The sequence below is a fragment of the Heterodontus francisci genome, chromosome 12, assembly GCF_036365525.1.
Source record: "Heterodontus francisci isolate sHetFra1 chromosome 12, sHetFra1.hap1, whole genome shotgun sequence".
Lineage (NCBI taxonomy): Eukaryota > Metazoa > Chordata > Chondrichthyes > Heterodontiformes > Heterodontidae > Heterodontus > Heterodontus francisci.
Window position 1 is genome coordinate 92,930,525 of NC_090382.1, and position 969,054 is coordinate 93,899,578.

Below are 969,054 nucleotides of genomic sequence, written 5' to 3' on the forward strand. Positions count from 1 at the left end.
CTAGCATAGCATCATCAGTTTATAGGAGTTCTCTGATCTGGACGTGATGTGTTTTTGTCTTCGCTTTCAGCCTTGATATATTGTAGAACTTGCCATCTGACCTAGTGTGCAAGTAGTCTCCTTCCATATCTGCAGGGAAGGCAAAGGTCAGGAGTATGGAGAAGAAGATGCTAAACAGAGTGGGGGCTGGGACACAATCCTGCTTCATTCCATTCTTCACTCTGAAACTGTTGGAAGTGGAGCCATCAAACTGTACAGTACAGTGCATGTTGATTTTTTTTTACTCGTCCAGTAGCATTACCACTATGCTACTCCCCCTGCCCACCATCCCACCCCCCACCACCCCCGCCGTGCTAGATCACTTTTAAATCACTGAAATCGGCTTTCTTTCAGTTGAGTATTTTCACCTTTGATTTTTCTTTGCCCCTTTCAGTAACTACTTTAAACCTATTTATACTATGATCACTATTACCCTGATATTCTCCCACTGAAACACAATCCACTTGTCCGATTTCATTATCTAAGAACTAGATCCAACACTGCATCCATCCTCATTGTACAAGAAAAATACTGATTAAGGAAGTTCTCCCATACACATTTTAGGAATTCTTCACCCTACCTGCCCTTTAATAAATTAATATTTAATATATTTGTTCTAAAGAACTCATGTTATAGTAGAGGGGTTTCAGAAATACACAGAAAAATTTGAGGGTGAGAAATTGGGATCGTTTGCACTATTTTTTTGGGCACTACTAGTGCCTTAGAGCTCCAAAATGGAATTCATGGCACATGCGCATACTTGTGGGGAGAATTGTACTGTATGTCATATTGGTGAAGGCATTGATGTGTGTGCAGTGAATGTCTGCCAGAAGTTTGCAGAGCAGGCAGAGCATGATGTCAATCAACATGCCACGCTGATTTGACACCAGTGGTGCCATTTTGGAGCTCAATGCTCAAACTAACACTCTCTCTTAACCTCATGCAACTGAATACATGTTCAGCAACAGGAAGGACCCCAACCAGTGCTATTTAAAGGGATCATCAACTACTTACAGGTTATTTGCTGGTTGATTTCTTCTGGCTGTTGTTTTGGTTCTACAAGAGTTTGGTGCTTTCTATAGGTATTTAAAGTTGCAAAGGTCTGCAGGTAGTGGTGTGGCAGGTACTGAAGGAATTTTTGGTGACTTCAAAGCTTCTGCACAAACCAGTTGCTCCCAGCCATGGGTGAATAAGTAGGCATTCCCCCTTGGAATACAGCATGGCTTGTAGGATGAACAGAAACCACGCAGAGTAGAACAAGCTGCTGGAGGAGGAGGTGGGTAAGAAAGGCTCTCAGCAGGAGGTCATATCCACCCAGGATGATCAGGGAGCAATTCTCCAACCTGAACCTCAGTGAGAAAAAATATGTGAGATCTCTGCATTTCAATAAAGACATCCTCATTGAAATCTGCCACCTGCTGCAGCCACAATAGCTACTTCAGAGCAGAGCAAGGACTGTATTTCTAGTGGCTGTGAAGGTGATATTGGTATGAACTATTACGTGTCTGGCTCCTTCCAGGCTGGAGTTGGAGATATTTGCAAAATCACACAGTTTGCTGTCCACTGTTATGTAAGGGAGGTCACTGAGGCTCTCTATTCAATAAGAGCTAACTACATTTCATTCTCTTGCCAGAGAGAAGCAGGCGGAATGAGCATGTGACTTCGCTAGGACTGTAGGATTCCATGCAATGCAGAGTACCGTTGACTGCATGCACGTCGCTTTGAGGGCTCCACATGTGAACTCTGCCTTATATACCAGAACGGAAAGGGATTCCACTACCTCAACTTCCTGCTGGTGTGTTATCATGGACAGCGAACCATGCAGATCAATGCCCAGTATCCTGGCAGCAGTAATGATGCCTTCATTCTGCAGCAGTCTGCTGTGTCAGCTGAATTTGAGCCAGCATGGCAAATCAAAGGGTGGCAACACTGTGACAAGGACTATCTGCTCACTGTGACAAGGACTATCTGCTGACACCATGGCTGATTACTCTGATTCACAACTCACATGCACATGCTCAGCATGCATACAATCAAAGCCATGTGGCCACATGAAATATGGTAGAGCAGACCATTTGTGTTCTGAAAAGACGTTTTCACTGTCTGAATTGCTCTGGATGAGCCCTGCAGTACTTGGCAGGCAGGTGTCAAGATTCATTGTGGTCTGCTGCACGCTGCACAAGTTTGCCATCTTGAAGTGACAGCCCTTGCTACAAGCTATGCAGCGAGCAGCTGATGAGGAGGAGCACAAGGAGAAGGAAGGAGGCAGCTTAAACAACCCCTTTCTGGTCGGACTGTCCATGAAGGACTCATTATAGAGTGCGATACCAGTAAACACAGCCTCGATTCCCCACTCGACAACAGTACCACACCTTATCTTCTGTAACTAATCATCATAGCACCCTATTCACCACAATGCAAAAATAAATGCCACCCCAAAATAAACGTTCCAAACCAAATTTATAAATGAAATCATGCCATATTGCAGACAAAAGTCAAATAATCATCCTTGTGCATTCCCTTTGTACCTGTCTTCTGTGTGACTTTGCTTGTCCTGGTGCTTCCAACTAGTGCTACTCTGGTGGCTGCAGCATGGCTGGTGGAAGGCTGCTGACAGGAGATTGCAGATGACCTTGCAGGACGACCTTGAGCAACTCTGGGCCTAGGCAGCCCACCTATGGACATCACCGTCTCAGCATGGGTGGCAGCAGTCTGGGCGCTGGCTGAAGGGCATCAGCAAGTGTATTGGCAGGTTGGGAGGATGAATGCTATCTTCCTGAGAAAGGAAAGCATGTTCATGCTCCATGAAGCCACTGCCCTGGGCCAACTCCTCACCTGGCCTCTCTGCTATCCTTGCTCCCTGCCTTGACTGCAGGCCACTGATGCCTGGTGTCTCACCATGTGCAGATCATGCCTCTATGCTATCCTCTAAATTACATGCAGTGTCAGTATCTGAGCTGGTGGCTGTGAGTGTGAAACTGAGTGACGGTTTGTCTTCATTAGCACTTTCTTCTTGCTGTATTTGAAAGGAAAAAGGCACAGAGGTAAGGTTGTGGTGTGGGGACGGGGTGTGGGGAGGTGGGGAATAAGAGGTACAAGCTTTCATTATCTGCAGCTTATAGATCAGAAGAGAATGTGGGATGAGCAGGAGGTAGGATTAGGTTTGAGGATACTGTCATCTTTGACGGTTTCTGACCCACCTACGCAATGGCCATCCTAATAATGGTCAGCACTGTCTTCTCCATTGGGGCTAGGATGTGCAGGTGCACCTGTTCCCTCTGGTTAGCTCCTGCTGATTCCGGTTGTGCACCACCTTGTCCTGCAAGAGCAAGGGAAGTGTGTCAGTGAGTGTCATGCAATTTGTTTGGGTAATGTGACTGCCATGGTTGAAAAGCTGGTAGTATATGCAACCTATGGGATATCAGTGTGCAGCTTGCAGCAGTGCTAAATATGTGATGGTGTGTGGATCATTTGAATGTAAGGTATGAGTCCTGATTGATAGAGATTGTTAGTAGGTGAGTGATGGGGGCATGGTGAATTGAGCAGTGTCTGAGGCTAATAGTGCAGTTGGTAGGATATGGCATTTGAAGATGCATTCACTGGCCTTGACTGCTTGTGTGAGGTCATGGAATTTCTTGCAGCACTGCATCCAGGTCCTCAGGGATGGACTCCTGGCATTTACCTCCAACATATCTGCTTGCACTGTCTTCTGAAGGTGGATCTGGAGGATCTCCTAGCTCCCGATGGATATAGGGCATCTCTCCTCCTTTTCACATCCTCCAGTACCTTAATGCCCACACCCTCCCATGTTGTGCCATGCTTCAATGTTTCCCAGGTCAGAGCCATTTTCTGCATAACTGCCAACACCTGCTGCAGCCACAATGCACTTCCCCTTTAAGAGGTGCAGGCTAGCTTTTTTATTTATTTTTTTAATTTAGAGATACAGCACTGAAACAGGCCCTTTGGCCCCTAAGTCTGTGCCAACCAACAACCACCCATTTATACTAATCCTACATTAATCCCATATTCCCTACCATTCACCTCCACTAGGGACAATTTACAATGGCCAATTTACCTATCAACCTGCAAGTCTTCAGCTGTGGGAGGAAACCAGAGCACCCGGTGGAAACCCACACAGTCACAGGGAGAATTTGCAAACTCCACACAGGCAGTACCCAGAACCGAACCCAAGTCGCTAGAGCTATGAGGCTGCGGTGCTAACCACTGCGCCACTGTGCTGTCCTTTAAGTGGTGCTAGCCACTCACGATTTTAGCTCTCTGCTGATACGTCCATCCACTCAACAGTGCAGTTAGCTCTGGCTAGATGGTGAAATCATTGAAATGAGCAGGCAGCACAAAGTTGGTTTGCTGGCTGGATCACAATAAATGGATGCAGGTTAATTGCACATAGCAATCTCGGTGCCCGTTTTCAGGGCGATCAGAGTTTCTATCCAATTCAGCGAGTTGGCATTTCTGAAGATGAGTTGCTAAATCTATTACTACCTTGCTTCAGCTATAGAAATGGTATACACCTGATTAAAATTTGTACAAAATTGGGATTCTTATTTTCTGACAAAAAGTTTTTGTTAAATGCTAGAATGGGTCATATTTTGCTGGAGCAGGGCATATAATGGTGAATGTTAGTTAGACTTGCAGTTGCACATTTAGGTTTACAAATTTTTTGCTTGGCAAGTTGCTGAAAGTGAGCTGATAATGTTGCAGCAAGAGAAACCAGGTATTTGGGAACTGAATGAACAGGACAAGCAACTGTGTATCTTCTTAATCAATCAGAAGGATTGTTAAATTAACAGCACAAGGACTGAGAAGGAAGTGTAAATTAGAATGGGTGATTTCAAGGTCAAATCAGGTATAGAAAGAAATAAAGAGGGAAAGTTTGCATTAAACGATAGAGAAGAAAAGACAAAAAGGAAAAGAAAAGAAAAAGTTAATTAAAAATTTTACATTTTTAAAATTTCCAACAAGTAATATCAGAAGCAACTTCATGCCACTCAATGCACCTTGTTGCTGCGGCAGACAGTAAGATACTGTTTGTGAAGCTAACAGTGGAGCAGCACGGTTCAGATGGCAACTTGTAAATATTTGTATTGAATAGCACATCTGCCCCTTACCTGAAGTTTTGTACCATTTGCCCATAAGTAACAGTGAGCGCCATTAGCTTTGTAGTTATTTTGACAGCAAAATCCAGCCATTAAATTTGTAAAATCTTTACTCACAGCTATATTTATGACGGCTCTAACTTGTTGAAAAACTCCCAATTATAACGTTTGTTGTTGCAAAATTTAAAGGAATAAGTTCCCTGTGAAAGCTTTTTATTTCTACTGTACAAAAATGTTCAATAGCTAACTGCACTGTGAGGTACTGAACTATATGAAACAAGAGGCTTTAATTTGTAATTTGTACCAAATTAGTTGTCTCAAATGATCCACCACAGTAAACCTCAGTGTCTCCAAATTATGGAAAAGAAAAATGAGTAAGAATCCTTTGCCATTATTGTTATCCAATAATTGTGACTATAAAATGTGTGTGTTTGTGGACATTGGGTTAGGCTCAATTATGACACTCCCATAATCAGATAGTCTTCTGACTTGTGCCTGGATTTTCTGATTGAGGGCTTTTCCAACTGGGAGAGACACATGCCTGCCATGGAGATGCCCTCTTGATCCTGCCAGTTTTTGGGCTCCAGAGTCATCTGCAAGCTAGGGACCAGTTCTTTGAACTCTGCTGGGTTATCATGTGAAAATTGAGCGAGAGTCTTGTACTTGTCTTCCTAGATGATGGTGAAGGAAGTTAATAGTGGATAGGATGTGGGTCATGCATTTCTGGATGAGTTGGGGGTTTTTATAGGACGGACCTTAGGAGGTCAACTGGGAAAGCATAAGAAAAATTGAGCGTGGAGGTGACAACTGAGCTTGGTTGGCAGAGGGCCTGAACTGTGGACATAAATGCCAATGTTTTGGAGTCTGGGTAACGTAATGAAACTTGAAGTTCAGCTCAAAACTGAGCAGGAGTCTGAAGGTGCACATTGGGCATTCCCTCTCTTTATTTCTCTTTCTGTACTTGATTTGACCTTGAAATCACCCATTCTAATTTACACTTCCTTCTCAGTCCTTGTACTGTTAATTTCACAATCCTTCAATCTGATTTATTAAGAAGATACACAGTTGCTTGCCCCGTTCATTCAGTTCTCAGATGCCTGGTTTCTCTTGCTGCAACATTATCAGCTCACTCTCAGCAACTTGTCATGCAAAAAAACAACCAGCCAGAAAGGGGAATGGAATCAGAGGTTTGGGTATGGAGTTTCTGACGAGGATCAAACAGGATAGATTTGGTCTTGCTGATGTTTGGATGGAGAAAACTGTCATTCACAGCTCAATATCAAACAGCAAACCACAGTAGTGCAATGAACATAGTGGTGGAGTAACACACCCATGAAGAAAGGTCAGTTGCACATGGTATAGAAGATGCCTGTGGAATCATGCCCCAGCATAGAACCAGGGCCTTCACAAGCGAAAGGGAGAAAATTGGCACAAAAGAAAAGATTAAAATGAAGGTATAAAGTCAAGGGAAAAACAGAACTTTTTTTGTACCTATAAGTTATGGTGTTAAGCAAGTGTGCTACTGAAATGTAAATTGGCCTTTCCCCAGATGACTGTTGCCACGATATGGTTCCGCATGTACTAACAACCCTCCAATACTGATACCTCACAAAAATGTGGGCCACATCGATGAGTATCAGCAGGCCATCCTAATATGGAATGAATGATAGTTGAGCCATATCTAGTCCACACACAAATGCACAGTTCAGCAGAGATCATTAAATATCAATGAGAAGCAGGAGTCTCCAATAATGGAGCACTCCCTCAGTATGGCATTACAGGGTCAGTTTATGTTTTTGCTGAAATCCTGGAGGGAAGCTTGAATTCACAACTTTCTGACTCTGAAGACTGCTACCAGCTGATAAGGGCCTAGAAATTCATCAAGATGACGTGCGGCACTGTTACACATTTTTGAAAAAAATGGCCTCTAGAAGGATTTACAAGTAATTTTCTTGGTCAAATGATTCAAAAAATCCAGTCACATCTTTTGTTTCTTTACTTGTCTCATTACCACTCCCTTGGCTTTGTACCATGAAACCTTTTGTCATTAAATCTCTCCTGCCCTCCACCCCATCACAGATCTTCCCTTTTATTGTTCTTCACCCCTCCCCACTTTCACTTGCTCAAAACTTATTACATTTCTAACTTTTGCCAGTTCTGATAAAAGGTCACAGACCTGAAATGTTAACTCAGTTTTTTTCTCCACAGATGCTGCCAGACTTGCTGAGTATTTCCAGCATTTTCTGTTTTTGTGTCAAAGAATCTATTGTTTACCAAGCTTAGAGAGAAGTTCACTAGTGTTTAAACGTCTATCAATAATGTTGTAAGTCGATGCATTGTAATAAGAAGGAACAATTGAATGTAAAAACAGTTTTTACTGGGTTTAAGGTCTGATTGCAATCATAAATCATTTATTGCAGTACTTTAGAAAGTACTGATAAGAGTGGAATCAGTTTACATTTCTGTCTGGCAAGCATGAATCAGATTTGAAAAGTAGAACAATCTTTGCACATTACAGTTTTATGGAAAGCATGGCTGTCTTCAGTAATATTTTATAGGAAGGAAATATGGTTAGATGTGGCAGCAGACTCTAAAATAAAAACAATTTTTTATCTTTCTATCATTCCATACCGCACAAGCAGTAATAAATTATTTGAAGTGCAAATGTTTTTGGGAATCATAGACTTGTGACAGGGTTTATTGTGAACTACACCAGATGAAACCAGTATTAGCCAATCAGAACTCTTTAATTTTAACGTCATTGGAAAACCAAAACAAAGATCCAACATAAGTATATTACAAGACAATACTAAACTGAAAATGGTAGCAAATATATTAAATAATTTAGGAAGTTTGGTGTTTTAAAATTGTTGCAAATGAGGGATGCCAGCCTAATTTCCGTTTAATAATGTCATTTTGCAATAGAAAACTTATGATGAACGATGGCTGTTTGGTGGCAAAAGGCAAAATATTTGAAAGCATGGAACCAGGGACAGGCTGCACTTTTTCCACCACTGATTACCCCAGCATGTTGGAGTGGCCCACTGAGCTTGCCTGATTCAGTGGAGTCATACTCCCTGAATAGTTTGAGCTTTGCAGACTGGTGCAGAGAGGTGTAAGAAAAAGAGAAGAGGGGACTGCAGAGAAGAAGAGGAGGAAGGGGAGAAGGAGGGCTGGGAGGGAGAAGAAACAGGAAGAGTAGAAGAGGAAGAGGAGTAGTAAGGTCAGGGAGGAGGCGATGGAGCGGGGAGAGAAGGAGGTGGTGAGGAGAAGAATGGGAGGGGGAAAAGGTGTGGGACAAACAAGAGGAGGAGAAAGGAAAGGAGCAGGAAATGCCAAGAGTGAAGGATAAGGGAGGAAAGCAAAAGAGGGGAGGGAGAGAGGAAGCAGAAAAAGGAGAAGGAAAGGAGAAAAGAGAAGTGAAGAAGGATAATACGGCAGGAGGAGGGGAAAGAAGGAAAGGAGGACAACAAGGGTGAGTGGATGGGGAGGGGAAGAAGAGGCAGGAGGGCAGGTGAAGTGGGTGAGGGAAGGAGAGGAGTGGAGGAATGGTGAAAGAGGGGTTGTGCAGGGTGGTGGGGGAAAGTAGGGGAAAGGAGAGGGAAGGCAGGACAGAAAGAGAAAGGGAAGGAGCAGAGGCGAGGGAAAAAGTGAAATATTTTGTTTCGCTTAGACCTTTCCACGCTATCTGAGATCAGTAACTTGCTGTGTAGTGAATCACAGGAATGAACCCATGCTTTTTCCTCCATGGCTACATTACCACCAACCATTTTTATCCACCTTTGTCTTTTTCTGTCTCAGCCACACACCACCAGAAGTGACGGCATCTTGAAGTAGGGCTGCTGTGTGGCAGAATTAATGCCTTGACGACAGTTTTCAAACATGCCAAAATAAGATGTGTAATGAATCTGCAGGAGGTCAGCTATATACAAAAGGCATCACAATCCGTCAAGAATTGAAAATAGACTAAAGAGTCAGTGACCCAGATGGTGCCCCTCTTCTCATGTTGTAGTGCACTTTGCATACATCATGGATTAAACAGAAAAGCCCTTGTGTCTGACTGTGCATCATGTGACACATTTCAGATTGAATAGAGCATTTTCTTAATGAGACTATTCTGATACATTGTAGCAACAAAGCACTGGACTGGACAGCTGGGAAATGTTATGGGGTAATGCATTGTTCCTTTGTAGTGTGTAAGAAACCACAACCGGTATGTATAACGGTTGTAATGCACACACTATTTATGAAGTGAGGCCCTGCATTTTGAAGGTGATAATTGAGAACCAAGGTGTTCTTCAGTGAGGGTAAATGCAGAGCAGGGAGTGCAAATGCATTCCTTGAGCAAATACTTACTAAAGCTTTTGTTTGTCTTTCTATGTTAGACAATATAATAATAAAGATAAAGTCAGAGGCAAATGTAATGAGGACAGATATGTCTTGGAAAATTTTCCTTGGTAGTTTACTGAGGACACAAAAGGACCCAGGAAAACAGCTTTGCATGTCCTCTGCCCCCTCACCAATATACACACTAGCAGTGTGACGGTTAAGTTTGCACTTTTGCATACAATTTGGCAGAGAAAGATGGGTAGTTCAGTCATTAGGTACTGTATGCTGTTTGCCAATTCCTATATTTATAAATGTTACCCAGGGTAAAAAAATGACAGTTTCACTCATAAGATGCACATTATGCCTTGTGCATTAGCTTCTGTACACATACACTGTGAACATAGACAATTCTGTAAAAGGAGCTGAACAAGTTGGTAAAGCTTTTAGAATCATAGGGCTGAATTTTATCAGCGCGCTGCACTCTGCAGCAGCAAGCTGTGAAGGCCTTCCGACCCGAAAGTACCACCGCACAGCTCCCGCGATATTACATGCGGGGGCTGATTTAAATGGAGAGGCGGCCTCCGCGCCCCCGGCAATGCCGTCTGGCACCACCGCGCAGGTGCCAGCGCCATTTTTTAAGGGTTTCATGCTCTTCAGTGACATTAAAGGTCCCAGTCTCCGGGAAATAAAAATTAAATTTTAAATCAACTTTAAATCCCGTCTCCCACCCCCAATGGGTAACCTATATATAAATTGCCCTCTCCCCCCAGAAAAAACTTTTATTTAGATCCTGAACTTTCTCCCCAAAATTTGTTCCCTTTGACCCTCAACCCCTTCCCACCATCCCTGCAACCAATAAAAAGTGTTTTCCCCGCTCCCCCCACCCCTTCCCTGATAATTTTATTCCTCCCCCCTCCCCACCAGTGTCTCGCCTCGGAACTCCGACCTACAGCTGGACTGTAACAGTTCAAGAAGGCAGCTCACCACCACCTTCTCAAAGGTAGTTAGGGATGAGCAACAAATTCTGGCCTTGCTAGTGACACTCACGTCACAAGAACGAATAAAAAAAAAACTTCTTCCCCTAGAAACAGCTCCTCCTGATTTACTGTAACAAAGCCTTTTTGATTTTGAACACTTCTATCAATTGTCCCAATGACCTTCTCTGCTTTAAGCTGAAAAACCCCAGCTTCTCTTGTCTCTGTTGTAGGTGTGTGTCAGCTGTGCCTCAGTTGGTAGCACTCTCACCTCTGAGTCAGAAGTTTGTGGGTTCAAGGCCCACTTAGGGCTTGGATTAGTACCTGGGAGTATGATGTTATTGCTATTACTGAGACTTGGTTGAGGGAAGGGCATGATTGGCAACTAAATATCCCAGGATACCGATGCTTCAGGCGGGATAGAGAGGGAGGTAAAAGGGGTGGAGGAGTTGCATTACTGGTCAAAGAGGATATCACAGCTGTGCTGAAGGAAGGCACTATGGAGGACTCGAGCTGTGAGGCAATATGGGCAGAACTCAGAAATAGGAAGGGTGCGGTAACAGTGTTGGGGCTGTACTACAGGCCTCCCAAAAGCGAGCGTGAGATAGAGGTACAAATATGTAAACAGATTAGGGAAAGATGTAGGAGCAACAGGGTGGTCGTGATAGGAGATTATAATTTTCCCAACATTGACTGGGATTCACTTAGTGTTAGAGGTCTAGATGGAGCAGAATTTGTAAGGAGCATCCAGGAGGGTTTTCTAGAGCAGTATGTAAATAGTCCAACTCAGGAAGGGGCCATACTGGACCCGGTGTTGGGAAATGAGCCCGGCCAGGTTGTTGAAGTTTCAGTAGGGGACTACTTTGGGAATAGTGATCACAATTCCGTAAGTTTTAGAATACTCATGGACAAAGACGAGAGTGGTCCTAAAGGAAGAGTGCTCAATTGGGGGAAGGCCAACTATACCAAAATTCGGCAGGAGCTGGGGAATGTAGATTGGGAGCAGCTGTTTGAAGGTAAATCCACATTTGAAATGTGGGAGGCTTTGAAAGAGAGGTTGATTAGCATGCAGGAGAGACATGTTCCTGTGAAAATGAGGGATAGAAATGGCAAGATTAGGGAACCATGGATGACAGGTGAAATTGTGAGACTAACTAAGAGGAAAAAGGAAGCATACATAAGGTCTAGGAGGCTGAAGAAGGACGAAGCTTTGAAAGAATATCGGGAATGTAGGACCAATCTGAAACGAGGAATTAAGAGGGCTAAAAGGGGTCATGAAATATCTTTAGCAAACAGGGTTAAGGAAAATCCCAAAGCCTTTTATTCATATATAAGGAGCAAGAGGGTAACTAGAGAAAGGATTGGCCCACTCAAGGACAAAGGAGGAAAGTTATGCGTGGAGTCAGAGAAAATGGGTGAGATTCTAAACGAGTACTTTGCATCGGTATTCACCGAGGAGAGGGACATGACGGATGTTGAGGTTAGGGACAGATGTTTGATTACTCTAGGTCAAGTCGGCATAAGGAGGGAGGAAGTGATGGGTATTCTAAAAGGCATTAAGGTGGACAAGTCCCCAGGTCCGGATGGGATCTATCCCAGGTTACTGAGGGAAGCGAGAGAGGAAATAGCTGGGGCCTTAACAGATATTTTTGCAGCATCCTTAAACACGGGTGAGGTCCCGGAGGACTGGAGAATTGCTAATGTTGTCCCCTTGTTTACGAAGGGTAGCAAGGAAAATCCAGGTAATTATAGACTGGTGAGCCTGACGTCAGTGGTAGGGAAGCTGCTGGAGAAGATACTGAGGGATAGGATCTATTCCCATTTGGAAGAAAATGGGCTTATCAGTGATAGGCAACATGGTTTTGTGCAGGGAAGGTCATGTCTTACCAACTTAATAGAATTCTTTGAGGAAGTGACAAAGTTGATTGATGAGGGAAGGGCTGTAGATGTCATATACATGGACTTCAGTAAGGCGTTTGATAAGGTTCCCCATGGTAGGCTGATGGAGAAAGTGAAGTCGCATGGGGTCCAGGGTGTACTAGCTAGATGGATAAAGAACTGGCTGGGCAACAGGAGACAGAGAGTAGCAGTGGAAGGGAGTTTCTCAAAATGGAGACGTGTGACCAGTGGTGTTCCACAGGGATCCGTGCTGGGACCACTGTTGTTTGTGATATACATAAATGATTTGGAGGAATGTATAGGTGGTCTGATTAGCAAGTTTGCAGACGACACTAAGATTGGTGGAGTAGCAGATAGTGAAGGGGACTGTCAGAGAATACAGCAGAATATAGATAGATTGGAGAGTTGAGCAGAGAAATGGCAGATGGAGTTCAATCAGGGCAAATGCGAGGTGATGCATTTTGGAAGATCCAATTCAAGAGTGAACTATACAGTAAATGGAAAAGTCCTGGGGAAAATTGATGTACAGAGAGATTTGGGTGTTCAGGTCAATTGTTCCCTGAAGGTGGCAACGCAGGTCAATAGAGTGGTCAAGAAGGCATACGGCATGCTTTCCTTCATCGGACGGGGTATTGAGTACAAGGGTTGCCAGGTCATGTTACAGTTGTATAAGACTTTGGTTTGGCCACATTTGGAATACTGGTCGCCACATTACCAAAAGGAGAGGGTGCAGAGGAGGTTCACCAGGATGTTGTCTGGTATGGAGGGCGCTAGCTATGAAGAGAGGTTGAGCAGATTAGGATTATTTTCATTAGAAAGACAGAGGTTGAGAGGGGACCTGATTGAGGTGTACAAAATCATGAGAGGTATAGACAGGGTGGATAGCAAGAAGCTTTTTCCCAGAGTGGGGGATTCAATTACTAGGGGTCACGAGTTCAAAGTGAGAGGGGAAAAGTTTAGGGGGGATATGCGTGGAAAGTTCTTTACGCAGAGGGTGGTGGGTGCCTGGAACGCGTTGCCAGCGGAGGTGGTAGACGCGGGCACGATAGCGTCTTTTAAGATGTATCTAGACAGATACATGAATGGGCAGGAAGCAAAGAGATACAGACCCTTAGAAAATAGGCGACATGTTTAGATAGAGGATCTGGATCGGCGCAGGCTTGGAGGGCCGAAGGGCCTGTTCCTGTGCTGTAATTTTCTTTATATCTTTCTCACTCCAGGGGCTGAATTTTACAAGTGCTCTGCAGTTTGCGGTGGTGCACTCTAATGCCGGCGTTCATCCCGTGCGGATGCGCTGTCCCTGAGCACCCCTGATATTACACGCTGGGGCTCATTTAAATGGAGGGGGCGGAGCGGCCGCCCTCGACAATATAGAGGGGGCTGCCGCTGCATCCCTGGCAACGGTGTCCAGTGCCACCGTGCAGGCGCCGGTGCCAATTTTAAAGGGCTTTAAGCTCTTCAGTAAAATTTTCATACTTAGTTGTAGCAAATTTTATTAAATAAAAATTTTTGTCATGGGGGCCCTTTCCGAACCCCTCCCCCAGGGTCATTTCAATGCCCGAAATGACCATCAATGCCTTTTTCCCTACCCGAATGTTCCCCACCCCAAAACTTCTAACATTTGGCCTATAACCCCTTCCCACCATCCCCACATCCAATAACAATTGATTTCCCTGCCCCTCCACCCCTCCTGACGTGAACATTTTATTTCTCCCCCTCCGCACCAGGTTCTCGCCTCAGAACTCCATGCAGAGTTCCAAAGGCGCGCGAGCTGCGTTCGGAGTCAGTAAAATCAGCGTGGGACGTCCGCAGCCTGCAGGTCAGTTTATTTGCATCTCATTTAGGTTAATTTCAATATGCAGATGAAGGGCCCGTAGCCTGGTGGCGGGGGGCTGCAACGAGGTTCCTCCTGCCACCGGCAATATGTGGCGGGCCCTTCTCAACATTGCGAGTTGAGGTGGGCCTCTCCCCACAAAATTCTACCAGCCCCCAAGCCATGGGCTGCGGCATCGAGGGACCCGTAAAATTCAGTCCCAGGACTTGAGCACAAAATTTAGCTTGATGCTCCAGTGCAGCTCTGAGGGAGTGCTGCACTGTTGGAGGTGAAATTGAGACTCCATCTGCCCTCTCAGGTGGACATAAAAGATCCCATGGCACTATTTTAAAGAAAGTCAGGGGTATCCTCCATGTCCTGTCTAATACTTCACTCAATCAACATCACAAAAACAGATTATCTAGTCATTATCACATTGCTGTTTGTGGGAGCTTGCTGTGCTCAAATTGGTTGCTGGGTTTCCTACATTACAACAGTGACAATAATTCATTGGCTGTAAAGCAGTTTGGGACATCTGGTGGCCTTGAAAGGCACTATATAAATGCAAATCTTCCTTTCTCCATGTAACGGAAGTCCTGTATCGCTGGTACCATTCTAGTAAATCTCCTCTGCACCCTCTCTAAAGGAACAAAATGCAGGGCTATGGGAAAAAGTGGGGGAGTGGGACTCATTGAGACTCAAAGAGCCTGCAAAGGCATTGTAGACTGAATGTCTCCTTCTGTGCTATAAGGTTCTATAATCTCCATAATTGGAGATATTTGAAAACATGAATAGCAGTGTTGCTGATAGAGGAGGCAGTCTTCATTTGTATAGCCTATTACATTAAATGAATGTTAAATTCTGCACAATTCCTCAGAAAAATATCAGCAATTCTAATATGTAATTTATATTTGTCAGACTATAAGACAAGTCTTCCCCTTCTTTCCTGATACATACACATGAGAAAATTTGATTGGGATCTTCCTTTTTTATATATGATTCCTAAATCAACCTGCCTTTGGACTGTGTTGTGTATCCAAGAACAATTCATATCAATAGTTAACTCAGCCAAATCAATTACAGTACAATAATGTCAAGTGTAAATTAGCTCACATTTACCAGTCATCAAAGACCAAATTCAGCACAAAGATGCATTAACTAACACTTCTATTTAACACAATTAATATCATCTCAAAGTTAAGCATCAATAGTTACAATGAATCAATTGGATGTTTAATATTGATCAACTGAATCCATATCATCACTGACTTAAAAGTAATTAAGTGCATCACAACATCTCAGTTCCAGCTGGGTTTTGCTTAGTAACAATTTAAGATCAATGTCCATGATTATAGTATGGCTTAGGAAGTTTACGTTTACAGTTTGTTTTCAATGCATCACTGATGACTTGCAGTATTAAGACTATCCCTATGTGACATGAAATACAAGATATAAATTCTCTACTGTTGTAATAGGTAAGTAATATGATGTTGGGCAGTTTTGCTTTCCTCTGGAATGCCTGGGCTAAACTTTGGAATTGCCACCATAATCTTTATTATGCTTAAGTTATGATAAGGGAGATACCTTTCATGATACATGGGTACTCCAAGTGATCTTTACGCCATATACTTGAGAACAATATGGTATTAATCAATCTATTGTTCTGCTTCTTTGTCAAACTCTATTCAAATGCGGTACCAAAATTTTCATTGGAAGCTTCTGCTGTACCAGTATGTGAATCCTTTCTCTGTGCTCAGCATTTCCCAGCATGTAAGGATGAACCTTTTAGCTTTCCCAGAATACCTCCAGTGTAATTAGGATAGCCTGTTTACCTACATGCAAGTATAGCAATCTTATAAATGATGTAGGTTTTTTGAATAATGACTTACAACTCTTGTACTATACAGAGGGTATGGATTAAATGTATGTACTCTTCTAAGCATTTGCACATTACAAGCTCTGATAATTTGCTAAAGTTTTCAATTTGTTTACTGTAAATAAAAATGGGGTTTTTCCCTCGGTGTTGTAAGTTATTTGTTTCCTTTTCAGTTCCCATTATTATAATAATTGTTATAATAATTTGTTCAGATACAGATAATTAAGGGGAATTGAATACAAATGTAGGGAGGTTATGCTTCAGCTATACAGGGCATTGATGAGACCACATCTGGAGTACTGTGTACAGTACTGGTCTCCTTATTTAAGGAAGGATGTAAATGCATTGGAGCTAGTACAGAGAAGGTTTACTAGACTAATACCTGAATGGGTGGGCTGTCTTACGAGGAAAGATTGGACAGGTTAGGCTTGTATCCGCTGGAATTTAGAAGAGTAAGAGGTGACTTGTTTGAGACATATAAGGTCCTGAGGGGTCTTGACAGGGTGGATGTGGAAAGGAGGTTTCCCCTTGTGGGAGAATCTAGAATTAGGGATCGTTCATTTAGGACAGTGATGAGGAGCCATTTTCTTCTCTCAGAGGGTCGTGAGTCTTTGGAATTCTCTTCCTCAAAAGGCAGTGGAAGCAGAGTCTTTGAATATTTTTAAGCTGAGGTAGATAGATTCTAGATAAGTAAGGGGGTAGAAGGTTTCGGGGGTAGGTGGAAATGTGGAGTAATCAGTTCAGCCATGAACTTACTGAATGGCGGAGCAGGCTTGAAGGGCTGAGTGGCCTACTCCTGCTCAAATTCGTATGTTTGTATGTAAACTTGAGCATAAACCATAAGCCAAAGGTAATGGACAACAATGCATAATAAAGTAAACCACAATTTGGGCTCCAGCCAGCCCAGGCAGGGTGTCACTATTTCATAGCTTATACAGCCACAGGTGAATTATATTACTTCTGGCCGTTTACTATTACTGTTACTTCTCAGCCCACATGTGTGGTATAAATGGAAGAAGATGACTTTTTAAGATCGATGTAATTTTACAGTATACTTACAGATTAGTATCTTTGTACCTGGGAACAACATGACTTCTATTTTATCCTGTGATGCATAGTTATGAAGTTTAAACTGAGCATTTTCTTTAAAATAATTTTCAATGGAAAATTATTCCAATACTTCCAATCAAACAAAATGGTGTATTCTCCATAAAATATGAAAAATACATACTTTTATAAATATAATTATATACAAGTGTGCTTCAAATATCTTTTCACCTTGTCAGTGATCCAACATATTGGCAAACGTGCACTGCATAGCGGAGTAATAGGATGTGGGTACCTCTCCCCTGATATAACCACAAGCACCAGCATAGTGAGTTCCTGGTCTTAACCAATGCACCTCCCATTAAACTAGCACAGGAATGGAATGGCGGGTGGAGGTGTCAGGTTGCCTGGGTTATGTCTAGTTATGTCTGGGAAAAAGGAAGGAAAATAATGAAACAAAAGTGAAAGATAGTGTTAATTTTGAACGGGTTTGTACTCAGTTGTAACTAAGCCATATATTCAAATTATAGCGCAGTTGGAGTTGCGCATAATTTTCTACTTGTATTGTGCATTATTGCCTTTCTGTATCAAAGTTGGTTCAGTTGTGTTCCAATTCTTATACGTGGCCAATCCACAAAATGAGAAAGTAAACTTGGTAGTCAAGTTTGCACTGGTATTCTTTGAAAACAATATCACCACCTAGTGGCTTATATGACATTTCTGGGTTATTATACCTTTATATAAAGAAAGTTTAAAAATTAAAAATATAATTCTGTAATAATATTAACTTAAATATCATTTTCATTGCTTTAAAAAAAGGTTAATTGAGAAAGAAAGAACCAAACTTTTAATCGTTGTATGAGTTGAGAGAGATGACCTAAGGATTTGTGGAGCTTGCTTTCAGGAATGCTTTTAAAAGCAATGAATAAAGTAGAGAGGAGGTGGATTTTAGGGAGAGTTCCAGAGAGTGGGGTTAAGATGACCCAACTTTGATGAGCAGAAGCATTCCCATCAAAAAGCTGTTAAAAATTAATTTTAACAATCTTCAACCTATTGTATAAGTATTTAAATTATTACCATATACTTGGTGACCTTGAAAATCAGGGAACAACTTATACTTCTAACCTAAAGTTCATATATTTCACTACTGTCACCCAATTACTTGCTGAACGCATTTACATTTATTAGATTATATTTTATTACGACTGAGGCTGGAGGAGTGCACTGTCTTTCTCTAGTTCCACTTCTCCACGGGTCACAACATATATTTAAATGTTTATCCAGTTGCCCGTACGGCCAATTATATACTCTATTTTTAATTCAGAATAAAATACACCAACCAGGTTTCTTTGATAAACAACAAAATTATTAATTTATTTAAAAAACAAGACTTATTCAGTAAAGATGTAAAGCATTAACACACTGATTGAAAAATGAAAGTTCCCTTCAAATTTAGCCCAACACACACACACACACGTGTGAAAGTGTAAAGAAAAAATAAAGTTTTCTCTGCAGCGATCTCTTTACAAAAAAAGACAAAAAATATACCACCATAAATCTTGACATGTCACTTCTCTGTAAAGAATGCCCCTAGTCACCAAGGCTCTTGCTGTTTACTTAGCTGAAGACATGTGACTTCCAGTAAGTGTGTTTCAAAACCGAGTCCCAAAGCCCTTCTAGTGACCTTTAAAAAAAAAAGTCCAGCATCTATGTAATCTCTTCAGTCCTCCAAAGGAATCCATTTCCACAATTTAAAAACATGAGCCCTCACAAAATATTAAAAATTGGAAGAACTTTCATAACAATTTATATTAGCAGGCACAAAAATATAACTCATCCTTAGTCCTTCGAGGGCTGTAATATATTTTCATCAAAATAAAAAAAATCCAACTTTACAACTTACTTAAAATATATATAGTGAATTATATAAAGGATTACAACATCACATGGAGAACGGCACAGAGAATTAGAGATAGATTACATATAATAGATGACTGATTGGAAGTTTGCTGGAGTACAACAGCTGGCAGATAATGTGTTACACAGTATAAGTGATTTGCAAGCCAGAACTTCTGAGAATGCAGTTTGAGCCATGTGTGAATGGTAAGAGAAGTGCACGATTTAATGACTACTGAAAATTAATCTTATTCTTCATATCATAATAGCTAGGCTTACCAAAGCTGGTAGGACTTATTGGTCATGGATTGGTCATGTGACATTCAGTCACATGCACGGCAGTTTACATATCTTATTGCATTTATTTAATGGATTAATATATGTGCTTTGCTAAGGATGCCAGTGCCTGCCATTGAGCAACTGACAGATGATAGAGGTGAAACTGAAGTTCAAGGATGGCAATGCATATTCTGTTATATTAGTAACCTGAGAATCTAATACTTACCTTGCTAATCCATCAATCATGGACTCATCTTCAGATCTGGAGACCGTGCCCTCCACCAAGTGCAGGTCTCCCTGCTGCTGCTGGCTGACGGCAGTAAAGCAAGTATGGCAGGCTGCTGCCGGCACAGCAAATTTCCTTGCAGTTGGACCAACCCGACAGACATAACATCACAGAAAATGTGGCAAGCCTCCTCACCGGGGAACTTGCGGGCAGCCAGTGGGGAAATTGCTCAATCTGAGGATACACTGATGAAATACATCCAAGAGGATTGACAACCCCAGATATAAACCATCAGGTACCAATGATTTGTCATATAAGTTTGAGCTACTTTTGTAACGTTTCTTTTTGAATAGTGTGACCTTTTTAAAATTCTTGAGATGCGGGTCTCACACGTATTGCCCATCCCTGGACCCTGGTTTGATACAACTGAGTGTCTTATTATTAACTGAACCAGTTAAGGCCCACAGATTTCATTCCCTGAAGGACATTATTGAACCAGTTTGGTTTTTACAACAATCCGACAGCTTCATAGTCACATTTTGGGATACCAGCCTTCTAGATTTGTTTTTTTTCAGCTGAATTCAAATTCTCAAACTGCCAATGGTGAGATTTTTGAACTCAGGCCAATAACTAGTCCAGTAACGTTGCCACTGCGCGCGCTACTGTAACCTACAGAGTGATTTACACTCACCTCTGATGGTTCTACAATCCCACCTTCTCTGAAAATTAAGGTCAAATGCTTATTTAGTATCACTAGTTTTCCTTTACTCTCCACTGCAAGCTTCCCTCCATCATCTCTTAATGGTCCTAACTCTACCAATGTATCCTCTTACCCTTAGTATTTTGCTAATTTTTCTTCATACACTTAATTCCATACTATCTCTAAATTGCTAGTTGACTGTCAATCAGACACACCACTGCTGTTGTTACAAGACAATTTAACCCATGATGGTCAATGCTTGGCAACATCTCCACCTGCTTGTAATATGTGTCTGAAGACAGGGCAGCCAACAAAAAGGCAGTGATCTCCAAATCAGGAGAATTTTATAGGTGAAGCAGATAGTACTTCAGAAGAGGCCTGTAAAACAGAAAAGCAGAGTGGGACAGGAAGGGATAGAGAGATTAAGACTAGCTTATTTATCTTGACAGGCTGTTGAACTATGTCCTGGATTCTAAGACACAGAAACAACGGAATCTCTCATGAACAAAAATGCCATTTGCTTACCAAAGCTAATGACAAAATTAAATAAACACAATTACAAATAAAGAGCGCCCTTCGGTTCCTCCAATAAAGTGATTCTCTTAAATTCTCATATCTATATCTCAGTCTATCACTGTTGATTCTGATTTAGCTTTTACAAGATAATTATTAACACAAAGCTTTTCTGCAAAAAGTTGAGTGGTTATTACTGCATGTATTATTCAGTAACAAAATGTCTAGTCACTATTTGTAAGATTGTACCCCAGACTAATCAATTTATGTCCAAGTCAAATCTATTACCTGTTAGCTAATGTGCACTTTTAACATAATGTAATTGTCTGATACAGACAACTTTCAAATGATATTGGCCACTCAGGTTATCTGCCCTCAAACTGGGTAGTAAATTATGCACATTACAGTTACTGATCTTTGACATACTTGTAAAACTTGCCCTTTAATCCAATTTGCAACAAAGAAATCGGTTAATGACCATTTCTAACACGGTCATTGAAATATAATAAATTTTTACTATGTCTTCCTGACAGTTTTTAAAACTGCAAATGCAGCACAGATTTTGTTCAGGAACTGTAGACAGTTCATCATAGATTAAGGCTTATTAAAGTGTTGTGAAAGTACTTCCATTTTTAAATATTTTTTGTGAGGACTCGTGTTTTAAAATTGTGGAAATGGATTCCTTTGGAGGACTGAAGTGATTCCATAGATGCTGGACTTTAGTTTTTTTTTAAAAGGTCACTGGAAGGACTTTGTTTAAAAACACTTAGTACAAATCACATGTCTTCAGCTAAGTAAACAGATGCCTTCTGACAATGGGAGTTGCTTACAGAGAAGCGACATGTTAAGATTTATAGTGATCAAGAGTTGGTTTTGGTTTGCATATTGTTTTGAGTCAGTTGGCATTGTAGCCTGCTGAAAGAAACACTCAGCTCATCTTTTCTCCACATCTCTGAGAAACCCTACAAAGTCAGTGTGTGATAGCCAAAACTACTGACGCCGCATGTCTCCTGGAAAGCCTGCCAGATTAATCCTCGATGCCGCCCGAAAAGAACTGCTCCAGAAATAGCCCAGAGACAGCTGTCTACGTGTATTTGGAATGCCAGAAAAAAGGGACAACTGTTATCATTCCATATGTTTGCCTTTTCCTTCAAGAATTTAGAAGTATTTGGCCAAAGTATTCTTTTTTGTCTTTTTTGTATAAAGATCTCTGCAGAGAAAACTTCTTTATTTTTCCTTTAATTGGTGTGTGTGTGTATCTGTTGGGCTAAGGTAGAAGGGAACTTTCATATTTCAATCTGTGTGTTAATGCTTTGCATCTTTACTGGATAAGTCTTGTTTTATAATAAATTAATAATTTTGTTGTTTATTAAAGAAACCTGGTTGGTATATTTTATTCTGAATTAAAAATAGCGTATATAATTGGCTGTATCTGTAACTGGGTAAACATCTAAATGTATGTTGTGACTCCGTGCAGAAGTGGAACTAGAGGACAGTGCACTCCCCCCGCTTCGGTTGCAACAAAAGCTATCCATTACATTGTATTTGCTAACTATTGTATATGGGTCAGCAGCATTCTGTTTTTGCCAATATCACTCAGCCCCATTTCACTGTACTGTTGTATTCATGTGGAACGTACAGTGCTGAGCACTGGAGATTCTTTGGAGTTTCTTGCCTGTTTTCCCATCAATATAAGTTCTGGAACAATGTGATTGCAAATGGATAGCAGGGGCATTGTAACATTTATAAAGAAGTACAAGTCCAGGAGCTTTCAACATGGCACTGAGCTTGTGACACAGAAGAAAGTAATGTGTACCAGAGCACAAAAATTGAGCCATTCCCTAAGTGACTTTTGCTATTTTAAAATGTGTTTGGATCACACAAGCCTTTAAACTTGTGTTTTGAAATAACCTAGCTGCTAGATCACATTAATGGTGAACATTATACTTTACATGCTTCCTGGTTCCATGTTAGCTGGCATTGTAAATGTTTTCTTATCCTGTGGTACTATTCTGGCCCATTTCAAAACTTCTAAAAAAAACCACATGTTAATGTCTTCGTCAACAATCATCTCCAACTTCCTTTTCCACGCCAAGGTTCTCAAACGTTTTTTTGCTTCTTAGATCCATGCCCATTTTCCCGCAGTTCCCTATTGTTACGACCGAGGCAGGAGTAATGCACTGTTAATTCAGTGTCACTACTCCACAGGTCACAGCATATTAGTAAAGTTTCCAACCTACTGGAAAAATAGCCAAATTATTCACTTTATTTATCCCCAGAATAAAGCACGCCAAACCAGGTTTCTTTAAACAACATCAAAATTAACTATTTATTAATAAACCAAGTTTTAAATGATAAAGAGATGACTCTAAATGTATGAAAAGATTTTATAACTTCTTAACCTTCCTAACACTCATGCACACACATAGGGCCGAATTTTATTCGGGCCCTGTACTCTGCAGCGGTGCCCTTTAAACTCACTGGAGTGCCCCCATTTAGCGGCTGCTGCAGAGCCCCTGCGATATTAAGCACAGGGGTTCATTAGCATCGAGCCACCTGCCCCATATTACGTGGGGAGAGGCGGGACATTCGGCGCAGTGAGAGACATTTTGACAGTTATGCAGCAGGTGCTGGGGCCCTATTTAAAGCACCCCAGCACCTGCTTTTTGACAACTGTCAAAGAAATACTTACCTGATTGCTGAAGAGTGGGGCTGCTGTCAATTTGCCAGCAAAACAGAAAGTGCTGGAGAAATGCAGCAGCTCAGGCAGCATCTGTAGAGAGAGAAGCAGAGTTAACTTGAGCAAGTTCACAGACCTGAAATTTAACTCTGCTTCTCTCTCCACAGAGGCTACCTGAGTTACCCCAGCACTTTCTGCTTTGCTGCCATATACTTACCCTGCTGTGTCCCAGTGTCCCATGAAGTTGTGATCGTCTTCTTCCACTCAAGCGTAACATTCCTTCTTGTAGGCGTGCCGGACCTGGCTAAATAATCTTAATTTTGCACACTCCAGGACGTGAGACTTAAATATACCATCAAAGGCAAATACACAATAGAAATAAAATTATAATTGAAGAATAATTACCTACTATGAGCATCTAATCATCTGACAATGTAAAACTGCAGACTAATATGCATTTGGAATCTGTACTCATTTCTCTGCTAACTGTTATGTGAAAATATATGTAACTGCAATTATACGATCTTTGTTAAAAAACAGGAAAATATGTTCATATTCTAGCTGCATTGCCAATTAGAAATATTACACCAATAAATACGACCAGCTGTTGCAGAAGCAAAGTGTTCGTGAACATGTGTCGATGTCTAATAGTTGAAAAACCATGACAACGGCACAGATTTCCTCACGAGTCCTGTATTGGTTTTCAAACATGTGCAAGACAAACCTTGAAGCCAGAATTTAGAGCAGTTACACAGTGGAGTCACCTTTGCATTTCAAGGACCACACCAAAAGCCGGGGATGGCAGAGGGGTAGTCTAGGGAGGTCCCACAGTTCAGAGATGCCTCCCTGCTCACTCTCCTCCAAGCTGTGCGGGCAAGGTGGGAGGTCCTTTTCACCAACGACGGTAAGAAGAGGCCCTCCCGCCCGAACAAGACAGTCTGGCTGGAGATGGCAGAGGAGGCGAATAGCCATCAAAGGGTCCAATGCTGGAAGGGGATAAGCTAGCACTCGTCCAGCCAGCTGGGGCCCACTAGGCCTCGTGTGCACAGGGTATGAGTGCCAAAGTCATCCACAGCCAAAGGGCAATCAGATCAGCAGCCTTCCTCCAGTCAGGCTGCTGGCATCGAGGCTGCACCAAGAAGGGGCAACCTCTCCGTTTACAGAGAACACACTGACACAAATGGGAATGCACGGGTGTCACAGCAATGTAAATACGTCTTTCACTAAATGTTCCTCACCAACATGTCTGTCCTTTTCTCTGTGGGAATGATGTGTGCCAGCATGTAGTGCCAATGTCACATCCCTTTGCACCGTTGGCCCTTCAGGAGAGCCAACATCAATATGCAATAACATCATTGCCATGCCACCATTACTCATGAGCGGCTCCACAGATGCAGTGACATGGACATTGGCTTAGTCAGCTGCTGCCTCTAATGGTTTACACAGGGATGCTGCAGATGTCGACTGGTGCACAGCAGGTGAGCGAGGGTGATGTGTGGTTTGCAGAGCTCATGGTTCTATGGAGCAGACAGCCTTTGTCTGATGAGCCACTGCCTTACATCCCTGGCTCACTGCTAGCCCTGCGTGCAGAGCCTGGGTGCCATCTGCGCTCCAATGCGTCTTTCATGTTGTAGGTCTTCAGCGTCTTCATAGTCCGAGGAGGAATCCTGTTGACGTCTCTCCTCATCATGCCATGCCTGGCCCCGATTGGGTAATTGTGCGGAATAACAAAGAAAGGGGCTGGCCTTTTCGTCCCGTAGTTCAGGGCATCGCCCTTTTCCATCCAGGCTTTGGAAGCGCACTTTCAGCATGCCGATCTCCTGCTCAATGGTGACTCTTGTAGCTCAGTGGCTGGCATTGTATCTCTCCTCTGCAGCAGTGGTGGGGTTTCTCACTGGTGTTGGGAGCCATGTCTGCAAAGGATATCCCTTATCTCCAAGAAGCCACCCCTCTATCTGAGCCAGTTCAGTGAACAGCAGTGGCAGCTGGGACTGGCACAGGTCCCAGGTGTCATGACAGCTGCCTGAGAAGTGGTCACAGATTTGCATGAAGCATCTGAAGTGATCACATACCTGCTTCACCTAGATTGAGTGAATTCCTTTAATGGTGACGTCTGTAGGTGGTAGCTTGGCAGGAGACCTAATGGCCACATGAGTGCAGTCTATGAACATTACAACCTATGGTTCTCCAGCAATGGTGCCGAAACCGATGGCCCACTGGGCTTGGCTGTGAGAGTCCGTCCTGAAGTGGACATACTCACTGCCCCTCCGGTGCAGGGCATTGGTCGCCTCCCTGATGCAGCGGTGCCGTGCTGACTGTGTGACCCCAAAATGGTCTCTGGTGGGCCTCTGAAAAGCTGTATCGGCGCCAAACTTGGGAACCGCTGCCACTATGAGGACCAAAGGCATAGGATGTCCATCGAAGCCTATGGGATGCAGGTCATCTTTGAGCAGGGCACAGAGACGTGTCACCACCCTCTCTACATGCACAATCGCCTCTGACACTGGTGCTCTGACATCTGATGGCATGTCATGTGGGGCCTGTAGATGCACTGCAATCATAACGGCGAGCTCCCCTTGGGGGCTGCTGCTCAGGACCGGGGGCCTCTATGTGGATCACACCAGCCTGTTGATTTTACCTCTGGTGCATAAGGATCCTCAGGAGCAAAGGATCACACAATGTAGGATGAGCCGTGCCTATTTCCATGTGATAAATAATGTTGAACCCTTCATGTATTCAAAGGTTCCTAACAGGGCATGGATTGGTCTTGACGGCTACATCAGCTGCTTTCATGGATCAACTATGTGGCGTGCCATGGCATTGCCCATCTTGGCCAATACTCAACGTGGCACAGCATGACTACATCAAGATCCTACCAGCTGTATCAATTGCCCCCATCATCCAAAGAACCTTCATGCTCCTACCCTTTCTGGCACCCTCCCCACACACAGGGTGACTAGAGTGCCATTGCTCCTTCACAAACGCAAACAAACGCAGATCATACACTGTTTACGGCGGGAGGGTGCGCAGTACTTCCCTTCATGCCTGCAACATTTCTCCGGTAATCCCAGACCCCCTCCCTCCTCCTTCCCTCCTTTAAGAATGCAGAGCTGTGACCCCTGTAATCCTCTCTCTTCCTTTCCAATATGCAGAGTGAAACCCCTGTGATTTCCCCCTCCCACCTCCCTTCCAGTATGCAGAATGAGACTCCTGTAATTCCCTCCTCTCTCCTCTCTATCAGAATGCAGAGGGAGACCCCTGATTCCCCCTCCCTTCCAGTATGCAGAGTGAGACCCCTGATTCCCCCTTCCTTCCAGTATGCAGAATGAGACCCCTGATTCCCCCTCCCTTCCAGTATGCAGAATGAGACCCTTGTAATCCTCCCCTCCCTCCTCTCTTCAAGAGTGCAGAGTGAGATCTCTGAGTATCCCCTCTTCCCTCCTCCCTTCCAGTATGCAGAGTGAGACCCCTGTGATTCCCCTCTCCCTCCTCCCTTTCAGAATGCAGTGAGATCCCTGTAATCCCCCCTCTTCCCTTCCAAGATGCAAAGTAAGACCCCTGTGATTCTCCTCTCCCTCCTCCCTTTAAGAATGCAGAGTGAGACCACTGATTTCCCCCCCTCCCTCCTCCCTTCCAGTATGCAGAGTGAGACTTTTGTAATCCTCCTCTCTCCTCCCTTCCAATATGCAGAGAGACCCCAGTGATTCCCCCCTCCCTCCTCCATTTCAGAATGCAGTGAGATCCTTGTAATCCCCCCTCCCTCCTCCCTTTAAGAATGCAGAGTGAGACCCCTGTATCCTCCACACTCCTCCCTTCCAGTATGCAGAGTTTGATACCTGTGATTCCCCCCTCCCTCCTCCCTTCCCATATGCAGAGTGAGTCCCCTGTGTCACCCCCTCTCCCAGTGTGCAGATTGTGACCCCTGTAATCGCCCCTCCCTCCTCCATTTCAGTATGCAGAGTGAGACCCCTGTATCCTCCACACTCCTCCCTTTCAGTATGCAGAGTGAGACACCTGTGATTTCCCCCCTCCCTCCTCCCTTCCCATATGCAGAGTGAGTCCCTTGTATAACCCCCTCTCCCAGTGTGCAGAGTGCGACCCCTGTAATCGTCCCTCCCTCCTCCATTTCAGTATGCAGAGTAAGACCCCTGAAATGCCCCCTCCCTCCTTCCTTTCAGAATGCAGCAAAACCCCTGTAATTGCCCCTCCTCCCTTCCAGTATGCAGAGTGAGACTTCTGTAATCCCGCCCCCCTCCTCCCTTTACGAATGCAGAGTGAGACCTCTGAGTACCCCCCCTCCTCCCTTCCAGTATGCAGAGTGAGACCCCTGAGTATCCCCCCACCCAGTATGCAGAATGCGAACCCTGTAATCCCCCCTCCCTACCAGTATGCAGAGTGAGACCCCTGTAATCCCCCCTCCCAGTGTGCAGAATGCAACCCCTGTAATCCCCCCTCCCTCCTCCCTCCCAGTATGCAGAATGCAATCCCTGTAATCCCCCCTTCCCTTCTCCCTTCCAGTATGCAGAGTGAGACCCGTATAATCCTCCCTTCCCTCCTCCCTTTACGAATGCAGAGTGAGATGGCTTGGAACGGAATTTACCTTCTGTCGCAAAACTTTCTGCCTCCGTGACAGGATAGCACGTGACAACCGCTCGTTCAAAGTAAAATATGGAGGTGTCCATGGAGAGGCGGCAGGCTGCACAATCTGCAGAGCTAAGTACCGTAGAGTTCAGGAACTTCCAAAAACACAAAAGTCAACAGGACCTACTCTCAACAAAGGAGCCAACTCCACAGAGCACAGCACTACAGAACTCACTCTTCAGGCAGGGATTTTTGACTGGAGGCAGCAGCAACCTGCCACACCTGAAACACAGGCTTTCTTTCTCCAAAGCAGTGTTTCTCCACAGAGTATAGCAATTCCTCTTTTCTCTGGGTCTCTTCCTCTCTCTTCAGGCAGGTCAAAACCTCACCTTAAATGTATCACTTTTTCCCTTGAAATGCAGAGCTTATTTTTAGAGAGAATACGTCTTTTTCTCTGGTCTATCAGCAAATCATAGTTCTAGCCACTGCTAGCTGTTCTGTTTCCCTCTGCAGAACTGAAAATAAAGTCTTTCCCCAGAAGTTATGAGATCATCGTAAATTCTTCAGGTTGCTTTGATACAAATTTCCCTGCAGCCTGCACTTATCTCCAAATGTCAAATTCAGTCACTGTTCACAGAAAATAGCAGCAGGTCTTAAAGGCACACAGACCTCCCAGTTTTTATTTAAAAAAAACTCTTATGACACTATTTGAATCCATCCAATCAGGTTTCATCCCTCCCAAAACACTAATACAATCATATCCATAGACACAAATGACATTCGACATGACTGTGACCATGGAGCATTATCTTGCCTCATGCTTCTCAACTTTTCTGCAGCCTTCAACATAGCAGATCAGACCACCAATGCCTCAGCTCATGTGCTGTCACTTGGTTCCACTTTTACCTATCTTCTTGTACCAACAGCATCTTTAGCATAGCTTCTTCTCCCACTCCCATACTGTCACCTTAGGAGTTCCTAAGTATCCATCCTTGATCCTCTCTTCATCTACAAAGAGTGAGGGGAGATCTATCGGGAGATCAATTGACTCTGCAGGTGACACTGGTATGAATGAGGATTTCAGAGGCAAATAGGCTGAAGTAGAGTCAAAGGCAGGGAGGATGAAGAAGAAATAAGCTCCGAAACTCAGCTTGGGGTCAACAGGTGTGCGCAGGAGTCCTTGCCACCTGCAATTTAAAATTGCAGTCAGCCAGATTAGAGCAGGAATGGAGTGCCTAAGTTCCCCATTCCATTTTAACTGCCACCTGCTGGTTTCTGCGAAGTGGAGGGAGTTAAAATTGACACCCAGATGTCAAACAACCAGTCTGACAGCATAAATCAGGCACATCATTGCACTGGATCCATCAGGTTAGAGAGAGATTTTCCATAATTTGTTTTTAAATTAATAGCAAGCAGTGCACTGGCTGCACCAGCAGGTACCTGAGGCATTGCATTTCACCTTTCTTCCTCCAGTGCAGCATGGCATCTCCCCAGAGGCTCGGGAGACTACCCCAGTATGTTAACGACCCCTGGGCTCAAGCATGGAGTCCACTTCGATGGAGTGTGCATCTACGGAGTACTTAACTTGGGACTTTGGTGAGTGAGGGAATTTGGTGCAGTGGAGGGAAGAGGTGCTGTTTGGTCTTTTAAAAAAAAGTAGTCCAAGAGATGGAGTGAGACCAGAGAGCTGAGGTCTAGAGGTATTATTTAGGTGAACAGGTAGGTGATTGGTTGGTGAGTTTTACATTTTTTTCCTTAAACTAGGGCTGTATTTTAAACAAGGACCTGAGAGATATAAGTACTATATTACATTTATAGCTTAACTAGTTAAGCTACTTAAAATAGCAACAAATAATCGTTGAGTGACATTTCAAAACTTGAAACCCTAATTAATTAAATAAAATACAATAGAGATGGCAGGGCAGGTGTGTTGCAGCTTTAGCATATGGGTGCTGGTGGACATAAGTGTGATCCACAGCAACCACATCTGCAGTAAGTGTCTGCAGCTCGAGGAACTTCAACTCGGTGTTGATGAGCTGGAATCCAAGCTTCAGGCACTGCTGTGCATCAGGGAGGGAGAAAGTACCTGGACACTTTGTTCTAGGAAGCAGTCAAAACCCTTAGGTTAAGTAATTCAGATTTGGTTGTGGTCAGGGACAGGAGGGTATAACTACAACTGAGGTAGGTATGGGGATCCAGAAGGTAGCACTGGACGAGCCTCAGCCCTTGTACTTGTCCAACAGATATGAGGTTCTTGCAGCCTGTGTGGATGTGAGCAGAGACTGCAGGGAGGATCACCAAACTGTCCATAGCACTGTGGCGCAGGGGGCCATCCAGGTTGAGGGAGTTAAAAGGAATGTAGTAGTAGGGAAAGGTATAGTTAGGGGGATACATCATGTTGTCTGCAGCCGAACTCTTGAGTCCCAAAGGCTGTGTTGCCTGCCTGCTGTCAGGGTTAAGGACATCTCCTCGGAGTAGGAAATGAACTTGGAGTTGGAGGGGAAGGATCCAGAGTTGTGGTCCACATAAGTACCAACGACATAGGTAGGACTAAAAGAGAGGTTCTCTAAGGGAGTATGAGCAGCTAGCGTCTAAATTAAAGAGCAGAACCACAAAGGTAATAATCTCTACATTACTACGTGAGGCATGAGTAAATTGGCGTCGATTAAATAAGATCAGAGACTTGAATTCATAGCTCGAAAACTGGTGTGGGAGAAATGGGTTTCAATTCACGGGAAACTGGCACCAGTACTGGGGAAAGAGGACACTGTTCTATTGGGCTGCATTTCACTTGAACCAAGCTGGGACCAGAGTCCTCGCGAATCGAATAAATAGGGCTGTAGAGAAGGCTTTAAACTAAATAGTGGTGGCGGGAGGAGGGTTCAGGTGAGGGGAAATTTAGAATGTTTACAGAAAGGATAAGGCAATAGTGTGGGTATCTATATATGGGTAACGATAACCAAAGTGTGACAGGAAGTGAAAGAGCGTACAAACATAGGAGTGCACAGGAAATAGGGTCAGGGTAGGAAAAATCGTAAAAAGACAGAATTTATCTTTATCTGAATGTACACAACATTCCTAACAAGATAAGTGAATTGATGGCACAAACAGAAATAAATGGATATGATATGATAGCCATTACAGAGACCTGGTTGCAAGGCTGGGAACTGAATATTCAGGGGTATTTGACATTTCGGAAAGATAAGAAGAAAGGAAAAGGAGGTGGGGTAGCTCTGTTAGTAAAGAATGAAATCAATACAGTTGTGAGAAATGATCTTGATTCGGAAGATCAAGAGTGGAATCAGTTTGGGTGGAGAAAAGAAATAGCAAAGGAAAGAAGTCATTGGTGGGAGTAATTTGTAGGCCTCCTAAAAGTAGCTACACTGTAGGACAGAGTATAAATCAAGAAATAATGGAGCCTTGTAAGAAAGGTACTGCAACAATTGTGAGTAATGCACTGTTAAGTCAGGCCCACTACTCCACAGGTCATAGCATATTAGTAAAGTTTCCCACTTACCAGAAAATAGCCAAATTAAACACTCTTATTTATCCCTCAAAATAAAGCACACCAAACCTGGTTTCTTTAAACACCAAAATTAATTATTTATGAATAAACTAAAACTTAAATAATAATGAGATAACTCTATATGTGAAAAAGATTCTTTAAAAACTTTTTATTCTTACTAACCCTCATGCACACACACATACATTCAAAAAAACTGCTTAACTGGGTAAAATGGGCTTTTTTCTGTTTCTTAGGAATAATACAATAATTGGGTTGTCACGGTCTGGTAGGATATTTCCGGGTTGATGAGGTGTCCAGAGACGAATAGTCAGATGCCACTTGAAGTCTCTCCTGGCAAGATTGTTGAACAGGCTGTGATGGGTAGGCTTTCAAGGCAATTTGTCTGCAGCAGGCATCACACAGTTCTTTCAACAAAGGGTGTAGCAACAGGTCTACTTGGATTTTGAAGTAGCAGTCTAGCAATAGAAGCTTTCTTGAGCTTTCAGGATCTCCCAAAACACAAAAGGTCACAGGAATCATTCTTGAGGCAGGGATTTTTCAGAGACTGGAGGCAATAGGAATCTGCTACCTTTCAAATGCAGGGCTTCCTCTTTTCCTGGTTCTTTTCTCTCTCCAGTCATCTTTTCCTCTATCCAGGGGTCTTTTCCTCTTTCCAGACAGACCACAGCCACACCTCAAATGTAGGATTTTTCTTCCAAGAGAGGCACGTCTTCTTTTACAGAAAGTTGATATTTTTTCTGGTCTGCAAAACAGGTCCCATCTAGGTCTCACTGCATGCTGTTGGTCCAGCCAACACTTCTTTCACAATGCAGCGTGAAACTAAAACCCACAATCAAATCATGTCACAGTCATAAGTCTTCCTGTCATTTCTCAATTCAGCTGCTTGGAAACAGGTGCCTTGCAGTCTGTGCGCACTTCACTCAGTCCACAATTCTAGCATTTAAAGCATTTTGTTTGCAAAGAAAGATAGAAACACTCACATAATAGTATGAAGACAGAGTGGGCTTAAGTGGACTGGCAAAATAGGGTAAAAGGTAAGACGGTAGACATTGCATGGTAGCAGTGACAGCCATTTAAGAAGATATTTCATAGCTTCCAACAAAAATATATTCTATTGAGAAAGAAAGACTATGATAAAGATGAACTATCTGTGGCTATCTAAGAAATTTAAGGATGGTATCAAATTGAAAGAAAAGGCATACAATTCTGCAAAGATTAATTGTAGGACAGAAGATTGGGAACATTTTAGAAAACAGCAAAGGATGACTAAAAAAAGGGAGAAATTAGAATGTGAGTAAACTAGCAAGAAATATTAAAAACCGATAGCAAAACTTTCTACAAATATAGTTAAAGTAATTGTTGGTCCCTTAGAGGATGAGACTGGGGAATTAATAATGGGAAACAAGGAAATGGCAGTGATTTGAAAAATATTTTGTATCTGTCTTCATGGTTGAAGACACTAAAACATCCCAATAATAGTAAAAAAATCAGGGGGCAAAAGAGAGGGAGGAACTTAGAACAATCACTATCACTAGTGAAAAAGCACTAGGAAAACTAATGGGACAAAAGGCTGACAAGTCCCTCGACCTGATGGCCAGCATCTGAGGGTCTCAAAAGAAGTAGCTGCAGAGATATTGGATGCATTGGTTGTAATCTCCCAAAATTCCCTAGATTCTGGAAAGGTCCCAGCAGATTGGAAAACCACAAATGCAATGCCCCTATTCAAGAAAGAAGGGAGAAAGAAAGGAAACTATAGGACAGTTAGCCTAATATCTGTTACTGGGATAATGCTGGAATCCATCATTAAGGAAGGAGTAGCAGGACATTCAAAAAAACATAATATATTCAGAGTCAGCATGGTTTTACGAAAGAGAAATTGTGTTTGACAAATTTATTCAGAGCTCTTTGAGGATGTAACAAGCAGGGTGGATAAAGAGGAACCAGTAGATGTAGTGTATTTGGATTTCCAAAAGGCATTTGATCAGGTGCCACATAAAAGGTTACTACACAATTTCATGCAGATCCCCACCTGCCAAGAATGAGGCATATTAATTTCCCCACATGGACATTAAACTTCAAATTGTTGTTGGGAAGAAGAGAAGGCCTGTGACAAGGGGTTGCCAGGCCCTTGGCTGGAAAGACATTTTTGCATATTAACAGAAAGTGCTTGTAGACAAAGGAGCTATTCCCTGCTCCAATTCAATCCACAAACAGACATGGTCAGACCAGTTAGTCACATGATTAACTGACTGTTGCAGTGTTTAAACTAGCAGAAAGCTGTTTGCTCCTGGATTAAAAAAACCTCTCCTGGCTAGCTCACCAGAGCCTCACCTGCCTGCTCCCATCTCTTTCCTATGGAACTCCAAAAACCCACTGAAGACACAAGAACCCCAAGAGAGAAAAGTCTCCAACAGTGAACAAGGTTTAAGAAGAATACTGGGTCCCAACAAAAAGCAAGATCTACCGACAATCAAGGACTCTACAGTGAGCTCGAAGCACAGTAACAAAAATCCCTCTTCAGAGATTGCCTCAAACTTTTCCACTTTATTTTTCTTCTGCTCCTTCTGTCCCTATCTGCATGTGTGTATCATGTATGCCTGTGAACATGGGTGCGTCGTGTATCTGTGACGTTAACTGAATTAGAGTAAGTTTCAGTTTAAGAAATTTCACGTTTCTTCTTGAGAAAACCTGTTGTACTGGTTTATTTGCCTTATAATTGGAAAGCGGTGAACAAGGATTCACCATGGGGGAGCTAAAAACAGTGTGTTTAAAAATTAAATCGTGTTACAGTAAGACCAGGTGAAAACTGAAAGGGAACCCTAAACCTCTTTCTCACCTGGTCGTAACAACAAGATAAGAGCTCATGGTTTTGGGGTAATATATTAGCATGGATAGAGGACTGGCTAACTAACAGGAAACAGAGAATAGGGATAAATGGGTCATTTTCAGGTCGGCAAACTGTAACTCATGGGGTGTAACAGGGATCAGTGCTTGGGCCTCAACTATTTACAATCTATATTAATGACTTGGATGAAGGGATAGAGTACATTGTAGCCAAATTTGCTGATGATGCAAAGCTAGGTAGGAAAACAAGTTGTGAGAAGGACACGATAAGTCTGCAAAGGGATATAGATAGGCTAAGTGAGTGGGCAAAAAAATTAGCAGATGGAGTATAATGCAGGAAAATGTGAGGTTATCCACTTTGGTAAGAAGAGGAGAAAAGCAAAATATTATTTAAATGGAGAGAGACTGCTGAATGCTGCAGTACAGAGGTATCAGGGGTCCTCGTACATGAATCTCAAAAAGTTAGCATGCACATACAGTAAATGATTAAGCAGGCAAATAAAATGTTGGCATTTAGTGCAAGGGCAATAGAGTATAACTGTAGGGAAGTCTTGCTACAGCTGTACAGGGCGGTGGTGAGACCACATCTAGAGTACTGATTGCAGTTTTGGTCTCCTTATTTAAGCGGGCATATACTTGCATTGGAGGCAGTTCAGAGAAGGTTCACTAGGATGAAGGGTTGTCTTATGAGGAAAGGTTGAGCAGGTTGGGCCTGTACTCATTGGAATTAGGAGAATGCAGCTCATCTTATTGAAACATAAGGGGCGGCACAGTGGCGCAGTGGTTAGCACCGCAGCCTCACAGCTCCAGCCACCTGGGTTCAATTCTGGGTACTGCCTGTGTGGAGTTTGCAAGTTCTCCTTGTGTCTGCGTGGGTTTCCTCCGGGTGCTCCGGTTTCCTCCCACATGCCAAAGACTTGCGGGTTGATAGGTAAATTGGCCATTATAAATTGCCCCTAGTGTAGGTAGGTGATAGGGATAGGTGGGGATGTGGTAGGAATATGGAATTAGTGTAGGATTAGTATATAAATGGGTGGTTGATGGTCGGCACAGACCCGGTGGGCCGAAGGGCCTGTTTCAGTGCTGTATCTCTAAACTAAAATAAGATTCTGAGGGAGCTTGACAGGATAGTTGCTGAGAGAATATTTCCTCTCATGGAGGAATCTAGAACTAGGGGACACAGTTTTAGTATAAGGGGTCTGCCATTTAAGATGGAAGTGAGGAAGAATTTCTTCTCTCAGAGGGTTGTTAAACTCTGGAATTCTCTACCCCAGAAAGCAATGGAGACTGGGTCATTGAATATATTTAAGGCTGAGTTAGACAGCTATTTTTGATTTGCAAGGGAGTCAAGGGTAATGGGGGCCGGCAGGAAAATGGAGTTGAGGCCATGATCAGATCAGCCATGGTCTTATTGAATGGTGGAGCAGGCTGGAGGGGCCGAATGGAATACTCGTGCTCCTATTTCTTATTTTCTCATGTTCTTAGATCATGGGTGGGCAGAATTGTCATGAGGTATATCATACAATGCATGAATTAGAAAATATTTAATAGCTCTTGGTCCATCATAGCCTCCATTTTACAGTTCTCATCCTTATTTTCAATCCCTCTGTAGCCTTGCCCCTCCCTATCTCTAACCTCCTCCAGCCTATAACTGTCTGAGATCTCTGCACTCCTCCAATTCTGTCCTATTGTGCATCCCTGATTTTAATTGCTCCACCAATGGCGTTCATGCCTTCAGCTGTTTAGGCCCTAAGCTCAAGAATTCCCTCCCTAAATCTCACCCCCTCTCTACCTCTGTCTCTTCCTTTAAGATGCTCCTTACAACCTTTCTCTCTGACCAAGCCTTGGGCATTGTCCTATCTCCTTATGTAACTAGGTATCAAATTTTGTTTGATAATGTTCCTGTGAAGTGCCTCAGAACATTTTACTATGTTAAAGGCACTATAGAAATGCAAGTTGTTATTCACAGAACCATAGAATGGTTACAACACAGAAGAAGGCCATTTGGCCCATCTTGTCTGTGCCACCTCTCTGCAAGAGCAACTCTCCTAGTTCCACTGCCCCACCTTTTCCCCGTAGACCTGCAACTTTTTTCTCTTCAGATACTTATCCAATTCTCTTTTAAATGCCTCCATTGAGTCTGCCTCCACCACACTCTCAGGTAGTGCATGCCACATCCTAATCACTCACTGTGTAAAAAGGATTTTCCTCATGTTGCATTACTTATTTTTCCCATCACCTTAAATCAGTGTCCTCTGGTTCTTCATCCTTCCACCAATGGAAATGTTTCTCCCTATCTAGTCTGTCCAGACCCTTGATGATATTGAACATATCTATCAGATCTCCTCTTAATCTTCTCTTTTCCAAGGAAAACAGCACCAGATTATCCAATCTACCCACATAACTGAAGTTCCTCTTCCCTGGAACCATTTTCCTGAATCTTTTCTGCACCCTTTCTAATGCCTTCACATCCTTCCTAAAATGTGGCGCCCAGAACTGGACACAAGACTCTAGTTGAGGCCAAACCAGTGTTTTAGACAGGTTTATCACAACTTCCTTGCTTTTGTACTCTATGATCCTGTTTATAAAACCCAGGATCCCATATGTTTTATTAACTGCTTTCTCAACCTGCCCTGCCACCTTCAATGACTTGATCACATTTATCACGTGGTCTCTCTGCTCCTGCACCTGTTTTAGAATTCTACCCTTTATTTTATATTGCCTCTCCTCGTTCTTCCTATCAAAATGAATGGCTTCAAACTTCTCTGCATTAAATTTCATTTGCCACTTGTCCGCCCATTTCACCAGCCTGTCTATGTCCTCTCAAAGTTTATCACTATTCTCCACACAGTTCACAATATTTCCAAGTTTTGTGTCATCTGCAAATTTTGAAATTTGTGCCCTGTATACCCCATTCTAGGTCATTAACATATATCAAGAAAAGCAAGGGTCCGAACACTGACCCCTGGGGAACTCCACTATTTACCTTCCTCCAGCCAAAAAAAACAACCATTTACCACTCTGTTTCTTGTCATTCAGCCAATTTCATATCCTTGCTGCTACTGTGCCTTTTATTTCATCAGCTCTAACTTTGCTTACAAGCCTGTTATGTGGCACTTTATCAAATGTCTTTTGGAAATTCATGGACATCACATCAACTGCATTACCCTCATCAAGCCTCCCTGTTAGCTCATCAAAAAACACAAGTGAGTTAGTTAAACAGGATTTGACCTTGACACATCCACGCTGGCTTTCCTTAATTAATCCACATTTGTCCAAGTGGCTGTTAATTCTGTCCCAAATTATCGTTTCTAAAGGCTTTCCCACCATTGAAGTTAAACTGACTGACTTGTAGGTGCTGGGCTTGTCCTTACCCCTTTTTTTGAACAATGGTGTAACATTTGCAATTCTCCAGTCCTTTGGCACCATCCCTGTATCTAAGGAGAATTGAAAGATTATGGCCAGTGCCCCGGCAATTATTGTTACTCTATAATTTCAATTATTCTAATTTTATTGTTTATTAGAAATTTAGAGCCATTTTTGCAAATGTTAATTAAACAAAAGAAATGAGTATTTTGAAATCTGAAAACAGTCTTGTGGTATTTAGAGAATAATGCACACGTAGTCTCTGTAATATTCTTTGAATATGAGACCAACAAATATTAGACAGGTAATAAAAATGTTCCACTAATTATGGAAATTACAATAATATCAAAATTACCTTTTGAGAATTCATCAGCTGTTTTGTTCTGTCCTTGAAATTATCTATTTATACTATTAATAACAACTACTACCCTAAGGCAGGAAATTACAGCTTCTTACCTGACTATGACAGTCTAGTAACAAATAATTGTATGTTAGGAACACCTGATGTGTGCAAATTGCTAGTTTAAGAATACATACAGTTTATATCCAGTCTGATATTGCAGCTGCTGCATTAATACAATGGAGCATCATTATCACAAGCTTTGTTATTACAGACCTCCTATAATAACATAAACTTATTTTTCTGAGGACAGGATAATGTTACTGGTCAACACCTTTGAACAGGCTACTCATAAGGTACTGTGATTTTATTTCTTTACAGTAAACTACAAACCTGTTATCTCGAGAATAAATCAAATAGCACCAAATGGTATCAATGACCAATCCAACTTTTAGGTGGTATTATTCTTTCTTCTTCTAGATCACCATAAAGCATACAGCATACCCCCAGAGGCAGTCTCGGGGAGAACATGTGCTTCCAAGTCACTACTAATACCAAACTCTAACTGAAAATTAGGTAGACTACAAAAGTGAGCCATGAGTCGCTCTGCACTTTTCCCTTCCTAGGTAGGAAGCTCCTCAACCTCAGCCTGCACTTCCTGATGTCTAAGATCAGTATTTGACTGCGTCGAGAATTTTGATTGCAAACTGATGTTTTCCCATTTTGTGGCCTAATTGGTTTGTCGTCCATCTTCTGAACTTGCTAGAAGTTGGTAGAGGCCTTGGAGCAGATTTCCTGGCTGTCCTCTCATTTAGGGGATGACGTATGGAACAAAGAAAAAGAGAGGTAAAGAATTAAGCAAATAGAATACACTACTGAACAAAATTCACTGTTTATGACACCATCTGAACCCTTCAGTCGTGTTACTGCCTTGTGACACCAATTCAGAAAGCTGTTATTCTGTATTTTCCAATTATATGTGATTATATTATAGAAATAGTTTGAGCAAAATAGATAATTTGAGAAGGGCATACCTGATATGTCTGGTGCTTGTACATTGTTAATTGAACACTAGATGGCGAAGAAGAACATTGTAGCAATTACACTTCAAGATTCCTTTCATGTATTGCTTTTGTATTCTTTAATATTAGAGAGGGTCTGGAAATTAAAAAAAGCAATTAGTTATTACAACTAATTTGAATGTTTATTCAGATATAATAACCCTTCTTTAAAAGTCAGTTATTGTCCATATTACAGCTGTATGGTTCCAAATTGTCACACACTTAAATATGACACATATGAGGTACTCCAAGTTTGAATGTGCATGTCCCTTGAAAAAAAACGCGAAAACATCCATTCATAGTGATGTTCATGCATGATACCAACTTTCATATAATGATTGCATTTTGTCCTTATTACATCTAGCAGGGGGGTTGGTCCTTTCCTGGTGAGGCTAGGGTGGTCGTTTGGGGGTGGGGGTGTGGCGGGTATGGCAGTCAGGCACAGGGTGCCCAATTGAGGGCTGCCCCCGCCTCCCAACCCACCCCCTGGGATCCAAGACGACCCTCCTCCCCCCAAATGACCACCCTAGCCGTCTTGGATCCCAGGGGGTGGGTTGGGAGGTGGGGGCAGCCCTCAATCGGGCACCCTGTGCCTGACTGCCATACCCACCACCCCCCCGGGCATGGAAATGCCGGCAGCTATCACTGGGTGGCCTTTCACGTTCCCGGCACACCCGCTTGCCATGGGTAAAATACCCGTGGAGGCGGGCGAGGGCCCTTAAGTGGCCACTTAAGGGTCTTGATTGGCCTCGGGCGAGTGAGCCGTTTCCCACCACCCGCCCTCCTGACCTCCGTAAACTTGTTCGGAGGCGAAATCGGGGCGTTTAGGCCTCCTGGATCCTGCCGCTCAATTTTACGCCGCCCCCACGCCACCATCTGACCCGCTGGGGCGGCGTAAAATTCCGGCCATTACCTCTTGCAGTACGCTTCCACAAGGGCTTGTAGTCTCCAACACTTTCTTAATTTGCCTTTTCTATGGCCATGATTTTATCCGGACAATGGGTGTCTCGACCTCTGGCAAAAGTGCCGCTGAGAACCCTGCATCGTCCCTTCTGTGGGAGTCCTGCTGAATCAAGTGCCGATTCAGTACTTAACTGGACAGCAGTGGGCCTTTCACGGATCAAGGACTCCAGCAATGGAAATCCCTCTCTCTTAGAGCTGCTGGCCAGTCGGAGGCCGGCAGCCCTTTAACTGAGCAGCACCACCGTGGAGGCCATGCTGCTGCTGGTGGACCACCCACCCGAGGCCCAGGAGCAGTGCTACATCCAGGCCACCTGTAGATCAGGGTGGGAGGGGTCTTGCGGGGGGAGGGGTTGCAGGGAGGGCGGGTGTAGGGCAGCAGCAAGGGCAGGGGGTGGCTATTAGTGGCCTTCCCTTCCCAATGCCTGGTCCCTCGTTCAGGCACTAAATGCCTTTTTACAAAGGACCTCTCCCCCATGCCAGAGCTAGCAAGCAACCTGCACGGCTTTTCTTGCTGTGCTTCACATGCAGCAACACGCCTGCCCACCATTCAGCTACTTGCAGTTGTGGGATGTGGCCCTTAATTGGGCATTAATTGCCCACATAAGGGCCTCAATTGGCAGTGGGGTGGGAAGGCCATTCACAGGCCTTCCCACTCCAGACGTAATTTCAGCAGAGGTGGGAAGGTGTCAGGGAACCCCCTGCCACCATCCCACCCGATTGTATGCTCTCCCCGTCTCCCAACCTGCCACAGGGGAGAGTACAAAATTCCTCCCTATATGTGTAAATCTAGACAATGAATTCTTTCCTGGCTTGGTATCCATTTTTCTACAGGTGTACTTCTGAAAATGCCTAGGGATAATTTGAATGTTAAAGATGCAATATAAACGTCTAAAAGTTGCCATCTGAGTTGTACTGCTCTTCCGTTAGCCTCATGAAAACAACATCTCGCTCTCTACTTCAACATTGAGATGGATAGACTGCCCTGAAGTTGCTGTATTTGCAGTGAAAATTAACTATTGTGAGGGTAGTACCTCATTCCTTCAGGTATTAATTTGAAAATGTAAAACTGTCAATTAACTAATTTTCAGCTGATCAGAGACAGTCAGCATGGATTTGGTTCAAGAGATGGGTTTTGAGAATGCGAAATTCTTGAAAGTATTTGCCTAGGACACTCCCATCATGAGAAATCATTCAACAACTTGTGCCTCCTCTAAACTGACACCACCAGCCACCTATCATACGTTCCACAACACAGAATTTATGGCTAGAAATGAATAAAATCACAGCTTCAGAAGCTAAGTGAACCATGTTGCAGGTTCCCAAAGACAACGTGCTTCAGTATATGCTAATAAAGAGCCAAAGAGGAGCATCATTTTTTTAAATCACTTGGACCGAACTGAGTCTACATTCTCCTAGCAGATGTTGTATGATGGTAGACCATAGATTTTATTCTTAATGCTTTGGCTCCATTAGGTTAAGTGAATTCTGCTTAGATTTTTTTTTTTGAAATGCTGCTCAACCTGGATTGGGTCATATCACAAGAAAGTTCTATCCTGTCCATATTAGAAATATATGCATGCATACATTTCCAGAAGGGATCATTAGATAGCAAATAGGAGGAAAGCCACCACCATTGCTGAGATCAGTGAACTCACAATCTGGTAAATTAGTAGTTTCTATGGCTCAGTAGCACATTACAGAGCATTTACCAACTGAACCATTAATGCAATGATATGAAGCATGTAAATAAGCTCTTCAAAATAACTGGTTGAGATGATCCCAAATCAACCAGGCAGTTTATGTTAGAGATTAGCTTGCCATAGTGAATTTTTGTGCACCAACTAACCCATAAGAAACTTTTAAGGCTCCATGTCTGTTGATAAATTGGCAATTTAGGGGACTCTCTTCATGTTTCAATCAGTGTCCATAGTTTTTCATGATGTGTGTGTTCATGGTTGAAATGTCCTTGTGGCTTAAGTACTTGCAATTCTATCTGTATTTACACAACAAGCTCACTAAAACCATTCAGTCAGTGCTCTTTGTCAGTTAGCTTGGTTTACTAGTAAGTATAAAGAAATCCAAATTGATGCCATCATTGGATCTCATTGTCCTAGGCATCTGTTTTGGAGAATATAGGATTTTTCTACTACTAGACATGTAATAGGTGGCATTTCTCTCCCTGTTTTGTCCTCGTGCTAACCTTTTACTGACAAGAATTTCACCTCTAAGTGCACATTTCACCTTTCACAATGGCAAGGCTCACCAAGCCACAAAATCACATAATTGCTTCCATTGAATAGAGTACATGATCTTGAGGGGAGGATTTTTACCCAAGAGATTTACAAAAGGCTAGTGAAGCCTGCTAGTCAATGAGAATGGAAAACTGCAGATGAATGGAAACAGCTCAACAAGTTGGTATATGGTGCCCATTTCAGTGACATTATGTTGGGAGCACTGGTGACAACTGTGGAGTCAAGGAAAGAGGCAGTGTTTCTTCAGGTGGGCAAGAATCCCTCAAGGATGACCCTGTGAAGAGAATAGGAGCAGGTGGCCAGAGAGGTGAACGCTCAGAGTCTGGCCCCAAAGACATGGCAGAAGTGCTGAAAAAAGTTTAATGACCTCACACATGTGGTCAAGGTGAGTGAATGCATCTTTATATGACATATTATAAACACCACACCATCAACTTCTTAAGCTGCGCAATGCACTGTTCCTTTGATGTGTTAACTATTGCAAGATTCACAGGACTACAATTAATATCCAAAGAACCAGTGGGTTTTATCATAACTTAACTAGAAGATATATATCTTGTTATGGTCAAGTAAGTAGGGGTCGAAGAGCTTCCCTCTTGTTATGACCAGGTGAGAAAGTTGTCTCGGGGTCCCTTTTAGCATTCACCTGGTCTTATTGTAACAGGGTTTTGTTTAAACACAATGTGTTTTGAGCTCCCCTGTGGTGAATCCTTGTTCACCGCTTTCCAATTATAAAGCAAATAAATGAGCACAAACAGGCTTTCTTAGGTTTAAAGAAGAAAAGTGAAATTTATTAAAACTTAAACTTAAACTCTAATTCGGCTAATGCCTACAGATACACGCCACGCCACACGCTAGCATGTACATGCGATACGCACATGCAAATAGAGACAGAAGAAAGCAGAAGTAAAATAGTGGAGAGGTTTGAGGCAATCCCTGAAGTGGGGTTTATTGTTACTGTGCTTCGAGCTTGCTGTAGTCCTTGCCTGTAGGGAGATCTAACTTTTTGTTGGGGCCCAGTATTCTTCTTAAACCTTGTTCGCTGTAAGAGACTTTTCTCTCTTGGGGTTCGTATGTCTTCAATGGGTCTTAAGTTCCGTGAGAAAGAGATGAGAGCAGACAGGCGAGAGATGTTCTCAGTCCAGGAGCAAAGAGCTTTCTGCCTTCAAACACTGTTTCTCCAATTTAAAACTCGCTGAGTTGGGCACCAGGTGGTCACGTGACTGACTGGTTTGACCAGGTCTCTTCTGTGTACTGGGGACATCTTAGCCATCAACCTGGAATGCTAGCTTCCCCACATTCAACATCTGGTAATCAAAAGTCCATTGTGGATTAAATTGAAGCTTTGTCCTTTCTAAGTACTGTCTGTTACTATGCAAATGTCTTTCCAGTCAAAGTTTAAAAATCAATGTTCATGTGGCAAAATTAATGTGCCTCATTCTTGGCAGGTGGGGGCCTGCATGACGCCTCCACACCCAGGCGAATGAAATGCGATTTGAAAAAAGGCGCGTTTCAATCAAAGGTTTAGTGAGAAATATAAGATAAAGAAAGAAAAGCCATGCATTTCTCTCATTCATTTCCATTCATTCATAACTCTTAAAGCTGATTAAAATTATCTTTTGTGGGTGCCAGTGCTGCTTTAACTTCCCCTTTATTGGCATCCCAGTAGCCATGTGGTTCTTTGGGGAAGCTTTTCTACAGTTTGCCTATTGCCATGACTGCCTAGGGTTTTGGTCCTGTTGAGATAATGTTTTCTTCCCGAGAGTTAGTAGTGGGCGGGTCTATCCTGAACTCTCTTTCAGTGCTTTGCTGAGTTATGTAAAGACTTTTGACTTCAGGGGATGGGTGGTTCCCTTTTCCTCTGACTGTGGAAGAGGATTCTTTGTTAATCTCCGCTTTGTTCTCTGGGACATTCCTGCCTGCAGGTATGTGTGCAGACTTGACTACACTCTCCTGTGGTACTTAGACTAGGTGAGGCATCACCCTCATGGTTTCTGTGCCTCCTAGAGATCTCTCTTTATCTCTGCAGGTTCCTGTAAATGCTGTTAACAACTCTGGTGGAGTGCTTCTAGAGTCTGCATTAACATAGGAGGATGGGTGTCTAACTTTACCCATTTTTCGGGGTTGGCTGACTGGACAGTAGGGGTGTTCATCTAGGATTCCTCCCAGACTTCCTTTAACCTGCCCTCTTGATCACTTTTTCCCCTTCTCTTTCTAAACCTTTGCCAGCCGTGTGCTTGCCTGTCTCCTTTTATTGTTGGCTGGGCTACCTTACAGTTCACCAGCCCTCTGCTGGAGTGTCCTAACAGGACTTAGGGGTGCAGGTTTCACTGTAGGTTGGGGTTTCCCCTCAACCTGGTACATTTGGCAACTCCTGCAGTACTCCATCACATCTTTGTGGAGTTTTGGCCAGTCAAACTGCTGTCTTATATGGGCTTTGGTCTTTCGTTTACCAGCATGTACAGCCACTTTAGTCCCGTGGGCCCTTCTTAATATTTATTTATTTAGACATACAGCACTGAGACAGCCCTTCGGCCCACCAAGTCTGTGCTGACCAACAACCACCCATTTATACTAATCCTACATTAATCCCATATTCTCCTACCACGTACCTACACTAAGGGCAATTTACAATGGCCAATTTACCTATCAACCTGCAAGTCTTTGGCTGTGGGAGGAAACCGGAGCACCCGACGGAAATCCACGCGGTCACAGGGAGAACTTGCAAACTCCGCACAGGCAGGACCCAGAACTGAACCCGGGTCGCTGGAGCTGTGAGGCTGTGGTGCTAACCACTGCGCCACTGTGCCACCCCAGAATTTCTCCCCGGTACCTCTGTGGCACCACTAACTGGCGAACTACTGTCCACTCTTTGCTCTCAGGTCTGTGAGAAGAACTCCATTTCCTCATCAATAGCTCATTCTTTAAATAGTATCAATCAGGGACTCCCTCTGCTTCACTTTCAGACTGGGCTGTCTGTGCTTACTCTTGCAATACTGGGTCAGCTTGCTGAGCCTCAGCTAGGGAAAATCCATCTCATTCCCTGGGTCTCCTAACTTTCCAAAGAAAATCTCGGACAGGCAGACATCATAATCATCTGCCTGCAGTGCCAATGCAGTCTTCTCTGGGGGAGCTGGTTTGATCATGGCCTAATTCATTGCACATTCAGGGAAACTGCAGGGGACCGTCTCCTGTCACTGCCCTGTCTCTCTGACCTCCTGCGGTCTTTCTTTCACTACTGGTGGGGGGGGGGGCTACCACCTTCAACCCTGCCAGATCATTATCTAGGAGCAGGTCAACCCCATCCACAGGCAAACTAGGGGCAATCCCTATGGTCACCGGTCCCAAAACTAGGACTCACTCCAGGTGCTCCCGATGTACAGGTACAGGCATGCACTGCCCTCCAATACCATTCACCACCATTTTGGTGTTCACTGCACTCTCTGGAGGAATGGTCAGGCCTTTTCCCAGTAAAAGGGATCTAGTGATCCCTGTGTCCCTGAGAATCATGATGGTCTTGCTGACCCCACTCGAGGGGTATGGGGTTACTTTCCCATCAGACACAAAACCCTGATAACCTTCAGGAATCCTATTAACTTTTCCTGTACTGTCCGTAGTAAGCTTCCTGGGTTGTACTCTTACTGCAGTTAAAGCCACAGCTTGTTCTGTGCTTTCCATCAGGGTTCCTTTCTTCACTGAGCATTTGTGCCCTGATTAACCCTACCGGTTTTCCCTTTAGTTTCCAGCAGTCAGCTTTTAAATGCCCTGCCATATTACAATGGAAGCACACAGGTCTCCGGGTCTCACTCTTGCTCACAGCACCTTTCTTTTTGGTTGGAGGAGGGCCCCCTGTATCTCCCGCTTTCCTTCCTCACCCAGGAGCACCTGGGTGGATATTACCTTCCCATTCTTTGTGAGGAAAGGTTCTCCCCTGGGAAACTGACATAAATTAGAGCAAACTCATCAGCCAGAATGGCCGCTTGCCAGGCTCCCTGAACCCGCTGCTCCTCTACATGGGTCTTTATTGAGAGTGGGAGAGAGCTGTATTTTAAGAGCCCTCAGCCACTGGTTAAAAACCAGCTGCTTACTTCTTTCAAACTCCAGATAAGTTTGACTAGCGTGCTTCTTGAGGGTTCTAAACCTTTGGCGATCGGCTTCGGGTACTATTTCATATGCCCCAAGGATAGCATTTTTGGCCAGTTCAAAATTTGATTAACTCTCATCTGGCAACAAGGAATAAACCTCATGGGCTTTTCTAGTTAGCTTGCTTTGTACTAAGAGACCAGGTCTCAGCTGACCATTTTAGCTGCCTTGCCAGTTTCTCAAAAGACACACAAAACACTTCCACATCTTCCTAATTGAATTTTAGAATTAGTTGGGCGAGTTTTAGCTCATTATGCTCCTCCATATTGGCCATGATTTCACTGGGGTTCCTGTGTCTCCCCCCAACTAGTTAACTCAAGCTGCTTCAGCTCCCTTTCTTCGGATTCTTGCTGGAATGTTCTTTCTCTCTCTCTTTTTCTCTCCTCTGCCTCTCTCTTTCTTTCTCCTGTCTTTCTGTTTCTTTACATTCCGTTTGGAAGGCTCTCTCTTTCTATTCCCTTTCCTTCTGGAAGGCTCTCTCTTTCTCCCTCTCCTGCCTCTCTCTCTCTCTTTCCTCTAACTCAAGGTTCCTTTGTTCCACTTGCATCTTTGCTAGCAGTACACTGTCTGGGTCTGCTTCTAACACTGCTTTTGCTTTTTCAGATTCAAGGGAAAAATGGTTGGCTACTAGCCTTAGGAGTTCAGACTTCCTAGCCTTGCCACTTACAGTGATCCCACACTGCTCAGCCATTTCTCTCAACTCCTTCATAGACAGTGCTTTTAACTTATCCCACGTTACTTCACCCTGGCTTGGAGAGCTACTCACATCAGTCGCAGACATGTTTGTATTCAAGCACACACAACCACAAGAAAACCTGTACTAATCTTGCTTTTTTTTTGATTGGGAACAATTTGGTTTCCCACTTCCAATTTCTCTTGTTTGTCTGTGGGTCAATCCTGGACGCTAGCACCCAAATTTCTGTTACAACCAGGTGGGAAAGGTGTCTGGGGGTTCCTTTTAGCCTTCATCTGGTCTTATTGCAACAGGGTTTTGTTTAAACACAATGTGTTTTGAACTCCTTGGTGAATCCTTGTTCACCGTTTTCCAATTTTAAGGCAAAGAAATGAGTACAAACAGGCTTTCTTAGTTATAAAGAAGAAAAGTGAAATTTATTCAAACTTAAACTCTAATTCAGTTAATGCCTACGGATACACGCCATGCCCGACGCTAGCATGCATACGCGATATGCACATGCAAATAGAGACAGAAAAGAGCAGAAGTAAAATCGTGGAGAGGTTTGAGGCAATCTCTGAAGAGGGTTTTTTGTTACTGTGCTTTGAGCTCGCTGTAGTCCTTGTTTGTAGGTCGATTTTGCTTTTTGTTGGGGCACGGTATTCTTAAACCTTGTTCACTGTAAGAGACTTTTCTCTCCTGGAGTTCATATGTCTTCAATGGGTCTTCAATTCCATGAAAAAGAGATGAGAGCAGGCAGGAGAGAGATATTCTCAGTTCAGGAGCAAAGAGCTTTCTGCCTTCAAACACTGTCTCTCCGATTTAAAACTTGCCTAGTTGGGCAGCAGGTGGTCACATGACTGACTGGTTTGACCAGGTCTTTTCTGTGTATTGGGGACATCTGAGTAGTCAACCTGGAATTCTAGCTTCTCCGCCTTCAACATCTGGTAATCAAAAGTCCATTGTGGATTAAATTGAAGCAGGGAGTGGTCCCTTTGTCCTTTCCAAGTACTGTCTGTTACAAGGCAAATGTCTTTCCAGTCAAGGGTCTGGTGCTTTTTTTAAAGCAAGTTCTTTCTTTACTCCAGTAACAGTTTAAAAATCAATGTTCATGTGGCAAGATTAATGTGCCTCATTCTTGGCAGGTGGGGGCCTACATGACATTCTCCTTGTTTGACCACAACAGGTTTAATTCTTTATTAAAGTGGGTGTCCTGGCCAATTCAGTAGGTGTTTAATTACTTACTTGCCATGATCATAACAAGAACCAATTGGACAGGTTTTCTTGAGTTAACAAAGAATGAGGTTAACTTTATTTTACCTAAACTGAACTATAAAAATAATAAATAATATGCCAACTTGCACGATCACACACACACTAGTGGTTTGCACACACAGAAATGAGTTCATATAGGTTACAGAGTTGGTAAAGGTAGATTGTTTGAGTTAGAGTGCATAAGAATAAAAAGGAATACAATCTGTGAAGTTTAGTGATTCGGGGGCTTCTAGATGAATTCAGTGGTCTTGAGGCTTTTAGTTGAAAGAGATAGATGGCTGGTTCGATGAGTCTCTTGGAGATAGCGATGCAGATGATTTCCTCCAACGGGTTTCTGATTGTAGCCGAAGTATGCAAAGGTGCTCAGTCAACAACAGGATTTGAAAGCTTTCAAGCTGGAATGGAGAGAGAGAGAGAGAGAAAGACAAAATAAAAGCAAAATACTGCGGATGCTGGAAATCTGAAATAAAAACAAGAAATGCTGGAACCACTCAGCAGGTCTGGCAACATCTGTGAAAAGAGAAGCAGAGTTAACGTTTCGGGACAGTGGCCCTTCTTTGGAACTGACAAATATTAGAAAAGTCACAGGTTATAAGCAAGTGAGGTGGGGGTGGGGCAAGAGATAACAAAGGATGTCTAGATTGGACCAGGCCACATAGCTGACTAAAAGGTCACGGAGCAAAGGCAAACAATATGTTAATGGTGTGTTGAAAGACAAAGCATTAGTCCAGATTAGGTGTTAATACACTGTTCCAGTGAACATCAACGCAAGCTCGAGGAACAGCATCTCATCTACCGATTAGGCACACTACAGCCTGCCGGACTGAACATTGAGTTCAATAATTTCAAAGCATGACAGCCCCCCATTTTACTTTCATTTTTAGTTATTTTTTCTTCCTTTTTTTTAACATTCTTTTTTACATTTTTTGCAATCTTTTTTTTGCATTTATTTCATTTCATCTTAGTTTGTTCAGTTTGCTTACCCACTGTTTTTTTTCAGGTTTGCACTTGCTGCTGTTCAATATTCAGTGTATTAACACCTAATCTGTACTAATGTTTTGTCTATCAACACACCATTAACATATTGTTTGCTTTTGCTCCGTGACCTTTTGGTCAGCTATGTGGCCTGGTCCAATCTAGACCTCCTTTGTTATCTCTTGCCCCACCCCCACCTCACTTGCTTATAATCTGTGACTTTTCTAATATTTGTCAGAGAGAGAAAGACCCCCACTTAGGGTCTGCTCATGTCAGAGTCCAGTTGCTTCTTTTCTGCTGCAGAGAAAAACACCAGCTTAAAACCACAGATAGGGAGGGGCTTGTCACATGACAGTCACTCAGTGGTTCAAATGCAGCAGTGTGCAATATTTCTCTGCTTGCTGAAAAGAACAGATAGTTCCTTTAAACTTCCTGGGTCTTGGTTCTTACTGGGAAATGCACAGACATTTTGGCTTCCTCCTTACAGTCCTTTGCAATGTAGGTTACAATGTATCCTCTTAAGCTGCCAGCAGTTATCCCTTTTGAAAATGTCTTCTTAAATTGCTCAAAAAAGAATAAATTCAGCTCTCCAGTCAGTGGACCAAAGAAAATTATCATTCAACAAAACACATTGGCGTAACAATATGGAAACAGTTACTGCATCAGTCACATCTAAATACATCTCACTCTGTTGGGCTCCACCGACAACAACCTGGTCATGTGTGAAAAGACATCACTTCCTCCAGTGACCTTCGCTTACAGCTTCTTAAGGTGGTCTACTCTTAAGCTCGTCCCACAACATCCCCCTTTGTTCCAAAGATAAAAACATATGTACAATAGACAATGATGTTGCAGTTTGAAATAACGTACATGAATATCACTATACATGAACAAAACAAAATGTTATTTACAAGCTAGTAAGTTTAACACTCTCTAAAACATAGAACAGATTTGCTTCTTCGCCCTTACCTTGTTATCATGAACCTTTTCCCAGAGCTGAGCTTGTTTTGATGACTCCTCTGAGACTCTGGGGACTCAGAACTTTGGTTAGCATGTTCTTCCTCTGTGCTCTCTGTATGTCATCTTCAGACTTTGTCTTTGAATGTATCCGCGAAGCTACAGGGTTGTCATATGTACGGTCATCCAGCTCTCTTAGTTGACTTCGGTTCCACCTGAGAATCGCACCATTGGGTGTCTGGACCTCGTACAATCTGGACTGGTCGCATATTCTTGCAATCTTTGCAAGGACTCTGACCTTCTGTCCTATTCAGAATCGAACTAATTCTGGTCCTGCTTGCATGTTAATGCCTTAATCTTCGATTGTTTAATAAAGATTAGAAAAATGATGACTGGCAACTTCATCAATCACCAGCAATCCCTCTTGCTTCCGGGTACTTGCTGCAACAAACTGAAGCCAGAGGAGAGATTCCTGGTTATATCGCCTCTTCGTGTCAAGACTCCCAGCCTTTGTGTCATCCTTTACATGGACTGACCTGGGTATTTTCTACCATCCTCGGTGTGTTATTGACTTCATGTATTGTGATGATTCGTAGACCTTGGCATACTGAAAGTCCTGTGACAGCTGGTCCAGTTGTGTCTACAGTATAAAACATTTATGGTAGCCATTCAGAGCTCCCATAGCTGCACTGTAAAGTTATCATTCCGATGAACTTGATAGGAGAAACATTATAGGCAGTCAGCCTAGCTGTGGTGGGTCATACCATAGATTCCCATTTCTTTAAGTATATGTCCTTCAGTATATGGATGGGCAGAATGCGTGCACTTGCTCCGGTGTCGATTTTTATTCTGAGTTCATATCTGCCACACTTCTGTGGATATATGATCCCAATCACGGCGAATGCCTCAGATTACGTGATAGCATTAACATGTTGATCCAAATTAACTATGTGGAATGGTTGCTCGCAGTTCACACAAGTGCATTCTACAGCCATGTACTCTTGACAATCTGGCTGAAATTTTATCCCCGCCCCCCCAACTGCCCCCTGGAACAGGCAGGGAGGGCATAAAATTGAATGGAAAGTTGGGCGGGGTGGGGGAGGAGGTGCTGCCATTTGCATTGCGTACCTACCCCATTGCAATTTTACCAGTGGCAGGAGATGTGTAAAATGGCCCGCCCACTGCTGCTGGCATATTACCAGAGGCGTATAGACACTTTGCCATCTGGGGAGGCCGCCCAATTACATCTGGTGGCCTCCTTGCAGGCTGGGGGGAAGGCCTTCCTGATCGGGCACGCTGTGCTCCACGGAGGGCCAGACTCTCCCTCCACCCCCCCACCATGGCACAAGCTGTCCTCGCCGGGACACCTCCCCCCACGATCTCGAGCGTCCCCCCCACTCCCTCACTGGGGCTCAGCCGATTGTCCCCAGTGAGGCCCCATACACTTACCTCTATACCGGCGCCTCTACCATCTTGCTGGTCCTGGCTGGGTGCAGTCCCAGCAGTGACCACTGCCCCCGGTGGCACTGCTGGGACTGAGGAGCTGCCGGCCTGCTGATTGGCTAGCAGCTCTTGGAGGTGGGACTTCCTGTCTCAGAGGGGTGGAAGGCCCGATCTCTTCCAATTTCGGGCCCGGACGACGCAAAATCGCTGCGTGGCTTCCAGTTGCTGCAGAGGCAGGCTCGACCTGTGACCAGTGGTGTACCACAGGGATCAGTGTGGGACCCTTGCTGTTTGTAGTGTACATTAATGATTTAGACGTGAATTTAGGAGGTATGATAAGTAAGTTCGCAGATGACACGAAAATTGGTGGTGTCGTAAATAGTGAGGAAAAATGCCTTAGATTCCAGGACGATATAGATGGGCTGGTAAGATGGGCAGAGCTGTGGCAAATGGAATTTAATCCTGAGAAGTGTGAGGTGATGCATTAGAGGAGGACTAACAAGGTAAGGGAATATACAATGGATGGTAGGACCCTAGGAAGTACAGAATGTCAGAGGGACCTTGTTGTACTTGTCCATAGCTCACTGAAGGCAGCAGCACAGGTAGATAAGGTGGTTAGGAAGGCATATGGGATACTTGCCTTTATCAGCCGAGGAATAGAATATAAGAGCAAGGAGGTTATGATGGAGCTGTATAAAATGCTAGTTAGGCCACAGCTGGAGTACTGTGTACAGTTCTGGGCACCACACTGTAGGAAGGATGTGATTGCACTGGAGAGGGTGCAGAGGAGATTCATCAGGATATTGCCGGGGCTGGAGCATTTCAGCTATGAGGAGAGACTGAAAAGGCTAGAGTTGTTATCCTTAGAACAGAGAAGGATAAGTGGGGACCTGATTGAGGTATTCAAAATTATGAGGGGCATTGATAGATTAGATAGGAAAATACTTTTTCCCTTTGCGGAGGGGTCAATAACCAGGGGGCATAGATTTAAGGGAAGGGGCAGGAGGTTTAGAGGGGAATTGAGGAAAAATCTTTTCACCCAGCGGGTGGTTGGAATCTGGAATATACTGCCTGAAAGGGTGCGAGAGGCAGAAATCCTCACAACATTTAAGAAGTATTTAGATGAGCACTTGAAATGCCACAGCGTACAAGGCTATGGGCCAAGTGCTGGAAAATGGGACTAGAATAGTTAGGTACTTGATGGCCAGCACAGACACGATGGGCCGTAGGGCCTGTTTCTGTGCTGTATAATGCTATGACTCTCTGACCCAACTTTTCTGCCAGTGGGTGGGAACTCCACCACAGGGTAAAATTCCAGCTGCTGTCTCTCTGCTGACCTGAAATACCTTCTTGGGTTTTTTTTTGTGTTGGCATTTTGTTGCATTTGCCATCCTGTTCCTCTGCATGCGATCCGCCACCATCCCAGTGTGCAGTATCTGAGCTCAGCCTTCTGCACTGCCTTGCTCAATGCCTTTGCAAGCCACAAGCTTTGCACTGGTACTGGTACACCAGACAACTGTGAATTGGATGAATCAGGCCAGGTTTGCCACAAGGCTTAGCAGACTTCTGAGCCTCGGTTACGATACCAATTGTCATAGCTGCCCCGATGCTTGGAACTGTTAGCGCCCAGCCATGATGGCTTCAAATTTCCTTCCATCATTGAGTAGTGCATCTATGGCATGCCATTTCTTCCTTGCTGGCAGGTCTTTTTGTGGGGTAAATGTGATTACTTGCTGTATAACCCATTATGAAAGTTCGTTATCTGCGAAGTCACATATTGAGCTTTGTCTTGGCACCTTGCAACAAACTGGTCAATGGACTCATCCTATCTTTGTTGGTAGGTCATAAGCTCAAACTTATGTAGTTGGTTGCTGCTCCAGGAATGTCCATAGCTTGCTAGGGTCCTTGTGATCCTCAGCTGACAATCCTGGTGTATTGAACCATTGCAAGCACTCATTGCCCGATGCGATCTTAATTTTGATAGCGTGATTCTCTGCTATGTTCATGTCTTGATTCAGGAAACAAAGTTCCATTTGCTTTTGGATAAGTTTAATTTGAGACGCTATGTCTGATGCCTTCCAGTCTGTAACTGGATATCTGAATGCCATTGTCTAAATTATCCTGTTTTTTAAAATATAAATATAGGACTTTGTTTAGGTTTTTTCCACAGGCGCACTTCTTTCTGTTTCCTTTTTAAGACAGATTTGCTTTTTGCAGGCCTGCCCCTTTTAAGACTACAGCTTTTGTTGTTTACACAGCTTGTTTTTTTTAAAACCAAGAGAGCAGCTCATAGTCTACACAGCTGTTTGATTTTTCTAAAACGCAGTTTTTTTTAAACTGTTAGTTTTTTTTAAGACAGCTGTAGGTTGCAGTACTGGAAGCTGCCACAGCCAGCTGCATACTTTCTGATGGACCTCCGGAGGTGCTGTTGAGTTCCTTCCACTCTTTTCAGCTTCGGCTCCACACACAAAGCCAAAAAGACAAACAGGAAAACTAAAACACGAATGGCTGTTCCTATTGATTTTCAAATTTGTCGACCCACAGCCAGATGAGAAGAAAGCTCTGATCCCTTGGCAGATTGCCTGCTGTACTTAAAAAGTTTCAACAGCGCCTTGGGTCCTGCCTGCAGCCTAGCTTTCTGCACTGTTGTGAGGTCCCTTGATAACTGCCAGATCTTCAGCCCCTCTAAGTAGGCAGTTCTTTGTTTGCTCTTAGTGTGTTCTTCAGAAAAAATCAAATGTTGCCATGATATAATATTTGGTGGCCTTCAGAAAAAATATATCCCAAATTTTGCCACCATATAATATTACTTGTTCCTTTGATATGTGAACTATTGTAAGATTCACAGGACTACAAGTAATATCCAAAGAAATGTGGCTTTTTATTATACTTAACTAGAATATATAAACAGTTTCTGCACAAGCCACATGTAAACACATCTCACACTGTCGGGTTCCACCCACAACAATCTGGTCATGTGTAACATGACATCACTTCCTCCAGTGACCTTCACTTATAACTTCCTAAGGTAGTCTGCTCTTGAGGTCATCCCACAATATGCACCACACCCACATCCCTCACCCGGTACCATTCCCTGACTCTAAGGACTCAGGCCTAACACTCAGGCTCAACCTCAACCACACACATACCGACACTGCCAGCCTCGTACCCACCGCTCACTGCATCCACAGACCTCCAGCTATTCCAGCTGTGGCAGTCCCATCACCCAGGCACCAGAGTTTCTACCAGATAGACAGCGTAAATGCACCTGAATTTGCACTTGCACCCATCTGTCCCATATAAATGAGATCCCCTCCTACCGGCCCCACAAACTCTAGCAGGATCTGCATTGCAAAGCATTGATGATTGAAATCTCAATTGGAATCATGTGTCAAGGAATTTTGGGGCCAATATGTTTCATTAAATGCCACAGCTTCTGGGTGAAATAACGATTTATGTGTACTTCTTTCAATTATTTGCTGCTTACAATGTGTCTGCTCTACACTGGGGAGGCCAAATGAGATTGAGTGACTGCTTTGCGGAACATCTATGTTCAGTCTGCAAGCGTGACCCTGAGCTTCCAGTGCCTGACATTTCAATTCTCCACCTTGTTCTCATGCTGACCTCTCTGTCCTCAGCCTACTGCAGTGTTCCCACAAAGCTCAACTTAAGCTCGAGGAACTTAAAGAAAATTAACAAAATTGAGGCTCATGGAATAGGAGGGTCTGTGTCCAATCTGATAAAAAAATTGGCTTAAGGACAGAAAGCAGCGAGTTGTAGTAAATGGTTGTTTTTCAGACTGGAAGATGGGAGACAGTGGTGTTCCCAAGGGTCATTGATGGGTCTACTGCTTTTCTCTCTCTCTATAAATGACTTGGATCTTGGAATACAGAGTAGAATCTCAAAATATGCTGATGGCGCTGTTACGACCGCTCAGAACAAAGCCCCCAATCAAAATATATGATTCTGATTGCGGTGGAAGCAACGCACTGTTAAATCTGTCCCGTTGTTCCACAGATTGCATTATATATCATTAAGCTTTCCAAATCAAAGGAAGCAGCAGCCGAATTGTTTCAATCTAGTAACCCCTGAATGAGGTGAGCTAAACCAGGTATCTTTAGATAGCAACAAATTAACTGTTTATTAAAAAAACCTAAAATCTTCAATACTATTAAGATAAACCAATATCTAAAGACCTTACAACTTCTTAATTTAAAAAAAATCTAACTCCCACATTCACATACATATACTCAAACTAACAGTAGTTTGGTTTCTAATTAGCTGCCCAAAACAAATAGGAAAAAACAATAAAGTCTTTGCAGATTACGCTTCCGATGAACGATCATCTAATTCAATACAGTCAAAGTTCATTTGCAATCTTCCAAGGTCCAATGAATCCAAAGATCTCTCCAGAGATAGGAATTCAGCAGTTCAGTTCAGCAGTTCTAGTATTAAACTCCTTTTTCCAGTGATGGATACAGTGGATCAATAATTTGTTATTTCTTTAAGAAATTAATCTGGCTTGAAGCTTTTTTAGAATTTTGAGAGAGAAACTACTCAAATTGACTCAGAGAGCTCACCTTTCTTCCTGCACGTGCTAGAACAGCCTGTCAACTGTGTGTTTCTACCAGCCAGTTTCAAAGTAAAAATGGATACATTTGAATCTCTGTTCTCTCTTTCTGTATGGTTGTCACCTGGCAACCAGAATGCACTTTGGCTTATAGTCTCTGGAGCTTGCTGCCTTAAAGAAGTACGGATCTTTTACAGCCTTAGAGGCGCTCCGCAATATTTGCCGATGAGAAAAAAAAACAGGATCGTGACAATGCCAAAATTGGAGGTGTGGCTGACAATGAGGATGATATGAACCACTTGCAACAGGGCATAGGCTAGCAGAATGGGCAGACAGGTGGCAGATAGAATTTAATACTGACACGTGTGAGGTGATGCATTTTGGCAGAAGGAATAAGGAGAGGCAATATATACTGAATGGCACAGTTCTAAAGACTGTGCAGTAACAGAGCGACCTGGGAGTGCATATGCATCAATCTTGAAGGTGACAGGACATATCGAGAGAATGGTTAGTAAAGCAAATGTGATCTTGGGTTTCATAAATAGAGGCATTGAGTACAAAACAGGGAAGTTCTGCTGAACTTCTATAAAGCTCTGTGTTACAACCAGGTGAGAGGGGTCTAGGGGTTCCCTCTCAGCCTTTGCCTGGTTTAACTGTAACAGGGTTTAATTTTTTAAAACACCATGTTTTAGCTCCCCCTTAGTGAATTCTTGTTCACCGCTTTTCAATTGTAAGGCAAAGAAATCAATTCAGACAGGTTTTCTTAGATTTAAACAAGAAAGGTAGAAGTTTATTAATCTTAAACTCTAATCCGATTAATGACGACAAATATGCGACGCCACCATGCTAGCATGCATACGCAATAAACACACATGCAGATAGAAACAGAAAAGTAGAAAAGAATAAAGGGGAAAAGTTTGAGGCAATAGATGGGATTCTATTTTTACAGTCCTTTGAGTTTGCTGTGAAGTCTTTGGTTTCCAGTCAGACTTGCAATTCATTGGGGCCCAGTGCATATTTCAACTTGTTTCGAGGTCAGAGTCTTTTCTCACTTGAGGTTTATGTGTCTTCCGTGGGTCCGGAAGCTTGGGAGAAAGCGAGAGAAAGAGAGAGGCTTCCTTGTTCCAGCTTCAGTTGCGAACTGCCTTCTGTTCTTTTCTGTGTGACACAATTCAAAAAACCCCAGGTTGCCAAGCAGCTTAGTCATGTGACGAGCTGGTTTGTGGATTCTGCCATCTTAGCAGTCATTCTGGAATGTGAGCTTCAATGTCTGGTAATCAAAGTCCATTTTGGGTTACATGGACCAAGCAATAGTCCTTTGTCTCTCCAAGCACTGTCTGTTTGTATGTAAATATTTTTCCAGCCACTGCTGATCTGCTTAACGAGTCATTTCCTCTCTCCTGCGACAGTTTAGAATCAATGTTCATATAACAAAATTAATATGCCTCATTCTTGGCAGGGAGTGCATGACACTCTGCTTAGGCCCTAACTGGACTATTGAATCCAGTTCTGGTCTCCACACTTCAGGAAGGATGTGAGGGCCCCTGAGAGGGTGCAGAGGAGATTTACCAGAATGGTTCCAGAGATGTTACCAGGTTAGGTTGGAAAAGCTGGGTTTGTTGTCCTTAAAACAAAGGATATTGAGGGGAGATTTAATAGAAGTGTACAAAATTATGACAGGCTTAGATAAGGTAGACAAAGAAAAACTGTTCCGATTCACTGATGCTAAAAGGACTAGGGGACACAGACTGACGGTCTTGGGCAAGAGATGCAAGTGGAATATAAGGAAAAACTTTTTATGCAGTGGGTGGTAATGATCTGGAACTCGCTGCCCACAGGATGGTGGAAGTGGAGACAATCAATAACTTCAAGAGGAAATTGGATGGCCACATGAGGGCTACAGGGATCGAGTGGGACAGTTCGACTGACTGAATAGCTCCGTGGAGAGCTGGCATTGATTCGATAGGCTAAATGGTTTCCTTCTGCGCTGTAAATGTAGATGCCGTGGAGCCTGGATGGCAGGTAAGTTTTGGCTGCCCCGCCGGGGGTAATCAGTCGGCCCCCCGGCGAGGCAAGGGTGGTTGGTTTGGGGGCTGGGGGTGCGTGTTGGGTGTTGTGGGGGGGGGGGGGGGGGGTTGGTGTAGTGGGGGCGGCCCTCCTTCAGGCACGGGGTGCCCGATCATGAGGGCACCCCTAGGGATGTTCAAGAGCCGCCTGGTTTTGTCAGGTGGCTTCTCTCGGGTCCAGGATGCCTGCTTGCCATGCGTAAAATCCACGTGGAGGTGGGCGATGGCCGTTCAGTGTCCATTTAAGGGCCTTGATTGGCCTGGGGCGGGCTGTTTTTTGCTGCTGCCACCCTGTGTAAAGTGGCGGTGGAGGCGGGAGCGGGTTGGGAAGGTTTCCCGGAGCCTCCCACTCCATTTTACGTCAGCCCCCCCCATCACCATCTCGCTCGTCAGAGTGGCGTAAAATTCAGCCCTATGACCCTAACGTACCTCATCTCTCAATTAGGCACTTGACAGCCTTCTGGACTCAACATTGAGCTCACAGAATCACTGAATAATACAGTGCAGAAGAGGCCGTTCGGCCCAACGTGTCTGCACCGATGCATTTTAAAACACCTGACCTGTCTACCTAATCCCATTTGCCAGCACTTGGCCCATAGCCTTGAATGTTATGACGTACCAAGTGCTCATCCAGGTACTTTTTAATGGATGTGAGGCAACCCGCCTCTACCACCCTCCCAGGCAGGGCATTCCAGACCATCACCATCCTCTGGGTAAAAAAGTTCTTCCTCAAACCCCCCTTAAACCTCCCGCCCCTCACCTTAAACTTGTGACCCCTCGTAACTGACCCTTCAACTAAGGGGAACAGCTGCTCCCTATCCACTCTGTCCATGACCCTCATAATCTTGTACACCTCGATCAGGTCACCCCTCAGTCTTCTCTGCTCCAGTGAAAACAACCCAAGCCTATCCAACCTCTTCATAGCTTAAATGTTCCATCCCAGGCAACATCCTGGTGAATCGCCTCTGCACCCCCTCCAATGCAATCACATCCTTCCTATAATGTGGTGACCAGAATTGCACACAGTACTGCAGCTGTGGCTGGAGTTAAACAATTTCAAACTGTAATCTCAGCTCCCATTTTGTTTCTGTTTCTTTGCATGTTTCAATCTTACCCTCATTTTTCTCTTGTTTTTGCTTTTGAATGGCAGCTATTCATCATTTTGCCGTTCACACCTGCTCTAGGCACATATTTTGTTTCTTTGTTTCTTTTCTTGCCCCATTACCACTCCCTTTGTCCCTGCATAACTCTTTTGTCATTTTATCTCTCCTGTCTTTCACCCTATCACAGATGTTCCCTATTGTTATTTTTCCCACCCTCCCCATTTCATCAGTTCTAATGAAAGGTCATCGACCTAAAATGTTAACTCTTGTTTCTTTCTCCACAGATGCTGCCAGACCTGCTGAGTGTTTCCAGCATTTTCTGTTTTTACCACAGCTTGGGTTCTCTGTGGAATAGAATTCCTTTTCGATTTGTTTTGAATGCAGATGCCTCACTTTATCTGAAAGATTTCAACCTTTTTTCCCTCTTGGAACTATTACTTTGTCAGAATTCCAGTCGGATATAGCATGAAGAAAAAATGAGTTTACCTGCCGTGTAGAGACTTCTTTGTTGTTTGAGACTGCAAAGCGATTTCTGATGTGCATTGATGCACACATGAGCAAAGTTCCTTTGACTTTGAATTCAATGTGTATCTGTAGATTCATACAGTATAGCAGGAGGCTATTTGGCCCATTGTGCCTATTCTGGCTCTTTGAAAGAGCTATCCAATTAATCCCACTGCCCTACTCTTTCCTCAAAGGCCTGCAAACTTTTCATATTGTTGATTGTGGGAGTTTGCTGTGTGCAAATTGACTGCCACATTTCCTACATTACAACAGTGACTACACTTCACTGGTTGTAAAGCACTTTGGTATGTCCTGAAGTCACGTAAAGCACTATATAAATGCAAGTTTGTAAGTGAAATCACTAGAGGAAGTGATGTTGTGTCACACATGACCAGTCAGTTGCGGGTGAACCCCGACACAGTGAGACATGTTTAGATGTGCTCATGCAGTAACTGTTTGTGTATATATATAAATGTTCCAGTTAAAGTATAATAAAACCCACATTTTCTTAGGCTATTACTTGTAGTCCTGAGAGTCCTACAATATATCACACACCAAAGGAACAATTAGTATTACAGGGTGAACCTTGTTACCTACCACTCCTACTAATTTTCCAGATCAGCTGTATCTTGTGTTTACAGGATTCCCATTAAGAATCCAAGTCGTAACTTCTGTGAATTCTTAACTGGAAAGCATTCAAAACCCTATACATGCTTTTCACCACTATAATCCCTACTGAACATCACTGGGTGTACCTAAACCAGAAGGACTGAAGCAGTTCAGGAAGGTGGTTCACCACCAGCTGCTCATGGGCAATTAGGGATGGGAAATAAATGCTGGCCTTGCCAGTGACACCCATTTCCCATGAATAAATGAACAAAAAATAAGCGGCAAACAACACTTAGAACATGAAGTGCAACAAAATCCTGTTCAGCTATAGTTTGTATTTTGCGCATCAATGATATTTATCGCTCCATCATTTGCGCCCTTGCCTTCAGTTGTCTAGGCCCTAAGAGCTGGAATTACCCCAGTAAACCTCTCACCCTCATTACCTCACTCTCTTCCATTAAAATGCTCATTGAAACCAATCTCCTTGGCCAAGCTTTTTATCACCTGTCCTCATATCTCCTTATCTGGCTTGATGCCAAATGTTATTTCAGAACACTTCTGTGAAACGTCTTGGGACATTTTACTACATTAAAGGCACTATAGAAATGCAAGTTGTTGTTGTATGTAAGCCATGCCAAAGAACCTGTTAACTTCATGCAATATAAATTCACCATCAATAAGAGCCAATAAAATACAACTAAATGAAAAGGCAGCCAGCCTGTGGATGTTAACTCTGCTGATAAAGCAATTTGTAATATAGATTTGGCCTGTGGATTTATTCACAGAGTCAGCACAAATCCAAAAAAAATTAAATGTAAATGCTTGTTCTTGAGCAATTTGAAATGGTATGTTTCACTGTACCTAATGCTCTATACAAGAATGAGAGAGAAAGGTAAAGTGATATGAAGAAGAAAATACAGTGAACGAGAAAACCAAACTCATAACTGCCTAAGCAGAAGATGTGTGTTTTTTAAATTTTCAAAATAAAATGATACTAAAGGAGATCTACAGTCCAATCATTTGTAGAGATTTCAGTTGAGTCGGATCATATCTGTGAGTAATCCCACATTCTGATTTGCTCTTAACCACCCTTTCAATTTGGTTTGAATATCTTAACTTGATTGAGAATACCCATTTAGGAAAAAAAACAAATTGTAGTTCCTATCTGTCGCACCAGCTTTCTGGCCATTTTTATGAATCATATTTTAAATCCACAACCCCAATAAAGAACTGTACTGTTTGGCAAGCTTGTGGGAGTGGCTTAGGGAATAGGATTGACTGGCAGGTGCTTCGAGCAAGGCTAACCTGACTAAGGTGCATTCATATGCAAACGGACATTTCACACTGACAGGCTGGGTGGGAGGGAACCCAGGCCAATTGACATCATCACCATCTAACATGATTACTGGGAACAAAAGCCCGAGCAGTAACTCAATAAAGCACAGGCACGAATCGGTCCCAACTGAAACTGGTGGAAGGCAGGAGATGGCTGGGCCATTGGCTTCCAGGACATAAGCCAGTTAAACAAGATCGGTTTGAGATTGAAACCCATTACCTGCTAATGGGGGCCGTCAACTCAGGAAACGACAGACATCCAGTAATCAGCACTCATTGTCTCTCCAGGTGCCAGGCCTGGGAGCGGGAAAACAAAATATCATTTTTCACAAAGATTTCAAAGGTTATGAATCACTCCAGGCCAAGGGGAGGGTGTGGGGGGGAGCGTCCAGACAGATCACCTGAGTCAATACATCGATAAGTATTGGCGGGAGAAAAGGTGATGGGTTTTGGATATATATGGAGCCGTTTGGCAACGGTGCTCGCTCGTCTCTCTTCTCTTCGGCATCAATCTACAGCGAGTCTCCTGCATGGGGCTCGGCTCGATTCAACGGAACACCGCCAGAAGCTGAGCACTGCTCTTCATTCCTCATCAACGGTCCTCGACTCAAACTGGAACTTGGATACTGCATCGGCAGTACAGAACCAGGAGTGAGACGTACAGGAAGAAGCTGCAAGCAAGACAATGGGCAATCGGGGTGAGCATATTGCCTGCTCCTACACATCCACAAGACTACTTAGCTGTGTGAGCGGGTGATTGTAAGTCCCAACTGAACCTTAGGGGGGTTTAGTACCGGGGGTCCTGTGTTAGTTTATTTCACAGGAGGGTTCTTTTATTAGGCTGTGGTAATTTAGCACGGTAGGGCTTGTTGTACAAGCCAGGGCTGTATGTTTTGTACTGTTTACGAGTGTTACTTTTAATCTTATTAAACACAATACGGGTGAGCCCGAAAAACGTGGGTCCAAGTCTGATCTGTGCATATAATCCCTATTGTCCAGAACTTGTAGTAAGAGGTGTGTTTTTGGTATGCCAGAGAAACCCTTACACATCCTGCATCCTTGCCGTAACTACCAGCAACTGAACTTTTTCCAGCCTGCAGTAAATATGTCACCATACGTAAAAACATCCATTTTCTTGAATATTTTGATGATGCTAGATCTCCAGGGGCATTGCTCAGTGAGTTGCAGCTCACGCTGTTGTAGGTGTTTGGGGGACATTCACACGACCACAGAAAGGATTTGGAAAGAGGTTTGTGATGTGCTCAGAGACAAGCAAGTAATTTATTTTGATTGGATCTTGGTAAATTTGAGACAAATAGAACTTTTTGAGTGATGGACATTTCGTGCATGCTGGACGCAATACTTTTGTTGCAAAGCTTATTTCCAGTGCTAAATTTTCAGCTAAGTGCAAAAGCAAGATGACAGTTGAAATCATTTTCAAAAAATATTTTGAATGATTTCAATGATTCTTTGTCATTGATAGCTTTTGCTGATTTGTCATAGGAAAACCTCCTCTGCCTTTCTGTTCTACTGCCCCACTGGTAATTTGTTTTACATTTCTACTGCCCTCTTGTGAAAATAATAAGTTGATTACATTTCCTATTTTCTTTTGATAGTTTTAACTTTGAACTTGAATCCTGTGCCTGACAGAAATATTTTCTTGAATTCAAGTTCTCCATACCCATAAAAATATTCAAGATTTCCATCAAAATGCCCCTCATCCTTTTCTCTTCAAGAGTGAAGTCCCAGGTGGATAAAATTCTTCTCCATAACGCAGCCCTCCAACTTCAGGAAACAGACCTTTTTTGGATTCCCTCTAAAAATTCTACATCTGTCCTGCAATACAGGTACCATAACTGAACACAGTACTCCAGATGTAGCCTTGCCAAGGCCAGCTACATGGTGAATTATCCCACCCGGTCCTAATCAACCTCTTTGCAGTCTTTTGAATTCAACCACACTATCTGATTGCAATCACAGCACATCTAGCAAATGTTTCTCTTCTCACTGCTACAACAGCATCTGCAGAGATTCCATGGGTCCATCCTTGGCTCCCTCTTCTTCATCACTTACATGCTACCCCTTGGTTACATCATCTGCAAACATGAAGTCAGCTTCCAGAGTATGTTGATAACACCTGTAAATCCCACTGCCACCTCTCCAGTCCCTCTCCTCCTTTAAGATCCTGCTTAAAGTCCACCGTTTTAATGATCAACCAGCAATAACCTACAAAATGGGGTCCAGAACCGAGAGTTGGGAATAGACCCCTCTTGTTTTTCAAAATAGCAGCCGATCATGAAATTTGAAAATGTTAAAGCTTGATTAAAATGTACCTAGTTATCATGTGGATTTATGGATAATCTCTGATTGCTCACAATCATTTATTGATGTCTGTTAAACTCATCCGAAACAACAAAGATAGATCACAGCTCAAACTTTATTTTGAAAATATTTGAATACCCAAGGACATGATTGTAGTATTCTATAAATATGGTTTCACAATATCAGACATATTTCAGTTTTAAAGACTTTATTTTAAAGTATATAAACATTTTTGAAACACCTTTACATAAATTAATTTTTATTTCCTGTGACTAATATTTGCTGAGCAGCAAAATCAGAAATTAATATAAAAACCTCCATGGACAATTCTTCCAGATAATATATTACAAAAAAAAAGTAATAATAAAGTTCTCAATTCGCCTTCTGGTGACTGCAGCGTGATTGTCATAATTTGAGAGGCAAGTAAAAAGCGAGCAGGGTACCATCATCGATCATTTTACTTTGTTAGCAGCAATTGTGCCTCCTGCCCCCTTTCCCCTTCCCTCCCCCGTGCCTCAGTGAACAGGGTCAGTGAAAAGCAGTGCCATTTGTAGCAGTGAAACATTGGCCACAACTCTACCATAAACCATTACTGACGACTACTTTTAAGAAACTATGCAGACTACACCCTGCAAACGTCAATCTGTCCACAACGTAGTTTTATTTAAATTTCTTTTTAAAAAGAGTACGACGGTGTATGACAATAACATATTTTGTTTATTAATTACGTCACGTCCTCAGAAACATTATGGCCCCCCCCAAACCCCTCCCAAGTAGGAATGCAGTAACTATAACCTCCAAGGCTTACTGTGTCCACTACAGTTGCTATGGTAATAAACAAAACAATACATCAGTGTAAGAAGTCTGGCCCAAGCTTCGACAGATCAGCACATTTCCAGTATGCTCAAACAAGTTCTCCTTCGGGGCATATATTACAAAAGGTTGCAACTATGAAGTTCCTGTTTCATTCAAGATGGGCATTTTGGACTCAAGTCTTTTAAATGAGACACCCATGAGGCAGTAAGTTTACTGAGACAAGAAGAGAGATTTGTCTTTTTTTCAAATATAAGCCCAGAGGACCTGGGCTATCCTATAAAAAAGGGGTATTTGTCAAGTAAACAGTTTTCTCTTTGGGCTCCAGTCCACTCCAGAGAGTCCTCAAATGCTGAAGAACAAGCTGTAAACTCATTTAACATGAATTTGGATCTTCTCTTCAGTTCCCAAAGTAACTTACTTTTAGCACCCCCTTTAGAGTTTCCATCTCCTTAGGAGAGGAGATAGTGATTGTGATCACCCTTCCAGCTCTTGCCAGAGATGACAGCAGTTCGGTTTGTTACCTCTTTCCCATCTCATTCTGTCTCAGGAACTGAATATTGGTGGGGCTGTCTGCCAGCTCCGGGTACTGTTCCACAGGCAACACATAGTACCCATCATAACCTTGAACTCTGCCAGAGCTCAGCAATTGTTGTTTTTCTCCTTCTGTCCACAGTCGGCTTCCTTCCTTTCCATCTCTTGCCTTCTGCTGTTCCTTAGTCCAGGCATTCACTAGAGCTCTTAGCCTGGCCTGGTCGAGCAGCCGTGCTCTTTCCTCTTCCAGCGTATCTGGTGTAATTCCATAGCGAATATTTAGCAGCAGGGCACTATACTGAAGTTCAATATTTGTGAACCTTCGAGTCCTTCCATTCAGCAGAATTGTTGGTTGCGAAACTGTGACATTAACTCCATTCTCCAGCATTTTTCGACCACTTGTCATGCCCAAAGTTGCCAGGTCTCCATCCGATGAACCAATTTTCACCAAGTAGTGTGAATCTCTCCCATTGATAGTGTAATGCATTTTATCCAAATAATATGCGTTGTTAAGAATGGATGCTATTTTCCGACTGTCTTCACTTGCAAGGCTAGTCACATCTGTTGTTATTCTGCCTTCCTTGACAGCAAACATGACTCCCTTTCCTATAATGGAATTAGTGGCTGAAAACCAGTGTCCTGGCCTGTCCTTGTGGCCTAGTCTGGAGAATTTGGGTAGTGAGCATCCTTCCAATGCCATAAAGGCATTGTTGAGCCTTTCTGCTGCTTGTTGAACCCCTGAAATGAACTGAAAATCAAATCATAAAAGATATACGGTGAGCATGTCCTTTATGGAAAACATTAAAATTATTGCTGCCATAAATGCTAGGAGGTATTGGTGCACAGGAAGATTATGGGATAACTCTTCTTCTCCTTCCCTGTAGAAAAGTGCCTGGCTTGGCTAGAAACAGATTTGTAGCTGTGATCTTGCACTGTGCTAATCTGCAGCCCAGGTATAGTTTATTTTATTTGTATGGTATTTATTATTTTTCTCTACTGCTCCTTGGATGGGGTTTCAGCATGCAAGGACAGAAGGGTCAAGGGTTTTTTTTGACGAGGTTAATAATAAAAGTGTTTAAAGGAAGGAGAACAGAGTTTATAGAATCATTTATAATGCTAGTTAGCATGAGGCCAGGAAGAAAAGTGGTGAGGGGAGGGTGGTGGAGGTCAGAAACTTAGGAGGATTGGGGTTGAAGGAAAAACAAAGATGACACGATGAGTCCAGAGAAGGAATGAAAAAAGGTGGGTGTGACGGTAGAAAAGGGGGTTCAGGGCTTTTGGGGAACTGGGGGAAGGTACAGCTTGGTGAGCAAGAGGAAGGGGGAGAAGACGAGGAAGAGATAGCTGATTGAAGGATGGCAAAGAAAGCTTCTTGCATTTGCTGTTAGAAGTGAAGAGGCAGGAAAAAGGTTGAAGGAGATGCTTGTGGTAGAGAAAAAGTAAGGTTATTAATGCTTTCCAGGATGATCCTACAGTAGTAGTGTGTGGTTTTGGCAGATGAAGGCGAGGTCCACTTATGCAATCAGCTAGATCTCTCTAATCCAATGCGCCAGATACATTGAAATCTTAACCTATTAGACTTGAGGGAGCAAAGATTTGGACAGTACTAAAAGGAATGACTGGAATGAGAGACAGAAATGAGTTTTCTGGGAATAAAGGCATCATATGGTGGATGTGAGGGAGTATAAAGGTATAGATAGAGGGTTTTGTTCTTTATTAATAAGAATATATTAGATTTTCAGTATTTGTTGGCTTGCTAATTTCAGTACTTAGAGAAGACAAGTATATAGGCAGGTAGATGGACAGGCAGACAGGCTGTTAGAAAGATATATGACTGGAGATGTGAACAAGCTGGAAGATAGACAATGATGTGATTATGTCAAACAGACAGATAATGATAAATTCTCTTAGCTTGTTTCTATACCTGTACATTGTCACGCTCTTGACTCTCCACTAGTTCATAAGGAGGTGCTGCAAAACGAACAGCTGGTTTAGGGAATCCAGGAATAATGTTGTACAGCTGAAATCCGAACATCACAAGCCAGCTTTTAACATCTGCAGGAAGACAGAATTTAAAACTGGATGTACATTTGTTAGCATATACATTTCTCCTTCAGTATTTTGTAAGTTGCCTTCTTTGCCAACCCTATAGTAATTTAGTATCTAATGGCATTGTACTAACAGTATCAACAGAAAGGCCACAAAGATGCCTGAATGGGGAATACTGTATTCTAATGTATGAGGGCACTTCTGAAGTTAAGGCACTTTATTAGGGCACAATAGTGAATTGTAATGCCTCAATAAAAGATTAAAAAATGCACTTTTCATTTTTCAAACAAATGCTGTCATTAATGAAGATGGTATAGTACATTGGAGCTAAAATAAAAACAAGAAATGCTGGAACCACTCAGCAGGTCTGGCAGCATCTGTGAAAAGAGAAGCAGAGTTAACGTTTCGGGTCAGTGACCCTTCTTCGGAACTCTAGTACATTGGAGCACTGGATTGATAGTATGTAGGTTCATGGCCATGATTCCTCACACAGTGATTTTAAAATTATAGCTGTGTTGTAACGGAGAGGTGTCCATTCTCATGCATCCTGACTGTTTATAAAGTGGCACTGGAAAAAGCCTGGGAGCAAATCATTTACGAGTACTCTCAGGCAGAGAATCCTGGGAGACCAAGAGGGTAAAAGGAAAAAAAAACTCTTCCCCCACCTGTCCAGAAACAAAACTAAAAAAAGAGAAAAATCTTGTTGTCAAAATTCTGAAATGAGTCCCTCGCATAACTTTAAATCACATCTGCATTTTACACATCCAACAAACATTTCCTTTCTGTTGGAACTAATATCAACCAATTAGTGAATTATACAATACACATTGATGTTTCTTTAACAGACTCTGCTAATAGTTTGATACAAGTTTGAAGTTCATTGTAATGCAAGTTATCTGGGTGACGTATGTTGTCCTTAAAGATCTTACCAACCTTACCTGTCACATAATCTTCAACATCGTGCACGTTACTAAGAGGATTGTTGTTTTTGAACATGTATAAGTTAAAGGGGGCAGGATCTTTTCCAATCTCATTCCATATGGAATAATCAGGAGCTGTCCAACGTCCAACCAAGACATCATAGTCTCTCTGGCCAAAGTGTACCAACTTGGTCAGAGAGTCATACAAGCCACCATGGAATCCCACTACTAGTTGGAAGTCTGGGTTTGAATCGTGATAAATTTCACCATAGGCAGTATACTGAAGCTGCTTGATCATTAGGCCTCTACTGCTGAAGACTGCCAAAGGTGTTCCAGTGTTGTCTGAAGCAATATAGAATTCTTCTCCACTGCTGATCTCCATGGCAAAGAGATGACCCTGGAGGTCATAGTATAGGGAAGTGATGTCCGAACTGGAGTGATTATAAACATGGGTCACCCTAGTCGGGTTGTTTAGATCTGAATAGAAGAATTGCAGATGCTGGCCAAAATTGGTTTTACTGGAAACTCTGCGTCCCAAACCATCATAGCGGTACTGCACACTCCACCCATTGGATTTGCTGTAAACACGGATAAGCAGACACTTGGAGTTGTATTCAAATATATCAGAGCCTCGCTGAAAAAGAAGGCCATCTTCATCCAGCCTGTATTGTACATCTCCCAGCCGGGTAATCCGGTCTCTTAGGTCATAACGCAAAGGCATGACTCGAATGCTACTTCCAGGGTTCAACAAATGCAGGTTGCCATTTAAGTCATAACTGTAGCGCCAGGTTGCTTTGTCGTTCACAGCAACAGTCTGCAACTGCCCATCACCATCATAGTCATATGTATATTTGGTTGTATTCGCATAAGGGCCGAGCTTAATCTCTCTCTTAATCACTCTCCCCATGCTGTCATACTGAACTGTCATCCAGTACATGAGTGACCTGAATATCTCATACTGAACCTCTTTAATGCGTCCATGAGTATCAAAATGCTTACTCAAGGTCATCACAGCTGTAGTAATGATCTGATTTATATCATAATATATGACTCCAAACTTCCCAAAATGCTCAACTTTCCCCGATATCTCATCATAACGGTACAGGTCAACAGGAAGTGGTGTTTCACTGATAATCGGTTTCATACTGGCAACTCGAAAGCTGTTATCATGATATGTGTAGTCAAACCGTGCATTTACCATGCCTTCCTCAGAGAATCTATAGATTTGCCTGTCAATCAAAGGACCAATTTTCCTATATCGGATCGTGCAAGAGAACCCGCCACTTTGCAAGTTGACCATTTTGAGCACACCTGTTGACTCATCATAACCAAATGTGACAGCAGTGCTGTCATAAAGGACCTCAGAGAGCTTTGATAACTTTCCATATTTATAAAACACTTGCCGCCCAGTGCCCATGTAGGCAGATTTCAGTATTCGTCCTTCCTTAGTGAAATCGAAAATCATTGATGCGTTGCTTTCGGGAGGATGATAGATGTTGCGGATGTAACCAATAGAATTATGAGTTGACATGGTGTGCCTGGCTACACTGGGCATTGTGACTGCATAGAGACGATCTGTTTGGTCAAATTCAAAGATGTACTGACGTTGACTCTGGAGAAGTAACACCATGGACTGCAAAAAAGAGAAAGATTTAGAAATTGAATAAATCAAATATCTTTTGCTACCAATTTTCCCCAACCCCTTAATGTCCATCCCTTGAAAATATTAACTTTTTGCTACGATACAATTTCACAGAAGCCAATTGTCCTGCAGTGCCTTGGTCAGGTGACCAACCATCATTTATGATGCTGAGCAATGAGTGTCCTCAGGCAATTCTACCAGAAGGGAGCAGCACCACAACTGATCCTGTTTCCTCACACAATGGCTGCACACATCCACTTCCAGCAGATGTCTTTGAAGAGCAATAATAAGTGGGAATCTGTGTTATAAAGTTTTCCTTCTTTAACCGAGGGATACTTGTCTCATGTCTCCCGTGGCCCAATGAAATCAACTAATTCAAAATAGACTGTGATTGAACTTACAACCATTCTGCTTTCTATGTCTCAGCAACTTGCAGCTGGATACTAAAAAAAGTTTTCTGCTAATGGAGTGAAACTGGCAGCCCATGTGTCTATAGTTTTGTTATTGTGCACTGGGTGGATGAAACAGATGCAAAAATAATTTTCAAAAAGGAATTGGATCAATACTTTAAGGGGAAACATTTGCAGGGCTATGGGGAAAACGCAAGGTGAGTGGGACTAATTGGATAGCTCTTTCAAAACAGCCAGCATAAGCATGATGAGTCAAATGGCCTCCCACTGCCCTGTATGATTCTATGATAACGATGTTGAACCACAAACCCAGTTACTCCATTTGTAAACTGCTTTAAAAGCGCCATCATTTTTTGCTGACAGCTAATCAATGGATTGAATTTTTTGTGTAAACGAAGTGATTGTTGTAATGTGTTATGCCTACATAGTAATGCAGAGTGAAAATTGGGCTTCATGATCCTTGATTGGTCAGTTTACAGCCATTAGATGAATTAGTACTGCTGGCACTCCCAAAAACATGTTTAAAATGCTTAAAATTCTATGACTCTTTCAAGTTTCAGCGTCATTTGATTTTGGTACAAAGGCACAATGTGTACTGTAAAGAATTCAGTGTGGAATAAGGGTTTTCAGTTTACTGCCTTATGAATTTTATTTGTAATGACTTTATATCTTCTCTTTTTATCTGCCCTCCAGGCTATGGTTTGCAACTTGACCCTAGAGCGTAATGAGGTTGACCTGGTCTGCAAGCTGTCTCTTCCTCTTCACTGGGTCAGCTAAAACCATAAATGCTCTGAAATAGAATATGAGAATAGAAACCAAGGCCGGGATTTTCAATCGCCTGTAGGTGTGAGATTGGTGTGGGTGAGCTTTGAAAATAGCGCTCCCGGATGACGTATCCCATCAGTATCCCGATGCCTCCTGCTATTTTCAAAGCGAGGGTGGGGGGGGAGAGCTGGGAACCCACTTGCCTCCACTTAACTGTGCGTTATGCTCCTAGGAGCCTGTTAAGAGCTGGGGAGGGCCAGAAGGCGATTTTGAAATTGCAGATCGACGAAGCCAAACATTCTGATGTTCTGAGTTCCCTGTTTTCTCTCTCCCTCTTTTCTTGAATAGCAAGGTTTCATTTGCTACTTTCCAAACCCCGGGGACCATTCTAGAATCTAGGGAATACTGGAAGATCAAAATCAATACATCCACTGGGCTGGATTTTGTACTAGAGGTGGGGAACCCTGGCTCTGCCTTTTCGTGCCCACCCAGAGCGATCCTCTGGTCTTTTTGATTCAAAGTTTTAGGAGGCAGGATTCCCGCCCCTTTAAAGATTTTAAAGGGATGGGCAAACCGCCTCCAAGAGCTGCTGGCCAATCAGAGGGCCGGCAGCTCAGCAGTATCGACAGCACCACGACAGATGCCTTGGACCCACGCCTAGTAGTGGAACCTCGGAATAGAGGCAGGTGAGGCGGCGTCACATGGGCCACTCTGGAAGACCTCAGCGAGGGCGGGTGGGGGGCTGGTCCTTCAATCCAGGGGCGGGGGTGGCTCCGGGGAGTTGTTCTCAGTGGGGATCCTCCATGGGCCACAAATTTCCCACGGAGGAGAGATATCCCCAAGCCCACATTTTACTCGGTTTCCTCCCTGCATGGCAGAGGCCCCTCCCCCCGCAACTGCTGGGAAGATCCCAGTGATGGCAGGAAGAGGCCCTTAATGGGCCATTAATAAGCCACTTAAAAGCCTCAATGTCCTTTTTAAATTTGTTCTTGGGATGTATGCATCGTTGGCTATGCCAGCATTATTGCCCATCCTTAATTGCCCTTGAGAAGGTGGTGGTGAGCTGCCTTCTTGAACTGCTACAGTCCTTGGGTGTAAGTACACCCACAGTGCTGTTAGGAAGGGAGTTCCAGAATTTTGACCCAGTGACAGTGAAGAAACGGCGATATAGTTCCAAGTCAGGATGGTGTGCGGCTTGGAGGTGGTGATTTTCCCATGCATCTGCTGCCCTTGTCCTTCTAGGTGGTAGAGATCGCGGGTTTGGAAGGTGCTGTCAAAGGAGCCTTTGTTGAGTTGCTGCAGTGCATCTCATCGATAGTACACACCGCTGCCACTGCATGTCTGTGGTGAAGAGAGTGAATGTTGAAGGTGGTGGATGGGGTGTCAATCAAGTGGGCTGCTTTGTCCTGGATGGTGTCGAACTTCTTCAGTGTTGTTGGAGCTGCACCCACCCAGGCAAGTGGAGAGTATTCCATCACACTCCTGACTCATGCCTTGTAGATGGTGGACAGGCATTGGAAAGACAAGAGGTCAGTTACTCACCGCAGAATTCCCAAGCTCTGACCAGCTCTTGTAGCCACAGTATTTATGTGGTTATTCCAGTTCATTTTCTGGTCAATGGTCACACCCAGGATGTTGATAGTGTGGGATTTAGTGATGGTAATGCCATTGACCATCAAGGGGAGGTGATTAGATTCTCTCTTGTTTGAGATGGTCATTGCCTGGCATTTGTGTGATGCAAATGTTACTTGCCACTTATCAGCCCAAGACTGAATGCCGTCCAGGTCTTGCTGCATCTGGACATAGGTTGCTTCAGTACCTGAGGAGTTGCAACTAGTGCTGAACATTGTGCAATCATCAGCGAACATCCCCACTTCTGACATAATGATGGAAGGAAGGTCATTGATGAAGCAGCTGCAGATGGTTGGGCCTAGGACACCACCCTGAGGAACTCCTGCAGTGATGTCCTGGGACTGAGATGATTGACCTCCAACAACCATAACTCTCTTCCTTTGTGCTAGGTATGACTGCAACCAGTGGAGCGTTTTCTCCCTGGTTACCATTGACTCCAGTTTTGCTAGGGCTCCTTGATGCCATACTTGGTCAAATGCTGCCTTGATGTCAAGGGCAGTCACTCTCATCTCACTTCTGATCCATGTTTGGACCAAGGCTGTAATGAGGTCAGAAGCTGAGTGGCCCTGGCAGAACCCAAACTGAGCAGGTTATTGCTGAGCAAGTGCTGCTTGATAACACTGTTAACGACCCCTTCCATCACTTTGGTAGTGAACGGGAGTAGACTGATAAGGTGGTAATTGACTGGGTTGGATTTGTCCTGCTTTTTTGTGGAAGGACATAACTGGGCAAATTTCCACATTGCCGGGCAGATGCCAGTGTTGTAACTGTACCGGAACAGCTTGGCTAGGGGCACAGCTAGTTCTGGAGCACAAGTCTTCAGTACTATTGCTGGAATGTTGTCAGGGCCCAGAGCCTTTGCAGTATCCAGTACATTCAGCCGTTTCTTGATATCACGTGGAGTGAATAGGATTGGCTGAAGACTGGCATTTGTGATGCTGGGGACCTCAGGACGAGGCTGAGATGGATCATCCATTGGACAATTGTGGCTGAAGATGGATGCAAATGCTTCGGCCTCGTCTTATGCACTGATGTGCTGGGCTCACCCAGTGTTGAGGATGGGGATAATTGTGGATCCTCCACCTCCTGACAGTTGTTTAATTGTCCACCACCATTCATGACTGGATGTGGCAGGACTGCAGAGCTTAGATCTGATTGGCCTATCCCGCCCCCGGGAAGATCACTGGGAGATGGACGCTCCGCCCCACCGCCCCCCACCCCTGGCACCATCGCAATACTCCATGATCCCCCCTCTCCACCCCGCCACTTCCGATCCCCACCTTGGTGGAGAGGTGGGGGTGACCCATAAAATCCCGGCCACTGACTCTGCATCCACATATTTTAAAACCCTAGGGTGTAGGCCATCAGGTCCAGGGGACTTGTTAGCTTTTAGCAGAGGTCTGCAACGTGTTCCTCCACAGACACCAATTTTGAGGCCTATGACTGGTAATTTCACGGATGAGAAATTTCTCATTGGCTTTTATAGACCAGCTTTTTAAAAAATCGCAAGTGTCAGTTTCACAGCTTACAGGTGCTGAAGCAAATCAGCGCTCTCCAACTTTGGACAGATTCAATGTTTTTCCGCGGGTTCCGTATTTTTTTTACAAAGTCTGCTGGAAAACCCTGAAGCTGTCTAGAATTCGGAATTGAAGTTCCCGCTCTTAGCAACAGTCAGAGCGAAAGCGAGAGGGGAAGAGAGAGTGAGAAAGTGGGGGAGAGACAGAAAGTGGGGGAGAGACAGAGGGGGGAGAGAGAGAGAGGGGGAGAGGGAGGGGGGAAGGGAGAGAGAGTTGGGATAGAGAGAGAGGGGACAGAGAGAGGGGGAGAGAGAGTGGAGGGGAGAGAGAATGGAGGTGAGAGAGGGGGAAAGGGAAAGTGGGGGAGAGAGTGGGGGAGAGAAAGAGTGTGGAGACAGAGTGGGAGAGAGAGTGGGTGAGAGAGAGTGGGGGAGAGAGGCTGGGGGAGATAGGCTGGGGGAAAGAGAACATGGAGGGGAGAGAGAGTGGCAGGAGAGAGAGAGAGTAGGGAGAGAGAGATGGGGGAGAGAGAGATGGGGGACAGAGAGAGGGAGAGATTGGGGACAGAGAGAGAGAGAGATGGGGGGGAACAGAGAAAAAGAGGGACAGAGAGAGAGAGGGAGGATAGAGTGGGGTGAGACAGAGAGGAGTGAAAACATGGTGGGGTGGAACAGCACAGAGAGTGGGGGATAACACAGGGGTGGGGGAAGATAGAGAGGGGGACACGGGGGGGGGGGGAGAGGCACAGAGAGAGAGACACGCACACACAGACAGGCAGACAGACAGAGGTGGGAGAGAGAGCAATCAAGGTCACTCATGACAGATGGACGTCTATCCTGTGTACTCCACATCTCTATAACAATTGTGCAGAAAAACATTGACTACTTGTGCAAGCAAAAAAAAAAAAGCCAGGTATCTCACTAAATCAGTGTCCAACATAGTGACCAGAAAGTAAGTCAATAAATTAGTCTTCTCATTTAAAGCTTCTTCACAAAAATGCACATGTTATTGTTTTGATTAATAGCAAGATCAATTTTTAATACCTTTATATTTCCAAAATTGTCTCACTGGCCTCCTATGTAAGACAAAAATTGTAATGTGGCACCCCCATACGAAAATATTGGGCACCCCTGCTTCAAGCCTTTAACTTTGTGTTTTAAAATAACCGAGCAGTTAGGTTATTTTAAAACACAAGTTTAAATGCTCATGTTATGTAAACTCATTTTAAAATGGCAAAAGTCACTTAGGGAATGTCTCGATTTTTACACTCTGGCACACATTACTTTCACTTGGGACATAAGCTCAGTGACATGTTGCAAGTTACTGGAATTTTGTTTCTATATAAACATCACAATTCCACTGCTATACATTTGGAATCACATTGGGCTGAACTTTATAGAGGCCTCAACGTCAGGATCTGTGGTTGGTGGGGGCATGAGGATTGCCCTGGATGAGACTTGCCATGGACCTCGTTGCCAGCAGGGCCTGTCCCTATCTGGCCGGAGGTGGCGGGGCCTCGAGGCGGTCCCCTGCCGCTCGGTGACAGGATCATAATTTAAATATTCTAATTCATTAACTTGCGCCTTCAAATTCCTGTGCGGGGAAATAAGGCGCAAAATCTGTGGGGTGGGGGGAGGAGGTAAGCTTCTCAGTGCAGGAGGCATGGAAGCAGGGTAAAACAGTTCTAATTGATGGAGGAATGGTAGGAAGGGGTAAAGTTAAAAGTTTGTGAACTTTCTTGGTGGGGTGGGGGGGGGAAGGTCAGGTACACAAGATAATTTTTTTTGTAGGGGAGAGGGCAAGGCATGAGTGTATTGTTAATGGGGGACAGTGGGAGGGGGCTGGAAACATGTATGCTATATTTAAATTCAGTTTTATTACCCTTTCCCTTTAATTCCCTTTTATTTCTCTTTAAACATTTTAATTAAATGTAAGGGCTGGAAGCCCGTTAAAAATGGTGCCGGCGCCTGCGCATTGGCGCCAGATGCTGTTGTTGGGGATGGTTCGCCCACCCCCCCCCACCAAGTCATCGGGTGGGAGAGGGGGTAGGCGGTCTGCCCTGGCCCTGTAAATGAGCTGCCGCGTAAAATATAGTGGTGGCTCCATGGAGTAAAACCCGGGCATACGAGCTGCTTTCTTTTATGGCCGTTTTTCCAGAACGTTGTCTGTGTCATATAATTACATTACGTTATAAGTGCACCTTTGCTAACAAGTAAGAAATTTGGCTTGGATATAAATTGGTTAGTCTAGAGTACAATCTTGCAGAGAGTAACTAAACATTTTGTAATTGAATAATACATGCAGTAACAACCACTCAATGTTTTGCAGAAAAGCTTTTTGTTAACAGTTATCTTGTCAGAGCCGAACTGCAATCAACAGTGATAGACTGAGATTGTAGATATAAGTGAACTTAAGAGAATCACTTTATTGGAGGAACTGAAGGGTGCTCTTTATTTCTAATTGTGTTTATGTAATTTTGTCACTAGCTTTGGTGAGCAAATGACATTTCGTCCATGAGATATTCTGTTGCTTCTGCATTTTAGAATCCAGGACCTAGTTTAACAGCCTGTCAAGATAAATAAACTAGTCTTGGCTACCTACCTTTAATCTCTCTGTCCTTTTCTGCCCCACTCAGCTTTTGTGATTTACATGCCTCTTCTGAAGTACTATCTGCAACATCCTATAAAATTCTCCTGATTTGGAGATCACTGCCCTTTTTTTGGCTGCCCTGTCTTCAGACACATTTTACAAGCAGATGAAGAAGTTGCACAAACATTGATCACAGGGTTAAATTGTCTTGTAACAACAGCAGTGTGAGAAATGGTCCATCTTCTTATTGCTGATTTTTCTATTGTTTCACCTCAATATCCACAATAACAATCCTCTCCTTGCGTTTTATGGTTTATTGGATGAATTTGCACTCCTGACACAGTGTGAATCCACAGAGGTTATCTGACAAGGTCCATCTACCACCCCGTGACATGATGTATCTAGCTCTATTCTGTCAACAAAAGTAATTCGCTTTGACATTGCATACTATTTTGCTTGCTAGCTAGCTAATATAGTTGTGCTGCTCTCTATTGGTGTTTGTATGCTAAACTACTTTATTTATAGGGAGAAATCTGTTTTAAAATCAGATTGTCTTTTGATGGAATTAGATTGGCTATACACTTTATATTCAGCTTAATTGCCCCCATGTCAATAATTATGTTAAATATCTGTGGTGTAATATGTCGGTGTCTATCCCTGGCTTTTAGTCCCATTAATTTCTCCAGTATTTTTGCTTTACTAATGTTATTTACTTTAAGTTCTCCATTTTTATTAGAACCTTGGTTCCCCACTATTTTCAGTATGTTCTTTGTGTCTTCCACTGTGAGGACAAACACAAAATATTTGTTCAACATCTCTGCCATTTCCTTACTCCCCATTATAATTTTTTCTGTCTCTGCCTCTAAGGGACCCTACTTTACTTTTGCTAATCTCTTCCTTTTTATATTCTTGCAAAAGCTCTTAGAATCATATTTTTTTACATTTCAAAATAGGTTACTCTCATATTCTATTTTCTCCTTTATCAATTTCTTGGTCGTCCTTTGTTGATTTTTAAAACCATTCCAATCCTCAGCTTACTATTCTTTTTGACAACATTGTAAGCCTCTTTTTAATCTAATACTGTCATTAGCATCTCTAATTAGCCCTGTACCACATTTGCAGTAGAATTTTTAATTCCTCAAGAGAATGTAGACTCTTTGAGGATTCAGAATTATTTATTTAAATGTTTGCCATTGGTTATCTCCTGTCATACCTTTCAATTTAATTCCCCAATCTACCAACTCACACCCTCAAGCCTCTGTATTGAATATGTACTTAAAGGAAACATTTGAAAGCTATAGTGAAAGAGCAGGGGAGTGGGACTAATTGGATAGTCATGCAGGTATGAAGGGCCAAATGGCCTCCTTTTGTGTTGTAGTATTCTATTCTATATATTACCCTATATTAAAAAGTATTGTGAAAAAGATATATACAATACGAGAATGCTTTTGAATGAAGTGCGATGGAGCTTTGCTTCTGTCATAATCATTATAGTGTAACACTGAGGGATGAAGTTACATGAAAATTCTGGCAGCAGCAACATTAAAAAAAAAAATCAGATGTCCTAAAAATCTTCTTTCTTTTTCTTTTGGGCCTCCTTATCTCGAGAGACAATGGATACGCGCCTGGAGGTGGTCAGTGGTTTGTGAAGCAGCGCCTGGAGTGGCTATAAAGGCCAATTCTGGAAATTCCTAAAAATCTACTGAACAAAAAAGTGTGTGTGAATGACTATTAAGATAATAGTCATAATATTTATATAGGGTAATATATAGAATAGAATACTACAACACAAAAGGAGGCCATTTGGCCCTTCATACCTGCATGACTATCCAATTAGTCCCACTCCCCTGCTCTTTCACTATAGCTTTCAAATGTTTCCTTTAAGTACATAATCAATACAGAGGCTTGAGGGCGTGAGTTGGTAGATTGGGGAATTAAATTGAAAGGTATGACAGGAGATAACCAATGGCAAACATTTAAATAAATAAAAATGTATTTGAAAACCCTGATGTGACACCAAGATTGCAGACATAGATGTAAATCATGGCGATTAGTGGATGTTGTCAGGATCTTGAAAACATCTATTCCAAAATGCAATTTGACAACATGAGAAACAAATTTGGGCTGGTAACTAGATATTGCACAAGTATTCTGTGCTTTAGATAACAAATGCTAGAAATTTTGATGTCCTTGCTGTGCTTCTAGGAGTTTGGTAGATTGAGACCCCAGCTACGTGTAACTAGAAATGCAACTAAAACATATTTTCAAGGAAGGTTCACCAAACTAATTCCTGGGCTGGAGGGATTATCTTATGAGGAAGGATTAAATAGACTGGGCCTTTATTCTCTGGAGTTTAGAACAGTGAGAGGTGATGTCATTCAAATATACAAAATTCTTACAGGGCTCGACAGGGTGGATGCAGGAAGGATTTTTCCCCTGGCTGGGGAGTCCAGAACCAGGGGACACTGACTCAGAATAAGGGATAGGCCATTTAGGACTGAGATGAGGAATTCCTTCACTCAGAGGGTGGTGGTGGTGAATCTTTAGAATTCTCTGCCCCAGAGGGCTGTGGAGGCTCAGTCGTTGAGTATGTTCAAGATTGAGATCGATAGATTTCTAGATATTAAAAACATCAAGGGTATGGGGATAGGGCAGGAAAATAGTGTTGAAGTAGAAGATCAGCAATTATCTCATTGAATGGTGGAGCAGGCTTGAAGGGCTGAATGGCCTACTCCTGCTCCTATTTCTTGTATTCTTGTGTATGCTTGGGGTGGGTGCATCTTACCAGTAAGGGTGTTTCCATCCACTTGGATGGAGGCCCAGAATGTTGCAGCAGCATCATGCCACTCCAACGGAATATCCAGTCTTCAGCTCCTCTGGGAGTTATATGGTATTTTCTTGCATGGAATTATTCAGGCAGTTAAAGTTTTGGGGCCCCAGCAGGACAACTGAGAGCTGCAACCTTTTAAGGACGAAATTCCTGAAGTAGCCCAGGAGTCCACTAAGACATGTTCCAGTGGCATTGATCTGGCAGTGGAAGATCTTCCTGTGGCCTGCTACTGGAACATGACTGCATCAAAAAAATGGTGCAGGATCCCTGTGGAACTGGGTTTCCCTCCATTTTCTGGTCACAGGCAGGTGATCTGCGTAGTTCTGTGGAGGGCTCAAATGGAAGATTGGCCCACTGATATTTAAAATCAATCCATTTTTCCTCCATGTACCTGCAGAAATGCTGCTGACCTCTAGCTGGTTCCAAAACAATTAAAATCAGAAACTCACTGTGTGGTGAATCTTTTAATACGAAGCTGTGTCCTGCCAGTTGATAACATAGCACATTAGTATTCTAACATAATGTATTAATGGGGCACCCAAATAGCTACTCCTTTCTTGTCTCGGGATTCACATTTCTACAGTGCTTCTGTTCTCCTCAATTAATCATTCAACCTCACCTGATTACATTATGTGCCTAGAAAACACAAGGGACACTTGTGATTTACTGGAGTTAACTAATTCAGAGGAAAACAATTTCTCAGTAGCAGAAAAGGAGCACAGTCACCATAGGAATGGAAGATGGTATTACAGGGAATACTTGGCTTATAACATAGAAAGATCTGAAATAAAAACAAGAAATGCTGGAACCACTCAGCAGGACTGGCAGCATCTGTGAAAAGAGAAGCACAGTTAACGTTTCGGGTCAGTGACCCTTCTTCGGAACTGACAAATATTAGAAAAGTCACAGGTTATAAGCAAGTGAGGTGGGGGTGGGGCAAGAGATAACAAAGGAGAAGGTGCAGATTGGACAAGGCCACATAGCTGACCAAAAGATCATGGAGCAAAGGCAAACAATATGTTAATGGTGTGTTGAAAGACAAAGCATTAGTACAGATTAGGTGTTAACGGACTGAGTGTGACCGCTTTGCGGAACATCTCCGCTCAGTCCGCAAGCAGGACCCCAAGCTTCCGGTTGCTTGCCATTTCAACACTCCCCACTGCTCTCATGCTCACATCTCTGTCCTGGGATTGCTGCAATGTTCCAGTGAACATCAACGCAAGCTTGAGGAACAGCATCTCATCTACCAATTAGGCACACTACAGCCTGCCGGACTGAACATTGAGTTCAATAATTTCAGAGCATGACAGCCCCCCATTTTACTTACATTTTCAATTTTTTTTTCATTTTTCATAATCCTTTTGTTTGCATTTATTTCATTTCATCTTAGCTTGTTCAGTTTGCTTACCCACTGTTTTTTTTCAGGTTTGCACTTGCTGCTGTTCAATATTCAGTCCGTTAACACCTAATCTGTACTAATGCTTTGTCTTTCAACACACCATTAACATATTGTTTGCCTTTGCTCCATCACCATTTGGTCAGCTATGTGGCCTTGTCCAATCTACACCTTCTCCTTTGTTATCTCTTGCCCCACCCCCACCTCACTTGCTTGTAACCTGTGACTTTTCTAATATTTGCCAGTTCCGAAGAAGGGTCACTGACCCGAAACGTTAACTCTGCTTCTCTTTTCACAGATGCTGCCAGACCTGCTGAGTGGTTTCACCATTTCTTGTTTTTATTTCAGATTTCCAGCATCTGCAGTATTTTGCTTTTATTATAGAAAGATATGACTTGTTTGTTAAAAAGTGTGATTGGGCTTCCCCACCCAAAATTCCAAAATCTTTGTTACACTTTGCCTGTGACAGTAAATACAGTATGAATCATGCAAAAATGTTAACGAATAAACCAGTGTAAGTGCTGCATTTGTTTAACGTGGGCATACTTTATTGAGCCACAGGTTCCACTTCTGCAATGGCCCCTATATCCAGTGAGAATTACTAAGTGCTGTCTTGTCCACCAATCTCCTCATGAAGGATGCACACATCCTGTTTGTTCCACTCCCTGCACCTTGTATTGCCCCAGTTTCAAATGAACAAGAACCGGAAATGTGCTATTAATAAAGCATCAGGTCACGTCTCCTCCATCTTTTTCAGCTCCTTATAGGTATCAAATGTAACTTATTTTAATTCTTGCAATTGTAGGTAGATTTCTTGCACTTAAAAATAAAATGCTGTGCATTTTCCACCCTGTTTCTTTTTTGCTCAATCTCAAATCTTAAAACAAACTAAATATTTTATTACCTAGCCAGAATAATATTTGATTGTTTTTAGTTGGGGTCATGAAGAAAGCGTAAGTAAGTTGGCAGGATCCAGGGCAATGTAAAATGCATCTGGAGTGTTGGCAAGAGCAGCCTTCATGAGCTGAATGAACATTTCTCATTCCATAACTTCCTTATTTAATACTTGACTGATTTTGTGAATCATTTGACTTGGGTTTTACATGTTTTCCTGAAATCTTATCCCCATATGTCTTCCCTGAACTTCTTTAATTCTCTTGTTTCAAATCCTTGCTGCTGAAAAGGCAGAGGTGTTCACCTGTTGCGAGACTCTCATCAAGCTACCTTTAGCCAATTGCAGAGGCATGATTTATCAGCTGATCAAGATATCGCTGCTTGGTTTACCTTCTCTGTTGCATGGACACTGCACTCCCTTCATCCAGTGTCTCCCTCTTCAGCACAAATCAGATTGTGAATTGAATGGAATGGGAATTAAAGCTACTTCTGCCTATTCCATGCAGTAACCATTAGAGCATCAATGATCTGCACCATTGGGCTGCAGACTTAACAGAGCTACTCTTAACTCGAATGAAAATAGCACAATTTATAATACATCTCAAATATCACATTTTCCCACAGCTCCTGTCTACAAAACCTTAAATCCTGTTGTCGCATTTTTATCACTTTTCTTCCATTATAAGTCCCTATATCCACATTTCGAACAGAAACTGCCAATGTAATTGCACCTTCCCATCAGTGCTGGTGCTGTAGTACGTCAGTTTTGCATCTTACAGTTCCTTAGCTTCAACTACAGAGAAACTTCAAAAGTTTCATCTGATTGCCCGAGTTTTACCAATTAACTATAAATAATAATATACAATCAAAGTATTATTTACAAATTAGGACAGGATCTATGACTGCAAGATAGGAACTGAATTATATCTGCACTCAATTATCCCCAACCTCTGGCCTCAGTTCATTCAAAGACTATAACTGGTCCTGAGCTCCTTCGCCATATACAATACCACTGCAGGTTACATACAAATTAAAAACAGAAACAGGCCATTCAGAACCAACGAGCCCATGTTGGTATTCACCCTCCACATGAGCAGTAATCCTAATCCATCTGTCCACTCTTTTGCCATGTTCCTTTATTATCCTTTCCTTCACCACCTAGCTAGCCTATTCTTAAATGATGACATGATCCCTACTTGGTAATAAGAATATTTAATAGTGATGCACAATAATTCATTCAGTGGAGGTGTCTGTGTTACATTTCATAGGGGAGGTGGACTAGGGCTAACAGCCACTCTTCTTGGCAAATAAGTAATGGAGTTAGCTGAAGTAATTCTGAGGTGTCCGCTGCCATTACTGACATGGGGGTGAGTGATGCTTCTCTTTGAACCACACTATGGCATTCTGGGAACATCCATTGGATAACACTGGAATTCTAGGAAACCAAAGCTCTCAGGCAACCAGGAAAAGGAACTGTCCCAGATAAATATAGAAAGGTACCAGGAAGGTTATAAAACGGTTCATTGATCAGTGTGGAACATTGATGGATTTGGCTAACTTGTTTGGGAAATTGACAATGTGATCCATAACAAAGCCTTGTAAGCAGACATCAAAGTCAGATTTTTTTAATTGTGATGAATTAATGAAAAAATGCTGGCAATAAGCAGCAGGCAAAAAGTTCTCATCAGAATGAATGGAAATTGCCTTTCAAAATTAATTGACAAATTGGAAGTGCCTCACACAACTTTGAGGATGGAAGCTGGAAACACTGAGCTGAATTTTCCTAGCCCTATGGCGATGGGCTGGGAGGCAGGAGGGCTAGTAATACGGCAGGGGAAGGTGTCTCTGGCAGCCTCCCAGCAGTTTGCAGGGAAGGGCCATCCTTTGTGTCTGCTCCGTGGCCCATGGAGGGGCTTACCCTCGGTGATGGCCAGCCCCTGCGGCTATGTCACCACAATCCCCCATCCCTGCCCCCTGCGTCCGATCGCCGGGTCTGCCTGCCTGGCCTCAGCATTGAGGCACCCTCTCCTTCATCTTGCAGTCTCAGGAGTGGCCACTGCTAGTGCTGGTGCTGCTAAGGCTGCTGAGCTGCTAGTCTTCTGATTGGGTCCTCAATTAGACGGCAGCACCAGCAGCAACCTGTTAATTGGCAGTTGCTGACAAAATGCCACACCAGGGTCCCGCCGCCCACTGGCACAGGGTCAGCTCCCACTTTCAGCCTCGGTGGTGGGACTTCTCACCATCCAAAAGCAGAATTCAGACTATTGTTTGTCTTCGTGAAATTTGAAGTATAAAAACCCATCTCTTGCCACTCCTCACTGTTTGAGAGTCAAGAGACAGCTTTCACAATTGGCAAGAAAGAAATAGTCAGGCCAGAATGGTTCAATGAGAAGGCAGTTAAGCAAGCTGAACAAAAGGCCAAAAGCAGAACAATGCTTATGAGTTGTAATTTTGAGGTTAAAAGTTCAAAGTTAAACTAAGAAGAGGAAAATGTGTTAAGTGTATCATTCTATAATCAAATGTTCCAGTCTCTGATCATAGTGTGAAAGCCTTAGACTATGGGATGAACGGTGAGTTCATTGACAAGTGGGGAATCCGCTCCAGTGGGTTACCACCTAGACGATGAACTTTAAAATTCTCCACATTGTTTGGTCTCATACGTTTCATGTATTTAGAGTGCATACTGGAAGTTCTAAAAGTATATTCCATACGCAACGAATCTGTTGTACCACCTATACCATTACTTTACATGCTTTTCATGACTTGTTTGAGTGTGAGTGTGACAGTGAGTGTAGCTGCTATTTTTCACATGGGTGGCAGTAAAACTTTGAGCAACTTTGCTGCTGTTCACAGGCAGAATTGAGACACCTATCATTCTTCATGGGTATTAACGAGTGGACGTAAATTCTGCTACACTTCAAAGTGAAGCAAATCTTTCATTTAATCTGCTCAAATATAATTGTTGTTTTTAAATCAATTCTGCCTACTTACCAAATGTATTATTACATTATCATTTACTTTCACATTCCTGCTTCACAATCTTACTTACTGTTCACATTATCTAAAACAGCTGCGAGGCAATGAGGGGAACCTGGAAGAAGTAATGTCTTATTAATGAGCTAATTACATCTAAACATACTTTGTCAAGGTAAGCGTAGCTCCAGACTTTTCCATCGGAGAAAACTCGGGATATAACCCTGCCCTGTTCATCGAACTCGCTTTTCTCACTCATCGCACCACGTTGAACTCCAATTACTTTCCCACTAGAAGAATAGGAGACGTTAACTGCAGCTAGACCACTGCTTGGGAGCCAGATTGTGGGGCGACCCAATGTATCATAAATAATCCTCAATGTGAATTTTCGATGGTCATCATAAATCTTCTCTGTCCGGGAATTACGATCAAAATCAATGGAAAGCAAGTTTCGTCCATGCACCTGTATAAAATTAAAGAACCACAATCATAAATGTCTCTCTCTTTACTTAAAACAGACCATGTGTGGGATTACTGGGGCAATTTATTTCATTTTAATTATAATGGCTTATGCCTGGCGTAGATGATTGAATTTTGTGCCTTTGCCAATATAGAAGAAAGCTTTCAAATGACATTATCATCAATATGATTTAAGTGATTGCAATCTGGCATGAGTTCAAAGAAACTGCAATGCATTCAGCCTTTGCTAATGAGCATGAACACCATGATTAACAATTTAATCATTAATTTTTCTCCAAAGTTCTTTCATATGAAATTTTAAAGAAATTGCACCTTGTTTTCTTCACAGCTTTTGGAAAAAAAAGCCTTGCGTGCATTATGCCTCAAGGATCAGAAGAAAATTATTTTCTGTAAGTTTGAAACATGGAGACATAAAGTAACATGGCAGAGATACAAGACACCAAAGGTCTTGAAGAAGTAATTTTGTTATCGAAAGGAAGTAAATTGCGATCATATCACTATTTTGTTTTGCTGTTTAAAAAAGAAATTGCTCTCATAGCAGCCACGGTGTGCTGAGTAGAAAATGGGTTTGCACTTGTGATTCCTCTTAAGGGAGAAATGAAAGAATGAGCCAATGCCTGATGCTCCTTTGCAGCTACTAGTGGCCAAATCACAGAATCAAAAGGTTTACAAACATACGAACAAACGAATTAGGAGCAGAAGTCGGCCATTTGGCCCCTCTAGCCTACTCCGTCATTCAATAAGATCATGGTTGACCTGTTTGTATCTCGAATTCACATTCCCATCTACCCCCGATAACCTTTGATTCCCTTGCCTAACAAGAATCTATCTACCCCTGCCTTAAAATTATTCAATGACCCTGCCTCCACCACCTTCTGAGGCAGAGAGTTCCAAAGTCTCACAACTCTCTGAGAGAAAAAAATTCTCCTCATCTCTGTCCTAAAAGGGCGACCCCTAATTTTAAAACAGTGCCCCCTAGTTCTGGACTCCCCTTCAAGAGGAAACATCCTTTCCACATCCACCTTGTCAAGACTGTTCAGGATCTTATATACTTTAATCAAGTCTCCCCTCACTCTTCTAAACTGAAGTGAGAACAAGCACAGTTTGTTTCTATTCCCTGTACTTGTTCAGGGCTTGTTGTTTGGTATGGGGGCCATGAATAAAGCACTAATGACCAGAAGGGTGAAATGCATTAATATTTGAGTTAAGTGGAAAAGGGGCTGACCACTCACTAGTGCCCATTTGACACTACTGCTCAAGGCAAATTACGCCCTCCACCCTCCCAAGAGTACATGGGGCTGACTTTAGTGTCCTGTATTCCCATCTACAACTGTATTTGGGTGAGGATGGAACTGACCAGCATGGATCTGTTGCAATGAATAGCCTGTTTCTGTGTTGTAAATACTATGTAAAATCAGTTTCATCAGATTTTGATCCTGATCCAATTTCTGATCAGGCCTGTAGTAAGGCATCTAAATTCAGATTTAAAGCAGGCAGAACCTCATTGGTACATTCAACTGGAGGCAGGGAAGGATGCTGCTCCATTTTGGTTCCTGTGGCCATGCTGGATGCCAGGTTTCCAGCATACCCAGGAAACATGACAGGAAGGGATCTTTGGTGGCTTGTTCAGGTGAGAGGGTCTTCAAATAGCCCAAGATGTGGTAGTGCCCATTCATCGACCAATCATGTTAATGTTTTAAATTTACTTCCTGCTGGTATTTGAGTTTAAATGAGCTTTTATGCTAGTTGTTTTTAATAACTTTGTTTTCTGGCCCCAGTAGCCTTTCCTGACACCAATGGGTTTGCCAATGGTGGAATCATCTTAGTTGTTATGCTTGGAAGAAGTGGATGACTAGAGGGATGCCAAGCAGGTTAGGTTGCTTGAAATGTACTCTGTGCCTATCTGCGGACACCCACACACTCGTGCCTGCAGATTAAGCCGAAATTAGCTCCGATGAAGTTGTGAAAGTAGAACAAGACGTCATTGCCAGTACATGCAAATGCTCTACTACGGCTATGATGAATGGTTCTTCAGACACATTTCAATAACAGCGCATCATGTTTATATGCATGAAAGAAGGCATGCCAGGGCAATGAACAGCGAGCATTGCCTGATTGATATCTTGTCAGCTGCAGCCACCAACCATTTCTGTGGGTTCCACCACACCTCCCTGCCAATGACTGTAGGGATCTGTTTTCTCAGGGTCTGGCTTAGTGGAGAGTTAGCTGCTGTGCTGTGCCATCTGCATTAAGGACATATGGCTACCATATAAAACAATGCTGGCATATCAGGGAAAACAGTGGCCTGAAGCTTGGCAGCATTTCCTTACAGGAATGCTGCAATGCTATAGGTGCCTAAAAGGCACATGCATTCCAAAAGTCATTAAAAAAAATGAAACACTCAAGCCACGCTACAAAGGCTAAATGGCTTTTGATCCCTACAATTTATGATGAACATGTTTATAATGAACTACCCGAAGCTTCCTTCCAAACACGGTCACTTTTCCTTTGGTCTGTTCCTTCCTGAGGCGCCATTCAATTGAGTTCAGTCCATTTTCCACTGGTAGAGTGATATTGCGCCGTCCAACAGTTGGACTTATAGTCCCCGCGAGAATATGAGGTTCACTGTAAAAGCTGACACCCATTCCATTGGCGTACATCACTCGAAGGGTGCCATTGTTGCAAAGCTGATAACTGTTCCTCACTTGATCTGGTGGGAGAATTACAGCAATAATAAGAAAGCTGCTCACTTTGATAAATGCCAATTAACATTTTGAATACAGCTGGTTACAGAAGGCATACAATGGCACTGGTGGTTTCCTAAATAAATCAAGTGACATTGAACACATATAACCTGAAGCCTACCAGGCAAGTAAATTATGCAAGCATGATTCAGTGCTGGTATTTCTTTACCTATAAACCTTGCAGTCTAATTTATATCACACACCATGTGAAGATGTTTTTTGAGTGACTCAATATTTCATTTTTTTTTCTGGCAATGATCCTTCAAATATTTTCCTCAGTTTCAAATAAAGACAAGCATTGTTGTGTCAAAATAAAGGAATTTTACTACATAAGGAACAATGATCAGTTCATAACCAAACCTAGGCTGGACAATGTTGAGAGACAGTATGAGATTCTAATTGCACAGAAAGAATGGATTCAAGGCATCCAAATTGTATAGACTATTAATAAAATTAAAATAAAAGTAGTTCAATAGTATTATCAAATCATATTTGCATTGCATGCTCAAGCCCAAGTGGAACATTATCACTGCACCATTCTTTCACTCCTTCAATATAAAATCATCTCTTATTTTCAAAATGCACAGCTAACACCGAAGAGAGATTTGTGCCAGTAGGGCTGCTGCAATAATCTTCCACTATAAATCAAACTGATGTATAAAGCACCAACCTCTACCATGAATGCTGATGTCAATTTCATAACAGATAACTAATCATGAAAACCACAATTATGCATTTTTACCAAATTTATCATCTTGTTACTGCAGATAGCAGGTTTGTTTTTAATATATCAAATTGTTTACCTTGAACCAGGGTATAAGATGCATCCACTGAAGAAAGGTTAGTGGTCACAGTAACATCATCTTCTCGGTTGGAAGTTTCAATGTCAATATTGATTGACTTCTCCATTTCCCGATGCAAACTGGTCACTACACCAGTGGGACGGGTCAAATTTGTCAGTCGTCCTTCACTGTCGTAACTAAGTGCAAATAAATGATATCAGGTCAACCTATATCTTCCACATAGAAACCATCAATAGGTTAAGGAGAGAATCAGATGTGTGGTAGCGGGTTTCATAGAGAACGAGTGAACACTTGTGCCTCAGGAACACAAGAACAGTGAATATTTAGCTTTCAGTTCCTAAGATAGTAAAATATATTTGATTTTGAACTTCACAAAGATTAATGAATACTAATAATTGAGTTATTCAGAGAAAAATAATGCTCCTTTTAAAATTATACAGGGAGTACTGGAGCTTCTTGTTATCATTTATAATATGTGCATTGAATGATTTTTTTTGTACAACGTGTTATTTTGTGTACTTCTGCTAGTGTTGAGCTATGTGCCATGGGAGTAGTTGTATTTTCAATGATCATATTGTAATTGACAGGCCATATAAATTCTGGATTAATAATGGTTTTGTGATACAGGAGTTCTAATATCACCATGTTATTTCAGATAGTTAATTGCTGAAACATTCACCATTGCATATGCATTGCAAAATAGCTGTTGAGGATTTCCTTGCAAGTAAGTAGCTGGTGACCTTCCTCACTGACTTTCATCCACACAGCCCATTAGCAACAATCCAGATTGATTTTTTTGAACTTTATCAACAAAATATTCTATTATATTTCTGATATCTACAGTACAGTAATAATCAAGTCTCAGACACTTTGGTGAACATTATAAAGTACTAACAAATTTACTAGAAATAAATAAAGTCTTCACAAACTGATTTATGAAGCCATTATACATTGCGATCAGAGGAAGTCTTACTTATGTTTTTTCAAATATAAATGTTATTTTTCAAATAATTCTTGGGGAGCAAAACTACTGTTAAGTTTTCAAACAAAAGTGTAATTTAAACACATGTTACAAACACCACCTTTCTTTCAAAACTCAAGTGATAAAATATTGGGCCACTCCAATTAATCACTAAATGTTGTAGATTTAATGTAATACTTATTACTTTAGTTTTACCAACATCACATAGGATGTCACCTGAAGTTATCTACCTGCATTCATTTGCATACTAATCATTACACTAATTAGAGTAGGTGAGGTTACAAAACAAAAAAAATGTGGCCCAGAGTTTCTGCTGCTTTCTTACATTAAGCAAAATGGAACATCTCACCCCACTTTATGTCGTGCTATTTCCCTGTGTAGTTTCTGCAAATCCACCATGACATATGACGGAACCCTGAGAGTAATATTTTCCAATTGGCAATCATGTACAACTGTCACATACTTCACACTTCAGTAAGTAAATCAAGTTAATCAATAAGTAAATAACTCTTACTCAAAGAAAGTGGTCCAACCAATGTCATCTGTTTTAGTCGCCAGGAGGCCACTATTCCCATTGTACGTCAGCACAACAAGCTCCTGGTTCTGGAGTAATACCGCCTTTAGTCTGCCATTAGTGTCAACGGTCAGAGAACACACCTGGTTGTCTGACAGTAAGTGTCGTGGAACCCCATTGTTATCCCTTCGGATCTTTAAAGTGTTTCCATTGTTGTCAGTCACTTCCACAATGTCATTATCCGGACTGTAGGAGAAATTGTATATGTAGTCGCCGGTGACCAGGCTCATTGTATACTGGTGTATCCCATTTGAATTGAAAACATATAGCTCCTGCTCAGCTGCTGAAGCAACCTCATAGAAGCTCATTGAGTTCATTTGTGGCTTGTTTCGATTAACTGCTCGGATGCGGATGTTCCCCAAGTCAGCTATGAAAATGGTCCCATCTGGCGAGACTGCCAGTGAAGACGGAGAATTCAGCTTGGCATCTGTGGCATAACCATCATCCCCTGAGAAGCAGTCACAGTTGACATCATTCTTACAGTCACAGTCCGATGCCATCCCTGCCAGCAGGGAGATTTCCCCATTGGTTGTCACTTGCCGTACACGGTTTATCTTCTTCTCATCAGTTTCTGCAATGTAAAGTATTCCAGTGTGGGAGACAGCAATGGCACTGGCAGACTCCAGTGCGGAATGAATGGCCAGCTTGCTGAGTGAATAATCTATGCCAGGAACCTGACAGTGCATGGGTCGGCCAGCTATAATGCTAACCTGGTGGTTCTCAGTTATCCGCAGAATGACATTATTCTCCAGGACATAGAGAGAATTATCCATTGGGTTGATGGCAAGATCCGTCGGCCATTCTAATCTTACCTAAGTAGAGGAAAATGGGAATACGCAGCATTGAATGTGGTAGTTTAAGCAACAAAAAAATAAATTTCAATGAAAAGGCATTATATGGCTTACATGGCTTTTAAGATAGCTTTTCTTTTTTGGATGCATACTGCAGTTAGGTCGATATTTGACATTATGAATGTATTTCAATTTAAATAGAGGTCATCTGGGCTGAAAATTGAACTGTCGGATTCAATGGTCTCACTAAATGTCACATTCTTGCCTCTGACTAAACCTTTTTCTGATATAATGCCTGCTGTTGGTCACTCTCCCTTTGATTCAGGAACTATTAAAAAAACACTCTCCCCTTAATGTGCAAGCTCCCTTTGCACCATAAAATAAGCATTATTTGCAATTTCCCCTCATTTCTCACAGCTCCTGACAAAGCACAACGTCTGAGGTAATGCAGCTTGTTTATGGATTCCTCCATGATAGAAATCAGCCTCTGCCACATCCATTTCCATAACTTATATTGCAACTTTACTGTGAACCCCCATTATACCATGTGCTCTCACAAAACACATGTTGCTTATTTCCTCTAGTAGTGAACCCAACAAAATAACTTTTTCTATAAGACACCTTTGTTTCTCCCCTAAAGCACTATAGATATTGTCAACTTCAACTGCAGTTTTATCATTTTTTTGCTGAAAGTTTTGAAAGTTTCATTTTAAATATAACTAGTGATAATTGCCTACATACATCCAAAGAATTGCAAGATATTCAGATACTTTTTAGGTTGGTGATACTCTAGCTAACTAAAGTATTAAATTACAGATTGCCAGATCAATTTAACAAATCCAATGGAAGACAGATATTGCCTTTTCTATAAGATTTTACCTGGCTTACATCCATGCTGGAATCACAGCTCAGAGGACGAATTGCTGTTAAGTCATTGGAACCAAGCAACGTGGAAATGATTCCATTTTGGTCGACTTTCCTAATCATGGTTGCATCGACAAAATACATCAGTCCGTTCTTATCTACTGCTATCCCTGGAAAGAGCACAAGAACATTTAGGACCATTGAAGTAAACCCTTACGATGGATTAGAATACAATTCTTCCATAGATTCAAGTTCAAATTTGGCTCTAAAAGTCATTATTACAAATATAGACATTTTCATTCCTATTGTTAGGAGGCATTAATCCATAGCACAAAACTGCTCACAAGAAAGGACACATTCACATTAAGTTGGGAGTTTCACTCAAAGATGCCACAAGGATGGTTGACGTGTGAAATTTCATAGTACTGCTGCAGATGGTGATATTTTGAGGCAGGTGTTGACCAGTTCCTGGGGTGGTGTAGAGGGAATTTAATCCTGCTATTGACCATAGTAGTTGGGAGATGTTGCTATTGGATGCAAAAATGGAAAATGATGGAAAATGTTCAAATCCCACTTCCCTCCCCCCTCCCCCAACCAGCACTAACTTCCCTCATCTTAATCAACATGAAAAAAGCAATTGGAAACATTACTGCACCTGGTATTACCAGATGTCTGAAAAACAATGATAATAAATTAATCAATAGGTTCTATGGAGGGGTTGGGTATTGGGGGAATATGAGATTGAGAGCTAACTAAAGCAGGGGAACAATGCTTTAATTACTTTGAGATAATTCCAGCACAACTTTTTAGTTCATTAACTATTGATATTAATATATGGCTGAAGATAAGCCTTTTTTCTTCTTTTTGCTAAATACCTGTGAGTATGTACTTAGAAATGACAGACGTGTCCTGTTCTTTGACGTTGTTTACTAAAGTCCTTACCAAGAATAATTGTTTACCAGCCAACTAATGAAATCTTAGATTTTCCTCAACTATTTATCAGTTAGAGTTGGTTACTTCCATGTAATACCATAGAGATTGGGTTTATCAAAGTGGTCCACAACAATGGTGCAGGGAACACATGTATTTATTCTGTAATTATGTGAAAATAACTTTCAGTCCTTAGAACCATGTTTTACTCACTTATGTAGAACAAATCCAGACAATTCTCAAAGATGAAATATGGTCAAACCTCAGTTTTACAAACTTATGAACTGGTTGGATCATTCTTTCAGAAACTCATTTTACTTAAAAATTCCTGTGTCACTGCTTTTTTTAAATGATTGTCAGATGGAAGAAGGTTTGTAAGAAGTGAGTTGGTTTTGATCAAATTATTCAGCAATGGTAGTTCAGCGTATTTGTCTACAAATCTGCACCGTGATTAATTTATTAGGTTTGGCAACTTCAAACTGTCAGAATGTGGATTATTTCTGAATTTTCCAGTAATCAATATATAAAAAAAAAAGCACTTGGAATTATTGAGGTTTATAATCTAATCAGAGTTCAGGGGGGCTACACTGGATAGCCTGAACTCAGGCGCAGTGATCGTGATGTGTGATTAACCCGCACCCGTTCAAAGGGATGCAGACAGTATGTATATTTTGTGCTGCCAGCTAATTATACTGGGCGGTATTTTATGCTCTCCCCTGTGGCATGTTTGGAAGTGGGGAGGGCATTTAATCGGACGGGATGGTGGTGGGTAGGGACCCCACGTCCTTCCTGCCTCCAACCCGATTAAGCCTGCCGCCAGTTGAGGCCCTTAAGGGGCAATTAATGCCCAATTAAGGGCCTCTTGCCACCGCCACTGGTATTAACCCAGCGGCGGGCGGGCCGGTCGCCACGCGGCGAGCACAAAATGCAAACCCATGCGGGGCTGCTTGTGGTTTCCTGGGGTTGGCGTTGGTGATGGAGGGGGTGGGTCCCTCGTTCATGGGTGCTTAGAGCCTCATTGAGGGACCCAGCATTCGGAAGGTGTGGGCCTGCTGACTCCCTTACATGACCCTCCCCATGACCCCCTCCCGCCATTACATACCTTTGGCCTGGGTCACTCTGCGATCCTCGGCCTCTGGTGGGTGACTCCTTGGTGGCGCTGTGGAGTAAAACAGCTGCCAGCCTCTGATTGGTCAGCAGCTCTCGGTGGGCGGGACTTCCTGCCCCTGGGGTTTCTGGTCCCAGGAAAAGCCCGCCAGTGGCCTCTCAAATGCTTGATTGGCTTGTCATACAGCGGACTTCCCCCAAAGGAGGCAACGCAGGTCTCTCACCAGCTCTCCAGCCGGCGGCTGAGATCCCTGTCGACTCCATAAAATTCCCCCCAGTGATTGTGGCATGAAGCCCTGCTCTGAATGTGCTGTTGAATGGCTGCTGGCATCAGGGGGTGGGCCAAAGTTCATATGAGGCTAGCACAACTAAAACTAGCTTGCACTACTTAAAGTCAGAGTGCACCTCTTAAAGGTGAAGTGCATTCTGGCTGCAGCAGCAGGTGGAAGTAGCGAAGAAGTTTAACAGCAGCAAGAGTCTAGACACAACTGGCCTGAAAGCATGCCCTAATTTTCTCCGATGCCACTCTGGAGGGCTGCAGGAGGTGCACAGGAGGAGAGAGGTTCTCTTCATTCAGAGGGCCAGGAGGCCCTTCAGGCAGACACTGAGAATGCATCGGGAGCAGGTAGCCATTGAGGTGAATGTCAGCCAACTAGCTCCAAGGACTTGGATGCAGGAAGGTGTGGGAGTGCTGCACAATACATATCTGGGGTTGTTTTCATGGGAGGTGGAGTAGAATTAGGCGCTCACGGGCAGCCTTTCCAGAATGTGGATGTGCCAGCTGCCTCCTCCGTTGCTCCTCCTCCTGGGATGCTGACCAAATCATGGTAGCAAAGGTTCTGCCGTCATGATGGCCAGGTTGTGGAGGATGCAGTGAACCACTACTCCGGCGAGTATGGCAGGGCTGCTCCAGAGCAATCAAGATGGCAGAACTGTTGATTCAGCACACCACTGTTTGCTTGATAATATTTCACGTGGAAGCATGGTTCTCATCGCACACGTGATAGACACATGTGGTTGGGCTGCGGATGGGTGTCATAAACCAGGTTCAAGGATAGCTCTTGTTACCCAGCACCTACCCTCTGGTTTGACGTAGTGGCTGACAATTGCAGGAACAGCATACTGGTGCAGAATGAATGCATTATGACTCCTGCCAGTATAGCAGGCATTCATCAGCATGATGAGCTGAGCATGACCGCACATCAACTCCAGATTCAGTGAGTGATAAAATTTGCAGTTATGGTACATCTCAGCGTTGAGATGCGGCACCCACAAAGTGATTTGTGGCAAAGCCCACTATCCTGGTAAAGTCTCGTGTGGACTCCACCTGCTTCTTTCTGTTCAGACAGCACACAACAAAGTCCCTTTTCCTGGCACAAAGAGCCTCTGTCAGCTCCCTGATGCAGCAATGTCCAGCAGACTGGGCGATGTTAGATATGTTGCCTGTTCCAGCCTGGAAGGACGTGATGTGAAGAAATTTAGGGCCAGAGTCACCTTCACAGCCAATGGCAGTGCCATTCTCACATGGCTCTGAGGCTGTAGGTCCAAGAGTTCTGTCAGCACCTCCTTCATAAATCACAGACGACAAACCTAGCTAAGGTTGAGATAAAAGTCCTCTCAGAATACCCTAGATGGGTCCTGCTGAGAATTCTTCTCCCCCTCCTCCTCCTTCTGTGAGCAGCTTTTCTTATTTGCTGCCTCTGCACCATCTCCTTCTCATGCTGCAGCCCAAAGGGGAATGCAACTATGGTACATATGACTGGGAGCAATGGGTGTGCCCAGGGACCTTGCAGTCACAACCAACACCTTCCTGTGTGCAGCACCACTCCCTGCAGACTTCAGTAACTGTAGCCAACTCTTCAAAACACCCGGCACTTTCACAAACTGAAAAATAGCCAGTGGAAATTAATCAGCAACTCACCTGCAAGTTGATGATGATCCCTTTAAATAGCGCTTGTGGGTGTGGGAAGGGGGTCTTTTGTGCTGCTGAACACATGTTGAGCTGTGTGTTTTTTTTAGAGGGGCATTAACTAGAGTGACAAGGTCCAAAATGGCAGGGTTGGCATCAAATCAGCATTAGACATTGACTGACGTTACAATCTACCTACTCTGCATACTTCCAGTGCACACATGTATACACACATGCTAACCTGAGCGAAAGCAGCATGGCACCGTTTTGGTGCTAAAACTGCACCCATAGTGCTGAAATTTCCAGTGCTATGGAATCAAATTTTGCAGCCCAGATGTGGTTCATAAACTAATTAAACATCTAAACCTCTGTTATTAAACTAATTAAACCAACCTACTCTCTTTGTTAGATTACAACCTGTAGGCTTACTTCCAGGTTGGTATCTACTTTTCAAGATATACATCATTTTAACTCTTCCATTACATTATATTCTGTAAAACATTTTTGCGCATCCATGGTTTAAGATACAAACCATTTAAATTGCCCTGTTACATTATACCCCGCAAAACATTCCATGTATCTAATATAAAATAAAAACAAGAAATGCTGGAAACACTCAGCAGGTCTGGCAGCACCTGTGGAGAGAGAAGCAGAGTTAACGTTTCAGGTCAGTGACCCTTCATCAGAACCCACGATAGATACCATCTGAACACCACTGTAACTCACTCCCATGTATTTCTTGCAACCTTTTGTGAAAATTGCTTGCCTTCTTTCTAATTGATCTTGAAATTTTTTCACTGCATAATACGGTATATAGATGCAATAAAATGTTGCATATTTCATATGTTTGACCGATGCCAATTATCCACTTCTGGCTAATTTAAATCCATGCACATCCATGCCATGTTATCCATCATAAATCAACAGCTGACAGTTTTAGCAGGGATCTATTCTGAAGCAGGATCTTTCATGCCATTTTCTAACTGAAGTTCTCTTACTTAACAGAAAGCGCTGGAAATACTCAGCAGATCAGGCAACATCTGTGGAGAAAGAAACAGAGTTACAGTTGGATATGACTCTTCTTCTGATGCTGCCTGACCTGCTGAGCATTTCCAGCACTTCCTGTTTTTATTTCAGATTTCCAGTATCCCCAGTATTTTGCTTTTATTTTCTTACTCAACCCTGTTTCAGAAACAGTTCTGCCTTGTGGGCAGATACATGTGTTGAAATGCCTCTCATCATTTCACACAGATGAAGAACACAAAATTGCCTCCTTTAGGTTGTGAGCTGGAATGTTACCTTTCAGTGTGAAACTGGAAATTCTTTTCACAAACTATCCTGTTTAGCCATTGCCTGCAATTTCATTCACATTAACTTCCAGTTAAGAAAATGCAGCAGTTATGTGTACATAATGCAAGAGCAAACAGAAGGTAAACACACTTGGACACTGGAAGGTCATTTTAAAGACAATACCTCTAGGGCTCATCAGTGTTGCTTCGACTGCCTTCCCTCCATCACCACATCTGGCTTCATCAAATGGCAGGCACTGCTCTCCAGTCCCAGCTACCACCTCTGAATTGGTAGCAAGATCCCTTGCTCCGTCGAGAGACTTAATGCGGATAATCTGACGACTGTTTGTATCCGAGACATACAGTGCCCCTGTGACAGGATCCACCGCCATGAAGTACTTATGGGCGGGGTTATTGCTTTAAAATGAAAGAAAAGCACAAACATAGTTGAGGTTCACATGTCTAAGACTCTGCTTCCAAAGCTAAAAGGGCATCTTCAGAGCTGTAACATTTTTTGAAGAATAGCTGTAAATGTATGCTAATGGGTTTAATACTACTTTAACTCATCCTACGCTGCTCCAACAACGTTCTTTAAACACAGTATCAGAACAGTAACCTTTACGAAGCAACCTGATATTTCCATTTCCTATTTCGGTCATCTGTGTGGCTTCTTTGAGCCTGAGAGACTGGCAAATCGTTACCAAAATCGTGTCAGTTCTATTTTTCCTGTAGACTCGTTTCCACAGGTAGTTGGATTGTCATTGCCCACAATCTTCATTTAGAACTTTTACATTTATCCAAGATCATTCCATCAATTTGGGCTCCACAGACTTGGAGAGTTCTAAAGTTGCACCACTCAGTCTCCTAGCAAAACACTTCATAACTTTATCAACATAAAATATGTGGAAGGCATCAAAGAATATGTAACTTAGTTGAAATGAAATGATAAAAATATAAATATAATCATTTTTATTGCTGTTCCATGAACTGGTCCATGAAGATCAACTAACATGTTTTGATAATCTTGGGCCTTCCTGGTTGTTTCATTAGGACATGTGTTTCTCACAACAGGATGCCAACACACCTTTACCTGAGGTTGAAAATGCATCTAAGTGCCAGTGAGAAACAAACTACATTTGGAATTTATTTTATCTGAAACTTTGCTTCATACACTTTCAGGATGATCTGAAACCAATTTCTAATTCAAAGTCCACAGTTAAGGCTTTAAAGTGATACACCAACAAATATTGACACAACAGCTTTGCCTTCAAATGGTTTTGATAAACCCCACTTTCCTCATTAACAGATTCTGAGATGTCTGGTACTCCTTATGATTATGCACTTTATATCCTAAATCCCTCACCATATCAGTCTCTGATATACACTATGGCTCTTATTCTAACATTCTGTACTGAACACCTTGAGCTCCCATGTCACTTGTCTTTATTAGATTTTCAACCATCTCACAAAGGCTTTGTTGCCTCTTCCATGCTTACTGCACAACAAAAAAACAGTGAAACCTGGCTGTAGAAAATATAAATGAGGTATCATGATAAAGAATAGCAGTACCTTGATTTTGCAGACTATTTGAGCTTTTTTCAAGGAACTTAATGGAAAGACTTGCCTTATAAGTCATTTCTAGCCATTTACAATCCCTTATATATTTGTTATCCCAGCTGATTCATTGAAGGACATTTGCACTTTTGTAATAAAACCCCAAACTATAAACTTAAGTACACAAGCATTTACTTCCACAACAGTATATACCATTTATAAAAATTACATTTAAAAGACTAAATAATATAAGTTCAATAAAGCATTACAAAGGAAGCCCATTTACAAACATCATAAAGGAGATAGTAGCTCTATGATAAGTAATATCAATGTTAAATACTGCTAACAGTAAATCTATATCCCTAGATGACTGCTCCATGTTTTTCCAAAAGAATTACATTTTAACTTTTATGGTTCCAGAGCTCTTCCATGTAGCCACCAAAATTCTCCATTTCGTTTTCTCCTCACCAATTATCTTCCCTGTTCCTTTATATCTCCAGTAGTAATTGGCCTCACTGGAGTAAGATTCATGGATGTCAATCACTTTCTGGTACCTTGCCCAAGTGCCCATTATTCAAGGGTAATTGTGAACTTGTCCTGAGTGTCAGCAGCCTACTTAATCACAGAGAAATCAAAGCTGAGCCCGATTCTGCAAGCACCTACTGCTCATACTTGCCCACGTTAAGTAGGGATTGCAGGACAATGATTAGGAACAGGAAATTTGCCTGATTTTTCATTCTCTAATCTAGGGCTGTTGAGGTAAATTATAATTCTCCTATTTATGTCTGAGTTGACAGCAGCCAACTCAATAGTAACTGGAGACTTCGCTGGTCAGCATAGCTCAGCTACTCTGCCGAAAACTGATGAATGAGAGAGGCATCTATTCTTCTATTTTGTTCAGCAAAAACTGCAACATACATCAAGATAGTCCTCATTCACGATGGCAGAGAATTTAACTGGTTTCCAGACCAATCACAGCTAGTTTTGCTCATTCCTATCTTCGACCAGTATCTTGTAACACATGAGGGGCAATGTGAAACTGGGTGGAGGAGCAGTTTAACTCAGCAGACTCACCAGCCAAAGTCCCACTCTAATCCTGTTAGTGATGATTTTTATTTGAACTGACAAGAGGGACACCTGACAAGACCCAGGTGTAGTGGGAGGAGGAGCAGTCCTTCTTTAAATATGCAAATCAGGCTCTAAAAAGGGCATCGGATCGGATTGCTATTTTAACCAGAGGCTTGCACAGTAAACCATTGTTGCTTGTTGGATCAACAGAGCAACATTAAAGAGGCTTGCAACCACCTTTATTGTAAAATTTACATGGAGGAATTGTTATGTGCACCTGTAGTAGGGCCTACCATGGACAGTAAATAGTTATAGTCTACAGAATTGTTGTTTTCAAATCCCAATGATAAGAAACGCAGGGATATGAAGAGCAATTGGGAGAGTGGGATTGGAATACATGGCTCATGTGGAGAACAAAACACCAGTATATACCTGAATGGCCAAAGGGCCTGTTTTTGTGTGGTAATATTCTATGATTGCAAATGTATTTAAGGATTGAAAATTTAGTGGAATGGGGAGAAAAAGACATCTGGCCCAGTTAAGTATGAGTGCAGCCCATGCTCCTCTTAACGCATGAAGAAAGAACAACCTTGTACTTATATAATGCTATTCAGATGCTCAGGATGCTCCAAAGTAATATACAGCCAATGGCTTACCTTTGAAGGTTGTAGGCAAAAGCAGTAGCCAATTTACACACAAGGTTCCACAAACAGTAATGGAATAAATGACCAGATAGTCTGTTTTTGGTAACGTTGGTTGAGAAATAAATGGTGGCCCAGGACACTGGAGAACTTCCCTTTTTGAATAATGCCATGGTATCTTTTACATCCACCTGAGAGGCTAGATGGGACTTCAATTTAGTATCTTAGCCAAAAGGCAGCAGTGTTCCCTCAGGACTACACAGACTTGTCCGTCTAGATAATATTTTGGAGTAGGGTTTGAACCCACAGCCTTAGTACAATATTGCAATTCCAAAAACTTGTGTGTAGTTGTTACTAAGGGAGAATTTTTCTTTGCTTTTTTCCTCCTAAAGCCACAGTAAAATTGGGTGCTGGTGATGCAGCCCAGAGGTTGATCCATCTTCCCCCAGCTCTTCTGCAGATAAACTGTAAACCATACACAAGGAGCTAATCTACAGGTAAGTACTAACCACTGATAGTACTTATTGTTAAAAAGCACTTATTCACAGAGCTACCTTTGACTACAGCAGATTAAGGAGTAACAGGACAAAAAAAAGAGACAACATATTCCTTTTGAAGAAGGTACGATAAAGTGATTGGCTTACCTATGTCTAAAATCTTTATTTCTTTGCAGAAAGACAGCAAAAGAAAAGGAAGTACAGGCAAGAATTATTCAAGACATATTATTACCTCATTAGTTTGTTAAATGATTGCTGTAGTTATTAAACACCAACAGAGGTGACAGGCACAATGTTACTAAAAATCAAGGTGCTATCGGTATTTGTACTGCGGCTAACACAATGCTTGCGGAACTGTTCATATATAATTATAGAGATTGTTACGTTGGAAGTTTTAAATGCATCATTCATACTTTCCTACTGCACTGTAAATATTACCTCTGTGACATCTAAGATTAGAGCTATGTAACTCAGTAAGTCAACTTGTTAGCATTATCTTTTTTTCTGAGGGATTCAAAAAATAACAAATTGAAATGTTAATATTGAGGATTTTAGATTGCTCTAACACTCAATACAGACATGCTTGAACCGCTAACAGAAGCGAGTGATATAAAAATAAATAGGATGTAAACAAAAATTACCCAACACTGATAACCACCAAATTTGTTTTCTCTCAGACTGAACATTTAATTCATGTATTGACATTCAGCTCCACTACTTGAGCTGATAATAAGCTCACACAACTTCTGAGCAGAGAAAGGCTCAAATAAGTGTCGGCATTCTCACAGTGGCATACAATATTGAATATTCAAAATTACATGTATGTGGCTTTTTTTGGGGAATTCTATCTCCCCCTGAGCTGTAATTCAACTGATCTCTTGTTGCTTATATCTACACTAAATTTTGAAACTCATTCTTAGTTTAAGCTATAAATCTCAGGCACATTTTTAACAAACATGACACTCAATGAAAGATTATTTTTAGAGCAAAAGTGAAGGTGCCTGGTTAAATTAGAAGTGATGAGCCAGGTCTTCCTCATTTGTGGAAAGAAAATGAAATTCTGTAACCAGGATATCAGGAACCATATAATTCCATTTGATTTTGCTAACAAGTTATTATTATGCTCCTCTTTTGAGTCTCTCTGCTCCACATAATGACATCTGCCAAGCACAAGAACTGAAGTTTCACCCCATGACTTCTGCCACTGATGCACTGTGGCCACCTGCTAGAAACTGTATGAGTGCAGCGCCAGATGAGAATGAAACTTCACTTTCTCCTCACTTCCTGCAGGGAAGCACCTGGCCCCAGTCAGCATCTATCCTAATGGCATTGTTGAAGTCAAAAGGAGCTGGCTGAGGATGAACTGCAGGCATGGAATCTGCATGCTATACTCTCGAGCTCAATGCATTGACTCGCCAATGTGTTGCATCGCCACATTACATACTTCTCTTCAGAGACATTTTAACTGCCAGCATTCAGCATATCTTCCCAATACTTGTCAGCACTAAAACAGGAATGTGGTTAATGGGGAATAATTGTGCTTTGAGTGGTGAAAAGAAATTTCACTCAATTAGCAGTATTGAAGGAGGAGGAAGGGGTGAATTAATTTTGACCAGTACAGTATTTCATAAAATTATGAAGGAAAAGGGAATATAGGAAAAGGTAGGCAACATAAATGTTTGAATCAGTGTAAATATACAGAATAATAGCAAAACTAATATGTGTTAAAATACAATAATCTATAAAAGTGGTTCATATAGCATCAAAAGCTGCAAATTTTTGAACAGTTTAACACCACCACCAACAATTTGTATTTATAGTGCCTTTAATGTAGTAAAATGTCCCAAGGAGCTTCACAGGAGCATTATCAAACAAAATTTGACACTGCTCCACATAAGGAGATATTAGGGCATGTGACCAAAAGTTTGGACAAAGAGATAGGTTTTAAGCTCAAGGCATGGCCACAAATGGCGGAATAATGAAAAGTTCAAATGCAATAGTTGCCTTATTATAAAACTAGTTGCTTAAAAGACCAGAATTGGGGTAGTGCAAATACCACAGTGGGTGCAGGGTTGGAGGAGACTATTGAGATACAGAGGGGTGAGGCCATGAAGGGCTTTGAAAACAAGGATGAGAATTTCAAAATCAAGGCATTCCTGGACCGGGAGCCAATGTAAGTCAACAAGCACAGGGTAGGTGGCAGAATAGAACTTGGTGCGAGTCAGGACACCATGACCAAGATATGATACTTTCATGAATACATTACTGTGTAAGATTTTTTATCAAATAAAAACATAAATGAAGACCATGGAGAGGAAGGGGAAGTTTTAATGAGTTCCTTTGGATGTTTTATTTTGTTAGTAATGATATTAGGCTTCCATAATTGAATTTTAGTCACTCGAGCTGAAGTAATATGGATCTGAATTTTATTTTTCTAGAAGTTGCAGGAAAATATCACGGCCATTTACTTCCTACTTGAATTGTTTTTATTTCCTAAGAGGTTGCTATTTGATGGGCCCCTCTCTATAGCCCTGAAGACAACTGTATGAATGAAGAATTGCAGTGGGATTTGAAAGAGAAATGCTTTCATCAGATGAACCAAGGTGATTTTCTGCGTGCAATGTGACTTAACAGCTTCTTACTTTGTAATTTTGTAAGCATGGATAAGCTACTAGCTTTATAATAAAGCAACTATTGCTTTTGAACTTTTAGATGGACAGGCTTCTAGACTGCACATAAAACTTACTGTTATGGAAAAACATATCATAATGGAAAATCAGTTATCTTTCTAAAAATGATATGGGATCAAATATTGTTTACATCATTTCAAAGTCATACAAAGCTTCTGCTGGAGGAGGGTACAGGGACATTGAATCAATGGGCTGAGCTTCCCCGGCTCATTGGAGATGGGCTAAGAGGCGGGAGGGCTGGCAATATGGTGGGGGAAGGGGTCAGGAACGGAGCCCGATATCTTCCTGCTGCCATGGCATACTGCCAGCGGCTAGAACTTTGGCAGCACGGCCATCTACTGGGCGGCCAATTGAGCATCGTACGTGGCCAATTAAGGGCCACTTCCCTCCTCCGCGTGCATTTTGCCCGCATCGACAGGGCTTGCTGCCATGTGGGGAGTTTGGGGCGGGGTGGGGGGGGGGAAGGGTGGGAAAATAGGGCCCTCCTCAATGGCTGCTCCATGGCCCATGGAGGGCCCCCAGCAGCAATGGCCACTCCTGTGCACCATGATACCACAACCCCCTACCCCAACTAGTCGCAAGCCCCAGCTTCCCCCAACCAAGCTCAGTATTTAGACACCCTCTCCCTGGTGATGCAGCCTCAGGAATGGCCACCGCTAATGGTGGCACTGCTGAGACTGCAGAGCTGCCAGCCATCTGATTGGAATGGTAGCTCTTGGAGGCGGGCCGCCATCCACAACTGGATGCTGGCCCTGGTGATGGCTTCTTAATTAGTTACTGCTGGCAAAATACTGCCCCAGGGTCCCGCTGACCGCCGGAGCAGTGTCAGCTTCCCTGCTTTCGCTCCTGGCAATGGGGCTTGACCATCAGCGAGAAAATACAGCCCTATGTTTCCCAGTACATATTATTTTTAAACAGTTGCCACTCATGTTTGATTTGGGATCATCTGACATAGTCCCTGCTAAGTGAGAACTGCTTCCTGAACTAGATCTAGTTCGTGGGGTAACTTTTTGTGGAATGCTTGGCCTGCAGTTTTTAAAGTATTTTTTGCAGCTTGGAGGGAGGGAAAAGTTGGAAATAGCATAAGAATATTTTTGTATTCTGAAAAAAAATTATGAAACTTATGGAAGGTACATGAATTAGAAATCAGTGAGTTAAATAAATAACTTTAAATAATCATAATAAAGAAGAAATAGCAATTGCAATTCTAACAAGTAGCAAGGCACTGTGTAATGAATGCTGGGCTTCTCCTATTCCAGATATAATCAAAGGCAACAAAAACAAGAAATGCTGGATTCACTCAGCAGGTCTGGCAGCATCTGTGGAAAGAGAAGCAGAGTTAACGTTTCGGGTCAGTGACCCTTCTTCAGAACTGACTATTATTAGAAAAGTCACAGATTATAAACAAGTGAGGTGGGGGTTGGGCAAGAGATAACAAAGGAGAAGGTGCAGATTGGACCAGGCCACATAGCTGACCAAAAGGTCACGGAGCAAAGGCAAACAATATGTTAATGGTGTGTTGAAAGACAAAGCATTAGTACAGATTAGGTGTGAATATACTGAATATTGAACGTCAGCAAGTGCAAACCTGAAGAAAAACAACCTGAAAAAAACAGTGGGTAAGCAAACTGAACAAACTAAGATGAAATGAAATAAATGCAAAAAAAGATTGTAAAAAATGTAAAAAGGAATGCAAAAAAAAGGGAAGAAAAAATAACTAAAAATGAAAGTAAAGTGGGGGGCTGTCATGCTCTGAAATTATTGAACTCAATGTTCAGTCCGGCAGGCTGTAGTGTGCCTAATCGGTAGATGAGATGCTGTTCCTCGAGCTTGCGTTGATGTTCACTGGAACACTGCAGCAATCCCAGGACAGAGATGTGAGCATGAGAGCAGGGGGGAGTGTTGAAATGGCAAGCAACCGGAAGCTCAGGGTCCTGCTTGCGGACTGAGCGGAGATGTTCCGCAAAGCGGTCACCCAGTCTGCGCTTGGTCTCCCCAATGTAGAGGAGACCACACTGTGAGCAGCGAATACAGTATACTACATTGAAAGAAGTACAAGTAAATCGCTGCTTCACCTGAAAGGAGTGTTTGGGGCCTGGGATAGTGAGGAGAGAGGAGGTAAATGGGCAGGTATTACACCTCCTGCGATTGCAAGGGAAGGTGCCCTGGGACGGGGACGAGGTGGTGGGGGTAATGGAGGAGTGGACCAGGGTGTCGCGGAGGGAACGATCCCTTCGGAATGCTGACAGGGGAAGGGAGGGGAAGATGCGACTGGTAGTGGCATCACGCTGGAGGTGGCGAAAATGGCGGAGGATGATCCTTTGGATATGGAGGCTGGTGGGATGAAAAGTGAGGACAAGGGGAACCCTGTCACGGTTCTGGGAGGGAGGGGAAGGGGTGAGGGTAGAGGTGCGGGGAATGGGTCGGACACGGTTGAGGGCCCTGTCAACCACAGTGGGGGGAAATCCTCGGTTGAGGATTTGTTCAGTTTGCTTACCCACTGTTTTTTTCAGGTTGTTTTTCTTCAGGTTTGCACTTGCTGACGTTCAATATTCAGTATATTCACACCTAATCTGTACTAATGCTTTGTCTTTCAACACACCATTAACATATTGTTTGCCTTTGCTCCGTGACCTTTTGGTCAGCTATGTGGCCTGGTCCAATCTGCACCTTCTCCTTTGTTATCTCTTGCCCAACCCCCACCTCACTTGTTTATAATCTGTGACTTTTCTAATATTTGTCAGTTCCGAAGAAGGGTCACTGACCCAAAACGTTAACTCTGCTTCTCTTTCCACAGATGCTGCCAGACCTGCTGAGTGAATCCAGCATTTCTTGTTTTTGTTTCAGATTTCCAGCATCCGCAGTATTTTGCTTTTATAATCAAAGGCAAATTCAGTCACAATGCTCAAGCCAATAATACAGCAGAGCAGAAATCTCCAGGTGACAGTGATTTATTACCATATCTCCTACCTCAGCTCCAGGATACTGGTGACATTCTTGGCAGGAAAAACACGTCTGATAAAGTTGAAATCTCCAATGTACAGACTGCCATCTATACCAACAGCCAAGGCCACAGGGGCAAGGAGCTTGTTTCCATCAGCAAGGCCATTGCAACTGGGGCAAGAGATGCTTCGTCTGCGTCCATTTCCCATGATGCTGTTGATCACTGCTGGCTGCTGGGATAGAAACTGGTTTTCGCCATTTCCTTTATGCAAGATACCTGGTGTGCAGAATGAGAGTGGGTTAGCATTAACATTCTACAATGAATATTTATCCGAACAGAGTGAATGACAAATAACAGTTAAATGCCAGCAATAGATAGCGCTCATTGTAAAATGTGTTTCCAAAAGCCTTGGGGGAGTGGGGGGGGGGGGTGCGGGAGGCGCAAGGTGAGGGGAAAAGTGAATCTTTTTATAGCATTCCACCATTCTCAAGTTGGTTGTTCTATTTGTACCACTCAGACAAAAAAGAAGGAAAGTGAAGGCTGATGATATTCATTACCCATGTAGATCAAAATTCCATGATTTCACCAATCACGCTTGGTCAAATTGTTAGCTGTCTCGTTACACTACACCTTGACTACAGTGTCCAGATCTTGTTGCAGGGAAACAAGGGAGGCATTCAGAAGCATTGCAAAGAAGGTCTATGTGACTAGTCTCTAGTGTCAAAGTTGTGAATGACATACAAACATAACAAAACGCATAGGGGAAAAAAACTGGAGCATTCAAACTGTTCCATCCAGATAGGATGCAGCTTACTTGGACCATAGTAACCCCCTAACTCCCCACCACTCAACTGAAAGCATTGGACTGGTATAGGGTCGCAACTGAAGGGACTTCTTGGATGGATGAATTAAGAATAGACCTCCGAATAGTTCCAGAGATGTAGAGGAAAGGATAGCGAAGATGATTCTCGACAGGAGCGAGAGTAACAGGGTAGTTGTTATGGGGGACTTTAACTTTCCAAATATTGACTGGAAATAGTATAGTTCGAGTACTTTAGATGGGTCAGTTTTTGTCCAGTGTGTGCAGGAGGGTTTTCTGACAGGCCAACCAGGGGCGATGCCACATTGGATTTGGTACTGGGTAATGAACCCGGCCAGGTGTTAGATTTAGATGTAGGTGAGCACTTTGGTGATAGTGATCACAATTCGGTTAGGTTTACCTTAGCGATGGGCAGGGACAGGTATATACTGCAGGGCAAGAATTATAGCTGGGGGAAAGGAAATTATGATGCGATTAGGCAAGATTTAGGATGCGTAGGATGGGGAAGGAAACTGCAGGGGATGGGAACAATCGAAATGTGGAGCTTATTCAAGGAGCAGCTACTGTGTGTCCTTGATAAGTATGTACCTGTCAGGCAGGGAGGAAGTTGTCGAGCGAGGGAGCCGTGGTTTACTAAAGAAGTTGAAGCGCTTGTCAAGAGGAAGAAGAAGGCTTATGTTAGGATGAGACGTGAAGGCTCAGTTAGGGCGCTTGAGAGTTACAAGCTAGCCAGGAAGGATCTAAAGGGAGAGCTAAGAAGAGCAAGGAAAGGACACGAGAAGTCATTGGCGGATAGGATCAAGGAAAACCCTAAGGCTTTCTATAGGTATATCAGGAATAAAAGAATGACTAGATTAGGGCCAATCAAGGATAGTAATGGGAAGTTGTGTGTGGAATCAGAGGAGATAGGGGAAGCATTAAATGAATATTTTTCGTCAGTATTTACAGTAGAGAAAGAAAATGTTGTCGAGGAGAATACTGAGATTCAGACTACTAGGCTAGATGGGATTGAGGTTCACAAGGAGAAGGTGTTAGCAATTTTGGAAAGTGTGAAAATAGATAAGTCCCCTGGGCCAGATGGGATTTATCCTAGGATTCTCTGGGAAGCCAGGGAGGAGATTGCAGAGCCTTTGTCCTTGATCTTTATGTTGTCATTGTCGACAGGAATAGTGCCGGAAGACTGGAGGATAGCAAATGTTGTCCCCTTGTTCAAGAAGGGGAGTAGAGACAGCCCTGGTAATTATAGACCTGTGAGCCTTACTTCGGTTGTGGGTAAAATGTTGGAAAAGGTTATAAGAGATAGGATTTATAATCATCTTGAAAAGAATAAGTTCATTAGCGATAGTCAGCACGGTTTTGTGAAAGGTAGGTCGTGCCTCACAAACCTTATTGAGTTTTTCGAGAAGGTGACCAAACAGGTGGATGAGGGTAAAGCAGTGGAAGTGGTGTATATGGATTTCAGTAAGGCGTTTGATAAGGTTCCCCACGGTAGGCTATTGCAGAGAATACGGAAGTATGGGGTTGAAGGTGATTTAGAGCTTTGGATCAGAAATTGGATAGCTGAAAGAAGACAGAGGGTGGTGGTTGATGGCAAATGTTCATCCTGGAGTTTAGTTACTAGTGGTGTACCGCAAGGATCTGTTTTGGGGCCACTGCTGTTTGTCATTTTTATAAGTGACCTGGAAGAGGGTGTAGAAGGGTGGGTTAGTAAATTTGCGGATGACATGAAGGTCGGTGGAGTTGTGGATAGTGCCGAAGGATGTTGTAGGGTACAGAGGGACATAGATAGGCTGCAGAGCTGGGCTGAGAGATGGCAAATGGAGTTTAATGCGGAAAAGTGTGAGGTGATTCACTTTGGAAGGAGTAACAGGAATGCAGAGTACTGGGCTAATGGGAAGATTCTTGGTAGTGTAGATGAACAGAGAGATCTTGGTGTCCAGGTGCATAAATCCCTGAAGGTTGCTACCCAGGTTAATAGGGCTGTTAAGAAGGCATATGGTGTGTTAGCTTTTATTAGTAGGGGGATCGAGTTTCGGAGCCACGAGGTCATGCTGCAGCTGTACAAAACTCTGGTGAGGCCGCACCTGGAGTATTGCGTGCAGTTCTGGTCACCGCATTATAGGAAGGATGTGGAAGCTTTGGAAAGGGTGCAGAGGAGATTTACTAGGATGTTGCCTGGTATGGAGGGAAGGTCTTACGAGGAAAGGCTGAGGGACTTGAGGTTGTTTTCGTTGGAGAGAAGGAGGAGGAGAGGTGACCTAATAGAGACATATAAGATAATCAGAGGGTTAGATAGGGTGGACAGTGAGAGTCTTTTTCCTCGGATGGTGATGGCAAACACGAGGGGACATAGCTTTAAGTTCAGGGGTGATAGATATAGGACAGATGTTAGAGGTAGTTTCTTTACTCAGAGAGTAGTAGGGGCGTGGAACGCCCTGCCTGCAACAGTAGTAGACTCGCCACTTTAAGGGCATTTAAGTGGTCATTGGATAGACATATGGATGAAAATGGAATAGTGTAGGTCAGATGGTTTCACAGGTCGGCGCAACATCGAGGGCCGAAGGACCTGTACTGCGCTGTAATGTTCTAAAAAAAAAAGGGCCAATAGCCTTCCTCATGTGCAATTATCCTCTGTGATCTTGTAAGTAGACATATATTTATAAAAGCATTGTGCACTGAAAGGGAACAGAAGGGGTGACTTGGAGGTATATCAGGCAGTATGAAACATAGAGGCAAAAGGTAAGACAGGAGGAAGGACTGGAAGGTTTGATAAAGCCTTGAGGCATTGGGCAGCCATTAGGCCAAGAAGCACGCCAGGCATTCAGTGTTAAAAATATAAAGGGAAATAATTCCATGGCCTGAATTTTAACCTATAAAAATGAGGTTGGGGGTTGGGAGGTGGGCGGGATGTGGGGGGTGTTGACAGTCTTAAAAATCTGTTTCAAAATCTAAACCTGACTTTACTATGCCCATTTCTGGCTTTAACTGAGGTTGGAAGTTGGGCAGGCAAGCAACCCAATCCAAGGAGGTGGGGAGGTTGTGAGCTTCATTGTCATACAGGTTTTAAACTTTAACTGCTATTAGCCAGGTTTCCAGAGCATCACAGAACATGGTAGATCCCTCAAAGTGAGGACTTGGTGGATTCAGGAGGTGAATGCCTTCACACCTACCTCCTGAATGCAGCCTGTGTAGTCTCCGTGATCAAGCCCTTCCCAAATGACCTTATTCTGAGGCCTTCAATCCCACCATAAGGCCTCTGACATAACACCCACACCAGGCTACTATACCCCACAACCACCAGCACTTTGATCCAGGTCCCACCCCACCCTGCCCGAGGCCTCCGATTCCCCCCCTCCAGGCTGTTGATCCTTCCCCCCACAAGGACTCTGACCTCCTCTCCTCCCGGGATCAGCAACCCACCCAATCAACAGCCCCCATTGTCCCACCAATCAATCCCCTCCCCCCCCCCCCCAAATTGACCACCGCCCCCTCCCACTGATTGAACCCCCTCCTTCCCCCTGACAGACCCCACCCCCTCCAATCAACTACTTCTCCTACTCCGATTGACCCCCTTTCCCCCCGATCAACACCCCCCAAACCCCTCTAATCAACCACCCCACCCCCCACTCTGCGACCTCCCTCCTTCCCCCACTCTGATTGACAAATGCCCTCTCGGTCGATGTCCCTCCTGCCCTCCCCCGCCTCCCCCCCCAGCCCCCCACCTCCGATCAACTCAACCCACCCCACCCCTACACCTCCGACTGACCCACCCCTCCCCCCCCAACAGTCAACCCCCTCCCCTCCACCTTGGTCAGCACCCCAACCCCCTGTGGCCGCCGCTGACCAGCTTCCCCCCCAATTGGAGGCCCAGCTGTCAATCAGGCTGGCCTCCAGACAGGCAACCGAACTAATCAGTATCCTCACTGACACGCCGTGGGGGAAAAGCTCCACAACGTATGGGGGAGTCCTGAATTGTGGGGTCCCCATGACTTTTTGACTGATCTTCTCCCTGTGGGTCAGGTCAGTAAAAATTCTGCCCCATGATTTGGATTGAGAGCATAGAATTAACAGCAATAAATCCATACCATGAACTGAGGCTGACTTGGGTTAGCACTTTGAGACTTACAACATCAATTATGCCTTCAAATGAAGTATTATGTATATCTTAATCTTAGCAATAATAATTGATATGGCTGTGAGACATATAGTCCACTATCATCTTGGATTTGTGGAAATTTGACCACGTTCTTCACTTTTGGAGGTTTCTGCCTTTGAGGACCACATACACTTTAAAATAAAAAGTAACAGAAAATATGACTGTTTTTAAAACAAAAATGAAATTGCTTACTTCCTAAATGGTTAATAAATATCAAAACACAATCTGTTTCCCTTCTCTGGTTCTATACTACGAGGAGATTTACGAGAAGTTATGATAGTGATTGTGAACGTGGAAACACTATTTCCTCTGACTGGGCCGAGGTGGTCAGCAATTTTAAATTTTTACTAAGAGGTTAAGAGAAATTGCTTTACATAGAAGATTATTGGTGCATGGAATGCTTTGCCACAGGGCGAGTGTGAGGCAGATACCACTGCATCTTCTAAGAGAACAGTGGATAAATATTTGAAGCAGAGGAAGATACAGGACTATGGGGAGAATTCAGGACAATGGGATTAGTTTTGGACTGCTGCGGCAAAATTAGGACAGGCACGATGGGCTGTATGGCATCCTTTTGCGCTGTAAACTTTCATTATTTTCCTCCCAAAATGTAGTTGCGACCATCATAGGAACTTAAAATGGTTGTAATACCTGTCAGAATCCAGTTATGTTATCAGAGCATAATGGGTATTTGAAACGATTGTGCATCACAAGAAATCAGGTAGAATAAGCTACCAGAAATTGGCCAACCCACCACTTTTTACATTCAATGCATGGTGCTTATCCAGTGACCAACCACCCAGATTGGATGGATCCAGTTCATAACCCTGCAGCAGGGCAGTTCTCTTCTCCCATAGTATAAGACTTGGACAAGATTCATATTCATATCCAACAGACACTGGAAAAAAACAAGCAAAGGAAAAGAAATTCAACTTACATTCTTTGCCATTTTCACAATCAAATTCACTATACATCTATTTCCTTTCTCTTTCCCTTCGCATTGTGATTCACTATGTTGCTCTGCAAAATCTTATACATCACCAGAAGCCTGGGTAAGATGCCATGGAGAGTATAGAGGAAGGTAGGTACATTTATAAAACAAACCTTCCACTCTTGTTAGTTCCCAAAATGACTGAGATCTGGTATAAAATTGGTTGCCTGTCTGCTCTGTTGGTTAAGAAAATATTGTGAGATCCATACTCTATTTATTTAGCGAGCTTAGTGACCCAATCAAAGACAGCATAGAAATATCAAAAATCTAATGTTAGTCCTGCAGAGAAAATACCTAAGACAGCAGACTCTCCCCATACAGGTGCTTTACATAATAACACAAGTGTGGTAAATATGGTAATGTTTGCTAATTTTTATAGGTTCCAGCAAATTGCCAGGAGAGAAGACTGCCCAGGTTAACAGGATAATAGATCCTGCAAAAATAGATTCTTCAAGTCCAAAAGTACACGTAATGCTATGCTATTACTGATGACTCTATGTAAGACTGTGCAAAGTCAATTAAATCCTTTATCTCATATGAAAAGTTTTTTTTTCGAAGGCAAATTTGGCCTTTCGATAATTTAGGAGTCGGGCTTAAAATGCAATTATAACCTAGGAAACTATGACAGTTGAGGGGTAATTCAAGCATTCAAATTTTTCTCTTTGTTGGAAAGTATAAAATTTAAACTACAGCATCAACATGATTAAAACAAACTAAAGAATTTCAAATGGAGGAACTTAACTCTACCTGCCTGGAGATAACTGGTCAGTTAAAATGCTGACTTATTCACCAATTTCCAGTCTATTTTTTTGCAAATCCTGATTTTAACCTGCTCTTCTGAGCAGATGGCAAAGGCACCCAGCTGGAGCTAGTGGGTCCTTCTTTAAAATATACAGATGGCGCCCTGACTGCAATTTTAACTGGAGCCTCAAAGGGGAAGCCTATGTGGCTGTCCTGCCAGGCTGAAGCTAGTCAGAAGAGTCCCTAAATGGTCAGCTTTATAATTTGTTTTGTGAGGCCAGGGGGAGCAGAGGTTTCTGAAAGTTTAGGACTTCCCTGCTTCTGTCTCAGTACCTTCCCCCTAACCCACTGCCACCACCCTCATTAGACCATCCAGGAATCCCCTTCCCCACACGTTGTCACATGACAGTGGATGATTTCTGAACCCCAGCAGCAGATTCCCATCCGTTCCTGGTGGAAAGTGAACGAGCATGCTAATGAGGCCCCAGAGTTAATATAGGCTTGAGCTCTGCAGCAGCAGGTGAATTTTCAACTCATCTCTCCAACCACCCACTCAGAGTTATAATCAGGGCCCAAAGAGATGTCTTTTAGTCAGGGGAAACAAGTTTCTCATTCCCAGGGTTAAAATAAAGCAAGTAGCAAAAATCACACATGTTGTGGGGTGGGGGGAAAGGTGGGGGGAAAGGTGGGGGTGGGGAGGAAATCTAATTTTGCATAAATTACAAATGATTTCCCCTATTTTATGAAAGAAATCTTCCAGGTCAGTGGTACCCCAGCCTGCAGAATACAGCGGATGTAAAATTTGTGTTTTTTATTTGTCAGTTTTCTCCCGAGGCATTGATTCCTTCCTTCGGGAACAGCTCCCTTCTCATATTTTACCCAAGAGGCCATTCTTTAAGAATGAGCCTTAAAATGGAACCAAAGAGGTGTATTTTAATCAGAAGAAACAAGTTTCTCACTTCCAGATGAAAGCAAAATACTGCGGAAGCTGAAAATCTGAAATAAAAGCAGAAAGTGCTGGAAATACTCAGCAGGTCTGGCAGCAGCTGTGAAGAGAGAAACAGAGTTAACGTTTCAGGTTGATGACCTTTCATCAGAACTGGCAAAGGTTAGAAATGTAATAGGTTTTGAGCAAGTGAAAGGGAGAAGGCGGGTAAGAGGAACAAAAGGGAAAGTCTGTGATTGGGCGGTGGGCAAGAGTGATTAAATGTCAAAGATGTCATGGAATAAAAGGAAAAGAGAGTGGTAATAGTTGCAGTAAAAAGACAAAGCATTTGTCCAGAGACAGCATTAATGACAGAATAATGAACTGCTCTGTCCGAAAGCAAAAACATGAAAAACAAGTTTATATGATCGGGTCATAGTCTGAAATTGTTGAACTCATTGTTGAGCCCAGAAGGCAGTAAAGTGCCGAATCGGAAAATGAGGTGCTGTTCCTCGAGCTTAAGTTGAACTTCACTGGACCACTGCAGCAGGCCAAGGGCAGAAGTGTGGGCACGAGAGCAAGGTGGTGAATTAAAATGGCAAGCAACCAGAAGCTTGGGGTCATGCTGGTGGACTGAGTGGAGGTGTTTCACAAGCGGTCACCCAACCTGCCCCCTCTTCAATGAATTTCGCATTCGGCATGATGTTGAGCACTTCTTCTGTTGCCTTTACTTCCAGGCTCACTTCTTCGGCCAGGAGTCCTCCCCCTGACCAGTAGACCTATTCACCCACCTCCAGTACTCTCCCTCCACCTGGACCTGTCCATCTGGCCTCTTAACCACTCTTAATCTTTTCATTGAGAATTGTCTGCATGACATCAGCTGTCTTAATTTCTCTGCTCCCCTTACTCATTCAAACCTGTTTCCCTCTGAAGTTGCTGCACTCCATTCTCTCAGGTGTAACCCTGACATTACGATCAAACCCGGTGACAAGGCTGGTGCTGTTGTCTGGTGTACTGACCTCTACCTTGCAGAGACTGAGCACAAACTCTCAGACCCATGACCCCATAACTGAAAATCAAGCCACTGTCTCCAGGACTGTCACTGACCTCATCTCCTCTGGAGATCTTCCCTCTAAAACTTCCCACCTCATAGTCCCGCAGCCCCGGACAGCCCGCTTCTACCTCCTTCCCAAAATCCACAAACAGTATTGTCCCGGTAGACCCATCATTTCAGCCTGTTCCTGCCCCACTGAATAAATTACTTCCTATCTTGCCTCTATTTTTTCTCCCCTTGTCCAGTCTCATCCCACCTATATCTATGATTCTTCTGACACCCTACGTCATTTTGACAATTTCCTGTTTCCTGGCCCGAACCGTCTCCTTTTCACTATGGATGTCCAATCTCTCTACACCTTCATTCCCCACCAGGAAATTCTGAGAACTCTCCGCTTCTTCCTTGAATAGAGGTCCAACCAGTCCCCATTCACCTCCGCCCTTCTCCGCCTGGCTGAACTTGTTCTTAGATTGAACAACTTCTCCTTCAACTCAACTTACTTCCTCCAAATAAAAGGTATTGCGATTGATACCTGCATGGGTCCTAGTTATGCATTTCTTTTTGTGGGGTATGTCGATCATTCCTTGTTCCAGTCCTACTCAGGCCCCCTTCCCCAAATCTTTTTCTGGTACATTGATGACTGTATTGGTGCTGTTTCCTGCTCTTGCCCAGAACTGGAATACTTAATCAACTTTGCTTCCAATTTCCAACCTTCTCTCACCTTCACGTGGTCCATCGCCAACACTTCCCTTCCCTGCCTTGGCTTCTCTGTCTCCAATTATGGGGATAGCCTGTCTGTTCATATTCGTTATAAGCCCACTGACTCCCACAACTACCTCGACTACACTTCCTCACACCCTGCCTCTTGTGAGTATTTCATTCCATTCTCCAAGTTTCTCCATCTCTGTCGCATCTGTTCTGATGATGCAACCTTCCACAACAGCGCTTCTGATATGTCTTCCTTTTTCCTCAACTGAGGATTCCCCTGCACCAGGGTCGACAGGGCCCTCAACCGTGTCTGACCCATTTCCTGCACTTCTGCCCTCATCCCTTGCCCTTCTGCTCAGAACTGCGACAGGGGTCCCCTCGTCCTCATTTTCCACCCCGCCAGCCTCCACATCCAAAGGATCAACCTCTGCCATTTCCGTCACCTCCAGCGTGATGCCACCATAAACTCATCTTCCCTTCCCCTCCCTGTCAACATTCTGAAGGGACCATTCCCTCCGCAATACCTTGGTCCACTCCTCCATCACCCCCGATACCTTGACCCCTTCCCATGGCATCTTCCCATGCAACTGCAGTAGGTGTAACACCTGCCCTTTTACCTCCTCTCTTCTCACCATCCAAAGCTCCAAACACTCCTTCCAGATGAAGCAGTGATTTACTTGTACTTCTTTCAATTTAGTATACTCTATTTGCTGCTCACAATGCGGTCTCCTCTACACTGGGGAGGCCAAACGCAGACTTGGTGATCGCTTTGTGGAACATCTCCACTCAGTCACAAGCATGACCCCCAAGCTTCCGGTTGCTTATCATTTTAATTCACCACCTTTCTCTCATCCCCATATTTCTGTCCTCAGCTTGCTGCAGTGTTCCAGTGAAGCTCAATGCAAGCTCATCTTCCAATTAGGCACTTTACAGCCTTCTGGACTCAACATTGAGTTCAACAATTTCAGACAATGCTCCAGCCATAAACTTATTTTTCCATGTTTTTGCTTTCGGACAGAGCAGTTCATTATTCTGCCATTAACACTGTCTCTGGGCAAACACTTTGTCTTTTACTACAGCTATTACCACTCTCTTTGCCCTTTATTCCTTGATATCTTTGTCATTTAATCTCTCTTGCCAACTGCCCCATCAGGGACCCTCCCTTTTGTTCCTCTTCCTTGCCTTCCCCCTTTCACTTGCTCAAAACCAATTACATTTCTAACCTTTGCCAGTTCTGATGAAAAGTCATCGACCTGAAATGTTAACTCTGTTTCTCTCTCCACAGCTGCTACCAGACCTGCTGAGTATTTCGAGCACATTCTGTTATTTCTCACTTCCAGAATCTGTTGAACTGCAGGGAGCTCCGCAGCTGAACTCCATCCCTCCCTTTACCCAACGTCCAGAAATACACACTTCCAACAGCAGTTTCTGGATAGCATTAAAAAGCTGAAGCTCAGCAGCTTTTCCCCTCCCTAACCAAGAAATACAATTATAACACCTTTATTGCTATTGCAAATGAGGGTTGAATCTGGGCATCCCTGATCTACATGTCTCAACCACTCAAACTTACCATCCGATTGGGAGAACCACATTAGTAGCGTTTAACTGCATAGTCACAAAGTACTTTTCTTTTCAAATTTTTAATATCCAACTGTGGCTGTTGTTCCATAGAAACATAGAAAATAGGAGCAAGAGTAGGCCATTCGGCCCTTCGAGCCTAGTCCACCATTCATTATGATCATGGCTGATCATCCAACTCAGTAACCTGTTCCCGCTTTCGCCCTATATCCTTTGATCTCTTTAAACCCAAGAGCTATATCTAACTCCTTCTTGAAAACATACAATGTTTTGGCCTCAACTGCTTTCTGTGATAGTGAATTCCACAGGTTCACCACTCTCTGGGTGAAGAAATTTCTCCTTATCTCACTCCTAAATGGTTTACCCCATATCCTTTGACTATGATTTCTGGTTCTGTACTCCTCCACCATCAAGAACATCCTTCCTGCATCTACCCTGTCAAGTGCTGTTAGAATTTTATAGGTTTCTATGAGATCCCCCCTCACTCTTCTGAACTCCAGCGAATATAATCTTAGCTGACTCAATCTCTCCTCGTCCGTCAGTCCCACCATCCCAGGATTCAGTCTGGTAAACCTGCGCTGCACTCCCTCTATAGCAAGAACATCCTTCTTCAGATAAGGAGGCCAAAACTGCACACAATATTCCAGGTGTGGCCTCACCAAGGTCCTGTATAATTGCAGCAAGACATCCCTGCTCCTGAACGCGAATCCTCTCGCTATGAAGGCCAACATCCCATTTGCCTTTTTTACCGCCTGTTGGACCTGCATGCTTACCTTCAGCGACTGGTGTATGAGAACACCCAGGTCTCGTTGCATATTCCCTTCTCTCAGTTTATAGCCGTTCAGATAATAATCTGCCTTCCTGTTTTTGCTACCAAAGTGGATAACCTCACATTTATCCACATTATACTGCATCTGCCATGCATTTGCCCACTCACTCAACTTGTCCAAATCACCCTGAAGCCTCTCTGCATCCTCCTCACAACTCACCCTCCCACCCAGTTTTGTGTCATCTGCAAATTTGAAGATATTACATTTAGTTCCCTCATCTAAATCATTAATATTGTTGTTTACACAATGCACACAGCTAGACTTGCAGATGGCACCGACTTGGAAGGGGATAGGGTTCAAACAATAAGGACACAGCAAATTAAATATAACAGGACCTCAATCGATCAGGAAGGTTTTTTTTTAATTCTTGCATGGGCAAGGCCAGGATTTATTGTACTTTGATGAGTGACAAATGGCACTTACTATCAACAAATGCAAGATAATAAGAATACAGGAGGGAAATAAACAGAATTAAGATAAACTACGGGGGTGGGGGGCAATATCCACTTTGAGCATGGACAAAAATTTAATAGATGTTCATTGGCTGCCTGTCAGTAGTGGCTCAGTGAGTCATGCTAATCGGCTCTGAATCAGATGGTTGTAGTTTCAAACCTCACTCTCGAGACTTGAGCGTATATTCTTTCCTGATACTCTAGTACACTACTGAATGTTGAAGATGCAGCCTTACAGATAAGACATTAAACTGAGGTCCTGTCTGCCCTCTCAGGTGGAATTAATGTGTCCCATGGCACAATTCAAAGAAGAATGATGGAGTTCTTCCGACTGTCCTTGGGTCAATATTTATCCCTTAACCAACATCACTAAAACAAATTATCTGGTCATTATTTCATCGCTGGTTAGGGGATTTTGCTGTGCACAATTTGCTGCCACATTTCCTACATCACAGCATTGACTACACTTCAAAGTATGTAATTGGCTATAAATCACTGGAACATCCCGAGGTCGTGAAAGGCGCCATATAAAGGCAAGCCCTTCTTTCTTTTATGTATACACCCCACCTTTCTGCAATGAAAAGGAATATTGGACATGGTGTATAATGCAAATGCCAGTTTTATGCCAGTAGTCAAAGTGAAGAAGATCCCCAATGACTCTAGGTGATAAGACATAGCATAGGAATCTCAGAGTACCTGCTGGACAGTTCTCAGAAACCAGCAATGCAGTCTGTGGCGGCAGTAAGGAAAGCTAACCAGATCTTAGGATGTATTGCCAGAGGAATAGAGCACAATTGCCAGGTGATAATAAGTCTGTATAAAGCACTGGTGTGAGGATACCTGGAATATTATGTCCAATTCTGGATGTTATATTACTGCAAGGAATCCAGGCATTGGAGAAAGTGCAGAAGAGGAGAACAACTCCTTACTTGGCTTAAAAAGCATCTGAGTAATGAGGAGAGGCTGAAGTTCCTGAAACTCTGAAGAGAAAACTCAGCTGAGATATCATTCTGAAGTAAATAGTGAACATAGTGACAGTCTGCTCGAGATTCCTACATTCACGGGCTCTAGCTTCAAACAAGGAAGATGTTCAGACAGTTTAGATTTAACTGTTATGCAAAATGTGGTGAATGTTTAATGAACACTTGGGAGGAAATGGAGTCATAGTTCGAAAACAAGGAAAAGGAGAATTGGGTAAATTTGAGAGAATAGGTGATTCTGCAATTTTTTTGGAGCTCACCAAAAGGACTGCAGAATATTTTACAGTCCTATAGTTATCTATGTTTCCATGTAACTAGTTTTTGCTCTCTGTGTGATGTCAGCAGCTTTATTTCCAGTATAAGAGCATCAGGGGATATTCTTATGAGGATCTATCTGCCAGGTTCGTCTGTATGCATGGCTGCCTTTGCAAAATTGGAGCTGATGTTCAATGCTTGGGTTTGTAGGTCAGAGAAAAAGAACATAAGATAAAGTTGGAGCCAACAGCAGCAGAATCAGGTGACATTGCATGAATTGCTCCCTGCTGCTTGCCGGGACATAGAAGACTGTTAATTATATTTTAAAAGAAAACATTTAATTTTATTCCAGCACCACATCATTGGAATTCCTGGACTGAGAGGTTGCACAGACAACCTGCTCCCAGGAAATATGTCAAAACTCTTTTCGTGCCTGGCCTTCAGGAGGTATGGGAGAGAAGCAAGTGTGAATATCCCTGCTGATCTCCTCTCCTTTCCTACGTGGTAAGCACCTGACCTCCATGTATATTAGTTGGGAGGCACTGTTGCTATCATACTGCTATATAAAGTGAAAACATTTTGTGAACCAGGTCCAAAATGAGGCAGAATAAATTCTGAACAAGCTGTGTTTCTGTGAGGCCCATATTCAATCTTAATCTCTGCACAAACACTATGGTGTTAGCAAAGGTGTACAATATGTAAATAACGTTGAAATCATCAAGCACATTCTTGCTTTCTGTTATTTATTTGGCATTCTGATTATTGGAGATCTACAGGGGAATCACATGCACAAACTTTCTCTGAGACTGCAAAGACTAATGCCGCAAATTAGAAAGGTTTCACTCAGATGTTTTTTCAATATTTCTTTCATTGGGATCTGTGAAAGTAAACCATAATCCTCTGTTGTTCATTATTTGAAACATTGAAACCTTTGGGCTGAATTTTACGAGGTGAGTTGGGACTCCGGGGTAAAAAGTGGGTCCCGGGCCTGCACTTGCCGGCAGTGGGACCTGCTCGGCACAGGTCATTGGTCCCCAAAACTGAGTCCAGTTTTGCCTATTTGACATCTGTAAACAGGCGCACATAGGACTTATTTTCTTGGTGTTAATCTCTTTGGTGAGTAAGAAGCCTGTGAGCTCCTTGCACATTCCTAGAGGTGAGTGTGGAAGGTGGGGAAAGCAGATGGTTGTAGAACTGAAAAGAATTTGGAGGTTATCTTTGCTTTCCAGGATACTCCTGGAGTAGTGGGTGGTTTTGGCAGAGGAGAATGTGGCCGAATAACGGTTGATATACTCCAACCAGGTCTAGTGATGATAGCTAAGTGAGTTATCACCAGATGCGCTGAGATGTTCATCCCTTGGACTTGAAAGGGTGAAGACAGTAAAGATGTTTATGAGTATACAGGCTTCATAGGTGGAGGAGAGGGAGACATTGAGCAAACTGATGGCTGCAGAAGCATTGTGGAGAATGGAGGGTTAAAGATTAGCCAGTTGGGAGTTTGAAAGATTTTCCTGAGGTGGATGAAGAAGGAAGCGAGGTTGGAATGGGGTAGAGGACGGTAGTGAGGGATACAAGGAAATGTTTATAAGATGGCCTGATCACTGATCAAGACAATCGAAGTAGAGAGGCCATGGAATGTGACAAATATGGTGGTGGTCAAATATGAGTAGGAGAGTTTATATTGAGGGAGAAGTTTAGGGAAGACGGAGGGCAGTGAATTGAAAAGTAAGGGGTAGAGATTGAAATCATTAAGGATGAGGAATCTCAGTGCAGAGGCTGAGAGGAAAGTAGAGTGGATATTTTGGTGAAAAAACACAGATTGTAGCTTGAAGGGGTGGTAGACACAAGGATTTTAAGGATTTTAAAAGAGAAGAGACAGGGTTGGAACAAGGTGAGGTGCTCAGAAGAGAAAATGCCAGAAAAGCAGGGGTAGAGACCAGGGTGTGACTGGTGGGTAAAGGGACATACCTCCACTGTGGAGTTTGGGAGGGGTAGGTGGTGGGAAGTATAGCCAGATGGGGATGCTTCATTAAGGGGCAAGGTATCGTCACCACTCTTATATTCAAGGCTGAGACAGATAGATTTTTGGTCTCTCAGGGAATCAAGGGATATGGGGAGTGGGCAGGAAAGTGAGTTGAGGCAGAAGATCAGCCATGATCATATTGAATGGTGAACCAGGTTGAGGGGCAGTTAAAAAAAAAAAAATTTTTAGAACCTTTTTTTAGTTTCTTATGTTCTTATGGCAATGGCCTTATTTATAAGGGAGCAGACATTTTGGAGGGTTATTTGCCTATGGGAAGCAGACACCCTGGTCTCTGCTGGGGAATTACACCTCGCTAAGAGTGGAAAAGTGCCGCTGCACTATGTTTTGCTGCAGGAAACATGCTGCGGAAAGCAGCAGGACTGTGGGGACACTACAAAACGCAGATCCTCCCTGATTTATGTCTCCACTGACCCTAAATTCATCAAAAAAATCAGCAAGATTAAGGCAGAAAGCTTAACCTATTATTTATAAATATTTTTGTAATATAGCCACATGTTGTGGACAGATAAAGCCTCTTTGAAAGTGACTGCCATTTTATACAGAATAATCTGCAGTTCTGTGGACTTGTGCTGACTAGACGATACATTCAACAGGTTAGTTTTTCCTATAGTGTCGTTCATACCCCAATAATCAGCACTGCAGTACATCTGCAAGGAGTTGGAACCAAGTTTCAGATCATAACTGATTGTTATGTTCACTGGATATGCTGGTCTTGTGCTGCATGGTAGCTGTTGAGTATCCTTGCTATAGGTGGCACAGTTGTGAAACTGGCTTTCTGACAACCCCGACTCTTGTGATAACGCCCCTTGTGAAGACACTTTCCCAGAATTATTGCCAAATAGTTGTGCCGGGCGTACAGATATGGTAAATGACATTTGGATATGTGGGTACTGGCAGGTGGCCACTGAGTATCTCTCATGCTACCTGATCTGCTCATTATTAATCCATTGTTCCCGATCTTTAAAAACATTTCAGGTAATGGATTTCCATTGGGATACCCATTGATGCTGGGAGAAAAAAAATAAAGCTTCTAAGTGCCCATGAAAAGAAAAGGACTATAAAATATTTATCTTGATATCAACATGTTTTCCCTCATGACCTGCTGTACAGTATTACCTAACAATCCCAGATACCTATGTCAGATGGACATGCTAGGTGTTAGGGAATGTCATGCGAAATGTCCAGCTCCCAATTACCATTTAAATGAGGATTCAGCTTGCTTGATGCAAGTCCTTCTAATGAAAGTATTTTATGCGCCACTCATCCTCAATTTGTGTGTGTATTAAAGCGGATGGAGATCTGGCATAATCTTTTTTGCCTGATCAGGAACTTCCTGCTATAGTGTTCATGCTCAGAAACTTCACAGGAGACTTACTACCCATCAGCCAGAGGCTAGATTCAAAGCCAGATCTCCAGGCTGAAACGAAAGCTGCTTTGAAATCACGCTGTACAATATTAATAACAAGTATTTTCTTGTTTATTTTATATGAGTTGGTGAATTAGTGACGAGGAAAATTTTGTATGAATGTACCAACATGCTTGTCATTAATGTTGTGATTTCCCATGTTGCTAACTGTGGTACTCAGCCCTCCTCCCCAACAGAGTTCATTCTGACTTTGGTAACTGAGTAGAACAACTGATATCGAGATACCAGAGTTAATGAATCAAGCTAACAGCAAATCAATAACTTTGCAGCTTTCTTTACACAAATTGCCCTTTCCTGTCTATCAACATTATTAACCTTGTAAGAATGGGGAAACAGTCAAGGACTTAGAAATTTAACCAGATTCATCTTCTTCAATTGTGGGGGAAAATTTCAATTCACGTTGGTTTCCGGCTCGAGGTGGGTGATGCGATTCCAGCATGTGCCCGAAGACCTTGGCCAAAGGCTGGGCCTCAGTTGAATTAAACCTGTGGGCTGCAAACACCAATCGGACTCCCTGCCTGTTGAGGCCTTAGGAATTTCGACTGGCTCCGAAGTGAAGCTGGTCCATGGCTAGACCTGGCACGGGGGTTGGGGGTGGGGGTGGGGGGGGGGGGGGTGGTGGTGGTGGTGGAGTGGTAGTGTTGGAAATTGACACAGAGTGGGATGAGCCCGGACAGGCAGCAGCCTGCAGTATTTTTGTGGAGGTCAGTATAGCACTCCTGCTCCTTCTGGCATCATGGAAATTAAACTATTTAAAACGTTTGCAGTACCTTCAGTGGTCCATTTAAGAATTTCTTGTTCGGCCTCTGAAGAGCTGCAACAACTGGGTGGAGCACACTCAACACAAGTTCCAAACATTTGCTCATCAAGTCTGCATTGCGGGATTAAAACGAATACAGACATGGACACGATGGGCCAAATAGCCTCCTTCTGTGCTGTAACCATTTTATGATTTTATACAACCCCAATTTGCATATTAAGTTGAGCGACATTGCACGCTGAGAAGTCACCGGCTTCCAATTGGCTCACATGAGATCATGCCCTGAAATTTGTACCTCCTAACATAAACTTTTCATTCAAAAGACAAACGGAACAAGGATAGATTAGCCCCCTACCCCATCCAAAATCACCACCATCTTTATTTTGTTTTTATGTTTATTCCTAATAACATTTCAAAGTATCTGCTAATGTCGCAGGCTGAAGGTGGCAGTATGAGCCTCAGCTTCAGTCGCTTCTGTAAAAATCAAAGCGAGTGGAAGAATACTGATTTTTGTCAATACTTCACATAACTAAACTGACCTTTGTCTGTAGGTATGCTGAAGGGGACATAAGATTGATCTGGCAGCTGAAGAATACACAGAACAGTCTGTGTAGTGAAGAAAAGCATCATTTTGGTAAATATGACAACAAAATAGCCTTGCAGCTGAATCTGTATTAAATTCAAGCCTATTAGCAATTCAATTTTGAGCCAATAATCACTTTTTTCAGCAGCTATTATCCCCAAAACACAAACACAATATCACCACCATGAGCTAAGTGGCCTTCAATTAAGTGAAAGGTTAACACTGACATGTTGTTGTAGATAAAATATTAATAGGTCGATTTCCATGGATTTTTGTGATTTTTTTTTGTTTAAACAGTGAGCTCTTTTGACATCATAAAAAGAAACTGAAAGAAATTACTCAGACTGATGGATGTGAGGGGAGCTGAATTAAAACACAGTTAAAGAAAGGAAAAAAAACTTGCATTTATATAATGTGTCACGGATCTGAATTTTTTTCTCCTCGGATTAAAACAATGTGCCTTTAAGACTCTGTTAAAAACAGTGTACTTCTAAGACAGGGAGAGAAGTTTTGGATTTCTGAGGCACAGTGTGCCATGGCTTCCATTATTACTCAGGCTACAGCAGGAGAGGGAGGTCACATTGCATATACTGTAACAATTTAACTGTGTGTAAAAACTAGCTGAAACCAGTTTTGAGAAATGCACCAGCAAAGCATGCTACTGAAGAAAACAGCTGTCTATTTCTCTCAGTAAACATTCTACAAGGAGCTACAGGTCAAGCTAATTGCCTAAGGAGGAAAAAACCCTCTGTTGAGACCATTTGTATTGCTGAAGTAAAGTTTCGACTGAGAGACTGTCGGATTTAAAATTCAAGTAGACCTATTGCTGTGCTCATCGTTGAAAGAACTGTTTGATGCCTGCTGCAGTCGAAGTGTTTTGAATGCCTATCTACTAAGAGACTATTTCATCAAATCCGTGTGAAGACTTAGAATGGCATTTGATTATTTTCACATTAGAATACCTCACCCATCAGGAATGTAACCCACAAAGCCTTATATGCCAGTTATTTATTTATTCTTAAGAAACAGCTAATTTTTAAAACATAATTTTTTAGAAGAAACCGGTTAACTGTGATTTTGTTGAGTGTATATGTGTGAATGCAGGAGTTAGGTTAAAATAAGAAGTTATAAGGTCTTTAGACATAGACAATCTTAATCATGTTTAAGATTTAGTGTTTAATAAATAGTTAATTTGCTGTTGTCCAAAAATACCTGGTTTGGTCTGTTTTATTCTGGAGGTTACTAGAGTGTTTAATTTGGCTGTTTTACAGTTGGGTGGGAAAACTTTAATAATATGCTGTGACCTGTGGAATGATGGAACTGAATTGACAGTGCATTGCTCCTGCCTCGGTCATAACAAGTGCCTTTCATAACCTCAGGGTGTCCCAAAGTGCTTTGGAACCAATGAAGGACCTGTGACATGTAGTCAATTTTGTAATAATGTGGAAACACAGCAGCTAATTTGAACACAGCAAAATCCCACAAACAACAATGTAATGACGACCAGATAACCTGTTACTTTTTAAGTGAAATAAAAACAGAAAGTACTGGAAATAATCAGCAGATCAAGCAGCATCTGTGGAGAGAAATGCAGAGTTAACGTTTCAAGTCTGTGACCTTTCATCAGAGTTCTGATGAAAGGTCACAGACCTGAAACATTGGGCTGGATTTTACCTTAGACGGACAGAAGTTCTCCACCGACGTAAAAGTCGGTGACGAACCCGCTTCCGCCTAGCCTGGGGATCCGTCCCACATTTTACAGGTCCCCGGGCTTTAATTGTCCCGAGGGAGAACTTCCACCCGCTTGAGGGAGGAAGCCCTGCCTCAGTGAGCTACCGGCCAATCAGCAGCCCAGTAACTCTTAGTGCCAGCAGTGCCTACGGGAGCGGTGGCCGCTGCTGGGACAGCAGCCCAACTGACAACATGGAGCCAGGAGGGAAGGTAAGTTGGGCTTGCCTCGCTAGTGAGATCGGTTGTGCCCTGGTGAGGCTAGGGTGGTCGTTTGGGGGGCGGAGGGGCATCTTGGGTTCCGGGGGTCGGTTGGGAGGTGGGGGCGGCCCTCAATCAGCAACCTGTGCCCGACTGCCATGGCCCCCGCCCCCAGCGTGCGGAAATGCCGGCAGCTATTGCTGGGAGGCCTTTCACGTCCCCAGCATGTCTGCTTGCCATGGGTAAAATACCAAAATACCCGTGGAGAAAGGTGAAGACTCTTAAGTGACCGTTAAGTGGCCACTTAAGGACCTTGATTGGCTTCGGGCAGGTGGGCCGTTTCTCCCCCCCTCTCCCCCACCCAACCGCCGTAAAGTTGACTGGAGGTGGGAGCGGGGCAGGTAGGCCTCCCGGAGCCTCCCGCTCAATTTTACACCGCCCCCATCTACCCCCACGCCACCATCCGACCCGCTGGGGCGGTGTAAAATTCAGCCCATTTACTCTGCTTCTCTCCCAACAGATGCTGCCTGACCTACTGAGTATTTCCAGCACTCTCTGTTTTTATTTCAGACTTCCAGCATCTGCAGCATTTTGCTTTTACTTTTTAAGTGATGTTGGTTGAAGAATAAATATTGGCCAGATCACCAGGAAGAACTCTCCTACTTTTCTTCAAAATAGTGCCCTGGGATTTTTTATGTCACCTGAGAGTGCAGGCAGGCACTTGGTTTAACATCTGGTCTGAAAGGTGGCACCTCCGACAGTGAAGTATTTGGGATTGAAACCAAAACCTTCTGACTCCAAGGCAAGAGTGCCACCTCTGGCACATGGCTGACAAAGCAAGACTACAGAGGATCTCACTTCGGTTAATTCAGTTCCTTGCAGTAACTCACAAGCATGTTCCCTTGCCCTATGAATTCATCAGCACTCATTCACACAAAAATGTTTATACAAACAAACCAATAAATAAATCATAAATATACAATTATACATAATTGCAATTATACATAATTGTTTTATTTCTTTTTGTATTGCTGTTGTGCCATAGCATTTAAATGTCCCAATTGCTATCTTTTTCCTGTATAACAGCTGCAATTGGCTTTGAGTTGGATCATTTTAAGCTGTAATATTTGACAATTAAAATCTCAGAACTACTTAATTTACCCTGCCAAACAACCCATTTGAAAAAAAATTACAGTTCTTTTTGAAAATCTGTTTTCTTTTTTGCCATGATCGCTTTCAAATGCTACGTTTATAATTTTGCCTATTGCCTCAGGCTATTGATGCTGTGAAAATGGCCCAGTTTATCTTCAAGGGTGCATTTCACAGCAGCCAAACAATAACTGCACATGCACTAACTGAAAGTCGTGCAATAGGTTTTTAAGCCAATATTTGCATCCTTCTTTCTAGTTGAAATAACTTCTGCAGTGACTGGGGAATGTCCTGTGTTGGTTAGCCAGAGCTCTACTGGCCTGTATGTTCTCAACAAACATGGCTACTACTGACAGAAATATTTACATTGTTATTGTTGTTATTCATCTCCAGAAGCATAGTAACCACTGTTAGAGAAATCTCTAAACCTGTTTGTGAAGAAGATACTTTTTTGTTATTCATTCATGGGATTTGGGTGTCGTTGGCCAGGCCAGCATTTATTACCCATCCCAACTTGCTCTTGGGAAAGTGGTGGTGAGCTGCCTACTTGAACCGCTGCAGTCCATGTGGGGGGTAGGTACACCCACAGTGCTTTTAGGAAGGGAGTTCCAGGATTTTGACCCAGTGACAGTGAAGGAACGGTGATATAGTTCCAAGTCAGGATGGTGTGTGACTTGGAGGGGAACTTGCAGGTGGTGGTGTTCCCATTCATTTGCTGCCCTTGTCCTTCTAGTTGGTAGAAGTCGCGGGTTTGGAAGGTGCTGTCGAATGAGCCTTGGTGCATTGCTGCAGTGCATCTTGTAGATGGTACACACTGCTGCCACTGTGTGTCGGTGGTGGAGGGAGTGAATGTTTGTAGATGGGGTGTCAATCAAGCAGGCTGCTTTGTCCTGGATGTTGTCGAGCCTCTTGAGTATTGTTGGATCCGCACCCATCCAGGCAAGTGGAGAGTATTCCATCACACTCCTGACTTGTGCCTTGAGTTACTCGCCTCAGGATTCCTAGCCTCTGACCTGCTCTTGTAGCCACTGTATTTATATGGCTACTCCAGTTCAGTTTCTGGTCAATGGTAGCCCCTAGAATGTTGATAGTGGGGGAATCAGCAATGGTAATGCCATTGAATGTCAAGGGGAGATGGTTAGATTCTCTCTTGGTGGAGATGGTCATTGCCAGGCACTTGTGTGGCGTGAATGTTACTTGTCACGTCTCAGCCCAAGCCTGAAAATTGTCCAGGTCTTGCTGCATTTCTACACGGACTGCTTCAGTATTTGAGGAGTCATGAATGGTGCTGAATATTGTGAGCATCCCCATTTCTGACCTTATGATTGAAGGAAGGTCATTGATGAAGCAGCTGAAGATGGTTGGGCCTGGGACACTACCCTGAGGAACTCCTGCAGTGATGTCCTGGAGCTCAGATGATTGACCTCCAACAAGCACAACCATCTTCCTTTTCAGTAGGTATGACTCCAGCCAGTGGAGGGTTTTCCCCCTGATTCCCATTGACCTCAGTTTTGCTAGGGCTCCTTGATGCCATACTCGGTCAAATGCTGCCTTGATGTAAAAGGGCAGTACCTCTCACCTCACCTCTTGAGTTCAGCTCTTTTGTCCATGTTTGAACGAAGGCTGTAATTAGGTCAGGAGCTGAGTGGCCCTGGCGGAACCCAAACTGAGCGTCACTGAGCAGGCTATTTCGAAACAATTGTTGCTTGATAGCACTGTTGATGACGCCTTCCATCACTTTACTGATGATTGATAGTAGGCTGATGGGGCGGTAATTGGCCGGGTTGGACTTGTCCTGCTTTTTGGGTGCAGGACATACCTGGGCAATTTTCCAGATTGCAGGGTAGATGCCAGTGTGGTAGCTGTACGTGAATATTTTGGCTACGGGCGCGTAAGTTCTGGAGCACAGGCATTCAGTACTATTGCCGGAATTGTCAGGGCCCATAGCTTTTGCAGTATCCAGTGACTTCAGTTGTTTCTTGATATCACGCGGCGTGAATTGAATTGGCTGAAGTCTGCCATCTGTGATGCTGGGGACTTTAGGAGGAGGCCGAGATGGATCATCAACCCGGCACTTTGGCTGAAGAATTTTGCAAATGCTTCAGCCTTATCTTTCGCACTGATGTGCTGGGCTCCCCCATCATTGAGGATGGGGATATCTGTGGAGCCACCTCCTCCAGTTAGTTGTTTAATTGTCCACCACCATTCACGGCTGGATGTGGCAGGACTGCACAGCTTAGATCTGATCTGTTGGTTATGGGATCGCTTAGCTTTGTCTATCGCATGCTGCTTGCACAGTTTGGGATGCAAGTAGTCCTGTGTTGTCGCATCACCAGGTTGACACCTCATTTTGAGGTAAGCCTGGTGCACTCTTCATTGAACCAGGGTTGGTCTCCTGGCTTGATGGTAATGGTAGAGTGGGGGATATGCCGGGCCATGAGGTTACAGATTTTGGTTGAGTACAATTCTGCTGCTGCTGATGGCCCACAGCGCCTCATGGATGCCCAGTTTTGCATTGCTAGGTCTGTTCGAAATCTATCCCATTTAGCACGGTGGTAGTGCCACACAACACAATGGAGGGTATCCTCAATGTGAAGGCGGGACTTTGTCTCCACAAGGATTGTGCGGTGGTCACTCCTAAAAATACTGTCATGGACAGATGCATCTGCAGCAGGCAGATTGGTCAGGACAAGTTCAAGTGTGATTTCTCCTCTTGTTAGTTCCCTCACTGCATACCCAGTCTAGCAGCTATGTCCTTTAGGACTCGGCCAGTTTGGTCAATAGTGGTGCTACCGAGCCACTCTTGGTGATGGACATTGAAGTCCCCCACCCAAAGTACATTCTGTGCCCTCGCCACCCTCAAGTGCTGTTCAACATGGAGGAGTACTGACTCATCAGCTGAGGGAGGGCGGTAGGTGGTAATCAGCAGGAGGTTTCCTTGTCCATGTTTGATCTGATCCCATGAGACTTCATGGGGTCCAGAGATGATGTTGAGGACTCCCAGGGAAACTCCCTCCCTACTGTATACCACTGTGCCACCACCTCTGGTGGGTCTGTCCTGCCGGTGGGACAGGACATACCCGGGTATGGTGATGGCAGTGTCTGGAACATTGTCTGTCAGGTATGATTCCATTAGTATGACTATGTCAGGCTGTTGCTTGACTAGTCTGTGGGACAGCTCTCCCAACTTTGGCACAAGTCCCCAGATGTTAGTAAGGAGGACTTTGCAGGGTCGACAGGGCTGGGTTTGCCGTTGTCGTTTCCGGTGCCTAGGTCGATGCCGGGTGGTCCGTCCTGTTTCATTCCTTTTTATTAACTTCGTAGCGGTTAGATACAACTGAATGGCTTGCTAGGTCATTTCAGAGGGCATGTAAGAGTCAACCATATTGCTGTGGGTCTGGAGTCACATGTAGGCCAGACCAGGTAAGGACTGCAGATTTCCTTCCGTAAAGGACATTAGTGAACCTGGGACTAGGATGCTATGGCCTAGATTGTTTATTGCTTGCCACAGAGTTTACTTCTGCTCTCCAAACAACACCACCAGCCTGTGCTGGCTGGGTCTTTATATACAATTATATACACTTGAATACAATTAACTAATTAACACCCAACACCTGTTCACCCTATTATTTTGAACTATCAGGTAGTTATTATGCATTAACAGAATTGCAGACCCTGACAACCACAGGGATGACTTTTATTTCCCTATCGACCAGGTCACATGAAAAACATCGTGTATAGCACGTTTAGCGAGGTGGTCACACCGCAGGTAATGGCTGCACAGGCAGAAAAGGGATGGGTGACCACCAGGCGGAGTAGTAGGCGCAGGCAGGTAGTACAGGAGTCCCCTGCAGCCATCCCCCTCTCAAACAGATACTGTTGGGGGGGAAATGACCTCCCGGGGAAAGCAGCAACAGCCAAGTTCGTGGCACCACGGAGGGCTCTGCTGCACAGCAGGGGATGTAAAGGGGTGGAAGAGCTATAGTGATCGGGGATTCTATTGTAAGGGGTGCAGATCGGCATTTCTGTGGCCGCAAATGAGACTCCAGGATGACCCTGGTGCTAGGGTCAAGGATGTCACGGAGCGGCTGCAGGACATTCTGAAGGGGGAGGGTAAGCAGTCAGAGGTCGTGATACACATTGGTACCAACAACATTGGTAGAAAGAGGGATGAGGTCCTGCAACAAGAATTTAGGGAGCTCGGTAGCAGATTAAAAAGCAGGACCTCAAAGGTCGTATTCTCTGGAGTACTCCCTGTGCCATGTGCTAACGAGTATAGGAATAGGAGGATAGAGCAGATGAATGCGTGGCTGAGGAGGTGGTGCAGGAGGGAGAAATTTAGGTTCCTGGATCACTGGGTCTGTTTCTGGCAAAGGTGGGACCTGTACAATTTGGACGGGTTGCACCTGAACTGAAACAGGACTAACATCCTTGCTGAGAGGTTTGCTAGTGCTGTTGGAGGGGTTTAAACTAATTTGGCAGGGGGATGGGATACAGAGTGGAGCTACAGTAGGGGGTGAGGCACAGCCAAATATATAAGAGAAACTGAGTCAGTCTGGAAGGCAGAGCAAATATAGACCTGTTAAGGCACAAAGTGAAAAATGCAAGGCTGGATTGCATATACTTTAATGCAAGGAGTCTTACTAATAAGGCAGATGAATTGAGGGCATTGATTAGCACATGGGATTATGATATTATTGCTATCACAGAGACATGGCTAAGGAGGGGCAGGACTGGCAACTCAACATTCCAGGGTATAGAATCTTCAGGCGTGACAGGGGAGGCGATAAAAGAGGAGGTGGTATTGCACTGTTGACCAAGGAGTCAATTACTGCAGTAAGGAGGGACGATATCTTAAAAGGTTCCTCAAATGAGGCCATATGGGTAGAACTTAATAACAAAAGGGGGGCAATCACTTGGATGGGCGTGTACTACAGGCCTCCAAACAGTCAGGGGGAGATAGAGGAACAGATATGCAGGCAAATCTCAGAGAGGTGTAAAAATCATAGGGTAATAATAGTAGGGGATTTCAACTTACCTAATATCAACAGGGATAGTCTTAGTGCAAAAGGCTTAAAGGGGGAGGAATTCTTAAAATGCATGCAGGAGAGCTTTTTGAGCCAGTATGTAAAATGTCCTCCAAGAGAAGGGGCAGTACTGGACCTAATCCTAGGAAATGAAGCTGGACAAGTGGTAGAAGTATCAGTGCGGGAGCATTTCGGGGTTAGTGACCATAACTCTAAGGTTTAAGGTAGTTATGGAAAAGGACAAAGACGGGCCAGAAATAAAGGTACTGAATTGGGGGAAGGCCGATTTCAATTTGATAAAACAGGATCTGGCCAAAGTGGACTGGCAGCAACTACTTGTCGGAAAGTCTACATCAGGCCAGTGGGAGTCATTCAAAGAGGAAATAGTGAGGGTTCAGAGCCAACATGGACCTGTTAAGGTGAAGGGTTGGACCATCAAGTCCAGGGAACCCTGGATGTCAAGGGATATAGAGTATTGGATCAGGAAAAAAAAGGAGGCTTATGGCAGATTGGGAGCATTGAAAACAGTGGAGGCATTGGAGGAGTATAGAAAATGTAGGCGGGTACTTAAAAAAGTAATTAGGAGAGCGAAGAGGGCACATGAAAAAACATTGGCGGTAAATACAAAGGAAAATCACAAGGCGTTTTTTAAGTATATTAAGGGCAAGAGGATAACCAGGGAAAGAGTAGGGCCCTTTAGGGACCAAAGTGGCAATTTGTGTGTGGAGCCGGAGGACATAAGTGAGGTTTTAAATGATTACTTTTCATCTGTTTTCACTGTGGAGAACGACAAATTAAGTGTAGAGATCAGGGAGGGGGATTGCGATATACTTGAACATATTAACATTGAAAGGGAGGAAGTATCAGATGTTTTAGCAGGCTTAAACATGGATAAATCCCCAGAAGCAGATGAGATGTATCCCAGGCTGTTATGTGAGGCAAAGGAGGTGATAGCAGGGGCTCTGACACAAATTTTCAGATCCCCTCTGGCCACGGGAGAAGTGCCAGAGGCCTGGAGGACAGCGAATATGGTACCATTATTCAAGAAGAGTAGCAGGGATAGACCAGGTAATTACAGGCCGGTGAGTCTAACATCAGTGGTTGGGAAACTATTGGAAAAAATTCTGAGGGACAGGATTAATTTCCACTTGGAGAGGCAGGGAATAATCAGGGACAGTCAGCATGGCTTTTGTCAGGGGGAGATCGTGTCTTACTAACTTGATTGAATTTCTCAAGGAGGTGACTAGATGTGTAGATGAGAATAAATCAGTTAATGTAGTCTACATGGGCTTCAGTAAGGCTTTTGATAAGGTCCTGCATAGGAGATTGGTTAAGAAGGTAAGAGCCCATGGGATCCAAGGCAATTTGGCAAATTGGATCCAAAATTGGCTTGGTGGCAGGGAACAAAGGGTAATGGTCGAGGGTTGTTTTTCGAGTGGAAGCCTGTGACCAGTGGTGTACCACAGGGATCGGTGCTGGGACCCTTACTGTTTGTAGTGTACATTAAAGATTTAGACGTTAATATAGGAGGTATGATAAGTAAGTTCGCAAATGACACGAAAACTGGTGGTGTCGTAAATAGTGAGGAGAAAAGCCTTAGATTACAGGGCGATATAGATGGGCTGGTACGATGGGCAGAGCTGTGGCAAATGGAATTTAATCCTGAGAAGTGTGAGGTGATTCATTTTGGGAGGACTAACAAGGCAAGGGAATATACAATGGATGGTAGGACCCTAGGAAGTACAGACGGTTAGAGGGACCTTGGTGTACTTGTCCATAGATCACTGAAGGCAGCAGCACAGGTAGATATGGTGGTTAGGAAGGCATATGGGATACCTGTCTTTATTAGCCGAGGCATGGAATACAAGAGCAAGGAGGTTATGATGGAGCTTTATAAAACGCTAGTTAGGCCACAGCTGGAGTACTGTGTACAGTTCTGGCACCACACTATAGGAAGGATGTGATTGCACAGGAGAGGGTGCAGAGGAGATTCACCAGGATATTGCCTGGGCTGGAGCGTTTCAGCTATGAAGAGAGACTGAAAAGGCTAGGGTTGTTTTCCTTAGAATGGAGAACAATGAGGGGGGACATGATTGAGGTATACAAAATTATGAGGGGCATTGATAGGTTAGATAGGAAGACACGTTTTTCCTTTGTGAAGGGGTCAATAACCAGGGGGCATAGATTTAAGGTAAGGGGCAGGAGGTTTAGAGGGGATTTGAGGAAAAAGTTTTTCACCCAGAGAGTGGTTGGAATCTGGAGCGCACTGCCTGAAGTGGTGCTAGAGGCAGGAACCCTCACAACATTTAAGAAATATTTAGATGAGCACTTGAAACGCCATAGCATACAAGGCTATGGGCCAAGTGCTGGAAAATGGGACTAGAATAGTTAGGTACTTTTTGGCCGGCACAGACACGATGGGCCGAAGGGCCTATTTCTGTGCTGTATAACTCTATGACTCTATGACTCAAAAAGTAGGGCACTTGTGGGACCAAAATAAAGCAAAGGATACAAGTGCTGAGATTCCGCCCATTCTGCTTGGCATCCATTTTTGCCTGAAGCACCTGTGGACATTCTTCTACATTAAAGACGCTATATAATTGCAAATCATTTTTGTTGTGAGAACAGGCCATTCTGGCAGCCAGAGCCACTGCCAGAAGCAGGCGAAGAGGCTCAGTGGCGCAGTGGTTAGCACCGTAGCCTCACAGCTCCAGCGACCCGGGTTCAATTCCGGGTACTAGAACAAAGAACAAAGAAAATTACAGCACAGGAACAGGCCCTTCGGCCCTCCAAGCCTGCGCCGATCCAGATCCTCTATCTAAACATGTCGCCTATTTTCTAAGGGTCTGTATCTCTTTTCTTCCTGTCCATTCATGTATCTGTCTAGATTTAAAAGACGCCATCGTGCCCGCATCTACCACCTCCGCTGGCAACGCGTTCCAGGCACCCACCACCCTCTGCGTAAAGAACTTTCCACGCATATCCCCCTAAACTTTTCCCCTTTCACTTTGAACTCGTGTCCTCTAGTAATTGAATCCCCCACTCTGGGAAAAAGCCTCTTGCTATCCACCCTGTCTATACCTCTCATGATTTTGTACACCTCAATCAGGTCCCCCCTCAACCTCCGTCTTTCTAATGAAAATAATCCTAATCTACTCAACCTCTCTTCATAGCTAGCGTCCTCCATACCAGGCAACATCCTGGTGAACCTCCTCTGCACCCTCTCCAAAGCATCCACATCCTTTTGGTAATGTGGCGACCAGAACTGCACGCAGTATTCCAAATGTGGCCGAACCAAAGTCCTATACAACTGTAACATGACCTGCCAACTCTTGTACTCAATACCCCGTCCGATGAAGGAAAGCATGCCGTATGCCTTCTTGACCACTCTATTTACCTGCGTTGCCACCTTCAGGGAACAGTGGATCTGAACACCCAAATCTCTCTGGACATCAATTTTCCCCAGGACTTTTCCATTTACTGTATAGTTCACTCTTGAATTGGATCTTCCAAAATGCATCACCTCGCATTTGCCCTGATTGAACTCCATCTGCCATTTCTCTGCCCAACTCTCCAATCTATCTATATTCTGCTGTATTCTCTGACAGTCCCCTTCACTATCTGCTACTCCACCAATCTTAGTGTCGTCTGCAAACTTGCTAATCAGTCCACCTATACTTTCCTCCAAATCATTAATGTATATCACAAACAACAGTGGTCCCAGCACGGATCCCTGTGGAACACCACTGGTCACACGTCTCCATTTTGAGAAACTCCCTTCTACTGCTACTCTCTGTCTCCTGTTGCCCAGCCAGTTCTTTATCCATCTAGCTAGTACACCTTGGACCCCAAGCGCCTTCACTTTCTCCATCAGCCTGCCATGGGGAACCTTATCAAACGCCTTACTGAAGTCCATGTATATGACATCGACAGCCCTTCCCTCATCAATCAACTTTGTCACTTCCTCAAAGAATTCTATTAAGTTGGTAAGACATGACCTTCCCTGCACAAAACCATGTTGCCTATCACTGATGAGCCCATTTTCTTCCAAATGGGAATAGATCCTATCCCTCACTATCTTCTCCAGCAGCTTCCCTACCACTGACGTCAGGCTCACTGGTCTATAATTACCTGGATTATCCCTGCTACCCTTCTTAAACAAGGGGACAACATTAGCAATTCTCCAGTCCTCCGGGACCTCACCCGTGTTTAAGGATGCTGCAAAGATATCTGTTAAGGCCCCAGCTATTTCCTCTCTCACTTCCCTCAGTAACCTGGGATAGATCCCATCCGGACCTGGGGACTTGTCCACCTTAATGCCCTTTAGAATACCCAACACTTCCTCCCTCCTTATGCCGACTTGACCTAGAGTAATCAAACATCTGTTCCTAACCTCAACATCCGTCATGTCCCTCTCCTCGGTGAATACCGATGCAAAGTACTCGTTTAGAATCTCACCCATTTTCTCTGAGTCCAAGCATAACATTCCTCCTTTGTCCTTTAGTGGGCCAATCCTTTCTCTAGTTACCCTCTTTCTCCTTATATATGAATAAAAGGCTTTGGGATTTTCTTTAACCCTGTTTGCTAAAGATATTTCATGACCCCTTTTAGCCCTCTTAATTCCTCGTTTCAGATTGGTCCTACATTCCCGATATTCTTTCAAAGCTTCGTCTTTCATCAGCTGTCTACTGCCTGTGTGGAGTTTGCAAGTTCTCCCTGTGTCTGCGTGGGTTTCCTCCGGGTGCTCCGGTTTCCTCCCACATGCCAAAGACTTGCAGGTTGATAGGTAAATTGGCCATTAGAAATTGCCCCTAGTGTAGGCAGGTGGTAGGGAAAATATAGGGACAGGTGGGGATGTGGTAGGAATATGGAATTAGTGTAGGATTAGTATAATATGGGTGGTTGATGGTAGGCACAGTCTCGGTGGGCCGAAGGGCCTGTTTCAGTGCTGTATCTCTAAACTAAACTAAACATGATAGCGGGGTCAGATGATATAGTTTTGACCCCTTCCCCCAGCAATGCAATTTCACCTCTGCCTGCTGAGCTACCACCAGTTCCTGCTCCCACTGACCAAACATTGCTGATAGAAGATGGGAGGGAACCTCAGTTGCTCTCAGTGAAAGCTGGAGGCAGGTTTGGCAGTTATTTGTGGATTTTGAGCCTTAAATGCATCTACAATTAATACTTTGCTGCTGAGAAAGATCTTGTCTCAATCAAAACCGGTGCTTCCTTTCACTCCCAATGCTTCCACCGCTCCTCTTTAAAGGTGCTGCTGCAGGCTGGTATCAAAATACGCTGCACTGCTGGATTTAGCACTCACAGATCATCGAGCTGGAAGCTCGCCAAATTCATTTACTTCATACCCTACCACAAAAATGGCACATGCCCCATGCCGACTCTCATGTGGGCACAGTGCATTCCTTGCCCACCACCCGCCTGATTTATGTTGGAGATGAAATTCGCCCCCCTCACATCTCTTTAGGTCAGACTTGGACCCACTAAAGCCTATCTTATTGCTTCTTGGGTTGTTACCTTGGCAACTCAGTAAAGTGAATGTGCTTTGACATTGCCAAAAGTGCCATTAGATTTGCAAACACCTCACCTATTTCATCATATATTTAAAGTACCAGTGCAGAAATCTTAATCTTTATTTTAAAACTTAGTTCACCTCCAATGGAACTTGCAATTCCCTCTCTGTCACTATTACTGTCTAAATCTTTTGTGTTTCCCTGTTTGCCTCCCTTTCTCTGCAAAAAGTTACTGAGAAAAAACCTGATGGTGATGCCATGGGGAAATGCATTTCAGTGATGCCTTCAGTTTAAATAGTAAAAATTATATTGACAGCTGTTATAATATAGCAATTTGCTTCTCAGCTTTTTAAAAAATTGTATTTTTTAAATTCATGTGATTGGAATTATTATTGAAAATTGTCATGTATTACATTCTCTTAAATAACATCTTCAGGGGCCCTGACACATAATTGAACTAAATACAGGGCATGAAGTGAAATAGAAGATCCTGTACTTGAACTCACGAGCCATTACATTGCTGAAGTAGTGGAGGCAAGGCTGAGCAAAACTGGAAACATTTCTCTGTGAGTTACACAGACAGTAGGTTTCTCCATGGAAAGCACTTCAGCTCAATTAAACGATTTCTGACTAGAGCCCAAGTTCATGACCACTCATTGTTGGCAGCATGTACATGAATATTGAGGTGTGGCTATGTGGTTCCATGCTATCGTCTGGTCCACCGTGATATTGGCTGGAATCTTCTGGACATATAAAAATCTAGTGTGATGGGCCCATTTTTGGGTCTCGAGGTCCATTCCCCGTGCGCAATCTTACGGGAGGCAGCCAATTCACAGGCTGCCTCCAGGAGCCCCATTCAACTGGGGATGGCGGCTGGGTTCCAGAGTTGGGAGATGCATTCAGCACAGCCCATGGATATAGCTGTCAGCCACATTCGCAGTACATGTGCTGCTGAAAGGCCAGCAGCAGGTACTTCAGTGGCACAATGGAGATACCTTCAACAAGAGGGGAACTACTGCCATTGCATTAGGTACAGCTGTAGTAGAGACATCAATCTCCATGAACTGGCTGCAATGGCATGCCTTCTGCTTGGGCATAAATGAACATTGAGAATTACTAACAGCAAATGATCAAAAGGCCTCGAATGACATGCAATGTAGACGTCCCACTGTGAAGCTGCCTCTGATGCATTGCTGTGCTCCTGACAAAGTGGGTAGCCTGTGAAATGCTGGAAAACATGCCTCCCTCTATGAAAGTGGCCGCCAATTGATGTCTTAACTATCTTAATTGCCTGCCTGCCTCCAGCCGGCAGGTGGCTGATTCCACTGACAACCCACCCCTGGGAAAATTGGCTAGAGGCAAGAACGTGTTGGTGAGCTGACCCAACATGTTGTGTTCTAAACTTCCATGCCCTTGCCACCTCCAGAATCACCTCCACGGGCTGGGTAAACTCTGGCCATTATGACCTCGACAAACTTGTGGCCATCCAGAAACATTGCCAATAATCTCACGCAATGACAAACTCCTCCACTGAAAATAATCCAACTGAGTTGTCCAGTGAATAGGTAGATAATTCCAGTCACAATTTCACAACATTTACTGGGAGTCTCTTGTACTTACTTGTTGATCTTGCCTGTATTAAATACAGTGAGAGTATTATTTCTAGAAACTTTACAAAAATATCTGTAACTGCAGCTCTTCCCGTTACATAACAGGATACATTTTAGTCATAACTGCTGTTCAGCCCCTTACCTTTCATACAGGGTAGCAATCACTGCTATGCTCAGAACAATGTTATGGTGTTCAGCGCAATACAATGAATGGGGTCCACAACAGCTTACTTCAAAGTTGCATAATTTCACACAGTAAAATAGGCCAACCACACACATTATATAAAGCAACAGCTGTATCAAAGGAGAGCCAGGGATCTAAACACAACCTCAGGAGTCAGATGTTCAAAAACTACATGAGTTATGTCACACCAACCCTTTTGATGATATTATGGTCTTGTAATTCACTCCAGGCCATTAGCTATTCTTCATGTAACTCATACTGATCAACCAATCAGCTTCATTGTTACATACTGTTTTGTCCTCTTTATTGTACAACATAAACACAGAATTAAAAATCATACCAACAGCTTCTGAGAGACCGTAGACCTTCTGACTGTAGGCATCGGTTTTATCCCATATGAAAGTGTAGGCCAGGTTAGGAGATGCATGAAACCATTTCTGGAAGAGATGTCCTTCTACAGCCACCATCAGATGAACCTTAATTAAATTGATTGGCACAATGGACTGAGTCATTGTGACTTTCAAAAGGGATTTGTAGCCAGCGGTGCGAGAGCTCAGGTAGCACAACTTCAAGCTGGAGCCCGGGATTTCAACTGCTTCATGTAGAACCTGAACACATTACACAAACATTGTGAAATATCTGCATGGTAAAACAGTTATTAAGGCTCAATTTGAAAGGTTGTGAAATGCATCTCCTCTAATAGCCCATTATTTAATGCAGTACAATCAGCTGTCTACTATCAGCCATTACAGTGAATTAGCCTGGCCCATTACAAAACAACACCAGGGTAGTCATTTATGTGCTCATTGTGCTTAGGCTAAGTTCACTATTGTAATCTGTTAAAAGAGAAAAATTTTCATTCATCTTATTTTACAACAGAGGGGCAATAAAAGATAATTTCTGGCATGTTCTCAAAGGCTGATCGAGTGACAAGTAACCTTTTGTACATACCTCCTTTACAAAAATGTCATCAATGCAATGTATACAGTATGGGGGATATTGGCTATTTAGTGTAATATATAAAACAGGAGGAATAACCAATGATTACTGATGGGCACACATGACTATATAAGACATAGCAATGGGAGTAGGACTCCAGACCCTGGAGCCTGTTCTGCCATGCAATTAGATCATGGTTGAATCTCCATTTACTTGCACTAGCGAATCCTTTTAAATCTTTTGGTGTGGAACCTTTTCAAGTGCCTTCTGGAAGTCCATATAGACAACATTTATTCATACGCTCCCATCCATCATGCTCATGACTTCCTCAAAAAATTCAACTAGGTTAGTCAGATATGACCTACCTTTCACAAATCAGTGCTGGCTCTCTTTGATTAACTGATGCTTGTCCAAGTGTTCAGTCACTCACTCTGGCCCTTATGATAGATTCCAGTAACTTCCACACAACTGACAAGGCTTGATTTCTGATGAAAGGTCATCTGTTTCTCTCTCCACAGATGCTGAGTATTTCCAACACTTTCTGTTTTTATTCCTGGTTTCTCTCTCTCCTTTCCTCCCTTCTTAATTAATGGAATGGCATTCATAATTTTCCAATTCAATGGGACAATTTCTGAACTTTTGGAAAAGTATGACTGATGCATCTGCAATTTCCTCAGCTATTTCTTTTAATACTTTGGAGTGGAAATCACCAGGTCCTGGAGATTTATCTATATTATCTCCATATTGTTACAATGGACCGCTCAAGTCAAAGCCCCCAATCAAAATATACGATTCTGATTGTGGTAGGAGAAACACACCCCATTGATTCAGTCCTGTTCCTCCACAGATCACCTAACATATCATTTTAAACTTTCCAAATTCAAGAAAGACCCAGCCAAATTGTATCATCTATTAAGCGCCGAATGAGGCTCACCAAACCAGATGTCTCTATATCAACAAATTAACTGTTTAATTAGAAAAACTAAATTCTTAAACACTACTAAGATATAAACAACATTTAAAATAGAAAAAATTAGTGTTCTTGCATATTTACGCTCCTGCTGAAGTGAAATATTCCAATGTGGAATAGTCCAAGGTTGCTTGAAGTCTTCACAGCCGTCCAATGGGGGAAAAAAAGGTTCTTCAACAGTAGAAAAGTCTGTAGTCTAATTCAGCAGTTGAATTAATGCTCTTCTTTTCCAGCGATGAATTTCAACAATTAAAGTTCAGTAGCTAAAGGAATTTGGTTATTTTCTTTTAAGAAATTAATCTGGCTTGACATCAGAATTCTGAGATTGTAATAAATAGGGTTTAAGAGAGCTCTCATTTCCTTCAGTATATACTGGTCCAGCTGTCTGTCTGTTTCTCTGTCAAAAACCAGTTTTTCAACTAGTTTCAAATGTCAATCGGCAGCAATGTATCTCGTGTCTTTGGTCCTGAGTGGTTGTCTCCTATGGCAACGAGAATGCACTCTTTGAATCACAGTCTCTGAATGACTGATTCCCGGGACAATGAGAATGCATTCTTTGACTCTGTCTCTGGAGCTTCTTGCCTTAAAGCAGTACTGCTCCTTTACCAGCCTTAAAGACATATTGCATTTTTCCCCCAAAAAAACTACAGGATCATAACACCTCCGTCCCTGGCGGAATGAAACGCCATTCCTGAAATGCGTTTTATTGCAATGTGTAAAAAATGTGTAAACAATTTGAAAAAAATGCTAACACATTTTTTTTCGCATTTACAGGCATAGTCCTTTCTAAAATGTTAAGACTACAGCAACAAGTTCCACCAGAACATTTGCGGCTTTAAATTTGTAAAAAGGTTGTCCCAATGAACCCATTTCAAATTTCCAAGCTCAGTCTTCCAATTTTTTCATGCTTTCCTTCCACTTGTTCCTATTGTCCACCACCTCAGCCAGGTGAACGGCACAACTAGGAGTACTGACCACTACTGAGTTTACTATTCTCTGGGAAGTTTCTTGAGTACCCCTTAACCTATGTGGCATCACTTGACACTGGAAAACCCTGTCCGGTATAACAGAAGCTGATTTTTTTCTTACCCTGGGGTGTCAAAGGAATTTGACAGTATCCCTCCAACACAACTGTCTCTTTAAGACACATTGTGTTGCCCACTCTGTCCATACAGTTCTTTAAATGAGAATTTGGGTAGGAGTCTGCCTTCTTTACCACAGTGAATTTTCTAGAATCTCTGCAAGTTTGAGCCAATCCACTAGGTTTAAGCATCAAGACCACCTGCGAATTCCAGCTGTCCTGACTTGGTTCAACTAAGCTGCCCTTCAGCATGCATTGTACCTCTATTTCCACTTGGGCCTGTCTGTCTGGATCTAAGCAGCAAGGATGTTGTTTTAAAGGAATGGTTCCCCCTATTAGAGGCCTGCTTTAGGTCGGAAAAAAGAACCCGACCCGAACCCGACCGACCTACAGCAGACCCGAGCACGACCCGGCCCGAGCCCCTCCGATTTTGTCCCGAGCCCGACCCGACCCGAACCCGCCACTACTCAACCTGACCCAAGCCAGACCCGACCATCCCTTTACTTATCTTTAGACTCAGAATCTCCACGAAGCTGCAGCACATGCGCAATGATGTCATAGTGACACCACTCACTCACTGCGCAGACTCAGTTCTGTCCTGGACTCCCAGCTCAGGTAAGTTTTTTAATTCCAATACTTACCGGCAGAGCACTTACCTTGTGTGTCCAGCCCAACCCGACTTGACCTGGACTCAGCCCGACCCGACTTGACCCAAGCCCGAAAGCAGGCCCCAGAAGATGGGCACGACCCGACCCGAACCCGACACATGTCGTCGGGTCCCGTCGGGTTCGGGTCGAGTAGCAGCCCTCTACCCCCTATACCCACATCATGTGTGGCTAAGGTTGTACATCCTGGCTTATCCCTACAAACTTTTTGAAATGTTGTGAAAACCCTGGTTTGGACTTCGCACTGTTTTGCCTTATGTGTAAAAGCCTATTGTTTCATTTTCCTAGCCATTCTGTATTCGTTAATCAGATAGTTGGAGGTTCAATCTGAGAATTTCCTAGGCCTGCTTCTGCCTCATCCTCACTATCCTTCTCCTTCTCAATAGTCCCAATTACTTGATATAACTGTACTGGTTTATCCTCCTCCCTGCGGTATTATTCTTTGAGCATATTAATGTGACACAACCGGTTCTTCTTCCGGTGATCAGGGGTGTCAATCAAGTAATCTACCTTACCCACTCTTTTGATCACTCTATATGAACCGTGCTTTTAATGGTTCTCCCTGTGACAGTAACAACACTAATGCTGCATCCCCTGGTTTTATGGTAGGTCTATGAGGTAGTCTCCATTTCCTCCTCAAAACCCCATTTGCCATATAATAGCCTTCCGGAACTCCTTTCCCTTCAGCTTCTGACAGAGCCGTCTGTGCTATTTGGTATATCGCTGGATCAGCTTGCTGTGCTGCAATGATAGACGATCTGTTAAACAACTCATTTTGATTATCTAAATCCCCAAATAAGTTTTCAGATGCTTGGCTATCTATTTGTGGTGCCCCTTTTACCTCCAACAATGGATCCTGTTTGGCCATTGCTTGGGTAACTACACACACAGGAAATATTCCCTGAACCTGTTCCTGTAATTGCTCCATTTCCTTAATTTCACTTGGTTCCTCTGTAACTATAGGAGAAACTGATATTGTTGATCCAGCCAAATCATTTCCTGGGAGTAGATTATTTCTCTTTACTTGTAAACTGTGGACAACACCTACAGTTACTATCCCAGATATTAAGTCACTCTCTAGGCGTACTTTATACAAAGGTACGGGTATATACTCTCCGCCAATTCCATTAACTAAAACTTTTGCTTTCAAGGCGCTGTCTGGTGGAAATCCTATACCTTGCCCCAGCAAGAGTGTTTGGGTTGCGCCTGTGTCCCTGAGCATAATGATAGGTTTTCCTGCCTCATTTACAGGATACGGAGTTACTCTCCCCTTTGACAAAAATTCATTACAACTCTCAGGTATTTAATTCTTTACCTCTACACTCCTTTTAGTTTTAGTATCTGGTTTCACATTCACAGCTGTCGTTAAAGCTATAGCCTGGTCTGCTATACTCTCAGCCAGAGTCTTTTCCTCTGCACTAACTTTACATACCCCAACAAGTCCTATGGGTTTACCTGGCAATTTCCAGCACTCTGAACGAAGATGACCTGTTTTATTGCAATGATAACACTTTGGCTTGCGAACCTCACTTCTACCCTCAGCACCTTCCTTTCTGACCTGAGGAGGTGATCCTGGGGCATTCCCAGCTGTTCCTTCTTGTCCCCGGCTACTTGCCTTCCTTTCACTCTCCCACTTTCTATCCTTCTCGGGTTTATGGGGGTGACGGACAAAATAGGTTAGCTTATTCATAAGTTCAAAATTATCAGCAATCTCTGCTGCTTACCCAGCTTTCAAAACTTTCAGGTTATCTATATGAATTCGCACTTCTGAAGGAATGGAGTTTTTAAACTCTTCTAAGAAAATCAATTCTCAAAGGTTCTCATATGTGGTTTCTATCTTTAATGTCCGCATCCATTGGTCAAAATTCATTTGCTTCACCTTCTCAAATTCTAAATATATCTGCCCAGCCCATCTCCGTAAGTTTCTAAATTTCTGACGGTAAGCTTCAGGGACTAACTCATATGCAGCAAAAATAGCCTTTTTTTGCCATCTCATAATCTGCAGAAGCCTCTTCAGGAAGCATGCCATAAGCTTCATGAGCTCTGCCTACCAGCCTGTCCTGCATGAGCAACGTCCAGCTTTCTTTCGATCATTTCATCTGTTTAGCTATTTTTTCAACAGATATGAAAAATGCATCTATGTCCCTTTCTTCGAACGTAGGAAGAGCCTGTATAAATTTAAACAGCTTTTCGCTTGGCCCTGATCTAAATTCATATTCTTCTTGACCTGAATTTTCCCTAGATTCAAGACTACCCTTTTATCTTAGTTCCATCTCTTTTAACTTAAAGTCCCTCTCACTTTCGCTTTGAAGTTCAAGTTTTCGTACTGCTTTTGCTTTTTCTTTTTCTGTATCCTCTTTTTCCAATTCAAGTTTTCTTAATTCTTTTTCTGCCTCAAGTTTTTTCGTTTCTAACTGAATCCTATCCAGTACCACTGCATCACTCTCGGACCTACTACCTTCTTGTCTCTCGTATTCCCTTTCTTGGTCCCCGTATTCCCTTCCGCTTCATCATCATCATCATCGTCTTCTACTAATTCCAGATGTTCGGCTATTATGTCAATTATCTCTGCTTTTTTGGCACCTGATTTCAATACTAACCCCAATTTTGCTGCAGTTCTTTTAATTTGTTCTTAGTGAAAGTTATCAAGTCACTCAGGGAAACGTCCTGCTTCCCCCAAAACTCTGCTACAACCACTAATGCCATTACAAAGGTACAGACTGTACCTCATTATACAAGAGACCTGGCTCTTTTATTTCTTTGTAATTGGTGTTAGATTTAGATCTCAACAATCGAGTTTCCAATTGATATAATCCCCGATGCGAGAGATTAGATTAGATTAGATTAGATTAGAGATACAGCACTGAAACAGGCCCTTCGGCCCACCGAGTCTGTGCCGAACGTCAACCACCCATTTATACTAATCCTACACTAATCCCATATTCCTACCAAACATCCCCACCTGTCCCTATATTTCCCTACCACCTACCTATACTAGTGACAATTTATAATGGCCAATTTACCTATCAACCTGCAAGTCTTTTGGCTTGTGGGAGGAAACCGGAGCACCCGGAGAAAACCCACGCAGACACAGGGAGAACTTGCAAACTCCACACAGGCAGTACCCGGAATCGAACCCGGGTCCCTGGAGCTGTGAGGCTGCAGTGCTAACCACTGCGCCACTGTGCCGCCCTAACATCATTTAAATATGATGCCAAACGCAAGACGCCAATTTAATAAAGTTATCCCAGAGATGAGTAGTTAATATGATTCCAAATACGAGCCCTCTAAATTAGTCTAATTCTGATCCCAGACATGAACCACCGAATTAAATATGATTCAAGCTCGAGTGAGCCCCCAATTAATATGTTACGGCCGACCGCTCAAGTCAAAGCCTCCAATCAAAATATATGATTCTGATTGTGGTGGGAGAAATGCACCATTGATTCAGTCCCGTCCCTCCACAGATCACCTAACATATCATTTTAAACTTTCCAAATTAAAGAAAGACCCAGCCAAATTGTACCATCTATTAACCACCGAATGAGGCTAACCTAACCAGATGTCTTTCGATCAACAAATTAACTGTTTAATTAGAAAAACTAAATTCTTAAACACTACTAAGATATAAACAACATTTAAAATAGAAAATAATAGTGTCCTTGCATATTTACACTACTGCCGAAGTGAAATCTTCCAATGTGGAATAGTCCAAGGTTGCTTGAAGTCTTCACAGTCATCCGATGGAGAAAAGAAATGGTTCTTCAACAGTGGAAAAGTCTGTAGTCTAATTCAGCAGTTGAATTGATGATCTTTTCCAGCAATGGATTTCAACAATTACAGTTCAGTAGTTAAAGGAATTTAATTATTTTCTTTCAAGAAATTAATCTGGCTGGACATCAGAATTCTGATATTGTAATAAATAGGGTTTAAATAAACTGATAGAGAGCTCTCATTTCTTTCAGTATATGCTGGTCCAGCTGTCTGTCTGTTTTTCTATCAAAAGCCAGTTTTTCAACTAGTTTCAAATGTCAATCGGCAACAATGTATCTCGTGTCTTTGGTCCTGAGTGGTTGTATTCTATAGCAACGAGAATGCATTCTTTGACTCAGTCTCTGGAGCTTGTTGCCTTAAAGCAGTACTGCTCCTTTTCTAGCCTTAAAGACACACCGCATTTCTCCCGAAAAAAAAAACTACAGGATCATAACAATATTTATATCACCCCACTACATCACTATGTTAAGAGGTTTACAGATAACTCCAACCACAGTCCTGTATCCTTTGCTCTTCTTTAACTCTATCCATACCAAGGCCATACCATCCTTACTGAAATCCATTCTTTCAACTCCAGTAATTGTGTCAACATTGCTACTTCTACTTTCCTAATTTCTCTGTTCTTCCTAATGATCCTATAAGCTTGGAATATTTAGCTCCCAACAATGCTCAGGTTGTAGCCAGCTCGCTGTAGCTAATACATCATACCACTTAAGTTGAACTTGGGCTGCTAACTCACTTATTTTATTTCTTATGCTATGTGGATTCAAGTAGAGAACTCACCTGAGTGATTGTTCACTCCCTGGTCATATGGCCTCCAAGCCTTTTCCTCACACTGCCCTATCTACCCTTGCTACATGGAAGCTAGTGCTTTTCCAGTTTAGGTGTAGCCTGTCCTGCCTGTGCAGCCTTCCTTGACCCAAAAGAGGTCCTAGTCCCAGGAATCTGAAACCCTCCCTCTGCACATCCTTCCAGCCACTTATTGATAATCCTAATCTTTCTCTCCCTATCTGGTCCTAAGTGTGACACTGGGAGTGGTAGCAGATTACTACCCTGGAGGATCTTCTAAATCTATAACTTAAACTACTTGCAATTCCTTTGCAGAACCTCAAACCTATTCCTGTCTACATTATTGGTTCCCACATGACCATGATGTTTGGATGCTTGGCTTCCCATTTCAAAATCTTCTGTATTTACTCTGTGATTATGCAAAGCTCTGGCACTTGGGATGCAACATCCTGTTTTGAACTCTGGATTACATCTAAAATAAATAATCTATCCCTCTGACTATGGAGTCCCCCAGAATCTCCACTCTCCTATTCTTACTATCTACACTACTTCTCCCATGGGAAACAACTCATTGCCCTGGGCCTTGTAGTCATTCATGGTTACCCACCTTTGTATCACCCTTTTTGTGCACAACACAGGTCCTAAATAGGTATGGCTATTAGACAAATCCAGATCCAAAGATGACCCGCTGTCTACTCTTACCTGTTGCTCCCTATCCTGCCTGTCGATGGTCATGCAGTCTACTTTAACAACTTCTCTACTTCTAGCTGCCTGTGGTGTGGCCACATCTGTTCTCGAAAATGTTCACCCTCCCATCTGTTGCAGAGTGTATCCAGCTGAGTCTCAAGCTGTGAAGCTTTCTGTTCATGGAGTGCATTTTATACATTTCATCGACATGTATTCACCCTACATAAGTCCAGGCAGTTCCACATCAGGTATGCATCACACATCACTCCAAACTCTGATCCAGAAACACTTATTCACAGTTTAACTCAAAACATGTTTTACCCAATCTTTTTAAGTTGTTTATCGAATAATTTACATTTACTCATTTATTTATTATTTTTACTTAATATGATTCAAAAATCACTTTGTCTTATCACAGAAGGTTAAATAGCAAAAACTGTAAATTAGAGTTCAGTTGAACAATTTCTTTGAAAATAAAGTACTTAGTTCTCGCCACTACATTTTCCCGCCAGCAGTTTTAGTTTGCTAGGTGGAAGGGGGGGGGGGGTACCAGGTAGGGGTGGGTGTGGGCTGAAGGGCAGGGCTGGGGGCAGGGGTGTAGATAGGGATAACAAAGCAGTAATGGATTGCTGGGGCTTGCACTATGGAAAAGAAGGCAATTGACACAGCTGATAACACTCCTTAAGTGGTGGAGACACTGTATGCAAATATCTGGTCTGCAATTCTACAATAATACATGTGTTGTAAGCATTCAAACCAGGAAAATGAAGCATAAGAACTGGGTTTGCACTCAGCCATTATTATCTATCTTTCACAATTGATCTTTAGGTTCAATATTACCATAATTAACTATATATGTTCTCCTTTGCCATTGACCTCCCTGGTCTTCTCTAACTCCACTCTCTCTTGGATAGACATTTTTGTAAGCACACTGTTGCAGCAGTTATCTTCTGCACAATGAGTTGTTGATTTCAACTATCAATCTTGTGCTATTGAAAGGAAATGCTGATCAGTCCCTTCCCCACAGACAGAAAGACAACATAAGGGAGACAGTCAGGTGAATGTTACCCTGCGCCATTCACACATCCCTCTTGGAAACCAGCTGTGTAACAGCTATAAGAAAAGGCTGGCTGCAAGCCACCTACCTACCCTAGAGATAGGGATGGATACATGAAATTGAGAGGATCAAACATAAAAGGAAAAAGAGCAGATTCCCACCACAAAAATATTTACTTTCTGATGAAAATAGCTCTACATTTTGGTTTTATGAAAACTGCTGCGACTTCAGCAGGGCAGTAGCAGATTGGTTGTTTGTTACACAACCTGCCCAAATCTCCTTTCCATTGAGTTCAATTTAAAGAATAATCAAACAAGATGTGTAATGGGTAGCTGATCTGCTATTAACTTTTTATGCTCCCTTTGGAGTTGAATGTTATCACCCTATCATTTCTTGTTTACTATTGATTCGTGGTGCACAGCATCTCAGCAGATGTTTTACAGATGTAACCTGCATGAGGAAGTCTCTATCAGATCTAAATTACCTCAAAGTAAAATGTTAAAATAATGCAAATTTGTTACAGAACAAATCATCCAGAGGGAAAAATTTGACTCATGTCCAAAACGGGTATAAAGTCGATGCAGCAAAGATTCCATGTTGCATTCCATAATGGCCTGAGGCCTGAGCCAAATTTGGCTCTGGATTCTACTTAGATATTGCCGGCAAGCTACAGGTGCCGAACAGGCACCCTGCTACTGTACACTAGACGGGAAGGGTAGGAAATTGACTGCCTCCTATGCTGAGCCAGAGGGCAGGTTAGGTCTTGTGGATGGCGGGGCAGGGCAATCCCGTGGAGGGCCTCGAAGAGAATGGCAGCCCCCAAGAGATTTTTTTCTGGATGCAGGCGGCATCAGTTGGGCATTAGGCGTCATTGCGACATCCAAGATGCTCCTCCACCCACCTTTCAACAGCTGTCACAAAATGCGTGGCCGTGAATTGAATTTCTTCACCCCCACCATCCCATCCTTCAATATTTGATTTGTTTTCCACAGTCTTTACTGTGCACTTACCTGGGTCTCAGGAATAATAGGGTTCTGCCCAGGAGAGGAACTAAAAAAAGTTGAAAGCGGTGAAGAAACAAGGATTGGTTCAGGCCGCACAAACCCACTCAGATCACAGCTTGGAATGGTGTTTTCCTCAGTCTTCATCACTAGAGTGTTCATAGCATAGAAAGTGTTCCACGGAAGCCAGACTGTGCGCTCCTGGCTTAGGAATGGAGCACGCTCAAAGTGCAATGTAAGCGATGCACCGCCATTTGCAATCAAATCAAACCTAAGGAGAAAACAAAATAGCCATAATTAAAAGAGAAGCCAACCTGAAACAGAACCACATTATTGTTGATATCAGATGACCCTAGGCAACATAATAATGACCATCAAAAATATTTTCCATTGCAAAATCTTAAGTTTATTGCTTCACCATACAAATAGCATTATTCAATTCAAAGCAGTGAAATAGACAAGAACTTCTGGTGCTATAAAGACATTAATTAATTATTTCCTGCATCCCAAATGAATTATTGGAAGGTGCATTTTTTTCATAGTTTAGTTTAGAGATACAGCACTGAAACAGGCCCTTCGGCCCACCGAGTCTGTGCCGACCATCAACCACCCATATTTACTAATCCCATATTCCTATCACATCCCCACCTGTCTCTATATTTCCCTACCACCTATCTATACTAGGGGCAATTTATAATGGCCAATTTACCTACCAACCTGCAAGTCTTTTGGCTTGTGGGAGGAAACCGGAGCACCCGGAGGAAACCCACGCAGACACAGGGAGAACTTGCAAACTCCACACAGGCAGTACCCAGAATTGAACCCGGGTCGCTGGAGCTGTTAGGCTGCGGTGCTAACCACTGCGCCACTGTGCCGCCCATAGTGCACTCAACAATTAGCGTATGTCCATTGGCATTGTTCACAAGTCAGATGATGCATTGTTTTATAAGATGCATGTTTTATAAGAGCAGAGGTGTTACACAAGGTATTGCATGATGTATTATCCTACTACTGAGGTGAAGTGTTTGTAATTAGACACGCCCCTTCGCTGGCAGCCTGGTGAGCTTGGGCAGTGGGGGGGGGGGGGGGTGGGCCCTCCTCCTGTGGGGGCAATCCATGGGAGTGATGGCCAGCTCTGTGGCAAGACCCCTCTGCCTAACCGCCCCGGTGACCCTGACTCTATTGACGTTGGTCCCGGGACCTCCTCCATGGCTGCTGCTCCGGGCCTCCTGCAGTCCCAGCAGTAATGCTCCCAGTGGCACTGCTGAGCTGCCAGCCCTTTGATTGGCCAGCTGCTCCTGGGGCAAGATCTTGTCCCTTAAAGGGGCAGCATCCCTGACGATAGGAAGTTAATTACCTACCCACACCTCCCTCCCCGCGCCCCCCCACCCAACTTTCTGGCTTGTCGCCGAGAGCCCCATCACCGAAATAAAATTCAGCCCTATGAGGTCAACGAGAAGTTAATTGCTGTTGGTAAGGATTGGTAGCTACTTCTAAATTCCCAGTTCAAATCAGAAGAAACCAACATAAAAACTTTTGTTTATTCATATTTTTGACATTTTGAAGTGTGCTGTCTGAACTGTGATGGGTTCAAAACTTTTTTTTAATATTGATAACTTGCCCACAGTGCTGCTCACAATCAGGTGCAGAAGATTAAAAAAAAACTTCTTTAAAGACAAGAAAACGATCCAGTGTCAGCTGGATAGGTTTGGGATGCCTGACAGTATAGCTAGAACAAAAATCTAAATAAAATATATGCTGGGTAGTCACAGAAACAAAAAGTGTATATTATATATTCCAAATAAATTATATTAAAATTATGAAAAAAAATAAGTGTTGCTGCACCGCGTTTGGACCAGAATCCAACTGTATCTTGGAGACATAACAGATGGGGACAACGTGAAAATTATATATGGAATGATTGAGGGAGGAATGCCAGGGGGGCTTTGGGATAGGCCATTGGTGACCACACATATTGGACTGCAGCTGCACGTGCAGTGTTTCCAGTAATTGTGTTGTAGGTTCACCACAGATCAAAGTGGGACAATGGCTGTAGGGGGGCTGGTAATTCCCACATAGGGCTATCACAGATTGGAGTGGAGCTGTGAAAGATATGAAAGGGAAATCCCTACAACAAACATTGGAGAATGGCGCAGGCGCCGATAAACTAACAATTGGGGCTCAATGCTGCAACAAGTGGGGGGCTGAGAAAGATCTGAGCAGGCGCAGGAAAGGTCTGAATGAGGCCGGAAAAGACTGAAAGCAGGGCTGAAACCTGGAGGAGGTTGGGCGTATTTGGCCTTAACATTCCTGCATTAGCAAGGGAAAATGTCAGTCTGAATTTCAACTTTTGATTCCTATCTTGCTGGAAATATGTATGTGTGAGCTAGGGGGTGAGGACAGGATTGAGCTTAGCTATGACGACCTTAAGCAAGAATAATCCAGTGACGGTTACTGTCCATGCTCACATATGAAGAATAATCACTGCGTGAGTCACCAGACTGCCACCTCATACCCTAAAACTACACTCCTGAGCTGATCATCTCCTTTGGGAAAGGAGAAATATAGGAAGAAATTTGAGGGGGATAAATTAATGGAATGGATCAAAATATTGTATGACTGAATTAGATACTTAGAATCCATGAAGGAAGGGCCCTGCTGGTAGAGCTATCCCGATGAGAAGGTCAAATTATTGACTCACGTGCCATCCTGACGAGTAATCGTGTATCCATACTGAGGATATTTGACAAACGACACATTTACTCCAACTAATGGTGTTCCATCCTTTGTAAAGACTTGTCCTCTGATTAGCGAAGCTAAGCTGTGATAAAACAAAAGGCCAGATCAAGGTTGATAATTTGTTTTTAATTTAATAATGAAACAGCACATGAAAGGCGAGTATGGAAATGCAATTAGAGATCAAATACTCTGAGCAGTAGAAAGCTAGGATGCAGGACTGTAACAGTGACCTTCTACTCCCATGCAAACACGCACACCCATATAGCAGTGTGTTAATATAATAGGCACTGCCTGTTGCCAGGTCTTCCCCTGAAGGAGAGAACAACAAAGCGCGGGGGCGGGTGGGGACGGGGGTTCTGAGTCTTTCAGCGGCTTTTAATAAGGACTGTCAGACCTATGGAAAATTGACTAGTCATCTGTTTGACCAAGATAAATTGTGAAATTGAGGCTGAAGGGAAATAGAATAATTCTTGCTCCCTTTTTCATTTTTCATGGTTTCTCTGTGTGCAGAAACACATGCCTAATATTTATATTGTATTCTATAGCATCATCTTTTGGTCAGCCAGGTGTTCAATACATGCAAAACCCATCACCATGCATGAGTCTCAAATAAACTACTGGGATATCAACGGTTCCTGTTTAGCTGGTAACAGACAGCACAGTCTTTCCCTGCAGGAATACATCCCACCTACCTCAGCATGCACTGAGGCTGAGGGATCTCCAAATATGTAATGGGGTATTGCTGGAGCTTAACCAGTTAAAACTAAATACAAAGCATTGTCCCACTGCTTATCAAAGCAAGACCAACATATCAGCAAGGACATTGATGCTCATGTGTATCTGGGGCCAAATGGCTTCCAGTGGTTAGCTACTTTTCCAGATGCCACCAGTAAGTCAGGCGGGCTAATTAATAATAAGACCTGTTTGACTTAGTCAATACATTGCTAAGTCTTCCAAGAAGATTTCTTTCAGTCCTTGGTACTATATTTTGGAGCCAACTTGACCATGAAAAAACCTTATTTATGTCCACCCAATCCCCAAAATGATAAGGCCCATCAATATATAGTCCACCTCTGTTGGTTCTGTTAACATTCTGATATATGAAGAAATGTGCATTTCTCCAGCATGCAACAAAGTAACACAGTTCTTCACTTTACCTCAGTAACGTAAGGAAAGAACTTGCATTTATGATTAAAAGCAAAATACTGCAGATGCTGGAAATCTGAAATAAAAACAAGAAATGCTGGAAATACTCAGCAGGTCTGGCAGCATCTGAGGAGAGAGAAGCAGAGTTAACATTTCAGGTCAGTGACCCTTCTTCAGAACTAGCAAATATTAGAACTGTGAAAGGTTTTAAGCAATTAAAGCAGGGGTGGGGCAAGAGATAACAAAGGAGGTGTAGATAGGACAAGGTCACAGAGAATAACTGACCAGAAGGTCATGGAGAAAAGGCAAACAATATGTTAATGGTGTGTTGAAAGACAATGCATTAGTACAGGGAGGGTGTTAATGGACTGAAAACTGAACAGCCACAAGCACAAACATGAAAAAAAAGTGGGTAGGCAAACTGAGCAAACTAAGGTAAAATAAAATAAAATAAACACAAAAAAAAAGAAAAAAATAACTAAAAATAAAAGTAAAATGGGGAGCTCATCATGCTCTGAAATTATTGAACTCAATGTTCAGTCTGGCAGGCTGTAGCATGCCGAATAGGTAAATGAGATGCTGTTCCTTGAGCTTGCGTTGATGTTCACTGGAACACTGCAGCAATCCCAGGACAGAGATGTGAGCATGAGAGCAGGGGGGAGTGTTGAAATGGCAAGCAACCGGAAGTTCGGGGTCATGCTTTCGGACTGAGCGGACGTGTTCCGCAAAGCGGTCACCCGAGCGACCAAATGCAGACTAGGTGACCTTTTATTTTACTTTTAATTGCTGGGGCCTTGACAGAAATCTTTGCATCCTCATTGGCGACAGGTGAGGTCCCAGAGGACTGGAGAATAGCCAATGTTGTTCCTTTGTTGAAGAAGGGTAGCAAGGATAATCCAGGAAATTATAGGCCAGTGAGCCTTACGTCAGTGGTAGGGAAATTATTAGAGAGGATTCTTCGGGACAGGATTTACTCCCATTTGGAAACAAACAAACTTATTAGCGAGAGACAGCATGGGTTTGTGAAGGGGAGGTCGTGTCTCACTAATTTGATTGAGTTTTTTGAAGAATTGACGAAGATGATTGATGAAGGAAGGGCAGTGGATGTTGCCTGTATGGACTTCAGTAAAGCCTTTGACAAGGTCCCTCATGGCAGACTGGTACAAAAGGTGAAGTCACATGGGATCAGAGGGGAGCTGGCAAGATGGATACAGAACTGGCTCGGTCATAGAAGACAGAGGGTAGCAGTGGAAGGGTGCTTTTCTGAATGGAGGGCTGTGACTAGTGGTGTTCCGCAGGGATCAGTGCTGGGACCTTTGCTGTTTGTCGTATATATAAATGATTTGGAGGAAAATGTAGCTGGTCTGATTAGTAAGTTTGCGGACGACACAAAGGTTGGTGGAGTTACGGATAGTGATGAGGATTGTCAGAGGATACAGCAGGATATCGATCGGTTGGAGACTTGGGCGGAGAAATGGCAGATGGAGTTTAATCCGGACAAATGTGAGGTAATGCATTTTGGAAGGTCTAATGCAGGTGGGAGGTATACAGTAAATGGCAGAACCCTTAGGAGTATTGACTGGCAGAGAGATCTGGGCATACAGGTCCACAGGTCACTGAAAGTGGCAACGCAGGTGGATAAGGTAGTCAAGAAGGCATACGGCATGCTTGCCTTCATCGGTCGGGGCATAGAGTATAAAAATTGGCAAGTCATGCTGCAGCTGTACAGAACTTTAGTTAGGCCACACTTAGAATATTGTGTGCAATTCTGGTCGCAACACTACCAGAAGGACGTGGAGGCTTTGGAGAGGATACAGAAGAGGTTTACGAGGATGTTGCCTGGTCTGGAGGGCATTAGCTATGAAGAGAGGTTGGATAAACCCTGATTGTTTTCACTGGAACGACGGAGGTGGAGGGGTGACATGATAGAGGTTTACAAAGTTATGAGCGGCATGGACAGAGTGGATAGTCAGAAGCTTTTTCCCAGGGTGGAAGAGTCAGTTACTAGGGGACATAGATTTAAGGTGCGAAGGGCAAAGTTTAGATGGGATGTGCGAGGCACGTTCTTTACACAGAGGGTGGTGAGTGCCTGGAACTTGCTGCCGGGGGAGGTGGTGGAAGCAGGTACGATAGCGACGTTTAAGAGGCAGCTTGATAAATACATGAATAGGATGGGAATAAAGGGATACGGTCCCCGGAAGTGCAGAATGTTTTAGTTTAGGCAGGCATCAAGATTGGCGCAGGCTTGGAGGGCCGAATGGCCTGTTCCTGTGCTGTACTGTTCTTTGTTCTTTGATATCAATGAGCTACGCAAACAGTAGAACTCCATCTAGTTGCAGGAGCCTTGTACGCCAACATTTTTGCAGATTATCTGAACATTAATGTTTTCTATGTGAAGAAGCGTGTCCCAGACCTTGGGTCTGAGGAACATTCCGATGTGGCTCATCCTCCACTACTGCAACTGGGGCCCAATTTGTCAGAAATGTGGACAGATGATAGGTGAGCTCAATAACAAAAGTTTTTACCACTGGAAACACAAATGATTTTTTTTTTTCAGAGCCACATCCCATACTTTCTGATTGCTAGGGTAATATAAAATATACAAGCAGATTTCGAGACTATCTGGAAGAAATGACAACACAGTCACAGAATGCCACTCTCTGCAGAAGTACTGAGTGCACAGAGATTGGTTGAACTTCCTTTTATGTTCTCGACTGTTGACAGTGCAAGTAATGACTCTGAAATTAAAACAGTCACTTTCCTCAAGCTTGCTGAATTTTGACTTTTTCGACTGAAGTATCTACAATCTGTCACAATTGTAATTTTAATTTCAATCTTCCAATCTTCAATAACAATTAAGTACGCAATTAAAATAGGGCAATCTGTTTTCCTGTAGATATTTTTGGATTAAGAAATACAGCCTGCTTTTGTACATACTACTGTGTGTTCTATTTACCCAGATATCTAGGTAACTGTGTAATGTGCCCAGGAATTAAACAGAGAACCCTGTATAGAGTATAGAAATAGGAGAGAACAGATGAATGCCTAGCTGGAGAGATGGTCAGAAGGAAGAGCTTTAGATTCCTGAGACAATAGAACCAGTATGGGGGAGATGGGACCTGTACAGATCAGTGGACTGGTTGCACCTCAACAAAGCCGGGACCAATATCCTTTCCTAGTGCTGTTGGGGAAGGTTTAAATTAACTTGGCAGGTGGATGGGATCCAGGATGTCGCATTAGGAAGGATAAACAAGATGTGCAAAGGATTGGGAGGGACAGATAGCACTGGAGTAAGAAATAGTAGGGTATTAAGTGGAGTCAGACTAAGAGGAAATACAGTAAGATCTAATTCAGGTTTACAGTGCATGTACGTAAAGGCACGGAGCATGGTAAATTAGGTTAGAGAGCTGCAGGCTAAAATAGCCACATGGGAATATGATGTTGTGGTGACAACAGAGATCTGGCTCAAAAAGGGGCAGGACTGGGTACTAAATATCCCTGGATACAAAGTGTTTAGGAAAGATAGGGAAGGAAAAAAGGAGGAGGGGTGGCAGTATTGATTCAGGAGATCATTACAGTGTTGGAGAGAGTGGAAGTCCTGGAGCTGTTAAGCAGAGAATCTATTTGGTTAGAATTAAGAAACAATAGATGTGCCATTATACTACTGGGTGTATTCTGTAGGCCAACAACCAGTGGGAAAGATATAGAGGAGCAAATTTGAGTGAAATTGCAGAAGGGCGCAAGGACTATGGAGTAATGATAATGGGGAACTTTATCCTAATATAAATTGGGTTAGCGAAAGTATAAAGGGCAGAGAGGGAGAAGCGTTTCTGACGTATGTTCAGGAGAATTTTCTTGATCAGCACATTTCTGACCCAACTAGGAAGGAGACATTGCTGAATCTGGTTCTTGGGAATGAGGTGAGTGAAGTGGATCAAGTGCCAGTCAGGCAACATTTAGGGAAAAGTGTTCATCGTGTCAGAAGGTTTAGATTAGCTATGGAAAAAGACAAGGAACAATCCAGAGCAAAAATACTTAATTGAAGGAGGGTCAATTTCAGTGGGTTGAAAACAAACCTGTCCTATGTAAATTGGAATGAAAAATTGGCAGGCAAAATTGTAATTGAACAATGGGCTGCCTTTAAAGAGGAGATGGTTTGGGTACAGTCAAGGTACATTTCCACAAGGGGGAAAAGTAGGGCAACCAAAACCAGAGCTCCCTGGATGATGAAAGAGATAGAGAGTAAGCTGAAGCAGAAAAAGGGTGCCTATGACAGATATCAGGCTGATAATCCATGAGAACCAGGTTGAATATAGAACGTTCAGAGGGACAGTGAAAAAGTAAGTTAGAGAGGCAAAGAGAAAGAATGAGAAGATACATAAAGGGGAATCCAAAAGTGTTCTATCGGCATATAAACAGTAAAAAGATAGGAGGAGTGGGGCCAATTTGTAGGGCCCTACCAATTTCACAGTCAAACTTTACAAATTTCACAGTCACAATATTTTAAGAATTGTGAATTTCACGAGTTCATGTACTTGAATTGTAAATTTCATGGTTTCGCAACAAACCATGAAAATTATCTATTTAAAACAAATAAAAAGACAAGAGATGTTTCTGGTTTCAAATAGCAATTTTTGTAAACTCAAAAACTATTGTAAAAAGCTGACTATAAGCAGGTCACATTCCTTACTCACTGAAGTCAGTATTCCACCATCAGCATGCAGAATTTGGCTTCCAAATTCTTTCACTTGATGTGTTGCAGTAATAGTTGTGGCCATTTTTGATTTTCTCATTCTGGCATTCTCACTTGTCTGCTAACACTTGAGACTGCTTCTCTCAAAACTGCACCAGAAACCCTCCCTCATCTACCAATCAGTGAGTTGAGCCTTGTGTCAATCAATAAAATGCGCAATTTTTGTAACATGCCCAACAATCAGAGAGGGGTCTATTCAGTGTAGATAGGGAAAAACTACTGTCTTTGGCAGAGGGGTGGGAATCTGAGGACACAGATTTAAGGTGACTGGCAAAAGAAACAAAGGCAACATGAGAAAACATTTTCTTTGCAGTGAGTGGCTGGAATTGGGAATGCACTGCCTGAGAGGCAGAGGTGGAGGCAGATTCAATTGTGGCATTCTAAAGGGAATTGGAGAAGCACCTGAAGATAAAAAAAATTGCAGAGTTATGAGGAAAAGGCAGGGGTGTGGGACTAGCTGAATTGCTTTTGCAGAGAGCTGGCATACACTCAAGGGGTCGAATGGCCTCCTTCTGTGCTATAACCATTCTATGATTCTACGTTCATTCTTATTTCAGTTTTATCATGTGCCTTCACATGATTTTTGTTGATTTTGGAAGGCAGCAGAATATCATTATACTAGATGGGGCTTTTACTAACAAACAAATTCATTACATAGTAAAAGAATAACTGAATACTGCAGTTACACAAAGTACATTTTAGTGTAGTTATTAAGCTCAATTATCTCCTCAAGTCAGTGGAAAATAATAAATAATTGTGATTACTGCATAAATTGCCATGCAATCTCTCCATGTGGTATATCTTGTCACAATTTACAGAAGCTATCTGGCCCGATTATCTTTCACCAAAAACATCAGACTCAGACAGATTCCTCATTTGAACTAAGAAGGCTGAGAAATAGTGAAAATAACTGAGACAAAACCAATTTAAATAATTGTTAAAATTTCTACCAAAAAGCTGTCAATCAAATGCCCAATAAAGCAAATTCCACAAGATGCTTGGACTTGAATTAAATGGTTTGGCAACCACCTTCAACACCTGACTGATATATAATCTGTAATAATTTGCATTACAGTAATGTTTTTCTCTGAATGAAGCTTTTTTCATTACTCCTTAAATGCTATCACAGTTAAAGAATCCAGTACCATGTTAAACTTTACACTAAAATGCATCACTTTTCTTACAGTAATTATTCACTGGAATTAAAAAGGTACATTTATTCAAGTTGGCCGCAGTTTGCTTTTTTTCACCTATTGACAATCTGTCAGAACTGAAATTTTGCTTTCAACCTTAATCTCAATAACCAGTAAGTATAGAAGACATACAAGGAAAGAAGGAAAGATATTCTCTCAGAACCCAAAATATGTATGTTCTGGTCTGCTATTGAGTTACAAAGCTCAACAGCCTTACAGCAAAGCCATCAAGTTGATTTTGTATCCAATTAACCTCCTGGCACAGGTTTCAGGAAGGTATCTCTGACATGATGAAGTCCCGCCTTCACATTGAGGATACCCTCCATCGTGTTGTGTGGCACTATCACCGTGCTAAATGGGATAGATTTTGAACAGATCAAGCAATGCAAAACTGGGCATCCATGAGGCACTGTGGGCCATCAGCAGCAGCAGAATTGTACTCAACCACAATCTGTAACCTCATGGCCTGGCATATCCCCCACTCTACCATTTCCATCAAGCCAGGAGACCAACCCTGGTTCAATGAAGAGTGCAGGAGGGCATGCCAGGAGCAGCACCAGGCATACCTCAAAATGAGGTGTCAACCTGGTGAAGCTACAACACAGGACGATCTGTGTGCCAAACAGCGTAAGCAGCATGCGATAGACATAGCTAAGCGATCCCATAACCAACGGATCAGATCTAAGCTCTGCAGTCCTGCCACATCCAGCCGTGAATGGTGGTGGACAATTAAACAACTAACTGGAGGAGGTGGCTCCACAAATATCCCCATCCTCAATGATGGGGGAGCCCAGCACATCAGTGCGAAAGATAAGGCTGAAGCATTTGCAACAATCTTCAGCCAGAAGTGCCGAGTTGATGATCCATTTCGGCCTCCTCCTGAAGTCCCCAGCATCACAGATGGCAGTCTTCAGCCAATTCGATTCACTCCACGTGATATCAAGAAACGACTGAAGTCACTGGATACTGCAAAGCCTATGGGCCCTGACAATATTCCGGCAATAGTACTGAAGACCTGTGCTCCAGAACTTGCCGCGCCCCTAGCCAAGCTGTTCCAGTACAGGCACAACACTGGCATCTACCCTGCAATGTGGAAAATTGCCCAGGTATGTCCTGTACACAAAAAGCAGGACAAGTCCAACCTGGCCAATTACCGCCCCATCAGCCTACTCTCAATCATCAGCAAAGTGATGGAAGGTGTCATCAACAGTGCCATCAAGCGGCACTTGCTTAGCAATAACCTGCTCAGTGATGCTCAGTTTGGGTTCCATCAGGGCCACTCAGCTCCTGACCTCATTACAGCATTGGTTCAAACATGGATAAAAGAGCTGAACTCAAGAGGTGAAATGAGAGTGACTGCTCTTGACATTAAGGCAGAATTTGACCAAGTATGGCATCAAGGAGCCCTAGCAAAACTAAGGTCAATGGAAATAAGGGGGAAAACCCTCTGCTGGCTGGAGTCATACCTAGCGCAAAGGAAGATGGTTGTGGTTGTTGGAGGTCAATCATCTGAGCTCCAGGACATCACTGCAGGAGTTCCTCAGGGTAGTGTCCTAGGCCCAACCATCTTCAGCTGCTTCATCAATGACCTTCCTTCAATCATAAGGTCAGAAGTGGGATGTTCACTGATAATTGCACAACGTTCAGCACCATTTGCGACAATATCCAGGCTTGGGTTGATAAGTGGCAAGTAACATTCGTGCCACACAAGTGCCAGGCAATGACCATCTCCAACAAGAGAGAATCTAACAATCTCCCCTTGTCATTCAATGGCATTACCATTGCTGAATCCCTCACTATCAACATCCTAGGGGCTACCATTGACCAGAAACTGAACTGGAGTAGCCATATAAATACTGTGGCTACAAGAGCAGGTCAGAGGCTAGGAATCCTGAGGCGAGTAACTCACCTCCTGACTCTCCAAAGCCTGTCCACCATCTACAAGGCACAAGTCAGGAGTGTGATGGAATACTCTCCACTTGCCTGGATGGGTGAAGCTCCAACAACACTCCAGGAGCTCAACACCATCCAGGACAAAGCAGCCCACTTGATTGGCACCCCATCTACAAACATTCACTCCCTCCACCACCGGCGCACAGTGGCAGCAGTGTGTACCATCTACAAGATGCACTGCAGCAATGCACCAAGGCTCCTTAGACAGCACCTTCCAAACCCACGGCCTCTACCAACTAGAAGGACAAGGGCAGCAAATGCATGGGAACACCATCACCTGCAAGTTCCCCTCCAAGTCACACACCATCCTGACTTGGAACTATATCGCCGTTCCTTCACTGTCGCTGGGTCAAAATCCTGGAACTCCCTTCCTAACAGCACTGTGGGTGTACCTACCCCAAATGGACTGCAGCGGTTCAAGAAAGCCACCCACCATCACCTTCTCAAGGGCAATTTGGGATGAGCAATAAATGCTGGCCTGGCCAGCGACGCCCACATCCCATGAATGAATTTTTAAAAAATGATGGGGATGGAGAGCTCCTCGTCCATCCTTGTACTCCCTGGGGTTTAGTCTCATTAGACAAAGTGAAAAAAAAACTTTTAACCACTTTCAGACAGCGTTAAACCCATTCTTTTAAGATATTGGGTAAATTGAAAAGTTTGTTTGCAGGAGCATACAAATTTGAAAGGGTTTGGTGGAGAGAAAATTGAATCTGACAGACACTTGAAGAGGGAAGATTTCACTTTTGTCACAGCCCATCTCAAATCTGAGTTAGACCACTGATTGTCTCAGCTGTGGCATCATCTACAGCTGTCATAGAGTGGATGGGAGTCATTTTAATGCTCAAGAATAGGTGGATTTGGAAAGGAAAAATTAATTTTGTTTTAACCCAACCCTAACCCACCCACTTCTGCTTTTAATGGAGATGGGCGCCAGAGCTCAGGAATCCCGGCAGGTAAAAGGAGGCGTGAAGAGCTGGATCCATGAGCTAAGTGCATTTACAGCACCACTTGTGGGCCAGGAGGTGGAGGAATGTTTCCTCCAGGCCCAACAAGTTTACACACCAAGCGACTGATTCCACCCCACCCTTTGCGATCTCTGACTCCCCCAGCCACCCCACTGAGATTTCCAACTCCCCCACCCGAATTTCTGACTGAAAGCAAGATCTCTATCCTCCCACTCCTCATGATACCTGACTCTCCTCACTTACCTGCCATCCATTCTTCGGCTGCTTTCCCATCTGACAGGCAGCCAGCTTGTCAATCAGGCTGACTGCTGGGCAGGAAACCTACTAAAAAATGGTAAAAGACATCCTACACTTCAGTTCTGCAGGATGTCTGGGAGACCCTTACTTCTGCATTTCCATCCAGAAATCCTCCTTCTCCACTCTCTTCACGGTCCCAAGTAAATATCAGGGCTGAAATATCTGTAAATTTGCATTAGTGCCAGATACAGATTCTCTGTGTCAGGTTGAATCAAGGTATGAACTTGGTGTATCTCCTTATGCGGTATACCTATCGTAAGATGCTGAGTTGACTACCTCCAATTATGCCCCCAAAAATTTGCTTAATCCTAGAAAATAGACAACCAACCTTTGGATATATAGGTTAACCAGAAATTAAGTTTAGTTCAAAAGCCAATTTCATGCATAATGATGCTCTCACACTTGTCTGCTTATTTTAATAAAAGAGAAATTTACCTGTCATTGAATGGGTTATCCCCAGGAATTATGTGAGTTCTGTCTTTGCCCACTAGGAGCTTAATGCGGTCATAAAAAGATCTCACAACTTGAGTGGAGAGTGCCCATTGGTATTGCTGGATGATGTCAAGGGGGTCATGTGATCCATGACACAGAGGGTTGGACTGGCAGCTGGATTGAAGGCAGCAGTCTGGATCCATGCAATCCATCAGTCCATCTACATTAACAGAAAGAAGAATATATTTATCACGGTCATGACCTTCTCACAAGTGGGAAACATTAGAAAGGTTGCTCTTGCAAACTTTGTACCATATGACAAGTTCCTTTTATGATTTTTAATCACACGTTGTTGGAGATGCTGCTCCTTCAGAAGATACTCTATCTTCCTATTCAGGTGCATATGAAAAAAACCCTGGCATTATTCAAAGAACAGCTAGGAACTCTCCCTGTTTCAACAATTACCATGAAAAAAATCTTTAGTTCAGCCCATGGCTGTTAATGTGACCTTATTGTACATAAAATACCAGCACTGTACTTCGAAGTAATTGATTGTGAAGTGGTTTGAGATGTTTCTGAGGACCAGATAAGATACCATGAAAGTGCGAGTGCTTCTTTGACATTGCACTGAATGGTTGAAGAGATTTTATGTGACTTACTCTGAGGCCTCTGCAAATGTTACTATTAAATCAGTTCCTTTGCAGAGTATGGCTCAAACAGATTCAGCTGCTGATTTTTCATCACACAGATTAAACAGCATCATTTCCATGGTGACATAAACTGTGTTGAAATGCATCATTGGATAACTTGCACATGTTGAATTTGTGATAAAAATGACCTGGCGGGGAGGTGTGGTGGAATAATTGTGTTGGTCATTACATGTAGCAAAATAGTCCTTTTTTAAAAATCCATTTATGACATTGCTACATCAAGCAAACAGCAAAATTCTCAATCTGCAAATCCTCATTCCCCAACACCATGTTCTATCCCAAACACTTCTCTGTGGAAACTGCCTCTTCAAAAATTGTTGGCCGGAATTTTACGCCTCCGCCCCGGGAGCAGGCTGGGAGGTTGGGGGAGCGTAAAATTGAGTGGGAGGCATGGCGGCGGGCACCGTACCCATCATTTACCCAGCCCTGCTGCCATTTTACCAGTGGTGGGGGAGGTGGTAAATGGCCCATCCGCCCCGGGCCAATTGGAGACCTTAAGTGGCCAATTAATTGCCACTTAAGGGTCTCTGCCATTCGCTGCTGGTATTCAGCACCTGAGGAAGCTGCGCAGTAATACCTGGCAGCCTGCCTGCTGGCTGTGGGGGGCGGAGGCAACTGATTGGGCACCCTGTGCCCCACAGAGGCCCTCCCCAGCAGCAAGTGCTGCCTCTGCGAAAACTATCACCCCTGTCCTGCTTTCTGACTCCCACCCCTCTCACCAGGGCCCAGCCAATTGTCCCCGGTGAGGCCCGAACCCCACTTACCTTTTTGAAGGGCAACGTCCTTTGTCCTCTTCTTGCTAATCCCGGTGACGCTGCTGGGACTGAAGAGCTGCTGGCCCTCTGATTGGCTGGCAGATCTTGGAGGCGGGACTTCCTGTCGCAGAGGGGCAGAAGACCTGACCAAGGCTAATTAAGGGCCTGGGCCACGTAAAATTGCAGCATGGCTTCCAGGCCCGGTAGAGGAGGGCCCACCCTGACTTTCAGCTGGTGGGTGGAGCCACCGTCACAATGTAAGATTCCAGCTGCTGTTTAACACTGCGTGTTTCTTAAACTCTTGCAAATATATACAAAATTATTGTTGTAATTATGAATTGAAAGATGGAAAGCTGAAAAGGTCTTTCAGTATTCAAAGTGCTGAAGTGTGCTTAACTGCACAACTAATGTTGCATGGTGGGGTGAAATGTGGCAACATAACCCTCCAAAGAACATATACATAAATATTGAAGTAAGATGGTTCTTTTAATGAGACAAACTGAATCTGTAACAAACACCATACCCCAAAGTATTATTAAACCCTTTCCTATGGCAAATATGACAAGAAATGGTGAGATATTGCACATTACCAACACCTCATTGATCTAGACAGCAAAAAGATTGGTGCTATAGTTATTTTTGTTCTAGAATTTCATTACTGGGAAAACCTGGCAGGGTTTCGTGCAGTTAGACACTTAGTGGACTCCTCATCTGCCATTTTATTCTCATGAAAGTCTCCCAGAGAGACCATCAGTCAACATAAGCACATTTATCTGTCAGCCAGCCCCATCAGAAACACAGTTACACAACAATCTTCAGTAAATTAATCTGCCACCCAATTCTACATTTATCTCGCAAACAATCAAGTACTCATCAAACTGTGAAGAACTGCCACTTCAGGAAGCAGGAGGCTGAAAATGTGATATCAGAGCCTTCTTAGACAGCAGCCTCAGCAAAGTCTTAGTGGTGTACAATAAGCTACAAGGGAGGACTTGATGTTCTGAGGCACAGTTGTCGCCCCAGAGAATCGGAATCACATCAGCCTTGTTATTTACTTATATATATTATTTCCTGGTACAATATTATTGTAGTTTGTTTGACTCCAGCACCACATCCTTTATCTTGAAGGAGCAGTATCATTTAATTTAATAATGATGTCAGTATTTTCACCAACATTATTAGCCTGCCAACTTTATTTTAAAATTAGAAGCCCAAGAGTGCTTGGGACGTGATCTCCAATCTGACTGCTTTGGAGCAACAGCTGAGCAAGGAGTCCTGCCTATGGGTGATCTGACCACACTTACTCGGCAGCAGTGAGCTGCAAGGCAGATGCAATGGTGCTCAGTATTATACTTGTCTGAATCTAATCTGAGACCAGCTGAAAGCAGGGCCAGTCTGGTTGGTTTGGCTTCACTCTCTCACACTGTTGCTTTTCGCAGTTCTACTCCCTCATGCTTCAGGCTTCAGTCGCCTAGGCCTCACACCTGTCAGACTCAGCAACTGCTTCCTAGCAAGTTCCTCCAATGATGCAACTGTTCATAGCATTACCAGCATTCAAAATTCACCTGTGAGCCATATAATTTATGGAAGATTTATGATGATTCACATGGGTAAATTAAATATACATCTTTCAGTTTCCTGCATTAATAATGAGCATTGGAAAAATTTGCGCAAATCACGAGGCTTGTTATCAAAGAGTGAGAGTTGGAAATGCCGTGTTTGTGAATCAAACAAACCAACAGACAGATAAAGTTGAATTTAATCACAGTTCTTTACAATTGATTTTTTTTTAAAAGGGTTCTACGTATTGGAGTACCAACACACATCACTACAAAGTGGTGGGATATGGGTTCACATCTATCCGAGCTCATCTGAATTCCTGATTTGTGTCACATTACTGTCAGGCAACATTCAGTACAGGCTAGGCACTGGGCCAGAAGCAGGTGGGAGAATTATTACTGGACAACTCTCATGCAATTTTTCCCAGATAGGGTTTCCAACTCTGGAGGATTGCCCTAGACTCTCCAGGAATTAAAGACCACAGCTGGAATTTTCCGTTGGACAGGAGGCCCCGTCCACCGGTCAAAAAGTCGGCGGTGAGCCCGCCTCTGCCGGGCCTGGGGGTGCAAGACTGGGATTTTTCACTCCCCAGGCCTTTAATTGGTCTTGGGTGGACTTTCACCTCCTTGAGGCAGCCAGTCCTGCCTAATGGAGTTGCCAGCCAATCATCGGACCGGCAGCTCTTAGTCCCAGCAGCGCCATCGGGAATGGTGGCCACTGCTGGGACTACACACAGCCATTGGAAGATAGAGGAATGACGGCCCCGGAACTAAGGTAAGATTTTAGCGCCTCGCTGGGGACAATCGATCAGGCCCCGGTGCGGCAGGTGGTGGGGGGGGGTGGGGCGGTGTTGGTTAGAGGGGTAGGAGGAGAGTTGTGCGTTGGAGGCAGCTGGGGCAGCCCTCCATGAGGCACAGTTAATTGGCACTTAATTGGCCTTGATTGCCCTGGGGCAGGCAGGCCATTTCTTGCCATTGCCACCCCATGTAAAATTGCAGCGGGGGCAGGAGGGGTTCAGGAACGCTACCCACCCCCCCACCCACCCAGATTTCTGCTCAGTTTTATTCTCCCCCACCACCCCCCGACCACCAGCCCGCTTGTTTTTAAAAATTCCAGCACACTTTCCAGGACCCTGCTACAAGTAACTCAGGAGAAAAATTGTAGGGACAATAAAGAAGTTGTGTTTTTTTTTTAAATACACGCTTTTGTTTATTAGTTATAACAAAAATCAGACCTGTGGAAAAATAGGCTGTTGACTGAGTGAAGAATCGTCCAATCAGGTAATGAAGAGTCTATTCACTTTCTGATTGGTGGAGAAGGTGGTGCACCATAAGAATGGGCATAAAAACAGAAAATGCTGGAAATGCTCAGCAGGTCTTTTCATCAGAATTGTCTGATCTGAAATGTTAATTCTGTTTCTCTCTCCACAGATGCTGTTTGACCTGCTGAGTATTTCCAGCATTTTCTCAGTTTTTATTTCAGATTTCCAGCATCCACTGTATGAGAACGGACATGTTGGGCAACCAATAGCAGGAGAATGGGAGTTAGGCAGTTGGAGGCAGGAGTTCATGTAACTAAATCTCCAGGAATATGTCTAACGGTGTTGGTGACAATAGACTTAGCTGATGTAGATCAGCTGGCCTCTTGCACTTTAGGCTATGGTTGATATCTATTTGGGGGTGCAAGAAAAAAGGGGAAAATAATAAGGGGAGAACAGAAAAGTTGGTAGCATCACAAGGAAAGCAAGGCACCCTCTTTACATGATGGGAGAAGAGGGGCCTAATGCTGACATTGTTTCTTTAAACGGCCTTCTGTGGTGAGAATACCCCTTTAATAAGCAAACTTCTGGAAACAAATCCTATAGATTAAATAAAGACAGAATAAAAAGTAAGTATTACAGCAAAGGGAGAGGGATTAATGGTGAAAGTGATGAGAGAATCTGTTAGACCATAAAAAAATAAGGTGGAAATTACATTTAAGTATGTGCAAGTCAAGGAATGGATTAAAAGATTAACTCACAGGCCAGGGAATTCACATGGAAGCTAGCTGAGAGCATCATTCTTGTCAATTACAAGTTTGATTGGATGCTGCAACCTGGAAGATGATAATGATGGGCTTGGAACGAGGAGGGAGAGAAGATTCAAGTGTTTAAAACTATTAAGGGAAGCGGTTAAATACAAGCTGTCTCCTTCATATCAAATCAACAGCAAAGCACTGGAAATCATTACTAATTGATGGAGGAATAAAATCAAGGTCTGTCGAGATTGAGGGGGAAGGGATCAGAGACAATGACAGAGAAGATGCATGTGGAATATAAAATGAGGTTATTATGGAGTAAGTCATAATTGTAAATATTTGTTGAGAGACAAAACAGAAGAAAAACACTACAAAACATGATCCATAAATGGAATAGTCAAGACAGATTACCTTCAAAAAGGACCCTGAAGAAATGATGAAATGGTACAGAAACAAAAGTCGAGTAAACCATGCATTAAAAATAATGAAATTCTTCCATTTTCCTTGTCTCTACTTATCCTCTTGCCATGACAATACATCTAAGATTGGCAACAGCCGATAGAAAATTTTAGAGTGTGAACGCATAAGCCATCATTTCACTGTTCCTGAATGCAGTGCAGAACTCCTTAAATAAATGTCTCAGAACAGTCATGGAATTCTCATGTTGAGAAAATGAATGGCATAAATTGGATTGCCTGAGGGCTGTGATTCAATGCACCATCTGCATCTCCTTAAAAATACACAATATACTCCAGTTTCCAATTCATCATGGTAGTGGGGGTGTGGGGTGGTTGCTGGAAGGGTTGGTAGGGACCATTCTGTAACTTAGCATAGATTTCTCGCTTGTAACCCAACATCATTTTCCCCATCATGGTCTCACCTCCTTCATTGTCTTTACCATCTGTACAAGATGTCTCCATTGCAACATTGCATCCTGGTCCTCGCCAACCAGTCTGGCAGACACAGTGCCAACTGTTCTGGCTGAGGGTGCATCTCCCATTGCCATTGCATAGATCAGGGCAGCCATCTGTTATTTTAAAAAAGAGATTAAAAAGAAACGTTATGAATGGCAATTCAGTTGCAAGATCCAAAGTGCCTATTAACACTTCTTAATACATCAGAAATCTGAAAACACATTAAGGCAGCAAAATCTATATGAAGGATTGATTTGAGTCTGCCAGTTAGTATTGTATAAATCTAACCTTTAGTTGCGAAAGCTATTCAATGATTTGATGCTAAAAAAAGGATAAAGTGTGACTTTAGTACTTATTAAACTAAATCTCCAATGTAATGCCTTTTGACCATAAAGTAATCCATATTAGAGTGACTGATGAAGCAGGCAAACCAATTTTCAAAACTAAAAGGTTGGCTTATGAACCAAAAGGGAAAATTACGTAGTACCTTCCAACCTTTTTGCCACAGATTAAATTAGGAGTAATTAGATTAAATTAGGAGCAATTAGATAAAGCTTATTGTTGCTGCTGCTGGACTTATGCAACAGTGACTTCTGTCAAATAGAGCTTCATTGAACATCTTATTCCCCTGCTCCAGTAGTCTCCCATTATCTCTGCTCAGGGTAGCAAATTAGGTTGGGCTAGGGTGCCATGTGTGGAAAATGCTATCTTGCCCAAATGATCATTCTTCACAGGTCTGGATTTGTTCTATGCACCATTTTAGCAGCAGAGAAAAATGTTGAATGGGCATCCCTCCTGAGAATAAGCACCATGCTCCCACTACTGATTTGTGGGGTGAAATTGGTCTTCAGCAGTAGTACGAAACTGTCGATAGTGAATGGAGAGCTTGTTTTCCATCACACCCAATTTTCGCTCCATTGTGCAGAATGGCTTGTAGTTTCGCTGTTACCCACTTTGCACGGTACCAAAGACCAATTACATCTCCCTTGATCTTATTAATCAATCCATGGTCCTTAGAAAGTATATTTTGCATAAAGAGAAATCCACTCTTTTGTATTTGTTTCTTATTCTACCTCTCTTGCCACTTTTCCCAATTTTTAAAGAATATTAGTTTCTTTTTATACCTTCTCCCTCCTCTTCTCTCCTAAGGCATCTCCTGAGGCTCCTTTTGCTTTCCAGTACCATGCCTAAATTGATGTTTATCATGTGTATCAACAGCTGGGATTCATTCTGTCCTCCAACATATGCACACTTAGATTTTCCAATTGGTACCATGAAATGTTCACCAGAAACAGGAATCCTGGATGACTTTCCCCCTGCCTAATCTGATGTTGAGACCAACGTCTGCCTAGACTACCTGTTAGTTAACTCAGCAACTATCAGAATTTGGAACAATGGCAAGTACAGGACTGAAAAAGACTGTAGATCAGATTCTTAAGTGCTTTTACCTTATCTTCACAATTATCTCAGCCCCTTGTGTTACATGTAGTTTTATACTTCAGAAACCTGATTACGTTGGTTCTTCCCCATTTTGCAGTGCTGGTGGTGTGGCATGGGTTGGGGTGATGCTTTTTGTGTCTATCTCAATTCAACTTGACATAACAGAAGAAGGCAGGATTGGCAGGAAGATGCCATCCACTAGAATACCTGCTAGTCACACCTCTGGTGACTGAAAATACTCTATGTCTGCATGAAAGTAGAGGTGAGACTCACCAGATTTTCTGAAAGGTCAATTTCTTTACAGCAGCTGATTTCAAAATGACAGTCTGCAGTATAGAAAGTAGCCTTCAGGAAGAATGTTTGATCAACCTTCCTTCTGTTGCTGAATCTGGTTTCCAGAAAACTGCCAACACCTCTATCTCAATACTTCACTCCCCCCTACTACCCCTAGCGGGCAAAGCCTCTGCACTATAATTGGCTCTGGCACCTACCAACTTTATCACTGCTTGACCTGGGGAATTCTGATGGGGTCAGGCTGTTTAGTTGCTGGCTTGGAGAAAGTCCTGCTCCTTCATTATTATGGTGAGGAAGCCGGAATGCAGATTTTTTTTAACCTATATTAATTAACACATTAATTTCTCATACTGTATTGTTCAATAACTCTTGTCAACCAGTTTCCCCAATGATGGGGTTGATATTTAACTTTTAACTAAGAAGCCCCATGGAATTAAATATATTAAGTGCGAACATTAGCTCCAACGCATTTTCAAAAGGGGTGCTGAATAGTAAAACTAAATCTGCTATATATACGTTAGTAACTTAAAAGTTAAATTTAATTTCTATGGTATTAAATACTGTTGAATTGAGATAGATTGTTTTGACTGACATGCTAATTATATTTTGAAAATTCAATTGTTAAGACAAAAATGTGTCACAGACTGAAGAAAATCTAGCACCAAGGACAGCAATTAGATAGATAGTTAATGAAAAAGGTGATAGACCCGATCATAGGAAACATAAAAAAAACAAGCAAAGATGAAAGTTAATGGAACTGCTAATTAGTACTGTTCCTTACAGATCCTGCCTTTTTTTTTAATCTTTTGAAAAATAAAAATGCTTCTTTGAAATAAAGAAGTTCTTTTGGGCAAATAAAAATTGTTAAAAAAAAGAAAACCATCACATTTCAAGATGATGTAAAAAGAAAAAAAGAACTTCCATTGCATGAAATCAGATTAAATTTCTCTCCTTGTAAAACCCAAAACTGCCTCCTTCACTGCAGTGCAGAAAGATAAAAAGCCAATGAAAGACATGCTCCAAGAAGGCTAAACTTTGATACGGTGATGACTTTAATCTTTCAAGTTAAGGAACATGTTGGGTGAGAAATTGGGACCGGTTGTGCCAGTTTCTTGGTTATTACAAGCCCAAAATGTGCACAATGTACATGCACACTTTTGTGGCGAATCACACTGGATACCATATTAGTGGGGACGTTAGCACACGTGTAGTGAACGGATGTCGGAAGTATGCAAAGCAGGCAAATCGTGATGTCAATCTGCATGCAATGCTGATTTGATGTCAGTAGAGTCTTTTTGCAGATCAACGTTCCAGCTAATGCCCTCTCTTAACCTCACATAGCTGAACATGGGTTCAGCAGCAGGGAGGACCTTCCCCCAGCAGCTCTATTTAAATGCTTCGATTCTACAAGTATTTTGTGTTTTGTATAGTTGTTTAAAGTTGCAAACGTCTACAGGGAGTAGTGTGACAGGTGCTGAAGGAATTTCTGCTGACTTCAAGGCTTCTGCACAAACTAGTTGCTCCCAGACATGGGTGAACTAGTAGCCATTTACCTTGGAATAAAGCATGACTTGGAGAATGAACAGAGGCCATGTAGAGCAGGACAAGCTGCTGGAAAAAGGAGGAGGAGGTGGAGAAGGGCTCTCAGTCAGATGCCTTATCTGCCCAGGGAGCAATTCTCCTACCAGAACCTCAAAAAGGAAAAATGTGTGAGCCTCTGCGCCTCACTAAGGATGTCCTCACTGGAATCTGTCATCTGCTGTAGCCACAACAGCTGCCTCAGAGCAGGGTAAGGACTGCATTGGCCGTGGCGATGAAGGTGCCCATGATGATGAACTTTTATGCATCTGGCTCCTTCCAAGCCAGAGCTGGGGATAGTTGTAACATTTCGCAGTTTGCCATCTGCTGTTGCGTAAGGGGGGTCTCTGAGGCTCTGTATTCCAAGAGAGCTAACTACATTTCATTCGTCCTTGTAAAAGAGAAGCAGGCAGAGTGAACACATGGCTTCACTAGGGTTGCAGGCATCACCATGGTGCAGGAAGCCACTGACTACGCACACATCATTTTGTGGGTGCCAAATGCCAACTCTGCCTTATACAGGAACCAAAAGATATCCCATTCCCTCAACATCCTGCTGATGTGTGACCAGATGCACCAAATCAGTGCCAGTGCCCGGTGTCATGGCAGCAGTCATGATGCCTTCATTCTGTAGCAATCCACTGTGCCAGCTTCATTTGAGCCAGCACGGCAAAGCAAAGGGTTGATCCTGGGCGTCAAGGGCTATCTACTGACCACATGGCTGATGACTCCGATGTTCAACCCACACACGTGCTCAACATGCATACAATGAAAGCCACGCTGCTATAAGAAATGTGTTCGAGCAGATCAATGGGTGTGCTGAATACTGCCACTGCCTGGACCACTCTGCAGCAACCTGCAGCACTCAGCAGAGCAGGTGTCAAGATTCTTAGCGGTCTGCTGCGTGCTGCAAAACCTGGCCATCATTAGGGGACAGCCCTTGCGACCACCTATATGTCGAGCAGGAGCAGGAAGAGGAAAGGAGATGAAAACCTATACAGCCCGTTTCTGGCTGGGCTGTCCACGACGAACTCATCCGACTGAGATACCAGTAACCCCAACCGCAGTACCCATTCACAAACAGTCTCACACCTGACCTTCGCTCTATCACTTAGCATCACAGCATTCACTTGGCCACAATGCAAAAATAAAAGTCACCACAAAATAAACAAAATATATATAAAAAAACATGCCATATTGCATACAAAAGTCTTGAATCACCCTTGTGCCTTCCCTTAGTGCCTGTCGTCCGTATGCCTTTGCTTGCCCTATGCAGTGCGCAGTATGGCTAGTGAAAGGCTGCTGGCTTTCAGTGGAGATTGCAGGTGGCCTTGGGGGATGACCTCAAGCAGCTCTGCATCTAAAGGGCCTGGCTGTGGACTGCATCACCTTGGCATGGGCGGCAGCAGTATGGCCTGGTTGGCTGACAAGCACAGCAACTGGTGGAGTGGCAGTGGTGTGCCATCCTGAAAGCGGACAGCAGATTCATGCTCCGTGGAGCCATAGCCACTCCACCGGCATGGTTCCTTAGCTGGCACCTGTGCAATCTTTCCTCCCTGCCCTGACTACGAGCCACTTGTGCTTGGGGTCTCCTGATGTGCAGATCCAGCCTCTATACTATCTTCTAAATTACGCGTATTGTCAGTATCTGAGTGGACAGCTACAAGTATGAAATCACATGACAGCTCATCGTCGTCATCACTGTCTTCTTGTTGTTTCTGCACTGCCTGGCTAGGTAGCACTTCTTGCGTATCTGAAAGGAGCAAGGCACAAGGGTAGGGTTGTAGTGAGGGGAATAGTAAGAGGCGTGTGTTTACACCATCTGAATCTTGTAAATTGAAGAGATTGTGGGATAAGGTGAAGGTGGGATGTAAGAAGGAAGATAAGGTAAGAGGAACAAAAACAGAAATTGCTGGAAATACTCAGCAAGTCAGGTAACATCAGTGGAGAGAAAAACAGAGTTGACATTTCAGGTCTTTTTATCAGGGCCACAGACCTGAAACACTAACTGTATCTTTCTCTCCACAGATGCTGCCTGACCTGAAGAGTATTTCCAGCATTTTCTGCTTTTGTTTCAAATTTTCAGCATCATGGGATGCATTTTGCTCTTGTATAAGGTAAGAGGATACTGTCATCTTCAGTGCTTTCAGCCCCACTGCTGGCCATAGTCTCAGTAATGGTCATTCCAATAATGGTCAGCAGCATCTCCTCCAAGGGGATAAAGACATGCAGGCATGTTTTTCTCCTCTGGTTAGCTCCTGTTGCATCTCATTGTCCTGCAAGAGACAGGGAAGTGTTTGAATGAGTGTTGTGCAATGTGTTTGGGTGATGTGGCAGTCATGGTTCAATGGCTGGCAGTGTGTGCAAACTGTGAGGTGTGGGCATGAGGCTTGTAGTAGTGCTATTTGTGTGAGGGTGTGATGAAGCATATGAATGTCGGGTATGAGTCCTGATTGATAAAGATTGTTGGCAGGTGAGGGACGGGGTGTGGTGAATTCAGCAGCATCTGAGGCTTTTGGTGCAGTTAGTAGGATGTGCCATTTGAAGATGTGTTCACTGACCTTGACCACTCGTGTGAGGTCATTGAACTTCTTGCAACGCTGCATCCAGGTCCTCAGGGCTTGGCTCCTGACATTGACCTCCATGGCTATTTGCTCCCACTGCCTTCTGAGTGTGTGTTTGGAGGGTCTCCTGTCTGCCTGTGGATACAGGACATCTCCCCTTTTCACTTTCTCCATCAAGGCCTCCAGTGCAGCGGTCGAAAACCTTGGAGCCCGTGCTCTCCCATGTTGTGGCATTCTTCAGTTATTCCCAGGTGTTGTAATCGGCAAGGCTATGGACCAGGTACTGGAAGGTGGGATTAGATTGGGCGGCTAGTTTTATCAGCTGGCACAGACACGATGGGCTGAATGGCCTCCTTCTGTGCCATAATTTTTCGATGGTTCTATGATTCGATGGTCAGAGTCACTTCCTCAATGGCTGCCAGCAGCTGCTCCACCTCAATGCACCTCGTGTTTAAGAGATGCAGGCTAGCTTTGAAAAGTGCAGGCTAGCTTTAATATAAGCTAGCCACTCATGATATTGGCCCCCTACTGATGTGTCCAGCCAATCAACAGTGCAGTTAGTGCTGGCTGGATGCTGAAATCATTGAAATGAGCAGACAGCATGAAAGTGGCATGCTGCCTGCATCACAAACAATGGATGCGGGTTAATTGCACACCTCCTGCTTTTGGGTGCTGTTGGGTTTAGCCCCCCATTGTATTCTAAAATGATGACTGACAGAAGGAAACCAACCAGAACCACGTTCATGTAACACGTATTTAGCAATGCCTAGAACCATCCAGCTTGATGATTAAACCTGACTCACATTCCTGAAATATTGTCTCGCAGTTCATTTTCTTTCCCTTCTTTCCTTCACTACTTGTCTTTTCCTCCTCTTATGACTGCTCAAGTATTGAAGCAGGAGAATCAAAAAATCATAACTGCGAGCTCCTTCACAATTCCTTTAAAAAATAATGCAGGTAAACTTGACTTTTTTGTGACTGTGTAAAGCGGGAGATAACGAAGTGGCACTGAATTAACTTCAATGGAAATAAAAACTCAGGAGAGATGTAGAATGGGCTGCTGATTTGTTTTTGCCATTTTTACAGTATCACTCCAAATTAATACTCTCCCCAATGCTTTGTGATTGAGGCCAGAATATCTTCAACGAACTGAATCTTTCGCAAATGCCACTGCTCTGCTCCTCTGCTCCGAATTGCTCAGAAGTTCTTGGGTGGTGCATTCCTAATTTCCCTCCCAGTGATGAATTCCTGGCCTCTTGCGTCATATTTTCCCTATAATGCCTGAGTTCAAGAATCCATCATAGTAGAGACACTCCAGCATCCTACTCCAAGGTATTGACCTTATTCCTTTCACAGTTGAGTTTCTTACACCTACTGCAAAAATTGGCTCGTATGTTGGAGGATAAATTGGCTTGGCTACTTCTGCTATGCAGCTGATTGTGTAGGCTAGCCCTCAGCCAGCTTCCATTTAACTACAGTTCCCATTCTGTTTTTGAGGTTATACACATCATACAATGTTAAGGTCTTGATTGTGTCTGTTCATGAAAGGTTAACAATTTTTCATCACAAACTGTAAATCACAGACTGTTTTGTTACAGGAGCTGAGGATCAGTTACTAACACAACCCTTCCTCTCCAGATACAGCCAGATGAAACAATCACAACATTTTACAGCTCAATCACTCCCAGCTCTGTTTCTACGAATGCAAAAATTAAAAATGAAACTGAAAAGAAAAAGCCAAATCTACAAATTTATCTATCTTCTTGCTCCACACAACAGAAAAAAAAATCCATGAATTTGCGAAACATGTTCCAAGATCAGACAAAGCCACATTCAGAGGCAATTATGTAGAGCATAAATACTGCCATAGACCAGCTGGGCCGAATGTTTGTTTTTGTGCTGTAGATTCTAAGTAGCTCCAAGTAATACTATGTAATTTGGTTCCATACTGCTGGAAATAGCAAGAAATTAAATAAAATGAATACCAAGCCTACAGTACCTTTCACTGCTTTTTCTAAATAGTGTCCTTGACAAACAAAACACATAAACGCCAATGAGATCTGACTGAATTGGAATAATGGCACCTTTTAGGGTGAACACTGATGCAAGCAAATAGACTTGACACAATGAAACAGTACTGACTCTGCAAGGGCGTCCAAATACATGAGCATTCATGTGAGTATAGTCATGTTAAAGTAGGAAAACCAGGGACAAACGTATACCTAGTTCAGAATCAGATAGGTGGATTTTATTTGCTCTTTTATTTTAAGCTCCAGCCTTTAGACATTCATCAGAACAGTAAATAATAGGCGAGAAGGTAAACATAAAACACAGAGGCAGCAGATTCTATCAATGGATTATTCCTATTCCAGGGATAAATGACTGGAGGAAAAGTATTTTCTGTCAGGAGAAAATAGGATGTACGAAGAGGAGAATGATGGAAAATAAAGGCAGAATATTTCACCTACTATTTTCAAAATAGCTCTTTTGTCAAAAATCTACATTGGGTGAAGAGGACTTTTTTTTAAATAAAAAAAGATGATCCCTGTTTCTTGTAATCTTTCTTCTTTCTTTATATACGCAAGCACCATTTCCTCCACAGGAGAGGCACATAACTAAGAATATGACTCTACTGCTCTGTAAATAGCTTCAACGAGGTACACAGGGGTCCTTAAGATTGACTTGTCATCTGACCTTCCCATTCCTTTCTGAAGTTGAACCAGTTCTCCACCTATCTCCTTCCCTTTCTCTCCCTGCCTGCACCATCATAGAGCTCAGATTGCAAGTTCACTGTGAGGAATTATATTCAGCAGTCATACAAATCTATTAATTGTGTCTGTGTTATATAAAGTTTGTATTAGAAAGGAGCAGTCAACCTTGTTCCCTACCAATGGTGCAGTGCTCGCCATTCCAGCCCTCTCGGCATTCACACTTTCCATCCTTGCAGGTCCCATGCTCTGCACAGCGAGGGTGACAAACTCTCTGATCACACGCCACACCGGTCCAGCCTTCCTCACACCGGCACACACCAGATATGCAGACTCCATGGGTGCCACAGTCCACAGAGCACACTTCTGAAGATAGGAAACAGAATTTCAAGCAACACAGCAACTAGATAGTCCATTATGCAGTCTCAATCATGTGAGATATTGGAAGCTGAGTTTTTATTAGATTTTGAAACCCTTACAAAGGAAAGCCTTTCAACCACAGGTGCTGGGGAGATGTACTGCACAGCCTCTTAATGATTGAGATTTTAGGCCAGTAAAAGCTTTTTTCAACTAATGTTGAGTTAAATATGAAGATATTTTTGCCTTCTGATCAAACAAGGGAGATAGGAATGTTGAAAGTCCCCCTTTTATCATATAGGGCCTTGTTTCTTAACTTGTGTAATGTATTAGGTGAGCACATTTACCCTGAAACCGATATTGATGAATTCTGTCATTTACTGCACACATCTAGGTAAGAGTCAGGTGGGTGGCGGGGGGTGGGGGGGGGGGGTGGGGGGGGAGGGTGGAGGTGGTTGAGGTGGTTGTGGGGGTGGGTGGTGCAGTTAAAATGAAATGCAGGACTTCGTCCTTTCTGGGCCTGATCTGGCAAACTGTAATTTAAAATTTCAGGTCGCAAAGACATCATCCCCAAGCCTCACAGTCCATTTTAAATATGCAAGTTAGACTCCGATGATGTAATTGGGGCCTGATCTGCTACTTTAACCTGAGGCTTGAGTGGGGGAGCAGTCCACCAGGCAAAACCTGTCTGGATTAGCAGCCAAAGTACTTTTTAAAATAGTTTTCTTTTTAGTTTCCTTGTTGGTCAGGAGGAACAGGAACGTCCCTCTGGGAACCAAAAGGAAACTCTTGGCCTACGCTGTCCCAGGCTCCCACTGTCTCCCCTCCATCTCCCGGAGCACGTACCTCATTCGGGGCTTGTACCCATTGGTTCCAGATGGCGGCTTTCTGCCGCTCAATTTTAACTGCCAGAGAGTCGCTTCCTGCTGATTCCCTGACCATTTTGGTCGGAAGGTCAGCAAGCAGCATGTTAATGAAGCCTGACCGTTAAAATTGGCTGAGCCTGCCTGCTGCCGCTCCTGGATGGGAACATTGCTTGCTTTACCACATACCTGCCAAGGAGTTAAAATCAAGCCCCAAGGTCCTGCTTTCAGTTGGATTTCTAGGCAGTTGCAAGTCAAAAGTACCACAGTCTATTGAATCATTCATTAATTCAGTAAATGAATCTAAACTGACAAAACAGAAAACACTCAGCAAAAAGTACAATCTTGTACTTCACTTTCAAGTACAAAGCAGTTGCGTTCAATTCTAAGTGTTCCTACCCCATCTTTGATGACCAATATAGTTTGTATAAAAATTCTAACTGTTTCCCTTTATGTTGATCACCTGTCTTTTTTGGTATTCTTTCTTTGCCTTCCTAATTTCTCTTTTTACTTCCATTCCAGATCTTTTATATTTATTGTTGATTTCTTCTGCAGTTGTTACACGCCTGTTTGTTAAATCTCATTTTTTGTCTGTCTATTTATCCATGGAACTATTCCCGGTGTTTGATGTGCCTCCTTTACTCCTAGTTGGAATGTATTTACCCTGTACTTTATTCATCTTGTATTTAAATATGTCCCATGGCTGTTCTTCTGTTTGATTTGCCACTTCTCCCAATCAATTAATCTTGTTTAAGTCACTTTTCATGCGACTGAATTTGGCTAATTGCCAGTCCAAGACCTTTATTTTGGATGCCTCATTTTCTTCATCTATGAACTTAATGATATATTTCCCAAGTGTTTTCAAGTGTTCTCATGTCTTCATTACCTAGAAGCAGATACAGCACTGTACCTTACCTAGTTCAACCTGTAATGTACTGACAAAGATCTCCTCCCTCATAATTATAACCCAGGTAATACTGAAAAACCTCTCTAAAACTGGAAACAAGAAGTTAATTTAAAATAAATGTTTAATGCTTCCACCAAAGTAATGGTGCGAGGAATTTCACATGATTGCATTCATAGGGCAAAATCCTGCAGTATCACTTCAGAGCCAAGGTAAATATCCAATGGAACTTAGGTACACCTACCTTTTTGCTGGTTACAGTCATGCAGAGAATTAAGTGCTTTTCCTTACCAACTGAGCAGTCTGGGCCTATCCAGCTTGGGTCACAGCTGCAGAGGCCTGTTTCTGGAATGTAGGTACCATGTCCTGTACACTGATCTGGGCATTGGGCTCTAGGGATTTCACAATTTAATCCACCCCAACCCGGGCTGCAGTGACAGTCCCCTTGGGCACATACGCCATGATTTGAGCATGTTGGATCCAAACAATCCACTGTAAGATATCAATAGAGACAAAAATCATGGAATGCTACAGAATGCTATGAGGAAACTTCAACTTTCCACATGTCTTAACTTACATAGTTCAAATAATACTTGAAATTTTACATATTCAAAGGCACATAAATGAGACAATGATTAATAACATAATTCTAATAACAGCAATTACCTGAGTTGGTGGGCCACAAACCAGCTGTAAACAAATTTCATAATGCTCTCAAATATCTTAAATGCAGCAACTCTATCTTCAGTGAGGCACATATTATACTCCTACTTGTTATGTCTGTCTGCTGTCAGCCATGGCTCAATCGACAGCACTTTGAGTTAGAAAGTAGCTGGTGCAAGTCCCACTGCAGAATTTGAGTACAAAAATAAAGGCTGACACTCCAGTGCAGTACTAAGGGAATACTGCACTGTCAGAGATGCTGCCTTTCTGATGAGATGTTAAACTGAGGCCCTGTCTTTTCTCTAAGGTGTACATAGAAGATCTCGTGGCACTATTTCGAAGAGCAGGGAAGTTATCCCCATTGACCTGGCCAATATTTATCCCTCAATCAACATCACTAAAAACAGATTATCTGGTCATTATCACATTGGTGTTTGTAGGGGCTTTCCTTTTGTAAACTAGGAGCTGTGTTTTCCATATCACAACAGTGACTACACTTCAAAAGTACTTAATTGGCTGTAAGGTGCTTTGGAACATTCTGTTCTCATGAAAGGTTCTATATAACTGCAAGTCTTTCATTTCTTTATATATATTATTTTCTTTTCTAGAATAGTTTACCTTCTTGTATTTATATATATAACATATTCAACATAGAAAATATTCCAAACACTTAATAGAGGAGAAAGAGACAGGAAGCAACAGTGGATGAGCTAGGACAGATGAACAAAAGCATTATTGAATCAATAGATGTTATGGAGTCTTCTGAAGGTGAGGTCATGAACAGCAATGCAGAGGAGGGAGCTCAAAAGGCTAGGGCTGAAATGCCTATAGATTCTGCCATCAAAGATGGAACAGGAGGTTACATAAGAAATCGGAAAACCAAAGGGGGTTGCCAAAAGGTAGGACACGGTTATGGAAATAAAATGATGATGAGATTTTGAATTTGGTGTGATGGACAAAAGAGACAATAGAGATTAATACGGATGGATAGAATAGGTGAACAGGACTTAATGAGGGACAGGTATAGTCTTGGATGAGTTGGAGTTTGTGTTGGGTGGAGTTCAGTAAAGGAAATTGTTGGAAAAGTTAAATTTGGCAGTAACAAAAGCACGTACAATCATTTCAGAAAATGTTTGAGTGTGAGTAAGGTAAGGGCAGGGGATAGGCGATGCTGTGGAGACAGAAGCAAGTGGTCTTGCTGGTGGATTCCATTCTTTTAGAATTGCTCGGATTTGATAATCATTTGCAAGGCTATGGCTCTTTTAATATCACTTGTGTACACTGGACAAGGTCACATTGCACCTTTAGTGAGAAGAGTGTAATTGACCATACTGCAAAAAAAAATTATAGAAAGACCTTTAATCTAGATTCGATTTTAGTTGATTAAAAGAAATGAACACCTGAATAGACTGCATGGATTTCAAAAAGGAAAATCATGCTTGATCAACTTTATTGAACTTTTTGAGGAGGTAACAGATAGAGTAGACAATGGTAATGCAGTAGATGTAATTTATCTGGATTTTCAAAAGGCCTTCAATAAGCAGCTTCATAATAAACTAATGAATAAGGTCAGAGAATGCAGAATCAGGGGACAAGTGGCAGAATGGATTGCTAGCTGACTTCAAGATAGAAAGCAGACAGTGAGAGTAAAGGGTAGTTATTCAGAGTGGAAGGAAGTAGGAAGTGGTATTCTACAAGAATCAATGCTGGGACCACTGCTGTTCACAATTTACATTAATGATTTGGCCTTTGGAATCAAAAACACAATTTCTAAATTTGTGGATGACACCAAATGGTGGGGCGAGCAGTGTGGTGGGGAAGGTGTGGTGTATAATCAATACTGAGGAGGACTGCTACAAATTACAGGAGGATATTAATAAACTTGCAGAATGGGCAAATAATTGGCAAATGAAATTCAATATAGATAAATGTGAGGTCGTACGTTTTGGTCGGTAGAATAGGGAGATAACTTATTACTTGGAAGGTGCAAGTCTCGGTGGGGTAGCGTAACAAGGGAGCTTGGAGTAAAACTACACCATTCACTAAAAGTTGCACCACATGTTAGCAAAGCCATAACAAAATAAACACTAGACTTTATTTCTAGAGGGATAGAATTGAAAAGAAGGGAGGTGATGCTAAACCTGTATCGAACATTGGTTAGACCACACATGGTGAGAATGTGGCTCTCACTACCACAGGGAGTGTGGTTATACATATTAGGGAAGGATTGACAGGCTGGCTCTCTTTCTCTCTTGAAAAAAGAAGGTTGAGGGGTGACCTAATGGAGGTCTTTAAATTATGAAAGGATTTAATAGAGTAGATGCAAAGAGAATGTGTCCTCTTTTGGGGAAGAGCATAACTAGAGGCCATCAATATAAGACAGTCACCAAGAAATCCATTCGGGGAGGCAGTGGTATAGTGGTAATGTCACTGGATGAGTAATCCAGAGGCTCAGGCTGGTGCTCTGGGTAAATGGCTTCGAATCCCACCACGGCAGATGGTGAAATTTGTCTTCAATTAATAAATCCAGAATTAAATTAACGACCATAAAACCATTGTTGATTGTTGGCTCACTAATGTCCTTTAGGGAAGGAAATCTGCTGTCCTTACCTGGTCAAGGGCGATTAGGGATGGGCAATAAATGCTGGACCAGCCAGCAATGCCCACAGTCCACAAAGGAATAATAAAATAAAATCCAATAGGGATTTTAGAGGAAATTTCTTTACCCAAAGAGTGGTGAGAATGTGGCTCTCACTACCACAGGGAGTGGTTGAAGCCAACAGTGTAGATTCATTGAAGGGGAAGCTAGACAAGCACATGAGGGAGAAAAGAATAGAAAGTTACAATGATAGATTTAGATAACAAAGATAGGAGCAGGCTTGAATGCCAGTATGGCATAAATGCCAGTATGGACTGGTTGGGCCAAATGGCCTGTTTCTGTGTTGTATATCCTATATAATCCTTTCTAACATTAAGCCTGGAATTTTACACCCCCCCCCCCCCCACCCCAAAGAGCGGGATGGTGGTGGGGGCGAGGGGTGCGTAAAATGGAGTGGGAGGCTTGGGGGGCCTTTCCTGACCCGCTTTCGCCTCTGCCGCCATTTTACATGGGGCAGCGGCAGCAGAGACCGGCCTCCCGCCCAGACCAATCAAGGCCCTTAAGTGGCCATTTAAAGGCCACTTAAGGGCCTTCGCCCGCCGCCATGGGGATTTTACCCTTGGACAGTTGGGCTGCCCAGGCCTGCGAAAAGCCGCCTGACAAAAGCAGGTGGCTTTCTGACAGCCTGGGGTGGGAGGCCCTTCTGGTCAGGCACCCTGTGCCTGAAGGAGGGCTGCCCCCGATGTCCCTCCAATCAACCCCCCTTGCCTCACCGGGGCCCAACCAATCACCCCGGTGAGGACCCAAAAACTCACCTTCGAATCAGGGCCATCCTCCCTCTTCTTGTGGAAGCTGGGCTGCAGTCCGAATAGTGACCTCCGCTCCCAGTGGCACTGCTGGGACTAAGAGCTGCTGACCCGCTGATTGGTCGTTAGCTCCATTAAGTGGAGGTGGAATTCCTGCCTAAGCCCAAGTAAAGGCCTGGGGACCGTAAAATCCGGACAGGATCCCCAGGCCCGGTGGGGGCGGGATCATAGCTTTTTGGTCGGTGGAAGGCTCCCGTCCACCAAGGGAAAAGTTCCAGCCCGAAGCAGTGAACAGATAATCCCTTTTAGAAAGGAGTTTCAAAGAACTGGCACTGATGCGCTTTTTGCTCTTTTTGTTTTGCATGTTGGAATTGCTTGAATATTTTAATTGAACAAAGAGGAGCAATGACATAATTGACGAATTGGCTGGGAGGCATTGCTGAGCAAGTTACATGCAAGTGAACCAAAATAATGGACATCAATGAAATTACATTGCCACTAAAACAGCATGAATTAAATGCCCTATCTGTTTCCATGTTAGTTCAGCTATTGTGAAACCTATAATTGTCACTGTGTCCCCTGTATGTTACATGGGAAATTCTCTTGCAGGGCATTTCCCCTTAACTTGACATTATGCATGAACTCACAGCTTAGGGAAAACATGGTCAGATGCAAGCTCCCGCACTCAGTCCCAAAATGAAACATGTTCTACTGCCCCAGTGTGACAATTTTCTATTTCCAACTACAATAATCCTGCGGCCTCTCTGAGTGAGAATGTCAAATTTATTGTCAATTAGTGTCAAAATAAGCACTGGTTTGAAGCTGCCGAAGGACCAACTACCAAACAAATGTAGACAGGTTTTGAATTCAGATATCAAAGATGAGAAGTCAATATGTTCTTGGAGACAGGCAAAACCTAACCCACTGCACCAGCTACGTCCTGGCTCCTTGTTGAAGCAAAGGGTACAGGTAATTAGAAACTATGGTTAAAAAGCTCCAACTGCCAAGGCCCCTTGGAAATAACATTCTTTATCAGAGACAAAGTAATTCACACATGTCAAAATAAAGCACTAGAAAAGGTGTTTTGCTGCAGCAAAGCTTGTTTTCAGTGAATATTCACAATTTTCTATCAGCATAAAGCTATTACTACTGACATCTCATCTTCTACTGTAAGGAGTGCTTTGAAGGTATTATCAAAATTTCAAATGTCACTGTGCAAGAATAAACACCCTTATTTACATCATGTACTGAACTGAAAAGAAAATTTTATGACCCATTGAATTTTTTATAAGCACCAATATGGTGGGAAAAATTGTCCATCAATGTTAAAGAATATATATAGGAATTAAATGGTGTGTTAAACAGAGAAAAGGCATCATCACGAAAAATATGGGGGTAAACATCATATGCTATGTTGTTATTGATAGTTACCCTGTACAACACTATTTTCTGCAAGTTTAATTTTTATGTACTAGTGGATCGAGTTCCAAGGCAGATAAATGCAGACACTCCAATTGGTATGGGTTCAGAAGCAGGTAACAGAGCCAAGTGTTTTGGGCACCCCTGCACTTGGGTGTTCCAGAAAATGAACTCGGAGGTCAAGAATCACCCAGATCATTTGTATTGCTACTTTGCTGCCTTCCCCCTCCGCCACCACCTGCCCCCCACCCCCACCACTCCTGTCACCAACGCCCCACACCCTCTAGAAAAACCCTGAGAATCCAGAGCAATGTAAAGGGATTAATGGCCCAGCAACAATGCCATCTACACCATTTCTTGACCTTCAGCTGTGGAAATGAATGTTTCCCTGGTGTAAGGGTTAAGGAAATTGGTTCAAATTAAGCCAAGGCTTGGCTGACATGAATAACATGGATGCAGACATTTTTCTTTTAAACATTATTTTCTTCCCACCATTCCCAAGCTACTGCCCTTGCTGATGTATTCCTGACAGCTGGGTGATGTACAAGAACATACAGGTCAACTAACCTTTCCTCCATCTGTACACTCTGTAACAGCCTACCTGAGATCACATTGAAAATTAGCATGTACAGATTTGCACAGAGAATTGAGGTGGAATAAAGGTCTTGATAAATGGAGCAAAAAGGGAGAAGAAAAAACAAGACAATGGTGAATACAAATGACCTGATGGAACCTTAACTCAGTAGTAAGCCTTCTCATTGAATCTCAGCATGTGAACTTAAGTTGGTAACACTGCCGATTATGCTTTCTAATACAATTGGCTGGCAGAAATTGCTACTGACAAAAAATGCAAGATGTTTTCACTGTGCTGAGAGAGTATTTGGCTCAGTAATACCTGAGCTTAGTTTATGCAGCATAAAATTGCAAACCACAATTATCAAATCCAATGTCATCACTATATGAGGCAAATATTATGAACAACTCAAATATGATAAATACAATGTTCAGGGCATGAATACTACCCAGTGAGCTTTCTTTTCACTGATCAGCTATCTCCAATTCCATTTCCTTAAAGCTCTACAGCTTGGAACTGCATACAAATCGGCTGAGTCCTCTCTTTTTAGAAACACAGATCAATAAAATCATTTCCATCCTTTAATAAAATTTCTGATATATTTGCAGCAGTTTACTCTTATCACTTAGGCTGCTAAACCATCAAATCTCATATTTTAAGAAGGCTTGCGCAGAACTCCCTGGAGAGAAGACACAGCTTTTGGATTTATACTAGGTTTTCAATTTCGATTTAGCTGAATCAGTTGCTCTCATATTGATCAATGTCGGGACAGAGCAATGCTGGAATGTATTAGTGAATTAATGCAACACCTAAAAAGCAGAAACAAAACTAGTTCATCTGTAATTTTGCTGGAAAATAAATTACATTCAAAAATTTGGAATGCAGTTTGTTATAAAAATGAAACACACACATACACAAGCAATCACATTTGGAGGACAGTAGGAGTGTTTTTGTATAACATGTGGCAAGATTAAAAGGATATTACTGACAGCAGAGGGAGCTTCTGGGCAGAATCTGTTCCAAGAATAACATTCGCAGAAGAGTCTGCTGCCAACTTTCTATTCTGTTCATAGCAGCAAGTTTGAGTGTAAATTTAATCAAAACTTTGTGCTCCAATTTACTCCTCTTTTCTCATCTCCTGGCCAAAAGAAAATGGAATGCAATCCTGCAGGATGATTCCACTGGTAGTTGCAGGTCTCTGGTACCTCAAACAAATGAGAATTCTTTCAGAGACTCCACAGTAAAGACTGATTGTGCCCTCGCTGGCTAGTCAAGCAGAGCATTTTCCAGTAAGGCCCAATGTACAGCAATCAGGCAAGTCGGTTCTGCTTGAATTTTCTGCTTCCGAGTCCAGGAACACTGGCAGAAATCGTTGCAGCTTTAGTGCTGTCCCAACTGTGATCTGTTACCTCAGCCCACATCTTTTACCAGTTTGACCCACAGATGAAACCTGGGCACTTTCTAGTCTGTATGGCTCAGAATCACACACAGCAGTGCAATTATTCACACGGTGTAAAATCAACAGCCAATCTGATAAAGTCAGTTCCCCACCAAGTTGGTCGGGTTAAAATGACCCCTGACATGTCTAGAAACACACCCATGTAGAAATTTCAACATGTTGTCTTCTAAGATCTTCATGGCATATTAAAATATAACAGCAGGTCAACAGGATAGAAAGTTCAGCCACTGACTTTAAATCAGCTGTGGGAGAAAAGGAGAGTTCTACACATGGTGCTTTTTTTTGGTCGGTGTGAACAACCATATTCATATAATAAAGAGAGCTACAGCTTCCAGTGACATTAATTTAATCTGAAATAATGCATCAAGTTGCTTAGTTGCTTTCTGCAGCTCAGTCTTGGTGAACAGGATGGAGACTTAGGGCTGAATTTTACTCGGCCTCCGGCGTCGGTGATCATGGAAGGGGGGCCCGGAACATTCTTCTGGAAGAGGCTCGTCACAACTCCCGACGCTGGAAATGCCCTGGCGCATTTTACTGATGGCGTTGAGGCCTCTGTATGACCCCCACCCCCGCCGCACGGTGGTGGAGTCTTCATCTCCATATTGAAATCAATGTAAATAAATTCAAATGAACTTACCTGGTCGAAACAGCCATCCCGCGCTGATATTCCAGTTGTCACTGGTGGAGGTGGGTGGTGGAGGAGGGAAGCGGGGAAAACATTTTCTATTGGCTGAGGGAATGGTGGGAAGGGCAAAAGTAACGAGGTTCAGGGGGGAATGTTCGGGTTGGGAATCAAGTTTATTTTGCGCAGGATAGGCCCAAAACCAAACACTGTGGGGGGTGGGAGAGGGGATTCCAGCATTTACTTAGTTTTTGATGCAAATTTGCAATGAATGTTTCTTTAAAAATTCAAATGTAACTGCAGGGCTTGAAGCCCTTCAAAAATGTCGCCGTGCCTGCGCGGTGGCACCAGACGCTGTTGCCTGGGACGGAGCAGCCGCCCCCTCTACGTCATCAGTGGCGGCTGTTCCACTCCCTCTATTTAAATGAGCCCCCCCACGTGAAATATCATGGGGGCTCAGCAACGGCGCATCCACGCCTGAAGACTGCCGAGGTCAGAGCGCGCCACCGCAACTTGCGGCGTGCTCATAAATTTCAGCCCGAACACAATGCTGAGATTTTGAGTGCATTTTAAATAACACAATTTTTCTACCTATCAGGGTTCACAACAGTGTTAAATTTGAATTACATAAAGGACAACAAAATGTCAGAGGCATGCTATATACAGGATAACACAGGGTTCAGTTCAGAGATACAGCACTGAAACAGGCCCTTCGGCCCACCGAGTCTGTGCCGACCATCAACCACCCATTTATACTAATCCTACACTAATTCCCATATTCTTACCACATCCCACCTGTCCCTATATTTTCCCTACCACCTACCTATACTAGGGGCAATTTCTAATGGCCAATTTACCTATCAACCTGCAAGTCTTTGGCATGTGGCAGGAAACCGGAGCACCCGGAGGAAACCCACGCAGACACAGGGAGAACTTGCAAACTCCGCACAGGCAGTACCCGGAATTGAACCCGGGTCGCTGGAGCTGTGAGGCTGCAGTGCTAACCACTGCGCCACTGTGTTGATCTGCGTTGTGCAATGCAGCAGTAAAATGGCAAACAGTTCAGATGCTATAAAAAAGTTAATCCACAGTATATGAGGACGAAAATACTGCTACTTTTAAAAGAAACTTAGTGCTGCTCTAAAATAATACATACTGGTAGAATCGATGGGCTGGATTTTACATCGGGCGGACGGGAGCTGGCCACTGACATAAAAGTTGGTGGCGAACCCGCTTCCGCCTAGCCTGGGGATTGTCACAGGAGGATAATAGATCTGGCAGTGTGTTTACACGGAAAAGCACATAGCTAGCAGTGTCCTTATATAGGATATCCACAACTAGCATTATCTTCATATAGTAAACCATATAGCTAGCAGTGTCTGAACACAAGTTAGCACATAGCTAGCCGTGCATAATAAGTAAGCCTCCTTTATGGAAGTTCAAATGACAAAAGAAACCATGAACCCATCTTGATACATTGAAGGACATTATCAACATTATTGGGCTGAATTTTATGAGCGTGCTGCAAATCACGGCGGTGCGCTCTCATCTCAGCAGTCTTCAGGTGCGGATGCACCGTCGCTGAGCCCCAGTGATATTTCGTGCAGGGGCTCATTTAAATGGAGGGGGGGCAGAGCGGTTGCCCCCGATGACATAGATGGCGCAGGCGCCGGTGCCATTTTTAAAGAACTTCAAGCCCTTCAGTGACATTTGAATTTTTAAAGGGATATTATTGTGAATACGATTTAAAAATTAAAATAAAAGCTGGAGGCCCTTTCAACCACCCCACCCCAATGTTTGTCTTAGGGCCACCAACCCTAAATAATCTTTATTGTTGACGCGAACTTCGCCCCCAACCTTGTTCCTTTTCCCTTCAACCCCTTCCCATCATCCGTACAGCCAATAAAAAGTGTTTTCATAGCTTCCCACCTCCCGCCCTGATGATTGCACTCCTTCTCCTTCCCCACCAATGTCACACCTTGGAAATTCCGAACGGAGTTCCGAAGACATGGGAGTTCCGGCCAGCAGACAGAATATCGGCGCGGACGGCTGCCGGGACAAGGTGAGTTGATTTGCATCTTTTTACTTAAATTTATTATTGAAATGAAGGCCCCGCCGCTGAGCAGCAGGGGGTCCGTACTGAGGCCTCGCCGCTGCCAGTAAAATGTGGTGGGGCCTTCTCGGTGTCGAAGGTCGTGGCTGGCCTCTCCCGGAAGAATTTTCCGGGTCCCCCCCCCCCCCCCCCCGCCTCCAACCCCAATGCTAGAGGGCTCATAAAATTCAACCCAATCTTTACAATATACTGAAAGAAAGAGTAACTTAATTCTGCTTAAACCAGATTTGTAGCAGACGAGTCCAAATTGAAATAAAAACAGAAAGTGCTGGAAATACACAGCAGCTCTGGCAGCATCTGTGGAGAGAGAAGCAGAGTTAACGTTTCAGGTCTGTGACCTTTCATCACAGTCACGGCCTTCCCGACCCGTTCCCACCTCCGCCTCACTATATGTAGGGCTGGGGGGTGGGGCGGTGGGGAAGGGGGGCGGAAAACGGGCCGCCTGCCCCAGGCCAATCAAGGCCCTTAAGTTGCCAATTGATGGCCACATAAAAGCCTTCGCCCATCTCCACGGGGATTTTACCCGCGGCAAGTGGGCGTCCTGGAGCCGGGAAAGGCTGTCCGGCCCAGGTGGGGCCCTGACAATCGGGAAAAGGGCTGCCCCCGCTTCCCCAACCACCCCTAGGACTCAAGACGTCCTCCTTTCCCCCCAAACGACAACCCTTGCCTCACCAGGGCATGACCGATTACCCCCGGCGACACAATCCAAACTTACCTGCAGTCCTGGCTCCATGTTCTTGGCTGGGCTGCAGTCCCAGCAGTGGCCACTGCTCCCGATGGCGCTGCTGGGACTATGAGCTGCCGGTCCAATGATTGGCCGGCAGCTCAATGAGGCGGGACTTCCTCTCTCAAGCGTGTGGAAGTCCCGCCTCGGAACAGTTAAAGTTTGGGGACCCATAAAATACAGGATGGATCCCCAGGCTAGGCAGAAGCGGAATCACCACCGAATCTTATGTTGGTGGCCAGCTCCTGTCTGCCTGACGTAAAATCCAGCTCAATCACTGTGTTACCATTCCCTTATAGTAGCAATGCAGTCAGAACATATGATTCAAATGGCAGTGACACTGGGATTTATTTCACTGAATATCACAGCTGAAAACATGCCAAGTCTAGATTCTAATTTGTTCATTGTTACCCTGTGATATTTTTGGTCACTGTGAAGAAATTCTGCCAAGTTCCTTGTGGAGTTGCTATTATCAGGGGTTTTACTTTCTGTATTTCTTGGCACTTCATCACTCTAGACCTGGCTTCACTGTTCACAGCAATCCACGTACTGACTACTTGTGCTTGACATGTAACTTGACCTTTTATTGCCACAACCTGCCTCACTTCCAATTATTATGATGTGGCACTGGCAAGGATGATTGATTAACTGAGGATGCACCTTATTGATTCAAAGAAACCAGCCCCAAGATTGGCATTAAACATTGTCTAATGGGGGCCTGAAACACTCATCAATCCACTCCAGCAACAGTACATGACTCAATGTGCATTGATTCATTCCACTAAAGTAGAAATCCCAAAACTTACAATTTTATTTCTTTATGTGCTAAAGAATAAAAAAATCTGATTACAACCAATAAAGCACGAGCATTAGAGAAGAGCTGATGTCCCCTGGTCTGACAGACCAATATCTCTTACAGTGACTGTATAAACAGGGTATCAGATGGGGATTGGTGTAATACATGGACATTTTCTGTAGTCACTGCGTGAACTGGATAGCTGATGAGTACCAGTGTGACACATTAACATTTCAGATATACTGTACAAGTCAGATAGCTTGTAGATGCTGGTGTGATAATTGGATACTTTATATAACACACTGTTGGTCATTTTAATAAACCCAATGGCCAACACAACCCTTAATTACAATTCATTTGAAAATGTGATCAATAAAATGTAAACTTTCTCCACTTCCTTAACTACATTCCAACAGTGACTATACTTCAGAAGTATCTTATTGGCTGTTATGTGCTTTGGGATGTCCTGAGGTCATGAACGACGCTATATAAATGCAACATTTTCTTTTTAGGACCACACCAAAGGAGAGAAAATATGAAAAAGAGGGGGCCCTTGTTTCTTTTAAGGGCTACACGGCCAACTAAGACTTGGAAATGGGGTCCGAGAAATGTGCAAGGTATTTGTGTGTGTGCCTAACAACTGTCAGTAACAGGCAGAGCAGCAAGATGATGATGCGAATCAGTGCAACACTGAGTTGAAGCCATTGCTGCCATTTTCTAACTCCACACTTCTGCCAACACTCTGTCTTAGCCTTGCACAGTTGAACATGATGTTTAAAAAAATGAAGGACCCCCTCCAACAGCGCTATCTAAACACATCATGAAGTATTTACAGCTTAGTTGCTGGTTGAATGTATACACTTTTGGAGGTTTCAAATACTTGGCTCTCTCGCATGTTTAGCCATTCTTCAACATATTACAGCACGGATTCCATGCACAAAAGACTCCAATCACTTCTTGTAGCCACAATGCACTTCCCCCTTTAAGAAGAGCAGGTTACCTTTAAGTAGCACTATTGGACCACCTGCTGTTGTGTGCAGCCAACCAACAGCGGGGGTAGTGCTGACTGCATGCAGCAATCATTTAAAAGATAAGACAATGCCAATTGAATGTGTTGCCTGCAACACACTGAATAGACACAGGTTAATAACAACTTGTATTTAGAGATGCCTTCATGTAGTAAGCCATCCCAAGGCGCTTAATGAAATTTTCAAACAAAATTTGACACTGAGCCACTTAAGGGAATATTAGGACTGGTGACCAAAATCTTGGTCCAAGAGGTAGGTTTTATGGACTGTCTGAAAGGAAGAAAGAAAGGCAGAGAGGTGAAGAGGCTCAGGAAGAGCATTCCAGAGCTTAGGGCCTAGGCAACTAAAGGCACAGCTGTCAATGGCAGAGTGATTAAAATCGGGGATGCACAAGAGAATAGATTTGGAGGACTGCAGAGATCTCAGAGTTTGTAGGAGGTGACAGAGCTAGAGGGGGATGAGGTGGAATAATTTGAAAACAAGGATGAGAATTTTAAAATTGAGGTCCACCATGAACCCCAATTTTGGGGCTTATCCAATTTAAACCCCTAAAGTCTTAAATAGAAGCAACTCTTTCTGACTGTGTTCCTAATTAATCTACCACAATGTAGTTTGAGTATACTGGAAGCAATTCTGCAGTGTTATATTTTTACCTTCCTCACAGTTCTCGCCTTTGAAGCCTGCAGAGCAGACACAGGTTCCCGCGGTGCAGGTCCCATGGCCTCCGCATGCAGGGTCAATGCACTGGCTGACGGGCACATCACACTCGGCTCCCTTCCAGCCGCTGTAGCAGATGCAGTTCCCCTTGGAGTATTGACCATTACCACTGCACAATACAGGGCAAGCAGCTGGAGAGGCAAAGGCAAAGGAAAAAAAGACAAAGAAAAGAGAGAGAGAAATAAAAGCTTGTTTCTGTGGTAGTCATACACTTCTATCATAAAATGTATATTTAAAAAATAAATATTCTGTGAATTTACTTCCTAAAAATTTGAAATTCAGTGTTAAGAGGATGTAAAGAGGATCTATTGTCTCTCATGTGAGGAGGTCATTTCCATGGACTTATTTTTTGACATCTGGGGCAAGAATTCCTTTGACTTCTTTGTGCAGTGACAGCTCAAATGTGCTTTAATAAAGTTCCTTTGTGCTGAGAGTTACAAACACATTTATCACATTGCTATACACAGTGGACAGAGGATTTTTTAGCCTGTTAAGATCTCCTGTGAAGTCACAATGTATTTTAAAGTTACAGTCACTTTCAGTAACATAAAGCTGCAGTCAATGTCTTCACATACTTAAAAGTAACTGGCATTTTTAAAGTGCACTTACATTGCTCCGTCCACATTTTATAGTCATTTTTCTCTTTTACTTTTGATCTCCCTGGATGCCACACCATCCCCCATCAATAGAGGGCTTGCTCCAAGATGTCAGGTATGACACTCCTGAACCAGCCACGTTCATGTGATAGCTTTCCCTAGCCCATCTGGAGTAATGGTGTTGGCACTGAAATTCAGGAAAAATATACTGGCCCTGGAGCAGATTCATCAGAATGATACCAGAGCTTAAAGTGTTAAATTAAGAGGGCAGATTGCATGAACTTGGCTGCATTCCCTTGAGTATAGAAGGTTGAGATGTTTCAGGATTTGATGGATAGATCGAGAGAAACTATTTCGTCTGATGGAGGAATTCAGAACAACAGGACACAATCTGAAAATTAGAGTTAGGCCATTCAAAAGTGACATCAGGAACCACTTTTACACACAATGGGTAGTAGAAATCTACCATTATCTTCCCTCCAAGCATGGGTCAATTGTAATTTTCAACACTGAGATTGACAGCATTTTATAAAGGAAGGGATGTGGATCCAAGGCTGGTAAATGGAGTTGAGGTATAGATCACTTATGATCGAATTGAATAGCAGAAAAGGCTCAAGGATGCTGAGGATGCCTGCTCTCTTACTATATTCTTACATTCCTTTGTACCTAACTTTACTCTGACCCTCCTCAGATTAGCAAATTGATGCACGGGAAGTTATGGGCATGAATATTGACATCACAATGGTTACTTAAACTGAAATATAGAAAGTGTTTTTACCAGGAATCATTTTCTGTGGGTACAATGGTATAGTGGTTTTGATACTAGACTGAACAACTGAGAACAATTGGAAGGAAATCATTAGTAAATTATATTTGAAATCTCAGCACAATTGTGGTATTAATGCTTGAACATCAAGATCAGATTCCTTTTATTATATTGAGATTTCTTTATTACAGAAAGCTGTCTTGTTCAAAATGTTTTTACATTTAGTACAATAAAGTAGGGTTTTCATTACATTTTATAGTGAAATTTGAGGAAAATATCAAGAGACAGCAGGGTGCAATATATGAACAGTGCAATGTATGGCACTTTTACTGAAACCTGGTACTTCATAAAAACTGACTGGTATATTGGAGAAGGGTGGAAAACACCAAGGGGTCAATTTTAACATGGATGGAAATCAGGGTGCGAGGGTAGACCAGGGCGATAATCTGTCAGGCTCCCCAAGAATCAGGTCCAAGAGATTTTAATTCCTGGGTTTCATTTCAATTTCCCAAAGCCAGTGGGAATGTCAACAGCAGCAGGTGGGAATGGAAATTCATAGGGGGTCAGGTCCCCGCCCGCCCCCCCCCCCCCCCCCACCTCCGTGGACCCAAGGAAACATCAAGGTAAGTGAGCAAGGACGGAGAGGAAATCGGGAATAATTAAGTGGGGAGGGTAACTGGAACAGACAAGGCCCAAGGTATTCTCCTGGCCCATGAAGATTCCACATAACAAATAATATTGTTTCATCATGGTTGAGGTGCTGAGGTTGGCCACATGCAGACTAAGTTAAAATGCCTTTGTGATGCCATTGATGTCATCAGACTGAGAATTAAACTAGGCCCAAACCTGTCTGCAGCAGGAGCCTTAGCCGACTTTGAAGTCAGTGAAGATAAAATGTTGCCAAGTGGGATTAAAGCAATCTTGGATTGGTTTGTGGACTCGAACAATTTTTAACTCCTTCACTGATGCCACTGAAGGAGGGAAATGTTGTGGTTGAAAGCAACCCTTAAGTGTCAGAGCCAAACCGTGTCACCTCTGGGATCAATGTTTAGATTCAGTCCAGATGGAGAGTTGAAGAGGATGAAAGTCACCTTTCTTTGTAAGCTGTGAAGGTTCCCAGTGACGCTAATTCCAGTCAAAGTTGTAGAAAAAGTTCACTGGAGGAATGTGCTCTGAGAGTGGCATCACTTGGGATTCAAAGCTGGCAGTAAGGTATAATTACAATGTGATGCTTTGATCTGCAACATGTGTGGATTTGTTTTGAAAAAAAGATTTTTCTCACTGTTTGGAAACTACATTTCACACTCATCAAGATAATGTGTGCTGGTGACAGGTACATTTTGCACACTTTCTGCATGGTAGCTGAGCTTCTCGTGGTCCTGCTGAGCTCTCCACTTGTTTATTCACAAATTATAGCTTTTAGCTCCATGTTCATATTTTATGATTTATTATGAAATATTCAAAATCATATTCTAATGGAAATGACATCATCACATGTTGCACACAAGAAAATTATCAAGTTGCAGTTTTTGCAAATAAGTATTTTTTGTTGCTCTACAAGCAACTGCTTTATATCCATCTGGATATCCAATGTTACTGTCACTGTTACTTCCAATTAGGCATTTTCTGTAAAAAAAAAACATTTTTGCATTGAATTTTGACACCTTCTGACACCTGAATCATGTTAATTTGAACTTAACATTTTTGTGCTTATTGGTCTGGCACTTCACTGGAGTTCAGTGAGAGTGGGAGAGGCATTAAGGCTGCTTTCAGAAGAAGATACACAGATAGGTAGGAGCAGTTTAATATGCAGCCTTCCTGGCCTCTCTTTAAAAGGAAGAGAAAACAAAGCTAACAGGTATAGTCTGAATTGAGTGAAAGGCTGAAATTCAAGACACAGTCCAAGGAGAAGGAAGGATCATTGTCAGGTGTGTGCTGTCATTGTCCTCATGAACCTTCAGGAATGCTGTGCTGAGGTAAGCAGCAAATTTCACAACATGCAATTAATCCGTTGTGTATTATAATTGATTTAGTTAAAAGGAAATCAGATTTTTTTTTAAAAGACTGAACCGAAGGATGCTGATGTATATTAAAAACATGACAGGTGACCCTGGAGAGATTAACAAATTAAAATACATAGCTGTTTAATTAAACTTTCAGTAAAGCTGCTTGACATTTTTTGCAGATGTTATCTGTGATTGATGAGGATAATAATTTTGTACACCTGTAAGTGGGTTTAGCTGCCAACAATACTTAATTCATGCCGCTTTTTAAAATAAATGGTCAAACAAATGTTTTTTGATTTTTTACATCTACCACCAATGCAGCAGATCAGGACTTTGTGCAAACAGTAGCTGAGTGGCCGAGCGGACAAAGTACTCACCTTTTTCCACTGAGACCTTTAGGTTTTGGAAGTTACTGAGAGATAGGTACAAGTACAGGACCAGTACAGGCAGCTCATGACATAGGTCTGGAAAACATCCAGGTTTCAGTGACTAATATGCTAATTCCCTCCTCCCTCCCATGGTCTCAAAAATTGGCATCCCAGGGTCTTAGGAGTACCCTCTCACCCAGCTGGGTGCCTGCGGCCCAGTCACTGATGTATTAGGACCTGGGAGTAGTGCTGATGAGCCAACACATTGATTCATTGGAGGCATGAGCATTACCAGCCTCTTAACACTGATTATTCGGTCACCTCAAAATAATGTCATTTGTGATATCAGGTGGCTCACACATCTACCCAGCACTGCTCATGGGTTTTTTGGGGGTAGGGTGATGTAAACTACTGGTGTTTTGGCATGGGCATAGTAAACAGCTGCTCCCTGACTGACGTCTTGTTCATTGTACCAGTGTGGTTGTACAATTAGATATGTGCTCTTTAACAAGTGCTCCTTGCCAGGGTGGGGTGGGGTGGGGTTTGAGGGAGGGGTATGCAGTTCTACCAAAATAGATTTAAATAACTTGGGAAAAGTGTGACATAAATTATACGGAGGCAAATAATAAAAAAAGAAAACCTACCCTTGTGTTTAAATTTAGAAAAATGTCGTCGTCCTTGAGTAGAAAGCCATAAACAAACAAGAATGCAAAACAAAAATAAAACAGCAAACTCAGAATGAGAACCGATATCTGAAAAGATGAAGCTTTATACACATCTGTACCTGGAAACAGCTCAACCTGGCAGAGGAAAACGTTCCCCTTTTAAGATAATAATTTATCCATATAAAGGTATCTGGAATTTTGGTCCAGACTGTTTGATTGGATATGTAAATCAAAATCACTCTGCTTGATAACCATGTTTGCCCAGCTACTGCCGGGTTAAGTTGCTGCAAGGTATCACATCATGGTCTGTTGAAGTGCCTAAGGCCTAAACAGTGTAAATATTTACCAGATTTGTTAGATGGTATTTCTTTCCCCCACCTCCTCTCCTGAAGACAATGACTCATGCTGGGGTATGGTCTCAGGAGCAATGGCAGCCCTCCAGTCTCTCACCATTCTATATGTGTGGCCCTAGGCAGTGGTTGTTGGCAGGCAATAAAGCTGTGGGAAGGAGGGTGGGGGTGGGTGGGTTTGGGCATTGCAATCAAGCCTGATCCAGTCCTCACCACACATCCACACTTGCCAACAGTGCTCACTGGATAATGATTGGGAGCCTGAACCATGGCTGGATTTTATTTCCATTCCTAGTTCAGGGACACTGAGGTCAGTTGGGTGCCTCCACTGCCACCCAAGCAAAGATCAGGGCAGACCTGGACCCGTATTTTGCACTTTCCATTCTTTGCATTTCTTTATAACACCAGTCAGTGCACTCACTCACTGTGCCATCAGGGGCCCAGTAAACATTTTATAAAAAAATCATACAACTGAATCCTGATAAATGCATATCAACTTTGTCAAGCAATGTTCTTGATTGGGTTAGCTGCTCTATAAATTTCAGACAGAAATATCTACTTTAATAGTTTTATACCACAGACCACCTAATTGTTCATTTCATCAATTCAATCTAAACAGAAGCAACATGAGATCAATAAATTAAAGACATCATAATTTGGCATATAAAATACCCTGATGTCTCCAGGTAAGATTTGGTTGTGAATAACATTTAGTGGACTCCAGCATTACAGAAAAGGATACAAGATCGAGAGGGTATGGTAGGCTACTGGTTATGTTACTAGATTAGTAATCCAGAGGTCTGGACTAATAACCCAGAGAATGCGAGCCCACATTCCACCATGTTAGCTTGAAAATTTTAATTCAGTTCAAAAAGAAAATCTGGAAATAAGATGCTGGTATCAGTTCCTCTAGATGAGTGGCCTTTGGGGAGATATGAGTTCATCATGAAGTCAGGAGAACCAGCAGAAATTCTCTCTTTATTTAAGAATGCTCTGATGTGATTGGTGATGCACAATGGATGTATTGTAAAACTTTCCTATATATGGATATATAATGGAAATGACTGAGAAATTATTTGGCCCATTGAAATTCTATACAGTAGGGAAAGTGGGAAGAGGTTTAGTTTCATGCAATGCTAAACTTGGATCAAGTACTGTATCCTAAAAGGATGTGATATTACCTTGACTGAATTTAGTCCCACCCCTTCAACTGCTGCTGTAAATCTGTCATATTTACATACTTTACAGGAGTTGTAAGCTATTCACAGACACTGAGGCACAAATGACCTAGTAACAGCATTGCATTTCTGTGCAATGACAATTAGCTAATTTGGCATGCTTGGGGGAAAAAAATGACCTTGTGTGAATTGTACCAAAGGTGTATATTAAGTGTAGATTGACTTATAAATCACCATTATTTGGGTCCTGCTTCCAGCCCCAGGTTTACTTATTTTTATTTTTTATTTATTTAGAGATACAGCACTGAAACAGGCCCTTCGGCCCACCGAGTCTGTGCTGACCAAGACCACCCATTTATACTAACCCGACAGTAATCCCATATTCCCTACCACCTACCTACACTAGGGGCAATTTACAACAGCCAATTTACCTATCTCCTACAAGTTTTTGGCTGTGGGAGGAAACCGGAGCACCCGGAGAAAACCCACGCAGTCACAGGGAGAACTTGCAAACTCCGCACAGGCAGTACCCAGAATCGAACCCGGGTCCCAGGAGCTGTGAGGCTGCGGTGCTAATCACTGCGCCACTGTGCCGTCCAGGATACTCTCTGTTAAAGGATGCTCTCATGGTGTGTGTCTGGAGAAAGACCAGAAGCTACTTATAGGATAAAATATGTGTTAACTTGCTGTCCAAACTTCTAACAATCCTCTGTAGGAGAAATTAATATAACAAATACATATAAACATAATTGGCTCTGCACTTGTTTATCAATGAATGTATAATGGGCTAAGACACTGAAATCTTCTGTTTATCCACTATTCAGGGAGATTTTCACTCTTTAATTTGACAGTCCTGTAAATCAAAAAGTCTTCGTTGGCAAGTAGAATTAACTATTACATAAGTCACTATAATATCTCCTTGGTGAATTGTACAGTCAGCTAGGTTCATCATTGTTTGAATGCCAACATTGTTTAGATAAACCAATTTTCTTTTAAAACTATTTAACTTTGTTCCTTCATTTCTACTCTTTTTTTAAAGTGAACTCTCTACCACCATTTATGATATCCTCTTCAAAAGAGCAATCAGATCTGTGGACTTCTTCACCCAGGTACGTGGTGTGTTTGAGCATGTTTCCAGCTTGTTTCCATATCTTTGCCTCCATGGACAAATCAACAGGGACTCATCTTCTATGGGGAAACACGGAGGCTAATTTTGACCTAATCTGCCTAAATAAATGTGCCAAAAAAATAGAATGGATATTAAAATCGCCTGAAAAACATCATTGATGTTATAACTGGAAGCTGAGATGAGAAGTGAGCAGCAGGTTAATCCACTGCTTAAAGTGCCTGACAACTGAGTAGTGTGACAGCCTAGTAGAGTTTAAAAAGGGAAGCACAAAATGACCAATACAACCAATACAAAAGCTGATACAAAAGCAAAACACTGTGGATGTTGGAAACCTGAAATAAAAACAGAAAATGCTTGAAATGCTCAGCAGGTCTGGCAGCACCTGTGGAGAGAGAAACAGAGTAAACTGGCCGGATTTTCAAATCGGCGTCAGGATACTTGAATGAATTCTGGGACCCGAACCCCTGCCTCACCTGCATTGCTCCTGCGATGCTATTTTTAAAAGTAAATGCCCGAATTGGGCAGGAGGCAAGCTTAGCACCCAATTAGTGACGCCGATCAAAATCCTTGAATTCCCTTCCGAACAGCACTGTGGGTGTTCCCCCACCAGGTGGATTGCAGTGGTTCAAGAAGGCAGCTCACCACCACCTCTCAAGGGCAATTAGGGATGGACAACAAATGCTGGCCTTGCCAGCGATCCTCACATCCCATGAAACAAAAGAAAAAGTGTTTCCATGTTGGGGTCTGCCGCCGCCTTACCGAAGATAGCAGGCAGATCCTTACAGGACCAGCAGCATCGACAAGGATGAAAGAGACCCGAAAAGGGAAGCAGAGATAGTGCGAGCGAGTTATCAGCTGGGAAGGTCAGTTTCAGCTTAAAGTAAATTACCTTTTGTTTCGCCGGACCAGGGGACTGCTGGCTTTTTCGGAAGCAGAGATAGTGCGAGCGAGTTATCAGCTGGGAAGGTCAGTTTCAGCTTAAAGTAAATTACCTTTTGTTTCAGCGGACCAGGGGACTGCTGGCTTTTTCGGAAGCAGAGATAGTGCGAGCGAGTTATCAGCTGGGAAGGTCAGTTTCAGCTTAAAGTAAATTACCTTTTGTTTCGCCGGACCAGGGGACTGCTGGCTTTTTCGGAAGCAGAGATAGTGCGAGCGAGTTATCAGCTGGGAAGGTCAGTTTCAGCTTAAAGCAAATTACCTTTTGTTTCAGCGGACCAGGGGACTGCTGGCTTTTTCGGAAGCAGAGATAGTGCGAGCGAGTTATCAGCTGGGAAGGTCAGTTTCAGCTTAAAGTAAATTACCTTTTGTTTCGGCGGACCAGGGGACTGCTGGGTAAGTAAAAAGCTATATATTTGGGCAGTGGCTGAACCCGAGACACTACACGTGTAGTGTCTCCCACCCGCCCTCCTCCTCTAACCAAAAAAAAGGACTCTGGTGTGTTGATAAGGTAAGCTTTTTTATTTCTTCTGTATCGTGTGATTGGTTAAAAATTTACTTTCTTTTTTTACTTTTTTTGATTTATCTATTAATTGGTTATTTGAAAAACCATGGAATTATAGGTAGGGGGATTCTGAGTTCAGGAGTGGAGGAGCCTCAGCCTTTGACCTTATCCAACAGGTACGAGATACTTGCTCCCTGTGTGGATGAGGAAAAGGGCTGCGGGGAGAATGAGCCAACTGACCATGGCACCATGGTGCAGAAGGCCATTCAAGAGGGGGGAGCAAAAAGACAAGTGGTAGTTATAGGGGATTCTATAATTAGGGAGATAGATAGTATCCTTTGCAAGCCGGATCGGGAGTCCCGCATGGTGTGTTGCCTGCCCGGTGCCAGGGTGCAGGACATCTCTGACCGGCTTGAAAGGATATTGGAGCGGGAGGGGGAGGATCCAGTTGTTGTGGTCCACGTTGGGACTAACAACATAGCCAAGGCTAGGATGGAGGACCTGTTTGGGGATTATAAAGCACTAGGAACGAAATTAAGGAACAGGTCCTCGAGGGTCATAATCTCTGGATTACTGCCCGAGCCACGTGCAAATTGGCTTAGGGATAAGAATATTAGGGAAGTAAACATGTGGCTAAGGGAGTGGTGTAGGAAAGAGGGGTTCCATTTCATGGGGCATTGGCATCAGTTTTGGAACCGGGGGGATCTGTACCGATGGGACGGTCTCCACCTGAACCGATCTGGAACCAGTGTTCTAGCGAAACGGATAAATAGGGTGGTCTCTAGGACTTTAAACTAGTGAATCGGGGGGAAGGGAAAGGGAAAACGACAGGGAGTATGATGGTAAATAAAAAGGAAAGCAGCAGGTTAACATGTGTGTAGGAGGGTTTAAGTTCAAGGCAGACTATGAAAGAAGCAGAAAGGAAGGATAACGCAGGAGTTATTATTAGAGATGTTGGAAATCATGAGGGTAAGAAAGCTAGCATAAAGGCACTTTACCTGAATGCTCGTAGCATTCGTAACAAGGTTGATGAGTTAACGGCACAAATCATCGCGAATGAATATGATTTGGTAGCCATTACGGAGACATGGTTACAGGTTGGTCACGACTGGGAGTTAAATATCCAGGGGTACCAGACTATTCGGAAGAACAGACAGGAAGGTAAGGGAGGTGGTGTAGCTCTGATATTCAAGGACGACATCAGGGCAGTGCTGAGAGATGATATAGGTTCTATGGAGAATGAGGTTGAATCCATTTGGGTGGAAATTAGAAACTCTAAGAAGAAAAAGTCATTGATAGGCGTAGTCTATAGGCCACCAAATAATAACATCACATTGGGGAGGGCAATAAACAAAGAAATAACTAATGCCTGTAAAAATGGTACGGCAATTATCATGGGGGATTTTAATCTACATGTAGATTGGTCGAACCAGCTCAGTCAGGGTAGCCTTGAGGAGGAGCTCGTTGAGTCTATCCGTGATAGTTTTCTTGAACAGTATGTAATGGAACCGACGAGGGAGCAAGCTATCCTAGATCTAGTCCTGTGTAATGAGACAGGAATAATTAATGACCTCACAGTTAGGGATCCTCTTGGAAGGAGTGATCACAGTATAGTTGAATTTAGAATACAGATGGAGAGTGTGAAGATAAAATCCAATACCAGGGTTCTGCACTTGAACAAGGGGGACTACAATAGAATGACGGAGGACTTGGCTAAAGTAGACTGGAAACAAAGATTTTATGGTGGGACAGTTGACGAGCAGTGGAGGACTTTCAAAGCAATTTTTCAAAGTGCTCAGCAAAAGTATATTCCAGTGAAAAGGAAGGACTGGAAGAAAAGGGGTAATCTGCCATGGGTGTCTAAGGAAATAAGGGAGGCTATCAAATTGAAAGAGAAGGCATACAATGTGGCCAAAAACAGCATGAAACTAGAAGATTGGGAAAACTTTAAAGGTCAACAGAAAGCCACAAAAAGAGCTATAAAGAAAAGTAAGATAGACCATGAGAAAAAACTAGCACAGAATATAAAGACAGATAGCAAAAGTTTCTATAAATATATAAAACAAAAAAGAGTGGCTAAAGTAAACGTTGGTCCTTTAGAGGATGAGAAGGGGAATTTAGTTATGGGATATGATGAAATGGCCGAGGCATTGAACAGGTATTTTGTATCGGTCTTCACAGTGGAGGACATTAATAACATGCCAGTAATTGACAAAGAGACGAACGTAGGTGAGGACCTGGAAACAATCATTATTACGGAAGAGGTAGTGTTGGGCAAGCTAATGGAGCTAAGGATTGATAAGTCTCCTGGCCCTGATGGAATGCATCCCAGGGTACTAAAAGAGATGGCGGGAGAAATAGCAGGTGCACTGGCGGTAATTTTCCAAAATTCGCTGGACTCTGGGGTAGTCCCAGCAGATTGGAAAACAGCAGATGTGACGCCACTGTTTAAAAAGGGAGGTAGACAAAAGATGGGGAATTATAGACCGGTTAGCTTAACATCTGTAGTGGGGAAGATGCTTGAGTCTATTATCAAGGAAGAAATAGCAGGGCATCTCGATAGATATTGTCCCGTTGGGCAGACGCAGCATGGGTTCATGAAGGGCAGGTCATGCTTGACAAATCTTTTGGAATTCTATGATGACATTACGAGCAAGGTGGACAATGGGGACCCAGTGGATGTGGTGTACCTAGATTTCCAAAAGGCCTTCGACGAGGTGCCACATAAGAGGCTGCTGCATAAGATAAGGATGCATGGCGTTAGGGGTAAAGTATTAGCATGGATAGAGGATTGGTTGACTAACAGGAAGCAGAGAGTGGGGATAAATGAGTGCTATTCTGGTTGGCAATCAGTCACTAGTGGTGTGCCTCAGGGATCGGTGTTGGGACCGCAATTATTTACAATTTATATAGATGATTTGGAGTTGGGGACCACGTGTAGGGTGTCAAAGTTTGCAGATGACACTAAGATGAGTGGCAGAGCAAAGTGTGCAGATGACTGTGAAACTTTGCAGAGGAACATAGATACATTGAGTGAGTGGGCAAAGGTCTGGCAGATGGAATACAATGTTAATAAATGTGAAGTCATTCATTTCGGTAGGAGTAACAGTAAAAAGGATTATTACTTGAATGGTAAAAAGTTGCAGCATGCTGCTATGCAGAGGGACCTGGGTGTCCTTGTGCATGAATCGCAGAAGGTTGGTCTGCAGGTACAGCAAGTAATTAGGAAGGCAAATGGAATTTTGTCCTTCTTGCTAAAGGGATTGAGTTTAAAAGCAGAGAGGTTATGTTGCAGCTGTATAAGGTACTGGTGAGGCCTCCTTACTTGAGAAAGGATGTACTGGCACTGGAGAGGGTGCAGAGGAGGTTCACTCGGTTGATTTCGGAGTTGAGGGGGTTGGCTTATGAGGAGAGACTGAGTAGATTGGGATTATATTCATTGGAATTCAGAAGAATGAGGGGGGATCTTATAGAAACATATAAAATTATGAAGGGAATAGATAAGATACAAGTAGAGAGGATGTTTCCACTGGCTGGTGAAGCTAGGACAAGAAGGCATAGCCTCAAGATTAGAGGGAGCAGATTTAGGACTGAATTAAGAAGGAACTTCTTCACCCAGAGGGTTGTTAATCTATGGAATTCCTTGCCCAGTAAAGTAGTTGATGCTTCTTCAGTAAACGTTTTTAAAGCTAAGGTAGATATCTTTTTGAACAATAAAGGAATTAAGGGATACGGTGAGAGCGCGGGTAAGTGGTTCTAAGTCCACGAAAAGATCAGCCATGATCTTATTGAATGGCGGAGCAGGCTCGAGGGGCCGGACGGCCTACTCCTGCTCCTAGTTCTTATGATCTTAAGACAGGTAAAATGAAGGTCCACTGCTGGCACTGGTGCAAGAAGGTCCATTAAAAACAGTTTTAAGACAAAGACAAATAAACTTTATTTGGCCTTGCGGCAAACCTGACAGCTTGCAGACTGTTTGGGTTTGCTGAAATAAACGTAAAAAATTCCATAACGGGCTGCTAATTGGCAGCGAGCAGGTTTCCCATTCCCTCCACCCATACCGGCCCTTTGAAAATTACAAACTGTCCTGGAGGTGTCAGGATCCTGCGATGACCTCCGAGACTGCGATTTTGAAATTGTGCCCGCACCGGGTCTCGACCCAGCGACCCTTTGAAAATCCAGCCCAACGCTTCAGGTCTGACCTTTCATCAGAACTGGGAAAAGTTAGAAATGTAACAGGTTTTGAGCATGTGAAAGCAGGGAGGGTGGGAAGAAGGACGAAAGGTAAGATCTGTGATCGGGTGGACAGCAGGAGAGATTAATTGACAAAAGGCTTCATGGTGCAAAGCCAAAGGGAATGGTAATTGGACAAGTAAAGAAACAAAAGGTGTGTCTACAGGAGGCGTGAATGGCAGGATAGCAGCCATCCGAAGGCAAACTAATGGAATTAAGAAACAAGCAAAAAAAAGGAAAGAAAAGACACTAAGCAAAATGGGGGCAGCAGTTATAATCTAAAATTACTGAACTCACTGACTCCTGAAGGCTGTGAAGTGCCCAGTCGAAAGATGAGGTGCTGTTCCTCAAGCTTGTGTTGAGCTTCATTGGAACATTGCAGCAGGTCAAGGACAGAAAGGTCAGAGTGGGAACATGGTAAAGAATTAAAATGACAGGCAACTGGAAGCTCAGGGTGATGCTTTCGGACTGAACAGAGGTACTCTGCAAAGTGGTCACCTAGCCTGCATCTGATCTCTCCAATGTAGAGAAGACCACATCGTGAGCAGCAAATACAGTACATTAAATTGAAAGAAATACATGTAAATTGCTGTTTCACTTGGAAGCAGTGTTTGGAGTCTTAGACAGTGAGAAGGAAGGAAGTAAAAGGGAAGATGTTGCATCTCCTGTGCTTACATGGAAAGATGCCGTAAGAAAGGGAGAGGGTATTGGGGGTGACTGAAGAGTGGACCACGGTATTTCGGAGGGAACAGTCCCTTCAGAATGCTGAAAGGGGAGGGGAGGGGAAGATGTGTTTTGTGGCAATACAGTGGAAGAAGCAAAAATGGCGGAGGATAGTCCATTGAATACAGAGGCTGGTGGGATGTAAGGTCAGGACAAGGGGAACCCTATCATGGTTCTGGTAGAGAGGCGCAGGGGTGAAACCAGAAGTGTATGAAATAGAATGGACACTGTCGATCATAGTGGGGCAGGGGGGGTGAATCCTCAATTGAGGAAAAAGGAAGACATATTTGGAAGCGCCAGCATGGAATGTTGCATCATCCAAACAGATATGATCAAGACGGAGAAACAGGGAGAATGGAATAGAATCCTTAAAGGGACGGAGGTGATGGTGATGATGATGATGGAGCTGTATAAAACGCTAGTTAGGCCACAGCTGGAGTACTGTGTACAGTTCTGGCCGCCACATTATAGGAAGGATGTGATTGCTCAGGAGAGGGTGCAGAGGAGAGTCACTAGGATGTTGCCTGGGCTGGAGCATTTCAGCTTAGAAGAGAGACTGAAAAGGCTAGGGTTGTTTTCCTTGGAACAGAGAAGGCTGAGAGGGGACTTGATTGAGGTATACAAAATTATGAGGGGCATAGATAGGGTAGATAGGAAGAAACTTTTTCCAATAGCGGAGGTGTCAATAACCAGGAGGCATAGATTTAAGGTAACGGGCAGGAGGTTTAGAGGGGATTTTGAGGAAAAACTTTTTCACCCAGAGGGTGAACACACTGCCTGAAGAGGTGGTCGAAGCACGAACTCTCACAACATTTAAGAAGTATTTAGTTGAGCACTTGAAATGCCATAGCATACTATGGGCCACATGCTGGAAAATGGGATTAGAATAGATAGGTTCTTGATGGCCAGCATGGACACGATGGGCTGAAGGGCCTGTTTCTGTGCTGTATAACTCTATGACTCTATGATGCGGGATGTGAGGAAATGTATGCGAGGTAGCTGTGGGAGTCAGTGGGTTTATAGTGAATATTCGTTGGTTGATAGCCTGTCCCCAGAAATGGAGACAGAGAAATCAAGGAAGGGAAGGAAAGAACCATAGAACCATAGAAAAAGTATGGCACAGAAGGAGGCCATTCAGCCCAAAGTGTTTGTGCCAGCTGAAAATAACTGGCTACCCAATCTAATCCCATCTTCCAGCACTTGGTCTGTAGCCTTGCAGGTTGCAGCACTTCAGGTGCATGTCCAGGTACCTTTTAAAAGAGTTGAGGGTTTCTGCCTCCACCACCAATCCATGACAATGAATTCCAGACACCCACCACCCTCTGGGTGAAAAAGGTTTTTCCTCTTGTCCCCTCTAATCCTTCCAGCAATCACCTTAAATCTGTGCCCCCATGTGACATCTCCACTAGGGGAAACAGGTCCTTCCTGTCTACTCTATCTAGGCCCCTCATAATTTTGTACACCTCACTTAAGTCACCCCTCAGCCTCCTCTGTTCCAAGGAAAACAAACCTAGCCGATCCAATCTTTCCACATAGCTGAAACTTTAAGCCCTGGCAACATTCTTGTAAATCTCCTCTGTACTCTCTCCAGAGCAATTATGTCCTTCCTGTAATGTGGTGACCAGAACTGTACGCAATACTCCAGTTGTGGCCTAACCAGTGTTTTATACAGTTCCAGCATTACATCCCCACTTTTGTATTCTATACCTCGGCCAGTAAAGGAAAACATTCCATATGCCTTCTTCACCACTCTATCTACCTGTCCTGCCACCTTCAGGGACATGTGGACATGCACTCCAAGGTCTCTCACTTCATCTATCCCTTTCAATATCCTCCCGTTTATTGTGTCTTCCCTTGCTTTGTTTGCCCTCCCCAAATGCATTATCTCACACTTCTCCAGACTGAATTCCATTTGTCACTTTTCCACCTACTCAACCAAACCATTGATATCTTTCTGGAGTCTACGACTGTCCTCTTCACTCTCAACTACACGGCCAATTTTTGTGTCATCAGCAAATTTTACAATCGTGCCTCCCACATTTAAGTCCAAATCATTAATATATACCTCAAATAGCAAGGGACCCAACACTGAGCCTTGTGGAACGCCACTGGAAACTGCTTTCCATTCGCAAAAACATCTGTCGACTACTACCTTTTGTCTCCTGTCACTGAGCCAATTTTGGATCCAACCTGCTATATCCTCCTGTATCCCATGGGCTTTCATTTTTCTGACCAGTCTGCCATGTGGAACCTTGTCAAATGCCTAAAATCCACGTAGACCACATCCACTGCACTATCCTCATCAATCGACTTTGTTACTTCCTCAAAAAACTCAATCAATCTAGTGAGACATGATCTTCCCTTAACAAATCCATGCTGATTAATCAGTGCCTTTCTAAGCGGCAGTTTATCCTGTCTGTCAGAATTGATTCTAATAATTTACCCACCACCGAGGTCAGACTGACCGGCTTATAATTATTTGGCCTATTCCTTGCACCCTTTTTAAACAATGGTACAACTTTCACAGACCTCCAATCCTCTGGCACCTCACCTGTATCCAGTGAGGAATTGAAGGTGATCCTCACAGGATTCATTATTTCCTCCCAGGCTTCCTTTAACAACCTGGGATGCAATCCATCCAGCTCTGGCGATTTATCCACTTTCAAGAATCAGACCCTCTAGTACTTCCTCTCTCATTATGCTTATCGTATTTAATATTTCACCGAGTTGGCGATGGTCTATGTGAAGGTGCAGGAAGGGTGGAAATTGGAAGCAAAGTCAATGAGATTTTCCAGTTCAGGGCGACAGCAGGAAACAGCACTGATACAGTGATCAATATACCAGAAAAAGAGGTGGTGGTGAGGGGGTGGTGGTGTAGAGGATGACAGGAACAACGAATGTTTCACATAATCCCACAAAAGGCAGGCATTGCTCAGACCCATGGGGTACCAATAGCAACACCTTTTATTTGGAGGAAGTGAGTGGAGTTGAAGGAGAAGTTCTTCAGTGTAAGAACAGGTTCAGACAGGCAGAGGAAGATGATGATAGATGGGGACTGGTCGGGCCTCCGTTCGAGGAAGAAGCAGAGAGCTCTCAGACCGTCCTGGTGAGAGATGGGGGGGGGGTGGGGCATAGAGAGATTGGATATTCATGGTGAATAGGAGACAGTCAGGACCAGGAATTAGGAAACTGTTAAAGTGACAGAGGGCATCGGAAGAGTCACTGATGTAGGTGGGAAGAGACTGGACAAGGGGAGTAAAAATAGAGTTGAGATAGGAAGAAATCAGTTCAGTGGGCAGGAACAGGCTGAAACAATGGGTCTACCAGGGCAGTCCTGTTTGTGGATTTTGGGAAGGAGGTAGAAGATTGGGGGACTATGAGATTGGAGGCCATGGTGTGAAGATCTCCAAAGGAGATAAGGTCAGTAACAGACCTGGAAACAATGGCTTGATGTTCAGAGGTGAGGCCATGGTCTAGGGAAGGTAGGAAGAAGTAATCAGAGAGTTGGCATCCAGTATCCAGCAGGTAGAAGTCAGTATGCCAGATAACAGTGGCACCATCCTTGTCAGAAGGTTTGATGATGATGTTAGGGCTGGACCTGAGAGAACAGAGTTCTGCAAGTTCAGAGGGAGGCAGGTTAGAGTGAGTGAGGGGACCAGAGAAATTGAGACGGCTGATGTCACACCGGCATTCTCAATGAAAAGATTGAGAGAGGGTAAGAGGCCAAAGGCAGGGTCCAGGTGGGGGGAAAATAGTGGAGATGGGTAAAAGGGTCCGCTGAGCGGGGTAAGACTCCTGGTCAAAGAACTGCGTGTAGAGGCAGAGGTGATGGAAGAAGAGCTCAGCGTTGTGCTGGCTCGAAATTCATTAAGCTGGGGCATAAGGGGATGTAGCTGGTTTGTTTTTTTTTCTTGTTTCTTAATTACTTTGCATTCAGACAGCTGCTATCTTGCCATTAACACCTCCTGTAGGCAAATGTTTTGTTTCTTTACTTGTCCCAATGCCATTCCCTTTGGCTTTGCACCATGAAACCTTTTGTCATTTAATCTCTTCTGCCTTCCATCCGATCACAGGCATTCCCTTTTGTTCTTCTTCCCAGCCTCTCGGCTTTCACTTGCTCAAAACCGATTACATTTCAAACTTCTCCCAGTTCTGATGAAAGGTCACAGACCTGAAACGTTAACTCTGTTTCTCTCTCCAAAGGTGCTGCCAGACCTGCTGAGTATTTCCAGCACTTTCTATTTTTATTACAATGGAAAAGCTGCATGTTTTATTCAAGCTGATCTTGACATTTAATTATTTGAGGCTTGTATATCCTGCCTTCTCACCACAAGAGGTGATCATTACAAATAGATTCTACTGTTGATTTTTAAAAATTAAATGCTTTTTTTTAATGGCATTTTGAATTAAAAGAACAAACATTTCAAATTGGCCACAATTATAATCACATGAGGGAAAGCTCTATGAGTCAAAAAAATTGGGAGTATTTCTTCAGATAATTATTTATTACTTGTTAAAACAGGTTAAAATAATTCTTTTTACAATGTTCCTGTGTAAACTGCTGTATTCACCCATCATAGCTTTTAAATAGCATTGGAAGCATATTGGCTGAATGGACCACGTTTAATAGAGTCATAGAGTTGTACAGCACAGAAACAGGCCCTTTGGCCCAACGCGTCTGTGTCGACCATCAAGCACCCATCCAATCCAACCCCATTTTCCCACTCTTGGCCCGTAGCCTTGTATGCTATGGGCGTTTCAAGACTACTTAGTAATATCATTGTTTAGTTTGGTGGTTGATTTTGATGCCCCTCGTCCTGTTCCCAATGTTCCATCTGATAATGTTATAATTTAGTAGATTCAAATCAGTTGCCACTTTATGTTTTTAACTTAGTGTTAGTTGTGTTGGTTACAAAAGATAGTAATAAGTTAGCAGAATAGGCACAAAGGTGGCAGATGCAACTTAATGTTGATAAATGTGAAGTAATAGATTTTGGGAGGAAAACTAAAGAACAGAGTATACATTCAATGGAAAGATAATGAAGGATAGACAAACAGTTCAAATCTCTTGGAAGTGTGAGTTGGTAGATAAAGATATACTGAAAGTCAACATGATTTTAGGTTTTATAAATAGGGGCACAGCGTACAACACTAAGGAAGTCATGATTAATTTGTATAAAACATTGGTTAGATCACAGTCAGGGTTGAATTTTAATCGCGCTTTCAACTCGGTGGCCTTGTGACGTGGAATTGCCACCGAGGAGCCCCCACGATATTAGGCGCGGTGGCTCATTTAAATAGAGGGGGTGAAGCGACCGTCCCGATGATGTAGAGGAGGCGGGTGCCGTATCCCCAGCAACAGCCACGTAGGCGCCAGCGCCATTTTTAAAGGGCTTTAAGCGCTTAGAATTACTTTTAATTTTTAAAAGGTGCTGCATTGTTAAATTTTTATTAAAAAACAATAAAGATGTTGGATGGCCCTTCCCCAACCCCGTCAATAGTCATTTCAATGCCTGAAATGACCTACACATGCCTTTTTCCCTACCCGAACTTTACCCCCCAAACTTCTGACACTTGGCCTACAATCCCTTCCCCATCCAATAAAAATTGATTTCCCCATTCCTCCACCCCTCCAGCCCTGAAAATTTTATTCCTCCCCCCTCCCCAGCAGGTTCTTGCCTCAGAACTCCGTGCAGAGTTCCGAAGGCGCGTGGAGCATGAATGGTGGCCGTTAAATTGGCGTGGGATGGCCACCGCCTGCAGGTAAGTACATTTGTAATTTGTATATAATTATTCTTCATTTACATATTAAGATGAAGGGCCTGCTGCCATTCGGCAGGGGGCAGCACCAAGGCCCCCCCCCTGCCGCCGGTAATATGTGGCGGGCCCTTCTCGAGGCAGACCTCTCCCCGCAGAATTTTACCGGCCCCCGTGCCACGACCCGTGGTGTCGAGGGGCCGGTAAAATTCCGCCCTTAGAGTGAAGTTTTAGTTACCCAAAGGGCATTAAGGTCAGAGAGCCTACTATGTAAATGCTCCTGGATGACACCAAAAGTGGGAAATTTTAGTTATGAGGAGCGATTTAAGATTGTGTGACTATTTCCACCAGAGCAGGGAAGGATAAGAGATTTAATGAAAGTTTTTTAAATGATGAAGTGTTTTGATATGGTAAATAGATAGGGATATTTTTTCCACTGGGGAGTCGATGATGAGGGACATCAATTTAAAACTGTCACTGAATGACAGTCAGCAGAATTTGTTTTTTATATGCCAGAGACTCATTGGAGCAGGGGATGTTATGCTACAAGAATGCCTGAATTAGAGAGCATTACATCTTTTAAGGGAAACCAGGATGAATATTTGAAGAAAAGAAAGATGCAGGATTATGGGGAGAGGGCAGGATAATGAGATGAGTGCTTTAGCACTAGGACAGATACGAATGGCATGCCTTTTTGCTGTAAACTTCGATGGAGAATGATCGAGAATTCCCTTTAAAAAGTATGATTTATGTATTGAGAATGTGCTTTGTTGTTGAAGTATGTGAATTCTGAGCTCTTCACATGTTGATGCCTCACAGCACCAGGCAAAAAGAAACTCCCTCAAAATAAATATTATTTGCTACAATAATTGCCTGCTTTTGGGGGAAATAATTGTTCATTCAAAACATGACTTGGAAATAAACAGATTTTTCCCAATCTTATTCACTTTATAGCTGGGTCAATATATCTGTATCTATGTGGCATTCAGTTTCCATGTTATCCTAACCTACCAATTTTAAGTTAACTGTGCTGATCATTAGCCTGCTGAACAGGCAGGACTGCACACAACTTGAACAAGTGTTTGGACGAGCATTTCAAGGTCTAAAATGAATAACATTTGATATCTTCTCGTGTTGAATTGGGTGGAATTAGTTCTGCTGGTTTTCTCTTGGAGAATTTTGTTGTGCCTATTAAGATGAAAAGTAAGTGTTCTGAGGAATGAATGACTTTTTTTTGCAACCAGAATCGAGCATTCCCTGGTGAGGAAAAGCATGGGTTATATAAAATGTGAAGCCCCTTTGACACGGTTATCACCGATAGGCAGTAACCCTTTTCTTCCGCACACTAGCCATTTTTATTGTGGCTGCAAGTGTGATTGCTCATTTAATTCTAATTAGTTTCATGCAACCAGAAAATAAACAACACTGTGAAGGCCAATCTTAAGCAACCCCCAAACACCCATCCCAAACAAAAAGCAGTTCATCATCACTGAATAAACAGATACAACTGCCAGTATTGTTATAGACTGGACTTTTTCCAAAAGGTTTCCTTCACTGATACGTCTGCCAGAAATAGTTGAATACAATGCCTCACACTATTACAGTAGTAAATTATTAAGAACAAAGTAAAGCTTGAGAATATGTAATTGCAATTTTGAATGTTACCTCTAAAATATGGTTCCCTTTTACTGATATCATACTGCTGTCCATGGACAGATTCCATTATATTTACAACAGAAACTGATGTGAGTGGCCTTCAGTTATAAATAAGAGAGCAAACGGTACCTTTTGCACAGTCAGCCCCATGGAATCCTGGGAAACAGTGACAAACGCCCGACACACATTCTCCATTGCCATGGCAATTGTGAGGACACTCCTGCACAGAATCTGACAATGTCATAAGCATGGTTAGTAATCAGTGTCTATTTTGGTGAATATTCAATAACTGATTTTTTCTACGGTAAGATCCCAAAACCATTTTAGTTTTTACTTTTTGTTTTGAAGTAAATTATCTTCTACATTCATCAAGGCAATGGCTGAGGGTGCTGGAGAATGGAACACCTTTTCCATTTTGGCATGAGTTTCAAGTCTTGAAAGGTCAACACGAAGCAGAAGTAGAATTAACTTAGTTCATCTCAACAAACTCAGCTGAAAAACCACACTCACCAATGCACCAGCGTGACATTTTCAGTCCCTACAACTTTGCAAAATGTCAAGTTAAGGACACATGAAAGTATTGGATAATAATAAGATTTAACTCATCAAATCTTTTCCTTCCATTGACCATGTACAATTTGCCTTACAATGGACTCCATCCAACTGATCTAATCTCCTTAGGAAATGTTCTGCAAAATTTCTTCCTGGGCTGCCAAGGTAATTGAACGAAAGTACAGACTATCTTGCTAATGTTGGAATATACATTATTCAGTCTTAATCAACTACTTTCCACAGCTGATATTTCCATGATCTCAGCAGTATGTGAAATACCATATTAGAAAGAATATTTGATCACTTCGTATGTTTATCTTTCTAACCTTCAATACCATTCTCCACTAGATACTTAGCAATTAGCACAGAAATATGGCTGAATGTGAAACCAGATTCCAGAGGTATGAGGTCGAATGCTGATCCATTGTGTGACTCAGCTCCCAAACCAATTTCTTTCTGTTTCTAATTTTATTGCCTTTTCTCCTGTCTTCCCCAACTGTAGTGACTTATCAACAGGTGGGCACAGAAATTACAAGCAGAAATTGCAAAGCCTACTCAGAAATACTGCCTTGAAAAGATAAAATAAAGCTTTGGTTGATAGGTTAATTGGCCATTATAAATTGCCCCTAGTATAGGTAGGTGGTAGGGAAATATATAGGGACAGGTGGGGATGTGATAGGGATATGGGATTAGTGTAGGATTAGTATAAATGGGTGGTTGATGGTCGGCACAGACTCGGTGGGCCGAAGGGCCTGTTTCAGTGCTGTATCTCTAAACTAAACTAAACTAAACTAAACTTTTCATTCTAGAACACTGCACATCTTTCAGAAAGGAAACTAGATATCTGATGAAAGGTCACTGACCTGAAACGTTGGGCTGGATTTTATGACGGGCGGACGGGAGCTGGCCGCTGATGTAAAAGTTGGTGGCGAACCCGCATCCGCCCAGCCCGGGGATCCGACCCACATTTTACGGGTCCCCAGGCTTTAAATGTTCAGAGGCAGGACCTCCACTTGCTTGAGGGAGGAAATCCTGCCTAATTGAGCTGCCGGCCAATCATTGGACCGGCAGCTCTTAGTCCCAGCAGCGCCACCAGGAGCGGTGGCCACTGCTGGGACTGCAGCCCAGCCGAGGACATGGAGCCGGGACCAACGTAAATTTGGTTTGCTTCGCCGGGCAGATCAGTTGCCGGCAAGGCAAGGGTGGTCGTTTGGGGGGAAGGGGGCATCTCCGGTCCTGGGGGGTGGTTGGGGAAGTGGGGGCCCACCCCGTCCCCTGGAAGGCCACCAGGTATCACTGGGCGACCTTTCATGTCTATCGGACGTGGTTTCTTGCGCCCAACTCTTTCGAAGATGTCATTACAGAAAGAGGAAGGACAGGCAGGATCATAGCTGCTTGAAGCAGATGTACTTGCTTGACAGTACCTGATCCTGGTCCAGGTGAGCACAGTGACATTCACATTTGGAGTGGTTTGAAAATCTCTCCCGCTCTTCAGCCAGCATAGTGGCCCTGTTTACTCTGCAACAGGCTGCTGCAGCAATATTCCTCACTCCCATGGAGATGAGTGCCCAAAATGTGCTTAAAAATGGCATTAGCATCTGCCCAAACTATGAAAATGGTTCTGACCTTGGGAGTTGTAGAGCACATCCATGCGTTGGATGGAAGCTCTGCCCTGGCCCTGTCCTGTCCCCAAAAACCCTCAAGGGGAATTCTGGAGACTGGGGTTTGCAGTTTTCAAATTAAATATTCCAATCCTACCAAATGCAAAATTTCAAAGCTGTTTTTAACTTTTTAAAAATACTGAATAAAACATGATGTGTATTATTTCCTCAGAGCTACTCTTTCCCTGAATTTGCATGGATGGGGGCGGGGGAGGGGTTGAGCACCAGAAAGTACAATGCCTAAATATGCAGTAATACTAAATAAGCTGCTATGATGCTTAAGCACTATATTTGATTGATGAATGTCAAAAAAATTGCTCGTAAGTGGAGCAAACCTGATTGAGCAAATTACATGATGACACCCTGTAGGTTGATATGGTTTTCTTTTCTTCAACTTGTTCTCAGAATGTGTGGTAAGGACACATTCATTGCCCATCCCTAGTTGTCATGTAATGGTGGTGACGGACTTTCATGAACTGCTGTAAATCCACTGGCAATGATACTCCCACAAGGGTGTTTGGTCAGGTATTCAGGATTTTTGACCAAGAGATGAGGAAGGAACAATGATCTCTGTTCAATTGGGAATACTGAGTTACTCAAATAGAAATCTTGGTTTCATAACCAACAGTTTATCCTTAAAATAAACAAATTGGGATTGAAAGAGAAAACAAACTTTTAATATCCAATTTATATTATGCGTTTGTCTCAAAGTGTTTTAAAGGGCTGGCAAATTAGAAATTACTGTTTTTAGGGTAAATATATCTAATTTTTAAAATACATGAATAGAAATAATCTTAAATGCCAAAAGATAATTTGGTTTTGTCTCAATCACCTGTCACAAAATAAATCCTGTGCTTTATTGGTCTTTGTCATAGTTAACATGAAGTACTGCTTAGTTCAACCATTATATCTTTTCTGAATAGTTAATGGCTGGTAATGAATGCCCGTAGTAGAAGTTCTGAACAGTATCTTGCTCTTTGTATTTTTCTTCTTGCCTAATTGCCATGCTGTCATGGTTTCTGCTGGTGGTTTGGACCTGTCCATTACATGAACGTGCTGTGCCTCTCTCAGAAGGCTACCTCAGCAGTCAAAAGGGACTGCGACCTGAGTGTATTAGACTCAAAACTTATCACAATATGATGCTACTGTCAGTTTCTGAAATCTTCAACAGTAAGTGATCTACTCTGATCTTAACAAAGCACTGCCTACAAAGAGCATGACTATGTTTCTTGTCCTGGCCACAGAAATGATTAGGGACCACATTCTGAGTTGAAGCACAGAACAGTTTCTACAGACCTGATACCTGAATGTGAGGGTTTGATGGACCTTGTGAAGTACTGCTGACTATATAAAAAAAAATCAGCAACAGATCAGAAATATCTTCAGTAGAGCCACAGAGTAAAAGAAAAGCTTAGAAGGGGCCTGGTCCACAGTAGAATGGAGGAAGCATAGGTATGCATGAAGTATTGTTATAACTGGGTAACCATGCAAGCCTGCTATATGCTCATGTATATGTGAACGTGTCTGGAATTCACTTGAGGCACAGCAGGTGCTAGCAGCTCCCCCGAATGTGTAAATGAAGCTCAAGGATCATATTATCTATACAATCCGCCATTTCTTCGAAAAATTAAAGTTGTCAAACATGACTTGCTGTCCTTGATTATCCCATGCATCTCTAAATGCTCACTAATTTGATCACAAATTATGTATTCTAAGTCTGAACCTACAATTGACATTAGTCTAACAGGCCTACAATTATCAAGTTTCTTCTTCGCTACCTTCTTCAAGAGATTACAGCAAATATATTTATTTAAATGAACAGGTTGGAAGGAGTTATGAGCTATGACACAATCACAGAGCTGATGAATTAAGTAAACTCAAGCACCAGTCTTGTGTTAAAATGTCCTGATTTTATCACGGCTGTGTAACGCTCTTCTGTCCTGTTGATATATAATAGCACAATGGCTTATATCAGCAGTTTAAGGGCCCTGCACATTATTGCTACTGTACATACCTCTACTCCATTCTGTTGATGGGCTGACAGTTCCTCAGTTACTCTTCTGGCAACAGGGGTTTAAATTCCTTGGGCAGCACATTGTTTAGTGTTTGTGTGTAAAGCAGGCACTACCTGACCAGATAAATCAGTGGAAAATAATATGTGTTTTTTCCTGGCCTGCATCCTCGAGAAGGAGGGTCACCAGAAATCCTGTATAGATCCTTATTCAGACTTATCTATTTTTCTCATTACCTTTCCTGACACTTCTTCCTCTCCACTGCTCTCCATTTCACATGACGGCACTCCCTAATACGACTCACAGTCAAAAAGCAGGCTCCCTTGGTAACAGACCTCTGATAGATTACAGAGCACCAATGTTATTAACCTGTCATTGATCCCACCTCTGTGCAACAAAGGACAACATCAAAATCGTTAAGACTGACAACAAAAAGTAACTGCTGTGGTTACTTTTTAAAACCAGATGCCAAAAGTGTAGCATTGACAAAATACACATCGGATAGTGGTAGTTACAGAAACTGTAAGCTCCTTTCCCAAAATGGTGACCATTTTCTGTTAAAATCGTAAATGGTGATCATGCTCCTTTTGTTAAGTGGGCAACCATCAGCAGTAAAATAAAGCTCATTTGAATTTTTACTGGCCAATGTTTTGCAGTTTATATATTCAATAAAAAGTGTTTGTATCCTCTTTCATTTCCTTTTTGGTCTGGCCTTGATTTTAAAATTCTTAGTCCTTGTTTTCTAATCCCTTCATGGACTTGTCCCTCCCTATCTCTGTAACTTCCTCCTGCCCTACAATGTTCTAAGATTTCTGCATTCCTCCAATTCTGGCCTCTTGCACATCCCCAATTTTAATCACTGCATCATTGGTGGCCGTGCCTTCAGGTGCCTAGGACCTAGGCACTGGAATTCTTTCCCTAAACTTCTCCATCTTGCTTCCTCTCTATCCTCCTTTAAGATGCTCCATAAAACGTACCTCTTTGATCAAGCTTTTGGTTTGCTACTTCACAACAGTGACTACACTTCAAAAGTACTTCAATGGCTGTAAAGTGCTTTGTGCCGTCCGGTGTTGTGAAAAACACTATAAAAATGCAAGTCTTTTTTCTTTTTTGGTCTCTAGTCCTAATGTCTCTTAATGTGGTTTGGTGCCAAATTTTGTTTGACAGCACTCCTGTGAAGCACCTTGGGACATTTTACTAAACTAACATCGGTATATAAATGCAAGTTGTTGATATAGATAGGTTTCTCCATAGTATCTACAATTTCATGATCCTATTGCTAATGCTGCTTGTGGTCAAAAGCCAGAAGAATTGAAAGACTGGGTGACTAGCTGCTCTTTTGTTTCTTTTTCCCTCTGTGTGGGGAACAGGAAGTTTCTTGTCTGCTGTTAGCCCTTTCCTTCTTTTTTTTGTTCTCTGCTTCACCTCCTCCATCCAAAGGCATAGCTTAGGTCAAGAGCTCTCCGTGTGAAAAACATGAGGCAAACAACCCACACTGTGTGGCATTTACTTCAAAGGTGAAAGTGTAGGAGAATAGCCTGGCCAAAGTATATATAACAAAAATCAATTCATAACTTTGCAACTTTTTGAAAATAGGAACAGGAGTATGCCATTTAGCCCCTCAAGCCTGTTCTGTCATTCTCAGAGATCATGGCTGAGCTCCATCTGAACTCAATTTTTTTGATTTTCCCCATAGCCCTTGATACCGTTACCGAACAATTTTAGACCATTTACTGGCCAATGTTCTGAAGTTTATATATTCATTAAAAAAGTAACAAAAATATATCAATCAAAGTTTTGAAAGCTGAACAATTCATCTTGTTTTAGTAGGGATTGATATGAAATTTTAAACAGAGGATTGAAATGATTATTGACAACTGAAAATGAGACTTTTTTTCCCCTCTAATGAAAGACAAATCACACCTCTGGAAATGAGGCAGAGATAAATAAGGACCAGAAAGATGCGAGAGTCACAGTGATTACTTATTGACTGATGCAAATGAAAGAAATCTGGTGTCAGCAAGCTACACAAAACACTAGAGTTCAAGATCCAATACCACTGGCTACAGTTAGCAATACATCCCCGAACTGAAGGTGAAATATTAGTTCACAAAACTTATACTTGCCATGCAAAGCAAATAATCGCTGATCTGGACTTCACTGTATAAGAGATCACTGTTTTCAGTCTTTGTTCAGACACTCAAGGTTCTTTTGGGTCTCCTTATCTCGAGAGACAATGGATACGCGCCTGGAGGTGGTCAGTGGTTTGTGAAGCAGCGCCTGGAGTGGCTATAAAGGCCAATTCGAGAGTGACAGGCTTTTCCACAGGTGCTGCAGAGAAATTTGTTTGTCAGGGCTGTTGCACAGTTGGCTCTCCCCTTGCGGCTCTGTCTTTTTTCCTGCCAACTACTAAGTCTCTTCGACTCGCCACATTTTAGCCCCGTCTTTATGGCTGCCCGCCAGCTCTGGCGAACGCTGGCAACTGACTCCCACGACTTGTGATCAATGTCACAGGATTTCATGTCGCGTTTGCAGACGTCTTTATAGCGGAGACATGGACGGCCGGTGGGTCTGATACCAGTGGCGTGCTCGCTGTACAATGTGTCTTTGGGGATCCTGCCATCTTCCATGCGGCTCACATGGCCATGCCATCTCAAGCGCCGCTGACTCAGTAGTGTGTACAAGCTGGGGATGTTGGCCGCCTCGAGGACTTCTGTGTTGGAGATACGGTCCTGCCACCTGATGCCAAGTATTCTCCGGAGGCAGCGAAGATGGAATGAATTGAGACGTCGCTCTTGGCTGACATACGTTGTCCAGGCCTTGCTGCCATAGTGCAAGGTACTGAGGACACAGGCCTGATACACTCGGACTTTTGTGTTCCGTGTCAGTGCGCCATTTTGCATACAAAGGCCTTCCTGGTTTTCCCGCAGGCAGGTGCAACCTTTTCTCCAAGAATATGCATGCATGCAGGTGCATCCCCTGCATGCACCTGAACAAATTGATTTGGTGTTGATGTGACGCCAGGATCCCAAATTTGAACAACTCAGGTCCTGGCATCACCTATGTTGTTCCACAGTGAAAAAATGGTGAAGCAGCAGTATGGGCCTGTTACGATCAAGTGAGGAGGGGTTGAAGGGCTCCCCTCTTGTCCCTCTCCTTGTTTGACCACAACAGGGTTTATTTCTTTTTTTAAAGTGGATGTTATAGCCAATTCAGTGAGTGTTTCACTATTTACGTGCTATGATCAGAAAAGAACCAATCGGACAAGTTTTCTGGAGTTTAACAAAGAAAGAGGTTAGCTTTATTGCATTTAAACCAATCTAAGTAAAATAATAAACTACACTCCAACTTCCACAAACATACACACACACTCGAGGGTCTCTCACACACACATACAGAAATAGGTGACAGAGTGGGAAAGGAGGGATCGGTTGGATTAGAGTCTGGTGCAATAAAAAGGGGTATACAGTATGTGGAATTTGGTGACTTGGTTGGCTTCCAGCTGAACTCAGTGGTTCTGAGGCTTCCAGCTTGTAGATGTGGCTAGCGGATTGGGTGGTCTTCCTCGAAACATCGATGCGGATGAGTTCCTTCACGGAGGTTTCTGTCTGCCGCAGTGATAGGCTTAGGTGGTTACAGCCAGCACTGGGGAGAAAGAGAGAGAGAGGAACTCAACTTGGGTCTCCTCTGATTGGCGTCCAGATGCTTGTCTGCTGCAGAGAGAGAAAACCAAGCTTAAAACACACAGATGGTAGGCCTGTCACGTGATGGCTCAGTGTGTATTTCCTCTTGCAACTTAATTAGTTCATGTCTAGGAATTTCCTTCTCTCAATCAGGGTCCCATTGTTAAAGTGATTACCTTTGAGTGGTTCATCTCCACCAGTTTAATGTCCCAAGTGTTTGCCTTTAAATTTCTTGTGAATGGAGACTGGCCAGGTGATGCAATCCAAACTTCCCAAGTCATTGTTCTGGAGGGGACTGATCAGACAATTCGACTCCCTCTCAATGCAGTGGAACGTAAGGGATTTTGATGCCAATTTCGGTGGCCATTGTAGCTGCTGCCGTTACCATTTTACAAAGTTAATTCAGGTTTCCAGCTGATGGATTAAAAGAAATCATCATTCGGCATAGCACGTGTTCGTGACAGGCCCTACAGCAGCATTATTTAAAGGGCCAGGCACACTATTTGGATGTAAGTTAAATTTTTGGAACTTTTTCGATTGCAAAGTGTCTGAAAGTAATCTGGAGTGTTTGCGGAGATATTTTCATTAGTTCCTGAAATTTGTCAGACTCTGTTGCCGCATCCACACATGAAGGGCAGAGGACTAAGTAACCTATGCACACAAAGGCAGCAACACATGTGAGGCAGCAGGGGCAGTGCCTCTGGCACTGCAGGACGACGAGGAAATGAGCAGTGTCTGTGGAGAAGGCAATCTCTGCGCCATGCCCTCAGCCAGGTTGGTGCCAGACTCCTCCTTGCTCCTTGACAGTAACAGGAAACTGCCTGACAAGCCAGCCAATGCACCCAGCATCGTGGTGTGCATGCCCATCAGCACACTCCTGTAGGCTGCGCCATCAAGGTCCTCATCTGAGTCCTATGCAGCAGAACTTGTCTGCCACCTCACCCTCCAGTAAACTGGCAAATGAACCATCCTGTCTGCATCCCTGGCCTGGCTGCACCTCACTCATACCTGGTGACTCACCACGTGCTAATCCCAACTATATGCTTGTCTCCAAGGTATGTACATTGCCAGTATCTGAACTGGTGGCTGTGAGCGTCAGATCAAGTGATAGGGCCTCTTCATTAGTGCTGTGCTGTTGCTCTGTCTCTTCCATCCTTGGGCTGACACGGCTGGCCAGGCGGCAGATGTTGGGTGTCTGAAAGCAGGAGCTCAGAAGGGGAAGATTGGGGTGAGGGAAGGGGGTTTTGGGTGGGAAGCAGGAGGTCCATGGTCACACCATCAGCAGCTTGCCAGTTAGCAGGATGAGGTTGAGCTGGCAGTTGAGAAGGGACGTAAAGCATGAACATACCCATCATCCTCAATGTTCTCTACGATGCTGGATGCCACGGGCATATTTGCAGCTGGACCCAAGTTGATGGTGAGAACCATCTCCTCCAAGGGCTGAGGGGATGCAGGTGTCCTTGTTCCATGCTTGTTCTGCTCTTCTTCATTCTATAGTGTGCCACCTTGTCCCGTACCAGGGAGGGCAGAATGTCAATGGTTGTGTAGCGCTGTGCTTGGAAGATGCGCTTGTCATAGCTTAAAGTGGAGGCAGCGAGAGGTGGGTGTGAGTCTGGCAGAATTGGTAGGTGTGTGAGGGTGAGGTGGAGTATCTGGATGTTAGGCCTGAGTCCTGAGTGCCAGGGAGTGCTGCTGGGAGAGTGTTGGGGCTATGGTGCCATTGAGCAGCGTGAGAGGTTGATGGTGTGGTGGGTAGAAGATGCCATGTGAAGATGCATTCACTGACTTTGCCCACCTGTATAAGGTCATTAGACCTCTTGTGACACTGTTATGAGGTTCTTGGGTCCAGAATCCAGGAGTTGACCTTGCTGGCTGCCTGCTCCCACTCCCTTCTGAGGGTCCTTGAGGGTTTCCTGGCCCCCGTGGGATCATGGCATCTCTCCTTTGCCCAGCTGTAGCATTAATGCCTCCAACGTCGCATTCATCACCTATCTTCTCTGGTGTTCAGTTTTCAATAATTTCCATTGCAGCAATCTTTTTTGTGCAGCTTCCCTCTTAGAGACAGCCTATCCTTAAGAAAGAATAGGCTGCTTGTAGCACGTGATCGGCAAACAACTCTGCTGTGGCCTCCAGCATTGGAGTCACACCAGCTCACACCAGAATCATTCAGATGAGGTGGGTACACAAATTTTGCCTGTTGCCCACCGCGATCTGAATGGGCTTGAGCAATCGCAAATCATGACCCCAGTGCCTGAAAATCGACGCGAATGAATTTCTAGCCCCGGTCTTAATTTCCTCACCTCCTGAAGATGGTTGCACATGTGAGAGTCAATTTGTTTAAAGAAAGTTGTAGCATTCTGGAACCCTGTCTAATTTTTACCCCTTCCTAGCTAAGGAATGCTGGGACTAATTTTAGACTTGTTATCATTGCCACAGTCGAATTTATCATTAAAGTGCTGCTTGGGACTCCATTGCCATGGGACCCAGATGTGCTCTGTCACCCCTTTACTCTTCAATTTGGAATTGAGACTGAGATCTCTTGGAGGATCTGCTGGATTCTTGTGTAACACTGGGAGGTCCCACTTTCTTGTCTTATTTTGCACCTAATCTAGTCGTGGTGGTGATCTGCCCAAGGGCATGTCCTCTGCTCATTTCTCCATGCCTCACAGTCCTGCACTTTCCTCTTCAGTTGCTCGTAAGAAATGAGCAATATAACTAGGGAAAAAGTACATGAGGTGGTTTCCTGTCGCCTTCCTCATGTATGCTTTAAAGGAAATACAAGTCTTGTTCCCAAAGGATCCTCCACCTGTAAGCAGCCATTGTCCCTCGAGGTTCCAGCTCTTCTGCCATCACCACTAAAAATTCACTGGTTCCTCTGTTGGCCATGGCTCCTAACCCTGAGCATGGGACCCTTACCTGGGCCTGGGGTCACTTGCAAAAGGACGGGGCGACCACTCCCTGAGGCCTCAAATGACCCTGCTATCCTAAGGTAGTACTGGAAGTTAACATGCCCAGTGACATGAGACACGCCAGCCTCCAGATGGGCATATGTGCGCTTCGCCAGATGACCTGGGTCCCTGAAGAACAGACCAACTTTTTAAAAATATGAATTTGTTGATTGGCCACCTTACATGGGAGTGGAGGTTGGGGGAGGGGGGGGGGGGGCGCATGGCTAAGGGAAAGTGGCTACATGAAGCAGGCAGATGTCAGTAAAAGAACTGCACTGGCATTTACACCCACCTGCCCAGTGCAGATTAGATGAGCCCCCACTGATCCCAATCTCTGACAAGGTAAATGTCGGAGGTCACTGGTGGCACCAATCCCAGGAGTACAGCCTAAGGAATTTCAGGGCCACATCATCAAAATGGGCAATAGCAATGATCTTTATTACATTGTGATGGATAATTAAATAGTAGTCAAACCCAGTGAACATTATCTTACGCTCCATGGCAGGAATCTTACCAAATCCCAGTTTGTCCTGCTGCTAGGATTGAAAGTGAGTCCCGAGCCCACACTGATGGATAGCAGGATCTGGGTGGGATATTACCGGCAGCGGCTAATCAAGAGGCTGCCACCAGGGCTGCTGTCCACTTGAGGATGGCAGCCCACCTCTCAGAGCTGTCGCCCAATCAGAAGGCTGGCAGCTCGGCAGCTTTGGCAGCACCACTGATGAAGGTGGCCACTGCTGAGATGCTTGAAGAAGAGGGCGCCTCCATAATGAGGCGCACTCAAAGGCCAGATAAGGGTTTTTTGTTTACTGTGCAAGGGCCAGGCAGGCAGGCCCCTAGCTATCGGAGGAGTGAACCCTCCAGCGGTGACGTTGGAGCTGCAGGGGCTGCCATTGTGCTGGGGGTGGGGGGGACCTCTCCATGGGCCATCGAGCAGCAATAACGGTAAAATGCTAGCTGGGGCGAGAAGTAGCTATGAATTGGCCAAGTAATTGGTTTAATTGGCTGCCCACCTCCAGTCAGCGGGTAGCCATGCCGCTGCCATTCCCACCGTTGAGAATATCCCTTGGTGCCTTTCACCATCAATTTCACAATGCCTCCTGCCTCCCAGCTTGGCTCCAGAGGGCTGGTAAAATCCAGACCCATATCTTTAAAATAACGCCAAATTTTTACTGATGCCACTGAGCTACATCTCAAGGCACCCCTGATACAGAAGTAACACCATGTCCTTTAAGTCTTTCAGGTGTTATTTAAATCCTGTGTTTTGAAGTTAGATGCTAGGATAATTTGACACATTATTGGAAACAGATATCTTAACATAGCAGTGAGTGCTGGTTAGCAACATTTCAGGCACCAAAAGAAATCAATATATTCCTTGAGCAAGGGTAAACAGTGCCACAGAAACAATGTTTTTTTGAAAACATGAGAGGGAGAAAAATAACTACACAATGGGCTGAATTTTATAAGCCCACCGCTGAAATCAGCAGTGGACGAAATAAATGGCAGCCCGCCCACACGGGCCGGATTCCAAAGAGCATCATGGCGGCTCACTTAAATAGCCGGAATGGGCTGCCTCTCCCACAGATCACGTGGAGGGGGTGGGCTGTCCATCCCCGGCAACGGAGTCAGCTGCCTGTGCGCTGGCACTGACACCATTTTCAAAGGGCTGTGAGCCCTACTGCAAAATTTAAATATTTAAAGTTAAATGGAATTTAAAAAATAAATACATCTCTTTTGCCTCTCTCCCACCCCCCCAAATGACAATTAAATGATTTGCCCTCTACCCCCCCACAACACTTACCTTTACCATTTGACCTTCCCCACTCCCCAAACTGCACAAACTTTCACCTATAACCCTTCCCACCATCCCCCAACACCCATGATGCTAATCTGACTCCATTTCCCCCCCACTCCTGCACTGATAAACGTACCTACCCCCCTCCCCACAAATGCTCCACCTCGTATCCCTGAACGGGGATCCGAAGGAGCAGCAGTGCCAGCTGTCAGGGTGAAGATCGCGGCGGGACATCAGGAGGCAACGTGAAATTAATTAATTCAGGTATTTTAATTTATTTAAATATTTAAATTGTGGTCCGGTCACCGAGCGGCGGGGGGGCCACCACGAGGCCTCTCCGCTGCCGGTAATAATGGGCCGGGCCCTGCTGGCGTCGAGGTCCGTGGTGGGCCTCATCGGGATCCATCTTCAGGCCCCTCGTCGCCATGGATCCCGACTTCGAGGGCTCCTTAAAATCCAGCCCAATATGTTCCTGTCAGAAAAAAACTCAGAATAAATTGTGGGTTTCCTAGGTGTAGAAATATGTTTTCAGATTCCTGGATTTAACATGAATTCACTCCAAATTACCTTTCTCTCTCCTTAGAAATTTGCTCATTTTCACCTTATCCCTATGAAAGATGATTTTCCTCACCTTTCCTGCCATCTCTCTATTATCCTTACATCAATACTTCTCTAAGTTATGAAAGCTACTGTTAGCTTCCAAATATTCCATCATCTTAAAAGATTTAGTTCACTCTCTGATTGTCAGTACTGTACTCAGTGTGACTGTTTCATTGGAATCTTGGTGCCTAACTAATGAATTTATGGAGTTCTGCCCCTGAAAACTTTGGTGAATTATTTGTTAGTGTCTTGAACAGCTCCAAGTCTATGATATGGTCTGACATCATGCAGTTCTAAGCAAGTTACCATCATGCAACCTTCCAACAAATCTATGTTCATGACTATCTCGCTTCTTCTCAAATTGCTCGAGTGGTGCTGTAATTAATAGCTCATGTTTGAACTCTTTTTCCATTAACAAAGGGTTCCCCAGGGATCTGTCCACTTTCACTCTGTTTTTCCTTCATATCAGTGACCTTCTCCACTTATCACCCAACGTTCTCCACTCTCTCTGATGATTTTCAGTCTCACTTTTATTCCATCACTTGCCCTTTCTGAACATCATTTCCCTGGTCCAATTGCTCTGCAGTAGTCTAACCAGTATTGGATAGAAATTACTATCAGCAAGATTATCCCATGAATGATTAACACACGCATTTTACATTGCTTTCTCCACTGTTTTACCAAAGAAGCTAACCAAGTTAAAATAATTTCTACCTTTATATTTCAATCTGCCCAGTGCTTTTTAGTTAGGAATTGAAAATCTTGTTTACTTTAATTCTTTAAAGTTTCTTTATGGCTTTCATAAATCTAATCAACAACTACTAGCTTCTATCTTTTAATAGTTTTACCACTAGTCCTCCTTCAGCCATCACTAGCTTTAAACTAGTTCCCCTGACTTCAAATGAAACTCCCAGATTTCCTTAATTGCGAAAGCTGTTACCAACATTTCTTACTAACAGTGTCTTTTTCCCTCAGTGACTCTTAACTCTGTGTAAAGACTAGATCTACACAGTAGTGTAGAGGTTATGTTATTGAATTAGCAACCACAGAATTGTGTTCAAACCACCATCATGGAAGTTTGAATTCAGTTACAAAAGTCTCAAAAGTAAGAAAAAAAATCTGATATCAATAAAAAAAAAGTGACCATGAAGTTTTGTCATAAAAACCCAGCTGTTCACTAGTGCATTTTAGGGAAGGAAGCCTGCTGTCCTTACCCAGTCAGCCCTACATGTGATTCCAGTCCCGCAACAATGTGGTTGATTCTTAATTGCTCTCTGAGGTGATCTAGCAATCCACTCAATTGTATCAAACCACTACAAAGAATAACAAGAATGAAGGTGGATGGATAATTCAGTTGTGACCTCAGCACTGGATCATGACACCAGCTCAGCTGACCCTGCAAAGTCTTCCTCACTAAGATCTGGGGACTGGTAGAAAAGTTGGGAGAGCTCTCTCTCAGTCTAGCCAAGCAACAGTCTGTCATAGTCACAATCACAGCCTCTATTAGCCAATGTCCCAGATTTCTCAATCGTCTTGCACACCAGCAGGGCAGACTTACATGAGATAGGGGCACACTGAGGTGGGAATGGCCCTGGGAGTCCTCAACATTGACTTTACCCACATGAAGCCTCAAGACTTCAGGTTAAACATGGGCAAAGGAAAAGTCCTGCCAATTACCACCTACCATCTTCCCTCAGTTGATGAAACAGTATTCCTGAGGGACATAGCTGCCAGATTTGGCTTGTTGCAGGTGGTGAGAGAACATGGATACTGCCTTTCAGCAAGTCTGGTCCTCAGCACTGATATTGCAAACATCCAGCAGCTCTTTCATTTTATCCCCATTAAATATAGCTTTATTGAAAGGGAAACTAAAGAAACAGAGGAGTCATTTATGCTTTTAAGTTTTACTGTATCTTAGGAAGTCCATATACTGTACATCAGTTCTACTTACCTAGGACAGCAGTATTGAAGGAGATTAGTTCCTTTTCCTTCCCATCATTGTAGAAAGCAAGATGCCATGTTCCTGCATCCAGGTACTGAACAAATGCCGCTTCATTGATGACCAAGGTCTGGATGCTTCTCCGTTCACGTGGTGACTCCATCATGTTCCACTTCTCCTTGCCATCAAGACGCTCCATGAAATCATACTGCAAGCAGAAACATAAACAGTTGCAGTGTAAAATCTGCTTCAAATCAACTCAGATCTACCTTAATAAATGTGATAATCCTCTCAACAATCATCTTAACTGAAGAGTTGTAGCTGAAGGAAGCAATTGAATTATAATCAGCTAGCAAACTCTTAATGCTCTTCTAATTCTGCTTTCGAACTGCTAATTCCTTCATAATTTCCAGAGTGTTTGCTTTCAATTAATCTGATGATTATCACTTGATAATCAGAGTGATTCTGTTCTATTATTAATCATTCCATGTAGATATCATTATGGTTCAACCACACAAAAGGGGTAATTCTGATTTTGTGCAATAGTATAAAACGAGTATTAGCGAATCCACAGCCCATTGTACTTGCTTGCAGATGTTATTATTCAAGTGTCGTAACAGTAATTTTATCAGTAGGAAAGTGAAATAAATATGTTCTCTGCAAATTACAGTAAAAATGATCAAGAAGCAGCAGCTATCTAGAAGTGCTCATGATTAGAATACTGCCCTATGAAGTACTTGCATTTCTATATTGTTTCATCGCATCTCTCAGGACAAGTTCAGGTTTGAGAAAATACTTTTCAAAATGCAGTCACTGTCCATTTGGCAAAAACGGCAGCCAACATTTTGCACAGCAAGGTAGCACAAATGCTATATGAGGGACAGGATACCTGGAGAACTCCCTAATGGTCTTTGAATTGTGCCATGGCACCTTTTGCATCACCAGAACAAGTTGAATGTCTTTATTCAAGGAATGGCATCTCCAACAATGCAACACTTAACCCAGTACTATACTGAAGTGCCAGCCTAGATTATGTGCACAAGTCATGTAGTGGGGTTTGACCAACAACAATTTGAATTTATATCGTGCCTTTAATGTAGTAGAAATGTCCCAAGATGCTTCACGAGAGTGTTATCAGACAGAATTTGATATCCACAATCTCCTGACTCAGAAAAGAAATGGTTGCTAATTGTACCAAGCTAATCCCAGATAATACATAATAATGGTTAGCCCCCTGCAGATCTTGTGACAGTATTGTTAAGACCAGGTGAGAAAGAGGTCTAGGGTTCCCATTCAGCCTTCACCTGGTCACCAGGTGAGAAAGACGTCTAGGGTTCCCTTTCAGCCTTCACCTGGTCTTACTATAACAGGGTTTTATTTTTAAACACATATTTTTAGCTCCTCCTTGGTGAATCCTTGTTCACCGCTTTCCAATTATAAGGCAAAGAAACCAGCACACAAGTTATCTTAGGTTTAATGAAGAAAGATTGAAATTTATTAAACTTAAACTAATTCGGTTAATGCCTACGGATACACGACGCGCCCACGCTAGCATGCATATGCGATACACACTTGCATATAGGGACAGCAAAACTGAAGTCAATGGGAATCAGGGGGAAAACTCTCCACTGGTTGGAGTCATACCGAGCACAAAGGAAGATGGTTGTGGTTGTCGGAGGTCAATCATCTGAGCTCCAGGACATCACTGCAGGAGTTCCTCAGGGTAGTGTCCTAGGCCCAAGCATCTTCAGCTGCTTCATCAACGACCTTCCTTTAATCATAAGGTCAGAAGTGGGGATGTTTGCTGATGATTGCACAATGTTCAGCACGATTCGCGATTCATGAAGTAGTCCATGTAGAAATACAGCAAGACCTGGACAATATCCAGACTTGGGCTGATAAGTGGCAAGTAACATTCGCGCCACACAAGGGCCACGCAATGACCATCTCCAACAAGAGATAATCTAACCATCTCCCCTTGATATTCAATGGCATTACCATCGCTGAATCCTCCACTATCAACATCCTAGGGGCTACCATTGACCAGAAACTGAACTGGAGTAGCCATCTAACTACCATGGCTACAAGAGCAGGTCAGAGGCTAGGAACCCTGCGAGTAATTCACTTCCTGACTCCCCAAAGCCTCTCCACCATCTACAAGGCACAAGTCAGGAGTGTGATGGAATACTCTCCACTTGCCTGGATGGGTGCAGCTCCAACAATGCTCAAGAAGCTCAACACTATCCAGGTCAAAGCAGCCTGCTTGACTGGCACCCCATCCACAAACATTCACTCCCTCCACCACCGACGCACAGTGGCAGCAGTGTGTACCATCTCCAAGATGCACTGCAGCAATGCACCAAGGCTCCTTAGACAGCACCTTCCAAACCCGCAACCTCTACCAACTAGAAGGACAAGGGCAGTAATTGCATGGAAACACCACCACCTGCATTATCCCCTCCAAGCTACACATCATCCTTACTTGGAACTATATTGCTGCTCCTTCAATGTCCCTGGGTCAAAATCCTGGAACTCCCTTCCTAATAGCACTGTGGGTCTACCTACCTCAATGGACTGCAGCAGTTCAAGAAGGCTGCTCACCACCACCTTCTCAAGGGCAATTAGGGATGGGCAATAAATGCCGGCCTAGCCAGTGATGCTCACATCCCATGAATGAATAAAAAAGAAAGCAGAAGAAAAATGAAGTGGAAAAGTTTGAGGCAATCTCTGAAGAGGGCTTTTTGTTACTGTGCTTCGAGCTTGCTGTAGAGTCCTTGATTGTAGGTAGATCTTGATTTTTGTTGGGGCCCAGTATTCTTCTTAAACCTTGTTCATTGTAGGAGACTTCTCTCTCTTGAGGTTCCTGTGTCCTCTGTGGGTTTTGAAATTCCATGAGAAAGAGCTGGGAACAGAAAGGAGAGGAGATCAGCTTCAGTCCAGGTGCATTCTGCTTTCTTCCAGTTCAAACATTGTCTCTACAATTTAAAACTCCCCAAGTTGGCCAGCAGGATAGTCACGGGACCGACTGGTATAACAACTTCTGGCTCAGTGGATTGTCTTGTCCTTTCAAACACTGTCTGTTAAGATGCAAATGTCTTTTTTTTTCAGCCAAGGTCTGGCAGTCCTTGTAACAGGCCTTCTCTTCTTCCCAGCAACAATTTGAAATTTAATGTCCGTGTGGTGAAATTAATAATGCCTCATTCTTGGCAGGTGGGGGCCTGCATGACAGTATTATTCGACAGCAATGAGAATACAGTTAGGTCTCTTGCTTTTTATTCAGTGTGGTAGCACTGTTTATATTTTATTCAATCCATTAGTATGCATTACAAAAATGACAGATGACAGAGAGATACTGTGAAGCTATTATTTAATCATGGACTTCAGATGATATCCACAAAATACTCAAGTTTTTCTCTCACAATTTTTAATGCCATCTGGATCCCTAGAAAAAAATACCAACTGTAATAATCATTCACATTTCATATTTATTTCTAAATTTCACATGGTACTTGTTATTATATTATTGTGTGCGGAGTGATAATTAGTTGGGAAGGCAGTGAAGGGAAACCAAAGGGATCCCTACACATAGGGATAAAATAGAACACAGGAGTTACTGCACTCCCTCCACTCCTACCAACAGAAAGAAATAACTTGCATTTATACAGTGCCTTTTATGACTGAAAGATGCTCCAAAACACTTTACAATCAATGAAGTAATTTTTGAAGTATAGTCACTGTTGTGATGCAGTGAAATGCAACAGCCAATTTGCACAAAGCAAGGTCCCACAGACAGCAACGTGATAATGACCAGATAATCTATTCTAATGATATTGTATGAGGGATAAATATTGGCCAGGACACCAAGGAGAGCTCCCATGTTTTTCCTCAAAATAATGCCATCAGATCTTTTACATTCCCAAGAGGATAGACATGCCTCGGTTTAACATCTCATCTGAAAGGCGGCACCCTGACAGTGCAGCAGTCTTTCAGTACTGCACTGGAATGTCAGCTTCAATATTTGCTCAGGTCTCTGGATTTAGATTTTGAACTCACAACCTTCTGACTCTGAGCTGAGAGTGCTACTATTAAGCCATGGCTAATGCCTATGTAATCAGCACAGACAAAAGATTAAACCTGAGATCATTGTAGAATTACATACTTACAGCACAGAAACAGGCCATTTGGACCTACAGATCTATGCTCCACACAAGCCTCCTCCCATTCTATTTACTTCATCTCACCCTATTGACATATCATAAGAACATAGGAAATAAGAGCAGGAGTAGGCCATTCGGCCTGTCGAGCCTGCTCTGCCATTCAAACAAATCATGGCTGACCATCTACCTCTACGCCATTTTCCCCCACTATCCCCATCCCTTGATGTCATTAGTATCTAGAAATCAATCAATTTCTATCTTGAACATGCTCTATGATTGATCTTCCACAGCCCTCTGAGGTAGAGAATTCCAAAGATTCACCACCCTCTGCCTAAAGAAATTCCTCTTCATCTCAGTTTTAAATGGCCTACCCTATATTCTGAGACTGTATCCCCTGGTTCTAGCCTCACCAGCCTGAGGAAACATCCAATCCACATCTGCCCTGTAAGAATTTTTTAAGTTTCAATGAGATCACGTCTCATTCTTTAAAACTCTAGAGTAGGGTTGTCCAACTTTTTTGCATGGAGGCCACATTACAATTTTTGTCTTACATCGTGTGCCGGTGAGACAATTTTGGAAAGATAAAGGCATTAGAAATTTATCCTACTATTAAATAAAACAACAACAAAGTACATTTTTTGTGAAGATGCTTTAAATGAGAAGACTAATTTATCGACTTACTTTCTCTTCACCATGTTGGGCACTGATTTAGTGAGATATCTGGCATTTATTTGCTACCACAAGTAGTCAACGTTTGTCCACACACTTGATGTAGCAATGTGGAGTATTCCGGATAGATGTCATTCTGTCAGGAGTAATTTTGATCACTCTCTCTCTCTCTGTCTGTCTGTCTCTCTCCCTGTGTTCGCCCCTCTGTGTTGTCTTCGCTCTCTGTGTCACCACTCCCCCCCAGCCCCCACTTTCTTTCTCGGTCCTCCTTTTTCTCTCTCTCTCTGTCCCCCCCTCTCTGTGTCCCCTCTTTCTCCCCCCCCCCCCCGTCCCCTGCTCTCTCTCTGTCCCCCACTCTCGCTCTCTGTCCCCTTTCTCTCTCTCTCTCTGTCCCCCTTTCTCTCTCTCTCTCCCTTTCTCTCTCTCTCTCTGTCCCCTTTCTCTCTCTCTCTCTCTCTGTCCCCCTTTCTCTCTCTGTCCCCTTTCTCTCTCTCTGACAATTGCAGACAGCAGGAACACTCAGCAGTTGGTTGGTCAGTTTTTTAAAAAAAGATTGCAAGTCAATTTCACAGCTGACAGCTGCTGTTTCTGAACTTTCCGATGGATTTGGGGTCTTCCAGTGAGATTTTTTAAAAGAAGCCAGAACCCACCAGAAAACCCCGAATTTGTCCGAAGTTCAGAAGCCACTGTTCCCAATACAGCAACAGTCAGCTGTGAAACTGACTTGCGATCTTTTTTAAAAGTCAGTCTGACAAAGGGAAATTTCTCCTCTCCAGCCATGGACCCCTGGTGAGTTTGAGGAACAGCCCTGGTACAGCTTACACCCGCGGGCCGGATGGAAACCTCTAGTGAGCCAGATCCTGGCCTGCAGGCCGTATGCCAAACAACCCTGCTCGAGAGAATACAGGCCCATTTTCTGCAATCTCTCCTCATAAGACAATCCTGTCCTCCTAGAGATTAGACTTGTGAACCTCCGTTGCACTCCCTCAGTGGCAAGTATATCCTCTGTTAGATAAAGAGATCAAAACTGTACACAATACTCTGGGTGGGTCTCATCAAGGCTCTATACAATTGCAGCAAGACATTTTTACTCCTGTACTCAAATCCTCTTGCAATGAAGGCCAACATACCATTTGCCTTCCTAATTGCTTGCTGCACCTGCATGCTAGCTTTTAGTGACTCATGAACAAGGACACCCAGGTCCCTTTGGACATTAACACTTCCCAACCTCTCACCATTCAAGAAATACTCTGTCTTTCTGTTTTTTTCTACCAAAGTGGATCACTTCACACTTATTCACATTATATTCCATCTGCCATGTTCTTGTCCATTCACTTAGCCTGTCCAAATCTCTTGAAGCCTCTTTGTATCCTCCTCACAACTTACATTCCCACCTAGTTTTGTGTCATCAGTAAATTTGGAAATATTACATTTGGTCTCCACATCCATATAATTTATATAGATTGTGAACAGCTGTGGTCCAAGCACTGATTCTTGCGGTACCCCACTAGTAACAGCCTGCCATCCTGAGAATGACCCATTTATCCCTACTCTCTGCTTTCTGCCTGCTAACCAATTCTCAATCCATAGCAGTATATTATCCCCAATCCCATGTGCTCTAATTTTGTTCACTAACCTACTGTGTGTGACCTCATCAAAAGGTTTCTATTTCTTTCTCCTTTACTTACTTTTCTAGCTGTCTCTTAAATGTATCTATGTATATGTGTTATTCATCTCAAGCACTCCATGTGCTAGAGTTTCACATTCTCACAAGTCTCTAAGCAGATGTGTTTCCCTTGAATTCCTGATTGGATTTATTAGTGACTATCTTATATTTGTGTCCATAGTTTTGGATTTCCTCACAAATGGAAACATCTTCTCTACATCTACTCTATCAAACCACTTCATAATTTTAAAAACCTCTATTTGGTCACCCCTCAGCCTTCTCTTTTCCTGTTAGAAGGTCCACAGTAGTCAATAGAGAAGCCTGGTTATCTGATAAGAAAAATCCAATCCCACCAATTTGTCACACCGAGGTCTGACTACACCGTTCTGACATTGTATATCTTTCCTGCAACCCATTTTGCAGCTTCTATTCAATGACCTTCTCAAATCTCTCAACCTAATATTGCATTTTGCCCAGAGGCCCAATACCCAGAGGAGATGGAAGGAAATGGACACGGTCATATATTAACTTTGACAAAAGAAAATAATGCAGAGGAATTTGTGACAGGGGATTAAGAAATATGTAGCACAGTTTGGGAAGCTGGTGGTCCAAACATGCTTGGTTGGAGACAGCAAACTTTTGTCACACATTTCTGGTTTATAGCGATAGTCCAGACTAAAAGAGAAGGCCTCTGAGAAATATGGGATCCGTCACAATTTAAGTCATAAGAAATATTATATATTTTTAGTATCTATGAGACGTGATGGGTCACCTCAAATTTGGTTACTAAAGGTTTGCTTTCTCCAGGCTGGGAAGATGCATATTACAGTGTGATTTGCCAAGTATCACTTCAAAGGCAGGGAAATTGGACCCTGTTTGTCCGTTTTTTGGGGTGTAAGATAAGGGGAAGAATTGACCAATTTTGCGGAGCTATGTTCTATATTCCAAGGATGCCTGAATTATGTCTGACCATATATCAGGTCAGATGATACTCAGGCACCCTGGCAGCTACCTAAAATAAGCATTAGACACCTTGCATATCTTAATGAGTGGCTTACCACCTGCTTCAGAACCCCTCTCCTAAATTGGTTAGGGTTGAGTGGAACATGTGATGGGCATGCTGGGCTCAGGTTTCCTTTGCATTTTCTGTGGCTTGACCAGTGGATGCCCACAAAAAAGTAAGGTCTATTATTCATATACTTATCTTCATGTCGGTCTGGGAGGTGCATTACTCCAGGTTCCTGCCAGCCCACACTAACACCCAACCACCACCCCCCACCACCCCACCTCTGTTCTCCCCAACCTGATCCCTCACAATCCCAGGACTAACCAGAAGGCTACAAGCAACATGGTAGCTGGTCCAAATGGAAGGCCAGCTGACTGGGAATCTTCCACTGGAGATGTGGCAGACACCTGCAGTTCATTGGGAATATGCTGATGAGGCCTGAAGTACAATTTCATGTGACAGCCTCAGACCTCTGGCTTATAACGTGCGCCCCTTGTGCATTGACCATTACAGACCCGAAAACAGGCCGACACAAATTTCAAGGTCATTACTCCTAGGCGAACACACTGTGACAGCAAAGCATGTTGATAAAACCAAACACAGACTATATGCTCAAATTAATGTAACGTGCTTGCTAACATGTGCATACGGACTGGGGTCTCGCACAGGGGAAAATTCAGGAAACCATCACAATAATTGTTAAACTTGATTCCACTGTACAAGGTAACTTTTTTGTTTTCCTGTATCCCAGCTTTCAGCTATAAAGGAGATGAGAGGTTTATCGCAGGCAGAATAATCCAAGTTCACCGGTTCTATCATTGTAACATAACTCATGTGAAGATGGTTCTCACGGGGCATTGTGGGCCATTTACAAACAACCATGTGTAAAAATTAGAGTAAAGAAAGGAAAATATTGACGTTTCAGGCATGGGCCTCTGTCAGAACTGGAATCAATTCTGAAAAAGTGCTATCTATGCCTGTAACATCACCATTTTCCTTTCTTTACTGATACTACCCGACTGGTTCCAGCATTTTATGTTTTTGTTGCAGATTTCCAGCATCTTCATTATGTTGTTTCTCTTTTTTAAAAAATGCAGTATAGGGTTAATATTATGAGGAGAATTAGGGATGTGTCAGCCCCTTTTTTAATTGTTATACCAAAGAAAGGAGCATGAGCTAAAAGTTCTGTAAAAAAAACCATTTAAAAATGTGGTATAGTCTTGCTACTGTTTATTTGTTATTTCTGGTGAACTTGTTCTGTAGTTTATAATCTAACCCACAATCTCATCACTTATTTATTCTTCTGCTCTCTAAAGTCTAGGCACGCACAAGAGGGTGCAAGTTATGTAGGGTGAAATTAAAAAGGAAATTAGGAAAGCAAAGAGATGCCATGAAAAAATATTGGCAAGTAAAATCTAGGAAAACCCAAAGATGTTTTATAAATACAAAAAGAGCAAGAGGATAACTAAGGAAAGGGTAGGGCCAGTTAGAGACCAAAAAGGTAACTTGTGTGTGGAGGTGGAAGGCTTGGGCATGGTTCTTAATGAATACTTTGAGTCTGCTTTCACAAAAGAGAGGAACAATGCAGACATTGCAGTTAAGGAGGAGGAGTGTAAAATATTGGATGGCATAAACACAGTGAGGGAGGACAAAGTAAGGTGCTTAGCATCCTTGAAAGTGGATAAATCACCAGGCCCAGATGAAATGTATCCCAGGCTGCTAAGGGAAGCAAGTAAGAAATAGCAGAGGCTCTGACTATCATTTTCCAATCTTCCCTGGCTACAGGCTTGGTGCCAGAGGACTGCAGGACTGCCTACCTTGTACCATTGTTTAAAGAGAGAGGAAGGGATAGCCCGAGTAATTGCAGGCCAGTTAGCTTGGTGGGCAATTTATTTAAAAAATTCTGAGAAACTGGACAAATTATCATTTAGAAAGGCATGGATTAATCAAGGACAGACAGCATGGATTTGTTAAGGGAAGGTTGTGTCTGACTAACTTGATTGAATTTTTGAGGAGATAACAAGGAGAGTCGATGAAGGCAGCATGTTTGATGTAGTCTGCATGGATTTTAGCAAAGGTCCCATGTGGCAGACTGACCAGTAGATTAAAAGCTTCTGGGAAAGTGGCAAGTTGGATTCAAAATTGGCTCAGTGGCAGGTTGCAAAGGATTGTGTTTAATGGGTGTTTTGTGGCAGGAAGGCTATTTCCAGTGGGGTTCTGCAGGGCTCATACTAAGTACCTAGCTGTTTGTGGAATACATCAATGACTTGGACTTAAATGGAGGAGACAAGATAAAGAAGTTTGCAAATGATACAAAAATTGGCCATGTGGTTGATAGTAATGAAGAAAGCCATAGATTGCAGGAAGATATGAATGGACTAGTCAGGTGGGCAGAAAAGTGGTAAATGGAATTCAAAAATCCGGAGAAGTGTGAGGTAATGCATTTGGGGAGGACAAACAAGGCAAGGGAATACACAATAAATAGTAAGATTCTAAAAAGCGTAGCATAACAAAGGGACCTTGGAGTGTATGTCGACACATCTTTGAAGGTAGCAGGACAGGTACAAATGGTGGTCAAGAAGACATACAGGATGCTTTCTTTTATTGGCTGAGGCCTAGACAATAAGAGCAGGGAGGTTATGTTAGAACTGTATAAAACACTATTGAGAGTGCAGCTCGAGTTCTGCGTACAGTTCTGGTCTCCACATTATAGGAAGGATGTGATCACACTAGTCAGAGTCAGCGGCGCTTGAGATGGCTTGGCCATGTGAGCCGCATGGAAGATGGCAGGATCCCCAAAGACACATTGTACAGCGAGCTCGCCACTGGTATCAGACCCACCGGCCGTCCATGTCTCCGCTTTAAAGACGTCTGCAAACGGGACATGAAGTCCTGTGACATTGATCACGTCGTGGGAGTCAGTTGCCAGCGTTCGCCAGAGCTGGCGGGCAGCCATAAAGGCGGGGCTAAAGTGTGGCGAGTCGAAAAGACTTAGCAGTTGGCAGGAAAAAAGACAGAAGCGCAAGGGGAGAGCCAACTGTGTAACAGCCCCGACAAACAATTTTTTCTGCAGCACCTGTGGAAGAGCCTGTCACTCTAGAATTGGTCTTTATAGCCACTCCAGGCGCTGCTCCACAAACCACTGACCACCTCCAGGCGCTTACCCATTGTCTCTCGAGATAAGAAGGCCAAAGAAGATCACACTAGAAAGGGTACAGAGGAGATTACGAGGATGTTGCCAGGAATGGAGACTTTTAACTATGAGGAAAGATTGGATAGGCTGGGTTTGTTTTCTTTGGAACAGAGGAGGCTGAGGGGTGATTTAGTTGAGATGTATAAAATTATGAGGGGCCTCAGTAGACTGGATAGGAAGGACCTATTTCCATTAGCAGAGAGGTCAATCATCAGGGGGCATAGATTTAAAGTGACTGGTGAAAGGATTAGAAGGGAGTTGAGGAGAATTTTTTCATCTAGAGGGTGGTGGGTTCTGGTACTCACTGTCTGAAAGGGTGCTAGAGGCAGAAACCCTCAATGCATTTAAAAATCATTGGGATATGCATTTGAGGTGCTGTAACCTACATGGCTACAGACAAAGAGATGGAAGGTGGAATTAGACTGGACAGCTCTCTTTTGGCCAGCACAGACATGATGGAACAAATGGCCTCCTTCTTTGCTGTAAATCTTTCTTTTTTGTGTTTCATATCGAGTAAGTTAAATTCAATGTTATCTTATCAGAATTTGGATGTGTAAAGTCACACTCTGGTTCATTGGGAGTGGGAACTCATTTACAGGAGTCATCTTAGACAGAGATTGTCTCCCAGTCCAGCAAATCTCACTCTTATGTACAAATTGCTTCATGGCCTTGTCCCTGCATAATCTCTGTAACCGTCTCCAGTCCTCCACCCCTCCAGGAATTCCACATCCTCCACATCTGGCCACTTGTGCATTCCCACTTTCCTTCCTCCCACTACTGATGTACATGTCTTCTCATGTTTAGGACCTATGCTCTGGAATCTCTTCCCTAAACCTCCCTGCTCCTCCAACTCTCTCTCCTCCTTTAGGATGCTCCTTAAAACCTACCTCTTTGATCAAGCTTTTGGTCATCTGCCCTAACATCTCCTTATATGGTTCAGTGTCAATTTTTTTTCTGGTAACACTCCTGTGGAGAGCCTTGGGACATTTTACAACATTAATGTGCTATATTGATGCAAGTTGTTGTTGTAGAGCAACATGGTAGAGAAATATCTGCATAAAGCCTGAAAATGTAACATGTCTATTGATGCTTTATGGGCATGGTTCCCTGCAAGCATTGAATTGCACTCAGTTTCCACAAACTCTCTTAGGACATATTACTTGACGGAGTTTGCTTAATAGAAATTAATGGATAAAGCGAATAGATTGTTTTCCCTATTTGTGCCTACTTTAGCTCAGCCATAATGTGACATTCTAGACTATCACTCCTGATCATTGGAAGCGCACGGTGCTGATATTGGCCGTGCTCAAAATTGGGTTCAGCTGTGATGGCACAAATGGGTGAACAGGCTGTCAGAGCTCAGTGTCTGGGGTTACATTCGCACATGAAGAATGCCAGCTTGAGATGCTAGAAGAGTTCCAGCACATGTGGAACTGTGCCTCAGTATGAGTTAGTACTTTGTAGAAGTGAGGGATCAGGCAAGAAGACAAGGGAGAAGATCACAGGCTTAGTCATATAATTGTCTTAACAGCCTATTTTCCAGGTGCTGTATAAGTACGATCAACACCTAAAAACAGATGATCTGGTCATTATCACACTACTGTTTGTCAGAGCTTGCTGTGCGTGAATTGGCTGCTGTGTTTCCTACATTACAACAGTGACTAGACTTCAAAAGTACTTCCTTAGCTGTAAAGAGCTTTGGGATGTCATGAGGCTGTGGCAGGCACTATATAAATGCAAGTCTATCTTTTTTATTATAAATGTTCGATCACATCTATAAAAATAATACTCAGTTTTTGTCTGTTTTGATTGGTCAGTTTAAGGGGCGCATCTGTCGATGGGTTTATTTGGTGGGTGGTGCTTGGTGCACGCGGAAATACATGGGGCACACAGAGGACTAGAGTGTGTGGCACACATGCGGCTGCCAATAGTTGGTGGAGGCAATGTCGGGTGGTTGATGGGGAACAATATCAGTGGAACATAAGGGTGAACCCAACACCAAAGTTACCCTGGCTGGAGAGAGTGTTTCCGTGAGGGATGGGATGGGATTGATGCGCGGGATGGGGATTACAAGAGCAGGATGGGGATGGCATGGGAGGGAGGGAATGACATGGGATGATCGAATTGGTTAAGTGTGGCAAAATGGTAGGGACAATTATGTGATACAACTTATTATTCAAAAGCTATTCTTTGTGCGAAAAATGAAGATTCACTAGATTTGATTGAAAAAAGTTTGAGAAAAGCTGTCAGGTCAATTAAAAGAATACATCAGTGTTGATTCTACAGATGAAGAAGATAACAGTCTATACTCTCCAGAGTTTCTACACAGTCTAACTCCAATGGGCATGCCACCGCACAAATGTAGATTCAAGGAAGGAGCAGTTATAATATTGCTAGGAAACTTGAATCGTAAACAAGACTTTGTCATAGAACAAAATTGGCAGTGAGGAAGCTGTTTTTTTTCGATGATAGATGCTGAAAATGTAACAGGCAGATTTCAAGGAAACAGAGGGCAAAGTTTTGTGACACTGGTGGGGCAACCAGTGCCGGGCCAAACAGGTGGGGGGAACCCCGTCTCGGCCTTTCTGAGACTGCACCCCCCCACTCCCCGGCGTGATCTTACATTGTTCCGGCACTTATGTGGCCAGCGCCAGGATCCCCGTCCCTTTAAAGGTGGGGATTCTCTCCCTCTCAAGAGCTGCCGGCCAATCACAGGGCCGGCAGCTCGGCAGTATCTGCAGTGCCACTGGGAGCGGTGCCCACTGCTGGTACTGCAGAGGCCTTGGACCCAGGCCCAGTGCTGGAGACCTGGACCTCAGGTGAGCGACCAATCCAGCCCCCAACAAAATCGCTGGGCAACGGGGAGCCGACGGGCCCTCTGCCCCTGCCTCCCATCGCAATTCTAGCGGCCCCCTTGCCTCTGGCCCCGTCTCAGGGGAGCCCATAAAATCCAGCCCAGAGTGTTTATTCCTTGAATAATATTGAGCCCATCAGATGTAAAGCTGCCTTTTCAACTCAGGGGAAAACAATTCCTATTAGACTTTCATATTCTATGGCTATAAACAAGTCACAAGGCCAGACTCTTGACAGCCTGTTTTTTTCACATGGACAGCTTTATGTAGCTTTTTCTAGAATAAGAAGTTCTAATTCTGTTAAAGTCTTTGGTGAAAGAATAACTAGAAATCCTGTATTTCAAGAAGTACTGTTGCAATAGATACGAATTTGACCTCAAATGTTTTGTGGGTCTCTGCTAGCTTTCTATTATTTTGAGCTGCTACCTTGTGTTTTGCCTCCCTCTCTCTGTTTACAAATCTCTCCTTGGGCTAACACCACTCTCCACTCCCCCCCACCCCCATTAAATGTTGGAACACCTATGAGAGGAAACTTAATAAGTTCTGAATCTCTAGCGATCAATAGAATGCTGCATTTTCAAGCAAACAACTGGATTTCTAACAGTTTTCAGGATTGAGATTCTGTGGTGCAGAACTGGAAGACATTATTTATATGTAATGAGTAGCCTTGTCAGGTCTCATTTACTGAGTGCAAGACTCTCACATTTAAAGCTTCTCTCATGCATTCATGCAATAATGCCAGAATGTCACACTAAACGGTGGCTTGTTTCCTTTCTAAAGTTGCAGAATGTAGTGACAGAAATGACTGCGCACTTCTTGTCTCTTCCTGTCAAAGTGAGACAGCTTCCATTTATCGTCTGCCTGTCAGTAAACATCCACCTCACCATTGTTTCCATAGCAGCAAGCAAGCACCTCATGACAATGTCAACGACAGCAAGCATTCTCCCCATCATTGTCCCCATAGCAAGTGCTCTTTGTAACTGTCCTGTGAGCAGCAAGTGCACACCTTATCATTGCTCCCATGGTGGCAAGCAAGCTCCTCATGATAGTCCGAGCAGCAAAGGTGTTCCTCACCACTACCAGGATCAGAAAACATCTCCTCATTTTTGTCCCCACAGCAAGCTCATTCCTCCTAACTGTCCTAAGAACAGCAGGCATGCTCTCATCATTATTGCCAAAATAGCCTTGATCCTCACCAGTATGCCCACAGTAAATGTTTTCCTCAGCACTGTCGTATTAAGCAAATGAGTGTGAAGGAATATAGGTACAATAGGCTTGATTAAGTAGAATTTGGAAATAGTTAGTGTATTATGTCTTTAGAGTTAAAGATTGAATAAATAGTTTTTGGAGCTCACTGAAGTTCCCCTTTAAGATGATAGAGTTAAACATTTCAAGGTCTCTGTTAGAATAGAATCTCTGTTACCAGGGACTTGGAAGATAAACACACACATTGAAATATCCTGTGTGACCTCAGGAAGAGGTAGTAATAAAACTTAATTAGTTTTTGAGGTTGTTGTTCAGACAGGTTGGCTCCAGAGGTTGCTGTGGGTACCATGGAAAGGGTAATTAACAATAAATGAAATCTACTCACTGGAACAAGAGAGGTCAGGTAAACACAATTATGAACATTGTGATCAGATAAAAGCTCACAAACTTCAAATTCCAGTAAAACATTAAATTACAGATCTAGATTTTAAAAGGGAACACAGAAAGGTCACATCTAATGTAAAAGTCATATAACACCTTAGAAATAGTATAAAAATACAAGACACTTAGAAGTGTTATATCCTCAGCAATGCTTCTCAACTACGAGGATTTAAGGTACAAGTTTTCTTTAACTTTTGATGGATATTCTGGATATTCTAAGATAATTTTGCTGTAACATTAGCAAGGTTAAACTTTTGGATTCTATGTTAGAAATAAGAATATGTGTTACATTTCTCAGTGATATTTTATATTGTTATATACTTATCCACTTAAGAAGTTTATTGCATGTTAAATTTGTTAATAAATATATAAAAATTAATAAACCGTCACATGTAGTATTCTGTATACAACTACAAGAACACCCTCTCTGTGTCTCTTTAAGTGGAGGGATACATATGGAAGAGAGTTGCCCAGACCCTTATAATATCTGGGATATTTATGACTTAGCCATAAAAATATTAGAAGTTGGCTATCTGTAAGATGGTAAAATTCTCTGTTGGATTTCTTTCTTTGAGGGAAAGCTAGCACAATTCTTTGGACCCAAATAAGCGTCTGAGAATTTGTCTGATTTGAACTTGATTAAAGGAGTATCGTGGGTATGTGCTCCTTATTTGGTTTAATGCCTACAAGGGGTTAAAGTCATTAATCATTTCATGAGCTCCTCCTCACTGTCCCCACTGCAGCAAGTGAATTCCTCTCCATTATTCTGAGGCTAGCATGCATGCTCCCATTATCCTGAAAGCGCCAAGTGCACTCCTCACTATCATCCTGATTCTAATAAGTAACCTCCATACCACTGTCCTCAAAGCCATAAACTTGCTTCTCATCACTGTCCCAATATTAGCAAGTGTACTCTTCACCAATTTCCTGAGAGGAGCCAGCATGCTCCTCAGCACTGTTCCCACAGCACCAAATGCATTCCCCATCACTGTTTCCTCAGCAGCAAGCACTCTTGTCACTTAGGCCAGCCATTATCAATTTAGACATTTCAATAACAACTCTTCAAAAAAAAAGAAAATAAATAGCAAGATGAGATTTTGACATCTTCATTGGCATCTTTACCTGAGTGTGTGAAGGACGAAGGCCTTTCCTTATGTATAAACCAAAAAGTGCATCCTTTCCCAGTGAGACATTAAACTTGATGAATTGTGGCCGCTCGATGTACAACTGGGATCTCCAGAAGACTCCTGGAGGCACTTCTTGTGACACTCTTCGACCGATGCCCACGTCTCCCAAATCAATGCTGCTGTTTTTAACAGCAACTGTCCCTATAAAAATAGTGAAAACTGGGAGTAATATCCAGCACATATATTTGGACAGGTTAACAGTGAAAGAAGAAGGAACTGTATTTATGGGAGGATCACCACTGTATTTGCTCATTTTACAGCAGTTTTATCCTAGGAAAGAACAGACCTGTTTTCTTTACTGAACTGACCCTTTTTTACTGGCAACATAAAGTACAGTATGAGATGGATAACAGTCTGACTGGGTGAATTTATTGTAGGGAAGTGATTGCCACCATTAGCTTCACTAACAGTGGCTGAGGGGTGAGAACAGGATGTAACAAAACCTGAAATTCAGAACTATTTGTGCAAAGTACACATTCTCCCATTTTGAAGAAATGTAGGAAATTAGGAGGAAAATGGGAACCTCCAACAGGGTTATTCAACGCGAGGGGTAACACACATTTATGATGTTGTGGGTGGGTGGGTGCGGTATTAACCTAACCCACCTGGTAAAAAACTGATGGGATTGATTTAGTTGGCCTTCTGTTTTATACTCCACCTGATCTTGCTTTCCATTGGGTGGGGTGCAAAATGGGTGGCCGATCTGATTGCACTAGGTGGGTTAGAGTTTAAAATTGCTCCTATAGGGTGAGATATTAGGCGAGGCCATTGAAGGAAATGTTATAATTGGGCTTGAAAAGTAACTGAATATGTTCCTGAAGAAAGTGGGCAAGGGATTTTGGAAGAAGAAAGAAAGGTGGAAGATTTCAGATTTGTGCAAAAAGTCAGCGAGCAAAAAAAACATACCAGGAAACTTAATGAAGCAACAGATAGCAGTGTCTGTCGCATCAGAACCCAGTGGCATTTGCACGCAGTTTTTGGAAGGAGCTGTTCCCAGCTTTTCCAGGAAATCAGTCTGCCAGAACACTCCCCAAGGTGATGATTGCACTTCTAAACCTACAAGACAGAATATTACAATAGAACATGGAGCTAAGGAGAAGAGAGTATTTTGTGCACCAAGACTTTCCCTGTTGCAATGTGTTGTTGGGTGAGGCTCAAATATTCAGGCCAGTAACAACGGAGCTCAGTAACTGTAGCACACTGAGAGCTCATTTTGCCAGTACTGAAGTGCTGTTTTTTTATTTATCACTGTATGTTTGTTTAATTGCTTGTTCCGCCTCACAATCTCCACAGTGGCATACTTACCGATGAGTTAACATGTGCCTGAGTATTATCACACACAACAGTTTCTACAGAAAGAATTCATTTTAAATACTAGTGATTACTTTATGATACCTATTCCTTACACAAGATATATTCCACTGTATTTCCTGCTTGTCATATTCATTCTGGAAAATATAATACCCTAAGTACTTCAAAGAAAGTTTTTCTTTTAAAAGAAGATATATCTTTTATTCCATTCCTCAGTTTGCCTGACCTCTGACTGTCATCTCGTGGCTTGCATTTAAACAGTGAAGAGACTCTTGATGAATAATTTCATTGTGATCGCAGTAGAGACCAGGAGCTGCTTCATTTCCACACCACTTTCCACAGCACATTTATAAACAGAATGAGTTGCACAGCTGTGCACTGCTACACCAGCCACACTTCCCTCGGGCTAGTCAGACAGTGCGACTGATCCCTCGCAAATTAGTGCAGCTCAATCTAATGTTTTAACCAGACATCAATCTAGATCTAAGCTTTGGGACAGAGTAACTCCAGGAATGCTGTGATCCTTTGGCCAATTTCCCCCTCAGTTCTGCTAAATGTAGAACATATTTTCCACAACTCTTTCCAAGATGCTTTTAAGAACAGATGTTATGAAGTGTTTTCTTCATATAAAAAGTGGAAATATTTGGAAATAGTCTGCAACCTGGGGAAAAGAACGGGGGGCGGGGGGAGAGAAGGGGAAGAAAACTGTAGGGAGAGAAGGGGACAGAATTGCTGAATAGACAGGGAATTTACTGCAGGGAGGAGTGGAGAGGAATAGACTACAGACATGGAAAGTTAGAGTTTGGACAGAAGGAAGAATTACAAAAATAAAGGCTTCTGTTCAAAAGGCATTTCACACTAAATGAAACAGAACTGCAATTTTACAACTAGAACTGAACTACAATTAATAGACTTTTAAAAACTGTTTGCTGAAATGGCAATATTGGCAATGAATGGCACGTTAGCCCATTATGCACTTCAATCCTCCCACATCTCATTCATGCTACAGTTTGCTGCAAAAGTAATTAGAATATGCCGCAGCTTGTGTAGTGGCGGTTTGGGAATGCCAATGACCAAAGTAAAAACTTATCGCATTGTGATATAACTCAAACACAGAAATGTTTAAAATAGATTGAATGGACAGAAACAAGCATAGCTTTACATTATAGAAAGCTGACTCACCTTGAGGACTGTGTTTATATCTATCTGGTTTGTTCATTAGATAGAACAGTGAATCTCCTCCCCCTTCCCATTGAGGTTGTACAAGCAATAAGGAAACAAAAGGTTTTTAGCCATGTACTATTTCTGACTTGCTGCTTGGATTAGAATAAGATGTAAATGGGAACTTTGTGATCGGAACGACCACATACACAACGCATAGGATTAATAAATCCAATTACATATAAAAGATCTCCCATACATATAAAAGAAGTCACATTCGGAGGGTAATTTAAGGCTAGAAATCAACAAACTGCCCCTACCAGAAATATATATAAAATTTCTGTTGTTTTTCACTTTGCACCAGTGACCCTAGTCACTGCCAGAATGGCACGGCAGAATAATAAAAAATACAGTGCCCAAGGTGGACAATGCAATTATTTCTTAAGTTAAACAGTAAACTATAATTACACAAAGCATACTGAGCCTTCCAGTCCCATTCTATAATGCTCTAATAGTTGTACCGATCACAGTGATATTCGCAGTACACTTGATCTCACCACTGATTTTAATTGGGAGTGGGGGTGTTCAAAGTTGCAGGAAGTTATGGTGTAGTGTAAGCAATGGCTGAAGTTAGTAGCGTCACAATCTCCTGGGACCTTTGCACTGTCACTGAGATCCTGTGACCTAGATGCACCATTACAATGATGTCATTATTCAGGAAATTCTGGGCAATGACACTGGCAGAGATTTAAAAAAAAAATCATATGTACATTATTGTGTGAAAGGCAAGACAGTAGGACCCAACTCTGACCTCAGGACCTGGAACTGGTTTATTACTAAAATTCCAAGTAACATCCTAAATGGGTCCCTGATGTTACCATGGCTTGGACATTATCCTTACAGACAACTCTACTGTGTGAAGGCTAAGTTTACTGTGCGCTGCAATAACTCAGAAACCTTTCTTCTATCACCTGGCCCAAGTGGAACCTAGTAGCCTTCACAAGAACAAGTTGTGGGCTTGGCTGAAACATGCAGTCCCCCAGCACCCCATGCATGCCACCCCGCTCCTCATCCCCACCTGCCTGTGGCACCACTAAACACTGGTCAGGCTGTCTCATCTGAATGGTTAAAAGCTACATCAAATGATCCAATGGGACAAAATGGAGCCCATGGGCCTTGTGTTGTTTCACAGTGTGGGGGTTCAACATACTCACACATCATCCCATTCCCAATCTGACCACCTCCCAAGTAAAGAATTTGTCATAGCTGCGCATGTGTTTCTCTGTTGGTTTCAAATTTCCGTGTTGCGATGCAACTTCATAACATCAGTTGGAAGTAACTCTTCGGGGTTCTAACAGTGAAATTTTATAGTCTCAAGACTTTCTCATACCAACCAAACCATCAAGAGTCATCTATGTAGCTGCATGGTGCTTAGTGAAATCGAGGGACCTCACACCTAAACCTTGGAGAATATCCTCCAAACCATGTTTTCAATTCCTTTAAAATGAGTTGTCAACAAATTTTTCTTATTATCATATAGAATATAATAGATAGCTGGGAGTGATATTTACAAGCTGTAATTTAATCGAGGGACTCAGGTGGTCTGTAGGTTGAATAATGAATACCTGGGAATGAATCCAAGACAGCATCTCACTGAAGGGTTCATGTTACATTATAAACTGCTTGAGTAAAGTTTGAGTGGATCATAGCAGTGACCTGAACCACAAACTGATATTGCAGTCTTGAAATTAGTTTTTTTAATACACTGTATACTGTTCATAGTGACCACCAGTACAGGTGTATCCTGTACTGCTCCAGGATTAACAAATTGAAAGTAAAGATGCAAATTTATTCAGAAGCAATCAACAACTCATTACTAGGTGATAACAAGATCAATATGCATTAAAGAGGGAATAATGAATAGGTGAATATGAGTACAAAACAAGATCTTATTGAGGACTTTATACTGGGATTACATGACAGCCTAAAATCAATCCTTTTATTACCAATTTTTCCTCTCTCCTCCTGAAGTTGATGACCCCTTGCTGGACTTGGTGCTTAAGGTGTCTGATGCCTTCCAATGATTCATCCAAGTGACCATTATGTATTTGTAAATGATAGCACTGGGTTGTGTGTGTGGGGTGCGGGTGGGTGGGGGGGGGGTATGTTAACTGTCCTCACCTGACAGAAACCGGGCAGTAGGGGGCAGTTAAGATGGAGTGAAAGATATCCCCCCTGGCTTCCTGCCACAATGTTAGTGGCTGAATTCTAAATTGCAGGCGCTGAGGACACTCGCACAAAACCAATGGGGATCCTTGTTTAAATATGCAGATCCGGCTCTGATGATGTTATTGGGGACCAACTGCAATTTTAACCCCAAATCTGTAAGGTTATTTTTAAACCTCTTTCCTTATGGACTGGGAGAAACCTCAGGTCTCTCCTGCACTCACCAAATATCTGATCACCATCCTAAATACTTACTATGGTGCCAGGGACCATTCAATGGGGGAATCGCAGAGGCGGTATTTTGTCCTCTGAAGTCTTGCTGATGTCCATTGACCACACAGCTCTTGCTCCCGGGTTTGGATAGAAGATTGCCTCTGATTATGTACACAAGATCCGCATGATAAAAGCTTCTCGGCCCCAGGCTGCCCCAATCCCGTTCATCTTTGAAATCCCTCCCTAATTATCAGCAAACCATGTTATCTCAGGGATCAACCCTGGCACCTTCATGGTGGTTACAGCTCAGCTACTCACTCAAAAGTTGCTGAGTTATCAGGGGAGCTCTGCAAAATCATTCCTGATGTGAATGATGCTAGCATTGATGTCAATAATACTGGGAAGCCCACTTCTCTGAGTTTTCTAATTTCTCAAATTGTGTCGCTTCATTACAATTGTCAACATTTGTGTGCAAACTGTTTACTTGCTAGTCTTGCTTGTATATAAGGAAATGATTTGCTTTCTGTGACATTACTTGAAAGAAAAAAAACTTGTGTTTATGCATTACCTTTTATATCCTCAGGACATCCCAAAGCCCTTCACTGCTAATGAATTACCTTTGAAGTATACATAGGAACATAGAAACATGAGTAGGCCATTCAGCCCCTCGAGCATGTTCCAGCATTTCATTAGATTGTCATGCTAGGCCCCCACCTGCCAAAGGACCATTCCCTGACACATTCAACCCACAATGGACCTTGATCACCAGGTATTGTGTATAAGAGGAACATTCCAGAGACTGCTGTAACCCAAGACGTGGTCAGACCAGTTAGTCACATGACTAACCTGTTTGGCAACCTGGGTTTTTCTGAACTGTGCAAACAGTTTGAACTCAGAGTGTCTGTTTGCTCCTGGACTGAGAAGATCTCTCCTGTCTGCTCCCATCTCTTTCTCACAAGCCTCTGAATCCACTGAAGACACATGGACCCCAAGAGAGAAAAGTCTCCAACAGCGAACAAGGTGTAAGAAGAATACCGGGCCCCAATGAAAAGCAAAATCTACCTACAATCAAGGACTCCACAGTGATCTCGAAGAACCATAACAAAACTCTTCAGATATTGCCTCAAACTTTTCCACTTTATTTTTTCTTCTGCTTTTTTCTGTCTCTATTGCATGTGTGTACCGCGTATGCACGTTAGCTTGGGCGTGTCGTGTATCTGTTGGCGTTAACCGAATTAGAGTTTAAGTTTAACAAATTTCAACTTTTCTTCTTTAAACCTAAGAAAGCCTGTTTGTACTGGTTTCTTTGCCTTATAATTGGAAAGCGGTGAACCAGGATTCATCAAGGGGGCGCTAAAAACACGCTGTTTTTAAAATTAAACCTTGTTATATTAAGACCAGGTGAAGGCTGAGAGGGACCCCTAGGCACCTTTCTCACCTGGTCATAACACTGATACATACCTAATCTCCATTTGCCTGGATTTGCTCCATATCCCTTGATACCATTACCTCAGAAAAACATATCAATCTCAGTCTCATAAAATTCAGTTGACCCAGCACCGGTAGTATTTTAGGGCAAGGCCTCCAGATTTCCAATACCCTTTGCGTGAAAAGGTGCTTCCCGATTTCACTCCTAAATAGTTTGGCTCTAATTGTAAAACGATGTCCCCTTGTTCGTGATATCCCGAGCAGAGGAAATCGTTCTTTTGTTTCTACCCTGTAGGTTCATCCTGTCTGTCTGATCACACTTGCATAGGTTGAGGATCACTGTTACATGAGAATTATAGGAAATAGGAGCAGGAGAAGGCCAAATGACCCCTTGAGCCTGTTTTGCCATTCAGCAAAATCATGGCTGATCTTGCAGCTCACCTCCACTGTTGTTCCCTATCGTCTGCTCACTTCCCAGTGAAAGAAAGCAAGAGAACCAAAAGGAGAGGCTTAGTCCATCATCTGTAGCTGAAGTAAAAGCCCCATTAACTGTCTTGAAACTGCAGTTTTAACAGAGCTTGCTCATTCATCCAATGAATGGTGGGATATAAAGTGTTCTCTTGCTTTCTCTGTCTAGAAGATAATGAGAAGGAGGGGCAACCTGGAATTCCTGCAATAGATTCTGGCAGGCAGAGAGAAAGGTTGAGGCACAGGGAGCAGACTGGGTGGGTTAGAGAATGGGGCAGAAGATTACAGGGCAGAATGTGGAATGGATCAGACCATTTCCACTTGCAGACAACTCCACCCAGAGTCCTGGACAAACTTGTCTTGCATACAAATGAGCCTAATAGGACAGCAGCCCATGTCAGTGCATACCATATCCACGATGCACAATGATGTGCACAGGAGAGTAAGATGTTATTAATTCAGCATTATTGATAAATGATTGCAGTTTATCACTGGAAAAACGTGTGTGATATATACGGTGTGATCCTAACTCTGTTCAATGATTTTAAAATCATTCAGGCTGTCTGCCAGCCTGTGTGGGCAGTAAATTTCCCCAGCCTTGCCAAAGAAATCCTTCAATTTCGCTCTCCTCATATTGGACAGGTAACTAGGTAACAGGCAAGCACTCACTGTCATGGAAGACTGTCCATTTCTTCTGTCGATTGTGGTTGATTTGTGCAGGAATGCCACAGAGAAGGATAGTGGGTTTTATTAGTCAGTAGTTGGGCAGTGATTTATTCAAACAGTTCAGCGTTTGGCTGACGTTCTTTTTGACCTCAAATGTATGGCATCACAGAGTTTATTCAGTCTCCTTCATATGTGTGGACAGCATGATACCATAAAGAAAATGACCGCCTGTTTAATATTGATTCAAACCACATAGTTCTTTCATCCATTCCTGAAATGATAGGGACAGTTTTTCTGCACCTGGGAGCTTTGGATCTGCTAGGTACAGAGAATACAAGAAAATTGAGTGGAGAGATCCAGCTCAATTTTCCTTTCATTTAAATGAATGGTTGAAAAATCAGGTGGGTTCCATTCGGAACATGCACTTCTTTTCCTATATTTACTGCATCCAAGCAATCCAAGAACCCCATGATGTTTAATTCACCCAAGTACAGGACAGCTCACTCACTACGTTGACGCAGCAACAGAGATGGCAGTGCAGTGATAAAAGGGAACTTGACTGCGGCCACACGCGCCACCTCTTTTTCTAAGCTCCCACCCCCACCTCACTCACTCCCTAGCTCTGCATATTACTGATCAGCAAATAACACTCCAGAAGTCTGCAGAGATGTGGTTGAGGCTTGATAACCTGCCCTGGGAGCCTAACAAGAACTTAAAAAAAAATACAAAAGCAGCCAGTTTAATAAATTCTGTCTTACAGCCTGTTTAACTGTTCATTCAGCAACAAGAAGGAAACAGTTAATGAAAGCCTATTTATTTACAACTAATCTAAAAGGTGCTGTTGCCTCTAGATATGATTTGGTAGAGGATTAACTAAATTGTGAGTAGAATATTAAAACTCAGATGTAGGGGGTGTATATCAGGAAATCTATACAATGGGAGTGATTGGTGAGAGAACCTGTCCATTTCAATTTTATGCTGTGATCTGGGTTTTTTACCCGGAGTCACTCATACTGTACAGTAAGGCATGGAAATAATAACCAGAGTTCCACAACCTGTAGTGTAAATGGAATGCTTATGCACTAAAAATACACATCTTGTAAGTCCAGGTCCATTTCTCACATTTGTGATCATTGAATTTTTTCAAAGCGGAACAAGGCAGCAATAGATTTGATTCTACACTGAATTCGCTGATCTCAGTTGGAGCAACAGTTGGACTCGAACAGGCCTCAGTTCTCTTGTACTAGATAAAGAGGTCTGTGGGGAGGGGGAATAAATCAGCTTAGGTCAGTTAGCCTTCCTGATGACCATCCATGTTCCTACATTACAACAAACACTACAATTCAGAAAGTACTTAATTGGCTGTAAAGCACTTTGGAACATCCTGAGGTCGTGAAGGCACTATATAAATGTAAGTCTTTCTTTTTGTGTATGACGGTTGAGTGACAATGGGCTGTGAAGTTCATCTTGCAATTGGGTGCAATAAAAAGGAGGTGGTGCTGTCATTGAATTACATCGCAGCAAGGAATCAGCGCCATCAGGTATGAAGAGGAGTCATAGAAACATAGAAAATAGGAGCAGGAGAAGGCCATTCGACCCTTCAAGCCTGCTCCACCATTCATTATGATCATGGCCTCAACTGCTTTCTGTGGTAGCGAATTCCACAAGGTCACCACTCTATGGATGAAGAAGTTTCTCCTCATCTCAGTCCTGAAGGGTTTACCCCATATCCTTAGACTATGACCCTCGGTTCTGAACTTCCCCACCATCGGGAACATCCTTTCTGCATCTACCCTGTCAAGTGCTGTTAGAACTTTATAGGTTTCTATGAGATCCCCCCTCACCCTTCTGAACTCCAGCGAATATAATCCTAACCGACTCAATCTCTCCTCGTCCGTCAATCCTGCCATGTCAGGAATCAGTCTGGTAAACCTGCGCTGCACTCCCTCTATAGCAAGAACAACCTTCCTCAGATAAGGAGACCAAAACTGCACACAATATTCCAGGTGTGGCCTCACCAAGGCCTTGTATAATTGCAGCAAGACATCCCTGCTCCTATACTCGAATCCTCTCGCTATGAAGGCCAACTTCTGCATGCTTACCTTCAGCGACTGGTGTACGAGAACACCCAGGTCTCGTTGCATATTCCCCTCCCTCAATTTATAGCCATTCAGATAATAATCTGCCTTCCTATTTTTGCTACCAAAGTGGATAACCTCACATTTATCCACATTATGCTGCATCTGCCTTGCATTTGTCCACTCACTCAACTTGTCCAAATCACCCTGAAGCCTCTCTGCATCCTCCTCACAACTCACCCTCTCACCCAGTTTTGTGTCATCTGCAAATGTGGAGATATTACATTTAGTTCCCTGATCTAAATCATTAATATATATTGTGAATAGTGCGGTCCTAGCACCGATCTCTGCAGTACCCCACTAGTCATTGCCTGTCATTCGGAAAAAAACCCATTTATCCCTACTCTTTGTTGCCTGTCTGCCAACCAATCTTCTATCAATCACAATACACTACCCCCAATCGCATGCACTTTACTTCTACACGCTAATCTCTTATGTGGGACTTTGTCGAAAGCCTTCTGAAAGTCCAAATAAACCACATCCACTGACTCCCCCTCATCAACTCCACTAGTTACAACCTCGAAGAATTCTAGTAGATTTGTCAAGCATGATTTCCCTTTCGTAATGGTACAGAAGCGGTTTACCAGGATGTTGCCTGGTCTGGAGGGCATTAGCTATGAGGAGAGGTTGGATAAACTTGGATTGTTTTCACTGAAACGACGGAGGTGGAGGGACGACATGATAGAGGTTTACTCAGTTATGAGCGGCATGGACAGAGTGGATAGTCAGAAGCTTTTTCCCAGGGTGGAAGAGTCAGTTACTAGGGGACATAGGTTTAAGGTGAGAGGGGCAAAGTTTAGAGGGGATGTGCGAGGCAAAATCTTTACACAGAGGGTGGTGAGTGCCTGGAACTTGCTGCCGGGGGAGGTGGTGGAAGCAGGTACAATAGTGACGTTTAAGAGGCATCTTGACAAATACATGAATAGGATGGGGATAGAGGGATACGGTCCCTGGAAGTGCAGAAGGTTTTAGTTTAGGCAGGCATCAAGATGGCAGGCTTGGAGGGCCGAATGGCCTGTTCCTGTGCTGTATTGTTCTTTGTTCTTTGTAATGGATGCTGACTCTGACCAATTCTACCACTGTTCTCCAAGTGCTCTGCTATAAAATCTTTGATAATGGACTGTAGTATTTCTCTAGTCTCGCACAACTAGATTGTCAATTATTCCTCTCTCATTACACAATACCCAGTCTAGGATGGCTTGTTCTCTCGTCGGTTCCTCAACGTATTGGTCCAGAAAACCATCCCTTATAGACTCCAAGAATTCCTCCTCTACGGTATTGTGACTAATTTGATTTGCCCAAACTATATGCAGATTAAAGTCACCCATAATTACAGATGTTCCTTTATCGCATGCGTCTCTAATTTCCTGTTTAATGCCATTCCCAACATCACCACTACAGTTTGGGGGTCTATATACAACGCCCACTAATGTTTTTTGCCCCTTAGTGTTTCTCAGCTCTACCCATACAGATTCCACCTCATCAGAGGTAATACCATTCCTCACTATTGCGCTAATTTCCTCTTTAACCAGTAATGCAACTCCACCGCCTTTTGGTTTTTGTCTGTCCTTCCTAAATACTGAATACCCCTGGATGTTCATTTCCGATCCCTGGTCACCTTGCAGCCATGTCTCAGTAATCCCGACTATATCATACCCGTTTACATCTATTGGCGCGATTAATTCATCCACTTTATTGCGAATGCTCCGCGCGTTAAAGCACAAAGCCTCAAGGCTTGTCTTTTTAACATCACTTGGCCCCTTCCCATTATTTTTCACTGTGGCCCTATTTCATTATGGCCCTTGATTTCTCTACCTATCACATTTCTTATTCCCCTTACTCCTTTTGTTCTTGTCTTTGATCCCCCCTCCTCTGACTCCTTGCAAAGGTTCCCATCCCCCTGCCATTTTAGTTTAAACCTTCCCCAACCACTCTAGCAAATACTCCCCGTAGGACATCGGTCCTGGACCTGCCCAGGTGTAACCTGTCCAGTTTGTACTGGTCCCAACTCCCCCAAAATCGGTCCCAATGTCCCAAGAATCTAAAACCCTCCCCCTCACACCATCTCTTCAGCCATATATTCATCCGATATATCCTGCTATTTCTACTCTGGCTAGCACGTGGCACTGGTAGTAATCCTGAGATCACTACCTTTGAGGTCCTACTTTTCAACTTATTTCCTAACTCCCTATATTCTGCTTTTAGGACCGCATCCTTTTTTTTTACCTACGTCATTTGTACCAATGTGTACCATGACCATTGGCTGTTCACCCTCCCCCTTCAGGATGTCCTGTAACCACTCTGAGACATCCTTGACCCCAGCACCAGGGAGGCAACATACCATCCTGCAGTCTCTTTTGCGGCCACAGAAACGCCTATCTATTCCCCTTACAACTGAATCCCCTATAACTATTGCATTCCCATACTTTTTACTCCTCCCCTATGCAGCAGAGCCAACCATGGTGCAACAAATTGGGCTGTTGCTGCTTTCCCCTGAGAGGCCATTCCCCCGAACAGTATCCAAAGGAGTATATCTGTTTTGCAGGGGAATAGCCACAGGAGATTCCTGCACTGCCTGCCTAGTCCTCTTGCTCTGCCTGGTGGCCACCCATTCCCTTCCTGCCTGTGGGGTCTGAGCCTGCGGTGTGACCACCTCTCTATACGTGCTATCCACGATAAGAAAAGAAGAGAAAACATGGTTTGCGGAATTTAGGAGCCAATCCTGGTGAATCAGAGTTCTCTCATATTATTATGAAAAATATTACTAATAGTCACTAGGTAGTAAAGTACTTGAGTATTGCTGAAAATAAAACATGCTGTCGAAGCTTTTCATCTTGCACTCATCAAAACAGATGCAAGAATGCCAAATTTCAAAGGGAGCAACAATTTATACTGCATGAGAAAAGGGTGTTGATTAGTTGGCAAGTTCATACACAGGGACCTGTCCTCTGCAGGCAAAAGGAACATATCCAGGCTTTACGCCTCTTTTGAAGTAAACAAAAGCATAAGGAACAATAGTTCCCTGGTGCATTCTCCATGGCAATGCCTCGACCAATCAGAGTCAACTTGCCAACAAATATGCACGCTTTTCTCTTGTAGTATGAATTGTTGCTCCCTTTGAAATTTGGCATTCTTGTGCCTGTCCTGACAATTGCAAAACAAAAAGCTTCGACGGCATGTCTCTTTTTTCAGCAATATTGAAAAATATTACTATTCGTAAAGCGCTACGGTGATTATCCACAAACGATCAGAGGTCTGAGTTCTGGAACATCTTTAAAGTTATTAGTATCATTCATATGAGAAGGCAAATTAATTGAAAATTGCACTAGTTTTTTTTAACTTAAAGTGCAGCATGAATTGTACAATCAATTGCACCAGCTTTGCAAGGAACAGAATCAGATTTTCAGTGGAAAGTGTTGGGCAAGGATAGAACAGCTGTGATGTTAATTTTTGACTGATTATGTTCCTGTGAAATGCCTTGGGACGTTTTACTATGTTAATGGCATTCTACAAATGCAAGTTGTTCATGAACTCAAGTGCACAGCAAGAAAAACTGAGATTGGTACAACTATCACACTCATGCACCACTTGTACAAGGGCTGTCTGATTAAGGCTGCTGTGCCTGTCTGTGGTCATTGAGTAGAATCAGAGAAATTTCAGCACAGAAGGAGGCCTTTCAGCAAATGAATGGCAATTCCTTCATCACCAACACAGTTTGTTCCTGCTTTCAGCTACCAAGCTCTGCTGAGTTACTCAATTTACAGTGTACAAGTAAAGGCTGTGTAGTACCAGAAAGCCCACTTTTCGACATGTACAGGAGTTGACACCTAGACATCTATGATTTGTACAGTACCAAATGTGAATTGTCACCTTTTGTCCATTGTGTACTGAACATGCAGAGTTAGCATTGTGATAAGCACAAGTGAAAGAGCGGCAGAAACTGATGGGACTGAACTGTCAGCTTGTTCCTCTTATTCAATGTGCTGCCCCCATGACATTTCCCAGTCAGCATTTTAGTTGCACCTTTCCCTGCACTGAAAAGCTCCATTATTATTGCAAAAGGACTTGAGCTTTCCATCTCGCACAATACAGGCACAGAATGCAAACATATTAATGTCTCTGGCAATATTTCAGATATGAGAAACACAAGTGGCAGATAAACAGAACATTTCACACAACCCTTTCACTTGGGTAGTTGCGATCACACACATTCTCTCAGGATGGCACCACACTCTGTGAATCCTGCCTTCTGTCTGTTAGTGACTGAGAATTTTTTCTTTCATTTTGTTAAAATTGTAATTGAAGTGCATCATTTAATTCACAAAATGATAAACAGTTGTGGCATTTTACTGTTTGAGCAAAAGCTGGCAAAGATGGTGTGCGTTGCCTTGCTGATTTGACCCATAGGAAATTCCCTATCTGGGCTTGTACTTCCCGAATGATTGACCAAAGTCCAGGCACTTTCGTACAGGGAGGAGAACATTCAACCTTTCACACATCATTCTATCGATTTGCACCTTTGTTTTCCTTATGGCGTTAAGGCGAATGAAAATTTTGTTTTGCATTAACAGCTCAAGATGAAATTTCGTTGTTGAAAATGGAATGAAGAATGTGCTGATCGCACCATTCACAGGATAACATCTCTGAGGCATTAAGAGTTGAAAGACAAATTAAGGAACAATGGGGTGGGGGGGGGGGGGGGGAAAGAAAACAAATGACCTTGTTAAGAGAGAAAAAAAGATTTCACGCTTCAGATTGATGGATTTTCATCAGAACTCTGACGGCAGGCCATCGACCTGAAACGTTAACTGCATTTCACTCTCCACAGATGCTGCCTGACCTTCTGAATGCTTTCAGCATTTTCTCTTTTTATTCCAGATTTCCAGCATCTGCAGTACTTTGCATTTGACCTTGCCGAGAACTTGCATGCTGCTCATGGCTTTGTTGAAAGGTAAATTCTCTGCAACTTGTGTTTCTTCACCATGCAATCTTAATAAGCTTTCTTCAATGAGAGCAGAAGTTACTGTGGGAAAGAAGCGTGCAAACTATGACACTTCCAGTATAAGGCGAGCTGCTTTAATGTGGGCCACTGCCATCAGCTCCTGTTGGTGGGGGTTGTGTGCAGCCAGTGCCAACCCCAAAGTAAACCTGCAGGATTCGATAAGGCCAGCAGGCAGAAAGACCCATTTCTTTAAAGTCTTCTTGGCTGCTACACTTAGCGACCAATTTACTTTGGGACTGCCGCCAGCTGCAGAAGGCCTGCAGTCAGTTGTCGTGGGCACCAGAACAGGTCACGTGCAGCTACTGCTGTGTCGACAGCTGTCAGTGACAGCCATTAGCCAACTGCTACCAGCCCAAGATCAAACCCCACTACTGCCCTTAGCACAAGTCTGCAAGAGGGCTCTCAGCAGAACCCGCGCTGACAGCACTCTGTATAACCCCTGTGACATTGCCTATCAACTTCCAGTAACACACTTGGAAGAACAAAGTCATGGCTGACTTGTCTGTTGTTTCATTTTCATCGAATCATATGGCTCAGAAGGAGACCATTCAGCCCACCGTGCCTGTGCTGGCTCTTTGAAAGAGCTACCCCTGCTCTTTCCCCTTATCCCTGCAATTGTTTCCTTTTCAAGTATTTATCCAATTCCCTTTTGGAAGTTATGCTTCCCTCACCTCTTCAGGCAATGAATTCCAGATCATAGCAACATTTCTCCTCATTGCCCCTCTGGTTCGTTTGCTAATTATCTTAAATCTATGTCCTCTGGTTACCTCCTGCATGAGGGGAATTTCTCCTTGGTGCACATGCCATTTATTAATACGCTTCTGAAACTAATATTTAGCATTCCTCCATTCCTGGCTATCCGCAGGTTTTAAGAATGATGGACTTCTTAGCTATAAACTCATTGACACATCAGTTATTCTTAATATGGAGAGGAGGAAGTCATTTAGAAGGTTGTTCAGAAACAAAGGATTAAAGAAATCAATAAATGACTCAAGACACAAAAACGTATCAGCTAACAAGTCAGCTGTAACTTCATTCATCTCCATGTGTGGGCTGTCATAGGGAGTCCAACTGGTAGCTGCCCTCATGAGTTCAAATCACTGTTTAAATGAGCAACTAAACCAAGGGCTGTTGTGAGCAGTTGAGCTAAAGTCTGATGGCAGAATTGAGCTGAGGCCTAGTAATCGGGATGAAATCAATACTAACATGCATTTATAAAGGGCCCTTAATGTAGTAAACCTTCCCAAGGTGCTTCACAGCAGCATAATCCAACAAGAATTGACACCGAGTGAAAGAAGGAGACAGTAGGGCAGATGAAGGTAGGTTTTAAAGAGCCTTATAAAGAGGAGAGAGAGGTGGAGAAGTTTTGGGAGAGATTTCCAGGGTTTAGGGTCTAGTCAGCTAAAGATATGGCTGATAATGGTGGGGGATGGACAAAGGCCAGAATTGGAAGAATAACGAGTTCTCAGAGGGTTGTAGGGCTGGAAGGGGTTACAGAGGTCAGGAGGAGCGAGGCCAAGGAGGAAGTTGAACATGAGAATGAGAATCTTAAAATAGTGGTGGTGGTGGACAGTGAACCAATGTAGGCCAGTTAGCACAAAGGTGATGGGCGAAGGGGACTTGGCATGAGTTACGATAATGTCAGCAGAGTTTTGGATGAGCTTAAGTTTATGCAAGACGGAAAATAGGTGACTGGCCAGGAGAGTGTTGAAATAGTCAAGTCTGGACATAAAAGCACAGATGAGGATTTCAGCAGTAGACAAGCAGAGACGGGGTTGGTGCTGAGGCTAAGGTAAGAACTGCATACATTTAAATACATACTCTGGACTATCTACCAAGAGATACAAAAATCTCCTACCAGCACTGACCGTTCTTTCCTTGAGAAGAACAAAGCCAGCCTAAACAGGTGTACCTTAAGTGGCCATTTCCTTCCTGGGGATGCTTAATAGAATTTGTTAACCACAAAACCCACCAAGGCAAAAATTAATATAGAATTCCACTTTTTGGATATGATTTCTACTTAAATTTTAGTTCAAAAGATGAATTTCCTTAAAGGAGGAAGTGGTATTTGCAAAGGCCGAAGGCCTGGGATCAGGTAACTTGCCCAACCTAGCAGCTGGGAAGGGAACAATACCTGACAAAAAACAAATTAAAATAAAACTAGTGCAACAGAAAAAAGGGTTAAATGCAGCATGAGGCTGAACAGGATTCCCTGATTTTCTGCAACCAAAAACATTTAATTAAGTCTGTTCTTGTGTGGAGTATAAAGTGTTAGAACAGATCGCAGATAATTATATGTTTAATGGAACACAATTTCCGCTCTTTCCTAGCGGCACAATCGCCAGCTGCACAAGTAACTGCTTTATTAGAATTTTAAAAGAAATATTTACAACAATTAAAACCAATGCATGAATAAATAAGAGGTTGCTCACAATGGAGGGCTGTGATGTTTTCAGGCCTTACCAACAAAATCCTCATTTATTTATTTGATATCTTAATTTGTGTTGAAATAGTGTTGGGGGAAGGGGAACACCAGTACACACAGAAACGAAGGTTTGAAGGATAGCACTGGCTCTTATAGAGTAGCTCTGCTGTGACTAATACTTTTCTTTTCCATTGCAAAGCACACATGCTTGGTTTCTACTCCAAAGTGGTAATGTTGCCCTATCCACAATCTGAATACTGGGATAAATGCTAACATTCTTCAATCTCACCAGATGTATAATACCTTACACTCCTCTCGCCCTACCACTTCATTATTGACCAGGGCATCTGCAACTAGTAAAAACACCCAGGTGGACATCAGCCGCACAGGAGCCCATGTGTTCACAACTGTTTTAACTTTGGAACCAAAAGAGAAAAGTAGAAGTGCAGAAGGAAAGTAGTGTTGCATCATCTTCACACCGTTTTACTGCATGTTTTGGCAGTGGCTTGATGGTGCAGTGAGCTACCAGACCAACAATCTACATAGAGCATTGGTAGGATGGCACCAGCTTCTGATTTCAGGTGCAAATTGAGAGGGACAATGCACAAAGGGAAAAGTACGATATTCAAAAATCAGCAAATGGCCACCAAATCCAGTTGCTCCTGAACACTTGACAGCGGCCAGTTACAGCAAGTACTTAAAGTAAATTATCTGTTCACACTTCCAGTTGGAGCATAGCTAAGGTACACAGCATGGGGGGGAAACAGGCGAGAGACCCATATTACATTCTTTGGGGAAGGCCCGCCAGATGACGTGCCAATCGGGCACTTGAGAGGCCACCGGTGGGACTTTCCTGGGATCAGGACGCCGGGGGCAAGAAATCCCACCTGCCGAGAGCTGCTGGCCAATCAGAGGCTGGCAGCTCTTTTGCTCGGCAGCGTCACTGGGGAGGCGGTAGCTGCTGCCGGAATGGCACCCACCAGAGGCTTAGGATCGCAGAGTGACCCAGGCCAGAAGTAGGTGATGGAGGGAGGGATGTCGCTGGGGGAGGTGTAGAGGGGGTGGCCCTCAGTGGCCCTCCCCCTTCCCAATGTCGGGTCCCTCAATCAGGCATGGAGTGCCTTTGAATGAGGGACACCCTCGGGAGACCACAAGCAGCCCCGCATGGGTTTGCATGTCTTGTTCCCCGTGTGGCAACAGGCCCGTCTTCCGCTGGGTTAAAATCTGCGGCGACAGGAAGACGCGCTTAATTGGTCATTAATTGCCCCTTCAGGGTCTCAAGTGGCAGCAAGGTGGGAAGGCCATCCGGGGGCCTTCCCACCACGGACTTAATCGGGGTGTAGGTGGGAAGGTGGTGGGATCCCCATCCATCACCTACCCGCCTAATTAAATGCCCTTCCCACCTCCAAACTTGCCACAGGGGAGAGTGTAAAATACCACCCTATGTGTATGAACTGGGAGTGGGGAAGTGGACGCGTGGGCCCAAAGGTGGGGTGAAGAGGGGAAAATGATATTTTCCTAAAGGGGAACAAAAATTATTAATTTTTCACTGTGCCAAGATCTATTTGGGTGGGAATTAAATCATTGCTCAGTTGTGTTTCACAGAACACATTAAAGATATATTACCTCTGCCACCAGATGGAGCTATTGTAACATCACTCGGGCCTCCTGTTCTGACTCCATTTTTAAACATCTGTTCTTCAGCCGGTTGTAGCTGCCAGTTCAGACCAAGGAGGTGCATTGCTTAAGTAGGGAAGGGAGGGAAAAATATTAAAAGTGCTCATTAATATTTAGATGGTGTTTAAAATATATATCTAATATAGAATGACCGAGCTATTTCATTGGAATGAACTGTTGATTATCAGTCAATGAACTTGCTGTGCCTACCCTTGCAAATTGAACCACTGTGCTGTTTATAAATTATGGGGTCTTGGTTTCGGTTTCCATTAGTTTTCATTCTGGAGCTAAAATTGAGTTTCGCATTGGGTTGAGGGGCCTGAACTGGAAGTTTACATCATCAAAAACAACGTTCCTCACAAAATATTTCACTCTCCATCAGCATAAGCAAAAGCCTTAGATTTTCATCGCTGGTTAATAAATGCAACTGTTATCAGCCATGAGTCCAAAACAAGACACTGCAGATCATGGGATTTAGCTGGAAATAGTGTGTTAACTTATGCTATTATGTGAGACGTAAGAGTGAGCCTGGGACATTGCATCAAATGCAGGAAACAGCCAAAGGCACTGTGCAAGACGAGGGAGATACTGTATAAGAATTTGGACTTCTATCTGCACATATTGCGTGAAAAGAGAGAGCCAAATTGAGATGCAGGGCAAAATAATTGATTCAGCTTGAGATATTGGGATAAATATGGGAGTCAGGCTGAGGTGCAATGCACATCCTTCGTGGCTGTGACTTCAGCTGCCTTGGTCCGAAGCTCTGGAATTCCTTTCCTAAACCTCTCGAACTCTCTCTTTCTCTAAGACGTTCCTTAAAACCTACCTCTTTGACCATCTGTCCTAACGTCTCCTAATGTGGTTCAGTATCAAATTTTGTTTGATAACAGTCCTGTGAAGCACCTTGGGATGTTTTGCCACATTAAGGGTGCTAGATAAATGCAAGTTGTTGTAGTAGTGCGAGAAGTGGGAGTCAGTCTGAGATGTAGTGAAAAGCATACAAGAGGCACTGTTTGAGGGGCTGCAATCAGCTTGAAGTACTGTGATACAGTGCACACTGCGGGATTCTTCCCTCATAGCAACAGCATGCAGCCCAAGTACTTGTATCCTGCCGTCACTTCGTATTGTGAATCAGAGATGCACAAAGTGCCTGTAAATTCACACTGTGCAGCAATGCTTTTGGTAACCCTTTCTCCCTTTTTGAGATATCATACTTGATAGATTCAACATATTTAATACTGAACGATAAATACTGAAGTCGACTTGAGCACTGGTAAGGTGGTAAGGTGGGGGGAGGGGCCTTGCAGCACCACTGCCAATTGGTAGCTGAGCCCCATTTTTAAAAAGAGCACCAACATATCAGGACAAACCATCTGTGCAATTGTCCATACTATCCCCTATAAACTTATTCAAGGCTCAACATACTGGGAATCCTACTTTACATTGTGCTCAGTATTGCTGTCTGTGAGCTGAACCACTCTGTAACACCTTTGCGTACTGGGGTTCTGTACTTCTGGGTGCCAGACACGTACTCCATGTACGATATGCTGAGGGCAGGGCAATGCAAGTATCTAGGGTGCTAGGAGAATTTGCTGCAGCCATGCGCAAGGATCCATCAAACCACATAACTGATACAAATGAGGGGTTCCTCCTCATTTGGTTTGAATGCCTGAATGGTGATCAAATACTATGTGGCCATTTACAAACTAAACACTTCAGAGAACACTCATCAGAGGAAAAAGCAGCACACATTCTATCAGCAACCTTCTCCCTGCTTGTCTGCCTGGGAGTACTCTGTAAGGGCTTTAGCTTGCAGTTAGAATAATTGTAGGCATAGTGATGAGTCTATCCCTCCAGATTCCATGAATGAGAAAGATTGGGATGTGGGGGAGGTGAGAGGATAGTTGCAGTGCCAGAGTTATGATCGTGGCAGCATACCACTCCGTCTTCTCACTGTCCTCTAATTTTTGGTGAGTGGGTAAAGCACTTGCTCCAGGCAGACAGGTGGGTGGAGCACCTTTATTGAAATTCAAAATCAGTGTCTGATGACGCCAATCAGAGCCCGACATTATTTTTAACATTGTACTGCAAATTGGCGCCTAGTGCCAGCCTCAGCATGGAAACTCAGCGCAAAGGAGCAACAGGCTCAAAAGAGGGCTGTGAAGGCAAGGTTTTTTTTAAAAGTGTTCCTCTGGGCCCCACAATAAAACCTCCTGTGGCTCAGACCTCTCTCCTTCCTCCTCCAACTGCAATTGCCTACCACCTGCTCCTCCCTGACCAACATGAGTTCCAGACCACAGACTCCCGAGGCGCTTATCTAACTCCTACCTGCTGGCCTCAATGTCTACAGTGACTCTCCTCCTCTTATTCATAATGATGGAGTACCGAGTGTCTGCTGTGGCTCAGTTGGTTACACTCTCGCCTCTGAGTCTCTGGGTTCAAGTCCCACTCCAGGACTTGAGCACAAAAATCAAGTCTGACACAGCTGAGGGAGCGCCGCAATGTTGGAAGTGCTGTCTTGTTGGATGAGACATTAAACCAAGGCCTCATCTGTTTGCTCGGGTGGATGTAAAAGATCCCATGGCACTATTTTGAAGAAGGGCAGGGAAGTTATCCCAAGTGTCCTGACCAATATTCATCCCTCAACCAACATCACAAAAAAAAACAGATTACCTGGTCATTATCACATTGTTGTCTGTGGGAGCTTGCTGTGCAGAAATTGGCTGCCGAGTTTCTTACATCACAACAGTGACTACACTTCAAAAGTACTTCATTGGCTGTAAAGTGCTTCGAGACATCTGGTGGTCATGAAAGGTGCCATATAAATGCAAATCTCTTTTTTAAATTATTGTCTACATAGTCACCGCAGAATTTGGTTGTGTAATCCTAGTTTTTTTGGATGCTACTCATGGCCTTAGAGGTCCAAAATGGCATCCGGAGGGTGTGTGCCCACTTCAGCTGCAAGACCTGTTGGACACCATCTTGGTGAGGGCATTAGCACATGTGCAGTGTGTTTCCGCCAGAAGTGTGCACAGTGGGTAGATCATGGCATCAATCAGCCTGCAATGTTGATTTGTGCCAGCATTGCCATTTTGGAGCCCAACGCTCCAGCTAATCCATCTCTTACTCATGCATGGCTGAACATGTGTTCAAAAACAGGAAGGATTCTCCACCAATGCTATGTAAAGGGATCATTAACCACTGTCAGGTTAGTTGCTGATTGATTTCTAGTGGCTGTTACTATGATTGTACATGTGTTTGGAACTTTCGAGAGTTCCTTAAAGTTCCTAATGTCGACAAGAAGTTGTGTGGCAGGTACTGAAGGACTTTGTCCTGACTTCAAGTCTTCTGCACAAACCAGTTGCTCCCAGACATGGATGCAGTAGTAAGGCATCCCCCTTGGAATACAGCATGACTTGGAGAATGAATAGAGGCCATGCAGAGCAGGAAGAGCTGCTGGAAGAGGGAGGAGGAGGGAGGGGAGCAGGAGGCCATATCCATCCAGGGTATTCAGGCAGCAATTCACCTACCTGAACTCAGTGAGTAAAATGCTCAATGAAATCTGCCACCTGCTGCAGCTGCAATCTCAACCTCAGAGCAGGGTGAGGATGGCATTGCTAGTGGTTGTGAAGGTGACTGTGCCATGAACCTCTATGTGATGGGGTCCTTCCAGGCTGGAGATGAGGAATTTTCAACAACTCGCAGTTCACCATCCACTGTTGCATCAGGAAGGTCACTGAGACTCTCTATTCAAAGAGAACTGAGTACATTCCATTCTCTCCTGCCAGAGAGCGGCAGGTGGAGGGAACATGCGGCCTCACAGATATTGCAGGTTCCCCCATGGTACAGGGTACCATTGACTGCAGACATGTCGCTTTATGGACGCTGCATGTCAACTCTCAGATGTACTGCAACTGAAAGGGTTTTCACTCTCTCAACACCCAACCTGTGTGTGTGACCATAGGTAGCGCATGATGCAGGTCAATGCCCAGTATCCTGGCAGCAGTCATGATGCCTTCATTCTGTGGCAATCCACTATGCTCAGCTGCACTTGAGCCACCACAACAAACCAAAGAATGGCAACTGGGTGACAAAGGCTATCCGCTGATGACATGGCTGATGTTTCTGGCGGGCAACCCATGCCCAGCACCCTGACAATGAATGTTATGTTGCCATATGAAATGTGATAGAGCAGATCACGGGCGTGCTGAAACAACGCTTCCGCTGCCTTGACCGTACTGGAGGAGACCTGTAGTACTTGACTGAGCAGGTGTCAAGGTTGGTGGTGGTCTGTTGCAAGCTGAACAAATTTGCCATCATGATGGCACAGTCCTTGGCACCAGTTTTATGGTGAGCAACTGAGGAGTAGGAAGAGGAGGAGGAAGAGAAAGGGAAGAGGCAACCTAGACAGCCCCTTTCTGGCCAGGCTGTCCGTGAACAACTCATCTGAGTGCGATACCAGTAAATGCAACCTGAATTCCTCATTCCCCAACAGTACCCCACTTAGTCTTTCCTCTGGTACTGATTTTCTCAGCATCTACTTGGCTGTAATGCAAAAATAAAAGCCACCACAAAATAAAAATTCCAAACCAAATTGCTTGTGTATTCCCTTAATGCCTGTCTTGTGGGTGCCTTTGCATGTCCTAGTGCTCCTACGCAGTTGCTACTCCAGTGGGCGCAGCATGGCTGGTGGAAGGCTGCTGACTTTCAGTGGGGGAGCCTGCAGATGGCCTTGCAAGATGACCTCGAGCAACTCTACTCCTAGAAGGCCCAGCTTCGGACTAAACCACCTTGGAATGGGCAGCAGCAATTTGGGCAACTGCAAGGACACTGGTGGAGTGATACTGGTGGGTGGACAAGTGCTGTCATCCTGAGAGAGGTCAGTAGGTTCATGCTGCATGGAATCACTGCCATTCCCCATGCTCTCCTATGTTGTGCCATTCATCTATCTTTGCCAGGTCAGAGTCAGTTGTAGAATGACTTCTAGCACCTGCTCCAGCCACAATACACCTCCCCTTTAAGAGGTGGAAACTGGCTTTAAGTAGTGCTGGCTCGCTTTAACTGGTGCCAGCCTCTCACAATTTTGGGTCCCCTGCTGAGGCTCAACAATGCAATTAGCACTGGCTGCATGCTGCAATCATGTTAATTAGCAAGCAGCACGAAGTTGGCATGCTGCCTGCTTCGGAAGCAATGGGCGCGGGTTAATCCCGCATTGTGATCCCTGTGACTGTTTTTGGGGGCCATCGAATTTAGTCCCCAGTGTCTCTCCTCCTCCCCTCAAACACACAGAATAAACTCCCTCAAACACACACAATAAACTCCGACAAAGGAAATGAGGTTGGTCATCAATTGGAGTTTTACAGAGATGGGTCCTGGCCATGGGAAGTAAGGATACACATGATCCTTTAATCTGTAAGCAGGCAGTGAGAAGAAGGACTGGGGTCAAGTAATGGCATTGCTGTCTGTTACTCGATCTTCCAGAATTCCAAGTAGAATTACTTCCACAAAATATACAGATACTCACTCTGTCCATTACTCAGGCCTGATTCACCTCAACTTGTCACATGAAATGTTTAAAAAAAAAGTTTGAACTGTCATAAACAACAATTTTCTACTAAAGGAACTGCTTAACAGGGATCAGAGACACTGATGGTGAACTCTACATGGGTTCATATCTCAATGTTCGGGTAATTAAAAAGCAAAATTATTTAAATCTAGAAGTGACAACTGCAAGTACAATTTTGGGACCTCTGTATTTACACCTTTCTGCTTACAGCACCCAAAGGAAATAATTAACAGACATCTTCAAAATTATGGTGCTCTTTTGCACTCCTTTTGAAGAAGTGCATATTTCAACGGGTAAAATAACCAAACACCCTGCTTAAAAATGATTAGTTAGCTCTACTCATAAAAAGTTAATTTGGGAGAAGAGGACGTTTGAGCAGTAATGAATTCCTTGGAGTAAAAGGCTGGATAGTACATCATTTTGTAATCGCTGTGTCAGAAATGAGGTAATAATTGAAAACACTATGGGTGAATAATTGTGCCATTTCACAATGTAAATTTTACTTTATGACAGACTGGAAGCTTTTCACTTCCTGGTTTTTTTTTGCTTTTGTAACCTCAGCCATTCAGTTCCAAGAAAACTGTCAAATGCTGCAGCAGTACTCAACTGCAGGCCAAGCGTCAGACTCCAACTTGGGGCTCGGCAATCAAGCCCTCAGCAGAACAAGAGATCCTCGTCCAGATGGACCTGACTCAGAGGCCAGATTTCTGTCTAGAAGGCTCAGGGTTTAAATCCCAGGTCAGAGCTTGGACTTCTTTGGCCTTCTTATCTCGAGAGACAATGGATAAGTGCCTGGAGGTGGTCAGTGGTTTGTGAAGCAGCGCCTGGAGTGGCTATAAAGGCCAATTCTAGAGTGACAGGCTCTTCCACATGTGCTGTAGAGAAATTTGTTTGTCGGGGCTGTTACACAGTTGGCTCTTCCCTTGCGCCTCTGTCTTTTTTCCTGCCAACTACTAAGTCTCTTCGACTCGCCACACTTTAGCCCCGTCTTTATGGCTGCCCGCCAGCTCTGGCGAACGCTGGCAACTGACTCCCACGACTTGTGATCAATGTCACAGGATTTCATGTCGCGTTTGCAGACGTCTTTAAAGCGGAGACATTGACGGCCGGTGGGTCTGATACCAGTGGCGAGCTCGCTGTACAATGTTTCTTTGGGGATCCTGCCATCTTCTATGCGGCTCACATGACCAAGCCATCTCAAGCGCTGCTGACTCAGTAGTGTGTATAAGCTGGGGATGTTGGCCGCCTCGAGGACTTCTGTGTTGAAGATACGGTCTTGCCACCTGATGCCAAGTATTCTCCGGAGGCAGCGAAGATGGAATGAATTGAGACGTCGCTCTTGGCTGACATATGTTTTCCAGGCCTCGCTGCCATAGAGCAAGGTACTGAGGACACAGGCCTGATACACTCGGACTTTTGTGTCTCTAGATAAGCCCTGGTTTAAGCCCAAAAGCAAGTGGATCGAGCAGGATGACCATTAACGATCAGTTCACCAGTCAGATATTTCAGGTGTTCCAATTGCCAACACACAACCCTGATAATAAGTGAGCAATACACAGTGTATTATAACACTATCTTAAATCCCTTGTTGAGGGCTGGACTCTAATCTAGATGGGTCTCAGCTAAAATCGATGGTGGTCTCACCCAGAGGTCTGAAGGGGCAAAGGTGCACATTTTCAAATCTCATCCTCCATTTATACAGGTTAAGAAATCAGGTGCTGCAGTATAATACACCCATCAATACAATACTGTGTGTTTTTAAGGTGTCATTGTTCTCGAATAACTTTGTTGCTAAATTGTACCAATTTCAGGCATGAACCCAATGACAAACACAAACCGCAGTGGCAAAACTGATGAGCGAAAGGACCATTCCAAATTGGTTTTGATATCTCAGCGTCCTTGCACTATGAGATCTGTTTATTATTTATGTTAATACTGGGCTAGTTCCACAGTGCATGATGGCTTAGGATAGTCCCATCTTTCTCATGTTTCTTACAATAAATGTGAGGAGGAGGAAGTAGCTTTATTTTACAGAGGCCCTTCAGCCAACTTCTTTGGCTGGGGGGGGGGGGGGGGGGCGGGGAAGGTGGGGGGAAGAATTCATAGATACATGGTATGGTCAGCAGGATATGGCGGGGTTAAATCAGGATCAGAGATTTGGGGCTAACAGAAGGCATCAGAAGCTGAAGGGGCAAGATATCATAAATATGGAGCAAGGGAGGAAGGGGTAGGGGCAGAGGAGGGTGGGAAAGGGATCAGAGGCTTGAAAAAAAAATGAGTCAATGGTATTGACTTGGATAAAAGCAAAATACTGCGGATGCTGGAAATCTGAAACAAAAACAAGAAATGCTGGATTCACTCAGCAGGTCTGGCAGCATCTGTGGAAAGAGAAGCAGAGTTAACGTTTCGGGTCAGTGACCCTTCTTCGGAACTGACAAATATTAGAAAAGTCACAGATTATAAACAAGTGAGGTGGGGGTTGGGCAAGAGATAACAAAGGAGAAGGTGCAGATTGGACCAGGCCACATAGCTGACCAAAAGGTCACGGAGCAAAGGCAAACAATATGTTAATGGTGTGTTGAAAGACAAAGCATTAGTACAGATTAGGTGTGAATATACTGAATATTGAACGTCAGCAAGTGCAAACCTGAAGAAAAACAACCTGAAAAAAACAGTGGGTAAGCAAACTGAACAAACTAAGATGAAATGAAATAAATGCAAAAAAAGATTGTAAAAAATGTAAAAAGGAATGCAAAAAAAAGGGAAGAAAAAATAACTAAAAATGACTAAAAATGAAAGTAAAGTGGGGGGCTGTCATGCTCTGAAATTATTGAACTCAATGTTCAGTCCGGCAGGCTGTAGTGTGCCTAATCGGTAGATGAGATGCTGTTCCTCGAGCTTGCGTTGATGTTCACTGGAACACTGCAGCAATCCCAGGACAGAGATGTGAGCATGAGAGCAGGGGGGAGTGTTGAAATGGCAAGCAACCGGAAGCTCAGGGTCCTGCTTGCGGACTGAGCGGAGATGTTCCGCAAAGCGGTCACCCAGTCTGCGCTTGGTCTCCCCAATGTAGAGGAGACCACACTGTGAGCAGCGAATACAGTATACTACATTGAAAGAAGTACAGCACCTTCCCTTGCAATCGCAGGAGGTGTAATACCTGCCCATTTACCTCCTCTCTCCTCACTATCCCAGGCCCCAAACACTCCTTTCAGGTGAAGCAGCGATTTACTTGTACTTCTTTCAATGTAGTATACTGTATTCGCTGCTCACAGTGTGGTCTCCTCTACATTGGGGAGACCAAGCGCAGACTGGGTGACCGCTTTGCGGAACATCTCCGCTCAGTCCGCAAGCAGGACCCTGAGCTTCCGGTTGCTTGCCATTTCAACACTCCCCCCTGCTCTCATGCTCACATCTCTGTCCTGGGATTGCTGCAGTGTTCCAGTGAACATCAACGCAAGCTCGAGGAACAGCATCTCATCTACCGATTAGGCACACTACAGCCTGCCGGACTGAACATTGAGTTCAATAATTTCAGAGCATGACAGCCCCCCACTTTACTTTCATTTTTAGTCATTTTTAGTTATTTTTTCTTCCCTTTTTTTTGCATTCCTTTTTACATTTTTTACAATCTTTTTTTGCATTTATTTCATTTCATCTTAGTTTGTTCAGTTTGCTTACCCACTGTTTTTTTCAGGTTGTTTTTCTTCAGGTTTGCACTTGCTGATGTTCAATATTCAGTATATTCACACCTAATCTGTACTAATGCTTTGTCTTTCAACACACCATTAACATATTATTTGCCTTTGCTCCGTGACCTTTTGGTCAGCTATGTGGCCTGGTCCAATCTGCACCTTCTCCTTTGTTATCTCTTGCCCAACCCCCACCTCACTTGTTTATAATCTGTGACTTTTCTAATATTTGTCAGTTCCGAAGAAGGGTCACTGACCCGAAACGTTAACTCTGCTTCTCTTTCCACAGATGCTGCCAGACGTATTGACTTGGATATTCCCTAATAACGAAATAGCTGGATTCTGCTTGTTGCTATTCACAGGAACAGGAGTAGGCCATTCAGTCCCTTGAGCCTGTTCTGTTATTCAATGAGATCATGCTGATTTGCTGCCTAAATCCATATTCCATTTTGAAGCACACATGCCTCATCCCCTGGATACTTTCTAAAGAGAGGGCATGTTTCAGGGAAATTTCATATAAACAAGAGGCGAAGACTGCAAGAAAAAATCCAAGTTGGAGAAGGATAAAATCACAATGACGTCCACTTACAATTAATTTAGTTACAGTACTTGATCAGCCTTTGTCCAAACGGCACTGTTTAAATAAGTTAACATGAAGCCGTTTTAAAATGTAGGGCAAAACACAGATCAGAGTATTACTGAAGGGAGAAATATCATGGCTACCACGACAGACTTTATTTCCACCTGTGAGGCTGACTAGATAATTCCCAAGAATGGCTCCCTAAAAATGGAAGTATACTTATATAATACCAAGGTTGCTCCCATTGCATTCTAGTTACATCAGATTTCCAACTGAAAAGTACTCAAAGCTGCAGTGGATCGAACGAGCAGTTTTGTTTTTCTAGTAACCCAAAAAGGTCAGCTTAAGTATTTTTTTGATACCACTTTGTAATTGTGGAAACAGAATTTTTACTTTTACTGTTGTATCCCTTTGAGTGATAACATATTGAATGGTTGTTGGTTGGTTTCAATGGCAGTTCAATTGGGGGCTTCAGATCCAATCTCATTTGTTAGTCATTTGAGCCCTGAGATTGAATTACTATCTGCGATCTTCAGCTGCCATCTTTGCTTCTTCATATTTATTTATGAAACAGTTGTCAACAGTTGTGTCCCTCTGCCAGAGTGATGATGAACAATGATGAAGTGTGGTCAAGGGCAGTTACACATTGAAGGGGTTCAGATGAATTGACAAAACCCCACACATGAAGATTTGAATGATTTATCAATTTTGTCTCAAAGTTGAGGCATCTTATGTCCTTGAAGCATGCCAAGCCTGTAATTCTGTGTAATACACAATGCTGGAGTTTGTGGTGGATAGGCTTATATTGATTGTGGCAATTCTTTGTTAATTTTGCCAGTGATAGTGGGCAAATGACAAACTGCAACTTATGTGTTGGTACATCATGTGTTTGAAGTGAAATGTTATTGGCTTTTATTTCACTGCATGATATAGACAATAATGTATCACATATATTACATGTAGGATACAGGGAGGGACAGGAGTGGAATACCAGGGAGTAATTAAATTGAGAGGTTTGGATGGCATGACAAACCAGAATTGTAAAGTTGAAGTAGTTGGTTAATTACATTGGATTATTGCCCATTATCCTCTGTCAGATACTGGCATTATTAAATCTTATATATATATAGATTTTACTTCTACTATTGCCAATTCCTTGCTATCGCTGTTTTTGATCTTTTTTCACTGTGGCTCTTGTGTGATCAGGCAAAATTATGGGATCTCAGAATTTTGGGTCTTAACACAAAGTAAAATGGGACCTCCCAGAATGCTGTGCTTTTTCAACAGTGAATGATAAATGCAGATACCATCCAGATAAAGTTAACAAGCTTACATTTGTCTATTATCCAATTTGTGCAGTAATTTTCTTTAAATAAAATGAACATTGATGGAAAAAGTGACAAATTAAGAAAACAGAACATAAACAAATTACTCAGGTAGTTGCTGTTATTTGCTAATAGAGAAATTAGTTTGTATCTAGTTTAATGTCTAATTGCTCACACAGTTTCATCATAAGAGGTCCCCAGGAGCTTTAAATGCAAGAAAGTCACTAATCTCAAGGAAGGAAAAACAGCGTATACCAATCTCCAGTCTTACTTCTCTCTCCCAGGAGCAAACATGCTACCTAGCAACCAGCAATTCAACATTTTGTCTTCTTGTTGCTTTGGCTATTCTCCCTGCTGTATGATAGCTGACATGCAGATTTTTTTTGTTTTGAAATTACAGATCTCTCTTCAAACTGTCATTTTTTTGGGAGGGATTTTGAGATAAAAGTGCTGTTATTGCACCTTTGTTTTATGGTATTTACCAAAGCAATTACAGCCAGCCTACCTCCAGCTGTGTCCTTCAAAAATAAAGTCTAAAACCGGAAGCCTGATGTAATCCCACATGTAATGGAAAAACTCAATTGCATTTCAAAAGCACCACGCTTCATTCCCAAGCTTCGTCTTTGCCTTCCTTCTGTGATTGTTCACTGCAGAAGTCAAGGTCTTGTTCGTTTTAACAATCATGCTTTTTGCTATAACTAATGTACGACACACGAATCAATGGATATTCAGGGCTTTACCAGCTTGCAATAAAAGGCATTCAGAAAAGCAGTGTTATTGAGGCAATGTATATACTGAATTCTTTGCAATCTTAAGTGAATAATGGCTATAAAATTTATTCTTGCCCCTACCCTATTTAATGATTTACTCCTTTCCCTTCTTTCGGCTCTCCCTCCCTATGCACACCTTTGACTCTTTCTCTCTCTCTCTCTCTCTCTCTCTCGAGCAAGATATTGGGCAAGCAATCTGTTCTGAACCCTCTGCTTTTGAACTAGCTGCTGGGAGCTTAATGAGATTGGTACAGGCTAGCTCGCCCTCTGCTCTTCTATTTCCCTCTCTGGGAATTTGCCTTTCCACCTTTCTGCCAAAGGAACCAAAGGCGACCTGCAGAAATTTTTTTGAACGCAGCGAGTTGTTATGATCTGGAAGGGTAGTGAAAATAGATTCAATAGCAACTTCCAACAGCAAGTTGGATAAATACTTGAAGGAAAAAAATTCTGCCAGCTATGGGGAAAGAGCAAGGGAGTGGGGAAAATTGGACAGCTCTTTTAAAGAACTGGCACAGACACGAGGGGCTGAATGGCTTCCTTCTGTACAGTATAATTCTACGATTCTATGGGCATTTCAGGTGTTTTCAGTAAGTTATTGGGCCATCCATAAGTAAACACCTGATAAAGCCTGCAGAATACAATAAATTGCTCAGTACACTTTTCATAGAGATGGGACATACTGTTATATTGATTAAAAAGATTATTTCTAGGGCTCTGCATTGTGGAAAGTGGGGGGTAATTTTTCACAAGCTGGCAGAGATAAACACTGTCAGAATATAATGGCGGGATGATATTCCAATACTGCACATTAATGAAACACAGCAAGTGGCAGTGTTAAAATCACAACCAAACTGTGCTGGATAGAAGACTCCCACTGTGATAAAGGTTTAGATGGTAATATTTTAAAAATTGTTTTGCATAAATGTTATCTGTAGCACTGTTAAACTGTAGGGGCATCAGAATCCAGCTACTATTTGGAAAGTTTAGATGTGCAATTTCAATGAGATGCCTGGAACCAAATGGCTCAACTGTTACATTGGCTACTTTGAAGCTTAAAGGTTGTTTTTCAGCATTAGGTTAAGAAGTGGAAATTTTAAGTTTGCTACGGCATTCCATATTTTACATATCTCTTGGTTTCACAGTTAAAGACTGTTTGGTCAGCCTCAGTTCCTGGAATGACTGGAAACAGCTTGCTTGCTAAATTCCACAACACTGCAGGCCTTGCAATGAGCTTATTATTTGAAGCCCTGCTAGATTCTATTCTGTGCTTTTCTCAAGCTTTATTTATACCTTTAACTGCATGAAAATTTACATTTCAGTGCGTCTCACTGATGGCCTTCTTATTCTGCAAAAGGAAACTCCTAACTGGTCCATAGCTTCATGATCATTTATAATTAGTCCTCTATAGTACCATCTACAGAGCTACATATAATAAGAATGTATTTGTTTAAAAAATAAAACATAAACAGGCAGGAGCAATTAACTTAATTTCTTTTAATATTTCTTATGAGATTTGATAATGATCTACAATTTTTTCTGCTTTTCTAAGTACTGCAGACCTTATTACTTCCCTATGCCAAATAATAATAAAATTAACTGGGTGGGAACTAATTGGGCCCCAGCCTCCTTCACAACAGTGCCAAGCACAAAAAACAGGGAAAATAGAGAGAAATTACATTGTGTGGAAAACTGTCCCAAATCATTGAAGTAATTTCCCCAGCCTGGCACACTAATGGCAACTATTTTAAATACTAACAGCTAACGAATCCTTTTATAATAACCAGAATCTTCAAAATGTTTGGCATCCTGATTGTTGTATGTTCAGTTTTAATCCCAAAATTTTTTTTTGCTTTCACATTCTTCTTGAATTCTTTCACTGGTTGGTACACTTACTTCATGTCAACGTACCCATCCAGGAAGAACTATAGTTCCCCTATCATAGCATCAAACTCTTCCTGGGATGATTTCACCTCCATGTGTTGAGCACTCTTTGCGTGAAGAATTTCCTGACAATAATCCCAATTTTCTCTTTCACTAGTTTGAACCTATGCCTGGGTTTGCTGTCGCCATTTGGTTTGAAGTCGAGTTCTGGATCTACTGTTCTGATAAAGGGCTGCAGACCTGAACCGTTAACTCTGTTTCTCTCTACACGGATGCTGCCAGACCTGCTGAGTATTTCCAGCACTTCCTGTTCTCATTTCTAGATCCACCTTTCCTCGTTTCCTATTTTGAATACCTGAATGATGCCTTTTCTTTATCGTGTCCTTTAATGGGTGAATAGTCCAAGCTCTTCCTCACACCTCAGCCCTCTGACACTTGGGATCGACCTCGTGGCTATTCACTGCTCATTTCAAGAATCTGAATGTTTCCCTTGTCACTCAGGGACCTAAACTACCCAATACTCAAGGTCATAGGTTATATCTCAGCCAATGCCTAGTGCATGATCTGCAGAGCAACTCCTATCAGAAGATGGATGGCGCTGTTGAGGGGGTGGGGGTGGTGTGGATTAGGGCAAAGAACATGCCATAGGTTTTGGAAGGCAGTCACAGTGTGTTTCTAATATTCCATCTTTAGCATTGGTTTGTGGAAACATTAGCTCTGCAGCATATTCAATAGTAATGCTTCAATAATAACCATCAGGATATAGTTTTCATAGCGAATGCTTATTTTTTTAAACCTAGATACAATAGCCTAGAAATTGGAACACGCCCAAATGGGGGCATGATCCCACTATAGTGTATGTGGTTAATGAGACCAGCAGCAGATCTGCGACAAATTGATCCTCCAGCCTCATTAAGATAGTACCGCTGAATTAATGGCCCCAGCTGCAGTTCAGCCATTTCAGCGAGGTTGGTCGGCTCAGACCTCAGCCGAGGGCCTCAAGAGATTTGGGGGTGGGTGGGTGTGGGGGAGGTGGGTGGAAGGGAAGGCAATTGGAACAGAGGTGAGCAAAGGCCAGCCATGGCCCACAGTTTTAAGCTGGAGCCTGGAGGTGCACTCATGCTCTTAATCGTTCCACGATAAGGTAAGTATAAAACATTAAACCTACCTTTTGGATGGCAGGGTCCAGCAGTCATTCACAGACCAATTTAACAAATGAGCCTAAAACAGGCATTAGGCTCCTGATTTGCATAAGTAATGAGTCTAGTTTCAGGCACGTGTCCTGGCTGCATACTGAGCAGCCCGACCCAATATAAAATGATAAAGCAAATTAGAGAAGCAAAGAAAGAGTATGAAAAGAGACTGGCAATTAACATAAAAAGGAATCCAAAAGTCTTCTAAAGGCATATGAATAGTAAAACAGTGGTAAAAGAAGGAGTGGATCCAATTAGGGACCAACGAGGGGATTTATGCATGGAGGCAGAGGTATTAAATGTATAATTCCCATCTATCTTTACCAAGGAAGAAGTGCTGTGCAGATCATGGTGAAAAAGGAGGTAATTCAGACATTTGAAGGGATTAAAATTGATATGGAGGAGGTATTGGATAGACTGTACTTAAAGTTGATAAGGCACCAAGACCAGATGAGATGCATCCAAGGATACTGAGTGGAAACTGTGGAGGCACTGACCATAATTTTGCTGTCTTCCTTAGACTCAGGGGTGGTGCCAGAGGACTGGAGAATTGCAAATGTTACACCCTTGTTCAAAAAAGGGGGGAAAGATAAGCCCAGCAACTACAGGGCAGTCAGTTTAACTTGGGGAAGCTTCTAGAAACAATAGCTCGGGACAAAATTAATAGTCATTTAGACAAATGCGGGTTAATTAAAGAAAGCCAGCATGGATTTGTTAAGGGAAAATTGTGTTTCATTAATTTTCTGGAGTTTTTTGATGCAATAACAGAGAGAGCTGATGAGGGCAATGCTGTTGATGTAGTGTATATGGACTTCCAAAAGGCATTTGATAAAGTGCTGCACAACAGACTTCTGAGCAAGCAGCATGGAATAGAAGGGACAGTAACAACATGGATACAAAATTGGCTGAGCGATTTGCAACAGAGAGTGGTGGCTCATGGATGTTTTTCAGACTGGAGGAACATTTATGGTGGAATTCCCCAGGGATCAGTGTTAGGATCCTGCTCTTCCTGATATATATTAATGACCTAGACCTTGATGTACAGGGCACAATTTCAAATTTGCGGATGATACAAAACTTGTGAACTAAGAGTAGGATAGTGTAGAACTTCAATAAGACATAAACAGGTTGGTGGAATGGGCAGACAAGTGGCAGATACAATTTAATGCAGAGAAGTGTGAAGTGATTCATTTTGGTAGGAAGAAGACAGAGAGACAACATAAAATAAAGGGTACAATTCTAAAGGGGGTGCAAGAGCAGACAGACCTGGATGTATATGTGCATAAATCATTGAAGGTAGCAGGACAGGTTGAGAGAGCAGTCAATAAAGCATATAGCATCCTAGGCTTCATTAATAGAGGCATAGAGTACAAAAGCAAGGAAGTTATGTTAAACTTGAATAAAACATTGGTTCAGCCTCAACTAGAGTATTGTGTCCAGTTCTGGGTGCCACACTTTAGCAAAGATGTGAAGGCATTAGAGAGAGTGCAGAAAAGATTCACAAGAATGGTTCCAGGGATGAGGAACTTCAGTTAGGTAAATAGATTTGAGAAGTTGGGACTGTTTTCCTTGGAGAAGAGAAGGGAAAAACTGTTCCCCTTGGTGGAAGGATCAAGAACAAGAGGGCACAGATTTAAGGTATTTGGCAAAAGAAGCAAAGGTGACTTGAGGAAAACTTCTTCACGCATGGAGTGTTTAGGATCTGGAATGCACTGCCTGAGAGTGTGATGGAGCCAGGTCCCATCAAGCCATTCAAGAGGAAATTGAATTTTTATCAGTAAAGGAAGAATGTGCAGGGCTATGGTGAGAAGGCGGGGCAATGGCATGATATAAATTGCTCCTTCGGAGAACAGGTGCAGACACGCTAGGCCAAATGGCCTCCTTATGTGCTTTTACAAATCTGTGATTCTGTGAATATGGTGGGTGAAACAGTTCTAGCGCAGAATAAGCATGTACATGTTGCCATTTTGGACTGTTGGGTACCTGTTTTATGGTTATAAAATGGGTGCCGGGCGATGCAATTTATAGGCCAATGGGGGTAATTTTCACGTTCACCTTGTGGCAGTAAAGAGGCAAAGCAGATCGCCTGCCAGTTATAGAACCCACCCGATGACTCACTCTGGAAGTTTACTCCACAAGTGGAGAAGGTGAAAGATAATCACAGTGGTAGTTAAGAGACTGCATCACAGGAAATGCATTCACCACACACCTGGTAAATTGATATCACAGTCCTGGTCCTTTAACAACTTGGCCTTTATTTATTAGGACTTCAGAACTATCATACTGGAGCTTTGTTCTGGATTATTGACAATCATGGCACCTATTGTCTTTAAATATCTCAAATAGGATCTATTGCATGCTTGAGGCAAGATTATAAATGATCTAAACTAGAGTTAACTGCATAACCAGACCATGATCAGGCCTGGACAACGTATGCCAGCCAAGAGCGACGTCTCAATTCATTCCATCTTCGCTGCCTTCGGAGAATACTTGGCATCAGGTGGCAGGACTATATCTCCAACACAGAAGTCCTTGAAGCGGCCAACACCCCCAGCTTATACACACTACTGAGTCAGCGGCGCTTGAGATGGCTTGGCCATGTGAGCCGCATGGAAGATGGCAGGATCCCCAAAGACACATTGTACAGCGAGCTCGCCACTGGTATCAGACCCACCGGCCGTCCATGTCTCCGTTATAAAGACGTCTGCAAACGCGACATGAAATCGTGTGACATTGATCACAAGTCGTGGGAGTCAGTTGCCAGCATTCGCCAGAGCTGGCGGGCAGCCATAAAGACAGGGCTAAATTGTGGCGAGTCGAAGAGACTTAGTAGTTGGCAGGAAAAAAGACAGAGGCGCAAGGGGAGAGCCAACTGTGCAACAGCCCCAACAAACAAATTTCTCTGCAGCACCTGTGGAAGAGCCTGTCACTCCAGAATTGGCCTTTATAGCCACTCCAGGCGCTGCTTCACAAACCACTGACCACCTCCAGGCGCATATCCATTGTCTCTCGAGATAAGGAGGCCCAAAAGAAAAGAAAGATCAGGCACAGCAACAAATAAAATCAGAGTGCCGATTTTAACTTGGCCCTGGAATTAGGTGGGCAGGAATCGAGTGAGCGCTAAAACCTCTCTGACCTTGCCAGCATGAGGCCCAGGAGATTTTAACACCCCGGCCTCATCTACATGATCCTGTTCAGTTACCTGTTCGAAGTTGGCAGGATAGAGGCTGCTGGTCAACAGGTTGGTGCGCAATCTCGGGTAGAAGGGGACCACTGGCTGGGACCAAATGAATGGCCCCCAGAACTGAGGTAAATAATGGGAGGGGTCGTTTGGGAGGATGTTGAGGAGGGAGCCTGGGGCATGGCAGGCCATAAAGTTCCTTGTTCGGCCAGAGGAGCATTCCTGGTCCCACAAGGAAGGTAGGATAAAGTTAACGAAACACCTACCTGTTTGAACCTCCAGCTTGCCTCACCTGGCAGCAAAGCTACAATGGCTTCCCCACTAAGGCTACCAATTAAAATAGCAATTGGCGTCTGACCATGTCATCGGACGCTGACTGCATATTTAAGAAAGGACCCCGATTTTTAGCGGGTGACCTTGCCAAAAGCTCAGAATAGCAGGTTAAAGTATAAGGGATCAGGACATCAGTGGATAAGTCTCCTGGCCAATTTTAACGGCCCGCTTGCCCAGTTTCTGCTGAGCAGGCAGGGTTAAAATTGCCCGTCAGGATTTCAGACCAAGTGATACCTTCATTTCACTATTTTTTTAAATGTTCTATTTAAATTAAAAATAACATATCAAAGGGAATTATACCATTGACCTTTAATTCTTAATTTACTTTATCTTTTCTGCTGCTTTGGACTCAAATATTGCATCAGTAAAATCCGATCATCTGTATGTGATTATACCCTCTACTGAATGTTTGATCAGTTCTTGCCACAGCTTCTGTTCTAATGTTTACTCTGAAAATTGAAAATAAATAAGATTTTTTTTAAAATCCTCTGTATTTACAAAGCAGAAGAGAAAAAGGTACATAACTAATGGAAAACAAATATAATATACCAAAAAAAAACAACTTGCATTTATAAAGCACCTTTAATATGGTAAAATGTCCCTACACAGGACTGTACCAAGCCAAAGGAAACATTAGGCCATGTGAGAAAAAGCCTGGTCAAAGAGGTAGGTTTTAAAGAGCTTCTTATAAGAAGAAACAGAGTTGAGAAGCGGAGAGGTTTTGGCAGAGAATTCCAGAGCTTAAGGCCTAGATAAACTAAAACTAAACGGCTGCTAATGATGGGGTGAATCAAGTTGGGGATGCAGAAGAGGCCATATTGAACCTCTTGGACTGTTGTAGGGCTCTTTATCAAATAGATGCCTTGTTTTCTCTCAAAAGCTCTCCAGAACTAAGGTAATCCTTCAAAACTGTCAAACTAAAATTGTATTAAGTAACTAAAAATTAAAGTTAATTAAACTTTCAGTGAAGTAATTCGCTTTCAATGTCACAATGTCGTTAATTTCTGATCCTTAAACAAATGGATAGATGCTGTGTTCTGTATTAATGGGCACTGCTACAGTCTTTGGAATAGAATGAGGACAACTGTGTTTTAATTTCCTGGAATAATTTTTTAACCTCTTTGTGTGCTGACCATTCCTCTTTGAAGTGGGTTCTGATAATGAGTTGCAGCACTCCCCCGTTAACAGTTGCTGTGGGAACTCCACTGAACTCTCAACTGCTTCTAGTGGGTAAAAAAACAGGAATGTTTCTTTCCGATTTCCTTCTTTAATACATGCAGTATTTACACCCTTTGGGTGGCCTGAAAGCAATTTTTTTCAGCCTGCCACACTTAAATTGCTATGAAGCATCAATTTATTTATGAATTACATTTTTAAACACATGATATAAATAGATTTTGTCAGGGCTAGCAGTGCACTGTGATAAATACCTCCGGTTGTGGTGCTGACCATTACTCACTCAAGACCTTAACTTATCCACCAACCTTATTTACAGCAATATTTATTGTACATCTCACTGCTGGCCAGGACAAATCCTCCAATTATTAATTCAACAGAATTTTTAGACATGGTAACATATAGGGAAAAAAGGCTGTATGGCCTGCTGTTTCAGGTGGCAGGAGAGCGTAAGTGGGGTGGACATTTTCACCTACTCCAATGCCTTCCTGATGCCAGCTGCATTTCTGGTCTCGGAGTCATTGCTATCCAAGAGATCAAATCTCTGGTAACTGTCAGGGATTTGTGCCAGTCTTGGGGAGTGGGGAAGCAGAATGTGATAGGCTCTGAGGGCTAGGAACGACAAAAACCAGGCATTTGACTATGTTAAAGGTGATATATAAATGCAAGTAGTTGTGCAATAAATCTCCCAGGTCGAAAATTTAACATAAATTAATAGCACAAGAGCAGCTCCTGAATTTTTGTGAAACTCCCCTCTCCCCTATTTTCGTGAAGCTTTTAACCCGTTTATGTTAAATCATCTAACACTTCTGTTAAATGGCAGGAAGAGAGGTTTGGTAGTAGACGATCAGCCCCAGACTGTAAACTCAAGTACTTTCAAGGATGTCATGTGCAAATTCAGGGCAGCAATTGTATAGGTTGCAGGCACAACCACTATGGACTGAGCCTTACTTATCAGTGACAGGCAGGTCTACACCCTAATTGACAAACTGGAAAGAATATTACCACTCAATTATAGTGGAATCAGTAGGAGCACTCAATGCAGGGACTGGCTTTCATAGTATTGAAAAACTTGCTGCTTTCACTGCCAACTTCAATTGGTTCTCTGTACCTCATGTCTCTTTACGTTTAAATCCTGTTTGTTTATTTCCTTTGTATAGAATGAAGATGCAGAGCGACCCAACCCCTTTTTTTATGGATACCTGTAACTATTTTAGAATGCTATGCAGCATCAATGAATTTCAACTCATGTCCCCAGCCCCGCCCTCCCCCTTCCACCCCCCACCCCCCCGCCTTACAACTCCTTCATTGAAGATAGTGACCTGGAGTTTCTGCTCAATTGCGCTGTTCCTTTTTGGCTCAATTCAATCCTAGAATTTTAAACACAAATTGCATTCAGCGCAACTTGAGTTTCCGTGATATTTCATGCTAGGTTTCAAAACGTGACAATAGAGGCAGGCCCTGCCTAGAAAACCGGCAACACTGCCAGGGCAAACTAATCACCATTGGGAGTTTCCTCTGATTGTGCTTGTTTGCAGGTCTTCAAGGAGGCTCCAAAAATTATGCTGAATCTTTTGGGTGCAAATGTACTAATAGACACATGTTAAAAGGTTTGAATGTTTTTTTAAAGAAAAAATTTACTAAGGCACTCACTACTACACCCCAATCTAACTAAAAAATAGTTTCATATATTTTTTAAAAGTCATTTTCAGTCATTTGAAATCAGGTTACTCACAGGTTGACACTATGAATAAGAATACTTTTTTTGTGTTAAACCATTTTCAGTATATTAATCAGATGTTACTGAGTTACCGCTCTTGAATATATCAAAGAATATTTTTCAAGCAATTTCTTTAAAAAAAAACACTTTAAAATGTTGCCCAATTGTGCTGGTTGATGGCAGATTTTAAAATCATGATTATGCAAATGAGTTTGAACAGACATTTGAAGGGGGGGGAGGGCGTGGGGACACTTTTCAAAATGGGCACAATTTGTGCTGGAATCGCTGATTGTGTCCAAAGCAGAATCTCTATCCCAGTACCTCCAGCAGATTTCAGTTTCATAGATGGTGTCTTGACCTAGGACATCAATCAAACTGCCATTTTTTATGTGCGAGATTGTACAGTCTGTGTTGACAATCTATTTATCCATGGGGCCCCAATAAGTCAGACCAAATTGCCCTCAGTTGAGGCACAGGGACACTGGGGTGATTTTTGTGGTGCTCTGTTGCTGCACTGGTTGAGATTGCTTAAGTAACATAGACAAGATACCAAATGTAGGAGGTTCAAATTTGGTACTGTTCAGTAACTGGCCATGTGCAATGCATGGGAAAATGCTGTAATTTGTTTTTCACTGTTTTCGTGCAAAACATGTGAAAAATAAAATACTCTGCTTTCTGTTTGAGGGTGGTTAGTACAGAGGTATGGTACCTTTGATAAAATTCCAACTATATGCACCCCTCAATGAAAGGAAAACTTCAAAAGATGACTTCATCTATAAGCATTTTAAACAAGAATAGTCAGTTATAAGGTATTGTCATCTTATGACTAATTGCCTGTCAACCAGTTTAGCATTTTAATGTCTAAACACTCAAATTTTACGATGCAGTAATATAACGCATGAACATAGGAACTAGGGAAACAGAAATGACCATTCACACGATCCAAATTATTCTGTTAGCCACATCTGGTTTCAGGACCTGATTTGATCATTTTTCATCTTTTTCAGCGTGTACCCATATCTTTTCACTTTCTGCTGAATCAGTAATTGACCCAATTCCCTTTTGAATACTTCAACTAAGTCAGCATTTACTACACTAGGTGCCAGCCTATTCCATAAATCAAAAACTCCAAGCGTGAAGAAGTTATTTCTGAAGCCTAGTTGAGACCTTTTCAGATTCCAATCATGTCCTCTGATTTTTATATGCTAATTTTGCACAAAATGCCTCTCTTAACATCAGCGTCATCAGTTCCCTTCATCATTGTTTCAGGAACTTGGATTTGTCCCGTTCTTCAATCCTTCAGAGTTGTTGATTTATGGAATAAATTGTTACCAGCTGCAGCTTTCAAACATTTTATGTTCAGAATAATGAACTGTTGGGAGTGAGTTGTAGGCTGTAATCTGTTCAAGAACCTCAGATGATTTACTCGGAGTACAGTGGTTACGTGAAAAAGATTCATCTGCAACCTGCAATTTTAAAATGAGGAACGCTTTTGAAACAGGCAGGCTCAATCCTGGAATAGCTCACACCAGCCCACTCTGAAAATACAAATGCTGGTCACTGAGGAGCATCTGCAATGGGTTAAAACAGTGATTAGAAAAAAAAAATCTGTCGTGTCAAACATGACTGCTGATGCAAAAATACTACTGCATTGCACATCATTGCCTCTGCCTCCATATACAAAGACAGCAATCTTGCACGGACCTTTCTGTCGCTTTCATCTCTGCTCTGAACAAGCTGAGCATTTGTTACTGTTTTAATGCAAAGGATGAGAAAAATGTTACTTGTGTAACATCAAGTTGCAAATGAAATTGGGAACAATATTTTCTCTTTGGCTTTTTTAGTTGGGGTTGTGCAAAATCAAATCAATTAACAACGCTCACCCCTGTCGTGCTGTGTTATGAATAGACTAGTGCATGATGATTCTGTCAATTGCTGCACTATTGCAAGCAGCCTGCTGCTTTAGTGCCGATTCAGGAGCCTCTTATTGTGGTTTTAGGGCAGGCAGGAGGAGTTTAACAGATTCTTAAGTAATTTGCAATTTTGCCCACTAAAGAACATTTAGTTAGATTTAAAGGCTGCAGTTTTATGTTGGCTCTGTAATTATTGCTTCATTGGGAGATTTGTGTTTGAACGCAAGCTATAAACAAAAGCAATTTCCTTCTTTGCATGTAGATACAGGTTTCTTGCAAGGCCTTTGTGGAACTCCAGTTTTGGATATGTCCAGTCGTGCCCGTTCCTCCCAGCTAAAGGACCTGGCATTAATCAACTGAGGGGAGGTGAAGAGTTAAGCAACCAAACAAAAATACAATGAATGATATTGCTCGATGCTGGCAGTGGTAGTGTTGGAAACTGTTACTTCCTGGTTTCTCACTAAGGTAGTATTACTTATGTAGAGTTGTTTTGGTAAATCTGACTGAGAAAACTACCCATTTCACAACATTTAGATGAAGTGTTGTCAAGTTTCTTAACTAGGTTCAGTTTTTACTTCATTTAATTCATTTAACAAAATAACAATGGGGGTTTATTTGATATTTAAAGGAACATTGCTATCTTGAAAAAAGGTTTGATGATTTTGTTTTGCAAAAATAAATGTGAAATAACGTTATACACAAATCACATGGGGGAATTATTCAGCCCAATTTGTGTCACTGAGCTTGTAGAAAAGTGAAGAAGCATTTACTGAACATGTTTGTAAGTAGATGTCATTCCTTTAATCAATAAATACTGGGAATCCAACATTTATCCAAGTAATTTCATAATAATAACTGTTTATAAATCACTTGATTCCTAGTGTATACTGGAAACCACAAAACCTCTCAATGACCTTGTTGTGAGCACATTTTAACAATTAATTTATTGATTGGATGGCCAAAGTTTGCTTGTAGCAGACACCTGTCAATAACATTTCTGGTTTTCCCCTATACACGAGATATCAATTGCTTTTAAAATTAGTCATTACTCCAAAATTAAATGAGACTGACTTTTGATTCCTGTAAACAGGCTGAAGAATTAATTTATCCTACTTTGTCAAATAGTTTAAAACTAATTGACACTGTAATCAGCATTGATGCCTTCATTTAAATAACTCCAATCTGAATTTGAAAGTAAAGATGTTTTTGCCTTCAATTTCATCATCGACCTTTAGCAGAAAGGAGGAATAAAATTGTCAACAGCAAAGAATTTGCAGAGGATTTGCTGTTCAAGGATTTTAAATAGGGACCTGTACCGACCGGATGAACTTTGATTCGAGAAAGATATACTATCTCAAAGAAAATGTTTTTATTCCCCTTCGCTATTCTTCTAGTTATATTTTCTCCTCTTCGTAACCCCATTTCGTAAACCATTACTTGGCTGAGAACCAAACAAGCCACCTGCTACCCGTCCTCTGCTGATGGTTTTCTACAACCAGCCACAAGGAGCTCCAGAATGTAGCCTGGTTGATCTGCCTTCTGATTTTTCCGTTCTGCTTTTAGGGAAGCTCTTTGCTTTCAGCTTGGGACTCTTTCTTTCTCCACTCCCCCCACCCCCACCCCACCCTTGCCTACCTCCTCTGCACCCTGCCTGAGATAGGAACTGTGATTGAAATCAATGCTATTAAAATTTCAAACAATGGGATTGATTGCTAGTTCAGTACAAAAATACATTGCAATTCTGCACAAGTCAAGCCAGTTGTTAAATCTGAGATACACACCTATGAAATATGCCAGTAGTATAGCCAGTACCACTGAGGCAGCGATAGCACACAAGGCAGCACACTTCCAGCTACAGTACTTGGATGGCTTCTTCAGTTTAAAAGCATTTCGGGAGAAGGTGCTTCTAGGCAAAAGCCGTGGCGGTGGAGAGTAGACAGTACCAGAGGTTAAAGGATAGCCTGGAGTGGATGTGCTGAACAGAGGTGTTGTCCCAGAAGAAGTCTTAAAAAGAAAGTGCCTGAAAGAGAGAAAGAAAAGCTCACAGTGTGGTATACCCATGTGACTAAAACTGCTTTTGTATTTCTCACCTGGCTCAGAAGAGAGTACAAAACACATCCTGTCTTCAATTTTTAAAGAACTACTTTTTCCACTTTTTTTGTTCTAAATTTTCATTGTTTTTTTTGTTTCGAGTATTGTTCCTGTCCAATCAGAATCACCTTTTCAGAAATAGGTGGGGGTGGGGAGCTAGAATTTGAAAATCATAATATTGCCATTTAGCATTTTTACTCCACAGACCATCATTTGCTGTGTGTGCTCAGTGCAGCAAAATGGTAAAGCTGGCAGTTATTAGCAGATTCACATTTTCAAGCAGCACCCAGAGAAAATCTCCTCCCAATAGTTAAAGAAAAATTATCCACTAACAGGAAAACATAGCTGTAATGCCACTGGTGTGCACTTCATTTAATTTCTGCACAGGGCACAGTAGCTCTTATTGCACACAGTTGGGCAAGAGCCCAAAGACAACAGGATTCAAATTCATTGGGCATAGAGTTGCGTGCAACATCTTGCTCGGGACTTGTAATGGCATGCAGTTACTTTCTAGATATTTACACAGCCAGCTCAAGCAAAAGCAAACTCTTGCTGGTGCCAGCTAATCTCACACCTGTAAACTGGAGGTGATAGAGATTGTTAAATTTTTGTTGGATAAGGGTGTTACGAGTGACGGAACCAAGGTGGGTAGATGGAGTTAAGATTCTCATCAACCACAATCTAATTGCATGGCAGAACATGCTGGAGGAGCTGAATGGTCTATTCCTGTTTTTATGCTCCTGAGTAATGTTGATCCTATTTATCTGAAACTATTTTGTGGATAAAATTTGCAGTTGATTAGTTTATTGACCACCATTTTGCTTTCTGACAAGTCTACTGGAATATGTGGAAGGTGGGTTGTACACTATTTAACCATTAAGATTGTGAGCTTGTTCAACAAATTCTAAAACTGGGGTTAAACTCGTAATTAAACAGCCACCATTGCCTTGCAAACCCACAAGGAAAACGTTTTGCTTCCATTGATCAACATGTAATGTGACAAGGTCAATTGTACTGAGAACATATTTTTATATTAATTGCACACAGTGTCACTGATGTGAGGCTCTTCTGAATCTTTTGCCTTCTCAGAATGGCAATGATATCCCTTCAAGATTAGTTGGCTGCTTGCATTAACACGGTGTCAACAAAACCTGGAAACTAATCGTGGTACTGACAGATTTTGTTTGTGTCAAACATTAGTTGTGGGTTTTCTGCCATTATGTACACACACGATGCCAGAGAATTGTAGAACAAGTTAATATTTCTCAATTGATTGACCTGCACTGTAGCCAGCATCATGATCAAAGACATCATGGTATGAGCTCAGAAGCCTATAATATTGGTGGGCCATCCAGTCACAAGGCAGAAAGTCTGAACATCATGTACAGCACAAGAAAGAATAAAAATGCTTTGTCATCTATCAACCCCATTCTGTTGATAGGTTATACACAGCTTATGCATTCCATCATAGTCTCAAAGGAAATTTCAATAAAACTGGGTCTGGTTGTAGACAGCCAAAACATCATCAGATCTCCACTGTTCAATGCTGGCTGGTTGCTTTCTACAGATGACATTTTCTACATCCAGAATCACATGACCTTTTGTCTTACATAGATTATTAAATAATTATCCTATAATCATCCCATCCATTGTCCAATATTTAACCAGTTTCCTTCTTTATCAAAGCAATATCAATGGCTTTTGCTGGAAGTTTGATGCACAAATTTGTGACCCTTCATGAGAAAGGTCCTGCTTGAAATAAGTTAATGTCTATTCCTGTTCTCACTTTTGAACTTAAAACAATGTTATATTTCTGCACTTTAAAAACCTGGATCATGTTTCTCTGAATCTTCTACTTTCTAATGTTGGTAAGTTCAGCAGTATTAGTCTGCTCATACTTAGAACCTTAACTCAGGAGCCAGTCATGTTACTCTATGTTAAACTCAAAACAATGCCTTTTGAAGGTAAAGGGGGAGAAATTGGATTCCCCCACGAAATGGACGCTGGGATCATGGTGCATGATTTACCACACTGCAGACAGCATGTTAAATTGGTGTTGACTGCTCTTTTAAATGAGTTCCGCATGCAACCAGTCCTCGTTGTGCTGTTCATTGGTTGCACGCATCGGCAGGGGGCCTGATATCACGAGTGACCAGTGTCATGAATATGCTATGCTGAATGAAGATTTTTAATTCATTTGTTAGAAACCTAAATTAAACTTTTAAAAAGAAAGCAGCCAAGATGGCCACCACAATTTGCATTGAAATACCTCACATTCCAAGGTATCGAGGTGAAGACACATGTCTGAAAAGCCGTCATTGAGAACAATGGCTTGAGCAGTGAATGAGCTACCTGGTATCGCCTTCATTAGCAAGACATTCAAAGCCATCTTGGAACATTAACACTAGTGGAGACAAACCTCAAAGAGTAAACACTAAAACAATGAGACCTGAGAGAGATTGGAATTCTAAGACTTGGCCATCATTAATGTGCAAAAGAGAATACACTGGGGCAATCATGTGACAGTCGCTTCATCTGTGTGAAAACTTGGAGTTTCTTTTGGACACATTAGACAAGCATCAGTTTTAAATCAGTGCTGGACCCAAGTGGGTCTGTCTTTCTCTCTCTCTCTCTCTCTCTCTCTCCAGGCAATGCTTTAAGTTCAAACTCTGTCTGTGGGCTGCAAAACATCCAAGTCTATCTTTGCTGCAGATAGATACTCTGAGGAGAAAGCCATCTACGTCACTGTCTCCAAGAAAACCCTGAACCAGGTGGCCACCTCTACTAGCCAGAAACTTAAGGACCACAAGTTCGTCTGGAAAACAACTGAATTACCAGACTCCATAAACTGTATATTCTGGACTCTAATCCATCTAATCTATTCTTCTTCACTCTGTAATCTATTTGTGTGTGTGTGTGTGTGTGTGTGTGTGATTTTTGTGTGTGTGAAAGTTGGAGCATAGTTTATTATTTTTACTTCGATCAGGTTGTGATTCACAGTACAATAAACTTAACTCTTTCTTGTTTAAACTCAAGAAGATCTGTCCACTTGGTTCTTTCATGATCATAGCACCTAAAAGGGTTAAACACTCACTGAACTGTTAAGTACATTCACAGCCTAAAAGAAATAAACTCTCGCAGTCAAACAAGGAGAGGGACAAGAGGTCCTGGAAAGAAGGAGAGATGTCCAGTATCTTCAGAGTGGCAAGCGGCTCTCCAGACATATGCTCAGGAGACAATGGGAAAAAGTGGCAGCAGAGGTTAATATCAGGAGAGTAGCTCCAAGAAAATGGATGTAGTGCAAGAAGAAGATTAACAATCTGACAAGGGGCTGAATTTCCACTTTGGAGTGGGAAACATAATTCCGGACTGTTTCCGGGTCCCCCGACCACCATTCCCCCCACCCCCCCCCCCCACTGCTGGGGAAGTAGATTAAACTCACGATTTCTGTGGGGGAAACTCCATTATTGGATTGGAGTCCGGTTTGGCGGCCAATTAGAGGCTGTGGGGGCAGGAGTGGTGGCTGGCCAGATGAAGTGTGGCCCAATTTAAACTCCCCACAGCAGCCATTACTGTGGCTGCTGTTTGAATCTGGAGGAGGCAAGCAGAAGAGTTTGTGTGAGACTTAGAGTAGACTGCAGTGTGCAATGATGGCAATGGAAAGGCGGAGGCCTGGGACCCGGTGTGGGGTAAGCAGGGCAGCACCCCTCCTCCCACCTCCCAGTTCTCAGATAATTAACTGGAGGTGATACCTGAGACCGTGAGGGAGGTCCTCTTCCCAGAGTATAGCAGGAGGAGGCCACCCACCTAGACTAAGCAGGCCTGGGTTGTGATCGCTGCCACTGTCAGTAGCAGAAGTGTAATTAGAAGAAATAAAAACAAGAAATGCTGGAACCACTCAGCAGGTCTGGCAGCATCTGTGGAAAGAGAAGCAGAGTTAACGTTTCGGGTCAGTGACCCTTCATCGGAACTTTCATCGGAAACGTTAACTCTGCTTCTCTTTCCACAGATGCTGCCAGACCTGCTGAGTGGTTCCAGCATTTCTTGTTTTTATTTCAGATTTCCAGCATCCGCAGTATTTTGCTTTTATTTTAGTATGTAATTAGAAGAATATGGATTTAGTGCTGCAAAAGTTCAATGACCTCATATGTTCTGGCAAGCTGAGTACAACCCTCAATCCTCAGGACAGGCCTCAAGGCTTGCATCCAGCAGACACACCACTTGAGGACTCTCAGGAGCAAGGTGCTTCTAAACATGGGAGGGGTGTGTGCCCAGGCCACTTACTCACCCCTCATAATAACTCACAGCCAAAGTACTACTGAGGACCTGGCACCACTGAAACAAGGAGCTTCTAATTGATAGGGGCAGATGCCATCCATAGAACACAGCAGTGCCTTATCTTACTCTCTTTTGTCCTTGCAGGAGAAACAAACATATAATGCCTGGGAAAGGGCACTGACAAGCAGGCGGTGGGGTTCCATACTACCAGCGGATAATGCCAATGGGAAGAACAAGAATGGAGATAGCAAGGATCCTGGATGAGGACGAAGTCCAACCTGGCGAGATGGGAACCCATGGTGCAAATGGTGATTATAGAGGGCAAAGTGCTCATTGGAGGAGGTGCAGGGAACGCCCCCTCATCCGGTAGCCTGCTGAGCACTGAGCTGCATTGGATAGTCTCAGCACTGCAGTGGCTTCTGCTCTCCTAGGTTGGTTCTCATGATCTCCTCTTGTGTCTCTCACAGGTGCAGGTGTCCACCCAAGAACACCCTCTCCCTCTGTTCCTGAGGAACCTCATGAAACCAAGGTAGCACCATTACACCTAACAAGTACACCATTCACCAGTGGAGATACTCTCACCCTGGTGGGTCCTGGCTCCCGTTTTGATAGGGTAGCACTGGGTGAGGAGCACAGCACAAGTGTGCAAGAGGAGGTGCCAGAGGCTGAGGATGTCATGGAAAATGATGAAGGTGCCACGCTTCACAGGGTGCCTTCCTCATCCTCAGCCTCCTTAGCTCCTTTGACTGTAGGAGTGTTTGTGCAGCACGGCCAAGTGACAGAGGCTGACCCTGCAATGATGCATTTGCAGTAGTCTCCAGCGACGCCCCCACGACAAGGACAACTGCCAGATTCACCTCAGGCATAGGCAGAGACCAGTGAACATGCTGTTTCCACTCCTCAGAGGACACAAGGGAAGCACCTCATAGGTGTGGCTGAGTGCAGAGGCCACAGTGTTGTGCGGAGCACTGAGCATGTCACTGGGGTGACTTCTTACTATCTCTGTACACTGTTTTCCTTTCTTATCATTTTATAAATAATGACACTTCAAGGCACACATCAGAGACTCCTTTTATTGGCGGCATAGCAAAAAATGTGGTCTGAGGTGGTGAAGGAGATCAAGGGTTCATACAAGGTGAGGGCAAAGGCTCTGGGCAAATGTGCATCCTTTATTGGGCATAAGAGTTTAGATGTTCCACCCTGCGTCTTCAATGGACGTGTTAGCACAGGCACCTCCATGCCCTTCATCCTGAATCAGAGACACTCAGTTGAAACATTCCTGAATCAAATGATCCTTGGCATTCATGGCATCCTGAGAGACCTGTCGCACCTGCATCATGCCCGACCACCACCTTGTGCGGCCGCAACAGCTCGGTGTTCTGCCACCTCCCCCTCTGCCTCCATTTCATCCTCCTCTCCTCCCTCCTGTTCCTCCATCTTCAGAAGCCTGATGGCCTGCTCAATGGTTGTCCTAGTGAGCAGATAGCTTTGGTAATATCATCTATGTGCCTCTGTCTGGGGCTCTCATAGAGGGGTCAGTAACCATCTTTTCAAGGGATTTCCCTTGTACCCTAGGATCCAGCCATGGACTTTGGGTGTTGGAGTGAAGATTTGCAGCAGCATGGACTGGCAGGGGATGAAGGAGTCATGCAGCTGCCAGGAAAGCAGGAACACACATGGAGGAAGCTCTTGTTGTGGTTGCAGACCAGCTGAACTTTAAGGGAGTGGAAGCCTTTCCTGTTGGTAAATCTGATTGGATGGTCACTGGGTGTCTTGATGGCCACAAGTGATGATGCCCTGCACCTGGGGAATCCAGCAACGGCAGTGAAACCCACTGCCCTCTGTCCTTGCAAGGCCTCATCATTCTTTCAGAAATGAATATACTGTCCAGCTCTCGCAAAAAGGGCATCAGTGACCTGCAAGATGCAGTGGTGTTCTGTCATTTGCAAGATGCCACCAAGGTCCGCAGCAGATCCTTGGAAGGAGCCAGAGGCGAAGAAGCTTAAGGACATAGTGGCTTTGACGGTTACTGGCAGGGCAAGGCAACCAGTGTTGCAAAGTGTGAGCTCTTTGGTGACGAGGTTACAGATGTCTGTGACCATCTGCCTGAGAGGTGCAGTCTCTTGTGGCACTGGTTTTGGTCATCTCCAAGTAGCTGCTTCCTTGGTGGTAGATTCTATGTGGATGTTATGGCCTCCGTGTCCTTCCTGCCCATCATCCATCTCCTCTGCCCTCCTGATGCTGAGGGTTCTGCCTTTCCTGTGGTGGGTGTTGCTCCTCATTGCCACTAGGCCCAAAATCGGAGTGTCGTGCCCCCACTGCCAGCTGCTGCCTTCCTTGTACTGAGCTGGTTGCCCAGTTGTCCTTGCTGCCTTACTTGCCTTGCCCCTATGATGCCAGGAGGGTGACAACCCCCTGCACTGCCTGAGCACTGACTGCCCACTTTCCCTGCCACATCCGCAGCACCTGTCTCCCAATGGCCGTCCCCATCTGTACTGCTACAACTTTTATGGCTTTAGGCTAATTCCCTGGGATTGCTATGACTGGCTCCCAACTCTGTTCCCATCTCCCTTCACCTGGTCTGCCCCAGACAGCACTTGTAGCCCATGTGCTGCCATGAAACTCTCAGCTCCCCCCATTAACGAGCTCTTGGTGATCTCTTCAAGTAGCTTAATTGGCCTTAATTGGGAAGTGGATGGGATCGCGATCTGGCCCTCCTCTCACCCTGGTGATCTTGGCCAGTGCTAGAAATGGTGTCGCAAAACCAACATGCTGGCCGGCATCAGTATTTTCGAGCCCCGTCCACCTCCATCCCCAGACTTGGCACGGCCCGAAAATACAGCCCGAAATGTCAAGCTGAGCGAGTTTATCCTCAAATGGCATAATGGCATATCCTACCAACTGCACTACTAACCTCATCCAACGCTCAATTCACTACACCCCTCTCACCCAAAATGTACGAACAAATTGTACCTCTTGCTTTTAGTGGTATATATTAATGATTTGGACGTAAATGTAGGGGGAATGATCAAGAAGTTTGCAGATGACACAAAAATTGGCCGTCTGATTGATAGCGAGGAGGATAGCTGTAGACTGCAGGAAGATATCAATGGACTGGTCAGGTGGGCAGAAAAGTGGCAAATGGAACTTAACCCAGAGAAGTGTGAGTTGATGCATTTGGGGAAGTTAAACAAGGCAAAGGAATACACAGTAAATGGGAGGATGCTGAGAGATGTAGAGGAAGTGAGAGATCTTGGAGTGTACGTCCACTGATCCCTGACGGTAGCAGGACAGGTCGATAAGGTAGTTAAGAAGGCTTATGGAATCCTTTCCTTTATTAGCTGAGGTACAGAATATAAGAGCAGGGAGGTTATGCTGGAACTGTATAAAACATTAGTTAGGCCACAACTTGAGTACTGTGTGCAGTTCTGGTCCCCTCATTACAGAAAGGATGTAATTGGACTAGAGATGATACAGAGGAGATTTATGAGGATGTTGCCAGGACTCGAAAATTGCAGCTATGAGGAAGGATTGGATAAGCTGGGGTTGTTCGCCTTGGAACAGAGAACGCTGAGGGGAGATTTGTTTGAGATGTACAAAAGTGTGAGGTTCCTGGATAGAGTGGATGTGAAGGGCCTATTTACCGTAGCAGAGGGGTCTGTGACAAGGGGGCATGGATTTAAAGTGATTGATAGAAATATTAGAGGGGAGATGAGGAAAATTTTTTCACCCTGAGGGTGGTGGGCGGTCTGGAGCTCACTACCTGAAAGGGCGGTATAGGCAGAAACCCTCAACTCATTTAAAAGGTTGTGCACTTGATGTAACATGCAGGGCTATGAACCAAATGCTGGAAAGTGAGATTCGGCTGGATGGCTCTTTTTTTTTTCAGCCGGCACAAACTTGATGTGCCAAGTGGCCTCTTTCTGTGCTGTAAACTTTCTATGATTCTTTCTATGATTCTACCTTCTATTAATCAGGACTCAACCCTAAAATTTATATGCTTTACCTCACACACTTTACACTGTTGCAAGCCTTACGCCCACAACTTGCAGCTTGCGTACACTGCCAACTATTCAATCATGACAGCCGCATCACCCAAACATATTGCATGACATTCACCAACAAACTTCTCTCTTTTGCAGGAGAAGCAACAGAAAGGAACTGGAAGAGGACAAGTACGCCTGCAAGTTTTAACACCATGAAGGAGACAATGCTGGACATCATGGAAATGTGCATAGCTGAGGCTGTGACCAATGGAAGTGCTGGAGGGATTGGTAATGAGGGTTTCTGCATCCCTAATCCTTCTCTCTTCCCACTTTTCCCTTATCTCACAATCTCTTCTAATTTAGAAGCTGCAGAAGGTGTAATCCTAACTTTTTCTTCTTCCTTCAGCACATCCCTTGTCCTGTTTTCCTTTCAGATACCCAATAACTGGAACCTTCCCAGTCAGCACAGGGCGGCACAGTGGAGCAGTGGCTAGCACCACAATCTCACAGCTCCAGCGACCTGGGATTGGTTCTGGGTACTGCCTGTGTGGAGTTTGCAAGTTCTCCCTGTGACCGTGTGGGTTTCTGCCGGGTGCTCCGGTTTCCTCCCACAGCCAAAGAACTTGCAGGTGATAGGTAAATTGCCCCTAGTGTAGGTAGGTGGTAGGGAATATGGGATTACTGTCGGGTTAGTATAAATGGGTGGTTGTTGGTCGGCACAGACTCGGTGGGCCGAAGGGCCTGTTTCAGTGCTGTATCTCTAAATAAAAAAATAAAGTTGAGGAGACATTGCCACCTGATCTTACACTCATAGCCACCAACTGAGACATTGACATTGCGTGCATATTATAAGCTAGGACAGAGAAGGGATCTGCATGCTGGGATATCAGGCACAAGTGTGCAAAAGCCAGCTCAGGGAGCAAGGATAACACAGATGCCAGCTTGCTGGAGGAAGAGGTTTCACACTAGTTCTGTTGTTGAAGAGTCAGATCAGGACTTTGATGGGCCCGGCTACAAAAGAAGGTTGATGGGTATACATAAACAAATGGTGGGTGTGCCAGAAAGCCTGTGCTGAGTGCTAAGGAGCATGGAGGAGTCCAGCACCAACTTGGCAGAGTTGACTTTGTAAAGAGCTTGCAGCACATCCTTTCCAAAATGGAAAGGGTAGTCACCTCCATCAGCACACCTGTGGAACCCACGATGATGCAGTGTCTTGATGCCGATGTCACAGCTTTGATTGTAACACAGCCAGCTTCCATCGACATCCTGAGTGCTTCTGTGGAAGCTCAGGGTAGTGCCTTGCAAGCTCAGATAGTTGCATGGACAGCTCTGAGAATCACTGTTCAAAGCAGCTTTCAGGGCATCACAGCAACCTATCAATCTGTTCTCCAACAGATCAGTAGGATTGCTCAGGCATCACCCTAGGAGAGTGGTAATGGCTCCATGGAGCACGCATTTGCTGTCCGCTCTCAGGATGACAGCATTTGTGATCCCACCCCTGCCACTCCACCAGTGTCCTTGCTGTTACCTGTCAGGCAGCCAGCTCAGACAGGTGCAGCCCAAGTTGAGATGCTATAGTCTGAAGTTGGGCTTTTTGGACTCAGAGCTGTTCAAGACCACCCTCCAAGACCATCTGCAGTCTCCTTAATTGAAAGTCACCAGCCTTCCACCAGCCATACTACAGCCACTGGGGAAGCACCTCATAGGAGCACGAGGCGCAGCAAAGGCACAGGAAAGACAGGTACTGTAGAAATGCACAAGGGTGATTGGTTGATTTTTGTATACATTATGTCATGATTGTACATTCCAATCTGATTTTAAGATTCATTTTCAAGTGGTTTTTATTTTTGTGTTGTCAGAAAGAGGACAAAGTGATGGTCACAGTGTGGGACTGCTGGTGAATGGGGAGGTTACCTGTATTGTTAAAAAATTATGAAATAAAAACAGAAAGTGCTGGAAATGCTCAGCAGGTTTGTCAGCATCTGTGCTAGTGACCTTTCATCAGCCAGCCTCCTGTTGAGCTTGGTGGGGGTCCCTCTTCTGGGAGCAATACATGGCTCACAGAGGATCCCCCCCCAACCCACCCGGCAGCGATGGCCTCCCCAGCAGTGAGTATACCTCCTGCCCTCACCATCCGCCCGCCCACCACCCCCTCACACGAGCGTGCTTGACTGGCCCCGGTGACCCCGACCCCACTTAACTTGTTCACAGGGTCTCCTCCATGTTTGCGCTCAGATTGGCTGGCAGCCCTTTGGGTGGGATCTTGTCCCTTAAAGGGATGGCACCCCAACAGCGGGCAGTTAATTGCCTGCCTGCTGTTAAATTCAGCCAGGGGTCCAATCGAGGGCCGAGGCCCTCCACCCCTCCATCTTCCGGCCTGTCACTGGGGTCCCCATGACCGATATAAAATGCAGCCTTAGGTGCGCATGTGCAAATCCCTTTGCCAAGATGGCATCCAATACATTTCCTGTCAGAATGTGCACACGCATCTTGGTCCCCATTTATGAGCATTCGCAGGCCATGTAGCATTCTCTCCCAGTGTCCAGAAATGCACACAATATTCCAAATTTGACCTCATCAATGGTCTATACACAGCTAGAATAAATTGTTTTGACTTGTAACCAAATGATATTGAGAGGCATATCCCAGTTCTTGATCTGCCTCATTGATAACAACTTCTAATGAACTAAACGCTTTTATTGAGATGTCAATAAATCATAACCAGTCCTTTAAATTTATCACCTTTACCACTGGACATCCCTTTATCATGTATACTTGTGTGCAATTTGCTGTTCCAATATGCATTACCTTACATCTTTCCACATTAAAATTCCATCCTGGTCTAGTAATTAAACATTCTGTTGTACAACAACCCTAAAACACAGGAAAATAAAATTCAAAGTGAAAGAAGCTGTGAGCATGAGATTACCTTCTTCATTTACCCATTGCTCTACAAGCTGGCCTATTGAAAGTTAAAAAACAAGTAAAACATTGTGAGGTGCACCATGAAACATTCTGGTACGAGAAGAAATTTTAATTGCCTTTCACAACTAATTCTCTCGGAATTCCAGTCCATTGATCTAATTTTTTTTTAATGCCGTAACAATGTGTTTGGTATTATAGAAACAAAAACGAATACAAAACACTCAAAACACTACTCAGTTCTGTCAACATAAGGCAGAAATTAATTTAGACTGATTTATAAAAATCTTTTTATTGCAGTGACTCATTGTGAGCAATTACAGCTAAATATGAAAGTGTCAGTGCTTCCTACTCCACTTTATTTTCGAGTCAATGATTTGCTTACAAATTACAATTATTTAAATAGGTGCAGATGTTAGAATTATTTCACACACTCTCCATTCACCTAGAACCAAAGTATGAATCTAACCCAAATGAGCCTATCGCTGCTGGTGGTAAGGGTCCTATGTTAACTGAGTTTTGGGTAATTGCAGTTAGTAGAGAGCAGGTCACAGCACAAAACTGCCATATTAGTGTTTTTCATTGAGATAAACTAAAAGAACTAGAAAATGGAAATATCACACTGAGGTTGGATTGGAGACTTATGAGGGAAGTAACATAAATGAAAGGAAGACTTGCATTTATGTAGCACCTTTCACGACCTTAGGAAGTCCCAAAGTGCTTGACAGCTAATGATTACTGTTGAAGTGGAGTGACTTGTAAAGTAGGAAACGTGGCAGCAGTGTGATTGATAATGACCAGATAATCTGTTTTAGTGATGTTGATTGAGGGATAAATCTTGACCATGACACGAATATTTAACTCTCTTGCTTTTCTTCAAAATAGTTTAATTTTACATGCACCTGAGAAAGAGGACAATGCCTAGGTTTAATGTCTCATCCAAACGACGGCACATCTGACAGTGCGACACTCCCACAGTACTTCACTGGAGTGCCAGTGTAAAGTTTCGTATTAAAGACCAGGATTTTCAATCAGGGGTCAACCAGACCCCCCGGATCATTTCTGGATCCTGACCCCGCACAGCATCAGCATCAGTGACACAGCGCAATTTTCATATATAAAGAGCCTAATTGGCCCAGAGGTGGGTTCAGTGCCCAATTGGCGGTCCTGGGAGAGGCCTGGAGGCAGGACCCAGTAACTGAGAGCCCTTTGAAAAGGTGAACGGCAGCCATGAACTTCAAAAGGACATAGACAAGTTGGTGGAATGGGCAGACAGGTGGCAGATGAAGTTCAATGCAAAGAAATGTGAAATGATTCATTTTGATAGGAAGAACATGGAAAGACGATATAGAATAAAGGGTACAATTCTAAATGGGGTGCAGGAGCAAAGAGACCTGGTGTATATGTGCATAAGTCATTGAAGGTGGTGGTTAATAAAGCGTACAGTATCCTGGGCTTTCTAAGTAGGGGCATAGAGTACAAGAACAAGGAAGTTATGTTGAACTTGTATAAGACACTAGTTCGGCCTCAGCTGGAGTATTGCGTACAATTCTGGGCACCACACTTGAGGAAGGATGTGAGAACATTGGAGATAGTGCAGAAAAGATTCACGACAATGAGGAACTTCAGTTAGGAAGATAGATTCGAGAAGTTAGGACTATTTTCCTTGGAGAAGATAAGGCTGAGAGGTGATCTGATAGACGTATTCAAAATCATGAAGGGTCTGGACAGAGTAGATAGAGAGAAAATTTTCCCACTCGTGAATGGATCGACAATGAGAGGGCACAGATTTAAAGTATTTGGTAAGAGAAGCAAAAGTGACATGAGGAAAAGATTTTTCACACAGCGAGTGGTTAAGGTCTGGAGTGCGCTTTCTGAGAGTGTGGTGGAGGCAGGTTCAGTTGAAGCATTCAAAAGGGAATTAAATATTTTCTGATAAGGAAGAATGTGCAAGACTATGGGAAGAAGGCAGGGAAGAACGGAACAGAGGGAGTTGCTCTTTCAGAGAGCTGGTGCGGACACGATGGGCCAAATGGCCTCCTACGCTGTAACGATTCTGTGATGACTGGGTTTGCCGTTCACTGAGATGGAGCAGCAGTGTACCCAGAGGCCCATTGCTGGCACAGGCAGGCATCCACGAATTGCGCCAAGATTCTCCAATGCCTCGCTTGAGGTTTTAACCAGTGCAATGGCAGACAGGAGAGAGATCTTGTTCCCGGTGTCTGGAAGAAGAAACGTGCCTAGAGACACAAAGAGTGCCTGAATGGAGGTGGCAACAGAAGTCAGCAGCCGAGAAGTGACAGAAGGACATGGGTCTAATGTAGAAAAAGATTCAATGACCTATAGAGGTCTGGAAAGGTGAGTGGTAAGTGACACATACGAACATATGTACGAACATACGAATTAGGAGCAGGAGTCGGCCCCTCGAGCCGGCTCCGCCATTCAATAATGGCTGAACTGATTATTCCACATTCCCACCTACCCCCGATAACCTCTCACCCCCTCGCTTATCAAGAATCTATCTACCTCTGCCATAAGCATATTCAAAGACTCTGCTTCCACCACCCTTTGAGGAAGAGAGTTCCAAAGACTCACAACTCTCAGAGAAAAAATTTCTCCTCACCTCTGACTTAAATGGGCGACCCCTTATTTTTAGACAGTGACCCCTGGTTCTAGATTCTCCCACAAGGGGAAACATCCTTTTCACATCTACCCTGTCAAGACCCCTTAGGATCTTATATGTTTCAATCAAGTTGCCTCTTACTCTTCTAAATTCCAGCAGATACAAGCCTGGCCTGATCAATCTTTCCTCATAAGATAGCCTGCCCATTTCAGACATCCGTCGAGTAAACCTTCTCCGAACTGCTTCCAATGCATTTACATCCTTGATTAAATACTGAGACGAAAACTGTGCACAGTACTCCAGATGTGGTCTTACCAATGCCCTGTATAGCTGAAGCATGACCTCCCTACTTTTGTATTCACTTCCCCTCATGATAAATGATAACATTCTATTAGCTTTCTGAACGTCGTAACCTTTTGCAATTCATGCACTAGGACACCCAGATTCTTCTGCAACTCAGAGCTCTGCAATCTCTCACCATTTAGATAATATGCTTCTTTTTTATTCTTCCTGCCAAAATAGATAATTTCACATTTTTCCACATTATACTCCATTTGCCAGGTGTTTGCCCACTCACTTAACCTATCTATATCCCTTTGTAGCCTCCTTATGTCCTCTGCACAACTTACTTTCCTATCCATCTTTGTGTCATCAACAAATTTAACAACCATACCTTCAGTGCCTTCATCTTAGTCATTTATATAAATTGTAAAAAGTTGAGGCCCCAGCACAGATCCCTGTGGCACACCACTCGTTACATCTTGCCAACCAGAAAATGACCCATTTATGCCTACTCTCTGTTTCCTATTAGCTAGACAATCGTCTATCCATGCCAATATGTTATCCATTACACCATGAGCTTTTATTTTCTGCAACAACCTTTGATGTGGCACCTTATCAAATGCCTTCTGGAAATCTAAGTACAATACATCCACCAGTTCCCCTTCATCCACAGCACATGTAACTCCCTCAAAGAACACCAATAAATTGGTTAAACATGATTTCCTTTTCACAAAACCATGTTGACACTGCCTGATCACCTTGAATTTTTCTAAATGCCTTGCTATTACGTCTTTAATAATAGCTTCTAATATTTTCCCTATGACAGATGTTAAGCTAACTGGCCTGTAGTTTCCTGCTTTTCGTCTCCCTCCCTTTTTAAATAAAGGAGTTACATTCACTATTTTCCAGTCTAACGTAACCTTCCCCGAATTTGGGGAATTTTGGAAAATTAAAAACTAACACATCAACTATCTCACTCGCCACTTCTTTTAAGATCCTAGGATGAAGTCTATCAGGATCCGGGGACTTGTCAGCCCGCAGCTCCAACAATTTGTTCAGTACCACTTTCCTGGTGATAGTAATTTTCTTGAGTTCCTCCCTCCCTTCCATATCCTGACTTCCAGCTAATTCTGAGATGTTACTGGTATCCTCGATAGTGAAAGCCAATGCAAAATACCTGTTCAATTTATCTGCCATCTCCTTATTATCCATTATTAATTTCCCAGACTGACTTTCTGTAGGACCAACGCTTACTTTGTTAACTCTTTTCTTTTTAAAATATCTGTAGAAACTCTTACTATCTATCTTTATATTTCTAGCTCGCTTTCTCTCGTACACTAATTTTACCTTCCTTATCAATCTTTTAGTCAATCTTTGCTGTTTTTTATATTTTGTCCAATCTTCTGACCTGCCGCCCATCTTTGCGCAATTATATGCTTTTACTTTAAGTTTGATACTATCTTTAACTGTTTTAATTAACCCCGGATGGCGGATTCCCCCTTGGAATTTTTCTTTCTCGTTGAAATGCATCTATTCTGTGTATTCTGAAATATCCCCTTAAATGTCTGCCACTGCACCTCTATTGACCTATCCCTTAACCTACTTTGCCAGTTTATTTTAGCTAGCTCTGCTTTCATGCCCTCATAATTGCCCTTATTTAAGTTTAAAATATTGGTCCTGGACCCACTCTTCTCTCCCTCAAACTTAAGGAAAAATTCAATCATATTATGATCACTGCTACCTAGGGGTGCCTTAACTATCAGGTCATTAATTAATCCCATCTCATTGCACAATACCAGGTTTGGTACAGCCTGCTCTCTGGTTGGCTCCAAAACGTACTGTTCCAAGAAATTATCCCGAAAACATTCTATGTTCTCCTTACCGAGGCTACCTCTGCCCATCTGATTTTTTTCAGTCTATATGTAGGGTAAAATCCCCCATGATTATTGCCGTACCTTACTGACAAGCTGGCATTATTTCTTCCTTTATACCCCATCCTACAGTATGGTTAATGTTTGGCGGTCTATACACTACACCACTCCCACAAGTGACTTCTTGCCTTTATGATTTCTCATCTCTACCCAAACTGCTTCTACGTCTTGGTTTCCTGAACTTAGGTCATCCCTCTCTATTGTGCTAATACCATCATTAATTAACAGAGCCACCCCTCCACCTTTTCCTAGCTTCCTGTCCTTCCTAAATACCATGTACCCTTCAATATTCAGGTCCCAATCTATGTCATCCTGCAGCCATGTCTCTGTAATGGCTATCAGATCGTACTTATTTATTTCTATTTGCGCTCTCAGTTCATCTGTTTTGTTTCGAATGCTATGTGACACCCGGGTGACAGATCTCCAACTCCATATATGCCAGCATGCAGACTAGTTAAACAGGCAGAGTGCCCATAGTTCTCCCAAACATTGTCAGATCAAATGTCCAGTTTGAGATATGAGCAACCCTCACAATTTTTAAAAATTCATTCAAGGGATGTGGGCGTCGCTGGCCAGGCCAGCATTTATTGCCCATCCCTAATTGCCCTTGAGAAGGTGGTGGTGAGCTGCCTACTTGAACCGCTGCAGTCCATGTGAGGTAGGTACACCCACAGTGCTTTTAGGAAGGGAGTTCCAGGATTTTGACCCAGCGACGGTGAAGGAACGGCGATATAGTTCCAAGTCAGGATGGTGTGTGACTTGGAGGGAACTTGCAGTTGGTGGTGATCGCATACATTTGCTGCCCTTGTCCTTCTAGTTGATAGCTGTCACGGGTTTGGAAGATGCTGTCTAAGGATCCTTGGTGTCTTGTTGCAGTGCATCTTGTAGATGGTACACACTGCTGCCACTGTGCGTCGGTGGTGGAGGGAGTGAATGTTTTTGGATGGGGTGCCAATCAAGCGGGCTGCTTTGTCCTGGATGTTGTCGAGCTTCTTAAGTATTGTTAGAGCTGCACCCATCCAGGCAAGTGGAGAGTATTCCATCACACTCCTTACTTGAGCCTTGTAGATGATGGACAGGCTTTGGGGAGTTAGGAGGTGAGTTAGTCGCCACAGGATTCCTAGCCTCTGACCTGCACAACATACTGTAGCCACGGTATTTATATGGCTACTCCAGTTCAGTTTCTGGTCAATGGTAGGCCCTATGATGTTGATAGTCGGGGATTCAGCTATCATAATGCCATTAAATGTCAAACTGATTAGATTCTCTCTTGTTGGAGATGGTCATTGTCCAGCACTTGTGTGGCGCAAATGTTACTTGCCACTTATCAGCCCAAGCCTGGATATTGTCCAGGTCTTGCTGCATTTCTACACAGACTGCTTCAGTATCTGAGGAGTCGCGAATGGCACTGAACATTGTGCAATCATCAGCAACCATCCCCACTTCTGACTTTATGATTGAAGGAAGGTCATTGATGAAGCAGCTGAAGATGGTTGGGTCTAGGACACCATCTTGAGGAACTCCTGCAGTGATGTCCTGGAGCTGAGATGATTGACCTCCAACAACCAGAACCATCTTTCTTTGCGCTCGGTATGACTCCAACCAGTGGAGAGTTTTCCTCCTGATTCCCATTGACTTCAGTTTTGATAGGGCTCCTTGATGCCATACTCGGTCAAATGTTGCCTTGATGTCAAGGGCAGTCTCTCTCACCTCACCTCTTGAGTTCAGCTCTTTTGTCCATGTTTGAACCAAGGTTGTAATGAGGTCTGGAGCTGAGTGATCTGGTGGAACCCAAACTGAGTGTCACTGAGCAGGTTATTGCTAAGCAAGTGCCGCTTGATAGCACAGTCGATGACATCTTCCATCACTTTACTGATGATTGAGGGTAGATTGATGGGGCGGTAATTGACCGGGTTGGACTTGTCCTGCTTTTTGTGTACAGGACATACTTGGGCAATTTCCCACATTGCCGGGTAGATGCCAGTGTTGTAACTGTACTGGAACAGCTTGACTAGAGGCGTGGCAAATTCTGGAGCACAGGTCTTCAGTACTATTTGCAGTATCCAGTGCCTTCAATCATTTCTTGATATCACGCAGAGTGAATCGAATTGGCTGACATCTGGTATATATGATGCTGGGGACTTCAGGAGAAGACCAAGGTGGATCATCAACTTGGCACTTCTGGCTGAAGATTGTTGCAAATGATGTGCTGGGCTCCCCCATCATTGAAGGTCAGGATATTTTTGGAGCCACCTCCTCCAGTTAGTTGTTTAATTGTCCACCACCATGGAGGTGGCAGGACTGCAGAGCTTAGATCTGATCCATTGGTTATGGGATCGCTTAGCTCTGTCTATCGCATGCTGCTTATGCAGTTTGGCACACAAGTAGTCATCTGTTGTAGCTTCACCAGGTTGACACCTCATTTTGAGGTATGCCTGCTGCTGCTCCTGGCATGCCCTCCTGCACTCTTCATTGAACCAGGGTTGGTCTCCTGGCTTGATGGTAATGGTAGAGTGGGGAATATGCCGGGCCATAAGTTTACAGATTGTGGTTGAGTACAATTCTGCTGCTGCTGATGGCCCACAGCTCCTCATGGATGCCCAGTTTTGCACTGCTAGATCTGTTCGAAATCTATCCCATTTAGCACAGTGGTAGTGCCACACAACACACGATGGAGGGTATCCTCAATGTGAAGGCGGGACTGTGCGGTGGTCACTCCTACTAAGAGTGTCATGGACAGATCCATCTGCGGCAGGCAGATTGGTGAGGACGAGGTCAAGTATGTTTTTCCCTCTTGTTGGTTCCCTCACCACCTGCCGCATATCCAGTCTAGCAGCTATGTCCTTTAGGACTCGGCCAGCTCGGTCAGTAGTGGTGCTACTGAGCCACCTTCAAGTCCCCCACCCAGAGTACATTCTGCTCCCTTGCCCATCCTCAGTGCTACCTCCAAATGGTGTTCAACATGAAGAAGTACTGATTCATCAGCTGAGGGAGGGCAGTAGGTGGTAATCAGCAGGTGGTTTTCTTGTCCATGTTTGACCTGATGCCATGAGACTTCATGAGATCCAGATTTGATGTTGAGGACTCCCAGAGCAACTCCCTCCCAACTGTATACCACTGTACTGCCACCTCTGCTGAGTCTGTCTGCTGGTGGGACAGGATATATCCGGGGATGGTGATGGCAGTGTCTGGGACGTTGTCTGTAAGGTATGATTCCATGAGTATAACTATGTCAGGCTGTTGCTTGACTAGTCTGTGGGACAGCTCTCCCAACTTTGGCACAAGTCCCCTGATGTTAATGAGGAGGAGTTTGCAGGGACGACAGGGCTGGGTTTGCTGTTGTCGTTTCCGGTGCCTAGATCGATGCCAGGTGGTCCGTCCGGTTTCATTTTTTTTATTGACTTGTAGGGGTTCGATACAACTGAGTGGCTTGCTAGGCCATTTCAGAGGGCATTTAAGAGTCAACCACATTGCTGTGGGTCTGGAGTCACATGTAGGCCAGACCAAGTCAGGACAGCAGATTTCCTTCCCTAAAGGATATTAGTGAACCAGATGGGTTTTTACAACAATCGACAATGGTTTCATGGCCATCATTAGACTAGCTTTTCAATTCCAGATTTATTAATTGAATTCAAATTCCACCTTCTGCTGTGGTGGGATTTGAACCCATGTCCCCAGAGCAATACCCTGGGTCTCTGGGTTACTAGTCCAGTGACAATACCATTATGCCACCGCCTCCCCATTGGGACTCAATTGAGCAGGGGGCATCACTGAGAAGCACGACACGACATGACAGATCATGCCACTGTCATGCTGGAATTGGTGAAGGAGGGAAGCCTACTCATCAATCATTATCTCCTCATCCTGCAGCAAAAGAGAGCACACAACACCCGGGAAATGTTTCAGACGGATGGGGGTGTGCCAAACCTCCATATTCTGAACCCGATAGAGGAGGCGGTGCTGGAAATCCCAACAGTCCTAATGTGTCAGGCCGTGAGCGATGGCGAGATGGGAAGCCGTGAAGAGCAGAGTATTTAAGAGCTCCATCTTTAGGTGAAGGGCATGGAGGAAACTTCTGCTCCATGCGCGCTGTGGCTATACAACTGCTGTCATCTATGGGGCACCTGCTGAGTAGCCCGAGTTCTCATCACCACTTTCTTGTGTTTCCCACAGGGCCAGTAGCGGAGCTGGAGCAGAATGTTCCAGCCCAGTCATTGCCGGTCTCCTCGGTGGGGAGAGATTTTCCAGAGCCTGCACCATCACATCATTCCACCACACCTTGCACCAGCGCAGGCACACTCACCTCAGTTGGGTCTCAACCAAGATTAAAACTGGGGGCACAGGGTGAGCAGCACATCACGAGTGAGCAGGAAGAGGAGAGTGAGGCCTAGTAGTTGTGGGCAGTCCCCCTCAGAGGACAAAGGACAGACACAGCCATGCTCTGCTGGGCAAAGATGCTGGGCTTCGTGTGTCACAAACAAGGAGGGTTTTTCTGGAGCATCAGAGTCAGATGAGTCCCCGAATGTCAGAGGTCCCTGAGGCATTGCGGAGCAATGGGCAGACAATGGAGGAGTCTGTGCAGCGCACGTGCACTGTTATAACTCAGGGTTTTGAGTGCATGAGCTCCTCCATTGAGAGAGTGGCCAACTTCTTGGAAAGCCATATGCAGCATGATTCTAGGGAGTGCAGGAGCAGCATGCTGATATGCACAGAAAGAGTGATACTCTTAGTAGCATGGACCGCTCAGTGTCGCTGATGATGCATGAGATGCTTAGAATGGATGCCAGCAGAGTTCCAGCCGATCGCATCTTCCAGCATGCAACGGCGCCATGAAAGGGCTGAGGAAGTCAAAGAGGATGATGAGGGGGCCACCCATCAGGGGGCATTGGCTTTATCCCTCGCCTCCTCGGTTACTCTGACTGCCACCTCCTGCTAGCCAATTCAAACATTAAGCACTGTAATTGGCACACAATCTAGGAACAATGAAGAAGGTGTCTTAAGAGTTAAGTTATCTAACCAAAAAATAAGCATTTCCTTCCAGGAGCAATAGCCCTGAGAATACTCCAAATGCATATAGTGCTCCATCTTGGAAAATAGGTCTGTTTAAACAAATCAACTAACTTCTGAATGATATCAAATTTGCTGATTTCAGTAGCATGGGCTCTTTCCAATTCTGTCACTCATTTTTATATTAGTTTTGAACCATTTTAATCTACATGAAAGTACTTAATTAACAAATTGACTGACATCAGAAAGTCTTGGTCCGAACAAGGTTATATATCTCATAAATATTAAACAGTTAAACATCAATTTCCATAATTCTCTATTTAAAGGACTTCTGTCATCCTGGTATGTTGACTGTGAGACATTTTCCACCAAAGGCACGACACAGTTGGTTTTGCTGCAGCAGGTTTTATGTCTGTCACAGTGCAGTCTTTCCTGGTTGCATGTGATGGTTGTGGAAATGGAATCTTTTGGAGTGTGCTGCTTCTTGTTTTCTAAAAACAGAGGCAACTCAAAAGCACAAGAAGTGCTAATCTGCTTTTATTTCTTATATGATTAAAAATATTTGAACTTGTGGTTGAAGTAAATCTAAAAGACAAAGCAAAAATGGCAAAAGGGAGAAAACACACAGTACACAAGCACTACTCACAATACATGAACCAATCCACACACACTACTGGTATATACAAATAGCAACATGCTAAACATATCAACAGCATCTATATATACAAACATACACTATTCATAATATAAGACAAAGAGAAGGAGATCCATGTGATCTCTGAGATTGGTTTCGATTGTCTGAAGAGGTCGGAGAGGAACTTTTCAAAATAACCTTTTCCTTCTTGGCCCTGGGTGTTTCTATGATTTTTTTTGCCTCTCCCACCACATTACTTAGCTGCAGAAGAGGGGTATGGGGTGAGAAGCATTTGGTTATGATGTTCCTGTTACAATGAGAGTGGGGCATGCTTGAAGGAACAGCTGTGTTCTTTCCTCCCCATCATTTGCTTCAGTTCATAGGTGTTTGCCATATTAAGGCATTTTGAACTAGGTTTAAGGGTGAGAACAACCATTTCCACCCTCTGCAAAGCCACTTTTTTGCCGGTACTTCCTCCTTGCAGCAGATGTGATAGCTGCAGCAGGACAGGTTCCATTATCTGGCATGGCTTTCATGTTTCTAACCCACATCAGTGCATCTTCCTTTGTGTTTAACGTGACACAGTGTCTTGTTAAGATAAGGCCATTATCCCTTCAAGTTCTGTACACTGGTCTAGTGTTGTATGAAGTGAGCAAGATGTTATTTCATGCTTGCATCTGTCCACCTGAGAGCTCCTGATCCATAGACAGGGCAGGACAGAGTGGGAGGAGAAATCGGCAGGAGTGTCACCACATGAGCTGCTCTTACACAACATTCTAGTGCCCCATCGCACCACAGTGCTGAGAGAGGCCAGTACATCTCTGGGAATTATGTTCAGCGTGGGCATAATCTAGAAAAGGGAAGGGAGAACATAACAATTATCTTATCAAGAGAGATTATTTTTATATAGATCTGGCGCTGAATCATAATTATGTCTCTGTTTTTATAAATACCTTTGACCCATTATCATCTTGATACCAAACACTGATAAAATATCTAGATAGGAATGCCACTTAGACTCCAAACTCCTCCAGGAAAAAAAAACAAATTTAAAAAGAAAAAGAAATGTAGCTTTCATCCACATATAAAAAATGTACAGGATGAGTCATAGTCCCATCACCTCATCAGCTTGTTGCCTTCAGAATCAGTTTAGAACTGGTTGAATAAATAATTCAAAAGCACTTTCAATAACAACTGAAAATGCCTCCACTACAATTCAAGTGTGTGTGTACATATGTTTTATATATATATAAAATATATATATACATACACACATTATATGTATTATTTAAAATATAGCATGTATATATAAATTATATATATACATACTCACATACCCATAAATATATATGTATATATACAGAAAAAATAAAATCTGCAGCATCATTCATATTTTGAAATGTTCACCAGTTCCTTAAATGCAACCTTCTATCAGCCTCTTAAGCTGTTTTTATTTTTTTTAAATGCTGGTGAGTGTTAAAATGCATCAATAGCAAAGATGTCAGGGATGTGCCCTTTGGTGAAGAAGCACTCATTACTTATCACCTCATGCTTTGCCCCACAGTGACAGATGTCAGAATAATTCAGTGAGAATCTGCAGAATGAGGGTGAATGCTGGGTGCTGTGGTTCCCGACTGTAACCTTTGACGGCATATTTTTTTCTGGATTACCACCTATAAATACTGGCCCCATTTTGCCACATGGTTTTGTATACTTAAGGTATTTTGACATTACTGCTTCTTTACGCATTCTGTCCTTGCACATGACTTAAGAACCTGTTACTGTCGATTGACCAGTAGACTGTTTAATGCCAAATCCACTTGTGAATAACATGACTATCAGATACTGTACAAAATAGCTTAAAAACTGTTACATTTCTAAATTCTTCCAGATCTGATGAAAAGTCACAGATCTGCAATGTTAATTCCGTTTCTCTCTCCACAGATGCTGCCAGACCTGCTGAGTATTTCCAGCATTTTATCTTTTTCTTTCAGATTTCCAGCATCCATACTATTTTGCTTTTGCTGTACAAAATAACGCTTGGAGTGAGTCATGGGATACAACACAACCCCTGAGTTTCGAAAATTTCACAAACCCCTCTTGCCATTTGTTACAGTCTCCTAACTGACTGTCACCCATCTGTTACTTTAAATGTCTATGTTTCAGAACAGCTTGTGAAAGGAATACAAATTAATTTTGACATAATACTTGCTTGAATACAAATTTTAAAACCAAACTCTATTCAGTTTACTTATTCCAATTATTTAAGTCTTATCATTGTCGAGTGAAGTGCATCTTTGTTTCCTGTCAATGTTATTATTTAAATAGTGAACACCATTGCAGGAACTGATTTGAAGGCTGACTGAACCTGACAATGTGAGGGGGCTAAGTTCATAAACACTCAGCTGAAATGACATGATCCCTGAAGCACCTGGGTTAATGAGGTCTCTGCTGATATTAATTCACCTCCCTCACAAGCAACTCCTCATAGCTAGTTTCACTGTTTAATGAAGTTAAGCACAATGCATATGGAAAGCTTAATTTTCATATGGTACTTTGATGGCACAGAATTAGGTGGAAGTGTCAGTTAAACAGTGCTCTTTCACCTCTGTAATATGAATTGGGAGCAAGGCCAGACTGATGGCATGAAAATTTCTTCTCATTATCAGCAGTAAGGTCTTAAGACTAATGAGATTGGGAAAAATCTTATACAATTCCTTGTGGGCAGGAATCCACAGCTCATAGTTTGGCAGTAATTGGCACTGTATTGGCAATTTTGCTCAGCAAGGCCATTAAAATGGCTGGAGTAGCAAATTAAAATGTCATTCTGATGCATGTGCAGGTGTGTTGGGTATTTTACTGAGGTTAGGCTTGATACACATCATGGAACACTCTTTTTGCTCTGAATAAATTCTCTGCTATAACCCAACCTGGGGCACTTGATGTTGACATTGGACATGAAACATAGAAACAAATATAGTCCATTGCCCAACTGCAACATCGAGGGCCGAAGGGCCTGTACTGCGCTGTAATGTTCTAATTCTAATTCTAATTCTAACAGTCTTCACCTTGAGCAGCACGATTGCAGTACCAGATATTAGAAAGATGTGCTGATGGTAAGGATCTTTAATTTGATTGAAACTACCAAACATTCTGGGAAATGTGGAAATGTATGGACTGATCAAAACTGGTAACCTGCCAAAAAAAATGTAATCTGAGTGACACCAGCCTATTGAGCTCTTCTGCAGTCACAGGCTGCACATGCAAGTTCGGTAATGATCTCCACAGGGGAAAAAAGAGTGACAAATTTTTGGAGGTTTTCTTTTTTACCCTGTGGAGATCCGAGTTTCATTACAGCGACAGCCTTGATCTCCAGATGGTATGGATGTGACATACTTCAGCGCCGAGTCAGGCTGTGCTAATGATTGATCTCTTATGGCACGACAACATATTTACTCGCAGTCACCCTGGAGACATACTTATAAAGAAAATAAAATAAAAATAATGACATTCCAGTGCAGCACACAAAGTGGTTAAAAGGCACACTGTTGGTGGTAGGGCAAGATGATGTGGGGGTGGCGTGTCCATGAGGACGTAGATTTAAGTCCAGCTCAGCAGCAACAAGCTTTGCCACAGGGAAAGAGAGTACAGGTCCGTGTTGGAGGAGGGGGATGATTAGATTTTTTTTCGAACTATTGGAGGCAGAGTTGCCAAACCCTACAAAGACATCACTCAGCTGTAACTGGCTGTTCATGCATCAGCCCAGGGGAAGACTTGGCTGTTGGTCACTTGAGACTCGTTCAATGAAGAGTGGAAGATGTGGATCAGAGGCAAGTAGGGGAGATGCACAAAACTATTATCTTTCTGTGTGAACTATAAAATAAGTACAGTAGACAAGAAACAATCTCTCAAAAACTTTCTTATCTGACTATGAATGTTCAAAGAGCATAATGACAGAGGAAAGGTTTTCCAAGTGGAACACAGTGCACATTATTATTCAAACTTACAGAAAAGCACTTAACTTTGTTGGGACTTACATTTCTGCCAATTTTATGAATGGAAAAAGAGTCCACAAAAATTAGCTCCAATTGCAAATGAAGACTAGCTGTTGCAATTCAGCTTTCAATTAAATTTAAAGATCTGCATTCCTAGAACTGTGAAATGTATATCATAAACAACTGAAGTTTGCACAGCACATTTTATCTGACTGCACAAAATTTTATCCAAATGAGAATTAGTAGAAATAAAACCTTCTCCGAGTCAAGTATTGATTTTGCTCCCCAGTTCCCTACCACTGTACTTATTGGAGCCCAATGGCAATCAAACAGAAGAGTTATTACTCTGAAATGCTGGTGTAAATTGCTGAAGAGGCAGAACTATTGGCTGATCAAGATACAGTGCCTTAGCAATAAGAAACAATTTTCCTTTGTGGCTGCTGGTTCTGTCCTTTGTTGTTATTTAAGCACTTATTGAAAAACCTCATGATTATTGCCAAAACAAAAAAAAATATTCAAATTTATGTAAATCACTGCAAAAATCATAAATTTATCACTGCAAAAATCACTTTTTTTTTTAAACAGTACAGGTCAATTTGATGACCACATTGTCTGCACACTCACGACACCTCTGGTCTTTGCTCTTTGTTCTTGGGTTGCAACTGCCAGTCACAGAGGTAAAGAGCAAAGGTTAGCAACATCATGATAAACAGCGCCTGCTTCTAAGACTGAGCTGAGATGCTGGATCGTAAATATTTCTTAATGGATTGAAAGAGGATTTTAAAAAATCTTTTCTATAATCCATGCCACATTGCACCAAGGGGAGTGTGGGGGGTGGTGAGGCAGAACCACCTTTTAGCTGTTCTTAAACTGGACAGCGGGGATGGGAGACTGGAAGGCATGGCCCAGGAAAAGACTTTTCAATAATTGTATTGAGGTTATTATTTCAGTTGCTGTGGTATCTTGACATTCACTTAACAGCACACTTAATTTAAATGCAGTGTCTCTGTTTCACAGCTGCAAGATTTCCTGGCTCCTGCCTGTTTTCCCGCTGTTCGTTTAGATGCTTGATATTTATATGCAGCCCTGCTAACTCCCAGAACCAGTTGCCTGTGTACCTGGCAGTGATGCTGAACTTCACTTTGAGACCCTCATGGTTCTTTGCAGCTGCAGGGACACTTTGATTTTAATCTGTATGTTTGTGTTTAATACTGTGATCTGCAAGAATTGGGCAAAAACCTGAAAAATCAGACTTTTGCTACCTGGTCCATCCAGAAACCAAAAAGGTGGCCACACCAGCTTCAAGAGACAAAATTGAAACAAAATATTCAGTTCCAAAGGCATTGACATCCCTTACCTCAATAAACACAAAATGATTCACAATTAAATACTAATTTACAGATGTCGTTTGTCCACTTGTGATTTATGAAATCAGAACTACTTGCAGCTAAAGTGTAAAGCACAAATTCTTAGGACAGAAGAATTGAGGGGTGCCCGATAGCTCCCAACATTTAGGTCCCAGAGAAGCCATGACATTTAATGAATCACAACATGGTAAAGGGCAAGGTTTTCAACACTGGTTTTAAAACGGGAGCCACTAGCACAATCTCAAAAGTATGCTGTTAAAAATGTCAAATGTTGCTCTAAAAATCCTGTCTTTCATTCCCATAGATTCAACCAGTTATGTACAAAGTAACATAATCCTGCAGGATATTAAGTTTGCATGTTGCAATCTTGTGGGAGTATGGATATGGACAAAACTAACGGAAGCAATATGACAGGAGCGGCAAGGTGTACCTAATGGATCCTTTCAAATGTGTTGCATTATATAACATGTATTACTGCAAGGGAGTTCAGCTCAACCCAATAAGCTCTCAACATCATATATCAAATTAACCAGCCCACAGAACTGGGCTGTATTCGCAATAGGCAGAGAATCCGTCCACTATCTCAGGCCTAACAGACGACACAAGCTCAAAAACTGAAGGTTACAACCTCAATATCGCTCCATTGTATCGTTCAGTAATAACAGAAAAAGTGTTTATCGTTCATTTCCTGTCCTGTTACCTTCAGGGATCTGTGGGCATTCACTCCAAGGTCCATCACTTCCTCTACACCTCTCAGTATTCTCCCATTAATCATGTATTCCTTTACCTTGTTTGACGTCCCCAAATGCATGATCTCACACTTCTCCGGGTTGAATTCCATTTGCCACTTTTCTGCGCACCTGACCAGGCCATTGATAACTCCCTGCAGTCTACAGCTATCCTCCTCGCTGTCGAACACACAGCTAATCTTTGTGTCATCTGCAAACTTCTTGATCATGCCCCCTACATTTACGTCCAAATTGTTAATATATACCACAAAAATTAGGGGATCCAGTACTGAGCCCTGTGGAATGCCACTGGAAACAGCCCTCTAGTTGCAAAAACACCTGCCATCAATTACGCTTTGTTTCCTGCCACTGAGCAAATTTTGTATCCACTTTACTGCATTTGCCTGGATCCCATGGGATTTTATCTTTTTAAACAGTCTGCCATGTGGTACCTTGACAAAAACCTTACTAAAATCCATGTCGACCACAGCAACTGCACTACCCTCATCAATCTTCCTTGTTACTTCTTCAAAAGATTTGATCAAGTTGGTCAGGCAAGATCGGCCCTTAACAAATCCATGCTGAATAGCCTTGATTAATCTGTGCTCTTCTAAGTGACAGTTTATCCTGTCTCTCAGAATTGATTCCAATAATTTGCTCACTACTGAGGTTAGACAGGCTGGTCTGTAATTATTCAGTCCACCCCTCGCTCCCTTTTTAAACAGAGGTACAATGTTAGCAGTTCTCCAATCCTCTGGCACCATGCCTGTGTCCAGTGACGACTGGAAAATGATGGTCAGACCTTCCGTTATTTCCTCTCTTGCTTCTTTTAACAGCCTGGGGTACATTTCATCTGGCCTTGGTGACTTATCAACTTTCAAGGATGCTAATCCCATTAATACTTCCTCTCTCCCTATGTTTATCACATTTAATACTTCACACCCCTCTTCCTTAACTACAATATCTGCAAAGTAATCATTAAGAACAATACCAACATCTCCCTTTTTGGTCTTTTATGGACCCTACTCTCTCCTTAGTTATCCTCTTACTCTTAATGTATTGATGAAACATCTTGGGTTCACCTTGATTTTGCTTGCCAATATTCTTTTATGCCCTCTCTTTGCGTTCCTAATTTCCTTTTTGATTTCACCCCTCCACTTTCAATACTCCTTTCAGCTTTCTGTAGTATTGAGTTCTCTGTGTCGGACATAAGCTTTCCTTTTCTGCCTTATCTTACCCTGTAAGCTCCTTGACATCCATGAGGCTGTAGATTTGGCCGTCCCACCCTTTTTCTTTGTGGGAACATGTTTACTCTGAATCCCTTGAATCTGCCCTTTGAATGCCTCCCACTGCTCTGACACTGATTTACCTTCAAGTAGCTGCTTCCAGTCCACTTCTGCTAAATCACACTTCAGCTTAGTAAAATTGGCCTTGCCCCAATTGAGAACTCTAACTCCTGTTCTATCCTTGTCCTTTTCCATAATTATATTAAAACTGACTGAATTATGATCACTACCACCAAAATGCTCTCCCACTGCCAAACCTTCCACCTGCCCATCGTCGTTTCCTAAAACTAAGTCTAAAACTGCACCCTCTCTTGTTGGACTTGTTACATACTGGCCAAAAAGGTTGCCCTGAATGCACCTCAAGAATTCTGCTCCCTCAATTCCTTTCACATTAAAACCATCCCAGTTAATATTGGGGTAGTTAAAATCCCTTACTATTAACTGCCCTATTGTTTTTGCACTTCTCAGAGATTTAGAGGCATACAGTTATACAGCACGAAACAGGCATTTCGGCCCATCATTTCCTTGTACACTATGGCATTTCAAATGCTCATCTAAATACTTCTTAAATGTTGTGAGGGTTCCTGCCTCTACCATCCCTTCAGGCAATGTGTTCCAGATACCAACCATTGCCCAGGGTCCCATGGGCTCTTACCTTCTTAACCAACCTCCCATGCGAGACCTAAGCAAAAGCCTTACTGAAGTCCATGTAGAATACATCAACTGCTTGACCCTCATCTACACATCTAGTCACCTCCTCGAAAAATTCAATCAAGTTAGTTAGACATGATCGTCCCCTGACAAAGCCATGCTGACTATCCTTGATTAATCCCTACCTCTTCAAGTGGAGATTAATCTTGTCCCTCAGAACTTTTTCCAATAGTTTTGCTACCACTGATGTTAGGCTCACTGGCCTCTAATTACCTGGTTTATCCTTGCTACCCTTCTTGAATAATGGTACCACATCCACTGTCCTCCAATCCTCTGGTACCTCACCTGTGACCAGAGAGGATTTGAAAATTTGTGTCAGATCCCCTGCTATCTCCTCCCTTGCCTTACTTAACAACCTGGGATACATCTCATCTGGGCCTGGGGATTTATCCACATTTAAGCCCGCTAAAACTGTTAATACCACCTCCCTTTCAATGCTAATTTGTTCGAGTATATCACAATCTCCCTCCCTGATCTCTAATTCGTCCTTCTCCATAGTGAACACAGATGAAAAGTAATCATTTAAAACCTCACCTACGTCCTCCGGCTCCAAACACAGATTGCCACTTTTGTCCCTAGTGGGTCCTACTCTTTCCCTGGTTGACCTCTTGCCCTTAATATACTTATAAAAGGCCTTGAGATTTTCCTTTACCTTACCCGCCAGTGTTTTTTTATGCCCCCACTTTGCTCTCCTAATTACTTTTTTAAGGACCCCCCTACATTTTCTATACTCCTCTAGGGCCTCTGCTGTTTTCAGCCCCCTGAATCTGCCATAAGCCTCCTTTTTTTCCCTTACCCAATCCTCTATATACCATGACATCCAGGGTTCCCTGGACTTGTTGGTCCTACCCTTCACCTTTATAGGAACATGTTGGCCCTGAACTCTGACTATTTCCTTTTTGAATGACTCCCACTGGTCTGATGCAGACTTTCCTACAAGTAGCTGTTCCCAGTCCACTTTGGCCAGATCCTGTTTTATCATATTGAAATCGGCCTTCCCCCAATTCAGTAACTTTATTTCCGGTCCATCTTTGTCCTTTTCCATAACTACCTCTTACGAAGTTATGGTCACTATCCCTGAAATGCTCCACCACTGACACTTTTACCACTTGTCCAGCTTCATTCCCTGGGATTAGGTCCAGGTCCTACATATAGAAACCTAGAAACATAGAAAATAGGAGCAGGATTAGGCCATTCGGCCCTTCGAGCCTACTCCGCCATTCATTATGATCATGGCTGATCATCCAACTCAGTAACCTGTTCCTGCTTTCTCCTCATATCATTTGATCCCTTTTGCCCCAAGAGCTTTATCTAACTCCTTCTTGAAAACATACAATGTTTTGGCCAAAACTGCTTTTTGTGGTAGCGAATTCCACAGGTTCACCACACTCTGGGTGAAGAAATTTCTCCTCATCTCAGTCCTGAAAGGTTTATCCCGTATCCTTAGACTATGACCCCTGGTTCTGGACTCCCCCACCATCGGGAACATCCTTTCTGCATCTACCCTGTCAAGTGCTGTTAGAATTTTATAGGTTTCTATGAGATCCCCCCTCACTCTTCTGAAAACTCCAGCGAATATAATCCTAACTGACTCAATCTCTCTTCATACGTCAGTCCCGCCATCCCAGGAATCAGTCTGGTAAACCTTCGCTGCACTCCCTCTATAGCAAGAACATCCTTCCTCAGATAAGGAGACCAAAACTGCACACAATATTCCAGGTGTGGCCTCACCAAAGCCCTGTATAATTGCAGCAAGACATCCCTGCTCCTGTACTCGAATCCTCTCGCTATGAAGGCCAACATACCATTTGCCTTTTTTACCGCCTGTTGCACTTGCATGCTTACCTTCAGCGACTAGTGTACGAGAACACTCATGTCTCATTGCATATTCCCCTCTCTCAGTTTATAACTGTTCAGATAATAATCTGCCTTCCTGTTTTTGCTACCAAAGTGGATAACCTCACATTTATCCACATTATATTGCAACTGACATGCATTTGCCCACTCACTCAACTTATCCAAATCACCCTGAAGCCTCTCTGCATCCTCCTCCAATTCACCCTCCCATCCAGTTTTGTGTCATCTGCAAATTTGGAGATATTATATTTAGTTCCCTCATCTAAATCATTAATATATATTCTGAATAGCTGGGGTCCTAGCACCGATCCCTCCTTACCAACTCAATCTCTCCTCATACATCGGTCCCGCCAACCCAGGAATCAGTCTGGTAAACCTTCGCTGCACTCCTTCTATAGCAAGAACATCTTTCCTCAGATAAAGAGACCAAAACTGTACACAATATTCCAGGTGTGGCCTCACCAAGGCCGTGTATAGTCACTGCCTGCCATTCGGAAAAAGACCCGTTTATTCCTACTCTTTGTTTCCTGTCAGCCAACCAATTTTCTATCCATCGCAATACGCTACCCCCAATCCCATGCACTTTAATTTTACATGCTAATCTCTTATGTGGGACTTTGTCGAAAGCCTTCTGAAAGTCCAAATAAACCACATCCACTGGCTCCCCCTCATCAACTCTACTAGTTATATCCTTGAAGAATTCTAGTAGATTTGTCAAGCATGATTTCCCTTTCATAAATCCATGCTGACTCTGTCCGATTCTACCACTGTTCTCCAAGTGCTCTGCTATAAAATCTTTGATAATGCTCTCTAGAAGTTTCCCCACTACCAACGTCGGGCTGACTGTTCTGTACTTCCCTGTTTTCTCTCCAGCTCCCTTTTTAAATAGTGGGGATACATTAGCTTCCCTCCAATCTGTAGGCACTGTTCCAGAGTCTATTGAATCTTGGAAGATGACCACCAATTCATCCACTATTTCTAGGGGCACTTCCTTAAGTACTCTGGGATGCAGCTTATTAGGCCCTGGGGATTTATCAGCCTTCAATCTCATCAATTTCCCCAACACCATTTCTCTACTAATACTGATTTACTTCAGTTCCTCCCTCTCACTAAACCCTGTGCTCCCCAACATTTCGTATTTAGTTGGTCAGCAATTTCTTTGTTCCCCATAATAAATTCCCCTGTTTCTGTCTGTAAGGGACCGACATTTGTCTTCACTAATCTTTTTCTCTTCACATACCTATAGAAACTTTTACAGTCAGTTTTTATGTTCCCCGCAAGCTTACTCTCGTACTCTATTTTCCCCTTCTTAATCAATCCCTTTGTCCTCCTTTGCTGAATTCTAAACTGCTCCCAATCCTCAGGTCTGTTTTTTTTCTGGTAAATTTGTATGTCTTTTCCTTGGATCTAATGCTATCTCTAATTTCCCTTGTAAGCCATGGTTTGGCTACTTTTCCCGTTTTACTTTTGCGCCAGACAGGAATAAACAATTGTTGCAGTTCATTCAGGCGCTCTTTGAATGTTTGTCATTGCCTATCCACCATCATCCCTTTAAGTAACATTTACCAATCCATCATAACCAACTCGTGCCTCATACCTTCGTAGTTTCCTTTATTAAGATTCAGGACCCTAGAATCAGAATCAACTACGTTACTCTCCATCTTGATGAAGAATTCTATCATATTATGGTCGATCATCCCGAAGGGGTCTCGCACAACCAGATTGTCAATTATTCCTCTCTCATTACACAATACCCAGTCTAGGATGGCCTGTTCTGTAGTTGGTTCCTCAACGTATTGGTCCAGAAAACCATCCCGTACTCCATGAATTCCTCCCCTATGGTATTGTGACCAATTTGATTTGCCCAATCTATATACAGATTAAAGTCACCCATAATTACAGTTGTTCAGTTGTTCCTTTATCGCATGCGTCTCTAATTTCCTGTTTAATGCCATTCCCAACATCACCACTACAGTTTGGGGGTCTTTATACAACCCCCACTAAAGTTTTTTGCCCCTTAGTGTTTCTCAGCATTACCCATACAGACTTCACATCATCAGAGCTAATATCCTTCCTCACTATTGCGTTAATTTCCTCTTTAACCAGCAATGCAACTCTATCGCCTTTTACTTTTTGTCTGTCCTTTCTAAATACTGAATACCCCTGGATGTTCATTTCCCATCCCTGGTCACCCTGCAGCCATGTCTCCGTAATCCTGACTATATCATACCCATTTATATCTATTTGCGCGATTAATTCATCTACTTTATTGCGAATGCTCCACGCGTTAAGGCACAAAGCCTTAAGGCTTGTCTTTTTAATATTACTTGGCCATTACATTATCTGCTCTTCTATCTCCCTCTGATTGTTTGGGGGTCTATAGTACACTCCCAGAAGTGTGATTGCCCATTTTATGTTCCTTAGCTCGATCCATACAGCCTCTTTTGATGAACCTTCCAATGTGTCATCCCTCCTCACAGCTGTAATTGTTTCCTTGTTCAAAGTTGCCAATCTCCCTTCTTTCTTATCCCCCTCCCTATCGCATCTGAAAACCTTGTAACCAGGAACATTGAGCTGCCATTCCTGTTCCTCCTTAAGCCAAGTGTCTGGAATAGCTATGATATCATACTGCCACGTGTCTATCTCAGTTCATCTGCTTTATTTGCTATACAACTTGCATTGAAGTAGATACTGTTGAGCACTGCCAAACTCTTTTTAAAAAATGTTCTCACCTTTGTTTCCTCTGCCTTCCAGACTCATCCATTAATTTTCGAGCTTCCATTTTCATTTCTCATTTTGTCCCAACTGAGTCCACCATCAGGTACCCATCCCCCTACCAAACTAGTTTAAACACTCCCCAATAGCACTAGCAAAACGTCCCGCAAGGAACTCAGGTTCTGTTCAGGTGCAACCCGTCCAGCCTGTACTGGTTCCATCACCCCCACAGCCGATTAGTCAGCAAATGTAAAAAGAAAAGATGAGTTACGAGGATGTGTATTCTTTATCACTTCTGATGAATGGTACATGCCCAAAGGCTGAATACAAAGACCTTGGGATTTAGACACATCAGTCTTTGCAAGCATGAGTGCAGGTAGATAAAGCCATAATCAAAGGCCAATCGAGTTTTGGGTTTTCTAATAGTGCATAGAATAGATAAGTAAAGAAGCAATGAATATATGTGAAACACCAGTTCGGCTACAGCTAGAGTTCTGACTGCATCTTGCTATAGCAAAGACATTAAAGCCACAGAGAACATTTAGCATTGGTTGAGCAGAATGGTGTCAGGGAGGAAAGACTTGAGATACTGGGACTACTTCCACTGGAACAGAGAAGGCTAAGAACAAATTTTCTCGAGAGTTTTGAAATAATGAAATGCTTTGGCAGAGTGAATAGGAAAAGACTATTACCTTTGGTTCAGGAGTCAGTGACAAGATCTCATCAGTTTAAAAGTGGCATTAAGAAAATGAGTAAAGAGAAATTTCTTTACACAGACAGTTGTTGGAGTGTGGATAGCTTTGCTCTCCGGAGCGGTTGAGGCAGAGACCATTGATAATTTTAAGGGAAAATTCAAGCAGAGAAAAGTACAATGTGGAGGGCTCAGGGCAGTGGTATTAGTTTTCAATTGTTCTGGCAAAAAGCCGATTGAGGCAGAATGAGCTGAATAGTCTCCTGCTGTGCTGTAAACTTCTATTGTGTTCTATTGAGTGTCATAACCTAGTATTTATTTTTATAGATGCTGACTGACCTGCCAGTTACTTTCTGATCCTGTTCATGTGTCAGCAGCTCGCAAATTGTAAGCCCATGCACGCACAATCACAGCTTTAATTTTCTGACAAGATTTTTTAAAATTCTCGTGCGGACCTTGGAGGGCGTGTGCGTTGATTCAGTGAACTCAATTGTGAGAAATCCACCTGTTGCTGAATTTTGTAACAGTGAGGGGTATCGAATGACACCATTGTTTCAACCACTTTCTATACAAACTTATATTGTGGAAAACTTAAATGAAGTAAAGTTAAAATAATATTTATAAAGCTTCTCAGTAATGTTGTGATACTGAGCTTACAGATCAGGCAGATCTTGGGTTTGACCCGTGTCTCAGATGAGTTAACTGATCCATTCAGGAGAACACTAGAAGTGCAAGAATTGGCTGCATTATCTTTGGGCTAGGGAGGGAGGAATATCAGTCAGGATTCCCAGTCCTGATCACTACCGGCGATGCTACTTGGAAGTCACCTGTTATGCTCCTCTCCCAACCATGCTCGTACAGTCTGTTGGACAGCTAACAAGTTGTCTGGGTTCCCACGTATGGGCCTTAGTTCAGACATTGGACGGCTGCCCCTATCTGTGGATATACACCTGAAGATAAGTTATCCTTGTAGTGTAGAGGGGAGGAACTTGGACAAAAGAATATAGGCGCCTCTCACATTTGAATCGAAGCAGGTCCAGCACCTCATTTCATTTAAATGTTTTCCTGGCTTGATTTTTAGTGCATGCCATGTCTTGCTGTTCCTGGAGCAGACAAATTATTTTCTCTTTAAAGAAGTGATACCACTAATTCTAGTGTTGTTGGTGACAGAATGGTTAGTATTTGTAAAAACTTGAGGGTGACAGAAAAAAAACTCTAAAAGATCACTTGGATGGACCAATAAATAAACTGAACAAACTATCACCACATAAAGAAGTAGGGTCATTCCAAAGGAATCACTGTATATGATATTAGTGGAGTATTCATGCTGTACTGTTACGTTCAGTAAACAGTGACCATGTAGGGCTCTGAAGAGCAACCCTTAAAATACATTTTGATTGAATTTTGGAAGTAAAACAACAACAACAGCTCATCTTTATATAGCATCTAAAATGTCCCTTTAACATTATAAAAATAAACTGAGGAGCACTGCAACAAATTACAGGAGGACATTAATAAACTTGCAGAATGGGCAATTAACTGGAAAATGAAGTTCAACACAGGTAAATGTGAGGTAATTCATTTTGGTGGGAATAATAGGGCGATCCCTTATTACTTGGAAGGTGCAAATCTAGGTGGGGTAGAGGAACAAATGGATCTTGAAGTACAAATACACCAATCACCAAATGTTGCACGACAGGTCAGCAAGACCATTAAAAAAAGCAAACCAAGCACTAGCTTTTATTTCTAGAGGGATAGAGTTGAAAAGTAGGGAAGTTATGCTAAACATGTATTGAACCTCGGTCAGACCACACTTAGAGTACTGCATGCAGTTCTGGTCGTCATCGTATAAAAAGGATAGAGAGGCTCTGGAGAAGGTGCAGAGATTTACAAGGATGATACCAGAAATGTATGGGTATACATATCAGGAAAGGATGAACAGGCTAAGTCGCTTTTCTCTGGGTGGGCCGAATAGTCTATTTCTGTGCCATATATCCTATGTAATCCTATGTATGGAGTCCCAAAATACTTCACAGGAGCGTTATGAAACAAAATAAGACACTGAGCCACATAAGGAGATACTAAGGCAAATGACCAAAAGCTTGGTCAAAGAGTTAGGTTTTGAGGAATGCCTTAAAGGAGGAAAGCAAGGTAGCGAGGCAGAGAGGTGTCAGGAGGAATTTCCAGAACTTAGAGCCTTGGCAGCTGATGGCGAAGTGATTCAAATTAGGGATGCCCAAGAGACCAAAATTAGATGAGCTCAGATATCTTGGAGAGTTGTGGCGCTGGAGGAGATTACAGAGAAAGGTAGAGTTGAGGCATGGAGGGATTTGAAAGCAAAGATGAGAATTGAAAATTGAGGCAATAATACACGGGATATTCCTCTGCTTTTAACTTGATTGTACTAATCAGCGTTGGGAGATTCACTGTAAACCAAAAACCTAATCCAATAATTCTGTCCCATTTACATCAGTAGCTTCACTACAAATCAGCAGTCATTTCTTAATGAACATAAGCTGCATTCTGATGCAGATTCCTGGAAGATTTAAAACATTTTTCTTCTGTTTTTTTTAAAAAAACAAAAACAGTTAAACTTTGGCTAGGAAAGTAATCCACATCCTACAGATAGACAGGAAATGGAATCATATTAGTGAGGCTTGACCCAACTGTCGCAGGGCCATGCTGTCAGGTACCATATTTGAGTTACGATATCAGTCATTGATCCGTGCTAAAAATACTCAGCTTCTCAGAGCAGTAATGAATTAACTGGTATAAACGGGTGTTTCCTCAGACCTGATCCCTTAGCTGAGTCAGACTCAATTTTGTGGGGAAAAATCAATGTGAAAGCATGGTAACACAAATATGAAACTGGATATATCTGCCAAGCAGCTTAAAATTTCTCAGTTTAAAAAAAATGGAGGGACCATCAAACCTAACTTCAAAGGTATGCCAAGAATATCTTTAAGCTGTCAACAGATGCACATGGGTATTAGATTCAGAGAGAGCAAAAACAACAAAAAGGCTTTTTGGATACAGCTGAATCCTAATAAAGGCATAACTAGTTTGCCAAGAAATGTTATGCTCAGATCAGGAAGGATTTTTGTAAACTGCAGATAAAAACTGCCAATTTGCAAATATTTGCCCCACAGACTGTTTGATCATTAATTCAGCAATTCAGAATCTAGACAAAAACAGCAACAAAAATTAACAAAAATCTGAATTTTGCAGTGATTACGATGTTTTCCTGGCTCTGGATTAAAGCTGCCAGTTAATTATTGTAGGGCCATAAACCAGATAACTGGTGAACATAAGTGTTGTACTTCACTCATATGTTCTGTGGAAAAGGAAGAAATGGGAAAGGTCTAGTGGTGACTGGAACTCTGTAAAATGGGACTGCATGAGAAGAAGCTTGGTACAGTGAAATTCTGTGCAAATGGGATTGAATAGGAAAGATCTGTTCCATTGTAATTCTGTCAAATGGGATTTGACTGGCCTATTGGAATTCTTCATGTACATCAGAAATAATTTTATCTGGATTTGACACTGCAGTGGTCATATCTATCTTTGCATATGTGGTTTCTGATTGTAGTGTATTTAGCCTTTTACAGGTTTCAAGCTATGCATGAGCTGCATATCATCACCTTTTCAGTGTTGAACAAGAAAAACATGTTACGATCAGGCAACTAGATTTAACAGACTGGGAGCTGAATTGTTGCTCAATTTTATGACTTATAAGTTTCTGCTCTGACTCAACCTCTTTAGGGGTGAGCTTTTGAAGCAGTAGGTCAAATGGAATTGGGACTGTTTGAATTCACTTAATTCAAGATCTATTCAAATTCTACTTGACATTCCTGCCTATTCCAGATAAGAGTAGCAGTAGGATTGCACAAAGAGAATGAGCACCATGCATGCAGAAAGGTTCTTTGGGCAAATGTGATTATGAGCTAAGATACTGCTTTTTGAAGTTTAATTTTTTCTTATTTGTAAGGGTTTTGAATTCCTACAATTTTTCCTCCAGTATTTGTGGGCCATGCACAATCTAGCACTCAGAAAATGAGCTGGTAATTTTCTCCCAGGGCTTTTAAAAAGGCCCTCTGAGCTAATTGGTTCTTTCTTCAAACTTCTCTCCCTCTGTGCAATAGCACCTGGCATCTGCTTGGCAGTTCCCCACTGCAATAAGTCTTGCCAGCACGAGGACTGAACTTGTGTACTACTACTGCTATGCTATTGATGCTTCAAAATGCTATATCCCTGTGCTCTGACTTGTTTATGGCTTGTTTTTAACTTTCCCACTAGACAAATGACTAGCTTCAATTTCAACATGAAAAGCATGCTCTTACAGAGCTTGTAACTGCACAAATATCTGTTTAGATGGCACCATGGTAAACGAGTCACATTTATCCACCTGAAGTTTGACACAAGCCTTAGAAGTGTGCCATATACTTGACACTGTTCACAGGCCTTCCCATCCCGGACTTAATATTGGCAAAGGCGGGAAGGTGGCGGGGTCCCTCCCGAGCTATCCCGAGGAGGTCTGATTCCCAATCCCCAATCCTTGATCTCAGGGGCAAGAGGAGGAATTTTATGTTCTCCCCTACATTGGGTTTGCAGGTGGGGGGAGCATACCATCAGGTGGGATGGTGATGGGTTGGGGCTGGGGGTCCTTACCACCTTCTTGCCTCCACACAAATGAAGTCCGGGGTGGGGAAGGCCTGTGCACGGCCATCCCGCCCCACTGCCAATTGAGGCACTTAAGTGGGTAATTAATGCCCAATTAAGCGCCTCATCCCTCCGAATCAGCCCCACTGTAGGCAAGCCTGTTGCCACACCGGGAGTATGCCAAGCAAACCCGTGCGGGTTATTTGACAGCTCCAGTGGTGGGGAGCGGGTGGGAAACCCTTGTTAAAAGGCCCTTAGTGCCTGAACGAGGGACTCGGCATCGGGAAGTGGGGTCCACACTGAGAGCCACGCCTTGTCCTTGCTGCTGACTCCCCTATACCTTCCTTCCTCATGACTCCCACCCAGTGAAACCCCTCCCGCTGAGACTTACCTGTGGCCTCCGTCCAGGGCCTCGGTGTGGCAACAGGCTCACCCACTCTGGGCTGATTCGGAGGGATGAGGTGCTTAATTGGGCATTAATTACCCACTGAAGTGCCTCAATTGGCAGTGGAGCAGGATGGCCGTACACAGGCCTTCCCCGCTCTGGACTTTATTTGTGTGGAGGCAAGAAGGTGGTAAGGTCCCCCAGCCCCACCCCATCACTATCCCACCTGATGGTATGCTCTCCCCACCTCCAAACCCAACGCAGAGGAGAACATAAAATTCCTCCGTCTCCGCAGTGGTGCTGCCCAGTGAAAGAGAGGCAGACAGCTTTCAGCAGACGTGCACTGCCGGGGTCCTTGATTCCGGGGAAGGCCCACTGCTGTCCACTTAAGTGCTTAATTGGTACTTGATACGACAGGCCTTCCCGAGAGGAGGCATAGTGGGGCTCTTACCCATGCTTTTGCCAGTGGTCAAGACCCCTGTTACCCGGATAAAATCCTGGCCATTGTGACTGATCCCAAGGGGTCTGATCCTGGTGGTAGTTTGATGGGGAGGGCACCTGAAGGGCCAGGAGGTTGCGTCATGCTCCTCCTACCCCACAATGTGTGCTGTAAAGTCACTTACCTTCTCCCCAAAGCTGTTATTGCCTCTCTTCAGCTGCTGAGTTTTGCAGGACCAAGGAAACCTGACAGGCCCAGTTAAAACTGTAAAGCAGATTAAATCAGAAGCCACCAGCTTCAATAAAATATTTAAATTGCTAACCAGCCTCCTGGGAGCGAGTTGGCTGCCCAGCCCTTGTTCTGCGTCTGTTAAACTGGGAGCTGGGAATGGTGGCATTATAGTTATGTTACTGGCCTAATAATACTCAGATTTGGAGACCCAAATTCAAATTCCACCATGGTAGCTGGGGAGTTCAAATTCAGTTAAATAAATCTGGAATAAAAAGCTAGTAACAGTGACCATGAAAACAACTGAAGTGTTGCAAAAAACCCACATGGTTCACTAATCTCCATTCGAAAAGGAAATCTGCCATCCTTGTCTGGGCTATATGTGACTCCTGACCCACAGCAATGTAGATTACTTCTAACTGCTCTCTAAATGGTCCAGCAAGCCACTCAGTTGCAGCAAACTTCTGCAAAAAAGCATCACAGCACTGAAGGTACACCACACAGATGGCAGTGGTTCAAAAAGACAGCACACCACCACCTTCTCAAGGGAAAATTTGGGATGAACAATAAATGCTGGCCTTGCCAACAATGCCCACCATCCCATGAATACAAAGAAAACCCAGAAGGAGGTGGGTTGGGGTCAAATCTGAGATTTTTAAAATTTTGACCCAACCCACATATTTTTGCATGTTAAAAGTCCAGCTCAATGCCACAACAAGAAAATAACTGAACATATTTAGATTGCCACTTAAATGGAGCTACAGACTCATGGTGGGTGCATGATTGGGCTAATAAAGATGATGAGTAGGTAGGTCAAAAGGTATTAATTTACATTAGCTAAAGGGAGGGTGTATCTCAGAGAGGGCGGTTTTATGCAGTAACCCTATTAGACACTGAACCATTATCAATCGATGGAAGTTACATTGAAGTGTAGTATATCAGAGAGTATTGTGTAAGCTTTACAAGATTAGGCTACTGGAAAGGTAATCATAAACAATCTCTACTACATGAGGCACTGTTGTATTGTGTGAACATGTGGTACAAAGCTTTACTTTATTAATATTCAACTGGCAACAGGCTACAGAAAGTTGATTTATTCAGCACAGATCAAGTTTTATATGGAATCTCTGATCACCATGACCTCTCACACAAGTGATGTCTTACTACAAACAGCCAAATTGTGCAAGCCAAACTACTTTAAAACATTCATTCCAGTTACAACATCAATCTTTTAAAAGCATCATTGAAAAGAGATGACATTTTCAATACTACCCTAATTGTTCGCACATCAATTTGAGTTGGCATTGCCCACCTTAAAATAAAAGCCACACTGAATGATCCCATTGTGAGTCATTAAAGGCTCTTTTCTTTTCATCCTTTTTTTTCCTGCTGTCTCTTCAGGCCACCCTTCCCTTGATAGAAACATGCCCTGCTTACAGAACTCTGCCAATGGCATTTGGCCAGCGATGCTCAAGAGAGAAGCATCCAGTGACCCGCCCTATAAATTCTTCTGCTACTTATTCAGGAATTCAGCAAAAACTTCATTACCCAAGGATTGGTAAAAATGTAGAACTCACTACCATAATGAATAGTTGAGGCAAATAGTATAGATGCATTTAAGGGGAATCTTGATAAGAATATGAGGGAGAAAGGAATAGATGGATATGCTGGTAGTGTTACATGAAGACGGGTGGGAGGAGGCTCGTGTGGAACATAAATGCCGGCATGGACCGGTTGGGACGAATGGCCTGTTTCTGTGCTGTAGACTCGATGTAATTCAGTTTAACCATTAGTCAGTCTCCCTCTTCAGGGAAGCACCCCACCTTTGCTTGTTGTCGTCCTTTTACTCAGCCAAGATGGCTTTAACTGAGATCAGGAATGCATTGTGTGTGTTTTTTCTGTCCCTCTCTGTGGGGGAGGATAAGCCACTTTCCGCCCCTTCCCTGAGCATAACACATGTGCTCACTACCAGTCCAATGACATGGCTTCTGTTTTTAGAAAATAAAACAAATGATTTGAATGTGCTTTACACACCAGAAGAAAGGAAACAAAATGTTAAAAAATGTGGAAGAAAACTGACCTATTTTAAGAGATCAAGATAAGCCACTGCCTGAAAGCTGACTTCTGCCCACTGTTGGTGTCAGTAAAGCACCAGAATACCTCAGTTTACAAGATGTATTTTAAATGTGGCAGTGTGCGATTTATCATTTCAATTGGTTATTGCTGCACAGTCTCTCCAGAGCCTTATCTGAAGAATTCCTATGCTTACAAATGGCCACTCACTCAGCAAGGCCATCCTAACAAGTGTTGAGCAGCCCCCAATGCCTTAAATGAGGATGTCGCTGGTACTTACTGGTAATATAGTGTCATGCAGAGCTCAAATGCACCTTTTTTTCCCAGCAACAAAATTTATTTTCTTTTCTTGCAAGTGGCAATGGCTTTCCCCAGTGAATTCTCTTTTCCTACTGAGAAAACCAATCTGAACTGAAGCAATGCAACCAGGATGAGAATCCAACTGATTGAAGCACAATCAGTGGAAAAGTGCTGTCATGAGCCGACATCTGTGAAAACTGTATTGTTCAATTCCCCACAGCAACACTGTACAGAGATTGATCGCTGTGGTACTAGGACACAAACTCATTGCTCCTGCTTGCAATATTTATCTGACGTAGTTCAATCTTAACAGTTTTGTTTTTTTATATAACATGAACTTATTTTCCAAGATATTTCAGAATTACATCCGGGAGGAATTCAACAGAATTCAGAAGAATAAACAAGCAACAGTTTCGAAATCATTGTCCTAGTTGTTCATTAACTCAACAACCCAACATTAAAATAAAGAGAAGCTATATTAAGTAGATTGATTTTCCAAAATGTGCTGCCACCTCCAGATATATTTCTCAACCTCTAAAACAGTCAAACACAGAAATATGCCACAAAAATCAGGCACTTCTTTCTGGCTGTTCACCTATCGATTATTTATATTATTTATTGCTGGGATATTGGGGCTCAATTTGAAATCTCTCACCTTGGGTGCAGCCCAAAAGCTAAAGTGCATTATAAAACTGAGAAATGTGTTAACAAAGGCAGAGTTGATTTCACACTTGTATGGGCGGAAGTGGGCAGTAGTATGAAAGGCGGCTAGTGTGAAGCCTTGCCAAAGAAGTTAGGAACAAACTCTGGTACTCCATTATTCATTAAAAATCAAAGTGCTGATGGGAAGCTAGTGAGCAGCACTCTACATACATGTCTGAGCAGAGCTGCATGGAGTTCTGCCTCCTGAAGTTCTTGATGATGTGTTGAGCTAGGGAACATGCCATGAGGAAAATTAAGCTGATGGTTGACTGTACTCCTAGATTAACCACAAACAGTGGGTTATCTTAAACAATTTGGCACACTTGAGTGGGAAGCCTCTCGGTTAAAGTTGTCAGCCATGTGGATTGATTACATTCAGTGTGCTAACTATTAAACACATACTGGCCCATGTTAAAAAATAAAATTGGAACAAACTTAAAAAGGAAGCTCATTTCCCACAGAGCAAGTTTCTGATCTGAGTCAGCAGGCAGAAGACATGGCATTGCAGGAGGTCCTACAATGGTTCGGCAAAATGGCTTGGATAACAGATTGAGAAGTTATCAGGTGCAATAAAATCTGATAAGTCAAACCAGTGTAAGATCAGAATAAACCATCTTTTACAATACCTTGTCTCGAGTGGCACGTTGCTGTTCAGAACCCAGCTGTCCTGCAGCTGAACAGACTCCGGTGTGGTAGGCAGCTCATTGGGTGCAACAGAAGGGGCATGAATCTGGTTCCTTCTGTTTGTCAAAGAGTTTCTGTTGAGGGAATTGGCAGACGAGTGGTGGTGTGAGAGCGTCTGGTTGTGAGGTGGTGGAAGAGGAGGCCGGAGAGTGGACTGGCTGTGATGGTTTGGAGGACCTGCAGAGAAGGGAAGAGCACAATGATCGACATGCTGTTATACACACTGTTCTTTCATCAAGGTAAGGGGGCAAGATAAAAAAAAATGTTTTATAAACATGTTGACATTCTAATGGGGGTAAATGCCATCTTATTACCACAGGTTTCACACATCTTTCTATTAACTGTTTATATTATATATAGTGAAATCTTGTTGTTCTGTAATTTAGTCAAACCTTCACAGCATTGCAGTACAAGACATGTAATCACAGCCCTGCTGCATTCATTCATTTTTTGTTTCCCACATCTGGGTACTTGCTGTTCAACTTTGCTATGCTGGTTCTTTTTCCACTACTAGGCATTTATCTTTTTATCTACGTCATAAATAATAGCCTATTTAGGAGTTTGTTTCAAGGTAGTTCCATATCTCAGGGGTTCAGGTGACGTTGATAAACTGCTTGAGCTTCACACCTGTGGTTTATGCCATCGTCAGAACCCCTTCATGTGTTACTGACTTGTAACAAACTCCGTGGTGTCCTTTATCCTCCAAGTAAATGTTTGCCTGAAATTTCTATAGCAGTTGATTTTACAGCATGGAAATCTAAAGGGTACTCAAATTAAATTGTGTGGACTGCACACAGTGAAGTAACAATTGGGTTAATGAGGAGACCTGCTTGTACTTAACAAGCTGAGGTAGGCGTCAGGGTAATAAGTAGATTCTGAAGAAAATGCAACAAAGATACTGTAGTGAGCCTTTTGAATAGTTTTAATTAGAGTATACTGCCCCATTCATTCTAGATACTGCCAACACACCAGAAGACCAGTACAGAATAGGGAATAATACTCAATTGTACCAAATAGCATTGTCTCTCAACACTGGTACAGAGTGTTAGGACCAGTGAGAAAGAGATCTAGGGGTTCCCTCTCAGCCTTTGCCTGGTTTACCCGTAACAGGGTTTAATTTTTAGCTCCGTGTTTTAGCTCCCCCCTAGTGAATTCTTGTTCCCTGCTTTCCAGTTGTAAGGCAAAGAAATCACCGAGACAGGTTTTCTTAGATTTAAACAAGAAAGGTGGAAGTTTATTAACCTTAAACTCTAATTCGGTTAACGACTATGAATACATGACACGACCACACTAGCATGCATGCGTGATAAACACACATGCAGATAGAGACAGAAAAGTAGAAAGAATAAAGGGGAAATGTTTGAGGCAATAACTGGGATTTATTTCCAGTCCTTTGAGTTTGATGTAGAGTCTTTGATTGCCGCTAAGTCTTGCCGTTTCGTTGGGGCCCAGTGAACGCTTCAAAACTTGTTTCAATGTAGGAGTCTTTTCTCTCTTGAGGTTTAAGTGACTTTAGTGGATCCAGAGATTCATGAGAGAGCGAGAGAGAGCTAGCCAGGAGAGAGGCTCTCTTCTTCCAAGTTCAGTTGCAATCTGACACAAACTGTTCTGTGAGCAGTTCAAAACCAAATCTGGGCCAGCAGGTTAGTCATGTTAGTCAATTTTTAAACAAATTCCCCTGCATTTTTGTGGATTCCTCTCATCTTAGTAGACACCTGCAGTGGGCCGGCGTAGGGTGGGGAGAGGGGGGTGGTGGGATGGAATGCTGGCTTGTTCCACATTCATTGTCTGGTAATCAAAATCCATTTGGATTAATTGGATCAGGAAACCATTCTATTGTCTCTCCAGGCAACCGTCTCTTAGTATGTAAATTTTTCCAGCCACTGCTGATCTCTTTAACCAATTAATCTCTTCAGTTCAGCAAAAGTTTAAAATTAATGTTTCACATGACTAAATTAATATGCCTCATTCTTGGCAGGAGGTGTCTTCATGACAAGAGTAAAGAACAAATTACTTCTTTATCTTTGATAATATTGTTGCTACAAAGTTATTGAATATATGGTATATCTTCTTTGGCCTCCTTGTCTCGAGAGACAATGGGTAAGTGCCTGGAGGTGGTCACTGGTTTGTGCAGCAGCGCCTGGAGTGGCTATAAAGGCCAATTCTAGAGTGACAGACTCTTCCACAGGTGCTGCAGAAAAATTTGTTTGTCGGGGCTGTTACACAGTTGGCTCTCCTTGCGCTTCTGTCTTTTTTCCTGCCAACTGCTAAGTCTCTTCGACTCGCCACACTTTAGCCCCGCCTTTATGGCTCTGGCGATCGTTGGCAACTGACTCCCACGACTTGTGATCAATGTCACAGAACTTCATGTCGCGTTTGCAGACGTCTTTAAAGCGGAGACATGGACGGTCGGTGGGTCTGATAACAGTGGCGAGCTCGCTGTACAATGTGTCTTTGGGGATCCTGCCATCTTCCATGCGGCTCACATGGCCAAGCCATCTCAAGCGCCGCTGACTCAGTAGTGTGTATAAGCTAGGGATGTTGGCCGCCTCGAGGACTTCTGTGTTGGAGATACGGTCCTGCCACCTGATGCCAAGTATTCTCCGGAGGCAGCGAAGATGGAATGAATTGAGACGTCGCTCTTGGCTGACATACGTTGTCCAGGCCTCGCTGCCATAGAGCAAGGTACTGAGGACACAGGCTTGATACACTCGGACTTTTGTGTCAGTGCACCATTTTTCCACACTCTCTTGGTATATATAAGTATTAATATTGAAGTGAAATACTGTTCATCTTAATTATCAAATGTTATACAGGAAAATATTTGTACATTGGTGTCTCTCAGTATTTGAGGTGGCATCTATCCATTACTTACAATGGGAAATTTATAGTTCAGGTCGATGGACTAACAGTTACACTTACTGATTGAATTGACTTGGGGAAGGGGATAACTTTTAGCTTTTTTCTTCAAATAGTCTATCCTTTTACTTCTAAAGGACCATTTTGTTTTAAGCAAGCATCGCAAGGGCCATTTAGAAGTAGCAAAATGCACTGTGAGGTTCCAATGGATTTCTCTCATCTGCAAATTTTGTGATAATTCTCAAGTAATAACTGCAGGACCCAGATTGCAGTCACTTGTACTTGTCAACTACAGTGCGATAGATACAATAAATAGCAGAAGCAAAATAAAACACAATCAAAATTTCCATAGGCCTTACAATGAGTCCTCCATGCACCACTGAGTTTTGCTGCTTTGAGTTTCAAAGGATTTTTTATAAAGTGCAGCAGCTCATAGAGGGCGGCACAATTTGAGTCACTTAGCTAGCGTTTTTGTCACCATAGGCACAAATTCCAGCAGGTGTCAACATGCCACTTGCTGTAAACATGATGAGCTTTGCTAGACTGGCATGTTGACAAGGCAATATAGAGGAAGTGTGCTTTAGATCCAAGCTGGAATTACTTTATGGCGTGAATTGGGGAAGGAAATTGTGGGGAAAATGCAAACAGAAACTCCCCTGCCCCGTCCTCCTCAGATTCCCAGCACAACTGTTCATCTATTTATGAAAGGGATTGATAGAATCTGAACAAGAAAATACCAAGCAGCAAAAAATGAAACAAATCAAATAGTTAACAAAAACCTTGATATTTCAAGATCTATCCCATAATCAGCATCTTAGCTCTGAACATGTTCTTGCAGCTGGAATGTGATGGGCCAATCCTTCACTGGGTCAGCTCACTTGACTGATTTGATGGGTTTCAGAACCAGACGCAAGCACAGGAAATGATAATAAAATAACAATTCATGCACTGCACTTTTTAAATGGCTTTTTTTTAAAAGAAAAATTGAGCTGATAAACCTTCATAAGATATTGCAGGAATTGGAGTTTGGATGCACAATAGCACAAAGAGTGTACTCAGCATGCAGCATCAAATGACATGGAAAACAATCTCATCTTCTTTTCTGCTGTTTCTGATGGCTCCATCTTGCTTAAATGCAGCACTTGGCAGCCACTCAAAGTGGTCAACAGTAGATCATTCAAAAAATACACTGAAAATGTCTTATTTGCCATGAAGCCCTTCAACCTCCATCTCCAAAAAACAAATTTTATTTAAAAGGCTTTTTTTTTTCCAGTTTAATGAATTTGAATTGCTTCCCCAATGCACTCAATACATCTCCGGCACCCAGAGTAAACAAAGCCCAGGTACTGAACATTTCAGTAGTTTTAAGTTCATGGCTAACTGATTGGTAAATGATTATTGTTTAGCAATTAAGTGGCTTTTTAAAAAATGCATTAGATATGGTGACTATATCACCAGAGGTGGTGTAGTAGTAATGTCACTGAACTAGTAATCCAGAGGTCCAGGCTAATGCCCTGTGGACATGGGTTCAAATCCCACCATGGCAGATGGTGCAATTTAAATTCAATTAATTAATAAAAATCTGGAATTGAAAGCTAGTCTCAGTAATGGTGCCCTGAAATTATCATCAATTTTCATAAAAACCCATCTAGTTCACTAATGCCCTTTAGAGAAGGTATTCTGCCATCCTTACCTGGTCTGGCCTACATGTGACTCCAGACCCACAGCAATGTGGTTGACTCTTAACTGCCCTCTGAAAACAAGCCGGTCAGTTGGCAAGGGCAATTAGGGATGGATAACAAATGCTGGCCTTGTCAGCGACACCCATATCCCATGAAAGAATAATAGACAAAGAGTTTTATTACAGTCAAATTTGTCTGGACTTCCAGGAGATAAAGAACTTGTATTTATTCAGAACATCCAAAATGCTACACAGGCATTGCATTACTTCTGTAGTATAATCAATTTTGCTATGAAGGCCATCAATTTATGCACAAGGTCCCAGAAACATAATGAGATTTTTGACCAGTTAATTTTAATTTATTTTGGTGAGGGACAATTGTTGACCTGGCCACTGTGTGAACTCTCTGCTCTCCACATAATAATACAGAATTCTTTACATACGCCTGAATAGGTAGGTAGGACCTCAGTTTATCATCTTATCCAAAGGCTGGTATCTCTGACAATGCAGCATTCTGTCAGTATTGCCCTGAAGTAGCAGTCAAAATTCTTTGTGTCTTAAAGTTGGGGCTCGTAATTACTCAGAGAAATGACAAGGCCTTACAGTTGATGGAAGAAATCAAAAGGTAACATTGGTGCTATTCAGAAATTGATGCATTTGATAGGGAGGGATGCAAAATTATGCGGCATATTTAAAAACAGGAATGGCTATTCTGAAAGTATTTGTGCAGTACGGAACTATTGTCACTGACAGTCCCACTGTTACCACACTGCACACTGCAGAAAATTGCATAATCGCACGGCACTTCACATCACATCAGACTTTGAGATCAATCAATATTGCAGCAGTTTCCCAGTATTTTTAAACTATTCTTTCAGTTTATACCCACGGGTACCCCATTGGATACAATATTTATCTAGAGGGCAGACCCGCCAACATAATGCACCAGTCACTGCAGTATTCAGTAGAATCCATCCACAGGATAATATTGCATCTGACAGTGCCATAGTGGATGTACCCATCCATCGAGAGAATCTCTGCTGGTTCTAAGCAATTTTTGTTTAGCAAATGACTTGCCTGTGAGTGAATTTAATTAATTCACCAAAAATCAGCATAAAATATTAGTGAACCCTTTCTATTCTACAGATTCTTATGTACTTATAATTGTCGTTGGATATTTGCCAAAAAAAAGTGAATGAATGGTTTAATGCTTTTATTATAGGTTGCAATATTCTGTTTAATTGTACAAATAATATAATTTGTAGAAATGATAATAACTTGAGAATTTATTGAGCCTGACAATGTTCAGAGCTCTGGTCATTAACCCAGGGTGCTTTGGGGATTACGCTTTTTTGATTGCCAGTGTCTTGGAGCCAGTAGCCCCTCCCAGCTTGTTCCCTGAGGAAATTATCAGCATTCACTAATTGCTTTTTGTTGCTTTAATTTTTTTGAGTTAATTGTTTTGTGCTTATCAAAGTGAGAGAAGGTGGTAAATTGTTCAATTTAAAATTCTTATCTTCATGATTAAATCAATTCATGGCCTCACCCCTCCCTATCTCTGTAACCTCCTCCAGCCATACAACCAACCTCTTCCCTCACCTGTCTATTCTCTGTTCGTTCGACTCAGACCTTTTGAGCATCTTCCCTCCCTTTTCCCCACCATTCTCAGCTATATCTTCAGCTACCTAGCCCCCAACAGTCTGGAATTTCCACCTTCAGCCACTCTGTCGCTCAAACTCCTTCTCCTCCTTCAAGGCCTTCCTTAAGGGAAGGGATAATGTGGGAAGGAGGAGTTGAGGTAGAAGATCAGCCATGATCTTGATGATTGGAAGAGTAGGCTCAAAGAGCCAAATGGTCTACTCCTGCTCCTATTTCTTCTGTTCTTATGTAAAACCCTTTAACTAAAGGTTCGAGTCAACCATCTTAATATCTCCTATGGTTCAACATACATTTAGATCTGATGATGCCCCTATGAAGTGCTTTGGGAAGTTTTTCTACATAGTCTGATAGAAATGCAAGCTATCGCTGTTATTGTCGTTGCCTCAAAAATAAGTCTTTTCTGTTTTGGAAATCCAATGTCAGCGTCGTACACTTGCAGGCCTGAGAATAAATCCATCCTACTTTCACCAATAATGGAGTAGAAATGGGCCCATTTAGACAAGAAGTGCATGACTGATCTTCGTTGGCAGCAGCTCGGATCAGTACAAGGGTGGAAGGGAAAGACGATAGGGCGATAGGGGCATCCAACAGCAGCCATCATGAGTGTGTGTGGAGCCAGGAGGAGCACTATTGCTTTTCGGTGGCAGGCACTTGCTGACTGCTTCCATGTCTGGAAAAAGCTGTGTAAAGCAGTCCCCATGCCTGCAATGCTAGGAGCTGCCCAATTTACCTGAAGAATTTTAAAGTTGGTGTTAGGCCTCTCAATAGGTTCCGAATGCAGTTGTAGGCAGCTGATGCAGAGGCCTGGAATCGCCCAATGCCAATACAACGTTGAACATATTACAGGCATCCTTGGGGATGCATGACATAGCTTTGCAAAATTGGTAATTTTTTTCCCATGTTTGGCACAATAATGTGCAATTTCCACCCCAATGTACTCTGATGTGTAATTGCAGACGAGCACCCTCTGCTGTGCATTTCTCAACTTCCCTGGTTGAGAAAGGTGATGAATTGTTAGCAATTAGACATCAGACTCACTCGATACTGAGTTGAGACTTAAAAGAGGTTTACAAAGTTATGAGCGGCATGGACAGAGTGGATAGTTAGAAGCTTTTTCCCAGGGTGGAAGAGTCAGTTACTAGGGGACATAGGTTTAAGGTGAGAGGGGCAAAGTTTAGAGGCAAGTTATTTACACAGAGGGTGGTGAGTGCCTGGAACTTGCTGCCGGGGGAGGTGGTGGAAGCAAGTACGATAGCGACGTTTAAGAGGCATCTTGACAAATACATGAATAGGATGGGAATAGAGGGATACGGTCCCGGGAAGTGCAGAAGGTTTTAGTTTAGGCAGGCATCAAGATCGGCGCAGGCTTGGAGGGCTGAATGGCCTGTTCCTGTGCTGTACTGTTCTTTGTTCTTTGAGACTTGGGGAGCTGGGGATGGGGTGGGTGGGGGGTATAGGGAGGTGGGGAAAGAGAGAGAAAATTCCTCTTTCCCTTTTTGACTTCCCAAGACAAGAAGGTCTTGTCTCAGGCCTCTGTCAATGTTACAGTTACTAACTATTTGGAGTTACATCTGCATGTCCTCTGCATGACTTGCGATTGGATTTTCTTCTCTTCCCTTCTGTTTTGGAGGGAGGAATAAAGAAGAAAGTTCATGGCCTTAACTCACTGTGACTCTACAATTGCATAGCCAAAAATGGAAACTCCCATGTGAGAGATTAAGGGCTCAAAGCCTGCAGTGTAATATCCTATGATTGAATGTGTTGGCACCATCGTCATCTTTTTGTGAACACTATTTTTATGGCCTGATATGATAAACTGGTTTATGTACATGGCACGATCAACGAAACGCTGAAGAGCCTCCCTGCGGTCATCAGTCTAGCTATTGACTCACTTGACATTTCAAAAGCCAGAGTATATGATAAGTTAGATGACAATAGAAGAAAAATATCACAATAAAAGAAGTAAATTAGAAAACAAAGCCACAGCATCAAGATTATTATTATCGGCAGCAACAGCACTATCAATAAACGTGATGTGTGTGTTGGTTAAATAGCATAAAATAGAGCAGGAACCATGTCAGAAAAGATAAACAAATCACAGAATATCACCAGTAGGTGTACTGTCCCGTGCTGAGGAATAATGGAACAAAAGGCATAAATGTCATTTTAAAATAATGATTATTTAAATTTTTTTCCAGAAATGTAAACTATTTTTGAAAAGATAGGTGTCGGATTTATTTTGTTGGGAGTGGGGGTGGGGACAGAGATTCAAAAATTTCATTTCTAGGGACCCATTAGCTGAAACTTTCCTTGGCACCATTCCCTAATGTATAGGTTCTGTCCATAGGTCCAACATCACTACATAAAAATTTTTAGGAATGCAAAACCCTATTAAACTCCAATAATCCTCTCCCCTTTTTTCGTGGATCAAATCCAACTACTCATATTTGGCTCTTTAGAACATTATCTGTTATCATGAGAACTCCAGGAATAGGGATTCCGGGCATATTTTCGCCCTTCCCAATTTGGCAACAGATTACAGCACACTTAACAACTAAAATCTGCCTAAGATTGATCCTGGACCCTTTTTGGTTATTACAGCTCATCATCAGTCCACTGGCTAAATCAGACATTTGAAGAACCTTTTTTCAAACTACTTTTTTAAATTATAATTTTTGTCTTCACAATTAATATATTGAAACATCTAACACTTGTCTTTCCCATCTTGAAGCTAACAGGAAAGATATGGGTTTCGATCAGTTTCACATGAGATTCATGTCTTGGTTTAAAAACAAACTAAATGCAACCTCAGATATTTGGAAAATATTTGCTCCAATCTGGAGCAGAATCTCAAATCTTATATTGCCGACTCACATTGGAGATACATTTGGAGATGCGCCAATGAATTCTAAGGAGAAATCTGCAGCAGAACAATTCAGTTGAGTGTGATTTATTGGTACTACTGGACCTGCTCCAAGTTTTGTTGAGCTGGATGTTCCCAGAACAGTTAATGCTGAAGACTTGGGCAAGAATCTGGTTTGTTGTTGTTCAGGGCTGTCAATAAACTTCTAAAGCATTTTAAGTAAGTTGATTCTTGCATCTGATTGCCAAATTTTTTAACCTTCTGAACTCAATAATGAACAACAATGCCGAAAATGAATTTAGAAACTGATCACAGTTTAATTTGAAGGAACAAGATATAGTCACATTTTCCTTTTTAGATTTCTTGAGGAGCATTATCTGACAAGTGTATTCACTCAATTTATCAAAGATATTGAAAGGTCTTGTCAGGAAGGCACTAGGAGACTATAAATGGTGTACATGGTTCCATGCAATAACTGTGCTCTTGCAAATTAAAAAGATTTCAGCCCTGTCAAAAGTGGACTTCTTTCTCTCTTGCCCCATCTCCCAAAATAGAATGTCAGGATGTGGATTTATATCCCCAATCTGCCATCAGTAAATTCCTGGGCACCACATCTTAGGAAGGATATATTAGTCTTGGAGAGAGTGCAGCATAAATTTAAGTGAATGATACCTGGAGTCCAAAGATTAAATTACAAGGAGAGATTACACAAACTAGGGTTGTATTCCCTGGAAATTAGAAGACTAAGGGGTGATTTGCAAAGTTTTCAATATATTAAAGAGAACTGATAGGGCAGATAGAGATAAACTATTTCTGCTGGTCGGGGAGTCTAGGACTAGGGGGCATAGTCTAAACATTTTAACCAGACCTTTTAGGAGCGAAATTAGGAAACTCTCTTCTTCAGATGGCAGCTGAAGGTAGGTCAGTTGTTAATTTTAAATTTGAGATTGATAGATTTTTATTCTCCAAAGATATTAAAAGATATGGGACAAAGGCAGGTAATATGGAGTTAGGTTGCACATCAGCCATGATCTCACTGAATGGTGGAAAAGACTTGAGCGGCTAAATAGCCTACTCCTGTTCCTATGCCTTCAAGGGGAAACCAGGTGCGTGGAGAAGCAACTCCTCCAAAACAAAAAAGGCAAACAAGCAGACTACAATGCAATCAGGGGCTGCTCTTTCACAGTGCCAGATGGTATAGGACAGTATTGTGAGCAAGTCAGCTGTCTCCATGACTTAAGACGGGGAGGTTCAGTAGAGAGGAATGATTGGCTTCAAACTTAGCAGCAAATTACGTACTATTTTGTGTTATGGGCTCACAACCTCTCGGAGCTGTAGTACTTAATCTATAATAATATACCCAGTTTTTGTCTGTCCGGACTGTTTCGATTGGTCAGTTTAAGGGGCGCATTTGTTAGTGGGTTTATTTGGTGGTTGGTGGATGGTGCCTGGTGCAGGTGGAGGCACATGGGGCACGTGGAGGACTGGGGCATGTGGCGCACTTGCGGCTGCCGATGGCTGGTGGTGGTGGCGGGTGGGGCTTGTTGGTGGAGAACAAAAACAGTGGAAGGTAAGGGGAGACCAACAACAAAGTTACCCTGGATGGAGAGGGTGTTTCCATGAGGGACGGGGTGGGATTGATGGGAGGGATGGAGATGGCAAGAGCGGGATGGGGATGGCATGAGAGGGAGGGGTTGACAATGGGAGGGGTGGATGAGATGATGGAATTGGTTAAGTGTGGCAAAATGGTGCAGACAACTTATAATCTGAAAGCTTTTCTTTGTGCTAAAAATGAAGATTCACTAGATGTGATTGAATAAGTTTCAGAAAAGCTGTCAGGTCAATTAAAAGAATACATCAGCGCTTATTCTACAGATGAAGAAGATTATAACAGTCTATACCCTCCAGAGTTTCTACACAGTCTAACTCCAATGGGCATGCCACCGCACAAACATAGACTCAAGGAAGGAGCAGTTGCTAATATGTTGCTACGAAACTTGAAACCAAAACAAGATTTGGAACAAGATTGGTAGTTATGAAGCTGTTTTCTTTGATGATAGATGCTGAAATTATAACAGGCCGATTTCAGGGAAATTGAAAGTTTATTCCTCGAATAATATTGAGCCCGTTAGATGTTGACCTGCCTTTTCAACTCAGGAGAAAACAGTTCCAATTAGACTTTCATATTACACCAGGCCAGACTCTTGACAAAATCTGTATTTATATTCCGAGGCCTGTTTTACACATAGACGGCTTTATGTAGCTTTTTCCAGAGTGAGAAGTTTTGATTCTGTTAAAGTCTTTGGTGAAAGAATAACTACAAATCCTTATTTAAAGAAGTACCGTTTCAATAGAGATGCTAATTTGACCACAAATGTTTTGCAGGTCTCTGCTAGTGTTATATATTGCATAATTATGTATGTATGCAAAAGACAAAGCTGAGTTCTGAAGTTAATATTATAATTTGTTTTGTGAATTTCTGGCTGGCAGGTAGTGGATTAACAGGTGTACTGCTGAATGGAAAAATCTGAATAGGAATAAAGAAAGAGCTCCTGCAGAGGAATGATTGATCTTCAACATTATTTGAATACACGTACATGGTTGGGTTGAAACTGCACAAACTGATTTCACTTTGAACCCTTATAGCCAGCATAAAGAGTGAGGATTTGCATCTCATCAGCTTGATATTGGATTCAGACCCAGGCCCCAGAGGTGAAAGAACAGCATTTTGTCTGAATATGTCAACAAGTCACCCCTTCCATGTTTAATACATTGATACACATCCCTTTCCTCATCTCCTAATTTGACAGCCAACTAAACAGAATTGTAAAACACTTAAAACTCCCTGGGTTTAAAAGTGCAGACTGATAGGTTTGCTTTTCTCACAACATAGAAAAGGTCATATAAATTAGACAAAGGACAAGGGATGGTAAAATATGGTCTCAAAATCAATTGCACTAAGTCTTGTGAATGCTATCTTAGGGAGGAAATGGTGTAAAGAAGATTACTGTAGGTATTGCTTCTTTCCTTGTCTAACTTAGGTTCTACCTCAAAGAACCAATAGTTACTGATGATATAACTCAAGTAAGTAGAGTGTAGCTCCAGGTTGTTTCAGCATAATCAACATGCAGGGAGCATAAGGTTTAATTACCACCTGTTAGGAGAGAAGTACTAATTATCACACACCTTAACTGTTTCTTATTACCAGGTCAACTTAAATTACGCTCTTTAATTTGAAAAATGTAAAACTATGACCATTTTCTGGGACAGTTTTCATTATTGGATCATACATTACACCTAATTAAAAATTTCATATATATATTATGAGACTCAAAGGAATCATAAAAACAGCACTAATGAAGCTGTAGAGATACATTAATAGTAAACGCAGACTTAAACCACAATGTGCAATGAGTAGTTTTCTCCACCAGCGCTTTCAACTTTGGGTTAATCATCCTTTAATCTTACCATAGTTTGAAACTACTTCCTGAATTCTTTTTAAAGCTTTAACTTTAACTTTGCATCTTATAGAATTGTACAGTACAGAATTAGGCCATTTGGCATATTGTGTCTTTGAAAGAGCTATCCAATTAGTCATATTTTCCTGCTCTTCCCCCTTATCCCTGCAAACTTCTCTTTTTCATGTATGTATCTAATTCCTTTTTAAAAGTTACTATTGAACCATCTTCCACCATCTTTTCAGGCAATGTATTCCTGATCCTCACTGTTTAAAAAAATTCTCATTTCCCCTCTGGATATTTTGCCGATTATTGTAAATCGGTGTCCATTGGTTACCAATTGTTTTCCTTTCATAAATTTTCAATTTTTTTTCAACAGGTGACACAGTAAGTTAGCCTGTGAACAGGTTGCTCCATGCAATGCTTACTGATCTTGAGTTTTCCATTGCCACTTAACCTATCGAGTAGAAGCGAAAAATCAGAAGAGTCACCCGAGGCTACTGAAGAGCTGCTCCCAGCAGCCAGTTTCAGAAATATCTTTGAGGATGTTACAGATAAAGTAAGTAGATAAAAATAACATAGAGATGTTTCCACTTGTGCGGGGAGTCCAAAACTGGGGGACATAAATATAAGAATCACCAATAAATCCATTAAAGAATTCAGGGAAAGCTCTTTACCCAGAGTGGTTAGAATGTGGAAATTGCTGCTATATGGAGTGGTTGAGGCGAATAGCATTGATGCATTTATAGGGAAGCTAGATAGGTCCATGAGGGAGAAAGGAATAGAAGGATATACTGATTGGATTAGACGAAATAAGGCGTGAGGAGGCTGGAGTATAAAGACAGGCACAGACCAGTTGGGCCGAATGGCCTCCTACTGTGATGTGAATTCTATGTAATTCTGTGTAATAATATTGGATTTTTTTTAGACATTCAGAAAGCTTTTGACAAAATTCCACATTAAAGACTTCCAATTACATTAAAAGCCAAAGGAAATCAGCATGGAACGTGGGACAAGATAAGAAGCTCATTGCAAAATGGGAAACAGATGGTACTCCTCAGAGTTGTAATGGCAGACCAGGGAGAGGGGTGACAGAGCTGAATGGAGTTCCACAGGGCCAGTTCTTGGATTCCTGTTGCTTTTAATTTACATGAATGACCTAGATACAAAAACTAACTGTAGCCTTGCCAAATTTACTGATGACACTAAATTAGGAAAAGTGATAGAGAGGGGGATACAGCGAAGGATTTAGATTGGTTATGCAGTTAGGTAGACAAATAGAAAATGGAATTTAATACTCATCAATGTAAAAAAACTGCAGCTGGTTGAGAAAATGTGGGTCACAAGTACGCAATGCAAGGAACTGAATTAGATCAGGGACACAAAAAGGGACCTGGGAGCAATCAAAGCACATTGCTTTCAATGTCCAGTTAATGTGGCAAAGCAATTAAAAAAGGGAATAGAATACAAGGATACATAGCCAGAACAGTAGAATACCGATCTTTAGAAGTTATGCTAAAGCTTTGAAATAGACGGATGACATTACATCTAGAACACTGTGTTCAGTTTTGATCATCAGACTGCAGAAGATATCGATGCATTGGAAAAGATAGAGAGAAGACCAGCAATACTGATCCCAAGTGTAAAGAGGATTTACTAGGAGGAAAGATTAGAGAAGCATGAGTTTTATAGTCTGGAATAAGGTGGATAAGTCATCCAAGCATACAAAGGATATAGATAAAGTCAACACACCCAGATCATTATTTCAACGAGAAAAATGGGACCTGGGGAAAAGAAGGAAATTAGTGGAATCTAGAAATTAAAGATATCAGGAAGAACCTTCACTAAAAGGGGTAGTCTTGACTTTACGTTGAATAACATGTCGGCAGCTCATTTCACATCTCCCCTGATTTTTATTCCCGTTGACTTCATTTTGCACTATTACACAAAGTCAAGACCATGTGTGCTTATTTTTTAGAATATCTTAGCAAAAACCATTCACACTACTTTTGTATAATATGATGGGAGAGTTAATTTGTTGGAGGAATGAGATACAGTGGGCCAGATGTCCTTAGTCTTATTCCAGACTAGCTGCAGAGAGTTGGGAACAGATCACCAGTCTCCTCAAAGAAAAACATTGGGGGGAGTATTGTCCTGGTAGCGGGGGTATCGACGTTCGAAGGAATTGACGCCGAGATCCCTGCATCTCCTCTTCTGCTGAAGGCCCGCCAAATTAAGTGCCAATCAGGCATTTAAGTGGACAGTGGTGGGACTTCCATGGAATCATGGACCCCATCACTGGAAATCCCACCTTTGCAGAGCTGCCGGTCAATCAGAGGCTAGCAACTGCAGCACCAGCGTGGAGGCAGGGGCTGCTGCTGTAGCTGCACCTACTGGAGGCCATAGAGAAATGCTAGAACCAGGCCTCAGGTAGGTCAGGGCGGGAGGGATCTTGCAGGGTAGGGGTCTAACAGGGTAGGGGTCACCGAGGAGTCGGGGTCGGCAGCAAGGGCAGGAGGGATGTCCCTCAGCAGGCACCCCCTTCCCGATGTCAGCTCCCTCTTTCAGGCACTAAGTGCCTTTTAATGAGAGAACCCCCTCCCCGACCCCCAGGAAGCAACCAGCACGGTTTTCCGATGTGGTGATAGGGTCGCCCGCTGTATGGTTCATTGCGGCTGTGGTGGGAAGAAGCCCTTAATTCAGGGTTAATTGCCCAGTTAAGGGCCTCAATTGGCAGCGGGCCGGGAAGGCCATTCACAGGCCTTCCCGAATTGGACTAAATTTTGGCAGAGGTGGGATGGTGGCGGGAAGTTCCCATGCCACCATCCCACCTGATTTTCTGCCCTCCCCACCTCCAAACTCGGGGTGAGAACATAAAATTCCCCCCAATATGTGGGGCATGGAAACAAAAGAAGGGAAAAAGAAAAGAAATATGTGGGAAAGCATTGTTCATTTTCCTCCGAGTTAGATTTAGTGCTCTCCGACACTCAGCTTTTGAAGAGCACTTGAAGGGTGTTTGGGTCAGAGATAAGGCGAGATAACTGTACTTCTAATTCTCAGCTCCCCTTTGAGTGCACTTTAATGCCGGGAGTGCTGAATTTACCCTTCTATCTCCTCTTTTTATTTACCGTCCCTGATTCACTTATCACTGACCAGAAAAGAAAGTAAACATATGAATCATTCAAAGGCTAGCCACCAATCACAATTTTCAAAGTTAAAAGGCTGAAGTGGTCCATTTCTGATTTTTTTTCTCCCTCTCTCTGGTCAATGTGTTTGTGGCTGTTTTGGTCTTCCTCAACAAGCACTTTGTGGATAACTGTCATTGAAAATATATGAGGTTGAAATTGAACTCATAGTTTTGCGCTTGAAAAATAAAGGCCCCAGAAAAAATTCAATGGGGTTGCTTGGCCCTCCTATTGACACCCAAGGCCCACCTGATACCAGATTCACGTGTGCTTGTAACTAGACACGCGGCGACTATCTGCCTGAAACAGACCAAAAGCTGCTTGAATATGCAAATCGAGGACCTACACCAGTTGTAGGACATCGATTACAAAATTCAGGTACAAATAGGTAGAAAATTCACTCTGCTAAGCTGTATCAGGCTTTGAGGGGCCTAACCAGATGTGCTTAAGGTACCGCTGGAAACTGCTAAGGAAAAGGCCTGTGAAATTTTAGATTTTTATATTAGTGGGCCCAGGAGAAATAGACGTGCTCCTTCAAGCCCACAAAAAAGTCCGACCTGCTGTTGGCATTTGAGACTCTCCCTGGCTTACCCATTTGATCTAGTGTGTTATTTGGCTCAGTGTAGGAGCTAATATAAAATAAAAAAAGAAAGTGCTTGAAATACTCAACACATCAGGCAGCATCTGTGGGAGAAACAGAGTTAATGTTTCAGGTTTGTAACCTTTCATCAGAACTGGCCAAGGTTAGAAAAGAATTAGGTTTTAAGCAAGTGAAGTGGGGGTGGTGGTGGGGTGGTGGTAGGGAAGAAAACAAAAGGGAAGATATGGTTAGGACAGAGGGCAGGAGAGATTAAATAACAAAACTGTCATGGGACAAAGACAAAGAGCATGTTAATGCTTGTGGTGAAAGACAAAGCATTAGTTCAAAGAAACATAGAAAATAGGAGCAGGGGTAGGCCATTCGGCCCTTCGAGCCTACTCTGCCATTCATTATGACCATGGCTGCTCATCCAACTCAGTAACCTGTTCCCGCTTTCGCCCTATATCCTTTGATCCCTTTAAACCCAAGAGCTATATCTAACTCCTTCTTGAAAACATACAATGTTTTGGCCTCAACTGCTTTCTGTGGTAGGGAATTCCACAGGTTCACCACTCTCTGGGTGAAGAAATTTCTCCTCATCTCAGTCCTGAATGGTTTACCCCATATCCTTAGACTATGACCCCTGGTTCTGGACTGCCCCACCAAAGGGAACATCTGCATCTACCCTGTCAAGTCCTGTTAGAATTTTATAGGTTTCTATGAGATCCCCCCTCCTAACCGATTCAATCTCTCCTCATGCATCAGTTCCTCCATCCCAGGAGTCAGTCTGGTAAACCTTTGCTGCACTCCCTCTATGGCAAGAACATCCTTCCTCAGATAAGGAGACCAAAACTGCACACAATATCCCAGGTGTGGCCTCACCAAGGCCCCGTATAATTGCAACAAGACACCCCTGCTCCTGTACTCGAATCCTCTCGCTTTGAAGGCCAATATACCATTTGCCGTTTTTGCCGCCTGTTGCACCTGCATGCTTACTTTCAACGACTTGTGTATGAGAACACCCAGGTCTCATTGCATAATCCCCTCTCTCAGTTTATAGCCGTTCAGATAATAATCTGCCTTCCTGTTTTTGCTACCAAAGTAGATAACCTCACATTTAGCCACATTATACTGCATCTGCCACGCATTTGCCCACTCACCCAACTTATCCAAATCACCCTGAAGCCTCTCTGCATCCTCCTCACAACTCACCCTCCCACCCAGTTTTGTATCATCTGCAAATTTGGAGATATTACATTTAGTTCCCTCATCTAAATCATTAAATATGTTGTGAATAGCTGGGGTCCTCGCACTGATCCCTGCAGTACCCCACTAGTCACTGCCTGCCATTCGGAAAAAGACCCATTTATCCTTACTCTTTGTTTCCTGTCTGCCAACCAATTTTCTATCCATCACAATACACTACCCCCAATCCCATGCGCTTTATTTTTACACACTAATCTCTTATGTGGGACTTTGTTGAAAGCCTTCTGAAAGTCCAAATAAACCACTGGCTCCTCCTCATCAACTCAATGAGTTATATCCTCGAAGAATTCTAGTAGATTTGTCAAGCATGATTTCCCTTTCGTAAATCCATGCAGACTCTGTCCAATTCTACCACTGTTCTCCAAGTGCTCTGTTATAAAATCTTTGATAATGGACTCTAGAATTTTCCCCACGACCGAAGTCAGGCTGACTGGTCTATAATTCCTTGCTTTCTCTCTACCTCCCTTTTTAAATAGTGGGGTTACATTAGCTACCCTCCAATCTGTAGGAACTGTTCCAGAGTCTATAGAATCTTGGAAGATGACCACCAATGCATCCACTATTTCTAGGGTCACTTGCTTAAGTACTCTGGGATGCAGGCCATCAGGCCCTGGGGATTTATCGGCCTTCAATCCCATCAATTTCCTCAACACCATTTCTCTACTCATACTGATTTCCTTCAGTTCCTCTCTCTCACTCAACCCTGTGTTCCCCAACATTTCTGGTATGATATTTGTGTCTTCCTTTGTGAAGACAGAACCAAAGTCCGCATTTTGTTGGTCAGCCATTTCTTTGTTCCCCATAATAAATTCCCCTGTTTCTGACTGTAAGGGGCCTACATTTGTCTTCACTAATCTTTTTCTCTTCACATACCTATAGAAACTTTTACAGTCAGTTTTTATGTTCCCCGCAAGCTTGCTCTCATATTCTATTTTCCCCTTCTTGATCAATCTCTTGGTCCTCATTTGCTGAATTCTAAACTGCTCCCAATCCTCAGGTCTGTTGTTTTTTTCTGGCAAATTTATATGCCTCTTCCTTGGATCTAATGCTATCTCTAATTTTGCTTGTAAGCCATGGTTTGGCTACCTTTCCCATTTTACTTATGCGTCAGACAGGAATAAACAATTATCGTTCATCCATGCGCTCTTTGAATGTTTGCCATTGCCTTTCCACCGTCATCCCTTTAAGTAATGTCTCCCAATCCATCATAGCCAGCACGCGTCTCATACCTTCGTAGTTTCCTTTACTAAGATTCAGGACCCTAGTTTCAGAATCAACTACGTCACTCTCCATCTTGATGAAGAATTCTATCATATTACGGTCACTCATCCCCAAGGGGTCTCGCACAACTAGATCGTCGATTATTCCTCTCTCATTACACAATACCCAGTCTAGGATGGCCTGTTCACTAGCCGGTTCCTCAATGTATTAGTCCAGAAAACCATACCGTATACACTCCAAGAATTCCTCCTCTACGGTATTGTGACTAATTTGTTTTGCCCAATCTATATGCAGATTAAAATCACCCATAATTACAGATGTTCCTTTATCGCATGCGTCTCTGTTTCGAGAGAGTTTTAATGGCAGAGTAATGAGAAGCTCTGTTCACATGAAAAAAACAGGCACATGGTTTAAAAATAAAATTAAATAATAAAAGAAAGAAAAATATTTAAAAAGGCCAGTCATGCTCTGAAATTGCTGCACTGAATGTTGAGTCCGCAAGGCTGTAGGATGCCTCACTGAAAGATCAGGTGCTGTTCCTCGAGCTTGCGTTGATGTTCACTGGAACACTGCAGCAGGCCAAGGACAGAAATGTGGGCATGAGAGCAGGGGGGTGTGTTGAAATGGCAAGAAACCAGAAGCTCAGGGTCATGCTTTTGGACTGAGTGGAGGTTTTTCTTAAAGCGGTCACCCAATCTGCATTTTGTCTCCCCAATGTAGAGGCGACCGCATTGTGAGCAGCGAATACAGTATACTAAATTGAAGGAAGCACAAGTAAATCACTGCTTCACTTGGAAGGAGTGTTTGGAGCGTTGGATGGTGAGGAGAGAGGAAGTAAAATGGCAGGTATTACACCTCCTGCGATTGCATGGGAAGGTGCTGTGGGGAGGGGTTGGGGTTTCAGGGGTGATGGAGGAGTAGACCAGGGTGTCGCAGAAGGAACAATCCCTTTGGAATGCTGACAGGGGAAGGGAAGAGAAGATGTGTTTGGTGGTGGCATCACGCTGGAGGTGACGGAAATGGTGGAGGATGATCCTTTGGCTGTGGAGGCTGGCGGGGTTGAAAGTGAGGACAAGGGAAATCCTGTCATGGTTCTCGGAGGGAGGGGAGGGGGTGAGGGCACAAGTGCAGGAATAGGTCGGACACGGTTGAGGGAACCACAGTGGGGGGGGGGAATTCTCGGTTGAGGAAAAAGGAAGACATGTCAGAAGCACTGTTGTGGAAGCTTGCATCATCAGAACAGATGCGTCGGCAACGGAGAAACTAGGAAAGTGGGATGGAGTCCTTACAGGAGGCAGGGTGCGAGGAAGTGTAGTCTAGCCATGGGAGTCGTTGGGCTTATAACGAATATTAATGGACAGCTCATCCCTAGAGATGGAGAAAGAGAAGTCGAAGAAGGGAAGGGAAGTGTACGAGATAGACCATGTAAAGGGGAGAGAAGGGTAGAAATTGGAAGTGAAGTTGATAAAGTTTTCCAGTTCAGGGCGAGAGCAGGAAGCGGCACCGATACAGTCATCAATGTATCGGAAAAAGAGGTGAGGGAGGGGGCCTGAGTAGGACTGGAACAAGGAATATTCGACGTATCCCACAAAAATATAGTCATAACTAGGACCCATGCGGGTACCCATAGCAACACTTTTTATTTGCAGAAAGTGAGTGGATTGAAGGGAGAAGTTTTTTCAATGTAAGAACAAGCTCAGCCAGGCTGTGGAGGGTGGTGGTGGATGGGGACTGGTTCAGCCTCTGTTCAAGGAAGAAGCGGAGAGCCCTTCGACCATCCTGGTGGGGGATGGAGGTGTAGAGAGATTGGATAGCCATAGTGAAGAGGAGGTGGTTAGAGCCAGGAAACTGGAAATTGTCGAAATGACATAGGCCATCAGAAGAGTCACGGACACAAAAACAAGAAATGCTGGAATCACTCAGCAGGTCTGGCAGCATCTGTGGAAAGAGAAGCAGAGTTAACGTTTCGGGTCAGTGACCCTTCTTCGGAACAAAGAGTCACGGATGTAGGTGGGAAGAGACTAGATGCCCCCCTCCCTTCACTTACTTCAAACTTACTTCTTTTCTCACCTTTGCCAGTTCTGATGAAAGGTCACAAACCTGAAATGTTAACTCTGCTTCTCTCTCCACAGATGCTGTCTGACCTGCTGAGTATTTCCAGCACTTTCTGTTTTTATTTCAGATTTCCAGCATCTGCAGTAGTTTGATTTTATTTCAGTGTCAGAGCTCACTGATTTCCTGCCCTCCCACAGCCAGGGACCAGTTGCTTGGCACCAACAGCTTGCTGGTAGCATTAAATGAGGCCCAAAGCAAAATTTAGTTCAGGTTTCACGTCAGCAGGAGCTGGTGGGCAGAGTAGGCAGAGCAGGACTTTGCATACGGTTTGGGCATGTCGAATTTCTAGGGCAATGTCTTTTCAATCCACACACAAATTAATACCAGAATGCCTTCTATTTACCTCGCACTTCATATTAGTTGCAGCCTTTAGGCTCTGTTCTAGTTCAACACATGCAAGAGTTAACTATAATTCAGGTCTTAAGCGGCAGAAGAAAAAAGCAAAACACTGATAATTTTAAATATGAAATACCTTGACTATCCAAGTTTGAGTAACAAGCTGTAGATTTGCAAACGGACAAAGCCATTTATTTGGAAGGCACAATCAAGGTAAGATCTGAGGAGAAGAATGTGATGATTATCAATGCTCTCCTGAAATTGCACACAGATTGATACGCCAACATAAAGAGCAGAGTGCTCTAAACATGTGAAGCAATATCCTGAGCAACAGGAGGCTGATTGACGGATGAAAAAAGAAAATAAATACCAGTGCGATACCAGATGCAATCAGCTCAATCAGGTGCAGAAATAGGGTTTTGGCCATCACATCCAAACCCATAACATGCAGCCCTGATAAATGTAACACTAGTTTTACAATTTATGTTATATTTACATCTGGATTATGCTTTAATCACAGCTTCTGTAAACTGCATTTAATAACAGCCAATTTTCAGATCTTTGTGTTTAGTCATTTTAATCATTCGCTCAGCTACTCTTATCTAAAAAAAACAGAGATAAAATGTACCACCTATAGTTTAAATACAAGTGATTAAACTTTCAGAGTATGTGGTTGCCTTTAGTTAAAATTTGCAATGGATTGACCATGGTTAACATCTTAAGCTTGGAAATAAGAACATTAGAAATAGGAGCAGGAGTAGACCATGCGGCCTGTTGAGCCTGCTTTGCCATTCAATATGATCATGCCTGATCTTGGGCTTCAACTCCACTTTCCTGCCTGCTCCCCATATCCCTTTGCCAGGTCTTTGCCCACTCATTTAACCTGTCTATCTATATCCCTTTGTAGTCCCCTTATGTCCTCTTCACACGTTACTTTCCTACCTATCATTGTGTCATCAGCAAATTTAGCAACCATACCTTCAGTCCCTTCAGCTAAATCATTTATACAAATTGTAAAAAGTTGAACACAGATCCTTGTGGCACACCACTCGTTACATCTTTCCAACCAGAAAATGACCCATTGATGCCTACTCTCTGTTTCCTATTAGCTAGCCAATCTTCTATCCATGCCAATATGTTACCCCCTACACTACGAGCTTTTATTTTCTGCAATAACCTTTGATGTGGCACCTTATCAAATGCCTTCTGGAAATCTAACTACAATACATCCACCGGTTCCACTTCATCCACAGCACATGTAACTCCCTCAAAGAACTCCAATAAATTGGTTGAACATGATTTCCCTTTCACAAAACCATGTTGACTCTGCCTGATCACCTTGAATTTTTCTAAATGCCCTGCTATAACGTCTTTAATAATGGCTTCTAATATTTTCCCTAGGACAGATGTTAAGCTAACAGGCCTGTAGTATCCTGTTTTCTCTCCCTTTTTGAATAAAGGAGTTACATTGGCTGCTTTCCAATCTAACGGAACCTTCCCCGAATCTAGGGAATTTTGGAAAATTAAAACTAATACATCAACTATCTCACTAGCCACTCCTTTTAACACCCGAGGATGAAGTCCATCAGGACCCGGGGACTTTTCAGCCCGCAGCTCCAACAATTTATTCAGTACCACTTCCCTGATGATTGTAATTTTTTTGAGTTCCTTCCTCCCTCCCTTCCATTTCCTGACTTACAACTAATATTGTGATTGAAGTACAAGAATAAGGAATAAGTCCGAAATGATCAGCCCCTTATCTTGAGACTGTGCCCCCATGTTTTAGATTCCCTAGTCAGTGGAAACAACCTCTCAGCATCTACCCTGTCAAGCCCCTTCAGAATCTAATAAATTTCAATGAGATGACCTCTCATTCTTCCAAACGTCAGAGAGTATAGGCCCAACTTACTGAGCCTCTCACCATCGGACAACCCTCTCATCCCAGGAACCAATCTAGTGAATCTTCACTGTGTTGCCTTCAATGAAAGTATATTGTTCATTAAATATGGAGACCAAAACTGCACCCAATACTCTAGGTGTGGTCTCATCAAAGCCTTGCACAATTGGAGCAAGACTTCCTTATTCTTGTACTTCAATCCCTTTTCAATAAAGCCCACCATGCCATGTGCCTTCCTAACTGCTTGCTGTACCTGCATGCTAACTTTCTGTGATGCTTGTACATGCACACCCAAGTATCTCTGAACATCAACATTTACAATTTCATGCTTTTCTAAAAGTATTCTGCTTTTCTATTCTTATGACACAATTCATCATGTCCAAGGTGGGACAGGACAAAGTAGTCTTCCTCATCTCTCTTCAATGACAGGCAAGTCCCAACGCAGGTGCCACGTAAGATGTTGGCCAAACAGTTCTCCTCCATAACTTGATGCTTCCAGGCTGTCTTCGGTGCAAGTGCAAGAACCAGGATCAAGCTGTGAGATTGCAAAAGTCACTTACACGAGGACTCGGATAAATAAGCCTGGAACATGGCATCAAATTTGGAGATGTAGAACATCAGGTTATCTGAGCAGTTACAAGCAGTCCTGTGTAGATTCTTTGATGCTGAAGGCGTATGGCCTCACACAGTTGATAAGGAAACTGAACTGATGAAAGGCATTTTTTATTCATTCATGGGAAGCGGGCATCACTGGCTAGGCCAGCATTTATTGCCCATCCCTAACTGCCCTTGAGAAGGTGGTGGTGAGCTGCCTTCTTGAACTGCTGCAGTCCATGTGAGGTAGGTACACCCACAGTGCTGTTAGGAAGGGAGTTCCAGGATTTTGACCCAGCGACAGTGAAGGACTGGCGATATAGTTCCAAGTCAGGATGGTGTGTGACTTGGACGGGAACTTGCAGGTGGTCATGTTCCCATGCATCTGCTGCTCTTGTCCTTCGTGGTGGTAGAGGTCGCAGGTTTGGAAGGTGCTGTCTAAGGAGCCTTGGTGCGTTGCTGCAGTGCATCTTGTAGAGGGTACACACTGCTGCCACTGTCCATCGGTGGTGGAGGGAGTGAATGTTTGTGGAAGGTGTGCCAAGCGGGCTGCTTTGTCCTGAATGTGTTGAGCTTCTTGAGTGTTGTTGGAGTGCACCCATCCAGGCAAGTGGAGAGTATTCCATCACACTCCTGACTTGTGCCTTGTAGATGGTGGACAGGCTTTGGGGACTCAGGAGGTGAGTTACTCACTGCAGGATTCCTAACCTCTGACCTGCTCTTGTAGCCACGGTATTTATATGGATACTCCAGTTCAGTTTCTGGTCAAAGGTAGCCCCTAGGATGTTGATAGTGGGGGATTCAGCAATGGTAATGCCATTGAATGTCAAAGGAAGATGGTTAGATTCTCTCTTGTTGGAGATGGTCATTGCCTGGCACTTTTGTGGCGCGAATGTTACTTGCCACTTATCAGCCCAAGCCTGGATATTGTCCAGGTCTTGCTGCATTTCTACACGGACTGCTTCAGTATTTGAGGAGTCGCGAATGGTGCTGAACATTGTGCAATCATCAGCGAACATCCCCACTTCTGACCTTATGATTGAAGGAAGGTCATTGATAAAGCATTGATGAACCATGAAGATGGTTGGGTTTAGGACACTACCCTGAGGAACTCCTGCAGTGATGTCCTGGAGCTCAGATGATTGACCTCCAACAACCACAGCCATCTTCCTTTGCGCTCGGTATGACTCTAACCAGCAGAGAGTTTTCCCCCTGATTCCCATTGACTCCAGTTTTGCTAGGGCTCCTTGATGCCATATATGAAGGTTGGGTATGTGAACATCTGTTCATATATCTAAGCTTTAGTGTATACCTTGATTAGGTTGTTGAGAGTAATTGTCTACCACTGAAGCTCCTTATCTCCAACTGCTGGATACATTCTTTGATAGAATATGACACATATCTATTTAATGCTGAGCATTATCTTCTTAGTGAGGGTGCAAACTTGTGCTTGATAATTACCTGAGCAACTGATGATTCATCCTCATGATGGCAGGAGGTGGTATTTTTGCAGTTGAGCTATTTCCAGTTGATAGGGAACTGAAATGATCCATTGTGGCACAGCCACAAAGAGTAAGACACTTGAGTCAAATAAACCTTTGGGATTCAGAAAAAGAGGTTCCGGGGTGGGTGATAATTCGGTGCTATAGAGCCATTCACAGGGGCAAGGGAGAAAACTCCAAATTTCCCGTATGAGTCCAGCCTAGTGTGAATGTTCAGCAGAGTTGTACACTCTAAACAATGCTGAACTAAACAAAATATAAAATGTACAAAAATTATTCAATGCTATTCTCATGGCTGCTTGGGAATTCACACTTGAAATCTCTCAGAATGAAATCGATAATGTTTTCAATACAGTATGACTGTAAAATTCAGTAAATAAATCATAATAGGAGAGAAAGAACAAAGCAAGTGGCCAGCACTGCAAACAGGCATCGTGCTGCGAGTATACATGCTTGCTTCCAGAATTCTGCCCTGTGGGAAAGATATAAAATCAGAAAATGCTCTATTTAAAAATAAATACATAATCGGTAATGATAAAAAGGGAATGATGCGGTTGGAAGGAAATAAACTAGTCTAACATATGTATAAGATTATTAAAGGCTCCCTTTTTAAGTTTATCAACTATAATGCTCTATCATGAAAATAGAAAGAGGGTTATAATATTTAGTTGCACCTAACAACAGTGCATGTAGAGAAATATCTGGCTCCTGGATGATGCTCTAATTTGCTTCTTGCTGCAACATTACAAGTATACACAACAGTTGCACAGACAAATTCAGGACATGCAGGATGGACAGTCCTAAACTAACCAAACACCCTGAGTTGATACATTGCTACATGTTCAGAATACAAACAAAATGATTTGAAGCTATAGTGCAACTATAAGTTAAGCAAATTCTGTGTGCAAATTGCTCCTTCTTGCATCCTCTAAATATAAGGTAGTGGCTTGGGGAGCAAAGATATTTAATGAAAATGGCAGTTGCAAAATTAAGGGAATTGATTTTCATCCTTGAGTGCAATCCATAAATTAGGTTGCATACTGCATCTCCTTGTTAGAACAAGGCAATGGAAAGGATGAAGTGTGATGGTATACTTTCCCCCTTTTAATTCAAAATAGGTTATATCTGTGGAGGGAGAAGAAACATTACATGGAAAAATACTCCTGTTAGGCATATCACTGCACTTTTGACTGAGCCTGAAGCTTTCTTCAGATATGTTCCTCCTCCGAGGACTGAATTTTCTTTCCAGCTCTCAAAATATGTAGATACACTTTTTAATCCTGCAACAGCTACAAAAATAGAATAAATGAAACTGCATGCTGACATTTTCTTCTCAAATGCTTTATGTTAGAAGAATCTCAACAGAATTGCAGAACAATTGCATGATTACAATGTTTGCTGAAGGAATGGGAGGGAAGCAAAAAGTCAGGATGTAAGGAAAAGTCATCAGCACTGAAGACTGATAACACTCAAATTGTCCAGGCAGGGATCCAAAAGTGAACCAAGTCAGCGCAAACAGATTTTGAAACCTGTCTGTCGGGGATGACCTGAACAATACAAGCCTTGTGCATACATTTAAGAAAATGCGTTGAAACACAAAGAAACCAATCTTATCTCTTCTTAACTTCTGCTATCACTCGAGTGGCTATCCTTCTGCTTGGGCAAAACTGGAGTCAATGGGAATCAGGGGGAAAACTCTCTGCTGGTTAGAGTCATACCTCGCGCAAAGGAAGATGGCTGTGGTTGTTGGAGGTCAATCATCTGAGCTCCAGGACATCACTGCAGGAGTTCCTCAGGGTAGTGTCCTAAACCCAACCATCTTCAAGTGAACCCAAGCTTCAGGCTCAGTCAAAGGTGCAGTGATATGCCTAACAGGAGTATTTTTCCATGTAATGTTTCTTCTCCCTCCACAGATATAACCTATTTTGAATTAAAAGGGGGAAAGTATACCATCACACTTCATCCTTTCCATGTATGCCACTTTAAAAGATATGTCTACGTAGTTGGTCAGTATCCCTAATGTTTAATAACTACATTCCAAAGCCAATGCCTAAAAATATATGCTAAATAACGAAAGTACTTTCTGTAAAATGATAGTCATAACACAAAAAATGCTGTAGCTAGCTCAAATCATGTCTTACTTGAATAATGGATACCTGGGAGTGAGTTTCTGGCTGTAATCTAATCGAGGGCTTCAAATGGTTTATATATAGAATAATGGATACCCGGCAGTGATTACAAGGCAGTAATCACATTTAAAGGCTTCATAAACCTGTCATTTGACCCCCTTGAGATGAGATTACATATCTGGAATCACTCCAGGAAAACTTTTTTTCTGCAGTATATGTACTCTGCTGTGAGCATCATGGGGTACTTTTATTCATGAATGCTACAAACAAATTCCTGAAATAAATGTATCAGCTTCCTCTTTTCAGTAAGTGGCAAAGACTGTATATGTGTGTGAGAAGGTAGCACTGCTCACAATAAAGGTTCTAGTCTGTGAATTTGGAAACTAGACCAATTAGACAAGGGTGATTAAGAGCAAAACGGAAGCAGGTTCTGCTAAGGAGACCAGGTGTTGAGGGATAAGTATCAAGTTATGTGTCCATGGTAATAATACTGGCCATTCAGGTAGATGCAAAGGGCTGGTTAGTTTTTCAAGTACCTGCCTCATTTTGGGGTCAGGTCATGTGCACAGGACAAAGAGACTTGAAAATAGTGAATAAAAATTAACTTTATATACAAGGAAAAACAAATAAAATTGGATATGTATGTGTGTGTATGTGTGTTGTTGGGAAGGGGAGTGGGAGAAGAGAGAGGAATCATTACAATCTTTCAAGAAAGAAAAAGAATCACATTCATTGTCTAGTATTTTGAAAGCCTATGAAAATCCATATATTCTTCAGCAATTTGTCCGAAGGAATCTGTTGTTGTTCACTTGCGTAGGCTGTTGGAAATGCTGCGATTAAAATGAAATGTGACATTGCTTTCCATTCATACCTAACCGCAGAGTGTCACAATAGGTTTGACACCAACTATTGTATTGTCAAAATCTCTTTAAAAAAAACTTCACATTTTCCGACAGTCTTCCTTCTTTTCCTCTTTCAACATGCAATGCCTCGAGGAGTATTTAAGATATCGATTATTCAAAAAACTGGGATGGTTCAAAGGAGGGGATCAGGTGGAGGAGAGGTTGGGGGTCTCTAAATAACTTGATAGCCTGGAAGAAGATAATGGACATTTCAGCATTTAAGGAGTACAAGCTGCATAAGTGGTGTCCTTGAGCACAGAGGGTTATTGTGCAACACGACTATTGTGAATGTGCTGGTTTCTTCATCACTGTTAGTTCACAGCTTGTAGTAACCATAGCAATGCAAATTAATGATTTTGTTAGGGAACAAAACGGAAAATCTTTCAGTAAGAGATAAAAGGAAGAGAGTGGCTGGCATAAAAGAATTTGAGAAGCCAAGTTACTCCTAAAATATAACACCAACATCAATACAATTTAACCTGCCCAAATTAACTGCATACAATATTTACTTTTGCTTTCTTGAGTTAAATGCCTCATATTTGAGGTTATTTTGCTTCCTGCATTTGGCACAGTTCTCTGGCCAAGAAAGTGCCAAGCAACCCACTTGCAGGCCACAACCTTCTACTGGGAACTAGAAAGTAGATGAAAACAGCTTGTGACAACTAAGTTCACCTGCTTTGCTTTTTCTTTACCCACCCACCCCACCTGCCTGCAAAAAAACTTTTATGGAGAATGGGCAGCAAAGTGGAGTTGAGGCCGAGATTGAATGGCGGAGGGGGCTCGAGGGGCTGAATTGCCTACTCCTGCTCCTAGTTCTTATGCACTTGATCTTTCGAAGAAATCACAGAAGCATGCTGCCATTAACCCTGTTTTCATTAATTTAGAGAGGAAGTCTCACCATTGGGGCCATTTTTAAATTAAATATTACAAAGAGTTAAGATCAACCCACCCATTTGTTTGTTCCATTCACTTTGGTTGATATTTTGCTCTTGAGAACAGAACTTTGTTCCATCGGTTTTTGGTTTGTCTGTGTGTGTGTGTAGGGCGCTTATTACACTGAAATATCTCTAACAACTTCACACACCATGAACTACTTTGAATTTCTGTGCCTTCTATGTTAGGAATGGTAGCAATCATTTTGTGCCACTAACTTCCTCTTGAATCAAAACACCTGCTCCTGTGATTTCCTCTAACCCGATCTGGACAATACTACTGGAGGAGAAAGATCCCACAGGGCAGGAAGAAAAATAAATTAGCAATGCAATGAATTACCTCTTAACATAGGTTTTTGGTTGTATTCGTGGAGGAAGGTACATTGGCTTAGACACTGGATGAACTCTGTTCTTTTTCAGATAGATAGTGCCATGTGATATGTAACATGCTTCTGAACCTGTAGCATGAGCATAGTGGTCTCAATTTAACTACTCATTTCAAAGACACCACAGCTGACAATGAAGTATTCTTTAATTATTATATTGGATTTTCAGTTTCAATTAGGATAAGCTCAAAGCTTAGTATGACAATGGAACCTTCATACTCACTGGGTCAAAATGCTGAAATTCCTATACCCAACACTGCTGTGGGAACCACTGTCACCACAAGAACTGCATTAGTTCAAGGAAAAGGCCAACTACCACTATTTAAACCACTTTCTCAGGAAAAGTAGGAGATGTGAAATCAATGTAGCCTTGTCAGCATCACCCATAGCCCAGGAACAACGAAAAACAGAATCAAGAATGCTGTAACGGAACCAACTGACAGAGTTGGTGTAGTATAAGGGTTTGAAAAGGTTAATGTTTGAAACAGTGTGAGGAATATCTTACACAATGAGATCACATGTGAGAGAGACTGGAGAGAGAAGTAGCATGGCTTCAGAAGAGTCATACAGACTTACGTAAAGCTGTATATAGTGGCATATGCTGCTGACTACAAGAGAAGTGCAGGGAACAGAGTATACCCCTTTACCTTACTTTTGTAGATCCTACTAAGGCATTCGACACTGTCAGCAGAGCAGGACTCTACAAGACTTTGGAAAAAACTGGCTGTCCACTGAAGCTCCTCAGCCTCATCTGCTCCTTCCACAACAACATGCACTGCACTGAACAGTTTGATGGCTCCACTTCTAACAGTTTTGGAGTGAAGAATGGAGTGAAACAGGGTTGTATTCTTGCCCCCACTCTGTTTGGCATCTTCTTCTTCAAGCTCCTGACCTTCACCTTGCACTCTAGGTCAGATGGCAAGCTTTACAATCTATCAAGGCTGAAAGCGAAGACAAAAACACATCACGCCCTGATCAGAGAACTCCTCTACGCTGATGATGCTGTGCCAGTCACTCACACGGAAACTCGGCTACAAAGACTCATGGACTGTCTCTCCCATGCCTGTAACTTGTTCTTCTTGACTATAAGCATCAAGAAAACCATGGTCATGGGTCAAGGTGTTGCATCTCCGTCCCTGATCACACTAAATAACACCCCAATGGAAGTGGTCAGCAAATTCTGCTACCTTGAGTCCACAGTGATAGGCAATCTGTCCCTTGATGCAGAGCTCGATACATGCATAGGGAAAGCAGCTACCACCTTTGGCCGACTTGCAAAACGTACATGGGATAACACTAAGCTGATGGTTTATAAGGCCTGTGTTCTCAGCACCTTGTGCTGGTTGTGAAACGTGACTTACAGCTACCAGGAAAAGAAGCTCAATTGTTTCCATCTTCGCTGCCTGCAGTGCATTATGGATATATCCTGGCAGGACAAAATCACAAATGTGGCAGTTCTCTCAAAAGCAGAGCTCCAAAATGTGTTTACACTAATCAAACAGAGGTGGCTTTGGTGGATCGGACATGTCCACAGGATGGAAGATGGTCATAGACCCAAGGACCTTTTGCATGGTGAGGTAGTTGGGGCCAGACGATTAGTGGGGCACCGAAAGCTCTGCTTCAAGGATGCTTGCAAGCGTGACATGAAACCCTAAATGTCGATAATCACACTTGGGAGACACTAGCAGGTGAAACAGGGAAATGGTGACACATCCTGTGGAATGGTGTGCACTACCACAATGACCAGTAGCTACAACAGCTTGGCAACAGGCACCAACGTCAAACACATCTCATAGCATCAGTTGGCAGCTTCACGTGCAGCACTTGTGGAAGAACCTGCCTTCCAAGGATTGGCCTTCACAGCCATCAGCAAAGGTGCACAAGAGAAGATACCCCACCTAAATGGATTGTTTGCTGCATGTTCATCATCCCTCATAGATGTAAGGATGTCAACCCATATAGTAAAATTGTAATAAATGAGTTATTGTTAAAATTACTGAAGACTCAGTCATCTCTCCTGGCTAAACTAACCAAATACACAAACGGTGGCAGACTAACCAAACATACAATATGGTGAACAGCAGTGGTTCTTATCTTACAACACCCAAAAGAATTTGGAAAATACTTTGAAAAAAGCTGACCTGGAAAAAAGGTGCTCGAACGGCAGAACTCAAGAAGAGGCTGTGAAAAAGCTCCAGAGCTATTCTGTTGATTAAAGGAGGCAAGGAGAGTTGGGGAATCAGCTTGTAGAGGCATTCAGGCTGCCCCACAGAGACGGGTGGTCTGTGAAAAAATTCCGGTCCAGTGATCGTAGACTTCGAGTCGGAGAACCAAGCAAAGGTCGGGGATTTGGTGAGCAAACCGTAAAGAGGGTAAAAATTTATTCCTAACAGAACTAGGCAGGCAGCACTGAGAAAACCAAGAGTCCTTAGCGAGAGCAGATCCGAAGTTGGTGCCATTACACATGGTGACTGCGTGGCAAAATAAAACAAAGAGGCTGCAAATACTCAATACTTCAAGTGACGGGGGAGAAAAAAGTATAGAAAAAACAACGCTGCAAAACTGCATTTAGAGAAAGAAAGAAATAGAGTCTAGTGGCGAGATTTCACAGGGAAAATGGTGATCATAGTGGGAGTCAGCGTGAGGCTGAAAGCGTGGGAAACTTCCAATACTGGAGGGAAAATTTAAAAAAAACAAGTAAACCAAATAGAAATCAATGGATTTTAAATTCACAATACCAGAGAGGTTTGGACACTTGGAAGGACCAAATCAAACTCAAAATTGGTCACTCTGGTAAAAAAGATTTTTGAGATACAGAATTGCTTCAAAATTAGATAGCCAATCTTCAGCAGAGCAAGTTAACACATTGCTGTATTCCATTAGAGCAATAGCAGACAATGTTATTGCAAGTCAAGGCATTAATGAGACATCAAACAAATTTGATGAAGTTTTAAAAGCCTTTGACAGTTATTTTAACCTGAGGAGCAATACGATTCTGGAAAGGGCAAAATTTAACAGAAGGGTCCAGAAATGAAGAGAAACAGTTGATACTTTTATTAATGACCTTTACAGACCAGCTGAAGGATGTGAATATGAAGACCTAAAAGCAGAATTAATAAGAGGCCACATAGTAGTAGGTATTATTGATGAATCCCTATCAGGTTTATTGCAGTCTAAGGAAGACCTCACTCCAGATAAAGCAGTACAGCTGGTGAGACAAGCAGATGTCTGGGAGAAGAACAGAGCAATCCTGAGAGGTGAAGATAAACCTTGGTTCAGGAAACCTCTTCCAGTGACCATGCAGTTTCTTAATCACAGGGCTATAAAAGAAGTACCAGAACACCAGAAAAGAGGGTACACTGGTGGTGGGGGTTGGGGGGGGGGGGGGGGGTGGGGGTTGCTGGGAAGTGCAAAATGCCATGAAACCCAGCCAGCGCTGTGGTGCCAAAAAGACCCATTGGTGTGAACAATGTCTGCAAACAAAGCAAAATGCTTCCACTGTAAGAAAGTAGGCCATTTTGGAAATACGTGCCAAAGTAAAGCCTCGACTCCCACAGTTTCGAAAGAAAAAGTCTTTAAGCATAGAGCTGTTAATGAAGTTGAACAATCTACATCAGGAGAGAAATTGGAAAACTTTCTTGCTGAGATCAATGACCCTAATCAGGCATTCTGGTCCGCAAATATATATGCCAGCTGACATATCACCAACTTTAAACTAGACGCTGGAGCAAGTGCAACGGTTTTATCAGACAACGAACTGTGGTTATTAATGCATTGCCTGCAACCAACAGAGATGTAGTTACATGGCCCTGGAGGGATTGAACTGAAAGTCAAGAGAAAGCTACAGGCAACACACCAGTACAGGAAAAGCAGATAGTGGAAACACTGTGGCTGGAATTTTACGCCACCTCAGTGAGCTAGATGGTGGCGGTTGGGGAGGAGGGAGCGGGTAGCGTAAAATTCAGAGGGAGGCTCCGGGAGGCCTTTCCGACCCACTCCCGCCTCCGTTCCACTTTACGAAGGGCGAGGGGTGGGCGAGAAATGGGCGGATTTTACCCGTGGCAAGCGGGCGTCCTGAGAGTTGTCGGCCTCTCCGTGACCTGGGGGGGGGGGGGGGTGCCCTGGTTAAGGGCAGCCCCTGCTTCCCCAACCACCCCCAGGACCCAAGATGCCCCCTTCCCCCCAAACGACCACCCTTGCCTCGCCGGGGCCCGACTCATTACCCCGGCGGGGCAACCCAAACGTACCTGCAGTTCTGGTTCCATGTTCTCGGCTGGGCTGCAGTCCCAACAATGGCCACCGCTCCCGGTGGCACTGCTGGGACTAAGAGCTGCTGGCCAGATGATTGGTTGGCAGCTCAGTGAGGCGGGACTTCCTCCCTCAATCGTGTGGAAGTCCCACCTCGGAACAATTAAAGCCTGGGGACCCGTAAAATGCGGGACAGATCCCCAGGCTAAGTAGAAGCGGGTTCACCACCGACTTTTACGTCAGTGGCCAGCTCCCGTCTGCCCAATGCAAAATCCAGCCCTGTATGTTCTACGGAATCAGGAATTTTCTCTTTTAAGTAGAAGAGCTTGTACTGACCTTCATCTTATAAGAAAAGCAGAAGAAGTTAAGCAACAAGAATCCAGAAGTCACTTCTTAAAAGACTTCCCAAAATTATTTACTGGTCTAGGAAGACTGAAGACCAAATGCAGCATTACGTTGAGAAAAGATGCGAAACCTGTATGTCTTTTCATGCCGAGGGAAGATACCACACCCACTAATGAAGCAAGTCCAACATCAGCGAGAAGAGATGACCAGGATAGGAGTCAATTCTCCTGTCACTGAACCTACAGAGTGGTGTTCAGGAATGGTTCCAGTTCCGAAACCTAATGGTACTCTTTGCATTTCTAAAGTCTTAACTTAATAAGGCTGTGGGAAGAGAAGTTCATCCGATGTCCTCAGTAGACAAAAGCTTGGCAAAGTTATCCAAAAGTACCATGTTCACAAAGCTTGCTGCAAATAGTGGCTTTTGGCAAGTTCGGTTGGATAAGAAGTCAAGGTGACTGACAACCTTCATTACTCAGTTTGGAAGATTTTGTTTTTATTGCTTACCATTTGGTATAACATCAACACCAGAAATATTTCAAAGAAATATGTTGAAAATTCTACAGGGCCTTAAAGAAGTAATATGCCATATGGATGACATCTTAGTCCATGGTGAATCCATTGACAAACATTACCTGAGGGTTAGAGCAGTTTTGAATCATCTGCAAGAAGAAAGCCTGACACTTAATGAAAAGTGTGAATTCTCAAAAATGTCTATTCATTTCTTAGGACCCATTATCAGTAGCAACGGTGTAATGGGAGACCCACAAAAAACAAGAGCCAGTAGTGAATTCCCACTTCCTATTTTTGTCTCGAATCTTCAATGATTCTTTGGAGTGGTTAATCAGTTGGCAAAATGTTTACCCAATTTAGCACAAGTCACTGAACTCTTAAGACAACTATTAAGGAAAGTTCAAGCATGGTGTTGGGATGCACATCAGGAGCCCGCATTTCAAAAAATCAAGGAGATGCTGATTTCGCAGGATGTCTTAACGTATTATAACCCTTCACTGCCAACCACAAATACAGTAGATGCCTCATCTACAGGGAGAGGGGCAGTCCTTTTCCAAGAACAGCCAGATAGATGTCAAAGACCAGTTTATTATGTGTCACGAGCATTGGCTGAGACTGAGAAGAGGTATGCTGTCACTGAGGAAGAAGTCACGCAGTGACGTGGGGTTGTGAGAAGTTCTCAGATTATATCATCGGCTTAAAGGTTGTCATAGAGACAGACAACAAACCCTTAGTTTCCTTATTTGATGAAAAGGAACTCGCTAGGATGCCTCCAAGAATCCAGAGATTCTGATTAATGAGGTTCATATACGAAACGGTATACATGCAGGGCAAGCAACAAATGACAGCAGATGCATTGTCCAGAGCTACTGTTCACCATCCTACACAACAGGATATTAACTTTATTAATGAGATTGAGTCACATTCTCAGTTCACTGCATCACAATGGCCAGTAAGTTCAAAAAGGCTCCAAGATATTCGTCATGCTCAGATGCGAGATGAGGAATGCATCTATTTCTGCCAATATTGCATGCGAGGTTTGCTGCAGCAGCGTCCCAGTGGTAAGAGCATGAAAATCGTCTTTGAACACAGAAGGCACTTTACTATTGTGGATGATTTGCTGGTATATGACAAGAGGCTTGTAATTCCGGACTCACTCCGGGTAGACATCTTGGAGAAAATACACCAGCGCCACATGGGTACAACGAAATGCAGAGCTCGTGCTCAGTCGTGATGGATGGGAATATCGAGAGATATAGAAAAAATGATTTCTATTTGCCAGGTATGCACAGTACACAGACAGGATCAGAGGGAGCCCCTTATCTCGATGCAATTCCCACCAGACTGTGGGAAGTCTGGGGATGGATCTATTCATTTTTAATGGAAAATCTTACTTGATTGGCAGCAACTATTTTTCAAGGTGGATTGAAGTCAAATGTTTGTACACAATGACAACTGAGATAATCACTCGAGCTTTATTGGAGATCTTTTCAACAGATGGTATACCTGACCAGATTATTTCCGAAAGTGGACCACAATTTGCAAACGACTACGCACTTTGCGGAAAACTGTGGATTTGTACATCTTACAAGTTCCTCTAGATATCCTCAATCTATGGTGAAGCTAAAAGAGGATTTAAACTATCAAAGCAATGTTAAAGAAAAATGAAGATTTTCAAACAGCACTCCTAAACTACAGATCTACTTCATTGCTATGTGGATTAGCACCATCAGAATTGTTGATGGGAAGGAAACTTCGAACACAACTTCCCATCCTACCCAAAAAATTACTTGCAGGGCTAGAAGTCCAGGTTTTCAGAGAGTTCAGGACAGAGAAAAGTCTTACCAAAAGCAACAGGCTTCTAATTATAACAGGAAATATCGTACCAGGAACCTACCCAAGTTGATGGAAGGAGAAAAGGTATGGCTACGAGACCAAAGCAAAGAAGGAGTAATTGTCCAGAGAGATGAGAATCAACAGAGATCTTATTTAGTACATACTTCAGAAGGTACTATAAGAAGAAATAGGAGAAATCTTATTTCTATTCATCAAAGACGTCAATCAGTCATACATTTGGATGAACTAGATGTTGAAACTGAAATTCAGAAAGCACCGGATACTATATACCTCAATGAAGGCCGTCCAAGTCAAGCAACAAAAGTTCAGAGAAAGACTACTAATCTTCTGCGGCTGACAACAATACAATCAGGAAGAGTTGTGAAGCCACCTGACAGACTGAATCTGTGATGCCAGAGGCTTGGGTGGGGGGTGAGGGGGTGGGGAGATGGCTAAAGTAGGATAGAGACCTGCATGTTCCTGCCGTTTGCCCCCTAAAATCAGGCAGTATAGTAGCGAATAAGGGAAAAGGGGCAGGGAGGCCTGAATCCTTGTCCCTGCCAGCACTACCAGTAATTTTTCTACTTCCCATGGCAAGGAACCTGGACACCCATCATTGATCATCCAACCACATTTAAGTTCCAATGGCGGGGCAGTGGGGGGGGAGCATTGGGGTGTTGGGTGGTGGTGGTGGACATGAAAGGGCCAGAGAAATTGTCTGAATTCCTTGTCTCCACCTCAAGTACGCCCAACCATCAGAAAAGGGCAGCGGTACATCCTTTTGGCAGTGACAGAAAGCCTGCTGAAGGCCCTTTAGTAGGAAAAGAGCACGTCACCCTTTCTTCAGACCCTGTAGCTATTTCTGGAGGACCCCTTTCTTAAGAAAATAATTGGGCTGCTTCTACTCCTTTCCTGCCAGATCCTCCCCATTCTGATGCTACAGAAGATGTTATGCTTACACAATGGCCACATGTCCTTCACTGACAAGTGGTGGGCTCCCTCCCTGCAGCAGAAACACCAGTGGATGTTAGCACTGCATAAGTAATAACTTAGAATCAGGAAATAAGGTCAAGGCCAAATCAGGATGAAAGACAGAAATTCCACCTTAACCCTCCTTGGCAGGAAAACTGCCCTGGAGAAAAATCCAACCCCATGACTGCATTAGGATAAACCTTAAAATTAGGCGCTGTGATACAATGACATTGAGGTAATTGTTCCACCTCGCAGCTTGTCTAAGAAGTCAGATTTAACTTTCAGGCAGCTCTGAGACTTGAACCTATCAACATCTCGATTTGGTAAGCCTATCTTAATTGCTGGTCTAACAGATTTCCTGTTGATTCTTTCCAGTGGGTATATTTTAAATTTATGTTCACTCTTCATTAGTATGTATAACATTTATTATAGACCTCCTTTGTTGATTTCTATCTCTAGCAGGCCTTGCAATTCCCTTCTTTATCCAGACTGTGGAGGACATCAGAACTGTTCAACAGCCCATTAATGCTGACATATGGATGGACCTTTCCACTGCTCGTCTCCATTCTTGGAGACAATTTTCACATTGGGCAGACCTCAGACAGAGTAATTGCACTGCCCACCCAACAGCACTAGCAAGAGGCGGGAACCATTAGCATGGTCAGCCTCCATTAGAATACTTTTGGTAATTTGACAGCATTGAACTATTGGAAGTCAGGGGTGGGGAGGGGGTGATGTGGTTGGGTGGGAAATTGTTGAAACTGAGACAAAGATAGGCCCTTAAAGAAGCTGGGGTTGTTCTCAGAGCACAGAAGGTTAAGAGATTTGATGGAGGTGTTCAAAATCATGACTGGTTTTGATAGGAGTAAATGTGGAGAAAGTGTTTCCAGTGGCAGAGGGGTCAGTAAATGGAGGACATACAATTAAGATAATTACCAAAAGAACCAGAGGTGAAATGAGGAAACATTTCTTTATATAGTGAGTTGTTGAGATCCAGAATCATCTTCTTCTCCTTCTTCTTTGGCCTCCTTGTCTCAAGAGACAATGGGTAAGCGCCTAGAGGTGGTCAGTGGTTTGTGGAGTAGCACCTGGAGTGGCTATAAAGGCCAATTCTAGAGTGACAGACTCTTCCACAGGTGCTGCAGATAAAATTGATTGTCAGGGCTGTTACACAGTTGGCTCTCCCCTTGGACTTCTGTCTTTTTTCCTGCCAACTGCTAAGTCTCTTCGACTCGCCACTCTTTAGCCCTGCCTTTATGGCTGTCCACCAGCTCTGGCAATCACTGGCAACTGGATTCTTCGGAGGCAGCGAAGATGGAAGGAGTTGAGACGTCACTCTTGGCTGACATACGTTGTCCAGGCCTCGCTGCCGTAGAGCAAGGTACTGAGGACACAGACTTTGAAACACTCGGACTTTTGTGTTCCGTGTCAGTGCCCCATTTTCCCACACCCTCCTGGCCAGTCTGGACGTAGCAGCAGACACCTTTCCCATGCGCTTGTTGATTTCTGCATCGAGAGACAGGTTACTGGTGATAGTTGAGCCTAGGTAGGTGAACTCTTGAACCACCTCCAGAGCGTGGTCGCCGATATTGATGGATGGACCATTTCTGACGTCCTGTCCCATGATGTTCGTTTTCTTGAGGCTGATGGTTAGGCCAAATTCGTTGCAGGCAGCCGTAATCCTGTCGATGAGACTCTGCAGACACTCTTCTGTGTGGGATGTTAATGCAGCATCGTCAGGAAAGAGGAGTTCCCTGATGAGGACTTTCCGTACTTTGGTCTTCGCTCAAAGACGGGCAAGGTTGAACAACCTGCCACCTGATCTTGTGTGGAGGAAAATTCCTTCTTCTAAAGACTTGAACACATGTGAGAGCAGCAGTGAGAAGAAGATCCCAAACAGTGTAGGTGTGAGAACACAGCCCTGTTTCATGCCACTCAGGATAGGAAAGGAGTCTGATGAGGCACCACTATGCTGAATTGTGCCTTTCATATTGTCATGGAATGAGGTGATGATACTTAGTAGCTCTGGTGTGATCCAGAATACACTGCCTAAAAGGGTAGTGGAAGCAGATTCAATAGTAATATTCAAAAGAAAATTGGATAAATAGTTGAAGGGAAAAATATTAAAGAGCTGATGACTGGGATTAATTGGACAGCTCCAACAAGGAGTAGGGACAGGCATGTTGGACCAAATGAACTCCTTCTGTGCTATAAGATTCTATCATCCTATAAATGGGGAGGAAAGCAATTGAGGGGGGTGCTGAGGGACTGGCAGTGAACGGGAAGATATTTGTGGTGCCAGGAGAACAATTCAAGCTCCTTGTGGTTTAGCTTTTTTTGTTGTCCCTCTAAGAATCATCCATGCTCCAAAACTGTGGCATACCAAATGTCAGCAGGAACAGACTAGTAAATGCTGCATCACGATTTTTACCATTATACTTCCACTCGAAAATGTAGCCAAAAATCACCACCTGACTTTTAAGATGAGAGAAAATTTCTCCTTCATGGAAGAAACGCTGGGCTAGAAATTGGTCTGTGCTGTGTTTTGGGCACGGGGGGCCCAATTCATGCGCTGCTCATGCCTGTGGAAGTGGAGTCAGGCAGCATGCAAATTTTGTGCTGCCTCCTTGTTACCAAATGGGTCCGACGCTGCTGGCTGCCTGAGTGCTCAACAGGGAGCCGAACAGTATGTGCTAATAGCATGTGGTGCAGCCAGCCTTCTATTCTGAAAGGTAGTCTGTCCCTCTTAAAGGGAAGCTGCTGAATGCTCCTGCTGCAATTCTAAACAAGGGAAATGGAACACCAGGGGAGAGAGAGGGCTCCAGGTTCACCCATGCAGCGTTGGAGGACCAGGTAGCAGTGCCACTAGAAGTTTAATGACCTCACGCAGGTGGCCAAGATCAGTGCATGCATCTTCACATGACATCTCCTACCCAGCACTCCAACAACCTCCCTCACTGCTCAATGCATCACACTCCCATCACTTGCCCATAAGCACTCCCTAGCACTCAGGATTCACGCCGAACATGCAGATACTCTACATCACCCTCACACACATCCCAACAATGACAGCCTCACACCCATTTGCTGCTGCTGCCATAAACCTCCAGCTATTCAGCTGTGGGAGGCACATCATCCAAGTGCAGTGCTACACAATCAATGACATTTTCCCTCTCTCTTGCAGGACAAGGTGGTACATAATAGAAAGGAGCAGCGCAGAACCAATGGGGGACAAAGATGCCTCCATCTCCTGAGCCCAACAGAGCAGCTGGTTTTCCTCATCTTGGGGCTGGATGTGGCAGAGCATGTGGCATTCAGCCTCACTAAGACCACTGAGGATGATGGTGTGTTCCTGCCTTATGCCCCTTCTTAATTCCCAGCACACCCTCATCCTGCTATCTGGCAAAATGAGGAAGTTGCAGATGGTGTGACAATGGACCTCTTGCTTCCCACCCCACCACCTTCCCTCATCCCAACCTTCCTCTTTCTGATTTTCTACTTCCAGACATCCAATAACTACCACCTGCCCAGCTACAGCAACCCAAGGAGGAAGAGAGAGAGCAACATCACAGCAATAATAAGGCAGCCAATAATAAGGCAGCCCCTTCACTTGATCTGACACTCACAGCCACCATTGAGATATTGGTGCTGCATACACCTTAGAGGCTGATGTAGAGTTGGGATCTGCACATGGTGAGCCACTGGGCATGAGCGGACTGCCACAACATCGGGGGAAAGGATGGTTCATTTGCCAGCTCACTAAAGTACAAGGTTGCAGGTGAGTTCTGCAACAGGAAACTCAGATGAGGACCTCGATGGGGTGGCATACGGGAGAACTCTAAGGGGCATGTACACCGTGATATTAGGTGCACTGGCTGGCCTGCCAGACAGTCTCCTGTCACTATCAAGGAGCATGGAGGAGTCGAGCTCCAACTTGGCAGAGGGCATCACACAGACCCTCCCCTCTCCATTCACCTGTTGTGCTGTAGACCCAGAGGAATACAACTGCAGCCCCCATACCTCTTACAGGCTTTGTGTGGACAGGCCACCAAATCCTCTGATTTCCCTGTGAAGATGCAGCAACAAACCCTGCCAAATCCAGGAACTCACCACACCTCGAAAAACACTACACAATACTTCCAGGGACTTTGCAATAGCACAAGTTATTCTAAGTTACCTTACCTGCATGTGGCGTGCCTTGCCCTTTACAGAACTCTTGTGCTGGGCCCCTCTTGCAGTTGAACACTTTGGTGATAGAGTCATAAAGTCATACATTCAATGAAGATTGACAAGTGACGACATAAAATGGACCTGCATGGTCCAAGTTTGCCGGCAGAGCATCAAATCAGCCAGTCGGATGCTTCTGGTGCACACAGGTGATGCCCAAGTGAGTGCCCTTCTCAGCGTGGGTTGCTGTGTGGGCCACAGCAGAAGTGGTTGGAGGCATAGAATGCCCCACTAGGAGAGCCGTTGGTTTCTGTAGTGCTGTATCTTAGCAGTACTACAGATAGAATTTCATGCCCATTGTTTGCATTTCCCCGCCCCCGCCCCCACCCCAGTATTTCTCAACAGACATATGACAGTAAAAGCATTTCCCCTTTATCTCAGCTATATTGCTGCAGAAAGTGCTAAGCAGATGTGTGTGCAGAACAGACTGAAAACGTCAAAGTAACTTGTGACTGTAGCATATATAAGACTAAAATGTTGAGATTACCATAGCCTGCATTGTACAAATTTTATACAAAATTGAATATTTGGAATTCTAAAGTGTAAATAGATTGAATATTGATCCTATTTAACTCTTTTTAGTTGAACTGAACATAATAGCACTTCCATGTCTGGCTAGATTGTTTTATTATCGAACTGTATTGTCATCAACATAACATAAAATAACTTTTGCAGTTAATAATGTTCTCCTAATTTATTTTCTAATTGAATTATGCACCGGAGAAATTTAAATGAGAGTTGGCATGGAAACAGAAGGTTCTCTGGTTGTGACTATATGTATTCGAGGCATCTCCCAGTGCAATGACTAAAAACTGTTAAGCAGCATGATGACTTGGCCACCATTGCCAAGACTATCTGCAGTCTATAACTGAATGTGTGTGGCTTGCACTCTTTTTTTGAACAAGGGCAAATATTCTTCTACTTTTTTGAAGGTATTTTCTCCCTTTGCTTATTTAGGTTTCCCCCACTGCATGGAAGCTGTTGCCAAGAGGGCAGGCAGCCTGGGTGAGTTACTGTCGGGTCTGTGCCAATGCTGTTCCTGAGCCAGTCAATGAGAGATACATGAATGTGACCTTGTGCTAACATTCCCATCATTTTACCTCCTCTCTGTGGGTTCTCCACAGCAACAAGTCTAAGATTAGAAACACAGCAGACAACAGTCTGTGTTCATGAACCCAGGACTCACAAATCTATCGTATCATGGATTACACACTGCGACAATGCCTGGCCAAACTGCTACATCTTGACAAATATGATAAATAGTGAAAACAATATATAGAATATACCAGTACAGTATCTAGAAGCCTCTGTGTGCTGTGCCACACCAGACAGATATTCTGATCGGGTTAGTTGAAAAGGGGTGGAGGAGGCTTGTGTGGAGCATAAACACTGGCATAGACCAGTTAGACTGAATGCCCTCTTTTTGTGCTGTAGTCTCTGATGTAATGCTATGTAAGGTCCTGACCTCAGCCATTCTGGCACTGGGATGAACTGAATGGAACCATTTCCTCTCTCCCACCTGATAACAGAGGGGGAAAACTAGAGGAACAGTCATCTTGGATTGCTCTCTTCAATCTCCTGGTAGTCAGTTTTTTTTTAAAAAAAAGTATTGCCAGAGGCCTGCAAGGGGGCTACCCATCTTCCAGAAAAGCAGAACTGGAAAAAAATACTTATTTACTTTGAAAGATGGAAAAGGATTCTTGCACTTCAAAACTCATTTATTAGAGGCAGCTACACTTTTATTTCACACAAGCCTAAAAGAAATGAAAACATTAATTTATTTTCAGTACTGCACAGACACTGTTGTATGATTGGCTTTAAGAGTGATGTCCCTTTAAGATCTTAGTATGCTAATGAGCTAAGTACTGGGACGCAGTCATGTGAGTACAAGCCAGAGTCACTCTGCTACTGTAACACCCAGAGGCAAGTTCTGTAAATAGTTAGCTCTGTACCGAATATGCTTGTTGGCTGTTTAATAAACCTGTTTGAGATCTACAATCAACTGAACTCCATGCATCTCATTTATGTTGCAACAGATAACACAAAAACAACTCATTACAGACACAATTGCAGAAAGGATCATGCCAAATTGACCAGCATGTAGTGGGTCACAGTTTGTTTAAAAGTAGGCCTGAGCAGGTTAAGCAATGTTTTCAACATACGTGCCAATTGTACAGCATCACAGGATCATCCCTATCACCAAATTTAACATCCCATAATCAGGGTGGATATATACACATGTTCCCCAATCATATCATTCAACTGAAATTCCTCCGAAATACGTTTTAGTACGTCACCTGAGTAGCTGAAAATGTGACTGAAAATGGCAACATAACTATACTGAACCATTGACGAGTGTCATTGGTGTACGCTAATCAGTTTCTTTGCAAATTAAATATTTTTTAACAAGTAAAAATTATTAAAACATGCCAACTAGTGCCTATGCACCTAAAAAAATAAGCTCAATTTGAAGAGTCTTGTTAAATAGCAGAAATGCAGCACGTTCATTTCTTTCAATCTGAGGCCATGGCAGGTTTTGTGGGTGGAGCCAGCTTCAGGCTAAATGACTTTTAAACCAGAGCCAAAAATTGCATAAACTTGATTTACACTTGATGTACTTGTTTCAAATTTCTTGATCTTTTGTGCTGGTTTGGCCGATTTCATCTATTTTGCACTGATAAAACTAATCCAAACTATTTTAAACTCGACCCCAGAGAGCAGTCTGCAACTCAACAGAAAATTTATTTAACACCAGCACAGTAGAAGCCTGTGTTTTGAAGGAATAAAATGCCCGTTGCACTGCAAACTTTTGTACTACAACTTTTCTCATTTTTCATCTTCTCACTGAAAACTATAACTAAAGATAATCAAATTACACTGGCAGATGTTACTGGCAACACAATGATATTGTAGTATCCTTCTCATGAATGAACTATTTTGCAGGACAATTGGTCATGTTTTAAACATGAAGTGGGCTTACAGTCTTAATTCAAGAACAGTAAAAAGCAACTGTTCTCCTTCATTTTCAGGCTAAATAATTTCATTAACCATTGTTCCATCATTTCTTTGTTATCCACCTGCTATAAGACTTTCTCTTAACTCCACATTAGGCAACAGTATTGAATTAAAGGCAGTTCATCATCAATGAATCAGCCAGAAACAATTCTAATTTTACCCATGTAACTTCATAAAGAAAATCATCAACCATCCAATCTCAATAAATTGACAAATACGCTCGTGCAGATACCTTCCAATTATTTCAAAAGAAATGGGCTTTGCTATGGGGCTAGGCGACCCGTGGATACAATTTTCAATAGACACATTGCACATTCCATGCCAGTGGCATCACAACAGAATATGAGTTCACTCCGACAATGGGCAACATATTGAGTTACCAATCATGTCTACAGGCAGGAAAGAGGAAACATAATCGAATGTAGCTGCTGTAGAAAAGCATCAGCAGAGATGAGGGAGCAGATTACCTGCTGGCCTTCTCTGGTAGGCAACAAACGGTGTATGGCTTGGGGCAGAAATTAAGCTTGAATAAAGCACTAAACATTTGAATAATGAAGGAAAAATAAGAAGAAAAAATACTGGATCCTGTAAATACCATAACACAATGATTAAATGTCCATGTTTATATCTTGGCAGTCTGTTCTACTTTTATCACATATCCTGTACATCACCATTATCATCAGTGTGATTTAGACTTATAGAGCAGGATTTTCGCTCCACAATGGAGGTGGGAAGGGCATAATTTCACGCTGCTGGCCAGCAGGCCAGTTTGCCGGCACCATCCCGCCCCCGTGCCTTTTTCCCAGAAGCTGGATCAGGAGTGGAACAGCTACCTGCTCACAAGCAGCAGGTAGCTAATTGAGGCAAGTTAAAGGCCAATTATCAGAGGCCAGCTAGAATTTTCCAGTTGACCTGCGGGCTCGCCTGTGGCATCAGAAGCGGCAGACCGGGGGACCAGCTCTCCAGGATGCCTTTGAGGCCACGTCCCCCACTGGTCTACCTGGTCATAGCTGCAGCCACAGGCAGCTCTTTGAAGGGTTCCCTTCCCAATGGTAGTCTGGCAACTGTGGCCATTTTTTATTGCTCAAAAGATTTGAATATGCTGAGAGGGCACGACAAGATGGAGGCACCCTCTTTTTTCCTTACCTGCAACAGCAGGTTGCAGCTCCTTCCATGCTGAAGGGCCTCCTATTGGCCCTGCGCTTCGAGAGCCCGCCCGCTATTCTTAATTGGATGGTGAGTGTGCCCTCTGGCAACTAATTGGACAATTCAGTGAAAAATCGATGTTGTGTGGCTGCTCCCAACACAGTGCAGGGTCAGGACCCCCATTTGATCCTGACGTCGGGGTCCTGACCCAAAATGCAAAATCCTGCCCATAAAATCATTACAGCACAGAAGGAGGACATTTGGCCCATCGGGTCCATGCCAGCACTCTATAGAATAATCCAGTCAGTCCCATTCCCCTACTCTATCCCTGTAGCCCTGCAAGTTTATTTCCCTCAAGTGCCTGTCCAATTTCCTTTTGAAATCATTCATCGGCTCTGCCTTCACCACCCTCATAGGCAGAGAGTTCTAGGTCATTATCACTCACTGTGTAAAAATGTTCTTCCTCACATCCCCCCTGAATCTCTTGCCCAAAACCTTATATCTGTGTCCCTAGTCCTAATGGGAACAGCTTTTTTTTGTTGATATTATCTAAACCCTTCATAATTTTATACACCTCTATCAGATCTGCCCTCAAACTCCTTTGCTCCAACCCCAGCTTCTCCAACCTAATATTGTAGCTAAATTCTCTCATCCCTGGAACCATTCTGGTAAATTCCCTCTGCACCCTCTCAAGGATCTTCACATCCTTCTTAAAGTGTGGTGACCAGAACTGGATGCAATACTCTAGTTGAGGACTAAGCGGAGCTTTATAAAGGTTCAGCATAATTTTCCTGTTTTTGTACTCAATACCTCATTTATGAAACTCAAGATCCTATGCTTTGCTAACTACTCTCTCAATATGTCCTGTCACCCTCAAAGACCTTTGCACATGAACACCCAGGTCCCTCTATCCCTGCACACTCTTTAGTACTGTGCCATTAAGTCTATATTGCCTCTCCCTATCCCTTCTGCCAAAATGCATCACCTCACACTTTTCTGTATTAAATTCCATCTGCCAATTGTCTGCCCATTCTGCTAGCCTATCTATGTCCTGCTGCAGTCAATTGGTATAGAATCATAGACTCTATACCTCATCCTCACTGTTTACCACACCTCCAAATTTGGCATTAATGGCAGATTTTGAAATTTTTCTCTGTATTCCAAGATCCAAGTCATTTATATATATATATAAAAAAGCAGTGGTCCTAGCACTGACCTTTGGGGAACACCTCTGTACACCATCCTCTAGTCTGAAAAACAATCATTTATCGACTTGCTGTTTTCTGGCCTTAAGCCAATTGTTTTTCCAAGCTGACACTGACTCTCCTATTCCTTGAACCTCAATTTTGTAACCAGTCTTGGCAATTTTTTTTTAAAATCCATATAACAACATCCACTGCATTCCCTTCATCATCCTTCTCCGTTACCTCATCAAAAAATTCAATTAGATTTGTCAAATATGATCTGCATTTTACAAATCCATGCTGGCACTCCTTAATTAACCCAAAACTCTCCAAGTGCCGGTTAATTTTTTCCTTGATTATTGTTTCTAAAACCTTACCCACCACTGAAGTTAAATTGACTGGCCCATAGTTACTAGGAATGTGCTTACATCCTTGAACAAGGGTGTCACATTTGCCACTTTGCAATCCTCTGGCACCTCCCCTGTATCAAGGGAAGATTGGAAGATTATGGCAAGCTCTTCCACTATCTCTCCTCTCCACTCCCTTTAGCAACCTCAGATGCAAGCCATTTGGACAAGGCGAATTATCCACTCTAAGCATAGCTAGCCTTTCAAGTACATCCTGTACCCTTCCATCTCTTTGCCACTGACAAGCGTGCCATATTCAGTTGATTAATACAAATTGTTTTGTAGTCCTGTATGTTGTGCATGGCAAAGTAACCAATGGTAAAACTAAGAAAATTTCCTTCCCAGTTTTCTCACCTACTCCTCTTCCTTTCCTGAAAGTGTTGTAGTTTGCTTGCTGGACATTGGTCATGTATGAGGCTTGGTGGTGAGCATTAACAAACTATTCAATCAAAGGGCCCAGCACAGCTCACCTAGATTCCAGCCTAACACAATATTGGCAAATCACATTGCCACATTGTTGGCTCATTTCTGGGAAGCCATCAGGGAAGAAGTTTAAATGCCAGTTCAAAAAAGACGAAGCAACATACAATACACGTTCAACTCTACCAAGGGCTACTGGAGAAAGTTTCTCCTTCTTAATCCAGAAGCATTAAGAAGGGCAGTTGTAACTTCACTGCTGCCTTGATTGAGATCAGCTAACTCAGTACCGACTGGATAGTTTATAAAGCATTCTTGATATGAATGACTATTCACTGGATCATAGAATCATGCAACACGGAAGGAGTTTGTTCAACCCATTGTGCCCGTGCCAGTTCTTTGAAAGAGCTATCCAATAAGTTTCACAGCCCTGGTCTTTCCCAATAACCCTGCAATTTTTTTCCCTTTCAAGTGTGGGTAAACTCACTGAGCCATTGCAGGAGCACTTAATTGGTTTTAAGGGTGGTATTCAATTTGAATAACAGGGTTGAACATTCCGTCATTGAATAGCATTTGGGGCATCATCTAAAATTTAATATAAAACCCCACATATACACTACACATTGAGGAACACGTTACAGTTGATTTACTAGATTTACCTCACTCTGTGGAATAGAATGGGTTTTCAACTCTCCACTATTGTGCTCCTCTATTAAGTACTCACAGACTGTAATATTCTCAAGTCCAGCAAGGTTAGGGGATATACATTTCATTTTGGTTACTTGCAACAGCTTGAAGTGCTTCAATATGGAAAAATTATGCCATTAAATATATTCTATAACTTATTTTAAATCAGTCAGATAACTAGGAAATATTTGTGGTGGGGAATTATTTACAGCAATTAGCAGGAATACTGATATTGTGCATGTAGTTTTTTAGTAACAGAATGCTATGTTAATTGGAACTGCAAGACTGGATTATACAGGAAAGTGAGAGGTTGCTTGAGCATAATCATCTGTGCGCTACTTATGTTTGTACATCTGACTGAAAAATGGAAGGTCTAATCTTATATCACAATGGAGATAGTCAAGAAGAATACCTCACATTTGGTGGGGGTTTTGCAGGTAAAATGATTATGCGTTTGAACTGTCAGTCATAGAAGTAAGTTGCTTAAATATTTTTGAATGGGCATTTAAACTTCTCCTTTTGGAGGAAGCGGAAGCATTTAAGAATCTCTTTATTTTGTTACCAAGGCTTGTACCAATGCTGCTGTGAGTTGGCCAATGCAAACTGTTGAGTGGCCGGGGACAAGATCTGTTACAATCCCCTTCCCCCACTCTACATGGGGAAACAACTTTTGTCAAGGCCGCAGCAAGGCTCAGTGTTGTCTTTCAGCTCCTACTGCCATAAGATGCTTCAACTCCACAGGTAAAACATATTTTTTCAGGAGGAAAAAAGGTTTGTAAGAGCAGCTTTCTTTCAAAATCAGATCAAATAAGGAAAACAGGAATTCTGTTGATATGAAAGGAAGCTAAGAAACATGTTTCATACAGCTAGCATTTCAAACATTACAGCATTGTCACAAAAGATCATGAAATACAACTCTGCATTTAACGACCAGTAAAGTCCACAGTTTGCATACTGTTACTATCATAGTTATTATTAGCTGGTAGCAGGTACTGAAGCACAATGGGCTGTGTACTTATCAATATGCTATCAGTATCGAATGAGAAAAGTAGACTGTGGGTCAAATTAACAAGAATTTATCTACAGGGATCTTCTTAATAGGTATCTACATGAATACTGATCAGCACAAGGTACAGACTTGTGTAATCACATCCTGTGATGTTACTTATGGTCTATATACATAATCAATGCAGCAACAGCTTATGTACATTATACTACATCTCTCCCCAAGTCTCGGACTTCATTCATCAGATCTGTAACATTGTGGGGTTCTCACAACTCTGCCATAGAGTGTTATTCTTTCACTTGTTTGGGGTATTGAGTCTTTTATTTCTTCTTCCTCACTTTCCTGTGTGTGAGTGGAACTATCAGATGACTCATGCTCTCTGTCTTCACTGTTGTCTGGGTTATCTGTTATTGGTTGTGTCACTGGTTCATTAGCTCTCTCTCTAGTAGCTGACAATTGATCTTTCATCAATTCTTTATTTGGATGTGCCAGTACCAAAGATCTTCAATTCCTCCTTATCCATCCTTGGTCTGTCTGGACGATGTATGACCAACGATATGGAGATTTCTCCATCACTTCCCCATATCTGTTAATTGTGTATCGATTGTTTAATTATATGCAGGTGGAGGGCGTTAACTGGGGTCTTACTTGGGCACTTATAAGGAGACTCTTACTGGTGGAGGGTTTGAGTGAGGAGCTACATATCTGTAATCCTTTTACTCTGTACAATAAATGCGAAATTGTGCAAAGATAGGCTCCAGCATTATCCTTCCGCGAGAAACTTTCTGGAGTTTAACAATATCGACCCTGGTCTTTGATTCAAACCAAACCTCGAGGTTATAGGTCAGTTTGGTTCTTTGCTCTGTAACGCCTATCTTAGACAACCTTTCTTTCTCTCTCCCTCCATTCCTCAGCCTTTCCTGGTCCTCAGCATGGCTGAAGGGTGCTTGGGAGTGTGGGTAGTTATGTCCTCAATCTCTGACCAATTAGCAACTCACATGGAGCCAGCACATTCTGGACTTGTGTTATTGGTAATTTAACAGTGCTAGCTGAAAATCCTTGTTCCTTTGCAGTAGCGTTTTCATGGTTTGAACAGCTCTCTCTGCTTCTCCATTGCCCTGGTGGTATGTCAGTGAACTTGTAACATGGGCAAACCCACACATTTCTGCGAACTACTAGACTGCCTGGTTCACAAATTGTGGACCATTATCAGAGATCACTAGATCTGAAATGCCATGTGTGGCGAAAATCTCTTTCAGTGACTTTATTATGGCTTCAGGACTCTGGCCATGTATTGGTTTGACTTCAACCCATCTAGGATAATAATCCATGACAATGAGGAAATTCTTCCCTCTGCATTCAAAGAAGTCCATTCCTAGGCGCTCCCATGGTCTGGATGGAAACGAGTACAACATCAGTGGCTCCCTGGAGTCCTGTCTGGTTGTAGCACATTTAATGCAATTGGAGATCATGTCTTCAATCTCCTTGAAAATCCCCGTCCACCATACTGAGTTCCTAGCTCTTGTTCGACACTTGGTGATTCCTAAGTGCCCTTGGTGTAGTTTCTCTAAGATGTCTAATCTTAAAGCTCTAGGAATAACTAGTCTTTTGTCGTAGACTAGTAAGTTGTCGACAATAGTATGATGGCTTTTTTGCTCATAATACTTTCTCAGGATTGGGTTATTTGGCATATATTCTGGCCAACCTTCTTGGCAGAACTGTCTTACTTTTTCGCAGACTTCATTCTCTTTCTGTAGGCTCCTAATTTGGCCTAACTTTTGAGCAGTTGCCAGCAAATCTTCGGTAATAGCGAAAGCAAAGACTTCCACTTCCTCCAAGAATGAGACATCTCCCAGTTCAGGTAGATCATTTGATGCTCTCGATAACACATCAGCTGTCACTTGATGCTTCCCTGGGACGTATTCAATTGTGTCATATCTCATAAGTCGTAATCGAAATCTCTGTACCCTCGGAGTAATTTTGCTAATTCTTTGGAATTAAGTAACAAAGAACAAAAGAACAAAGAACAGTACAGCACAGGAACAGGCCATTCGGCTCTCCAAGCCTGTGCCGAGAATTACTAATTGCTAGTAACATTACTAGTGGCTTGTGGTCAGTTTTGATCTTGACCTTGAGGCCCAGTATGTAGCCCAAAAATTTTTTGCATGCCCATGTTGCTGCTAATGCTTCCTGTTCAATCACCGTGTTCCTTCATTCTTGCTCTGATAGAGAATGAGAGGCAAAGCACACCAGCCTGCGTTATCCATGTTTTTGAACCTGGAACAGGACTGCACCTAGTCCTGCTGACAATGTGCCTGCTGCAATAATGGTCTTTAGAACAAAATGTGCCAAAACCTCTGGCGAAGTCAACATTTATTTTATCCTCTCAAAAGAGTCTTTCTGGCCATCTCCCCAGCACCAGGTATTGTTGTTCTTTAGCAGCTGTCATAAAGGCTCGTTAATAGTTGCTAGATTTGGAAGAAATTTCCCTTCCTGCTTAACGATACCCATAAATTATTGTAGGTCTGTAATATTCCTTGGCGCTGGGAAATCTTTTACTGCCTTCGTCTTCTGTGGATTTATTGTAATTCCACATCCATCAATTATGTGGTCAAGGAACCTCACTGTCGACTGTGAGAATACACACTTGTCATTCAAGGTGAGTCCTGCCCCTTGTAACCGATGTAATACCATTCTCACTCTTGCGTTGTGCTTTTCTTGGTTTGCTCTATGAATCAGAACATCATCCACGTGGCAGATGATTTCCTCCAAGCCTTTTAGGATTGTTGACGTCATCCGCTAGAATAACTCTGGTGCTGACGCAATACCAAATGGCAATCTGTTGAAGCAGAATCTGCTGAAGGACGTGATAAAAGTGGTTAGCAATTTAGACTCTTCATCTAAAGGTAACTGCCAGAATCCACTATTTGCATCCAACTTTGTGAATATGGAACTTTTTCCAATTTGGCAAGGCTGTCATCGACTGATGCCATTGGGTGAATTTCCCTCTGTACTGCTTTATTGAGTTGGGTAAGGTCCACACAAATCCTAACATTCCCATTTGGTTTTCATACCGGGACCATCACAGAGCAACACCTAGTGGGTTTTGTCACTTTGGAGGTAAATCCTTGGTTTAATATGGCATCAATTTTTTTCTTCACCTCTTCAAGGAGCGGGTTTGGGACCTTTCTCAGTGTAAATAAACATACCAGTTCTGCCTCTTTATTGAGGGTAATATGGTACTCCATCTTTAATTTCTCTAAGCCCTTGAATAGTTTGGGGAATTCTGCTCTAAAATTACTGAGCTGTCTCTGCTATCCCTTGATCACTTTCACCCTACACAACAGTTTTAAGGCTAGGCATTCTTTTTTTACCAAGGAGTGAACAGTCTTGGTTCCTAATGACATATAGGGCTTTCAGGATTGTGTTATTTTGCATGATAAGGTTTTCTGTATTTCTCCCAGAACGCTCAGCTGGATTCCTCCTGGCCCGTATAATTTTTTGTTGGCCTTCCTAAGCTTTTCTTTCTTCAGCCAAGGTGTTTGATCAGACAGGACAGGAACCGCTGCTCCTGTATCTAATTTAAAAGTTGTTTGATTTTTTCCGACGAGAATTTCTGCTTCCTAGCAATCTTCATTTTTCTCCCTGTACTTCACCTCGGAAGGGAGTATTAATTGTTTGACCCTCTTTTACTTCCTCTATCTTTTTTCCAGTCTTCAGTTTTTGATTTCTGTTGTGTTTCAAACCTGCTGAAAGTGCCCCCTTCTCTTGCACCAGAAAGATTCAGCTTCCCAGGCTGAACGGTACCTGTCGAATCTCTGGATCCATCTCGGCCACTCTTCAGCCTGGATGGGCCCCGCCGGTCACTCAAAGCTTTCTGATAATGGAATCAAATTTTCCATGTTTCCTCGAAGACTTCGATCTCTTCTGTTTTTATGCTGGGCGAGTCATTTCACTACTGCCACCATATACTATCTTGTCAATGTGCTATTAATATCGAATGAGGAAAGCAGACTCTGGGTTAAATTAGTAGGAGATTATTTTCGGGCTCTTGTTACTAGGTATCTCCATGAACACTGATCGGCATGAGATACAGACTCGTGACATCACATCCTGTGATGATGCTTAAGGTCTATATACATAACCAACTCAGCAACAGCTTATGTACATTAGACTACAGGTTGAATTTTATTATCGCGGTGAGTGTCCCGCTGACGGGCCTGGCCTGGCAGCGAGGGGAGGGGGGAGGGAGCCCACTTCGGTAGTCTGCAGGACCAAGGGCCGCACCTTATCTGCAGCAGCTAATTAATTGGCTGCTGCCATCCTCATTAAGGACAGCTGCATGCCCCCAGGAGCTGTTGTCCAATCAGAGGCCTGGCAGCAGGCTCAACAGCACCACTGGGAACGGTGGCCATTGCTAGGACTCCAGGGATGGACTGCATACTCATAACCACGTAAGTGGTGTCTGGGGTGATGGGGCCAGTCAGGCAGCCAATGAAGTGTGGGGTGGGGGGAGTGGTTGGTGAGGGCAGGTAGTGCCATTGCCATGGGGGCAGTCATTATTACAGGCAGCCTCTCCATGGGCCAAAGGGCGCCTGAGTAGGAGGGGCCCCCACCACACCTCCGGGAGGCCACGGAGGACTTCCCCGCCATTGGTAAAGATCATAAGATCATAAGAACTAGGAGCAGGAGTAGGCCGTCTGGCCCCTCGAGCCTGCTCCGCCATTCAATAAGATCATGGCTGATCTTTTCGTGGACTCAAATCCACTTACCCGCGCTCTCACCGTATCCCTTAATTCCTTTATTGTTCAAAAAGATATCTACCTTAGCTTTAAAAACGTTTACTGAAGAAGTGTCAACTACTTCACTGGGCAAGGAATTCCATAGATTAACAACCCTCTGGGTGAAGAAGTTCCTTCTTAATTCAGTCCTAAATCTGCTCCCTCTAATATTGAGGCTATGCCCTCTTGTCCTAGCTTCACCTGCCAGTGGAAACATCCTCTCTACTTGTATCTTATCTATTCCCTTCATGATTTTATATGTTTCTATAAGATCGCCCCTCATTCTTCTGAACTCCAATGAATATAATCCCAATCTACTCAGTCTCTCCTCATAAGCCAACCCCCTCAACTCCGGAATCAATCTAGTGAACCTCCTCTGCACCCTCTCCAGTGCCAGTATATCCTTTCTCAAGTAAGGAGACCAAAACTGCACACAGTACTCCAGGTGTGGCCTCACCAGTACATTATACAGCTGCAACATAACCTCTCTGCTTTTAAACTCAATCCCTTTAGCAATGAAGGACAAAATTCCATTTGCCTTCCTAATTACTTGCTGTACCTGCAGACCAACCTTCTGCGATTCATGCACAAGGACACCCAGGTCCCTCTGCATAGCAGCAGGCTGCAACTTTTTACCATTCAAGTAATAATCCTTTTTACTTTTACTCCTACCGAAATGAATGACTTCACATTTATTAACATTGTATTCCATCTGCCAGACCTTTGCCCACTCACTCAATGTATCTATGTTCCTCTGCAAAGTTTCACAGTCATCTGCACACTTTGCTCTGCCACTCATCTTAGTGTCATCTGCAAACTTTGACACCCTACACGTGGTCCCCAACTCCAAATCATCTATATAAATTGTAAATAATTGCGGTCCCAACACCAATCCCTGAGGCACACCACGAGTGACTGATTGCCAACCAGAATAGCACTCATTTATCCCCACTCTCTGCTTCCTGTTAGTCAACCAATCCTCTATCCATGCTAATACTTTACCCCTAACGCCATGCATCCTTATCTTATGCAGCAGCCTCTTATGTGGCACCTTGTCGAAGGCCTTTTGGGAATCTAGGTACACTGCATCCACTGGGTCCCCATTATCCACTTTGCTCGTAATGTCATCATAGAATTCCAAAAGATTTGTCAAGCATGACCTGCCCTTCATGAACCCATGCTGCGTCTGCCCAACGGGACAATTTTTTTCGAGATGCCCTGGTATTTATTCCTTGATAATAGACTCTAGCATCTTCCCCACTACAGAGGTTAAGCTAACCGGTCTATAATTCCCCATCTTTTGTCTACCTCCCTTTTTAAACAGTGGCGTCACATCTGCTGTTTTCCAATTAGCTGGGACTACCGCAGAGTCCAGCGAATTTTGGAAAATTACCACCAGTGCACCTGCTATTTCTCCCGCCATCTCTTTTAGTACCCTGGGATGCATTCCATCAGGGCCAGGAGACTTATCAATCCTTAGCTCCATTAGTTTGCCCAACACTACCTCTTCCGTAATAATGATTGTTTCCAGGTCCTCACCTACGTTCGTCTCTTTGTCAATTACTGGCATGTTATTAATGTCCTCCACTGTGAAGACCGATACAAAATACCTGTTCAATGCCTCGGCCATTTCATCATATCCCATAACTAAATTCCCCTTCTCATCCTCTAAAGGACCAACGTTTACTTTAGCCACTCTTTTTCGTTTTATATATTTATAGAAACTTTTGCTATCTGTCTTTATATTCTGTGCTAGTTTTTTCTCATGTTCTATCTTACTTTTCTTTATATCTCTTTTTGTGGCTTTCTGTTGACCTTTAAAGTTTTCCCAATCTTCTAGTTTCATGCTGCTTTTGGCCACTTTGTATGCCTTCTCTTTCAATTTGATAGCCTCCCTTATTTCCTTAGACACCCATGGCAGATTACCCCTTTTCTTCCAGTCCTTCCTTTTCACTGGAATATACTTTTGCTGAGCACTTTGAAAAATTGCTTTGAAAGTCCTCCACTGCTCGTCAACTGTCCCACCATAAAATCTTTGTTTCCAGTCTACTTTAGCCAAGTCCTCCCTCATTCTATTGTAGTCCCCTTTGTTCAAGCGCAGGACCCTGGTATTGGATTTTATCTTCACACTCTCCATCTGTATTCTAAATTCAACCATACTGTGATCACTCCTTCCAAGAGGATCCCTAACTATGAGGTCATTAATTATTCCTGTCTCATTACACAGGACTAGATCTAGGATAGCTTGCTCCCTCGTCGGTTCCATTACATACTGTTCAAGAAAACTATCACGGATAGACTCAACGAGCTCCTCCTCAAGGCTACCCTGACTGTGCTGGTTTGACCAATCTACATGTAGATTAAAATCCCCCATGATAATTGCCGTACCATTTTTACAGGCATTAGTTATTTCTTTGTTTATTGCCCTCCCCAATGTGATGTTATTATTTGGTGGCCTATAGACTACGCCTATCAATGACTTTTTCTTCTTAGAGTTTCTAATTTCCACCCAAATGGATTCAACCTCATTCTCCATAGAACCTATTTCATCTCTCAGCACCGCCCTGATGTCGTCCTTGAATATCAGAACTACACCACCTCCCTTACCTTCCTGTTTGTCCTTCCGAATAGTCTGGTACCCCTGGATATTTAACTCCCAGTCGTGACCAACCTGTAACCGTGTCTCCGTAATGGCTACCAAATCATATTCATTCGCGATGATTTGTGCCGTTAACTCATCAACCTTGTTACGAATGCTACGAGCATTCAGGTAAAATGCCTTTATGCTAGCTTTCTTACCCTCATGATTTCCAACATCTCTAATAATAACTCCTGCGTTATCCTTCCTTTCTGCTTCTTTCATAGTCTGCCTTGAACTTAAACCCTCCTGCACACATGTTAACCTGCTGCTTACCTTTTTATTTACCATCATACTCCCTATCGTTTTCCCTTTCCCTTTCCCCCGAGTCACTAGTTTAAAGTCCTAGAGACCACCCTATTTATCCGTTTTGCTAGAACACTGGTTCCAGATCGGTTCAGGTGGAGACCGTCCCATCGGTACAGATCCCCCCGGTTCCAAAACTGATGCCAATGCCCCATGAAATGGAACCCCTCTTTCCCAAACCACTCCCTTAGCCACATGTTTACTTCCCTAATATTCTTAAGCCTAAGCCAATTTGCACGTGGCTCGGGCAGTAATCCGGAGATTATGACCCTCGAGGACTTGTTCCTTAATTTCGTTCCTAGTGCTTTATAATCCCCCAACAGGTCGTCCATCCTAGCCTTGCCTATGTTGTTAGTCCCAACATGGGACATAAAATGTCAGCAGCAGGGGGAAGAGATCCTTAATTGGCCACAGGTGGCTCGATGGGCCTCTGGGCGGGAGGGCCATCCACCACCTTCCCTGTCGCTCGCAAGATGGCATGGCGACGGGACAATGATGGGCAGTCCACCATCCCCTGCCATTTTATGGGCCCCCCGCCTCCCAGCCTATCCCCAGAGGGCTGGTAAAATTCAGCCCAATGTTCATGTACAGAAATTACACTCCAAGTAGCCATACTCTACAATGGTCAAAAACAGAAATTTCACTCAATGCAGCAATAATTTACAGGTTCCATGCCTCAAGTTATTGGGTGTTGTCTATTAGGCTACTTAACGCAGTAATTGCTTGAGAAAGCCACTTAATGCATGAACACACAGGAACAGAGCAGTGTTCTGTTAAAAGCACCTTGATTGCTGACACTGGGGACTTAACCGACCAAATCAGAGTTCCATCGTGCTAATCCTGGCACTCTAACAAATATGAAATCCAACTCCTGACCATTGTAAGAAACCAAATTGTCTGGCAATCCATACCTATTGATCAGAAAGATGAGACCTATTGCTTCGAAAATCAAAAGGCAGGCTCAAGTGACAGCTATTGTAATGAACAGGGCAATAATTTTTAGCTAAGGTTTGTACCCTTCTCAATCCATAAGCCACAAAGCAAGTAAACAAGGCGCTAGGCAGCTGAGTGAATCCCATCATCACCATCCTCTCTGAAGAAAATGAAAGATCTCTTGGATCAGCCACAGTCCACCAGAGGATTTCAAGAGTGCATAATAAATGGCTACATGGTGGCAAGTATATGGGGTTCATGAGAGAAGGCCACAAAGTATACACTGTAGGATGACGTACCATTCAAAGGGCAAGAAATATCATTTTAAATCACCATTTTGTTCTCTTTTGTCACGTGCAATTCTGCCTCAACACAGAAGAAGCTGTAAATTCGGATAATGGGAAGTAGTTACTTGTGTAACTGCAGGGAAATACAAATGGCCTAATAATTTATTTGATTATTCAATTGTCACATACAAGTATGTGTGTTTAATATAGGTGTAGTGTTGGTATGATGGGTAAGCTGGTATCAGGCAGGCAGATGCATGATTGTTTTTAGCTTTAGCACAGAAGATTGTCACTTATTTCATTTAAGACTATTAGATCGTCTCCAAACCTATGCTAATCCTACATCAGCTGTGGCTTAGCAATAGCACTCTTGCCTCGAGGTTAGAGAAGTTGTGGGTTCTGTTCACACTTCGGAGAATTGAGCACATAATCCAGGCTGAATCTTCAGTGTGGTACTGAGCGAGTGTTGTAAAAGATCCTACAGCACTATTTGAAGATGCAGGGGAGTTGTCTCTTGTATCCTAGCCAATATTTGTCCCTCAACCAACCATAATCACTAAAATAGATTATCTGGATATTATCACTATTATGGGATCTTGCTGTGTTCAATTTTAGTTGTTGAGTTTCCTTGTATTACAACGTTGACTACACTTCAAAAGTGCTTTGGGAAGTCCTGAGGTCAGGAAAGGCTCGATGGATTGATGTAGCCTATAAGGAGGCCATTCAGCCCATTGTGCTTGTGCTGGCTCTATGAAAGAGCTATCATATTTCACCCACTCCCATGCATTTTCCCCATAGCCCTGCAAATCTTTTTCACTTCAACTATATATTCAATTTCCTTTTGAAGTTATTGTTAAATTTGCTTCCATCACCCTTCCAGGCAGTGCATTCCATATAACAACTCAGTGTGTAAAATGTTTTTCTTCATACCATATCTGGTTCTTTTGCCAATTGCCTGAAATTTATGTCCTCTGGTTACCGAATGTCCTACTACAGCCTTGTAGGTTATGTCACCTCAAGTGCATGTCCAAGTACTTTTTAAATGCGTTGAGGGTTTCTGCCTCTACCACCCTTTCAGGCAGTGAGTTCCAGATCCCCAACACCCTCCGGGTGAAAACATTTCTCCTCAAGCACCTCTAATCCTCCACCAATGAGCTTAAATCTATGCCCCCTGGTTACTGACCTCTCTGCTAAGGGAAATAGGTCCTTCCAATCCACTCTATCTTGGCTGCTCCTGTGTTTATACACCTCAATTAAATATCCCCTCCTGTGCTACAAAGAAAACAACCCCAGCCTAACCAATATTTCTTCATAGCTAAAATTCTGCAGTCGTGGCAACATCCTTATAAATCTCCTTTGTACCCTCTCTCGTGCGATCACATCCTTCCTATAATGTGGTGACCTGAACTGTATGCAGTATTCTAGCTGCGGCCTAACTAGTGTTTTATGAATTTCTAGCATAATCTCCCTACTTCATATTCTATGCTTCAGCTAATAAAGGAAAGTATTCCGTAATAAAAACAAGAAATGCTGGAATCACTCAGCAGGTCTGGCAGCATCTGTGGAAAGAGAAGCAGAGTTAACGTTTTGGGTCAGTGACCCTTCATCGGAACTGACAAATATTAGAAAAGTCACAGTATTCCGGAAAAGTATTCCGTATGCCTTCTTAACCATCTTATCTACCTGTCCTGCTACCTTCAGGGATTTGTGGAAATGCATTCCAAGGTCTCTCTGTTTCTCTACATTTCTACCATTTATTGTGTATTCTTTTGCCTTCTTTGTCCTCCCCAAATGCATTACTTCTCATTTCTCTAAATTAAATTCCAGTTGCTACTTTTCTGCTCATCTGATCAGTCTGTTGATATCTTCCAGCATTCTGCAGTTTTCTTTCCCACTATCAACCACACGGCCAATTTTTACATCATTTGCAAACTTCATATCATGCGCCCTACCTTTAAATCTAAATTGTTGATATATGAAAATCAAGGTCCTAGTACTGAACCCTGCAGGATCTCAATGGAAACAGCCTTCCAGTCACAAAAACACTCATTGAACATTTCCCTTTGCTTCCTGGCACTGAGCCAGTTTGGATCCAACTTGTTACTTTCTCTTGGATTCCACGGGCTTTCACCATTCTGACCAGTCTGCTATTCAATGTTTTTAAAACAAGTGCAGAAGGTCGCAGGAACTAGAGTTATTCTGAACACAATTTATGTCTAAAATTCTGCAATCGTTTGTGTCAGTTATTGGAACATAGCCCCTCCAGCCAGCTCCATGGCTGATCTTCTACCTCAATGCCATTTTCCCACACTATTCCCATATCCCTTTATATCTTTAATATGTAGAAATCTATCGATCTCTGTCTTGAACATACACAATGACTGAGCCTCTACAGCCCTCTTGGGTAAAGAATTCCAAAGATTCACCACCCATTGAATGAAGAAATTCCTCCTCATCTCAGTCCCAAATGGCCTATCTCTTATTGAGACTGTGTCCCCTGATGTTAGAACCTCCAGCCAAGGGAAACATCCTTCATGGATAAACCTTGTCAAGCCCCGTAAGAATTTTGTATGCTTCAATGAGATCACCTCTCATTCTTCTAAATTCTAGAGAATGCTGGCCCAGTCTCCTCAATCTCTTTTTTTTTAAGGACAATCCTGCCATCCCAGGAACCAGTCTAGTGACTCTTCATTGCACTCCCTCTATGGATCTTCCTAAGGTAAGGAGATCAAAACTGTACACAATACTCTCGGTATGGTCTCACCAAGGCTCCATACAATTGCAGCAAGGCTTCTTTACTCCTATACTCAAATCCTCTTGTAATAAAGGCCAGCATACCATTTGCCTTCCTAATTGTTTGCTGCACCTGCATGTTAGCTTTTAGTGACTTATGAACAAGGACACCCAGGTCCCTTTGGACATCAACACTTCCAAATCTCTCACCATTTAAGAAATATTATGCATTTTTGTTTTTCCTACCAAAGTGGATTACTTAACATTTTTCCACATTATATTCCATTTGCCATGTTCTTGGCCACTCATTGAGCCTGTCTAAATCCCCTTGAAGTCTCTTTGCATCACCCTCACAACACACATTCCCATCTAGGTTTGTGTCATCAGCAAATTTGGAAATATTACACTTGGTCCCCACATCCAAATCATTGATATAGATTGTGAACAAATGGGGCCCAAGCACTGACCCTTGCGGTATCCCACTAGTCACAGCCTGCCAACCGGTGAATGACCCATTTATTCCTACTCTCTGTTTTCCATTCATTAACCAATTCTCAATCCATGCTGGTATATTACCCCCAATCCCATGTGCTCTAATTTTGTTTACTAACCTCCCGTGTGGGACCTTATCAAAAGCCTTCTGAAAATCCAAATGCAACTCATCCAGTGGTTTCCCTTTATCTATTCTGCTACTGGCATCATCAAAAACTCTAACAGATTTGTCAAACATGATTGCCCTTTCATAAATCCATGTTGACTGCCCAATCCTACCATTATTTTCTAAGTGTCTAGTTATAATATCTTTTATAAAAGATTCTAGCATTTTCTCTACTACCGATGGCCATAATTGCTATTTTCCTCCCATCATTGGAAACTCATTGACAATTTTTAAACTAGCACCTTGAACCTTGAAGAGTTTCCTTGAAGTAAAATGATTGAATTAAGAGATGAAAAGCCTAGGCTCCTCATGCCAGATGACTTTTTATGGTATGTCGCATTGTTCTTGGCAGGTGTTATCAGAGCACTAGCAAAATTAGAAGCAGTGAGAAATTCAGCCTTATTGCAGATTATGATAACAACCTTATGTCTGACTGCATTTGTTAAAGCTGCAACTTCAAACAATGCAACATGACCAGAAGTGTGTGCTGCAATGTAACCACGTTCCTGCTTGCAAATTCTGATCAACAATAAACAAAAACGAAAGTAACTGAAAATAGTGTTAAAAACTTTTGACACAACCAAATCTCATGCTATATTTGGAGATACAGGATGCATATCAAGGGACTGGTGGTCTCCGCAAAACAAACTGCTCATGTCATGGCTGTTGTGAGCGGGTTAAGTAATTTGTGATGTTCTGGTTTATTCCGTGTAAATCCAGCCCTGGGTATGTATCCTCTAGTTAATAAAACGTCATAAACCACTACAGTATTATTAAATTTGTGCAATGTCTTTAAACTGTGCACATTAACTAAACCGGCCACATTGAACTAAAAATAAAAGGAGCTGATGCTAATTGGAACAGACGGTAGCATCTTCTGACACATTTTCTCTCAGCCAGTCCTGGGATTTCTCCCAAGTGCTTTGTTGCTTATTTTACTCCATTTTCAATTGCAATCCAAGTGCATTGAAAACATTTTAGTGCTTCAATATGTAGATCTTCAAAAACAAATCACTTTTTTTTAAATTGTCAAATTGATCAAGCACGGTCTGAGTGTAATGGAACTCAGAAAATCTGAACCCAACTCTCAATTATTGCACATGAAGGTTACCTTGACTACCCTCACTCTGGATAAGAATTTGCAGTCATGTGACTCAGCCTGACTGTTCCCAAGGTCGTTGCTATGGACCACACCTTTCTCCTACAAATTAAAAAAAAACTCAAAAAAGAATAATATTGGCTTCAGTGAAAGATTCTAAAATATCTACAAACTGAGCTCAGATATGGTGCCTGCCCTCAAATCTATTTATGATTTGAATTTAACAAAAAATCTTCTTCCTCTGTGCTAAATAGGTCAATCGCAGTCAAGACATGGGGATTAGTACTCGGGTTGGATATATTCCGGGAGGTCTCATCACAGGACTCCCTGCTTCCAACTGCACAACTTCCACGCACCTGCCATTGGTTGTCCAGCACATCCATCTTTGCAATGCCTTTCCATACTAATTGGAAAACAGTCTCTTAAATACCCGATTGGATGGTGTTTCACTGTTAGTCAAACAGCCTTTTGATCCCAACTCCAATATTTTTATAACTAATAAATATAAAATAATAAAAAAGTTCAAAGAAAATAAAAAAGTCACACAATTTTCTTTGCTGTCCATATGGTTTTTCTCTTAGCTTGCTCGTAATAGTCCTGGAGAGTAATATTTAATTCCTGGAGCCTCCAGGACAATTCTGGAGGATTGGCAACCTTTAATTCTCCACCTTGCTCTCACGCTGACGTCTTTGTCCTCAGTGTCCTGCGATATTCCAATGAAGCTCAACACAAGCTCGAAGAACAGCACTTCATCTTTTTTCTTTTTTTAAAATTTTATTTTATTTTAGTTTGTTTCGTCATTCATTTTTCGAACCATGTGCCTAACCACTTTTTTTCATGTTTGTGCTTTGGGCCAGGGCTGTTCATTTTTCTGTCCATTAACACCCTCTCTGCACTAACGCTTTGTCTTTCAACACACCATTAACATACCGTTTGCCTTTGCTCTGTGACCTTCTAGTCAGTTATTCTCTGTGACCCTGCCCTATCAATACCTTGCCTTTTGTTATCTCTTGCCTCACCCCCACTTTATTTGCTTAAAACCTATTACATTTCTAATCTTTTCCAGTTCTGATGAAGGGTCACTGACCTGAAATGTTAACTCTCCACAGATGCTACCAGATCTTCTGAGTATTTCCAGTATTTCTTGTTTTTAGACCATAATCTCTGCTACTGTTTTGTTACCTTATTCTTTGCGGGTTTTGGTTTTGGTCTCGTTTTTCCTCCTGTTTTTGCTTTTGGACGGCAACTGTTCATCATTCTGTCATTCACACCTCCTCCACACACAGCTTTTGTTTATTTACTTGTCTCATTACCACTCCCTTTGGCCTTGCACCATCAAATCTTTTGTCATTTAATCTCTACTGTCTCCCACCTGATCTCAGACCTTTCCTTTGGTTTTTTTCCCCTCCCTCCCCCATTTCACTTGCTTAAAACTTATTACATTGCTGAATTTTCCCAGTTCTGATGAAAGATAATTGACCCTGAAACATTAACTCTGTTTCTCTCTCCAGAGATGCTGCCAGACCTGCTGAGTATTTCCAGCATTTTCTATTTTTATTAACCATAGCCATAGCCATAGTCAGTGCCTCTAAACTGGGAAAAAAATGTTATAGCTCTTCACTGTTAGCAAATAAAACCTGCTGGAAATTGCAGCTGCTGGAAATAATAGATTCAAGCTTGGGTTTGTTAGCCTATACTGTTGAATAGTGTGGCAACATTCACTGCTTTAGATCATACAGTTAAGAATGGCCACTTGGACAAATGTAACAGAAGATTGTGGTAAAATACCTAGCAGGAGTCACTACTTTTAGAGAAGAAGGGGAGAAAAGTGGGATACAAAAAGAACTCACACAAATCAAGGATGCAAGCCTGACATGCTTTGGAGATCATATTTTTTTGTGGGAGGAACCTGACTGAATATCACATGGGTGACAGATTCAGGATAGTATTATGATATCCTGTCTCTCTCTGTTATACAATATCTTATCCAGTGGAAGTCAGCCATAACGTTGCATTTGTACTGCAGGGTTAAAATATGAAGGTACCACTTTAAAATGTTAAAAAAGATAAATTTATGGTAGACTCATTACAGTATGCTAGTAATGTCATGAAGGGCTGCAGCATTGCCCAGACAATGTTTGTTTTGCAATATAAGCTGTTTTGGTACCACCAGTTCAAATTCTAAGTCAGTACTGTGAGCTGCCTCAACAAATACATAGAAAGCAGTAGTGTTATGAAAGTAAACTCACATGAGTGTTATCTCACAGACTAAATGATGCAGTCCATGATATTAGACAAACTCCTCCACCTAATTGTTAACCTTCCTGAACTGTGCATACATTAGATGATGCTGTGTTGTACAAATGCTGAAAGATAATAAATCTTTCACAACATCAAATCTGCCTTATGTTCACTGAACTTGAAAGCTGATTGCATTTGCACAGCATTTAATAAAATCTACATAAGATTAATGAAATTTCCAAATGCAGCTGTATCTCAGCTTTTCACTCAGATTTTAAAAAAGACAAGGAAAAATTGCATTCATATAGCATCTTTCATGACCTCAGGATATCCAAAGAACTTTTGAAGTGTAGTTGCTATTGTAATGTAGGATACACACCAGTTAATCTATGCACAGCAAGGTCCAACAGACAGCAATATAATAAAGACCAGATAATTTATTTTAGTGCTGTTGGTCTTCTTCAAAATAGTGCCATGTGATCTGTTATGTCCACCTGAGAGGACAGACAGGGACATGGTTGAACATCTCTTCCAAAAGGCAACACTTCAGACAATGCATCACTCCCTTGGTTCTGCACTGGAGTGTCAGCCTAGATTTAGTGCTCAAGCTCACAAGTGGGACCTGAACCCACAACCTTTTGACTTAGGCAAGAGTGCTATCAACTGAGTCATGGGTGACAAAGTGTCATTTCTAAAAAGAAAATGCAGCATCTGCGATAGCAGGCACATGTGGAATTAATATTACAGCTTTCAAGATGATATCTAATTGCAGGAAGATAATTCATTGTGATGTAGTCACTGATGTGAAATAAACACTTGGTTGTAATGAACTAAACTACTTCTGAAATGAAGTACGAACAGGAATCCCTGCTTACTGTTTGTGCAGGGAGAGAGCAAACAGGCGAAAGTCAACGAAAGAGAAAGAGACTCCCAAGATCACTTTGCTTGATTGCATCAATCTTAAATTGCACTATTTCTCAAAGAAATGATATCGCAATCATCTTTTACTGAACTTGCGTATGAGCTAAAATGCACAAGCTTTTGGGATCACACAATTTCATATGGTGAGAAAATTTAAATAATAACCTGTAAAGTCTCAGACTGTCAGGCATCAGAATTAAAAAAGAAAAACAATTTTCTTATGCCTACGAAATTTTAAAAATAATAATCCGAGAAAGAAAACCACAAGGTGGACAGCCATAATTACATAGAATTACAAATTCTATTTCATCTGTATTTTAGTGAGAATTCTATTATCAACAGAAACAGTTAAATAAAAGAAACGGGGGAAAGAAAGTGTAAAGTGATAATTGAGCTAAGTATAAGTTGATACAACAGCAACTTTATAAAAAGAAATTTGACGTACTAACAGAAAATTGATACAAGCATAGTAGCAGGTGCAAGTGCAATGCCAGAAATTCTTCTAGTGCTATAACAGAAAAAAGGCAGTCAAGGAGGAATTTAAAACCCTACGGAACCTCTCGGGAGTTAAACATGGCAATGAACAGGAACTAGTTAACATGCTAAATGATTACTACATGGAAGTTTTTACCAGTAAGAACATTAATAATATGCCATCCAACAGCAAACATGACTTCATACCTACTCCAAGATGTTAATATCAGAGAAACAGAGATAACAAGGGAAGGTAAAGATTTTATTTGATCAAAAGAAGTTATAAAGTTTCCCAAAAAAAAGTAACAAGCTTGGGGATTGGGGGAATTTTAGACTTCAGCAAAGGAGGACCAAGAAACTGATAAAGAAAGAAAAAGTAGAAAATGGAAGAAAACAAGTGAGAAACATATAAACGCTTCTATAGATATATAGAAAGGAAAATATTAGCAAAGGCAAATGTGGGCGCATTACAGGCAGAGACAGGAGAATTTCGAATGGGAAATAGGGAAATGGCAGAGAAACTAAACAAATACTTTGGGCTGGATTTTGAGAGTCCACCATTGATCTTGGCGGTGAGCTCAAAAAAGCCATCTCAATCTCACGCGCGGCGGCTCAATTAAATAGCCGGGATGGCCCGCCCCCCCCCACCCAATCTCGTGGAGGGTGCGGGCTGTCCATCCCCGGCAATGACACAGCTGCCTGTGTGCAGGTGCTGGCGCCCTTTTTAAAGGGCAGTCAGCCCTGCTGGTCAATTTGAATTTTTAAAGATACACCCCTCCAAGATTTATTAAATAAATTTCTAATGCCCCTTTCCCACCTCCAATAACAATTACATTAACTATTCGCCCTTCCCCCGCAACACTTACCATTTAAATCTGACATTCCCCCCACCAGGTCGCACAAAGTTTAAAATTCACCTCTTCCCACCAGCCTCTACACCCATTACGTTTATTTGACCCCATCCCCTCCCCTCCACACTGAAAATCATAACTCCTTCCCCCTCCCCACCAGTGTCATGCTGGCTTTCCCCGGACAAGGAATTGAAGGCGCGGGAATGCTGGCTGCCGCACCGAAGATCGTGGCGGTGCCCGGAAGATTGAGGGTAAGTTCATCCAAATTTATGCATATCATTAATTTAAATATTGAAATCCAGATCTCATCGCTGCCACCAGGAGGATCGGGCCAGGCCCTCTCAGCGTCGGCCTCCATGGTGGACCGCTGGCAGACCCATCTTTCGGCCACCCCACCCCTGCCATAGAGCCCGACGTCAAGGGCTTGTTAAAATGCAGCCCTTTGTGTCTGTTTTTGTGGAGGAAGATACAAAAATCCTCCCAGAAATACTAGAGAACCAAGGCATCAAAAAGTAGTACTGGAGAAATTAATGGGACTGAAAGTTGGTATATCACTTGGACCTGATGATCTACATCCCAGAGTCTTGAATGAGGTGGCTGTAGAGATAGTTGATGCATTGGTAGTTATGTTCCAATATTCTGTAGATTCTGGAATGGTTCCTGCAGATTGGAAGGTAGCAAATATAACCCAACTATTTAAAAAATGAAGGACAGAAAAAATGGGAAACTACAGACCTGTTAGCCTGACATTAGTAGTAGGGATAATGCTAGAATCTATTATAAAGGATGTGATAACTGGACACTTAGAAAATAATGGTAGGGTTGGGCAGAGTCAACATGGATTTATGGCAGTGAAATCATGTTTGACAAACCTGTTGGAGTTTTTTTCAGGATGTAACTAGCAGAATAGATGAGGGGGAACCAGTGGAAGTGGTGTATTTGGATTTTCAGAAGGCTTTCGATATGGTCCCACACAAGAGGTAAGTAAACAAATTTAGAGCACATGGGATTGGGGTAATGTACTGGCATGGATTGAGAATTGGTTAACGGACAAAAAACAGAGAGTAGGAATAAAAGGGTCATTCTCAGGTTGGCAGGCTGTGACTAGTGGTGTACCGCAAGGATCAGTGCTTGGGCCCCAATGATTTGAATGTGGGGACCAAATATAATATTTCCAAGTTTCCTGATGACAGAAAACTAGGTGGGAATGTAAGTTGTGAGGAGGGTGCAAAGAAGCTAAGTGAGTGGGCAAGAACATGGCAGATGGTAAATAATGTGGAAAAATGTGAAAAACTTTGATAGGAAAAACAGAAATGTAGAGTATTTCTTAAATGGTGAGAGATTGGGAAGTGTTGATGTCCAAAGGGACCTGGGTGTCTTTGTTCATGAGTCGCTGAAAGCTAATATGCAGGTGCAGCAAGCAATTGGGAAGGCAAATGATATGTTGGCCTTTATTGCAAGATGATTTGAGTACAGGAGTAAAGATAAATTTCTACACTTGCATAGAACCTTGGTGAGACCGCACCTGGAGTATTGTGCACAGTTTTGGTGTCCTTACCTAAGGAAGGTTATACTTGCCATAGAGGGAGTGCAATTAATTCCTGGGATGGCGGATTGTCCTATGAGGAGAGATTGAGGAGGCTAGGCCTGTATTCTCTAGAATTTAGAAGAATAAAAGGTGGTCTCATTGAAACATACAATATTCTTACAGGGCTCGACAGGGTAGATGCAAGAAGGATGTTTCCCCTGGCTGGGGTGTCTAGAACCAGGGGACACAGTCTCAGAATAAAGGTTAGGTCATTTAGGGCTGAGGTGAGGAGGAATTTCTTCACTCACAGGGTGGTGAATCTTTGGAATTCTCTACTCCAAAGGGCAGTGGAAGCTCAATCATTGAATGTGTTCAAGACAGAGATTGATAGATTTCTAGATATTAAAGGCATCAAGGTATATGGGGATAGTGCAGGAAAATGTTGTTGAGGTAGAAGATCATCCACGATCTAGCTGAATGACGGAGCAGGCTCAAGGGGTCAAATGCCCTACACCTGCTCCTATTTCCTATGTTCCTATGCTGAGGTGATTGAAACTAATAAATTGCTGCTGTGAATGAACTATACCTCTGCTTACTGAGAGACAAGTTTGGGGCAGGAGGGTTCGAGGGGATGGGCAGGGTAGGGATTTACGAGGCACAGGTATGCAAAATTAACACTGGCAAGGTTCCAACATACTGAAAAATAGTCAAATATAAGTTCCTAACACACACACACCAAAAGTGCAATGATACAACAATCATGGACTAACTCTGAAGAGTTACGAAATGAACTTTGTATTTAAAAAATGAGCCTTTATTTTAAAAAGTGAACACTGGTCCAAAATGGCCTCCAAAGAAAAGGAGATTGACCTTCTGTGTATTCAAACCGACTGGCAAAGACAAAGGACAAATCTTCAAAGCTATATGATGTCAACGGAACCCATCCTACACCTATCCTAAAAACATTCTAAAATTGAATGTCTTCTTCTGAAACAATGGAGGTGTGAAGTAGCCATGTCCTGGGCCATTGTGCAATCACCATGGGGAAGAAATGAGAATGTCTCTGACCAGGACATGAGAGGTGACACAGTTTTACCTTAAAAGAAGACAGCCAGAGAGAGAGAGAGAGAGACTTACCCAGGATAGAGCGACATCTAACAGCTTGCATTTCCAGCAAGGCAAAAAGCACATGCCCCACTGAAAAAATCCGGAATATACATTATACAGCAGTGAGAGCTAGAAGTAACCCACCATCTTCGGCAGAACCTTTAATCAAGAAAGAAATCTACATTCGTCTCAGGCCTGCAACCATCTGGAACTTGATTCTCAAGAGAATTCAACAGGTTTATCGTAACTTTTCCCCCCACTGAAAGCCACCTTCCTTTTTCCCTTCCCTATCTGTTTCTTCTTGTGTGAGTGTGTGCGCAAATGAATGCGTGAGTGAATGTGGTTGTGACAATTTTGGGATAAGGCATAATGATCAATAAACAATTGATTTTCTGTTTTTAAAGATGTACAAGAAAACCTGGCGCTGTCTGGTTACCTGAAAACTAAAACACCAAGGGGCTAAACCTTATTACAAATACACTTGCTGTGGTCAGCTGGGGAGTTGAACAGTGGGAACAACCCAAACCCACCATGTGGCCGTAACATTCCTCTGTTAAAGAGTGATAGAGCCTCACTTGCCACTGACAAACACATTAGCCTGACATTATCATCATAGCATTATACAACCTGAGCCAAAAATTGGAAAACAAATATTTAGAAATAAAACACATGTCATGGTTTGGAAGCTTTGGACCATTTTTCCACAGAAAGTATTTGGAAATAAAATGTTGCTTTAAATGTCATGTTTTAAAAGCAGAGGAGCTAAAATTCAAATTTATCAGGGCACTAAGCAGATTGGAAGCCCATTATACAGTCCATCTGATTTTACTTTACATTGAACTCAATGGGCTGGATTTTATGCAGCCAGTTAGGGTTTTGATGCAGGCCAGAAAGACAAGGGGAACCCCACCTCAGCGTTTGGGGGATTCCAGCTGCATTTTATGGTGCTCAGATAATTACAGGATGGCCAATCACAGGGCCAGCAGCTCAGCAGTCTCATCAACACCACCAGGAGTGATGGCCTGCAGCAGTCACCAGGCCAGGAACCATCATGGAGACCTGGACAGCAGGTAGGTGGGGGTTTGCTCACTGAGACCAGTCAGGCATGCCCCAGTAAGGGGTGGGTAGTTGAGTGCGGGGGCGGGGGTGGGGGGCGTTGTGGGGTGTGGGTGGTGCACGGGGTGGCCTTTGCTACTGGGGGTCCTCAGTGAGCCTCAGATTGCCCACTGAGGTGTTCCCCCACCAGTCCACACGGAGGCCGCCTGGAGTTACTGGGCAGCCTGCTGATATGGCACCCCCCGCCACTGATTAAATGCCAGCAGTGGTGGGAAGAGACCCTGAAGTGGCCATTAATGAGGCACCTAAGGCCCTCAATTGGTCTCTGGGTGGGAAGGTCTCCCTCAGCCTTCTCCACCCCGACTAAGCTCAGTAACGTGTCTTTACAATTGCTAAACACCTTATACTCACTGGGGATGAAATTCCATGGGAGTAATCAGATTATGCTTTGGAACTTGAGTGGAAGAGGTGCAGAAAACCTGGAAAAATGGCATAAAACTGTGTGCCATTTTACAGGGTTTCTGCTGAAGTTACGGTGGACAAAAGGAGAGAACACCCATGGAAAAGCCCCTCCTTCCACCTGTTGGAAGCTTTTTGATCTCCTGATTATGAACAGTCAGGAATGAAACAGAGCTACAGACAGCTGGAAGGTTGTCCAGTTTTTGCAACAGAGGAACTGCTTGAGTTAGAGATGACTCATGGATGTGAGGTCGGATGGCATAGTCATTATTTTAATGTTATAACGAACAGATTACATTAATTTAGCTCAATCAATGCAACTTCATCAGAACAATTACTCTGAACATTTTACCTTACTGTAGAATAAAGCTAGGAGGAGAAAGGCACATATAAAAAATATTTTCAAAAGAGAGTTCAGCAGGGTTTGGATGTGGGTTTGATCAGTGACAAATTAAAATCAGCATGGATGAATGCAATGCATTTCATATTGGAAGTAAAAGTAGAAGCTTGAGTGGCAACTTCAGCCCACTCAAAGGGTCGGATTGGAATTGTCAAAGTCAAAGTTGAAAAGAACGTAGGCTGATTAACTGATTTATTGCTCACTGTAAATAGTGTAAGGAAGTCAACCAAGCCCTAGAGACACTGCATAGGGAAGCAACAAGATTGATTTCCTGGTGTAAGAGGGAGGAACAAGGAGTAAATAATTTAATAAGCGACGATTAGGACAACAAAATGTCAGAGCAGGAGAGTGAAATGAACTGGATTGCTCCATGGAAGAAGGCAGAATGGCCTCCTTCTGTATTGTGCTATTCTATGATTCTGTGCTTTTTTAGAGCCTTGTAAGGAAATGTCTCAGAGGTGATAAGATATTCAATGGGATAGAAATAATAAACCCAAAACAATACATTTAGGGAAACAGGACAAGAGGGTAGAGGGCTAATGTTGCAAAAAGCAAATTTAGGATATACCTTGTGATGTACTCGGTCTGGAATGAGGTTTGACCGAGTTTAGTATAAGATATGAAGCTGAGACTGAAACAGCATGATGAGACAGAGCAGCAGGCTGTTGAACACAAATGCTTCTCCTTCATTCTGTTTTTGTTTCACTTTCGTTTGCACGCATGTGTGTTCTACAGCAACTTCTAAAGTACACAATGCACAATGCAATTTCAAAACACTACAACACGACATCCCTTCTCTTCTCAGTAAATGAGAGATATACCATGTTACAGGTTTGTTTCCAAAACTGTAAACAATAAAGTTAAACATAAATAGTTCACTTCGTAACACAGTCACTTAAGTATGATGGGCATTTTCTCTCATGAGTAGGATATCGTCTGACATTGGGGGGGAATTTTATGCTCTCTCCCGTGGTGGGGTTGGAGGTAGGGAGAGCATAAAATCGGGTGGGATGGTGGCGGGGGGTTCTCGCCACCGACCCGCCTCCACCAAAATTTATTTTGGGCCGGGAAGGCCAGTGAATGGCCTTCCCGGCCCAAAATAAATTTTGGTGGAGGCGGGTTAGTGGCGAGAACCCCCCGCCACCGTCCCACCCAATTTTATGAATGGCCTTCCTGCCCTGCCGCCAATTGAGGCCCTTAACTGTGCAAATAACCCCCAATTAAGGGCCTCTTCCTGCTGCAGCTGCAATTAAAAACCATATGGGCTGCATCCCGGCTCCGGGTGGGGGTCGCTGGTGATGGTGTGGGTGTCCCTTGTTAAAAGGCACTCACTTTCTGAACAAGGGACCAGGCTTTGGGATGGAGCCCACTGAGGGCCATCCCCCGCCCATGCTCCCATACACCCACCACCACCCCCACCCCCACCGCCGCAAGACCCCTCCTGCCCTGACCTGCTTGAGGCCTGGTTCCAGCTATGCTCCTCGGCCTCTGATAGGTGTTGCTGCAGCGGCAGCCACCGCCTTTGCACCCCTGGCCTCTAATTGACCGGCAGTTCTGCAAGGGCAGGCATCTGGTGACAGGGTTCTTCATCCTGTGGCTGTCTACTTAAGTGCCTAATTGGCACTTAATTTGACAGGTCTTCTGTACATCTGAGGTGTCATCTGAAGTGTCGTTGTTGGAATCGGATTCAATGCTTGCGAGTGCTGTTTTCAGTGCCTTGAAGAATGATGCATTTCGTGTGATGATTTGTGAATTGTGTTTAGCAGTGATCATTGATCCTTTTGTGTTGGTCATAACAAATGGTTGGAAGTCATAAGGGATTGTTGGTTTTCCAACATGACCGTCACGTTTCACAAGTACTTTATCTCCTGGCTTTAACGGTGTAGCTCTAAATTTCATGTTTCGTTCTGCATTTACTTTCATTTGATCCTTCTGTTCTCGATCGGGTTCGCTTACATGTTGATCATTAGCTCCTCAGGGTAGCTCAGGAAGACGTGCAAAGGATGTGCAAAGATGAGTGCAGCTGGAGGTATTCCAGTAGTCGAGTGAGGAGTCGCTCTGTAATTATGAAGAAAGTGATATAGCTCTTGCTTCCTTGACTTGTTCTCAGCTGTAGCTGTATGTATCACAGTTTTCAAAGTTTGCATAAATTTTTCAACTTCACCATTAGCTTTTGGTCAATGGGGTGTGATTTTCCTATGAGTGGACCTTATATAGTTTACAAATTTGCTGAACTCATCGCTGTTGAACGGGAGTCCATCATCACTTCTTACCGTTTGAGGGATTTCAAACAAGGCGAAGATCTAGTCAAGCTTTGGGATGACTGCTTTCGTTGAAGTTGATTTAATTAATTCCACAATTGGGAATCAGCTGCAGTCGTCAGTGCCGACGAGCAGGTGTTCACCTGTGGGCAAATCTGCAAGTCAACACTAACTTCAATCCATGGTCCTGGAAGGAGTTCAGACATCTTGAGAGGATCATGAAGATTTGACATTGTGGTTGCTTGACATGGCAAACACTGATTGATTTTGTGCTCTACCATGCAGTCAATTCCTGGGAACCATACTTTTTCCCGAAGGAGTTGTTTGGTTTTGACAATACCCTGGTGTCCTTCATGTGCTATATCGACAACACATTCCCTCAGTGAGTGTGGAATGACAATACAGTTGTGTAATAGGAGATCAGATGTGGTTGTAACTGTTAGCTCATTCCAAATATTGTGAAGACCTTGTAGTGTGTGAGCGATTTCATTTGTAGACACTTTCTGGCTCACGTCTTTCTAGTTTCCAGATTCCATAGCTTTCATACATAGTTGCAAAGCCTCATCTTATTTTGATGCTGCTTTGATATCGGATAGTTTTAGTGACTTTGGCACTGCATTTATGCTTACGCAGTTAAGATGTTGTTCGGCAACCTTTTCCTCATGACTAGTAGGGCTCACTGTCGGCAGCAGATGTTATGAAAGATACTCCACTGGGTTGAGCTTGCCTGGCTGATAGTCAACATGGAAATCGTACTTTAGCAATTTGAGTAACCAACATTCTATTTGAGTTTGCTATGTGGATTGTTGAACAAGCTTACTCGTGGTCTATGATCAGTTATTACTTTAAACCCGCTTCCATATAAGTAAAGATGAAAGTGTAAGATACCCCATGTGATTGAGAGCACTTCTCTCCCTGCGAATAATGTTATTCTACAGGCGTTAATGATCTGCTTGCCATTGCAACAATTGATGGGTTACCTGTCTTGTCTTTCTGTACGAGAACTGCACCTAAGCCAACGGGGCTTGCATCCATGACTAGCTGGGTGATTAGATTAGATTAGAGATACAGCACTGAAACAGGCCCTTCGGCCCACCGAGTCTGTGCCGACCATCAACCACCCAGTTATACTAATCCTACACTAATCCCATATTCCTACCAAACATCCCCACCTGACCCTTTGTTTCCCTACTACCTACCTATACTAGTGACAATTTATAAAGGCCAATTTACCTACCAACCTGCAAGTCTTTTGGCTTGTGGGAGGAAACCGGAGCACCCGGAGAAAACCCACGCAGACACAGGGAGAACTTGCAAACTCCACACAGGCAGTACCCAGAATTGAACCCGGGTCCCTGGAGCTGTGAGGCTGCGGTGCTAACCACTGCGCCACTGTGCCGCCCTCAGGGTGGTTTCCTCAGGGTCAAAACAGGCATTTCTGCAGCTTGCTGACAAACGTTGTTTGCTCTGGTGTACTACCTGTTTGTGTAATTTAGATTGCGTAGAGGGGCAGATAGCGTAGCGAGGTCAGGAATGAAGCAGCTACAGTATGTGATGAGTCCTAGCAGACTCCAGACTTCTTGCAGGTTTGTAGGATCTGCAGCATTTGCAATGGCTTCAACTTTCTGTCGATCTGATGATACCCCTTCACCACTGCACACATGACTGAAGAATTCAACTTTGTTTTCACTGAACAAGCACTTGTCTTTGTTCAAGGTAAGGTTACATTCTCGGAGGCATTATAGGCATGCAAGTAGGCAGGTCTCGAGTTCCTTTTTGGTGCGGCAATAGATGAGAATGTCATTACTGATGTTCTGTGTGCCTTCAAGTCTTTGAAGTGCAGATTGAATCATGCACTGAAATACCTCAGCTGCTGAGCTGACTCCAAAGTTGAGCCACTTGTACCGGAAAAGTTCAATGTGAGCAGAAAACACAGTAAGATATCTCGATTCTTCTGGAAGCTCAATTTGATGGCAGCCTACATTGAGGTCAAGTTTAGCAAAGTGTTTAGCGCAATTCACTTTCTCTATGATGTCATCAATTGTCACGATCAAGTGTCTTTCTCATTGTAAGGCTTGGTTTGGTGAGCTTAATTTGGTTCTCACTCTTGGGTTTCTTGATGACTTGTATGGGTGAGACCCAAGGGGTAGGCTCATCCCCAACTTTACGAACATACGAATTAGGAACAGGAGTAGGCCACTCGACCCCTCGAGCTAGCTCCGCCATTCAATAAGTTCATAGCTGAACTGATTACTCTACATTTCCACCTACCCCCGATAACCTTTCCCCCCCTGCCCTTGCTTATCAAGAATCTATCTACCTCTGTCTTAAAAAAACGTTCTCAATAATGTCAAGGTCAAGTAAGTTTTGAAGTTCCTTCTTTGTCTGTTTCCTCATAGAAAATGGTATTCATCACTGTTGCTGAGCAACTGGGGTCACATTAGGATTGTTACGACCAGGTGAGAAAGGGGTCGAAGGGTTCCCTCTCAGCTTTTGCCTGTTTTAACCGTAACAGGGTTTAATTTTAAAAACACCGTTGTTTTTAGCTCCCCCTCAGTGAATCCTGGTTCATTGCTTTCCAATTGTAAGGCAAAGAAATCAATCAGACAGGTTTTCTTTTACTTAAAGAAGAAAGGTGGAAGTTTATTAATCTTAAACTCTAATTCAGTTAACGACTACGAATACGCGGTGCAACCATGCTAGCACAAATATGTAAACACACATGAAGATAGAGACAGAAAAAGTAGAAAGAATAAAGGGGAAAAGTTTGAGGAGATTGCTGGATTTTATTTACGGTTCCTTTAGGTCGATGTGGAGTCTTTGGTTGCCACTAAGTCTTGCCTTTTCGTTGGGGCCCAGTGTACGCTTTAAAACTTGTTTCAATGTAGGAGTCTATTCTCTCTTGAGGTTTAAGTGACTTCAGTGGATCTGAGATTAATGAGAAATAGAGAGAGAGGCTCTCTTCTTCCAAGTTCAGTTGCAATCTGCAGTCTGACCCAAGCTATCCTGTGAGCAGTTCAAAACCAGACCTGTACCAGCAGGTTAGTCATGTGATTTGCTGTTTAAACAACCTCCTGCGTTTGTGGATTTCAAAGCTCTCGGTGGGAGCGGTGTAGTACTGTATCTTACACTGACAAGATGTGGATCACCATTGCCCAGACCAATCTCTGTTAATTAAATCAGTGAGCAGTTCCCATTGCCTTTTCCTAGGTGACTATCTATTAGAATGCAAATTTTTTTCCAGCCACTGCTGATCTCTTTAAACAAGTCATCTCTCCACTCCAGCAACAGTTTAAAATTAATGTTCATATGCCTCATTCTTGGCAGGTGGGGGTCTTCATGACAGGATCTACATGTAGCTTGCATGTAACACCTTTCAGCTTGCCGATACAAATGAAACGATCAGCATACAGTCCAAGAATGGGTTTGTTATGTGTAGAAATTGCATATGTGACTGCAATTATGTGCAGTTCTGTTGCTGTGTGGAAACTGATGAGTGTATCACATTCTCCAGATGTGACACAAAACAGAGCATTTGTTATAGTGTCTTTGAATGAGACTGGTGTTTCAAAAGTCCCAAGGATTTTCAGTAGTTTTTCACTGTTGTAAGGGAAATTTTCATATGCCCTGCATTGCAGAGAATGGGAAAATCCTCAAGTTGGTTGAATGTTTTGTCTCCCATGAGATTGACAGATTCTCCTGTCTCTATGAGAGCATCTACATCTGAGCAGCCAATGGTTACAGTCACATGTTGGCTGTGTCTGAGAGAGAGCTCAAAAGTATGTTCAAGGTCATCCACTTTTAGATTAGCTACATTCTTTTGCCTTTTTGCTGTGGTACACAAACATGATATCCTTCTGTTGGTATTGGTCTTAGTAGTTGATTTGGCTGATGAGCGACAAACACAAGCCAAGGGGTTGGGTTGTCCACAGGTTTTACACTGTTTACCATTAGCAGGACACTTAGTTCGATGTGGGTAAGCACCGCCACAGTGGAAACATTCTTTGCTAAGTCACAACTCTGTGAAACGGCCGTTGTTGCTTTGCAGGTGGTTTCCTGGCACTTGAGCGATGAACAGTGTTCACAGGAGTTGAAATTGTAGGGTTGTGGTTACTGTTAGCAGCCTCAAGTTCAATAGCGCTGGACTCTGAGAGCTATAGTGATCTTGCTAATGCCAGCTTTCTGTCTTTCTCGAGTGCTTTTCAGCATAGTTGATTAGAGAGACAGCCTTCGATAATTTGTGCTTTGATTTCCCATTCGACATATTCAACAGCACCAAAGTCACATCAGGTTGCTAATTGCCTTATTCGCATGCAATATTGGTCAATTGTCTCATTTGCTTTTTGCTTAGTGGATCGGATTACAATGGTTTCGCATATGGTGTTTTTATTTATTTTATTTAGAGATACAGCACTGAAACAGGCCCTTCGGCCCATCGAGTCTGTGCCGACCAACAACCACCCATTTAGACTAACCCTACAGTAATCCCATATTCCCTACCACCTACCTACACTAGGGGCAATTTACAACGGCCAATTTACCTATCACCTGCAAGTCTTTGGCGGTGGGAGGAAACCGGAGCACCCGGTCACAGGGAGAACTTGCAAACTCCACACAGGCAGTACCCAGAATTGAACCCGGGTCCCTGGAGCTGTGAGGCTGCGGTGCTAACCACTGCGCCACTGTGCCTGTCAGTGCATTTTTTGCTGAGGCAAGTCGTCTTGTTCAGGCATGAGTGTCTCAAAGATATCTTTTAATTCTTCACCTCCATAGCACAGAAGTAAGGCATTTTTCCTTGTGTTGTCTGTGATTGCAAAACTTGCCATCGCACCTTCAAAATGTCGCAGCCACTTTTGCCAACATGGGGATATGGATGATGGCTCTGAAGGCACATCAAAAGGTGATAGGTTGGACATAAACAATGCCATACTGATCAGCAATGCAGTGAAAGGATCTGGGATCGCACTCCCTTCAGAGGAAACTTATCTGCAGTGATCTGAGATTTTATTTTGATTGGATGGTTATTTTGGAGAGATCAGTGTGTGAGTATACACTGTACCAGCTCCCTGTGTGTGTTGAACACAGTCTCCAACCTAACATGCTGTCTGTTAGAGTAGACAAAAACTTTCCACTATTTTCATATCTGAAAGCAATGTTTCTGGTTTTTCACCATCCTTTCTATTTACCGTGTCGCTATTGTGATGTCTTTCAGGACTTGAGTGAGGTTTGACCGTGTTTAGTTTAAGATGTGAAGCTTAGACCAAGACAGCATGATGAGACAAAGCAGCAGGCTGTTGAACACAAAGGCTTCTCCTTTATACTGTTTTAATTTCACTTTCCCTTTGCTGGCATATGTGTTCTACAGCAGCCTCTAGAGTACACAATGCACAATGCAATTACAATTTCAAAACATGACACACCTCAGGATTTTTTTTAAAACACAAAGGATGTTCAGCAGCTGGTTAGCAGGAAGGCTAACTGAGACCAGAGCACTGAACCACTTTAAGAAACCATTAAAGGTGGTGCTGGGTCGAGGGCACAGCTGAAATTCTGAAAGGATTAAATCAAATGGTCTCAGGTCCTTCTTTATCTCAATCTATCTTGTGATCTAGTTTTAAGTAAGTAATTTGCATGCAGCAGATCACATCAAGTTTTTTTTAGATCACTCCTTTACTATAATATGAATTACTCTTCTGAACATGTAGATAAGTTAATTTATAAAAATATAAAAATATATAACATTACTGTACATATAAGAAAGACAGAAAAAGAAAGAACTCGCATTTAGATAGTACCTCTCACAAATCAAAAATCCCAAACTGCTTTACAACCAATGAAGTACGTTTTGCACTGTTGCAATGTAGAGAACTCACCAGGCAATTTGTACACAGCAAGGCCCCACAAATAGCAATGAGATAAATGTGGAGATAATCTGTTTTCAGTGATATTGTTCAAGTGATAAATATTATCCAGGACACAGGGAACCTCCTTTCCCCTTCTGCTCTGCACTGAAAAATGTCAGAAAATCTTTCACATCTACACGGGAAGTTTAGACAGGCCTTGCTTTGATGCCTCATCTGACAGTCCTGCGCTACTTCGATGCTGCACTGAAATGTCAACCTATTCTCTGGAGTGAGGCTTGAACTCGTAACCCATGGACTCAGAGACAAGAATGCTACTACCAATTCACAGATGATACCTTTTATTAGAATTTACAAATAGGGTACTAATGAATTGATTTAGACCACTATAATAGGACATGTGGCAATAAAAATGAAGCATTTTTATTTTAAAATTGAATGTTGTCTACTGATTTTTCAGACATTATACATTTCAGGTTGTCTGATATTCATAACACTGGGTGAGGCAGACATAAGTTCTGGGTTTATAATAAAAACAAGAAATGCTGGAATCACTCAGCAGGTCTGGCAGCATCTGTGGAAAGAGAAGCAGAGTTAACGTATCGGGTCAGTGACCGTTCCGATGAAGGGTCACTGACCCGAAACGTTAACTCTGCTTCTCTTTCCACAGATGCTGCCAGACCTGCTGACTGATTCCAGCATTTCTTGTTTTTATTTCAGATTGCCAGCATCCGCAGTATTTTGCTTTTATATAAGTTCTGGGTTTGATTGACAGCTGTGTCAGGGATGATGATGTGGGCCAGGTCTGTAAAAGGGGCAGGGGCAGTGATTCTTCATAGGCTTTTTGATGGACTGCTCTGTGTTGAGTAGTTTCGAATTGTCAGCTTATATTTAACTACCTGTGGTTACCTGAGCAGTCAACCTGAAGCACATAGCTATTCAGAACTCCACAGTTGTGTTTTGCCATTTAGGAAGTGAGTAACCATCTTTCAAGGATAATTTTATGTTGAGAGTGAGTACAGGATAAGAATCTTAGTTGTTTTGACATTTTGAGGAGAATAGTAAAGTTTGTAATTACTATGGACTTATTGTTTGGACAGAACATTAGTCATTTATCTATTTAAGCAGAATGTTAAATACAGCCTGAGTCGTGGTGTGCTACAGTGTACATTCTTCTACCTACTGAGGAGATCACATGGGTGACATGATATATTCCAGTAAGCTGGACTACAATGGCAATAGTTGTCTTTTTAACCCCCAGATTTCACTATATACGCTTAGATATTGGGCAGACAAAGGCACACTTGTGTTTGTAGGTGATGCAAGGTCGGCTGAACAACATAGACGAGCAAAGTCTGTCATCTCTGTTTATGCTGTGTTAAATAATCTCAGCAGCAGTAAAGGGGGGCACAATTGGCCTCGATACTCTGGATTCTTTCCTTGATTGATATCCAGGGACCCCCGCTAAAGCATGGGTATTGGGTAAGGACAGGAAAGGGCTCAGCTGTGATTATATCCTGTGAGAAAGGAGCCTGAAGTACCTCATTATCTAGTCATACACTTTGTCAAGACTTCAAAGGGCAGCTGGTCTTATTAATCGTACACCACAATGGAGTAAAAGCCTTCAGGAGAGAGGATGAGGACAGGGGGGATTGGCATGTACAGGAGGAAGGGGCGGGGGGAATAAAAACCATGATGTGGAACAGTGCTACTGGGATTTTCCTGGCAGTTCAACACAAAACAATCTTCAGTATTACTCACAGTTACAGGTGCAAGAACAGTTGGCCATCAGCCATTCCACATGTCTATTTTAAAGCTCAGAGTGAATTATACATAGCTGAGCAGTATGATTTGTCTGTTATTTCATGAGTGACGAATATGTGTAACTCACAAGCATGAATACTTTATCAAGGCCTTTTTTCTTCTTTGTGAAATAAAAGGCAGATGAAGCACGTCATTGTGAATTGGCCTTCAGAGCATCCAGATAACATTGCTGACAGACACAGCAAGCTATTCACTCCAATCATTCTTTCAGTGGCCGTTTTAGAAAACAAGACTGAATGAATAGTAAATATGTCTCACTACACTATAAATATCATTTTGCATTAGCACAGACTTCACAGTCATTGCGAAGTGCATTCAAATTATGCATAGAATATTGGCAATCTGGGATTTGTTTAAATCCAGAAACCTAATTGAGGGATTCAGGTGATATCATAAATCAGAAATAACATTCGTCTGAAATTGAGACAGAATGACTCCAGAGTATCTATATTTTTATATGACTTAGAGACTGAGATGCTGTCAATTTTATGGCTTCATGTTGTTGAGTCATGATAAAATTTACATTAAAAACTTGATGATAAAAAAGCCAGTACTTATCAGAAACAATGGCCGAGAAATTGGTTCATGCCAGTGTTGTATGATTGCCTTTAATAGTGATGTCCCTTTAAAATCTTAGTATGCTCATGAGCTAAGTCATGTGACTACAAGCCGAAGTCACTCTGTAGCTATAACACTTAGAGGTAGGTCCTGTAAACAGTTAACTCTGTCCTGTGTATAAAAGTTTAGCTGTAAATAAACCTGTTTGAGATCTTCAACCAACTGGACTCCATGCATCTCATTTATGTTGCATCAGACAACATAATAAAAACTCATTACACAGAGGCATCTCATCATTACAGCCAGCAGCTGTAACCTAGTACTAAAGGGTCCATTATGGCCATCAGCATGTGGGCATTCATTCTGTCCAGGAAGAGGGTCACCAGCCATATTGGTAAAGGCTCGTGCATTGGTGTTCAGGGCGTGTACCTGAATCTGGTGTTAGACCGTTTGCATCTGCAATAGGGGGCAAACACCAATTTGAGGCCCCATTCATAAAGTTGGATTGTGCATGACTGCATCAGGTGCCGTGTATGCTACAGTCATGTTCTTCTGGTGCTTGAGACACAGGAAGCTGCCATCAGAAAAGTAACTTTAATTCTTTTCTATTTACCTTATTGTGAAGCAGGGAGAGGAGGAGTCTTCCTTCTGCCTCCACTTTAAATCTGTGGACCACACCTAGCCACTGCTCATCCCCTTTTGATTGCTCCCCCCAGATTCTTGTGACGATCTTGGCACTGATGAGCTGTCTCTGGGGTGATGACTGATGCCCGCAGCTTACGGCTAAGAAGCGAATGAGGTTGATGTACCGATTTGCCATGGTCCTGCTGCTGGCCTCATAAGGCATGTTTCTAAGCCACTGAGTTACTTGGAATGTGAAAAATATTGTCGTCTGGTGAATATTAGTAACCATTTTGCATGTAGTAAGATCATCCAAACAGCAATTCAACGAAAGGCCAGATAGTCTGTTTTTGATGGCGTTGTTTGAAGAAGGATATCGGTCATGACATTGTGAGAACTCCCTGCTCTACTTCAAATAGTGTTGTCATGGAATTTATCATGTTGAATGGGACCTCATAAGATAGATTGCTATATTCGTAAAGAATCCTTTTAAAAGAAGAGGGGGCTAAGTATTTGTTTAAAAAGGAATTTTTAAGGATGGTTATAAGGGTAATAAATACTGCAGATGATTTAAATTGAAAGATTGAGATAAAAGGCAAGGTCTGCCAGGTCTCAAAAGAGTAAAATAGAAGATAAGTAAGGATATTGTAACTAGATGGTACTAAATTCAGGTTTTAAAAATCTGAAGATGGTAGCAAGACAGAGAGATAAGGAAATTCAGGAAGGAAAAAATTAGAACCTGTTTGCTGATTCTAATCTAAAAGCTGTGATGAAGAGACAGGTTAGAAGTGAGTGAGGCATAGCTCAGCTTATATCCCGCCCATAAGTGTAAGACAGGCATGTTGCTCGGTCTGTGATGGAATCATATGTTGAATACAACTGGTCAGGGTTGATTAGTATGGGTTGTGAGACTGGATTATCCCACAGTTTTGCTCGAGTATATTGTGTACAGAAGAAATACAGAGGTTTACCTTCCTGTCGGTTTACCTGTGGTTGATTTGATTTGCTTGAGTGCTGTCTATGAGAGAGTAAATAATACATGGATTATGGAGGAAATAAGCTTAGTGGGCCAATTGTCCTTTTCTCAGTCAATATCTTCTTACTGGAGCATACTCAGGCAGGTCAGGGGTGGGGAGATGGAAGAATAACCTGTTTCCATAATGCATTTTCACATGAAAATCGGTTGAGTTGACAATACCAACATTGCACAGGTTCCAGTTGTTGGACACATTAACATTTTGCTAATGACTTCACAAATTTAATGATTGAGAATATTTTGAGGTATTTCATCAGAACATACCAGAGTCTGACCCGACTGGGATTCTACTATTTGACCAGTTATAAAAGAAGCAGATTACTATACATTCCCTTTTGCAACACAATGGAACAGCACTAAAATGGTGGCATCTGCTTCAATAGCATATAGCACGGTCATGAGTGTAAAATTCTCAGAAATAAATGTTAGAATAAAATCCAACATCCAATGGTCATAGACTGTGCTATAGTACATATAAAAACCAATACCACTTTACAATCCCATGGGTCATTTGCAGCTCGGTATCATGGGCACTAAATTGTGTTTCCTGTGCACTATGCCAACAATGTATAATTGCATCACTGATTATCTATTTTAATGCAGAACAATTGCAATTAAAAACAAATGAGTCCATCTTTTCTATGGCACACTCATTTGAGATAGATGGGGAAAGGACATTACCAGCGAGCTGCAGTGTTTGAAGCCATTCTCTCTTCATTTAAAATGGCCACTACATCATCTCCAGTGTCAACATTATAGGATTTGCTGACCAATACAATTAATTAAATGCACTTTTAGACGGTACTCTATTAAAATCCAGAGTCAGCAATATTGTTTAAATTCAAGACTCTTCAGGGACACAGTTGCTCAATTTTCCTTCCTTTGAATTATTTTTCAGAGAATATACATTTCTAACTGTAGTGGACAACAAGACAATATAATTGTGAGTGTGAATAAAGGTAATTGGCAAAACAAGCAGAGGGGAAATGAGGATTTTTTTTAACACAGTGATTTGTAATCTTCAAAAATGCTCTGCCTGAAAGGGTGGTGGAAGCAGATTCAATAATAAATTTCAAAAGGGAATTGGATATATTGTTGAAGGGGGAAAAAATTGCAGTGCTATGGGGAAGGAGCAGGGAAGTAGGCCTAATTGGATAGCTCTTTCCAAGAGCCTGCATAGACATGATGGGCTGAATGAACTCCTTCTGTGCTGCATGATTCTACGAACGGGGAGGTCATTAGGAGATTGATTCATTGAAAAAATAAATTCGCTCACACTGTAAAATGGGACTCGGGAAATAGGAAATTTTGGGCAAGGGAGCATAAAAGAACAAGGGAAGCAGGGTACATGATAGGCACATCCCACTTTCTGACTCACTGGAACGTCAGTTTTGGTCAGAAATCGAGACTGTTTACATTGCAGTTTACCATTTAATGATGTTTTGAAATTATGCGTTTTTAGGGAAAGTATTCCATTAACCTAACATGAGTGGGAATCTTCCATTTACCAATTCAATTTCAAGGTTGCTTTTCCCAATTACTTTGCCTTAGAAAAGTTACATTCATTTGCTTGGGCAGTTATAGCAGCTGTGATTGATGTCCCTTCTACAAGTAATAAATGAATTACCACAATGATGTAATGGACCCTTAGAAGAGCTGTAATTATATTTCTTTCCAATCTGCACTCTAAATTATCACAAAGAAGAAAATGGATTCAAAATAGGAAATAGTATCATTGATGAAGGGAATCTTGGAAAATGTCATTAATGAACAAGAAAATTCAGAACTGCTAAATATAGAAAGAGAAAACATAAAGAAATAGAAAAAAAATGTAACTCTAATAAGAACAAAGATCTCTAATATGATGCCCTACCTACTGTAATGCTCTCCAGCAGAAAGGATACATCTAGATATCTCCCAATATGCCGTATTATCATTTTAATTAACAACAGGGAATTTCAACAACCCACTGGCTTTCACCTGCTGCTTAACCATGAACAAGGCCAGTCAACATGCAAGAGAGAAAGTGAAAGAAAGTCACACAGACAGGGTGAGAGGAGAAACCTCTGCAAAAAGAACAAGCTAGCATTAAATGTGAATTTAGGCAGATATAAGCATGTGTTCTTACCATTACTGGGAGGTGGCTGTGCACCAGAACCTGCTCGCAATAGGTATGAGTTTATGGCGAACTCCTCATTGGGGTTGGACTCGAGAGCTGGATGAGAGACGCTGCTGTCAAGCAATGGCATTTGGTAGTCTTTCACACTAGATGATGAAAGATGAGTGCTGGTCTGCTGGGCAAATGGATGGCTGGGCGATGATGAATGTGGGATGGGGCGACCTGGGGAAAAGAGGGTCAGTTGTTGAATGGTGTTAAATCACATGATGCACAAATTCTCAGTTAAAGTGCATCAGAAACCATAACTGTGCATTGCCCAGAGTAATAACCCTGTGACGGACCACCTTTCTTCTCAACTGGCATGCTTGTGAATGAAACAGATTGAGAATTGAGTCTGGCCAAGTTCAACAATCTGCTTCACACAGAAGCCAGGAATTCAGAACTGGAGTGTGCTTCATGCAGTGAATATATGGGAACAGTTCCTCCCAAAGATGATTTCAACTGATGAAAATTGCTGAGAACTATCCAACAGAAGAATATATTTTTTGAGCCAATTATAGTTTGTTGTTTTAAAAATATGAAATAGGTTACTAGTAAAGATTTTTTTGCCAATTTTCTCCTCAACATCCCACTCCTCAAAGTATTAACTCCTTGCTGAATATGGTTCCACAGGGCACCTGTTGACCTTGGATACCTTGCCTGGTAGCCATTATTCATATGTGAGTTTTGATGGTGAACACTCGCAAGCAATTTGACTGTGAGGGGCATCATAATTGAATCCAATCCAGGCCTCATCTGATGTCCACACATGCAGACTTTCATTAGGGTCAAAAATGGGAACCCTGTCTGATTTTCTCCTCCCTAACCCAGGAACGCCAATACCTATCTTAAAGAACCCGACCACTCCTACTGCAGTTCTATAACAAATAAATGATTGGGAGTCCCATCTATTTGAGCACCTGATTCCAAAACACTGATCCTGTCAATATTTAGGAAACAGATCATTAAAGTCATTTTTTATATAAAGTTACCATGATTATAAATGACAAGAAGTATTTAGGAAGGCAAATAGTATGTTCGGCTTTATTGCAAGGTGCCTGGAGTATAACAGTAAGGAAGTCTTGCTGAAATTATACATGCTTTGGTGAGACCATACCTGGAAAATTATGTAGTTTTGGTTTCCTTACCTAAGGAAGAATATACTTGCCTACTTGCCTTAGAGGGGGAGCAACAAAGCTAAACTAATCAAGGGAAACGGGGAGATGGGGTGGCAAAGTGGAGTTGAGGTAGATGATTAGCCATGATCTTATTGAATGGCAGAGCAGGCTCAAGGGGTCATGTGGCCTGCTCCTGTTCCCATATCTCATCATCTCTTATTGCAAAATGACTATGGGCACAAAAAGTTTGAATAATTTTGATGTAATATATGTAAGTGCTTTAAGCAAATGACGTCCCACAAACAATTTGAACATATATATTAACATTTGTACAGTTTGGGTAGTGCTGTGAGCTATGTTGTTAATTCAATGTATCTGCTTGCACTTATAAATGTGTTAATAAAATTTTTCTTTGAAGATTTTACAAGTTCCAAAAGCTTTCTATTCTGGTCACATGGAACAACAGAGCAGCTATGACTTGATTACTGACGACAACTGTGTTGTCCTTTGTGCCCATTAGAACTAAGATTTCTCACGGAGAGGACCAGCAATATAACTTTACTGTTTGCACATGAGAAAACGACACACTTCACTTCAGGCTCTAGCAAGTGATGTTAACTCCGACAATATCCAGCCCAAATATATCATTGCACCTTCTGACATGCATGATACGATCCAAGTTTGTAACAGCAGATTGTATATGGCTATCTGGCTAGCACTGCATCACAGATTTAGAGACAAGTCTCGAATCTAATGGCAAACTGGTTGTTAAAAATATATTTGAAAAGATGCAAACACTTCTAGTTTTTCATATTGCCAATGCATCCAGGTAATAAGTTGTTAAAACTCTGCAGCAAACTTTGTTTTGTGATGATATACTTCTCTTGGTGTGTTTATCCAGCAGATTTTGAAACATTTTGAGATTTCTCAAAACATTTTTTGATGAATCTATAATTTTGCTAACAATAAAGCAATTTTTCCACTGTTGGTTGACTTTGTCAAACTAGCCAAAGAAAGAAAGAAAGTCCCACCCTGAAACATTAAACTATTTTTCTCTTGTAGTTCTTGACTGACCTTCTGTTCCATTTGCTTTTTCAGATTTCCAGCATTTAAATCCCAAAAGTACATCGACTTTGAGCAAAGTAGTTAAAGGGGCCATCTCATTAATGTTAAGAAGGCTAGGTCCCATGTTGACTTTGTTCATTAATTGGAAGAAACCATTACATTAACTACTTTACAAAGAGTCAAGGATAAAGGTGGCAAATCCTGAATTTCCCAATATCTAGTGTATGGAATGAAAAAAGATGCAAAACCTTTTTTTCCCATAACAAGTTGAAGCAACCAATTTTCAGGATTTGTCACCACCATGTACTCATAAGCAACCAATTTCCTGTAAATGAACTAAAATAATTAAGTGCTTAACTAGGCTTGAGAAAATAGTCACCAATTTCATTATCTTGATGAATTATCAGCATTTATTTATTTAGAGATACAGCACTGAAACAGGCCCTTCAGCCCACTGACCAACAACTACCCATTTATACTAATCCTACATTAACCCCATATTCTCTACCACATCCCCACCATTCTCCTACCACCTACCTACACTAGGAGCAATTTACAATGGCCAATTTACCTATCAACCTGCAAGTCTTTGGCTGTTGGAGGAAACCGGAGCACCCGGCGAAAACCCACGCGGTCACAGGGAGAACTTGCAAACTCCACACAGGCAGTGCCCAGAATCAAACCCGGGTTGCTGAAGCTGTGAGGCTGCAGCGCTAACCGCTGCGCCACTGTGCCGCCCAAGCCTACTGCACCTGGTATTCCCAGGCAGTCTCCCATCCAAGTACTAACCAGGCCTGAGTCTGCTTAGCTTCCGAGATCAGGCGTTTTCAGACTAGTATGGCCGTAGGCATGTGAACTATCCGCTACTACCTCATTGTTCAATCAGTTACAATGCTATCAAAAGCTAGTTGATAATTTCGATGATGACAAATTTTAAGTTCATTTAGTCGAATAAGTAACCATTTATTTATTCTTCACTGAGTGGAGACCAATCTTTCTTAAGCTATTCTTTCTCTTTCCCTATCCTTTTTCTCTTCACCAGCCCTGAAAGAGTGGGCTGCTCCTATACCTGCTTACAATACATGCAGAGTTATAGAGTCATAGTCATTTACCTGCCTTGTGAACCAACATTATGTACCTGACTCTTTTGGCACAAATGTTCTAATTTGACTTTCAGGCCATTTACAATTACCTGTTGAAAGTACATTTATTCAGAGGAGTAGTTAGATTCACTATTGTCTGATTTTTGTTTACAACTACCATAACACTTGGTAATAATTCCTTTTGTGTTGATCTGTCCTGTCTGATAATGGTACAGGGTAGAAATTCTCACGATACTCCTACCCTTCAGAAAATCTCTGAATCACTTAACAAGCACAGTAAGAATGTGCAAAGGAAAAGCACATTTCAGTTCACCAGCTGGTGCCAAGGGACTTGACACCCTTCCTAACACACCGCATAGGATTATCATAGTGTTGGAAATGCTGGTTGGGCACATTCCTGGGGTTTGATCAAATGACCTCCCACTTCCACTGCCCACCCAGTCACATAGTCTTTTTATGATCTCCAATATTTTTATAACAAAGAAACAAAATTATTCAACGAAAATGAAAAAAAAAAAATTTTAATGGCCCTACAATTTTTCTCCTGGGTTACCTGCAGCAGTAACCAGGAAAAAAAACTTGCATTTATATAGCACCTTTCTCGACCACCAGACGTCTCAAAGTGCTTTATAGCCAATGAAGTACTTTTGAAGTGTAGTCACTATTGTAATGTAGGAATGTAATATAGATAGATCTTTCGTTCCTGGAGACTCCACCACATCCTGGAGAGTTAGCAACCATAAGTTATCATGGTATGGAGCTTTCACCTGAAAAGGTCCTCTTTCTGAGCAAGTAGCCCACTGGCAAGTCACCACTGCATTCAGGAAACAGCCAATTGCTTTGTTAGAACTTATGTCTCATGTACTACTGATGGTACTGGAGTGTCTAAAACAGGATAAAAAAAATCTGGCAAGAGCAGCTTATCTTAAGATGTGCAATGTAGAACTAGACAAATAGAACATTATAAACCGGCAAAGGGAAGCTCTGTACTTAAAGAGTTAAGTTGTTGAAGCTATTAATACTTTTGGAAGAACAGAACATTTTGTATTGTTGATCTGAGTCAGCAATTAAAATTGTATCTCGCATTCAAATCTATTTTTAAAATAAAACAGCCTTTTTCTGTAGGCTCTCACTCAGTGGGGTGGAGTGGTGGTGATTCATTCTGGTGTTCAAATGCACTTGGCAGTCAGTTCACGGATGGTCTAGCTTGAAGACTGAGATTTGGTAATCAGCTTTCTTCCCTCAGTCAGAGAATGATGCGTGGTACAAAATGGGTCACTAAGGAGGAAGGGGCGACATGAAAAATGAACGAAAAATGGAAGTATAACTATTTGTAAAGATACATTAGTGCAAGACTTCAAAGATGCAGAGCAACTTTAATATGATGTGTGAAGTTTTTTCTCTCTCTACAGGTTGCACGTCTTAACAACCTCTTGAACTGGAAACCCCTAAAATCATTAGAGTTAAGGGGCAGGTCGCCTTCATTATATTAAGCTACATTTTCCAAGCTCATTTCTCGATGCAATATTAATAAAAGCGGCTGATGTCAGGTCATGTTAACCACTCGGTCCTGACAGCTTAAGCATTTGCTAAATCTGTCTCTCAACAATTAGGCTGAACCACATGATGCTTTTTGCATCTCTGTCTGTTTACATAAGCTAATTTTCCACAAAATCAATCTGGTTCCAATCATGAGACAGACTCTCATCCATTCCAATTCAAAGAACAATGAAACAAAACAAGCAGGTACAACAAATATTCTAATTAATCACTCATCCCTGATGGATGCATAATTGTGCTTTTTTTAAAAAAAAAACTTTGTTTGCTATTATTGTCATTGAATGGCAAGGAGGGTCTTTTCAAATAAATAAACATTTTCAAATTGTGAATTTTCATAATTCCAACTGAAATAAAATTCACTCTTGCATAGAAAAAATAATTGGGCAATTCATATTGTAGGTATTAAAATATTCTGACAGGGTTGGAGGAAAGGGAAGAGAAAGACAGAAGACATTGCTAAGGAGGCAATATCCCACACACCCACCCCAACCTTAATTGTCGTCATGAGGTGAAAGAACCAGGATACTGGTTTAATTAGCTAACTGAAATGAGTCTTCACTCTCCAACCCCTTCCTCTTTTCCTTAACAATGACTTTGCCCCATGCTGTCTCTAATTAACTTTACCCAATGAACGTGTCTGATACTCTTATTTCATAAACAGAAATAATCTTCAAAAAAAATTGAAAGGGATTCTGACATTTGCATGGGGCCTATATATTGCATTGTATCTAATGAGCAGATTGCATTGTATGTAATGAGTAGACACTGTTTTATTCAATGTGATCTTCAAGCAGTGCTGCTTTGAAGTGACAACCAGAGAGCTATCTTTTTAAAAAGATAACTATCTTTTTACATAAGAGAGGGACAAAGCAGACATTGGAGTTAAAGAGGAGGTGTGTAAAATATTGGATGGGATGAACATAGTAAGGGAAGAAATGTTGAGGTGTTTAGCATTCTTGAAAGTGGATAAATCACCACACCTGGATGAAATGTATTCCAGGCTGCTAAGGGAGCAAGGGAAGAAATAGCAACCATCATCTGACCATCATTTTCCAATCCTCTCTGCTTACAGGTAAGTTGCCAGAGGATTGGAAGACAGTTAACATTGTACCATTGTTTAAAAAGGGAGGAAGGGATAGACTGAGTAATTATAAGCCAGTCAGCCTAACCTCAGTGGTCGGCAAATTATTGGAAAAAATTCTGAGAGATGGAATAAATCGTCATTTAGAAAGGCACGGATTAATCAAGGACAGTCAGCATGGATTTGTTAAAGGAAGGTCATGTCTGACTATATTGAATTTTTTGAGAAGCTAACAAGGAGGGCCAATGAGGGTTATGTAGTCTGTTTGATGTAGTCGACAAGGATCTTAGCAAGGCTTTTGACAAGGCCCCACATGGCAGACTGGTCAGAAAATTAAAAGCTCATGAGATGCAAGGGAAAGTGGCAAATTGGCTCAGAGGCAAGAAGCAAAGGGTTATGATCAAAGGATACTTTTGCGACTGAAGTTCTGGAGTTCTGCAGGGTTCTGTACTGGGTCCCTAAATGTTTATGACATATATCAATAATTTAGATTTAAATGTAGGGGGCATGATTAATAAGTTTGCAAATGACATGAAAATCATCCATGTGGTTGATAGTGAGGAAGAAAGTTGTGGACTGCAGGAAGATATCAATGGACTAGTCAGGTGGACAGAAAAATGGCAATGGAGTTGAATCTGGAGAAGAGTGAGGTAATATATTTGGGGAGGACAAACAAGGCAAGGGAATACATCATAAATCGTAGGATTGTGAGAAGTGTAGAGGAACAGAATGACCTTGGAGTGCATGCCACAGATCCCTGAAAGTAGAAGGACGGGTAAAAAAGGTGGTCAAGAAGACAAACAGGATACTTTCCTTTAGACCTTGAGTATAAGAGCAGGGAGGTTATGCTAGAACAGTATGAAACACTAGTTAGACTGCAGCTAGAGTATTGCGTACAGTTCTGGTCACCGCATTACAGGAAGGATGTGTTCTCACGAGAGAGAGAGGAGATTTACGAATATGTTGCCAGGAATGGAGAATGTTTGCTATGAGGAAAGAACAGGTAGGCTGGGGTTGTTTTCTTTGGAACAGAGGAGGCTGAGGGGAGATTTAGTTGAGAAGTATAAAATTATGAGGGTTCTGAATACAGTGGATAGGATCTACTTTCGGTAGCAAAGAGGTCAATAAACAGCGGGCATAGACTTAAACTCATTAGTAGATGATTGTGGGGAGTTGTAGAGAAATTTTTTTACCAAGTGGGTGATGGGGGTCTGGAACACAGTGCCTGAAAGGGTGGTAGTGGCAAAAACCCTTATCGCATTTAAAAAACACTTGGATATGCACTTGAAGTGCTGTAATCTACAGGGCTATGGACCAAGAACTGGCATTAGGCTGACACAGTTGGCACAGACACAATGGGTCGAATGGCCTTCTTCTGTGCCATAATTATTCCTATGTTTCTAAGTTAATCAACAACATGAAATCGGGCTAAAAATTGGTTATGGCCTATTTTTGGGTGCCGGAGTTGCAATTTTCCCTCTGAGTGGGGGGCACAGTACCTCTGGCTGCTTCTGACATGGCCCTCATGGCATCCCATGCTGGGAAAGATGTTCATGTGGGCATGCTGTGCATGCACGAGAAGCTTCCCAACTCACCAGATCATCACCTCGAATCCTCAGCACTCCTGTGAATGTGTAGCAACACTCCATGCCAAATCCAGCAACTTACCATACCACCTCCAAAAATATTCTTCAGCGGTACTTTCAGAGATTTTGCAATAGTAGATGATAGTGCGAATCAACTCACCTGCATGTTGGGTGCTTGGCTCTTTAAATAACGCTAATTGTGCGGCCCTGCTGCAGCTTTACAAAAGTTCTTTGGTGAGTAACAAATGAATACATTGAATGGACCTGTATGGCTCAAGTTTTTAAATCATGCGTCAAATCAGAAGAGCTGTTTGATGCCATGATCTGGCCTTTTGGGAGACTTCTGGTGCATGCACGGCACACCCGTACGAGTGCCCATCTCAGCCTGACTCCTACAGCGATACAGATCTGCATTTCACATCCATTATGTGCGAAACCTGTTGCTCAGATGCACACTGTTTCAATACTTTTGGGAAGGATTTCTTTTAAATTCATTCATGGGCTGTGCATATCCCTGGCAAGGCATTTATTTGCCAATCTCTAATTGCCCTTGAGAAGGTGATGGTAAACCACCTTCTTGAACCACTGCAGAGAGTGTGGTGAAGATACTCCCACAGTGCTGTTAGGGAGGAGGTTCCAGGATTTTGACCCAGCACTATTGCAGGAATGGCGATATATTTCCAAGTCAGGATAGATTGTGACTCAGACTTAGAAATTGTGGCCAGGTTTTGCAGCAGTAATTAAAGCAAAACAGTAAGAATTCATTGTCACTATTCCTCTGAAACTGACAGAAACTTCTGGAGCCCACACATGTGCAGCTAAATGCAAAAATCCAGAAGCTGCTGTTTGAGATTCTTTGCTTCTGCATTGGGTGTGCTGTTAAAATCTTCTCAGAATGCAATTAAAAATCACTAAACTGATGAAAACCTCTCCTTTTACAGGATAATATCACTGTTAAAAACTTCTGAAAAAGTTACACCTTGTTAATGAGGCGTCACTGGCTTTTTTAACAGCACAAGAAAACATAACTACTGCTGAAAACCTCTCTGCCCTGGAAAACCAATTTTATATTTGTGAATTATCAAATCCTTCCATTCTGACAAAAAAATCCAAGTTTTTAATATAATTTAAAAATGTGTTCATGGTATTTCAGATTCTAATGCATATGTCACAATTATTCATTTCATTTTATGTAAAATTTATATAAACTGAAGCATAATCAGTGCATTTTACTTCCTGGTTTGCTGTGTGCAAATACTTCAGTAGGATTGGCTGCTTACTCTGCTTGATGGCATCACTGTTTCTGGACACCGGGTGATCACCTTAACTTGGTGCCAGATTCAAATTAATGTCAGGAAAAGGGAAATCCATTCCACAGAGATCACTGGGTTAAAGTTACTCTTTCAAATTTTCCAAAAGGAAATCTTTTTTCGTGAATGCAATCCACAAAAGAAATAAAAACAAAACCCTAAAGCTGATCCATGGGACTGGATTTTACAGCCCCCCCTGACATCGGGGGTCGTGGTGGGGGGGGGGGGGGGGGCCGGGAAATGGCTCCGTCAGAGGCCCGCTACGGGCCTCGATGCCAGGAAGGACCGTCCCCATATTGCCAGCGGCAGCGAGGCCTCGTGGCGGCCCTCTGCCCCCACTACTCAGCGGCAGGATTAAAATGTAATTATGTTCATTTATGTAAAGTAATAAATTAAATACCTGTCCGCCCCACTCTGATATTGTAGCCGGTGGCCGGCATTTCCGCGCCTTCGAATCTCCGTTCGGATATCCGAGGCGGGACCCTGGTGGGGAGGGGGGAGGAGGTAAGTATTTCAGTGCAGGATATGGGGAGCGGGCTCAAACTAATGTGATTGGTGGAGCGGATGGAGGGAAGGGGTAAAGTTAGAGTTAAAAGTTTGTGAACTTTGGTGCGGGGAGGGGGGGGGAGGTTGGGTGCACAAGGTAAGTATATTGGGAGGGGGGAAGAGGGCAAAGAATGAGCTGGCTGGTTATTGGGGAGTGGGAGAGGGACTAGAAACATTTATTTTTTTTTAAATTAAATTTAAAATGCATAAAACTTTAATCATTTAAATGAAATAGAAGAGCTGGAAGCCCTTTAAAAATGGCGCCGTGCCATTGCCGTTGCCGGGGATGGACCGCCCGCCCCTCCAGGTCATCGGGGGGGGGGGGGGGGGGGGCGGGGAGGGTGGGGGAGGTGGGAATGAGCTGCAGCAGTTCCACGGAGTAAAGCCCGTGCGTGCAGGGCGCCATTCTTTATGGCCGCCACCAATGGCGGCAACATAAAATTCAGTCCATGGAATGCTGGCGGAGGCAGGAAATGGGAGGTGCACCTTAACACTTGAAAATTAACCATCAACTTCTGCAGATTAAGAGAATACATGCATTCTGTCTTTACAACAGAAATTGTGTCTGCTTTTCTTGGCCTACTGATCTCTAATTTACTTAACTAATGACGAAAGGCCTGGTTGCTATTAAGGTTTGGTGTAAGGTTGGTGAAGTTGTTTGAGAGGAAAAGAGTTGAAGCTGCTTCGGATATTTAGGGAGCTAGTATTACGAACTGATGGAGTTGAGCACCAGAATTATCTAGGGCCGTTTGCTCTTTGGAATAAATGAGGAGTGGCTGTGGTTGGTAATTTCAGTAATTGCAGTAAATGGGGCTGGGGTGCCTATATTTTTAAAAGTACTTTTATTCCCTAAGAATAAAATAGTTTAAACTGAAACAAAGGTTTAAAGATACTCTACATGCTAACATTCCATTTATGCCTTCACACCTGAGTAAGGAGATTGTTCTCCATATATGTGCACATACCAGTGCTATATTTTTCCTGAGAAAATGTGCTGCCTCAATTGAAAAAGGTAGGATCTATTGGAGAAATGAACAGTGCTCTTGATCTTCTTTTAATGTTTCAAAACAGTTATGCATGCTTAATATTGTACATAATCATACACACAGACAGGCAAGGATCTTATCTGGCATTGCTCATGGAAAGTTGGATGATGTGTGGTTTTATAAGGACAGGAGTGTTCCGTAAGGCAGAATGTATTATTCTATTGCTGAAGTGGATCTTTGTTTCTTCAAGACCACAGGGTGTAATTGTTAAGTAAAAAAAAAGATACTGTTCATTCAGAGTTCAACTGCTATTTGATCAGGTGGATTTGGCAAATTGGAATATACTCGTCCATTTCAGGATTCAGCTCAGACACGTTCAATATCTCAATTTTTTTTGTATTTGTAACAAATTTCAATGACTGAATTGTGATGCCTGGACACCTGTTTGACACATACCAGCACATCTCCTATTCTGGTGCCTATGGGAAATGAGCGAACACTGTTTTAGAGGTTGACAGATCTTCTGATGCATGCTGATGGAAGTTTTGTGAGTATTTGAGAGGGGAGGAGGAAGGGGGCTGTTGGAGGTGGAAAGTAAAGAGGATTTGGAATGTAGCAGGTACTTGGGATAGAGTATAAAAAGGAAAGTGAGAAAATGCAAGGAGTAGCTAGAACTGAGGTGGGCTGTGTTGGGGAGGCAGTAGGGAATATATGACCACTGATCGTTACTTAGTTACTTCTTTGCTTCTGATTGATATGTTACGTACCTCTTCAATTTTGATTTGTTGTTTCACTTTGAGCCAATCAGGAAAGGTAATATATAAGTAAAAATTTATGGGATGGTTTTAATTTGGCTGGGAGTATAAAATAGATGATAGTAAATCGGCTGCCTATATTACACCCACACATTTTTATTTCCCATTGAAGTTATTCAGCAGCATTTTTTATTCTCCCTAGTCTAGAAATACTGGCCTGGATTTCACCAGCATTTGGGGACGGGCTGGGAGATGGGTGAGCCTGTGAAAAGGCATGGGAAGGGGAGGGGGGAGGTGGGGAGGTGGGTTACCCGTCATCTTGCTGCCGCCATGCTTTCTTGCCAGCGGCAGGGAAGGTGATGGACAGCTCTCCCACCCAAAGCCCAATTGAGCCATTTAAATAGCCAATGAAGGGCCTCTTCCCACCTCCACTAGTATTTTACCAGCAGCAGGGGTGAGGAGACTGCCAGGTAAACCCTGGTGGCCTCCTGGCAGGCTCCAGTGGGGTGGGGGTGGGGGTGCACCTTTTTGGGGATTCTTTGGCCCATGGAGGGGTACATCAGTGGCAACAGCACCACCTGCCCTCATCAAACATACACCTCTCGGTGGGGTCTGCTTGACTGGTCCCAGCACCACCAGACGCTAATTACCTGGTTGTGAGGGTGCACATCCATTGATGTGTGCTTTTCCTCCAGGTGCAGCTCCAGGAGTGGCTACTACTTCCAGTGGCGCTGTTGGGGCTGCTGAGCTGGCGGCTCTCTGATTGGCCAGCAGCTCTTGGGGGTGGGCAGTCGTCCTTAATAGGACCAGCCACTCCAGTGGCAGCCAAACAATTGGCTGCTGTTGATAAGATACAGGCCTGGGTCCCACTGACCGCCTAACTGGGGTCGCCCCCCCTCCACCCCCCGCCCGCTTTTGGACCTGGTGGCAGGACCTCTGCCACCAGCACTAAATTCAACCCACTGAAACCATTTGCAGTTTTGGCCGAGTTAATTCAGGAGCTCAATGAATAATGATTTCTGAATGAGCTTAACCATATGACTGATATGGAAATATTCAGATTTCACTTACTCGAAAGAAAAATCCCCAGATTATAAAAGAACACCAAGGTCACAAAAATTTGCAGGTGGATCGTGATGTGTGATTAACTTGCACCCGTTGTTTCCGATGCAGGCAGCACACAAACTTCATGTTGCCTGCTCATTCACACAATTGCAGTGTGCAGCCAGCACTAGGCATGTGGTTGAGTGGCTCTCTGCCTGAGCAAGAGGTGCAAAATCATGAGAGGTGAGCACCACTCAAAGGTACCATGCACGACTTAAAACCAGCCTGCACCTCTTAAAGGGATGGTCTATTTTGATTGGAGCAGGTGCTGGAAGTGGCTGAGGAAGAGTGTCTGACCTGCAAGAAGAGTGGCTATGGTGTAACAGGAGAGACAGTGGGCTCCAAGGTTCCCTTGCACTGCATTGGAGGCCATGGTGCAGGAGTAGGGAGGTCCTCTATCCACTGTAGACCAGTGGACCTCCACACAGACACTGCATAAGCAGTGGGAACAGATAGTCATCACGGTCAAGGCCAGCAGTGTAGCTCCAAGGACCAGCATGCAGTGCCACAAAAAGTTCAATGACTCATATCTGTAGTCGAGGTCAGTGAATGTATGTTCAAATGTCAAAGCCCACCAGCTGCGCCACTAACTCACACACGACTTAATGTATCACATCCTCATCATACACCTACCAACAATTTTCATCAATCACAAATCATACCTCACATTCATAGCTTCAACTCACTCTCACACACTTAACACTGCTGCAAGCTTCATACCTACATCTCACAACCAGCTATTCAAACATGACAATGACATCACCCACACATATTGCACCACGCTCACTGAATCACATCCCTCTCTCTTGTAGGACAAGGTGGTGCAGAACCGCAGGAAGCAGGAACGAACCAGCAGTGGGGAGTAGGACAGCTGCACGTCCTTACCCTGATGGAGAAGACAGTGCTTACCATCACCGAGACCGTGAGCATCAAAGATGACTGTGTGCTCCCATCTAATCCTTCTTCTCACATTTCACTTGCCCCTCATCGCACAATCTCTTCTGATATACAAGCTGCAGATGCTTTAAATATGCACCTCTTGGTTTCAACCCCTCCCCCTCACCTCACTGCAATCCTACCCTTGTGCCTTGCTCTTTTCAGATACCCAATAGCTGCAATCTGGCCTGGCAGTGGTGGACAAGAAGGAGGTGAAATAGCATGGAGGTAATGAAGAAGAAAAAACACTATCACTTGTTCTCGTAGCCACCAGCTCAGATACAGACACTGTGGATACTTAAGAGGGTAGCTTAGAGGTGTGATCTGCACATGGTTAGACACCAGGCACAAGTGCCCTGCAGCTCGGGCAGAGGGAAAGGGTAGTACAGGTGCCAGCTCGCCAGAGGGTGAGATTGCACACAGATTCTGCTCCAGAGGACTCAGATCAGGATTTTGTTGGGCGCAAACAGAAAAAAGCTGTTGGGTGTACATACAGAATTACTTGGTACATTGGTAGGTTACCAGAAAGCCTGTGGTCACTGTCAAGGAGCATGGAGGAGCTTCCCAATCTTGCACAAGTCTTTGTGAAGAGCTTGAAGCTTATCATTTCCAGCATGGAATTGGTGGCCAACTCCATTACCATACTTGTGGACCCAACCAGTGTCTGAAGTCTCAGTTTCCATTGCAGCACAAGCAGATGCCACCCAAAGACTGAGTGTTGCAGTGGATGCTCAACTGAAGTCATGCAAGCTGAGCTTGCTGCCACGAATGCTCGGACTGCTGGCATCATGGCTATGGATATCAGTGTTCAAAGGGGCTAGTAGGGTCTTAAAGCAATCTGTCCTCCAACACATTGCTAGGATTGCTAAAGGAACTGCCCTGGGGGAGTAGCAGTCATTCTATGGAGCACAAAGTTGCTGACATCTCTCAGGATGACATCATTTATTTTCCCACCACACTGACTCTGCCAGTTCCCTTACTGTTACCTATCAGCCAGCCAGCCCAGGCTGCTGCAGCCCATGCTGAGGTGATGCAGTCCAAAGCCAGGCCTTCTAGGATCAGGCCTGTGTGAGTCTATCTGCTGTCTCCTCCACTGAAATTCAGCAGCCACTGAATTGTGTACTGTGTAGGAACAATGGGACAAGCAAAGGCATATGGAGGACAGGCATGGAATGCACAAGGTTTATTTGTTGACTTTTGTGTGGAATATTGAATGGTTTGATTGATGAAGTTGTTTTGTAATGTTTTGTGGTGGCTCTTGTTTCAGCATTGCGGCCAAGAGGTGGTCAATACTAGAAGATAAGGTTGTTGAATGGGCAATTGGGGTTGCAATCACTGGTACCACAGCCAGATGAACTGATGGCGGACAGTCCAGCCGGAAAGAAACTGTTGTTTTCCCCCTCCCTTGCTCTTGCTCCTTCTCTGACTCCCCCTCTTGAGCTTCTCACCATATACCTGGTGGCAAGGACTGTGCCCTCATGATGGCAAGGTTTTGCAGGATACAGCAGACCATGATGAATCATGACACGCACTTTGAAGGGTACAGCAGCGCACTTCTAGAATAGAAGCACTGCATAAGCACCCCAATAGTCTGCCAAAGACATTTTGTGTGGCTCTTGTTATATGCACATTGCCATGTGGGCATGGATTGCACACCAGAGTTATCAACCAGACAGTCAGTGGATAGTCCTTGTCACCCTGTATCCACCCTCTGCTTTCTCTTGGTGGCTCAAATTCTAATGATACAGTGTACCGACACAGAATAAAGGCACCATAACCACTGCCTAGATAGCAGGCATTGACCTGCATGATGCACTGATTACGGTAATACACCGGCTGGACAATGAGGGAGTGGAACCCTTTGTGGTTGCGGTACATCCCTGAACTTACATGTGCCTGAAAAGGGATGTGTGTGGGGTCAATGGCATGCTGCACGATGGAGAAGCCTGCTATTGTGCAGCTTGTGCCGGGTACACAGACCATGGTGAATTGTGACACTGGCAAAGCCACCTGTTCCTTGCTAGAAAGACAGAATGCAACGTATCACTCTGTCTTTGCATTTAGTGCATCAACTTGTACAAAAATGGATGACAACATCTCGCCTGCTCCAGCCTGGAAGGAACCCAACTCAAAGAAGTTTGTGGTCACGATCTTTGTTACAGCCACTGGCAATGCTGTCCTTGCCCTGCTCTGAGGCTGCAGGTCTGCTTGCAGCAGGTGGCATATTTCTGTGAGCACCTCCTCAACAAAATGGAAACATTGCACACACTGGAGGGAATTTTATGCAGACGGCGGGGATTGCGACCACCTGCTGAAGAGCTGGCGAGAAACCTGCGTTGCCTCCTTAGGGGAAGGTTCACCACATGACAAGTCAATCAGGCACTTAAGAGGCCACCGTCGGGCTTTTTGGAACCTGGACCCCTGCGATGGAAGTCCCGGCAGCTCTTTTGCTCGGCAGCGCCACCAGGGAGGCGGTGTCTGCTGCTGTAACAACACCCTCCAGAGGCCCAGGATTGTGATGTGACCCAGGCCAGAGGTAAATGATGGCGGGAGGGGTTTTGCGAATGGGGGTTGTGGGAGTGGGTGTTGTGGGGGAGGGCGGTGTAGTGGGGGGCTGGCAACAAGGGCAGGAGGCTGGCTTTCAGCGGACCCCACCCCCCACTTCCCGATGCCGGTCCTTTGATCAGGCACAAGCACAAGCAACCCCACATGCCTTTGTATGTCATGCTTCCTGTGTGGCAACAGGCCTGCCTGCCATGGGGCTAATACCAGTGATGGCAGGAAGAGGTCCTTAATTGGGCACTAATTGCCCCTTAAGGACTTCAATTGGTAGCAGGGCGAGAAGGCTATCCACGGGCCTTCCCGCTAGACTTAATTAGGGTGGAGTCCCCAGCCGGCACCATCCCACCAGATTAAATACCCTTGCCGCCTCCAAACCCAGCATGGGGGAGAGCATCAATATTGCCCACAGTTCCTTGCTGAGGTTAAGATTGGAAAATTGGTCCCTGATAATCCTGGGTGGATATGATCTCCTGCTGAGAGCACTTCTCTCCCTCCTCCTCCTCCCTCTTCTGGAAGCTTGTCCTCCTCTGTATCACCTTGGCATATTCTCCCCGTCATGCTGTAGACCAAGTTGAATAAAAACTACAGCACCCATGAATAGGAGCAAGTGGTTTGAGCAGAAGCCTTGAAGTGAGAAGCAAAGTTCTCACCATGTGCTACAGCACGTCCTGTAGACTTCAGCAACTTTAAGTCGCAGTACAAACTTCCAAACACTTCCACTAACTCAGCAACAGACAGCAGAAATCCATCAGAAGCTAACCTGAAAGTGGTTGATGAACCCTTTAAATCAGACTGGTCAGGGGTTCCTCCCTGCTGCTGAACGTATGTTCAGCTGTGCGAAGTTTAAAGAGGGCATAACTGGAGCGTTGAGATCGAAAAAGGCACCATTAGAGTCAAATCAGCATCACATATTGACTGACATAACAATCTGCCTATTCTGCATACATCATCTGCATGTTCCCAGTGCATATGCTAACAATCACATAAAAATGGTGTCTGGCACGGCCAGTAGTGAAAGTGTGCGCAAATGGCGCAGACACTATATTGGACCAGAAACAGTACCTGGAATGCTGAAAATATGGAGGCTATGCTATTGAATTTTGTGGCCCTTGTGTGAAAATTGTAAGAGTGTGTACAATATAGTGGTTTCATTAAGAAGGGTCAAAAAGAAACCTAAGTCTGTAATTGTTACTCTAAAGCTCTATGGTCAAACATACTTAGCATATAAATCATTAATAGAATTGGTCCTGGAAGAATGGTTCCATAAAATGCAGTCTAACTTTTTGTCGCTTTAATTAAATTGCACCTTAATATGCTCATGACTCAAACAGTAAATTCAAACATTGGCGTTGGTTGTACTTCCTACTGAAATGTTTAAAATATTCATTTTAAATAGTGTAAAGCAATTTCTGTGGGACCCAATTAAAACAGGTGACACTTGATTGTGCAGAACTAACTGTCATCTTTGTTCCCGAATGTTTATTTTTAATTTGTTAGAATTACTCAACAATGTACTGCATTAGATTTTGAGATTGCATTTCTTTGCCTTCTACAAATGCTCAAGAGTTGCATTTATTTTCAGTATATTGTAAGTTGAGATCAATTTTGAAAAGACAGCATCTGAGATAGGCATCACTGACTTTAGTGTGGGAGTGGGACGGAAAAAAAGGCAAATGTTCAGCACTGAAAGATGAACTCCACATTGATATTTGAGAGTGAGGAAATACGAGGCCAATTCATTTGAAATTACATGACATTTAAATGCATCTAAGCATGGAACTCTGAAATTCAGGACACAGTTGGGTGAAATCCGAACCAGAGGTTGTCTTAAAACAAAACACAAATCCTAACAGCTGGTGGAAGTGTATTTGTTCAAACACAAATGGAAGACCATGGGTATGGTAGGAAAACCTACTGAGTGGCACTTTAATTTTTTTTTATCTTTGCGGAGTTCCTGTGGCAATGTGGTTTAGTTAGAGACAAAGACAGATCTTGTGCAAATTTGGCGCTGGTGGTTGCTGCAGGCAATGTAAGATTTGGAGGTATTATTCTGGAGCATCAACACACAGGTCAGATTCCTCATGCATAAATTCATTCTCTGACATGCAAGGTTTTATGGTTTAACTTGTTGATACAAGGTAAGTAGTGACAGCACTGGGTAAGAGCGAGTTATCTCTTAATGACAGGAGTCAGCATACCTGTCTCTTGATTTCAGTCTATTATTCTTCTTTCTTCATTATTTTGTTCAGACCTTTTGATGAAGTATTTGTTTCCCTGAACATTACCTTATCTTTTCTCTTTTCAGATGCTGACAGATTTGTTGTATATTTCCAGTATTTTATATTCCCCACCCCCCACCCCAATTTCCAGCAGTTACAGATCTTTGTATCTGCTCCAACACAAGGCAGATACAGGCTTTGTTGGAAATCAAGACACTTACAATGACAAGAAGGCTCACAATTTCTTGAGGATACCCACTTTCATCCACCTTCACTCTTTGTTTTCCCCACATTAGATCAGACGTGATTATCTCACAAAAGTGATTGTAACTAAAGAGAGTTTGCATCCCTTACAGAAAATGACTGGTCAATTTTTTTCAACAGTTATTGATGTCCTATTTTTAGCCCTCTAGATAACACACCACTCGGTTTTCTTCTCTTCAAATTTCAAATTTTTATACCCCAACAGTGATGGGATCAGGAATTTTCTTAGATGGGGAATTAACCATTCTGTAGAAAATGGTGTCATCGGCGAACATCAATTTGATGATATTCACCAGATCATTGAATTGGACATAAAACAGAACAGAAGCAAGAACCCTTTTCTGGGTGACTGTTGTTAGAGGTGTAGTACAAATATAGATGAAACAAGATGGTGAATGTTCATTTATCATGATCAAAATATTTGAGACTTTGATGAGAGATAGTATAAGAGATCATCAGGAATGACAGGGTCAGATTAGAAAGAACCAGCATAAGTTGAGAAGAGGGCAGATTGTGTTTGACCAATTTACTGAACTTCTTTGAGAAAGTTATAGATCTGTTGGGTTAGTCAGTGGATAATATCTGACTGGAATTTGAAAAGGTACATGTATTGTCTGACAAAATAGACTGATTCTCAAGGTGTGTGCACATGGGTAGATGTTGGATTGTCTTACAAATACCCAACTGGTTCACTGATGTCCTTCAGAGAAGGAAACCTGCTGTTCTTATCTGGTCTGGCTCATGTGTGACTGCAGTCCTACTCTAACGTGGTTGACTCTTAAATGCCCTCTGAAGTGGCTGAGCAAGCTATTAAGTTGCATCAAAAGTTCTCAAGGGCAGTTAGGGACGGACAATAAATGCTGGCTCTGTCAGTAATGCCCACATGAATAAAACCAAAGGGTGGGCTAGATGAATGCAAAACATGCCAAAAACATATGATGATCTAATGTTTGCAGCCGTTGAGGAGATAAGGATCCACTTCAACCACTGGCCAGCTATGTAACAATTAGGTAACTTCATGCTAAGGCCTCAATACTATATTCCATCAAATGGTCCAGAAAGGTTGCTGGTCATGTGAACTCCAACTTGTCCAAAACATTATCATGTCCTGTTCCATTCACAAATCACCAATCCTTGCTAACAACTATTCATTCCGCATCCTTCAAAACATTGAATTCAAAATACTTGCCCTCATTTACAGTCAGTTTCACGCTACCTCTGTCAACATCTCCAGTCTTTTATTCCAACCTTGCATCCCCCAGGATACTGATGCTGACCTCCTGTGCATTGTCCACTCTGCATTCCACCATCAGTGGCGGAGACCTTCAGTAATCTCTAGTCTCGGGAACTCTCTTCCTAAACCCCTCTGCCTTGCTCACTTTCTACATACCTTTACAAAACCTCCTTGAAATCTATTCAGCCATACTTTGGTTACCTCCTCATACTCTTCTGCTTGGCCTCTGTCTCATCTAGGAAAGCATAATGGGATGGTCACTGTATTAAAGGAAAGCTGTTCTTGGCGACAGCTATAAGTTAGTGATGGGAAGGAACCAAGTACATTAACCTCATTTCAACACCATGAGAGGTATGCCCTTGGCCAGCAAAGATAAACATTGCTTACAGCCTTGAGGTAGACAGTGAACCATTAATCATTTGAATAACAGCACTTTCATGAGAAATTGATGTGAAACAAATCCAAAGATTTATCTTAACAAAATAAAATATTTTTAAAAATCCACTTTATAAAGGATTAGGCAGCGGCTCATCGATAACAAAACAAAATTTCCATATATCAAGCGAAAAGAACACACAGGGCCAAGAATTCCAAGTGACTTTTCACTCATGGGTAACTCACACACACCTTTAGTATCTGTTATTTATGTGTCTCCCACAACTATAATTAAAATATAAAAACTAATGATTCTGTTCTGGGCGTACAACTTTCTAATGACAAACGGTGGAATGAAAACACTGTAAAGTCATACATCCAAGACACCAAAGAACTGATGTACAACTTAGATACAGTGAAAAGGGTTGACCAAATTGGGTGGTCAATGAAAATAATAAAAAAACACTGATGAACTATTAATTTTCTTCCTTTTTGCACATATGATAAATATAACTGGGCTGAAATTTGTGGGCACCGACAAATGAACAGCGCGAAAGGCCTGCTTAGGTCGGGAAAAAGAACCCGACCCGCACCTGACCAATCGACAGCGGACCCGAGCCCAACCCGGCCCGAGTCCCTCCAATTTCACCCCAAGCCTGACCCCACTCAGCCTGACCCGAGCCTGATCCGACCATCCCTTTACTTACCTTCCGACTGGGAAGCTCCAAGAAGCTGCAGCGCATGCGTGATGACGCCATACTGACGTCAGTCACTCACTGCGCAGACTCAGTTTTGTCCTGAACTCCCAGCTCAGATAAGTTTTTTATTTTTAATACTTACCAGCAGAGCACTTACTCTGTAGGTCCGGCTCGACCAGACCCGAGCACGACTTGGACTCAGCCCAACCTGACTCAAGCCCGAAAGCCAGACCCGGAAGAGGGGTCCAACCCAACCCAAACCCGACACATATCGTCAGATCCCGTCGGGTTCAGGTGGGGTAGCCTTTAATCAGCGCCACTTGCATTTGCCAATTGAATTTTTATGGGTTTTGGACTGGAATTTCTTGTCAGCCAATCACCGAAACAACACAGTGCCTTCCACAGGGCATCTGCAACCTGTGTGAACAGGGCAGGCAACTGTGGCCGGAATTTTACGCCGCCCCAGTGGGTCGGATGGTGGCATGAGGGCAGCATAAAATTGAGCGGCCACTTAAGGGCCCTCGCCCGCCTCCAAGGGTATTTTACCCATAGCAAGCGGGTGTGCTGGGGCCGTGAAAGGCCGCCCAGCAATAGCTGCTGGCCTTTCTGCGCCCCGGGGTGGGGGGCATGGCAGTCAGACACAGGGTGCCCGATTGAGGGCTGCCCCCGCCTCCCAATCCACCCCCGGACCCAAGACACCCCCCTCCCCCCCAGGCGACCACTCCTGCCTCACCAGGGAAGGACCGATCCCCCTGGTGAGCCATGCTCCTACTTAGCTTCCCTCCTCGATTTAAGGCGTCGGCTGGGCTGCAGTCCCAGCAGTGGCCACCGCTCCCGGTGGCACTGCAAAAACTAAGAGCTGCTGGCCCGCTGATTGGCTGGCAGCTCACTGAGGTGGGACTTCCTCCCTCAGGCAGGTGGAAGTCCCGCCTCGGGACAATTAAAGCTCGGGAACCTGTAAAATACGGGACGGATCCCCGGGCTCGGCAGAAGCGGGTTCGCCACCGACTTTCACATCGGAATCCGGCTCCCATCCATCCACCATAAAATTCCGGCCTGTGTGTCTCCTTAACCAAACAGGCTGAAGAATCGCTGGTGAGCAGCACAGAGTTTGAAACATGAAAAGTCAATTAGAATATTGAATTCAATGGCAAATCAGGTACAGAAATCAAAACACTGAGGGAAAGAATGATTGGATAAAGAAAGGGAGAGAAAAGAGGCAGAGAGACAAGTTTATTTAATTAAAAAAAAAATCTCCAACAATAATTAAAATCTGAAGCAGTGTGGGTCCACACTTGTAAAAGTTAATTTTCAGTGCCAAAGAGGTTGTTTGGCAGTAATTAAGACTTATCACACTGTTAAAAGGGTACTTAGACTGGAATGGACAAGCTTTAACTTTTTCTGGCAAGCTTAATCTGTATCTGTGAGGTAACTACAGCAGCATCACACCATTTAATGTATTTGAACAGGGAGCCAGATGGTGAGATACCATTATCGTGCCACTTTTGGAGGTGCAAGAGTGATTTGGACAGCAAAGACCTGATTTGCACATGTAACTGCGCATATATGGACACCGAAACCTGCTGTCTGATATCCAAGCAAATAATGGTAAGCAGCGATAGCCTCACTGTTATTTCTACTGTAAAATACAGCCCATTATTTCATATTTACCAAACATATTGAAGAATGTCAGGACAGAAAATTAACACTGCTGCATCAGTTTTCTACTTGAAATTCCAGATAACTAGAGACCTTCAAGTTTCAGAACTCAAGATCTAACAGTGATGCAGATCCTTTCATCTGAACAAAAACCAAGAGATTTCCAGCTTTCTTTATGAGCAATGATCTATCCTGAAATGGAAAAAAATGAAAATCGCTGCTTTAGGTGAGCATGTCAAACCATCCTTCGTATTATCATTGTGCTTCCTCAGGGCACGGAAATAAAATGACCCAGTTGATTCATTTGGCAATTAACACTGTACAACGAGAAAAGGTCAGCACAGTTGTGGAAGTGGGGAGGGAGAAGAATTAACAGAGAAAAAAATCACATTCTGAAGAAATATCGCACTTTGAATGATGAATACTTCATGGGAAAATACAGGGCAAGCCATAATTAACAGCAAGCATTCTTCCATCACTCCCTCAAACCATTCAGTCCTGCCAATGTCTCATTAAAAAGGCTTTCATTTCAGTGGAAACATTTGTGTAATACTCATCAGCGATAGTCAAACACAGCCATTCCTTTAATGACTCTGTTCAAAGGAGTGAAATTACTATGTAAATCATTCACATCTCTATGCAGTACCAAAACTTTGGACTAGATAATACTAAAAATCTCATATGGGCAGAATGCATCAAGAATATCAATAATACAATAACATTTTTATGGTCTAATTTTGCCTTTCAGGACAGGTCATAGACAGAGTGGACAGGAAATAAGTGGTCTCATACTGGAGATGACTTTCAGGAGTGGGGATATGGAGGTGGAGGGTGGGGTGAAATTCATCTGTACTATCATAGCAAAGCAACAGCCTGTTTTACACTGGGCCCAATTTCCATTGGTGCAGTGTAAAAGGGATTGCTGAATCACTAAGAGTTTGTTTTGCCCAACTGGTGAAGACACAACAACATAAGAACATAAGAAACAGGAGCAGGAGCAGGCCACTTGGCCCTTCAAGCCTGCTCCACCATTCAATAAAATCATGGATGATCTGGTTGTGGCCTTCACTCCACTTTCCTGCCTGTCCCTTATAACCCTTTACTCCCTTGTCGATCAAAAACCTATCTCGCTCAGCCTTGAAAATATTCAATGACCCAGCCTCCACTGCTCTCTGGGGTAGAGAATTCCAAAGATTAATGACCCTCTGTGAGCAGAAATTCCTCCTCATCTCTGTCTTAAATGGGAGGCTCCTTATTTGAAGGCTGTGCCCCCTAGTTCCAGATTCCCCCACAAGGGGAAACATCTTCTCTATCTTTACAATCTTTTTTTGCATTTATTTCATTTCATCTTAGTTTGTTCAGTTTGCTTACCCACTGTTTTTTTCATGTTGTTTTTCTTCAGGTTTGCACTTGCTGATGTTCAATATTCAGTATATTCACACCTAATCTGTACTAATGCTTTGTCTTTCAACACACCATTAACATATTGTTTGCCTTTGCTCCGTGACCTTTTGGTCAGCTATGTGGCCTGGTCCAATCTGCACCTTCTCCTTTGTTATCTCTTGCCCAACCCCCACCTCACTTGTTTATAATCTGTGACTTTTCTAATATTTGTCAGTTCCGAAGAAGGGTCACTGACCCGAAACGTTAACTCTGCTTCTCTTTCCACAGATGCTGCTAGACCTGCTGAGTGAATCCAGCATTTCTTGTTTTTGTTTCAGATTTCCAGCATCCGCAGTATTTTGCTTTTATCTTCTCTATCTACCTTGTCAAGCCCCTTCAGAATCTTATATGTTTCAATATGATCACCTCTCGTCCTTCTAATCTCCAATGAGTAAGACCCAACCTGTTCAACCTTTCCTCACAAGAGAGCACCATCATCCCAGGAATCAACCCAGTGAACCTTCTCTAAATGCCTCCAATGCAAGTATATCCCTCCTTAAATAAGGAGACCAAAACTGTACACTTTACTCTAGCTGTGGTTACACCAACACCCTGTACAATTATAGTAAGACTTCCCTAATTTTATATTCCATCCCCCTTGCAATAAAGGCCAACAATCCATTTGCCTTTCTAATTACTTGCTGTACCTGCATGCTAACTTTTTGTGATTCATGTATGAAGGCACCCAGATCCCTCTGCACCGCAGCATTCTCAATTTAAATAATATTCTGCTTTTCTATTCTTCCCGCCAAAATGGACAACTTTACATTTTCCCATATTATACTCCATCTGCCAAATTTTTGCCCAGTCACTTAACCTATCTATAACTCTTTGCAGACTCTTTGGGCTGGATTTTATAAGCTTGCTGCCGATCTCGGCTCAGAGCTTCAAAAATGGTGGTCTGACCGCGTGGACCGCATGTCGTGGAGCTGCCCCACTCATTTAAATGGCCGGGGTGGACCGCCTCCCCGATGAGATGGAGGGGGTGGGCGGTCCGTCCCCGCCTATGGTATCAGGCGCCATTGTGCAGGTGCCGATGCCATTTTTAAAGGACTTCGAGCCTCTCGGTACATTAAAATTTTGTGCTATAAAAAATTACATTAATTGATCTAGCCCCTTTCCCATTTCCCCCCCCCCCCTCCAATAAGCATACGTTTAATTCCTTGCCCTCTCCCCCCACAAAATACTTAGCTTGTGCCCCTAACCTTCCCTCCCCTCAAAGTTCACAAACTTTAATCTTTACCCCTTCCCACCATCCCCTACACCAGTCAAATCATTCTGACGCTGCTCCCCCACTCCTGCACTGAAAAACTTACTGGCTCCTCCTTCCCCACCAGTGTCGCGCCTCAGATTCCCAGACGGGTATCCAAAGGCGTGGGAGTGCCAGCCACCGGCACCAATAATGGAGTGGGATGGCAGGAGGAGGCGAGCAGGTAATTACTTTGTTAATTTGCATTTATTTAAATATGTAAATTTGGCCCCCCTTGCCAAGCAGCGGGGGGGGGGCTGCCACAAGGCCTCACTGCCGCTGGCAAATCAGGCTGGGCCTTCCCGGTGTCGAGGCCCATGGCAGGCCTCTGCTGGAGGCATTTTCCTGCCCCCCCCCGCCATGACCCCCCGACATCAAGGGAGCTGTAAAATACAGCCCATTGTGTCCTCCTCACAACTTGCTTTTCTACCTATCTTTGTGCAGTCAGCAAATGTGGCTACAGTACACTCAGTCCCTTCATCCAAAGCATTAATATAGATTGTAAATAGTCGAGGTCCCAGCACTGATCCCTGTGGCACCCCACTAGTTACAGTTTTCCAACCTGAAAATGCCCCATTTATGTCTGCTGTTAGTTAGCCAATTCTCTATCCATGCTCATATATTATCTCCATCATGAGCTCTTATTTTGTATAGTAACCTTTTATGTGGCACCTTATCAAATGCCTTTTGTAAATCCAAATACACTGCATCTACTGGTTCCCCTTTATCCACCCTGCTTGTTACATCCTGTCCTGAATACCGTCTATGAACTCATCCTCAAAGCTGCCTTCGCCAGTTTTACTTCCTGGTATTTTCTTCAGCATCCTATCATTTTCTCCATTCACTGATAAGAATATCAGAACATAAAATATAGGAGCAGGAACAGACCATTTGGCCCTATGAACCTGCTCCGCAGTCACTAGCATGATGGCTGATCTACTACCACAGCTACACCTTCCATAATCTCTCCAATCTCTTGATTCCATTCATATTTAAAAATCTATCAATCCCTGTCTTCAATATACTCAACGACTGAGCACGACCAGCCCTCTGGGGTAGAGAATTCCAAAGATTCACAACCCTTTGAGTGAAGAAATTTCTCCCCATCTCAATCTTAAATGGGCCTTATTCTGAGACTGTGACCCCTAGTTCCAGGTTCCCCAGCCAGGGGGAACATCCTTCCAGCATCTACCCTGTCAGCCCCTTAAGAATTTTATATGTTTCAATGCGATCATCTCTCATTCTTCTAAACTCTAGGGAATATAGGCCTATTCTACTCATTCTCTCCTTAAAAGGCAATCCCCTCATCCCAGGAATCAGTCTAATGAACCTTTGTGGTCCCCTAAAACAATTATATCCTTCCTTAGGTAAGGAGACCAAAACTGTACACAATAGTCCAGATGTGGTCTCACCAAGGCCCTACATAATCGCACTTGTTTACCCTTATACGCCAATCCATTTTGTTTATGAAGGCTAACGTACCATTTGCTTTCCTAATTGCTTGCAATACCTGCATGTTAACTTTCTGTGATTTGTTACAAGGACACCCAAGTCCCTCTGAATACCAACATTTACCAGTGTCTCACTTTTTAAAAAATATTCTTCCTTCCTATTTTTCATACAAAATGGATAACTACACATTTCTCAATATTATTATCTGTCTGTCACATTCTTGCTCACTCAAAACCTGCCTATATCCTTTTGCAGCCTCTTTGCATTCTCCTCACAGCTTATTTTGCCACCTAGCTTTGTATCATCAGCAAACTTGGGACAATTGCATTCTGAGGCCCAAGCATTGATCCTTGTGGCACTTCACGATTAACAGCCTGCCAACCTGAAAAATGACCCATTTATTCCTATTCTCTGTTTTCTGTTCGTTAACCAATCCTTGATCCATGCTAATATATTGCCAACAATTTCCTGAGCCCTAATTTTGTATAATAACCTCCGGTGCAACATCTTATTGAATGCTTTTTGAAAACCCAAATGCACCACATCTACTGGTTCCCCCTTATCTATCCTGCTAGTTTACAACCTCAAAAAACTCAACAAATTTGACAAACACAATTTCCCTTTCATAAATCCAAGTTGACTCTGCTCAATCACATCCTGATTTTCAAAGTGCCCCATTATCATGTCCATAATAATAGATTTGAGCATTTTCCTGACTATTGATGTCAGGCAACCTGGCCTATAGCTCCCTATTCTCTCTCTCCCTCCTTTCTTGAATAGCAAGCTTACTTTTGCTACCTTCCAATCTGCAGTGCCAATTATAAAATTTAGGGAATTCGAGAAGATCAAAACCAATGCATCCATTGGGCTGGATATAGTATTTGGGTTGCGCCTTCTGGCAGCAGACCCAGAAGTGGGCACCACTGCTGCTTGTCACATGTGTGGCTGGCCCACAGCAATCACGTGGATGGCAGCCAATTATAATTATGGAGGCATGCAGCCAACCAATTACGTGACGGGGGCAGGATTCGAAGTGTCATCGGATGACTCCGGAGCAGGTGCTGGCGGGAGGTCCTTTTCCCCAGTGATGGCGAGAGGAGGTCCTCCCATCTGATCAGGCAAGCGTGGATGGAGATTGCAGAGGAGAACACCTGAGACCAAGCCCACCCGTGCAGAGCACATGGCACTGCAGGCTGACAAAGGCCTTTGCTCCCCCATCTTCTTCTATCCAATACTGTTCATGGCTGCCTTCCCAACGCGGCACTGAGACCTTGCCTCGGTGCCGCCAGTTTTCAATGGCCAGGGATCTGAAGGCACATAAGCGCTGACCATCATCCCCTTAAATCCAAACCCCCCATTGAATCGTGATCAGTTGCATGCAAACGTATTGAAAACTGACTGTACAGCAATTCAAATGGCAGTCCCGTCCCCTGGTGCTTTCCTGCCACTGACTAAATACAGAACCAAAGTCAGATTTGCTGATGAACGTGTCCATCACTGTTCTCCAGCCCCCCACACCTCCATTCCCACTCCAAATGGCCTCACTAAATTCTGCCTACGATCTTTGTAGCCACCTCTTTAAAACCCTAGGATGTAGGCCATCAGGTACAGGGGATTTATAAGCTTTTAGTTGCATTAATTTCTCCAGCACTACTTCTTCACTAATACTAATTACTTTAAGTTCCCCACTCTTATTGGATGCTTGGTTCCCCACTATTTCCAGAATATTTAATGTCTTCTACCATCAAGACAGATACAAAGTATTTGTTTAATATTTCTCCCATTTCCTTATTCCCCATTATAATTTCTCCCGCATTTGCTTTTGCTAAGCTCTCCTGTTTACATACCTCTAAAAGCTTTTACAGTCTGTTTTTATGTCTCTTGAGCCATAGCTGGGTGGCTGCAGCTACCAAACTGGGAGTCAATCTCTAGTACTCAGATTGTTGAGGTCCACTTGGTTAGTTGCTAATATCATTTGGAGATGGTTACTGTTTATTGTTTCAATAATTGCTCTTGGTGCACTCACATTTCTGTGTATACAAGAGATGCAGGCAGAACTTTAGTGGACTATTTGCTTTTATCTGCCCCAGTATCGCAGTGCTGGAACATGTTCTGTTATTTTATAGAACTATGCTTCCAGCTATAAACACACATCAGGCACAGAATATGGCTGTATAACTTTGGCTGTAACCATTTTTAATGGGTCATTACATTTAATATGGACATAGCCCAATAGATCATCAGTACAGCCATTTTCTACCACCACCAATTCTTCCTTGCTTGTTTATTTTACAGCATGCAAAAGGGTAACCTACGTATGATAGAAAAAAAGGGAAAGTATTAAGGAAGAAGCAGAAAGAAAAATGAAAGCGAGAGTGGAGGAGACAAAAAAGTACCCAAGGGAAAAAATAAGTACACAAGAGGGAACATGGGAATGGGGGACAACAGCAACAAACAGGGCTAGAGGGAGGGTGAGCAGGTACATAAGATAAAATAAAACAGTGGGAATGGAAAAGAAGGGCTAACGAGAAATTTTGTGTCCAAGAGCAAACTACCTTCATCACTCAAGTGCACCTCCTGGTACACTGAGCAAGGAACAACACTGATAGCATCAAAGAAGGTGACATCTGAGTCTAATATTGAAGACAGCAGAGACGCAATATGGGGGTGGAGGTGAGTACCGGAGGGAAAAGAGGAAAACACATTTTAAAAGTGCCATTATTGAGTGTTGCATGCACCATATTGTCTTGGTTAAGTTAGGGGAAGAAGCCCCAAAATGGTTTTATTTTAAGTGTGAAACTCCAGCTCCCCAGAAAAGTGTTATTCCCTGTTTTCATTCTGCATTCAAATTTCATCGAGTTTGCTTCTCATATGTCAGGGCAAAGCTCACAGCTTCCATCCTTGTTAATACTGGCTTTTATATTCATCAGAGCTCCACCAAAAATTAAATGTCACTTTAAACTTCAAATTAAATTGTCCCCAGACAAATCAGTGGGAACTTTTTTTTTAATCCTTGACATTGTCAAACTCTGTCTCGTTGGTCAATTTCTAATAGGGTAACATATCTTCTGGGCCTTGCCAATCAATTTCCAGAACATTTACATTGATTGCTATGTTTATATCTGCAGCACTCTCTGCCTGATACCAAGCAATTTACCTCCAGTCAATCAATGTTGATGGGGGTATCTGTACTCTTGATGAGATGGAAATTATCATCACTAATAACATATTAAAGGTAAATTTATTCTTAAAATATGTTTCAGATTATTTCCTGAGATTTCTCCTATTCCTGCCATTTAAGCAGTAAAGACACAAAAACAAAAATCTGAAGTGATTACAAGCTACACGGCTGCATTTGTCTCCACACTTTGAAAACTTTGCTGATGTTCATTTTACATTTTTTTTTATTCATTCATGGGATGTGGGTGTCATTGGCTATGCCAGCATTTATTTCCCATCCCTAATTGCTCTTGAGAAGGTGGTGGTGAGATGCCTTCTTGAACCGCTGCAGTCCATTTGGGGTAGGTAGACCCACAGTGCTGTTAGGAAGGGAGTTCCGGGATTTTGACCCAGCGGCAGTGAAGGAATGGCGATATAGTTCCAAGTCACGATGGTGTGTGACTTGGAGGGGAATTTGCAGGTGGTGGTGTTCCCATGTATTTGCTGCCCTTGTCCTTCTAGTTGGTAGAGGTCGCGGGTTTGGAAGGTGCTGTCTAAGGAGCCTTGGTGCATTGCTGCAGTGCATCTTGTGGATGGTACACACTGCTGCCACTGTGCGTCGGTGGTGGAGGGAGTGAATGTTTGTACATGGTGTGCCAATCAAGCGGGCTGCTTTGTCCTGGATGGTGTCGAGCTTCTTGAGTGTTGTTGGAGCTGCACCCATCCAGGCAAGTGGAGAGTATTCCATCACACTTCTGACTTGTGCCTTGTAGATTGTGGACAGGCTTTGGGGAGTCAGGAGGTGAATTACTCGCCTCAGGATTCCTAGCCTCTGACCTGCTCTTGTAGCCACGGTATTTATATGGCTACTCCAGTTCAGTTTCTGGTCAATGGTAGCCCCTAGGATGTTGATAGTGGGGGATTCAGCGATGGTAATGCCGTTGAATGTCAAGGGGAGATGGTTAGATTTTCTCTTGTTGGAGATGGTCATTGCCTGGCACTTGTGTGGCGCGAATGTTACTTGCCACTTATCAGCCCAAGCCTGGATATTGTCCAGGTCTTGCTGCATTTCTACACGGACTGCTTCAGTATCTGAGGAGTCACGAATGGTGGTGAACATTGTGCAATCATCAGCGAAGATCCCCACTTCTGACCTTATGATTGATGGAAGGTCATTGATGAAGCAGCTGAAGATGGTTGGGCCTAGGACACTACCCTGAGGAACTGCTGCAGTGATGTCCTGGAGCTCAGATGATTGACCTCCAACAACCAAAACCATCTTCCTTTGCGCTAGGTATGACTCCAGCCAGCGGAGGGTTTTCCCCCTGATTCCCATTGACCTCAGTTTTGCTAGGGCTCCTTGATGCCATACTCAGTCAAATGCTGCCTTGATGTCAAGGGCAGTCACTCTCACCTCACCTCTTGAGTTCAGCTGGAATTGGTCCCTGAAAATCACATCAGAAAAAGTTTCTAAATCTCTAACTATATTCATATTTCTGTGTTGGTATTCAGACGTACTTAACTGAAACTGAGTTCTGAAGGCTTACTCCAGAATTGTAAATGATGTTCCTATTCAATGGAAATTTAACCCGCCTTTCTGATGATCATATTGGGTCTCTGCTTGTCACTTCCCAATTGTGGCACTGCTGAGATCAGGAATTCAGTGGTCTGATAAATATGCATGGACAGGAATTTCCTTGTAAAATTTCAAATCAAAATATATTTAATCCTTCACAAAAATTCAAGTCATTAAAAAATTCTGAAACTGACTCGGTATTACAATTTTTGGAAAAGTGAGGAATCTCTACCCAATCACATTCTTTTATGAAAATACTTGACAGAAAAAAAAGGATCACAGTATCACCATTCAATGAGATACCATTGTGGAAATAATTTACTTATTTAATTGAAAGAATTAAGTGAATAAGATTACCTGCCCATGCTAAAATCCTTGCTTGTTTTTGTGCAGATTAAAGGATTAGCAATACTGAAGCATTTTTAAAAATAACTGAGATAACCTGATAGAGGTTTTCAAGATGATGAGAGTTTTTGATAGCGTAGATACAGAAAAACTATTCCCTTTGTTACGTGAGTCAATAACCAGAGGTCTTAGATTTAAAACCATTGGCAAAAGATGTGGATGGGAGGTGAGGAGAATTTTTCAGACTAAGAGCATTTTTGGGATCTGGAATGCTCTGGAAGGGTGGTGCAAGCTGATCTCATACATTGTTGTAAAAGGGAGTTGGACTGGTACTTGAGGAAGAAGAACTTACTTATGAACAAAAAAGTGGGGTTCTGGGACTAAGCACAATTGCTTTTTCAAAGAGCCAGCTTAGGCACAATGGGCAGAATGGCCTCGTTCTGTACTGTAAGTTTCTTTGACTCTATGGGTGGAATCTTACAGACTTAAAATATAACATATTCCTTGGGACCACATTTGGGTCGGCAACACAACCCCATGAGTAGCAGCCCTTCCAATTGAATTTTCCAGGGGACATTCAATTAGGAAGGTGCCTCCAGATTCAGTGCCAAATTAGGAGAAGTGGATGGGAAGAGCAGTTAGAAGCCTGATTGAGGGTGCAGTATTTAAAGGGACACCAGCAGCAAACACAGTGTGCAACTGTGCATTTTGGACAGCAATGCTGCAGAAGCAAAAGGAGGAGGAAGATGGATGCCAGAAGGGGAAGGGCAGCCCCATGATTTACAGACGCAGCACATGCAATGATGCTGGAAGCTGTGAGTGGGTGGAGGCACATGCTCTTTCCAGAGGATGGTAGGAGGAGGCCAGCCAGCCTTAACAAACAGGCTTGGTTGAAGGTTATGGAGGAGGTGAGCAGCCGGAGTGTGGTGCAAAGGACATGGATCCACTGCAGGAGATGCTTCAATGAACGTCTTGAGGTCCAGCAAGGTGAATAGCATGCAAGTGTCAGATGGCAAGCACCAATCTCCAACCACCAACCTCCATAGCCTTCTCCAGCACACATGTCCTTTGAAGCTCCCTAATTGTAATCATACCTAAGAGTGTCTGCCCAGGAAGCACCTTAACTCACATCTCCATAGATAGCAATGACGTTGTCCCTTAGTAAGTTGACCTAGTGTTCCCCATTCCACAGTGTGCCCCCTAAGTCCTAAGCAAAGACTGATGTCATAATAATCCTCACTCACTTTCTTTTCTCATTGCAGAAGACAGCACTCAACTCCCTGGAGAGGTGCAGAAGCAGGGGTGGAGTGGCATCCTTGGCCATACTGATGCCAATGGAGGAGGATGCACTGGAAATTGGCAAGGTGGTATTAGTGCACTCTGTCGCCGATAGTGGGATGGGGGTGCAACAGTGAGCGGGTGAAAGGATTACATATGACACTTGCAGCTGGTTCCGACATGCGACTTCACCTGTTCACCGACAGGAGAAATAAAATCATCAACGAAATGCAAGGGCTTCATCTCTCTGTCAACTATGTGCTGCACTGACTATTGTCTTTTACCTCCCGCAGGAACATCACCAGAGATGCAGCGAGAGATAAGGAAGGAGGCAGTGCAGTCCTCAGAGGAGGAGCAGCACTCTGAAGAAGCAGCGTCACATGACTCATGTGCACCCTCCACCAGCGCAGATACACTCACCTCAATGTGTTCAGTATCACAGATAGAAAGGGTGGAACAAAGTGAGGAGCACTTTACATCTGAGCAGGAGCAGATGCTGCATGCGGGGACAACTATAGCGAGTCCCCATCGGAGGCCTGAGAAAGCATCCAGCTGTGCTCAGGTAGACACAGATGCGGAGCTCGTGGGTCATACACTAAGTGGGTACTTGTGGCGCAGCAAAAGGAAATTTCATCTGTCAGAATTTCCAGAGACAGTGCGATCATTAACGCTGAAGATGGAGGAGTCCATCACTGCCAGGACTGCATAACAACCTCCATTGAAAGAGTGACTAACCTCATGGAGAGACAGACGTAAAAGGCCAATGAATGAAAGCGCGCACACGACAATGGCCTCCATTTGCTGGTGGCTACCTTGAAAAGCACTGAGCTTTGATGGTCAAACATTACATCAAAATGCATCCAAGTGCTCATCCACACTTGCTTAGCAGGGAGGTGTCAGTTGGCCCTGAGTGGGAAGAGGCAGACAGGGATGATGGCAGTGGGAGCTCTCCTCAAGGTGTCCCCACGTGATGACCCTTCCCTTTCCAGTGATCTCTCTGACTGAGGCACAGCAGTTGACTCCCAACCCTATGACCAGGGCTGCACATGCACAAATGCAAGTGGGGCAGTCTTTGGAAGGGTCCTCAAGAGCTCCACCACCTAGAGGATGACCACCATGGCTATCTGAAGTGTGAGAACCTGGAAACGAGCAGGCTGCCTCCAGCTTTCCGCAGCCACAGGGGTAGCACCACATAGAAGAGGACACTGAAAACATCTTAGTGGCACAAAGGGGTTCACTTAGGTGCAGCTTCTAATGTTAATTTTGAATGATAAATCTTTATTTCAAAGACAAATGTCTTGTTGTACCCTGGGATGTGTCATTGTCTACCTCATTTCCAATCCCACAACGAGCATGGGTCGGTTCAAGCATGGGTGTGCCGTGAGAATGTAGGCTCACAATGCAGAGTGGAGGACATAATGTAGAGACATCTTATCATTGCAGAGACCATTGTATGCGGGAAGGGAATGGCGTGTGAGGTGGCTGTCTGTGCATCAGGCCAACGGTTGGCATGCTGGCAATGATGGGTGCACGCTCCTCAGTTGAAGCGTTCCTGGATGAGACATTGCAGGTGTCTCTGGCGTGCAGGCCAACATCAGGACACATCATAGACGACACTGAATGTTCATCCTCCACCGAGCTATCCTCCTGTGATGAAGCCTGTCAGTTCCCAACATCCTCTGGTGCCAGCTCAGCTCCTCTTTAAAGTGCCAGGTTGTGCAGGGCACAGCGCGCAACAATTATGTGTGAAACCCTTGAAAGGTGTTCCAGGGTGGTCGAGGCACCTGAACTGCATTTTGAACAAACCAATAGTTTGCTCTATTGTGGCCCTGGTAGATAGAAGGCACCTACTCAAACTCGCATCTGGCTCAACGGTGAGGTGGGGTGATGCACTGGTGTTAGCAGCCAGATCTTCAGTGGGGACCCCTTGTCACCCAGGAGCCGTCTGCTGAGGCTGTGTGGAGGTCTGAAGAGCTGAGGAACCTGAATCTGTCAGCAGATAAAGGATTCATGGCAGCTCCCTGGAAACTGTGCACATACCTGCAGGATCCTCTTGCAGTGGTCACATACCAGCTGCACATTGAATGAGTGGGAGCCCTTACAAATAACAAATACACCTGGACGATCTGTAGGAGCTTTAACCGCCACATGGGTGCAGTCGATGATGCCCTGGACCTGAGGAAAGCTGGCCATCAAACCTATAACCCTCTGGGCTTGACTGGCCGCATCCGTTTCAAACTTGATGTACTGGAATGCTCTCCAATAAAAGGCATCCATGACCTGGCTGATACATTTATGGGCTACTGAGTATAAAACATGGCCGATGGCTATGGCTAAGCCCTGAAATGAGCCGGATGCATAAAGTTCAAGGTGAATGGCAATGGACAGCCTCCTGCTCCTAATGGCATTAGGTCATCCTCTATCAGAGTGCATAGGTCAGTGACCACCTGGTGTGACAGCCGCAGCCTCCGGAGGCACTGTTGCTCTGACAGGTCAAAGAAGTTGACCCTTGACCTGTGGCTCCTGTGCACAGGGTAACGCCTTCTTCTGGGTGCAGCTCTTCGGCCATTCCCTCTGCTTTGTCCAGATGCTGTTCCTTGTGTTGGATGTTGCAGCTGCTGGTTCAGTGTGACTTGATGCCACTGCAGTTGCAGATGCTGAGCTGCTGCACATCCTCCTCAGTGGACCACTCCACCTCAGAGTACGTGGAATGTATGTTCCCTTGTAAGGAAACAGCTTTTAAGATCGATGCCATCCTTTATTTCTCCAATTGGGCTCAGTCCTGTGACACCAGGTACCTCTAACTGCAAACTAACCAAAGTATTTGCTTCAAGGGGTTATTTCTGGTAGTGCTTGCCTTGCACTATGACTGGCTGATTTACCGTAGTTTTCCCCATTAATAGTGCTGCAATGATGGTGAATTGACATGTTAATGCCTTTCCGCTGTGCACTCGTCTTCCTGACCTTGCTGGGTTGTCGACACAGTGTGCGACCCATGTGCCTTTGGGAAAGAGACATTATACCTGTAAAATGGCTCTTTTTTTTTTAATTGCTGTAGTATGCTGCGCTTTTCACCCACAGGGCTTCCCGATCACGCTGTCAACCTGTCCCTGGGAAAAACGGAGGGAAGTGGAAAGTCGTCGGATTACTAGCCTGACATCTATTTTCTCAATTTTCCCAGCCCGGGTGACGTCGTACCCGCCTCCATCTGCCCAGTAAAATTCCACCCATGATTCTAACTTAAAACATTTTTATGTAATTTGTTTTTAAATTAAAAGAGATTAGATAAAAAGAAAAAGAGTAAAGATTTTTATACCTTGCAGTTCTCTCAAATGATAATTGAACTGTATGATTCATGGAGTGTTTTGGCACACTGTTCCCATACATCAGCCAAAGGGAATGCTCATTTCAAATTCTGTTGTATTTTGATTTGGAAGTGATCACTGAATTATTTTGATTCCAGTCCAAAGCAACTGCAGAAATAATCCTCTTTTTGAACTTCAAAGAAAATGTTTTAAAAATTATAAATGAGCCATTTAAAATGTTAATTACAGTAATTAGTAAAGAATAACAATCAGCTTTGTATAAGACCACAGGGCAAAGTAATCTATTCACTGTGTTTTCTGAAGTTTAACCAATTTTTAAGCTGTAGTACACACTACATATATATATATATAAAAAAAAGACTGTCAAATGCAGCAGGAGAGCTGTATGCAATTCATTTCGCAGACTTATAGTATTTACACAGAAGGTCCACATATTTGCACAGCTATTATATCTATCAGGGATGCTTGACGAATAAATAGTTTTAGAACAACAATTTGCCTCTCAAATACTAGCTCATTCTGTACGGCTGGCTATGACTTATGGTATTTACAGCATACAGGACAGGAGGTGATACTGGAATTTAAACAAACAGTAGCAGTTGTTGGTGAGCTGAATTCATTGTATAATGTACAGAAGCGTGACAAATGCACACAAATAGTACCATGTATGTGTCAATTCTATGTCTTTTACCTAATGTGCACTGCACACTGTACAGGAGTTGATAATGAAACATTTATATGGACTGTATGGTACCAGTTATGAGTGAAGAGTGGGCTCTACCTCGCAGGTATTCTACAGGTACTGAAACTGACCTAGATGACAGGACCACGTGATCGATTTGTCAGGTTTTACTCTGGGTGTACTCTCCGTTGAAACTTATTTTCTCCACATATTTAGAGGCATCTAAGATATCATTATGCTATGTACCTTCTTTCATGGACCCTTCCATCATCCTGGGCTTTGTGTACATATGTCCACTGTGTAATATGTTGACAAAAAAGTGACAGCTGGGAAGCACTCGCACGGAACCGTGACAAATTACAACAGCGATGACAGCAATTTATCATCCACAGCTCAAAACCACCATCTTCCTACTTTATATTGTGACCTTATTAAAAAAAAACTGCTATTCTTACCTGGATGTATTTTCATTGCAGAATTTTTCATTTCTCCATCCTAAAACTTCTATAATTGAGGTGAGATGCCGATTACTTTAGGGCATCAATGGAATTATTTATTTTGACAGCACACTATTAATCTGCAGCATTTCCTAAATAGATTTCTTTTACTACTGCCCAAAGTTTATGCTTTAAAATATGCCTCATTCCTTACCTTGACAGTTTTTCTTAAAGGAAGTAATTTTTTCTTGTCCATTAAAACTCTTCCCCTGCTTTTCCTTGATGGAAAGGGTAGGGGCAAGGTCTAAGCCTCTTTGACCTCTGCAAATACTGCTGTGCGACAGGATTGCTACGTAGTATGAAATAACTGTGTGTGTGTGGAATTTTCTCCTCGGTTGTCAAGGAAGATGTCTCACTTCTGGGCCCTAGAATTTCATCCATGGCTGTAACCCAGATGTTACACCTAAAAATGCACCCAGGTCCAGTCTGCCGATGTCATGTAATGTTCAGCTTTCCTGACGATCTCATTAGTATAGGCCCAAATGTAAAAATGAGCGGAAACAATTGGAGCTCAAGGAAAGCATCAAACTCACATTATATATTCCTTCTTTAAGTATGAAAATTAAAGTTTCCACTCATTTAACCATCATTCATGCTTATTAGGCAAAGCATGCTTCAGAGCCTGCAATGGAGAAACCTTTTCAATTTTTCATATGACTTATGCCATAAAATGCATCAAAACAAACAAAAATACACAACAGGTCTGAGTGAGGATATAATGTTCAAAAATTCCAACAAAGCACCAGCAAAACAATAGCTTCCTGCTGTGCCTGAAAATCAGATCATAATTTGAAGAGGGCCTCCGAGCAAGGACATTAGCAGGAAACTTGCGTGCAAGACTCTAACATGTGCGCAGGGCATTATATTGGGTGGAGATGAGCTTGGATAGACGGATTGATAGATGAGTAAAAGATTGAGGATTTTTGGGCATATTGTAAAAATGCATGTAACTCATTTATACTGCAAATTTTTAGGCTGATTATTTTCTCTGTGCTCTGATTGCATGTTGCTCTGGGTGCAGATATGCAAGAAATTACAAACCCTAATCCGCAACTCCATCAGAACAACAGCTCAATATCAGGCAACTTGATGTCCTTGCAAATCTCATCAACCATCCTACTGCTTGTTGGTGCCATAGTGCAACAACCTCTGTCAATGTGTAAGTGCTCCTCATAAAATGGTTCTCCTTTCCTCCAGTGCAAAATAATAATCAAACAAAATGATTTTGAGAAAAAGATCTTTGTGATTTAGTTCACATGGATGCTACATTGCGAGATCTATCAAAGTTTCAAGACCAACAAGTGAAATACAAAAAAGAAATAATAAACCTTTGCCAACCTATAAATGTCAGCCATGGCTCAGTGCGTAGCACTCAAACCTCTGAATCAGAAAGTTGTTGATTCAAGTCTGACTCCAGACAATTGGGCACATAATCCAAACTGGCAATGCAGTATTGAGGGAGTGCTTCACTGCTTTTCAGATAAGATGTCAAACTGAGGCCTATCTGCCATCTTAGATGAACACACTAAATCCTATGGCACAGTAGCAGAATTGCCCCCAGTGTTCTGGCTGTTAGTTATCTCTCAACCAACACCACTAAAGCAGATTATCTGGTCATATACCGCATTACTGTTTGTGGGACCTTGCTGTGCAGAAAATTGCCTGCTGTGTTTCTGACATTACAATAGTAGCTACTCTTTCAGAATCTTGACATTCCCTACCTCAAAAACAGAACCGTTATCTGGTCACTAGCCACTCCCAAACACTTGCCTGGATAAGTGCAGCTCCAACAACACTCAACAAGCTCAATATCATCCAAGACAAAGCAGCCCTCTTGATTGGCATCCACCATCTTAAACATTCACTCCCTCCACTACCGATGCAGAATGGCAGCAGTGCATACCATCTACAAGATGCACTGCAGCAACTCACCAAGGCTCCTTCGACAGCACCTTCCAAACCCGTGACCTTGACTACCTAGAAGGACAAGGGCAGCAGATGCATGACAACACCACCACCTGCAAGTTCCCCTCCAAGTCACACACCATCCTGACTTGGAACTATATCACCGTTCCTTCACTGTCGCTGGGTCAAAATCCTGGAACTCCCTTCCTAACAGCACTGTGGGTATACCTACCCCACATGGACTGCAACTGTTCAAGAAGGCAGCGCACCATCATCTTCTCAAGGGCAATTAAGGATGGGCAATAAATGTTGGCCTAGCCAGTGATGCCCCTATGCTGTGAAAGAATAATAAAACCATGATCACCTGGTCAAACAGATTTATCTAAATCCATCCTGCTTCTGTGTTTGTTTTACGCTCCCGCCCCCACCTTTTGGCTGTAAAGGCTATGGGATGTCCTGAAATTGTGATAAGGTCTATATAAATGAAAGTTCTTTCATTCTTATTAGGGTTTGCATTGCCCTTTTGCCTCTCCACTTTCAGAAAGACACCAATGTGACCATTTTAAATAAATATTCCATAAGGCATAAGTTTGAGAATCTATAGAATGATAGAGTCAGTGTTGCAAATCACATAGTCCAGTTGAAATGATATTTTGGGATATGTCCGAAAGGTTGCGTCTCAAAAACAGTGACAAATGTCAGGCTTAACTAATCTGAATCTATAAATGTAAATTTTTAACTAGATGCACAGATTTAACAGGCCACCTAAATTTAATTGCCTTTTGGGTTTGAATACAGAGGTTATGTAGGATGTTTTTCTTGAGTCATGTTCAATGAAATTTTTCGAAATGAAAGTGCAACATTTTCCCTGTCCCGCCCAAAACACATTATAGAAACTTTAATCTTTTAAAGAAAATACAGCTCGAAGTTATGATGAGAATACTTGACAAATGCATTTTCCTTCCCAGACTTAACTCAGTCTTCAGGTTCCAGGATGCAACACAGCAACTTGAAGTTGGGGCAGCCTGCCACAGCTTGGTGCATCAACCACTGTCATGCAGTGATAGAACAGGTTTTGTGCTTATGGTTTGCTTTGTGGTATGTTCCTAGTTTCATCAGGCCATTGATGAGAGACAATATCAGAGGTTGCCACAGACAAAACAAATACATTTGTTGAACTCAACTGCTTGGGCTGCTCTCACACATTGCTGGCAGCTTGGTCACAGAGCAGGCAAGGTGTTGGAGCAGGGCCTCCACTTGTCTTGGAATGGCCCAAAATGGATTAACAGAGGAAACAGACGAGTAAATGAAAAATAAAAATGGACAAACATATGTGATCTATTGACTTTGGATCCAGTGTTACTATGGGCGGGGGGTGGGGGGGTGGTGGAGGGGAACGGAGATCGTCATATTTAGTTCTGAAAGACAGTCCATTTTCTTCAAGTATCAGTAGGCTATCGTACTTCTGTGCATGACAGCCTTGACATTTGCTATCAGCATTAAGCACATTTCAAAACACATTGCTATTTAAGAAGAAAAACACGAACCACATCAGAGCACTATGGGAGAATGATAAATGGGAGGCTGTATGTGAAAGATAGCAGATCAAGTCAAAATTGGCATCTGTAAATGGAGCAGGTACACAGCGCACCAAAATAAATAAAAGCTTTTTCTTTCAAAAGAGATTATTACACTGAGTTTTCCATCAAATCCTGACATCTGCCGGTCCCCTGCAGGTTACATTTTATCAGTAGAGCAGAACAAAAAAAAATAAATTCTCTGTTTGAGCAAATAAATTTTAAAGTAACTCCTAGAAAAAAAAAAGTTGTTACAAAAAACACAGCAGCAACCAATTGTTTGGTTTCCTACAGCTAGAGCTTGTGCAATAAATAGAGGAAGGATGCACCCAAATTTGAAAGTCTATGGGAACAACAGAGTTACATCTATTAACTTTGGCTGCTTCAAAACTTTTGCTTGTTTTTGGCCTTGAGATTAAAGCTTAAAAGTGCATCTCCAAAAAAATCTTGTTCTGACGCACTTCCACCCAGCTTTGTTCCTCCCTTTTACCTCCAGATAAAATGCAGTTTTGTTGCATTGCTAATCACAGTCTCCCATTTCAACCTTAAATTTGCTTCTACTGCACACCACTTCATACCCACTATTGACTTCAATTTCAAGCTCCCGCCTGGCCAAGATATAAACAAACCTTTAGTGGTTTGGTTTGACGACGCATGTATTTATTTAGTTGAAGTATCAAAGCTTCAGGCAAAAACAAGAAAAACCACTGACTTAACAAAAATCCATAAGCGACACCTTCTTTGGGTCTCCGCTGACACAGAGCTACACCACTCAAACGCTGTAACTGAAAGCAAAGCCTACAATAAGGCTTATGTTCTTCACCAGACTACTGCATGACAAAAGATTCAAACTGTTCTGCAACGTGCAACAATATAAGAAAGCACAGAATGGGAAAAGTCCACTTGGCCCATTAGCATGCACCTCCAAGGCCATGTCCATTTGTACATTACCTATTAATTCCCCCGAGGGAAAGTTTACATCAATACTTCAAGTGTAGTAATCAAGCAGACCTCCGGAATATTCATCTTACTCCATCTCAACCATTCAACCCAAACTGTTGCACTGAAAAAAAAAACACCCTCTTTCCCTCTTCTATCACTCAACCAATGTAAAATAGATTGTCTGTTCATTATCACATTGCTGTTTGTGGGGGCTTGCTGTACATAAATTGACTGCTGCATTTCCTCCATTACAACAGTGATTTTACTCACTTCATTTGCTGCAAAGAGCTTTGAAGCATTCTGAGATCCTGGAAGGCGCTATATAAATGCAAGTCTTTCTTCTTCTATCTTTCCCTGTTAGCTGTCCAGGAAATATTATGTCCTGTAGCATATTTGATTAACTCAGTCTATTCTCATCCTTTTCACACCCTGTTCCCAAACAGATATTTACCCAGCTCCTTTTTGAAGCAGTAAATTGGCCAAAGGCTATTTAATTTTTGCCTGCCAGCAGCCACTCTGTGCCCTTTTTCTGTGGGAAGTTGACTGATAGCATTCAAATGAGGCCTCTGAGTTAAAATACCTTAGGCCTAAAATTTAGCCAGCGAGAGTGTTTCGCCCTCACCCATTCCCTCCCATCCACCTGAAACCTAATCCAGGTTAAATTTGACACCTAAGGAACAAAAGGTATTCAGAGTTAAAAGCAAGTGGAGAAAGATCAAAAATGAAAGTGGAGAAAACAGCAAAGTAAAAATGCTAACTTATCTTTCCTGAATCACATGCAATGTGATTTTCCTGTGTACATGAATATTGATCAGGTGTTCAGGAAAAGCACGTAAAATGTATGAGGACTATTTGTATAGAAAAGCTTGATCACAATGTGAGAACAAAGTTAATGGTGGCACTTAATTATATCTAGCTTAATTGGTAAGTATTCAGCAAGTGATTACAGTAAAGCAATGCAGCTACCATATAGACCATGCAATTAGAGTCCTGTTAAGTGAATAGCATTTTCTTTTGATGAATGGCCAGATTGCACCACACATTTCATTCTAATGCAATTTTCTGACAGCACTGCTGAGAATAACAGTATTTACCACAAAATAAAATGACTATCAGAATGCCAACATAACAGTCTCATTTAAAAAACGGCACAAAGGTCAATTGACTTTAACATCAGTTCAGTTATTTTTTTGTCTGTTCCTATATAACATTTTAATACAGAGCTGCCCCGTTGTTAATGGCATCAACCTTTGTGGAACTGGGCCATACAGACCAAACAGTTTTCAAGCCTGTGTTGCATTCAATGATCTTAATGTGATGGGGTTAGAGTTGGTATCTGAGTTTCTGGATTAGGGATCCTGCAATTTGTTGAAAAGTACAAGTGTGTGGATGTGGACCGAAGACAAGATAGGACTCAGCTGGAAACCGACCCACCGTCCTCAAACCCACTGTCGAAGCTGAGACAGCCTGCCAACTCTCTTTATCATCTAACAGATGAAGACTGGTCACTTAGATGAGGCAGCAAAGAATCAGAGCATTTAGAAGGGAAAGTACTCATGGGGGAATTTTTTTTGAAAATGGAGGTATTGAGTGTTGACAGCATTATTGTGCAACTGCCTGGGCAATGTTAGTGATTGCAGTAGTGCTTGGAACCTGAATTAACACATGTAGAATTGAATGATTATTAAGTCATGGATAATGATTATTGCTGCTGACATAAACTCTGTTTTTTTATAGTTATGTTCATAAAGGGGATGCTGATAATGAATCTGACTTTAAATAAATTAGAACCAAAGTTACAGATTGATGTGTTAATAAACTGTGGATTTTCGCATATTGCTCTAATTATACTTTATAATATTCATCATTACAATTGACAGGCTAGGGGCTAAATTGGGCAGCCCCCAAAAATGGGTGCAAAGATCACAATGCATGATTAACCTGCGCCGGTGGCCTCCGATGTAGGCAGCACGTTGACTATGCTTATTTGCATGATTCTTGCATGCAGCCAGCACTGAACACACTGTTGACTAGTTGCACGCCTCAGCAGGAGGTCCAAGATTGTGCGAGGCTAGCACCAGTAAAAGCTAGCCTGCACTACTTCAAGCCAGCCTGGCACCTCTCAATGGGAAGGTGGATTCTGGCTGGAACAAGTGCGAGAAACTGTTTGTGGAAGAGAATCTGAGCAGGAAGAGGAATCAATTATGATGTAACAGGCCAGACAGTGCGCTCCAAGTGTCTTTGATTCTGTATAGGAGGCTCTGGTGGAGGTGGTGGAGGGGAGGAGAGATGTGATCTATCCACAGGGGGCCAGGAGGCGCGCCAGAAAAACTTTGTGAAGCACACTGGATTAGATGGCCGTGGTAGTCAATGCCAGGAATCTAGCCTGGAGGACCTAGATGCAGTGCTGCAAAAAGTTCAATGACCTTACACAAGCCAAAAGACTTGCAGGTTGATAGGTAAATTGGCCATTATAAATTGCCCCTAGTATAGGGGCAACTCCCACAGGGGATGCTGAGACCAAGTGGGCCCACATCAGAGACGCCATCTATGAGTCAGCTTTGACCACCTACGGCAAAAGTGCGAAGAGAAATGCAGACTGGTTTCAATCTCATAATGAAGAGCTGGAACCTGTCATAGCCGCTAAGCGCATTGCACTTTTGAACTACAAGAAAGCCCCCAGCGATTTAACATCCGCAGCACTTAAAGCAGCCAGAAGTACTGCACAAAGAACAGCTAGGCGTTGCGCAAACGACTACTGGCAACACCTATGCAGTCATATTCAGCTGGCCTCAGACACCGGAAACATCAGAGGAATGTATGATGGCATGAAGAGAGCTCTTGGGCCAACCATCAAGAAGATCACCCCCCTCAAATCTAAATCGGGGGACATAATCACTGACCAACGCAAACAGATGGACCGCTGGGTTGAGCACTACCTAGAACTGTACTCCAGGGAGAATGCTGTCACTGAGACTGCCCTCAATGCAGCCCAGCCTCTACCAGTCATGGATGAGCTGGACATACAGCCAACCAAATCGGAACTCAGTGATGCCATTGATTCCCTAGCCAGCGGAAAAGCCCCTGGGAAGGACAGCATTACCCCTGAAATAATCAAGAGTGCCAAGCCTGCTATACTCTCAGCACTACATGAACTGCTATGCCTGTGCTGGGACGAGGGAGCAGTACCCCAGGACATGCGCGATGCCAACATCATCACCCTCTATAAAAACAAAGGTGACCGCGGTGACTGCAACAACTACCGTGGAATCTCCCTGCTCAGCATAGTGGGGAAAGTCTTTGCTCGAGTCGCTCTGAACAGGCTCCAGAAGCTGGCCGAGCGCGTCTACCCTGAGGCACAGTGTGGCTTTCGTGCAGAGAGATCGACTATCGACATGCTGTTCTCCCTTCGTCAGATACAGGAGAAATGCCGTGAACAACAGATGCCCCTCTACATTGCTTTCATTGATCTCACCAAAGCCTTTGACCTCGTCAGCAGACGTGGTCTCTTCAGACTACTAGAAAAGATCGGATGTCCACCAAAGCTACTAAGTATCATCACCTCATTCCATGACAATATGAAAGGCACAATTCAACATGGTGGCTCCTCATCAGAGCCCTTTCCTATCCTGAGTGGTGTGAAACAGGGCTGTGTTCTCGCACCCACACTTTTTGGGATTTTCTTCTCCCTGCTGCTTTCACATGCGTTCAAATCCTCTGAAGAAGGAATTTTCCTCCACACAAGATCAGGGGGCAGGTTGTTCAACCTTGCCCGTCTAAGAGCGAAGTCCAAAGTACGGAAAGTCCTCATCAGAGAACTCCTCTTTGCTGACGATGCTGCTTTAACATCTCACACTGAAGAATGCCTGCAGAGTCTCATCGACAGGTTTGCGTCTGCCTGCAATGAATTTGGCCTAACCATCAGCCTCAAGAAAACGAACATCATGGGGCAGGATGTCAGAAATGCTCCATCCATCAATATTGGCGACCACGCTCTGGAAGTGGTTCAAGAGTTCACCTACCTAGGCTCAACTATCACCAGTAACCTGTCTCTAGATGCAGAAATCAACAAGCGCATGGGTAAGGCTTCCACTGCTATGTCCAGACTGGCCAAGAGAGTGTGGGAAAATGGCGCACTGACACGGAACACAAAAGTCCGAGTGTATCAGGCCTGTGTCCTCAGTACCTTGCTCTACGGCAGCGAGGCCTGGACAACGTATGCCAGCCAAGAGCGACGTCTCAATTCATTCCATCTTCGCTGCCTTCGGAGAATACTTGGCATCAGGTGGCAGGACTATATCTCCAACACAGAAGTCCTTGAAGCGGCCAACACCCCCAGCTTATACACACTACTGAGTCAGCGGCGCTTGAGATGGCTTGGCCATGTGAGCCGCATGGAAGATGGCAGGATCCCCAAAGACACATTGTACAGCGAGCTCGCCACTGGTATCAGACCCACCGGCCGTCCATGTCTCCGTTATAAAGACGTCTGCAAACGCGACATGAAATCGTGTGACATTGATCACAAGTCGTGGGAGTCAGTTGCCAGCATTCGCCAGAGCTGGCGGGCAGCCATAAAGACAGGGCTAAATTGTGGCGAGTCGAAGAGACTTAGTAGTTGGCAGGAAAAAAGACAGAGGCGCAAGGGGAGAGCCAACTGTGCAACTGCCCCAACAAACAAATTTCTCTGCAGCACCTGTGGAAGAGCCTGTCACTCCAGAATTGGCCTTTATAGCCACTCCAGGCGCTGCTTCACAAACCACTGACCACCTCCAGGCGCATATCCATTGTCTCTCGAGATAAGGAGGCCCAAAAGAAAAAAAAAGAAAAGTATAGGTGGGTGGTTAGGAAATATAGGGACAGGTGGGGATGTGGTAGGGAACATGGGATTAGTGTGGGATTAGTATAAATGGGTGGTTGATGATCGGCACAGACTCGGTGGGCCAAAGGGCCTGTTTCAGTGCTGTATCTCTAAACTAAACAAGTGGTGAATGTATCTTCAAATGCCATATCCCACACTACTCTATATGAACATATGAACATACGAATTAAGAGCAGGATTAGGCCACTCGGTCCCTCAAGCCTACTCTGCCATTCAACAAGATCATGGTTGACCTGATTGTAACCTCAACTCCACATTCCTGCTAATCCCCGATAACCTTTCACCTCCCCTGCTTATCAAGAATCTATCTACCACTCCCTTAAAAATATTCAAAGACACTACTTGCACTGCCTTTTGAGGAAGAGAGTTCCAAAGACTCACGACACTCAGAGAAAACATTTCGCCTTATCTCTGTCTTAAATGGGCAACCCCTTATTTTTAAACAGTGACCCCTCGTTCTAGATTCTCCCACAAGAGGAAACATCCTCTCCACATCCACCCTGTCAAGACCCCTCAGGATCTTATATGTTTCAATCAAGTCGCCTCTTACTCTTCTAAACTCCAGCGAATACAAGCCTTGCCTGTCTAACCTTTCCTCATAAGACAACCCACCCATTCAGGTATTAGTCTTGTAAACCTTTGCTGAACTGTTTCCAACGCATTTACATCCTTCCTTAAATAAGGAGACCAATACTGTACACAGTACTCCAGATGTGATCTCACCTATGCTCTGTATAACTGAAGTATACCCTCCCTATTTTTGTATTCAATTCCCCTCACAATAAATGATAACATTCTACTAGCTTTCCTAATTATTTGCTGCACTTACAGACTAATCTTTTGTGATTCATGCACTAGGACAACCTCTGCATCTCAGAGCTCTGCAATCTCTCACCATTCGGATAATATGCTTCTTTTTTATTCTTCCTGCCAAAGTGGACAATTTCACATTTTCCCACATTATGGGCTGGATTTTACCCTCGGCGGACGGGAATTCGCCACCGACGTAAAAGTCGGTGGTGAACCCCCTTCCGCCTAGCCTGGGGATCCGTCCCATATTTTACGGGTCCCCAGGCTTTAATTGTCCCGAGGCGGGACTTCAACCCACTTGAGGGAGGAGGTCCTGCCTCAGTGAGCTGCCAGCCAATCAGCGGGCCGGCAGCTCTTAGTCCCAGCAGCGCCACCGAGAGTGGTGGCCACTGCTGGGACTGCAGCCCAGCCGACGCCATGGAGCTTAGAGAGTGGGTAAGTAGGGGCATGCCTCACCAGGGGGATCGGTGGTCATTTGGGGGGAGGGGGTGTCTTGGGTCCCGGGGGTGGGTTGGGAGGCAGGGGAAGCCCTCAATCGGGCATCCTGTGCCCGACAGACATGGCACTGCCACCCAGGCACGGAAAGGCTGGCAGCTTTTGCTGGGCGGCCTTTCATGCCCCCAGCACGCCTGCTTGCCATGAGTAAAATACCCGTGGAGGCGGGCAAGGGCCCTTAAGTGGTCATTCGGTGGCTACTTAAGGGCCTTGATTGGCCTAGGGCAGACGGGCCGTTTCCTCCCCCCACCCGACCGCCGTAAAGTTCACCGGAGGCGGGAGTGGGCAGATAGGCCTCCCGGAGCCTCCCGCTCAATTTTACGCCACCCCCCACGCCATCATCTGACTCACTGGGGCGGCGTAAAATTCAGCCCTATACTCCATTTGCCAGATCTTTGCCCACTCACTTAACCTATCTATATCCCTTTGTAGCCTCCTTATGTCCACTTCACAACTTACTTTCCTACCTATCTTTGGGTCATCAGCAAATTTAGCAACCATAACTTCGGTCCCTACATCCAAGTCATTTATATGAATTGTAAAAAACTGAAGCCCTAGCACTGATCTCTGAGGCACACCACTTCCTACACCGCATGTTGGCCACTTGCCAACCAGAAAATGACCCATTTATGCCTACTGTCTGTTTCCTATTGCTAGCCAATCTTCTACCCATGCCAAAATGTTACCCCCTACACCATGAGCTTTTATTTTCCACAATAACCTTTGATATGGCACCTTATCAAATGCCATCCGGAAATCTAAGTACAGTACACCCTTTTATCCACAGCACGTTACTTCTTCGAAGAACTCCAATAATTTGGTTAAACATGATTTCCCTTACACAAAACCATGTTAACTCTGCCTGATTACCTTGAATTTTTCTAAGTGCCCTGCTATAACGTCTTTAATAATTGCTTCTAGCATTTTCCCTATGACAGATGCTAAGCTAACTGGCCTATAGTTTCCTGCTTTCTGTCTCCCTCCCTTTTTGAATAAAGGAGTTACATTCACTATTTTCCAATCTCATGGAACCTTTCCTGAATCTAGGGGATTTTGGAAAATTAAAACCAATGCATCAACTATCTCACTGGCCACTTCTTTTAACAGCCTAGGATGAAGTCCATCAGGACCCAGGGATTTGTCAGTCCACGGCTCCAACAATTTGCTCAGGTCTACTTCCCTGATGATTGCAATTTTCTTGAGTTCCTCCCTCCCTTCCATTTCCTGATTTACAGCTATTTCTGGGATGTTACTTGTATCCTCTATGGTGAAGACTGATGCAAAATACCTGTTCAATTCATCTGCCATCTCCTTATTTTCCCTTATTAATTCCCCAAACTCACTTTCTACAGGACCAACGTTCACTTAGTTAACTTTTCTTTTTTAATATCTATAGAAACTTGCTATCTGTTTTTATATTTCTCACCAGCTTTCTCTCGTACCTTAATTTTTCCCTCCTTATTAATTTTTTTAGTTTTTCTTTGCTGCTTTTTATTTTCTGTCCAATCTTCTGACCTGCCATTCATCTTTGTGCAATTTTGTGCTTTTTCTTTAAGTTTGATACAATCTTTAACTTTTTTAGTTAACCATGGATGGTGGGTCCTCTCCTTGGAATTGAAACCACACCCCCATTATGCACCTACCAACAATCTATATCAATCACAGCACATACCTAACATTTATAGCTTTCCCTCACACTCACACACTTAGCACTGCTACAAGCCTCACACCCACAACTCATAGCTTTGACACACTGCCAGCTATTCAGCAATGACAGCCACATCAGCCAAATATATTGCACCAGACTGACTGGCACACTTCCCTCTCTTTTGCAGGACAAGCTGGCACATAACTGGTGGCAGCAGGAGCTAACCGGCAGGGGACAGGCACATTGCATGTCCTTACCTCAGTGAAGGAGGCAGTGGCCAACATTGCTGGAGAAGCCATCGCTAAGGCCGTGGTCAGGGCTGTATCCTCATCCTTAATTCTCCTTCTCACATCCCATTTACCCTTTATCCCACAATCTTTTCTCATTTAAAAGCTACAGATGGTGTAAGCATAGACCTCTTGCTTTCCCCTCCTTCCTTCACTACAACCCTACCCTTGTGCCTTTCACCTTTCAGATACACAAGAACAGCAACCTGACCTGGCAGTGGTGGGGGAAGAGCAGGAAGACAGAGATGAAGAAGAAACACTGTTATTCGCTTTCACACTTGCAACCAGCTCAGATGCTGACACTTCACATACTTTAGAGGGTAGCTTCGAGGCAGGATCTGTACATTTTGAGATATTAGGCATGTGTGGCTGCAGTCAGGCAGGGGACAAGGCTAGTGCAGGTGCCACTCGTCAGAGGCCGAGGTTGTACACGGGTTCTGCTGCAGAGGACTCTCATCAGTTCTTTTATGGGGCAAAAAGAAGGCTGATGGGTATACACAATGAAATGCTTGATGTGTTTACAGACATGTCAGAAAGCATGCGTGCAGTGTCATGGAGCATGGAAGAGTCCAGCACCAAATTGTCACAGAGCTTTGTGCAGAGCTTGGAACTCATGCTTTGCAGTGTGGAAGTGGTGGGCAACTCCATGAGCACACTTGTGGACCCAACAATAACACAGTATCTGATGGTCGATATCACAGATTCCATTGAAGCACAAGCAGAAACCATCTAATATCTGGCTGCTGCAGGGTAAGATCAGATTCCTGTAATTCAAGGTCAGCTTGTTGCCATGGAAGTACAGCCTGCACCTAGGCAAGCTCAGCTTGCTACAACACAAGCTCAGGTGCTCTCATGCAAGCTCAACTTGCCACCATGCAAGTTCAGACTGCTGCCATCATGGTTCAAAGAGGCTTGCAGGGTATTATAGCAGTCAAGCAATCTGTCCTCCAACAGATTATGAGGATTGCTGAGGCGCTGCCTTGAGGGAGTAATAGTGGTTCTGTGCACCACAAAGCTGCTGTCTTCTCTCAGGAAGTCCTCCTACCATTACTCTGCCAGTGCCCTTGCTGTTGCCTGTTAGCCAGCCAGCCTAGTCTGCTGCAGTCCATGCTGCAATGGTGCAGTCCAAAGCCAGGCCTTCTAGGGCTCGATCTGCTTCAGATCATCCTACAAGGCCATCTGCAGTCTCCCCCACTAAAAATCAGCAGCCTTCCAACAGCCATGCTGCAGCCACTGCATAGCAGTGCTAGGACAGACAAAAGCACACAGAAAACAAGCACAAAGGGAATGCAGAAGAGTGATTAGGTGATGTTCATATGCAATATGACCTGGTTTGATTTATAAATTTGGTTTGGATTATTTATTTTGTGTCGACTTTTATTTTTGCATTGCTGCCAAGCGGGCGCTGTGATGGTTAGTAACAGAGGGAAGGTAAGCGTGGGACTGTGGGTGAATGGGGGATTGGGGTTGCATTTACTGGCATTGCAATTTGATGAGTTGATCACAGACAGCCCAGCCAGAATGCGGCCAAGTTGGATGCCTCCTCCCTTCCTCTTCCTCCTTCTCTTCCCCCTCCTGCTTCTCAGCTGATCGCACTAAACCTGGTGGCAAGCACTGTGCCCTTGATTGCGAGGTTGTACACTCTGCAGCAGACTACCACGAATCTTGTTACATGCTCTGTTGTGTACTGCAGGGCTCCTTCAGAGCAGTCCAGGCAGCAGAAGCATTGTTCAAGCATCCCAATGGTCTGCTCTATTGCATTTCATGTGGCGGCATGGCTTTTGTTGTAAGCATATCGCCCAAGTGTATGCGAGTTGCACACTGGAGTCATGAGCCATGTCATCAAAGGATAGGCCTTGTCACCCAGTTTGTCCTGGTGGCTCAAATGCAGAAGGCACAGTGGACTGCTGCAGAATGAGGTATCACGACTGTTGCCAGGGTGCCTGGCATAAATCTGCACGATATGCCAAATATGGTCACACATCAGCTAAACATTGAAGGAGTAGAATCCCTTTCCATTGTGGTCCATCTCAGAATTGACAAACGTCTGCAAAGCGCTGTGCGTTTAGTGAATGGCACCTGCAACATGGGGAAGTCGACAATCTTTGCGAAGTCACGTGGTTGCCCTGCCTGCTGCACTCTGAAATGTATTTTTGGAATACAGAGCCTCAGTGACCTCCCTTATGAGAGGTCAAGGGACCTACACGTGAATTGCTTTGCGGGCACCACACGTCAACTCTGAAATGGACCAAAACCAAAAGGGATTCCACTCCTTCAATGTTCAGCTGGTATGCGACTATACCACGCAAGTCAATTCTCAGTACCCTGGCAACAGTCATGATGCCTACATTCTGTGGCCATCCACTGTGCAATAACAGCTTATGGCAAACTGGGAGATTGCCAATATCGCCTGCTTCAGCCTGGAAGGAGCCAGATGCATTAAAGTTCATGGCCAGGCTCACCTTCACGGCTCTGAGGTTATGGTTGTGGCTGCAGCAGGTTGCAAATTTTAATGAGGACATCCCAAGTGAAGCACAGATGTCTGACACACTGAGCTGAATTTAGTTGTATAAGCAGGGCTTCTGGCACCGGGATGAAAAGGCCAGGGGAACACTGCCTCAGCCTTTCGGAGCCCTCACCCTCCCCGACGTGATTCAAGTTCGCTTGGACACTTAAGACCCTGGCCCCGGGATCTCTGTCCCTTTAAAGAAAAGGGATCCTGTCTCCAAGAGCTGTCAGCCAATCAGAGGGCCGGCAGCTCAGTAGTATCAGCAGCTCCACTGGGAATGGTGGCCACTGCCGATACTACAGGAGGCCTGGGACCAGTCCCATTGCTGGATCCCCGGACCAGAGGTGAGTGAGGCGGAGTCGCCAGGGCCAGTCCGGCAGACCCTGCCAATGTGGGGTTCGGGGGGAGGGTGGGTGATCAGGGTGGGTGGGGGAGGGAGGAGCAGTGTTACCAGAGGTACACCCTTTGCCACTGGGGGCCCTCTGTGGGCCACTGAAGGCCACAGAGGAGGCCCTCCCATCCCAAGGCCGCAGGGAGGTTGCCTTATTTCACTGAGTGACGTCCCCATGTGGGGGAGGCCACCCGCCCATCACTGGTTTAATTCCAGCAGTGGCAGGAAGAGTCCCTTAAGTGGCTACTGATTGGCCACTTAACAGCCTCAATTGGCCTTTGGGCAGCAAGGCTTTTCCCACCTATGACTAAATCGCGGTGCGACTGGAAGACAAAGGGCCCTCCGTTTCCCCCCCCCCCCACCCCCCACCTCACCCCCTCCCCCTGCCTTGTGTCACAATTCTATGGGTTTCCCCATCTCTGCAGGGCACATTAAATTCCACACTGTTCCTCACTGAAGTTCAAGTAGGAGAATTGCTCCCTGAACACCCTGGCCGGATATGGACCCCTTCTCCCCCTCTGCCTCTTCTTCCCTCTTCCAGTAGCTTGTGCTACTCTGAGTCATTTCTGCTCATTCTCCCTGTCATGTTGTAGTTCAAGGGGAATGCCTACTCGTGTACCCTTGTCCGGGAGCAAGTGATTTGTGCAAGAATCCTAGAAGTCAGGACAAAGTCCTTCAGTGCATGCCAAGTGTCTCCCTGCACACTTTCACCACTTTAAGGAATTCTAGAAACCGCCAAAAACTACTACAATTGCAGCAACAGCCAGTAGAAATCAATCAGCAACTAACCTGAAAGTAGCACCGGTAGAAGTGTTCTTTCTGCTGCTGAACATGTGTTCAGCTGTGCATGTTTAAAAGAGGGAGTTAACTGGAGCATTGAGTTACAAAGTGGCACCGCTGGTGTTAAATCAGCATGGACATCACAACCTATCTGCTCTGCATAATTCCCGCAGACGCGCTCTAACATCCTTACCAAAATAGTGGCTGGCACAGCACAGATCAGAAGTGCCCAGATGCCATTTTGCAGTCAAAACTGCACTTGTAGCCCCAAAAAAACAGGGGCTGAGCCGCCAAGTTTTGGAGCCGTTACCTTTTCTGCTGGTGCTTAATAAAACCGTCCACATGCCCTTTCAAATGCTACAGCAGAGGTTTGTAGATAGTGAGCTCCACTAGAGATAGTCGACAGAAAACCATTTTTGTGACCACTTGCAGTTAGTCAAGGGGTCATATCACCAATTAACCCAAACTGTACTAAAATACTCCATTTGTGCATTATCTCAGTGACATTTTCTGCTTCTTCACCCATCAGATTTTTCTCAGATATCCTTCTTCTTATGTAATGCAATAAATATAATTCAGCATCTTAAATTGAATTAGCTTTCATGACCCATGTTTCTTCAGTTCTCCATATGGAAAGTTTATGCTAAATCGGCTCCCCAACTCAGATTTGATTTAATATCGCCCTATCAATACCTTCAGGTGTGGGATAAAAATGGAAAATCCAGATAGTTCTATGGATTTTCAGGTTCTTGTGTCACTTCAATGGAACATGGGTTGGTGACAGTTGCTGATATGACAGTACGAGAGGGGAACATCACAGACAGAAAGCAAGACAGATAATAAGCAGGAGCAATACAGAGGGAGAACATAGGACATCAAGGAATGAGAGCACGAGAAAAGATAGAGTATCAGATAACAAGAACAGCAAGCCTCGCTGCCATGGTCTCTTGCTCTCTCTCTCTCCCTCTCTCTGTTTGTTGACGTGAGGTTTGATGGTGCAATTTAAAGAAAGAAATGATAAGTAACATTATAGCAAAGAGAGAAACTCAGACTGAAGATAGAAACAACATGGGTCAGGAACACAATTAATGGAGATATAGAGCAAAAGAAAACACAATATGTTTCTAAAGAATAGCATCCTTTTCTTGTAAATCACACTTTTTCATGTGATTGCAGCAAACACCTGAAGTAAAAGTACCTAGAGTGCACTCACTTAGGTGCTTATATACATAAATATAGGAAAATTGCCCAATAAATACAGGGAAAGAAAATTACAATCTATAAAGTCTGCTTGGGGACAGTTTTTTCGCTAAAGAAACTAGACAGCTCCTATTTTTTAATTACAGGCTTACTGCTCTCAGCTTCCATTTCTTTGGGTCATGAAACATAAAGAGACTCCTGTGCTCATTTCTCTTTGAAGACCACCTGCTACATATATTTAAAACAACACCATTGACTAACATTTAAAGAGAGCTGTGTCCTGAATAAGTGAAGCACATATGCATCACATTACGCACAAATTCCAATTTCTAGTGAAAAGTAAGTGGATTTCTGAAATCATTGCACGTTCTCTGCAACTCACAAACAATTAAGGGGAAAATATTAATCTGATGGCTAGCTTTCATGCAAATAAAGCTAAAACACTGCACCACTGGGGGAGATGATGATGCCCTAGATCAGAAATACATGTATCCATTTATGCTGCTTTGTGATGCTGCATTGTGCCACTCACAGCCCCTGTGGCAATCTCAAATGCTCTTTTAAGCTTGCAGTATGAGTGGAATATCGCCACGAATTCATCTCACTCTGCACCACTCCAGCTCCTACTAGCTAAACAGCACTCTCAGAAGGATAATGCCAGATGCTTTTATCTTGTGAGGCTCGCTCTGTTTTATGCTCAGTAACATTCCATTCCTCTGGCTCTTAGCCACTTTTGCCAGGTGCGCTGAGAAAGGATGAGGGTAAAAATAATGTTTAAGATGAGCTCTCTCTCTCTCTCTCTCTCTCTGGTAGGAATTGCTTCCATTGTTGCATTTTTGCTGTGACTTGTAATTCTCAGTGGCACAAATTGAAAGGAGATGTCAGCAATTCCTCAGCCGCATGTGCATTATACTAATCCTCAGCCCACTCCCCATTACTGCGGTGCAACTATTTGCTGGCATTGTCTGTCACTTCCTTTAATCGTCTTCCAGTTCATTTTATGCTCCTAAGCCTCAGAACTGTCACAACTATGTGTATCTCTACATAAACAACTTCTATTTCACCCAGGAACATTTGTAAAATAGATATTTAATTTCATCAGTAATATATAACACATTGTATGACATTTGCAGGCACAGGTTATTCTGTGAAATGGTATATGTGCATCCTGTGATGAATCAAGTGTTGTTGTGGGCACCACTGTGGAACCTCAGTGTGGAGTGGCAGCAAGTGGGTTTATGGCTGCACTTAACTCAAGTTTCAATCTCAGATGAACCATCATAAAAAGGAATTGCTAGGTGAGGGGGTAGCTAAAGTATCACATTAAAAAATAATGATGAGCTGTCCCAATCCCTCAGTTAGCTAAGGCAATGAAAAGCTGAGCCATATAGACCAGGAAGATCTCAGTTTCAATTCCCAATCTTTGTTCAATAAACTAACCTCAGTGGGGTCAGTGGTAACTGCAACTAGTTTCAATTTCTATAGGTTTAGGAGAGGAAAATCAGCCCGGTTTTCTACGCCAGCCTACTTTCCAGTGATCCTCCTGCTGGAAGAGTACGTGCGTAGATATTGGGTGAGGGCATGATCAGGCATGCTGTGATGCCCTTAATAGTTGAATTGTTTTCCAGCACTCACCATCAAGGTTCACACATGAAGAATGGCCACTTGGATGAGGCACTGGAGGGCACTCACACCTTTGGCAGAAAGGAGTTAATGCTTTCGAGAGAAAGAGAGGTAGAGCAGGAACATGGAGAACAATGAAATAAATAACACAATGTAAAGAAGCAAGAAATTACATATGAAGTGATAAGTTAATTTGTATCATTTCCAAGGAGGTCACAAAACCTTGACCAAATCCTAAAATACGACAAATACCAGCATTCTCTATTACAGCACTGACACTATGGGAGTTAAAAACTGTGTAGGTGTGTGAGACATTTAATCAAAATTTCATGGGTCTTGTGATGATTGTGAGAAGTCTACAATGCTGACAATTAAATGTAAGTGGCACGTACCTTAAGAATGGAATCTTGCAGTAAAGTGCACAGTGGTGCAGTAGGTGTGTGCACTTCTGAAATTTGGATATAGGTATATTAATCACTTAGCTTGAGGCTTAGATCATGCTGAACCTGAGCTGAGATAGCTTCATTCTGTCACTAGGCGCTAAAAGTGGATACGCTAAATCAATTTGTGCCCTAAAGCATAGTGTAGGCTTCATATAAAAGGAACACTAATCTAGTGAAATGCTTTTTAAGACACTTCGCCTGATTTATTGGCTGAAGACAGAATGATTTTATGACATCACGTCACATTCGCCACTAAAATGTTAACACATTCAGTCCAAATATCATTACTTTATTCGCTGCCACCCTGTAACTGGCTTCTATAAACTGTGGGACGCCATCATGGAGTGTTGCACATCTAGTTCCTCTCACCATGTGGAGAACTGACTATTTTCTGTTTCGTTCCTCTCCTTGATGATATAATGCTGGAAACTCTTGGCAATCGGATCAAAAATAACAGACTGACACTGCACAGAGCTGAATTTTTGCATTCTGTTGAATGCTGCTGCACAGTAGCATTGCAATTGCTGTGCATTTTCACGCTTTGCACAGTAGGGTACTACATGAGCACTGTACTGGAGACACACTAAGTGCATATAAATTTACTACATAATTACTTTTAGCCATATTAACACTAGTTTTTTGGAAACTAACTTAGCTTTTGCTTCAGCAAGATTCCCACTGCCAATCACAAAGGCAGAACTCAGGGAGCAAATTGCAGAAATCAACAGTGTGACAATTTCAGTAGAGTTTTCCTGTGTCAGGAATTTTAGCCAGCAGTTAATCCTTTCTTTCATTGATCAGGAAACACAACAGAGGAGAAGAGCTTATTTTATTTGAAGAGCAGAATCTCTTACAAAAATCACAAACAGAAACACAAATGAAGGTAGCCATCCTTTTATAGGAACCAAAGCGGTGAAATTCTGCAGTGCAAAATGGGCCGTAGCAAATTGGCATTTATACCGGGCCCGATATTCTTTTCTATTGAGATTCATGCTTCTGCAGAATTTGAGTTTCACCCCAGCACCACTGATGCCCCACCCCACCACCTATAGTGTCACCACCAAAGAATCCTACAGGTTCTTGAGTTTTCGGGGTTGGATTCATGATCTAGCTCAAAGTCAGGCAAGGTAGCAGCGAAGAATGAGGGAGAATTTGGGCAGAGAAGCCTTTCACCATCACAGTACCTCAACCTGGACTTCCCAGCCGCACCCCACAGGACTGTCACTGACTGCACGTTCCCCAGCTGCTGCATGCAGAGGTTGATTAAACGGGGGAAAATAGAGTATGAGAGTAAACTTGCAGGGAACATAAAAACTGATTGTAAAAGCTTCTATAAATATGTGAAGAGAAAAAGATTAGTGAAGACAAATGTAGGTCCCTTTCAGTCAGAAACAGGGGAAATTATAATAGGGAACAAAGAAATGGCAGAACAATTAAACACATACTTTGGTTCTGTCTTCACAAAGGAGGACACAAATAACCTCCCAGAAATGTTAGGGAACCAAGGGTCTAATGAGAGGGAGGAACTGAAGGAAATCAGTATTAGTAAAAAAAAAGTCCTAGGGAAATTAATGGGGTTAAAGGCTGACAAATCCCCAGGGCCTGATAATCTACACCCCAGAGTACTAAAGGAAGTGGCCCTGGAAATAGTGGATGCATTGATGGTCATCATCCAAAATTCTATAGACTCTGGAGCAGTTCCTTCAGATTGGAGGGTGGCAAATGTAACCCCGCTATTTAAAAAAGGAGGGAGAAAAAACAGGGAACTGCAGACCAGTTAGCCTTACATCAGTAGTGGGGAAAATGCTAGAGTCTATTATAAAGGATGTGATAGCAGAACACCTGGAAAGCACAAACAGGATTGAACAACGTCAGCATTGGTTTATGAGAGGGAAATCATGCTTAACATCCTTTTGAGGATGTAACGAGTAGAAGAGATAAGGGAAAACCAGTGGATGTGGTGCATTTGGATTTTCAGAAGGCTTTTGATAAGGTCCCACATAAGAGGTTCGTATGCAAAATTAAAGCACGTCGGATTGGGGGTAATATACTGGCATGGACTGAGAATTGGTTGACAGACAGGAAACAGAAAGTACGAATAAACGGGTCATTTTCTGGGTGGCAGACAGTGACTAGTGGGGTACCGCAGGGATCAGTGCTTGGGCTCCAGCTATTCACAATATATATTAATGACTTGGGTGAGGGAACTAAATGTAACATTTCCAAGTTTGCAGATGACACAAAGCTGGGGGGGACTGTGAACTGTAAGGAGGATGCAAAGAGGCTTCAATGTGATCTGGACAAGTTGGGTGAGTGGGCAAATGCATGGCAGATGCAGTATAACGTGGATAAATGGGAGGTTATCCACTTTGTTTGTTAAAGGCAGATTATTATCTGAATGGTGATAGATTGGGAAAGGAGGAGGTGCAATGAGTCTTGGGTGTCCTTGTACATCAGTCGCTGAAAGCAAGCTTTCAGGTGCAGCAAGCAGTTAGGAAGGTGAATGGTATGTTGGCCTTCATTGCAAGAGGATTTGAGTACAGGAGCAAGGATGTCTTACTGCAGTTATACAGGGCCTTGGTGAGACCACATCTGGAGTATTGTGTGTAGTTTTGGTCTCCTTATCTGAGGAAGGATGTTCTTGCCATGGAGGGAGTGCAGCAAAGAAGATTTACTAGGCTGATTCCTGGGACAGCAGGATTGACGTATGATGAGAAATTGGGTCGATTAGGCCTATATTCACTAGAGTTTAGAAGAATGAGAGGGGATCTCATAGAAACCTAGAAAATTCTAAAAGGACTAGACAGGCTAGATGCAGAGAAGATGTTCCCGATGGCTGGGGAGTCCAGAACCAGGGGTCACAGTCTTAGGCTACGGGGTATGCCATTTAGAACTGTGATGAGGAGAAATTTCTTCACTCAGAGGGTGGTGAACCTGTGGAATTCTCTACCACAGAAGGCAGTGGAGGCCAAGTCATTAAATATATTCAAGAAGGTGATAGATATATTTCTTAATGCCAAAGGGATCAAGAATTATGGGGAGAAAGCATGAACAGGGTACTGAATTCGATGATCAGCCATGATCTTTTTTGAATGGCGGAGTAGGCCTGAAGGGCCGAATGGCCAACTTCTGCTTCTATTTTCTATGTTTCTATGCAGATGGAGGCAAGGCTTGGGTCCTGTTGTGGGACGACCTTAAGAAAGACCACTTTGAGAAGCTGTAAGTAAAGGTCACTGGAGGAAGTGATGTCATGTCACACATGACCAGGGAAATGTGGGTGTAGCCTGATGGAGTGAGATGCATTTAGATGTGACTTCTGCAGTAACTGTTTGTATTTATATATGTTGTGTTGAGTTACAATAAAACCCACATTTTCTTTGGATATTACTTGTAGTCCTGTGAGTTTTACAACAGAACACATGCCAATGATACAAGTAATATTACATGGTGGCAATGTTTGGGATTTTTTTTTTCTGAAGACCACCAAATATTACATCGTGGCAACGTTGGATTTTATTTTGAAGAACACACTATGAGAGAACAAGGAGTAGCCGATTGCCTACCTGGAGTGACTGAAGATCTGGACAGCAGCAGGCAGGAGGCCCTGCTAAGAGCATAGACAGGACCCTGGGAGGTGAGTGCAGTAGGCAATTTGCCAGGAGATCGGAGTTTTCAACCAATCTGGCAGTGGGTCGAAAAATTTGAAAAGCAGTAGCTGAACCTATTACTATTTTAGTTTTCCTGGGTTTTTTTGCTTCATGGGTGGGGACTAAGCCAAAAAGAGAGGGAAGAATTCGACAGCACCACTGGAGGTCCACAGCAAAGTGAGAAGGCCTGATTGTGGCAGCTGCCTGTACTGCAAGCCGCAGCCAGAAGAAGAGAAAAAAGCTGTTTCACAGTTATTAAAAGTTGAGCTGTGCAAACAGAAAGCAACTGTGGTATCTCACTCTTAAAGGGGCAGACCTACAAAAAAATAATCTGTCTAAACAAGAAAAAAAACCTGTAAATAGTCTTATATTTATATATATAAAAAGCAGGATCATTCAAACAATGGCTTTCAGATATCCAGTTATAGATTGGAAGGTGTTGAACATAGCGACTCAATTTAAACTGTTTTGACAATGAATGGAACTGTGTTTCCTGGATCAAGAAGCGAGCAAACCAGAGAAACAGGCCATCCAGATTAAGATCACACTTGGCAACAAGGCCTGCAATGGATCAATACAGCAGGATTGTCAGCTGAGGAGCAGAAGGACCCTAGCAAGATATGGACATTCCTGGAGTAGCAACTCAAGGTGAAGGTAAATTTCCAAGTACATAGGCTTGAGCCTATGACCTACCGGCAAAGGCAATATGAGTCCATTGACTAGTTTGTTGCAAGATGCCCAGACAAAGCTCAATATTGTGAATTTGCAGACACTGAATTGTCAGAACGAGTTATACAGATAGTACTTTTGTCTACCCCAATAGAGACCTATAAAAAAGAACTGCTAGAAAAGAAGAAAGGGAACACCACCGATGCATTACTCAATGATGGAAGGAAATTTGAAGTCATCCTGACTGGGCACCAACAGTTACAAGTGTTGGGGGTGGCCACAACAATTGGTCTGGTAGATGGTATGGTCAGATGTCTGCTAAGCCTTGTGGCAAATGTGGCCCAGCTCACTCAATTTGCAGTTGTCTGGAGTACCAGGACCTGTGCAAAGCTTGTGGCATGTGAGGACAAAGCAGTGCAGAAGGCTGAGCACAGATTTTGCACACAGGAATGGTGACAGACCACATGCAGAGAGAACATCTGCAAGACAGCATGGCAAACGTAACAAAAGGTATGCCAACGCACAACAAAAGCCCATCAAGTATATCAGGTCAGCAGTGAGACAGATTGTCAGGAGGACGCAGACAAAGAGTGCACTCGTGCAAACAGCGAGCAAGTATTTCACATAGTTAATTTGAATCAGCATGTCAACGCTATCACGCAATCTGAGGCATTTGCCATAAATGTGATTGTATGTCCACAGAAGACTGGCAAAGCATAAACTCAGAGTGAAAAATGACACAGGAGTAAGTGCAAATATTCTGCCCATCCATATACTGAAGGACATGTACTTAAAGAAATGGGAATCTATGGTACAACCCACCATGGCTAGGCTGACTGCCTACAATGGTTCTCTAATCAAGTGTACTGGAACGATAACCCTACAGTGTGGCTACCACAAATGTTTTACACTGTAGACACAACTGGACCAACTGTCACAGGACCTTCAGTATGCCAAGATTTATGAATTGTCGCAATACATGTATTCAGTAATGCACTGAAGATAATAGGAAATACCCAGGTCGAGCATATCGGGTCGGTCCTTGTAAAGGATAACGTTGAGGCTAGGAGTCTTGACACGAAGAGGCGATATGATCAGGAATCTCTCCTTGAGCTTCAGTTCATTGTAGCAAGTACCCGAAGGCCAGAGGGATTGCAGTGATTGGTAAAGTTGCCCGTCATCATTTTTATAATCTGTCTAAACAAGGGAAGATGAAGGTATTGTATGACAGGCAACAGGACCAGAATTAGCTCGATTGATAGTAGGAGAGAAGGTCAGAGTCCCCAATCATGTGTCAGGAACTTGGTATCCTGCAGAGGTTGTGAGGATATGCGGTCAGCCCAGATTGTATGAGGTCTAGACACCCAATGATGCGATTCTCAGACGGAACCAAAGTCAACTCAGAGAGCTGTACGACAACACTACTTATGACAATGCTGTGGCATCACAGACACATTCAAAGACAAAGTCTGAAGATGAGCGGATGGAGGCTACGAGCACAGAGGAAGAACATGCCAACCAGAGTTCTGAGTCACCAGAGTCTCAGAGGAGTCATCAAGATGAGCTCAGCTCTGGGAAGAGGTTGACAATAACAAGATCGGGATGAATAAGCAAACCTTGTCTACATTTTAGAGAGTGTTAAACTTATTCTCTTTTAAATAACATTTTGTTTTAATCATGGATAGTTAGTCCGAACCCCAACATCATTGTATATTGTACATATGTTTCGATATTTGGAAAAAAGGGGACGTTGTGGTCTTATGAGAGGACGACCTTAAGAAGTTGTAGGTGAAGGTCACTGGAGGAGGTGATGTTGTGTCACACATGGCCAGGGAGTTGTAGGTGTAGCCCAACAGAGTGAGATGTGTTTCGATGTGACTTGTGCAATAACTGTATATATATGTTCTATTTAAGTTATTATAAACCCCACATTTTCTTTGGATATTACTTGTAGTCCTGTGAGTCTTACAATAGATCACACACCAAAGGAACAAGTAATGTTACAGGTCCCGAGTTCCCTGATGTCTGCCTCACTTACCACTTATTGCTGCCATGTAGAAAATGATGGTAAGTGCCAAAGGGCGGCTCTGAAGTCAGAGAATCGAGCGAGAGGGCCTTGTTGAGGCCTCTTCTCCCTTCAATTCTGTGCAGATCTTACCAGTGAAAGCTTTGATTCCATCATCAGGGTGCTTCCAACACTGTAAAGCCCCTCATTACCTTTTCTGGTGCTGCAGTGTTGCCCAGCATCTTTGGGATTCTCCTCTTTGCCTTGGCGAGTTCTATTGTGGCAGTGTGAATCCTGCAATTATGAATGACTTCTAACCCAGGAAAATGGGTCGGCCTCAAGGCAGATTCGCGTTGAAAGAATTCCACCTCTGTGGGGAGAATCCATCCTTTTGTCTTCGCTACCCTACTTGGAATACCTGGAATCTTTCATAACATACGGCCTTTTACTATTTTGTGCCAAAGTTTTCCACTACTGCTGCCCTTTGCTTACGTAGCATCAGTTGGTAAAGGTTTCTTTAGCTTGTGAAGTCTTTAGCTTCCATAGATTTCATTAGCTTGTGTTGATGCCTTTCATGTTGAACTTTATTGAACGTTTTCTGGAAGTCCAAGTACAGTATATCATAGAGCTGAACACTGGTATGGAATGCAGGCAGACAAAATAAGCTCAACGTACCCTAGGTTGGGTTTTAATCTGTAACCATGTTATTCACAGATGAAGCTCATACTAATTGAGCCTCTAACAATAATAGACTTTCTAACTATGAGCACTGTTGGGTCTATAGTAGGTTGAAGAGCCCAGTTGACATATGGCTCTCCAATTAAGATGCCATGAGGGTAAATTTAACTTTCAGCAATAGTGTATAAACCATTTCACTGGCTGCCCAGTATGGCCAGTTCCCTATCATCCATTTTATACTACTGTGAAAAGTTAAATATGATACCCCAATACAGCTGATGCAGAGCATTCAAATTGGATAACTTATCAATCTAATAATAATCAAAATAAAGACTGATGCATAAAAAGTCTCCTTCCTGTTGGCTGAGTGGGTACATAACAGGGCATACACTCAGCCATACAGACCAGAGAGGCTCCAAAGCAAAATACTGCGGATGCTGGAAATCTGAAATAAAAACAGAAAATGCTGGAGATACTCAACGGGTCAGGCAGCTTCTGTGGAGAGAAAAACAAAGTTAATGTTTCAGGTCAATGACCTTTCATTAGAACCTTTCATCTGATGAAAGGCCATTGATCTGAAACGTTATCTCTGTTGAGTATCTCCAGCATTTTCTGTTTTTATTCCATATTTGATCAGTTGCCAATATGGAGTTAGCTTGTCTCAGCAGGAATGGTGGTGTGTAAATCTATAAATATTCCTGGATTAGGCCACACCAGTCTGCAAACCCCTATCAAGTAGATGGGCAAGGTGCCATTCTGAAATCACGCTAGCTTTGCTGCGCAGTTGCCCCAATATTGACAGCACTGCCAGCCCTTTTATTAAAGTAGCTCTGTTCCCTGATTTGGCACTGGGAAGGAACAGGCAGAAATCCCACCAGGCTATACTTCTGGCAGTGCAGTGAGACTTCTGAAATTTTGACTCAACACATTTACAAAGACTTGGAGCAGAACATGGATTTTTCTCCATTTTAAGCAAAATTTGGCCTCTGAATATCAGATTTTGAATAGAATCTCAGGTTTCTGAGCACTGTCCCGAACTATTGCTATGAACATGGAGAAATGCAGGACTTGAGTTTATGGGCAAAGCACTCTACCCAATATAACAGCTTCTCTATTACTCCTGAAATTGACCCACACTATTCTTGTGTGCTCGACACCAACTTGTATAATGGAATCAGAAGGCAAGTTGATCCCAATGGTATTGTGCTGTCATCTTCTGTGGGCCTATAATTAATAAGCAGCTCTTTCTTTGCTAATTTAAACAGGCGATGCACTTCAGCTTTGAGTGCCCATGGAGCCTTCACTGTCTCCCAGTGTGTTCCAATTTTCACCTCTCGTGCTTCCTCTCTTTCCCTGAAGCAGACAAGTCTTGACCTAATTGATACGATGGGAAATCTGATAGACTATACGCACTTTTGAAGCAGAATAAGTGGAAAAATATCCCAGACAGTTAGCAGCCTGGGCTTGCATCCTCTATTTAACCCACACAGCATACATCGGTCATAACAATATCTGACAGTAGCTGAACCTATGAAAGATTTGTGTAAAAGAAAAAATAAATAAATACTTTCACATGGACGTTAATGAGTGACCTGGCTTTTCAAATGTAAAATATGGTTGTGAAACATCTGTACTGTACTTTTAATAATTGACAATACATCAGCCTGAAGCTCACATTAATAATAGGTACACGAATTTGAATTATGGTATTGCAGATGCAAATTCATTGTGTCATCATGATTGTTACCAAAGGTTTCTTTTTAGGAATATATTGCAAATGCTGAGGTAAATAGCTGTGAATTGGATTAATATTACATCCAGCGTGTTAAATAGGATCAGCATTCATCAGATTAAAGCAATATTGTGGCAGTTAAGTATTTGTGGAGCAATTACCCAGCTTTAACAATATATAAAATGTCAGTTAAAAACTGGAAACCATTTCAGCACCAAAAACAGAATTATAACAAGCAGATTCTCCACAACAATCTCTTAAACACAGTATTGTACCTGACTGATGAAGGATTTGAATTCTATCATTGACTCTAATCGATATCACAATCATCAGGTAAATAATGCTCCACATTGATTAGTAATGTCACCCTCTGTTTACTCTGATTGGGCTAGGTATTCATGGTGTATTCAAGCTGAAGTAAAATAAAAATAGGAACTCAGTAGTTGAGTTGGTTCAAACGTCAGCCTTTTCACTCAGACATGGAGTACAAATCCAGGTCAGACTGATGGGCTGGCATTGTTGTCTCTATTGATGCATTGGTCCTACGTTATATGATACTAAAACAGCATGGACTCAGTTTGTAGTGAGTGTACGTCGAAAGCAAAACGGGGGAACTAACTGACAGCTTTACTCAAAGAGTAACCAGAATGGCAAAAATGAAGTGAAAAGTGGCAGTAATTCAGTCAGGGACAAAGCATGATGATGGAGTAGAACTGAAGGCCATGTTCTTTTAAGGGCCCTAGCACAGGTGAGATGAAGTAAGCACATCGATCATCACTGTACAGACACGGTTACACTTATCCTTGCCAACATCGTTAAGAGTTTCTTTTGAAGTTGTGTCTGCACAAGCATGAATGCGTGTCACATGAAGCCATGCGTATGTGCTCATACATGTGCAATGACATTCTAGTTTTAGAAGAACCTGGAGAGTCCAGTGAATGCAGCCCACTGCATCAGATCACGCACACTTAAATTTCCTTACAAGGAGAAGACGATACCTGTGGGTATGAGGATACACCTGTTCCAAAATACACATCATTCGGTCACAATGCACAATGGCTTCTGGGAAAGCTTTGCTGACTCCAGCTTGTCACACTCATGCAAGGAGAAATTATGAACGATAAAATGAACTGATGAAACGAACAGATGAATTGAACTCAAAACAGACACCTTTTGCTGTAAAACAAGATGGAGTAAGAGGTCAGGTGACCTCTCCTGTACTGTGAATACACATGGTAACTGCTGGAACCCTGAACTAATCATCATGTCTGGTTAAGTGTTGAAGAAAGCGTTAGAAATGTAAATGGACCATTCAGAGTAAATGGCTACCCCTCTTTAACGAGTTGGCTAAGAATGATTTTTCAAACATGGAGCTTCCAGACTCAAACTCAGGATAAAGACACTATTTTATTAAGATGGCATAGAGATGAGCAACACCCAAACCCACTGTCTAACAATTGCCACATCATCAAACACCATTTATGAAAACACAATGGGAGAGAAACTCTGTCACCTGACAAAAACCAGAGCCAGAATTTTACGTTGGCTGGGATTTTTCGCTCCCCAGGCCCTTAATTGGCCTTGGGCGGGACTTCCACCTCCTTGAGGCAGGAAGTCCCGCCACTGGAGCAACCGGCCAATCAGCGGGCCAGCAGATCAAAGCACCACTGCTGGGACAATATCCAGCCATCGCAAGCAAGGTGAAGGATGGTTCCAGAACAATGGTAAGTTTTTGGGGACTCAACAGGGACAACTGGCCGGGCCCCAGCGAGACGAGGGTGGTTGTTTGGGGGTGGGGGGAATGTTGTGCGGTGGGGCAGTTGGGGTTTCGGGGATGGCCCTCTGTGAGGCACAGGGTGCCCGTTCAGGAAGGCCTTCCCCCAGCCTGCAAGAAGGCCACCAGCATTTACCTCGTGGTGTTCTTGAGGCCTTTGCTGACTGCCCACCGTGAGTAAAATACCAGGTAGAGGGAGGAGGCCCTTAAGTGGCAGTTAATTGGTCTGGGCTGGGCAGGCCCGTTTCTCACCGCTGTCCTACATAAAATTGCAGCAGTAGCGGGAAGGCATTGGGAATGGTCCCCCTTGCCTCCCACTCAATTTTACAGACCCCGACCCTGCTATCAGCCCACTTGTTGGGGGCCATAAAATTCCAACCCAAGTCTCTGATAAGGAATTTTGATAAAAGACATTTTCTGTGCAGAAAGCCAGAAGCCAGAAGAGGGACCCATCCCAGTAAGAAGGACCCTGCCAGAATGCCATGTTTAAACTACCTGGAGGCAAAGACATAAAGGTGACCATTGAAACTCCCTACCCAAAAAATAGTAACAGGATCATCGCCATTGAACTTTGACTGAGATTTGACCAAAGATGTCTGCAGCCAAAGCATCCGTCCACCGGAAACTTTCTAAAGTTTGACATCAGTGAACCAGGAAAAAGGAAAAGCATGCCTGCATCTTTTAAAAATTTTCCTCCCAAGGAAACAAACAAGGTTTCACAATGAACTCTTTTTAAAACGAGCAGATATAAATGTATGCTATCTTTTAATCTCTAAATTTTCTTGTGTGTGTGTGCGAGAATGGGTAAAGTTGCGAATATTTTCAGGTATTATTTAATAAACATTTACCTTTCTTTAAACCAATGAGAAAGCCTGTTATTTGTCTGTTTATTGACCATTAAAACGTTCAGAGAATAAAACACTTTTTCTAAACACGCTGTCTTCAGTCAGTTGAGAGGTGAAAAAGGGAAACAACCCCCATAATTTCCCATCTGCTTGTAACAAGTTGCTATGCTTAACTTAAAATAATGTTCATCCACCTACTTCGCCAGTCTTGCTGGGAACCAATGTATTGGGGTTTGATTTGACTGCTCTGCAGCACCATTTTCGCAATGCTACTAATTTAAATTTGGTGGGAAACTGCTATAATAGGTGCTATTATTCTGCATATAACCCATATTGCTGCTGGCCTGATGTTGCCTGATACAGTCATAGGCCCCAATTTTGATTTCTCTATTGCCCGACTTTTCAAGGGAAATGGAGCAATAGTGAAACCAAAATGGCAAAGAAAGAGTTACCATTGATTTCCTGCCTGAAACCTGCCCACTGCCATTTTCAAGCAGGCCTCGATTGAGGAAGCCAATGCTCCTTCCAGAAATAGGTAGAAGTCTCACTAATCCTAGGGCCCTTGCTGGTGTCAGGACCCCAGTGCTGCTTTGACACAGAGATGCCTGGAGATGCCCGCAACACAGAGTGGCTAATATTGAGAATCCGTCTCCCTCAAGTGATTGCTCAAAGCAGCTCTGGAAGCAATAAACAATAATTTATTTGGCATTTTTTGTGATAAAAATTTTGGACTCAATTGCTCTCCCTATGTCTCAGTTATTTCTCACATCCACCCCCCCCCCCCGACCCCGTTCATTGGTGCATTCCATCAGCCCCTCCAATTGGTAGCCTCTTTAATCCGCTGCAGAGCTGGTCTATGATCTGCGGATTGCCCCACTGGATTTACTGACTCAATAAAATGGCGGCGCCAACTATCCTCACTCAGACCGTGCTAGCAGCTGACCAATTGAATGCAAATGTGGCTTGACTATCAAAGTGGCCAGGTCTCTGGCAGGTGCCATCGGGCACACATTGTGATCACTCCACCCATCATTTGCCCGACGTACCCTGAAGATGTAAACCAGCCCAATTGACTTTTACAGCATAGAAGGAGGGCGTTTGGCTCATTGTACCTCTGCAAGCTCTCTGAAAGAGCTTAGTCTCATTCTCCTGCACTATCCCATACGCTTTTAAATTTTCCTTTCAGAAAATATTTATCCACTTTACTTTCAAAATAAAACAACCATCTTTCTAGTTAATCATTTTACACTGTGACCTTTGAAAGACTGGGAAGATTTTTAACTTACTCACCAGATATAAAGCTGATATTGCATATCAACCATTCCCCAAAGAAACCACTTGGTTTTCATATCCATTTACATCAATGGCAATGAAAATTGGGGTGGTCTCTCAATTGCTGGTCAATCCATTTGCCAGTTTTAAGCTGGAGGCAGCACAATGGGGACTCTACAATACAATTAATCTGGGGTTATTTTACAAATTTTTCAGTAAATGTTAAGTATGAAGATGATTGAGATCAAATCTGGCAGAAAACCTGCTTTGGACAGGCTTGGTTAAGTATGAGTTTGATTTCAGTAATATTCTTGATATATGCCTCTCAACCAAGTTAAAATATATATTATAGATGAAAATTAACTTTTGGGTAGTAACTGACCATTAAGAAACTGAAAAACGAAGAATTAAAAAAACGATAGCTCTGAAATTACATTGTACGAATATTAGATACTAATATTTTAACTATTCATTAATATTCATACAACATACTTTTAATTTTGTTCTATTAACATGACTTCGAGTGCTACAGAAATAGCTTTCAAATACTGCCGAGTCTGGTACATCTCTCAATGGCTGAAAAGAAAATTGAGGAAGCTGGTAAGCACGAGGGACGCTGGGAGTGCGTAACCTAACAAACAGACTTAGCCTTGATGTGCATGATAGAGCCACCTTCAAATGGCTCAGAACGTATACTGTCCATCCAACTGCTCACCGCCTCTGGTCCAGTACACCTACTCAGCATCTACGCTCCAACACTCTGCTCCCCACCTGAAGATAAAGACCAGTCCTACGAGGAACTCCATAATATCATGAGTAGCATCCCCAATACCGATCATCTGTTCCTGCTGGGGGACTTTAATGCCAGGGTTGGGGCCAACCATGACTCATGGCCATCCTGCCTTGGGCACTATGGCATTGGAAGGATGAATGAGAATGGACAGAGACTGCTTGAGTTGTGTACCTATCATAACCTCTGCATTACCAACTCGTTCTTTCACAGTAAACCCTGTCACCAGGTTTCTTGGAGGCACCCTAGATCACGTTGTTGGTACCAGCTGGACCTCATCGTCACAAGGCGAGCCTCCTTAAACTGTGTTCAAATCACATGCAGCTTCCACAGTGCAGAGTGCGACACCGACCACTCCCTGGTGTGCAGCAAGGTTAGACTCAAATCAACATTGTTGGGCGGCACAGTGGTTAGCACCGCAGCCTCACAGCTCCAGCGACACAGGTTCAATTCTGGATACTGCCTGTGTGGAGTTTGCAAGTTCTCCCTGTGTCTGCGTGGGTTTCCTCCGGGTGCTCCGGTTTCCTCCCACATGCCAAAGACTTGCAGGTTGGTAGGTAAATTGGCCATTACAAATTGCCCCTAGTATAGGTAGGTGGTAGGGAAATACAGGGACAGGTGGGGATGTGGTATGAATATGGGATTAGTGTAGGATTAGTATAAATGGGTGGTTGACGGTCGGCACAGACTCGGTGGGCCGAAGGGCCTGTTTCAGTGCTGTATCTCTAAAACTAAAACAAAAAAAACTAAAAAAAAAAGAAGCTGCGTCACTCCAAGCAGAAGGGCCACCCGCGCATCAACACGAGCAGAATTTCTTATCCACAGCTGTTACAAAAATTTCTAAATTCACTTGAAAAAGCCCTTCAAAACACTCCCACAGGGGATGCAGAGACCAAGTGGGCCCACATCAGAGACGCCATCTATGATTCAGCCATGATCACCTATGGGAAACGTGTGAAGCAGAATGCAGACTGGTTTCAATCTCATTTTGAAGAGCTGGAATCTGTCATAGCCGCTAAGCGCATTGCACTGCTGAACTACAAAAAAGCCCCCAGCGAGTTGACATCCTTCGCACTTAAAACAAACAGAAGCGCTGCACAAAGAACAGCCAGGCGCTGCGCAAATGACTACTGGCAATACCTATGCAGTCATATTCAGCTGGCCTCAGACACCGGAAACATCAGAGGAATGTATGATGGCATTAAGAGAGCTTTTGGGCCAACCATCAAGAAGATCGCCCCCCTCAAATCTAAATCAGGGGACACAATCACTGACCAATGCAAGCAAATGGACCGCTGGGTTGAGCACTACCTAGAACTGTGTACTCCAGGGAGAATGTTGTCACTGAGACCGCCCTCAATGCAGCCCATTCTCTGCCAGTCATGGATGAGCTGGACGTACAGCCAACAAAATCGGAACTCAGTGATGCCATTGATTCTCTAGCCAGCGGAAAAGCCCCTGGGAAAGACAGCATTACCCCTGAAATAATCAAGAGTGCTAAGCCTGCCAAGCTCTCAGCACTCTACGAACTGCTTTGCCTGTGCTGAGACGAGGGAGCAGTATCACAGGACATGCGCGATGCCAATATCATCCCCTCTATAAAAACAAAGGTGACCGCGGTGACTGCAACAACTACTGTGGAATCTCCTTGCTCAGCACAGTGGGGAAAGTCTTCGCTCGAGTCGCTTTAAACAGGCTCCAGAAGCTGGCCGAGCGTGTCTACCCTGAGGCACAGTGTGGCTTTCGAGCAGAGAGATCGACCATTGACATGCTGTTCTCCCTTCGTCAGCTACAGGAGAAATGCCGCGATCAACAGATGCCCCTCTACGTTACTTTCATTGATCTCACCAAAGCCTTTGACCTCGTCAGCAGACGTGGTCTCTTCAGACTACTAGAAAAGATCAGATGTCCACCAAAGCTACGAAGTATCATCACCTCATTCCATGACAATATGAAAGGCACAATTCAGCATAGCGGCGCCTCATCAGACCCCTTTCCTAGCCTGAGTGGCGTGAAACAGGGCTGTGTTCTCGCACCTACACTGTTTGGGATTTTCTTCTCTCTGCTGCTCTCACACGCGTTCAAGTCTTCAGAAGAAGGAATTTCCTCCACACAAGATCAGGTGGCAGGTTGTTCAACCTTGCCCGCCTAAGAATGAAGACCAAAGTACGGAAAGTCCTCATCAGGGAACTCCTCTTTGCTGACGATGCTGCTTTAACATCTCACACTGAAGAGTGTCTGCAGAGTCTCATCGACAGGTTTGTGGCTGCCTGCAACGGAATTGGCCTAACCATCAGCCTCAAGAAAATGAACATCATGGGACAGGACGTCAGAAATGCTCCATCCATCAATATCGGCGACCACGCTCTGTAAGTGGTTCAAGAGTTCACCTACCTAGGCTCAACTATCACCAGTAACCTGTCTCTCGATGCAGAAATCAACAAGCGCATGGGAAAGGCTTCCACTGCTATGTCCAGATTGGCCAAGAGAGTGTGGGAAAATGGCGCACTGACACGGAACACAAAAGTCCGAGTGTATCAAGCCTCTGTCCTCAGTACCTTGTTCTACGGCAGCGAGGCCTGGACAACGTATGTCAGCTAAGAGTGACGTCTCAATTCATTCCATCTTCGCTGCCTCCGGAGAATCCTTGGCATCGGGTGGCAGGACCGCATCTCCAACACAGAAGTCCTCGAGGCGGCCAACATCCCCAGCTTATACACACTACTGAGTCAGCGGCGCTTGAGATGGCTTGGCCATGTGAGCCGCATGGAAGATGGCAGGATCCCCAAAGTCACATTGTACAGTGAGCTCGCCACTGGTATCAGACCTACTGGCCGTCCATGTCTCCTCTTTAAAGACGTCTGCAAATGCGACATGAAGTCCTGTGACATTGATCACAAGTCGCAGGAGTCAGTTCCCAGCGATCACCAGAGCTGGCGGGCAGCCATAAAGGCGGGGTTAAAGTGTGGCGAGTCGAAGAGACTTAGCAGTTGGCAGGAAAAAAGACAGAAGCGCAAGGGGAGAGCCAACTGCGTAACAGCCCCGACAACCAATTTTATCTGCAGCACCTGTGGAAGAGTCTGTCACTCTAGTATTGGCCTTTATAGCCATTCCAGGCGCTGCTCCACAAACCACTGACCACCTCCAGGCGCTTACCCATTGTCTCCCGAGACAAGGAGGCCAAAGAAGAAGCACATGTCTTTGTAGGAACAGTAAAATGGGAACTCCAGTTGGAAGGTGAAATCACAGAGCCCATATTAGCTTATTGGTAGACTTCTAAATTTAAGTAACCACTGATAAGGGCCATTTTAGAGCCTAAGCCTGGAGAAATCTCTTTATATGCAAAATATCTGTTCAGCAGTTGCAGCACTGATCTTGATGTTTTGATGGATTATGTAATCATCTCATAAGACAACCAAATACCCAAGAATTTTTAAGTATACAGTGTGTAAGCAGACATTGATACATTTATTGAACAGCACTATTTGATGGGGGAGATTACAGCGTTCACACAGCTGTTGCAACTACAGTAGGTGTCCAACAAATGAGTATTAGCATCTCCATCACCTGAAGAGTTTTGCATTTTCCTGAACATTGGCTGCTTTGCTGGGATGGGCAGATAAATTGCCCTGATTACTGCAAAGGAACATCAGTAATAACCACTGATAGTTGGTTATATAAGTTACTGGAAGGCTTTGTCAGTAGACATCTTGTGTAGAAATTCTGCTGTGATGACTTAATTAATGCGGCATGCCATCCGTGTCCCACTGTTTCCAGAATGCAGATTTCAATCTCTGTTCACATGATATTACAGTGGAATGTTTCACACTGAATATCTGTTGATACCTGACCTCTCAACTCTGTAGTAGGTCTCTCACCTCGAGCCAAAAATTTGTGGGTTCAAGTCCCACTGCAGGTGCGTGTGCACTAAATGTACGCTGACAATTTAGTGCCATAATGAGGGAGTGCTGAATCATTGGAGATGCTGTATTTCAGAACCAAGACCCACTCTGTTGTTCAGGTGCATGTAAAAGATTCCAAGGCATTTATTTTTTAATAACAACAAGGAGTTCTTCTGATATCCTGGTTGGCATCAAACACCACCACCGAAACTGGTCACTGTTGTTTGTGAGACCTTGCTCAGTGCAGATTTGCTGTAATGTTTGCCTTTGAAAGCAACAGTGATAGCAATTCAGAATTAATTCATTGGTGATGAAGGACTTGGGATTCTCCTGAGGATGTGAAAGATGCAATATAAAAGCAAACTGTTTTCTTTCTCTGAGTTTTACAGTATGAAAGATGAGAACATTTGGGATCATCTGATGATTCTAGAGAAACATGTTCACTCAGTAAACTGCAAGCAGGACTCATGTGTTAGAGAATACTAATATTAAAAATAAAGAAAACAGATATAGGTTTGAACCATGTACCACATAGACAATAATGAATAATTGGAAGTGAGTTACAGGATGTAATCTAATCAAGAGCTTCAGATGATGTATACATGTATAAAAGAATGGATACCTGGCAGTGAGTTACAGGCTGTAATCTAATTGAGCAGTTTGAATGCTTTATGTGTGCAGTAATAATACAACATTCCCATTTCTATAGAGACTTATGATCTTGAAATGCCTCAAAGTGTTGCAAGAATTAATTTTCAATGCACAGCGACTTGCTGCATGGGCAACATGGCAGCCATACTGTGGTAGCAAAATCACAAAGGTGCTACTAGTTGAAGGTGGAATAGTAGTGAGGCCTCCAGATGAACTTGCAGGACGTCTTCAAATAGTGCTATGGGGGCCGGAATTTTACATTCAGGCGGTGACCCCGCCCACTGCCTGAAAGGTCAGGGGAGAGCCCGCCTCCGCCGGGCTTGAAGCCATGCTGCAATTTTGCATGGCCCAGGCCCTTAATTGGCCTCGGTCAGGACATTGCCCCTCTGAGGCAGGAACTCCTGCCTCCAAGAGCTGCTGGCTAATCAGAGGGTCAGCAACTCTTCAGTCTCAGCAGTGCCACCGAGAGTAGTATCCACTGCTGGGACTGCACCTAACCCAGAAGAGGGCGATGGTCGTCACCCTTCAAGAAGGTAAGTGGGGTTCGAGCCTCACTGGGGACGATCTACTGAGCCCCTGTGAGGGGGATGGGAGTCAGACTGGAGGGCAGGGGGTGGGGGAGGGCATAGTTTTTGCAGGGATGGCAGGTGCTGCTGAAGGGGAGCCCTCCATGGGGCAGGTTGTTGCTGCTGGATCTACCCAGTTCCTGAGTACTGAGGCCGCAGCTTTTAGCTGTTGCCCTGGACCCTGCTCAAGTCTCAAAGTTGCTCCTTCTCTCCAGCCACAGTTGCAGAGCCAAATAGGGTAGAGGTGTAAAAATGCATGAACAAAATAAAAGAGAAAAAAGAGAAAATAGAGACAGAAGGAGGTGAGAGACAGAGAGTGAGAGAGAAGCAAAGGCAGGGAGAGGGAGAGGCACGGGTGAGGGTGGAGAGGGAAAAAGGCGAAGGAGGCGGAAGAGCGTGACCTGAATGAAGGTGGTGGGGAAGTGAAAGAGCGAAAGAGAGACATACAAAGTCAAGAGAAAAGAATGGGTGGTCAAATTGTATATGATGAGAATAGGTGGGAAAGGAGGAAGTATAGGAAGACATATATTGAAATTAATGAGGAAAGGGAGACAAGAGTGAAGCGAAGGGAAAGGTGAAAAAAGTATAATAGCATGGACACAGATTCCAAAAAAAAAATTGCACCTGCTTCCAACAGTACACAAATTAGGGAATCCCTGGCCTACATTATGCAGTCAAACCCTGCTTTAGGGCTCAAACTCCGAGGTGTAAATTTGTCTTTATCACATGGAAGTAATATGGTGGAGCTGATCACATGAAAAGCTGGTACATTCCATAAATGAGCAGGTGATCCGTTCCATCAGACTCCTGCCCATGCAGTGAAGATGGAGATTTACCACCCCCAACTCCCACCCCTCGCCCAGTGTTCTGACCTAGAAGTAAGAGTGTTAGCAACTAGGATAAGCGGACACCTGATTGTGAGTTCAGATTGTAATCTAACTGGGAGGTTCAGATAGCATATTTGCAAAATAATTGATACCATGTGCATAACCGTGTGGTTTAATAACTTCAAACATAATTGTCATACATAAAGAAAGACCTAAAGAAGCAATATGGCAGAAGTTCTGTGTTTTCCTCCACCTTGAATATTTCTGCAATTTCCGCTTGTTTACACTGGCTTTTCTTTTCAGGTGTATGTTGAGATTGGCAGGAAATTTTGGCTTAAGTACTGATACTGGTCTGCAAAATTGGTGTAGAAACCAACATAAATGTTGGCGTAACCTGCTGATTACACCATTCAGGGGAAATTCCAGTCCGATCTTTCAGAAGAGTAATAATGACTGTGATTTTATTTCTCAGTAGTACTGAAGTAATTTGATTGTGGGAAGGCACATATTGAAACGCAATACATTTTTCTGTCAACAGCACAAGGTACTGAAATCCTATGATGATCACCCCTGTGCATTAAGAATATGAAAGACGATATAGGTCCTTTAGTCTAATACAAATTGTCCAGTACATGCATCAGTACTTACTCTCACGCTGAGCACTAAATGGCCTTCATTGTTTCTCCCTCACCCCATTTTTAAAATTGTATTATTCCCCCTCATTAGATTTTTAAGGGTCATGCATCATTGCTGCTTGTCTTGTCAATTCCAACCCTTAACCAGTTAGTACAGAATGGCCCCAGGATAGGAGAAGAAATTTGTACGATAGATTTCAATCCCTTTCCTTGACAGCACAGCAGAGATCATGAAGTAGACAAGAATGTGGGAATTCTAGGTAGAAACTTGTGCCCAATAACTATACTATTGCACTTTGGTCAGCAAGATATACACACGTTGCACCCAACAACATAAGTGTGAGGTGTTTTACCCCTGAGGTGAAATACACAATACAATTAAATTATACAGCCAGAAAAATACAAATTAATTCACTGATTCAATTTCATTTCAGCAAAGATACCACAGCCTTTAGAAAGTTGAAGATATTCTGACTGCTGTTGTTGATAAATTAATGTTTACTCCTACACTCATAAAGTACCTTGGGAGCTTGTAGGATGCATAGTTATTTTTAGCTGCAGATCTTTGAAAACCCTCAGATTTAGACAATATGAGACATTGAAGCTGGAGGATTTGAGTTGTGAACTATTGTTATAGAAACTATGGGGGTGGTGAGAAGGGATTAAAAAAAGAAACAAAGTGAATTCTTATTGTGTGATTTCCCCTGACAAACACAAACCACAGTTGGAAGCAATTGGAAGCTCTTAAGGGGATTATCAGCTTTTGAAGCATCGTACTGTCAAAATACCCCCGCCATTCTTCAAATTTTAAAAACTCAGTATCCACAACTGTGTGTTTTTAAAACAAATGCACTACAGGAAAATAAAATTATTAAAATAAATGAAAATCTGTGAAGTAATCTATTTGTTGAACCTGGACTAAATGTAACCTTTATGTGCACAATGCAGCAAACTTTTTGAGTCTCCAACCAAAGGATGGCATGTGATTTCCATTAAGACTCAAATGTGCTATAAATCTGTGTCAAAAAGTGTCATTTTACAATGGACGATCCTGTCATTTCTTGTGCTTAGTATGAAAATCCCACATATCATTCCTGTGCCCGATCAAGATGTGACAAGGTTGCTACAGAAATAGATCTGTCAAGAGAGGATTCGCAAAGGCAGAGCAAAAGACACATTACTGCAGCAAATCCTTGTTAAATGCATATTCAATTCAACAAACAAAATTATCCAGATGAAAATGGACGTGCATATAAATCTTTCTCCTTTGCACTTTCTCGCGTTTAATTCTGGGAAAAATTGCTTTGCGCAGTTCTACACCTGGATTTTAGCTCCTTCAGGTGCTATTTCTCCCTGCACTCTGATTTATCTCTTGTGTGCTAAAAGGATTTATTATTTGACATACATACACAAACTATCTTTAAACACAAACCCTTCATTGTAGTGATAAATTTACAAAAGCATTCTCGTCTCTGCTTCTAGGTTTATTGGAATTTACTACTTTACTGAAATGTGCTCTAAATAATTTTAACATTTTGTTGCCACAATGGCCCAAGGCTTTGAACCTTCTACCATTAGCTAAATACTTCCAATATTTAGAATCCTTGTAAATTGTCACTTAAAAACAAAACAATTTTCATAAATAACTTGGTATAAGATAGTGTTACATAAAGGAAGTCACATCAAGCCAATGTATGATTATTTTAACTGCATCGAATAATTCTGTTCAAGAAATATGGGATACTCGGATCTGGTAGTTCAGTTGATTTGGGAAACAGTGCAAATACTGTATCAATACAGTCACAAGATAGTTACGGATGAGGGAGGTCAATTGGCTTGTCTTAGTTCATCTACCTTGTAAGATCCTAAAGGCTCTTTGTTACAACGCCAATTATTTCTGAAAAGATTGCAAAGTTTTTGGCCCTAAAACACTTCCTGGAAGTCTATTCCGTATGTTTGTGAAAAGAATTTCCTGAAATGTCCTAAATTTATCTTATGCTAGTTTAAATCTATGTCTCTGTGTCCCACTATTAAACTTGAATTAATATTCTGGACTTACTTTTTCCATTTCGTAAACAATCTTATCAATCTCCAGGAGAACACTTCTCAGACACAACAGCCTGAATTTTCCCAAGCCCAGTGTTGTCCTGCCACCAGCATCAAAAGCAGAACCCAAGCCCCCGTGGGTGAGTGATGGGATCCTGGGCGGCATTTTACCACCAGTGTCCAATTAAGAGGCTGCCGCTGGGACTGCTGCCCAATTGAGGGTGGTAGCCCGCCTCCCAGAGCTGCCAGCCCAATTAGAGGGCCAGTAGCTCAACAGCCTTGGCAGTGCCACCGATAGAGGTGGCCACTGCTGAGGCTTCAGGAAGAGGCTGCCTCCATTCTGAGGGTGCCCTCAAAGGCAACCCCGGCAATCAAGGGGTGCATCCTCCAGTGGCGGCGCCGCAGCTGCATGGTTGACCAGTGCCACCAGGGGGCCCTCAGTGGGCTATGGAGGGGCCATAAAGGAGGGCCCCTCCACTCCGAGGGAACCTGCTGGCAGTCTTCCCACGTGGCAGCAGCCCCTCCTGATGATGGTAAAATGCCAGCGGGGGCAGGAAGTGGCCCTTAAGTAGGCACTTAACTTGTTTAATTAGCTGTCCATGTCCGGTCAGCGAGAGGCCATGCTGCTGCTGTTCCCACTGCTGGTAATATCCCATAGCTAACAGAAGGCATCGGGCTCCCCTCCCAACGCCTTCCACCACCATTTTACAAGGCTTTCCATCTCCCAGCCCACCTCCAAAGGGCCTGTAAAATCCATCTCTTCCCTTCCAGGCTGAAATACCCACGTTTTTTTAGTCCTTTCTCATAAATCAAACACTACATTCTACCAGAAGAATATTGCTTTGTACTCTCTATAGGTAGGGAAGATAAAGACAGAGGGTCCCTTTGGGAGTCAATAAAATATTCTTTCTCATTGAAAGGAAAGCAAGATTTCAAATAATGGAGTATACTTGAAACTTCCACGGCTGGGCTGAACAATGGTAATCAATCGGAAAGGTCCCTTTAAGGTATCTCAAAATTGCATCGGGCTCCTATTATCATTAGAGAATCTCAATTTACATGGACTAATTAGGCTCCTGTCTGTTTCCAATGGTTGCTTGGGCCACTCATTTCAACAGCTGCTCACCAAAACAGAAGAGAATGGTTTGGAAAGTGCTGTGTTCCTATTTCCAACATGTTAGCACCCTGTCCCTGCCTGACACCGAGGATGAAAAGCAGCCCTGCAGTGAGTACACTCTACATTTATATTGAGAAAGCAGGGAATGAGGTTGGATGTGAAATAGTTTCCTTTTTCTCAAAGAGTGACCTGTGGAGCAATATTTTAGAAGTGATGGTGAGGACCAACTCCTTGCAGTCCTTCAAGGTGGCACTGAATGCCCAAACTATGGGCAGAACTTTCAACTTTGGCGGGTGAGTAAAACTGGCAGTATCAAACCTGCAATTCTCTTTTCTGATGACGTCAAGGGAAAGGAAAAGTACGTGGTGCATATATCAGGTGGTCAATCCAATATTTCCAAAGTTGAAAGTTCTGCCCTATATGATCATGGCAGAAGGAAGGTAAGATTCCAGGTAGTTTGTAAAGGGTTCGTGGCCTCCAGAGCTTCCCTAAATATCTTTTGAGGAATTCAAGAGAAACTTTTCAAAGAGGTGCCCTGAATTTTTGCCATGGTTCTCTTTTTTTTTTGCCATTCATTGGAAGTGGGAGAGAAAGAAGATGGGTTATTGGGGTTGGAAGCAGTAAGAAATAGGGCAACAACAAGAACTTAGATTCAGAAAGAGACTTTAACATAGTAAAACATCCCAAGGGGCTTCACAGGGGTGCTATCAAACAAAATTTAACACTGAGCCACGTAAAGAGATATTAGGGCATAAGACCAAAGATTTAAGGAGGAAAGAAAGGTAAAAAGGCAGAGAGGTTTAGTGAGGGAATTGCAGAACTTAGGGCCTTGACAGCTGTCAATGGTGCAGGGATTAAAATCAGGGATGCTGAAGAGGGCAAAATTAGAGGAGGGCAGAAATCTCAGAGGGTTGTGGGGCTGAAGGAGGCTCCAAAGATAGAGAGGTGTGAGGCTATTGAAAACAAGGAGGAGACTTTTAAAATTGAGGCATTGCTTAACCAAGAGCTAATGTAGGTCAGCGAGTGCGGGGTGATGGGTGAATGGGGTTTGGTGCAACTAAAGACACAAGTAGCAGAGTTTTAGATGACATCAAATTTACAGAGGGTGGAAGAGTGGAGGCTGGCCAGCAGTGTGTTGGAATAGTCAAGTCTGGAGGTAACAAAGGCATGAATGAGGGTTTCAGCTGCAGACGAGCTGAGGTGGGGCAGAGTTGTGCAATATTAGGGGTGGAAACAGGCAGTTTTAGTGATGGAATGGATATGTGGTTGGAAGTTCATCTCAGGGTCAAAAAGCACACCGACATTGTGAACAGTCTGGTTTAGTCTCTGACAGTTGCTCAGGAGAGGGATAGAGTCAGTGGTTAGGGAACAGAATTTGTGGCAGGGATGAAGGCAATGGCTTTGGTTTTCCCAATATTTAGTTGGAAGGAATTTCTGCTCATCCAATACTGGATGTCGGACAAGCAGTCTGACAATTTAGAGGCAGTGGAGGGGTTGAGAGATGTGGTGTTGAGGTAGAGCGAGTGTCATCAGAGTATGTATGGAAAGTGAAACTGTATTTTCGGATGATGTTGCTGAGGGGCAGCATGTAGGTGAGAATTAGGAGGAAGCCAAGCACAGATTCTTGGGGGATACTAGAGGTAACAGTGTAGGAGCAGGAGCAGAAACCACTGCAGGTAATTCTCTGGTTATGACTGGATAGATAAGAATGGAACCAGGCGAGTGCAATCCCACCCAGCTGGACGACAGGGGAGAAGCATTGGAGGAAGATGGTGTGGTCAACCACATCAAAGTCTGCAGATGGGTCAAGAAGGATGAGGAGGGATAGTATACCATTGTTACAGACATATAGGATGGCATTTGTGACTTTAAGAGCCATTTTGGTACTGTGGCAGGGACAAGTCTGTATGAGCCTGATGGCATTTTTTCATGTAGTTCAAAGGAGACCCGCTCTAGGACTGATGGTAGATTTCCAAAATAAATAACATACTTTTTCAAAGGCAACTGAGATCATAACAACCCCCTAATCAATGACATGCTTTATAAATACTATTGATTTAATTCATTGACTTTATTTTAAATGTTTTTTTCCTATTGTTAAGAAGAACTATTTTATTAGTGAGGCAACTGGCTCACAAGTGTGTATCTATCTTGTCTCCTCCAATTGAGAGTGGCTATATTTATTTAGGTGATGTGGATAAAAGCATAGCTTCCCCCACTCCATTTCTTTCTCAGCTTGGTTCATTGGAGCACTCACACCTCTAAGTCAGAAGTACATGGGCACAGAAGTTTAGCTCATAGTTTGGAATTATTTTCTCAAGGGGTACTGACTGTATTGGATGGAATATTAAATCGAGGCTATGTCTGCCGGCTTGGGTGGATGTCAGAGACATATAATACTTTACAAAGAAGAGCAATGCACTTTCATGGTGTTCTGGGCCAATCTTCTTTTTCAAGTAACACTATCAAAAATGGGTTAACTGATCCCTTCTACTTGTGGGGCCTTTGCTTTATGCAAACTGGCTGCAGCATTTGCTGTAATTTGCGTAATATCAATGACTGCATTATATAAAAAAAGTAATTCATCTGAGATGCTTTGAGATATTTCTTAGAGATTTGATAAAGCATGGTATAAATAGGAGTCTCTCTGTCAATGGTAACTCAATCAGTAATCCAAAATAAAATGTAAAAAAATGAAACTCAAACACAAAATTATTCACTCTAACTGTAACTATCTTACCACCTTAGTCCCTTTAGGAGTGGCAGGGCCATTTTCGGGTCTGGAACCCAACTCTCTGAATGGCAGACCTGGCAGTTGCTCATTACCTGAGCAAACCAATTGTCATCTCGCCTCTGGGCTCCCCAACCAATTAGGGAGAGTGGATGGGATGATGAGCACATTATGCCAAAGGAAGGATTTCTAATTAAATGGACTATGGCATGGGTTGCAATGGCTTGCCAACACTTGGATTTTTGAGGCTGCAGCAACCACAGGAACGGAAAGGAGACCAGGGAAGGCTGCTCCCTGGGTGTCTCACTATTACCTGGAGGTCCTGCTGAGAGATCTGAGGATTTGCAGTGAGGTGAGCTCTCCCAAGGACAGGAGGAAAAGAAGAGCCTCTCCAACCAAACAGGTGTAGATGGAAGTGACCAAGGAAGTCAGCAGCAAAACTTGGTCCCTCCAACCTGGAGAAAGCGCAGCAAGAGGATTGAAGACCTCAGGACAGGTGTGTAGCATAACACCTTTAGGTGCCAAGCCCCCCACTTTGACTTGCCCAGCATTCTCCTACACAGCACGCTTCAGGTCAATACACCTTCCAGCTCCACTCATTCCGCTCTCTCTCCAGGCACGTCACATACCCATCTGAGCAGCCCAACACTTGCATTCACCCTCAGCCTAAGCCCTCTCGCACTCAGGCCTCACAGTGACCCTCCACAAATGGTGTCCCTCCCTCCTCTGCAAAAAAACCAGAATGAACACTCGCACTTCTCTGCTTTCTCTCCTTGCAGGAGAATACAGCACACAATTTGGTGAGAGGTAGAGACTCAAGGGAGTGCCCTCCAGTTAAAGGCTCCTTGTCGACCACTGGCAATGTGTGCCCACCTGCTCCATGGGAAGGAGGTCTTGATCCGGGAGGCTACAGGTGTCAGCAGCAACCTGTCATGACAGTCTGAGCCTCCTGAGGCACTGTGCTCAAACATATCAGGAAAGATGATCCTCTGCCTGTAGAGCATGTGCTGAGGGTCTCTCCTCCTTCCAGTTGAATCTCAATGTCCATCTCCTCTGCCCTGTGAAGGGGCATGCAATTGAAGAGAAGGTCGCTGCTGCTGTTGCTGGTGTTGCTCCTATTGCTGCTGGAGCTCTTGGTGGTGGTGTGGCCTCTGCTCTTGACCCTGAGCAGAGGTCAAAGGTGAAGCTATATAAGATCCTCCCATGCCATGTTGAAGACTGGCAGCAGGGAGGTGCAGCTGCAAGTGAGTGAAGTGCTAGACAGGTGAAGAATCTTCCAAGAAGTTGGCAATCACCTGTCAGACAGTGAAAGCACTCTCTGAGAGAAGAAGTGCTTTGAACGGTAGTCTCTCAATGACCATGGCTGGAGCTCTTCAGTGTAACTGATCAAAGCCTTCACAGCTTGTCAGTTTCACTGAAGAAACTCTTCCTGGCATGCACTTGCCTCAGTGACCCTGGTGAGTTGCCTAACGGTAGGGAAACAGGTCCCCTAGCTGGGAAATCCAATATTTAGGGCTAAAACAGCTCATAATTGGCACCTTAGCAACCTCATCCACTACTTAATCACATATCCGACAGATCCGAGGGAGTTCCCTGCTCGCCTTCAATGCCACCTCAAGCAAAGCCAGAAGAGGGCGGGATCACATCGGGATCCCGACCCAACGTCAATTTCCATGACTTTCCCACCTCGCCCACCCCCAAACCCACCTCCACTGGCCTGGGAAAATTCTGCTCAATGTTTTGCCAGACCCTTGGTACTCAGTGAAAGAGACTTCATTGTTGAGGGGAAGATCCGATGTGCTATTTGTGAGATTGGCCGTGACTCCAAGCTGACAATCATGTTACTTTTCAGCTGTGTGTACAACATAAATGGCATTATTCTTATCTCTTTCAGCATAACTGATAGAGGTCTGAGTGGCGAATGAATGCCACCAGCTGTTCATTAGACTTGCACTTGCCCACAGACTTTCAATGGGCTTCTGCATTGGAACTTGCTGTGATTAGGAAGCCATTTTGGTGCAGTGCCCTCTGCAGGCAATTTGAGACCTGAGTGAACAGGGCAAACGACTGTGTACCTCCTTACCCAATCAGTTTGAAGAACTGTTACTGCTAAGTTAAGACTGATCAGAGTGTTAAAAATGTACTTACAATGGAATGAATAAGTTCTAACTTTTTCTGGCAAGTTTAGTGGGTATCTATGATTTAGCATCACAACTTCACATATATTCCATTGTCGATTCTATGCATAGTGCAGCCTCTGGAGGAACAGGGCAACTCAGACAGCAACTTCCTAATTTCCGCATTCACCTGTGCAGGTGTGGTACCGCAAGTTATTGTCTGACTTACACTTTAATAATGATGAGTCTTACCAATATTTTCACCACAAAATCCAGGCCATAATTTATTATTCACTTTTACTGTCTGCATCAGCTGTCAACTATCACACTAGGGAGTCACGAGCTGGTGAAAGAGGGAAATGGCGATGTATCTTGTGGACTGGTGTGCACTACCACAATGACCAGTTGCTACAGCAGCTTGGCAACGGGCGCCAACATCAAAAACAACAATTTACAGCATCACCTAGCAGCTTCATGTGCAGCAGATGTGGCAGAACCTGCCTCTCAAGGATTGGCCTTCATAGCCATCAGCAAAGATGGACCAAGAGAAGACAAGCCACCTAAATAGATTGTTTGCTGCTTGTCCATCATCTTTTGTAGATGGAAGGATGCCAACTCAACTCAACAGCAGCAAGGGATAAAAAGAATGCACTGTACCTAAATCTACAGAAGCTGCAAATACTTCAATGATTGGAATTTTTTACCTCACGTCATGCTGTCAACTATTTTCAGTTTTTGAATTTTTAAGGGGGAGGTGGAAGGGAAGAGTCCATGCTTTTGTCCTAGTGCTGTTCTCTGCTGCTGGGGATAACAGGAGTTCTTTAGCTGTATTGCATAATGCATCTTTTAAGCTCCGTGAACAGGCAGATCTCCCCAGTTTTTTCCGCTGTTTCACTCTCCCTCAAAAGGTTGCTCACTCAGTAGAAGTTAATAGTGCATTCTATAATCTACATTATATAATCATATATTTTACAACATCTATTATTTATACTATTGGGTGAACAATAAAGAAAAACAGTCACTTAAGTAACACCTTACCACGTCTTTCAAACATCTCTAAGAACTCAGCTTATAATGAAAGCAAAATACTGCGGATGCTGGAAATCTGAAATAAAAACAAGAAATGCTGGAAATACTCAGCAGGTCCGGCAGCATCTGTGGAGAGAGAAGCAGAGTTAACGTTTCGGGTCACCTGAAACGTTAACTCTGCTTCTCTCTCCACAGATGCTGCCGGACCTGCTGAGTATTTCCAGCATTTCTTGTTTTTATTTCAGCTTATAGTGAATTGCTTTCAAAATACATTGACTGCTAAGTGGGCAAATGCAGCACCAAATTTTGTGTACAGTGCACAATAACATTAAGGTAATAAACCAGTTAATTTGTCTTTGGTGATCCATATTTAGGAATGAATGCTAGAAGATCTCCTTGTTCTTTGAATAGGGTCAAGGGATCTTGAGTATCCCAAGAAACCACTGTACATCTCATTTGGAGGAAGGCATCTCTGACAATGCAGTGTGCCTTCAGTATTTTGAAGTAAGCCTTTGCATGCTAATCAACAGGAAGGTTAGAAATGCTAGGGAATGGAACACCATTCCCAAATATGAGAGGCCCGATACAGGATATAAAGGCAACCAGCAGGCCACATGATATAATGAGTGAGTGAAAATCTGTGATTATAATCTCCATATAGACAAAAGGGGAAACATAAAGATAGAAAATTTCAAAAGTGGAATGGTTAATTGTATGATCTGTATCTACAAAAGAGCTACTTTGTTACAAGGTTAAAATGTTAAAAGTAGAACAGTCCTGATGAGAATTAGCAAAAAATCTCCATAGGGGAAACTGAATTCAATGATATTTGATACTGGTGTCCTCACCAATGTCTTGCCACTTTACATGCTTCTAAGGGAAATGTCTAACTGTTTCCTTAACCTTGATTAGGAAACATAATTTGCCAATTTCTGTGGAAATCGTCTACAGATCCTACTTAGGTCTAATGTTTGTAGTATTCATTTTCTAGAGCAAGAGGTTGTATTTCACCAATGTTCAGAAGAGGCAAAATGAGTTGAAACTCAGTGGGATTCAAATCTACACCCAAGTACTCTACCCATGGAATAGTCCCAGCTAATTTTACAGGGTTATTTTAAAATTTATATTCATGAGCAATATCATTTTCACACAGTCTAAAAATATTAATAGGACCATTTACTAAAATATTGAAATTTATTACATGACAGAATTTGTTGGATTCCTAGTGATATGGTTAAATGAGATGTGGCTAATCTAAATGCAAAATGACCATTTTCAAGTGTAATTGTATAAAAATCATCTCCGATAACTAGAATTTTTGTTGATTAATATACTGTACTTTTCCTTGCGCAATTTGGCCCAAATCCAGCCCAAACTGAAAGGGTGAAATTCTCCTCTCTTTGCTAGTTGGAACAGTCCTAATAGCAATTAGCTTAGCCAATCTCAATGCAGTTCCAAGTGTGTCCCACAGCACAAAGTTGCACATCACTTGGCACTAAATGATACAAATCTGTCAGTACCACTCACTTTGCTTATAAAGATATAAACAGAAATGCCACATTGATGTTCTTCTGAGATTGCTGTTAAAGTACATGATCGGAGACAGCAAGAGTGCTGGGTCTTTATTCTACATCTAACAACCTGCTGCACCTGACTAGAGGGCTTGTGGAAACTTTATTCCTTGAATTAATATTCCTCACTTTGACAAGCACAGAAAAATGAACACGAGGTCTCATTGATTTAAATATAGTGTACATATATTAACATAAATATAGTCATGGAGTCAAAAGCCTTTACGGCACAGAATAAGGCCTTTCGGTCTATCCAGTCCATGCTGGTTCTCTGTAGAGCAATCCAGTCAGTCTCATTCCCTTTTTGGAGGGATTCAAACATGGAGTTTCTGGAAAGGTGGGCAGGGATTTGGAAGGTGACAACATGTTAAAGGACTTTGGAGAAGATTTCAGTCTAAAATGCAACAATCAGAGTGAGTTGTGGAGCTGGTGTGAATATTTAATTTCCTCACTCCAGATAGAGGCAGAACATCACAAATCTGTTGTCAAGTTTTCCATTACCTTCCACACAAAACAAGGGCTGTCTCAATTCCCTATGGTCATTAGTAATGCCTGATGCCTGAATACAGCAGATATTTGGCATAAGCTGGCAGGAGAAAGGTACTAAATACTCTGGTGCATAATTGCACCTTTGTGCAGGTTTTTACCTGAACTGAATAACTGAGATTGTAACTTACGGCACTGGTAATGTTAGATCTTTAGCTGGACAGTCAACTACTGTGTTCACTATACAGATGTGTTGATGTTTCCAGACATGCTGCTGTGCTTTATACTAATACGTTGTTTCTAATTTGATAGAGTTGATTAAAAAAAATTGCATCTCTGTGTCTTTGGCACACAAAATAATCTAAACAGAGAAAAAAATTGCCTCATGGGATCTTCACAGAACTTAATACAAGATTTATAAAGAAGGGGCTTTTATACATTCAGTGTTGTGATAGATTCCATCAAGAAATCCAAATGTATTACTGTCAACATTAGTGTTGATACGTGAAGAGCGACATGGTGATGACACTAAGTTCCTGAACAAACATAGCTTTGAAAGATGTCAGTATCAAACGATATTAATAATCAACTCTGTTCTGTAAAAAAAAATCAGTTCCACTCAGTTTGCTTTCTTACACTTAAAAAAAATTATTAAAATATATGTCACTGTTTAGCATACACAGCCCTTAAACAGGAGAGCATGAATTCAGGCAATCCACATACATTTGGCCCAAACCCAATCTTAGGCTAAACACTGATTAAACAGAAATGGAAGAAAGTAAATAAAAAGAGAAAGTTCTGGAAATACTCAGCAGCTCAGGCAGCATTTGCGGAGAGAGAAGCAGAGTTAACATTTCAGATCTGTGACCTATCTTCAGAACTGGCAAAGGTTAGAAAAATATTATGTTTTAAGCAAGTGAAGGGCGGGGAGGGCGATTGTTGGGGTGGTGGGGAAGAGAACAAAATGGAAGGTGTGTGATAGGGCAGAGGGCAGGAGAGATTAAATAACAACGATGTCATGGGACGAAAGCAAAGCGAGTGTTAATGGTTGTGGTGAAAGACAAAGCAACAGCCCAGAGAGCGTGTTAATGGCAGAGTAATGAGCAGCTCTGTCCAAAAGCACAATATGAAAAATAGGTGCATGGCTAAAATATAAAATAAAATTATTTTTAAAAAATTAAAAAATTATATATATTTTTTAAAAAGGCCAGTTATGCTCTGTAATTGTTGAACTCAATGTTGAGTCCGCAAGGCTATAGAGTACCTAATTGAAAGATGAGGTGCTGCTCCTTGAGCTTGCGTTGATGTTCACTGGAACACTGCAGCGGGCCAAGGACAGAAACGTGGGCATGAGAGCAGGGTGGTAAGTCAAAATGGTAAGCAACCAGAAGCTTGGGGTCATGCTTTCGGACTGTGCAGAGATGTTCCGCAAAGCAGTCACCCAATCTATGTTTGGTCTCTCCAATGTCGAGGCAATTGCATTGTGAGCAGTGAATACAGTGTACTAAATTGAGGGTAGTGCAAGTAAATCACTGCTTAACCTGAAAGGAGTGTTTGGGGTCTTGGATGGCGAGGAGAGAGCAGGTAAAAGGGCAGGTATTACACCTCCTGCGATTGCATGGCAAGGTGCCGTGGGAAGGGGACGAGGTGTCGGGGGTGATGGAGGAGTAGACCAGAGTGTCGCGGAGGGAACGATCCCTTCGGAATGCAGACAGGGGAGGGGAAGGGAAGATGTGCTTTTGGACAGAGCTGCTCATTATTCTTCCATTAACAATCTCTGTATTGATGTTTTGTCTTTTACCACAACCATTAACATTGTGTTTGCCTTTGTCCCATGACATCTTTGTTATTTAATCTCTCCTGCCCTCTGCCTTATCACACACCTCCCCTTTTGTACTTTTCCCCACAACCACTGTCCCCACTTCACTTCTTTAAAACATTATGGTTTTCTAACCTTTGCCAGTTCTGATGAAAGTCACAGACCTGGAACATTAACTCTGCTTTTCTCTTCACAGATGCTGTCTGACCTGCTGAGTATTTCCAGCATCTGCAGTATTTTGCTTTTATTATTATGTTTACGAAAGTGAAGGACTATCTCACACGTACCACAAGGACTCGCACCTCTTGTCGGACCATTAGTAATCAGTACTATCACTTGCACTTCTGAATAGATTTAACTGGTTTGTTATGTTTTTGCCAGTAGCTTCTGAACATAACAAGAATATCTTGATCTCACATGATAACATCCCAGATGGTTAAGACTGTGATATCTGGAACTTACAGCATTGGGAACGATGGGAGGTGGATGGAAGGGGAGAGAAGCTAAAACCATTCAGCTTTTTTTTAACTGGAGTATGTGGTAAGTTTCTGATAGTGTTGGTTTCTTTCTGGAGAATGGTTTTATGAGTTACCCATTAGTCTCTTGCTCTCTGCCAAGTGGTAATTCTTGAACATTGACAGACTACACAACAACAGGAAACAAGCTAAATCCTGTCCTCACCCAACACCCACACATGCGTGCCCTGTAAGGGTTGCTAGCAGGATCTGTAATCAGATGATCTACTCTGAGTCAAGGGGACCCTAAGACATAGGAAGAACATAAGAAATAGGAGCATGAGCAGACACTACGGCCTCTCAAGCCTGCTCCACATTCAATACCATCATGGCTGATGTTCTGCCTCAACTTCATTTTGCCGCCTCCTCCCCATATCCTTTGATTCGCTGACAGACCAAAAATCTGTCTATCTCAGCCTTGAATATATTCAACGATGGAGCATCCACTACCCTCTAGGGTAGAAAATTCGAAAGATTCACAACCCTCTGAGTGAAAAGATTTCTTCTCATCGCAATAATAAAATGATGGACCCCTTATTCTGAGACTATTCCTCAATGTTCCAGATTCTCAGCTGGTGAAACAACCTCTCAGTGTCTACCCTGTCAAGCCCCTTCAGAATCTTGTATGTTACAATAGATCACCTCTCATTCTTCTAAACTCCAGAGAGCTTAGGCCCAATTTGCTCAGCCTCTCATCATAGGATAGCCCTCTCATCACAGGAACCAACCTAGTGAACCTTTCCTGTATTGCCTCCAAGGCAAGTCTATCCCCTATACAATTGTAGCAAAACTTCCTATTCTTGTACTCCAATCCCCTTGCAAAAAAGGCAAAAATGACATTTACCTTCTGAATTGCTTGCTGTATCTGCATGCTAAATTTCTGTACTCCTTGCATGAGTACACCCAAGTCTCTCTGATCATCAACATTTAGAAGTTTCACGTCTTTTGAAAAATATTCTGCTTTTCTATTCTTACTACCAAAACGAATAACCTCACACTTCCCCACATTACACTCCATCTGCCACCTTGTTGCCCACTCACTTAACCTGTCTATACCTCTTTGCAGCCTCTTTTTGTCCTCCTGACAGCTTACATTTCCACCTAGCTATAATCACCAGCAAACTTTGATGCATTAATCTTGGTCTCTTGGTCTAAGTCATTCATATAGATTGAAAATAGCTGAGGCCCCAGCACTGATCCTTGTGGCACTTCACTAGTTACAGCCTGCCAATTTGAAAATGCCCCGTTTATCCCTACTCTTTGCTTCTTGTCCATTAACCAATCCTCCATCCATGCAAATATATTACCCCCAACTCCACAAGCCCTTATTTTGTGTATTAACCTTTTGTACGGCACCTTATCAAATGCCTTTTGGAAATCCAAATACACTACATCTACTGGCTCCCCTTTATCCACCCTACTAATTTTTTTTTATTCATGGGATGTGGGCGTCAATGCCAGGCCAGCATTTATTGCCCATCCCTAATTTGGAAGGTGCTGTCTAAGGAGCCTTGGTACATTGCTGCAGTGCATCTTGTAGATGGTACACACTGCTGCCACTGTGCATCGGTGATGGAGGGAGTGACTGTTTGTAGATGGGGTGCCAATCAAGCGGGCTGCTTTGTCCTGGATGGTGTCGAGCTTCTTGAGTGTTGTTGGAGCTGCACCTATCCAGGCAAGTGGAGAGTAATCCATCACACTCCTGACTTGTGCCTTGTAGATGGTGGACAGGCTTTGGGGAGTCAGGAGGTGAGTTACTTGCCTCAGGATTCCTAGCCTCTGACTTGCTTTTGTAGCCACGGTATTTATATGGCTACTCCAGTTCAGTTTCTGGTCAATGGTAGCCCCTAGGATGTTGATAGTGGGGGATTCAGCGATCATAATGCCACTGAATGTCAAGGGGAGATGGTTAGATTCTCTCTTGTTGGAGATGGTCATTGCCTGGCACTTGTGTGGCATGAATGTTACTTGCCACTTATCAGCCCAAGCCTGGATATTGTCCAGGTCTTCTGCATTTCTACACGGACTGCTTCAGTATCTGAGGAGTCACGAATAGTGCTGAACATTGTGCAATCATCAGCGAACATCCCCACTTCTGACCTTATGATTGAAGGAAGGTCATTGATGAAGCAGCTGAAGATGGTTGGGCCTAGGACACTACCCTGAGGAACTCCTACAGTGATGTCCTGGAAATCAGATGATTGACCTGCAACAACCACAACCATCTTCCTTTGCGCTAGGTATGACTCCAGCCAGCGGAGGGTTTTCCCCCTGATTCCCATTGACCTCAGTTTTGCTAGGGCTCCTTGATGCCATACTCGGTCAAATGCTGCCTTGATGTCAACGGCAGTCACTCTCACCTCAAAAAGTTACATCCTCAAAAAGCTCTAATAAATATGTCAAACATTATTTCCCTTTCATAAAACCATGTTGACTTATCTGATCATACAATGCTTTTCTGAGTGCATTGTTGAGACTTCCTTAAAATAAATTTCATCATTTTTCTGATGACTGATGTCTGGCTAACTGGCCTGTAGTTCACTGTTTTCTTTCCATTCCTTTCTTGAATAGCAGTGTTACAATTGATAACTTCTAATCTGCTGGGACTGTTCTAGAATCTAGGGAATTGTGGAAAATCATAACCAGTGCATTCACTTTCTCTGTGGCTACCTCTTTTAGAACCCTAGGATGTAGGCCATCAGGTCCTGGGGATTTGTCAGCTTTTAGTCCCTTAAGTTTCTTGAATACTTTTTCTCTGTTGATGTTACTTACTTTAAGTTCCTCACACTTATTAGCCCCTTAGGTACTCTCTCTTCCTGCTGTCTAATTTGTGTCATCTACTGTGAAGACAAAATATTTGTTCAACGTCTCTGCCATTTCCTTACTGGCCATGATAATTTCTCCTGTCTCTGCCTCAAAGGGCCCAATGTTTATTTAAGCTACTCTCCTTTATACTATACTTGTAAAAGCTCCAACAATCTGTTTTTATATCCCTGGCTAGTTTACCCTCATTCTATTTTTTCCCATTTTAGCAACTTTTTGGTCACCCTTTGCTGGTTTCTAAAACTCTCCTCATCCTCAGGCTTACTACTATTCTTCGCAACAGTATAGGCTGGATTTTACGTCAGGCAGATGGGAGCTGGCCACCGACGTAAAAGTCGGTGGCAAACCCGCTTCCACCTAACCCGCATTGGACTGCAGCCCAGCTGAGGACGTGGAACCAGGAGAGCAGGTAAGTTTGGGTTGCCTCGCCTGGGGTAATTGGTTGAGCTACAGCGAGGCAAGGGTGGTTGTTTGGGGGGAAGGGGGGGAGCGTCTTGGGTCCTGGGGGTGGTTGGGGAAGCAGGGTCGGCCCTCAATCAGGCACCCAGTGCTCGTTTGTCAGGGCCCACCGCCGGGGCACTGAGAGGCTGCAAGCTTTCACTGGGCGGCCTTTTCTGGCTCCAGGACACCCGCTTGCCATGGGTATAATCCCCGTGGAGGTGGGTGAAGGCCCTTAAGTGGCCGTTAATTGGCCACTTAAGGGCCTTGATTGGCCTGGGGCAGGTGGCCTGTTTTTCGCACCCCCCGCAGCACCCCCCCCACCCACCCCGGCCCTACGTAAAGTGGGGCGGAGACGGGAGCAGGTTGGGAAGGCCTCCCGGCCACCATCCGGCCTGCAGGGGTGGCGTAAAATTCCGGCCTATAATTCTCTTCTTTCAACCTAACATTATCCACAGATGGATCTTTTTCGCTGAGTTTTTGTTTTTTAATGGAACACATTTTTTGGTAAGAATTTTGAATAATTTCTTTAAATGTTTCCCACTGTTTATTTACTGCCATACATTTCAGTCTATTTACCCAATCAACCTTAGCCAATTCTCCCCTCATATGAATTGTGCCATTCCTTCCACCACCCCTGCTGAGAACAGATAACTCAGCACAGACTTAGGAACATACCTGAGGCTTCCCTAAACTGAGTAACTCAACTGCCCAGTTGGAACCACATCTTGGGGGAGATTTTCACTGGCTTGGCCCGGTGTAAACGGGATGAGAGCCCAGCAAAGTTCACAGATAAAAACTTATCAGCCCATTCCTGCTCCTGATCTGACCAACACAATCCTGAAAGAGTCCCATCACTGGACGGTGAAAACTTTCACCCATTTCAGGCAGTGGACCCTTTTAGCATGCAAATTGGGGTCCTAAGATATACTTAGGATCCTGATTACCCTTCTGGTAGAAATCTGGATGAAGTGGGCACTGCACATGGTTGCCTGGATTGACCTGGCAGAGGCCAAAAAACTAGGTTTAAAACTACTTTTGGAGGGGCCAGAGGGAGCTGGGCTCCACAAGAATAATGTGGGCCTCTGCTGCCCCAGGCGTCCCTCCGCCCACCCAAAGACCCTTCTTCACTGCTGGCTGGGTTGGCCTCTGGGTTCCCCAATATTGCACCAGTTTCAAGCTGGCAAGCTGCAGGGGGGAATTAGTTTATGCCTGCAGACCACCAGCATTGTAATGAGGTCCAGCCCCCGAAATGCACCAGACTGCCTGCTGGCATTGTGGGGTGCGGTGCATTACACTCTTCCCATTGGCCGCCTGATGAGGTAAAATCTACCTCCTAATCTTTACTTAGTACAATTTAAGAAAAAAAAGAATAAAAACTAGAAGGCACGATGGTGGGCATTATGCTTTGCTATGAAGCAACAGGTCAGTTCCCAATGTTTGCCATTTGATAGCTGTTTAATTACTGCCAAGCAGTCTGTTGAAGGCAGTAAGGCAGGGTCAAGGCCCAAAAACACTTTGTTCAAGAATATCCCTCATAAACTTTCCATAGCACATCTCCAAGTGCTTACTTTTATGATTGTGATTAAGATTTTATTCTCATTCTTCTTTACTTATTTTATTCTCTTCCTCTGATTATTTCCATTTTCACGTGAGAGGCTGTAGTAATAATGAAGATGATCACTTAACACCAGATAAGAACTGAGTAATTCTATCAATGCTGAGGACCTTGAAAACTTACTTGCAATTAACAACATGAATTGTACACTCACCTTTATGCTTTAACCATACAATCTTCCAGTGACATCACTTTATTCAAAGTAAAAGGAACAGTTAATCAGAAATTTGAGGGAGTTTAGTGATGTTTCTCCAACTCAGCCTCCAGCTTTGAATCCCCCACAAAATGACAAATCAGTTTTCTCCAGCCTGCTGAAAATCAGAGTTTTCCTGTCTTATTTTAAAGCAGGATTTCTGGTTGCAAACCAGATTTGCATGCTGCAGGCTGCAGAAGGCAACTCTCAATGAAGCTGGAATAGATCCAGCTGAAGGCCACAACAGAGGGTTGCAAAGATCACAGTTAACTCACAAACGGCATGGTGAGTATTCCTGGATTAAAGGCAGTCATATTAACCCAGGGTGAAAGGTGAAATCAATTGTACATGGAAAGGGAAGGAAAATCTCCCAGGACTGCTGTTACTCAGATTCCTGCAGAGATCAGGAGAAGGAGGGAAAAAAAGCATTTGGATTCCTTCCTTGAAAAAAAATCTTTTGAGCTTACAAGTGAAGTAAAGAGGGGGGGAAAAAAACAAACTTCACACTATGTAGTTGACCACCTGAATTACAGAACAATAATAAATATAAGGCAGACAACTACTGTCAAATCAAAAGGATTATTTTGCACTAGATGGTGAACCGATGGGCTTTGTAGATGAAACACTGAGACCAAGAATAAGCCAACAAGTCATCAAAAGAAATTATTGGAATTTTTGTCATCCAGTTCCTTAGATCCATGACCTTTGAAAAGATTACATCAAGCTTTGTGAAAAAATATATATAAAATAAATTGAAGTCTGGTTAGACAAGATTGCTTTAGGTAGGATGTGCTGTGATAGTGTCCATTGTGCAGGGTGAAAGTTCGCTCAGCTCCAGAGATTAGTTCATGTGACAGGAAGAGAGTAATTTAGGAATGAAACATCTAACCAGCAGATGAAAGCAAACATTCTTTGATCGTTATGAGACAAACTGAATGGTGCTCCGCAGTCAAGCCACTCAGCATGGCAACCCTGTTACGAGATTATAACAAGGCTTCAGAAAGAGGGAAGAAATGATTTAAAGCCTGCTAATCAAGATTACTTCAAAAAAGGTTTCCTCTTCTATTTCCTCAGCACTCTTGTCCTTCAAAACACCGTTGGGAGGACTGCAACTGGACAGATAGACAGATAAGGTGGTCGAGATAAATGCACTAGATAAATAGATTCATGAAGCTGTCTGCACGCTGTCACATCTAATTGCATTGTGCATTTTTCATAACTTCAGCAATCACATTATCATGTCTTCGTTACGTGAATGTCTATGTGGAAATTTACAAAGTCATTATTGAGACCTCCCAGTTTTCAGCTGCTGCAAAACTATCAGATACAGCAGAAACATCCTCTCTATACATGGGGGCAAGACAGCTCAAACAGCTGCAACACCTGGGACAAGTTAGTCCAAAAGTAAGCCTGCAAATTGCTGAAGCATTTGGTTTTTAACAAGGCAGTTTAAAAGCTTTGCTTATTAACCTTTTGGCAATGTTGCGTCAAGAATGTAAAAAGCAACAGGATTACACATTAGCTAATTGATACCTGAAAGAGATTACAATGATGTTGGACGGCTATCAGCATATTAAACGGCAGTAATCCAAGATAAGGATTTAGATGACATTATAAACTGTGAGAGAGAAGTTAGCATGCTCTTTAGCTGGCACTCTTTTGACCCGATTTCTGTCTAATGTGCTGATAGGTATCTGGTATCATTTGTAATGTATGGAGGCTGATGATTTTAAAAAAATAAAAATACCGTTGCCATTTCTACTTCCAGTGGTAATAGATTTCAATAATACAAAAGCAAAATACTGCAGATGCTGGAAATCTGGAAAAAAAAACAAAAAATGCTGGAAATACTAAGCTGGTCTGGCAGCATCTGTGCAGAGAGAAGCAGAGTTAATGTTTCAGGTCAGAGAGCCTTCTTCAGAATATAGATTTCATTTGGGTGCTCTTGCTAATCTTGATCTGTTTTTTGCAGTACCAGACATTGTGAATACCAACTGCCTATTTGTTCTGTGCCATTAATGCATAGTAATATTGGGAAAACTGAAGCCATTGTCTTTGGTCTCCATTCCCTAATCAATTCAATCCCTCTCCCTGACAACTGTATGAGGCTGAACCAGACTGTTCGCAATCTTGGCGTTATGTTAGACCATGAGATGAGCTTCTGACCACATATCTGTACCATCACTAAGACTGTCTATTCCCACCTCTGTAACATCGTCCTAATCTGCCTCACCACAATTCAAAGCTACTGAAACCCTCATCCATCTCCAGACTTGCCTATTCCAACAATTCCTGACCAGCTTCCCTCATTCTTCCCTGCGTAAACGTGAGGTCATTCAAAACTCTGCTACCCATGTCCTTAGTCGCACGAAGTCCTGTTCATCCAACACCCCTGTGCTCACTGGCCTACACTAGCACCTAGTTAAACAAAGCATTGATTTTAAAATTCCCATCCCTGTTTTCGAATCCCTGTACTGACCTTGCCTCTCTCTATCTCTGTAATTTCCTCCAGCCCAACAGCCTTCTGAGATATTTGCATTCATCCAATTCTGATCGCTTGAGCATCCCCAATTTCAATTGCTCTATCATTATTGGCTGTGCCTTCAGCTGCCAAGGCCATTAGCTCCGGAATTCCCTCCCTAAACCTCTCCACCTCTTGACCTCTCTTTCCTCCTTTAAGACGTTCTCTAAAACCAACTTTTTTGACCAAGCTTTTGGCCATTTTCCCTAATATCTCCTTATGTGGCTCAGAATCTAATTTTGCTTTGTAAAGTGCCTTAGGATGTTTATTTTGTTAAAGGCACTATATAAATACAAGTTGTTGTTGTTGCTGATAATGCTTGTTATCCAGAATTAAATTACAGTGATTTCACTGGTGCCTGCGTTTCTCCTCCCTTACAATGCACCCCTCCCCACCCCCCCTACCACCCACTCCTATCTTTCCCTCTCTCCTCCTCCTGTAGGCAGTGAATTATAACGGATTATGGCTCGAGAGACAGTCGTAACTCACTGTGATACTCATTGTCTGGGCCCCTGTGAAAATACCATTTTGAGTGAGGCAGCAGAGGGCTGCCAGTGTCCATAGAATCATTTCCAGCATAAGTCATTGCCTTCAGGAGAGGAGAAAAAATAAATCAAATTATTTTGCTTTATTTTACGTTACAGCAATATAGTGTTGGAGAAGACGGAACAAAAAAGAGGAAATGAGCTCACCAAAGAAAGTAATTATGAATAAAAAAAATGAATGAGGCAATTATATTTTGGTGGTATATATCCTCCTGTGAAGGTTGGACCCTCTTGTTACCTCAAAATTTCCTTTGATGCCTTTCCCCTTCCTGGGTTATGCATCTCCTGTAACTCAGTGGCTATTCAAGTCAGAGATCAATATATTTTAGGTACCAAAGGAATCAAGAGCTATGGGGATATTGTGGGAAGGTGGAGTCGAGGTGGAAAATTGGCCATGAACTTATTGAATGGCAGAGCAGGTTTGAGAGGCCAAATGGCCTACTCGTGCTCCTATTTCTTATGTTCTTATGCTGTAGGGTGGGCTGCTCTCAGGCTATTGACAATGCTTAGGTTAATTGGCTATAGGGGGCATTCATAGATACTGTGGGGGTAGTTTGAATTCCCAAGAACAGGTGGGTAGGTCGTGGGTGGACAGTTAACAAAATTGATTTTTGGTTTGCGAACACAACCTGGCTTCATTGCACCCACTTCCAGATTTAATAGAGGTGTTTTTGGATGCCTGCAAGTCGCTACAGTCGGGACCTTAATTAGTGTAGCCATCCAGGTACTTATTGCAGCAATTAATGCCCTTGTGAAACGTTAATTAGGTCTTTTTAAATTGAATTTTAATTTTACTGACCTTTATATTTAACCTCTCCAGCATAGGTTTTCCAGGGCTCAGGAACAGCAGCAACTAAAGGGCAGTAGGAGAAGCCAGATGGGCCAGGTTCGTGCTTTTCTAGCACTGCTTGCAGTCCAGAGGAGCAGGAGTATTCCCCCAGCCCTCCAGATTGCCCTGCAAACCACCCAGGGATCTGACCCTTTGATCAGTCATCCTCCCCTGCCACTGTGACTGCACCCTCAATGTCTGACCACCTCAGTATTCCCCCAAGTATTCCACTCACCTATGTCACTCACCTTCTGACCTCCTCCTCATGTCCAACTCACTCTGCTCCACTCCCTGACTGTAAACCCACCCAAAAACCAGTCAGCCTCTCTGTCTGGTTGGCTGATGCCAGGAAACCGATTTGAAAAATTTAAATCAGGTCCTGTCATTAAAAGACATAGAACAGAGTGTTTGGGGTGGGGCGGGGGGGGGGCAGGGAGGTGGGCAGCGTTGAAGTTATAAGGAAAATCTGTACCTTCCTGCCTTGCAGCTTTATTGAGGCATATATGTTTCAAAGTTGCAAGCCTCCCATGGTTCCATTAGCAGATTACTCATTATGGAGAATAATGGGCAATCTCTCATTTTTCATTGCAACAGAAACCTCATGCTCCTGTGGAGGGCATGAGATTGAACCAGTGGAAACTCACCATCCAAATTTCCCTCTCAGCTGCAGGAAATGGTCGTCTTTCCCTGGGCACCCCACTGCAACAGCACAGCTCAAGAACTCTGCAGAGTTGCATAACACTAAGTGATGCGTCAAAGCACTGCACAAATGCAACTTCCATAACTGTTTATGTACATTCCCACATACTCTGGTACTGCTGGTTGGTGCTCTGATAAGTAATGCTGTAGTGTCACAGTGCATGACAATCAACCCTACATTAAGCTGCCTTCGGTATCCAGCGGAAAAAATGGTGTTAAGATGTTGGGATTGTGACAGTGAGGAGCTGCAAAATTGGGGGCATTACATGGTTTGTACACCAATAAGAATTTCCAAGTTCAAACACAATTTCAGAGGCACATTTTTCAGAGAATTTGCTTATATATAATGTTGCTCTGTTGAGGAGAAGCACATCACAGCATCTGATAACAAAGAGCATTGTGTGCCACAAAGTGTCCACTGTGAGGACCATGTTATGTCACAACAAGGAAAGAATGATGCATCACAGTGAGGTGGCATGGTGTAACACAAAAAGAGCCTGATATGCCACAGGAAAGGGAGTGTAATATGTCACAGGGAGAGGCACAGTGCTTCACAGAGTCACAGTGGGGAGTTACTGTGTTGGCATTTTTCTTCTTCCAATCCACCAACAACCATGGAACCACAGAATCAATGCCAAATCGTTCGAAACCTGTTATGAGAATTATTATCTCATTCATCACTGTTCTTATCCTCCATTAACAATATACTGCATTATTAATTATTTATCCAGCAATTACATTATACGCACCACATTAAATGGTCAAGAGAAAAAAAAGCACCGCACAATACCTCACTATTAGCGGAACAATATGCTGAATGTGCAAAGTATAGCTGTACTTGAGACAGATGCACTCTGCTCATATCAGACCAGTCTGACAGAAAGGGTTGGCTTACATTCTAACTTCAGACCACAGTGACAGGTTGAAGTTATTTTGTTAACAGGATATTAAACAGTAATGATCTAGCAAATCATTCTCGTGTTTGCTGACACGAGTAATTGGCTGCTGTTTGGAACTAACAGCAGCAGAAATAAGCAGACTCTCTTGTAAAGAGATAGTCAAATCTGAGATACATACATGCATATTACATTATTATATAACTATACAGATATATATATACACACACACACAATGAGGGTTAGATAGATGTCAAACAGATTTGATTGTTTCTCAGTTTTTAGTTTAGTTTAGAGATACAGCACTGAAACAGGCCCTTCGGCCCACCGAGTCTGTGCCGACCATCAACCACCCATTTATACTAATCCTACACTAATCCCATATTCCTACCACATCCTCACCTGTCCCTAACCGGAGCACCCGGAGGAAACCCACGCAGACACAGGGAGAACTTGCAAACTCCACACAGACAGTACCCAGAATTGAACCCGGGTCACTGGAGCTGTGAGGCTGCGGTAAAGGCAAATACACGTCAGCCAAGTTAATAGAATCCTATTCAACTTCCCAATATTATAAAATATATTTTTTTCTTAAAGCTTCAGGGAAAAACTCAGCACCATAATGGGGCTGTTATGTTTTTCCTATGTCCCTAGGTTAACAGAATGATGAACTGAAAACATGGAAGAAGATTAAGTGGGCAGGACTGTTTTATGATGCACAGTCTGAGCTATGTTTTTGGAGCCAGGCTCAAGGCTGTAACACACACACACACACACATAAACACACATACATTCAGCTGCATTCCAGCTCTTCCTGATGTCATCCACATTTCTCAAGAGTGTAACCTGTAAAATGCTACCAGACATTGATTATTCTGTCACATGAACTGATAACTGCGAGCATGTTTTAACTCTTCAACACATTGAGGAGCGAGGCTGAGTGGTTCACCATCATTGTCAGATCATGAGGTTGAATGATTGCCTTAAATCCACTTGCACATGATTGCTAATCTTCAAAACTGCGATGAGTGAACATTATTTTTTTTTCAAAAGCCGAATAGCTTTTGCCAACGTTACATAATAAAGCATTAAGTATGGTGGAGATAATGCATGAAGTATCTTTAAAAAAGCACTTAAGACAGGTATAGGACATGAAGATTTATTATATCTGAAGCTGCTCAGGGTGAGTTTGGAACACATTGTTTCAGAATGATAGTGTTACTATTCTATGGAATGCGCAGTGTGTCATGGGGCCCACTGGTTTACTGAGTCAATTAAATTCTGTTTTTATTATATGTTACTTTTATCAGAGTTTTGCAGATTGAATTCCACACCCATTAATTTATCCATGAAAACCTTTAATGAGTGGCCTTCATTAGTATTACATGTTCTTTTATCTATTTATTTAATTTTACCTTTTCCATATTATAGCCAAGGATACACAGAAAGATGGTAGGAAACAAGTAGCAGATTGGTGGTATCTATTTAGGTTTAGGAGTAGTGGGCAGTGGCAGCGGTGGAATTTAAGAGCAGATATGTGTTGGGGAAAGCTTTGGTAGGATACTGTGGCAGTATTATGGAGGAAGAGTCTGGGGTTTGGGGGTACTGGGGGTGGAAAGTGGGCATTGGTTTACTGGGGGATTTCTGGCATCTTGAAATATTAGGAGGGGAACATTGCAGGATAGTGCAAAATTGTGCGGGAGGTCCCAGGGCAACTAAGAGACTGTGCCTTTCCCACTTCTCCCTGCGGCCACTCCCTGCTTCTGTTACTTACTGATGCTGACTGTATGCAAGGGGCTTCTTCCTGGGCTGTGAACCCATCTGGGTTAAGGGGAGAGGTGACGTTGCTTAGCTTTATTTCCTTTGCTAGCTTCCTCCCTTAATAATGTCAATCCCTTGCCACCCATTTCTGCCAGCCAGTGCCTCTGCCTAAAGATTCCGCTCTATCCAAAGATCCAGCACCACTCTCCCCAGTACAGGACACCAGTTGCAATACTCCCGATGTGAGGTTCCTCTTTGAAGTATTGTCATATTTCAGGATCCCCTAGTCCTTCCATACTCAGAAAACGCCTTCCCCATTGTTCTGACGCCAACAGACCTTTGCTTCCCACTACTCGCAGATCCTGAAACTTGAAAACTATTCTTGCCACCCATCCACAGTACTCCGAGACTCTGAAATCTTTTTGTAGGTGTCCCACAACCCCTTTCAATGCTTGCCCTTTCAGTGATTCTTCCCACTTCTACCAATTCACCCCAACCCAGTCAAACTCCAGATAGCTTCCCAGTCTCTTGAGACCTTCCACATTTCTGTCACACTCCAAGAGCCTCTAGTTCCACCAAACCCAATTCCTGTTGAACTAAACTTGCCTGCAAACCTCAAAAATCTTTGTGAGTGCTTCACGCTCCAGCTCTTTTGCTACATGTATTTTGTTAACATGGTCACATATTTCTCATACCATCACCAACTGTTGCTCTAGTTTTGTATTACATGACAGAAAAATGTTTTAAATTTGTTTATTTGTGAAACTGCGATGCTGGAATAGCATTTAAATAATGTTAGCTGACAGTAAGTGTGCAAATGGGTTATAATAATGCATTCTTCCAAAATACAACATTCTATGTGACTGGGTGCAGCATTCCCAATATAGCTGCCTGAATGTCTGACTTGTTTTCATTCAAAATGTCAAAAAATGTTCAGTTGCATGCTTTTACTGCGGGAAAAAATTGAAAAAACAAACTATTTTGGAAACAGCAATCACGTTAAATGAACCAAGATATCTCTAACTGCAGGTAACCTGCCTTTCCTCCTCTTTGGACAGTGTGAGTGGTACTGAGCCACCTCAAGTGGAACAGAAGTATAACTATAAAATTTATAGGCATATGTTTTGAATGAAAGAAACCATTAGTGGTATTTGGCGTGGTGCAATTTTTGTTATTCGTTCATGGGATGTGAACATCACTGGCAAGACCAACATGTATTGACCATCCCTAATTGCCCTTGAGAAGGTGGTGGAGAGCAGCCTTCTTGAACCGCTGCATTCCATGTGGTGAAGGTACACCCAGTGTGCTGTTAGGGAGGGAGTTCCAGGATTTTGACCAGGCAACAATAAAGGAATAACAATATATTTCCAGGTCAAAATGGTGTGTGACTTGTAGGGGAACTTGCAGATGGGGTGATGTTCCTACATGCCTGTGTCCGTTAACGTTCTAGGTGGTAGAGGTTATGGGTTTTAATGGTGCTGAGCCTCTTGAGTGCTGTTAGAGCTGTACTTATCCAGGCAAATGGTGAGTATTCCATCACACTCCTGATTGTGCTCTTGTGGGAAGGCTTTGGAGAGACAGAAGGTGAGTCATATGGATGGTCCAGTTAAGTTTTCATGACCATGGAGTACCAAGACAATGTGTGATGGAATGGTACGATGTAGATTGATGTCTGTGTTTATACGTTAGGCTGACAATCTCAAACGGTTAGGCTCAGCTCCATCCTGCCAACTTGGGATCCCTCTTGCATGCTTTCTGAAAGCCAGAGAAAATCTCATTCACTGAGATTTAATGTTGCTGTACAACTGATGCTGCTCAGAATATATTTTATCCTCAAAAGGAAGGATAGCCCAAGAAATAAAAATTCTCTTTCTGCATGTAGAATGTGCCAAAATGGCACAATAATGTCACCAGGCACTTTCCTCCAATTTTCTTGGGCATGAATTAGAAAGAAGTGGGAAAAAAAGAAAAAAAGAAATCAGGGAGAAAAACTCATTAAAATTCCGGACTTTGCCGAGATTGATTTTCACCACCAGCATTGCACTGCTAGTGATTGACAGCCATTGAAATGCGGACATTCTAAACGGCAGCAGTGAAAATTAATCTCTCAGGAGTTTGGTGCCTGGGTGCTTCTCTCTATAATAAGAATAACTTCAAACTTTAACAGCAATTCAGCTGACTCTTCCTGATGTTTCTAAAATCCTGGCAAAAAGACTGGAAAGCTGATGACTGGGAGACATTTTGAGATCCATGTTTAACTGGTTATGTGATTGCATTCTGAAGCTAAACCAGACAGAATCAGTAATGGCAGAGCAACGGACATACTGTGACATGAGACGAAATAGGTGCTGGGTTCAAAATCCCCTTTTTCACAGGTCTCCCACACTTCTAACAATTCCCCACCTGCAGTTTCCCACCCTCTACTGTAGCAGCTATTCCTAAAAGGTGTGGGTGGGAAGGGGGTATGCAAAAAGAAGTTAATGGTAACGCTGTCACCTTGGTCTCAGCCTAAACACTGAAAACAGTACAGGGCAGAGGCCTAGGAACATAACTTACAATCCATTCCCTACCACCTGTCCATCAGCAGTACATGCAGACCAATCAACATGACCTCGTTTTAAGTGAACAGCCCATTTCTGAAAAGCCCTTTTGTTTCGAAAGTACCGACAGCTATCTAATTACTGCCAAATATACCAGTAAACAGATGGGTGAATTTTATGCTCTCCCCTGCGGCGGCTTTGGAGACAAGGACAGCATATAATTGGGTGGGATGGTGGCAGGGGGAAACCTGCCACCTTCCCGCCTCTGCCAAAATTGTCAGGGCGGGAAGGCCTGTGAACCGCCTTCACGCCCCACCGCCGATTGAGGCTCTTAAGTGAGCAATTAATGCCTATTTAAAGACCACACCCACCGCCGTAATTAGCCAAGCGGTGGGAAGGCCTGTCACCGCACCGGTAGCACGGCAAGAAAAAACATGTGGGTTTCTTGCCAGCTCCGGGGTGAGGTGGGGGAGGGGGAGGTCTCATGTTAAAAGGCACTTAGTGCCTGAACGAGGAACCTGGCATCAGGAAGGGAGGGCCCGCCGAAAGTCATACCCCTGCCCTTGCTGCCGACTCCCCTAAACCCCCTCCCCTACAATCCCCACCCCACAAGACCCTTCCCGCCCTGACCTACCTGTAGCCTGGATCTAGCACTGCTCCTCAGCATCGGGTGGGTGCTCCACCATCAGCAGCCCCTACCTCCGTGATGGCGCTGCTCAGTTAAAGAGCTACCAGCCTCTAATTGGTCAGCAGCTCTCGGAGGGCAGGACTTCTTCTGACGGGATCGTTGATCCCGTGGAAGGACCGCTGTTTTCCAGCTAAGTGCCTAATTGACACTAGATTCAGCAGGCCTCCCATAGAAGGGATGACGTGGGGTTCTCGGAGGTGCTTTTGTCAGACATCAAGGCCCCGTTGCCCGAATAAAATCCCGGCCAAAGAGTTTGTGACAATCCAAAGCTTCTGGAGTCTAAAGCAGCCACTGAATCACCAGATAATTTTGCTGCATCTCATTGTTTTTTAGTTGAATTATCTTGCTCAAGTATATTTTTTGCAGACTGGAAGGGTTGTTTGTGCGTGGACAGCGTGGGAATCAGAAGAAGCAGAAAAAATGAAGGCAATGAAAATGTAAGTAAATACTAAACAATACAGAAAGAATGCAAATTATTTTCAGAAGCATTGGGTCAATTTTTACAGCCCATTGGAGACAAATTTGGAGGTGGATGGGGGGTGGGTGGGCAGAGAAGATTTTCCGGCCAGTTTCCCCAGGGGTGGGCTGAGTGCACAGACAGCGCCCGGATGGCGCACACCCGGCAGTGGTGGGAAGCCAATTAAGCGCAGTCCGGCACCAATTAACTGGCATTTTCCTTGGGTAAGGGCAGTTTGCCAAAGGCACATGGAACACCCACTGTATTTGCAGCTTGTCTCCTCACAGAAGGTGAGAGCATGACGGGAGGTCGGAGCTCCATGAAATTAATCTGCAGTCATCTTTAAATCAGTATTTAGGTTTTGTTCAGCACATTCACAGGCAAATGTTTTCAAGTGAAAGTGTTTCCCCTGCAGACAGTTCTGCCTGATTGTTCTGGGCATTAGGATTTGTCTGCTGGTTCGAGTGTTAGTAGTGCATCTCCATCTTGTGGCTCCCTCTCCCTCTCCGTTCACCTGAGCAGTGCACACCATTCTTAGTGACACTGCTGGCCTCCCTTTCGTTCGGTTGCTATGATCGGCCCTCCTGCCAGTTTGCCTGGTGCCTGTCTGCCATGCCCAATTGGACCACGCTCCTGGAGCTTCTTAATCAGCCACCTCCACGAAGATCACACCTAATGTCCTGCCACTTACTCTTCCGGGTTCCCAGCCCGGAATTCATCCTGCTGGCAGAATCTGCCTGCTAGCAGCAAAATTCAGCCCATTGAGTCAGACAGTAGCACAGCAAACACTGATGAACCCCCTAGATTCCAGGCCTCTGCCACAGTTCATTTTCTCAATCCTTTCCACTTATAATTGGATCCATTCAGCAGCAGTTATATAATCAAGATGGCGCTATTTTGAAAGCAATAGGCAACGGAGCAGGAGTCATTCTCAAAAATGTTATAGCTCTTAAACCTTTTAATGGTTGATATAATGTCTGACATTTGAAGCAAGATGACATCTCTCAAAGTTTCTTGATGTACTAGTGGGTCTCCCATGGCATTGCTTATGTAAGTGCTGTACCATGTAATATGCAAGGCATATGCCACTGCTAAGATGGAAGTATTGGCTTTCTCATTGGGGATTGGGGGAGGGGGTGTGAGAGGAGTGGAATGAAGGGGCTTGGTAGTACTTGGTAGAGAGAGAGAAAGAGAGAGAAAGAAAGAGAAAAGTGAGAACAGCGGAAGGTCTAAAGAAACGGCAGCAAGAGAGAGAGAGGACTGCGAGAACAGCGGAATGTCCAAGAGCACAGTGGGAATAAAGCAGCAGCAAGAGAGAGGGGGAGAGAGCACTGCAAGAGGAAACCAAGAGAAACAAATCAAAGTGTGACGTCACAGGAAAGCGGGTAAGTGATTGATAGTGAGCATTTCTCTTTTTCTCTCTCTAAACTAGGGCATTCTTTCAAAATCGGAGCAGGGAAATTAATAACCTCAATCAGGCTGAGTATAACAGTGAGTGAATTAATAAGAGTAGTAGCACAGAGCAGGTCTAGAGGCATTAATTAAAATTAATACTTTAAACAAAGTACAAACTAGCTTCTAAAAGATGGAACTGAGTTTTTTTTAGATCCTGGATAGACAGCTGCAACCTGTTGCTTGCAATTCTTGCGCCACGTGGGAACTCCAGGCCACTTCACATATCTCGGGCGACGACGTGTGTAGGAAACGTCTCCAGCTGCTTCAGCTTGAGCTCAGGATTTCCGAGCTTGAGGGGCAGCTGAAGTCACGAAGCAGGAGAGTTTCCTGGATCGTACTTTCCAGGAGGTGGTCACCCCACCGGTAGTGAAAGTTCAGGATAGTAGGTGGGTGGCCATTTGGAAGACTAGGAAGAGGCAAGAGGGACATGGAGTCTTCGGGGTGTGTGCCACTCTCAAATAGGTACTCAGCATTGGAGACTACTAGGAGTGACGATACCCTGAAGGAGTGCAATCCAGACCATGGCACCAATGAGCAAGGATGGAGCAGCAAAATGTAGGAATACAGTTGTTATAAGAGATTCCATAGTCAGGGGGACAGACAGACATTTCTATAACTGTCATCCTGAGCCCCGCATGGTGTGTTGCCTCCCTAGTGCGAGGGTAAAGGATATCATGGAGAGGGTGCAGGATATTCTACAGGGGGAAGGGAGTGAGCCATAAGTTGTGGTACACGTTGGTGCCAGCCACATAGCAAGGGCGGGTATTGAAATCCGATGGTCAGATTTTCAGGAGCAAGAACAGAAATTAAAGAGTAGGGCCTCAAACATAGTAACTCCCAGTGCCACACACTCGCGAGAGTAGAAATAGAAAGATAGGGAGGATCAGTGCATAGTTTGAAGCATAGTGCAGGAGGGAGGGCTTCAGATTCATGGGTCATTGGGACCAGTTCTGGGGCAGAAGGAACCTATTCAAAAGGGACAGATTGCACCTCAACAGCACTGGGACCAATGTCCTTGTGGGGAGGTTCACTCGTGTGGTTGGGGAAGGTTTAAACTAAATCGGCAGGGGGTTGGGAACTAACATATGGAAGTAGAAAAGAGGAATAAAGTGAGCGTTGGACAGTACTAGAGAAGGGAGTAGTTCCATATTAGGTAGGAGCAGACTGAGAAGGGCTATGAGGAATGTAAAGACAGAATTACAATGCGTGTATATAAACGCGCAAAGTGTGGTGAATAAAGTTGGTGAGTTACAAGCACAAATAGCAATATGAGAATATGATGTAGTGGCAATAACGGAAACGTGACTTAAAAATGGTGAGGACTGTATAGAGAAGGAAAAAGGGAGGTTGGGTGGCAGTACTGATTAGGGAATACATTGTATTGATGGAAAGAGGGAATGGCAAGGACAGCATCCATTTGGTTAGAGTTGAGAAGCAAAAAGGGTATGATATTGCTATGAGGGGTATTCTGTAGGTCTTCAAATAGTGTGTGGGTGTAAGCCTGAGAGAGAGAGAGAAGCAAATCTGCAGGGAAATCACAGAGACATGCAAGAACTATAGAGTGGTGATATTGTGGGGGGGGGGGGGGGGGGGCTTTAGTTACCCAAATATGGAATGGGATAATTTTAGAGTAAAGGGAAAGGAGGAGGGAAAAATTTCTGGATTGTGTTCAGGAGAACGTCCTTGGTCGGTATGTTCTCAGCCCAACTAGAAAGGAGGTATTGCTGGATTTGGTGCTGTGAAATGAGGTGGGCCAAGTGGAACAAGTGTCTGTGGGGAGCACTTGGAAAACAGTGATCATTATATCACAAGGTTTAGACTCGTAATGCAGTAAAGTAAGGAAAGATACAAGGTATAATGGCTAGATTGGAAGAGGGCCAATTCAACGCGATGAGAAGGGATCTAGCCAGGATAAAATGGAACCAAAGACCGACAGGAAAAATTGTAACAGAACGATGGGTTAACTTTAAGGGAGAGATGCTTCAGTTACAGGCTAGGTACATTCCAACATGGGCAAAAGGTATAGGAACCAAAATCAGGGCTCCTTGGACAATGAAGGAGATAGAGAATATCATGAAACAAGAAAAAACAGGGTGTATGATGTATGTCTGGTGAATTCTTCAATGAGAATCAGGCCAAATACAATAAGTTGAAAGGGGAGGTGAAGAGAAAAATAAAATGCACAAAGAGAGAATATGAGAATAGAATGGCAGTCAGCATAAAGGGGAACCCGAAAATCTTCTACCGCCATGTAAATAGTAAGCAGGTAGCAAGAGACAAAGAGGATAATATAGGCTTGGAGACACAGGGCAAGACTAGAATACTTAATAAGTACTTTGTATCAGTGTTGATTAAGGAAAGAGGAAACTGAAAAAAATATCAGTAGAAGCAGAAGGAGAGCCAATGAATAGCGTAAAAATAGAAGATGGAAATATTGGAAAGGCTGGCTATGCTTAGGGTAGATCAATCACCTGGTCAGGATGGCTTGCATCCCTGGTTGCCAAAGGAAGTGGAAGTGGAGATATCGGAAGGGGTTGCCATAATCTTCCAATCTTCCCTAGATATGGGTACCAGAGGATTGGAGAGTGGCAAATGTACACCCTTATTCAAGAAAGGGTGTAAGGACAATCATAGCAACTACAGGCCAGTTAGTTTAATATCAGTAGTGGCTAAGCTTTTAGAAACAATAATCAGGGAAAAAATCAACAGGCACTTGGAGAGGTTTGAGTTAATTAAGGAGAGCCAGTATGAATTTGTAAAAGGCAGATCATGCTTGACTAATCTAATTCAATTTTTTGATGAAGTAAAAGAGAAGGTTGATGAAGGGAATGCGATGGGTGTTGTTTATATGGATTTTAGGAAAGTGTTTGACATAGTACCACATAAAAGGCTGGTTAAAAAAATTGAGACGAATGGAATAGGAGGGTCAGTGTCAGCTTGGATAAAAAATTGGCTTAAGGACAAAAAACAGCGAGTCGTGGTAAATGGATGTTTTTCAGATTGGAGGATGGTCGACAGGGGTGTTCCCCAAGGGTCAGAGCTGGGACCACTGCTTTTTTTGCTATATATAAGTGACTTGAATCTTGGAATACAGAGTAGAATTTCAAAATTTGCCGATGATATTGACCTTGGAGGAGGAGAAGTGAGAATGATACTAACTGCCTGCAACAGGACATAGATAGGCTAGCAGAATGGGCAGACAAGTGGCAGGTGGAAGTGTGAGGCAATGCATTTTGGCAGAAGGGATAGGGTGAGGCAATATATACTAAATGACACAGTTCTAAAGAGTGTGCAGGAACAGAGGGGCCTGGAGGTGCATGTGCACCAATCTTTGAAGGTGGCAGGACATATTGAGAGTGGTTAGCAAAGCATATGGGATCTTGGGCTTCATAAATAGAGACATGGGCTGGAATTTACCTTAGGCGGATGGAAATTCGCCACCGACGTGAAAGTTAGTGGCGTACCCGCTCCCGCCTAGCCTGGGGATCGGTTCCATATTTTATGGGTCCCCAGGCTTTAATTGCCCCGAGGCGGGACTTCCACCCACTTGAGGGAGGAGGTCCTGCCTCAGTGAGCTGCCAGCCAATCAGCGGGCCGGCAACTCTTAGTCCCAGCAGCGCCACCAGGAGCGGTGGCCACTGCTGGGACTGCAGCCCAGCCGACACCAGGAACCCTGGAGGGAAGGTAAGTAGGGGTTGCCTCACCAGGGGTATCGGTCCTTCCTTGGTGAGGCTGGAGTGGTCGTTTGGGGGGAGGGGGCGGCTTGGGTCTCGGGTCCTTGGCAGGCAGGGGCGGCCCTCAATCGGGCACCCTGTGCCTGATTGCCATGCCCCCCCCACCTTGGGGCGCGGAAAGGCCAGCAGCTAACGCTGGGCAGCCTTTCACGTCCCCAGCATGCCTGCTTGCCATGGGTAAAATACCCATGGAGGTGAGCGAGGGCCCTTAAATGGCCGTTAAGTGGCCTCAGGCGGGCGGGCTGTTTCCCACACCCTGCCCGATGCCGTAAACCTGGCCAGAGGGGGAAGTGGGGCGGGTAGGCCTCCCAGAGCCTCCTGCTCAATTTTATGGTGCCCCCATGCCATCATCCAACCTGCTGGGGCGGCATAAAATTCAGCCATGGATTACAAAAGCAGGGAAGCAATGCTAAACCTTTCTATGGCTCTGGTTAGACCCCAACTAGAGTACTGTGTCCAGTTCTGGTCACCACACTTTAGGAAGGATGAGAAGGTCCTTGAGAGAATGTGAAGGAGATGTACCAGAATGGTTCCAGGGACGAGGAATTTAATTACAAGGTTAAATCAGAAAAACTGGGGCTGTTCTCCCTGGAGCAAAGGAGATTGAGGGGAGATTTGATAGAAGTGTACAAGATTATGACAGGCTTAGATAATTTAGACAAGGAAAAAACTGTCCCCATTAATGATGTTACAAGGACTAGGGGATCCAGATTGAAGGTTTTGGGTAAGGCATGCAGGGGGAAAGTGAGGAAGAACTTTTTTTACACAGCAAGTGGTGATGACCTGGAACTCGCTGCCTACAAGGATGGTAGAAGTGGAGACAATCAATGATTTCAAAAGAAAATTGGATGGGCATTTGAAGGAAATAAACATGCAGGGCTCTGGGGATTGAGCGGGGGAATGGAACTGACTGGACTGCTCTGCGGAGAGCCAGCATGGACTCGATGGGCTGAATGGCTTCCTTCTATACCATAAATTACTCTATGACTCTACTTGGGGAGTTGCCTGAGCTGTAACTGCACTGGAGAAGTGAAGAAATTGGTGGGGACGGAGTCGGGAGTAGGAGAGCAGGCGGAGGTTAAACAGTGACAGGTCAAAAGTGACTTAGGACACAAAATCAGAATTTAAAAAAATCATAGAGATAGCTGGAGCTGTGGCAGTACAATGAACAGGAAAAGTGGCTGCAATAACACAGCAAGACTTAAAATTGGAGAGTAAACTTGCAGGGTTGTGTATGTTTTCAGAAGGACTGGGAAGCTAAGGCAGGTAGTGTGGTGACATTATTTGTTTGAGAAGAACTAGTTACATTTGGATGCTGGAAGTGGTACTGAATTTCTTTGGATAGAATGAGAGAACAGTAAAGGAAAAAGTTAGTAACAGGAATACAATAAAGCCACTAGATAATCAAAGGGAGACTGAGACAGCTGTCAGGATGCTGGTAAAACAGCTGAGAGCCAGGTCTAGTAATCATGAGGGATTTCAATCTTCCTCATATTGACTGAAGTGCACAATGGGGACAGTCTGCATGTGTGCGCACATTTGTTGAAATTGTGCAGGACTTGTTTGTAAAACAGTACACTAAGGAACCTGCACAGGGGAATGCAATATTGGATTTAGTGCTAATGAATGACAAGGGAACAATAAGCAAAGTAAAATTAAGGAAACATTTGGGATCTAGTGATCATAATATTCTGATACTCTGGGTAGAAATCAGAGTAGAGAACAATAGGAAGCCAATTAAAAAGCTACATTTTAAACAAGCTGTTTTTGAGGGAAGGCATGGGAATGGTAAAATGGGAGGAAATAATGGAAGAAAAAGATGTGCAATAATTTCAAAGGGAAGTAGATCAGGGGCAGAAGAAAAGAGTAAGACCAGTCGAGCTTATTAAAAAAAAAAGTAAAAGACAATAGGGAGAAAGAGAAAACATACAAAACCTTCACAATTTCAATAAATGCATGCACACATGCAGACTGTCCCCATTGTGTGCACTCCAATCAATGTGAGGAAGATTCAAATCCCCCGAGATTACTAGACTTGGTACTCATTTGTTTTACTGGCTTCCTGACAACCGTCTCAATCTCCGTTTGATTATTTGGTGGCTTTAGAAGCTCGGGTTACTAACTTTTATTGTCCCTGTACTGTCCTCGTAATCTAACTAAAGAGACTCAGTACCACTTAGAGCATCCAATGGTAACTGGTCCCTCGCTAACAAATAAATCTACCACACCAACTGCCTTACTTTCCCAGTCCTTCGTAAAACACACACAACCCTGCAAGTTAACTCCCTAGTTTTAATGTTTGCATACAAATGTTTTAATTTTCAGGAAATGAGCAATTTAAACATGAATGCAGGCTGAAAAATGTTAAAAATTGCAAGAATGGACATATTCAAGAGGTTGTTAAAGCTCAAGTTACGTAAGGCTCTTGAGTGTGATAAGTTTCACCTCAGCATTCTGAAGGAATTGGCTCAAATGACAGTGAGTCTACTTGCAGATATTTTTCAGAGTTCTCTTGACTTGGGCAAAATCTCAAAGGATTGGAAAATAGCAACCGTGATTCCCATTGTTCAAAGAAGATAGAGAATAAATATCAAATTCTAGACCGATAAGCCTCACTTTCACTTTTGGGATGGTCTTTGCAAGTACTGTGCACATACTGCCTACTCTTTGCCCTTTATCGGGCAAATGGTGCTGACCATCTGCCAGTAACATAGGAGTTAATTACAAAGGCACCACTTATAATGTATTAAGCACATTAGCTATTTCAGACAGTATCTGTATCTCTTTAAAAGAGATGTGCCAACAGTTTCGGTTAATTCTGTGTCTGTTCAAAAAACGTAGATTAGAGATGATCCTGCACGGCGATTACACCAATTGGTCTGTTGATCAAGGGATCTGATTCTTGCTTTGGGCAAAACAATATTAACAATCTCAGACTAGCCTTGTTTTCAAATTTGCACCAAGTCTGTACAAAGTTTCTGTTAAAGTTAATTCCTCCACTCCCTCTTCAGAAAGCAAAACTAAATCTGCAGGGAGCTGAAAAGAGGTCCCATCCCTGTTTTAAACCCACAATCTCTTTGATAACAATCACCCGAGGTGGAAATGGAATCCAGCTGGCCATTAGTTTCCTTCATTGTTCCCATTCTTTTCTCTGCTCCCATTGTCTCTTGATGCCTCTAAAAGACAATAGTCTGGATCAGGAATCAAGCTTGAAATTTATAAAGGTTATTCAAGATGGCAGCTCAAACCAAGTTCACAAACTTTTTGATGAATCCAGTTTCTTTTTGTGTTCACTAGTAACTGTTACAGACTGCCCATTTTTAAAGTTATATTTTTTGGGATTTGATGCAGGTCGTTTCATTCCTGTTTGGTAATTTCTAATTCTTATATTCCCAATGTGTTTGGTGGTGACTTGTTGCTGTTTTATGAATATGAAACTTGATTCAAAGTATGACAAAAAAATTTGCATGTAAAAGGAATGATGCCCAAGTGTGATGCACAAAGGTGTAATGCACACAGGTCCTAGTGGCATGCAAGTTATAAAATATACTAATTGATCTCCTGTGGCATTGCACATGGGAAGCTAAGGTCTATACAATCTCGACAAGTTTTATCCCAATGTCCCAAGAGAATAGGATGATGGCAGAGCCTAACACCGTGGACAACAGAAGCTGGTACTTAGATGATATGGAGATTAAAAATTAGTGGATTAAAATGGAGAAGATAAATTATGACAAAATAACGAATAGCAAAACAACATGCATGCCCACTCAGTCAGAATTACAAGAACTATGAATGAACATTGTAACACAATTAAGCAGGCACCAGTGAATTAATACATTAATAAAGCAATTTGGCAAATTGGATCCAAAATTGGCTTAGTGGCCGGAGACAGAGTGTGATGGTTGAGGGTTGTTTTTGCGAGTGAAAGCCTGTGACCAGTGGTGTCCCATAGGGATCGGTGCTGGGACCCTTGCTGTTTGTAGTGTACATTAATGATTTAGATGTGAATATAGGAGGTATGATCAGTAAGTTTGCAGATGACATGAAAATTGGTGGTGTCGTGAATAATGAGGAGAAAGCCTTAGATTACAGGACGATATAGATGGGATGGTAAGATAGGCGGAGCAATGGCAAATGGAATTTAATCCTGAGAAGTGTGAGGTGATGCATTTTGGGAGGACTAACAAGGCAAGGGAATATACAATAGATGGTAGGACCGTAGGAAGTACAGAAGGTCAGATGGACCTTGGTGTACTTGTCCATAGATCACTGAAGGCAGCAGCACAGGTAGATAAGTTGGTTAGGAAGGCATATGGGATACTGGCCTTTATTAGCCGAGGCATAGAATATAACAGCAGGGAGGTTATGAAGGAGCTGTATAAAACGCTAGTTAGGCCGTAGCTGGAGTACTGTGTACAGTTCTGAGCACCGCACTATAGAAAGGATGTGATTCCACTGGAGAGTGTGCAGAGGAGATTCACCAGGATGTTGCCTGTGCTGCATAATTTCAGCTATGAAGAGAGACTGGATAGGCTAGGGTTGTTTTCCTTAAAGCAGAGAAGGCTGAGGGCGGACCTGATTGAGGTATACAAAATTATGAGGGGCATTGATAGGATAGATAGGAAGAAACTTTTTCCCTTAGCAGAGGGATCAATAACTAGGGGGGATAGATTTAAGGTAAGGGGCAGGAGGTTTAGAGGGGATTTGAGGGAAAAGAATTTCACCCAGAGGGTGGTTGGAATCTGGAACAGACTGCCTGATGGGTTGGTAGAGGCAGAAACCCTCACAACATTTAAGAAGTATTTAGATGAGAACTTGAAACGCCATAGCATACAAGGCTATGGGCCACATGCTGGAAAATGAGATTAGAACAGATAGGTGCTTGATGGCCGGCACAGATGCAATGGGCCGAAGGGCCTGTTTCTGTGCTGTATAACTCTGTGACTCTATGACTCTAAAGCAGTGGCCATAACTTTAGAAACAATAATAAATTTGAAAGCAGTATGCACCAGTAAATTAATACAGCAGTGGGGCACAAGTGAATGAATAAATCAATAGAACAGTGGGCATCAGTATATTGATATATTCACAGAATAGCAGAGATATCAGCAATTCGATAAATTAATACAGCATCAAACACCAGTGAACTAATAAATTCACACGGCAGTGAGCAATGGTGAATTAATAAATTAATACTGCAGTGGACACTAGCAAAGTAAAAGATTAACAGAGAAACAGGGACCAGTGAAGTAATATATTGGTGGGACAAATATGGGTATATGCTTCATTCAAATTACACTGTTTTTATATTGCTTGGCATGCCTTATGAACCCCCGTGGAATGGACTCTCTAATGGCACTAATGGAAGGCAGAATGAACAAACATAACACTTGGGAAGTCAGTAAAAAGAACTGAAGTGGAGTTGTTGTACATTTGTCTCCAGGTCCACAAAGAAAGCAGAGAACAGCAGGCTGTAGGGGATGAAGCCAAAGCATTAAAATCACCGGAAAGGTGGCAATTGCATGGAACCTGCCGTTGGAATTTAGGGTAGGGACAGAAGGCTGACTCAAGAAATATAACAACTGTGCTTTTAAAACTCAAGAATAGCTGTGTGTGATTTAATAACATTTGAGAGCAGGAGAGGGGGAAGAGCCAAATACTGCTGGGCCAAAGGCAAGTGCAGCCAGGAACAGAAGAGCAGCAGCAAGACTGCCTGAGCCAGTGGGGTGTGGTGGGGTTAAAAATAAACAGGGAGAATGATAGGGAAGATCGATTATTAATAAGTATATGAGCAGGTAGACAATGTAAGGAGCAAGGTGTAGCAGTGCCACCTAGTGACAAGTTGATTGGCTTTTTCCATTATTAAAAATGTTGACATAGCTTTTTGCCATATAAAATGTTGATATGTTGAGGCTGGGTTTTGGGATTACAAAACCCTACCACCAAAGCAACGTTAGAAAATTGTGACATTTGTAAAGTGCGTTCACAAGAAATGTACGCCACATGCAAGACTTCTCACAATGAGTACAGATGTAGACACTTGCATATTGGTTTGCCTTTCTTTCCACTTCCAATGTTCATCCTCAACTCTCCCAATCAATGTATGGCTACTATCTTCTTCAATGGGAGCACCCATTAGCCAACCATGCTTCATATTTGGAGTTCAATTGTATGATAACTACAATGATCTACTGCAACATGGAAAGGATTTCCATTTCCAGCATCTGCCACTTTCACCCAGCAACAACAGTGTAGTGAAGAAAGGAAAATGGCTGCTAAATCAACATCCATCAATACGTGGCTCACTTTCTCATCTATATTAACCTCTGCAAGACATGCATATTACTTTTTGTCTCCATGGTACACTGGAGGCTTTATTTACTAAACAAATGCAGGTCAAACACGCATCGCTTCCTGTATTCAGTTACATTGACATTTTCAAGCTTTTAAAGACACACCATATGGACCAGTTTTTCTTCAAAGCCACAATAAAATAAAAATATATTTATAAAAATCTCCTGTATTGCAAATATTGCACATGTTCAGTACTAGTGGAGGTGGTTATTCTTGGTTGCAGTTTATTTTTAAATTATTGAGACAATTTACTAAACATTTAGAAGATACAGCACTCATGCAAGATTTTTAATAACAATTGACAAGTTTTACTGGGGTGATTAATCTCAGCCAAATCAATGGTTAGGGTGCATAATAGACCTCAGTATCCCTGGTTTGGGATATGACTGCCACCATTTACACAGCTTAAAATGAACGAGGACAGGGCTTCACATGGGAATCAAGGGTTGTGATTGGATATTTTGCCCAATAGATACTGCAGTATCAGTTAAACTGCAATCATCATGTAAATGATATCCAAAACTAGATTGCTAGGGAGATCTCACTGTACATAGACTGAAGTATTTTACTTTGATACAGGGATGAAAAAACTAATAATACTGCTTGGTTGTGCTTATGAGACAAAACCATCTCCAAAACTGGACTGCCCAGTTCAAACCCTGACTGAGGTCCTTCTTCAGGAGCAGCATAAAATCCACCCAAGACTAAAGATAAGTACTTGTACTTTAACAGGTCAACTTGCTTTTAAAAAACAAAAGTACTCATAACACAAAAGATTTTTGGATAATCACACAAGTTACAACCATCACAATGAATCAAATCAGGATCTGATCGCAGGCTCTTGGCTGCAAATCCCCAGGTGCATGTGAACAGGTTTACGCTTACCCACATTATTGATGAGGAGCAGCCATTGGACCCAACCACTCTTGTTGATGGCTAAGATTCTGGCAGATGTTTCAGTGCCTCCTTGCTACTGAGGTTTCCCACTTTCAACTTCCTGCTTGGCATCAAAGCTTGCACATAGCTTACTCGTTTCGAATTATACACCATTACAAATTACTGGCCCTCCGGCATCGGGGGTCGTGGAGAGGGGGCCCAGAAAATTATTCCAGGAGAAGCCCGCCACGACCTCCAACACCGAGAAGGCCCCACCGCATTTTACCAGCGGCGAGGCCTCGGTGCAGCCTCGGCAGCAAATCCTTCATTTTAATATTAAAATGAAGTTCAAAACATGCAAATTAACTTACCTTGTCCCGGGCCATCCCACGTGACACTGATGGGGAGGGGGAGGAGTGAGGAAAACACTTTGTATTGGCTGACGGGATGCTGGGAAGGGGTTGAAGGGCAAAGATAACGAAAATCGGGGGGAAAAGTTCAGGTTGGGAATAAAGTTTATTTTGGTGAGATTGGCTCAAAAACAAACATTGGGGGGGTGGGAGAGGGGATCCCAGCTTTCATTTAGCATTTTACACACACTGTAAAATTAATGTCTCTTTAAAAATTCAAATGCTACTGAAGGGCTTGAAGCCCTTTAAAAATGGCACCAATGCCTGCGTGGTGTCACCGGATGCCATTGCCATGGACAGAGCAGCCGCCCTCCATGTCATCGGGGATGGCCACTCTGCCCCCTCTATTTAAATGAGCCCCTGCACAAAATATCGCAAAGGCTCAGTGACAGCTACTCAGTGCGGGCCAGCTGCCAAGATCGGAGTGTGCCACCGCCGTGTTTTGTGGCACGCCAGTAAAATTCAACCCCAAATCTCAAAAGCCGACTGAGAATTGGGTGGGTAGTTGCATCCATACATGGAATATACAATCACAAAAAAATGTGTATAGGGTGTACATTGCTATAATTACTGTATGACCTAACGCAACATATCAAAGAGAAGGAAGAAAAAGCCTTGGGGATTTTAAATTTTTTTATCTTGATCTGAACTTTGCAAATGCAGCAACAGAAGTTTTGCGCTTGAACGTTTTGACTGCTCAACAGAAAAAGCCTGCTAGAAATTTCTGCCACCAGGGAAAATGGAGAGCTTGACTGAAACCTCAGTGGCCAGTAATTATCACATGTTATGTTCTATGCCTGTTCAGAATCACTCCACTTTCCTCATAAAATTATACATTTTTCATGCAGTTTTTAAATATTTTAATAACAACAACAAAAAAATCACATTAATTTGTCTCAACCATCTGAAACAGTGGCCTAACTGACTGCCTGGATATTCTGACACTAGAGGGGACCACATTTTTACCAAGTCGTGAGTGACAAAATCAAAAGATCATTTTCCCTTTTCTTTCAAGATTATTCAGGGGAGGGTCAAATTTAATCCAAGTGGTTCCCTTGCCAGAGGACAGTAAGATATATATGAGAAAGTTAAGGATAAGAGAAATCAGGTCCAAAATTCATTGATGAAAAGGATACTAAATCTTTTGGCAATAGGAACGCCCATCCCCATCCCTCTCCAACCCAAACAATCTGGGTTCCCAGCCCATGGAAAATAGACCAGTCCAACAAAATCTTGTTTCATTGAAGCTGAATTAGGCAACATTTTTAGAACTCTGACCGTAGCTCCTGGCCTTCTGCCAGTGATTGGCCATAACCCTGGCAACATTCTCTATAAACAAGATGTACAGCAGCACAAGAGGACTTGCTTCACCCTATCTGAACACGTCAACTCACAAAGCTATGGCTGTACTTAAAAACCTAATCAGAACTGAATCAACGGGCAAATGCAACACAGTACACAGCAACATCATAGCCGTACTTCAAAATCACCTCCAGGATTATCCTTTTTTTAAAGATTGACATCACCTACCTATGCATCAAGGTGGACTCAATGCGACTCTGCATCAGGGCACACCTTATATATTGTTTCCCACAAACTTAACCTGTTAATTATCATAATATATTGTAGCAGAAGAACAACTGCAGTGAAACAAAAGAAAGTCAAACACAACTTTTTACACCCAAAGGACAATAGAGTCATGGAATTGTGATCAGGGAAGGCCACTGAAGAAGACAATGTAACTGGGTTAATGAGATAATTAGATACATTTATGGACAGAGTCAGGATTGAGGGATATGGAGAGAAGTAGGTCGGTGATGTCAATCTTTAAAAAAAGGATGGACTTGTTGGCCAAATGCCCTTTTCCTGTTCCAAATAATGCTTGTTTTCCCCCTTTCCAATCTCATATGCAAATTACTCTGAGCACACAGATGGTTCAGCAGCTTTTGGCTAAGCTCATGCTAATACAGGCTCAAATCAATGCTGCCTCCCAGGGATTCCAGAGCATGTTATTTTATCTGCTTTGAATGTTGTGACCCTCCTTTCTAGCATTGCAGCATGTTAGTTTAGGTGGCTCCTGTATTGGTGTATTGAAGGTCAGTGACATGAGGTAGCAGGAAAGCTCTCTAAGTCCCTACTACACCAGCAAGCAAAAGAAAGGAAAAATGGAATGAAGCGCAGTGCCACGTAATGTTGTTCTCATGCAACCCACACCACTGGATTGAAAAAGAGCATGGAGAGAGACAATGGCACAAACACTTGGTTCCCACTATGAATTTGGAAGTGATAGCAACAAAGACTTTCCTGAAAGCAGCAATTTATCCTTGGGTGAGATTCACAGCCACTGGCAGCCTGTCTGGTAACTTGACCAAATGGTCATTTTGTAGTGAGTATCAATAGGCTGTTCAACTATACTGGCCATCACAGCTGTGTCTAATTTATAGCCACAGACATGTACATTTCAACAGGAATCCTTGGGTAATTATCAGGAGCAAGAATCTTTGTTGTGTATTTCTTTCCTCTCCCTACCCCAGGGACACCCAGGTTAATTGTAATATCCCATTTTTAATTCAGCATTGACCAGATATCAAACTGAAGACCATCCAGGTCCATACAAGTCAATAATATCGTGGCTGGTGCAGTTAACAACTGAATTATGAGAAAGTCATTAAAATAGTGAGTGGAGGAAAAACAAATACCTCTTTTCTGAAGGATATCATTCCCCAGTGATAGGGGAACCATTCAGGCTAAATAGGGCCAAGGTTCCTTCACCAATCTGTGTAGAATTAAACAATCTTGGCCATGATCTTCGTTAAAAAGGGGGGATTGGTTAGGGTTTCTGCTCTTGATCACTATTGAGTAAAGCATGCTGGAGGGCATTCCTGCAGGCATTAGATGCTACATGTTCGGGCAGGGCTGTAATGCTTCTTACAGCTAAATAGATTGCTGATACTAGCTAGCTAGGCTGGATGGCCACGAGGCCCAAGAGGACACCAGATGCTTGTGGAACTATACTTAAATTTGGATCACTACCTTAGGCATTTGGGAAGGAAGGAGAATAACTGGTGGAGAAAATTGGCAATGATAGCATCAAAAATTATAATAAATAAATAATAATTCAAAATAAAAACATTCTCAGCACAGCAGTGGTAAGGACATGACAAATGGCTTCAAACATCACTGAACAGGATGGGAAAGGAAGTTAGCCTGACTTCCCACTCTGGATGGTTATCCAGCAGAAGTGAATGTGTATTGATGTGATGTTATATAAGTGACAGGGTCAGGCTGACCTACAGTACTCTCTCACCAACAGGTGAATGGCCTGCTGACAATGGCTGCTCAAGTTCACACCTTAAGAATGAACAAGCGACTTGCATTTATCAGTGCCTTTCACAACCTAGGCCATCCAAAGCACTTTGCAACCAATTAAATGCTTTTGGAAGTGAAGATCAGCCAATTTGGCAAGATACCAATGTGCTTCCGGCATGCATGAAACTGCTGCTAACTATAAGTAACCAACTCTAGAAGAAAGTTGGAGGTCGATGACTTACCGGATGAAGACTACATATTTTAATAAAATTATTAAAGTATGACTGAGTAGAGCTCCAGGAGAATTCAATCCGATTTTAATAGCATTAAATCTCCATGTGTAACTTTAACTAGTAGTGTGAGTTCCCTCACTCCTCTCACAACATTTCACTACCAAACATCCTCATTATAAACTTGTGGGGCTGGCAGAACATCATTTTCACATTACCAGTGAAAAGGTTAGTCATGAACAGCAGTGTCTGTAACAACAGGGCCTGTAATAATGAAGTTACTGGAAATCTTCTGTTTTCTATTTCCTAAGTTGTGACATTACAGTTTTTCTGGAAGAAGAGCAGAAATGAGATGACTATTGGGGTGGTGAGACCACAGAATTTTAAATTGAAGAGCCAGATCATTATGCACATACTGCTGACCAGTTCAATTTAATGTACAGAGATCCCTCGATGAAGTACATGGCTAAACATCTAGGAGTCAAACTTAATTGATGGGGATGGGGCAACAGAGTTTACAAAGTAGAAATACATGATAACCTATAGGAATCAGGCATAGCTCCAAAGAAAACTTCAGCACAATAATCAAAAATACAAATTGGATATTACGGAGCTCCATGCCTAGTTAATTTCCAGGGGTTAATCTATCTAATGTAACTGCCCACTCCCCCATCTTTTTTTGCTTTTTCATTTGCCCAACCAACTCCACCTCACAGGCTATCCACCACCAGCCTACCTTGTAGAACCCTACAAAACATTTGTTCTCCTGTAAACAAAGCCTCACCATCCCCAACTTTCTCTTGGATGAGACTGTTGACATCTCGAGTCTCCTTCTACCTTCCATGACAACGCTGACATGCTCAAAAGTTCCCTTGATTCTACCTTCAGTGCTTTTGTCCTCACCAAGTTGCTGATAGTCTCCTATCCTTTGGTGCAGTTTCTACCTTTGAACCTTATGGTCTTAGGTATGCAGATCTTAGTACAGCTGGCAGATGGCAGGCCTCCTTGTTCACTGACAGGTCTTATTTGACCATATCAAGCAAAACTGCCTACTGCCAAATTTTATTACAAAGGATCATCCCTGGAGTGAGCACAGAACCCTAGACTCCTTGTAAACAATTAAGCACCTCGCCTTGCTCCTCCATCTCTGAGACTGAATATAACGAATTTATTGACTTCTTTGTCCCAAAGATTGAGATGATCTATGTAGCTAGTTCAGCAATCATCCTCTGCCCACTGTGCTTGATCTCACAATCACTCCATCATTCTAGACCCAACAGCTGATCACTAGAACTGCTCCTCCTCTCTAAATCCATCTCTTTCACAACACCCACATCCAGTTCCCGGAATCCTTGACCCATCAACTCTTGATCACTCAATTACCATTCCTTCCCCAGTGACATTGCTGAAGGCTTCAATTGCTTAGATGCCTTTCTTCTCCCTTTCAAATTTCTATTATCACCACCCTGTTGAACATACCCACCCTTGACATCCCCATCCTTTCCAACTACTGCTTCCATCTTGAACCTCCCTTTCCTCTTCTCAACCCTTGTGTCTGTCTTCCAGCTTTATGACTATCTTTTAAATGACTCTTGGTTCCAAATCCTTAAGTCAGGGTTTCACCCTGCTCAACAGCACTGAAACCATTTCAATTTAAATAATCAACAATATTCTCTATGACAATGCCTACAGCATAGAGTCATAGTCATAGAGAGATACAGCACTGAAACAGGCCCTTTGGCCCACCGAGTGTGTGCCGACCAACAACTACACATTTATACTAATCCTACATTAATCCCATATTCCCTACCACATTCCCACCACCTACCTACACTAGGGGCAATTTACAATGGCCAATTTACCTATCAACCTGCAGTCTTTGGCTGTGGGAGGAAACCGGAGCACACGGCAGAAACCCACATGATCACAGGGAGAACTTGCAAACTCCGCACAGGCAGTACCCAGAACCAAACTCGGGTCGCTGGAGCTGTAAGACTGCAGTGCTAACCACTGCACCACTGTGCCACCCATGAAGCATGCCATCGCTTCTGGTTCTCCTTCATTTCCCTGCTGTGTTTGGATTGTCAATTATGCAATCTTACTCTGCCTCTCCTCCATGCACCGCCTTAGCAGATTATCTTCACTGGTTGCAGTCCTATCTCTCCCATTGCAGCCAAACCATCTCCAACTATGGCTATTCTTCTTCACCCCTCTGGTGTTCTCCAAGGCTCCATCCTTGGCCCATTTCTTTTCTGTGTTTTTATATTGCTCCTTGGTAACATCATCTTTAGTATGGGATCCCTGTGTGTGCCAATGATACCCAGCTCTATCTCTTCACTACTTCCCCTGACTCACATCCTCCTCTGAGCTGTTGAAGTGTCCTTTTGATATCTAGTTATGATTGAGCCAGGACGTTTTCCAACTGAACAATGGGAAGAGGAATGTCATCAGATTCGATTCCATCAAAAATTCCATAGCCTTGCCTCTCATTCCATCCATCTCCCTGACTTCTCAGTCTGGCTGATCAGATGCTGCATAACCTTGGAGGCCTGTTTGATCCAGAACTGAGCTCCAGTCACCATATCCGAACCATCATCAAAACCATTTACTCCTCTTCCACTTCCACTTTTTCAACTAGCAGCAAAACTTTGTTCTATGATTTCAGTCCCTCAAGATCTGACTTTTCCATTGCCTGCTTTGCTGGTCTATCAAGCTCTAAAATTCAGAAACTGTGACTTGCCTAAAACTGTGCGATGTTCTGCTCACCCATCTCATGCCCGCCACCACCCTCCACACCCAAAACATCAAAGTCAAAATACTGATCCTTAATTACAAAGTTCTGCATGACCTTGCCCTACTTTACCTCTGGACTTTTTCAGACAAACCTCCACTCATGCCCTTTGGTCGACTGACTCTGGGCTCCTGAACATTTGTTTCCTACCTTCGTACTATCATCAGAGACATAGCTTTTAATAATCTTGGTTCTACTCCATAGAACAAATACCCTAAAACATTTCACATTGCTCCCTCTCTCCCCAGCCTTAAAAGCTTCCTTAAAACTTAACTACTTGATGATGCATTTCATCATCTCTCCTAACTCTATAAAGGGCTTTAGAACATTTCCTACATTAAAGGCATCATGTAAATGCAAATCAGTTTTGTTAAAAGGAGCCATCTTGGTGTGCCATCTGTGTCATATGTATTTCAAAAAATACCAAGCATCAGTAAAATTCATAAGTAGGAGAACACAGGGGTGGCAGTGAATTGAAAGACAACAATTTAATTGCATATCCACGATGCATCAATCATAAAAGGGCATCATCTATTGGTGCTAAAAGCAGCCCAATCTTCCTTTTTCAGTGATTCAGGTGGATGTTAGAGATGCCATGGTACTACCTGAAAAGGAGCATGGAGCTCTTCCTGTGACCTGGCAAATATTCCTCCCTTAACAAATATTATCAATCAATAATCCAAGTTAACTGGTCATACATCTAATTACCGGTTGTGCAATGTTGCTGGCACAGAATGGCTGTCATATTTGCCTGCATAACAACAAGCACTGCACTTCAAAAGTCACTACAATGTGTGAAGTGCTTTGAAATATTTCAGGGTGAGATGGCATATGCAGTTGAAGTATTATATTCATTATACTTGAAACTGAAAATTGCGAATATCAGAAACATGAGTTATAGCGCAGTAACTCCATCATATACGAAAAATCTTAGGTCTGCATGGACTTCCTGTTATCATGTTTCTGTTTTTTCTGTCATACTACTGTATCAACATTTTCCCATTATAAATTCCTCAGTCCACATTTACAATGGAAGCTGTCTGTATAAATTTGTTTTGCTCTAATTAGACATAGTGACACGACAACTGAGTTTTGCATCTCCTAGTTCCTCTCCCTCAAATGAAAAGAAACTCCTATAACTAATTCGACTCTGCTTCTCAAATTGCCATATGTAATACTATTTAAATGCAAATAATAATAGAATATTTTTGAAAATATATAAAGATATGGCCTGAATGTGTGACTTTAAAATGTTGATTGAATTATGGCTCAACACCTGGTCCAATTACCCTTCAGTCTGCAACACCAAACCACCTGAAGACAGCATTAGGTCTTGATCTCACAGCCACAAAATTTGGCTCTGCAATACCGCTGGTGCCAGAACTACAGAAGTCTGCAGCTCATAAAATGGCAGATGAAGCACTTCTGGCCACTTCTGACTCAGCCTTCGTGGCATACCTTGATTGTAAGGGCACTAGCTTGGGCGTGCCATGCATGCACCAGAAGTATGCAGAGTGGGTAAATCGTGACATCAAACAGCATCTAACCCTAATTTGGTACAAAACTGCCATTTTTCACCTTGCAGGAACATAGGAACAGGAGTAGGCCATTCAGTCCATCGAGCCTGCTCCGCCATTCAATACAATCATGGCTGATCATCCACTTCAATGCCTTTTTCCCTATACTCTCCCCATATCCTTTTATGTCACTGGTATTTTGAAATCTGTCAATATCTGCTTTAAACATACTCAATGACTGAGCTTCCACAGCTCTCTGCGGTAGAGAATTCCAAAGATTCACAACCCTCTGAGTAGAGATATTTCTCCTCAGCTCTGTCCTAAGTGGCTTCCCCCTTATTTTGAAATTGTGTCCCCTGGTTCCAGACTCCCCAACCAGGGGAAACATCTTACCTGCATCTACCCTGTCTACCCCTTTAAGTATTTTGTAGGTTTCAAAGAGATCAACTCTCATTCTTTGAAACTCCAGAGAATACAGGTCCAATTTCTCAATCTCTCTTCATAGGACAGTCCTGCCATCACAGGAACAAGTCTGGTGAACATTCGTTGCACTCCCTCTATGGCAACAAGATCCTTCCTAAGATAAGGGGACCAAAACAGCACACAGTACTCCAGGTGCAGTCTAACCAAGGTTCTATACAATTGACAAGAAATGCTGGAAATACTCAACAGGTCTGGCAGCATCTGTGGAGAGAGAAGCAGAGTTAACGTTTCAGGTCAGTGACCCTTCTTCTGAACTGGCAAATATTAGAAATGTAAAAGGTTATAAGCAAGTAAAGCTGGGGTGGGGAAAGAGATAACAAAGGTCACAGAATAGCTGACCAGAAGGTCGTGGAGCAAAGGCCAACAATATGTTAATGGTGTGTTGAAAGACAAAGCATTAGGACAGATAGGGTGTTAACGGACTGAAAATTGAACAGCCGCAAGTACAAACATGAAAAAAAAAGTGGGTAAGCAAACTAAACAAACTAAGATGAAATAAAATAAAATAAACATTTAAAAAAATTTAAAAAGGAAAAAGAAAAAAATAACTAAAAATAAAAGTAAATTGGGGGGGCCGTCATGCTCTGAAATTATTGAACTCAATATTCAGTCTGGCAGGCTGTAGTGTGCCTAATCGGTAAATCTTTAATCCATGCCAGTATATTACCTCCTAACCAACCTCCTGTGGGGGACTTCATCAAAAGCTTCTCAAAATCCAAGTATACTACGTCCACTGACTCCCCTTTATCAATTCTGTTTGTAACATCCTCACAAAACTCCAACAGGTTTGTCAAGCATGATTTCCCATTCATAAATCCATGTTGACTATGCCCAATCAAATCATTATTATCCAAGTGTCCATTTATCACATCCTTTCGAATAGATTCTAATATTTTCCCTACTACTGATGTAAGTCTAACAGGTCTGTAGTTCCCTGTTTTCTCTCTCCCTCCCTTCTTAAATAGTGGGGTGACATTTGCTCCCTTCCAATCTGCAGGAACCATTCCAGAATCTATAGAATTTTGGAAGATGATCACCAATGCATCCACTATCTCCATAGCTACCTCTTTCAACACTCTGGGATGTAGAACATCAGGTCCCAGAGATTTATCAACCTATTAACACCCTCTTTTAAACACTCTCAGCTGAACATGCATTCAGCTGCACGAAGAACCCCCCCCCCCCCCACCAGTGTTAATTAAAGGGATCAGCATGGGATATTCTTGCTTTTGACTAACCTTTGTTGCTGTAGATTTAGTGGAAATATTGTGTTCAGTGTTGTGGGAGCAGCTTCGAAAAGTTTTTGGATTTATATGGGAGTGGTACTGGACTTTGGCAAGGAGGTCAGAGGAGCTTGAAGGCCTGGCAGCAGAAAGCTTACTTTCACTGATGTGGGCCTGACATATTAATGGTGACATGTACAGCAACTGGAAGGCCTACCAAGAGGAGGGATGGGACCAATTAGGGACAAAAAGGAGACCTGTGCATGGAGGCAGAGGGCATGGCTGAGGTATTAAATGAGTACTTTGCATTTGTCTTTACCAAGGAAGAAGATGCTGCCAAAGTCATAGTGAAAGAGGAGGATGGGATAATAATTCAAAAGAGGTGCAAGAAAGGCTGACTGTACTTAAAGTTATAAAGTTACCAGGACCAGATGGGATGCATTGGAGAATACTGAGGGAAATAAGGGTGGAAATTGCAGAGGTACTGGCCATAATCTTCCAATCCTCCTTAGATACGGGGATGGTGTCAAGGGACTGGAGAATTGCAAATGTTACACCCTTGTTCAAAAAAGGGTGTGAGGATAAACTCAGCAACTATAGGTCAGTCAGTCAGTTTCACCTTGGTGTGGGAAAGCTTTTGGAAACCATAATCTGGGATAAAATTGATAGTCATTTGGACAACTGTAGATTAAGTAAGGAAAGCCATCACAGATTTGTTAAAGGTAAATCGTGTTGAACTAATTTGATTGGGTTTTTTGATGTAATAACATTGAGAAGGGTAATGCAGTTGATGTGCTGTATATGGACTTCCAAAAGGCATTTGATAAAGTGCAACATAATGGGCTTGTCAGCAAAGTTAAAACCCATGAATAAAAAGGACAGTGGCAGTATGGATACGAAGTCGGCTGATTGACAGGAAACAGAGAGTAGTTGGTGAACGATTGTTTTTTGGACAGGAGGAAGGCAGTCAATGGTGTTTCTTGGGGTCGGTACAAGGGTCACTGCTTTTCTTGATATATATTAATGACTTGGACTTGAGAGTGCAGAGCACAATTTCAAACTTTGCAACTGACACAAAACTTGGAAGAATAGTGAACTATGAGGAGGATAGTGATAGACTTCAAGAGGACATTGACAGGCTGGTGGAATGGGCGGACACGTGGCAGATGAAATTTAACTCAGAGTGATCTATTTTGGTAGGAAGAACGAGGAGAGGCAATATAAACTGAAGGGTATAGTTCCAAAGGGAGTGCAGGAACAGAGAGACCTGGGAGGGGTGGCCGGGAATATGTGCTCAAATTGTAGAAGGTGGCAGCGCAGGTTCAGAAGGTTGTTAAAAAAGCATATGGGATCCTGGGCCTTACAAATGGAAGCATAGAATACTAAGACAAGGAAGTTATGATGAACTTTTATAAAACACTGGTTCAGCCTCAATTGGAGTATTGTGTCCAATTCTGGGCACTGCACTTTAGGAAGGATGTTAAAGCTTCAGAGAGAGTGCAGAAAAGATTTACAAGAATGGTTCTAGGGATGGGGGACTTCAGATATGAGGTTAGATTGGAGAAGCTGTGGCTGTTCTTCTTAGAGAAGAGAAGGTTGAGAGGAGATTTGATAGAGGTGTTCAAAATCATGAGCAGTCTAGATAGAGTAGACAGAGAGAAGCTGTTCCTATTCACAGAATGGTCGAAAACCAGAGGACACAGATTTAAAGTAAAAGCAAAATACTGCGGATGCTGGAAATCTGAAACAAAAACAAGAAATGCTGGAATCACTCAGCAGGTCTGGCAGCATCTGTGGAAAGAGAAGCAGAGTTAACGTTTCGGGTCAGTGACCCTTCTTCGGAACTCCGGGTTCCGAAGAAGGGTCACTGACCCGAAACGTTAACTCTGCTTCTCTTTCCACAGATGCTGCCAGACCTGCTGAGTGATTCCAGCATTTCTTGTTTTTGTCACAGATTTAAAGTGATTGGCAAAAGAAGCAACGGTAACATGAGGAAAATTATTTTTACGCAGCGAGTGGTCACAATCTGGAATGCACTGCCTGAGAGGGTTGTAGAGGCAGAAAGGAATTGGATAAGCACCTGAAAAGAAAATATTTGCAGGGTGATGAGGAAATGGCAGGGGAGTGGGACAAGCTAAAGTGCTCTTGCAGAGAGCTCGCATACATGACAGGCCAAATGGCCTCCTTCTGTGCTATAACAATCCTATGACTTTCGTACTAAACATGTAGTTGGTATCCAACATACACAAAACATCTGGTCAGTGAATGGCCGCTATCTTGGCAGTAGCCATAACACTTTCATTCTGCGGCAGTCAGCTGTACCCGCCATAGTTGAGCCACCACGACAAAACTGAAGCTGGCTGCTTGATGATAAGGGCTACCCATTCTACAGTTGCCTCATGATTCCCCTCCATCACCCTATCATGTATGGACAGAGTGCCTACAATGACAGCCATGCTGCAACCAGAAACATCGTGGCGCAAACTATCATTGTTCTGAAACAATGGTTCTGCTTCTTGGACAGCTCGGGGCAGCCCTCCAGTATTGGCTGGAGCATGTCTCCAAATTCCTGGTGGTCTACTGCATCCTGAACAACCTCTCCCTCCTGAGTGCAGCCCTTGCGACCAGGCCTTTGGAGGACACCTCAGGAGAAGGAGGAGGAGAAGGAGAAAGGGAGAAGGTATCCTGGAGCCCTTTGCTGTCCATGACCAGCTACTCGGGCTTTGGTTCCCCTAAAATCTCATCACCACATCACTGTTGCTCCCCACCTTTCCACCCCTCAAATATGAACCATCACAGCGTCTTCTTGGCTAAATTCCTGAAATAAAGACACCACAAAAAATCTATTCCTCAACAATAATACTCACTAACTGGACTATTCATCCTTGTGCATTCCCCTGGTGTCTATCTTGTGGGTGCCTTTTCCTGTCCTAGCATTCCTACATAGTGCTACCCCAGTGGCTGCAGCATGGTTAACTTTCAGTGGGGGAAACTGCAGCTGGCCTGAGAAGTGGTCCTCAAAATGCTCTGGGCCATGAGGGCCTGGCTTTGGACTGCACCACCTCATCAGCAGTCTGGGCTTGCTAGCTGAAAGGCAACAGCAAGGGAACTGGTGGCAGTGCTGGGAGCATGAATGATGCCACCCTGAGACAGGACACCAGGATCGTGCTCCACTCAGCCACTGCCATTCCCTTGGGGCGGCTCTTGAGCAATCCTTGTATTTTGCTGGAACGCAGATTGCTGGCTTGCTGTGAGAGCCTGCATGCCTCTGTGTGCACTGGTATCCACAGCCATGATGACAACAGTCTGAGCCTGCAAGGCTCCAAGCTGGACTTGCATGCCAATAAGCATTGCCTCAGTCTGAGCTTCCACTGTAGCACTCAGATGTTGCGTTGCTTCTGCCTGTGCTGCAATGGAAGCCAAAGCATTGGCCATCAGATGCTGCAACACAGCTGAGTCCACCAGTGCTGTATTGGGGTTGGTCACCACCACCACGCTGGAAAGGATGGGCTCTAAGCTCTGCACAAAGCCATGCACCAGGTTAGAGCCGGATTCCTCCATGATCTTTGACAGTGACAACAAGCTCTGTGGTAGGCCTGTCAATGTAGCCTGCCACCTTGGTATGAATGTCCATCAGCATTCTTCTGTACACCACCCAATTGAAGTCCTCATTTGAATCCTCCGTAGCAGAACTAGTCAGTGACCTCACAATCTGGTGAGCTGGCACATGCGCTATATCCTTTCTCCTGGCCTAGTTGCAGCCCACGCCTGCTGGTAACTCAACTCTATTTTAACCTCTAAAATATGCACAGTGCCAATATCTGAGCTGGTGGCTGTGAGTGTCAGTACAAGCAATGGTGCTTCTTTATTAGACGTCTACTGTTCCTTGTGCCCTTCATGATGAGGCTACGTTGGCCGGTCAGGTAGCTTTTTGGGTATCTGAAAGCAAAATCCAGATGGGGAGAGTTGAGGTGAGGGAAGGAGAATGCGCTGGAAAGCAAGAAGTCCATGGCCACACCATCTGCAGTTTGTACTTCATTCCAGATAGGATGAAGGTGAAGTGGGATCTAGGACATTACATAAAGGCAGGAACATGCCATCATCCTGAATGTTCTCAGTGATGCAGGATGCAATAGCCTCAGCCAATGCTGGCCCTATATTGCAGAGCACGATCTCCTCTGAAGAGTTCAGATGACACAGATGTGCCTGTCCCCATTGATTCTCTGCTGTTCTCTTCTGTTTTGTCCTCTGCAAGAGAAAGAGTGTCAGTGAGCATGTTACAATGTGTTTGACTGATGTGCCTGCCATAGCTGAATAGCTGGAAGTATGTGGAAGCTGTGAGAGGTGGGTGTGAAGCTGGCAGCATTGGTAAGTGTGTGAGGGTGAGTTGGAGCATCTGAATGTTAGGCATGAGTCCTGATTGTTGGGTGAATGGTGCATTGAGCAGAGTGAGAAGTTGATGGTACAGCGGGTAGGAGAAGTCATTTGAAAATGTTTTCACTGACCTTGACTACTCCTCTGTGATCACGGGACATTTTCCAATACTGCAGCCTGGTCCTTGGGGCCAGACTCCAGGATTTCACCTCCCTGGCTATCTGCACCTTTTGCTTTTGCAGCGTATGCCTTGAGGGCCTCCTGGCCTCATGTGGAAACATGACCTCTCTCCTCCCCAACCTCCTGGACTGAGGATTCCAGCACTGCATCAGAGAACCTAGGATCCATCTCCCTGGCCTGATGCTGCATTGGCAGTCTTCTTCCTTCCGTCAAAGACTTTCTGTTCCACCAGCTGGTATAGCCTGAGTGTACCTCCCCTTCAAAAGAGGCAGACTGCCTTTAAGAAGTGCAGGCTAACTGTATGTCGTTCTAGCCATGCATGTACCTGGGCCTCCTGCTGAGCGTGTCACCAGTCAGCAGCATGCTTTGCAGTTGCCTGCATCTCACAATCATGTTGATGAACCAAGTTTGCATGCTACCTGCCTCAACTCAACTGGGCATGGGCTAATTGTGCATCGCAATCCCTGCACCCACTAATGGGCCTAACAAATTTGCCCCCACCCTGTGGAACACCACAGATTGATTGCAGCTATCAATCGTGACTCATTGGTAGCAGTCTCACTTGAGTCAGAACATTGCACGTTCAAGTCTCATTCCAGAGACATGCACACAGAATCTTGGTTGACACGCCAGTGCAGTATTGAGGGAGAATTGCACTGTTGGAGGTGCCAGTTTTTGAATGAGAATTAAACTGGGATCAGGTGGACAATAAATGGACCCCATGGCACTATTCTAATAAAATAGGTGTTTTCTCTTGGTTTCTTGTCCAACAAATATCCCTCCACAAGCACTATTAAAACAGTTTAATTGATCATTTTTCTCATTGGTGTTTGTGGGAGCTTGCTGTGCACAAATTGCTGGCTGCATTACAACAGTGAATGCACTTCAAAAAGTACTTCATTGGCTGTGAAGCTGAGGTCCTGAGGTGGTGAAAGGCACTATATAAATGCAAATTCATTCTTTCATTATATGATTTAAATAAATTGCACTCCAGATTTTGAGACACAGATTTCTCTCAATGCCAGCCTATATCTTACGACAAATTTAGCTGATAGCGGACTTGCCACTTCCTTTCTAGTTCCCAGAGCTAGACTCTTGTCGCTGAGTCATGAGCATATTGACTGAGCTTCATTAAGGACTCTGTACTAGTAAGGCAGAAACCACCCAGTTGAAACAACTGAGTAGACATCTGACTCCATCATTAATTGTAGGTTGGAGAGTGCTACAATTTGTAAACTTCTGGACAAAATATTTTAATTATAAATGCAATGAATTAAAAAGCTAGATGATTTTGCAATGTAGCATTGTTTCGTGCTTTAAGCTTTGAAGGCTGCTCATTAGTGCAAGGCTAGGCTGAGCATATGGAATATACAAACTCTTGAAATCTTGAGGACACTTAACTTAAATACATGCGTATATTAAATTCCAACTTTCCTTTCAATGCAGTCCTCTTCACGCCCTGGTTTCCAGAAATGTAAATTTAATCCTCATTTAAAAATAATCTGAGGGTTGTGTCTTTATCTTAGATACCATTAAAAATCTCCTTTGAATTCAAATCTTTGAAGGGGCATCACAGAACAGAACAGCTAAGTTACCGTGCATCATTATTCTTTCTTGATCCTCAATCTGCCACAGTTCTTTGAAGGATAGAAATATAAAAATGAGTATTAGCTTCTTTTCAGCAAACAATATTCATACAACATATAGGATTTTTTTCTGAATCATCAATAAATGTAATTTGTGCTCTATTTCCATTACAACTGCCTGGCCTTTAGTAGACAACCAAAGGCAACAGACTAGGAGCAAAAGGTGATATAGTTCTTACTCTAGATCAGTACACAGGGTTAAGCTTTGTCAGGCATCATAATAACAACAATAACAGCAAACTTAGCTGGAGCCCACATATGCCAGGTCCTAACCTTAAGGCATAACATCCTGCATGGTCTTGTGGGCGTGCAGACTCCGCTTGTCCTTACAAGGCCATCAACATAATTGGGGTGAGGCCAGGGCCAGGTTTCCCAAAGTCGGGACTGGATTGCAGTGGGTGGGATACTGGGGGAGGGGATTTAAATTAGAATAAAGGGAGGTAGCAGCACAGGTCGAAGCATACATGGCTGGTCTCAATCTTGGAGACAGAAATTCACGAGCTCTGCACACTTCTTTTTTCTTTTGGGCCTCCTTATCTCGAGAGACAATGGATACGCGCCTGGAGGTGGTCAGTGGTTTGTGAAGCAGCGCCTGGAGTGGCTATAAAGGCCAATTCTGGAGTGACAGGCTCTTCCACAGGTGCTGCAGAGAAATTTGTTTGTTGGGGCTGTTGCACAGTTGGCTCTCCCCTTGCGCCTCTGTCTTTTTTCCTGCCAACTACTAAGTCTCTTCGACTCGCCACAATTTAGCCCTGTCTTTATGGCTGCCCGCCAGCTCTGGCGAATGCTGGCAACTGACTCCCACGACTTGTGATCAATGTCACACGATTTCATGTCGCGTTTGCAGACGTCTTTATAACGGAGACATGGACGGCCGGTGGGTCTGATACCAGTGGCGAGCTCGCTGTACAATGTGTCTTTGGGGATCCTGCCATCTTCCATGCGGCTCACATGGCCAAGCCATCTCAAGCGCCGCTGACTCAGTAGTGTGTATAAGCTGGGGATGTTGGCCGCTTCAAGGACTTCTGTGTTGGAGATATAGTCCTGCCACCTGATGCCAAGTATTCTCCGAAGGCAGCGAAGATGGAATGAATTGAGACGTCGCTCTTGGCTGGCATACGTTGTCCAGGCCTCGCTGCCATAGAGCAAGGTACTGAGGACACAGGCCTGATACACTCGGACTTTTGTGTTCCGTGTCAGTGCGCCATTTTCCCACACTCTCTTGGCCAGTCTGAACATAGCAGTGGAAGCCTTACCCATGCGCTTGTTGATTTCTGCATCTAGAGACAGGTTACTGGTGATAGTTGAGCCTAGGTAGGTGAACTCTTGAACCACTTCCAGAGCGTGGTCGCCAATATTGATGGATGGAGCATTTCTGACATCCTGCCCCATGATGTTCGTTTTCTTGAGGCTGATGGTGAGGCCAAATTCATTGCAGGCAGACGCAAACCTGTCGATGAGACTCTGCAGGCATTCTTCAGTGTGAGATGTTAAAGCAGCATCGTCAGCAAAGAGGAGTTCTCTGATGAGGACTTTCCGTACTTTGGACTTCGCTCTTAGACGGGCAAGGTTGAACAACCTGCCCCCTGATCTTGTGTGGAGGAAAATTCCTTCTTCAGAGGATTTGAACGCATGTGAAAGCAGCAGGGAGAAGAAAATCCCAGGATTTAAATTAGAATAAAGGGAGGTAGCAGCACAGGTCGAAGCATACATGGCTGGTCTCAATCTTGGAGACAGAAATTCACGAGCTCTGCACACTAGGGTGGAGGGAAAGAGGCAAAAGACTTTGAGAGGTTGTTGGTTATGGAGAGGAGGAACTTCGGTTGCCCTTGCTCTCCAGAATGATCCTGGAAATAGGCATTTTTGGCTGAAGAGAGAAAGATATGGCAAGTTATAAAATGGGATGAGGTCCGACAAGCAGAATTTAGGGAGTTAGGAGCCAAGTTAAAAAGTAGGACCTCAGAGGTCGTAATCTCAGGATTGCTACCAGTGCCACGTGCTAGTCAGAGTAGAAATGAAAAAATAGTCAGGATGAATGCGTGGCTTGAGAGATGGTGCAGGAGGGAGGGGTTCAGATTTTTGGGACATTGGGACTGGTTCTGGGGGAGGTGGGACGATTACAAATTGGACGGTATACACCTGGGCCGGACTGGAACCAATGTCCTTGGGGGTGCTTTTGCTAACGCTGTTGGGGAGGGTTTAAACTAATGTGGCAAGGGGATGGGAACCAAATGAGGAGGTCAGTGGACAGTAAGGAGGTAGTAACTAAAGGCTGTAAGGAACTAGATAATGAAGTCAGCGTGACTAAGGGGAAGAGTAGGCAGGGAGCAAATGATGAACGCAAAGGGACTGGTGGTCTGAGGTGCATTTGTTTTAATGCAAGAAGTGTAGTAGGTAAGGCAGATGAACTTAGGACTTGGATTAGTACCTGGGAGTATGATGTTATTGCTATTACTGAGACTTGGTTGAAGGAAGGGCACGATTGGCAACTAAATAACCCAGGATATCGATGCTTCAGGCGGGTTAGAGAGGGAGGTAAAAGGGGTGAAGGAGTTGCATTACTGGTCAAAGAGTATATCACAGCTGTGCTGAAGGAGGGCACTATGGAGGACTCGAGCAGTGAGGCAATATGGGCAGAACTCAGAAATAGGAAGGGTTCGGTAACAATGTTGGGGCTGTACTACAGGCCTCCCAACAGCGAGCGTGAGATAGAGGTACAAATATGTAAACAGATTATGGAAAGATGGAGGAGCAACAGGGTGGTGGTGATAGGAGATTTTAATTTTCCCAACATTGACTAGGATTCACTTAGTGTTAGAGGTCTAGATGGAGCAAAATTTGTAAGGAGCATCCAGGAGGGTTTTCTAGAGCAGTATGTAAATAGTCCAACTCAGGAAGGGGCCATACTGGACCTGGTGTTGGGGAATGAGCCCGGCCAGGTGGTTGAAGTTTCAGTAGGGGACTACTTTGGGAATAGTGATCACAATTCCGTAAGTTTTAGAATACTCATGGACAAAGACGAGAGTGGTCCTAAAGGAAGAGTGCTAAATTGGGGGAAGGCCAACTATACCAAAATTCGGCAGGAGCTGGGGAATGTAGATTGGGAGCAGCTGTTTCAAGATAAATCCACATTTGATATGTGGGAGGCTTTTAAAGAGAGGTTGATTAGCGTGCAGGAGAGACATGTTCCTGTGAAAATGAGGGATAGAAATGGCAAGATTAGGGAACCATGGATGACAGGTGAAATTGTGAAACTAGCTAAGAGGAAAAAGGAAGCATACATAAGGTCTAGGCGGCTGAAGAAAGATGAAGCTTTGGAAGAATATCGGGAATGTAGGACCAATCTGAAACGAGGAATTAAGAGGGCTAAAAGGGGTCATGAAATATCTTCAGCAAACAGGGTTAAGGAAAATCCCAAAGCCTTTTACTCATATATAAGGAGCAAAAGGGTAACTAGAGAAAGGACTGGTCCACTCAAGGACAAAGGAGGAAAATTATGCGTGGAGTCAGAGAAAATGGGTGAGATTCTAAACGAGTACTTTGCATCGGTATTCACCGAGAAGAGGGACATGACGGATGTTGAGGTTAGGGATAGATGTTTGATTACTCTAGGTCAAGTCGGCATAAGGAGGGAGGAAGTGTTGAGTGTTCTAAAAGGCATTAAGATGGACAAGTCCCCAGGTCCGGATGGGATCTATCCCAGGTTACTGAGGGAAGCGAGAGAGGAAATAGCTGGGGCCTTAACAGACATCTTTGCAGCATCCTTAAACATGGGTGAGGTCCCGGAGGACTGGAGAATTGCTAATGTTGTCCCCTTGTTTAAGAAGGGTAGTAGGGATAATCCAGGTAATTATAGACCGGTGAGCCTGACGTCAGTGGTAGGGAAGCTGCTGGAGAAGATACTGAGGGATAGGATCTATTCCCATTTGGAAGAAAATGGGCTTATCAGTGATAGGCAACATGGTTTTGTGCAGGGACGGTCATGTCTTACCAACTTAATAGAATTCTTTGAGGAAAGTTGATTGATGAGGGAAGGGCTGTAGATGTCATATACATGGACTTCAGTAAGGCGTTTGATAAGGTTCCCCATGGTAGGCTGATGGAGAAAGTGAAGTCGCATGGGGTCCAGTGTGTACTAGCTAGATGGATAAAGAACTGGCTGGGCAACAGGAGACAGAGAGTAGCAGTGGAAGGGAGTTTCTCAAAATGGAGACGTGTGACCAGTGGTGTTCCCCAGGGATCCGTGCTGGGACCACTGTTGTTTGTGATATACATAAATGATTTGGAGGAAAGTATAGGTGGTCTGATTAGCAAGTTTGCAGACGACACTAAGATTGGTGGAGTAGCAGATAGTGAAGGGGACTGTCAGAGAATACAGCAGAATATAAATCGATTGGAGAGTTGGGCAGAGAAATGGCAGATGGAGTTCAATCCGGGCAAATGCGAGGTGATGCATTTTGGAAGATCCAATTCAAGAGTGAACTATACAATAAATGGAAAAGTCCTGGGGAAAATTGTTGTACAGAGAGATGTGTGTGTTCAGGTCCATTGTTCCCTGAAGGTGGCAACGCAGGTCAATAGAGTGGTCAAGAAGGCATACGGCATGCTTTCCTTCATCGGACGGGGTATTGAGTACAAGAGTTGGCAGGTCATGTTACAGTTGTATAAGACTTTGGTTCGGCCACATTTGGAATACTGCGTTCAGTTCTGGTCGCCACATTACCAAAAGGATGTAGATGCTTTGGAGAGGGTGCAGAGGAGGTTCACCAGGATGTTGCCTGGTATGGAGGGCGCTAGCTATGAAGAGAGGTTGAGCAGATTAGGATTATTTTCATTAGAAAGACGGAGGTTGAGGGTGGACCTGATTGAGGTGTACAAAATCATGAGAGGTATAGACAGGGTGGATAGCAAGAAGCTTTTTCCCAGAGTGGGGGATTCAATTACTAGGGGTCACGAGTTCAAAGTGAGAGGGGAAAAGTTTAGGGGGGATATGCGTGGAAAGTTCCTTACGCAGAGGGTGGTGGGTGCCTGGAACGCGTTGCCACCGGAGGTGGTAGACGCGAGCACGATAGCGTCTTTTAAGATGTATCTAGACAGATACATGAATGGGCAGGAAGCAAAGAGATCCAGACCCTTAGAAAATAGGCGACAGGTTTAGATAGAGGATCTGGATTGGCGCAGGCTTGGAGGGCCGAAGGGCCTGTTCCTGTGCTGTAATTTTCTTTGTTCTTTGTTCTTTATGCTTGATTACGGTCAAACCAGATCTAGTGGTGAATGACTCGACCAGTTATGAATCAAGTATGCTTATATATATGCACCTCTGACCTAAGGGAGCTAAGAGGATTAGTGTACCCAGGAACAACATGCATAGAAGATAGTGAGTGATTTGCTGGGCATGAGGTGTCAAAGGCAGAGGTGATGGATATACTTACCAAGTCAACACTAACAAAGGTGTTGTGATAATATACTCATTGATCTATATCAGTACATAGGGCTTGCATTGCTCAGTGCTCCTTATTCCGTCCCAGAAGCAGGCATCGCATGATCAGGAGTAAAAGTGTAATTTATTCCTTGCCTTGCATCTGTGCCCAAAGCCAGAATGTACCCCTTATTCTGTAGTAAGACCATGACAAAATTATGAGGAACATTGTACTAACACAGCCAGGAGGAAAGCAGTCCTTATTCCATATTGTTGCACAAGGACAGTGCTACTGAGAGTAAAGAAATAATATGCTCCTTTATTTTGTACTGATACACATGGTTGGCTCTATCAGGAGCAAAATATTTCTATTAACAAACTTCTTGAGTTCTTCAGGAGCTTTACGGAGTACTCATCTCATCTCATGTTAGATCTGTCCAAGAAACATTAATTTCCAAAGGTTGCTGCCAGTGCATCTGAAAATACTTAATTTTTTAATTAGTTTTTTTTATTACAATTTCTTCAGAATTGGCTCTTTATGCATGCAAAAATACTACCATTGAACCAGCACTTGGCCTCATTAATTCAATTGTTACTGCCCTGTGAGAAGTCCCTGCGCATTCAGAACTTTCAATTCATAGAAGCCCGTCTAGATTACATATACAAAGAGTTAAACCGCTATGATGGCTCCAAACACTGTACTCGAGGTTAATCCTACTTTCCTGCTTTTCTCCATCTTCAATGTGTTCGACTCAAAGCTTATTGTGTCATGTCCTACTTTAGCTCATTTTTTGCAACTGTGGAACTTTGCATCTGTCTCAGTCTTTTCTTCTTGCAATCAATAGCTTTTTAACACCCAAGTATGGTGGCATCTAAAACAACTCCTAGGTTTACCTTGTATATTCTCTGTCTCGTTTCAGCCTGTATACCCTTGCAAGAAAAAAAATGGATCTTGAAGAGTAAGTTTTGTACTGAACTTGTTCTGAAAATCAAATGGCTAGAAAACTAACAGTGACAATAATTTTAGCATTTGTTTGTATTTTTCTGTCCTAAAGTCCAAGAGAAAATTTTTGCTTGAAAAGTGAGTGCTGCTCGATGAATGTAATGGGATGGGGATGGAGGTAATGTGATGGTGCATTAAGAAAAGTAAAACTTCTTGAGTAAATAAACAACAGATTCAGATCCCAAATATTGTAACTCCATGATGGATCACATATTTAACTGAACAATCAGATGTGATTTAAATACCTAACATATAGGATATATATGGATCATAAATGAATGACTGGGGGGAAGGATGTTAAAAGTGATTGGGGAGAGAGCTATACAATAACACATCCCGATCAAAGGTATTTGCACAATATGATCATTACATTCAAAGTCAAAACAATCTCTGGAATGACATCCTTCTGTTCAAAGAAGCCTTCATCTAATGTATTTTTTATGCTTTTGGAGCACATTAAGCCAACATATGAAGCACTACTACTGCTTTAATTAAAACAACTAAAAGAATTCAGAAAAGCATCACCCCCGCACTTTGAAGTTCAAATCCTAGAGATTAAAGATTTTTTGAAGAAAAAGTACTATCTAATGATTCAGAACTTCATCAGAATCTTCAAATGATTTCCGTATCTCTCCTTCCCCTCCAAAAGAAATCGTGTGAAATGAATGAACTAATTCTCAAGAAAAAGAGAGAAAGGGTACATGAAATCCAATGGGAATCATATAAAATCTCAGCCTCTGATGTTAGTCTCCTGTACAACCACCCAGCTGACATCAGCCAAGAACAGAGTCAGAAGCAGCAATTCACAGAGTCTCACTTCAAACAGATTTTTAAGCAACTCCTCCAGCCTTCAATTCCTAAAGGAACCATCCGATCATTATGGGGGTTCATTTGGAACACAATCCAAACTGTCTTTATTAACTGCTTCTCACCCAGTGTAAGCCTTGCATCATATTATACACACTGCATGGGGACAGCTGTACCTTAGTACAAGGATTGTACTTGTCAATTTGGAGTAGTAGGCAGGATGAATGGAAGGTGTATGTGATACGGATAGTGGCTACATTTATCCAAGATGCTTGATACATTGTGAACGTCAACCACACAACACAATTTCCTACTCTTGAATATAATGGAGGAGAAATTGGTCACTGCCACACTTTTTTTTGGTGAAGAATTAGCATCAGGGGTACCAATTTCCAGGCACATTTTCATGCACCTGATCTCCCTTGGAAATGCGGGGCAGGTGGTGACTTCCACATGTCCAGTGCGCCTGCCTAAAACAAGTTAGGTGCCTTGAATATGCTGGATTAGGGTCCTAACACCGGTTTTAGGACCCTAAATTTAGCATAAACTGGACGGATCATGGAGCGTGCATTCTCTGCTCAATTTTTCTGTATCTATCGTGGCATATCCAATGATCCTTAAAGAGACAGTTGAAGGCCACTGACGAAATTTAAATAACGTCTTTTCAAACTTCCATTTATGTGCAGCGCGAAGCAGCCGGAATGCTCCTTTTGGCTTCATCAGTATTGCGGGATGCTGCTGGCCTGGGCTTCCCTCCCTCTGGTTCGCCCCCATTTTGAGGTGTGGTAACTCAGTGTCAGAGCCGGATCTCCCTGAGGTCCTGACTGGCATCCACAGCTCGCTGGTTTTAGGCAGAAGCTCAATTTTCAGTGTGCCTTCAGCTGTTGTTGAGCATTCTGGGCATATCACCCATTTCACGCTAATTTCTGCTATTGTAAGAATACAAACAACTTGCATAAGTAAGCCATAAAATAGAGGATGCAAGCAAAATGTTTCCTTTTAGCTAGTGTGTCTTGTGCCCTCAGCAGAACTTTTCAAATGGGGTACCTGGACTCTGGGGGCTTCCACGAGGAAATCTTAACTGTTTTGCAAGGTCATCACGTTTCTGTCCATCTGCTATTAAATTTCTGTATTTGTTGATTTACAAGCATGTAAACACTTTCTGCAAAAATAGCACAGATTCCCTTTGGATAGCGGACAGTACTTTTCAATAGTTAGAATGGCGAGCACCTGTGAGTATATTAACATACTTGGAGGAGGTGTCCAGAAGTCTGTCACTACTTCCAGGGGATCCCACACAAAAGAAGTTTGAAAACCAAACTAATGAACTAGCTGTGTATGTTGCACTATAAAACATAGAAGAGTCTACTTAAGGTTAGCAATGATAAGACACAATACCACTTAATACCTCAATCATCAAAATTCATGATATGAAAAGCAGTCACAGTTAATCAAGAAGAGGTGACCTAACCCAAAAATTGTCAGTGATGGCACAGTTCACACGTGTATTATCTTAATCTGCAGACAGTGATATTGGGCAGCTGTAATACTATCAATAACAGTCTCAGAGCTGTACCTATACAGTGCAATGTATAACAAGTTATGCAGAAACAAGTTATGCTGCTGGCGGCACCTCATTGTGGATCACACTGAACGCAGTGACAAAGCAGCTTTGCACAGGTGAACAGGACGCAGGCACAGTTAGATCTGTGGATGGCTAACTTTTTATATTATGAGAAGTGCAAGCAGGAGTGTGACTTCTTTGCGATGATTCCTTACTGAGGTTAAAAAGTTCCCAAGAGAAAGAAATAAACACTTGCATTTATGTAGTGACTTTCACAACCTCAGTATGTCCCAAAGCACTTTACAGGCAATGAAATACTTTTGAAGTGTAGTCACTGTTGTAATACAGGAAATATGGCAGCCAATTTGTGCATGGCAAGCTCCCACAAAAAGCAATGTGATAATGACCAGATAATTTGTTGTTGTGATATTGTTTGGAGATAACACTCCTCTTCTTTGAAGTAGTGCCATGGGATTTTTTTCATTCACCTGAAGGGGGCCTCAGTTTAACATCTCACCTGAAAGACAGCACTGACTCCCTCAATACCGTACTGGAGCGGCAGCCTAGATTTTTGTGCTCAAGTCACTAGAGTGGGACTTAAACTCACAACCTTCTTGCTAAAAGTGCTATCAACTGTACCATTCCTGACACATACACAGCAGATACCCGGGCACTTTTAAAATATGGGTTCATAACCCAGTGAAGCAGGAGTGGAAAGCTCAAACAGGGTGAGACTGATGTCACTGTACTAGCTAAGGATTTCAATGCAGTCAAGAATCAGATTGGGATTAAGTGGGATTTTGCTTTAGTGTATTTAAAATATAGCAGAGCCTTTTTAAGATGAAAATGCAGCAAAAGCAGATAGTTCACTGATGTTAGGTGCTGTACAGCAATGATTTTCAAACTCTTACGTTATACTCCCATTTTTTGCATCAATGTGCAATGGTCTGTGCATCCATCCAAGCACACATACGCAGAGCACCTTCACTGCTGAGCTCGTTATGATCCACATTGGGGACAACATAACGCTTGTCTGCAGGCAGTGCATTGCACTGTACGGATACCATTCTGAGATCATAGTCTGCAGATTAATTATTAATTCAAAATGAAAGTTGTGGTATTATCTCTTGCCTCAGACAATAGGTTTTGAACTCACACTCAATGCATTACCCTCTGGACCTGTAAGTAAAAATGATTTTTTAAAATTCTATGTTCACTGAGATCCAACTAAAAATGAAATGCTTTGTTCCAAAAATATTTTTGGAAAATGATATGCATCACATAGTAGTGTAACAGTCCATGTAACAAAAAAAGTGCCAGCTTATATGAGCTGGTAGGCCAATGACATTGAAGTCAAAAGATTGTGGGTTCAATTTCCATTTAAAAGTGCAATATTGATGGAGTGCAGTGTTGTCTAAGATGTTATCTCTCAGATATGACAATTAATCAAGAGCCCTCTGTCTTAAGTGAACCTTAAAGATGCAAAGGTATTATGGGAGTTCTCCCAGTGTCCTGGCCAACATACTTTCCAAATCAACACTTCCAAAAATAGATGAACTGGTCATTCCTCTTAGTGCAGGTTGTAGGACTTTGCTGTGTGCAAGACAGTTGCCACAACATCTACATAGCAACAGTTATTGCAGTTCAGTAATTGAAATGTTTTGAGATATTTCTGAAAAATATAAGGCACATAGAAATGCAAATTCTTTATGTACAAGATTATAATGTAATACTTCACAGTTTCATAAAAGAAAAAAATAAAGCTTTGAACTTGCTTCAAATGAACTAGGAATAATCAAAAGAAAATCAGTGAAGGAAAAGTCTATTTGGATAAGGTTAGGACAACAAATTTGTTTACTTAATACTTGATTAATGTTTGTTCACAATGGCCAAATGGTTCCACTGCATGATATATTCATACACTGACTTGCTTTGATATCCACTGATAGAACACTGCTGCAACTCCCAGGACTCCCCTATATAGTAAGTCCTTGATGTAAGTCAAAGGTATTAGAGACCAAGTGGGTCATCGAGGCAAGACAATTCCTCAGAAGAAAGGAAGAAAAAAAATAAAATAGGAAAAAGAGAATCACCCCATTTTTCTTCTGCACTCCCACCTGGTAGGTCAAAAAGTCACCCGCAATTTGGATACAGGGTGAAGGAGTGGGAATGGGGGCCACCTATAGGTGGGATAGGAAGAAACAGAGAATTGAAATTTTTTAAATACATGAATCTGAACACACCCAGCTTGCAGTGATATGCATCAAATGATTGCTTAAAGGTATCAAGGAATTATGGAGCAAATGGAGATGAGGTGCAGAGCAGCTGTGATCTAATAGAATGGGGAAGGGGATAAAGGGTCTGAATGGTCTACTCCAATACCTCTGTTCTACCAGAAGTGATGGATACTGAAGGATAACATTAGGCTAGAAATTACTTCTGCTGATATTAGTGGACAAAAAAAATCAACAGATTTTCATGACACTCTGCTTTTTTAAGAGGTGTTAACACATTTAAAATAAATGATTTAATATTGTCATTAAAATAACAGATGAATGTCATCTGAGCATGTTAAGCATGCACCCACCAGTATTGCCAACAGTAATTTGCAAGCTATAAAAAGAAACCCATTAGCCAAATAAAAAGTCAGCTCATCAACTGTAAATAACCAAAGGAATATTTTCAATACCAAACTTGGCAAAACTCCAACAAAAAATTAATAATTTTTCAAAGATACATGTAAGGAAACAAAGATTCACAGCATGTGAGAGGCAGAAAGCATTTTCTTTTTAAAATATCTAGCTGACACTGTTATTTCAAACAAGCATAAGCATTGAACTTTATTCCAGTGAGCACTGACAGGCTTTTGCCTCTTGCCTAACTTTAAAAAAAATTCATTCCTGGGATGTGGGCATCACTGGCAAGGCTGGCATTTATTACCCATTCCTAACTGCACTTGAGAAGGTGGAGGTGGGCCTTCTTCTTGAACAGTTGCAGTGAAGAAGTTCCCACAATGCTGTTAAGCAAGGAGTTCCAGAACTTCCAGAGGGAGGCGGTCGCATGGTGCTAATGTCACTAGCTAGTAACCAAAGGCCTAGGCTAATGCTCTGGGGACATGGGTTTGAATCCCACCACTGCAGAAGGTGAAATGTGAATTCAACTAATAAATCTGGAATGAAAAAGCTAGTCGGATGGTGACCATGAAACCGTTGTAGATTGTAGTAAAAACACATCCGGTTTACTCATGCCCTTTAGGAAATCTGCTGTCTGAAATAGCCGAGGAAGCCACTCAGTTGTATCAAACCACTACAAAGTCAAAAAGGAATGGAACCGGATGGACCACCCAGCACTGAAAAAGGCAGCAGCAAACCCAGCCCTGTCAACCCTGCAAAGTCCTCCTTACTAACATCTGGGGGCTTGTCAGCAAAATTAGGAGAGCTATTGCACAGACAAGTCAAGCAACAGCCTGAAATAGTCCAGACTCACGGAATCATACCTTACAGATAAAGTTCCTGGCATTACCATCCCAGAGGTAGTGGCACAGTGGTACACAGCTGGACAGACATTGACTCTGGACCCCATGAAGTCTCATGGCATCAGATCAAACATGGGCAAGGAAACTTCCTTCTGATTACCACCTACTGCCCGCTGCCCACATCCCCCCCACCTCTTGGCTGATGAATCAGTACTTCTCCGTCTTGAACACCAAGTGGAAGAAGCAGTAAGGGTAGCAAGGACACAGAATGTCCATCACCAAGAGTGGCTCGGTAACACCACCCCAAATCCAAGTTCAAAAGGATACAGGTGCTAGACTGGGTATGCAACAGGTGGTGAGGGAACCAACAAGAGGGAAAAACCTACTTGACCTCATCCTCACCAATCTACCTGTCACAGATACATCTGTCCATGACAGTATTGGTAGGAGTGACCACCGCACAGTCCTTGAGAAGACAGACTCCTGTCTTCACATGAAGGATACCCACCATCATGTTGTGTGGCATCCATAAGGCACTGTGGGACGTCAGCAGCAGCAAAGTTGTAACCTCATGACACAGCATATCATCCACTCCACCATTACCATCAATGTGGGGGACCAACCCTGGTTCAATGAAGAGTGCAGGAGGGCATACCCAGAGCAGCACCAAGCATACCTAAAAATTAGGTGTCAGCCTGGTGAAGCTACAACACAGGACTACTTGCATGCCAAGCAGTATGCGATGGACAGGGCTAAGTGATCCCACAAGCAACGAATCAGATCTGAGCTCTGTCGTCCTGCCATACCCAGTCGTAAATGGTGGTGGACAATTACCATTGACCAGAAACTGAACTAGACCAACCACATAAATACTGTGGCTACAAGAGCAGATCAGAGGCTGGGAATTCTGCGGCGAGTAACTCACCCCTTGATTCCCAAATGCTGGTCCACCATCTACAAAGCACAAGTCAGGAGTGTGATGGAATACTCTCCACTTGCCTGGATGGGTGCAGTTTCCAACACTTAAGAAGCTCGACATCATCCAGGACAAAGCAGCCCACTTGATAGACACCTCATCCACCACCTTCAACATTCACTCCCTCCACCACCGATGCACAGTGGCAGTCGTGTGTACCATCTACAAGAAACACTGCAGCAACTCACCAAGTCTCCTTTGATAGCACCTTCCAAACCCGTGACTGCTACCACCTAGAAGGACAAAGGCAGCAGATGCATGGGAACACCACCAGATGCAAGTTCCCCTCCAAGCCACACACCATCCTGACTTGGAACTATATCGCCGTTCCTTCACTGTCACTGGGTCAAAATTATGGAACTCCCTTCCTAATAGCACTGTTGGTGTACATACACCCCAAGAACAGCAGCGGTTCAAGAAAGCAGCTCATCTTCTCAAGGGCAATTTGGGATGGGCAATAAATACTGGCCTTGCCAGCGATGCCCACATCCCACAAAAGAATTTAAAAAATTTTGGCCCAACAATATATATCCAAGTCAAAGAAGCCTTGGCGAGTTGCTGCAGTGCATCCTGTGTCTCGTACACACTGCAACTATGTTTTGCCAGTGGTGGAGGGGGTGGATCTTTAGGCTAATGATGAAGTGCCAATCATGGGGACTGGTTGAATGGACAATCTGAATAACAGACACGAGAGATTACTGCAAAAAGCTTTTCATTTTGTGAGAATGAGTGCAATTAGTGCAGAGAGAATGGTTTCTGTTTTCAAGATTTGATTCCTTTCGCAGAAATACTTATTCATCGGGTATTACAAGAAGAGCAGAGGAAATTCTTGGGTGACTTCTATAAAAGTTTGGTTTTTATATTCCAGAAGTCAGGCATGGACACGACGGACTCTTTCTGTGCTGTAATTTTTCTATGGTTCTATGGTCAGCTCCATTGGAAGGATGGATTCAGCAGCTTTGCTAGCTTAGCTGCAATGTTTAAGGATAATAATTATTTTTCAATTTACCTCAGCACTTCCTGTAATTTGCCAGAATGTTACTGTTAAATGCTCTACATTTCAAAGATGTGAGTTTTTTTTATTAGCACTAATATATTGAATTGTGCATGGGGATGAACATCATTATAATCTCATGGGACAGCCGGTACTGAACTTTCTGCTGCTACATTACCACATAATACATCCTAGATCTTTACAGGGATCTGTGCAGGCCACAACCAACAACTTAAGTGTTTAAAAGTACACTTACCTGGTTATGGATCTGGAAGAAACTGAAACAACCATATGTGTCATTGCTGACCACTGATCTCTCCCTCCCGATCGCAACCTAGATCCCCTCGCCATTGCAACCTATATCTTTCCCTATCATGGCTCTTACCCTCCCTGATTGCCCCTGACCACTACTCACCTTTTTCAGTCCCAAATGGCTCTACTCTCCCTCCCCATTGTCCCTACCCTCCTGCTCCATTGCCCATGTCCACCCCCAGCCTCCTCATCACCCATACTCCATCTCCCTATTGGCCCGATCTGTCCTCTCAAGTACTCATACTCCACCTCCCTCTCGAGGACCCCCTATCCTCCCTCTGGATCACCCATACACTACGTCCCTATTGCTCTCTCTTCCAGTCACCACCCCCACCCCCTTCCTGATTCCCTTTGAGGACTTTGCTGAGGGCTGCTGCTAGCATCATAGTGGTCCACTCTTCAAGTCCACTTCTCCAGCAAGCTGCCTGCAAATTCCCATTAGGTGTTTGCAGCTTGAGGCTTGATGATAATGAGGCCCGAGGCCAAATATTATGTGCCTATCTATTCAGGCACGGAAATCATCCCATGGGCCTCCTGTGCACCCATTTGATCACACTTGAATTTCCTGGCCATGAAGTCTCAGCTTCAAAGTTTTGCTCTGCTACCCCTCACCACCACCAATCTTGCTCTGAAGAAATGCAGTTTGCAGCAATAATTTAAACAGATAAATTTATTAATAGACATGTTAAACTATTGAAGCACAGCAGGGGGTGGGAGTAAGGTGAAGCAACATAGAAGTTATTTTGGTGTGCCTCGTGACTGAAGTTTACCTCCATATTTTGAAACAATTGGAATGGGGACAATTGTTAAATCAATAGCTGCTGCAAAAACTACTGCTACTCCTCTGTTTTCGGGAAAGAAATGAATCAGTATAATTAGCTTGATTCCGAGGTATTTTGCTTTCAATAAGTGACATTTATACAGAATTTGTCTGTATAAGTTAGGTCTCATTAACATAAATCATTAATTGGATTTCCCCAGTAGCATAAAAATTATATTCTCAGCATTGCTGAGCTAGGAGATATATGGCTTCTGAGTTGTAAGGGAAAGTCTACTTTCTAATCAACTTCATTTTCACAGTCCAATTTGATCCAATTAGCGCAAGTCATTAATCTGTTCCCCAAATGGAGCAAAGATTGCCCTCCTCGAGTTTTGCTAAAATGGAACATATAATTTTTATGCCATTAATAAAAATATAGAAAGGTTTATGCTGCTGAGGGTATCACTTCATTCACCCTTTGCCAAAGCATAAAATCTCCATTCAATGTTGAGATTCTGCTCAGCATCTTCCCCTAATGGTACAACTCAGGCTTCTCTGTACAAGGACTCGCTGGTGCAAACTCCTACCCAAACACATTGTGGCATAGCTCCAATGGCCTCACTTTAGCAAGATTCTGGCACATTCCTGAAGGTAACACCTTCATAATTCAGCTCTTGGGCTTGTGAACAGGTTTGCCAAAAACATGTGAAGATTCGAAGCCTCTGACTTTTATTATGATGAAAATGATATTAATTTTGAAAATTATTACACAAAATAAAATTAATTTTGCCTCCTATTTTCATTTTCTCCCAATCATCAGCTCTCCTCTCCCGACCTAACCTGCATGTGAACATTATTAACCTCAATGATAAAAGCAAAATACTGCAGATGTTGGAAATCTGAAATAAAAACAAGAAATGCTGGAAATACTCAGCAGGTCTGGCAGCATCTTTTTTTTTAGAGATACAGCACTGAAACAGGCCCTTCGGCCTGCAAACTCCGCACAGGCAGTACCCAGAACTGAACCCGGGTCGCTGGAGCTGTGAGGCTGCGGTGCCAACCACTGCACCACTGTGTTGCCCCAGTGACTGTGTTCTGAAGAAGGGTCACTGACCTGAAACGTTGACTCTGCTTCTCTCTCCACAGATGCTGCCAGACCTGCTGAGTATTTCCAGAATTTCTTGTTTTTATTATTATTAACCTCAATCCAGGGTACTACAGTTTAACTCGCAGATGAATCCATCAAGACTGTTATTGAATCAATGGCCAGCCTAGAGGTGTATTAGTGGGAAAAAGAAAGACTTGCATTTATATAGTGCCTTTCATGACCTCAGAACATCCTAAAGGGCTTTACATACAATGAAGTACTTTTGCAGTGTAGTCATTGTTGTAATGTAGGAAATGCAGCAGCCAATTTGCACACAGCAAGGTCCCACAAGCAGCACTGTGATAATGATCAAATAATCTGCTTTTGTGATGCTGAATGAGGGGCAAATATTGGCCAGGGCACTGGGGATAACTTCTTGCTCTTCTCCGACATGGTGCTACGTAATCTTTTGTGGGGCCTCAGCTTAACATATCATCCAGAAGTGGTACCTCCAACAGTGCAGCACTCCCTCAATACTGCACTGGAATGTCCATCTAGATTTCTGTGCTCAAGACTTTGGAGTGGGATTGTGAACTGTCAACCTGCTGACTCAGGGGTGAGAGTGCTACCAACTGGCATTGCTCACAGAAGTAGTGTGCAAGGTGATACAATTTCACTGAGATAAATATGAACTGTAAGCCCAGTGTGAATGGCTGCTTTTACTGGGATCTGGAGTGTAGAGGCCTACCACTCTAATACTGTAGTTAATGGGCCATAATGACTATACATTTTAAGTGCATTCATAATAATTGTACTGTTAATGCTAACAGCATAAGAATACATTGTATAATGTTGAACTAAATGTGCATTCAGTGAATTATTATTCGATTTGCAGATCATGCTGAATAAAGTGATGTTCAACATAACATACTTAACTAAAAGCTGGGCTTGTAAGTTAAACAGTTTCAAAACAGACATCAATTATTTAGTCTCTTGTGACACCATCATCATCACCAAATTAATCTCACATAATCAGCTCCATATGGCATTAATATTGTGCAATCCTGGACTAAAATTGTCTTTGAAATGCCTTTTTCTAAAAAAAAAGGATTTTTTTTCAAATAGCAAAACTACAGACAATTTAAAGATAGTTGGCAGAAATCGGGGAGGGGGGGGGAATGAGATTTTTTTTTGTGCAGTGAGTTATGATGATCCGGAATGCACACCTGAACATGTGGTGGAAGTAGATTCAATCATAATATTAAAAGGGAATTGGATATATAATTGAAAAGGAGAAATTTGGAGCGCTATGAGGGAAAAGCAGGGGTATGGGACTAATTGAAAGGCTCTCTTAAAGAGGGGTACAGACAATGGGTCGAATATTCTACTTCTGTATGATTCTATGAAATACATAGCGCACAGGACCCTGTGAGGTGAGGTTCTGGTCTCACCCTGTTCTTACGTGGGGAAGTACAGAGTGGAGACCAGGTACTTTCTCACCGGCAGGAAGGGAGAACTAATGGCGAATTACACCAGCTATGTAATTCTATTGGCATTAGTTGGGGAGTGTGGGAAGTAGCTGTTTTCTTGATTGAGAGTGATAAATGTGCAAGAGCTACCAGAGAGAAAAATGGTAGAAAATACAGAGTGCCTTTAACTCCTGTCACTTAAGCAGTAGAGGAGTTAAAATCAAGGTGGCCGACTTGCCGTTCCTGCTGCACCACCATATTAACTCGAACTGCCAATCAGACGGCCCAGGTGCCCACTTGAATCAGGCGGGAGCATCGGTTATCTAAGCTAATCAGGGTCCTATGCCATATATAGGTTCCCAATGCAATTTAGAGGACCCACTGGATCCACTGTGTACTACAGACATTCTGTTCAGTAAACACTGTTGGTCAAGAGAAAGAGAAGGGCAAGTCTAAAAAATATTTTTGTGAACCAAGAACAGGAACAGTGCTCAGGGACCCAAAAGAATAATTTGAGCCGCTGTCACCCATGCACCCCCACCATTGCAAATGCCCCCCAGATCTACCAGTCTGCCAATCAGGTTGGCCTCTGAATTGCCTGTAATTGCATCGGCCAGGGGCCAGTGAGCTGCAGCGGGACTCAGTCTCGGACCCGTACAGCTGGCCTGTAGCACATTAACAAGACACCACCCTCTGAATGGACTGGGCCTCCTGCCTGAGGGATCAGGCAACTTGCTAGCCACCCAAGAGTTAAAGTTGTCCATTATATCTTTGAGAAAAAGGTAGGTCTGTCACATACTTTCACCTATTGAGCACTCAAAATAGAAGGTTCTCTTTACGGTGGGGTGAATTTTAACTCGGAGCAGATTTCAGGCTGGTTGACTTCCTGCCCGACAAATGCAGAAGAAATGGCAATTTTCACTTTTGGGGCCTTGCTTGAAAAATGCCTGTCTGCTTCCCGCTCAGCAGGGGCATGGGGAGTGTTCAGAGCAACCGAATCTGGCAGGCGCAGAATGTGCAGTCCTCAGCCACTCGCTGGCTTCCACTTAAGTAGTGAGGAGGGCTTTTTGGAAAGGTCTAACGGGAGGAAACGTGGACACAGAATCTGGGGCAGGGGAATCTGCAACTTTCCTTGTGGGCTGAGAGGAGCATTCCCGCCCTTTCTGATCCCTCAAAGGAAGGATCTACACTTACCTGGAGGGTCTCTTCTGTCTGCAGAGCAGCAACAGACCCACTTGTCCTTGCTCAGGCCCTAGTTAAAAGACTGTCAGGGTTCTATTGATTACGGGACTCCCAATTAATTAGCCATTTATGCACGAGACTCCCACCTGGGCCTGCTGTGCACCTCATCAGCCGCCAATACCAATAAAAATCGGAGATCGGGTGAAACTGGGTGGGAACTACAGCTGCTCCAGCTAACTGCTCACGTGCTCCATATCTTCCATTCGGGGAAAAGTTTAAATACTCCCTTTTGCTGATCTATCCATGAATTGATCACTGTGACTCTCACATTCAATCCCCGATGTAGTTTGATGCAGAGCTCAGCATTCACTGGAGTTTTAGCATCCTAAACTCATCTCATTGCCTCACAACAGGCTCATGCTGAACTACATTTTCATCTTTGCATAATGAAGCAAGTCAAGTTTGGGCAAGATTCTGCTCCCTGAGGAAGATCTAATCACAAAATAACATAGGACTGAACACAAGCACAGCAATGAGGAGCTGGTAGCAATATTCCTGGAAATTGTACCACAATGTTTCCTTCCCGTGCAGCTACATTTGGCTCATCTGTTTACAAGAAGCTGGGTTGTGCAGTTCCCACTAGTTTGTAAACACTAACTACAAACATTATGGGGGGATTTTACTGGAAGTGGGTTTCGGTCATGTGGTGATGGGGTCAGCCCAACCCGCCACGCGCCTCCCTCCCCTGCTCTCTCCCCCTATACCATCAATTTGAGGCCCAGGCTATTTTCACTACTGGACCTCTTCTGAATCCTGCAAGTTGGGTGTCCGCCATGTCACTAATCTTGAGAACACATTGAGCATTTTCCACTCAGTTTTTAGGGGTCTACTGCGACTTAACCAGAGGTTGATAAAGGGCCACAAATGTTGCAGCAAAGTATCAATTGGTTAAATCAAACTCAGAACTGTTTCCAGTGGCATTCCACAGGGCTCAGTACTCGGTCTCCTGCTTTTTGTGGTATATATTAACAATTTGGACATAAATGTAGGGGGTATGATCAAGAAGTTTGCATAAAACACAAAAATTGGCCATGTGGTTGACAGTGAGGAGGATAGCTGTAGACTGCAGGAAAGTATCAAGGGACTGGTCAGATGGGCAGTAAAGTGGCAAATGGAATTCACCTTGGAGAATTGAGAGGTGATGTATTTGGGGAGGTCAAACAAGGCAAAGGAATACATAATTACTGGGAGAATAGTGAGAGGTGTAGAGGAAGTGACGGACCTTGGAGTGAATGTCCACAGATCCCTGAAGGTAACTGGACAGGTCGATAAGGTGGTTAAGAAGGCATATGGAATCCTTTCCTTTATTAGTTGAGGTCTAGAATATAAGCGCAGGGAGGTTATGCTGGAACTGTATAAATCATTGGTGAGGCCACAACTTGAGTACTGTGTGCAGTTCTGGTCACCTCATTAAAGAATGGATGTAATTGCATGAGAGACAGAGTACAGAAGAGATTTATGAGGATGTTGCCAGCACAGGAAAATGCAGCTATGAGGAAAGATTGGATAGGCTGGAGTTATTCTCCTTGGGAGAGAGGAGGCTGAGGCGAGATTTGATTGAGATGTATAAAATTGTGAGGCGCCTGGATAGAGTGGATGGGAAGAGCCGATTTACCTTATCAGAGAGGTCAGCGACTCAGGGGCATAGATTTAAAGTGATTGGTAGAAAGATTAGAGGGGAGATGAGGAAAGGTTTTTTCACCCAGAGGGTGGTAGGGGTCTGGAACTCACTGCCTGTATGGGCAGTAGAGGCAGAAACCTTCACCTCATTTAAAAGGTGTCTGGATATGTACCTCAAGTGTCATAACCTGCAGGGTTACGGAACAAATGCTGGAAAGTGGGATTAGGCTAGGTGGCTTATTTTTTGGCCGGCGCAGACACGATGGGCCAAGTGGCCTCTTTCTGTGCCATAATGTTCCCATGATTCTATGAATCCAAGATGTAATCCTTGGTCTCTTCTGAATTAGCTGATCTTAGCTCGGGCAGCAGTCAGGGCAATAACAGTCACAATCCTCAAGGGCTGGGAAAAGGTGGGGGAAAGACCAGCCAGTATTCCTGCTCCTGACCACAATCCAGTGACCATGACTGGAAAGTGCACTTGTTTCAATGTTAAGTAAAGATCCAAACAGACTCAGGTGTAATAATCTCTACAGTCACATAGCCCACTGACACTTGTTGCTTTGAATAGAAGAATAGCTCCTTGGGCAATGTACCAGGAACCACAGAATTATACCTCAGCTAGAGTCCGAGTCTTCAGAAAAGAAGTCAAGGAAGATGGTGAAATAGAAAGCGAGAGAAACTGGGGGCTGGATTTTAAGAGCCTGCCACCAAAAATGGGGGCCTGCAAGCATGGGCCACACATGGCATAGCCGGTACAATTTCCTGTGCGGCGGCTCATTTAAATAGCTGCGGTGGCCCGTCCACCCCAATCACCTGGAGGGGGCGGGCTGTCCCACGCCGGCAGTGGCTTCAGCTGCCTGTGTCCAGGTGCTGGTGCCATTTTTAAAGATACATCCCCCCCACCCCATCAAAATTTATCAAATAAAATTCTGGAGCCCTTTCCCACCCTCCAATAACAACTACATTTGCCCTTTCACCTGCAAAAAATGTACCTTTTAAATCTGACCTTCCCCACCCCCCAGACTGCACAAAGTTTAAAGTTCATCCCTTCCCACCATTCCCTACATCTATAATATTTATTTGACCCTGTTTTCCACCCCCCTCCCCCCCCGCACCTACACTGAAAATCTCAACTGCCCTCCTAACCACCAGTATCAAGCCTGCTTTTCCCAGATGGGGAATTGAAAGCACGGGAGTGCTGAAGATTGCGGCGGGCCCAGAAGATTGCCAGTAAATATATTTAAATGAATTCATTTTATTGATTTAAATATTGAAATGCTGTTCCCGTTGCCCAGCGGTGGAGGGGCCGCCATGGAGCCTCGCCGCTGCCGGGAGGATTGTGCCGGGCCCTCTCAGCATCAGCCTCCGTGGCGGGCCTTTGCCGGAACAATCTGCCGGCACCCCCGCCACAGAGCCCGATGTCGGGTACTTGGTAAAGTCCAGCCCTAGGAATTGGCAAATGTTCCAGGGACTGGGAAATAATGAAAAACATCAAGATATTTAACAGTAAGCCCACACAAGAAATTTAGAAAAGCCATCCTGTGACACATTTAGAATACATGTAATCAATTCTATTTTCTCTTTAAGACTAACCAGCACATAGATCACCCATGGGCATTAATTTAAAAAGGTGAACACTAATTTAGTCACCAAATGTCCCAGTGAAAGAGAACATGTTCGATTTTTTTCAAACAGTTTGCATTGTGTGATAAATGCTAGTTATATTTAGCAATCTCTCATACTGTATTCATAACTCCGTCACCCAAAATAACAAATTTCAGGGAAAAAAGTTCTTTTAAAAAAAGTCAGTGCCCTCAGCATTCTGGAATAGGAATTAGCCTGGTGACGCTAAGTTACCATTTAAGCTTTGTAAAGAAAATCCAATACTAATAAACCCAGCAGGGCTAATAACTACTTTAAGTCACTCTCCTTTACTTCTTATCCATAATAAGGAGACAAGAGATTCTAATAGGAGGCAGAGTTATTCCAGTTTCTATTCAGCAAGTGAAAGGGGCGCGATTAAATTAAAATAGTTATTGGTCTTATGGTTTATTCCTCTTTCTGTGGAAGGTGCTCGGCCATCACTTGACAATTGGTTACAATGGAGTTAGGGTGGGAAAGTGGAATTGAAGTCAAGGATCAGCTATGATTTTATCGAATCGTGGAGCAGGCACAAGAGGCTTAAATTCTTATTGGATGAATGACCTCACAGGCTTATGGTGGCTTGAATTGCACGCGCAACCATATCTTATCATTCTGGGAAATGGCCCTCATGCAACACTTTGGTTGGGATGAAGATTCTTCACAAATGGTTAATGAGCCACACTGATCCATTGAAAATCAGCAGCAGAACCATTCAACATTTTGCTTGTGTCAAAAAGCTGATAGAGAAAAATCTGATTGGATACCAAGGTGTGATTAGACCCAAATATTTCCTGAGCAATTCCCATCTTCTGCGTTGATGAAGGTATCTTCACAATGCTTTCCATCCACTTTCGCAGATCAGCACAGGTTGTAGCATGAAGATGAATATTTGAGATTGCTCAAAAATGTCCTGAATTGATCAACCTTCAATGACAATGAAGGAGCGAGAGACAAACTCTGCAGTAAAACACACTTCCAGTAGAATTGGATCTCCATGGCAATAAGAGATACACCCTCGAACTGAAATTTTGCAGCTTTAGGACTGCAAAAAGTGCAGTTTGAGAGTGGGTTGGGGTAAAATTTGGGGTGGGACCTGATTCGGCTGAGTACCTAACCTTTTGCTCCTATCAGAATATTCAGTGGATTTTGGGGGCAATTACATCTACAAGCAATTGATTGCTTTCAGGAAACCAGCCTCCAAAAAAGCAGCACCACTTTTGTTCTGCAAATATTTTAGAGCCAACCGTTCTGGTCCATTTATGCTGCGACCAAGCCCCCACCGCTAAATCCCATGCCCCTCCACCAGGCTGAACCAAATTCCCCATTACTGTTATAAAATGTGTGGATTTGGGATGGGAGGGTGTCAGGGATGCATCCAAATGGACAATCAAAAGTTCTACCTAACCCCAGGTTCTACCTCCCATTCCTTTGCCTCACTTCAATGGGGCTGCGCCAGGAATTTTGGATCCTGTTATGACATTGTGATTGCATGAATACAGAACAAAGGACAACCTTCTGTTCACCACTGATTCCATATTTTCACTCATTTTAAAATGGAAAAAAGTACCGGAGATTTTGCAGAACTGAATTTAGGTCCAGAGTAAGCAAATTGGACTTTTTTCCACCTAAAGCTATGTTCATTAGGAGTTAAGCACACTGAGATGAACGACTTTGCAAATACTGAAAAGACTATACTGTAATGTTAATCATCATCAGTGATCAATATAATATTCAATTACAAGGGCTGTCAACTAGCATAGCACTGGTAACTAGATCAATCAGCTCTTTTGCGTCACTCAGTTCCTGTAAAACACCCAATCGTTGATACACTATACACAGAATATATTTGATATAAATTATACATTACACGCAGGCATATAGGTGCACATAGCACAACAGATGGGATGTGAAGCACAATGCATTGATTGAATAAAGGATTCTTTGACTACCATATGACATGATGAATTAAAGAAATGTATATTTTTGGCCATAAAGGCGGGGCTAAAGAGTGGTGAGTCGAAGAGACTTAACAGTTGGCAGGAAAAAAGACTGAAGCGCAAGGGGAGAGCCAACTGTGTAACAGCCCCGACAACCAATTTTATCTGCAGCACCTGTGGAAGAGTCTGTCACTCTAGAATTGGCCTTTATAGCCACTCCAGGCACTGCTTCACAAACCACTGACCACCTCCAGGCGCTTACCCATTGTCTCTCGAGACAAGGAGGCCAAAGAAGATATTTTTGGTCAATATTTATGCCCATCAAGGTAAAAGATACAAGAACTGTGGAAAATAACCATTTCGCTAGGTAGCCAGTGCAAGCATCAAGGATCCCCAGGTCAGGTACAGTAGGGTCAGAAGCAGAAAAACACTCACTCTCTTGACTGCCCCAAGCTTAGTATCATTTTTTTATGCCAAACACTTTTCCCCTCAACAACTGTTAGCTCTGTATGAAAGTCACATTTGTCAAAGACTTCAGTACTGCTCCCATTTATGAACAGTCTCTTCTAACACCGATCTTGCACTCTTAAATTGGATACAAAAAGTTTCATTCTGAGAAGTGATCTCTCTTTCATCCTTAGATTTCACAACTACCTATCACAATCTTTCTTGTCCCTCTCTCTATCGCAACCTTTTCTTTCTATATTTTACCCTTTATTTTGTTTGTTTCATGGGATGTGGGCGTCATTGGCAAGGCCAGCATTTGTTGCCCATTGCTAAAGGTGGTGCTGAGCTTGCTTCTTGAACTGCTGCAGCCCATTTGGTGCAGGTACACCCACAGTGCTGTTAGTGAAGCAGTTCCAGGATTTTGATACAGCAAAAGTGAAGTAACGGCAATATAGTTCCAAGTCAGGATGGTGTGTGGCTTGGAGGGGAAATTGCAGGCGTTGGTGTTCCCATGCATCTGCTGCCCTTCTAGATAGAAGCGGTCAAGCGTTTGGAAGGTGCTGTCAAAGGAGATGTGGTGAATTGCTGCACTCCTTCTTGTAGATGGTGCACACTACTGCCACTCTGCGCCGATGGTGAAAAAAGTGAATGTTTAAGGTTGTGGATGGTGTGCCAATCAAACGGGCTGCTTTGTCCTGGATGGTGTCAGGCTTCCGGAGTGTTGTTGGTGCCGCCCTCATCCAGGCAAGTGTTCCATGACATTCCTGACTTGTGCCTTGTAGATGGCGGACAGGATTTAGGCCGTCAGGAGGTGGGTTACTCACTGTAGAATTTTCAGCCTCTGACCTGCTCTTGTAGCCACAGTATTTATTTGGCTGCTCCAGTTCAGTTTCTGGTCAATGGTAACCCCCAGGATGTCGATAGTGGGGAAATTCAGTGATGGTAGAGTGGTTGAATGCCAAGGGGAGATGGTTAGATTCTCTCTTGTTGGAGATGGTCATTGCCTGGCACTTGTGTGGTGTGAATGTTACTTGCCCTTTATCAGCCCAAGCCTGAATGCTGTCCAGGTCTTACTGCATATGGTCACGGACTGCTTCAGTATCTGAGGAGTTGCAAATTGTATTGAACATCGTACAATCATCAGTGAACATGCCCACTTCTGACCTTATGATGGAGGGAAGGTCATTAATGAAGCAGCTGAATATGATTGGGGCTAGGACACTACCCTGAGAAACTCCTGCAGCAATGTGCTTGGGCTGAGATAATTGGCCTCCAACAACCACAACCACTGTAATGTAGTCAGTGCACTTTTCCTCTCATTCCTCCCGAGCTGTTAATACACCATTCTACAAGGTTCTCCTCCATCTTACATCTCCACTGTGTTAAATCAAGACATAGCACAGTCTCTTTCTCTAATCATTCTTCCAAGCTGTGAGAATTCTTATCATGCTCAGCCTGTCCTTCTTCCTACAAATTTTAGGTTTTTAAAACCCAAGCCTGGCATCATCTAATTATTCACTGATTTTCCTCTCCAACTTTGGGGTGTTTTCCGTCGTGGTCCTTCCTCTTGAGTCATTTTGTGGTGTATACCTGCCCCAGAGTGAACATGGTTGAAACTATCAAAACTCATTTCTTGTCGGGCTATTCCAACCAGCAAAGAAAGAGTTTTTATTTAATTGAACAACATCGGAAAATACAGATAATTATATAAACAAATGCATCATTCACTTCATTTAAAGATAGGCTATCTTCATTAGTATTTAGAATTTTTTTAAATTTGGTTTTTAACGCACAATAGAAGATGTCCATCCTGTTGAAACATACTAATCCTTCATTGTCAGCTAAGTCAGTGTGAAGAAATGAGGTTTGTTTCTTCTCCCAAAGAATATGCCATGCACTGTCTCAATGACAACAACTTATATTTATATAGTGCCTTTAAAATAATAAAAGGTCCCAAGGCACTTTACAGGAGCATTATAAAACATGTATGTCACTGAGACACAAAAGGAGATATTAGGTCAGATGACCAAAAGCTTGGTTAAAGTGGTAGGTTTCAAGGAGTGTCTTAAAGGAGGAAAGTGAGGTGGAGAGGTAGAGAGGTGTCGGGAGGTTGTCCAGAGCTTGGGCCTAGGCAACTGAAGGTACGGCCACCAATGGTGAAGTGATTAAAATCAGTGATGCACAAGAGGTCAGAATTAGAGAAGTCCGGATATCTTGGAGGGTTGTGGGACGGGAGGAGATTACAGAGAGGGGTGAGGCCATGGTGGAATTTGAAAACAAGGATGAGAATTTTAAAATCAAGACGTTGGTTAACTGGGAACCAATGTAGGTCAGTGAGCACTGGAGTAGGGGAAAGGAACTTGGACCAAGTTAAGACACGGACAGCGAAGTTTTAGATCACTCCAGGAGTATGTTGGAATAGTCAACTCTAGAGGTAACAAAGGCATGAATGAGGTTTTCAGCAACAGATGAGTTGAGACAGGGTGAAGTCGGAAGTCGGATGATGTTATGGAGGTGGGCATAGGCAGCCTTAGTAATGGAACAAATACAAGGTTAAAAGCTCATCTCAGGGTCAAATGTGATACCAAGTTTGCGAACAGACTGGCTTAATCTCAGACTGTTGCCAGGGAGAGGAATGGAATCAACAGCTCGGGAACGGAGTTTGCAGTGGGACTGAAAACAATGGCTTCAGTCTTCCCAATATTTAATTGGAGGAAATGTCTGCTCATCCAATACTGGAGGTGAGATAAGCAGTCTGATAATTTAGCAACAGCGGAGAAGTTGAGAGAAGTGGTGGTAAAGTAGAGCTGAGTGTCATTAGCACACATGTGGGAACTAATACCGTGCTTTCGGATGATGTTGCTGAGGGGCAGCATGTGCATGATAAATAGAAGGGGGGTAAGAATAGATCCTTGGGGGACATCAGAGGTAATGGTGCAAAAGCAGAAAGAGAAAGCATTGCAAGTGATTTTCTGGCTACAATTAGATAGGAAGAATGGAATTAGGTGAGAACAGTCCCACCCAGCTGGACGACAGTGGAGAGGATTTGGAGGAGGATGGTGAGGTCAACCATGTCAAAGGCTGCAGACAGGTTAATAAGGGTGAGAAGGGAATGTTTTCCTTTGTCACAGTCACATAGGATGTCCTTTGTGACTTTGGTAACAGTTGTTTCGATACTGTGGCAGGGGCGGAAACCTAATTGGAGAGATTCAAATGTGGAGTTCTGGGAAAGATGGGAACGCATTTGGACAGGAAAGGGAGGTTGGAGTTGGCACAGTAGTTTGCAAGGGTGGTAAGGTCAAGGGTGTTTTTTTTGAGTAAGAATGAAGAGAATGTCTCTTTAAGAATAACAGAAGTTGAGCCAATCAGCTCATAGTATGGATTCTCTCCACTCTGTTTTAATGGTCAAGGCCTGATAAGAGCAAAATCTTCCTCTTATAAGTCAGCTTATTCTGTGATTCCAATGTACACATTAATGGTAGGAAAGTAGAAACATCCGACTGAGCTATCTAATTCTCACTGTCTGACAGATTTTGCCAGAGCTTTTAAAAAGTCACTGAACTGAGCTTTATATGTTTCTCCACATAAATGCCTCTGGGTTGGAAACAATTTATCCACATGGATCAGTTTTGTGATCAGCCAGCAACAGTAGAAAAGGAGATAAGTGTTTTCTTTTTCTGGCAATTTCAACTTGCTGTTAAAGGGATGCTGTCCGGATAAAGTAGCTTGTAAGTCATTCTATCAGGTTTGTAAAAAGGCAAAGAATCATTGGACCATAATTTGCTGTTAAATAACAGTGAGGCGAACAACACAATGTTATTTTTGCACAAATGTTACAGCATCTTCAGACAAGGGGCAGATGCACAGTTAGAGCTGAAATTTACGGGGCCCCGGGGGATGGGATGGGATGCAAGGGGGCCCATAACACAGCGATGGAGGACGGGTGGGGTGGGGGGTGGAGTGCCCGCTGCCTTCACATCTTCTTGTTGCCCTGCGATTAAGTTGGGGAAGGGAAAGGCCAAAGATGGCTTTCCTGCCCAGAGACCAATTGAGACCTTAAGTAGCCAATCATTAGCCACTTAAGAGCCTTTTCCTGCCGCCACTGGTATTACATGCGGGGAGGTAGCCCAGTAAAACAAGGCGCCCTCCCTGAGGTCTTGGATTGGGGGGGGGGGGGGTGCCTCCACCGTAGACCATATGTAGCCCATTGAGGGCCACCAACAGCAAAGGCTGCCTCTCCACTAAGAACCCACCCACTCCCCTCCCCAAATGACCACCCTACCCACCTATCTCCTCCCTGGGGCCGACCCAGTGACCCCGCCACACTTACCTGGTGTCCAGGGCTTTTTTTTTGTATTCATTCATGGGATGTGGGCGTTGCTGGCCAGGCCAGCATTTATTGGCCATCCCTAATTGCCCTTGAGAAGGTGGCAGTGAGCTGTCAACTGAGTGGCTTGCTAGGCCATTTCAGAGGGCATGTAAGAGTCAACCACATTGCTGTGGGTCTGGAGCCATATGTAGGCCAGACCAGGTAAGGACAGCAGATTTCCTTCCCGAAAGGACATTAGTGAACCAGATAGGTTTTTACAACAATCGACAATGGTTTCATGGCCATCATTAGACTAGCTTTTTAATTCCAGATTTATTAATTGAATTCAAATTCCACCTTCTGCTGTGGTGGGATTTGAACCCATGTCCCCAAAGCAATACCCTGGGTCTCTGGGTTACTAGTCCAGTGACAATACCACTACGCCACCGCCTCCCATTCCTCCAGTGATGGTCCTGGTGCCTGGACCTCCTATAGTACTGACAGTGGGCACCACTCCCAGTGGCGGTGCCAATACTATTAAGCTGCTGGCACTCTGATTGGCCAGCAGCTCTGGGAGGCGGGATCCCCATCCTTAAAGGGACAGGAACCACATGCGCGCAGTTAATTGCCCGAGCGCCCTTAAATTGAGCTGGGGACCTCCGCCGGCTCCACAAAATTCAGCCCTTAACTCAAAAATCAAAAAGTTGCTGTCTGAGTTGAGCTGCTCCACTGCTAGTTTTGCGAAAATAGCATCTCACTCTCTGCTTCACTATTGAATGATATGAAGTTGCTGTATTTGCACTGTACATATGAACTACACTCACCAATGAAAGTTAATTCCTATCCATTTCAGGCTCAGTACACTTTTAACAATGTGGTAAATGTTAATAACTGCCAGTAAACCGCTCTGGCACTGAAAATCAACTATTTCAAATGTAGAGTTTCATTCCTTCCTTTCTTATTTGCGCTTGGTAGAGTTAAAAATATGTAAAATGTAATCTTTTTAACATTTCCTTTCTGTCTCTTTTTGTTCTGTCTCTTAATCCAATCTTTCTATCCCTCTTTATATTTCTCTTGCTGTACCTGATTTGACATTGAATTCATCTACTCTGATTTACACTTCATTTTCCGTCCCTGCGCTGTTAATTTCACAATCCTTCAATCTGATTGGTTAAGGAGATATACAGTTGCTTCTCCTGTTCACTCAGTTCCCAGATGCCCAGTTTCCCTCGCTGTGACATTACCAGCTTCCAACAAGCTACCATGCAACAAAGTTTAAAACCCTAAACATGTAGAGGCAAATGGAACCAATGACAGATGCCATTAGATTCCCCACCACAGAAAATTATGACCCAATTACCCCAAAATTGCATGGGAGTGTGGTGTACCTTTCACACAAACATCAGTATTTCATAGCACCAGTCCCAGCTCTATCCCATCAACACCATTCCCAGATCCTAACTGATGTTGCTGCTGTTGCAGAGGCTATACAAGTTATGGATGCTGTTGACAAGAATCCTGTGATTGTTTTGTGAGATTAGGATCTCTTGCTCATCACATGCAGCAGAGTTCGATCTACCAGTAGTAGCATCAGGCAGGACCCAGAAGCAGAGGTGAAGGGTTGGGCAAAGAGGGAGGGCAGAAGAATGCAAACATGAACTGAGGGAAGAGGAGAAGAAGGAGCATTCCATTGTGAACTCGGGAGCCAAGTGAGGAGGAATGGATTTGAGGTACAAATCAGTCCTGATCTAACTGAATGGCAGAACTGGCTTGAGAGGCTAAATGGCCTACTCCTATTCCTATGTTCCTAATGCTAGTATGAGCTGGGGGGCAGCAAAAAAGACTGTGCCCATGTCACTGTGACAACAATGTAAACAATTTCAAAAGCGTTTATCAAATTTAGCAACAGAGAGTGCCAACGCTACAAGAAATGAAAGAAAATTCTTGCAATTTTTCCCACAATCTGCTGCTGTACAAGTGACAGAAGGTCAAGCTTGTCTACAGCTTAAGTCACAACAAGCCTGTGCCATGTTTGGCCATGCAACAACATGTCCTATATTCACAACCACTTTTGAGTTACCACGTTTTTGAGGTCATGTTACCTTTTCTAAAGCTAATAGTACACTTATGCTACTTTTCCAGGCATCCATGATTTTACGAGCTTCACTCTGTACTGCATCATTTTATGCCTAACCTGCCAGTGCTTGATTCCAACATTAAGTGACCAAATGAAAACTCCATTCCTCAGTACTAACATTTCATACCTTGATGAGCACAAACTTCAAGAGAAAGATACAAGTCGGAAAGGATAATGAAGGATGTTACCAGAACGCTTAATGGATTCAAATGAAATTCCTTCACTACTACATTAACAGAAGTGCCAACCCTTTTTATTTTAAACGGTCTAAAAATATGTTTAAATGGCTCCAAGAGAAATTGGTACAAGCATGCCAAGTAATTATGTGATATCACTCACATTAATTTCTAGGCTACAGCCATTATAACAGATATAAAACACAAATATTTGCATTGCCTCATGGTTTGAGGTCCTGATTTGAGGCTTGTTGTCAGGGGCAAGATGATATCCTTTTCTGTAGGGAGTTACAGAAAATTGAAGGGCAAGTAATCCCTTTCTGGTTTTTCCAAACTACCAGCACTGTTTACACATCAGCAATATCAGAGGTTTTGGATTAGAACACCATCCCTTTCAATTAGGGCCATCACACTGTTCATCTGTTAATTGTCTTATCAATCTGATTTTTTGCTATACGCAGGTAGAGGGAATTGGGGTCTTACTTAAGCAGTTATAAGCAGACACTTATTGAGACTGGTGAAGGGTTTGAGTGAGGAGCTACATATTAGCAATCCTTTGACTCTGTACAATAAATGTGAAACTGAGCAAAGATAGGTTCCAGCATTACCATTCCATAACAAGCTTTCTGGAGTTTAACAACACGTGACAATGACGGTACTTATCATGGGGAAGAGGGAAAATAGCTAAAAAGGTGTTCATTTTGAGACGGGTGCTCAAGTAATCTATAAACATCTGGAGTTGGAATTACTCCTTTTCCCTGACTGCCAATATGATGAAGAGTGGGTGATTTCTGGAGGAAAATGCAGCATCGGAAGTTAAAATCAAAGCAGTAGACTAATCATTATCTTCTCACTGCTAGTTTTATAGCTGGCTGAGGAGTATGCCTGATTCAGACAGGAGCCTCAATATTACATTTAATTCAGGGTCCTATTGTGTAGCTAGAGTCATTTTAATGGGCTACTGGAGGGAGTGTCTACCATGGGTGCACTGCTGAGTAAAATATCTAAGCCCAGAAGCGGAAGACTTCAAAAGGTCGGTGAGAAAAATACGTTTGTGGGACCAGGAGGAGCAGAAATGCTCCTCTGATACTCACAGAAAAACCATGATTGCGGACACCAGCACACCAGGACTTACCTCACTGTTGACTGGGCCCTGTATTGTGCTGGCCCGAATGTGACAAGATGCAATGGGTTGCCCATTGCAAGCAGGCAGCTTGCTGCTTCAATTTAAATGAGGCCTGGCCCTTGAAATGATCCTCACGCTGCATCAAACTGGCAGGCAGCCCGTCCGTTCCACCAGCCATTTCCCCCCACCCCACCAAAGATAAAATACCCCCTTAAGACTTTCCTATGACATCGATCACTTTCCCTTGACAATACCCGTCACACTATGATGTTCTCACTTACTGCATCACAACAATGGAAAACATTCTACAATAAATGATTGCTGAATAGGTTTCTTAATTACCTAAAACACCTTGAAATCTGCTGTGGTTTGAGATTCTTTAATCTCATTTACAAGATAAATGGCCATCTTCTGTGTTGCATTGTTCCATTCTGCAGGCTGGTAAACGCTTGCATTCCAACGGCAGTGCATTTCGGTTGATTGTCCCTGCACTGCTTTTACCAGACTTTAAACTGTGCCAGACTCCACCCCGTGCCAGCATAAGAAGTGCCAGCACAGTTTACAGACTGACACCATTTGCACCAAGGATATGTTCAGAAAATAGCTGACCATTTTGATGTTATCATAGATTATGACAGTATTATGATTGTATTATCATGAGGAAAGTTAGCAAAATATTATCAAGAACTCTATCATCGTGCCACCCCCGGTTTGTCATTAAGCACTTCAGAGAAATTTAGCATTTCAATGTGGTGTTCATCAACAGCGGGAGGACACAAGGGGAAATGGTCGGGCAGCTGCACTTTCAGCTCAAACTGCCCTTTATCTCTCCAAGTGGTTCCTGAAGAGGCGAATCAAAAATTCCCAGATGCCTCACTAAAACTGGAGGGAGTTCAATCATAATTAAAAAGAAATCTTTCACAATTAAATATAGCTTGGCAACAGTTGACATGGAAACAGCTGTTGATGCAGAGAAATAGCCCTCCTGTCATCACAGGCAACCATGCCTTATGGAACTTAATGAAACATTCTTCTTGCATTACATGAGAGGGGTTTATCAGCTTGAAACTGTACCCAAAATAAAGATGAAAGTCACATTTGATGTACTCCCTTTTTATATATAAATTGGCTTCCCTAAAACAATAGGATTCTGATGAAGGTGTTTAAAAAAATAAAAAGGGCATTCACATTTCAATTTGAGTTTTCAACAGATCAACATTCTGGAATTGCAATCATCAAAATAATTAAAATAAACAGCAATATTGTAAAATTAAGGTATGGAAACACATTCTCATTCTCCCTCCCTCTGCAGCACACTGCCCACAGTAGCCCCACTGCACACCCTCCAACAACCAGGAAAATAAATTAAAATGTCTTTTTTTCAAACAGTGGGAGGTTAATGCAGCATCGTCAGCAAAGAGGAGTTCCCTGATGAGGAACTTCCGTACTTTGGTCTTCGCTCCAAGACGGGCAAGGTTGAACAACCTGCCACCTGATCTTGAGTGGAGGAAAATTCCTTCTTCTGAAGACTTGAATGCACGTGAGAGCGACTGTGAGAAGAAGATCCCAAACAGTGTCGTTGCGAGAACACAGCCCTGTTTCATGTCACTCAGGATAGGAAAGGGGTCTGATGAGGTGCCGCTATGCTGAATTGTGCCTTTCATATTGTCATGGAATGAGGTGATGATACTTAGTAGCTTTGGTGGGCATCCAATGCCATCAGTGATGCCATCGATTCTGTAGCCAGTAGAAAAGCCCCTGGAAAGGATGGCATTATCCCTGAAATAATCAAGAGTGCCAAGCCTGCTATACTCTCAGCACTCCATGAACTTTTCCCTAGGTTCTAGGTAGTGCTCCACCCAGCGGTCCATTTGTTTGCGTTGGTCAGTGATCGTTTCCCCTCTGCTAGTAGTCTGCAGAGACCACATTGCTGACGAGGTCAAAGGCTTTGGTGAGATCTATGAAAGCAAAGTAGAAGGGCATCTGTTGTTCGCGGCATTTCTCCTGTAGCTGGCGAAGGGAGAACAGCATGTCAATGGTGGACCTCTCTGCTCGAAAGCCGCACTGTGCCTCAGGGTAGACACGCTCAGCCAACTTCTGGAGTCTGGTTAAAACGACTTGAACCAAGACTTTCCCCACTATGCTGAGCAGGGAGATTCCATGGTCGTTGTTGCAGTCACCGCGGTCACCCTTGTTCTTGTAGAGGGTGATGATATTGGCATCGCGCATGCCCTGTGGTACTGCTCCCTCATCCCAGCACAGGCAAAGCAGTTCATGGAGTGCTGAGAGTATAGCAGGCTTGGTACTCTTGATTATTTCAGGGGTAATGCCGTCCTTTCCAGGGGCTTTTCCGCTGGCTACAGAATCGATGGCATCACTGAGTTCCGATTTTGTTGGCTGTATGTCCAGCTCATCCATGACTGGCAGAGACTGGGCTGCACTGAGGGTGGTAATAGTGACATCATTTTCCCTGGAGTACAGTTGTAGGTAGTGCTCCACCCGGCGGTCCATTTGTTTGCGTTGATCAGTGATCGTGTCCCCTGATTTAGACTTGAGGGGGGGCGATCTTCTTGATGGTTGGCCCAAAAGCTCTCTTCATGCCATCATACATTCCTCTGATGTTTCCGGTGTCGGAGGCCAGCTGAATACGACTGCATAGGTGTTGCCAGTAGTCATTTGCACAGTGCCTGGCTGTTCTCTGTGCAGTGCTTTCTGGCTACTTTAAGTGCTACGGATGTTAACTCACTGTGGGCTTCCTTGTCGTTCAACAGTGCAATACGCTTGCCGGCTATGACAGGTTCCAGCTCTTCAAAGTGAAATTGAAACTAGTCTGCATTCTGCTTCTCACGTTTGCCAAAGGTGGTCCTTACTTTGAGCGAAGACCAAAGTACGGAAAATGTTGTCACTGATACTGCCCTCAGTGCAGCCTAGTCTCTGCCAGTCATCAGGGAACTCCTCTTTGCTGACGACGCTGCATTAACATCCCACACAGAAGAGTGTCTGCAGAGACTCATCAACAGGATTGCGGCTGCCTGCAACGAACTTGGCCTAACTATCATCCTCAAGAAAACGAACATCATGAGACAGGACGTCAGAAATGCTCCATCCATCCAACGGCGACCATGCTCTGCAAGTGGTTCAAGAGTTCACCTACCCAGGCTCAACTATCACCAGTAACCTGTTTCTCGATGCAGAAATCAGCAAGTGCATGGGAAAGGCCACCGCTGCAATGTCCAGACTGGCCAAGAGGGTGTGGGAAAATGGCTCACTGACACGGAACACAAAAGTCCGAGTGTATCAAGCCTGTGTCCTCAGTACCTTGCTCTACGGCAGTGAGGCCCGGACAACGTATGTCAGCCAAGGGCGACGTCTCAACTCATTCCATCTTCGCTGCCTCCGGAGAATCCTTGGTGTCAGGTGGCAGGACCGTACCTCCAACGCAGAAGTTCTCGAGGCGGCCAACATGCCCAGCATATGCACTCGACTGAGACAGCGGCGCTTGAGATGGCTTGGCCATGTGAGCCGCATGGAAGGTGGCAGGATCCCCAAGGACGTATTGTACTGCGAGTTCGTCACTGGTATCAGACCCATCGGCCATCCATGTCTCCACTTTAAAGACGCCAGCAAACGCGACATGAAGTCCTGTGACATTGACCACAAGTCATGGGAGCCAGTTGCCAGTGATCGCCAGGGTTGGCGGACAGCCATAAAGGCGGGGCTAAAGAGTGGCGAGTCGAAGAGACTTAACAGTTGGCAGCAAAAAAGACAGAAGCACAAGGAGAGAGCCAACTGTGGAACAGCCCGACAACCAATTTTATCTGTCGCGCCTGTGGAAGAGTCTGTCACTCTAGAATTGGCCTTTATAGCCACTCCAGGCGCTGCTTCACAAACCACTGACCACCTCCAGGCGCTTACCCATTGTCTCTCGAGACAAGGTGGCGAAAGAGAGAGGGGAAGTTAATTTAATTGAAGCATTAATGCATAATCCTGTAATAGAAGAAATAAGCCATGGGACAAAATAAACTTTTACTTACACATGTTAATTGCAATCTTATTCACACCTTTGAAAATAATGAAAAAGTGGCCCTTTAATGAATGTAGCTGATATATGGGGCAACAGTATCAGTCTAGAGTGAGGATGTGAGAAACATTTTCTATTGTGGCATGGAATGAATACTGTGCCAGGCAGATAGGGCAAGCAAAGCTCTGCTTAATCTTTGGCAAGGTGGGTAGTATTTTTGGGTGAGAGAAAACCTTTAACTGTGTGGCATATAAAAGTGCACACTGTGACATTTCAACACTTTTCTACATTGATTCTAATTTGGTGATCATCTTTTTACTGATTACTAAATACCATTCTGCGTTACCTGCATCAGTGACCCCAGTTCAACACAATCATAGAGTCATAGAGTTAGACAGCACAGAAACAGGCCCTTCAGCCCATCATGTCCATGCCGGGCATCAAGCACCTAACTATTCTAATCCATTTTCCAGCACTTGGCCCATTAGCCTTCTATGCTATGGCGTTTCAAGTGCTCATCTAAATACTTCTTAAATGTTGTGAGGGTTCCAGCCTCTACCACCTCTTCAGGCAGTGCGTTCCAGATTCCAACCACCCTCTGGGTGAAAATTTTTTCCCTCAAATCCTCTCTAAACCTCCTGCCCCTTACCTTAAATCTATGCCCCCTAGTCACTGACCCTCCGCTAAGGGAAAAAGTTTCTCCCTATCAAACCTATCAATGCCCCTCATAATTTTGCATACCTCAATCATGTCCCCCTTCAGCCTTCTCTGCTCAAAGGAAAACAACCCTCGCCTTTTCAGTCTCTCTTCATAACTGAAATGCTCCAGCCCAGGCAACATCCTGGTGAATCTCTTCTGCACCCTCTCCAGTACATTCACATCCTTCCTATAGTGTGGGGCCCAGAACTGTACACAGTACTCCAGCTGTGGCCTAACTAGCATTTTATACAGCTCCATCATAACCTCCCTGCTCTTATATTCTATGCCTCGGCTGATGAAGGCAAGTATCCCATATGCCTTCCTAACCACCTTATCTACTGGTGCTGCTGCCTTCAGTGATCTATGGACAAGTACACCAAGGTCCCTCTGATCTTCTGTACTTCCTCGGGTCCTACCATCCATTGTATATTCCCTTGCCTTGTTGGCCCTCCCAAAATACATCACCTCACACTTCTCAGGATTAAATTCTATTCGCCACTGCTCCGCCCATCTTACCAGCCCATCTATATCGTCCTGTAATCTAAGGCTTTCCTCTGCACTATTTACGACATCACCAATTTTCATGTCATCTGCAAACTTACTTATCATGCCTCCTATATTCACATCTAAATCATTAATGTACTCTCCAAACAGCAAGGGTCCTAGCACCGTTCCCTGCAGTGCACCACTGATCACAGGCTTCCACTCGCAAAAACAACCCTCGACCATAACGTCTATCTCCTGCCACTAAGGCAATTTTGAATCCACTTTGCCAAATTGCCTTGGATCCCATGACACGATCTCCCCTGACAAAGCCATGCTGACTATCCCTGATTAATCCCTGCCTCTGCCTCTCCAAGTGGAGATTAATCCTGTCCCTCAGAATTTTTCCCATTATTTTCCCAACCACTGATGTTAGACTCACTGGCCTGTAATTACCTGGTTTATCCCTGCTACCCTTCTTGAATAATGGCACCACATTCGCAGTCCTCCAGGCCTCTGGTACCTCTCCTGTGCCCAGAGAGGATTTGAAAATTTGTGTCAGAGCCCCTGCAGGTTTTTAAATTAATTTGTTTCTGTCTCACCCATCAGTCTTCCCAGGCCTTAGCCAATAGCTTGCTGCTAAAGGATGTACAGGAGTAATTTGGGATGAATGGACTTTCATTCCTCTTCTCTCCGAATCACTTTCCAGCTCCACGCAGCAACATGGCTGAGATCAGCAACTGCATGGAATTATGTTTTGACCATGACACAGTAAAGGATAACTGAGCAAGTCTGAGAGTCTAAATCTAGATTTCAAACCATTCCACATTAAAGACACCAAAAAGGCACAACTGACCAGTGCTCAGTATGAATACTAAATTTGAAATGAAGTATCTTGTTTGTGAGAATGTATACTCCGTTCATAAACAGTCTTGAAGTGCTATTCTGATGGCTCAATATGTAAGCGCACCACATGGTTTGGCACTGAGTTACAGATATAAATGACTGCCCAGTTTTTTTCTTAATCTCTAATTTCTGTTTAGAAGCCCAGTAAACATTTCTGGCACTCCCTGCCTCCACCATTGACTCATGCTTTGTAGCCTGTAGAATCCCGACCCCATTGAAATCCTCTTCCAAATAATAGAATTGCCCTCTGGCCCCTATGTGAGGTCCATCATCTCCTAAGCAACGTCCCCCACTAAGTATCATTTCAGGCCTCCCTTCCACTAAGCAGCACTGTAGAACACTGAACATCTCCCCGCTCATGAGCAACATTTTGGGCCTCACCCCCTTTTTCTGAGGTGAGCAAAGTTTTGATCTAAATGCCTGCAACCCTCACCTCCCCACTAAGCAGGGAAATCATCCCTGACCCATTACATCACTGGGAAACTGTTGATCTCTCCACTACTAAGCCTCCAAACACCCTCTAACCTCTCCTAGCCTCTTTTTCTCCTTCCCTCTCTACCATTCTTCTTTATCGATTTCCATTTTCCCCTCCCCATTGCCCCCTCTATAGCACAGCTTCTCCCTGATTCTCTTCCTTTCCTTCCCTTTGCTCACTTCTCTCCCTCCACTTTCTTTAGCATTGTCTCATCTTCTGTCCCTGTTTTAAGTCCAGTTATCTAAGGCCCTCTACCCGCTGCTTGATCTAACCATCTCCCCATGCCATTTAATCGCATCAACATTATTGAATCCCCCACAACCAACATCCTGGGGGTTACCATTGACTGGAAACTTAATTGGACCAGCCATTTAATACTGTGGCGACAAGAGCAGGTCAGAGGCTGGGAATTCTGCAGCATGTATCTCACCTCCTGAATCCCCAAAGCCCGTCGAACATCTACAAGGCACATCAAGAATGTGATGGAATATTCCCCACTTTCCTGGATGAGTGCACTCCAACAACACTCAGGAAGTTCGACACCATCCAGGACAAAGCAGCCCGCTTGATCGGCACCCCATCCACCATCTTAAACATTCACTCGCTCCACCACCAGCGCACAGTAGCAGCAGTGTGTGCCATCTACAAGATGCACGACAGCAACTTGCCAAGGCTCCTTAAACACCACCTTCCAAATCCGCAACCACAACGACCTAGAAGGACAAGGATAGCAGGTGTATTGGAACACTGCCATCCTGCCTTGGAACAATATCGCTGGTTCTTCACTGTAGCTAAGACAAAATCCTGGAACTCCCTCCCTAACAGCACTGTGGGTGTACTTACACCACATGGACTGCAATAGTTCAAGAAAGTGGCTCACTGCTACCTTCTCAAGGGCAATTAGGGATGGGCAATAAATACTGGGATTGCCAATGACACCCACATCCCATAAACAAATTTTAAAAAAACATCTGAGTACTGAGATAAAAACAAAATGTGCTGGAAATACTCAGCAGGTCTGGCAGCATCTGTGGAGAGAGAAGCAGAATTAACATTTCAGGTCAGTGAACTTTCATCAAAACATGGATGCTGCCAGATCTGCTGAGTATTTCCAGAGCTTATTGATTTTATTTCAGATTTCCAGTGTCTGCAGTATTTTGCCTTTATCTGAATATTGAGTTTGGTTTTTGTCTAAAAACCAAAATGTTCCGGTTTCCTTGACCTACTTTTCATAACAAGAAAACTAGCTGACTGAAATTTCTGTGAATAGAATTTTCATGCATGTAGATCGAGTCTAACACTTCTGGTCTGTTAACACTAGCAAAATGAAGCAAATATCTATTGTGTTGCTGATGCTTAGCTGGAGGTGTTAATAGTTTAACATTGAAGCTATCAACACCCTATTCATATGATGTAATTATATGTGCCATTAAACAATGTTAAATTTATCTTTAACTCAATGCTTGTGCGTTGTAACAGACCGAAGATCTAGCCAAGTTCACAAAAAATCTTATGTTTGTTCCGAGATCAAAGCTTTCCCCAACTAGACTTGGAATGGTTTTATGAACTGACAGAAGGAGATTAAAATGAATACCGATGCCAGCATTTCTTTTTCTTCTATAGCTGATTAGCCAACAAAGAAGAATTTAACAAAATATTAGAAAAACACTGTATCCGCAATCATACAGGGTGCATGTGACTCCCTGCTGTGACAATACTGTGGGGTATTTTTTTAATTCTTATCCTAGCTTTCTTCAGCCATTCCCACATAGCGTCCAATGTCATTCGGGAAGAAACTGCTGCACAGAATCCAAGCTGGCTGTAAGAGGATCGGAACTGTGACGCTTATTTCAAGTGTGCAAGACATTAGAGTGCAGGTCATGCACTAGTTTACTTGGCAAGAGGTTCGCTGGCTGGAAATTGGCCTCCCTCCCTCAGTTTTCACCTAATCTTAAGAAATTAATCATCTTTAAGAAACTAATTTCAGTTATATCAGTGTAGATACCATATCAAAGCAGATCCCATTGATCCTAAGAACACCGCTCCTGAATACAAATGTAAAAGTAGAGCAGGCCAAGGGGACTTCACTGTCCTGGAACAGGATGTATGAAAGAAAAAAATTTGTACTGATGTTGTGCCTTTCATATCCTGAAAACGTACCAAAGCCCTTGATGGCATCTGTCCGTCTCGGAAGATGATGGACTGCGACCAGGGTGTTTGTCACTTCTGGACTAACCATCGTCTGTTGTGGCTATAGAGGCCTAATCGTGAGTGGCAATCCCTTCCACAGCCAGCAAAGATGAATAACGTTGGCCCAAGGTCGACTGATGCTTTTTCCTTCCACTGGGCTCTCTTTTCCGCCATCTGGTCATTTCTTTTATCCTCTATCTATCCACGCCCTTCCTTACTGCTTGTCTCCAGGCACGTCAGGCAGCAGCGTAGACTTCCCATGCATCAACTCCGATCCCGGTCAATGTGAGGTCATGCTTGTCATTACAGCCAGTGAATTGTTGCTGTAACAAGCAAGAAGTAAAAAATACCTCAAGACACCAAAATGGTCTCAGTGTCAGTGTAAGGTGAGTCTGGACCACCTGGAGGAAGGATATGTAAGCAGTGCTTCTTAGGGGCTGCTGGCTTCAAAATGATACATCTTGGTCTTGGAACAGAATCAATCCTTTATGGCAAACTTGATAATTTGATACCCGAGTCAAGCAGGACCACAATACTCCAGGGCAACGTTGATGATTGACTAGCGCACTTGGCTTACTGTTGGGGCCAAAATTGTACTGGGGCTTAAAAGGTTAAATTATGAGTACAGGGTATATAAATGGTTTTGAGTTTAGAAGGTTGAGGGTTGATTTAATTAAAGTATTTAAAATGATTAAGGAATTCGATAAGGCAGCTACAGAGAAACTATTTCCCAGAACAACGAAGGACAATCTTAAAATTAGAACTGCGCCATTTAAGAATGAAACACTTTTCATCCAAAGGATAGTGGCAATGTGGAATTCTGTCCCCTAAAAGGCTGTGGATGTTGGTGCAATTGGAATTTTCAGAACTGAGATTTACAGATTTTTGTTCGGAAAGGGTTCCAAAAGATATGGAGAAAAGGCAGATAAATGGAGTTGAGACAGGCTCGAGAGACTGAATGGCCTATTCCTGTTCCTATGGGCCTTGAAGAAAAATCCTTTTTCTTAATTTATGGTCTCAAATTTAACTCTTTTAGCCCCAGTATCATTCTGGTCAATCTGCGTTGCATCCCCTCCAAGGCCAGTGTATTCTTCCTGAGGTGTGGTGCCCAGAACTGAATGCAGTACTCCAGATGTGGTCTAACCAGATCTCTCTACAGCTATAACACAACTTAGACCTCTTTGTATTCCAGCCCTTTTGAGACAAGGTCGACATTCCATTCGCATTTTAAATTATTTTTTGTTCCTGTCCACCAGCTTTTAGTAATTTCTGTAGTTGGATCCCTAAATTTCACTGCTCATTCACAGTTCCTAGCTTCTCAGCATTTAGAACACACTCTGACCTATTTTTCTTAGGTCCAAAATGGAACCCTTTCCCACATTGAAGTCCATCAGCCACAGTTTTGCTATCAATGTCCTTTTGCAACTTTCTGCTCACATCTACACTATTCACTGTGCCACCTAACTTAGTGTTGTCAACAAACTTAGATATATGACTCTCCATTCCTTCATCCAAGTCATTTTTGAATATAGTGAAAAGCTATGGCTCCAGTAGAGATCCCCAGGGGACATCATTAGTCACATCTTGCCAACTGGAGGACATAACCATTATCTCCACCATGGAGGGGAAATTGCAGATGATAGGTGGAATTTTATGCTCTCCTCCATGGCAGATTTGGAGGTGAGCATAAAATCGGGTGGGATGGTGGTGGTGTGGGGGTTCTAAATTCACATACAGTGTGGCAGTTTCCTATTTCCTTCTGTATTTGAAGAAACTCTGCATGATTGAAGGAACCTTGCATCCAATGTGTAGGAACTGAAACCTTGTTTCTGCTTTCCTGCTGTAAGACCTATTTGGCGCCTCTGTAGCTGCGTCTCTTGTGAAAGCCTACCTAAACTGATCTTTAACATCACCTGGAAAGAACTGTTCTAGGAAGATCCTAGTGACAGCCGCCTATATGCATTTAGGACCCCTAACCAAAACAAAGGCCATCTTTCCATACCTTCTTTTCAGCCTAAGTGTTTTTGTTTACTTTCTGGTTTCTCTTAACAGCTGTAAGCAAAAATCCCTTTTATTTTCCCGGTTAACCAATGTGTATGTATGTGTGTGTGTGTGTGTGGGCTGGGAGGGGGGGTGGGGTGGCTAGGATAAATAAAGGGCTTTAATATTTCAATTTCTGTGTATGTTTTACTTCATTATTGGTTAAGACTTGGCTTATAATAAACTGATTATTTTGTTGTTGATTAAAGAAACTTGATTGGTGTGTTTTATTCTGGGAAAAATAGAGTATATGATTGACTACCAGTAAGTGGGAAAATGTAAATATATGTTGTGACCTGTAGAGAAGTGGGACGAGAATAAACAGTGCACTCCTCCTGCCTCGGTCATGCTCAAAAGGCACTGTGTTTGAACGAGGGACCCAGCATCGGGAAGAGGGGCCTACTGAGAGTCACCCCCTTGCCCTTGCTGCTGACCTCCCTCCCCCCTCCCCTGCAATCGCCACTCTGTGAGACCCCTCCCGCCTGACCTACCTGAGGCCTGAGTCCAGTGATGATCCTCGGACTTCAGGAGGGTCATCTCCAGCAGCAGCCACCACCTCCACGTTGGCGCTGCAGCTGCTGGCCTCTGATTGGCTGGTAGCTCTACAAGGGCGGGACTTCCGGTGACGGGGTCCAAAATCCTATGGAAGGCCAGATGCTGTTCTCTTAAGCACTTAATTCATTGGGCCTTCGGAAACGAGGCAGGGTGGGGATCTCGGCGTTGGTTTCCCCCAACGTCGGGATCCCCGCCACCAGCATAAAATTCCCCCTGATAGCATTCCCATGAAGTTACTGCTTTTGAACTTCTCGGTGATAGATGTCACAGGACTCAGAGCTGCTGTCAAACTAAGTTTGGTGATTTTTTGCAGTGCATCCTGTAGATAAGTATATACTGTAAATACACTGCGGGAGGGACGAATATTGAGTTCAGTGGCAGATGCGCTGCTGGAGTGGACTGCTTTTTCCAGGATGTTGTCAAGCTTCCACAGTGTTGTTACGACTGAATCCATGCAAGTGAGTGCTGGTTTTTGGTAGCCCTCAGCATGTTGAAGATTGGGGACTCATGATGGAAATGTGGTTGAAGGGCAAGCTGAGGTAGTTGGGCCTTTTCTCATTGAAAATGGTCTGTACCTAGCTTTTATGTGGTGCGAATGTTACCATTGACTCCTAGTGATTTCAGTTTTGCTAGAGGTCTTTGTTGAAATTCTCAGTTGAATGCTGCCTTGACATCATGGGCAGCTATTCTCACCTCTCCTCTGACATTCAGCTCTTGTGCACATGTCTGGATTAAAGCTGTGATGAGGTCTCGAGCTGAGTAGATCTGGCAGGACTCAAACTGGGCACCTGAGAATCTCAATAGCAAACTGAGTAGGATTTTGATGAGTAGGAGTTGTTTGATGTCACCACTGATGACTTCCATCTTTACTGTATTGATGAGTGGGTGGAGGTTGATTGGGTAATAAGTAGCTGAGTAAGATTTATTCTGCTTTTGGGGGAATCAAACATATATGGGCAATTTTCCACATTCTCAGTTAGCTGCCAGTGATATAACCGCACTACAAGAACTTGGCTCGCGGACTGGCTTGTTGTGATGCATCGACTTTGGGAACTACAGCTGGGATGCTGTCAGGGCCATTTTACTTAACCTTATACCCAGTGGACACAATAGCTTCTTAATGTCCTGTGGAGTGACCCAAACTGGCTTGATATTGACAGCAGGGACGTCAGGTGGAGGCCAAGCCAGATATTCTACTTGGCCATTACAATTTGGACTCTGTTCCAGAAAGCTCCACAAGTCAATGTCTTGAGTGGCTGGAGTGGACCTAGCTGGAAAGGCAGGAAGAATCTGACCAGTGTGTGTGGGTAAGCTGCATAGTTTCAGTTGGTTAAACCCTTCCACAAACTAGGTGGTCCCCAAGTCCTAGATATTCCCAATTGGCGTCTGAGTTGCCTGGATTTAGATGAATGTGATAAATCGTTATAGGGGGAGAATGTGCACTATTGTTATGAAAATTCTTTTATTTTTAAATTTTTTTTTGAGGATTCTTATTTTAGAATCATGTACATTGGTTTATTTGGGAAAGCTAAAAAGACTCCATGAATGTGTTTTTTTAACAGGAGTCACTGAGAGGTCGTGTTTGAAAACAAACCTTTACTGGCTGTCACATGCCTTAAGCTCAATAAAGAACAGAAACCTTGGTGACTTGGGGGAGATGTTTACAGAGAAGTGACATGTTACAATTTATGAGAGTCAGAGTGGGGTTTTGCTTTTGAGATGTTGTTTTGCTTCTGTTGGGGTGTGGACTGTGTTTGAAAGCAGTTAGAGATTAACCTGCCAAGAGAGAAGCACCCAGCTTGCCTCTTTCCTCCTGTGTCTGTAACACGCTGCATATCATGTGTGTGGGAGCTGAAACCCTGATGCTGCATTTCTTCTATGGAGCTTCTGGAAAACCTGCCAGATTAACTCTCGATGCTGCCTGAAAAGAACTGCTCCAGAAAAGATCTCAGTGACCCGTCTATGTGTTCTTGGACGCCAGACTGTACGCTATTTTGGGACACAACATATCTCATGCATTTTCTTCAAGAATTAACAAGTATTTGGCCAAAGTATTCTTTTTTTGTCTTATTTTTGTAAAAGAGCTCTGCAGAGAAAATATTTTTATTTTTCAGTTAATCGAGGTGCTTGTGTGTGTGAGGGGCTAAGATAAAAAGGGAGCTTTCATATTTCAATCTGTGTGTTAATGCTTTGCTTTGTTACTGGGTAAGTCTTGTTTTATAATAAACTGATAATTTTGTTGTTTACTAAAGAAACCTGGTTGGTGTATTTTATTCTGGGATAAAGAGTAGAGTATATGATTGACCGTATCAGTACCTGGGTAACCATTTAAATATATGTTGTGACCAATGGAGAAGTGGAACTAGAAAAGACAGTGCACTCCTCCCACCTTGGTCATAACACTCTGTATGAATGGTTCTCAATATTTCATTTGTAAAACATGCTGACTGATTTTCATGCATGCTATCCATCAATAAAACTGTGATCAGGAAGTCAGAAGCACAGACTAATTTTTCCTTGTCCTAGCCGTGAATGCTAATGCCAATTGCAGAATTCCACCAATGCCCCTGGGAAGACTAACTAACTCAGTACAAACCAGGGATCAAACCTGCCACCTTTCTGGTCTGTAAAGCTAGCCTAGATAACAGCAACTGCAATTCAAAGTAATTCATTGTCCGTGAAGCCCTTGCAATATTTACGAGAGAAATGATAAGGGCCTATATAAAAGTAAGTTTATTTTTTCCCATTCCTGCTGATACAACTGTGGAGACAGGTGAGTTTTTTTTTCCAATAATTGATTAATTTGCTTGCTGTTTGCAGTTACATGATCTTGTTTGGAAGCATTAGATTCAACTCTGAGTTTGAGTGGTTCACAGAATAATTGAAGCTTCTGCCGAGTAGTTCCTAAAATATGTTTTATATTTGAAGTGAACCATATCATTTTCATATCCAACTAGACCATACATTTAACCTTAGAAACAGTTCTGGTTGTATTCTTCGTGAGCATCAGTCTACTGGAAACAAAGAGGTTTTTGAGAATAACTGTGACACAGTTTGCAAACCCAAAGAAATGAATAGAGATTTCTTTTTTTTTCCAACTATACAGAAACATCCTGAAAGAGGTTACTTGTTCACATAAACAACTTTCATTGTACATAATTGAGAATTGATAAGTCACCCCATCAAAGCAAACTTTCTGAATGGATTTAAACTCAAAAACGTACAGGTTTTCACTTTTATCACACCATCGAGTCATAGAGTTATACAGCACAGAAACAGGCCCTTTGGCCCATCGTGACCAGTCACCTATCGAATACAAAAAAGGTGGTGGTTATGTCACAGGAATCCTGAGATGCGGAGTTCAAATCTTGTCAAGGCGACGTGAGAACTTGTTATAGAATTGTTATTATTATAAAAAACCAACTGGTTCATAATAACCTTTAGGGAATGAATCCTGCTGTCCTTACCCAATTCAGCCGAAATACAACTCCAGTCCCACACCAGTGTGGTTGATTCTTAACTGCCCTCTGATGTAGCCTAGCAAGCCACTCAATTGTATCAATACATGTGGACAACAAATGCCAGCCTTGTCAATGATATCTATATACAGAGCATGAATAAATCATTACAAAAAAAACAAATAACCAGAAAAGTATAATGATCACTAGCAGGAGCAAATGCTGCATTTCACTTTCATCACTCAATAAGACTCAGTGATGTACTTCTATGTGAATTCTGCCATTGAATCAAAGGGGGGAGTTTTACATGGGACCTGGAGATGGGTTTGGAGACTGGGGGTGGGTGGGAAAATAGCAGAGAAAGGTGTCATGCTGGTTCTCCAAAATGTTCCTGCTGTCTTCCTTTGTCCTGGAGGTGGCTTCAGTGTGGTGATGGCAAGCCACCTCCCCCCCAGCAGTGGCAGAAAACTAATTAATCTTATTAAATGGGCAATTAGCAGCAAATTTCCAAAGGCAGTGTAATTCTGATTGCATCGCATGGGCCCACACTGTGTCAGAACCTCGACGACTCAAAGGAAGCAGCTGCAGAGTGGGAGGTTGGAGTGTACTGAAAATAAGGTGCAATCTGGCCATGTAAAGGTGCAAGGGGCAGGTCTGAGGGCATCCACAGGCAGGGCGTACCAATGCAAGAGCAGCTCCTCAAGGCTGCTCTCACGGACAGTGCTTAGGGTGCAGAGATGTCTGCTGGCTCCTTCAGCCTTTTCTCTCAGCCATTTCATTCCTTTGAAGCTTTCACCTCACAGCACACTGACATTCCAGCTGCTGTGAACGGCTCTCCCACCTCCTCAATCTGCCCGCTGTCCCTAATTGGGTGGTGAACCCAGAGGTCGTCTGCTAACTGGTTGCCTTCCGGAAAATTGACCTGAAAAGTGCACTGCTCTGATACCTGACTTACAGACCCGTAAATGGTCCCGATGACTGAAAATATTCTATGTCCAGACAATTCAGCGCACAGTGTTTGGCAAAACACACAAAACAGGTTTGTCAAACACATTTCAAAAACAGGAGCAACTTGAAAACAAAATTGTCCGGTATGTCAATTGCACTAAATGCACTGGGGAAACTTAAAAATGGCAAATAACTCACTGCATAGCCAACTGCACTATTCTTACTGTGCCAGTTGTTAGAGCTCTCTGCAGTTATCCACATACAGCTGCAGAGATTCAGTAGAGTTAAGTTAAAACAAAATTGCCTAGGGCGACGAGCTGTAAGAGGCCAGCAAAATGTGGTATTTAGCCTCAGCGGGGGTTCAGGCTTAGAGAATCGTCAGAATACAGGTAAAGTTGAAATAATTAATAGTTGTGTGAAGTCAATAGGCAGAGTGTGATTCTATGTGGAGTGTGATAAATGGGTTATCGTGGATCTTCAGTTTAGCCTGGGCAGCACATCTGCACTAAATATCTGAAATTTGAATCTTTGGACAATTGGATCTCTGTGCTCCAAAGGGACAGTGTAGAAAGAGGCATCCACAAGGGCAGCAGAGAGACCGTAAATCCTAGTCATTGGAACTCTTCAACAGTTACATATTGTTGGAAAATATGAGGTGGATAGTAACAATGACACTAAAGTAGTCATGAGCAACATTTTGCATCATGGAGCAAGGGACTGCTGAGAACGAGTGAGAGGTAAGGAAGCTGTAAAAATAAAAGAGTGATAGTAATGGGAGAAGAGACGGTTGTCCACCTCCTCCTGGAATGTGTCTTTGCAAAGCAGGTGTGGAAAGAGCTGCAGTGGTTTTTGTCGAGGTTCATCCCAAGCAGGATGTAACACAGGAGTCTGTGCTCTATGGGCTGTTCCCAGGGACGCACACCGAGACAAACATCAACTGCTGCTGGAGGACTATCAATTCGGTGAAAGACGCCCTTTGGTCTGCCCGAAACCTGCTGGTCTTCCAGCGCAAAGAATTGTCTACCACCGAATGTTGCAGACTGGCACATTCCAAGGTCCAGGACTATGTGCTGAGGGACGCACTAAAGCTTGGGGCAGCCGCAGCAAAGGCTCAATGGGGAAAGACCACAGTGCAAGGTCCCCCCACCAAGCTGAACTGAGGGGCTGGATCCATGGGAAACCCCTCGAACTGTATCGGGAAAATTTTGTGTGCTGTATATGTAAAAATGTATATGGCATGACAAATGTGAAATGGAAGGGTTGTGAGGCAACTCATGATTGTATAGAAGGAAACTGATCACCTTTGCACTGTTTGTATTTTTTGACTTGATGCTGTTTCAAACTGTTTGGGAATGTAATTTTTACAGATTTTTATGAATAAAGTATATTTTGGAAATTTAAAAAAAGATAGTAATGGGAGATAGTTTAGTTAGTGGAAAAGACAGCAGTTTTTGCTGGGAGTCCTGAATGGTATGTTGCCTCCCTGGTGCCTCGGTGAAGACTTCTAGGGAAGGAGGGAGAACAGCCAAAAATCATCATCCATATTGGAATCAATGACACAGAACTATGTTTGTACGAGGTCTTGCAGAGAATGTTTGAAAAGTTAGACTTTAGATTGAAAAAGAAAGGATGGTATTCTCTGGAAAGCTTCCTGTACGACACTGGATAGGGTTATGGCAGTAAGATCAATACTTGGCCACAGAGTTGGTCCAGGAGGGTAGCATTTAGATTGGTGGATTTTGGAGTGAGTTCTGCAACAAAGGAAGACCATTAAAGCCATAAAAGGCACACAGGTTAGATTCATCAGGCAAACGTGTGTATTGATCTTTGAGGTGGCAGGACATATTCAGAGAGTGGTTAGTAAAGCATATGGGATCTTGGGCTTCATAAGCAGAGTATTATGGCACAACCACTCAGGACAAAGCCCCCAATCAAAATATATGATTCTGATTGCAGTGGGAGCAACACAGTGTCAATTCAGTCCTGCCACCCCACAGGTCGCATAACGTATATCTTTAAGCTTTTGAAATCAAAGAAAGCAGCAGCCGAATTGAACAATCTAGTAACCCCTGAATGAGGCGAACCAAACCAGGTATCTTTAGATATCAACAAATGAGCTGTTTATTAGAAAAAACTAAAATCTTAAACTCTACTAACATAAATCAATATCCAAAGACCTTATAACTTAATTAATATCTAACTCCCGCACGAACATACATATACCCAAACATTCAGAAGTTTGGTGTTTAATTAGCTGCCTGAAAAAAATGGAATAACAATAAAGTCTTTGCAGATTTACGGGCCTGACGAAGTGGAATCTTCGAATGTGCAAGAGTCTAAGATTGCTTGAAGTCTTCCAAGGCCTGATGAATCCAACAATAGTTCAGCAATTACAGGTCAGTTGTTGAAGCATCAAATTCTTCTTCTTTCCAGCGATGAACACAGTAGATCGACAAATAGCTTTTTGTTAAAAAAGAATTAATCTGGCTTGACTTTTCAGAATTCTGAGAGTGAATAATAAATAGGGTTTAAATAGACTGAGAGAGTTCTCCTCTTTCTTTCATGTGCCAGAACAGTCTGTGACTGTCAACTGTCTCTGCAAAGCCAGTTTTTCAAAGTTAAACGGCAACATTGTATGTCATGTTCTCCCTCTCTGTATGGCTGCATCCAGGGCAACCAAGATGCACTTTCTGGTAACTCCTGAGTCTGGTTGCCTTAAAGAAGTACAGATCTCTTACAGCCTTAAAGGCACACCGTATATTTCCCACAGAAAAAACAAATTATGACAAGAGACATTGAATACAAAAGCAGGAAAGGTATGCTAAACCTTTGTAAAGCTCTGGTTCAGCCAAAACTGGAGTATTGTGTCCAGTTCTGGTCATCACACTTTCGAAAGGATGTGGCCCTTGAGAGGGTGCAGAGAAGATTTATCAGAATGATTCTGGGTAGGGGGTGGTGGCGGGGGGAGGGGGGGAGTGGATTTTAGTTACAAAGTTAGGTTGGAAAAACTGGGGTTGTTTTCCTTAGAACAAAAGAGATTGAGGGGAAATTTAATAGAAGTGTACAAGATTATGACAGGCTTAGATAAGTTAGACAAGGAAAAACTGTTCCCATTAACTAATGGCACAAGGACTAGGGGACACAGTCCGAAGGTTTTGGGCAAGAGATGCAGGGGGAAATATCAGGAAGAACTATTTTACGCAACGGGTGGTAATGACCTGGAACCTACTGCTCATGAGGGTAGGCTCCCTCATGGTGAAAGCAGAGACGACCAATGATTTCAAAAGGAAATTGGATGCCCACTTGAAGGAAATAGACTTGTGGGGCTACAGGGATCGAGCGGAGGAGTGGGACTGACTGAATAGCTCCGTGGAGGCGCAGCATGGCCACAAGGGGCTGAATAGCCTCCCTCTGTGCCATAAATGACTCTATGGCTCTATGACATGGGAAACTGTAGTTATAAGGAGGGAGTTATATATTATAAATTATGAAGGGGTTTGATAGAGTGAACAGGCAAAGACTACTTTCCCGTGATTCGGAAATCATCAATTTAAATTTGTCACTCAGATGGTCAGATGAGAGGTTAAAAGAAATATCTTCCAAAGCCATTGTCGTCGGTCTCTGCCACAAACTCCATTCCCAGCCACTGACTCCATCCCTCTCCTTGGAAACTGTCCGGGGATCAAACAGACTGTTTTCAAACTTGGTGTTGTATTTGATCCCAAGGTGAGCTTCTAACCATGTATCCACACCATCACTAAGACTACCTATTACCACTTCCGTAATGTCACCAGAGACTGCCCCTGCCTTGACTCATCTGCTGTTGAAGCCTTCATCCATACCTTTGTTACCTCTAGACTTGACTATACAATGCACTCCAGGCCCCTCTTCCATCTGCCACACTCAATAATTCATCTAAAACTGCTGCCTGTATCCGATCATGTACAACATCCTGTTCATCCATTATCTCTGTACTCACAAACCTATCTTGACTCCCAGTTATGCAACACTTCAATTTTAAAATTCTCATCCATACCTTCAAATGCCTTCATGGCCTTACTCTCCCTATCTCTGTCACCCCCTCCAGCCCTACGACCCGCCGAGATATCTGCGCTCATCTAATTCTGACCTCTTCAGAATCCCTGATTTTAATTGTTCCACCATTGGCAGCTACACCTTCAGCTGCCCAGACCCTAAGCTCTGGAATTCACTCCCTAAACTTTTTTGCTATCTCTCGTTGCTCCTTTAAGACACTCCTTAAAACCTACCTCTTTGACCAAGCTTTTGGTCATCTGCCTTAATATCTCCTTATGTAGCTGAGTCAAATTTTGCTTGGTATCGCTCCTGTGAAGCACATTATGACTTTTACATCAAGGCACTGTATAAACATATGTTGTTGTTGGTTGAGGCAGTGACCATTGCATCTTTTACAACAATTTGCATTTATATAGTGCACTTAATGTAGATAAACATCACAAGGCACTTGGGGGAAAACTGGATAAATATTTGAAGCAACAGAATGTTGCAATTGTGCAATAGCATCAGATTGCTCTAAGAAAGATCTGCCACAAGTATAGTGGGCCAAATGGTCTTGTCCTGCGCTGCCAACTACCGTGCTTCTGTGGATGCATTTACACTGCAGTGTCATTGCTGCTGTAAACTGGTTGCCATTCCTTGTTAATGTAGAGGTGGCTGTTCAAGTCCAGTCCTGTTTTGACACCAGATGAGAACAGTGTAACACCCCTTTCAGCAGGCAGCCAGATTAAGATCAACATGGATATAATCCCAGTGCAGTGTCAAACCAGGTTTAAAAACATTCTCATGTGATCCCAGGGATCTTGTGGATTCTGACACACCACCACCAAATATTTTCAATGCAAACAGAACTCTGTAGATGTATATAAATTTGCAGGCACTGAGCTCTGTCCTGGCTGGCAGTTTGAATAAGGAACCCATCAAGTAGTTACCAATCTCAGCTCAGTCAATACAGCATAATGCATACTAAAATTCTAATTATTTTTAGCACATATAAAGGGCAAGTTAAACCAAAGAGGCAAATGACGTAATTCTTGAGGCTATGGGCTGAATTTTATCAGCATGCCGCCAGTGGCCTTCCGCCACGGAAGTGCCGCCGCACAGCCCCCACGATATTATGCACAGGGGCTGATTTAAATGGAAGGGGCGGGGCAGCCGCCACGTCCCCAGCAACAGTGTCCGGCGCCACCGCGCAGGTGCCGGCGCCATTTTTAAAGGACTCCAAGCCCTTCTGGTAAATTTAAATATTTAAAGCGGTGTAGCAAAATTTTTATTTCAAATAAAAAATGAAGACATGCAGGCCCTTTCCCAATCCCCACAATGGTGTGTTAACTATCTGTTGTGTTTGTAATGTATTTTACTCCCAGCACAAACTTGCCCCCCGCCAACCTCTCCACTTCTGCCCTTCAACTCCTTCCCACCATCCCCACAACCAGTAGGTATACGTTTCCCCGCTCCCCCACCCCTCCCATCCTGATAATTTTATCCCCTCAGAACTTTGGACGGAGTTCTGAAGGCGCGCGAGTTGTGATTGGCAGCCGTAAAATCTCCGTGGGTCGGCCGCCGCCAGCAGGCAAGGTCATTTGCATCTTGTTAATGTTCATTTAAATATTTAGATGAAGGCCCCGCCGCTAAGCAGCGCGGGGTGGGAGTTCAGGTTCCCCCGCCGCCAGTAATATGCAGCGGGCCCTTCTCGAGGCGGGCCTCTCCTGGCAGAATTGTATGGGTCCCCCTCCTCGCTGCAACCTAAGGCAGAGGTTGGTAAAATTCAGCCCTATGAGTCTGACAGTTCAAGCAAATGTATACTGAAATTTAGTACATACAAATAGTCAAAAGTAACATGAATTATTTATTGCATCCCTGGAAAGGTACAAACCTTTACCATAGGCTTCAAAAAATGATTTCCAAAATTACACGTAAATTTACTTATCCACCTAAGGAGCTTGTCCTTACTGTTCCTGCAGGAATTCCTACCACCTGGAAGATCACCAGGACACAGCTGTTTGGGGATCTGGGTGTGTGATCCAGCCATCAGCTGCACACACAGATCAAGATCCTTTCCACCTCACTGACAGCCACAGTAAATAATGATGTAGTATGAGAAAGGAGAGAGAGAGACCATGCAATCCCACCTTATTGTATTGTTACCCTCATACCTTAGAGTGACAGATTGCCAAGCATTAGAAGGTACCAATTAGGCAGTGATTGCCTTATTTTATGGGTCCCTATCAAGAATGTGAATTTTTTTTTGTTTTCCAAAAGTTTTTTATTTTAAGTATTATTTCTTCAGGGTGCAGCCAGAGGCAACTGGAATAAGAACAAAATTTGGGCCTAATAATTGGAGAAAGCACAAAAAAAATTAGGGAACTGGTTCTAAGATATTGACGAGAAAGTTGCCTTTTTATTGTAGCCTAACGAACACTCATAAACAAGCCCATTATAAGTCTTGGTATTGACAGTACTACAAGTAAAAAGGATCAATTTAAAAAATGGGAGCAGCAACTAACACATTTAAAATAGTGGCAGCCATTCTTTGAAATGAAATTATAGGCCCCTTACCTTAGATGTGAATAGATTTCTGTTGTCTCTAATATGGAATCAGTGAACATTTATAAAGTTATGATCTAACCAGGGACACTTGGAATGGATTTGTAAAAGAGCTAATTTATTTCAATTTGTTGAGAATAGCACAGTGTGTATAGATAAAGTGAATGCAGTTGTAAAGACTTCTTCAACAGCACCTCAGAAACCCGTGACCTCTACCTCCTAGAAGGACCAGGGCAGCAGGCGCATGGGAACACCACCATCTCCAACTTACACTCCAAGTCACCTACCATCCTGCCTTGGAAATATATTGCTGTTCTTTCATTGTCACTGGGTCAAAAACCTGGAAGTCCCTACCTAACAACCCTGTGGGAGTACGTTCACTGCACAGACTGTTGAGGTTCATGAAGGCAGCTCACCACCACCTTCTCAAGGGCAATTAGGGATGGCCAATAAATGTTGGCCTTGCCAATGATACCCACATCCATGAACAGAAAAAAAATTGCATTTACAGACTGTCAAAAGATATTTGATAAGATGCTAAATGCACCTCAATTGATAGAGGAATGTTCCTCGACATACTGTAGATATATGGATGTACTTTAAGTTGATGGCTTGTAGCTAGTGGTGTTCCCCAGGGATCTGTACTGTACTGTCCTTTTTATTTTTGATTCAAAGAAATGATTGGAACGTAGAAGAATGATAAGAACAACAACTTGCATTTATATAGCACCTTTAACATATTGGTTATTCAGCCCTGAGCATATCAATTTTCCCAGAGGACATCATTGTGTTCCATAGATTATTATATCATCATAGCTGCTACTTATTTTTTAACCTTAATTCACATTCCTCTACCAATCAGAGTCCACTTGCCAACCAATCAGCACTCTCTTCGCACACAGCATAAATTTGTTGCTTCCCTTGCATTGGCATTCTTGTGAATTGTCCTGATGAGTGCAAGATGAAAAGCTTCGACAAAATGTCTCTATTTTCATTAATACTTAATACACATTCTTAAACAAATATTATCCATCTCTTCCTTGAAAGAGTTAATTGACACGGCATTAGCTGATTTTGCTTGAAATTGGTTTCACATATTCATCAATCTGTGGGAGAATAAATTCTTTTAATCTGCATTGTTTGCAGCATGTTAATTTTGTGTGTTTATCCTCTGGTACTGTGATCACAGTCCAAGTTAAATAACCTGCTTGCATTCATATTATTTATGCCTCTCTATAGTTTAAAAACCTGGATCACGTTCCTTCTTAATCACCATTTTGTGAAAAGAAAACAAACATTTAATTCTCAGAGTTTCTTATCATAACTTATAGTTCTAATTTCCCATCTCTCTTCTCTGAATCTTCTTCTAACACTTTCACGGGGACATTTAGATAAAAATAGAGATGTCATTTGCCCCATCAAAGCCTCTTCACCCAGCAGAGGGAAAAACAAACACTCCCGTATTATATCATTTAACCATATCTTGGGAGAATCTAAGGTTTACTCGCCTACCACCCAAATGTGGAAGACATTTCCAGTGTTGATCATACTTTGAGTGAAGAACTACAACAAAAACTTGTATTTAACATAAGAACTAGGAGCAGGAGTAGGCAATTCAGCCCCTCGAGCCTGCTCTGACATTCAATACCATCATGGTTGATCTCATCTCGGCCTCAACTCCACTTTCCTGCCCATTCTCCATAACCCTTCAACCCACTACTAATTAAAAATCTGTCTATCTCCTCCTTAAATTTACTCAATGTCCCGGTATCCACCACACTCTGGGGTAATGAATTCCACAGACTCACGACCCTTTGAGAGAAGTAATTTCTCCTCATCTTGGTTTTAAATCTGCTATCCCTTATCCTAAAACTATGATCTCTCATTCTAGATTGCCCCACAAGAAGAAACGTCCTCTCTACGTCTACTATGTCAATCCCCTTAATCATCTTATATACCTCAATTCGATCTCCTCTCATTCTTCTAAACTCCAGAAAGTAAAGGCCTAAACTGTTCAATCTCGCTTCATAAGACAAACCTCTCATCTCTGGAATCAACCTAGTCAACCTCCTCTGAACTGCCTCCAATGCGACTACATCCTTCCTCAAGTAAGGGAACCAAAACTGTACGCAGTACTCCAGGTGCAGTCTCACTAATGCCTTGTAAAGTTGCAGCAACACTTCCCCATTATTATACTCTATTCCTTTAGCAATAAATGCCAAAATTCCATTTGCCTTCCTTATTACCTGCTGCAACTACATACTAGTTTTCTGCGATTCATGCACAAGAACACCCAGATCCCTCTGCACCAAAGCACTCTGAAGTTTCTCTCCATGTAGATAATAATTTGCCTTTCTATTCTTCCGACCAAAATGGATAACCTCACACTTATCCACGTTCAACTCCATCTGCCAAATTTTGGCCCATTCACCTAACCTATCCATTTGTAAATTTCTCATTTCTTTATTGTAACTTACTATCCCACCTATTTTAGTGTCATCTGCAAATTTGGCTATAGTACCTGCCATTCCTGCATCCAAGTCATTAATATAGATTGTTGATATAAATAGCACCTTTAATGTAGTAAAATGTTCCAAGGCACTTCACAGGAGTGTTATCAAACAAAATTTGACAGAGTCATCTAAGGAGATATTAGGACATGTGATCAAAACTTGGTCACAGAGGTAGGTTTTAGGAAGCACCTTAAGGGAGAGAGAAGCGGAGAGGTGGAAACATTTAGGGAGGGAATTCCACAACTTAGCACCAAGGCGTGAAAGCCAATGGTACAGCAATGAAAAAGAAGCCAGAATTGGAGCAGCATAAAAATCTCAGAGGGTTGTAGGGCTGGAGAAGGTTACAGAGATAATGAAGGGTGGAGCCATGGAAAGATTTGTAAACAAGAATGAGAATCTAGCAATATAATTTAGCAGGCTATGTGCTTTGTCATTGATGTTCGACAATGATTTAACATGTTAAATACCAAATTTATCAACCAACTTTACCAATGCTATACCATTAACAGCGCATGTTTGATGCTCAGTTTTCCTGCCAACGTAGATCACTTTGCACTTGTCCGTAATGAATTTAATCTGCATTGCTACCGCCAATTACAAATTTTATCTGATCCTTCTGACAACTGGGTGCCACTATTTACATGAAACGGTCCAATGTGACCAAGAATTCCATCCAAATCCTTAATATCTCCATTGATTTAGAAATATTTTAGACATCAAAAAGATTCCTGAATTTCGTTCAACATTCTTGACAACACGGTCAACTGACTGAAATAAGCTATTGACCTTAGAATTGGAATTATCTGAGTGCAATTGCCATACAGGCATGGAGGTAATGGAAATATTCTGGGACCTTAGGTATTTGCATTTATGCATGTAAAGGAAAACAAAAGAAGAAACACACCACAAAATAAAACACTGTAAAGAGCAAAAGTGTGTGTGTGTCTGTGTGTGTCTGTGTCTGTGTGTGTGTGTCTGATTGTGTATTATGTACAAACACAAAAGATACCCAAAAGCAATTTCAGGGCTGTAATCCCATCTCAAAATTCAACTAAGATATGACTGCACCTGAACCCCTCAATCAGATTACAGACTGTAACATGATCCCAGACATCCACTGCACAGCATAAGCTATCATAACCCTTTGATTTGATTAAAGCATTGGAATAACTACCATGTATCCTAAATCTATATAGAGAGAAGTTTTATTTTCCAGTAACCTATTGAAGATTGGAAAAGTGATGGCTTAGTTGTGGGATACAAGTAACAAAAAATGCACTTGTCATTTTCACTGTAATGATGTTTTTGCAATGCAGTGACACGTTTCAATGCCATTTCTGTCAAGGCACAGCAGTATTTGGTAAACATTGAGCAAATGTTTGCCAAAGGCTTTTTAAAGATAGTGGCTCTTTAAATTCCAAAAATTCTCCAGTGATTATGAAGCACAAATTTCACTGAGGATGTCACTGTGCAATAGCTGAATGGAGTTACTCCTTAATGTCAGCCATGTTACCAGCTACAAGAAACACAACACCTTTGGCATATCAGCAATAGCTCATAATTGTAGACGAGGTTCCTATATATTATATAGATCTGCATCTTACTGAAAATAATAAATATCTGAGCATCACTTTCTATCGACACAACTTGACTTTCTATTGCCAAGCCATTGTCACAATTTTGTATGTCAACATATTCCTTTCAGAAATTCCATGTCCATGTTTATTATGTATTTTGCCTACATAAACTCACCAGTTGAAATATAAACTGGCCACTAGGTTCCCACAATTTACTTTCTAAAAATGCTAGTCATCCATTTTTCCCCAGTTAAATAAGATTTCCAATGTCCAAATAGCAGTTTAAAATTTATATATATATATAAATTATATATTTTACAATAATGTGATTACACTTATCTATTTAATTTCCTTTTGTATGTTTTAATGCCTTTATTGAAGTACCTGTTTGAAGACCTTCATCTCTTCCAAAAGCTTGGGCTTGGATTTTATTTTTTTGTCCAGAGTTGTGACTCTGTTAAAGTCGCAAACCAGTGCCGAGATGGAATCTTCCTACTTCATGCACACTCCCCATAAAGAGTGGCTGTCAGACCAGTGCCCTTACTGCTAATAGACGCAAGGAATTGACCAATGAGCCAAACCTCCAGATTTGGCACATGTTAGCTCTACCTTCTTCACTTGAAGTTTTCACCTACCTCCTGGGGCGTGGTTGGGTGGTAATCTGAAGTTTAACGTTTGTTAAACAAACGTCTGCTCTATTAAGAATTGCTCATAGGCAGGCCCATCTGCAATCAGCAACACTTGTAATTAACTGCACCCGTCATCACAATTTCTTTGTTGATGGTGAGAAAGAGATTGTTTATCAGGAATCTATTTTTGTAGTCATTCACATCTTTAACCCTGAAAATTCAGTTAATAATATCTCCTTTCTGGATCAATTATGAGGGTTTTTAAAAAAATGTACTTTCATAAACATTCTGAATATTTTATACGACATTTTTTGTTTATGGGAATTTATGTTTGTTAAATACAGAATGTTGGCAAATTTGCTGATATTGCACTAAAAGGCACATTTTCTGCTTCTGTTGCATGCCAGGAGTATTTTTCAGGAAATTACATATTCCTTGCACATGATTTTTCATGCACTAATTTTGAGAAATATTACCCATAAATGCTCTATGGCAGGAACATAAAAGCAGAATGGGGAAAGCAGCGCAGGAGTATTTGAGGAATAACAATGGGTTGCAGACTGGTCAAGCAGAAGGCTTAAAAGAGACCTGTTCCCATGCTCCTGAAATCCAAGCATTCAAGTCCAGAAGGTGGATCATATAAGGGGAGCCTCAGTGAGGTATATTAAATAGTACTTTCTGTTACGACCCAGTGAGGAAGGTGTTTAGGGGTCCTTCTCAGAGTTCACCTGGTCTTACCGTAACGAGGTTTAATTTTTAAAACACCGCATTTTTAGCTCCCCCTTGGTAAATCCTTGTTCACTGCTTTCCAATTATAAGGCAAAGAAACCAGCACAAACAGGTTTTCTTAGGTTTAAAGAAGAAAAGTTGAAATTTATTAAACTTGAACTTAAACTCTAATTCGATTGATGCCTACGGATAGATGATGCACGCACGCTATCATGCATACGTGATACACACATGCACATAGAGACAGAAAAGAGAAAAAAAAGAAAGCGGAAAAGTTTGAGGCAATATCGGAAGAGTTTTTGTTATGGTTCTTCGAGCTCACTGTAGAGTCCTTGATTGTAGGTAGATCTTGCTTTTCGTTGGGGCCCAGTATTCTTCTTAAACCTTGTTCGCTGTAGGAGACTTTTCTGTCTTGGGGTTCATGTGTCTTCAGTGGATTCAGAGGCTTGTGAGAAAGAGATGGGAGCAGACAGAGAGACAGAGATCTTCTCAGTCCAGGAGCAAACAGTCTTTCTGAGTTCAAACTCTCTGTGGCTAATTCAAAACCCTGGAACAGTCAGTTAGTTATGTGACAAGCTGGCCTAACCAGTCCTGTATTGTATCACCTTAGCAGTCTCTGGAATGCTCCTCTTACACACAATACCTAGTGATCAAGGTCCATTGTGGGTTGAATGTGTCAGGGAATGGTCCTTTGCCCTTCCAAGCACTTTCTGTTAATATGCAAATGTTTTTTTTTCCAGCCACAGCTGATCTGTTTTACAAGTCATTTTCTCACTCCAGCAACAGTTTAAAATCAATGTTCATAACAAACTTAATGTGCCTCATTCTTGGCAGGTGGGGGCCTAGCATGACATTACCAAATAAAACATCATTGCTTCAAACTTAACCAATAGGGTAAGTCCAGAAGTCAAATTTAAATTAGTGAAAAGTCAAATTAAAATAGGTGTTGGGAAGAAGGTTTTTACTTAAAAGGTGATAAATGTCTGGAGTAATATAGCAGACAGGGTAATAGGAGCAAAACAACTAGAGACATTTAAAATGCAACTGGATGTAGTAATGGAAAAGATGGGGCTCCACAGGGGTGAGTTTTGATGGGTCACCTTGATACATTTTATGTTCTTATAAATTGCACAAGCTTTACTCTTGTGGATTATGATGCAATTTGAAACCCTTAAGTGGATAATTTTATATATACTTTTGAACCCCTCAATTAGATTACAGCTGGTAAATCACACTTTCCATGTGTGTGTTATTATTTTTTAATCTTTGTGCATGTCTGTTAAAGTTCTGAGAAGCAGAGATGCTTGTGATATAGTTTCTGTTGTTTAGCAATGTCACATAGGGACAAATAACTTTTGCAACTGTTGGTTTAATTTCTGTAGGAATTAAATATTCTTATTTAATATGTAGGAGTAGCTTCTAATTTTTCCGAAGTGTTATATTGATCAACTGAAGAATTGTTCCATCATTCTTGCCTTTATTTTTAATCTTAGTATTCAAAGCACTGCTTATTGGTGTAGAATTTTTTTCTACACAGTTAGCATAGATCAGAGGTCAACATTGGAGTGTTCCTAATCTGTGTAACTCAGTATCACATCAAATGGTCTACTTCCAAAGTTATTGCTCCTGAACCTTTGTCAAGTCAGGATAGGATCAGCCACAGTTGTGCTGTTCCCCCACTATCAAATAACCTGCTGATTTTCATCATTTGGTGTTGGCTGTAACTCAGTGTTAGGATTCTCACCTTTGAATTGAAAGATTGTGGGTTCAAGTGTTACTCTAGGGACATGAGCACAAAATATAGGCTGATACTCCAGTGCAGTACTGAGGGAGCATTGCACTGTCAGAGGTGCTGCCTTTTGGATGAGACATTAAACTGAGATTCCATCTGCCCTCTCAGGTAGATATAAAAGATCCCATAGCACTATTTTGAAGAGGAGGGGAGTTCTTCCTGGTGTCCGGTCCAATATTTATCCATCAACCAACACCATGAAAGAGATTATCAGGTCATTATCACATTGTTGTCTGGGGGACATTGCTTTCTCCAAATTGGCTGCTGCATTTCCTACATTACAACAGTGACTACACTTCAAAAGTACCTTGTCCAATCTACACCTTCTCCTTTGTTATCTCTTGCCCCACCCCCACCTCACTTGCTTATAACCTGTGACATTTCTAATATTTTTCAGTTCCGAAGAAGGGTCACTGACCCGAAACATTAACTCTGCTTCTCTTTTCACAGATGCTGCCAGACCTGCTGAGTGGTTCCAGCATTTCTCATTTTTATTCCAGATTTCCAGCATCCACAGTATTTTGCTTTTACTTCAAAAGTACTTCATTGGTTGTGAAATGTGCCATGTACATTCTTTCTTTTAAGCTTATACCTGAAGAGTGGCCACTTGGATAGGGCATTGGAGGGCTGCCTGTAGAACTGTATGCCAGCAAAAGCCATCACCTTTAGGAAAGGTGGGAAAAATATACCATGATGCTAACCATAAAGGATTGTATAGTAACTAAAATGCTCAGCTATTCAATGTGTAGCAAATATTAGCCTTTTCACTGACATTCCAGCTTAATTCCCTGCAATCAGGTTTTATTTTATTTTATTTTGGTAGATGCGGTGTTGTCTAGAGATAACAATATTGTTCGGGAAGATGTTCCATGTTGTACCCAGGGGCATCACTAAGCACATCTAGATTAGATATGTAGCACTGAACAGATGGAAATCTGTGCTAAATCCCAGACCCTCAACATCAAAGAGTTTTTCCTACCCCTTTTCAACTATGATTCACAAATGTAATACTTCCATTTTCAACAAACATTGCTAATCTTCCGAGAGAACACTACTAAATTTATCCAAACTCCCTTTTGAAAGATTGTGGAATGCTTAATGCCACCCCAGGTAAAAACTCTGCCTGTGGAGGAGCATTTGACCCTTTGGTGAGAGACTGGCACAATTGACACTAGTTTGCCAAACTCAAGGCATGCTTTGTGCTGTGGCTTTCTGCTTTGTGCAAGAGGAATCGAGTTGGCCCAAAGTAATTTTACTTAATGGCCCTTAACAGCTGTTAGAGAGAGACGGCTTTCATCCCATCTGTCTGGGTTGGATTTAAACCTTGGTTGTAGAGGGGGAAAAGACACTCTTTTAATATACAGTACCACCCACATAACTGAGACTTGAAAGACAGCTGCTGATGTATCCTCCTATTCAACAGTTATAGAAATCTATGCAATACAGCTCTTCCACCCCCCAGCCCATTCATGGAGGAATTATTCTGGAAACATTCCCCTTACCAGAGAAAATAAACCTGAAGGAAGAATTGTGCAAGTTGTATGACACTGGCAGTTCCCGATTACACAGCCAGCATACCAGAGCTGTGTTCAAAGCAACAAGAATGACTGCGGGAGCTTTAAGGATAAACTTAGTGACTGTAATCTCACCCCCCACCCCCGCCCTTTTTTTTTTGCACTGAGATGAAAGCAAAATTAGCTTAAATCTTGATAAATGCATAACTAATTTGGCCTGGAATTGTTATGCTTCGATCGTAACTTCAACTCTAATGGGAATGAATGGAATGAATCAGTGCACCAGCTTTCTTCTGTGCCTACATCAGTTTGTGTTCATCTGGGTTATGCTCTTGTATTTGTACGATATTTCCACTGGTGCTTGCGAAGGCTGGTGGCAATGTGCGACACAACATTTCTGTGACAGCCGCAGTGTTGTTGTTTCTTTTTTTTTGCCAACGACAGTTTTTACACTGCTTGAGAAATATGCTTCGAGCTGGTGTTGGCATTTGTGTTGTAATCAGAACTGATGAATTGCTATGGGGGATGATTCCTAAAATGCCCCGGTTTTAATGTGAACTATTTGTCAACTTCCAAGGAATGGCATCCTGTCAAGGATCAGCAAGATGATACTTTGTCATCATCCTCAGCCAAGGTCATTTACTGTGAGGCGAGGCAGACCCAAATGGCTTTCTCCTGGAGCCGATCGTGTTAGCAGCTAATTTGCTTGGCCCACTTTCTCTTCCTTCTCGCTCTCTCTCTCTCTCTCTCTCTAGTTTCTGCCTCTTGTAAAATACACACTACGATATTGTAAGAAAAACAAATCTTACAGAAGTAAGTTGGAAACCTCACAGTCTTAAGCTTTCTTTTCCAAGTTAGCTGCTCTATCTTTATGACAAAAATGAAGAAATAAAGTGTTAAAATATCAATTAACATGTACATAAAATTACAGCCATGTATTTTTAAATATAGTTGAAACTACAAACTGCAAAGATAACTAAATCCTTGAATTTTTCCCAAATTTTGCTTTACATATTTTAATGCATTTCTATCTAAAGAATCCGAATCCTAATCTATTAACATATATTGTGGAACACGACGCATTTTTAAAACAGTCATTGCATGTCTGTGCTGCCAAATGCAAAGACAAGATGATATGTACAAAAAAGAGCTGCCCTCTTAGGCGAAAGCCCTTCATTTCTGCAAAGGTTTAAACGGCCTTTGTTGGTATTTACATATCCGCTTTAATGTTCTCCTCGCGAGTGAGCAGTATCTCATCACTCACACATCCTCTCATCATTGTCAGAAGATTATCCTGTCATAAATGCCAGTTGTGTGATACCAGTAGGGGGCGGCGATAGTTTAAAAACATTCCTCAAAACGTACAGATTTCTTTTGAAATAAAAAGAGGAAAACCCCACACTAACATTTTGAAAATCTTAGTCTCTGCATAATTTACTTGAAATTTAAGTACAACTTGCCCTTATGATGGTGAAAATGCTTTCTTGAACAAATTCAGAACATAAAGGGGAGTACAATTTTATTGTAGTAATTCTATCAACTTAGGTACACATGTGCTGCATCTTTTCACTATGTTGTGTGTTTTTCTGTAATATCATGAATGATTTCAAAAAAATATGGTATGGACTCTAGAAAAAGTCAATAGTTAAGTCCAAGTTGAATGATCCGGTCCTACATCAATCGGAATAGCCGTCTTTTGACTTTAAATTAATTTCTTCAGGTTTCTATATTCTTCCCCTGACCTCCCACTGCTATCCACTGTTATTTCAATGGAAAGACAGTATTGCTTTTGGCATGTACTAAATAGCACCCTGATTCCTCCCCCCTCCTTCTCTGTGGACAAGGGAGGGAAGTAAGAATTCAACCTTCAGCAAAAGTGTGAAGATACACATTCACATCTTGCTACTTGATAGCTCCGTGACTGACCTGCCATCTTTTTGCAGGAATCCATTCCTTTCTTACAATTTTGTGGCACGTGTTGTTTACAAAGAACTGATCTGTTCCTCAAAGAATGCAGAACACAAGTTTAAAAGTAGAATAACAGGCTGCATTCTAAAATCAGGACATTGCTTCTGAGCAGCACTGTCTTAAACTTACAGGCTGCACTTGCACGTTGCCTTTAATGAAGTGAAATGTGCTTCATAAATTTGAGATCCAACCAAAGCAGAAATTGGGACAAGAGTTAGGGGACATCACCAATGGTGTGGCAAGAGGTAGGGTTCCAAGAGGCTAATAATGTCTTGGTTGTTGCTAAGTTAATATCCTGGGATTCCCTACTTCAAATCATTAACAGAACATCATCGCTGCAAAGACTGCTGTGGTTCAACAAGGCCCACAACCACCTTCTCACAACATCAAGTGATGGACAATAAATAACCCCACAGTAACACCTGGTGTCAGCTGTGGCTCAGCTGGTAGCACTCTTGCCTTTGGGTCGGAAGGTTGTGGGATTAAGTCCCACTGCAGAGACATGAGCATAAAAATCTAGGCTAACACTCCAGTGCAGCACTGAGGGAGTGCTCCGCTGTCAGTGGTGCAGTCTTGCAGATGAAACATTAAACTGAGGTCCCATCTGCCCTCTCATATGGAGATAGAAGATCCCATGACACTATTTGAAGAACAATGGTGTTATCCCGAGTGTCCTCAACAACATTTATCACTCAACCAACAATCACTAAAACAGATTCATCACATTGCTGTTTGTTGGGCCTTGCTATGCATAAATTGGCTGCAACATTTCCTACATTGGGACAGTGGCTGTACGTCATTGGCTGTAAAGAACTTTGGGATGCTATATAAATGCAAGTTTTTTAATTGTCCACATTCTGAAAACAAATAATAAGTATTAAAGGTATCAAAGCAAGGCTTTAGGAAAAGAATTTCAGAGTGTTGAGTGAAAGTCGCTATTACTGATAGTGAAATGGAGACACATGTAATAGACCACAGTCAGTCAAACAGAGGGTTCAAGCAGGAGCACTGGGACAAAGAAGGTAGTGGACTTTGTAAACAATATGTAGAGGGAGAGAGAGCCAGTACAGATCAGTGAATAGAAAGTCAGTATTAACATGGATCTGGACAAACCTGATGCGGCAGGAACAGTTAAGTGCACCATCCCCCAAAAGGGAACACCACCACTAAAATGTTACACTTTCATTGGCTGACTCAGTCAAACAGATTTATCAACACGTAACACAAAAAGATCCTATTTTGTGTCCAAGTAAGGATCCCACTTTGTATTTGGCAGAATGATCTGGCTCATCAATTACTTGATGTTGAGTACAGCAACTGGACAGGTGAAATTGGGCACCATGGCCATACATGTGGAAGCTGACCACATGCTTAGCAAAAATGTTGCTAAGAGACAAAAAACAGGGATAGTTCAAGGATGGAACCTTGGGGCTCACCAACAGGTGATCATATGGGCACAGGAGAAGAGGTGATGGTGGAAACTGTGCTGGTTATGTTGGGACAGGTCAATGGTGTATCACATGTTATATTACTAGGTACCTTTGGTGGGACTTTGAATGAGAGGCAAGAAAAAACAATGCATTTTAGGGGATAATATTCTGGACAACACTTTGACACATTCACGCTCTGGTATCTTTGTAGGCCAGATTAAATCTCAGCAATGAAAGAGTTTTTTTTTAAGTGCAGCCATATATTATACACAGCTGTTTACATAGAGTCAATGTTTTGCTCAATGGTTAGTGTCAAAAGATTTGTTTACTTTTTTGGCATTCAATCAATTCTGCAATTTCATGACATCTGATTTTTCCTCGATGTTGATGATAAAATAACTCTTTTGCCAGCCTCCGCTTTGCATTGCACAATTTGAAGGATTAGTTGTCAAAAGCCAGAGAACAAGTCAACAAAGTAAATCACCAGCAAAATTATGATCGCATAATGCCTTGGTGTTCCAGGAGCATTCTTTTTTAAATGGCATTTTGAAATCAATTAGTTAAGTATTCATGCTGGACAGTAAAGCATGTCAAAGTGTCAACGTAATGACATTGAGCACAGCTAGGATGTAATCTCCATCATCTACTCCGCTGGGTTTGTGGTGTCAGGGACGGAAATTGGAGGGGGTGTGATCACTGGGCCATTCTCTTAGCTCCTCCTAGTGGAAAATTGAGGAACAGCGCTAGTAATGCCTGAACAACCGGCAATCTCTGATTTAATCAGCTGCAGCATTTGCATTCTCTCAGGTGACAAAAAGAAGTGAGTTGGGGAGCGGGAAAAGGGCACAGAATCTTGAGGACAGCATTGTCAGCCTTAAACTCCAATTTGCAGACCAAGGATTACAGCAAAAAGTTGCTGGAAATAAGCGATTTCGTACCCACAGACCAAGAGACGAAGGGATTATTTTTACACACTTGGATTAACATGGACATAGAACAACAATTGCCTAGGTCAGACAAACTCAGAAAGAGGGAGAGTTAAGGTGTACCTTTACTTCTGCAGAAAAGCAGCTGGCAAAAATAAAACTACCAATTTATTATCAAAATATCTCCAGTTTTGCTGACAGTACTCTCTGGCAATGAATGCTCCTCAGATGAATGTACTGTGAAATGTAACGAGCATATCGCCATACAAACTCTGAGTTGTCTCTCAATGATTAAATGCAAAAAAATGAGTAATTACTTTTTTAGTCTTGCCAATGGGCGCTCAATATCATCGATATGCTTATCGGAACTTTAAAGGGCAGCGTTACCATGTTAGGTAACTTTGCAGCGGGTGATTAGGGAAACCAAGCTGGTCTGAAAACTCCACATCTCGAATTGAGTGCGGCATTAGGTTCATACTGTGAGAAAAGCTTTATCTGCTGAGTCGCTGATTTTTATTCTTCAAAATTGTTTTTAATTTTAATTTTAATTGTATTTTAATCTGGGTTTCACGAAAATAAGGGCAACCACTGTCTTGGATTAATTAACATAGCTCCGGACACTGTTGTGACATTGTGCTGTTTTAGATTAGATATACAGCACTGAAACAGGCCCTTCGGCCCACCGAGTCTGTGCCGACCATCAACCACCCATTTATACTAATCCTACACCAATCCCATATTCCTACCAAACATCCCCACCTGTCCCTATATTTCCCTACCACCTACCTATACTAGTGACAATTTTTATAATGGCCAATTTACCTATCAACCTGCAAGTCTTTTGGCTTGTGGGAGGAAACCAGAGCACCCAGAGGAAACCCACGCAGACACAGGGAGAACTTGCAAACTCCACACAGGCAGTACCCAGAATCGAACCCGGGTCCCTGGAGCTGTGAGACTGCAGTGCTAACCACTGCGCCACTGTGCCGCCCACACAAACACTGTCACCAACCTCTGCAATAGTGACACCCCCTCTTTAAAAGGATTGGCACGGAAAGGGTCAGATCAGATCTCCAGCACTCAAATTTAACTTTCTCTCCTTCCATCTAGATGGCAAATCTTTGCTATTGACTACAAATGTCAGAAGCAAAAATGCCCCTTTAATCAACATCATCGTTGAATGGGACAAAATGAAGAGAGAAACTGCGAGAACACCAAAACATTCGGCAGAGTATCCTCTGACAAGGAGAGATCTTGCTAGTTAGGATTGCTCACTAATTAGACAGGCTTGAAAATCTTTTGCAATCAATTTAACTGTGGTTACTATAAAAATGTTCTTCTGATTAACATTAATTAGCATAGTGTATGGAGTCTTAAGTTAATATATACTGAACGTTCGTATGATTCAGTATGCAAAGTTGGTCAGCAACATTTCCATGTTGCAATATGTCTGATATATGGTGATATTACATACTATGTATATACACACAGACAGGAGCACAATTTGGATGATCGACTGTCTAATGAGTATTCAACTTTACTCAGGGAAAAGTATGACCTATAATCAAATTGAAATAAAATGAACAATGCACAGGAATTTTACTGTTCAGCCTCATTAAATTCATACCCTCAAGGGGAACTGGATGCCATTGCTGGTCAGAACTTTTGTTCTTTCACCTCCGGGGTCAGGGTCAAATCAACATTCCAAAATTAAATTTAGGTTGTGTTAATCTCAACCCATTTTCCAGTCAGCATGAGTTCATAGCAGAACTGTCCATAATGTGGCACTTAAATGTATTGCTTCCCTCAGAGGGTCTGTGGGGATTGAAAGAGTAGGCAACTGTAATGTTGCGGAGGAAGTTATAGTCTTCATCTAACTATGCTGCTCCTCATCCTAGACTATGTGTGCAGAAAAGGTGGAAATTATAATTATATCGCACTGAAGGTTGAGGGAGAAAGTGGAGTTTACAATAAATTGTGTAGTTGGCAAAAAGTATTAATAATTTAACTAAAGTAAACAGTTAAAAAGTTATATCGTTAGCAGGACTGAATAAAGTAAATGCAGACGCAAAATGGTTCCTGATTTCAAAATACCTCTTACTTAGTGGTAGTTTGCCTAGGTCGAGTTGACAATATGCACTCATTACATTTTAGCAGTAAATCAGTGTAAGACACAAATATTTTCCAAGTTTGCTGAAAGTTTACTGACAATATTTAATTTATTTGTGGCTTTTTAATATAGTTTCCTCAGAATCAGCTACAAGTCTACTACAGCTGTTTGCATTAATGCATTTATTATTATATTGTGTTGCTTATACATTTTTTTACAACTACTTACTTGACTGGAATGTAACTGCAAGGCACTAATTCCAGTAATACCGCCCAATTTTCATCACTCCACCACTGGGGATCATGCTTTTAGCTGCTTCAGCCCTAAGTTTTGGAATTCCCTGCCTAAAGCTCTAGATCTCTCTCTCCTCCTTGAAGACACTCCTTAAAAACCACCTCTTCAACCAAGCGTTTGGTCACTTGTCCCAGTATCTCCTTATGCGGCTCAGCACCAAATCTTGTCTGATAATGCTCCTGTGAAGCTGCCTTAAGATGCTTTACAATGCTGAAGGTGCTGTACGAATGTAAGTTGTTATATTACTGTATTATTTTGAGTAGAAATGGTTCGACGGTATGTTGGAGCTGTTAATTCTGGGAGCCAATTTCACAGCACTGGCAACAGTACAGGAGCAACTTTGCTTGAAAGTCACAGACACAAGTTTCATTTCTGGTTGTGGACCTTCCCCAATGGAATATCTGTGCCTCTCAGTTGGTAGCACTCTCACCTCTAAATCACAACATCCCAGGTTCAAGTTACACTCCAGGGCTTGAGCACAAAAATCAAGGCCAACACTCCAGTGCAGTACTGAGGGAGCACTGTACAGTCGGAGGTGCCGTCTTTCGTATGAGATGTTAAACCGAGGGCCCTATCTGCTTGCTCAGATGGATGTGAAAGATCCCATGGCACTATTTTGAAGAAGAGCAGGGGAGTTATCCCCGGTGTCCTGGGCAATATTTATCCCTCAATCAATATTGCAAAAACAAAGATTATCTGGTCATTATCATATTGCTGTTTGTGGGAGTTTGCTTTGCACAAATTGGCTGCTCTGTTTCCTGCATTACAACAGTTCCTACCCTTCAAAAGTACTCTATTGGCTGTAAAGCACTTTGAGATATGCAGCTATTGTGAAAGTTGCTATATAAATGCAAGTATTTCTTTCTTCTTATCTGTAGAAGCAAATGGAAAGCCACAATGCTGAACCGCATGGGCAGGACTGAAGATTCATTTACTTCCAATTGCTTAAAGTTAAAATAATTGTTCTCACCATCGCAAATGATTTTTCACCATATTTGTCATGTTGATCTGTTTGAAAATGAAGGGCTGTTCCTATTGATATGGGTTTTCACATATAGCCATTTATAATGTCATTGCAAGAGATGTCATGTTAACCTGTAATGTCAAGTTCCATGTTTTTAATTTTCACTGCAAACTGCGCTTGCTTGCTTTCCTTGTGCTACCTATGCACTGCTTCTCGATAACTTTCTCAACCTTCCTCCTCCAGTCATTCTCATTTTCCTTCCTATTCCATTTTCCATCTTTGAATGAGACAGTTCCACATCCTCTGACTGCATCTTCATTTTATGCCATTTATTGGAGCCAGTTCAAGGCATCATTGGACAACCCCTGGATTCAGTATGACAGTTTCTCCCTCTCCCCACTCCAGCTTGTCCCTCACGCCTCTTGGCTGAAAAATATCATGTGACATGGTGAAATTTAGAAGTTTTTTTTAAATTAAAAGGTAATTTCCTTCATTTTTCCAGTTCCCCACTTTACTCTGCCTCTGCTGGTGACAATGGCCTGGATTTAACCCTACAGCCTCCCCCCCCCCCCACCCCCAAGGACGTCAGAGAGTCACCAGCTTTTAACAGGCGGCTTTTCTTGGTCCTGGCCACCCGATCAGCCATGGGTAAAATCTCTGTGGAGGTGGGTGGAGGTCCTTAAATGGCCATTAAGTGGCCACTTAAGGGCCTTGATTGGCCCGGGTGGGCAGGCCATTTTTCGCCACCACCGCCCTGCGTAATGTGGTGACGGAGGCGGAGGCGGGAGCGGGTCGGGAAGGGCCCCCAGAGTCTCCTGCTCCATTTTACGCCCACCACCCGCCACCTTCTCACTCTTTGGGGGGGGTGGGGGGCATAAAATTCAGCCCAATATTTCAGTATGGAGTATGGTTTCACAGGCACCAGCATATCGCTGGTAGCTCACTGAAGAGGCTGTTGGTCATGGGTAAGCCGTCCTTATGGTTCAATAAATAGGAATAAGGGTGAGAAAACACCAGTCATGCATGCGAGCTTGTTCTGCCAGGGTAACACTTTACCACAGCATTACATTATTTGATGTGTTCACCCAATGAGCTCTTGGAAAGACTTCCATATGGTAATCTTCAGCGCCACTGCGTTATGATGACTCAACAAATCAAAACCTACTTTAAATACATCAGATTCAGAAATTCTTACAGGCTTTTAGGGGTTTGCTTTCTACACTTCCTTTTTTTCATGAGAACACAAAATCAGTGTTTTATCTTGCATGATTTTAATTTGCTATCATTTTAGGTCGGGTGGGGGGAATGTTGAATTTACTGTGAACTAATTTTCTTTTTAACAATGCATGCAGCCTAATAATGGAGAATGTCAATGTCTCACTTGAAATGAAAATTGTGAATTACTATATGTTAAGATTCACACTAATAGAAATTAGCACATCTGCTGAAACTATCTGTACTTTCAACATTAGCAAGAAGAATTTTACGAAAAGACTGCTTGCAGAAATGATTATTCTAGATTTGAATTAATAATTAGATCCACTGCAATATTTATTACATCTAGATAACTACATGATGCTTGTATGAAGTATGTACTTTACCCTCAGAAGTCAATGTGTTGTGACAGCAGTCCCCAAATCTTTTACATGGATTCATAGGTTAAAGTTGCACTAAAGCTAGCTGTGAGTTGTGTTGATGCATGTGGAGGGCATAATGTCTTCATACAGCACATATTCACAAGCAAAATTTTACGTATTGACAACATTAACATCTTCAGTATAATCAGCTTGGGTTGGGCAGTTATAATGCCACTTTCACACCAAGTGAAAGTGGTTTTGGATGTGCATCGATGCAAAAGTGGCAATGTAATGCAACAGTCAAGTTAGCTCTATAATTCAAGTGCACTAGAGAGAAACATAATGTCACGTAGGTAGTCTCACCATCAACTGAACTCCAGTCCTGTGAATCTACATTTTAAAATGGCCAAGAAATCCACTGGGTTTTTTGGAAGATTTATAACTTTATATTTTTCAATGTTTCAATGTTACGAGAAGTTGTATTCTCATTCACACTCGTCAAACGTTAAAAGTTAGCATGCACACACACATCTACATTCTAGATAAGCAGTTGGGAGTATAGCTTAGGCCTGCTCACTGTACATCAAGCTCCTTAGGTACTGAGATTGGTAGCCATTGCATAATTGCAATCGTAGACTTGCAGTGCAGGAGTGACGTGGGAATTATATGTTGAATGCAGAGACAGAACGCAGAGAACAGTGTGTACCATCTGCAAGATGCACTGCAGCAATGCAGCAAGGTTCCTTTGACAGCACTTTCCAAGCCCGCAACCTCTACCACCTAGAAGGACAAGGGCAGCAGATGCATGGGAACACCACCAGTGGCAAGTTCCCCTCCAAGCCACACACCATCCTGACTTGGAAATTTATCTCTGTTCCTTCACTGGCGTGGAATCAAAATCCTGGAACTCCCTTTCTAACAGCACTGTTATTGTACCTACCCCACACGGACTGCAGTGGTTCAAGAAGGCGGCTCACCACCACCTTCTCAAGGGCAATTATGGATGGGCAATAAATGCTGTCCTAGCTAGAGACGCCCACATCCCATGAACGAATAAAAAAAACAGAAGAACAAATGGATAAACAAGAAACAGAGCACAAGAGAGTCAGCATAAAGAAAAAGCCTGAAAGACATAGAGACCAAGATACACACATACTGAGAAATATACATGCAATGCAATTTAATGTCCTTGAAAGTTAGTGTACAAGTATGTCATCATTTTAATACACTTCTTTTAAAACAAGTGCATTAAGTGTTTGGACATTAACATTGAAGACATCTAATTTACTGGCAGCAGGGATAGAAAGAGAATTAGAGACACAAAACTGGAAAGGAGATGAGGAGGAAACCTCTCAAATTATATAAAGAACTGTTACATCCATCAGTAATGCATTAACACCAGCTGCCTAGACTGCAGATACACTGAAAACAGAGGTAGAACCCAATGGATCATAAAATGAATTTCACTGTCACGTAGGACAATATCAAGGGGGTAATAAATGACTAAGAATGAAAAGTAAACTTTATTTTGTAAGTGAGAAAAACAAAAGAAAATTGCATCAAGTCCCATTCACACAACTGCTGTTTCTTCTAACCATCACCCTTAAAAAGCAGTCATTTTTGCTTCTCCATAGTCTGCCAACATCATAATGTTTGAATTTGCAACTGTTCTGTCAGTGGAAGCTGTAACCAGTATTTCCAAGTAAGCAATATAGCTGGTAAAATTTTCTGACTTGTCAGCCACTTCCTCAGTAAAATCTGCATTAAAACTTGTTTCATTCTGTAGTGCCAGAAGACAAATGTATGAATGAAACTGTAGGTAAATTGCGAGTTATCCAGATTTTTTACATAGGAAAAATATAGATTACCACTTGAAGCTAGTAGTAGTTAAGGGTACAGTAATTTTTTGTCAGGAGTAATATCATGGAATATATGTATTCTGAAGTGTGGCACTAGTATAATTAGAAGTGATAAGAAGTCTTTGTGTCACCATTATAATCATAATTAGTAGTTTTATTCATCCAGATTGATTTGTTTTGAAGCCGCCGTATGTTTTCCTTCACACATAAAAGTTGATTTGAATGACATTGTTATGAGACATACACTTGTTAACTTATTAAGATGTTTTCAATTAAGAATAACCTTAAAATATGTTCTGAACATTTTCAAATAGACAGTATTGCCTAAATAAAGAGATCAGAACATTCTTAGTATCAATATAAAAGGTTTTCCCTACTACTCTTGATAATGATGCTCCTCTACTCCAGCAGGATAAAAAACATCATCACTTTTGACATGTTCAGAATCACCCAATACTGTAATCACTGTAATTTCAGATATTAGGTAAATCTTTGTCATCAAACAAAAACATGAGATGTCACCATTTTGATCATGACACCAGAGGCTTGAATTTTCTATTCCTTGTGCTTTTGTGCATGAAAACAGAGAGACTGTGAGCTCAGTCAAAATTGTCACAAACGAGATATTTAAAACAAGTTTCTTACAAGTTGTAACTGTAAATCTAGATCCATAGAAAACCCTGTTCCCTTAATTCTACCTCAGAATGTTTGGTATTTGACATATTGATCGTGTTGGGTACAAACTTCACCACTTTCTTAAAGTTACCAGGGAGATTGAACATTCCGAATAGTTTGAGAGTCAAATGGGAAAAAAACTAACTCCCTCTAATTTATTCTTCCTTCTTCTCCTAAATTTAAATGTAAATGAATAATTTAACTGTAACAAGTTTGGTGAAGCAGGGACTTGTAAACTGACATGAGAGGCATTTAACAGACTTGTACCAAGCAGAGAAGCCAGTGAATCCGATGGGAGGCCGTTCTTTAAATCAATTAAACTAATTGAAGAATTTAAAGGAACAGGATGTCAGTTGGGAAGTCTTTGAGGATTTTTAATGCTTTAAACTTACTACTTCCTTACAAAAGCAGCTGGATTTCTCTCTCTTGCCTAAACGTTTCTTTAAACATCTGTGTGGTCTGAAACTGTTTTTTTTATTTGTAAGGACGGCACAAAAGGGAGAGCCGTTCATAAGCAGCTCCACTGGTGTATTCTTACCCTTAATTTGCGAGGCAATTGGAAAAACAAATCCTGCATAATTGAAATTGGGCGCTGACACCCCAGTACGAGGTTAGGAAAGGAAAGCAAAGACATCAACAGCACGGAACAAGACGACTTCAAATTGCAAACAGCGCTTGCAGCTTTCCGTGATAACGCGGCACAACACGCAACTGGCTGTTACCACCCAGCAAAGGCAAACAGGCTCAATATGGTATTAGCTTGCAGAAAAGGACAGGAATTTACACTTACAGTAAAACTACATTTTTTTGAATGAGCTGCCGAAATTCGAAGGATTTTATTTAAAAAAAACGGAATGGCTGGGCAGAGTTAAATGATCCTTGCTTAATACCGTCAGTATACTGTAGTCAGTCGGTAAAAAGCCCCCTCCCATAGTCCGGAACTGGGATACAGATAACACTGGGTAAATATAACACTCAGCTCTGGATATGAGAGAATACAAGTGGCAAAATGGGAAGACGGCCAGAAAGAGCTCGAGTTTCTTATTCAACTTTTTGGAGGAACGAAGAGCCAACAAACACTGTCCTCGAACTCTCCTTATCTTTTCCAATCCCCCTTAAATCTACAATAAAATGAGGCAGTGAGCACTATTAATCACGGCATGGTTCCTAGAATTAATATTAATATTTTTAAAGTGAGCAACCCTTCGAATATTGTAATAGCCAACAGTTTGCCTTGCAGCCTGAGCGAGTGAATGAATCTGGAACTGATGAATGGATGGTCCATGGGCTGATGGATGGATGAGATTCCCAGCTCGCACCTACCTGTCTCCGCCGGGAACTTCTTGGGCTTGGCCGTGTTGGAGAGCAGCATGTCCGGGGCTTGGAGCTCGAGTGCCTCCCCCTCCGACCGCAAGGAGACCAAGATGATGATGGAGGAGAGCGGCCACAAACTGGCAGCTCTCGCCAGGTCTCCCGAAGGCAGTGGGTTGGATACAAGTCCGGGGCTCTGACCTCGCTCCTCTAGACTGGGAGAGGTGAAGGGGGTGGGGGAATAAACGAGAGCGAGAGAGAGGGAAGGGAGGAATGAAATGAAAGATAGGGAAGGAGGAAGGAAATGAAAGGGGAAGGGAAGGGAATGAAGGAGGGAAGGGAATGAAGGAGGGAAGGAAATGGAGAGAGAATGAAGGAAGGAAATGAGAGAGAGACGCGAGTGAGAGAAAGGGGAGAAGCTGGGTGAGTAGATGCAGAGGGGTTGGAGAAAGGCGGGTTCCGACCCTTTACCGTCCCCGGCTACAAGGCAGCGCGATGCTGGAGTTTAGCGGAGGCTGGGACATGACCGGAGCCGGCTTTCGAGCACTCCAACTCGGGCTCTAGCAACCCGGAGAAAGAAGGCAGGAAAATAAATGGAGAAAGGGGGGGCGGGGGGGGGGGGGGGAGGCACAGAAACCCGAATGTCACAGCTTCAAAAAAAAATTGTGGAGAGAGCCAAACGTCAGAGGAGAGAGGTGCTTTAGCCCAGCCTCGGCTTCTCTTTTATCTCGGGGAACAGGAGGAGGGAGGGTCTGAGAGCAGAAATAAGTAGCAACACTGCGGAGGGAGAAAATAAATAAGTCGGAGGGTTTGGATAACTTGAGAAATAGATTGAAATAAGAACGCAGGACTGGGGCTGGATTAAAGCCCTCCTCTGCTCTCTGTCAGAAACCTGCAGCCGCTGATGTCTGCACTGGTGATTCCATGACAACTGACGGCTGCGAGCCAGACAGGTGTAAATTCAGCAGATGTCACCCACCCCCCCCCCCCCCCCCCGCCTCTTTCCCCTCCCTACCAGCACCATCAAGCTCCCCTCACCCTCTCTGGTACCGTCACCCTCGCCACAAACAGCCCAGCACTTGCCGGCACTGTGCCCCCGGCTCCCTCACACATACACGCACAGCAGCCCAGACAGGGCAAAGTACAGCAACGTTTGATCTACTGCTCACCCTCTCTCCACCACCTTTAACACTCTCAACTCTGCCTCTCTCCGCCACGACCATATTAATCTCATCCGCCGTGTAATAATGATACAAACTCAACACTTTACATCGCCTCAGCGCCACACAGAGATAGAGGTGTGTGTGTGTGCGTGTGTATATGTGTGTTTTTGCCTTCCTGGCAACGATGCTCTTGTGACAGTGAGCGAGGGGAAAGAGTCAATCTCTTTCTTTCTCTCACACACACACAGACACTCGTACAGCCACCAAAGCTCAAAGGCTCAACTGCTCCCAGGAGCGATTAATCTTCTATTCCTAATTAGATATTTGCTAATTAGCATCTGACGTGTGAAGGAGAAACATTTTTTGGTGCTGAAACATGCCGGGAGCTAAGGCTTCAGTACTGTCTTGTATCTTTGTGGAATATCTAGGCTAGGTCTGGATCCACTCCACTGTTAACAGGAGAGCTTTTCACTGTACTTACAAGCTTTCGCTTTCCCTTCCCAAAGGTCCTTTCTTTTTACAGTTAACCATGAGATGAAACATCTCAGGTTTATGTCAGTTATAGTAAATTGAAAGCCTTTAAATTCCCTCTAAAAATGTCCCTCCTCCCAAAATCCTTGACCTGAAGTTAAGAACGAACCATTGTATTCCTTAAAACAAACAAAAAGTTCTCCCAACATCTGTTATGAAAAATATGGAAATTTGCCCAATTGCAGCAAATTATAGGAAAGCAGGATTAGTGCAATCGCATCCATAGCTTTCCATCTCCCCTCTCTCCCACACCCCGCTATTTCGAGGATTCCGAGGAGTTACAAAATAATCTGCAGCAACAAAGGTGTAAGAGTACTCAACAGCACATTTCCTGGTAATGATGTCTACTGCAAAAAGAAATTAGTATCTTCAGAATGGCTGGCATTGCAATCATTTTTATTATTTTCTTTCTTCCTTCGAATATCTGCATCACACATATTCCCCAGGTGACAGAATAGACTGGAGACCTGTTCCTGGATCTCGGCCAACGCTGTTGTTAGCCACTATTATGTGCGCAAAATTAATTTGTGTTACTAGCTGCCTGATTTTTGCCCCTCACTGCGGAGAAGTGCTTAGAAGATGCTCATTGTCTCTTGATGGTGGCATAAGTGAGATTGGCCACTCACCATGTTGGAGAATCACAAGTATAAACCAATGTTCTAAAATAGACAACTTTTACTCCCACTTACACAACAACAACAAATACAGACTAGTGTAGGGAACTGACAGCTTTAAACAGACATGCATGTTTAGACCAGATAGTGCATTCTTTCCATGCCAGAAAAGATTAGTTTCTATTCTGTTGTTATATAGAGAGTTGAAGTAAAATCTATCAGCAATTAAACTTACATTACATTCTCTTTGCTCCATTCTCGTACTTTCCTACCAATAATACTGATTGTATTTTAAAGCGGCATTTGTTCTATAATTCAATTCCTCCCTAACCTGAAAGGAAGGAGCTACAATGACCATTCCTGTGAAAATATCATTGTTCATCACATAATCCATTTTTCGGCATGGGAGATTGACTGAGTCCCTGATGGGCAGAAATATAAAAGCTTAGAGGTCAGCAGTACAGACCACACATTGCAAAGATCACTCCTTGTTCCAAGACCTTAAGTATCTTCAAAACAGAAGTGAGTAAATCCCAGCCCAATCTTATATGTTTGCTTACCTAGCTCCACCTAATTGCAGCAAAAATAGTTATCAGATATATACAATTTTAACTGAATAAGAGGTATTTGGGAGTGATTACAAAACACTAATCTAAGCAATGGGTTCAGATGAACCCATAAACCTTGTGAGACAAATCCTGTGCACTTTCTAGTTCTCACCAGACACTCCCTCAAAATGAAACTGTAAGTTTAAAGTAATTCATTAGATTTGACAGAGGAATGATAAATTTACAGCAATTACATTATTGTTACATTGGGCATCATCAGGTATCGCCTAGAGGCCATTGGTATCTGCCAAGACACTCACTGCTGACAAAACTACAGCCAAACAAAATAGAGCAATCTTATCAACATCATAGTATATAATAAGAGACACCCTAGAGTACTTTCAAAGTTGTCATTTCATTTGTGGGCCCAGCTGACTAATAACTGCATTTTCTCTCACAGGTTAAAGTGTTACTTGAACCTCCAAGTAAAAGTATTTGCTTTCCACCAGTCCCTGGTATTCATTATTCTCTATATCTTTGGATATAGAATGTATTACCTTATGATAATCAACTCCAGATTATCAACAAGCTTGCAAAGATTGCATTGTAATGAGCTTGCAAAGATTGCATTGTAATGACTAATCCTTCAATGAGCATCTTGGCCAATGAAGTCCACTATGGTACCTGTTGCCAAAAATATGCACTCAACAGCCCCACAGTATAATGGGGAGGTGGGAACAATTTCCAGAGTACAATAAAGATCTCAAGGGGCCTGATAAAATTATTATAGCAAGTGGTTATAATCCACTTGAGCTTTGCTCTTGGGATTTATAAACTCATGTTAACCCCTCAATAAATTTCATTCTTTATGATTATTCCCTGGTTTTTGATTTTTATCGACATGATAAATTTTCTGATAATCATCTGTGGATTATTCCTCTATATAGTCAGAAATTATATCACGATCAATAGCCATTCATGTAAACCTCATCAATGCGTTGAGAATATGGAGTGCCCTGACTATAATTGCCAGTGGAAAATATGGCTGAAGTGTAACCCACCCAGGTAAAATCATGGGATTGAATCAAATATTAAAAGATATTAAAAGTTGTCACTTTGGAGAGATTTCATTGCATAATTGCAACACAGAAACCAATAAAGGACCTTTGCAAGTTAACTTTAATTGTTTATTAAGTTTTCTTCAGAATATTGCTTTACTGCCATGTCCAGGTTATTCGTTAACCCTTTCAATATCTAATATACTTAGACTGCTAACTAATACAAGACTTGAACTTGGGCTGTGTGATTATCAGGTAACGAAACTTAACACTTCTGTATAAAGTTCCTTTGTCTCCTATTTTAACAGAGATATTTATGTTATATTATCTGTTATAATAGTGCATAAAATACACTTGTATGAATGAGCATTCATATGGTAATAATCAGTGTAATTTCAAGGCCAGTGTTCTTTAATAGTTAACTATTTGCTATGAATTGCAGAAAATATTAGTCTGTAAAATTTGTAACAGCACATTTGCAAGATGCAACCGAACAGTACAATGTCACAGTTGGGTGCTGCAATGATGCAGAACATTGGCAGCTTGAGCTTCTATGGAAAGGAAGGTTATGAGTTTGCCCACCAACATTTCCCGTACACAGAATTCTTAAACGTGAACTAACAGAAAATGGGCAACAGTCACTGACCATGTCACAGATAACTCCGGCAAATTGTCACACTCATTAAGCTAAATGATATCGGTGCTGGTAAATGAAACATTATTTATATGAAGCACTTTCAAGTTAGATATACCACGGGTTAGTTATGAAGTAAAGTAAAATAGTGAGGTGAGAGGTTAGGAGAAATGTCTTTATTTGAGAGTTGTTGGAGCATGGAGTTCCTTGCCACAGGGAAGAATTGACACATTGAGTCTCTTAAGGGAACTGTAGATAAACATTCAAAGCAAAGAAGATGCTGGACTGGGGAGAGAGCAGAGCTCATGGGATTAGTTTTGAATTGTTCTTGCAAAAGCTGGCATAGAACGAATGGGCCAAATGGCTTCCTTTTGTGCTGTAATTATGTATGGCTGTATGTGTTAGCATTCATCTCTTACTAGACTATAGATTGATAACTATAATTAGACAACTGAGCAACCCAACTATACCTGAAGAGCACAGGTAGTTGATTAGTAAATATAACAATAAGTATATTAATAAAAGTATTTTGATTATATCTTTTTACAGGCAGGTAGTTCAGGAAATCCCTGAGAGCACTTGTTCTCTAATCAGTATTTGGTTCTGAATACTGATGGGAGAGAGGGTTCCTCTGAGGAGTGCAGCCAGAGCCAAACCATAGCACCATGGGTGGCTCAGGGAGGGAGCAGAAAGGTCAAGAGAGTGATAGTTATAGGGGATTCCATAGTTAGGGGAGAATACGGGATTCCAGGATGGTGCCAAGGTCAAAGATATCATTGAGCAGCTGCAGAACATTCTGGAGGAGGAGGGTGAACAGCCAGAGGTCATGGTCTATCTTAGTACCAATGACATAGGTTAAAAAAGGGTTGAGGTCCTGTAGACAGATTTTAAGGAGTTAGGAAGGAGATTAAGAAGCGTGACCTCAAAGGTAGTAATCTCAGGATTTCTCCCAGTGCCATATGCTAGTGAGTGCAGAAATAGGAGAATGGAGCAGATGAATACGTGGCTGGAGAGATGGTGCAGGAGGGAGGGGTTTAGACTTTTGGGGCATTGGGACTAGTTTTGGGGAAGGTGGGATCTGTGTAAACCAGATGGGTTGTACCTCAACAGGGCCAGGACCAATATCCTTACAGGCAGGTTTGCTAATGCTGTTGGGGAGCATTGAAACTAGCTAGGCAGGGGAACAGGAAGCTGAGCGTAGACCCAGAAAGGAGAAACGTAGAGCTGGAAATGGAAGGCATGAAATTAACAAAAGAATCTGAAAGGCAGAGCAAACATAGGTTGGAAAATAGACAAAAAAAAAAGGAGTCCGGTTATGCTTAATGGGATATAGCTAAATGTAAGGAGTCTAGTGAATAAGGCTGATGAGCTGAGGGCACAGATTGACATGTGGAAGTATGATATTTTAGCCATTACTGAAACATGGCTTAGAGAGGGCTGGAACAGCAGCTTAATGTTCCTGGTTACATGGTTTTCAGATGAGATAGACAGATAAAAAAAGAGGTGGGGTGGCAATATTAATTAAAGAAACAATTGCAGCTGTGAAAAGGGATTATTTAATAGAGGGATCATTAAATGAGGCTATATGGGTTAAACTAAGGAAAAAAAGGGGCATTCACACTGCTGGGAGTGTATTATTGACCTCCAAACAGTCCAAGGGAGATAGAAGAGCAAATTTCACGGCAAATTTCTGACAAATGCAAAAGCAATAAGGCTGCCCTAATATTAGCTGGTATACAGTCAATGTAAAAGGTGCAGAGGGCACAGAATTCCTAAACTGTATTCAGGAGAACTTCTTTTAGCCAGTATGGCAAGCCCTATAAGGGTGGTGGTGGTGGTGGCGGTGGGCGTGGGGAGTGGGGGGGGGGGGGGGGTGGATGTGGGTGGGTGCAGGGTGCAATTCTGGATTTAGTTTTAGGGAATGAATCTAGACAGGTGGAAGCAGTAACAGTGGGAGAACACTTTTGTGGTCATGATCATAATTCAGTTCGATTTAGCATAGCATGGAAAAGGACAAAGATAAAATAGGAATAAAGATTCTAAATAGGGGGAAGGCCAATTTTAATAGACTGAGAAGCAACATAGCAAAAGTAGACTAGAAACAGCTACTTGAAGGTAAATCAGTGCCAGAGTAATGTGAGGCATTCAAGAAGGAGTTACAGGGGATTCCTGTAAAGAAAAAGGGTGGATCAGCCAAATCTAGAGCCTCCTGGATGACAAGGTGCATAGAGGGTAAGATAAGGCAAAAAAGGGAAGCTTTTGTCAGATACTGAGGGCTTAATACTGCAGAAAGCCTAGAAGAGTACAAAAAGTTTAGGGGTCAAATTAAAAGGGAAATTAGGAAAGCAACGAGAGAGCATGAAAAATGACTGGCAAGTAAAATCAGGGAAAATCAAAAGATGTTCTATAAAATTGTAAAGATCAAGAGGATACCTAAGGAAAGAGTAGGGCCAATTAGAGACCAAAAAGGTAACCTATGTGTGAAGGCGGATGTGAGTAAGGCTCTTAATGAATACTTTGCAGCTGTCTTCACAGAAAAAAGACTTGCATTTATATAGTGCCTTTCACGACCATCAGACATCTTAAAGCTCTTTACAGCCAATGAAGTGTAGTCACATTTGAAATGTAGGAAATGCGGCAGCCAATTTGCACACCGCAAACACCCACAAATAGCAATGCGATAATGACCCGATAATCTGCTTTTGTGATTTTGATTGAGAGATAAATATTGACCAGGACACTGGGGATAACTCCCCTGCTCTTCTTCAAAATAGTACCATGGGATCTTTTTCATCCACCTGATCAGGCAGATGGGGCCTCAGTTTAACGTCTCATTCAAAAGATGGGACAAAAGAGGAGGCCAATAATGCTGTTGCAGTTCAGAAGGAAGAGTGTGAAATATTGGATGGGATAAAAATGTGAGAGAAGAAGTATTAAAGGGTTTGACATCTTTGACAATAGATAAATCTCCAGGCCTGGGTGAAATATATCCCAGGTTGTTAAAAGAAGCAAATGAGGAAATCTTGGCGGCTCTGACCATCATATTTCAATCCTCCCTGGCTACAAGAGTGGTGCCAAAGGATTGGAGGACTACCAATGTTATACCATTTAAAAAGGGTGAAGGGATAATCAGACTAATTATAGGCCAGTTAGCTTAACTTCGGTTTTGGGTAAATTATTGGAATCAGTTCTGAGGGACATTTAGAAAGGCATAGATTAATCAAGGAAGGTCAGCATAAATTTGTTGGAGAAGGTCATATCTGACTAACCTGATTAAATTTTTCGAGGAGGTGACAAGTAGGGTTGGTGAGGGCAGTGTGGTGAATGTGGTCTACATGGAGTTTAACAAGGTTTGTGACAAGGTCCCACATGGCAGACTGGTCAAAAAAGTAAAAGCCCTTGGGATCCAAGGGAGAGTGGCAAGTTGGATCCAAAATTGGCTTTGTGCCAGGAAGCAAAGGGTTATGGTTGACAAATGTTTTTTTGCGACTGAAAGGCCAATGGGTTCTGCAGGGCTCAGTACTCAGTCCCTTGCTTTTTGTAGTTTACGTTAATGACTTAGGTTCAAATGTGGGGAGCATGATAAAGAAGTTTGCAGGTGATACAAAAGTTGGCTGTGTGGTTCACAGTGAGGAGGAAAGCTTTGGAGTGCAGGAAGATATTGATCACAAACAGATCAGCCATGATCTTATTGAATGGCGGAGCAGGCTCGAGTGGCCTACTTCTGCTCCTAATATATATGTTCGTAGATGGTTTTGTCAGTTGCGCAGAAAAATGGAAAACAGAATTCAATCCAGAGAAGTGTGAAGTAATGCATTTTGGGAGGTGCAACAAGGCAAAGGAATACACAATAAATGGGAGGATGCTGAGTAGTGCAGAGGAACAGAGGGACCTCGGAGTATATGTCCACAAATTACTAAAGATAGCAGGACAGGTCAATAAAGTGGTTAAGAAGGCATGCTTTCCTTCATTAGCCAAAGCATAGAATATAAGAGCAGGTAGGTTACGCTTGAACTATTTACAACACTAGTTAGACCACAGCTTGAGTACTGCATACATTTCTAGTCACCACATTACAGGAAAGATGTGATTGCACTGGAGAAGTGCAGAGGAGATTTACAATCATGTTACCAGGACTGCAACATTTTAGCTATGAAGAAAGATTGAATAGGCTGGAGTTTTTATCCCTTGGAACACAGGAGGCTGAGGAGTGACTTAATGGAGGTGTATAAAATTATGAGGGGCCTAGACAGAGTAAGTAGTGATGATCCATTTACCTTAGCAGACAGGTCAAATACCAGAGTGCATTGATTCAACATTTATAAAAGGATTAGAGGGGAAACGAGGAAACATGTTTTCACCCAGAGGGTGTAGAGACCTGGAACTCACTGCCTGAATGGATGATAGAGGCAGCAACTCTCATTGCATTTAAAAGTATTTGGATGCCAACTTGAAGAGCTGTGACCTGCAGGGCTACAGACCTAGTTCAGGAAGGTGGGATTCGGCTAGGGTAGCTCTTCATCCACTGGGATGGACACAATGGGCCAAATGGCCTCCTTCTGTGTCATACATTTTCTATGATTCTACGATACACCAGTATCATTTTCACTTCATACACTGGCTATCCTAGTGGTCTGAAGGAGATTATCAGTTTTGTCCCAATTTGAGACAATTAAAGCCAGTTTTATACTGTGGGCCTCCAGTCACTAGCAACTTACTTAGAAATGCCTAATTTCACAAAGATCTCTTGTCATTAGTCAGAGGAAACTGCCAGGGCTGGGTTTGCCTAGGTTCCACAGGCAAATGAATATAATTGATACCTACTGTGCCACATAGTGGCCATTACTACAAGTCTAAATTGAATTCTAAACAATGGAAAAAATGTACTGTGCGAGTTATTATTAATTTAACCATTGTACCTACCACAATGTGAACTGGTCCTGGTGACTAGTATGACAAATTTTCAGCTGCATTTTCTCAGCAGACAATTCCTGGCTGCACTAGGAATTTAGTCTTTCCAGAAAATTCCCCAAATATGCTAACTATATCCATTAAAAATATTGCTGCCTTTAATCAAAATCAGAAAGCTTCTCAGCACTACAGACATCAACAATCCATCTCTGTCTGCTGGCCCATCAAACTTACATTTTACCCCTCAGAGTGAATATTTACTGAAACTAAGCTGTCTTTCCTTTTCTCCCCAAAGATTTGTCAATTTAAATTTAATAAGACATGGTGAGAGGATTTAATTTTTTTTATGACAACAGCCTTAGTTAGGTCAAGAAGGAGCAGGGCAAGATTTTATCTGTTTAAAATTATGAAGTGTTTCAGGCACATTCGCCCTCTGAGTACTGAAGTCCCCTCGGCAGTTAGAGCATCATCTCCAAGAACAATACTCAACCAAAAAGTGTTACAAACAGTGAAAAGCAAAGTGCTGAAACAAAACAAAATTTCAATAATAACAGACAGCTGTACTGCAGCAAGAAGCAGCGACAAACTATTTAAAATGAGTGCACAGGTTGAGTCCTTCTTTTGAGACCAGGCTTTCTCCAATCGCTGGTATCACGCTGGTAGGTGTGCTAAGATTATGCACAAGCCTAGATTTTCCAAATGGCATTATTTTAATGTCGGCGATAATGCATTTAAAGTAAGTGGGTTACCGCCAGCATTCAGATCGTGGCGATTGGAAAACCTAGGGCACACTTTGCGGTGTTCCAGGCGACACATTGAGGGATCTGACGATGCAAAAACAACGAAGGGAAACGCTTAAGAAAGGCGATGGGGCAGCAAAAAACCCCAGCAAAATAAGAGGACGTATATCCCCATCAAAAAACACCCACTCTCCAAAATATAATCTGTATTGTAGCGTTATGCGTACCTGACATTTTAAGCATTTTTTGTCCAATTTAAAATCTATTAAATAACATTTAAACTGGAAAATAGTTATGTTATGATAGCCAGCCTTGCACACTGAAAGAATGCCAAGTTCAGTCCCTGGTCTGTGCTGACTTAACCCTGAGCAAATAGCTTGCTGCCTTATGATTCAAGATCATAAATGAAGAATGGCCATTTGAGTTAGGAACCAGAAAGTAGCAAGTGCCTGCTGAAGCACACCCAGGATGGGTCACTGTCTTCAGGAGACGGATGAGGAAAAGAAAAAAATGGTTCAACTGCACTATCCTGTCCAAAACAAAAATGTTTTTTTTTCTGAATGGATTGCTGATTACAAGTTAGTGCAAGTGGTTTAGGAATAATTTATCATTGATGCAATAATCTGTGGATCAGTTTGCACCAGTTGGAAGGAAGGAGGACTTCTGACTGGATTTCTCTTGGGGATAAGCCTTTTATTCACCTTGGATTGAGGATCCTGACATAACTTTAACACAGAACCAACCCAGGACTTATCTAATTCGAGTTGGAGAGATCAACTGGGCAGGGATTGTTGAGGTAAATAGCTCGCAGTTAACTTTGCTTTATCGATAAAATTACGAGTGCTTTTTTTTAAATTGCGTGATCCAGGTGAAGAGAAAAGGGTGTTGAAGCACTCAGCTTTACTATAATGTCAATGCAATTCTGACCTCTTTTACTACTAAGTTTGTTACTTTAGTTTCAATTTTAGTATAACCCAAGGTGAAAAATAAAAAAAGTGCACTATAAAGGTTTATGGCACATTAAACATAGCATTTATTGTCATCCAAGCTTTTCATGACTGTACATCACAGAGGGAACCAGACTGAGAAACCCCTTTTTCGAGGTGTTATCAGCGCTTTAATTGAAAGAAGTGGGATTAATGCAAGGTAAAAATGCACGTTGTACTGCCCATCAGTTTTAAATGGTCCGGTGCACTATCATGAACAAACCTCAAAACTGTCCTGCTTACCAACTGGTATGATGAATACACTAGCATTTTTCATGTTGCAATAGGGAAGTTTAACTATAATTCCTCTGTTAATCAGCACTGAAATATACATTAAAAAAATCAAACTCAGCAACCTTAATGTATCCATGCAAGTCGAGATTGCACATGAAACTATGAGGCATGGGGCAAACGGTTGTCATACAGGGATACTCCGTACAATGGTCAAGGCTCATTTGCAGCATCTTATGTGTGTGCTGATTAATGAAAGGTCTGAACAGTCTACAGCATTTATTACACAGTACTGTGCTGCCATTGAAAGAGAAAGAAAAGTATGGCAAGGATTCAATTTATATGTTCCGCTTTCAGCATGTTTATCAATTTTTTGGGGGAGCTTTTGTTCTCAGTATACATTAATGTACATTACTGTACTATTCAGCTGCAGCCAGCTGAGACATTATTACATTTCTTTTATGTTGCTGAGATGCCAGTCACTCTCCAGTGATGGCAGCATTACATAGAGGATAGATCACTGGTGCACTGGTGTCGGTCAGATAGGGATGTTTATTCTGCAGTGATTAAAATAACATAAGGACACGAGAATGTATTGAAACAAAAAGGTAATTTAGACCATCAAGTACATTCAGTGCAATTAATCATACACAATTTGCACTTTCATGGACTCCTCCCATCGTTTATTTTGTTTCTTTAGGGAGGCATATAACTACAGAAAACACAGTCAAGAGAAAACTGTCAAAGTTTTTAACCTGAACCCAAAAGCAATTGGGTAAAATCCTTTAGAACATGAATCTATCCTAATTCAGCCCTGACTTATTATATTTTGCAGATGAAATTCCCGTGACCAGGACTAGAGCCATAGCAATGATTAGAGCATTTAATCACATCTGTCTATTACCCCTTTTACAGCCATTTGCAGAATTATTAAGACATAAATGCATTCAGCTGCATGCCTTACGAGGTGGTTTTGTTTCCTCTTTCTAGAATCGAGTCAGTGGCAATGACAATGCTGGCCTCTACTACCTCTGTGGTATACTCTGCATTACAGAGCATTAGGTACAACTTTACTGTTTAAATCTGTGTAATTTTAATGGGGCTAATTGGTTAAAATATTGTAAAGCCAAATGAGTGTCACAAATTTCAGCCATGGTGAATTTTACAGAACTGTCTACTGGTACACATTGCTGGTCTGCTTCCTCTATAATTAAACACTGTACATACCTGAGTATAAAACTCAAAACCTGGGATCAAGACTTTAAAAAAGGAGTATTATCTTATCAGCAAGTCATTGTAGTGGACTCATTTGGAAGCACATGCTCCAGGCCCGGTCGCATACCCTTGTTTATTCTTGACTCTCCAGTACTATTCATCTTTGACTTCCATCTCTGTAACTCATGGTCTTAGGCTTTTGGATAAAAATTGGACTGCACGGCACCCATTTTAAAGGTGAAAATGGATGCGAGGATGCCTAATTCAGGAACTACAGTCCTGCGCTCCAAGGCTGCCCAAAAAACTGAAATTGAATCAGGTCATTTTTCAGGCGAGTGGAACGGCTACCCGAAACAGGCTTAGTTGCTTGCATATGCCAATGAGGAGTCCATTACCTGTTTTAAAAACTCTTGAAAACATTTACTGCTCTGATCTCTTTTTCCAAAGTGAAGTGGAGACAGGAAGAGCAAGCGTGCCCCTCTGGGTAGCTGCTGCCGACTGCAATTGGTCCCATTGCCACTGCCTTCCTTTTCCATCATGGCAGTTACCTGAGGGCTGAAGTCGATAAGGCAAAATCCCTGAAATACATTTTTAGATGTGCAAGTTGAAAATGAATGTTATTGAAATGATTGATATGAGGCACAAGACCCAATTTCGGGCCAGCCCTGGGCCTCCTGGATGGGGTAGCACACCTTGTGCAGTGCCGATTCTGAACCTAAAACAAGCCCAGATGGATTTTTATCCCTTGGTCTCCTATTTCCTTCTCTTAACCTCCTCTCTTAGGCTCCAAGACACTTGTTGCCCTTTCTCAGGCTCCTGGTCTTCCAGTCACTATCTGTGTGCACTAGTGGTATCATTTGGAACAGTCAGTGTGCAATAAAATAAAAACTCCCACTTTTTTGGCAGGTGAAATAACATATGGAATGTCTTATACATGAGTAAGGATGTGAAGTCATTCGAGAGGGCACAGAAAGGATGGACGAGAATTGTTCCAGGGATAAAGAACTTCAGTTACGTGGACATATTGGAGAATCTGGGGCTGTTCTCCTTAGAGAAGAGAAGACTGAGAGGAGATTTGATAGAGGAGTTCAAAATCATGAGGGGTCTGGACAGAGTAGATAGGGAGAAACTACTCCCATTGGGGAAGGGTCGAGAACCAGACACTGACTTAAGGTGAATGGCAAAAGAACCTAAGGCAATACAAGGAAAAACTTTTTTACTCAGCAAGTAGTTAGGATCTGGAATGCACTGCCATAGGATATGCGGCACAAAAACAGGTTATTTGATCCAACTAGTCCATGCCGGCGTTTAAGCTTCACTTGAGCTTCCACACACCTTTCCTTATCTAATTCTATCAGCACTTCTCCCTCAAGTGCTTAGCAGCTTCCTTTAAATGAATCTATATTATTTGTTTCAACTACTCCCTGCGGTAGTGAGTTTGACATTGTCACCACTCTCTGGGTAAAGACCTTTCTTTTGAATGCCCTATTTGATTTCTTGGTGACTATCTTATATTGATGGCCTCTAGTATTGCTCTTCCCCACAAGTGGAAACATTCTCTCTGTATCTATGCTAGCAAAACTTTTCATAATTTTAAAGGTTTCTATTAGGTCATCCCTCAGGCTTCTCTTTTCGAGAGAAAAGCGAGCCAGCCTGTTCATCCTCCCCTGATGGGTATATCCACATATTTCTGGTATCATCCATTAAATCTTCTTTGCACCTTCTCCAGTGCCTCTCTTTTTTTTATATAATATGGTGACCAGAATTGTATGCAGTACTCCAAGGTTTGATACAAGTTTAGCATAACTTACTTTTCAATTCTATCCCTGTAGAAATAAATCCTGGTCCTTTGCTTGCTTTTTTAATGGTCTTGATTACCTGTGTCACTACTTTTAGTGATTTGTGCTTTTGTACTCCCTTTGTTCCTCTACCCCATTTAGATTTTTATTTTCTAAGCAATATGCAACCTCTTTATTTTTCTTGCCAAAATGTAATACCTCACAATTATCTATGTTGAAATTCATTTGCCAATTATATGCCCATTCTTTAAGTTTGTTAATATATTCTTGTAATTTATTGCAGTATATGAAGTGATGTGAAATTATCCTTATAACCTCCAATCCCTTTCAGAACCAGGTCCCTTTTAAAAGTTGTTACATTGTACTGACTACTTTTAATCAAAAATCTATTCCACACAATGTATAAGAACATTTCTTCCAATAATCTCCAGCCTTACTTGAGGCTTACTGATTTTGTACTCATCTCCTCTTGTCATGAGCAGAGATCACAGGACCATGACTATCAAGGACCACAGCCATGAATGAACTCTGCAAGTCTTACTACTGGGAATGTGCTGCTAATGGTGAGATATTCTAAAAATTTAATCCATTTAATGTGATTCCAACTCACCTATCTTCATCCTATTTGCTTTTTGAACCTCCATGCTAAGCACCTTCCCCAGGCAATAGGATTGCTGAGGAGACCTGCTGCCTGGTATCTCTGTCAGTGCTGCTCGAGACTATAACCAGCTGTTAAACGATGTGGGCGAGTTGTCCAGAATAACTGAGTTTCCTCTTTACCCTCTCTCCTTCTGGGGAAATGTTTGGGTCCCATTTGGCACCTGCCTATAGCAGCACTGTAGAGATCAGCAGCTCAGTGTGTGTGGATTGCATTACAGCACAATGCAGACCTATAATCTTCCTCAGCTTTTAAATTCTCTGTATGTTTAGTAAGATTTCGGGAGAAGGTTTTCTCTGTGCACTATAAAACATTATAAACCTGTTCTTTATAAGTAGAAGTACAGTTTTATTTATGCTTGGCACACAGAGGAAATTTTGCCCTAATGTTGGAGCTTGTCAGGTACAAACTGCAACTGTAACAGTAACATCATGGGCAAGTATAAGATGGTAGGTTCTACACATATACAGATACATAACGGAAGAGTGAATCATCAAGTTACCAGCAAGAAAAGAATCATCAGACAATTGGATTCTTTTCTTATCTCTTTAGTGCATGTATTTCAGGTCTACACATCCTCAGGAGTGTATTATGTCAACAGTGGGGGAATTTGCAGAGAGTCAAAAGAGTAAATTGGTTGATCGAATTTGTCATAAATTCCATGGAACATCTCAATGCACAAATTTCTGTGGCAGAGTGATACGTTCCTTCTGACATTAGGACTCACTGATCACGATTATGTCTACCTTGTACATTGTGCAATTCTTCCTATAATTTCCCCACAAGTTCCTGACCATTTTCCCATTAAATTCCCTTAAGTGAAAATGCACCAAAAAGCAATTACTCTGACAATATTTTGCTGAAGAATATTTGGTGCCCCAAATATTTAAGTTAGCTGGACATATGACTGGAAGTTTTTTTCAATCTTTCCAACATTAAGGATGCTCAAGCAATCATATCTCAAAGTTAATTATGTTGTCTATTTTATATTTTGAAATACAGCAGATACATTAAAATTAAAATAATAGTTTTATCATCCACTCTAAAATGTAGCACTTGAGCCATCCTGGAAAATGTTGCATCTTGAAAAATAGGTTTAGGCATTCTTGTGGTTGTTATGCCTATGAATCAATGGTACTTTTATTGGGCAATGCCAAAAAAACTTCAGATGTGCCAACACAACTACTTTTTTTCAATGGTTTATGTTCACTGTGTGATTTGCAGCGACAGCTCCATTCAGGGGCATGGTGTCCTCATCACATTACTGATTAAATCATTGCACTCTTTTTCTGTTTACTTGGCAAGGTGTCCTGCCAGGCAGGTCACCATTAGAGAATGCCCCTTTAAACAAAAAGCTGGAACTAGGATATCAGTCCATACAGCTATTTATAGACTCCTGGACACAGCTGTCAATTGTCAAGTGACATGTCACACATATTTTTTTCACTAATCACTCGTCTGGTTTGTGAAATATCATTTTCTTCCATGGAATAACTGGAAAGAAAAGACAGCTGATCCTGGTTAGATAAAATTGCCTTTTCCCCCCAACACAACCAAGCTGATGATGAATTCTACACTAGGTTTGAATTCAACAATTGTGTCTTCTTGTACATATATATTAACAACAGCACCATCTGTCACCAGATTATAAAACTCTTTTATATAATAGCACCTCATTGGATTATATTAAATACTAGTCTTATATATATTATACACTGTGTTTTAATTGGTTATAACAATTGCAAACATCATAAAGAGGATAATATATTGAATATGCCTGTAACAAATGAAGGATTCATCAACATCATCTAAATCCCAAGATGTATTACATCCTCCAAAAGCATTCCAGGCTGTATTATTCTACACGGTGGTGGAGCTTGTGGGGAAGCTTCAGTCCATTGTTGGTGAAATAATATTTTTGCTGGACTTCAGTGTCACAGATAACAACAACAAGGGGCTCCCCAATTCAAATCATGTATGTTCCGTACTGCAGTGGTATTGGACTTTATTCCATTGACTTTCACAAGGATTAGTATACTCTGTAAATCTTATATAACAGTACATTCTATTGATGTGTCATAGTACCTGTGTGAACACAATGTTTGTTACCGAGATATAATGTATATATTGCAAAACAATATTCCTCATTACTTGGTACATCACTACTATACATAATACTCCATATTACTGGGGTTGAATACTTGCATACACATACAAAATATGTGGCGCTATTAACAAACAGTAAGGATGGAATTTTAATTTCAGAGCCACTCATAGAGGGGGAGCCTGACAGTGCATCTGGAGCTCAAAAGTTTCAGCAGTGCATTTGTCAGTGGCTTTTTAACCCAACCACTGCATTTGCATCTGATTGCCGGGTTACCTGACCAATTAGAGTGAGCAGGCGTGATGACGAGCTGCAGCAGTCTCTTTCAGCTCCAGTCTTGAAAGGGACCCCGTGAGGGTCAGAATTGAAGCATTGTAGATGTGTGATGGCAGAGCCAGAGCCTGCACAGATGGAGGCTCAACGTGACAAGACAGCACCATGCTTCAGTGATACATCCCCAGAGATGATGTGAGCTGTAAGGGCCCGCTGGCAGATTCTGATTCCCATGGATGGGAGGAAGAAGGCAGCCTTGGAAAATAAGCAGGCATGGCTGGATGTGGCTGAGGAGATCAGCAGCAGGAGTGTGGGGCCTCGCTCCTGGATTTTTAAAAATTCTTTCTTGGGATGTGAGCGCTGCTGGCAAGGCCAGCATTTATTGCCCATCCCTAATTGCCCTTGAGAAGATGGTGGTGAGTCGACTTCTTGAACCACTGCAGTCTTTGGAGTGTAGGTACACCCACAGTGCTGTTAGGAAGAGAATTCTAGGATTTTGACCCAGTGACAGAGAAGAAATGGCAATATAGTTCCAAGTCAGGATGGTATGTGACCTGGAGGAGTACTTGGAGGTGGTGGTGTTCCCATGTGCTTGCTGCCCTTTTCCTTTTAGTTGGTGGAGGTTGCGGGTTTGGAAGGTGCTTTTGAAGGAACCTTGGTGAGCTGCTTCAGTGCATCTTGTAGATGGTATACATTGTTGCCATGCTGCACTGGTAGTGGAGGGAGTGAATATTTAAGATGGTTGTTGGGATGCCGATCAAGAGAGCTTTTTTTTGTATTCATTCATGGGATGTGGGCATCGCTGGCTAGGCCAGCATTTATTGCCCATCCCTAATTGCCCTTGAGGAGGTGGTGGTGAGCTGCCTTCTTGAACCCCTGCAGTCTATGTGGGGTAGGTACACCCACAGGAGTTCCAGGATTTTGACCCAGTGACAGTGAAGGAACGGCAATATAGTTCCAAGTCAGGATGGTGTGGTGACTTGGACGGGAACTTGCAGGTGGTGGTGTTCCCATGCATTTGCTGCCCTTGTCCTTCTAGTTGGTAGAGGTTGTGGGTTTGGAAGGTGCTGTCTAAGGAGCCTCGGTGCATTGCTGCAGTGCATCTTGTAGATGGTACACACTGCTGCCATTGTGCGTCGGTGGTGGAGGGAGTAAATGTTTGAGGATGGGGTACCAATCAAGCGGGCTGCTTTGTCCTGGATGGTGTCGAGCTTCTTGAGTGCTGTTGGAGCTGCACCCATCCAGGCAAGTGGAAAGTATTCCATCACACTGCTGACTTGTGCCTTGTAGATTGTGGACAGGCTTTGGGGAGTCAGGAGATGAGTTACTCGCCACAAGATTCCTAGCCTCCGACCTGCTCTTGTAGCCATGGTATTTATATGGCTACTCCAGTTCAGTTTCTGGTCAATGGTAACCCCTAGGATGTTGATAGTGGGGGATTCAGCAATGGTAATGCCATTGAATGTCTAGGGGAGATGGTTAGATTCTCTCTTGTGGAGATGGTCATTGCATGGCACTTATGTGGCGCAAATGTTACTTGCCACTTATCAGCCCAAGACTGGATATTGTCCAGGCCTTGCTGCATTTCTGCGTGGACTGCTTCAGTATGTGAGGAGTTGCGAATGGTGCTGAACATTGCGCAATCATCAACGAACATCCCCACTTCTGACCTTATTATTGAAGGAAGATCATTAATGAAGCAGCTGAAGATGGTTGGGCCTAGGACACTACCCTGAGGAACTCCTGAAGTGATGTCCTGGAGCTCAGATTATTGACCTCCAACTGCCACAACCATCTTCCTTTGCGTTAGGTATGACTCCAACCAGTGGAGAGTTTTCCCCCTGATTCCCATTGACTCCAGTTTTGCTCGGGCTCCTTGATGCCATACTCTGTCAAATGCTGCCTTGATGTCAACAGCAGTCACTCTCACCTCACCTCTTGAGTTCAGCTCTTTTGTCCATGTTTGAACCAAGGCTGTGATGAGGTCAGGAGCTGAGTGGCCCTGGCGGAACCCAAACTGAGCAGGTTATTGCAAAGCAAGTGCTGCTTTGACTCGGAAGGTGTTGAGCTTCTTGAGTGTTGTTGGAGCTGCAATCATCCAGGCAAATGGAGAGTGTTCTTGGATACCATGCCACAAGAAATTTAATTACCTCATCAGGGCAGGGAAGGTGAGTGGCATGCCACATTCAAGTACAAATCACTGCACTCTGCCTTCCAACCCTTCTTGTGCACATCACTCCTCATTCTTGCACACCTTGCAGGTGAACCCATCCTTCTCAGTCGAGACACCTCCTCAGATCCCTATCTGACCAGCTACTACTGACACTCACCCTCACACCCAACCCTCACCAATGTCCTTCCATCCTCTCTGAATACATTCCACAGCTCACAATCATTGGTCTCTTCTATTTCTTCTTGTAGAAGAGATCACAGACAACGAGGGAGAGGCAGAGAACCAGGGGTGGTTCTCTCCACATTGACAGCTGCAGAGGAGGAGGCAATGGAGATAAGCTGAGTCTCGGCATGCCTGTCATTGGAGATAGAGAGAGGAGGGTCTCCAGCTATATAGTGACAGAATTAAATACAATGCAGCCACATGGCACACAACAAGCACTCATGTCAGTAGTCACTGAAATATGATCTGCACAATGGTGACTTAGAACCTTCTCACCTTGTCAGTTTTAATTCATGTCTTTCATCTTCCACTGGTCTTTCAAATGTCCCTCAGAAGATGGTGTGGGAGGAGGCCACTCACTCTGAGGATGCACCATTACACAACTCATACACACTGTCCACCAGCTCAGATACACACATCTCGGTAGGGCCACCAAGACAAGGAGTTGGGTTGCAATGTGGTGAACCACAAATCACAAATGAGTCGGCTCAGGTGTTGCAGGCAGGTACAGCAGTGGAGAATCCCTTTTGGAGCTCACAGGGCATGCCAAGCTCTCTCAGTTGGGTGCAGATGGTGAGCCTCAGGGGTCATCGACAAGGGGGACTATTCTGGGGCAGCAGCAGAAATGTATGCGGTTTTGTCACCATTTCCAGCCGTACTGTGCACGATCGGAAAGAGATCAGAGGAGTCTGTTTCTAGCACGGGAGCTATAATATCGCAGGCCTTCATGTTGATGTCTGCGCCCATGAAAAGAGTGGCCAACTGCTTGGAGCACCAGATGCAGCGGGCCATCAAGTGCATGCTGGCCCTCATCAATGGCCTGCACATTCAGACTGCAACCTTATTGAGGATTGAGGAAAACCTCGCCTTGGTCGTCCAGTGCAGGAGGTGTGGGTGGGCCATGACAGCGAAGATGGAGAAAAAGCACATGGAAGAGGGAACAAAGTGATGCTTCCATTTCTGACCCCTTGGTAACCACCAGCCCTACCACCTCCATTCAGAGCTTTTCATGCTGCCTCCTGACCTGATGGCTTAGTCTACTCCTGCACAGGTGCAGGTGGGCCAGTTTTTGGCGGACTCTCATGGGCTCCAAAATCCGGAGGACGTTAGTCAAGAGCATCAGAGTAATCAGAGAAGGGAAACAAGCAGCCTGTCCCCAGCTCTGCTGAAATCACAATTGTTGTACTACTTAGGAGTAGTATAAAAAGGAAGAGAAAGGATTTGTCATTGCACAAGGGTGTTCACTTGGGTGTTTAACACTATGTTACATTGTCACATTTCTGTTTCATGTTTCGTTGTCCTGTTTTCCCCATTTATGCCTGCTGCCTGCCAAGTGTCCTTGTGAAGAATGGTATGCCAACTGTTAAAGATGAGCAATAGGTGTCTGTGAGAGGGATGAAATGTTTCTTATGACACTGCTTTGTGCTGGGGACTGGGGGGCTCTACAGTGGGCTCAGAAATGGTGTATCAGATGGCAGCACTGCCTCAGATTAGCTGAAGTGTGCCTGCCAAATATCACCAGCAGACCCCTGGAAGGAGCCAGAGACAGAAATTCAGGCCTGTGGTGACCTTGACCCGCACTGGCAATGTGTGCCCACCTGGTTCACTTGGAAGGAGGTCTTCTTCTGGGAGGCTACAAATATTAGCAACCACCTGACTGGAAAGTCTGATCCTCCTGAGGCACCGGTGATCAATCATGTCCATGAAGCTTATACCCTGCCTTTATAACCTGTGTTGGGGGTATTGCCTCCTGTGAGCTGGAGCTCTGTGCTCATTCCCTCTGTCCTGTGGTGGTTGAGGAGAAGGCTGTTGCTGCTGTTAGTATTGCTGTTGCTGTTTCTCTTGTTCCTCATCTGAGGTCCAAGACAGTGCTGCATACGTGGCTCCCATGCTGCTGTGAAGGCTGACAGCTGGGAAGTGTAGATCAAAGGCAAAAAGCTCAAAGGACGTAGAAATGACCTCCAGAGTCTTGGAAATCACCTTTAAAGCAGTGAAATCACAGTCTCAGAACAAGTCCTGTGAGAAAAAGCCTTTCACCTAGGCAAGGAAGCAGTTGTCAATTCTTAGTACTGAAAGGTTTTCCAGCTTGTCAATTACTCAACCCTGTCAATCCCTGCTGTCCTCTTACCTTGCATTCCATGGCCAGTTCCATGAAGCCTGGGAAACCCATGTGCACAGAGTTAAAGTCAGGGTTCTAAGGTTAAATCCGCAGCTAATGATCATTTTACATAATGAAATAGCAGACCAGGCTGCCCACAAGGTTTCCCTTGCACTTGAATGCAGATGGAAGCTGGAGGGTTCCTGACGACTTCTCAACATGCTAGGCAATTTCAGCTGTGTTCACCTGCTATCCACACAGAACCCAACCTTGACAGGTTAAAATTCCCAATTAAACATCCAGAACAACCATCTAGCTTTTCTGTTTTCAGAAACTAACACATTTGTTACATGTTTCTTGTATTTTGTTTTCTTCAGATTTCCATCAGTTTTAGTAGTTTTATCTCATATATTACTTCGTACAACATCCTTGAATATAGTAAGTTACTTTACTGGGAGGCAATATTCTTGTGCAATAACATGGGATTCCTCCATACAACGTCAATGAATATATAACATGATCTGACCAATATTTCTGGTCACCAGCATGTTGGCACTTTCAAGTCTAGCCTTTATTTAACCATCACTAAAAAAGAAAATATATTGCAATATATTTGAGTCACATCAACAATACATTAAAATGTATTTAAATGCACTTTTTTCATTAGGGATGTAACAGCAAAACCCAGAGATTCTCAAATCTGTGACTGAATATTAAATTCATTTATCGCCACTTAATCTTGCTGGTACAAAGGCTTAATGTGTGTAGAACTAATAAAATAAGCAGATGCAATCATTCTTGTGAGCCTATTTATACCACTGCTGTTTGAAATGCTTTGACTGGACAGCAAAACTCAAACAAGTTCAAGGGAGTGACATTGAGTATCTACCCTGTAACAGATTATTTAGGCTAAATGCAACCTTTAATAACTGAAGTTAAATACAAAGGGAACACATGGAAATTGTGAAACTTCGGCCACACAAGTAGGGGGATAGACCCACGAGATATTTTTTTCACTTTTGTGTCCTTTGGACAAGATGAGCCACAGTTCTCATTACTCTGTGCATGCCATTTCCAAAAATACTGGCTTGCTCTGAACTGTATGGGGTACCTGTGGGACTGCTTAAGCACACGCTGATTCTCAGCACTCCCCAGATCATTACATCAAGATCTAGACCTTCTGCAAGTGACACAGTGGGTGAAAGTAATGGCAATATTTATTCAGGCTGTGCGGAGGATGATGCTCACCCCTAATCCACTGACTGCTGAGATAACACAGCAGGCTTACAGCACTGAATGATCAATGTAGCCTCAATCCCTGCACAAGGCTACAGCATAAATAATATCCAAGGGATATATTTTCATGCAGAAAACAATGAAAGGAGAAAAATATATTAAAAACTTTCATTAGCAGTCTAACAGCTTCAAATACAAACCACAAATAATAGTGGTTGGATAAAACAGATACCACTACAGGTCCCATCACATTTCTCCTGCAAAATATTCAAATATAATCCCTGTTTTTACATAACGGTGCCTTAATCCCTCAAGCACTCTTTTCAGGATAGCTAGTGTGCAATGGCAGGAAAATAAACCTTAGAATACACTATCTAAAACAATACAAAGGAGAAAGTAAAAGGCAACTCATTACTATATTACTACATGAATTATGCTAATTGCATCAACAAATAATCCTGCAAATGTTGTGTAAGGAAATTGGACAACTGCATAAATATATTAAATAATGTGAAAATCTGAGGGAAAAACAGCAAAAAACAATATAGTGACATTTGGATAATGATTATAATATAACCTCCTTAGTTACTCCACCATAGTGCAACATGAAACAGAATCCAGTGTCACTTCAGTTTGATAATGGCCTAAACATTCAATTGCACAGCACCCATTTTCAGATACTAAGTGGACTTCTATGCTCCTAATATTTTCAGCAGGATTTGCACAAGTATTTCCAGCTGGAAATGCGTCATACTGGATAAGGTAGTTGCGCTGGTCTCAAGGCCATACATTAGCTACATCTAAATGGGGGAGCTATTTTATTTAAATTAAGATCTTTTGTTTTTTGCAGGACTCTTTATCAATCTTCGAATGCCCCAGCGCTTCACTCGTCATGTGCTGAATTCACACAGCACAATGTGACAGTGACCGGCAGCAAGACCCCCATACTTACCAGAATGTGTTTCGGGACAGACAGGAGTACTGCTCTTGACCCCACATTAAAGAACACGGGCCATTGCCCCCCACCCCAACTCCTGTTCTCCCAAATGCCCAGCCAGCAATGGCTCCAAACTCCTGTACCAGCATTATCAACATTACCACATCCCGGCCACAGATCGCTCACAACCTCCAGTCACCTGAACCCTGGCCTGAGGCCCAACTGCCCATCTTTCTTCTGCAGTTCCGATTTGCCAGCAGCTCTGTGCAACTCACTGGCTCCTGAAGCCCAATGTCGAGGGTGTCTCAGGTCTCATTATTCTGATGCAGGGGTTGCACCTTGTGCACCTGAATTTGTTGGCCACTTTCTTGCAATGGCACCTGCCACTGGCAAACAACAAATTGTAATAACTGAATAAGAGTGCCCCCAAAAACTGCAACTGTGTGTTTTATAAATAATATAACTTAGACTACATCAATAATTGCTCTCAATGGGCCCAACCAGCCCCCATCCACCACCACCCTCCTCCGCCTGGCTGAACTTGTTCTCACATTGAACAACTTCTCCTTCAACTCCACTCACTTCCTTCAAGTAAAAGGTGTTGCTATTGGTACCCGCATGGGTCCCAGTTATGCCTGTCTTTTTGTGGGATATGTCAAACATTCCTTGTTCCAGTCCTACTCAGGCCCCCTTCCCCAACTTTGTTTCCGGTACATTGATGACTGTATTGGTGCCGTTTCCTACTCCCACCCCCTTTCACTACATCATTAACACACCCTTTGCCTTTGCCCCATGATCTCTTTGTCAGTTATTCTCTGTGACCCTCTGTCCTATCAACACCTTCCCTTTTGTTTTCTTTTGCCCCACCCCTGCTTTATTTGCTTAAAACCCTTTACATTTCTAACCTTTGCCAGTTCTGATGAAAGGTCACTAACCTGAAACATTAACGCTGCTTCTCTCTCCACAGATGCTGCCAGACCTGCTGAGTATTTTCAGCACTTTTTGTTTTTATTTCCGATTTCCAGCATCTGCAGTATTTTGCTTTTATATCAATAATTTGGATTTGTACTGTACCTTTAATAAAACATTCATGGCACTCTACTCTACACAAATGAAAAGACCGAGCAATAATAGGAACAATTGCGAAAGTTGACCAAAAGTGGCTTAATTGGTAGGTTGTGAAGAGGCTTTTAAAAGTGGGGTGGGAAGTGACAAGGCAAAGAGATTTAGAAAAGGAGATTCACTGTTAGTTGAAGCTCTGCTACCAAATGAAGATTGCCTTCAAATGGACGTTTCACACTTCCAAGGGGTCAGACGATAACATGTTGCCACTTTGGTGCAGTTATCACTCTCATCTTTAGGCTAAATGGCTGCGTTGAAGCTCTACTCTAACCTGAGCATATAATTTGAAGTTCTCTTTCAGTGCATTGCCCAAAGTGTTTAGCCAAGGTCTTGATTACCTGTTCAAATGCCCATGAAATCTTATGGCACTGCTCATCCCTCAACCAATGCCACCAAAACTGCTGATCACTCATTCAATTGCTTTGCTGTGGGACATCACTGGTACAAAATGGCTTCCACATTTGAGTAAGAAGTCACTGCACTGTAAAAATAATTGTGGGAAGTGCTTGGATATATTTTGACATGATAAGGCAAAATAAAATTTACATTTTCAAAAATTACATTGGACTTGACCTTTGCTCTATAGTTTATGGCATCACCTGAATCCCTCAATGTGTTATTAATTTATAACACACTGCTAGTTGTGTGCTATCCCTATGAAACCCACTCCCAGGTATTTATTTATTCTATATACAATATATACTCAACTTTACAACAGAGCAGGTTACCACTCGTGCTGTTATTTCAAACCCGGTTTCGTGTCACAAACTTAAAGTGAAAATAAAACACATTTGTGTTGTAAGAAAAATTGAACAGCCGCAAGTACAAACATGAAAAAAAAGTGGGTAAGCAATCTGAACAAACTAAGATGAAATAAAATAAAATAAACACAAAAAAATATATTAAAAAAAGGAAAAAGAAAAAAAACTAAAAATGAAAGTAAAATGGGGGGCCCGTCATGCTCTGAAATGATTGAACTCAGTGTTCAGTCCGGCAGGCTGTAGTGTGCCTAATCGGTAAACGAGATGCTGTTCCTTGAGCTTGCGTTGATGTTCACTGGAACACTGCAGCAATCCCAGGACAGAGATGTGAGCATGAGAGCAGTGGGGGGCGGTGGGGGGGTGTTGAAATGGCAAGCAACCGGAAGCTCTGAGTCTTTTTTTTCATGTTTGTACTTGCAGCTGTTCAATTTTCAGTCCATTAACACCCTAGCTGTACTAATGCTTTGTCTTTCAACACACCATTAACATATTGTTTGCCTTTACTCCACGACCTTCTGGCCAGCTATTCTGTGACCTTGTCCTATCTACACCTTCTCCTTTGTTATCTCTTGCCCCACCCCTGCTTTACTTGCTTATAACCTTTTACATTTTTAATATTTGCCAGTTCTGAAGAAGGGTCACTGACTTGAAACGTTAACTCTGCTTCTCTCTCCACAGATGCTTCCAGAACTGCTGAGTATTTCCAGCATTTCTTGTTTTTATTTCACTATTCAGGATATAGGATGAACAGTGCCATTGGCAATGACGATACAGTAAAGCTGGCAGAGAGTGGACTGTGAGACTTTTCCACATACATTCTCCTCCAAGCTACTGCCACAGGTTAAGTTAACACGTATCAACTAAATATAATCATGAACTGCCACTGCTGGCATTGATTGTTAATCCGGGTCTAAACCACTGCACTGAGGCTTTCATTTCAGCCTCCCAATGGTTTGGAGACACTTGTCTTTAGAGATCCTGCAGTGCCTCTGATAGTTGTGAATGTAACAACAAGAGCGATGTTACTGCTGAAAACAAGGACTGTCTCAAGCTTTGGCAAAAAATATAATCATGGAATTTTATTTGTTTATGTTTTTCAAGAGGAAGGGAAGAGCTGTTATGCTTAACGTCTATAAAAACAATACAGTAAATATCAACTCAAACTGTCAGCTGCCTCTGTTTTCCAAATCCAAAGAACGAAGAACAAAGAACAGTACAGCACAGGAACAGGCCATTCGGCCCTCCAAGCCTGCACCAATCATGATGCCTGCCTAAACTAAAACCTTCTGCACTTCCGGGGTCCATATCCCTCTATTCCCATCCTATTCATGTATTTGTCAAGATGCTCTTAAACATCTCTATGGTACCTGCTTCCACCACATCCCCCGGCAACAAGTTCCAGGTACTCACCACCTGTGTAAAGAACTTGCCTCACACATCCCCTCTAAACTTTGCCCCTCGCACCTTAAACCTATGTCCCCTAGTAACTGACTCTTCCACCCTGGGAAAAAGCTTCTGACTATCCACTCTGTCCATGCCACTCATAACTTTGTAAACCTCTATCATGTCGACCCTCCACCTCTGTCGTTCCAGTGAAAACAATCCGAGTTTATCCAATCTCTCCTCATAGCGAATGCCCTCCAGACCAGGCAACATCCTGGTAAACCTCTTCTGTACCCTCTCCAAAGCCTCCACGTCCTTCTGGTAGTGTGGCGACCAAAATTGCACGCAATATTCTAAGTGTGGCCTAACTAAAGTTCTGTACATCTGCAGCATGACTTGCCTATTTTTATGCTCTATGCCCCGACCGATGAAGGCAAGCATGCCGTATGCCTTCTTGACTACCTTATCCACCTGCGTTGCCACTTTCAGTGACCTGTGGACCTGTACGCCCAGATCTCTCTGCCTGTCAATACTCCTAAGGGTTCTGCCATTTACCGTATACTTCCCACCTGCATTAGACCTTCGAAAATGCATTACCTCACATTTGTCCGAATTAAACTCCATCTGCCATTTCTCCGCCCAAGTCTCCAACCGATCTATATCCTGCTGTATCCTCTGACAATCCTCATCACTGTCCGCAACTCCACCAACCTTTGTGTCGTCTGCAAACTTACGAATCAGACCAGCTACATTTTCCTCCAAATCATTCATATATACTACAAACAGCAAAGGTCCCAGCACTGTTCGCTGCAGAACACCACTAGTCACATCCCTCCATTCAGAAAAGCACCCTTCCACTGCTACCCTCTGTCCTCTATGACCGAGCCAGTTCTGTATCCATCTTGCCAGCTCCCCTCTGATCCCATGTGACTTCACCTTTTGTACCAGTCTGCCATGAGGGACCTTGTCAAAGGCTTTACTGAAATCCATATAGATAACATCTACTGCCCTTCCTTCATCAATCATCTTTGTCACTTCCTCAAAAAACTCAATCAAATTAGTGAGACACGACCTCCCCTTCACAATACCATGCTGCCTCTCGCTAATAAGTCCATTTGTTTCCAAATGGGAGTAAATCCTATCCCAGAGAATCCTCTCTAATAATTTCCCTACCACTGACGTAAGGCTCACTGGCCTATAATTTCCTGGATTATCCTTGCTACCCTTCTTAAACAAAGGAACAACATTGGCTATTCTCCAGTCCTCTGGGACCTCACCTGTAGCCAATGAGGGTGCAAAGATTTCTGTCAAGGCCCCAGCAATTTCTTCCCTTGCCTCCCTCAGTATTCTGGGGTAGATCCCATCAGGCCCTGGGGACTTATCTACCTTAATGCTTTGCAAGACACCCAACACCTCCTCCTTTTTGATAATGAGATGACCGAGACTATCTACACTCCCTTCCCTAGGCTCATCATCCACCAAGTCCTTCTCCTTGGTGAATACTGATGCAAAGTACTCATTTAGCACCTCGCCCATTTCCTCTGGCTCCACACATAGATTCCCTTCTCTGCCCTTGAATGGGCCAACCCTTTCCCTGGTTACCCTCTTGCCCTTTATATATGTGTAAAAATCATTGGGATTTTCCTTAATCCTGTTTGCCAATGACTTCTCATAACCCCTTTTAGCCCTCCTGACTCCTTGCTTAAGTTCCTTCCTACTGTCTTTATATTCCTCAAGGGATTCGTCTGTTCCTAGCCTTCCAGCCCTTACGAATGCTTCCTTTTTCTTTTTGACTAGGCTCACAATATCCTGCGTTATCCAAGGTTCCTGAAACTTGCCAAACTTATCCTTCTTCCTTCCAGGAACATACTGGTCCTGGATTCTAATCAACTGACGTTTGAAAGGCGTTGATGTTGATTTCCCCTCAAACAGCCGCCCCCAATCTAAATTCTTCAGTTCCTGCCTAATATTGTTATAATTAGCCTTCCCCCAATTTAGCACCTTCACCCGAGGACTACTCTTATCCTTATCCACAAGTACCTTAAAACTTATGGAATTATGGTCACTGTTCCCGAAATACTCCCCTACTGAAACTGCGACCACCTGGCCGGGCTCATTCCCCAATACCAGGTCCAGTACGGCCCCATCCCTAGTTGGACTCTATAATGGCTCTATAAGTCCAAAGGCATCATAAGGCAGTCAATGGCTGTATATTAGCAGAATGATGATGCTGCCAGCAGGCTGCAGGTCTGTTGGGGCATCCCAGGCAACAAGACTCGCTGCAGGAGCCATCAATACAGGCTAATTCTCATTTTCTGATTCATGGAGTAAGAAGTCCAGATTTACTGAGGAAATTACTTTCAGGTTTATTTATTTTTATTCATTTATTTCTGTTAAGGGATTTAATGTTTCAGGTGTGTGATGCTGCCAGACCTGCTGAGTATTTCCATCACTTTTTGTTTTTGTTTCAGATTTCCAGCCTCTTCAGTATTTTGCTTTTATTCTGTTAAGGGAGTAACTTGTTTGCCTGGATATTTTATTCACCGATGAGGAATTCACAGTGAAGCATTCAGTGAGAATATTATGTTGCTCAATTTCTTGCGTACCCTTTAAAGCAAGATTTTCTGATATGTAACTTGAATTACTTTTAGACAAGTTATTTTTCATCTTAATCTACTTTGAGCATTTTAAAGTCTCCCTGTGCCTTACACCATCCAATGGCAAAAGGTCATTGGCTAAAAGGCCTGTCCTTTATTCAGTTACTATAAATGTGTCAGATGGGATGTTATAATTATTTAATGGGGATTAAAAATTAATAAATGAATATTCCAGTATAGTCATAGTCAAGGAAAAGGGTGGAATAGGGTCTTAATCTGAACTAGTGTTTTTTGAACACAAAATGACTATATTGGAGATAGCTTTAAAATGAAAGGCGAAAGGAAAGATCAGGAAGGCCTTGATTAGCAACTGCACAATTGCAATAAAGACTGCAGGGACAGTATCGCAGAAATTTTCAGTAAGTGCCAAGAAAACAATGTTTCAACAGAAAAGTAACCATGTATAAACTGATTAAATACTGACAAGGATCTTTGATACCAACGGGCAGTGAGTGTCACAAGTTGGCAAGAAGAGAATCATTTATTGCCAATGGGCACCGAGTAGCAGAGGCCAGTAAGAGAAAAGATAAAGTCTGTTCTATCCGAATTATTCTGCCCTCATCAAGAAAGCAATTAAAGTTGGCATTAGATATAGTTTGATGTTACGAAGAGGTGAACAAGAATGAATTAATTAGAAAAGTAATTGGGTGCAAAGTTGCAACAGCATTTAAAAAAAAACTTCAAATTACAAGGTTACTGTAAATCCTTTTGTCAGATTGGAAAGTTATATCATCTGTAAGTATGCTGTTAGTATTTCTGGCACCATGTATACTCTTGCTTTAATCTGCCATGAGACTCCAATAAAAGATGCTGTAAAATGGCGATCCACTCCTCTGAGATGACTGAGCTTTTCTGTTTTTGTCCAGCACGGAAATGTTTTACCTTGGAGAACACCGAGCAAAAACGGCAGACAGATAATTAGCTTCAGTATCTAGGTACAATTAGGAAGAGAGCAAGGAATGTATTCAAAATAAATAATCACATCATAGATCTGTGAAGGCTGGATGGCAGAACAAGTTACTTTCTTTTAATTTCAACTACATTACCACCACAGAAAAACAACAGCACAGTGGGGCGGCACAGTGGCGCAGTGGTTAGCACCGCAGCCTCACAGCTCCAAGGACCCGGGTTCAATTCTGGGTACTGCCTGTGTGGAGTTTGCAAGTTCTCCCTGTGTCTGCGTGGGTTTTCTCCGGGTGCTCCGGTTTCCTCCCACAAGCCAAAAGACTTGCAGGTTGATAGGTAAATTGGCCATTATAAATTGTCACTAGTATAGGTAGGTGGTAGGGAAATATAGGGACAGGTGGGGATGTTTGGTAGGAATATAGGATTAGTATAAATGGGTGGTTGATGTTCGGCACAGACTCGGTGGGCCGAAGGGCCTGTTTCAGTGCTGCATCTCTAATCTAAACAGGAGAGGAATATCTTTCCAGAAATCTATTGCACTAAGGATGTAACATGGGGCAAAGAGAATATGTCGATACCCTTTCATACTTTGAAAAGGGAGACTCATTAGGGCTTCATGGCCATTTCTGCTTTACACTTCCTTTTACCTCAACTGCAGATTCACCTCCATGGTGGTTGACAGGGCCCTCGACTGTGTCCGACCCATTTCCTACACTTCTGCTCTCACCAGTTCCCCTCCTTCCCAGACCCATGATAGGGTTCTACTTGTCCTCACCTTCCACCCCACCAGCCTCCGTATTCAACGGATCATCCTCCGCCATTTCTGCCACCTCCAGCATGATGTCACCACCAAACACATCTTCCCTTCCCTCCCCTTTCAGCATTCCAAAGGGACCATTCCCTCCGCGACACCCTGGTTCACTCCTCAATTACCCTGAAAACTCTGCCCCTTCCTATGGCACCTTTCCATGCAAGCGCAGGAGATGCAACACCTGCTCTTTTATCTCCTCTCTCCTCACCGTCCAAGGCCCCAACCACTCCTTCCAGCTGAAACAGAGATTTACATGCATTCTTTCAATTTAGTATACTATATTCACTGCTTACAATGCGGTCTGCTCTACATGAGGGAGACCAAACACAGATTGGGTGACCACTTTGCGGACACCTCCATTCATCCACAAGCAGGAACCTGAGCTTCCTGTCACCTGCACTTTTAATTCTTCACCTTGCTCTCACGCTGACTTCTTTGTCTTCGGCCTACTGCAGTGTTCCAATGAAGCTGAACGCAAGCTCGAGGAACAGCACCTGATCTTTTGGTCAGGCACTTTACAGTCTTCCGGACTCTATACTGAGTTCAATAATTTCAGACCATAATTTTTGACCCCATTTTGTTTCCTTTTCTTTGCCTGTTTCGGTTTTGCTCTTGTTTCTACTTTTGGATGGCAGCTGTTCATTATTCGGCCATTCACAGGTCCTCTAGACATATTTTGTATTTCTTTACATGTCCCATTGCCACTCCCTTTGGCTTTGCACCACCAACTCTTGTCATTTAATGGCTCCCATCTTCCGCCCTACCACAGATCATCCCTTTTGTTCTTTTTCCACTTTCTCCCATTTCACCTGCTTAGTGACAGTGGGAGGGGTGGGGGATCGGATTTGGTGCAGGGGTGGCCATCGCCTCAGGTGGTCGGGAGCCCTCCATGGGCCATGGAGCACACATTAAGGAGGGCCCCCCGCTGGGACACTGCTGGGTCACCAAGGTTCACCTGGCGGTCTCCTCACACAGCAGCGGGCCTTCCCAACATGCGCAAAATGCCTGCAGAGGGGGGAAGTGGCCCTTAGTTTGGCCCTTAAATGGCTCAATTGGCCACCTGCTGGACGGCCGTGATACTGAGCCACCTGCCGATGGCAATATGCCATGGCAGCGTGAATACATTGAGCTCCCCTCCCTCCTGCCTTCCCTGCCGTATTGCCAGCCGTCCTGCCTTCCAGCTGATCTCCAAAAGACTGGGAAAATTCAGCCCATTAACTCTGTTTCTCTATCCACAGAAGCTGCCTGACCTGCTGAATATCTCCAGAATTTTCTGTTTTTATTTCAGATTTCCAGAATCTGCAGTATTTCGCTTCTGCATGACACTGCCCTATGCTGGAATAGAAAACCAGAGTCCTGAAACAAGATACAGTGCTCATCCACAGGTTGCGATGCATTTTTTCGTAATAATTCATGATGTTCTTAAGTGTTCAAAGACCACACCAAGTAACTGGAAAGGTGAGGTGGAAGCAACTCAAGGTCTGTGTACTTCAGACTCAGTGAAACTTATTGAGTGCATGTGTGAGGGTGGGATGGAAAGGTTGGTAGAGTCCATTGCCTGATCGTGTGTTTAAGCTGTACATCATAGAAAAAGCAGAGATATAAATTCTTCTTGAATCAAAATTTTGGTAAACAGAACTAGAAAATCTGTCTCGTTAAGTACAAAGCAAACAACTGTATGAAATTGTGGAATCGTGTAAGTTTGGTGCAAAGGAATTAGTTTGCTTAACATTCATGTCAATATCTTTCAGCAATTCAATATCAGTGTCAATGGAAATTTGTCTGTTTAACATTGGTCCCAATTGGATTGAATGGTTTAATATTGGTGTTATGGGATTAAGCTAGTCAACATTGGTATCAAAGGGATTAGTCTGTTTAATATTGCTATCAATGGCAATGACCAATTTTAAATTGATATCAATGGAACTGGATGTTCAATATTAGTGCCAATAGGATCAATCTATTTAACACTAGTGTCAATAGGATTGAGTTGTTCTACATTGGTGTCAATGAGATTGGTTGGATTAATAAGAGAATCAATGGGGTCAACTTGTCAATATCAGAGGCAATAGGATCAGTCTCTTTGCAGTCAATTTAATACTGGCACCTGTCTTAAACATTGGTGCCAACAGGATTATTTTGTTTACAATCTGCAACAATGTAAATGGAGTTGTTTCGGTTAAGTGTAATGTAAATTGAATTGATCTGGATTTTAACTGAAAAAACTCAGCCAGTCTGTTTTCTGTCTCCTTAGCAATTTTATGGTCCATCACTGGACTAGTCTTTCTAATAGAAGTCCTACTTCTTGTCATTCCAGTCTGTTGATTTACATTTTGCCTCAGCAAGAAACTGTAAACAGGATTCCACAAAGGGATCCCTGATAAATAGGAATAATTTCAAACTCATAAAAAAAAAAATTCAGACTGAGGCTTAGAGTTGATGGTGGATTTTAGACTGCTTATATCTTTGATTTATTTGATTCACTGTGTTTCAAGTGTCTAAACAGTATTTCCATTTTCACGGAGAGATAGTCACTGGAGAAAGAAATGGGTGAAGCAAGGCTAGCAGGAAGAGGACCTACAACTTTTCAGATAATGACGTGGAGGCTCTCTTGCAGGACATCAGATGAGACGACTTTCTTGTGGCCAGGAAGGTCAAGCTGGCTTAAATTCCAAGTCATGCCACCTGGAGAAAGATGGTACAGATACTGAATGCCACCTATTTGCATCTCCATGACATTGCCCAACACCGCCCTTACCTCAGTTAATTTGCCATTGAAACCCTCATCCATGCCTTTCTTACCTCTAGACTTAATTATTCCAATGCACTCCTGGCTGGCGTCCCACGTTCTACTCTATGCAAACTTGAGGTCATTCAAAACTCTGCTGACTGTGTTCTTATTCGCACCCATCTCCCCTGTGTTTTCTGATCTACATTGGCTCTCGGTCAAGCAAAGCCTTGATTTTAAAATTCTCATCCTTGTTTGCAAAACCCTCTAAGACCTCACGCCTCCCGATCTCTGTAATTTCCTTCAGCCTTACGAGCCCCCTAGATCTCTGAGCATTCCTGATTTTAATCACCACACCATTGTTGGCCATGCCTTCAGCTGCCTCGGGCTCGAAGCTCTGAAATTCCCTCCCCATAATCTTTCCACCTCTTTTTCTCAATTTCCTCCTTTAAGACAATCATTAAAACCCATCTTTTTGACCAAGGTTTTGGTCATCTAGTCTAATATTACCTAATGTGGTTTGGTGCCAAATTCTGTTCAATAACACTTCTGTGGAACACCTTGGGACTTTTATTACATTAAAGGTGCTATATAAATGCAGGTTAATGTTATTGTACTTTGGCCTGGAACTTGTGGTCAGTGGAAAAGCGACAGCACTTGACACTGATCTCAAAGAAAGCTGCCCCGGAAAGATTTAGCCATCTTTGTAGCATGGATTTTGTCATGTGTTCTTTGTGTTATCTTAAATAACACAATGAGGTACGTGGATTCCAGTGCCTTGAAGATCTCTAACAGGTTTATTAACAGCTTAACTAATGTATACAATGCAGAGCAAACTATGCATAGAACCTTTGTCTAGGGTGTTACCGTTACTGAGTGATTATGGCTTCTAGTCACATGACTACACCCTGGTACTTAGCTCATTAGCATACTGAGTTCTTAAAGGGACATCACTCTTGAAGCAATCATAAAACATCACCTTTCCTTCCAAAGATAAGTCTCATACGCTATAAGTAAAAACACATAAAATTGAATAACATTAAAATTAGTTCCACAGGGATAGAGATTATAAAATTTACAAGAATGAGGATAGGGATTGTGAAATCTATGAGTGCAGAAGCTTAAGAGTCCATATAATGTTTTGGTGGTTTGAGAATTCTTGCTCGGAGAATTTGTATCTCAGCTTTTGCTGTTTTCTCTGAAGTTTCTCCCTCTCTGCATTCAGTTTCTGTTTCTCTGCCTTCAGCTAATATACTCTGTTGCTTTTCTCAGGATCACCACTTTTGAGGCCTTGTCATTCTTGGAAAGTTACGGTACCTAATCTCAAAGAGCCAACAGACAATGCTTCAACTCATTCCTCCTCTACCTCTTCAAGACGTTGTGTGTCTTTTGCCTCTCCTCATCCTCTGCGTCTGAAGGCCTGAGGCTCAAGGTCGAGGATCTGTTGGGGGAGGAATACTTGGCCTCATGGAGATACTTGTTCATTCTGGCTCATTTTGGTGCTGGCGGTTCTCTGGAGAGCAGAGGTGAGAGTGTGGCATAGTCGTGCTGTTGCTGAATTTCCAGCCTGCACCATTCGATGCTGGCCAGAATCTGCGAGTGGGTTCCAGTCCTTGGAAGATTTCCCCTTGGCAATGCCAGCCTTTGCTTCTCACTGGTTACAATGTCAACCTCTTCTTCTGAGTCACTGGAGCGTGAAAAAGCATTGCCTGTTGACTTGGAACTTTCACCATCTGAATTTGGATCCTCATTCTCTTGGTGTGGCATCTCTGAGAAGGGGCTGATACTTTCCAAACCAGAACCACTGACATCCTGGAAGAACTGTGACTCATCTCAGACATCAGGGGGCTGGACACAGGGAGTGAATCCTCTCTGAGGTGCAGTACAGCATCACCTTTGAAATCTCCTATGGCCTTGAACCTGTCCGGGTGTATTTGCTGTAGGTTGTGGACTGACTCAATGTGGGTACCTTGGTGACCTCATGGATAGTCACAATGTTGAGGTCCTTACACACTCGTAGTCCTGCCACTGCTGGTCTGCTCATGTTTACCGGGTAAAATATTTGTGGTTTCCATGCCGACTTGCCATAGCTGCACTGCATTGTTAGTGTGCCACTGCAAGGGATGGGTGATCCATTGTATGCAGTTAACTTTGCAGTTGTCGGTTGTATCATTAATTTCCAGCGACCCCGGTACATATCCTTCAGGATTCGGAGTGGTAGGATATTTGCACTAGCTCCCATGTCAATCTTAATCCTGAGTTTGTGCTGGCCAACATTCTTTGGGCACATGATATTGATAGTAGCAAAAGCTTCCAGTTGTTTGACTTCATTAACACAATGTGTCAGGTTCACAATGTGAAATGCCTGATTGCCTTCTGACTGAGAATCGCTCCACTCTGAGCCTTGTCTTGGGTCTATTTCACTGTAGGCTTCATGTCTTGGCTTACATTTACACAAGTCTCTGGTGCTGTCATTGCTGCTGTTGCCCTGTTGCTGCGCCTCTCTTCTGTTTGTGTCCTATTGTGAATCCTGGCTGCGTCGTTGGAGCCAGATTTCTTGCATTTTTCCCAAGTGGTCTTTTTGAATTGCTTCAATAGGTGTTGAGACAATCGCCAGCTTCATTATTCGCTCCAACAGCTCAGTTTCTGAAAAATCACATTCATTGCCCTTAATACGGCATCTACTGATGAATTGATCTATTGATTCTGTGGCTGTTGCCTGTCGGACATCAATTCCAGGCGATGAATTCTAAAATTTACTCTTACCCGAAGCTGATCTTCTAACATTTTCCATATCTTTGCGGGATCTTTCTGGTCCTCTTCAGATAAGCCAGAAGTATTGATTCTGTACAACCCCTCATTTCCAACTGCTATCAGTACTTTTACAGCCTTCTCTGGTTCTACAACCGCTTGGTCTGTGAAGCATAACTCCATTCTTTGCTTAAAAAGTTTGAACTTGGATAGGATATCAATGGCCTTCCAGTTCATGCTGAGAAATTTGATATCCATCTTCCTGCTGTTCTTTTGTTTTCTGCTCTGTATTTAATTTTGTTCAGCGCTTTGTGTACCTGCAGCACTATATTTATTTTGACTTTTCTATTTGTGGTTTAAAACTGGTTTTAAAACGTGTTCTATTAATTCTGTGCTGTTTCCCCTTTAAGAAATTCTCTTTTATTAGGACTGGCTGCTTTGATAGAGTGGAACAGGTGCTTGACAGTGTTCTCTGTTTGCTTTGCTTTCAGCACTTCAGCCTGTATGTTTACACAGCTTTTCGATAAGCAGTTCAAGGGCTTTCCCTGTTGCTTTTTTTGCTAGAGATTGTTTATGTTCTTCACAGTTGACTGGTTTAATGACTTTTGCAGCTTGACTGCTTCAATGGAGACTCTGCAGTGATTGGGGTTTTCCACATTTTTTTTCCCCAGATGCCTCCTGTAATGGCGCCAACCTCAATCAGCCTGTGTTAGGAATTGGGTTTTCCTGATTTTTTTTCTCTCTCCCACAGAGGCTTTTAAAAAAAAAATCAACTTTTTAAGCACTTCAAAGCTTTGTTTATTTACACCGGGATTCCTCCACCGTCAGCATAAAGATTCACCAGATCAAAGGAATTTATTTGTAGGCTGTCATTCAGTGCTTTGTCTCCCACAGCTGGAGGCAAGTTTTTTTTTTTCTTTCCACTGTTTGGGCCAGTATTTCTTTCACTCTTTTCAGGTACTTGTTTTAAAGTTTCTTCACTGGTTTGCTGTTTTGCCCATGGTCTTCAAGGTTATAGCTGGTCTTTTCACCACAGCTGCCACCATGTCATGTGTTCTTTGTCTTAACTTAAGTAACACAATGAGATACGTGGATTCCAGTGCCTTGAAGGACTCTAACAGGTGTAAACTAGTATATGCAAAACAGAGCAAACTATCTACAGAATCTTTGCCTCATTTAGCTTCCTGAGTTCTAAAAGGGGCATCACTCTTGAAGCACTCATACAACAGATTTCACCTGTTCTGATGTTAATTTCATCAGGGACAGCAGAAGGAAATTTATTGTGTCCAGCAACAGTGATGCGATCACACCAGCTAAATAGCCAATCACATTTGAAGATTTCACATAGACAGCAAACCAGGAAGTTTAAAGCATTGATTATTCTTCACTTTTTAAAACATTTTACAGATTGTGGAATAAAGATTTGGACACACACATGGGATTAAGGTAAAATCTAAAATATCAAAGACAAACTTTAAATTTAAAAAAAAATAAATGATTTTTTTATCATGGAGAAATTTGACCGTCCACACACAGTTTTTTCAGGGCAATCGAGGATGTTCAGCAGTAGTAATGAACTTAGTGTGCTGTTAAGAACCCTGTTACACCCCATTCAGTTATGCATAACTTTTTCAAGGATTTTTAAAGTGAGACAAATAGTATAAAAGTGGAAGTTTGCATCCAGTGATTTCTGAAGATCAGGACTTTAACAAAACATCCTGTGGAGAAGCATAGAAACACTGATAATAACTTCTGGATTTCTGCATTTCACTTGCATGTGTGGTCTCCAGAAGTTGCTGTCAGTTTCATAAGAGTAATGGCATCGACTATCGGGCCAACATTAGAATTCCAATAAAAATGTTTTTTTCTCACAATTACTGTGTAGTTTGATACTATACTTATTCTGATTTATTAATGTTAATTAAACTCCGAATTAAACTCCATCTGCCATTTCTCCGCCCAAGTCTCCAACCGATCTATATCCTGCTGTATCCTCTGACAATCCTCATCATTATCCGCAACTCCACCAACCTTTGTGTCATCCGCAAATTTACTAATCAGACCAGCTACATTTTCCTCCAAATCATTTATAAATACTACAAACAGCAAAGGCCCCAGCACTGATCCCTGCGGAACACCACTAGTCACATCCCTCCATTCAGAAAAGCACCCTTCCACTGCTACCCTCCGTCTTCTATGACCGAGCCAGTTCTGTATCCATCTTGCCAGCTCCCCTCTGATCCCATGTGACTTCACCTTTTGTATCAGTCTGCCATGAGGGACCTTGTCAAAGGCTTTACTGAAGTCCATATAGATAACATCCACTGCCCTTCCTTCATCAATCATCTTCGTCACTTCCTCAAAAAACTCAATCAAATTAGTGAGACACGACCTCTCCTTCACAAAACCATGCTGCCTCTTGCTAATAAGTCCATTTGTTTCCAGAGGAAACAAAGAGAAAGGAAGTGAGGCAGGGAGATTTCACGAGGAAATTCCAGAGCTTAGAGCCTTGGCAGCTGAAGTCATGGCAGCCAATGCTGGGACAAAGGATGTGGGGGATGCATAAGATAATTCCTTTAAATAGGTGGACCCTTAAAATTCATTCTGAAGGCAAACCTGCACCTTTTGATGACTTGATTTTGATTCTGTGCTCTAGTTCTGGTAAGGCTGGCAACAAACAATTTGTGGGAGAATTTCCGTGCAAGTTCCCTGATCTTCAACTGTGATACTGGAAGGAAAATCATATGCAACTCCAGGGAAAGAAGATTGGAAGAACCCTTGGAAATTCCTTGTGATTCTGGCCTTTTCTTCCCTGCCTTACAAAAAAAAATCAACTCATGCATCAGCACAATGCAATAAAGCATGTCTGACTCAACACTAATTTCATCACATATTACTGCTTCACCAATGAGATAAAAATAGGCACCTAGTCCATGAAGGTAAAGACCAATTTTGTTGTGGACAGCCATAACAAAAAAGCTGAGAACGGTTTAGTAAAATACTATGTTATCTGTGGGAAATAATATCATCGAAGCCAGGAGATCCACAGGGTCGTACTGGACCTCAGGAGTGTCATTCTTAGCAGAAGCATAGATCTCATAACAAACCATGGATGCTAGAATGAGTGAGAGTAAGACACAACAAAGAATAAAAAGATCACAGTTCAAACTGAAATGGAGGATTGAAAAATGAAAAGATGGCTTTTATCACTTGATTGACTGCTCTTTCCTCAGTTCCTCTACTGCAGTACACAGTGCATGCCATTCTTGTTTGATCTGCCTTTCAAAACATTGAAGAAAATTAGTCCTTAGAAGAAGCAGGAGAGATTGTGCTATTTAGAACTGATTCATTTTCTTGTCAGACTTGGAGCAGCATAGTGAGATGTGAGACCCGAATTGTGCAGATCTCTTCAAACAAGCTGAGACAACCTCAGGTGAAAGTGAAAGAATTATTAGCTGCTGAGAATACAGAATTGCCTCCCCTACACCCATTCTCCCAGTACGATTGTATATGGGTAAGTCTGCTAAATTCTAAATTTTAATATCTGCAAAGAAAACAAATGACAATCAAAATTGAAACACACTCCCAAGTAGAGCTGGAGTGCTACATGATTGTGTTAGAGCCAGCTAGGGTCAAATGGAGTGAATCATACCTTATGAGCCACAAGACATTCGTCAATTTTGTTTTGGAACATCCTTAGTATCCAATGTAGGAATATTTCTCATTCTTGTGGTGATAAATAATGTGAACCACAGTACTGTGTGAGAGCTGGCTTTGTGAATCATACACCAGATGTCTCTATACACAACAGAATTTTTGATGAAATGGGTGGTAATTGGTATCACAAAAGCATTTGGATATTCAGAAATTGTTAGTCCAATTACCAGCTCTCCTTAAGTGCTGGGATAGGTATTACTTTTGTTTTTTTCAAATTAATAACTTATTTCTATTAAAATGCTAACATTCCAATTGCTACAGGCATCTTATACCTCAATTCACAAAATGCTTTTTAATTTGTATGCGTCTCTAATGAGACCTTAATTCAAATTCAACTCTATAATACGAATGTGTCCTTCTCCTTGCCTCAGTCCAAATCCAGTCATCCTTACATTTATAAAAAGAACCAGCCTGGGCTGAATTTTCATTTATCAGTTTCCAAGAGATTCTCCTCTCTCTTGACAAAGAGTAACAAATAGCAGTACTTTGCCGAGTAAATTTCCTGGTACATTCAACTTAACTACAAGTAAACACCCTGACTTGCAAATACTGTCTTCACTTTAGCTGAATTAGACATTGAAAATCCCAAAGCCATTTTTCATCTCCATCCATTGTTAATACTATGACTAATCAAAGAAGTTCTACGTGGTTGACTTTATCTCCTTATATGGCTCAATGTCAAATTTTGTTTGATAAAACTCCTGTGAAGCGCCTTGGGACATTTTACTACATTAAAGGTGCTATATAAATACAAACTGTTGATGGTGCTTTTGTTGTTGTAGCGGTGTAGGACTATCTTTGCATGGTTCCACCTGTTCCAATGCACACCATGCATCTCCTGCAATTACTTTATCTTCATGCTCACCTCCAGAGTTCTCTAAGATTTCATTTGTGCCTCCTCCTCTTACTTATCTACATGATACACCTTGGTGATATCATTCCATAGGCATAGGGTTAGCATGTATTTGTGAGCTGATAGCAACCAAATCTAACTCACTGCCACTTCCACCAACTAACTCTGTGTTGTCTGACATTAACTAACCTGAATTTTATCCACTTGATCTTCAGGAAGACCAAACTCATCATTTTAAATCCCACTAGAAGGACTTAGAAGGAAGGTTGGTTATGGCGGGGGCGGGGGGTGCGGGTAGGTGCTTGAATGTGAAGGGTTCTCATGCAGGAAAATGGTTCCAGAAGGTAGGTATAAAGGCACTTACATCCTATATCTTGCACGTTCTTGCCTTGATGAAGCTGCCAGGTTTCCCAATGCTTGGGAAGGCTGGCCAACCAGAGTTAAAGTTGAAAAGTAGAATGACAATGAGGCTCGCTGCCTCATTATCATATTTAAAGTTCCAACACACCTCCTTGGATTGGGCTGGTTGCCCACCCACCTTCTGGCCTCAGTTAAAGCTGGATTTGGACAAATTGGAGGTGGGTTTGAATTGGGAGCAGATTTATCAGACTTTAACCTCCCACTTGATGCAAAGCCACCTGTTTCCTAGATTAAAATCACCCCTATGGCTTTTGAAACAACTTTAAGACCCTTGCCCTTATCTACAAATTTTTCAGAGCCTTACCCTTTTCTACTTCTGCAACCTTCTCCAGCTTTATGTCTGATTTTAGCCTCCTGGTTTGCCCCTCTTTACCTTTGGTGGAACAGCCTCCAGCCATCTTGGCTTTACTCTTTGGAACTCCCTCCATAAACCCCTCCACCACTCTACCTCTTTTTGCACCTTTAAAACCCTTCTCAAATATCATCTCTACTCTTGTGCAGAGGCTATTCCTTTTCTACTTTGTGAAACTCCATGAGACAGTTCCTATGTTAAGAGCAATGCAAATTGTTGGGATTGAGTTCATCAAAGTTTCCATGCATTACATAAGGTTTGGCAGTATAAATGGAATAACATCAGAATACTATCAGGCGCTATTATGCACCAAAGCATCAGTAAAATTATTCTGTAAAAGCTTCTCATTATCCTTTTTATGCCAGCCTTGCCTCAGTGGTAGCATCTTGCATCTGAGACAGAAGCCCCACTCCAGTGACTTGAACACATGATCCAGGCTGGCACTCCAGTTCAGTACTAAGGGAGTGTTGCACTGATGGAGGAGCCAACTTTGGAATGAGATGTTAAACCAGGACCCCATCAGCCCTCTCAGGTATAATCATTGATAATTATAAGTGTAAAAGATCCAATAGCATTATCTCAATGAGAGGGGAAGCTATCCTTCACCTCCCCCACATCCTATCACTGTTGTCCTAGTCAAGATTTATCCCTCAACCGACACCTAAAACTTGCTTAATTATTTTATTGCTGTTTGTGGGAGCTTGCTGGGCACAAATTGCTGTTGCATTTTCTACATTACAATAGTGACTACACTTCAAAAGTACTTCATTGGTTGTAAGGCATTTGGGACATCCTGAGTTCATGAAAAGTATTGTATAAATGCAAGTCTTTCTTTTCTTTTTTGTTTATCCTCTTTCAGTTGTCAGACATTTTGCACCATTCCTAGCCTATAGGGCCGGCAGGCAACCAACTCCTGGGCCTCTGACTATGCTGATCTGGGGCAGTCACTATTAGCTGCACATTAGCAGCGATACATTTTTTCCACTTTGGCATCATTGTCAAAATTGCAATTTAATGTGTGGGGAATTGAGTGCAGAAACCTGGATCCCGCCATCCCCTGATATAGCAGCATAATGTTCCAATTTCTTTGTAGCAAGACTTGTCGTAATTTAAGATTCAAAGGCGATGATAAAGAATTCTGTGAACAGACCTTTTAGAAATCATTTAAATAAATAAAAAGATCTCAATTTGTAGCCCTGTGTGCACAGTGTGCAATTTACAGAGCATGGATGGCCTAAAAACAGAAATCCACAGTGTGACACTTTAGAGCACAGACTGCTGTGACACTTTTAAAAGTGTAATGAACAAAAAAACCCCAGAACAGACTTTAATATTTGTCTTTCCAAATTGCTCACTGAATCCTTTAAATGTTTCCCACTGTACCATGCCTTTTTATATTATTCTGTCATGACATGACAAATCCAGCAAATAGTATACATACTGTGGAGATTTAACCTTGCAAATATATACTGTGGGGCAGGATCAAAGAAATTTAATACATCCTGTGGAGATGAAACCCTGTGAATATATACTGTAAGAGAATAATTTATTACATATCTTTTATAATTATCAGCGAACAACCCAATAAATTTTACAGACACTGTACAGGCTTGACCCAGTGAGCATATACTATGGGGGCATAACCTAGTAATACAATAGATATGATAGAGGTTTAGCCCAGTTAATACATACTGTAGGGGCATAACTTAGAAAACATGATGTATACTGCCAGGCTTTAACCCAATAAACATATACTATAATGACTTAATCAAGTAAATATGTTACCATTGTGCATAAAATATAAAGCAGTAAATATACATAGGAATATTAACCAATGAACATAACAAATATCAAGAGGATATCGAACACTAAATGTAACTACAGTAACAACAGCAGTAGTTTGCAAGGACAGACGGGTTAAACATTTTTTTGAGGAGGGGAGTGATGACAGCAGATTTGAAGGAGAGGGGTACAGTACCTAAGGATATCAGCTAGCATGCGGGCAATGAAAGGAAGCTGGGTGATCAACTGTCTAGTGGGAATAGGGTCAAGGGAGCAGGAAGTGTATCACCTGAGCAAGATAAGTTTGAAAAGGGGAGATGGGAGCGAAACTAGTCAATACATATCAGAAGATATAAAGTTATGAATGTGCTATAGATAATACTTATTTGAGTTCAATACTTACGCAAGTGATCACTTGTGTAAGTGTATCTTAACCTTCAAGGCACTTCTGGTAACATAGTAATTTATTGCTCTCTCCAACTCCTTCACTCCATTTGTATTCAATTTGACATCTTCTCTCAAACTCTACTGAGTGTTGTGATAGTTCATACATTTCATGGAGCATTTCTGGCTGATGCTATTTTTATTAAAGGGTACCATGATTATAAAAGTTTGGCTGTCACTTTTCCCCTTGGTTTATAAAGACATGATGTGAACCACTTTAAAATGCATCATTATATCACTTAAATATAGTATCATAATATTGAAAATGATCCATTTTGATTTTGGTATCCTACAGTACATGTTTCACAAAGTAACAAATACCTAAACAAATAACCAAGGATTCAATCAGGGTGATTCAGGCAACTGTAGGAACAATTTGAGCATCACTTACAAGTTATCACATCCATTCGCAAATTACAGCCTTATAAAACCCTCTTCTTTAGATATTTATATATTCCATATAAATGGTCTGAAGCTCAAATTGACAAAACATTATCCTAAACATCTTGCATATTCACAAACAAAAGACCTCTCAGCTATCTCTGATATTGGAATACACTGTAAATGACATACTATAGATTAGATTTTAGATTAGAGATACAGCACTGAAACAGGCCCTTCGGCCCACCGAGTCTGTGCCGAACATCAACCACCCATTTATACTAATCCCATATTCCTACCAAACATCCCCACCTGTCCCTATATTTCCCTACCACCTACCTATACTAGTGACAATTTATAATGGCCAATTTACCTATCAACCTGCAAGTCTTTTGGCTTGTGGGAGGAAACCAGAGCACCCGGAGAAAACCCACGCAGACACAGGGAGAACTTGCAAACTCCACACAGGCAGTGCCCGGAATCGAACCCGGGTCCCTGGAGCTGTGAGGCTGCGGTGCTAACCACTGCGCCACTGTGCCGCCCACACAAACACTGATTTTGAGTTGAACCAAATTGGTAGCAATATTAAAACTGTTCCTGAGTGCTTGATGAGCACACACAAAGAAGTAAAAAAGGTCACGTAAGGATCCCATTCAATGTAACAAAAAAAAATTCAGAGAGAAAAAAATATGCATTGACAGAGTAGAGAATGACTAGACAAATCGTAGCAGATAAGTACTGTGGACACTAGGACTATACTGTCAGAAAATGATGTCAACAGCAACTACAGTGCAGTTCATGACCACAGGTGTCATCATATCTACTTTCAAGACACTTGCATCTGTCTCTGTTCCCAAGGGGGATTCATTAGCATCTGTAGAGCTAACAGCCTGAATAAGTGCCACTCATTTCTGCAGCTTCTGTGTAAGGTTTATTTGCTTAGCTCTAATTCAGATATCGATAGATACGAGGAATAAGGTTACACACAGTAACAAATGAGGTTTCAAAGCAGACTTGGCAGGATCATCAAAAGGGGATGGGGTTAGTGATACTAAATATTTCTAAATACTCATTTTTAGTGAACAGTGTGTCACTTTGAAGTCCTGTTTGTCTTAACAAATGACGTAATCAGAGTTCTCCATCTAAAATTGTAAAATGCCACTATGAGTAAACTAATCCTTCTCAATGGTATAGCTTTACAGATGCTCAAGCAGGTGTATAGATGCCCAATTTACATGCATTCTAAGAGCTTGTGCGAACATGTTTTTTCAAATGTAAGGAAATATTGAAAGGATAGTGGGAATGTAAGACAGGCAGAACAAAGTGCATGCAGAGGAAAAATACCACACGTGGAATTTAGTTACAATTTTTTAATCCTGTTTCAACTGACATAAATCGGGATGTCAGCAGTATAAATGCTACCCCTGAGGTGAATATGGAACAAAATAGACACCAACTTAGCAAAGCTAACTTGGCTAATTTTGATTGATAGATAGAAGTTTTGATTGTCAGATGGAAGTTTTCTCAATTATGAGTTAATTTTGCCAATATAAATGATTTTTTGGGGGGTAAAGTGACTTAGTTTCCTGTCAGGTGAAGGATGTTATTCCTGGGGAACAGAATGTTTGAACATCTTTAATACCAAGTACAGTATATAAAACTCCATTATTTACAGAGTAAAGCTGTCTCTACAATATATTACCTTCAGTAAACATTTATAGTCAATTAAGGCCAGTTTTGCACTGTGGATTGTCCAAGACTCATTTCACTCAGAACCTTTAAAGTCATCAAAGACGACAAAATTTCCTCCCAAATGGTTGAAGCTAGATTCCAACCAAGAACAACATTCCAAGTGACTACATTACTTGGTCCTCAGAGCCAGTGTAAGTTTAGTGAGGGGTAATATCCTTTGCAGGGGAGTGTGCAAAATAGTTTGGAGGAAGTTAGGTTCAGATTTTGATTTAAATCTACATATGCTCAGTTTCATTTTGGAGGAAATGGAGTGAATGGAGAAAAGTAGACAAGGCTGTAAAAAGTAAATGGACTCCTTGAAATTTAGGTCTCTGGTCTCAACAGGTGGGAGAGGGAACTGGACAGTGTGATAAATTGGAATTACAACTCTCTGGAATAAAAATTTAGGTACCTGTGGTTAGGTTGGGGCTGTTGACTGTATAAAGCACTCCTCCTGGATGATAGTGAGGTACTATTAGATTAGCTTCAGACAGATGAAGGGCAGTGTCTTCTGTAAATAAAAGAAATGAAAAAAATAAAAGTGTGGCAGTAGACACAGATGTGTAGACATGTAAAGTAAGGGAAATACACTTAAGAATTTGTTGGAAGAACCGAATTGGGCTTCATGGAGCAATTACGAAGTCAAAAGGATTTTATTTCATTAATGAACAAGAACTGTCTAAAATTGAAACCTTCAAAGTACATAAGTAAGTTATACTATATACAGATATTAAATATTGTTATGAAAGTGCTTCTATTTTTTTTTAAATTGAGGACTTATAGGTGAAGATTGTGGAGATGGATTCATTTGGGACTTAAGTGATTCCATAGATGATAGACTTTGTTCTTTTTTTTTAAAAAAAAAGGTCACTTGAAGGACTTGAGCTTTCTGTTTAAAAATAACATTTACAGGATGCCACATGTCTTAAGCTAAATAAACAACAGAAGCCTGGGTGACTGGGAGAGTTGTTTACAGAGAAGTGACATGTCAAGATTTATGGTGGTCAAGAGTTGGTTTCATTTTGGAATATTGTTTTGAGTCAGTTGAGTTTATAGCCTGCTGAGAGAAACTCTCAGCTCATCTTTTCTGCACCTCTCTGAGAAACCCTGCAAATTCCAGTGTGTGATAGCTGAAATGCCTGATGCCGTATTTCTCCTGGAAAGCCTGCGAGACCTCGATGTCGCCTGAGGAGAACTGCTCCAAAAAGATCCGGGTTACAGCCATCTATGCATATTAGGGATGCCAGAATAAAGGGACAACTGATAGCATTCCATATCTTCTTTTCTTTCAAGAATTGACAAGTATTTGGCCAATGTATTTTTTTGTCTTTTTTTATACAAAGATCTCTGCAGAGAAAACTTCTTTAGTTTCTCTTTAACCTGTGTGTGTGGCTAATTTTAAAAGGGAATTTTCATATTTCAAATTGTGTGTTAATGCTTTGCATGTCTATTGGATAAGTCTTGTTTTATAATAAATAAATAATTTTGCTGTTTATGAAAGAAACCTGGTTGGTGGATTTTATTCTGAAATAAAAAAATAGAGTATATAATTAGCCGTATTGGTAACTGGGTAAACATTTAAATATATGTTATGACCTGTGGAGAAGTGGAACTAGAGGAAGACAGTGCACTCCTCGTGCCTTAGTTGTTACGACATAAATAGTCGCTTGGCAGTACAGAACTTCAGTATTGCAGAATAGAAAGACATGCTGTCAAAGCTTTTCATCTTGCACTCATCAGTACAGATGCAAGAATGCCAAATTTCAAAGGGAGCAACAATTTATACTGCATGAGAAAAGGGTGCTGATTGGTTGGCAAGTCGACTCTGGTTGAGGTGTTGCCATGGAGAATGCACCATGGAACTATTGTTCCTGTGCTTTTGTTCAATTCAAAAAAGGTGCAATGCCTGGATATGTTCCTGTTGCCTGCAGAGGACAGGTCCCTATGTATGAAGATATGTAGCAATATAAATAAAATGCAGTCTCCATAGAGGAGCTGTCATTATCCTGCAGAAGGTTTCCCCTGTTGAAATTGATCTACGCAAGGTTAAATCAAAGCTGCAGAAAGCCATAAGGCTATGATTGCCCTGACAGCAGAACCCCTGACAGACTTGGAATTGCCCTGGCTTTCATCTTCAAGAATGTAAAATCATTTTGAAAAGAGGGGAAGAGGATAATAATGGCAAAAAAAACTTAAATTCAATGTTATAAATTATACAAATTAAAGGTCAAGAATTATCAAAGAAAACATTCAAGAGTCAAAGAAAACATTCTTGGATATAAACAGAGGGAAGCATATTATAGTAATTTGCCATTGTGCCTGTACTGAGAGTTTTTTGGGGGGGTTTTTGCCTTCCCTTTTCTGAAAGTTTGAATGTTCCTATTTGAAAGATGTTTGGCCCAGCTGAACCCCCATTTCTTGGAGAAAGTTCAAAATTTGACACCAGTGGGCACTAAGTTGACAGTCACCCTCGGAATGGCTACACAGTGGCGCAGTGGTTAGCACCGCAGCCTCACAGCTCCAGGGACCCGGGTTCGATTCCGGGTACTGCCTGTGTGGAGTTTGCAAGTTCTCCCTGTGTCTGCGTGGGTTTTCTCCGGGTGCTCCGGTTTCCTCCCACAAGCCAAAAGACTTGCAGGTTGATAGATAAATTGGCCATTATAAATTGTCACTAGTATAGGTAGGTGGTAGGGAAATATAGGGACAGGTGGGGATGTTTGGTAGGAATATGGGATTAGTGTAGGATTAGTATAAATGGGTGGTTGATGTTCAGCACAGACTCGGTGGGCCGAAGGGCCTGTTTCAGTGCTGTATCTCTAATCTAATCTAATCTAAAAATGGCTGGTAAATACAAACCATCACACTTGGACAGGAGGAATTCCTCTCTGGATTTGAGATGAAAACACATGAGGTGGCAATATTGTAAATGATTTGCCTGGGACCTCATTCTCGTGATATAGAATCTGAGATGAACTTTAGTGCTGACACTGGATGCAAATGAGGACAACAAATATTTTATTTGCCAACAATGGCAATGCTCACCTAAATGGACACAAAATACCACTGAAAATTAAAGCCTGGGGTTTCTTGGTTATTTTTTGAGCGTATGATCTATAGGAAATTGTAACAGTATGTGGCTTCTGTTTGAATTTCTGTAATTATAATTTGGAATTGTCAAGCAGATCGTTTTGGAAGCAATGTTAAAGGGCAATAATATAATTTGTGAGGTTGGGCTGGTAATATAACATTTCCTTTAAATTAACATAGGAATGCAATATGACTGTCTTTAACTTTCAAGTAAGTTACACCACCACTGAGGATAAATGATAAGGATGTGTTTTATAATACACAAGCCATGTTATTGTATGAAAATCAACTAAAATTTCTTGACAAACTTGAAGTGGCACAATTTTTAATCCTTCAATGTGGATGCTATCATGCAGCAATGACATGATGACTGGACATTGACATTCCAATGGCGATGCACCATCAGTTAAATGAAAGACAAAATTAAATGAAACCATCCCATGAGCTTCACAACATATATTATAAAAATACTTGATCCCTTGGAAGTGATTCTGAGGCTGTGATTTTTTTCTCAGGGTTCAGAAGATGTTAGCTGAGTAATTTGTAGCCTGTAATCTGAGATCATTGCTTTAGATGACTGTCAGTAACCGCACAAAAACTCAGTTGTCAAGGTTTGTGATGCTACCTGAACCACTTGATTAGATTACTGTTATGGTAGAATTACACCAGACCTCAGGCTGGAAGTTGCATTAAGGGCCTTGTCTCAGTCATGGCAAACTGGAGTTGTGAACTCAAGAACCAGTAGACTTATATATAAAAAAATGATTATGTCTAAAGCTTTGGTCTTGCACCACAGACCAACAGTATTCCTCTTACTCTTGTTCTGCCATTGCAGTCAACCCACATAATTGGAGTATCTGACTTTTTCGGCAGGACAGTAAGTAGGAAGTAATTTCCTATTATAATGCTCTACATTTTAGATGTGCCCCACCTTTTAAAATGATTTAGAATGCCATCAGTCCAATGGAAGAAGTGAGGTAGCAAAGAGAGCAAGTACAGAAAGCTGAAGTAAAAGTTCAGCAACCAAAAGGCAGTATGCTGTTGTCCTGTCAAAACTGGGTGGACTGTCAGAATCCAATGTGAAATTAGTTTTGGCAAAGCCCATCCCAGTTCCTAATGGGAACAAAGCTACAACACAAAACATACTATAATTTGCTACCAATGAACTTTGACAGGTGAGAAAGGTGTCTAGGGGTCCCTCTCAGCCTTCAACTGGTCTTACTGTAACAGGATTTAATTTTAAACACACCGTATTTTAAGCTCCCCGTTGGTGAATCCTGGTTCACCGTTTTCAGATTATAAGGCAAAGAAACGAGCACAAAAAGGCTTCCTTAGGGTTAAAGAAGAAAAGTGAAATTTAGTAAAACTTAAACTTAAAACTCTAATTTGGTTAACGCCTACGGATACACGACACGCCCACAGTAGCATGCATATGCGATACACACATGAAAATAGGGACAGAAAAGAGCAGAAGAAAAATATAAGTGGAAATGTTTGAGGCAATAACTGAAGAATTTTTGGTTACAGGTCTTCGAGTTCACTGTATAGTCCTTGCTTATAGGTGGATCTTGCTTTTTGTTGGGACCCAGTATTCTTCTTAAACTTTGTTCACTGTAGGAGACTTTTCTCTCTTGGGGTTCATGCGTCTTCAATGGATTCCGAAGTTGGTGAGAAAGAGATGGGAGCAGACAGGAGAGGCTGCGGCGAGCCAGCCAGGAGAAATCTTTTCTATCCAGGAACAAAGAGCTTTCTGCCAGTTCAAACACTGTCTGTACTATTTAAAACTCCCCAAGTTGGCCAGCAGGATGGTCATATGACTGACTGGTTTGACCAGGTCTTTTCTGTGTATTGTATGGGAGCAGGGCATAGCTCCTTTGTTCCAACACTGTATGCTAATACGAAAAAATGTCTTTCCGGCCAGTAGCCTGGCAATTCCTTATAATAGGCATTCTCTTCTTCCCAGCAACAATTTGAAATTTAGTGTCCATGTGGTGAAATTAATGTGCCTCATTCTTGGCAGGTGGGGGCCTGCATGACACCTCCACACCCAGGGCAATGAAATGCAATTTGAAAAAAAAGCACATTTCATTAAAAGAGTTGAGAGAAAAATACATAAGATACAGAAAACCATGCATTTCTCTCTTTCATTCCCATTCATTCATAAATCTTAAAGCTTATTACAATTGTATTTTCTGGGCGCCAGTGCTGCTTTAATTTCCCCTTTCTGGCATCCCAGTAACCACATGGTTCTTTGGGGAAGTTTTTCTTCAGTTTGCCCATTGCCATGAATGCCTAGAGTCTTTGTTCCTGCTGAGGTCATTTTTTTTCAGGAGAGATAGTGTGGGTGGGTCTATCATGAACTCTCTTTCAGTGCTTTGCTGAGTCATGCAAAGACTTTTGACTTCAGGGGATGGGTGGTTCCCTTTTTCTTTGACCACGGGGGAGGATTCTTTATTAATTTCCCCTTTGTTCTCTGGGACACTCTTGCCTGCAGGTATGTGTGCAGACTCTATTGCACGCCCCTGTGGCACATTGACTAGGTGAGCCGTCACCCTCATGGTTTCGCTGCTCCTTAGAGGTCTTTCTTTGTCTCTGCAGGTTCCTGTAAATGCTGTTAGCAACTCTGGTGGGGTGCGTTTGGTGTCTGCATTAACATAGGAGGATGTGGGGTCTAACATTTCACATTTCCCGTGGATGGGTAACCGGAGAGTAGGGGTCTTCATACGGGATTCCTCCCGGTCTTCCTTTAACCTGCCCTCTTGGTCACTTCTCTTTCTAAACTATGGCCAGCCGTGCCTGCCTGTCCCCTTTTGTTCTCAGCGGGGGTCCCTTACAGTTCACCAGTCCTCTGCTGGAGGGTCCTCCTAATACCAGTACAGGACTTAGGGGTGCAGGTTTCACTTTAGGCTGGGGCTTCCCCTCAACCTGGCACATGTGGCAACTCCTGTAGTACTCCACCACATCTTTGTGGCGTTTTGGCCAGTCAAACTGCTGTCTTAAGCAGGCTTTGGTCTTTCTTATACCAGTATGTACAGCTACTAAAGTCTCGTGGGCCCTTCTTAATATTTCTCTACAATACCTCTGTGGCACCACTAACTGGTAAACTACTGTCCACTCCTTGCTCTCAGGTCTATGAGGAGAATTCCATTTCTTCATCAGTACCTCATTCTTTAAATAGTAGCAATCAGGGACTCCCTCTACTTCACTTTCAGACTGAGCAGCCTGTGCTAACTCCTGCAATACTGGGTCGGCTCTCTGAGCCTCAGCTAGGGAAAATCCATTTAATTCATTCCCTGGGTCTCCTAATTTTCCAAAGAAAGTCTCAGACAGGCAAACCTAATGGTCATCTGCCTGCAGTGCCAATTCAGTCTCCTCTGGGGGAGCTGGTTTGATCATGACCTGATCTACTACACATTCAGGGAAATTGCAGGGGTCCATCTCCTGCCACGGCCCTGTCTCTCTGACCTCCCACGTTCTTTCTTTCACTACTGGGGGGGCTACAACCTTCGCGCCTGGCAGATCATTACCTAGGAGCTGGTCAAACCCGTCTACAGGCAAACTAGGGACAATCCCTACAGTCACCGGTCCCGAAACTAGGTCGCATTGCAGATGCACCCGGTGTACAGGTACAGGCATACACTGCCCTGCAGTACCATTCACCACCATTTTGTTGTTCACTGCACTCTCTGGGGGAAAGGTCAGGCCTTTTCCCAGTAAAAGGGATCTAGTGGCCTGTGTTTCTGAGAATCACTATGGGCTTGCTTGGCCCACTCGAGAGGTATGGGGTTACTTTTCCTTCAAACGCAAAACCCTGATAACACGCAGGAATGCTATTCTATTTTCCTGCACTTGCAGCCGTAAGCTTCCTGGGTCTCACTCTTACTGCAGTTAAAGCCAAAGCTTGTTCTGCTGTGCTTTCCATCAGGCTCCCATCTTTACTGAGCGAGTGTGCCCTGATTAACCCTACCGGTTTACCCTTTAGTTTCCAGCAGTCAGCTTTTAAATGCATTGCTTTATTACAATGGAAGCACACAGATCTCTGGGTCTCACTCTTTCTCACAGCATCTTCCTTTTTGGCTGGAGGAGGGCCCCCTATGTCTCCTGCTTTCCTTTCTCACCCAGGACTGCCTGGGCCAATATTACCTTCCCACCCTTTGTCCTTTTTGGATTTTGGGGTGTGATTAGGAAAGGTTCTCCCCTGGGAAACCGACTTATAAGTTGAAGCAAACTCATCAGCCAGAACGGTCACTTGCCGGACTCTGTAAACCCGCTGCTCCTCTATACGGGTCTTTATGGAGAGTGGGAGAGAGTGTTTAAATTCCTCTAACAGAATTACTTCTTTGAGAGTCTCATAGCTGCGCTGTATTTTTAAAGCCCTCAGCCACTGGTCAAAAGCCAGCTGTTACTTCTTTCAAACTCCAGATATGTTTGATTAGCTTGCTTCTTGAGAGTTCTAAACTTTTGGTGATAGGCTTCAGATACTAATTCATATGCCCCGAGGATAGCATTTTTGGTCAGTTCATAATTTGATGAACTCTCATCTGGCAACAGGGAATAAACCTCATGGGCTTTTCCAGTTAGCTTGCTTTGCAGTAAAAGAGACCCATGTCTCAGGTGGCCAGTTTAGCTGCCTTGCCAGTTTCTTAAAAGACACAAAAAATGCCTGCTATTCTTCCTCATTGAATTTTGGAATTAGCTGAGCGAGTTTTATCAATTTTGTACCCAGCCCTGAATTATGCTCCTCTATATTGGTCATACTTTCACTGGGGTTACTCTGTCACCCTCTAGTTAACTCAAGCCGCTTCAGCTCTCTTTCTTTGCATTCTTTCTGGAATATTCTTTCTCTCTCTCTCTCCTGCCTTTCATTTTCTTCATGTTCCTTCAGGAAGACTCTTTCTTTCTCCCTCGCTCTTTCCTCATATTCAAGTTTCCTCTGTTCCAATTGTATCTTTGCTAACAATACCCTGTCATGTCTGCTTCTAACCCTGTTTCTGTTTCTTCAGATTCAAGGGAAAAATGGTTCGCCACTAGCCTTAGGAGTTCAGACTTCCTAGCCTTGCCATGTACAGTGATCCAACACTGCTTAGCCATTTCGCTAAAGTCCTCCATAAACAGTGCTTTTAACTGATCCCAAATTACTTCATCCTGGCTTGGAGAGCTACTAGCTTCAGTTGCAGACATGTTAGTATTCAATCACACACAACCACAAGAAAACCTATATTAATCTTGCTCTTTTTTTGATTGGGAACGATTTGGCTTCCCACTTCCAATTTCTCCCTTTTGTCTGTGAGTCACCTCCGGACACTGGCATCCAAATTTCTGTTATGACCAGGTGAGAAAGGTGTCTAGGGGTCCCTCTCAGCCTTCACCTAGTCTTACTGTAACAGGATTTAATTTTAAAGACACCACTTTTTGAGCTCCCCCTTGGTGAATCCTTGTTCACCGCTTTCCAATTATAAGGCAAAGAATCAAGCACAAACAGGCTTTCTTAGGTTTAAAGAAAAGTGAAATTTATTAAAACTTAACTTAAAACTCTAATTCAGTTAACACCTACGGATATACGACACACCAACACTAGCGTGCATACGCGATATACACATGTAGATAGGGACAGAAAAGAGCAGAAGAAAAAAGTGGAAAATTTTGAGGCAATATTTGAAGAGTTTTTGCTTTTAGGTAGATCTTGCTTTTTGTTGGGGCCCAGTATTCTCTTAAGCCTTGTTCTCTCTTGGGTTTCATGCGTCTTCAATGGATTCCGAAGCTGGTGAGAAAGAGATGGGAGCAGACAGGAGAGGCTGCGGCGAGCCAGCCAGGAGAGATCTTTTCTATCCAAGAGCAAAGAGCTTTCTGCCAGTTCAAACACTGTCTCTGCAATTTAAAACTCCCCAAGTTGGCCAGCAGGATGGTCATGTGACTGACTGGTTTGACCAGGTCTTTTCTGTATATTGTATGGGAGCAGGGCATAGCTCCTTTGCTCCAACACTGTATGCTAATATGCTAAAGGAGCCTGGCAATTCCTTGTAATAGGCCTTCTCTCCTTCTCAGCAACAATTTGAAATTTAGTGCCCATGTGGCGAAATTAATGTGCCTCATTCTTGGCAGGTGGGGGCCTGCATGACACTAGATATTGCCATACAGCTCAAAAGAAAAAAATGAAGTTCTAACGAAAGGTTAAGAACCTGAAAAATGAACTCTGTTTCTCCTTCCACAGATGCCATCTGACCTGCTGAGTATTTCTGGCATGTTCTGATTTTATTTGGGTGTAGTTAATACAGAGGAGGATTGTGACAAAATATAGGAAGACAACAGTAAACTTGCAGAATTGGCTTGTAATTAGCAAATGTACTTGAATATAGATTAATGTGAGGTAATACATTTTGGTAGGAAGAATAAGGAGGCCACATACTCCTTGGAAATTAAGTGCCTAAATGGGGTAGAACAACAAAGGAATCTGGGTGCATGCTAATCACTAAAAGTAGCGATACAAGTTAATAAGGCAATAAAAAAAAACAAAGCACTGGGGTTCATTTCTAGGGAGGTAGCACTGAAAAGCAGAAAAGTTGTGTTAAACTTATCTGATTTAATTTTTCAAAATTCACTAGATTCTGGAAAGGTTCCATCAGACTGGAAAGTAGCAAATATAACCCCTCTATTAAAGAACGTGGGGAGGCAGAAAACAGGTAACTATAGGCCAGTTAGCTTGACGTCTGTCGTGGGGAAGGTGTTAGAATCGATCATTAAGGAGGCTCCAGCTGGGCACTTAGAAAAACTCAAGGTAACCCGGAATAGTCAGCATGGTTTTGTGAAAGGAAAATCATGTTTAACAAATCTATTTGGAGTTATTTGAAGGTGTAACATACGCAGTTGATAAAGGGGAGCCCGTTGACATACTGTACTTGGATTTCTGGAAGGCATTTGACCAAGGTGCCACATAAAAAGGTTATTGTGCAAAGTAGAAGCTCATGGTGTTGAAGGTAACATATTAGCATGGATAGAAGATTGGCTGGCTGCCAGAAAACAGAGAGTATGCATAAACAGGTCCTGTTCTGAGTGGCAGGATGTGACGAGTGGAGTCCCGCGGGGGTCTGTGCTGGGGCCACAACCTTTTACAATTTATATCAATGACTTAGATGAGGGGAGCAATGGCATGGTAGCTAAATAGATAGGTATGATAGTGTGTCGTGAAGAGGAGATATGGAGGTTGCAGACTGATATACATAGGTAGAGTGAGTGGGCAAAAATCTGGCGGATGGAGTATAATGTGGGAAAATGTGAAGTTGTTCACTTTGGCAGGAAGAATAAAAAAGCAGAGTATTACTTAACAACTGTAGAATTTCGAGGTACAGAGGGATCTAGGTGTTCTAGTGCAGGAGTCACAAAAAGTTAATATGCAGGTACAGCAAGTAATAAAGAAGGCTAATGGAATGCTATCCTTTATTACGAGAGGAATTGCAAATAAAAGTAAGGATGTTATGCTGCAGTTATACAGAGAATTGATGATATTGCATCTTGAATACTATGTACAGTACTGGTCTCCTTATTTAAGGAAGGATGTAAATGCATTGGAGGCAGTTCAGAGGAGGTTTACTAGATTGATACCAGGAATGAACCGGTTGTCTTATGAGGAAAAGTTGGATAGACTGGGCTTTGTTTTCACTGGAGTTTAGAAGAGTGAGGGGAGAATTGATTGAAGTATATAAGATCCTGAACGGTCTTGACAAGGGGGATGTGGAAAGGCTGTTTCCTCTTGTGCTGAGTCCAGAACTAGGAGACACTGTTTTAAAATTAGGGGTCGCCCTTTGAGGACAGAGATGAGGAGAAATTTTTTTCTCCCAGAGGATTGTGCGACTTTGGAACTCTCTGCCTCAGAAAGTGGTGGAGGCAGAGTCATTGAATATTTTTAAGGCGGCAGTAGATATATTCTTGTTAGGCAAGGGAATCAAAGGTTATTAAGGTAGATGGGAGTGTGGAATTCGAGACACAAACAGATCAGCCATGATCTTATTGAATGGCGGAGCAGGCTCGAGAGGCTGAATGGCCTACTTCTGCTCCTAATTCGTATGTTCGTATGTTTCTATGTTGGCTAGACCATATTTGGAGTACTGTGACCAGTTCTGGTCTCCATTTTATAAAAAGGATATAGAGGCACTGGAGAAAGGTGCACAAAGATTTATTAGAATGCGACCAGAACTGAGAGGTTATACCTATCAAGAAAGATTGAACAGGGTGGGCTTCATTTTGCTAGAAAAGACTGAGGGGTGATCTGAGAAACTCAAGAGAAACTACTTTACCGAGAGAGTGGTTAGAATCATAGAATGGTGACAGCACAGAATCATAGAATGGTGATTCGGCCCATCATGCCAGCTGTCTGCAAGAACAACTCACCTATTTGCACTCCCATGCCTTTTCCTTGGAACCCTGCAAATATTTTTTGCCTCAGATAATTATCCAGTTCTCTTTTGAAGGCCTTGATTGAATCTGCTTCCAACACACTCTCAGGCAGTGTATTCCAGATCCTAACTACTAATCGCTTAAGTTTTTTCCCTCATGTTGCTGTTGCTTTGTTTGCCAATCATCTCAAATCAGGGTCCTCTGGTTCTCAACCATTCTGCCAACAGGAACAGTTTCTCTCAATCTACTTTGTCCAGACCCCTCATAATTTTGAAAACCTCTGTCAAATCTCCTCTTAATCTCACTTCCCCAACGAGAACAATCCCAGCTTCTCCAATCTATTTACATAACTGAAATTCCTCATCCCTGGACCATTCTTTTCTGCACCCTCTCTAATCCTTCTTAAAGTGTGGTGCCCAGAATTGGACCCAATACTCCAGCTGAGGTTGAACCAGGATTTTATACAGGCTCATCATAACTTCCTTGCTTTTGTACTCTGTGCCCCTATTTATAAAGCTCAGCATCCTGCATCCGTTATTAACTGCTTTCTCAACCTGCCCTGCCACCTTCAATGATTTATGCACATATGTTGCCACTGTGCCTTTTTTTCCATGGGGCTTTAAGTTTGCTGACAAGCCTGTTATGTGGCACTTTATCAAGTGCGTTTTGGAATTCCATGTACACCACATCAACTGCATTACCCTCATCAATCCTCTCTGTTACCTCATCAAAAAAATCAAGCAAGTTAGTTGAAACAATTTGCCTTTAATTTGCACTGGCTTTCCTCAATTCATCTGCATTTGTCCAAGTGACTGTTAATTTTGTCCCGAATTATCATTTCAACAAGCTTTCTCATCACTGAGGTTAAACTGACTGGCCCGCAGTTGCTGGGATTATTGTTACACCTTTTATTGAACAAGGATGTAAGTTTTGTGATTCTCCAGTCCTCTGGCACCACCCCGTATCTAAGGAGGATTGGAAGATTATGGCCAGAGCCTCTGCAATTTCCGTCATTACTTCTTTCAGTATGCTTGGATGCACAGATCCCCTTTTTGGTCCCTATTTGACCCCACTCCTCCTTTTATCACCCTTTTACTATATATATGCCTAAAGAAGATGCTTGGATTCCCTGTTACATTAGCTGCCAGTTGTTTCTCATACTCTCTTTTTGCATCTCTTATTTCTTTTTCACTTCCCCTCTGAATTTTCTATGTTCAGCCTGCTTCTCAATTGTATTATCCACTTGACATCTGTCATATGCACCCTTTTCCTGCTTTATCTTACTCTCTATCACTGTTAGAATGTGGAACTCACTACCACAGTGAATAGTTGAGGCGATTAGCACAGCTGCTTTTAAGGGTAAGTTAAATAAGTAAATGAGGTGAAAGGAATAGAAAGATATGTTAAAGGGGTTTGATGAAGAGGAGTGGGAGGAGGCTTGTGTGGAGCATAAATAACAGCATAGGCCAGTTGGGCTGAATGGCCTGTTTCTGTGCTGTAAATACTTCATAATTATACAAGAATGACTGGTATAGTCAAGGGTTACTTCTGTTAACAGGAAAGGGCTAGGAAAGGAAAACAAGGTCTACTCAGCATCTATCCAATGCCATATTAGCCTTAGAAAAAGTTGATGTTGACAATGGTTGCAAAAAATGGAGAAGCAATTGTCCCCAACACTTAGATTCCCAACACCTTGATGAGCTGAAAGTTACACATTCCAAAAAGGTCTCACTTGAATGTAGCTCTCCATCTTGGGAAGTAGCAGAGTGAGATAGTAGTGCCTCAACCAGTTTTTGAAACATACAAAATGTCACTCAATTGGTGATGAGATTTGACACGAGTTGGACAGCAATCCACAGAGGCAAAAGCAGATAATTAAATAAGCGAACTCATAGGGCAGCCAAAATCGCCAGTGACATTGATGAGACCAAAAAAGAGGCAGCTACAAGAGAGTCTGAAGTCCCTGGTGAGTGTTGCCCATCAGCACTATGCAGTGAGATACAGCCACAATGGAAAAAAAGTATAAAGGCCAAGAAAAGGAATAGATAAAAGGCTTTGATGCAGGAAAAAGATTTGAAAGACAGGCATTGTTAGACAAATTAAAAAAAAAACTTTAAAATATCTGTGTTCAGTTAAAGTTGGAAAAGTGAAAGTCAGTGCTGTAAAAGAAAGAAAATAAGACACAGAACTTGTAAAGAAAGATATTAAACAAAGTCAGTGAACAGGAAGTTACATATGATGAAAATGGAAATTAAATACAATGAACAAAAATGACAAAGTTACATGTGGTTAGGTACTAACCAGGGATGGAATTATTCCAGAAGAATAAGATAATTCATTTTGAGTTAGGAAAAGCATGAGATCAATTTGGGAGGCTTATTCTTCATAATAACTCAGTTCCTAGAATAAAATCCTGTTTGTATTTTAATGAAAAAAGGGTCAGACTTTCTGAAGGTGCACCTACGTGACTAGAGTTTCCTCTAATTGTAACAGGGCAACAACCACCTAATCCTCCATACAATAAAAATGATTCTACATGATGGCACAGCATACGTCTGATGTGCAGCCTGGTTCCTATGCAAGATTCTATTACTGACAGTTGTGCCACTTAATGAATTCTCTGGGATATTTCCTTCTCTCTGTACACATTGCGATTGTACAATCCAGCTGTGTTTTATTCAGTCGCAGCTCTCAGGGAGCTTAGCTTTTTCGAGTAGATGCACCCATCTAGCCTTGACCAGAAATACAGATATTCAACATTGCTCCATTTAAAAAAAAAATTGATTTAATTAAATAAAGACATCAATAATTTTTCTATTTCATACCATCTTAATCTAGCATCACACTTCCTTGTCTAGTAAAGAAAATAGAATGTATACCTGACGGGCTTTGATAAACAAGCAGCCTGGAATTCCAGCTCTGATATTTTCATGCAAGTGACAGACATTTTAATTAGTGTGATCAAGCCTTTGATAAATCAGCAGCTTTCTGTTTAACATTAACCCATTCAGTGATCGCACCCAATTTCTCTCATTTACAGTCAGATGTAGTCTCTAGTTTTGGAACTGCTGTGACACCCTCACTGAGAATATTTCAGATCTCACAGATTTTTCAAAAACAGTCTGCAAACTGCATGTTCTTTTTGTGCTGCCTAATCTCTGTAACAAAGGCTTTTTACGTATAAAATTGAATAATTTGGCTGGGGAAATAATCTTGCATAAAGAATAAAGAAACAACGATCTTATTCTTTTTTAGGGTAAAGTGGGGTCTTGCTCAATAATCCCACTCAAATGAATTGACTGAATTTGCTTATGTAAATTTTTATAGCTGCATATCATTAAGAAAAATTGTAAAGTTATCAGTAATAACACTGTATTTGTACAGCAAAATAGGAACAGCACAGACTGGATTGTGTTTCACGCTGGTTGTTTATGACAGACCGCTAAACCCCTCAATACATTCCTGCGTGATGTGCTTCAATTTGTTATCAAATATACTCTATCTCCATTACAAGATTCTTCACAGCCGAGGAGGAGGAAAAATTGGCAGGTGAATCATTGCCAGCTGCTCTGGCATACAATTCCACCTCTCTTCCTCCATCCCAAAAAGGTCGGCAATGATTAAGAATTCACAGCATGGACAAATTGCGGATCTAAACTCTGCAGTCTATCATTTCATGATACAGAGCAACATCTTGCTTTGGTACTGGGCTGGTCCTCATGCCATTTTGACGTGAGCCAATTTGATTGCTAAAATCAATTCTGCTAAATCCCAGTTGCACGTACAAACTTACCTCTCATTAGAGGATTTATTATTCATTAAATTTAATTATTACTTTTTACCCCACACAACCACTTATGAACCTTCCAACCCTGCAGTGGCAGTTTTGATGGAAGGTTATGATTTTTCATGTTGATTCAGGAAACCAATGAGACTGTGAAACTATGTCAAACAAACTAAGACTTTCCCATTATTTGCTTCAAATGGGAGATAATAATGTGCATCTATCTAGGAAAGGCAAAATTCTGAGCTTAGAAAAATCCTTCTTAAATCTAATATCAAGGAAAATTGCTCTTTATACTGCTTAATAAGAATTTATAATTGTAATTTATAGCACTCAGCTGAAGCATAGTAATATTATGAACATAAAATCGTAAATATCAATCATAGTGAGAAATTAAATGAATAATTACAGTAGTTATACTCAGTCATTAAACTGACAATGGGGATATCTGACTTGTAATACAACAGCTTTGCTTTCAACATGTTTTATTTGACAATCAGGATTAAACAATCATACTGTAATTATCTTTAAAGTAGTATTGTCTTCCGCCTAGTTAAGGGGACAATGGCAATAAAATTCAACTTTCATGGGGGCGCAAATTGGACAGTGTCATGTTGGCTGCCATTTTACATCCTGCCTGATTTTCCTTCCTGTGGAAAGACAGCATTTATAACAGGTGGCTGATCCTCTCCTGTCCCTTTTGTGTCCTTGCTGAAGTTGAATTTTACTTCCAATATCTCTGAAATGGAGATTTCTGGATCATACATGGTTCATAAATCAGATAGAATAGTCATCTTCTCCCCTCTGAAGTCTAACCTCCAATCTCTCCTTCCACTGCAATCATTCTTGATCTATGCTTTATCAATACTAAGGCTGTCATGGCTTCTCTGAACTTGCCTCACTATTTGCTTCCAAGCTCCAGATGATGTCCTACAAGACTTCCCTTCCTCCCCCCCTCCACCCCCCACCACAACATTATCACTGTATTACAGTCAAGGCCCATTGTGTGGTTTGTTCTTCTCACTCATTTTTTCCGAGGATCGCTAAACTGCAGAACATCTTATCTTCCTCATTGTCCACTTCTTCACGTAATCCATTGAGAGCATAACATGGATGTGATTTACTTCATCTTCTGTTCTGCTGTTTTCAACACAGGTGTTAGCCTTCACAAACTGTGTTGGGCCTTCATCTAGGTTTCACTCTGTCATTTTGCATTCACACCACAGTGACTGCAATTACATTGAATTTACAGCACAGAAACAGGTCACTCAGCCCAACTGGTCTATGCAGGTGTTTATGCTCCACATGAGTCTCCTCCCATCCTATCTCATCTAAATGATCAGCATATCTTTTCCCACTGCTACCCCAATTCCATTGACTGCATAGTAATTTTAAGTTTTTGCCCTGACTTAGTCATTTGTTTGCGACAGGCGATCAGTCATCCACTGGCCTTTTTGTGTCACTGATATGCCACTGAGCTCGCCTCCATGTACAGGTAATAATGATCTCCAAAACATAGCAGAATGCTAACAGTGCAGTTTGATGTGACAGGAGGAAAAAATATGTTGTATAGGAATTTAAAAGGGTATGAACAAGAAATGACAATTCAGCTCACTGGCCTTCAACCTTCAGGGCAAGCTCTATACCTTCATTTCCTACTGAATCAGAAATCTAACCATTTCATTTTCAAATGTTTCCGTAACATCTCCATTCACGATGCTACTTGGCAGTTAATGATGTAGATTGCCTGACGAAGAGAAGTAAGTAAGAAATTAACATTGTTTGGAGCTTTTGAGAAAGAATGAACTAGAGTAAGAAACCTTCCTTCTCCCTCCATTTTTCCCAAGACAATTTTGTACTGCTTCAGATATTCAATATAATTCTCTCCAGTGGACAACTGATTACAAAGAATGTGGATATGATCCAATACTTAGCTGACCTTTCCCTGAAAATTTGTCTGGAAGCCAGCAGGGCTAAAAAAGGGAGAAAAATTATGACAGTCAGACTTACCATGCATTTACCAAATGCCTATTCAAAATATCAGATTACTGTGCTGTGTAGAATTTGATGATCTACGTTCTGCAAAAGTGACCATCATGGCAATTGTGTCAGGTATATACATGGGAACCATTCAGGTATATGGACTACAATGTGTCCATGAAGATAGAAGTAAATCACTATTCAAAATGAAGCAAAACTATACATTTGTGACAAAGGTAGATTGTATGCTTCAGTATTGCTGTGCTATGTTGTGACTCTCAACATAAAACAGTCCCAGAAATATTTAACTTGAATTCTCCTATTATTCTTACAGAGAAGCCTACATTGAGCAATGCATATCTGGTGAGATTTTGCCTTCTCTCTGCCCATATTACCATTCACATCTACACTAATCTCTGTACACATCTACATCTGTTTCCCTGTCCCAGATACACCAGTCAAACCTGGTGAATTTTTGTCTGAACTAAGATTTATGCTTGGGAGTTCAGTACTTTTGTAGATTTCTAATCTTTGTTTTCAAATTATTTTCCTTTTTATTTCCTCAATCCTTGTCACCAGTGTTACACCTCTATATTCCAGATGAGCACTTTGTCCTCTCAATGGTCTTGTTTGTCACTACTCAGTGAGTTATTGAGAGGTTAATCCACCCTCCAAAATGTTTCTACTCCATCTCTGTGGAAAAACAATTTTCCTCCCCACTCACTGCTTTCCCTCTCTTCAACCCTAGCTTGTGTTGGAAACTTCATATGTGGTACTGTAAATCCACAGTTCAGTGTTGACATTTCAACTGCAATTGTTGATAGAAACAATTGTTTTGCTGAGTATTTCTGAAAGCTGGCAGAAAAGCAAATCAAAATCTAACTTTCCAAAAGACAATTCACAGTGCCATGCCAGATGGCCCAGCAGAAACTTAGCAGCAAGATTTACAGTGAAATAATGTTTCCTCCGGGTTTAGCAATATGTTATGTAAATGTGGCAAAAATGAAGCTTGAAACATCAGTAACAATGAGGAATTTCCAGTACCAGCCAAGGAACACACATTACACTGTGCAATGGCTCCCGAAGTTCCTTGAGTGTAGTATTTGCTAATTGGACTCATAGATTATTGGTAATGGAGTATTTTATTTAAAATATTAACAACACACTGATGCGCAGAGCTTGGATCACTTATATTCACTTTCAGCTGTTGGTATTATTTCCTATCAAAGCTTTCAAATCTGTCTTTCATACTCCAAGGATTCTGTATTTCCTTTCAGTTTCTCAGTTATTTCCTGTCTTCAACGCATTTCCATTTCTATTTTAATCACTTGAAGTTTAAAGACGGCTTTAAAACTAGCTAGGTCAATTTTGAACTTACCACCCAGGTGAAAAATTGTCATTACAGTCGGCCACCCAGAATAGGAACTAGCCTATTTTCATTTCCATTAATTTCAGTCTGGTTTCTTTCTTTTTAAAGTTACATTGTCACAGTTTTTCAGTCAGTATAGTGACATTTTTACTCATTTATTACCTATGAGCACCATCAGAGCACATTGTGAAAGTCAGTCTTGTTGCAGATGACTCCTGCTGTAAACATGAGTAGTATCCAGAAGATACAAGTAACAAACATGGTCAAATATAAAAGCAGCTTCCAACTGCTCCCTTCTCTGTTGCTGGTTGCACCTTACAGTTTTAAATCTGGCTAGGACATCACCCAATGCTATCTTAAATTATCTCCTCCAGCCTTACCTCCCTATCTGGACACTCCACTCTTCTAACTCCAGGCTACTCCTTTTATCCATTTTCTTTCACTCCTCTGGTGGAAGTTCATTCATCTTCTGTCTTCTGGAACTCCTTGCTTAGGCCTCATCCATTGTACCATCTCCCTCTCTGCTTTCAAAAACATCCTCAATATCCTTTCCCTCCAAGCAGTGCAAATCTGATAATTGTGGTCAAAATGCCCACAAATACATGCTCGAAGCTGGTAAGGTTTCTCAGTTCCTGCATGCAGTTGGATTTTTAAAAAATTATTCATGCGATGTGGGCATTGTTGGCAAGCTGAGTGTTTATGCTGAGCACTAATTGCCTTCCTGGAGTATAACTTCAACACCGCCACCCACCCCCCCCCCCATTAAAAAAAGAAATTCAATTATAACTGTGCCTCTTCCAACATGGGGGCGATGAGAAACTCAAACCTGAACAAGAAATGGCTGTTGCAGACAATGCCAGCTGTTGCAGTTGTAAAATTAAGGTGTGGGTATTAAAATGAGTGCAGAATGTGTGTTCATGTTTCTCTTACTTTACCCTGAAAACAATGCAAAAAATGTAATCAAGCTTCCACTTTTTTCATGTGGCGGGGGCATGGCATGCCCAGTAAAGACATATCATATTCCTACTTTTAAGATGCGATTTATTCAACTCAGATTCTTTGAAATTGACTTTTCCTTTAGAAAAAGTGGACACTGTGCTGCAGGATGGCTGTTGAAGGTCAGATGACCTGGCCTGTGTATTCAAACTGTCTTACTGTCTCGAAAGGACAAAAGGATACATTCCAGACCAAGCGGTGTTGACTATACCCATCCTGGAACCATCAAGAGACATTCCCAAAATGAATGGTTTTCTTCTGAGACAAAGAAGGTGTGAAGTAGACACATCTTAACAGAATAGTATCTATTCAAACGTTAATAGATAGCCATGAATTCCAAATCCTGGTCCATTGTGTGGTGTGGTCATACCAGAGGAGAAGGCCATGTGTCAACTAACAGAAACCCTAATTTGATGGATGTTGACCTTTAAAAGGTAACCCTCTGGAGAGTGAGGAGAGATCACAGCAACATCACAGTAAAGGCAATCCAGCAAGGGGGGGGGGGGGGTGTGGAAAGATCCAGCTGAAACAAGAAGAAGCCCTGCTGCTAATTCTACACTTCAACTTCATGTAGCAGAGAACTGAAAGTGACCCCCACCTCCAGTCTGAAATCTTAACCACCAGAAATCTACAACAACTCAACAGTTTCAAGACTACAAACAACCCTGACCTGCATCTTTAAACGAGACTGTCCTAGTTAGAAGATTCAACAGGTTTACTGTAAACCATTAACACTTAACACATCTTGAACTCTTACACTTTACCTTCTATCTAACTTCTCTTGACAGTGCATGTGTGAGTGATGTTGCAAACATTTCAGGGAATGAATATTGTTCAATAAATAGTTAATCTGCTGTTTTAGACCTACAAGAAAACCCATCACAGTCTGTTTATTTGGCAAGTAAAACACTTCGGGACTAACTCATCATTTACAACAAAACATGATTGCGGTCAGTTGGGAGGTGATTAGTGGGAACCACCCACACCCCTTGCCACTTGTCCGTAACAAAATTGATGTGTAATTGGCTTGAAAAAGTTACTGAACACCAACTATGTTATGCATTTCAGTTAAAAAGTAAGTTTTGCATTTTTATAACACCTTTCACAACCTCAGAGTGCCCCAAAGCACTTTACAGCCAATTAAGTGCTTTTGAACTGTAATCACTGTTCTATTGTAGGAAACACAGCAGCCAATTTGCGTACAACAAGTTCCTGCAAACAGCAATGTGATAATGACCACATAATCTGTTCTCATGATGTTGGTTTAGGGATAAACATTGGCCAGGACTCTGGGGTGAACACACCTGCTATTCTTTGAATAGTGCCACATGATATTTAGGTCCACACAAGAAGGCAGATGGGGTCTCAGTTTAACATCTCACCTGAAAGATGGATGTGATGTTAACATTCACAACAGATGATTATAACCTGGAGTTCCGAGTTCCATTATGTGATCTTATCACACAAACAGTCATTTACACAATTAAGTCGTTACTCACACAATCAGACACAATCACTCTTTCAACTGGTTATCTCAATGGAGTCATTGACAACACTTAATTTTGCAAGGCTCGCAACTGGCATTGCCAGATAATCAGGTTGTTAGTGCTATACCTTTGTCTCCAACCGACATTCTTGCCAGGAACATTGCCTCGCAAAATTACCCTTTCATGTTTAAACAATATTGTACAAAAATGACCAAGGAAAAGTTGGGTTAGTCTTCACATTGGAAAAAGCACAGAAAAAGTTGATGAGCTGCAGATTTATTTTTTATACGTATCAATCTGTGAATGTGCTGGTTGGTTACACAGCACCAATGGTACAAAAATGAGAAACTGATCCACAGAGAATTCCCAAAGCATTCAGCAATCATAGGGTCATAGGACTGAATTTAATAGCCGTGGCAGTGACCCTGCTGGTGGGTTGGAAAGCCAGCTGTTTCCAGAAACCCCAATGCAATTCTATCCACTTCAGGCAATTAACTGCCTGGCGTCAGGGTTTCCATCCCTTTAAGGGCAGAGACCCTGCCTCCAAAAGCTGCTGGCCAATCAGAGGGCCGGCAGCTCTTCAGTCCCAGTAGCCCAACCTGGAGCGGTGGTCACTGCTGGGACTGCAGCCGGTCAGGCTGGAGGAGGCCCCAGAATGGAGATAAGTGTGTGGAGCTCACCAGGGCCAGTCAGGCAGGCCCCGATGAGATGGGTGTGGGGGTGAGGGGGTTGAGGGGTGGTTGTTTAGGGAAGTGGGGGGGATTTCCGAGGGGATGGCACTTGCTGCCAGGGGGCCCTCCATGTGCCACAGACTGCCCAATCAGGACAGCCACCACCCTAAGCCTGCAAGGAGGCTGCCAGTTTTTACTGGGTTGGCTCCCCGTATGGCAGACGGAAGAGGTTAATTGAGGCCCTTAATTGGCCATCCTCAACCTTCCCCGCCACTGATAAAATTGCCCGATGTTGAGACAGCGATAGGAACCACCACCCCCGCCCCCTTGCTTTCCCTCACCATTTTACACCCCCCTGCCCTGCCTCCCAGCCCATCCCTAGAGGGCAAGTAAAATTCAGCCCCATGAGTCATTCTGGCACAGACGGAGGCCATTCATCTCACTGAGTCCATGTCAGCTCTTTCGAGAGCAATCCAGTCAGTCCCACTCCCCTGCTCTATCCCTGTAGCCCTGCAAGTTTATTTCCCTCAAATGCCCATCCAATTTCCATTTGAAAGCATTGATCTTTCTGCTTCCACCATCCTCGTAGGCAGCGAGTTCCAGGTCATTACCAATTGCTATGTAAAACGTTCATCCTCATATTCCCCCTGCATCTCCTGCCCAAAACTTAAATCTGTGTCCCCTAGTCCTTGCACCATCAGCTAATCATAGGATCATAGGAAATAGGAGCGGAGTAGGCCATTCGACCCGTTGAGCCTGCTCTGCCATTCAAACAGATCATGACTGATCAGCTACCTCTACGCCATTTTTATCTACTTTCCCCATATCCCTTGATGTCATTAGTATCCAGAAATCTATCGATTTCTGTCTTGAATTAGCTCAATGATTGAGCTTCCACAGCCCTCTGGGGTAGAGAATTCCACAGATTCACCACCCTCTGAGTAAAGAAATTCCTCCTCATCTCAGTCTTAAATAGCTTGCCCCTTATTCAGAGACTGTGTCCCCCTTGTTCTAGACTCACCAGTCAGAGGAAACATCATATCCATATCAACCATGTCTCGCCCTGTAAGAATTTTGTACGTTTCAATGAGATCACCTCTCATTCTTTGAAACTCTAGAGAATACAGGCCCAGTTTCTGCAATCTCTCCTCGTAAGACAATCCCGCCATCCCAGGGATTAGTCTGGTGAACCTCCTTTGCACTCCCACTATGGCAATTACAACCTTCCTTAGATAAGGAGACCAAAACTGTACACAATCCTCCAGGTGTGGTTTCACCAAGGCTTCATGCAATTGCTGCAAGACATCTTTACTCCTGTACTCAAATCTCCTTCAATAAAGGCCAACATACCATTTGCTTTCCTAATTGCTTGCTGCACCTGCAAACTAGCTTTTAGTGACTCATGAACAAGGACACCTAGTTCCCTTTGGACATCAATACTTCCCAACCTCTCACCATTGAAGAAATACTCTGTCTTTCTGTTTTTTCTACCAAAGTGGATCACTTCACATTTATTCACATTATGTTCCATCTGCCATGTTCTTGCCCATTCATTTAGCCTGTTTAAATCCGCATGAAGCCTCCTTGCATTCTCCTCACAACTTACATTCCCACCTGGTTTTGTGTCACCAGCAAATTTAGAAATGTTACAATTGGTCCCCACATCCTTTCTATAGATTGTGAACAGCTGTGGCCCAGGCGCTGATCCTTGCGGTACCCCACTAGTAACAGCCTGCCATCCTGAGAATGACCCATTTATTCCTACTCTCTGCTTTCTGTTTGTTAACCAATTCTCAATCCATTATATTACCCCCTATCCCATGTGCTCTAATTTTGCTTACTGACTTCCTGTGTGGGACCTTATCAAAAGCCTTCTGAAAATCCAAATACAACACATCCACCAATTCTCCTTTATCTATGCTACAAGTAACATACTCAAAAAACTCCAACAAGTTTGTCAAACATGATTTCCCTTTCACAAATCCATGTTGACTCTGCCCAATCATATCATTATTTTGCAAGTGTCTTCTTTATAATAGATTCTAACATTTTCCCTACTACTGATGTCAAAATAGCAGGCCTGTAGTTCTCTGTTTTCTTTCTCGCTCCCTTCTTAAACAGTGGGGTTACATTTGCTACTTTCCAGTCTGCAGGAACCCTTCCAGAATCTACAGAATTTTGAAAGATAACCATCCACTATGGTCCAGGGGATTTATCAACTTTCAATCCAATTAATTTTTTGACTATTACCTCTTTATTGATATTAATTCCTTTTAGTTCCTCATTTTACAAGTCCCTTGGTCCCCTAATATTTCTGGGAGATTTTCTGTGTCTTCCTCTGTGAAGACAGACACAAAGTAATTGTTTAGCCTCTCCACCATTTCCTCATTCTCGACCACAAACTCTCCTGTCTGCACTTGCAATGGACCCACATTCGTCCTTGCTAATCTTTTCCTTTTCACATACCTAAAGAAGCTTTTATAGTCCATCTTTACATTTTCAGCTAGCTTGTATTCATAATCTCTTTTCCATTTCTTTATCAGTTTCTTGGTCCTCCTTTGTTGGATTCTAAATTGCTTTCAATCCTTGGGCTCACCACTTTTTCTGGCGACCTTATAAGCCACTTCCTTTGACCTAATGCAATCTTTAACTTCTTTTGTGTCTTAGAGGAATGTAGATTTGTTGTAAACCATGTAATACTTCTTTAAATACTAGCCATTGCCTATCTACCATCAAATCTTTTAATGTATTTTCCCAATCCACCATGGCCAACTCGCCCCTCATACCTTGATAGTTTCCTTTGTTTAGATTTAAGACCGTAGTCTCAGAATGAACTATATCTCTATCAAACTTTATGTATAAATCTATCATATTTTGGTCACTATTTCCTAATGTCTCCTTTACAGCATGGGAAGAGCTTTTTATCCACCTGATCTAAACCTGTCATAATCTTGCACACCTCTATCAAATCTCCCCTCAATCTCCTTCGCTTCAAGGAGAACAACCCCAACTTCTCCAAAACCTTTTGGCTAAAGTACCTGGAACCATTCTGGTAAATCTCCTCTGCACTCTCTCAAGGACCCTCACATCCTTCCTAAAGTGTGGTGACTAGAACTGAATGCAATACTCCAGTTGTAGCCTAACCAAAACTTTATAAAGGTTCAGCATACCTCCTTTGCTTTTGTACTCAATACCTCTATTTATGAAGCCCAAGATCCCACAAGCTTTGCTAACTGCTCTCCCAATATTTCCTGCCACCTTCAAAGATCTATGCACATGAACCCTCAGGTCTATCTGTCCCTTCACACTCTTTAGAACTGTGCCATTAATTCTATATTGCCTCTTCATCAGTTCTGCCAAAATGCATCACCTCACACTTCTCTGTATTAAAGTCCATTTTGCTAGCCTATCTATGTCCTGTTGCAGTCGATTGGTATCATCCTCACTCTTTGCCACATCTCCAAGTTTGGGATCATTGACAAATTTTGAAATTTTATTCTGTATTCCAATATCCAAGTCATTTATATATATTTAAAAAAGCAGTGGTCCGAGCACACAACCTTAGGCATCACCACTGTCTACCATCCTCCAGTCTGAAAAAATAACCATTTACCATGTCTCGCTGCTTTCTGTCCTTAAACTAATTTTTATTTTATCAAAGCTGACACTGATCCTCCTATTTCATGAGCCTCAGTTTTGTTAACCAACCTTTTATGTGGTACTTTGTCAAACATTTTCTTAAAATCCATATAGACAACATCCACCATATTCCCTTCATCAATCAAACTTCTCTGTTGTTTCATCAAAAAATTCAATTAGAATTTTGATTCTAATTAGATCTGACTTTTACAAATCTGTGCTGGCTCTCATTAATTAACTTAAACCTCTCCAAGTGCCTGTTGATTTTTTCCCTGACTATTGTTTCAAAAAACATACCCGTCACTGATGTTAAACTGACCAGCTCATAGTTACAAGGAATGTTCTTACACCCTTTCTTGAATAAGAATGTCACATTTGCCACCCTTCAATCATCTGGCACCTCCCCATATCTAGGGAAAATTGGAAGATTATGGCAAACCCTTCCACTATCTCCACTTTCACTTCCTTTCTTCCTTTAGCAACCTGGGATGCAAGTCAACTGAGCAGGTGACTTATCCAATCTAAGCACAGCCAGACTTTCCAGTACTTCCTGGCTATCAGTTTTCACCCTATTCATTACCTCTACCACCTTAGCCTCTACAGATATTTTGTCAGCATCTCTTCCTTAGTAAACACCAATGCAAAGCACTCATTAAGTAGTCTAACCTTGCCCTGCACCACAATGCATATATAACTCTCTTTGTCCCTAATCGGCCTCATCCCACCTCTTACTACCTGGTTACATGCTGGTAGAAGATTTTTGTCTTCCTTTTTATGTTAACTGCCATTCTGTTCGCATATTCTCTCTTTGCCAGTCATATTTTCCTCTTCAATTCCCCTTTCAACTTATTATATTTGGCCTGGTTCTCGCTTAAAGTATTCACCTGATATGCATCATACACGCCCTTTTTTTATTACATCATATTCTCTCTCTCCCTTATCATCCAATGAGCCCTGACTTTACTTCTCCTATCTTTTGCTCTTGTTGGAATGTACACAACCGGTATCTGAAATATCTTCTCCTGAAAGATCACCCATTGTTCCGTTACCATTTTTCCTGTCAGTCTTTGATTCCATTTTATTCTGGCCAGATCTTCTCCCATCCCATTGAAGTTAGCCTTTTCTAATTTAGAAGTTATACTTTAGATAGGCGGCACAGTGGCGCAGTAGTTAGCACTGCAGCCTCACAGCTCCAGTGACCTGGGTTCAATTCTGGGTACCGCCTGTGTGGAGTTTGCAAGTTCTCCCTGTGTCTGTGTGGGTTTTCTCCGGGTGCTCCGGTTTCCTCCCACAAGCCAAAAGACTTGCAGGTTGGTAGGTAAATTGGCCATTATAAATTGTCCCTAGTATAGGTAGGTGGTAGGGAAATATAGGGACAGGTGGGGATTTGGTAGGAATATGGGATTAGTGTAGGATTAGTATAAATGGGTGGTTGATGGTCGGCATAGATTCGGTGGGCCGAAGGGCCTGTTTCAGTGCTGTATCTCTAAAACAAAAACAATTGTTCCTTGTGCTTCTCCATTACTAATCTAAACCTTATGATACGATGATCACTCTTACCCAAGTGTTCCCCCATAGACACTTGGTCCACTTGGCTCACCTCATGCCCAGCACCAGATCCATCAATGCCTCCTTCCTAATTGGACTAAGAAAATACTGTTCAAGGAAGTCCTCCAGAACACATTTCAGAAATTCCTCCCCCTTCTTACTCTACCCTTTACTCTAGCATTATCCCAATCAATATTTGGGCAATTAAAGTCCCCCAACATTACCACTCTATATTTCTTGCACATCTGTGATTTCCCTGCATCTCTCTATCTCTCTCTCACTATTTGGAAGACTATAGAATACCCCCAGTAGCATGATCACACCCTTTTTGCTTCTCAATTCTAACCAAATGGATTCTGTCCTTGACCCCTCAAGCATATCATCTCCTTCCAACACTACAATGTCTTCCCTAATCAGTACTGCCACCCCATCTCTCTTTTTTCCTTCCCTATCTTTTCTGAGCACTTTGTATCCTTGAATATTAATCACGCAGTCCTCATTATTTTAAGCCATGTTTCTGTTATTGCCACTACATTCTATTCTCACACTGCTATTTGTGCTTTTGGCTCACCAATTTTATTGATCACACTTTGTGCGTTTACATACATGCATTCTAAACCTCCCTTTGTATTCCTTGTAGTCCTTCCTGGTCTGGTCCTATCTAATGTAGTACCATTTCCTTCTTTACTTCTGACACTCTCACTCCTTTATGCACCTTCTTCCTCTTTTCTATTTCTACATGCTTGCATCCATCCCCCTGCCAATTTATTTTAAACCCTCCCCAACCACACTAGTAGGCCTCCCCATGAGGACATTGGTCCCAGTCCTGTTGAGGTGCAACCTGTCCCTTTTGAGTAGGTACCTTCTGCTCCAGAACTGGTCCCAATGCCCAAGAATCTGAAGCCCTCCCTCCTGCAGCATGCCTCAAGCCACACATTGATCCTCTGTATCTTCCTATTTCTACTCTTGCCAGTGTTTGTCACTGGGAGTAATCCAGAGATTTCTACCTTCGAGGTCCTACTTTTTAACTTCACAGCTCCTGAAAGTCTGTCTGTAGGACCTCAATACCTGCTGTCTCTATGTCATTGATATTGTCGTATACCACAGCTTCTGGTTCACTTTCGTCCCCTTGCAGAATATCCTGAACCCTCTCTGTGATATCCTTTACTTTGGCATAAGGAGGCAACACACCATGTGGGACCCACGATGATGGTTACAGTAACGCCTGCTGTCCCCCTAACTATGGAATCTCCTATAATAACTGTATTTCTACACTTTGCTGTTTGCTCCTGTGCAGTCCCTTGCCCATTGGTGCCATGGTCTGGACTGCACTCCTTCAAGGTGTCATCACTCTCAGCAGTCTCCAAGGCTGAGTACCAGTTTGAGAGTGGCACACACCCTGAAGACTCCTGCACTTCCTGCCTCTTCCTACTCTGCCAAGAGGCCATCCTGAACTCTCCTTACTTGTAGGGTGACCACCTCCTGGAATATATGATCCAGGAAACTCTCATCCTCCCTGATGCTCTGCAGTGACTCCAGCTACCCCTCAAGCAGGGAAATCCTGACCCCGAGTTCAAGCAGTTGGAGACACTTACCAATCATTTCCAAAGAATTACATATTTGCAGAACTTAAAACCAAGACTTGTAGCTACAGAATTACGAGCATTGTTTCTGGATGATCAAAAATTTAGTTTTGGTGATTAAAAAGAAAACAAGGACCAATGTAATTTAATGTTATGCACCCAAACTTGAAAAAAATATATTGCCAGGATTGCAAAATTCTTTATGTCTTTTTATATTGCTGTCCACCTTTTTGCTCAAACAACATTTCCCAACATTTAAGCATTTTGTGATAGAAATGGGTACAAGATCAAATGAAGGATTTTGGGAGAAAATCATTGTTCTTGGTAGTAATAAACAGGGAAAGTAAAATAACCCTGGAGATAACTTCATAGCAACCCTGGCACGGCATCATTCTGAGAACATCTGCTTGACTAGAACTGGGCAGTTAATAGTTAATGAAAAGAAAGAGTGGATCTTTAAAGAGCACATCATCTACTCTTGTATAGTTATCAGAGCTTTAAATTTGACAGCACGACTCAGGCAGGTCTCAGATACTCTGGTGTTCTTCTATTGTTTATGCTTACATATCAATTACTGACTAGACCCCACCGCCAGGGAGATTTATGAAAAGGTTGTTTGAGTGCTCCCTGATCTTTGAAAATGTCAAGTAAACCCATGGTGCAACTGAAATTACCTTATGGTAATCAAAAGAAAAACATGAAGAAGAAATAATTAGATGGAGACACATAGCTAATATTGACTAAATAGGAGGATTGAGTGGTAGAGTCAGTTATAGCATTGTCCTTTCACCGCTAGCACCCGAGTTAAAATCCAGCCGAGAATGATGAGATGAAATTCTACTTTCCCTCTCTACACTGACCGTCAAATTCTAAAGTGAAGTCAATTTGAATATTTCCATTCCCCAAATTCATAGCACCAAACTACTCACAGTCAGCACAAACCAGCATTAGTTTGGTAGTCTCAATAACAGAAGCCATTAGGACATTTGTATGTGTAGAAAAGCTATTACATTGGTGGTCAGATTATTCTGAGGTTGGGGTGAAGGCATATTAGCATTTTGCTGTGCAGTAAAACCCAGCCTTAGCTGAACTGGGTGTGTGTAAGGAATTAGGTACAATGTACTTATTATTAAGAATTAAGAATGAGCTGGGAATATATCCAGTATGGTTTTTGACGGCACTTACTCTCTCCTTACTTTGTTACATAACCTATGTTAAATTCTGATGAAAGGTCACTGATCTGAAATGTTAACTCTGTTTCTTTTTCCAAAGATGCTGCCAGACAAGCTGAGTATTTCCAGCATTTTCTGTTTTTATTTTCTGTTTATTATTAGTTTCCTGTAATGTTAAAAGGATAGATTTGCTTGCAGGCAACATTTAAGACTTCCTACCTATTGGCTAATCCAGTAAGTCTACCTGTTGAAAATGTCTAATATCTATAATAGGCATAATAACACAAGAAATAAAAAGAGGCCCTGCAGCCTCCCGAATCTGCTTCACCAGTCTATAAGATCATGGTTAATCTTCAACCTCAACTCCACTTTCCCACCCTATCCCCATATCCCTTGATTCCATTAAATGTATATTAAGATATCACTACTAAAGAAAACCCCAGTCAGCTGGTTACAAATGGTAAGAGCTGCACAGAGGGAAGAAAAGAATTTTACATTGCATTAAACGTTCCTATCTAGTTCTCTGAGATAAGTAAAGGATATTTTTAATACCCAACATCTTTGGCATTAAACTACCACCCTCAAAGCCTCTTAACTTTGGATTAAGATTCAGAATGGGTTTTCCCACAAAATGATATAATTGTGAAGTCAGATTAATGGGAATTTAGAAGTGATCTGGAGGATGAAACATGCTGAAAAGGCGATCAAATGAAGCTGAGTCATTGTGCCCATTCTGAATACATTCTCCGCCTTCTAACGAAAGGAATATCATTAACAAAGATGTCAATGAAGAGCAGATTCTATTTCACCCCTCCCTATAAAAAAGACCTAGTCATAAATCTGCTTCATTTAGATCACAGTGTAGGAAATTTGACCAGCTCACCACAACCACTGCATACAGTCTTATTCACAAATTTAGCCATGGTTGAGTTTCCTTCCGAACAGAAAGATGCTTACAAAATGTGGAATACTAGTCTGGCTTTTGATTTTGAACTTTGTGAAACGTGCATTCATTTCATTCATACTGTCAAGCTAGGCCCCCACCTGCCAAGAATGAGGCACATCAATTTTGTCATGAACATTGATTTTTAACTGTTGTTGGAGTGAGGAAATGACTTGTTAAAGAGATCAGCCGTGGCTGGAAAAAACATTTACATACTAACAGACATCGAAGGTGAGGAAGTGCTTTCCAGGGTCTGCTAAGGAGGATACAATCCACAAGGGCCAGAACTGGTTAGACCAGCTGGTCACATGACTACCTGGCTGTTCCAGGGTTTTGTTCTGAACTGGCCACAGAACGTTTGAACACAGAGTGTCTGTTTGCTCCTGAACTGATAAGATCTCTCCTGCCTGCTCCCATCTCTTTCTCACAAGCCTCTGAATCCACTGAAGACACATGAACCCCAAGGGAGAAAACTCTCCTACAGTGAACAAGGCTCAAGAATCCTGGGCCCCAACAAAAAGCAAGATCTACCTACAATCAAGAACTTGACAGTGAGCTCGAAGAACCATAACAAAAACTCTTCAGATATTGTCTCAAACTTTTCCACTTTATTTTTCTTCTGCTCTTTTCTGTCTCTATTTGCATGTGTATATCGTGTATGCATGCTAGCGTGTGTGTGTCATTTATCCGTAGGTGTTAACCGAATTAGAGTTTAAGTTTAAGATTAATAAATTTCAACTTTTCTTCTTTAAACCTAAGAAAGCCTGTGTGCTGATTTCTTTGCCTTAGAATTGGAAAGCAGTGAACAAGGATTCACCAAAGGGGAGCTAAAAACATGGTGTGTTTAAAATTAAACCCTGTTACGGTAAGACCAGGTGAAGGCTGAGTGGGAACCTCTAGACACCTTTCTCACCTAGTCGTAACAATACCTTAAGTTTCAAGTAAACTAAACAAGTAACTGTGGTAAGATCTGAAATTATGCTGTGGGACACGACCACACAAAACCTTAGTGAGTTCATCTAAAATTAATATTTTCATGGTGGTGTTAAATTACTTAAAAGAAAAAGTAATCGACCTGAAACGTTCACTCTGCTTCTCCACAGATGATGCCAGACTTGCTGGGTATTTCCAGCATTTTCTGTTTTTATTGCAGATTTCCAGCATCCGCAGTCTTTTGTTTTAAAATAAATGTGCAATGCCTCTGCTAATATACAGATCTCAGAAAACAGTTAGCATGGCTCACTCTTGCCATTGAGTAAGATGATCATGGGTTCAAGTTCCTCATCAGGGACTTGATAGTTTCGAGCCGTACTGAGGGAATGCTGCACTGCTCATGGTGTCAACTTTCAGATATTCAGTTGAGGCCTGCTCGTCTATTCAGGTGAACATAAAAGATCCCATGGCACTATTCAAAGAAAAGTAGGAATGTTCTCCTAGTCTCCTAGCCAATATTTATCTCTCAATCCATCCTCTCCCCCTTTGTCTTTGCAAACCATCACACAATCTCTAACCTATGTTTCCTCTCTAAAGTTTTTGAACGTGTTGTGGCCTCCCAAGGCCCTGCCCATCTTTTCTGCAAAATCTCACCAAAAAGGCCACAGCACTGAAACAACCCTATGACATCCTCTGTGACTGAGCATCATGCACTAGCATCCCTCACCCCTTGTCCTTACTGCAGCTTTTGACACAGTTGATTACACCAACCTTCCCCAATGTCTCTCCACCACTGTACAGCTCATTGGGGCTTCCCTCACTTAGTTCCTCTCTTAATAGACTGATTGTAGCCAGGGCATCTCCAGCAATCATTTGTCTTCCTGCCCCCACACTGGTACCTCTGGAGCCCCCCAAGAATCTATCATTGGCTCTCTCCTCTTCCTCAGCTGCATGTTGCCCCTTGGAGATGTAGGCCAGGATTTTTATGATGGTGATGTCCTGAGAACCCCTCATTGGCACTTCTCCGCTGAATCTAGTGCCGATCAGGCACTTAAGTGGACAGTGACGGGCCTTCCACAGGATCAAGGACCCCGGCACCAGAAGTCCTACCCTCAGAAAGCTGCCGGCCAATCAGAGGCTGAAAGCTCTTCTACTGAGCAGCGTCACTGTGGTCGTGGCTGTTGCCAGAGCAGCACCTACCCGAGGCCCAGGAGCGGCACTAGACCCAGGCTATGGGTAGGTCAGGGCGGGAGGGGTCTCGCGGGGTGGGGTTCATGGAGGAGAGGGTGTAGGGGGATCACAAGCAAGGGTGAGGGGGGTTGCTGTCATCAGGTGCCCCCCCCCTTCCCGGTGCCAGGTCCCTCGTTTAGGCACTAAGTGACTTTTAACAAAGGAGCACCGCACCCCCCCCTACCCCCCGAACCTGAAGCAGCCCGCATAGGTTTTCATGCTGGCCGTCTCTTGTAGCGACAGGACCGCCGGCTGCACAGCTAGAAAATTGGGGATTAATTGCCCAGTTAAGGGCCTCAATTGACGGCGGGGCGGGAAGGCCTTCCCACCTAAGACAAATTTTGGAGAAGGCGAGTTGGTGGCAGGAATCCCCCCCACCCCCCGCCCCCACTCCCGCCATCATCCCCACTGCTTTTATGCTCTCCCTGCCTCCAAACTCATTGTGGAGGAGAGCATATAATCCCAGCCATAGTCTGAAGATTTGTAGTCAGCTTCAACATACATACTCCACCACCTATTTTGACACCTTCACTTTCCTTCTGCTCTGAAACTGCTTGTTCAACATCCAGTCTTTGATAAACTGTAATTTGCTTTAGTTAAACATTGTGAAAACCAAAGCCATCGATTTTGGTCCCTGCCACAAACTTCATACCCTTTCCAACTCTGAGCTTCCAACTCCTTATCCTCTCTAGCACAAAACATGCTACTTCCACCTCCCTAACATCACCAATCTCAGCCCTTGCCTCAGCCCCTCTGCTGCTGAAACCATATCTAAACTTTTGTTATTTACAATTTCAATTACTCCAATGTTCTCCTAGCTGGCCTCCAATCCTCCAAACAGCATTAACTTCAGTTCAGCCAAAACTTTGCTGCCATATCCTAATCTGCACTGAGTCTTACTCACCCATCATCTCTGTGCTACATTGGCTCTAGGTCCACCAACAATTCGAATTTAATATTATCATCCTTGTGCTCAAATCCTTTCATTGCCTTGCCTCTTCCTATCTCTATAACCTCCTCCAGCTCTACAACCCCCTCCTCCAGGACCCTACATTCCTTGAACCCTGGCCTCTTGTGCATCCCGAAAGCTCTTTGCCTTATCAATTGTAACATGCCTTCAGCTTTCGAAGCCCTACACTCTGGAATTACCTTCCTAAATCTCTTGTTTCTCCACCTCCAATCCTTGTCTAAAACCCACTCTTTATGTAAGCTTTTGGTCATCTCTTATAATATCTTTTTTGTTCCGCATCCCCTTTTGCCTGATTATGCTTCTGTGAAGCAGGTTGGCACATTTTCTGTGCTAACAGTGCTATATAAGTAAAATTTGTTGTTCAATCCACATCACCAAGAACAAATTAACTGGTCATTTAGTTCACTGATGTTTGTGGGACCTTGATCGGTATAAATTCATTGTTGTATTGCCCTATATAACAACAGTGCATACACTTCAAAACAGTTAATTGGCTGTGAAATGTTTTGGGATCTCCTGAGGATGTGACCAACACAATATAAACACTAGTTCCAGCTGCGCTAAATGTTCAAATTCTAATCGTACACAATGCTACTGCAGGACCTTAGTACCGAACCACCTTGCTGGTAATGAGGCTGCCTGACATTTCTGATGAGTTTCACTATTGAGAAGGAAAAGTCTGAATAATACAAAATACATATGTCAAACTACCAGCTAATTATTACCAATAGGTATATAGGTATATATCCAGTGTACTGTCAATAAAACATCAACAATTTTTTACCAAACCAAATGCATGTCTAGTATTCACATACTTGATGGCAATAGAGCCACTGTTGAATCAAACATGCATATGTTTCCACCAAAATAAATATTACTAAACATATTTCTAAGTGTATGCTGGGATGGAACCAATATTAACTAATCATTAATATACTGAAAGCCTGCCGAAGTATCATCGCCAAACTTTCTGTTCTGTCTCTAGTCTTTTACTGATAATCTATTAACTAATTGTTACCAAACTGAAAGAGTGACTATAGTTAATACTCTTACCAACACAGCTGTTAATAAACCAAGTTTGCCATCATAACCCCTCTCCTCAAAAGACAACCCTTGTCCCCAATATCCTTGAAACTTACTGCCCCATCTCCAACCTCCCTTTCCTCTCCAAAGTCCTTGAACATGTAGTCGCCTTCCAAATCTGTGTCCATCTTTCCCAGAACTCCATGTTTGAATCGCTCTAATTAGTTTTCTGTCCCTGCTACAGCACCGAAACAGCTCTTACCAAAGTCACAAATGACATACAATGTGATTGTGCCAAAGGTAAATTATCCCTCCTTGTCTTCTCAACCTGTCGGCATCCATTGACATGGTTGACCTCACCATCCTCCCAACACCTGTGCATCATCATCCAGCTGGGCAGGACTGCTCTCACCGAGTTCCATTCTTATCTAATTATAACCAGAGCATCACTTGCAGTGGCTCCTCTTCCTGCTCCTGCACCATTACCTCTGGTGTCCCCCAAGGATTTATCCTTGGCTCCATCCTATTTATCATCTACATGCTGCCGCTTGGTGACATCATCCAAAAGCACAGCATTAGTTTTCACATGTGTGCTCATGACACCTAGCTGTACCTCACCAACACCTCTCTTGACTCCTCCACTTTTGCTTAAACAGTGGACTGCTTATATGACATCCAGTACTGGATGAGCAGAAATGTCCTCCAATTAACTATTGGGAAGACTGAAGTCATTGTTTTCGGTCCCGGCTCCAAATCCATTCCCTAGCTACTGACTCTATCCTTCTCCCTAGCAACTGTCTGAGACTACAGCAGACTGTTTGCAAACTTGGTGTCATATTTGACCGTGAGGTGAGCTTCTGACCACATATCTGCGCCATCACTAAGACTGCCTATTTCCACCTTCGTAACATGGCCCTACATCAGCTCATCTGCTGCTGAAACCCTTATTAATGCCTTTGTTACCTCTAGACTTGACTATTCCAATGCAATTCTGGCTGGTTTCCCACATTCTACCCTATGTAAAATTGATGTCATCCAAAAGTCTATTGCCTGTGTCCTAATTTGCACAAAGTCCCGTTCACCTATCACCCCTATGTTTGCTAACCTACATTGTCTCCTGGTCAAGCAACATCTTGATTTTAAAATTCTCATCCTTGTTTTCAAATCCCTCCTTGGCTTTGCCAATCCTTGTAACCTCCTCCAGCTCCACAACCCTCTGAGATACCGGTGCTCCTCTAATTCTGGCCTCAAGAGCAATTCCAATTTTAATCACTCCACCATTAATGGCCATGCCTTCAGTCTCCTAGGCTCCATGCTCTGGAATTCACTTCTTAAAACCAAGCATTGACCAAGTCATCTGGCCTAACATCTCCTTATGTGGCTCAGTATCAAATTTTGTTTTATTTGCTCCTGTGAAGGGCCTCGGGATGTTTTATTACTTTAAAGGCAAATATAAGTATATATTTTGATGGTGGTGGCAGTGATGGTGGTGTTGTACCTAAGGAAAAACTACCTAATTAAATGTAAGCAGGGTACAACCTTTCCAATGCACATTGCAAAATCGTGTGCACATTGCCCATGATTTTCCATCTGTTGATGAAGACCCAAACTAAGTGTGTTTTTTGTATGCCACCATACCATCTATAAATGGGACCAGTCAACTATTTATTCACATTAAAAATCTGACCTGGAATCACTTCAGCAAATTGATTCATTGCACCTATTGAATGGGTGAAACACTGGGAGGAATATTGCAACATTCATGCTATGAGAGTGATTCTGTCAAAACATTAGATGTGACCCAAATTAGGGTGGTCATTCGTCCAGTTTTGTACCGGACAGTCCAGATTTCAGTGCATCTGGCTCCGTGCTCAGTTTAATTAATCATATCAGCGGGCCTTAAACTCGAAGCCATCTTTGCGTGTGTGCATGTGTGGGGGTTGGTGGTTGGTGGGGGGGTGGGGGCGAGGTCTGTATTTGGTACTTCTGACCTCTGCCAGTGGCTACCCTACCCAAAACTATCATGTATAGGGCACATTTGGAGTTATCCAATGGGAAAATCTTGTTTTATTTTGGCGTTGGGAAGAAGAAAACATGCACACATACATCTGCTCCATTGTTTTTCTACTTGGAAAATCAAAGTAAACATTACCAATCATGGTCCATTTTGCAAGCAACAATTTTTAGAAATGTGAAATGGTTTGTACTACACTAAGAATATTAGACCGAGCAGCTATTCCATCCTGTGAGTATTGCCTTTTTATTCTACAGTATATACTTACGTCATCAAGTGACTCCACGCCACAAAAGCAACCCATTAATCATACATCTCCTCTGACTGAATATTCCAATCCTGACAGAGATTAGAATCAACCTGCAGTCACCAGCGTATTAACATGTTCTGAGCCCTCTAACAGCTACTTGGTAAAGTGCCCCAGTAGGGTTAGACTGACAATCCCAGCTCAGTAGCCCAAGGCCATGCTTGCCTGGCAGATTACAACAACTGACTATGCCCAGGAGCTGCAAAGAAATTATTTTGTATAACCAAGCCATGCAGAGATATACCCAAAATACATAGTTATTTGGTTTTGTGAGCATAAAATAAAGCAGTGTGCAATAAGATGATATATTTTTAATGTATTTTTCACTTCTTTAGGTGTTCCTGTGGAGTGCATCTTTCTGCAGATGAGAGCGACAGGACAGTACCTGCATGCAGAACTCTGAAAATGATACTACTGAGCCAAGAGTTGTGCAATGCAGGCCCTCAATATTTATCACCCAGTTTTCTCTGAAGGCATGGATAACACTGGAACAAAATGGACTTTTAGATGTCTAAAAAAAATCTTCAAACAAAATTAACTGTTCTGATCTCTCACTGTTGCTGACAGTATTAAGGTATTACTTTAAAAATTGTCCCTCAGACAAACTGTTCACCAACTGCATGCCTTCGGTTCTTCATTAAAAAAATTACAAGGTGATATCATGAATAGTTTGTTACCAGAATGTCACTGGAATATGACAAAGAAAGTAACTTTTAAAGTAACACTTCAATGTTCTCAAAGCGACCAAAGCAGTTGCGGACAAAAGCAAGGAAGTAATGCTAAAGTGGTGTATTTTGTTCAATTCTGGGGATTACACTTTAGGAAGGATGGAAAAGCCTTGGAGAGGCTATTAGAATGGTATCAAGGATGAAGACTTCAGTTATGTGGAGAGACTAGAAAAACTGAGATTGTTCTTTTTAGAGCAGAGAAAGTTAAGGGGGGGATTTAATAGAAGTGTTCAAAATTATGAGTATATAGGGAGGAACTGTTTCCATTGGCAGGAGAGTTAATAACAAGAGGACACAGGTTAAATATAATTGGCAAAAGAACCGGTGTTGGATGGGAAGGAGGGAGTAGTGGAGGCTGCAGAGGAGAGATGAGGAGAAATTTAAGTCTGCGAGTTGTTATAATCTGAAATACACTGCATGAAAGTGCAATGGAAGTAGATTCAATGCCAACTTTCAAAAGGGAATTGGAATAATGCATGAAAAGGAAACATTTGCAGGGCTATAGGGAAAAAGCAGGGGAGTGGGCCCATGGATAGTTCTTTCAAAAAGCCGCATAGGCCACTTTCTGTGGTGTATGATCCTATGATCATTGAAATCAGTAAAAGGTTAGTTTTTCATGAGTTGTATCAATAGTTGCACACACAATGTACTTTATGCAGTGTGGCTTCACTTCAAATGATATGCATTTTGCAAATTACACTCTGTGCCAATGTTAAATGAAGTAATTTAGTTGTAGATTTGAGATGAATGAACTCTATTCCCCAACCTCTAGTGTAAGGTTGTTTTCTCTCCAGCATGTTGCTTGGATAAGCCATTTTGTTCTCATTTGGTGTATTGCAATGTATTTATGTCATGTGCTTCATTCCCCTCTCCCCAAAGTAAAACATTCCCATCAAATAACTCCAAATGTGCCCTATGCAATATGTTTCTGGGTCACATTCACTGTTTTGACTGAATCAGTTCAACTGCAAGAACGTTGCAACGTTTCTCTCAGTGCTTGTACAGTTGTAATTCAATTAGTGTACTGATTCTATTTGCCGAAGTGATGGCAGGTCAAATGTTTGAGAGTAAATAGTTGACTGGTCAAAAAAGTATAGTGTGGTTGCGCAGAAACAGTAATGTGCCAGGAATGGATCATGATAATTCACAAACTATCAGAAATTTAAGCAAAAAGTTCAGTAAAACAAGCATGAAAAGCACTTTCATGATAGTAAATGAATGACTGGCCACAGGTATTTTTGCTCAGCTTTGCTTATATGGGATAGAGGGATAATCAACTCCCTATTCTGCATTTGGTAAATAAGAGTGGCATTGAAAGATCATGAGGAAGTGTGAAATAACAAACGTCCATTTGGCCCAGTAAGCTAATTCCTTCCCGAAACAGTGTAATTTGCTCAGTCGAGGACTTTCTCCAAATCATCTAATCTCCTGAGGAGATGAGAAAACATGCAACAAAACCTTCAAGAAAACAACACAGGTAAAAATTCTCATGTGCCCCAGAAGGTAATCCCACAAACACTTCAGTCTAAAACTGTAAACTATGTTTCCAAGTCTGACTAGTTGCATTCCACAGATAATAAATTGCTTCCTAAATTTATCACGACCACCTCTATTCCTTCCATAACCAAATACTCTTGAACTTCCTCTTTCGGGAAATTAATTGACACAGCTCTTTTGGTGGGAGTCTGTTTCGCTAACCTGCTACCCTGTGACAAAATTTCTTACTCAGTCAAAGTTGTCCATCAGACATATAGGGTGAGGAAATGTTTTGTCTCACCAGCTTCTAGTAATACTTTTCTGTGATTGACCATTGGAAGGCACAAGGCAGAGACCTGCTGTGACCTATCCTGTGTCGCTCCTTCTTTCTAGGGAAGTGTCTTGCCTTCTCTCCATAACACTTTCTCCCATTGCATGGAATTCCAATGAACTAAGCCCTTCCTGGTTCTTTATATATTGTATAAAATTCTTGATCCAACTCCACTTTTTCTTAAATTAAAGCTGTGGATGCTGGAAATCTGAAATAAAAACAGAAAGTGCTGGAAATACTCAGCAGCTCTGGCAGCATCTGTGGAGAGAGAAGCAGAGTTAACGTTTCAGGTCAGTGACCTTTCATCAGAACATCTGATGAAAGGTGACTGACCTGAAACATTATCTCTGCTACTCTCTGCACAGATGCTGCCAGACCTGCTGAGTATTTCCAGCACTTTCTGTTTTTATTCCACTTTTTACTTTGTCAGTTTTCTCCTTTTCTCTCCTGAAGGGCAGCAATTATCTAAGGTATCATTCTATTATTGTTGGCCATCATTTGTACTTCATTCAAGTGGTCCTTCTTCACATATGAGCCACGATAGCAAACGTGGGGAAAATACAGTTAAGTGTGGTGCTACACAACTGCATAATGATTAGGAATGAAAAATTATGATCCCCCTCTCCCTTCCCCTTGCGAAGAGCAAGTGATCAATTGAAGGATCCCAACTGATACCCCATTTTTGTTTATTCATTCATGGGATGTGGGCATCGCTGGTATTTATTGCCCATCTCTAATTGCCCTTGAGAAAGTGATGGCTCACCACCTCCTTGAACCACTGCAGACTGTATGGTGTAGGTACACCCACAGTGCTGTTAGGGAAGGAGTTCCAGGATTTTGACCCAGCAACGATAAAGGAACTGCAATAAAGTTTCAAGTCAGGATGGTGTGTGAATTGGAGGGGAGCTTGCAGGTAGTGGGTGAGATCAGATAACTCAGCACAGACCAGGAAAATAAACCTGGCACCTTCTGGTCTGCCTAGTTTAGAACAACATCAGGCAGTGCATTTACCCACTTGGCTATAGTGAGTTATCATAACAAATGTTCTGTAAAATAAAGATCCAGCTATCTCTCCTTTTAATGTTCACCTTCCTCATTTTAACAGAAGATAGCAGCAGTACATTTTAGAAACTTAACTTGATTTCACCATTGCCTGTTGGTTTTGTTTGAATTGAGCTGCTGAACTAATGATTAAATAGGCAGCAGTGTAAAGAATTGCAAATTGGCTGTTTTTATCAGCAGTTGATAGAAATCCTGATCCAGGCATCTGACCAAACTGCTTCTTGACAACATAGCTCTGTTTTTTATCAGGACGTAACCATAATATTGCTAAAGATAGCAAAATCCAGGAAGCCTAATTAGTGATGCTTAAATATATCATTACTATAGCGCAGCAGCTCCTATACCCTGTAATGTGTTAACCTGACAGTGAAGTACCAACAGATTGGTTTTAAAATGTTTGGCATACTGACTATTTGAGTTTCTAAACTATTTGATCAGAGTACCAGATGTTCAGACACTTATTGCTAGGTTAAAGTACTGCAAGGTACACTGGGGATTATGGGAATGGTAAATCACTTGTCCTCATCCATTTTAATTTTCTTTTTCTTCTCTTTCTGGTTTCCCCACCATCACTATTTTCCATCTGAAAAGGTGAGCAGTAGAAAAGATTGGATGCCCACCAAAGCTACTAAGTATCATCACCTCATTCCATGACAATACGAAAGGCACAATTCAACATGGTGGCTCCTCATGAGACCCCTTTCCTACCCTGAGTGGCGTGAAACAAGACTGTGTTCTCGCACCCACACTTTTTGGGATTTTCTTCTCCCTGCTGCTTTCACATGCGTTCAAGTCCTCTGAAGAAGGAATTTTCCTCCACACAAGATCAGGGGGCAGGTTGTTCAACCTTGCCCGTCTAAGAGCTAAGACCAAAGTACGGAAAGTCCTCATCAGGGAACTCCTCTTTGCTGACGATGCTGCATTAACATCTCACACTGAAGAGTGCCTGCAGAGTCTCATCGACAGGTTTGCGGCTGCCTGCAATGAATTTGGCCTAACCATCAGCCTCAAGAAAACGAACATCATGGGGCAGGATGTCAGAAATGCTCCATCCATCAATATTGGCGACCACGCTCTGGAAGTGGTTCAAGAGTTCACCTACCTAGGCTCAACTATCACCAGTAACCTGTCTCTAGATGCAGAAATCAACAAGCGCATGGGTAAGGCTTCCACTGCTATGTCCAGACTGGCCAAGAGAATGTGGGAAAATGGCGCACTGACACGGAACACAAAAGTCCGAGTGTATCAAGCCTGTGTCCTCAGTACCTTGCTCTTTGGCAGCGAGGCCTGGATAATGTATGTCAACCAAGAGCGACGTCTCAATTCATTCCATCTTCGCTGCCTCCGGAGAATACTTGGCATCAGGTGGCAGGACCGTATCTCCAACACAGAAGTCCTCGAGGTGGCCAACATCCCCAGCTTATACACACTACTGAGTCAGCGGCGCTTGAGATGGCTTGGCCATGTGAGCCGCATGGAAGATGGCAGGATCCCCAAGGACGCATTGTACAGCGAGCTCGCCACTGGTATCAGACCCACCGGCCGTCCATGTCTCCGCTTTAAAGACGTCTGCAAACGCAACATGAAATCCTGTGACATTGATCACAAGTCGTGGGAGTCAGTTGCCAGCGTTCGCCAGAGCTGGCGGGCAGCCATAAAGACGGGGCTAAAGTGTGGCGAGTCGAAGAGACTTAGCAGTTGGCAGGAAAAAAGGCAGAGGCGCAAGGGAAGAGCCAACTGTGTAACAGCCCCAACAATCAAATTTTTCTGCAGCACCTGTGGAAGAGCCTGTCACTCTAGAATTGGCCTTTATCGCCACTCCAGGTGATGCTCCACACACCACTGACCACCTCCAGGCGCTTACCCATTGTCTCTCGAGATAAGGAGGCCAAAGAAAAGGGTATCTACCTCCTGGAGTTTGTCAATAATACTCTACAACCTAGTGTTATGCTATGCCAAAGTAGACCAGGTTGACTTGCCTTGTGATTTTCCACCCCTTTGCACTTTGGAAGAATAGCACGAGAAAGGTCCAGAATCTCTGCAGAAAAATGGCAGCTACGAACCTTGGCCATGTCACTAATGCAGTTTTGCAATTGAAGTATCTTTCTGCCACTTTCCTGACACACCTCCTACTTCTGTATACCCTTTTACTGAACCAGTCACTGGCAGCAAAGACTATTTTCAGGTTATACTGAGACATTTGAGTATCTGCACAAACAACCTTAACAATTATATGGTGAGCCATTAATATGTTTTTGCAGCCTGCTGTTAAGTAGGAAGGAAAGTTCACACTGTCCTACTTTGAGGAATAACTTAATCTAATAAATGCAAACATATCTGTCACATTAATGCCAGTTAAGAAAAGATATTTCAGTTATTCTTCTTATAAATGTCAAACAGGGAGAGCTTTCAGCGATATTAGTGCTGCAATTGTTATGGAGCATTTCTCCACCAGCTGTTACATTTGACAAATCATTTTGGAGTTTTCATTTGACAGATTGCCATATTTAACAGAAGCAGCATTAGATGAGTAGCTTTCCCCCAAAAAATTCCTTTCCCGCTCTTATTATCACTTATTCAACAAAAGCATTTTGCTCTTCCAAGACTGTATTTCTCTTTTTGTACCTCCTACCTTTTTCAGTAAAAGCTTTTGTATTTTTAGAAAAAAATCCCATTAAATTCAAACCTTTTAAAGTTTTTTGTTTTTTTGACTGTGCATTTAGCTGGAAGCCATTTAGCTTCAGATCTCAAATGCAGATGCAATGAACAACATAAGAATGTCAGAAATACTTTTTAAAAATATAAAATATAGGGGGTAAAATTGGATACTCCCTAAAGTCGGATGTAAGGATTGCGTTGCACAATTAACTTGCGCTTGATCAAAGTGCTGCAGGCAGCACACAAACTTTGTGCTGCCTGCTAATTATAATGATTGTGGCATGCAGCCCAGGGCTGAATGCATAGTTGAGTGGCTGCACACCTCAGAAGAGGACCCAAGTTCATGCGAGGCTGGCATTACTTAAAGCTAGCCTGTACTACTTAAAGCCAACCTTCACCTCTTAAAGATGATGTACATTCTGCTTCAACATGGGCTGGAAGTGGTGAAAGTGAAGTCAAAGACCAGGAAGAATCTTGACAAATGGCGCAACAGGTCAGAGAGCATGCCCCCCCAAACTTCTCTGATGCAGCACTGGAGGCCTTGGTAAATCACTGCCCTAAGGGGCTTGCAAGGTCTCACAGCAGTCCAGCAATCTGTGCTCCAGCAGGTTACTCTGTCTGTAGAAGCAACACCTGGGGGCAAGTGGCAGTGGCCCCATGGAGCACGAATCTGCTACCGGCTCTCAGAATGACAGCATTCACGCTCTCACCACTGCCACTCTGCCAGTGTCCTTGCTGTTGCCTGTCAGCCAGCAAACCCAGACAGCTGCCTCCCATGGGGAGGTGGTGCAGTCCAAAGTCGGGTCTTTTAAGCTAAGAGCTGTTCAAGGTCGTCCTGCAGGGCCATCTGTAGTCTCCCCTATTGAAAGTCAGCAGTATTCCACCAGCCATGCTGCAGTTACTGGGGTAGTACTGCATAGGAACACTAGGACAGGCAAAGGTACCTACAAGATAGGCACTAAAGAAATGCACAAGAATGATTAGTTGAGTATTGCCTGGCATACTGGATATTTTGTTGGACAAAGTTGGTATGGAATAGCTTTGAGGTGGCTTTTATTTCAGGATTGTGATGAAGAAGTCTCTGCGATGTTCTGTAATGGAGGCATGGCAAGATGTGGGACTGCTGCCCAATGCGGATCTGGGATTGTATTCACGGGAACCAAAGTCAAGTGCTCATGAACATCCAAAATGTGGATATTCCAGCTGCCTCATCCATCTGCCTCCTCCTCCTCCTGCTACTCCTCCTTTTCCTTCTTCTCCTACTGAGCTGCTTGCTGAATCCCTGGTGGCAAGGGCTGTGCCCTCATTATGATCAGGTTGTGGAGGATGGAACAGACCACCAGAAACTGATGCCCACTGTGGTGTATACCATAGGGCTCCTCCAGAGTGGCTGAGGCAGCAGAATCGGTGCTGCCGCACCCAATTATCTGCTCGATGATGTTCCTCATGGTAGCACGGCTCTCATTATATAAATGCTGGCCATGTGTGGTTAGGTTGCAGAGGGGGGAAATTTGTGGCTAACCCGCGTCACTCAGCAGCCAACCTCCAGTGTGATGTTGTGGCTGAAAGGTTGATGGAACAGTGAGCTCCACCACCGATGCACAGTGGCAGCAGTGTGCACCATCTACAAGATGCACTGCAGCAACGCACCCAGGCTCCTTCGACAGCACCTTCCAAACCCGCGACCTCTCCCACCTAGAAGGACAAGGGCAGCAGATGCATGGAAGTACCACCACCTGCAAGATCCCTTCCAAGCCACACATCATCCTTTCTTGGAACTATATTATCGTTCCTTCACTGTCGCTGGGTCAAAATCCTGAAACTTCTTTCCTAACAGCACTTTGGGTGTACCGACTCCACATGGACTGTAGCAGTTCAAGAAGGCAGCTCACCACCACCTTCTCAAGGGCAATTAGGGATGGGCAATAAATGCTGTCCTAGCCAGCGATGCCCGTATTCCATGAACAAATAACAAAAAATAATGATCGCATCATGACTGCTACCAGGATAGTGGACATTCGCCAGCATGATGTGCTGAGGGCAGTCACACACTAACTGCACATTGAGTTAGTGGTAATCTTTGCCATTGTGATACACCTCACTATTGTGATGCTACATCTGCAAAGCCACATGTGTGCAGTCAATGGCACCCTGTACAGTGGGGAGGCCCACTATCCTGGCAAAGCCACATGCGGGCTCCGCCAGCTTTTCCCTGTTCAGAAAGATGACGATGAAGTCCCCTCTCCTGGCACAAAGTACCACCTTCACAGCCACTGGCAGTGCTGTCCTTGCCTTGGTCTGAAGTTGCAAGTCTGCTTCCAAGAGATGGCAGAGTTCTATGTGAGCCTTTGTGAATCACAGGCATTGAACACACTGTTCCTGGCTTAGGTGATGGCAATAAAGGTGTGCCTGGAAGATCCTAGGTGGATAAGGCATCCGTCTGAGAGCCCTTGCTCCCTTCCTCCTTCTCCCACTGTGAGCAGCTTGTCCTCTTATTTGCTGCCTCTGCATCATCTCCCTCTCATGCTGCTGTCCAAGGGCAACTGCTGCAATAGCCCGCATGAATGGAACCAAGTGGTGTGCTTACAGCCCTTGCAGTCACAAGAACGTCTTCCCCACGTGCAGTACCACTCTCTGCAGACTTCAGCAAACACCCAGCACTTGCACAAACTCAAACAGAGCCAGTAGAAAGTAATCAGTAACTAATCTGCAAGTTCGTTCCCTTTAAATAGCACTTGTGGGGGAGACCCTCGTGTTGCTGGGCACATGTTCAGGTGTGCATGTTTAAGAGAGGGCATTAAGTAGAGCGGCAATGTCCAAAGTAGCAGGGTTGGAATCAAATCTGTGTTAGATGTTAACTGACGCCACAATCTGGGCCACTCTGAATACTACCGGTGCACCTTCTTCACGTCTATGCTAATGACCCCAAGATAGCATTTGGCTTGGGATGTGCCAGAACTGAGGGGAAGTGGTGCTAATGTCATTTTGGTTCTAAAATGGCACCCAAAGCACCAAAACTACCAGCACTATGGAGCCCAATTTTCTGGCTATAATGTTTTATGAGTAAATAATAGATGACAGAAACATTTAACTATCAAGCAAGGACAAGGTGACACATGCAATTCAGTTATCTGCTTTTGGTACTCCATGAAGATACACTATTCATCGAAGTTGATCTTGTGGAAGGAAATGATTGCCACGTCATTCTGGATCAGTGGCCAGCTATATTAACAGCCAGTAGAGTCTCTCAGAACATCTCATCTGGAGGTAAAAACAAGAAAAGCATTTCTTGTTTTTGTTTTTATTTCAGCTTTCCAGCATCCGCAGTATTTAGCTTTTATCTCATCGAGAGAGACTTTTACATTTTACATAGTGCAGCAGACTGGTGATGCCCATTCTCTAGTTGTTGGCTGCACACAAATTATAAATGGCCAGGTTGCAAGCAACCAGTAGTTCTTTGTAGAATCAGAGAATACTACAACACAGCCCCAAGCTGGCATTTAGTCCCATGCCCCTACTCTTCTCACACATTCTTTTAAATTTTCCTTTTTCAAATATTGAGAAGTAATCCTTCGTTAGATCGCACTTGTAATAATTTATATAGTTCTGGTCTCCATATTATAAAAAAAGAATATAGAGGCTCTGGAGAATGCAAAATAATTCACAAATATGATATCAGAACTGACAGGTTATGCCCATCATGAAAGATTGCACAGGCTGGGGTTTGAAAAGAGAAGGCTGAGGGTTGAGCTGATAAAAGTCTTGAATATGAAAGGGCCTATTATGGTGGATGTACAAAATTATTTTCACTCATAGGGGAGACCAAAACTTGGGACCATAAATATGATAATCACCCATAAATCCAATAGGGAAGTTGGGAGAAATTTCTTCACCCAAAGAAAGGGAAGAATGTAGAACTTGATACCACAAGGAATAGTTGAGATGAACAGCATAGATGCATTTAAGGGGAAGCCAGATAAACACATGAGGGAGAAAGGAATAGAAGGTTATGCTAATAGGGTTAGATGAAGAGGGGTAGGAGGCTGCCCGCATGGAGCATAAACATCGTCATATATGAGATAGGCTGAATGTCATGTTTCTGTAAATTCCATGTAATATTTATCCATTTTCCCTTTTAAAAGCTATTATGGCTTCTGCTTCCAACACTATTTTGTGCTTTCACATCTTTGTGGGTTTTGGACCCCTGAAAATATGGAGCTATAAATCTGCTTTTGGATTAAGATGTCCTGTTCTGTTAAAGTGCATGCAGCAAATTGTCCTGTGTGTGTCCACACTAGGTCTCTGTATTAAACTGTCCTATAGAAACTGGTCCTCAACACCAAAAGTAAAAGAGAAATAATTGTGCACAAACAGTACCCTTATGCAACAAACAATTTCCAGTAATGTAAAAGTGCCTGTCTTTTACCACATAAAATAGACTGCCTACTTCTATCTCAGTAACATCGCCCAACTCTGAACCTGCCTCAGCTCATCGGTACTGAAACCCTCATCCATGCCATTGTCATGAATAGACTTGACTATTACAATGCTCTCTTGATTCGTCTCCCCCTTGCATCCTATATGAACTTGTGCTCAACCAAAACTCCACTGCCCGTAGCTTAACTCTCGTCAAGTCTTATTCACCAATTATCTCTGTGCTTGCTGACCTACACGGGTCTGACAATGCCTCAATTTTAAAATCCTCATTCCTGTTTTCAAATTCCTCCATGTCCTCACCCCTCACTATCTCTGTAATTTCCTCCTGCCCTAGAAGCCTTCAAGATTGCTACCTTCTTCCAATTCTGGCCTCCTGTACATCCCCAATTTTAATTGCTCCACCATTGCCAACCATTATAAGCTAGCTTGGCCCTGACCTCTGGAATTCCCTTCCTAAACCTCTCTTCCTCTCTACCTCTCTCTCTTCTCTCCTCCTTTAAGATGCTCCTTAAAATCTACCTCTTTGGCGAAGCATTTGGTCATCTATCCTGATACCTCCTTCTACACCTTGGTGGCAAAAATGATTGTATTGATCATGCAGTTGTTAAGCTCCTTGGGATGTATCTTTGGCCTCCTTATCTCGAGAGACAATGGGTAAGCGCCTGGAGGTGGTCAGTGGTGTGTGGAGCAGCGCCTGGAGTGGCTATAAAGGCCAATTCTAGAGTGACAGGCTCTTCCACAGGTGCTGCAGAAAAATTTGTTTGTTGGGGCTGTTACATAGTTGGCTCTCCCCTTGCGCCTCTGTCTTTTTTCCTGCCAACTACTAAGTCTCTTCGACTCGCCACACTTTAGCCCTGCCTTTATGGCTGCCCGCCAGCTCTGGCGAACGCTGGCAACTGACTCCCACGACTTGTGATCAATGTCACAGGATTTCATGTCGCGTTTGCAGACGTCTTTAAAGCAGAGACATGGACGGCCGGTGGGTCTGATACCAGTGGCGAGCTCGCTGTACAATGTGTCTTTGGGGATCCTGCCATCTTCCATGCGGCTCACATGGCTGTGTTGCCGTCTTAAAGGTGCTATATAAATGTAGGTGGTTGTTGTTGCCTTAAGACTGATATCCTACAGCACATCTCCAATGACTTCAAGGTCACACAGTAGATTAACATCTTATCAAACAAGAATTGCAAAGTGAAAGACTCATAAGTGGTCATCTGAGCCTGAACATTAGCAACTAACAGGCAGCTGAATAAGACTTGAGATGGAGAATCAGAACACCCAGAAAGAATTTCCATGCAACTCTAAGGTTAGGAAAAAGATACAAGCCTGATTATCACACAGAATTCTCAATACATCAAGAAATTAGATATTCAAACATATGATTGTTGAAAGAGAATTTGTTGTTGAAATGAGTGCAAATGTGGATATTATACCGACTATAGCTTATTGTATTAGATAGCATTCTAAAAAAGTAAATTAAATATAAAATTAACAGCATATACTCGTGCCATTCTCTTGATGTGACCCTGTTATTTCCATTGTACATGCGGTGCAATGCAGTATACCTTCACCTAAATCACTGTCAGCTTCACTCCCCTTTCATCTATGTCATGCTGCCTCTTCCATGTTCAGAGCAATTTTTGTTAGTCTCAAATGTAAAAGTTAAAAAAACATATAAAATAAAGAAAAATAAATGTTTGGCAATGGATTTAAGTCAGCAATTCAGTCTCTGCTGATGTGCACGAACCAGAAGGGCTGGATTGAATTACTGTACACAGCACTGGAGATATATTCCACAACTGAAATCCACTCAAGTGAGAGACAGCACAACAAAAACACAGAACAACAGTAAAAAAGAAACATAGATGTAGAAACAGTAACTAGCAGAAAAGAAAAGGGAAATCGACAGACAGAACCCAATCAAAGCATTCTTAAAACCACAGGGCATGAGGCACAGGCAACCTGCAAAATGCCATCTAGCTGTCAACAGACAATTCAATACATCAGCTTCAAGATGACAGCAGGAAAAGGGAACATTGAGCAACCAAGGATACGGCTTTGAAATGGGAAAGATAGGAAAATTCCTCTCAACCAGGCTGTTGCTGCTGATGATATTTGTGCATCGAGATGTTAACATTAGGCAAAAATATGGCCCTACGAAAATAGGATGCTGCTCGGGCTTTAAGGTGAAATTCTTTTGGATGAAAGGTGCTTTCTGAAATATTTAGTGTGTTAACAACAAGGTGCAGCTGAAGACAACTTTAATAGGGCAGATGTTTCAAAGGGGGCAATACTGGGCCTCATTGAGCATGCTCCGTTCAATTTTTTGGGTTCTTCTGCAGCTTAAAGCCGCCGACCAAATAGTAAGTTTTTACTCCAGTTGGATCCACAGCAAAACTGCTGCTGGCCCAGGCTCACCCCAACAAACACTCTCCCCTCCCAGCCCCACCAACTTCTTCATCTTGATGCCTGATGGAAGTTTTAACCTGAGACCTGCAGTCGAAGACGTTGTGTCTTCCCCACCAGACCAACCAGGTGGATTTGGGACAGGGAAGCCCCGAAAAACAGGTTTTTAAAAAATGTTTTTGCTACCTTGTGGACCAGGTGGAGCTGGAGACAACCTCAGAAAAAACAGGCCTAAGTTCCCGATGAGTATTATTAACTTCCATTATGTTGTGAGAAACAGAAAAAAAGGGTGAAATTCATCCCAGCGGCAGGACAGACCCACAGTAGTATACAGTCAGGAGGGAGTTGCCCTGGGAGACCTCAACATTGACTCCAGACTCCATGAAGTCACATGGCATCAGGTCAAATATGGGCAAGGAAACCTCTTGCTGATTACCACCTACCACACCCCCTCGGCTGACGAATCAGTGCTTCTCCATGTTGAACACCAATTGGAAGAAGCACTGGGGATAGCAAGGGCACAAAATGTACTCTGGGTGGGCAGCTTCAATGTCCATCACCAAGAGTACATTTTGTACAAAGGACATAGCTTCTAGATTAGGTCTGCGGCAGGTGGTGAGGGAACCAACAAGAGGGAAAAACCTACCTGACCTCATCCTTGCCAATCTACCTGTCGCCGATGCATCTGTCCATGACAGTATTGGTAGGAGTGACCACCGCACAGTCCTTCTGGAGATGAAGTTCCGTCTTCATATTGAGGGTACCCATCATCGTGTTGTGTGGCACTACCATCGTGCTAAATGGAATAGATTTTGAACAGATCTAGCAACTCAAAACTGGGCATCCACGAGGCACTGTGGACCATCAGCAACAGCAGAATTGTATTCACCCAAAATCTGTAACCTCATGGCCAAGCATATTCTCCTATTCTCCACTCTACCATTACTATCAAGCCAGGGACCAACCCTGGATCAATGAAGAGTGCAGGAGGGCATGCCAGGAGCAGTACCAGGCATACCTAAAAATGAGGCATCAGCCTGGTGAAGCTACCCCAACCATCTTCAGCTGCTTCATCAATGACCTTCCCTCCATCAGGAGATCAGAAATAGGGATGTTCGCTGATGATTGCACAATGTTCAGCACCATTCACGACTCCTCAGATACTGAAGCAGCCCATATGCAGCAAGACCTGGACAACATCCAGGCTTGGCTGATAATTGGCAAGTAACATTCGCGCCACAGAAGTGCCAGGCAATGACCATCTCAAACAAGAGAGAATCTAAACATCTCCCCTTGATGTTCAATGACATTACCATCGCTGAATCCCCCACTATTAAAATCCTGGGGGGTTACCATTAACCAGAAAATGAACAGGACCAGCACATAAATGCTGTGGCTACAACAGCGGGTCAGAGGCTTCTGCGGTGAGTAACTCACCTCCTGTCTCCCCAGTGCCTGTCCACCATCTACAAGGCACAGGTCGGGAGTGTGATGGAATACTCTCCACTTGCCTGGATGGGTGCAGCTCCAACAACACTCAAGAAATTGAACACCATTCAGGACAAAACAGCCTGCTTGACTGGCACCCCATCCACAACCTTCAACATTCACTTCCTCCATCACCGACGCACAGTAGCAGCAGTGTGTACCATATACAAGATGCATTGTAGCAACTCACCAAGTATCTTTTGACAGCTCCTTCCAAACCCACAACTTCTACCACCTAGAAGGACAAGTGCAGCAGATGCATGGAAACACCACTACCTGCAAATTGTCCAAGCCACACACCATCCTGACTTGGAACTATATTACAGTTCCTTCACTGTTGTTGGGTCAAAATCCTGGAACTCCCTTCCTAACAGCACTGTGGGTATACCTACACCCCAAGGACTGCAGCGGTTCAAGAAGGCAGCTCACCACCACTACCTTCTGAAGGGCAATTAGGGATGGGCAATAAATGCTGGCCTAGCCAGCGATGCCCACATCCTACGAACGAATGAAGTGAAATCGTCTTGGGCAGTCGCATAAAATAGGCAGTTTGACATTCAGTAGAGGCAATAGGAAAGAATATTCAGCAGAGTGTAAAATGGGCTGTCAATGCACTATCATGCACTTTGCGTGACTGCCCAAGATGAATTTCACCTACAACATACCTAATCTTATAACCTATTGGAAGGAATATGACATCAGGAAAAAGAATACAAAGAAAGGTTATTTATGCAGAAAGATTAAAAATACTATAATGTTACGACCAGGTGAGGAAGGGATCTCAGGTTCTCCTTTCACCCCTTCTCTGGTTTGACCGCAACAGGGTTTATTCTTTTAACACAGTGATTTAGCTTACCACCTCAGTGAGCACTTGCCCCTGTTCCTTGAAAATTATTACAAATGAAGCAATGAGACAGCTTTTATTTATTTATTTATTTAGAGATACAACACTGAAACAGGCCCTTCGGCCCACCGAGTCTGTGCTGACCAACAACCACCCATTTATACTAACCCTACAGTAATCCCATATTCCCTACTACCTACCTACACTAGGGGCAATTTACAATGGCCAATTTATCTATCACCTGCAAGTCTTTGGCGGTGGGAGGAAACCAGAGCACCCGGTGAAAACCCACGCAGTCACAGGGAGAACCTGGAAAACTCCACACAGGCAGTAGCCATTGAACCCGGGTCCCTGGAGCTGTGAGGCTGCAGTGCTAACTACTGCGCCACTGTGCTGCTTTTCTTGAGTTTAAACAAGAAAGATGTAAGTTTATTAACCTTATCATTCTAAACCTGTTAAAATTAGGAAAATACGTGACGTATCCACACTCACAATCACACAAGAGGCACACACACACACAAATAAGTTACAGAGGGGAAAAACAGAGTTGGGAGGCTGGAGTAGAGTCCTTCATAAAAATGGAGTTTAAATACTGAGTCTTGGTGTCTTTAGCTGAAATTAAATCTTGAAGTCCTCACTGGGCCACGTGCACAATTCGGGCTTGCTTCTCTGGTTCTGGAAGGCCGAAGAGGAGCTTTATCCGTGTCCTCTTTGTTACTGACTGTGAGGATCTGTAGATTTGAGGTTTAGGTGCAGCCAAGGCTTTCCTGGGACTTTGCTGGAGACGGGAGAGAGAGGGAGAGAGAGGTGCTGTTTTCTTCCTGGGCCTCAGTTACTCTGACTTCTGAGTCATCACTCACAAATCTCCAGTGTAGCTCAAACAGTCATGTGATGTGACTCCTGTTTGTATTGAAACAGAAGTTTCTGGAAGGGTTTTTTGAAATTCAACGTTCTCCTCTCAAGCTGTTTAAACATACTTTGTAGGAGGGGTTTGGCTCTTTTAAAGTCAATGATTGTCAATGGCTTTTGACAACCAACATTGACAAAACCATTCCAGGTAATTCATCAGAGAGCACCCCCATTTTTCTGGCTAGACTCGGTAATCATCTCTGTCCCCAGGCTGATTCTTTAGTTTTTCACATGCAAATGGGTTCCATCTTGGCTGCTGGTAGTTCTATTTTCTTTTCAAAGTTATTTATAACAATATCCAGAAAAACGTCTCAGGCAAAGTTCCATACGGTGAAATTAATATTTCCAGTTGGCATGAGGGGTTTCATCACAATAAGGAATAAAAAAAAGTTCCAAAAAAAGCTTATGAAACAGTAAAAGACATCTCCAAGAAGACTGTGAGAAACAAAATTAATTAAAGAGGAGATTATATCAGATTACTGAATAAAAAGTTACATTAGACGCAAAATTAAATTGAGGGTCGTTAAGAAATTAAACGCAAAGATCACAGACTGGAAAATGACTTGTAGTGAGGCACTGACTAGCTTGGAATTATTCTAGAAGAATCAAATTAATTGGGGGTAACTTTAACCTAATTGTAACCTAAAATGCCAGACAGCAAGCCCATGGGACCAGGTGGAACACTCGTTTTAAACCCAGCTCTCCACTGGCTTCAATAGGAAATCAAATTGGACCGCGTGTAAAACCAGAGTTGCAGCTGTTCGTCAGTTACCCAATGGGCAGGTTAAGTTAAAATTTCTCCCATTGATTCAGAGTTATGCAAACCATATATTAAACAAACATATTTATCCCTGGAAATAAAATCTCAATTTCTGGGATAAAGGACGGTTTGGATTTTACTGGGGAGGAAAAAAGAATTAAATTAAAAACTGATCGGCATTGCTCTGTGCCTCAGAAGCACAAGAACCATTTTGTCCTGTGAAGGATTTTATAAACATAACCTATATTTATCTCTGTAATGTTCAATTGCATTTCAAGTCAGATACTTGTTCTGTTGGTTTCTGCATTAAGTAATGCAGCATCGTGGCTTTTGGCTCTCAGCTGATAGTGTCTCACACAGTATGGATATAAACTGACTGGCTTATCGTGAACAGATGTATGCATGTTAATGCACTTAAGCACCACTTCGTCCATCTTATAAACTTTAGATGTCTATGAGCATGCCTCCATTTGTGAATGGCACCTGTCTCCTACTTACCACAGAATGACTACCTCGCTCCTCAGTATGAGGAGACCTGGGCTCAGCACCAATGTATGATTGCCAGTAAGATTCGCTGAAGCAAAGGCCTGTTAAATTATTCATACAACGTGCAGATAATGGCCATGTTTGGGGACAGGATATTTAGTAGCATCCAAAAACAAGGCACAGAACTCTGCTGAGTGGCACAGAGTGATGCAAACTGCATTGAATAAATAATGTCAGCCAATTGTTAAAAAACTGATCATTTGCTTCAATATGTAGAAGAATTGTTTCCGGGGTTTCTGAAGAGACTTCAACAATATCAGGCACAGGAAACTTAGGCAATAAGAGGAAATGACTGAATCTTATTCATGGTACAATTAATAAACAGCATCATAGGTAATTTGTTGAAAGGACTGCCCAATAATTTAGCAAATTCTTCTGTGAGCCTTTTATGTTAATTCTAGTTTTCAAACACACAGCACAGCACCATCTGGCACATGTGCAGGTGAGGAAGATTAAAAGAAGGGGATAGTTATTGGAACATGATCGATGTGCTGCAAAAAAGATTTTGTTAGTAAATGTAGAAACGGCAGTGTATTATTATTTATTCAGGTACCTCAGCAATTTCCATTGAGATCTGAGATTGCTGCATGAGTTAAAAGGGTTGGAACTTTATCTTTTGGTTTTATAAGAATCACAGTTGAAGCACCAAGGCCCATGATGCAGATCACCACCAAGGTTAAGCCTCGGGGAAGAAAGGTGGAAGTGTAATGGTTGAATTGCAATGTGTACTTGTAATAAAGGAGTTAGCAGGGGAGTTAGCAGGGTGTTGCAAGGTTGCCAGGAATTTAGGGAGTCGGCATTTAAAATGGCCTTGAAGAGAAAAAAATACTCGATGGCATATAAATCATTTCTCTTCCCACTCTATCTCATTCCCTTTTTGTGAAATAAATGTTGATTAACACAAAGCAGCAGGGTGGCAAGCTAATGACACAAATCTTCATTCAAAAGAGCAAGGGTAATCTTAAATACATCTGTAATATAGATTTTACTGCTCTCTAACAGTACATCAACTCTAACAATTTAACATTCTTATTTCTGTAACACTAGGACAAAGGTCAGGGAGATGTTTCTTTTTCCCTTCCTGTTACCTCCTTTGTCTTTCTCCCCTCTCCTCCCTCCCTCGCTGTGTGCCTCTCTTTTCTTTTCCTATTTCTCTCCTCACCTCTTCTTTCTATTCTCTCTCCCTACCTCTTCCCTTTCAACCCTTCTCATTGCCTCTGTCCTATACCTTTCTCACTTTCTTTACTTCTTTCCTCCATTTTTCTATCTTGTGGCAGAACAAACATCAATAAAAAGGATTTACTGAAATCTGTGCAATTCCACTATATTACATTGTTCATTTCATCAGTTTTCTTTAGCAATGCTTTCAATTTTCCTTTTTATGTCTGGACCATATACACCAACAATCCCCCCCCCCCCCCAAATCACCCCTCCTTTTCCTCCACTCCCAAGGCTTTAAGCACCCCTGCCAGCACTTTTCAGCCTTCTCAGCTTTGGGGGTCAAACCCCAACTGTGTTGTGAACGTCAGGTGGGCCTCACTTCCACCAGGATCAGCCGGGTATGTTCAATGAACCAGTTGATCATATGATGGGTTCTGAAGAGGGCTAGAGTATGAGGACTTCTGGGTGGAACCCGATAAGCCATCCTGCAAACTAGCTCTTATCTACATCACCTGGTACTACTGCTATACTGGCCAATTAAACTGTCAATACTTGACTTATTTCCCCATTCATTATGCGACAGCCAACCTTCCCATACTTCAGACGATATGAAAGATACAGATTTTCTTAGAATAATATAATTAAATTGAATGGTGTTGCTTTTTACTGAAGGAACTGGGATGACCAAATGGCCTTCGTCATATCCACCTTGTGACTGCAGAAGAATTCCTACTCGATATACAGTTGTTTGGGTCTGTGTTTTTTTTGTCACACAAATAGAGGAGAAAGCAGGTAATAATTAAATATGATACGATATCCAATAACTGAGCATTAGCTTTGATTAATGGACCAAATAAAATGCAGTTTTGCACCCTCACTTTCCAGGGACAATAACCAATATGGAATGCTGCGCTGTGCTCCTTTTTAAAATGATTTTTCATACTGGCTGTATTTAATTATTAACAGCCGAAGGCCACCAGGCAGGGGCCAGATTTAAAACACTGCATCAATGTCAAAATTGAAAGTCAGTGATTTTTGCTCAGACATATTACACTTACTTTCAATGGCCTGGTGGGATGGGACACACAACAACTGGTACTGCTCTCTTTCTCCTTGGTGTAAGTTGAAAATGATCGAGCAGCTACTTAAAAACATCATTGAAGTTCTGATGAAACAGCCACTTTGATCTTAATGCAAAGCAAGTCTCTTGTTTTGAGATAATAATGCTGCTTCTAATTGCAACATGTATAAGAATGATGAAGTAAGAAAAGTGAAACAAAATGCCCATGTTTGAGAAGAATTCGGTCAGTAATCCAAAACCTCAAGCACTTTCATTTCACATGTTGAACGCAGACACTTTCACCTATAACATGCTCGCCCCGAGAACAATGACTCCTCCTTCGGTCCGCAAAGAGTATAAATATCCCTTGAGTTCACTCTCAGACGTCCTAAAAGGTTTTAAGCCACAGATTTTTTGTGGAGCAAACTAATTTAATGTGCTGAGTAACTGCAACTGTTTCAAATGAAGTCCAGAAGTTCCTTTCCTACTGGATTTAAACCAACACTTAGTGAGAAAATGGCTAAGTTTTTTTGAGAACATGCGATACAGTAGCACAAATCCATGTCAAGACCTGTTATTTCATCACTTTTTTTTTGTTCCATTACAACAAAACCTTCAGTAAATAGAATCTGGTGGGTAAGCACTGGGCCTGCACATGGTGAAAGTAATACAACAGCTTGCATGTACATGGACGCTTTGGCTTATTGTGATTTAAATGGAACATGGCTCCTTCAACTCTTCCGTGCAAAAGCAAAGGTTTACCAATACTTTTACATGGGAAGAATGTACCTTTAAAGGCAATGTAATATGTGTCAAAATAAAATAAAATTAAATGACCTTGCCTGCCTGACTGATAAATACAGATTCTGAGCAAAAGCCTGTGTAGTACAGTAATTTGGTCCATCTACCGTTATTGCACAGTCATAGGAACGTATGAATTAGGAGCAGGAGTAGGCCACTCGGCCCTTTGAGCCTGCTCCACCATTCAATAAGTTCACGGCTGAACTGATTACTCCATACCTCCAACTACCCCCGATAACCTTCCACCCCCTTGCTTATCAAGAATTTATCTGCCTCTGTCTTAAAAATATTCAAAGACTCTGTTCCCACCACCTTTTGAGGAAGAGAATTTCAAAGGTTCACAACCCTCAGAGAAAAAAAATTCTCATCTCTGTCTTAAATGGGCGACCCCTTATTTTTAACAGTAACCCCGAGTTCTAGGTTCTCCCACAAGGGGAAACATCCTTTCCACTCTGTCAAGACCCCTCAGGATCTTATATGTTTCAATCAAGTCTCCTCTTACTCTTCTAAATTCCAGCGGATATAAACCTAGCCTGTCCAATCTTTCCTCCTAAGATAGCCCGCCCATTCCAGGTATTAGTCTAGTAAACCTTCACTGTACTGCCTCCAACGCATTTACATCCTTCCTCAAATAAGGAGACCAGTACTGTACACAGTACTCCTGATGTGGTCTCACCAATGACCTGTACAGCTGAAGCATAACCTCCCTACTTTTGTATTCAATTCCCCTCGCAATAAACAATAACATTCTATTAGCTTTCCTAATTACGTGCTGTACCTCCATACTAACCTTTTGCGATTCATGCACTAGGGCATCCACATCTCAGAGCTCTGCAAACTCTTACCATTTAGATAACATGCTTCTTTTTTATTCTTCCTGCCAACGTGGACAATTTCACACTTTCCCACGTTATACTCCATTTGCCAGGTCTTTGCCCACTCACTTAACCTATCTATGTCCCTTTGTAGTCCCCTTATGTCCTCTTCACAAGTTACTTTCCTACCTATTTTTGTGTCATCAGCAAATTTAGCAACCATACCTTCGATCGCTTCATTTAAGTCATTTATATGAATTGTAAAAAGTTGAGGCCCCAGCACACATCCCTGTGACACACCACTCATTACATCTTGCCAACCAGAAAATGACCCATTTATGCCTACTCTCTGTTTCGTTAGCTAGCCAATCTTCTATCCATGCCAATATGTTACCCTCTACACCATGAGCTTTCAGTTTCTGCAATAACCTTTGATGTGGCACCTTATCAAATGCCTTCTGGAAATCTGAGCACAATACATCCACCAGTTCCCCTTTATGCACAGCACATGTAACTCCCTCGAAGAACTCCAATAAATTGGTTAAACATGATTTCCCTTTCAAATGTTGACTCTGCCTGATTATATTGAATTTTTCTAAATGCCTTGCTATAACTACTTTAATAATAGCTTCGAACATTTTTCCCGAAGACAGATGTTTAGCTAACTGGCCTGTAATTTCCCGCTTTCTGCCTCCCTCCCTTTTTGAATAAAGGAGTTACATTCGCTATTTTCCAATCTAACACAGGCTTCCCCGAATCTAGGGAATTTTGGAAAATTAAAACTAACGCATCAACGATCTTACTAGCCACTTCTTTTAACAGCCTAGGATGAGGTCCATCAGGACTCGGGTACTTGTCAGCTCGCAGCTCCAACAATTTGTTCTGTACCACTTCCCTGGTGCTTGTAATTTTCTTGGGTTCCTCCCTCCCTTCCATTTCCTGACTTACAGCTAATACTGGGATGTTACTTGTAACCTCAATAGTGAAGACTGATGCAAAATATCTGTTCAATTCATCTGTCATCTACTTATTATCCATTATAAATTCCCCAGACTCACTTTCCATAGTACCAACGTTCACTTTGTTAACTTTGTTCTTTTTAAAATATCTACAGACACTCTTACTATCTGTCTTGATATTTCTAGCTAGCTTTCTCTCGCACTCTAATTTTACCTTCCTTATCAATCTTTTAGTCATTCTTTGCTGTGTTTTATACTCTGTCCAATCTTCTGACCTGCCTCCCATCTTTGCACAATTATAAGCTTTTTCTTTAAGTTTGATACTATCTTTAACTGTTTTAGTTAACCACGGATGGCAGGTCCCACCCTTGGAATTTTTCTTTCTCGTTGAAATGTATCTATACTGTGTGTTCTGAAATTTCCCCTTAAATGTCTACCACTGCATCTCTATTGACCTATCCTGGCACAGTGGCACAGTGGTTAGCACCACAGCCTCACAGCTCCAGCGACCCAGGTTCAATTCTGGGTACTGCCTGTGTGGAGTTTGCAAGTTCTCCCTGTGTCTGCGTGGGTTTCCTCCAGGTGCTCCGGTTTCCTCCCACATGCCAAAGACTTGCAGGTTGGTAGGTAAATTGGCCATTATAAATTGCCCCTAGTATAGGTAGGTGGTAGGGAAATATAGGGACAGGTGGGGATGTGGTAGGAATATGGAATTAGTGTAGGATTAGTATAAATGGGTGGTTGATGGTCGGCACAGACTCGGTGGGCCGAAAGGCCTGTTTCAGTGCTGTATCTCTAAACTAAACTAAACTTAACTTGATTTGCCAGCTCACTCTGCTTTCATACCCTCATAATTGCCCTTATTTAAGTTTAAAATACTAGTCTTGGACCCACTCTTCTCTCCCTCAAAGTGAATGTAAAATTCAATCATATTATGATCGAAGCTACCTAGGGGTGCCTTAATTATGAGGTCATTAATTAATCCTATCTCGTTGCATAATACCAAGTCTAGTATCGCCTGCTCTCTGGTTAGCTCCAGAATGTATTGTTCCAAGAAATTATCCCGAAAACATTCTCCTCATCTAGGCTACCTCTGCCCATCTGATTTTTCCAGTCTATATGTATGTTAAAATCCCCCATAATTATCACTGTACCATTCTGACAAGCTACCATTATTTCTTCCTTTATACCCCGTCCTACAGTGTGGTTAATGTTAGGTGGCCTGTAAACCACTCCCACAAGTGATTTCTTGTTTTTATGATTTCTCATCTCTACCCAAACTGCTTCTACTTCCTGGTCTCCTGAACTTAGATCCTCCCTCTCTATGATGGTGTTAACACCATCATTAATTAACCTAGCTTCTTGTCCTTCCTAAATGCAATGTACCCTAATAGTCCTCATATCCGTTGTAAGCTTTGCTGCTTCCATGTTGAATTTTGACAAAATATGTTGCAATTATTAATGTAAGTAGTTGCTTATAAATCTTTTTCCAATAGTCAGTTTATTTATTTTTTTCAAAAGCACTCTTTTTCTTTTCATTAACTCTCTTTAAAATTACATTAAGGTTCCCCACGGTCTTAGACAAATGTTATTACATTACTTCAAATTAATTAGATGCTAATTGACATGGAATCTCAGTTTGTTAATAGATGCTATAACAGACATTAATGAATAATGTTCTTAACCAGTTGACATGTATCAATTAATTAATTTAAAAAAAAATCACCCATGTGGCTACTTCTTCCAACTTGACCTCCGGTTATCTACATTGGTTCATCATCGCCACTTTTTTTAATGAACAATGGAGTAAAATCATCAAACTTGAACTAAACCTAGATTCAGAATAAGGAAAAGATATGGACCCTAATCAGAGCAGGCCACTGTAATCTTCACAGACATTCTCTCAAAGCCCTTGCCTGCATCCCATGGAATTAAAACCTCAGGCTGAAATTTAAAACCTCAAATGTTTTTTTATACAGTGGGAAATGGGACACTAGCCAGTGCAGCACTATTCATAAAAGGTAGAGTTTGAGGGCTGAATTTAATGGCTGTGGCGGTGTTCGCGATAGTGGGTTGAAAAGCCGGGATCAACTCCGCCACTGCCATTTCCAGAAGCCCTGACGCAATTCTATGCACTTCAGGCAATTAACTGCTGGCGTTGGGGATTCCGTCCATTTAAGGGTGAAAATCCCGCCTCCAGAGCTGCTAGCCAATCAGAGGGCAGGCAGCTTTTCAGTTTGGCAGCGCCTCCAGGAGCAGTGGCCACTGCTGGTACTGCAGCCAGCCAGGAGCAGCAACAATGGAGGAGGCCCTGTGATGGAGCGTATGGAGCTCACCAGGGCCAGTCTGACAGGCCCCGGCAAGGTGGTTGTGGGGGTGGATGAAGGCGGGGGGGGGGGGGGTTATTTCTGAGGGGGAAACCCTTGCCTCCGGGGGGCTCTTGGTGGGCCACGAAGTGCCCGATAAAAAGCCTCCCCCACCACCGAGCCCACCAGGAGGCCACCAGGTTTTACGGAGCCGCCTCTCCATGTGGTGCAGGGCCCACCAGCTACTGGTAAAATACCATGGTGGTGGGGGGGAGGGCTGGATTCATAATTGGCCATTTAAGGGGTTCAGTTGGCCTCTGGATGGGAAGACTGTCCTCAACCTTCCCTGCCCCTGATAAAATTGCATGGTGTCAGGAAGGTGACGGGCACTCCACATCCTCCCACTTCCCTCGCCATTCTATGGTCCCCCACCACCTCCCAGTCCATCCCTAGAAGCTAGCAAAATTCAGCCTCTGCTTTCTGCTGCTCTTCCCTTATATCAAATATCTTTAACATCAGATTATGAAGTATGAACCTAAAGATGGTGATCTTTGAAGATTCTATGAACCCTATGATTATCATGTTTGACATTATTTTGTATTTCTCGCCTAATCATCTTCAACCTACTACTTTCCCACCATCCAAATGTTAATTTTCCTCACCTTTGCACATTGTTAATGGGCTCCATATATTGAACATCGAAAGATATAAAAAAGAGCACCCCATGGACAACCATTTGTGAATAAAATATTCAATCAAAATATCAGATGTCGGGTGTTTTATGGCAAATAGTGTTCGTCTTTTTTAAATCAGAAAGTCACATCGCCTTCTTTTCTGCTCAGTTATTGAATCAAGAAAGTGAACATTTCCTGCAACATCTGCCCTACTAATTGGTGTGAGCCAATATGAGTTGCACATTGTATTTATCATGAAGATGCATTGCAATTCCTACATTTCCTACATTACAACAGTGACTACACTTCAAACGTACACTATTGACTGTAAAATACTTACAGACATCTGGTGGTCATGAAAAGCGCTATATAAATGCAAGTCTTTCATTTTTCACGTTTTGAATATGCAATGAACTTTCCTGATATGAGTTATGTCATTATATATGTTTACAAAGTATTACAATAAACTTTACAGACACTTTTCCCAAAGTAACAATGCTCCTTTAATTTATAATACTCTTTAAGCCAGGTAGGGAAAATAAGTGATTGGAATCCTCAAAAAAAATTGAAGTAAATAAATGAGATCTCAAACCTGGCTCAGAGTCCTTTGTGTCATAAAATGTATTTTCATATGCAATTTATTTCTGGAGCTCACACTACAGTTTGGACAAAATTAGTAGCGCAAGCAGGATTTTTTGGCTTTAAACTTTCAGACATAAATGGTTATTATGGCTCCTGGCAACAACTGCCAGATGGCGTAACTACGATTTTAAACAAGGAGTATTTAACAATATGTGGCTTTTTCAACTGTAAAGCACAGATGTAGCGCATTTCTCAGTGCCTCTTGCCTAACTGTTGTGTCAGATTCAAAGAATCTGTCAAATCAGAGCTCCAGTCCAAGCCAGGCCTAGCTGCCTACTAACAAAGAGCAAGCACCTGTGCAATATTGTTTAATATGAGCACAGCAGAAATGAAGAATAAAATGAATGATCCAGTCTCTGTAGCGTGGAATGAATCCAAGATTCAGCTACTACAATTATTTTTTAAAAAGCCTCATTATACCAACACATATACATCAAAAATTGAATCCGCCATTCTTTTGGAGTATGGGAATGAAAGCATATTATTTATAATTTATTTTCCCCTTGTGGTCAAGACCGTTATTTTTAGTTATTTCTTCCTTGCTCTCTCGTTTCCTCACTGGGGCCAAAAGGCAGACAGCCAACTGACTCCCAGACCACTGCTAATCTGGCTGCTATGAGAAATGAACGTCCCTTTAATTCTCCATCCCCACCACAGCTTGGAAGAGCTCAGCAGTTCAGAGAGGGAGAGGAGAGATCAGGGGAACAAAGATCGCTCACACTTTCTATGTAACATCAATATCCTGCATCACAGTATTGCCTATCCATCTTATTCTTAAATTGTTGTTCATTCTTGCTTATTATATTTTCCCCTCAGCTTCATTATGCAAGTACAAATCCTTGGCTAGGTGAGCAAGCTGCTTACAGTTCTGTTCTTCACCTGCCATGAGCATGAGGTATATGAGATTCTGAACTGGGAGGGAGAGGTAGGGTGAATGGGAATTCACCCCTTTTCAATCTTCCTTCTTGGTGAGGATGTAATGAGCCGACTTCAGCCGTTCCATAGAGCAACTGAATACAGGTTTGAATATAATTTTCGCTATCAGTATTTCTAAATATCACAGCAATGACAGGGTTGGATACTATGGGCTGGATTTTGTTGAGGTCCCGACGTCAGGATTCATGGTGGGTGTGGGGGGAGGAAGATTGTACTGACAGTGGCCTGCCATGGAGCCCAAAACTGGGAATACCGGGCCTGATCTTCCTAGAGGCGCCGAGGCTCTGTGGAGGACCCCACCTACCCTGCTCCCGCTGCTGAGTGACAGGACCCAACTTTATATATGTAAATTAAGAAAATGAATACATTTTGTCATTGTCAGCGATCATACCTGCTGCTTAGGATTTTCCAAGCGGCTGCCGGCACTCACGCGCCTTCGCTTTCCCATCCGAGGTGGGGAAGGGGGGTACTTAAGATTCTCAGTGTAGTGCGGAGCTGCACTTTGAACAGTTTGGGCGGTGGGAGGAAGGTCAAGTCTTGCATGTATGTCTTTTGTGGAGAGGAGAGTGCAACTATCATCTATAAGTGTTATGGGGGGGGTGGGGGGGCGATACTTATTATTGCGGTGTACTGGGGGTTACAGTTTTAAATATTTAAATTTAGTGGCAGGTCTGGCTGCCCTTTAGAAATGGCGACAGCGCCTGTGCACAGGCAGCTGGTGCTGTTGCCGGTGTCGCAGAGCCCGCCACCACCATGTGATTGGGGGGAGCAGCCCAACCGGCATATTATCTTGAACCGCCGCGCGGTAGATCACTGCAGCATAGTGACGTGCGGCCCACCGTTTTTTTCACCTACCACGCTCCTGGTGGCGGGAGAATAAAATTCAGCCCTATGTTTTCTGAATGTACTGCATTTTCAAAATCCTGTGTATACAGATCCTTCCACAGCCTCATCCCACCCTAACCCTGGGACCGCTTCTCGTTTTATATTTGTTACTCCTTTGTCTCCAGCCTGCTGCATGATCCTTCTTCTACTGCTCTGCCATGAGTGGTAGAACTTTCTGCATCACAGCATTGGAATTCTCTTTCCTAATCCTCATCACCTTGCTACATCTCTCTTCTCACCTTCAAAAATCTACCTCTTCAACCAATCCTTTGGTCAGCTGCCCCAATCCTCCTAACATTTCCCCTTCCCTTTGCAAAGCACTATGGAATATTTCCTACCTTGAAGATACCATATAAGTGCAAACTATTATTGTTGTTGATTGGCAGACTGCACTAGTGACAGGGTTAGATATCATATGCTCTAAATTGCATTCCACACCAGCAGCATGGTTCTATCCAACACATTCTGCACATCACTAGGCTCCAGGATCAGGATTACATACTAGTTCTTCTGCACAGCATAGGATATGCTCAGAATAGTATATAACACAATATATAATACTGGGCCACGTGATAATGCAAGCTGATTAATTTCTTTGTCGTAATCAGCTAATGTAAAAGGCTCATGTAATACACAAAATCTCAGGTCACAAGCAACTTAGTTATTCTTCCAATTCTTCCAGCCACCTCTGCCATACAACCATGCTCAGTGAACCACCCTGCTTACAATTAAGTGTAGAAAGTTGATTGGCATCCTTCCATCTACGAAAGATGATGGACACGCAGCAAACAATTAATTTAGGTGGGATGTCTTCTCTTGGTGCAACTTCGCTGATGGCTGTGAAGGTCAATCCTTGAGAGGCAGTTTCTGCCACAAGTGCTGCACGTGAAGCTGCCCTGTGACACTGTGAGTTGTTGTTTTTGATGTTGGCGCCTGTTGCCAAGCTGCTGTAGCAACAGGTCGTCGTGGTAGTGCACACCAGTCCACAGGAAGTGTCGCCATTTCACTCTTTCACCAGCTGTTGACTCCCAGGTGCGATAGTCAATATTCAGGGCCTTCATGTCACGCCTGCAAGAATTCTTGAAATGGAGCTTTGGACGCCCCATTGATTGTCTGGCCCCAGCTACCTCACCATACAGAAGGTCCTTGGTTATGCGACCAGAAACTTCACAGATGCAAACAATGTATATTGAAGATTCAAGAGAAAGCGAGAATCACAAGAACTTGGAAACATATTCAAAACATTAGTAATTCAATCCCATTGTTCATAAAAAGCTCAAAAGAAGTTCCACACTGTAAGCTGATTATTAACCTAAATATAATTTACTGTCAACTGTGTATTACCCTCCACATAACTCCCTACTAGTTTTCTATTATCCTCTATGTTCTCCCTTCTGTAGGATAACAAATATCTCATTGGGAGCAATCTGCTCTTGTATATTAACTAATTGCTACTTATCTGTTATCCAGAGGAATGTAACAAGCTGGATACAAAATTGGCTCAGTGAGAGGACAGGTAATTGTGATGGTTTTTTTTTGCGACTGGAAGGCTGTTTCTAGTGGGGTTCTGCAGGGCTCAGTGCTGGGTCCCCTGCTTTTTGTGGTATATATTAATGATTTGGATGTAAATTTAGGGGGTATAATCATGAAGTTTGCAGACGACACAAAAATTGGCCATATAGTTGATAGCAAGGAGGATAGCTATAGACTGCAGGAAGATATCAATGGACTGGTCAAGTGGGCAGAAAAATGGCAAATGGAATTTAACCCAGAGAAGTGCAAAGTGATGCATTTGGGGGAGTCCAGCAAGGCAAAGGAATACACAATAATTGGGACAACACTGAGAGGTGTAGAGGAAGTGAGGGACCTTAGAGTGAATGTCCACAGATCCCTGAAGGTACCAGGACAGGTCGATAAGGTGGTTAAGAAGGCATATGGAATCCTTGCCTTTATCAGCCGAGGTATAGAATGTAAGAGCAGGGAGGTTATGCTGGAACTGTATAAAACATTAGTTAGGCCACAACTTGAGTACTGTGTGCAATTCTGTTCACCTCTTTACAGAAAGGGTGTGGATGAGATTTATAAGGATATTGCCAGGACTAGAAAATTGCAGCTATGAGGAAAGATTGGATAGGTTGGAATTGTTCTGTTTGGAACAGAGGAGGCTGAGGGGAGATTTGATTGAGATATACAAAATTGTGAGAGGCCTAAAAAGAGTGGATGGAAAGGGCCTAATTACCTTAACAGAGAGGTCAATAACTAGGGGGCATAGATTTAAACTGATTGATAGAAGGATGAGAGGGGAGATGAGGAAACATTTTTTCGCCCAAAGGGTGATGGGGGTCTGGAACTCACTGTCTGCAAGGGTGGTAGAGCCAGAAAACCTCATCTCATTTAAAAGGTGCCTGGATATGCACCTGATGTAACATGCTGGGCTAGGAGCCAAATGCTGGAAAGTGGGATTAGGCTGGGTGGCTCGTTTTCTCGGCTGCCGCAGACATGATGGGCCATGTGGCCTCTTTCTGTGCTGTAAATTTTCTATGATTCTATGATCCTCTTCATGTTTTTCTGTTTTCTTCGGTTAATGTACCTGTGTGGTATATTATGAATGAAACTAATAGGAACATACACTACAGGAATTATACTAAAATTCTAGTGCAAGGACAATAACTCAGAAATAATGGAGTATTTTCCCTCTGTTCCCGAGGGCAGAAATGGATATATATCGTAAAGCGATACATGGTTAAAGTGGAAGATTGAAGATGCAATTGCTGGGTGAATTGTGCCAATTGAAGGAATTAAGTAAAGATGTGACACTGATATTCCTTGAGGAGGATCACCAATGGAGAATGTGTACTCAAATCTGTAATTAAACCTGCTTCATACAAAATAACAGTAGCAGATGAGCTGAGGAAGGGATGAAGTTGGACAATGTTATAGAGGTGGTCAAATAGGACACCAAGGCTGTGAACAGTCTGGTTCAGTTTCAGGCGGTTGCCAGGAAGAAGGATAGTGTTGGTGACTAGGGAATGGGGACCGAAGGCAATAGCTACGGTCTTCTGAATATTTATTTGGAGGAAATTTCTGCACACCCATAATAAATCATGAATCAAACTAATAAATCATAACAATGGGACAAAACTTTGCTTCTGTACATATTTTAAACCATCCCCAGATTCAATCAATTATATAAATGGACTAGAATAAAAACAGAAAATTCTGGAAATACATAGCTAGTGAATCAGCTATGAATACGAATCTGAATGAAAAGGACAGAGTAATATTTAAGTTACAGCCTTTCATCAAACACTTAATATATCCTATCCTTAATCTATTCTTTTCTCTTTCAGATGTCAACAGACCTGCATTTCTAGTTTTTATTTCAGATTTCCAGCATTTACCTTTTTCACAGTATCTCAACACAAGAATGGACTAGTCCATTATGCAGGACAATCAATAAAGTACTGGGATAATCCTGAAAAATTAAGGATCGTTGTAACTCGATCACCAACTGTAACATAAAATATGAAAAGGATACCAGCTGGGTACCAAAATGAAAAATAGTCTGAATGGGCTGTGAATGAAGGCCTAAACCAGGGGCTTTCAAGTTTTTCATGTGTATGCACCTTGGAACCTCAGGCCACACATAAAGTTCAATCCATATTTTAATTTTGCACGCACATATCTCAAGTTGCTGAAACGAACAGATTTGTGTGTTTAAACCAACAACATTCAAAAAGGACAAACCTGCAGGTAAGAAATACAGCCGCAAGTAGCATCAATTTTCTGGGGTTTCAATAGCCAGATTGCCAGGAATTTGGGGGGGGGGGGGGGGGGGGGGGGGGGGGGCATGTGGCCCTAAGATGCTCCTGCCGTAAACAATGAGAGTCGGCTGGATATGCTGAGCGGCTTTTCTTGTTCCTAACTTCAAGTTCTTATATTCAAATGGGACCTCATATGTACTGTATCTGAAATCGCTGTGAAAATATTTAACTGTAAAACAATCTATAAATTAAAAAGGGAATATTTGAAGATGTCTAAATAATAGCCCAAAGTTATTGTCATTCTAAGAGCCTCTGCAGATTCACAGCTGGGTGTTAAAACTACTTTAGCCTCTAGTTTTCAGCTCATTAAAAATTATTTGGTTCATAAATATGAATATTTTAAGAAGCAAGATAGATTATTAACTGGCGACACACAGTGAAGCGCCATCTGCTGCGTGCAGAAGTGAGATACTGGGGGGAATTAGAGATTATGTTTTTTACGACAGATTTTTGAATTAAAAGATTTGGGAAGGCAAATGAAAAACTCAAACTTATGGTAGATATGGGGTGCATAATGTGTTTCAGAACTAAAATGCAACCTAACGAGAACTTTAGACAGTCTATTTTTCAGGTTCCCCTTCTATATTATGTGATGTGATTTCTGAACTTCTTTCTAAAAATCTTTTTCTCCTCACAGATTTTGACATTAAATTCTCTGGCACCGAGGTAAATGACACAAGGTGCACAAGAACAAGCAGAATCACTATTGAATTTTATCAACAGGTACCACTGCCAGGATTGAAAGCGGGATCCGACCCCACGCCAAAGGGCAGCGGGACCCCTGGGTAGCATTTTATTAGCAGTAGCCAATTAAGAGGCTGCTGCAGGGATCATTGTCCAATTGAGAATGGCGGACCGTCTCCCGGAGCTGCCAGCCCAATCAGAGGGCAAGAGCTCAGAAGTCTCAGCAGCACCACCATTAGAGGTGGCCATTGGTGAGGCAGCAGGATGGAGAAGATGTCTCATTGCTGAGGTGCCCTTGAAGATAAGGTATGTTTATTTTCTTACTGTGTTGAAGCCAGGAAGGCAGGCCCTGGCAAAGGGGGAGAGTAGGAGGACATTCCAGTGGTCGCCTGTAGCTGCAAGGGCAGCCATTACTTCCATGGGGCCCCTCTGTGGGCCATGGAATGGCAATAAAGAAGGGCACACCGCCCAACACCGAACCCACTGGGAGGCCACCAGGGCTTACCTGTCATTCTCCCCATGCAGCGGCACCCCTTCCAATGCTGGCAAAGTGACGGTGGGGGCAGGAGGTAGCCCTTAATTGGGCACTTAATTGGCACAATTGGTGATGAGTAGCCCCTCCCCTTGTGTTCTCATCGCTGGTCATATGCCATGGCAGCAGGAAGATGTCGAGCTCCCCTCCCAACTTCTTCTGCCGCCATTTTATCAGCCCTATTGCTTCCCTGTCCAATAGGGCTGATAAAATCCAGCCAGCATCTGGTCCTGTTGACTACCCTGAATTAAAGGGTGTCATTTTCAATTCATCACTGGAGCATAAAACTGGGGTTGCAGGTTGGTGGCACGTAATAGAAACCGACTGAAACAGAAAAGAAAATTGGGTGGTTTTTATAATGGGTGCCTGACCAGCACTGCAAATTTTATACTGCAGAGGTTAATTGAAAATTATCCACAAAATGTCAGGCCTTCCATCAATTTGAGAATAAGATCACAGACTAACATCTTCATGGTAAAATTACTGTGCTGCACCACCGTACCAAGACAGTTTTTGTAAAGACTACTTTAAGATTTCTGAGCAGCAGTTATGACATACATCTCAACACAGAGGGGTACAATAAGAGGCCAGAGAATTGTTTATAATTTGCGATGGAAAGTTGTTGCTTTGTGCTGTAATAAATCCATCCAGGACTTGTTCGGTTCATTGGCTTGGCATTTTGTTCTTGAGCTTGAACCTAACACGGGATAATGAGATGACAGTCACCAATAAGAAGCCTGAGGAAAATTAGTTTGGAGCAGTCCAAACTCAGTTTCCAATGGGTTACCATAAACCAACTTAAAATTTGCCAAAAATGGGCAATGTATAATTTAGAGTATCAAGACGACCCCCAGCTGCCAAGAATGAGGCATATCTATTTCATCATATGAACGTTAATTTTAACCTGTTGCTGGAATGAAGAGATGACTTGTTTAAAGAGATCAGCAGTGGCTGGAAAAAAAATTGCACTCTAAGAGACAGTCGCCTCGGAAAAGACAATGGGAATTGCTCACTGATTCAATGAACAGAGATTGGTCTGGGCAATGGTGATCCACAACTTGTCAGTGTAAGAGACAGCGCTACACCCCCCCCCCCCCCCCCCCCCACCAAGAGCTTGGGAATCCACAAACTCAGGAGTTTGTTAATAAAGAGAGAGGCAGGGAGGAGCGGAGCCCGAGGAGCAGCAGGACAGGAGGTATAAAAAGCGTGCCAAAAACCTGTGTGGGAGAGAGGCAGAGAGGAGCGGAGCCCGGGGAGCGGGGAAAAATAAAATCAAAAAGTGACATCAGAGTGACGTCACATTGAACAGTGAGGGAAACAGAGAGCAGCTGAGGTGAGTATTCAGGTCACTTTTTTTAAACTTAATTTAATTGAATCAACATAGAGTAAAACTTGATTAATTTATAAGTACATAAACTAAAGACTAAAGCGGTTTAAAAAAAAACTAAAGACCAGTTGGAAATTAAAACAACAAATTAAAATCTAATTATATAAAATAGAGATGCAGGGCCAGGTGATGTGTTGTACCTGCATGATGCGGGAGCTGGTGGACCCCATTGTGGTTCCTGGTGAACACATCTGTAGCAAATGTTGGCTGCTCGTGGAACTCTGGCTTAGAGTTAATGAGCTGGAGTCTGAGCTTCGTACACTGTGACACATCAGAGAGGGGGAGAGTTACCTAGACACTGTGTTGCAGGAGGCAGTCACACCCTTAGATTAACAACCTTGAATTCGGCCAGTGGTCAGGGGCAGGAGGGTGTGACTATGAGTGAGGCAGGTAGAGGGATCCAGGAGGTAGTGCAGCCATTGTCCTTGTCCAATAGATTCGAGATTCTTGCTCCCTGTGTGGATGAGAGCAGAGACTGTAGGGAGAATGAGAAAACTGACCACAGCACCGTGGTACAGGGAGTCATTCAAGTTGGGGAAGAAAAGAGAAATGTAGACGTAATCGGGGATAGTATAGTTTTGGGCATAGACACTGTTCTCTGTGGCCAGGATCGAGAGTCCCAAAGGCTCTGTTGCCTACCTGGTGCCAGGGTTTGGGATATCTCATCTGGGCTGCAGAGGAACTTGGAGTGGGAGGGGAACGATCTAGTTGTTGTGGTCCACGTAGGTCCCAACGATATAGGTAGAATGAGGTCAGAGGTTCTGCTGAGGGACTATGAGCAGCTAAGGGCTAAATTAAAAAGCAGAACCAAAAAGATAATAATCTCCAGATTACTACCTGAGCCAAGAGCAATTTGGCAAAGGGTCAATAAGATTAAAGAGGTAAATGCGTGGCTCAAAGATTGGTGTGGGAGAAATGGGTTCGAATTCGTGGGACATTGGCACCAGTACGAGGGAAGGAGGGAGCTGTTCTGATGGGACGGGCTCCACCTGAATCATGCTGGGACCAGAGTCCTGGCGAATCACATAACTGGGGCTGTAGATAGAGCTTTGAACTAAATAGTGGGGGGAGGGTTCAGTTGCATGGAAAAACTGGAAGTTAAAGGAGAAGGTAGAAGTGCAGGTTAGTGGTGAGGCTGATTGTTACCAAACTGCAAGAAGTATACTGGTTAAACCAGAAGAGAGAAATAATAAACAGGCGAATAAAGCATCAGTGCTGAGGGACAGGTTAGGGGGTATAGCCCAAATAAGAGTTCTATATACAAATGCACGGAGTGTAATGAATAAACTAGATGAGCTGCAGGCGCAAATTCAAATGGAAGATTATGATGTGGTGGCCATTGCAGAGACGTGGTTGCAGGATGGTTCAAACTGGGAACTAAATATACCTGGTTATCAAGTTTACAGGAGGGACAGGGAAAATGGCAGAGGGGATGGAGTAGCCTTACTGATTAGAAATAATATCACCTCATTGGTGAGGGAGGATATAATGAGGGGAAAGCATCCAGTGGAGACCTTATGGGTGGAATTGAGGAACAGAAAAGGATGTAAAACTGTAATGGTGTTGTGTATAGACCCCTCGGTAGCAGTTCTGAGATGTTAGATTGTATCAATGCACAAATTAGGCAAGTGTGTAACAAAGGCAGAGTAGTATGATTTGGGGATTTTAATTTACACATAGATTGGGAGAGGCAGACTAGCACCAGTCAGAAAGGTAGTGAATTTCTGGAATGTGTCTGGGATAGTTTCCTACAGCAATGTGTCCTAGATGTAACAAGGAGCCAGGCAATATTAGATTTAGTTATGAGTAATTAGCCAAATTTAATTAGTAGCCTAACTGTGAACATTTATCAAATAGTGATCACAACATGATCGAATTCAAGGTAGCGTTTGAAAATGAAAAGCACGAATCAGCTCCTAGAATTTTAGAGTTGGGTAAGGCTGACTTTACCTGGATGAGACAGAGACTGTCCACGGTAAACTGGGTAGATCTGTTAATGGGTCAAACGACTGAAGAACAGTGGAGAATATTTAAAGAAACATTTAACAAAATACAGAGCGAGTATATACCCCTGAGACGAAAAAGCTCCACTTCACAGAAAAAACAGCCATGGACAACTAAAGAGATTAGGGAGAGCATAAAACAAAAAGAAAGAGCTTACAAAAATGCAAAGCGCAGCACAGATCTGGCCGAATGGGATCGATACAAAGACCAGCAAAGGGTCACAAAGCAGTTTATAAGAGCTACTAAAAGAGATAATGAAAGGAAACATGCAAGGGACATCAAAATTATTCAGAAGAAATTTTATAGTTACATAAAGGGAAAGCGGGTACTCAAGAGCAATGTAGGCCCACTAAAAGCTAAAAATGGAGATATTGTCATTGATAATGGGGAATTGGCAGACATGTTGAACAATTACTTTGCCTCAGTATTTACAGTTGAAAAAGAGGATAACTTGCCGAAGTCCCGGAAAAATTAATAGCCGATAGGGGACAGGGACTTAATACAATTAACGCAAGTAAAACATCAGTAACAAGGAAATTAATGGAACTAAAGAATGAGAAATCCCCAGGACCTGACGGTTTCCATCCAAGGGTGTTAAAGGAAGTAGGGAAGCACATTGTAGATGCCCTAACTATAGTCTTTCAGAGTACCCTAGATTCAGGAGCGGTCCCTCTGGATTGGAAAGTTGCACATGTCACTCCACTTTTTAAGAAGGGTGAAAGGGGGAACCAAGGAAATTACAGACCAGTTAGCCTGACATCTGTGGTGGGCAAGTTGCTGGAGTCTATAATCAAGGATAGGGTGACTGAACACCTAGAAAAACTTCAGTTAATCAGGGACAGCCAGCATGGATTCATGACGGGAAGGTCATGCCTGACAAATCTCATTGAATTTTTTGAAGAGGTGACTAAGGTAGTGGATAGAGGAATGTCTCTGGATGTTATTTATATGGACTTCCAGAAGGCATTTGATAAAGTCCCACATAAGAGACTGTTAACTAAGGTAGAAGTCCATGGAGTTGAGGGCAAAGTATTGACATGGTTAGGAGGTTGGTTGAGTGGTAGGCGACAGAGAGTGGGGATAATGGGTAAGTACTCCGATTGGCAGGATGTGACTAGTGGTGTCCCTCAGGGATCTGTGTCAGGGCCTCAGTTATTCACATTATTCATTAACGACTTGGATGATGGCATAGTAAGTCGTCTATCCAAATTTGCTGATGATACAAAGTTAGGCGGCATTGTAGACAGTCTAGATGATAGCATAAAATTGCAAAGAGATATTGACAGACTAGGTGAGTGGGCAAAACTATGGCAGATGGATTTCAACGTGGGCAAGTGTGAGATTATCCATTTTGGACCAAAAAGCAGGGTTCTTTCTCAATGGGAAGAGGTTAAGTACAGTGGATGTTCAAAGAGACTTGAGGGTTCAGATCTTTAAAATGCCACAAGCAGGTGCAGAAAATAATTAGAAAGGCTAATAGAATGCTAGCCTTTATATCTAGAGGATTGGAGCATAAAGACACAGAGGTTATGCTGCAGCTGTACAAAATCCTGGTTAGACTCCCCTTGGAGTACTGTGAGCAGTTCTGGGCACCACACCTTAGGAAGGATATATTGACCTTGGAGGGAGTGCAACGTAGGTTTACAAGAATGATACCTGGACTACAGGGGTTAAGTTACGAGGGGAGATTACACAAATTAGGCCTGTTTTCGCTAGAATTTAGAAGGTTATGGGGTGATCTGATCGAAGTCTTCAAGATATTACCAGGAAAAGACAGGCTAGATAAAGATAAACTATTTCCACTGGTTGGAGATTCTAAAACTAGGGGGCATAGTCTAAAAATTAGAGCCAGACCGTTCAGGAGAGATGTTAAGAAGCACTTCTTCACGCAAAGGGTGGTAGAGGTTTGGAACTCTCCCCCACAAACAGCAGTTGAAGCTAGAACAGTTGTTAATTTTAAATCTGAGATAGATTTTTGTTAAGCAAAGATATTAAGGGATATGGGCCAAAGGCAGGTATATTCAGCTCGGCCGTGGATCAGCCATGATCTCATTGAATGGCGGGACAGGCTCGAGGGGCTGAATGGCCTACTCCTATTCCTATCTTCCTATCTTCCTATGTAAAGTGAGTTACATGACTAACCTGCTGGCCCAGGTCTGGTTTTGAACTGCTCACAGGACAGCTTGGGTCAGACTGCAGATTGCAACTGAACTTGGAAGAAGAGAGCCTCTCTCTCTCACTAATCCACTGAAGTCACTTAAACTTCAAGAGAGAAAAGACTCTTACATCGAAACAAGTTTTAAAGCGTGCAGTTGGCCCCAATGAAATGGCAAGACTTACCGTCAACCAAAGACTCTACATCGAACTCAAAGGACCGTAAATAATTCCCAGATATTGCCTCAAACATTTCCCCTTTATTCTTTCCACTTTTTCGGTCTCTACCTGCTTGTGTATTTATCGCGTATGCATTCTCGTGTGGTCGCGTCACATATTCGTAGTTGTTACCAAATTAGAGTTGAAGATTAATAAACTTCCATCTTTCTTATTTAAATCTAAGAAAAACCTGTCTGATTGATTTCTTTGTCTTACAATTGGAAAGCAGCGAACAAGGCTTCACTGAGAGGGAGCTAAAAACACGGTGTTTTAAAAATTAAGCCCTGTTACGGTTAAACCAGGCAAAGGCTGAGAGGGAACCCCTCGACTCCTTTCTCACCTGGTTGTAACAAGAGGAATCATCATAGTGGCTGGTGCAGCGATTAGTAGTGAGGGAAAGGGATCGTCTATCTAAAGTTATGTTTAAGGTACGGAGTTGGGGTTATGCAGTGTGAGCCATACCCTACATCTAATCAATGTCTAAGCTTCAAAGTATTTAAATGGGTCATGTAGAGGTATCTTCACATTGAATACAATTCATGCTTGGGAATACTTTATTCCTCATTTGGCAAGCGATATCAGTCTCATGTTCTATTTCCTAGCACTGATATCCCTCACCTTGATAAGCAACACAATTGATTAAAAATGGAACTGACAAATGATTTTAAATGTCGTAATTTTTCCCAACGGTTGTTATGTCTCCAAAGTTCTCTTAAACACTTTGAAGCTCATTAAAAGTTACTGATAACTTTATAAATCTTAAATGACAATTTTGTTTTTATTACAAATGGCAGAAAATACCAGTCTAATCTAACAGGGATCCATTGTAACAGTAGAACTCAAGGAAGGCTTGAATTTCCTGGCTTGTGGTGGCTTGCTACTTAAAATTTTTTTCGACAGGTTAGCAACCATGCTAAAGGAAAACATGTCTTTATGCAAGCATGTTAACTAGTGCACTACCAGAGGAAATTGAACCACTTGTTCATTTAAAGCATTGTGAATGGACTGAGCTTGTCACAACAGCAGTTCCTGTTGTATACAATACTTTCAGCAGACAGAGTAGCAGAGAGCTGTGGATGCTAATTTGTTGAGTATATTCAAGACAGAGGTCGATAGATTTTTGGAGAAAAGAAGGCTGAGAGCTGATTTGATAGAGGTATTCAAAATCATGAAGGTCTGGACAGAGTAGATAGAGAGAAATTGTTCCCACTCGTGAGAGGATCGAGAATGAGAGGTATTTTGTAAGAGAAGCAAAAGTGACATGAGGAAAACTTTTTCATGCAGCGAGTGGTTAAGGTCTGGAATGCACTACCTGAGAGTGTGGTGGAGACAGGTTCATTTGAAGCATTCAAAAGGGAATTAGACTGTTATATGTCTGGCGCGGACACGATGGGCTGGATGGCCTCCTTCTGTGCCCTAATCTTTCTATGGTTCTATGGAAAGGAAGAATGTGCAGGGTTACAGGGAGTAGGCAGGGGAATGGAACTGAGTGAATTGCTCTCTCAGAGAGCCGCACGGACATGATGGGCCAAATGGCCTCCTTCTGCACTGTAACAATTCTGTAATTCTAGGTACCACAGGAATTAAGGGATATGGGGTTGTGTAGGAAGGTGGAGTTGAGGTAGAAGATCGGCTATGATCTTGTTGAATGGCGGAGTAGGCTTGATTGGCCAAATGGCTTACTCCAATTCCTATTTCTTATATTCTTATGTTTACAGTTCTTATCTGCAAGGCAAACAAAAAGCTGTTGGTTGATCTGCTTTTCTTCCAAATGTGGGGCTGGAAGGCCCCATTCTACTTTGCTAGCTTCTGGTTAAATTTAACACCTGATCTATAGGCTTTTAATCCATCTTCCTGACTCTATCTGGTGCCATGATATCTTTTATCTCCACCTGGAAGAACAGATGAGCCCTCGGTTTAACGTGTCATTCGAAGGACGGCACCTCAGACATTGCAGCACTCCCTCAGACTTGCACTTGAGTGTCAGCAGACATGTTGTGCTCAAGGATGCGGAGTGGGATTTGAACACACAATCTTCTGACTGAGAGGTAAGAATGTCATTTCTTTTCAATTCTAATCCCTGAAACATTAACATTTCTGTTCTTGCCACATATTGACTGACCCACTGGACTTTTTTGGTTTCATTTCAGGTTTCCTGCAGTTACAGTTTTTGCTTTTCGGCTTCCCAGTGGTGTTAAATATTTCCCATATTAAAACATGTCACAGTTTGTCAGATAAACTGCTTGCTTGAAATACATTTGACAATTCTAGAATGAGTGGTCATTTATGTTCCTTGTTTAGCTTTACAATACAAAAATAAAGTTGAAACATATGGAACATTACTGTCCATGTATATCACAAAAAAAATCTTGAATTAGATTTGTGGGAACAGTCAGACACTGTCTCTACTAAAATATATCTGTATGGCTTTTGCTTGACACAATATTGACATCAACTATTAGATTGAAAAATATCTCAGGAAGGCCACACAAGAAAGTGTAATATTGGGCTGGATTTTCCTCTTTTATCTTGCTCTAAACTGAGCAGGACAATGTTAAAATGGCAGGAAAGTGTGACAGTGAACCCTATTCCAGCCTTCCTAACCCAAATTTCCCTCCCCATCATCTACCTGCCACATGCTAATACTGTTGGGGAGATGGGGCCTGTTTCCTAGAGGATTCTCATAAGTAGGCCCCAATTCTTGTTAATAGAAGAAAAGTTTCTATTATTGGCTTGCTCTCCATCCAACTTACCCCCCACAGACTTATACTTCTGGGTCTGCATCTCTGCCAAAAATCTACAAAGTTGAGAGCTTCCTTGATATTTGGAGTTCCTCTGCTCCTCCATCCCATTTGCTCCCTTAGCACCATCAAGATTCTCTGAGCCCTCTGGAATCCATTCCTGCATCTATAATGACCAGAAAAATAGGTTGGGTCAGGTTGGAGTTAGGGGGGAACTCCTCAGCTTTCAACCCGTAAAAGGAAAATCCAGCCCATTTTTTCTAATGAGAAATGAAGCCATATCTCATCATCTTCTCAAAATACTGCTCATGACTCAGTATAACTAGAATTCAGTGGGGATAGAAATGGCAACAATATGGGCCAGCCATGCACTACTGACAAAAATAAGTTGGCAGCATCTAACTGGTCGACAATTGATCTGTTCAAAAACACATGTTTAATATTTTATCTTGGAAAAAGAATTTATTGGGAGGGGTAGGAACTTTATGTTTATGATGAGGGATGTTAGCACGGAGAAACCAAGCATTTTTGTACTTTTTCCATCTTCCTCAGAATTACTTGTTCCAAACTAAAGTGCAAAATAGGTTGAACAAAGAATAAAGGTTCTTCCCTGCTATCATAGCCATCTGCCACTGACCCCAGCCGAGACAAGATGCCCCTTTTGCATGACTATGATGTATCCAACCATTTCCATAGCCTCTGTGGTGAAACTACTAACTTCTATCAATGCCTGAGTAGTTCTTTTTCCTTGGCCTTACATTGAAAATGAAAAGACAGTCTTGTAACAAAACACACCGTGGGATACCTCAACAAATGCACATTACAGGATTTACGCATGTCTACTGAACATGGCATAGCACCTAATAGGATTAGCAGTAACACTAAAAAGAATTCTCCCTCAGTCAGGATTGTAAGAATATATACCACCTTTCATCCTCAGAGTAATTTTCAGCCTTATCTGATGCTTTATTCCCACAGTGGAATAAAAAAATCCTTTAAAAAGTTAATAGCATTGTCTGTTCAATGATGAGAAAAAAAGAGGCGACTGACAAACCAAAATGAGGCAACTAGCCTTTCACCTCATGATTGTAAATCGCACGACTGCACAGTTGAACTGAACTGAGCCAATTAGTGTGTTTTGGTATCATGAAAAGTGGCAGAGCATTTGGAATTAAATTCAATATTTCATCCACTGTTTATCAAAAATGACTTCGACATTGATCTGCATTATACAAACACACTTCTGAGTTACCTGTGGTTATTACAGTCCTGAAGTAGGACCAGTCATTTTGAACAAGTAGAATGCACTTCATAACACCTTGTAATTAATCCTCTGAGCATTAAGCAACATCTGTGCATTGTGCTAACATGACAAGAGTGAATTTTCAATAATTTAATAAAATTATATATAAACAGACTAGCCAAAGGAATCAAAAAGCAGGAGATAAATAACTGAATAGATATTGTTCTTAAAAATGTTACTTTACTTGGAAAGAGTATTGTTTTATTTAAAGAAAAATCCATATGTATTTTTGGGAAGTCTTTGTGCCAATATAAGTAAGGATTTTACTGATGAGGAATAGTACAATTTTCCACATCCACTGTCAATATCCCAAATAAGCATTTACAGATCAGTTAATTCAGTGCTTAAATGAAGCTTAAAGCTTCCAGCACCCTGCCTCAGCAATACAACCTAACTCCAACTTAAGAGCATGGCATTTTCATTTTCATACCAATCTTCCATGTGGTGTCAGGGTCCTAACTGGGACTTAATTATGAGCAATTCTGTGCTGTGAACTCAATTAATAAGCAACTGAATTGAGACTTAATCTCAATGCATGAAGATAAATCATGAAATATTGGAAACACTCTGTGGGTCAGTCAGCAACCACGGAGAGAACAGATAAGTTAATGTTTCAGGTGTTCACTCTTCATCAGAAATGGAAGAACCCCAGTTCTGACAAAGTATCCACATCTGAAATGTTAACTCATCTATTCACTCCTCAGATTCTGACTGATCCACTTCTGTTTTTCGGTTCACATTTCCAGATTCTGCAGTTCTTTTGCTTTTTATTTTCAGTGCATGAAGGTCCTTAGGTGCAGTCAGAGAGGGCACCTTCAAGCCAGAGGTAAAAGGACATTCTTCTAATCTAATGTACCGACCAGTTGCCCCATCCTTCATTATATAGAATCCTTTCTTGCATTACACATCATTTTCTGGCCAAGAAAATGGATTTATGAACTGCACCACACTGACAAGAGGCCTTAGAGCAGACTGACTGGCCAAAGGAATGGTCTTGAAATGGTGGAAATTGCGAGGGGAATCTAATGATGGGTTGAAAATAGCGCAATTAAAATAATTGCTTTGTATGCCTTTTCTTGCATCTATTCCTCTGCTTTCATATCTAAACCACACGCTAATAATTTTCCCCGAAATTCTCATAATTGAATGGCCATAATGAATTGCAAAGTGTGTGCAACCAGTTCTTTTTTAAAAGCTATATTTGTTTTGATGTTCAGCTTTGCCTTGGTAAAATCCCAAACACACATTTGCCCTGCTATTAAATGTTGTTGAATTTTAAATTGTCGAACCAGGATACAAGAAGAAAAGTCAGACAAATTCCAGAATATTTTATAAAGCATTCATAGCTTTTGTTGAGATTTTGTCTGCATCTTTAACCCAGGGGCCTCACTTTCCTTGCATGCTTCAACAGATCCAAACCTAGATGTTTGGTTTTTCCTCCAGTCACTGAGAAATTGTACAGGGATTCTGAACTCCCTAGAGACAGCATCCAGCTTTCTTTCTTTTTTTTTCTCATCACTCTATGGTGCTGAGTGTAACCTCAGTAGAATGAGACTTGACATGCTAACTCTTTGGCAGTTTATGCATCTGCTCCTTGCTGCGATTGACAACTATTTAGTGTCACTTCCATTTAAACAAAATTGATATTTAGATTTTTCAATGAAAATAGGCTGTTATCTAACCTGCTTCATGCTGCTGCCATTCCCCTCCTGTTTCATCAATTTTGGCACAATGCGATGCCAAGTTGTCTCATGTGGCATTCACTTGGGCTTTAAGTATTGGCCAATGACATCAAGATGACCACTAAATTTAATCTAAAATCCTACACTACACCAAGGCAATGATGACTGGGTAGACAAGCCTACAGTGGGCATTAGTGATAGCATTAGACAGGAGCACAGGCAGTTGCTAAGAAAGAGCTTGGGATGCTAAAATTAGATCAATGACTTCCTCAGTTCATTGCGATAAAAATATGTCCAATAATATTAATATCTGAAAGCTTTGTTGTAAAGGTAGATTTTAAGAAGGCTATTAAAAGGCGGTGAAAGCATTAGAGCGACAGGCAGGAAGCTTGAGTGCAGGGCTGAGGTGGCTGAAGGTGGAACAAAAAGAAGGAAGGCTGCATAGAAGACTGGAGTCAGAGGTGGCTGAAGGGGGTCAGAGGGGTTGTGGAACTGAAGGACGTTGAAAAAGTAGGGTGGGTGAGGCTGTGGATGTATTTAAAGATAAGGACAGTTTAAGTCAATGGGTGGTGGTGGTGGGGGTGATTGGGGGAGATTGTATGGATCAGCGGGGCAAGGTTAATGGGTGACTGGCACTTACTGGAAGACAGGATACAGGCAGCTGTGTGTTGAGCAAACTGGAATTAATGGAGAGGAGAGGATGGGAAGATGGAAGCAGGAAATCTAGAGGTGATCAAAGTGTATAAAAGGGTTTTGGAAACAGTGGGAGTGAGGGAGGGCAGTGGGTGTCAATATTATGGGATGGAGATAAGGAGGGAGCACCCGAATATAAGAGCTTGGTATGGTGGAAACATATTTCTCTAATTCAAGTTGCTCATGATTTTCTATCTATTAAAATTAGCGTTTGGATGCAGAACAATGAACAGCTTCAAGGTCGAACAAAAGCTGCAGGTTTGCACTGTTTCTCAGCCAAACAGAACCCACCTTTATCCTGATGTATAATATAACACAATCTATTCAAGATAAATCGGTACGTAATTCAGACATAAATTTCTAATGCATCCTGTCTCATTCACTCCAGTTGTATACAATTCCAATGTGCCAAGTCTTTATTCACTCCCATTGTACAAAATTCCACATTCCAGTTCACAATGTTTCCTTAGAAATTTATTTACAGCATTCCGGCACACTGAAAGTAACAATCTATAGGAAATCTCATTTAGAGACATGGAATCCCAGTTACTTATGTGCAAAATAAGTTTTTCAGTAAATGTTTTATATGGTAGTTTTGATCTAATTACTGAGTGAATTATGAGCTGTAGTACAAAGATCTGCAAAATGGCTATTTATATCTGCAATTTATTGAAAATCTTCACTCCAAAAAAAACCAACTTAATCCAAGGATAGAACTTTTTGGCAAACAGTTTGCTGATTTATCAGGATTCAACCTGATTTATTTAACCTCAGGCAACAACTGAAAGTAAACTAAACCCCACATACACCTGTTACACTAATTCATTGGCACACCTGTCCCCTTTCCTTAGATTATCTTCTAAGTGACTCTATTTTTATTTATAATAAAACTTTAGTCTGGAAAATTTGGTATATAAACTCATCTTTGTTTGACACGGCAAAATGGACAATAATGAACCGTCCACCCGGTTTGCACGCTATCAATTTTCTTTTCATTGATGTTGCTTAGTTTTTGCCTGTTTTGCGATATCGCTCGAGACAGATTGATACCCCTTGATATCTATATCTCATCTAGTTCCTGGTTATTGAGAAGATCTCTGCCATGCGATTTTGGAATTCTTTTGGTAAGCTCACTTACTGAAGTGGCCAAGACCACTGCATCGAACATGTCAGTTTAGCTCAGTGGGCAGTACTCTTGCCACTGGTTCTGAGGTTGTGGACCTGAAACCCATAACAGAAGCCTGGGCACATGATCAAGGCTGCCACTCTGGTGCCACACTTAAGGGAGTTTTGCATTGCTGGAGGTGCGTGAATTGTCGCACTGAGGTCTTGTTCGTCTGTTTGAATGGGCATAAAAGATCAAAAGAGCAGGAATTTTTGGCCACCAAAAATACATATTGATCAGGCATTCATCTCATGGCTATATGTCAGATATTGCTGGTGCAATATGTTTGTCCACAGAACTGACACCTCACTTTAAAAATGATTCAACGTGTGAAGTGCTTTGAGATGTTTCAAAATAAGTCATATATAGGCAACTATTATCATTTTTATAGTTTTAAATTTAGAAACAGAAACAGCTTTATCATCACCAGCTACTTACCCTCTCCCCCAACCAGTAAATTTTACAACTTAGTTGAAAATAACAAGAATTTTTTAATCAGAGAACTGATCATTACCTTTACAATCAGGATGTAATGACATGAATCCACACTAGTTTATCAATCAGGCTGATCAGCATCTTGATGACAGTGTAGACATTTTAATGCCATTGAGAAAACAAGCAACTTACCATGCTCCATTTTTACCTTCATTTTTAATACCTTTTATAGCCAGTTGTGCCTGAACCAATTTCTTCCAGGAGAAAGCTGCCAGGACACCTGCCAAAGTCATCTTCAACGTCTGACACAAATTGCACTCAATTGGTTGACCATACTATGAGAGCACAGACAGGTTTAGCAAGAAAACTCATTACCATCAGAAAGAGGGCTGGAGTGTGACCTCTGGGCTTGAATCTGTAACCATGGAGGTCTGAAGTAAACCCCTGAGATTTGACAGTGTTTCAGGTGACAACACTGTGTGGTAGAAAGTTCCAGGGATAGAAGTTATGTGCTGTTGAGTCATTATAATTACTACAACTACTGCGTCTAACAATACTGTCTTTCACAAGTAAATGTTGCTCTCAATCTACACTGGAATTCACTATGGGAATTCTTTACTCAGGAAGCGTGAATACCAAGGTTGCAACACCTTTACACAATGAATATTAAAAGACTCATTGTATAACTGATTTGTACAGCATACAAAAGATTATACTTTGCAAATAATATGATATACTTTTCTTTCCATCACATACTAATTGTCATAGCCTTGCCACTTGTTTGTCACCAACCAAAAATTTTTGAATTCTTTCAGTGCTTTGTGCTACACTGTTATTTATAGGTGGAATTAAAAAAATACAACAGGCATTCTGTAACACTTAGTGATGTCACCTCAGCCATTACTATAATATTCTCCAACATACTACATTGTTCAGTGTAACACATTCTGATGTATAAAATCCATCACTGTAAAATTCAGATATTTTGCAACCAAAGCCATCACACTCTTCGATTATATGAAATAGGACAGGGAAAGGTCAATTGACCCCTCAAGCATGTTCCAACCCAAAAGGGGGCAAATTACACATCTCATCAACCCATCTCCTCTCCCCCAGTCAAGCAATCTCCTGGGAGAAACAAAAATGCAAAAATAAAACCTTAGCCAATTCAGGAAAAAAGACTCTGGGAAATTTCTCTCCTTTTCAATCCTTGAAAGCAATGAATCAGTTCCAGGTGACGAAAATGAGTGAGATTACAAATCCCAGTTATTCTACTTACTTTCTATAATTTATGGGGAGCTGAATTGGTGGCAGCACAAAAGAAGTGATAGAAAATTGGCAACCTGCTAATCAGGCTGTTCATTGACAGCTCACCTAACAGGGTGGGAGGAAGTTAAAAAAATACAGCAGGCATTCTGTAACACTTAGTGATGTCACCTCAGCCATCGCACCATTTAAAGGCAGCCTGCACCTCTTAAAGGGGAGATACGCTGTGCAGGCAACTATGGCTGAAGGTTTCTCACAATGGTAGGCACAACAGAAGCTGCAGGATCCCCCCCTGTCCCCTGCACAACCTGCCATACCACATTTTTGATGCTGCTGATAACAATAATGGCAGATTCGTCGCAGTTGAAGATCATGGGAAGGTTTGTCTTTGTGGTAGTCGACATGATCACTGGTGACTGAAGAGGCAGATTCTTGATCTGCTAACTCTTGAGCAGCTGGTGCACAAGAACTCCTGGTTTGGAGGGGCTCTGGTATATACAGACTCCTTCTGTTGTCTGCTGTCATTGTCCTTTTGGATGCTGCATTGGAGCTATTGGTGGAGGAGGTCAGGAGGAGGGGAGTCATCTTCTTTCCACCCTTCTGTCAAGTACCCAGCACAAATGGGTAGAGGTGACTGGACAGGTAAGCACCAGCAGCATCAGCACTAGTCATGGCTGCAATGCTGAAAAGAGTTCAATGATATCACAAGGCCGGATAAGGTAAGCCTCCTAATGCACATCTCTCACTTGTCTCTACTCAGCCCTGCCCTACCTGTAACCCCAGTGCACTCACCTTTCATTTTCCTGCTTCATTTCACTTTCCTCCAATTCACTCCATTTCTTTCTGGTCTTTTGCCGTACTTTGCTGCTGCTGTCCTGATTATTACTTCCCCCATCTCCTCACAGCTCTGCCATCTTTCAGACATCAGCAAAACTATTCTACCTTGACATGCACCTCTTGAAAACATCTTATTAGGCTAATAATGCATCCTTTCTGACAGGAAAAAAATTCACACACAATAAGACAGAGCAGACAACCACAGAATTGGGGGTAGCAATATTTTCATCCATGTGTTATCCCCACTGGATGAGCAAGTGATGAACATTATTGGCAGGGAGCATGTCAGAGTAAGTAACTGGAGGGGCTGGAGAACGTCACCCTTTCCCTTCTGAATTAAATGTCACCCGCCCACACACTATACATGACAGATTGCTGTTGTTTTTATGCATCAATTTCTCCTTACCCTTGCTACTAATCTTTGCCCCCTTTCTTCCATTTCAGTTCCAGAAGCTCCAACAGCCCTAGAGCAGAAGATCAAGAAGAGGCAGCACTTCAGAAGAAAAACAAGACGAACTAGACTGGAGGGTTCTGCATTTTTTTTTATTCATTCATGGGATGTGAGCGTGCTGGCTAGGCCAGCATTTATTGCCAATCCCTAATTGCCCTTCAGAAGGTGGTGGTGAACTGCCTTCTTGAATTGCTGCAGTCCTTGGGGTGTCGGTACACCCACAGTGCTGTTAGGAAGGGGGTTCCAGGACTTTGACCCAGCAACAGTGAAGGAACAGTGAAATAGTTCCAAGAAAGGATGATGTGTGGCTTGGAGGGGCTCTTGCAGGTGGTGGTGTTCCTGTGCATCTGCAACCCTTGTCCTTCGAGGTGGTAGAGGTCATGGGTTTGGAAGGTGCTGTCAAAGGAGCCTTGGTGAGTTGCTGCAGTGCATCTTGTAGATGGTACATACTGCTGCCACTGTGCATCAGTGGTGAAGCGAGTGAATGTTGAAGGTGGTAGATGGGGTGCTGATCATACAAACATATGAACTAGGAGCAGAAGTAGGCTATTTGGCCCCACCAGCCTGCTCCGCCATTCAATAAGATCATGGCTGACCTGTTTGTTTTTCGAATGCCACACTCCCATCTCCCCTTGATAACCTTTGATTCCCTTGCCTAACAAGAGTCTATCTACCTCCGCCTTAAAAATACTCGATGACCCCGCCTCCACAGAACTCCCTTCTGACGCTGAGAGTTCCAAAGTCATACAATCCTCTGAGAGAAAAGATTTCTCCTCATCTCTGTCCTAAAAGGGCGACCCCTAATTTTAAACAGTGCCCCCTAGTTCTGGACTCACCCACAGAGAATTTAGCAACTTCCATTATGGCAGTCCTCTTGGTATGGTTTGCAAAGGCAGTTAATTGAGAGCTATACAAAATTTGCTTGGCACCTTGTATTTGACCAGCAAAACCCTTGATTGGATTCCAACCTTACAATCTTTCCTAGGTGCACATTATTTGATATACAAACTATCTGATCCTGTCAATTACACTGCAGGCTCACAGTCACTCCCTGACTGATATGCCAACAGCAGTACAAAAAGTGGTAAATAGACAGTGACAGTGTGTTGATGTGCCCTTCATCAAGTGCCAAAAAATGGCATGTTTTGGGTCTGGCTCTGCATTTCATAGAGAAGTAGTAATGCTAGACAGTGAATGTCAGCACTCAAGTGACAGTATCATTTAAAAGTAGTCAATATATTTAGTTTCTAATTCCACTTACTGACTAGCCATAATGCTTGATGGCCCCTTTGATCTGAGCAAGAAAATTGTAGTATTACAGCTGAAAAGAAATTAGCATGGTGTTATGATTGTCTCTTTATAGCAGCCATTCAATACAAAGCAGTACAATGGTATAGTGATCTCTGCTGCAAATCACATTATTGATGTTTTCCACTCATAAAGAAATTCCATAAAACATCTTTCTAATGCTATCCTATATATTGCGATTAGAAATATGTATTAATAGCAAAACTATTAAACACCCATTCCATTTGGTAGGAGTTGATGAGATTGCTCAATGGAGAAGTTGAACTGTCTGTTGGTGTCTAGCTTTCTTCATTCATTCTCGACTTACAGGAAGGCAATGGTCCATCAATCACTTCCACTCCCTTTCCTGCTCGAAACTGGGTGGGAGAGCTGTGAAAAATATGAGGAAATAGGGCAGTGAGGCTTATAACCGCATCCCAGCCTACTTTGGGTTCGGTCCCCCACCCTGGCCAAGAGGGTTGCCCACTTGAAGTAGATGACGGCAAACCACCTGATTTCTCTTTTTACTGCTCCAGATATTATCAATCCTAGGGGCTGCTGCCAGGACAACACTGGCAGTAGTGTCCAGTGTATCAGTGGCAAGCCCCTACCTCACTAGTTTAAGTAGCAACTTTCTATTCCTCCATAATGGACCAAACATTAGCTTGTTGAAGGATCTCCTCTAATCCAAGACTTTCAGTAAAATATTGTGAATTTATTTTTCGGACTCTTCTGTCCCTTTAAATGTTGCTCCCCTACCCCCACCGCCCCTGTGCCTCCCCCCCCCCCCCCCCCCCCCACCTCCCTCCCCCCAACTCTGATGTATTTTCCTTTTTGGAAATAGTATGTCCCCTCTTGATGGTGGGAATTTTCTGGGAATTTAATGAGGCCCAAAGAGGAAATTGGACTAGGATCAGAGCAGGACATCTACTTGCTGACCCAACCCACCTCTGATGGGAGGAGCAAATTCCAAGCAAATGACTGCTTTCTGGAGTACAGTTCTACAGAGGTTAGTTGTCCTTCACTACCTTCCCCCATCATTGTTGAAGCCTTAGCTGTGTGTATTGGCATTCTATTTAACCCTAGGAGTTAACGCAGCCATATCTAAACCTGTGCTTATTGAAATTCTGCACACACAGATGTGCTTCCAGCAGGGGTCACTAAATAACCTAAGGACACTGGAACCAATTGTAGTGCCACTACTAGCACCCCGGTGAGATTAGCTAATTTAGTACAGACCAAGGATTAAACCTAGATCCTGCCTGTTGTGTAAGACACAGCGATTCCCTGGATACATTCACAGCGACACGGAAGCAAACATAAAACAGTGACCAGCATGAGGTTGCCCTTTCTCACTAGTCCCAGTGTGGATTAGAAGCAAGTTAGAAACAGCTTTAAACTCCTGCTTAAGGTAAATGACGACAAAATGTTTTATCACTTGTCTCACATGGTATAACGCAGTGGCTACATTAGTTATAATGCGACAGTACAATTCACCTTCTTCCCCCCACTGCTTCTTTACTGCTCAGAATGCTGAACTGCTAAACAAACCTGTAAAATTGAAAGGAAAAAAACACAGGATTTTCAAATTACTGTAATGGGAAGATGTAAGTGCACATAGCTTGAGTTGTCACAGTTACTCAGTGTAACAATACATCATACTATATTAATTCTATAATATGATTATGAGACTCTTCGCACCGTACAAGGTCTGCTAGTAATTGAATCAGGTTAAAGTGGATTCAGGGATGGATGTGGCACCTGAAGAGACTTTAAAATATTAAGATTATGATATGTGTTGTTCCAAAAAGTGAAGATGCTGAACGGGGGACCATGTATTAAATGGGCATAAATGTAAAAATTGTAAAAAAAAACTGGATGATATGCGGCTCAGTGCTGCCAGTAATTACCTGCGTGCTGGTTGCTGAATACATTCTGAGGTGCTTCACTCTGCTGATTGTGAACTAATCTAATCACTGTTGAGCTAAAGAACTTGAATGCTTTGCATCCAACCCTTTGAGAATTGCAGTCGCACTTCATTTTCCTCCCCCAATCAAAAACGCTGCAAGATAACATTTTTGTTATTGTGTTTTTGTATTCTCCCAATGTTCTTTGGTTCTATGCCTTTCGCCAGCTCGGTCTTTGAACATTCATCATTGGAGATTTATAGACCTCATGTTTGCAGATTTATAAGCAAAGATACAGGTAATTTAAAAACAGCTGAGCAGTCAGAATGAGTTTTAATGGTGCAAAACTCAAAATTGGGCTCTGTTAGTGATCTCTGGGGTTTTATGTGTCTGCTTCCCTGGCCAAATAGGGAATGGCATGCTTCTATTGGGCTGAGAGTTATCATATGTATGATTCCGCAGGAGTATCCAAATCCTAATGGCCTCGTGGTGCTATCGGAGAACTATATGCTTTCAAACACTTGATAGTCTAGTGTTATGGATAAGCTGTGGATTTCTGAACACCTCATCTCTAGTGCTGGTGTGCGATGGAGTCCCCAACAGTTTAATGCATGCTGATTCTATTTTAGATCTGAACTTCGGATTCGAAGGAGTTAATTTTAAATTAGTTTTACCATTATCAGATAAATCTGTGCTTCATAAAAAGTATATTGTATTCAAGCATTGTAAAATACTGCAAAACAATTATAAGCAAATATGACAGTTTTACTGCATTCGTTTGTATCTTCTCTATTTCAGCAAAATATGTTTTTCTATCATTTTGTGATGGTCGCATGCAGTTCAAGGCTGGGATGTATTGTAACAGCATGCATAAATAATTTACAGTGATATGATCATAATCATAACTGGATTTCGTTGTAATGGCATAAACGAGCTATTTATATTGGAAATGTACAGTGCTAACAATCACAGTTCAGGGTTACACTGCAGTTAAATACAGAGTTACTTCCTTCGTACTACATGGTTCTTATTTTTAATGCAGGTTATAGATTGTTCTATTCAATTCATTTTGCAATTTCCCTGTTTTGTTTTGTACAGATGTACTGGGTTACGTGATCACAGAATGAGTGGCCGCCTTATTTCCTGTTTGACATGGTTACAGCTTTCTATCCTATCTCTTGATGAGTTCTGGCTCTATGCTCCTTGATAGGATTCTAGTTTATTATTCCATTTCCTGCTTTTTATAATTTTTGCTTGCTAAGTACCTCCTGCCTGGCATGACTTTGATTGGATAACCATTCTCTGCTTGCTTTCTTATTTCCTCAACATAATTATGATTTGTTATCCTCTTTTACCCTTTCCTTAGTTTTGAGATACACTAATGTAATGCAATGCAACTGTGGGCCACAAATGAAAGGAACACCAACACCACATAGTTATAGCTTTAGCAAGTAGCTAGTAGCTTTAAACGTATTTGAGGTGTAGGTCAGCTTTGATCAGAGTAGGTCATTTAAAAAAATATATCCCGGCCAAGTTTTGGGGTCTTTCCATCCTTAATTGCTCTGGAATTCATGCTTTAAACCACTATTGGGTGACTTTCAACTCTTAACGCCTTCAAGAGAGTTTATGTTCACCAGGATCTCTGTGAAAGCTTTTGGTAATGAGTCTGAGTTAACCAATCATGTTTGATAATGATTATTAGGTACCCTGTGCTTTCATCAGATTTCAATTCAAGCTTCAAAACTGAACACTCACAATGAACGTTTAAAATTTAACACATAAAGCAAATTTGTTAAATGGGCGATGAGCAAGCGATGTAACACAATGACACAATTACAGTAGAATTATCTTCTAAACTCCTGAAAAGGTAAAATAATAAACAGATCACAACTCTCATAGCTAATATGAACTCTTGTACTTGGACTTAAGATCCCTCTAATCTACCTGTAATTTTATACCATTATTAAGGAAGGTGAAACCTGACAACTACAGACCCATCAGTTCAACATCACGGGCTGAAGTTTACCGGCCCCTCGTTGCTGTGGGTCACGGCGTGAGGGCTGATAAAATGCAACAGGGAGAGGCCTGCCTTGACCCGCGATGTCGAGAAGGGCCTGCCGCATATTACCGGCGGCGGGGGGATCTCGGTGTGGCCACCCCCCCACCCCTCCCCTTAATAAAGCCCTTCACCTTAATATTCAAATTAACAATAAAGAGATGTAAATGAACTTAACTGCAGGCGTCGGCCGACCCACGCCAATTTTACAGCTGCCGCTACATAACTTAGAGGAAAGCAAAAAGCTAATGCATGAATATTACTGTAATGTAGGAGCACACGATATTTACTGATGAGGAAATGTTATAGTTGTAAAAGATAAAAGCCACTGTACTGATCCAAAGAAATATTGGAAAAATTGTAGAATGATGAAAAAAAGGTATGCAAATACACGCAAAGATTGGAGAACATACAACATAAAGGAATTTCTATAGGCCAAATTATGATCGCTCAGTTTCCATTCCTGTTACGTTTAAAGTCAACACTCTCAAGAGCAAACAAGAGGTAATGTTGGCTTTCTATCTTCATACTCTTCCCTTGGAGACCGTAAGAAGCAGTGGAAGGACTTGCAGGCTGATCAATAGTTTGACAGAATGCAACATGAATGCACCTTCCATGACTATAATCACTCGACATGGTGGTTAGTCCTATATTGTGGGAGGGTTTGATGGGCTCTCGCTATCCATACAATGAGGGTGGAACAAACCACACACACTGAACGTGAGTAACCCACTGGATGCCAACCCAAAATTCAGTGCTGGAGCTCCAGACTCACTCACTGGGATTATCCAGAGCAATGTTCAAATCACCCTTCACCTTCTGACTCACAGATGGAAATGCTACCACTAAGCCAAAAACTTGCTTCTTCTAGAAGGTAGTGATGTCATATGAGCAAAGTATGATAGAGTTGTTCAGGAGAGAAAGTTAAGAAGACACTGGGGGTGAAATTGGTCTATGCCAGCAGCATAAAACGGGCTGGTAGTGAATTGGCAGATAATTTTTCACCATGCTTGGTCGTCTTTCCACTGAAATTCACAGAATCATAATTCAAACTCCTTTTGGAGACTCATTTCTTAGTCTCACTGTCCCTTTTATTTGGTTTGAAATTAAAAATCTTGGCAATATCTTCCAAGTCAATAGAAAATTAAAAACCAGCACAGTGAAAAATCAGCTGCCCATTCCCTACGAGCTGCTGACGTAAACCAATTTCACCCCCACTGGGTCTGTCAGGTGTCATGATTAAGGCACTTTCCTGGAAATGTTTACTTCAGATCAAAGCAAAGATCAGCTTTCATTGACAAGCCTGTGTTTCTTATGAACTGGAACTTGCCCTTGTGTGCAAAGTAACTAGAATAGGGTGCCTCTCGGTGCAATGAAGTACATTACCATTGAGACATAGATTGGAAATAGTGCAAGATATTACCGTTTCTCCTGATCACTAACTGATAGAAAACACCTTACTAATAGACCATTAGCTCAGATTAAATCTAGCAGTTTGCATTTATTAAGAAACAAGATTAAACAGAAGCAAGAGCAAGCAATAGATTTAAACAGATTACAGCACTTCACTTAGCTTAACATTATCTCTTCCAAAGTCTTATCCACTGTCTTCAATAATTTTTGATCATGAGACTGGGCAAAAAGCTTTACATTAGAAATGAATCTCATGCAATCTTTCAACCTTTATCCATATAGTGAGAAAATGAACTGGGGAACCTCCAAAACAGAGGACATCATCCTTCACATATTTTTCTCTTCCTTTTGATGTCCAGGCTGTCATAAGGCAAGATAAGAGGATCTCCAGCACAATTAACCAAACCTGTTTTACTCTGAACTACCTCTTACAGTGACAGTTTAAAGGTAAAAGGAATCCATTAACATCAACAAATAGCATCAATCAAACAAGGTTTAGTTTAATTGAATTCAGATTTCAGACTGTAGGTTTATACAATTGGCAGATAATCAATATCAATTATCTATTATATTAATTATATTAATCTATTACCTGTCTGGGTTTTGATTCTCTTAATCTTTGTTAAGCATGGAGGCAAATCACTCCACTTTGAAGTGGGCACCTACATATAAGACAGGTTGTGTATTCCCACATTCATCCAATACACAAAAATAAAGACAATGTACAATCTCGCCCAGAACCAAGTCACAGAATCTATTTTAATGTTGTTGAAATACTGGGTATACTCCAAATTCCAATTGAAACATATCATATCTGATCTTATGATCTGAAATCTGATTCAGCTTCTGAGATTAGAGACAGAAGTAGCGGCAATTACTATTAGTCAAGTATTCTATGAATTCTGTGGTATGTTATACAGCTGTGTCCTAACTGTAAGAGTGTATGCAATGATAATGTAAGAACCAAATAGACAAGTATGTTTATGCAGTCATAATATGCCATCTACCTGAACAGAGCAGGAATCCATGGGACCATCAGGCACATCTGTAGACTACCATATAAGTGAGCATCATCTCTCAATACACCCAAATGAAGCAGACATCATTACAGATACTGCAGGAAATCATTAAGGATGATGAAGCACAGGATGCCTAGAAGGTCCATGTGACATAAATGTTGAAGACAATGATGGCCTTCATTGACAGAAGCAATGTAGTTATTGACCATCTCTATAGGCATTTGTGCACCAGTGGGGCACAGTCACAGCCTTCCTGGTGAGACTGAGCCACCTCAGGTACTGCTCTTCCAACATGCCCAGGTAGTTGACCCTCTTACAAGCAGGCAAGGGCTGACTCCATTGCAGTAAACCCGTGACCTGGGTTAATACTCACCATGCCTTATGAGTCACTAATCCTCTCTGAGCTCTGGAACCTCTCACTCCCTTTTCCCACCACTAACATTACAGCATGCTTGGCAATGGATTCTGCAAAAAACTGCAATATTCACTTCCCTTCTGCTTTTCAAAACTCTTTACCCCATATGGACCATCCACCTTGGCTGTTAGTTATGGCACTGTTAGTAGTATCCTTGTCTCTGAGTTAGAAGGCTGTGGGTTCAAATCCCGCCCCAGAACTTGAGCACAAAAATCAAGGCTGACACTCCAGTGCAGAACTGTTGGAGACGCTGTCTTTCGGATGAGACATTAAATGGTCTGCCATCTCAGGTGGATGTAAAAGATCCCATGGCAGTATTTTGAGGAAAAGCATGGGAGTTTTCTCTGGTGTCCTGGCCAATATATATCACAGAAAACAAGTTATTTAGTCATTAGACCATCGCTATTTGTAGAACCTTGCTGTGTGCAAATTGGCTACCACATTTCCTACATTACAACAGTGACTACATTCCAAATGTACTTCATTGGCTGTAAAGCACTTTGAGACATCTGGTGGTCATGAAAGGTGTCATTTAAAGTCTTTTGTTCTTTCTTGTCCCCATTAATGCTAGGTTGCCCTTAAATACTCATGATTCAATGTACCACTTGACCTGTTGAATTCTGCGCAAGCTCTTCATCAATGACCTTCACCTTAATCTGTCAGATGGTCTATCCTACCCTTCCGACCAAGTTTTCACGAGTATTTTAATCATGATCTTAAGGGGTAAATATGAGAAGAGTACACTAAATGCAGAAAACTGATCCATTGATTCCTCCTTCTGACTTTCTACTGTTCTTATTCAGATCTGGTTTATTGTAGAAGAATGTCAGCCACTCCTCTCGTTTCTTTGTTGTGCGCAAACATTGCTGAATTATACAAACATGCCATCTGCATAACACTCACTTTCACAGCGTGATACTGTATTACCTGTCAATTTAGTATAATCACCAGTGAATAAAAAAGCCTTATGAAACAATACATATTCCTTCCTCCGCAACTGAAATCTAAACTATTACTGTGCATGAATTGAAATGTCACATTCCATTCAGAAGGCAAAAGAGAATTTTTTTTTGAAGGGTAAATTGTACTCTGAAAACTAGCAATGAGTATTTCTGCAATCTGGAGAGTATTGTGCTTGTAGAATAGATTATCGACATTTGAGGGAAGAATTATTTTGGCAAAGAAAATCTACGTTTTTTCTAAGGAATTGTTTTATTAAGAAGAAATAGATTCACTTTCAGATAAATGTGAAGAGCTGATTGTCAAGAAGCTATTGTCATGACTGAGGTGGGAGGAGTGCACTGTTTATTCTAGTTCTACTTCTCCACAGGTAACAACATATATTTAAATGTTTTCCTACTTACTGATACGGTCAATCATATAATCTATTTTTCCCAGAACAAGACACAATAAGGTTTCTTTAATAAACAACAAAATTATCAGTTTATTATAAAACAAGTCTTAACCAGTAATGAAGTTAAGCATAAACACACAAATTGAAATTTTTAAAGTTCCCTTTTTACCTTAGCCCCTCACATTCATACATTTACATACACCATTTAACAGGAAAAATAAGAGTGATTTTTCAGAGCTCTGTGACAGACAGAAAAAAACACTTGAGTTGAATACTTGCTCATTCTTGAAGAAACCAGCAAATGAGATATGTTGTGTTCCAAAACTGGCATACAATCTAGCCACCGAGTACATGTAGATGGGTCACTGGGATCTTTTAGAACAGTTCTTTTCAGGTGGTGTTGATAATTAATTTAGCAGGCTTTTCTTCAAACACAGAAGACGAGATGAGTTGACACAGTGGACTTCTCAGGGTCTTTTAGAAGGATGCTAGAAAGCTGAGCTGGGGTGTGGTCTTCTCTCCTTCCTTGGGAATTCTCTCCTCCTTCTGCAGTCTTGACTCTTTAAACATTCAGCAAAAATCTGGTCTCTTCCTCCGTGACACTTCTTCACTTTATCTCATTCCAGGAGGTAAACATTGACACTACAACCAAAAGCTTGTGAGTTTGCTGCTCTCTCAGGTGCACGCTGCAGATCCTGGGCTTGTCCTGTCAAGGGGCATGTGACTGTCACTTCTCTGCACACATCTTACCCAGTTACCAGGGTTTAAGTTCTATTTTTAACTTGAATCATATGACAACCAGTCACCGTTTTTACCACACCAGTTCTTTCAGTGTCCTCTTGATGACCCTTTTGAAAAAAAAACTGGTCCAACATTTCTTCAGTTTGACTATGAATTCCTCAAAAAATATTTTAACAAAAACAGAATCACTTTCATAGCACTATAATGAACAGATGGGTCCATGCGTTCATTCATTATTATTAAAATATTTTCAGTCACACCAGCAGCAATTTGTGACAAATTAAATGTTCTGTGCATACATATACAATGCACATTGAATAAAAGCTGGCATTCATTTGCATCTGGTATTCTGTGGCTAGTGCATCTCCCAATACTAACAGTGCTAACATTTCTGGATAAGTTTATTTTAGCCACTGATTTGAGAAGAATGAGCTACATTGGTGCTGGAAGAATCAGTTATCATTCGTCCAGTACCTTTAATAGATCCAGCAACTGTTTCGATGTCCCAAATACTGTACACATGGTGAACACCTTCTGTAAAAAAGACATACAACTCCCATTATTCCTGCCAGCGTTTATTCTTAGATATCGTGTACAACAATGAGAATAGAGAATGCTTATACTAATAAGTCGATGAATTGAGAATTTTTTCGACTTCGGTAGAGACATAAATGAGGTTTTTGAAATTATGAAGGATTTTCAGGGAGTACATAATGACTTTTTCCTAGCGATTGTTAAATCGATAACTGGGAGGACACAGGATTATCACTAGAGGATGAAGGGGTAAGTTGGAAAAAATATCTTCCCACTAAGTGTTATTAGATGTCTGAATGGTCTTGCACAAGTGTGCATTGAGATAGAGGTGAGAATGTAATTTGTAAGGGAATTGGATAATGACAACAAAAGATATAAAGGGATTCAGGGAAAAGGCAGGAAAAAGAGGTCAGGGCAGATTGTTCATGAGAGAGCTGCGATACAAGTAAGATGGGCTGAATTACTTCCTTCTGTGTCATAACTTTTATGTTTTAATTAAACAATCAGTATTGGTGCAGTCATAGACACACGCAGCATTAGCACTGTCTGTCCTTTTATAGACTATTTCTAGGACAATCAATCCTGTTTCGGAAACAATCAGTAAGGAGACAGAAGGGGTGATTTTAAGCATTGGGCAGCCCGTCGGTGGAGTCAACGGTCCTTCATTGACTTCATTGGAAAGAAAAATCAGGTGGGATTTAAAAATGGCTGTCGCTGCACTTCAGCCCAAAATGCAGTACCGAGGCAACCAGTCCTGTTACTGACAGTCAGCATTAACAATCCTAATAGATTACTAAGACAGTCAGTCGTGTTACAGACACAGACAACACTGAGACTTTCAGTCCTAATAGAAACACAGTCAATACTGAGACAGTTGGCCCTGCTATAGACACAGTCATTTACAGGACTATCAGTCCTGCCATGCTCTGCCCTGGCTATGGAGTGTGACTATTCTGTCCTTGGTGACCTAATACACATTATAGGATTCCTTAGCAATGCACATTTTTATGAGAACTTCAGATGTGTCCTTGTTGTTTCACTGACTGTGACTGGCTGTTGGCAATGTTGAGTTTCCTTAATTATGAAACACAACATGAAGAAGTGGTGACTACTCCCGGAGGCACCCATTATTTTTTCACACCTATAGATAAAAAAAATCAAGAAAGAGAGAAAGAAGTATGCAGCCATATTCTGTTCATGGAAACCAAGCTCAGGGATACCAATCACAGCCTGTTTCAGGCATAAATCAACTTGCAGCTACTGCAGTTCTACCTTGTAAGTTATTCAAAATGCTTATTAAAAACTACTTGAATCTCACATTAAAATACATTTTTCTCTTTTTTGAAAGTTGCTGTTACTTTTACCATCATAAATTAACAAGAAATGTATTTTCATGGTTGCAAATTAACTAAATGCTGGCAGGCTATGACTTCATGCTCGCTTTGTGTAAATTTACAGTCTGCATTTCGAGAGCTGAAGCACATGCCATCATTCTTTTTATTACCATGCTATGAAAGGCTGATTGTGGAGACATTAATGCTACAGCACTTAATCTCTCTCTCACACACAGATCCCTTGTTACTGCTGAAGTTTTGTTACACTGCATCTTTCCAATCCCTCCCTTCTTACTTTCCTTCTTGATCTCACTTAAGACCTGGGTTCATATTTTCCTGGCAGCAACCTGTATTTTACTCACATCTTCAGCAATTTGTTTTACATGATGGTAATGGAGCATTGTCAAGTGAAACTATTTTGCCATTAGCTCGAGGGAACAAGGCAACCAAAACCTGCTTGATGCATCTGTGCACAGCTGCTTTGGCTTATGTTACAGATGTCCCCTGTGACAACCTGGAATTGCCCTGCATCCAAGAAGTTAGAGGCAGTGGTGACTAAACATCCACCTGCAGAGCAATGCATGCAGTGAAGTCGGGCTGTAAGTCCTCTTGCCAAGTGGTGTAACACTTGATAGCTTTGTTTGTAAAGCAAAGCTTCAGCCACTATACATTGCTGTGGGAGTAAATGGTGAATGTGTGTTGTCCGGCAGAAGTGCAGTGTCAGCAACTTGACCTTCCTCCATTTCTCCCCCTCTTCTTCCAGCAAGCAAAGTTAGAGGGGACTTGCCAATGGGCAGTCCAATGTGTTCTCTCTAAAATGAGGAGAGAAATGTCAGCTTCTCACCAATGTGGTGGTAATTGCAAATGTTTTTTTTGTTAATGTTACGATAAGGTTCTTACAGAACCTGGAGCTGAACAAGCTTAGTCTTTCTGAAGTTGCTTTGCACTTCAAAGTAGTACCTTGCAATGTTGGACACCAGTTTTAAACTGTATGTGTTCTGGTCCACATTTATACAATATTGCTCCCCCCAGCATAAATTAAAAAATATCCGGCCATTATCATGTTGCTGCTTGTGGAACCTTGTTGCGTGCAAATTGGCTGTTGCACTTCCAACATTACAACAATAATTACACTTCATAACTGCTTCATTGGCTGTAACGTGCTTTTGGACATCCTAAAATTGTGAAAGGTGCTTTCTAAATGCAAGTCTTTCTCTGATAAAAATAAATGAGGCTGACAACCTGGAATTAGAGGCAGTGGTGACTGAACAGCCACCTGCAGAGCAATTCATGCAGTGAAAATGAAACAGAAATTAAAGAAAAATGGAATGCGTGACTGTTGTTTTATTTGCATATGTCCTCCCAAAAATGAACAGATGCCCCCCACCCAGGTGGGTATCAGCTGATAATCAAATAGAATTCAATGGAAAATCTAGAACTTAACGTTCTAAAGTGAACACTTGTGGTACGAATGACTTCTTCTGGCATACAAGCACTGACAAATACTGCTCATTCTCAATTACTCACCTATGAATAAACATCACAACAAGATTGTGTCCTCCAAAAGTCTTGTACGTTATTGGACTGTGTAAAATATATACAGCAGAAGATATTTTAACATTTGTGCAAATTCTTTGTAAATAAACTTGGATATTAGTTTTACCTGAACATAAAAGTCTGACAGTGTGATATGGACAATCTTTCAAAGTGGACAGGAGAGCACAGTGGGCAAGACACATGGTTTCTGGTAGATACGTTATGCTGTATTTATTGGGGACCTGTGACATATTATCTAATTCTCAGCCTACATAAACATGTAAAAGTTTCAGTTCATCTGCCACCTGGGTAGCTCATGGAAACTTGTCTTTCTGCTGCAAACTCCAGTTAGAAGTATTGTGGGAAGGCTCAAATTGCAACAGATGGTCCATGAATTCTTTAATTTGCTGGTTTTTGGCAGTAGTGTAAACTACATCAATTAATAAGATTCACAGCCAATAGTACCCTACTGATTGTCATGAAAACCAAAGCTTCACTTCTTCCTTGATGATTTCTTACTCCATGCTTAAAGGGTTGGCTTATGACATGTTTAATTCCCAGAATAGCCAATCTCCCTTCACACTCTATGTAATCATTTTGGCTTGCAGAACATTCCGATGTTAGATTCAGTACACTGCGTCATTGCACTACTCATTCATTTTTTTTAAAAGCCATTTTCTTGAACATGCATGTGCTAGACACTAATTCTATAATATTTTGATCTTCAAAGCAAATACCATCTATTTATGTCTTTTTTTATGGTTTGGTCTCTATGTTTCACTAGAATCTAATGAAAATCCCTGTTCATCCAGCAGAACAAAAGGACCCACCATTTAAAATCCTCTAAAATGCAGAAATAAAATCAACTGAGAACTTAATGTGTCCTTCTTTAATTTCCCTGATGTTCATTAGAAATACCACTAAATAATGAAAGCAAAAAATTAAATGCTGAGGGATTTTGATATAGGACTAATCTCATATATTCTAATGCAAATTGCTTAATCTGTGACCCAATGAGTCACATAAAGGTGTCCATTCTCAGCATTGTGCAATGGAGGAGGAGACACTCTACAAGGAAGAACCATAGATTTTAGTCATTTAAAGATCAAACAGTAGGTGCAATATTAATATTTATTCTGTCAGGCTTACATGCACTACTTGAATTAATCTATGTAATGAAAGCACAGGGCTGCCTGCTTATTTCAGAGTTTTAATACTCTCATTATGTTTAACATGAGAAAGGTAAGCTGCAAAACAATCATACTGACTTGGCATTTATTTAGAAATTGTATTCTGATACTCCACAGAAACTGGGATTCTAATGTTTTTCAGAGGTCAGTTGATATCTATAAGACATGGCCAAGGACTCTGCAATAATGCAGTCAAAATGGATTGAGGTTTTTGAATTATGTGGTGCAAAATCTATATTCTGTAGCAATTCAAAATAAAGTTTTCAGAAGAGGAAGTATATCATTCAGTGGTTTTGCAGATTAAACCAGCTGCCTATATTGCACACTTAGTCTGAAATTACAATTGTGTCATGTTTAGTGGAGTCATGTACCTATTCTTTTTTAAGCTATCGATTCTGTCACTGGGGCACCATTCTGAAGTTGTAAATATTGTTGCCCATGTAACTGCCTGTAAGCAGGTAAATGCCTGTTATCATTATGACACCTGCCAGTTAATGATGTCCTTGTGCTCTGAAAGATGTGGGATGTCAAATATTTCCTTTTAAATATTAAATTGTGCATCTACATCAAGCATTTCCATGACACAAACAGTACAGGTTAGATGCAAATTAAAACCTTCCCCCTATTCTGTTTCAACAATGGACATTAACCTCAACCCCAGAAGGACATCATCTGCTGCACTTTCCACATAAGCCATCCATTTGACCTTTCCACATATGGCAGTCGAAACAGTGCCAATTTGTGTCTATGTATGGGCAGTGTTCTGCTGTAGACCCATGCACACATCCAATTTGACTGAAATCCATCAAACATATTTCTCTTGGGACATCTAAGCATTGAATATGAAGATTTGGAGTGTGTACATGTCCATGGTGTGGACAAACCTGTATCCATAGTCTGACAAGTGGCCTGTGCTGAAAGTCTGCAATATAAGCGCCACTGCCTACTTTGAATAAGCACAGAAAACCCTTGCTTGGAGAAGCTGGCCTGCAGTGCATCTTACTGGGGAATGTAAAATCCAGCAAGGGAGCAAATATTAGGGTGTTTGTCAGAAATGGTGTTGTAACGAATTTAAAACTGCTGTGCACGGCTTACGATCCCATTCCTGCTCTGCTGCTATTCTACTGAATCAGGTGGGTGCCTCATTAAAATATGCAAATTGGATTTCTATGATGTAAAAGATTTCTGCACGGTACCCCAGCCATGCCCTCCAATAAGACTGCGCTTCCCGCTGGTAGGAACGGGCAGGCATTTGATCCTCTGCCTGCTCATACAATGCCTAGAATGAAATACCTACCCCTCCCTGCTAAAGATTTTTAGTACCAACCATTAAAAATCACTTGAAAACTGTTTTCATAGTTAGCATGAATATGGCCTTTAGGTGTCAGGTTTAAACACAGAAATCCCATTACCGATTTCTATGCCTGAAGCACTGAATTACAATCAACCAGCTCTTCATACTGTCTGGAGATCTCTTACCAATCAGAAATTGATGATGCCGCTGATAACCACCAACATTTTTGACTGGGGAGCTTCTAATATTATTCCACACAGCAGATACATGCAATATTGATTCCTATTGCCTCAATCCAGAAGTGCAACATGGAATTTTATCTGTGATTTAAGTTTTTTTTGCCTTGGACCAACTGCAATAAAAACTTCTTTGACTCAACTTTGCTGTATGTTTTTGAACAAGCTTAGTCTTTTGAAATATCTAACCTCTGAACACAAGTTGAAACTGTGTTGGAACTGACATTCCCAATTCATTTCTTCACAGTACAGACATACTGAAATGTACTTTATGATCTGAGAGGAATCAAATGAGACTTCAATCAGAATGCAGTCTTTTTCAGATCATAAAGACTATTAATGATATATCTTCCTTTTAGGGGGAAACAAATTAAATGAAATAGAATAGAGAGAGGGAGAGAATCAAATATGGTTGGCTGAACTTATATTATTGAATCAAGGAGCTCTTCTATGATTCCTATTATCTATTATCCTTCATTGTACCTGTAACATCTTAATGCTGACCCTAAATTTGATTGTTCCACAGAAAATGTAGAGAAATAAGACAGAACAAAAACCACCATCAACCAGCTTCTAATTAAGACATATATAGTCATGTTGAAATAAAATCTTGTATTCTCTCAAATGTCAGTTAATCTCTTATTTCTTTGCTCTTTTTGTCACTCTTGCCAAGTGCCCTAATTAAAATCAAATGTAATAATAGATGGTTAGGATTAGGTAATGAGATGTAATTTTACTGATGGCTTGAAATGATGTCATAAACCTCAAAGATAAAGTTGGAAGGCTCGTGAAGACCATTCAAACTTTGAAATTAACTTTTGATCAAATTCCACTTTGTGATTTTAATTTGACTAGCTGAAAAATTCTTGGGGTGCAGAAGACAAAACCTGCAGGTCTACCTCAAATAACCTGCAAGGCCCCTCAACCCATTGGAGAAACAACTTGCAGAGGTAGTATAATCTAAACTGCACTATTTTGAGGGGGAGAGGGGGGTAAAAGCAGAGGGACCTGGGGGAACATATTCACAAATCTGGGTCAACATTCTGGAACCCCCTCCCTAACTGCACTGTGGCTGCACATGGACTGCAGCGTTTGAAAGCTCACTATCACCATCTCAAGGAAAATTAGGGATGGGCAACAAATCCTGGCCTTGCTAGCAATGCTAGCATCCCATGAACAAGTAAAAAACATCTTTGAAGGTTGCAGGGCAAGTTGATAAGGCAGTTAAGAAGCGTATGGGATGCTAAACTTTGTAAATAGGTGTATTGAATACAAAAACAAGGAAGCCATGCTAATCCTTTACAACTCTTCAGCTAGGTCTTAGCTGGAGTATTATGTACAATTCAGGGCACTACACTTTAGGAAAGATATCATGGCCTGGGAGAGGGTACTGAGGAGGTTTTTGAGGATAATACAAGGGCTGCGGGACTTCAGTTTGTCGAGAGATTGAACAAGCTGGGATTATTCTTCTTATCTGTGCCATACAATGCTATGGTTCTATGAGAGCAGAGAAGGTTAAGGGGAGACCTAATAGAGATATTCAAAATAATGAGAGGTTTTGATAGAGTAAGTAGGGAGAAATGGTTTCCTTTGGCCAGTGGTTCAGTAAACAGAGGTCATAAATTTTTAAAAATTGACGAAAGAGTTAGAAAGGAAACAAGGAGAGCATTTTTCACACAAAGGGTTGTTAAGATCTGGAATGCGCTACCTGAAAGGGTGGTAGTGTCAGATTCCACAGCCACTTTCAAAAAGCAGTTGGACATGTACTTGAAGAGGACTAATTTGTAAGGTTATGGGGAGAAAGCTGTGGTGTGGGACTAAATTGAACAGCTCTTTCAAAGAGCTGGCACGGGCACAATGGTCCAAATGACCACTTTCTGTGCTTTAAGATTCTATGATTATATCTCCCATCCAACTCCATAACCTCCCATTGCTATCAAGTGCTACCCCCAAATCAGTGTAGAGATGCCTAAATACACCCTCTGTCTTTTCTTTCTCTCTCATGGCTTTTGTTTCCTGACAATAAAAATGACCTTGGTCCTGCCTGCTCGCAACCTTACTCTGGTGTGACAAACCGTATAGCTGTCTACGATCCTCAATGTTTTCATCTGTCATATCATGTAACCTGTGAAGCAGTATGTACTTTGTTATTCTATATTTTAGCAAGACCAGAGCAAGCAGGTAAATTCTTGACTAACTGAATCATAGTAAAATAATTTGAAAAAATAGTAGCTTTTACACTGGATTTTATGGTGCATGGGAAACAAATTTACTGTCATGGATGGGGAAGTTCAGTATTTTAGAACTATTTTGGTGCAATTATATTGCAGCTATCAGTTTGACAGCAGTATCTGCATTGCTGTGTTAAAGAGCTGGCATCACAGAGTTGTTAAGATAAGGTGAAGAGAATGGATCTTACATTTTTTTAAATTATTTTAAGTTTATAGTGATAAAACTACTCTTGATATCTATGTGGTTTTATCACGATAACTTGATTTGGCAGAATGCCATAATGCGAGTTGAAAACATTGAAAAAAAATGATGGAATTATAATTTTCTACCCCTAGATGTCTTCAGTGTGTTTTATAAATATGGTAATTTACATAGTTTACATAGAATTTACACAGTGTGGTAGTGACATCTGGTGGCAAAATTTCAACACCACACCAGCCTTTTCACTGGATTGATAACTTTAGATTATTTCGATTTTATTTCATTGCAAAATCAGCCGTCCATTAGATCCTTGAATAAATGGCTCGATCTGACACGGTCCTTGAATGTGTACATTGATTCCATGTATATTTAATGAATTATTAATAACACATTGGCACAATGATTTTGTGACACTAAGATCAATTCAATAAATTAGGAATAACTAAATAAAACATGCTATATCTCAGAAATTTCTTTTGATAAGTTCATTCCCAATTTTTAAAAGGGTGCCATAAATTGCTGCTCGACTGAATGCGTAGGAAGGAGACTTATTTCAAGACCTAAGGATCCAGGGGTTTGATAAGATGGTTGTCAGTTGAGCATTGTCCTAATTGTTGCTTTTCCAATCTGCATTTAGTGCCTTCCCTTCAATGGTCTGGGTACTTTTAATTGCACGGCAAGTTTATGCATCAAAGTGGCCACCAGGCAGATCACCTTACTCTTCTCTTATTATGATAAGTTCTGTCATCAATTCCTACAACTTGGCTCTTGTGGAATACATAAAATATATTTTCCCCACCCAAAACATCCACACACAATAGAGGATGGGTATCCATCTATGATCATTCAAAGGAGACTGATGGCATAGATATCTAATGCAGCTCTTCAAAAGTGGCAATCAAGCGCTATTAGTTGATAATCAGTGTGCTGCAAGCTAAAATGTCCACGAGTATATGAAATTGATGGTCAAGAAAAAACTAACTGGTCCATGATGCCTACCCCACACCATGATGGCTGGAGCACCTTGACTAAACAATATCTCCCATCCCCTGCTACCCGCACCCCAGCACCTCCCACCGCCACCACCGCCACCACCCCCCACCACCTCCCCCCCCACCCCACCGCCCTCCCACAAAAAAAAAGAGAAAAGTCCCTGGGCCCACAAGAGGAAGAATACGTTGGAAAATTCCTCCCAGACCCTCTCAGGCAATCAAAACCAGTCCAGAAGATCACATGAACTATAAAGACACTTATTTAATAACAGTAATTCACTTGCTTGTTTATGAAGATATATGTTGTTTTCCTCATAACATGAGGAGACAAAAGAATGATTAATAATTTCACAATTTAAAATTAGGTTAATAATTCCACAATGATTGTTTGGATTTTAACATTAAACAGCATATTGCAATGAAGATAGTTGGATATTGTTCATTACTGTTGAAGAAACAATTAATAGCTATTCTGAAAGAAATTGGTTAGTAATTTACTTCAGTTTACATTAATTAATTGTTAATTGTAGCCCTGAATTTAATGATTCCTCCATGTAATATCCAGGTGCCCAAACAGTAAATTCTTTCTGCACACAAAACATGGTCTACTCTTAAATTACAGTTGCTTAATACAAATTATTTGATAATTCAATTCTTTTAGCACTAAATTCCCACTTTGTTGCTTTATTTGGATTGCCAAATTGCATAATTCATTTTTAGTGCAAGCAATGACTTCAATTTATTCATAATAGTGTAAAGCGTATTGGCATCTACCCGCAACAGTATGGCAGAGAGCATTGCTGGGAGTCTAAGGATGAAATCACTTCTGTTATACAATAACATCACACAGCTTTTAAGCCCTGTAGTATTAAGATCAGAATCTTCCTTTCTGAATGTAGTGCACAAGCCTTGAAAAGAGATGTCTTAAGAGTTGGCTTTATAGAAGTATATTAGATACTTAATCGAACAGATATCGTAGGCTCAAAACAATACTTTCAGATACTCCAGGGCATCAGGACACAGGTTTAGGGTTTGGAAGGGCAAATTTAAGACCAAGGTCAAAAAATATTTCTTTAGATAGAGAGTGAGTAAGAATTAGAAGGATTGTTGAGTTCAAGACATGAGCCATTTATGAAACAGCTGATGCTATAATGGAAGAGGGTAGATTTTGTATTTCTGGAAGGATGAGATCAAATGGGAGCTGAAAGACTTTCTCCATCTGAACCTACCTTGTGAAAACAACAAGAATATACTTCACCTTCATTGCTTGGGGCGTAAACTAGCAGAGCAGATCGTCCAACTTTTAGTCACAATAGGTTCAATGGAAATTACAATCAGACAGGTTCCCTGGAATTGTTTGGTAGGAGTGCATTTGACTACTGGAGTTGCACTGGCTGATCAGGGTTAACGTCCGCACAACAAGGGAGAAGATGTTTCAAACAAGTACTTTAAATTGGTGACAATCTGAGCTTAAAAAGAAAGCACTAGCCTTTAGCAGATTGGTTTCCACATGTCAGATTGAGGTTGACCTATAGCATCCTATTTTGCTACAATCACTTGCTGCTTTACTCCTTAGTACTCCATTGTTAAATTCACAGTAGAAACCAATGCACAGCTTTGTAAAATGCATTGTGCCATGAACTAAGACAAAAAACAGCATTCAGAGAAGCATTATCGAACAAAATGTGACACTGAGCTAAACGAGCAGCTATTAGAACAGGTGACAAAAAGCTTGGTCAAAGTAGTAGGTTTTGAGGGGCATCTTAAAGAATGAGAGAGAGGCAGAATGATAGGTTTATGGGGGGAACTCCAGAGCTTAGGTTATAGGCAAGGGAAGATATGGTCACCCGTGGTGGAACAACGAAAATTGTGGATTGTGCAAAAGGTCAGAATTAGAGAAGCGCAGAGAGCTCAGAGAGTTATAAAACTGTAGGAGGCTACAGAGATAGGGAGGGGTAAGACCATGGAGGATTTGAAAACAAGGGTGACAATTTTAAAATCGAGGTGTTGCTAGACCGGAAACCAATGTAGATCAGCGAGCAGAGGGGTGATGTGTGAACGGGATTTGATATGAGTTAGGATACAGGCACCAGGGTTTCAGATGAGAGAGTAGGGCTCGTAAATGACCAAAAGCTATGTGTCGACGCGGAAGATATTGGTATGGTTCTTAATGAATACTTTGTGTCTGTCTTCACAAAAGAGGGGGATGATGCAGATATTGTAGTTAAGGAGGAAGTGTGTGAAGTATTGGATAAGATAAACATAGCGAGAGAGGAAGTATTAATGGGATTAGCATCCTTGAAAGTTGATAAATCACCAGGGCCAGATGAAATGTATCCTAGGCGGTTAAAAGAAGCAAGAGAGGAAATAGCAGAGGGTCTGACCTTCATTTTCCAGTCCTCACTGGATACAGGTGTGGTGCCGGAGGACTGGAAAACTGTTAACATTGTACCTCTGTTTAAAAAGGCAGCAAAGGATAGACCGAATAATTACAGGCCAGTCAGTCTAACCTCAGTAGTGGGCAAATTATTGGAATCTATTCTGAGAGACAGGATAAACTGTCACTTAGAAAGGCACAGATTAATCAAGGAGAGTCAGCATGGATTTGTTAAGGAAAGATGTTGTTTGACCAACGTGATCAAATCTTTTGAAGAAGGAACAAGAAAGATAGATGAGGGTAGTAGTGTTGATTGGTCTACGTGGATTTTAGCAAGGCTTTTGACAAGGTCCCACATGGCAGACTGGTTAAAAAAATAAAATACAATGGGATCCAGGGAAATGCAGCAAGGTGGATACAAAAATACTGTGGCAGGAAACAAAGGGTAACTCTTGACGGGTGTTTTAGCGACAGGAGGACTGTTTCCAGTGGCGTTCTGCGGGGCTCAGTACTGGGTCCCCTGCTTTTTGTGGTGTATATTAACAATTTGAAACTAAATGTAGGGGGCATGATCAAGAAGTTTGCGAATGACACAAAGATTGGCCGCGTGGTAGATAGCACGGAGGATAGCTGTAGGCTGCAGGAAGATATTGATGGTCTGGTCAGATGGGCAGAAAAGTGGCAAATGGAATTCAACTTGGAGAAGTGTGAGGTGATGCAGTTGGGGATGTCAAACAAGGCAAAGGAATACACGATTAATGGGAAAATACTGTGAAGTGTAGAGGAAGTAAGGGACCTTGGAGTGAATGTCCACAGATCCCTGAACGTAGCAAGACAGGTCGATAAGGTGGTTAAGAAGGCATATGGAATCCTTTCCTTTATTAGCCGAGGTATAGAATATAAGAGTAGAGAGGTTATACTGGAACTGTATAAATCATTGGTTAGGCCACAACTTGAGTACTGTGCGCAGTTCTGGTCACCTCATTAAAGAAAGGATGTAATTGCCCTATTTAGAGTAGAGAGGGGATTTACGAGGACGTTGCCAGGACTGGAAAAATGCAGCTATGAGGAAAGATTGGATAGACTGGGACTGTTCTCCTCAGAACAGAGAAGGGTGAGGAGAGATCTGATTGAAATGTACAGAATTTTGAGGGGCCTGGATAGAGTGGAGATGAAGGGTCTATTCACCTTAGCAGAGAGGTCAGTGACAAGGGGGCATAGATTTAAAGTGATTGGTAGAAAAATTAGAGGGGAGATGAGGAATAGTTTTTTTCACCAAGAGGGTGGTGATGGTCTGGAGCTCACTGCCTGAAAGGGTAGTTGAGACAGAGACCCTCAACTCATTCAAATGAAGTCTGGATATGCACCTCAAGTGCCGTAAGCTGCAGGGCTACGGACCAAATGCTGGAGGGTAGGATGAGAATAGGTGGATCGTTTTTCGGTTGGCACAGACACAATGGACCAAGTGGCCTCTTTCTGTGCCTTAAACTTTCTATGATTCTATGAGCTGAAGATGAAACCTGCATCTTAAGACTACAAAAGGATTATGAAACATACACAGTTGCACTTTACATTTCATAAACGGTTTAGGTAGTTTCAAGATTATAATCTTTTACTGTATCAGAATGTGTGTGCTTAAAATCTAACTCAAGAATTTAGGGTTCAGGCCAGTGAAGCCTATAGTTTGTTATTTTAGTAAATAATATATGAATTGGGCTTGAAAACTTATTATTGGCATTGCATAAACTCTCCCTGGATTTGGTTTGTTCCGCACCAATAAAAGAAAACACTTAAAGATCCATTTTAGCCCTTATTTTGCATTTCTATGTGTTAAGTTGTCATATGCATCAGAGTTCCCTCGGCAGGCATATTTTATAAACCTATTGAAATTGCTGCTTTTGTTCTTACTTTCACTCTTTACATGATTTATTTCATTATACAGAATTGTATTCAGTATACTGAACTTGCATTTAGGACAATTATTAAATCATGAACATTTATCTCCTTTGCAATGACAGGAATAGATAAAAGTAGATATTACAATAACTATCACTAGTTACTGCTCAAAGTTAAACTTTTACATGCATTTTATACCTTCACTGGACAAGACTTCAACTATGCTCTGAATGTCATGCAATCCTAAAATGCTTTATAAAGAATGAGTTGTTGAAGTCAATAGCTAAATTCCTAAAGTCGACAATTTCTGATCTTAATTCTCCCTCATTATCGTGCCCCTTTCTCCCACACAATTTCCATTTACTTGCTTCTCATTTTGGAACTGTTTTACCCATTTCTTCCATTTTGGCTTACCCATGTCTTTGTCATTGCAGTAGTCGCAGAATTGTATACCACTGTCTGTAACCTCATAGCCATTTCTCACTCACTTCTCGATTGCCATCAAACTGCAAGACCAACCCTGGTTCAACGGGGAGGGTATGCCTGGAGTAACGCCAGGCATAGCTTCACTTGTGTTCCAATCTATTGACAGTACTGCACAGGGCTACCTGAATGCTAAACATCAAAAGCAGCAGGTCATAGAGACAGCTAAATGATGCCCCAGCCAGCATATCAGAGAAAAGCTTTAAACACTATCACATCCAGTCAGGATGGCCAAACAGGCAACAAACAGAGGGAGAAGCTTCATAGGCATATAAATATTACCAGGCAAAAAAAAACAAAGTCTACCGCGCATGCCTTCTACCATCCTGGTAGTTGCATGGTACAACAATAATTGAGTGTTGATTAATCATAGCAATCAATCTCTATCAGTGCATCTACAATAGACCCAGACAAGACATGAGTAAACCTCCTGTGTTTTGAGAATCATAGGTCCAAAGTAATCTGTTCCTCCTAAGTATTCTACCTTTTGCACATCGTGGCTCAAATTACTTATACACTGTTTCCCAAAATATTATTTTCTGAAAGAAATCTATCTAGTAAATCAAATTAATCAATACTAAACACTTTCACTGTCTCCCTGGGGAACCTGTTTCATAAATTGACTACTTGCTTACTTCCACACATTAGTTGAACTTAGCCCCTTCAAACATACCTCTGGTACTATTGTTTTGGTCAAGGTGAAATAGTATGTTATTGCTCCTTGAATACACCCAGCCTCAAACAAGGTGTTGCTCAGCATGCAAGTGCAAGAGACGAGACTTAAGTGCTTGCAAGTGTCTTCAGCCAAATGGGCAAAGTGGATGATCTCCTCAGTCTCTTCCTGAAGTCCTCACCATCATAGATGTCAGTCCTCAGCCAGTTCTGTTCAGTTTACTTCACTTCACATAATATTAAAAAGTGACAAAGTGATATGAAACCTGACAACATCCTGCTTGTAATGCTTAAAACCCCTGCATTAGAATTAGCTGGCCTCTTGCTATTCTAGTGTAGCTACGTCAATGGTAGTTAATGGTATGACATTATAGCTATGACAATGGCTTATACCAACAATGTAAAAACACACAAGGTATGTTTTATCTACAGAAAGCAGGACAAATCCATCCTATTTACTACCCTATCAACCTTCTCCCAATCATTAGCAAATTGATGGAAGGAGTCATCAATAGTGCCATCAAGCAACACAAACTTGCTAATAACTTGTTCATCAATGCTCAGTTCAGGTTCTGCTACAGCCAAGCAGCTCCACACTTAATCACAGCCTTGAGCCAGGAATGGAAACAAGAGTTGCATGCCAAAAAAAACTTAAGACTAGCCACTTTCAGTGTAAAGGAAGTATTTGACCAAGCATGACACCAAGAAGCCCTAAAAACACAGATCAGTGGGAATCAAAGGGAAAATCCTCCAGTGGTATAGTGTGGTTGCAGTTTATATAATCTGTGAGCTGCACTGCAGCATCAAGACTATTTCAACAGAACCTCACTCCCCTGTGAACCTTACCACTGAGAAGGGTAAGAGCAGTAATATTCCAGGAATACCATCACTTCAAGGTCTCCCACCCAGTATTATACCATTCTGACTTGCATACATATTGCTGTTCCTTTATTATTGTTGGGTCAATAGCCTGCAATTCCTTACCTAACACTATAATAAGAGCAGCATCATTACATGGACAGCTGCAATTCAAGGAGAAGGCCAACCACCACCATTTGAGTGCAACTGTGAAGGGACAATAAATACTGCCTTGCCAGCATCACCCAAAACTTGTGAACACATTTTAAAATAATCAACTGAACTTTCTTCATTATTGATGCCATTGTTTACTTGTTAGGTGGTTAGCTCCATTCACAATTTAAATGCCATATTCCATCAGGCCCAATGTAATATTTCCATTTATCTTTCAAAGGTGTGTTGTTGGACAGAGGATTTCATCTGAAGTAGCCATGAAAAACAACACTGCTGCCATCTGCAAAAATGGGCCAAGGAATTCTTGACATCTTAAATTTATTTCTTGATTTCCAGTAACAATATCCAGGCTAAATTTGAAAACCAAAATACCATTATAGTGCACAGCCAAAGTCAACATCACAAACTACCTTAACCTGTATTTTCACTTTGTGCATTCTCTAGGGGTAAATGTACATTGGTTATAAGAAGATTGTGGAATAACAGGTCCCCCATCCCCACTGTGCTGCTCTATCTATTCCATATATTGTAACTGTTACCCATATTCTATCATTTATTTTCAGGCTGCCCATTGCCCAGAGAACCATCCCATTCTCAACTGCTGTCTCTAGTACCAGTAGGAATTATTACTGAGTTCCTGGTGAGTTGCCATATTGCCAAAGTCACAATATAAGACATTTGATCATGAAACAATTATTTTGTTCTGAATGAAGAGCAGAATTATTTCTATGCATTCCCACAGGAAAAACTAGCCTGCACTCAATTAATTGGTTTGAGTGAGAGACTAACTGTTCAACTAGGCTTGCCAAGCTCAATCAGTCCATTTTCAGGAATCAGGAGCTGAGCACTGGCATGTTCCTGGGAAATGATTAAAAAACATTTTACATTTTCATCTTGGATGGTGTTTGATCATTTTCACGCAGATTTAGAAACAATAATCAGGGGGGAAAAAATCAACAGGCACATGCAGAGGTTTGAGTTAACTGAGGAGAGCCAGCATGGATATGCAAAAGGCAGGTCTTGCTTGACTAATCTAATTGAATTTTTTGATGAAGGTTGATGATGGGAATGCAGTGGATGTTATCTATATGGATTTTAAGAAAGCGTTTGTTAAAGTACCACATAAACGGCTAGTTAACAAAATTGAGGCTCATGGAATAGGAGGGTCAGTGTCCAACTGAATAAGAAATTAGCTTAAGGAGAGAAACAGCAAGTTGTGGTAAATGGTTGTTTATCAGACTGGAAGATGATCGACAGTGGTGTTCTCCAAGGGTCAGTGCTAGGAACACTGCTTTTTTTTGCTATATATAAATGACTTGGATATTTGAATACAGAGCAGAATTTCAAAATTTGCTGACGGTACCAAACTTGGAGAAGTGGCAAACAGTGAGGATGATATGAACTGCCTGCAACAGGACATTGATAGGCTAGCAGAATGGGCAGACAAGTGGCAGATGGAACTTAATACAGACAAATGTGAGGTGATGTGTTTTTGCATAAGAGATAGGCTGAGGCAATGTAGACTTAATTCTATAAATAGTTCTAAAGAGTGTTTAGGAACAGAGGGTCCTAGGGGTGCATGTGCATCGATCTTTGAAGGTGGCAGGACATATTGAGAGTGTGGTTAGCAAAGCAGATGGGATCTTGGGCTTCATAAATAGATGCATCGAGTACAAAACAGGGAAGTTTTGCTGAACCTTCATAAAGCTCTGGTTAGGCTCCAACTAGAGTAATGCATGCAATTCTGGTCACCACACTTTAGGAAGGATGTGAGGGTCCTTGAGAGGGTGCAGAGGAGATTTACCAGAATGGTTCCAGGGATGGGGATTTTAGTTACGTGGTTAGGCTGGAAAAGCTGGGGTTATTCTCCCTGAAGCAAAGGAGATTGAGGGAAGATTTGATTGAGGTGTACAAGATTATGACAGGCTTGTTTAAGTTAGATAGGGAAAGACTGTTCCCATTAACTGTTCCCATTAACAAGGATGGGAGTGCACAGATTGAGTTGCAGGGGGAATGTGAGGAAGAACTTTTTTTATGCAGAGGGTGGTAATGACCTGGAACTCACTGCCCATGAGAGTAGTGGAATGGAGACAATCAATGATTTCAAAAGGAAATTGGATGAGCATTTGAAGGAAATAAACTTGCAGGGCTATGGGTAAAGAGCGGGGTCTGGAACTGACCAGATTGCTCCACAGAGAGATGGCATGGACTCAATGGGTCAAATAGCCTCATTCTATGCTGTAAATGACATTACCACTCTACATCTCTGAAGCTGGAACAATGGTCTTCTTGAAATGACCTCGACCCAATGTTTTTGTTTGCAATTTTAGAACTTTGCAGGAAATCAACTTTTGCAAACTTACCATACAATGCAGAGTACTGGCATTTCTTCCCTATAATATGTGATTGAATAATTTAGCCCCTACTTACTGAAAATTGGTTCATGCAGAATTGCAGAGGCAGCAGCTTATGTGTTTATCTGAACACACAAGTAAATTTTGGTGCATATAAGGTTATGATACAATTTTACTCCCCATCAGTATTGAGTCAAAGTTGAATTTTCAACTAACAGTTGGATATTCTTGCCAAATGGTAGTGACACTGAGCTAACAACATTGAAATGGGAAAAGATCACACTATATTGAGTTGTGTATAGACCTTTATCATCTCCTGTATGTCACTGTGCTTTGTCTGCTTCATTTAGTTTGTGTTTGTCTTGTATCTTTACTTTCAGCCATGCTGTGCTGCATTGCGTCCATTTGTTGGCCTTGGGAAAGAATTCATTGCAAATAGGTTTTCAAGCTGGCTGGGATATTCTGTTGCCATGCCTTTAATGTGTTTTATGCTGAAGTAGTGGACAGAGAGCTGATTAAAGCACAAGTCCTTTCATAGAGCTTAAACCATGCTGAAATCTTTCATTATGACCATCAGTAGATGGTGATGGAACAATTGAGCCGTGCCAACTAATTGTATTGTACGAATGTGAGAACAAAATTGAAATCAACAGCCACAAATACTTTGCATCAGGTACTTAAAACACAATTTTAAAACTAATTTAATTGATGACATCACGTTTCCAGAACCATTCCTACCATACGTTTTCATACTGATCTCAACACAAACCAAATGACAGGTTCCTGCCATCCTTAAGGCATAGCACTCTCCTAAATTTAGTGTAGTATAAAAAGTAGAAGTTGCAATACCTTAGCCCAGCCCCTGCAGTGCAGTGCTTCCATGCTATTTCGTGGAGATTAAGCCACAAATATAGTATAGAACATAGAAACATAGAACATAGAACAGTACAGCACAGGCCCTTCGGCCCACGATGTTGTGCCGAACATTTAACCTACTCTAATATCAAACTAACTACCTACCCTTCATTCTACTATCATCCATGTACCTATCCAAGAGTCGCTTAAATGCCCCTAATGTATCTGCTTCCACTACCACCGCTGGCAGCGCATTCCACGCACCCACCACTCTCTGTGTAAAGAACCTACCTCTGACATCTCCCCGAAACCTTCCTCCAATCACCTTAAAATTATGCCCCCTGGTGATAGCCCTTTCCACCCTGGGAAAGACTTTTTAAAAAATAAATTAAGTTCCAAAGAATTTAAATCCAGTATTCTTCTCTGTCTCTTTCCTGATCAATGTGTCTCCCAGTATATCATCTGCCCGATTGGCTACTGTTAATGGTTTAATGCCTCAATATAAAAAATATTGTCAAGTATTCACTCAGTAGAAAAAACAGAAATTCTTAAACTCTTTAACAATGGATGCATTGGAACAGCAGTAGGCCATTCAGTACTTCAGGCATGTTCCACCAATCAATTAGATCATGACTGATCTGTACCTCAAATCCATTTACCCACCTTTGATCTAAATCCCTTGATACCCAGAGCTAATAAAAATTCTAAAATAAAAGCAAAATACCGCAGATGCTGGAAATCTGAAATAAAAACAAGAAATGCTGGTAATACTCAGCAGATCTGGCAGCATCTGTGGAGAGAGAAGCAGAGTTAACGTTTCAGGTCAGTGACCCTTCTTCAGATTGGGTTCACCCAGTTCTGTAGAAGGGTCACTGACCTGAAATGTTAACTCTGTTTCTCTCTCCACAGATGCTGCCAGACCTGCTGAGTATTTCCAGCGTTTCTTGTGAATAAAAATCCTGTTGAACTCAGTCTTGAAAATTTCAGTTTGATCCAGCATCCATTTCCTTTTGGAGTCAAGAATTCCATATCTCCACTTTCTTAGTGTGAAAAAGCGCCCTTTTGTCTCACTCCTGAATGGACTAGCTCTAATTTTAAGATTCTTCCCCTTCTTCTGGGTTCCCCAGTCGAGGAAGTAGGTTCACTGTCCTTTGTAGGGAATATTTTAAATCATCTTTGCTTTTTTAGAATTCTTATTTTCAATCGTCATGACTTTCCAACATACTGAGAACACCAGAAGGACCACATAAGATCATAAGAACTAGGAGCAGGAGAAGGCCGTCCGGCCCCTCGGGCCTGCTCCACCATTCAATAAGATCATGGCTGATCTTTTTGTGGACTCAGATCCACTTACCCGCGCTCTCGCCGTATCCCTTAATTCCTTTATTGTTCAAAAAGATATCTACCTTAGCTTTAAAAACGTTTACTGAAGAAGTGTCAACTACTTCACTGGGCAAGGAATTCCATAGATTAACAACCCTCTGGGTGAAGAAGTTCCTTCTTAATTCAGTCCTAAATCTGCTCCCTCTAATTTTGAGGCTATGCCCTCTTGTCCTAGCTTCACCTGCCAGTGGAAACATCCTCTCTACTTGTATCTTATCTATTCCCTTCATAATTTTATATGTTTCTATAAGATCCCCCCTCATTCTTCTGAATTCCAATGAATATAATCCCAATCTACTCAGTCTCTCCTCATAAGCCAACCCCCTCAACACCGGAATCAACCTAGTGAACCTCCTCTGCACCCTCTCCAGTGCCAGTACATCCTTTCTCAAGTAAGGAGACCAAAACTGCACACAGTACTCCAGGTGCGGCCTCACCAGTACCTTATACAGCTGCAACATAACCTCTCTGCTTTTAAACTCAATCCCTTTAGCAATGAAGGACAAAATTCCATTTGCCTTCCTAATTACTTGCTGTACCTGCAGACCAACCTTCTGCGATTCATGCACAAGGACACCCAGGTCCCTCTGCATAGCAGCATGCTGCAACTTTTTACCATTCAAGTAATAATCCTTTTTACTGTTACTCCTACCGAAATGAATAACTTCACATTTATTAACATTGTATTCCATCTGCCAGACCTTTGCCCACTCACTCAATGTATCTATGTTCCTCTGCAAAGTTTCACAGTCATCTGCACACTTTGCTCTGCCAATCATCTTAGTGTCATCTGCAAACTTTGACACCCTACACGTGGTCCCCAACTCCAAATCATCTATATAAATTGTAAATAATTGCGGTCCCAACACCGATCCCTGAGGCACACCACTAGTGACTGATTGCCAACCAGAATAGCACTCATTTATCCCTACTCTCTGCTTCCTGTTAGTCAACCAATCCTCTATCCATGCTAATACTTTACCCCTAACGCCATGCATCCTTATCTTATGCAGCAGCCTCTTGTGCGGCACCTTGTCGAAGGCCTTTTGGAAATCTAGGTACACCGCATCCACTGGGTCCCCATTGTCCACCTTGCTCGTAATGCCATCATAGAATTCCAAAAGATTTGTCAAGCATGACCTGCCCTTCATGAACCCATGCTGCATCTGCCCAACGGGACAATTTCTATCGAGATGCCCTGCTATTTCTTCCTTGATAATAGACTCAAGCATCTTCCCCACTACAGAGGTTAAGCTAACCGGTCTATAATTCCCCATCTTTTGTCTACCTCCCTTTTTAAACAGTGGCGTCACATCTGCTATTTTCCAATCAGCTGGGACTACCCCAGAGTCCAGCGAATTTTGGAAAATTACCGCCAGTGCACCTGCTATTTCTCCCGCCATCGCTTTTAGTACTCTGGGATGCATTCCATCACGGCCAGGAGACTTATCAATCCTTAGCTCCTTTAGCTTGCCCAACACTACCTCTTCCGTAATAATGATTGTTACATCATCCTTCTTGGCCCCATGTCAAAAACCGCCAAGTAGCATTTTCCCAATATGCTAAAGCCAGAGAGACAAGTTTCCTTCAGTCATTTCCTTTAAATCAGTTTGAATGCATTTTTGCCAGCCACAGTAAATAAATCCATCCATGTACAATCCACTCTTTCTTGGACTTGGTGTTGTTGTCTCTGTGGGAGCAAGACAGGAAAATTTCAATAGGAAAAACCCCAGGGTAGGAGTTAGTTTTCAGTAGCAGACATAAAAAGCAAACTGCCTGATTTTCAGGTTACAACTGACTTCAATCTTTCCCTGCATCTCTGTCTGTTTATCCTTCCCTGATCCTTGGTTACATCTTTACCTCCTACTCAACTCTATTCCTTTTACTGCCCTTCATACTGTATTTCATTCTTTCTTTCAAATTAATTTCCTCCAGTAACTTTAAGGTGCAGTGAGAATACTAACCTTATAATGGCAGCAGTTCATATTTAGTTAGGCTACTGAGCCAAATTTGTTACTTGGAAAACATTTACATAATAAATTCAAGTAATTATCTGAGATTCAACTCAATCCCCCAATCGTTCTGCTACATCCATTTAACGTCAGTAGCGATCTCCATAATTCTGTCAATGATTTATCCAAACTTCACATTGAAAAGTCACTTCACCTTTCAGCAGTCTATGTCCTGAAAGCCTCAGTACAGTTCAATGTAAGTCTGAGACACCCTTGTTCAAACGGCCATTTGATATGTCCAAGTTTGTACAGAGTGGGGGAAAGCAATTAAACCAAACGAACATGATGGACTAATCCTATTCTTAGCTGGTTTTTCTCAGCGCAAAATTTCCAGGGTCACTGGACAGCAATTAGCAGTGGGACTACATGTTGCTTTTTTTCTCTTTTTAATCTAGGAACATGGGAGGGACAATGTACAACTTCCTCTTAAGCACTGATTGAAATTGGAATATACTTTTTTAAATTTCATACCACACCATGAAACCATATAAGTTTAAAATAAAGATGGAGGCCAATCAGCCCCTTGGGTCTGTCTCAACTCTTTTCTAGATCAGTCCAAAACTAACCCCACAGCTCCACACTCACCCCATGGACTTCTATCTTTCCATTTCTAATTATCCAACTCTTCCTTCAAAAATACAATGGTTTGTGCCTTGGCCACTTTCTGCGGCAAAGGACTCCTTGTTGTAATAACTTTCTATGTAAAGAAATTTTCCTTATTCAAAGTATCAGCTGTGGTTCAATGGTAGCACTCTCACCTCGGAGTCAGAAGGCTATAGGCTGTGATAGGCAGCGACATGTTGCACCATGGACATTTGACAAAATTATTGACTCAGCCATGGACATGGGGCACTTAATCGGTATATAACGTATATAGCTAATATAATGCCATCAAAACACAGTCCAATTTAAAACACATCTTTCCCTTTAAATAAAGTATCTAAGCATACAAACATCAATGGAGAGCAGCACAATCGTATTAGCTAGCTATCAAGCAAAATAGTATGCAATGCCAATGCAAATTACTTTTGTTGACAGAATAGAGCTAGCTACACCATGTCATGGGGTGGTAGATGGACCTTATCGGATGACCTCTGTGGATTCACACTGTGTCAGGAGTGCAAATTCATTCAATAAACCATGAAACTCAAGAAGTGGATTGTTATTGTGGATACTGAGGTGAGGCAATAGAAAAATGAGCAATAAGAAGATGGACTATTTCTTACACTGCTGTTGTCACAAGTCAAATTAACCCATGATGGTCAATGTTTGTGCAAATTCTCCACCTGCGTGTCATATGTTTCTGAAGACAGGGCAGCCACTTAAAGGGCAGTGATCTCCAAATCAGGAGAATTTTATAGGATGCAACAAACAGTACTCCAGAAGAGTCATGTAAAGCAGAAAACAGAGTTGGACAGGAAGGGACAGAGAGATTAAAGGTCGGTAGCCAAGATTAGTTTATTCATCTTGACAGGCTATTAAACTAGGCCCTCGATTCTAAAATACTGAAATAACAGAATCTCTCATGGACAAAATTACATTTCCTCACTAAAGCTAGTGACAAAATTAGATAAACACAATTACAAACAACAAGCACCCTCAGTTCCTCCAATAAAGTGACTCTCTTAAATTCACTTATATCTATATCTCAGTCTGTCACTATCGATTCTGATTCCACTCTAACAAGATAATTATTAACAAACAGCTTTTCTGCAAAATGTTGAGCAATTGTTACTATATGTATTATTCAGTTACGAAATGTTTAGTCACTATCTGTAAGATTGTACTCCAGACTAGCCAATTTATGTTCAAGCCAAATCTATTACCTGTTAGCAAAGGTGCACTTTTAACGTCATGTAATTATATGATACAGACAAGTTATGAAAGACATTGTCCACTCAGGTTATCCGCCCACAAACTGGATAGTAAATGATGCACATTGTAGTTACTGATCTTTGACATATTTATAAAACTTATCCTTTAATCCAATTTGCAGCAAAAAAATCAGTTAATGACTTTCTAACATGGTCATTGAAACATAATACATTTTTACTATGTCTTCCCCAATAATTTTTAAATTGAAAATGCAGCATAGATTGTGTTAAGGAATTGTAGACAGTTCATCATAGTTTAAGGATTATTAAAGCATTACATTGTATTTATCAACTATTGTATATGGGTCAGCACCATCCTGTTTTTTGCCAATATCACACAGCCCCATTGCACCGCACTCTTGTATCATGAGGAAGTTACAGTGTTGACTTCTGGAGATTCCAGATTGATTCCTGGGATGGTGGGATTGATGTATGAGGAGAGATTAAGTCAGTTAGGATTATATTCGCTGGAGTTCAGAGGAGTGAGGGGGGATCTCATAGAAACCTATAAAATTCTAACAGGATTTGACAGGGTAGATGCAGGAAGGATGTTCCCGATGGTGGGGAGTCCAGAACCAGGGGTCACAGTCTAAGGGTATGGGGTAAACCATTCAGGACTGAGATGAGGAGAAATTTCTTCACCCAGAGAGTGGTGAGCCTGTGGAATTCACTACCACAGAAAGCAGTTGAGGCCAAAACATTGTATGTTTTCAAGAAGGAGTTAGATATAGCTCTTGGGTTTAAAGGGATCAAAGGGTATGGGGCGAAAGTGGGAACAGGCTACTGAGTTGGAGGATCAGCCATGTTCATAATGAATGGCGGAGCAAGCTCAAAGGGCCAAATGGCCTACTCCTGCTCCTATTTTCTATGTTTCTATTCCTTGGATTTTGTTGCCTGTTTCCCCTCAATACAAGTTCTGGAAAAATATGATTCCAAATGAATAGCAGCGGAATTGTGACATTTATATAGAAGTAAACGTAGAGCAACTTTCGGCATGTTACTGAGCTTGTGTCCCAGGTGAAAGTAATGCATGCTGGAGTATAGAAATCGAGACATTCCCGAAGTGACTTTTCTCATTTTAAAATGAGTTCACATAACACAAGTATTTAAACATGTGTTTTAAAATAATCTAGCTGCTAGGTTATTTTAAAACACAAGTTAAAGGCTTCAGGCTGGGGTGTCCTATATTTTTGCATAGCGGGGGGGGCACATTACAATTCTTGTCAACATAAGGGGCTGGTGAGTCAATTTTGGAAAGATAAAGGCATTAAAAAATTATGTCACTATCAATCAAAACAACAACAAAGGTGCATTTTTGTGAAAAAGCTTCAAATAACAGGACTAATTTATTGGCTTACTTTCTGGTCACTATGTTGGACACTGATTTAATGAGATACCTGACAGTTTTCTGCTTGCACAAGTAGTCAATGTTTGCCTGCACAGTTGTTGCAGCAATGCGGAGTGATAGATAGATGATGACCATCTCTCAGGAGTGATCTTGATCGCTCTCTCTCCCACCTCTCTCTCCCTCTGTCTGTCTGTCTCTCTCCTCTCCCTCTGTGTCCCCCTCTCTATGTCATCCCCCCTCTCTGTGTCACCCCCCTCACTCTCTGCCCCCTTTCTCTCTCTCTCTGACCATCTCTTTTTGCCCCCCTCTCTCTCTCTCTCTTCCCCTTTCTCTCTCTGCCCCCTCTCTTTCTCTGCCTCGCATTCCTCCCTCTCTGCCCCCCTCTCTCTACCTCTCTCTCTGCCTCCTTTCTTTCTCTCTGCCACTTCTCTCTCTTTCCCCTTCTCTTTCTCTGCCCCATCTCGCTCTCTCTGCCTCCCATCTCTCTCTCTGCCCCCCCCTCTGTCTCCCCATCTCTCTCTGTCCTCTCTCTCTCTCTCTGCCACCCCCTCTCCTCTCTCTCTCTGCCCCCTCTCTCTCTGCCCCTTCTCTCTTGCTCTCTCTCTGCCCCCTCTCTCTTTCTCTCTTTTCTCCCTCTCCCCCTTTATCTCGCTGTACGCTCCCCCCTCTCTCAGAACCCGTCAGAAAACCACAAACTTGTCTGAGGTTTGGAAGTGCTGTCTCTGCTCTAAGCACCTGTCAGCTGCAATTTATTTTAAAGTCAGAGTGGTCGGAAAGAAGCAACTAATGGGAAATTTCTCATCCTTGAAATGACTAGCCACAGACCTCAAAATTTTTACCATGGACACTGGTGTCTGTGTATGGACATGTTGCCAACCCCTGGCTAGAGGTTCAAGTTCCACTCCAGAACCTTGAGCACAACACCCAGGCTGACACTTCAATGTAGTACTGAGGAAGTGCTGTCTGCCAGATGAGATATTAAACCGAGACCCCGTCTTCCCTCACAGTTAGGTGTAAAAAGTTCTGTGGCACTATTCAAAGCAGAACAGGAGATTTCTCCTGGTGTCCTGGCCAATATTTATCTCTCAAGCAAACACTACAACATATTATCTGGCCATTATCAAATTGCTGTTTGTGGGAGCTGTGCTCAAATTGACTGCCATGTTTCCTACATTACAATAATGACTGCACTTCAAAGCACTTTATTGGCTGGAAAGCAATTTAGAATGTCCTGAGATCATGAAAGGTGCTATATGAATGCAAGTCTTTTTTTTATAAATTGTGAGAGTTGGAAAGTAGCTTTAAAAATCGTGCTCTGTTCGGGCCATATCCAGAGCTCCCAAATCTCATACATCTCCTGTCTAATAGAGAAACTTCTACATTCTCTCTGGAGTTGATTTTTTTTGACAAGCATTGCTGTGCGCAAAGGTTTTCTCTCAGGTTATTATTTCTACACTTGGTGCTTACCAGCGCAACTTGATGCAAAGTGCTTCATAATAGACTGATTGCTTTGATATGGAGCCAGGAATGCAGATAGATCTACCAAAGAGCATGCAAACTTCCTAGATCTTCCTTATCCCTTTCACAGATCATGAAACACAAGGATGATGTGTAACAAACTTATTTCAACCTCCTTTGCAACAAAAAAGGAAAAGGATAAGAAGCATAGACTGCTGGTTACAGTCATAAACCATTGTACAAAATCTATCACTTTCTCATTAGCCACTGAGCAATCAAAGCTTATCTCAAGTCTCAGGCGAGCTTGTCAACACACAGCTCTCAAGGTTCCTGGGTCCAAATTAAACCGCTTACTGAATGCTTGAACCTTACACCAAGCACCATCAATTTGGCACCACTATTTAATGACATGACAGGCAATTGCAAGATGCTTATTTTGTCAGGCCAACATCTCTTAGAATGAAATGCATTTTCCAAGATGTCCTACATTGCACTGATGGAGCACTCCATGGAAATTACACTACAGTACAGAAGATTTGTCCATTTATTTTACATAAACTACTGTGTTACCATCCTATATTACATGTAATTTAGGATCACCAGATCAATTGAGTTGCATTGATTTTTCTTGCATGCTACCTTGATGTTACTGAAACTGATGAGCAGGAGGAAAACACCTCATAAACACTGCATTTCATATGCGCATGCAAGGACAGGCTTACAGTAGCATTGCAGTGTCTGAACCTTCAGTGACCAGCAGTCATGCTTAAGCTAAGTATGTATTATGTGAATATTGTAAAACATGGAATACATGCTGTCCTGATGAAATATTAGTTCAAAGAGTAATGCTACGTTTCAAATATCCCACCAATCAGGTTGGTAAAGGCAAAAAAAAATTGGTCTGCTCCAATTACAATTGGATACTTTGATGAAGTAGTTAAGATTCTACAGGGATAAACTTTAGTGGGCTGAATTTTCCTGTGTTCCCGTCACTCAGCTTTGAATCGTGTGATATTCTATTGCTGCCCTTAGACAGCAATGACATCACCATGTAACAATTAACCTTGTTGCCCACTGATTTTTTTTTAAAACAATCCTAAAAAACATCTTTTTATTTTTTGAAGTAAAGTTTCTTGGTAAAGATCAAGAGGTAATTTCATTATCATCCACACAACCGAAGTATCACTTTTGAAGCCATGGTCTTCTCACCCCCCTGCTACTGCACAGAGTTTGATACTGACAGGATTTTGAACCACACGCCTGTGCTACATGGTTGGGTGTTAAGGTACAGGCTGGTACAGGCAGGACTGGGTGTTGAGATTGATATTGCCAGGGCTGGCTGGCCAGGCACAGATTGATACTGACATGGTCAAGCAATGAGATTCAGGGCTGACAAGGCAATGAGACACAAGCTTCAATTGGCAGAACTGCGCTGAAACTTGCAAGCATTTACTGCAGGGGCAGACCAGTGAGACATGCACTAATAGGGCTGACCAACAAGATGTACACTGTTACTGCAGGACCAGTGGTAAGATGCTGTATTGATTGCCAGGGCTAGCCAGCAATGTGCACACTGTTATTATGGGGCTAGGCGGTCAGACAGAAGCACGTACTAATAGGGCTATCCAGTGAAGTGCAAATTATTACTGACAGGGCTAGGTTGTGAAGCACAGGTTGCGGCTGACAGGGTTGAGCAGCAAGCACACACTGGTACTGACATGGCCAGATTGCGCAGCAAGCTGGGTAGCAAGATATGGGCATGTACAGAGAGGGATATGGATAGTAGCCCAATTGTAAATGATCTGTTCTTTTACAGCATCATTGCAACAAAATTTTTTGACAAAGCTGGGGTCAGTCAGGCATGTAAAATGTTTGTAACAGTTTGTAATATTAGGAACTCTCATGTTAAGAAGGAACAAAGGAAGATGTTCATTTAAAAAGAAAAATAAACAGCATGGGAGCGTGGTACCAGCAACTTCAATTATAAATCTCTAGTTTTCTTTGTCATTACTTGCAATTTTTTTTGTGCATAACTTCTGACACCTATGAGGCCATTTTCAATTGTCTGGCACAGTATTGGATACCATTTCCACCAGCATTCAACAAGGGACTTGCTTCCACATTTTCATCTTACACAGCTAACAAGACCTTCTGAGACTGCAGGAAACAGTATCTCTCACTGAAAAGTGTCAGAATAGGTTTACCAGTGTGAACACTGTGGGCCAAGCCCAGCACAGCCCACATTCCTAGTCAGACATTAAGCTTCCCCCTTCTACCGAGACAAGGACAAACTTGCGAGGGGAGGGACATAATCCTGCTTGCACTGAGCCACTCACTGCCACAGCACCAGGCTACCACTCACACTGAGATAACTACAGGCCTCCATTCAAGCTGAGCCAGGCACAGTTCTCATTCAGAGAAGCAGCATCGATGGGCTCCCATTCACACTGAGGCAATCATGCCCCACTTCACAATGAGAAAATCACAGTCCTCCCCCTCTACCTATACTGAGACTGATTGCCACTCACTTGCATCTAAGCTGTTCTGTACCCCTAAACTTTCACTAAGACAAATAATTCCTTACCTACAACCAATACAACCTAACTGAATACAGGAAGGGACAGAGGCAGACAGATCCTCCATTCACATTATGACAGCTGTGACCCACATTTGAAGGTACAATATATTGGAAATTTACAGTGCTGCACAATTATCTATTCCTACATGGCTGAACTTTTGAAAACACATGCAATCCCAACAAAAGGCACCATGGCAGCTACGTGAATTACTGACAACTAGTGGTAGCAAAAAAAGGTTCTGCTCCATCATGTTATTAGTACAGCTATTGTAGCAAAAAAGCAGAAAAATGATTAAGATCAATTTATGCAACAATAGACAACTAGACAGTTGACCAATGGCATGAATTTTGAATGAAAGATACGACTGCAAAACTACATCAGTGAATACATGCTCCCTCATACATGCTCTCCTTAATCATCTCTCACAACCCGGCTTCATTCTCATTCTTTTGATTCAATACACATCTGCAAAATAATATTTTTTTTTCAAAATTATAATGGGTTTTGACAGAGTAGATAAGGATAAACTATTTCCACTGGCAGGAGGGTCAGTGACCAAAGGACCCATATGAGGGGAATTTATTTTACACAGCGAATTATGATGATCGTAATGCACTGCCTGAAATGGCGGTGGAAGCAGATTTCAATAGCAATTTTCAAAAGGGAATTGTATATATACTTAAAAAGGAAAATAGTTACAAGGCTATGAGGAAAGAGTAAAAGGAGTAGGACTAATTGGTAGCTCTTTCAGAGAGTTGAGACAGGTCATATCCCCTCCTTCTGTGCGGTATGATTCTGGGAAATAAAGATATGTTCTGTAGCTTGTTCATGCTCATTTGTCTTAAGTTTCCTCGATGAATGTGATCAACATTTAGGTCTGCAGCAGCTACGTGGGTTAAACGAAGCTTCAGATAGCCAGCTGAATCTCAGTGAGCTCATTTAACAATAGAAACTTTATCAATGTTGACCTTAATCCTACTAATCAGATTTTCATTCATATCAAAGGCTTTGAAAAATTTATCGTGTCCCCAGCTCTGCTATGCTGCATCAGACTGTTGTGTGGCAGGTTGACTCACACAGATTCAAACATGGGGAAAGAAGGGAAAAGAACCTTAGACCCATCAAGCCCACCCTGTCCAGACATGATAATATAGAACCATAGAACGATTACAGCACAGAAAGAGGCCATTTGGCTTGTCATGTTTGTGCTAGCTCTCTGAAGGGGCAATTCACTTAGTGTCACTCCCCCGCCTTCTCCCCGTAGCCCTGCACATTCTTCCTTTTCAGATAATAATTCAACGCCCTCTTGAATGTCTCGACTGATCCTGCCTCCACCACACTCCCAGGTAGCACATTCCAGATCCTAACCACTCGCTGTGTGAAAAAGTTTTTCCTCATGTCGCCATTGCTTCTTTTGCCAATTACCTTAAATCTGTGCCCTCCCATTCTCGATCTTTCCACCAATGGGAACAGTTTCTCCCTATCTACTCTGCCCAGACCCCATATGATTTTAAATACCTCAATCAAATCTCCTCTCAACCTTCTCTCCTCCAAGGAAAACGGTCCCAACTTCTCCAATTTATCTTTGTAAATGAAGAACCTCATCCTTGTAACCATTCTCGTAAATCTTTCCTGCATCCTCTCTAATGCCTTCACATCTTTCCTCAAGTGTGGTGCCCAGAACTGAAAGCAATACTCCAGTTGAGGTCAAACCCAGTGTTCTATACAGGTTTATCAGAATTTCCTTGCTTTTGTATTCTATGCCCCTATTGATAAAGCCTAAGATACTGTATGCTTTATTAACCACGCTTTCAACTTGTCCTGCCACCTTCAATGATTTATGCACGTATACACCCAGGTCCCTCTGCACCTGCACCCCCTTTAGAATTGTACCTTTTACTTTATATTGTCTCTCCACATTCTATCCAGCAAAATGAAGCACTTCACACTTCTTTGCATTAAATTTCATCTACCACTTGTCCGCCCATTCCGCCAACCTGTCTATGTCCTTTTGAAATTCTACACTACCCTCCTCACAATTCACAACACTTCCAAGTTTTGTATCATCCAAAATTTTGAAATTGTTTTCTGTACACCAAAGTCTAGGTCATTCATATAAATCAGGAAGAGCATGGTCCTAAAACTGACCCCTGAGGAACTCCATTATAAACCTTCCTCCAGTCCGAAAAACAACCATTAACCACTACTCTCTGTTTCTTGTCACTCAGCCAATTATGTATCCATGTTGCTACTGTCCCTTTTATTCCATGAGCTCTAACTTTGCACACAAGTCTATTGTGCAGCACTTTATCAAATGCCTTTTGGAAGTCCATTTACATCACAACAACAGGATTGCCCTCATTAACCCGCTCTGTTACCTCAACAAAAAAAAATCAAACACAATTTGCCCTTAACAAATCAGTGCTGGCTTTCCTTAATTAACCCACATTTGTCCAAGTGACTATTAATTTTGGCCTGAATTATCATTTCTAGAAGCTTCCCTGCCACTGACGTTAAACTGACTGGCATGTAGTTGCTGGGCTTACCTCGACACCCTTTTTGAACAAGGGTGTTACATTTGCAATTCTCCAGTCCTCTAAGGAAGTTTGGAAATTTATGACCAGTGCTTCTGCGATTTCTGCTCTCAATTCCCTCAGTATCCTTGGATGCATCTCATCCAGTGCTGGTGTCTTATCAACTTTAAGTATCGAGAGCCTATCCAACTTGCTCCTTATCAATTTTAAACCCTTCAAGAGTCTGAAATACCTTCTCTTTCACCATGACCTGTGCAACATCTTCTTCCTTGGTAAAGACAGATGCGACGTTTTCATTTAATACAGTTCTGATGAAAGGTCACAGATCTGAAACATTAACTCTGTTTCTCTCTAAACAGATGCTGCCAGAGCTGCTCAGTATTTCCAGCACTTTCTGTTCTTTTTTTTTTGCACTTTCTGTTCTGATTCATTTAATACCTCAGCCATGCCTCTGCCTCCATGCGTAAATCCCCTTTTTGGTCCGTAATCAGCCCCACTCCACCTCCTGATGCAACCACATATATTAATGGCCTAAACCTATCTTGGGAGAGGCAAAAAAGGGGGGGAAAAAATCAGCGAATTCAGAAAAAACTCTCTAATTCCTTAAGGCAATCAAACCAAACTCTAGGAGACTCAGAACTCTTCAAAGTTAACTAGTAACTTACTTTCTATAACTTGAAACATCCTCTTCAATCAGGAACTTGTCATGTTCCTGTTCAAAGTACTGTCATATATCAACACCCATTGTATGTTTAGGTATTTCGTATCCACAGGTCAATGACTCTGTGAAAAGAAACACTTCATGGCATCTAACCTAGCTCTTGGCTTACGTATTTTCTATGCATGCCACGTAGTCCTACATCCCTTATTTATCTTCAATGACCTATACAACCAAACCTAGTCCAATCTTTACATCCATTTAAAAATCTCAATTATATCCCACGAAGCCAGAACAAACAGCCCTACCTCTTGGGCACTATCATCATAAATGCAGGGTATCATTCTGCAATCAGGCCCTGCACTTTTTCCACAGAGTTGATATCCACCATGTATGGGGACCAAAATTGGATCTACACACACACAAAAAGCACACAAACGCACAAAGAAGTGCCCAGCCAGAAGTCAAAAAAGGCATCTAAGTATAATCAAATCCTGCTTTAATGATTAGCTTGTCAGACAGCAAATTGAATGAGCTTAGGTGTTAGCATATAAATCAACCATATGTTGTGCTGATACATTCACAAGTGGAAGCAGGAAACCTCCCGGCAAAGTAAAACCTGGTACCCTTATTACAGTTCAAAGACTTTGTTGTTCTCATGTAAAGAGATTCTATAATAAGATGAAAGGGTCAACATGTGGCCCTCTGGTGAAGGTACAGCACCATGATCTTACCCCAGGATACTGCAGTCAGCTAGATTGCTCCAAATCAGTGCTTTAATGGTGCAAGTGTTTAAAATTGTTCATTAAATAATTTTAGCATTACCAAGAGGTGCATGAGAGCAATCTCTGTGCGCTGGCTATGTGTTATGTATTTTCGGGAAAAAAATCTGACATATATATTTTTGTGCCCTGAAAGAATGAACAATTCTGAGCAAAATTAATAATTTGTTTCAAACTTTTAGCCACTAAGCTGGGCATTGGCCCATGGTGAAATGCCAGTGCCATGACTTCATCACTGATGTTCATTATCTTATGTTGCCACTCTCTGAACTTCCTCTGGACCTAAAGCAGAAGGTAAGAAGAAGCCTTCTAAAGTATCATGAGCAGCATGATAGATTGACACAGGTCCCCCTGGAAGTAGGAGTAAAATGGATTTCTTTACAAACTTATCTTCTTTACCATACCACTGCAGCAAAAACAGTAGAAACCATAATGAACAGCAGCTTCCCATTTCCAAGGGGTGGCAAGACTGAAAGCTGTGCTTTGACCAGCTTTTAAACACACATACCTGTTTCCTCATCAGATTCCTTCTCATTCTCTGAATCGGTCAATGTGAGGGCTGAATTCTCTCGACTGGACAGCCCTGAGCTGCGTCTGGATTTGATGCCCCTCCCCCATAACCTAATAGCATGCTCTGGAGAAATGGCACCTTCTGTGTCAGAGTCAGCGTCGCTCAGGGAATATCCACGATGGAGGAGCCCCATGTCTGGACAATAAGCAGTGCTGCGGTGAGGGGAGGGCTCACAGATTCCCAGTTCTGTCAGTGTGAAATTGGCTCCTGCACATAAACAAAAGAAGGATACACATCACGCACTCCCTACTTACAGAGACAGTGCAATCATACTCTAGAGTATTAGATATGTACAGTGAGCTGTGGCAAGGAACTCAGCCATTTCCAGCCTGAGCTCTTTATCTTGATTCCTAATCAAATTGTATAATAACAGTGAAAATCATGTGAGCAGTGAATTTGTATTAAAAAAAACTATGAACATTTCAGAAATTATTTCAGCCTGTGTATTTTTGCATTTGTGTTCCGATATTCTCAATATCATACTTCTTAATTTATCCGAGCTACAATGCTCTCTTATACACCCACATACCACCACAACCCCCTTTGAGACACCCAACACTCCGCACTAAAATATATCCCACACTCCTCACTAGAATACGCTCTGAAACACCTAACACTCCTCACTGTAATACTCTTGGATATCTCCACCTCTCAATATGGCACTCTGACATACCCCACAATCCTCCCTGGACATATCACATACGCTGTCTGCAGCACCCCGATTTACCTCACACTCTTTTTTGTAAGACAGTGATACAAATCGTGCCCTCATTGTGACACATTGAAATATGCCTGTTCTCACTGTAATACACTGTGTAGATATATTGGGGGAAATATCCATGTCACTAATGCCTGGCTAACACTTAAAAAATGGAGTGGGAGTGGAACCAAAATTAAGTAGCAAGAAGTCTTGCTGACTTACTGCAGCATTGACATCCAGAGATTTTTGAGTGGCCCTGTAGTCTAGTAGCTCGAGCTCCAACTGGAAACAAGCAGGAGTCTTGTATGCATATTCGAATCAAATGGTGCAGTTAAGACCCCAACATCCATTTCAACCATGCCCTCTGACTATCGCCAGTTCCCACACCCACTGAACTGTACAAATCAGGGAAGGCCATTTCTAATGATTATTAAAGAGATCTTCAGCTGCTATCCAGGAAAGCTGGATGAGGCTTCTTGCAACATTTTTATATGGCAGTCGCTTCTGGCGTTTTCACTTTAAAGGATTTGAAATGTTGTGCTTTCATTGTTGTAGGTTCTGCACACATGTTGCCTGCGGCTGAAAAATCCTGTTTCTTTGTATTTCCAGTGCTAAGTACACCTCCCCTTTAGGCTACTGCTGCAGGCCTGTCATAGGTGACCCCACCCAAATATCCCACCTCCAGAACAGCGATCTGCCTTTTGGGGGGGCGTATTTCACACTGGCAGCTCAATGACCATGTTATGAGGAGGGCACAGGACCAAAATCAATTGGATCGCACACTGACTCTTCTGGATGGCTGCTGCATATGCTCCAACAACTACCTGCCTGATTAATGCACAACACCAACAACATTCCCATTATCTGTGAGGTGAAAGGAAGGAGCTGCACTTCAAAAGTTGTTACACATATTCTTCAAACAAATTAATTTTTACTAACCAACAGGGAAGCTTCCCCCTTCAAATTGAGATGTCAATGGAACGGACAATCCTGTGGCTTGCAACGTGGACAACTGCTCTGGCCGTACTAGTTTCCACTGGGTGGGTTAGGTTAAAGTTACCCCCTTGGTGCAGTCGCCAAATATCTGTCAGCAAATTTTCTAAAGCGAGTATTTACTTATTTAGCAACAGTTCATCTCCTGTCAAATGGGTATAAATACCACGACCAGCAAGCAGTGGTCTTTGCCCCAAGGTATTTCCAGCTGTGAAGCAAAATACATTTTGCACAGTAAAATTATCTGTCAGTAGGATGCAAGCATTTTATTCCTAAAACCATGTTTGCCATCCCTTCCAACTGATCTTGTGTAGGTCAGCTCTGCTGTCCAGCCCAGGTTGCTATGTTTTAACTGAGCAATTTTAAATATGCTGCCGATTTTGTGAAAGGTACATTGCTGCACTCCTGTTTGGTTCAGGACAAGACTCTGGTGTTTTCTAGGGCTTTGAGATATACGTTAAATATTCTACATGATGTCAAGGGCTCCTTCTATTTGATTTTAACACTGCTCCACAATCTGCTGTTGGAAATTGTAGGCTGATTAACATCAACCTGCATCTGATTGACTTGAAATGCTCACAGTAGCGTTGCAGCCTGTAGTGACTGAGTTGGAACTGCAGTCTTATGGCCAGCTTCCAGATACCTCCAGGTGCTACTGCACCTGTAGGTTCAATGCTGCTATTTCAGTGTTTGCAAGATCACCAGAAACTTACGGATGAGGAAAGCCATTGGGCCATTTTAATACATCCATCCTGAACAACCTTACATTCCCAGTTGATATTCAGAATTCTGCTCCAAGTGTTGACCACTCTCTCCGTGAAGTAGAACCCCATGATATCAGCACTAAAGTTATCGTTTTCAAGTTTGAATCCGTGTCCCCTTGTCCTACTCCCACTGTTTATATTTAAAGTAGTATTCTGGATAGTCCTTTTCCATACCATTTACTATCTTAAATACCTCTTCAATATCGCCTCTTAGACACCTCCCTCCTTTGCAAACTTGGAAACTCAAGTCACGACAGTCAGTCTTTCCTATTAATTCAGATCCCTGATACAGGAGATCTGCCTCTGCACTGCCTTCAGCACTAATGATTGTCTCCTTTGTTTCTCGGTGATCAGAACAACACAGTATTCCTTGCTCTGATGAAAGGTCATTGACCTGAAACATTAACTCTGCTTTTTTCTCCACAGATGCTGCTTGACATGCTGAGTATTTCCAGCATTTTCTGTTTTTGTTACAGTACTCATGGGTGTGGTTTGACGAGTTTAAATGTGATATGAGCATTCCTGCTGAGTATTCTTGAATCACATACATATATAACAGTACAGCTTGATCACAACTTCCTTTGACTAGTATTCCACTGTATTGGCCATGGAGTTCAATATTATAACAAAAGCAATATACTGCAGTTATTGGAAACTTAAAATAAAAACAGAAAATGCTGGAAGCACTCAGCAGGACAGGCAGCATCTGTGGACAGCAAAACAGAGTTAACATTTCAGGTTGATGATCTTTCATTAGAACTGATGAAAGGTCATCGACCTAAAGCATTAACTCTGTTTCTCTCTCCACAGATGCTGCATGTCCTGCTGAGTGTTTCCAACATTTTCTATTTTTAGTTCAACATTGCATTGGTTTTGTTGATTGCTACTCTGTATTGGCTGGATATGTTGTGCATTGAGGCAACTAAGACGCCTCGATCTCTTACAGCTGCATCCTCAGCTATTTCAACACCGTTCATGAAGTACACATGTTGCTATGTGTTATTGGTGCTTTCTCATAATACCTTCAGTGTTGCAGAGCTGTAAAATCACTGCTGGTTGAAAGCTCCTAGCTGAAAGGTGAAAGGTGTTCTGACCTCAGAATTTGAGATTAGACAATGTTAACACTCCCTTCAGAATGCAGAAATAATTAGTCTGGAATCTCACGACTGGCAGCGATTCTGCCTAATTAATAGTTCAATAAAAGTTACTATGGTTTCAATGTTATCATGGATGAATTCCATGCATTTACAGCAAGAAGTGTACTTTTGATGATTGAACAGAAAAATAATTGTTTTGTATGTTGCTTCTATACCTGTCTAACTAGGCATGAATTATAAGACAAAACAAGGCATTATTACATGTTTCAACGAGTATCATTTTAAACTATGTTTTCCTCTCCCCTACAGTTCTCCAGAAGCTCCTTCATGGATTTTTGTTTCTACGTTCCACTGTCTTCATGCCCAGTTTATGTTCCCAGCTGTCCCACTAGCCAAGGCCATTTCTTGAAATCAGCTGCATCCTCCTGGCTATTTTCGAAATCCCAGCTAACTTGTATGTCCAATATCTTGCCTACGTTCTCTCTTCCTACTCTTTTTTGAGGCTATTTCTTCATTTCTAACTGGCATTCATGCCCAGTATGTTCTTCTAATTGCCCCTTCTTCACCATTTTCTACCTCCAGCTATATTTTTCTGGCATTCCACTCTATTTCCTGGCTGTTTCAGCCCTGCCAACTGTCATTCCTGGAACCTAGGTTTCTCCAGCTGTCAACCTGGCTGCTTTAGCTCATCAATTGCCCTTGCTGGCAGATCTGAATCTTTTGTTGCTCAAATCCTGCTCTGCGTCCCCATATCTTAAAGCTCCGACCTCTACTTAATAGACCTCAGCACCTACACTGTTTCATGTGTACAGTTTTGCAGATATGTTTTGGCTGTTTTGAGATCCATTTTCCACAAGAAAACTGATTGGCACGTTAACCTTGTCTTGCTTCGAGAGAATGATCATTCAACCAATTCATTTTTACTATTACCAAGAACAACAACAACTTGCATTTATATAGTGCCTTTAATGTAATAAAATGTCGCATGAGCATTATAAAACAGAATTTGGCACGAGCCACTTAACGAGATATTAGGGCAGATGATCAAAAACTTGGCCAAAGAGGTAGGTTTTAAGGAGTGTCTTAAAGGAGGAAAGAGAGGTAAAGAGGCTGAGAGTTTTACAGAGGGTATTCAAGAGCTTAGTGAGCACCAGGGTGATGGGCGAAATGGATTGGTGTGAGTTACGTCTTGGACAGCAGAATTTTGGATGACCTCAAGTTTATGAAGGGTGGAACACGGGAAGGCAGTCAGGTGTGCATTTGAATAGTCACGTCTAGAGGTAACAAAGGTATGGTGGAGGATTTCTGCAGCAGAAGAACTGAGGCAGGAGCAGAGATGGGCAATGTTATGGAGGTGGAGATAAGCAGCCTTAGTGATAGCGCAGATATGTGGTCGGAAGCTCAACCCAGGTCAAATATGACACCAAGGTTGCAAACTGTCAGCTTCAGCCTCAGTTGCCAGGGAGAGGGTACCTATGCAACGGGTGAGATGAGGTGAGACTGACTGCTCTTGACATAAAGGCAGCATTTGACCGAGTGTGGTATCAAGGAGCCCTAGCAAAATTGAAGTCAATGGGAATCGTTAGTGGGGGGGGGGGTGGGGGGAACACACTCTGCACAGTCATACCTAGCACAAAGGAAGATGGTTCTGGTTGTTGGAGTCCAATCATCTAATCCCCAGGACATTTCTGCAGGCATTCTCAGGGTAGTGTCCTCGGCACAACCATCTTCAGCTGCTCCATCATTGATCTTCCCTCCAACGTAAGGTCAGAACTGGGGATGTTCGCTGATGATCGTACAATGTTCAGCATCATTTGCAACTCCTCAGATACTGAAGCAGTCCATGCCAGCATGCAGAAAGACCTGGACAACATTGAGGCTTGGGCTAATAAATGGCAAGTAACATTTGTGCCATGGAGACTGGTGGTGGTGAGGTACAACTAGGTGTCATCAGAGTACATGTGGAATCTGATGCCGTGTTTTCAGATGATGTCGTCAAGAGGCAGCATGGAGATGAAAAATAGGAGGGGACCAAGGATAGGTCATTGGGACACACCAGAGGTAACACTGTAGGACCCAGAAGAGAAGCCATTGCAGGTGATTCTCTAGCTTTGATTATACAGATAAGAATGAAATCAGGCAAGTGCAATCCCACACAGCTGGATGACGGTGGATAGGGTTTGGAGGAGGATAATGCAGTCAGCCATGCCAAAGGATGCAGACTGGTCGAGAAGAATGAGGAGAGATAGTTTAGCACAGTCACCGACATATAGGTAATCATTTGTGACTTTGATGAGAGCTGTCTTGATACTGCGGTAGGGTGGGAAAACTGATTGGAGGGATTCAAACATGGAGTTCTCGGGAAGATGGGACCAGATTTAGGAGGTGACAATACATTCAAGCACTTTAAAGAGGAAAGGAAGGTTGGAGGTGGGGCGGTAGTTTGCAAGAATGGAGGGACCAAGAGTTTTTTTTTGAGAGTGGTAGTGACGGCAGATTTGAAAGAGAGGGGACAGTACTTGAGGAGAGAGAATCATTAACAATATCAGCCAACATGGGAGCCAGGAAGGGAAGTTGGTTGGTCAGCAGTTTAGTGGGAATAGTGTCAAAGGATCAGGTGATGGGCCTTATGGACAAGATGAGCTCAAAGAGGACATAAGAGGAGATAGCAGAGAAACTAGAGAAAGATGCGAGTTCAGGCCCAGGGCAGGGCGGAACCTTAGAGAAACTGTTAGAGTAATGTTTATTATTTTCCATACCATTCTGTCCAAAATGTTTTGGCATTTGTCAGAAATGTTATAAATCAGGATGTATTTATTCTTTCAAATAAAAATAAAAAAGGATAATGGTGTTAAAATCAACTGTGCAACAGGACAGCCTAGATACTAGGAATCCACATTCCAAAGTGGCACTGCTGACTCTTTCAGAGTGCTGTTGGATTTTTTTATCAAATATATCTGTCGCTGGGTAGCACCAAAGATCAATCATAACAATACTGATACTTGTGATTACCACAGAAGACACTTGCCTTTCCCAACCTCTGAAAAAAATCCACTAGCATGTCGAATAAATGGGAAAAGTCTCATATCAGGAACCTGACATCACTTTTGTGATGCCACAATATAGCAATAGCCAATCCCGTACTATTGTGCTCAGACTGCCAGCAAATCTCCTTTCTCAGTTACCAGTTCCAATTAGCTCATTTACCTTTCCCATGTATGGTCACAATATTGAAAAAAAAAACATACTTTAGCAAGCGCATATATTGCATGGAGAATAATGGATGCTTGGGAGTGGTTACCAAGTTATTCCCATGAACTTTGTTTCAATATAGTTGCTGAGAGGCAGTTTCAATTTGCTTTGTCTTATGGGTATTCAGAACTGTGTCACTTTTACTACTCGTTCATGTTACACAGAGAATAAACCAGAGCTTTTATTTTATAAGGCTGTAACCCACTTTACAGATAACCTCAAAAATCATGAGTTCAGAGAATGTGTTACATTTAAAATAGAAAAAAACATAGTTCTATAAAATCTTTCCTCGTGCTTTGTGATTTTAATACAATGTTTTTTGAGTAAGTTGTTGCCTAAGCTGAGTCTTACTCAACAGCTGTCCCCAAAGAAGCAAGGCTTTATGTGAAGTGCCCTGTTAAAATATAGCCATTAAAATAGCACTTAATAGAGTACGATTCACTTGCAGTGGTCAGAGGGCGTCTCCCTACTGTCCTAATGCAAACACCAAATACTGTGCAAGAAAAGCCAGTATTTACTGCTATAAGCTTTTCTCAGATTTTGAAGGACACTAAGCTCACATAATAAGTTTATATCTCTCTCAGTCTGTCAAGGCCCAATGAAAAAACAGTTAAGAACAGCTGTTGAGGATTTATCTGTTCTTACCAGCTGTTCTCGCTGGCATAACTCTTGTTTTCCATTACTTGAACAATTCAATGAGTTTTAGTGATGTTGGGATATTACCACTACTATTGATTACCTTTGCAGGTACAGCAAGGTACAGGCAATGGCAGCACAGCTTCTTTGCAAGAGAAAATGCATGGTCAATAAATGAAATCAGTCTTAAATTTCACTTGTAAAGAGACTAGGAGACCACTCAACATTATAGGCCAGATGCTACTTTGAAGATGCAGATCCAGATTGCTCAAACAGTACTGCCTCTTTTGTTTTCTCATTGTTTTCCCAGAAAGCATTCCTCTTTGGTATTCATGGAATGAACATACAACTGACAAATGGGATGGTCTTGAATTTTGGTAAGTATGTTGTCGTGAAGATTGATTTCAAAAGAAAAAAGTCAAGCAGCGTTGATAAAAGTCCTTTCCAGAGGGTTAGATTTTGACTCACGAGTGGGCCCCTCACAATGCACCTCCACACAACTGTGTCATTCTGCACACTACAGCCTTCATCTTGTTGCATGGCATGAGCACTGCTTTTTGCATTTTTAAGTAAAGAAAGACTCACATTTATATAGAGCCTTTCACAGCCTTAGCATGTCCAAAGCGTAGCTAATACCTAAGCAGCACTGAGTGAAGACAGAAAAGCATTACTGGAAATACATTGTCAATTATTCGGTCTGAATTATTAACTGTTTTACAGTTTTCGTGTAAAGTTGCTGTGATTAAAGACGTGAGTATTGCATTGTTTTTATGAACATACGAATTAGGAGCAAGAGTAGGCCACTTGGCCTCTCGAGCCTGCTCTGCCAATCAATAAGATCATTGCTGATCTGATTGTAACCTCGACTCCACATTCCCGCCTACCCCTGATAATCATTCACCTCCGAGCTTATCAAGAATCTATCTACCTCTGCCTTAAAAATATTTAAAGACTCTGCTTCCACTGCCTTTTGAGGAAGGGATTTCCAAAGACTCACGACCTTTTGAGAGAAAAAAATTCCCTTCACATCTGTCTTAAATGGACGATCCCTTATTTTTAAATAGTGACCCATAGTTCTAGATTCTCCCAAAAGGGGAAATATCCTTTCCACATCCACCCTGTCAAGACCCTTCAGGATCTTATATGTTTCAATCAAGTTGCCTCTTACTCTCTAAACTCCAGCAGATACAAGCCTAGCCTGTCCAACCTTTTCTTATAAGACAACCTGCTCATTCCAGGTGTTTGTCGAGTAAACCTTCTCTGAACTTCCTCCAACGCATTTACATTTCTTCCTTAAATAAGGAGACCAACATTTACACAGTACTCCAGATGTGGTCTCACCAATGCCCTGTATAACTGAAGCATAACCTCCCTACATTTGTATTCAATTCCCCTCACAAAGAACAATAACATTCTATTAGCTTTCCTAATTACTTGCTGAACCTGCATACTAGCCTTTTGCGATTCATGCATGAGGACACCCTGATCCCTCTGCACCTAAGAGCTCTGCAATCTCTCACCATTTCAATAACATGCTTCTTTTTTATTCTTACTGTCAAAATGGAAAATTTCACATTTTCCCACATTATACTTCATTTGCTAGATCTTTTCCCACTCACTTAACTGATCTATATCTCTTTGTAGCCTCCTTATGTCCTCTTCACAATTTACTTTCCTACCTATCTTTGTGTCATCAGCAAATTTAGCAACCATACCTTCGGTCCCTTCATCCAAGTCATTTATATAAATTGCAAAAAGTTACGGCCCCAGCACTGATCCCTGAGGCACACCACTCGTTACATCTTGCTGGCCAGAAAATGCCGACTCTCTGTTTCCTGTTAGCTAGCCAATCTTCTACCCATGCCAATATATTACCCACTACACCATGAGCTTTTATTTTCCACAATAACCTTTGATGTGGTACCTTATCAAATGCCTTATGGAAATCTATGTACAGTACATCCACTAGTCCCCCTTTATCCACAGCACGTTACTTTTTCAAAGAAGTCCAATAAATTGATTAAACATGATTTCCCCTTCACAAAACCATGTTGATTCTGCTTGATTCCCTTGAATTTTTCTAAGTGCCCTGCTATACCATTTTTAATAATACCTTCTAACATTTTCCCTATGACAAATGTTAAGCTAACTGGCCAGTAGTTGCCTGCTTTCTGTCTCCCTCCTTTTTTGAATAAAGGAGTTACATTTGCTAATTTCCAATTTAGTGGAACTGTCCCCAAATCTAGGGAATTTTGGAAAATTAAAACTAACGCATCAACTATCTCACTAGTCACTTCTTTTAGGTCCCTAGGGTGAAGTCCATCAGGACCCGGGGACTTGTCAGCCCGCAGCTGCAACAATTTGTTCAGTACCACCTACCTGGTGATTGTAAATTTCTTGAGTTCCTCCCTCCCTTCCGTTTCCTGATTTACAGCTATTTCTAGGATGTTATTTGTATCCTCTATAGTGACGACCGTTGTTTGTAAATGGCTTCATTATTTTTCCACTTTTCATCTTCCCACCATCCCAGGTGAGAGATGGCTCTAGAGACTGTATTATAGATGGTCACTCAGAGATGCACAACAGCCACCTGGGAAGATCCTCTCTCTGACTTTCTCCCTCAGTGAGCATCAATTTTCAATGTTTAGAGAATGAAACTCCTCTTGATAATTTCAGTGGAAAATGTCAGCAGGGGTACAAAATGGCAGTGCTTTTTATATTTACTCCAACTTTATTAAAATTAACATGAAGATTTTCAGTTCCTTCCTGCAGAGCTATTTTTAAAGATATCAAGCAATTGACTTCCAATTTAATTTCTTTTTTTTTAAATTTACATTTGATAAATAACTAGCTCCCTATTTGAGAAGGGATTATGCTGCTTTTCTATTTTTTCTTCCTTCGCTTTGGTGCACACAGGATTATAATCCTGTATGTTTATATTATTTATGGTTATGCTAAGAACTAATTAAAATTTAAACAATAATCTCCTGGGTATGGACTATGTGTGGCTTCCAAGTGGTAATGATAGCAGCGGTTGCAGCAATAGCAACCTCTGTGCACAGTGGGTAGGAGTTAAAATCCAGTTCTAATTCCAACTGGCCTTTGCTTCCTGCTGTTACTCTGTAGAACTGGCTGCCCTTTAATTCTGTTGTAATTCATTTCAGACAAAAAGCATACCATGTTTAAACGGGTACCTGGGATCACAAACTACAAGGAGTAGGTTACAAGACTGCAAATCATTGAAATGCTATGATGGCACCGTAAGCTACTGCTTATTTCCAAGCATACTCAGCTGTCATTGCTACTGCAAAACATGGATGTGAACAAGTTATTCGATATGATAGGGACAAGTAGCTTTGTTGAGGCTGTGGCAGTGAGGGATCTTGCTGGAGCTCAACAGTGAGAAATAACTGAAGGGGAGAGAAGGATGGCAAACAGTCGACAGCAGGTGTGGCATGAAAGGACTAGCCTTATATTACCATGTACATCTTCTAAATACCCTTGTCTTCAGCTATGCTTTTGCCCACACGTGATCACCTTCCCTTTGTCTCCCTGCTCAGCATCCAGTTACTAACCAACATGCTGTAAAGTGCTGAGACATTTCTTTGTACCTGAGTGCTATAGAAATGGAAGCTGCTGCATGGTAACTGTAGCAGATAGTATGTCAGGATACAGTAGTGTAATGCTTCTGATACTAGGCACAGAAGTCAATGTTCAAATATCACTATAGCAAGTTGCAAAATTGAAATCGATAATTAAATTGCAGGTGACAACTGAACAAAATGACCATAAAAGCTGTTGGGCCATGGTAAATCTAAAGGAACCAATCACCTCCATGTGACTCCAATCACACACTATGGCTGGGATTTTAGCTGGGCAATGGGAGTCTCAACCACTGGCTAAGGCGCCGGCGAGAACCCCACCTTGCCTCCTTTGCAGAAGGCCTGCCAATTAGGCACTTAAGTGGACAGCGGCGGGCCTTCCCCAAGATCAAGGACCTCTGCGATGGAAGTCCCACCCTCTGAGAGCTGCTGGCTAATCACAGGCTTACACTGCCACCGTGGCTTTCCTGGGACTTTTCTGGAGAGAGAGAGACGGAGAGAGAGAGACAGAGAGAAAGGTGCTTTCTTCTTTGAGTTCAGTTGCAGCCTGTTTCCTTTCTGTGTGGCACTATTCAAAAAAGCCCCCAGTCTGGCCAGCAGATAAGTCATGTGACCATCTCTGTTTGAAACAGCAGCTTCTGGGAGGGTTGTTTGATTTCAAAACTCTCCAAGCACACTCGGTGGGGCATGGAGTTCTGGCCCTTACACAGTCAAATAATGTTGATTATCACTATTGCCCAGACCAATCTTGTTAATTGAATCAGTGAACACTCCCATTGTCTTTCTATTCAACTGTCTCTCAGAATACAAATATGCAACCATGTTTTCATCTGTTCAGCTCTGTGGTCTTTTTAAACAAGTTATGTGCAATGTCCAGTAAAGAAAGTTCAAGTAGTGTCCCAAATGACAAAATTAATATGTTTCCATTTGGCAGATATGATTTCCATCACAATACAACATGGCATACAACACTCACTCATGGTGACTTGATGTCAGCAGCAAGTGAAATATGATCATGTGCATAATGATCACTTAAAATATTCTTAGTGTGACAATTCTAAGTCATCTCTTCAATCTCCTATCGGGCTATTAAGCGGAAGATGGTTAAGGAGGATAACGACTCCTCAGGGGAGGTCACTCAGTCTGAGGGTGCACCGTCACGGGACTCATGAAGATGATAATCACATTGCAATAAGACATACAATTGGGTTTTCAACTCGGGTCTCACACTTCACAAGCGAGCAAGAGTAGATGGTGGAGATAGGGAGAGCACTGGATACTCTGCATCTGGGGGTGCAGGATGCTCCATGCTCTGCTCAGCTGGACACCGATGTTGAACTTTGGGGGCTGCCATCAAAGAGGATACGTTTGGAACAGTTGCAGCAAAGAATGTGCGAGGTACTGGCAGTCGCAGTGTGCATGCTTGCAGAGAGATAGGAGGAGACTGTATCAAGCACGAGTGGCATGATGTCACAAGTCTTTGCTTTCTAATGTTTCTGTGAAGCACCTTAATTGGGATGTTTAATTAGTTAAGGGCTCTATATAAATTCGAGTTGTTGTGGATGAAGATGAAGATGATGATGACATTTCCGATTGGAGAATCCAGAGACATCAGACGTCGACTGGGCAACTTTGTGAGTCAGATCAAATAGGCCCTGTTTTCAACTGAAGCATGCTAATGGAGTATTGAACCCTTGCACAGGCACTGCAAACTGTTTTCCAGAATGTGCTGCATCTGTTTGGTCTTCTGGAGAAGTCTATCACCATTACTGACGCTAATTTTCACTTTTTATTCCCTTGCCATTAATGAGCTATTGGGGACAGGAAGAGGAATAGACTTTGAGAATTAGTTACAGGGAATTACAAGAAATGCTACATTTGTAATGACAATGTTGTGAGAAGACTGCGATGAGAACAGATACTGGGGGGCCAGATTTTCGTTCTGAGGACAGGACCCTGACTTCAACATCAGGGGAAATTCCGGGTCCCGACCGCGCACTGCGTCGACATCAGATACCCAATGTGATTTTTGATGGGATGGCCAATTAGTGGTCAAGGTGTGCACTTGCCATCCAATTGAAGGCAGTGGGCAGACTCCCAGGCCAATAGGAGGTCCTCCAGCACTGAGAGAGCAGCAGCCCAACTCTCAGAGGTAGGAGCTGCTGATGTAGGTAGCAGAAACAGAGGGTGCCTTAAGATGGAGGCTTATAAAAGTTTATAAAATTTCTGCAATAAAAATTGGTCACAACTGCCAGAGTGCCATTGTGGAGGGGAAACCCTCCACATGGTGGCATATGTTCACAGCTGTGACCATTTCTAAGTTGTGGCTGTGGGAGTGGCTTAAAAAGGTCAAAGCTCACACCTTGACCACTAATCTGCCCCCGCCACCCCCACCCCGGTCTGATGCCAGGAGGCCGCCTCCATCACCTGGTTGCCTTTCGTCCACTGCAGGGGGCCGACCTGCTGCCTGAATAATTAAAGTTGGCAGCAGGAGAGGGGCCTTAATAGGACCTTCAAGATATCTAATTGGCTACCCACCACTTGCGAGCAGGTAGCTGTTTCGCATCCGAACTGGCATGTTCCAAAATGGCCCAGAGTCGTAAACATGTCGGCAAACCAGCACGCCAGCTGGTGTCAGAAAACTGCACTGCCTCCGATCCGCCTCCTCATGCAATCAAAAATTCTGTCCTGCTTATGAGTCACAGGATGTCCTTCCAAATCATCCTCATTCTCATTCTCTTGCTCTCTGCTGTATCTTCCTTCCTTTCCTGTGATGGTTAGTCCTCCTGGTCCTGCAGTTAAACTCCATCCTCCAGTGTATAATTATGCAGATAATGACAGCTTTGGATATGCAGACTGGAGAATTAGTCACTCGACCTGTCCAGACCATGGAATTGTGCCTTTAGCATTCCAAACTGGCGCTCTATTATGATTAGCATTCCAAACGTTTACTCTATTCAGTCTCTTGTGGCTGAATGGGCCTTATTGTATGTCTGCTCATCATTATTGTATGGAATCTTGACTGGAATCATTTGCAAGGTTTGGAGAGGGTAACCCTTATTGCTCAGAAGCCATTTGGACACCCATCTTTACACAAAGAAATGGTACAGAAGAATGCTGCATTATAGATGCATCAAGGCAACTGCCAGGGTACCTCACATTGACATGGAGTATTTTAAGCCTGTTGCCATATCCCATTCAAACAAGGTGTCTCTTCCTGTTAGGATATGTTATACTATCTTCCACTAGCACTCTACACTGGATAGCTACATGTGTGCCCTTTAAACCCTGGCCTTTGCAACCTGCTATCCTGAAATATCCCACTTCCTTTTCATGGTGAGAAGCTGCAACCATAGGGAATGGAATGAAAAGCTCAAATGAACAGTGCATAAATCACCTGCCTGATGGATCACTGACTGTGAAATACTGCAGAGAGCCTGTGCAGTTAATTGCAATGATCTTGATGCATAAAATGTCAACACTGTGGATAGTTTCACTTCCACTTAAGAGCAGTGACATTCCTTAATGATTGTTACATGTCTTTTTCCAGGATCCTGCATAACTCATGGAACACTTCCTTTTGAAAGGAGACTCTAGGTTCTCAGAAAATTGGATATAAAGAAAGAGTGATGTGCTCTGTATGATCTGATAGCTGGGCAATTCCTAACTCACCTCATTCTCCTTCAATGCAGGGGGGCCCTTCTCTGGTTCATTTGCTCCTCCTCTTCCTGAAGGAAGGCCAACTGTGGAGGAACAGCTAGATGTGGAGTCTTTACATTTCTCTGAAGAGATAGCTGAGATCCATTTTAATTCTTTCGCTCTGGATTCACAGTTTCAGCCCTTGGTTATGATAACCATGAAGGTCAAAGCTGGGACAACAATGACAATGAGTCTTCTCCTGCTATGAATGCTCTTCCAATAACATATTATAACAGATATACATCTCATCTTGGTGTAAAACAACTTTAGATTTGTCATCTTCTATAAACTTTAACTATTCTTTATTTTCTGAAAGCTGTGTCCATTTCTATTAAGTCTGGAACGGTCTTGTGCATGACTTATGGAAGGATAGAATATCTCCTGGATGACAACACACTGTTATTCATTGTTCATTTGCATGTCACTACTTGCTGTTCAGCAGGCCTGAGAATGGCTTCATTCAATGTGCATGTGGGAGTAGAATGGGGGAGTGAGGCGACAAATATATTCGTTGAAACTCAGCAGAGCAGGATCTTGAGTCAGTTGCCATCTGATCTCACCACTTCTGTATTGCTTTTTTGGGTGGGAAGAATACCCAGGTTTATTTTTTCATTTATAATATTCTAATGAAGGTTCTGATAGAGCAGGCCATTTTTAAAACAATAATTTTTTGGTTGCACCATCTTCTTCCTGTCTAATGAACAGCAACCATTTATGAATCAAAATTTTTCAAACTTGCAGATTTATATTTTATTATACGTTTATTTACACCTGTAATCTCTAGGTTCTTCTGCATCTTGCTAACAATTTGACTTGCTTTCTTTTAGTAATTTATGTGAGCTCAATGTCTCAAGGCAAGAGCCGTCCAGACTCTGCACTCACTCTTCCTCTATCTTACTTCTGGTCTTTGTCCCCATCCCTCTCATTCCTGTTCTCTGTACCTGATCCCTTCCCCCACACCTTGCTTTAATGAGCTCTTCATCTTTCTGTCTTTTGAGAAGGACATTTAAGAGCAGTGGTGCTTTATACAACAAATAGTTTGTAATTACAATAATCACTTTCTCTTGATTTTCTAACACAAAACATAAGAAAGCATTGGGCTTGAAATGGCTACAGTCGATTGAGTCCCTTCCACAGACCATGTAAGTTTTACACTATTGTGGACTATTACCTACCCATTAACTGCCTGAGAGAAAGCTTTCGCAAACTATCTCCTTTAACTCTCAGAATAATCAACAAAATCTATCTATCCATCCCACACACAATATTCAACCTTGCCTGACTGCTTTTCACAGACATTGCTTTGAACCCTGTCTTCCTTGCAGAACTTGATTATCTCTGCTCCACTTATACTTGTCCTCAGCATCATGTTTTATCTTGAGCCAAGTTTCATTCTCTTGATTTTGCTCATCACCAAGACACATCTGTAGCCTCATTTCTGCTCCGACCTCAGTCTCTCTCCCACACAAACCAAAACTCCTATCAAGAATTTTTCACATTCCAGTTCCAACACCATTGTTACTGGCATATTGTCAGTCATTATCCACAAACACCAACTGTTCAAACCGCAGTCACAGGCATCCTGTCCCAGACCAAGACCTTCAGCCCAGTGCTCCCAACTTCACTGATCTATATTGGCTTCACATCCAAATGAAAATCCTTGAAAATGAAAATGAAAACATTCAAGTTTCTCCTTGCCTTACACCTCCCTACAATGCAACCTCCTCCAGTCAGACATCCTGTTCTGCACCCTTTGGTCCTCCAGTTGCAGCCTCCTTTACATCCTCATTCCCTTTATCCCATGAATTGTTGGCAGAGCTCTAATTACTTTTTTTATTCATCATGGGATGTGGGCATCGCTGGCTAGGCCAGCATTTATTGCCCATCCTTAATTGCCCTTGAGAAGGTGGCGGTGAGCTGCCTTCTTGAACTGCTGAAATCTTTGGGGTGTAGGTTCACCAACAGTGCAGTTATGAAGAGAGTTCCGGGATTTTGACCCAGCAACAGTGAAGGAATGGCGATATTGTTCCAAGTCAGGATGGTGTGTGACTTGGTTGGGGCGTTCCCATGCATCTGCTGCCCCTGGCCTAGATGATAGAGGTCACCTAGGTTTGGAAGCTGTTATCGAACAGCCTTGGTGAGTTGCTGCAGTGCATCTTGTAGATGGTACGCAATGCTGCCACTGTGCATCGGTGGTGAAGGAAGTGAATGTTGAAGGTGGTGGATGGGGTGCCAATCAAGTAGGCTGCTTTGTCCTGGATGGTGTCGAGCTTCTTGAGTGTTGTTGGAGCTGCATTCATCCAGGCAAGTGGAGAGTATTCCATCACACTCCTGACTTGTGCCTTGTAGATGGTGGACAGGCATTGGGGAGTCAGGGGGTGAGTTACTCGCCACAGAATTCCCAGCCTCCAAACAGCTCTTGTAACCACAACAGTTATGTGGTTTGCCCAGTTCAGTTTCTGGTCAATGGTAACCCCAGGATGTTGTTAGTGGGGGATTCAGCGATGGTAATGCCATTGAACATCAAGTGGAGATGGTAATATTCTCTCTTGTTCTCTCTTGATGCTCATTGCCTGGCACTTGTGTGGCACGAATGTTCCTTGCCACCTATCAGCCCAAGCCTGGATGTTGTCTAGGTCTTGCTGCATCTGGACACGGGCTACTTCAGTATCTGAGGAGTTGTAAATGGTATTGCGCAATCATCAGTGAACATCCCCACTTCTGACCTTCTGGTTGAAGGAAGATCATTGTAGGTTGTGCCTAGGACTACGCTACTCTCTGGAATTCCCTCAAAAACCCCTCAAATTCTCCAAGTCTCTGTGCTTTAAAAGTATCTTCATTCCTACCAGCATAGTCTTCAGTCATCTCTGCAAATCTCTCTCATGGTTTGATGTCAGATCCCCTGATTATTCCTATGTTAAGATCATTGAAACATCTTGTGTGTTAAAGACTCTACTTAGATACAAGTTGCTGCTCTTAGTGTTGTTTACAAATGTCCACACTGTTCTTCTGGAAGGAGTTAACAGCAACTGCTATTTCTAGGAATGTAACCATTGGCTCCAGCTCAATCTTTCAACTTTTCCACTTTTCTTCAAATCTCCACACCTTACTGTTCATTTTTCTTCATTAAAGCATATTTGCCACAATCTCTCATTCCCTACAAACTGATGACTCAGTCTCCAATTATCCGAAATCACTGGCTTTTACAACTTCCTTTTTGAAACTATCTCCTTCTCCCTCTCCCTAAGCATCTGAACCCTCAGCACCTTTCCATGCTCTGACCACCTGTTCTTTTCTTTCGGCAGCTGTTTTTCATTTCCTGGAACCTGTCTCACAGTGACAACCTTCACCTGCTGTTTTCTTTTTCACTGTATTTTCTTATCTCTATGTGACTTGTGCATTCCAGAGGAGACAACCTGCTGACTATGCATGTGTACCAATCATTCTACACGTGCAGAAAATTAAGATGGCCGCAGTGAGTGGTACAGCACTTCATGGGGCTTGGAATTTTAGCAACTACACTGCTCTGGATCAAATACAACAGACAGGTCAGTGGGAGGGTGACTATTCATGAGTGATTTATTCCTTTTTACTGGATAAGCCATTAACTATATACTTGATATATTAAAACAGCATCTTCTAGATCAGCTGTTACTTTGGAATATTTCAGCAAAGAACTTGTTCAATTATTCAGTTAAATGAACCTGTGTAAATTTATCAAATATAATACATGCTGCTAAATATGTTACACCAACCCCCTCAAAATATACCCGAGACTTGATGGGCTGAATGGCCTCCTTCTGTGCCATAATGACTATGGCCGGAATTTTACGTCCCTCAAAAGAGCGGGCTGGTGGGGTGGGGGGGGCCTAAAATGGAGTGGCAGGCTGGAAGGGCCCTTCCCGATCCACTCCCGCCTCTGCTGCCCATTTACGCGGCGCAGCGGCGGCGAGAAACAGCCTGCCTGCCCCAGGCCAATCAAGGCCCTTAAGTAGCCAATTATCTTCCACTTAAGGGCCTCTTCCCACTGCCATGGGTATTTTATGTTTGGCTAGTGGGCAGCTGAGGCCTCAGAAAACTCGTCGGACAAAACTAAGCAGCCTACTGGGGGACTGGGGGGACCCCTCCTGATCGGGCACCTTGTGCCTCACGGAGGGTCGTCCCCGAAGCCCCACCGCATAACATGCCCACTGCCCCCCTAACCGACCCCCCTTGCCTCACTGGGACCCAACTGATTGCCCCCAGCGAGGTCCCAAAAACTTACCTCTTTTCCGGAGCCGGCCGTCATCTTCATCCTGCAGCTGGGTGTAGTCCCAGGAGTGACCACCGCTCCCGGTGGCACTGCTGGGACTGAGAGCTGCCAGCCCACTGATTGGCTGGCAGTTCCATTTGGCGGGACTTCCTGCCTCAATGAGGTAGAAGTCCCGCCCAACACCAATTAAGGGCCTGGGGACTGTAAAATCCTGTCTGGATCCCCGGGCCTGTCAGAGGCGGGATCGCCACTGACTTTTCAGCTGGTGGACTGGTCCCCCCCCGCCCACCATAAAATCCAGCCGATGACTCTAAAACCCACCCAAACTCACTCTGGCAAATCTGCTCAGAATACCTGCCAACAAGCCCAACCAAAATATGGACCAGCATCATACACAGAATATGCTTCAGCAAATTCATCTGAAAACATGCTGGAAACCAGCCTACCCTAAAAAAAGCATTCCAGCAAACTCCTCAAAATATACACGATCTGCCTACCTAAAATGCGCTTTAGCAAACCCTTCAAAATACAACTGAACACACCTGCTCAAAATGCATTCCAGCAAACCTGCACCAAATGTACCTGGAAAGTCTGTGCAAAATACAGCAGAGCAATTCTGCTGAAAATATACCCCATGAAATCCACCCAAAATGTATGGTAATAAAAAATATGAATCATAGCAACATATGTATATAGTCCTTCTCATAAAAAATACAACTTTTAGAGCATTTTATAAGGGGAAAAAGCTGGGGTTTCAGCAGTAGGTAAAGGAATCTAAGAGGGAAACTAAAGGCATAGTGGAACAGATTGATTATCTGTACCTTCAGGAGGATTCCGACCCCTCCCCCCAATACCACTGCATCACCATGACCCTCTACTTCCACCTCCTTAAAACTGCCCGCTTCCACCTCTATCTCAGTTTATGTGCTGCTGAAATTCCCAACGCCTTTGTTACCTCTAGACTTGACTATTCCAATTCTCTTCTGACCGATCTTCCATCTTCCACCCTCCATAATCCTGAGTTCATCCAAAACTATGCTGCTCCTCCAGACCTAGAACCCCCTCAAATTTTCTGCGCTCCTCCAATTCTGGCCTCTTGTAGATCCCCAATTTTAATCACTCTGCCAATGGTAGTTGTGCTTGGGCCCTAAGCTCTGGAATTCTCCCCCTAAATCTCTTTGCCTCTCTAACTCTCTGTCCTCCTTTAAATCACTCCATAAAACCAACCTCTTTGACCAAGCTTTTGGTCATCTTCCCTAATATCTCCTTATGTGGCTTGGTGCCAAATTTTGTTTGATAATGTTCCTATGAAGTGCCTTGGCACATTTAATTGCATTAAAGGTGCTATATAAATGCAAGTTGTTGCTGAAATCCCAAAGTTTTCCATAGGCATATAAGTAGTAAAAGGGTGATACAAGGAGTGGGGCCGATTAGGGACCAGAAAGAGGATTTACACATGGCGGCAGAGGGCACAGCTGAGGTATTAAATGAATACTTTGCATCTGTCTTTACTAAGGAAGAAGATACAACCCAGGCAATGTTGAAAGAGGAGGCAAGTCAGACACCAGAGGGGTTTAAAATTGATAAAGAGGATGTATTAGATAGGCTGTCTGTACTTAGACTGAATAAAGCCCCAGGGCCAGATGAGATGCATCCAAGGATACTGAGGGAAGTGAGGGTGGAAATCGCAGAGGCACTGGCCATAATTTTTCAGTCTTCTTTAGACTCTGGGGTGGTGCCAGAGGACTGGAGAATTGCAAGCGTTACAGCCTTGTTCAAAAAAGGGTGTAAAGATAAGCCCAGCAACTACAGGCCAGTCAGTTTAACTTCTGTGGTGGGAAAACTTATAGAAAAAATAATTCTGGACAAAATCAATAGTCACATGGACAAATGTGGGTTAATTAAGGAAAGCCAGCATGGATTTCTTAAGGGAAAATCATGTTTAACTAACATGCTGGAGTTTTTGAGGAGGTAACAGAGGGGGTTGATGAGGCAATGCTATTGATGTGGTGCACATGGACTTTCAAAAGGTGTTTGATACAGTACCACACAACAGACCTGTGAGCAAACTTGTAGCTCATGGAATAAAAGAGACAGCAGCAACATGGATACAAAATTGGCTGAGTGACAGGAAACAAAGAGTAGTGGTGAATGGATGTTTTTTGGGTTGGAGCAAGGCTTGTAGTGGAATTCCCCAGGAATCAGTGTTGGGACCCTTGCTTTTCCTGATATATATTAATAACCTAGATCTTGGTGTACAGGGCACAATTTCAAAGTTTGCAGATGATACGAAACTTGGAAGCATTGCAAACTGTGAGGAGGATCGTGTAGAACTTCAAAAGGACATAGTCAAGTTGGTGGAATGGGCAGACAGGTGGCAGATGAAGTTCAATGCAGAGAAATGTGTAGTGATTCATTTTGGTAGGAAGAACATGGAGAGACAACATAGAATCAAGGGTACAATTCTAAAAGGGGTACAGGAGCAGAGAGACCTAGGTGTATAAGTGCATAAGTCATTAAAGATGGCAGGACAGGTTGAGAGAGCAGTTAATAAAGCATGCAGTATTCTGGGTTTAATTAATAGGGGCATAGAGTACAAGAGCAAGGAAGTTACGTTGAACTTGTATAAGACACTAGTTCGGCCTCAAATGGAGTATTGCGTCCAATTCTGAGTGCCGCACTTGAGGAAAGACGTGAAGGCATTCGAGAGAGTACAGAAAGGATTCATGAGAATTGTTCGAGGGATGAGGAATTTCAGTTATGAAGATAGATTGGAGAAGTTAGGACTGTTTTCCTTGAAGAGAAAGCTGAGAGGTGATTTGATGGAGGTATTCAAAATCATGAGGCGTCTGGACAGAGTGGATAGAGAGAAACTGTTCCCACCCATGGAAGGATCGAGAACAAGAAAGCACAGATTTAAAGTATTTGGTAGGAGACACAAAAGTGACACGAGGAAAAACGTTTTAACACAGCGCGTGGTTAAGGTCTGGAATGCGCTGCCTGAGAACGTGGTGGAGGCAGGTTCAATTGAAGCATTCAGAAGGGAATTAGACAGTTACATGAAAAGGAAGAATGTGTAGGTTTATGGGGAGAAGGCAGGGGAATGGAACTGAGGGAGCTGCTCTTTCAGAAAGCTGGTGCAGACACAATGGCCCGAATGACCTCCTTCTGCGCTGTAACGATTCTGTAATTGATGGATTATCTGGCCTTGGATGAATATGAAAATAAATTTGAAGATTTTGAAATTTATTTGCTGAGGTATGGGGGACTTGTGGAGTCATAAAAGGATGGAAAAATTTGTGATTATACAGTAGTAGGCATGAACTGCAGAGTTCTGATTTAGATTAATCTGGTGAAGGATGGTGGTGCAGACATCAGTAAGGACAGCATTAGAGAAAACAATTCATGAAAAGGAGGCATGGGTGATGATTTCAGCAGTGAAATGAGGTAGAGCTGTTAGGTGGCAATGTTCCAGAAGTGAAGGAAGGTGTTTTTGGCAATGGACCAGATGTGGGATCAGCTCAGAATTGAGAAGAATGCCAAGAGTTTGAAACACCAAAGTCAGCGTAAGTGAACAGGAGGTTGATGGAGTCTTTGCCAGAAGCACATACCCAAGCAGTATGGCTACAGTTTGGCAGCATTGACTGATCAGAAGTCTCAACTGTTCTAGGACTTGGTGCCAGAATAGTGCAGTAACAGCCCTGGAATCAGATTTTGTGGCGGGGAGGTGGGTAGATTGGTGTCATTATTATAAACATGGAAACTAAACCCTGTGGTTGCAAATGATGCTTCTGAGGGGAAGTATGGAAGATGAATTGCACAGAGTCAAGGATGGAGCCACGTGACAGATCAGAAGTAACTGTGCAGGTATCGGAAGAGAAACTATTCAAGAAAATATAGGGACAAAGTATGACAGAAAGCTTCCCAAAAACCCAGCACAACTGCCCAAAATATAGCATGGAGAGCTGATAAAAATATATTGGCAAACCTGATATAAACTTCAGTAAAACCATCAAAAAGGCCAGAATCGACCATATCGGATGGGCTGAATTTTATCAGCGGGGCGGCGGCGCACTGTGAAGTCGACAGCCTTCCAACATGAAGTGACACTACCAAGCCCCTGCCATATTAAGTGCGGGGGATTATTTAAATGGAGGAGGTGGAGAGGCTACCCCCGATGAGGTAGAAGGGGCAGCCGCCGTGTTCCCGGCAATGGTGTTGGGCGCCACTGCACAGGCACGGCGCCATTTTTAAAGGGCTTCAAGCCCTTCATGAGAGATTGGAATATTTAAAGGGAAATTACCTTTTAAATATTTTAATTAAAAATCAAAAGCAGGAGGTCCTTTCCCAACACCCCCTCCCCCCCCCCCCCCCATGGTTGTTTTATATGCCAATCTGACAAACATTAATTTTATTCCCACCACCCCCACAGCCAATAAAAAATGTTTTCCACACTCTCTCCCTCCCTGCCCTCGACAATTTTAGTCCTCCTCCCTCCGCACCACCCCCCTCTCCCACCCCACCAGTTTCCCACCTTGGAACTCCAAACGGAGTTCCGAAGGCACACGAGTTGTAATCAGCGGCTGTAAAATTGGCGTGGGACAGCCGCCGGCAGCAGGTAAGTTCAATTGCATTTTAAGTAACCTAATTTCCATATATTAGTGAAGGCCCTGCCGCCAAGCGACGGACGGGGGTGGGGGGGGGCGGGTGGGGCCGCACCAAGGCCTCGACGCTGCTGCTAATATCCGGCGGGGCCTTCTCGGCGCCATGGGTTGTGGCGGTCCGCTCCTGCTTGCATTTTACGGGCCTCCCCACCACGGTCCATGACGCCGAGGGGCTGGTAAAATCCATCCCATCATCTATACTTTGTCGGTGCTAAGGAAAAACAACCACCAATTTAAATTAAATAACATAAAAACCAGCCTTGAATAACAGCAGCAAAAGTTAAACATATCAAACAGAAAATAAGTGACTCATAGATGAGCGAAGAACTAGGACCAGGGGAAAGGAGATTAAAAAAAAGAGAAGGAAAGACAGAAATAGACTCTGACTTCTGAAGATATCACCACAAAGAACTGAGCTTTTCAAATTTAAAAAAAACCTTTGAAGCCAAACACTGCCAAAGGAAGCTTCAAAGAAAGCAGGCTCTGCCCTGCCCCAACATCTGGTATCTGCGATATCTGGAATAACAGGTATCAGTCAGTGCAGCTGTTAAACGTGGAAAATTGGGCACTTTTGGTTGAATGACAGAACACAATTAAAAACGCAGGGCTCTCTTGCAGCTTTGTTAATCCTCCTTTTCATGCTGATCAGTTTTTTCTCTCCACACAGTATGAGTTTAAAAAAAAACAGAACAACAAAATAACACATCCGTGTGCTGCTAGCACTGACATACTTCGAAGCATTGAATGGATTAGACGGTTGGCCTTGATTTTTTTTTGTCATTGAAAGTTGCCAGATAAACACTTCAAAGAATCATGCTCATAAATATAAAATTAAAAAAAGCCAAATCATTATGCAAAGCTTTGAGATCCGATTCCCTTTCTTCCCGCTTTCTACGAAGCAGCATATGATTGATATCATAAACCACAGATAGCGCTGTCAAAGTACATGTTCTTATTCTATTTCCCAGGAGATATTTGGCAGCATCAAGAAAATATGTTACAAATTAGTGACAGATCGATGCTAATGCTGGACCTATATCAGTGCCAGAGCTGCATGTAAGAGTATGGGACCTCCAGCATCAGCAAAAGCACAAGATTAGAGAGCAGAAAAGAAAAGGATGAAGGAAAAGGAATGAGAAGCTTCTGCAGCTCAAAAGCTTTAGATCTGTTCTTTCTTCATTCTCCTATGTAGCATCCCTGCCAGCTAGTTTATCACCAATTGGACTTCAGCAAAGGCAGGGCGAGGCGGGAGTGTGGTGGTGATAAATGCCCTATTTTCCAGTTCCTTAAGTCAGTGCTGTCCAAAACGTTAATCACTGGCCACGTGTGGCTAATTGGGAATCCTGCTGTGGCTAATTGATTAGTAAATAAAAAATGAACAGTAGACATCGTCATTGGCGAAGCAATCTCAATATTCATATTCCCACAGCGTATGTATGTGACTTTCAAGTGAAAACCAGGAGAGCTGTAAAGTGCACGATCAATCTAATATCATCCCGTTTTTACAATCTCCAAAAGTTAAAATCAACCACAGGATCTTCAAAAGTGGCAAAACAAGCGACTGAGATAGGCTGTGAAATATGGTGATAAAATGCAGGGCTGTTAAAATGCCAATAATTATACTAAATTAAAGGATTTGCATTTATATAGCATCTATAATGTAGTAAAATGCCCCAAGCTGCTTCACAGGAGCGCAATCAGACAAAAACTGACATTGAGCCAAAGAAGGAGCTATTAGGACAGGTGCTAAAGCTTAAAGCTAGATCAACGAAGTACATTTTAAGGATTGTCTTAAAAGTGCAGTAAGAGATGAAAAGGTTTAGGGTGGCATGATAGATTGTCCTGGCAAACCTTCTTGGATCAGATGACACAACAGTCTCAGCTTCTGTCGCATAATTCTACAGGTAATTTTCAGTTGCATTGCCTGGGAGGGAATCTGATAGAACAGATGGTGCACCCTTTGTAGAACCCATTTGATTTTTATACCATTAGTTTTACCCAGGTGGAGCTGTTGAAAATTCCCCCCACAGCTCCAGGTACTGCTAGCTTTGAGTTGTGTGGCCCCCGTATCCTCTGTGGTTCCTGTTCTCCTCATGCTGCTGTGCTGTGCTGTGCTGTGCTGTGAGGCACGTGCTGATGGTCATTATGACCTGAGCCCTGGGATAAAAAGTCCCTCTGTACCATTCTCTTTGATGGATCGGTTAACTACTGTGCAGATACATCAAAACCTTAGCTATTATTAAACTCCCCAAGTCCTGATGTAATTTAGAATCAATTGGTCATTTTTCGATTATCTTTCACTCCACCTGATTCCTCTTGAGTTCTCATGATTTACTTTTAACAAGGCCTTAACCAGTGAAAAGAGAAAATTATCTCACTTTCTTTTAATATTCATGAATCCATTTTTGGACAAGAGTAGTACGAAGAACAGAACAAAACACAAATAAGTAGTCCGATAGGACCGTCTTTGTATAATGAACCACTGTTCAAGCACATCCACTTTTTTTGCAGAATTTAATGAGCACATTTTTATGTTCTCCCTTGATTTCTATTTTCCCTCTTCATGGACTGATAACTGATAAAACAACCAAATCAAACCTGCACTTCCAGCTCTTTCACTTTCCTCACCAGCAAAAATAAAATCTCACCAGGCTTTCTGCCAAAAATAAAATGTCCTGTAGGATTCTTAAAGTGTTTCACAAGCAATCCTTCAGGATCCTATGGGACTAAGAGCAAATCCTACGGAAAATATCCTGTTTATTGCATCACACAGGATCAATAGTGTGATTTAGAAATTCTGCCGAGGCTTAAGAGTTTGGCAAAATGTTCAAAGGTTTTGCTCAAGATATGCTTCATCTTAAGAGTTATATCGCAATATTAATATTTGCAATAAACAGTACAATAATGATTATATCTGAGAAACCAAGGTCTTGAAATTATGACAGCTTGTCCTGGGAACATCTGTTCCACGATTGAGATGACCAAGAGTAAATAATCTTTGTACACATTTGTGAATTGGTCATGGTATCAAAGCATCAAACTGAAGTGTTAGCTTACGGGAAGTAGAACAGTAGATTGATGTCCCAGTGCACTGCACCACTCATAGCTGGGCTGTAGTTTTACACAGGATTCCTCATAGTGATTGCCATTTCTATTCGTGCTAGCAGGTACCAAACACAGCGTTTTGATGACCCCATCACAGAGAGGAAGCAGGGGGGAAAAAAACAAACATAGCATTTTACATCTATTCTGGTGCCTCCTCTTGAAGTGTGATTGTGGTTTAGGAAGAATGTCATCTGCCCAAACTCTTGTCCTGCAGAATAACATGTGGTACAGAAAAGTGCTAAGTTAAATACAGAAGAAGAGCAAAATATAGTGAAGGAAGAATTGTCCTTCTTCCAAAGAATTTGGTCAACCTATTTTTGGCTATCAAAGAACCAATGCATTGATGCAGTATGCCATTAATAGCTGGGAACAGTAGCAGAGTGGCTATGTTACTGGATTAATAATCCACTGCGCTAATGACTTTAAAAAAAAACTTTTTTATTTTTTCATGGGATGTGGGCATCGCTGGATAGGCCAGCATTTATTGCCCATCCCTAACTGCCCTTGAGAAGGTGGTGGTGAGCTGCCTTCTTGAACTGATGCAGTCCATGTGGGATAGGGACACCCACAGTGCTGTTAGGAAGGGAGTTCCAGGATTTTGACCCAGTGACAGTGAAGGAACGGCGATATAGTTCCAAGTCAGGATGGTGTGTGGCTTGGAGGGGAACTTGCAGGTGGTGGTGTTCCCGACAATTTGCTGCTCAAGGGGGCTCCTTTGTCCTGGATGGTGTCGAGCTTCTTGAGTGTTGTTGGAGCTGCACCCATCCAGGCAAGTGGAAGAGTATTCCATCACACTCCTGACTTGTGCCTTGCAGATGGTGGACAGTAGTTGGGGAGTCAGGAGGTGAGTTACTCACTGCAGGATTCCTAACCTCTGACCTGCTCTTGGAGCCACGGTATTTATATGGCTACTCCAGTTCAGTTTCTGGTCAATGGTAACCCCCAGAATGTTGATAGTGGGGGATTCAGTGATGGCAAGGCCATTGAATGTCAAGAGGAGATGGTTAGATTCTCTCTTGTCGGAGATGGTGACCCCCTGGTGTTTGCCTGAATGTTATTTTCCACTTATCAGCCCAAGCCTGGATATTGTGCAGGTCTTGCAGCATTTCTACACGGCCTGCTTCAGAATCTGAGGAGTCACGAATTGTGCAATCATCAGCAAACATCCCCACCTTTGACCTTATGATTGAAGGAAGGTCATTGATGAAGCAGCTGAAGATGGTTGGGCCTAGGACACTACCCTGAGGAACTCCTGCAGTGATGTTCTAGAGCTGAGATGATTGACCACCAACAACCACAGCCATCTTCCTTTGCGCTAGGTATGACTCCAACCAGCAGAGAGTTTTCTCCCCAATTCCCATTGACTCCAGTTTTGCTAGGGCTCCTAGATGCCATACTCGGTCAAATGCTGCCTTGATGTCAAGGGCAGTCACTCTCACCTCACCTCTTGAGTTCAGCTCTTTTGTCCATGTTTGAACTAAGGCTATAATGAGGTCAGGTGCTGAGTGGCCCTGGCGGAACCCGAACTGAGCGTCACTCAGCAGGCTATTGCTAAGCAAGTGTTGCTTGATAGCACTGTCGACGACACCTTCCATCACTTTACTGATGATTGAGAGTAGGCTGATGGGGCGGTAATTGGCCGGGTTGGACTTATCCTGCTTTTTGTGTACAGGACATACCTGGGCAATTTTCCACATTGCCAGGTAGATACCAGTGTTGTAGCTGTACTGGAACTGCTTGGCTACAGGCGTGGCAAGTTCTGGAGCACAGGTCTTCACTACTATTGCCGGAATGTTGTCAGGACCAATAGCCTTTGCAGTATCCAGTGCCTTCAGTCGTTTCTTGATATCACGCGGAGTGAATCAAATTGGCTGAAGACTGGCAGCTGTGATGCTGGGGACTTCAGGAGGAGGCTGAGCTGAATCATCAACTCGGCACTTCTGGTTGAAGATTGTTGCAAATGGTTCAGCCTTGTCCTTTGTACCCATAGAAAACATAGAAAATAGGAGCAGGAGTAAGCCATTTGGCCCTTCGGGCCTGCTCCGCCATTCAAAAAAGATCATGGCTGATCAGCCAATTCAGTACCCTGTTCCTGCTTTCTCCCCACATCCCTTGATCCCTTTGATTAGAAAACATATGATGTGTTGGGCTCCTTCATCATTGAGGATGGGGATATTTGTGGAGCCACCTCCTCCAGTTAGTTGTTTAATTGTCCATCACCATTCATGACTGGATGTGGCAGGATTGCAGAGCTGAGATCTGATCTGTTGCTTATGGGATCACTTAGCTCTGTCTATCGCATGCTGCTTACGCAGTTTGGCACACTAGTAGTCCTGGCTTGTAGCTTCACCAGGTTGACACCTCATTTTGAGGTATGTCTGGTGCTGCTCCTGGCATGCCCTCCTGCACTCTTCATTGAACCAGGGTGGCCTCCCGGCTTGATGTTAACAGTAGAGTGGGGGATATGCTGGGCCATGAGGTTACAGATTGTGGTTCAGTACAATTCTGCTGCTGCTGATGGCCCACAGCAACTCATGGATGCCCAGTTTTGCATTGCTATATCTGTTCAAAATCTATCCCATTTAGCACGGTGGTAGTGCCACACAACACGATGATGGGTATCCTGAATGTGAAGGCGGGACTTCATCTCCACAATGACTGTGTGGTGGTCACTCCTATCAATACTGTCATGGACAGGTGCATCAGATGAATCATGATGAAGTGATATGAGTACAAATCCCACCATGGCAGGTGGGGAATATGAATTCAGTTTAATTAAATAAATCTGGAATTAAAAGCTCGTGTCAATAATGGAACAGGATTGTTGTAAAATACCCATTTGGTTAACTAACGTCCTTTCGGGAAGGCAAACTGTTGTCCTTACCCAGTCTAGCCTGTATGTGTCTCCATGCTCACATCAATGTTGTTGGCTGTTAACTTCCCTCTGAAATGGCCAAGCAAACCACTCAATTGTTAAGAAGGTCGTTCAACACCACCTTCTCAAGGACAATTAGGAGTCAGCAATAAATGCTGGCCTTGGCAGCAATGCCCACATCCTGTGAATAACAAAAAATATTGCACTGTGAAAATATGGAGTAGATCTCGGTTTCGTGTAGCGGTGTAAAACAGGTGATAGCTAGTTGGCAACCCAATTTACATCTCTCCCGATTAAACTATTGCACAATTACACCAAGTCAAGATCTACCCTTATCATGCTGTTGCATGTGAATGATTTTATTGTACCAAAATGATTTATGACTGTTTTGGCATTTTCCTGTTCTTGGTGACAAAGACAAATGTCCGTGTAAAAGCAAAGAAGCATTTTTCTTTCTAAAACAAAGTTTTGTGGTGTGGACTTAGACCCATTATTGAGGATCTGACTGGATGCTCCATTACACTCACCTTCTAGCCTTACCCCTTTCCACCATGTCCATGCCAAAATGTGATTGTAGGTTTCGACAATATGCTGATTCGGAATGGTGGAAAATAAATATCAGGCAGCTGCTAACATAACAGCACAACCAGAGGTCTAGGACAAAGTCTGGAACTCACTGACGTATATGAACAGAAGAAAGGACCAAGAGTCAGCTCCTCCATTCAATAAGATTGTTCCATTTGCTGCATACAAAATGGCAAAAGCCTTTATTTGCATACACTGACATCAGAAGTCACGTGTGCAGCAAGCCAAAGTGTACAAAGGTATTTGACCAAACATCCCCCTTTTCATAAAAAAAAATTGCATGCCATATTATTCCACATACATGAGAGTTACTTGGTTTGAAAATTAAATTTTGTAATTTGCTGTTTTCTAAAAAATCAGCAATATAATTTGTTTGTGATAAAATGGTCCTTAATCTCCTTGCTCATGTTTGGCCAAAAGAGCACTTATCTTGTCTTCCTCAGTCTTTTCTCGATTCCTTGGTGGCTTGCGTCGACGCGCTTCAGCATTTATTTTCTCATCTCTTTAGGGATAATGACCCTAGTTCCTTCGTACAAGATGCCATCTTGGCAGTCACTTTATCTCTGTATGCCCAATAATCTCTTACAGCAACACGTGTGTCCTTGATGGTTTCAGGCCTTCCTTTCATCACAACTTCCTGTAATACTTGAAGAGTTGCATCTCCTTGCATAGTTTGCTTGACCTGAGCAAGACGCTTGTCTGTCATATTCAATGTCTCTGCTGGGTTGATGACTTTCAGAGCATGTGATGCTGCTGCTTCTTGTTGAATCTGGAACATTTCACACCCTGTACTAGCATCAGCAACATCCTTCAAAGGAAGTGGAGCTCTCGACAGCATGTCGGCGATGTACATCTGCTTCCCTTCACTTTTCAGTGATATCTCAAAAAACTAAGTAACATCCTTTGTAAATGCTTTGGAGCAGATAGAAGCAGTTTGAGAAAGATGCTTTGAAGTAGCTTGTGGTCAGACTCTACCATCACTTTTTCTCTCCCAAACAGGTACTGGTTGAAATGCTCACAAGCAATGACAATAGCCTAACACTCTTTCTCTATCTGTGCATAACTTTGTTCTTTTTGCATTTACGCTCTGGAGGCAAATGCAACTGGTTGTCCTTGCTGCATGAGGGTTGCTCCAAGTCCTGTTTCACTTGCATCACACTGCAGGTTGACTTCATTGTTGACAAAAGTCCAAGTGTTTCAAGCCTGTGTCCTCAATACCTTGCTCGACGGCAGCGAAACCTGGACAATGTATGTCAGCCAAGAGCGATGTCTCAATGCATTCCATCTTCGCTGTCTCCGGAGAATCCTTGGCATCAGATGTCAGGACCGTATCTCCAACACAGAGGTCCTCGAGGCAGCCAACATCCCCAGCATGTATGCCCCACCGAGCCAGCAGTGCTTGAGATGGCTTGGCCATGTGAGCCACATGGAAGATGGCAGGATCCCCAAGGACGTATTGTATAGCGAGCTCGTCAATGGTATCAGACCCACTGGCTGTTCATGTCTCCGCTTTAAATACATTTGCAAATGGGACATGAAGTCCTGCGACACTGACCGCAAGTTGTGGGAACCAGTTGCCAGTGATCGCCAGACTGGCGGACAGCTATAAAGGCGGGGCTGAAGAGAGGCGAGTCAAAGAGACTCAGAAGTTGGCTGGAAAAGAGACAGAAGTGTAAGGAGAGAGCCTACTGTGTAACAGCCCCGACAACCAACTTCACCTGCAGCGCCTGTGGAAGTCTCTCACTCTAGAATTGGCCTTTATAACCACTCCAGGCACTGCCCCACAAACCACTGACCACCTCTAGGCGCTTACCCATTGTTCCTCGAGACAAGGAGGCCAAAAAGGAAAGGAAGTACCTTTGAACAGGCGTTCTCATTACTAGTTGTTTGATGTGAGTGAAAGCTGCTTCTTGTTCCGTGACCTAATACCACTGAAGATCCTTTGCAGTGAATTTATTCACACTCTGATGACAGATTGGGCAAGAACTTGACGAGGTAGTTCACAAATCCAACAAATCATTGAAATGCCTTCACATCTATTAGTTGCTGCATCTCTGCTACAACTTGTACCTTATCAGGATCAGGGCAAAGTCCTTTAGCTGTCAGTATGTGACCTATGTACCTGATTTCAGCAGCAACTTTTTCTCATTCAGCTTCAGGTTCATCTAGCAAGCTCTCTCTAGCAGTCTCAATAGATTCTGATCATGGTCTTCCATCACATCTTCACGTCTATAGACTAGAAGATCATCCACAATCGCTTCCACTCCTGGTAAACCATTGACTATCTCATGCTGTCTGCATTGATCCTCTTCTGGAGCAGTAAAAATGCGAAACTGTCTGCACAACCATTTGTACCTCCCAAATGGCGTCCAGAAAGCAGTCATCCGACTTCACTTGCCAGTATCCATCCTTAGCATCTGGGGTAATAAAGACCTTTGCCATGGCAAGTTAAGGCAGAATCTCTTCAATGGTTGGTATAGAGTAGTAAAATCTCTTCAAAGCTTTATTGAGGTCCTTTGAATCTATACACACCCTCAATTATCCTGGTTTTTTTCACTGTTATCATGCTTCTAATTCAGTCGGTAGGAGTTGTCACTTTTTTGATTGCTCCCCTCTTCTCAAGCTCCTAAATCTTGTCTTTCAGGCAGGAACTTGAGGGCAGCTGGAACTCTCCTTGGAAGATGTTAGGCAGTATTTTCTGCCCATGGCGAGGCTCCCACAGCCAGGCCAAAAAGGCAGGGGGAATTCTGCCTCTGCCAGCTGGAGTACCCTACACCCAGCCACCCCCCGGAGAGATTCTACGGTGCTTGGTCAATTAAGAGCCCGGTGCCAGGATCACCACCCTTTCAAGACGGGTATCCCATCTCCAAGAGCTGTCAACCAATCACAGGGCTGGCAGCTCAGTAGTATCTGCAGCAACACTGGGCGTGGTGGCCAGTACAGCAGAAACCTTGGACCAGGCCCAGCACTGGAGACCTGGATCTCAGGTAAGAGGCGGGTTGCCGGGGCCAGTCTAGAAGGCCTTGGCGATGGGGGGGGCGTGTTTGGGGGGGAGCGCAGGGATGAGCGGTGAGTACAGGGGGAAGGCGTACAGGGAGGTGTTTTGTTTGTTGGTGGGGGCCCTCTGTGAGCCACAGATTGCCCATGGAGGAGGGCCCCCCAAAGCCCGCAGGGAGGCCACCACCCTAAATGGCAGAGGCCCCCCGCCTCCTCCCACCGCTGCTGGCTTAATGCCTGCGGCAGGGGAAAAAGGACCTTAAGTGGCTGTTGATTGGCCTCCAGGCGGGAAGGCCATTGTGGGCCTAACCTGCCCCCAACAAAATTGTGTTGCAAGGGGAAGGTGCCCTACCCCACCACCTCCTGTCACAATTCTATGGTCCCCACCACCCCTGGCCTTCGAACCCATCTCGGGGAGCCCATAAAAGTCAGTCCGTTGAGTTGGCCTCACTCTCAACTACTTCGAGATGATATTCACCAGAAAGGCATCCAAAACCTGTGAAAGCATCTTTGCAATCTGTCAAGGTCTGTTCAGCAGTCAATGGCTTGGTGTCTTGCAAAACACTACAAATCTCTTTGGGTAAGTGTGTGGTTACCAGTTCAAGCTTTTGGCTTGTTTCAGCCGAGATGATGGAAATTTGCTTTGTATCCACTATCTGGAACTGAAATTCATCTTTCTTGCCAATGCATTGGACTCTCAGTTTGGTTTGGCCTCTTGGGGTGAGCATCATTCCATCACAGAGCCTCAACTTTACCTTCGACTTGGGTCACCATCTTGAGCAATTTCACACAAATCTGTGAAGCTCATGATGTTGAACATAGAACCAATGTCTATCTGACACCTCACATCAGCTTATACTATCTTTCTGCAGTCATCATTCCGACAGTCGCAAACCATTTTCTACCTCGAGACTTGACGGCATCAACGTGTTCTAGGGTGCAGAGTGATTCGTCTCTCTATCAGCCATCTATTCAGGTTCCTTTCTAGCAAAACACACGTGTGCAAAGTGATTCAGTTTCTCCCAGTTAGAGCACTGCTTTCCCCATGCTGGACATGCCTCCTTTTCCTTCTTGTGGTGTCCTCCACAGTATTTACATCCAGTATTCTGGCCTGCATCTTTCTGCTGGCCCGCCTGAAATTTGTCCTTCCTTTTCATCGTTGACTTGTGCTTGGAAGACTTGGATTGCCTCTCAGCATAATGCACAGCTTCTTCAGTTCTCCCATCATATTCTTTAGCTGTTGATTAGCCACCTCAGAGCTTCTGCACATGTCGATAGCCTTCTTGGGATTAAGTTTCTCTTCTCTCAGTAGACGTGCGCTTACAGCAGGGTCTCTTGTTCCTAAGACAACCCAATCTCTGATGAGATCATTCTTCAGTTGCCCAAACTCACAAAACTCAGCTAGACATCTCAGATAATAAAAACAGAAAGTGCTGGAAATACTCAGTAGGTCAGGCAGCATCTGTGGAGAGAGAAGCGGAGTTAATGTTTCAGGCCTGCGACCGTTCATCAGAAAAGCTGATGAAAGGTCACAGACCTGAAACGTTAACTCTGTTTCTCTCTCCGCAGATGTTGCCTGACCTGCTGAGGATTTCCAGCACTTTCTGTTTTTATTTCATATTTCCAGCATCTGCAGTATTTTTCTTTTATGGTAGACATCTCGAGTACAGTCACAGACTAATCAATATTCTCCCTCTCTTCCTGAGCTCTAGTGTTAAACTCATAACATTTATAAACGTTATTACTACAGGTTTCAAAGTGGGTCTTCAAGGCCTCCAAAATATCACAAGTCAAAGAGTCATACAGCACAGATATAGGCCCTTTGGCCCATCATGTCTTGTTTTCCTTCTCCTCAGTGAGATCTAAGGTACAATACAGCTTGTAACACACCTTCGGCATCATTGATAAGAGTGTTGATTAGATTAGATTAGATTAGAGATACAGCACTGAAACAGGCCCTTCGGCCCACCGAGTCTGTGCCGACCATCAACCACCCATTTATACTAATCCTACACTAATCCCATATTCCTACCAAACATCCCCATCTGTCCCTATATTTCCCTACCACCTACCTATACTAGTGACAATTTATAATGGCCAATTTACCTACCAACCTGCAAGTCTTTTGACTTGTGGGAGGAAACCGGAGCACCCGGAGAAAACCCACGCAGACACAGGGAGAACTTGCAAACTCCACACAGGCAGTGCCCAGAATCGAACCCGGGTCCCTGGAGCTGTGAGGCTGCAGTGCTAACCACTGCGCCACTGTGCCGCTGAGTTGCTACTCATATCTGTTAGGATTTCTTGTCCAGCTCTGTGGCAATCTCATAATTCTGCTACTGAGACTCGAAGAATTTCCAATTCTCTCTCAAATCCTGTCCTGAGGAGCAGGTAGAGGAAAATTCGAAGCCACAATGACTTATCCAGCTATCGATGCCCTGTGCAAAGGTGTAGACAGAGGTTTTATGACCCAGCTCCCAAGGGCAAGGGAAGGCTTCTGTGGCTTCTCAGCATGTCAAACATCTGCTCAAAATTGTACTAAAACTTTCCCTGCTCGAACTCCATGGGGCATAATTATCCTCTGATATTTTACACATCTGCTGGCTATCTTACAGCTGACTTGCCTCAATCCAAAGGCTATCAAATCCTCTCAAAGCACTTCTGACACCATATTCCATATGGTGCATACAAAATAGCAAAAGCCTTTATTTGCAAACATTGACATCAGAGGTCACATGTGTATGGCAAGCCAAAGTGTCCAAAGGTATTCATCCAAAGAAAGATCATGGCTGAGCTTGTACATGAACTCCACTTACCCACCATATTCCCCTGAGTATTGCTGAAAATACAGACATGTCTCGATTTTCAGCAATACTGAAGTTCTGTCCTACCAAACGACTATTCCCTTATCCCTTGATTCCCTTCATGCCCAAAACCTATCGATCAGTCTTGAATGCACTCTACAACTGAGTATCCACAGCCCTCTGGGGTAGAGAATTCCAAAGGTTCACAACCTTCTGAGTGAAAAAAATTCTCCTCATCTTCATCCTAAATGGTCAACCCCCTTATCCTGACCCTATGACCCCAAGTTCTAGACCTAGAGGAAACAGTCTCAGGAGATAGCCTGTCAAGCCCTCTAAGAATTTTAGAAGTTTCAATTAGATCACCTCTCATTCTTCTAAAATCCAAAGAATGTAGGCCCACTCTACTCAATCTCTCCTCATAGGACAACCCTCTCATTCCAGAAATCAATCTCGTGAATCTTTGTTGCCACCCCACTCAGCCAAGTGTATCAAGGTAAGGAGACCAAAACAGTACACATACTCCAGGTATAGTCTCGCCAAAACTCTATTTAATTGCAGCAAGACTTCTTTACTCTTATACTCCAATTCTCTTGCAATAAAGGCTAATATATTACTTGCCTTCCTCATACCTTGCCTTGCTATACCTTCATGTTAACTTTCTGTGATTTGTGTACTAGGACCCCGAAATCCCTCTGAATATCAACATTTATTAGTCTCTCACTTTTTAATAAATGTTCTGCTTTTCCATTCATCCTATTAAAGTAGATAATTTCATATTATATTCCATCTGCCACCTTGCTCAATCCAAATCACTTAACCGGGTCCATGTCCCTTTGCAGCAGCTTTGTGTCATCCTCACAGCTTACTTTCCCACATAATTTTGTATTGTGTACAGCAGGGTTTGCCCAACCTTTTAATGTGGGGGGACACATTACAATTTTTGTCTTACATGGGGGGCCGGTGAGACAATTTCGTAAAGATAAAGGCATCAAAATTGATCTTACTATTCATCAGAACAACAACAGTGGTGCATTTTTGTGAAGAAGCTTTAAGTGAGAAGACTAATTTATTGACTTACGTTCTGGTCACTATGTTGAACACTGATTTGGTGAGATACCTGGCATTTTTCTGCTTGCACAAGTAGTCGATGTTTGACCGCACACTTCTTGTAGTGATGCGGAGTATTCTGGATAGATGCCATTCTGTCAGGAGTGATCTTGATCACTCTCTCTCCCTCTCGTTCTCTGCCCCCTCTCTCTCTCTCTCTCTGTCCCCTTTCCTCTCTCTCTCTGCCTCCTGCTCTCTCTGCCCCTTCTCTCTCTCTGTCCCTCCTTCTCTCTTTCTGTTCCCCTCTTCTCTCACTCTCCCTCTGTTCCCCCTTCTCTCTCTCTCTCTCTGTCCCCCTCACTCTGTCCCCTTTCTCTCTTTTTCTGTCCGCCTCTCTCTCTTTCTGTCTCTCTGATCCTCTCCCCCCCGACAGTTGCAAACAGCAGGAACGCTCAGCAGATGGTCGATCAGTTTTTTTTTAAATCACATGTCACTTTCACAGCTGGCAGATCCTGACATCGGGAGAAGCCGTTTCTGAACTTTGGACAGATACAGGGTTTTCTGGCGGGCTTTTAAAAAACTCTGAATGTGTCCAAAGTTCAGAAGCTGCTCCCGCTGTCAGCTGTGAAACTGAGTTGTGATCTCTTTTCAAAGCCGGTCTGACAATGGGAAATTTCCCATCTGCAGTCACAGACCCCTGGTGAGGATCAGGAACAGTTTACACCAACAGGTCAGATGGAAACCTTCAGTGGACCAGATCCTGGCCAGCAGGGCATATGTTGGACAACCCTGGTGTACAGCATAAGATTGGGCCAGGACTTGTATTCCTAAATAAATATAATGGCCCTGATATTAATGAGGCTGCACACTGGTGTGGTGGTGGAATGGTGTGGTGAGAGGAGTTATGCATGGATAACCTTGAGATATGAGTTTCCTGAGATGACTTTTAAAGTTTGAACTGAGAGCTACTGAGTCTGGTAAGTCTGGTAAGAAGGAGTTTTAAGGGTTAACTTCTATCTAAAGCCTTTTTTTTCCTTCAATTTAGCAGTTATCTAAAAACTACTCCTTGAGTTAAGAGAAGTTACGTTTTATTCCAGCCTTCAAATGGGGGTATGCAAGCTGTCTGGGAGCAGCTACAGTGAGTTACTTAGGAGATGGCTTAAACTGGTTTTCAGAAGCTTGAATCAGTTGTTTTTCAGAAAGTATAAAAACAGGGCTTTCTCAGTGCTGATTTGAGTGCACAGAATGTAATGTGGGGGTTTAGTGAGTGAGGGACTCCTTTCTTTCTTTCTTCTACCTTTTTTCAGCATCCAGTAGCTGGCTCTTACTTTGGTACATGGGATGAAGCCGATTGGTGAGTAATTGGCAAGTTATTCTACTTATTCTAATTGTAATAAATAGTTTTAAAGTTATGGTATGGCAGGTCAGTTTGGCCAAGTGGAATGTACATCTTGTGGTACGTGGGAATTCATGGACACATCATGTGTCCTAGATGAACACATCTGCAAGAAGTATCACCAGCTGCAGAAGTTTGAGCTCCGAGTTTCAGAACTCGAGTGGCGGCTAGACTCACTGTTGTGCATCCATGAGGCAGAGGACTATCTGTAAAGTACATTTAGGGAGTTGGTCACACTGCAGGTTAGGAACATGCGGGCAGAGGGAATGAGCGACCGCTAGCCAGTCTAAGAGAACCAGGCAGGCAGTGCAGGAGTCCCCTGAGTCTATCTTGCTTGCTAATTGGCTTTCCATTTTGGATACTGGTGAGGGTGATGGTTATTTATTTTTTGATTTTATTTAGAGATACAGCACTGAAATAGTCCCTTCGGCCCACCGAGTCTGTGCCAACCATCAATCACCCATTTATACTAATCCTACATTAATCCCACATTCCTACCACATCCCCACAATTCCCCTACCACCTACCCATACTAGGGGCAATTTATAATGGCCAATTTACCTATCAACCTGCAAGTCTTTGGCTGTGGGAGGAAACCAGAGCACCCGGCGAAAACCCACGCAGACACAGGGAGAACTTGCAAACTCCACACAGGCAGCACCCAGAATTGAACCCGGGTCGCTGGACCTGTGAGGCTGCGGTGCTAACCACTGCGCCACTGTGCTGCCCAGGTTCCTCAAGGGAGTGCAGCCAGAGCAAAGTCTGTGACACCATGGGTGGCTTAGCAGCACATGAGAGAAGGAAGAAGAGTGGAAAAGCAATAGTGATAGGGGATTCGATAGTCAAGAGATCAGACAGGCGTTTCTGCGGCAGAAAACTTGACTCCAGGATGGTGCGTTGCCTCCCTGGTGCCAGGGTCAAGGATGTCACTGAGCGGCTGCGGGACATCCTTCTGAGGGAGGGTGAAAAGCCGGAGGTCATGGCCCACGTTGGTACCAATGACACAGGTAGGAAGAGGGATAAGGTCCTGAAAGCAGATTTTAGGGAGTTAGGAAGGAAATTAAAAAGCAAAACCTCAAGAGCAATAATCTCAGGATTGCTCCCAGTGCCATATGCTAGTGAGCACAGGAATAAGAGGATTGATCGATGAACATGTGGCTGGAGAATTGGTGTAGGAGGGAGGGCATCAGATTTCTGAGGCATTGGGACCAATTCTGGGGCAGGTGGGACCTGTACAAGATGCATGGACTACACCATAACAGAACCAGAGCTAATATCCTTGCAGGGAGATTTGCTAGCGCTGTTGGGGAGGGTTTAAACTAACTTGTTAGGGGGATGGGAACCTGAGGGGTAGCTCAAATTGGAAGAAAGTAAAGCTGGTAACAGGAGGTCGAGAAGTAGTAAGCAACATTGGAAGGCAGGCGAAACAAAGGCGAGCATCAACTAGGCTATGCTGAATAATGTCAAGAAGACAGGTTATGGGCACTCATAACAAGGTGGATGATTTAAAGGCACAAACAGAGACAAATGGGTATAATCTAATTGCCATTACAGAAAGTGACCAAGACTGGGAACTGAATATTCAAGGATATTCGACATTTTAGGAAGGACAGGAAAAAAGGAGAAGCAGGTGGTGTCGTGCTGATAATAAGGAATGGGATCAGTACAATAGTAAGGGAAGATCTCAGATTAGAAGAACAAAATGTGGAATCTGTTTGGGTGGAGCTAAGAAACAGCAAGGGACAGCAAACACTGGTAGGAGTTGTTTATCGGCCATCAAACAGTAGTGGTACTGTGGGGCATGGTATTAATCAGGAGATTAGAGAAGCATGTAGCATGGGTAATACAGTAATCATGGGTGTCTTCAATCTGCATATAGACTGGGTAAACCGAATGAGCACTAATGCTGTGGAGGATGAGTTTCTGGAGTGTGTTCGGGATGGTTTTCTGGAGCAGTATGTTGAGGAACCGACTAGAGAACAGGCTATTTTAGATCTAGTATTATGTGATGTCCAGACTGGCCAAGAGAGTGTGGGAAAATGGCGCACTGACACGGAACACAAAAGTCCGAGTGTATCAGGCCTGTGTCCTCAGTACCTTGCTCTACGGCAGCGAGGCCTGGACAACGTATGCCAGCCAAGAGCGACGTCTCAATTCATTCCATCTTCGCTGCCTTCGGAGAATACTTGGCATCAGGTGGCAGGACTATATCTCCAACACAGAAGTCCTTGAAGCGGCCAACATCCCCAGCTTATACACACTACTGAGTCAGCGGCGCTTGAGATGGCTTGGCCATGTGAGCCGCATGGAAGATGGCAGGATCCCCAAAGACACATTGTACAGCGAGCTCGCCACTGGTATCAGACCCACCGGCCGTCCATGTCTCCGTTATAAAGACGTCTGCAAACGCGACATGAAATCGTGTGACATTGATCACAAGTCGTGGGAGTCAGTTGCCAGCATTCGCCAGAGCTGGCGGGCAGCCATAAAGACAGGGCTAAATTGTGGCGAGTCGAAGAGACTTAGTCGTTGGCAGGAAAAAAGACAGAGGCGCAAGGGGAGAGCCAACTGTGCAACAGCCCCAACAAACAAATTTCTCTGCAGCACCTGTGGAAGAGCCTGTCACTCCAGAATTGGCCTTTATAGCCACTCCAGGCGCTGCTTCACAAACCACTGACCACCTCCAGGCGCGTATCCATTGTCTCTCGAGATAAGGAGGCCCAAAAGATTATGTGATGAGAAAGGGTTAATTAATAGTCTTGTTGTCAAAGAACCTTTCGGGATGAGTGACCATAATGTAATAGAATTTTACATTATGTTTGAAATTGAGGTAGTTCAATCAGAAGCCAGAGTGTTAAATTTGAACAAAGGAAATTATGACGGTATGAAAGGCAAGTTGGCTGAGCTGGATTGGGGAAAATACATTAAAAGGTTTGACCGTATATGGGAAATGGACAGTCTTTAAAGAATTATTAAATAGTTTACAGCAACTATACATTCCTTCAAGGATAAAAACACCAAAAGAAAGGCAGTCAACTATGGCTAACAAAGGAAGTTAAGGATTGTATAAGATTAAAAGAAAAGGCCTATAAAGTTACCAGAAATATTTGTGAACCTGAGGATTGGGAGGATTTTAGAATCCAGCAAAGGAGGACGAAGAAACTGATAAAGAAAGGGAGAACAGAATATGAATGTAAACTAGCAAAAAACATAAAAATGGACTGCAGAAGGGTCTATTACAGGTGGAGTCAAGAGAATTTAAAATGGGGAATAGATAAATGGCAGAGAAACTAAATGATTACTTTGTGTCTGTCTTCCCTGAGGAAGATAAAGGAATCTCCCAGAATTAGAGATCCAAGGGACGAGGGAGAATGAGGAATTGAAGGAAATTAATATTAGTAAGAAGGTTGTGTTGGAGAAATGAATGGGGCTGAAGGTTGATAAGAGCCAGGGACCTGATATTCTACATCCCAGAGTGTTGAATGAGGTAGCTATGGAGATAGTCGATGCATTGGGGAACAAATTCCAAAATTCTATAGTTCTGGAATGGTTCCTGCAGATTGGAAGGTAGCCTGTGTGGAGTTTGCAAGTTCTCCCTGTGTCTGCGTGGGTTTCCTCCGGGTGCTCCGGTTTCCTCCCACATGCCAAAGACTTGCAGGTTGATAGGTAAATTGGCCATTATAAATTACCCCTAGGATAGGTAGGTGGTAGGGAAATGTATAGGGACTGGTGGGGATGTGGTAGGAATATGGAATTAGTAACGGATTAGTATAAATGGGTGGTTGATGGTCGGCACAGACTCGGTGGGCCGAAGGGCCTGTTTCAGTGCTGTATCTCTAAAAAAAAAGTGTCACCCCACTATTTAAGAATGGAGGGAGAGAGAAAACAAGGAACTACAGACCTGTTGGCCTGACATCAGTAGTAGGGAAAATGCTAGAATCTATTCTAAAGGATATGATAAATGGACACATGGATAATAATGATCTGATTGGGCATAGTCAACATGGATTTATGAATGGGAAGTCATGTTTGACGAACCTGTTGGAGTCTTTTTGAGGATGTTACTAACAGAATTGATAAAGGGGAGTCGGACGTAGTATACTTGGATTTTCAGAAGGCTTTTGATAAAGTCCCCCACAGGAGGTTGGTTAGCAAAATTAAAGCACATGGGATAGGAGGTAATATACTGGCATGGATTAAAGATTGGTTAACAGGCAGAAAACAGACAGTAGGAATAAATGGGTCATTCTCACGTTGGCAGGCTGTGACTGGTGGGCTACTGCAAGGATCAGTACTTGGGCCCCAGCTGTTCACATTATATATCGATGATTTGGATTTGGGGACAAATGTAATATTTCCAAGTTCATGGATAACACAAAACTAGGTGGGAATGTGTGTTGTGAAGAAGCTGCAAAGTGGCTTCAAGGGGATTTGGACAGACTTAGTGAGTGGGCAAGAATATGGCAGATGGAATATTATGTGGAAAAATGTGAGGTTATCCAGTCGGTAGGAGGAATAGATGTGCAGTGTATTTCTTAAATGGGAAAAATTATAAAGTGTAGATGTAAAAAGGGACCTGGGTGTCCTTGTCACTGAAAGCTAACATGTAGGTGCAGCAAGCAATTAGGAATGCTAATGGTGTGTTGTCCTTTATTGCAACAGGATTTGAGTACAGGTGTAGTGAAGTCTTGCTTCAATTGTATAGAACCTTGGTTACACTGCACTTGCAGTACTGTGTACAGTTTTGGCCCCCTTACCTTAGGAAGGATATTATTGCCATAGAGGGAGTGCAAGGAAGGTTCACCAGACTTGTTCCTGGGATGGCGGGACTGTCCTATGAAGAAGGACTGGGAAAACTGGACCTGTATTCTCTAGAGTTTCGAAGAATGAGAGGTGATCTCATTGAAACCTCCAAAATACTTAAAAGGATAGACAGGGTAGATGCAGCTAAGATGTTTCCCCTGGTTGGGGAGTCTAGAACCAGGGGACACAATTTTAAAATAAGGGGGAAGCCACTTTCGACTGAGATGAGGAGAAATTTCTTTACTCAGAGGGTTGTGAATTTTTGGAATTCTCTACCCCAGAGGGCTGTGGAAGCTCAGTCATTGAGTATGTTTAAAGCAGAGATTGACAGATTTCTAAATACCAATGGGGATAATGTGGGAAAAAGGCATTGAAGTGGATGATTGACCATGATCATATTGAATGGCGGGGCAGGCTCGATGGGCTGAATGGCCTACTCATGTTCCTATGTTTTCCAAATTCCCTGCCCAACAGCCAACCTGGTTGGCAGGCTGGCTGCATATTAGGCGGGAAAGCCTCCAGCACACAGCAGAGGAACAGGGAAGGAGGTAGGGAGAGATCGCTGTCGGCTGATGGAGATGGTAGTTGACGTGGGGATCGCTGTTGGGGAGTGGAGGTGGTGGTGGTGGAGAGTTCAACCCCGGGGAGGTTCAAATAGATCTCGGGGGGAGTTGGGGGGTGGGTGCTTTACAGATTAGCTTGTTGTGCTGGGATGAATCCAGCCCTTCTCACTTCCTTTCACCTGCCAAGTTTCCCCAGTTCCTCAGCTGGCCTGAGTTAAAAATAAAGAGATTGCTAAAATGGAGGCATACAAGCTCCTGAGAAGATTTTACCAATTGACCCACCTCCTGGGAATGGATTGGTCGCCTGCTCCCTCCCATCCTGTCCCACTTCTGTTAAAACCACAAATATGCAGGTTCGAGTAACTGTTTCAGATTTTTAACATTTTAACTTCCTGTCCAACCCAAACACACATGTTTTGAGGATTAAAAACACCCCAAATTATTCAGTTAAAATGGAAGATACAGCCCTTCCTCCATCTTTTTTTCTGCCAATTTTCTCACCATTTCTGAACATTTTATTAAAAAGTAATGGGCACTGCTATGCGGGAGACCTAATGGGTAAAGGCATTTCTGGCACAGCATGAAGCCAATTTGGCTGGAAGGTCTAAAAATTGATTCTCCATTTCTTCCGCAATGGGCTCTCATTCAGGATGTTGAGCAGGGGAGAGGAGAAAATAAAGAATGGAATGTGGTTCCCCCTCTCAATTGCTAGCCAGCGGCCCCTGCTAAAACGCACATGTGTAAGGACATCGGGGCAGATAAAGGTGAGGCTCACACAGCTGAACAGCTTACCATTCACATACACAATGGGATGGATTTTACCAGCCCTCTGGAGACATGCTGGGAAGTGGCAGGGCTGGTAAAATGGCATCGGAAGGCATCGGCAGGGGAGACCAACATTTTCCTGCTGCCGTGGAATATTACCAATGGCGGGAAACACAGTGGCGTGCCCACCCACCGGGTGGCCAACTATATCAATTAAGTACCCAATTAAGGGCCACCTCCCTCCCCTTCTGGAATTTTACCAGCATTGGGAGGCACTGTAGCTGTATAGGGAGAAAGCCAGGTAAACCCTAGTGGCCTGCCAGTGGGTTCCCAGGCCGGGGAGGACCCTCATTTATAGTCACTCCATGGTCCATGGAGGGGCCCCCTCGGTAGCAATGGCCACTCCTGCAGCTACAGCGCCGCTGCTGGAAGGTGCACGCCCCCACGCCCCACTCCCCCTGATTGCTAGGGCCTGCCTTCCTTGCCCTGACATGCTAAGCAAAAAAACATGTCTTGTCCTCGAGGGAACCTCGGTATGGAGGCGCCCTCTCCTTCTTCCTGCAACCTCAGCAGTGGCCACCTCTACCAGTGGTGCTGCCAAGGCTGCAGTGCTGTTGGTCCTTTGATTGAGCTGGCAGCTCAGGAAGGTGGGCTGCCATTCTCAATTAGACGGTGGTACCTGCAGCGGGACAACTTACCTTCTGAGAAAGTCCAGCCCAATGGCTCCTTGAACAAGATATTACATACAGGTTGCAGAAGTAGATATCAAGGAAGGCCCAGTCTCTTCCCAACAAGAGAGAGGATGGCAGACATATTCCCATGTCACTCTTGCATATCTAATAGCTGGTAACATAACAGCATTGGCAAGGGAATAAAAAGAAAAATATTGCAAATGGTGAAATCTGAAATACAAGTGGAAGCTTCTTGAAATATACAGCAGATCAATCAGCAGCATCTGTAGGGAGAAAAGATAGGTTATAACCTTTGAACAGAAGGTTAATTGGTCCAGTCACATCAACATCATGATTACAAGAACCTGGGAGAAGTTGACAGAAGTAACAAGTGGCTCACCTAAAATCCTCTGCAACATCTACAAAGTTCAAGAGCGGAGCATGATGGAATACTCACCGTCTGGATGGGAACAGCCACAACAGCCTTCACGCATATCAACACGATCCAGAAAAGAGCTGTTTGTGTGATCAACACCCCTACCATTGGACTGAGTATCCATCGATTTCATCACTAGACTGTGGCTGCAGTATGTGGTATCTACAGGATGCACGGCAGCAACTCACCATGATTACTTCAGCAGCACCTCCCTCCCCAGTGAACACTAGCACCAAGAAGGACAACAGCAGCAATGTTGTTGGAACACCATCAATTCTAAAATACCCCTCCAAACCACACAGCATCCGGTCGCTGGATCATGTAGTGAACTGGAAGGGTTGTGAAGAAACTCATGATAGTATAGAAGGAAACTGATCTCCCTTGCAATGTTTGTATTTTTTGGTGCTGTTTGAAACTGTTTGGCAATGTAATTTTTGCAGATTTTTATGAATAAAGTATATTTTGGGAAAAAAAAAAATTTTTTCCTAGAATTCTCTACCTTACAGCATTAGGGCAGCACCATCACTAGAAGGACTGAAACTGTTCATCACTACCTTCTCAGGGGAATTAGGGATGAACAATAAATGGGGCCTTGCCAACATCCCCTAATAGATCCCTTTCAACTGAGTCAGATTCAAACTCAATTTCCAGAGTTAAAATGACCATGTTCAAACAGGCCATTCCAGCTGGAGGTTATGAGTTTTTGTGAGTATGCTGATCAATTTTTACATCACTAATGCAGCCAAAAAACATTGAGTTGAACATCCTCAACTGGAAGTCCAAGTAAGAACTCAGCTTCATGCTTGCTGACTCAGTCACCTTGTTAGCGTTCAGGCAGCAACAGTTATGGAGGCCTGAGAGCAGGTTGTTGGCCTTCAGGCGGCAACAGTTATGGAGGCCTGAGAGCAGGTTGTTGGCATTCCAGGACATTAAGGACAAAATGTGTAAAAGTGGATAAAATGAGAGAATAATCTCAAACTTCTTTATTCAACAAAAGTTGTTTGAAACAAAAGAAGCCTTGAATGGTCTTCTGACAATTGAGTTGTTGTGGTTCGACAATCCACAATCAGCCAACCAAAAAGTAAGAAGGGTAAGCACAAAATCTGAACCGTTAACTCATGCAAATATTTCAAACATCATCACATTCCTGCTACAGGCAGGTGGAATAGACTGTGTGTACAGGTTCCTGTCCACTTGAAGCCTGACCCCATTTTATAGATGTGGTGACAGGCTCACTATTGGATCAATTGGAGACATGAAGGAAGACAGACGTGAGGCCATTTGCTTTAAGGGAAACATTATCTAAAGAGTTTAAAAGCAAAATCATTATTCTGATTATCAGGCTAGTTATTAGCACAAAGATATTTTTGAAATAAGAAGAAATTTTAAAAAATATAGTGAGCACAGCTCCTTTACTGAAAGAATAATTAACTGGACATTTGTTGTTGATATTAAAAAAGGGCCAGTGAACAGCAGCAGTAGGATTACAAAGAATTAGATGTTGCACAAAAGCAGAGAAAGAATCACCAAGGGATTGGAGATGCAAAGATATGAATTGAAAGATAGGATGTAGAGAGAATAAGTGCAGTGAGAGATTGGAGTGCATTTATTACTCCTGCATCTAAACCTTCAAGATTAGAAAGAGATAAACAGTGAAGTATTGGAGAAGGGTAGATAAATAGAGTGAAGGGTTAGATGAAGGATAAACTTAGTAGAGGTGGTGGGATAAACCCATCCAACAATTGGAGATAGAGGAATCAACTCATTGAATGATTAGTGATGGTGAATTAAAATTGGAAATGTAAGACTAAAGATTTAAATATGGAAGGTCAAATACTGCAGGATCGGAAATAGTGATAAACATACTGAAGGACTGGAGGTGGTGGGATAAAAAGTGGCGCAGTGGTTAGCACCGCAGCCTCACAGCTCCAGCGACCCAGGTTCAGTTCGAGGTGCTGCCTGTGCAGAGTTTGCAAGTTCTCCCTGTGACCACGTGGGTTTCCGCCGGGTGCTCCACTTTCCTCCCACAGCCAAAGACTTGCAGGTTGATAGCTAAATTGGCCATTGTAAATTGCCCCTAGTGTAGGTAGGTGGTAGGAGAAAGGTGTGGATGTGGTAGGGAATATGGGGTTAATGTAGGATTAGTATAAATGGGTGGTTGTTGGTCTGCACAGACTCGGTGGGCCGAAGGGCCTATTTCAGAGCTGTATCTCTAAATAAATAAATAAATGGTTTGGCTGACATGTATCTTTTCCAAATGTAGTATTCTTTAAAATTTTCACCAGAAAATGTGCCTGATGATATTAAAGTTTGGTGTAAACATTTTATGATTCTTTTTCTTATTCAGGACCAAGAACTCAAAAGTATTAGGTTCGAAGATTATAGCTTAGAAGTTACAGCCAGTGATATCAGTAGACAAAAGATTAACACATCCATATCACATTCTGCTGCTATTTTAGCACAGACATTAATTTGAAATGGGCTGACTCCCGCTTTATAATAGCACAGGGAATGCCATATGAAACCTTTAAGCATTCAACTGCTGACAACACCAAAAGTAATTTTCTGGCTCAGATGTTGATGACAATGACAATTGTTGTGCATTTTGTGAAATTCAGAGGGGCACTCGACAGTACCAAAAATATAGTATATATTCAAAAAATTGGTTGACTGCTGTTACTGCAGTTAGAAGATGATTAAAATTGATTTGCGCACAAGTATTGTAAAACAATTCCAGTGGATTACAATACAGATAGAATCTGTAGAAAGTCAACATTGAACAGTGAGAAGGCATAATGATATTCATGTTTTGTTAACAAACTACAGCCTTTGAAATTCTCTGATATTCTCCTTTTAAATAATGTAAGCAATGTCCTGTAATGAGCAAAATTCTATATGTATTCTATATTCTATAGTTCTATATAAAGTTACATATGTATATATAATTCTATATGAAAGTACTAAGAATGATTTTACTTTTTTTCTCACTCATGGAAGTATTATCCTTTTTTCTGCACCTCAAACTGAACACCACCTCAAATCACCACATATGAACCAGAGAGCCCAGCTCACTTCTTTTTCATTTCTTAACTTTACGGTATTTCCCTCCAACTTGCCTTGTTTTCTGCTGAAGCTCAGAAGCTCTCTTGTCCCTTCCCTTAGTTTCACATCTCAAGAGCTTGTTTCTGCCGTATTTTTGTTCCCTTATTTGGTGTCATGGGTAGAAATCATTTTCCCACTCAGTTGGTAGTGGACCCATCTTTTTCTGTTCTCCTCTCAAAATACTGCCACATTTTGAGGCAGTGTTATTATGCCTTTTACACCTTTGCAAAGCATATGCTCTACCCATACATAACTTTTTGCCTGCTATTGTCTAAAATGCTTGCTTGTACCATTTTGCATCTGCCTGGAGATCATTGCACCAGACCTCCCTGTGTGAGCAGAAGCCTCTATACAAATGCAGTGTTATAATTTTCAGTCCCACTGTATTAATAAATGTAGGTTCACAAAGGAGGGGGTGCCTCCCACTTCCTGAAGCTCACAGCAACTGATATAAAATGTTAAGTTTAGCACTGTTTTATGGAGCGTGGAATAACAAGCATCATATAAAATTGGGCATGATGATACATGCATCCATGCCTGGAATTAGTGTTCAGACAGCCCCAGGTCTTGAACCTAGATTTGCAATGTTACATAGCTGTCTTCTTACCACAACATCACCAGATTGACATTTGGTATTCAGCTTTTAAATTTCGCACCTCTTTTCCTTAGGTGGGAAACTGCATAAACGAGCTCAAAATCCTGACACTTGAGCACCATAGCCATAGTAGTTCTGATACTAGATGAGCAACTGAAACGTTGTGAGTTCAAATCCCAAAATGGCAAGTTAAAAAATCAAACTCTTTAAAAATGTTAACTTGTAATTGCAACAATAAAAGTTCATCACAAATACAGACAGTGAATGAAAATTTCAGCTTCTCCTGAAGCAGAAATACATGCCCTTAGTGATCTTAAGAGCTGAAGTGAGCAATTTAAGATCATTTGGCCCATCTAAGAAACAAAAGACAACCATATCAATCTCTCCTATCCATACTTCCCCATTATGAAAACTCTAAAGCATATTCCCCCTGTTTTCTATATGGCCAAAATGTTGGTTACTTAAACTCACCAAGAGTTTCCTCTTGTGGATGGACCTAATATGAAGGGCCAAGAACTAGAGCTGTCAAGCACTGAACTTTTCTTGCACAATTCAAAATGTAAACGAATAAATGTAGCAATGGACATGGTGTTAGGACATAATCGCTTATGTAGCTTGGGTTAAGATATTATCAGAAAGGAGGCTGAAGGGGAGAGAGATAATGTCATTGCGTAAATGCTGTGCAATTTTATCTAAACAGTAAAAAAATTACAGGATTGTTTATCTACAATTCCCTCAATCCAAATGGCTGCTATGATCCCTGATAAGTTTTATTAGACAACTTGATACATTGCTTCCTAAAGGCTTGCCATTTTGGTCTTTTACAGGAAATCTCAGTCCTGAAATGTTGGGGGGAATTTCATGCTCTCCCCTGCGGCAGGTTTGGAGGTGGGGAGAGCAGAAAATAGTGGGATTGTGGCTGGAGGGGCGGGGGTGGGGTATCTTCCTGCCACCGCCAAAATTAAGGCAGGTGTAGGAAGGCCTGTGAATGGCCTTCCCGCCTCGCTGCCAATTGAGGCCCTTAACTGTTGCCGCACGGGAAGCACTGCATGAAAAACCATGCAGGCTGCTTCCCTGCTCTGTGGGAGTGAGTGGGGAGGTCGGGGTGGGGGTGGTGGATGCCCTCGTTAAAAGGCACTTAGTGCCTGAGCGAGGGACCCAGCATCAGGAAGGGTGAGGTCCACTGAGCCACCCTCTGCCCTTACTACTGCCCGCACCCCAGGAACCCCTACCCACGACACCCCTCCCACACTGATCTACAGGTGGCCTGGGTTCAGTGTCAATCCTGGCCTTGAGCAGGTGTTCCACTGGCAGTAGCCACAGCCTCCACAGTGGCACTGCTCACTGCAAGAGCTGCAGGCCTCTGATTGACCGGTAGGCTCTCCAAGGGCGGGATTTCCGTTGCCAGGGTCCTTGATCCCATGGAAGGCCCACCGCTGTCCAGTTAAGTGCCTAATTGGTATTAGATTCGGTGGGCCTCCCACAGAAGAGGCGACACAGGGTTCTTGGCGTCATTTTTTCTGGCTGTCGAGACCCCCGTCACCAGATAAAATTCCAGCCATCATGTCTCTCTAAACTCTTCTTACCCATTCTGTGGGAACATCACATTGCTAGGTTTCCCCATACATTAATTTTTAACTTGTTCAAGTAAGGATTCCAAATGTCCATGAAACTAGCAAAGGAAGGAAAATGTTTTTGCACCAACGAGATCATCATGCCTACTATGTTTACAAATTTCTTTTGAACTTTAAAATATAGTTGATGGGGGAGAGATGGAGTGACCTCACTCCTCCTTATCTACGTAACCTCCTCCAGCCCTACAACCTTTTGTATTCTTCCAAGTCTGGTATCTTACATATCCTTCCTTCCCTTCGCCCCATCAGTGACAGCCATGCCTTCAGCCATCTAAACCCTAATCACTAGAATGCCCTCCCTAAAGCTCTCCACCTCTCTTATTCTTTAAACCACGCCTTAAAACCTACCTTTCTGACCGAGCTTTTAGTCACCCTTCCTAACATCTCCTTCTTTTGTTGGATGTCAATTTTAGACCAATTATGCATTTGTGAAGGTACGCTGGACATTTTCCCATGTTAATAGTATGATGTAAATGCAAGCTGTTGTAAATTGGACATGTTAAATAAAAATGTCTGGATCAGAGTCAGAGTAACTCAATGGACATGCACTAATCTGCCAAACACTTCCCCAGTGTTTTGATAGCCAAACAAGCAGTGACATATATATTGTGGTTGACAGTGTAAATGCTTCCAAACAGTAGGCAGTAATATACCTGATAATATATCATTTTCTTCAAACTTTGAGACTAATGTTTGAAAGATGACATCTATTGTCAGGTGGATTGTTGCATTTTGTTTCATCTCTTTGCTTATTCCTCACTCAGCTTGTGTTAATTGGCTGTGATAATGAATCTGTTCTCTGGTGCAATTAGCTTTTATTTTCAATTTGACTTCTGATTTCCTATCCCATCAGCTGTATGTTTGAAAGCTCAAGAAGTATGTATATATACATCATTTGCAACAGGCCTGCAGATGTCCTATTTTCGTTGTAAATGCATGGCTTCCACTGGAACACTAATCCATTCACACACTAGACTGTTGCTTTGTAATTTTAGTAATTTCAGTTGGTTTACCCATCAATGAGGAACAGAGCAGATGAACCTGTACGACATTGCACTCCCCTGAGATGCTGTTCATGAATTGAGATTAACCCTTCTGTTTTAGATTGCATTTACACTGCAGATGTAGGGTTGGTGTGAAGTGACCTCTCTTCACACCAACACTTGCGATTGGAGTATAACTGCAGCCTGAATCCAGAGACAAGGTTCAAACCTGATACTGGTGTGAAGCAGAATAAGACTCCCTTGGTGAAGAAGTTTCACCTTGCTTTGTTTCATCATCAGCTCGGGACTTAATACCTGATTTACGCTACATAAATTTAGCATTAATTTAAGGATCAAACTATTTTTGTTGCTGCTGAATTTCTAGTGCAAGTGCATCTAATGTTTGTTGATACATAGAGGTTGCTACTTCTGTTTTTCTGTAACAGATCCCTCTGCTGACCTCCAAATCGGCTTATGGCCTCATCCAGAAAACATTAAAAAAACCTTAAAAATAAATAACTCAATAAATAACCAAAGTCCTTGAAGTGGTTTAAAGTGGCTTGCAGTCTCCATTATCCTGCTTTTCCATCATCACTGTACTGTCTGGCTGTCTGCCAAACACCAGTCACGCAGGGATGACTGGGAATAAGAATTCAAACTCACAGGTGGATACAAAGAAAGAGACAGTGAAAAAAACAGTCAGTGGTCACTTCAAAAGTTATGAAAAGCAATTTACCACATTTAAAAAAAAAGAACAGCATTTACAATCAAAATAGGACATCTGCAGGCCTATTGAAAATGATGGATATATAAATACTTCTGGAGCTTTCAAACATACAACTGATGGGATGGGAAATCAGAAGTCAAATTGAAAATAAAAACTTTAATTGCACTTGAGAACAGATTTGTTATCACAGCCAATTAACACAAGCTGAGTGAGGAATAAGCAAGGGGATGAATCAAAATGCAACAACCTGACAATAGATTTGTCATCTTTCAAACATTAGTCTCAAAGTTTGAAGAAAATTATATCATATTATCAAGTACATTACTTCTCTTTGGCCTCCTTATCTCGAGAGACAATGGATAAGCGCCTGGAGGTGGTCAGTGGTTTGTGAAGCAGCGCCTGGAGTGGCTATAAAGGCCAATTCTAGAGTGACAGGCTCTTCCACAGGTGCTGCAGAGAAATTTGTTTGCCGGGGCAGTTGGCTCTCCCCTTGCGCCTCTGTCTTTTTTCCTGCCAACTACTAAGTCTCTTCGACTTGCCACACTTTAGCCCCGTCTTTATGGCTGCCCGCCATAAGTACATTACTTCAATGCTATGTTAATCATTACATAGAATTATATCACATAGGATAAACAGCACAGTCCATGCTGGCATTTGTGCTCCACTCATGCCTTCTCCCATCTTTCCACATCTAAATCTATCATCGTAACTCTATCCCCTTCTCCGTCATATGCTTGTCTAGCTTCCCCTTAAATACATCTATACTATTTGCTTCAACCGCTCCCTGTGGTAGCGAGTTCCATATTCACACCACTCATTGGAGAAAGAAATTTCTTCTGAATTGTCTATTGGATTTCTTGGTGACTATTTTATATTGATGTCAATAACTTCAATTGAAAGAAACAATATTGCAGCATGGTACAATTCACAGCGAAGACACACAGAAATGCCATTGTGCTACAACAAACGTTAAAAGTTTTGAATGGGCCTCTTCTTGTCTAGCTATCTTGCCTACTCGAAGAATAGCAAGTGGCTTGCAGATAAACAGGTCCAGAAAACACATACATAAATACATACTTAACAAAGAACAAAGAACAGTACAGCACACAAACAGGCCATTCAGCCAGCCAAGCCTGCGCCGATCTTGATGCCTGCCTAAACTAACACCTTCTGCACTTCCGGGGCCCATATCCCTCTATTCCCTTCCTATTCATGTATTTGTCAAGATGTCTCTTAAACGTCGCTATCGTATCTGCTTCCACCACCTCCCCTGGCAGCAAGTTCCAGGCACTCACCACCCTCTGTGCAAAGAACTTGCCTCGCACATCCCCTCTAAACTTTGCCCCTCGCACCTTAAACCTATGTCCCCTAGTAACTGACTCTTCCACCCTGGGAAAAAACTTCTGACTATCCACTCTGTCCATGCCACTCATAACTTTGTAAACCTCTATCATGTCGCCCCTCCACCTCCGTGGTTCCAGTGAAAACAATCCGAGTTTTTCCAAACTCTCCTCATAACTAACGCCCTCCAGACCAGGCAACATCCTGGTAAACCTCCTCTGTATCCTGTCCAAAGCCTCCACGTCCTTCTGGTAGTGTGGCGACCAGAATTGCACGCAATATTCTAAGTGTGGCCTAACTAAGGTTCTGTACAGCTGTAACATGACTTGCCAATTTTTATACTCTATGCCCCGACCGATGAAGGCAAGCATGCTGTATGCCTTCTTGACTACCTTATCCACCTGCGTTGCCACTTTCAGTGACCTGTGGACCTGTACGCCCAGATCTCTCTGCCTGTCAATACTCCTAAGGGTTCTGCCATTTACTGTATACCTCCCACCTGCATTAGGCCTTCCAAAATGCATTACCTCACATTTGTCCGGATTAAACTCCATCTGCCATTTCTCCGCCCAAGTCTCCAACCGATCTATATCCTGCTGTATCCTCTGACAATCCTCATCATTATCCACAACTCCACCAACCTTTGTGTCGTCCGCAAATTTACTAATCAGACCAGCTACATTTTCCTCCAAATCATTTACATATACTACAAACAGCAAAGGTCCCAGCACTGGTCCCTGCGGAACACCACTAGTCACATCCCTCCATTCAGAAAAACACCCATCCACTGATACCCTCTGTCTTCTATGACCGAGCCAGTTCTGTATCCATCTTGCCAGCTCCCCTCTGACCCTGTGTGACTTCACCTTTTGCACCAGTCTGCCATGCGGGACCTTGTCAAAGGCTTTACTAAAGTCCATATAGATAACATCCACTGCCCTTCCTTCATCAATCATCTTCGTCACTTCCTCAAAAAACTCAATCAAATTCGTCAGACACGACCTCCCCTTCACAAAACCATGCTGTCTCTCGCTAATAAGTTCATTTGTTTCCAAATGGGAGTAAATCCTGTCCCGAATAATCCTCTCTAATAGTTTCCCTACCACTGACGTAAGGCTCACCAGCCTATAATTTCCTGGATTATCCTTGCCACCCTTCTTAAACAAAGGAACAACATTGGCTATTCTCCAGTCCTCTGGGACCTCACCTGTAGCCAATGAGGATGCAAAGATTTTGGTCAAGCAAATTCCTCCCTTGCCTCCCTCAGTATTCTAGGGTAGATCCCATCAGGCCCTGGGGACTTATCTACCTTAATGCTTCGCAAGACACCCAACACCTCCTCCTTTTTGATAATGAGATGACTGAGACTATCTGCACTCTCTTCCCTAGGCTCATCATCCACCAACTCCTCTTTGGTCAATACTGATGCAAAGTACTCATTTAGCACCTCGCCAATTTCCTCTGGCTCCACACATAGATTCCCATCTCTGTCCTTGAGTGGGCCAACCCTTTCCCTGGTTACCCTCTTGCTCTTTACATATGTATAAAAAGCCTTGGGATTTTCCTTAATCCTGTTTGCCAATGACTTTTCATGACCCCTTTTAGCCCTCCTAACTCCTTGCTTAAGTTCCTTCCTACTGTCTTTATACTCCTCAAGTGCTTTGTCTGTTCCTAGCCTTCCAGCCCTTACAAATGCTTCCTTTTTCTTTTTGACTAGGAATCTCTTAAATGGAATCTCCATTCGTTGGAGATGGACCCTTCCAAAGCTGCTATTTTCACTGCTCGGAAATAACATCCGTGCATAAAGTAGGTGGAGTTTTAGCAGGATGAAATTCCTGTCCATTTACCACAACCAACCATGGCAACAGATGGTCAGCCGTGGTAAAACCCAGGCTGTACAGTTGGTGATATGGACTGAGACAGGGAGATAGACACATTAGAGCTTAGGTCCCTCCATTTGATCAATATATTCAAACAGTAGCTTTTCGTAAAAGGTGGTGGAATCTATGGGAAAATGCTAATGAACTATTTATGGTTTGTGCTTTGACAGCCAATCTTGCTGCTTCCAAAAATGGAACAATGAACTTCAATGAAAAGACAGGAGATTATATGGCCTTGTTAAAGACTGATCAGGAGGAACTGAAGCACAATTACAAACCATTTGGAGGCTCTGATAAATGATCAGCACCTTGAATGTAGTGTCACTGAAATTGTGACGTACTGTGACTGTTGTTTTGGAAGGACTGTCCAACATTACAGTTTGTCAGGCATGCCAAGGTGATAATGAACAAGATTATTTTGTCAATTCAGACTAGCAAACAGGATTATGTTTGAACATTATTACAGCTGTCACAGAAGCAAAAAGCGCAAATGACTTTCCTGGCCCATAGCCTGGCCATTTGCAAATTTCTTTTTGTTCAGGAGATGGCTTCTTGTGGGTGTAAAAGGCACAGAAAGTGTATGACTTGCACCAGAAACTGCTGAAAGCAGTACAATAAAAAGTTTTAAATCATAAATAATGAATAAAAAGGCCACGTCAATTCTGACACTTCACCAGTTTACACAGATACAAGAGAGCAGTCTGTCTGTCTGTACCTCCTCTATAATTTATTGGAGTACTTTGAAGGAGTAACATGTGCCGTAGATAAAAGGGAGCCCATTGACGGACTGTACTTGGATTTCCAGAAGGCATTTAACAAGGTACCACATAAAAGGTTATAACGCAAAGTAGGAGCTCATGGTGTAGGGGGCAACATATTAGCATGGAAAGAAGATTGGCTGGCTGGCAGAAAACAGAGAGTATACATAAATGCGTCCTTTTCTAATTGGCACAATGTGACAAGTGGAGTCCCGCAGGGGTCTATGCTGGGGCCTCAACTTTTTCAATTTATATCAACGACTTAGATAAGGGGAGCGAAGGCTTGGTAGCTAAATTTGCAGATGACACAAAGATAGGTAGGAAAATATGTTGTGAAGAGGACATAAGGAGGTTGCAGACTGACAGAGATAGGTTGCAAGAGTGGGCAAAAATCTGGCAGATGGAGTATAATGTAGGAAAATGTGAAGTTGTTCACTTTGGCAGGAAGAATAAAAAAGAAGAATATTACTTAAATGGAGAATGACTGCAAAACACCAAGGTGCAGAGCGATCTGGGTGTTCTAGTGCATGAGTCACAAAAAGTTAGTATGCAGGTACAACATGAAAGAAAGAAGGCCATTGGAATGCTATCCTTTAATATGAGAAAAATTGAAAATAAAAGTAAGAATGTTATGCTTCAGTTATACAGGGCCTTGGTGAGACCACATCTCGAATACTGTGTGCAGTTTTGGTCTCCTTATTTAAGGAAGGATGTGAATGCATTGAAGGCGGTTCAGAGAAGGTTTACTAGATTGATACCTGGAATGAGAGGGTTGTTTTATGAGGAAAGGTTGGACAGACTGGGCTTGTTTTCACTGGAGTTCAGAAGAGTGAGGGGAGACCTGATTGAAGTATATAAGATCCTGAACGATCTTGACAAGGTGGATGCAGAAATGATGTTTCCTCTTGTGTGGGAGTCCAGAACTAAGGGGCACTCTTAAAATTAGGGGTTGCCCTTTTAGGACAGAGATGAGGAGAATTTTTCTTCTCTCAGAGGGTTGTGCGACTTTGGAACTCTCTGCCTCAGAAGGTGTAGGAGGCGAGGTCATTGAATAATTTTAAGGCGGGGGTAGAAAGATTCTTGTTACGCAAGGGAATCAAAGATTATCAGGGGTAGATGGGAGTGTGGAATTCGAGACACAAACAGATCAGCCATGATCTTATTGAATGGCGGAGCAGGCGAAAGGGTCCGAATGGCCGACTTCTGCTCTTAATTCATATGTATTCAGTCAAAACAAAGGCAGGCCATCATAAATAGAAATCTGTGCTCTAATGCCTTTCTTCTGCATAACTGCAGCTCCATTAACAATGTGGCCATTTCATGGCTCCTACTTTTTTAATCGCAAATGCTTAAAAAAAATGCAAACAAAATCTGAATCTGTGCTAATGATTCAGTGCCGAATGTAACTTCCCACCATAACATATTCAAATGCAACATTTAGCACTTTGTTTCAAGGTCCACTGCCCTTCTTCACAGGCACTGCAATTGGTTGTCAACAGACTTCTGTGATGTCAGTAATCTGGTTCATTTTAGACACCACCAGGCACCATGTCAACATACAGCAAAAATGCTGTCCATAAAAACTCAGTTAACCCAACTCTCTCCCTTTGTGTTTATTAGCAGACAGAGTAACTACCTGGTGAGCTCACAGATAACTGGGATCTCCAGAGCTGAGCACCTGTGCAATGTCATGGTGCTGCTGCGATCCTGTGGCTTTTAAATTATGTGGAAAATTCCTCCAAATCCTGCACCATTATGCCATCCTCAGCCATGGCTCAATGGGTAGCAATCTTGGCTCAGTGTTGTGGGTTTCAGCCCCACTCCAGAGCTGATACTCCGGTGCAGTGCTAAGAGAGTGCTGCATTGTCAAAGGTGCCATCCTTCAAATGAGACTGTAAACCGAGGCTCGTTCTGCCTTCTCAGATCTCATGACACTCTTTCAAAGAAGAGCTGGGGAGTTACCCTGATGTCCCTTAACCAACATCACTACAGCAGATTAGTTGCTCATTATCACATTGATGTGTGTAAGAACTTGCTGTGTGCAAATTGCTTGCAGTATTTCCTTCTTTACAATAGTGACTACACGTCAAAAAGTGCATAATTTGCTATAAATCATTTTGGCAAGTCCCGAGGTTGTGAAAGGCACTATATAAATGCAAATGTTTCTTTTATTTTTAATGATTTGCTCAAGGATTTTATAATTGTAAAAAATTATTGGTGTCCAGAGTTCATGTACATGCAATTGATTGACCAAGCAGGAGTGCAATCCAACAACAAACATCCAAATGTTACATCCATTCGACAGCTAAATCTGGACACCAAATGCGGAACCACTTAGAATATCGGAAGCATTTGAAATAAGGACATGTAGCAGGATATCCGCAAAAGTTGGATGCAGTGCCTGACAAACAGGTGCTCTAGTGGTGAAACAAAAAATCAGTGCCAACAGAATGACCAGATATTGGGGACATAATAGACTAAAATTGGTATGCCCCATTTTTTGAATGTGAAGGGTAATCATGATTTGTGATTTAATGCTGCCACCTCATTTACATGATAGCAGCGTTAGGCCAAGTGGTTCCTCTGATGCTGGCTGCCTCTGCGCTCACTTGGGGAGGGGGCTGCGGGCGATGTTGAACAACATTGTGCTGATAGCACAGTGTGCGGCCGGCCCTCTATTCTTAAAGGGAAGCTGCACTGAATTACAGGATGCAATACTAAACAAGGATTATCTGGGCAGAGAGAGGGCTTCAAGGTCACGGATGCGGCACTGGAGATCTTAGTTGTCGAGGTGAACAGGAGGAGAGATGCCATGGTTCTGCGGGGGGTCAAGAGGCCCTCAACAACCACCCTCAGAAGAGGGTGGGAGCAGTGGCCATGGAGATTAATTCCTGTCATTTGGCCGCAATGTCCTAGCAGCAGTACCACAAGAAGTCTAATGGCCTCACACAGGTGGTCGAGATCAGTGAATGTATCTTCACATGGCACATGTGCTCATTATCACATTGATCTTTGTAAGAACTTGCTGTGTGCAAATTACCTGCAGTGTTTCCTTCTTTACAATAGTGACTACACTTCAAAAAGTGCATAATTTGCTATAAATCATTTTGGCAAGTCCTGAGGTCATGAAAGGCACTATATAACTGCAAATGTTTCTTTTATTTTTAATGATTTGCTCAAGGATTTTATCATTGTAAAAAAATTATTGGTGTCCAGAGTTCATGTACATGAAATTGATTGACCAAGCAGGAGTGCAATCCAACAACAAACATCACACATACTTTTAAGCTGCTCAATGCATCACACCCCATCACTCACCACACAATACACTCTGGCACTGAGGACTCACGGCTAACATCCAGATGCTGTACCTTACCCTCACACACATACTAATGTTGTCAGCCTCACACACACCTCTTGCTGCTTTCACATATCTCCAGCAATTCAGCTATGGCAGGCACATCACCCAAGTATAGTGCCACATAATCACTGACATCTGCTCTTTCTCTTGCAGGATAAGCTGGCGCAAGGGCGGCACAGTGGCGCAGTGGTTAGCACCGCAGCCTCACAGCTCCAGCGACCCGGGTTCAATTCTGGGTACTGCCTGTGCGGAGTTTGCAAGTTCTCCCTGTGTCTGCGTGGGTTTCCTCCGGGTGCTCCGGTTTCCTCCCACATGCCAAAGACTTGCTGGTTGATAGGTTAATTGGCCATTATAACTTGCCCCTAGTATAGGTAGGTGGTAGGGAAATATAGGGACAGGTGGGGATGTGGTAGGAATATGGGATTAGTGTCGGATTAGTACAGGTGGGTGGTTGATGGTCGGTACAGACTCGGTGGGCCGAAGGGCCTGTTTCAGTGCTGTATCTCTAAACTAAACTAAACAATAGAAGGAAGCAAAGCAGAACTGGAGGGGGATGTCTGTACTCAATCTGGCACTCGCAGCCACCAGCTCAGATTCTGGCACTGCATGTACTTTGAACGCAAGTATAGAGTTAAGATCAGCATGAGATGAGTCACCGGCACTAGTGGGCTGCAGCTAGGTCAGGTATAAAGGACTGCCAGCTCACTGTCGGGTAAAGTTGAAGACCAGTTCTGCTACATGTGACTCAGGTAAGGACCTCGATGGGGCAGCATACAGAAGAGTGCTGATGGGCATTCACAATGAGATGCTGGGTGCATTGACTCACCTCCTGTTAATCTCAAGGTGCATGATGGAGTCTGGCTCCAAGTTGGCAGAAGACATCGTTCACAGCTTTCCCTCTCTGCAGCATCTTCTCTATCACACCTATCGTGTTGCAGACCCAGTGGCACTGCAACTGCAGTCCCCATACATGTTCAGTCTTTGTATGGACTGGTCACTTGCTCCTCTGCCGTCCTGTGAGGATGTAGCAACACTCCCCACCAAATCCAGGAACTCACCACAAAACTCCACAGTACTCCAGACACTTTTCAATAACAGAAGTTCTTAAAAATCATCTTACCTACAAGTTGGGTGCCTGACCCTTTAAATAAGCTAATGCTGGGCCCCACTTGCAGCTGAATGTCTGATCCTCATTTGGTGATGTGCCAATTCATACAATGGATTAGCGTGGTCCAATTTTTGGGCAATAAGAGTCACATCAGCCTGTAGGGCTGTATGACATCAGGATCGCATCAGTTCATCTGCTTCCTGTGCATGCAGGGGATGCCTGTGTTGGCACCCTTTTCAAGAGGATACACTGTGTGGGCCGTGTCAGAGGTGACAACTGGCACAGCGTGCTTCCCCACAGGTGGATTGGCTTCCATTGTGCCACTGGAGGCAGTACTACAGAGATGAAATTCACACTCAATATATTCCCAGAGTCACAGAAAAATTTTGTGAGTGAATCGTTTTTGCAAAAAATGAAAGGAAAAATAAAAGGATGAAGATAGAAGCACACTTAGATGCACAACATTAAGAAAAGATTCAAATTTAAGAATGTCAAATAATCTCGGTGATTTGGGATTGAATGATGTTTGCCAATTAGGCCACCAATCTCAGAATTGGAGATGGTCCCGAATAGAAGCAGAATAGTGTCTTAAAAGTTGTACTTTTTTGGAAATAGAAATTGAAATTGTTTTAAAGAGATCAGATTGTGAAATGTAAATAACAGCTTATTCCTTGATACTAATTATTGCTGCTGAATAGGAGATGGAATGTTTTAAACCGTAGCAAGAGTAGATTTTGAAGTTTGCTGTTAATGGAGGCTGCCCCAGAGCATGAATATCTACCCATTACTTCTCGCACAGTAGGTTCCCAATCTAGACCTTGTTACTGGACTAAAGACAGATAGTGATGGCCACATGTATCCTCATGGGTAGGAAGAGGGACCAAATAGCAATGAATTACTCAGCTATAGTCTTGATCTTCTACTCTCTGGTGGTTGTATGTGGAATTCCCAAGAGTTAGGTCCCTGCATGAGCTTTCTTTGAGAAACTAGGCTCTGTCACGAAGGGATGAAGGTTAGAGGGCAAGAGTGTATACTTTATTCTTAAATAGTGGGAAAAAAATGAAAATTAACCTGTCATGGACAAAGTATTTTAAAAATGATTCACACTTCGGCAATTTATTTAAACATACTGAAAGGAGAGGAAGTACTGTTAAGTCCATAAACACTTCCCTATCCAGACATAGTGCATCCACATACACCATCAACTTGACTCCCACTAACATCCTCGGCATACAATCTCCATGGCGAGGCAAAAAAAAAGTGGCCAATTTAGGAAAAACTCCGGGGAAATTTCTCTCCAACCCCTAAGGCAATTAAGCAAGCTGCACAAAACCACAGTGACTCATGAATCTCACTATTCCTAACTACCCTGCAACTTATCTTTTATAACTTGATATGTCCTCATATTTTATTTAAGATGGCTCTCAAACACAAGGTTGTAATGAGGCTTTCCCATACTGTTGCTTCCCAGATCCAGAGCAAAAATGTAAGAAATGAACACCAACAAGCAATAAGACATTGATCATCATAATAAAAATCAGATAGGTTGTGCTTACACACTAACACAAACAAACAAGTAAAACTAACAAACTTGACATTCAGTCCCTTCTGGTCACCAACAGTGGTAGTTAGGAGACATAGAGATGTGCAAGTTTATAAATTGTATTGTAGTTTTGGTTTTTAATCCAACATTGTTGTGACTAAAAGGCACTTTTCTAAGCAGACAAAATCTTTCTGAACTGAAATCGTGCTTAACTGCAAGACACTAAAACAGTGCAATACTTGCAGAACAAAAATAAATCAGTCCACCCTTTAAAGAATGCATTTTTACAGCATAATGACAAACAACACTACTTTTGAATGGAAGAGTCAAGTTCGTATCTTGCTGAACCTTTAAGATGCATCTAGATGATGTGAACTCCAGTTTACCCATGTAATTCCGATCTCTCACCAGAACCAAAGCTCAACAGCTGGAGCTATGATTTATGCCATGAAATGTCTTTTAAGCTATCATAATTTCTTTGAAGTAGACTGACACATAGTTAACAGATCTTGTATCGCGTGTGAAAAGATGTTTAATGTTTGGATATTTCCACTTTCTTCACACATTTCCCAAAATGGCTCAGCATTCAGGAATATGAAAATTATCTGTTCCAATGTCTCTCAAGCTGAACAGCTTAAAATTTCAAATAAACTGCTTTAGCCACCAAGCAATTTTTAACTTAATTGATTTTATGAACAATGGCACTGTAAGAACAAAGAAACCCCTTTTAGACATTTCCTGCTGAATATAATAACTGTATCTAATTGCTTGAAGCCAGTCACATGTTCACCATATAACAACTTTTGCACAGTAGGATTATTTATCATGCAGACCTCCCAGAGATACAGCTGGCTGAAGCCATTTAAAATATGGATTTACCTGTTCTGAAATCACATAAATATAGAAAGCTCTCTATTTTTTATACAATGATGTCCAAATAAAGCTGATGTGTAGCTCCTCTATCATGTCCTTCGTGTAAACCAGTAAGGGGAGGGCACTTGAACATCTTTCACAGTTTTTGTTTACCACATCTTCTTGTACTGAAGGGTTCACAGAGAGAACCCCACGCAAGGTTAATTTGCCCCATTACAAACCTCGTTTCTGAAACCTCACCTGTTCTGTCTGGTAAAAGAACTACAATCACAAGCTTGTCATTATTTTCTTATCCTTAATAGAATTTTAATAATTGATGCTTTGCTTCCAATCCCCCTTTCCAATGGCTTTCTTCATTTTTTTGCTGAGGAAGGCAATAGAGTCTAATGGGAATGACAGCAATTTGCTCAAACAGCTTCTGAACTACTCTCACGTTGCTTCCAGACCACTTTGAGAGCTCATTCTTAATGCAGCATTAGGTACACCATTAAAATACTTAATATTACCTCAATAATTCTACTAAAATCTAGGAATGTGACTTTTGACAACAATTGGGAAACCTAAACAATGAAACACTGATACCAGTAATGAAGAGAAAGGAATTTCAACTGGTGTTCGGTTAGATTGAGAGGCTACTTTAGGGGAAAATGAAAAGAAAAAAGAACAATTAGAATTCTCCAGATCCTAACAGATATCAGCTATCTGGATCAACTGACTACAATGGTTATCTATGGAAATCATGCTGCTTTCACTCAGCTGGTTCAAGGTTTATACAACAATCAATGGTGGACTTTTTTGTTTGTCTTTTCCTCAAAGTGGTGGGACTGGTGGAATGACATCCTCAGCAAAGGAAAATCTGTCACTTCCAACTTGCAACCAATGGAAAATATACCTGCATGATGAAGACATACATAGTAGATAAACTTCTAATTTGAGCTAAATACTGGTTTCCTAATGCTAATTGATCGCTAACATAGTAGTAGAGTACTGCTTTGAAATTCATGGTCCTCCATGCAGCAGACACCTAACGAGCATCATAAATGGCATGAGCCCCCTTTATGCAAATCATTCCTCGGAACTTGGGACTAGTCAACACTGGGGCAGACTGGTTGCGGCAAATCCTAGCCCACTGTACTTCTGGCAAGGGAACAGAACTTGAGGAAGTTCACAGCCCTCATGTTTTCATCCGATATAGTCAACACCTCCTTTAAAAGTACTGCAAATTTGAAAACAATGTAAATTTCCCCTTATAGATAGATTTACAAATCCTACTGCAAATGTTTATCTGTTATATGAGGGATCTATTTTCCTGAAACTCAGTTCCAAGATACAGATTTCAGCTCACTGTCTTTATAAGACCCTCATTAAATTTCAGTCTGGTAATGAGATGAATCAAGGATGTGGGATGAACTTGCGAGAACTGCATGAGACTAGACATTTCTCTGATATTTAATTTTTCTTCCATTGCAACATAAAAAAAACTCAATCACCTTTACCTTGCCTAGAGAATTCATCAGATTCCCTGTGGACCAACTCTGTGACACGACTCCCATAATGTAGTCTGGCATCATGATCATATGCTTTCAGGGTTTCAGTTGAGCTGTAGGATTTCTGTGTTGGCACCCTGCATTCTTCGCTGTCCAGTGAGGAGCTTGTGTATCGACACTCTTTCACACATCTGCCTCGTGTCAAGGAGCGGTGTCTGCGGTCTTTGACATCCATACTTCACAAGGGAATTGCCTAACAGTCGTTACCAAACCACACTCTTGTGCTTTCGAAGATTTTCAAGGCACAGTGACCTGAAAAAAAATACAAAGATAGCCTTGAGTCAACACACCCAACTCAATGTCCAGTTCTAGAAAAAAGATGATTTCTACACTGTGCACATTGGCTGTGGGTAGACAATATTCTACATCTGGGACTAAACATTTTGCATCTGTATCTGAGCCTCAATAAGTTAACATCAGCTGAAAATTCATTCTTTGCTGTTAAGAACCCACCTTGGTGTCAGAGGCTGTGTAAGTGTCTGCACTGTAACAAGTGAGTAGATATTTGGGAGGAAGATGAGCTGTATTGGTGATCAGAATACATTGTTTATTTTCCTAGCTTCTTAGTTGGGTTACAGCAGCTGAATAAAGGTAGTTGGTCTCCTGATCCCCGAGCACGTATTTCGCCCTGGGGCTTACAGCAGTCATGAGACATCTTAAAATAACAGTTTGTAATAGATCAATGAGGATAGACATTATGGATGCGGCCAGGAGGAATATGTACAGTAAATTGGCAGGACAGTTTTATATAGCACACATTCATTAGTCGCACTATGCAGATTGAATGTGACAGGGGTGGGAACTGGGTGGTGCATTTCTACTAACCCAACGGTGAGTTCTCATTCTGCATCAGACCATGGGGCAAGATGGAAGCTGGCCTGCTCACCATCCTGGCAGACCATCAGAAGGCAATCCAACATGCACCATTCTTGTACTAAACTCCCTTTACAGACTGGAACAGACTGCAGGCAGTTTGTCTGGCAATCATCTCTGCTGGAAAATTATATTGGGAGGAAGGAGGGAGGGAGGCGGAAGGAATAATTGGGTGAAAAGAAAATTTTAAGAATTGTAAAATTTGTTGGCAATCCTCCAGTTGGAATTGACCTGGGACAGGAGATGCATCGGGAGTTAAATCCGGTTCTTTGCACCAGACTTGATGCAAACATTCTTACATCAGAGTTCATTTCAATCTACTATGGTGAATGGAAAAAGTCTTCCGAGCTCCACTTCAAATATTCAAAGCTGTCTCCTGCTACTGTAAAAGGATCACAAGTTGTTTCATTTGAAAGTGCATTTAGCAGAACATCCCTTATAATTAATGAATGACTTCTGGATAGGGACAAAAGTACTGAATCCTTAGTGCCTGCATGTCATGCATGACGACATCACACAAGTGCTGTACGTTCACTCCTGTTGGGATCCTCAAAATGGCAGAATTATGTCCAGATATTTGCTGCTCTAAGAATGAATTATCATTGAAGTTGTTTCTTAATCACACTGACAGTGAAATCAGTGCACTGCTTATGAAAGCTTGCTCCTTTCAAGTAAGCTCATTTGAAAAGTGATGTACAAGCTCTGTAAAAGGAAACAATTTTACACTTAGAAAATATGTTACAAAATGAAAGGAATGAAACACTGCAAAATAATGTTCAATTACTTATTATCCCCCATAAATACCACAACAGCTGAGGAAGATATAGGGTGACAATCACAAATAGGGAAATAGACCGAACAGAAGCGGGGAGGAAGTGCATGCGAGAGAAAAAATAGAGACAAACAGGTTCACAGCTTGAAGCAAACAGCGATGACTGACACTCAGGCTTGTGACTGTTGTAAAGGTTACAGATCCTGGACTGATGGATTAGCAGATCCTGCTAGAGGCAGTCAGTCCCCATCATTCACTTCATTCACTATTTGCTTTTTAGACGCCAGTTGCACCTCAGTCAAACAAGGTTTGCAAAAGGAAACAACACCTCATAATCCCCAGGTTGCTCCTATTTAATTCAAACCATGAAAACAAATGGAAATCTACATTTAAAAAAAAATTATGAAATTCCACATTAAAAGAGACTTGTTAAAAAGTAACTGGAAATCATTGAAAAATCAAGTAGTGCTATGGACAATATAATTCTTTTTCTTCCAATTTGTCACTGTGAAAAACTGCAGCTACTCAGGTTTAAAAAATTCAATGAATTCTAATAGTCACATGCTCCTGCTAGACTGAAATATTACGGGAGCTCCTGGCTGTCAAAGATTATACAAGTCGGGTGCTCAAGGGCACCTGAGGACCCAGAGAAGGTTACGTTAAAACTGAGTAGAAGCCAAGGCTCCCTGTGGGAATGACAGCTTCAACAGCCTTTTGCCAGACCCCTGTGACTGCCAGCCGAACTGTGGTATTTATTAATTTTGCACGCATGCCCTTGAAACAGAAGTCAAATTAGGGAGACTGCACTACAGTCAGGTTAGACACCAAAGCCACAGAAAGATCCATGTTCAGGAATTATTCACAAACCAGCAAGAACTATCACAATGAACTGCATATGTTGCATTTCTAATGTTGTCACTTATTAAATTGCAAAAGAGAGGATTTTAATTTGCATCAGGGTTCCAAAATCCTCAGAATACCAAATATTAAATACAGCTGGGGTCAACACTTGAGTGCCACAGTTGGTTTACTTCTGAGGTAAATATGAATCCAGCCTCCCTCTGCCGGCTGGAAAGGTGCGAACCTAAGTTGGTTTGGGCAGTCATTTGGGGCTGAATTTTGTGCTAGAGGTGGGGCTCCTGGCGCTGGGCCAAAAAGGCGGGGGGAAGCTCGTCTGCCTTTTCGCGCAGCCGCACCTCCCCCCACTCCGCGGTGCGATCATCTGGTCTCTTTAAATCAAAGTTTCAGGAGACGGGATTTCTGTCCTTTTAGAGGGCCAGCAGCTCAGCAGTATCGGGAGCACCACTGGGAGCTTTGGCCACTGTTGGTACTGCAGAGGCCCTGGACCCAGGCCCATCACTGGAACCCCGGACAAGAGGTAGGTGAGGCGGGGTCGCTGGGGCTAGTCCAGAAGGCCTCGGCATGGGGGGGGCTGGGGCTGGTCTTGCAGTCCAGAGGGAGGGGGTTCTGGGGGTGAATTCATTCCTGGTGTGGGTCCTCCATGGGCCACAAATTGCAGATCCCTGCAGCAGTGGGATGAGGCCCTTAACTGGAAATTAATAGGCCACTTTAGGGCCTCAATTGGCCTCTGGGTGGGAGGCCATCATCAGCCTATCATACCCCTGGGAAAATTTCTTGGTGACAGGGAGGTGATGGGCTCTCCTCCCTGCCACTCCACCTGTCGTGATACTCCATGCCCATACCCCCCGCCTCCAATCCTGCCTCATGGGCCACACAAAATCCGGCCCTAGGTGTGAGTGAATAACACAAAACAGTGTACAATTCAGCACCAATTGCTGCTAAAAGGACATTGTTAATGTGAAAAGCTACACATATTGGTGCAAACATTAGGGGGATGAAGGTGGTGTGTACTAGTTCTCCCCACTCCAAATTTTGTTTGCAATGGGTTCGGTCTCGGTTCTTTCACATCCCATAATTGCTATTGATATTTCCTCCAACTTTACCTATGTGGCTTTACCTCTGGCTACAGGGTGGTTGTTGTGGGCTGGGGATAATTAAACCACATCTTTTGTGAATCCAGTTTCAGCAACTCACTGTAGTGAACTGTGAGGAGGATGGTGATAGACTTCAAGAGGACATGGGCAGGATGGTGGAATGGATGGAGATGTGGCAGATGAAATTTAGTACAAAGAATTGCTAAGTGATGTATTTTGGTAGGAAGAATGAGGAGAAACAATATAAAATAAAGGATACAATTCTAAAAGAGTTGCAGGAACAGACAGACCTGGGGGTATATGTGCACAAAACATTGAAGGTAGTTGGGCAGGTTCAGAAAGTGGTTATAAAGGTATATGGGATCCTGGGTTTTATAAATAGAGGCATAGAGTGCAAAAGCAAGGAAGTTATGGTGAACCTTCATAAAACACTGTTCTGGCCACAACTGGAGTATTGTGTCCAATTCTGGGCACCGCACTTTCGGAGGAATGTGGCATCAGAGAGCATGCAGAACAGATTTACCAGAATAGTTCCTGAGATGAAGGGCTTCACTTACATGGATTGATTGGAGAAGCTGGGGTTTTTCTCCTTAAAGCAGAGAAGGTTGAGAGGAGATTTGATAGAGATGTTCAAAATCATAAGAGGTCTAGACAGAGTACACAGGGAGAAACTGTTCTCATTGACAGAAAACTCAGATTGGCAAAATAACCAAAAGTGACAAGAGGAATAACTTTTTTATTCAGCGAGTGGTTAGGATGTGGAATGCACTGCCTGAACTGGTGATGGAGGCAGATTCAATTGTGGCTTTCAAAAGGGAATGAGGTAAGTATTTGAAGGGGAAAAAAATTACAGGGCTACGGCAAAAGGGTGAGGGAGTGGTCTACCTGAATCACTCTTGCAAAGAGCCGGCATGGATTCAATGGGCCAAATGACCTCCTTCTGTTCTGTAACCATTCTATGATTCTATGATTTCCAGGTTCAGTATAATACAGACCAAATATATGGCAAAGATCCTTTTGTATTGATAGCAGAAAATAAAGACTTTGGTTATATAACACCTATAATGACTTCAGACTGTTCCAAAACACTTTACAGCCAATTAAATACTTTTAAAGTATACTCTCTGTCGTAATCTAAGAAATATAACTCAGTCTGACCACAGCAAGATCCCACAAACAACAATGAAATAAATGACCAGATCATCTTTTTCTGAGGTTTGTTCGGAGATAAATGTTGACCAGGCACTGGAGAACTTCCTTGCTCTTCTTCAAAATAGCGCCAAGGGATCTTTTACCCCACCTGAGAGTGCAGACAGGGCCTCAGTTTAACATCTCATCCTAAAGTACAGCCTGCGCTTGGATCTGATGCCTTTAAGGGATTTAAGTGAAATAAGTCAAGGCAATCAAATGGCACTGGCGACATATCCAGAGCATCCTCAGTACTGTTCAGAAGTATCAGCCGAGATTATCTAGAGAGGGGCTTGAACCCACAATCTTCTACCACAGAGACAAGAGTGCTACAACTGAGCTACGGCTGGCACCTGATTACTGTAATCTCAGATAATGCTTCTATTGGATTGGTGTGCCATATTTTCATTTCACATCCTTTTGACCTCTCTGATTGAGACTACCAAATTATTGTTGAATCCAGGCTAGTTCTAGACATGCAGCCACTGCCATTAGATTATCCAGACTCATTACAATTAACCCCCTTAAAAGGCAGCAGAGACAGGAGACTTTATCTCCATCAGATCAAAATCCAGGCCCAGAAATGAAAAAACACATTGCTGATAACTGCATTACTCAGGCCTGAGGAGAACCAGAATTTATAAGAACAGATTCAGAATTCACAATATTTTTCCTTTTTATTCTCCAAGTGATTGAAGTACAGTATTATAGTTAATGCTAAGGCACTTGAACTTCATGTTGACCACAGTTCATAGCATAAGGTTGCTGATTGTTCTGGCAGTGGCGGGATCCTACTTTTTGTGGCTTACCTGCTACTACCAGATTTTCTGGTTCTGCTTGGTGCCTGATGGAGAGTCACAACAGGTGGAAGTATAGATGGGGAAGTGCAGGGATAGCACTGAAACCACTGTTGAACAATTGAAGCTCCTTTATTCTTGAAATGTTGTGATGGTCCTGTGGCTTTTTCTTCCGGGGAATATGCAGTTTGCCTTTAAGGCTTGCAAAGGATCAGTACTGCTTTAAGAACCAGCAAGCCTCAGGAGTTAGAGAAAATGCATTTTCGGCTGCCATTGGATACAACCATTTGGAGACTGCGATTCAAAGGGTGCATTCTCGTTACTATGGATAAACCATGGGATTGAGCTTCATGCAATACATTTGTTACAATTCAATTTTGAAATGGCTTTTTAGTTGAAGACAGTCTGTTCTAACAGAGAACACAGACAGACTGCTGTGGTGTTAGCACCTGAAAAAAGAGCTCTCAGCCAATTAAACTGAAGGAAGAGAATTTTAGTCTGTTTAACTATTATTAACTCTCAAAATTCAAAAAACAAAGTCAAGCCAAAATAGAGATCTCTGATAAGTTGAACTGAAGGAAGGGAAGTTAGACCGTGACAATCTTTCGTCCCTCAAAAACTCTAAAGTCAGATTAATTCTATTGAAAGTGTTTGCAAGTTGTTAATTGTTGAAATCCATTGCTGAAGAAGGAAGCATCACTTACTGCTAGAGTTAGATTACGTACTGTTCTACTGTGGAAGGACCTTTTTTCCCCCATCGGACAGCTGTGAGGACTTCAAGCAACATTGGACTCTAAATTTGCAAGGACATTTTTTCTATTTTAAATGTTGTTTATATCGTCATAGTGTTTAAGAATTTAGTTTTTCTAATTAAACAGTTAATTTGTTGATTTAAAAACACCTGGTTTGGTTAGCCTCATTCGGGGGTTAATAAATGGTACAATTTGGCTGGGTCTTTCTTTAATTTGGAAAGTTTAAAATGATATGTTTGGCAATCTATGGAGGGACCGGGTTGAATCATCAGCGGGTTTCTCCCACCACAATCAGAATCGTATATTTTGATTGTGGGCTTTGACCAGAGCAGTCGGTCGTAACATATTTATTGGGTTTCTTGTCCGGGATTTGAGTAACTTATTAATTGGGGGCTCGCTCAAGATTTGAATCACATATTAACTGGGTTTCTGAATTTGAATCATATCCTAATTGGGGGCTCGCTTGCAGTTGGATCATATCTTAATTCAGTGGCTCGCGTCTGGGATCTGAATCAGACAAATTTGGAGGGCTTGCATTTGGAATCGTAGTAACTACTCATCTCTGGGATAACATATTTAAATTGGGGTCCTGCGATTGGCATCATATTAATTGCTCTCGAATCTGGGAACATATCAGTTCAAAACTCAATTGTTGGGATCTAAATCTGACACCAATTACAAAGAAATTAAAAGAACCAGGTCTCTTGTATAATAAGGTACAGTCTATACCATTGTAATGGCATTAGTGGCTGTAGCAGAGTTTTTAGGAAAGCAAAATGTTTCCCAGAGTGACTTGATAACTTTAACGAAGAATAAATTAAAAGAATTGGCAGCGAATTGGGGTTGGAATTGAAATCAGGTGCCAAAAAAGCAGAGATAATTGACATAATAGCCGAACATCTGGAATTAGTAGAAGATGATGATGATGAGGATACAGATGAAGGGCAATATGAGGAACAAGAGAGGGAATACGAGAGACATGAAGGTAGTAAGTCCGAGAGTGATGCAGTGGTATTGACTAGGAGACAATTAGAAATGAAAAAAACTTGAGAATTAAGAAAACTTGAATTTCAGAGAGAGTGAAAGAGAAGAGAGGGAATTTAGGCTAAAAGAGATGGAATCAAATCAAAGGGGTAGTCTTAAATCCAGGGAAAATTCAGGTCAAGAAGAATGTGAATTTAGATCAGGACCCAGCAAGAAGTTGTTTAAATTTATACAGGCGCTTCCTAAGTTTGAGGAAAGGAACGTAGAGCTATTTTTCATATCTCTTGAAAAAACAGCCAAACAGATGAAATGGCCAAAAGAAAGCTGGACATCGCTTATTCAGGGCAGGCTGGTAGGCAGAGCTCATGAAGCTTATGCCATGCTTTCTGAAGAGGCTTCTGCAGATTATGCAAAAAAGGCTATTCTTGCTGCCTATGATTGAGTCCCTGAAGCTTATCGTCAGAAGTTTAGGAACTTATGGAGATTGACTGGGCAGACATATTTAGAATTTGAGCAGGTGAAGCAAATGAATTTTGACCGTTGGATATAGACATTAAAGATAGAAACCACATACGGGAACCTTCAAGAATTGATTCTCTTAGAAGAGTTTAAAAACTCCATTCCCTCAGTAGTGAGAACTCATATAGATAACCTGAAAGTTTTGAAAGCGAGGCAAGCAGCAGAGATTGCTGATAATTTTGAGCTTGTGTATAAGCCAACCTATTTTGTCCGTCACCCCCTTAAACCCAAGAAGGATAGAAAGTGGGAGAGTGAAAGGAAGGCTAGTAGCTGGGGACAAGAAGGAACAGCTGGGAATGCCCCAGGATCACCTCCTCAGGTCAGAAAGGAAATTGCAGAGGGTAGAAGTGAGGTTCGCAAGCCTAAGTGTTATCATTGCAACAAAATGGGTCATCTTCGTTCAGAGTGCTGGAAATTGCGAGGTAAACCCATAGGACTTGTTGGGGTATGTAAAGTTAGCGCAGAGGAAAAGACTCTGGCTGAGAGTATAGCAGACCAGGCTATAGCTTTAACGACAGCTGTGAATGTGAAACCAGATACTAAAACTAAGAGGAGTGTAGAGGTAAAGAATAAAATACCTGAGAGTTATAATGAATTTTTGTCAAAGGGGAGAGTAACTCCATATCCTGTAAGTGAGACAGGAAAACCTATCATTATACTCAGGGACACAGGAGCAACCCAAACACTCTTGCTTGGGAAAGATATATGGTTTCCACCAGAGAGTGCCTTGAACGCTAAAGTTTTAATTAATGGAATTGGCGGCGAGAATATACCCATACCTTTGTATAAAGTACGCCTAGAGAGTGACTTAATATCTGGGATAATAATTGTAGGTGTTGTCCACAGTTTACCAGTAAAGGGAATAGATCTACATCAAGGAAATGATTTGGCTGGATCAAAAATATCAGTTTCTCCTGTAGTTACAGAGGAACCAAGTAAAATTAAGGAAACAGAGCAATTGCAGGAACAAGTTCCTGCGTGTGTAGTTACCCGAGCAATGGCTAAACAGGATCCATTGTTGGAGGTAAAAGGGGCAGCACAAATAGATAGACAGGCATCTGAAACCTTATTTGGGGATTTAGATAATCCAAATGAGATGTTTAACAGATCGTCTAGCATTGCAGCACAGCAAACTGATCCAGAGATACACCGAATAGCACAGACAGCTCTGTCAGAAGCTGAGGCGAAAGGATTTCCGGAAGGCTACTATATGGCAAATGGGGATTTGAGGAGGAAATGGAGACCGCCTCATAGGCCTGCCGATGAAGACTGGATAGTTGTTGAACAGATAGTGGTACCACCTAAATATCGACCTGGATTATTAAGGTTAGCACACGACATTTCATTTGCAGGACATAGGGGGATTCGGAAGACCAAATCACACATAATCAAACATTATTACTGGCCAGGTCTTACAAAGGATGTGAGACAATTTTGTAAGGCATGCCACACCTGTCAAATGGTGGTAAAACCACAACCTACCATAAAACCAGGGGATGCAGTATTAGTGTTGTTACCGTCACAGGGAGAACCATTAAAAGCACAGTTCAGTGGCCCATACAGAGTGATCAAAAAAGTGGGTAAGGTGGATTACTTGATTGACACTCCTGATCACCGGAAGAAGAACCATTTGTGTCACATTAATATTCTCAAACCATATTACCGCAGGGAGGAGGATAAGCCAGTACAGGTATGTAAGGTAATCGGGACTGTTGAGAAGGAAAAGGATAGTGAGGAAGAGGCAGAAGTAGGTCTAGGAAATTCTCAGGTTGAACCTCCAACTATCCCATTAGCGAATACAGAATGGCTAGGAAAATTAAACAATAGGCTTTTATACTGAGAGGCAAAACAGCATGCAGTCCTAACCAGGGTTTTCACAACGTTTCAAGAAGTTTTTAGGAATAAGCCAGGATGTACAACCTTAGCCACACATGATATGGGTATAGGGGGAGCCATTCCTTTAAAACAACATCCTTGTCACTTAGGTCCAGACAGACAGGCCCAAGTGAAAACAGAGGTACAATGCATGCTGAAGGGCAGCTTAGTTGAACCTAGTAAGGACAGCTGGAATTCGCAGATGGTCTTAATGTCTAAACCTGGTGGGATGGCTCAAACTTGTATGGACTCTAGAAAAGTTACTGTGGTAAAGAAGACAAACTCCTACCCAAATTCTCATTTAAAGGACTGTAAGGACAGAGTGGGCAACACCATGTGTCTTAAAGAGGCAAATGTGTTGGAGGAAACCTGTCAAATTCCTTTGTCACCCCAGGGTAAGAAAAAATCAGCTTCTATTGCACTGAACAGGGTTTTCCAGTGTCAAGTGATGCCACATAGACTAAGGGGTACTCGAGAAACTTCTCAGAGAATAGTAAATCCAGTAGTGGTCAGTGCTCCTAGCTATGTAGTTCACCTGGCTGAGGTGATGGAGAATAGGGACACTTGGAAGGAAAACACAAAACAATAGGAAGACTATGCTTGTAAATTTGAAATGGGTTAATTGGAACAACCTTTTGAAAATTTAAAGCCAACGTGTTTTGGTGGAACTTGTTGCTGTAGTCTAAATAATTTTTTTAGAAATGTGTATATCTGTAAAGGTGGAGGAATAAAATGTGTTAAGGTATTTTTCAATTTGTTTTTTTTACCCATTGTAATGAAATTCATTCCAGGAATGGCATTTCATTCCGGTAGGGGCGGAGGTGTCATGGTCCTGTGGTGTTGGCACCTGTTCAAAGAGCTCTCAGCCATTTAAACTGAAGGAAGAGAATTTTAGTCTGTTTAATTATTATTATCTCTCAAAAGTCTTAAAAAAGTCAAGCCAAAACAGGATCTCTGATAAGTTGAACTGAAGGAAGGGAAGTTAGACCGTGACAATCTTTTATCCCTCAAAAACTCTAAAGTCAAATTAATCCTATTGAAAGTGTTCGCAAGTTGTTAATTGTTGAAATCTATCACTGAAGATGGAAGCATCACTTACGCTGGAGTTAGATTACGGACTGTTCTACTGTGGAAGAACCTTTTTTCCCCATCGGACAGCTGTGAGGACTTCAAGCAACATTGGACTCTAAATTTACAAGGACTCTAATGTTTTCTATTTGAAATGTTGTTTATATCTTCATAGTGTTTAAGAATTTAGTTTTTTTCATTAAACAGTTAATTTGTTGATTTAAATTCACCTGGTTTGGGTAGCCTCATTCGGGGGTCAATAGATAGTACAATTTGGTTGGGTCTTTCTTTAATTTGGAAAGTTTAAAATGATATGTTAGGCGATCTGTGGAGGGACGGGATTGAATTAACAGTTTCAATCGTATATTTTGATTGTGGGCTTTGACTCGAGCAGTCGGTCGTAACAATGTTGATCAGCTAACACATGCCTCCTAGTTTGTTCTTATGTTTATCTCAAAAGTTAAACCAGTGCCACTCAGTGATGCTCAGTTGGTTACAGTAGTAAATAGCTGATACACAAAAGGTGGTTTGTATCCTCGGTTTATTCTGCAGTTTCTGCTAATTTAGCTGATCTCAGCCGAGCATTACAATTTGGCTCAGCACCTGAGTTAGCGGTAGGAAAATATTTGGCCAGGGTTGCCGCTACTGATCCCTATCCAATGACACCTGCTGCAATTATGTGGATGGAATTGGGCTTGATTATGAAGTAGTTGAACGGGCTGCTGACACTCCCGATCTGGACTTACCCAGTATCCAGTGCCTGTGGGATAGTACCCAAGGAACAAATTGCTGCCTTCATGAGGGTAGGGGACAAAATTGGTGGAAAAAAATTAGGTCAATAAAAAAGTTATCAATTGGTATGATTTACTCCTGCTCACTCTTAGCATCAACAGAGGCCTTTAATTTGGTCAAAGTGTAACAGTAAAGCCAACTTTTTGTAGGTTATTGGAGAAAGAAATGTAAGTAACTGATTGGTATATTTATTTAAGAAATTGCATGTCAAAATTAGGAATGAAAAAGATTGATTTTAATTGGGCCAGACTGTGATATGTTCCTCAGCGCCTTTAATTTCTCACTCCACAAGTACATGCTTTCAATCAGGAAACGAGGCACACAAGGTAGTGGGACATTCCTGGGTGGAAGGATGAGGATAAAGGGAGAAGCACTGAGGGACAGAAATATAAGGAATGGGCTGCTGAGACCATGGTCAGGACTGCAATTACTCAGCACTGTTATCAAAGGCATTTAATTAAAACCCTCAGGGGGATCTAATTAATTTCACACTGACTGTATTTAAAGGAGAAAATTTACTCAGCAAAAGATGAAATGAACACCAATCTATCACAGTAAAACAAAATGTAACATCTTTTACTGTGTAGAACATCAAGGATTGACCTGTATGGCTTTTGGGATGTGACCTAAGTGGTGGGGACTGCTGCATAATTACTGGTACTAACTTCTTGAGAATCTCTGAACTGACATCCAGGATGTACCTAGGCAGCAATATATAAATCTCCCTTCTGATCCCTGGTGCAACCTGGCCCGAAATGGCAGATCTCCAGGGAAAGAAGTAGATGACTGATTTTTTTGGGGGGAGGGGAATTAATTAGAACACTTCCTACATTATTTCTCTCCTTTAGTTAATTATTCAACTGGGTTATAATCAACATCCTATATTAGACATTCAATAAATCTTAAATTAAGCGTAGTTTTAAGTATACATTCCAAAAGATCTTTTACATAAAAATATGACAAGATAATTACTTTTAAAAAACAGATAAACGGCTTCAATCCAGTATGTCCTTGAGTATGCTGGTGTTGAAGATTAAGCCAAAGCTGAAGAACTTGCTTGAAGGCAACGTAGAGCAATTGTGTTAAAAAAAAAGTAGAAAAGCAGAAAAGGGAAGAGCTTAAGAAGTGACTTTTTTCAGCTTATTTGTTTTTAATAATTATCTTGGAAAAAGCACATGAAACACCAGTCATGAAAAGTCAAAGTAATGTAACCCTGTTCCTAAACTTCTCAACTGAACGTTTATAACAGTTCCATGTAGAGAAAGATCCTTTTGCATCTGAGATCACGATTAATCACCAGCAAAATGGGCACCCTAATGGCTCAGAAGTCAGTAGACCATGTGATATCACAGTGGGCCTGATTTTAACATGTCATGGCTGGCACAAATGGGGTAATAAGACCGTTAAAGTGCTGGCACATTATTTACTACCCTGTTTGTGCCTCCACGGCAGCATCAGCCATTTTAAATGCGGCCTAAAACTGGGGGCAATAGCACCCTTGAAATATTTAAAATTGGAGTCCTATGTACAGTTTTCCATTGTTAGAAGAGAACTAGTGGAAGTGTGCACCATGGGCTCTTTCATCAGTTCTACAGGTGATACAGCTTTAGGGGCCCAGCAAAGCAAGTTTGAAACTGTGAGCCACTTCTGCTCCTCTGCTCCCCCCAAAAATAATCTGGCTCATGCCCATTTGGCATTCCACAGCTTGCCAGTTCAATGTAAATGAGGCCAGGGCCTCAAAATCATGGTTTGCTCTTCACTGTTGCAATGAGCAGCTGGCTGACTCACTACCAGTTGTCCAAAAGTCAAAAGGGACCCTACTGGCTGACATAGACCAGGAAAGTTCTAAGTTTTGTACCTGCTCTTTGCTGAATTAGCTGATCTCAGTTTGGATTACAGTAAGGGTGCCATAATTAGTCTCACTGGGAGGAATTCTGGCACACAAAAAACGGGTGGTTTTGGAGCATGTCGGGGTGAAAATGTAAAAATCTGAACCTCAATCCCAATCTGTTCACTTCTGGAATGGGCAGCCTAAATGCTACCAGGATGTGGGTTGGCATTTTAAATATTTAATGAAGCTGACAGTCTCTGAGTCAACCTGCTTTGCAGGTTTTTCAGTGGTGGCCAGCTTTCCACAACCTCGGAAGACCCAGCAACTGAAGTGAGGCAAGGACAGCTTTGAGGAGAAGCTAAGTGCCTTCACAGCACTGCTTGTGGGCCAGGAGGAGAGTGCTTCTCCTGGAGCCCAAGCTCTTCTGCGCACAAAAGCCCTTGGGGTTGGGGATCAGATCCCTCCACAGGATCGGACACCCCCTTCCACCCTGCCCAGGTTTGGACACTCCATCCTCTGGGATCAGGAATCAGACACTTCCTCCAATTGGACCCACCCCTTGGAACTGGATGTACCTGGTCCTGTGCCCTCCTTAAGCTAATTTCCAGGCAGGGAAACTGTCAGGACCAAAAGACACATGCTGTAGGGCATGTGGGAAAATCCAGACAGATAGAGTGGTGAAGAAGGCAGATGGAATGCTTTCCTTTATTGGCTGAGGGATAGAATACAAAAGCAGGGATGTAATGCTGGAACTGTATAAAATGCTTGTTAGGCCACAGCTGGAGTATTGCATACAGTTCTGGTCAGCACATTGCAGGAAGGACATAATTGCCCTGGAGACAGTACAGAGGAGATTTACAATAATGTTGCCAGGGCTTGAAAATTGTAGCTATGAGGAAAGATTAGATTGGCTAGGATTGTTTTCCTTAGAACAGAGGAGGCTGAGGGGTGACTTCATTGAGGTGTACAAAATTATGAGGGGCCTAGAGTAGACAGGAAGGACCTGTTTCCCCTAGTGGAGAGGTCAATTACCAGGAAGAACAGATTTAAGGTGATTGGTAGAAGAATTAGAGGGGACATGAGGAAAAACGTTTTCACCCAGAAGGTGGTGGGTGTCTGGAATTCACTGCCCGGATCAGTGGTGTAGGTAGGAACCCTCAGCTCTTTTAAAAGGTACCTGGACCTGCACCTGAAATGCTGTAACCTGCAAGGTGGTTATGGACCAGGTGCTGGAAGGTGGGATTAGATTGGGTGGCTAGTTTTTTCGGCTGGCGCAGACACAATGGATTGAATGGTCTCCTTCTGTGCCGTAACGTTTCTTTGGTTCTATGGTTCTATGGTAACCCACCCCTGTTCATATCCAGGCTATTGCTCCTGGGCTAAAATTAGCTCGAGTTCCGATAACCTTGTGACCGTTGGTCTGAAAATGCATGTATGATCATTGAGTGGCTGGATTAGAGTTGGTTGTCAAATGCTTGCTTGCTTCACACCTGTACAGAACACCTGTTTATCCAATAGGGGAAGAAGTATTCTTTGTGCATTTTGGATAGAGGTCCAGTTTATTTGGAATGCACTGCCTGAAAGAATGGTGCACGCAAATTCAATCGTAATTTTCAAAAGGGAAATGGATATATACGTGGAAAGGAAAGATTTGTAGGGCTATGGGGAAAGAGCAGGGGTGCAGGATTAATTGGATAGCTCTTTCAAAGAACTAGAACAGGCATGATGGGCCAAATGGCCTCCTTCTGTGCTGCAAAAGGCTACGATTCATCAAGGTAAGGGTTACTGTGTACTGTACCAAATTCATGTTTATCTAGCAGGCTGAGGGCTCCTCACTGTGTAGCCTTCTGGGTTTCCTTTTTACGCAACAGGGTAAGTGCTACTCTATCTGTGCAGAGTTCCTGTTTATTTAGCAGGTTAAAGTAACGGTTCACTTGGATCCTCAATCTGCCACTGTGCATTGACTAAAATTCAAAAAGCCATCAAGCTTTAATCAGGCTTAGTCAAACCCTGTTATTACTGACCTCAAATGCACCAGGACAGTCCATCATACTTCAAAATGACATGGCGAATGGCATGGGCTTTTGTGTGAAACGGAGCTGGACCATGACAGCCTTTTCCAGCACATACCACAAGTGGTAATGATCACATCCAAATAAAAATTCACTACCAGCCAAAAATACACTTTATTCTGAGAGTCGGGTATGTCAAATTGGATGCCATACGGTCCCAACTGCCAGTGCTGAGCTGTTCCACTCATTTTGCACCATGGCTACTGTAAATTCCCATCTGATTTTGTCACAGGTATGCATGCAAAATGTTTAATATCGTTCAGTGTACCAGAGAAAAAAAGTAAAGAACTCGGGTGACCTCACATGAACTGCGTGATGTAAAGCACAAGCTGCTCTGCTCTGCAAAACTTACATTTCTGTTCATCTTTAATTAACACTCCTCTGGAATGCTGAATCTTTATTGCATAGTCTGTTCACTCGCTTGTTTAAGGGTCCCTCTAAACCTGCCACAGAGGACTTATTGTCAGCCTCGCAGACACTGCTTGTCACACAGATGACAAGCTTATGTCATTCAGTAGCTGCACCTAATTGGCCCATCTCACCTCAACTTGAGAAGGAATCTTAAGAAACCTCAGCTTCTGCCTCTCTGCAAGGACAGTCTTCGATGCTTATAAAATCTAGCATTAGGCCAGATTGCTTGGCTTGTTTACACCAGATCAAATATTATCTAGGAGGCAAATGCCCTCTTCTTCAACTACTTCGTCGTGTCCTCCTGGGGCACATCATACCTTATAATACGTGCACAAGAAAGATTTTCAGTGGACTGAATTTTACTGCATTAAGTAGTTTGAGTAAAAACATAATGCTTCTTATGCCTTAATTTTAAAATTCTCATCCTTGTTTTCAAATCCCTGCATGGCCTTGTCCCTTTGTAACCTTCTCCAGTCAAACAACTATCCAAGATCTCTGCACCCTGCCAATTCTGGACTCTTGCACATTCCCAGTTTTCATCGCTCCAATATTGGTGGCCGTGCCTTCAACTGACAAGGCCCAAGCTTTGGAATTCTCTCGCTAAGCCACTCTCTCCTCCTTCAAGACACTCCTTAAAACCAAGCACTTGGTCACTTGTCCTAATATCTCCTTATGTGGCTCAATGTCAAATTTTATTTCATAATGCTGCTGCTTTAGAAGTTTTACTGCATTGAAGGCACTATATAAACGTAAGTTGCTGTTACGGGAAGTATTGCTGGAAATTTCATTGAAGAGTAGAAAAGCCTCTGAAGATTGTGAGTGACAGTGTTTAATACAGAAAGTAAACTAACTTGAACTTGCAGAGATAAGAGCAGCACAGGCCAGCAACAGGGCACTGCCATATTATGGCATGGATGTGTAACTTCTGCTTTTTTGCAGTACTCTCTCAGAGTGCAACATGAGCTGGTAGGTCTTTAAATCAGTAATTTTAGCAGCAGATAACGCACAGAATTAGAGGTTTGGACTTCATTTTCACCACAATGGCACCATATGCAAGCAATAAAGTGCTTTTTTCAATACAGTGTATACTTCAACAGTAAGCATTTGACAAATACATGAAAGCTTTCCCAAACATTCCAAGAGTGACAGGAACTATACAACTTGCATTAAATGCTCACTGCTACTGAACTCAGTAACTATCTAGCATGCTGAGGGTACAATAGTCTGGACTGGCTGCTCTTTTCTTGCTTATTGCAGGTATTCGGGCTTATAAAATAGAATTGGTCAATCTCTTGAGGGTGTTTGAGTCTCAGCATCAGACAATTCACTGAGTGAGTAATACTAATGGTTTTGTACTCATCAGTGCCAACTTCAGCACAGATACCTAGTAAACTGGGTAAGCTGTAGAGGAGTCAGTACATGACAGTGTGACAAGCTCTGTTGGTGATGGAGTGCACTGATACTCCATTATTTGATGGCACAGCAGTTATTGAAATCGTACATCTCCCATACAAGCAATACACGCAAAATAAAGACAGAACTTGCATTTATAAAGAGCCTTTCACGACCTTAGGACGTCCTGAAACGCTCTACAGGCAAGAAGTATTTTTGAAGTGCTGTCACTGTTATAATGCAGAAAACGTGGTATCCAATTTGTGCACAGCAAAAGTGCCACAAACCGCAATGTGCTAATGACCAGATCATCTGTTTTTAGAGATGCTGGTTAAGGGATAAATCTTTGCCAGGACACCGGGGAGAACTCACCTGTGTGTGCACAATACAGTTCCTATACAAACGAATATTAGCATCACCTTTCAAGTAGGAATGGAAGACTCTCACTGAACTACCTATCCTCTGCCATTTTGCAGGCTGTTTACACAGAAGTGCACATAACGCATTAATGAGATAACTGCCTCAGAACATAAAAAAGATATATAAATGCTTCTGCTTCAAACTGAATCAAATTTGCACAATGACTAAGAGATGCCAGTGATTGTCAAGGTCAACATGCTGCCACATAAGTAATAAGTCATTCTCAGGTGGCTGCTGAGTACATAGACCAATTTACATCACATTGACACCTTGCTGGGTAGCCTAAGGACAGGAAGAGCTTTTGCTTGTGCCTGCCCACTGGGTCATAGCAGAACTCCCTGCTGTCTGCAGCAGACTCTGCACTGCTGGGCTGTTGTGTCTTGTGTAGGAAAGCCGCGAGGGTGGGATTAATTTACCATCGACTTCTGCTGTCAACTAGCCAGGACTCCTGAAGTGCCCCATTATCCAAAGGCTGTCTTAGGGAGAAGCTAACATGCTAAAAATACTGGCTGTGTAATGATTGTTAAATGAGAAGAATGCCTCCAAGGAAATCAGAAATAACTCACCGCATGACTGGCAATAGCATACCTGAGATATTCTAAAACGTATTAAAAAAATTCACATTGTTATAATTTTTTTTCTCAAGACACCTCACTTTTAGCTCATCAGTCTAATTAAACTACAACAGATTCTTGTCTATAAATAATTAGTCTGAAACTCCCCATGGATTTTTACAATTTTATTATTTTTTTGATTAAGCAAGATTTCAGGCTCATAATGGAATACCTGATTGTTTGGGTGTCAGTCAGGATTTATGACTTGGTTAGGTCACTGGTTAGTACATCTCACCTACAGTTTGAAAACCGTCAATATCTAAGCATGGCATGTTGATATTCAATTGCACTCTGCCTCACAGGGGAGAATGCAAGTTTGTCGACATGTTATCTGCACTATTAATTGTTACAAGATACATACGGGGGTCGGGGGGGGGGGGGGCGGGAGAGGAGTGTGGTTTGCAGAATCTGAACACTAGCCATCTCGGGTTGCTTTTGAATACTTTCAAAAGAAGGTTTCATCAGAAACTATCTTAATTTTCCTCCAGCCTTCATAAAAATTAAATCAGAAATGCTCATATATAAAGATACTGTGACACTTTATTGCACAATAATTAGGGGCAAACATATTGGTGCATTTGGACTGTACCGATGAATAACTTCTATCCACAATATCAACCAGTCTTCTCTCTTTTCAGTTGTTAGACCTGGTGCATTTCTGAAATTTCTGATTGAACATATTCTGGGACAATGCATAGTCAATTGCAACCACCAAAACTGTTTATTTCCACTTCTGAAACACTGTGGATCTCCATCTTTACTTCACTCCCACTGCCACAGAAGCATTTATCCATGCCTTTGTCATTTCCATACACAATTACTTTAATGCCTGCCTTGCTAACGTCCCATATTCTGCCCTTCACAACTTACTAAAATTCCATCTTTTGTGTCCCATCCCTCACTAAGCCCTGCCATTCTAGCACACTTATCTTTGACAACCTACCCCAATGCAAATGCAAGGATTTGAAAACCCTTGTCCTCCGTTACAAGTCCCTCCAAGTCCTCTTACCTCTGCAATCTCTTTCAGCCCTATTTCCTCCACTGTTCTGACATGGGAATTTTTCACATTCCTACACGAATCCTTCAATTTTACAACAGGGTGCTTCTTATATCAGCCTCATATCCTGAAGCACAATCCCTAAACCCCTCCAGCTTGCAACCTATTCTCCCCTTCAAAAGCTTTCTGAAAACCTATGTCTTTGGCCCAGCCTTCAGAAATCACATTTCATTCTCTTCCTACCATTACTTGCACTTTTATTTATGATGTTAAAGAAGCTATACAAGTACAAATTGTCGGTGTTACTATGTTCTCTTTGTATTGGGCTGGCTTTCCCCTTCTGAATGGTGATCAGGAAACTTGCATTCATACGTGTCAACTATCTATCAGCCAGCTTTTCAAATATTACCTTCCACATGGAAAATTAGCTCTGTTCACTGGATTGAAGGTTTTCAATATGAACCAGTCAGATCACTTGGAAGAACTGCAGGCTGATAGAACCAATTATTTTCTCCTGTTAATGCACAAACTTCAGGCAGAAAGGTTTTAAGCATGTGAGGGAGAAAGAAATAGAAGGACATGCTGATGGGGGAGGGTGAAGGATAAATGCACACATAGACCAGTTGGGCCGAATAGTCTGTTTCTGTGCTGTAGAATCTATGTTATTCTATGTAAGATGGCTGATGGTTTCTGAGAATCAGAGTTACAGGTATTTATATTTACAAAAGCAAAATACTGTGGATGCTGGAGATCTGAAATAAACAGAAAATGCTGGAAATACTCAGCAGGCCAGCCAGCATCTATGGAGAAAGAAACAGAGTTAACGTTTCCTATCTGTCATCAGAACTGGAATAAGTTAGAAATGTAACAGGTTTTAAGCAAGCACTGAAGTAGGGAAATGGGGAGGAAGGAATTAATATTTGGTGTTTCTTCCCCATTGAGCTATTCAAATTGCTGGGATTGGGGCCTTATCTGAAAGCTTAGTTTCTTCAAGGTTAGCTTCAACCACTTTTTTGAGGTTATGAGAAAGTCTCCTAGCATGAATGCATTTACTAGCTTTATTGAACATTCTTTCACTTTTGTGAGAAGGGGTCTAGGGGTTCCCTCTCAGCCTTTGCCTGGTTTAACCACAACAGGGTTTAATTTTAGAAACACCGTGTTTTTATTTATTTATTTTTAATTTAGAGATACAGCACTGAAATAGGCCCTTCGGGCCACCGAGTCTGTGCCAACCAACAACCACCCATTTATACTAACCCTACAGTAATCTCATGTTGCCTACCACCTACCTACACTACACTATGGGCAATTTACAATGGCCAATTTACCTATCAACCTGCAAGTCTTTGGCAGTGGGAGGAAACCGGAGCACCCGGCAAAAACCCACACGGTCACAGGGAGAACTTGCAAACTCCGCACAGGCAGTACCCAGAATCGAACCTGGGTCCCTGGAGCCGTGAGGCTGCAGTGCTAACCACTGCGCCACTGTGCCGCCCATGCTCCCCCTCAGTGAATCCTTGTTCACTGCTCCAATTGTATGGGAAATAAAACAGCCAGACTTCCTTAGATTTAAACAAGAAATGTGGAAGTTTACTAATCTTAAACTCTAATCCGGTTAATAACTACGAATATGTGATGTGAACAAGCTAGCATGCAATCGCGTGCCTCATTCTTGGCAGGTGGGGGTCTGCATGACACCTCCACACCCAGCAGAATGAAATGCGATTTTTTAAAAGAGCATTTTATTAAAAGGGACGAAATAGAAGAGGACAGGAGAACACACATGCATCTCTCTCATCCATTCAGAACCCTAACAATTGTTACAGCCCTTTCTGGTATCCCGATAAACATGTGTTTTTTGGGGACGTTTTTTTTTCAGTTTGCACATTTTCATGACTGCCGAAGAGGTCTTTGTTCTTGTTGAGGTCTGTGGGGGAGGGTTAGGTTTAATTAGCCGTAGGTTGAAGTTCTGCTCAGGGACGGCGGCAGTAGGCGGTTCCACTCTGAACTCTCAGTGCTTTGATGAGATATGTAAGGACTTTTCAACTCAGTGGATGGCTGATTCCCTTTTCTCCTGACTGTGGGGGATGATTCTTTGCTAATCTTCCCTTTGTCCGCTGGGACACTCCTGCTTGCAGCTATTTGTCCAGATTTTACTGCACCCCTGCGGTACTTTGACTAGATGAGGCATCACCCTCATGGTTTCTCTGCTCTCTTGAGGACTTTCTTTGTCTCTGCAGGTGCCTGTAAATGCTGTTAGCAACTCTGGTCAGGTGCTTCTAGTGTCTGCACTTACATAGGAGGATATGGAGTCTAATCTTTCTAATATTTCGGGGTTGGCTGACCGAACAGTAGGGGTTTTCATCCGGGTTTCTTCCTGGACTTCTTTTAACCTGCCCTCTTGGTCCATTTTTACGCATTCCTTTCTAACCTGTTGCCAGCCTGGTGCCTGCCTTTCCCCTTTTGTTCTCGGTAGCGGTCCCTTACAGTTCACCAGCCCTCTGCTGGAGGGTCCTCCAAACACCGATACAGGACTTAGGGGTGCAGATTTCACTGTAGGTTGGGGTTTCCCCTCAACCTGGCACATGTGGCAACTCCTACAGTACTCCACCACGTCTTGGTGGAGTTTTGACCAGTCAAACTGCTGTCTTATGTGGGCTTTGGTTTATCCTATACCGACATGTACAACCACTGCAACCTCATGGGTCATTCTTACTATTTCTCTCTGGTACCTCTGTGGCACCACTAACTGGTGAACTACTGACAACTCCTTGCTCTCAGGTCTTGAGGAGAACTCCATTTCCGCATCAGAACCTCATTCTTTAAATAGCAGTAATCAGGGACTCACTCTGCTTCAATTTCAGACTGGGCAATCTGTGCTAACTCTCTCAATACTGGGTCAGCTCACTGAGCCTCAGCTAGGCAAGATTTATTTAACTCATTCCCTGGCTGTTCTAACTTTCCAAAGAAAGTCTCGGACAGACAAACCTCATAGTCATCTGCCAGCAGTGCCAATTCAGTCTCCTTTGGGAGAGTTGGTTTAATCATGGCCTGATTCATTACACATTCAGGGAAACTGCAGGAGACCGTCTCCTGCCACTGCCCTGACCTCCTGCGATCTTTTTTTCTCGACTGGGGAAGCTACCACCTTCATCCCCGCCAGATCATGAGGAGCAGGTCAACCCGGTCCACATGGAAAATAGGGACAATCCCTACAGTCACCGGTCCCAAAACTAGGTCGCACTCCAAGTGCACCCGGTGTAAAGGTACAGGCATATGCTGCCCTCCAATACCATTCACCACCATTCTGGAGTTTACTGCACTCTCTGGGGGAAAGGTCAAGGCCTTTTCCCAGTAAAAGGGATCTAGTGGCCCCTGTGTTCCCGGGAATTACTATGGGCTTGCTTGCCCCACTCGAGAGGTATGGGGTTACTCTCCCTTCAGACACAAAACCCTGATAACCCTCAGGAATCCTATTAAATTATTCCTGCACTTGCAGCCGTAAGCTTCCTGGGTCTCACTCTTACTGCAGTTAAAGCCACAGTTTGTTCTGCTGTGCTTTCCATCCGGTTTCTGTCTTCACTGAGCCGGCGTGCCCTGATTAACCCTACAGGTTTTCCCTTTAGTTTCCAGCAGTCAGCTCTTAACTGCCCTGCTTTATTACAATGGAAGCACACAGATCTTTGGGTCTCACTCTGACTCACAGCACCTTCCATTTTAGCTGGAGGAGGGCCCCCTCTTTCTCTTGCTTTTCCTTCCCTCCCAGGACTGCTTGGGCTTCTATCACTTTCCCACCCTCTGTCCTTTTTGGAGTAGATCAGGTAGATAAAGAAAAGCTGTTCCCATTAGCTAATAGATCAAGGACTAAGGAACAAAGAATTAAGGTTGGGCAAGAGATGCAGAGGTATATGTACACAGCAAGTGATAATGACCTGGCATTTGCTGCCTATGAGGGTGGTGGAAGCAGAGACGATGAATGATTTCAAAAGGAAATTGATTGGGCACTTGAGGGAAATAAACTACAGGGATCGGGCGGAATGACTGGATTGCTCTATAAAGAGCCGGCATGGACTCAATGGGCCGAATGGCCTCCTTCTGTGCTGTAATGACTCTATGACTTTTTGAAACCACACATTTGTTCTCTTTATTGTCATTTTTGTTGTATGTAATTGTTCAAAAGAGCAAAATACTGCTGGTGATAATTGCAGGCAAGTCTGGAGAGATGCAGATGAGTTCTTGACATGTTCAATCTATCCATAAGGGCGTGCTGAGAAAGACTGAAGCACTGGTACGTGATCCTGTTGGACAGGACGGTTTCTTTCTATGGCTTCTGTGTGCTGAGAATGAGTCTTTGGAACAGGATCTGCTATTCACCATGCTGCCTGCTCATCTAAATAATTTCAGCATGCAGTCCAGCACAGAACGTGGTGTTGATTGGCTGAACAGTCAACAGGGGCCCAGCAGCATGATGCGTGGCGAACATGATGAACAGCTTGCCTAGGCCTTTAAAGGCAGTCGGCCCTTCTTAAAGGGGAGTTGCACTCATGCAGCTGCAGACTGTCTGTCGAAGACCTGGCTGGAAGGAAATGCACAGTAAATGGACAACAGACAAGGGAGAGGGCCCCCAGATTTTCTGATGGAAGTGTTAGCGAGGTCGTTGGAAAGGAGGCATGACACCATGTTTCCACAGGGGGTCAGGAACTGGAGCAGGTGGCCAGGGAGGTCAATTCCTACAGTCTGGCCCCAAAGTCCAGGCAGCAGATCCGGAGGAAGTTCAATGATCTCACATGGATGGTCAAGGTCAGTGAATGCACCATCACATGACATTTCCTACCCAAGGCTCTACCAGCCTCTCACCCTGCTCAATGGGGCACATCCCCATCACTCGCCCAGCATCAATCCCTAGCAGTCAGGGCTCACACCTAACATCCAGATACTCCATGTCACCCTCACACACTTACCAATGCTGCACACCTCTCACTGCTTCCAAATACCTCCAGCTATTCAGCTAAGACAGGCAGATCACCCAAACACATTGCAACAAATTCACTGACATGCTTCACTCTCACTTGCAGGACAAGGTGGCCCATAACCACAGGGAGCAGCAGAGAACCAGAGGGGGATGCTTGCATCACCTAAGCTTGCTGGAGGTCACTATGCTCCACATGATGCCACCGCTCGTGACTGAAGCTGTTACATCCAGTGTCGCCAAGAACTTTTAGGATGACGGTATGTTCCGGACTTTTGCCCCTTCTCAAATCCCACATCACCCTCATCCTGCTATCTGGCATGAAGTGCAAGTTGCAGATCGTGTGGCCATGAACCTCTGCTTTTCACCCAACCCCAATTCCTCACGCCAACTCTCCCCTCTGCATTTTTGCTTTCAGATCCCAAGAGCTGTTGCCTGTCCAGGCAGTACAGCTTCATGACGAAGGGGGATGCTACACCAGTCCTCTGAATAAGGAGTTGATAGAAACATAGAAAATAGGAGCAGCAGTAGGCCATTTGGCCCTTCGAGTCTGCTCTGCCATTCACTATGATCATGGCTGATCATCCAACTCAGTAACCTGTTCCCGCTTTCGCCCCATATCCTTTGATCCCTTTAAACCCAAGAGCTATATCTAACTCCATCTTGGCCTCAACTGCTTTCTGTGATAGCAAATTCCACAGGTTCACCACTCTCTGGGTAAAGAAATCTCTCCTCATCTCAGTCCTAAATGATTTACCCGTATCCTTCGACTATGACCCCTGGTTCTGAACTCCCCCACCATCGGGAACATCTTTCCTGCATCTCCCTGTCAAGTCCTTTTAGAATTTTATAGGTTTCTATGAGATCCCCCCTTACTTTTCTGAACTCCAGCGAATATAATCCTAACTGACTCAATCTCTCTTAAGTCAGTCCCGCCATCCCAGGAATCAGTCTGCTAAACCTTCGCTGCACTCCCTTTATAGCAAGAACATCCTTCCTCACGATAAGGAGACCAAAACTGCACACAATATTCCAGGTGTGGCTCACCAAGGTCCTGTATAATTGCAGCAAGACATCCCTGCTCCTATACTCGAATCCTCTCGCTATGAAGGCCAACATACCATTTGCCTTTTTTACCACCTGTTGGACCTGCATGCTTACCTTCAACGAATGGTGTAGGAAAACACCCTGGTCTTGTTGCATATTCCCCTCTCTCAGTTTATAGCCATTCAGATAATAATCTGCCTTCCTGTTTTTGCTACCAAAGTGGATTTATCCACATTATACTGCATCTGCCATGCATTTGCCCACTCACTCAACTTGTCCAAATCACCCTGAAGCCTCTCTGCATCCTCCTCACATCTCACCCTCCCACCCAGTTTTGTGTCATCTGTACATTTGGAGATATTACATTTAGTTCCTTCATCTAAATCATTTATATATATTGTGAATAGCTGGGGTCCTAGCACCGATCCCTGCGGTACCCCACTGGTCACTGCCTGCCATTCGGGAAAAGATCCATTTATCCAGACTCTTTGTTTCCTGTCTGCCAACCAATTTTCTATCCATCGCAATACACTACCCCCAATCCCATGCACTTTAATTTTACATAATAATCTCTTATGTGGGACTTTGTCGAAAGCCTTCTGAAAGTCCAAATAAACCACATCCACTGGCTCCCCCTCATTAACTCCTCGAAGAATTCTAGTATATTTGTCAAGCATGATTTCCCTTTCGTAAATCCATGCTGACTCTATCCGATTCTACCACTGTTCTCCAAGTGCTCTGCTATAAAATCTTTGATAATGGACTCTAGAATTTTCCCCACTACCAACGTCAGGCTGACTGGTCTATAATTCCCTGCTTTCTCTCTACCTCCCTTTTTAAATAGTGGGGTAACATTAGCTACCCTCCAATCTGTTGGAACTGTTCCAGAGTCTATAGAATCTTGGAAGATGGCCACCAATGCATCCACTATTTCTCGGGCCACTTTCTTAAGTACTCAGGGATGCAGACCATCAGGCCCTGGGGATTTATTGGCCTTCAATCCCATCAATTTTCCCAACATCATTTCTCTACTCATGCTGATTTCCTTCAGTTCCTCTCTCTCACTAATCCCTGTGTTCCCCAACATTTCTGGCATGATATTTGTGTCCTCCTTTGTGAAGACAGAACCAAAGTATGCATTTAGTTGGTCAGCTATTTCTTTGTTCCCCATAATAAATTCCCCTGTTTCTGACTGGAAGGGACCTGTTTGTCTTCACTAACCTTTTTTTCTTCACATACCTATAGAAGCTTTTACAGTCAGTTTTAATGTCCCCCGCAAGCTCGCTCTCATACTGTATCTTCCCCTTCTTAATCAATCCCTTGGTCCTCCTTTGCTGAATTTTAAACTGCTCCCAATCCTCAGGTCTGTTGTTTTTGCTGGTGAATTTATATGCCTCTTCCTTAGATCTAATGCTATCTCTAATTTCCCTTGTAAGCCATGGTTTGGCTACCTTTCCCATTTTACTTTTGCGCCTGACAGGAATAAACAATTGCTGCAGTTCATCCATGCGCTCTTTGAATGTTTGCCATTGTATTTCACCGTCATCCCTTTAAGTAACGTTTCCCAATCCATAGCCAACTCGCGCCTCATATCTTCGTAGTTTCCTTTACTAAGAATCTAGTTTCAGAATCAACTACGTCACTCTCCATCTTGATGAGGAATTCTATCATATTATGGTCGCTCATCCCCAAGGCGTCTCGCACAACTAGATTGTCAATTATTTCTCTCTCATTACACAATACCCCGTCTAGGATGGCCTGTTCTCTACTTGGTTCCTCAATGTATTGGTCCAGAAAACCATCCCATATACACTCCAAGAATTCCTCCTCTATGATTTGCCCAATCTATATGCAGATTAAATTCACCCATAATTACAAATGTTCCTTTATCGCATACGTCTCTAATTTCCTGTTTAATGACATTCCCAACATCACCACTCGAGTTTGGGGGTCTATTTACAATGCCCCCTAATGTTTTTTGCCCCTTCGTGTTTCTTAGCTCTACCCCTACAGATTCCACCTTGTCAGAGCTAATATCTTTCCTCACTATTGCGTTAATTTCCTCTTTAACCAGCAATGCAACTCCACCGCCTTTTGCTTTTTATCTGCCCTTCCTAAATACTGAATACCCCGGATGTTCATTTCCGATCCCTGGTCACCTTGCAGCCATGTCTCCGTAATCCTGACTATATCATACCCATTTACATCTATTTGCGTGATCAATTCATCCACTTTATTGCGAATGCTCCGTGCGTTAAGGCACAAAGCCTTAAGGCTAATCTTTTTAACATTACTTGGCCCCTTCCCACTACTTTTCACTGTGGCCCTGTTTGATTCTGGCCCTTGATTTCTCTGCCTATCACTTTTCTTATTCCCCTTACTGTCTTTTATTCTTGTCTTTCATCCACCCTCCTCTGACTTCGTGCAAAGGTTCCCATCCCCCTGCCATTTTAGTTTAAACGCTCCCCAACCACTCTCGCAAATACTCCCCCTAGGACATCTGTTCTGGTCCTGCCCAGGTGCAACCCGCCCAGTTTGTACTGGTCCCACCTCCCTCAGAACCGGTCCCAATGTACCAGGAATCTAATACCCTCCCCCTCACACAATCTCTTTAGCCACGTATTCATCAGATATATCCTGCTATTTCTACTCTGACGAGCACATGGCAGTGGTAGTAATCCTGAGTTCACTACCTTTGAGGTCCTACTTTTCAACTTACTTCCTAACTCCCTATATTCTGCTTTTAGGACCTCATCTTTTTTTTAACCTATGTCATTTGTAACAATGTGTACCACGACCATTGGCTGTTCACCCTCCCCCTTCAGAATGTCCTGTAACTGCTCTGAGACATCCTTGACCCTAGAACCAGGGAGGCAACATACCATCCAACAGTCACTTTTGTGGCCAAAGAAACGCCTATCTATTCACCTTACAATTGAATCCCCTATAACTATTGCATTCCCACACTTTTTCTACCTCCCTTGTGCAGCAGAGCCAACTGTGGTGCAACGAATTGGGCTATTGCTGCTTTTCCTTGAGAGGCCATTCCCCCCAACAGTATCCAAAGCAGTATATCTGTTTTGCAGGGGAATAGCCACAGGAGATTGCTGCACTGCCTGCCTGGTCCTCTTGCTCTGCCTGGTGGTCACCCAGTCCCTTCCTGCCTGTGGAGTCTGAGCCTGCGGTGTGACCACTTCTCTATACGTGCTATGCATGATACTCTCCACCTCGTGGATGCTCTACAGTGTCCCCAGCTGCTGCTCCAGCTCTGACACCCGGGCTTCCAGAGCTGCAGCTCGAGAAACTTCCTGCACACATGCTGGTCCCGGGCACTGGAATTGTTCCCGGCTTCCCACATAGAGCACGCGGAATACACCACAGCTTTGAGCTCTCGTGCCATGACTTAACCCTTTAAATTAAACCTTTTGGAAGATGCTTAATATCAAATAAGATCAGTTAATCTAGGGCCCTTCTTCCCTGGTCTTCATTACTACAGAACTCCCTAGAAAACACTACTTACTAAATATGAAACAAAAACTGTAAACTTTTCTTACCTTAGTTACTAAGCCAGCTATTTAGAACTATTCCCTAACAGCAGTTACTCACCAACAAATCACCTTGCAGCTTTCCTGTGACATCACTGTTGGCTTTTTTTTTTCAGAAGTCCGGCGCGCTGGAAGAGGTCCGACTACTCTCCGCTCCTGAAGGTAAGTGAAGGCCCCGACTCCCGCGCTGGATTTATCCACTCCCGATTCTCTGTATTTCCACACAGGTCCGACTACTCTCCGCTCCTGAAGTTAAGTACCATCACCTGATCTGACAATCACAGCAATCAGCTCAGATACTGGCACTTTACGAACTTAAGAGGGTACTATAGAGTTGGGATCAGCATGTGGTGAGTTACTGGGCACGAGTGGGCTGCAGTCAGGCTGGGGATAGTTCATGTGCCAGCTCACAAGGCCCACAAGGCCCAGAGCTACTAGAGGTTGTCCTGCAAGTTCATATCAATCTCTCCTAGTGAATGTCAGCAACCTGCCACCAGTCATGCTACAGCCACTGGGGTAGCACTGCATAGGAGCACGAGGATAGGCAAAGGCACTCACAAGACACGATCTAAGGGAATGCACAAGGGTGAATATTTCAGTTTTGTATCTGTTTTTGAAAGTGTTGCTGGATAAAGTTGTAATGGAATATTTTTTATTGGTGCCTTTTATTTCAAGACCCTTGGAGGATAGGGCCTTCCACTGACAGACCTCCACTTCCTCCCTCTGAGCATGGCTTCGCCTCTCTGTTGCCTGTGCTCCATTTCAAAATCATGCTACGGCCCAAGAGGGACTGAAATTATATCCTCCATTACTGAAGCAGCCTCTCTCCTGGCAAGCCAAACAACTCCTCTGGCTTCCCTGTTGAGATCCAGCACCACTCCCTTGAAAATCCAAAAGCAAAGCTTCTCCAAAGACACAGGACACAGAACTTGCAACACCCTGCAACAGCAAAAATACGTCAAAAGGTCCTCAACCTGGAAATTGGATGATCAGCACTTTAAATAGCATTAGCTGGGGGTCCCTCATGCAACTGCCTGGAACGCATGTTCAGCTGGGAGTGATTATGAGAGGGTGTTTACAGGACCTGCATGGTTCAAAATGGCTGATCATGCATTAAGTCAGTGTTAGAAGCTGTTTGACCCCATGATCCTCTCACTTTGCACGCTTCTGGTGCAGGCACAACACACCTGTGTTCGTACCCTGTCAGTCAGGGCATGCTGTGAGGGCCATGCTGTAAGTGGCCATAAGTGTTTCAGCCAACATTTTTCAGTTCAGGGTTTCCATAGCGCCAGCATTAGCAGTGCTACGGAGCCCAATTTCACAGCCAGACATTTAACATTTGCATTTCGCATTTCTCTATCTGTTACTTTACCGGATGTTCTTATCCATTTATTCTTACTTACCAAAGTCTGAACATTACTTTTATTTCCATATTTAAGATATATCTCACCCTTCCAGGAAAAACATATTTTTGGCTTGAAAGGCTGAAATATGGGAGGCTCCAAAATGCATAAAATAAGCTGTCAAAAATCAGAATTTTCTGTGGGAATGCTTCAAATTAAGTTTGACCTCAAATGCTTTGAAGTCAGCAAGCAGGAGATTGTGAGGAGAAATGAGTGAAAAAAGGTTAAATGTAAAGACAGAACATAAATTCGGACAGAAACAATTCTCCGTCAGCTGAAATGGCAAATTCCGCATGCATTCAATGAACCTTGAAACTATCATATTTGGTGCAGACTGCTACTAAAGTTAATTTAAAAAAGGGCTTGTAGACCTGGGAAAGTAAAGATAAGAGGAGTTTAGCAAGTAGAGGAAGTTGATAACAAAATTATTTATGGTTACGTCAGCATCACTCATATCAAAGGACTATTGCATCATGTACCCTGGCTCAGAAGTAAAGTTACATGTGAACCGGGTTTGATTAGGTCATGGACATGCCACATAGCACCACTTAGATAAGAAATTAAATTTCTAAAATATTGCAACTTGAATTTGGATTTGAACCAATAAGATTGAGCTCAAGAAGTGTAAATCGGGAACCATTGTTTCCTCGAGTATACTTTGTTTGGTTGTAAGTACTTTGCCTTATTTGGAGAATTGAAGTTTAAATAAATTAAATTTTGCAAGAGTCTTACAGTTATTGACTGAACTCACAAATAAAACTAGCTCGTTAATAGGGTGTGTGTACATGTGGGGACATCCTAAACAATGAGCATGCCTCTATTTCGGAGCAAGTCGAGTCAGATGACAGGAAACCAAGATAATTAATGCACACTGCTGTCATAGACTATTAGTAGCATGTAAGCTTTTGATTGTTCTGGCTGGGTGACCAACAGCTTCCTTCACTGTCTGCTGGAGAAGATTGCACACAATTAGACAGCAGGTCAAGACTGGCATTGGCTGCCCATTCTCCATGTACTCCAGTGGAGGAGGCCCCATGGAACTGGTGGACCTCAAGATGGCTGGAGTGTGGCAGATGGAGAGGTAGGGGCACCTTCCCAAGACAGAGCAAGGTCACCATGGGGCACAAGGCTGCATTTGCAGTGATAGAGCCATGCTGCTCATCAGGCATCCGGTGCCTCCAGGGTCTCCAATGTAGGGGTGTGGGCTATGTCGGGTGAGGAGGCCCTTGACTCTTATGTGTCTCCAATCTCTCATGCAGGTCAAACGGTTCCAATTCAGACAGTCTCTGAGACTGCGGTGGAGTCAGGCACATGCTGAGCTCCAGGCTTATGACATGCCTCTGGTGACGGCAGAATCACGGGAAATGCTGTAGCTGCACCAAAAAGTCAGGCAACATCTGGCAGAAATGCCAGAAGTTCTGCGTACACAAGTGCAGGCAATGGAGGCTTCCATCCGGGCCTTGAGCTCAGCATTGTCTCTGACTGGTGCACGAGTGGTGTCCTCCATTGAGGAATCAGCGGCTCTGATAGCGAGGCAATCCAACAGAGCACTCAGTGTCTGCAGGATATTCGTGCAGACCTGCATACCCTCATCTTGACCATGAGCACAAGACAGCAGTAGCAAGGCAAGAGGGGGACATTGGACCTGGAGTCACCACCAGTCCTCTCACTTTAACAGGGAAGCACAGGCCTGCCTTACTGGGGAGGGCCAGCTGCCTCCTGCAGCTGAAGGCTCCTCTCAGGGTGCTTCTGGTGCGGCCAACTGCCTCTCTACCAGTGTTGCCAGTTCCTCCTTCATCCCTACCAACAGAGTGTGGTACTGCTTCTGTGCAGGACACCCTCAGCATGCCGGGGCCTGCCAGGCCCAAGGCATCCAGAAGACGACCGCCAAGGCCATTCGTAGCCAAGGAGTAGCAAGGAAAAGCAGCCTGCCTCCAACTCAGCTGACAGTGCAGGGGGAGCACCTCGTAGGAGTTCATGCACCCGGAATCACGGGGTTCTTACGGGTGAGTGTGTCTTTTACATGCACTGGTTAGGGTCTGTTGTCATTGTGAATAAATCCTTTTTGGTAACCATAGATGACCTCCTCTCTCTTCTGTCAGGCCTTTCACCCTTCACAGCAACCCCACCTTTGTGAAGAGGCTGGAGGTGAAACAACATGCTGCGAGCGGTTAACTCTGGAGCCCGGCCTGGCTCTATGCTGCGCAAATGTTCAATGCGTGAGTGCATCAGGAAGAAAGGAAGGAAGGAAGGAAGGAAGGAAGGAAGGAAGGAAGGAAGGCAACAACAATGCTGCACAAATGTAAGTCTTTATTGATCAAGCTGCAGCTGGCAAAAAGGATCAAAGGAAATGTGAATGTGTAAGAGCATTGCGAGCCTCCCTTGCATGTATCTCATAGCTACTCTTTGTTGTCCTTGGGGTCCTTCGTCTGGCATGGCTTGCCCATCTTCCACCTCCACATCCTCATCTTTCAAGCAGGCAGCCTGCTCTGTGCTTTCCTTGTTGCTCATTGGCACTCCCTTCTACATGGCCAGACTGTGCAGTGTACAGCGGACCACAACGATACGTGAGACCCTCGCCAGGACATACTGATGGGCTCCACTGGACAGATCTAGGCACCTGAATCTCATCTTTATTAGACCAATGGCTTGCTCTATGCTTGCTTGCGTTGTCCCATTGCAGGAATTGTACCTATCCTCTGCATCTGTGTGTGGGTTCCTCAGAGGCGTCAGTAGCCATGTCCTCAATGGGTAGCCTTTGTCTCCAAGATCCATCCCTGAAAGTAGGAGGGAGGCCGGAAAAGTTCTGGCACCTGGGACTGCCTCAAAATGTAGGCATCGTGGCAGCTTCCTGGGAAGCATGCACAGGCCTGCAGGATCCGTTTACGGTGGTCGCACACCAGTTGTGCAATTCAGGAGTGGAAGGCCTTCCTGTTGATGAAGGCTCGTGTTCAGGAGCCTTGATGACCACATGTGGGCAGTCGATGACACCCTGCAGCTGGGGGAATCCAGCGAGGGTCCTGAACCTGATAGCTCTCTCAGCCTGAGATTTGGGATGCATGCAAAAGCGAACATAGTCACCAGACCTCCTGAAAAGGGCATTGGTGACCTCCTTGATGCACCGAAGAGATGCTGACTGTGAGATCCCACATATGTCCCTGGTAGATCCCTGGAATGATACAGAGACATAGCTCAGTGCCACAGTGACCTTTAGGGCTACTGGCATTGGATTTCCACCAAGTCCCCTTGGGCACAGCTCATCCTGCATCACAGTGCAGAGGTCAGTGAAAATCTCCCTCGAGAGGTGGAGTCTTCGCTGGCACTGCCTCTCGGGCATTGGCAGGTAGTTGAGCTTCAGCCTGTAGACCCTCTCTGGAGGGTACCTCCTCCTGTGTGGGGGAGCGCCTCTCTTTCTCCTCTGCAACCTTCTCCACCATCTGGAGGCCGCTGCTGACCTTTCTTAATGCTTGCAGGTCGTTACAGTGCCGCTGCAGGTGCCTGGCCCTCCTTCCCACTCTGTTGCACCTCCTCTTCAACGGAGTACCGGAAGCCCAGATGAATGAGGCCCATGATAGGTGGCCATGCCCTGAATGCTAGTCCTTCACTGCCAGTGACATGTGCTTTCTTGCCCCCACTTGTAAGCTTTGTCGAGGTGGAACTTGCCCATTGCCCCCTTGCAATGGCCCCCTGCAGCTCAGACACCCTTCCCTATCTCTTCACGCAATGCGCGATGCCCACTCTTCATCATCCTGCCAGGAAGTCGATGGTTGCCCTACCAATGGTCTGCCCTAGCAGGTAGCCATACTCTCCCACCTATATGTCACCTCCCTCTGAAGCCCCGTGAAACCTGTGCACCATTTATAAAATGCATATCCGACCATAAAATCGTTTCCAATTGGCCTCTTAACCATCTTAATCACCTGCCTGACCCGTCACCACCGGAACTCTGCCAATGGTAAAATCGAGATGGGCCATCTCAACGTCAAACTTTCTGTCTGATGTGTCCCATCCCGATTTTATGTCCCTCCCACACCTCCGTTTCCGTCCACATCGTTACCATAAAATTCAGTCATGTGTGTGTTATTGGGCAGATAGCACTGTGATTAATACAGTGCAGAGAAAGGAGCAGACAATCCAACTGACAGTTCCATGTTATAAAACAGAGAGCATTATAACTGACTGAGTGTGTATTAAGCAGCACCAGAAGTGAGTGCTGCAGTATATATTGTTAAGTATTGTAGGCTAAGTATTTAAACATTGGGTGAAAATTGCTCAAAATAAAGATTCCAGAGTAAATATAATTGCCAAAGTGTTAAAGTGTATAACAGTGCTTTTCCCCGCTTATGGATGATTATTCAGGAATCATATTATTTAAAAATGTTCACTTTGGACTCGGGCAGTTTTATGTGTTAAAAAAAAACTTACTTTTTTTTTAAAAAATAGCCTCGGTCATATCAGCCCTTTTACAGTTCACTGACACAACATCCTCAAGTAATGCAGCAGTCTGAAATTTCACACTAAGAAAAGTCCAATGAGACTTTTTTCTCCATTTTTACTTGATTTATTCAAATTTTGCTGGTTAATGTGAAAAGTGTCAATGTTGGAGAAATAGATCATTTTTGTATTTTTGGCATGTGGTACCAGCATCCAATACTCCCATATGAGAAAAAGGGAATGAGTCAGAGCAGGATCGCATCATTTTCTCAATAATATGCTTTATTCCCAACCTCAAAAGAACACATCCTTCTCTAGCCACATTAAATCCTTATTTTGCACATCAAACATCATTGTGCGTTCTGTGAGACAGCCAATTTAAGACCTGTTTATGCCAAACTACTGGTAGTTTTGTGCCATGAATTCCTGCCAATTAGGAACTGATGTGTAAAAACTCCATTTGACTCCTGTTGCTTTAACTAAGCTGGTACAGAAAGGACTCCAAGAACCATGCAGTGCAACTGTTCACAAATATTCTGCCCCCGTGTCAGAATAAATCTGCCACCTGATTCACAGCAAGCTCACGACTGTTTAAACTAGCAGTCATTATTACACTGGGTTCAAATTTTCCAGAGTCACAAGTTGAGGAGATAAACACAGATGAGGAAGGTCCTTGGATCCATCTTACTTTAGCTATGCGGAATCAAGTTGTTTTCTCAATGATTTCAGGACTTTGCACTTCAATTCTCGACCTGCCGGTATACAGCAGAGTTGTCCAGAATCTGGCCCGCCAATCCTGTGTGACTGACAGTGGGCAGCCCATGGCTCAGCTATGATTGACAGTAGGATCTCTGGGACTGGCCAATAGCTATTGCAGGAGGGGCATAGCTTGGCTCTGAATGACGGCTCTCAGGCTGAGGGAGTAGGCGGGACCTGCAATTGATGGGCAGCAGACACTTGTCTGTGATTGGTCACTGTCTATGACTGAATGCAGGCTGCCCGGGTGGGTTGAGCGCTGATTGGCGGTTCGTGCTGCAGATGCGCTGGGATCGGTCACCCCTGCTGTTTTCGGGCAGTTCAGGGAGTGAGCGATTGAATGAGAATGGCTGCTGTGGGTGAGAGGGAGAAAGAGACCGAGGAGAGAGCAGGAAGTGGGCCAGCACACTGCCAGAGGCCCGGGGTGAAGCAGCACTGAGGAAGAACAGAGAGAGAGAGCCAGGCAGCCCTTGAAACCAGCACCAGCCCAGGGAGCAGAGAGGGAGGGGTGGGGGAGAGAGATAGACACAGAGAGGGGGGAGACAGAGTGGGGAGAGAGGGATACAGAGGGGGCAGAGAGAGAGAGGGAGAGAGGGACACAGGGGTGAGAGAGCAAGGGGGTGAGAGAGGGGTACAGAGAGCAGAGAGAGGGGGTGGACAGAGATGGCACAGAGTATGGCTGCTCTGGGTGAGAGACAATGTCCCAGACACTGCCATTACCATCCCCGGGTATGTCCTGTCCCACTGGCAGGACAGACCCAGCAGAGGTGGCAGCGCAGTAGTATACAGTCGGGGGGGAGTTGTCCTGGGAGTGCTCAATATCGACTCCGGACCCCAGGAGATCAAATATGGGCAAGGAAACCTCCTGCTGATTACCACCTACTGCCCTCCCTCAGCTGATGAATCAGCACTCCACCATGTTGATCACCATTTGGAAAAAGCACTGAAGGTAGCAAGGGCGCAGAATGTACTCAGGGTGGGGGACTGCAATGTCCATCACCAAGAGTGGCACGGTAGCACCACGACTGACTGAGCTGGCCGAGTACTTTTTTTTTTTAGAATTAGAATTAGAACATTACAGCGCAGTACAGGCCCTTCGGCCCTCGATGTTGCGCCGACCTGTGAAACCATCTGACCTACACTATTCCATTTTCATCCATATGTCTATCCAATGACCACTTAAATGCCCTTAAAGTTGGCGAGTCTACTACTGTTGCAGGCAGGGCATTCCACGCCCCTACTACTCTCTGAGTAAAGAAACTACCTCTAACATCTGTCCTATATCTATCACCCCTCAACTTAAAACTATGTCCCCTCGTGTTTGCCATCACCATCCGAGGAAAAAGACTCTCACTATCCACCCTATCTAACCCTCTGATTATCTTATATGTCTCTATTAAGTCACCTCTCCTCCTCCTTCTCTCCAACGAAAACAACATCAAGTCCCTCAGCCTTTCCTCGTAAGACCTTCCCTCCATACCAGGCAACATCCTAGTAAATCTCCTCTGCACCCTTTCCAAAGCTTCCACATCCTTCCTATAATGCGGTGACCAGAACTGCACGCAATACTCCAGGTGCGGCCTCACCAGAGTTTTGTACAGCTGCAGGACATAAAGGACATAGCAGCTAGAATGGGAATGCGGCAGGTAGTGAGGGAACTAACAAGAGGGAAAAACATACTTGACCTCATCCACACCAATCTGCCTGCCGCAGATGCAGCTGTCCATGACAGTATTGGTAGGAGTGACCACCACACAGTCCTTGTGCAGACGAAGCCCCACCTTCACATTGAGGACACCCTCTATCGTGTTGCGTGGCACTATCACCGTGCTAAATGGGATAGATTTTGAAAGATCTAGCAATGCAAAACTGGGCATCCATGAGGCGATATGAGCCATCAGCAGCAGCAGAATTGTACTCAACCACAATCTGTAACCTCACAGTCCAGCAAATCCCCCACTCTACCATTACCATCAAGCCAGGAGACCAACCCTGGTTCAATGAAGAGTGCAGGAGGGCATGCCAGGAACAGCACCAGGCATACCTCAAAATGAGGTGTCAACCTGGTGAAGCTACAAGCCAAGACAACTTGCATCCCAAACTGCATAAGCAGCATGCAATAGACAGGGCTAAGCGATCCAATAACCAATGGATCAGATCTAAGCTCTGCAGTCCTGTCACATCTAGCCGTGAATGGTGGTGGACAATTAAACAACTAACTGGAGGAGTTGGCTCCACAAATATCCCCATCCTCAATGATGGGGGAGCCCAGCACATCAGCGAAAGACAAGGCTGAAGCATTTGCAACAATCTGCAGCCAGAAGAGCCGAGTTGATGATCCATCTCGGCCTCCTCCTGAAGTCCCCAACATCACAGATGCCAGACTTCAGCCAATTCAATTCACTCCGCGTGATATCAAGAAACAACTGAAGGCACTGGATACTGCAAAGGCTATGGGCCCTGACAATATTCTGGCAACAGTACTGAAGCCATGTGCTCCAGAACTTGCCGTGCCCCTAGCCAAGCTGTTCCAGTACAGCGACAACACTGGCATCTACCCTGCAATGTGGAAAATTGCCCAGGTATGTCCTGTACACAAAAGCAGGACAAGTCCAACCCGGCCAATTACCACCACATCAGTTTACTCTCAATCATCAGTAAAGTGATGGAAGGTGTCATCAACAGTGCCTTCAAGCTGCACTTGCTTAGCAATAACCTGCTCAGTGACACTCAGTTTGGGTTCAACCAGGGCCACTTAGCTCCTGACCTCATTACAGCCTTGGTTCAAACATGGACAAAAGAGCTCAACTCAAGAGGTGAGGTGAGAGTGACTGCCCTTGACATCAAGGCAGCATTTGACCGAGTATGGCATCAAAGAGCCCCAGCAAAACTGAGGTCAACAGGAATCAGGGAGAAAACTCTCTGCTGGTTGGAGTCATACCTAGCGCTAAGGAAGATGGTTGTGGTTGTTGGAGGTCAACCATCTGAGCTCCAGGACATCACTGCAGGAGTTCCTCAGGGTAGTGTTCTAGGCCCAACTATCTTCAGCTACTTCATCAATGACCTTCCCTCAATTCTAAGGTCAGAAGTGGGGATACTGAAGCAGTCCGTGTAGAAATGCAGCAAGACCTGGACAATATCCAGGCTTGGGCTGATAAGTGGCAAGTAACAGTCGCACAACAGAAGTGCCAGGCAATGGCCATCTCCAACAAGAGGGAATCTAATCATTTCCCCTTGTTATTCTGTGACATTACCATCACTGAATCCCACACTATCAACATCCCAGGGGCTACCATTGACCAGAAACTGAACTGGAGTAGCCATATAAATACTGTGGCTACAAGAGCTGTCCGAAGAGACTAGGAACCCTGTGGCGAGTAACTCACCTCCTGACTCCCCAAAGCCTGCCCACCATCTACAAACCACAAATCAAGAGTGAGATGGAATACTCTCCACTTGCCTGGATGGGTGCAGCTCCAACAACACTCAAGAAGCTCGACACCATCCAGAACAAAGTAGCCCGCTTGATTGGCACCACATCTACAAACATTCACTCCCTCCACCACCGACACACAGTGGCAGCAGTGTGTACCATCTGCAAGATGCACTGCAGCAATGCACCAAGGATCCTTAGACAGCACCTTCCAAACCCACGACCTCTACCAACTAGAAGGACAAGGGCAGCAGATGCATGGGAACACCACCACCTGCAAGTTCCCCTCCAAGTCACATACCATCCTGACTTGGAACTATATCGCCATTCCTTCACTGTCGCTGGATCAAAATCCTGGAACTCCCTTCCTAACAGCACTGTGGGGTGTTCCTGCCTCACATGGACTGCAGCAGTTCAAGAAGGCAGCTCACCACCACCTTCTCAAGGGCAATTAGGGATGGGCAATAAATGCTGGCCTAGCCAGCGATACCCAAATCCCATGAATTAATAATAAATAAAATGGGGAGAGAGATGGACACAAAGAGGGGGAGAGGGACACAGTGGGAGAGATACAGCTGAGAGAGAGGGGACAGAGATGGACATAGAAAGGACGGGTGAAATATGGACACAGAGAGGGGAGCGAGAGAGAGGTGGACACAGAGAGGGGAGAGGGAGACAGGAGAGAGATGGGCACAGAGAGGGGAGACAGAGATCAAGATGATTCCTGACAGATGTACATCTATCCGTATACTGACTTTGCTACATCAAGTGTGCGGGCAGACATTGACTATTTCTGCAAGCAAAAACAATGCCAGATATCTCGCTAAATCAGTGTCCAACATAGTGATGAGAAAGTAAGTTAATGAATTAGTCTGCTCATTTAAAGCTTGTTCACAAAAGATGCTCATTTTTTGTTGCCTTGATTAATAGCAAGAAAAATTTACAAAGCCTTTGTCTTTCTGAAATTTGCTCAGCGGCCCCTTATGTAGGACAAAAATTGTAATGTGGTCCCTCATGCGAGTAGGTTGGACACCCCTAGTATAGAGGAAGTGCTCGATATGAGTCCTAAATTTTCATTTTATAAATGTGAACCTGTGCATGCTTGTCCTACTCTTGCAAATAAGGTTAATATAATTTTCCGGATCTACCTGTTCCGTGCCACTTATTATCAACTTTCAAATCTACATCCATAAGATTACCTCTCAATTGCCTTCTGATAAGGCTGAAAACCCCAAGATTCTCCAATCTTTCCTCCTCTCTCAGAGCTTAGACGTAACGTACAGTACAGTTGACCATATCAGCAAGATATTACATTAAACGAACGAAGTTCATAAAATGCCATAAATACTTTGAGCTATGACAAGGGAGTTCTGCCAGAACTACAGAATATATCATGGAATAATACACTGAGCAACACATAGCATATTAGCTAATATGTACACACTGCTGTATTATACCCAAATGACACAGAATCATAAGAATGTAAGAACTTGGAGCAACAGTCTTCTTTGGCCTCCTTGTCTCGAGAGACAATGGGTAAGCGCCTGGAGGTGGTCAGTGGTTTGTGCAGCAGCGCCTGGAGTGGCTATAAAGGCCAATTCTAGAGTGACAGACTCTTCCACAGGTGCTGCAGATAAAATTGGTTGTCGGGGCTGTTACACAGTTGGCTCTCTCCTTGCGCTTCTGTCTTTTTTCTTGCCCACTGCTAAGTCTCTTTGACTCGCCACTCTTTCACCCCACCTTTATGGCTGCCCGCCAGCTCTGGCGATCCCTGGCAATTGACTCCCACGACTTGTGATCAATGTCACAGGACTTCATGTCGCGTTTGCAGACGTCTTTAAAGCGGAGACATGGACGGCCGATAGGTCTGATACCAGTGACGAGCTCGCTGTACAATGTGTCCTTGGGGATCCTGCCATCTTCCATGCGGATCACATGGCCAAGCCATCTCAAGCGCCGCTGACTCAGTAGTGTGTATATGCTGGGGATGTTGGCTGCCTCGAGGACTTCTGTGTTGGAGATACGGTCCTGCCACCTGATGCCAAGGATTCTCCGGAGGCAGCGAAGATGGAATGAATTGAGACGTCGCTCTTGGCTGATGTAAGTTGTCCAGGCCTCGCTGCTGTAGAGCAAGGTACTGAGGACACAGGCTTGATACACATGGACTTTTGTGTTCTGTGTCAGTGCGCCATTTTCCCACACTCTCTTGGCCAGTCTGGACATAGCAGAGGAAGCCTTTCCCATGCGCTTGTTTAATTCTGCATCGAGAGACAGGTTACTGGTGATAGTTGAACCTAGGTAGGTGAACTCTTGAACCACTTCCAGAGTGTCGTCGCCGATATTGATGGATGGGGCGTTTCTGACGTCCTGTCCCATGATGTTCGTTTTCTTGAGGCTGATGGTTAGGCCAAATTCATTGCAGGCAGCCGCAAACCTGTCGATGAGTTTCTGCAGCCAGTCTTCAGTGTGAGATGTTAATGCAGCATCGTCAGCAAAGAGGAGTTCCCTGATGAGGACTTTCCGTACTTTGGTCTTCGCTTTTAGACGGGCAAGGTTGAACAACCTGCCACCTGATCTTGTGTGGAGGAAAATTTCTTCTTCTGAGGACTTGAACGCATGTGAGAGCGGCAGGGAGAAGAAGATCCCAAACAGTGTAGGTGCGTGAACACAGCCCTGTTTCACGCCACTCAGGATTGGAAAGGGGTCTGATGAGGCCCCGCTATGCTGAATTGTGCCTTTCATATTGTCATGGAATGAGGTGATGATACTTAGTAGCTTTGGTGGGAATCCAATCTTTTCTAGTAGTCTGAAGAGACCATGTCTGCTGACGAGGTCAAAGGCTTTGGTGAGATCAATGAAAGCAACATAGAGGGGCATCTGTTGTTCGCGGCATTTCTCGTGTAGCTGGTGAAGGGAGAACAGCATGTCAATGGTGGAGTAAGGAAGAGTACAAACCAGCAATCCTGCTCTACCATTCAATAATATCACAGACAATCTTTCACTTCAACTCCAGTTTCCTGCCCCATATTCCTTGAATTCCTCATTTATTGCACAAATGGAGTATGAGCTTTTTATTTTGATTGTATAATCAAATCGGTTTATTTCATTCAAATGCAGAAGTTGTTTTCATCTCTCTCCAGATTTTCTTCTTTGCTGTTAAAATCCTGTTAATGGGGATTAGCATTCGAAATTATAGACAGGCTCAGCCCCAACAACTGCATGTTTTAATAAGCTGTCACAAAGCTAGTTTAGGTTTACACCTCCCTGATTTTAGTGCAAGCATTAAAAGAATGAATGTTATCAGCGCCAGTGCAAAGTCCTCCAGTGCAGTAACGTGGAACATTACTGCAGGAGCAAGTACTCTAAATAATCTGTGGAGCAAATCTTGAAATGCTCCTGCTACATGTAATGAGAAATGTCTATTTCTCTTACCTCGTCATAGTATTCTGGGACTTGGCCACATTAATTTTTGTTTTATTCATTCATGGGATGTGGGCGTTGCTGGCTAGGCCATCATTTATTGCCCATCCCTAATTCCCCTTGAGAAGGTGGTGGTAAGATGCCATCTTGGACCACTGCAGTCCATGTGGGGTAGGAACACCCACAGTGCTGTTAGGAAGGGAGTTCCAGGATTTTGACCCAGCAACAGTGAAGGAATGGCGATATAGCTCCAAGTCAGGATGGTCTGTGGTTTGAAGGGGAACGTGTAGGTGGTGGTGTTCCCATGCAACTGCTGCCCTTGTCCTTCTTGGTGGTAGAGGTCGCGGGTTTGGAAGGTGCTGTCTAAGGAGCCTTGGTGTGTTGCTGCAGTATATCTTGTAGATGGTACACATTGCTGCCACTGTGCATTGGTGGAGGGAGTGAATGTTCATGGATGGGGTGCCAAGCAAGCGGGTTGCTTTGTTCTGGATGGTGTCGAGCTTCTTGAGTGTTGTTGGAGCTGCACCCATCCAGGCAAGTGGAGAGTATTCCATCACACTCCTGACTTGTGTCTTGTAGATGGTGGAGAGGCTTTGGGGAGTCAGGAGGTGAGTTACTCACCAAAGGATTCCTAGCCTCTGACCTGCTCTTGTAGCCACAGTATTTATATGGCAACTCCAGTTCAATTTCTGGTGAATGGTAATGCCCAGGATGTTGATAGTGTGGGATTCAGTGATGGCAATGCCACAGAATGTCAAGGGGAGATGGTTAGATTCTCTCTTGTTGGAGATGGTCATTGCCTGGCACTTGTGTGGTGCGAATGTTACTTGCCACTTATCAGCCCAAGCATGGATATTGTCCAGGTCTTGCTGCATTTCTTCACAAACTGCTTCAGTATCTGAGGAGTCGTGAATGGTGCTGAACATAGTGCAATCATCAGCAAACATCCCCACTTCTGACCTTATGATTGAAGGAAGGTCATTGATGAAGCAGCTGAAAATGGTTGGGCCGAGGACACTACCCTGAGGAACTCCTGCAGTGATGTCCTGGAGCTGAGTTGATTGACCTCCAACAACCACAGCCATCTTCCTTTGCACTAGGTATGACTCCACGGCAGATTAGGTTGTGCAAATGAGAGTTCCAACCAGCCCATCAAAATAAAATCACAGGCATGCAACCTGAATAAAGCAGACCAAATCGCGCCATTTCTTATCATATAACTGACACTGAATATTCTGGGATGCTTTTTCATACTGCTTGATACAAGAAAAATATTACAAAGCAAGCCACCCTTCTTAATGGTGAGCCTTCCATTTAATTTCCAGATTTACCATGAACTCCTTTGCCACATAGATAGATACTGCAGGTAAAATTAAATACCCCTTATAAAGGAAACCCGTTGTAAGTCATTCATTTTTTTGAGCGTCTTATTCACTTGTTGAGAACAATGACTGTTCTTCAACTTCTCTTGGAGTATCTCATATATACTATATGTCACAGACTGTTGTTCATTCTTCAATGCAAAAATGAGCATGTCCACCATCGGGGGTGTTTGGGGTTCTATTGGGTACATAGGTGACTGCTCAAGCCAATCTGCGCCTGGAAGGTTCTGCTGCAAATAGGGCAGGATACAGCAGATGATTCACGCCACTCAGGATAGGAAAGGGGTCTGATGAGGCGCCGCTATGCTGAATTGTGCTTTTCATATTGTCATGGAATGAGGTGATGATACTTAGTAGCTTCGGTGGACATCCGATCTTTGCTACTAGTCTGAAGAGACCACGTCTGCTGACGAGGTCAAAGGCTTTGGTGAGATCAATGAAAGCAACGTAGAGGGGCATCTGTTGTTCACAGCATTTCTCCAGTAGCTGACGAAGGGAGAACAGCATGTCAATGGTCGATCTCTCTGCTCGAATGCTGTACACAGGGCTGTGTTCTCACACCTACACTGTTTGGGATTTTCTTTTCCCTGCTGCTCTCACATGCGTTCAAGTCTTCAGAAGAAGGAAATTTCCTCCACACAAGATCAGGTGGCAGGTTGTTCAACCTTGCCCGCCGAAGAGTGAAGACCAAAGTACAGAAAGTCCTCATCAGGGAAATCCTCTTTGCTGACGATGTTGCATTAACATCTCACACTGAAGAGTGTCTGCAGAGTCTCATCGATAGGATTGCGGCTGCCTGCAACAAATTTGGCCTAACCATCAGCCTCAAGAAAACGAACATCATGGGACAGGACATCAGAAATGCTCCATCCATCAATGTCGGCGATCACGCTCTGGAAGTGGTTCAAGAGTTCACCTATCTAGGCTCAACTATCACCAGTAACCTGTCTCTCGATGCAGAAATCAACAAGCGCATGGGAAAGGCTTCCACTGCTATGTCCAGACTGGCCAAGAGAGTGTGCGAAAATGGCACACTGACACAGAACACAAAAGTCCGAATGTATCAAGCCTGTGTCCTCAGTACCTTGCTCTATGGCAGCAAGGCCTGGACAACGTATGTCAGCCAAGAGCAACGTCTCAATTCATTCCATCTTCACTGCCTCCGGAGAATCCTTGGCATCAGGTGGCAGGACCGCATCTTCAACACAGTAGTCCTCGAGGCTGCCAACATCCCCAGCTTATACACACTACTGAGTCAGCGGCGCTTGAGATGGCTTGGCCATGTGAGCCGCATGGAAGATGGCAGGAACCCCAAGGACACATTGTGCAGCGAGCTCGCCACTGGAATCAGACCTATCGGCCGTCCATGTCTCTGCTTTAAAGACGTCTGCAAACGCGACATAAAGTCCTGTGACATTGATCGCAAGTCGTGGGAGTCAGTTGCCAGCGATCGCCAGAGCTGGCGGGCGGCCATAAAGACGGGGCTAAAGTGTGGCAAGTCGAAGAGACTTAGCAGTTGGCAGGAAAAAAGACAGAAGCGCAAGGGGAGAGCCAACTGTGTCACAGCCTAGACAACCAATTTTTTCTGCAGCACCTCTGGAAGAGTCTGTCACTCTAGAATTGGCCTTTATAGCCACTCCGGGCGCTGCTCCACAAACCACTGACCACCTCCAGGCGCTTACCCATTGTCTCCCGAGACAAGGAGGCCAAAGAAGAAGAAGACTGCAGATGATTGCGTTTTGGACAAGATGCTGGCTCAGGATTTCCTCTCCTTGCATTTTCTCTCTGCCTCTGATATGTGCTTGCGTTCGAAGGAGGCCGCACCCTTTTTTCCTTGGTTGCTCCAGGTGCAACGATCCTCGGCGAACTTCTCCCAGGACTCGGGGTCGATATCAAAACTCCAAAGCGAAACCTTCAGATTGTCCTTGTCACAAATTACTTGCATCACAAAGGCTTTTATTCCTGTCATGTGATTACCTGCATCAACGAATATTGTTCATTGTTGTTCTTTTAACATGACAGCCCGCATCACAAAGATGGCTGAGTGTTATCCACATGACTGCATGAATCACAAAAGTCTTCGCATTGTCATTTGTGTCAGGAGTGCCTGAACAACAAAGGCTGCCCCATCCATTCCTGTCATGTGTGTGTGTCTGGTTCATCAAGGCTGTCCCACATTAATCCTGTCCTGTGATTATCCACATCACAAAGGCTACCCCACTGTTATGCTTGTTAAGTGACTGCCTGGACCATAAAGGCTGCCTCCAAGTACTTTCAGTCATCTGATTGTGACAATATATACTGACCCACCGTCATTCCTGTTACATGACTGTCTGCGTCACAAAGGTTGCCCATTGCCATTTCCCCATCAACTTACTTCAATTGTAAAGGCTGCTGTATCATCATTCCTGTCATGTGACTGCTTGCATCACAAAAGCTGCCCGATATCACTTCTGTAATGTGAATGCCTTCATCATAAAGTCTAATGTACTTAATATATTAATTTTCCTGTTATGTGATGGATTGCATCAGAAAAGTTGCTCCATTGTCATTCTTGTCATGCATAACTGACTCCAATTCCAAAGCTTCACAACAAAAACATTTGATTTAAATGTAAATTTTCCAATATCAGTTGTACATATGCATAACCACTGATTTGGATCAAGTGTTACAGGCTACAACACAATCTCTTGCTTCAGATGATTCAGTTTAGCTATAGTGGTTTATGACATCATCAGAACTTGTCAAGTAAATTACTACCTTATTGTTCACTGCTGACCATCAGTTGAACATAGAAACAGAGAAAGATTTATGGCACAGAAGGAGGCCATTCGGCCCAACATGTCTGTGTCGGCTGAAAAGTAACCATCCAGTCTAATCCCACCTTCTCACTGTAGCCCTGTATGTTAGGGCACCTCAAATGCATATTCACATTTTTTTTAAAAATACGATGAAAGTTTCTGCCGAGATCATACTTTCAGGCACTGAGTTTCAGACTCCCACCAATCTTTGGGTGAAAACATTTCTCAACTCCCCTCCAATCTGTCCACCAATTACTTTAAATCTATGCCCCTTGCTCATGATATAGGTCCTTCCTATCCACTCTATCTAGGTCCCTCATAATCTTATACCCTTAATTAAATCTCCCCTCAGCCTCCTGTTCCAAAGAAAACAGCCCCAGCCTATCTAATCTTTCCTCATAGCTAAAATTCTCCATTCCAGGCAACATCCTCAAAATCTCTTCAGTATCCCCTCCAGTATCCCCTTCTGGCGGGCAGCCATAAAGACAGGGCTAAATTGTGGCGAGTCGAAGAGACTTAGTAGTTGGCAGGAAAAAAGACAGAGGCGCAAGGGGAGAGCCAACTGTGCAACAGCCCCAACAAACAAATTTCTCTGCAGCACCTGTGGAAGAGCCTGTCACTCCAGAATTGGCCTTTATAGCCACTCCAGGCGCTGCTTCACAAACCACTGACCACCTCCAGGCGCGTATCCATTGTCTCTCGAGATAAGGAGGCCCAAAAGAAGAAAGATCCCCTCCAGTGTAATCATATCCTTCCTGTACTGCAGTAGAGGATGCAGTACTCTAACTGCAGTCTAACTAGTGTTTTATACAGATCAAGTACAACCTCCTTGCTCTTATACTCTTGTTCTCGGCCAATAAAGGAAAGTATCCAATTTGCCTTCTTGACCACCTTATCTACCTGTCCTACTACTTTCAGGTATCTGTAGACATACACTCCAATGTCCCTTTGTTCTTCTATATTTTTCATAATCCTACCATATTACTAGTAAAAGGGTGTTAAAAAGAGGAGTGAGGCCGATTAGGGACCAAAAAGGGGGTTTACGCATGGAGGCAGGCGGCTGAGGTATTAAATGGATACTTTGCATCTGTCTTTACCAAGGAAGAAGATGCTGCACAGGTCATGGTGAAAGAAATAATGCAGACACTTGAAGAGTTTGAATCTGATAAGGAGGAGGTATTGGATTAGCTTGCTGTACTTAAAGTTGATAAGGCACCAGGACCGAATGAGATGCATCTAAAGATACTGAGGGAAGTGAGAGTGGAAATTGCGGAGGCACTGGCCATAATTTTCCAGTCTGCCTTAGATTCAGGGGTGGTGCCAGAAGACTGGAGAATTGCAAATATTACAACCTTGTTCAAAAAGGGTGTAAAGATAAGCCCAGCAACTACAGGTCAGTCAGTTTAACTTTGGTGGTGGAGTAGCTTCTAGATTTGACAATTCGGCACAAATTAATAGTTACTTGGGAAAATGCGGGTTAAATAGGGAAAGCCAGCACAAATTTGTGAAGAGGCAAATCGTGTTGAACGAACTTGCTGGAGTTCTTTCATGAGGTAACAGAGAAGGTTGATCAGGGCAATGCTGTTGATGTGGTGTACATGGATTGCAAAAAGCATTTGATAACTGTCCTGCACAACAGACATGTAAGCAAAGTTATAGCTCATGGAATAAAAGGGACAGTAGCAGCATGGATACGAAATTGGATGAGTGACAGGAAATAGAGAGTAGTGGTTAATGGATGATTTTCTGACTGGAGGAAGGTTTGTAGTGGAGTTCTCCAAGGGTCAGTGCTAGGACCCTTGGTGTTCCTGATATATATGAATGGCCCAGACCTTTATGCACAGGACACAATTTCAAAATTTGCGAATGATATGAAACTTGGAAACATTGTGAACTATGAGGAGAATAGCGTAGAACTTCAAAAGGGACATAGGTCGATGGAATGGATGGACAAGTTGCAGATGAAATTTAACGCAGGTAAGTGTGAAGTGATTTGTTTTGGTAGAAAGAACGTAGAGAGACAATCTAAAATTTAGGGTGCAATTCTAAAGGGGGTGCAAAAGCAAAGGGACCTGGCTGTATATGTGCATAAAACACTGATGATGGCAGGGGACAGGTTGAGAGAGCAGTTAATAAAGCATCCAACATCCTAGGCTTCATTAAAAGAGGCATACAATAAAACAACAAGGAAGTTATGTTCAACTTGTTTAGAGCATTGGTTCACAATATAGAACACTGTTTTGATCTCAACTGGAGCATTGTGTCCTGTTCTGGGCACCACAATTTAGTAAAAATGTGAAGGCATTAGAGAGAGTGCAGAAAAGATTCACGGGAATGGTTCCAGGGATGAGGAACTTCAGATATGTGGGTAGATTGAAGAAGTTGGGATTGCTTTCCTTACAGAAGAGAAGGTTGAGAGGAGATTTGATAGAGGTATTCAAAATCATATGGGTCAGGACAGAGTAGGTAGGGAAAAAAATGTTCCCATTGATGGAACAAGAGGGCACAGATTTAAGGTCATTGGCAAAAGAAGCAATAAAAACATTAGGTAAAACTTTTTGACACAGCAAGTCGTTAGGATCTGGAGTGCACTGCCTGAGATTGTGTTGGGGGCAGGTTCAATTGAGGTATTCAAGAGGGAATTGGATTGCTATCTGAAAAAGAAGAATGTGCAGGGCTATGGTGAAAAGAGGGGGGAGTGGCAGTAGGTAAATTGCACTTTTGGAGAGCCAGCACAGACATGATGGTCTGAATAGCCTTATTTTGTGCTGTAACGATTCTGTGATTCTCTGAATTAATGGGCGGGATTATGGCTGCTCCATGGTCCATGGAGGAGCCCCCAGGTGGCAATGGTCACCGCCATGGTCAGAGTGCCACCGATGGAACAAGGACCCCTGCCTCACTCTAGCAAGGTTAAAGAGAAAGCTTAGCTTGTCTTCAAGGGCATCTCGGCATTGAAGCACACTTTCCTTCATATTGCACCGTCAGGCAGTGGGCACTTCTAATGGTAGCGCTGCTGAGGCTGTTGAGCTGCCAGCCCTCTAATTGGGCTGGCAGCTCTAGAAGGCGAGCCACCATCCTCAATTGGACGGCAGTCCTGGCAGCGGCCTCTTAATTGGCCACTGCCGGTAAAATAGTGCCCCAGTGTCCTGCCATCTGCTGGAGCAGGGTCGGGACCTGCTTTCCGTCCTGGCAGCAGACTTCTTAACGGCGAATAAAATTCAGCCAACTGCCTATTCCATTACCTTTATTGTCCTCCCCAAATGCATTACCTCACAATTCGTCAGACTGAATTCCATTTGCCACTTTCCTGTCCGCCTGACCAGTCCATTAAAACTTCCTGCAGTCGACAGCTTTCTTCCTCACTATCAATCACACGCCACTTTTCATATCATCAGCAACAACTACCGTGGAATCTCCCTGCTCAGCATAGTGGGGAAAGTCTTCACTCAAGTCGTTTTAAACAGACTCCAGAAGCTGGCTGAGTGTGTCTACCCTGAGGCACAGTGCGGCTTTCGAGCAGGGAGATCCACCATTGACATGCTGTTCTCCCTTCGCTAGCTACAGGAGAAATGCCGCGAACAACAGATGCCCCTCTATGTTGCTTTCACAGATCTCACTAAAGCCTTTGACCTCGTCAGCAGACGTGGTCTCTTCAGACTAGTAGCAAAGATCGGATGTCCACCAAAGCTACTAAGTATCATCACCTCATTCCATGACAATATGAAAGGCACAATTCAGCACAGTGGTGCCTCATCAGACCCCTTTCCTATCCTGCGTGGCGTGAAACCGGGCTGTGTTCTCACACCCACACTGTTTGGGATCTTCTTCTCCCTGCTGCTCTCACATGTGTTCAAGTCTTCAGAAGAAGGAATTTTCCTCCACACAAGATCAGATGGCAGGTTGTTCAACCTTGCCCGTCTTACAGTGAAGACCAAAGTACGGAAGGTCCTCATCAGGGAACTCCTCTTTGCTGACGATGTTACATTAACATCCCACACAGAAGAGTGACTGCAGAGACTCATCGACAGGAATGCGGCTGCCTGCAATGAATTTGGCCTAACCATCAGCCTCAAGAAAATGAAAACCATGGGACAGGACATCAGAAATCAAGATCGGCGATCACGCTCTGGAAGTCGTTCAAGAGTTCAACTACCTCGGCTCAACTATCACCAGTAACCTGTCTCTCAATGCAGAAATCAACAAGCGGTGGGAAAGGCTTCCTCTGCTATGTCCAGACTGGCCAAGAGAGTGTGGGAAAATGGCGCACTGACATGGAACACAAAAGTCCGAGTGTATCAAGCCTGTGTCCTCAGTACTTTGCTCTACGGCAGCGAGGCTTGGACAACGTATGTCAGCCAAGAGCAACGTCTCAATTCATTCCATCTTCGCTGCCTCTGGAGAATCCTTGGCATCAGGTGGCAGGACCATATCTCCAACGCAGAAGTTCTCGAGGCGGCAAACATCCCCAGCATATACACCCTACTGAGCCAGCGGCGCTTGAGATGGCTTGGCCATGTGATCCGCATGGAAGATAGCAGGATCCCCAAGGGCGCATTGCACAGCGAGCTCGTCACTGGTATCAGACCCACCGACCGCCCATGTCTCCGCTTTAAAGACATCTGCAAACGCGACATGAAGTCCTGTGACATTGACCACAAATCGTGGGAGTCAGTTGCCAGTGATCGCCACAGCTGGCGGACAGCCATAAAGGCAGGGCTAAAGAGTGGCGAGTCGAAGAGACTTAGCAGTTGGCAGGAAAAAAGACAGAAGTGCAAGGAGAGAGCCAACTGTGTAACAGCCCTGACAACCAATTTTATCTGCAGCGCCTGTGGAAGAGTCTGTCACTCTAGAATTGGCCTTTATAGCCACTCCAGGTGCTGCTTCACAAACCACTGACCAACTCTAGGTGCTTACCCATTGTCTCTCGAGACAAGGAGGCCAAAGAAGAAGAAAACTTCACTATCATGTCTCCTACATTTAAGTATAAAATTCTAGCATGCTTGTTGCAAAAGAAAATATATTACATTGCTAAAAACCATACAAAGCATACCCTATATAGAGGAAAAAGAAATGAGGTGGGGTTAACCACAACCAGAGAAATTACAGGACCATATACAGATTATGTGAGAAAGGGGTTGTCTATCTACAGGTGAGCTGGCAGGGGACTGCATCCACTCTTACATGATTTAAGAACCTTCCTTAACATTATGCACAAGCTGAGTTTTTCTGTTTTCTAAAACATGCTTACCATCATTTCTGCAGCCTAATATGACAAAGCTTTTGTACTTAGAAAATGTTTTGTTTTCTTTCAGTATAGTTTTTCACAACAAACTAGGAGCATGCTGCAAGCTCACCACATTATAAAGTGGAAAATGGGTGATATTGTTTACTTTCAAAGCCAGGTTTTCTCAATCACTTATCATTAACAATTGGGTTTGTTGTCCTTCAGTTTGATAAAAGAAGAATGACAAAGGAAGAAGAGATGGAAGGTAAAAAGGGTATACATTTTTATAATTAAAACAGAAAATGCTGGAAATACTCAGCATTTCTATCATGCCTTTTATATCCTCAGAACATCTCAAAGCATTTCACAGCCAATGAATGATTTTGAAATCTACTTACTGTTGTCATGCAGGCAAACATGGAGAAGCCAATTTGCACAGAATGTGACAAGTGACCAGGTAATCTGTTTTAGTGGCATAAATTGAAGGATAAATGTTGACCAGTATTTTAGGAGAGCTCCTCATGTTCTCTTTGGGATATTTTATGTCCACCTGAATGGACTGCATCTCCACCAATGCATGAACCCACAGGCTTCCGACTCAGCGTGAGAATGCTACCACTAAGTCAAACTGACACTTAAAAGGAAGATGAGTTTTCTGAGCACTTAATAGCAGAGGAGAAATTGGAAAAGAAAAAAAATAGTCTCTTGATAATAGGTATTTCCTACTCAAGGTACGCACATCAACAGCTGAGGTACTGGATGTGGATAGTATTAGGAAGTGCCAGGTGACTACCAGGACACTCAATATTGTGTCAACAGTTGAGATTCTGTGCCAAGAAACCACTGAGAATGTCATCAGGTGAGAATCGAGCATATTGTCAAGTCAGTACTACGTTGAATGAACAGTAAATTTCCAGACAAGCAGAAAGCAATATGCTGCAGAAGCACAAGGCAAGTTGCCCGGATAGCACCAGGATATATTTTCTGATTAACTGCAAAATACAAGAGAGGAAGGCAACAGCAGGTGCTACAATTGCCTAAAGTGCACAATGGGGGTCGGTTTATGCCATGAACCAGGAAAAAACAAAGGCAAACATGAAGATGTAGCCCACAAACTAGGGAAAGAAGGGAACCTGATGAAAGGTCATTGACCTGAAACGGTAACTCTGTTTCTCTCTCCACAGATGCTGCCTGACCTACTGAGTATTTCTAGCATTATCTGTTTTTATTTCCGATTTCCAACATCTGCAGCATTTTGCTTTTGTGAAAGAAGGGAACTATGTTAGAACCAAGGGCCGATCTACCAAAAGCCCGAGAGAGATAGAGTGGATTTAATCTGTATGGAGGTAAAATAATTATTTAACTCCCAGATATTTGATCTATTGATTGCATGCAAGTGAAGTAAACTAACATATTCAGATGAAACTGTGTAATATTTAACTGTAGCTTATTCTGTATACTGCATAATTGTTTGTGATGAGTAACCCAAGCACAGCCAAAACCAATTTCAATAACAAAGTGAGTTATAATCCACTTCTGTCAGTATGTGTGTACGCATTTTCAAACAAAGACTGCATACCCAAATTGAACCCTTGGGGCATTTATTTAAAATATTATTGTTTACATACCTCTACAATATGTGTCACAGCTTATACAGCCATATTATTTATATTCAAGATGTCTTTCATTATATCAATCTCACTAATCCTAAAATAAATATTATGATTTCTATAGTCCTTGGAATTCAATGCCCTTCAGGAGTGTACTTAAGTGTCAGCCTTGGAACAGTGGTGGCAATCTCACCTCCAAGTCAGAAGATTATCAGTTCAAGACCCACTCCAGAGCCTTGAACGTTTAAGAGCAGCTGGTATCTTGGCCAACATTTATCCCTCAACGAACACTACTGAAAAATTGTTCAAGGGTCATTTATCTCATTGCTGTTTGTGGGAGCTTCCTGTGTGCAAATTGGCTGCTGCATTTCCTAACATTCAAACAGTGATTCCATTTCAAAATAATTCACTAACTGTGCCCTGAGGTAGTGAAAGAAGCTGTATTAATGCAAGATCTTGCTTTTGTTTCCTTTGCCAGTAAGAGTTTTGGCACATAAGTTGTCTGCTTTGGGATTGTCAGCATATGGCTGCATCCTCCTGCCAAACAATAGCTAATTGTTTTCTTGATATCCATGTGCTTGCATGATTGCTCTTGTCAATGTAAGAAATTGCTGAACCCCAAAAATTAAGGTATTAGAGATTGATTTAAACTGGCTTTCTTCTGAAAGAAATGGATGGTCTATGAGAAAAGGTTTGCAAAGTTATATCTCCACACATATGTTGATGTTTCAGATCAGGCAGACTCTTCATTGACTTTCAATCAACATTGGGCTCAAACTCTGAGCTCATGCTCAGTGAAATCTCTTTTTTGTTTCTGCATGTTGATCTGGAGCAGCCATTCATTTCCTAATGCAGTACCAGATGAGGGTTGATGCAGACACAGCTGATTTTGGCTAGGGAATGAGTGACAGCTTCAGATAAGAAATCACATATGGAAAGCATGTCTATCCCATTGCAAAAAAACAGGATGTCTATGAGTTCTTTGGCATTATAAAAGCATAAACAATGACACACACATAGTTCTCCAGCACATTGGCTCCATCATGTGGTGAAGTCCACTTCCAGCCTTTATGATCTCATCTCACATGGGATCAGCACTGCCATTTACTCTGAGATGGAAGTGAGTGTGGTCACCTGCAGGGGTGCTGCAGCCAAGTCCCCACTACAGGAGTCTTTGTTCATTCGCTTTGCGGCTGTGGTGGCTGCCATTCAGGCTTGGGGCTCCAATTTGGAGAGACAGGTAGACCGATTAGATAGGGCTTGAAAGGAGTCACTCATCTTCTGTAATCTGCTTTCCCACAGATTTGGAACATTGGAAATGCTCAGATCATCTAGTTCACCTTCTATCATCCTGGTAATTGCATGATACAACAATAATCGTGTTGTTAACCAATTATAGCAATAAATCTATAATCAATTATTCTACAGCAGATGCAGACATGAGGTGAAGATTAACTCCAGTGGTGGAATCTTTGCAAATTATCGGCCCCAAATCACCTCTGAAGATGCTATACTTACCATATGTCATCTCTCAAATTACTCAAATAGCCTGTATTCCAAAATATTATTTTCTAATTTGCATTTGAATGAATAAACACTATTTGCTTCTATCATCTCGCTCAGGAGCCTGTTCCATAGATTTGTCTCTCAGTCACTGTAATAATGTATCCTGTTACGCCAATGCGCTTTGTTGAATGATAATCTTCTTTAATCCACAGACTGGAGATCTGAATTTATATACTTTTTAAAAAAGACATTTAAAAAAGAAAAGCTACAAGGGTGACTTTTCTGGCAGCTTAGGATGGTAACCTAATTTGCAACACTGTATCCTACATTGCAAAGGTCTGCGAGGAGGGAGGTGAAATGTCTGCTCATATCCCAGCAAGAACCAAGGCCCAGGAAGTTTAAAGGAACTGCTAATTCTTTTTCTTTTAGCCAGACGAAATACTAGGGTGGCACAGTGGTGCAGTGGTTAGCACTGCAGCCTTATAGCTCCAGCGACCCGGGTTCAGTTCTGGGTACTGCTTGTGCGGAGTTTGCAAGTTCTCCCTGTGACCGCGTGGGTTTCTGCCGGGTGCTCTGGTTTCCTCCCACAGCCAAAGACTTGCAGGTTGATAGGTAAATTGGCCATTGTAAATTTCCCCTAGTGTAGGTAGGTGGTAGGAGAATTGAGGGAAGGTGGGGATATGGTAGGGAATATGGGATTAAATGTAGGACTGGTATAAATGGGTGGTTGTTGGTCGGCACAGACTCGGTGGGCCGAAGGGCCTGTTTCAGTGCTCTATGACTCTATGACTACTAACTGCTATGTTTGAATCACTGAGTGACAGTCATGTGACTAGCCCCTCCCCATCTGTGTTTTTTTAAGCTTGTGTCTTTCTGCAGCGGAGGAGATGCAACTGGACTCTGACACGTGCAGATCTAAGTGGGGGTCTCCCTCTCTCTCCATTCCAGCTTGAAAGCTGTCAAACCCTGCTTGTTGACTGACCACCTCTGCATACTTTGGCTACAAATGGAAACCCCGTTGGAGGAAATCATCTGCATCGCTGACTCCAAGAGACCCACTGAACTACTCATCTACCTCTTCAAACAAAAAGCCTCAGGACCACCAAATTCAGCTAGAAGCCAGCTGAATCACCAAATGCCATAGAGTGTATGCCCCTGTTTTTCTATGGACTCCAATTCAAGAATCTACCTTTCCCTACTCTGTGACCTATTTGTATGTGTGTAAACCTCTAGTATGTGTGAGTGAATGTTGTCACATAGTTTATTATTTTCATTAGTTCAGTTTAGGTACAATAAAGTTAATCTCTTTCTTTTGCAGGCAGACCCCCACGAGTCAAGAATGAGGCATATTAATTTTGCCATATAAACATTGATTTTAAACTGTTGCTGGAGTGAAGAAATGACTTGTTTGAAGATCACCAGACACTTGGCTGAAAGAACATTTGCATACTAAGAGACAGTGCTTGGAGAGACAAAAGAATTGCCCACTGATTCAATTAACAGAAATTGGTCAGGGCAATGGTTCCACATCTTGTCGGTAAGAAACAGCCCTACACCCCTGCCCCCACCGAGAGCTTTGAAATCCACAATGGCAGAATTGATTAAACCAGCTGGTCACATGACTGACCGGCTGATCCAGGCTTTTAAATGAGACACAGGGCAGTTTGAATTCAGAAGGCAGTTTGCAACTGAAGCTGGAACAAAGAAGCCTCTCTCCTGGCTGTCTCACTCTCACTTTCTCCCAAGCCACTGGACCCACGGAAGACACGTAAACCTCAAGAGAGAAAAGACTCAGACAGCAAAACAAGTTGAAGCGTGAACTGGGCCCCAATAAATTGCAGGACTTACTGGCAACCAAAGACCCCCCATTGAACTTAATTATAATCTCAATGTTGCCTCAAACTTTTCCCCTTTATTCTTTTCTACTTTCTCTGTCTCTATCTGCGTGTGTGTTTATCATTATGCATGCTGGCGTGGTCGCAACGCATATTCGTAGTCGCTAACCGGATTAGAGTTTAAGATGAATAAACTTCCACCTTTCTTGTTTAAATCTAAGGAAACCTGTCTGATTTCTTTGCCTTACAATTGGAGCAGTGAACAAGGATTCACTGAGAAGGAGCTAAAAACATGGTGTTTTAAAATTAAAGCCTGTTATGGTTAAACCAGGCAAAGGCTGAGAGGGAACCACTAGACCCCTTCTCACTTGACCATAACAATCCACAAATTAGTTTTGAGTTTGCCCCTGTCCCCACTTCAAGTGCATTTGGTTCTACTGTTCTAGACAAGGTGAAGCAGCTAGCTTTTTTAAAATCCTAAAAACAGCCATATCAACTTTCAACCCTCTCTTTTAGAGTAAGAATATGCCCAATTTATATCATAATCAAATGTAAAATTTACCTTTCGGATGGCAGCCTCCAGTGGTATTGGTTAACTGGGTGCTGAGTGCCTGAAGAAACTGACCACACATGTACAGTGCATAAAGCAGCAATAATTGCTCCCGTACTAAGTACAGAAAGATTACTGAACATGATCAGGGCAAAAAAAGTGCAAGAACCAATCTGGAAGTTGTACACTCTTTGGAACAACCAGACAGCAAAGATCCTATTGAGCTACAGATGAGAGCCCCGATAGCTTCAGTAACTTTCGCACATCAATCCGGCAAAGTTTCACTGCAGGGTCTGAGATTGGGTAAGACATCTGCAGTTTTGAGTTAAAATTGCGTTAAGATCCCTCTGGATGATGGCATCAGAGTATGTACACTTTAACAAGGCCCACACTTGCTTTTGGCAGGGACCACCCCTGAATGAAAAACCTGCAGTTAAAATGGCAGAAGGCGTGAAAGTACAGAGAACGCAACCATGTTACCCATCCCATTCCTGCTGGGCAGGGTTAAAATCAGGACAATTATTTCTTATGGGAGCCTATTTTCAGTGAAAAAGGAAAAGAAGATTCCTTTATTCTGTCAGCGTAGTTCACTAGGTAGCTATCAGAAAGTTTGGGTTCAAGTCTGCCTCCAGAGACTTGAGCAGATAATCTAGGATGACATTGCAGTGAAATACTGAGGGCATGTAGTACTGAGGTAGTATAGCACTGTCGGAAGTGCCATCTTTCAGGTGAGATGTTAAACTAAGACCTCATCTGCCCTCTTGAGTGAACATAAAAGATCCCAAAAAAGATTTTGAAGAAGAGCTGAGGAGTTCTCCGTGGTGTTCTGACCAATATTTATCCCTCAAGCAACAACACTTAAACAGATTAAATGATCAAGGTTAATTTTGGCTAAAATGCTCTGAAACACTGAATTTGCTATCTGTCAAAATATATGCTGCCATGAATAAAATCAAATCATGGAAAATGACATGGGATACTTGCAGTTTAAAGACAATTAATACCTTACTGATAGGACTTTAATATTATGTAACAAGCAGTGTCCTGTTCTTTAACTACAATGCAAGAGAATGAGACTATTTCAACTTAATGCTGTCATAGCAACGCGAGTAATAAAGATAAACTTGTCCCTTGTCATCTCAGAAATCCATCCACCTGGCACTTCTACTTCTGATTTTCTTCATATCCTTCAGTGTCAGAAAACAACCTAAGCCTTTAAAGGTCAGCACTTTGATATTTACATTCTAGTCTTTATCCTCCACTGAATCCATTACTTAATCTGCACGCCCACCCCCACCAGAGCAAGCTATCTTAAAGGGCTCCCTCTGCAATGATAAAAGGATTTACGGTGTAAGTTATATTGAGGAAATTCATTCCATTGCGGAAATGTCATAATGTCAACGCATTTCTTGTGACTGACATTATCACATGAACAAGACTGCGGTCTTCTCCATTGGCAAAATCTAAGATAGTCTCTCTTTACCATCTTTCTGCAAAGACAAATGATGCAGGCAAGATGAGCCCTTCTTCTGGTGAGTATAAGAATGCCCCTGCTGACAAGTCATTCAAACTTTGTCAACACAAGACTAATTTTTGAGTAAGAATGCAATGATTGTTTTATATAGTGAACATCCAAAATACTGCCTGGAGGATCATTAACTAAAAAACCAAGTACATCAGGTTAAAAAAAAATGAATCACACACCTGAGAATTGTTTCTGCATTCAATGTAACATTCAAGAGACTGACAGAACTTTATTCAAAAGTTTTGCAAAGTAGTTTAATTCATGGTCTGTGTATGCACGAGAGCGTGGTAAAAAAGAGTGTGTGTGAATGAGAGCGAGCACACACAGGGCTGTAGAAAAATAGGAACCAGAGTAGGCCATTTAACCCCTCGAGCCTGTTCCGCCACTCAATGAGATCATGAGTGATCTGCAACCAAACTCCATATATCTGCCTTTGTCTCATATCCCTTAATATCTTTGATTAACAAAAATCTATCAATCTCAGTTTTAAAATTAACATCGAGCATCAATTGTCATTTGTGGAAGAGAGTTCCAAATTTCTACCCTTTGCATGAAGATGTGTTTCCTAATTTCACTCCTGTAAAGTCAGGGTTCTAATCTTCAGACTATGACTCTAGTCCTAGACTCAACAATTAACGGAAATGCTTTCTCTATATCTACCCTATCTGTTCCCTTTAATGCCTTGTAAACTTCAATCACATCACACCTTAATCATCTAAACTCGAGGGAATACAACCTTAGCTTGTTTAATCTCTCCTTGTAGCTTAATCCTGGGAGTCCAGGTATCTTTCTAATAAATCTTTCTGATAATTCTAATAAATCCCTCCAAGGCTAATATATCCTTCCTAAAATGTGGTGCCCAGAATTGCAGAACTCCATGTGTGGTCTAACTCGGGCTTTGTATGGTTGAATCAATGACTTCTACCCTCCTCGATTCGATTCCTCTCGATATTAAGGCCAACATTCCATTAGTCTTTTTGATTATTTTCTGCACCTGTTCATGACATTTGAATGATGCAATTACCTCGACCCAAGTCTATTTGGACCTCCACTGTTTCTAGCTTTTCCCCATTCAGAAAATAGCCTGTTGCATTCTTATTAGGCTTAAAGTGGATGACCTCATATTTGCCTATATTGAAACCATTTGCCACAGTTGTGCCCTTCACTCTCTCTTTGCAATTTTACACTTTCATTTACATTGCTTACATTGCTCACTACCTTTGTGTCATTGGCAAATAAGGATATATGGCATTCTACCTCATCATTAATAAATATAGTGAAGAGTTGAGGCTCCAACACAGCTCCTTGTGTGACACCACTAGTCATATCCTGCCAATTAGAGTACCTTCCCATGACCCCCACTCTCTGTCTCCTTCTGCTCAGTCAATTTCCGAATCATGCCAATAATTTGTCTTCAATTCCATGAGCTTCAGCTTCAGCTAACAGTCTCTTATGAGGGATTAATCAAATGCCTTCTGGAAGTCCATATAAATAACATCCATAGACATTCCCCTGTCCACTATTTAGTCACCTCTTCAAAAAATTCAATCAGGTTTGTCGAGCACGACCTACCCTTTACAAATCCATGCTGGCTCTTTCTAATCAGCCGAAAATTTTCAAGGTATTCTGTGACCCTATCCTTACCTTTAGGCAGGGATTTTACTGAGCTCCCAAGTCTGGGCTCCATGAAGGGGTGGGAGGAAGGTGGGTGGGGGAGGTGGTCAGACGATAGTGCCGGCAGCGGCCCACCATATCCGACACAGGGAGTGCTGGGACCGATCTTGCCGGTGGTAGCGAGGTTCTGCGGCCCCCCACCCCCGCCACTGGGTGACGGGATCCTGCTTTCCATATTTAAATTAATTAAATTAATACATTTGCATACAATACACACCTATCTTACCTTTGGGCCGCGCTCTTCTGAGCGGCTGCCACACTCATGTGCCTTCACATTCCCGTCCAGGGAAATCAGGTGCCACCGAGGTGGGGAAGGGGGGGGGTACTTATGATTTTTAGTGCAGTGGGCTGGGAGGGGATGGGCTGAAATGTAAATTATTAGCGTAGGGGAGGGTGGGAAGGGGTGACCACTGCACTTTGATCAGTTTGGGCAGTGGAAAGGTCAAGTGTTGAAGGTTTAAGTGTTTTTGGGGGTCAGAGGGCAAAAATTGAATTTAATTGTTATTTAGGGGGAAGTGGGGGGGGGGGTGCGATTGATTTTTCGGCGATACATTGCGGGGCAGATAGCACTTTAAAAATTTTCATGATCCGGAAGGGCTGGTTGCCCTTTAAAAAGGGCACCAGCGCTTGCGCACAGGCAGCTGACGCAATTGCTGGCGTCGCAGAGCGCGCTCCTCCACGTGATTGCGGGGGAGTGGTTGGCCTGACCGGCTCATTATCATGGGCTGCCGTAACGAAGATCGCAGCGACTTGGCGGTGCGCAGCCCACAGCCCACCGCTGCTCCCAACGACGGGAGAAGAAAATCCAGCCCAAAGACTCCAGCAACTTCCTGACAACAGATATTAGGCTAAATGGTCTGTAATTCCCTGGTTTCCCTCTCTCACCTTTCTTAAATAGCAGAGTGACATTGATAATTTTCTAATCCAAAGGAACAGTTCCTGAATGAAAGAACTTTGGAAGGTCTCACCTTCTTTCTTTCTTTCTTTTGGCCTCCTTATCTCGAGAGACAATGGATACGCGCCTGGAGGTGGTCAGTGGTTTGTGAAGCAGCGCCTGGAGTGGCTATAAAGGCCAATTCTGGAGTGACAGGCTCTTCCACAGGTGCTGCAGAGAAATTTGTTTGTCGGGGCTGTTGCACAGTTGGCTCTCCCCTTGCGCCTCTGTCTTTTTTCCTGCCAACTACTAAGTCTCTTCGACTCGCCACAATTTAGCCCTGTCTTTACGGCTGCCCGCCAGCTCTGGCGAATGCTGGCAACTGACTCCCACGACTTGTGATCAATGTCACACGATTTCATGTCGCGTTTGCAGACGTCTTTATAGCGGAGACATGGACGGCCGGTGGGTCTGATACCAGTGGCAAGCTCGCTGTACAATGTGTCTTTGGGGATCCTGCCATCTTCCATGCGGCTCACATGGCCAAGCCATCTCAAGCGCCGCTGACTCAGTAGTGTGTATAAGCTGGGGGTGTTGGCCGCTTCAAGGACTTCTGTGTTGGAGATATAGTCCTGCCACCTGATGCCAAGTATTCTCCGAAGGCAGCGAAGATGGAATGAATTGAGACGTCGCTCTTGGCTGGCATACGTTGTCCAGGCCTCGCTGCCATAGAGCAAGGTACTGAGGACACAGGCCTGATACACTCGGCCTTTTGTGTTCCGTGTCAGTGCGCCATTTTCCCACACTCTCTTGGCCAGTCTGGACATAGCAGTGGAAGCCTTACCCATGCGCTTGTTGATTTCTGCATCTAGAGACAGGTTACTGGTGATAGTTGAGCCTAGGTAGGTGAACTCTTGAACCACTTCCAGAGCGTGGTCGGCAATATTGATGGATGGAGCATTTCTGACATCCTGCCCCATGATGTTCGTTTTCTTGAGGCTGATGGTTAGGCCAAATTCATTGCAGGCAGCCACAAACGTGTCGATGAGACTCTGCAGGCACTCTTCAGTGTGAGATGTTAAAGCAGCATCGTCAGCAAAGAGGAGTTCTCTGATGAGGACTTTCCGTTTTGGAAGGTCTCACCAAGTTACTTGAAAATCCTGATACGGAACATGCCAGAGTGACAACATTAGTTATTTTAAAATAAACTTTCTTTTCAGACAAATACAATGCAGTGCATATCCAACCATATGTACTATATTAGCTCCAATTTACAATGATATATTCAGCACCACCAAAGCCATAGTCCAAATGCTTTATTATCCATGGAGTCTGAATTCGAGCACAAGTCAACACATGTCCTGTTGGAAATAACTAAGCAGAACCTCTCTGGAATTGAAGTGGCTCCGAGATGACATGCCTAGGGATGGACATCTGGATCTAAATAAATCCTCTGTGGCAGACTCAGTAATCCAATATCTAAAGCAGCCAGGTCTGTAGCATGAGGCACTGTTGAGAATTGACCAGCCAGTTTGGCTTACTATTGGAATTTAAAGGAGTAGACCTGCCACTGGTAACTAGGATACTCCTTACATCGCAAGGCATGTGTGTGGTCCCTGGGGCTCTTCATCATGCAGCGCCTGCTCAGCATCTTCCTCCATATCCTCATCCTTGGAGGAGGTAGCGTTCTCCAGGATGTCCTCATTGTTCAAAGCCTCTACCCTCTGTAGCACCAGGTTGTGCAGAGAACAGAACACCACCATAATAGGTGAGACCTTTGCTGGGGCACAGTGGAGGGCTCCACCGGATCTATCTAGGTATCTAAACAGCATTTTCAGAAACCGTATGGCCTGCTCGATGGTCGCTCGAGTTGCTCCGTGACAGTAGTTGTATCTCTCCTCTGCATCAGTGCTTGGGTGCTGTACAGGTGTCAGAGCGACATCTTCAGTGTGTAGCCCTTATCACCCAGTGGCTGGGATTTTATGGGGTTACAGGTGAGGGGTTACAGGTGAGGGTCATGGAGAATCCTGACGGGTAGCGAGGGGGGGGGGGCGGATGGTGCGGAAGGCTCGTCGCCTCCCCATTGACAAGCCATCTTACAGGGGGCGGGATAGGTCGATGACAGCCCCCAGCAAATAGTTGCACTCAGTTTCCAGGGCAGCTCACCCACCCCCCTCTTCTCTTCACGGAAGTGCCATACCCCAGATGGCACTCAAGTGGTCTGCCCCCACAGTGCTAGCAAGTTTGTTCCTGCTCCTGACTGCCACTGCCACTTCCATTGACCATGCTGTTCCACCCACCCTACCAAGGCATGCTACCGTTCACAATGGCTGCCATCTGGAGTCAGCATGGACTTCCCGCAAATTTCTTTATACCTGGCGAGTCTCTGAAGCCCCATTGTTCCCATGCATGCTTTATAAAATTAGAAATTCCTGATAAAATAGGATTAAATGCCTGTTAAACAGGCTTAATTACTTTCTCGCCTTTCAGCACGAGGTACTCCTGCCAACCTGGACACCCTTCAGAATATCTGATTACGTCATAAAGATGTTGGACTTCCCTCCCGGCACCTTTCATCATTATATTACGACTCTCCCCACCTCCCAGCCCATCACCACAAGGCTGGTAAAATCCAACCCACTGTTAGCCCCACTGCTCTCCTCTGTCTGTTGAAGATTTAGTGCATGGTGCCATCGAATGGCTGCATATGGGTTCATGCCCATGATTTAGCAAAAGAGGAGATCATGAGCTTGACAATATCATTGCCAGCAATGTAGCACTCATCTGCATTCAGGCTATCATGCGATTACGGTATTCATGAGTCTACTCCATAAACATAAACAGGTTATTTAAGGGAATAATCCTGAATAAAGCCAAAGCCATATGATAGATGGATCTGAGAATATAACTGATAAGAGCAGCCCCTTTCTTGTAGCTTTTTAATAGGGCAATTTAGATTCAAAGTAAAGGTCCCTCTACTTTGTCGTCGACTATGCTTTAACCTCCATCAGAATTCCACCTCTACCGCACAAGGGTGACATTTCCATTTTGCACACTGGTCATTATTGTAGCTGTACTGAATGTAACTACCAATTTAATGTCAAATTAGGGACATTTTTGTGCTGTGGACTTGGTCTCATTAGGAACTGTGCAGAGACAGCCTCAACTCATTTCACTGAGGATCCTTACAGACCGTAGAGAGAAAAGGCTTTCAGCCATCGCCCATCAGTCTCCGCTGATTTGAATTCAGGAACCACAACGAAAAGAACACTACCTTAAATGACTCCACCACTTAGTCACACCCTATATTTTACTTAGCTTAACTACTATTTCACTTATTTCTCTTGTGAAAATGAATTAAAATGCTGCATTTACATAAAGCAGACTACTGGATTTAAACTAGCATTTTCTCATCTTTTGTCAGGTTGCTACAGACAAAGAGTACAGAGGCTTTGAATTTCAGTACTTAACCCAATGCTCCCAGTACCTTCTTTCTGTTCAGCAATGTGAGAGAGGCTCCCATTTTGAAACCAGTTAATGTGCTTAAAGTGGCAATGCCTTTGCAAGATGTATTTGGCAAATGCTTTTTTATCTGTGAACAGGGAATAAAGCCATGTGACTGGTGGTGTATTTCATTATGATTCATCTTAGATTGCAACCAAACAGAAAAAGATTCACCAAATGCTTTTTCGCAATGATGCCTCTGGCTACTGGCAGGCAGGGAGAGACAGGGGGAGAATTCCAGTACAATTACTTTTGTTAAAAAATAGGCACCTTTTTGTTTATGTTTGCACAATTTATTTTATTCAAGGATATGATACATTCTCAGGACATGTTTTCAAACACAGTGGTATATATTTCATATTAGATCATACTAAGATGCAAACGGATGTCTAAGCCAAGTAGAAATTTCAGAGCAGGTTGCCCCCAGTCTATTCAGAGTTGCTGGTTTCTGGTAATGTCCCTTTAACTATCTAATCTTATCTATGCCACAATGTATTTATTTAGAGAGCTGTTTGGTCATATTAGCATTTCTGCTTACTAAGAATTAAGAAGAAAAATGAAAAATGTGCACATTTTCAAAAATTATTAATTAGTGCCAATTTGGAGTCAAGGAGAGAGAGGGGATGCATTAAAAGCAGGATTATGAGAGCCCCTGACTCCACCGTTTTGATGCTGGAGCGTTCGCAGTATGAATGCTGCTGTTTTAATTAGTCCTTTGAGGACTGCTGCAGCATTTCTGTTCTTTCATTTAAAGGAAATAAATATACTTCAAGAGCATATTGCAGTTTTGTAGGTTATTCAAAGTATACCATGAATTGCCTGACATATTTTGGTGCTGTGGATCAGCAAAGACATAAGGAGCCGAATGGCTTCCTCCTATGCTGGCAATATCTGTGGCACTGTTAATTTGGTCTTACAATATCCTCAGTTCAGTGTCATAACATTTGTGGAGCAAACATAAAAATACCTGAGAAGTGACAACCAATATTCTTAAGAACAAGGTTTCAAGTTAATTAAAGTAGCACTGCTGGCAGGAGTCTTTTCTCGGGAAGGATTGGGACATCTGGGGATGAACTTGCCACACCAAACAAAACTCCATCAAAAGGTTTGTTTTCAAACAGGAATTTCACAATAAGATCCTCTCAGAAACAATATTACTTTCATTAATCTAACTACTGAATTAAAGCCCAAGAAAAAGAAAAAACTCTTGTCAGACAAAACTTTAAAGTCCAGTCGCAGTTGTAGGTCACTAGTCTACCAATAGCGTTGCTATTATTCACTGCAATATCCCAGTGAACATTTAGAAAAGCAAGCCCAAGTAATTGGCTTCTCTTGTCAAGTTGCAGAACTAACTGGCTTTGGAAGAATATCTATTGTTACTGTGTTCTATCAAGTGATTCAAAGGCATGTTCTTTTGAAAGAAGGAGCAGTCCAATAAGAAAAAACTATATAAGTGTCAGGAGTACATGAACACTCTGAACACCCTCTGCCTACGCCACTGAAAGGTGAACTTCAGAGCAGCAACTGTTTCCCTCCACTGATAACCTTAATCATCAAGGAATTGAGTCACATCGACCAGGCGTTTGACTTCTGAGCTGAGTTAGCTGATAGACATGTAAATGTAACATAAGCTAACTTATACAGGTTAGCATTTATTTCAAGTTAAGCACACACCATTTCTTGTACTCCACATTTTGAGGCATTTCTATCTATTTCTCAAACTGACCTTCCTGAGATCAAGAATCTATAAGAAATTGTTCTGCAGCTGTTGATTCATGAACTAAAAGACATAATTGAAAACAAATATTCTTTCAGTGAATAACAAGTTTACAAGAGTGGACAGATAGTGATCTCTGCTGATATGAAGGAACTATGCACAAAGTTTTAATGAGTTATTCAGCAGTTAAGAGATTAACAATTGACAGGTTTGATGACGTGCTGGTCCATTCAAGTAAAGGAAAACTTTTTGAACTCAACACTCATTCCTCAAATTAAATAACCACCTTACTCGTTTTTTTTTTACAGAAATGCAGAACGAAGCGAAGGATGGCTGTGAAGTCTGCAAGACAAAGCCAACACTGAAGAAAAGATGAAATCAAGACTTTGTTCCTTGGATTTAAAACAAAATTAGCTCACCAGTTCTAACATCTCTTTATGTGGCTTGGTGTCATATCTAGTGACAGCTCTCCTATGAAACATCTTGGGATGTTTTACTATATTAAAGGCGCTATATACAGTTGTTGTTACAAAACTAGATGAGCCTGTGTACTGCAAGAGCGAGTGTTCAGCCCATACATTACACTGTCCTGTGCACTGGACCAGTCTAATTGTGAAATGTGTACAGGACCAGTCTAATTGTAAGTGCATATAATACCACAGCAAGTGCCCAGTCCACACAATGCCTTTCCTTCTGTACAGTATGAGGGAAAATAAGAGTTCAATTATATTTTAACATACCTATGCTTCAGATAACAGTAATCTGCTACCAAATGCATTCTTTATTATTCGTCCTGAGAATGTTGGCACAGGCCGAAGGATGTTCAAGTGGTGTTTCTCTATCTAAACAGCAGGATATCTGGTTCAGATCAAGATCAGAATATTTTCTGGACTAGAGTCAGCATGTGGTTGCATGGACAGATAAAATAAAAATCATGAATGTTGAAATGACAACAGAAAGTGCTGGAAATGCACAGCAGGAAACTGGGATCTCAAAGAGAAAAATAGATCCACACTGTAGCTGCAATTTGTGCCAGCCTCGATTTAGTGGTAGCTGCTTAACTCTGAATGGGTTCAAGTCCCATTTGAGGAAGTGAGCACATAATTTAAACTGACAATTTAGTGCAATTCTGAGGGAACGTATTGTTGCAGATCCCGGGCTGAATTTTCGAGGGGATGCAGAGGCAAGACCAGAGGTGGGCAAGCCCGCAATTTCCGACTTCTGCTGGCATGCTCCAGGTAATTTTCATTGGGGTTGGGGGTTTGGTGGTGGGGGGCGGGGAGGTGGTGAAGGCTACCTGACCACCAGCACCAGGTTGCCAATTAGGCCAATTAAATTGCCCATTGAGGGCACGTCAGAATATGTCAGCAAGACCGTCCCTCCGCTGAGGTCGAAGCCCAGCCAATGAGCTAAGGCGGCTTCTGGGTGGCAGACTGGCAGTGAGGGGGGGGGGGGCAGGGAGAAGGGAGGCCATCGATGCTCATTCAATTTAACCCACCCTACCCCCAGCCGCTATTGCCGGAGTGCCACAGCTGCAGCCGCAGGCCATCCTGTAGAAGGGTTCCCCATTCACAATGGCAGTCTGGCAGCTGTAGCCACTTTTTATTTTTAATCTTTGAAAAATTCTTCAGGGGGCGCCTCCATCTTTCAGTGCTGGAGGGCCTCCTATATTGGCCCTCCAGCCTTAGGAGCCTGCTTTCTGTCCTTAATTGGACAGGGCTCCCTGAGGTGGTCACTTAATTGGCTGCCTCCTTGAAAATTGCACTCTGGGTGCCGGCACCGGCAGTTGTGGGTTCCCAACCCTCATTTCCTGCCAACGGCGGGATTGGGACCTGGGCACAAAAATTGAGCAGGTTTTCAAATGAGATGTTAAACTGAACCCCTGGCTGGCTGTCCAGTTGGACGTAAAAGATTATACATCACAATTTGAAGACGAGCAGGGGAAGTATCCCAGCCAACATTTATCCCTCAGCCATCACCACCAAAAACAGACTGACTGCTGCTCGTGGGACCTTGCTACGTGCAAACTGGCTGCTGTGCTTAGCAACAAAACAGTGACTGTGACTACACTCAGCTTTGGGATGCCCTGAGGGTGAATTAGGTGCTATATAAATGAAAGTTAATTCCTTCTTTTCAACAAACACATCACAATATTCATTTGTTTGTCCTCTTCCAGAGTTGACAAACTTGTTGTACATTTTTAGTTATTACTGTGGTCACATGAAGGTTTTTGTCACTTATTTTTTAAATGACAAAATAAAAATTATCTTTAAGGCGTGTGACTCATTGTTATTCCTGCTGTGAATCAGATTTGAAAAGCATGACTTATACAAAGTTAATAAGATAATTTAGTAATAAATTGCCAATAGTTGCATCTTTCTGTCTCAATGCACACAACAATCAGTCACAGAGTGATTGTTGCTGGCTGTCACACTTTCAGCACACACCGACATGTATTTTTGATACAATGCAGTAAGTTAAAGTGAAGGAGATATTAATGTCCACTGGTCTGAATCAAAAAGATTGGAAATCCATCAATACTTTAACGTCTACTTCAAAAATAGTTCTAGTATTTTTGGTTAGCAATTATCATTGCAATGGTTGAGAGGTAGATGGCTAAGTTGTTGGCGTCACGCTCCCCTCCCCTGTTTCATCCCTTTGTTGAATCATCTATAAATTGAATTCACTTACAATGATGACATCCAGTTGCAAAGGCCAGGTTAGGAGGGGGTTCCAGGCTCCCTCTTGTCTTTCTTCTTTTGACCGCAACAGGGTTTATTCCTCTTTAAACAGTGGTTGTGCTTACGACCTCAGTGAGTATTTTACCTTTTACCTTTAATGTGATCGCATGTGAGACATATGTGAGAGCAGCAGTGAGAAGAAGATCCCAAACAGTGTAGGTGCAAGAACACAGCCCTGTTTCACGCCACTCAGGATAGGAAAGGGGTCTGATGAGGCACCGCTATAATTTTCCTCCACACAAGATCAGGTGGCAGGTTGTTCAACCTTGCCCATCTTAGATCGAAGACCAAAGTACGGAAGGCCCTCATCAGGGAACTCCTCTTTGCTGACGATGTTGCATTAACATCCCACACAGAAGAGTGTCTGCAGAGACTCATCGACAGGATTGCGGCTGCCTGCAACGAACTTGGCCTAACCATCAGCCTCAAGAAAACGAACATCATGGGACAAGACGTCAGAAATGCTTCATCCATCAATATCAGCGACTATGCTCTGGAAGTGGTTCAAGAGTTCACCTACCTAGGCTCAACTATCACCAGTAACCTGTCTCTCGATGCAGAAATCAACAAGCGCATGGGAAAGGCGTCCACTGTTATGTCCAGACAGGCCAAGAGAGTGTGGGAAGATGGCGCATTGACACGGAACACAAAAGTCTGAGTATATCAAGCCTGTGTCCTCAGTACCTTGCTCTATGGCAGAGAGGCCTGGACAATGTATGTCAGTCAAGAGCAACGTCTCAACTCATTCCATCTTCACTGCCTCCGGAGATTCATTGGCATCAGGTGACAGGACCGTATCTCCAATGCAGACGTCCTCGAGGCGGCCAACATCCCCAGCATATACACCCTACTGAGCCAGCAGCACTTGAGATGGCTTGGCCATGTGAGCCGCATGGAAGATGGCAGGATCCCCTGGTATCAGACCCACCGACTGTCCGTGTCTCCGCTTTAAAGACGTCTGCAAACGCGACATGAAGTCCTGTGACATTGACCACAAGTCGTGGGAGTCAGTTGCCAGTGATCGCCAGAGCTGGCGGACAGCCATAAAGGCGGGGCTAAAGAGTGGCGAGTCGAAGAGACTTAGCAGTTGGCAGGAAAAAAGACAGAAGAGCAAGGAAAGAGCAAACTGTGTAACAGCCCTGACAACCAATTTTATCTGCAGCGCATATGGAATAGGCTGTCACTCTAGAATTGGCCTTTATAGCTACTCCAGGCGCTGCTTCACAATCCGCTGACCACCTCTAGGCGCTTACCCATTGTCTCTTGAGACAAGGAGGCCAAAGAAAGAACGTAATGTGATCATGAAAGAACCAATCAGATAGGGTTTTTTGAGTTGAAACAAGGAAGAGGTGGGTTTATTAGACCTAACAATCTAAAACCGATCTGGAAAAAAATAATACATTTATGCTACACATTCATGCACACATTCACACAAGGCTCACACACAATTAGATTACAGAAGGAAAAGTAGATTTTGTGGTTGGATTAGAGTCCAGAATAAATGGAAATTAAATACACAGTCTATGAAGTTTGATGATTCGGTGGTCTTCTGGACGAAGTTGTATTCTTGAAGTCCTTGGCTGGTCAAAGTGCACTTTTTGGCTGGACTGCTTGGCTGAAGGCTTTCTTGGAGGCAGACTTGTAGGTGGCTCTATTCCCCTGGTGTCTGTCTGTAGCAATCTGTAGGTTTAGAGGGTCCACAGTCACAGATGGGGCTCAAACTTGTGTTATCTGGAGAGAGAGAGGGAGGGAGGCACACAGCCTTTCTCCTGCTGCACAGCCTGAGTTACTGCCCGTTTGTCTTTCTTCAAGGAAACTTTTAGCTTTCACAGAGATGGACATAACAGCCTCAGTGCATTCACTGGAACCTTCCAATGATATTCACGGTTTGGAATTGGCTCCCAGGCCCCAGGATGCCAATATTTGCACTTGGGGGGAGTTTGCTCTTTCAAAGTCAAGGTGTTAAGATTACCTTGAATGCTGTGCTAATAAAGCAATCTTAGGTAGTTCAATCACTTAGAGCAAGCCATTTTTCTGGGTCCATGCGCTCAAACCTTTGCCTCCAGGGCGTCTTTGGAATGTGAAAAGGTGTTTCAGATGCAACTTGTGTTGGCCATCTTGGCTGCCAATTTTTTTTTTAAGTTAACTGCAGGATTTTTCGTATTAAAAGTTTAATGTAAGTTTCCAACCGATGAATTAAAAATTCCTCATTCGGCATATCGTGTTTTCTGGACACAGTGAAAAATCTGATTAATATTATTTTACAGGTGAGTTAAATTGTAGAAATACAGACTCCTATTTTGTAAGCTGCTTCACCCCATCCTGTTAATCATGGTGTTCTGGCATTGTCCACTGCCCAAATGCACTGGTGAACCCTAAACCAAAACACTGAGCTGAAGGGTATGCTTCCAGACCTCGTTCTGTCTATGGCTGGTGTTGAAGCAAATTGCTGATAGGTGATGACTGAACTGTGAAGATTGGATTGCTCTTCAAATCCCCTTTCTTTGTGGGCAAAAAACACTCCTTAATTTGCCTCCTCTCCAATGCTAGCTCGACCATTGAAATTGTTCAGCTACCTTATAATTGAGAGTATAATCATAAATCAGAAAATTGGGGTGCTTATTCTCTTCAAAATGGAGCGTGCTATGGAGTTATATTTTGCTGCCAGCTTGAAAAGTGGAAACTCAGTATTCTGTTTACAGTGATGGGCTTTCTGTTATCACCACAAAAACAATGACAATGCACTTTGAACTACTCGTGACTTATTCTTGATGTGATGATAGATCTTCAATATATGAGAAGCATGTCAGCCCTTACAGAACACTGCATCATAAAACAGATTCAGCAAAGTACTCCTGGGTACATAGAAACAAACCAAACTCTGTTACTTAGAGCCAAGTCCTGGTTCTTTTTAAATGTATGTGTTTCCTTTTATACTCCTTACACTGTGGCATATATACGATCCTCTTCAGTTATGTCCAGCCTATAGGAAACAGTAAATACTGCTCTTAAGTCAGTACATATGGTGGCATGGATGTTGTATCTTCCTTAGCTGAAATTGGAAAAAAAAATTCAATCCTGCAGAACCCAGTCTTCCCTGGGGAATCCAGAGTATGAGCATCTGCTGCAAATGGAAGTTAAACTCAGGAGTCCGAGTTAAAGAGTTGCATGCTCTTGCATTTACAATTGCTGCATTATTTGAATGTGAGCCTCCTTCATCAAAATGTCTCAACCCTTTGACCTGCAGTGGTACTAGTGTAAGCAGAGCCATGTTGAAAATCCTCAATTATCAATGTAATCTTCCAACATATACCGTTCAATTAAAATGTGCAATGGCTTCATAAAATATATGTGAAGTTTCACTCACATAATACATAGGCATAACGTACACTTCTGAGAATTACATTTTTTTTAAAAAAGCAGTATCATTGGATTCTGAAGATCTCTCAATTGATTCTAAAGTGCAGGGAGGCATAATTCTGACACCACGTCACTTATCACACCTGCCCCAATAAATTTTAAATGCACAAACACCCAGACAAATGCAAAATTCCACTCACCACAAGAGCTGACATTGCAACAGATGTGGTCATTTCACTCCACTTTGATAGTCAACAAACGTTAATTTCAGTGTTTTTTTTAGGACCAGATTCTTACTGGACCGTTCCAGGGACCAAGCCTGATTGAAATTTCCTCAATAGAGAAACAACGTACACTTTAAACCTAGAGTGGCTGGGCTGCACCTGCTCCATATCTAAAGATCTGAGAATGTTATAATGCTAATCAGTGAACTGTGTTCCTGGCAAATCTGAATTTTAGTTATGCTTCACTCAGATATGTAACTTCCATAATCTGATACTCCCATGAGGTGAATGTTATTTAAAACTATAAGTATGTTTCCACTTATGCACTAGTGCCTTTGTGCACAAATATGCAGCAGCTGTTCACTTCTGATACAATACACAGTTTACATTAACAGCAATCTATTTTTCTTTATACAGACCCAGACTTTCTAAGTCTCCCTGAAGAAATCCAATGCATTGGTTTCGGGCTCCTTCCACGAGAGCCCATTATAAATGTTTCAGGACTTGTGGCGGGGTGGGAGGGTGAATTAATTTGTTATTTTTTAGTACTGCAACCGATCAGATTTTCCACTAAAAAGCAAGCATTTTAAACCAAAATATTACCGTGGTTGCTGAAGGTGTTTGTTAAAGGGACACTGTCCTTGTTAAAAAATGTTTCTCAAAGCTTGATTGGCTAATTACTTTCAAATATAAGGGCCCACAGTTTGCAGCCACCAGCGAAGCAAGGGCACTCACTGCTGACCTCGAAGAAAACCTCGCTTAGAGATCTAATGATTTCTGTGGTGAGAGATCTGGCATTTTTGGCATGCAACTGATTGTAGCATTCTTTAATGGGGATTCTCGGCATGGAGCTGTAGTGATATTATCAAGCTGTGCAAGCAGCCAGTCACATTAAAGAATGCTCATAGACAGCCAAACAGGAAATGAAAACCACAAAATTCAAATCATTTTTTAAAATTCTACATTGAGCTAAAGATTGAGAGATATATGGGGTGAAGGTAGAAGCTGAAATATCATGAAAAAAACAACTACTTCAAAAGTTTTAAAAATCTGCTAATTAACCATAATGGTGACATTTAACAACATTCAATAAATATAAAAACAATTTTTCAGGGCCAGATCTGTTGTTCAGCAATAGCTAATACTCAGGTTGCTGTTAAAACTCAGTTACACCTGAATGAACAATATGTAACTTTTTATGGCCATGAAGCTTAAAACTACTCCACAGTGTTGGAGAAGATGAACGCTCGATGCATTTGTTTTACATTCCTCTCTCTGCAATTTTAGTGGAACTGCTAGTCCATTAAAAATAAATAGATTACTATGTCTGCTAAAGTAGAAGAGAGAAAAACTTCAGATAAGTATGTTATACTATGTTATGCAGACCCCCATCTGCCAAGAATGAGGCATATTAATTTTGTTGTATGAACATTGATTTTAAACTGCTGCTGGAGCGAGGAAATTACTTGTTAAACACTTCAGCCATCGCTGGAAAAAACATTTACATACTAACAGACAGTGCTTGTGGAAACAAAGGACCATCCCTGACACATTCAACCCACAATGAATTTTGATCACCAGACATTGAAGATGAGGAAGTTCACATTCCAGGATGACTGCTAAGATGGCCGAATCCACAAACAGACATGGTCAGACCAGCAAATCATATGACTAACCTGCTGGGCAACCTGAGTGTCTTTGAATTGTACAAACAGTTTTGAGAGAGACAATATTTGTTCCTGGACTGTAAATACCTCTCCTGGCTGGCTTGCCACAGCCTCTCCTGTCTGCTCCCATCTCTTTCTCATGGAACTCCAAATCCACTGAAGACGTGAACCTCAAGAGAGAAAAGTCTCCTACATTGAACAAGCTTTAAGAAGAAAACTAGGCCCCAACAAAAAGCAAGACCTACCTACAATCAAGGATTCTACAGCGAGCCCAAAGAATAGTAACCAAAACCATCTTCAGATAATGCCTCAAACTTTTCCACTTTATTTCTTCTGCTCATTTCTGTCTCTATCTGCATGTGTGTATTGCATATGCATGCTAGCATGGGCGTGTCACATATCCTTAGGCGTTAACTGAATTAGAGTTTAAGTTCAATAAAGTTCAACCTTTCTGAGTTCTGAAGAAGGGTCACTGACCTGAAACGTTAACTCTGCTTCTCTCTCCACAGATGCTGCTAGACCTGCTGAGTATTTCCAGCATTTCTTATTTTTATTTAAAGTTCAACCTTTGTTCTTTAAACCTAAGAAAACCTGTTTTGTTGGTTTCTTTGCCTTACAATTGGAAAGCAGTGAACAAGGATTCACTGAAGGGGAGCTAAAAGAAAACAGTGTGTTTAAAATAAAACCCTGTTACAGTAAGACCAGGTGAAGGCTGAGAGGGAACCCTAGACCTCTTTCTCACTGGGTCGTAACAACTATCATAGGCTCCAATACCAATGTGTAATTATCGAACCCTTCATGTTGTTAAAAATGTCATTGTAAAACCTCACTGCATCACCTGTGTGGCACTGTAACCAAAGTTGGAATTTTGGTCCTTATCCCTTCTCAAACAGAAAAAAAACTGCAAACCAAATTGTTTTTGATGAAGACTGTGTATCATGTAACATCACTGAAACTGAAAAGCTGCACACCTGCTTCCAAATATAGCAAGGCATGTATAGATATGCAGTTACATTGGATAAATTAAATAGGCTAGGAATAACCAATGCTTTTGTCATCATCAGCTGCTTAATGCATTTACCACACCTGAATTTTAAATTTATTGTTCCATATTTAAGATCACAATCATCTGGCAGCAGTGATTACCAGCTACGTCCAAGGAAGTGGGAACTGAAAGGGAGGAAGGCCACTGCAATAGCTCGCAGTATTGCTGCGGAACCAGGAGAAGCATCCTAGCTCCACATTCAGCTAAGTAAAAACAAGTTCACTTTATGTGTCTTCAGTGGCCTCCAGCAGTCCCTGGATTAAGCACCACTTGTTGTACAGCCTGAAAAACTAGTTAGACCTTGCGCAGCAGATCTTCCATTTAGTTTTTGCACAATTTGAAAGCAGGATGCTTAAACAAGCATTAGGCCACTCATTAGCATGTGCAAAAGGCCTACCGGCTGTTGAAGGCAGCTGTCTTGGACTCTTGAATGTCACTCAAGCCAATATAGTGTTGAACATATTTCAGGCATCCTTAGGGCATGGGACAAAGCCCCACAAATTATTTTTGCCCCCATTTTATCTCTAAAATACAGCCAATGTCCAATTTCTCCCCCACTATTTGTAAAAGCAATACACAGACAACAGTAAACTGCAACCAGCCAAAAAAGCTGGGGGGAAATACCTATTTTTTGAGTTATCAGATTATGTTCATTGTTGATAAATTCAAATCAAAAGTCAAAACACCAAATTCAGTATAGGAAAGTGAATGTCCTTGACCCAGTGTCAATTTACATTTTCATTCAGGTTACAAAAAATTTGATTAGCTTTTCTTATAACCCACATACCCAATTTTTATTTTCTGTTCTTTAAACATGATTCAAGGATGCACTGTTACCATGACAAGGTCTTGCAGTCTGCATTGCTAATCAAGTGGAATTTCTGTGGCTTTGGTATTCTTGACATGCCATAAATCATATTTTATGTTGTTACTGGTATTACTTCAGTACTTGCGATGTTTTCCAGGGAATGGGTTGGGGCTGATCAGAAGGAGATAACAAATGTATCATAGGCAATGAAAAGTGGAAAGAAACGTTGGTGACCAAAAAAAATCTTTTGTTTTCAGCACAGAAAGTTGACAGTATGCACCTAAAATAAGGCAAATGTTTCAGGGCAGAGGCAGGCTTGTTGCAATTTAAATATGCCCTTGTGAGTGTTGTGCACTGTACACATGGATAAGTGGTACCCCATCACAAAAGAGTAGTCAGAACTGAAGTATGCAGCAAGGTGTCCTGCCAGTGGAGGAGCTGGTGGTCTTTGTCCTTCCTGGAGCACAGCCAGGTTTAGTAGTCATGCAAAATGGCATAATTGCTCATACACGTTGAATTCACTTCTCATTAAAATTATTCCCAGCTTTGTGTACACCTAACATGTGTACAGGAATTACTTTTCCCACCTTGGATGATTATTTATCTCTTTATATAACTGCACATAATAACAGCAACTGTAAATTGGTTTATTTGCACTTGGGACTGAGGAAATGCTGAGGAGCTATATAAATGCATGTTCTTTCTTTACTGAGAACACTTTTGTGTGATCTTGTCAGACTGTTGGAAGCATAATGTTATGTCATGTCATGTTATATTGTATGTCATGTTATGTCATGTACTCAGGATGAGTAAAGGCCCAGTTCTTACAAGCTCAGTGCAATGATCTACAAGGAACTAAGCTCAATAACAGAGAGCTCTCAATGTTTCTTAAAAGTGCAAAAAAGGTTTTACTAAGCTTAGGTGGGAATTTATGGGTCATTCTCCCAGGAAACAATACAACCCTTTTTTGTACATCTCAAAAGAACCTACTTTCATTTGGAGTTCTCACAATATGCTTACACTATCGCAAAGTGGAGAGCATTATTTAACAGATGTTGACAGCACATCCCTCCTAAAATCCACAGACTTCTTGTGCTTGTGATTTAAAGTTATTGTTAAGACCAGGTGAGAAAGGGTCTGGGGATCCCTCTCAGCCTTCACCCTATCTTAATGTAACAGGGTTTAATTTTTAAAACACCATGCTTTTAGCTCCCCTTGGTCAATCCTTGTTCACCGCTTTCCAATTATAAGGCAAAGAAACAAGCACAAACAGGTTTTCTTTGGTTTAAAGAAGAAAAGTTTAAATGTATTAAACTTAAACTCTAAGTCGGCTGACACCGACAGATACATGATGCGCCACTCTAGCATGCATATATGATACACACATGCAAATAGAGACAGAAAAGAGCAGAAGAAAAAAATAAAGTGGAAAAGTTTGAGGCAATATCTGAAGAGTTTTTGTTATGGTTCTTTGAGTTCACTGTAGAGTCCTTGATTATAGGTAGATCTTGCTTTTCGTTGGGGCCCAGTATTCTTCTTAAATCTTGTTCGCTGTAGGAGACTTTTGTCTCTTGCAGTCCATGTGTCTTCAGTGGATTCAGAGGCTTGTGAGAAAGAGATGGGAGCAGACAGGAGAGATCTTCTCAGTCCAGGAGCAAACAGTCTTTCTCAGTTCAAACTCTCTGTGGCTAGTTAAAAAAAACCCTGGAATAGCCAGTTAGTCATGTAGCCAGCTGGTCCAACCAGTCCTGGCTCCTGTGGATTGAACCACCCAAGTAGGCCCTGAAATGCACTTCCCCACCCCCTCACTGTCCGGTGATCAACATTCATTGTGGGTTGAATGTGTCAGGGAATGGTTCTTTGTCCACACAAGCACCGTCTGTTAGTATGCAAATTTTTTTTCAGCCACGGCTGATCTGTTCAACACATCATTTCCTCGCTCCAACAACAGTTCAAAATCAATGTTTATATGACAAAACAAATGTGCCTCATTCCTGGCAGGTGGGGGCCTGCATTACACTATCTTGTGCCATCTATTATGCTTCACTTGTTAAAGATTGACAGCCATCTCTTAACAAGGATGTAATGGACTGATTCAAATTTTTTGTTTTTTTCCTCCTTCATTCTTGGCTCACTGCTCTCTATGACCCCAGAAGAGATGAGGCAGGCATCACCAATAGCAATGCTGTCCATCAGGACGTCATTCTTATGGATAGAAGCAATCACTTTTTTGAGTTTTAACTCATACATTGGTGTGCAAGATGGAATCATATCATCAGACCAAATGATGCATAAAAGAGACAGGTTACTGTGGCAACAACAGCTATTTCAACCAGAATTCACTGAAAGCATCTTCTTTTGAAAGAAACATTTCTGCTGGTAATTACAGATCCGAGGTGCACTATCATTCAACTTGTTAACAAAATAAGTCAAGTTGCTCAATGATAGGAAAAGCACTGCAGCACTGATGGATTCTTAACCCTTGAACAGGGATTGCACCTCCTTTAAACGAAGTGTGAAACATTTTTGTTTGAAGTGGGTGCCAGTTTGTGGAAAGCGTAAGTCTGGCAAAAAGTGTTGATATGGGAGGTTTAATGAAGGAGATGTACAGATTCATTATTGTGGATGTGACCAGTAATGCCTCACCACATTATCAAGAAAATCCATGAATTCCTTTATGAAGAAACAAGATACTAGCTCTCTATAAATGCTGAATGTTGATGATATTTATCTGGGAAAATTTACTTGGAAAACCTGAAGAGCTTGACAGTGTGACAAAGCTGAATTGACATTAGGAGAGCTAAGAGCACGCATCTATTTGGCTTCCTCCAACCATCATTCTCCATCACTTCTTGTAACTGACTCCCCTGATTAAGTTACAAGAAGTACAAGTATATGAAAGTGCCATCCAGACGAATAAAAAATACACAAAAAAAAGGTGGGGTCAGGTCCTTTAACACAAGTTTTTAGATCAATAATGGCCAGTTACTCAAATTCTCGAGCCATAAACTGGGACACCTTTTGTGACCTTGCAGTTTGCCAGACTGCCAGGACGTATATGTCCTCTAGTTCCCTAGTTTTCACAAGACACTGACATATACAGCAGCAAATGCCACTCATATTGGATAAATAAGGAGAGGAAGTCATGTATATTGGGGAAGTCTCTAACCTTCTTCGTGTTAAAGTGTGTCTAGAAATTTGTCAATGGTCACTTCTCTGGCAAAAGTGACCGCTTTCTCTATCTTTGATAAATTTTTCTAAATTTGTTTTTATTCAGTCATGAGATGTGGGCGTTGCTGGCTAGCATTCACTGCGCATCCCGAATTGCCCTTGAGAAGGTGGTGGTGAGCTGCCTTCTTGAACTGCTGCAGTCCATGTGGGGTAGGTACATCTAAAATGCTGTTAGGAAGGGAGTTCGAGGATTTTGACCAAGCGACAGTGAAGGAACGGCAATATAGTTCCAAGTCAGGATATGAGAGTCTTGGAGGGGTTCCCATGCATTTGCTGCCCTTGTCCTTCTAGTTGGTCGAGGTCGTGGGTTTGGAAGGTGCTGTCTAAGGAGCCTTGGTGTGCTGTTGCAGTGCATCTTGTAGATGGTACACACTGCTGTCACTGTGCGTTGGTGGAGGAGGGAGTGAATGTTTCTGAAGGGAGTGCCAATGAAGTGGGCTGTATCGTCCTGGATGTTGTTGAGCTTCTTGGGTGTTGTTGGACCTGCACCCACCCAGGCAAGTGGAGAGTATTCCATCACACTCCTGACTTGTGCCTTGTAGATGGTGGACAGGCTTTGGGGAGTCAGGAGGTGAGTTACTCGCCGCAGGATTCTTAGCCTCCGACCTGCTCTTGTAGCCATGGTATTTATATGGCTACTCCAGTTCAGTTTCTGGTCAATGGCAACCCCTAGGATGTTGATAGTGGGGGATTCAGCGATGGTAATACCATTGAATGTCAAGGGGAGATGGTTAGATTCTCTCTTGTTAGAGATGGTCATTGCCTGGCACTTCTGTGGTGCGAATGTTACTTGCCACTTATCAGCCCAAGCCTGGATAACGTCCAGGTGTCGTTGCATTTCTGCGTGGACTGCTTCAGTATCTGAGGAGTCATGAATGGTGCATAACATTGTGCAATCATCTGCGAACATCCCCACTTCTGACTTTATGCTTGAAGGAAGGTCATTGATGAAGCAGCTGAAGATGGTTGGGCCTAGGATACAACCCTGAGGAACTCCTGCAGTGGTGACCTGGAGCTCAGATGATTGACCTCCAACAACCACAATCATATTCCTTTGTGCTAGGTATGACTCCAACCAGTGGAGAGTTTTCTCGCTGATTTCCATTGACTTACAGAACCTTAGTTAGGTCACACTTAGAATATTGCGTGCAATTCTGGTCACCACACTCCAGAAGGACGTGGAGGCTTTGGACAGAGTACAGAGGAGGTTTACCAGGATGTTGCCTGGTCTGGAGGGCATTATCTATGAGGAGGGGAAAAACCCGGATTGTTTTCACTGGAACGACGGAGGTGGAGGGGCGACATGATAGAGCTTTACAAAGTTATGAGCGGCATGGACAGAGTGGATAGTCAGAAGCTTTTTCCCAGGGTGGAAGAGTCAGTTACTAGGAGACATAGGTTTAAGGTGCGAGTAGCAAAGTTTAGAGGGGATGTGCGAGGCAAGTTTTTCACACAGAGGGTGGTGAGTACCTGGAACATGCTGCCAGGGGAGGTGGTGGAAACAGATACGATAGCGACGTTTAAGAGACATCTTGACAAATATATGAATAGGAAGGGAATAGAGGAATATGGGCCCCGGAAGTGCAGAAGGTGTTAGTTTAGGCAGGCATCAAGATCAGCGCAGGCTTGGAGGGCCGAATGGCCTGTTCCTGTGCTGTACTGTTCTTTGTTCTTTGTTCAGTTTTGCTAGGGTTCCTTGATGCCATGCTCGGTCAAATGCTGCCTTGATGTCAAAGGCAATCACTCTCACCTCACCTCTTGAGTTCAGCTCTTTTGTCCATGTTTTATCCAAGGCTGTGATGAGATCAGGAGCTGAGTGGCCCTGGCGAAACCCAAATTGAGCGTCACTGAGCAGGTTATTGCTAAGCAAGTGCCACTTGATAGCACTGTCGATGACACCTTCCATCACTTTACTGACGATTGAGAGTAGACTGATGGGGAGGTAATTGGCCAGGTTGGACTTGTCCAGCTTTTTGTGTACAGAACATTACTGGGTAATTTTCTGCATTGCGGTTAAATGTCAGTGTTGTAGCTGTACTGGAACAGCTTGGCTAAGGGCGCGGCAAGTTCCGGAGCACAGGTCTTCAGTACTATTGCCGGAATATTGTCAGGGACCATAGCCTTTGCAGTATCTACTGCCTTCAGTTGTTTCTCGATATCACACAGAGTGAATCAAATTGGCTGAAGACTGGCATCTGTGATGCTTGGGACTTCAGGAGGAGGCCAAGATGGATCATCAACTCGGCAGTTCTGGCTGAAGGTTGTTGCAAATGCTTCAGCCTTATCTTTCACACTGATGTGCTGGGCTCCCCCATCATATTTGTGGAGCCACCTCCTCCAGTTAGTTGTTTAATTGTCCACCACCATTCATGGCTGGATGTGGCTGGACTGTAGAGCTTAGATCTGATCCATTGCTTATAGGATTGCTTAGCTCTGTCTATTGAATGCTGCTTTTGCAGTTTGGCACGCAAGTAGTCCTGGCTCGTAGCTTCACCTGGTTGACACCTCATTTTGAGGTATGCCTGGTGCAGCTCCTGGCATGCTCTCCTGCATTCTTCATTGAACACGGTTGGTCTCGCAGCTTGATGGTAATGGTAGAGTGGGGGATATTCCTTGCCATGAAGTCACAGATTGTGATTGAGTACAATTCTGCTGCTGCTGATGGCTCACAGCGCCTCATGGATGCCCAGTTTTGCATTGCTAGATCTGTTCGAAATCTATCCCATTTAGCATGGTGGTAATGCCACACAACACGATGGAGGGCATCCTCAATGCGAAGGTGGGACTTCGTCTCCACAAGGACTGTGCCGTGGTCACTCCCACCAATACTGTCATGGATAGATGCATCTGTGGCAGGCAGATTGGTGAGGATGAGGTCAAGTATGTTTTTTCCTCTTGTTGGTTCCCTCACCACCTGCCGCATACCCAGTCTAGCAGCTATGTCCTTTAGGACTCGGCCAGCTCGATCAGTTGTGGTGCTACCAAGCCACTCTTAGTGATGGACATTGAAGTCCCCCACCCAGAGTACATTAAGTGCCCTTGTCACCCTCTATGCTTCCTCCAAATGGTGTTCAACATGGAGGAGTACTGATTCATCAGCTGAGGGAGGACGGTAGGTGGTAATCAGCAGGAGGTTTCCTTGCCCATGTTTGACCTGATGCCATGAAACTTCATGGGGTCTGGAGCCAATGTTCAGGACTGTCAGGGCAACTCCCCCCTGACTGTATACGACCGTGCCGCCGTCTCTGCTGGGTCTGTCCTAACGGTGGGACAGGATGTACTTGGGGATTGTGATGGGGGTGTCTGGGACATGGTCTGTAACGTATGATTCCGTGAGTATGACTATGTCAGGCTGTTGCTTGACTAGTCTGTGGGACAGCTCTCCCAACTTTGGCTCCCAGACGTTAGTAAGGAGGATTTTGCAGGGACAACAGGGTTGGGTTTGCCGTTGTCGTTTCCGGTGCCTATGTCGATGCCAGTTGGTCCGTCCGGTTTCATTCTTTTTTAACTTTGTAATGGTTCGATACAACTGAGTGGCTTGCTAGGCCATTTCAGAGGGCATTTAAGAGTGAACCACATTGCTGTGGGTCTGGAGTCACATGTAGGCCAGACCAGGTAAGGACAGCAGATTTCCCTCCCTAAAGGACATTAGTGAACCAGATGGTTTTAATAAATGATTGGATTTGTTTTTTTCTTCCCCACAAACTCCAATGATCTGGTGTTGGCAATATTGCATCCACCTGCAGATGTAAAGGACACTAGAGGCTGGCCCTCACTAATTTGAATGCATTCAGTTTTGCAGCAAATATGACATGTTAGTTAAAGAGAAATCGATTGATAATATGAATCATATGCAAGTACAAAGCAGACAAGTATCTCTGCTGCTACCGGGCTATAACTGGGTCAGTGCAGTACCTAGTACATGGGAGAGCCGAGCTCACAAAGGGCTCCTAGCAACTTGTCCGGTTCTCCCTTGAAGGTGTAGTGACCAATGGAATAGTCTGATTATCATGGGACCCAAATGAGGGGAAACATGGGAACAAAGAAGGAAAAATAAGTCAGGAAAAGACAATGGTGCATCAATGTCTCTGAAACAGTGGCTGGGATTTAACGTTGGGTGGACGGGAGTCAGCCACCGACTGAAAGGTCGGTGGCGAACCCGCTCCCACCTCGCCTGGGGATCTGACCTGCATTTTACTGGTCCCCAAGCTTTAATTGTTCCAAGGCAGGACTTCCACCCGCTTGAGGGAGAAAGTCCTGCCTCATTGAGCTGCCAGCCAATCTTAGTCCCAGCAGCGCCACTGGGAGCGGTAGGCACTGCTGGGAGCGGTAGCCCGGCCGAAGACATGGAGGCAGGAAGGAAGGTAAGTTTTGGTTGCCTCGCTGGGGTTAATTGGTCGGGCCCCGGCGAGGCAAGCGTGGTTGGTTGGGGGGAAGGGGGTTGTTTTGGGGGTGGTCAGGGCAGCAGAGGCGACCCTCCATTGGGCACCCTGTTCCGATCATGAGGTCCGCCGACCCCAGCCCAGGACGCTCAGCAGCTGCCTGCTTTTGCCAGGCGGCTTCTCTCGGTCCTCGGCCGCCCGCTTGCCACACGTAAAATCCGCGTGGAGGCGGGCGAAAGGCCCTAAGTGGCCACTTAAGGGCCTTGATTGGCTGGGGCAGGTGGGCCGTTTTGCCCCCACGCCCTACATAAGTGGCAGCGGAGGCAGGATAAGGTTGGGAAGGCCTCCTGGAGCCTCCTGCTCCATTTTACGCCACACCCACCTACCCCCATTCCACTCGCTGGGGTGGCGTAAAATTCCTCCCCAGTACTACTGGGGAGACTACTTTGTTGCCATGGGTTTAAACTGATACGGAAAGAGCAACGTAAACTAACAAAGGCTTCAAGTGGGTCATGAGAAGTCTATAAGAGAAACATCTCAAAATGGCATGGTAAATCAGGGCCATTGAGGTAATAATGCTGATGCAGGTTGGGGTTTAACCATAGCAATTTGCCAGATCAATATTTAAAATGTATCAATCCATCAGTATGGCACATTCGAAGTTCTTTGAATGTTTTCCAGGAACTATATCCAGAGTGACAAAGTCTGCCCTAGATTGCCCAAAAAGGACCCCAAAAGTGTACACTCGAAAGAACCTTACCAAAGGAGGATATACTGTATTCACCACCTGGTAATTTGGTTCAGGGATGGAGTTTCAGAATCTTTGAAACCACAGCCCTCACCCCCCCACCCCACCCAAAGTTAGTCACTGCTTATCAAATTTCTATTGCTTGAATGCTGAACAAAATACTCGGCACTGGATCATTTTGAAAGAAGCAAGAGAGATTTTAGTAATCACAGTAACATGCCTGCAGCTGGTGAAGTCACCTTAATGCTTTTATGGGGATTTGAGACTTTGAATTAATGGTGACAGTGACTATTAGCATTTTAGCATTAGTTATGACACGACTCAAAATCAAATAAAATGTGACCTTAGCAACAGCTCTCTGAGCATCGCATTGTACCACTTGATTAAGTAATGTTTGAGATAAAATGGGACATCCTACACCCATGATGTCTCAACATTGACCTGTCATTGAAGACGAAACCTACAATTCTTATTTAATGTCAAATCCTGGAGAGGAGCGTGGAGCTGTGGGGGGTGAAGATTTAACCACCTAGCATGCTTTAGGTTGCGAGGTACAAATTCTAAAATTCACAAATCTGACCCCAACTGTCCCACTTCTGATTATCAAGACAGGGGAATTGCTACCCTCAGCACACAAGCTATCTCCACATAATCAGCTGACCAGCCAATCCCCCATGATATCAGACATGGCCCAAGCATGTTGAAAAATCATTATTTAAAAGTCCTGCCTTTAAATCTGCAGGATGTGCAAGAAATCCTTTATTTCCAGGTTTCCCGTCTGAAAATGACCCAGCCCCCGCTCTCTTCCCAAGTAAATAGCAGGGCATGTTTACCCATTGTCAAGAAATCCTGTCTGATTATGTTTCTGTGAAGCACCTTGGGGACTATCTTTACTAAGTTAAAGGCACTCTATATAAATGTAAGTTGTGTTGTCCTTGAAATGTTAGAATTTTATCACCGTTTTGTAAATATAAGATTCAAAAAAGGAATTTGATTTTAATAACATTATTGGCACTACAAAATGTCTTTGGATTGACAGCTAAATGTTGTGTTCGTGATGCCATGGCTCTTCCCCATATGGTAGAGCGGTTCATAAGGTCACAATAATCAATTAAAACAGTAAGAATGTGAAGTAGACAATTATTCCCAATACATTGCTACAAATGCTTAAACATTGATCTTAATTTGGGGCAGAACCAGAGATCCACCAAAAAAGAAAACCCACTGTATCCAATTCTTAAAGACGCTGCTTACATGAATCATAGGTGGCTTGCCACCCCCCTAGTCACTTTCACAACAGCGGGAATAAATGAGAACCAACAATAACAGTTTTATTTTTGTCACAATTAAGTCACTCAGCATGACTACCTGTCAGCATAGTGTGTTTGCAGTCTGATATGGGAAGCACATAAAAGAGAAGAAGGAAAGAAGATGTCACAGAGAAAGAATGGAGAAAGGGAGAGATTCAATGAGGAAATGACGAGTAGAAGACAGATGCAGAAAACAAGAGGAAGAATAGGACATTAGGAAAAGTAGGAGGAAGCAGAGATAAAGAAGTGATCAAATGAGCATAATCATAGAGGAAAGAGTGATAAAGTTCAGAGATTATAATAAATGATCGATGAAATTAATTCCAGACAATAGATGGAACCATGGAAATGAATATGCAGAAGCTGATGCTTATTCACAACGAAAAAGACACAGACCACTGGCAATCAATTGACATGTTATTACTTTAATTGTGATGCACCTATAGTTCTAATGATTCAAAGCATAAAAAGTAGTTTATTTCTTGAGTCACAGTGGAGCTTTATCATTCTTTTTAAGAATGGATAAAGCTCCACCTGTGACTCAAGAAATAAACTACTTTTTATGCTTTGAATCATTAGAACTATAGGTGCATCACAATTAAAGTAAAACATGTCATTGATTGCCAGTGGTCTGTGTCTTTTTCGTTGTGAATAAGCATCAGCTTCTGCATATTCATTTCCATGTTCCATCTATTGTCTGGAATTAATTCATCGATCATTTATTATAATCTCTGAACTTTATCCACTCTTTCCTCTATATTATGCTCATTTGATCACTCTTTATCTCTGCTTCCCTCCTACTTTTCCTAATGTCCTATTCTTCCTCTTGTTTTCTGCATCTGTCTTCTACTCGTCATTTCCTCATTGAATCTCTCCCTTTCTCCCATTCTTTCTCTGTGACATCTTCTTTCCTTCATCTCTTTTATGTGCTTCCCATATCAGACTGCAAACACACTAAGCTGACAGGTAGTCATGCTGAGTGACTTAATTGTGACAAAATAAAACTGTTATTGTTGGTTCTCATTTATTCCCGCTGTTTGTGAAAGTGACAAGGTGGTGGCAAGCCCACCTATGATTCATGTAAGCAGCGTCTTTTAGAGAATTGGATACAGTGTTTTCTTTTTGGTGGATCTCTGGTTCTGCCCCAAATTAAGATCAATGTTTAAGCATTTGTAGCAATGTATTGGGAATAATTGTCTACTTCACAATTCTTATGTTTTAATTGATTATTGGACCTTATGAACCGCTCTACCATATGGGGAAGAGCCATGCATCACGAACACAACATTTAGCTGTCAATCCAAAGACATTTTGTAGTGCCAATAATGTTATTAAAATCAAATTCCTTTTTTGAATCTTATATTTACAAAACGGTGATAAAATCTAACATTTCAAGGACAACACAACTTACATTTATATAGTGCCTTTAACATAGTAAAATATCCCAAGGTGCTTCACAGAAACATAATCAGACAGGATTTCTTGACAATGGTAAACATGGCCCCTGCTATTTACTTGGGAAGACGAGCGGGGGCTGGGTCATTTTCAGACGGAAACCTGGAAATAAAGGATTTCTTGCACATCCTGCCGAATTTAAAGGCAGGACTTTTAAAAAATACTTTTTCAACATGCTATGGGCCATGTCAGATATCATGGGGGATGGCTGGTCAGCTCTGATTATGTGGAGATAAGCTTGGTGTGCTGAGGTAGCAATTCCCCATTCCATTAAAATCACGAAAGTGGACAGGTTGGGGTCAGATTTGTGAATTTTAGAATTTTTACCCTCCAACCTAAGCATGCTAGGTGGTTAAATCTTCCACCCCCCCCACAGCTCCACCTCCCCCCAGGATTTGACATCAAATAAGATTTTAGGTTTCTCTTCAATGACAGTCAATGTAGAGAACATCATGGTGTAGATGTCCCCCAATTTTATCTCAAACATTACTTAATCAAGTGGTACAATGCATGTCAGAGAGCTGTTGCTTAAGGTCACATTATATTTGATTTTGAGTCGTGTCATAACTAATGCTAAAATACAACTGTCCATCCATTAATTCAAGTCTCAAATCCCCATAAAAGCCATTAAGTGACTTCACCAGCTGCAGGCATGTTACTGTGATTACTAAAATCTTCTCTTGCTTCTTTCAAATGATCCAGTGCCGAGTATTTTGTTCAGCATTCAAGCAATAGAAATGTGATAAGCAGTGACTAACTTTGGGTGGGTGGGTGGGGTGAGGGGCAGTGGTTTCAAAGATTCTGAAACTCCCATCCTGAACAAATATTACCAGTGGTGAATACAGTAATCTCCCCCATCCTTTGGTAAGGTTCTTTTTCGAGTGTACACTTTTTTTGGGGGGTCCTTTTTTGGCAATCTAGGGCAGACTTTGTCACACTGAGAAGAGTTCCCTGGAAAACATTCCACCCAAACTTCGAATGTGCCATTAACAGATGGATTGATACATTTTAAATATTGCTCTGCAAATTGCTATGGTTAAACCCCAACCTGCATCAGCATTGATTACCTCAATGGCCCTGATTTACCATGCCATTTTGAGATGTTTCACTTTATAGACTTCTCATGACCCACTTGAAGCCTTTGTTAGTTTACGTGCTCTTTCCGTATCAGTTAAACCCCATGGCAACAAAGTAGTCTCCCCAGTAGTACTGGGGAGAATTTTACGCCCACCCCAGCGAGTGGAATGGGGGTAGCGTGGGTGTGGCGGTAAAATGGAGCAGGAGGCTCCAGGAGGCCTTCCCAACCTGATCCTGCCTCCGCTGCCACTTTATGTAGGGCGTGGGGGCAAAAACGGCCCACCTGCCCCCAGGCCAATCAAGGCCCCTTAAGTGGCCACTTAAGGGCCTTCGCCCGCCTCCACGCGGATTTTACGTGTGGCAAGCGGGCGGCCGAGGACCGAGAGAAGCCGCCTGGCAAAAGCAGGCAGCTGCTGAGCGTTCCTGGGCTGGGGTCGGCGGACCCTCATGATCGGAACAGGGTGCCCAATGGAGGGTCGCCTCTGCTGCCCTGACCACCCCCAAAAACAACCCCCTTCCCCCCAACCAACCACGCTTGCCTCGCCGGGGCCCGACCAATTAACCCCAGCGAGGCAACCAAAACTTACCTTCCTTCCTGCCTCCATGTCTTCGGCCGGGCTACCGCTCCCAGCAGTGCCTACCGCTCCCAGTGGCGCTGCTGGGACTAAGATTGGCTGGCAGCTCAATGAGGCAGGACTTTCTCCCTCAAGCGGGTGGAAGTCCTGCCTTGGAACAATTAAAGCTTGGGGACAGTAAAATGCAGGTCAGATCCCACAGGCGAGGTGGGAGCGGGTTCGCACCGACCTTTCAGTCGGTGGCTGACTCCCGTCCACCAACCGTTAAATCCCAGCCACTGTTTCAGAGACATTGATGCACCATTGTCTTTTCCTGACTTATTTTTCCTTCTTTGTTCCATGTTTCCCCTCATTTGGGTCCCATGATAATCAGACTATTCCATTGGTCACTACACCTTCAAGGGAGAACCCGGACAAGTTGCTAGGAGCCCCTTTGTGAGCTCGGCTCTCCCATGTACTAGGTACTGCACTGACCCAGTTATAGCCCTGGTAGCAGCAGAGATACTTGTCTGCTTTGTACTTGCATATGATTCATATTATCAATCGATTTCCTCTTTAACTAACATGTCATATTTGCTGCAAAACTGAATGCATTCAAATTAGTGAGGGCCAGCCTCTAGTGTCCTTTACATCTGCAGGTGGATGCAATATTGCCAACACCAGATCATTGGAGTTTGTGGGAAGAAAAAAACAAATCCAATCATTTATTAAAACCATCTGGTTCACTAATGTCCTTTAGGGAGGGAAATCTGCTGTCCTTACCTGGTCTGCCCTACATGTGACTCCAGACCCACAGCAATGTGGTTCACTTAAATGCCCTCTGAAATGGCCTAGCAAGCCACTCAGTTGTATCGAACCATTACAAAGTTAAAAAAGAATGAAAACGGACGGACCAACTGGCATCGACATAGGCACCGGAAACGACAACGGCAAACCCAACCCCTGTTGCTCCCTGCAAAATCCTCCCTTACTAACGTCTGGGAGCCAAAGTTGGGAGAGCTGTCCACAGACTAGTCAAGCAACAGCCTGACATAGTCATACTCACGGAATCATACGTTACAGACCATGTCCCAGACACCCCCATCACAATCCCCAAGTACATCCTGTCCCACCGTTAGGACAGACCCAGCAGAGACGGCGGCAACGGTCGTATACAGTCAGGGGGGAGTTGCCCTGACAGTCCTGAACATTGGCTCCAGACCCCATGAAGTTTCATGGCATCAGGTCAAAACATGGGCAAGGAAACCTCCTGCTGATTACCACCCTACCGTCCTCCCTCAGCTGATGAATCAGTACTCCTCCATGTTGAACACCATTTGGAGGAAGCATAGAGGGTGACAAGGGCACTTAATGTACTCTCGGGTGGGGGACTTCAATGTCCCATCACTAAGAGTGGCTTGGTAGCACCACAAACTGATCGAGCTGGCCGAGTCCTAAAGGACATAGCTGCTAGACTGGGTATGCGGCAGGTGGTGAGGGAACCAACAAGAGGAAAAAACATACTTGACCTCATCCTCACCAATCTGCCTGCCACAGATGCATCTATCCATGACAGTATTGGTGGGAGTGACCACGGCACAGTCCTTGTGGAGACGAAGTCCCACCTTCGCATTGAGGATGCCCTCCATCGTGTTGTGTGGCATTACCACCATGCTAAATGGGATAGATTTCGAACAGATCTAGCAATGCAAAACTGGGCATCCATGAGGCGCTGTGAGCCATCAGCAGCAGCAGAATTGTACTCAATCACAATCTGTGACTTCAATGGCAAGGAATATCCCCCACTCTACCATTACCATCAAGCTGCGAGACCAACCGTGTTCAATGAAGAATGCAGGAGAGCATGCCAGGAGCTGCACCAGCATACCTCAAAATTGGGGTGGGGGGGGGGGGGGGGGGGGGGGGGGGGGGGTGGGGGGGGGGGGGGTGGGGGGGGGGGGGGGGGGGGGGGGGGGGGGGGGGGGGGGGGGGGGGGAGGGGGGGGGGGGGGGGGGGGAGGGGGGGGGGGGGGGGGGGGGGGGGGGGGTGGGGGGGGGGGGGGGGGGTGGGGGGGGGGGGGGGGGGGGGGGGGGGGGGGGGGGGGGGGGGGGGGGGGGGGGGGGGGGGGGGAGGGGGGGGGGGGGGGGGTGGGGGGGGGGGGGGTGGGGGGGGGGGGGGTGGGGGGTGGGGGGGGGGGGGGGGGGGGGGGGGGGGGGGGGGGGGGGGGGGGGGGGGGGGGGGGGGGGGGGGGGGGGGGGGGGGGGGGGGGGGTGGGGGGGGGGGGGGGGGGGGGGGGGGGGGGGGGGTGGGGGGGGGGAGGGGGGGTGGGGGGGGGGGGGTGGGGGGGGGGGGGGGGGGGGGGGGGGGGGGGGGGGGGGGGGAGGGGGGGGGGGGGGGGGGGGGGGGGGGGGTGGGGGGGGGGGGGGGGGTGGGGGGGGGGGGGGGGGTGGGGGGGGGGGGGGGGGGGGGGGGGGGTGGGGGGGGGGGGGGGGGGGTGGGGGGGGGGGGGGGGGGGGGGGGGGGGGGGTGGGGGGGGGGGGTGG

The 969,054-nt window shown here is 42.8% G+C and overlaps 1 protein-coding gene and 1 pseudogene across 17 annotated transcripts; both read right to left on the reverse strand.

Annotated features, from left to right (window-relative positions):
* Positions 1 to 65,084: 65,084 nt before the first annotated feature.
* Positions 65,085 to 877,560, reverse strand: LOC137375999 (teneurin-2-like). Of its 17 annotated transcripts, none has more exons than XM_068043872.1 (31): positions 877,335 to 877,560; positions 812,165 to 812,434; positions 681,643 to 681,741; positions 422,865 to 423,077; positions 336,481 to 336,715; positions 291,746 to 291,984; positions 266,584 to 266,700; positions 247,855 to 248,060; positions 231,555 to 231,750; positions 216,482 to 216,583; positions 199,865 to 199,897; positions 195,421 to 195,615; positions 182,256 to 182,456; positions 180,021 to 180,206; positions 171,223 to 171,369; positions 165,305 to 165,521; positions 154,522 to 154,641; positions 151,830 to 152,091; positions 141,198 to 141,465; positions 112,858 to 113,001; positions 107,154 to 107,403; positions 101,641 to 101,661; positions 97,918 to 98,150; positions 92,514 to 92,668; positions 90,784 to 91,655; positions 89,288 to 89,463; positions 88,215 to 88,450; positions 85,427 to 85,723; positions 68,631 to 70,245; positions 67,568 to 67,698; positions 65,085 to 66,391 (listed from the first exon to the last, which is right to left on the reverse strand). In XM_068043872.1, exons 1-31 carry the CDS (start codon positions 877,558 to 877,560, stop codon positions 65,630 to 65,632), a joined length of 8,424 nt encoding a protein of 2,807 aa, XP_067899973.1. In that variant the 3' UTR covers positions 65,085 to 65,629. The 17 variants fall into 17 exon arrangements, with proteins under 17 accessions (XP_067899973.1, XP_067899972.1, XP_067899971.1 ...); XM_068043871.1 differs by having other exon boundaries at positions 92,523 to 92,668; positions 180,009 to 180,206; XM_068043870.1 differs by having other exon boundaries at positions 180,009 to 180,206.
* LOC137376094 (5S ribosomal RNA) lies at positions 425,818 to 425,926 on the reverse strand (annotated as a pseudogene).
* Positions 877,561 to 969,054: the final 91,494 nt, after the last annotated feature.

What these genes read in the sequence shown, in the direction of transcription:
- LOC137375999 (XM_068043870.1), bottom strand. Translation starts at nt 877,560, where the DNA reads ATGGATGTCAAAGACCGCAGACACCGCTCCTTGACACGAGGCAGATGT. An exon ending in ACCAGTATCCTGGAGCTGAG is followed by an intron (nt 101,662 to 107,153) that starts GTAGGAGATATG and finishes CTTTCTGCAAAG; the next exon opens with AAATAAAGATTTTAGACATA. An exon ending in TGTTTGGAAGGAAGCTTCGG is followed by an intron (nt 85,724 to 88,214) that starts GTAGTTCATTAT and finishes AATTTTATACAG; the next exon opens with GTGCATGGACGAAACTTGCT.